Source organism: Anser brachyrhynchus (assembly GCF_964034855.1).
Source record: "Anser brachyrhynchus genome assembly, chromosome: 4".
Taxonomy (NCBI): Eukaryota; Metazoa; Chordata; class Aves; order Anseriformes; family Anatidae; genus Anser; species Anser brachyrhynchus.
Window position 1 is genome coordinate 25,780,470 of NC_137698.1, and position 1,040,367 is coordinate 26,820,836.

The 1,040,367-nt window shown below is 37.8% G+C and overlaps 6 protein-coding genes and 4 long non-coding RNA genes across 58 annotated transcripts; 5 read left to right on the top strand and 5 right to left on the bottom strand.

The window, feature by feature from the left end:
• Positions 1-41,452: 41,452 nt before the first annotated feature.
• On the top strand, positions 41,453-51,704 carry SCRG1 (stimulator of chondrogenesis 1). Of its 2 annotated transcripts, none has more exons than XM_080590237.1 (3): positions 41,453-41,810; positions 45,902-46,553; positions 48,073-51,704. In XM_080590237.1, the coding sequence occupies exons 2-3, from the start codon at positions 46,213-46,215 to the stop codon at positions 48,125-48,127; spliced, it is 396 nt and encodes a 131-aa protein (XP_080446363.1). In that variant the 5' UTR covers positions 41,453-41,810; positions 45,902-46,212; the 3' UTR covers positions 48,128-51,704. The 2 variants fall into 2 exon arrangements, with proteins under 2 accessions (XP_080446363.1, XP_080446364.1); XM_080590238.1 differs by having other exon boundaries at positions 41,653-41,810; positions 46,290-46,553.
• Positions 51,542-58,003, bottom strand: SAP30 (Sin3A associated protein 30). 2 transcript variants are annotated; one of them, XM_080590228.1, is made up of 4 exons: positions 57,512-58,003; positions 56,522-56,644; positions 53,937-54,035; positions 51,542-51,877 (listed from the first exon to the last, which is right to left on the bottom strand). In XM_080590228.1, the coding sequence occupies exons 1-4, from the start codon at positions 57,863-57,865 to the stop codon at positions 51,755-51,757; spliced, it is 699 nt and encodes a 232-aa protein (XP_080446354.1). In that variant the 5' UTR covers positions 57,866-58,003; the 3' UTR covers positions 51,542-51,754. The 2 variants fall into 2 exon arrangements, with proteins under 2 accessions (XP_080446354.1, XP_080446355.1); XM_080590229.1 differs by lacking the exon at positions 56,522-56,644.
• Positions 58,004-59,003: 1,000 nt separating this feature from the next.
• LOC308194368 lies at positions 59,004-67,098 on the top strand. The gene is made up of 2 exons (XR_013950483.1): positions 59,004-61,377; positions 64,921-67,098. It is a non-coding gene; the product is annotated as an uncharacterized lncRNA (long non-coding RNA).
• A 3,707-nt stretch (positions 67,099-70,805) lies between these two features.
• On the top strand, positions 70,806-73,108 carry HMGB2 (high mobility group box 2). Its single transcript, XM_080590230.1, has 5 exons — positions 70,806-70,946; positions 71,390-71,560; positions 71,678-71,823; positions 71,918-72,092; positions 72,565-73,108. The coding sequence occupies exons 2-5, from the start codon at positions 71,411-71,413 to the stop codon at positions 72,715-72,717; spliced, it is 624 nt and encodes a 207-aa protein (XP_080446356.1). The 5' UTR covers positions 70,806-70,946; positions 71,390-71,410; the 3' UTR covers positions 72,718-73,108.
• Positions 73,109-77,335: 4,227 nt separating this feature from the next.
• On the bottom strand, positions 77,336-152,335 carry GALNT7 (polypeptide N-acetylgalactosaminyltransferase 7). 5 transcript variants are annotated; one of them, XM_080590226.1, is made up of 13 exons: positions 152,084-152,333; positions 120,774-121,231; positions 104,587-104,753; positions 98,169-98,299; positions 97,902-97,981; positions 96,308-96,490; positions 95,961-96,143; positions 93,121-93,238; positions 91,175-91,297; positions 89,353-89,571; positions 87,017-87,115; positions 85,591-85,719; positions 80,699-83,077 (listed from the first exon to the last, which is right to left on the bottom strand). In XM_080590226.1, exons 1-13 carry the CDS (start codon positions 152,201-152,203, stop codon positions 82,940-82,942), a joined length of 2,148 nt encoding a protein of 715 aa, XP_080446352.1. In that variant the 5' UTR covers positions 152,204-152,333; the 3' UTR covers positions 80,699-82,939. The 5 variants fall into 5 exon arrangements, with proteins under 5 accessions (XP_080446350.1, XP_080446352.1, XP_080446349.1 ...); XM_080590224.1 differs by lacking the exons at positions 80,699-83,077; positions 95,961-96,143 and adding an exon at positions 77,336-80,580 and having other exon boundaries at positions 152,084-152,335; XM_080590223.1 differs by lacking the exon at positions 96,308-96,490 and having other exon boundaries at positions 152,084-152,328.
• LOC308194366 lies at positions 146,805-170,521 on the top strand. Of its 4 annotated transcripts, XR_013950480.1 has the most exons (4): positions 152,211-152,331; positions 157,108-157,213; positions 158,372-165,770; positions 167,761-170,521. It is a non-coding gene; the product is annotated as an uncharacterized lncRNA (long non-coding RNA). The 4 variants fall into 4 exon arrangements; XR_013950478.1 differs by lacking the exons at positions 152,211-152,331; positions 167,761-170,521 and adding an exon at positions 146,805-151,626 and having other exon boundaries at positions 157,104-157,213; positions 158,372-166,015; XR_013950479.1 differs by lacking the exon at positions 167,761-170,521 and having other exon boundaries at positions 152,192-152,331; positions 157,104-157,213; positions 158,372-166,015.
• An 11,910-nt stretch (positions 170,522-182,431) lies between these two features.
• On the bottom strand, positions 182,432-736,761 carry GALNTL6 (polypeptide N-acetylgalactosaminyltransferase like 6). Of its 23 annotated transcripts, none has more exons than XM_080590196.1 (25): positions 730,824-736,761; positions 729,165-729,280; positions 728,130-728,204; positions 709,116-709,250; positions 708,133-708,273; positions 703,754-703,823; positions 703,313-703,466; positions 701,800-701,907; positions 700,580-700,691; positions 696,646-696,722; positions 693,154-693,224; positions 692,562-692,656; positions 571,178-571,290; positions 493,010-493,118; positions 468,804-468,942; positions 449,952-450,118; positions 265,465-265,650; positions 259,595-259,778; positions 228,023-228,140; positions 218,308-218,415; positions 205,185-205,406; positions 196,059-196,175; positions 188,472-188,621; positions 184,547-184,717; positions 182,432-182,909 (listed from the first exon to the last, which is right to left on the bottom strand). In XM_080590196.1, the coding sequence occupies exons 14-25, from the start codon at positions 493,017-493,019 to the stop codon at positions 182,742-182,744; spliced, it is 1,740 nt and encodes a 579-aa protein (XP_080446322.1). In that variant the 5' UTR covers positions 493,020-493,118; positions 571,178-571,290; positions 692,562-692,656; positions 693,154-693,224; positions 696,646-696,722; positions 700,580-700,691; positions 701,800-701,907; positions 703,313-703,466; positions 703,754-703,823; positions 708,133-708,273; positions 709,116-709,250; positions 728,130-728,204; positions 729,165-729,280; positions 730,824-736,761; the 3' UTR covers positions 182,432-182,741. The 23 variants fall into 23 exon arrangements, 17 of the variants coding, with proteins under 17 accessions (XP_080446322.1, XP_080446334.1, XP_080446321.1 ...); XM_080590208.1 differs by having other exon boundaries at positions 693,148-693,224; XM_080590195.1 differs by lacking the exon at positions 693,154-693,224 and adding an exon at positions 702,267-702,808.
• Positions 736,762-747,323: 10,562 nt separating this feature from the next.
• LOC308194362 (uncharacterized protein) lies at positions 747,324-978,146 on the bottom strand. 17 transcript variants are annotated; one of them, XM_080590232.1, is made up of 17 exons: positions 977,932-978,146; positions 959,781-959,918; positions 927,580-927,743; positions 927,023-927,486; positions 914,008-914,176; positions 911,365-911,404; positions 910,776-910,891; positions 907,452-907,503; positions 869,534-869,637; positions 856,800-856,997; positions 855,730-855,928; positions 782,200-782,269; positions 763,793-763,833; positions 762,249-762,384; positions 755,053-755,180; positions 753,518-753,591; positions 747,324-749,576 (listed from the first exon to the last, which is right to left on the bottom strand). In XM_080590232.1, exons 11-15 carry the CDS (start codon positions 855,848-855,850, stop codon positions 755,087-755,089), a joined length of 462 nt encoding a protein of 153 aa, XP_080446358.1. In that variant the 5' UTR covers positions 855,851-855,928; positions 856,800-856,997; positions 869,534-869,637; positions 907,452-907,503; positions 910,776-910,891; positions 911,365-911,404; positions 914,008-914,176; positions 927,023-927,486; positions 927,580-927,743; positions 959,781-959,918; positions 977,932-978,146; the 3' UTR covers positions 747,324-749,576; positions 753,518-753,591; positions 755,053-755,086. The 17 variants fall into 17 exon arrangements, 6 of the variants coding, with proteins under 6 accessions (XP_080446358.1, XP_080446357.1, XP_080446362.1 ...); XM_080590231.1 differs by having other exon boundaries at positions 753,513-753,591; XR_013950465.1 differs by lacking the exons at positions 747,324-749,576; positions 753,518-753,591; positions 755,053-755,180; ... (1 more) ...; positions 763,793-763,833; positions 782,200-782,269 and adding exons at positions 837,644-837,658; positions 842,353-842,465 and having other exon boundaries at positions 977,932-978,063.
• LOC308194367 lies at positions 959,858-967,747 on the top strand. The gene is made up of 3 exons (XR_013950482.1): positions 959,858-959,964; positions 961,159-961,226; positions 966,039-967,747. It is a non-coding gene; the product is annotated as an uncharacterized lncRNA (long non-coding RNA).
• A 10,648-nt stretch (positions 978,147-988,794) lies between the features above and the next one.
• LOC308194365 lies at positions 988,795-1,018,884 on the bottom strand. 2 transcript variants are annotated; one of them, XR_013950476.1, is made up of 5 exons: positions 1,018,135-1,018,884; positions 1,001,932-1,001,997; positions 989,601-989,833; positions 989,014-989,111; positions 988,795-988,841 (listed from the first exon to the last, which is right to left on the bottom strand). It is a non-coding gene; the product is annotated as an uncharacterized lncRNA (long non-coding RNA). The 2 variants fall into 2 exon arrangements; XR_013950477.1 differs by having other exon boundaries at positions 988,795-989,111; positions 1,018,135-1,018,363.
• Positions 1,018,885-1,040,367: the final 21,483 nt, after the last annotated feature.

Here is a 1,040,367-nt window from a genome sequence, read left to right on the forward strand (position 1 = left end):
TTCTAATAAAAGTATCTGCATTACCCTAACGTGTTACTACTGAAGATGTGCAAATAACAATAGCAATATATCGTACCACAGTGAAAATGAAATCACTGGCAAGGGACTATCCCACAGACCACCTGCAGATTATATATCATTTCATTTCAGAAAAGCCGGAGCAGGGGAGAGAGAGGGGATTATTTTATTCCACAGAAAGTGATAGCATCAAGCTGTAAATGATACAGGCAATATTCATTGCTTGCTCCCAAAGAGGGAGGCAAGGGCCAGCTACAGAAAATGAGAAGGCTCTACTGAAGGACTTCCTGGCTGAACTCCTCCACAGGGTCCTTACTGCTGGTTCCCAGGCAAATGACAGGAAAAGCACTGGAAAAGATGAGCCGGTAGCTGACCAAGTAGCCTCTGCCTCCCCTTACCTGGCACTGCAGATCCCATCCTTTTGCTAGCACTCACACACTCCCACCCTAGTGGAAGTGGGTGGCTGAGCATCATCTAAATGTTACTGAAAACTGGCTGCCTGCCTCCCTGCTCGAGACTGACTCCAGACTCCCCAGGTTTTGCAGAACATCCCTCAAATTCACTTGTCCCGCCTTTACTGCTCATCGCATTCCTCTCCAGCAGAAAATGTCGCTGAGTTTGGGTCTGTTAACACCCAAACAAGCCACATTTTTTCAATTGTCCTACAGAGCAGACCGTGAGATGTGGTCGCTGTGGAGATGGTTAAAGCTGCGACAGTAGAGCCGAGGATGGATCGCTCTGTGCATTCCTTGCTCCTTACACATTTCCCTACACAACCGCCGGGGAGAGGGGAGGCAGAGGTAGGTGGGCCTTTGGCTCAGGCTGCCACAGCAGGTTTCCTGCTCCTATGGATAGGAGGCCACATGTGGCTCCTGGGAAGCCCCTTTTAAGCTGTGCCCTGCTCTCCTTCCCCACCCTTTGTTTAGGGGGACTGACATCTATGTAGGGTGACCGACATCCACCTACAAACCCTTGAAGGCCCTTTGAGAACCCATGTTCAGAGAGCTGAAAAACTCACTGAAGCAGTTTGGCCTATCTACACACACAAAAATGTCTTTTCTTCCTGAAAACAGAGAGGGGCTGCGTTTTCACAGAGCTCACTTGCACACAGGAAGTCTCCTTTATGAATCTATGCCGTGAAAAAGTGCTCTTTTTGTGAATAAAGCCTCAACTGTCTGCTAGCAGCGCTAACACACTGACATCACTCTGCAAACATTTTCACGTAATACAGTCTCTGACAAGCTTTGTTTCCACTCGGCTCAAATTACTTGGAAAAATCACACTTTTCCCATTAAAAAATCGTTTTGCTCTTTAAGCAGCTTCCAAGGCACTCCACCCCACCAGCTTGCACTTGGAGCTGGCTCGTCCCACTTGGCCAGGCCTAGCAGCCAAAAGAGGAAGGGTCCTTGGTGCCGAAGGCAGGTGGGAGCTGGACAGATGATCTCTGTCTCCAGCACACACATTACACAGAGAGCACAATTGCTTAAGTACTTGCAGCTCTGGCAGCAGAGCTTACAAAGTTATGCACCCTGAAGAACAAGTAAATTTTTTTTTGGCAGCTTGCAAAGTAATGCAAGTAACTCCCAGCTTTCTACTCAGAGATTAAAAATTCAGGTGAAACTCTCACAGGGTTTATTTGCGTAAGTAAAAGCATCCCAAGCTTCCAAGCAAGGTCCAGATTTGCTGATACACTCTGGATGCTTTCTTATTTTCCTGACAGCCACAGAACAGCTCACAGAGGCCAGCTGGTGATGCAAAAGAGTGGAGAGGAACTGAGTTTGCCTGCAGAAAAAGATGTCACATATCTAAGTGGACTGACAGCAGAGATTTGATACGTGCCTTGAAGATGAAGAGTGAAGGAATTGATAATTATTGTCATGTTAATTATCCTGGGGTGCGTCTTCAGAAGGTCTGTCTTTCATGGCTGTGGCTTGGACTGCAGTTTTTACTCCAGGACAGAGCATTAAGAACAAATCCGCTTGATTGTATATATGTCTACTTGACAGCAGATGGAAATTCTTAGCTGGAAATTAAGAATGAATTTCCATTTTCACTAAGTCAGTGCAAATTTTGGGAAGGAAAAACATAACAAAAAAAAAAAACACTTAGGAATTAGTCAGTGTACATTATCTTTTCTATAGGAAAAAATATGTTGTTTTCAAGGCTGGACCATTTTTAATATGGGTAATGACCTTAGTGTCACTTCCTCTATGAAACTTGTACTGTAACACCTTTGTACTTGATTCACTTCCTGAATTACTGAATGAAGCTAAAGCATTTTGTCAGTGAGAAGGCAAAGTTCAAACACTATCCACATGCAAACTTGTGGCTTTCAAAAAAGCCATGAATGTTGAACATTTGGTCTCACTAAGATGTATTTTGTTTCTAGAAATAATGTGACACTATTATAATCTGAAAGGTTTTCTTATTTTTTAACTACAAACAAAAATACAATGCTTTTGTATTACTTCATTAGCTTTTCTTTAATTATTATTGGATTATTATTGGATAAAGGAGGCAATTTCATTATCCATATTTGCAGTTGGGGAAAATGCAAGGAGGGAAGTGGCCATGCACCAGACTAATGGCAAGGCAGGGAGAGCACCTATGGCTTTAGAGTCCCAGCACAGTGCTTTGACATAAACTGCTGCTCTGCAGAGCATTTTTACAGGCTAGAGAACAACGTGAAAGGGGCTGAGATTCCTCATGCTGTCATTTTGTTGGAAATGAGAAAGAAATGTCAGTTCAATATGTATCTCTTCAAAAAAAAAAAAAAAAAGAAAAATGGCACTGTAGTAATACTGTGTTTCAAACTGTTGAACTTTTTTCACACTTTGTCTCCATTCCCTTCTGCACAGTATTTGTATATTGACCATCTAAATATCCTCCTGGGATTAGGCATGATCTTTTTTTGTTTGTTTATTTGTTTCCTTTCATGGTACCAATGTTTAACAGTGGGAATAATCACGTTCCCTTGCCCAATAAATTTTTATTCCAAGGTAGCTTCATTAACTAATATACTAAGACTTGCTTAATTTCACCAAAAAGTGTCTATTAAGATTGAGAATCATCTACAATTCTTGCTGCATAATTACAAAATACAGGGATTTAGTGTCTTGCTTGGCTTAAAGAAAAATAGAAGTCATACAGAAGGGATGAACACTGGTACTGCATAGAAGTACAGGGGAAAGACCAGAAACATTCCTTATTCATTTACAATGAAAGATGAAGATATTAGTTTAAATTATTGGAGCTACACAGAGGCAGGCAGGTGGGATGGGGTGGAAAAGGGAGATGGGAGATGGGAAGGGAGGAAGGTGGGAAGGGAAGAAAGAGAAGGAGGAAGGAAGGAAAAGAGAGGGAGGAAGGGAAGGATGGAATAGCTAAAGGTTACCCCCTATATCTGATCAAAGGACTGGCTTTCTAGGCACTATAGCAGAGATCTAAAGAGGCCTGAGGAATGTGCATTTGCTGAGGTGTTAAATGGCTTCCAGAACTGACCCTTGTCTAGCAGCTCCAAGCATGGGCAGAGCAGGTGTGCAGCTCGCTGTGTGCGCCTGTGTGGTGAAAAGTCTATGTTTGAAGTGGAAAGGCAAAGGAAAAGAACTTGTAGGCTGTCTGGCTGTCTTACCCTTGACGGGCATTCAGTCTTGTGTTTTCAATCTATATCCAGCCTTGCATTGAATAATTATGTTACTTTATAGACAATTACAGATATTCACATGGAGCTTTGTCATCACCTGTTCAAGCTTAAACTCCCCCAGGACACCATGCCCCCAGTATTACCATAAGCATTTATGTTCAGCACAGCAAGCTAGGAAAAACTCACAGCATGGGGTCTATTCAAACACTTGCCTTACCACAGGCACCTGGGGTGGGACAACTCTCGCCTAATGGCAACTGCATGTGCTGCAGACATATATATAAGGCAATCAGCCTGGGGTCCTTATAAGGTTACTGAACTTCTCTGGGTGCAAATTCATGTGGTTCATTTTTTATGGCTGCTTTTGGTGAAATTAATCACTCCTTAAAAGTGGTTATTTCTTTCTTATTGTTTTAAAGGGACTCTAAAAGAGCAAGTCAGGCTTAGAAATTTGCATTATAGATGTTTATAGTTGAATCCCAGTCTTACCATAGGTACCAAAGGTTGTGCTGATAGTGTCCTTTCTTGACTAATTGGAGGAGATATTAGTGTTTTGAAGGACCTGGGTCCCTAAGCTTACCCTGATCATGCTTATCGTCCCGTGACAGCAGCAAGTTTGTCTCAGGCACACTGCCAGGAGTGGTCACAGCAGCTTGCTTTTTCATAATGATGTCCCCAGTCAGAGCATTTTCTTTTGAACTGGGGGACACAGTGCCTGCCCCACCTGCAGCTTGAGAGAGTTGGTTCTCTTCTCACAAGGATATGCAAAGCACCAGGAACATGGGATGATACTTGCAGCTGAAACAGCCATTCTGCAGTTAAGGACATATATCTCTTTCCTTTCCCCTCACTCCTATAGCACTTCTACTTTTGCAAAGGAAACAGAAATCCTTTCTCAGTAAAGATTCCCAGAAAGGTGTGCAACATGATTTGGTCCCATATGAGCAGGATTTCCTGCCTGACATCTGAACATTGCTCAAGAATTATTTTGCCTAATTTTACTTCTAGCATGTAATGTGAAGCTTTCCAGTTGTTATTACTTACAAACAAGTATCATGATTAATTTGACAAATAGCTCCAGACATGAATACCTCTGCTGGAATCTTTATTTAAAGGCTACATCATTTTGGATAAGTTGTTGTGTGAAGCAGAGGAGAAACAACCTCTTTGGCAACAAATAGAAGAGAACTCTTAGTTCTCATTAAGGAACGAAATGGATTTCTTCTGTACCTGTGGTCTCAAACTCAGTCATGTATATGGATGAAATTTTGTTCCCAGAAAGATCAATGGGGATTTCAGCTGCCAACGTCAAAGGGCTGAGAATCTATCCAGGGTGCAAATTATATTTTCCAGGGGGAATCCTGAATTACCAGATTTCTCTTTGAACAGAGAATTTCCTGAAGAGAAATTCTCTTAATTTGCACTTAGCTATGTATATCCATAACGAATATGAGAGTTAGAAACTAGCAGTCTGGTCCCATGATACTGAATAAATTACTACCCACTGGATCATAAATCAAATGTTTGCATAATTTGGCTATTTACAAACCAAGCCTGCGTCCAGAAAATGCTCTTTCCCAATGCAGTCATTGTAGTTAAGCGAATACTTGGAAAGCACACAAGTTTTCATGTATTTATCAGTTTCTTTTAAAACAGCTGTTAGTATCTGTAGTAAAAAGGAAGATGCAAAATGTTCTTGGAACATATTCAAAATATGAAAATGATCATAGTAACAGTGGGAACAACATGAAACCTCACGGAGGGGATCCATTTTCCTTTCCATTGCCTCTCAGGACCCAGATGCCCATGAAAAACAGGAGGATATTTTGACAGTGCACAGCAGGAACACCTTTTCCAGCCAAGGGATCACCATGTGAGCAACCAGCTCATCCCGTGGCTCACACCCAGCTCTGTCCCCATCTCCAAACACCATCTTGCCAGTCTGTGTCCCTTTCTGGATGGTAGTGTGCACTGGCTCCCTCAGATGCTGCTTTAACAGAGGGATTTACTGCTTTGCACTTATTTTTATAGGAAAAAGGCCACGATCAGGGGTTTGTTCCTATTGCCATCATATGCTATTCATACAGTATTATGTACTATTATATGCTACTCATATTCTTGAAAGGGGCCGAGCCAGTGCCTACTCCAAAGCTTGTGCAGACCTGAGTGACAGAAGTTTTACCCTACTGAGCTAAACGGCCAAAGGCCAGAGTCTGCCCGAAGTTGCAGCAGGACAACCCCCCAGGGTTGTGCAGCGTGTACCAGTGTTTCAGGAAAGCCTGGCTGCAAAGTCCAAGCTTGATGCTGGTTCAGCTGAACACTCTTACATCCCCAGGGTGCCCACTGTAACCCGAGCAGAGTGGGCACCCATGCCTAGCCCAGGTTTGGAGCTGGCAGCATTGCCACCCGTGTGAGTGGCAGCGTGAGGACCGAACCGGAGAGCCAGCTCGCTTGGAAGTTGTGCCCTTGGCCTCATTCAAAACAGACGTTTAGAACCATAATATTGTGCTTAGAAATACATTTGAGTTTCCGCAGTCATTTTTAGATGCAATAAACTAATGAAAGACAAGAAAGCTGGAATTGGCGACTGTTAGCATTTCCAAGATAAACATCTTAAAATACATTATGATCAAAATAAAGCAGACAGAGTTACTAGTGAGATTTTCAAGAGTAGGTGGCTTATTTTGAAGTTCCACTAATGTTTTTCATTTTGCTTTGGTGCCAGCCTGTAAAGCAAAAATATTCCAAGAGATAACATAAAGGTACATGCTCAAAGGAAGAATAAACCAATTATTCATTTGTTGCAAGGCATTTGGCCACAATGAAGTAAGAAGGATGGAGCATGGAAAGTTGTTGACGTGTCCGGAAGATGGAGATTACTTTGTGGAACACAGTGTAAAGCTTAGCAATATCCATGAAAAAAAAAAAAAAAAAAAAGATTGCTGGGTTGTGGGAGAAGGAAAGCAGCTACCCAGATAGAAGCCCCACAGGCACAGCAATGTCATCTTGTGAAACTGTCTGTGTTAACCAGTGTATAACCGTGTTTTTGTGCCCCAGACACAAAATGTTTATTTCTCACACTCTTGCACAGTTCTTCCCCTTCCCTCAATAACAACCATAACACCTGCGGTAAAAGACCAATGCTTGCAGTTATATGATACTAGAGTGATACTAGAAGAAGATAATATTCTTATATATATATATAATATATATTCTGTTCGCCTACAGGAAAATCAGCAAAAATAATTCCCAGATGAGCCTCAGAAATGACACTCCTCACACTAACACCAGTGATCCTTGTCAGCCTAACACAGGAGAGAAAAAGGAGCTGCAAAACTAATGTTCAAAAAGAAATACATGGGCAAGTTAAAGGAGTCATATTGAAAAACATTTGGTATCACAAGGTTCTTGAGAAAATAGCAACTGGCAGTACTTGGATAATACTGTTAGTATTTGTAATTCTTGCATCTTAGCTACTTTTTATTTAAAGAACAAAGCATTAATCTGTTTATGCAGGAATTTAAACCCAGGATTTCTGGATTACCAACCTCTATTTTTATTAGCTTTCACAGAAAAATAAATAAATAAATAAATAAAAGGAAAGGAATGTCCAGGCTCTTGGAGTCTAACAAGGACAAAAACATAAAATAAGATAGTTCAAATTTTGTTGAATGACTAAATACTGTTTGTCATATTTATATACACATATAAATTCAATAAATTACATATATAAAATTTGTCCGTAGCTACGTCCAAATGTTTTATAGCATCATTTAAGAAAGGAATTATATTATATTCCTTAAACTTTTTTCTTATGCACATTTTTTTGATTGTTTTTAAAGGCCATGTTCAATAATTACACCAATCCAGCCTAAGTGTCTCCTTGAAAGCATACTCTGCTTTTCTGGTTCACATGTATTGAACTCAAGTCTCAATAAAAGAACAAATAAGTTATCAAAATTTGTCCACATTTGATTTTTTCTGTCCGTGTTTCAAATACCAATAATCTCCAAGAACATCTCAAGCACAATGACCTTCTAGCTGAAGATTTGTAGGTGAGCACCCACTCCAGTCTTCACTTGTGAAGCCCACCTCTAGTCCCTGCTGAGGCGTCACTTGGCTCTTGCTGTCCATGACAGATGTTAAAATGAACCTTCATTTTTCAGGTACTTATTAACATTAACACGGTGTCAATGAATAAAATTATTCTGTTAACGCAACCTTTGACCCAGTTAATTAGGCCCTAGCTCATCACCTGTGCCTCAGGATCCTGCAGTGGCAGCTCTGTGATCGAGCCCCTGTCCCTCAAATTTCTATCGCTTCGGGGTTGTAGTGCAGTAGCATGGAGATGGCGGGTATCAGCCGATGTTTTCCTGCTGTAGTCTTGCTGTGTGAGTCTGAGTCTTTTTACCAATCTTGGAAGGAGATCTACAGGGCTTGTTTCATAGGCATGTTGGAAAGGACTGCCATAGGAAAAGGAGCAGCAGGATTTTCAGAGGTTGTTCTGAAGCTGGCAAGGTGCATGAAAAGGTCCAAACTTGGCATTTGAAAGTTAGAGTAACCCCTCTGCGCTCTGGTGCTGTATGGTTCAGAATATGTTTGCACAGTCAGTTTGATACTCAACACCTGCCAAATTGGCATCTGAATTCCTTGCCAAAAGAATTACTATAGCAATAATGATAAAATCATTGGTGAAAGCTCATTTCCAAGTGTGTTTTTCAGCACAGAACAGCTTATGACTTCCAATATATCTCTATAAATCCCAATACCTAGTTGAATTATTGCTGATTTACACAGCATAACAGAGCAGAAATGGGTCTGGATGCAGCCTGACAAGCAGCAGTCACAGCCTTTCACTCCCAAACCACAGGCCTTTACCACTCGAGCTAAAGGAAAGTTTTCATTCATTGTGATTAATGCAGGATTAATTTAGACCATGCAAAGCTGAGAAGCTTCTAACCTGACCTTTCAAATATACCAGGGGGACGGCTTTCCAAGGAGAGTCATTAAGTTTATTGCTAGTTACCATAATTCCATAGAAAGTTGGTGTCCTCTCACATATATTTGCACAGAAAATGAAGAATTGTAAAAATGAGGTTGTGGAGGTATTTGTTGTAGAAGAAAAAATCCCACAGCATTTCAAGTTTCCTGCTTAAATAGAAGTGCCTTTTTTTCTTTTTTTTCCTCCTTTTTTTTTTTTTTTTTTTTAACAACAGTCAGTTTATATCTGTCATGCATTTGAGTTTTGGCAACCAATGAACTATGTTTCAAATGAGCCTCAAATTTCCCTCCAGCAATCACCAATTCTTAGTGAACCTGAGTCTGAATTTCAGGCTCATTAAAAAAAAAGCTGAAACCAGGTGAATGAAGTTTTGCCTGGTTTTATGTTTCATTATAAATATTTTGCACATCTTTGCTCAGAAGTACTTGGTGAACCAGCCATTAGAGGATGACTGTTTCTAGTGGTTAAGAAAGTAACATGCTGCTCAGCATGGATTACAACTGCATTATTTTCTCTCCTTCGTAATGATATTAAAAAAAAAAATGCTAATAATCATTGCCAAAAATATAGCCTTTTCCTAGTCCTAATATCTGATGATATGGCCTTTCCTAAGCTGATACTTTGTCTACAGGTTTGCTCCATCACTTTCTAGATTGCACATCCAGTTGATAGCCAGTATTTGACCAGTGTATGACATCTCTGGGTGGTCATGGCAGTGTCTCTGCAGTAATAACTGCATTTTCCAAATTCTCTCAAGGTCAGAATATTGCTATTTGCCTCTGGCACCCTCAGCTCCTCCTAATGAAAATTTCCAGAAAACTGCTCTGGCACAAATCAGAATATTAACACCCTCCCGAGTCATGACAATTTGATTTTTCTCACTTTTGAACAAGAATTAACATTTTTGTTGTGCTGGTTTGCATTCAAATGACTTTTTTGTTTTTTTCTTTGAAAGACCAAAGAAGGAGATTTTTCAAAATATTTTAGGAGGTTAAGACATGTTTTTCACTTAATTAATCCAATTAATTCAGATTGGTGAAAGGTGTTGAAATCAAAGCCAAAAATTTGATGAGCTTTGGAATCACAGTCAAAAGTAAGTCTCTCTTCAGTACTAGCAACTCAGTCTTTCTCATTTGGTTAGAAGTAACTTAAAGCTGCACAATTTGGACTTGAGTTTCCAATGCACCAAAGGATATTCAGGCCATATGACTGAAGAAACAAAGCCATCTGTGAAGAGTAAGGCTGCACCCTGCCTTGTTTATATGTGCATTCATGGAGTCCTCAATAAGACATGAAAAAAGGGTTTTTAAACCTTCTTATACCTACTAATTTGCATTAGTGCCACTACAAAAGTGGAATATATCATTGGCAAAGGGAATAACATTGACTTTTGCCTTGTAAGAGTGAAGGAGAGGACTAGCTCTTCTATGAATAAGTTTCCTTACGAACAGTTTTCCCAGACGAAGATCTTTGGTAGGACTGGATTTTGCAGTGCTTTCTAGGTTGTGGTATAGCTATACCCAATACATACCATGGCCCAATCCACAGCATGGACAGTGCTACGGCTCCTGGGCTGGGGGGGAAGGCAAAACTACCACGACACAGAGGCGGGGGAGCAGCACTGAACACGGTCCCCATTTTACTCCATGCACCAAGAACCACACCTTGCCACTCTGGTGCGCTCAGACACCCCTGCCCTGGCATATTTACCCTGAATAGGTCTGAAGCAGTCCTAAAACATCCCAGACAAGTGCCCTACCTTCAAGTCAGATTAATTGTGTTAAGTTCCTCTCTTCATACTTAGTTCTTTCCCAGTGGGGCCAAGTGGTTTCCAAACCACTTGTTAATTGCTACTTAGTGTTTGGAGACAAAATCACTCTGGCTTATATATATATATATAAAAGATACAATTATCCACAGTCTGTAGTAGTGTCAGATGGATACCTCCTGTGGTTCTGCAGGATGTTCCTAACACACTGTTATATCTTTCTCTTCTTTTTATGACGTTCTATAAAACACAGTTAAAAGACTGAAATAGCAAATTCACTCTACTTGTTTTTCCTTCCTACAATATAGAAAATTCAGTTCTAAATAAGGGCATTATTTGGTTACCAGCAAATTATCTGGGTGTTATTACTGCCAGTGCAGTAAACCTGGCTTCCCAGAAACTGCAGCCTTAATACTGTTCAGATTTAGAAGTGCTTTCTGAGATTTCTTTGCCAACTAGTTCCTGAGTCTGCAGTGCATGACTTTTACTTATGAAGAGGAAGATGTCGTCCATGGAGCATCTGCTCCATTGGCCTAATAATACGTTTGCTTAAAAAATATTTTGTTCTATATTAGTCAAAAAGGTTTCATCAGTTAATGGAAGAAATGGATCTATAGTTGCAGTCCCTGTAAATTGACTGTTGTTCTGCCCATTGCACTCAGCATACACAGCAGTAAAGTGATGTATTGAGGACACTTCCAACAATTCCCTCTGTACTTTAACATTGAAATAAAATCATGGAGGTCAATGGCAGTATAAAAATGCATTCATTACCAAATAAAGTGTTGAATAAAATATCTTATGCAATGACTGTCCAGTTAAATGTACAAAATCTAACAACAGAAACTCAATCTATCAAGGCAATTGTATCTTCTGTTATTTACATCAATATTTATTTCTCTCTGTAATGACTTAAGCAAAAGCTCATTTTGCTCTCCAAAGCAGGTTGCATGTCTCAAAAAAAAAAAAAAAAATTTAAAAGCCCTGCTATTGCAATGGATAAGTAGAAGCTAGAAAAACAGAGTAGACCAGATCTCTGATTTGTTCAACAGTAGAGGGAATGATGAATGGGACCAAGAACTCCTATGGAAAAGTGGAGATAAAATAAGATGGCCCAAGTGATCTCTCCAGCATACTGCCCACCACTTAATGTGCAATCCAGCTGCCCTAGCACATGCCGCACATAGCCAGTGTCAGTATCTAAGCCTCCTTATCTTTCTGCATTGAGGGCTGAGGTTGTATAAGACAAGAGGGCACTGTCCAACATGTTCCTTACTCAGACTGTTGGTACTATCACTTTCTGCTTTAATTCTCTGAGTGGTAGCATGCTAGCCTGGTTTATTTAAAGCAGAAGATTCAAGGTGCTCCAGCCTCTGCACCTGGGCCTGAGCTCACTTGTACTGCTGTCTGGGGTAAGGCTTGATAATCAGGAATGACTTCATAACCAGGTCACAGGTGGCACCAAGCCACTAACTCAGTAGGCAAAGAGAAAGAAGAGAACTCCAACTGATATTTCAATTTCATCAGCTATTGTCACTACTGATATTGGGTAAGAAGTAAATCCATGCTTCACAGCCTTTGATAACAAGGTCACAGAAATTTCATGGCCAAATTTCACGACCTTCTGAAAGCAACTCACACACCATGTTTGTGCCTGCCCAGAGCACATGGAAATTATGTGACAGTGATGAATGAAAGAATTGAATCATCATGAATAAATGATGCTACACCTACTTTCTAAAGCTCCTGTGGCTCCTAAAGCTTCTGACATGTTAAAGTTCCACAACTTTCTAGAGGATTAAGGCAAACTTGCCCTCAATTTAGTTTATAATTTCTGTCTTATATGCCATTTACCAAAGAAAAACATTTGAAACTTGTGGGTCTGATATTACTCTTTGGCTCAGGTTTGTCTGGCCGTTGTTCTTGATTTCCATGTCAGACTTCTGAAATCTGGTTTGAGGGGAAGGGAAGAAAAGAGGAGACAAAGCACAGCAGAAAGCCTGACAGGCATAAATTTTGCTTTCTAGAATGTCTGTGCTTGCAATCAGCAGCCTAAAAAGTTCTGCTATGATCATCAAGAGATGATGCCTATCAATCAGTCTTTAAACACTGCCTATTAGATTCTCTTGTTGAGGATGTAACTGAACCTACAATTCCCTGAAGGCTATTTTTATTCTGTTTTTCAGCCAAAGGAGAAATAAGGGAAGTTATTTTGCTTTCCAATATATTAAGTGGTGTGGATCAAAGGGATTAGTATCATGGCCTAGAAAGTTATATTTTAGAGCTATAGTAGAATCTATACTGCATTTTTTCATGGAATTGTTTAAGACATAAATCAAGTCACATGGTATTGATTGTAGAATATATTTGCAGATGTCACCCCTCCATATAAAGAGACTCAGGATAAAAAAAAAAAAAAAGTGTTTTATTTTCTGGTGCTGTAGGATTTTATACATTCAATAGGGTGTATGCAAAATGCATTATATAATTCTCTGAGTTCAGATTTTTTCCAGATGACAGGCGTTACTTTTATGATGCCCTGAATGGAATGACAGAGTAAATTGCACTGATTTATACTCCATTAGAAGCAGTGATATCACCGTCACAACTGCTGCTCTTTCTCATTACACAACATCATATACTCCCTTGCCTAGCAATGAAATAAGTTGCAGAGTTCCCAAATATCAGCAACACAGGTCGATTCCCATCATGTGTCTTACTCGCTCACCCTGGGAACTTTTCCATTTTAGACCTTGGCCTACAGATCCTCTTGCGGATGGTTTCCATTCCGTTGCCTTATCTGGGGTATACATGGTATCCCATTCTTCATTTTAGATGTACTGTTTGGAGACAAGCACCAAAACAATAAATCATGGGACTAGGTTATTTTTAGGCCACATTTCCGAATCAACATTGAGCCTATTTCTGAAGAACCTGCACAAGGAACTTATTGTGTGCATACACAAATAAATGACACAATTCAATGGTTTAATACTATCTGCCAAGTTAAACTACTGCAGAGCAGCTGTGTACATTTAAAATGATCCCTGGCACTTCTGAAGAGTTCATAAATCAGCAGTAACATACTTTCTTCCAATTAAGAGAGTTAAAGGAAAAAAAATCAGAAATTAATGTGTCTAGGACATAAATGACATCTCTACACACTTGTGAATGTGGATCTGAAAAGAAGATTAAAAAAAGAAAAAAAAAAGGAAAACAATGCTCTTTAAATTATTAGCATTATAATCATTTCACAATGCCCATTTTTGTGTTTCTGATATTGTTAAAAGTATTGTTATATGCAGACTTGCTTGAAGCCAGCCAGTATTGTTAATCCAAATCTACTGAAGAAAAGAGAGACACTCAACAACCAAAACACAAGAGTGCCTCACCCACCCTCAAACTATGGCTCTCTCCACTAGGAGTAATGTAAAATGCTACCTTCCCACAGGGGTAGATGCAAATCACCTTTTAGAGATCACTCTGAAAGCAATTGTTAAAATACTGATTATTACATTAAAGAACCACATTGTGTTGTTACACTTCTAAACTTTCTTGCCAATTCACAAGCATCAACAGCAACTGCCACACTAACTGAACAACTCTGTGCCATCGACTCTTATGCTCTGCTATAGTAAAACAAGGATTCATGCAAAGGAGATGAAAGGTGTCACTAGTTCTTTACTACCATGACAGTCTCTACTGTTTGTGCATTTTTCTCCCTTGTAATGGCTCACCTTCTCACCATGCATCAGCTTCCTGAACCATTTCACTATAGAGTTATTCTACTGCGACAGCTGTATCGTCATCCCAACCGTATCTGACAGTTATTTTTGTCCGCATGAAGGTATGTATAAAAATTTATATATTACTCTAGTTTAGATCTTACTGAGGGAAGCAGAAGGAATATGTGCATGAATAAAAACATTTAAAATGAAATACAAAAAACAGCAGCAAATTAAAACCAATACTTGTGTGCATGAACCAGCACCCACCTGACCCAGTCATCTCCCCTGGTTCTGTAGCAGATTTCTAAAGTGTACTCCAGAAATCCCCATCTGATGCAACTCTGCTTCCTCCCTCCCTTCATTGGATGGTGTCCACAATCAGCCCATGGCACTAGCTCCTCAGGACACACAGCTTTTGCATGTGTACTATCTCAGAAACCTGTAAGTTGGAAGGGATCTGTCAGTTACCTAGAGCACCCTCCTACTCGAGGTTGTTAGAGCAGGTAGTCGAGACCTTGTCCAGTCAAATTTTCAGTATCTCTGAAGAAGAGAATTGTAGGGCCTAACTGGACAATCTGTTCCAGGTCTGGCGACTCTTGTGGTGAAAAAAAAAAAATTTCATTATAACAACCTGGAGTTTCCTGTTTTCCAGACTGTGTCTCTTGTCCCTCCGCTGTGCACAACTGAGTAGGTGGCTCCGTCTTCTTTACACTTTCCCAATGAGTATCAATCCAAGGAGAAGGCAGCAAAGAAATGAGTTCATTGCTATCATTAATTTACTCAAAAACTACTACTTCCATCTGAGCACTTCCTAACATCCAGAACTGGTTCTCTCCACGTTGCAGAGGAGGGATATCTGCTTTCACTCTGTGCTCTGGCAGGATGGAGGACTAATGTATGCATAAATTGCCAGAGTGTCTGGAGCATGCTTTAATCTGCTTCTTGTTAACTGGTCCATCATTGCACATTTGAAACACAGAAGCTATGTTAAAACGTGTCCTCTTGTTTTAAGCTTATAGTAATCCAGGCCATTTTTGTGGTAAACCAAGTGTGGAATGGATAAGATTTGGAGGACTGGGAGACAAGTCTGGGTCAATGCTGCTGCATCTTGACGTAATGAGTTCATAACATCATTTAGCTGTAACTCTTAAAGAAGTGCATAAAAGTTTCAGCATGGTATGATGTTAATTTAATTAGAAATAAAAGGCTGGCTTTAATACAGATTTGTAAAATGTTTTGTAAAAATGCCAAATCACTTGATTCTTCCACGGTTTTATTTCCCATGCCAGCTGTCTCTGGTGACAATGATCTGTTTGACAATCCAAACAAGGACACTTTAGGCCTGGAGAGCTCCAGAAACTAAACAAAGAAGCATTTCTAACTAACGGCATAACCCCTTTGGAAAGCCAACAGATGTTCTGGAGTGCTATAATGCCCTTTGCAGGTTCTTCGTGGCTTATGTTCATTCAACAATAAAGATGACAGGTTACTGTTCTTCAGGTGAAAGCTGATTTGTATATACAACATGCAGGCAAACAGGTGTTATATGGACACACTTCCAGGGAGTTAGTCAGGTAAATCACACCAGACAGCTGCAAATGGGGCTAGTATGGCTATCACAGAATCACAAATTGTTTAAAGTCGGCAGGCACCTCTGGAAGACATCTGGTCTAATCCCCTACTCAAGCAGTTGCTCAGAACCACATCCAGGCAGCTTTTGAAGACCTCCAAGGAGGGAGACTCCAAAGACACACCTTAGCTATAGGCTGTGACATGCTACCTAGGGCATGGAGGATGCACATTAAAGGAGATGGTTTTCCATGATTAAGGCTCTCCCCTGTTGCTGTTGTCTTTGCTAGCCTCTGCAGGAGCAGCCAAAGGATTTGTGTCTTCCACCAGCTATGGGGGAAGCCCAGCTGTCACCTCACCTGAAAACCAATATATAAAGAGTTGCCATCACCTTTGCTTGTTTTTCTTCTCTCAATAGCTGCTAACAGAAGTGAGCTTTTTTTTCCAGGTGGGCCATCCTGTGACCACCAAACAAAAGTGGTCAGATGAGAAAACTAAGGTGTTCTGTCCATTCCTTGTTGCAGAAAAGTAGGTAGCCTTAATGTACCACTAACGCAGAAACGCTGGAGAGTGTTAGGCCAAGAAATGGGCTTAGACAACACATTCCCCATTGTTATATCCCCTTATCAGCTGCTGCTCACCCAGAAAATGGATATAATGCTTCAGCACCTCCACTTGCACCACAACCATTTACTAGGCCAGGTCTGGGCATGCACTGAACTGCTTTGCTTTGACATGGCTAAACAAGTTATTACAAAGTTGACCACAACTCTAACAATGTTCAATTTCTAACAATGACAATTTCTAAGCTAAATCTCACTGATACAAGGAGGCCAGGTCAGGAAAAAAAAGGCAAAGTAGAGTTTAAATGGTACACTGCTGGTTAAGTCCCAAACAGTGAGTCTGCAACTCTCGCTTGGCCTAGCCCTGTGGGCATCAAGTCCTAGTGGTTCTTTGCTTGTTTGTATTTGAACAATTGTCCATGGAAGAGCTCAGCTCACTCAAGAGAGAGCCATTTTCAATTCACTCATGCCCAGGAGTTTCACATTTACCCACCAGGAGAGTGCTTTTTGATGTCTTGGCTGGAAAAGACCCTTCTTGCAGGAGGCGTCCCCCAAGCCACCTGTGAATGCCATGATGAGAGGGGTCTCCTCTCTATCCCCAAGGAAGGACCAGGTTTAAGATACCCAGTACCATGTCCCCTGGGCATTTTTGGCAGCATGGGCTTCCCTCCTGGGGCAATCCATTTTTCCCCATGCCTTCTCTGGGAAGGCTACATCCTTGCTGAGAACCTGGAGGCTCTTCCAGAGAGCCAGCACCTAAAAATCAACCAGCTAAGTCTTCTTCTTGCCCTAACGCTTAGGAATCAAATTCCCCTCGTGAACAAAGGAAAACCAGCTTAATGTGATGAAATGTTTTATACTTTCCAGTAACTAAATTAGTAGGAAATTGAAGATTTTCCATTCTGGAAAGCTCAGGAATTGTTACTAGTAAATGCAAGTAATGCTACAGAGTTTAAGTTTCTGAGGAAGTTTGTGTTTATTTTAGGAAAGATAGTAGGCCTGATCTGTTTTCTAGATTTTCATGCCCCTGATGAAGTAATATTTTGCAAATGTTGTTTATAGTTTCAGTCTTACAAAGCCATATTATACATATATGTATATATATACATATATCCCTAACTAGACAGTCTATAAGGAATCCAAATAGCATACTAAAAGTTAAAAATGCTTTTATAGAATATACATCTTACTTTGTCTGTAAATATCTGACAGAGATAAGAGATGTTTATGACCTACAAAATGTTCTTTACTGTCACATTCAGCAGGCTCAAAAGCCAAAGTTTCAGTTAAAGCATAAAGTATGTAAAGAATCCCACCTAAAGCATAGTAAGATAAACATAATACTTTTAAACAATCATCATTTGCCCAGTTTAAAAAACAAACAAACAAAAACAAAACAAAACACTACTTCATAGCTGTAGAGTACGTGGCTAGATGGAGGGAAAATTCCACCAAGTATTTTATCAACTGGCTGCCATTCTCTGTATGTGAGCCAATAAAAATGGAGAATTTTATTGGGAAGCAATAATTTCCTCTATGTCAACTCTTGCAAGCACTATTACATCAAATCCCAAGTGTGCTCACAGAAACAAAACACCCTTTTAAATGTTTTCCCAAGATATGATGCAGCCATTCCATCTATCATTTGGATCCCACTATTTTAACCACATATGCTTACATTGTATTGTCAGAGGTTTGAGATGCAGACAACGTAGCTGTGTGAAAGGACTACAGGTTTGGTAAGGTTTTACTTCATTATTTTGTTGTTTAATTTTGAGGGTCAAAATACTGGGCTATCTTGGCTGTGATGTAACGCAGCTCTAAGAAGTAATGGCAGAAAGACCACAACTTTATTGAACAGCTCCGGTTACACAGAGAAGGGATGTGAAAAGCCTTTTCAACACAGGAAGCCATAGTCACTCCCTTGACCAGAGGCAACACTTTAAACCAAATTAAACAGAAGTCAGGTGACTGGGAGAGCACCTGCATATTCCCAAGACCGTTTGGCTATTGGTCTCTGGGACCTGACCATCTGAACTAAAATGTTAGTCAAATAATTCTTTATGACCTTAGAAAGCATTAGAGCTTCCCCCAACCATTACACCTTTACTGCAAAGCTTTGCTGATATGCTAAATTTAAATAATCTCCCATTTTGTAGCTGACTGAGATGGGTAACAGGCCATCTCTTCAGCTTCAGCCTCAGCCTGGCTACAATAAATAAATTCATGCTTTGTTCATGTATTTTTTGTTCATACACAACTTCAGAAACTGTGTAGTCACTCAAAGCCCTAAGGAGCCTTTAACAATATTTAAAAGTAATTGTTCTTTTGCCATCAGCATCAGTGTATGTTACTCCCTGTTGCTCAGCTTGCTAGTCAGAACTGAAGGTAAGCAAAGAGATGGAAATCACCTAAGGCAGTGTCATACAAATGTTGAGTTATCCCGTTCAAACAGCCTCACCCATCTCTCGTTACTGCTCTAGCCACAGATCACTAAACTGCAGTCAGAACACAACCTAGGCCCTGGCTGGAAGGTTACAGAGCTGGATGTCCATGCTCGGCAGCTGATGCAGGCAAAGGACACGCCGCATCCCCATAGGAAAGTCATAAGAAAGCACTGTTTCCAGCCCCAGCATTTGCACCTGACCTGGGTAACCTTCCTCAGTCCAACCTTAGCATTCTTCTTTGAAAGCCTGTAGGGGTGAGCACATTCTTTTTTAAATTGTTATTATTTTTTAATAAAAATTTGTGGTGAAATATCCATCTCCAACAGGAAAAAAAAAAGTCTTTGCCTTTTGATCAAAAGATTTTAAACTGGCTCATTTGAGCACCAGTAAACGAACACTGATCACATTATTAGAAAATTAGTTGACACCAATACCCACTGTAGTTTATTGAATGATCCTTTATTTTTGCACTTGATGTTTATCTCCTTCCACCAGTTATATATCTTCCTTTTTCTCCTCTTTCAGACTCAATGTACATTATAACATTCATTAGCCAAAGCAAAGCTTTCTTCCATTTGTCTGCAACTGGCATTCCTGCATAACATAAGATGAAATAAGTCACACAGCAGTCCCCAAACCATAATAGCAGCAGTGAACCTATAGTCTTCTCACTGACACTAGGGACAGAAGGATGGAGCCCTACCACTGAACCACTGCTCTGTCTTCAGAGCAAATGTCCCCAGTCCATCCCAGAGGTGATTTCAACAACAGTGTCTTTGGTTTAGTTTGGTTTGCTTTGAAGTGAATTTTTTTAGTATTTTGTTTGTTTGTTTTTGGTGGCAAAAAAAGAGAGGTCGTGAGGAGCAAAGGAAGCCACAATGGGTTGTGTCTACACTGAATATTGCAGCCAACCATGGTGCTACTGGCAACACAGAGCCAGCAGATGGAGTGGAGTGAGCTGCCAGCCCATTCTGCCTGAGAAGAAAGAGAGGGATAGGAGGGGATGCTTTGGATGCTGGGCTGAGTGCTGCTTTGTCTGTCCTTTACTAAGCTGAGCCAGATTTAGAAACAAAGTGATCTGGAAAAAAAAAGAACTGAAAGGGTTTTCTGTAGAAAAATGTTAAAATGAAAGACTCTGGATCTTCATTGTTTTCCTTCATGTTCTTGACCAAAACTGATACTGGGAATTTGACCTCAAGTCCCAGATATTTTCTATCAATCCAAACCTGCATATCAGGCACATGAGATACCTAAGATATGTCAGAGCAAGGCTGCTGACCATTTTTCCCACCAGAGTACTGGGACCTCTCATATGTTACTGAGAGCTTTGAGTATAACATTTTTTTTTCATTTTAAGCAATTTCCTTTAGTGTTCAGTGAATTACCCTGTGACACATTCAGCAACTTGTTTTCATATTGCTACACACAATTCTGCTAGATGAAATTTATGTAGCAAAGTGTATTCTCAGTTTTAATTAAGCTCTCTTGGCTGAGGAAAGACTGATATTTGATAGTAAGACAGGGGGGAGGGTGCAAGCAAAAGGATTCCTCTTTTCTCTCTAGTATCTGAAAAAAAAATAATATTTAAATTCATTAATGTCAGACTCATTCAGCCAGCCTTGTTCTGCTGAGTACCAGTTGCAGTCACAAAAATCTCAGGACTCTGATGCTTTGAAGTCAACAGAGCTGTGCACAGGCAGTACCATAAAAATAAGAAATCAGTCAGAAAGAAATGTAAAGGCCATGTACACTATTTAATTGACATTACTTTGTAGATGCCTATGCAAGCAAAGTAATTAAAGACCAGGCAGTAGGGAGAACAGGAAGAAAACTGAGAAGCAGCAATTAATTAAAAATATTATGATGTTTCTCTCTGCAAATTCTGTAATTTTCATAAAACAACACAACCTAGAAGTACCATTTTGCACCTTCAGGATGCTAATCTGTGTTCGATACAGACACCTACCAAATACAGTATGTCTAGGAGATGAATAAAAGGACCAATTGTTTGGCTTCAGCATGATGGTGAACTTTGATGGCATCCTAGTAAAACACATAACATTTATTGCCATGATAAACTGCTCTTAAGGGAGTGATTTCCCTGCCCTCCCAGCTGGAGCTGTCGTGCTGCAATGACAGAGTGGGTAAGGAAGGGACGGAACAATAGCGAAGTCAAGGAGCTGGAGCCTGACCTTAACAGAGTGGGTGGTATTTGCTGCAGTCCAGAAAAGCAAATAACTCATTCAAAGGTGATAGATTTTACTGGGGAGTGGAAATAACGAAGCTGAGAAATAAAGTAGAGCAAGCATGGTATGAAAGCTTATTAAAGTAACTGAAGTGGGGACTTGTCAATAGATTCAGCTGTTAAGGAAAGAGAAAGCAAAAGAGAGAAAAAGAAAGGAAAAAGCAAAATATAGGAGATAGGAGAGAGTGATGAGGAAAAAGGAAAAGAATAAAAAAGAAGTAGAAGAAAGAAGAAAGAAAAGAAGAGGAAGAAAGAAGGAGAAAAAGAGAAAGAAAGAAAAAGAAAAAAGAAAGGGTAAGAAGGAAAAAGAAAAGAGAAAAAGAAAAAGAGAAAAAATGAGAAAGAAAAAGAAAAAGAGAAAAAAGGAGAAAGAAAAAGAAAGGAAAAAGAAAAAAGAAAAAAGATAAAAGATAAGATAGAAGAAAAAGAAAAATGAAAAAGAAAAAAAAGGAAAAGAAAAAAAAGAAAAAAGAAAAGAAAAAAGTAAAAAGAAAAGAAAAAAGGAAAAGGGAAAAAGAAGAAAGAAGAAAAAAAGAAAAAAGAAAAACGAAAAAGAAAAAAAAGAAAAAGAAAAAAGGAAAAAAATAAGAAAAAAGAAAAAGGAAAAAGAAAAAAGAGAAAAAAGAGAAAAAAGAGAAAAAAGAGAAAAGAAAAAAGAGAAAAGAAAAAAGAAAAAAGAAAAAAGAAAAAAGAAAAAAGAAAAAAGAAAAAAGAAAAAAGAAAAAAGAAAAAAGAAAAAAGAAAAAAGAAAAAAAAGAAAAAAGAAAAAGAAAAAAAAATAAGAAAAAAGAAAAAAGAAAATAAAAGAAAAAAGGAAAAAAGAAAAAAGAAAAAAGAAAAAAGAAAAAAAGAAAAAAGAAAAAAGAAAAAAGAAAAAAGAAAAAAGAAAAAAGAAAAAAGAAAAAAGAAAAAAGAAAAAAGAAAAAAAGAAAAAAGAAAAAAGAAAAAAGAAAAAAGAAAAAAGAAAAAAGAAAAAAGAAAAAAGAAAAAAGCCTCACAATTGTGAGGTGGTCTTGATTAAATTTATCACTCGGTAACATGTCCAAAACACACCAAGCCATGTCACGGAACACCCTGCCTGACAGCAAGAGTGTAATTGAGTAGTTGGTACAGGAAAAATTGTTTCTGTTTTCTCTTCTTTGAGACTAAGGACTGCAGGGACCTACAGGCAACAGAAATGTCCTTCTTGGTCACTGTCTCAAGTGAAGAACATGCAGGAGAAAACACCAGTTTTCCAAAGCATAGGGAGCATTGTTTTTAGTTGTTGTTGTTTTTGTCCAGGGCAATTACTTGTACATTTTAACTATTCTTGCTTTAATTTCCATAAAGCCTAAGAATGAGAAAGGCCAGAGGCCTCCTCAATGGTCTAAAAAATTAGGAGTTGCTTTGGTACCACTGACCTTAATCCAGTTGCACTTGCTGTGTGCAGACAAAACATGACACCGGCTGCAATGTGTGCATTTGGAACTTGAAACGGGTCGGTTTTCTAAAGCTGAAATAAATCAGTGTGATGACTGACTAAAAAGTGGTATTGTGTAAGGATATTTTATTTGCTCAGAAAAACATCACAGATAGGAGAAAGTACTCTGGCTGAAAGGAAACACGGAAGCTGCAACACACCATAAATATGCATTGAGAATGACAGAAAAGGAAAAAAAAGTGTCAATGAATTAAAAGTACAAGTTTAAAAGTGTCATAGCTGAGAGTGTTCCAAAACACATGCAATAAAAGGTACTCTCTCTCAGTCTGAGGTATTTTTATGGCTGCTGTTCTTATTGCATTAAAGTGCTTCAAAATAGTAAGATAACCTTACAGTGTGCCTTTGAGAAACAGATGTCTCTTTTGCCTCCATGTTACAAGGGTGGAAAAGGTAAAGAAAAATTCATAGATGTCCCCAGTGCCAGAATGTGCGCTGATAGGGCAAGATGAATCTACGTCTCTGGAAATTGCTGGAGAGAGTTTGAGTTGGTGGTCAGCCTCTCTCCAGTGCTCCTTTGAAAACTTAATAAAAAGAACTTTATCATTATTATTATTATTAATGATAGTCATAATAATTTATTAGTGTGTCACCAACTAGATTTGGGTCCTGCAGGGAAGGCAACATGCAAAGCTCTTGCTGGAGACTACAACCATCCCAAAGAGCAGCAGATAGCAAAGAGATGAAGAGGTTGATAAGTCAGGGTAAACCATATAACAAGATCTACTCAGTTCTCAGATGATAAGGATCAGGAAGCAGTCAAAGACTTGCAAAGACCACATAGGCTCCAGCTTTTGTATGCATTGGGAGACCTAAAGTGGGACGGGAGTGCAGATCATTAGAAGCAGCATTGCACACTTCGACCGGCAAACTGGCAATATAGCATCGTCTCCAGGCTGTTCTTTGCATGGGGCTATGGAAACCAGGAGCTGTGCTGCAGTGGTCATAAGATCAGATATTTCTAAGCATGCTAAGGAGCTTTTAATGCCTTTTTGTTCTAGGTGGAATGGTAGGACAGAAAAATTATTCTTAAAAGTACCTTAATAAATTACAAGTGAATAGGCAGCTCCATCACATAACAATGCTGAGCATTTTAGGGAGCACCGTTGAGGCCAAGGCAAGTGCACCTGAGGGTGCTGCTCCCCAGGATGCCCAGGGGATCACTGCAAAGCTGCTTCTTGTACACCTTCCCTTTCCTGTCACCTGCCAGTTTTGGAAAGCACGCTGCTCAGAGCCGTGTCCTTTCCCTCCAGGGCAATTACTCTGCAGATCAGCAGCAGGCTCCTTGTCTTCCACTCCAAAACTTAGCATGGTATAAACAACTTCTTGTGCAGAAGGGGAAAAAAAAGAGATGATTACAGAAGCACAAAGATGTCAATGGGATGTTTAGCTCTTTGCACATCCACAGAGGAGACTGATTTCCAGCTGCAGCAAGACAGCGTGTTCTTTGCATCTTCAAATTGCACTACTGCAGCTTGTGCTGCTGAGGCTGTACCAGAAGGCTGCTGCCTTGTGCAAAACGCAGACAGTCCCCGGGCACGGTGCTCCTGGCAGACCTCTGTCCCTGTGCTTCCAGCCCCAAACATCCTGCTGCATTTCGCAGTATGGCTCTGCAAGCCTCCTGCTCAAATTAGCACTTTTTCTGCTCAGCTCACTCACTTTGTTCTTCTTTTCTACTCTTTTTTTTTTTTTTTAAACAGATATATTTACCAGAGTAGCTTTCATTAATGAATCCTTTACATCTTGTGACTCCTGCAGAGCTGATAATTTGCAAGACAAATACTCAACAGCCAAAGTGCCCCACAGAATACATTAAAACCAGCCTTCCCATTCCCATTAAGCTTGCTCTGGGTATGGCCCAGATTTGGGCCCGTTGTCTGCCTCCAGCATCCCATCCCTTTAAGTCTGGGTCAGCAGAGCTGCCCAAGCACAAGCCCCTGGACTGGGAAGCCCTGGAGGAGAATTTTCCCAAAGGCACAGCCTGCAATAGCCCTGCTCCCTGGCTCAGCCAGCAACTCAACTTGATGGGGAAGGTTGGGTGCAGCGGATTCATTTTTGCTTGGAGTGTGAAGGTACTGGGGCTGCTGAGCTGGGAGGGAGGTGTGGGAATTGTTGGATGCATTTTTCTGAAAGTACCGCTACACCGCTCTCAGTTTGCTTTTAATATCATTTGTGTGCACATGTTAAATATGTCCTTGCAACAGCCATGGCGAGACTGTGATAGAAGGTATGTATAAACGAACATACCTAAAATAAGTAATTCTTCATAATTCAATATGACATCCTTCCTTTAATTTAAACCTAATCAGGGAATAAGAAACTAAAAACAGCTGTAAGCATTCACATTACATCTCTCCAGGGAAATGTACATAAAGTTAGGATTTGTTTTCACCCAATGGAAATTTTGCGATTTCACACAGCCACTCTTTTTGTTTAAGCTTCTTCTTTATTACATTTTCCATAACAGAATTTACAATCTCCACAAAATAAAAGCAATTCCACTGCATTTTCTTTGGGCAACTCTCTTGACCTACCTTCTCTCGCTCTAAACATGAAAAGATTAAACGCATAAGTGTTTCTAGTAATCTGGCTATCTCAGCCATAAATTCAACAGGCAGGAAAGACTCCTTTTTTTTTCTTTTTTTCTTTTTTTTTTTTTAATTTATCAGTAAGATATGCTTGGAAACTCTGCATGGCACAGCACAATGAGAACATTTCTGTTTTAACATTCATATGGTAAATAAGATTTCAGCAAACTACATCCAAAGGCCTTTTAAAACTCTCCACTCTGCCTGTACCAATTTATCTTGGACAATAACACTGAAAAAAAAAATACATAGTGAGCTTAGAAGTGAGCACTCCCAACTATTAAAATTTTCCAGCAGGCATTACCGTACAGGGCATGGGGGAATGCGGGACCCTGTGGCATGAAAGGACACGGCCCTGGGACCCCAACAAGACCTCACTGTTAAAGCAGGGCAAGATGCAATGGAAATGCGAGACAAGCAGAAGCCTGTATCCTCTGCAGTCAATGGGAAGCAAATAATCTGATTACAGTGTAAGTCTCTTTGAAAACCAGAGGCTAATGAATGTTTTTAGAAAATGCTCTGATGCTGAATCTCACTCAAATAAAACACACGGTATTTGTGAGCAGCGATGCCCTATGAATCCACAGTTAAATGCTAGGAACAACCTCTTAATCTGTACTTAATAATCTTCTGGCAGAGTGAAAGGCTGACCGAAGGCAAAATTTAATGACCAAGCTTGCAATTAGGGCTATTGGTAACAATTCATTTTTCTGCAAATGTGCTTTCCATAGTGGGAAGTGCAACTATTAAACTTCCAGGCATTTTTCACTACATTTAAAAAAAAAAAAAAAAAAGGAGACACTACCAACCATAAATACTGTGCAAGACCATATTTGATGTTAAATCCAGAAACAGTGGCAAAATCTTGCTGACAAAGATGACAGATGAAATTGGGACACTTGGCTACAGTCAGAGCCACAAGTGTTTTCTTCTTTACAGACAAGAGGAACTTAAGGAAAAAGCCCTGGGAATATTTCCTCACAACAAAAGGCTTTGAGCTTGCCCTTGTAGAGGAAGAAGACAACACGCTATGGATGCATATGGACTCTTGAGAGTCCTTTGCCTTCAATGGCATTGACCAGGTTTATCAGCCGGTAGAAGCAGGCTTTGCCAACCTAATCCAGCAAAGTATGCAAGTAACTGCTTGATTTTCAGTGAGTGGTTTCAGTGGGACAATTCACAGCGCATAAAAGTACCGCTCCTGGGTCACTCTCCCCCAACCCAGAGCCTCAGATCGCACCTTCTGACCTGCTCAGTGCCATCCCGTATTGCTCTCCCGTCCCCCACCCCGCCCCCCCTCCGTCAGGGGTTTTGCAGCCAGTGACTTGCATAGGTGCAGTGTCAGGGCCAGCATCAAACAAGGCTGGGTATTCCCCTCCCCGTGGCCCTTCGGAGGATGCCAGCTGCAGCCGGATTGCACCAAGGCTTTTTGAGGCCGATGCTCTTGTTATTGTTGGAATTAAAGTGTTGACATGCTTCTTATGAGGAAAAAAATGTGCTTGTTCATTGGAGTATGAGAGGGAGAGAGAGACGGAAAGAGGTTTTAGAAAGAAAACAAGAAAAAGATGACAGCCAAGAAAGACCTGGTTTTACCCTGTTTTTAACAATTTGCCCAGCCAATATTACAGGTTTTAAACATGTGCATCATAAAAGTGGTGAATTATTTTCTGCAGTTTCGGAAACTCCGTTTTTCTTTTTTCTGCAATTACAAATTTAATTTGGATAAATAAAATAAAAGAAAAAAAAGAAAGGAAAGGAAAGGAAAGGAAAGGAAAGGAAAGGAAAGGAAAGGAAAGGAAAGGAAAGGAAAGGAAAGGAAAGGAAAGGAAAGGAAAGGAAAGGAAAGGAAAGGAAAGGAAAGGAAAGGAAAGGAAAGGAAAGGAAAGGAAAGGAAAGGAAAGGAAAGGAAAGGAAAGGAAAGGAAAGGAAAGGAAAGGAAAGGAAAGGAAAGGAAAGAGGAAAGAGGAAAGAGGAAAGAGGAAAGAGGAAAGAGGAAAGAGGAAAGAGGAAAGAGGAAAGAGGAAAGAGGAAAGAGGAAAGAGGAAAGAGGAAAGAGGAAAGAGGAAAGAGGAAAGAGGAAAGAGGAAAGAGGAAAGAGGAAAGAGGAAAGAGGAAAGAGGAAAGAGGAAAGAGGAAAAAGGAAAAAGGAAAAAGGAAAAAGGAAAAAGGAAAAAAAGTAAAAGGCACTCCAAAGAACATTTTACTAGACAATTAAATCTTATGTGTCTACAGGAGCAAATTTGAACTCGAGGCAAGAATTAGTACCCTACTAAAATGCATATTGTCATGTCATAAAGTTGTAGTTGGTAAGAATTGTACTTCTAGTAAGCAAAGACTAAAAAGCTTCAGCAAATACAGAGAGCACAAATGCATTTCATATATAGCGCATATGCTGAAAAATACTTCTGGCCTATCTCATCAAATTAAAAGCTTTTACCAGCCTATCTACTGTCCAGTTCTTGTTTTTGACAAAAATACACACATATATACAGCTACATATAATTCTAAGATAACCATAATCCTGTGTACAATACACTAATATTTGTAAGACTTTTTAAACCGTTATTGGTAAACAGAGCTGGCTTTCCTTACCAATTCTAAATTTCATGTACTCAATGTAGTTCAAATCAGGACAAGACAAATGAAATGTGGTTCAAAACCAAATACAGGTACATGCAATTCTTAAAAAATTATTTTATCTATTGTCCTGCTGTTCCCTCCTGTGTGGGGAATTGTTTTGTGCGTTTGTGTTTGTTTGTGTTTTTTCTTTTTTTTTTCCTTTCCTTTTTTTTTTTTTGGCCTGGAAACTGCCACAGAAAAGTCTGGCAGCTATAACCTTCAGCTAACTACTAGCAAATGCTAACATGCTGTAAAGTGGAACATTTATACAAGATCCATCTGGCACATACAAGTAGGAATCCAAGATTTAAAGCCATTACACTGTGCATATGCATTTACACCTTTGCTGGAGTTGGCAAAAGAGTCGATTTTTACCCCATGACTCCACTAGTAAAAGGAGGGGTGTGAAACGCGCGCTGACCTACGCTCCCCTGACCAACTGCAGTTGTTATATACTGCACTTTGGCTTCTTACATCCCAGGCTTCATGCCAGGAGTAAATTAGTCCAGTCCTGACTCACCTATCAGAAATTAAATAGTACAAGAGTGAAACATGCCCATAAAGTATTAGAGTAGCTAAGCGTTTTCTTTTGATCAAGCTTTCAGCTTTAAAAGGGCAGTCCACCAGGGCTGGTAAAACAGGCACTGCTCCCATCAAAAGGATGTCTCAACTGGCTCTTTTTGCCATAACTGAGCAGTAAGGAGGGGGAAACAGCTTTGAGCTTTTTCGTTACTCCTTGTGTAGCTTAGGTTTGCTCAGCCATCTAACGCTTCAGTATTTTTCTGTGCGGTACATTCCTATCACCTCAGGCAGAGCAGACCTGGGAGCAGCAGCGACATTTTTCTTTATCTGTGTATAGGAAAAAATGCAGAAAGTATGCACGAAGCAATGGCAATTGTTTCCATAATCATGATAAAAAAAACTAAAAGTTGAAGGCAAAGGGTACATTTATACTGCCGCTGAAATTCACAGTGTAGCTGGGAAGCCGGCGCCGACGATTAAGGCGTTCATTAATGCCCTCTGCTGTCTGCCTGAGCGAATTTCAGTGAACATCGCCTGCCTCTCCCCAGGAGAAGCGTCTCTTTAGAAAGCTGTTTAGGATAACAGAGCTTTCCTTCCTTCCTGGAGCATTTCCCCACCCTCCGGGACCGGCCAGGCCGTGGCTCCATGACCGCAGGCCGCAGGCCACAGCCCCCGGCCCGGTGCCGTCCCCGGGCGGCCGCAGGCCTGCTCGGGCCGAGCCGTTCAACACCAGGTGGCACCAAACAACAAGGCTCGGCAGGGCTAAGGCTTGGGCTTTTGGGAACACGGTGGTGTAGGGCTGGCCCTCTGGGGGTCAGCAGTCTCCTGCCCGAAGCGGGGTTAAAGTTGCGCTCGGTGGTTCGGGGTCTTGTACAGGGAAGTTTTGGAGATGCTCTGAGGGGGAGAGCCCAGAGCACCTCTGGGCAATGCGCTCCTGTCCTCAGCCACCCTCGAAATGAACTTTCCTTTTATGCAGGTTCCGTTTTTGCAACTTTCCAGCCACATTTTGCCACACTCACTCGAGCCGGGCCCCCCCTCCTTGGAGGGGTCCCCCAATGCTCCCTGCCCATGCTGGGGAAGCCCAGCCTTTCCTCACACATCACCTGCCCCGCTCCCCAAACCTGCTCCCCACTGGGCTCTCTCCAGTTTGCTGCCTCCCCTACAGACTGCGGAGCCCAAGTCTGGGTGTAGCCCCACCATACACAGCCTCACAAGCACTGGGAGGGAAAATCAGCCCTTCTCCAAGCCATTGGACATGTGCTCCTGCTCCCACCACCCAGTAGGTGCTGGGCCTTCACCAGCACCCCACTGGTCTGCCAGCACCCATGCCCTCTCTGCTAAGCTGCCCAGGTCTGCTCCATCACCAGCCTCATTCAGGGCACGGCTCTTCTCCATCCTCATCTCAGGGCTATATGCATTTCTTTATTAAACCTCATGAGGTTGCTGCTGCCCTGTCCCTAATAATTAGATTAGGACAAAACCAAACAAATAGGGCAAATGCAGAACGCTGTTACCTGTTGGGCAGCCTTATATCTCTCAACAGACCACAGTGAAGTTACTTCAAATTTTCATTGATATAACCAGCGTGGTTACTCTGATTTGACCTTCGAGTGTCTGTGTAAGAAAAGCACACCTGAAGACCACCATGTGAGTGGTTGAAAAGCTGCAGTACTGCTGTAGGTGAATTTCCAAAGTGAATTTCCCAGGGAAAGGGAATCTTGATTACACAAAGTTAATGTACCTATTTGAATAATTGTCTTTTACCTGCCGCAGATGTTCAGTCGGATGCCAACTATTTAATTTCATTTCCTCTGTGGGAAGCAAAGAGGAGTGATCAGATTTTATATACTCACACCTTGCTGACATAAAAATATTGTTCCTACTCTCACATGCAGAAACTGAACCCTGTAGCTTCCTCAGGTTTTGCCTGTAAAATAAGTTATAAAATTTTATTACAAATTGTCCACCAGATGGAGCAGGAACATCCCAGCCAGAGGGAAAGTTGTTGGCCATGGAGGGGAGAAGTGATCAGTCCATCCGGCAGTGGTAACTGTGAACAGAACAAAATTGCTCTGATGTTCTTTGCAGCTGCACGCAGGGAGGCGGGATTAAGTATTACTTACAAAAACATGTATATTCATGTGATATACACATGCCCTACAAACATTACATCAGCAAAATAACTGCGTGGGCAGGTTCACAAATATAACAATGGAATTTCTCCAGGTGATGGCAGGTTTGGGGTAGGATTAGTGTAGTCAGAACTAGCAAAACGACAGTGCAAAGCCACAGACACACCCCACCTTTTTGATCAACCAGGAGAGTTATGTAGATGTCAGCCTTTAACTAATAACAATAATTTAAAAAGAAAAATCATTTTGAAAAAAAAAAAGAAAAAATCTAACACTCTGTTTAAGAAACATCATCAAGGAAAGACAGTTTGCAGTTTAATATTTACCACTGTGTTTTGCAGCTGAAGTTGTCCAAAGGTGACATGAACCTCACTGCTTGCTGATACAGGAACAAGGTAGGTTTCCTATGCAATATGTTGCCTGCAGTGTCTCCTCTTTGATTTCCAGTGTATGCTCTTGGGGTACAACTCGAATCACTTGCCAGCCTGGGAGACCGTACCTGTCAGATTCTCTGTACGCTCAACATCTTTGGACCGTCAGCCAGGCTGTGAACTTTCTAAAATATTTCCTATCATAGTGAGCAATCAGGCAGTTATCTTGAATTTCCCATTCTTCATTGTCCGAACTAGCGTCCTCTCTGCAGTCAGTAGCATGAGGGGTATCCTCTCTCCACTTCTGCATCGCTGATACTTCCTTCCTGTAAGTAAATGTTTGGGAAGGCTGGAAGGGGTGACAAAATTTTGCAGCCTTCTGTGTGTCAGGATCACTGTTTAGGGTGATGGTGGGTATAAGGAGCTGAATACCAGTTTCAGTAAATTATAACTTTCAGTTTTTCTTCTGTGGCAGTTGTGTTGTCCTCCTCTGACCGCTAATATCTAAAGCAAGTCATGGTTAGGTAATATTTTTAATTTTCACACACACACACAAAAAATAAAAATAAAAGTTTAAAGGTTACTTTTAAAATAATTTTCTTAAGAATCTCCTTTTTATTTGCTCTAAAAAAGATGAATTTAAATCAACAAGTGCTGTGAGTAAAAAGCTGCAAGATAGGGCCCCAGTTCAATTATACGGGGAACTGGGAAGCAGATGCCTCCAGTGAAAGGTCAAGGGCTTATTCCCACAAAGCATTTCTCATTCAAGCAAGTCAAATAAAACACTCTTCTCAGAGAGTTACTCACATGAACGAGGTGACACGACCAAGCTCTTGTGTGCTCTGTAACCACTGATACTCTCAAGTTATAGGAAAACTCCTGTCACAATGATAGTGTTTGTCTGCTAGGATTAAAGCTGATTTAAAAAATACTTTATACATGTAGAATTTTGTCATAACTTCTCATTTTTCTTTTTAACCTAAAACCCTACTTTTCAAAAGACATGATTGCTTAGGGATGCAGTGTTTAATGTATGCATTTAACAAACAGACTGGAGACCTAAAAAATCCGTGCTTTTGTGCCACCATTACATCAGTGGAATTTAAACAACAAATTTCAGTGGTAATGGGACAGAATTAAAAAAGGGCTTAACTTCTTTAATTTAAAACTGAAATCCAAATCTCTCCTTATCTGAAGCCCTCAAAATGCTTCAGTTTTCATCACTGAAGCTTCCCAGGCACCCAAAAGTACTTTGTCAGTGGAAGATCAGCAGTGCCTGCATAGGGGCAGCCAAATGCCTAATTCCCTTTGGGACTATGGGAAACATCCTGCCAAATGCTCACCCCATGGGTCCAGTCTGGTCTGTGCCCTCCAGAGAGCCAACAAAGCACAGGCAGTGGCAGTGGGAATGCCACATTTCATGCAATATCTCATCTGTGACAACTGCAAAGACCAACCTGGGTGAAATTAATCATGCTTCAGTTTAACCATCAAGGACTGGCAAGTCCAATCTGTAATCGCCAGCTCATCTTACCTGTAATGGAGACAATTTATTCTCTCCTCTTTTCCTCCCATGAACATAAAAGTAATTACACAAAATAAAACAGCTGCCAATTATTCTAAATAAACTATAGCCTACTGCTTAGAGCACTGTCTTAAATTGCAGAGAGAAGGAATTACCTCCCTTATCTTGGTAAAGCTGACTGACTACCCAACTACTGCATGATTCCCTTCCTCCCTCAGGAAAGATAAGAGTAGATTCCTGCTTTGTTTCCAAGGGAGAGAATTTAGGCATCTGCCTCCCAAAAAAATGTGGGGCTGTGAGGGCTTTTAAAACCCTCAGACTATTTAACCCGTAGGATCACACGTGGCTGGTACAGCCACGGACTTTAGGAAATTTTCCTTAACCGTACAGTCCTTCTCCGCTAATTTTCTTTCTCTACCATCTCGTACAGGAGAGCCTTCTCCATCCAGCTGGCAACAACACTGCCTTTTATTGGTCAATCTTTCTGCACAGGAAATTTGTGTTAAAAATCTTATTCCTTTGGGAAAGTCATCAAGGAAAGAAGCGCCTCACTGTTCCTACTTTCCCCTCCCAAACACATCTTGCATACTTTTAATGATGATAATAGTCCAAGGGGAGATTTTCCTGGAATCTGGTGCTGGGAACCTTTATCCTCTCCTCCATTAGCCACCCAGAACAAGACCAAGCCTTGGGGTTGAAATTTGAAAAGTACTCCCAGGCACCAAACAGCCAGTGCCAAAACAAGCTGTGACTGACATGTACCCTCTTCAAGGCACAAACTGGGAAAATAAAAGCCTAAAACAATATGTGATGCCTACAGAAGTGACTTTTTTTTTTTTTAATAAGAAAAATTGTTACCTACCTAGTGATTAAATGTGACCAATCAGGGATATATTGTGGTCATCACATGACATATTTATTTCACTTCTCATTCCACCTTCAGGAAGCTGTTATTGTGTGTTGTCAACAGCATTCACAGTTTTGTAACCTGAATGCTTTCTTTTTAGGTGGATGCCTGAGCTTTATGTGTGATATGACAAGGTGATAGAAATGGAAGAGAAAAGAAAAAAGAAAAAGGAGCAAGTCAGCTACACTTAGGTTTATTTTTCACATTAAATTAGGCTCATCATCAAGTAATATTAGAGCAGGAATGAATCCTTAGCCAAAAGAACTTAACGAGCCGTTAATTATGTAAGCTGTACGATGGAGAAGGCAAGCAAAGAAAATGGCATTACAGTAAACACTGCAGGAGTATTCAAAACAACAGAATCTTCACACTTTTCAGCAAATCCAACTTTAGAGTATACAATTAACAATGAATTGCATTCCTATTGGATAACTAAAAGCCCTCAAACCTTGGCAGAATGAGGACTAGGATTTAAGTAAGCCTTCCTATGTTTATTCAGTTGGTGAGAAAGCAAACCAATGATATTTAATGCAAACAGCTTTCAAGCATGAACTCTTCATGATGAATTTGTAAATGGTGAATACTCACCATCTAGAAGTCAATGCGCTGCTTTGCGTGCCATATACTTTCAAGCACAGATTTGTCAAATTGAACAAATCCTTCCAGTGACAGTGCTCAGGCAGCTTATCATGTTCCAGGGTGTAAAAATGGCGGCTGAACTGTGCACCCTAATACGCTGGTATTGACAAAAGGAAGCTGGGAAAATTGACTCAGAATTAATGAAGCAGTTCAACAGCAAGGAACGGTATTGGCAAGAGGAGTTAAATATAATTACAACTTAAATAATGATGATTACTTGAGTTGTGAATCCCAAGGAGACAATCCCATTACAGAACAACAGAACAGAGAGAAGCAGGTAGGAAGCAGGAACGTGGTTAACCTTTTGGACTGGTTAACCAGCTTGCTCCTTAAAGAGCATGCCCCAAGAAACGTGAAAATTCTTGCGGTTATCTGATGGAATTTTGTCATCACCCTACCAGACAGAAAAGTTTGTCTGCAATTGCTTCTGAACTACTAAAAAAAAAAAAAAAGAAAGAAAAAAAGAAAAGAAACCATAAACCAAAACCCCACAAAATATTAATCATTTAGTGAGAACTCTGCTGCAAATATATGTCATACGGGCAATTAAACTTTTATGCTGTGATATATAAACAAAAGACCAGATGGAAGGGTTTCTGCAGTTTATTCCCATAGAGCTGAGTATCTTGCAAATATGGTGATGAATTTTTTTTAAGGAGAAATACAGGTCCTGATTAATGTGGTGGTGACAGGCTTAGGACAATGTATAGAAAATATTAAATTTTATATAAACATTTACGTAAACATATAAAAATAATTTGACCTGGGAATGCTGTGTATTTTCCATGTGTTGGGTATATCTTAAGCTTAATGTGTGCCAAGGCTGCTGAAGACAGCAGTAAATTGCTTCATAGTTTTTGCTTTATGCAAAATTGTCCTTTTTCTTGGGCTACTTACTGTCAAAACACATTGAACTCTACTAGATCCAAACTGAAGAGCTGCATAATGTTTACCTAACACTCAACTGTCAGCTCTTACTAATACAATCATGGGTCTGTGCAAAGATTATAAAGTAATAATTCAGTTCTGGTTACTGCGAGCATGAAGCTTTTAGTCTCAGTTAAAGCAGCAGCAGTCTGGAAAGACTTGTTGACTATTCTTTGGATGAATTTCTCAGTCATTCCAGTGAGCCAGGGAAGATTTCATAGGCTCTCAAAAAAGTGAGGACCCCCATATGCATATGTACATATACATTACACAGTATCTTTTACAAGATATGTATATCCTTAGCAAGTCTTGGAAATCGGAGATACACAGCAAGAACTGACCTATTCTGTTTAATTTTAAAGGTAAAAACTCTGGAAACAGTTTACAGCAATGGCAGTAAACATGCAACAGTGCAGTGGTTACCTAAGTTTCTTCAAAGGAATGGCTGAAACAGCTCCTCAAGGAAAGCAGAAGCACTCTTTATTGACATAAGGGTCACCAAAAGGCATTAATATATGTTTCTGGTTTCATGTTTTTTCAGATGAACTGGAAACTGCGGACATTGAGAAAATGAACTAGCATCAGAAAATTAATTCCTTTGATCAGAGTGACCTGCTAGAGCAATGTGAAAGGTACTTATTCTAAATTGTGCATAAGAATATTTTTTGTTCCTGCTCAGCTTCTATTCAGCAACGAAGATTGATAAGCTGGATTTCATATTTCCACAAATAACATTCCTTTGTGGATTTTCCTGGGTTACAACGATGGTAAACTACAACAGTAAACAGTTGTCTTTTGTAGTTAAAGCTGATTAAAAATGAGCTGCACTGACATATGTTACAGATGAGACTAAATTATTTGTCTCTGGTAAGTGTCTGGTATAATATTCTTCAAAAAAAGGTTTCAGCTATGATTTGTAGTTTTGCTGCCCAAAGTCTATGGAGTAGTCCTTCTACATGTCAGTTATATGACTGCGATCTATAGCCTGTATGCATAAGACTCTGATATTTTGACTCCAAATATAATTCAGGACTCAAGAATTATTTTAGTAAAATTCCTTTTTATTTCCAACAGTAAAGAAGCTGAGACAACATTTTGCTCAGGGCCCCAACATACAGGACAGCCCTTTCAGCAGGGAAGCATGCTGTTTTGCTTTACACATAGAAGTCTCCAAGTGGAAATGTGGAGATGTTCCCCTCTCCATCTCCCGTCATCTGATAAAACCACGTCTGCCCTTAGAGGCAAGGGCCTGTCATGATAAAATGCTTTTCAGATGGGTCTCATTTTTTTTTTTTCCACTAGTAATCAATATACAACTTAAGGTCATATATCCTAACCTTTCTGTACTCAGGGGAGTCAGAAGAATTGCTTCAAACTGAAATGTCTACAACTCTTACTAAAAGTCAAACAAAAGCCAAAATAAAACATCAGCAGGACCAGAGAGTACGGCAGTAGTCGAATATGACAGTGCAAATATGACATCTGGTGTGTAGCATGTTACATAAACAGAGACTATACAAATACAATAGAAGATGAGGATGGCAAAAGATATGACAAATTTCGTGAAGGACTCCCAAGGGGATGCGAGAAATTGAGGCCAAGGTGGGAAAAAAAAGAAAAAAGAAAGATCAGTATATACACAACATGATTTGTATGAAATGCTGAAAAAGACTCAAGATATATATATATATATTTTTTTCCCAGGGAGAACTTACACTTCCAAAATCTAGATGAGCTCTTTGAAGGACTAGATGACTAAGTCAATAAGGGTGATTCAGCTTCTATCACAGCACTTGAGTCTCCAGAATGCTTTTGGCAAAAATCCCTTGTCAGAGGCTCTTAAGGAAGCTGAGTTGTCTATTCATACTTTAAGTACAGAAACAAACAGTAGCACACATGGTCACTTGCCACAATGCAGGGAGGTTGCTGTTCTTACAGGGAATCTGTGCTGTGACTTGAGAAAGCACAAGATCAACCAATAACGGGTACACAACAGAAATTTGCTTTGCCAAACCACAAATTACATGAGCTCATTCAAGATGGTGCTCTCAATACAGACAAATACAGTTCTGCAGCATGCGCTGAAATACAAACTCACTTTTGTTAGAACATGGTGGTGAAATCACAGAATGGCTGAAGATGGAAGGCAGCTCTGGAAACCACCTAGCCCACCCTGCTGCTCAGGCAGACTCAGTTATAGCAGGTTGCTCAGGATTGCGCATTCAGATGGGTTTTTAATATCTCCAAGGATGGAGACTCAACAGCATCTGTTGGCTACCTGTGCCAGTGTTTGACCTGCCTCCCAGGAAAGCTCCTTCAGATGTTGAAATGGAAATTCCCGTCTCCCAACCAGTGTTCATTGCCTCTGCGCCTGTCACCGAGTGCTGCTGAGAAGAGCCTGGCTACATGTTCTTTCCCCTCCCCCATGTATTTATACACATTGATAAGATAACCCCCTAGTTACAGTATGTATAATATACATATCATGCTGAACAGTCCAAGATCTCTCGGCCTCTCCTCGTACAACAGATGCTTCAGTACTTTTGTGGCCCATCACTGCACTCACATCTGTCTTACGCTAGGTCACCTGGACCTGGATCCAGCACTCACCAGCACTGAGTAAAGGGGTAGGGTTACCTCCCCTGACCTGCTGTCAATACTCCTCCTAACGCAGCCCGCGATCCCATTAGCCTTCTTTGCTGCCAGGAACTGCTGCTGGCTCATGTTCAACCCAGCACTCAACAGGACCACATGTCCTTCCCACGAAAGCTGCTTTCTGGCCAGTTGGTCCCCAGCCTGTCCTACTGCACGGGGTTTTCCTCCCCAGGTACAGGGCTTTGCACTGACTTCTGCTGAGCTTTATGGTGTTCCTGCCAGCTTATTTCTGAGTAGCAGAGTAACCATCAGGCATACGGTCTCCTCCCTCCAGTCCTGCTCTATTTACAGGCTTCATGAGACAGCCACCACTTCCGCACTCAGCTGTGCAGTGCCATCTCCATCCTGTTATTCCTTGCTTACAGCCCTCCTCACCAAGCTGGCCAGCCTGTTAACAAAGGAGCTTTTGTCCCATGCGGTCACTCTTCACACTTTCCCGCTCTCTCCTGGCTGTATGGCTGGTGACCACAATGAAGAGCAGCAGGGGTAGAGGTCTGAGGGCTGGAAAAGCCTTCATGGTCTCTCTGCAACACCCCAGACCTGAGCCCCCTGGCAAGCAGCCTTGCTCAGAGCTATCCTGTAACACACAAAAGGCAGGGGGATGGTCAAAGGCTTCAAAAGCCAGTGTGGTGATCTATAATATCTTTAGTAGTGATTAAGGAAAATTAGGTCAGATCTTATAAGTAAATTCTTCTGTGTGTTTTTTTTTTTTTTCCTTTAACTACAGAAATATTAGCATAGGTGATAGAGGCAAAGGTATCTCTCCCTGTTTTCTTTCAGACTCCTGGCACCAACCCACTCCAGCAGCTGCAGAATGCTCCACACCCTCAAGGCCAGGCACCTTGAATTATCAACAACTAATTCCTAGCAAAGCAGTAAGAAACCAACACCACCACCACACACAGCAACATTTTGAATCAGCAAAGAATCGGACCAGGCATGTACTTCTGTGTATCAGACAACTAGTGCATCTGTGATAGCTGTTTACTGGGAATACTTTCCCAATTTACAGTAATTTAGAGAATATAATATATTCAGATTCATTTGCCTCTCTGAAACACCAAGCCGTAGACACACACACACCTAATATTAACTTACTTGGCATGTCTGGAATTGACAGTTCATATCATCAGATTCTGACTGTATTGCATCCTCTCTGCATTAATAGAAAAGCAGCAACAGCCTGAGCATGTCAATAGAGAATTGATCTGAGGAAATACACTAAAAGATGCCTTTGATTAGACCAGTGCTTTGTCTCATATTTTAACCAAGCACAGATTGCAGCCTGCAGAAGAAGTTGAGAAAACCAAAAGCAATAACAGGAAGTCAAAAATTACTGAGAGAGAAAACAGAGAGGCTCTGGGACTTCACAGAGAACAGCCACTGGAAATAAAGCAACATCTGATGATAAAGGCAAGAGACAAAATCGCATGATCAGCAACTACTGTGCCCTGATTTCTTCAGAACAAGCAACAAACTGTTGTCTAGAAAATTCAAAGTCTAATGCAGGTACCAGCTAGAAAGTAAATTGCCAGATGTGGGAAGTGCGAAGGCAATAGTAGAATATCTAATAGCACAGATGTTTTCTGAACACAATCAACAACAGAACAAAGGATAAAAAAAGTATCCTTGGTTAAAGCTGCACTAAGTAAAAGCTTTGTAAAGTTACACTAAGTAAAAGCACAGAAAATGCATTTGCAAATACTGTTTGTTTGACATTATAGATGCTGAGACATGGGAACGGTGACACGAAAGGCACAATGCAAGTTATGATGTTTGTGTTACGTGTATTTGCAAAATGAGCATGTAAGATTTACTGTTGCTTAAAAATCCAGCATGCTGAAAACTGACTATAAGGCACCCTACCTACTGTCATCCTGTAGCAAATGATGACAGCACTTAATGTCTTAGTTGTACTGGCACTGTCTTTACCACCAGCATGAAGTCTCCAAGGTCTTTATACATCCCCACAATATCTACAGTCATTTACAATCCTCAGGTATAGGCTTTAGATTGCATCATCCAGCAAAATCAGGCTCAGAGGTTCCTCATATGAACTGTATGTATTAAATGAGCTGTCTGACTCATAGCTTAAGTGGCAACTTTTAAGTGGATTTAATGTAAGAGGAGAAACATTGGTATTCTTCACTGTCAGACTGCAAAAAGCTGGATGATGACATCGAGAATGCAATAAAATGCAAATTGATTTTTGTTCACTGAAAAAAAAGTTAAACCTGTGTGGCTTACATTAAAAATGCAAAGCACATATAAAATGCTGAGTACTTAAATTCAAAAAGCAAAGATTATTTTCCCAGGGCACATTACGTAAGTTTATTCTAGAGTAATGCTGTATACTTGAGGCAGTCACCCTTTTGCAGCTGAATTTCATTGCTACCTTTTCTGTCTCCTCACGCTGCCAGGGGCCTTTCTCCCTTAAGAACGACTTCTCCCCTATGGATTACTGTTATGACTTTGTCACTGCCCCTTCTGAACAGTTCTGTTTTGCACCTTACTTTGACATACGTCTTTGGACAGGAGCAGGGATGATGTAGGCATCTGAAAAAAGGCTCTGTAGACAAATTGAACATAATTGATAATTACTATGCCCATTGTGTGCACGCACACAGATCAAGGAGGGTGAAAAAGCAGGATTTCCTAACAGTGCTCTTGCATCTTGAGAAAGAATTTAGATCTGGTAACATTGATTTGCACTTTGCTCTCTCCCAAGCCAACAGCATCACAGGCTGCCCTACCCTTCAATGCATTGTCCTGTAATGTACCCTACTTTTCACACCTCAGAGAGCTGCTCCTACAGCAGCCAATGTAGTCTTTGGTTGCACCTCACCCCACAGATTCCCTAAAACCTTTGCTCCCTCCCAATCTCAATTTACTTCCCAGTTTCTGTGGTGAAGAAACTTCAGGAGAGAGAAAGTTTCCTCCTGTTCCTGAATGTTTGCCACAACTGGAAACATCATACACAAACCTATGGAGAGGGGGGAAAAACACCAGCAAAATGTTAGCTTTGTTAGAACTCTCTTTTCTCAAAGCCACAAGGGGACATTTCCCAAAGACACATTTCTCCCTGCACACTTCTCTTTATAAACAGAGCTATCAGCCCACCAAACTGCTGGACTGCTATCCATGCAAGTCCCTCGCAGGGAACTGGGACACCGAGTCCTCGCAGAGGCATTAGGATTATCTCATTTAGAGCACGGGCTGCCAGGGCAAAGATCCATGTTGGAAAGGAATTACTGCAGAGAAGCAGAGCCAGCATGAGGCGTTTTGTCACCCCGATGTCCTGTACAGGCACAAGCGTATGTCCTGCTCCCTGCTGAGCCGGCTGCCCTTCTCCAGCAAAAAGAGGGAATGCCCTGCTGGCTGTGACCACCACCAGAAGGGACACGCAGGTTTAAGCGGTTTTCAACACAAGCACCAAGACCTCGATTTGTATATTGAAGCAGCTGAGCAGAGGTATGTTTTTGTACTTGTAACAAACCTCTGTATTAAAAGCAGCTCGATAGAGAAAAATTCTAGCTACGAGAGAATAAAAATAATGCAGACTAGAAGTGTAAAAAATTACTAGTTGACAACTAACGTGTAACCTTACTTGTCTGTTCGTATGACAAAACAGAGCCAGCATGCTCACAACAAAAGGAGGGCCTAAATTGCAACAGAAACGTAAGGACACTGACAACACCCCAGACTTCACCCCCAAGACTTTTTCTCTTTAATACATAATACTTCAGCTCCATTCAAGGACTTCAAGTTGTGTTTTAGTGATACCAGATGATTTGATTTGCGTTTTTAGTCTAAAATATCTTCCTCTGAAATACCATTCACCTTACCTCTTGATTAAAAGTTTGGCCAGTATTGAACTCAATGCAGTGTCACGTAGTATGCTGTACAAAAAGCCTGGTTAAAATAATTACAGTTCTTGATTATTTCATTTTCAAAAAACAGGTTCCTGAAGTCAGGAATTGCATAAGACTGCTGGCTAGGTGCACGGGTCTTGCTCATTGCAAACAGCACATCAGCTCCGTGCCCTGCTCTGCTCCCCCCACCAGCCCCACACCTGCTGTGGCTGCACAGCAGGACGCACGTATTCTGCAGGCCGTTTTCCCTCTCCCTGTGCTGGATGTTATGCTTTGCTCTCTGAGGAGACACCTTGCCATCAGGTCCTGGATGAACTAATAGTTTCCTGCTGGAAAGGATACGTTCACTTTTTTTTTTTTCTTGTCTAGGTTGGCAGTGACTGAATGAGGCAGCTCTTGAAGCCCATCCTCTGGCCCCTCGCTGGAGAAGGGAGTGTGTCACTCACAGGCAGAAGTCAGGACAGACAAAGGGCTGTTTGTCCCACATCTCCCGTCAGCCCTCCCTCTTCTCATCCCTGCTAGCTCTAGCTCTCTGTGTCTATCTGAAAAGACACAGCTGCCAAGAAAGTGAAAGAGTGAAGCAGAAGAAAAAGGTATGTCGTGCTCCTGAAATTATCCTTGTGCACTTGTTGTTCTGGTACTACTTACAGACTACAGAATTAGAAATATATATATGGGAACATGCAGAAGATTTGGGAAAAATCTGATACATTGTGGGCAAAAGATGTTATTTAAGACAGATGCATCCATATGATCCAGCTAAAGATAACCCTTTCCCTATCTTGCTCTTTAAAGCTGGATGTTATATATTAACATCTGAAGTCATTAAACATACTATATTGCCTGCCTGTACTCAATATTATTGCAAAGTTGGTGAATGTGGAGAGAGGTATGTTCACAATGAATTGCTGTCTTTAAGAAAACTAAATGGGTTTTAATGAGAACTCAATTTCTTGAAAGAATCATGGTATTGATGGGAATTACAAAGCAGTAATTCACTGAATTCATCCTCAGTGGAATAGCCGCTGTCCTCACAATGCACCAACTGTTCAAGCAAAACAGATTTGAAGACTTCTTTAATGGAAGAAAGTTCTTAATATCAGTTATGAAGTTCTTGTGTAATGATTTCTTATGAATGCATTAATAAACCTAACTATAATGCACTGACACCTAAATATTAAACGTTAAGTTTGGCTCTTTACAGATGTTTCTGACTTAGAAACCTGACAAATGAAAAAAAGATAAAAGGCATTTTATTTTGAATAAGTACTTTAACTCTTGACCTCAATGCACATTGAGATTGCAATGTATAAGTTTATGTCAAAAAATAAAAAGCTTCATCATTTAAAGCACAATTTGCCAACTTGTTAACCCAGCACCTGCCACTGGATTGACTGGAACAGATCACACACCAAGACAGTACCAGTTAGATTAGAGTATTTGCTGTTTTCAGAATTAGGCAACTGGAGAGCCATAGACAAGAATATCAACTCTGAAAGGTATATATAATAGCTGACAGACAAAATTGTAAATATTTATCTTTTCGCAAACTGGAAGGATCTCTAGATGTGCTGAAATATGCATCTCTGTGCCATTTCTCAGTGTTCCTTATATCTGTCTCTATTGCCAGCACCTGAGCTCCTACTAATATCATGGGGCATTTAAAGTGCATCTCTATTCTCATGAAGTACTACCCTGTAGTTCTCAGCCATGGATGCTGAAACCTGGGTTATTCTGTTTGGTCTTTTTGTGACTCCCTCTGCTCCTTGCAGATCCATAAGCTAGATGGTGCCAAATCACTTGGCAGGACAATTCAAACACTCTCGGGTGAACGAGCAGGGATAGTGGTGATTCCTGACTCACAGCTCTCAGTCCCAAACAAAACATTTTCTTCTACACAAAATTCTAAATTTTTTCAAAGCATTTGTTTTCACAGCTGAACTTCTCTGAACTTCACTTACACCATGTCAAAGCAATCAGAGAAGTAATTTCTTAAAACAGACCTTTGCAAATGCAAGGAGATCATTTTAAATTCTTGTAGACGGTTTTACTTCTCTGTTAGAATTTGAGAAGATATAACCTGGATAGAGAACCTGGTCAGGCTGAGCATAACTGGCATTACTACTTTTTCAGAAGGTTTTACATAAATGTAAGACTGTTTGCTGGCAGTGATTTTTGAGTCCCTTTTGCAGTTGGATTTATTCAAATTTCCCTGATTTATTTTATGAGAAAAGACTGTTTCTATAGTATGCAAAAGCAGATAAGGTCTTTGACATGCATTTTCAGATGAATATGCACTTACTAGCTCTGCTATTTAACTAAGCAATCAGTAACATTCAATCATTTGTGAAACCATAGTCAGAAGAAGAGGTTGCAGCAGTTTGTCAGGGGAAAAAACAATTTTGCTTCTGAAAGATCTGCCGAGTTCATCACCGCTGATCCTGTGCAGGGAATTGATGAAACACTCCAGTTCCTTGGCAATCTTTCATCCGCGAATAGGCACCATTCTCTCACTGTAAAGGAATAACCTTTTGAAGAAAGGCCTTTTGACTGAAAGTTTCCTTTCAGTTACTAACTGAAAAAAAGTAAATATTTAAGGAAAAAAAGATTTTTCTGAAAAACAGCAATGCTGAGCAGATAAGATGCATAACTGACCTGCTAGTGAAGTTGTCTGTCCATAGCTCAATGGCATGTGACTCTGCTAATACCAATTTTGACAGCTATCCATATCAGCCATCTCAACAATGCACCCTAGCACTATCTTGTTATATTCCAAAGTGGGTACTGAGGTACCCTAAACTGTAGATCATGATTTCTGAATCCAGCAGTTTGACAGTCTACAGAAAATCTGTCCATTTTCAGGACAGAATATGTTCCTATGAATTTTGAGCAGATCAGCAGCTGGCAACAGACTCATATGAGCATTCCAGCTAAACTCCATGTAGAAAAAGCTCATCCAAATTATTAAGAACAAAAAATGTGCGCAAGAGCAAGATATAAATGCTTCATCCTCAGGGGAAGAACTGATAGAATAATCCAAATCACAGAAAACAGGCACAGAAACCTCTGCTTCCTGAATTTATCTTTCATGGAACATTTCTTCCATTAAATACTTTCATAATGAAGTTCAATTACTTGAACAGAAAAATGTTAAATTGTATTTCTGACATTGGCATTTATCAAGGTATAGTACAAACAAACTTCCTCTTTGAGTATTAGTCGTCCCTTAGCAGAACCCTCAAACTGCAGTGTTTGTAATCCTACAAAATAAAACCATTATTATAATGATTCTTTACCTGATTCTGAAAAAAACATAAAGCAAAGTTAGAACAGTGTTTACTTTGAGAAGTAGTTTTGAGGCCTAAAACTACTAAAGACAGTACGTTATTTAATACCGCACTCCAAAGTGATTAAAAAATAGATCCCTACAGCTCCATTACTAGTAGTTTATGGAGTCTTCTCCTCAAAAGTTCACATACAAGTTCACAGAAAGTAAAAGGAATCATTGGATGAATTTTGTTTCTATGACAGAAGTTAAAAAATACACAAGAGCTTAGTCATATTCCTTAATACTTTGGCCACTTATTAATAAATTTGAATTCCCAGATTTTCTTAACTATCTCTAGCATATCACGGAAAGTCAGCAAGAAATCTAAGGCAGTTATGTAACTATACAGGAAAAAAAAAACACACACTACCAATACAGTAAATTTATATGTTTAAAAGCTTATTGTTTGTTTTTCAAAGGTTACCTCAATCATTCTACAAAATATCACAAGCAGGACTCACTTATCTTAGTGACCTCTGTACCTGACACTTTTCTTATCTAGATAAAAGCTCTGCCACCTTAACCTGAGACTTGAAAGTCTTTGCTCAGATGTTGTTTTATTCCTGGTTTTGGATTAGTTTAGAGTGCTCTGTTCTGCAGCCACACAAGACAGACCTGAACTAGCCCACAGTGCTGTAGCAAAGGGCAACTAACTCTGAAGTGCCAATGCGATGAAACAAAATCTTTTTTGATGCTACCACAAATAGAGTTAGGAACGCTCACAGGGAGAGCTAGCTACACAGACCTGACCACTGTTTTAGGTAAGGTTTCAGAGCAAAATTCATTTTTTAATTCAGAGATACCAGGTCTCTTTAATTTAAGCATGAGGCAAAAGCAGTAAAAAAGTCAAGCCCACCAACCTCTCAATCCTAATACCAGTAAAAGGACTAACTTAGAAAAGCAAATGCAAGTTCAAGGGTCTTACCCAAAGCATTGTGACACAACCTCTGTGCAAAGCAGCCCAGAAAAGCACAGCTGGCATTAAGTAAGCTCACACAGATGATGGGAAGCCTCATCACCACCAGCAGTTCTGCAAGGAATAGTTTATCCTATCATTTAAAAAGCAATGTCAATTAAACTATAATGACCTCTTGTAGCAAGACTCAGCTAAGTAGTTTTCAGTACCAAGATAGATTAAAAAAACTTCTCAGTAATGCTGCATCCCACCAGAGCCTGCAGAGCAGTCCTTGCCAAGGGTGCAGCATCTGACAGCCCTGCAGGGCTCTGGCTGCCTGGGCCATATAGCACTTCAGTTTCTCAGGCAGTCTGGGACAGCAGTCTGGCTCAGACAGTTTTTCCACAACTTTTGTGGGGGAAAGATAGTATTAATTTCATGCAAATTACTCATTTCAACAGTCTCAAACAGCTGAAATCACCAGGAAGGCAATGATAGCCATGAACATTTCCCCCGCGCTGGTAGCCACCAACGCATGCATTTACACTGCTGAGAGAACGCGACCAGCTCGAAGCAATTTTCTCAAGGTGAGAGACCAAAGCAACAACAGAATTGCCAGCAACAGAAGCCTCAATTCCCAGAGAAAGGATTCCCATGGTTGTACAGAAAGTAATGAATATCAATTCCATGGCAATATTATTTACATCCTAGGAGAAAACACTCTCCAGCACAGAGGCTCAAACCTCCAAAAGTTCACAGGAAAGACAGAAAAATGTGCGCCAGAAAGCAGACTGGGGAAAAGACCTGTTCAACAGCTATACCTGTGTCACGTACCTCATTTCTCTTTAGCACTCCTGCCGTGGGAAGCTTTGCAAAAATGAAAACGCTCTCGGCTCTGCTCGTGCTGAGCACTCTCCTGGGTGCCCACATGGCCCCCTCCCGGCGTCCCTCCTGTTACAAAAGAGCTCTGAAGGACCACAACTGCCACAGCATCCCCGAGGGCATGGAGAACCTTCGACGAATCAATGGAAGCCTGCAGGATCACTTTTGGGAAGGGAAGGGCTGCGAGACTGTCTGTTACTGCAACTTCAAGGAACTGCTCTGCTGTCCAAAGTAAGGTTACGCTCACTTCATAGAAACTTGCCGAGTTCTGTACAGCCACCCATTATATTTCCCCCACTTTACAGTTTCCACTGGAGGAATAAGCTGCCATGTTAAAGAAACACATCACTTGAGGTGGTTTGAAACTATATCAAGATACAGCCAATTACCTGGCACACTGGCAGTTTTCAATTCTTGTTTTTCAGGGCCTCACCTGGGACATGCTTAGCATACTTCGTAAGCCTGCAAGTGCCATTGGGAGGGGATTTAGCATTGCAATCGCCCAGCTTTTGACTCTTCTGCCAATAACTGTTTAAACTAATAACATGAACTACAAATCCTTATTCACAGCAGCTTGCAATGAAGATGTTTTCGGGACCATAAACAAAGACATTTGATTTCTGTTAGCCAATAAAGAGTTATGCTACTATTCCAAGGCATGTACATATATGTCGGCTGAATAAATGATTCTGTAAAGACAGTTGTTTAAAGTAGGAAAGCAAACAGGGGGAGAATAGGTTTGCAAATGCCTGCAAGGGTGGAAAAAGATTTGGAGATTTAGCCAACGCTTTGCATGCCGGCTGACAGTGTTGACAAAGCAAAACAGAAAATCTCATGGAATGTGTTTTCGTTGTTGTTGTTTTACAGAAAGAATGTGCATCTCAATAAAATTAATATTTAGTGAATAAACACCACCAGCCTGTACTGGTTTGAAGACAAAATATATTAAGAGATTATTTCCATTCAGCTTTCCAGCAATGTCTTTTCTTCAAGAAATTTAGATTAAAACATCAACGCTTCGCAACTTCTTAATACTCCAGGGACATTATAATGTGATGGCTTTATATAGGCAAGCAAAAATAACTTTTTATACAAGCTCCTCTTGCCACCCAAGTTTCTCAAGTCCCTTAAGTCCAATAAAAGATAACTTGTCCATACTCCTGTAGGGGACTGGATTTGAAATGAGTGAGAATGACTCCTAAAGCTAGAAATCTAAACATTTAAACTGAGAGCAAGGTTTAAGTAAATTTTTCATATTTCACTCTACCTAAAACCAGATATAGTGCCCTCACCCTGAAGCACACTTTGGGTTTCCAGCTTTAACCTGAGCTTTGAAAGCCTCTTACTTTGATACAAATACACAAGGAGGTCTTCCTTCATCCATCTTAAGATACAGAAGACCTACTTTGTGGGTCCACTCTCAGGACACATTGCACTAAGCAGAATGCATGCACGTGCCAAAGTTCTTTATAATATATAATATTTTGTAAGTTTACCTTCGCAAAGCTAAAATACCATGCTGGAATCCTGGCACACTGGTCAGCCAAGGGAGTTTTTGCCCTCACTTCTGAATCAGGCCAGCAGAGGTAGAAACAGTGTCTTCATACAGACCCACAGCTGCATTTGCATAGCTGGAAGGGCATCCCATATACACAGTAATCACACATACAACCCATAAAAGCTAACAAACATAGAAATGCATGTCACGGTAAAGCTCTAATAATTATTAAAATATCTAAATCTCTTTCAGGGAGATTTTCTTTGGACCAAAGGTATCTTTTGTGATCCCCTGCAACAGTGAGTGATCAACATCAAGCCTGCCAGTGAGGACAACCTACATCATTCTGCAATTGCATAACAACACTTTCAAGGGGAAAAATAAATCCGATGTCAAGCAAAAATAAATAAATTTTAAAAAAAAAAACACCTCTCTCTCTAAGCACATTGCAGCGCCTCTCTTTGCACTGGAGAAAAATTTCCTTTCTTTAACTTTTTGGAATATGTAATAAGTTCTTTTGAATTTGGTAGCTGTTAATTAGCTCCATATATCATGTGAAAGACTGTACAAGTGCATAATAGTCCTAATATGCAGGTCCCAGCAAAAAGCCTACCTTTTTAATAAGCGCAACATTCTCAAATAGTTTTTATGAAGGAGTTTCAAAATTAAGCCTTCACGTGGTTAAGAACAACTCTTGCAGGAATCTACTGCATTGCAGCTTCCTACTGCTTTATTGCTGCTATGCAGTTAACGTTGGTTTAAGCTGACACTATTCAGTACCTAGCACTTCCATACGTAGGTTCCCACCTTCTCCCTGGCCATCTTGGGAAAAACAAGAAAAACAAAACTCACAAACTCACACCATTCATCTTTGAAAATTCCACTGAAAAAAGTTAAAATTCATATGTAGTAAAGTACATGTAGAAGATGATTATGTCTAATTTTTCAGCTGCATATGAAATCTTAAGTTAGGATGAACATTGAACTCTTAGAATACTAAAACAGCAGCAATAGCACGTATATATATGCATATATATTTAGAAAGACAGAAAGAAAGTCAGACTGACACAGGGTCAGTTAAGGCAATATAAAAATACTCACTTAAGCAGCTTTTGGATCCAGCCTCATTTGAAATACAGTACCTGGGAATTAAAGTTAAAAACCCAGCTTTTTATTTTTAGGATAGTTCTGTAGGGAAACAGTTGGGTAAATGAAGACAGAGGTAGCTAGAAATATTGGAAGTAGTCATCTTAATTTAAGAGTTATCATGATCTGGCCTATAGATATACAGTTACTTCTCAATACCTGCTGGCACTGTTTACAGTATCAGAGAAAAGTAGCCAATAATTTATGGCCGCTTATAAGTTTAACAGTGGCCATCTGAACAAGCCAGGCTTAGAGACAGTAAACTTACTGCCTTACAAATGGTAACTCTTTAGCTATCAAGTCAGCCACATGAAAAGCATGTAGTACTGAGGTCACTCTTTTTACCCCCCTCAAATCAGTATATTGTTAACCTAATAATTTTACATTACACTGAAAACTGCTAGCATCAGAGTACCAAACTTATTTCACATACCATATGAAATATCAATGACTTTGTTAGTAAACAAGGATTGGATAGGGGTAGCAGTGGCTTGATTATACATAGCTAATAATAAATGTTTCAAATAAATCTGCATGTACCATTTGCCAAGTAATTTTTAGGCTACTGGGTGTTAAACAAACAGTTTGTTTCACTAGGCTTTTTAAGCCTGGTTTGTGTAATTATTCCTGAGTCATTTGGGCTTCCTACCAAATAATCAATTAAGGAAAAAATAATCTGGCAACTCACAGTTGAAATATCCAAAGTCAGTGTTTTGCTAAGAAAACATATGGTATCCACTCTTGTGCAAAATCCTCTATAAACTTCTAGTAGTAGTAAGTGCAAGCAGCTCCTGCTGGTCATGCCATCTAGCTCCTGTGTAAATCATGTTGCATATGCCTATCATCCATAGCTTTCCAGAGCAGGAGCAACAAGAACTGAGGCAGATACACAGCTAGGTTGTAAAGTCAGTAAGTGGTTTTCAGTTACTTCCCCTTCCACCACTACTGACTTGGAAAAATCTACAATCTGTTGGAAATAAACGTTTTGCCACTTTCCACATACAGCAAGATAGGGTCACTTAGGCTACTACTTTAAGACCAATTCCCTATAGAAAATTGCTTTTGTTTCTCCCTGCTCTCCTTCCCTCCTGAAAAAGCTTCTACAGGTCCTGCCAGACCTACGTGCAAACATTCATCCCTGTCCTCCATACTGTAAGAGAGAAAAAGCCTTTATCCTTCAGGTGCCCAATTCAGGGCCAGATTTCCTGGCTGCTTCCCCAACTAACGGTTCAAAGATGACAAATTCAACTTGTGCAAAGAACATTTAGTAAACAATTTTGCAGACACTACTGTGAGAAGGGTACTGAAACATCAAGAAATAACAACTTTAGCCACCACTAGTTAGATATCACTAACCAGTTTGAACTTAGGCCATCACTGCACAACTTCAACATGGAAAGATCTAAGACACTGCAAGTGAAAGAAATTAGGCCACTTATAGCTCTTGGGAAGGCAGCCAGTTTGAGTTTAGGGTTTATCATCATTCAGTTAAGCAACAGAGTGCCACAGGTCAAAATAGCAGAATGGAGCATCTTGGTTGCAGTGATGCCAAGAAAGTAGTTTTCCCAAAAAAACTCACAAGATTAACATCCATCAGTTTAGACCAGAGAGATACTCTCTCATTTTTCCCTAATTAAGAAATAGCCTTTAAACATCTGATAAGGTTAAAAGTTGCAACAAATGCTAACTGAACAAACTGAAGCCATGTCCTCCTCTGCTTTAAGCTTCTCCTTCTGCCTTTTCTTCAACCCACGCACTCAGCTTAACGCAGAAAGAAATATTTCATGTACCACACATTTAGAGTAGCACAACAACTAACAATGAAGTCCAAGAAGTCATACATAATCCTGTCTTCAACATCATAGACTTTACTAAGATAGCCAATTAAATATATTTCTCATGGTACTTTATGTTTCAGTGTGTTCTTTGTTTTTGTTTTTAAACAGGCCTGAGTTAATGCATGTAATGAACAAGAAACAGCATGCCTATTAGAAGATACCATATGAACCCAGCATAAACTCAGTCTGCCGTTCTCCAATTAAGTTCTTAGCAGCAGTCTACGTACATGAATGGGAAAAAAATGTCAGCAGCTACAGGATTTTTTTCCCAAGTGGAAGATTTCTCAGCACAGTAAGCTGCAGCAGTCTTTTCATCCATACTTATGGCTTTGAAATTCAAGAACCGCATTTTTTTTTTCCTTTTTAATATCGGAGCAGGAAGGCCTGAGTGCTTGGAAGCACATATCCGAGCAATGACAAGATGAATAAACAAATCAGAAAAGCCCGCATCAATTCTTGTTTCCAAAGAGGAAAATGAAAATGTTATTCAGCAATTTCTGCCCTGCTAACAACTGGAACTGTCATTTAAACCCTTTTACTTTAGGAAAAAGAACCTATTGCCAAGTCTGCCACTTTTTTTTTTTTTTAAGACAGCATTGCATTATGAGAACTTGAAGTACATTCATAAATGTATTCTTGGTAGATTTTAATTGAAAAAAAAATTCAATCATTACATAAGGAATTAAAGCTTAATTATTAAGAACAAGTAACTCACCAAATAAGTTAGACACATCCACTTGAGCAACAGTATCAGTGACATTTATTTAAAATAGTTTGCTGAGGAAGTTTGTTTCATAAGAGATGGTTTTCAAACAAATCAGCAAGGTTATGAAAAATAAAACAGAGAAACACTCTGGGGAGGAAAAAGTTACAAAGAAAGCTTTTGCATATCAACAAAAACCCTCAGTCTTTTGATTTGCAGCGTGAGTCTCAGTCCCAACCTTTTCTGCCTAGTGGACACCACTATCCATCTTTAGATCTGGTTTGTTTTTGTCGTTCTTCACTGAGTAGATGAAATATGTTAAGGTGTCCTTTTCATTCACTGGAATTGTCCTAAAATGGCAGCCAATTATCTACAAAGGAAGAATGCAAGGAAATTAAATAACCACTTTTATATGCAGAAACGGAAGATTCAGATTTAAATAGACTACATTAAAGAAAGTTTAAGAGCTTGATCAAACAGCTTAAAATTAATAAAGGAAACCCCACCTCCCTTCAAAAGTCTTTACTAGTCACACAAAAGTTAGGATAGGAACCATTTTATTGAGAACTCTGAAACAAATACAGCAGATTGTACCCTAATTTCCAAAGTAAAATGCACAGAAAATTGTCAGAAAAAAATAATCAATTCTCACAAGCATAGGAATATCATTACATCTATGTAGTCAGTGCTTGAATCCTATAGAATGTGTAATGACTATTGAATATCAACAAAACTACAGCACAGGAATTAGGCTACTACTCATTACTCAGGCTGAAGGGGGGCCTGTATCATATAGAAAAATGCAAGATCGGATAAAAGAATTTTCAAGACTGATTATTGAACATTCAGCTCTTCAAAACAGAGCTGTCAGTGATAAAAATTCACCATGGTATACCTACAAAAATGTCAATTTCTACAGTTCGAGTCACTTCTGTAATTCCAGAAGTTTTTTCTTCCTCTTCATCAAAATGGACTGTCAGCTTTATAAGTACTCAAATTGACACTGACTGCCCCAGTCTGTTCTCTGGCTTTTTGCAGAACACTTTTTTGGACTAAAATTAGCAAGAGGAAGGGAGGAGAATGGGACTGGTCTTTGAACTACCACAAGGTACAAGCATTTAAAACAATTAGCGAGTTAGAAAGCTTTTCAAACCCCGCTTGAAAAAAAAAAGAGACAGTTTGACAGAGCCCTTTAACATGGAGTTTTAAGTAACAGCATAACAGCTAGCAGAATGACCATTGTACATTAGGGTGGGTTACAAGAAATCATATGGACTATAAAGTAAGGAAGCTCTGTGGCTATATCTCACAAAGACCAGTAGGTCAGTCAAAGCACATGACAGAAGCTTTGCCTATTCACATGAAGCAGCACAAGAAGAATACGCTATTGCAAACATCTCATGAGATGTACCTAAAGCAGACCCTTAGGAATGCCAGATTTACGGGGGGGGGGGGGGGATATAATCACTTGTGCTTTTTCAAATCAGTCCTGCTAATTCAAGAACTAGCTGTACATCAAGAAAACACCAAACTGGTTTTAAATTCTTACTCATAGAAGCAGCAGCAGCATTGTTCTTTTACAGCTTGGCCTTGAGATCTCTCACACATTTAAGAACCTTGGCTTTAATCCACACTGCTTTGTAAAGAGATCAACAAAATCTCTGCACTGAAGTACAATTGAGTATTATTGCATAAAACTGAAAAAGTGGCAGCTGTACTTCCCTCCTGAGAGGGTCACCAGTGCTTCCACATATTTATATCAGCAGTCTGTAACTGCATCTTAGCAGTGCAGAAGAGTTCCTTTAAAACTGCACTCCCATACAGTAAAGATACACATGGCTGTAGTCACTGCTTCATCACTTTTAGAAATCTTAATGATAAAAAAATTCATAAAGTTCCATTCTGTGACAAAAGAATCCAGTTTTTAATTAATAGAAATTAATGATCAATAGAAGTCTGTTTTTCAGGTTTCTGTACTTTCTACACAGAAACGTATGTAGATATTACCTAGGGTTTTAAAGCTAAGCTTGAACCTTACTAGTATTTCATTGCTACCTCTCAGTTTCCAACTATCATCAGCAGGACTCTTAAGCTGAAGGTGTGACTGATGCACAGGCTATAAATCCACGATTCTATGATATTCAGAGAGACGCAGATCAACTTACTGTTCAACTCAGCACTTTGTGTTTTTAAGCAGCATACATTCCTTCTCAAAGTTAACAGTCCCTCCTCTGGAAAGAACTTTTACTTCTGATTTACTTGGCTCAGGAGCCACGGCCAATGAAGGAAGCTAGATAAGCTGCTCTGTTTTGTTCTCATAAAATCCAGATTACAGATACACTTTATGCAAGGATCATATTGTAGAGAGAAGAAACACACATGCCATAGCAAGTTGCATTCTCTATTATGGAACAAACACTCATACGTACTTCAACAAGCTGTGCTTTGTTAAGTCCTGGTCTGGTCTGTAGCTTGAAGTGTCTTTTGTACCTTCGAAGTGTGTTTACTTGTAACTGATATAAATCAACCTAGAAGAAAATGAGGGAAGGGGAAGAAAGCAATCTAACGTTACTGATAAGGTTTCACTTATTAATAGTTTGCCTCTCAACATTTTAGGATCTCACGCATACAAAAGCATTGACTGTCAGCTCTGAAGATCTCATTTTGACAAAAAAACACAGAACTCCACCCCACACCTTCGAGCAAAAAGAAAAAACACTCCAGTTCAGTTTAAGAGCAGTTTATTGTTACTGAACATGGCTCTTCCTCCCGTTAGCAGCAGACAATATTTGGAACTCACTACTGTACTTTAATATTTTCTTTTTTTTTTCCTGTTTGTTCCCAGTTTTGAGCATGATAGCACAAAGCCCAGTAAGAAATTTTACATAACATCTGATTCAAAGAACACCTCTGTACTGAGATTTCAGCCATCAAATTTTACACAGGTTACACACAAGATATAGCACAGCTGTACCATGAGACAGCATGCATTGTAACTGAGAAAAAGTCTAGAGTACAAAGTTCTCTGGCTTGAGGTGAGAGAAGAAAACAGCTGCTCGTGGTCTCCAAACATATCCCTGCTACATAAGCACAACACAGGAGGTATGTGCACAGGCATCGTTGCGCAAAACTATTTTTCAGTGTGAGTTGACAGTTGAGAGAATTGCACAAGCTCCTTTTAGGGATATAAATACACAACCGCAACCCAGTACTCCCTTAGTTTTAAATCCCACAAACTCTGAACAACAGTCACTTCTCCCACCAACAGCTTACCCTCCTAGACAATGCAAAAGAAAGTGAAATCAAAAGACCGAGGAGGGAAGTAAGCTGACAAAACAGGCTGAATGAGAAGTTCTGTTAGGTCAGTTGCTATTGCAGTAGTGTTCTCCAAACTTCCTGCATTAAAGATCGGTTAAGGCATTCACTTCTACTTTAAAGCCACTTAGCAGTCTCAACTATGGAATATTTCGGGCAACAACAGTGCTAGTGCCTACTTGGTAACCTGGCTAGATGTGACGCAATGCTGCCTCACGTGCAGGAGGATGGGCATCCTTTGGTACTCGAGCCAGCCGTACTGTGGAAACTTCTTCCTCCCGGTAGGAATCACTAACATCTAGTGATGGTCATAACTCAGGTGGAAATTGGAAGGCCCTGCAGGTGCTCAGAATATTTTTTCCCCTTAGTAAACTGGATAGCAATTGAAAATAAAAGTGGTCAAGGGCCAACAAGCATGAAAGGTGTATAGTGACCACATGGGAAGTGCATACTACTGTTGTCCAAATGGCTAGCTGAAATGCCTCAAAAGTACTACCCCGGCAGCTTTCTTTCCTGCAGTAGTACCATTAAAAATACACTTGCTTTTTTGTTCTAGAGATATCCATCAGTTGTGTCATACTTTATTATTCTTGTCTGGGAAAACAAAACAGGCTCGCTGAAGAGCTGCAATTACCACTCTGCCAGACAGCTACCTAAAGCCACACAGAATATTAGGTTTAAAGAGGACTTTCAGAGAAGCGATCCAACATGTTTACCGACAAAAGACACAGTCCAGCATCAAACTACTTTCAATCCCCTAAAATCCTCTTAGTCAGAGCATTCAAACAGGAGCCATGTGCCTTCAGGCAGGGATTCTTGTATTAAGTTTCATCACTTATATTGCTGATGTCTGCAGATGCTGACCATAAGGATGCCATTAAATTAACACTTACGGAGCAATTTCAAAAGACCACTTTAAAAATCCCTCTTGGAGGAGACCAGGTAGGCTCTGCTCAAAATTAACACACAGGCCATAGCAGAAATAATCCACAGCACATGTAGGAAGAAGAGAGCCCTAGGTGCATTCTCTCCCGTTATATTATTGGAAAACATTTGAGAGCTGTGGATTGCTTTCATAACGGGTGATGTTTCACTGGTCTGCAGTGCAGAAAGCAAGCAGGAAAAGTGCCATCCTTCTCAGCTCATTTCAGGTACAGTTCCCTGAACATCACTTCCCCCAGCAAGGGCTAAACACAAAGAGCTACTATCACTAAACTTTCAGTTAGACTAAGGTAACAGGGTAACTGCAAGAACCATCTGCAACACATTTTGCATGACACGCAAGGATTGGAGGGATGGGGCAGTGAAACATTTATATCCCAAGTATCACATGCAATTCCCTTCAACCCCGGCAAAGACAGGTTTTGCTAATATGTAGCAAAGCACAACTTTCAGTAGGACTGTGGAGACAAATCACTTCAGAAGGAGGAAGCTGGAAACAGCAGTTGCCTGAGAGAACTAGAACACTTAAAAACATTCTAGAAAGTCTTGTTCATTCTGTTCTGCACAACTAACACAGAGAATACACTGCAAAACTCAGTCAGCTTCGGTTGTATTAGAAACGGAGTGAACCAGGAGTCAGCCCTTTCCCCACTCCCCAAACTAAAGCTGTGAGAGTGGGAAAGCAGATCTGCGCAGACTCAGCAGGAGGTAAGAGCAAGCTTCGCATAACTATTAGAAAGAGCAACTGTTTAACTACCTCTGGAGTGTCGATGTCTTGCACTGGTGAGTCACCATCATCATCACTGCCTTTCCTCTTTCTTCTATTCCTCACGCTCTGAATTAAATTTTTGTGGAAGTCACAGATATAAAGATGTCTCGCCTAAAAGAGGCAACACCGCAGCTTTCAATCAAATCCGCGTAAACACCTCCTGGGCGTCCGACAGAAACGCGCACACGGCGATATCCTCTCGGCAAGCCCGCTAACAGGGCTCAGGGAGCTTTTCCACCCGACCCCGCTGAGGGAAGGAGTTGCTGCGCTGCAGAGCCCTGCCGCCGGCTGGGCCGGGGAGCGGCGAGGCGCTGCAATGGGCTGGCTCGGTGCGAGGAGCGCAGCACAGACACGTACAGCCCGCCCTCCGGCTCGGGGATCGCGAAGCAAACAAGCAAGAAAAAAAAAAAAAAGAGAGAGAGAGAGAGAAGCCAGCAGGAAAAGCCGCCTCACGCTGTTTGGAAGACAAAAATCCGGCTCTCGCCCCACATATCCCCCCCCAGCGGGCTCCCACCGCCTCCAAGGTCAAGCAGCACGCAGCTTTATCCCCAGCTCCCCTCTGTAGGGCCGCGCTGGTTCCGCCGGGGCTCCCCACGCGTGGGGCCGGGGCCGGGGCCGCTGCCCAGCCCCATGCCGTGCCGGGCCGTGCCACGCCCGATGGCTGCCAGGCGGCGGTGCCCGGAGGGAGCCGTGCGGGCGGCGGGACGAGGCGGGGCGGCCGCAGCCCCGAGCTAACAGGGCTGGGGCAGCGCCGGGGACCCCGGCAAACTCCGGCACGAGGAAATTAAAAAAGAAAAAAAAAAGAGAGGAGGGTGAGAGGAGGCTGCCACGCCACCGGAGGAAAGAGAGAAAAAAAAAAAAAGAAAGAAAGAAAGAAAATCACTAATAGAAAAGGCAGAACTTTAAGGAGGGAAGCGAGCTGCTGGGGAGAGGGGAGAGGGGCCGGGCTCGCCCCGGTGCCGCCGGCCCGTGACTCACGCTCTTGTCCAGCTCGATCTTGACCTTCTTCTGCGAGATGCTCTTCTGGATCCGCTTGCTGAAGCTGGCGTTGCCGGCGGCGCGGCCGCAGCGCTCGCCCTCCTCCCGCAGGCAGCACAGCTGCCCGGCCCCGGGGCCGCCGGCACCGGCAGCGCCCGCCGAGCCCGCGGCGGCACCGGCACCAGCACCGGCGGCCGAGCCCGGAGCCAGCCCCGACGGCGCTGGCGGCGGTGGCGGCGGTGGCGGCGCTGGCGGCGGAGGCACCTCGGCGGCGGATCCCACGCTGCCCAGCGGGGCGGCGGCGGCGGGGTCGGCCCCCCGCGGGGTCACCTCCTCGGGGGCGAAGCCGTTCATGCCCGGCGCCAGCCCCGCGGCGGGGTGCTCCCGTTCCCCCGCTCCCGTTCCCGGCCGGTGCCGCCCGAGCGCCGAAGCCCCCCGCGGCTACCGGAGCGTCGGCGTCGCCCCGCGGGTCGCCCCACTTCCTCCTTCCCCCTCCGTCATGTGGGGACTCTTCAGCTGTTTCCTATGTAACAACAGCAACCTGCCCGCCGCCGCGCACCGCCCTCCGCCGCGCGGGGCGCCACGGGAAACGCAGTCCCGCCGCCCGCAGCCCTCGCCGCGCGAGGACGGGCGGGGAAACTACAACTCCCGGCGTGCCCCGCGGCGGGACGGGGGCCGGCCATTTTGCGGAGGCGCCGAGCGCGCTGGCTGCGGCCCACCCTCTTTCCCTCCCTCCAAGCGCCCCCCTTCTGCCCGCCGCCGGGAGGCCGGGCCCGCCGTGCTGGGGCGGCGGCGGCGGCTCGGCCCCGCTCTTAAAAGACCGCTCTCCCTTCCCCCGCTGCTGCGGGTCGCTCCTCCCCGTCCGCGCGGCCGTTGGGATTTGAAATGCGGGCGGCGGTTGCAGGCCGCGGGGGGCCGGAGGCGGGAAGGTGGGGGCTGAGGGCTGAGGGCTGAGGGCTGGCGGCGCCTCCCGGCGCTTCTCCCGGCTCGGTTTCTCTCCCCCGGAGGCTCGCGTTGGGTCCCCGGGCAGCGCGGAGGCCTTTGTTAGGGCTGCCTTGGGGCACGCGTGGTCCCGGCGCTGCCTCCCGCAGCACGGGTCTGTGAGGACAAAGGCAGCGCGCGGGACAAGTCTCCAGTCTGGGCGTTTAAGAGGTCCCACTGTTAATAAAGGCAGCTTGAACTACCAAAAGTCCTATAAAGGTGGCTCTGACAACCAAAAACACCTCAGATTTCTCTAGCGCTTTCACTAACGATGAACTAAGACCTCGCCGTGCACAGCACTAGCTAAACATTGAAGATACGACAAAAGTATTTTTATTTTCCAGACTTCACCAAACTGCACAAGGGACGCTGACGTGAGGCCGTTTAACAGTTCAGCTGGCGGCAGCGCGGTGACAGAAGCAGCAAACTTTGACCTGTTTCCGTTCAAAGCGCACGCACCGACCAGCGAGGCTCCGCTTTGCTTTCAAACCGCGGTGAATATTCCCTGAGATCCCCGAAGCGGCATCCGAGCTGGCCGTACGCGGAGCGTGGTGATTTAATCGCGGAAATATTCGGCCGTATCAATTACGGCGCGTTTTCAGCTTGCAGAAAGAAGCAGAAGAGTAGCAGGGAGGTCAGTGAATGATTTGAGAAGACACAGATCCGGTGTAAGCCAAAGTTCTGCGTGAGCCAGGGAACATGATTATACCGCAGTTTCAGTTTGTGCTGCAGATGGCTTTTTAATCTGATTACATAACCCGGTATTAGAGAGTAAGGGCAGGTCCTGCTGACGCTCCCAACAGTTGTAATTGAATGAAGGATACAGTAACTGAAGTTAGGCTGAGCTTAAAGTAACAGGCAACAGTTACACAAAAGGCAAGTTTCAGTGATTATGGGGAGGAATTGGATAAGGGTTGGAAAAAATATCAAACCCTCTTTTGTTATCAACCAGGCTGAAGACTAAACGAAGCATCTGGGTTTAATTCCACATTCTGCCACTGTATAATCTCAGAGAACAGACGTTTAACTCACTTGTAAGGTTTCTCATAATTTGACCATTTCAAACATGGTAATGATGTTAACATTAAAACAAAACAAAGGGAAAAAAAAAAACCAACAGTGGGAGGACGTACCTAAAGAAGGACATAGGAAGCACATGCTGGGAAAACTGGGCCAAGGGTGAGTTCCAGGAATTTTTCAGAGGAAATCTGGGTCACGAATAGCAATTTCTAGAATCTGACACTGTGTCTTTTGAGATTCATTTAATTTCTTCAGATGGTTTTGACCTTACAGTAAGCATAAAATACATCAATCAACATATGCTATGATTTGATAAAACAGAAGGATCACACGCACATTTGTCTGATCCTGCTTGTACAGTTTGTGAGCAACTAAAAGCCTGATAGTTACTCAGGCATGCTCGCCAATATGTTAATTTATAAGCTGAATTTCAATAGAGTAGTATCATAGTTTCATGATTAGATCACGATAAGACTGTAGTGGGGCTGAGAAACACAGTTCTGCTTCTGCTGTAACCTGCTCATTTTCACACCTGTGCCCTGTCCTTCTTTGTGCCTGTAAAAGCATTTAGAAGGCTCCACGGCAAAATAGATTGGGTTACAGCTAGACCAGCAAAAGAAAATCAGTTAAGTTTAACCCCGATCTGCTTTACTGCTCAGTTGCATGGTCATGTCCCAGCACAGAGGAAGATCCAATGGAGGGGCAGGACTGTGTGACTGATGCTGGAACCGGGAAGGACCTTCTCCTTCCATATGAATGTCTGCTTAGAGGAATCACATCCCTTTTAATCTTGTATCTTATGTGGGATCAAAAAATGCAAAAAGCTTGGACATTGTTAAATAATAATAATAATAATAATAATAATAATAAATAAAGTTGTTGCAGAAGGATTCTGCTAGATTGTATATTGTCCAAAGTTATGATTTCTGAATATTAAGCTCTAGTAGTGTTTAGTAGAAGTATTCAGACATAACTAGAGCACATATAGTGAGAGATTTTAAATAAATATCAAGACATGCAGTGTTGCAACAATATACTGATTAGAGTAAAACCTCAAAAATTAAAACAGTTAAAAGAGAGTGGCAGTTCCAAAGCTGTATCTCTTGGTATGAGATAGAGATTCTACTAACATTTATAGGCTGAATCACATGGAGGGCCACAGTAATCTATGCCTGTCATGGATGCCAAAAGTAAAATACGGCTGACACGTAAGCAGTACAGAGAAGGAACAGGAGCTGCTGCATCTTGAGAAGGGTGCCCAAATTCATAGCTCAGAGGCTCTGAACTCAGCAGGACTCAAGGACTGGTCCTGTCTCCGAGGAGGTCCAGGCGCAGGTGGGAGGTGAGCAGCTTATGCCTGAGATGCCTTGAGATGCCACATGTCCCAGCTCCTGCCAGCTTCTGACTGATGTGTTTTGTAATTCGAGAGGGAAGAACGATAATTGGCCACATCACCTTGGATATATTACAAGCACACTGTAAACACATTATTAGTAATCTTGGAAAGGAAATGTGTTTTGTAACTTTATATATACCTTCGCATGATAAGGTTCACTGGGGATGACTACTCCTTTCCCCATTAGGTACCATTCACCTCAAGTCTCAGGGTACTTTAGTACACTTGTGTGCTGCACCTCAAATTATCCTGATAGCAAATAGAGTAATAGGGAAAGTGATTAGTGTAAGTTTTTCACGTCACATATACGTTTTGTTGTGGACTGTTAACTGCTTCAATTCAAAATAGATCCTTGTAAAGTGCTTTACATATTCTGCAAATTCCACCACATCCCCCAATGATTTTTATGAAAGAGCAACCAACTCAACAGGAATTCACTGGCTGTACATCAGAGATCGTGGAAATAGTTGTAAGTTTGTATTTTAACTGTTTTATTAGAAATTAAGTTCTATTTATTGCTGTAAATTTGGTATAGAACAGCAAGTAAATCTCTCATTCCTTAGCAGAAATGAGTTGCATCCTTTTTGTTGTGCTCTTCTTTCTCAGATTTTTGATTTTCTGATTTTTTCTCTCCCACCCCAGCACCCACTAACTGTGCTACTTGCCTGTCACTCTGCCTCCCATTCATTGTTCAACTCCATTTAAGCACAGAGCCTAAAACACAGGAACATTGGAATTATCTACAAACTATTTCTTCACTTCATGTTTTACACTAGTTATGCTGTAACTTTGTTTGGATACTTAATTGTATAACAAAATCTGTATTAGCACACAGAGCTTATCGTATGAGAATCAAGTGAGATGGTAAGAGGGAAAAATCATAGCTTTAGCCAAGAGAGCTAAATTGGTGCAAAACTGGTATTTCCAGGTCTTTGAATAATCCAGTTGAAGCCAATGTTCCTTTTTAAGCATTCTACTTTGTAAAATGGAAATTAAGGGTGTATAAGAGTTTATGTGACGTGTGCTTTTATTAGACTTAAAGTAGTAAATAGGGTCCAAAAATAAATGTTGTATTTTAAGAATAATCTAGGTGTTACGGGATTAAAATTGATAAGCCCGTGTACTGTAAAAGCTTTAAAGATTTGTAATACATGCCCCTTAACTGTTTGTACCAACTCACATTTGCAATAGACATTAGTTAGGCATCAAAGGACCTTCTATTAAAAGGCTTCATTTTCACGTGCAAAAATATGTATAAATGCCAGCACAGAAAAATAAGATGTTCTTTGTTGAATATACGTGCCAGGAATTATTTGCTGGGGGACTGAAATAATGAAGTATATCACATACTTTTTGTTTGTAAAGCATATGTAAATGCAGCTTAAGGAAGATACTTCAGCGGCACACAAGCAAACACAGAGTCTACCTTCAGCTTTGTGCTGAGGTATGTATTAGGTTTCAACAATCTTTCTTCTCACAAGGCCCCATTCAGCCAACTTAAAAGTGCACATTCATCTGCATCAAAGTCACAGTGTCACTGATCAGTTATCCATTCAGGCTACTTTGATTAACATTTTGTTTCATATTATGACTGTCAGTGATCACACAGTCAGAAATAAAAGCCCAACAAAAACAGCATTAGTGCTTTTCTGAAATGTAATGCAGCGATCAGGAATGTATAACAAAAAAAGTATCACCCCTAGAGATTTTGTCTAGTAATGCAACAAAAAATTCAGCTATGAATAACAGATCAACACTTGTGTATTGTAAGAGTTATTTTTAATCCCTTGAAAAGAAATTAAAAGCTGAGTCAGCTCTCTTGATACTACAAAAAAGAGCACTGTGTACTCTTTGCTACCATCTTACATTCTGTGAAACAATTTCTCGGTTACATAAACTCAGATTTGACATGGTCTCCAATCGCGTTTTGTTTGATTAACTCACATGATTTTTGCAGTTTTGTCATAGGGTTCTAGAAACTACAATGCTCCTTTACACCATCACATCCTCTTCTGATATGGGCTGTTTTTACAGAAAGGAAAACGGGAAACTTCCATGGCCCTGTAGCTTGTTGCAGTATCCTCCTCTCTGCAGTACAATTATAAGCATCTTTAGGTCTGACTTCACTCTTGCTGAAGTTAACAGCAACCGCAAAGTGCCCCTGGAGAGCAGGTGAACACTTCATCCACCTAAATCTACAATGCATGGTTTAGAAATTCTTTAGAGGATAATTATTTGGTCTCAAGTCAGTAAAAACTAAAGTCTGGTGCTAGTAATAGATACTTTTATGAAAATAAAATGAGCAAAATTACATGTGGCTTTGGGGTTTAATTGTTTCCCTGACTTCCTGCAGAGCTCATTCTGTGTCAGAGATACAGGCTGACACTCCAACAAACTGAAGTACAATGACTGTTTTGAACGAGACTTGTTTTTAGCTAACGTTGCTTGAAAACAAATCCTTAACTGGGAAATATATTATGAGGAACAGATCTGATGCAATATTTTACAGAATTTTTCACAAAACATGACCAATGAGCAGAGTTTATTATTGCAATTGCAAAGTACACAGGGCACCGCGTTTCCCACATTTCTATAGTACTTACTGTCATCGATCGTTCAATACATAGCAGTTGATCAAAAGCATCACTTCTTTCTTAGAAATCACCAGATTGTGCTTTTCCTGCTTCATCTTTAATGCTCTCTAAATCTCAGCTCTCTTGGAAGATAATGTTAGAGTCTCAGCTTCTCAGCTTTTGTACTGATAAAGCTTCCAGCCTTTACAGTTGTAAAGATAAGTTTGTAATCAGGTCAAGGACATATTCTAAAGCAAAGAACGCAAAGAAAAATAGACTCCCACCCTTTAGTTTCAACATTATTATGCTTAAACAGATATTATGGCTTTTTATCTGTGTTTGGTTGTTAATGTTTATTAACATTATAAACACAAATGATGAGACTTGATTCTGCTATTGCAGCTATCCACAGGCACTATAAGATCCTTACCTCTCTCCACAAGTGAGTGGGGCAGAATTTTAGATGTTCTCATCATAATTTATGTCAGAATTAGGAAAATAATAATACAGCTCTTTTACCTCTGAAACAACTTTAACTTCTTTATTCCGTGATTATCTATATTTCTAGTTATAGCATGAATGTCTATTCTAAAATGAATTACAACTTTACAAAGTACTTTTTTTTTTTTTTTTTTTTCCTGCTGGAAGAAGTGAATGGGGATTGTATGCTTTTAATATCTGTACACATTGCAATAATTTAAAAACATAAATGCTAATTATTAATATAAAACACAGCAACAAAAATTGCACAAAACAATCAAGCCAATGAACTGGAGCGTGTTTGATCCAGTAGTAATAAGTCTTGCATCAAAATGGGTTATCTCAAACTCAACTTCGGTGTAAACCTTTACAGATTTTAAGGATTTTTTCTTAAATTAAAAACAAAACAAAACAAAAAAGGCATGGTTCGAGCTGCAATTTAGTTTCTCAATGGCTCTGAATAAGCTGTTCTTTGACACAGAACAACTTCATTTGAAATTTCCTTGTTTATTTTTTTCAAACGCACAACTGCCCTCTTCTCTCTTTCTTTTTTGTTTGTAGTAGGGGTTTAGTCCTGCCAGTAATTACAGAGGGCTTCTAATTAACCTCACACACTAAATAATGAGGATTAATCACAGAACCAAGGATATATTACTGAACATCCTTAACACTTTTTCCACAGGAGCTGGTCTGTTGAGTAGAAGCTTTAGGTTTTGACTGATATTATAGGCAGATGCATTTTCTAGTAGCACAAAAGCTCTGAAATATCCTTTCCTGTTACTGTAAAACACTTAACATAATGGTACAGTGTAGGGTATACAAAGGGGTCTTCTAGAGAAACGGTAATTTTATATCATCAGTTGATGGGAAATCACACAGGATCCATGACTAAAAATGAGACTAATCATTGAATCAACAATTTCAAAATTTCCTTGGTATTTTATTTCTTTTTTCAACAGATTACCTGTGTATCCTGTGATCATTTCCATGACAGCACTATTTGCCAGCAATAACAGAGAAGAGAAAATTATTTTACCATGGCAACGTCTACATTAGCAACAGCACAGTAAGAGTATATCTGGAGAGTGAAACTCACATACACTTGGGAGGCTTTACTTCAGACTACTTTATTCCCCCAAGCCAGATGTCAACGACGTGTGTTCCTGCAACACATCTTTCACTGTGGTTTCATCCAAAAGTTATCTCCATTTGCATGTGCTCATACTGCTCTGAAATACGAAGAAAAAACTTGGTAAGTAAAATCCCATTGGGAGACTCCCTTTAACAGAGTATTCTTGTCCTGAACTAATAAATTAATTCATGGAGATGGACTCACAGCTGCACTCCCTGGGTCAAAAATGAAGCCTAGTGTGACTTTCATACCAGCATGTACTTTGTGTGACCAAAATGTGAGACACATTTAAGTTCATCTGCTACCTGGACACAACATCCATGCATATGAGTATTACAGTTCTTAGGAATCAAGCTGTTAGCACCAAATCCGCTTCACTTTTGGCCATGGGAGACATAAGGATACAGATTCCTCCTTTCTCTTGTGGCCTGTGGTACACAGCCTTGTCAACTTACCGTTTTCTTTTTCTTTCCTAAAAGATTTAAGAATAGCAGTTACATAGGAAATAGCATTTGCTGTCAGGTTCAGTTTGCTTTCAAGTTTCTAGCCCTCATGACTGCAGAAGAAAATAGTCCCCCAGAACGGAAAAGGTATAAACAAAACATTCTGATTCATTCTGTAGGATTTTCAACAATTGCAAATCATCATCAGTTGCCACACGCTTCATTTTTGCAGCAACAAGCACCAGTGGCTAGCCTCACACAAGTACTTAGACTATTCAAGAGCTGGACTGTGATTACAGATTCTTTGAAACTGTTTCCCGGATGTCACACCTTCAGGGCCAGGCACAATTCAACTCGTTGTCTTACTGTATAGAAGGAAAAATATCCTGGAACTATGTCCTCCAGTTTCTAAATGATGTAACATTTGCATTAGTAATTACATTTTACTTATTAAGAGTAAGTATCATATACATTTCAGATAAAGTACCAATGTTTATGAAAGCTGGAAGAGTTTTGAGGGTGGAGGCAGAGGGAACTTTTTTTTATTCTTTTTTACCCATTTAAGCCAATTCAGTAGTGTAAGTTGCAACTAATCACATTTTAAAGTCCCTCTGCACTGCCTGTGAAACCATCTAATGGATGAACAAGGGCAAATTGCTATTTTCTTCTCATATCTGTATCCAGGGATTAACAATATAGCGAAACATAAGAAGGTCTATTACGATCTACAGAAGAAAAGTGTCATATGAGTATTAATTTGTAAATAAGAAAGTAAATGAAATTTAGAATAAAATTACGACTGAAAAAGATCAGTTAAGTATAACAATTATTGTGACCAGGAACAGCTGGTGTTCCTAATATTATCTGCATTAGTACCATGAGAGATTTGTTGTGTTTATTTCCTATCATATGACCACTTCAGTTTCACTCTCTGCTCTGCAGCTGTCCCTGGTAGTGTCTAATGTAGGCTGTCTTTGTTTTAAATATTTGGTACGCAGCACAAAGTCAAAACAAGTTATTGAACTCAGGCTAAAACAGCCTGGTGTAACAAGGCCTCTGTTTGCCTACGAGCTGCTTAACTGGTTATGCAGGCTGTACAATAGCATGTACAATAAAACTAATGTTTAGACAGTAAATAATTTCATTTTTATAAAATAGATATCATGTCCGTGTTATACAACTGAAAAAAAAAAAAGAGAAAAGTTCTAACATATTACTTTAAAAATAAGTCTTTAAGATATGGACAGAAACTCCAGTTCTGAGAACTTTTGGGCAGCTGCACTGCTACATGTGATTTTGTCAAAGTACAAAGAAAGTAACTGCTGATAAGTGGAACACTACAGCAAGCTGAGCTTTCTTTTGAACTTAAGCAAGCAGTAGTTCAGGTAGTTCTAGATATTACTTTTAATCCTACAGCTGTTACCATCTATTTAGTATAAGAGACCCTCATATTGAATAGGCCCCAAACCAGAGCTGCTCTCTGTAGACTTTGTAACTCAAGTTAAAAAGGGAGTTTTAAAGCAGTGGCCTATTTAAATGCTTTTCATGTCCTGGATTTAAACTTTTTTTTTTTTCCTATAGCAAAAAATGCTGATACTCTAAAGCTAAATACACTTTTTCTTTCAATATCTTTCATTGCTATTAGTGAAGTTAGGTGACATTAAAACCGAGAGTGGCTATGACTCACTTTCATTATTCATCCGGTAAACAGTGATTTCTCGAGTCCATAAGAGGGGGACCATTTCAGCTGCGGACTGCAATTAATCAGGAACGATTACTTTTCAATTTCACTGCCATTAATGCTACATTATCGTATATTCAATACAGGCATTCAGGTAATAGCAGAGTCTCTGGGGAGCCACTTTATCCAACTGAACGAATTAGAACTAACTGATGTTGTCACCATATAATAGACTTGGATCAGAATAAAAATTTGGTCTGAGTTAAGGTCCTGCAACTGGAGTTTGCAGCTGCCCCATCTGAACCATACCTGTTCCAAATGCAACAGATCTGTTGATTGAGGTTTTAATTAAGATTCAAATAGTAGGTCTTCGTTACTTTATTCACAATAAGAACCATATTCAGACAAGCTTTGCTGGCCACAGAAAACAAGAGATATGGTATGCTGTAAAGCATTAACACTAATTGCTCATTTTTGTTGTCCACAACACACTTTTCTTTAAACCAGTTTCTCAGCTCTGTAACCTGTTTCCAGTCGCTACATTGCTTATCTTTCCTCACACACAGTTTACTGAAGATTAAGTGAAATCAACAATAGCACCCAAAATTGCAATTGTGGAGCAGATTAGAAACACAAAATGGCTTGAAACCAGGGAGCTATAAAACTTAAGTCATTTCATGAGCTGAATTATTCAACTAGAAGTAAGCCTGAAGTCCTGGAGTTTGTGCTTCTTCCCCACAACTGTCATCCACATGTGGTTAATAAATTAACCACACGGACTGACCAAAGTCAATACGGCATAGATCACTGCTTTAGAAAAGCAACAGTGACTGAATCTCTTGAGACAGAATTTGTGGTTTTGTCTGAAAAGGAACAGTGTGGTATAATGAAAAAAGAGTGACAGCTTATTGTGGAGCTAGGCACACAGAGAAATACTTTTCCAAGTATGAGGATTCTGGTAGAAAGACTGTTTTGGAACTGACAAGTTTTTTAAAATCAGCTTTCTTGTGTGTGGCTTTCAGCATCAGCACTGCTGTAGAAAGCTTCCAGTATCATATTCAAGCATGAAAAATTCTCAATACTGCCTTCCTTGTTGGAGGACAGACAGATGTTAAAGACCACAACTGTTTGGTTTCTTATGCTGCCCTATGCTGCATGACACAGCATGATGTAACCCTCCAAGTTTATATTTAGTTGTACAAAAGCTTTCTTTTTCAGAGAAGAGAACCTAGCAAAAGGCTGTTTTAAAAGAATGAAGAACCTAATTTTGAACAACTTCCTTAAAACATATGATTAAATCATTTGGAAGGCAGGCAGGTCTCATTTTTTCCCCCATAACAGTAATTACGCTTTCTTACTCTATCTGCTTTTCCACAATAGTTTTCTTAGGGTAGATAAGAAGAAAAGATGCAGTAGAGGAAATCTCCCTGCGTTTATATCCCATAATTTCCAACGACCGCTCCAAAGTAATGTTTCTCCATGAACTTGCTACACTGATGTTAATAGAAAGAATAATTAAAAAAAATATAGATTTTTGTTTGAGAACTGAGATAGAACACCCAATTTAGAAGGGTAAAATTCACAATATTCTCCTCTGGTTTCAACCATTAAAAATCATTTCTAGTACCTGTAACCATCGTGATTACTTTTTAATTACAAGCTCCCAAAGATCATGACACACTATTTTAGAAGCACCCCTATTGAGAGACCTGTTTCCTGAAAGCTGGTGGAGCAGTTTGTTTTTCTTTCACCTGCATTAGTGAGGAAACAAAAGTAAAACTGATTTTGATGGAGTTAATCTACATCTTTCTGTGGATGTAAAACATGCAGGAGGTAGTACAACCGTTCTTATTTGAATGCTGTGACATAGAAAAATCTGGTGGACAAAAAATGTTTTTAAAAACAGACATGCTAATGGCTGTATTATGATTCATTCTGCATACATTAGCATTCTAAGATTCTACTATGTAACAAAAATGCTTTATTAACCAGAAAACACTCTGCAAGAAACTGTCACATACAGGTGGTTCACCACAAAGTAAATGAGTAACCATCTGGCAGCTTAATTCACTAAAAAAAAATAAATAGCACTTTCCAAGTAATACACGAAGTAAAAACATTTCTAAAGCTACATAAAGAATTAAAAGCACTCCTTGTGATGTGACTCAGCCTCCACAGAGTTCGGTACTACAGAACTGAGAACATTAATTCACTACTGAGAGGTAGTGGACTGGTTTACAGGAATAAAGAGCTGATGCTGGAACACAGAATATCCCCTGCGTAAATGTTTATTTTAGAAGATAAGTGTAAGTTTTGTTTGTAGGTAAAACACTATCAAAAGGAATAGCCGCAGAAGTTAGCTGATATAAGAATTCTGATAACTGGCTTCTGACAGGCTTTGACATCTGCAAAGGAAATACATACCTCTGCACAGCTCTGCCAATTCACCTCCCAACCTCCCTTTCTTTAAAGAAGATTTTGAGCAATTTCTTCCAGTTTACACTCTGCCTCTCAGGGCTGCAGTTTAAGCAAACACATAAAGCTTGACATGGAAAGGGGATGAAGGAGGCTTTTGTTACCACATTAACAAGCTGCTCTGTGCGAACATGCCTTTGTCAGAAGGAAGAAAAATGAGCTCGGAGGGCCGGGCCCGATAAATGCCTCTCATTCAATGCTATCTGAGCAGATCTCCAACGGAAGAGACTTTGGAGATCAACTCAGATCCACCGAGTGATCCCATGCCTGCGACGAGTCCTCAGAGAGCTTAGGGCTTCTTGCCGCTCTCCCGTCGAGGCTATTAGCGCTGCCGCTGAACTAGGTTAACGCGATTAGAGCTCCACCGAGGACGTAACATCCTCGGCGAGCAAAGGCACAACCTGCGCTGTGGCTGCGCTTGAAGAGGCAGGGCCGTTAGAAACGGCGTGGGTTGGGTGCGTCTAACGGGACGTTAAGGGGGGAGCTGGGGGAGGACAGAGGAACATCACCGTCAAGAAAACCCGCACAGTGCGTGTAGCCCTGGACCAAACCGCCGTACGGGCGCTGAGGCTTCACTCCCCGGCGCCCCTCCTGGCACCACGCACCGGGCGACACCTCCCCTGGGCCGCCCGCGCGCTCCCGGCAGAGCAGCGGGGCCGAGGGCCGCAGCCCGGCTCCCCACAGCCGGGCCTAGCGAGGCGGGGAGGCCCCAGCCCGGCCCGACCCGCGCGGTGCCGCGCCCCGGCTCGCAGTGCGCCCCGCCGCCGCCTTTGTATTTTTAAACCACGCTGCCGCATCCCGCTCAGCCCAATCACGAGGCGCGCAGCGCCCGGCGGCCAATGGCGGGCGCCCCCGCGGTTTTTTAAACCGTCCGTCTCGTCCAATCGCCGCCCGGCGCGCCTAGCCCCGCCCTCCCGCCGCTCTCCTCACCCCAACCGGTTCCAGCGAGTATGCGGGCTGCCGACCCCCTCGCGCGCCACCTACCCCGGCAGCTGCTCGGCCGCTGACGCCAGCGGCGCGGCGAGCCAATGGGGAGCGCGGCCGGCCCGAGCGGGCGGGGCCGCAGGCAGTTTGAACCGGTGCGGCAGCCAATGGGCGGCGGCGGGGGGCGGGCCCGGAGGGGCGGCGGGTCAAGTTGCTGTGGCGGGTAGGGCTGCGGAAAACAAGAGGCTCTAAGTGCGCTGCCGGGCAGGCAGTCCGCAGCGAGCCGCGCAGCCAGCAGCGCCCCGCAGCCGCCCCGCCCCGCCCAGCCAGGCAAGGCCCGAGCGGCCCCCGCCCGTGGAGCCTCCGCGAAGGCTGCGGGGAAGCAGGGAGGGAGGCGGGGAGGAAGGAAGGGAGGGACGGGGGCAGGAGGGAGCGGGCTCCTGCGGGCGGACGGCCGCCGGGCGGGCGGCGGGGACGGCCCCGCGCGGAGGGAGGCCGCGGGGGGGGGGGGGGGGGGAGGGAGCGGAGGCACGGGCCTAGCCGCCGCGCGGGGAGCCGAGGGCTGGCGGGAGGGCGGCTGACGGGCGGCGGGTGGTGCTGCGCATGCGCGGACACCGCGCGGGGCGGTGGGGGCGTGCTTGGGCGGGAAGGCGGTGGCGGCGCGCGAGGGGTGGGGGCGTGGCCACCACCACGGCCACGCCCCCACTTGGCCACACCCCCACGCGACCACGCCCCCTCACTTCTCCCCCCTCCGGCCCCCTCCCCCCCCGCAGGGACCCGCCGCCGACCTCGCCATGGGCAAAGGCGACCCTAACAAGCCGCGGGGCAAGATGTCCTCGTACGCCTACTTCGTGCAGACGTGCCGCGAGGAGCACAAGAAGAAGCACCCGGACTCGTCCGTCAACTTCGCCGAGTTCTCGCGCAAGTGCTCCGAGCGGTGGAAGGTGAGCGCGGCCCCCCCGGCTGCCGCCCCTCCGGGCGGTAAGGGGGCAGCGGGCGCCGGATCTGAGCCGGGTTCCCTCCCCTCTTCCCTCCCCGCCCCCCCCCCCGTGTGTCTGCAGACAATGTCCAGCAAGGAAAAAGGGAAGTTCGAGGAAATGGCCAAGGGAGACAAAGCTCGTTACGACAGGGAGATGAAGAACTATGTCCCTCCCAAAGGAGAGAAGAAGGGGAAGAAGAAGGACCCCAACGCTCCGAAGAGACCACCGTGAGTGCTTCTGTGCCAAAAAAAAACCCACACAACCCTATACATTCCAATTGTCTCATACTTGCTTAACCCTTATTGCTGTCTCTGTTTTCAGATCTGCATTCTTCCTCTTCTGTTCTGAACACCGTCCAAAAATCAAAAATGAGCATCCCGGCTTGTCTATTGGAGATACAGCAAAGAAGTTAGGTGAAATGTGGTCTGAACAGTCGGCCAAAGATAAACAACCATACGAACAGAAGGCTGCAAAACTAAAGGAGAAATATGAAAAGGTACAGTGAGGATAATAAAGTAATGGCTAAATTCATAAAGGTCACTGTAAATGTGACACTGAAGCTTTGCACCTAAACCATGTATGGCTTGTAATTCTAAGTGTTTATATGAAACTCTGTCAGGCTTCAGAACGCATGGAAAGGGTGTGGCATGGGAGGTTTCTGGAATGCTTGCAGTGAGCCTAAATGTGATTTTTACATATCTAGAGATTTTAGCAATAAGGTACTTTACTTCCAGAAAAACAGGTCACCTACTTGGGAAAGCATGCAGTCATCTTCCCAAGTACTGTAAATATAAAATTCTTAAAACTGCCTGTATGAATCTATGTTCTCTGGCCAAAAGGTGAAAGAATGAAAGTTCCAAGGTGGAAATCCCACTTTTCCACATACACGGTAGTGTTAAATTATTGTAGTAGTGCATGATTGTCCTCAGAGTTACATTACCAGCAACTAACCAGCGTCTTTCTTGCAGGATATTGCAGCATATCGTGCCAAGAGCAAGAGTGATGCAGGAAAAAAGGGGCCAGGTAGGCCTGCAGGATCTAAGAAGAAAGCAGAACCCGAAGAGGAGGAGGAGGAGGAGGAAGATGAGGAAGAGGAGGAGGAAGAGGAGGATGAGGAGTAAATGAATGTCCTGCTGTAAAGATTTACGCTCAAAATCCAATATTTTGCTAAGAATGTGAACTCAAGTGCAGCTCATTGTTAGCTTCAGTATAAAAATCTGTACAGAATTGTGTATAGGTAATGTGGTTCTTTGTAGGGAGACCTCTTATTTTTAATGTAAGTAGTACGCCGAGGGGCTGCTACAGTTCGGTTAAAAAAAAAGAAGAAAAAGTTGTGGAATGTTTCTGCATATTTAATGGTTTTGTTGAAATTCAGTGACTGATAGCCAGGTGTTTCTTTTTTTAGCTAAGTAAAATAAAGGAGGTAGCTTAATAGCTGATTTTATATTTTGTAGTATATTGCATTGTATTACTTTTTTTAACAATTTTGTAATAAAATGTTGTACATGATTATTGTTGTATTCTTAATGTTTGAGAGGCTGCCTTTTCCCAGAGTTCTTAAGCCCTGTGCAGGTATTGCAGTGTGCTTGGGCTATTACTGCTGTTGTTACCACAAAATTGACAAGACTCTTAAAGTCATAGCTCTTCAAAATTCTTTACTCTGAGGGTAGCGAGGCACTGGAACAGGTTGCCCAGAGTAGCTGTGGATGTCCCATCCCTGGAAGTGTTGAAGGCCAGGTTGGATGGGGCTTTGAGGAACCTGGTCTGGTTGAAGGGTTTGGAACCACATCCCTTAATGGTACCTTCCAACCCCAACCATTCTAGGATTCTAAGAACTTGCACAGGATTCAAAATTTTCTTTTGCCTTTTAACCAGGGTTTTCTCTCCCATATACACTACCTTGAGTTGCAATTAAGTTTTTCCTTATGCTAGTAGTTGCTTATATAATCAGAGTGAATAATCTAGTTTTAATACTTAAGTTGATAATATTTATTCCTGGATTCCACCCACCCACCCCCCCCCCCCCCACTACCAAAGCAGAGGTTTCAAAGTTTTGTCTTGCTTTATTAGCTGATAATAAATCAGGCACTTTCTAGAGCTCAGGTTCAGGGGCCTTTTCTGCTGTCCATGTAGGATAGGAAAGTTGGCTGTAAGAGACATGGTTAGAGGCATATCTTCCCTGATGTCCCCCTACTCTCTCCCTTTCACCCTAGCCCTGGTATTGGTGACTTTTCATACAATACTTTCAGCTTGCAGAATAGCCTGAGAAAGTCTGGAATGTTACCACATACCAAAGAGGAAGGAAGCATTTTTAAAGAGCACCTTCTCCTGGTATGTTACTGTTTGTGATGGTAACACCAGTTGCACTGTTTCATAGTGTTTTTTTTTTTTTTAAATCATAAACTTGGTATAAAGATTTAAAAGTCTAAATCTAGACATCTAGCAAGATTTGCACATGGAAAAATGAAAGATTCCACAGCTAACCCAATACCTTCATTTTAATTTGTTGAGATAGATAAATAACTTACTAGCCTTTGAAAGCCCTGTGCTGAAAGTCATTTAATGCCTAGAGATTAAGTGCTATAAAGGGCATGCTTCCAACCTTTTTTTTTTTTTTTTTTAAGTCTCTTTTGCCCATCAAGGTCTGAAATAAATTTGAGAAAAGTCATTTTATCTTGTATATAAAAGAGATCTCAGCTGGATCACCATAGTAAATGTCACTTTGTTGTAGGTTAAAGATAATGTAGCACTCACTTTCTAAAAGAAGCCAGTTCTGACAAAACTATTTAGTATATTTGCAAAAGCATGGGAATAAGGTAACTAAAGGCAATTCAAAACTATTTTATAATGAGGTAGTGTAACCTAACTAACCTTTGAAGACCTTCAAAACCCCAAAGCTGGTTTCTCCACCCCAGGAAACTTAAAGTAGTGTCAGAAGGGCTAACTTCTGTCTTGCATGTTGGACCTACTGGAGATAATCCACATTTGCAGGGTCAATATCTCCATTTTACTACCTCAGATTTTGGGAAGCCACAGGTGTAAACTGGAAGTGAGAGTTCTGTGCACTATCCTCTAATACAGAATTTGCAGTTCTAGAGAACCTTTGTCCTTGTCTCCAAAATTCTTCCCTGTAGAGACAGTTCCCTTTCAGAGTATGTAGCTGAGACTGCACTGGTCTCACTTTCATCCTGTTATGCTCAGGTTTTCCTGTAGAAACTTCCCATCATCTTCCCTGAATTTTCAGACTCCGTTCCAGAGTAAAATGGTGACACTTCAAGAAGTCTTCCTGATTTGGTTTCTATAATCTTTCGCAGTAGAACAGTAACATCAGAGTAAATTGACTGGTTTGATGATTTGAAATGTTTTTTAGTTTTGCTCTAGTGCTTTTAAATTGAACAAAATATAACACTTCAAGTGTCCTAAAAAGCTGTATGGGTTACAGAATTTTAAATACTGTGCCTGAGTAAGGGTGTATCTTGAGGTAATTCAGAATAAAGGGGCTCTTCTAATTTTTTCCTCAGTGAGGTAGACTTTTGGACTCAACTTCATTTAGTATTAATTGGCTAATTTAGCTTCCAACACAATTTCTGCACAAAACCGCGCAGAACTGTGTAACATTGCCACTCTTGTCCCATACCCTAATGATGAAAAGCCACCTGCGTTACTTTTGCTTATGATCTCATTTACAAATACATGCTGACTGATGGAGATCTTTGTTGCAAAAATAGTCTATTGTGCTGCTTTACCAGCCTGACCCACATCATTACCCAGATCATTTTGTGTGCACACGTCAGCATGAGCTGCAGCAACCCACAGCAAAGCTCCACATCAAGTTGATCTATCAACTGAAAATGATATAGTGACTAAATACAATTAGTTTTTCAAATAATATTTTGACCTTTTGATAAGAAGGATGTTGAATACAGATTAAAGACAAAAGGAAAAGAGCATGTGGAAATGACTACCTTCAAATTAAGCTTTAAAAAGTACAGTATGTCAGATCAGGAGTTTCAGATAATGCCCACCTGGGAATACTGAAAGAGCTAGTAAGTGATCAAAGTATAAAAGGAACATTCGGAAAAGACAAGGCTGTAGTAGAAAAGCTAAATTAGTTTTTCACATCCATGTTCAATATGGACAATCATATGAAATTACTCACCAGAAACTTGAACCTGGAGGTGAAATGGGAAGTCTGTCTCAAATCAAAGGGACACCCAAAAAGGTCGTCAGCATCAGGAAGGCTGATAAATTGCATGAGAGGTCCAGCATAAATGCATACCACCCAGTAAAGTAGACCAAGACCACCAAAACCAAGACTGATGTGGATAAAGAGCAGGTGTAAAAGAATAACAAAAGTAGGAGACCAATCTTTAAAAAGTGGAACTTACTTCTAAACCAGTAAAAGAGAAGAAAATTGCACCCCGACAGACCTGATACAGCAGTGTGTCGCAGGGAAAAATACCATTGGAACACGTTGAGAAAACACATGATTATTAACCTTCAAACACATCAGAAACAGGAGGCCTACCAAAGAGTCCTTTGGGACAACACATGATCAAGATGCAAAAATCAATGCTCAGAGAAGATTCAGGAAAAAAAAACAAAACACACATTTATTTTATTTTAATTTTTAACCTTGAAGAGGAGCTTCAGAAAGTCCTCATGACAGAACTTGTAATGGAGGAGGCATGGTGGAGCATCTGTCTCAAATCCAGCTATAAAAGGTTTTGAAACAGAATGATAGGACAGATGGTATTCATCCTAGAGTTCTAATGAAACCCAAGGTTGAAATGGCTGAACCATTAACTGTACTTTGTCTTTTTTCACTTAAAACTGCCTAGCACTAGAGGAATGGAAGGTCACAAATATGACACTAATTTTCAGAAAGCATTCCATGGGGATACAGGGCACTTCAGACCAGTCATGTCCATATGGCAAGTTGAGAAATTCTCAGTACAGATGAGAATTTCTGGACAAATGGCTAAATAAGACATGAGAGGAAGTCCTGTCCCATAGACCTGTAAGGATTCTTTGAAAAAAATCAATGAATGTGAAGATAGGGAGATCAGGTAGATTTCTGAAATTCCTGACAGACTCCTCATAAATAAAGCAAGCCGTCATTGAAGGTCTTGTGTTAATAAGTGATGGGATAAAAAATACAGGAACAAAATAGGAATTAATTACCAGTTTCACCAGTTGAGGAGAATCAACTGTGAAAACCCATAGGTTATTTTTGGAGGTCAGGTTAAGGGCTAGTGATGATTATTCTCTCTCTATATATTGATCTATCAATGTCCTGGTTCCAGTTAGGACAGAGTTAATTTTTCCTCATAGTAGCTGGTAGGGTGCTATGTTTTGGATTAGGATGAGAAGAGCGCTGATAACATGCTGATGTTTTAATTGTTGCAGAGCAGTGTTTACACCAGGCCAAGGACTTTTCGGCTTCTCGCTCTGTCCTGCCAGCGAGCAGGCTGGGGGTGCAGCAGGAGCTGGGAGGGGACAGACCCAGGACAGCTGACCCAAACTGGCCAAAGGGGTATTCCATACCATCTGACGTCATGCTAAACAATATATAGGGGTGGCTGGCCGGGGTGGGGGGCCGGCTGCTCGGGGATAGGCTGGGCATCGGTCAGCGGGTGGTGAGCAATTGCATTGTGCATCACTTGTTTTCTTACACATTATTATTATTAATACTATTATTATTATCACTATTATTACTATTATTGTTATTATTATATTCCTGTCTTAATAAACTGTCTTTATCTCAACTCACCGGCTTCACTTTCCCGTTTCTCTCCCCCATCCCAGAGAGGGAGGGGGGAGGGTGAGCGAACGGCTGTGTGGTGTTTAGCTGCCAGCTGGGTTAAACCACAACAATCATATATATCATATATATATATATATATATATGTGAATGACTTGTAGAAAAGTGGTGAATGGTGCCGCAACAAAGATGAGAGCTAACAGTGAAGAACTGCAAATCTAGACTACATCCTGAAGTGAGAGCATAATAAAAATAGTAGGTGAAACACGCTGTTTATACAAGATACATTACATGTTAATACATTTTCTCCCAACACAAGCAAAGGGGAAAAAGGAGGCCTACTGTTTATGTCTTTGGTGATGAGGATGAACAATACACTACATTACAGGCTAGTCTGGAGGAGATGCTGGAACTGTAATAGATAATTCTGTGAAGATATAAGAGCTGTTTGTTAGAAAAGCATATAGCAAGTCAGGCATTATTAGGTAAAGTAATTCAAAAAGTAATTCAAAAAATAAGAACTACTTATGAATACTTTGCCTTATTCCTAAAGAAATATAAGGTTTAATATGTGATTTATTTATTTATTTATTTGTGGTGTTTTCAAAAGGAAAACCTTGATCAGAACAGCTACAAACCCAGGAGCTGAATGCAGTGTATACAGGCTTTAGAACTTAATCAACAATTACAATAACAGCAACAAAACTGCAAATCGACTTGGACAAAAAATAAAAAAGCATGGAACAGAAGTTTTACCTTTAATTAGCTAATGATCTGTCAAACTGTTTCATAACTGTGTATGACAAGCACCTTGTATATAACACTAGTAAATAATCAGCTACTTACTGCTCAGCGATGGATTATTTGCTGTGGTAGTGACCGTCACTAAACCTGCTTCACTTGCATTACCATCCCAGGCATATATTTCTCTCTGTTTTCTCATTTTGGTTTGTATTTCTTTCCACATCTTGAAGTACATAAATGTTTTGCCGACAATCCCTGCATTTCTGGAATTGCTGGGCCTCTCACATGAGCTCCATCACAGCCTGGTCTGCTTTTCCCTGATTTCTTTTGAATCCAGTGTCAAGAATCCACTAACAGAGCCCAGATGTAGAGCTCATTGCTACATTCTCCAACACACACTGCCCTTGTGGGACTCATAACCCTTCCAACTGTGGGATGTGCATGACATTTAAACCTACCCAGTAAAAAAGTTGATTGTCTATACAAATTTTTCCTCATCAGTGCAATCAAGAGCTGTCACAGGCCAGCATCAATTAGTGAGTGAACCTGTAGGTAGCTCCAACTAGATAGCATGAGATCAACTAGCCTTAGCCTCACTGTTGGAGAGGCTTTTGGATTTTCAGGACTGAATATGGTGTCAGCCACCAGAAAAATGTTTAGCTAGCAATGTGGTGCTACATCTACAAGCTCTATGGCTATTCTCAAAGTTTCTTGACCCAAACTTCTATTGGTAAAGTTGTGCACGTAAATCATCTCTTCAGCAGAGCCAAAGGGATATTTGAATGGACAAGCTTTAACAGCAGGGTCAGGTATCTTCCAGTAGAAAAGACCACATTCTTCTAAAAAGGTCTTTTGAAAAATGTGTTGTGATGACATTATTGTCAGTGCTGCCACCTTAAAGCCTGCTCCTGGCTAGCTGAACCCATCACTGACCTAGCACTAAATCCTCCTTTGGGAATTAAGACCATTAACGAGCCTTCATAATTCTGTATCTTACTGATTTGTCTCAGCAGGGGAACTAGCAGCAGAGTCAGTGTGCCCCTTTAGAAACCTTCACACTTTTTGCATAATAAGATGTGATGGATGACCAAAGTCTGCCTAGATTCAAAAAGTGGTCAGACAAATTCTGGAATACTAAATAGAAAAACACTGTTCCTAGCTCGGACATCCCTTGAACTGTAAATTGCCAGAAGTAGGGAGAGTGTTACGCAAGTAACCTCACCCTGTCTTTTCGCTCTGCCTCGTGCTGCTTGACCACAGTGAGCCTTACTGAGGGAAGCAAGGCCACTGTGCTAACTAGACTTTTTGTCTGATCTCGTCTGCACTTTTAAAGTTCTTCTGTTAAGCTCAGTTCATGCCCTAAGTCAGAATATTCTTTGCTTTTGTCCAACAGAGACAAAGGATCCTGATATTTCAGAAACATGGACCACAAACATCACACGGAAGGTAACGGGACACTGTTAACAGGCAAAAAAAACAACCAACCAACCAACCAAACAAACAAATACACACCAGAAGGGGCAGCTCCAGTTTCCAAGTGGGAATGGCTCAGTACAACATTATTTTATCCCTGATAACTTCAATATCACCAGCAACCAGACCCCCACTTGGGGTTACAGAGCTGTTTTCCTCCCATATCACCCTACCTTAGTTCTCAGGCTGCAGGACAGGCTGCATTCCCTTCAGTCATCATTCCTGGCCTCCAGAGATCCCTCAGCAGCTTCAAGACAGTCAGGACTTCAGGACATTCCTCAGTGCAATGGAAAACAGTACGACTGGAAGCACTTCCACAGCTAGGTGTACTCCTTGTTCTGGTCATCTCTTCCCAAATGCCTCTTCTTATGAACCCCCAAGAACCCAGCAGAGGCCTCTACCTTCATTCATTGCTACTTTCATTCATTGTCTACGCTGCCTCACAAATGAAAATATGAAAATTGTAATTGCAGTTGTCTATCGGAGAACCGTGCTGGCCTTAGGGAAGCTGTCCTACAGGCTCAGGCTAGCAAGGCCTCCACTGCCAGGCACGATTTGCTGTACCCTAGGTATACCACAGATGGACACCGTGCTTCCCAAGGGGGCTTTGGGAAAGGGATCCCTGCCTGTGGGAGCACAGCTTGCAGGGGGGATGTTTTCACCCAACACATGCCAGCACCACCAGCTCTTTCAAGGAATTAAGAGCGTCTCCATCCACATGATTGTTCAGAACAGCCACAGAACAATGCAATATTGTGAGAAACCTACAGGTTGTGTATATTGCTTCCCCCCTCTCCCCCCACCCCCTTTTACCTGGACCTTTGGTTCTACTTTAGAAATCATTCCCAGGTTCATTTTCTGTGGGCATGGTAAATCTACCTAATTCGATCAGTGCAGGAGGTACAAAAATCCAAATGTGTCCACATGGCAACTCACAGTGGGAACTTCATTTTTGACTTTGCTGGATAAAAAACTGAGCTCCCACAGGTATGACAAAAGGTACCTAGATAAAAAAGGAAAATAAAACACTTAATATTTTTAAGTTTGTAACATTGAAGTTGTCCGGTTTTAGAGATATGGGGTTCCTATAAAGATAATAATCCATTTTTACTCTATAAAAGTATAGTAAACCCAACAATTCAAATATTTTATTTACTTCACCTAAAAAACAAGCAACCCATAAGATATACATGTTTCCCAGATTTCTCCCTAATAAATTTTTTAAAGATTTATACAATTTCTACAGAAACATACAGTGTATCAAAATCTGCACAAATCAAATTTATAAAATATGTAGAAATGCATAGTGATATTATCATCAACTTACAAAGCAAGAATATGGGAATTATTTTTTCCAAGCAGGCTATAGTACGAAAAAGTCATTACAGCAACAGCTTCTTATGATCTCATGTTTTGTAAGGTTTCAGTCTCACATACAGAGATTCATGTTCACACACAGGATCAGCTTTTAATGAATTGCACAAAATACCCATTTAAAATGCACACCCGCACAATTTATGTGCCACCATTCTTTCTCTTATGCATAGTAATATGATTAAATTAATCTACCCAACACATAAAAATGGAGTAAGTTTTCATACACACAAGGAACAAGTACCAACACACACCCTTATTTTCCTTATTCCAGTTTCTCCCTCCTTTATTCTCTATTTTTCATACCTCTGAAAGGATAGGTGAGAAGTTTAAAGAAACTAGGAAAGATCCCAAACTAATATATCAGTGCAGACAGCCCTATAAAGATCAAACTCTGTCACCAAATATGATACATAATCCTTGTTAACATCAATGGAAGCTGCATGCAATGCTATTCTAGATTTCAGGGAAGTATTTAGTCATATTTAATAGTGTGACATGTTATAGACATAACTCTTATTAAGTCAGTACACTGATGTCAACGTTTAACAGTCACGAAATCTTGAATAAGGAAGTGAGGATAAGTCATTTCTCCTCCACCTGTCTGTTCACTCTGAGTAAATATTTATACTCCCAAGGGAGCTCTCACAAACTCCTATTTGGAACATTTTCAGAAACTTCTTCATGTTCTGTTCTGCACATTATAGCACCAAGCGGTTGTATTTTGTGTTCATAATCACTCAGGAAAAGTTTCCAATAAAAAAATACGGAAAAAATTAACATGAATAAATGTGATTTCAGGATTTCCATTTCTCTTTTCAAATCTAAGACCGGGCTCCAAGCTAGTTGACAGATGCCCTTTCAAAGAAGTAAGCAAATGTGTTAGCAAGCTGGATTTTTTTTTCCTGATTGAAAGTTTTAGTTCACCTCTAAGTGATTTTCATTTAAAATAATAATATAAATGAAGCATTGGATTATTATTATTTTTTTTTTTTACATAATTATGCAGCTTTATTTTATCTCTCATTTTTCTTAATTCTTGTTTTTACGTAAGGCATGGTTTAAACAAGCAGGTTAGTACTTATAAATTCGTAACCGGAATTGAGAGGGTGCTTACTTCCACCAGCATGTACCACACTGGTGCTAAACTCGACACTAAGCTCTTCCTTGCCCCACACAAAGCTCCCGATTGCTCCTGCACCGCCAGGCACAGCAGATGCAGGGAGCAGAACATGGGGCAACGACCCAGCATAATATTTTCAGAGCATGCCCAGCAAAGGGGCACGTCGGAGAGCCTGGAGCACATCTGTGTGCAGCCTCTGCTCCCGCCCACCAACAAGCGGTCAAACTGGTGATAGAAATTGTCTTCAGCAACAGAATAATTACATGGGGTGGTACAGTTGATCCCTACCCGTGGTGACAGCTCAGAAAAATCCATTGTATAATTTCTGACAAATGCTTTTCTTGTGAAAGAGAGAAATGAAAGAGGCACTAAATATGTTGAAATTCACCTTCCAAAAAAGCAGCATGATTGTGAGAGAAGGCCACCCTGGCTAATAACCTGTGGCAGTGCTTAGTAAGATGTAAAATTAAATAAAAATATACAACAGGTTGATAATCACCAAGTTCTATGAAAATCTGGTTACTCCAACCTTTTCAAGTGTGTGTAAAAAAACTGCCTTCAGACCCCTGAGTGTAATCCCAAAGAAGACAATGCTTTTAGCTACGTTCCTATGAAACATAGCTAACAGCACATTAATTTACCAACATCTTAAAACAAAAAGATGTAAACATCTACAGAGTTTAAGGTAAAGCAGTTTTGTAAACATTAACTGCGGATGATAATGTTATTGTAATAATCACAGTTCGTCTATGTCCTTCATCCAAATCAGGAGGCTCGCAGCTGTACAAAGTTAATAATTGCAGCAGTTTTCAGGCTATTTTCAGTCCTGTACAAATTAATGTGTCAGCAGGTAGGTTTTGTTTGTCTACACAATAAGAATGTTGTTCATTTCCCACTTTTGCGTTGCTTTACTGGAGTCACACTCTGAAATGAAAACTTGATGTAGGACTTCTGAACGATCCAAGCACTTCCCTGATGGAATATGAGTAAATCTGTGCAGATTCTGGAAAACAAAACCACCAGGAACACGTTTTTTTGCTTGTCTTAAAACATTTTTTTTTTTTACAACTGTAATATAGCTATTTGCTGCTACAAAAAGAGGTTTCAGGGGCCCTGAAAAAGATCGGTTCTATACGCATGCTACTTCTTTGTTAAAACTAGATTTTTACATCTTTTATATTATGAAATGTTGATGCACATAAGTTAGCTTGAAATGCCTTGCATTTCTCTTCGGAAGCAAACTGCTAAGAATATAAGCAAAACCGTATCTAAAATGCTTCCAGCACTTTCATCCATCCTGTAACTAAAACAGAAGATTAACTCTGGAGGACGGCTTTACGAGAACTGACTTTGCTGGGCAGATCTTCCCTTGGTTAGCCCTCACACACAGCAAATGCACAACAGCAACATTAACTCCACTGGGGAAAAAAGCCATAACTTTGCTGCCTGTGTAACTAGTAGAAGGAAGGAAAGAGGGTATGAGAGCAAGCTTGGCCTCCAGAGCAACAGGAGACTGCCTAAGAAACTGCAGACCTATTGTGTGGAGCACAGTCAGGCTGAGACTCGCACTTTTGGCTCCTTCCACACCCCGTTGCTGCAGCGCCCGAATCTCACGCATTTGCAAAGCAGCCTGATGGCTTCTCTCCTGCTTGCTGACCCTGAGCACCAGAGGCAGCCCTGCCTTGCTGGCAAGCTGCATCCAAACGACGGAGCAGCAGGAAAACCTGCAGCACCATGGCTGGGGTTTCACAGCCCTGTCCCCTGCTCCCATGGCCGTGGGAAAACACGCTCTCCCCGGCACGCGGTCACCAAAAAGCCCTCCTGCTCCACGCTGCAGAAGCACAGATGTTATGCTCACCAAACTGCACACAAATGTTCATTCCAGAAACAACCAACCAACCAGATAACATCTCCTGGCAGCTTTCATTTACACCAGTCCACAACATTTTTCAGCAGTTCATAAGCATTTCATTCCTTACACCCTCCTCATTAAGACAAACGGTCATACCCTCTGTACTGCTCAGCAAAGGGTGCCAAATTTCTAATATCTGCTTGGTTACACACCCTTGGTGGTCCTTTCGCTCTCACCCCCCAACTCTTTTTTTTTTTTTTTTTTTTCTGGAAGCCAGTCAGTGTTTTGTTCTACAGCCCAGACTGTGCCTACTGGGCTTCCTTATAACTTGTGGTAATAAGCAAACAATTACATAACTTGGTACCACTGTGGAGGAAATGGATCTTCTTGCATAAAAGAAATGCTTACAGAAGAGCCAAGTAACATGCTGGGGCACACTAGAATGGCTGGAGAGTTAGCAAGTGCTATATATTTTTCTAATGCTACAGCAGAAGTCAGCAGGCACTGAAACACTACTTGTTGATTTTTAAATTTCAGATATAAAGAATTTTGTCTATATGGCACAAGATAACCAAGTGGAAAGAGTATTACGTTGCTTGACATTTCACAGCCCTATGCAAATATCAGAAAGAGTGTGGTGGCTTAAAGGATAGCAAACAGATTTCACTGCAATCAATAGTACCTACATCTTTCAGACAAACACAATCCAGATAACCAGCTAATGAAACATGCAATACACTAGAAAGATTGAAGACAACACGTGAGATTTTCTTAGACACAGAACCAAGTTATGTGTAGCCATATCCAAGGATAACGTCACCCTTGGACTATTCATTCTCGTTTTTTTAAGAGAAACAGAAATATAACCTTAGACGTTTTAAAAAATAACACTTTCAAAACTAGAATTAATGGAGGACTTGCAGATGTACTTACTAAATAGGCTGTAACAGCCCTCTCACGTATATCAGCCAACATTCCAAGTCTTTATTAAAAATGCATAGATTTTGCAATAGCTTTATAATAGCGCCACACCCTTAATTCATAACAGAGCATGTTCTTAGGGAATGGTTAATGAACAGGAAAAAGAAATTCTGAAGAAAGCAAAGACAATGCAGAAAGACAAAGAGTAACACTATGTTTACGTATTCCTACATAGCCTTCTGTCTTTAAATACTTCAATTTAGCCTTCCCAAAATAAGATGTATTGTTCCTAGCTGCTAAATGCACCTCAGCACTTCAGTCATCTTCTCACAACACCCAATAAAGAAGCTTTCTTGACAGAAAGCACACAAGCAGAGAGCGTGGTGGCATAAAGAGCTTTTAGAAACACTGTCACTGGTAGTGGACATCCTCTTTGCTTCCTCTGAGACAAATGCTAACTCCTAACATACCTGCAGCAGCACATGTCCCCTCAGGAGATTTTATTTAAAGATTTGCTACAGAAATCAACAACTGGAAGTGCTAGCAAAACACCTTTCCCTAGGGGACGTCTTCCCAGCAAGCACGGATTTCCGAGAATGTGTGATTAACAATTTACTTTATCTGTTTCAGTTAATCTTGTCATAGATCTCTATTTTCCAATACATGTAGAATAATAATAAAAAAGGTGTAATAAAACAAGATGAGAATTATAATTTCTTTTTCCCTATACATCTCTTGCATACCTTGAAGTATTGCCATTCCTTGTATTCGTTCATATTACAGTGTGTAATCATAATTTTGGATCCATCCGGTCCTTTATTTAAGCACTGATCATACTGCATGAGTTGATTCGCTTCATTGATTCGGAAAAGCTAGCAGAAAACAAGATGCCACCTTTTTAAAAGCTGTCTTGAAATAACACTTTAGAAACAGAAATACCAATGAAATTCCATCATTTAAAATATTCTCTGGTGTTATTACACCTATCTTTATTTTACATGATGTAACACATTTTTACGATCAGGACACTATATTTTGATAGCTTTCCCTTAGAAGGCTAAGAAACTTACCTAGCAAGAGAAAAATGATAAAAATAAAGGGACACCTATTGGGGAGGTTTCCGAAAGTGTTTCTTAAAAGTCTTTGTATGATGTGATGTTTAAACAAGCCATTATCATTCTAAATGTTTGGTAGCAAGTCCTTGGTCTTGGGCAGTAATTTCAGGTGAAGGCAGTAACGTGGTATTTTAGCCATGGAGGAAAACAAACTAATCCATACAAAAGATTATCTTAGCTACTTCTTATGAAATAATCACTAGAGGTTTTTGGAGGTAGCATAAACAGAAAAAGTAGTTTAGGGAACTTTTGCATTAAATATCAAAGTAAAAGATAAATTTCCAAGGCGTATTAAGAATTAACCAAATATGATTTTTCAAAGAATCTTCCTGCGTGTGATTTCAGGACTGCAGTGACACAACTTGCCTGGTTCAAGTCTACATCAGTACAAACACTGGTTTTAAATGCTGCAAAGTTATCCAGCTGAAAAATTTCTATATGCAAATATAGAACAGCGTGTTTGCCTGATAGTTTGCATAGGTTTGTGAAGACACAGGTCAAACACAATAGTAGCTTGGATTGCGATCATCTATTAGTAATTATGTTCTGTCACTTAATTTGTAAATGAAGCAGAGAAATTTATATTCAGTATTGTGTCTCCTGTGGTGGAAGGTGAGTTACTGCACAGAAGTATTTTATGCTTCCATTAGAGCAAAACAACTTTGTGAAATCACTAAGCTAGAGTAAGGGGGGGCTGTTTCCTGAAGGATTAATTATTAAGGGAGGATAAACGATGAGTCAGCAGTGATGCTACCAGCTGCAGTTGTTATATAATGCAGTGATAAGGTTGCTTTAAAGCACAGTTCTCGCTTCCACATATACCTGCTTCTGTGAAAACAAGATTACGAATTTGCCTTCAATTCTGTGCACTGTGTTTGAAATGATACTTTCAGATTCCTGTATTTTATCAATGTCAGTATGCTTATGAAAAACCTCTAGCTCCCATTTTCATAGCCAGCACATAAGTGACTTTATGTGCAGACTTAAAAGAAAAATGACCTGTTATCACTCACTGAAAGCACTTCTCTTTCAACCTTGCCTTATAGTCACTTACCTGATTTCCTCCCATTCTATGGCACGGCCCCAATTCGACAACACCACCGTTGGTGTGGCCCATGCTATCGATACAGTAAGAAGTTTCAAAGCCTCTAATCTAGAAAAAAAAGGTTGTGCACTTTCAGTTAGTCTCAAGGAAAAATAAGCGTGAAGGAGTTCAGAAAATTCCCACTTCTCTTTCAGACCAGAAACAGATATTTGCCAGACGGATACAAAAGAAGCCTGCATATGAAATTTAAAAAATTTTGTTAACTGTTGGAGATGGAGCTCCTAGCTGCCCAGACTAATCTGTGGGTTCTTATAGGAGTTACACTAATGAAACTAGAGTTGCAAAGCTCAGTTCCAAACTAACGACACTAAAGTGTAGGACTTCCAAGTATTTTAATTTATTCAATCTCCTATCAAAGCAAGTTTGGTCTCTCGGATCATCATAAATAAAGGCAGAGCTTGATGAAGTTGCTCTCATCCTGTGGTAGACGTGAGGAGATAAACCTGATGCCGAGGAGCTGCAGACAGCGGTCATTAACTGCAGGCAGGAGCAGCCCCGTGGCCCGGCTGCTCAGCAGTCCATTCTGCAGCAGCAATTACACAGGGAAAGGAAAGATGACACTGATGAGGGACAGGCACAGGCACAAGGATAAAGAACACAAATCCTGCCAGAAAGCATGCCTTCCTTTGCTGCTGATTATCCCATTCTCTTCTCAGAAGGATCAACAAATGGCTTTGAAAAGGCTTTATGGCAAAAAATCACTTTCTTGCCAAACCTATTTTCTTCACTGGAGCCTCTTTCTCCTTTGTGACTTCAGAAGAAAGCCTGGAGGACTAGGCTTAGCCCAGAGACCTGACTTCCAGACAGTGTTAGGGAAGATAAACCCCATGCTTTCATTCCTGACGGTTTGGAAATGCAATTAGTGCGATGTTACAAACATATGGGGAAAAAAATATATCTCAGATGTTGTAGGATAACTGTCAGCCAGTGAACAGTTGAAGACAATTTCACAGAGGTCTCTGAACTTCAGTCTTTCCTGTTTCTGCTCTGGAGCTGTTCGCTTTTATCAGGGATGATTTCCCACAAGGTGACCATTATTATTTTATTCTCTTCAGATATTTTCACCCCAGTGAAGAGCAATACATAACAAGCATTTCTAACCCTTTATGTGAATTCAAAAGCAGGTCTAAAGCTAATGCACTAACCTGATGCTTTGTGTCGGCTTTCAGATAAGAAATAAAGGTGGCATTGTTCACCTGGTCCCCAGATACAAGACTATTTGTACTCTCTTTCCACCATGCACACACTATGTATCAATAATTCCTCAGAGAAGTTAGAGATGATACATTCTTGGTCACATGAATATGCATAGATCTCTACTTTCTAATCCTCTTTTGAAGTTACAAAACCAGGTACATCAGAAAGAAGGTTGTTCAGTTTGGTGGGACACAGGACTCCTCCCCTGCTAGCAAGATGATTTTTTGGTTTTGCCCCTACTATCTTCAAAAGCGAAACTGATAGGAGAGACAGGGCAAGGCTGCACCATCTCAAAAAGGCCGAAAAATCAGTTGAAGCTGGGAAGGAGACCTGCAGTAATGGCTCCTTTAGGTGTGGGCTTACAGCCAGAAGGAAAGGGCAGGGTTCAACGACGTGTCCTGTATCCATCTGGTAACATAACTAAGTGAAATCACCACTTTTGCTGAATTTTCTCTAAGTGAAAATGCCAAGTTTATAACCACACCTTTGATTTAGCAAAGTTGTACTCATATACATTAATGCTGGAAACAACTCTTAAAGAATCATATCAAATTATTACATACAGGCAAGGGATTTACTGAGGCTGTACCAGGATGAGTAAATCTCAGGCTAGCAAACATAGGCAGAATGTACTCTCTCTGTATTTCGCAACCTATTCTCTAAGACTACACCAAAAAAAAAAAAAAAAAGAGAAGAGAGAGAAAAAAAGATTTTCACCTATTAATCTTTGCCAATGCTCTAATACAAACGTTTTTTTTTTCTTTTAGAAATAAATAAATTCCAATTTCGGAGAAAAGAGCTTTAAACATAACTGAGGCCAGGGATAGATACAAAAATGAATCTTGAAAGAAACGTTGATCTAATTTTAAAGAAATCCCACCTTTTAAAATAGCATTCTTTTTTTTTTTTTTTTTTTCCCCTCTTTGGTTATTTCTCTGTAGCCCTCTGGCCAGTATCACTTACATCAGTATAGCGGGAAACAAAGAGCCTGTTCTCAGATTGATGTCAAGTAACAATCGTTTCCTTTTGAATTCTGAACTTTAAAAAGAATCCTCCGAAAATAAATACAGGTTATGTGCTTTACATACCTCTCCCCATTCCACATTTTTAGGTGGTAAGGGATAATATGATGTTATATCATATGCTATTTCTTCCATGAACCACTTAAAGCTTTTGCAGTTGTGATCTTCACGGAATTTTTTCAGCTCAGATATATCTCCGTAGGGCAGCGCTTTTGTCTCTGGCCGACTAGCATAAAAGTAATCTTTGTATTCATCCCACCACACTTCTACAACTCTGACATAGTTCTGTGAAGAATGACATTGTTATTATTTCAGTGCATGCACAACAGGTCAGACACAATAACATGTCAACTTCACAGATTTAAAAGATTTCTTCTCTTAAAAACCATAATAGTGTGAAATTATTATATAGCAATAATATTTTGTCATCTTCAGCAGATTATGACACACAGGACTACTATTTTCAAATGAGAGTTTAGGTGTGAAACCAGTAAAATAAACTGGCTTAATGAGAGTACAGTCTTCTCCTAAGTTTTTTTGTTTGCTTGTTTGTTTTAAATAAGGACTCTTCAGTAACTGGTGCAATAAATGTTGCAATCATTTGCTAAGTACCAGAACTGCAATTTAGAGTTTGCATTCAACTTCTACAATTTAAATATCCAGAATGACATGCTTTAGTCCACTAAGGGTGAAAAAAAAAAGTCTTAAACAGGCCAGCTATGAAACACCAAGGAGATTTTATATTCCCATGCACCTTAAGTGAAGTATTTTATTGTTGCTTGTTAAGATAGAAGGGTGCCTGAAGAGGGAGAAAGATATTCCTCTCTACTACCTTGTACGTAGAAGTTGCTTACTATGTAAGAACATTCAGCAGTGCTTCGTTTCATCCAGTAAGGAGACGAGCTGACTCATGTAAGGAGTTTAGATACGCAGAAGATGTTTTTGATCAGATTTTTCAGATTAGTGGAAGGGTTTTATAATTTCAGACAAGCTTGCCTGCATTGAAAAATGAGCTATCATTTACAAGCCCCCTTCCCATTGCCCTTTTTCTCTGTCACTATGCCCAGCTGTGCTTATTTCCAGCTACCCTCCATAGTATTGTTCGTACTGTTAGCTTGATCAAAATGTTAATCAATTCACCTTATTAATAAAGGATATATTTCTTTTGTGTGTGCTGTGTTAGTTTTCTCCTGTGAAGCTTTGCTGGGACACTCACTTTTGAACAGAAACAATTGCTAGCTTCATTCAAGCCATAGTCTCTGAACCCGTAAATCTGTAGTTGTCATCACATGTAACTTTTAGGATGATGTCTGGGCGACTGGAATTTACAAAGATCTAGGTCTTTAGGAGTGGGATTTGGAAATACCAAAGCACTGCACAAGAGGAAGCTTAGACTTGGCAATAAGAAACCTTAGCAGGAGGGTCCTCTCCCTTCCTGCTTGTAGGTGTAAGCTTATACAAAAAAATTTTCTCTTGATTCAAGTTCTGTGTTTGGATACAGACAGGCAGCTGACTCTTTCCTAGAGGTGCTGTCTACTTTTAATACCATGGCTTGAACAAAACTTCTGAGCCTACGAGGTGCCTGAGGAGTTACCAACAATTGCAACCAAGTGCAGAGCACAGCATTTTCCCAGGTGTCATCCTCTGCTTCTTAATTTACAGATTCGGTCACAAAATTCTGAGAGATGCTAGAGCATTCACTAACCCAGAGAGAACCTGGGATACCACCCTTTCAGGCCAGTGTGGGACTGCAAACCCATGATCACCATGTGGATGAACATCTTAGCTTTAGATGCTAAATACCTTTGGATGAAGTGCTCTTTAAATTGCTACTGATAATTTACACAGATTTATTTAAATCTATTATCTCAAATCAGCAAAATAATACCTTCAGCGTAGGAGAAGACCCAACATAGACAGGGGGTGGATTTCCTTGCCAACCCTGGAGACGATAGATGTGTCCAACACGGGAACAGGGGACAAACAACAGTTTTCCCCCACACTGCCAGATCTACAAGTTCAAGCAAAGATGCAGATATTAATAAACATGCACAGGAATTTAAGACAGATAAATACGTAGCAAATTTTGAAAGAGATGTCAGCTACTTCTGTTACTATACCACCATGTGATACATTTAAATATTTTTTTACTTCAGACATAAGCATAGACATAATATGACTGAAATGAAAGAAAATTAAGACGTATTGAGTACATCTTCAACTCTGACATGAAATTACTCAAAGTAATTTTTCAAAAAGCTTTTAAAATAGTTTGTCACCTCATTCCATTGCTATTTTAAAAGAACAGTAATGAATGAGTGAACAAAATCTGGATAGGGTAATTTTTAAAATGACAGAATCAGTATTTTGGTTTTATTGGAGCAATTCACATACCATCACTAAGATGGGTTTTGGTTAGATGCCCATCACATTTAAGATTTCCTTAATAAAGACCAGTAGGAGATAACAATGCATTTGGTAACCGTGTTCCAACCAAGTACAAACAGATTTTTTTTTTCAATGGTAGTAGCTGAAAATAAAAATGGGGAAAGCTAACTACCATTCTGAAACTCCTTCCCACCCACGTCCTTAGATAATCCGTCTATTTGTGGGAGAAAGAAAACACACCTAAATAATTTGAATTTAATCACTTATGGCTTTGACAAGTTTAAAATGTAGCATCAAATCCAAATTCAAGCTAACTTTGGGGACATTCCAAAACAGACTGAATTCCAGGTTAAAAATTAGACTTAACATTATTAGGAAAGATGGGCAGAATACTTCCTTCACTGCATGTGTTTTATCATCATATTAATTTTCATAAGAGCTTGATTAAAAAAATGATATGCAAAGCAATTTTATTCGCTATCTAGGAGTCAGCACGCAACACTGATAAATGTTATTTAGTTCTAAAGATTGGTTTTGATCTACATGAAACCAATTTGGAGGTCTCTACATAATCAGCAACAACTATCCACTTCAATTGCAAAACTACTGTATGCAATTTCAATCACGATTTAGATCTAAGCAAGATGGGGAATTAGAAGGATAAAGACTGTATATGTAATATCCTCAGTAACTGCCTTTTGCATATGGATTTACAGCTGAGCAAGTGCACTCAGAGCTTTCCTCAAAATCATCAACAACAAGAGTAGCTGGGGAGCTCTGAATGTACTTTTAGTAAATTTCAGCTGCGATTTCACAGATCACTGCTGAGGATATTAGATGTCTCCACTTTCATTTCTTAATTGGGACAGATTCCTGCTGTCTGCCACTTGTGTCATTACGAATACTGAAGCTACCAGAAGCTAATGATCATCATCTTACATTTCCTGCTAACTGAAGAGCATGCATATGCCTGGGATTTAAAATAAAATCTTCTGCAATGATTATGAATTATGCAGTTAGTGCTTCAGTTATGAAGACTTCTCTTGTAGAGAAGTTCTTGAAATTTTGAAAAGTACGTGAGACCATTCTTCACCCAGAAAAACGGCAAGGAGGAAGAAACCAGGACAGATTATTTCTGGTTGCATCCTTGTATACTTTACATGCATCTATGCACAAACCAAGTGCTTCTTTTTCTCTTCTGTTAGAAAAAACATTTTTCTATACACACATACATATCCTGAGAGAACTCGGGTTTCCCCCCTCCTCTATCAAATTTGCCAGTCTGGTTTCAGGCTGGATATTCAGGGGAGCATGTGTGATCCCAAACCATTACTGAAATCTAGACTGCTCAGCACTCGGGTCTCTTCACTAAGCTATCTCTCTGACAGCTCCTGATCCTAAGTTTGCAAGGACGCCAAGAGGAAAGTTTTTGGTATTTAGTGTTACCTTGTAAGAAATTTCAAAATTTTCACCACCCCAGATCTGAAGTCCTGGATCATAGAGACCAAGTTCAAAGAAGAAATCGCGCTCAATGGCAAACAATCCGCCGGCCATTGCGGGGGACCTAAAAGAAGAATACAGTGTAATTCCTTCTGCCAAAAGGATTAGGTAACATTCAGAGAAAGCACCAATCAAGGAAGCAATTTGCTGTTAACATGTAATAAAGATTAGATTAATGGCAATACACTGAAAAATCTTAAAGCTTTGTCATAAGCTTCCAGTGGTTTCCTGAAATGACGTGTATATTTTTAGTGAGGTTGCAGATTTTATCTTTTTTTTTTTTTAATTATACAAAATTTTGTTCAGAGTTACCGTTCAGCCAGCCACCATACTTCTATTAGAAAAATGCTAGGAGTCATTGTGGCAAGACATTTCTCACTGAACAGACATTCAAGTTTCTGATACAAGGGATGAGACCATATAACATACTTAAGTTTATGTTCTGCAGAGCTGCCACATTGAAACTGATGTTTACTTACTGTTAAACAAGCAACAGAGTTTTCCTGGTTAAATGATGGCTTTTTACTTTTTCCCTCTGGCTCTTTTTCTACCCTCCATCACGTGAGACACTTTTCATTACCCTCTGTGAAATTTTTAAGAGGGCCTGGATTAAGGCATACAAGGTTTCCATTTTAGTTTAATATTTTTTTTTTTTTAGAAAGGCTTTGTAAATCCCTCTACATATGCCAAAGTTCAATTAACAAGTTTTAATGTGTCAAAAAGATGCTGTGACTAGGATTGGAACATTTGTGCAGAGCGGCTCTAACCAAAACTCTCTGGCAGCTTGCTTACATGGAAATAGAGAGTAGAATACGTTAAGCCATTTCCTGCACACATACCAAGTATTTTCCCCCTAAGGATCAATAAATATATAAAAAACCCTAGTGGATAAACCTGCAGTCCCCACTAGGTTGGGGATTAAAAATGGTGGTAAGGAAAAAGTGACTTGGGATGGCCCACAGCACGGCAAACTTAGCTGCTCTCCAGACCGCCTGATCAGATGCTGAGTGCCTCCTGAATGCCCCCTCTTCCTTGCTCTCGTCTGCTTATGGGCTTTTCCTCCAGCCCTGCTGCTGCCCCAGAGGGACTGGAGGGTCAGGAAGCCAGTAAGCACGGCGGGGAGAAGCACATGGCACCGCACAGCCCTGTGGCTCGCCTGCACTGCTGGCTTCCCTGAGCACTGTAAAGACCTGGCAAGCGCAGAGAGGCCTTGAATGCCAGAGTATCGGTCTTGGCCTTTAACACACCATCAAGTGTGTTAAAGAACACAGTAAAATCCGCATAAGCTCAGTAGTTTATTTTACAAGATACAAAGGGGTAAGCACAGTATTTTTGAAAGTGGGATTTGGTCCTGGGGCGATTCTCCCCCATTACCAGAAGTAGTTTCTGTGCTTTAAGATGTTGAGGATTTTTTTCATTGTTGTTTTGTTTTCTTTTTAAACTAGGCAATCATGTAGACAATTTAAGCAAAGCCGTTACTTGGTCTTACACGCCTTGGTTTTTCTGCAACAAAACGCCTAGAGCCTGGCCATAACCGATGCAGGGAACATCTCTTTCTAGAAAAGGCACTGTAACTATCAAAGTATTATTAAAAATAAAGTCAACTTTTAAACCATTCTGAGAACATGTGTTGTGTGTTTCTGGGAACAGTTTAAAGGATTTTAAGACCTGTTTGGATGGTAAACGCAGAGCACAACAGTGATGTTTGAAATAGTTTATCCTCCTCTGAGCGAGTATTAAAGTTCCAATGCGGACAGCCTTGTCAGAAAATGGTATTATTTAGATTGTACACAAAACAGATCAAAGCTTCATAACTTCCTTGCATGTGTTGCCATTTTAGCAAAGAACAATCATGGGTGAGGAGAGGGAATTACCAACATAAATTCTTACAGTGCTTAAATCATATATACAAGCAATAGAAGACATTACATTCTGAAGATGTGAAGATTGCTTTCAAATGTAGTAACACGATTAGTTAAGTGTGAAGGGGAAAGTAATAAAAAACAGCAGAACCGCAGCCTCCCAGTCTTGAAAAGCAATCCAGAAATGTAAGCTAGGGTTTCTAGCCAGTTTTTGTTTGCAGGGAAGAAAACATATACCCCCCTACAAAGCCAAAGAAAAAGGTGGGACTTGTGTGAAAATCATTGGAGTTTTCCCAGAAAATAAGTTTTGGTTTTCTTCAAGTTATATGTATTAAAGTAAAATCCCCAAGCAAATTCAGACCTTAGAAAATATCTAGCCAAAATTCTTAAATAGTATGCATCTTTGTCAGATGTGATCTATTATGAAGCAAGTGGGAGAAACATGACAAAAGGCTTTTTTCTGATGTACATGCATAACCCACGAGCTGTATGCATGCATCAAGCCATGACAGCAACCTACAGATTTTATGCATTACCAGCTGTTAAAAATACTCACAGCATGCTCATTATTTCAAATCAAATGATTAAATAAGAGCTTTTGTTTCCAACACTACTTTTCAAAAATATCATAGCTAAATAAAGTTTTCCCTGGAAACAAAGTCATACAATGCTTTCTCTCACCAAGCAAAACCACGTTATTCTGATGTACACCCTATTAACCACACAAGAGCAGGAGTGGAGAGGCAGCGGAAGGTAGCAAAGCTATTTTGGTCAAGTAATCAGTTGCAGCAAACAAGTCTGATTAAACAAAGCAGCTGTCGTGGTTAGCAATACGAAGATTTTCAGGCTCAAAAGTACATGCAAGTTTTAGTGGATCAATAGCTACTTAAGAAAAAAGAAACAGGTAAGTGATTTAGTGATTACCGATACGGTTCGGTTTTTGTCTTTCTTTTTTCCTTCTCTCGCTTGGCCAAGGGAACCCTCTTCCATAGCATACTCCAATCCCACGCTCCTCTAGCAAACCCATCTTCGTCACCACCCCCTTGCGGCACAATCTTATAAGTGTTGCCGTCTATGACATCTATCAGTGGCACAGTGCATGTGGTTCTGCGGGGCAGCGGATGGTGGTAGGGAGGATGCGGTTATATGCAGGGACCCGCGTGGGACGCGTGCGCCAATCGTGGTTCGTGGGAGAAGAGGGAGGAGGGAAGAAGGAAAGGCTTTAGACAGTTATTCATTACAATTCACGACACGTAAACAGCTTTCTTTACCGATAAGGCTCAGTTTTATGTTTTCGTTTGGACTTTTCCTTGTGGCTTAATGGAATTCGTTTCCATAGCAAACTCCAGTCCCAGGCCCCTCTGGCAAAACCATCTTCATCCCCACCTTGTTGTGGCTCGATGGAATAATCATTCCCATCTATGTAATCTATTAGAGGTACAGTACATGTAGTTCTGAAACGTTTATAGAAGGGAAAGAAAGAGCAAGATACAATTTAAGAAGAGTAAGAGTAATCTGTCTAATCTGAAATTTATACCATCAATTATTAATCTCGTCAAGTAGTTTATATGAAAAGTCACTCGTAAACATTATTTGCAAAAGGAGGCCTCATTAGAAAAAAGAGAGAGGCTTTTCTTTATGTTGTTTTAAGACGTTCTGAAAGCAGAAAAGTTCAGTTCAAAATGCTAATACATCAATTCATTTACAGTTTTTCTTATATGTGTTCTTCTTGACATTGGTCTTCTAAGAAAGCATCGCTGGAGGCAACAGAGGAGCCTTTAGAGGGCTAAGACTCTCACAGTATTATTATTTTCTATAATTTCTATTCATATCAGATCTTAGCTGCCAATAAGTACGATAAACACTTTACTAGTGCAAATATGGATGTTCACTGTTCTGTCCGACAGTGCTGCAAATCCAGCCTTTAAGGATAAAAAATATGTTATTGGTGTTCTTTTAGCAACAGCCTACAAAGAATTTTTCTTTTTTAATTTGCAATGTGCTCCTAATTGTGATCTGTCATATACAGCATTTGACAAGGAAAAGACATCATCTTGTTATTCTCCCCTAATTCTCCCAGTGACCAAACTGTAATCTTATTTACTTCTTACAGCGCTTCCATCTTTTTAAGACAAATCCTGTATGAGATTGGAAAAACACATGGGGGAGGCGACAAGAAGCAATAATGCCATGCTCTTCCCTTGGGTGCTGAGGGACCAGCATGCTGTACCCAGGGGAGAGTGCTTGGATGGAGGCTGCAGAGCTGCCAGCGCCTCCCGCACCCGCATCCTCTGCAGGCAGTGCTGGAGGAGCCTCTGCAGCTGCCTCCTCCTCCCACCTCTATGGCATGTAAAAAATGCACACTCAGTGGAAGCACGCAAGCATTTTTAACTTCTATCTAGTTATAAAACTCTTGAGATCACAGGGGCTTTAAGTCCCTGTTAAATCAGAACTCTTACCGTTACTTCTCCTCTGACCCAAAATCACAATTTTGTTTAGTTATAATAAACACTTTGCTTAATCAGGGTCCTTACTCGGCTACAACAGAACACTTTTGTAACTGTCCCTCAGATCACTGCAAAAGACAAGAGTTGTTTTATATTTAATCTACAATAAGCACAATATTCAGTATACCTATTGAAATAAACTATCTGGAAATTTACTTGGCTATTTTCCTTCCTCCTTACATAACTTTTTTGCTGGGAGTTGGCAAAACCTTAATTCAGCAAATACTGACGTAGTTTGAAATAGATATATATTGATAAAGATATACAACATATGGATTTGAATTTGAAAAGCGTGGATTGTTACTCTGACTTTTCCTTCCTAAGAGGCCAGGCACTGGAAATCATAGTAGAACATTACCTGTCCTTGGATATAGGAGCTATAAGTGGCGCATACCAATTAATTCCCACCTCACAATGGGCATCAAGGTAAACCAAAACCTTCAAAAGAGAAAAACAAGGAAGCAGATGTACAGTCACTTTTATCTCTATACAGGGTATCACAAAGATTTAATTAAGTTTATTTTACACTGCCATACTTTAATATTAGAGACAGAAAAATGAAGCTTAAAAGGAGTAAAAATAAAAATATATATTATATAAGACTTGTTTGTGAGCTGGTTCCTACCTGTCCAAGTTTAGCCTTCTGGGCTCCAATGCTTCTAGCTTGGATTAAACCTTCTCTCCTCTCATTTCGAAAAACCTTCACTAGGCCGTTCCACTGTTTGATGTAGTCATCTAGTCTCTCCTTTAAGTGTGCTATAAAATAACAAAGAAAAAAATATTTGGGTGAAGTTTAGTAATAATCAGTTTTGTATTCTTAGTGTAACTCAAATCCATCTCTATTTAACAATACCTACAGACATAGAGGATTTACAGAATCTTGAATTCAACTACTTGTGCTGCTGTTCACATACACTAAACCTGAAGGGATCAAGCCTTGGAGCTCTCTGGCTTTGCGGCACAAGGTCGTCCTTTTAAATTACATTTAAAGAAAAACCAGGTGAAGTTGTCCACACCACAGGGGAGCTGGGTGAAAAATTGTCAGTCACTTCAATATATCACAGAGTGACTTTCATGTCTTCATGTGTATTTCGACCACATAGACCAACAGAGAAGTTTCTACACTTCAGCATATGACCTTTCCTCATCAGATGTCACGTATACAGTAGGAAGCATAACTTTTCAGTTTAACATTTTTCTTCACTAACTTTCTTCTTAGGTTATAAAATTGTGTGTCAGTCTATGAAATCTGGAAACCTGAGACGAAAGCCCACCATACTCAAGTCATTCCCCTCCCTCATCTAGATCTGTCTCCACTTGTGGTGGTGGTGGTGGTGCTTTCAATTAAAATAATAAAAGAAATAATTGGAGGGCCAAAACTGCAGTAGATGAGCTGTAGCTCTTCATACAGATGATCACGCTACAAACCTACAGAATGAAAAAAGGACAGGAACACTTTAGCCAAAGGGACTTGGTCAGTAAAGGGATGGGTTAACACATAAGAATCAAATTCGGCTACACTTAAATGCTTACAGATCTGGATTTGCACATTAAGCTTTGCCAAACTAATCTGGAAACCACATTCCTACCACACAAATTGAAAAAAGGATGCTAGTGTTGCATAATATTTTTGCACAGCTGATTCTGTTGAGAAAATTCAGAAAGGCAGAAGGGCTGGCAGTCAGGCGCTTGCAGTTTGAGGCTACGCTAATTTAACTACTGCTGTTCATTTGAAATCTATTTTTGTACTGAAAGGCTGGAAAGAATGGCCTCCAGCTCCAGGATCTTCCAGAGGGGACCCAAAAGGAGCCACCTAAGCTAGAGCAGAGGCACCCACAGCAGGTCTGCACCAGCTTGGAGGGGCAGGCAAGTGACGTGTCTGGGCTGACCTAAGCATGCTGCCATGAAGAATGGCAGGTCTTTCTCCTCCTCTACTGCTCCTGGCTCCTCCGGGAGCCTATTCTACACCTAGCACCAGCACTGAATCTTGGGGCCACACAAGCCATCTGTCCGGCAGAAATCAACCTGAAAAGTATTTTTTTGCTGGGTAAGGTGGCTCTGTTTCCTGTTTGGACAAAGACCAGACAAGGGACAAGGTGGCATGGTCAGGCAAAGGGGAATGTATCCATCAAGGTGCTTCAGCTACAGCATTGTCTACACCCTGAATTGAAATGACTGAAGTCTGGAGTTTGCTGCACCTTACATTTTAGTACATTTTCTGTTCTTACCAAAAGTGTTCAAAAACTGTCTAGTTTAAACAGAAGCTACATATAAATAATTGAAATATGGATGTTTATTTCTTAAAAGTGAAGTTTCCAAACTTGAAAATTCAGCAGTTCTACCAAAGACCAGAAAATAATCCAAACCAGTAATCTTTTAATACTGGTATTATACCTCCTCTTCAACTTTATAACAAAAAAAAAAAAAAAAAGTTTTCTCAAGCAAAAGTTTTGTGTAACCTCTTCTCCTTTCCCACACACATTTACAACATCTTTAGTAACCCCTTGTGCATTAGAAAAACTTCGAGAGTATATAAATATCAAACTAGAGAAAGAAGAATTTTATCACTTATGCTCTATAGAATAACATGCCATGTATTATATATAGAATATGTGATATGATAGCTGTTGTATACATTTTTAAAGGCTTAATTCAAGAGAATTATGAGGTCATCCTGAAATGGTACTACGAGAATCTCTATATCACATCACACCATCATTTATTCTGCAAATTCCAAATACATGCTACAGAAGGACTGTCAGGAATGTTTCAGAGTTTTTAAACCCTGAAGTTATTTCCAGCTCTCCTGCCTGTGAAGCCAAATGTTTTAGTTATCAAATGTTCAGCTATGTAAGGTTCACAGGGAGCTGTAAAAACCTGTAATATTGATTGTGTAAAGCTTTTCTACGGCATAAGTCTCAGGACTTTGCAGTCCATTATCTGAAACTGTGCCAGGGCTAGCAGCAAGTGCTATTTCCCACAGGAAAACTGAATTTTCCCGCTTTCCCATACTATAAGGACTTGGCTTTGTGAGGCTGCGTGACAGTAGTGTATAAAAACCTGATCCTTTTACAGTTAGAAACACTGTTTGGCCAGTATTAAACGTCGCTCACCTAAAAGGTATATTTATGATATCTGTCAACAGCCTCAAAGTATTTTCTTTTCTGTTTGAAAATGTCTACTTTACCCCCCCCCAAAGTACTACAACCACCAATCTGGTCTTCCCTTGTTTGGGTGGTTCTTCCATGTCTCAGTGCATGATTACAGCATGAATCAATGCTTTTAAAAAACACGTCCTTTCTCCAAAAGGCATTAGGCGCTGCAGATTACAAGGTGGGGTGGGGAGGAGGAGAGCTCTGTTTTGCTTCCTTGGCTCATGGATGTCATTTCAAGAACTAGAGAAACGGTACCAGAAGCCCTCCCTCAAGCTCCCAGTGCCCTGTGCTCTAATGCTGCTGGTGCAGAGCTCTCAGTTTGAATACAGGTACTCATTCACGCTTCAGTTCCCCCCCTGCCCCGTGAGCACCATTAAGCAAGCTGATAAAAACGCTGTTACCTGTCTATGCTCATTACTTCCCATTTTTGTTATCATAAGGGATGCTGCATCAGACAGCCATAAAGAAAAAAACACGTAAATGCAAAACACAGACAAATCCTTCAAATGCTACTGTGAACACTGCCATGTTCGTAGTCACTCTTAGGTGCATGGGCTACAAAACAGAGATGCACCACTGAGATTTTGACCTGCATTCTTCAGAAAGAAATACTGCTGATACGTAAATGTGTAACAACTACTTGCTGCAGACATACCCACAACTGCACTTGCAGAGAGCTTTAGGAAACCCCACGTTAAGAGCCCTCGCTGCCCTGCCAGACCAGCTGCATTCTCTGCACAGCTAATGCTTGCAGCAAAATAGTTTTGATCTGTACAAGAAACTCTGAAGCAGAGAATATATGGGCAGCAGTGTGGCCATGCCAACAGCATGGTAGCTCTGCAACGCTTTTTCGATTCTAGTACACATTAGTGCAGGGTTTTCCACTGAAAATATCGGAACTAGCATAATTCAATTAGCTTGGCATCATCTCCCTTTTACTGTTCTCTCTGTGTTTGGCAATGAAAAAAAATACTGGATCTGAATTCAGCACATCTCAGTGCAGCTCAACTGTTTGCAGAAGAGATGACGGAAGGAAGGCAGTGTCAAACAGCAAACAGACTGCTCCCAGCTGACTTTATACAAAGAACTCAAATGAAAATAACATTTTCCAAGTGTTGCAACTGTTTCTCCCTGTAAGGTATGTAAGGAAAGGCAGACACGAAGCAAGTGGCCTGAAAGCAGGAGGGGGAGAAAGTCCTGAACTTCAATCAGCACCACCTCTGTTCTGGCCGAAGAAGAAAAAGCCCTGAGCAGCTCTGCTATGGGGAAGGGTGTTTGTGTTTCGCAGCTCTCCTAACAACTGGAGATCTCTTTAGGCAGCTTGGCACGCTGCGCAGGCTGTATTAGCTCGTGCTTTTCTCTGGGGAGAAAGAAGTGGAGCGAGATTCTCCTCCCTCAGCCATTTTTTTCATCTAGAATGCAATTTGAATTATTGAAATTAGGTTAATTATGTTTACCAAGTAATAGCCTAAAGCACTTTAACGAATTATTATAGGGAAATAGTGCAGTTGCAGCAAGGTGTTCAGAGTCATTCCAGTCCCTGCTTGTTTTCGAGTTGCTCGCAGATGAGAACATTTCATCTTATGCTTGCTTTACTCAATTTTCTAACCTGAAGTTATTTGGGAAAATGAAGTGTGGGAAAAATAAAGACAAGGGTCTGCTGGGTGTTAGTTCTAGGCTAGCTGTATCTGCTAGCCATGCTTATGTGAGCAAAGAGCGTAAGTTCTGCGTTCCAAAACAAATTTCTTGAAAAATACTACCTTTATTTAATAATAATCAGGTACTGGAAAACTGTAGCACCAGTTATGCCAAACTCATTCTATAAATTACATATATATAGCACGGAGTCAGCTATGACTCATGTGCAACCCAAACACTGAGCCCAATCATTAGTAAAAGCCTGGTAAAGTTTCTAGAGACCATCAGCATTGTAGTTACTTTATGCTGCTCACTCGGGCAGCCCTTGAACAGCTCTGAAGGAAAGCTGTGATCCCAGCCGAAAAGGAAACACACAGTACATGTCTGCTGACTGAATTATTAAAATTATATCCCTTAGGAGAGAAGACATTTTTGTTTTATAGCGTGTGTGTATATCTAAGCCAAATTCTCAAAGGCTGTAAAGGATATGGGAGACTATAATGTAACATTCAGTATCTTTATTAGACTAAGCCAGATGTAGTCAAGTTTACAATACAGGTAACTTTTCCTCTCCTGTAAAAACAAACAGAAAATGATACCTACCCATGGGTACGAAGTAAAAATTAGTATGCATTAATTATCTTTAATAGCAACTTATACTCAAAAAAGTCAGTCCCAACTACATGATGATTTCAGACGTAGGGTTTATAGCGGGCAGAACAGCAGAAAACAACTCCTGCTGTGAGGCTGGAGCTGGGACAAGCCCTGATCACTTGATAAAAGGGAGAGCCTCAGCACAAAGTCATCTGCTTTCCATGCCACTGTCCAATTCAGCTATTGCACAAACACAGAGGAGGGCAAAGGGAGTGTATCCTATGCTCCTGACCAGCTCAAACTTGCTTGTACTCCTAAAAGCCTGGCTCATCACCATCGTCTAAAAGAAGTTGTCACCGTATACCCCCAAAGTTTTGACAAAATGATGGATTAGCCCTGCTGAGAAACTGCCCTGCAAAATCAGAGCCGTGTAGCATTATACGACATGCAAAGGGCAAAGATTTGAAACCATGATTTTTCGCAGTGGTAGAGCTATTGAAGACATTCTCTTTTCATCTCAGATTTTCATTTCCTACAAATTTTTATCCTACCAAAAGTCTATGATTTTTTTTTTTTTTTGGCTCACCGTCATCTTGCTCCCTGAATGTTTTGCCGGTTTTATGGATTTATTCCCATAAACCTGTGGGCAAGGCAGATGTGCTATTATTGCTATGCTAATATAAGACAAGGGACAAAGAAATCAAATAATTTGTCTGAAAGGAGAAAGTCAGAGGCAGTAACTGATGTCTAAACACTCTCAGTTACAAGAATACATGTCTCGTATGTCTAAAATGTTCTTATTTATGCCACTACTCTTTTTCTCTGTCTACTCCTATTGAAGAACTATGTCAGAATAAAATCTTGCAAAATTTGACTGCATTTTTTTTAAACAAATATCAAAATAATACATTAAGTTCAAAAACAGAGTGATTTTGTCTATGACAATCACGTTATATTTGAATCTCTATCATACTGCTTCCAGTTCTCTGGATTCAGCCTTGACTTGTATTAGCCCTGAAGACACCACCATTAAAGGAAAAACGTCAATGTATGTTTATATTTGTAAGAATCACACAAATACATACTACAAACCAGATCTGACATACATTGCAAAGGAAGAGAAACATTTCTGGACTTCTGAAAACATTGATATGCAGGTCTCAAATAAAGGGAGAAGTCAACATGCACTTAAAAAGATGATGTTAAAAAATAAAAAGATAGTGAAAATGAATCTGAATAATTCAATAACCTCAGACACATTTTTATTACAGTTAAAAAAAAAAAGGAATCTGGATTCCTCTACAGAATAAGGAAATAAATTATTCATAATAAGCTTAACTCAAACTCCTTCAATACACTTAAAACTATTTATTTTCACAAGAGTGGACAAAGGTACCAGTTCTCCCAGCTTTCTCCTACATACACCTCCACAGCTGTAGAAGGGAACCTAACACAAAAAGGATCACCACCTTTATGAAAGCAGTTCACTGAAAATGAGTTTTCCCTTCACTGAAAACTGAAATGACTGTGGAGAATTAACTTATTTTTCCTGCAGAGTCAACTCAGTCCATGTCAGGTAATAAATCAAAAGAAACCTATTTTTAAAGCAACGAATTTTCCTTTTCTGCAAGCAGCGTGTTAATATTGCCAACATACCTTTGTTGCTGAAATCATCAATCAGCACAATTTCTGCCAAGTATTTCCTTGGTGTTCTCTTAATCACACTGTGAACTGTCCTCATGAGCGTGGACCATCCTTCATTATGGAAGACAATGACGACACTGGAGGTGAGCAGGTTTTCATCGTAATGCCAGAATTTGCATCTGTAAAAGGATTTCCTTGTGTTAGTTTTAACATCGTGATTTACAGAACTGCTTGACCATCTTTCCACACATGAAACCTTCACTGAGGATGATCTTTTAGATGAATCAGGACACAAAACATTATGCAGCTCAAGCAGCACATTACAGAGGTACGATGCCCAAATAACAGCCTGCTTCCAGCCAGCGAGCCTTTTTTCCTCCTAAGAAAGGAGGAAAAAATCCCTTTCTCTACGCTTTCACAACAAAACAGATTTAGACACAGTAATTTTGTTAGACATACTATAGCAGCCTATGAAATGCTCATGTCAGCTGTTCTGAGTAAACCTATATCCATTTGTAAAAAGTGTCAGAAAAGCCTAATTCCTCATGCAAAAAATGTAATCCCATGGCAGACACAAAGCGATCTTTGCTATTTAAACTTTCAGGTATAGCAAATGTAGCTAAAAGAAAGGTCACCAAATCCAGGTAGCCCTCCATTCCTCTACTCAAAACTCAGTCACATGTCCTACCTGATGCAGCTTTGGCTAAATTTGTGCAACAGTAAGTATTTTTTGAACAGATACAAAAATTGTGCTGAAAACTCAAAGGAGTAAAGTGATAAATTAAGCACTGAAATTAAACACTGTCCACATAACTTTAGATAAAGATCAAGAATTTAAGGCTTATTCAAATGTTATGCCTATTTAAAATTTGCTAATAAATGCTAGCACAATAATAAAATCCAAATATTGACCAAAATAAAGTTTCTACCCTGACAAATGCATTGGGTAGACATTCAAGCAACGGGTTCAGTGAAACATATATCTGACTGTATCGTTCGTATTTATTTTCATTTTTCTTATGTCTTGACCAACATCAAAAAAGAATGACATCAGAAATATGACTGGTTCCTATGTTCATTCCTACTAAGTTTTTCAACTGAAGCATCCATACCAGTAAATTTCAACTCTGTGCCACAAAAAGCACTTCTGCATCCATTTAAAACATTCTGCATTTCAATTTCATTGTGCTGTCTAACTAAAAGGAAAAAGTGCAACCTGCCCTTGTCCCTCCCTTCAGCAAGATTGCCCATATCCACACAAGACAGCATCAAACTTTCTGACTGTGTATTCCCTAAACAACGTCACTGCCTTTGAATCCTGTTCCTGCTGTTGAAGTTATACAGGCAGCAGCCTATATCACAAGAACTGAAGACAATACTCTGGGCAAAGGACATGCAAGTGAATGAACATAATGGCATAATCATCCTTTTACTTTTTCCACTCATTACATTTTTCCCTCCACATACTGCAGAGCTTTCCCACACAAAGTGTCTGGAAGAACTCATGTCTTTTTTTCCTGAGGGATTACAGATGATTTAGTGGCAAGCAACACAAGTATTTCAGCCACACTTTTCAGCATTCATTAAATCACATTTATCAACAATGCATTTATTTTGCAATTGTTGTGTTTGCTTCCCCAGCTGCAGCCCTAAATGAGACTATTCAGTCTCCCTAATTACAAGCAGTCCAGGTATTTCTACACCTTGATGTTTTCCTATCTGATCACTAGCCCCCTTTTCCAAATACAATATACTTCCTATCACAGAATCCGAAGATGTAGACTCAGATTTCAATGGGCAGAAGACAAGTAAAGCAAGTAAAGTCTCTATCAAAGAGAATCTGACTTTTTCAAAGATACCCATTTATGTATTAAGAAATTATTCTTTACAAATGGAAACTTTGAAACTTATGGATGCACAAACTTCCATAGTTATATTTCTCAATATACATTAAAAAGCTTATTAAATGCAAAGAAACATTCCTGTGTTTGGAAAGAAATTACCTTAATCACCAGAAATCACCAGGTTTTCTGAAACTAAATTAAGTTATACATGGAAAGAACTCATCTAACTGGTCTGTAGATATTTAAACAGCATTTATTTGGTCAAGAAGGAATTTTTTCACTTATTGCCTGGTAACAGCATTGATGCATAGTCCTCTTCCACCAGAAGAAAGAAAAACTGAAGCTGATAGAAACAGACTATCCATTTTGTTCCTGAGGGAAATGAAAATTACTGAATCAAACCACTCTATAGCTAAGAACTATCTGATCAGGCCTTTCCTCCCTCAGTCAGGCTTGATGTAAGCAATCTCTACAGCAGCATGATCTCTAGAAGTATGATTTACTGTCTAAAAGCCTCCCTCTCGATTGTTTTTATGCCTGAAGTACCTGCAGCTCATCATATTTATAAGGTACCAATACACAGGTGCTAGACTTACTTTTTTTTTTCTTTTTATGGATCAGGCCACTAATGCATTTCTTCCACAAACTCCTCTCAGAGATTTCAGCTGATTACAAGTCGCAATACTTCAATCTCTAGCACAAGCATTTAAGCTGTCGACAACTTATTTAGCTATTTGTAGAGATAAAATGGAGAGGCTGGCTAGGTGTGTTAAGTCAGCTGTTTAAAGAAAGATTTTCTGTTGTGCATTTAACAGCAGGTTAATAACAGAACATTTTGCCTTGAAGAAGAAGGCAGTATCTGGTGCTGCGGACTGGCATCTTTGGAAGTTTCAGTTGGAAACTTTTCTGCTTTCCAATTAAAAAGACAGACAGCCATGACGTTCCAGACTGCCTTCAACAAACAAAAGAAACAAAGCAAATGCTGCAACAAACCAAAATCTTGTGTGTGCTTGTTTTTCCCACTTCCTGTAGTGTAAGTAAATAATATTTAGGAACAAAATGGTTAAAAGCATAAGAATGAAAGACAGTAAGTAATTTAGCATATTTAAAAAACAAACCTATTACAAAAATTGAATTGAATACCACATCTGTGAGCAATTTATAAACTTTTTTGATCTGTATTTAATATATTTTTAAAACATAAAAGCAGAGATCTAGTTTTTTTTTTTCTAACAACCCAACTTAATCTCGCCAAATCTGTCAGCACATTTTACTTTTTAAACTTAAAAAATCACGTGTTGCTAAATATACAATTTGTAAGCCATAAAAAACTACATTTGTGCTTCTAAATCATACTTTTAGTTTTCTGCAGAGACTTGATTTCACTTACTGGACAGTCAACATACCAACTCATCAGGCCCCTGAACGTAACAGACTGTAGTAATTTGCAAGTGCAATCTTGTCTCTTACATTGCTCTGGGAAGCAGAATTTTGAAACATAGTGGTTGCTTTAGGTATAAGCAGTTAATGTATATTTTAATCTGTCTGGCAATTTTCCCAAGATATGTGATTGTTGTTCGATTATTTGAATGGCAAACCCGAAATCCTCTGCTCCCGTTTGTCCAGTCCCACGGGGAAGGCAGCTGCGGAGAACCTTTTTGTGGAGCAGCAGTGACATCCAGTGGTTGGCAAACCAAACACCAACCAACTATACATGCACTTTCCTTGTGTTTGAAGCTGAGTTTTACAGTATTAATTTACCTGTGAATTTTAGACACCAGGAAGGGGAAGTAAAAAGCCTACACTTCCGAGCTCATACTTCTGGTTTAAAAGATAGGGGCAAGTAGGTACGGGCATCCAGGCAAAAGCTGCAGCTTTTAAAATCTGGCACGGGGCAGACTCAAAGTACAAAAAGATCTGTGACAAAGAGGATCTAAGTTGTTTGAGCCCCTAGCTTCCTCCTCTGGGTGCTCTGTCCTGCCCACACACTGCTCGGAGCAGCCTCTGTCCTGCACGGTGCCTGTTCAGACGAGGCCTGCAGGACAACTGTGGCAATAAGCTGCGAACCAGGATAGCAAACATCAGCTCGCCTACAAAAAATATTTTGAATTCTTACTGGTAGAGCTGAGAGGACACCACACTGCAGCAGACATGCAGAAGTGAGACCAGAGCATCCTTAAGCTGGTGTTGCCACTAGACACTTCACACCACTTTGTCTGACCCCTGTGAAGAGCTCTGGCATGGAGCAAGAGGAGGCAGAAGCATACACATCCGTGAAGGACTGGCAACACTGTTCCTCAGTAACGTTGCAGGGAGGAGCAGCTCTCTTTGCCTCCTTTCTTGAGGGAGCTCATAGGTGAAAGGAATCAACACCTTCAGACCAGCCCACAAGTGAAAGCTTCCTGTCCCCAAGCAAGCACCAGCAGTACTGAGCAGAACCACGGGCTGACTAATCGCTGGAAGGAGAAGAAACCTTTTGAAAGATACAGCTGTGACCTAATGGAGAAACAGAGTGAGTAATGTTTCTTCTGACTACCAGCCCATATACTTACCATACAAATTATTCCCACTCCCTTCTCCATGGCCGCAGGGGAACAGTACTACCCAGCATCCCTGCCCCTCTACCACAGGAGAGGTGGTGGACCAGCCTCAGCAGAGGAGGACTACTTTTCTGGGGAACTCCTCTGTACAAGCAGCTGGAGATCTGGTCTGGAGCACCCCTTGGCTCGAGGAAATTTAGTGCTTAGTGCTCTGTTTATTGGCTTGCTCTTGCTGATGTCCCTCAGCCCCACAGAAGTGACCACGTGTGGGTGCATGGCCCAAGGACTGGATGAATCCTACAGCCTCCCTGGCAGCAACCACCACAGTCACAGACATAGGCTCAAATTTCCCCAGTCTAAAAAAAAAAAGCCCAGGCTATTTGCTGCTTCTCCTGGAAGAGTACTCCAACCATCAAGCAAAAAATATAAGCAGCAAATGATGACAGCACCCTGACAGCAATTTAAGTGTTAGTCTCAATCATATAGCTACTTAAAGGATAATTTGAGATCTTGAGCTAACTGAATTTCCTGTTATCCTGAATTCCTCAGTTTCCTAGCACGCAAGCATCTCAACTCCAGAAAAAAGCAAGCGTGTGGCCACAGCCAGCTCTCCTCCCTGTTACTGTCATGCTCGGGTCAGCTGCTTAAAGTGCACCTGCATTTACCAAAGGCACGCTGGGCCCCGATCTGGCTGTGTCTAATTTCAAAGCACCGTGCCTGTGTGCTTGGCCCAGAAGGCTGCAGCACAGGTTTCTCCAGGGCAGCGCTCCTGTAACTGCCCCAGGAGCCAACTCCTACGACATTCGAGACACTGTTTCTGCTGAGCCCTGAGTGAGTGAAGAGCTGAAGGTCTCAATTTAGCATTTGTATTAACAAATCAACCTGAAATTGTGATTAACTTTGAAGTTCTAGTCTCTCTTTTGCATGAATATAAAATACAATTTAAAATTATGAACAGCTTTAAGTTGCATTTCATGTTGAAAAATGTGTGCGATTCACAGTGATATCAATTATCACCGACTACTAATTGTTTGATAATGCATGCATTTGTTTCTTTGAGCAGCTGTAGCACTAGCAGAGCCTAAGAGGAAGTCAGGAGCTGTTCCCATTTGCAGCTTCCTTTTCTCATAAGCCCCATTCTTATCTTATAAGGACACAGGCGCCCAGCAGACAGCACGCTGTTTACATAGCTTAATTCTGAATTCGGGGCTGCACACTGTTTAAATCATCAATTTATTATGACTACTGCAGTAAACTGCATCTACCCCCTAGGAAGATGGATGAGAGCTTCTTTCACAAAGCACCTTCCAACAGTTTACTCATCTATACAGCTGCCAATACCAAGGTCCTCGCCGAGCCGTGCTACTTGAGTGCCTGCAAGTCTGAGGCATCAACGCCTCTGTCTGGCACAGACAGAAGCAGATTACAGAACTCTGCATTTATTTGCTAAGGTATAACTAAGTAAATCTACTGTTAATATTGTATTTATTACCTCTGAATCATTACAGGGTATTTTTATGCATTATCAACATGAATATAAACTTAGATAACTTACAAAACAGGGGTTCTAGGAAAGAAGTGAACAGACACCCCAAGAAGGACAGTTTGCTCAGCTGGGTATTTTTCTTTTTGCTTTCAGCAGACAGTAGCAAAACCGCTCTTACACGCTATTTAACAGCTTAAACCTATGCCAAAGCAGCATTTCCTATTTTTGTAATAGCTACGGGCTTTGTCTGCTTCCATTCCTGAAGCAGCCTGCAAAGCTATATGACTGAATTTAGTTGCACATGCCCCTGGAAGCACAAGCTGCACTTCCTATCATACCTCTTAGGGCACCACGACCCAAATTCAAAACAAGGTTTGTAGAGACCCAACATTACTGCTAAAAGGAAAGTCTAAAGAATAAACCTTGCTTTTTTTTTTTTTTTTTTTTTTTAAATCACAAGAATCTTGCCCATGGTCTTATTTTCACTGAAAAAGTTTAAGCAATAAACACACTAGTGCAGGAGAGCCAGAGGGCAGAAACAAATTCCCTTCCCCGGGGGAGGCTGCCTTGCAGACACAGGGAGCCAAATCCTTTCCCCCACAGCTCCTGTTTTGTGTTGTGCCCAAAGATGTCCTCGGCCTGTTCTTCTCGTGATATGAGACAGATCATTTTCACCTTCCAAGTTAGAGCCGCTGGGTTTTATGGCATTGTAGCTCTGCAGCATCTCCTTGGTTTAAAATAGCACAGTATTTCCCCATGTTTCTCAAGTCCTCTGCAGAACAGTGCACTACCACAGAGAGAAGACAGACAGGGCAAACTGATCATCAGACACCTGAAGACAATGTTTCTGTGGGTAAGTTACACAAAAACTGTTCTTCTGCCCTATACTTTGCTCTCCCCTCTGCAGCAGCTAGCACTGTTTTGTCAGAAAATACTGCAAAGAAGCCACAACTCCCTGTATATGGCAATTCTCATCATTTCTCTGCTTGGGTTTGCACTACTTTAGGAAGTTGCAGCTTGATGCATTTGCCAACGCACGGCTTAAAAGAATGCAGGCTGTGACAGGTGTTTCCTAATATAATAAACTAAATGGCGAGAAGAAGCCTGGGGCTCAGTCCCAAGGAAATACGTTATTTCTGCCATGTCTTGCTCATCAGATATCAAACCCCAATGTTCCTGTCTGGGCTCAGTTGGGCTGAATTATAACTTATATCACACCAGTTTATTTAAAATGCTTTAACATGAAATTCTGATTAGCAGGAACAAGACAGAGCATAAGCAGTTCAATTATTATTTCAGCTTTGCATTCAGATTACAACTCCTTTGACAGAGTGCTTCCTCCATTTGCCCCAAAATGTTTATGATCCAAGGCTGCACTTGGATGGTTACATATACAACTGAACAAAACCTCTCATCCTTTCCTCTGCTTCCTCCTCCAAACTCAAGGTTTAAGGCAGAATTTGAATATGCACCAGGTATATATGTTGTACACCATATATATATGCTATATATATTTATTTGAATAAGAGGTTCTGTTCAGAGCTCAGTCTTCTCACTTAGATGTACACACACACAGAAGTAACAGACAACACACCTGGTGTTTCTGTCAACTTCTTTGTGCTCTTAGGGTGAGCTATTTCTCTGCTGAAACCTAAAACTTGAAATGCTAGTAGCTGGCATTGAAGAAACACTGGATCCATTCTTACTCTAGTTTTCACTACTGGGACCTGTTAACAAAATGTTAACAGAAAACGCTTATTTCTGCTTAAGTCCAATGACTGAAGTTCATCTTTCCTGACCACAGAGATGCTCTGACAATACATCCTCAACTACGTTTTAAACACATTTTTTTCTCCCCAGGAACCTTACCAAGAGCAAGGCAGCTGGTGCCCTGCCATGGACACACTGGCCTTCTTCACTTAGTCTGACCACTGGGGTTCACCTGATTCTCAGCAAGGCACACAAAGGTTTATGTGCATACTGCAAAACTAGTTTTCTTGGCCACAGAAGAGTTATGGTGGACTATGTAATGCCTGAAGAAAAGATTGTTCCCAAGGTACCATGTGAAATGAGACCAAGTCCCTAATGCTCCATTTCCATTGACACTGATACCAACAGTAATTACTGAAAGCTTATTTCATATAAGAGTATCAAATATGTAATTTGCACAGTACTATAATTAAGCTACTAATCACATTCCTGAAGAAAGCAGGCTCTACTCCAGAGCTTTTCTATTCAATCTGCTTAGCTATGACAAGATTCACTGGACAGCTAAACACTATAAAAGATATTAAATTCATGTTACTCACTCAGAGTAAAAAGGGCATCCTTTTCTAACAAGCAGCCAAGATTCATTTGCGCTATCATGTGCCTTGAGTAATTGTTTATAACTAAAGATTTTGTTATTTTTTCAACTCAAGTAAGCACTAAAAGCTTGCTATACGATTTGATATTTTTAACAGCACTTGGACCAGCTAAAGTGTCCAAGGCATCATCATCAAACTAGGATAGGAAACTGTCTTTACTAAGTAACAGTTTTGTTTCAATAACATACAGCTTTGTATGTGAGAATTCTTATGTTAACTCAAGGCTTTATTTTTGGAAAGAATTCCCTCCTCTGCTTGTACTAAAATTAATAGTAAAAATATAAATAAATAACATGAACACCTTTCAAAACTACATTTATGATTTTACAAACAAGTCAATTCTTACTCACTCTGTTATGACCATTAAAAAACTTTTATAAAATGTTGAGAGTTGCAAAAACAGTTGTCCAAAAACACATTTCTGTACACACAGAGCATGGTACTCAAGCAAGGAAGAGTTACTTTTTCATTTTTTTCAACAAAAACTTATCACCAGTTCTTTTTGATGTAAAAAGATGATCCAGGACAACAGATCCAATTATTCAAGTATGTGTTTTATGGCCCAGGAGGCATGCCCTGTAACAGCAATAACGTCATTAAAAAGGAAAGTAAAAATTGGATAATCCATGGAATGAAAAAACACTTTAAAATATTTATTTTGCTACGATCAGACTGACAGATGTGTGTGGGTAATGCACTTGAGATTCTGGCTCACAGTGGTGAACAGACAGCAGTTATCTGTTATAATACTGAAATAAAAATTCAGTAAGAGATTAATTTGTCTCTTGTCATAAACATTCACAAAGAGTCATAATGCTTTCTCTCCCAGTCAAACTACTCAGGGTAAAATTCCTGTAGCATTTGTCAAAAGAGGCTGTCAAAAAAATCAAGCATAAATAGAATCACAAGACTAAAACCCTCTGGGTCAGTAAGAATAATTTTTAAGCAAGTCTTCTATGGGTAGGATAACAACAGCATACAATGTCTGAGCAAAGCATGTTGAGCAGGGATCCTTTCTTACAGACAACACGGTTAATTATGCTGGCATAAAATCTGATCAACAGTAAGAACAACCCTGGCTTTAGGGCTCCAAAGTAACCTAAGTTAGTTAACAGGGAGTTTCACAGAGCATCACTTACAAAATAGTTCAAGAGAGTGCTTCTTGACCTAAATCTTAACCCAAAGTGCAATGAGCTTGACCTCAGCCCAGCTGAGCTCTCCATATAACAGCATGGAGGGAGTTATTCTGCTGTGGAAATGAACTTGATAAAGAAAAACCTGCATTGCTTCTCAGTGTTTCTGAGAGAAAAGAAACTGCAAAGAGAGACTGCTGCAACTAACACATTGTAGACGTATATTTTTTTGTAGAAACACTGAATGCAGGTTCTTTGGAACAACTAACATTGTTTTAGTAGCGTATAACCAGGTAAACCTCTTGAAATGAGCCACACACCATATGGCCTCTTCTCAGAGCTCCACATTTCACTCATCAGTAGTTTTGTCCATACGGCAGTTTTCTCTCCTTTTTCAACTCTCTTTCATAGAGAAGCCACTATTTAAACATTTCCTGGCATCTGCCAGAAGAAAATCAGAATTTCAGGTGTTACAACTTTGCCAAAAAGGCCCAGGTCTTTGAGAACAACCTCCTCAAGACACGGGAACAGCCCATTCCTACACAAATGGCTCAGCAGAAAGCCTGCCTGGCTGGCCCAGGAGCTCCTGATGGAGCTTGGATGCAAAAATCAAGAGCAGGGCCCGGCTGCCTAGAAGGAGTACAGAAAAAAAAACAAACGCTCAAGCACATGCAGAGAGAAAGAAGAAAGGCAAAGCTCTGGTGGAGCTGAAATCAGTGAGATGGTAAGAGAAATGAGAAGGGCTTACAGACAAGAGGTTTACCACTGAGTGGTGTGTGACTCGTGTCAATAGACATCAAAAATATTGAGGTACTCAGCACCTTATTTCCCCTGTCTTTATTGTCAAGGCCTGCAGCCACACCTCACCAGTCCCTTTGTCTAGAGGCAAAGACTACAGAAGTGAAGGAATATGCACCACAGAGGTAAGCCGACCACTTTGCTGGATATATGACAGCAAACTGCACAAACACAGGGCAAGCCCATGGGACTGGGTGGGCTGCACTAGAGGTGCTGAGGGAACTCGTAATGTCGTTGTGAGAAAATTCATCACAGAATTCGTGCAAGCAAACAGAAATTTGCAGCAACAGGTATTCAGTTGGGCTTTTGCCCACAGCTCCAAATGTCACAGCCCCTTTGGCCAGTACTGTGTCTGCTTTGTCCTTCCTATCTGTGGCTATACCACAGAATAAAAGAAAAAAGATTTGAAGAAACGCTGTAGAAGCCTGGCTCAGGGACTCATTCAGCATCTCATACCTCAGTCATGAGGTATTGGGAGCCCTGTTCTAATCATGGCCACAACATGCTGAAGGTCCAGTGCCAAATAAGTGTCCTTGTTAACACCTCCTCTTGAAAAGGGGAGCTATAAAGGAAGGGAGCAGGTTTATTAAAATGTCTTCAGGTAGCATGAAGCTTTTTCAATGACACCATGCTAGAAGCCGAGAATATTTACCACTAATCATAATAAGTAAATAAAAGTCTAGGAAGGAACTACAAAAGGTAGCATGAATAAAAATGAGATGCTGCTAGCAGTGAGAATGACATTCTTTAAATAAACTGGGTGGTATCCAAAATGAAAACAGAAATGAGCACAAATTCAGGCAAACTGAATGTAAGTAGTAAGATAGATGGAGGAAAAAAAAAAGCATAAGAAATAGCTTACTTCAGTATGAAAGCTGCTATTGAATTCTTTTTCATTTTTTTTTTTTTCAAACACCACAAGTAGGATGCCTGCCAGAAAGTCTGTTGGTCTGATAAATGATCAAAATGAAAAGAGACCACTTCAGAAGCAGGAAAACTAAATTAAGTATTTCCATTGAACTCTTTAACAGTGACCAACATCAGATACCCATGGAAAAAAACAAAAACAAAAAAGCAGGTCAAGTATACAGTGATACTTCCCAGTACATGCTCCTATCTTCAGCTACCTAAAGCTTAAGGACTTTGTAATTTGGAAATAATGGATGATATCTGTAGGATAGCTTTTGCTGGATTTTTTTCTCTGAATAGCCTAACTGCTTTTTTCTTTCTTTTTATTTTTTTTTGATAAACCCAGTATTTCCAGATGAATGCAACATAAACTGACTAACTATTATGGTGTATAACTACTGCTGACACCAGCCTTGATTTCAAGCAAACAGAAGTAGGAAAATCTGACACCATTTTTTACAAAAGGGCCCCGGGGATCTAAAGAATAGCTGACTACTAAGTCCGACTCCAGTGTTGAATAGAAGCTAATAATAAAGAACCAAATTAGTAAGTCATAGGCACAGCTCTTGTGGAAGAAAGCCATGCTGCAGAAACATATTACAATCTTTTAAAGGAATCAAAAAGTATGTGGACACGAGTGAGTCTGCTAATAGAGTAACTGAACTTCCAAAGTCTTTGACGAGGTTCTTTGGTTTCTTTTCAAGCAAAGTTCTTCAGCAAAGTACGTCAAGATAAGACAGAACATCCTTTTAGATTAATAACTGCTTAAGGAGGAGGAATGAACACTGAAGGAAGTTTGCAGCTGTAGGAGCCTAAGCATCTGTGCTGGGATCCAAGCTGTCCACCTCCTCTTCCAGGTCATTACTGGGCAATAAAAAAGAAACAAACCTTGGCAGTCTCAATTGAAATGACTATAAAAAGCTGCAGAAGAATTCAAGGACACTACCCAGGCAATGAATTGGTAGGAGAGCCCACTGCAAGTGCAAGTGAGTGCACACCAAGTGTAAGAACAGGCACAGTGCAAACAGCACTTGGGGACAGTCTCCAAACTTGTTTTTGCCACTCGAAACCTTGGAGCCAAACACGGACAGCTTTTTGAGCATTTTAGCACACATACTGCTTACTTCAGCCTGGAAAAAGACTTTGTCTCAGTGTGTACTGAATTCTAGGAGTTCAAACACACTTAAAAGACAAGTCAGAGCACAGAAAAAGGTCCACAAAGTATGACGATCCTGCTGCAATTTTTGGCTCAAGAACCCCTTGCCCACTGGTTACCAGGAATGGAAGTTACTCCATTATTTTATGCTTTCTCCCAAGCATATGTTATTAAACAGACCTAGAGAAGACAGACCTTTGGTCAAACCCAGAACATTTGGATTAAATTAAAACAAAAACAAAACAAAACAAACTCTGGACAAGTGGATCTGGGTGCTGGAAACAAAATTCTCTTCAGATTTTTCTTTGAGAGGACCCACCTTGTACCTAACAAAGTTTGTCCCCAACATAGGTCCATTTTCTATTTCCCTAGCATGGTGTGTTTATCTTGAATCCAAAATCATCCAGAAACTTTATCTTTCTGTTTTTATTCAGCTTTATCTCTGTGCATACTCCTGATCACAAAAATATCCTGGGAGTAAATAAATTAATTACCTTATTCCCTAAAGCTAAAATTAGTTTAACTAGAGTTCTACTAGGAAGCAGGACAAAATGTAAAACTGAGTATAAAGGCTCTTAAAAGGCTGCACCTATCAGAATTAAAATAAATAAATAAATAAATAAATAAATAATCCAAACTTGGCAAAAATCACAAAGTTTTAAGAAAAAGGTTTTCTTCCAGCATTTGCATAGAGGTTTTAGAAAGGACCTGCTAAGCCTGCCCCCACTTCTTTGCAACCAGAAGTAAAATGGAACACAAGTATTGCTCCACCTAAACCCAGCTGATGGTTCCCCTGGCCCTCCTGCAGAGTGCTGAACGGCTGAAGTGAGATAATGCTGTATTTGAAACTTTGTACACAGACATTTCAGTATCCCCATACATTCTTGGTTCCATTTAACCGAACCTGTGACTTTTATGCCAACAGAAGTGTTTGCCTTCAACCTCAAAACAGCCTGGTTACAATACACCAGGCTGCAATACACATGTACTAGCTAAAGGAACATTTTCAGATGTACCCGACAAACCGCATCAACACACCATCCAATATTATTTCTCTCTACAGGGGGCAGCAAGAGGCTTTTTATGGCAGCCGAGACAGCCCACAGTCACCAACAAAGTTCCTGCTGAATCAATAACAGCAGCTGGCAAATCACCTTGGCCACGTATGTGTCTGACTCGAAAGACAAATCTAACTGTAGCAGGACTGAATCCCCCTTCACAGGCACTTCTTCCCTCTTCCCCTTTCAGCAGGGACAAGCCTCAAGGCTGCATGGCTTTTTAGCTGAGAGAGTCAGTTCTTGCAGTGCTATTTCACTCCTGCCAACACCACCTGGGGAAGCACTTGGCGTACTTCCCTGAACCAACCTGACTGCTGAGGGTAACGCTGAAGAATTTTTATGCCTCAAGGAAAAGGCAGAGGTGAGGCCTACCTGGATTTGAACATCTCTGAACGAATAACTCAGTCTTTGCCTGAAAGACCTACCTCAATTAGCAATGCTGGCAAGCAAAAAAAGGTTGATTATACTGTTCTTCAGTAGGATTATGCTGAATGCTGACCAGCCTTACCAACCAAAATAACTTACTAAAGAGATCAGTAGGATGAAAAGGGGAAGGAAAATAAATGGTAAAATAATTTATCCAACAGGCCATCTGCTACCTTTTGCTGCATTTCTTCCCAGTAGCAGGGGAATGAACAAGAAAGAAAATACAATGATACCTGAAAGCAGCACCAGCCAATCCTACATTGCTTTCCCTCTCTCCTGCCTTTCCCAGGAAACACATTGAAGCGATAAACATTTAAACTATTCAGAATAATTGCAAGAGTCCTGGATATTCATTATATAAAATAACTTATATCAAGTTGCCTGAAAGATATGTTTTATTAACGTTTTTTGTGCTGTTTTGTTTGCTCGTATAGGATATTAAACAGTAAAACTTAACTTTGATTTGATCTGCTGGCTTTGACCTCCATGGAAGACTTATCTGCAAGTGAGCTTGGAGGAAACTCTTTTAAATTTCTGATCTGATCGTGGCTGTCTCTTCTGTTCCTCAAAGCATTTAGGTCTTCTTAGGGAACTTCTATCTTTATTACAGTAGTAAAGATAAACTCTGAGATTCGAGGTGGGGAACTACCTGGCAGACATGTAGTCTCTCTGATGCTTTTCACCTCGGGGGAAAACAGGCAGGAGCTCTGCTGCCAAAGACATGGTCAGTAGCCTGGGCAGAGGCGGCCTGGTCCCACCTTCATCGGACATGTCATCGGACATGCTGCCATTTCTGCTTGGCTGTCTGGGCAGAGCAGAGAGCTCCCACCTCCATCCTCCCGCTCTCCTGAGGAAAGGCAGGGCCAAAATGAACTCTGCTAACACGAACTCTTGACTCCGAGCAGCTTCACTCTGCTCAGTTCACCACCGCACCTGGTGGGGAAACCGTTTTTCTTTGCAAGTTTCTGTAGTCCTGTTGCCTCTTACAAAAAGGGCCTCAGTGGCTGCCAACCCCACAGCAGAAGCAGCAGTGCTTAGGGAACGGCCACCTGGAAGGAAATGCTGGCCCAAACAGGTTATCTGGAGCATTTCCTCCCCTTCAGAAAATCTCTTCAGCACAGAAGCCCAACTGCTGACTGCAGTGAAGAAATAAAATTAAAGTGAACTTCAAGATAGCGAACCTTTCCCTGCCACTAGCAGCTGACAGACTCATTTCTCTCCTCCAGCTTCAGGCAGGTGGAAATCTTTAGTAAGTCACTCAGGGAACATGGCACGAAGAAAGAGAGGCGCTGTACTCTATGCACTTCAGTCATTTTAACAAATGCACAGCGGCCAGTAAATTCATGCAGCAATGCTTGCACAAGCATGAGTCAGACTCACAGCTGGCCAGCTGTCTCCCACCTCATGTCGTGGAAAAACACCCTTTTTATGAAAGGCCATGGCACAGTCCCAGTGAGCAACCGGTGACCAACCAAAGAGATCAGCTGCCGCAGCTGGAAGCCTGCAATGCTGAGGTGGGCACCAAACCCCAGGACTGGCAGAGCCCCCCTCTCTGCTGGGGAGGAGAGGAGAGAGAAAACAGGCAGTACCTCATTTCATATACCCTCCTATCCGATGCAAAAAAGCTAAAAGATACCAGTCAATCAGTGTGCTCACAGAGCTCTCCTTAGCTGATATTTAACACATAAAATAATATTAAATGCAGATTAACCTGAAAGCAAATTTGACTCCAGCATTTAGCAAAGACAAGAAGAGACTGTTTAAACCTGTTAGTAACCATACACAGAGCAAATACTAATACCTCCCCAGAATCCCCCTCACATCAAAGTAGGCACATCCCAGGCAAGTGGTTTTTTTTTTGTTTTGTTTTTTTTTCCCCTAAGATTACTTCCTTCTTTATGATAAATGCAGTAAGTAGTGTAGGTAGAAGATTAATCTGCTGTCAGCTCCAAAATCCAAACTCCAGTATGGCAGATCTATACTCCTGTTAATGCAGGTAACTAAGCAGAGTTATTTAAAGGGAACAATATTACTTTGGTTTTTTTTTTTTTTTTAAAGCATTGGCACGAAACCATAACTAAATAAACCATACTATAAGAACTTATGCATGAAATAATAATTAAAAAAAAAACAAAACCATTCTTAAAAGCAAATCTTAAGTTATGGATTATAAAGAGAACACACAACAAGGAAGACTGACTGGACGTGGAACATCTAAATATATGCAATTAGACACTAAAATGGATGACTTCAGAGACAAATCAATATAGATTAAGTGTTCGTGAAAGGAATAATTGGAACAGCATTAAGAATAACATATAGAAACATTTGGTACAGTTCAGCACATTTGCCTGTCAGGACAAGAAGTCTCACGTACTTGGCCTAATTAATAATATTATTTTAAGCATCAGTTAAGATCTATGGAAAGAAAATAATTAAACCTCATAAAAACAGAACTAAAAGAAAACAAAAAGTTTGCTTACTCTTCTTGACGCAAGTCATTAACGCTCCGATCTAGTGAAATCATATCACTTGCCACCATATTAAACCCAAATTCTTTAATGCTGGCTTGAATGGATTCTTTGTAATCTGGTCCTAAAACATATGGCTTCGCTTCCTCTCCAGGGCCACCAACAACTCCGTGAGGCTCAGGCTCTTTGGGTTCAAAATTACCAAGGACTCCAGGTCGTAAAACAGGATCTCGGTATACAAATGTCTGAGGCTTAAATGTGAGATACTGCCTCTGGATGACATTTTGCTGATTGTTATCACCAACACCATGCTGATTTAGTTCATTTTTGGCCTTATTTTTCCTTCGAATTGATTCCAAGTCCACTTCCACGCCTTCAACATGAGGCCAAGGTACCACAGGTTTGAATTTCTCATTTCCTAGTCCACGTTCTCCTTTGTTTGGTATGGGTCTGTTGGCTTCTTTGTCATCCTATATATACACAGAGAAACAGCAGGAGATCATATAAATGTATTACTTTTATTTTTCTTCCCCCCACCCCCCCTCCCCAAATCCAGTACCTTGGGCACTGAGAGTTGATACTATATGTATGTTAAGCAAAAATGGAGAAATCTCTGTTCGTTCAGGGGCTGAATGAACTCTTGTCATTAAAGCTAGCAGTTGCTGGAGAGCATCACTGGACACTGTCCACACTTACCTGAACAAGTGGTCCTGGAAAAGGCCTAATGTTCTTCACACCCCAAAACTTGTTCAGCAATTTTACAGCACCCTCCCAGAGAAACGTGAAATTCACACAGATTTCGAAACCTTCTTGGCATTTTCAGTGTTCAGCAAGGTCCATGGGGTAGGACAAGGGTAATTTTGAAAGAAACTTGGCAGAAAGGTTCTGAGTGGCTGGGTGTGAAGTCTCTGGAGTACAACAGCCCCACCCACGAACACGTTCCAAAAAATACAGTCACTGCTTTCCCTAGTACTTCTGTCCAATGGGACAATGGGGAAACATTGCTGAAAGTCCAGATTTCCTGGTAAAATTATCTATTTGTAAATGGGATAGATGTTCTCTGTGGAATTCAGTGTCACCTAAAAATGCATGCATTTTGGCAAGATCTCACTATCTGTTCACAAATACAGGATCAAAATAATAATAATAATAATAATAATAATAATAATAATAATAATAATAAAATAGATCAGAAGGGTGTCACCAATTCCAACCTGCTAGAGGCAGGTCTAACTCCAAAGATCAGGCTACTCAAAGACGTGTCCAGTCAGACTCTGAAAACATCCAATATCTCTGGACAGCCTCTTCCAATGCTTTACCAGTGTCTCAGTGAAGATACATATTTTTTTTCCTCATACCCAATTAGAAATTTCTTGTTATGTCCTGTGATGATTGTCTCCTGTCCTTTCAGTGTTGACCCCTGAGAGGACTTTATTTCCATTTTCTCTGTAACCTCACTTTTGAGGGTGAAAAGGTGTAACTAAATTTTCCATTAGACTTCTCCAGGCAAAACAATCCCAACTCCTCTGCCCTGTCCATGTGCTGCAGCCCTCTGGCCTCCTCAGCAGGTCTTTGCCAGGCCCCTTCCATTTGTGAATTTTTCTCCTATGCTGGGCACTGCAAGAGGAGAAACCAGACACAATGCTCCAGATGCAGTCTCATTAATTGTGTGTTATCAAGAAACAAAACACTTCCCTTAACTTGATGGCTAAGCTCTTGCTACTCATTACGCAGTTTGCCTTTACTGCGGCAAGGGCACATTGCCGACTACATCGCAGTGTTTTCCTCACATACCATGCTGCATAATAAACTTCAGAAAGTAAGAAAAATCCATGATAAAATATGCCTAGAGTAACACAATAACAATGGGAGTCAGACTGGCTCCAATTCAAAATAACATTCTACCTCTCTGTTCTAATTTAAACAGGGAAGACGTACAAAATGCATAAGTGTTACATTATTCTGCTCTTCCATCATTTTCTGAGGACCCCTGAAAAGCCAACATGGGAAAGGGAAGGATAAGAGCACATGAAAAGGCACATTTAGCAAGGAGGTAAAAGGCTAGACATGTACCTAACTGAAGCCTTGAGAGGACTTTTCAGAAGAGCATCATCTCACACTTGCCCTAGAAAACAACATGAAGGCTCCGCCACTCAGCTGTTGGAACACTGCTGACCTCTCACAAATTTGTGCCTAATTTCTGATCCAAGTGCACAGACAACTAAAAAGCCAACAAAATAGTGGGCATCATCAAGAAGGATTCTTAAAGAAACTGTAATTTTGACTACATAACATTTTGATGCATTCATGTCTTTGGTAATACTTAGTTCTGGTCTCCACATCTCGAACTCACATGTTGGAGTTAGAGGAGGTACAGAGGAGGGCAACTGGAACGAAGGAGGTGGACAGGTGCCTTGGGACGTATGTGCAGAAGAGCTGTGACTCTGCAGTTTGGTGATGTGATGGCTGAGGGGTATATGACTGAAGTTCACAAAATCATGAGGGTGATGTATACATTGAATGCAAAACCACTGTTTACCCTAAATCCAAGGTCTAGGGGCACTTGAAAAAAAATCATAGAATAATTTTTTTTTAAAAAGAAAAACAACAAAACCAAAAAAGTTCTTTGCACAGGCAGTGATCTCCTGGGATATGCCACATGGGAGGCTGTGGACAGAGATAGTACCGACAGTGAACAAGGGATGAGGCAAAGTGATGGGTGACTGTTTTATGACGAGACAGTGAAAGGACTAGGCAGGGAGGTAGCTTCTAACAACTCTAATTCAACCTGTGTGGATGCTGGAAGAGTCCAAAGGGAAGGAAGCAGAGCCAGTAGCCAGGCTTGCCTGCACATCCTGCTGCCATTCTCAGACACTATCCTGGTCTAGATGGATCACTAGTCTCAGTCAGCCAGGCATTTCTTATGCCCTTGGTCTGTACCAAAGCAAATATCTTTTCCCTCCACTTCCACCAACTGTAAAACATTACAAGCTTCAACTTCACCCGTTCTCTGACTGAAGCAAAACACTTCTAAAAGTAATTTGTTTATTTTGCTGCCATCAGAACTATGGCTTACCTCATACTACACTTAGCCTCATTATAACTGTTACACATAATTTGTATTATAATGCACTTATTTGCTGTTCCCTTCAAGACACTAAATATATGTCATTTTTCTAGGGCTGGAAAATACCGCATAGAATGAGCAAATTATACACACACACACACAAACACTCGCTCACCTCTCCCCTCCAGTTTCTACACACCTATGACAATATGACAGCAGGCACTCATTGTGGGTCAGCCCCGGGAGGCAGCTAAGCACCACACTGCCGCTCACTCACTACTCCCTCCCCATGCCCTAGTGGGGTGGAAGGAAGAGAAAAGGAAGAACAGAAGTGAGAAAACTCACATGTTGAGACAAAAATAGTTTAAAAGTGAAGGAGAAGTGGAAGATGGAGAGAAAACAAAACAAGTGACGCAAAGGCAATCAATCACTCACAACCTCCCACAAGCAGACTGATGCCCAGGCAGTTCCTGAGCAAAACATGGCTAATCTCCCTAAATCCACTCTTCTCCTTTCTGAGCATGGCATTATATGGTATGGAATGTCTCTTTGATCAGTTTGGGTCACCTGCCTGGCAGTGTCCCCTCCCGGCCCCTTGCTCAATCCTAGCCACCTCCATGGTGGGCAAAGTGAGAAATGGAGAAGGCCTTCGGGCTGTGCAAACACTGCTTGGCCATAACTGTACCACTGGTGTTATAAACGCTGTGTTGCTAGCAAAGCTTACAGGCTGCTGTGAAGAAAATTAACTCCACTCCAGACAGCATTTTATGGGCATTTTCAAAAAAAAGAAAAAAGAAAAAAAAAAGAATTGCTTAAGTGCAGTCCACAGCTCCTGGAGATCATTTATCCACAGATAAATGAGATATCCAGCTCATTTATCCACAGATAACAGAGACAAAGGATTTCTAAATACCATCTGGAAGAAAAAGTAAAGTCAAGCCACAATCAAAGAACTATTTTGGCCATTACATAAACCGCAATGCCTCAGTTAGGAACTTCTAGAACTTCTCTTTTATGAGTGATGACTTCCCTTGTATTTTTTTTTTAAATGATGTATTTTTAATGTATTAAATGATGTATTTTTAAATGTATTTTTTTTAAATGATTAAATGACTTATCCAGAACTGACAAATAGTTTTTAATTAGTGATTGAAAGTTCAGTTCAGCAAAAGAAGAATCAAACTTCTAAAAGATTCATACAACAATGACAGCCAAGTTGGAAGGCATGCATATGAAAAAATCACAACCTTTCAAAAACTGGAAAAACAAGAGACTCTTAAAATTATTTGAAAAAACTTTGGAAAAGACCAAATCAGTTACAACAAGGTGAAGGGAGGTCTCAGAAAAAAAGTGAGCACAACACACACCTGAGCATTCCTGGGTTTTCCAGAAATTAGGGAAGAAAGGCAAAAATCTGAGTCATCTCACATCTAAAGACCACCAAAGAAGAGCAACAAGATCTCATGATATCTTTACAAAGGACACGTAGTAAGCTGTTTATATATAATAATATAGATTTCTTTCCCCCAGGAAATAAACCTGTTTTTTTTTCTATAGGCTAAATCTAAAGATTTCCTGCCAGCTTTTCTAGCTCCAGCTCAAGTGAAGCCTTCTTCATTGTTTAGATGTTGTTTTCACCCCTTAAAAGGATTATGTATGAGTCACTGCTATGAGTGTTTCGGAAGTATTGAGATGATATAAACATAGTCAATTCCTGACTTGTGTAAAAAGGAGATATTTGGTGTTTTTTTTTTTTTTTTTGGCAAGTTAGGTCCTTCCTTTTTGCAAAGGAGAGGAATGAAACTGAAGTAATGAGGAAAGCAACCATATCCTCTCGGAAACATATTTCTAAATTATACAAAGCAAAAAAATAAAAAATGGGAGAGGCCTTCATAAGGCTGCAAGATTAGTCAACTGACAGAAGGGCTGGAATTCTGGCTCTCAATAAAACTGAAAATGTCAAAGTTGCATAATCTGCTTTTCTTAAGTAAACCAGTTCAAGACTGGCAACTCCCTAAAATTCTATGAAATAATGTCTGAAGTACAAATTGATGTTAAAAAAAAAAAAGTGGATTTGTTTAATTTATAAAATTGAAGATTATCATACCAAAAAAAAGTTTGCTAATTGAAAAGAATGTCTATAAAAGCAACTTGCTCATCTAGACAAAAATCAGTGATGCCCAAAAAATGAAGAGAAGCATAATTAAGTACAATTCAGTAGTATACTTATTACCCAAGGCTACAAAAGGAAATTAAAAACTCTACGCTCTCAGAATATATGTACTTACACCCAGCTGATTAAAGATGGATACCAAATATTACAGTATTCAGGTGTTCTTGATGAAAAACTACAAAAACTCATTAGGTTTAATATTTTAGTAATCCAGAAGGTCAATCCCTATGTACATGCATTTTTCTCCAGTCTAACTTTTGCCTTTCTTAATTCCTGGCTACATCTACACCACTGGCACTTACCATGAAATGCAAACACAAGGAAGAGTACAAGGACTTTTAACTGATGATAAATCAACAGCTCTCACAGCTCCCTTGACTCAAGTTCTTCATGCAGGTGACAAGATTTAAAAGTAAACAAAGGGGGGAAAAAAAGAAGTATTTTGAATAGAGACTGTCACAGGTGCTGTGACAGAGACTACACAACTCTCAGCTTAAGTTTGGTACTTCAGCAAAGATTTCAACATATTTAAAGTATTTTGCTATGTTTGCCTCATCTTAAATGCAGTCACATTCCTGGCTTATTGGAGAAAAAAGTCCACTTGAAAGGGGTTCTGATACAAGACACCTAAGCCTACCATTTTAATTAGTTGAGGAAATGGGAGGGGTTGTTTTAATTTGTTCAATTATAGAGGAAGGAAAGAAGAAAAAGGAAAAGGGAAAAAAAGAAATAGAAAAAGAAAAAGAGATGAAGACAAAAGAAAAAAGACAAAAGAGAAAAAAGAAGAGAAGGGAAAAGACAAAAGAGAAAGAAGAAAGAAAAAAAGACAAAATAGAGGAAAAAGGAAGAGAGAAAAAGGGAAAAAAATAAAAGAAAAAATTAAAAAGGGAGAAAATTAGAAAAAAAACACAGAGAGAAAGAAGAAAAGAGAAAAACCATAATATGGATCCACAAAGATTTCCTTATTGACTAGACTCATGCTGAGGAGAGACTAAAATAGTGCCTGTTCTCAGCCATGCTTCTAGCGTGATTCTGCTCTGTATGTTAACAACGTGTGTGGGGAAACCACGTTGTATATATTGGTTTGCTTCTAATCGTTATGTGTAGGTTTTACTCACCAGGCAGTGTAAGCGCAGAACATAGATGGAAAAAAATAGTGTCACAACAAATTTCTTTGTTCTACAGCTATTTTTGTGTCGCATGATAGGAAAAAAATAATAATTCTGATAAAAAATTTGAAGAATTGCACAGAACCAAACACAGCCAAAGTGGAGAACCATCTTATCCAACAACATATTTGTGAATAGATCTTACAGTAGATACTCACTAACTTCAAAATAAATAAAATAACCCATAATTCCCACAACACAGTTGGCTGGCTGTCAAAGAAACCCTAGGAGATGGTACTGCTTCCAATTACACCCTTCATGGTAACCTCTTTCCTAGCAATCAAGATGTAGCTACTGCAGGATCATCTGTGGAAGGGAAAGCAAAACCAAAAGCACAAAGGAATTGAAAAACACAGCTTTGAGAACAAGGAGGAGGAGTTATGGCACAACTGCCATCACTTCAGAAAAAAATAAATTAAAAATTCCTTTGTAATCATTAATTTTTTAAGTGTTCCAGCATAAAGAGGTCTATTTTAAACTCCATATGCAGCACTGCCCACTTGTCAAATTTTGCAAAACCTTCCATCAAGCAATTTCATCACAATGTACTCAAATTAGGGCAGAATTTGGACCTCAAGAATTCTTCCGTTGAATATGAGCAGTGGCACTCAAGCCACCTGGCTTGAAATGGGCTTTAGCTAACACAGTATCTGAGCAAAAATGGCTCACTCTTTTCCTTTGGCTTCTCCACTTGGTGTCATCCTGAGCCACTCCAAAGGTGATGGAGTGCACGCTTCTCTGCTCAGTAGCTCCTACAGTAACTTCTAGGGCCTGTGTAACCTTAGAACAGAACATTCATGAGAACTGCAGAAACAGAGAGAAATATAATTTTACAATAAATTATAGAAAATTTCTGAGGTTTAAAAATACATGCTTGTAAAAATAACAGATTGCTAAATCACTGTAACTGCATGCTTTGTGCAACTCAAGTGAAAAACATGTTAAAGGTATTCATCACCAACACTTCCAGGAAAACATGTCTATAAGTTACGCTCTTATGTCTACAGTTACCCTCAGTTTTGACAGATATCCTGAGAACATCAAAGTCCAATGCCATCTATCTGGATTTTGCCCTGGTAAATATTCTATGAGAAACAAAAAGTACTTCAACAAGACCCAAATCTAACATACTAGCATTAAAGCTACGTTAATGCCAACCTGGAATAAGTTTTGGCACACAGAACTGACCTGACTACTGTACCACAAACTTGTTATTGTGATGGCATCTCCAAACAGCAAGTAACCCTACCAGAAGATGACCACATCAGTCTACTTTTCAGAGTGTTCCACACAAGACTCGGTCAGAAGCCACAAAGAAAACTCAGAAAAATTAAACAGAACTTTGAAGCAAGCGTCACTTTATATACATTATATATATAAATATAATTACATATATACAAATACATAAGTATTCTATTCATTAAAAACACACAACCTGGAAGTGCAACGGAGGTGCAAAAGGTGAGGTGCTGCCAAAAGCAGCTTTGGAGAAATGCATGTTCAGCAACAGTTTTATACTACTATGTATTGTACTTCCACTACATTTAAGAATGTAAAATAAAATGCAATTATTATTATTTTATATGGAGGACAACTTTCCCCTTCACGTACTTCTTAGATTTTATAGTAATGGTCAAGCTGATTGCTACCTGATGCTACCTACACATTATCCTATTATATTATATGCAGAAATAACTATTAGTTTTCACTAGATACCAGTGAACCACAGTCATTAATATCTACTTAGTCCACTAGTAAAAAAAAAAAAAAAAAAGTAAAAAAAAAAAAAGTAAAAAAAAAAAAGTAGTAATACCTTTGTGCCCCAAAATTGCCAGAACTAATTGAGGCAGAACAACTTCAGGGAGTAAGATTAACAATTTCCTACTATTTTACTGTTGACGTTCCTGATTTTGAGAGCATTGCTTATGGAAAAGCAAGCGGCACATCCATAAGAAAAAACATAGCTTATATAATAAAGGAGAGAAACAGTTTCTCAAAATGTGAAATTGGCAAGTTCTTGATGTTCAAATGAGTTTGACTGAATTTAGCATTCAAGTTCTGAGCGATCCACATTAATCTGAGTCTCTGTGTCATTGATTACAAGGAAATAGCAAAACCATGTTCATATTACCTAGTAATGAGTCTAAAAACTAAAAACATTCACTAACAGCTGAGGTCATCTTGTCTGAACTGCCAGGAAAGACAAGGCTCAGCTTCTCAACATTTTTTTTTAAGGTTGCAATTGCTGTAAGAGCTCTGTGGGCAAAACTATCAACTGGCTCTTCCTGTCTTCTCGGATTTTTCTGAAGATACCATCTACTTTGTCACAGCAGAAGCATTCATCTAGGACAGTGACTACAGGCTATTGCTTGCGTACTGCCCTGGTTTGCAGCCAACATTTCACAAGGTCGTTGCACACCAAGTTTTACTAAGCTATGGAAGCCCTCAGGTACCAAAACAAATGGAGATTATCTCTCGTCCTTCCCTTTTTTGTGGTGTACCTGCAAATATAGTGACTGATATTAATTCCTAGCAATGCAAGAATACTTATTTTCAGTTGAAATAACTTGATGTCCCAAATATTTGCCTAACAGAGGGTTAAATCCTGAGTTTTACCCATTTACCTAGGAGTACCTTTTTTAGAGATACGCATCTACCTTTAGATGAATCAGTAAGATATCCATGTGGATTTAAATGGTTCTCCAGCAATATTATCCTTCACCTGTAAGGAGAACTCCTCTGAGCTAACAATGCTGCTGTCATCCTCTCCGCCCTTGCTGTGCACTTACCACCTGAGCTCCAGCAGAGCAACACCATGCTGTCGCAAAAGCTGAGCTCTGTTTTGGCTTGTACTGCCCTACCCCCTGCCCTTGCTCCTGCACATCTCCTTCCCATGTCCCTCTGCCCCCGTGTCTCGGCTGCAGTGCTCTATGTTCCTCCTCTTGGAGAAGGCTGGATTTTCTATAAACACAAGGGTTACGCTCGTACATATCTGGTCTGGATTGAGCAATTTCCTTTACTTAGCAAAGTCAAGTCTACTTCATAAAATGCAGAGACAGCCAGGAGACTTGGGATTGAGTCCTTTGCACCAGACCTAGTCACTTTTCAGGGATGCCAATGGCCATGCAAAGCTTGCAAACTTCTTTCGCTCCCTCTCCCTCCTTCCCACCTTTGCTGGGTTTTCAGAGTACAAAAAGGACAGTGAGGACGTGGCCCAGCCACATCGCATGTGCCAGTCAGGGAGAACTGCCACACTTCTCGAATTCCTGTGTGACATCCACTTTCACAATTAGACTCCTCTGCCTGACTGAAAGCAAGTAAAAATAAAGACAGAGTACTTCAGAACAAATTACTGTCAAAAATAGTAAACTTTTATTGTCTTCATTTTTACTAGCCCCCATTGTTTGGAGATACTGAGCTAACTTAAATTCTCCAGCATGCCTTCCTTTTTGCCTGAGGTTCAGCTCTTACTGGGCTTTTACCCATCTCCTTGTCTTTCCATTTCTGGTATGGTCAGAGTTTATCTACAGTTCCATGCTGTCCCTTGCCCCATCTGTTGACAAATGATCATGCCACATTGACGAAGCCTTGTCAGGGATCCACTTCACCCAATGAAGTTCACTTAACACATTTCCAAGAAAACTATGGAGACAACAACAAGCAATGCTTATCTCCTTGCAGCTCCCGAGAGCACCCCATAATCTCAGATAGTAATTAAAAAGATATAAAAGACTCAGATAAATACTTGAATAAACAGATATTATATTAGTCTCTGCTTAAATTCATAGCCTCTTGTCATTAATACAATCGCTCAAGTAGCACAGATATTCATAAACTGAATCATAAATGAGGCTGCTATATTGTCTAAGGTCATGTTATATTGTAGTCTCTTCTGTACTCTACAATGGTATGATGTTGACACTACTAGCTTGTGCAATAAAAAAAAATGCATTTGTAGCTGCTTCTGTAGAATAAGAGAAAAGTTGTCAAAAAACCCTGGATAAAGCAGAAGTATGATCTAGAGCTTCCTATATACTTTCCTTATAGACTGCTCCCCAAGGATGACAAAAAGGCTTTTAATCTCAGAAAAGCAAGAATTTATTACAAGTTTATTGCAACTAGAATAATTAACTTTTTCGGTAAAGGAAAAAGTGATCAAGCAGAAACGAACATAAATAAAAGCATAAAAGCAAGCATCTCCCTACCCACTGTCTCTCTTCACACGTGTTTTGCTTCTAGACTATGTCCCTGTTAATCAGGTGTCCTTTTCCTGTCCCAGTAAAGTGCAGTTTCTCTGGTCCCCAGGACATCCCTTTCCATCAGCTGTAGATCTGTTTCTTGCTCTTCTAAGCCCTCCCTGCTGTGCTGTGAAGCTCACCGCACTCTTTCCTTGTTTGCCCTACCTTGCATCTTAAACACCCGTCTGCTCCAAGGAGGCTCGGTTCCACTGAGCCTGCTCCTCTCTTCCTAATGGAACATGACACAAAGCGAGAAGAGCAAACACTATACATCGTACAAGGTAAGTCATTTTAGGTTAAGTACTTAAGACAGGTCTAATCAACCACCAGCTGACCAACAGACTGTGCTTCACCTCCAAGCCTGCCAACAACTGTACTTCTTCAATGCCCAGAACCTTCCTTCCTTTCTCTGCATAACAGACAAATGTCTACATACTGCAGCTTACATTTTGTCATGAGCATGGTATTTCAACTGCAAACTTTTGCTGAGCATCATCCACAGTAATTCATTCTTGAACAGGGAGTGCAGTGACTCAAATCTCAAAGATCTGTGAAATAACAAACCACCTGTTTGGTATTTCAGTGTGTTTATCCTTGAATGCACAATACAGGTTGCTATACCATAGATGAGATTAAATCAAAAAAATAAAATTTGTATACCAGTTGACTCATTTGCTAAATTTAGCTGCTTTAAATATTTCATTGTAATTTAGCTGTTCAGAAAGCCAAGTCCCCTGGAGAGGCCAAAGAGCAAGGAGAGCATGAAGCCCTGCGGCACAGTTATCATTCTGCTGCAGCAACACAGAAAATAACTGTCCCAGGTAAGCAAAGCCCACCAGACACTGAGCCTTGTTTTGCCAAAATAAAGTCTAGTTTCTTGTCTAATCATGCCAGTAGTGAATCTGCTAAGGACCCAATTGCTTTCAATTTTTCCCTCTTTTCCTGAAACAACTCCTCTACTTGATGTCTTAGTAGATGTCAAGTTGCATTTACTCACAGGAAGGAAAGCACTTATTGCCTAGAAAGTTAAGCCGTGTTTTCTTTGAAGAAGCTTTAAGAAAATATTTTTTTCTTCAACGACTCAACCTGGAGGCAATGCGTGGGGTACCTCGCTGTGTGAGAGGTTCAGCAAGGTGACTGCATCCTTACCCAAATACTTCAGAAGATGCTGAAAAAAAAAAAACCAAACCCAACAGGTATCCAGGAGGAGCTGTGGATAAAGTGATGCGTTTCTAAACAAGTAACTTCTAGGGGCTCAGCCAACCCCAGAAAATTGTTTAAGCAGATGAAAGCTGTGGGAACTCTCCAAATGCTTAGAATTCTGGCTGGGTCTAATCAATATTATGTATTTTATTATGTATTTATTATTATGTATTTTGTTCAAATGCAACCTTCTGTTCTCCTCTTAGTCTCTCTCAAAGCGGGTAACATTTCCAGTTTTGTTCACAGTGTTTTTGACTGAGATGGTGCCATTGCTTACCCTGCTTTTGGGGGGGGGGGGGGGGGGAAGTATAGAGAAAAACTTTTTCCAACTCTTTCTTCTAGAAAAAGCTGAACAAAATTTTGAAAATCAGCAAATCCCTTTTGAAAAATGGACAGTATTTGTTGCAGAAGGTGCAAGATTCCCTCCCCATCTCCTTCCTCCAACATTTGCACATGACTATGTGGTTTGGAATGATCCTACTCATCTGACCAGATTTTAAAAACAGCGCTGAATGATTCTCATAACATCCAGAAAACAGAAAGGTCTTCCAAAAAAGGAAGATATCAGCTCAGTCAACTTGTATACAAGGGTTTCAGATTGAAGTATTGGATTTCCTCCATCTTCCAAAAAGCTTTTTTTAAGAGAGAGGGTTTGGGACCATAGAATACAGAATATATCACAACCATAATGTTTTCCAATGCAGCTTGATAAATAGAAATCCATTTTTTTCCTTAATAGAAAAATAGACTTCCAAGTTAAGACCAGCAAAACGGAGTGAAGGTAAAGGCATTTATTGATTTAGTTGCAAGTGATGGATAATCAGAAACATACTTGGGATATAATAAATTGCTTCATAATAATTCAAATTACCAACACCTTGCTGGCTTATAAAAATTTTTTAAGGATATAAGGAAGAAGGGGGGCATGTTTGATAGATAGCAAGGGATTCATATCTCTAAATTGAAATGTCAGCACTGTTGTAAGTTAGGTACTCTTCTGAAACAGCCATTATCCTCAGTCCATAATTAGACAACTGCCCACAATTTTCCTCTCTAGAGCTATTTTAGAATTCTTCAAGTCAAGCATTTATGAGTGTTAAGAACAAAATGGACAATTGTTTAATACCTCATCTCTATCAGAGTGGACTGTAAAATTCAAAAGGACCTCCACATATCAGGTCTTTACCTATGACCCTGGTCCATGGCTTCATTTTTTTCCCCTTTCTTCAGAAAAAAAAGAATGCATTGATCTTCATCTGAGCTTTATCTGAGCTCTCTGTATTGCCAATTAGAGGCTAGCAGAATGCAGGTCCCGTTTTCTAGTTAAAATTAACTCCCTCCCATACAGATCTCTAGGACAATTTTTGTTGTTAAATACGAATAAAGAACAAATGATCCTGAATACCTGGAAATAAAAATAGTGACATTGTATTAATGCCTTGTGAATTTAGTATATGCTGATCCATGTAGTTTAGCTATTTCTGTAGTTGTATTCCACTACTGCCAAAGGCACACGCTTTAAAACACTTGGCAAACAATTTCAATAATTTTTGCAATCAAACAGATGAAAATTGTAGAAAACAGCCATAAGAAGGGATTGTTTCACTGTAATATTGCCTTAATCCACAGCTCTATCATTGCTAGCACATACACCTTCTCTCTGCTACGTCCTTATTTCACTTCTGCACTCTGTGATCTTCAGCAGCGCAGATCTTTCATGCCCTCATGCACAGCAGCTGGCCTCAACTGGTCCTGCACCCATACTTGAGGCATTACTACGGTTGCTAAAAACTTTCTTTCACAGCCCTTAATGGTTCAAGTAGTAACGAGCCATCTCTTTGCCATCCCCAAGACCACTTTCATCTTTTATTTCCTGGAAAGTTGTGACCTTCAAGGTCAAAGGCTTAAAACACAGCATCATTGAAGAGACTCTGTGCAAGATTTGTTCTTGTCACTAGGTTTCAAGATTAAAAGAAACTGGTGACACTTCTAGTTGAGTCATTGCTCCTTCCACATTCTGTCTTGCTCTGGGAATATCCTTTGTTTTATGTGCATGTTTCAGCAAGATCTTAAAGACAGAACTAATTTTTATTCATATGGTCATTAGAGAGTCTTAAGAACTTCTAAGATGTCCTCTGTCCAGCTTCATTTGCTTCCTCCATTTCACAGGGATTACTCGGCTCCTTTTCCTATGTACTACTACTCCTATATAGTAGTGTTACAGAGGCCTATGAGGGGGTAAGGCTTTTCATTTCACTGAGACAAAGTCCCTTTTAGGAATGCTCTTTGTAGACTGAAAAAAGAAACATTAGCTGTTTCTTCTGGACTTGAACAATCAACATTTAAATTAGCAAATTTAAGAGACCAAGGAGTTAAAATTTCTAACTCATAGCTTTGCTATTGAAAATAACCAACTTCTATTATTTCTCCCTTCACAGGGAAAAAGCCTCCAAAATAAACAAAAACTGCCATTAATCCTAATGTTTTAAGCAGCCAAGAACAGATTTCCTGGCCCTCCAGGCTATGAACAGTGTACTAGCAAAAGCCAGTAGAGAAGGACTGTGGAACTTCATACCTATTCCTCAATCATCTGAGACAGAAAGATATTTAAAAATCATACATCTGTTTTATATACCTCAGAGGGTAAATGACATTCACAATACAATAAATCCATTGCTGATGGACATGCTTGATCAGCGGATGCTGGTTTTTGTGCTATATTCTTGTATATCCAATTTTTTCTTTTAGACTTCCATCAAACTTATTTCATATTTCTTGCTATTAAGAAACAAACTGCATGATTAGATTTTTATTTATCTTGAAATATTGTTACCATTCTCAAGCTTTACAACAGCCTATTTGTCTTAAATTGCATTCTACAATTTGATCAGTCCTACCATTTTGAAAGCTTTCTCAAAGAAACAGCCAAAGCCAAAAGCTGCATTGTATGAAAATTACACATAGCCTAAAACCCATTTCTGAAAATTTCATCTGAACTCCCTATAGATTTCAGAGATTCAGAATATTTACATAATTACCTTGTGTACTGCTTGACAACTGAGGGGAAATCACTTATGATCAATTGTGTTCTACCTCATCTTTCCATGACCCTTCCTTCCTGCATCTTTTCTGTGTAGGACATTGAAGAGAATCTGTGTGGTACTTGCCAATAAATTACAGTTATATTCTACTGAATTGTTGAGGTAAGGGTTGTTCTTATCTGTCTTAACTACTTTAAAAATAATGAAAGTCAACACAATACATGCATTGGAAGCATAAGGGAAAAAACTGTCTGCAAGAATACCAAAGTGTTGAGAACCAATTTATTGAACAGAAAAAATCAATCTTGGTAAATTGACTACTCTTTCTGTGACACATACAGCTAGTGACATTTATTGTTTTGCTGTAAAGTAGACATGATGAATGTCAAAACCTATTTCATAGCTTTGCTTTAGCAGCCACATCACGTGTGAGTACAGCCAGATTCTTGGCATCTTTTAGATAGTCAGCAAGAATTCTATAAGCTAATCCACATACTTTTTCAAACAGTTTTAACAGACTCCATTGAGTTTGTTCTCTCCTGCCCTCCACTACCCTTCCAGCCTTGCCCTTACCTCTGTGCTCTCCATGCAGTATCTTTTCTTTTGACTAGGGAAGTCACCACAAGATCTAATGGAGGGGCAGATGCTGCTGCTGGACTTCAAGGAACGGACTGCCTTGGCATTTACTTGGCTAGTGCTGGTGATCCTTGGTGCTACAATCTAAACTTGGAGTTGGCAAGGCTAACAGTTAAATCTTTACTTTCAAAGCCAACTTTGGGAACTGACATCCTCCCTTCTTTCTCTCAAGAAGTCACTAAGGTTCAGCCCCTATGCCTGAACGTCTTTCACGACTCTCACATCTGAAGAAGGATCCTGAAGAAAGTATTCACACGAATGTGTTCCCAGCTCAGGTACACTCTGACTGGCACTTCTGACCATGTGTCTGGAGAAGATGTGAGTAAACACCACCAATTCCTTTGCTTTGAAACAGCTATGCAAGCAGGGAATAAGTGTCACACTCCAATAGCTAGCTGTTCTTTTCCCCTCTCCCTCCAAAGCACTAAACACTGCTAGAAATCACACAGCATTGGTTTTTACAGGGTTCATGTGGTCATTTTCAGCTTCCCACAGACATTAGTATAAAGTGCCAGACATCAGACATGTAGTAATTCACAAGCCTTATACCTTTTAAGTGATTGGAATTTCAATCAGTGTGATAAGACTTTCATAGATTTTTTTTTAAGAGGGCTTTAATATGAAAGTGCCTATTAGTGCCTGCTGCAATCTCTTGCATTTAAATAAGCAGTAGATGACTGTAGCAATCTCCTGTTGAAATTATTTTTGAATACAGCAGACAAAGAAAGATGCATGGGGACCCTTCTTGCTCGCAACAAATGGAAGTCGGTGTTCTCAGCACTGGGTCTAGCCCCCACTGCTGAAACAGCATTGCAAGAGGTACTTGTATGATAAAATGTAAGCTTTTTGACAAACATTGTCTCCTTGTAAACATTTTCGTTATGAACTCGGAAGTCTTGGCAACTCAGACTCTACATAAATAACCAGAACGGAATTTTGCTTAAAAATTGATCCCCAAATGACTGCAAGCCTTTTCTCAGGTTGTACTTTCTTTCATGAAGCTGCTTGCAGCTGGAGCGATTTCCATAAGCACTAAGCCTGCATGCTCCTGGTAGGCTTCAAATGGAGGTGCTAATAACTGCATTTAGGAAAACTACAGCCTTCACTTCTTGCATCTAACACAGAAAAGATATTAGCGAGGTGTAGTTATGATGTACCCAGTTCATTAGGTAGGTGTTTAAATGGGAACACGATTTGCCAGATCAAGATCTTTACATGCTAGTCCTGCACTTTAACTTCTAACAAAGACAATTTTGTTAAAGCCTGTCAGAAAGCTGATTTCACAAGCCATTTGCAGTTCTTGAGAAAAATATTATTTTTCTCTCTAATGGGGAAAAATCTGGCCAGCAACTAGAGGTAGAAGAGTCGGTGAGGCTGTTTTTACTTACGTCTGGCCTGGGAGAGAGGGGGCCTCCCAAGAGGAAGCACTGCAGCAGCAGCAGGATGTCACTGTTTGGATCAGGAGTGTGAAGGGGATGCTGAACGCATAGGCCATCAAACACCAGAGGAGAAACTGACAGCAGTACTTGGACAGGACAGGAAGTGATATAGGCCTGCTTACCGTGCATCCAAATATAATCAGCAAAACAAAGCCAAAAATCAGGAAGGAAGCTACTCTAATCCCAAAGTATTAAAAAAAAAAAAAAAGAGGGGATAAAATCCACTGTGTTTTGCTACCTTTCAATAACCTGCAAAACTACTGTACTGAAAGTGGTAAGGAGAAGCAATACAGGAGAGCCTTTTCTGTCAGAGACAATACATTCAGCAGACATCAACAAAGCCAATATTATTACTGTTATTAAACAATCACCTTTTGGGGAGAACTGTTTCCTTTTTAAAAGTTCTTGCTCACCACTGACAACAGCACAATATAAAAGGCATAAGCTCTGGTTAAATGTGTCATATTCTAGTTACTCAAATCAACAGTTTCTCAGTGTGTTACATTATCATACAGTGTAGACTTGGACAAACCTTCTCAATTAATATAGAAAAAAATAGATTAAGTCCTTATTCTACTGAACGATTCTAGTAAACTAAAGAAAAAAATCAACCACAAAACATATTATTTTTCTTAAATTATAACTAAGGTATTTTACAGTTTTAAGACTCATGGCAAACTAAAACCATCAGGAACAGTCATAAAGAGGTCAACGTGTTCTTCAGAAAAACTGATGGAGACATCCAACTGGATATGAGAAAAACTTGCCCCATGAGCAGAGCCAAGCAGTGGGACAAGCTAGGCTGAGAGGTTGTGCAGTCTCCCTCCTCGGTGGTTTTCAAGACCCAAGCAGACAAAGCCCCAGGCAGTCTGTCTGACCCCATGACTGACCCTGCTTTGAGTAGGAGGTTGGACTTCTCCAAGTCCCTTCCAGCTCAAATTATCCTATGATCCTATGCAAAAGAATTGGAATAATCTTTTTGACTTCATTAAAGCTAGATTTTTTTTCCCCTTTGCATTTAATTCAGTCCAATTAAAAATATAAAAAGCTTAAAAATAAGCTACTACTCAGCTTCCATTTCTAGTAATTTCAACAGAACACGAATAGCAGGAAATCTGTGCATCTCTTTAGTAAAGAGTAGTTGAAAGCCACAAGCAATAGAAGTTGCTTCAGGCATAATATTTTTCCTGGAAACAGCACACACTCCTTTTTCTTTTTCCAGCATGCCATTTCCAGTTCTATAATTCTGGACAGCGTGACATAACTGTAGGTTTGTAAAGGAAGTCAGACTTCTATTAAATGGGGGGTGGAAATCACTTACCTATTCTTCCTATGGAGTAAAGGTACTCATCCGACTTCCCTGCTTTATTTGAAAATCAAAGTTTGGAAGACTTCTGAATGTCAATACTGTGATGCATTACATTGACATTTATCTTCCCAAGACTGCAGATACACTGATACAGTAAGACCTGAAGGTGGTATTTTTCATCTCTGCTGCAAGATGAACTGTAGAATACCAGGAATATGAATTGAAAGATACACCTAGCTCTTGCTGAACAAATAAATGAAAAATACTGATTTTAGCTGACATAGAGGAGCTGTCTCTGCATTTTTATTTTCTCTAATTTGTTGTGGATTTAAACCTCTGCCTGATGAATGTTAGATGTTTGGTAATTTTTCTAGCCATTGTTTGAGAGTAAGATGGATACGTTTCCACAACCAATTTACTTCTCCCCTACATTTTTATCCTTTCTGTGTGCCAACAAAAGCACCTGTACACCTGCACAGAGCTGCATCGAGGACTCCCAAAGCAAGCTGTGTGGGCAAGCCAAACGAATTTGGCACCTGTATGCAGGGTGAACACCAGTGCTGAGCTAGTTCACAACGGGAACATGAAAAAAGCTGCTGGGGAAGCTGAAAAAGGCAGACGAGAGTGCCCTAGCAGCAAAATGCACAGAACACTAGAGTTATTTCTAGCCATCCTCAAAGCTCTCCTCAGGACCTTCCAAGGGCACACAGGAGAAAAAATTGCCTCCAGGCTGGCATGTGCACAGCTACTTGGCTCAATAGAGGGTTTTGTTGTTGCCTTTTTTTGTTTGTTTTGTTTTGCTTGTTTCTTTTTCTTATTTATTTTAATTAAAAGATACAAGAGTGCTTCTCTCCCTAAGCCTTCCTTCTGCCTTGGAGGAGCCCCCTTGCTGTGCTGGGGAATTGGACACAAAAGCAGACACTCCTGGTGCACTAAGAGCATCAGAAACAAATGCAGGCTTGCCCAGTCAGGCGGTTTTCTGAGTTGCCTTCACGCCCAGACCCTATCTCAGTCATAGAAACCAGAAATAACCCAAGCACTCCTGTGCAGGGAAAGCCCATAAGAACAAAACACTTTGCTTCAGGTGATCGGAGCCATGCTTGCTGTTCACCTCTCCAAGGCACCCAGGAGTGTTCTTCCAGTGTTTTCGATGGTAAATGGCAATGCAAAAAAAAAAAAGTTATCCTCTAAACACAAATCTCCCTTTTCTCCTAATTCTTCTAAGACAAGATTGCTCTTCAAGGAAACGAATATTTTCATCTTGCTACAGATTGATGGAGAGAGCTGCATGTTCTTAAATTCAGGGAGGCAGGAAGATGCCTACAACCAGCAGTTGCCCCTGCACTGTATGAGGGCACTCTCTCAGGAAAGCTCCAAGTGTCAACAGAGTTCTCATTAAAAAAAAAAAAAGTCACTTTTCACAACACTAGATTTGAACATGTTTTTCTAAATCTTCAGTACTATGCTTTTCTTGCAAAATGCACCCAAGTGTCAGGCAGAACTCCCTTCCATGTAAGATAAAGAATTAAACAAAATTAGCAAGTATTTTCTCACTCTTGTATTCGATCTTCTATACCACTACAGCTAGATAAGAAACGATATTAAGGAATGTGCCAATCTAATGCTGGCCACATTTTCTCAGTCTAGAGAGGAAATAAATCAAAATAACTAAAAATAAATAAACAATTAAAAGCAAAACATACATAAACTTGACCAAAAAAAAAGACAACCCAGGTTTCACTTAAAAAAAAAAAAAAACAACCTTCCAGCAATTCCACACACATCGAAGTTTTAACGATATAGACACCACCTGAGAAAAACCAACTGTTGCTGTCATGTTGACATGTAATCTTCCATTCGCACATACCAGCCAGTAACACAGGGCTGGTGTTTGTGAAATACATGAAGGGAAAGGAATACTGCAGAGCTTACCGTGCATTGGGAAAAAGTCAGCACCAGTTATAAAACACTGGAGCTACCATAACCAGGTCTTTTTTGTACACTAAGGTTTCTGAGTTCTACATCCCATGCAGTACAGAAACAGTCAAGCAACAATAATGTGTTACAAAATTAACAAGCGCACGTGGGGGAAAAAATGGACTTCCTAGTAGAAAGTTGTGGGGGTTTGGTGCTAGAACCTAAACAGGACTCTCAAAATATGTACAGCTTTGAAGACTTCCACTTGCAAAGCTACAGTCAACTACATGCAACTACAGACATGAATATTTAACTAATTTAGCCGCAAGACACAGATCCTGTACTTGAAACCTTAACTTTCTCTTAAGTAAAACTGGGCTTAAAAATGAATGCCCATGCAGTTTAGTAAATATGTAAAAGTATGGTGCTCTGGACTTAGCAAATCTCAGGTTTGGGAATTGAAAAAGGGAGATAAAATAAAATGACTTCATATACTTGAAAGCATTCTTACTGATGAACATTTTAAGGTATCAGAGTCAAGACTGTTAAGTAAAGTTATTAAAACATATTTTAAAGTATTGACCTAAAAAGTATAACAAATTCTGTTCAGAACGTAACGCCGTTGGTAATGTTAAAAAGTACACTATGGCTGTTAGATAAACCAAATCAATAGATAAAAGTTCTGTTTCTTAGAAATTAACAGCTGTGAATCATTCCTGAAAATCAGGATTGCTGGGATTAAACTGAAAACAGTACTTTGACAAGTTCTCAATACAGACTAAATTCTTGCAAATATTGTGCAAGATGAAACCTGTTCAAAAACCTGTTCAAGCCATCTCTCTCCTTTCCAGTAACAGCAACTGGCCGAGTCTATCAGTGGGAACTTTGGTGCTTAGCATTTAAGGCTGTAAAGACTTCTGTAATCCTAGACTTGAGCTGTGGAGCTCATACAGAAACAGTTTTATTCATAAAAGTGTTAGTTTTATATCCTGTTAATAATAATTTTATATACTTGTTAAAAAATCTGTTAGAAGATGGACTGTCTAAGCTACTACAGAGGATAAAAACCAAGAGAAGTATTCTAATCATTTATCTTTCTTCTAATTTATCTATTCTTCTAATCATTTATCTTTCTTCTTAACTTCCAGATATTCTTATCACCTTAGTGCAAACCAAGAAAACTCTTAAGTTGCTGAACAGTGTGTCATGAGAGTAAGCCCAATTAACTCCCCAAATCCCCACAAAGAATCAACAAGGAAAATAAAATTGACTAGGGGAAAAAAAAAAGTTTAAGCAAGGTACTCATCCATCATCTGAGGATGAGATTGGAAAAAGAACCTGGACCAGCAAAGGTCAATGCACCTCATTACACCAACACGAACTTGTACTGGCTGCAGTCAATCAACGGTCAATATCAAGCTTCCTAGTGAGGATCTCATCATACCTTATGAGAGGTATACCGTAGGACATCATACCGTAGGACAGATAAAACGTGCTCAAGGACAGCAAATTTCAAAGAATCCTCATTATTTTTAAGTAGGCCAACCCCCAGGACATATCCATTTCATCCAGAAAAATTAATCCAGTCTGCTCCCTGCCATCCTCTTTTTCCCAGGGACCCTCAGGCATACACAAAGATTAAAGGCTACATGAACTATCCTGGCAGGCTGTTCCCTTTTATCAGAACAGCTTGACAACTCCCCTGTCATCACTAGCCTTGGTGGAAGATAACAGTGGGAACAAAATTTGGCAACTACCTGAGAGGTGACTTATATAGTAGCCATGGAAAAGGCAAGACTGCTCACTAAGATGACGACGCTGTGTCTTACAGATTCCCCCCTTTGTTTCTCCACATGAAATAATGGCTCTGGTATCACCACTTCGGATTCCTACTCAAGGGTCTCATCGTACGTTGCCAAAGCTGCGCCACAGTAACCACCTGCCCCAGGTTTGACAAAGCCTTCTCCCAGTCTGAAATGCAGAGCTGCCCTCCTTCAGGATGTTTTCTCCACTGGTGACCCTGAAGGAGGAGCTCACGGCAGGACCTGCTCAAAGAGGTTCATGGCCTCACTGTCAAGTCAACATTCTTTCTCAGCCTGAATTTTCTGATCCTGTTTGCATTATTGAAACATAAGCAAGTCTTCAAGATGAACATTTTAGATTGGTATTTGAAAACGGGGAGGGACAGAAGACACAAGGTGACTTCATCTCTTAAACATGTTGGTCACTCAAACGCAGTCTTACTTTAGAGGCCCAGAGGCAGGGCTGGAATACCTGCACAGAGGGTGCAGCTCATGATCACTCTACACAGTAAGTAAAAGTCTGGAGTAAAAAAAGATACCGGAGTATCTTACACTGAGAGAAATATCAGCATTTGGAGCTGACGATCTCCAAGAAGGGATGCAAGAGACAGTGCAAGATTCGTCTGCATCATTAGCATGAGCCAAGGCACAGGAAACCCACACACCATCCGTCCTTTTGCTCCTGAGAACTGCTGGCTAAACACTTTCTGATCAGAGGCAGTGACTGCCTGCACATACACAATTAGAATACACTTACAGACTACCACAAAAAGCTGTTCTTCCCTTAAAACAATCAAACTAACACCCCCCCCCCTTTTCCACCTTGGCAGATCAATGAAATATTGTTCTTTTTAAGCTAATCTCTAGTGAAGGTCTTGGTTCTGCCCAGGAGGAAGATATTTCATAGAGGGGAGGAAAATAAAGGTGGAAAGCATGGAAGAGGTGAGGAAAAAGAGCAACATATTTCATAGCTGCTGCTTAAAGCTTCTCAGAAGGCTTTGGCATATTAGAATAACAGTGTGGGAGATGAATTACCAGAAGCAGAGCAGGCGAAACAATCTAAGATGCATGATAAATGCACATTGACACATGCATGGCTTATAAAAGACATATATACAAGTCATGAAGAGCTAACTTCAAGGCCTCATTTAAGTGAAAGTGTAGCAAATCATGTTTCAAGACTGAAGGATGCAGAGAACAATTTATTTTCTCTGAACAACATATCTCAATATTGTCTTTCTTGTTATTCCTTCATTAATAGGAAGAATAGAAAGATCATGGCATTTCAATTCCAGACAGTTGTAAGAGGTGGCTTGGTTTCTTTCTTGTTTCTGTTTTGAAATGTCATTAGATGATGCATTTGTTAACAAATTAACTTAATAAAACAATAAATACCTCTTTGTTTGACTTATCAAGAATTCTTATTATCTAGCTCAAAATAAAGACTGTTTAAATATCTCAAACCCGTAAAGGCAGGAATTGAGCAAAAAAATGGGAGTCCTGCTGTGTTTCATCCCTATTGAAAAGCTATTCATTGTTTTTTAGTCATCCTTCACAAAAGGAAATCTTTTATGACAGGTTAAAACCAAAGCAAATTTTAATCCCCAAGTTGTGACAAAAATGTTCTACTATGAAAAAACAATATTCAGTTTCATTAAAAATCTTGCAACTTTTTCTAAAGCACATTATTTAACACAATACTTTGTCTTTTTATATCAACCAACTACATTAACTCAATTCAGAATAGTTCTTGCTAAGCCATTTTCATTGCCAATTTCTTTCTTTTTTTTTTTTTTTTAAGACAACAAAACAAGAAACTTTGTGGGCAGAGCACCATCTGCTTATGCTTTAATTTCATTAACAGTTATATTTTGAGACCTTCAACTGTAAAGAAATTTTCCAAATGTGAACCAGTATACCGATTTTACTTTACACCTTCTTGCAATCCCCTCCTGCTGCTCAGAGGTGTACCACACATCAGTGCTGGCTGCTGCTATTCGCAACTCAGCATTCCACAAGGAAATCAAAAGAAAATAAGTTGCAGCTTCTGAAAGCCAGAGCAATATTAAAACAAACAAAAAAAAATTACTGGTGTCAGTGATTAGAATGAAGGATTCAAGAAAAGGTAGTAAGAGAGAAACTTGAAAGAAATGCAATTAGTATAACATGGAAAAAAAACAACTCATTTGTTCTGTGAGTTGCAAGAAAGCATGCTTACTCATGGAGAAGGAAAAAGCCTTCAAAATGGTAAGAAGTCTACTAGCCTGGGGCAACAGAAGTTAAAAAATGAAAGAAATGATAATGGCAAGCTGGGTAGGAATACTAATATTTTTCTGTCCTTAGCGGTGGTGGGAGTGAAAAGTCTCAGCTCTTCTTTCCTCAGGTATTCCTGTTTAATACAGTCCTTTTTTGAGGATCAACTTCATTTCAAAAAAAGTAGCCATTTTTGTTTTCTACATAAAGTTTATACCTAGCCAGGTAAGAATAGCATTGTTACTCCCACGTGGGAATAAAATGGGAAGTCAGCGGGTTTTCAGACAATAGATATTCTGTTCTGTAAAACACACCTCTAGAAAAGCACCAGCCTATTCCACAAACGGCTTGCTGCAAGCAAGGAATTTGTTGTCGTTTTTTTCCCCAAAAATTCAGACCTACCAATTCAAATGAGCTATCAAATGACTAAGCAAACATTTCAAAACCATTTAACCACATATATGAAGAACACAATAAGGATTACTACTTGAAAACAAAGGTTGAATAAAAATATTCTCCTTCTCCTCTACCTGGCTTACAATTACTAACAAGAAAAGAGCCCTTCTCCACAAAAGCACATACTTTGCCAGCAAGCTCTTTCAAGAAATAGCCGACAATTAAACCAATAAACCCCAAACCAGAAACCTGCTCTAAAGCACAAGCCCAACTTTTGGGTTAAGTTTTTCAGAAATCTACCCCTGAAAGTTCAGAATGCCCCAAAATCCAAGCCTGAACAGCACCGCAGGTCGCAGAAATGCACATTGCTGGCTGCTTACTGCTCCCGTTTGTTGGACCATGCTGGCAACATCCTGCTTTCTGCACACAGTAGCTTGGCATTCCTGTTAGTCATAGTGGGAAAATACCTCATTTGCCAACACGGTGCCAAAATCTAGAGCACTGCAGGGCGGAGGTGGACTGCTAAAGGCAGATTCAAGCAAGATAAATTCCCTTTAATTCACAAAAAGATTAAAGAAAACTGGTGGAGGAGGCGGCCTTTTAAGCAGCATGTTTCTATTTTTAAACTAATCGTTCACAGCAGATGTTTGTTTTCCATACTTATGGAGGAAATCTAGTAATTAAATGTAACTGCTACCAGACTTGGAATCCTTCTCTCAGTTTATATGGCCTATTTTCTGTGAAAAGCATCCACCCCCCTCCAAGGTAGAAGTCAAACCTATTAATGTAACAGCTTATCCTGCCCTATTTCCACTTGGCAGTCTCCCGTAATGCTGATTTAATATCTGACAAAAATAGGACAAAGATACTGTCATTTTTCATTAGGGAATGCCAGCTCAGTACAAGCAATTTTAACTCTACTGAGCTCGAGCTGGAGAAGGTTCGTGCTGCTTGACCGTGTGATGAAAAACCCACGCACACACTTCTGCATGTGGTATGCTGCTCTTCAGGCTGACATCCCGATGACCCACTGGGCCTTTTCTGATAGCTAAACTTACAACAGAATTTCCACTGCTTTAGCTTAGCCATCACCTCTCAATTCAATAAATCAGAACAGAGTTAGCGGTTACCTAGATTTTCACATCTTTCCAAGTAAGGACTTTATTGCATGCTATTTTTAATGCCCCTTTCTGCAGCCACTAAGCAGCTCCAACTACCACATCTATTGTCACTTGTTTTCCAAAAACGACCCATCAAACCCGTTGCGTAGATTCTTCCTTCCCAACTTTTGTGGTCTTACTCATGGTTTCTTTCTCAGGCACAGCATTAGTCGAATAGTTTTAGTCCACAGTTCCCTACGTGAACACAATCATCAAGCTTTTTATTGCATAAACTTACCTAAGAGAACAGAGCCACCTTTTATCCCATGTTGCGGATGCTGCCAAAGGTTCCCTGGATGATCTAGCAATCTTTCTCCAGCAATGGGATTCTTAAAAAGCAAGCATCAGCCTTAACATCTTTAATTTTTCTGCTGTTCAGTTATTTAATTTACATTAATCACAAATGGTAATACTTGGGGCTAGAATAGGACAACGGGAATCTCGTCATATACATATAAAACGGTACTAAACTGCTCCCTGCAGAAGAGTAGGTTTTTACATAATTAATAGCCCTGAGATAACGAGTTATTTACTTAACTTATTGCTAGCGATTTTTATGATGGAAAGGTTCAAGAAAGTTTTAATACAATCTATGCATATATACACAAATTGCAGGAATTATGTAAGGCTTTTTTTATTTCTTCGCATTATTCAGGAAACTACTCTGTGGTCACTTATTCTGTAACATAACTGGAAGCATTTGACAAAAGACTTCATTTTTAATAAGACAGGGATTGGGGTTTTCACACTCTCCCAAGGGTGACAGATTTTTACAAGCTTTTTCAAAGCCAGTTTAGATGAAAGCACACATTAAAAACATTAACATTTAACATCTCAAAACATTTTGCCTATTACTGTCACTAGCAACACAAAAGATTACTGTAATAAACCAGGGGGCAGGGAGGGGGGAGTGATGTTTACTTGCTAGAACAGCAACACTATCAATCAAAAAGCTACACTATCAAAAGCTACAGCAAGCTCTCTGCCTCCCTGCGTGCAAATTTCAAACAAAAGTTGGTGAATTTCTACAAATTCTACACATTTCCCAATGTATTCACTTCTGCTGAGCATCAGGCAAGAAGCAGTGACTCGCTGGGGCTTTGATCATGAGAGGAGGAAAGCCTAGGTCTGGCCTCGTGCCCCAAGGGAGCTCTGGCACAGAAAGCAACTGACGGCACTGAGCTTTCAGGTATCACAGGAGCGGCAGCGCCAATGCAGTGCTCCTTGCCTCAGGTCTCACCCAACTACAGGAAGGCAAACCAGTATATAAAAGTGATCACAAGTATAGTTAACCACAGTTAGCAATTGTAGAGAGACTACCTTGCTGCTTGACTGCTTGCTTGCCATGATGCATCGCGTGTTGACCACGCTCACATTTCTTATCTTAGGCTTGAATCCCTTCACAACACAACACCACTGCTCCCATTGCATCAGATTTATCATCTTATTCCAGGCTCGGCTCCCGCCTTTCCTCCAGTAATGACATCAACTTCAAATTCCCCAATTCTCCGTTTCTCTTCCAAGCCCATTTGCTTTTACTCCTTAAGGGAAAGCAGCAAATTTCTGCTGGGACCTCCACCGCAAAGAATCTAATTTAAACCACAATAACACTTCAAGTTCAGCCTGCAACTTGTCATTAAGTCCTCAGTGACAATCCAGCCAAGGCGTACAGGATATTAGTGGTCTTTAAAGTGGGGGAAAAGAGGTGTCACGAGAAAAGTCAAAAAAAATCCATTTGCCTTTTTTTTCTCTCTTCCTAACTCCTCCTCCAAAGCATAAAACCTCCACTTTCCAGTGGCCACGTGAGATCTGTAGCATTTAGCCACCAGGTAGCTGGCTGTGAGCTGTTCCTTGAGCCAGTGGATGCGCCAGAACCGCACCTGGACCAGGACCCTTCCCAAACTGGGGGCCCTGCTCCTCCTTTAGGACAGCTGGCAGCAAGGAGAGCTGACTGACCCCTACACAGGTGCCCAGGGGTGGATGACTAGGAGCCTGCCAGCAGCTGGGATGCAGTAGCTATCAGCTAGTGGAGGCTGGGGAACACCGTGAGTTTTATAGTGTCTCAGAAGCACTAGGTTCCCAGATAGGAGTTTACGCAGCACATGCTGAGATTTCATCAGGAACATTTTCCTCACTGCACATGGGAAGTGCTCAGAACATGGCATTTGTTTTATGGTTTTTGCTGTCTCAGCACCACATTTCTGACCTGAGCAAAGTCAGCTGCATACTTCCATCAAATCTTTTATGAGCTTCCTAAGCCACGGATGATAAAACATGCTGGATGCTCTCTCTTTCTTACTTTCCTTCATAGGGACAAACAAATAGGGTCATCTCTATGACCTCCCTGCAGTGGTCCAGCAAAGACTAGAAACCATAGGAGACCACTAATTACACTGCATCACATAAACTATGAATTTATGAATTATGAATTAACTATTTATTTATTTACTATGAAGCATGCGAAGTTGTATCCAAGCTTTGCCTCAAGTAGGCTAAACAGATTTTAAAAAAAAAACACAAACAATTACACATTTAATTAAAAGCTTCTGAATAGTAATTCAGTCACTATAACTCTTTGTAATTGGTCTGATTTAGAGAGTTAAAGTTGACCTATACTAAGCTTACATAAGGCTCCTTCCAGATACGCTGCTTTCAACTTCTCAGCCGTGAATCTTTCTTTACCTTTTCAGTCCATTGGCTCTGCCTGCTGTACTCCCACTTCTATTCTCTCCTTGACAAAACCAGATTTTAAGGCTGTACCTCCGAGGCTGATCATTAGCAACATATCCCACTTGAGACCAGCAAGCACCATAGCTGGGATCCCTACAGCAATCTTCTTACAATGAATGGCCTCAATCATCTCCTGCTGGCTCCAAAACTACCATGCCTTGGTTGAGAAGAGCACAAACTCTAAGAAAACATCCAAAAGACCCCACAAAGTGTACATAATAATCTAACCAAAGATTTTGTCTAATCTTTTCTTGCAGCTATAAACAAGAATGCGTGCATCCCTACCTAAATCTTGGGTACCTTTTTAAATCCTTGTTATCAGATAGCTAATGTCTTTACTTACACAAAAACAGATACTTACTTAACCTCTCCCTCTGGATCCTGCAAACATTTTTTTCTTGAATGCATCTTGCAGAAACAAAGCTGTACAGGCTGATTATCTGGAAAAGTGTATTGTTTCCTCAAGTTCCAAATATGCTTTCAATAGCAGCGAATACATCAATCTGTGATAGTCTTCTACCAGAAGGGAAAAAGAAATGCCTTATCTCCACCTTTCTGTATTACTGTTATTAATTGTGCTCTCTCATTTCCTTCCTAAATAGCCGCTTCTCCACTTTCACTTTTCCTTTGGAAACTCTGCACCTCAAGTCATCTCACTTCTCTAAAAGACCACTGAAATCTTTTAAGATCAACAGAAAAAAAACCACACACACACAATATGGTATTTGAAGGTAGAATGCACTGTTTTGTTTTGTTTTTAAAAAAGGTACATAGTTATAGAACTACTCCAAAATCTTCAGTATTATTGCCTATCCCATCCCCGTCAGCTGCTATAAGCAGGAAAAGACTCACGCTTGTGAAGATAAAAAGAACAAGGCAGCAGAACTCTTCAGCTTTGTTTCTTTAATGCCTGGGTGTTATTAAAGTTATGCTCCAGGCTGTGCCCGGGCTTACAGTGCAGAGAAGGAAAGGTACTGCCCAAGGTTAGCTATAAAAGTTAAATTGTTGGCTAGACCTTTCAGGAGGAGGGTGTTGTACGGAAAGAAGAATTATTCTGTTATCTGCAGCCACCAGCAGAGCAAATACACGTGTTGGCATGACCGAGCAGAGCGCAGGCCGCATGCCCCGCAGCGCTGGGCCCTATTACACCCCAACCTGCAGAAAGCAGGCACTGTACCGAGGCACAGCCCATCCCCAGGTGCCACAGGGAGCATCCCCCTGAGTCTTGGGGCAGGCAGCCTTTTCCTACCAAGCAGTGTGCTCGGAGGTGCCCCGGCATTTCCCCAGAATATGCCAAGGCACAGCCAGCAGTGGGCACAGCCACTGCTTACACACTGCTTCTTCACTAGGATCTGTTACCTGAGAGGCTGCTCAGGAGGCAAGCAGTCCAAAGCAAAACACCAGTTTAGAAATGACACCACCATTTCCTACAAAACGATGATAAAACGTGTTGTTCGCTCTCACATACATCACGGTGATAAGCAAACGGCTGATCTCGCTAATGAACCACACGTTCTGTTTAGATTTCTCTTTGACAGTGTTTACTTAAGAGAATTATATTTGCTCCCAACAAAGGCTGAATTATTTCTTGAGGTGGCTATCACAGATATTTCTTCCTGCAGCCCAGACGGAGGTAATCAAGACAGAGCACTGCTTTATCAGGGACGGGCTGAAAAAACTCTTCCCACTCATTTATCTCCACACATGCAAGTGAGAAGGGATTTCCACATTGGGACTGGCATGTCAACTGAGCTTGATACAAGGTTTCAGCTCAAAAGTATCCTTCAGGCTGGTGGGAAGGGGTAGCCTGAGTCAGTGTAGCACTCATAGAAATCCCAGGCTGCTGGGAGTGCCATAGCTCAACTGGGGCTCCTGGGGCAGCCACCTAAGGGCGGGCACTGCAAGGCCACGCCGCTCATCTTGCTCACCCCGAGGATGCCCGCTGGCGGGCCTGTTTCTCCTTCCTACGCAGGATGAGTAATTCAACCGCTTTTGATGTGAAATGTTTATTTCTTGACATTTTCTCAGGAGATATGGGAGCAACATTTCTGAAGAATTCTCCGTACGCAGAGAAGCCCGCCTTGCGCCGAGAAGAGCAGATTATGGGAACTCCAACACTTAATAAACTGTGTATCTCAGGAAAAAACCCACTACGGCCTATTATCTCAGCAGTAACTGCCAAGATACAGCGAACTGTGAGAGCTTCAGAAGACAGAGCATCTGCCGAAGGAGCCCAAAGTCATTTTCGGTGTTAAAAAGCAAGAATTATGCCAGCTCGCTCGCCTCGCCGATGAGTCAAAGCAGCCCACCGGAGAGGACCGAGCGTACGAGCGTAAGACCTCTCCTCCCCCCATCGCTAGGCGATGCTGTGACTTTTCCAAGCCCCTCTGACGATCCCGCTTCGCGCGGAGCTCCCCGGGGCCCGGCGCGCCCCGAGGCTCCCAGACACCGGGGCTCGGGGGGAGCCCCCGCCCGGGGCACCGCCGCCAGGCAGGGGCCGCGGCGCCGGGGCCCTGGGCCAGCTCCGGCCCCCCCGGGCGGTGCCGCGGGGCCCATCCGGAGCGCGGCGCCCCCCGGGCCCCCTCCGTGCCCCCCCCCCGGCGGCGTTGGGCCGCGGCGCGGCGCCTCCCGTGCGGATGCGGGGCCGGCCGGGGCTGTCCCCGCCGCTCCCCGTGTCGGGCCTGCAGGCCGCGGCCCCGGCGGCCGCCCCCCGTTATCTCCGGGCTGGCCCCGCGGCGTCCCGCCCGCCGCCCCCATCCCGCCCAGCGGCGCCGCCGCCGCGCACTCACCCGTCCCGGGGGAGCCGGCTCCTCGGCGCGGGGCGACAGCGAGGACCAGAGCAGCAGCAGCCCCAAGAAGCTGCCCGCCAGCAGCACGGCGCGCAGCAGGAAGCCCAGCTTCAGCCGCATCCTCCCGCCCGCCCGCCCTCTGCCTCCCGCCTCCCGCCGCCGCGCACCGCCGGCCTTCCGCCCCCCGCCCGGCTCGACACGGCCCGGCACGGCCCCGCCGCCTGCCCGCTCCTCGCCCGCCGCTGCACGTATAAACTTTTTTTCCTCCCCCCTTCTTTTTTTTTTTTTTTTTTTTTTTAAATCTTTTTTCCCTCCCCCTCGCTCTCCTTTTCCCCTCCTCCCCGTTAGCTGCCTGCCTCCCTCCTTCCCTCCCTCTTCGCCGGGGCGAGGCGAGCAGGAAGGGGCGGCGGCGGCAGCGGGCGCCGCGGTTCCACGTGGCCGCCCCGCACCGAGCCCCGCACCGGCACCGAGCCCCCAGCCCGGGCGGGGCCCCCGCTGCACCTGCCGCAGCCCCGGGCTCCACCGCGCCCCCGCAAAACGAAAGGGGAAGGGGCCCCAGAACTCCCCGAGCGCTGCGTGGGTGCATACGGGAGGGGGTCCTTTATCGATTTGTCCCCCCCGCTTCTCTTTTCTCGGGGTGTGCCATGGGGCACTGGCTGGTGAAAATCCAAGCGCAGCGTGAGCGCAGTGATGGACATACAGCTGGGCGAACACAGGCCCCATTAATTACTGAAGGCAGCCGGGGCAGAACGGTGCTGGTGTGCGTTCAGGACAAGCCTGTAAAGTCAACACATTTTTCTTCAGGGTAGCAGATTGTGGAGGAGATTGCAGAGATCTTATCAGCCTGAAGCTTTGCATGTATTTCGTTACTAATTTTCTGCATTAAAAGTTAGGCATCCTATTTCCGCCTTTGAAAGGCTGTCACACGCATGCACACACACACAAACCTGATTATTTGAGTCCTCCACAAAGCACAGTAATGTAAGGACAATACTCCCCATGTAACACTTTTGCCTTTTCTATACGCTCAGTAATATCCGCTTGTTTTGACATTTTTCAGCCTCTTTTTTTCCCCTGTGTGCATTGTGAGTATATCAGATCCAGCAATCCTGAACATTAACTTTCAATGATAAGCACTGTAGAAATAAAACAGGATATTACACCCTGAACAGGATCACTTTGGAGGAAAAAAAGAAACAGAGTGACCTTTGTAGCTGACACACCTAGACACAGAAATCTTTGTTTATTCGTATAACCCGTGCAAGTGCTATATAGCACCCCGTGATCCTTCCCCACGCTACAAGGTACGAGGCAAGGGAAGGCAGCACTTACAGCATGGGCAACAGCTCTAACCCTTACAGCTGTTTGCACGGCCCTCTGACTTCCACAGGGCTGGAGGAGGGGTCCCCAGGGGTGTTTTCCCCAAGCTCCCTCCCCATTTGTGATGGCAGTGACCACACTGACATTTCCACATGAAGGCTCCAGTGCCTGTTTTTGGGATGACAACAGCACTTGCACAAGGCTGGGGGGTGGAAGCTCCCGACTTCAGGAGACCTTAACTGCAGCAAGACGTGGCTTAGCCTCCCTGGGCTTAAGTCTCCATTTTGGGGATCCCTTTCTGTTCTCCTGTGCTGGTGCACACTCAAGAAGAAGAAATAAATCGCTGAAAGCGCTGCACAGAGGGTGGCGTACAGCTGGCTGCGGCCCTGGGAAGCCGCTCTGCTGCTGCTTGTCAAAGCTGAGTGACAGGGACAGGGCTGCCTGCGTGCCGGTCAATACTACACGATTTCACATTTGTAAGGTTGCCCACCGATTTTTTTTTTTTTTTAATAAATGGAGGCTTACATCCTGCCGATACCCATGAATGAAGGGCACATCCAAGACCACGCAGTGCTCCCCGCTGGAGGATGATCCCACGTGTGGCCGGGCTCTGCTTCCCAGGAGCCCGGCACCCGGCCATAAGTCAATTCCCCTTCAGCTGCCCTCGGGCAGCAGCTTCCTCAGCCGGCAGCCCTTCCCCACGGAGGAGGAGCAGCCGATGCCCGCTGGGAGGCAGTGCGGGCCCGGGGACGGGGCCCTGGTGCCAGCCCCTGGGCCGGCTCGGCCCCGGCAGGGCTCCCCGAGGGGGCTCCCCCTTCCCTTTGCTGTCCCCTCGCCCCAGGAGCGCCGGCCGCCCGGCCCGACGCCAGAGGGCCCAGGTTAATGCTGACCTTGGCAGTAATCTTCTGCCCCGCCGAAGGCATTTGTTTTCATTAGGGACGAGTTGAAGTCTCAGGTTCCGCACTCTTCGTTCCTCCCATGGAGTAAAGTCCCCCAAAATACCCGCAGAACATATTTTTGCTCTTGCCAAACTCATATGGCTGAGATAGAAAATTCAAATTAAAGTTGCCTTTGGATTGTCTCCAGTAACATTCAGAAACACTTTAAAAAGTCTTTTATGACCTGGAAGGGGAGAGAGAAAAAGAGAGAGAGAGGGTGTTAAACATGAAACTTTGCCTCTCTCATTTGCAAAAGACTGTACAAACCACAGTGCTTTAAGCGTCTAGCTCAAACTAAAACAAGAAACAATCCTGACTGTTATTAGGGGCTTAATCAACTTCTGTCAGCCTGATACTCTGTCATTCAAATGTTTCCAGCAGACAGGCACTGTCATAATGTTTGGATCTATATGTGGACGCGTCTACTGTTTGCTGCACCAAAATCATATGTTCCTTTCTGCACATGCCTCCAAATAAATACCCAGCAGTGTTTAAGTCACTGCACACCCTCACCGCTCCTGAACCAAGACCTTCGATGACCTGGGGGTGAAGGATCCGATTACCAATCCCCTAAGCCATTCAGTTGCCTTATTGCTGAGGATTTGGGGGATGGTGTCTGCAGCAGGGTCACAGGCAAATGTCAAAACCTTGTGCAGTCACCTGCGCCGGGGAAGTGTCAGTATTTGGATATGCCTCTTAAGCATTGTCGTGAATATTTGGCCACAATAAAGGCCTCTCTTGAACATTAATGCAGTCTTCGAAAGGAAATGCCTATAGACTTCAGTACCTATCAAAATGAAAATCATCTAGTGCAAAGTTCCATAATACAACAAGCTGCTGTAAAGGTTTCAACACCCCCCCCCCCATTTTGCTCATCTGCAGATTTTCTTCAAACACAGTCCTCCTTTGTCAAGCCTGCAGCTCCGAGACCAACTTCCCTTTCTGCTGAGTGCAGCAAGCACAGATCACAAGGCTTTTTCACGAGTCTGTAAACAGTGCTTTGAAATTTGCAATGAATTGTAGACCTCAAGCAATTTCACTTTCCTTAGAAGTTTCCAGAATTAACTACCAACACTTCATTTAGCGCAGTATTTCACGATAGGATATACTCCAGGCTTAATATAACAGCAAACTTGGTCATGCTTTGATTAGAGAAGAAATTGCTGGAAAATGCCAGCTGATAGGCAGTGGCTCGCTTTCCTAAGCTGAATGCCCTGAATACGAGAGGGCTGGTTTCATTTTAACATGGCTTTTAAAGGGTATTGGCATGTCTATATTTTTAACGGCAGTGGCATGTCTATCTTATGAATTATGTATTACAAAGCATTTGTCAGTATTACGATATATACCTTAGTGCACATTTCATCACAGGATCCCAAACTTCTGTACAATTCATTAATGCAAAAACCTTGTACATGGACAGGATCTGTAGTAGCCTCGTGGGAGGTGAAAGAGTAGATGGAAAGAAAATTTGCCAGGCTGGAGAAGCACGGTACCCAGGAAATGGTCTGGGAAGGAGCGGTGAAAGGCCCTGTACACCAGTCAGCTGTGTTTCCTTCCATCTGCTGCTGTGTCCTGTTTCGGACAGAGACAAAAGCAACAGTGACTGGGTTTGCATGGCTGCACATGGTGACACACGAGGGGCAAGCAGCCTGTTGGCTGGAGCAATGGTCCTTAAAATGTTTCCTCTGTCTCCTGCCTCCGGTCCAGTGAAAACTCTGCCTGCATTCAATTGCTTTTCCCAGCCCTTCCCAACTTCCCTGCTCCATGGTCAGATTTGTGGAGTTATTTGCATGTAAACAATTATCTCTGAACAAAGCTGATGAGGTTTGACACATTGCTGCTTTGGGTCTAAGGCAAGCTGGCCATTGGCACTTACAGAAACGTTGTGAAGAGCATTAGCACGGAGCTGTTGGTGTCAGCCCTACACCGAGCTCTGTTAGAGGCTCACCTCCCTGCTGAGGCTGTCCTCAGCACAGGGACGCTCACGCAGACTCTAGGTTAATGAGGCATTCACCAGCTAGGACAATTCAGAAGGACAGAATTTGGCATACACTTCCATGGAGATAAAGCTGTACCTTAAATATTAACAGCATATGTATATTTAATGTGGGAGTTGATAAAAAACTGAATTACAGGTTTTAAAATTCTTCTTAATTTCTGCAATTGTTTAAAATGTGCTTTAGTCAAACAAGTGGCTCTCAGTAATACTTAATACATGCTTTTGCAAATTAGACTGAGGTATACTTCATCCTCATTGTTTGGTGTTCGTGATCTCTAATCTTTAGTACAATTTTTCCTATAATTCTCCTTTATCCCCCAACCCCCCCCCCCCTTTTTTTTTTTTTTTTTAAGCCGGAGCTTTAGCACTGCATGCCCTACCAAAAATTATTCTTCAGCATTTCACCATTTGATTTAATGCTTTTGGCACAGCGCAGTTTGCCTCCTTTGCTTTTTCTGTCACTTTTATGAAGAACACATTATGAAGTTCCTGTCATTATATTTAGCCCCCATACTCCTGTCATGCCTACTTAGTCAGTTTTCCTCCCGCAATATCACCTCTAGCTCATCCTATATTTTATCACACAACAGTAAGTGAAGCTCATTATTTTGTGTTGTTCTGTATTCTACTCATGTCCTGAAGACTAGGTGGTAAAAAAGAAAAAAAATCTATATATTTTTTTCAGATGCACTTTCTGGTATCGAGCACCAATCAATGTTTATGGCCGATGCTGTACTATTAATATTGCTTTTGTCTACAGAAAGTTAACCTCTTTTGGATTTGCAAGTCCTCAAGAAATCCATGCCGCGATGCCTGTTGACAATCCTTGACAGATTTGGATCTCGTTAAAGCAGGAGATGGAATGGTCTGGTACGTGGGTGTCTCATTTAAGTTTAAGGAGAACTGGAATGATTCTGAGCATGACTTAGCCATTTCAAAAGTAAAAGAAAAATACATATTTTAAATGACTTTATTTTAGGAACTCTCACCTGTATTTTGAACCAGATGTAAGAGCAAGTATTTTGGATCCAGAAAATATCCTTTTTCAGGTTGACATATTCCTGAAGACTTAGAACAGAAATTAACTGGCATCATTTCCTGAATCTAGGGCAGGAAAAATTGAAATATGTTGCTGCAATTTCTGTTATGCTGAAAAAGTGAACGGTGTAAACACCCACATTTCAGATGCTGATTTACTTTTCCTAAAAACCTTTTAAAATCTAGCAAATTAGAAGAGTTAATTCAATGAAATTGACGATTTGAACAAAATCTGAAGTACCTTTGAGGTACAATATGAAATATTTTACAAACAACTGTAAATAAATTAGATTTCCATATTTCTATGGACAGTTTATTGTTGGTCTGTTAATAGTCTAACATAACATTATTATTATATTAAGATTCTTATTCAAGATAGTCTGTTATGTTCAAAATTAAACAAGACAGTTACTGAAGTTAATAATCGTTAGTAAAGCATTGGGTAGGTTTGGTAAAGTCAGCATGTTAAATCTGAACAAGATAAAGCCCTAAGAGGCTTTGTAGGCAAGTAAGAAGGACAATCAAAGGTTGTTAAGTTGAAAAATATGGATGTGCAACAGTTACTAGTCACTAAAACAACTATCTGTTGTTGTTCCTTAGCCACAGGATACATGAGCAGAAAGAGTAATTTGCCTTGTTTTACATAAATACGTGAAAGGTCAATTAATAATGACTTAATGATTAATAATAAGTCCAGTTCAAGAGATAGATTTATGCATTAACACTGAAATAATAGCACCAGAATAACATCATAGAGGTAAGTCAGACTGGTTTTCCAATTGGGTTCCTTGGGAACGTGGAAGGTGTGTGGTGTAATGCGAGGTGCCTGCAGCTGACAGCAAAGTAACACTATTACCATTAGTCATGTAAAGTTTGCAGATCCTCACAGCCTCCATCACAAATCCATTACTCAAAGTCAAAAGTCTTGGTAGCAATTAAGCATAAAACTATCACTAGATAACAACTCCAAGCTTTCTTACTGTTTTGCAGGCTTCACAAACTGAGTCTGACATTACAAGTGGATGCGAAGCAATGCTGGGATACTAAGTGGCCTCTGTTCCCACGGAGTTGCTATTTGGAGAGAAATTCTTAAACAATAGATTATTTCTATTATGTATAATCTGACACCAAGTTGTATTGATTAAGTAATTGAGTGAAATGATTCTGTTATAAAAGACATGTTTTGTGGGAATTGCTTGTGAAATTGCAGGCAGTAGCAGCTGTTGGATCATAACACTGCACATATTCAAGTCTTTTACTAAATATAATCATAAAGAAATAGAATTTACAAGGTTTTTAGTACAACATGCAGACGCATCATTTTTTGGGGGAAGTTTCTCCTTTTCCTCGGATCCATAGCTACATAGATATCCTTACTTGATATGAATTAAACAATTTCAAGTGTGGACAGTTTTAGCTCAGGTATCAATATAGACACACATGCACAACTGTAATAAGGTTGTCATCTTGGCAAGCTGAACTCCACTGCTTTTTAGTCACCTGTGAGAAGTAATAGTGACAATGGCAGGATCTCATCCACCTTCACATACTGCGGGTTTCCAGCTCTCTCAGTTCACTATCATTCAACTCCCTTTTCTGATGTACAACTGCAATGACAAACTAGTTGGCTGAATAGTCCAATGAAGCCAAAAACATTCTGAAATTCCAAGGTATGTGCAATTAGCTGGAAGCAGATCTCCAGTTTGCACTTTTATTTTAACACCAGCTCAAGTAAGTCTTTGTTCTGAGTAGTTTGATCCACCTGGGGATATCCTATAGGCGAAGGGAGTTTAGAAGTTAGTTGCAGTTCACAGAGTAAGTGGTAAAAGACTCATTCCAATTGACATTATTTCAAACTGAACAGAAGAATCAGCAATTCATTCCTATTCCTATTCATTGACTCTTTGAGCAATGGAAACTGCTCCTCTAAGCCTTAGGTCAAAGTGAAGTTGATTCCATTCCTTGTTTACCATCAACAACCTTGACATATTGGAATATAACTAAAAATGAATGCAGTATCTGTGTAACTAATTATTCTCCCCCACACTCTCCCCGAAACGGTGCTTTAGGACAAAAGCTATAGGAAAACTGCACAGCCTGTTAAAGCATGGTGATCCTCAGCAGAGCTTTGTAAACTCTTGGCTAACTGCTTGAAAAAGCTGGTTGACTTCTTATTAACCTACAAGATTCACGAAGATAAAACTTGTTTTCAATACGTTTTTAGATTTGAATGAGTAGGATTATAATATGAACAAAAACTAATTTAACAATTTGCCTCTTTCAGGCTTTTATGCAACATCTCTCTTCAAACTTGCCCTGCTAAGCCTTTGGTGTCAGAGTTGATTAACACAAAGGAGGAGATAGAGGCACTGTTCCTCGCAACATTTAGGTCAGCGCTGATACTCTCCAGCATGTATCTAGGCCACGTCTAATTAATCCCAGAATATTCCATTGCTGCCAGTTTACCTCTGCCAGCTTCTCCCACGGAAACCTGGCAGCAAAGATTTTTACCTTAGGTGAGGAATTTCCCTTTTCTGAAGGCAAATGGGAGATTTTTTTTTTCCATAGTCTAATTATTTAATGTTTATGCAACAACTTATAGAGCCCTTAGGATATGAAGTATTTAGTAGGGTTGAATACCTCTACTCGAAATTAGGGGAGTTTTCCCATCAACTTAATTAGAGCTAGGACTTCAACCTCAGTTGTGTTGGGGATAAAGCTGACCAACTAGGGCCTTCTCATTTCTAAATTTGATACTGCTAGTCAAAAGAATCACTTCCCCCCCCCCCCCCCCCCCTCCTCCCGTATGCACGGTTAATCAAACTAAGACCAGAAAATAGAGGAGATCAGCAAAATAAGAATGTCACAGAAAAGCCTACTGCAGATGAGAAGTTGAGGGGCTGAACTGTACTGTGCACTTTAAACTGTCATCTACAGACTTCTATGGTCATTACTAGGAATTACACAAGTGGTTTGCAAATATACCCACAAGCTCAGGGAAGTGCTTGAATCAAGACAAACTGCCCCTGTGAAGCAGTGGTGTCAAATAAATAAGCCAGCACACTTACTGAACAAAGGATACCCTTTTTCCATGTTTTGTGCATCACACTGGTGATGCACAGAATCACATGTATCACGACGCTAAAACCAGAGCATTAATTAGAATGCTCCATTGATATGCAATTATGCAGGGTGCTGAGTGTCGGAAGCAGCACAACGACTGCAGCCTGAGGACAGAGTTAGTGACTTTTTAAATCAGTGCTCCATAAATGTGCTCATCTCGTATGCACAAAGTCAGGTGATTTTTTGTACCTGATGATGAAGCGCTAAAAGACAAGACAAATTATTACTTGCAGAACAAGAAATGCCTGTTATTGTGCATCTATTGATATGCTCTTAAAATATAGACCAAGAAAAGCACAGACATTTTTGTAATGAGTGAGGTATGTTTTTGACCCCACCTTCAGTTTTTCCAATTATGTCCTTACAATCTCCTTTATTTAAACATAAAAAAAAAACAACTGCATTTGATACAGCACTGTTATCAAAATCCTCATTTAAATGCTTCTGATACCTTCAGAATTATGTAATATTTCAAATGTAAATAAGATGCAGATTTTTTTCACATACTTGTTTTCCTCTCTTAAGTGGGTTGATTACTAAAACAGGAAATGTTATTCATAAATGCTTGATACTGGCATATTTTTTAAAAAAAGGTAATAATAATAAAGATGCTTTTCAACACGATTCTTTTTTAAAGGAAAGAGCCAAATCAGCATCCACCACCAGTTTAACGTGCGTTAAGATTTACCTGCCCTTCAAATGTGTGGCGGTGAGCCAGCTGATACCTACATTACCATGCCTCACATCTATATACAGAATTTTAGAAGTCATCTCATGTTTTAGCTTGCAATAAAACTATGAAAGCAGATTTTCTGAGATGTAGGATGCATGTACTTCAGCAAAGTGCCTATGGATGTATCACGTTCCCTAAAGCTGTGAAAGTACCGAGTCCCACTGTCTTGCATTTAATGATGACCCCACAGATAGGTGATAAAATGATGTCATTTAGGTAAAGATGCACACAGGCTGGTGATGTGATATTAATGATATTCCACGTTTGTGCAACCAGTCATGATTCACAGTGCTCTTTCACCAAAGTCTCCTACTGTGGTATTGGACTTGAGCGTGGGAGAGGGACTCCCATCTTCTTCATCTTGGCCATGCCTCTGGTTGTATCTCAGAGCCCTTTAGTTGCATGTAGTGGTGTGCATGGCTGCATGACAGCAGCACTATGGACAGAGGTAGATGGGCACTGAAGATAGGAGTTATTTGAGCAGATTAGACTGGGTCTAAGCTTAGTGTTATTACCCTGTCCACTGCAGAACAACAAACTCATTATTCAAAAAGAGTATTAGTCAAAGGTAACTTAAAAATTCCCTACTTTCACGAGTCTGGATTTTGGACTCTGCTAGGCATAATTTTCATTGCAATACTTACAGAAGTTAATTAAACATGTAGTTATTATTTTGCAATCCAAACAGAGATGTACTATTAACATAGGTGGGAGTGATCAATAACTTGGTCTCTCTGAAGAAGTGCATACAGTATGCAATTGTAATAAAAAGAGCTCCTATGTTGTTACGAGTGACTGCACAATTTGAACTGCTGTTGAAAAATTAAAATAGTTCATTGTAAGCCTCCTAGAACTTGCTTCATCTGATAACAATGTCCTCTCTGATCATTCAGAGCTTCTACCAAAGCCTTTCTTTACTGCTACTACCCTTTTGTTAGTCTGTAATTCCTGTTTTTCTCTCAATAAAAGTTATTGTTTTATACAAGTTCCTCATCATGGTATCCAACCTTGATACCAGGCTTTTCAGTTTTCCACTCAATTATCTGTGTACAGTTAAACGATATCCTCCTTTCAAGTATCCACAATAATCTCTATTATCAAGTGTTTTCCTACCCTATAAGTGCATGAAGAGGAACAGCAATAGCATCAGTGTCTACGCTGACCTTATAAACAAAGTTCACAGAGAAAAACCCTTATTGTTCTGAGGAGTTTTGTATCAAGGCAAAAAAAAGATACTGCTCTTTAGTTGGTTTTAACATAAAATTCTGGGGTTCCTTGCTGGTTATCCCAGGTCTGCAGCACTGTCCTATCCTACTTTTACAATAAAGTTGCATAGGTCAAGAATAGCATAATTTAAATTGATCTGGCCAGAAATGCTTAGCAGATGCATCTGGTTTTCTTCATTCTCCTGTGATGTCATGTTTCAAATCCAATACATTATTTTATGTATCCTGCTGTCAATGTTTATTCTTATGACCGTGAAACTCTCAGTGCTTCTCTATTCTTCCTCAATGCTGACAGTGCTCTGAACATGGCACCGGCTCACTGAAGCAATGCAAATGAAATAAGAGTAATCTTATAAATTAGTCTGCTTAATGTCAAGACATAGATTCCCTTGCCCTCTTGTTTGAGATTTCAGTATGCAAAATGCAAAAAGATCCTAGGAGCTCTGCAGCACAGCCAGGGAGTACAATGTTTGGATACTGCCATGCTGACCAGTTTCAGCTCTTTATTTATCTTTCTCTGCTGCCTTTTTGCTCTGTCTGTCGTGTACCTTTACCCTGTGTTTGCTCAGTGCAAGCACAGACTCATCGAGCCTGTTCCTAGAGCACCTGTAGGATGTTACACATGTCCTAATCCTGGAAGTAATTGAGATCTCAAGCACACACACATGTGCACACACACACCCTACTCACTTGGGAGTGCCAATATATTTTCTGTGGATACAAAAACCGACAGGAGTTTCAAAAGGCGTATCTACACTAATTAGAGTAAATATCTTTTGGATGCCAGAGCTTTCCAGATCAGCTCCCAAAGCCTGAACATTTATATTATACTGTTTATTTGAGGATGCATTTGAAAGAGAGTTTCAAATTCACGGCCCACCTCTAAAGCAATAATAATACTGTGAAAAATTTTGTTTTTCAATAAGCCAGCTTTCATAGCAAGTTGCAGCTTCCATTACTGGTAAGATGTTTAGTTCTCTAAGCCCGCTTAAGGCTTAGAGAATACCTGCAGCTGTTTGGTACCACTGATTGACACTGATATTTTCATCTCTGAAAAGGTAAGTGCTAACCTTTTGTGCATCGAACACTACATACTACTTTTTATGGTTGTATTTTAATAAGCTTCATCATTATTTTTATCCAATCATTCTTAAGGTCCACAGGCCAGATGCTGAATATGTATAAATCATGCAGCTTCAAATACATCAAAGAAACTATATTCATTCGTCCCAGGATTTGGCTCCCTACTTCCAGTTTTACCAGACTTTTCTTCTACTAATCTTGCAAATGCCTTAACCACATCCACTTCCTACTCTACCCCCTCAATCCCTTTCAAATACCTCCTTCTTAACATATAACCCCCCTGTAATTCTTCTCTTTTAAATCCTTTTCAATCCTATTTTTTCTTCATTTTTTTTTTTTTAAATTAGCTAATTGTTAGAAACATTTGTCACTCTTTGAAATTTTACTTCTGAATGTGTTGTGGTATGTTGACTCTGAGGGCTAAAGTTCCTAAGCAGCTTTCAGAATAATGAGATTTGTGTGCATGACTTCCATGCGCTACTTTGAAGATTTACTCTATAGAGTTAAAAGATTTTTAAGAAATCAGTTTCTTTATTACATTCACTTGTAAATACTGCTCAGAGTATGCATCCTTTATAGTCCTGTCACTCCTTTCTCCTCCAAGATACTTGCTGTGCTTGAAGAGCTTGTAAACGTATACCCTTAACACACAACTTTTTAACCTAAGGGTGTGTCATCCTTAGACATAGCTGATGCACTCAGCAGCTTTTGTCCAATTTACCCCCAGCCTGCACTTAACATTTGTGTGCATAACATATTTGCATTACAAATTCCTTTAGCAGGAAGCTTGTTCTCTTTCTCTGCATGAACAACATTTCCACTGCTACGTGGCAGTAACTTGCAGATACCTAACGTAAAGTACATTCTGATCCAAGACAGTACGCTTACCTACCACATTTCTGAAGTTAGCAATGTCTAAAACAACATTAAAGTGCCTGGGTTTCGCAGGCTGGCTCAGTTGCCCCAGTGTTCCTGACGTTTTATAGTTTGTGGGACTTTGTACCATTATTTCATACCAAGGTTTTCAAGATCTCGTGACAAGTAAATCTACTGAGCAATTAATTATTGCCTGCAGTATGTTTGACCTGGTAATTTGGGTTTGGTTTGCCGAGCCTGTACGTGGATAACTTTGTTCACGTTCGCTCTTGTGCTATAGCACAGCTATGTAAGTGTGCCATGTGGCTGGCTGTGCCGAACAAGGTGTGCTGGTTTCGGCTGCTGTGCCAGCTGGTCCCGGGTATTTGCATTGGCTCAAATAACACCGGCGCTCCCCTGTCCACACCTGCTGCTGTGTGTGCTCTGGCTGGGAACTGCAGCCTGGTCATTTATCTTAAACCCAAAGCCAGCACTCCCAGATGTGACTCAAGAGCATTTATTTATTGTCGCTTTTTTCCTCCTCCACCTGCTCCCCCCACCGCAACTAAACCACCTCCACCTGGGGTATTTCGCTGAAGCATTTTGCATCCCCCCCAAACATATTATTCCACTACTTCCTCCATATACAACATTTTGAATTCAAGGAGCTTTCAACTTACTGGCAGGCTTCTGGTTAACTAGCTGATTCTGTTAATAATGAGCCATATGAAATATAATCACACATAATTGGGGAAAAGGAATGTTAAGCAACTCTCTTGTGCCAAAAAAAGCAAGGAAGAATTGTTAAAAAAAAAAAGATACTACATGTAGAGGTTTCCATGTATGGCCTCAATTGCTTCCCCCTTTTCTCAGAGACTATGGGATAGTGACTTTACAATGACCCTGTTATAACAAATATACACACGTGCCTACACCATCGTTTGAGATCCAAGGTACCAAGACTTGTGGATTGGTGCTTCACGTGCTTTCATGTTGCTCCAAACTGTGTAATCATATTGTTTTTTCCATAATGAAGATGGCAAGAACCACAGATTAGATTAACTGTTCTCTGAAGAAAAAAATATTAGACTTCGCTGCAGACTTCCTGAGGACTCTGTTAGGGTTAGGGTTACTAGAATAACATGCAATACAGATAAATAGGAAAAGACAAAAAAAAACAGATTAGGAAGATTATGACAGTTAAATATTTAACACCAAGTCTGTCCTCTGCACACGTAAATGTTTCTTTTTGTTTGTTCTTTAAGGTGTCCTGTACTCAGAAACACTTGCTTCCTTAGCATGCATTGGGAGTAGAGGAGTCTGTGGGAATGAGGATGTGGCTGAATCTTCAAATGCACATTCCCATCCAGTACGTTTTAATTTATCCTCTTTAAACACAGAAGAGGGGTGTAGGGGTGTGTGTGTGTGTGTCTTTTTTTGTTCATCCTTCTGCACAGCAGAGTCACTTTGCACAAGCTCTTTCAGAGAGGCGAAGGAAAGCAGACCCAAATCAGGTTTTTGTTCCCCCAAGAGGGCAGCGGGCCAGGCTGTGCTTGCTGCTGCACTGCGCACATTCAGCCTCTGCCTTGTTTTATACCCAGCAGTCTTAATACACCTTTGGGGGAAAAATGTTTTCCTGGTCAAAATAGTTACCATCAGATACAGTTTACATCATCAGTTATAGTTTACACAGGTCTAAGGAAGTGCTACCCAAATGCTTTAAGCACTCAAGAGAAAAGTCCTGCAATCATATACAACCATAAACATGACAGGGTGCATCAGAAACTTTACGTCTTTAAAAAGCTTTCCAACCAGAGGATGATCCTGCCTGGATCGGATACATGGATAAAAACAAACAACAAAAACAGAGCTCTCTCCCTTCCCACATTTCCGCAAATTCAGCCTGTCATGAGAGGCAGACTGAGTTGTCTCTGGTGATACCAGGCCCAGCACTTTGACCAGTGTCCCTGGAAACAGCATGCTACATTTTACCTCTACTTTGACAGCAACTGTAGTGGAAGAATACAGAAAAGACACTGAAGGAAGCTATTTTTCTCCTTAGTGATGCCAGCCCTTGGAACTCATGGGCTTTTTCCACAAGGCCTCAGTCCCTGTAGCTTCATGAGTAACTTCTACCCATGGCAACTGCAGAAAAACCCCAATCTTCGCACCCTCACTCCAGAGCCCTACCACCCTCCACTCCCCCAAAACCTGCCAAGAGCTCAAATAGCCCTAAAGTCAACACTAACACATTAAGAATATAATTCATGAGGTAAACTTGTGAATTTTGGATGCCTGCCACCAGCAAACCATTTTGTCGTTCCAGCTTCAGAGCTGTGTCTCGTTACTTGGGAATATAGCTCTCCGGCTTTCTAAAGGTCTCTGGTGACCTTTCCTGGACTCAGCTGGCTTTTCAGCAGGGAGCACTTCTGTTGCTATGGCAGTGGGAGCCCAGGCCTGTGCTTCACTCACAAGGCCTGGGGAATTCCTTCGCAGGCATCGCTGCCACAAGCGAGACTGCAATTAGGCAAAGCCTTCAGGTATCGTAAAGACACTGCTGCCTGGGTTATCTGACATAGCATCCTTTACTGCAGAGAGATTTTGTGCAGTAAGTTACTATTTTGTGAATTTGCTAACTCAACTAGCACCCAAGTATGGGTTTTGGCACTCTCCAACATTTCTGCTCCATATAGTTCTTACCAGTGCTCTTTCTTATACTACACAGCAAATACTTAGCCATGGCTGTGTAGCCATTCGGCACATCTTTGTATCTGTTCAGAATTAAAAGATAGGAAATCTCCTTTTAATTAATGGAAGGAAAAAAAAAGGACTGTACTTGATCTGTCTTTAATGCTAGTCTGTTGAAGCTGCAATTATTTTCACCTGAGTGTTGAGAGAAGGAGAACATCAACAGGGAAGCAGAAGGGTTTCTATACCTTGCAGTCTTAGGGTTTTTTTTTTTTTACATCAAATTTTTTCCTACTTTTCTTCAATTTTAATGAACTTGGAAAAGCTGATTTCTGACTCCTGCTTGCCAATAACTTATTTTAAAGAAAAATCAATGTGTACTATGATGGTATTTATTTGCATTTTAATTTCCATTGATACAAGATGTCAAATGAACAATTCCTGATTGCTAGCAATCAAGTCTTAGAGTTTACTCACTTTGTCTCTACTCTATCATAATAAAGCATGCTTGCAGGGGGGCTTTTTAGCACCCCAAATAGGCTTTAAAATACTGTAGGCTGCATGCATTTCTTGCTGCTATTAAGTTCCTCTCAGTATGCATACCTTTGCCCTTTGATTGCTCTTATTGTTGCTACGGTACTGCGTAACTTTGCATTTTGTATAATAACCAGGCCAGAGCTCTGATTGTGGCCAGCAGACATGCCCTGATGCAAAGCCTTAGCACCAGCAACGACTTGCTTCTGCCTCTCCTGAGCTTCAAATGTGCCAAGACACTATGCTTTTGCTTCCTTGAGCAAAGAAGGTCTCCAAAACTGAACAGGTAAAGTCACTGAGGAATCTCAGAAGGCCAACTATGATTCTATGGATCTGAAGTAAGTGAACCTTGCTGGATATACTTGAGAAACAACACAATGTAGGAGATGGAAGAAACAGCAAAACAGGCACCGCTACAGGACCGGGCACCACCCCATGCTGGGGCCATAGAGCAAGTGGGGCCTTGGATGAAAGAACTTCAGTGGGAGCAGGAGCTCATGTTGAAGGGCCAGGGCCTCCTTCAGGGGCAAATCTCCCTCACCCACCACGCTGCTTGTGCATGGAAGAGCACAGAAGGAAGCAAAGCAGAGCGTGTTGTCCTGCATGATGCTTCCTCACTGAATTCCTCAGGCTGTTTATTTTTGTTGGGGATATCAAATACCACTTGCATAATGTATGCCCTTTGCTTTGCTCTCAGGAAAGCAACAGCAAATTTTACCACAGAAAAATTGATCTCACTCTTCAGACATGCTTAAATGCAATTAAAGAATGTTTTATATACTATGCAGAAAATATAGCACGATTCAGCAATAAAGCTTTTTTTTTTAACTCGAGTTTTGATTTTTTTTTTTTATAATATTAATAATATGGACACCAACAAATTATTTCCCCAGGGTTCATGTTCTGCCTTGAACTATGAATTTTAAGTCAGAAAATAACTAGCCCAAACTTCATTAGTGCTGCATGAAACAAAGTCAATTACAAGAATGTGTCTCTTGGCTTTAGTAACATTAGCATCCAACAAGACAAATAGAGTTGGAAAAATAAGATGGGTATGGAATGAGAGATTTTTGAGCCTGCACTTCTAAAGAGGATGCTTTTGGGCTCCAGCCATTGTGCTGTCTCCCATGTAGACCTGGAAAGCAAAAATACTGCCAGCCCTCCAATTAAAGTGCACCCAGCCAGGTCCATTCTGGGAGCCCTTCAATCTACACTTAATCACCTTCACGATGACATGCATGCCTGTGCTTTGGTGCACTTGGCAGACACATACCGTACAAAGCTGCTATGTCCATACCCTGTAGGGCTGCCACCACCATCCCCAAGGCTGACCAAGCCCCTCCAGGAAGCCCTAGCAAGCACACTCAACTTCAGCAGCTCCCCGACCCTGCTCCACAGAGCCAATGCAAAGGTGGCATAACACCACCTTTCCTGTTAAGCACGTCACATTCTTCATTCAACTAGGGCAGAAAATGACTAATTTTATTTTTTATTTTTATCTTTTAAAAAGCACTCCAACAACATCAATGCAAAATGCCCTTGTGCCTGTTTGCTCTGCTTGTGGGACACAGACAAGAGGTGGCCCAATGGCTCTTCATGATCTGTGCTCTTCCCCTCCCTCCCCACACCCTGCCACCTTGCCTCACGTGTCATTACCTGCCCCTGACCTATGGAAAAAACAAAGTCAGCAGGTGGGGGAAAAGTTCCCCTCCCAGATGATCAATGAGCTCATGGGCTTTTATTTTATTTCTTTTTGAGAGACAGAGAGAGAGAGAAAGAGAAGGAATAAGATCCATTCCCAACAAAAATGTTCTTGTTGGGTAAATGGTCTACAACCACTAGATTAACAAAGGCAAAGAGGTTAGGTTTTCTACCTTGCTTAAAAGCAGAACACTTACAAGCACGGACTGTTAAACTCTCCAGAAAAGTGAATACAGACTGTCAACTCAAAAAAAAAAAAAAAAGCAGAAGACCCTAAAGAAAAAAAAATAGGCATGCCTTACATGCCATATACTATAAAACCCCCATGAAAACCTTAGTTTGAAAACAAAGCTGTAAGCTTTAATCATTTACACAAAAAAAAGTCAAACTGCTGTCAAATCCTCAGCAAATTGTTACTCTTCTGGGTAAATATTTTGTGATACATTATTGCCTCTTCACCTGAAATGCAAACTGAAAGGCAAAAGTATAACACCTATGCTTTGTTAAAAAATGAGCCACAGTATTTGCATATGCCAACCACTGTGATCAGACACCAAGTAAAGAATATTGAGGAAAACAAATAGCTGAAAACACCAGTTCACTTTGCTTCAAAAGAGCCATTTTATAAGAGAAAAAATTAGTCTAGGTTTACCTTGATGGAAGCTCTCAAGAGAGCTGAAAATATCATAGACCTTATTCATGGCTAGACTTGCCTTAACTTCTTCACGTTCTTCCTGACAATCCATCCTGAGAACTAGCACAGTTTCAGCCTTTTAAGAGTGATCTAGCTGAAGAAAATCTCAGTAAGCGGTCAGATGAAAGACTGATGAAAGAGGAAGGCTTCTTGCACAGAACAAAAGCTCAGCAACATCCGTGATACCAAAAGTAGATAGCTCAAAAGACATGAAATTTCTGCTTTTTGCTTTTCGTTTACTGGTACTTCCTAAAACAAAATGTGCTTTTCTAGTACTTTGCCTTTCTTAACAAAGTAGTAAACTCTCCTCTAATTACACCAAAAAAAGTTACGCAATAAATGTTTGCCAACCTGCCACATAGCACCACATTTTTCTAAGTCTACTGCCAGGTAATACACACAAAACTACCCTTTTTCCACCTCCTGCAGCTCTCAGAGGCTGTACCGTGTTGCCTATCAACTTCAGGCACTGCTGATGCTACCTAGACTGCAGGAAAAGTGTCTTTTCCTTACCTTTGCTGAAATGGCAGAGCAGTGACACAAATCGCATGGGCCTGCTGACAGCCAGCATGGATAGGCAGCAATGCCATTTTGCTTTGGCTCAGCAAAGCACATGTTGCACTATCATCCTTGCCAAGGAGCCAGCACGCAGGTACAGCAGGCTGGGACTTCTCGAGCCAGAGCCCTGACGAGCAGGTTAGAAATCCTAAAAGGCAGGGGCACAGATCTCAAGTTCTTAGCATGCTATTTAGAAGAAATAAGTTGAAAACAATAAATGAAGCTTTCCATGTATTTTTACAGTCCTATATCCATTATTATTTAAGGTTTGTGGGACAATCAGCTAGTATCCCTTATCAGTACCACCTTCATAAGCTCTTAGCAGCAGAAACATTTGCATTTTCAGCAGATGACACTGCAGTTTCATCTTCCCACCCTTTCCTAACTCCCTGCCTTTCCCTCCCAACCTAGCTGTTATTTCACAAATAGGTAGTTCTTGCTCTCAGATCTAAGAAACAACTGCAAATATCTTCCTAAGTGTGCATACAGTACTGACACCTGATCTGACAGCAACAAATAATTTAGTCACTGACCTGATTTTGGGTTGGTGTGGTCTCCTTTCAAGTGTATGTCCCAGTGCTTGGAGAACCAATGATGCATCTTCTCTGAGGGCTGCAAACACAGATTTCTTAGCATGAAAGTGGTGGAGCCACAGCTGCTCACTAATCAGGTGGTACAAGCAGGAGTCCCTGAAGCAAAAGACCTCAAAAAATGAGAGAAAGTCTGTAAAGGCTTCATATACCCTTTAGGATGGCCTGTGGAGGAGTGGGATTGGTGAGGAGCTGGGTGATATGGGCTTGCTCAGGTGGCACCAGTTACCTTTGACCGCAACATCTGTCCCGGTGGTGCTGCTGGTGCCAGCACAGGCCCTCCTGGGTCACCTGAAGCACATGGGGTGGTCTAAGGAGGTGCCTTCTGGGGTTGCCCACAGATAATTGACTTTGCACTCAGTTTGACACCCTCTGCAGCATCCACTGCCCTGGAATGACCACCACAACACCCCCTCCAAAACCAAGAAGAAGAGCTGGCACCGATCAGGCGTGCAGAGATGCCAGCACTAGCGATTGTGCAGGCAGGGAGGTGGCACTTCTCGGCCGTGGGCAGGGGCCTGCCCTCAGAGCGGTGGCAGTGTCAGCGCTGCCTTGAGCTAACAGGCAGCTCGTGCACAGAGCTACTGCATGAGCTGGTGGTATCACGAGCTTTTGAGGATGGAAATTCAGGCTGTGTGGGTGGTAAGTGTTTGTGACCAGCTGCTGCTAATGTGAAGCTGAATGTGAAGGCTGAGAGCCTGGAGCTGCTGTTGGCTTTCTCTGGGAGGGGCAATCTCCCTCCTGCATGAGGAGCTGCCCACATGCCCAGCCAGGATTAAACTATAATTAAAATGTACTTTCATCACACAATCTTCACAAAGCTTCACTTACAAACTTCACTTATTTGCGGGCACTGCTGGCGGAGGGAGGATGGGAGGAGGAGGCAGGAGCCAGGCTAGGATGCTCTTCTGCTTCCAGATCACAGCAGCTTGGCCTTGAAGCAAAACAGGAGTCAGAGCAGAAACCTGCTCAGCCCCCTTGCCCTCCTTCCTGTGTGGAGATGCTGCACACTGGGCTGGAAAATGTGCACCAGCAGCTGCCCGGTGGCTCCTGCTGTCTGCTGTACACCCAGGGACAAGCACCTAGGCCAGAGGCCTCTCTCCTTTCTGTTCTCCCCGCCTTAGCTCTTATTGCTCTCCTGATGTGCCCTTACCTGCAAGAGCTCTTTGAAGCTCTTTTTCCCTGAAGGGTTGCATCTGATGTTATCAAAGTTAATTAGATAATTGACACCAAATTCACATAAGGCTCTTGATTTTCTTTATCCACAATGCTTATCCAAGACCGTGAACTTTAAATGATGCAAATGGGAAAATCCTCTGTTGTTTTACTGTGTTTAACTTTAGGCTATGTTAAAACTAATGGCTAATTGTTTTTGATGTATCTGAAGCACTTTATTGTTCTTTTAATAATAATTTTTCTTTGTTCCTAGTTGTTCCCTTGCCAAAGGGTAGTGCCTGCAATGTTGATTACTCCAGTTTCCTTTGGGTTTTGATATGAGTTTTTGTTACTCATAAAAGCCCCCTCGCTAGGACTTTGTTTTGTTGTTGTTAACATCATTTCGGTTTATGATCATTCTGGAGAGATATTTACCAAATTTTGCTCAGTGGAGCTGCCTAAGGAATTAGTCTAAGAAACGGTTTAGGTGGAAAGTTTAGATGGAAAATAATAGTTTTCATTTCCTCGCAGATGGAGATTTCTTCAGCTTACATTTGACTGCAGCAGCCTTTTAAGCTCTCTAGACAAGGAGCAGTCACATATTTCCAGTGCATACTTATAATTTTCTTATTTTTGCTGCTTCTGACAGGCAGAGGTCTTCAGAAGAAATACACACTTTAACCGTTCCCTCAGAAAGCTGCTTGAATAAATAAAAAATGATTGTGTTCAGTTAAATCCTACAACAACTCTACCATACACAGTGGATGAACTTTACCTACTAATTTAGATCAGGTACTTTTAGGGTAGAGGTACAGCACTGAAGAATTGTATGGGTATGCATAAAATCAAGTTATAGGGCTTAAAGTAGAAATGCAAATGAAAAAGAAAAAATCATTCTCTGAAGGATAAACAAAATAATAGGTAATAAGCAACTCTTCCTCCCCTAGTCTTTGAAGATGATTGACTCTTGCTGTTCCAATATGACTCCTAAATTTCTGCAGTGCAGCAACCTGTTTTTAATAGGTTAATCTAATCCTACATTGTATTTGTCTCCTATTTAAGTGGCCATTCAAGATACTAGTTCCAATATTGCCAGAGCTAAAAATGCTTTTGGATGGAGACGATTTCGGTTTCTCCTTCTGTTGATACTGCACAGTTATCATGGCTGGGGGCTGTGGGAATAGCAGGCAGCTCTAAGGCCCTGGGCAGCCCTGGTTGCTCTGAACAAGCTGGTCCTGTTCTTCACCCACTTGACATACACAGCAGGTTGTTTCAACAGCAACAGATGCACAACAAATTGAAACACTAAGGTTATTACTTTTGAGAGGTATTTATTCATTCAGATCGCGGTGATTTTTTTTTTTTGAAACTGTACTTCAGCAATCTTTACTTTGTATTCCATAATTTAATACATCCAAGTATAAAATAGGACAGGTGTACAATTTTTATTCCATAGTTCAGGTTCCTAATTACAGTCTAGTAATTTACAGGCATGTGCTCTCTGTAAACATGTCTTGAAAACTTTATTTTAATGCATCAGTAAGTTGGTCAAAGCTTCTACAGCTGCTGTTTAATAACATCTAAGCCAACTATCTCAGACTAGTCAGCACAGAAGTGTATGTTTTCATTTTGCTTTTTATAATGTATATATTACTAATTGCCGCCTACTGTATAATACTTTAAATACACACACCTGAAAATATTTTCCCACATCTTTTTCCAGAGAGATATATTTCTTAAATCACAAAAACCAAAGGACTAGACCTCGATTCCCAGAAAATGAGACAACTCTGTCTACTACTTGTTGACTGATCTCTGCTAGCCTCCTATCAGCCCAGATCATTGCTGGCTGCCTTGCCTACAAGCACACAGGACAGAGATTGCACAAAGTTATCTCCAGCCCTTCTTGGCCCTTTAAAAGTAGTTTATAACAGCTGAATTGCCAGGGAATGTTTTGTCCTGAATGTTGTTTAACAGCAAGCAAAGGCTGCCATTCCAGACTCTCAAAAAAAATGAGAGAAATGGATATTCTGCAGGATACCTGCAGGAAAGGATGCATATTCACAGAAGTGCCTGGAAATCACTCTGGCCATCAGAAAGGCTAGCTGATAAATAGAAGCATCTCAGAGACTCAGCAGGGACCATAAATTTCTATTTTGCCACCTAATGTTTGGTGAACTGTGTACATGTTCACGTGGGCTGGACTGCTGTGAAGCATTAAGAGACGTGTGATGGGCCAGATCATCTGGAGAGCTGGCCAACACCAAGTGACTTCAGCCAGCAGAGTTTGAGGTGGAAAATATCAGGTCAGGGCACAGCTGGAAGGAATGTTCCTTACAGGGACAGCAACTGTAGATGAAGACACTCTGCTCCAAAGAACAGCTTTACATAGCCATGGTGTAGAGATTCATACAGAAAACTGGCAGCAGAGCCCTGGTGAGGCACCATTATCATTCCAGGTGTGATTACCATGACATGTTTAGATGTACAGCACTGGCCGCAACTATAACAGGAATGAAGGAAACCCAACTTTAGGAAGGCTTATCGTTCTTCTATAAAGGATCCTTCTTCCTTGCCTGACAGTCCTTTCAACACTGCTTTTATGTGGTCTTCACACTACTATTCTGATTCACCAGGAACTTGTGTAGTGAAGGGACAGTGTAAGACTTCTATTTGTGTGTTCTGGTTATAAATAAATGACTCTGGGGGTGTATAAAAACAATTGGGAAACAAACGAAAGGATTCTCCGCTAATACTAAAGAAAAGATGATGCTTTACTGCCATGTAGGCAAATGCAGCTTTGATAATGAGAATCATAGGAGATGTTAATATGTATATATCATCTTTGCTGACATATCGAGGAATAAACTGAAGCCCCATATAGTTAAAAGCAAGAGCTGCTACATTTTGGATAATTTCCCTCTTGTGGTTTTGTAATAAAAAAAGCCACTCTGACTCTCTGCAGTCTGACTAAAGGTGAACTCATATCATATGTTCATCAGGGATTACACATCAATTTTAGATTTGAAATAATGCCTTCAAGTCAAGTAGTTATAACCCCTTGGTGGCTTATACAAACCACATTTTAATTTAACTTAATTATAAGTCAGTTTCTTGTATCTACGTTAGCTCAATAAGGATAATCACAAGTTAAAACTTGCTTGTGAAGTTTAAGTTCAGCTGCTTCTAAACATCTGTAAGAAGCGTATCGATGGAATGAGACACTTCTGGTCTTACATGACTTTAGCACTGAATTTTAAAGATGGGTGAGAAAATAGTTTGCCAACAGAGTTTTCTCCCTCACAGAAGGTATATGGGATGTGGATATGTCCATGCTGAGGTATATCTCTAGCACGGACAAAACCTGCCACACTGATGTTTTTTTTAGGAGCTCTATGTGATGTCTGAAGATAAACACAAGTTACCTTGATCCATGCTGGGAGGAGGCAGACCTACTTTGTACCGATCAGGTTTGACATTTCCTGGAAAATTTAGCTAACCTCTTTACCTGTTTCAAAAAAACCTGAGATGCAGATAAATATTAATCTGAGTTAAAACAGTGACCATAATATTCTGGTTCTACACGCTATCTCCAAAACATCCTCAGTAATGGAGGTACCTACCTTTGGTGGAAAACCACATGCTGGCATGGTGTCCAGCAAACCTTTGCTCTTGCTGCACTCACATACTTCAAGATCAGCACATTTCAGAGTATGAAAATCTCTTTCTTCTAAATTTAAATCCTTTGTGGGAGAGGGTGGAAGTGATTGCCTCTCAATTCCTGAACATTTGTGATGGAAATAAACACACAAACCCTGGCACATGAAGAGGTATCCAAAATTATCAGTGGCTGACCTTTGTAGGTCATGCCTCCTTCATACCCAGAAATAAACATGACTCCTGCTTCTTCCTTCTTACCACCTATTTCCTCCTTCCTTTCTCAATTAAACTGCCATGCCATAATCTCACCATTTGGCCTTTCACCTCCCTGCTAGCTCATGATTCATGATCTTCTTAATCTAGGATCATTACTGTCAATCACTCCTTCAGGCAAGCGAAACCCTTTTTCACAGAGGGATGTAAGGGGGCCCTATGGATTTTTCAGGCTGATTATAATGTTTTAGCTTTGGTGGCAGTAGTTTTTTTTTGACTAACCTGTGCCTAGTGTTTGTGCCAATTAGATGCTCTAAGCTGGTCAACAGGAATTTGCTTGGGCTGTGGTTCCTCTGGGCTTGGGTCATTTGCTGGGAGAGGTGAAGGATTAACTTAATTAAATCAACTAACACTTGGACAAAGGGTGAGGGATACTGCCAAGGTTAATAAGGGCAAAGGTTAATGAGGACAAAGTTTTCCTTTCCCATGCCCTAATGTCTTTTAGATAGCACTGCTTAGCAAACTTGTCTCATTGCAGATCTGTTCACATCGCTTGTGCTGGCTGTGGTATCACTCTCAAGGCCCTGTTCATCTGCTTCTCAAAAATAAGGTCACCGTGACTCTTTCTGTGTCTGCTAAGTAAGGACTTCCTGCTGGCCCACTTTACGTGGCTCCTTCTCATTCATATACTTGGTGCAGCTGTGCATCTTCCACAAGGGCCACACAAAAGCAACGGATTTATCTTTGTGTATAGTTAACGTGCCTGTGGACTAGGTATCTTTAGGTAACCACAAATTCTTATTTGTTTTAATGCATGTCCTCTCTGCTCCTCTGTTGTATGCACTGTTTTCATAAAGGCCATTGAGACACAGAATCCCAGGATGGCTGAGGCTGGAAGGGACCTCTAAGTCCACCTGGTCCAACCCCTTCTCAAGCAGGGCCACCCGGAGTAGGCTGCCCAGGACCGCGTCCAGGTGGCTTTTTGGAGATCTCCAAGGAGGGAGACCCCACAGCCCCTCTGGGGAACCTGTGCCAGTGCTCTGTCTGGTCCTGTCTAAAAACAAACAAACAAAAAACTGAGGTAGTGGGAACTTCATAAATAGCTAAGACTCTGAAGACATACCAGACTGCAATGTTTGAATGCATTTTTTTAGGAACTGTTTCTACAAAGTGATTTTTTTTTTTCTCTGGCAGCACGCTGTCCATCAACCGTGCCAAATGATAGCACATCATTTTCAGAAATCCTTCTCCAGGGGTAATGCCAGTGATATTAATGATACACTGAAAGGGCACAGAGCCATCACACGAAGTAAATGTATTTTCTAAATGCTGCTGAAGCTTTGGAAATGTGATGCATTTTTCAGTTCCTCTCTAGCTAAACTTGCTCATTGTTTGTTTGTTTTTTACACAGTTAGATAGTTCTTAAAGGCTTTTCTCTGCCTAGATTATTCTCAGCCCAGTGCATTCAAAATTATAACAAGAAAAATATGAGGTTACAGGACACCTCAGGACAGATTTACGTATCACGTGGTTAAAAAACCAACAAAACAACTGTCAGCAACTAACTACACAGATTCACTAAACTTTGTACTTTTTCTTAAAGAGTAGAAATCTTAAATTGAAAGCACTACACACCAAGGATTTACTTAACTATAGTACTTATTCATCTATTTTTTTTCCAGTCAGCGGGTACTATTTTGGATGAAGAAATTTAGCAAAATCTCTTCATACACTAGACATAATATTCACGTCTTTTTTTTTTTTTTTTTAATATATAAATTTTCTAAAGGTCTTTCAAAACTTACTTCCAGGTAGGGCGAGATCCTCAAAATGTGATGTAAAAGCACTCTGGGACCTCTGTGCTCTTTCTAAAAGGATATATGGAACAGATTTGTAAGGGAGTTATATAAATGAATTCATTAACCTTTTATACCTAATACCAGCTATAAAAAAGCTACTTCCAATCAGCTTTTTGTTTTCAAGGGTTTTGAAATGGCTTGTATAATTGATGGATTTTAAAAAGTAACCTATCATCATACTCTTTTTTTTCTTAATGTACACCTTCTGTTCTTTTAAAAATTTCTGGCCTTCCAGCATTAAAGATTGATGCTCTTTAACCAGACGATAGATGCACCCTTGGTGGCAGCCACGTTGAAAGCCTCCCCAAAGCACTTCATCCCCACTCTGCCTGGGTGGGTTGAAATAGTACCATTCCCTCGGCCCTCTGCAGAAGTTATCAGTAAAAATGTAAATTAATTCTGATTATGACTCTCTCTTTTTTTTTTTTTTTTTAACAAAGGTGATATCCGCTCTTAAATGGGTGCAATCCATAGAATACGTTTGGTTAGGCTATTTATGTACATTTCTTCTGTGATCTTCTCTGGCATCCGATTTCACTGAGGCCACAGAGACACTGATGCTTGGAAAATTGCCAGTAATCAAAGGTTGTTAAGTGCTTGTCGGCTTCCTTTCAAGCTTAGGCTATCTTTATCATGAAGACGACCTAGTTCAGGAGCTACAGCCCATTTATTTATAAATTGATAACACTCAGGAAGCACACATTATATCATTAAAATACCAATAATGTTGCAGAAAACATTTGTTCTAAAACTACCTCATTTTCCTGAAATAAGGTCATGTCCAATGAAAAGTGAAGTCTCATCATGCCTCTGCAACAAGGATGCTCTCTGGCATGCCTCTGAAATGCTTTATTTCCCAAATACTCTCTCCTTTAAGCCCTCTCTGCTAGGGCTTCTGTTTCGTTTGGATTTTGGAATATACACAGGGAAACATACACGATTTTAGAGTTTTTGTTGTCCTGGTTTTCCAATTGCTGTCATCTCCTGTAGTGGTAGTTTGGTGACCATGAAAAGAGTCGGATAATCTTAAATGGAAAAAGGTTTAGGGTAGGTGCTGATGAACTCTTATGATGCATAGATCTTTTGGGGCATGTTGATTAAAGCGCTCTCAATCATAAAATCATCAATAGACAAACTGAAAGAATCATCAGCTGGGAAAGGTTAGTAGAGCCCCACTAAAATTACCAGCCTACATCGCTTAATGCTACCTGTGCACTAGATTCAAAATATATTCAGAAGTACCTTGCATTTTAAGCATTTTTCTGGAAGAAACTTCATAGTTTTTTGGAGAAATGCATATTGAAGTTAAATGGTCCTGGTGAAATATGACAGGAAAATATACCTGTCCATCTGATCTTTTGAGTTGCTCAGATGTCTGTTGGGTGGAAAAGATATGGTTGCTGGAAGACTTAAAGAAATTCTGAACGTTAAATTAGTCATGAAATGCTGTCATCAGTAGAAAGCTTTGGAGAACACTCAAGACAGAATTTAATTTAGAGGTAGGGATGATCATATATTATTAATAATACTTTCTGTTGAAGGAGTCCTGTGCTTAGCAAGTCATAACCGTTTTGCGAATCCATCACCCCAAATGCTACAGGAGCACAGCTCTGAAACACTGTCCCTAGGGCCACCTTCTATGCAGAGCAGGAGGATTATAGCTGCCTGTGGAGAAGCTGCATGCTAGCTTTTTTGTCTCAGTTTTTAGAAAGAGGAATTTGCTTAAGCTGAAAACAGTGAGATAACTGTCTTCTCTATTAGGCTAATGGCTCCAGATATTTATATACACTTTTTTTTTTTTCCTCTGTGCAGCTCTGGTTATACTAAATATTTGATATCTCAGCCCAAGAATTGAAAACAAACCTCTCTGCTCCATCTGTCTCTTTCCACTAGTAATGTATACATATATGTATATGTGTGTGTGTTTTTATACCACACTGTGGCAAGTTCTTATTAAACTCTTTGCAAGATCTGGACATTCATTTAACTGTATATTTCCAGATTAATCAAAAGTTGCTTATTATTGACACACAACAAACTCTAATATATTTTTTCTTATATTTTGCCCATAAAAAACAAAAATATTATGTTGAATACATTTTTCCAAAACATCTGAATATCAGTTATATGGATTGTTTTCTGACAAGGACTGCTAGAGCTTACAGTCAGTGTCCAACTATGAGTAATGGGAAAGTTTCCTTTGGCAGTACAGGATGCTGTGCAATATTAATCAATGAAGGTTGTAAAAAGCATACAAGAACTCTGCCCCAACAGCAGTCTAGTTCCCATTAGACATTTCAGAATCAGACCACTGAGATGCAGTCAGACACTGAATGATATAACCCTACCAATGTGTGCATAATATAAATTGCTTAGATGGTTTAGCAATTCTCCTTTGCCTCTCTATTTTGGGCAGACAGTGTTGCTTCCAAGACTTTGACAGTTTGGGGCCATTTTCAATCAGCAGCTTGAAGACTGCATTTACATTTTAGGTGCCCATTTTCTTCTTTTTCTAAATCCTCTTTTCTCATGTTCAGGCTGCAAATAAATGATACTACAAGCACTGCACCTGGGAAGGCTGGCAGTCTGCAGTGCCCAGTCTGGTCCTTTGTACTGATAGCTACATAAATCTGAAGTATCCTCACACAGCAGCCTTACTGCCTCCATTCTTCAGTGCACCATAACTTTAAATTAAATTTAAACAATACCTAAACAAGTTAATTTGCTTTAAAATCATAAAATGAGAAATCTAGCTCTATAGACATTACTTTTAGATTAATTGAAAGGTCTCTTCAATAACCTGAGACAATTACTCACAGTATGGATGCATTTCAGAATTTTCTAAGTGCACGCATCCTAAATGCTTCAGGATCTCATTACCCTCCTAAAAAGTTCCTACAACCTACAATTTTGGGTCTTAATCTACAACTACTAGGTGCTGTCATAAAATAGTGCATACTAATTGTATTAGAACCATCCTCTGGATGCAATCAGTGCTCTTTGTGCATAAACACAGTGTAAGGAGCAATACATAAAACACATTCACCCTTATCCCTTAGAACAGGGTTGCCTACGCATCAGTAGTTTGGCTAGAAAGCCACCTCTCCAGGAATCAGAATAATCAACTTAATTACATATGATATTTTTGGAACCTAACAGCACTGTTCGAGCCACCTCTAGGGAATGTCATCTATCCGTATTTATGGTGCTTTCATCTGTAAATTCATGTTTCAAGCAAAAGCAGTCCATATACTTTTTGGATATACTTACACACGTGCTCTTACCTTGAAAAATCCCAAACTTGTCAATTATGTTCCACATATCAGTATTAACCGATTTCTTCGGAAAAGAACCGTAGGCCTCTCAAGCCAATAGCTTGATGGTTCTTAGGGACACCACATGCCATAATGACCATCAGCGTGACAGAAATCTGTCTGAATCTAAATTGTGTCCGTGCAAACACCAAAATATTATAACATGTAACTTGTTTGCACTCCTCTTTTCCTCCATCATAAGATCTACAGTGCCATTTCTTTGATAACTAAGATTCATGTAATTTCCCTCATGGTTTTCATCAAGAACTCTGAAACCACCCAACTAGTTTCATGTCGATTTTTCTCTCCAAGCTATCTGTCAAGAACAACATATGATCTCTGCAAAATCTTCAAAGCAGCACTATGGGGAGTCAACACTTTTTTAGGTGATGGCAGTGTACCAATATTAATTTGACTAACCTAGTTCAGCATGCAGTATGCAATTATTTCCTACTCTCATGACGTTTTTTTCTCTTCCTATTTTAAATTTAATTTATACTTTGGTAAGGAGTCTACCTTTAGAAAAGATAGATAGTACACAAGCCTTCCATTATGTTGCAGCTGCTGATGTTATATTTGTCACTGAAAAAAATCTCACCTTGTGTGACAATGGGATTTGAATCACAACTGCTAAATATACCACGTATAGAAATTTAATTGCTTTACTTTTTTTTTTTTTTTTCCCAACTGAAGGGGGGGAAATATGAGGACAAAATCTTACAGTTTATTTCATGCTTCACTACAGTGTAATTCTAGACCCTAAGATTTCTACCATTCCTATTTTGGTAATGAATGGAATGTAAAAGGGAGGTATTTAAAATTAATTGCAGCAGTTCTGAGGGTTAAACCTGCTTAACCCAACCTTTTATTAAGAGAATATCAACAGAGCATATGTCTTGTCTGGGGAGTGCTGGGACATCATTATTCTTCCACTAGTATGTTTAGTTCTAAAACCTGGGATTTCTTCAGGTTCCTGTAGCCGTCATGCACACCATATACCCATCCCTAATTATAGCATCTGTTCTGAACTACTCACTACGGCAGGACTTGACCTGAGAAACTCTAGAGTTTTGTTTTACTTTATTAACTTGGAGTACTTTTAAACAGTTCTTAAACAAAGTTTTCCCTTGACCAGCAAGGGAGTTTTCAGCCTGAAGTTCTCATCAGCATCCGGTGAGGCTCCTAGCCAAGTTCTTCAGATACAGTACATCCACAAGGACAGCCTGCTGGCTCTTGCTGTGGCATTTTCTTAATCCTCAGGACAGACTTCCTGGATCTAGGAAATTTAATTCCTGACTCCTTTGACCCAGATGCTGGCGAAAATGTAGTCTGCAGGCTGTATGTAACTGGGTGTGTTCATTTTTTTTTTTTTCCCTAGGAACTGGCCTTGCTGTTAAATTTTTCTAAAACAGTTGTATTAATATGTTCAAAAATCCACTGTTGAGTTTCAGATAAAGGATCACATCTGTTCATGAAAATCTTCTTTTCAGCTGGGTTGCAATCTATGCAGCTGCTGCTTACCGGATGGAACAAAGTTTTGTCCTACAGGAATGAGAAAAAAATACAATTAAGTAGCAGATGCCAAGTAATTGGAAGTGTTCTCATTTTACAGAATATGGATTAACACAACCCTGTCTGAAATGATTTTGTATACTCTGTCATAACCTTGGGTAATAACCACAGCTTAATTTATGAAGCTGTAGAGAATCTAGTATTTTTTCCTTGGGTTTTTATTCTCCAAAAAACTGGGGATCAGGAAAGAATGAGAAGACATCTTCTGGTCTTTAGATAATAACTACATAATACAATGAAAAGATAGAATGTCTTTAGGTAATCTTTGCATATCATGTGCTTCCCTGGGCCCCACTTAAATGTCTGAACCTGAAAAGTCTGTTTTTTGCTTGGGTTTGTTTTTTGACAATTTCTACTGTGCTTCTGGGCAGAAGGATCTGTAACAATATGTCTGGGAACTGGGTACTATTCAACTTGATGAAGATGTCAGTAATGAATATTAACTGGAATACTGTGACAGACAGACAGACACAGGACTGATGATCTCAGTTCTCACCCCATAAAACACAGACTTTGCCTGCAGCCTTGATAAGACAAGCCACTGAAGTACTCTACTCCTAAGAAGGAAATTATAACACTGTTTTAGCTCCCTATGGAGATTTTGGGAGGATAAGTATAGATTATGTTGTTTTAAAAGGGATCTTTATGATTATTAGTTTTATTAATTTTACTTCACAAAAATTGAGTTTATTTTTAATAACCTGACTGTGAATCTTTGGTAAAGCAGAAAGTACCCAGATAAGCAACTGGTATTTGTTGGGGAGTTTCAACCTATTCAGTCCATGTAAGCAAGTGGTTGAGAGAGACAGACGTGGGAGTGATTGGTTGGTTTGAAGTTCCCAGGGACTATACAATACAGTTACTGTATCTGTTGAAATAAATTTCAGATTACTCTCAGTAAACCACATGCAGGCTCCAACCTCCTCCATGCCAAACATGACGGTAGTTTAATACTAATCGGGGATGTGCCTGCTTGCCCAGTTTGCAAGAGGAAAAAAGAAAGCTACCTGACAAATCACAGTTGATTAAAAACTCACAGGAGTGCTCTGGGTGCTGAGCGATAATCTTACAGAAACCTCTTGAACTAAAAACAACGCACCATTCAAAAAAAAAAAAAGTAGTAAGACAAAACCAAAACCAACACAATAAGCCAAAAAGAAATAGAAGCCACTTTTGAAAAGGAAAGCTTCTTCTCCTTCTTTTTTGGTTTTAATTTATGAAAGAATAAATTATTTGATTCTGAGGGGTGTGAAACACTGGTAAAGCACAATATCCTTTTTTAGTATTTAGTATATGCAACAAAGAGCAATTTCGAAAGTACGTCATTGTGCTCTCGTTGAGAGTGATGGTGCTTGACCTGCCTGTCACAGACACTAGTATTCACCTCCAACTTTTACCCCGAGGAAGCTGCTAACCACATGTACACACAGGACTGTAAGTCTGAGGGAAGCTGTCAAAGCTAACAGGACTAAACCAAACTGACCGCCTTTGTGTGGATGGGGTGGGTAGGGGCCCATTTTGCTCTATGTCATGTCCTCAGTGTGTCACGAGTGGTCCTACCAGAGCTCCCAAGCACCCTCCGGGGTGGTGTATGTGCCCTTTTTCACCTCACCAGCTCCTCCTGGTCTGTGAGTGACCGATGGATGGCACTGGCTGAAATGGGGAGTGGGCAGTGATGTGGCACAGCTTCCCTGCCTGCTGCGGCGCCTCGCAGGAAGGTGACGTCTGGTTTTCCTCGCATCGTAGCTGGGGACAAGGTCAGCCAAGCTGCTAGGAAGCTAAAGATGGAATACTAGAAGCTTTAATACAGTAGCTAGTACAAGAAGAAAGGAAGCTGTTTCATTGCAAAAAGCGTGCTATGAAAAACACTCCGGCCTTTTCAAAGAGAGCTGGCGGTCTGTCTTCTCACAGAAATAGCCAGGGGATGCAATTTTTGAATGAAGCATTGTTGGTGCCTTCTTTTAGCAAGTCTGGTTATTAGGAGAGAAGAGCGTCTTTCAAGAAGAGGGACATAGTTACTACTCTGGGAAAACTTCTGGCTGACTTAACGATGTATAAAGGCCTATTAATTTATCATCTCCAGCTTACACTGACCTAAGGTCAAAGCCTGCTGTTCTTATGGATTTCAGTGGAAACAGGCTGAGGACTTTAAGGGGTAACAGTTGTGTGTATCCCGGAGAAGAACTTTCTGGGAGAAATATATAAATTCCTCTTTACACCAATGTTAAAAAGCCACAAGGACCCTGTGGAGACCTTTCTAACATCTGAAATGAGCAGAGCGATTTCTTTTTTCTTCTGCATGACGGCAAGTCTGAATATTATTTGTAGGAGAAACTTCTCCATAAGATAATAGGCCTTGGCAGTTCAGGGGGTTGGTAATGAGACACAGAGCCTTTCATTTCTTCTAGGTCACTGCTATAACTATGGCCAAGGTCAACAGCAACTGGAAGTCATTATCAGCTGGTAGCTGCAGTTGTTTATCTGAAATTAGTCAGTAGCCTCAGCGCAGTTTCAGCAGGACAGATGTCCATATGATAAAAACCACTATCACAATGACATGTCTTTGGTTGTCTGAGGAAATAATCTATGGGCCCACTGAGTGAAGAGTGAACTTACTCTTACAGTTTGTCCCTGAAGCTGTCAGGAAAGTATGAACAAACCACGCCATTCTGGGCAGAGTTTTTGACGTTGTCAGTCTAGCATCTATTGTAATCACTACGTTCAGCATAAAATTATAGTATAATGGAACTGATTTTGCACGATTATAACTTATTTTTTAAAGACCTACTAAATCAGCTCTCTCTTGGATACCTGTGCTCTACAAATAGTACTAAGGGGACTAGGGCACATAAATTTTAATCATACTTTATAAGAACTGATGTATTACCTCAGAGTGACACTAAGCTGAAAACCTGAGGCATATTCCTTCACTGGGAGGAATGGAAATTTGTAGACACCGTTGATCTTCATCTCTGGCACGCTTAGGAATTGTAAACAGAGCCAAGGAAATGGCTTTAGATTGGAAAGCCATTATTCTCCAAAATCTCTAATATCTTCAGATTTCTCCCATTGCTCCCAGAATTGTTTACAAAACCCCATTACAGTGTCAATATTGTTTTTCTAGTATTAAACTCACTTCCTTATTTTTCTAATCCACAGTGATGTTCATGATATTACCTGGATTCAGGCTACTTCATCACTTCTTACAGGGTATACTTGGCTGGTTTATTACACACCAATAGTTTGGACTAAAAAAAAATCATTTCTTAGTATCACAGACTTTCTAGACTTTCAATTACTTGCTCAGAGCTCACCAGTGACTTGAGGATGCAAATAATCATGAAAAGAGACTGACCCTTAAATTAATAAAAAACTCATCTTCTAGTTTTATAGGAATGGCATGACAGCATGATAAGAAATGCTTTATATTAAGCATCTTATAAGATTCTGACAAACAAGGTCATTTTTCCTAATAGATGGGAAGAATTAATGGCAAGATGAACAAATGACCATTAAAAAACTATGGCTTTGGTAAGTCATGCAAAGAACAGAACACAGTTGCTGATCTTCTCTTTCTTTTTCAAAAGGAGACATTTCTTATTTAACCACAGACTATTACTCCTATTTTTTAAGGTGCAATTTTAGTCGCATACTGTCTTCTAGGTAAAGGGCTCTATTATAGAAGCATTAAACTGATATAAGCATCCTTTTGCTTGTTTGGTCTATTTCTCCTTGGGAAGCAGTATATATCCCATTGCCTAGATGTTCCAAAACTAGATAAGGATTATAACATCCGGATTTTTTTTTTTTGGTATAGCTGTACACCAAAAATCTCTACTATAAATCTACCCTGTATCTAAGGAAATAAACACTGTGAAACAATCAAAACCTACTTAATGTGTAGCCAAACTAAAACTAAGCCTAAATAATAATAACGAAATTATATTTTCACTATCAACTACAGTTTCTTTATCTGAAGTTTTATAGTTAAATGGTAAGTACTCATGCAAACTAATCAGCTTGCTGTCAGGTTACTAGTACAGTTGGGACTGTGTCGGTACTTCCATCATCACAAAATTTTGTGGTGTCTTTTGCTGAGATGGAAATGCCTGCCTTGCATTCAGAATTTTTATGAGCCCTGTCAGCCTTCTGGAAATGAAAAATGAAGCTGTGCAGAGGATTTAATAGAACTCACACTGTGTATTTTTTTCAAATGTCATTTCTTTTGGGTTATCTGCTGTATACTGTCCACATCAAAGGTGATGAGCCACAAAGAGGGCAGCTCCAGACCTGCATTTTTCTTATGAACCAGCTACATTAGGCACCACTGAAGTGCTAAAGGTATGAAAGCTTCTTTCTTACAGCTTGGGTAAGCAAAAAGATAAATTGGAAGGGTTCTGAAGCAAGAAGGTATTATAATGGCATTACAAAGCCAGATATGCAGCAATACAGCCATGACAATTTATGTCCTCTAAATATCTGACCCATACATTTTAACTTTATTACAAGCAATACCTCAGCTTCAAAGGGAATGTGTTTCTGGAAAATATTGCATTGCATCTCTGATTAAAAGATAAATACAGTAAAAAAAAGGCACAGGCTAAAAAGTAGGTAGTCAGAAAAAGTATCAGCAAAAAAAGTATGAGCAAAACTATTTTTAATGCTTCTGAATTAGTTTCCTATGAATCATTTCAATCTAGAAAGCACTACTGAGGTTTACGTGGCAAAATCCAATTCCTGGCACTTAGGTCCCAAGATGACAAGGCATAGTGGTCACTGAAAAGTGAAGGATGCAGGAGAGGAAGTCCTTGGTGCTTCAGAGAAATGTATGTCCTTATTCTGCCTGGAATACAGTGTTTATTAGTGAAATGTTTTATCAAGGCAACTTACTGATTAACCATTTTTTAAAAAAAACTTGGTAGCATTACTTGGACTTTTTTTTATTATTATTTTTTAACCCTAAATGAGGCTCTCTCATTTCCTAGACTGACCTCCCATTTTTAGCGATTTATCAAAATGAGCTGAAACTTGGCACATCAAAGTAGTGTCTAAGCTGCTTATCTTTAATTTATAAACTCCTGCCGTCTTTGGGCTTACAGCAGTGCTTTTAATGTTGGTTTGGGTTTTTTTGAGGGAGATATTTCTTCCACTCATAAAACTTAGTAGAATAATAATATTTAACTCATGAGCAGCATTTCTTAATGCTGTCACATTGGATGAAAATACTTCCAATAGTGCCTCTGCTAAAATGACACAAGTGTCTTGAAGTGCCAGAATGGTAAAACACCTTTCAGGGAATGGATCCAACGCAGACACCCTCTGAGCTGGATCAGATCCATTTTCATTTGAATTTGACCTAAATAGCTGAATGCTCAACAGGAACATACTCTAGAGAGATTACCACAAAATTAAATTGGAATAAAACAGCGTGGATTTTAAAACACAACTTCTCTGATGGGAAAACACAAGTCTGCACTAACTTGAATATAGACTCAAGTCTGACCCTCTGAAATGACCCAGAGTGATTCTGACCTTCCTATAGCTCCAGTGCTGGTTTCCCTTCATCCCGTGACAGTCATACAGTGTGACAGGGCTACTGTGCGAGATGGCGTCAAAGCAGAACTTCCTGGTGTGAAGTGGCTCCCCAGGGCGGATGTCTTCTCTCCAGCCGAAGGTGAAGAGCTAGAAAAACAATCAGGCAATGCATTAATCTGTTACTAGTGGGAAACGTTTAAAAACAGATGCACAAAGCTCGATGCATGCTGCCCTGCTCTGTACATCACAGCCTCTGATTAAGTGAGATGCTACATGTGTATGATTCAGTGATTCCAACTGCCTTAATTAAAGTGCATCAACAGCAATGCGGAGTAACCCCAGGAAGGCATAATCAGCTGCTTATCGCAGGGAAGGGAAAAATCTCTGATGACACAGTGCTTTGAAGAGGGGAGGGAATATGCTGTGTTAAGCCTTTTGTTACCCCAGTTAAAGGCACACTGGTGCACACGAGATCTGCAGCTACCAGGGACTCAGAAAACCTCTGCTGCTGACACTCCTCTAGCTCTTGTTTGGGTCTGAAGAAGTCACTTAGAGAGATCTTCCCATCCCAGAATATCCTCTATGCTTAATGAACAGTTCCCTTCTGTTTATATGGGATGCTGTTAGCATATCTTCTCTTGACTGTCTTTTTTCTCCAAACAACACACACTAAATGACGGTCTTTCTATCGTGAAACCTGTGAGCTACAGGCAGCTTGTTACAGCTCTTTTTTGCTTCCTGAGAGGAACTGTGGAGGCTCACAGTTAACAGAGGAATTCTTCTCAATCAGGCACCAGCTGTCTGAAATTATGCTGTGACACTGCAGTTGTTCAATCATAAGATGAAGGTGACAGGTCTGACAGCATCAAATTTAAAGATGCAGAGCACATTTTCCTTTCCTGTGGACCAATCCTTGCAGAAAACAGGTTGCAGCTTGAAAATTGCTATCTAGAAGCTCTGCTGAGAGCTGTAAAGTTTTTGTTTTTGTTTTTGTTTTATTTTATTTTATTTTATTTTATTTTATTTTATTTTATTTTATTTTATTTTATTTTATTTTATTTTATTGTGTAAGTGCTATTCCATGGCTTTCTGCTTGGCTCTTGTTTTTCCACAGTACAAACTGAAGCATAACACCGAGAAAGCGAAGCTCTCTTTAAATGAGCAAACTTTGCTAGTGGAAACCATTTAGCTGTGACCACTCATGTGGAACCGCACACGGGCTCATCACCCGGAATAGCAGCTCCACAGGCTGTGCTCAGACTGCCTCCAGCACCCCAGCTATCTCATCTCAGGGTAGTTTCAGTACTGCCCTAGCGACCTGCTCCCCACAATGTATACGTTTCCTGGTGTTAGAACCAGTCTCTACCAATCCAGACTAAAGCTCAGTGTAATGTGGGTCTGATCTGGAATACTCCTGCTGTGGTTCCCAGATTTTGACCCTTTCATTGTGATAGCTATTTTCTCTCTGTGGTCTACCTAAAAGATACATCCTTCTAAAATGCTGCATCTTCAATGCTATACCATCCTCTAAACACCGCATTTCAGAGGCATTATTGTTTCCTGTGGTTTGCAGGCACAGAATGCAAGCATATATCTGAATATTTACTTTTTTTCTGGTGTCTCACTGTAAGCCCTTGTTCTGCCTGTTAGCAGCTGTCGTTTCCTATTTACTTCTGTACTGTAGGTTTTCTAGTCAGCATTTGCTCAGTCTGCCCCTGTGTCCTGCTCATTTCTTCTTTCCCCCGGAGTGCATTTTAGATTTATCTGCAGTAAAATGCAGTGGACAGCTTTAACTTCATTTTCAAGCCAATTCCTGCTTCTTAAAAGGTTAAATCTTTCTTCACTTTTATTCATGTTTCTTGGAAGCAGCATCATGGACTCCCTGAAAAATAGGCTACCATTTCACAAGCAAAGTCAGAAGTAAGATTTGATACAGGAAAAAAAAGCTATAATGTTGCATCTTTAGAAAAAGGGAAGCCTGAGATGATTTTCCTTTAAAGGAAAAAACAGCAAAAGCAATTTCCTCTCTTTTGCTTTACTTTTCTACAGCCAAGTAATAAACCTGGAGCTCAAAGCGATGAATAACAAATACCTAGAGAAATGGTGTGGAACAGTAGTTTTGCAATATTCTCATTCTCATGACTATTTTGCAAGAGAGAGGTCCTCTTGCAGCGCCTTTCTCATCTTTCCCAGTGGCTGGCTCTCCAAATTTTTCGTTCTGTGCATCATCGGTGAGCTGAGGGGCCATTCCTGTTGCTCTCTGGACCTTGGCTCAAGGACTACTGCCGCACTGAATGGATCAGTACACCTGAAAAAACTAAAGCTAGCTTTTACATCAGATCAGACTGATGCAGGGTATCCCTTTGCCCTTCTCACTCCTGTGTAGTTTCTGAAGACCGCCAGGGCTGTATTCTGTTTGAAAGTCAAGAATCTTGACTTGGTAATACTAAGGGTTTTTTTTATTCCCTTCCACTGAAAAATGGGATCTGTGTAATACTAGATCTTATTGATTAGACTAACACAGATTCCTTCCCCTCCTTCTTAGCCTGATGTTTTGTAGCACAGTTGCATTTACAAATTAAAAAGTACATCTTCTCCACAGTGATACTACTGTAAAACAAACCTTGTTAAGAGGCAGAAACTCAACTTTAGAACTAAGAAAGAAGGAAAAAAATGACTGGAAAAAAAGGTTATACTTCTCTCTACACACAATTAGTATTAAAATTTATAGAAAATATTAAAACTTATGGATAAAATTTGAAGGCCTGTGTCCTTCCAATCTCACCATTCTATGATATCCTCCATTACACATCAAATCCTGTGTACTTCAACACTAAATCTGGCCGATATAAAAATGATCTTTCCTCTGCATAATGCGTAACAATGCTATGTGTTATTAGCTGTGGTCCTGAGCACATAACGCTCTGCTCTGCCACCATCCATCACTTTGGATGTTGTTCCTTTGGCCCAAGCTGTTAGGAGCCATCTGAGCCTGACTTCATGAGAAACGGATGAACCCTCTGTACTCCTTCATTCACTCCCATCCGTTTCCAGATTTGAAACAAGGCTGCAAAGAGATTTCCAAGCACATTAGAAACAGATAGCAGTCTGTCTTTTCACTCATAGTTTCCAGGGCTGCTGCTCCCTGTCAAGTTCAAGAAACTCTCTCTGCTTTTGGCTCCTTCCTCCCTCCTCCTCCACCTCCTGTCCTACCACAGACCCTGTAAAACAAGGCCCCATCCTCTGTGTTTGCAAACAAGTATTTTCTCAGCCTGTGTGCTTTAGCTTTTGATGAGGCCTAGCCCTGTCACAGGACAACTTGGAAAAATACAGCTTTCCATCTATCTAGTTTTTTAAGAAGAGCTTAATTTGTAACTGGCACTGGGCCTGAAAATTGATTGCCTGACACAGCCACTGTTTTGGGACTGTCTACAGGACAAAGGCCCTTTTGAAACCATTAATGCTCTCCAGCTTGACAACATTGGTTGGTTGCTTGCTGCCTGGCCTCAGCGACCGTTGTGCTCAGGCCACAGCACAAGATTTAAGCAGACAACATGTGCCCTGCACAAAGACAAAATGTCACATTTGTGAACTAGACTCTGACTTGAGTTTTTATCTCTGAGAAGACAGAGCTGGGTGGGTTGCACAGCTACTGGCTGGGTTGGGCTGGAGATGATGCCTGTCCACTCACTCCCTGGCCAGCCTGGAGGACTTGAGAAGACAAAGAAGATGCTTGCCACCACATCATTTGCTGCTCTTTGGTTGGCCCCAATTTCCCCTCAAACCAGGTAGTAGTTCTGGGAAGAGGGAGGTGGAAGATTACCAAGATGTGCCACCCTCCTGCCCCTTTTCTTCCTCTCTGTTTTTTAATTCTGAGGAAGTTTCCAGAAAGCTCAGTAACAATCACCTTCACTTCTGATTCTTGTCCTATTTACCAGAAAAGGTGCAAGACATCCACGAAGCTTTTGCCTGCTGTTTGCTTTTAAAGCTCTGGGGTGGAAGGTCTCCTTCCTGGGGGCTGCTAAGGGGCTGAATCAAGGAGCACAAGGGGTTGTGACTCTGTCTAGTGATACCATCAGCACTACCACCTGCTACACCAGTCATATAACATATTTTTCCAAAGAACTCCCTGTAAATTTACACCACAAGTTACAAGACCAGCTCAGTGTCAGTCTACACTACTTGAAATATGACAGTAAAATACTTGATATTTTCATCAACACTGCTAGTGTCTACTGGCATACATAGAAATCTGGTAAGCAACAAATTCAAGAAGGTACTAGCAATAAGGAGGAGCTATCTGAGGGCTGGTGAGCTCTTTTGCATTTCTTCCCAAATACTCTAACAAAGTTGATCTTCATAGCTTACTGTGGGTGCAAGTAGAAGATCGCCTTCTTTCTCCTTGGGAGCTGCTTCATTAGACTGTGATCTTAACATCTTCTGCAGGTAACGTTCCTGACTGTGTAGCCTTTGGGATTGAGTAAGGACAGCTAGTCAAGAAATTTTCACCTAAATATCCCAATCTAAAATATACCTTTGTGGGATTTTTTTTTCCCTACCACCTGTCACTAACACAAAGGCAGATTTTGCTTGCCAGGGTGGAAATTGAGATTTTGCCCTCTGGGTTCCTGAGGACCTACAGGATACAGAGGCATCAGCTACAGCTAGAGCAATGGAAAATTGGCTGCTAACAACCGTGCACACAGTCACTCCACTGAGGAAAACTTTAAGAAAATGAAGGGAAAGGATGCTATCTTGTTTCTGAAAAAAATTCAAGCCCTGCATCACCAAAATGTTTTTACCTTCCCAAATTAAACATTTTCAGAATTTCTCTCCTACAAGAAAACCGAAAATTCTCCTCTGGATAATCTGCATGTACTGTAATTTTCTATGGGATAGAAATTCTGAGTTTCAGCCAAGTCTACTATCTAGTCTGCTTTGTCTTTAAGTTTATGAGATTCAAAGAATCACAGATTCTGTAATTCTTTCCTTTCTTTCTTAATTGGCGTCTTGAAAACCCATACCTTGCACAGACTCACTCTTGAAATCCACCAGCTGGATGAATGTGTCTTGTATTAGGAGTCTGAATATTTGACTACAATCAGTTTCATTTTGTTTCTAAACTAATCATGAAACCAATAGGATATTAAAAGTAACAAGATTATGCAAATAAAGAGTTACCTAGTAATACAGTAATGGATGTTATGCCTATCATCTTTATTCTAAAAGTTCTATTTTCTAGTTTTAGAAAATAAAGGAGAAAGTGAAGTGAACTTTTTCTAGGAGAAAGTGAAATTATACTTATGTTACCCTAATTTTCTTCTAGGGATTCTTCAACAGTTCTCGTGATTTCTGGGATTTACATTGACAGGTAGATAAACTAATGGCACCTATGCTCCTATCAGTTGGAACAGCAGCTTTTGAATGTGGTCCTGTCTTCTGGGACAAAAACAACAACAAAAAAAACCACAAATAAACAACACACCACAAATGAATCCAAACAATCCCCATGTTAGCAAAGGAAAACAGACTATTTTGAGGGTTAAATAGCATTATTATTATTATTATTTGATGGGGCAGGGTGTGTGGGGGGGAATTTTAAAGCCATTAATTTTCATCCTCCTCTGTCAGAGCTGAAAAGCTCCTTCTTTTCTGGTTGTCATCACGGAGAAGCTCCCAACGATGCTAATTCATTAACCTTCCCTGGGGCCCGTTTGTGTTCAGCTTGTCCGGAGCTGCCCTCTGCTGCTTGTTTTCTGAATTACACACTTTAAACAGTAGCTCTTGGAGAAATGTGTAAGAAAAACGAACAATCAGCTGTGGGATCCTGCTCCTGCCCCTCTTAAGCAACCCAGAAAAGTCACTGAACTGTTCAGCAAATTGAATTAAATGTCTTGGCTTGGATTTTGGCAGTCCTCGTCCAATGCAACTGTACCATGCTGTTCAGAAAAATGTTCCCTTGCAGTGTTTTGAACGCTATTCTGCGGCGAGAAGGTACGTGCTGTTCTACTCCAGCCTCGCAGAAATAATTCATGATTCCCTCGAGGCACACGTCAAGCAGTTTGGGAGGTTTCATAGTTCTGGCTCAGCACTTTGAGGTTGGTTGAACTTGTTCTGTGTTAACTTAACCCTATTTATCTTAATGAAGTCACTTTTTGTTATTAGTGTAGAATAAGACTATTGCATTGAATCTGTTTCCAAGCATCACGATGTGCTGGAATGCGATGAAACACAGAGTCCTTCCTGATGGTCTTCTCCCTTTGTGTCCCTTCCCTTTCCTCACCAGAACTTGCTCCTTCAAATGATACTTTAAGCCTCCCTTTTTTTCTGCTTCCCTGGTATTTTTTTGTTTCTTTTAACAACTTTTCATCCAGTTTTCTTCCCTCTTTTCTCTTTCCTCATATCTGGCTTTGTCAGGACTCCCTCTGTTCTTGGTGAGGGTTTGGACCTCTTTATGTTTGCAGATTTTGAAACTAGAGAGGCCACAATGATGGTCTGGACCATACAAATTCCTTTAAACAGTTGTTTGAATTGCTGGATGTCTTTCATAAAAAATAAAATAAAATATATATTTATCTACGTCAGCACCCTATCACTGTGCTTTACCTTTGCTAGCTATATGAAGAAGCCTTCTTTCAGCAATCTCCTCTCCCTTGTGTTGGCACTTATCTAAATTGTGATCATTCTTTAGCTTCTTAGCTTCATTCACTAACACACCTCCCCCTGCATTTCTCAGTATCCTCAGAGAATGATTTTTTGACCTCAGCACTTCAAATATCCCTCAGAACTCCTCTCTCCTGAACTTTTAATATCTATAGAAGTGCCATGTATGACTGCCAAGTCAATTTTTCTCTTCAGCATTGGTGATTTTTTCTAATCCGTGACTTTGCCGTGTGGAAGGCATGTTCACTAAAATTGCTAATAAATGGTCAGGTTGTACCTTTTGTCCAGATTCTCTTTGCTCATGTTGGCCAGAGCTAGTGAGTCATGATTTCTTTCCTATGGCACTCACAATCATGGTGAGTACAAATGAGAGATCTTGTCCTCCATACTCCTGGGAGGTAATATTTTTCTTCCTAACCTACCTAGATAAAAGGACGTTTGAGTCTTTATCATCCCTTATCCTTGTGAAACCCTTTCTGGCTTTCACCCCATTTATCTCGCTTATACTTCTTATTCACTTAACATACGACCGCTTACTGTGTTTATTGAGATGAAAGCATAAAAGGAGACAACCACTAGAGCTTTACATACCCAGGTAGTATATTTAAAATATTTTCAGGTAAGTGAAGTGAAATCAAAGTGTTTTCATGAAACAATGGGGTAGAATGGGGCACCCCAAAGCTCTTTGGGTATTACAATTCCTGTTGGAAATTCAGAAGAATACATAGCACAGATGACAAAATTCTGAGGTTAGGTTAAAGCATACTTTTAAAAAAACTATTAAGGTCAGCAATCACTCAAAAATAATTTCTACACCTTGCTTTATCTTAATAAAAAGAGGAAACCTCAGAGAAATGTTCAGAAACTGGAAAAGAGATGTAACAATTTGACATTGCTTTTGCCTTTTAGCTGTTAAAATACCTGTTCATGCGACCATGTCCGTTCTGAGCCATCTTTCACACAAATGTCCAGCCTCAGCTCAGTCCCCGTGGCTCCATGTTTACTGTCCACACAGAGATTGGCTGCCATGTTTCGAATCTGCAAAACCAAGCAGTGACATTTTACATTAAACCAGGCTGCAGAACAGAGCTTCCAACATTAAGAAGCTAGGAATTCAACTGTCTTAGAAACTGAGGGGCTTGAGGCTCAGTTATATATATGTGGTGGGTCTTACTTTTTACAGGATAGAGCACCAGCTCCTGGAATGACCTATTCTTTATTTGAACAGCTTTGGAAGCAGCAAAGTTTGAAATACTCTGCTTAACAAATGAAAGGTAGGTCTGTATGAAATAGTCTCATGCAAAGAAATTAAGAGAGAAAAGTGTGGAAAGTTCAAAGTTGAGTCTGTTTTTTTTTTTTTTTTTTTTTTTTCCCCCCCCTCTTACTGGAGCAAGTGAGATCAACTGCATTAAGAGGAAATGATTTCTGAATGACTCTCTCACAGACTTCGGAGCAATATTTCTTGAAGACTCAGGCACACCCTTTCCCAATGCGTATTCTTATTTTTACACAATAATACCATTGTAGATAAGGTTTGAACTAGTGTTCAAAGTGCATAAAATTAGAAAGTACTTAACTTACTATGCTTACCCAGAGGTTCTTTGTGCTGTCTTGTCCATATGCTTCTGCAAACAATCTGCAGTGGAACTTATTCTTAAAAGGAAAATCTCATTTTTGAGACTGAAACAATTGAGTAATAATTAACCTGTGACTATTAGTCATACCGTTTATGTACAACTGCTGTCATGGAGATATTTTTGGAGGACTATTCAAAAGGCTGCCCACTGCCACTAAAAAGAGGAAAATGTTATATTTATTTTGCAAATACATGTATATTTCTCCTCGAATACCTTAGCTAAGCTGTTTAAAAATCCTTCCAAACTTCCATAGTGAAGAGGACTTCTTAAACAACTTTCCCCTTCAATGAGATACAGAGAAGCACAGTAACCAAAACCTACACACATGCATGGAGCTGCATTCAGATTTGGTATATATAATACATAGAAAGCAGGTGCACATGTGACATTCTTGCAATGAATTTGGTCCATATTTAAAAAAGAAAAGCTAGATGCTGAAGGAGATTCAGCTGAGGTGGCATTTGTAACTTTCCATGGAAAACTTTTAGAAGTCAGCATTGTTGCCATATTATGTTAGACAAATGTAAACACTGCCACTCTTAAATACTGTGTATCTCACCAAAACCAAACCAGGATGGAAAACAACACAGCACAAAACGTTGCAAAAAGGGCAATCCTCATGCTTGTAAGACACACGGGAAAGCTGCTCTGCTCTATTCTTGAATCTGGAGGATTGGAACTGAGTCTATTCATCATGTTCTAAGAAAGATTTAGACAGATGGGAAAGCAACAGGAACTGGAGAAAATCAAAACAAACAAACAAAACCACCACACCACCTTCAGGAAAGGTTTTAGGAACTGCATTTGTTTAGCTTAGAAAAGAGCAGATTGAGCAAATGATGTGAGCACCAGTTTGAACAATTGGCTCCAAGAAACTCTGAGCCTTCACCAGACTTCAGAGGAATATTCCTCCAAGACTTGGACAAGTGCAGTTCTAGGGTATATTTCCTTATTTTGACGCAATGAAATTGCTGTAGAAGAGGTCAGATACTAGTTTTTTGATATACACAACCAGATGCTGAAACCCAGGACCGAGCCCCATAGTATAGAGTCACATTAACTGAAAAAAGGATGAAATGTAATCAGCTCTCAACAACTCTGCCTTCATTTTCATATTGTTCAGCAAAAAAACCCAAGAAAGAATAATGAGGGGAAAAGATTTTATTTTTATATTTTTTGTCTTAAGTGAAATATCTATTTCAAATATTATGAGCATTCAGTCATTTCTCAGTGCACTTAAATTTACTTTATATAAATAAAAATTATTGGCCTAATACAAAATTAAATGATACATCAGTTCTGTCCTTAAAGAGTGTGAGCTAATTAACATGAAGATGCTAACAATTACCATTAATCCTTGGGATATACTTATGGGATTCAGAATTGTAAAATGAAAGAGAATACACTCCACATTCAATGAACACTTATTGGATTAAAGAGCTTTTATAATTCTGTCTAGATGACATTGCTCCATCCTGTCTCATTCATTTGGAATATGTGGTAAATTTATTCTACACATTTCTGGAAAAGCTTTGTGCTGAAGCTACATTTAGTTCCTTCACTGCTGGAAACCACTCCCTCTGCTCCTTAACAGTTTCTTCGAGTTAGGTTATTTTGTTTTGTTTTGTTTTTCAGCTTACATGTTAATTCAACCTTTTTTTGTTTTATCCTTCCTGTCAGCTGCAGAGGGGTTGTGGTTTGTTTTTCATTTTCTTTTTGTACTACAGGCATTTCAGTCAAGTCTGTGCTTTTGTTCTCTGGCATTTTTGTGTGGCCTTGGCAGTCACTAGAAATTGAACTGAGCCATCAAGCTGCTGCCAGAACCACAGGGAATGTTCTGCTGAACACCAGCACTGCATTGCCGCCAAATCCCCTAAGATCCCTTCACGGAAGAAGGAAGAAAAGCAGGAACAAAGCAAAGAGAAGCTCTATTTTCATTTATACATCAATATGCATTTGAACTGTCTTGTCTCCAGTCACATGGCACAATGCATTTCAAACGGTTAGGTTATGAGCTACAACTCGAGAAGAAATAGCTAGCACTCCTAACACACTCACATTTCCAACGTTTGTGGTTGTGCCATTGTGGAGACTGGGGATGAACAGGAGACATCTTATCACACATGCGGGTAGGGCACTGAATTGCTACATACAAAGATTATTTGCCCAACCTTAAATGCTATCATTTGTACATACAGATATGTGTATGGGAAAGGCATGTTTTTGAGGAGTTTGTAGGGACTAACAAGGGTGGTTAGTGGTGATCTTAAACGCCTTTTTAGAATTAAAGCATGGGATGCTGTGTGTATATCATTATGCATACTTCTTGAAATGCCATCCTAACGCACACTGGGACAGATACTGAGAAAGATTATGGACCCTGTAGTTCTTAGAGAGAACAGGTGAGGTGTAAAAGCACAGAGAACACAAACTCTAATGGATTTGTGTTCTCCCTCTTCTATATTGAAGCTGTCAGAGTAAGGACATAAAGGCTCTTTCAGTGCTGTACCTATCTTTGGCAAATAGACATGCCAACAGAGAGAGATCGCTGCTGTTGTAGCATCTGACTTCTGTGCTTTAAATAAGGTAGAAAGCCATGAGCAGAAATCACGGTGTAAGTCTAGATACAATTATCTTGCATATTATAAAAAGCAATGAATATACATTAAAACTACAGCTTCCTTTCTCTACATTAGCCAGCCCTTGCTAAAAAGGCTTTTTTGCAGAGTAGGCGAGGCCTGGAGAAAGAAGTAGCTTAGCTCCCCAGAAGTAGAGTGGAAAGAAGAACATGATGTAAAACAGGAGCCATAACATGGGAGGAGAGGTCTTTAAGCCTATACTTTAGATTTGAAGACTACACTGTTACCTCTTGACATTTGAAGCTGCTGATTCGATAAACAGGTATTTCTCTGTTAACTTTTAGGGAAAAGAACAAAGGACTTGTTAATGCAAAATATTTTTGACAGATGATGTCAGTATGGCCAGCTCCACTACCAAGTGCATTGGATTATCAGGACCTATTAAAATATTCCATTTTAAGTTCAGGGTTTGCATGTGTTTGATTAAAGCATCTCTGTGTTTCTCTATAAACAGAAACAATCACGACTACAGTGTTCGTCCAGTGTCTTGATGAGAGAGACACTTAAAATAACTACTTTGTAGAGAAAGCTGACCCGTGGGCCCAAGCACAGATGGAAGGATGGGATTTATTTGCAGCCAGAGTGCTAGTGGTTCCCCTAAGACATTTGGTATACTGGTCACCTTAAGATTGGTTTTTAAGATGTCAAAATATTTTGAGAATATTAAAAGTACATTTACACAATTATCCACGTTCAGTGTTGCTTCCTTTTCAACTCTAGCCAGTTGAACAATTGACTGTTCAACAGAAAGGGCATTTAAAAGAGTGTTTTCTTTATACTTGAAGGAAATTTGTGGTCAGCAATCACCACAGGGAGGCTGTGGCAGTTAAAGACTCATCTCTGGTTCCCATGCCAGTCTCTGTGTCTCAGTTACTTCCCACCACCCTGCTAAGCCCTTTCATTGAGAAAGGACCAGACACGTGCTCTGTTCTGCTGCTGCCTTGCTTTAACTGAGCTACACTGGTGGATGCAGTGGGTGAGGAATGCTTGCAGGATTTAATTCTGTCCCTTCATCAGTGAGTGGAGCAACACCTAGGATTGTATCATGTGATAAATAAGAAAAGCATAGTATGCATCTGAGCCTATCTGTCAGTATCTTTGGTTGGTTTTATTTGTGGAACTTTGTTTTGCAAAGAAACAAACCAGAGGTTCGGATATTTTCAGGTATCAAAGGATTTCTCAATTCCTCTCTTTCTTCCCTTGTCCTATTTCCCAGCTTTTTTTTTTTTCCCCATTGATAATGATATTTCTCTTAACTATATCAAGAGTCCAGTCAGCTTCCCTCCTTCACAACCTCCTTTTTCTCTTTTACCTGTGACTGAAATTATCTGCAACTTCAAACGCTCAGGCATTCACTTTTGCTTGCCCATCCACACCAGGTTCATGTATAAAGCTTCCTAGAGCTAAGACAACATAGTGCATGTGTGAGCAAAGCTGCTGAGGTACAAATCATTTGGCTTCCAAAATCTCCAGTTTCACAGGAAATCTGAGAACAGACAAACTTTGTAGTACATGTGAAGCATCAACAAGCAGGGCAACATGCGTTTCCAGTAGGAAATAATATAGGGAAATTGACCATACTCAAAAATAAATTTACTTCAGAATCTCACACCAAAATAAAAAGAAAATCAGGGGTTCCCAAACAGTATTTACATACAGCAGAATATACTGTCTCCCAGATAACTTGACCTCAGGCTGAATTAATGTCAGAGTTTTGCAGAAACTCAGCAATTACATGATTAATCTTCTCCCCATGGGAGATGCAGATTAAGATGGTCTGGCTTCACACTCTGAGCAAGACTGCAAGTTCCTGCAAGATTTGCTCCTGAGACAAGGTGAGATGTCCTGGCTGCAGCAGTGCCTGCCCTGTGGCCCCGCTGTCAGCCCTTCTGGAGCGTAGTGGGTGAGTCAAAGAGGGAGAGACGCTCCCACGGGCACAGGGATCTGTGCTGCGTGCTCGTCACTGCACTATCCAGCTGCACCAAAAGTAAAAAGTGTGGAAGCACAGCAACCTAAAGACATCTCTGTGTTCAACATGGTCATCATAAAATGATGAAGGTGGAGATGGTGCTATGAATATCCCTAGGGTGCCCCATACAATATAGCAACATGAGAGGCACCTTGGTGTTACCAGTTCATAGAGTACTTTCCTTACATCTGATTCAATGCCACAAATAAGAAAGTGGCTGTAGCTCTTGGAAGACATTACAAATGTTCATTTATACTGCTTTTTTTGTCTGAGCAGCGCTTAAAGACAGTTTTTGTGTATGCTTACATTCTCAGATAACCCTAGGGCCATCAACATCTACAGATCAAATACGCAGAAACAAGCCACCCTTCCCGTCAACTGATACGTAGCAATTTTAAGCGTATTTATCCTTTGTGTGAGCAATAAAAAGGAAAAGTTGAAGTTAAAAGAAGTCGAGCTCTGCCAAAGACCTCACTGAAGAAACAGGGGACTCTGTATGACACTGATCCTGATGAAAGAGCTTTGAGTAGCTCAGCTGTGCAGCGCTCGCTCTGTACCGGGTGGGGAATAGCTGGTTATGCTGCTTTTGTGCAGTGCCCATCTGACACATGGTGGGCTGGGACTGACTCGTTAAGGGTATGAGGATGACACTTTAAAAAAGAAAGTTATCAAAAGAGAAGGTAGTGAGTTCTTATGTTTTAATCCTTTTCAGATATGCTACTTGATTTAACTTCATGTCAGTGCTGTAAAACAATTCTATAAACTTCATGAGGTCTGGACTGAAAAGGTCCTATAGCTCAGCACTGTTGCAGTAACTGAGAGACTTGCTGTGTATTAAATCATTGAATAACAAGTTCGTGCAACAGCAAATGAAATCAAGCTTAAATATTTCCCTTTTGACCCAGTAAAACAAATCAATTTTTTCATATCACCTTGACAATAGGGCTCATGAAGTCTAAAGTAAATTGCAATGGCTGAAATTATATGATTGATTTACTATAAAATGTGTTTTCAAATATATTCTTGGAAGCTGCACAATACACACACAGCAGATCACAGCTTGTAGGTTCAGGAGTACTTCCTAAGAAAACAACCAGCATCCAAATCTCACCTAATGCAGCTATTGTTTTAACTTCCTTCAACAGGATTTCAAATACATGCTACTAATAAATTATTGCACTTTTGAAAGAGAATGGGATGGTTATTACTGTTTTGCAACTGGTAGCATCCCTTCCAATATATTTGTAAGGAAAGAACAAAATCTAAATTGAAAACCTGCTCTTTTCTTTTTTTTTTTTTTCTTCTCTCCATGGTGGGAGAGGAAACAATACGGTAATCTCACCTAGACACAGAACTGACAGTCTCACTAAAATTAATCTGTCTAGATTCATCGTTGCATTACTTTACTGCACATATTTCAGATGTTATAAGGCAGAACAGAATATCAAGGAAATATACACTCCACCAACTACAAAGGACAAAAGGCACAAACAAAAACAAGACATAAAATAAGGTCATGTTGAGTGTAGTGAAGACAACTGTTTTTTGCTTCCCAAATTTGCTTTTTCACCATCATGAATAGATTTTGTCAAGAAATTTAAGAGTCAGATTTTACATAAGTATGTTTGCAAAAAGAGAGGAGTTATGTAGCAGCTGTTTATGAGACGCCTGTTTTTACACCACACGCTCTTACTAGCTATGTATCAAAATACCAGAACCAAAAATTGCCTGAGTAGCTCATTGTTTGTTCTTCCTCAGACTGGCATAGGCAAGCAGATGTAAAGTCTTTCTAAGTGCAAGCAGAGAGGGTACTAAATGACAGTCAGCTTTGGCAAAGACTTTTGGTGTGTTTAATCAGCAAGGTTTCCAGAGCTGCTTGAATTCTTACAAAGCAATAACACACAGTCTGTTTTCCTCTTTCTGCTTCTAATTATGACAGTCATTGACCTTCAAGTTTGTTCAAGTCCTTTGCAAGTACCAGCAAATTAATTAAAACTTCACAGAAATGTGACAGTCTCAGGAAAAAATAGGACTGAAACTTCTTTTTATTTTAAAGAAACTATATCTTAGAGGAAACAAGTCTTTGGTCTTAACTTCCTTCCTAAGAACTCAATAAGTACTTTTAAGGTACAGATTAGGTACCACCGCTATGATGTATGATTTGCTTTTAAGAAGTCTTGCTTTTATGCAAATAGTGCATTAATAATGATATTAGAAAAATTAATACCTGAATCACAATCTCTTCCTCTTAGACATTCTGAGTTAAGTATTGTTTGGCTGGCTGTAGAAATTCTAGATCTCACATATAGATCACAGTATTCGAAGGATGCACATGTATACATGTCGAAGACCACTGTAGCAGTCATACAACCCTGATCCAGCCTGGCTTCTATTAATGAATTTGTTACCTCTTGGTACAAATTTATCCAATTAAGTGTGTGCAACAACATCAAAGATATTAGAAGCATTAACAACAAAGGAATTTGTTATTGTGAAGGAGTAGCACGTAGTAAGACACAATTAAATGACATTCCTTTGAACTTCCACAACTGATAGCTTGCAAAGAAGAATTAAGGACCACTACTACCACAGAAAGTTATTTTTAAAATTTGGCAACGATATAATTTGCTTTAAAAGAAAAATCTGGAAAACTATAAAGGCACCTGTGTTTAGAAATCCCCTCCACAGATCATCCTTGACCACTGGGGAGATACTGAAATGGAAGGTGTCTTACCAAACGTTTTGGTCAAAAACTTCATTCTTTGGTTGGTCTGAGAACCCCAAAAAAATCTCCAGCAAAATCTGAGAGGGACAGAACTCACAGTGAAGACATTCCTATTTTTTTTTTTTTAAAGCAGCCAAACAAACTGAGAGTAAAGTCTTCTTTATAAATCTTAGTGAACTGTGTGGAAAAAGCCCCCTGCATGTCACGTTCAAGATGAAATGAATCAGCTGTAGTACCTAGGGGTAAAATGCCACTGCAGCTTTCAGTACAGCCACAGAAGTCATTTCCTGTCCCTGCACTCTTTGTGTTTTCATTTCTTCTGCACAAAACAAACTGTCAAAACAAGGTGTGCCCTGGCTCTACTCTTCAGAGAAGTCTGAAGGCAGAACATCTTTGATCACCTCTCTTTGGTGGAGAGTTCCAGCAGGCTGTTTGTTTGCCCCCTACTCAAGTGATGTGCAGTTATTGGCTTCCCTTTCCCCTTCTCTCCCTTCCTCTCATCCCCCAGAAGAGAAATTCAGTTTGCTACTGATACTTGGCACCTACAAAATGCAGGCCACAAGCTGAGCAAAATTAGTCTTTTTAAAAGAAAAGTACCAAGGCTCCACTTTTCATACTTGTACATATGAACAAAACAGACCAAACCTAACCGAATCTACACAGTAACCCTGGTGAATTGCAAGAACAGGAGGAAGTATCTAAGTGGATATGGAAAAAAAAAGTGTTGACTTCAGAACTACTTTTTGCTAATGAGATTCTCAGAATCTAAAATCATCTTATGAAATGCAATAATGAGTTCTACATAATCTTTTCCATGTTCTTGTCCTCATTGTGCACGTAGCTTATGGCCTGCGCACACGAAATTGTAATGAATTATAAAAAGGACAGCAATGGTTCTAAGACATGACAGTTTCTCATTTTAATGGCTAGTCCACGGATTGTTCCAATCACTAAGAAATCCCTTAATAACACTACTTATCAAAGGAGCCAAATCTAATTTCATAATTTTAATTTCCTGTAATGTAAAATGCTAGACTCATTTCAATTTTTTTTTTCCTTAATTTGTATATTCCTCACCTCCCCCCAGGCAGCAGGTGGAGGCTCCACAGGAGGGTAATATTTGGGGACATCCCAAGCCACTGCAGCCATGAACCACTTGAAATCTTTACATTTAAGGTGCTTGCGCAGTTCCTTCTGGGCAGAGATATCACCAGTTGAGAGATGTCTGTACTCAGGCCGTCGCTGGTAAATGTACTCTGCAAACTCATCCATCCATGTCTCTGCCACACGCTTCAGGTTCTGTGCAGCAGAAAAAAAGCAGAGATTAACTTTTCCATGCTTTGACTGAAATGATATCTCCAATGGAAAGAATTAAGCAAACAAAAAATCAATAGTCCACACAGCTCTTAAGCTTGGCTGGTCTAGTTTTTTATTCTTAACGTGGAAAAATACTGGTAAACATATGCTACCTTCATTAAAGTGTTGAGCAACCATTGCAGAGTATTAAGTATCCTGTTTTCCTGCTGACTCTATAAGATATGTTCTTCTGTCTGTTGAACATCTTATTTTCCTTCCTATTCTTTATGCATCTTTACATGGGTTTTGACTAATACTGAATGTTAAAAAAGAATTTTCTTTCAGCTGCTCACATTTGCTCCTATGGCTTTTCCTGTTAGCTCAGAACCTACTACTGTGCATGAATAGTTTAAATTACTTCTTCTGATATATTTCACTTCACATGTGAAAGGTATCTGAATTTCAGCTGTCATCACATGGCTTACTCACCTAGCTTTTTGCACTTCTGAACCTTCTCCAGTCTTGGTTAACTTCTCTTCATCAATTTGCTTTTCCTGTTGCCTTCACAGTTCTCCTTAGGGAAATCTTAAATACCTGACCTAGAACGGAGGTCTAGTTGCCCTGCAGCTAGCCCTCTCCCATGATCACATCTCACAAATCATACCTACGTTTTAGGTATGAATTACACGCATATGTATGGGGCAAGCAGTCATGACCTTGCTCTGTGCTCTCACATTTGGTTTCACGCTAGCTTTGGAAACTTTGTTGTATTAGTGTACAAGTAAGTCTGCAAAAGCATAGCCCATAATCATAAGTGACACTGACTTGAGGAAAACCAGCTAATGGAATAGAGTGTGCAACTTGTGTCTTTCTGCACTCATCTTGTAGACATACCTAAATCTACTTCTGTACAAAACCCAGTTCTGGCTTATGCCCCACAAAGTTTATTTTTGTTGGCATTTTACAGTGAAGACAATTATCTATTTTCTTAAGAACAAGACTGAAGAGATATATTTTATTGTTGTTTAACATCATGGAGTCTAAACAGCAGCAGGTCAGGGGAGATTTTCTATATTTCTGTGTTTTTTTCCACATGAATTTATATGCAGATGTCGTTGTGGAATACCGATTTAGTCTATTCTGCATTTCCACAGCTGCCCAATAAGCTCTTATCCCACCAATAAAGCAACATCTCACTGGATGACATTGAGACACTGGAGTGTTCTTATTGCTTTGTTTGTAAAAACATCATCAAGTTTTGTAATATTCTTTTTATAGAACACTAACTGCAAAATGCTGAGATTTGCTTTGTAATAAGCTGGAGGACAATATACATCTGATTATCAGCAACATAAGGTAATGTTTCTTCTCAGAACATTCTCTGCAAATAAGTAAGACTGATTCTTACTCTGATTTGCTTTCAAGATTCGTTTGAAAGTTCCTTTCCTGAATTTTATTAATCCACAAAAACTAGATGTCTCTGAACTAATAAGGCTTATCTGAATACAAAGACAGCAAGATACAGAACAAAGTACATTTAGCTGACACTGCAAGACAAGTTTCTGTGTGTTTTGTCTGTGTGAAGCAAATACATTAAAACCTGCAGGGACAAAGCAAGTAAAAGTAAAGAAGTTTAAGAAATCACATGACTTCTATCCCTATACAGAAATGGCTCATGCCCTATATAGGGTTTATTTTTGTTGTAATTTTGTGACAACCTAAATTATTTTACTTTACAAGGCATTTGAATTCAAGGATAAAGGAACTGGGTAGGACAAAGAAAGAATAAATTCAAGAACAACATCTAAATGACAAGCCCACACTTTTAGCAGAAACCCTGTAAGAAAAAAATCTCTTGACAAGTAAAAGTACTATGTGACGAAACTCCATAAATGAGGCTAAAATATGATTAAGCGCATTAAAACCAAAAGCCAAAATCATAGAATCATAGAATGGTTTGGGTTGGAAGAGACCTTAAAGCCCATCCAGTTCCAACCCCTCTGCCATGGGCAGGGACACCTCCTACTAGACCAGGTTGCCCAAAGACCCATCCAACCTGGCCTTGAACACTAAAATCATGAAAATAAGTGTGATCCTTCTAGTATATTTTTTACTTCTATGTTCTGCACACTTCATTTACTATAATGCAAATGCAGTTTAAGACTGTTATAGAAAATATCATACTATTTTTGTTTTAATCACTTTATCTAATACTGTTATTTTCATATAAAAATATGGCAAAAGTACAGTAAAAAAAATCTTAGGAAAACTCAAAATACCTCCAGCAGAGTCTGAGCCCATCAATATTGAAGTAGACTCTGCTGGAGTTTTCTCCAGTTATTTGGCTAATCTAAAAGAACCACATTCTTCCTTAGATGATTATAACTGAATAAAAAAGAGTCCAACAGAAATGCTTCATATTATTACACTTGTTCACTAGCTCAAAACTCTCATTCACCCATCAAAACCTCTTTGTTTTCAAAGGAGCCCTTTATCATTGCCTTTTTTTTTTTTTTCCTCTCTCTCCTTTGCGGTGGTAGAAACCCACCAAAATACTGCATTTGAAAGAAAAGTACAGTTCTGCCCACCATTCCCCAAGTATCATGTAAGCCGCTTTATCCAGGAAGCTGCCTACAGGGATCACTGAGTCCAGCTCCTGGCTCCACACAGGACCACCCAAAACTCAGACCCTGTCTCTGAGAGCACTGTCTAAACGCTTCTTGAACTCCATCAGGCTTGGTGCTGTGACCACTTCCCTGGGGAGTCTGTCCCAGTGCTGACCACCCTCTTGCTGCAGAACCTTTCCCTAACCCCCAGCCTGACCCTCCCCTGTCCCAGCTCCATGCCGTTCCCTCGGGTCCTGTCGCTGTCCCCAGAGAGCAGAGCTCAGCGCCTGCCCCTCTGCTCCCCTTGTGAGGGAGCTGCAGGCCGCCATGAGGCCTCCCCTCAGCCTGCTCTGCTCTGGGCTGAACAAACCAAGGGACTTCAGCTGCTCCTCATACGTCTTACCCTCCAGACCCCCTTCACCATCTTTCTAGTCCTCCTTTGGACACTCTAATAGTTTTATGTCCTTCTTATATTGTGGTGCCCAAAACTGCACACAGCACTTGAGGTGAGGTCGCACCAGTGCAGTGCAGAGCAGGGCAATCCCTTCCCTCACCAGCTAGCCATGTCCTGCTTGATGCACCCCAGGATACAGTTGGCCCTTTTGGCTGCCAGGGCACACTGCTGGTTCATATTCAACTTGCCATTGACTAAACCCCCCAAATCCCTTTCCAGGGGCTGCTCTCCAGCCTCTCATCCCCCATTCTGGATGTATAGCCAGGGTTGCCCTGTCCTGGGTGCAGGATCTGGCACTTGCTCTTGTTAAACTTCATGCAGTTGGTGATTGCCCAGCCTTCTAAGTAGTCAAGATCTCTCTGTAATGTCTGTCTGCCCTCAAAATAGTCAACAGTTTCTCCTAATTTCATGTCACCTGCAAACTTACTTAGCATATATTCAGGTCCTACATCCAGGTAATTCATGAAAACATTGAAGAGAACAAGCCCTAAAACGGAGCCCTGGGGAATCCCACTAGCGACCAACAACCAGTTCGATATAACTCCATTTACCGTAACCATTTGATCTTGACCCGTCAACCATTCACCCACTGCATTGTGTTTTTTTCAGAAGGACACTGTGAGAAACAGTATCAAAAGCTTTACTGAAATCAAAAAAAATATATATCAACTGGCTTCTCTTGGTCAACTATGTGGGAAACCTTTTCATAAAAGGAAAAGTCCTGTTCATTAAACAGGACTATCCCCTCGTGAATCCATGTTGGCTGTGACCAATGACTGCACTGTCTTTCATGGGTTTTTCAATAACTTCCAGAATAATCTTCTCCATAATTTTACCAGGCATTGAAGTGAGACTGCCAGGATCCAAAACTATTTAGACTTTATTCCCTGGTTCTTCCAAAAACATTCTCTCCATCCTATGCTAAAAATCTTCCACACCTTGCCAGATTCTATAATGAAACTATACATCCTTAGCAAGTTTATACATTACCATCATAAGCTGAACCTGCATGAGGCAGCTCTTTGAATTTCAATAATTTTAAAATACAAACTCTTCATTTACTAGCTCTAAACCTCCAGACTGTTTATGAAGGAAACCTCTGTCCTGGAGAAGCAGGAAGCTCTTTCTGAATGTGGTAGTTACAGGAAAGCACTCTGTATCCAAATACTTTGAAGAGGTTTGCTGGCTTCAGTTAACATGGGCTTTTTATAGTTATTATCTCTATACAGGCTCAGTAATCACATTTTCCTTTAACATAAACATGTGCAGACCAATAACAAAAACTACAAACTGCAGTTAACCCCCATACTTAAATTGAATGCAGTCAGGTAGATGAATTCTCCTGCAAGCTAGCCCAGAGCAACCTTACACAATCAAAGGCAAACATCATTTATGTTGCTGTTCAGAATATGCTAACTCAGCACGACCCTGGGAACGAATGAGTTTTGCTAAGCTGAATATCCCAGTTCTGTGGCTTTCTGACATTGTGAGAAGTTGCCCTGTGAGAAGACCCTGCTAGGAACATAACTTCTCTGCAAACCGTGTGAGTGAGATTCTGTTTATTACTGACCTTATCACCAACAGAAAGGAAGAGGAGCACAATTGAAATGAGAGCGCTCATCGCACTTTAAGGCTTACTGATCAAGTGACTTATTTCTAAAGAAGTGATTTCAAGCCCTTTATGAGTCTCCTAGAATTGTCCTTACTACTATCTGGTCGAGTGGTTGGCATTGTGGAGGCAGTAGGACTGTCACATCCTCCCTGCCTTAGCCTTAAATGAGTCTAGATACATTCTTGAGCATGTCAGTATATTAAGCCCCACAAATAAGAACGGGAATGAACAGCTACCAAATCTTGACAGATTCTGAATGTAAAATAGGTGCTAAGCAGTTTTGCACTGTTAGGACTTTAAAATGTATGTGTGTGTAGTGCTGTAGAGACTTACAGGTCAAAAAAGTTTTAGAGCCTACGAGATTAGGTGGCATTTTGTGAATGTCCTACAGCATCACGTAAGCACTCCAGTCTCATAGTAAAGCTAATTTACAACAAATTTAGAACAAACAAAATAAGTGTTGGCTTTGAATCTTCTTGATTTCTGTCTCTGTTACTCTTTGTATAATCTTTTAAAGAAAAAAAGTCTTTTAAATGCCAGTTTCTCAAACGGCATCAAATATCTTTATCAATACAAATAATCGGTTTTGGTGTGTTTTTTTGGTAGATCACATTTGCTTGGATTCTGTTACTTCAAACTGAAAACGTCATCTAAATTTATACAGAAGGGAAAAATAAAGTATGTTTCTACAGCTGAAAAGCTGCTGTGGCTTGGCTTTGTCGTCAAACTACTACTCATTACAAGGTTGCAGATGTCCAGATCAGAGAAGCTGGACTTTTAATATAAAAAGGAAAAAAAGTAGAAAAAGAAATAGGAACATTTATATGAAGATCAGTTCAATACAAAACAGTTACACAGATTGTAAGGGAGTCACAGAGATTGCAGATGGACATCTGAAGAATTTCTCAGGACCTATCCATGACAGACAAATGATGACTTGTTTTCCCTCTTGTCATATTCAATGAAAAATTTCTGTATGATTAAAAAAAAGCCCGATGATATTTGAGTAGATGCATATTTCTATGTATAAGTTTATGACAGGTGTCAGCAAGAAGCTGAGAAATGCATGCAGAAGTCATATCAATCATAGTAAGACTCATGCATTAGCTGTCATCAGTTGCCCTTGCATGCATTCTTGATTTAATGAAGTTTTGTGGTGCTGCTACAACTTTACTGTTTGGTAAATCGTTTACTGTTAAGCTTACATTTGGACGAGTTAATTTTGTATGAGCTCATACATTTAAAACTGTGGCTTCGTTTTGTATTTTCACTCAGCAACGTTCTACAATGGTGGTTAAAATACGTCACTGAAATCCAGACTTAATAAAAGAGTTGAAATCAACTTGACTGGAGAATGAAAGAGACAAATGAAGACTTCTCCACTTGAGAAAAAGATATTTTTCATGGACTGTTTTGTCCTTTTCACGTTCTTCAGTGAGTAGTCTTAATGGTGCAAGATCGTCTGCCTTTTACAAGAGACATGGCGTTTACTCAAACTCACTGAGAAGCTAAACACATTTTTCATATGAATGAAAAAATAGACTCAGGCAGGGGCATGGCAAAGGACGGATTCATAAATATTCCCTCTTAGCAAGGTTTAACTAGCTTGGCCCCTGATAAGAGAGGGGTAATCCACACTTCCTAATTAAAATATTACCATCCTAAATACTATTCCAGATTGCAAACCTGCATAATTCCATCACACAGTTACATCTTTTCCAACTCACATTCTAGATGTAGCAGTTAAACTACCATAAAAATGTAATTTGTTTTCAGTTTCTCCAGATGTTCTAAAGCACATTTTGTTATCCAGCGGCACTAAAGCAGTACAATGGTTTTCCTATTTGTTTCATTACACCTGCATAACCCATTTTTTCTGCTTTTGTGCCTATCTCACTTTTTGCACAAAACCAGCCCTGACTCCAATCCGCAAACTTTGCTTTTGTCAGTATTAAACTGCTACAGGAACATGTGGATCCTGCAATGAATTCCTGTTGTCCTACATTTAATCTGAATAGTTTCCAGGAAGCTGGATGTCACTAGCAGACACACACCCAGCTGCTGTAGTTTTGTGTGTCACAACAGCCTTTTCTCTCATCAGCCAGGACATCAAAAATCACTTTCAATTACCTCAATCAAATATGAGTCACTGTAGCATGCCTAAGGCCTGACTGTATTTCAGCTGTGAAATGTAAGAGAGGATACAGCTATTTATTTACTAAAAATAACACAACAATCTCTGCAACAACTGACATATTAATCTATTTCCTTCCTAGTAACATTCCAATGTGGTTATTATCTTTCTAGCTATTTCATTTTCCTACTTTAAATGTTCTCTACTGTTTGTTTTGTGAAGAACAGTGTTGTTGCTACTTCAAAATGTGTGTCATTTTTACTTCTGGAAGTAGCTTTACTTCATTTGGCTAGGAATATTATAATATTCAGTTTGTTTTACATAAAGAAGTATTTAAAAAGCGCATTTGGATCCATCCAGGCAAGAGAACTATACTTGATGTTCTGCTGGCTTATGGGTAGTATAACGTCACAATAAATCACCACGTAGGAGGAGCACAAAGTACAACTGGAGGAGCCCATCCAACAAATGCGGATTAATATGACAGAGGTAGCAGCATACAAAACCTCACAGCACGCACAAGGAGAAAAACAGTATCCTAAACTTCACTCAGACATCCTTCTTGCAGTAACAGCACACAATCATTCCTAATTCATGCATATTTCTACAGCAAAAACATAGTAAAGCATTTCCTGGACACTAATTACAGCTTTGTGACATGTAAAGGTCTAAGCTGCCCACATCAGTTACATCTAGATGTGGACTTTCATCTCTTTTCCCTTCTTGCCTAATTCCCTTTTAATTTTGGCATTAGGCACTGCTAGTGTTTGTCAGTCTTTATGCCTCTTGGGCATCTTGTTTTGGTCCTCTGCCCTTAATTGTGTTTAAAACTTGATTGGGTTTCATTCCAGCAATGGTTTATATTTGTATAAAAGAAACAACCAAATAAAGAGATGCCTGCAGGTGTAAAAGAAAGGCTTCTCCATGGAAGACAGTATGCTAACTAGGTGACAAAGCTGGGGGTGTATATAAATAACTCTTGTGAGCGTTAGCACAGCACAGCTGGCAGAGAAGCAAGAGACTATTTATTTTCAGCCTGTAGCCTGCAAATACCTAGAACTGAAATTCCACAGATGTCATCTGAAAACAACCAGAATTCCATTCTTTGTATAAACGTTTATATCTCCAGCACAAGAAAAAATAAGATCTACACATTAGAAAAAAGGGGGGAAAAAAGCGCTCTGTCACTAAAGGACACACCTCTGCTCACTTGAGGCCAGGCTGTGTGGCTTGGTGGTCAGTGAGCTCTGCAGGCTTGCAGGATGGGCATGGTGTACCATGAGGATGCTTCCTGGCCCGAGCCCAGGTCTCTGAAGACTGTTTGTAGGGCTGCTGTGGGGAGAGAGGGCATAAAGCACAGTGTCCTCACGGCCACTCTGAAGATTACCATTTCAGAAAGGTATAGATATAAATTTTACTTACTGACCACTACTCCTCAGCAGAAATCATAGTGACATCATCCCCACAAATCTGTTCACTATTGTGATTTTCACTTTATGGAGTCATACTTGGTGGGCACTTTCAGCCTTTAGCCCACTCGTGCAGTTAAGCCTGGAGAGTTAGCAGTTTGATGCCAAATACATTTCTTTAGCCATGTAACCTGACTTCCAGTGCCAGTCTATTGAACAAATCCTGGAAAGCAGTTATCGCTGATGCTGTTGTTATCCAGGGACATCTAGTTCTCCATCTTTTTTGCATTTCTTTCATATAGCTAATAGTTAAACTGCCTGTCCTGTTGCCTTTTTTTATCTTAAAAGCAAAATTTCTATTCAGATCAAAGAAAATATGTAAAATTAGCATTAAAAAAATTACTGCAACTTTCTTGTATTCAAGGATTAGAAGATATTAAAGTTTTTCTTTGGTAAGTGCTCTGTTTGAGATCTGAGTTTAATTTTAATAACGACTTCATAAATCTGTTAAATGAAAAAAGTTAGAATGAAAACTTAAAAGTTGTATTGTGTGACCATTATCATATATTACAATTGTGCTGTTGCAAGAAGGCAATTCTTGCTTGATTCTGAAACGATTAGCTAGTTCTAAGCTAACATTACACCTGCTTACTGTGACTGCCGATTCCTAAGTGAATTTGTGCTACAGCCTTTTGCACTAAAGAGGTGATTGCAGAAGTGCCAGCACTGCCCCCTGAACAGCAAGCCACATCCATCAGTTTGCACTCCAGTCACAAGGAAACCTACAAATATTCTTTACCTAACTGTTTCCCCTTGGTTCTTTAACCTGGCTGGAAGCCGAAAAGAAAATGTTCAAGGGCTGCAGTAAGAAAGCCCCAGTCAATATTTGCAGCTGGAAAATAAAACAAAATAAAAAAGGTAATAATATTAAAGGAAGCTCTGTCAAAAATGCAAATGTGGTCAAAGCACCAGATGGTCTAGCTACAGAAATTTTCCCTAAGGATCCCTTTCGAAGCCACACAAAAAAGGCTGAGCAAATGGTTCAGGTGGGAATCTGAACCCACCTTTATCAGCTGAATTCCTGAAACAAACTCTTGCAAGTTCCAATTCAGCAACACTGTGTAATGAGGCAAATGTCATCGTGCTTGTGCCTGCTGGGTCAGAGGATCACTGTGCTCTGGGATCCCACGTCCTAGAGTGCAGGGAGGAATTCAAGTTAAGATTAGGCTTCACCATGCTGCTTGGTTAGCATCCAAATTTGAACTTCAGTGGGATTGCCCTTCCCTTCAGGAAGGCCTAGTACTGTAATGCTCTGTAGTTAATGCTAAAATGCTGTGTAAGATACCTGCAAATGAAAACAATTTCTGTAGATATATTTTGAAATTCTGAGTTCATCTCTGCATATCCTATGGAACAGTGAGCATTTATCGATAAATGTGTTACAGCCTTGGCAGAATTGCGAATAGAAAAATATCCACCCCCCAACTAGGAAACTAAATAAAATAAATAATAAGCTCAAATATACCTAAAATAAATTGCTAATAATGTTCTAAAGTCTAATTTCATGGGTAACTGGCTAAAAGAAAATGGCTTAGGTAAAACTCTTAAAAATGAAGCAACAGTGAAGAATACCACAAAGCAACTAAAATAATCCAGTCAAACAATTCAGAAGTTCTTAATAGGGCAACATCTTGTGTAGGATTTTAAGATTTGAGGACTTGCTTGCTATACATGCCTTACCTAAAACAAACAGACAAAAATAGCTATTAGTCACTGCAGTTTTGTGCAGAGGCTGACAGGTTTGGAATGAACAAATAATTATGTGGTGCTTCCACATTATAATGCGGAATCACTGCTGTCATCTGCTTGCCCATTAATCTCATTTCATGTGCAATTACCTGTAAATTGGGCATTGACTGCACTTAGTAAGCAGCTACATCCTGAGATATCTCCTGAAAAAAATACTCAGCTTTGCTATCCGCATTTGTTCATTGTGGTCTGTTTTATAAATCTACTACATGTGTAGTTTCCTTTACTTTTGTTCTGTACTACCAAACAGTTTTACTGACAGAGCATTTCATGGGTGGATGTTTTTCAACACTGGGTATGTGTAGGCCTTGCAGGTCTTCAGTGACAGATAAGGAGGTAAGAAATATTATAATAAGAATGTAGAAAGTTGATGTAATGATATCTGCTATTGTGTGTGGTACACTAATACTTATTTACTGATGAGGGTGGCAGAACACAGTTTTTGACAAGTCTTTCATTTTATAAAGTGTATGTGATCCTCATGTCAGAGAATAGCTCTTTAAAAATATATCTAGATTCGTCAGATATTATATAGCTACCTGAGAGCGCATGTTGAACCTTGCTGCTATAGACAGGTGAAATCCCAAGGGAAGGGAAGGTAATATGCTCACCTTAAGACATATTCATTATGGACAAACAAAGGCTGAAACAGCTTGAAAGAAGATCCACGGCATGATCTGGGCTATGCCTGAGTTTGTCTAGAAGCTCCATCCTCTTCCTAATTCATCTCTATATCCCTTGTGCTGATCTTGTGGGACAGGATGAGGAAATCCATGATCCTTTAATGCAGTATCAGCACAATGGCAAACTCTTTCTTGACTAATGAAGGGGATGCTACAATCATTTATACAATCACAGACGGGCTTCCTATGGCTTATTCCTTTGTGAACTGCATCGCTAGCATCCTGCTTTACATCCCACAAGATGGAAAAGGATTTAGCGAAAAGTTTCATGGATACTACTAAATACTGAAAAATACTAAATATGCTTTTGGCAAACAGGGATAATATTTCTGAGTATTTTTGAATATGTTATCCATTATGTTCTGGAACTGAAGGGCAGTTTTAGATAAAATACTTATATTTGGAGAACATAATATTTGGACTAACACTGAAACATAGAGAAGATCTTGCGTTGTTGGCGACCTTAATAAAATGCATCTTAACAATAATACTTTGGTTTAGAACACTGTACTGGAAAAAATATGGGGAACCTGAAAATTCAAATTTTCTTTCAGTGTTAAATATATGCCAGAAATTTACCTAAGCATCATCATATTTTGGATTCCAACACCACATAGGAAATGAACCATTACTTGAATTGGAAGGATAAAATCCATCCTATCAGCATACTACATCTTTTCTCACAAGACATAGGGCAGTCAGTCCGTGCATGGGCAGATTTATAATTTTGTAACAGGGATTTAGTCTGGGTATTAGGAAAAAGTTCAGGCTGGATGTTGGGAAAAGGTTCTTCACCGAGAGGCATGGTCAAGACACTGGGACAGGTTCCCCATGTAGTGGTCAGAGCACCGAGCCTGAGGGAGTTCCAAAAGTGTTTGGACAATGCTCTCAGACACGGGGTCTGATTTTTGTATGGTCCTGTGTGGAGCCAGGAGCTGGACTCAATGATCCTTGTGGGTCCCTTCCAACTCAGGATATTCTAGGATTCTAGGATGGGGTGGTGGTGGTAACATTTCACAAGTAGTTTATTGAAATCAAGCTAAAATAAACATATATCAGATATAAATATATAAAGGGAGGCTGCTGGCTGTGGCTAGCGGTTGGCTGCAAGTTTTCACAGTATCTCCATGAAATCTGAGTGGGGAAACTGAGATTACACATATATAAGGGGAAGATTTTGATCTCACAATTTTGTCAATACATGTCTTGTCACTAATACTACCACAACTACTAATCCCATTACGGTGTCTCACAATTTACATGGTGTTTTTTTTAAGGCAAGTTTTTTCTCTCCCTAGGCAACTGTCAGGCAGGCAGTACAGAAGGCCTTTTTCCTGTGTGCGGAGTTATTACAGCAAGCCTTGTCCCATGCTGCTGAAACCAAGAATATCTCCCCCTTAAAGCAAAAGATTTATTCTTTTATTCATACCACATTTTCATTAATAAAAAAAAAATATGATTCATAAAATATTACCCTATGGCAATATGCAGACTTCAACATTAATGCCATTTTATTTAAAAAAAAAAATCCTCTAAAATAGAAAAGATTAAACTCAAGCATGAATAAATACTTGTATCTGCCTTGAAGCTACATCTGTGCACTTTGTCTCTCATCTTTTGACATCCCATGAACATCTCCAAAAAGTTATGGAACATTTTCTCTTGAGCAAAAAGCCCCTCATGCACGTGGCCGGTAGTCTTTGAGAAATGTCAAGAGGTCTTCTAATTTCTCACTCATACAGTTTGAAGCTGGCTGTATTCCATAACCAGGTTTTATACAATAATTAGACAGCCACTCAAATTATTGTTACTCAGTTCTTTGGCCTCAAAAAATATTCCTTATGCAAGATTCTGTCTGTTCTGCTGACTGATAAGAAAATGTGCATTCAAATTGGTCCTGCTATGACTGACAACACTGTGCAATTCAAGAACTGAAAGCCTTAGGTTATTCCTCGGTTCTTTTGAATCAGTATGAACCGTACTTCTGTGCTGAAATGTCCAACCCTGTATTTTTAAGCTTTCATTTTATTCTTAGCAATTTTATCTCTCGAAGGCAGCATAACTGCAGCAATTGCACATCCCATTTCAGAAAAATAAAGCAACATTCATTTTACATTTTAATGGTTTACTGTTAGGTGCGGAAATGAAGAGACTGATTATGAATGAGAATGACAAACAGCAAAACCCAATTACTCACGCGTGCTAGGCTGGTTCCAGAAGGGACTTTATAAGGGACATACTTCCTGTAGATATGCCCAACTCTAGAGCATGGAACATCAAACATGCCACCTCCACACATCCACACCTGGAAAGGAGACACACAGCAAATGAAAGAATGACTCCTGGGGACAAATGGGGCAAAGAAGGGCATTTTGATTGACGTTATGATTTGTTATGTAAGGGTTATGTAAAAACTATACATCATTCTGTACCGAATCCTCCTGTATTCATAGTGGTGGCCTTCTTTGCTTACCCAATGCTGCAATTTGATGAAAAGGTTCTTTGGTACCTGGAATCTCACTTTGCATATGCAGAGTATGTTCAAAATGAAAATATAAAACATCTTTAATATATCTATCAATAGTCCTCCTGCAACACAACCACATATTATTTTGTCTACTGTTTAAAACTTATAGGGACAACATTTCAGAAGAAGGCCATGTGTGTAAAACAAACCATCAGAAAAAGAAAGAAGAATTTCCAAAACACCTGGCTTATGTTTTGTATTGAATAGTGAACAAAGAGCTCAACTGTTAAGATGCTCTTCATTTTGTAAAGAAAAAGGAAAAAAAATCAATTTCCTTCCAATCAGATTCACATAGACAGAGAAAAGAGCATGCTGCTTTTCATCTTTAATACATTTGACACTGAAACAAATGTAGTCATCTCTGTCAAAATTGATGGGAGCTGCAAGTACATCACAGGCCTAAAACCCACGCTGCATGTCGATGGGCAGCAAGTAAGGAATTCTTCACAAGGCTTCACCTAGTGTGACTAGGTTTTACCAAGTGTATGTGAGAGCAAGGCTGTATGTCACATCAGAGGAACTACAGAAATTATGCAATAACACCTACGGGCATCATTTTCTATGCCAAACCACTGAACTCCAAGATGGCTATTCAGTGGTTTTTATAGCACACTGACAACATTTATGACTTTCTGATTAAAAATAATACTAATAAAAAGAAAAAGCAATTTGACTTTGCAAATCAGGGAAATGGAAAACAACAAAAAACCTCTGAAAGTCCCCAAGCAGAACTTTTTTCAAAATCCTGAAACCAGTCATTCATCAAGAGTTTAAAATTCACTTAGAGTGAAAGCTGATATAAACATTATTCCCTAGCCTTGGCAAAACAGTATTCTTTGTTCTCTGCAAATATTATAACAGAATGGCTGTTATTCTATATTTCCATTAATTTCCATTTATCTGGGTGACAACAGAGGTCCACATGCTACACATATGAAGGGATTTTATCTGTATTTGATGCATTTTGGAGCAAAATGGAATGAAGTAAGCTTGTGACTGAGGCTAACGCAGAACAGAACAGACAACTGAAAGTTTTATCAATGATTCACATACAGAAAGCAATTCATCCAGAAGTTGATATACTCCCAGTTAAAGAAGCAGTTACCAGATCCCTAGAAAAAGGTATCAGAAAATATGATATGATCACGAATACTTGACATTCACTGTGAAGCCTGCAGTGAACAACGTGCATCTCTGCATTTTTTTTACCATACATTTCTCATTCTGACTCTTCTGGCCTGCCTACCAGCTGGCTGTAGCAGCTGGCTTTTTCAAATCACAGGAAAATGAAATGATTAATTTCATTCATTTAAAACAATACTGAAAATGGACAAGAGTTTGTCCTTTTTTGCTGAGCTTGCCTTTGTTACAGAGGGTGTATCTGCATAGTCCTGGCTGTGTGGCTGTGAGCTTGCGACTACATGTTAGTAATCTGAACGTACAGATGCTAAGCACTGCACTGCGGGATCTCTTGGTGCTTGAGTGTGACTGAAAGCAATTGCTGAAGGTAGCAAGCTGGAATTCAGCCGCTGAGACTGACTGTGCTATTCATACTGTGAGAAGAGAAAGCTGGGGTTTTTAGCACGAAGGCCTGAGTTGCAAAGCGATTGAGGAAGCTACTTCTTATGGGTCATTTGGGTATTAGCCCTTGTAATTGTCTGAGGCTCTGTACCAGATTGCTTGACAAGCCTGAGTACACTAGCACGAGCAAGGAAGGTTTGAAACCGCCAAAGACAGCAGAAGATCCTGTGCTCAGCTTTCTCCTGTGGACCCACAGACACCCTTGCACAGCTGAAAGCTGCTCATGACCTTTCCCTCGCCCAGCACAGAGTTAGTTAGCTCTTCACTAAGGCACAGGAGCGCTCTGTAGGTGCTTCTGGTGCTTGCTAGCATGTCCGATGAGCAGGCACATTTTGCAGGTTAGTGGCACCAAGCGATAAAGGCACCTGCACTGCCAAATGGAAGCACACAATGTGATGGAATCAAGAGTATTTTAACTCCTATTTCTGTTGTGAGCATATCTCATCAGGTCCCTGAGTGAGCACAGTCCTTCTCAGGGAGTAAATTTACTGATGGTTTAGAAATAGAGACCCAAATAAATGCTCTGCCTTTGTGTCAAAATAGCTCATTACAGCCCCGAGTGGTCTTGCTATGCCACGCTGACTTGATCATTTTTTTTCAAAACCATTTTGTAAAGTTTGCTTCTTAAATGAAAACCCGAAATCTTGTTAACATTTGTATATAGAATCATAGAATATCCTTTTCACGTAATCCCGTGACACCTAATTCTCATTCATAAACATATTAAAAATCATAAAAATGAGAATGTTCAAATCAGGTGGGTAATATAATCATGTAAAAAATATTATTCACCTTTCTGCGAATACCCTGTACATTACATCATTTGGTACCTTTTCAGTGGATACCTCTGTGACTGTCTTCAAATAACCCAGTGCACAGATGAAAGTGCAGACATATATCTACAGTTTGTTGCTGTTTTTTAAATTAAAGTGTTATTTCAAAGACTAGACAAGATATTGAAGTCATTAAGCAATGTTTCTTAGCTACTGAAGCTAAGAGTGGACAGTATAGAAGTTTGACTCAGGAGGATCAGCAGCAGAACAAATTTAAAAGACAAGAAAGCATATATATTTATAGGGCAGTATTACTTTAACTCAGACAATGAGAGCTGAAGTAGACATATACTGCATTTTCTGTAATGCAGTTGGATATCTGTAAAAAAAAAAAAAAAAAAAAAAATGAAAGGAGAAAAGGATTTAGGAAAAAAACCTGTCAGGTATGCTGAGGCAATAACAAGTGGGAGGAAATAACACTTTGTGTTAGGTTTATATTTGATAGATATAAAACTTGAAAATGCTGTGCAGCACCTGAGGTGCACTGTATAGGGTAATTGAAATGAATCTCGGGCTGCCTTGAAGGACATTTAGCAGCTGTTCCTGTTTATCTTTTAGCTTCAGAATGGTTTTAAAGGCACTTTTAATATTTTCCTGGGAAGATCAATTCTGGCAACCTTGTCTTTAAAATGTGCATTTTTATGTCACCTGCACTAAATGCAAAAAATTGGAGAATGGCTTCTGTGTTAAATATTGCAGATCTCCAGTGTACCATGAAAAGAATTCAGGTGGTGTGGGACATTTGGCAAAATGATATCACAACACTGATGCCTCTGTTTATCTAAGAAGCAAGCAATGAAACTCTCAAGATTGCTAATGCCTCCTTCTTACAAAGCAATGAATCTGGTCCACAGCTGAGGTATAAAATACAAAGATGAAACTAGAACAATGCAATTTCAGTTTGGAAAGATCAAAAGAAGAGTAGTTTATGTGTCAGCTATGTACTATATCACAATTTATCTTTATATAGCTCCTTCCAAGAGAATGTGGCAAAACACTTTATAGGGATGGTTGAAAGCAAAAGGCAAGCATTAACGCAAGATTTAAAATAGATTAAGCTGTGGTTTTGTGGCTTTGTTCCTGACTGCAGCTTAGATATCACAGATGCATTTTCTGGCTCTGCTGTACAGCTCTTGTGGGATTTGGGGTGAATCACCCTCTTTTTGTATCACTTCGTCTTTAAAACTAAATGTTGCTTGCTCTTTCTATCTCTTCGCCTTATCTCTCCGGCTTGTGAGTGATCCAGCCCAGGGACTATCTGTAAAATGTAAATACAGTGCACATGAGAATGAGACTCCAATCCATATGCTACACTGTAATCATAATTACTGCAGTAAGAGATTCATGATTTTTCAGCAGTGGAGGATATGTTGCTGGAGAACAGGAACATAAACATACAGCAAATTAAGTAAAAGATTGAGGAGGGACTGAATGGATTTTGGATCAGTCTTCAAAACTAATTGAGAAACATACCGCAGCTGAGAGTCAGTAACAAGACAGACAACAGCAAGAGACACTGTAATGAAAGGAAAAAAAAACCACAAACCACCACCACCACAAAACAGTAAACTGGTGGAAAAGGAATATGAAGTATGTCATGCAAAGCTGTCAGTTTGGTGCTCTGAGCATTGGGCAAGAAATAGAGACTACAAACAGGAGGAATGTACTATCACGATGGGGCTGAAAAAGTCACAGAAAATATAAACACAAAAACATTATGGAATTTTGCAGATACTCTTCCTGAAATGTAAGCCAAGAAACCAGATCTGGCAGTGGTAGAAAAGAAGGAAGAATATTTTATTGTGAACTTTTCCATGTAACGAGAATGCCCAGCTAAATGCAAAAATAAAATAAAAAATTAAAAACAGGAACAATGACTTCAAATGTGCAGGCAGCAAGGTCAGAAACAGCAAAACCCATTTACTCATGATGTAGTGGGATTTCTTGCCAACGACATTAAAACAGTACTGTGTAAACTGGAAATCGATGACTGGATATTTCAACAGAACCCACCAGTGGCTCTCAAATACTGCGCATCTGTACTTCAGTATAGTCTGCAACTGCATTGACAAGTGGTAATGCTCCCCTACTCCCTATCTCCCCCCAAGACTGCCAGCAGTGGAGGGAATTAACAATGAAGACAATAAATAAAGGGATTAATGAACTTGGAGTTGTGTGTCAAAAACAGGGATGGAGAGAACTTGGAAGATGTGTCAGCACAGCTAAGGATAAAAAAGCCCTAGATATAGGTGACTCTCTTCAAAGAGGCTGGGATATTAGCACGATCATTTTTGTTAAGGTATGGTATATGTCTATGACTAAGGAATGTCCAGTGTAAAGGATCTTCAGCAAACACAGGAAATGACTATCTTTTACAAGTCTATATATTTTGGAAATTACTACATAAATAGTGTTTTTCTAGCAGACTTAAATTTGGGATTTCCTAAATAGTGGCTTCCCTGGTTAATGAGAAGGGAAGCTATTAATCAGGTCAGTTCCAGCACTTGAACAGTTTTGCAAGTTTAGCACATGCTGAACAGTATCGTCAGCAAGATATCATACATCTTTTTAATTAAAAAATTGATCCTGAGGTTATGCTGCCAAAAAACTAAAATGCTACACATTATTTCTTATGTAAAAATTAATCTAAGAAACCCGTTAATGAAGAGGTCATATTTTGATACACAGGTTGCAACTGCCTTACCATCCCTCAAATGTATGTCCAAGTGCTCTGATTTGGAAGCTGCAGTTAATCAACACAGCACCCGGTGCAACGACTGTTGCTGTCCTCTGCTGCAACATTACCACGCAAGAGAAAGAGAGAAGTATGTTGTTTTTTGTAGTCAAGGAAATAAATGCCAAGCAAACTTAAAATGCAGCCTTTTTTTTTTTTTTTTTTTTTTTTTTAAACTTGTCCCTGTCTCTTCCTAACAACTCAGCACCTGGAATAGAAATGTGCCTGAAGTCTGCGGAAGTTTCCTGCTATGGCACAATTCCAAACATCACCAAAACATTATAAAGCTTCCTGTATTTTAGAGAAACATTCAATTACTCTGCAGTAAAACTAGTTTCAGTGCAGATTCAGTCTCTTTTTTTCCCCCTAGAACACCCCTCATCATCCCCAAACACACACTAAGAGATTTTTTCTCACACTACCCACCCCCTGTCCCCGTGTAATGAGATAATGCAAACTCCCCCACAGAAAAATACTTTGGGTTAGGAGTATCCTCTACACTGAAGCCTGGTGCCTGTCACCCCAGGTCACATCTAGTGAAACAGCCAGTAAGAAACATCAAAATTGACACTTACCATCCAATCTTCCCAGCCTGACTACCCTTCCTAAATCTGGTTCAACTTTTTTTTGTGTCAGAAACTGCTGCCTGACTCCCCAGACAACGAATTCTCCTGTTATAATCTTCTTATATAGTTTTTTAAATCAGTACTCAAACTCTGCCTTAGCATCTTGAACTCATAAAGCAGCATGGCTTAGCTGTTATTAGTGATTCCTTTGAGCTTGTATGATGACCCTGCACACCAGCCTTTAATTCACTGTGTGTCTGGGGTATGCAAAATGCAGTAGAAGATTAAAGTGAGCACAGCACAGCAGAGCAGGTGATACTAAGTTCACGATGCAGAAGCTGATGAAGCCTTATGTCAGAGGACATCAGGCAAACTATTTTATGGAGTCCTGAGACTAGCAAAGATCTAGCAATCATACTTTTCTGAAAGATCCAATTTCTCTGGTTTTCTAAGCCCATGCTCTGTACTCACAGCTTCCTACCTGCCTTGTAGCCCACACTCCTCTAATTTGAGTTGTGCGGATGACTGTCAATAACTGTGATTCACTAATGCAGACGTCTTTGGTTGAGAAGATGCTTTTCCTTAATATGATCTTGACTGTCAAGTGATATTTTCCCTTTGGTGTGTGAATGTTTCCTGCAGAAGTTTCATTCCAGCATCTAGGATATTTTTCTCCAAATAAAATGAGGCCACAAAATATTAAACATGACATGCACTGTTTCTTTTACATGATGCTATGCTTGGAAACAGTGAAATTGGGCATATAAGCCTGATATTTGAGATACACATTTGCCAAAGATCTTCCTTAACATACCTGTAAGCCTACCTCAAGCACTCAAATCATTAAAGTAAACTGGAGCACTAATTAAAGACGCGCCACAGCTTGTCTACTGTATAGTACCTGGATCTTCTGTTACAATGTTAAGCAGAGGGGTTACAGTAAGTTGTTGATCCATGAAGTGGAGTTTAAAACTCATAACTGAGTAGAAGAACAAAAATGATCCACGAACACTCCTCACTCCAGCTCATGGAGCAGGGCAATCTGTTCGAGGTGAACCAGACACTATTTCCTTCCAGAGAGTCTGTGACAGCTCTCACTTTGGCATGCACTCCCTCATAATTACATCACTGTATTAGAATTAACCACAAAAATCACAAGTCTGACACTGGAAAGATCATGTCATTGGTATGGTATCCATTTATAGTAGCTGGATCACTTATTTATACTTATATAGCAGTGCTCATACAAATGAATCTCAAAGTTAAAAACAAGATTATATGCGAAGAAAATAAAAGGAAGATCATGTTTGTCACTGAGTTTGAAGACCAACCTGAAATAGTTCTCTAAATGTGAACTTTCTTCCACTGTTATGGGACGTTTCAAATTGGCTTCTTTTTGCAGCTTCTTAATGGAATGTTTTTACAAAATACTTGAGATGTAATTGAATTGAAGAAATGAGCGAGAACAGTCAAGTATCTGGTAGTTAGAGATGTTCTGGAGGGGGTTCTTGAGGCAGCATGCTCCAAATAGTCATTTGCCAAGCAAAATAGCATTAACACAAGACATGGCATCAGCAAAGGGTACCCATAAACAATAGATAATCTAGGGAAGATGTCATTTCCTACCCACTCAAGCTGGGTGTTTCACGTGTTGGTCATCTGTTTTTTTCATTGACTTTGTGAATAACAGAGAGATGGCAAGCCCACCACCTTCTCAAGTTTTGTGAATAAAAACTTTGTGAATAAAATTAAACTGACTAATTTGCTCTCATTTAAAAAAGTTTTAAGACAACTGAATCTGTAGCTCTCAATGTAGAAACTGTTGAACCAGAAACCTTTCCCAAGATGACATGGGTAATTCTGGTATAACAAAAAAAGTCTGTTCTGTTTCTCCATCCTGCCTCCCATGATTTCTTCTCCCATTTTGTGTCATTCCAAACAAAACAGCAGTGTTTTTTCTGTAACTCATATCTGTTAAGTTCTTCCAGCAGAAAGCTGTTTCTATTGGCAATTCTTTCTAAGGAGTTTTTTTTTTTTCCTCCTCCTACTTCTTTTAATACTAATAAGAAAGGACAGAGACCCTAAGGTTAGTACATACTAATGAGATGAATCAGGAGATATCAGGAGATATGACTGAAATGAGACCCAGTGTGACACAGCTGCCTCCGAAAAATAAAAAAAAAAGGAATCTATCACTTGAGTAAAACACACTGGGGCAATCTAGTATCTCAATTTCTAGTGCTGTTACCATGGTTTCTATACAAAGACTGGACTGCATTACAATTATATTCTTTGTGATGACAAATAAAAGGAATAGTCGAAATAGGATAATAAAATCTTAGGTGACCTGCCAGAGACTGTTGTTACAGCTACAAGTGACTACTTACATTTGACTCTGAAACAACCTATATGGATAGAACGTAAATCGATATATTCAAAACATGTTTTCCATCTACTGGGTTTCCCTTGCCTTCCAATTTTGTTTTGCTGTGGCGTAAAAATGATTTAGAGAAAGATGAGAGTAGTGCAGTTAATACAAACCATTTTTCTGTTCTTGATAACTCCCATAAAGACAGTCTAGCAGCCCAGTGTAGGGTCGTGCTGTACATTTTATTCCACAGAATGGCCACAGCTTTATTGTTTTAATCACTGTTGAAACTCAGATGCAGCAAGATGTACAATATTAGTCATGGCTGACATATTAAATTTATTTGCTGAGCTTTACACCGTAGGAGTTTGGAAGTAGGTTGGAAAGATCCTGAAGCTAAATGTGAATTCTGATTACAGATCCTTATCCAAACATGTCTGACTCATTTTATATTTTTCATGAAATTCTATCAGCTAATTGAAAACCTGCGCATACAGAGGCCATAAGGTAAAGTTCTTAATTCCATGGGTATACTGGAGCATAGTAAACTGAATTTTCAAAATTAGATATATTAGTCTTTATCAAACTAATGCAAATACCTATTTTACATGTGGAAAGTAGTAAGACTTTCAACTCAGCATGTAAAAGCCAAGTAACTGATTTGAATACAGATGTCCACACAGAGGATATACCATGGATGGTGGTTCATAACCTGGGCACTCAAAAACTCCCCGTCATTACAATTATGTCAATTATCAAAATTGAATTAAAAATCATCCAATTTTGAGAATCTGGCCTGTAGGTAATAGCTCATAGCAGTCGAGCTGGTCTAGTGATTCACTGCTACTGAAGAGAGTCCTCTTTCCTACGAGCTTCTACTTTCACTTCCATCCATTCCCATCAGCTGACCCTACGGAAGCCTACCTCCAGCATGATAGGGTTCAGGAAATGCGTCTGATGGATGATGGTAAGTGGAAAAGACTTGACACAAAGGACAAGGTAAAACTTTGTTCTTTGATGGCGGTAAGCTACCAGATATTTGGAGAAAATTGCACTAAACTGCACGCAGTGATTTTATATGGTTTATGGAGCCTATGTTGATGACATAATTCTGTTTTAAATTAGTGGAAATTTGTAAAGAAAAAGAATTCAAACTGTACTAAATTAATTTTAGTTAAAACCCTAAAGCTAGCGTTAGTTACAGCATCACGATCACAAAGCATATCAGAAATCAAAATCCACAGGCATAAAACCAAACAAGTAAGGAAGACTCATAAGGTCATAAGGTGACTCGATGACTTACCTTAAAAGAGATTTCATACTGCTCTCCTCCCCATATTTCTAATCCCGGATCATAGCCTCCCAGCTCCCAAAACCATTTTCGGTTAACAGCAAATAGACCTCCAGCCATCACAGGAGACCTGAAGAATAAGTAAAACAAACTGTAAATGACAGGAACCATCCTGCTGTGCCTGAAAAATGGAAAAGACTGGCAATGTACGTGGACAAACAATAATGAAGATGCTAGGATCACGTGAATGTAGGTAAATTCACAGTTACCTTTATTATAAACTACATTTACCTTTATTGACCCTAAAATGGACTCCAGTTGAGAAACAGGCAATGTGATATAAGTAGATAGATATAGGGCACGGTAGGCAGTCGTGCAAATTCTCCCTTTTAAAACCAAATTCTGTTCATTGTTAAGTAAACCTACGTAACAGTGAAAGAAAGGGACTCTGGAAACCTGCAAAAGTGTTTAATGTGATCCCTGTGTTCCATGTGAAGTAACTCACATTTGAAAGTGAGTTTTGAAAGCAAGCAAAACTTCTCAATTCAATTCAGTTTCACAGGTGCTGGCTAGAGAAAAGCAACAGTAGATGGTCACAGAGCAGCTGCTGGGAGTTGAACATCTGCTTTTCTACAGGAGCATTTAAAACTCCTAAACTTGGTCTCACAGTGGTGATTTACCTCATAGGCAAATCATTCAGTATTTCCTGTGTTTTCATTTATTCCATGAATAAACATGTGGAATTCAATTGAATTGCTTTAATTCACCCCTTTCCGCAGATAATATAGAAAACAAACAAGTGAACAAGTGGGATACTTAAGATTATAGGATGTTCACAAAAAGTGCATTTTAAATTTATAAGCATGATTTCTTATACTGGACACTATTTTTTTGTTTTAACTACCAAGACAACGATGCTTCTAATGAAGTAAGTACATTGACAGCTCTCAGGAGTTCAATGTTGCTCAATGATTCCTTGATGTTGTAGTGGAAAGGGGATAAAAAGGGTTCTACACTGAGCAGGTAGAAGATAAGCTGAAGAAAGGTCAATCCAACTGCTCAATCAGTTTTGGGTCAACACTTGCCTTGTAAGTTTAGAGCAATGGGCAAAAAGGAACACATTTCTGTTAATGTCTGGTCAGTAAGAGGAAAGATGCTCGTGGTACTTCCTAATCAGAGAATAGACATACAACCAGATAGTATGCTATATGTTTTGTAACACTGCAGCCCCTCTGGGAAAATCATCCCACCTGGGGGAACATTTGTTTTGAATTAATATAGGTGGATTGTTTGTGGCTATGCAAGCACATGGTTCCATTCCTGAGAACTGACTGGCAAATAAAAACTTCATTCTTTGCCACTGATTTAGGATTTGGTACTGAACTAGGACTGATAAGTATTGCAGTAAGCTAGAAGTTTATTAACCGGACATCAAGCTAATGGAACAATGTTCTGCCATATTTTTTCTAATTTATCGCTTTTTATAATGCTATCTTTTATCCAAGACAAAATAGCAAACAGCTGGGTGGCCTCTACCACCATTAGAATCACAGAGAATGAACGTCAGAAAATGATCCTCTCAGCTGCATTCATAGTAATGTAATACATTACAGGTATTTTACCTTTCACTTCTAGTATGTAATCTGAAATATATGTATATATAAAAAAAACATATCTTACATTTTATATTAAGCTATCAATTTTCACAACTAGGGAGCCCTGTTTTTAACAGACTAATTCTGTTTTCCTTTAGAGATTGTATTTCTAAAAGTACACAGTAGCTTTGTGAAACAAAGCTCCAATATTCTAACTGGCAAGGCCATGCTCTGCAACATAGACTGCGTGTTAATACGTTTCACTTTTATTGACATTTCATACCTCAAATATTGACTGTTCTTTCCACATATGAATAAATTCAACGGACTTTTTATTAGAAACCTTCCCCTGGGGATTCTGACTACTACAATACGTTTTCCATTCCTACCGATGTAAAACTAATTACAACATGCCCTTTGTGACTTCAGGTTCTAAATAATCAAAATACAATGTCCTTTTATAAAGATGGACTTGCATGGAAAATACTAAAAGCTAAATCTTAACTGGCAGAAAAAATGAAGTCCCAGAAATCACTGGGGAAGCACAGGTTTTCTCTAATTCTCTTCAGTACTTTACCTTCCTTGAGTATTTCTCTTGACACAGTGGAGAGCCTATGGAAATGGCAATCCCCTCAGGTGAATCAGATAGAAAATGAAAAAAATCAGACTTCAAATTGCAAGATAATTGGCAGATACTTTAAAAGTAATCTGTACATTTTCCAGAGATAGTACTGAGTAAAGAAACCCCTTGTTATTTAGATGATCATTCATGAAAGTTCAGAACATTTATTACAATTAGAAAAACTAACAAACAAGGGATTGGAACAGCAAATTCATATTTCTAGCATTTAAAAAAAAAAAGTTTCACATGATGTTGCCATAGTCATTCCACAGCATGTTCTGACATTTGTAGCTTTGCAGAAAAAGTAATGGGGAGGACAAAACAAGATAGCTTTCTAGTTATTGGAGAGAGATGAGCAATAAGTTGTGTGGCCCTGACCACTTGGCACAGGATATGTATTCCACAGCATGCCACAAGCAGCTACAGCTGAACAGGGCTTAATTTGTCTCCAAAATATGAAGACAAGAGTCCAGTCCTACAATCTTGACTGATATGAAAAGTCCTTTTGTAGTCAATAGGATTAGTCACACAGACAAGAATTGCACTGAGCCCAAAAGAGAAGAATTAATGTCTTGTTTAATGGCTTCTATATAGAAACGTCAAGTACAAAGCTATGTTTGTAAAGGCATTTTTTTTTTCATGGAACATCCTACTCAGACACTTAAATAATCAGACTTGAGCTACTGTAACATAATATTATGTGAGTAATTAGAGTGGGAAGCTGTAAAAAACTTCTAGTCAAACACTTCAAAGGACAAAGACTCCTAAACATCAGAAAAGCTGGAAAGGCTAAGGTTGCTAAGCTTAAAAATAGTTATAAAAAGCTTCCACATAAGAGTACTGCACAAACTCACTGTACCTGGAAGAACAATACTGCTGGTAAGTCAGCTGATCCAAAAATTGCCCAAGAGATCTCCGTTTTCCCAGCACAGATTGGTGTGCTGAGACAAAAATGGAGTATGATTTAGTGATAGTGAGAAAAAAAAAAGAAGTTATTTTTTGCAAAAAAAAAAAATACACACTGCACTGAGAAAAAGGCAGGTAAATGCTTAACAAGAAAAATAACTTACAGATTTAAAAAAATGTACCTAAGGAAATGTAGCAGTAGACTAACTGTAACCAGTGAACAATTTTCTGACTTCTCATAATTTACGTGCAGAGGAAGAAAAGAGATCATCTATGAATTTTCAAAGTCAGAGAACCTCAACCTGCTGGCCATGTTGCTTTTGATGCAGCCCAGGAGGAGTGTGCCCCTCCACCTTAGTGATACCACAGGAAGGCACCTCAGAAGAGTGAATAGATTCAAATACCTCGTTCCAGAGAGCTGGTGCTCTCTGCAGTGATTCTTGATAGTGCACCAAAGCTTCGTCATGCAAACAGCAGGAGCTGATACTAATCCTATATAACAAAAGTTTCGAACAAAACTAAACATTAAAATCTATGCATGTTTAAAGCAAGAGACAGAGATTTGGACACTAACAACGAAATGATGTGGATGCAGAAATAAAACGAACTGAAATGAAGAAGATGAGTTGACCAAGTGGCTAGGAAGTGATAGATACAGTATGAGCTTATAGGTTGCTCCAAAAGACAAATTGAAGGACAATTTCTGTACTGTGCATAGAAAAAGATGACGTAATTGGGATGAATATGGATTAGACTGACATCACTGAATTTTTCAAGTAAATTAAAAAGAGGTATCTTACATATATTTAACTGTTTAAACAAATATGTTGAAATTAGTTTAAAATACACTATTTTTTTACATTGAATATTTCTGTAAGGCACTATTTCCTTTTATCTTACTAACATCCATTCTAACAACATGATTATGAAACAACTTTGCCCCTTATTTGATGAATTTGTGCCCCAGTCTCTAACAAATGCTCACATAGCTTTTGCAAACCACTGCATCCCTGCAGCCCACATCCTATCTTCTTAGTGTGTGTAGGAATGGTATCTTAAAATACATGACAGATCAACTGTGTAAGGAAATGGTCTGTCTTTAAGTTGATTTGCTCCCCATAAATAGTGCCCCTACACCACAGCAGTTCAATAATTGTACATTCAAAGCCCTCACCAAAGTACACTGTAAATTACCAGCTGTTTTTTTTTTTTTATTTTTTATGTAACTGTGAAGTTTTGAGTATTTATAATAAGATAGCACAGCAATTTTCACAAAGTAAACTGAAGGCAGCATTTGCACCACTGTATTCAACTGTGCAGACTCCTACACATCCAGCTGGTTTCAGTAATCTGCATTCTCTAATTAAGCTGCTGTATAAATTTATTATCGCTCCTAATCAGTTTGAATATTCTTGTGTTATTTTTTGTTCCTCTCTATCTTTCTAATGAGTTGTTTGCAAAATCCATCATGTGTTGACAGATTTCATACAGATCCACAGTGTCTCTATCTTACCTACAATGAATATCTACATATATATATATGCATGGTTAATACATTTCTTTCACTGGCACCCAGTAAACTATTCTATAGGTGATAATTCATTTGTGAGATAGGTGTCCTTTAAGAGGCATAGAACAAAGATTTCACCCGTTTACTTCCTTGCCACCTGGACATGGTCCTGGGTAACCTGCTGTAGGTTCTGCTTGTGCAGATGGGTTGGACCACATGACCCCCAGAGGTCCCTTCCAACCTTTAACCATTGTGTGATTCCAGGGAGGCACTATTATACAAGATAGAGATCAAGGCTAATTTACCTGACTCATACTTTCATAGCCTGCATCCCCCCGTGATCAACACACTTTCTACTAAAATTGCAGTAAGGCCTCATTCTAATGCCAAATGCAGTAAATTTCCCATGACCAAGAGCTGTAAAAGTGTTGATAAAAATTTGCATTCTCACATAGCAACCTTTGCTGGAGATTATGAAAGTGCTGCATAGTCATCAAGCAGTTTCATTACAGGTAACCTTTGTAAGTGGCATTATAGCCACATCATTCACTTTAATCTTAAACGTACAAATGATGCTTTGGTATTTAAGCAAACATTTTACTTAGCACATTGCTAAACTTCATTGAAACATCATATTGTAAAAGAGTGATGAACCCTTATATGGGTAATGATGCTGAGGCCCATTTAGCCTTCCCTCCCATATTTAGAAAATTAATGAAGCTCTGGAAGAGGTGGGACAATTGGGTAGAGATGGAAGACTGAAGAGAAGACTTCCTTCTCTTATAATTACCTCTCATAATCCAAGGGAAATCTATCTGTATTATTGCTAGAGGAGATCTACAGTAATCAAACTAAGGAGGTCGGTCAGCAGATATTATCACAAAAGGAAAATGAAATGTTCTGGAAATGTCCTCCTGGCAAAGGTGTTCAGGAGGATAAAACTGAGGAGCAAAAGAACACTGGGAATATTGTGCTTCAAGTTGGACTAGAGACATGAGTCTAAAACACCTGAATCTTGTAAGACTGCTTGTAAGGTGAGCTGAGAGCAGCACTACTGCTGAGCCATGTTCATGGCATGAGGGGGCAGGGATATCAGATATGTGCAGCTCAATAGCTGCCCTAAAACCCTCCAGCCTACTAGTAGGAAGTGAGTAAGAAATGCTAGAAAAAAAAATTCTCAAGCAAAATTTGATGCAATTTTTAATTTACAGTACAGAGGCAAAATATTACTAAATGTCTCTAAAATACGAACTTATATTAGGCCTTCTGGCTTTTAGTAAGGTTTAATTAGAAGCATATCTAAAAATAAAAAAATCACTTTTTTAAAGGATATACTCTTTCTCAACAAGTCAGGAAAAAAAAAGACATTACATCAGACTCTGCATTCAAAGTTAACTCAAGGTCAAAGTTCAAACAGATAAGTAACGTTTTGCACAGCCTAAGAAATTTGCAAGTATGGGAAGTCACCCTGTTTCTGGTTCTTGTAAAAATCCAATTATTTTGATTATGAAGGCCTGTGCCATTCAGCTGAAGGCACAATGAACCTCCTACTATCATCTCTTTTCCCTCTGGGTTATTATGAAATGTGAGACTGACATTTTAAGGCAATGCCACTATTCTAAATTGAGTGTACATCTTACTTTTAAACAGGAAAAATCTGCTCAAGCTAACAAGGAAATCTGTGTCTATGGAAAGTAACACTCAGGTAAATTGACATCTCATTTGAGATTAAACTTCTATTTTCAAATAAGGAACAAGGCCAGCAGCATATCTGTAGGTCATCTCTCTTGGTTGCACAGCAACTCCATCACTGCCTCCCAAGTATTAGGGAATAACAACAGTTCATTAAATTCCAACACTCCCTTCAAGGATGTTCTCTCAGAATATATGGGGGCAGTAGCTCAACAGAATTACTATCCAATTACAATGCTACCTTCTTCTCTTTAGATGTAGAGGTATAAACTACAGAACTATCTTCCTTTTCCAGGACTTACTTTTGCTTTATTTATTTATTTACATAACACAGTACAGCATCATAAGTAAAGTTTAAACTCGGGGAAATTTTTATTAAAATTTGATGATAAATGATTCTTCTTAAAACGTATCTACTGGAGCCCAAACATTTTTTTTTTTTTTTTTTTAATTTCCATAACAGCCCTTTAATTCAAACCTTGTTCTCCCAACATAGATAAATAGATAAATAATAACAACAAATCTCACTGGTTATCAGCCTGCTGTTAGATGTTACAGATGATTTAAGTTTTTCTGATTACTGTAACTCTATGACTGATCTCTATAACTCTAAAGCATTCTGTACTTATTCCAGATTAAAGAAGACTTGAAGGCACCACAGCCCAGAAAGCCAGCTTTTGCACACAATGGGTAACGGTGACTTCATGCCTGGAGATTACAAACTGCTCCAGTGCATTTTTTTCCCTGCACTGCTCACAGCTTGCAGCAGAACTGCACCAGCAGACCAGAGCAGCTGCACCATCCCATGCTCCGGCAGCACTGCTCACCGTAGCATCTGCTGAACAGGCAGAACCAGCAGGGCTGTGCCTACCAGGCCTGTGGCATCTCCTATGCCATATGTACTCCACGGGGGCTGGTAAAACAGCTGCTTGGTCTTTTTATGGTTGACAGGTGAGAAAAAGAGGTCATTCTGTTGACCGTACTGGATGGCACCGTATAGCACTATATGCATATTTGCAACAGTTGGAAAACTTTGAAAAAGACAAAAAAGGCCATCAAGCTAAAGTCACTGTCATAAATTTCAAATTATAGAGAAGCCTTTTTTTTCTGTCTCTGCTGCAATATTACAGGCTAAAATTTTATTTCTGTGACAGAGAATGCTTCAGCTGTGCAAATGTGTAGTTACTATTAAAGCACTACAAGGAAGTGGCAACACTGGTTTGGTTTCATTGGGTTTCCTTTTTGGTCACCCCACCACTTCCTTCCCAGATCAGACCAAATAATTAGTGAAGGACATTTCCAGAACATTTATGAGTTGCAAAGACTTTAAGTGGAAGCATAGTTACAATAACCTTCTCCTGATTCTTTAGCAAGATCTTTTAAGATACTGCTGCCTAGCACACTGGTGGAATCAGCTTTTCTTCAGGGTCCTGCGAACTGTGCATAGTGATCCTGATTCAAACAGACAGAGCGCTCACGCTTTGCTAAGCAAATGAGACACACAGTTAATGATAGGGCCTGTGATCTGCCATGGAGCGGAGGATGTGGATGAATATTATTCCTTTGATCAGTCCTTCAGAAGTACTGTCAGCAAGTGCCCCTGCTCTACCCTTGCGCACACATGCTGCTTCAAACTCAGGCAGGAAATGGGGACAAAAGGTAATTTTAATATTTAATTTATTTCTGTCTTTAGGGGTTAACGCAGAAGCCTGAAATCACTGCATAGTGACAGGGAGGAAGACTGGAACCCGTGTAGCTTCACACCATTGCTACAAAAAGCAGGTCACCCATTTGCCATTGGTCAACAATTTCAAGAACATTATCATTATGCTATGAGAAGGCATCAGGAACAATGATGACAAAAAAAAATGCCTGAAGAGGCAAACATAGCCAAAGATATTCTGAGATCCTAGAAATGTGCTTCTAACTGCATCCTTGCTATTTATTAAAACTCTATAATTTGGTACATTACCCTACTATAGAGGGGAATGGGGAGGCGGGCACTTAACTATAATGAAGTTAGATTTCCCCTTGTCTGCACCAGAGGCACAACAATATTTTCTTGTAAAATCTATGAAACAGTGAAAACAGTTCTTCAGAAATAGAACTGACAGAAAAACACTGGAAACCACTTCACAGTAAGGGAGTAAGGAGCTGAAAGCTGATGATGTTGAGCACTTCATTGTCCCATGACAGCATCTGCTTTTAATTTGATGTTGTTGTAAAGATGGGCAGGCAGGGCTGTGGAAACCCAGGGAAATGAACCTTCCTGTTTTATCATCATAATAAATCCCATTAAAAAAATCTCCATTTGATAATAAAAGTAAAATGGAAGTCTGGTCTAGGGATAGCTCTCCACATTTGCATAAGCTCATTCACTCCGTACTAAAAGTGCATGGAAATGTGCCTTAGCAATAATGACATAGATAGAGAGAATATCCACAATGTGATCTAAGGGAGATTAATATTTTTGGGCTTTGAAATAGCAAGACTGTCAGGAATTGCAGAAGATACCCAATAGCTTATTTTATTTCCTCACAAAGAGTGATATCTAGTATTCTTCTTTCAGAATTTGGATGTGAACTGGTTGTTTAGAAAAATCATGTTATAGTATAGATAGTTTTCATTAACCGTTTGTAAAATATTCTGATGGCAAGAGCTGTTGATCGCTGTTATAAATGCTCACTTCTGTTAGAAACTCTTTCAGCCATGTGAATATTTTGATATGCAGCTAAGAGGAAAAGGGTCTATCCAGGTTGAAATATCACATTTTTCCTTTCTTCTAAATATAAAAATGTGTAAAACAACCACACTTATTACCCCATTTACTGATAAATGGTCACCTCTAGAGGTAAGCCACTAGAAATCTCTATCACTGACTATACGATTCTGCTGCCAAATAATGCCTTGCAAAGCTGGCTCTTTAGATGGTTTAAGTGTACGCAGAATACGCTGCCAGTGAAATTATGCTGTTGTGCATGAACTCTGGACCCGACCTCGAAGGCAAATAATGACAATGGATTTTCCACAGAGTTGTGATCATTTGCACAGGCTGTATTGCAAACATTTCTGAACCACATCAGTCTCAGAGCCGGAAACAAGAATTCCTATGTACTGTAACAGCCCACACACAGAAAAGCACCTCCACTGCGTGGGATGACCATCCACACCCACCCCAGCCCTCCAAGTTGCAAACTAAAATTTTCACGTGGCTTGAGAGTACAAGACACATTTCTGAGAACAGCAAGCAGAAGAGGACCTCTGAGAGTAATGCAAAGGCAGAACAATGGCAGCCCCCCAGAAGTAAAGCTGCTCCATGTGGGACTGGGCACAGAGCTGGCACCTGGGTGACTCGCCAAGGCAGACCCCAGGAGCCTCTGCAGGCTTCCTCCCTCCCGCACCCAGAGGCTCAGGCTGCCCAGCTCCCCTCGTGTGCCTGCCAGGCAACAGAGCGAGCATCAAGAGGGGTCACCCCAACCTCTGCCTATCTATAATGAAAGCACCGCAAGAATGAATCAAGAACTGGAAATGATAACATACAAACACTGCAAATGCATTAACTCAAATCCCAAGACTCCTGCCTATACACACTTCCAGGAAATACTATTCTTCTGCATTTATCTAGATTAAGAGCATACGGATGAAATAAATGATACTATTATTTTAAGAAACAACTGAAGAGACAGAAAAATTTGGAGCAATCAGCCATTCTGACTCATTTCCAAAAATCTGCTAGTGAAAGCCCTATCATTTCAGACTTAAATTAGAAAACACACAAAAGCCATATCAAATCCTGAACTGGCAGGAAGATAAGCTGGACAGTAATAACTCTTGCAACTGATCTATAAAGGCTTTATTGTCAAGACTTCACAAAAAAAAAAAGGCAAATCCTTAATAACAAAATAATCAGAATAATCTATTGTTAGTAATAGCAGTTACCAGCAACAATGGAACTGTAGTTTTATCTGATCCCCTCCATCACAGTCACATTCATCACCACAGACAAATGGGCTCTATATTGTCTGAATGGTTACTGACAGATAGTCTCATTAGGTGGATGATATTTATAGGATGGAGTTGGTAATACTGTTATTATTTTACAGACTACACAAAGAGTGCTCAGTGCTTCTAATCTCACAGATTTCTTAGCTCTGCATGGAAGTACTTCAAATGCAAATGCAAAGAGGTGCAAGTTACTTTAAGGCCCTAGTTCACACTGACTTGTTTTCACTATTCCACAGCTTCGTGATCTGAAATAACAAAGCTGTCCTTGGAAATGTGAACTGAATCTTGGTAAACGACCTAGGTGATGTTGTAACCCTCCCTCAGTGTCAATGTACAGATGGGCTTCACACTTCAACTCATCTGTTTTCCCTAGAGAGTCAAACTGCTCAATCTGCCCAGAAACTTCTCACCATGGGACATCACTTTACCCTGCAGGCATGTAACATCACCTTGGTTTGTACCTCTCAGCAACCTTTGAGATTATAGTCTGTTATTTAGTGACAACGGCCATGATCAACAGGGATTATGCTAACTGAATAAAACCTGCATGTTTTTGAAGGATGCAAGCACTCCGATTACAGGATCATGTCTGCTCTGTCATTGCAAGTTCATTTCTTTTTGAACTCTTGACCCAAGTCCTCTGAACTCATCCCTCATTCTGCTGGGGAACTCCACAAGCTCTCAGGGTCCACGTCTCCGTGGCCAGCCCAAGCCCAAGGGCATGGACCTCAGCAGCAGCTTCCACTCCCTCCACTTGGGGCAGTCCTTCCTTTACATCCTTAAGTAAAAATATTCACCCACTACCAGCTAAACAAAAATGGGAATAATGATGCCATACACAGCAGAAATCTGAATACTTTGCTAACATGCATTTTCCAACAACTTCTCTGCAGCTAGCGGAAGAAAAGAGAGCTCATAGATAGGATAACAGTAATTAGGTCAGCCTGACATTTGTTGTCCTATGCTTCAGAAAATATTTTTCTGAAAACTTCAGTTATACAACAATGCATAACCAAACTTAATACATGCAGTAAATTGTTGGCTGTCATTATCAGTAATAAGAGAGAAGAGCTATAGTTGCAAAGCAGCTGCTGTAGCATTCAACCATATTCGGCTGGCAAGAAAATAAAACTAATGGAAAACTTAAAGGAAGGATGTTATGCATGAGACTTCTCAGACACAATTAAATACAAATTGCAAAACACAAATAAACATTATAAAACGTGGAATTGCAGGTCAAAGACTGAAATTACTAACATTGACAGAATCTTTTATAGCTTTCTTTCTGAAGATATACACAGGATGATATTCAATAAATAAAGATGAAATGAAACAGAACACTGTGAATATTTTCCCCTAATGACTATACTTTACAAGCAGAATCATGCTTCTACTGTAATTACAGAAGATAGTATTCCATTAACAACTAATATTAGGAGTAAGTGGGAAAGCCAACAAGCCAAAGGGATAAAATCTGCTTCCATGTATTGTTAGAAGAACCCCATTCATATTTGTGTTCGGGGTTTTAGTGATGAGGCTTAATGTCTCAATGGAGGCAGAGAAGCAATACAGTCAAAACCAAGCTGTGTTTTGGGGTCAGGTGAAGTGGAGTCCTGACAATATCTTTCAATGACTTGTGGATGAGACTATTCCCGAAGGCCAAAATCTGCTCTAGCTGGAAGATACAATTTCTTGACAATGAGTAATAGCAAGAAAGAAGGACTGAGTACATTTTCTTAGAAAAAGAATGAGCTTCACAGAGGTCAGCATTCTGTCTTTGTTGCTTCTCTTGCCAGAGCACAGACAGCAGCTCCAAGCAAATCTGGCACAGCATGCTCTGTATTAGTGGTTTTCTTCCCTCATGCATCACCCTGTCTGTACCGATACCCTTTAGATACCATTCAATTAATCTTGGGGTGGTTCATACACCTGCATTTCCCAAGGAGAAAGCTCAATGTAGTCCATCTCCCTGCGTAGAAGCAACATACAAAACAAACTTACAGGGAAGAAATTCACCTTGAGACTTGATTTCAGTTCCTCTGGAATTTCAGAAATCAGAGAGCATCAAAGCAACAGGTGCACTGTCTGGCATTCAGTTTTTAAGGAAGAATACAGTAGAACACAGACCCTCAATACCAATCATACTGGCGCTATCTGAAGCAATGACTAAGAAGAAAAGTAAGAAACACTGAAAAACATCTTCCTGTTTTTGCTTCTGTAACTTCAAGAACTCTGTAAATACAAAGTAGATGCCAACCGAAGATCCACGTATGCAGTCCTGTAGTTCCTCAAGATCAAGGCACTATTTGCCATGCTCTAATAACAGATGCGAAGCTCCAAATGAATAATATCAGCATCCACAAACTCCTGTTGCCATGAGCAATGGTGTCCACATGATAAACACAATGCAACTGATCCAATGTTCCTACAGTAGATCTTAGCATCTCTGTGGAATAATGAAGTTCACTCCAATGTCAAGATCCATTCAGAGTACGTGTGTATGTATTTCATTATCAAGATGAAAGCCAACAACTATGTATTCAACAGGAAACACATAAGACATTCTTGACAAATACTATAAGTAATAAAAAGCTCCTGTTTCACAGAATGGAATATAGTCAAGAACATTTTTCTTTATGCATGAAGGATTTTGATTTTAGTTTTATAACTACAGAGTTTTATCCATGAAGCATAATTAAATTGTACTCTAGGTGGAGATGAAAGTAAGATGTTTTAAATATATTTTTTAATAGGAAGTCATTATGCAATTTATTGTTGTAACAAAAAAGAAAAATAATTTTCAGAAATCATGTGGCTTGTCTGTGGATTTAAATAATCATTTGAAATATCAATTCTTGCACAAAGGTATTTGTTTAGAAATTGATACACAAGGAGGGCTTTCCTCAGTCACTAAAATTCTACCTGGGTCTGCCTCCTACAGCATCAGTGCAATTAGACATCCTGGATTCACGCTCTACTAGTTAATTGCTGAAAACATCTTACTTTAAGAAGTGTTGCTTGTAAGAATTAAAAAAACTTACCTAGAACTCCAAATAAAATGTTTTTTGGGCTACTATGCAGGAAGCTACGTTTAAAAAATCCTTTAAAATATGATTTCATATGTGCCTCTAATGTCAGGTCTGAACATACTGCTTGAATTTTTGCTCAAATTATTTTTCAGTACTCTAAGTCTTTAAAGTAACATTATTTAAACTTAATCATTTCCTATTATTTTAAGCTCTGCAAAACTGACTTTATGACAAGAGGTTTAATTACTATTTTTTTTTTAATTTTCTTCTTAGGAACCAAACACATAAATGAAGTACTTCAGTGAAATAAGAATGCTCATCCTAACATTTCAGTTACTAAACTAAGCTCATTGTTGGAGTTAAAGAGTTCAGCAAATCATTAAGTGCTCCTCTTCTTCCATAAAAACATGGTTTTCATGGCAAAAAAAATAATTGTGCACAAGAACAGTTCTGAATGTCAAATAAATCTGTCTCCCAGAGCAGTATTTAAAAATTCTACAGGTGAGGGCATTACAGCTACTTTATCTATAAACCAACACATGAAACATTTTTCAAGGTACTCCTACCACTTAAATCACCACCAATACTCCTTCAGTTTACATATCACTCCTTAAAACATTAAGGGCTGATGAAACTAACATATTTGATGGTGTAGAAGCAGATTGTCTGCTTCACACAACACCTTTGCCTGATGCTAACTGCAGTAAATAAACAAAGTGTGAACAATGCTACAACTGTCTGAAATTGCCCCAGTTTCCGTAGGAACAATTAATCATTAGCCACTTTTTACTGACCTTTTTAAAATCAGAAAACAGATATAATGCCCTCTGTGTTCTAGATTAAGCAACTGAAATATAACTGGGTCTCTGGATGACTATTGCATCTTTCCTAGGCATGGTGGCCACATCTGGACACAGTGATGCACCTGCCACTTCACAAGTATGCAGACTGGAATAGTTACCCACTGTTTCTTATGGATGTTAACACACTTAAATTTGTACACTGTTGTTTGTTTAACAATTTATGTCTCTTGTCCTAGTCACAGTGCTAACAAACTATTTTGTGCTTTAAATTTCTCCTCAATAGTGGCCCTTGATGCTTTCTTGCTTTCTGTGCTGAATCTCATGTTACTGTCTTCCAATAATTTCTTTGATTTGCCAGGATCCACTTTCATTTTGACCCTGTCTTCCCAATTGACTTTTAATATCCAGCCAACGTCAACTTGATGCCATTCATTTTGCTACCTATTTATTCAGACAATTAATGAAGACGCAGAACAGAACTAGGATGTGGGGTTCTACAGAGACAGTTACCTCGGGGACCTGTATCTGTCTTTGAGACATTCTTGGTCTAATATCAAACCATTGACAGCTACTCTTTGACAGCAATTTCTTCTCATCCTGTTGTGTAATCATCAGATGAAAATTAAAGATGCATCCACTCTCTAACCAGCTTGTGAGAAAGCAACATTAGCAATACCAAAAGCACTGGAAGAAAGGGCACATTTACTTCTTCATTGTTCTAGGTAGCTGAGATCCTAATATTGCTTAATAGATCTAATGACTTGCTGCTACCAAAGGGTGAGAACTCATTCCCTGGCTCACTGCTCACTCCTCTCTTCCTCCCTGTTGTAGCTTGCAGATGTGTGGTCTCCTCCCCACGTAACTGCTTTAGTCCTCTTCAAACTGCTACAGAATTCATTTAAATACCAGAAAAATAGGCTTTTTTTCCCTGAGCTTCTATTTATTTATTTATTTTTACTGAGTTTACGTGGATCCTGGAGAGGGGTACTGTGAAGACAGGAAGCAGCACTAAGTCAGCATCACGAGAGACTGTGGAGAGCAGGACCATCTTCTCACTATTCTAGTGGCAGGGAGCTGGTCATGCTCTTCCTGTGTCTCATGGCACCATAACTTCCATTAAAGAAAAAAAAATCAATTTCAATATTATTAATTTTATTATTTTACAGATAACTACAAGTAGATTATTGAGTAGTATTTCAAATTTTCAATCCATGCTCAAAGAGAGCCTCATTCACTTCTTTCTTTTGATGAGATGGTCTACAATATCCTCCAAACAGAGAATAGGTATTCTATAATATCTACCATCATCCTTTTATTTTCCTTTATCCAGTCTTTCAATAAGCTTTCCTCCTACCTGTCCCAAAATTTCATAGCAAGTATACATAACCTTGTATATCACAGAAATTCTCCTCACTCTCCACATCAGACTTGCAAATTGCCGGGGAAATCCCAGTCTGCTGTACGTGGCAGAACACAGGGAGCATTTTGAATTTTAGGCTGCTGAATTTTGAGGCAGAGGACAGTATGCCCATCCTTTCCAGCTACTCTGCACTCAGCAACATCATTTGCACCAGCAGCAATGCCCCGAGACTGCAGGCTTCTGGATACTTGAAATCAGAATTGGAGGATTGCTACAGTTTTGGAAGGGGGAGCTGCAGCCAGCCCAACCTCCATCTCAAAGAACTTTTCCTTGGCTCAACTCTCCTGCTTGTTGTTGTTATTATCAGAGTGTGTTGACCCTGACTTCAGGGCAGGAAAGTGTGTCTGCAAGGTGCACTCAGACTGATGACATCCAATATTTCCCTTGGAGGACACCAGCTGGAGCATCCCTGAAGCCAACTCTGACATCACTCCTGCAGGTAACGAATGTGGACAGATGGCTAATTTGGCTTCAAGCCTGTCCTCCAGGATGTTCTACTCAGTAATCAAGCTTACTTCTGATAGTGATAAAATATAACAATTCGGACAAAGCATTTGGTGTTATACTAACTTTTCTGATTGTTCTCATTTGGTTTCCATAACATCAGCATTTGTATTCAAAAATCCCTAATTCAGAACATTTTGCCTGTTGAAATCTGATTCTTTTTAGACTTATGAAATACTTGCAAGAATATTTGAGTATCTTTGTCACTTGAAATCATTCAGTTAATAATATTTTGAAGTCTGTCTCCATGGATTAAAAGTTCTAAATGCCAAGCTGTGTTTGTTGTGACCATTCAACCGAGTCACCTGGTATAATATTCCTGGCTCTCCTTGCCTCAACATAAATATACAGCTACTCACTTGCTTTGCCATAAGGCCCACGCACAGGAAACAGAACTATAATTTCTGTGCATTTTTGAGATAATAAAGCTGTGCGTGCATCAGCTGAACAGAAATGGAAAGAGGGAGTACTGCATCTGTCATTAAGTATTGGTATAATTTAGTTTTATATTATTCCCTTAAATCTATACATGAGAGCTAAATGACCAAAAATATTTTAGGAAATGTTAAATACTTTTTCCATCTGAAGAACTAATTAATCAATTAATTGAAATTAGTTAATTTAAAAAGAAAGATAACAGCTCAAAAAATGGGGGAAGAGGATGTAAGAAGTAGGAGCTAATTTTAGTCTCAACAGTCCTCTGTGGACGCTTCTGTTTGAATTTAACACTTCAGCACCACAGTGTATTGAATTTAGTATGAGATAGTTTATAGAGAATTTTATGGTTGACAAATTCATGACAAATTCAAATGCAGAGAGCTTCAAAAAGCAGACACAGTACCAGTGACAATCAGGAATAAGAAAGAGCAGAGCCCTTTCAGTCCTGTATTCCAGAGGGAAAGCACTATTTCTTTCCTCAATACCGTAGGTGTAACAACAGTTCAAAATATGAAAATGACCCCAAATCCAGAATGTCTAAGTCTTTTGTCTAGACAGACAGATACCTACAGTTATCATGCTGAATTTTGCTCTTTTCCTAGCTTTGACACATGATTCTCTAGTAAGAAGCTTGTTCTTTGCTTCACCGATTAAATTCAATATTAGTTTCCTTCTCCTTCAGTAGGAAGCTTTGATAAGACACTCACTAGAACTTGTGATTCAAACAAAACCTTTTAAGAAAGATCATATTTAAAAGCTCCCAGTGAAAGATCAAACAAACAAAAAGTAATTTCTTTTCACTTAGTGTTCTTGGAATTAACAAAATAAATTTCTGATTTCATTTCTTAAAACTTTGTTTCAATCTAGAGTAAAAAAAATTACTGAAGGGTGTTCATGGTCTTTTGGACATTAGCTCAAGGGTTCATTTCATCTGACACAGTTATCAGTGTCAGATGAAAGTTATCAGTACCAGACAGTCAGTTATCAGTATCAGACTTAAAGGAAAAAAGAAAAACTGGGTTCATTTGCCACTGTACAGCAGACCAGCAGCAAAGCCTATTTCTCCCATACAGCTTACTCATGGCCAAGACAGAGGTTATGTATTCTGGATACCTGAGAGTACATTTTTTACTATAGATTAGAAATACGCTATGATTGCCAAGAAGAACAATGATTTTTTAGCTAAGCCAGCCTAGTCAAATTGAAAGGAAACTGTCTGGGAATACTCTAATTTGCCATGAGACAAATATTAAGACACCTAGATACCTAATCAAATGCTTCTCAAGTTCCCCGTCCTGAAACGTCAGTGCATTTTAGCAGAACATGGCTCCAGCTAAAAAAGCAGTAGATCAAAAACCAGCTAAATATTCTCAGTATTAGGTTGGTAAGAACTGATTTAATTTTAATTTCCATAAAATAAAAGGTGAGGCTTGGAAAACCAACAACTAAAACACTTGGCACATGGAGAAGTGACTGTCCTAGAACAGATCACATTTCACAATTAGTTTAAGTCTATTTGGTTTTGCATATCTTGGAATGTTTAATTTTTGCCCTGCTTGGTATTAACTTCAATGAGATGACGATATCTTCTCCAGGGTTTCCCAGTCCTGCTTTCAGGTTCCTGTGAACTACAGTTGGTATTTGAAACTACTGTTCCAAGTATTCAAAAAACAATGAATATATAATTGGGACATTTCTTTTTTCCTGTTTTTAACCATCGCTAAGATAATTACACTCCAGAGACACTACCTGACTTAGCAGCAGCAATGCTGAATAATTCAGAAATATGGAATATCAAATGTGCAGAAAGGAAAGCTGTCATGAAAATCCCCAGAGGTTTATTTTAGCTAACAAATCTGACAGCACTTCAGTTACCAGTCCTGCTCTGACACTGGGATGAGTTACTACCGATCTAGCTGTTGTTCTCGTCTACAGATTTTTTGCTTCTTTATTGAGTCCCAACAAGAGAATTTCCAAAACAGTACATTTTTCAGACTGAAATACCTAACTTTGAAAAATGGATTACAAACACCTATTTTTTCCATTACTAACGTATCTCTGTAAGGAAGTATATACTGTTAACTTCACTCTTACAGTGACCAAAAAATAGACAAAGGAAAAAAAAGGCTCAGAAAGACAGAATTCTCCAAAGCAAGTATTAACAGACTCTGACCTTATGGTTAACACTGGGTTTATTTAAACAGACACCAAATATACAAGGACACCAGAAATCTCAGGGTGTGTTTTCAATACCAAAATGCTGCTCATCTCCTACCATACTTCCAGCTGGTAAAATCTACTTACTAAAATCTTGCTTACCAGTACAATATGTTTTTAAAATCATGAATGATTTAAAAAAAAAATCAGATTAATGAACTGCTATAATTCTTCCTTTTTTAAAAGTATTTTTCTATGCTATGCAAATCACAATAAGAAAAATAAATATTTTATGTTTAGTTGAGTTTTTTAATAAAACTGCATCTGTGTTAAGTTAAAGTGGTGCTACCAAAGAGTTCAGAGTCAAAATAATTTGTATCTCTGATTCACGTGGATTGTCTTCCCCTAAACAAACAGCATTCTAAATATAGAAATATTAAATAGTAGTTATATGTATACAGGGCCTATCCAAAATAATTTTCACTTCTGTCCTCCAGCTTTGCAAGAACTATTCCCAGTGCCATGATATTACTATCAATGATGTTGCTGCAAATAAGAAAGTAAACAAAACGCTGTTAATTTCAAGCTTCATTAGAGAAAGTAAAAAACCATCAACACTTACTGAATGAAAATGGACTCAAGTATTGGAAAAGAAACATCCAAGTTCTACGGAAACGTTTCAAATACATCTCATCTCAGTGCTCTCCTGCACATCTTCTGCCCATTGCTTCATCAGAACCAAGACTAAATCATTTGAAATTTTGCAGTAATAGTTGTTCCAAATACCTGAGATATGCAAGGTCAGATTGTTCAAGAATGGATGCAAGAAGTATCAGATAAGCTTTGGAAAGGCAAAATACAAGTTTAAGATCTATCAATGGAGATCTTTTCAGCAGGTACAGATCACTAGCGCTGCTGAAGATCACATGCAGTATGAGACTGCATACAAATCTGGCCAACTATTTTCAGAAAAAAGGAAAAATGAAACTTATCACAGAGCTGTGCCAGAATAATCAGAGGAATTATGAATCTGGAATTCTATGAGAAAAGGAAGAAACCCATCAAAATGAAAGCTAATTTGTCTTTAGAGACAGAGCAAGAGTAAATCTGATAGATCACATATGTTTAAACAACCTGGCTGCTTAGGTACGTACAATTCATTTCCAGAAAGACCAGCCTTTTCAGAGATTTGAGAGGTATCAACTCTATTGCTGTCAAGTTACAGGAAGCCCACCAGTCTTGCTTAATGGATTTAACTCCATGTCTTTCTGATTCAGTTCTGCTCTGGGAGTATTTTGGATTCTCTATTATGTCTAGAATGTCATAATATGCAGAAATTTACTAGTTAAATTGTTTCAAAATTAATGAAACCACTCAAAAACCCACCATCTTGAGAACTATAGCCATTGTCTTACTCTGTAAATAATATTTCTACTAGTGCCTATTATTTACAGATACAGAGCAAAGTGTCTTTTAAGCTTCTTTCAGTTGTCTTCCATATTTCTGGAAAATTTGTTTTCCAGATGGGTAATAGCTGTTTTTCCATTCAGGACATGCTTCTGTTTTGCTTCATTTCTGTAACTGTTGTAAAGAAATTGATCAGAGCAGAAGAATTTAGAGGAAACCTACTTCATCTAGCATCTCAATTCTAGCACTGTTTAACATGAGCTTCTGTAGAAATAGATACTTAATTCTAAATGGCTCATATGACTTCGTAGATGCACCTGATAGGGCATCTGACCTAGACCGAGTCTCTGTAAAATGAAAAGTGTGTGCATAGGAGAGTTAGTATGACTCTGCCCAAGCAGCACATCTCTAATTTCACCTAGAAATGAGTACTAGGGAGCTTGGGTTCTTAATATTCCTCACAATTACTTAGATTTTACCCATGTATCCTTAGTAGGAAGCTTCCTGAAGCCAGAAACTTGATGTTTGAAAACAGAACAGAAAACAAAGCCTTTGGTATAAATTAAGGTATAAATGAACACCCTATGCTGTAATTTTGTGTCTGTTTATTCTATGTTCTCCCCAGGGAAAGAAGAAAAAGGTTGCTGTGCCTAAAAAACAGCAGAAGCATGTCAGATTTCATTCTGGGCTAAGAGGAGATTATTCCCTAACTTGTGAGGAACAGGAGCAGGGGCTCTCTGAGATTCTGAAATACTCTGTAACCTTGAAGGGCCACGGGCTATGGCAAAACAAGCTCCAGGACTGCATTTGCCCTTCCACAGCTGTTATCACACCGGAGAGTTGCTGTTACGAGCTGCTTTTACAAATAGTATTTCTCCTGTTTTACTGTTACCAATGGACGAAATCCACTCCAAAAGACATTCTCATTATCTGTCCACTTTGACTTTGTACTTTTTGGTATTAAATTTCAGCCTTTTCTCTTTGCTAATGCCTGAACTGCGATTTTGTTGTTGTTGCATGTCAACACTGATAATCACCCTGTGAACCTTGCCGGAGAACCTTGTTAGAACAGATTTTTCTATTTCTTTAATTCATTTCTCTTAGAGCCTAATTATAATCATTCTTGTTATTCTCTTCAGCTTTATTGGGTTATATAGCAATAACTTCCTAGAGGTCTACTGTGTTCTTGGCTCTTGGATGTACTCACATGTTCCCACAAAAAGGATCTGTAGGTGGGTTTAAATGCATTTTTTAATTTTTTCCTCACTTAAAATCTTGTCTTATTTTCTTTATTAAGACCAAGGCTAATATGCATAGGTCAGTGAGTTTGAAGTCAGTGTCTTAATTACATACACAGCTAAATAGCTTTGAACAAACTTTCCCTTAAAATTGTGTCTGTAAATGATTTACCTGTAAAAACTTTCCTTACAGTATTAAAAACAACTTGGATTGCAATAAAACTGACTTTCAAATGGGAATTTGCCCCATCAGCCAGTAGGTGGAGATGTAAGTCCAGTAATTACTGCAGAAAACAGCTATTTGACCGTCCGTGATCCAATTGAAGTTTTGTATAATACAATTTAACCAAGGTTAGATTTCTTAATAAGTATTAGATGAGACGGGTGAAATCTGTATGCAGTTAAGGCCCATCTATCAGCCTTGCCAAAGCCATTCTTACAGTCTGTGGTCAGCTGTGCCCACAGCGTTTAGGAAACTTTCATATTCAAGAAAATACTAACAAAAGGGAAAAGACGGAAAATTAAACATGTAATCATAAGACATTTCCTTAAAGTAGACCATGTGCTGTTGAGCATCTCAAAAAAAAAAAAAAAAAGAAAAAAAAGAAGCTTGATCAGTATTCTGTTGCACAACATTAAAAACATACCAGTATAAAGAAACATGTAGTGCCAGTCATCCAAATACCCCTATTTTGACAAGCTTTGAGTCCTTTTATGCCTACAGAAATTACAAGCATTTAATTACCTTCCAGCAAATAAATGAATGTTCTTAAAACACTTCCATCAAGATAGTCACAATATCCTGTTTTGGCATCAAAAAAATACGAATCTATTAAATTATCATTATAGAAACTAATACTGGAAATTGGCTGCAATAGCGATAGTATTTTACGATTTACAAAAAATGCAATAATGTCTCCTATCATCTCTCTGATACAGAATAATAATAATATCTCTGCTTAGCAGAAATGGAAATGCAAGCAATTACAATATAAAATTCATAATATAAAATTTAGGGAAAGTAGTTGGAACTTTAAAGTCATTGTTTTGTTTATGCTGCTTGATTTAAGGCCAAGTAAGAGCAACACTGAAATAATAGAGCCCACATGATTTAGCTATATCGACTTAATTATAACACTGAAACTAATTATATATATTGTAACTACAACTGCACAGACAGGCAACCTATAACAAAGGACTATTCTTCTTTCCTGAATGCCCTTTGAACAAGTCAGGAACAAACAAAGATTGTGCTTTGAACAGTTTTGCTATTTAAACTGTCATTCTGTCAAAAAGAATCACTGCAAAATGGGCTAAGCACAAAAACATATTGCAAAGAAGCAATCTGGGCACCAAAAACATTTCCTGTGGGGTGAGAACTCAGTAACTTTACTTTTCCTTTCCTGCCTTCAGTGAGTCTCTTAGAAACCACTACCCTGAGGTCCCCAAGACAATGGGTTGAAAATACTGCTCCAAACTACTTTCTTCCCCTGCTGTTTACCTTTTCCTCTGGTACTCTGAGAGGTCCTTTGCATGTTCACAATCCTCCAAAAGGCAAAAACGTTGCTGGTGTTTCCCTGCTGTGCTCCTGGCTTATCACCATCTCTTCCACTCCTAATTCACTGCATGTCCACAGGTCATTTGTACTCTTGGGAAAACAGAGTGGTGACTTGGCCTAGCACAAAAGAAAACAGGTAGGTTCTGCAGAATCAGCTAATCTTTCTGCTTGAGAACCAGAAGAGAGTGGGGAGTGGCATATCCTCTTTCCTTGCAGGCACCTCGTTCTCTGTCGTGGGCAAATTGACTCGTGCAATTTAAGCACCTACAGCACCTCTCCAGCACTGAAAACAACACCCCCACACCAAGCTGACAATAGAAAACATCAGAAGTGTTGATTTTCAAAATTATTGAATTACTGACTTGAAGGGATCCCCACAATAGAAACAGGTATTTTTAGAAATGTGCAAAGCTGAGATATGAACCTTGTTCCCCAGTGAAGGACACTGACTTGGCAATGTATGGAACAACAAATGCCAATTCTTGTGAGCCTCATTTATTCCTGGTCTATCAAAAGATATGCACAGCATTTTATAAATAAACTAGCACAGCAAAATTTGGGGTGTTTATAATAATTTTTACCTCAATGACTGCTGGAGGCATTTGCCTTCACCTCTTGACAAAACTCGTCTTGCAGCTACTTAGATGAAAAGAAAACAGCTGCTAGAATGTCTGGGGATAATTCAGAATGTGATTGTGCTTGTCTTAGTTCTAAGACCCACATCATGTCAATACCCATATTGAACTCTCCTGATATTTAAACAAAATTTGCATTAACTCTCTTTTTTTCAGATCAGTGTCAAATAAGTGATCAGATTCACAAATAACTGCGAGTTAAAAACTACAGAAACATGGACTAGACATAATGTCTGTCAGAGAGGTGCAAAAACTGCTGATAGCCATAAGTAAAAAGCAACCACCTATAACCCAACATCAGAAAGGAATTTGTCCTTAGGCAGTACCTGCAAACATTGTCCTGCACCTGATTCAGTTCAGTATTTCATTAAAAACGCGCATCCAGCGCTCCTCATCCGTAGGGTTTTAAATGCAGCTTTTTGAATGCAGTTTTTTGCCTTTCTGCACCAGTTTGGAACATGTGCCCACGAGCTTCTAGATCCTGATCTCTGATCTGAAAAGGGACCTGAAGAGCCAGCTGACATTGTGCTGTAAATCTGATGCCATCTAGAGCTCATGGAGGAAATCCTGTGTGTAGGACTCACAATGCATGAAACACGTGGTGCTCAGAGCCTCTCAGAGTTTTAAGACATATTCATAAGGCTTACCAATTTTTACTGGGATCATTAGATGATTTATACAGGTTTGCACGGCTGGAAGCATGGCTTCTGAATAAAATAGATTTTCCAGAGACACAGGGGTGGTACCTGCACCTGTTCTGTTTTTGACTGGGAAAATGGAAGAACCACTGGATGTATTGCTGAAACCTGGAGACATCATACATCTTGAATCCTGCCATTTTTACAATCTGGATCTAGAGCAGAGTTTGCCATTTGCAAGAACCTCAAATAGAGCACAAATAACAGTGCACTAGATTTAAAGTAGCTGGAAGGTTAAACAGAATTCAAACTCTTGACAAGCTGGAAAAGTAAAGAAACGAAGGCCAAAAAAAAAAGATAAAAGTAAAAATGTTTAAGTATAAAGCATCACTGAACTAGGGATTATGAAGACACATCACCTTTTTGGCCATGGAACTTTAAACAGATATGAAGGCAAATGCCTTGCCTTCAAAAAGGTAAAATCTGAATTACAAGAGGAGGATGATGAACACTTGGATTGATACCAGTTCTGCAGAAAACGATGTGGAGGTTACACCAGAACACGAGCCTGTTACGAATCAACATTGTCGAGGAAATGTAAATAGGAACACAGTCTCTGAGACAGGTAAAGCCACCCACCTGCTCTACTAGGAAATGATAAGGCTTTGGCTGGTGCAGTATCTGCTTTCAGTGTTACAGGCTAAATGGAAAGAGTCCAGAGGAGAGCAAAGATAATCATCAGAGACGTAGAAAACATGACTTATTAAGAGAGACTGAAAAAAACAAGGTAATTTATTTGAAAATGAACAGTGAACTAATCTGACACTAGTGTTCAAAAAGGTGTTCTCCCAGTGTACAGTGTTCAGGACAAAATAGAGGGGAGTTAAAGCCATGACAAGGAAATTTCTGGTTAACTATTATAAATAAGAATAGTACTGTAACACTGGCTATATAATAAATTGTCTGGGCAATTTATTGAGACTCCGCATGACTGGGGTTTTTAAAAGGAGGCTAGTCTATTTGTAATGCTACAAATAGGGGGGAGAGGTTAACAGGACAAAGTAGGAGACTTCCTGACATTTCTTCCTAGCCTCTTCTTTTCATGCTTCCTGCATGTACTGCATTAGCAGCTCAATTTCTTCAAAGTGGACATCAGAGATATCTCTTCATCCCCAGGACTAAGGTGATCCTATGTCAAGATAGCTGGACAGTCAGAATTAGGCTATATAGACAAAAAATCAGAAGGTATATATCGGCAGGTGAAGATGTTTCTGTACCATATTTAATTCCAAGAACCATCAGCATTGCAGAAGAAAGGAAGAGAAACACTGTGCTACTGTGGAGCTTCTGGCAGATCTTGTACATTACAGGCAAAATGACCCTCACAATGCACATCCTGGCCCATAATAGTAACTTGAGTCAATGAACACATACAGAACTTGCTTTAATGTACATATTTGGAAGCTGTTTGGCACTGTGAGGGGTCTAACAAAATCAGTCATTGGTTTTAATCTTGTGTTGGGAGCAGCTGTAGCACAGATATGGACTAAGCTGAGACTTAAGACAGCAATAGATCATTCTCTAAAAAAACAACCACCAATGAGCTCAAACAAGCAGAAATGGCAGCAGATGCAGAGGTCGCTCCCAACGTTAGGAGCAGATAAACACTAGGTAAACACTACAAAATATAAGAGAGGGACATTCATTTTCTGTGTAGTAGTACCAATAGGTGTCACCAAATTCTAGATGAAAGTTCTAGAAAAAATACTTGAAAATACACACTTAAAAATAATTACTTCAAAAGGGTGACTTCTTCTTCATCACTGAAAATTGTTCAGATGGGATTTTATAATTTTGAAAGCCAAGTCATCTGTATCAATAGCATATTGATAGCTTTAAGTAGGTCGCCTGAATGCATTAAGCAACATACCTCTGTCTTCTTCTTGGCTACCACCCCAGTCTTTTTTATGTAAAGAAATATTAAATTCATGTCCAGAAACTACTTAGTTTTCTAATTACTGGTAGTTTTGGTGACCCACTCTACGAATCTGCCCTAGCATATGGGCATATAGACTATCAACCTCTAAAGTTAATATTTGTGGGAAGTAGCAGGCTAACAGCTCTAGAAACATTACATTCAAGATATTTATGTTTTTATGCTAAACACAAAGTCCAAGTGTAAAAGAAATATTAACATAAGAGTTTCCACAGAAGCAGAAAAAACATAGCTACTTTAGCATTGCAGCATCAAGTCTATGAACAAGATTTGGTCCCTTTTTGCCTTGGGGTGCATGAGCCCCAAACAACGTTTAAGTGGAAAGTTGTGCATCCAGACTGGGTCTATCCAATTCAACCAGCATGTAAGACTCAAATAAGTGCCATGTGATTCTCGTGAGGTTAGAAAAATGATACCAGCAGCAGATGTGATTCTTGATTTTTATTTTATTTTTTTTTATTCTGAAACATTGCACTCTTCCGTAGAATTCTCCTGAACTGGCCTTTGGAGAAAATGTACTGCTTGTACAGAAGCTCTACACTGAAATCCCACCAAAGGCAGGAGAAAGTAATGGAATATTCAGATCTTCATACATAAATAGTATGCATCGTTGTTAGCACTTTTCACTGAAAAAAATCTGAAAATTTCATGGGGCCATAGGTGGAGAGGAGTTTGTAAAATCTATTGTTATCTCTGCTACCAGTCCTCTATAAACCACAGTCTGTCAAAACAATAAATCAAGACCTTAAATTGCACAGACTCACACTGGTTGGCAACTGCTTTTCTGTAGAATAACGCCTTTGCATCAAACATTCCTGTAGCACAGTTCAAAACCGTAGATTACACTCAAGCTCTAAAAAAATAGATGATTGTTTCTGGTTGTGAGAGGTTTTATGAATATGTTTATAGGCAGAAATCAGCCAGAAAAGACACAGACTATAAAGCACTGGGAGCTATAGAACAGAAATCATTGTCCATAGCACTTTCTAAACTTCAGAAAATGATCGTAAAATTGTAAAAGTACTTGTCAGATTTGAAACATGGTCTTTAGCAAAGACTTTATTTGCACCAACATGTTGTTAAAAGTACATATAAATACTGAGAATAAGGAACTGCAGAAAAAAAAGAGTATTTCTAAAATAGATTATATCAAATTCAAATAAAAGAGCAATCTGACAACAGCTTACATAGTAATAATATGATTTTAGATATGTAAATCAACAGAAAGTGCCAAGCAATCTAACACACAACTGACCACATTAAGGTCCTATGTTATATCCAAGGCTGAGCATCTATTATACAAGGGAAGAGAACAATGTACTGAACGCCTAATTACATTCCTTGAGCACATCCAAAATTTCACTAAAAGTACATCCATAATGAATGAATGGCCCTTACTACTGTGAAACCTCAGTCCTATAACTTTTGCCACACTTGTACCCTTGTAAAAGTAGCATTGTATCCTTGTATTTTTACAAGTAGCCGTGGGATGGTGAAGCATTTCTATTCCTATTTTACAAATGGGAAACTGAGTACAAAGAACTAAAATGTCTCATCAAAGGTTACAAAGCTGATTCTAATTCGTTGGCTAGCAAAGTATTTGCCAAACTATTGTTCTGGTCCTTTGCTAGAATTACATGATTCTCCAGTTTCATCTCCCTTCACGGAGGTCTGGAGATGACAGATCTATATCAGAAGGCAAAGAAACCATTACAGAAAGAAATTGTCAAAGAGTAGTCAAGGAGTACTCATATACCAAAAACCAACTAACTTTCTCATGTAGGTGCTGGAAGTCTTGGTACCAGTGAGTGGCACAACACTCCTCTCATCGCCGTCCTGACTTGCAGTTCCAGAGCAATATTAGGTTTCACCTGCACCTTTCCCTCTTTCCTGTATCATAAACCTACACCTCCACAAAACTGCTCTGAAGAGCTGTGCAGCCCTCTCCTATCCTATTCAATTTGTGCTATAATATGTATAGAATCTATTATGCTTTCCCCCCCCCCTCCCTTTTTTTTTTTGAGATGAATTTTTGATGCTTTCTTGTCTGGTTAGGAATATGCTGCTGCTGGCACCAATGGACACTGATGCCTTATTTCAGACAGGGCACAAGATAACATGAATTGATGTTATGTAACTGCTGCCAGGAAATAAAGAGCAGTCATCCCTAGCAGGCTTGAGCATATCAAACCCCCGTGTTAAACTTCCACAGAGCTTTTAGCCCAGACAGGCTATTAAATCACATAAACTGACATGCTGTATATCACAGTCCATTATAGCAACAAGGTTACCCTATTAGTTTAAGTAGCAACTGCTTGGGTTAGGCAAACTTCTCCAGAGACTAGAGTGTTTTGCACCACAGAAAGAGAAACATCAGAGCATACAAGCAATGCCCCAAACCTCTACCATAGCACAGAAACAAGCCAGTGCAAGAGAACTTTGCAACAAAGGATGTAAAGATCTCTGGTTCTCCCCATTTACAAACTGAAAGAACACTTCCCAAGTCATCTCACATTTTGCTGAATGATAGTGAACCTGGGTTCAAGACACTGAACCACCACTGTAACATGGTGATGATTCCACATTTATCTTACAAAGACCACTTCCCACAATACAGCAGAACCAATTTGCTCTGTGCCTGGTACTCAGCCCTAAATGCATCAAAGGGAAACTGTATGAAGTCCCCTTCAGAATGTATTGTGGAGGTGTATGTGCATCAAAAGAGAAAAATCACTATGGCCAACTGTGATGAACCCTAAGTGTGACAAATCAGTTGAATACTATATAACACTTCTGTTGTTTCCATGGCACGTGAAAAGGGAAATCAACAAGGAGTTCACTGATTTAGACTCTGGATGGGGGGGGGGGGGGGGGGGGGGGGGGGGCAAGGAAAAATTAATTCCAGAAATGTTAGCTCAGCTGGCACGGGAGTTTGGTAAGCTCCATACTATTGTCACAACAAAAGCCTACCTGACAACCCTTCAGTTTGTTGTGCCAAAAGCAAATCCTGCTGATGCCCACTGCAGCAGGATTTTGATCATGTGCAGATGGAAAGCAAATATACCGCACATATAATACAACAACCACTCTTAGGTCTTCTTCATTTTGATCTGTTTTTATGTACATTAAGGCTAATGTAACCTTTCTGCTTTACACAAATACTGGGCTAGCATTTTATGTAAGGGGAAAACTCATCAGCACAATTTTTGATTCACATACCCATTATTTGCTGGTGTTTTACTAAAAACTCTGGCAATTTTCCAGTTCATTAAGGATCAGCTCAGATCTAATGCTGTTAGCAAGAAACGGGGCTATTAGACTACCAATAGCAAAATATTTACCTTTAAAAAAATATCCCTACTGCTTACAAAATAGTGACACAATAATTATGGTGCTGGTTGAAGCCATTTCTAGCTATAGTGTATATGCACCTAAAGGAAAACTGTTCTGCCTCTTTAATTCCATAGAAGCTGCCTTGGTCAATTAAGTTACTGATATCTAAACACGTGTTCTGTAACATTTACCTTATTTGTTGTAAGCAAGGTATTAAAAGCCCGAGGTGTCAACAAAGAAGGCCCTAAGAGAAAAGTAGTACTGACTTTCAATTAGAAAATAATTCCTCAACTAAGCAAAAATACCGATCATTAAACACACTTCTGCTATTGCCATTTTAGACAGAGGGTACTTTTGAGCAAACAGATTGTCCTAGCTCAGCCAGCCTTCAATCCTGTTCCCACATGCAGGGTGCACAGAGTGGTTCCCTGTACGGTACTGCTTTTCAACCTGCATACCTCTGATGCGGATCTTGTCACGGGGAAAACAAAGGAAGACTCTCCTTGATTTATGTAAGAATCAGGAAGAATCAAATTACAAGGGATTTATAGGTCACACTGTCCTATATGTTGTTCCTTGTGAAGCCATTTATCTCTGCATCTTACATACGCAGGCAAAGCAAGCTGGGTACCAACTGCTGCCACGATGGTCACAACAACAGCTCATGAAAATTGCCTCATCTGCTCTGTAGTGCACGAAGCCCTGTCTCTTCTATAAAACTTCCTATGAGTATCTCCTCTTCAGGCCTCTCTTGTCTTTGAAAGATGAATACAACAAACTGCAAATGTGCGAAACAGATGATAGTTTGCACTAGCAGTATAACTTTTAGTTATACACAAAGTTTGAATGCTGAACCAAATTATAGGATATGCTAGGTGACTTTCAGTAAGTGGCAAGAAATTACAACTTTTCAGAGGACCAGGAAGACTAGCAACTCCAGAGCACGGAGAATGCATTCACTACATCCATGCTGTACAGTCGTCACATTGGCAGCTGATGGAAAGCACTTCATCAGCACTTAAAAAAGCAAGATTAAGACTGATGTGCCTAGATGGGAATAAGTAAAAAGCAGCGAGCAGAATAATGAAAACAAGCCCACATAATGCTGCAATCACCTATTTTTTTCCTGATGTACAAGGGCTGGTCATTCCCTGAAGATACGGGTCATATTCTAAGTGAATCGGATCCATTGCTTTCAAACAGTGCAGACTCTGAGACAGAGACACAGGTTTTCTGTTGCTATTGTTTCCAGGTTTTGTTTGGGGAGGGGAAAATGCTGAGTTTTTAAACAGCCAAAATCTGCAGCATGGCATTTCAGACAGTCATGAGCATCAAAGCAAGTCTCACTGCCAGTCCTGCTGAGATGCATGCTGCATGAGAGACCTAGAGACTCAACCATGTTGAACCATGTCTGGCTGCCTGTCCTCTCTGCTGATGAGGATTAACCCCATCTGATCCTTACATGAAAATTAAAAAAAAAGAAAGTCAAAAAAAAGGATCTAATTTTATGAAGAGTAGAAGATCATTCTTGTGAATGAGCTGATCTATATAATATTGGGATCAGAGGCTGGCTTGTAAAAAATTATTTACAAATCAGCTTGACACTGTCCAGGTTTGGCAGTCCTGTGCTGAAATTACAGGAACACATACAATAGCAGTATCACCAGCCATAAACAAAGCATCTATTGCCAGAATGTAGGCTCAGCGATTGATACATGTATTGCATCAATCTTCAGCAAAGAAAACATAACTAAAATATTTTCAGAATGTGTTCTGTGGAATAATGAGAATAATTGTAGTCATATTCATTCTTTGCTCAATGCCAATACTTTCTCTTAACTGCACGTATGAGTCTGTTTCTTTTTCACACAACCACTGGGCCAGAAGAGCTCAGGAAGTGTTTCTAACCACGGCTTGTGAATTTGGCAACTGGTTGCCCTGATCTTTTCCCCAGTTTTGAAGTTTATAGCTGCTTGCTTTTACTACCTTTAATTAGTACAGCCTACAAGGAAATTCCTGGGCTTGGCTTCTTCTGCTACAGCTGCCTTCTTTGCTTGTTCTGCTTCATGTTCCCACTCTCCCCTTTATTGCTACTTACTCAAAGGGGTCGCTGGGATCAGCTCTCTGGAGCTCTGGAGGAATCGGGATTCTTTTGTAGTACATTTCCCAGTCAAAAGCTCCTCGCATGGCATCCCCCGCCTGTGCCTCGTAGCCAAAGTGATTGTGGTCAATGACATCGATCATAGGACACACGATGGTTTTGTGGTTTAGTGCAATCTGGTCTGAAAAATGAAAGTAGAAAATAGGAAATGGCATGTCTAGTCAAGCCATCTGTCATATTACTGCAAAGTGAATCCCACAGGTTTTTTGATGTTTGAAGATTGCTTGCTTCGCTCCCCATGGCCCCCAAATCATTTCATTTTTCAAATCTGTATCAAACCTTTATCTAAAGTGGACTTAATGCAGTTAGGCAATGATTAGAAGCATTTACAGTTCTTTAAAGGGAGGCATATCCCTGTGAGACCCACAGGAGTCCAGTCATCTATATCTCTGCCACTTTGCTACTCCGAGCTGTCCCCAATCTGTCAGCTATGGAACGAGCCAGCAAGCAAAATATAAAAATACTCCTTCAGCTGTGGGGAGCGTGTACGGCAAGCTCCTGAGAGAGAGATTTGTGTTCCCAAATGTGAATCTCAGACCTCGCAACCATTCAGCCTCTGTTCCCGTAGCACTAGTGTCCATCAACTCTGAGATCAAATGCTACAAATTAAAGGCAAACTCCAATGCTGGGAACAAAACAGGGCTGGTGTCCATTTTTTGTACCTTTCTTGGAGATACAAAGAGGGCCTCACGGTATTATTCCTACTCACCTGTTTTATAAAGCGAGCAGTTTCAGTTGGCTTAAAAAAAAAAATTAGAACTGTGAGATTAAATCAAATTCTCATCTCTAATATAAAAGCAGGGTGGGCCTGAGTCTGCCTTTGGTGAATCTTAGTGCTAAATACCTTAGAGCTCCACAGAAAAGAAACAGCAGGAAAGAAGATATGCCAACTGCATGAATTAGGCAGAAGAATAATGTACTGAAGTGAGGAGGTACAGGGAAAATTTGTAGCTGTGTTGGCATGAAAGGACAGGAGAAAGACTATCTGTGAAAAAAACAAGATCTCAAAACTCCAACTACAGTAAAGCTTTTTCTCCAAATGATAGCCCAGATTTTCTAAACAATGTAATAAATTTTTCTGTGTCTATGTGAAAAACTTTTTTTTAAGGGTTAGATTTCACTAGTGCTTGAAAATATCCCCAAAAAAATAATCAGAGGGCTGAGTGTGGAATGAACATTTGGATCAGAAGGCAGGAAATATTGGTGGTATTATTAATAATATAGATTTTGTTTCCGTGCTTCTGAAGGACTGAAATGAAAAAAATACATATATTTTAGCTAACTTCTGTAGCTTTCATATTTATTCTCAGCTATTCTTAAGAGACTGTCCAAATAGGGGAACAATACTGACTGCTAGTGAGAAATTGCTGTGCCTGGAAGTTCAGCAGGTTTTTACACCCTAATCCTTTAGTAGTGAAATAAATTTAATGTCCAGACTCTCACAAAATTCTAAGAAACTCTTCTGAAACATAATGGCTGCATTACTGTTCCTATTGCCAAATATAATTGTATTCACTGGTACACTGTGTAGTGCTACCTGTAATCATTATGTAAAGTCATTTTTACATAATCTCTTTCCTGTGATGGTCCTGCTAATAGTTACGGGGCTTATAATAATCTGCCTCTGATCGCCCCTTTCTAAACTGATTAGAGGAGAGAAACTAAATGGGATTGATTTGGCTGGAGTAGGTCAAAGGTAGACTCATAATATACTGACATCCTTCTCTTGATCTTCAAGAGCTTAAAATAGACTGGAGGACTGGAAACCTCCAAGTCCCAAGCAGAGATAGCCAGGAAGACAACTGTTTGAGCAGGGCTCACACTCAAGCCTAGTCTTCCTTCCTAAAACTCTGCAAGATTTTTGCAAGTAAGACGATGCTTACATGCCTGGTCTTGGGGTATCTGCAAAACTTACACTTCTCATCCCTTAAAATGTTTCAGAGATGATGATGTGCCATATGAAGATATTGACTTTTGATGAAACCAGGCTGTTAAATTATGTAGTTGTACACCAAAAGGCAGAGTAATAAAACATTCAGCCTCAATGTTTCTTTTGGTATGCCTAAAATACTGAATTTTGCATACTTCTCAGGCTTAAATGTAGCCCCAGTATAAATTCAGGAAACAGAAAAAAGGGCTGTACAGGCAGCTTACTTTCCACAAGAGTACTTATATCATACTTTTATAGATGTGAACATGCTGCTGCCTTTGCCACAAGCTGCTCTTTATCCCACCTGCTCCTAATGTACAAAACTGAAAGGCACAGGAAGTGTTTTACAGCTTCCTCATCCTCTCACAAATTCCTGTCTGTCTGAAAATGTCCACACCGTATTTCAATGCAAATATGTTGCAGAAACAGGGAAAAGCAGACATAAGCATCATCATACGTGTAAAAATCTTTCAGATTTGAGAGAAGGCCTGGGATTAAGAGGGTACACTGCTCAGTTTTCGCTATTGAAATTTTAAGCAATTATATGTACATATTTGGATTCAGCAATTTTATTATCAAGCAGAGTGTATGTATGTGGTAGTAAGCAGAAGTTTTCAATGTTGGATAAGCCACTACCTAAAAAAAATTTAGGTTCTGTCTTTAAGAGAAAGGTGCACTCCTTTAATTTTGAGTGCTTGTTTCAAATTGGCCCGATTTAAGAAACAATACTACTTTGCAAATAATCTTATTTTTGTATTTATGTATGGAGTTACGGATGGTGACATCTGAGTAGCTCAACAAGTTATTTCATGTTATCTGACTTGTCATGAGCATTTGCGCTCTTAAGTCTTCCCCACTGGCAAGTAACGTTATCAAGTATAACATCGTGGAGACGGATAGCTATGGCTAGCAGGTGTCTTGGTAACTTGCTAAGCATGATGTAATTTTAGTTCTTGGTCAGGAAAAAAAAAAAATACCTGTTTTGACAAACCTGGCTTTGGTAGCCTATAGCACTATTGATCTGTGTTTCCATCTCCCCTCTCCTCCTACTTCTGCAGCAACATCAGCAGAAAGAAAGATGTGCCTGCATCTTTCAGCTGGTTTGCTCCTCAGTTTCTTTCCTTGAACCCGTGATAACTGGGATTCTTCACTACACTGGACTCAAATACTGCAGCTGGAGCTCAAATCACAACTTTCTCTCTGCTGGCTTTATATTACTGAGGAGTGATAACAAACAGCTGTGTTTGCCAACATTTTTACATGATTGCAGCTGCCTGCTCTGTGAACATCAGGCAAAACTCCCTCAGATCTCAGTTTTGGAGTGGCTTATCTCAGTTTAGAATGCTGTTTAAGCTAACCAAATAAACTAAATAAAGATTAAAGAAAATAAAGAAAAGCCATTTTGCACCTGTTTTTAGGAAAACAACAACAAAAAAAACAACAACAAAGGACTGCAACTGAAAGGAATATATATATATATTCACAGAAAACACCTATGGCTGATCTCCTTAGAAGTATTTAGATACCTAACAAGTACTGAAATAACTAGGTTTTCTTTGGTCTAAAAAGTGATAGCCAATTCTTAAAATGTAAATTAGATGCCTAAATAACTTTGAGACCTGGCTTTAAGTGATTGCTTTTTTTTTGTTTTTGTTTTTCTTTCTTTTTTTCTATCCTCTAACTTGCAAGATCTCATTTTGAGAAAAGCTGTTTGCCACTGCTCTGAGCAGTGCAGAACACTGCTGCTCTCAGTGAAGACTGACAGTCTTCATTACAGTATTGGGTTGAAAAGTCCTTTTTGAGGACTTTTCACTATTCTTGACCAAAAAAAAAACAATAAAATCATAGATAAAATAGGGCCAGCTTCAAAACAGTAAGTACCCATTATAGACTCTGTTTTGGTTTCCTTGAATGACATTCATTCAAATGCAGTGCTGATTGAAACATAAGACAAATCTTAAGATAAACACTTTAAAAACTAGACAAAGAAAAAACAAAACAAAAAAAGCCACCAATTTTACTATTACTAACAGCCACATGTCATCCAATTTCCAGATAGTAAATATTTGCCCCCTAATGGTTCAGAGCAATTCTCTCTTCCCTTTCAGAAAACAGGGCACAAGGCATTCTTAAGTATATTAGCTGTGTGATCATTCTCTATTTGTCCTTCCTCATGTAATGTTTTTTTTTTTTTCTTTCAAAATAAAGCCTATTGACCTTGGGCTCCTGTGTTCCTCAAGATTATTTTCCAGATCCTCTAGCTGGTTAACTAAGGGTATTTCCACTAAAAGGGAACGAGAGAGATCAAATTGCATTGAGAGCTGAGGAGAACTGGGTCTTGGTCCCTGATGAAGCTTCTCTCATCTTTCCAGTTTTCTTGCTTGAAGCCGGGGGTTGTGGTCATCAGTTCAATACCCAACTGAATCTAACTGCAATTATGAATTCTTTGTGATCATTCTGTTTAAAGCTTTTATGGGGTCAAACCCAGCTACCTGTATCTTCACTTCAGACAAGAAAGCAAGAAAAGGAACTGATTTCGCAATTGCAATTTTCCCATGTCTAAACTAGCAAAACAGAAGGGCTATATCTAATCTGCAACAATTTAGCAAAAGGTTCCAGCAGACAAGAGTGAGAGTCTTCCTGAATTTTTTACATTATGGTGATGTATTATGAACCTTCAGACAAAATTAGAAAGCAGAGGAAAACTGTATATGTACAGTATATGTATATGTACACTCCACAGTGTTTAACAGCTATCTGTCAAAGCTGCTTGTGGAAAGCTTGTTGAAACTTGTATTTCCTTCTGCTCCTTTATGTCACTTGGGCTTCACATGAAGATAGTGAGGTTACTTTTAAAAATGCTGATCGTGTGATTAAGGACATTGTGGTAACACGGGGATAGTCTGGATTTGTAAATTGATATGGAAGATAGAAAGGATGTAAATTCAGAATTTTGTAGATTCTCCTGTTATTGTTCTGAAAGAAAACTAGTTACTACTTTTTTTTTTTTTTTTTTGTCTCAAGTGATAGTTCATTACCCAAACAGTGCCCTCTTCTTGGCTCTAAATGTTTTATTAGCTTATTGTATGGCCAAACCTAGCCTAGGAACAACATTCAAGAAACAATAACCATTAGTTGATGAAACACTATCTTGTCTTATACTTGTGACATATCCATTTAAATAATACAAATTTCTTTAACAACAAATTCAGAAGTTTTATTTGGTTTTGTTTGGAAAAAAAATGCACTGCAAAGCACATATGCTTTGCGTGTAGTCAGGTGTACAGAAAAGGAGACTACTGCTTCCTGAGTGAAATCCTAGACTACAATTGATTCCTTCCATTCCTTTGACTAATGGAGCTTTGCTGGCTGCAGCCAGATTCCAGCAAAGCAGTCAATAGCTAATCATTCTCTCTGAGCTTTCTCTTGCGAATGCAGTTGTTATTGAATTTAACTCCGAGGTCCTAGATACATTTACAGCAAAAGCTGTTTTAATGGAATGTGGAAGACTAAGAAGCAGTACGATACCTGCATAACTAAAGTTCTCAGGTGTATAGTAAGGGCATGGCATAATACTAGATTTAGTAGCTTGCTTAGTAGTAGTAATAATAAAATAAAACGCAACTGTAATAGGCCAAAGTGATACTTCAAATTTTCGCTAGTTCTGCCGCAAAAACAAACAAACCCAACAACAACATAAAATTGAGCTGCTCAGTTTTCTCTGAGTTCTCTATCATACTGACTCTTCAGACATTGCAGAGCAGCTCTAAACACTTCTATACATTGTATGTCCTTTTTATTGTGGGACACAGTTTTGATTGCTTAAGCTATGCTGAATGCTGCAGTTTTAGTGGGTGATGAACACTCGTACACTTACTAAGCAAGGGAGGCAGCCAATTCACGTTGACTTCGCAATGGGAATCCAGAAATGTCAAGACTTCTCCTCTAGCCAGCGAGGCTCCTAGCAGTCTGGTTCGAATGAGCCCTTCTCGTTTCTTGGTACGTACAATCCTCACTTTGGCAAAACGGACCATGTATTCCTCCAGCTTCTCTTTTAAATGTTCTAGAAAGAAGGGCAAAAAAAGCGTCAGTGGTGCCAAGCCTGGAGGAGCCAACAGAAGGATAGGTTGGCATACAACCTGCAAGCAGCTTATCCACTTCCGTCTCCTGTCTCTTCAAGACCTCCAAAATCTGCCACAAATCCTCTGTGAGGCAGTTCGGAAAGTGCAAATGTTCTCTGTTTTATCACCCAGAGGAAGACACTGACACTCTGGACCTTTTACTGCAGTTGCTACTGGCAACCTGCCATCCGCGATATAATCGTGGCCAAAACAACTGCAGGATATTCATACATCCTCTGGTTCCTGCAGCCCAAGGCCAGATAAACATTCTGGCATACTGTTTTATAAACGGTGTCCTTTCCAAGTGGGCTTCCTATTATCAACTAATTATGAAGAAATACGCACGGAAAGCAATTTTTAAAAAGTAACCATTAAACTAGCATTATTAGATTGTTTCTGTAATGGGAAGGGAAACAGACATGAAGGAAGATCATAATAGTTGGATACCAGTGTGAAGCAAATGGACAGCTGACGTCCTAATAAAATTAAGCTGCAAATGTAGAGCATTTGATAGATTCTCTTATCTGCATAACCTAGCTGTTTGTATCACAAAACAGCACCTTCGGGAACTTCTTTTATTCTGACTAGAAACGGACACTAAGAACTATAAAACCCCAAATCAAACACCACCACTAACAAGAAACAAACAAAACACCACAACCTATAGTTTTGGCTCTTCCTAAATACATCTACAACAGAAACACTGATATTTTGCCTTCGATATAACACCTCAGCATGTCAGATTCATTACTTTGGAAAAGTTTGATAACTTCTTTGGCAAGACAAATAAGGAGAGAAAAGCATAGTCTCCAGTAATGAAAACTGTTGATGTGCCACATTTAGTGATGCTAGGAGTTGCAAACTAAATCTCACTGAAATAGGTTTGCCAGGTTATGATTGCTTCTTATATCACCTACTTTATTGTTTGGACTTGTGTGGTCAGTCAATACAGGCTTTGATCCAGACCCGACATCGTTATTGATTGCAAGAAGTTTGTTATGGACTACCAGAAGGGACTTCTTCAGCAGTACCCTCAAGTGTATAATGCTGACACAAAGATTTAAAGGCAACAAACAAACAAGTCACAGTACAGGGAATACAGGATCTTGTGTTAAAGTAAAATTAAGCTCTACTGAAACACAGCTTCCTGCTCATGCTCCTTCTTGTCTCTGCTCCTCTACTTCCTAGCAGATCAACACACAAGACTTTCTAAATCTACCCGTAGATCAGGAGGAGTAGAAAACATTGAATTGTTGACATGCTGCTGGCAAATCCAGAGCAGCAGGGACAAGTTATATGCATTTAATAGGAGAATACTGTATGGGATACTTCTCTGAACTGAATATCAATGTATGCTCACACTGACAAGGGAGAGGCTTGAGACCTGGGAACCATCAGAGAATTGACAAGAATTGCAGAACAAGCTGTGAGCTTCGGGAGGGAGAAACGGAATACTTTGGAGAGCTACTGAGTCAAGAGTGCTTTGTGTTCATAGTACTACCCGGGAGAAGTATTAGATCAAGTAGTAAACAAGTGTCGTGAACAAGTCCTCCTAGGATGATTGTGAGAAGTCAGAGAAATATGTTAAGGGCCAAGTCTGAGACCTTATTCCAAAAAGTAAAGAATGACATTCAGATAAACATCAAATGTTTTTGTCTTCTACTCCATGGCTGATTGGAAAATTCTCAGATTTCATTCTGAAATAAGAGAAGCAGCGGCATCCCTTTTTCATCCCATTTCGCTAGTTACATACCTCAATAAAAAAACAACACAATCCCCCAGCAGTCACAATGACAAGAGATGCACTGTGTCTTTGAATGATGATCTTTGTATGCCCAACCATACTCACATGACAAGGGCTGTATGCCACTCTGACTCATTTTAGGTACCAGCTACAATTCACTATCATGACTGGCCTGAGGTTAAATCAAGTCTTAGATCATTTTGTGCCCATGTGCAAGACTGTCTAAAGCATATATTTATTGACCTGTTTTGCTGTTTTTATGAGCTCCATTGAGGTTATTCCCATAGTGCAGGAATATAGAAGAAGGGAAATAGACCTTAAAAACAAAGATACAAAGAGTCCTTGCAGGAAATATAAGAAAATCTGTTAGGGCTGTCAATCTGGATTTTTTTCCCACTGTAAATCGCATCATCTTATGGCCATGAAAAATGAAAGTCTCTCAAAATGACAGGATATTACTTACTTCCAAAGTAGAGCAAATCTAATCTGTTAGGTACTGTGGCTTCTTTTAGTCCTGAGACACTGTGAAAATGTCCTGTAGTACTCTAAGGTCATCTAACCCTTTCCCCTGTGATCTCTTGCACCCACAAATCTTCAGATTTTTACACTGACCCGTGCATGGCCTGCCCAGCCAAGAAGGTGACCACATTGCTGCATACTGCACAGACAACTAACAAAAAGATTCAGGTGACCCAGCCTGAACAGAGCTCTCCAACTAGGCCAGCAAGCACTTAACAGCTTGGCTATGTGCACATCCTCCATCTTTACCTGTCTGCCCTCAGAGGTGGTTCACTGATGAGACTGGCTGATCAGAGGATCCTACTACGTAGCTCAGCCGGGCTCTGCACCAGGTGCGAGTGCTTTACCATTTCCCGTGAGCTGGCTCACAGGCTGGCAAATTCCCCCTGTGTATGTGAAGGCAGCTACCAAGGCAGCTCCTCATCCCCTTGATGGACAGAAGCAGGAGCTTAAACAATCTAAGTTGTTCCTGGTGGGGGTAAGCTCTCTGTTCCCTATTTACAAATTCAAGGCAAGCCTGAACTGGACCTTTACTCAGGTGTCACAACAACTAAGTTAAAGCCCTTGCAAGTACCCAATTTGAATATCCACTGATGCTTAAACAAACACACACAAATGCTATCTTCACATGCACTCTTGACTGTTATCACTTGCCTTGGGCCAAATAAATTCAGTGAAATTCAGCTGTGTACCCAGCCTTGCTCAAAGGACTTCATTTCATTCCTTGCACATCTTCCAATGAGCAAATTCTGAAAGCCCATCTCTTCAAGAAAACACTTCAGAGAGAGATGATGTACACGGCCATACTATGCTACATTCTTTTCTGTTCTTATATCAATTGCTAAATAATGAAATAAATGAATAATATAATTTGATTGTCATCAGTTGTATCTGAGCTTGAACCCCATGGAAACAATGATAGTTCATACTGTTCCTTCATTGCTTCAGGTTCCTTGCAAACTCAGGAAAAGAGATCTTTCGCATTGTTAATATTTTATCTTAGGCCAGAATGATGGCTGAAATTCTGTACAACAAACAAGAGTTCACTACACCATCTTCTTCCTCCATTTCCTTCAAATAGCTCTTCACACATTTCAGACAGAATATCATTTGATTTGTAAAGAACTGCATTAAAACAGACAGCACATCTTTTGATGCCAGAATTACGTGCCCCAACATTGTTTTCAGATACTTTCATTTTATTATTTTCTCCCTGTGATTCAAAGAACTACTCACAAGTAAGAGGTATACAAATAAGAGGTAAAAATTGCACATCTTGTTCACACAGAATTCTAAATACACCCTCATTTAGACATAACTAGAAGTAACCAGGAAGAAAACAAATTTAAGAGTGAATTTTTATAAAGCTTAGATAAATGAAATAAAAAGATCAGGTCTATATACAAACGGAAATATATAGATTAGTGGCAATACATAAGGAATCTAGAGACACGTATTGGTAATATTCTAACAGTAAGTCATGACACAGTCAAAGAGATGCCAGTAACAACACCTACCATATCTTTAGTTTGGAGCTTTGGCCAAGAAGCAAGTTTTGGAATTTATTTGCAAAAAATATCATGCAGCATTTAGGTTCAACAACCAACTGTAATATGCTTCTGAGAATGAAAATAAAGTGAAGAAAAAAAATAAATCCCTTTTTGGATCCTTAAATAATTTTTTTTCCAAATTTAAATAAACATGAAAGTACTTTCACACTGCATTTTCTCTTGCAGTGTATTGTGGCACTATCTGGTTCTGATCTTACTGATCTCTGATAGCACAAAAATCCACAGAGTAACAGCCAGAGGCAGCAGAACAGTAGTAGTTGTAAAGAAAATTGTAGCATTTTATTCTATTTATATAGGTAGTAAAACATAACCTTTCTGCTGAACTACTCACAAAAGCCACCCCTGCATTACTCAGTATGCTGGCATTACTATAGGTGAGACTATGAAAGAAAATGCTCATGCAGAGTAGTAGCAATTCTGCAGGATCTGCAGTCAGCAGCTGGGCTAGCTACTTAATAAAAGAGCCAGTGATCATAAAGACATGGATGCTTTGACAAAGACAATACCTGGGAATCTCGCTTCTCACGTATTACTTAAAACAGACTGGACAAGACTTTCAAATGTTCTGTATGGCAATAAATTTGACTAACAAATGACTTAGATGGTAATTGTTGTTATTAACAAATTCCAACTAATCTCATATTTTCCTAAAATAATAAACTGTCCCCCTTTCACAGCACTCCATAAACTTCTTTCTTCTAAGAGAAAAATACTTTTCCTTCCTATAGTACATTTACAGTTCCTTGCAGTCCCCAGTTATTTTGTTGCTAATATTATCTCCAGAAGAAACATCTCTCACACAAGCCTATATATTCTATATATACATTTAGAAGCAAGTGAGCTCTAGTACCCAAGTAAACATGCAACAATCAATGCCAGAGAAAAATTATAATTTTAAAGAAATTATCTGAAAGCAATTATAACAGTGTGCAAAACAGAATGCAACAGGAAATAAAATGGCCTTTAAATCTCCAGGAGACAACACATTCGGCCCATTTATTACCAAAAGAATCAGTTGAGGAAAGCTTGCCACAACAATAAAACAGGGAGGTACAATGGTTTCATTTATGTGCTGTAATATTACATAAATTTCACTTTCAGAGTTAGGCATGAGAGAGGAGCCAATATTTAAATTCTACAGTGAGCTATAAATGGTGCACTTTGGATATAAAGAAGCCAAAACCCCTGTCACTAGATGTGGGAAATAAATGTCTAATTTGTAATTTAAAAGAAAATACATCATCATTTTCTTCACAGTGCTGATCAAATGTACCCATGAATCATATGTTTGACACATGCCAGGCACCTGCCAGGGCAAGAGTTGGCACAGGTGGTGACAAATAAAGAATAATGCACAGGCAGGAGGTTTGCAGGCTGTCACTGCTATGACAAGTGATGATAAAGGGCAGCATTACATCTCTCCTTCAGCAATAATCTGTAAACAGATTCTCCATTGCAATTACTTTCTGTGGGTCTTCTCTTTCTTCATTTAAAGTCTAGAGAAGTTTTCCTAAAAGAATAGCAGGGACTCAATTTCCTGGTCAGACTAATTGAAGGCCTACTCAAGCAGAGTACCCGGCTACTTAATTTGGTGCCCAGACATATATTAGAAATCAAGCCTTTGTCAGGAAAAAATCATAGCAATAAAAAGTGGAAGTGTAATTCTCTCCTTTTAGGATGTATACAGAGAGCATTTTATCATCACATTGGTGCCCCCTGGCAATATGTGCTATATGACAAGCATTGTTTCTCCAAGGTTATTGAAATGTTCAGAGAGACTTAAAAGATGATGGGAAAACTGAAGCTGGTTTTCAAGGCTCACTTGACTGCAGCATGGATCAAAGAGAAAAGCATATACAAAGAAAAAGACCTTTGTTAAGTATCCCTTCTGGAGAGCCAGGCAGGTCCAACCCAACTCCATGCCTGTAACACAGCTTACTCTCTTCACCTATGTTGCCCCTCCAGTTTTTGCCCCAAAGCACAACTTCTGTTTTACTGTCGCCAACCTGCAAGTTATCAAATAACTGTGTAACTCCACTAAGAACAGTCACAGAGCCTACCAGAACTGCTAAATGCCCTGATAAACAATCTTAATTAAATCTGTTTGTTTTTAACATTAATTTACTGATGTATTTTGAGCTGTTCTGCCATTCCCAACATAAGCCATATAAATGAGATTCAGGAAAAACTCTGTGGTGGAAAATGTATGCTGGCCTCTCTTGTTAACTCAGCACAGGCAAATGGGAGGAAGCAGTGTGGCCAATAACATAGCAGTCTGTGGTCTTAGCTAAGTAAAATAATCTTCAAGTGACTATTTCTGCTGGTGAAAATTAAAGCAGTCAAATGGCTGTTTTTACATGCAATGATAATGAGGCTGTCCAGTTCAAGAACATTTTTCTCAATCTTATCTCTGGCCAGCAGCAGAAAGCTTTGTGCCCAGTATGCACAGCAAACCAATTTATGCAACAGAGCTCCCACTGTGAAAGGACCTCAGTCACTTTATATCCTCCCAAGAGGGGAGTATCTTCCCAGATAAAATTAGCAAGCATACCCTCCGTTCCTCCCAAGGCCCTGAGCACACGTTTTTCTTGGAACACGTCAGCTTAAGCTTTTGATGACTGAAATGCTCCCGTCTAGCTTGACAAAAAATACATAAAGGAAACTTAGAGGCCTATGATTATTTTGTTATTATTGGTTTTCTACTGCAATTGACAAAACAGCCTTCCCCAGCACCTTGTCATTATTTCTACTTTCACTGCCCCTATGCATGCTAGCATAAAACCAAATCATCCCGAAGAGAGAATATGAGATGAACACGTGAATTTGGGTGCATCAACTTTCTTTTCAGAGTTACGCTTTGAGTTTGTTACTCGCAGAAAGTTGGCTGGAAGTGCTCGCTGGACACAGGACTGCTGCCAAGGGTGTACCAGGACAGCTGCCACGTTTTTCTAGCCAAGTCTTGAAGACTCCAAGAAGGACAATTCCACTGGTTACCTCTCTGGGTAAGCAAATCCACTACCACACTACCCTTCTGGTGAGTAACTTTTCTGTAATGTACAAACTGAATCTCCCAAGCTGCACCCTGGGGCTGTTGCCTCTTATTTTACCATCTGCCAGTACCAGGAAGAATTTGGTTCTGCCATCTGGGTAATTCCCATTCAGGTTGCTGCAGGCAGATATCAGATCACCACTTAGCTGTTTCTTTGCCAGACTAAACAAGCTCAGATGTCTCAGCCTCTTCTCAAAGGTCACATGCTTTTGGCCCACGATAGTCTTGCAAGCTCGTCTAAACAGATGCCAGCTTTTGTCATCCTACTTGAACTGTAGAGCCCAGAAGTGGATGCAGAATCCCAGATGTACATACACAGCACCAACATTGTGAGAGGGCACATAATTTCACGTAATCTGCTCACTGTAGCCCAGTTCAGTTTGCCTTCCTGGTGACCAAAGTCCACCTTTTGGTCCTATTAACTTGCTATCCACTATGACCTTTGCAACACCCCAGCTAGCCAGTTCCCAGCTTTACTGGTGCATGGAGTTTTTCACCCAGGTACAGAATTTAACATTTCTTGTTAACTTCATAAATTTATTTTGCCCAATCCTATAGCTTCTTATAGTCCTCTGGACTGATGCTGTACTTTATGTGTAAACCACTTTCTCTATTTTAGCATCATCCACAGATTTGCTGAAGGTGCACAGTCCTCTTCCAGGTCACTGCTGAAGATATTGACCAGCAATGCCCCCAGTACTTACCTGTGATATTCTGCCAGACAGACATCAAGACATTGATTAACTACCCTTTGAGCCCATCAGTCCAACCCATCTAGCAGTCTTATTGTGCTGCCCACGCTTCCTTTGGTTATGAATGAGAATGTTGCAGGGATAAAAATTTCTTAAAGTCAAAACAAGTTACATCCATCACCCTTCCCTTGACCACGATAATTAGAAAAGGCAACCAGATTGTTCAAACATGATTAGCAGTTGGTAAATATGTGATGACAATATTACCTTCCTGTCCTTCCCATAGTTTGAAATAGATAGGCACCACCCAAGGAGAGGATGTATTTCATGTTCCTTTCAGACAGCAAGCTGAGGCTGGCTGGTCTACAGTTACCAGTCCACTTCTCTGTCTTTCTCAATGATGTATCATCTTTTTCTTTTTGGTCACCCATCCTAGTTGACTTCCATTTCCAATAGTTACCCAGTCTTTTGGTTATCTTCCATTGTGGCTTTACTTTTCACCTAGAAGAGTGTGTCAGTATTCTTTCTTCTGATATCCAGATCCAAAGTCTTCTGTTCCTAATCAGTCCTGACTGAGTAAAATCCTGGAGGAAGGATGGGGAGGTTTCTGCTGTACAGACTTTACTACCTGATCCATAGCCATGCCAGACTCTAAAAAAAGTTCCAGAAGCAGACAGATGCTGTGAAAACTGTTGGACATGGTAAGTGTGACACAGACCGATAATGAGAACAAAATTTACAACTGCTTGGTATAACAGCAATTAGCTAATAGCAATCTCATTTAAGCAGTAGATAACCCATTCTTTCCAAACACAGTTTTGCACACCTAAGAATAAGGACAACTGGGAAAAGGACAAGCTAAAATGCAGTCTCTTTTTTTGATGGTAATAGTAAGACAAAGTCCTTGGATGGTTTAATACAAGGCTATGGAGAGGATTCTGAACGTGCAATAGTTCTGCTCATTGCTTGCACACCAGTGAATATAATCTTCCAGACAGCAACTTCATTTTGATGTTGAGTTTCTACTGCAGCCTGCTCAAGTTGAAAGAACCTCTGAACTCTACAGCTCGTTCCTTTGCCACAGCCTCAAAAGGTCAGCATTATTGAGAGCAGGAGAGAGCAAACGGCACAGATGAATACGCAGCCTAGCTTGATGTCATTCATGATAGGCTTTAAATAAACTTCTCTGAACAAATCTGTATAGGTTTCCACATAGTCATGAAAGAAGTGATTGAGACTGCAGAATGTGCAAGGCTGGCCAGATTTGCTGGCACTTTCTCAGGCTACAATCTCAGTCAGTAGAGAGAGACGGAGATTCTGGTATCTCTGTTCCACTTTCCTGAGCTCATGCCATTGTGACAGTCCTATAACCAGCACAGAAGCACCAGGGACGACTTCGTCAACAAGGTGAGTGTTCAGCTAATAGAGCACACACAGGATATTATTGAGATATAAGGTGTGGTGACTTCTTAAACACTGAAGCATCACAGAAGCATCATTAAACTCTTGAGATACTTTTCTACTTCAGATTTCGCAAACAGGGAAAGGAACAAAGCACAAAATTTTGGGGCTGCAGTAATCTAGCATGACAAGTCAGACCTCCGCACGAGCAGCTAGCGCTGGCTTCCTAGTTTGTTGGTAGTGCTGACACGGCTGGGAACTTTTTTATTTCCCGAGGAAAGGATGAAAGATGGTTGGTTGTTCTTTATGGATTTATTCCAAGTGCCAGTTGCACTTGGTAGTTGTTGATACCTTCACTGGTGCCGCAGTATCATAACTCATGTCTTTTCCACAGCTGACAACAGACTCCTTCATTTGCTTTGTTTCCAGCAGTCGAACTCAGGGAAAAGTGGGGTTAATCTTTTACCCAAAGACTAAATGATAAAGTGGTTACTTATGGCCTGAAAACCTCCACAGAGTAACAGAATTACCTAAATCCTATTTTACATATCACAGTTAAGCACCTCTAGGAATTAATGTCCAATGTATTTTATAACTTATAACTGATGCAAAAAGAACTTAAGCACTATACAGAACAATAAACAAACTGTTTTTGCAGGCATGAAAATTGAATATCCCTCCCCAAAAGATTTTTTTTTTAAAGCTAAAATATTTAAATAGACTGTCTATTTCTTTGTATATAGTTTTAAAGCAACTGTCTTTTACATCTTTAGTGGTCCATCTTCAGAAAAGGGTTTTGGAACTGCCTGAAAAAAGCCTGTGACATGCTTGTTCCTATGTTTGCCTCTATCTATTTCTGAATGTTTCCTCAATATTGTATTTCCTATGTGAAAACAACCAACCAACCAAAAAAATACAACAAACAAACAAAACAAAAACAACACTGAGGAAATGCATTATCTTTATAGCTCTGTTCATCTGCTCATATCCAAGTTGTTTGTCAGCCATAATATATGGAAGAATAACTTTGTTCACCAGAGGAATGACACACAATATATGCAACCACCTTATGCCAGATGAGGAAAGCTGGTTAAGAATACACAGAAAAGCAGTCTTAAACAGGAGATAAAGATAAAGTTGCAGGAAGTTATTTTTGCTGCAACATAAATACAATAATCACCTGAAAGTGAGCAAGAAATGGAACCCAATTAACGATACAGCAGATTGAATGGGAGACAGCACACACAAAACTGAAAGCTGTGTTTCCCTCTGCTTGTCCTCCTGCTAACTAAATGGGTTGATAGCACTAAAACTAAAGTGCCTGAAATTAGGGGGTGAAAAGAAACCGTACAACTCACGCTGCCGCACTGAATGACACTTGGAACATTTCGCTTCCTGAAAGAGCTTCACTGATGCCAGCAGCATGGCACACGGAACAAAGTTCAACCAGACCTCTGAAAAGTTCTCAGTACAGCCTTGTTAGCCCCAAACCTAACATGACAGGCACAGGCGTGCTCAGAGACACGCTTCCCTCTTGGGTGATAAGGAAGGCAGAAGAGATTGCAGAACTTTTTTTTTTTTTTTTTTTTTGACAACTACCATTTTTACAACAAAGATTTTCCTATGGATAGCTGCACTTACATTGGAACTTTCTTACACTACCAGTGCAATAAATGTAATCCAGGCTATAGCTCAAACGAGAATCAAGGCAACTGAAGTATACGGTAGGATAACAAAGACACATACAGCTGCCTTTACAGATCATTCTCTGGGCACGTGTATGTAGTACAAAGCTGTCTAAAGGTGATCTTGCTGCACTAAAATTTGATTCTTTTTAACAGATTTGTTTACTACACAGGTATTTCTTCAGTAACTTGTCCCCAAGGAAAGCATGTTACGAGGTTTCTTCCAGGTTGCAAGGCCAATTAGAAGAAGGTTACTTTGAAGTGAATCCAGGAAAGTGTAATTTCTTTGAGATCAATAAATTACTCAGAAATGCCAACTTATTTTCAGAGTCACACTACTGCATCCTGGCAACATTAACTGTTAAAAATTGTAAATGATAACCTGTCAAGCAAAACTTTGGTTTTGAACATATTTATAACACTGCATACAGTCTTGCAGATTTTGAGACCTGTCATTACACTGACATTTTCTCTGTTTTGCCTGAAACTATCTTTGACATATTTTTAGTTCTTCCACCAAAATACATCACTGACTTTTACAGTCGGTGCTGTTGTCAGACAGCTGTTTTCTCCCATACTGCTCTTTTTAACCTCTCAAATGCCAAGCACAGATTATAGTGGAGAGCTAGTGAAACTCTACTGTGAGGATGGCACTGACCTTATATTTGCAGAGGACAGTAACACCAGCCCTTGGGAAGGGCAGAAATAGAAGCCACAACTCAGGTAATTACTTTTTAAGTAGCATCAGATTCTGACACAGCCCTCTACACTGAGCACTTTTATTTCCCACTTTTATTTTACTGACAATAATGTCAGTAAAATTACTTCTGAGATTGCAAAACTTAGGCTCTGCTAACCTGAGGATATTGGAATATGGCCATCTCCCTCCTACATTTCTGTTATTCTTGTCCATTCTACGTACTAATCATTCAGGGTAAAATCTTCAGGTTCTATAATCCACCTGCAATTTCCTGTCCTTTTCCTCAAGAATTCAGTGCGTTTTTTCTTAATGCATGGGTTTGTTCTTGTAAATAAGAGAAGTCCTTGAACTATGCTTTGGAAATGAGATTTCAAAATACAAAATAGAGTTTGGGCAATACTTTACTCTCCTTGAAGTTTAATATTATATCATGAAGTTGCTCATCTTTTACTTTTGTCTCTTTAAAAATGCTCTCTCTGATGCAGGGATTGAGGCTCCAAGTTTTTGCTATGAAATGATGAATTTACATAAGGTCTGCATGCTGTGGCAAGATACAAGATGAGGACACTTAAGAAGGTTTCTTTAACCTACTGAAATAGGCCTTAAATTCCCAGTAGTTCAAATGCTAGCACTAAATTTTTAGCCATAAAAATTTAAATACCCTTTGTACCTTTTAAATACCCTTTGTACCTCCTTAACTTTATTTCCTACATCACAGCACCTAGCATTAGCAGACATATCTTCATGGCTGGAATGCAGGCCATTATAACCTTCAAGAATTTACACATTTTTCCTCTATTTGTTGAAGCAAGTATCCAGCTACTTCTCTTGATTGCTGCATTCCATCATCCAAACGTTTTCTTAGTTGTTATTTCAAGAGTATTTTCTCTTTGAACTTTGTCTAGTGTGGAAATACATCCCTTCTTCTGTTACTTGATATTAATTTCTGCCTTTACTGAGCTAGAACAGAACTGTAGTTCTCAGTGTTTCACTCATTTATTTGCAAAAGTTAGCTGTGTTCTTATTATAACCTTTGGAGTCATCACTATGTCATAAATGTAGGGAAAGAAGATGGAGTTAATATTGCTGAAGACATTTTCAGAAAGCTGCGGGCTGTGGGAATTCTCTCACACCTTACTAGCAAAGAAAAGCAATCTATTTGAGCCATGTTTTTAAGACTAGGTCAGACAGTCTTTTTTTTTCTTCTTTTTCTTTTTTGTTGCTGTTGTTTTTAATTATTATTATTATAATTATTATTTGCAACAAACAATTTCCTTCCAAAATTAGGTGTAAAGTCTTACTGAGAAAGAACTAGACTGCTGTTTGGGTTCCTTATTTTGAAGCATGAGAATTAATTAGCAAAAAGGAAACCATTCTCTGTTCATGGACTAATCTGCTGTGATGATGCTCCTCTACATAATGAGGCAAACACTGATGCATAATTAGGCATCTCCTAACATCAGTATGAGGTATTAATCAAACAATAACACCCTGTTTTTTTCATGGGCAGATGACTGGCTTTTCACATTTTATTTAAAACCAGAAAAAAGGCAAATAAATGAGCTGCTGCATAAATCAAACTTTGGAAGAGGAGACATCAAGTTCTTTCTTTTCTTTGTTATCTTTTCTCTCCCTTTGTTTTACACATTGAATCAACTTGTCTTTTCCTGTCTCTCAGCTGTCACAACTGTTCTGCAGTATCACTGATGCTCTTCACATCCCCTTTAGTCTGGCAGGTCCCCTCATTAAGGATGTGAATTTAAAAAACAGAAAGATATACTGAATATTAAATGAACAGCTAAGATCTGAAGTTTAAACAAATAAACAGACATTATGTTGAATATTAACTAAGAGATATAATTTAGCACCTGGCAGCTTTCATATGATGACAATGGGATTAGGCTCAGATTACGCTTACACATTTCTACACAATTTATTTTGAACACTCCTCCAGTGCTTTCCCTCCCCCAAACTGCTGTCTGCCTTGCAATGTCAAAAAACAGAGGATGTGACACAGTACATAATCTGTTAGTTTTTACTTTATGCGTCACAAAGTTTTACATTAAAATGGTCATGTTTGGCTATAAGGAGTGAGGATAGCATACTGTTCTAAATCCCTCTGGAAAGCTGAGCCTTAGGAGCAAGGGCTCACCGCATCTCCAGGCAGACAGACACGGGTTCAGATCCAAACAGAACAATTTGCCAGATCTGGCCTTTACTTACATAAGCACAGCCTCCTCCAAGTACATTTTGCAAGTCTTTCTGAAGTAAAGGGTTAATGGTTTAGCAGCTAACAAGTATTTTTTTTTTAAGTACTAACTATTATTATTTGTAAGTGTCCTTCCAAAAGGAAGGTGTACAGTCCTACAGTGAAAGAACTAGACTGCTGTTTGAGTGACATAATTTATCACCATGAAAATGTCTTCTTGCTTTTGGAAAGTGTTATGATCATAGAATCATAAATGTTGGAAAAGACCTCCAAGAACAACCGTCCCCCCATCACCAATATTACCCACTAAACCATGTCCCTAAGTATTTGAAATTTCAAAATTGGACTGGTCCTAACTGTTTTAGAGAATTTTACTGATCCTTAGAGATGGACAAAATGCTTTAACTCTGAAAACAATTCTCATACCTTTGTTATTGTTAAAACTACACGTTATAGACAAAATAACCTTTGTATCAGACCACCTTAACATATGAAAAATATCCCTGTCTAAAACTACATACAAAGCTATAATAGAAACATGTGAATTGAAGAAATACACAAATAAAAACAAAGGATAATCTCATTCTCATTTAAAAAAAACAGAACACTTCAGAGTTAAAGTATTCATCAGGCTGTCAATAGCTTGGGTGATCAAAGAAACCCTGCTGGTCCTGACCAGAACTATATATCCGCATACATCCTCCCCTCAGCATGTTTTCTCTGAACTAGAAGTGTGGCAGGGAATTAGTAGTGTGGTTGATATATAGCTTGTCACTTACACTTCTCTCTAATTTTGTGCTGGTGTGCGGTTTCGCACCTTTAACAGCAACTACGAAATAAAGGAAGTATTTAAAAAGAGATGTACTAAGAGGAGAGGGAAAGTTGTTGTCATTCACTGCATGTGATTAATATTTTTAATAAATGAATAAAGCAAGAAAATATTTTCCTCTGCACTGTAATCTGAAAACCAGCTGTGTGCCAATCTGCTGTGCAAGTGCAATGCAAAAAAAAAACAAAAAAAATCAAACAAAAACAAAACCCAAAACAAACAAAACAAAACAGAATACACACACACACAAATGGCAGAAAATATTCTCCATGAGAAACCTTTTCATTGTGAGTCACATCCTAAGAGATGCACTGCGTTACAGATAACAGCCCTCCTACTATACATCAGATGGGCAGCCATCCCTTTCCAGTAGCGAACTCACTAATCTCTGTGGTAGCTCTAGCAATGGCTTGCCTGGGAATAACACAAGTATTGTTGCATTCTACTTGTATTTTGGCCTGCAGAATTTGTATATTTTTGTGGATAAGTTGTAATTACTTCTCTCCGTTTTTGTGATTTTCAGAAATTATTTCAAAATATTTTGTTTCTTTCTCTTCTTGTAAGAAAGTTTGACTTATCATCATTATCAAATGCTTGGCAGACTCTGGAAAGTAAACCATGACGGTACTTATAGGTCAAAGAACATGTTTAGCTTCATTTCAAAGCTATTTGAGAACAAAAACTCTGAACTATTTCCTAGAGTTGTTTTTTGTGTTCATATTTTCTTAGAAGCAGCTGAAAGGAACTAAGAGCAACAGAGAAATAACAGTTGAGTACATAAATGTTGGTATGGGCGAAACTGAATATAGGAAAACTAAACAAACAAAAAAACAAAACACCACCACAAAATAGTAAAGAGTATATAAATAAAAGGTACAATGCAAGTAACCACAATATTCTGAAGTGAATATGGCTCCTGTTCATAGCAGACTATCACTCTTGTGAAAACGTTGGGCTTTTAGTTCTGCTGCAAAGGGCAGTCTGCACCTTAGCAATACATCTCTTCATCTGGTTCACTTTGGGGCTTGGAGTGAAAGGAAGAACACAAAAGACTCATGCACAAATGCACCTGTTTTCCAAAATAACAGCTGGATATGTTCGAAAGGAGGAAATAACACTCTACCTGCTTTCTTTCACTGATACACACTTCACCTTTCCCCAAGGAAGTTCTCTCAAGGATAAGAGCATCCCTTAACAGGAACTTCCCCTCAGTACAAAGACAACGTGCTCCCTTTATTAAAATTACTAGAAAACTCATTAAAGCAAGCGCTTTACACAAATGTGAATTTCATTTTCAAGGGAAATAAGGATGTAACTGCTCATTTATATTGTAACTCTGTGGTTCACTCAGTTTGGCATTAACAAGTGCTAGCAATAGACCTCAGTCTTGATTTTAAAAACTAATAAAGTACTTCAGAACATAGGGCTTTTTATCCTTGTCTTAAATTTACTGCAGCTTGATGTGCCACATCTAAAAATAAGTAAGAAATAGACTGTAGCAGAAACTCACTTAAAGGTCTGATGGTCATTGTCTAGCTTGTCCTAGCTGTAACACCACAGTTACAAGTGCTAACTTGGTGCTTCTCCTGTGTTTATGAGTGTTAGTTATTTCAACTGTTTTACCTTGCATTATGCTTAGCTTTCTGTTAGTTGCATAGTTCTCCCCTTAAAAAGAAATCACACCATCTACAGAGGAGGATTAACAAGCCTGGAGATTTGTAGGGAGGAAGAAGTTCCCACCCTCACCTTCTGACTCTTGTTGACTCCAGAAGGCAAGGACAACACCAGGGAAGAGGCTAGGTACAAGGATGCTGGTTTACAGCTATTTTAATTGCATTATTAATGAGAATGTGGAATAATTAATTTGTAAAATTGCAAATTCCTTCTCAATTGTGCTAAATTAACTGATTGTGGTATTTTGATTGGGCAATTAAAACACTGTATTAATACATTCTAATTTTTGGCTTGACACACAACGGTGTGTTCTCTGTTTTTCTGTAACTAAATTGTATTCATGACAATATGCTCAGATTATGCTTTTGGAAGGATCCCACTGAATGTGAGAAAATCAAAAACACTTCAGCGTCCTTTGAACATGTCTTAGTGACTTTTCTTAATCTCTTGTTCCAATAACCCTACTGTGTGTTTTCCTTTAGCAGCTACTCCAGCACAACTCGGCAGGATACTTTGAAAGCAACAAAGTCAGCAAGGCAGTATTTCATCTATTCGTCAATGTCAATATTGTTTTTAGTTTTAAAAACCTTTGTAGCCTCAGAACAGCAGAGCTATCTGTTTCACCAGACAATGGCTTACCATGGGACACAGGGCTTGTTAGTGAAATGATTCAGTACCTGCCATAAGACTGAGGCAGCTTTACACACATGAGCAATAGCTTTATCTTTATGTATCTAGCGAGTTTATGAAAATGTACTTTGCCTTAAACTAAGATCTTCTGAGAAGAACTTTCATGTAACACAGGTAATTTGTGAACTGCACTGGGAGAACTTCAGCATACACAGCAGAACAGAAGGTACAATTTACACTGCCAGCTTAGCGTTTGGCTTGGCTCAGAGAAGCCCGAGATTTGCTAAACCCCAGGCAGGTACAAACTGTGAGGGCCACTGTTGACCAGAGTGCTACAGCTCCGTGGGACCCTAACCCAGCTCCCATCTCATTTAGTTTCTTCTCGGTCTCATTTCAGGGAAGCAGGAAACGCTCCAATGCCACTACCAGGAGAAGCTTTAAGAACTGATGGGGGGGCAGGACATTTCTGACACCAGTGAGCGACAGGTGCAGTCTACAGCTGGCAGAAGATAGCCCAATGTGTTTAAGAGGACGCCCCCTGATGATCATCCAAAACACTTGACCTGTATGTAAGCACACACGAGGATGGGAGGTGACTGCAGATGGGAAATGCCCTCCCTGTGAAGCTCCTGTCTCACTCCATCAACCAGTTAGAAAACAAAAGGGACCAGGCTACTGCCTCTGTCAGGTAGGCGAGAGCAAAAAATTCAGCTCCAACTTAAGGCTATTTATTTTATGAAATTTTCTAAAGCAAAGTTATCTGCAGGAACAGATGTATGTAAATGCAGGTGTATGCAAATGGACATATGAAAAAGCCTTACTCCATGTCACTTCGCTGGATGTGTGCTATACCTTGAGATCTACCCACAGATGTAAGCAGGGGCCTTAGCCAATTCATTTGCTGTGAATTTATCCACTGACGCAGTGAGAAACCACTAAAATGTGTATTCTGAAATGTAACCTAGAAAATAGTATTAAAGAAGAAACTGATACATAACCCTTCAGGATGTTAAATACTCTGAAAAAGAAATTATATTCACTCAAGAAATAATTCACTATTGATTAACGAATTCCACTATTAACTAACAAATCAGATGTTAATACCATAAAAATTTGTCAAAATAGTAGAAGTACTAAGAAAAGCTGAAAAGCACAGTCATGGTGTTAAACTATTTCCACTATGCTTTGGTGTTTTCTCCAAATTCATTGACAGGCTGCAGAAGCTTTTTTACTTTTCATTACTAAGGGCTAAAGCTGATCCTGTTTTTATACTTTAGAGTGAAAAAGGTCAATGCCTAAGTACAAATGGAGAATGCTTACTATTGGTAACTTTGTGAAACATTGATACCTATTCTACACTGGAATTACATCTTGTATTTCATGTTGTGTGAGACTTGCGATAGTGCCTATACTAAAAAGACTTGGCAGGACCGAATTTTTTGACATGTCTTACAACACTCACACATGCACTTTAAAAAAACAACAACCACCACTAAGTTTTTATCCATATTCTGAATTTTTCTGAAAGCAAAACCAAGATGAATATATGCACTTTCAAAAAATGGTTACCTTACACTAAATTTCTCCTGGAAACTTCAGCTAATATACCAAAGCAGAAACAACTGCACAAAGTCACCCCACCCACAATGTCATTTCTCTCAGATTCTTCTGTCACCAGTCATGGAAACTCTATGCAAAGAACGACTTCTTTCTTTGTTTTCTTTCTCTGTTATACATCACAGTTCAAACTGAACAGCATTTGAACCACCAGAAACCCACGGACCCAGGTTTTGCTGATTATTATTTTTTTTTCCTAAATCACTGTATTGTATATTTCCTCTTGCTTCACATCATCTAAACGACTTAGTTGCCTTCTACCTGGCTGTAGCATTTCCCCCTTTAATTGCCACATTAACACCCGCTTTTCAATCAGGACTGTCCTCCAGACCAGGCAGAGTTGCAAACCCCTGCTGCTGTTACCACAGATCAAGGCTTAATGGGAAGTATGGAACAATACATCCTATGGCAGCAATTAAATTACTGTCCTGCAGAACTGAAAATTTCTCCCCAAGTGTAATCTAAATCCTATAAATGTTCTTACTAAAATCAAACTGCAAAGGCTGTTTTCAGAAAGACCCTACTGAAAGATCCATGCTTTTTCCTTTGTAAAATTCATCCCTGCAAGGGTGACTCGTGAATATATGCTTTAGCAACAATTCCTCACATTAACAACTTCAGACAACAATGAATAGAACGCTAGGGAGAAAGATTTTTCCACATAATCTAAAATTTTCACAGTTCAGCCACATGTTGCAATGCATTAGGAAAAGATATGCCACTTATTTCAGCTCTATACATCACTCTGCTTCTTTATCTGAAGTGAGAGGAATTAATGGCAGTCAGGCGCTTTCAAGGAAGTTTTCTTCCTTACATTTGTAAGTTCTTATTAAAAGATCTGTCTAAACTAAGTAGGGAAAATCCTTTAACAAGCAATCACCATGCCATCTAAAGCTCATCGTTAAGTAATGGCCAGAATGTTAAAGGTTTTCAAACACTGAGTGCTCTTTGTTAATAATGAGAGTATTTAAACACTTTTAAAACTCATTAATAAAAAAGCTTCGTAGGTAAACACTTCAAATATTCTGATCTTACTTTCTTCTGTTATTCTTTAGCAAGCTTATTTGTAAAAGCTCCCTTTAAAAAGAAATTGGAAAGAGTCGGTGTGCAATATGTACCACTCGATCATGACTTCAAAGCAGCACACAAGTACTTACAGGTACCATAAACGGAGGAGAGTTGTGAGCAAAACCAGAATTTTGAGTATTGCTATTCCTTTACCTGTCCAGATTACTACATCGCCAATTATCTGTGCTTTACAATTACCTTCTTTTGTGAACGTTTTGTTCATCAGTAGATACTAAAACTCTCTTGCTCTTTCCACATTCCCTCCGCTTTGCCATAGGCAGTGCTGTTCAGACTGAAGCAGAGCATCGCGGTTGTACAGACTGGAACGTACAGTGCATGCTGGAGAGCAGCCACACAAACACAAGCATCTTAGAATATGTGTTAGCAGACAGTAAAGTTCTGCTTATTTTAAATAGCCACAATGTGAGAAAACCAACCAACCAACCATACAACAAAGCACCCTTACTATTAGTGCAGTAACAACACTGGACAGGACATGGAGGCCAGGCAAATACAGGCTGGCAATAGCAGATAACGAGCAGAAAAACAAGGTTTGCACATCGAGGACTTCAGGTAGACAAAGACAATGAGCAAGTAGCACTGTTACATACTTTAGCACTTTCAAAAAAGGCTTTGTCATTTTTCAAGTAATGTTGCAGACGTTACTGGATAATGTACTCCAGTAATACTACTAATACGGAAGCTTTCCATCACTGGCACAAAATGCAGAAAGAGACTTATTTCCACAATCTTGACAAATCTTAAAAAGCAGGATGTTAATCTGTACATCTTAAACAAGCTTTCTTAAGATGCTCATCATTAGAAGTGATAATTACCACTCCATGACTCATGACATTCAGAATTTATCATCAAAGCTAAACTGCACACATTATCATGGTTATTACCATGGTGATTTACACTGTGATAACGTTTCTTTGCAACAGTTTTCAAATTATTAAGATACCATTAAAGCATATTCTGTTGGCATTCACTTAGTGGTAAAAACAGGGCATAAGATGTAGAAAAGGAAAGTAAGTATTTCCTTTTTCTGTAACTTGACATAACCAAGCTGTCATGACCAGAAACTACTCAGCAATGTTCTGAGACAAAGGCGAACAAATTGGCACAAAGCTACATTTCATCTGCCACGGAAAGGACGTTTTTATCATCTCTAGTGTTTACAGTGCAGAACTATATATTTTACCTCTGTTTTAGCCCATCCTACCACTAAACAAAAATTAAATGTACTCACTGAAGAAACTCTTTAGGCCCACGTAAGCATGCTGTAAGCAAAGAGGACTCAATAACAAAATGTACAACTTAACAATTTGATCCAGCAGTTTTAACACTGGCAAAATTCCTATTGGTATAACTAATCTACTATGAGGTAATTTAAGTAGCAAAATCTTTTTTGGACATTAGGCATTATCAGACTTGCAAAAAACATTAAGCTCTTTTGGCCAATTGAACCTCCATTAAGTAATGACCATGCTCTCCGAGCACCTGTGGCTTACTACTATTTAGGCTGTGGAAAGCCTACTGCTCCATCACACTCTCTGTCCAATTTTCAACCAGCATTCTGTGGCCCCATTTGTACAGAAACCTGAGCCCAAGGAGTGGCAGGTCCATGTCCAGCACAGAAATCAGGACCAAAGCCTTTCATTCTTATCTCCGAGTCTACGGATGCCTCTGCTGTCTGTTCAGAGGGGAACTGGCCCTGGCTGTTTGAGAAGGCTGAACCTAAGATCACACAGACTCCAGAAAAAGAAAACAGTTCTAACTACAGTCCAGAATAAAAACTCAGGCTGTTATCTCTGAATTTGGACCCATTAAAGTTTCCAAATATCAATATGCATTTACATTTTTTTTTTAATCCTTCATTCTACTGGAAAAACAAGCAAACAAAAGCACCAATCCAGGTCAGAACTGGCCTAAGCTTAGTGATTCTAGGAACTCTACTTTGCAGTTTAGACTGATTCCCCAGATTCCTGATGTGCACTGAATAAAACTTGTGAGTCTATTTCATAACTCAGGACACAACCTCCACTATGATATTATGGCTGCCACACTGGAAAATTAATTTCCCAAAGAAAGGCCAGAATACGAAAAATGTGTTGCAATGTTTTTGTCTCTATGAATACATATAGTAAGAGGACTTACAAATCTTAATAGAGGCATTTCCTATTAAAAATTCAATCATGATGTAGTTACTTAAGCACTGATACAGTGTGTACTTGTCCATGTGGTGAGCTCAAAGACTGATTTATCTACGCATTTGATTGTGCTTAAATTTTGTTATCTTCGGCTATTTATTTGGTAAGTGAAATGGAGCTTATTCCAGCATAGTAGTGCAACAACTATAGAGATCCATTATTATTTATATTTTTTATATAAATTCAGCTGTATAGAGAAACATTTCTCTTTCTACATATGCAGAATTACCCTAGCTTATGCACAGAATTAGTGGAGCTGATAACTTTAGCTGTGATTTGGGTCTGGAAACAGAGGACTTAGAGCCTAGATGAGAAAGTTCTAGGATGTCTGAACTGGTTATGTAGGAAAAAGAAAAAAGAAAAGAAAATGCAGATAATGATGAATATAACAGATGATAAAGAATATGGTGTTTCTCACAAACATTAGTCCTTACACACTCAACAATAATAGTAGGAGATAATAACCACTTCATGGAATTTCATGTTTATTCTAGCAGCAATCCTTTGCATTAGAAACCAAGGTTCTGAAGGCATATATTCCTCAAAATCTGAAAAAAAAATCTAAGTATCTTGTGTATATCATATTTGGCATATACCAAATACATGATGCAGTGAACTAGAGGCTTTAATAACACGTTAGTTTAGGATTCACATAAAGTCTGGTGATTTTCTCTTGCTAACTCAAACCTTTACGCTTTACCCACATCACCATACTCCCATTCTGCACGGTAGATCTTTTCATGCTAGCACCTACATGCTCATCTATGTGCTTAAAATACTTTTGCTCAAGTTAACTGAGAAATTTCATACTCTACTGCTCAGGCAAGTGATTAGAGAATTGGGTGATAGGTACTTGAGTCAGATATTGATTGAACATGAGAAATCAATTCTGAGAAGCTCCTTCAGTATGTCTGTACAAGTATTGGCAATTTAAAATACATAGCATACAGACAATGTTAGTTAGCATATACACAAACAATTAGTGTTACTCTAAAAGAGCAGAGATCTCATTTAATTTCTAGTATGTAAGGAGAGCACTGCTGAGGAGCTGAGAGCAAGTTTTACCTTTTTTACCAAACTTCCTACTGCCCATTACTTTATGCTAAAGCTGAAGTCTGAAGATAGAAGACACAAAATACACAAGATAAAACAGGAAGGAAGAAAGAGAAAAAAATGGTTAAAGCTGTTGTTGATTGTAGACTCTCCTATCTTTTCATTCCCTTAATGTAAATTCTTTTAAACAGTACACAAGTAATTTAGTTAGCTAATGCCACTCATGGCAAGAGACTCTCTGATGCTTCAAGAAAATTAAGTCTGCATGAGAATTACTAGTATCAGTGCTACGTAGCTGTGACAGTCTGAGAGTACAGGGGAAATAAGGGCTTGCAGTGCAGATCAAATATTTCATTACAGCAGGTGATATAATTGATACCTGTTTTTTTTTTGTTTTTTTTTTTTTTAAATTAGATCAGGTCTAATAGAAGATGTTATCTGACCTGACCTACAAATGTGGCTTTCCTGGAAATTAATACCCACTTTCAAAATTTCTGCCTTTGAGGAAGGGCTACAGCCCCACAGTGGAACAGCGATTTAGGATAGTAAATAAAAAGTAATCTCTCTGTATGGAAGTCAGTGGGGTGAACTCAGGTTACCAGTCTGTAATTTAAAGTGATACATGTCCAAGGCATTTAGCAACAAATACTTGGGGCTGGGGAGCACCAGAAGCTTCAAAGGATTCAAAGATTCAAATCACTATTTTTAATTTCTAAGGTAACACAGTCCTGAAGTGACCTGTAGAAGATAATTAATGGTTCTTACATTAAAGGAATGCCATACTTTTGCTACACTTTGAAAAAAATAGAAAAACAATGAAGAAAAAAAATTACTGCTTGCTGAATCACAATAGCTCAAACATTTATAGACATGACCGTATGTTCTTACGAATATTGGAAGAATTAAAGTGCAGAAAAAATTCAAGTAGTTAATATAGCCATATTAGATGACATGATCTTTTGCTATCAAAGTTAGCAACAAATGTTTTACCCCTGAGGAATGAACTAGGCTAAAATAAACAGAATAGAGAGTAAGAAAAAAAAAAAAAGGGTTTGAATAGACAGACAAGTGATGACCCAGGGTTATGGACAGTGATATGCTATGGATATTAAGGTAGTATTATTTTACAGATTAAATAAATATGGTATTAATTTGCTTCAAGGATGTTTGTGATCTTTGTCAGCTGCTTAAAGATTACTTGCCGAGGCGACCGGCTCCGGGGCAGACGCGTGCTGCAGCGGAGCGCGCGATCGGGACAGGCAGGGCTCTTTTTCGGGCATCGAGCCTACGTGAGGGAGCCGCCAGGCACCGGCAGCCCTCGTGAGGGAGGCTGACGAGGCGTAGGCGGAGCCAGCAGCGTCAGCGACAGCTCCTCCCCCCGGCCGTTCAAAGGCAGCCCTTAGGGAGCGCGAGCGACCAGGAGCGCGGCGAACAGGGAGTGACGCGGCAGTTAGCGCAGGCAGGGCGGGCAGGAAGGGCGGAGCGCTCACACCCGCCCATAGGGACAACTCCTCCAACGGCACTCTCCCGTCAGCTGGGCTGCGATGGTCTCCACCAGGCACGGTGCTTTCTCTAGGAAGTCAGTACACACCCAGACCGACTGCCCGCCCAAACATGCGGCAGTTCAGGTCTCCGGATGCGGGGAGTGTCTGAGCCTCTTGCTGCCATCGGCGGGGGGCAGAGAGACTGCCTGCGTGAGGTGCGAGCAGGTGGACGACCTGGTCCGCATGGTGGCGGAGCTCAAGGAGGAGGTGCAGAGGTTGAGGGATATCAGGGAGTGCGAGCGGGAGATAGACTGGTGGAGCACCTCCCTGCAGGACCGGAGGGAGAGGGACCAGGGTGAGACGCCCCAAAGGGGGGTGGACCCCCTGCCCTGTCGCCATCGGGCAGAGGGAGGGGACCTGCGAGTTGAGGAGGAATGGAGGCAGGTCCCTGCTCGACCTCGCAGGAGATGCCCTCCCCTTCCGGTGCCGCCTTCCCAGGTGCCCTTGAACAATAGGTTTGAGGCCCTGGAGCTGGAGAGACTGGTGGGTGAGGATGAGGTAGGAAGCCTACCCAGTAGGAAGCCTACCCAGGAGGTGAGGAAGTTGACTCCACGCCTCAGGACTGCCTCCACCAAGAAAGAAAGAAGGGTGATTGTTGTGGGCGACTCCCTCCTCAGGGGAACAGAGGGCCCTATTTGTCGGCCTGACCCCACACATAGGGAAGTCTGCTTCCTCCCTGGGGCCAGGGTCAGAGACATTACCAGGAAGCTTCCAAACCTGGTTCGCCCCTCTGACTATTACCCGCTTTTGATAGTCCAGGCTGGCAGTGACGATGTTGAAAAGAGAAGCCTGAAGGCTATCAAACAGGACTATAGGGGGCTGGGACGATTGGTGGGGGGAGCGGGAGTGCAGGTGGTGTTTTCGTCCATCCCTACGGGGGAAGGGAGAGGCACAGAGAGGACATGGAAAGCTCGCGTGGTTAATAGGTGGCTCAGAGGCTGGTGCCAGCACAGAAATTTTGTTTTTTTTCACCATGGGGAGCTTTACTCGGCACCCGGCCTGATGGCCCCAGACGGGTCCCTATCTCCAAGGGGAAAACGGATCCTAGGCCAGGAGCTGGCGGGACTCATAGAGAGCGCTTTAAACTAGGTAAGAAGGGGGACGGGGCTCAAACAAGGCTTGTTGGAGCTGTGCCGGGGGAAACAATGGCTAGGCCGGGGAAGAAGGCGATGGCCCAGCTGAAGTGCATCTACACTAATGCACGCAGCATGGGTAACAAACAGGAGGAGCTGGAAGCCATTGTGCAGCAGGCAGGCTACAACTTGGTTGCCATCACGGAGACGTGGTGGGACCGCTCCCACGACTGGAGTGCTGCAATGCCTGGCTATCGGCTCTTCAGGAGGGACAGGCAGCACAGAGGGGGTGGTGGCGTGGCTCTCTACATTAGAAAATCTTTTGATGTTGATGTTGTGGAACTCCAGGCTGGGAATGATAAGGTTGAATCCCTGTGGGTTAGGATCCGCGGGAAGGCCGGCAAGGCTAGCTTCCTGGTCGGGGTCTGTTATAGACTGCCGAACCAGGATGAGGAGACGGATGAGGAGTTTTATAGGCAACTGACAGAAGTTGCAAAATCGTCGGCGCTTGTCCTCGTGGGGGATTTCAACTTCCCGGACATATCGTGGAAACACAACACGGCACAGAGAAAGCAGTCTAGGAGGTTTCTGGAGAGCGTGGGAGATAGCTTCCTGACGCAGCTGGTCAGCGAACCTACCAGGGGTGGTGCCCCGCTAGACCTTCTCTTCACAAACAGAGAAGGACTGGTGGGAGATGTGGTGGTCGGAAACTGTCTTGGGCAGAGTGACCACGAAATGGTAGAGTTCTCTATTCTTGGCGAGGCCAGGAAGGGGACCAGTAAAACTGCTGTATTGGACTTCCGGAGGGCTGACTTTGAGCTGCTCAGGATGCTGGTTGGCCGAGTCCCTTGGGAGGCGGTTCTGAAGGGCAGAGGAGTCCAGGAAGGCTGGGCGCTCCTCAAGAAGGAAATCGTGATGGCACAGGAGCGGTCCGTCCCCACGTGTCCAAAGACGAGCCGGCGTGGAAGAAGACCGGCCTGGCTCAACAGAGAGTTGCGGCTTGTGCTTAGCAGAAAAAAGAGGGTTTATAATCTTTGGAAAAAAGGGCGGGCCACTGAGGAGGACTACAAGGATGTAGCGAGGCTGTGCAGGGAGAAAATTAGAAAGGCCAAAGCTCATCTGGAGCTCAACCTGGCTACTGCCGTTAAAGACAACAAAAAATCCTTTTACAAATATATCAACGCGAAACGGAGGACTAAGGAGAATCTCCATCCTTTACTGGATGTGAGGGGAAACCTAGTTACTAAGGATGAGGAAAAGGCTGAGGTGCTTAATGCCGCCTTTGCCTCAGTCTTTAGCGGCAATACCAGTTGTTCTCTGGATACCCAGTGCCTTGAGCTGGTGGAAGGGGATGGGGAACAGGACGTGGCCTTCGCTATCCATGAGGAAATGGTTGGCGACCTGCTACGGAGCTTGGATGTGCGCAAGTCGATGGGGCCGGATGGGATGCACCCGAGGGTACTGAAAGAACTGGCGGAGGAGCTGGCCGAGCCGCTTTCCATCATTTATCGGCAGTCCTGGCTATCGGGGGAGGTCCCAGTTGACTGGCGGCTAGCCAATGTGACGCCCATCTATAAGAAGGGCCGCAGGGCAGACCCGGGGAACTATAGGCCTGTCAGTTTGACCTCAGTGCCAGGAAAGCTCATGGAGCAGATTATCTTGAGGGTCATCACGCGGCACTTGCAGGGCAAGCAGGCGATCAGGCCCAGTCAGCATGGGTTTATGAAAGGCAGGTCCTGCTTGACGAACCTGATCTCCTTCTATGACCAAGTGACGCGCTTGGTGGATGAGGGAAAGGCTGTGGATGTGGTTTACCTTGACCTCAGTAAGGCTTTTGACACAGTTCCCCACAACATTCTCCTCAAGAAACTGGCTGCTCGGGGCTTGGACTGGCGTACGCTTCGCTGGGTTAGAAACTGGCTGGATAGCCGGGCCCAGAGAGTTGTGGTGAATGGAGTCAAATCTGGTTGGAGGCCAGTCACTAGTGGTGTCCCCCAGGGCTCGGTACTGGGGCCGGTCCTCTTTAATATCTTTATCGATGATCTGGATGAGGGCGTCCAGTGCACCCTCAGTAAGTTTGCAGATGACACCAAGCTAAGTGCGTGTGTCGATCTGCTCGAGGGCAGGAAGGCTCTGCAGGAGGATCTGGATAGGCTGGAGCGATGGGCTGAGGTCAACTGTATGAAGTTCAACAAGGCCAAGTGCCGGGTCCTGCACCTGGGGCGCAACAACCCCAAGCAGAGCTACAGGCTGGGAGATGAGTGGCTGGAAAGCTGCCTGGCCGAGAGGGACCTGGGAGTATTGGTTGATAGTCGGCTGAATATGAGCCAGCAGTGTGCCCAGGTGGCCAAGAAGGCCAACAGCATCCTGGCCTGCATAAGAAGCAGTGTGGCCAGCAGGTCTAGGGAAGTGATTGTGCCCCTGTACTCGGCTCTGGTGAGGCCGCACCTCGAGTACTGTGTTCAGTTTTGGGCCCCTCGCTACAGGAAGGACATGGACGTGCTCGAGCGAGTCCAAAGAAGGGCGACCAAGCTGGTGAGGGGTCTGGAGAACAAGTCTTACGAGGAGCGGCTGAAGGAGCTGGGCTTGTTCAGCCTGGAGAAGAGGAGGCTCAGGGGCGACCTTATCGCTCTCTACAGTTACCTTAAAGGAGGCTGTAAAGAGGTGGGGGTTGGTCTGTTCTCCTACATGCCTGGTGACAGGACGAGGGGGAATGGGCGAAAGTTGCGACAGGGGAGTTTTAGGTTGGATGTTAGGAAGTACTTCTTTACCGAAAGGGTTATTAAGCATTGGAACGGGCTGCCCAGGGAGGTGGTGGAGTCACCATCCCTGGAGGTCTTTAAAAGACGTTTAGATGTAGAGCTTAGCGATATGGTTTAGTGGAGTACTTAGTGTTAGGTCGGAGGTTGGACTCGATGATCTTGAGGTCTCTTCCAACCTAGAAATCTGTGATACTGTGATACTGTGATACTGTTGGGTTAGGCCGTGTTTTCCCTGTATTATTTTTGTCAGTGACACTGATGCTATCCTTTGACTACGTACGAGCCAGATGGACCAGCTGGCACACGCCTAGCACCTTTACGAAGAGACTGACGTTATTCCTTCATAAGGGCGTGAACAGTACAACCACTACTGGCCACTGCCAGCTCCCAAAATGGATCTGTCCCCTGGCACTCACACAAACGTTGACCTCCTCTCTTCCTCTTTGAAGCAGAACATTTCAGCTTTCTTTATGCTTGTCATTATAGCAGCATTTCCACTGTTACTCCATGTCCCAACTAATCGGAAATAAAAGAAATTTAGCATCTTGCTACAAAAAAACATACCAGACACGTGAACATTTACATGCTTTTTATAAGCTACTGAAATCACCACTTTAATCCAGTCCTTATGGCATATTTCAAAGTAACAAGACAAAATACTAGAAAATAGCATAATTTAAAAGAAAAAAAAATCAAGTTTGCCTCAAAGCTTACAGTAATTGGATCTCTATCAGATGTACTTAAAATGCAAATACATTTGAAAACTAAATATAAAGGTGGCTTTGGGGATTTACTTTGCTTAAAATTTACCCGTGTGTGAAACTGTCAGCTTCAATCCTTCAGAAATAGACCTCTGAATGAAAACATGTTCCAACACTTTAGTCCAATGACCACAGTGTTTTACAATTAGAAATTTTTCTCTAGAATTGTGGGATCATGAAAATTCAATCACAACTGAATTCTTGGGAAGGCAGGAAGCACTGGAATAATGCTGATAATGCCTTCTCTACAAAGATAAATGTTTTCTCCTTTTGGTAGCAATGGTTTATCTATAATTATTTTTGGCTGACCTTTAGCAAACAGTAAACATTTCAGATCTTTTACTCTTGGCACTAACAATCTGCGTTCCCTAGAAGCACTGAAGGAACTCAGCACCCTTGAAATGTTTTGCCTTTAGCTGAAAGACAGTTAAAATTCAAGATCAATACTGCCTTTAATTTGTTGTCATAATTAGCACAGAGCACCTTGGAAGACAATAGCCAGATGTTTGTTCAGTTTTCTATTCAATATTTGCATTATGAATGATTATTTAAAGATCTTTGGAAATAACATGGAAAATTCAATACCACAAAAAATTCTAATTCAATTCAGATTTTTAGTGTAACAAACACAAGTTTTGTCAGTCAACAGAACTCAGAAAATGAGAATGCTCTCAAAATGCTGATTATTCCTTAGAAGAATATATTATTAGAATACTTAGAGGTTATATTATCATGCTTTTTGACAGTTAAAATTCTGCTATTTAAAGCAGCAACTCTACTCTTTGCTCAGCCTCACTAATTGGAATATGATATTTTTACTGAAATGACTTGAAAATATCTTACACCAATCTACTTTGGGATGAGTTGCAACAACAAATGATTTACACATTTAGTAAACAAAGTCAGATAAACTGCAAACACTGAAAATGACCTCCAGGCTGGTCATTAATAATAGAAAAACCTCACAAATAGCACCTTTTTTTTTTTTTTCTCCAGTATTTTGAGTTACACATTAATTCAAGATTTTATTTATGTATTTATCTATCTACAGGATTCCAAACAGCCACTACAAGTTTTTCATAATTCAAGTGTGGAAAATTGGCTGGAACTCTAAAATTCTGGGTGAAGTCATCTCACCAAAGTCAAAAGCCAACAAAAAACACATCAAGACAAAGATTTCAATCTCCTTATTTACAGTTCAGATCTCTTTCATTAATATGCAATTACGTGCTGTACCGATTCGTAAGGGTCGAAGCGTTACAGGCTCTATGGTGCCTGTGGCCATCCACCGGGTGGGGAAGACTCAGCATTACAGTTCAAAGATTGATTTTACCTCTTAAGACTAGGGTTGTAGAAAAATACTTGCAAACCTCATGCAAACTGGGACAGTAGTAGTCCAGTCCAATACAGATTATGCTTCTTAGGCATGCAGCTGTTTTTATTAGATGGAAAGTAGTACTGGAAGCTCTTCTCTGCTACTGAAGCACTCTGCTGAGCTCTGACTTGCTGCTGAGATTCAGCAATATATTTAAGTGTCTCACCAGGTCTACAGTCAGAAAGCTATTCCATCACACGAAGGAGGAGTAGAATCCACTGACCTAAAGCTAGAAAATCCTGTGCCTTCTCTGTACCCAGCATGAAGGACTCGATGACAAATTGAGGTGCTCTCAGCCTACAAGATGTACACGCTACAGAAAGCTAAGCCTAGGCATACACTTGCTATATTGTGCTCTGCTTTCCTCTATTGCCATCACTTGCACCAATTAGATAATATTTTGCCTCTGTTGCCATCACTTGCACCAATTAGATAATATTTTGCCTAGACTAATAAAATACCTGTAACAATTTTAAAACCTTACAGAGAAGAAAAATCATGCCATACGTATGTATAATTTAAAACCATTTTGCCCTCAAACAAATAAATATTTGCCACTTTGGGATTTTAATGAATGAATACGTAAGTAGTATTTCAAGCCAAGTAGCGCAATAGACTTTTCCATTTTCTGATTTACTGCAGATTCAAAACCTAAACAGTGCATTGTCAAAATTGAGCAGTAACATTAATCATGATCTATAAATATGCAGAATGCATGTATCTGACTAAAATTACATTTTTTTTCACACACCCTCTGTGCAATATTTTTGTTACTAAGCAACAAAATGAACAAAATCCTTCTGTTATCCACAACCCTTGCATTATTGCCAGGGTAGCCTTGGAGTATGCTTAATACAACTTTATTATTTCAATTGCTCCACTTGCTGAGCATGTGGAGCAGCAGATTAGGGATAATTAGACAAGGAATGAATGAAACTACAGTGCAGTCACATCCTGAGAAACAAATGAAGTATTGATTTTGATGATTCTACTAACAGCCATTTAATATGCATAGCTACTAAACATTTGAATTGATATGACTTCAGCCTCAATACATTGTTAAATATATTCAGGGTTCTGGCTGAGCAAACAACGTTCAGCCTTTCTGACACCGCATGCCATTCGTGGTTATTAAACACAATAAAGCAATGCAGAAAAAGACATGAAGGTTGAAAGCAAGATCACTGGAGCAGCTTTGAATTTTTCCTGTGTTTTGAGGTAGGATGGAAGGCAGAAAATGGTTCAGGTGATAAGGAGATAAGGTGTCTTTCCAACATGTACATTCATCCCTGGTATGTAGAGGTTCTCAAGATGTTTTGTAGCATAAATCACACATCTGTTACAATATTGGGAAACAAGATAGGGTGAAAGCTAGGGAAAAACTGACACATCCCTATGAGTGCACCATATAACATGATTAATGACCTATGCTTCAAAATCTGTATATAAAATAGCAGTTTGGAAAAGGTTAAAAATTGACTTTCAAATTATTATTTTTTTGAATATAAGATGAAATGTTGCCTTCAGTTATGCCACTGCAAATACAGGCTACTGGAACTAGTGGAGCTAACCTGGATTTATGTTGGTGTAACTGAGTGTTGCATTTTGTTCCTAAGGTGTAGAGGAATTGCTTCTTGGGATTAAAAACTGGTGCTCTCTCAAGCAGCTTCAGAAATGTTTCACAGCACGTTACTCAATCTCCACTGAGTACCGAGGAGAAAGGGAAGACCACTACACGTAACTGGGAGTACAGAGAATAGTTTTTTTTTTTTTTTTTAAAAAAAAAAAGCATGAACTCAAATATCCCAAGACATTAAGGCTCATGTCCATAGTTTTATGACTCCTATATAGAACAGATCGGCTTTTGATATACTGTATTCTGGTATAAAGATCAACCACACTGACTGCAAGTCCTGCGGTCAAATAAATTCTTTGGATTAAAGCCAGAAGATACAGCAGTATAAATGAGGTCATACCCCGTTCTCCTGCACAGTCAAGACCTCATTGTTCATCCAAAAGACTCAAGTGCAAAGACAAGAAAAATAACATACTGAGAATCAACAGTAGCACATCTGGTACATCCTAGCAGACAGGCTTCAAAACCCACTGCTGGAGTTAATCTGGAAGCCTAAAAATACAGAAGTTTTTTGAATGGAGGATAACTCACAACCTGTACCTGTCTACATGGGAGATTGTGTGTGCATTTGGCAGGCCACTCACCAAACAGATTATGCACAACTTCTGTTTAACTGAATTGTGCTTGTCTGGACTTAACGCTATGAGCACTCTGGCTAAACAGCTTTGGTTCACACGTGGATGGTATCTGGCACACACCTCAAACCACTGCAGAGTTCAGGAACATCAGAAGTACTCAGCGCTTTAAACATTTTAATGAGCTTATGCAATTCCATATGAGGACTGGCCTCAACCACCTGAACAAGAGATGTCAGCATGCTACCTTGCTGGCACTTTGTGCCTCTCATCAGGCACTGTAATTTCTAACACAAGAAGCTGCTTAGTGCATGTCACAAGTGGGATTTTGGTCCACGTCAGAGTTGCAAAGTCAAGGTGGCAGAGGCCCTAGGGAAAGTTTCTGATACCCCATGCACTTCAGATTTACTAAATCTGTTCTGCATCTGCACTACATCTGTACTGAATCTCTTCTGTGACAGTTGTATTGATGCTAGGGAGAGAATATGTGCTCCTCCTGCCACAGGCGCCCTTAGAATTAGCAAGCTGAATGCACGGCTAGGGGCTGGAAGTGCAGAGGCTAGCAATGGCTGCAAGGACTGGATAGTCTGATTCTGACAACAACAAAATGAAAACTGGTAGGAAACAAAAGAAGCAGAGCGGTGATAGGTTGGGAATGAGGGACTTGCAGAGCAGAAAGCTAAGGATGAGATCCTTCTATACGGGGTGAAGGGATGTATGCCACACATCAGTTGTGCTGGTTTGAAAGAAGTGCTTTATATTGTGGGGTTCTTTGCATGTTAGGATGGATTGTGATTTTTACAAGTAGGGCAGTGCCAGGTAAGACTGAACTCAGTCACTAAGTCCTGCAGTGAAGAGTCAGGCCCAGCCTTATGCAGGCTGATGGCCATTTACCTGTGGAGCAAGCTGTGGCAGGCACCCGACACAGCAGTGTAATCCAGGGCTTCCTCCAGTGACTCTGATACCATCAGCAGGGTGTCCCCCTAAGGAGCTGACGGTGAGGGAGGAGGAGTCTGCAACCAGCTTGTACCCTGCCAGATTTTTTGCTGGCTGGGGAAATAACAAGTAGCTTATATTATTATTATTATTATTATTATTGTAAAACGAATTGGTATTTTTCAGTAAGGCCAACTTCACCAGCACGAATCATTATAATTTGGACTGAAAGTGACAGTTGGAATAAGAGAGGGACCTACTAAACCTTCTTGTACCGACATAGTAAAAACAACATCCAGGGAGATAACATAATTTTGAGTCACATTAGGGAACCAATGTTGGGCAGTCAGGAAGCACCAATCCTCCCTTGTGATGCTTCCCATAGGAGATGCCCAACACAGTGGAGCCAAGTAAGGCTGCAGCTTCCAAAACAGGGGAGTCCAGTTAGAAACACAAACATCAGCACTTCAACTGCTGATACTTAGCTAATATTTAAGCTTGGAACCTAAATACCAAGAGTGGGGGTTCAGAAAGGAATTGCTTTGAAAACCACTGTCCTAGAAAGCTCAGCTGCCCTCTGGACATTGGAAATGAGGTAAGGGCTTGCTGCTCTTGATTTCCAGCACAGCAGTGATATAATCTTCATCAGCACTAGCTACAAGCTTCAGACTAATACCTTGCATAGCACGAGGTCTTCCTACAAATCAATATACAAACATAAACTGTTGGAAACCACAGACAACAACTTAATTTTGTCTATAAACTAATGTCCTATCCAACGCTTCAGTCTAATAAATCTAATCCAGTTAGCTTTCAAAGCTGTACATTGTGCTTGGCTGTAAGTTATATTTATACAGTGTTCGAGAAATACAGCAGACTTGTGCCAGAAGGCTTTTCAAAAAGCGAAATATTGGCTTATATCCATTTTGATGTTGTAAATATAGCATTCTGGAAAAAAAAAAATCAAGTGTTTTAACGTTTTACTTCTCTTACACGGATTTAAACTTTGGAATGATTTAACAGCATGGGAGTCATTCTTAAAAGTACTAACTGAAGAAAAAATTAATTTTGATACCATAAGCCAAAAGCCAAAACATTGTTTGAAAGTGATAGACTGGGCTGTAGGATTAGAAATTTATATCCATTGCTGTTAGATTAAAAATACTGAATATTCAGGTGCTTTTCAAATAACCCTGCAAACAACATACACACAGATTATCAAATGAACTACGATTGTTTTTAATCAACAGAAATAAAGTCTTCAATCTAGACCTAGAGCCACAAATGTTAAGAAAAGACCCAGAAAACCCCGTATGAAAAGTATACGTGTCTTCATCCAGGAGCACGGTTCTTGGAATCCACCTAATCCTGGAGTCACCCCAGCAGTCAGTAATACATCTTGCTAGGCTCCAAGCACTGTGTGTATGTGTGTGCACATGCATGAGTGTGCACCTACATGTGTCCAGGTATGCTGCAATATCCAATGGGGCTGAAATAGGGTAACTATTTCAACCCTTGTGGCCAATATTACATGAAATATCCCTTGGAGAAAATACAGAAACAGTCTGTGCAATAAACACTTCTACTTTTGAGGGAAACTATGCTACAGAGTGATAATTCACTAACTTTCCCTTCCTCTGGAAAGTATATATATATATTTTAAAATCAGATGGCTGTCAGTTTCTGATGCAGTTTTCTGTGCCCCAATGTAATGCACATAAAGAAACATGCAGCCCTGTTAGCAGAAGAGGTAACTGAACCTGCATCCTACACATCTTGGAAAATGTTCTTGGATCACTAAGCTGTACGTGGAAAAATGACATAATCTCTTTTTTACTGCTACATTTACCATACTTTAAAAGAATGGTATAAGACTTCCCTATTATTTGGAAGAAAAGTATATAACTCCAGGAGACAGATCAGAGCAATTCTTGCCAAAGGCATGCACTCATGCACTTGTAGCGTGTGTGCGATAACGAAGGGATGTTACACAAATCCCTCAAATCAAAGCTTCCTACCAGAGGCAATGGACAGTATGCTGCTTCTTTTTGAATTCCAGTTAGCAGCAGCAGTCCCTAACTGTGCATACATACATACACATTTATTATTAAATGCCTTGGTCAGGCCAGAGGAAGCATTCTCCAAGCATCTAAAAGGGATGCTGGCAGAGTCTTTGTGTCTCCACCTCTCTTCTGGGGCTTTACTAGCAGGAGGGATAATTCAGCCATTTAATACCTTTAGAAAGCAACCCCCATCCCAAAAATAAGCCATGCACTACATGCAAGAGTACTTTAACAACTTCATCTTTGTTTATACTCCAGAAGATATAGGATTTATTAACCCGTCTAAGACTAACACAAGTCTAAGTAACTCTAACAACTTATTTAGCTTGCTGTTGAGAAACAGTTCTGCTGACTTGGACTACAAAACAGTTCAATTTTTCACATCTGCCTTGGCTTTTCAAAGCTAACAGAGATGAAATCTCCAGCTATGTGACTGCACACAAGAAGCTACATTTCCAGTTCTGGTTTAGATTACAATGGATTGCAATGACGTTTTCTCTAATTTATCTTACATCATGACATTTATAAGTTACATTGTCACAAGAAATAACAGCGCAACACAGAGAACTCTTCTAGCAACCAGCTGCTCCCATTGCTCAGTTAGGTCCATGTTCTACTCATCATGGAGCTTTCAACACATTGAGTGTAAATAAATCAATCGTTAACTCAGACAATGTATCCGGTAGTCCTTTTCCCCCCGTTTTAGCTGCTTGCTCTTCAACTGCCCTCAAAAATTCTGACTTTTCTGTAACAACATGCTCCATGCTTTTATCAAAACTTTGCAATGCAAAAGAAACACTGTGGACCCTACTGAGCAGCAGCAGCTCAGGATCTCAATATAAAGATGAGACGAAGTTCTAAGTCAGCTCAGGGTTTCTATAATGTTTGTTTTGCATGACATTCACTTTGGCTCATCCTTTACATTTGCAATAGAACATCCTGCAGATAAGGAAGTATTTTGTGCCCTTGACGCAAGACTAGCAGTTCAGAACACAAAGGAATAACAAAATGACAGGCAGTGATACGTTACTGTCAAACATATTTACTGGACAGCATTATGTCAAAATAGTCTTGCTGATTCTTATCTTCCCCTACACAGCACACAGACACAAAACTACCTTGGAGTTCCTTTTAAAGAAACTGGTTATGCTATCTCCTACAAAAACTAACAGCGTGGACAACATGACTTGAACTCTATTAAGTATTTGCAAAGAAATCCAAATCTAGGAGGAAGTCACCTGCTTAGCATACAACTCTTATCTTGAATCTTTAAACAATTTTTACTGAAGTTCACTAATGGATTGATATGACATGTAAAAAAACGATACCTAAAAACTGACAACTTTGAAGTCTAAGTTTTTGATTTTATACTCTCCCCATAACCTCATCAACTCTTACCCTTAGGGTCTGGAAGAATGCAATGAGAAAACCTGTGATAAAGTTACTCACAACTCCAAGAAAAACAAACCCCTCTTTTCAGCCTACAACACAGCAGTACTAAAGCCAAGTAATAAGCAGGTATTCAATTTCAACTAGAGATATTTGAAGCTCATAACTCTGAAGTCATTTTGGTAGAATATAAACATTTGCTTATTCTCCCTTTAATAATCTGAGATTTTAGGATAAAGTACACTGATGAGTTAGGCGATGGCACAATGCAATTCAGAAACATTAATTATTTCATCAAGCTGTCCAAATACCAGAGACTTCTACATTATCAACCATTCAGTTGATAGTCAAGGCTATATTTGATAAATTCTTGTACTACAAAGGACAATACAAGCTATTTTGATTTAGGTGACTGTCAGGCTTTATTTACCATGAGCTTCATGTACTGTTTCAGCTTCTGGAGAGCTCTTTGGTTTAACTATGCCTTTGGCACTGTAATCTTGGGGCACTGTCATGTGATTAAAAAAAAAAAAAAGAAAGAAAGAAAACTGATACAACAAGAGCTAAGCTTATGCAACTTTGGCTTCACTGGCTATGCCCTGTCCTTTTTTGTCTGGTACATGCTCTGTTGTGCACCTCTTCAAAGGAACAAGAAGCAGTATCTACAGTACTCTGTAAAGAAAGTGTGCCACAGTTGGTAAAAACAAAGCAAAACAAACACACACACACCCCAAAATATGAAAAAGTATTTTCATAGGTGTTTCTGTTTGGAGCTTGGTGGTCTAGAAATTTTCCATGAATCTGAATGAACATGTAAAGCAAAGTAAGGTAAAAGCATGATAGGCGCTTCATCAAGGGGGAAACCTAAAGGACACCCCTTGTTCCCAGATGAGAATTACACACATGGTTACAAATATTTGCCCAATTGAGAGAAGGATGAACAACATAAAGGCTCTTTTTTTTTTTTTTGGTCCTGAAAAAATTTGACTTTCAATTCATACGAAGTGATTTGGGGATGTGCTCCTCTGCAGTTGTGCCCTGACTGTCCAGTCTGGGCACTTGAGGCGCTATACACAGACACGGGCAGAATTTTGTCCAGGAAATGAACAGAGACCATACGGAAAACTGGAGACTTTGTTTTTGTCCCTGGATGGAGATGGAGTGTGGCTAAAGGTTGAACACAGACTTACAACCTAAAGAGTCTACCTGTGCCCCCTCCCATCCAAAAGCAGCCATAGAAAACAGATCTGAGAGTCTGGGAGAGAAAGCATGGATGAAAAATTTTTCACCCTGAGCCAAAAATCTGGCTCTGCAGTATTTTGCATCAACAGACACAATTGCCATTTCATACATACAGTTCGCTGCCTTCTCAGTACAGAAAAGCCCCTACAATTAATCCGGAACCATATCTGAATTTCTAATTAACAAATGCAATACTTAAACATAACTTTGTCCAAGTGTAATAGCAGCATATTGATTTTCTGGTTTTCTAGAAAACAAGTGAGAAGTTTTACCCAGCTGTAAGCAAAACGCTGTATGTTTTATTTTTTCAAAAGCTTTTTTTCACTTAACTGAAACCGGAAAACAACTTTACTGTTCTGAAATTAAAAATCATTCAGTTAGAAGACACCTCAACAACAACAGTTCCTACTATTTATGGGATCTTTTTGCCCAAATAATCAGACACTGAAAAAAAATTCAAAATTTCTGTTCTCCAGATCTAACAGGCTCAGACCAATGGCTCATCTTCTCTTTTATCCTGGTCTCTTTAATATAGACATCTCAGAATAAAGTGAAAGAACATAAATATTTTATTTCTATAAATATAAATATATTTATATATATATAAATATATATATTTATATATATATATATTACTAGGCAGAAATTTTCTTCCTAGTCTCAGGTTAATTTTACTAATCTTATGTTGTGGTTTAACCCGGCTGGCAGCTAAACACCACACAGCCGTTCGCTCACCCTCCCCCCTCCCTCTCTGGGATGGGGGAGAGAAATGGGAAAGTGAAGCCGGTGAGTTGAGATAAAGACAGTTTATTAAGACAGGAAAATAATAATAACAATAATAATAATAATAGTGATAATGGTAATAGTATTAACAATAATAATGTGTAAGAAAACAAGTGATGCACAATGCAATTGCTCACCACCCGCTGACCGATGCCCAGCCTATCCCCGAGCAGCCGGCCCCCCACCCCGGCCAGCCACCCCTATATATTGTTTAGCATGACGTCAGATGGTATGGAATACCCCTTTGGCCAGTTTGGGTCAGCTGTCCTGGGTCTGTCCCCTCCCAGCTCCTGCTGCACCCCCAGCCTGCTCGCTGGCAGGACAGAGCGAGAAGCCGAAAAGTCCTTGGCCTGGTGTAAACACTGCTCTGCAACAATTAAAACATCAGCATGTTATCAGCGCTCTTCTCATCCTAATCCAAAACATAGCACCCTACCAGCTACTATGAGCTACTTAACTCTGTCCTAACTGGAACCAGGACATCTTACTAGTTACTTAATAAACTCAACAAGTTGATAGCATTTATGATTCATCTTACATTGAATAAAGACTTCTTTTCAACCCATATTTACTTAACGTTTAAATGATTTTTAATCTTATTTTGTGTTCTATTAAGTTTCTTATCTTAATGATTATTTTCATGACTTCTATATAAAATATTTCATATTACCAAATCTACAGTCTTTATGATAATTAATATATAAACTATATAATAATTTTATTAGTATATTCAAGCACAAAGTAAACAGGAATTCCTACTTCATCTTTTGACCAGCTGTTATTTTCTATACTTCTGTTATTTGTCTTCATTCAGGCCTTTTTTAGACTAAGTTCAGATGTCCAGATCTTCTGTAATTTCTCCTCTAACATGATGTGAACAAACTTAATATGATGGTTAGAGCTGAGACAAATCATTGAGGTGCACCCAGGCATTGTAACAGCTGTCAGTATGGAGTACCAATCTCCTCTCCATGTCCTATTGCTCAGCTTTCTGGTTGCTTTCTGCATTCAGCCTATCCAACCTGCATTTGCAAGGACCACCAAGAGTTTATAACTTCTTAACGTGTTAATTTAGAACCCCAAAAAGACAAGAGTGGTTCAAATATATACCTTCTTTTTCAGCTATATTGTGGTGTTTAATTTTATCAGCAAATTATCAAGGTAGTACAGACTCAGGCACACATCACAGACATGAGACAGCAACAGTGGCCAACGGCAAGGAACATCTTAAATCACACCTTAGCCATTAACTACCTCTCTTGGGTGAACCTGTGAAGAGGAATGAGAAGGTTTATGCTAGTTTTACCCACAATTCACCCACATGGCATCTCCACAGGAGAACTCAAAAGTAGGAAAATGTTTGAAGATGTCTACTTGTCCTCGAAAGAGTTTTGACACCTATTCCCAAGGTAGCTCTTGTCTAGGACCAGGGTATTATCCAGTGTGGCTAGCTGGATGTTTCTGGAACAGTATCAAAGACTTAACTTTCTTTCAACATTCTGCATATCCATCTAACGATTGCAATAACCTAAATACAAACATAAGCTACAAAAACTGATAATTTATTCAAGTTCATTCTAATACTTTAGTATACATCAGGCTCAGATTGCAATACTCAACTGCCCAAGAAATGGAAAACATTTTACATTCTATGGATTTCTGTAGACGTTTCATATGCAATGAGTTTTACATTACAGAAACAATTTTCATCCTTTTCAGAAAGTGATGACCCATATCATATTGTTAACATGACCTACGAAAAGAGATATGCTGACATTAAGATTTAGATACAGAGGACCTTCCTCTATGATACTGTTGAAGGTTGGCCTTGACATATTACAAGATATTTGTCTATATATAGCTGTATTAGAAAAGTCTTGCTGCGGTAGGTGTACCACCTTTAGCATGAGTGTCAGTAGACGATCTTATAATTAAATGTGCCCTACACATAATTACTTAGATATGGATGTTTTCATAAAATTTATAATGTTATACTGCTTCATATTTGTGGAGTACATTGTCAGCAGACCTAATTACTACAAAATAAATTCAGTCTGTAATAGGATGCACTTTTTATGTCTATGCAGGTTTCACTTTTTTCCTTTCTACTTTTAGTCCTCAGATTTTCTTGTATTTTTTTATTTCAGCTTTTGTTAAACTACAAATTTCATCTAGATACTGAAAATCCATTACCCTCCTTAAAACCATTCTTGTATAAGAAGCCCTCTTGTATCCCTGCTCCACGCAGTTTTGCCACTGAGTAAACATATATTTTAAGATGACCAATTTTTAATCTCCAACTATACTCTTCATAAACAAAAAACTGTTACTGAATTCAAAAGTAAAACACAACATAGTAGCAAGTAGAAATATATAACAACTAGCACAAAAAGCTCCCAGAGCAATAATCAGTTAAAACTGTCAGACTCTTCTAAGTAATTTCTAAAACATAATTGAACTAAGAAAACATAGTTAACTCCCAGACTATATCAGTGGGTGGTATGCAGGAATGGAGATAGAAGTGGCATACCAGGGGATTCACAGTGAGAATCCAAGTTTGCAGTATCACTGAAAAATATCAGAACTGGTAACGTGACACACTACATTATATCAAACAATACTGCAGAAGAGTCTTGGCTTTGCTTCTATGTTTGCTTTGCACCTGTATCTTTTAAAAATACTTCCAAAAATTTTCTGTTTTCCAAACAGACTTTCAAATGGCAGCATCAAAGTAGAAACTGGATGCTAAAACTCAGTCCACAAATCACAATTCCATGATTCCCTCCCCCCAAAAAAACAATCTTTAAAGTGACCCTGCAAGCTGCTTCTCATATGCCATTATATGCCATGATAGCACCACCAAGTCTTTGGAATTATCTTTTCCGAAACGTACCACGATCTAGTAGACTAGTTGAAGCAAATAAGGATTGGCAGTAGTTTGAATTTTGTTATTTTTGTTGGTACAGATAACAAATTTAATATCAACTTAATGCAACTCACGTTCCCCTAATGTATACGACAGCATAAGCATTTCTCAAATCAAAGCAAAAATTCAGTGCAAAGCTCTCTAGCAAATTTTACTGAAGCCTAACTTGATGGTTAAAGGAACAGGGAAAGGCAAGTATTTTGAGTGCACACGATGCAGTAAGATACATAGGTTATTTTTTTAAAGTTTTTTTTTTTCTTCTCCGTGTCTTTTTTTTTTTTTTAATACCTTTAGCTTTCAAGTTGTGGTTGTGTAAGAATAGAAGTGGAGACTCCTAGACTGCTGTCAGCTCTGCCTCAGCTAGTTCTATCACTTGTACAGCTGTGTTTCCATACTTCCTTGAGCTTTTCATAACAATTCCTTGTAACTTGAGAAGTAAAAACTTTTCATTGTTGGCATACTGAACTGAAGGTTTGCACCTCTATTTTTGTAACTTTGCAAAAATACACAGAGAAAGCCTTAGCTGCTGTGTGATATTAAGGAGAAGCTTTCTATTTTCACAGAACATAAAAGAATGGCTTATTTGCCCTGATTTGTTCTTAAACGAAACAAAGCAATTGCCATTACTCTTTCTGCAGCACTTCCTTTCAGTTCTTTCTGCTCGTTTAGGTCTCGAGGAGAGGTTCAAACACAGGCAAGGAATCTTCAAAGTAATTTAGCACTGCAAGTCCTTCAGTCTGCCAATAAGCTGGATTTATCACTCAGAACTTCAACGCTGTTAGATGAAGAGAGATCTTGTAAATCCCCACATCAGAAGAGAAATGAGCTATACCTCTGGCTGGGAAGGGGCTATAGTGAGACAGGAAATTTTCCATTGGCAATATTTTAAAATATTTTACTCTCCTTAAAATTCAATGTTTCACACCCATATTTTCCCAGATGAATTCTTTCTGGAAAAGTTTTAATAATTCCACAGATGCTAAAGTTGAAAATCATCTCCCCAACACACATTGGCCTGAGATAGAAGAGTGTGCCCACTCCTAGAAAATTCTGACCTAATACATGCAAGCCCTTCTACAGTTCAATAGATCATAAAGGAAGCTATTCAAATGGAAGGATTTATTATGAATAGGTACAACATGGTTGTCTGAGGGGTAAGTGAAGCACTGGGGAGAGCCAACACGAATCACAAAAACATGTCAGCCAGCATGTCTGACTGCTACCACACTGTCCATTTGCCTCAAAGCAACGTGATAAGAAAGCATCACAAAGCCCTGGAATTATCTACAGTTTATGATTTTCTTAAATATTCTATTAAGCCTGTTAATCCTCTCTCCTAATGTATTACAAACTTTGTCTTTCAAGTAGTACTGTGTAGTTAGGCAAAGAAATCATTCTGAAGCAGAACATCATGCTTTAGAAGAACTGTCTGCCGGACTACGTGGAAAACAACTCATTTTATGCTGGGTACCTTTCTATAACAACACATACATTCTTCTGATGTAAAAAGATTTATGAATCAGTTCTTAGAGCTCCCAATTGCAGTCAATGAGAGAAAGCTTACAGTTTAAACTTATATTAAATGGCAAAGCTATGACAATTATCCTGAAATACGGATCTGAGCAAACCATCTTCACGCATCTGAAACTTCTAGCCCAGCTCTTGGCTGCCTCTTGTTTGTGACCAGTGGACAGCTTCTCACACCGGTAATTTTCTTTGTGCTTAGTCTGCCCCAAAAAATCTGCAAAGGTTTACAGATTTAAGATTTAAAGCTGCTTATCTTCACAGAAGGCTGAATAAGAGATTTCACGATTTCTTTAATTTGATCTGACTGAAAGCAAAAAGCAAACCTTTCTAAGTTGCTGGAGAAAAACCAGCTCTGTCTGCTTCCAGTTCACAGTAGAAAAATACCATAGGCAGCAAGCAGTGACTCAGGAGCTGCTATGTGCTCTTTTCATGTGCTCAGTGGGACAGAATAAACCCCTTGGTCTGTAGTCTCTTGATTCACTCCAGGTTTAGCAGACCTCTCATTGGGCTTAGAAAACTAATTTGCAGCCTAGAACAGCGATCTTCTATATTCTGTGTCCTGCCACTGAGCCCTGCCACAAGTCCTAACCACTGCACAAGTCCTCTCTGGCACCCTGCTTTCACAGCCTTGGACTGAATTTAAATAGGAACACTCCACATCCAACTGACTGAAAGGGAAAATATCAGGTGCATGGGAAAAAAAAAAAAAAAAAAGATATCCTCTGCCTGAGAGTGCCATTTCATAATTCACTCCACGTATAAATATCAAAAGGCATTTTTAACTGCTGTCTTTTAATGCTGGCTCCTTTTTTTTCCTTTTTTTTTTTCTCCCCCAGATATGTGCTAAAGACTGCAATCAGATAAAGCTCCTGGTTTGAGTGTGCTCACAGCTCTATTTCTGGGTATGAAAATACACAGTCGCTGTCATTACAGAGAAAATCATGGATTTCAATATTTATGAGGTTGCGAATACGTTACTGAATTTGTTGTCCTCAGATGCTTCCACGCAGCCTACGGATAGCAATGAAATCTGATATTCTGTGGTATCTGGCAATTGCTGAGCCGTAGAAAGAAAAAGCATTATCTTCACAGCCACACTCTCTCAAGCAGTTTGTACAGTCTGAAGGAGGAGCTGTAGAAAAACAAGCTCGACAAGTCTATCAGAGGAGTGACTGAACCATACTGTGCCTATCACAGATCCAACAAGGTACACAAGACATATCAACCTTCAGTGTTTAAGACAGTCTGGGACAAAAGGAACAAATATCTTCGGAGTTTGTTTACTTTTTGTCATGTTAAAACCTGCAATGGGATTATTTTTCTCTTGTTCTACTTAGTATCGTTTGCTTGGTTTCAATATGAGAAATTCATGAGGTGTTTTTTTGACAATAAATGATTCCACTTAATGGTCCACACATGGTTCCTGACACTGGAGATCAGAAGGACATCACACTACCTGCCTGTGTCCCTCCAGTTTTCAATATACTCTTTATACAGCCTAAAGTCAGGCCTCAAGAAGGTAACAGGAGGAAAAGTTTAAAAAAAATAATTAAAAAAAAAAATTGTTGTCCTTTCAGGAAAGGATGACAGACTTAAGCTATGTATGAACAGTTAAGTAACAAAACTTGAACTCCAGAGCCAGAAGTCGTCATTCCTTCTCATCACACCTTTCAAACTCAAGTTCAGATTACATATAATCAAACTTAGATTAACTGCAAAACACAATTGGCTGCACATGATCCTGTAAAATGTTCCATCTTTTTTCTTAATTTCCTGAATATATGTAAACATTAACAAAAGCAAGAAGCATAATTCATTATACTTACTTCCTTTCTTCTTCAAAATCCTGCTTTGTTAGGATGAGACTACTCACAACTTCCTCAGCTATGACATATGGAAACACAATCAGATTGATATTTTTCCTGTTAAAGGAGACTGTAATTACTTCTCCAAGAACTACCTGTAAAAATAGGCTCCAAAACAGCCAGAAAGGCAAGACTAGTTTTCATCCTCCATAAAAAGATAATGCGGCTCATATTCCATACAAAACAGTATAGAAAAAGCGATGCATCTTAATATAGTCTGGAAGCAGAGTCAACAGCTATTATGCATCTTTATAACTCCCATTTCAGCCCACAGAAATACAGAATATTTTAGAGAGCTTTCATAACACATGGCATTGTATAGATATTACAATGCTCTGTACTAATGCCTTGTTGGACAATATTCATGTCCTCTGTAGCATTCAGAGGCAGATAAAATGGAAGTGACTGAATTTACATTCAGCCTTTCCATGCAGCTCTTCAGCTTGGAGAACTGGACTCTTATCTCACATAACATCTTAACCCTTCTCAGTTTAGCTGACCCTACAGGATGGACAACACACTGCAGCTGCCCAACAGTAATTCTTCCCAAACTCCTGAACACCCACCCATCCTGCTACACCTTAACAGACAGGAGCGGGACAGTGAGGTTGGACAATGACTTTTTATATTGGGATACTTGTGAAAAAACAGATTCAGCACCAGAGAGATTTAAAATGGGATACTTTGGAAGCAAACACAAACCTCTATTCTGTTTTGATTCAACAGATATACAAAAGAATGCACATTAACAGAAGCGATCCATAACTCGATGAATTAATGAAGACTAGTTAACTGAAATTAACCTTAAATTTTCGTCTAAGCAAATACCTTTTGTACAGTTTTCTCTTTTAAATCCTGCAAGTTTTACTACAACAAATTCATTGCAGTGGTTAGGTGTTACTTGTAGGGAATAGACCATTATTACGCCAGGGTTTTTAAAGATATTGCACCCTATCAGTTCGGTGAGAGCTACAGAATGGATTTCAGGAAGTTTAGGGTTTGTTTCATGCATGATAGCTACTGAACATTGCTATATCCCCACACGTGGAATCCTCCAGGCAAAGCCAGCAATGCTGGAAAAAATGTGATTCTCAAAAAAGGAAGAGAAATGAGAAGAAGTCAGACTGTGTGCACAAGATCTGAAGAACTTCTCCTCTAAAATTACTGATATAATAAAACAGGAAACATTTACCCCATCATTTATCAGGTACGTAAATCTTATTCTTGACTACCAGTGTTGTTTCTGTCAAGTAGTTCCAAAAATATCAGTAAGGACCTTTAAGTTTGTCTACAAGCATTGTGAGAAGACCACCATAGGTCCTTCTTCAGCTGTTACAGGAACCCCATGAGCAGGGGAAAGAACATGAGTCTTGATGGGGAACAGCTTAGGAAATCATATTCTTTCAGGTGAGTTAAAACTTTGCTTGTTTTGAAGTCACAATGAGATTTCCTTTTACCTTCAGCAGAAACTGGTCATGTATGATTAAAGCAGCCTGAGACTCTGTGTGTATTCAAGGGTCCCTAGGTTCCATTAAAGGTGTTGTTTCATGAACATTTAAAGCCACAAGTTCCCAAAGAAGCAATTTGCCCACCCCTTCACCCTCCCACATGATCTTGTTCCTTTTATGCTGGCATAAACATTTATGCAGCTGTGTTGTAAATCAGATTAGGGAAATTCAGGTCAAAACTATTTTGTTTGTTTATTTATTTTTAGGCATTTTGCTTTTATAAGCATTAGTGAATTACTCCTGACAGCATCACTGCATGTTAGGAGAGTTTATGATTTTTTAGATGAGGAAAGTGAACGATGTACAGACTACCAGAAATGTGCCAAAATTAGGCAGTAAATCTGTCAGTCGAGAATTTTACTCAGATGTCCAAACTTCCTCTCTTTTAGCACAGTAAAATGTAATTAATTCAGTTCCCCATTAATGTGATTTTATTTACAGAAATTACAAGTTTTTCTGCTTAAGGAGTACTGTATTTTATTAAACTGTACTTAGCAATTTCCAAAAGTATATATTCATATCAATAGTTGTAAACAAAAAATATTTGTTCTACTCCGTCTTAATAACTCAGAATAACTGGCATTTTTTTTCTCTGTGCACAGGTTAACTTTTCTGTTTAAAAATATTTAGTCAAGCCAGAGGGATAATGCATAGTTAGATTGATCTGGGTTTGTCATTTTAAACTTCAAGCAGTATGCTTACCTGCCAGTGGTAAGAAATTGACAATAAAAAAATTGACAATAAATAGTGAGAAGATATGTGATACATAACGTGAGTCCAGAAAATACTTACACTTTAATCTATTTCAGAAAAAAAAAATAAAAATCTTACATTTCTAGAGCATTTGAAGAGACTTTGTCAATCTTCAACAAGTTTTGCCTTCCACAAAAACAAACCAATTAATTTCCTTGCAATCTACAATTAAAAGTGTCCCAAAAAAAATACGCAAAGAATTTGTAACATGAAAACTGAATCCCAGTATTTAATGGCTTGCATTTCATAATCCGTACATTTTTTTTCTCTGCCTAGTGCCTTCAAGGTAGAGTCTTGTCATGAGATGACCTTCCACAGACTTTACAATGGAAAAAGTCTTAATATCAGGGCTTCTCCGTCATTCTGTAGCCTTACATTTAACGCTTGGTTCTTCTTTTATTGCCAAAATTGCAGTTAGATCTCCTAACTTTGTACCCAAATGATTTACTTGCATGATTGCATACAAGCATACAAAGGCATTTCTTTTCACAGAGGACAGTCAGAAATCTTTACATCATTGTTACGAAATCTGGAAAGGTTATTGTCAATGCCTTTCACAGACTCCCCCAGGCACAGTTTATTTAGTGGACTTCCCTTCAGCAAGGTAAGATATCAAAATAATTGCTTATCCAAATGGTCATTCAGTATATTTTGAGTTAATGGGAAGCTCACAAAAATTAATTTGGAGTGCTGATTATGGTTTCCACTTTGGCATTTGCCTGTGCTCTCTGTGCACCTATCCCAGTTAGTAAGTGTCCCTGCAAATCTTTAATTATTTGATTATAAAGCCATTTTTACACACATTGCTTAATTTAAGTGCATATCATGCCATAATTTTAGTTTTGAATGAATCTTCTGGACTAAGGCTAATTAAACTAACTTCTGGGTCACAACATACGCGTTGCCACTAAAAACATTATTTAAAATGGCGAACAGTCTAACACACGGTCTTGCAGACCACAGAGGAAATACTGTTTATCAGAAGAGACTGAAAGCATGCTGTGGTCTGGCTGCCCAAAGGAGAATCCTCTTTTTTTGTTACAATATGAGGTCAAAAAACAACAGGCTTGACAATTCACTGCCATTCATTCTGTGTAAGCTGAGTGAAAAGCTGGCATGCTACAAAAAGAGTTTGTTTATGATGCATCACACTGATTTTGCAAAGGTGTAATGGATTTAACAAGACCCAGGGGCATGCAGACTTGTGCCTGCTGCCTCCATCATTCTTGTTCCCATACTGCATGCAGCAGGTCCATTTCAGAATGGAAAGTCTTGTACTTCCTCTCCTTCCTTTCCAACCCCCCAGCCAAAGGGAACAAAATCCCCACAGTAGATTAAAAAATACATGGTAATAAACAATTATGCAAAATTAAATCTAACTAAAATATGCTTTCCTTTAAATATGCAGAGTTAACAATAGCATCCTTTTAGAGTTACGAGGCCATTCTTGTCAAATGGAGCAAAAAAAGCAGGCCAGTTCTGAGCAGCACTCCCATACTCTCAAACATGTAATTAAGCCAATTTTCACACAGAACACTTCAACTTTCTGATTTAATCATTTATTTAAATTTCATGCTACAACTTCACTAAAAGGAAGGTTGAAAAATATTGAAACAAAATCTCCAAACCGAAATGTCCCATTTTGTTTATGGGACATGAATGAATGTTTAATTCATTCCAGAACAGTAAGTTTTGGTATTTTAGCTAGTATACATATTACTTAAAAGTAAAAATATAATAATGAAGTAATATGATACAATGCTTCTAAAATAATTGCTGATGTTTTGAAAGGATCTACTACACTTTTTCTCCTGAGGCCGAAGGGAAGGACAAAGTTCTAAACTGTGATGATATTGAGCAGTGGAGATGCATGGTATGTATGGACACATTTGTTAAGCATTATGTAGCTGGAATCTTGATACTACTCTCAAATTGGATATGTAGTCTTTTTTTTTTTTCTTCCCTATTTTGCAGGCTTTCAGTAAGAAAAACCATGAAGTATTAGTTCTTATCTCTTTTGCTCTTTGTGGATTTTTTTGGCATTCCTACATAAGGTTTTAGCAGTGATTAAAATAGAGCTACATTTAAAATTTTATTTGGCACTGCACTTTTCTGTTTATTGGCTTCTTTTAGAAAAGCATTTTCTGCCTAGGTAAAAGCTGTTCTTCCAACTACAGAGCTACATTTTACCATTTCAACCACATTATTACAGAGAGCATCTCACTGGGAGCATCACATGCAACCATGACTCTATTTTCATATTATCTCATAAGAAACTAGCACACATCCCACTAGGTAATGCGTTCCCTTCTAGTATGCCCAGAGCAACATCCAAAAGTATGTCAAATTTCTGTAAGACTTTGATAAGCATGAAACAAATATGGCATAAATGCAAATATGGCTGTCAGAAATAGCCCCCAAATGGGGTTGTAGTAATGCAAGGTACAGGAAACATCAGCACTTCTTTCTCTCCTGAAGCACTCCACATTCTGGCTATATCATGAGGCCCCTTCCAAGTTTGTTGCAAACTGTTGCTCAATCCCCCTTTATGAAAACATGAAAACTTACCCCCCCCCCCCAATGTCTCTTCAGTTAGCTCGTGCTGTTGGGTACTTAAAAACTTCTGGAAATGATGCACAGTGCATTTGGAAGAAACGCAGAAGGCAGGAAGCAGTTAAAATGGCCCTTTCTAACCCTTGATCTCTACCTCACTTTTCCTAAATTAAAGATCAGAAGCCAGATCTTAACCAAGTCCTAGCCTGTGTCTCACACCAAATTTTAGGATCAAATACTCTCAAGTCCTGGAAAACTCCACAGGGTAAAGGAAAGAAGAAGAAAATGGTTCAGTTTTTTCAAGTCTGCCTGTCTGGGAGCAGTTTCTGTCCAGAGAAAATATTCATCATCACGTTCTTCCCACAACTATCTTAGGGACAGTCACTTTTCTCTAAGAAAAAAAAAAAAGTACGATTCTGGAAAATTTGCCTTTTGTCCTTCCTGCAATGCAGTTCCCAGAAACACACAGTATTTCTGCCTTGCAATCCCACAGTGCTCCCAGGAACTGGTCTGTTCAACATAGATTCCTTTTGATCTGACTCAAAAACATTCTGTTTGCTCCCATTTCTTCCTCCTGACCAATTAAAACTATTAGTGAAGCTTAGAAACCACCTTCAAAAGCATACACATTGCAGGGGCCTCGTGGAAACTAGATGTTGATCTAACTGCCTCTCTTATCAGACATGTCTATCCCCTCATGTCCTCATTGCTGCATCAGCTTGCAAGTCCCCTTCTGCCCTATGCCAACTGTCTAGCTCCAAGCCCCTTCTCACTTCCTACCATTTTCTCTTTTCACACATTTAGAAACCCAGTACCACGTCTTTCAACCAAAGAAAAAAATATGGACACAGCTATTAATACAAAATGTACTGTAAGCAGAATTGCCATAGTTAAGTGGATCACAAGTAGGGTAACACCGATTTACAGCATATGCAGTGAGGTGAAAAAAGAAAACCGGGTGATACAGCATACCTTTAAAAATTGCCACCATATACATAACCAGTGAGAAATACTAAGCAACAGGAGGTGGCAATGGGTATTAGACCTTTCCCCAAGAACAGCTTCCCCCAAAGAACAGCTATTTTGTCATGACAAACACTCTCATAATAGCAGCTGAAGAGTTTTGTTCTAACTTACTGGTTTTGGCTGATCTCTCCTTTGCACAGAACAGATTCTCTAATATTTTTAGTGCAGTGGCAGGCAGCACCTTCAGTGACTAAAAAGAAATACTAAGATTTTTTTTATCACATTTCAAAGACGATATTTATTTGTAAACAATATTTTTTCTGATACGGTGAGGCATTACTAACCCAACTGGTACCTCTAATTATGTTTCGTGCCACTGTACAAATTTTTAACTCATACAAGACACACTGCTATGGAATCTTGTTGGGTCTTTACAAATCTTATTCAAGCTGTGCACTCAAAACAGTTGTTTGGGATTCTCAAGACACTTTGAGGCTGTCTTCTTTATTACAGTTTAATGATACTGCTAAGCTGATTCATACATTTTTAACCTCAACACTTCATTAGTGCCACTCTGTTTGCCAGTTTACACTGTACCAGCTTCAATTAACATAGCTCTATGCAGGTCAGCCTTATGCATTTTAACTCCTGCTGCTGCACCGCTGCCTTTGCTAGAGTCACCTCCTGGTACCTGCTCACAAACTGAATTGCCTGCTGGTGACTCGTCAGTGCAGCCAGATGAATCACAGAATCATTAAGGTTGGAAAAGACCTCCAAGATCATCCAGCCCAATCATCTACCTACCACCCATATTGCCCACCAAACCTCACCCTTAAGCACCACTTCTACCCTTCCCTTAAACACCCCCAGGGACGGTGACTCCACCACTTCCCTGGACAACCTGTTCCAATGCCTGACTGCTCTTTCTGAGAAGAAATTTTTTCAAATATCCAACCTGAACCTCCCCTGGTGCAACCTGACGCCACAAGGGGCAGGAAACACTCCCAGAACAGGCTTTTTACCCCTCAAACTATGGCAAATTTAGGTTGGATGTTAGGAAGAACTTCTTTACTGAAAGGGTTGTTAGGCATTGGAATGGGCTGCCCAGGGAGGTGGTTGAGTCGCCATCCCTGGAGGTCTTTAAAAGACGTTTAGATGTAGCCCTTAGTGATATGGTTTAGTGGAGGACTTGTTAGTGTTAGGGCAGAGGTTGGACTAGATGATCTTGGAGGTCTCTTCCAACCTAGACGATTCTGTGATTCTGTGATTCTGTAAATTTTCAACATTTTTGTCCAGCAAAAATGAGGACACGGTGGCCAAGGGGCAAGAAGTGCCTTCATGATACACTGGTGAATAAGAGCTTTCAAAGCTAGTTTTTAGGAGTACTAATTATGAGCAGAATGAAAAATTTTACTCTTTACTAGGTGACAGAATTGCCTGGAGCTAGGTTTACAGCTTGTAAATGGCACACACAGAAATTCAAAGAAAGATTTAATAATCTGTAAAACTCTCACGGACACTGACACAAACCAGACAACCTCTGACACTTGTACCAGGTTGTGCTACTTTGTAGCCATGTGCCTTTGCGTTGTGATACGCACCCATCTCCTCGCTCTTCCTTTTGAAAGAAATAAGACAAAAGATTTTCTTTTCTTAGTATTTGAGAGCCGTCATTATTATTTGTCTTATGGTTGACCTAACAACCTCAGTGATGCTGCAAGTCAAGGTGAAATAAAGACAAGCGAAAGGGAGACAGGTCCACTTTAGGTAGCAGTAGGTTTGCCAAAAGATGTACCAGACAGACTGACTGGACGGAGGGGTGGACAGGTGCTACAGGTAAAGGAAATGATAATGCAAAAGGACTGAATGAACACCAGGTATAGCAGCTGCATGTTGCATAAGCTCTCAATGTGTCACACAATGTTTTTACAGCCTATTTCAGCTTTGCAGTTCCTCCTTTTTACAGACAGTTTTGCCTTAATTAAAATGTATCTTGCCTTGCAATTTTTAAATGTCTCCTTAGAGCATAACTGTTTGTGATTTCATTGAATGCTCTTCAGTGATCAATCTTTTTACTTCTGCATTTTGATTTTTAAAATATATTACATTTAATACTATTTTTCATGCTTTAAAAAAAGATTAGTCAGTTCATATTACAGTACTACTGTTACTTATCTAGCTTATTTTTATGTGTAGGGATGGGAAAGTAATCTAACCACATTATCCAATTCCCATTGAACAAAGCAATAATTTTTTTATTATTTTTCCTCTCTCTCTCTTTTTTTTTGTTCTTTTTTTTTTTTTTTTAAAAAAGGCTGCTGTTCAGTAAGTGAATCCAGTCCACGGGGCTAGCCTTGTTTGACATTACTTACAGGAAGCAGGATGACATTTTTGACAACGTTTTAATAAGTAACAGGGCTTTTTCATTGCAGGAGAAAAATCCTTGAAAATAGGTGGTTCATAAAATGAACTCCTGACATTCTTGTGAAGCCTGAATCTAAAAACCTTTTTGTTGTAATGAAAAAAAAAAAAAATCCATACACCTACCCTCACTCAATACACCTACCCTCACTCAATACATTTAACTTCATAATGCAACACTGAAGGAAATTGAGCAGATCAGGAAACAGAGTGACACAGAAGAAGTGGCTCTAACAAACTACATGAAAAGCACGTTTTGCTGTGAAATTGTGAGGCATAACCAAGAAGTTAAAGGAAGAACAAATTGTTGGAAGAGTAGATGACCTCATCCCTGCATTGAACTCTTTACTGTGAAGTCTGGGAGAGAGGAAAAAGACAAAAAAGGAGAACCTAGCTCAGCTCATATTACCAAAAGGAACTGTTTTTTCATGTAAAGACATCCATTCCATATGATGAGAAAACTATGTGCAGTGTTTTAGTTTTCAAAATCAGAAGTTCAATTTTTACAATGAAGTCCAGATGTGTGTCGCTTATCTTCCCTCATCTGAGTAAATCCAGATTTCGCTTTCCCTCGTTTTCTCAGTAGGCTCACAGACCAAGCTTCCTCCTGACTGAGTAGTGCTTTGATCTGATTAATCTCTTAGGCTAAATCTAAGATCCCTACTCTTCTGTTAAAAGAGTAAAACAGGCACCCTTCTCTAATCCCTTATCTTCTTGATGATAGATCTTTATTAGAAGCTATCATTCTCTCAGATAAATCATTTATATGGAAAAGAGGAGAGCTCTCCTGCCATTTTTGCCTAGAATGCCTACATAATAGCAAAATCAAGAACGTGATTTTTTTTTTTTTTGAATCAGCAAGATAATTGTGATTTTGCCCCACTTTACAAACTGCAAAACACACGCAGAGAGGAAGGCGATTTGTTCAACATCAAGCAGCAGCCGTGCAAAAATCCAGAAGAAAAATTTTCTCCAGATTTCTTTGAATTCTGGATGTTCACTACTTTCTCATCATCAGACAATAATATCTGCAAAAAGACCCTAGTTCATCAAACTACTTATTATTTAATAGAATAGATCACTATTAAAGATTTCTAGCAAATAAAAAACAAGGAATTACACCCTGAAATTACCAAGTAGTTGCTTATGAAAGATTTCATTGGAACAGAGGATACAGAGAATGAAAGAAAACTTTGGTAGAATTACATAGCTATCACTATAAAATAGACAGGAAAGTCCATGCATATTGTGAATGCTGACAATTAGAAGAGCTATTTACTTAATAATGAAACAATGAACTGAATGCACTGCATTTGGTGAACTACATGGCAAGACATGTATGTTTAGAAATGGTTTAAGAAGCATGAGAAGCAGAGTAGATGTTCCTTGTGAATTATATAATGTCAATAAGTACATCTAGTTTTGTCCAGAAGTTCTATTGAGAAGCTGTTGCATTTTTAATGCAAAATATAGATCAAAATATAGTAATAGGAGCTCCATGGGTCCTCAAGAGGCAGCTAGTCCGTTACTCTGCCTTAATGAAAGAGCAACCATAACTTCATTTTTATCACAAATATTATCTCACGGATACTTACAAATATTCAGTTGTAGAAATGTCACCATTGACAGATCATGAGAAGTCCTGGTTGATGTCACTAGATGAAATAATCAATTCTCTTTCCAGGAAAAAAAAAAAGGATGAAAGGATGGTGTCATTAAATACCTATTGTACGGCTGTACGTGATGTTGGCAGAAGCCACCCGCTCAATGGGCTGGAAGGCAAGGCTTATTTAGGGTATACATGGGTGCTAGTTCAATGGCTCACTGGAGATAATGGATGCACTACAACTTTGGGTCTAAACAATGCAAGTTGCCATGAAACTTGGATCACACTCATTGATAAGATAGCTGTAACTGAGTCAGAATGAAGACCCATCTCCCTCAGTATCCTACTGCTATCAGACAGACACTGACTTTTAAAACACAAAAACTACACTCAGCTTAATGATTTTCTGAAGTGCTGCTTTTTATAGACTTTTTTTTTTCTGCTTTAAAGAAAAAATAAATCAAAGATTGATCCTTCACACTGGCTTTCTGCCAGACTAGTTTCAACTGAGTGTTCATCAAGAAGGAAAAAGGAGTGGAATCCTATCTCATCTGCCTTTTGTGACAAAACTCTTTCACACAGAAACAGACACAGACTGCAACAGCGAAATCATTGTTGCCTGCTCTTCTCTGTTGGTTACTGTGCTAGATTTCCCTTTGATGTGTTCACTAAGTTAGCAGTTGCTCTGCACGTGTTTGACATCTCTGCATCCTGTGCTATAAAATTCAGGTGCAGGAATACGCTCATGGCATCCTGAACTCAACAGATAAAACCAAGTAGCTCTGAGACTGGCGGCTGTAGGTGAGACAGGACTTCTCGTAGCATTATCTTCAAACACCATGAGGAAAGGTACAACACATGATCAGCTGAAACCACTGACCAGTGCTTGGGGGTGGGAGAGAATAAAAGAATTATCTGTAAGGGTCCAGAAAATCTGCAAGGAATATGACACATAACAGTAAAACAAAAATGGATGAGAAGAAACTGACAAAACTTTAAAAGACTGTGAGAAACCATTGTTAAGAGACAAAACCACACTGGCTTGCTTCATTCTTTTTTTCTTCTGAATGCCCATAAACCTTTATTACTGCAGCTAAGTACAACCTGTTCTCCCCAGCTACTTATCCAGTGTGGCTGAGGGATCCTGTCATTGCAGAAACATTGGAACACAACATCTCTGGGAACTTGGCCTTAACCAATGCTGGACAAGTTCAGGGAATGAAACACAAAGAATTTTGTGTTTTGTAATGGCTTTCATACAATAACATACAGACATTCCAATGATACTGAATCCTAAGAAGGAAGAACATTTCCAATTAGTCTCAAAGGAGATGCCAAAATGTGATCGTAAATATTTATGTTGCTTTCAGGCATCTTCTATCCGGCTCATTGGGATACTTAACATCTGTCATGAGTACAACAGCAAGACCTTCTACCCTTGTGCAGGCTTCTCCCTCTCAACTTGTTCCAAAACTAATATATACAGCTTCTAATTTATCAAGTATTTAACTCATTCAACTGTGTAATAGACAGAAACTTAAAAAACAAAAACAACTAAACAACAACAAAAAAATGAGTATCACAGTGAAGTCTTCAATGTGCATTTTTTCCACTGAGCCATTATTATCACTTCTATGAATGATTTCATCAAATCCTACAGATGAATTTAAAGGCAAAATAGGAAGATTGATTTGTAAACAACAGCTACCAGCTATGGGCTCATTATTCTTTATGCTCTAACCCTGAATTGGCCTTTGGAAGACAAATTTCTTCTCTGCTGTGTAGTTTCTGCACCATGGTCCCTTGATTAATTATCAGCCGCCACATGCAAAATCCACCATGATGGATTGTCTGCCTGTATCTGTAACTATAGTCAATGACAGTCCTTGTTACTGAAGCAACCAACCAATAGAATTGAGAGGTGAACGAAAATACTTTGCAAGACAGGGCAAAGAAACGCAATTAGAAAAAGGAAGACCTATCAAAGCTATGTTATAGCTAAGGGACCAACAGCTGACAACAGTGCAAATAACTCACAACAAACCACATAAGAAATGTAACTTCTTTTTGAGATCACAAAATGAACAGGATGTTGTTATTAGTGATTGATAACCAAATATTTTTGGAAGAGTTGCACTTTATAGGATCCAACACTTGGAACCTGAGTGCTTTGCTTAACTGTTTCTGAAAATCACATTACAGTTTCACATCCCTGATGGAATGAGCCATGGCTATAATCATAAGACAACTTGAAAGCTTTGAAACTTTCAGAGTGACCAAGGTTTTCTTTTTAAGACAAAGCAGAACAGCATTGTGACCTACAATAAATCGTAAAATTTCTGAGCGTTACTTTACATTTAGGCTGAAGCTTTATTAGGTTTCAAAACTAAAGTCAGTGATCCACTAGAAGACTCCTATTGATGGGGCTAGACACTACCTACTATTTGAGCCTTGCCTTCAGTAGTCTACAGCAAATTCAGTCGCACTAAGCAGGACGCTCATAACTACCATCTGCAAAAGTTGCTTTCAGACTTGTGTCTGCCCCCTTTACTTGCCTTTAGTGGCCTCCTCAAAGAATCTGAGGAGATTATGCTGCCTTCTGAGGCTACCTCTTCCTTTACATTACTTCCACTGTCAAAAAGAAGTAAGTACAAGCAGTAGGTATAAATCATTCAGTTGTTCAGAAAATGAATCACGCAGGGATATGAATGGGCGTAACAACAATTCTGTTAGATACTCTCTCTGCCACAGGGGAGTATGGACACCCAGCTCTACTGATCAGCTAGCCCCAAAAAACAAGGGTAGGTGTACTGTTTTCTGCTAATAAATTGGCCATCCAAAACAACAACAACAAAAAAATACCAAAAATCAATCAATCAAACAAAACAAAAACAACAACAACAACATCTTATTCTGGTCATTCTGGTGTGAAATTTTTAAAAAGAAATATTACTTTTGAGTAGAGCTCCTAATTAAGGTGAAATGAGAAGGGTGGGAATAAAAAAGAACAGTCCTTTTGCAGAGACGGCTGCACATGCATGTTCTTCTGCTATAAATGACAAGAGACCACGTTAAACATAATTCTTTGCATGCTACTGAATCACATATTGAAACTTAACTGCATGAGAGTGGCGTACTAAAATGAGGCAGGTGTTAAAGAAATAAAAATAGGATGCCTTCAGGTAGTTTTCTTGTAGAATTTAGATCAAGTTGCACTTAGTTACAAAGTAGACCTGTCATTCAGACACTGAATTGCTCTCACAGCTGGATCAATCAGGATTAACAACTAAATGAGCGCCCTACTTAGAACATTGTAAGCAATATCTTTAGTACCTATAATATATTCTCATGCATTTTCACTAATAACTGCAGATGCAAAATTACTAAATAGGATTATGCATATAGAAGCTTGCATTGTTTCCTTTAAGAAATTTAGATGTCATCTAATTAACCTGGAAAAAAATAAACAGTGTTTTTTTTTTTCTACTGCTATGTTTGAAACTAAGGGTGTTTTATTTAAGGGTTTTCCACTTCTATAAAGTATATGACAGCACTGTAAGGGTAAGTACAGTACACAAGGGTGGGAATCAGCATGGTAAGGCACGAAGATGCTGGCAGCTTGCAGCTTCTCAGAACTATTCCAAATATTCAATTGCAGAAAGCAGACATCTGATTCATTTTTAATCAAATACCACTGAGAAACATCAATAAGAAATAACCATCACTTGTTTATTGATATCTACTCAATAGGCATGTCCTAAGGCAGAAAGAAAAAATGTAATTACTGTAAAAACTGTAATTACAGTAAAGAAGATGATCTTATTGCATTGTATAACTCATTACCAAAGGCATCAACAGCCTAGGCTTAGGACTTGTAAAAACAATGTAACATGAGGATAGCCAGCCCACAGAAGAAATCCCAAACTTTAGGCCAAGTTCATACATGAAATCTTAAGCTATATATAAAAATGAGAAATATATCTATCACAGGTTTATTAAGTACTAGAGAAGTTTAAACAATATATATTCCACTATGTATGGAACTACATTCAGCAGTGTAAGGAAATACCAATACCCTAATTCCATTAGAGTATTTTTATGGTATTTATTTCTGACAGGAAACATTGTGACTTCCGCATGCAAAGCACATTTTAGAATAGGAATAGGTTGTGCAAGTTTTAAACCAGATGGCTGTACCCTGACAGACACACACCAGTACTTCTGAAAAACAAGCAAACTGTGGAATGAGGTGTCTAAATATAAATCATAGTTCATCTCACAAGAAATATTAAACTTCAGTAATTAAATATAAGCCTTCCTTTTCCAATTTGAAATTTCTCTGTGTTATTAATTCATCTTGCCGAGGCGACCGGCTCCGGGGCAGACGCGTGCTGCAGCGGAGCGCGGGATCGGGACAGGCAGGGCTCTTTTTCGGGCATCGAGCCTACGTGAGGGAGCCGCCAGGCACCGGCAGCCCTCGTGAGGGAGGCTGACGAGGCGTAGGCGGGGCCAGCAGCGTCAGCGACAGCTCCTCCCCCCGGCCGTTCAAAGGCAGCCCTTAGGGAGCGCGGCGAACAGGGAGTGACGCGGCAGTTAGCGCGGGCAGGAAGGGCGGAGCGCTCACACCCGCCCATAGGGACAACTCCTCCAACGGAACTCTCCCGTCAGCTGGGCTGCGATGGTCTCCACCAGGCACGGTGCTTTCTCTAGGAAGTCAGTACACACCCAGACTGACTGCCCGCCCAAACATGCGGCAGTTCAGGTCTCCGGAGGCAGGGAGTGTCTGAGCCTCTTGCTGCCATCGGCGGGGGGCAGAGAGACTGCTCGCGTGAGGTGCGAGCAGGTGGACGACCTGGTCCGCATGGTGGCGGAGCTCAAGGAGGAGGTGCAGAGGTTGAGGGATATCAGGGAGTGCGAGCGGGAGATAGACTGGTGGAGCACCTCCCTGCAGGACCGGAGGGAGAGGGACCAGGGTGAGACGCTCCAAAGGGGGGTGGACCCCCTGCCCTGTCACCATCGGGCAGAGGGAGGGGACCTGTGAGTTGAGGAGGAATGGAGACAGGTCCCTGCTCGACCTCGCAGGAGATGCCCTCCCCTTCCGGTGCCACCTTCCCAGGTGCCCTTGAACAATAGGTTTGAGGCCCTGGAGCTGGAGAGACTGGTGGGTGAGGATGAGGTAGGAAGCCTACCCAGTAGGAAGCCTACCCAGGAGGTGAGGAAGTTGACTCCACGCCTCAGGACTGCCTCCACCAAGAAAGAAAGAAGGGTGACTGTTGTGGGCGACTCCCTCCTCAGGGGAACAGAGGGCCCTATTTGTCGGCCTGACCCCACACATAGGGAAGTCTGCTGCCTCCCTGGGGCCAGGGTCAGAGACATTACCAGGAAGCTTCCAAACCTGGTTCGCCCCTCTGACTATTACCCGCTTTTGATAGTCCAGGCTGGCAGTGACAATGTTGAAAAGAGAAGCCTGAAGGCTATCAAACAGGACTATAGGGGGCTGGGACGATTGGTGGGGGGAGCGGGAGTGCAGGTCGTGTTTTCGTCCATCCCTACGGGGGAAGGGAGAGGCACGGAGAGGACATGGAAAGCTCGCGTGGTTAATAGGTGGCTCAGAGGCTGGTGCCAGCACAGAAATTTTGGTTTTTTTCACCATGGGGAGCTTTACTCGGCACCCGGCCTGATGGCCCCAGACGGGTCCCTATCTCCAAGGGGAAAACGGATCCTAGGCCAGGAGCTGGCGGGACTCATAGAGAGCGCTTTAAACTAGGTAAGAAGGGGGACGGGGCTCAAACAAGGCTTGTTGGAGCTGTGCCGGGGGAAACAATGGCTAGGCCGGGGAAGAAGGCGATGGCCCAGCTGAAGTGCATCTACACTAATGCACGCAGCATGGGTAACAAACAGGAGGAGCTGGAAGCCATTGTGCAGCAGGCAGGCTACGACTTGGTTGCCATCACGGAGACGTGGTGGGACCGCTCCCACGACTGGAGTGCTGCAATGCCTGGCTATCGGCTCTTCAGGAGGGACAGGCAGCACAGAGGGGGTGGTGGCGTGGCTCTCTACATTAGAGAATCTTTTGATGTTGTGGAACTCCAGGCTGGGAATGATAAGGTTGAATCCCTGTGGGTTAGGATCCGCGGGAAGGCCGGCAAGGCTAGCTTCCTGGTCGGGGTCTGTTATAGACTGCCGAACCAGGATGAGGAGACGGATGAGGAGGTTTATAGGCAACTGACAGAAGTTGCAAAATCGTCGGCGCTTGTCCTCGTGGGGGACTTCAACTTCCCGGACATATCCTGGAAACACAACACGGCACAGAGAAAGCAGTCTAGGAGGTTTCTGGAGAGCGTGGGAGATAGCTTCCTGACGCAGCTGGTCAGTGAACCTACCAGGGGTGGTGCCCCGCTAGACCTTCTCTTCACAAACAGAGAAGGACTGGTGGGAGATGTGGTGGTCAGAAACTGTCTTGGGCAGAGTGACCACGAAATGGTAGAGTTCTCTATTCTTGGCGAGGCCAGGAAGGGGACCAGTAAAACTGCTGTATTGGACTTCCGGAGGGCTGACTTCGAGCTGCTCAGGACGCTGGTTGGCCGAGTCCCTTGGGAGGCGGTTCTGAAGGGCAGAGGAGTCCAGGAAGGCTGGGCGCTCCTCAAGAAGGAAATCGTGATGGCACAGGAGCGGTCCGTCCCCACGTGTCCAAAGACGAGCCGGCGTGGAGGAAGACCGGCCTGGCTCAACAGAGAGTTGCGGCTTGTGCTTAGCAGAAAAAAGAGGGTTTATAATCTTTGGAAAAAAGGGCGGGCCACTGAGGAGGACTACAAGGATGTAGCGAGGCTGTGCAGGGAGAAAATTGGAAAGGCCAAAGCTCATCTGGAGCTCAACCTGGCTACTGCCGTTAAAGACAACAAAAAATCCTTTTACAAATATATCAACGCGAAACGGAGGACTAAGGAGAATCTCCATCCTTTACTGGATGCGAGGGGAAACCTAGTTACTAAGGATGAGCAAAAGGCTGAGGTGCTTAATGCCGCCTTTGCCTCAGTCTTTAGCGGCAATACCGGTTGTTCTCTGGATACCCAGTGCCTTGAGCTGGTGGAAGGGGATGGGGAACAGGACGTGGCTTTCGCTATCCATGAGGAAATGGTTGGCGACCTGCTACGGAGCTTGGATGTGCGCAAGTCGATGGGGCCGGATGGGATGCACCCGAGGGTACTGAAAGAACTGGCGGAGGAGCTGGCCGAGCCGCTTTCCATCATTTATCGGCAGTCCTGGCTATCGGGGGAGGTCCCAGTTGACTGGCGGCTAGCCAATGTGACGCCCATCTATAAGAAGGGCCGCAGGGCAGACCCGGGGAACTATAGGCCTGTCAGTTTGACCTCAGTGCCAGGAAAGCTCATGGAGCAGATTATCTTGAGGGTCATCACGCGGCACTTGCAGGGCAAGCAGGCGATCAGGCCCAGTCAGCATGGGTTTATGAAAGGCAGGTCCTGCTTGACAAACCTGATCTCCTTCTATGACCAAGTGACGCGCTTGGTGGATGAGGGAAAGGCTGTGGATGTGGTTTACCTTGACCTCAGTAAGGCTTTTGACACAGTTCCCCACAACATTCTCCTCAAGAAACTGGCTGCTCGGGGCTTGGACTGGCATACGCTTTGCTGGGTTAGAAACTGGCTGGATAGCCGGGCCCAGAGAGTTGTGGTGAATGGAGTCAAATCTGGTTGGAGGCCGGTCACTAGTGGTGTCCCCCAGGGCTCGGTACTGGGGCCGGTCCTCTTTAATATCTTTATCGATGATCTGGATGAGGGCGTCCAGTGCACCCTCAGTAAGTTTGCAGATGACACCAAGCTAAGTGCGTGTGTCGATCTGCTCGAGGGCAGGAAGGCTCTGCAGGAGGATCTGGATAGGCTGGAGCGATGGGCTGAGGTCAACTGTATGAAGTTCAACAAGGCCAAGTGCCGGGTCCTGCACCTGGGGCGCAACAACCCCAAGCAGAGCTCCAGGCTGGGAGATGAGTGGCTGGAAAGCTGCCTGGCCGAGAGGGACCTGGGAGTATTGGTTGATAGTCGGCTGAATATGAGCCAGCAGTGTGCCCAGGTGGCCAAGAAGGCCAACAGCATCCTGGCCTGCATAAGAAGCAGTGTGGCCAGCAGGTCTAGGGAAGTGATTGTGCCCCTGTACTCGGCTCTGGTGAGGCCGCACCTCGAGTACTGTGTTCAGTTTTGGGCCCCTCGCTACAGGAAGGACATGGACGTGCTCGAGCGAGTCCAGAGAAGGGCGACCAAGCTGGTGAGGGGTCTGGAGAACAAGTCTTACGAGGAGCGGCTGAGGGAGCTGGGCTTGTTCAGCCTGGAGAAGAGGAGGCTCAGGGGCGACCTTATCGCTCTCTACAGTTACCTTAAAGGAGGCTGTAAAGAGGTGGGGGTTGGTCTGTTCTCCTACATGCCTGGTGACAGGACGAGGGGGAATGGGCAAAAGTTGTGACAGGGGAGTTTTAGGTTGGATGTTAGGAAGTACTTCTTTACCGAAAGGGTTATTAAGCATTGGAACGGGCTGCCCAGGGAGGTGGTGGAGTCACCATCCCTGGAGGTCTTTAAAAGATGTTTAGATGTAGAGCTTAGCGATATGGTTTAGTGGAGTACTTAGTGTTAGGTCGGAGGTTGGACTCGATGATCTTGAGGTCTCTTCCAACCTAGAAATCTGTGATACTGTGATCTTTGTTACAATTTCTTTTGTTTAAATAATTTTACATGGCTTTTACCATGGAGTTCTGTGACATTTGGAGGAGGACAATTTTTTTTCCCCCTCCCTAGTCCAAGATGACAGGTTCAAGTTCAGTTTCACTGCCATCAGGCACTGGAATACAAATTCCAGGGAAATATGAAAATCACCTTGGAGAAGGGAGTGGGTTGTTGTACTTTTTAACACCAAATTCAAGCAATCCACACCCCTGCAGCTTATGAGAGAGTTTGCATAAACATATTATCATAACAATACCCTACCCATATTTTTCTTTCGTTTTCAAAAAAGCCTTTATGAATGTGAGACAAGGAATTATTGCATTACTTATCAGCACTTTCTAATGAATGCATCACAGATAATTTCTGGAGAAAGGTACATGACTTAAAATTTATGAGAACAGACTTAGATGTGAATTGTACTATAAGCAATGAAATACCTTGTAATATAATATATTCAACTATTAATAAATCAAGATATCCAAAACTGATGTCATAACAGCCCGGCTCAATTCCTTTATACACATTATTTACAAGTGTTTACAAATAATTTGTATTAAAATACTCCTACCTATAAGCTGTGGATAAAATCCTGGCAAGGTATGGTTTCAGGTGCTTGGCATGCCCTGCAATGGGTGTTTAAAATGCAACAATAGCAGCAATATGGCATACTTTGTTACATGCTATTGCTAAAATACATCTCTGGTGTATTTTGGAAAGGAAGAAATTTAGTTTTTATGAAATGAAAGTGTCAAGTGAAATGAACTGTCAAGTCAGATTCCTTATCTCTTGCACGATCACACCACTGTACACAGCAGAAATATAGAATTATCTTCTTAAAAAATATTCTTAGTAAAATTACGAACACCTGAAGTGTAACGTTTAATTTTTGTGTCAATTGCTCATGTGTTTTAAATTACAATTCCTAACTAATCAGTTTTAAACTACAAGTTGAATGGCTATAATGCACTATAGCCTTTACCTGGAGTACCATGACTTTCTACATAAAAAGTACCTTCATGCAGCACCAACTCAGAGTTTCAAAGTAAAATTTTAAAGTAATGGCTCCGAAACCATGTCTTCACTCAGGCTCAAATGAGGAAACATGCAACCCATTAGCTGAATTTCTGTTATATATTATTAGAGAGGGCACCTATGCCTGCAACCCCCTGGAAACACTTTCCCCTGTAACTCTAGACAAGAGCTGATTTAGGAACAAAGCGCGCCCTGATGGACAGCCCAGACTAAACAAGAGCTCTGCAGCAGGCCTCAGGGGGACCAGCGCAGGGAGCTGGAGACTCGGGGGCCAGAAGATCTTCCCACCACATTTTTAGCTATGCAAACTATTTTAGCAAATGTGATCAAATCTTACACTTCAGCAATGTAAAATGATTACCTAATCATCAGAAATAATTCCCTTTTCAATCATACCTACTAATAAAATCTGTAGTTGTACACTAAAGGGAAGCACTGCAGGGCTTACAATAGCTCTCTACCATTTCAAAGCACTACTTTTTTAATGGTTAATTCTATTTTTATTTTTAAATCATGACAGATAACGTAGATTTGCTTGGAAAAGCAAAGCATCTACACTTCCAGCATAGCTGGGAAGGAAGCCCTGTGGCTTCATTAGTGTGTCCACATTTTTGAACTTACACATAAGAGCCGCACACTATGAGGTTCCTCAATTTAGTTCAACTAATTAGTGGTTTGTTATTACATAAAGTCATTTGATTAATACATTAAAATTAAACATATGAGATCTTTTTGAAGCATGCAGGAAATTAGTGCTGCCTCCCCCTGCCAAGTTTGCTCATTTGAGACTCTCTCCAAAGTCAATCTATGGATAATAAGAGGTGAAACAAATGCTTCTTTGCAGAGATACCGGGTTGTTAAGAAAGGGAGAACACACGGGGATGCTGGTTGATTTTACTATGGAAACAGTTGTTTATATTCTGTATTTTAAATCATATGGAGCAACACCAAGTCTATTTAGACCGTATATCTAAGAGGTTTCAATTCCGCAGAGGCCATCATGAACAATTTGCTGCTTCCTTTTTTCCTGTCACCCTGGCACTATAACCAGTCATTATAAGCTCTAATGAAGTTACCGCTTCTTATCCCCCTGATTAGAGATCCTTCCTTCTCTCTTTCATTAGTTCCACTGACCCACTAATTTTACTCATTATCTTTTTCACAGAAAAAGTAATAGCAGAAAACCAAAAGACAGTGGGTTCCAGATTCCTTTGCTGTTGCTCTTAAGAGAAGCAGGTCAGCAAGCACAAGGCTAAAATATATACTGCCATGGTAAAGCAGCTGGGAAGAAGTTTGTATTTGCTGCTATGGATCCTGATATTATTCTGCCAGCAATGATTTTAAGATATTTGGAGTCTCCAGGCAGCAGAGAAAAAGTCACCTGAGAAATAATTTCTATTTTAAAAATGGGTAAGGGCACAAACATGGAACTTATTAACGATGCTAATTTCTTATTGATACTAATTTCTTATTGTTCCATTTTACGTTATTTTTCCAGAAAGGCTCGATGCAGTGAAATCTGAAAGAAAAATTGTGAAACAGCTTATAGGGGCTTATTTCACTATTGGGGAAGGTGTGAAAGTACACATGGCTGAACAGATATGGATTCTTCACAACAAACCCCTTTGAATTTTTTGGTTCTCAGTATGGATGTCAAATGAAATAAAACAAAAGGGTGGCTGCCTGAGAAAGCTTCTAGGAATGTCAGTATTGTGCACAGTTGAGAGCAATTTGCCCTGTAGCATTTCATCTACGTTACTGAAGGACCAAATTGAGGGAAGGCTAAGAAACAGCAGGAACAGGAAAAAGTCTAGATAAAGGATGCCATAAAAGATGCCTCTTGTGCTCTCTGCACCATTTACAGTGATTGATTTGTGCTGCCACTTTACCATGTTTTTTCTTGACAAAGAACAAATAAAAAAAGGCTCCAACAAGAGCAACCACCTATCCCTAGAGAGCCTTTTGATTAAGCCTTCTACTTCAAATCTTATGTACTGAAACCATGTTAATATATTCTCCTTGTCTTATTCTAGTGTTGCCTGATGGTAAGAGATAGCGTTGTCAATAAATGGAACAAATGAAGGCAGTGAGGACCTTCAGATCCAATTTTTTCAATTATACCACATCTTTCCGTAAAATGTTAAGTACAGAACATTTTGCAATGCAGATCCCAAAATCTGAACAGAGTACTCTAATGGAGGCATTGCCAATTCTGTGAAATACAGGCTGCACGTACAGGAATATTCTCTGCAAGACAGTTCCACCTTTTTCTTTGGCAACAGAAAACATACCAGAACTTGGCTACTTTCTTTTTATGAAAGATCTTAGTTCTTAAAGAACTAAGTACCCTTGTCTGAAACATGAGTACTGTAGCTATAGTAAGATGAAATACACATTTTTACATTCAATAAATGTATTATAATCTCCTAAGTGGAAGACGAAATGTAAAAAATCATTAGGTAACAGGGGCAAATGAGCATGTTTACTTCCAATTCATTTTTAAACAGGTTTTCATTCATATTTCATTAGTCTAACTTGGATGGAACTCACAAAAGCAGTTACTCCATAGTTACTTCATATTCCTTAAAGAAAAAAACAAAACATAAATAAGTAAATGTGTGTTTTATAATTCATAAAAATCTTCCTGTAATTACAAGATAGGAATTTGGGGAAACAAAACAAACAGCACTGCTGTATTTAAAGACTTTAAAAGTAATTTACACTACTGAAAATGTTTCCTTCTTTTTAAAACATTAGATTGACATCATTATCATATAACAAACAAAAATGTGATAAAGAAGACAGTTTGCATGAGTTGGATGATAAATGTGTGGTTAACAGGAGCAATGTGCTTCACAATTAGGTACCAAGAAGAGGCATTATGGTAATGCTCTGTGTGTGACTTGATCTTCACTTGCTAATAAAGTGACATAAAGAATTTAACAATTAGAAGCAGCACTCTCCACTTCAGCAGTCACAGGAGATGATGCGGCAGTTGAAACAGCCCAAGCAAGACCCTAATAGCAAACTTAGCTCTCTCCTGTGTAGTGGATTTTTTCCCTGTGGTCTCTGATTTACAGGCTCTTAAAGGCTCTCGGATTTAGCTAATATACTTGTATGAATCTGAAATCCGCTGTAGATCGGCTGTCTTCACAAGAAAGCAGGGTGGATAGATGTAGGTTTCACCGCATAAATTGTACTGTTATATAGTCCTGGGCCACAGCTAGGAGTGATGGATACAAAAGCATGCTAGCTTATTTTTTCAGCTGTGCAAGTTCTTCTACTGTTCCTTGCCCCATTGGTGCTCTCAAACCAACACAGCCACCCCACTATTTTTTTTTTTTTTTTGTTTAACAAGCCAACGTAAAAGCTACAAAAGCTATGCATTTTATATGTAAGTGGAACAAAATGCTTTTAAATTCTGACAGTCTTCAACCTCTATTATTCAGGTATGAATCTTCAGAAAAGGTTTCAAAGAATTGTGAATTATATCCTTCAGAAACAGATTACAAGAAGGTGTAACTGAAGGACTCCTGTATAAGTACAGAAAAAATCAGCATTAAAAGAAAACCTTGCTCTGCAAAATTTTGAGTCCTTTGCACAGAAATAAGGATGGTCTAGCCGGTACAGGCCACTTGGATTTCCATGGAGTTTGTAATGAATTTAATAGGCCATAGCATAAGATGTAAAACCTGACACATATAAATACTTAACTGAAATACATGGCATAGAGGGTAAAACAAAAGTTAGTTTTCAAAGGAGATCACCAGTGAAGTTTTGCCACAGCCTGTACTAGGCCCTGCAACAATCAATATGTCCAAAAATTATCTGTAAAACAAGGGGTAAAGCACAGGGCAACAGTACTGTGCTGATGATCCGAAGGCCAAGGGCAATATGGCCAAGGGCCAGCTGTGAGGAATCACAGAACCACCTGTACAAGGAAACTGGGCAATGCTTAGGCTACTGATGCCCTGCTGCAGTGAAGTCTGAAAACCACTGCTACATAATATTCGAAAAAGATTAATTCTTTCCATCATAAAAAGCTTGTATATGAAAGCTGTCATTTTTTTTTCACCTTAAATTTACTTTATATTTACTTAATTATATACAGTACTTTTTTCATTTGGTGGTACTCAAAGTCTACATTCTGATTTGGTACAGCTGATCGTAGAATAACCCATTGTCTAAACTGACCAGAGATTTGTAACATAATACATGACCATATCATCCGAACAAATACTTGAAAACTGGTATCAATTGAAAACAAATCCCTACTATTTATAGTTCCTGGCATATCTTCCTTTATTGTTGTGACTATGTTTAAAAGTGTTTTTTTTTTTTTTTTTTTAATTTTCATTTTTTGATGGCAGAAACAGCAGATTGAATTGGAAATAGAAGACTTTGTGAAGTCTGTCAATAAATGAAACAGTTATGGTAAACATAATTTCACAATTTCATTTTTACCTAGTGAAAATTAATTTATTTAGATTGAGACCGAGACAACTGCAGGAAGATAATATCTCAGTAACAAGTTATTAAAGAAACTGGTGCAGATCTTTAAGTTATGAGCAAGCACATGCTGACTGAGAAATAGTGGTTTGGAAAAGATAAAAACACAGTAAATCTTACTCTGTTGGTAACCCATCTGACATAATCCAAGTTGTGTAAATTAAAATAGCATATGAATAGCAAAACTTCCTATTCAAACAAGACAAATTCACACCTGTGGAAGCTAGTAAGCCAAAAATAACTGATGTCATTAATTTGGAGAGTGATACCAATGCTCCATATTAAGATACATCTACTGCAAACCTGCTACTGTTGTTGGCAGCATGTTTCAGGACAAGAGTAATTTAGAAGCTGGAAAGTATGTTATAATAAGGAAATTAACTCATACTGTATCTCAGGGGACTCATTGCCATCATCAGAGAAGTGAGAGTTATGGACTGGATTTACAAGACAGACATTCTTGCAATAGTTTATAAAGCTAATTGTGAATAGCACAAATAAATACAGTGAAACTCATTGCTCTCATTTCATGGGGAACTAAGTAGACAAATACAGTATCTCTAGGCTATAAACCATGCTTAATCTGCACAAACCAATGGACCTGAGGAAGAAAATATGAGCAGCAGAAAACGAAAAGCCACTGATGAGCAAAGCATAGTGTTACTGAAGTGTCTGTTTTCATCTTTGCTTGAAATAAATCATGTTTTGCAAATTTTGAGAGAAGGAAGGAATGACGAGGAAGGGCAGTAGAAAAATAGGGAGACTACTAGTTGTTAAAATACATTTTCATTTTCATTCAGTGAACACTCCGAGTTGTCTTCTGTATGGAATTACACAGACGCAAAATAAAATCTATTGAATCCTCAGGTGGAAGAAAAGACATCATCCTAAAAATGTGTACTTCCCTGTCTTAAGTTATAAATACGGTATTTTAAAATATCCTTAGAACTATTTTTTAAACTTACTATTCCTCTACATGCATACTAGTAGTCCATACTTCAACTTACTGCTTTTAACAGGGTAAGTATAATGTTAAACTTTATTTATAGGCAAAACAAAGCTCTTACAGGCCATCACTATGATTAAACACAGTTAAATTAATCAGAATCAAGAGAGAATGAGCTTACCCTTGTTCAAAATTTGGAAATTGGAAATTCCCTTTGGAATACATATTTCTCATAATTTCAGATCACGCCTGACCTCACCTGTTTTGTTTAACCAAACCTATTAATCAAATACATCCCGGAGGTAGCTAACCATCTTCCGGAATTCTAATAGAAGCAGAAAGTCAAGGGCAGCGTGAATTGATCCACATCACCTACCTTATTAAGTTTACAATGCTGACAATGCTTCCCTAGCTTTACTCAGAATTGCAGCTCAACCAGTTACTTTAAGACTGCTGCTTAAGAATTAAAACAATTTGACATACTAACACCTATGGACCAAATAACAGATTTTTTCTCAGTGCAATATAACCCTTAAAATCTGTAAGTTCTTTCCATCATATAGAAAATTAACAGAATAGCTAAAGTAATCTTTTATAAACATCCCTGAAACACATAACCACCCTCACATTGGCCATTATTGATTAATTTTGTTATCTGATTATTATTATTTTAGAAATAGTGTTTTATCAACTCTTCCACATAAAGTTTTGCTATCATTAGGACTTAATTTCATAGGTGACATCACATTCAATTTTCATTATTCACATGCTTAAGCAGAAGTTTGTGCTCCTACATGTTCAACATGTTGAAAAGACATGCTAAAAAGAGCATATAAAAACAATGTAAAAAAGCAACTCAGCACTTCTGTCCATCACAGGCCTCACGAAAGAACACAGGCAGATATTCCTGATACAAGTCGTTTTCAAAGACAAAAATGGGAAATAATACTCCCAATTCTGTCTTTACACAGAAAAATCTTAGCAACCACTAAATCTGAGATCCTTTGCTACAACAGCTACTCAAAATCAAAAGGATGAATTTGCCCCATATATATATAAATATATATATATATATATATACACACACACACACACTTTAAATTTGTGATTAAAAGGATTGGAACATCTTTCATTAGCAGAGACGGGCAAAAACAAATTTACCAGCTCAGTTCCCACTCAACACAAAGCGTCAAGGGAAGTGGAAGTTTTAACGTGGGGCATTGCTGCTTTCATGAATATAACTGCTGTCCCACAGCAGACACTTAGAGAAGGAAGAGGAAACATTGCCGTTCAGTGTCAAGGGATGAATGGCTACTTTACCACAGAGATTAATTTATGAGTTTGATACTAACTGTGGTGTTAGTTACCACACAGATTGCATTTTTTTTCCCTAAACACAAGAATAGATTTGAAGAAAAGATAGTAGAAATAGGTGATGTGTTAATATATAGAAATATACACATATTTCATACTCAACAACATATTGGTACAAGACAATTTTCTGACTCAGGAACCTATGGGCATATCTGCTATTGAGAACTGGGATATATCTGGTAGAAAGAGGCATCAATGGCGGACTTCACAATGTCTTGTACCTATGCTCACCACGCTTATAATAGCGCTATGTTGCCCACCTATCTCAGGAACACTGTGAAGAACACAGTGATGATCAGATAATGAGCCAAATGAACATGTCAAAATAGACAAATATATTTTATATCCTTTGAGAAAAAGCCATATCATATTATGCATAGTATATTCTACCCAAAGAACCAATCACCAGAGAACCAGTTTTAATCTACCCCCAATTGTTCTAAATGGATCTGGTTGAATATCATTCTCTTCTCTCTCCACCTTTATGAAGCAAATGATCCTTGCTATAGTAGAAAAGCTTTACTAATAAAAGGCACTGTAAAATGCTTTGTAAGCAAACAAAAAGTAGAAAGCCGATGTCAGTCTCCACTGAAGGTTTTTCTACAACCGATACTCCTCAGCCAAGAACACATTATCTCTGGCTGTCACTTGCTTCACCCTTGGCCTGTAGAACTGTATTCATCTCATGTGAAATCAACTGTCTTGCATGGTCATAGATGAAGGTGCAGTTGCTGATCTGCTTGAGAACTACAACTGCTGAACTAACAGAGACTGCAGAAACAAGTCTGAGCTCAATTTGTGTTGTGTAGCAGCACAGGGATACCTAAATTAGTAGTGTTGCTGAGGCAGAGCATACTCTGGGCTGGTCTGTAAAGCCCTACCTACGAAAATCACACAAAATCACAAAGGTGGTTTTATCAGACTTAAAACTAGGAGATATTGAGCGCTTAGAACAAAAAGTGCTATAAGTGTCTTTGTTATCAGTAAAATAAATAAAAATCAATCCAGCAAACTTCAATTGAATTAAGGTATGCAAATAACCAAATCATTAAAGGTTACAAGAAAAAGGTTACAAGATTCCTATCTCCGTGTCATATAACATGGTCAGTGAAAACTTGCAAACTAAAAATTATCCATTCAGAAATAATTTCCAGTATTAAGTATTGACATCCAGTTTCTGAAACAAGATTATACAGTTCTTTATGTATTACTCAAAGCACAAATAACTCTTTAATGATAACAAAGCAGTTCTAGGCTATTGGAGATTCCTGAAACATTCCTCCAAGGAAAACCGAAAGACAGCATGATTAATGATTTAAATTGACCCAAGTACAGTGATCACAAGTATTTTAATTTGTGAGAAAATCATATCAGAAGCTGTGCTATTCTAAATTGATATAATGCAATTTTTAGAATCAAAGGAAAAGTAATCAAGTAACAATAAAGACAATTGAATAGGAATGTGCACAGAACTAAAGTAATGTCACCCCCAATTAATGTCCCCTGCTAGCAAATCTATTAGCTTTGCTGCTACCAGGACCCATGAGGATGCATACAAATAGAGCACTGGGGACATTAATTACACATGGCAATATTTATGTAACTAGTATACTCATTTTTATAACTGAACAACAAAGTTCCATTAGCAATTCAATTTGCATTGTTTACCAAGGTCTATAACAAAAATCTTAAGCAAATTATGGCATGTGTCATTAGCAGAAGTTCACAAAATACAACAAAACCAACACAAATAATCTGCATGACCTCAGCATCACTGCCTGTCTTCATGACATTTTGTAACCTCCTGAAAATGACCACCTCGTCACTACTAAGCAGCACACACAACCCTAGCAGCAATGCCTCCATCAGCTAATGCTATGAACTTCTCCATGAAAGCTATCTGAAAAGAACTATCTCGGTGAATTTTGTCCTGAAAGTGTTTTTAAAGTATCACATATTTGCATCTTCTGTATTTCTACTGAGGACAAAAGCAAAACAAAATAAAACCATTCCATGTATCACTTTACTTGTGTATCATTTTCATGAATAAAGTTTTTTTGAAAAAGAAATCCCACGTTGGAAAGGTGAAAGTGACTTTCAATTTCTTATCAGTTTCAGTTCTGCCCTTAACTTGCACAACAGGTATTTGTATTTCTGATCTGCAGCCCCAGGCTTGTTCTGGGAATTCAATAGCTGGTTAGTGACAAACTGTTGCACTCCAATTTCTTCTTTGTGTACATTAACAAACTGTTTGGTGGTGCCGTCTCAGCAAGATAGATATCGTATACTTTTCACTGTGTATATCATGCACCGATGCATTAAACATCATTTATGATTTCATATTCCACAAAAGGCATTATTATTTCTCCTTGCAAGAATACTACTGAATTTTCCCAAGAAGAAATGAGTCTTGTAACTCTTCATTTGCCTTTCTGAAGCCTCATTTCAGGGTATCTATTGTACATAAGTAAGCAGACAGATTTTAAATATGAACAGTCCATTCAGTGCGGCTTAAGGTCTGAATGTCTGCATTTCTCCATTACAGAATCTTTAAATGTGAAATTGAAAAGTAAATTTTAATGTTCTTAGTCATTGAAATTTATCCAACAATGTTAGATTGCAAAGAACCTCATTTAAAAGCATAGTCCTACAAATAAACAAAACCTTATTACTATTGCCTGCCCTTGCCTAAATGGTTGGTACAGATTTAATTAATTAAAAATAAAACACATTTTTAAGAACAAAAGAAGAGGAAGCAACATTTGCTGTTCTGAAAATATAGACCTGTCCTAAAGGTGTATATTTAAAATAAACCTGTCCTGAAGGATTTTGTCACATTCCTACATGTGGGGTTATATAAGGTTGAAAATAGATTTTGATAGATATAAACCAATAAAAAATTGGATTCATTCTATTAAGACTCTGGTTCACAGATATATTTGATAAAGTTAGGTCACTGACTGAAATTGTGATATACAATCAGTGCCCTGGAAAGTACAGACACTACTATTTTGTGAATGACCTGGTATAAAATATAAGTTTTTGTTTTAATTTTAGGTTACAATAAATTTGTCTTTTTGAGTTAAAGCACATCTTTAGAATCATAATTTATTTTTTGCTCTGATTATTTTTTTTTGGTGCATTCCTTTTCAATAAACATTTTAACAAATTCCCTGGCAGAAATTTTGCCACTTACCTTCTTTTGTTTATGAAATATTATGGAAAGCAAAGTTTACAGTTCAAGCTTACCCATTTGCACACTATATATGAATTAGAGTACTTAATTGGAGAAAAATAATTTCAAAAAACAAATCAAATGATTGATGTTCCAGGCTATACAACTTTAATATCAAATTCTGAATATTAAATAATTAAATGCATATAGTGAGGTTCTGCAAATAATTCCACGGGTAAAATATGCTGGCATAAAAAACTCATTGACTCATTAACTGGATGTTAAGTAAATCCATACTAATCAATTAACAAATAGGATACTTTTCTCAATTTCCCATTAAAAATTACTTTCTATCAATTGCTTGTATCCTACACATATCTAAATTATGGATTTTCCACCATTAGTCTTAATTTTCCTACCCTGTTAATACAACATTTTAAAGAATTAAACACCAAATTCTACTATTGAAGAACAGCGTACTGTAAATATTATGAAGACTGTTTTACCTCTAAAGCAACATAGAAGAACATATTTTGAATGCAATTACTTATCTGTGTATGTCCGGGGTATCTCCTAGTTTTTAATATATACCTAGATTGGTATTGGATTTCTTAACATATTCTACTAATGCACTACAGAAAGCTTTCCTAACAAGCCTCAGTGAAATCATTGCTCTGCCAAAATTGCAAGTAAGGTTCAGTGACTGAAATGTATGGAATGCAACAATGAAATACACAAAAAACATAACGAGGGAGTACACGACACTGAGCTACCAGCATATTCACTCATCTCTTCATAGGGTGGAGACTATGCACCCCATCCAAAATAGTGTATTAAAAGTTGCACTGCTGACATCATCCTAAGGCTTCTGCATTGTACCTAAGGAAGTCCAGCCATGTCTGCTGAAAACTGCATTTGTCACAGGGTAGGGTATTGCTAAAGCCTTCTGCAACAAGGTGACTGTCTTGATAGGTGAGAGGAGAGCAGAGGATGTTAGTTACCTCAGCTTTAGTAACGCTTTTGACACTGTCTCCCATAACATCATGGAGAAGCTGGCGAAGTACAGGCTAGATAAGAGGACAGTGACATGGATTGAAAACTGTATGAATATCCAAGCTCTGAGGGTGGTGATCAACGGCACAAAGTCTCTTTAGAGGCAAATCACTCGTGGTGTACCAACAGAGGGGACAATAATGTGGCCAGTACTGTTCAGCCTCTCCCTAATGATGGGACAGCATGCACCCTTAGCAGGTTTGTTGATGACACAAACATGGGAGGAGGAATAACCGCAAGCACCACTATATACTGGGGGCTGACATGCTGGAAAGCAGCTTTGCAGAGAAAGACCTGGGGTCCTGGGGGGCAAGAAGCTGACCATAAGCCAGCAGTCTCATGATAAGAAAGGCTGATGGCATCCTGCACTGCATTAGGAGTGTTGCCAGCAGGTCGAGGGAGGTGATCCTGCCCCAGTACTTGGAACTGGTGAGGCCTCACCTGGAGTGCTGGGTCCAGTTCTGGGCTCCCGTGCAGATTTGAAGAAAGATATGGACCTCTTGTTGTGTGTCCAGTGCAGGGCTACAAAAATGTTTAGTAAACTGGAGTGTCAGTCACATGAGGAGAGAGAGAGCTGGGACTGTTCAGCCTAGAGAAGGGAAGGCTCAGGGAGGATTTTATCCATGCTTATAAATACATGATGGGAGACAATGAAAAAGAGGGAGACAGACTCTTAGCGATGCTAGGATGAGAGGCTATGGGCACAAATTAAAATGCATGAAATTCAAGCAGAACATGAAAACCACTATTTTACTGTGAGTTTGGCCAAACACTGAAACAGGTTGCCCATAGAGGCTGTGAAGTCTCCATCTGTGGAGATGCACAAAACCTGGCTGGGTGCAGTCCTGGGTGACCAAGTTTAGCTGACATTGCTTGAGCAGGGAAACTGGATGAGTTGATCTCAAGAGGCCCCTTTCAACCTCAACCATTCTGTAATTCTATAATCACAACTTGTCAGATATAACGGAATACATGAATGACGAATGAGCACAGTTTTGTATTAAATGCTTCTTGAAAAAAGCTACTGTGCAGGGATCAGGCCCACCAGTATTGAAGACCCTTTGCAAATTTAGGCAAATACATCTTCACGCAGTTGCTGTACAGACTTCCGTGACATGTTACTGACCTTTGCTATCTGTTTCTGGGGGGAAATGAATCGTGATATCAAAGGCTCATGAAACAATAACAGCATGGCTGTTTCTTGGTTATTTCAATGGTATGCTGTCAACAGCAGGGTTTATGAGCCTGATGAATGTGCGTTCATGCAGAATAGGGAAAAGGCCACATTTGCATTGAAATTCAGTTTTTAATTGTCCTTATTCTTTATTGATGCTTGGTGAATTGGATCTATAAAGAACCATTTTTAAGCAGAATGAAACTTGACAAATAATGTAGCTGTGTAAACAATTTCAGCAATTATGGCAGCAATTATTCTCTGTTCTATCTCTTGGTAGCTTTAAAAAGGGGAGAAAAAATGTGAGAGGAGACCAGCTTTAGAAACCCTGTGGAGATCACAGCATCTTGAAAGTCAGAGAAGCCAAATATCAAAATCTATATGACATAGGTTTAGCACAATAAGATAAACATTGTCCCTACCCCTGAAGTTTTAAAAAGAAAAACCTTTCTTACTTAGATAAATCAATAGACTCAAATTAATTAAACATGTAGGAAAAATGCCACCCACACAAAAACTTGAAACAAGAGCAAAGTTGTGCAGTCACAAAACATTATATGCCACCCTATTATTTATACAACTACTAGAAATCGTACTGCCATTATTCTTTCTTCAGGCTCTGTTAGGAAAATCAATCATTGCTTAGGATGATAAATAAGGACACACCAGCAGCAAGAGATTAACTCTTCAGATAAGTTTTGCTGTCTTCTGCCGAGGTCTGGTTACACAGCATGTCTTTTATTCTGAAATTACTGACATTTTCAGTGCAGGAGGAGAGGAAATTTGTTCTAGCTGCAGCAACACTGCTGAGAGTATATTTCCTAAAAACACAGGTATACTGTATACAGTATACAACAGAGATCTGATTATGATAATATTCCTTCCTGGACCTAAAACTCATTAATCATCTGGTATCCAAAGTGCACTAACTGTTCCACCAGAGCACTACTTGCCAGTTTCTCATTTCCCTCTAACTACAAGGGGCGCCACTGGGAGTATTGTCACACACTGACTCTGAAAAGCAGAGACCTGAGCACATCCCTGAATTCCACCTCAGAAGAGAAAGCTTTGAAGCCATTTAGAAAGATGACAAAATGGTAACCATTTACTTTAGAAACTTAAAGTGCCATACAGAAGACACACGTAAAAATGCAGAAAATAAAACAATAAAATGAATCTTGCAAGAAGGAAAAATGCCTATGAATTCAGAAACAAAATGCAGTAGCTTTAACTGATGAACAGCAACAGAGAAAGTATCTTTATGACTACAAAAGGAAATGTTAATACCCAGAGAGAACGAGTTATTGTTGAGAAGCTAATAACAATTTATGAGATTTTTGTCCTCCATCTTTGCTTTCCTGAAGCTCATACTTAGGAAATCAGAGAAAAGAGAAATATTTTCATTATCTGGCCAATAAGAAGATTCAGAGAGCTGCTAGACACAGAGAATGGTACACCTTACCTTGCAAACCACGACTAAATATATCAATTAATGCTTAAAAGGAAAATATGGAAGCTTTGCCTATTTTATTTTCCACTCCTCATAGTACTGAAAGTTATGTGGCATTGCCAAGAACGAACGCATATCAAGGTACACAGCCATTTATTCCAAGATAGTTAAAAGCCAGACTGAAACATTTTTAAAATGTGATGCAGCCTTTTGGACAAGCTATGGCAAGTGAAGCAGAAGTTACTTTTACTTTGGTGGGTAGCCAACACCACCAAAGGTTTGCCCTTCAAAGACACAGAAAGTAAACCAAATAAGCAAAAGGGTGTGGAAACTACAAGCAGGGTCTGCCTTAGCTCTAAAAGCGCAGACAACCACACAAAATACATACAATCATGTGTAATACAAAGCCCTGTCATTTATAGCTAAGACAAAAAGGCAACAAAAGGATAATCAGGAAAATAGCACACCTCGTCTGACTAATCAAACAATCATCATCACCAGTAGAGCAGACAGGTATATTGCAAGCATCCCAGCACAGGCTGGTGTTTCACAAGAGATTTAAAGGAAGATCAGCTAGAGTCAGAAGCAATCTGTCTGCACAACAGATCCTCACAGAAAGCAATTATTTAGCTCCTAGCAAGAGACATCATCAAATCTACTGCTTAGTAAACATGTAAGTAACTCGCCAAGAACTAAAAGACTCTTAATATTTAGTGTCAGGCAGCTGATAAATCAGTCACCTCTGTATCTACCCCGGGGACTCATTTTTTCCACTTCTAGAACTCAGTGTGAGGCAGTCTTGCTCTCACCCCACGGCCCGCAAGCATCATCTGGGAGAGGTACCCGTAGAAAAGGGGTACCCCCAAAATCAGTCAGCAGCAGCTACCTGGAAGTCTGACGTTTCTTATCTTTACCCTCAGCACTCCCCTTTGCGTGTACAGCTCAGAGAACTGTTTACCTTTATATGTCAATATTATTATTAAGTACCTGTTGGGATTAGCAGTGAAGATGTGTTTAATTAGGCCATACAAGTACGGACTATTGCACGAGTAAAAACAATTAATCTCTTTAAATCTTGGAGAGCTGATGTATAGGGTAGTAAAATGGTAGAAAATAAAACTTAATGAAGCACAGTTAAATGTATGAGAATGCTAATATTATCAGAGAGTAACAAATAGATTGGAAGATTACGAACATGAGTCTAATTACTATGATTTTGCATTTTTCATATTGATCAGAAACTTAATTCTAGCTCTCCCACTGTAAAATAAATAACTGGATTTCCTTTTAAGGGGTAAAGAGCTATGCTGTTTATTCATGCCCACATCTTATTTACTATTTCATTACATTCAACCTGTTTACTGTCATGTCTTATCCGTCCCCTCCAAATCCTACAACATACTGTGAATAGGTTCATTTGAAGACAACCACAATCATCTTCACCTCTGATTCTCTCTGAAAAACGCTTTTATTGTTTGCCAGGGAATACCTTGATGATGATGCACCAGTTTACAAATCAAGATGGTATTCTTCATGTATGATTTAAAAATAGATTTCTTCCACAATTTCTCATGCAATCAGATACATTCATTGTAATTTGCTAATTTGTATATTCTTAAATGAGCAAAATATTAACACAAACCAAGTGCTACAAAACCCGGAAAGACAAACAGAAGCCAACTTCTAATATTTAAGCCTTTTGAGGTATCTGCACCTCATTTATATCTAGGAATGTCAGAAGCAAAATACTCATGTGACATTGCATCAAGTAGTGTTTTTAAAATTAGCTAATTAAGGCTAAAACCAGTAGAGATGGTTGGTGAGTGCAACATGATATTTATATATTTTTGCTGGATGGCTAAATGAAAGGATTAAATAACCACAATATGAGTTGGTGCACTTCTGTTTTTAAAATTAAAGACTAAGGATGGAACATTTTGTACTATTAACAAATGTGAGGAGAAATCGTAGGAAAGATGACGGATGCTTTTTTCTTTCCTTTTTTTTTTTTTTTTTTTTTTTTTTAAGGAACTAGAAAATAAGACTTATGAGGATACGAGGAGCAACTGAGGGAACTGGGGTTGTTTATTCTGGAGGAGGCTGAGGGTAGACCTCATCACTATCTCACAATAAAAGAGGTTGCAACAAGGAGGGTGTCAGGTCTCTTTTCTCAGATGACAAGTGACAGAAATGAGGAAACAATCTCAAGCTGCAGCAGGAAGTTTTACATTGGATATCAAGAATTTCTTCATGAAGAGGGTGGTCAAGCATTGGAATGGGCTGCCCAGGGAAGTGGTGGAGTCCCCGTCTCTGGGGATATTTAAGAGGCACGTAGACGTGGCATTAAGGGACATGATTCACGAGGTCAGCTGGATGGTGGGACTTGGTCATCTTGAAGGTCTTTTTCAGCCTGTAGGATTCTATGATTTGAGATGTCAGCAAAATTTTTTAGGTGCTGTAACCAGATCACAGCATTCATTTGTGCCCTTAAGAACCACTACTGCCATTTGGATGGTATTCTGTACCTAAGGTATTCCACATAATCACTTTTAGTGTGCTGTAAGATATTCAGGAGATCATGATCTGTAGAAGAATATGACTACAGACGTGGAACTATTCTACTAAGTGTCAGCAATATCTGACTAACCCTAAACAGAGAAAAATTGCAACGCCTTCCTTAAGTGTATGATTTCTATTCTAAAGAATTTATCATGTCAAGTGGTGGCCGTAAGTATCACTAAAATTGATACCATGCTGCCTGCACACAAAAATAAGGAGGGGAACAAGATTCCTTGCAGAGGTGAATTTAAAAGAGAAATTTGTCTTTTGGTTGTCCTATACAAGCAGCCTGAGAGCTCTCTAGTTAACAAAGGAAATGTGCAGAACGAAAGATTTTTTAGATACTGAAAGAATTAAGTCTCTGGGGCAGCGTGCATCAAAACTGAAGTTATCACAAACATTCTAAATTCTAAAAGTACAGTAAAACGAAGGCTTTGCATCTCACAGACTAATACAGATTATATAAATATATACTTGCATTGTATTAATTGTATTTAAATAAAATAGATTACCTTGAGCACAGTCCATCAGCACACACGCAAAAAGTCATCTCACAGGAAAATGTGGCTTATGTAGGAAAAGTCTTGTTAAATTGTATTGACCACAAACTGCTAGTATTGTAACTAAATAGGTTACTTTCTCTGATAAACATTCCCTAGAAAATACAGATGCTGTTTATTTTTTGATAATTACAACTTCAGAGAGATTCCTGAAGATGAAAGGATGTTGCTAAGCAAGACTCACAACTAGACTGTGTGTTCAAAAAAAAAAAAGGACCTAGCTACATCTGTCTGATCTCACATGAAGAGTGGAGATTGCTTAGACATGTAATCATTTCTCTCATTAGCTGATCAACAGCAATCAAGACCTGAGAGTTCCTACTGCTTCTTGAAACTCATGGTGTATGTCTGTAAAATGAAACAATACTCACAGTCACTATTTCTGACACACTAGTTAGACTTATAAATGTACAAAGTTGTCCACACACAGTCGTGCTCCAGGGTGAGGAGTATTTAATTTCAAAATTAAGAAATGTGATCCGAGGCACTAAAAGCATTTGCCTGAGAAAGTCTCAGACAACAAGCAAGTCCATCAGCCTGAAAAAGCTTAATCTCTGGAGATGGCAGCCAGAGCTCTGAATTTCTTCTTGAAAACAGCACGTTTTCAAGACACTAAGGCAAAGCAAGTTAGGAGAGCTACTGAAAGTTAGTTGATACAGCAGTTCTAAGCATTTGAAATGTTGCACTGTATTAATGTTATGGATATTATGTTATTGGTATTGGGAAGCCTCAATATAACAACTCTTTCAAAATCCTTCTGAAAGTGTTACGTCATGCATATTATGAACTGTACACCAACTAGAACAAAGACCTTGGAATATATTTGGCTGCTGCCAAATTCCTAGCTCTTGAATGGTTCCCCAACAACACAAGGAATACCTCTGTTCAGGGGAGGGCCGTGAAGACGATCAGAGGGCTGGAGCACCTCTCCTATGAAGGAAGGCTAAGAGAGCTGGGGATGTTCAGCCTACAGAAGAGAAGGCAGCTCTGGGGGGACCTCATTGCAGCTTTTCAATACTTAAAGGGGGCTTATAAAAAAATATGTAGAGCAACTTTTTGTTTGGGCAGATAATGACAGGACAAGGGGGAATGGTTTTAAACTAAAAGAAGGGAGATTTGAATTACGGGGAAATTCTTCACAGTGGTGAGGCACAGGTTGCCCAGAGAAGCTGTGGATGTCCCAACCCTGGAGGTGTTCAAGGCCAGGCTGGATGGGGCTTTGGGCATGCTGATCTAGTGGGAGGTGTCTCTGCCCATGACAGGGGGTTGGAACTGGATGGGCTTTAAGGTCCCTTCCAACCCAAACCATTCTCTGACTCTATGATTCTATGAAGTAACTACTAGCAAGCCCTCTGGGAAATAATAAGTACAGTATTTACAGAAGTAAATAGGGACTTAAATTGCAGAAAAATGTGTTTGTCTCAGATATATTAAGTAGTTGCTTACAAACTGCGAGAGTAACTGTGTCCTACCAATCCAATGTAAGTAAAGGGACCTCCTTCATTGTCACGATACCATTGAAAATAACATGACATTTAAGACAAGCAAAACCACTTACAGGAATCTCTTCAGTGAGTTTATCAGAGGTGTTAGTTGCCCACATTTATGAAATATCCCATTCAGATCAACAGGATTAACTCAGAGTAAAAACACAGACTCAATATTATTGAAGCAAGTGGAAATATCTGGAATCAATAGGAATTTAGTACTGCTAATGAACAGAAAATACTGAGTTCCTACGACCAAATACAATGCCTTTGTTTTACATAACATCATTAGCCACCAGTAAATTAGATATCTTTAGAAGTTTCATTAAAATCTAGTACTGCTAAATCACCTTTTTTTTTCTTCCCTCTCCAAGGGCACTGACGGAACCCTGCCCTCCATTCACTGACATGAAGATCTCTCTATCCCTAGGGCTGTATGCAGACCACTGCATTACAGCATAGAGAGAATCCTATACAATTAGCTCCCATAATGAACATTTCTTTTTCCTGTATTTTCCACCTTTATTCCATTCCATGAATATTATGGTATCAATCACGACAGTTTGTTGTGAGCTTAGACATAAGCAAATACACCAAACTCAAAGCAATTTTTACAGTATCAATTTTAGAAGCTGCTCTACACTTACAGTAATTACAAAAGCAACAGCCTTTTTCCTTCAGAGCACATGATCAAAATGTACTGTTTTGATGTATCTCAGCTATTCAAATTTTTAATCTGCTGAAAATTTGACTTCTAATTTTAAAGCAAAAAGAGAAGTTCCACAAAACTTTTCAAACTTGCCACACACATTTGACAAATGTAAAAATCTTGCATAGGAAGAATTAGAAGAAATTCTTTTCTATTGTATATTATTCTACTTTCATAAAAACATCTGTTGCCACCCACTATGAAATAAAACAGGACAACTTCTGAGCAGTCATGTCATTCTGGAGGTTCTTGCGCAATGCCTAGACTGTAGAGAATCTGATGCTCTGTGATTCTTGGTGCTGTTGGATAACTTAGCAACATGTGTTCCCCACACTCATATAGGCCTGATGTGAAAAACTGAGAAAATTGTCACTATATTTTGGGACGCTTGTTCTACTGAGAAATTCCTACTGTCACATCTGAAATTTATTATTTTTGAACATTTTTCTTTGAACTTTTACATGTGTAGTTATATTTGCAGTTCTGGCATTTATCTCGTAAACTGACCTAGTGTTTATTGACAGCATCTTAAATACTGTCACTTGCAGTGGTGTTTCATGATCATATATCTACATTACACACTTTAAGAGGCATGTTTCCCCCCTCCACCAGAAACACTGAATTTTCACATTGTAGCTAAAACTTGTCAAGTTCCTAAAAATATTTGCTTGTTCCTTCTGATTTGACATTTACTGTGATCACCAGCAGTAACTGACCTTGAAGGGGAAGCATGTGCCACACTCACTCTGTTACATCATTGTAGATTAGGTTGGGCCTGGCAAGTTATCTTCAGCATTTTTTCTTTTTTCTTCAGCTGATTTCTGGCTACTTAACTGTATCTAAGAATATAGAAAGTCCAGTTTCAAGCATGGCTTGAAGATCATTGGCAGTCCAGAGAGTCACTGCTGGTATTAGACCCTTCCTATTAGTCAGGTTTCAATATCTGCAATTCCCTTGATTAAGCAGCTTTGTCTTTACAAGGTTTAAGTGGAAAAACAAGGGCTATTACACAAGAAATTCAGATTAAATGTTCAGTCATGCAAATGAGCAAATGGTTTTGCAGAGTCAGAACACTGAGGACCATGTTGACCACCCTGACTTCTGGATGACTTTGGTTACTCAACAACTGCAGTGTAAACAGTGGAAGATAGAGAGAGAGAAAGGAATAGAAATTTTTGTTTTTCTACAATTCAAGAAAACTAGGCTCCATGCATTCTTGCACCAAGAAGTACACTCTGCTACTCTCCACTGTAGGAAAATCACAGTGTAATTGCACTAATTATAAAAGGACTTAACAAAATAGAATTTATCAGTGCTACAGTGTGTCTGATTCCAGTTTAATTCTTAATGTTCTTAAGCCATGCAAATCAAGAGGAAAAAACTTTATTTTCCTACCTTTCTGCATTCATGCATTTTATTATGTTATTTTGGGAATCTTCATACTGACTGGGTAAATATAAGCCCGCAATGCTTCTGAATAAATAAATAAATAAATCAAGCAAGGTCTCTGCTTCTCCAGGTAAATGAGTGCATCCATCTAAAAAAAACTAACGGCTTGTAAAATATGAATGAACAAATGAGAGGACATTTCCAATTAACTTCCATAATAATCAAGAAATACCTTATCTTGCTCATTTTGCATCCCTTGGAAATCATCTGCACTGCATAAAGGCTGGACCCACCGTCTGGGAAGTACTTTGCATCCTCTTAATGGGATGTTTTAATTTCAGAAGATTCAGTCTATAACTCCAAACAATTCAGATTCTCTATTTCATGAACATCAGGGGCAGAATTTAAAGACAGAAGTATTAATTTCAAACCCAAGGCTAATTGATAACATTAAGACTTGAAATCTAAGCTACCATTAAGCTTCATCTGCACAAATACAACTCCTAATACTGCATCACTTTGCTTACCTAGTGACATTGAAAACATAAGAAAAATAACAGAAGACTGAAGTGCAAACCAGTGAAAAAAAGCCATTTTATACATCTTATTTAAATGTTAACTGTATATTGAGGCTGTAATACTTAAGTCAGATTAGTTAATTTGGTAAGAAGCCTTATAAACACTTGTAAAGTACGTGTATAATGCATTTAAATTACGGAGCCTAAGAAAGTGTCTCATTCTAATAAGTAAACAAGTATTTCAGTATTTTTAAACAATAGCTAATAACAGTGTGTCAGACCCACGCAAGCTCTATTACGTGAAAAGGGATAATGTCAAAGATCTTTCCCCTAATTAATTAGGGCAGAATACTCAGTAGAAGTGCATATGCATTTACACGTGCAGGACTCAAGTTGAACTCAAGTACTATGAATTGCGGGAGACCTTAGAGTCACCTCTGTAGATTCACTTTCTTTCACTGAATTTATTAATATTTTAAAATATTTTGTTTTTATCAGGGGACCTTTTACATGATACAGAGATTGGTATATTGTAATACTATGATTTTCTGACTATTAAAAAAAAGAAAAATAAATAGTAAAGAAAGTAAGTGAACTGGAACCAAAGATGATCTGAATTAAATATTTTGTAGCTGTTAACGTTTTATAGGGCTATAGAATTTTTAAGTATTATAGAATTGGTTTTTAAAACCTTTCTTGAAATGTAATTACCACCTTGCCATTAACCATTAAAGCTGGTCACTGAAAGGTCCTTTTGGATTATTAGCAAGAGTGGATATAACATTTGATTCACAATCACGGATTTACAGATACGACCTGACATAATCCTGTAATCTTCCTACTATATCTACTAGTTAATAAACAGCAATTAAAATCCTGGAAATTTTTGGTTATTTGTTTCTGACAAGAAAAAAAAAGTAAAAGGAAAAGAAAAAAAAGAAAATAAAACCATAGAAATAATTAGGGCAGAAATGTGCTTAATTTTTGTTCTTTTTCCCCAACGTATGTATGCTACACAGGTAATTTAGTATCAATTTTATAGTAAGCAAACAGAAAAGAAATAGAGCTTATTTCAAATCTGCCTTCAGGTTTTATTCATTAAAAAAGATTTTTTGTTTTGATGATATCCCATTTTCATAGCAGTAGGTGCCTCTGTCTGAAGAGATTAGTGGCATCTTTTCATTAGTGAGATGCATATATTAACAAGATGGTAAATAATACTAGCTGGACTGCATTTCAGAAGAGAAGGTCCGGGTATTAAAATATTTGCAGAACCTGTTCATTTACAGTATGCTAATAACAACATTTCCTTAGGTTAATAAACAAACATTACATTCCCAACTTTAACCCCCCAATTCTTAAACTTAAAAATATGCATTCCCGAGTGACTGACTTTGAGGGTACATTCCCCATCTCTGGTGATATTTGAGCAACTGTGGAAAAGAGACCTGAAATCCAGCAAGGGGGATCAAATAGATGGCATATAGCAGCAGAACACTTTACAGATCTCAGCTTCCACTCGAAGATGTCATGAGAGCCTTTAAATTGTTTGATAGTCAATTTCTAGAAGTATCTTCTGATGAAGATAATGCTGAAGCCAGCGTAATTTTAAAATCATGGTTTTATAGCCTTTGATTTAATTAGGAGGTGGTAGACATCAGAAGCAGTATGGAGGGGGAAAGAGATCTCATTTGGTCTAATCCTCCCACTATGTAAGCAATTCAAGCAGGGCACATATTGTAACCTAAGGGATGTAGGTAATGGAAAGAAGTGACGTAGTATTGCCTTTTGTTCACCTGACCATATACATATCCAATACAGACAGGGATACGACAGTGGAAAAGCCATCAGTAATGTATGTTCTTGTATGATATTTCTTCTAACTCAGCTAAGCCAACACTTGGATGTAAAATGTTAACACAGAAAATTGGGAATTAAAATTTGCCACTTTAATATTAGAGAATATTGTCACAGGAGGAGAGAGTTGAAGGATCCAATAGTCTTGTCAGAAGGACAATTTTAATTTGAACATTTCCTGAAAAAAATTGAAAAGTGTCCCAGGACTGAAATCCTGATCACATTGACTGTCAGCCGCATAAGAAAGGAGCAAGGGGACAGTAAGTTTTTGCTTCTGGTTTAGGGATAAGTGAATTATCCAAGAGGAGCTATTCTAGGTAAGTTCTCTGCAAATATTAAAGGAGTGCTAAGACAATTCTATAAATGAAAAGACTCCTCTTAGGTGATAGTTGAAGCATAACAGATACCAAAAGAATTGAGTGGTTTAAAAAGTAACACCCTAAACACAGTAGGAGACTAGGGTCAGAGAAAGCAAAGGCAAACAGAATTTACCGAGATAACTGAAAGAAAGTCTGTTCAGCTAAAAATTACAGAGTAGTAAGACCTTTAAGAAAATAAACATGTACAGTATTTTTAGATGTGTTTTTCCTCTTAAAAAGCCTTGTCTATTGTTAATATAAACACTTATTTCAAAAGGTTTGTCTGATTATTACATACGCCAGTGGCTACAGTCAAGGAGCTTTAAAGACAATCAGACCTGCTGAATAAAAACTGTTGCTACATCATGATACTGTCTACAGTTGACAATATTACATGAGAAGAAAAGGTTCATGTCTAAAAACCTCTACAGATGCATTCAGAGACACATGGAAGGAGGCAAAAAGGACAGCTAACGCCAAAGCTGGGAAATCTTACGTTGTAAGAAACTGCAATCTTAACATTGTAAGAAGTAAAATCTTATCACAAAAAACAAAACAAATTGAAAGTACTGATGAATAATTTCACAAAACTCCACAATAGCTGTAGATGCTTGGGATGGAAATAACAGTGTTACTGTTTGCCATATAAAAACTTTTACGAACAAACATTTGCATTTATGATTTCATTCAGCGCAAGCTGTGCCTCCCTACTCACCTTTCTTTCAAAATATGCCCCAAACTGCCTAAAGCTGAAAAAAATCAATGAACGTGGTAGCTGAGAATAAATGAGCAGCTCAGCTCTAACTTTTTCAACCGTGCTCCAGAGAAAGCATCTGCCAATTGTCTCAACTAAACGGAGAACCTGGCAATATTTCCTCATCTCACAGTTGTCTAAGTAACGAGGTAACATGATGTGTCAGTCTGAACACAATTAATGGAAGCCAGAAGAGAGCAGAAGTTTAGAATTTCAAGGTTTCTCTCTCTCTTTTTTTTTTTCTTTTTTATGACAACCCACAGGGATTGCTTTAAGCCTGGCACAAGCACTTTTACCAAGTCCTGCAGCTCTTTGCTAGTATGAAGAATGCATTAGCCACAGATGATTACAGTAAGGGGTTTTGCCATGGAAAAGTTAGAACTCTGACTGATATATATTAGACTTTCTAAAAACCTATCAAGATCCTGCAGCTCTTCAAATCTACACAGGACTGATGACTTTTAGTGCCACTATTAACATCTGAATATTGCCCAGTTTAGATTGTGTTATAAGCTGGAAAAGGTTCTCTCATGCATATTTCTTCAGGGCTACCGATATACATTTTTTATTATACCTTAGCTTTCTTTATCAAAGTAAACATTTAGAGATCATCCTCCCCTTTCCTTGTCAAGTATGGAATAAAACACTTGAAAAGGCAAATCATTACCTTTGTGAAAGCACCAGCTTTGTTGCTGTCTGGTCTGTCTATGACCAGTTTCCTCCTCTGTGCTGAAAAAGCCAACATGCTCAACTCTACCTCCTTACGTGCAGTTCACAGAGATTAAAGATGTCCCATTTCAACAGCTCCAGAAGAACAGAAAGACTTCGAGGTTCATTACTCTTGTTGATCCTGACTGTCTTATTTTTAGTTCTTGTCATACCTAGACTGCTGCAGATGATATTTAAGTGTTTAGTAGTAAAATATTTTTGACATACTTGGTTTACTTTGTGCATTATTTATGTTTACAATGCTCTTTTCTATTACCTATTCCACTCTGTAAGTAAGTACAGGGAAGCTATTATGAAAATAAAACTTTAATATTACTCAATTCAGTGCTGTATAGTTGCAAGAGTCTTATTTTTGGTATATGAGATGTACTCCAAAATTTTAACTCCATAAAAATTTAGCTTCCTAAGGTAAAGACCAAAGAAAAAGGCACTTAAAAATCTAGTATTTCCCCAAATGATTGGAACATTGCAGATTGCCGATGTGAAAATTAAGAGATATCTATAAAGGCAGTTTTAGGAACCCAAGAGAAAAGATTCACTAGTGGGGAACTGTGGGAACAATACCTGAATTAAAAAAAAGTCATTTGCCTTTCAAAAGCAAAACCAAACGAATTTTTTTTTTTTTTTTTTTTTTAAACCTGTTCTATTAGTAGCATGATCCAGTGCTAACTGAGTTTAGGACTTCAGTAAGGTATTTTCTTTTAAGGTAGCTCATTAACAACAAGAACTCCATGCAGTTATTCTGAATTATTATTTTGTCAATTCTTGTAATATTAGTGAATATACACTGCTGACTACCATCTTTCTACTTAGAAAAAAAAATAGCGTGAATGAAAACTTGCCTTATTTCACATTCGTAAATAAGTATCTATGTACTGTCATGGGAAACTTTAGTGTTCATAAAACTTAGCCCTTTGCTCAGTGCATCACCAGGAGTGTACAGTTAAGTCAGAGGACAGGGAATTAAAAATTTGGACTCTTCCACTGGATACTTTGCAAAATACCTCTGTTGGTAATTCACCAAATTCTATTTTTCACACGTTATCTACCTTTCAGAAGAAAATGGTATCATACTAATCCACAGTGGGCCTCATACATTACTGTTAAAAAAGTAATCAGTATACATTGAAAGTGCTTACCAATTATTTTATACAGAGAAAATTGTAATAATATCTACTAATAATGTTCATGGACATTTTCTTGTTATAAAATTGTTTTCAGTATGTCAACCTTATCAAAAATTAATGATCACTACTGAAATTTTTTCCATGTCATGGACTGAATAACATTTATTTTCATTTTCTTATCAGCAGAATAACTTCATAAAATAGTTCAACAGCTCATGACTAACTTGAAATAAAATATTTCTTTGAGAAAGAAAAACAATTTTCAGCGTATTTGCTTTGGAAAAAAGAAAAAGCAAAAATCCTCTTGAGAACCTTTGTTTCACAACAGAGAACTGAAACTTAACAGATGTGGGTGAGGCTTGTATCAGAGGGTATCGTTTCCCCCCCGCACTCCTATGTGAATTTTTTTCAACTTAGCTTGCATATGTTCTCTAAAGATGGAGATTTTAGCAACTAAATTCTTTGGAGCTTCCATTCACTTGATTACCCTGCAATTACAGCTCTAGTGAATATTCACAAAAACTCTTCTCAAAACAAGCATTTTATAAATCCAGCCTGTATCAAGCTACATGGTGCCATTATAAACCAAAGAATAATATTTGTATTAACTTGAACAGGAGGTCACAATTAGGTTATTGCAGTGCCAGTTGTTCCGAACCTTGAGAATTTCTAAAATGAAAATTCAAAACACTAATAAGACTCAGGAGGATCAGGGAGTTTCCAGGATGCCAAACAAAAAGGTGTACTTGACTGACTATATATAAATATGGTCTCCATGCCTTTTATTCATACGCCATCACTTCAAAATGAAGTGACACACACACACAAATATACATACCTATATATATATATGTTTGCCTATAGATTTATTGTCCCACCACACAAAAATGCTCTCAATACACACACTTATTAAAGAAAAACGTGATCAGAGAAGAAAAAGGTGAAACAGATAACCTTTCATAGTCGTAAGTAGTTAAAAAACAATTTTGATTAATATAAATGTATAGTATATATAACTAATGCCTAAATTGAAAACCTGAACCTACCTTTACTTCAGATACTGGCAACATAGAAATTAACATCATGTATAAATTTATTTATTTATTTTAAGATGATAGCACTGAAATTTAAAACTTTTCCAAGGAAATATTCTCCTTTCTTTATACTTTTTCACATACACTTAAAGTGCAGGACTACACTCTGAGCACCACCAGTCTAAATTCTTCATAATCACTGCAATTGCTCCAGAAACAAATATAAATGAGAGCTCGTAAATTAGGCTCACATGGTGGTAAAGGTGAATAGCTAGAAAAGGTCCGTTGCTGAGACTCTTCTGCCAAAGACTGCTACAATTGCATGCAAATATCTGCACTGTTTTGACGTAAAAAATACACAAGTGATCCTCTTGTCATTTTGTAATAACAAACAGGAACAGATGGGGAAACATATGACATGCATTACCAGATCCCTATACTGCTTGTAAAGGCATCCATTTAAGTCATCATTGAAAAAACCTTTTATTTTGCGTTTATCTTTTACAGAAATCTGGGGTTGCATTACTGACATTCTTTTCTTTGGAAGAAAAAATATATAACTGGAAACTATGTATGCATCTGTATGAAACTAGCTCTTCAGCTCCAATTCCTCACCGTTCAATTACAAACTGTGACAAAAATGGCGACCTCACCTATTCCTCATATTTTTTATGCATGTGACACCCTTGGGGTTGCACAAAATACTACTAGGACTTTTATAGTAAGAGTAACTCTTAAGCCTTTCAGATGAATTCATATGTGTACCTAATAAGAGTCAAATTAGTCAAATTAATAAACTTAAGCTAGGACTTTTTATATTATGCTGAATGTGAATTTGCATAATTAATGTTCGGATAACTCAGTTGCAATTTGCACTTTGGAAAAAATAACTAGTAAATTAATCTTATTTTCAAACCAACTGAAATTAAAACTGCAATTTACAGACTAAAAGTGAACATTTTAGCAGTGCAAAAAGACATGAATTGGCAACTTCAATAAAATTCATTTTTACTAGAGTTAGAAGAAAAATTTTTGTGAACTAACCAGTTATTGACCTCTACATCAGTTACAAAAGTCTACCAGCACATTAGAAATGATTTACACTCTCAGCAAAGCACAATTTCTACAGAATGTAATAAAGTTCAAAAGGTAACGAATGTGACGTTAATTTAGAGGTTACATTGAAACCACTTATCTACTTCAAAACTCTTCCTCACTTTGACTTCACAAGATACTAGAGTTTTCAAAATGCAGTAGAGAGTATTAAGCCCGCTGGCACGTATTTGCACCTGTACAATACAATACTTTCCTCTTTTAACTTGTGTTAAGATTGTTCTCAGAGAAGGACACTTGCAAGAGAAAATAGAAGAAACTTCCTTTTGAACCCAGAGGCATCAGCTAAGACTAACAAAGTAAATCAGCTCAAAATTTCTTTTGTATCACATTCTAAAATCCACCATCCTTCTTAAAAGAAATAAAATCATTTAACATTTTCTGGCTGCTGTGCCAAGGTCAAGAACATGTAGAAGCCCTTCTGATCAGAGAGATTTTCTCAGAAAAAATAAGACCTCTTTGGTCTTCTTCATCCTTCACCTCCTCGTAGATTTCCAAGAAGCTGCTTTCACAAGAATAAAGTCTAACTCATGCCTTTATGCCAGCATAAAACTCAGGTTTTATGCCAAAACACAAGGTTCTGTTCTGAGACAGACTTCCTTTGAAACACTATTCCCCCAGCCAGGCAGAGGGGTGGGGGGCATATAAACAATACTAGGAAAAAGAAAATCCCATCCTTCCCACTATACACACACACACACTTTTTGCTGAAAATGACATAGCATGCTTTTTGCAGAAAAATATATGGAAAAATATTAATTTTATGTTCAGGCCCTATGTTCTTTAACATTGTATATGATATGAAGGAAACAAAAAGCCAGACTCAAAGCTTAGTCACCTTGCTGTATTAATCTACCTCATTCAAGTTCCTAAAACTGCCTTTTCAGCTGGTATTGAAGTGACATTAACCAGAGGTACCCTAAGCGAATGGGAAATTAAATCTAATTTTCTAGCAGACTCCATTTATGGAATAAAATTTACCACGTTACATTAAGTTACATTATTGCTTTAAAGATGACACCATTCATAAAGAAAAGGTCTAGGGACAATCCACCACGAGGCGTTTCAGCCATTACGTATTTTCTATATAGCATCTGACATTACCCTATTGCTTGCTGCCAAAGCTGTAAAACCAAAACTAAAGAAAACGCTGACAAAGGTTACACTCAGTGCCTCATGGAGAGCACATTGAAGTGCAGAGCGAAGCGTGGTGCTTACTGCATCTCAGTCACGTCCAAAACACCAGCTCAGCGAGGAGCAGCAGCGCCGAGCAGCCTGGAGACAGGCCCACCATCACCAGCCAGGCCTGGTCCTGCCCTGCCCATGGATGGACATGGCACCACGCCTGTAACTCGGCACGTAACCCGGTGAATAACAGAACAACGGAATAAGGACTGATTATTAGCTAAGCACCATTAACCAGTAAAGTTAAGGAACAGCTCAAAAGGACTGAATGCGAAATCTGAGAATGCAGCTAAGGACATGCACTGGTTTCAGGAAAAAAATGTTCAGCCATTTCCACTGCTTTGTAGAAATCAAGGAGTAACCAACCGTTAGCTTTGGTCACTTTTCTTCAGTGTAAGGACTGTCATGCAGCCTGACATGTAAGAAGCAAGATGTAAAACCATGTTGAGACAACACCCTTTATCCGTTATATTATCAAGCATGGTAATACAATAGGATTCAAATGTTAGAAACAGGAATTTTTGTGTTAGTGCCTTGTTGACATGAAACATGCAGACAAAACTGTGTGACTTGGATTTTTTATTTTTACAAGTATTTTAAAATTTATTTATTTTTTTTAATGAAAAAATCAGGTTTGTGGAAACAAATGATTTTATGTTTTAAAATACTTTAAATGTATTGTTGGAATAAAAAAGGGATTTAGATCCTTTTCTATTGAACACATCACCCCTTAAGAATCAACCCAGTACCTTCCAAGTATTTCAAGTGTGAAATACGTAACTTCTTCTTTAGTGGACATCATCCCTTTTTCTTTTATATTCAAGTAATAACAGCAATTAAGAGCTGATTCTTGCCAGTACTTTCTGAATTAATGCAATTAAGTGTGAGTCTAAAAATCTAGTCACACAGACAAAATTGCCTTCTTCTGAAACTGTAATAAAGTAAAATCAAACAGCAAGAATTCCAGTGGAAACAACGAATAGTAGCAATCTACTTTGTCTTATATTACACTGACTGCTTCATATAATTTCATTTCATTTCTACATAAAATAGAGAATTCTATTGTCTTCTCTGCTGCCATTTCTCTTGATATTTGAAATATATTTAATTATACAAGGTCACATCTGACGAGATAAAGCACTCTGGAGAGAAAGAAATTGAACTTTTCCATATCAGATCACTTCTCTCTCCAGAAATGAATTCTTTATTACCCCAAAATTACATGGTATTATCCTGAAATGACATGATACGTCTTATTTCTCATCTAGCACATTCCTGGAATTAGGCTAGAGTATAAAAGAAAACTAATGGTTCTGAGAATTGGCTGCTCCAAAGGGTTCACACTTTCATTACTCACTCTTTGTAATTGGCATTCCGCAGCAGGAGAAGCAGTAAGAAATATGCCAGTTGCATTTAGAGTTGGGAGTTACAGCCTTTTCTTTATGATGCTCCATAAAAAATTATGGCGAATTATAACAGCTGTTACGGATATGTTAAACCTGCCAAACGTCTGTTTGTGCTAAATGATTCTTTTTTCTGAACTGTGAATTTAGAGGTCTTCAGCCCTTCAAAGGCCCAAAAAGAGTGTTTGCAATGGGAAAGAAAAATTGTAAAAAGAACAGTTAATGGAAAGGCAAATGCTGCTGAAGACCAAGAGTTTAAAACATTTCTGAAAGTTTCTTCTTATCTCCACACTGAATAAACATGAAAAAAAGATGTTTCATAGCTATATATTTTAGCTATCAATCTATTTAAATTATGTACTTTTTGGATATCTAACACCCAAAAAATGTGCATATATAATAATTTTTTTTTCAGATCTATTTACTGTGTTTTACAAGGAAGTAATTTTGTTACAAAAAATGTTATTTTTTTATGACAGATAACTGAACTGTTTCAAAAAACACAGTATTAATAATTAACAGAAGTCAGTTTGTACCTGACACATTACAAATTCTCAATTTTCTGGATAGAATCTAGATTTTATCCTGTTTGTGCAAGTGATGAGGAAGTGGTAAAATCTGCATTTTTGGAAAGCTGTCAGAGACCTTATGGAGTTGTCAGTGCCCTGCACTGCAGTTGCTCAAAACAGTTGCAGCAACAGCTGCAGCAAAAATCCATTTATAGATTGAAGATGTTATAAATATTTATCATATATTTATCGTATTTATCATATCAAATATATATCAGATTGAAAGTACAAAGAAAATCTGAAACTGCAACTAAAGAGATAATTTTTCAGCCTGGACACTAGATTATGATGCTCTCCTCTCACGTGACTCAAGCTTTCTGAAGATATACACAAGAAAGCTGTAGCTGCAAATTGTAAGGACCCATGTTCTGTGAATATGTGCACAACAGCAGGCACTATCATGGCATACATACACACCACAACACTTACATTATTAAAGTTTTGTACATTCATTAAACTTTAATTAGACTTTAATGTTTGGAAATCTTCTTTCCATTAATACATTACTCAAAAAAGATTTCTCAATTTTAAAAATAGAACAATGGGGCTACACTACTTTTTTTGTTGTTGTTGTTACAAAGTTTTCAAAGCATTACGCTGTCTAAAAGTTTGTGTTCAGATGCTTCATAATTTATTGCTATTTCTTATTTATATTTGTCTGTTTAGCAAGCTAAGCAAAACTAGAAAAAAATTAAAAGGGGAGATATGATAATTACAGACTGACTTCTTTGAACAGCTTCAAAACTGTTTAGCAAAGCTAAAAAGTTAAAATGTAAAAAATGTAAAATGTAAAAATGGGTCAGAATTGTTTTCACTTCCAAGTGCAAACTATGATGCGATATAAAGTGAGCACTGTTTTAAAATTGTCTTCCTTTATTATTATTATAACTACACTGTTGAAGTGTTTCAATGAAAGTGATGATTCTCCACGGAAGAAATGACCGATTTTCAGAAAACCCTATTTTCCAAAGGGTAAATATTTCAATAAAAAATTAAGATTTTCTATTTTTTTTCACAGTAGAAATTTTCCTTGCCTTGACTGACAAATGTCAAAATGAAATTAATAGCTTTGCTGTTGAATTTGCAAAAGTCAGTCAAAAATATGTTCTAAAAGGCAGGCGGTAAACTCCTGAGGCAAGTACAGTCTTTCTGTTTTTAAAGTGATTAACATGTTCTGTATACAACTACAATCTGAAATAAAAACCAGAAATACAGAAATGGTAACTATGGGCTGCAAGTGCGCACTGCCGGCTCATGTTGAGCTTTTCGTCCACCAAAACCCCAAGGTCCTTCTCTGCAAGGCTGCTCTCAATGAGCTCTTCTCTCCCAGTCTGTACTCATGTCTGGGATTGCCCTGGCCCAGGTGCAGCATCTTACACCTTGACTTGTTGAACCTCAATAGGTTCACATGGGCCCGCTTCTCAAGCTTGTCCAGGTCCCTTTGGGTGGCATCCCTTCCTTCTATTGTATCAACTGCACCACTCAGCTTGGTGTCAATATATGGTAAATAAAACCAGAAAAAAAACACAATGATGCAGTAATTTATAGTAAATAATTAGAAAGTAACTGAAATTTTATCTAATGTTTCTTTCTAATTTTTCTACTATTCCTCTATGGGCTTTCAATATACCATGAGCTTGGCTTCCATTATATCTAATTTAACTCCACTCACAGGCAGATAATCCTGGTTTGTATTCATTTAGTTTGTTAAGCCTACTCCTCCACCTTTACTGTTTTCTTCATGTGTTATTCCTTTACAGTAGATTACAGACCAAAAGGAGAAATGAACAAGAAAAGCCAATACTATATCACACAAGAAAAGACAATACTATATCACAGAAGTGAAATGTCCCATATACAATGGAAAGGGACCACACTTTTGAATGCTAAGTTGTCTGACTGCTAATATGGCAAAGAAATAGAGAAGAAGGCAATGAAAGACTGAGAAAACACAGTACATATGAACTTGTGCTGTTCTTTCAAAGAACAGGTTGATTTTGCATTACATGGACAGTCCAACACTCTTCTGGGGATTACTTAATTCACCTCTTCTTACCAAAGGAAGACATTCAGAATTGGACCTTTATTAACTTGAGTAAACCTGCAATAATTTGAGACAAGTCTCCAAATTTCTACTTGAGAACAGCAGAATTCAGCCTTGAATCATCAAATTTAAGAGTTCTCATAAAGGATTAATATGCCAGTCATTTAAAATGAAAACTTCATTATGATACCTCATTAACAGTATGAAAAACAACAAAAAAAAAGGGTTTCCATTAAACTCACGGCCTTTCACTTTCTTAAAACAGCAACTCTCTTCCCATAAATATTCATCTCCCATTACATATTTACTCCCTGAACTATATTTCTCCTGTTTAGACTGTACATTTAGAAATGATTTTCCTTGGGAAAATAAAAGTAGAGTATCAATTCAGTCATAAAACTGGGAAAATTTCATTCACTTCAAAGAGGGTATATAAGTGCTCTAAGGCAGATTTATGTTCCCAGCTTAACGCATTTGTCTGAAAGCTGGATTTATTGTATATTGTTCTATTTTTAATTACTATTATTTTAGAAGTTTTTTTTTTTTTCTCAGCTCCACTTTTATCTTGAATCAGTTTGAAGTAGAAGAGGCCCTTTGTGGCTTCAGTTAGTCTAGCATCTTCTGAGTGATTGATAGCAGGTAATTTTGGAAGCATATGAGAACAGAATTAGTTGACCATTACATCTTCCCACACCTCTCTGATTCTAAACATGAGAATCTCAGTGTCCAGAGATGAAGGGCATGCCTACATGTTTATGAACCCTCAACGTGTCTGTCTTAAGTGTTTAAATACGTCTTTGAGCATGTATGCTGCTCTTCTACAAATCCATCCCCATTTTGCTGTTTTGGACGGATCAAGGGTATATGAATGGCATAATGATGTTTCTGAGTTCTTCACTCAACTCCTTTCCCAACTTGCATTTTTAGCCGCTATTTCAGAGTCAACATTTCAGTCAACATTAGCTGTACCTCTAAGTTGGTATCAGCAAGTTAAATTACATTGAGGTGAAAAAAAATCTTAAAATTCCAAAATCATAAAGTTGTAACTCAAGGAACTGAGGAAACACATTCCTTATGGTAAATACTGTGTAAGATGAAGGACTACATCAGAATTTCACAGTCCTAAACCTCCAGGCACTGTGTGCAGAATTTATTTCAGTCAGCACTGCATGATCTTTTAGTCAGCAAACATCAGAGGGCATTTTTAAATTGCTATTTTCTGCAGCCAGTTCATTTTTAATATCTACGAAATAACCACACACTATCTTTCATTGAAGAAATTACCAACATGAGAGCTATCCAAAAGATTCATCAGATCTTTGGCTATTGTCCAGTGCCCATTCCTCAGATAATTCTCTCCCTCCCCTTGGAGAAAGGGTTATGAATGAGTCTTTTAAAAACTTCGTAGGAGTCTGCTGAACTAATTTACAGTTACTTTCCCTTTAAGAAGCCTTGGGTTTCTGGAGTTGTCAGCAGATCTCATCCAATTGATACAGTTGAAATTATTTCCCTTGATCACAGCTGATACAGCTCGAGGTGCAACACCATTCACATCACTCAGACATCAGCAGTTGTCTCATCCTTTCATCCTCCAGTGGCTGAGCTACTACACAGTCTGAGAAAGTATCATAAACCTCCAGGATATACCGATCTTCAGCTAGTTTTTCTGTTAATAAATTTTGCACATCAACTTGTATCAACTCCCAGGATTCAGATGCTTAAGGCATTTTCTATTAAAAACAAAACAATAAAAAAAGAAAACAACAAAACTGCCACTTCTTGATAAACTTTCCTCTCTTAGCAAGTAATACAGAGACATGCTTATTCATCAGGCCCAGTGCATGTATCGGCTCTTCAAAGTAAAACCAAACCAAACCATCTTTTCATCTTGCAGGTATTGTACTCCATGGTTATTCTAACAACTAAGCATTGTTGTCCAACTATTGTCCTCTGCATGACTGCTGACAAAAGAGTCTACTTACTTCCATGTATCAGCTGTATGTTCTTATAGTTGTACATTGTGCCTAAAGTCACCACCAGAGCTGGAACTAAAACAATATAAACTCAACTTTCATATTTCACAGTCAGTGAACAAGTCCAAGGTACTTTCCATCAATAGACCAGGAATTTCCACAGGGATGACCTTGTAGATAGGTAGAATTTATGCAGGAACCTTAAACATCACTCAAAAGGAAATACAGTATTTTTGTTCAACGCTCAGCATTTGTTCTAAAAATCTAGTTCATAATGGTCAGCTACTTATTTAGAAGTACATATCAGACAGTTTGGCCTCTCTCCGGTTCATCTAACTGCAAAAGAAAGCTTGTTTTTATCCAACATAAAAAGATCTCTTGCACATCCTCCATACAACAAAACCAGAGCAAAGTCATGTGTTGAATGTTTTTCATGGGATCTCCTGACCCACCTGTTTAAGAGAACACATTATCAGATGTCCTCTCGCAGGCTTAGAGGCACTTCAAAATTTTTGTGAATAAATACATTTCTATTGAATCAGATTATTCAAACGAAAATGGGACAAGTTTCTTAACACTTCAGTGGCTTAATCTATTGATTAAAGTTATAAACACAGCACATACACAAAGCTACCAGGTATACTGTTTTCCTTTTGTACTATAGACTTAGACCAGAATGTGATGTTTTACTGCAGAGAATTCAGTTACAAACACATTCTTTAACAGAGCAATATTGCATCTACAGTTCATATTTGTGTAAGACTAGAATAACAAGTAAATAAAAAATGAAAGTTGCAACTCTGCAACTCTTTTTCAATCAACTGATACAGTGTGATACCACCTGACCATTGCTCTATCACCAACAAAAATAATCCTCACATACATTCACAGAACAATGAAAAGGTGGAAGCAACAGCAACGATCCTGAAGGAATAGAGGGAGGCAGATCACAGCTGAAAACTGTGACTTCTAGTGGAAATGCAGGGAGGGCAACCCAGGAAAATCCTGCTATAATTTTGTGAGCCTTGATCACCCATCAAATAAAGGTAAGGAAATTCTGCATAGAATATCCATCACATAGGGATGGAGGAAAATACTCTAGATGCTAAAAAAATCTCTATAGCTCTACTATGCCACAGTTCATGCTCATCCACAGGACAACAGTTGGAATTTGTCAAAAGGCATCAGGCAGATGCTGAGCAGTAAATGCCTAAGCTTTACAACAGAAGCCAGGATCAGTTCGCAGGAATCAAAAAGAACTACTGCCACACTGTGGTAAACTGTGAAGGGAAAAAAAAAAAAAAAGGCAAATCCTTTCTCTTCATAAAATTAGCCTGCAGGATATTTCCAATCAAAGGGATGTTTTTGTTCTTAGTAACTAGGTTACTCGAGTAGGATGCCAAAATTATTGAGAGAAATATGCAATTGGAAATGGTTAGAAAGAAGACAGCTTTTGGCTATAAACCTCTTGGCAGCAAAAACAAATGAAAAAATGAGAATGATTATTAAAGAGATTATTTAAAAAATACTACATTTTGTAAACATTGCAAAAATATGGAGTAGTCATATATATGCTACATATATGCAGCTGAAACACTTTGATTCTTCTTTAAGCAGCAGCTAAACCAGCTTAAAGTGAATAAACCTTAAAATATAACATTGGAACACGTTTTGGAATATAAATAATTCATTTTTTTATTAACAAGTTGCTGGATACATTTTCCAAGCAACCCTTCATTTAAACAATAGTGCAGCTCATGATGCTATGAAAGGCAAAAAAAAAAAAATTATTCTTTCTTACAACCATTACAAAAAGATATAAATATGTATACATAAATTGTGGGATTTTCTATATGTACATATATTTAAATGTAAACACTATCACCACATGATAACAAAAATTCTTCCAGCATGCACAGCAGAAAACAGAATTAACAAATGCAATTCATTTCAAAAACAGAAAAGCAAAAAGTACTCTATTGTGATTAGCAGTTAGAGATTGCCTTTAGGTTTTAAGCTTTTACCATTAGAGATTGCTCAAAAGTACTCCCTAAAAGACCCAACCAGTTTAGAGAGAGATTTGAAAAAACGATCTGTTTGAAATGTGTACAGATGTGTTGAATTAGATGAGAAACACCAGAGGAAACAAGTTTTTAATATGTCATAGAACTTCAAAAGGAAGCGTCCACCACTAAAGTTATAAGGAGATGAAAATTCCAGTCTTGACAGCACCACTTATCACTACAGTCTACTGTAGCGATACTGTAGCATGTTCTCCACGGGCTGAGACCCAGACTGGAACACAATAAAGTCTGTTTTCCTCCAAAAAATGACTCCTAAAGACAAATTCTTACTGTATCTATACATATTTTCCCCAAATGGCTCCAATACAGAAGTTGATCAATTCACAAACCAAGGAGTACTCTTTCTTATTTTCAACACTAAAGTCCAGACACACAATCAAGTTACAGTTTTTCCACCATTGCTAGAAAATGTTTTGCTTTTGTAAATTAACTAGTACCTTTAATAGTTGAGGCAAACAAAACTTAACACCAAAGAGTTTAGAAGCTATGATTTTCTGCAAAATGCATTTCAGCTATGCATACAGAGAGACAACAAAGGAATCATATTAGACAATTTGGGTAAGAATTATGTTTAATTGATCACTAGATCCTCAAGTATGTCTGATGTTAAAACTTAGTGCTTGAAGTTGCTAGATGGATAAAAGCTGATTTAAAATCAGGTGTAGTCCAAGCTTACATCAGTTACATTCAGCTAGTGTAAGCTAGTTCTTGCAGATGGAAGAGCACACAACAGAAACAGCTACTAAGATGCCATGCTAAACCAAGTATTATTTTGTTTCCCTTTCCCAAGAAATTGTAGCAGCATAATAAAAGGGATGTTGTAAGTAGATACAAAGATCAATGTGCTATGTTTTTTTTTTCTCCTTTGTATGTTTATTTTGGTGCATGCATTTGTACTCCCAGGTGTAGCTGAATCTAGTCCAACAGTCCTTACTTCTAGAGAAGTAGGTATCTAATACCAACGAGCTGAAGGATTCATTCCAGCACCTCAGAAGAGCCGTGACTGTGATGGGATGAAAAGTGCCTGTATGCCTGGAGGGATCAAGTATGCCTTATTGCTGACTATTTTTACAGACTTCTCATTTTATGGACTTACTGTGCTGAACCCACAGAGCTTTCACCTTGCCATGAAGATGCTCAGAAGGAAGGCATCAAATTTGACTTCAACCTCTGAGTCTGGCCAATGGACATGAAAATGTCTCTGGAAGAGCCCTCAGGGAGAGGTAACTAAATCTGGGATCACCTGTTTGCAGGTGGCCAGAAATAAGCAGTTCCCCTCCTCAAGGCATGACCCATGCCAGGATTTTACACAGAAACTGATAACAATTGACTTGCAAGGTTCATTTCTACTGTTTCTGTATTCTTTTATAGCATCAGTAAAAGCAAAAATACTTTCAAACTGTATTATTGCTGTGTAGCAGCCCCACTCAAGACTGCAGGCTTGAAAGTCATTTTACAGAGACAGCATGCACCTGAACTGTGTGTACTTTCAGGGATTTAGATCTAGCTCACCTGCATGTTCTGGGAGTGTATCAGGAGTCATGAGATTCTACTTCTGTATAGATGAAGATTAGACTGAGGTCTTCAGTTTTGATAGTTAAATAGCAACCCAACAACACAGCATTTGCACATGTCCAAATATCCTCTTTACATTGTTTTTTCCTCATAGCTAGGGTTATCATAAATGCCTTTGCTTGTCCTCATTTTTCCTGAATCACCTTAGGTATCTGGCCAGTTTACAACCGTTTCCATAGCTTAGGTAACAATCAGTAGTGGACACTGAGGACTAAGAGCTGAAGAACAGACTGAGGTGATATTTGGAAGACTTCTCTTTCTTCGCTTCCCCCCCCCCCCCCCCCCCCCCCCCCCCCCCCGATTTTGACACTGCTTCAGCACTCACTATATTTCCCTCTCTTCTCTTAACATTTTTTCATTTCATTTGCTGTGATCAACCAAGGCTTTTATTTGTCTTTTAAACTCCTGTAGTAGAATCGGCAGCACAAAGTTTAGCGTTAGCTGCTTTGAAGTTTCAAGGCCAGTAACCCTCCTGACACTGTTTTCACAAAGAAATAATGCACAGTGCACTGACTACAACCAAACAACAGACAATTAGGTACCACTAATTCACACTAGAAACAATATTTATGAATGAAAACAGAGGCTAGGGAAAACAAAATGAAAGAGGGGATGGAGGAGAGATGATGAATGACTTTTCCAAACATCATCAGAAATAGGCTGCCAGTCTGAGAAAGCATTGATGCTCATGAGCAACTCCAGCTAATTCAAACAAGGACACAGGTTTCGGAACAGTGACTGTTCAAGGAGAAGGGACTGTTTTAATTTCAATAAAATGCAACTTGAGCTCTACTATATTGTTAAATGGGTTCAACTTAGTCTGATACCTAGTCCAGGTAACTACTTTTCTTTCCCTTTCCTGCGTGGGTAGTTTCTCATGCAAAAAATCAGGATAATTTACATACCTTCAATATAACTACTTTTCTTTTGGTAACTGTTGTTTCACTGCATGCAAATAATTATTTAATCAATCACATAGCACTTTCTCTTCTCTTGAAAGGAAGACAGCTGCACTCATTTTTCCAAAGCTCTAAATACAAAATTGATCAATACTATTAAAACATATAGCTTCCACATTGATTCTGATCCTTTTCTCCAAGGAGTATCATTCTAGTGCTAATTTTTTCCCTTCAACTTTGATGTCATTTAGGCGATTTTGGTGTCATGACCAAACACACAAATGTTTCAGCTGCAAATGCAGCAAAATAGTTATGTTCAAGTTGGTGGTTGGTACTTGCCTCATGAAGATTATATCATTATATTTAAAATTCAAGGGACTGAGCTTCCAGATTTAGCTATCTGGCAGCAAGCTGCAGGCTAAAACAATGACAGTGTTGGCAAAAACGTCAGTCCTTTTATCTACCATTTTTTATTTTGCCTTTTTTAAAATGAAATGATTTCTTGACCCTTTGCCAATCTGCAATGCACAATTTTTTTTTTGGGGGGGGGGGGGGGGTGTTTATAAATAAAAGATACCCTCCCTTATGTTCTCTTCTGTATATCTTGATCGTGTTCTCCAGCTGATGTATTCTTCAGCTGCAAAATACCCCTCAGTGAATTTCCATTTACATCTGTATTGCAATGAGCCATTAGAGAAGGTTTTCTGTTATAATTGAACAAAAGAAAAAGACACATTTCTTCTCACATACAGATATCTCCATTCAGATATTTTTATTTCCTTTTAAAATGCATTTTGCTTTCAAGTAAACTGAAACAGAAGACAATGATTAGGAATTTGAAGGGATATTTGAAGGGATATCATGAGTTGAAAGAAGATTTTGAATGGTACTGGCATTTTGCAATCTGTTTCTAGTTGTATAAAGTGCAGCAAGTAAGCCCAGAGCCAGATACAATGATAGGTGAGATAAAATCCGATTATCATTTCAGTACTATAATGCTGAACCTGTGTTATTAAATGAATGATGCACATATTAAAGATCATTTCTACCTCTTCTATAAAGGGGAATTTTAGTAAGCCAGTTGAGTAATTGAATAAGTCTCATAAGCATTTTGCTGAAGCTTTCAAATAGAGGTGTGTCAACATTAGGAAAAGCAAGGTTCTGAAATGGTAAAGACAAAAAATCAGAATTCATACAACCAATACACTATGTTCAGCCACATACGCAAAAGCAAAACTGCTTCATTTTTAAATCCAGTGCTGTTATTCCACTTTTGGTTCAACTCCTAAAAGGCTTATTTCCTTCTGATACTGCTCCAGTTGTTCTCAGTGGGAAACTATAGAGTTTATATATTATTCATCCAACTAAAAACCCTGAGGCAGGACCCCTATTGGAGCCTCTTCAGTAATTGGTCTCCAGATGCTGGTGATATGCAGTGCTCTAAAAGTCCTTAAACATCATGAGAACACAATTCCATCTGCTTTTCAAGCTGCGTATGTTTAAAGGAACAACACAGGCTGCTCACAGAAGCTGCATACATTGGTAGCAAAATTATTGATACTTTTAACATTTTGAGAACACACACGAGCTGGAGGCTAAGTGTGAAAAGCAGGAATTACTCTGTATTAAGACATCCTGACAAGATGCAGGTATGCACAACGTAAGAGTTAAGGTTCACTTGACATTTGCATTTATATCTTGAGACAACAAAATGATGAGAATATTTAAATCTTATTTCAGTATGACTCCAGCACGCAATTCACTGAAACTAGGCTTTGAAGCAGGACTAAAATTATGTTGTTCCACACTTCAATGGTCAGTCTCCATGTCTCCCTAAAACACACTCACATATATTTCAAACTGTGAATAATAAGTGTTTCAATATTTCTTTTTCCAAGATGTTTCCACGAGTCTTTCATGCATTTTTGTTCCATATGAAAGAATACTATCATTCAAAGTATATTAGTTTTCAGGACATCTCATTGGCATGCTGAACATGAAGTTTAATGTTTAACAATAAATTAATTTAGATCTGCAAGGGAAGGTGACAAATCAGTCAGTGATTCTCATCTAACAGCACTTTCTCCCTTCTGCCTCAATTTGACCTATCTCCAGGGTTCCCTGCTACAGCCTGTGCAGCAACACCCTTCTCTTTTCTGAGTCTCCCTCAATACCTTCTGTTTCCCTCAACTGTCATATTGCAGAAAGACTTGAAAGGCTGACAAACTAATTAAGTTCAGTTAGCCTGGAACTGCTGTTTGCTATCAAGGTCAGTGGGAAGCAACTAGTACATTTGTACCCTCGGTACCATAAAAGAGGCACATCAAGGAGGAGGAGGAAGAACTACATGACTTGAAATCAGATGTTGCACACGCTAGAAATTGTAAGGACTAGCAGTCAGGATTGCTGCATAGACATGCCTTCTCAAGAAGGCTGGAAGTAAAAGCTAAAGTGGGTGTGCAATGCTGCTACACATTAGCAAGATGAGTATGTTAGGAGATAAAAGGAATAAGATAAAACAATGTTGTTTATGTTTCAACTTGGGTTGAAATCAAATTTTGTCACAAAATGATGAAAGAGGCTCTGCCCAGAGTAACACCAGGAGTCTAGCACAGGTCTTCAGGATGAGACAGGAGACTCTCTTCCCAGGTGGAGACTGAAGAACAAAGTGCTACTGACTGACCGCAATACCCAACAGATGTCTCACCACTATCACTGAGCCGGTAAGAAGCAAAGATATTTTGGATGTCATGTTTTGGCCAGCTATAATGAAAACCTGTCAATATCCTCAGGGAAAAAAAAAAAAAAAAAGAGGAAAAAGGAGAGAGGAAAAAAGGCAGTAACCCAGAGAACATTATAAAGTCACTGTGACTACAAAAAAGTACTATTTGAAACAACCTTGAAACAAGCTAATGCAGCAATGGTCTCACGGTGCTTATTTATGCTAATTTTTACACCTGTAATGAAGATGTTCTCTGAATCTCAGTAGCCAAGGGCAAATGTACAGGAATAAATCAGCAGAGTGCACTAGACTGAAGAACCAGCCTGACCCAATTTGGAGTTAATATTAGGATGGTCTACTCCAAAACATAAAAATCATTTACACAGCCTTTACCCTTGGTCATAGATGCATCACTATTCATTTTAGAATTACTGCAGCATATGTTGTTTACCTGATAATTGTTAAATAATGCATGGAGAGATGCAAAGCCCAAAGGAGCTCCACCCTTGTATAAGGCTTTTCCTGATTGCTGGTGTGTAAATGATAGTTACCTGTTGAAACTTGGCACCACCTCAGTGATTTGAATAGAACTGCATTTATATACATATATATATGTATAAAGGAGGTATTTATAAACACATATTAATAAAGAGCATTTTAGCATTTTACTCTGTTTTGGTATACAAATACTAGAAGTTGTACAAGTATATAGATCACTGGTCTGAGCTTGTATGCTTTTTATCACAGCAGCAAATTTTCTGCATACGGATGGGACATTGGAAGCAATAAGAAATTCATGCAGTGTTCAGAAGACCATGAAAACTTGGTGCATATATTGATGAAATGTTCTCAAGAACTGTGCCATAGTCAGATCACAAATGATGGCAAACTGCTATGAAAATAGAAACATCAGTCACTGATAATGAGAAAAGGCATTTATGACCCTGTCAGTAGGATAACACTGCCTTAATTTACAATAATTAAGTTTTTCTTATATCCTCTGGAAAGTCTAAGGTTGGCTTCATAGGTTACTGAATTCTACCTGCCTTTGAGTTTCATTTTTTAAAAAAATGAAATTTGGCTGTTTGCCTCTTACTGCATAACAAGCTACTAAGAATAAGAACCCCCTTCAGGCCAGACCTTCTCACCTACTACAAGCAGTCTACTCTTCATAGGAAATAGGAGTAGAATAACCAAGCTTATCTGAATATCTAAACACCATAATTGACGGAAAAGGAACCTCATGGTGTCTCATACATTTATAGAAGAACAAAGAATAAATACCAATAGAAAAAAGTTCATGATACATACACACTTGCAGCATGAGGAAAATCGAATAATATATGTTTATACGGGTAGCATATTCCAAAGCAACATGTATGAACTGTTATATTTGCATTTACACACAATCACACCAAGCGTACACACTGAAATAACACTGTGATAAGACAGAAAAGTTAAACTAAGCAATCCTTCCAGTCCTAAGCACGCATTACAAAGTTTTAAAATGTTTTCAATTAATGCAACCCATCAGGTACTTGAAACTATAGGATAAACCAAACCATTAAAAATAACAATTGTGAATAATTTTTTCTTTTTGAGCACGAACGTGTTTAGACACAGTTTCAAATATTAGACACTGAATAAGAAACTATAAAAATACAAGGCTTGCTCTCATTAATATATGCCTACCTATGACAGGTTATACTACCAGCAGCACCTGAGAAAGAAATCAAGATAATTAGAAATCAGTAATAACTTGTTTCCTTAATTTTTCCTTTAATAACTACATGATTGTCAGGTAATCTGGCAACATGATACTGCTTTGCAACTGTTACATTACCCTAACTTTACTTCCTTACAAAGCTCATAGTTTCTCCTAAAGGTATTTGCACCACAGAAATGTGTACTTCCTGTGAAACTCAAGTGAAAACATGGAACTGTCTTGCTTTTTCCTATTCCTCCCCTTAAGCCTCCATGCCTTTTCTAGCAGAATAGTTTACACAAAATAGAGAAAAGGAAATCCACCTTGCACAGGGTTAAAGAACAGAACCCCCCCCTCCCTGAATCTCACCTCTTCTCACACGTAATCTCTGATCAACACAGACCTATACCACTCCTCACCCTAAACACCACTGGGTGTTCCAGAAGGAAGAACCTTCTGGGCCATAGTCCCTGTTGTCATAGGCAATTGTAAAGTAAGGTCTGGTAACAAAGCCACTATACAGCAATTATAATCTTCAGCCATGTGATAACTGACACTTGGTTTTACAAAGCAGAAAAACAAGATTTTTTTGTTTGAATTCTTCTTCCAAATACACTCTCCTGAAACATCTCTCGAGAAGTCCCAATTTCAGCTACCGTAAAGAACAAACACTTTGCTTTAGATAAGCTGTTTTTTTTTTTTTTTTGTCAAATCATTTGGAGGCAACATTCAGCACCAAACAATCCTGTATAAATTTATTACCTTAATCATCTTCAGAATGTGTATAGTCACAAGAGAAGACAGCAGAGTGATGAGAATTCAATGCCTCCTTTTGTAAACGATATTCATCCTTTGAGATATGTTGAGATACATATTAGCTTTCTCTTCTTAGTAACAGAATTTAAACTCATTTAAAAAGATGCTTAAACTCCACCCAAGAAAATGAAGATGATACAATTTTTCCCTCAGCATATGCATACTGGAAGATTTGTGGCGCTTCTACACACAAAGTATATACATGTGTGAGCATGCCTGTGTGTGCATTCACCATTTGTGACTCTCCTCTTTTACACAGTTTTTGTCATACTGGACACCACGATTCAGAGCTTTTAAGAAAAGTTAGGTAAATAGTCTTTCCTACCAATATGACAAAAATCTGAGTGCATGTAAATTGTAAATACTGCAACCAAATAAGTGAGACAAGCAACATAATGCTCAGAAAAAATATTTAAAGTATTTGAAGCACTTTAATGAAATTACTTTGAGTATCCAATGATGTATATATAGCAAAATAATATATTTTTCCTGTTCGCTGTTTTTGTCTTTTTCACTTAAAGATATGCAACACAGCAGTATTATTAAAAATTTAAGATTCAGAATATTCAGTGATGATGTGAAGCTCTTCCATACACACTTTTCCTGCCTCTAGGTAACTGTATTTTATGGTCCAAAAAGCTATCCACAAAGCTACTGAACTCATGAGATTTAGGTTCTATCAGCAGGTTATGGAGCTCTGAACCTTGACACATTATACCTCATGCTCAGGACAGGATTTTAAGTTTAAAATACAAATTTACAATCTCAATGTTCCTCTTAGATGGGGCAGCATTCTGTGATTGTTGTACTCCAGGTCTTACAAATATTTATTTGTATTTTGTATTACTTTACATTATTGGTCCACTGGGAAAATGACACTGCTATGATATGACTTTGACATGGTGCAGCTTTGGCATTTATAATGCCTGGAAAGTTAAAGAGCGTTCCAGAGAGTTACGGCTCACAGCAGAGAATTTTGGAGAGATTATATTGTTAATATATATATATTTTTAAGAGTAAAATGCTGCAGTACAATAATCAAATTTATGACTAAGAAAAATGCACAAGCAAAATAATCCTGGGAGAACCGGGGACATGAAACAATTACAGTAAAAGGCAAATTTATGGTTTTCTGTTTTACACCAGTTATGTCCAAAACCCCTGTGAAGAAGGCCTATTTCAGAACACGTTTGTTGAGGGAAAGAGGAAACAAAACAAATGACATCAAAGTACATGAAATAAATACATTCATTTTTATATGCAGTTGTTATGCAGTTAGTTAAATAACACAGTAATCTGTGATAGATTTTCACATGGAGTTAGTATGCATTTGGAAGGCAATACTATAGCATTTCTTTCCAGAAGTAAAAATATATCTGGAAAGCAATAATCTGGAAAGCAAGACAATAACCACATGGATCTGTTAAATAAGATTGGCTCAAGTCTGTAATTCTTCACATATTTCCTATGTTAATTTAAAGGGCAAAAATTAACCATCAGTTGTAACATTATTTTGAATTTGGAATCAAGACTAAATTTTATTTATTTTTATATTTTAGATTGCCTGATGTAAAAGACCCAGCAAGAAATCACTGTAATAGCATTATAAGGTTACAGAAACCATGTTTATATAGTTTAATGATGTTATTGATCATGGAAGGTAACTACAGTTATACAATATTCATCTCTCTCTCTCCATCCATTGGGGAAAATATTTTTAAAAGATGCTAGTAGAATTACAATGGAAGTGAATACTCCTCATAAACAGAGACAAAGAAAAATAGTAGCCAGACTGCAGTGATGAAGTACCTTATCTATCTTCTGTAGGAATTACTTTTAGAGCTAAAGAGTTCTTTCCTTCAACTTATTAAGGTTATATTAATATCCTGAGTGTAGCATGACTTAGGGCATCAGTACTCTGCTGCTGTCCCTGAGATCTTCCTGTTTCATTTAAATCAAAACCACATTGTTTTCCTTCCTAATATATACAGAAAAAGTCTTCTGCACTATGATATATACTAGAACATGCAATTTTACCAGTAGCAATTGTACATTAATTTAGTGGGGTAAAGAAAGCAGTAAAAACATTTTAAAGACCTATTAAGATATTTGGAGTTTGTGGGAGTACTTACTGCTATTGCTAAAAAGAGTTGAGAGAATAACCTACTTTATGTTTCAACCCCATGTACATCAAAGTTGCCTTTGCGAGATTCAGTGGAGATATAAACAAAATGCAAGCTACAAAATTATTACCTTAATATCCACACCATAGCACTTAAAGCAGCATGGAATCATTTAATGACAAAAAATATGACCTAGACGCTCACCCTCCCTAAGCAGCAAGCATACTAGTAGTCAGCACCGTGCTGCCAGAATGTCATCTCTGCATCTCAACCCCTCCGCATTTAGCATTTCCACTTACTACATGAGGTTAAGCCTGGTGCTACCAAAGCACACAGACCACCTGTCACAAAAGCAGTTCCTCTTAAGGAAATCTGAACTGCTCCTGTCCCACAGAGAATGCATGAAGTTGGGTGGAAAGGGCCCCAAAACCCTGATGCTACAAAAGCTGGGTGACCCCAAGCCTTTCTGGCTCAGTGCTGAAAGGCTGGGCTGAGCACCTCGTGTGGACAGGACTGCCAGAGACCTGATCTGGCTCTCATCCATCCAGGCTTCTCTGAAGGGAAAACTGTGTAACCCAGGCACAGAGGAAAGCACAGTGATGCCCTGTTCCACCTCTTAGGGTCCAGGAGTAGGGAATCAGATGGAAACAGGCCATGTGTAGAGAGATCTCTCCACAGCAATGCTTCTCTAGCTAGCAATTTGGGGAAACACACTAAGGAGTTGCATCCAGAACAGCATTTTTTTTCAGTAACTAATAAATATGGTCTGTATGACTTTATCTGGTGGTATTTCTTGACACCCACTTATACATATAGCATCCATACCATCTTCAAAGAAGGGGTTCCCATCACAGTCATACTTCACAGGATAAAGAGCAACATTTTCTTTCCTTTTACATTTTCAGCCTAATGATTTCTTAAATATCTCCCCACCGGTATATCAAGACAATGACGAATAACAATATTTTCCTCAGCATCTTCTTTGTTTGTTTTATAACATACCTGTGTAGACAAGGACTAGTCAGGTAGTTTCACTACAGTGCACTATGTCTTTTACACAGGATGTTCAACATGCTATAGCTATTTAATCTATGCAACCATTTGCTGCCTATGCACGTATCTACTGTCACTTCTCTTTGACCTATCATTTTGTCTACACCCATGAATAATACTGAAATAGGAAACTACATTTCCTATTTTCTCTTTGACAATACTAAATTACTCTAGCTAGAGCTTGTTACACTTGAAATAATAGAAGTAAAACAACAGTATACAAATGCTATAATGAACAAACTTCAATAGCTAAGTACATATATCACTTTAGCTGCTTAATTTAATAAACAATCTGATTAATTTTATTTTACAAATCAATGGATAAAACAATCTGTGTTCAGAGACTATTTAACACTTTATAACAAAAACAATGAAATTCAGAGAAAAGCGTCCATCATGTTAACAAACTGTGTAAGATATTTTGTTTTTGCCTTTAAATTTATGAAAAGGTGCAAATTATTTCTCTCCCATCACCCTGCCAAAGCTCACATCACTGTCATACAGAGGAGGAAATCTCTGAAACTTTGGGTAAGCATTCTACTCCCCAGAATAGCTAATTATAAAAATGCCAGTTGTAGAAGGACAGAAACAAAAGCATTTCCTGTTGTTCAGCTCCATCATCCACTGAAATGAATTTCTTGACAGGAGCCAAACTTTGAGGCATTAACTACAGCTAAACGTAGAAGCAGGTGAAATCGGAAGTGCATTTCTGAAATTATTCTTCCAAGTTTCCACTTACTGTGCTTTGGTACACCTTGTGGAACAGACTCAGAACAAACAAACTGGACTGCTTTTGGACAATATTAAATCAGAAGATGCTCTCCAGAAGCACATCTAATAACGCTTTATTGCTAATGGATGTTCAGGCAGTGTGGATAACAGTAGAACTAGTCCAAAGTAACTCCCTTTAATGACAGTGCAGATTTTGACTACTCAGCACCTACTGTTTCCCTCTGCAAAGCATCATCTACTGCACTGCAGACTCATTTCCCTCCTCTGTATAGGGACTGATTCAAGTGTCACCAGAGGCAAATGCACAGCACTTGAGACAGCATCAAGTGGAACATCATGGCACAGAGTTTCACAAAATAAGGCTGCTGAGAAGACAGCAGACTTGATCCAAGGGTTAAAGTCACTAGAAAGGTACATTAAAAGCTTCCCTAAAAAACTAACCTGATGTAGAAAGTCACTGTGACATAAAGAATATAATTGTATTAAGATTATGGTCATAACTCAAGGGGAGCTGAATCAAAAAAAAAGAATGCTAATAGGAACAGTAAATTATACTCAGCTATTCAACAAGATTACTCTCAGCTTAAGGCACAGGCCAGCTCACTTGATGAAACTCAACCTAGAGTAACTAAGGAAGCATCTGAAGAAATCTCTACATCATCACTGTGAACACTCATGGAGATTGAGCAACCCTAAGGAATGGAAAAAGGCAAACTTTTTTCTTTTTCCAATTAAAAGAAAAAAGGAAAAAGACATGAGAAATTATAGATTAGTCCAAATATTATTTTTTGCTAGTAATTCAAATATTCATGGATTTGCATCTCTAGAAAAATACTAGAGCAAAACTGAAAACAAGCAAGCAACCCACAAGCACCCATAAAATAACAAGATAAGAAATCATCACAAGTTTGCCGATAGTGAAGTATCACAAAAGGGTCTTCTTAAACAGGTTAGCTGGCAACTGGATGAGATACCACAGAAAAGCAGTACATCTTGTCTTGTAGCGAGTTTGACATAGTCCTACGAATTTCTTGTAAATAGCTTTCCCCGATTCCAACACGCATTTTAGAATATTAAAGCCTTTTGATAAGCAGGTAACTTGAGTTCTTTTTTTTTCCTCTATATAAAAGGACGAAGATACATTTTAAAATCAAAATAAAACAGAGATTTAGCAACACAAAGTTAAGAATATAGGGATTGGGATTCCTTCTTAATCAAGGAAGACATAGCACTTAGTCTAAAGCTGCTTATGGGGAAAAGCATCGTAAATTATCAAAGAAAGATTTCTTGACAACTATGAAGTCCAATGCAGGATATCTGAGATCACTCTGAAAGGCACTGAGATTCTGCAGCAAGGAACTGGATAGCATACATTCTGAATGTGAAAACAGGAAAAAAAAAAAAAAAACACATGACTGAAGAGTTCTGTTGTAACAAGAAGCAGCAAAAATACAAAACAACCATAACAACACACTGAAAAACTACTCCATTTCATATGTCAATATTTTTAAGGGATGCACAAGCCCTTTTACATGGATGTACACAGTCTGGATAAGCAGCCAAGTTTCTGAACTCAGTTTTGGTAAATACAATGCAATACCTAGCAAAAACAACAGTTACATGTTTGCAAATAGATGAAAGGAAAGAAAAAAGCAAGCCCATGCCTTAGGGCTGACTCACATTAATCCTTTCGGATTTGTTACATTTGTAGCACTCACATTACTAACTTTTGTGTTCATAAATGTTAGGACTTTGTTGTGGTTTAACCCGGCTGGCAGCTAAACACCACACAGCCGTTCGCTCACCCTCCCCCCTCCCTCTCTGGGATGGGGGAGAGAAACGGGAAAGTGAAGCCTGTGAGTTGAGATAAAGACAGTTTATTAAGACAGGAATATAATAATAACAATAATAATAATAGTGATAATGATAATAGTATTAATAATAATAATAATAATGTGTAAGAAACAAGTGATGCACAATGCAATTGCTCACCACCCGCTGACGGATGCCCAGCCTATCCCCAAGCAGCCGGCCCCCCCACCCCGGCCAGCCACCCCTATATATTTTTTAGCATGACGTCAGATGGTATGGAATACCCCTTTGGCCAGTTTGGGTCAGCTGTCCTGGGTCTGTCCCCTCCCAGCTCCTGCTGCACCCCTAGCCTGCTCACTGGCAGGACAGAGCGAGAAGCCGAAAAGTCCTTGGCCTGGTATAAACACTGCTCTGCAACAATTAAAACATCAGCATGTTATCAGCGCTCTTCTCATCCTAATCCAAAACATAGCACCCTACCAGCTACTAGGAGGAAAAATTAACTCTGTCCTAACTGGAATCAGGACAACTTAGAAAAGGAAATTCAAATGTATGCAAAGTCTGCCAGGCACTGAATAATATTTCATCTCCTCTTCAGTTTCACGAAACAAAATAGTTATGTTGAAGGGTGAGATACTCAAAATATAGGAAAGGGCTTGGATTATCAGAAGAAGGGAAGAAGAATCCTCAAAGATAAAAAAGATTGGAAAATAGTATTAAGAAGCAAGAACAGAAGAAAAAACTTGTAAACAAACAGAACCTTCCACCAAACACACACAAATACTATGGCAAATCTATTAGGACACATATAGAAGGGCTTTTATGAGAAAAAACGTTGAAGGCACTATAGTGAAGCGTTAACCAAGGCCTGGGGCTTTCCTGCTTTGGTGACTAATCTTACAAGATTTACATGCAGCATTAATAAAGACTAGTTTAGAGATAGGGGGAAAAGCGAAAAGGCATAAAGCCGTTCTCCTCCAGCCTCATATGCACATCAGAAGACGAAGCAATACCAAGCTGTAGACAACGTGAAAAATCACATCCCATTAACTAAAATAGTGGAACATCACCTCCTACAGCATTATACTTGTGAAGACGGCAATCCCATGGCAAAGGTGCTGTTGAGAACAGAGCACCTGCATGCACAGTAGGCTGTGTTTGTCTTAACAGAGCAGCATCTCAAACAAAGACACTATAGGGCGGTATGGTAATAGATTCCCAGTGGGAGAGCCATGTGTCTGTTCCACTTTAGAACGACACGCACACTCGCTCTGGAGAGGAGGCAGCATGGGAAAGCAGCAGGACAGGCTGCCAGCTGTGACTCGAGGGGCTCACAGGAGGATCTCTTGCTTGAGAGAACGTATGGTTCTTTCACATTTTCTGAAGCTGAGAATAGCCTGCCCTTGACGGCCTTTGGGAAAATGCAAACTATATGCAATCTGACGTGCGTGTTTACTTGCAGTTTTCTGGTTTTGCCCCCCTCTACATCACCTAATCTTTAGTTATTAAAGACTTGCTTTCAGTGAGAGAGCAGCAACAAAAAGCCCCTGGCATGGGGACAGTTCAAGGTAGCAGCATGTTTAACAGTACCCAAACCCTTTAAGATAAAAGGAAATAAATAGTCTTATTTTAGACAGTAAATAGTTCTTATTCTCATCTGTAAGTAGCTATCAGGGTTTTGCATTACTGTTTTATGATTTTGCTTGGTACAAGCATGTAAAAATACTCACTTTAAACTTTTTTCAATCACTTATTTTCCAATCACTCACAGAGGAAAAGCATGTGGATGAGAACATGTAAATATTTCACTTTGGATTTTCACACAATATGCTGCCCTATTAGCAGCAGTTACTTCCCAGGCAGAGGTTTTCTGCTGCTTTGTTTGACTGTTCCTGACACTTACGCCACAGAGCAGCCCACCGCACTGGGGCAGCAAGCAAGCAGCAGCCAGGCACAAAACATGGAAGGCTCTGCCATTCCGAGCATATTTTCACAAGTGTTAATAGTTCATCTTTTCTGAGTATAAGCCCGATTTCCTTCCATCTACTCTCCCCTGCAGGTGGCTTTCTTGGGACCTATCCCTACCATCTTCTTACACACACCAAGGCAAATGCAATGAATAACATACTTTCTGAGGTGGTTTACTTCTCTAAAAATCGATAAAACTGAATTTAATATTTATATTCACAAGTTGTTGCGTCTTTCACCGACCTCCCTTTTATTCATTTTTGAAGACTTTCCTGAACATACTTGAAATGTTTCAAAAGTCAAAGAAACCATGGGTTCATGAAGAACAGTGAGAAAATGAAAAACTAAGTAAATGCAATGTTTCTTACCCAGAAACAGCAAGGCCTATGCAACACCTGCAGATATTTCCTCTCCTGCTGCTTTGTTTGAGCTGCCTTGGAATCAATTTGCCCTGCGTAGCATGTGACATACTCAACCTCTTCCAATAGTGGAGTAACACAGGGCACAGAGGAAGGCTTTGGTGGGGCTTGCCACTTCCAGAAACATCGCCGTTTTCCTCAAATACACAGCTAACAACTGCTGGCTAGTGAAGGTGCCTTTGACCCTCCTCACAGGAGTGAAATAAATTGCAGGACACCAGAGAAAATGCAGTCATTTTAACCATAGGTCAGTTACAGACCTAGTCTCTACCCTTTTCAGGAGTGGTTGCCATGCCTAATCTTGGATCATGTTAAACTGTCATTCACAGACATTAGCCTAATGACATGAGAACACAGTTTATCCTGAAAATCAACAGGAAAAAAAAAAAAGGATTCTGTATACCCCTTTGTTATTCAGTATGAATTTCTAAATGCCAATATTGTAATTAAGGTGAGGTTGCTTTCTCAAGTAGGTAACAAAAACTTTAGCAACAGAGAACAAAAAGGAAATTTTAAATCTTAACTGTAAAATTTCTTGAAATATGGTATTTTTCTGTTGAATCTTGGCAGGTAAAAATGAAGGTAGCTCACTCAGAGTTAACGGAGGATCAGTCTGAATAGTAAGAAAAAAATAATTATGACAAAGATGAAAAAATTTTGTTCAGACATGCTCAATAACGAGGCAGAATTCTGCTCTCAGTTGCAATAAACTAAATCCAGATGAAACAAAAATAATAAAAGATAACAATACGTCACAAGAGGCTTCACTTGACATAATGGAATAGAAAGATTCAAGGCAAGCTCGATCAGGAAATTATATGACAATGAATCTTGATTCTAACTTTGCTTAGAAACTATTATGGACTTACTGGATATTCAGAAAGCAATACCTAAAGCATAACCAGGTTTTACATAAAATTCTAAAAAATAAAAATAATTTAAAAATTTGACTGTTGTAAACATTTCAGACTGTGATTCTATATTGGCTAGCCAGAAGAAAGAAACATGGAAAAATTGCACAAAAAATTCTCAGGAAAAGCAGATCCACTTTATAGCCTATTTACAGATGATCTACAAACACTGCTGTAGCTCCATAGAGTCACTAGAATTAATAACTACATCAGGTGATGATCTGGTTCCTGAAAGCGTTGAACACTCAGACAGGTTAGGTTAAAGTTCACCCATAAATTAAACGATACAACTCTATCCACCATCCCTCTACCAAAGCAACATAACAGAAAAATAACAGATGTTTTAACAGCGGTAAGAATCTAGTTATAACAGTGGTAAGAATCTAGATCATATTTAACAAACAAACTTGAACTGATTATGGACATACATATGCACATAAATTTATGTGTGTCAAAATAAAACAGGGACACTCCTCTAACAGGATGCATTCATTGTGTGCTTCTGATTACTTTGCATATGAAGACATATACTGCCTTCGGCAACAGACGAGTTTATGCATTGTGTTGTCCTAGTTTCAGTTAGGAAATAGTTAATTTTCCTCCTAGTAGCTGGCAGGGTGCTATGTTTTGGATTAGGATGAGAAGAGCGCTGATAACATGCTGATGTTTTAATTGTTGCAGAGCAGTATTTACACCAGGCCAAGGACTTTTCGGCTTCTCGCTCTGTCCTGCCAGCGAGCAGGCTAGGGGTGCAGCAGGAGCTGGGAGGGGACAGACCCAGGACAGCTGACCCAAACTGGCCAAAGGGGTATTCCATACCATCTGACGTCATGCTAAACAATATATAGGGGTGGCTGGCCGGGGTGGGGGGGCCGGCTGCTCGGGGATAGGCTGGGCATCCGTCAGCGGGTGGTGAGCAATTGCATTGTGCATCACTTGCAGAAGAAAAAAAATCCTCTACATCGCTTTTATAACTTTTTCTATTCTTCCAAGATGTTTCTGTACAATTTGAGTATCTGAATTGAAAAAAAAATAATGCAAGAGAAGAAATTAAGAAACATTTCTACATTCATTCCTTTCTGTTTTGACATGCTCAAACTCCGTTGAGTACGCCTCAAGTTTACTGCAAATATTCAGAGTGCTAAATACTTCAGTTTAAATGGAGTGAAATGACAGAGTGTGTGAAAGGAATTCCTCATCTTCTACCTTTGATATATAAAAGATGACATGAACAAAATCACTGAAACTATCAAAAAGTGTCTACAACAGCCCCTTTCCCTGTTGAAATATCATCATTAGAGTCCATTCCTTCTAGCTGCTTAGCTGTTGCTACCAAGGCTATTTTATTCAGTGTAAACTCAGGGATCTGCCCCACATTGCAGGCTGGGCAGTGAAACTCATTTCCTGGTATAGGCTAACCTCACAGTTAACCTCATACTGTGAATGTGCTAAAGGACCTGATACAGGAAAAAAAGACAACTGTAGTTTTTGTCTAATGTGACAGATGTCAGGTAACACCTGCCCAGTTGGTCTGACCAGACAGCAGAGCTGCCATGATTCCCAAATCACAAGTTACTTTTCCTGTACAAACGTAGGCATGTACTATGCAAAATTTAACTAACGCTTGTATAGCTGTTTGCTAGGAACAAAGATATTTCACTGAAGTTACCTTCTGCCCGACAATATTGATAACATATGTAATTTGATGTGATTCTGACCCCATGGTTTTCACTGTCATCTAAATCAGGCTTGGTGGGTGTGAAGGAAATCAAAGCTGAAAAATCAAGGATCTAGCTGCTATTATGCTGAAAAACTCCCTGTTTTTTGATTCATGTCCCAGACTCATTACCCAGACATCTGATGTAAAGAAATACTGAACAGACTTACCATGATAAAAGCATCTAGAAAGAGTGGATGCGTATTGTCATGAAACCATACCTCCAGAGATCCTGCCTGGATGTGTCCCAGTACCTACCACGGACTGATTAATGACAGAGGTATCTGACCCAAGGCATTGAGAAAGAAGAGATTTAATGGTGACCATTCTTCATGCAGTCAAAGCTATGTGGATTATCATCACCTTGTTCTTTAAGAGCTATGGAACTACAAATGTTAAAATTGGCACAAATGTTTTAACAGCATTTGTCTCCTTATTTAATTGGAAACTTATATGGGTGAAAGCCAAAGATCTCACTTGAATTATTTTGATTAATTATATTAATTACATTATATTAACTGCATTAATTAGACTAGAAACTAAAGGAGCTCAGGTTTTCTATGGTACACATGTAAAAACGTTACCCCAGCAGAAAAACAAAATGAAATCCCAGCTATAAAGGAGGAAAGATAGGAAGCAAAAGATAGGAAGCAAATGAACTTGGAAAAAGAAGGGAGAAAATAAAACAGGAAAATTAACAATTAACTCTAAGCTGAAAATATTCATCAGTGGTATCATCTGTTTAGGTGACTATGAAGAACTGCAAAGCAGCCTTTGTTCAGGACAGTCCATCGGTTCTTTTAGCAATTTCTCATTGAACAGGAGTGTCAGTGGTGAACTGCCCCAGTATACAAGATGAAGTCCACTAGTAAATAGTTTTTGCAAGTCTTTAATATTATTCCAATGAGACAGTATTTCTAACAGCTTTGGAAGCACTGCCATGAGTAGGAACAGCATGATCCTGTTTCTTTCAGTATTGTTACACAGAGAAGAATGGAATCTTTGTTTTGGCCACTAGAAGTCTGCATGTTGTAAATGCACCTAACAGAATAATGCTCACAACCCAAAACTGATGTGCCTGTGCATTAAGCCAGTGAACTCTTTCCATCCTTACTAGAAGTTCAATTTTAGAACTTCCAAAAGGAGAAAAAAATCAACATTGGTTGCTCACTGCATGGTCCTCAGTATCTCATACTCTCTTGTGCAGCACATTTTAACAAATTTAGTGCTTCAAGGAAAAAAACATACTTTCCAAGGAGAATAATGGAGGCTGCACTTAATTGGAAGACGAAATTTAGTCAAAGAGCCTGTGGACATCTGAAAGATTCTTCTCAGTGACACTGCAATCCTGAGATACAAGATTATGTATACATATGTGTGTACATATACAACATAATACATACATATTTATGTAATAAATTTATATATATATATATATATTCATTCCTATGACTCTCCCCCCAAACAACTGCAACATACTGGCACTTAATATACAGAAGTAAATTAGTAAAATGAAAACTAAATTCAAAAGATAGTGAAGATGGAAATGTCATTATATTTTAAGTATAGTGTTTTTTTTTTTTTTGAAAGAAGAATTAGTTTCCAAATTACTTTTACAAAACCATCATTGTGGTAATGGAAAGCATGTCTTTATGAAAGCACACGAAGCAAAGAAACAGATTTGGAAAATTCTGCCATCTCTGAATAGCAGAAATTCAGAGCCTGCAGGCTGGCCAGCCAATCATTTAGTCATTCTAGCCTATTGTTATAAATTACATTGTTCAGATTATTCAAACTGAGCAATGAAAAGACATGAAATGCTCATAAAAGTAATAAGTGAAAATTTCTCCTTATTTCAAATGTCACTGTCATATTAGACTCTTACAGAGAAACAATAAAGATGATAAAAGTATTGATGATTATGGTGCATGAACCTCCATCCACATTTGCAACAAAGGGAGCTGATGGACTATCTAGCAGAAAACTTTCTTCAGTATTGCCTTGAGCTTCATTCTTTACTATTACAGCCCTATGCCTTAAGAGAATAGTGTACATAGCAAAAATTTAGAATATAGGTAAATACAGAAAGAAACCTGCATCCAAACAAGCACATTTTTAAGTGCAACCTGGCATACTTACACAGATGTTGAAATTGAAGTTTTCAATAGCATATTCAAACAAGTAAGTACATATGCTACACACTAGGCTGGATTCACACTCATATCTGAGATTGCTCTTTTCAAAACCAGATCAGACCATTCCCCATTCAGCCACAGTAACGTTACAAGTTTTTGTGACATGAACTTTCTGTAGTTAATCAGATATACAGATCTCTCTCCATCATCACGGGGAAAGAAACAAATAAAAAGCACAAAAATACCAGTGCACAAAATCACTCATGAGAGTATACAGACATAAACCCAAACCACTTATGGTGAGGGTTTAGCATAGGGTTAGGTGTCTCCTTCCCTCTGGACAGTGGGGATCCCAGAGCATCCCAGAGCACATACTCCTCCCACAACCAAGGCTACCAAAGGGACTCACTTGGTCTGCCTTCAGGCCTGATGTTTCTCTCCACGTACAGCCTGAGCCTCTACGCAAGGACTCTCGCAGAGCAACACATCAGCAACAAGCCACAATGCCAATACTAGAGGAGATGTCATTCCTGCGGCAAACTAGGACTGCAGAAGGACTAGAGAAGACCAGTCTTTAAGGCTGATATTTGCTGCTGAAATCGAGACCAGAAGAAACTAGCCAGAAAATAACTGGTTTTGCCTTGTAATAAAACAATGATCCTCAATAGTAAGTTGCCTTTTCTAATGTGTACAGATAACAGAAGATTTAGATCTCCTCTCCCTCCCTCCCCAAAAAGTATGTTTGTATAGCATGAGAATTTACAGAAATACTAGAATAAATACCATGGAGATTCAGTTCACCTACATTTTAGACAACATAATGTTTGTATTTTAGAAATAGTGGATGCGTAATTTTGAGTACGTTTCTGTAACCACTGTGCATTCAGAAGTCTGGAATTTTCAAGAAAGGTTTTCAAAGTTACTCACTTCTCCAGAAGCTGAACTTGATGGACACAGATAAGAATTTTAATAGCACTATAAGCTTCTTCTCAAAACAGAAATATATATATATATACATATTGCCATCTGAACACTAACAGCTCCATTATTAGTTTCAGTAAAATGATTCATGTCATGTTCTAGTGAACAGATGGGAAAAGGATAAAAGATAACAACAACAAACCAATTGTTTACATCTTTGATCATTTCCTTGACCTCAAAATCATTTAAGCAGGGGTTTGATTTCAGGTACATAAATAGTACTAAGATCCCAATAGAAATTGCTCTTGTAAGTGTAGGAATATAAGGGCATTTTCTAGAATAAAACTGAAAATTTCAAGCACTAAGTAAACAGTAAGTAAGGATATCACACTGTTAGCAAAAACAGGTCCTCATTTCCTTCTTGTTTAATTTGATACTTTTTTTTTTCCTAATAAAAGTCCACAATTGAAGGATTCTCGGGTTCTTAACTTTCCCTTAGAAAGGCTGACTAAAAATGACCACTGCCACACAGAAACAAAAGACATCACTTTATTCCCTTCAAGACTAAAAACAAAAAACAAAACAAACAATAACAACAAAAACACATACAACCAACAAAGAGATCCTAAAGCATTCCTCTTCCATTTGGGGTGGAACTAACGGTCATATTGGATTGCTGTAGTTAGGGTTTATAACTTTGAAAATGGAAAACCTGACTGCACATATATACAAATAGACCAGCCTCTCATTTATGCCCTTCCTGCCTTCAAATAAAGTTGCCTTGCAAAGAATTTCATCCAGGGAAATCTTCTGAGGAATGGTTAAATGGCATACGCATGAAAGCAGGCCAAGAAATTTTAATCTACAGGAGTTAATGTATGTCTTAACTTCATAAAGTTTGAGATGGACAACTTATCATCAAATAAGTTACATCAAAATAAAATGAAACATTAAATTTTTCAAATCCTATTAGACATCTTGAGAATTCAGTAATTTAAAATAAAATTCAACGTTCCATGTAGTCCTGAGAAAAGAACAGTGCAAATAATAAGTGTTCACACTTTAACTGAGTTGAGTACTTCTTAGATTTCTGTCCAGACAGCAATAATGAAACACGCTTCACATGGCCAGCATGCACTGACCCATGTTAGGTAATGTGGGGTTTTTACGCTTTTAATTATGAAAAATTATATATTTACAATGTGACCTCCAAGACTCAAGATGTTGCCCTGCGTAGAATCTTTATTCTTGCAATCTGTTAATTAGTCAAAAAGCATCCCATATACTTCCACTTAACTTCATAAAACTAGCATTTACATTAATTAGCTTTAGTAGAATATATTCATTATAATTAATGTAATTTCCTAATAGAGTTAAACCAGAACAATAGTTCAGATTTCATCCTTCATTCTCAATTGTATTGTTAATCTCTTAAAGATGAAGGATAATGGAAGTTAATTCTTATGTTTTGACGCTCTTTTAATATATGACTCCTGGAGAGAAAAAAAATAAAAATATTAAGGTGTTTAAATAAGTAGTCTCACGTTTCTTTACACCATCATTAAAGCTTGCATCAAACCCTGATTCTTTACCATTGAACCACTGCTATAATTAGCATGCTCTTCAGACCTTGCAGAACTGTTCTACATCAAGTACTTCCCCTCCAAACATGAACATAACAAATTATTTATTCATTTAATAATTTCAAACAATCAATGAGCCAGGTCCTCCTCTTGGTTAAAAGTTCTCAAAATCTTATCTTTGACCTAAAATTTTGCTATATTAGGTATTTGCGTGAAAGATATTAATATATTTTCTAATTACAGAACTTTAAGGAAAATAAATTCTCTTTCAGTTATGAACACTGACTTCGTCTACATAAGATTGAGGCTAATATTTTCTTAAAGCCTCAAACTAATATTTGAATGTAGAACATCTGAGACAAATACAGTAGTCTTCAACTTCGCTGCAAACACCACCATATTTCAGAAGAACACCACAAAAGTCAACATTGAAATAATGTTTCCAGATACAATCATGAAATTTTAAATAACCCACGCCACATTTATTGAATACATTGTCAAAATTACACATGGAGGAAGAGGAATAACAGTAATATGAGCACAGGAGAAAGTTACTTTACTGCTATTTCAGATATCCAATAAGACACAAATGTCAGAAGAATGAAGGAAGGAAAGCGATTTTTTTCTCAACCTATCTAAAGGACAATTTCTAGGGGGCAAAAAATCACCATAAAAGATACTGTTCATATTATCATGTTCAATAACATTTTTATATATGATAAAATAGTGTAAAACCTTTTTCATGGTGTTTCCTTAGTGTTTTTTTCTTTGTTGTTGCTACTTATAACTTAAAATTGAAACTATGCATCTTAACACAACATACTCTGTGTATTATGTTGTTGTGCCCTTCTAAATATACTCTTACATCTGTCTGCCAACATATCTCATGCACGACGTTTTTCTCCTCAAAGTGACATGGCAGAAGGAAAATCACGACTTCCAGCCAAGTATCACTACTACTAAAAGTTAGAAAAATTTCTTCAGAACAGAATGTTTACCTTACTTTCATTTTGGGAAACATAGCTTGCTGTGGTCAGCTGTTTCATTATAGTAAATAATAATAATAATAATAATAATAATAAATAAAGCAGTATCCATTCTCAAAATATAAAACTCACTACATTCGCATTTCATGGAAAATATATGATGATCATCATACGTGAAAAATATATGGTGATCTCTTCAAGAAAAAGAGTTGTGAATAACCATATATATTTTTCATCCACTGTAATTGATACGTTTCGAATTTCCAGAGAGGCACACAAACTTTTAATCTTATGTTCCTTTGGTTCACAAGTGCAGAATTTGTTTTGGACAGGATGCCAATCTAAAAAGTACTCCTACAAAAAACAGTCAGTAATGGCACCGAACAATTAACGCTTTGCAATCTACATTAGATTCTTGCAGATCTGTAGGCATAGGAAAATATTCTATATTTACCTATAAAGGTCATGAAATCTTTTTTGATACCATTCTTGGATCTTTGATTTCAGGCCTTGAACTGTTTTTTTTTGCATTCCAGTTAAAAAAATTAGAACATGCTCCACATTCTAGAAAGTAGGGAGGGCTGAAGGGAACATAAATGTAGTGACTATCTATTGTTTGTGTTTTTATTGTATTTGTGATCTGTATACTGCTGAAGTTTATCCTGACTTGTGGCAGTACAAGACCTGATTTTACTCTCTAGTTGTGTGCATACAAAGTCTGGGGCAGTAAGGAATGAGATGAAGATAGCACTGAACATTTCCATGAAAACATAAAATATGTATGCAATTGTTTCAAATAGAACACCATCTATAATAATCCATGAGAGTGTGAGTACCAGAATACGAGGAAAAGTCATGAATCTGCATGATGCTTTAAAAGCATGTCTTTGGTGTAGTAATATAAGAGCTGGCAAACAGAGTTTTCTTTTGTGACAAGTTAGCCCTCCCAGCTGTAGGCAGGTTTTTGATTTAGATTACATATGAAAAGAAAACTGGTTGAGCTGAGAAGTGTAGGCAACTGATCGCCTAAAAATTTCACAGAGGAAACAGGCGTTACTGAGAAGTGTTTCATTCTTATCCAATTTTGTTACAGTAAAAAAAAAAATTCTTAATTTATTAAATGTATAATCACAATATTGAGCAAGGTATCTATTGATCTTTCACATTGATGTTCATAACACACATGGTAAAAAAAAGTTTTCCACATACAGGCTGTCAGTTGCAGCTGTTATTGGTAACTGGAGAATCTTACGATACTTGAAAATTACTGCATTAATTACTTTTACTTTATTGCCTTTTTTTTTCTTTTTTCTTTCTCTTTCTCTCTTTTTTTTTTTTTTTTTAAACAGGCATTTTTGCAAATGCTCTGTGACCTCTGAACACAGACCTCCGCATGAAAATACCCATTACCACTGGTAAAGATCCTGTCAAACTGCATACCTCGTCTCTTTCTGGAAGTGCCTGAAGAGCTGTATAGAAACCCACTCATGCAGAGTCCGGGCTGCCTCTCAGTCTCCCCAGATTAACGGGCCTGGGGAGGAATTGCTGGTAGAATCATAGAATCATAGAATCATAGAATATCCTGAGTTGGAAGGGACCCTTAAGGATCATCAAGTCCAACTCTTGATACCGCACAGGTCTACCCAAAAGTTCAGACCATGTGACTAAGTGCACAGTCCAATCTCTTCTTAAATTCAGACAGGCTCGGTGCAGTGACCACTTCCCTGGGGAGCCTGTTCCAGTGTGCAACCACCCTCTCTGTGAAGAACCCCCTCCTGATGTCAAGCCTAAATTTCCCCTGCCTCAGCTTAACCCTGTTCCCGCGGGTCCTGTCACTGGTGTTAATGGAGAAAAGGTCTCCTGCCTCTCGACACCCCCTTACAAGGAAGTTGTAGACTGTGATGAGGTCTCCCCTCAGCCTCCTCTTCTCCAGGCTGAACAGGCCCAGTGACCTCAGCCGTTCCTCGTACGTCTTCCCCTCCAGGCCTTTCACCATCTTCGTAGCCCTCCTCTGTACACTCTCCAACAGTTTCATGTCCTTTTTATACTGTGGTGCCCAGAACTGCACACAGTACTCGAGGTGAGGCCGCACCAGCGCAGAGTAGAGCGGGACAATCACCTCCCTTGACCTACTAGCGATGCCGTGCTTGATGCACCCCAGGACACGGTTGGCCCTCCTGGCCGCCAGGGCACACTGCTGGCTCATATTCAACTTGCTGTCTACCACGACCCCCAGATCCCTCTCTTCTAGGCTGCTCTCTAGCGTCTCATCGCCCAGTCTGTACGTGCAGCCAGGGTTTCCCCGTCCCAGGTGCAGGACCCGGCACTTGCTCTTATTGAACTTCATGCGGTTGGTGATCGCCCAGCTCTCCAACCTATCCAGATCCCTCTGCAAGGCCTTTCCACCCTCATTCGAGTCCACAACTCCTCCAAGTTTGGTGTCATCAGCAAACTTGCTCAAAATACCTTCTATTCCTACATCCAGATCGTTTATAAAAATATTGAAAAGTACCGGCCCTAAAATGGAGCCTTGAGGGACCCCACTGGTGACCGCCCGCCAGCCTGACGCAGCCCCATTTACCATAACCCTTTGGGCCCTGCCCGTTAGCCAATTGCTCACCCATCGTATGATGTTTTTATTTAGCTGTATGGTGGACATTTTGTCCAGTAGGATCCTATGGGAAACCGTGTCAAAAGCCTTGCTGAAGTCCAAAAAAATCACATCAGCTGGTTTCCCTTGGTCCATCATACGGGTGATCTTATCATAAAAGGAAATCAGGTTAGTTAGGCAGGACCTGCCCTTCACAAACCCATGCTGGCTGGGACCAATGACTGCTTTGTCCCCCAGGTGAGCCTCAATAAGTTCGAGAACCATCTTCTCCATGATTTTACCAGGCACTGACGTGAGACTGACAGGCCTGTAATTGCTAGGGTCTTCTTTCTGACCCTTCTTGTAAATCGGCACAACATTTGCCAGCTTCCAGTCTACCGGGACCTCTCCAAATTCCCAGGATCGTTGAAAAATAATTGAGAGAGGTTCCGCGATGACGTCCGCCAGCTCTTTCAGCACCCGGGGATGAATCCCATCCGGACCCATGGACTTGTAGGGATCCAGGTGGAGTAGCAAATCCCGCACACGTTCAGGGTCGGTTGGGAGTTTGTCATCCCCACCGTCCCAGCCCTCTAGCTCAGGGCACCCTGGGTCCCGAAGCCCATCATCGGCATTGAAGACAGAGGCGAAGAAGGCGTTAAGCGTCTCTGCTTTGCCTATGTCATTGTCTGTGAGGAGACCTTCCCTATCAAGGAGCGGCCCTATGTATTCTTTAGTTCTCCTTTTTCCATTCACATATCTGAAAAAGTCCTTTTTATTTTCTCTCACAGACACAGCCAGCTTCAACTCTAGGTGTGCTTTGGCCACACGAATTTTCTGCCTACAAACACGAACGGCATCCCTGTATTCTTTCCATGACACCTGGCCCTTCTTCCAGTAGCGAAACACTCTCTGTTTCCGCCTAATCTCCATTAGAATGTTCCTGGTCAGCCACGCCGGCCTCCTGCCCCGCCTGCCTGACTTGCGATATTTAGGAATTGCTTGATCTTGTGCTTCTAGGAGGCATCGCTTAAAGAATGTCCAGCACTGGTGGACATCGAGGCCTTCCAGAGCAGTTTCCCAGGGGACCTTGCTGACTAGTTCCCTGAGCAGCCTGAAGTCCGCTTTCCCCATATCTAGGGATGAGGTTTTGGTGGCACTTTTCTTTCTGTCACCGTAAATTTTGAACTCAACCACTTCATGGTCGCTTTGACCAAGGCGGCCACCAATCACCACATCTCCCACCAGACCCTCTCTGTTTTCTAGCAACAGGTCTAGGAGGGCACCTTTCCTAGTTGGCTCCGTTAGCACCTGCACCAAGAAGTTATCATCTAGGTGCTTCATGAACCTCCTGGACTTGCTCGTGTCAGCCGTGTGGCACTCCCAGTTAACGTCTGGCAAGTTGAAGTCCCCCATAAGGACAAGGGGAGTTAAACTTGAGGCCTCTCTTAGTTCTGTAAAGAATAATTTATCGGCGCTATCGTCCTGGCCAGGCGGTCTGTAATAGACTCCCACAACGACATCCCCTTTATTCGTTCGTCCCTTGATCCTTACCCAGAGGCTCTCAACTTTGCCATCTCCGACCTGAAGTTCCACACAGTCCAGCCCCTGCTTCACATACATCGCCTCCCCACCACCTCGCCTACCCTGCCTGTCTCTCCTGAAGAGCCTGTAACCATCTATCGCAACACCCCAGTCACAGGACTCATCCCACCAGGTTTCGCTTATGCCGATGATATCGTAGTTGCGGGACTGGGCCAGGACTTCTAGCTCATCCATTTTATTCCTCATACTGCGTGCGTTCGTGTAGAAGCACTTCAGGTGCGTCTCCTTACACTCAGCACCTTGTGGATCTGCCCGAAGGACCTCACTGGCACCCAGCCCCTCTGATTCTAGCGTACCTTCCCTTAGGTCTTCACCGGCGTGCCTGGTTTTAGCCCCTTCCCCCTTCGACTCTAGTTTAAAGCCCTATCTATCAGCCCTGCCAACTCCTGACCAAAGATCCTTACCCCTCTCCGAGAGAGGCACATCCCATCCGGTGCCATCAGGCCCTGTGTAGCATAGACCTTCCCGTGATCAAAGAACCCAAAGTTCTGCCGGTTACACCAGTCTCGAAGCCACGAGTTTATGTGAACAGCACGCCTTTCAGCTTCGATCCCCCCTATCGGAAGGACAGAGGCAAACACAACCTGCGCCCCTGATCCTCTAAGTAGTCGCCCCAAATCCCTAAAGTCTCTTTTGATCGCCTTCGGACTTCTCGTTGCTACTTCATCGCTACCAGCCTGAAAGACCAGTAGCGGGTAGTAGTCAGTGGGCCGTACCAGGCGCTGGACTTTCTTGGCGAGGTCTCTCACCCGAGCCCCAGGGAGGCAACAGACTTCTCTGCGGGTTGGGTCCGGTCGGCATATCGGTCCCTCTGTCCCTTTCAGAAGGGAGCCCCCCATAACAATAGCCCTTCTTTCTTTTTTGAAGGATGATGTGGCAATGTGGTGTGTAGGTCGCCTTGTCTTAGGCGCCCCCTCCAGCTGGGACGGGTTTTTATCTACTTTATCATTCGGATTGTCTTGTTCTAGTCCTTCATATCGATTATTTAAGGGTAGATGAGAAGGTGAGGTGGGCAGAGAGAGGGCTCGCCTACCACCCCGAATAGGCACCTGCCTCCATTCCCCCCCTTGATCTAGGTCTCCTCCCGCTGCCTGGCAGGAGGAGGGAACCTCCGTCTTCTGCATAACAGGAGACGCCTGTGCTGTGGCAGGCTCATGAGCCTGCCTCAGAGAGGGTAGAGTGCACCTCCACCAGTCAATTTCCATCTCCGATTCCCTGATGCTTCTGAGCCTGTTCACCTCCTCCCGGAGCACCGCTACCTGGCTGAGCAGTTCTTCAACCTGGGCACACCTCCCACAGGCATACCCACCACTGCTGTCGGAGACCGACAGAAGGCTGGGGCACACTCTGCAGCCCAGGACCTGGACGGCTGCGTGTTTCCCGGGTCCCTCCGTCTGAGTAGCCACCGTGGTGACTGTGGCTGGAGATGCCGCACGAGATGCGGAGGCCACGGTTTTCTGCCTGGTTGATACCATGGTCAGGTTCTACTCAAGCAGGTTACAAGCACGGAAGGGAGAGGTAGCTGCAACAGAGCGACGATGGATCCCCGCCCTTCCTGCCCGCCCTAACTGCCTCGCTAACTGCCGCGTCTCTCCCCCGCGTCACTCCCTGTTTGCCGGCCCTGTTCGCCGCGCTCCTGGTCGCTCGCGCTCCCTAAGGGCTGCCTTTGAACGGCCGGGGGGAGGAGCTGTCGCTGACGCTGCTGGCTCCGCCTACGCCTCGTCAGCCTCCCTCACGAGGGCTGCCGGTGCCTGGCGGCTCCCTCACGTAGGCTCGATGCCCGAAAAAGAGCCCTGCCTGTCCCGATCCCGCGCTCCGCTGCAGCACGCGTCTGCCCCGGAGCCGGTCGCCTCGGCAAGTGGCCGAGGAAGATACTCACAGCTTGAGCACCAAGTGCTCAACTGTTGAGTTGAGGGCTCTGTAAAGCTGGCGGGGAACCTTCAATTTCACACGTGAAAGGATGAGAGGATAATTCTCATGTCAAACCTAGACCTCAAATTAAGAGCCTGGTGTACCTAATTCTGTTTGACGTGAAACCTTTTCTCAGAAGGGTCGGAGCGAATAAGCATACTTAACGGAGACATACTAGAATTTTACTCATAAGAAACTGAGAGGGACACACTCAATAGAAAAATAATATTTTAATCTTTTTTTTTTCCCCCCAAGGATTGGGAAGGAATTGCCAGAATTTAGGAATTTAGCACTCAAGAAATTTGATTCAAATTGGCCAGTTAACTGTTAACAAATCAGCACACATCCAAAACCAAGCCACAGAGGTCAATGTGTCACAACCAAGATGTGTGAGATTTTTAGTTCATAAGCTGGCCCCTCGTTACCAAATCTCCTTTTATCAGTTAAGTAAACACAGTGCTCAGACCCGCAGACTAGCAAGTAATGAAACAAGGCACCACGCATCTGAGGAAGTTCTCATTAAATCACCCTGCTGAAGAGTCTACCAGTATGAAAGAAAAAAAACACTACATATACTACGTATGGTTTAAATAAGGTATACTGGCTACATAAATTTCTATTAAAAATGAAAAGGTGCCATTGTTTGAGAAGCCTGTGACTACTCTCTAGTCTAATATTCTGAAAGGTCTGCTCATTTTCAGTCTTGTGCTTTGAAAATTTCAGTAAAAGTCTGCAAAAGGCAAGCTTTCAAACACTACCTCCAAGGTTTGCTTTTACACATAGTTAACTGCAATGCTCCCATGTGCACAAGTGCGCATGTTCTATATTTTCAACATCATTTAGTACTTGACACTTGAAGGATTCAACTACCCAGCCAAGAACTGAGATTCTTGAGAGACCCTTCATGTTTTAACTATTGCCTCTTTGTGTGGCTGCTTCTATGGTGCAAATGTACCACCAGGGTGGCAGAGGGAGACCTCCTGTCACCCTTCTCCATTTGACCACGAAGTGCAAAACTACCACCAAGCAGAATGAAACCTAATAATATCAGTACATATAAATGATCAGCTAATACAAGCAGACATATACAGACCACATACTGTACCAGTTGTTTGCGTTGCAAAGGAGAAAAATGGAACAACTCAAGATTAGTTTTATTTTTATATTTTGACGTTACACTTGTTCCCTGTAGGAACTACTTCCTGCCAAACTGCTAAGCTATCCAGGGCTGGCAGCTTTGTTTGGATGAATCAGCAAAAGGCTGTCACATAGACCTTGTATTCACGCATTCATAGAAGCAACTTTGCAGCTTCTGTTTGCAATTTGTTGCCAACAGTGAAATAGCAGTAATAGCTGTGGCTTCCCAACCACCAGACTTCTTCTGAAAGTCATTATATGGTTGACTGACATGGCAAAGGTCAAGCAAATGCTCACCTTTACAGATTTACTACAAGGAATGAAATATTAGTCTTTTCTCTAAGAAAAGTTCTTTTGTCCCCTCTCCCCCCACATCATCACAATCCAGCAACTTGTCATTTTCTCTCACAAGCCACGCTCAATCCAGCAGACTCTAACACAGAGGAAACCTAAGTTTTTAACTTTGTTTGTGCCCTCTTATCTGTCTTTTTCTCTAGCCAAGAACTAGAGAGAGCAACCCCAGAGGCAAGATCTTTTTCTACCAGAGCAGTACGAGGCAACCAAAAGCCACCGTGACACTGAGCTGAAGTCATTAGCAGAGACAGGGTTAAGAGCATCACAGCCCTGAGAAGGGGGATAATGGCCTCCTCCCCTTTACTGGCCATTCTCTTGACATGTGTGGACTCTGAGAAGCTGCTGCTGCAGCACATCAGAAAGACAAGTGCCAGCGCTGCAGTAAATGGCCAAGAGATAAAGCTATGGCCTCCTTAAATCCTGCTACCGCAAGTATTCTGATGTTTTCTATCTTTTTAAACCCTATTTTTTTCTAAAACTGTGATAGAATAAACTCCTCAAAGAATGATTCAAGCTCAGCAAAAGCACTAGGGACATTACAATCTACAACAGAAACATGAGCGGCAGGAGATATTATAAAACGGGTTATATTTAAAAATGTCCTAACCCAAGGCTAATAATGAAATCGCTTGTGAAAGTTAAACCAAGTCATTTTTTTTTCCTGAGATCATAAAGTCTACTCTGAGAAATAACTAGGTAGATCTAATGTTTGCTTTCTAACGTGGACCTTTTATATACAATTGTATTTCCTGGCATTCTTGGGATGGACCCCTGGTATTCAGGGAAATTCATTATTCGAGCTCCTCCTACACATCATCATCTAAGTCCATGGAGCTCTGCATGAAGAGTATCAGCTTTGTCACCCTGCAATACTTCGGGTGTATCTAGGGTACTGCCAGCTGTTGAAATACTGCAACAATTTCACAGCACTATATAGTTAAGCATTACAAAAGAAAAAAGATGTAATCACAAAAATAAAGTCATTTCCATTTCCAGGTTCTATTAATACCCATGTAATAAACTTGAGGATTTTCTTCGAATAACATTTATAGATACAGCAACACATTAAGAGACTCTTTCCAAGGTCAATGATCAGCCTGATGCTACTGCTTACTCCCCAGCTGAAAAAATTCAGAATGTATACATCAGCAGCAGGAAATCCTGCTGCTCCTGAAGAGAACTGCACAGCAAAATGCCTTCTCCAAACCAGAAGGGTTTTCTTCTTGTTTGGAAAAAAAAACTAGAAGAAAACTTGGAAAATGCAAAAAGGAAGTACATGAACTGCAATTCAGACTGAATACCATGCTGACAAAATGTTTCCTGTTACAATCATCAGCTCCTGACAAAGTTTATTTCAGAGCTCAATAATGGCAGCCCTAGCATCATGACATAATACTTTCAATTTTCAGCACTGACTCTGAAGAAAACTGCAGGGAAGGTGCGCAGTGCCTGAGAACAAGTATGAGAGTGGGCAGACCTGTAACGAGGCACTCTTGGTTTCCAAGGCAGGTGGCTGGGTGCTCACTCCCATGCCCCCAGATCAGTGTTACGTACCGTGGCCTCACTCCAGGTCAGCTACCGTGGTTGCTGACTCCTCTCCTTCTTCATTACTCCAATACTGCCTCAGGATTTCCTTCTTTCTTGCACAAATGAGAACACTCTGAAAAGCCCCTAGAAGATAGCTTTTTTTTTTCTGATGTGGTTTTGCCAACAGGAAAATTATCACTGAAGGATTTACTAGCAACACTTGCATAGTGTATTTGGCCAAAGGTCACCAAGGCTGTGAAATTTTGTGCTAACTGAAAGGCTGCTGGTAAGATTCTGTTGGAAACAGGCTATTATATTACAGATCAAGAGTTAATCAAGAAGTGAGTGTTTCTTCACGAATTTTAGTTACACATTGCAGTCAGATGAAAAAAAGTGAAATCCTTGCACATCTGGTCTTGCCATTTTCGCAATGTGACATACTCCTTATTTAACAGTAGGAAAAAAGTCAGTCATAATTAAATTAGATTTTTCCCTTCTCCTAGCTAGAGAAAAAAACAACAGTTTTTTTATTTTCTTGTTCTAGAAAAGCGTGCTTATGATGGGCAATAAGCAAGTTCTTTCAATTAATTGCTGACTAATATGCCAAGCACAGTTATTAAATTAAATTGTTTATGAGGAGGCTGGATTTTAAGAAGTATTGTATTATAAGCTGTAAATATAAGCCAATAAATCCCACTACGCAATCCATTAGAAATCTGCTAGGCAATCAAAATTCAATTAGATTTAATCCACTGATATTCAATAGACATGTCAAAATAACATTTATAATAGTTAGAAATCGCTATCCTTTGTCTACCAATGAAGATACTTATGCAAGGCAGTGTTATCAAAACCAAGAATCCAGTGTCCAAATTAGACAATTATTTTGACTAATTCAAGTACTCCATCTGACTTCCATTAGAGAAAAAAAACTAGAAACTCTTTCACTACTTTTCATTTATCTTCAGCAACATTTCTAATTAGGATGCTTTATAAATGATCATTAGCCACTAGTATAATTACAACTCACGTAATTGTTCAAGTGAGATTTGAATAATGTTATTTTAAGAAGGCTTAAACCTGTGGCATTAGTTCAGAAGCATTCAATATGACAAAAAACAACAACAACAAATACTTATGTAGTATGATCTCCAAGCTCTGTTTTCCATATGATGTTTTCAGTTCATGTTTAAAAGTGGGGAAAATATCTGTCTGTAAGCTGCATATCCCATATACCTATTTGTTAGTATCAACCAAAACCTGAAGAAATCTGAAAGCATAATAAACAGCTCACTGTATTGAGAAAAAAAATAAAATTGTCACAAAACAAAAGTTATAGAGAAGCACATGAAAAAAAAAAGAAAAAACACCTTAGTCAAATAGCTTTACATGGTAACTGCTTTGAGCTTATGGGATTTGTTCATCTTAGAACTGGCTAAGAAAAAAGGAAAAAACAGCCTACATCCAGGTTTGGAGATAACCAATCCATATCACTGGCAGTGAAAACAGATGCTGCACGGACCTTTGTTTTGCTGTGTTTCAGTGATTTATTTTAAATAACAAAACCAGAAAAGCTGGTTAGTAGATTACACTGAAGTTCAGACTCAGCACAACACAAGAAGAATCTCTGGTATTTACTGACGCTGTTGCTGAAAAATGATTAGATAGCCATGACATGTTACAAAAACATCAGGCAAAACAAAATAAGGATACTAACATGAATGTATGGAAATATATAACCTCTCCCTATCTTGTCTTGCTCCAAAATAAGCTTAATGTTCAAGTTTACTCCAGAAATGTGAAATCACTTTTGACCTTTGGAATGTGATTGACATGGGCCCTGATCTTGAGAGGGATGTCTACAAAGGCTCCCACTTCAGTCCAGGCTGTGCAGTCTCCTCCTGGAGCTGGCACTATCATCCATGCTTTGCTGAGTGCTGTGACTACAAGCTGGCAAAGTCAACACAATGCAGGTTATGCACAGACAGAGAAACGAGGGAAATGGCAAAAATCCAGCCATGCAGGTTACATCCCTCACGTGGCAACAGTGAGGCAATTTACTGCCAGGCCAACTCCACAAGATTTCATAATCTTAAATAATATAAGTCCAATACACTGTATTTAAGTGCACACAGTACAACAGGACACTAAATCCCTAGCACTTTAGTGCCTGTACTTTCGCTTTACGTCTTTTTGCGCTCAGTAACTCCTCACACAGCTTGAAACCAGAGTACGCATGGGTCTGACAACAGCGGCCTCCCACCCAGCAGGCACCAGCAGCTTACCAGCCTGCCTATCTCTAAAAGTAAATATTCTCTCTCCACTGTCTTATTTCTGCATGGAGTCCATACTTCAGTGACATAACGTGAATAGCGATTCTTCACATGAGAAAGAAATAAATGTTTAAAGGCATCTTTAATCTCAATATCTATTTTTTTCTTGGAAGTCTTAGTCCTTGAACTTATTTTCACTCACAGTCAATTGAAAACACAAATAATAGAATTTAAACACAAGTAATTAAGCAGACATATCCTGTAATTACACACACAAAATGAAAAACATTCTTTAAGATACAAATCTTATTAACAGAGTAACTGGCATAGTCAGGAGACAGTAATGATTTCTGGCATGTCAACCCTGGAATGTGAGAAATATAAACTTTAACGCTTCTAGTTTGTAAAAGGCCCACCTTACCAAAACTGTACAAAATACAAATAAATGCATAATCTTATAACACAGTGTACATGATTAACTACTTTGTTTTAGGATTTCCCTTTTTTCTTCTATAGATATAGCAGATAGTAGCCACTGACACATCTACACTTGTAACTAACCAGATGCAATATTAGATCTCACCAAAATTTGAAAGGTGGTTTATATACTGAGCAATGCATTTTGGGGGTCACATACTTGCACAGAAGTCCATGTCAAAATTAGTAAATAGTTCTGATTAAAAAAAATAATAAAATTTTAAATGTTTCAAAAGCAACAATTCTCTCAATTTGGAGTGTTTGTTATTGTAATACTAAAAGGAATATTTTCCTTACAGACAAATTAAACATTTAATGTAAAGAAACACATTTTATGTAATGTTTTACTCATGTTTTCAAGGTAAGAGTTTCAAGTTGGTTTTCCAACTCCCTGATTTAGTTAAAATATCATTTACTAAATGTAACTTTCCATTCATCTTTCCTCACCATAAGAACACTTTCAATAACATTAAAGACATAAGACTTGAATAACAGCAAATTAAATAGAAGGTGATTGGCTACTAACAGTCCCATAGAAACTGTTCCTCTCCACTAAAAATAGGCTTAGCTGAAAGTAAGTTGTCTCCAAGTTCAGGTCTACATTTCAACAGACCCTTGCTTATACATATATATAAGCACATACCTTTATATATATATATATATATATATACACATGCATATACACAAGTTACAGAACAGTAGTATCTGCTACACTTTTTTTTTTATTGTTACTCGTGTACTTAGCAGTCTAAAATAATTCCATGTTCTCTTTAAATCTCTTTGATAAGATCAAATCAGGGAAATGTTTAGGTTAATGTGAAGAACTGAGCGGTAAAAGGCCTTTCTACTTTTATTATTATTGGTAAATTGGCTACGTTACTGACTCTGAATCCTGTGTTTCTCCAGTAACTGAGGCCATCAGATCCCAAATAATATGTGTTTAAGTAATGCATCATAAAACATTTGCCTGGAGCGGTTCTCAAAATTTTTCAGCAGGATCCTGTCAAGCCTCATTAAGGCACCAACTAGGTATTACAAGATAAAAGCCTTCCTCACTGAAATTGATTCTTATGTCAAATGTATCTTAAAATTATCAAAACAGCACTTAAAACATTATCTTTTTATTATTTGTTTTAAACTCCAAGAAGGTACAACTTGAAAGAGGGCATAAACTTTATAAGGACACAACTTTTAAAAGTCATAAAATAACCAAAAGCTTCCTTTCACCACAGCTTCCGGAAAAACAAAACAAACAAACAAAAAAAAAACACCATTCTTCCAGCTCAGAGAGTGCTCAGAGGATTAAATTTTTTCTTCAAATTAACTCAGAATTGTATTGTTCAGATGTGTTTCCTTTTCATAATAGCTGCATCAATTTTTCCATAAGGCTCTTTTTGTACTGATTAAGCCTGAACACACATTACAACTAAAACCACAGTGGAAATGTGAGGATGTAGGCTGTTGGAATCTCATGGACATTGAAAAGCAAAATACAGGTGCAGAGACAATTTTAAAATGACAATTTACAACATTTTACATATTATTCTTTTGATGGCATCTGCTATTCTTAGTCATTCTCTACTTAAATTTAATTTAAGTTGCTTTTAATCATTCTGTTTATAGGTTTCGGCTTTCTACCCTGACCTGCAAAGGATACACAATACTTCCTCCAGAGCTCTTTGACTCTAATCATTTTCATTAAAGTCGCTTTCTGAGCCACATAGTTTCTAAGTATTTCTGAATGAATTTTCCAATCTCACCTTGAACTCATCTGCACTGTTAGCATACACAGAAATGCCTACTAAATCCTATAAGCTGATCTGATTCATAAAAAAAAATTGTCCTTCCTTTGTTTTACTTTGAATCGAGCACCTACCAAACTCAACTGATATTCTCTGGTCGCACAATATAAATAATGCTTATTAAATAATAGGTGCTAAATATGTTTCCATCATGTGCATGTGAGAATGAACATGTATGCAGTAGATGAACTTGAACTTTAATCTTAATATAGCATCAAAACACTTGTAAGAATACATAATTTGGCATTTTTGTGTTTACAATATTTCAGCATGTTAAAAAAAATACTCCATAATAAAGAGATTCAGTTAGAATAAGATATAGTATAGTAGTTTATCTAAAGAAATAATTGAAAAAGGATTATTTGAAATATTCCTGAAAAACCTTTAGGATCTTGTGTAAACATGTCAGCTTAAAATGTAACACATTGAAAGCTTAAATGATTCAGACAGTTAAAATATATATTAAGAATAATTGATATATTGAATATATCCTTCACAAACAAAATTAAAAATTTTTGCTGCTGTTGAAAAATGTCTTAGCATTTCCTTAAAGTGATTCAGCATGAAGAGATGGCTGCAGGAATACAAGCCTGGTTAAGGCTGAAATACAACTCTGTACCATAACCACAAATCTATGATTACAGATTTACTACAACAGCTAAAGCCTTTGTACTCCTATTGCTTATATTGCTTGGTCCATGAATTTGAAAAGGAAGAGTAAAAATTTAAAGAGTAAAATAAAAAAAAAAGATTAAATCTCACTAATTCACTTTATAGTAAGAAAAAAATAAGATTATGCACATATAGTAAAAAACCTTACAAGGGCATGTTTTGATTTCCCTTCTATATTAATTTTAACTTGCATTGCTGTGAATTGATACCATTAAATTAGAGCTCTAAACTACGCAACTACAATTTGACTAGTCTTTTTTGGCACATGAGCATAAGGTAACTATTTAGTATATTCTTAAGAAGCACACACACTTCACTTGGATTTAATAATTACACAGCACTATCACACATCTGGGGAATAACCACACTATATCGTAATTATTGCCTTCCTTTTTAATACTTCAAAAAAATTATATAGCCTTCTTCCTATACCAACTTGTAAAACAACACAATATATAATCAAGATAATACAACACTATTGGTTCTTGATTTGGAATACCATCAGTTCGCGTTTGATCCCCCCTTCCACAGAATTCAGTACATGTACTTTTATAACTTTGAGCAATTTTTAGCAACAAGAGCAGAATCAACAAATGATGAAGTGACTACACAAAAGCCCAAATGAGTATATACTCTAAAATCTAGAAGCTTAAAATCTCTGCTTGGCTATTATTGATTATTTTTAGGTAAACATTACTTTCTTTTTTTTAGCAAAAAGAAGTGATTCAGAGATTATATGCAGTTTATGACTTTTTTTTAATAAATAAAATTTAACAGCAGATGTGGAAAATGATATACATTCTGATATAGCACTTAAAAGCACATGGTTCCACTGTGAAGGGGCATCAACATATGTTTATGTTGCGTGCAATGGACATTCAATTATATTTGAAAAGTGGGCTATCTACATGCTAATCTGCCATTATTGTATTCATGGGACTGAACGCTTCAAACGCTATCAAGGAGTTTCATTTCAAAATCAGAGCAGAAGGTGATAGATTCCCCCCTTCCCATCCTGTTTCCTTTCTTTAGAAATTTCCTTCAGCACAGGATTGATTCTATAACTCCAAGACCACAAAATGTTACGTTTGTTTTGTTCAGTTCCCCTATTCTCATACTTTTCTACTCTTACACAGAAGTCCTGAGGAAAAATAATTACCAACCAAAAATATGAGGATGCTGACAAATGCTCTTCTCAATAGAACATTTCCGGAGCAGACCAGTGTAAACCCCGTCAAAACATCTCACATTTCACACTGTCACTCATCAAAACTATTGAGGTACACCTACCCCAGTATAAATTTAAATTTGGTATCAGAGCATACACATTTAAAATGGTTTGGAGAAATTAGAAGCCAAATTCATTTGGCTACACACTGTTAGTCCACAGATATTACCCTGCAACCCAGCTAAGTACAATATTACAAATCTTCTCTTTATTCTTCTATAATTTCTCATCTCCCAAACTGAAAAACATATTGTCCCATTTAAGTACATAGTGTTGCTTTAAAATATATATATATATATATATATAATTTGGTAACACAAGCTGTGTAATTAGCTGGAGAGTTTCATCTCTCCTGGAAAGAGATAAGCATTATATGTCAAGGCAGTATCGCTGCCTGGGAAGTAAGTAGTACTTACTACAAATGCAGTCAAGCCAGTATGAATGGCCTGACTGCATTTGCTTCAGAATTAGCACCACTCTAACAAAAATGTTTTAAATTCACACAGTATCACTGCCAAGGAGCCTGCCTTTGAAAAACCAGACTCCCATACCCGAGGGAAGTCCGGACAGTTGAGATGATACTGAACTTCCAGGGAAACGTGCCGTCAGAAATGAGAAAGGCAGAACTCAAGTAGTGCAGAACACTCAGCCAAAATATCAGAAAGAAAAATAATAAAAAAAATCATTACCTCTCTTCTTAAGACTATAGAACAAAATTATAACTGCTTATAAACACCTAGTAAGTTTTACACTACAAGTATTTGGCAGTTTCAGTTTTAAAAAAAATGCAAGTCAGTCTGTAAATTAGACAATTTCTGTTGTCGTTTTTTCACAAGATAAAAAATCTCCCATACAGTTTTCCTTCAGAAAAAAATTAAAAGTCACTAGTGCTGCAATGCCTAAGTATCACAAAAGAGGATTGTCAGATTTTCTAGGGCTTTTGGCTGTAGTGAAAATGCAGAGCAATATGTTTTATTGTATCTTGACTGTTACAACTTAGAACTGAAAGACTGGTGATTCTATCAGCTTTTGGAAGACATACTGTGTTTTGTTCTTTGGAAAGAAATTTACTTTTTTTTTAAACAAAGTGAAAAGCCTTGCTGCTGATGACTTCTACTGTCAAGTATATAATCTCTGAAGATCCACTCTGATGAAAAGTTTATAAGATGCAACTTCTCTGAATAAGAGAGATTTCCATTATGAAAAAAACTCTTTAAAACTGAAGTCAAAATCACATACAGCACTTTAACAAGAAAGGACATTTATTTAAGCAATAAGTCACAAAGAACATATCATGACTCTTTGTCACTAGTTACAAGGCTGCTAATGCTTGGAAAAGCCTAAAAAACACATGGAAGCTATGCCAGTTTGTCATGTTTTGTCCATGTCTCTTCTTTGACCTACATTGCTTCCACTATAGATGTTAGTAAGTCAGTGAAGTTTTTGAGTACTGTCTTATTTACTGAAACAATGCTTTTTTTTCCTTCTTAAAAACAATGTCTGTTCCTTCTGAGCATATGAACTCTTATGAACGCTTTCTTCCCTGTTTTATTACAAAGTTATTTTCACAGAATCATTTAATAACAACTCCAAAGAAATAGAAGATTAGGATTTCAGGAACAAAAAATGAAGGGAGGGAAGAAAGCTTTCATAGGTGTAACATGCTTTAGTTTTTAGTATTTGTATTTAAATATTTCATATAAAAATCATGGAAGATGAGTTGACACATTCTTAATGTTAACTTTTTAAAGCCTATACTACAAATACCTTAGGGAAAATATAGACCTATCTTATACCTGCAGACCACTACAGGTCCTTTCAATCTTTTCAGTCTTCCCTCTCCTATCATCTTTTGTCGTAGCTGAAAGTAGTTGAAAGGGCTACAACTGTGATATTGTGTTATTTTACTAACTTTGTTTTTACTATTTTAGCTAAGAGAAGAAAAAAATTATAGCACAAAACTAGGTAGAAATCTATGATCTCTCTTTTTTCATGAAGTTTTGTAAAGACTACAATCAAGTGGAGAAAAATGTATTTTGCATTACTGGTTCTTTTCTTTATACAGCCCACTATAACTTTTGCACTTTTTTTCTTATCTTATACAACTGTGAAGATTTTTTTTTAATTTATTGGAGGCTTTAGATTCACAATAACTCACTTTATATGTACACAGACATATAGATGATAGACCTGTAGATATATATACATATACACACCTTCTCAAGTCTCCATACAGCCAAGATTTCCTCCTCCTCTACTTAAAAAGTTGAATAGTTTTGTTGAACAGTATAGCAAGACATCTGTCCTTGTGAACTTCCTCTTGGCAAAGTTTTCTTTACTTTTTTTTTTTCTTTCCTTTTTTTATATATATTTTTTCCAGCCTACTTCCTCAATAAGCTAAGGTCTCTTAAAATTGCAATTATGCAGCCAAACCCACTTCGGATCCCTCCCAGCTTGTGACTGTCATTAGATTTAATGGGCACATATTCTATTCCATCTTTTAACCACAAATACATGTAACACTATCAGAACCTGAGCACAACACTATCAATATCCACACGCACGTTGCTTTTTTAATTAGGAACCCTTGAGCATCATTGCGAGAACAGTTGCATATGCAAGATTAGTTTCACCTATACTTTGAGTTACAATCTATGTGAACATCATTTATGTCTTGTTAAACTGAAAATCATATCTTGACACCCATGATCCACAACTCCACAGAAGTGTAGTAGCACAAATTACAAACCCGCAGAAGAAGTACCTTCAGAAATATTTAGACCAGGAATAAGGGAAAAAAAAAATAAAATAGCTTAATTTTATGCTAAGAAAAACATCAGAGAAAAGGGCCAGCATTTGTATCATCTACAACAAAAACCCTTCCATTTGTTTGGTCTAAATATTACAACACTGTAAGGAACAACAGCCTTGTCACTTGACATGCTATTAACTTATGCCATTAATGTAGTAGGACACTGTCCTGGTTCCAGTTAGGACAGAGTTAATTTTCCCTCATAGTAGCTGGTAGGGTGCTATGTTTTGGATTAGGATGAGAAGAGCGCTGATAACATGCTGATGTTTGAATTGTTGCAGAGCAGTGTTTACACCAGGCCAAGGACTTTTCGGCTTCTCGCTCTGTCCTGCCAGCGAGCAGGCTGGGGGTGCAGCAGGAGCTGGGAGGGGACAGACCCAGGACAGCTGACCCAAACTGGCCAAAGGGGTATTCCATACCATCTGACGTCATGCTAAACAATATATAGGGGTGGCTGGCCGGGGTGGGGGGCCGGCTGCTCGGGGATAGGCTGGGCATCGGTCAGCGGGTGGTGAGCAATTGCATTGTGCATCACTTGTTTTCTTACACATTATTATTAATTGTAATGGGTAAAGCCTTGTTTGTTCATTAAATATTGCTGATAGGAAGGTTTTCAACGGTTAACTGCTTATACCCCCAATATCCTGTTGAAGGAAAAAAGCAAGTATAGGAATTTCCTGTTAAGTTAACAATTGCAGTAGAAACCAGCTCCAAAAAAGGGCAAAATGGCATTCCCCCTCACATGAGAACACATATCAGCAGCAAAGTCACGACCCCAACGCAGAGGAAGACAACGATCTTCATCCCCACGACCACCAGAGGACTGACGAAGACCCCCTAGCAACAGGCCTCGCAGTCGTAAGAAGACACCAGGATGTGCCACTAAACCCGGAACTACTAGGCTATAAATTGAGACTCTGGGGGGCTTAGGTGCGCGCGAGTGCGGACTCCCTGGTAGTGCGGTTCCCACCTCCCGCGAGGGACTGGGCCACGAACGGGAGGTGAAGACCATGTGTGTGTGTGAAGGCACTCTGGAAGATGGGACAGAAGAGGAGCAAGTCTTCTGGTCCCATGGGTGGGTCAGAACCCAAGGCTAGGTCGCCCCCGATACCACCGGAGAGCCCGTTAGGGTTAATGATTAAACATTGGAAAGATTACCCCTCTAGGCGGGGTAAGGATAAAGTTAAGACGATACATTATTGTATGGAAGACTGGGGTGGGAAGCAAATTAGGGGCTCACCTATTATATTGGCCCATGTTTGGATCCTTTGAGAAATGGATCTGTCAGGCTCTAAACCTTTATGTGAATTCAAATGAGCCTTTCAGCCTAAGAGGAGAGTGAGTATGCACACTTATGGATAGGATCTGAGACCTGAGCCAACTTATACCCATTAAGAGAAAAAGGGGGGTGGGGTGGGGGAAGAATGAACGGAATGAGGAAGAAGTCCCACTTTCACCCCCCGCCTTATATACACCCTCCTCCCTCACCTCCAGCCCCCCCCAAGGCTCCGGGCTACCATAGTGACTCTGATTCGGCCACGGACACCCCTCGGGGAACTAGACGGGTAACTAGGAGCCAAACTAGAAATCGAGAGGGTGAGGGTAGACTATATCTCCTAAGAGAGGTTGCAATGGGAGGGCCCCAATATGGTATGGGATACGTCTCCATCCCCCTAAATACGGGAGACGTCAGAGAATTCAAGAAGGAAATGGGAAATCTCTTAGAAGATCCTCTTGGGGCCTCTGAGCGAGTAGACCAATTTTTGGGGTCTAATGTTTACACCTGGGAAGAACTCCAGGCCATTTTAGGTATATTATTCACTGTGGAAGAAAGGAATATGATCCGGAGGGCTGGAATGCAAATCTGGGACCAGCAACACCAGCAGGGTCCTGTAGGAGATCTTAAATGGCCCCTACAGAGGCCTAACTGGAATAACCAAAATGAACAAGATAGGGATCATATGCAGGATTTAAGGACTATTATTGTACAAGGTATAAGGGAGTCAGTCCCTAGAGGACAAAATATAAATAAGGCCTTTAGTGAACATCAAAAGAAGGATGAAACTCCCACAGAATGGCTGGAGAGATTAAGGAAGAACCTCCAGCTTTATTCAGGACTGGACCCCAGTACACCAGCGGGACAGGCCTTGTTAAAAATGCAATTTGTGGCAAAATCGTGGGGGGATATCAGGTGGAAATTAGAAAAATTAGAGGATTGGCAGGATAGAGGGATGGATGAGCTGCTGAGAGAAGCTCAGAAGGTATATGTGCGAAGAGAAGAAGAGATTCATAAAAGGCAGGCCAGGATTCTAGTGGCAGTGGTCCGGGAAGGACAAAAAGGGTCCCCCCCCTCGCCCGAAGGGTGTTCCGCTACCACGAAAAAGACCTCCGAGGAGCCAGAGTGATCAGAGGGATCTAAGACAGATAGAATGTTTTTATTGCCAAAAGAAGGGACACATGAAAAAGGACTGCAAAAAACGCTTACAAGACGAGCGAATGTTTACAGAAGATTAGGGGAGTCAGGGGCTCCATCGACTGGGGACTTCTGGTATAACGGAGTCCTTGATAAAATTGAAGTTAGGTCCCCAGCATCAAGAAGTGGAGTTCCTTGTGGACTCTGGGGCAGAAAGATCGACTGTCCAAATGGTACCCCAGGGATGTCAACTTTCCTCGGAGAAATTACAGGTGATAGGAGCAAAAGGAGAGCCCTTTAGGGTCTCAGGAATAAAAGGGGTGGAAATAGAGACCCCAGCCCATAGTTGCACAGGATCTTTTTTATTAGTACCAGAAGCTGAATATAACCATTAAGTCTCTTCCCAACAGGTTAAGTTAAAAATTAATTTGGAGGTGGAAAATAAATGAATTGAGGTTAAATTATACACCCTCACTGTAGAGGACAAGGCAAAAATAAACCCTGAGGTGTGGTATTCTCCCGAATCAGTAGGCCGTTTAGATATTAGTCCCTTTCAAGTCACTATCAGGAATCCCGAGACTCCTATCAGGGTAAAACAATACCCAATGTCTCAAGAAGGCAGGGAGGGGCTGCAACCAGTAATCGAGAGGCTACTGCAACAGGGATTACTGGAGACTTGCATGTCACCTCATAACACTCCTATATTACCTATCGGGAAACCTGATGGCTCTTATCAGCTAGTCCAAGACCTGAGGGAGGTCAACAAAAGAACAATAACCAGATTTCCTGTAGTAGCTAACCCACATACTTTGCTAAGCCAGCTGTCCCCAGCGCAGAAATGGTATAGTATCATAGACCTAAAAGATGTGTTTTGGACATGTCCTTTAAAAAGGGAATGCAGGGATTATTTCGCCTTCAAGTGGGAAGATCCTGCAACCCATCGGAAACAACAATTAAGATGGACTGTGCTTCCCCAAGGATTCATGGAATCACCAAATCTACTCAGTCAGGCATTAGAACAAGTATTAGAGAACTATGAACCAAATCCTGAAGTAACCTTAGTCCAATATGTGGATGATTTGCTGTTAGCAGGAGAGAGTCAGGAGGCAGTCAGAACAGAAAGTATCGAGCTACTGAACTTCTTGAGCTTAAAGGGACTAGAAGTATCAAAGTCAAAATTACAGTTTACGGAGGAAGAGGTGAAATATTTAGGACATTGGCTAAGTAAAGGTACTAAGAAACTAGACCCCGAATGAGTAAATGGGATTTTGTCACTACAAGTGCCAAAAAGCAAAAAACAAGTTAGGCAGCTGCTGGGATTGTTAGGATATTGTCGGCAATGGATTGAAAATTATAGTAGCAAAGTGAAGTTTTTATATCAGAAACTGGTTGGGGAAGGATTAATGAAATGAAGCCAAAGCGATGAGCAAAGCCTGATAGACTTAAAAATGGATTTAGTGAACGCTCCTGCGTTAAATTTACCCGACGTGAAGAGACCCTTTTATCTATTTATCAACATAAAGGAGGGGACAGCGTTCGGGGTCTTAACTCAAGACTGGGCAGGGAAAAAGAAACCCGTGGGATATCTTTCTAAACTTTTGGACCCCGTGAGTAGGGGATGGCCCACCTGTCTCCAGGCAGTGGTTGCAGCTGCGCTCTTGGTGGAAGAAACGCATAAAATCACCTTTGGGGGCGAACTGAGGGTATTGTCACCTCACAATATAAGGGGGGATCCTGCAGCAAAGTGAGTAGTACAACGTACCCCCCCTCTAGAGATGGCCATACACAGGATCAAACAAGGAGACCAGGTTCTGATAAAATCCTGGAAAGAGACCTCTTTAACTCCTCGTTGGGAAGGACCCTACCTTGTTCTACTTACCACAGACACAGCTGTCTGGACAGCCGAGAAAGGATGGACTCACGCTAGCCGAGTTAAAGGACCAATACCGGAGGAACAGTGGAGAGTGGTCAGCCGACCCAGAGACTTGAGGCTGACCATGTGAAAAGGGACTGAAGAGTGAATTTGTAATCATATGATCGGTAACCCTCTCTAAGGAATAATAGGTTCACTGTAAATGAAACTGGGAAGTAGGGGAAGGGAAATTCTTTAATGTACCCAGACCCATACATCAGAAGGGTAACGCGCCTAAGGAGGAGTGAGTAACTGGGATTGGGAGTGGCTGGAACAGGGAAATTGGTACCTAGGCCCCTGAAGATTACCCTTGCTGCCGTGAAGAAAGTGAACCCCGCTGCTTGAGGCAACCAAGTAGGCGGGCGAGGCAGAGGGGTACAACAGTGGGGAAAGTTATTTGGTACCCACCCCTATTTGAGATGATGGAGTCCGGCCGAATAAACCGCCCTAGTACCCACCATAACTTGAAGCCGCCTCCCCAAAATTATAAAAGGACGTTGCCCTTCTGGTGTATGTTGGCGCTACCTCTCCTATTGAATATCCCCTGTCCGGCTGGGGCCAACCAGGGATATTCGCACCAACCCTTTAAGTGGAGTTTAATTAGGTGGGGGGACCAAGTTATCATTAACCAAGTAACTGCGGCGGGTGCACCAAGTTTTCTCACATCCCTTTGTCAACTGGCACCCACAAGCCTGTGTCTGAACCAAACAGATTTCTACCTCTGCCCCAGCTTGAACCCAGGAAGGGGCCCTGTGGAAATTGATGCAAGTAAGCTACCAGCTGTTAAATGCTACCAACCCTCACCTGACTGAGTGGTGCTGGCTCTGTTACGGGGTAAGGCTGCCCTTTTACGAAGCTGTGGGGGTCAATGAGAAGGCCCGATGGGTAAATGGATCCAATCCCTCACAATGTATGTGGGGGAAAGAGGGTCAGGGCATAACGCTGACCCAAGTGACTGGGAAGGGGAGATGCATGGACAAGTCCCACCCGATAAAATGCACTTGTGTGCAAATCAAACTAACATCGGAAATATAAAGAAACCAGCGGAATGGTTATTACCAGTGAAGGATGCTAGGTGGGTATGCTCAAAGATAGGAGTTACCCCTTGTTTATCCCTGGACTTGTTCAATGGTTCTGTAGAATTCTGTGTTCAAGTAATAATCATCCCAAAGATACTCTACCACCCAGAGAATTTTATGTATGACAATCAGATCAATCAAGAACACCATTTGACAAAACAGGAACCAATTTCCACACTGACAGTGGCTACCGTAATGGTTTTGGGGGGGGTTGCTGGGGTAGGCCCAGGAGTTGCTTCACTAATCAAACAAGGAAGAGAGTTCACCTCTCTATGAACAGCTGTGGATGAAGATTTAGCCAGAATTGAGAAATCTATCAGTGCTTTAGAAAAATCTATAAGATCGTTATCTGAAGGGGTATGACAGAATCGCAGAGGACTAGATTTATTGTATTTACAACAAGGGGGATTGTGCACCATTCTGAGGGAGGAATGCTGTGTATATGCTGATCATACTGGAATTGTGAGGGATACCATGACCAAACTTAGAGAAGAATTGGAAAGGAGAAAAAGAGAGCGGGAGGCCCAGCAAAGCTGGTACGAGTCCTGGTATAATTACTCGCTGTGGCTCACCACTCTGTTGTCAACAATAGTAGGCCTGCTGATTTTATTAACCCTAGGACTGACGTTTGGTCCTTGTATCCTTAACAAAGTCATAGCTATTGTTAAAGGTAGATTGGAGGCTGCTCATCTGATGCTTATGAGGACAAAGTATGAATCGATAAATGATAGACCCATACTAGAGGAAACATTAATCCTGAGTCAATTAGAACTAAATAGATTTAATGAACAAAATGATACAGAGAAAAAGGGGGGATTGTAATGGGTAAAGCCTTGTTTGTTCATTAAATATTGCTGATAGGAAGGTTTTCAACGGTTAACTGCTTATACCCCCAATATCCTGTTGAAGGAAAAAAGCAAGTATAGGAATTTCCTGTTAAGTTAACAATTGCAGTAGAAACCAGCTCCAAAAAAGGGCAAAATGGCATTCCCCCTCACATGAGAACACATATCAGCAGCAAAGTCATGACCCCAACGCAGAGGAAGACAACGATCTTCATCCCCACGACCACCAGAGGACTGACGAAGACCCCCTAGCAACAGGCCTCGCAGTCGTAAGAAGACACCAGGATGTGCCACTAAACCCAGAACTACTAGGCTATAAATCGAGACTCTGGCGGGCTTAGGTGCGCGCCGTTGGCGGAGCAGGAGACTCCCCGGCCGCCCAGCGCTGTTTTACTTATTGCTGCTTGCTGAATTGCTCAAATAAATAGAAATTCGATCTACCTTACCCACGATGTGTCAGGAATGATTTCTACCAAAACTAATTTATAACATTAATAATACTATTATCATTATCACTATTATTATTATTATTGTTATTATTATATTCCTGTCTTAATAAGCTGTCTTTATCTCAACTCACTGGCTTCACTTTCCCGTTTCTCTCCCCCATCCCAGAGAGGGAGGGGGGAGGGTGAGCGAACGGCTGTGTGGTGTTTAGCTGCCAGCCGGGTTAAACTACAACAGACACAGATACACTGTGTTTTTCTACAGGCAACCATGAATTTCCAGAAAACCTGTTTGCCAAAATTAGCAACTTGAAACATATTGCCAAACAGTACTAGCAATAAAACTTTAACATATTTGACACACATTCTTGACAACTTGATATTTGTTTCCTGCTGTTATCTTTCCTTCAGATATTCTACTTCTAGCTAAGTTTTTCCACTACTGGTTCAGAATTTACCTTCTCCTTATTACCAGCACATTTACCCAGGTAAGCAACTTAACTGCTCTTCCAAAATGATACAATTAAAAACTACAAACATTAAAGAGAAAGAAAGAGAGAGGTCAGACAGCAAGAGAGCTCTGCTGGATGGCACCAGTCAACACTGTACTTTTTTTTTTCCCTTCAAAATGACCTTGCATATTGTCTTGTCAGAACATGAAGTGCAGATGATCTGTATCCCAATGAAATTTGCATGTGATGAATACATGTTCAGAAATATTCCAGATCTGTGCAACTGATGTCACTTTTATGATTTTAATAATCATAACTCAATTTTATTGACTTATTCATTTGTGAGAAAACTAATTAACTTTTAAATGTAGCGTCTCCTTGGGGAAAAAGATGTGTTAGAGATTGAAGAAAATTATGATTCAGAGCTCCTAACCATGATGGAGTGGCTGTGAAATTAATGAAAGTGAAGACAAACAGCAGCAAAATTAAGTGAAATTTGGCTTTAATTCTGATCATGCACTTACTTAAAAGGCTCTGAAAGTCTCTGATGCCTCAATCCTATGTCTGACTAATCCTTTTTCGGAAGGACAAACTTTTCAATCTAGGACTTTCAAGAAAAAGAGAAGACTCGACTAAACAGAACGTGAACCCCAGTAGAGTATACCATCATCACTCTAACAAAAAAAAGCAAACAGAAATCAAGTCAGTTTCTATCATGTTTCATTCATTAAATTTCTAGTAGCATCTAGGTGCTCAAAAATCAATTATACTGACATCACTTACTCCTAAAAATTTAGTTATACATATAAAAATAAGAACATTACCAACTTGCACACTTTTTGTGGAACCGCGTTTCTATTCTCTTTGTTCATACTAATTCGTTCTCTGAATTTAATTCCTTGAACAATGTGCTACCAATAGTGGATAATAATCAGAGGTGACATACAAAAAATCAGCTAGATTTACAAAACTTTTCTGGGGATGGAAAGGTGAGGAAGGGGGCAATCATAGTAACATATAAGATGAAGGTAATCCAGTCCAAGAATGCATTATACTAGACACTGTACAGACCAACGCTCCCAGCCCTTTCATATATAATTTCCTCAGAAAGCAATGGTTAAAGAAACATGAGAAAAAGGATACGCTGGCTATTGGAGATATGTTACCAAAATATGCACAGCAGGTCAGTGGCAAAGGCCAGAACCACTCAAAGATGACCTGTGTGCTTTGGGTCTTTTTTTGTTTTTTAAGATATACATAAATATATATTTGAGATACGCCTGGCTTTTATGTGCTGACAACTTACATTTTAAATACACCCTATTAGCAAGTTAGTACACTGAACTGTGCTGACAACTACAACATGATATTTTACAAATAGTTCCTTGAGAAAAGCTAAAAGGCAGGCAGAAATTTAAAGGAAGAAAATTAAAACAAAATACAATGCAGAAAATTTCAGCCTAACTTTACCAATTAGTTATTTTCCAAAGGTTACCATTTTTCTGAGCTGAATTAAGGGTCTAATTAAACTGTCTGTAATAAAGGTGACTAAGCTTCATGACAAATGGCAAATCTTTAACAATATCCCTTTTCATCTAAAAACAACGCCAGAAGTCCAAGATGACAACTTGTGGGAGGAAGCACTGTCATTACCAGTTACCAATTTCATTGAAAAGTTTGAAATCTGTGCCATGTCCTTTAATTTACTAATGCACTCTGGAATTAGATTAATAATGGAGGATTGCTGCAGGATTTCTGTATGTTATTCTTCTGACAAATTCTGTTATTCAAGGTCACTCTTACAATTGTATTTGCCTCATGGGCAGGCACAGGTGCCTACTTTCACTGTTAAGAAAAATCCCCTTTTCTGGTGTGTAAGTGTCAACAAGTATCACGAAGTGTAAAGAGATGCTTGGCAAAACTGTCACAATGCCTGACCTTTCTGTAGCAGGGAGAGCATTTGCAGCATTGCACAAGATTCCTATCTAAAAACATGTTTATCTGGCACCTATTAGAAATGGGCTACATGCCCATCTTCACAGATGGTTTTAAGTGTTCACCACTAAACTATCATGTAACTTAAAAAATGTGAGAGTCGAGGGCAGGATTTCTTATGCAAGAACATTCACATGTTGTCACATTTAAAGTCATCTGCCATTGTAAATTCTGCTGTGAGCTAAATTAATCTTCAAAAAGTGTGAAACTAAATTTTGCAGACAGGTAAAGGAATACTCAACTAGTTAGAGGAACATATGAGGAAAGAACATGAATTCAGTTGCCTTGATCGCCTTCTGCATTCCGCTCACTTGCTCACCAAGGGTTTTAAAAGTAAACACTATCCTATTTTACCAAGGAGGAAAACAAATTAAATGACATTTCCCAACAGGTAATGCGATCTACTGAGAATTTTGGAACCAGAAATCAGGAAATATTGACACACAATGCTAAGTGCATACCTCCCATTCTAGAGGCAGAGATTTATCTCAGTCTCCAGATGAATGGCATGTGAGTGAGGTGCTGAAAAAAAATTGAGACTTTTCATATTTCCAACAGCTGCTTGTCAAATTAAGTTCATTTGTAGAAAACGGTACATGCTAATATTTCTTTAGACTTTTAAATATCATTTTCCTAAGGCTCCTGTGGGCAGAGCCATATGCTGAAAGGAAATGAATATAGGAGTGGCAAAACAGGGGAAAACACTGTGCATAGTTACACTGAAAATAACATATCATTTGTTACACCTTGATAACATTGAACTTGAAGTACCAGTATATAAAGGCCAATTTAATTTTTAAGACTAAAAAAGAATTAACAAAATTGTGTTTACTAATGGAAATAAAGTCTTATTTCATATAATTTATTTTTATATACTATTTTATTAGAAGAAAAAAAAAGTATAGTATTTTTAGGAAGAGCTTGCCAATACTGTAAGATCAGATGAAGTCTTTTGATCCAATTACTTCACAGAAGATTTTAAATAATTTCATTTCCTAAAAAGCAGTGAGCATTACCCAACACCCGCCCCCCTGATTCATACACTCTAAGTAACGACTGTTTACGGACTGATTCTGGTGATGACTGATCAAAAGCCAAGTACTTCTTTAGGACAATAAGAAGTCAGACTTCAAGGTTATATTGCAGGACTAGAAGACACCGGAAGATGGATATTTATCAATATTGGTCATTTTAATTTTCAACATTTGACAGCAGTTTACCCAGCATTAAGGAAAGTGATACTTTTGCATGGTAAGAGATAGCACTTACAGTTTTATATATGCTACCATAGTTGAAGATAAAAATCTTCTGAAAGGTCATAACTGCTCTTTGTTATGCTCATGCAGTATGTGTGAGCTTATCAAGATTCCTATGTATAAATTTGTAATAATGGGCCAAGTAATTTACACAAGTAATTCCTGGTTGGTATGTGTTCACTGAAATATTACTGAAGGTCAAAACTCGAGCAGCACAGAAATAGCAAGCTTCAGATCTGTAATAGTGCGAGCACATATTTTAGCTTCCCCGGACTTCAGTTTAAGATGTTTTTAAGGACAAAACTCAAGCAATGTTTTTAAAGACTTCTTTTAAACTATTCTTATCAGTAAACTAATTTGCTAGAAAATTCATGAAAAGTATGTTCAGAATATATTTGATGTAATTCAGACAGTTTAATACTGAGTTCTAAATATGTTTTAATATTCCTCTGGAGCCAGCATTTAATATACTGTAATAGCAAAACACACTTCAGAGTTTAGTGTCAATTCCATATGCTAAAATGAGTATAATTTCTTTACCACTTGAAGGCCATTGTACTGTTTGTTATATAAACTACAAAACCTTGATCCAAATCCTTTAATAAATTGCCATTCAATTTCAGAAAGAAAAACAACATGAGTTTCTAGTTAACATTTTCTTACAAGTTTACCATAGTTTATGTTGTAATTTATATATTCCAAAAGAAAACGATAGTTTGACAACTCTATTTTTTCCCCTCAGACATTAGAAGAATCTGATATATGAGAGATGTAGACCTGACTACATAATTTTATTCCCATTTCAGAAAAGCTATGTATTTATATGTCACTGCTCTAATTGGATTTATTAAGGTTTACCTGAAATTCACACACAGAATGTCTTACTTGGTGACCTTAAAATTTTTGTATGCTTATCTGCTTTAGTGCATTAGCATGTGATTTTCAGTTTTACTTCCTCAAGGATGAACTGACAGCTGACCTAAGAAGTTTTGGGCCCTTTTGCCTCAGAGTCTGCCTTCATTACACTGGTAACATGATACCTCTCTGCTTATCTGGATAACAAAAAATTTGGGGGTAACACTACACAGAAGAGTAGAAGGAATTTCAATCCCCTTCTTCCTTCCTGCTCCCAATTATCCACTTTCCTTGGACAATACTTCCTCTCATTGTAGCTGCAATACAAAGAGATACTGAAAAAAAAAAAAAAATTCCTCTCCCCTTTTTTCTCTTCCCAGGTAGGGTAAGGTACTCTTCTACTCCTCTTCAAGCACAACCCTTCTCTCTCCTGCTGCAGCAGTGTTGTAAGGGTTCCCTTAGCTTCAATTATAACACTGCTGTGCAAAAATAATTTTTGTCAAAACTATTACAACTCAAAATCCTACATTCCTAACCTATAAAATTGGACACTTTCAGGTTGCTACTAGTAATCTCAACTGCTTATTTCAGTGATGGTTTTCAGCTGAAACATCTTACTGTGAGTGATCAAATACCATTTCTGGTAGAGCAACAAATATCACTAGTGGTATGAAAGGTTTATTATACAGACAAAATATTACCAAATAATTATCAAGATTTCAAAGCTCCTGCAATATACTTGCTCTTTGAAGGCTATATTCGATCTTTATACTTAAAGCTGAAGTCAACTGACAACCCCCTCTTCTACCTTAAGAAAACAGTTTTAGATAGACTCAAGGAAGCAGAAAAGCTCTGATGACTGATGTTTTTGCCATGTTCAGCCAGAAACTGGCATGAATATAAGTAACTTTTTCTAAGAGGTTATCAGAACATATTTCCATTTAGAATTATTATTAATATACCTACAGTTTGATCTAGACAACCAAAGTATGAAATGTATGAGCCTCCTTTTAAAGAAATGAGGATGAGACAGACAGTTGTCAGGCTGTTGCCAGTATTTGTAAAAAAAAAAAAAAAAAAAAAAAAAATGAGGAGCGAGCAGAGCCCAGAGTTCCTTCTGAAGATGCAACTTGGTCTGACCTGTCACTTGAGTGACAAGCTATTAGCACTTCAGTGGTGCTTTTATTGCTCTGGAAGCACCAAAAGATGTGTCTACAGTACTGCAAAAAAGTCTCAAAGCAAACCAACCTCTTGCGTAAAATGAAATTCTTTTTCCTTCAAGGAAGACCAATACAGTGGAGAACGGAAGTGAAAAAGGAGTAGGTCTTTCAATATCAAAGTCTTGCATTATTTATTCTAAGGGTTCTTAGGTAAGCTCTCAAACTTCAGTGCTAACTCAGCTGATGTTGAGGAGTCTGTGCTGCATATTACAATAATGTATGTTTGCCTTAACATAACTGAGCTTTCCCCTCTTGTCATTAATCTGTGCTGCCTAATATATCAGTTAAGAGTTGCCCTCTGTCACTTCGGTTGCCGTAGTCCAATGGTTCTGTACGCGTAATTGTAAGGGGCCTCATGAGGAGAACTCTGCCTAAGCGTAATATATTGCTACAAAATACTTCACTTAATTGGGATATGCTGAACTGGGACTGTCATTTTATTAAGGACTCCCGGGAAACTGATCTAGCTAACGATACGGAATAGCAGTAAGTGTTACTGAAACAGGACCCTATTAGCATGAAATCAGTGTAATAGGGATGATTTTGAATTGCATTAAGTGGTGTTTAATGAAGTGATAAATAGAAATCAATTGTTAACCCTTAGCCTATAATACATGAGTTTTAAAATGCACATTTGGGATGGATATGCACTAAATGCACAAATGCACTGAAGGATAGATATATACTTGAAAACAAGTAAGTAACACAACCAGAGATGGCTTCAGGAGACCTGAAACCCACAGTTCCATAAGAGGATCAAGAAAACAAGAAGGTTTCAGTCAGAGTGATTAGCGATCTGTTAGCTAATGAGACAACCTTCTGGCAGCAAAAATGCTGTCAAAATGGAAGCACTAAGCAATATATCTTCTTGAGCCCTTAGAAACAGTTATAGTTGTAATTTAACAGTATCGTACAACCTAGAATATGTGGAGTATACATGCATACACCATGCACGAGTACAAGTTCACACACAAATGTTATCTGAATGTGCAACTGTTTACAAGCAAAGGAGAAAGTCACCAATCTTCTATTTTTTACACCTTGCATACACTTTATCTGCAACCCCCACCTTTGAAATTACTTCTCATGTTGTGTTTTGCAAAATAAATAGATCATTCCCTGACTGTGGACATCAAACACAACTGAAGCAGCAAAGTCCCGCAACGCAAGAAATAGTAGTAATATTTGTAAAAGAAATGCCATATTTATCCATAATAGACATCAATACTTTTCAATGGTGTTGTTGCCACAGAAACACGCATAAATCATCCTGCAGCTTGCATCCATTTATCATCTCCAGCCAACTTATTCACTATGACTATGGAATAAAAGAAGCTTTCTCTGTGGGCCAAATCATTAATCAATCTTGTCATGTCATACCCTAATTTCTTCAGTAGCAAACCAAACTCTGGGCACCCATTTTGTAAAGTGCACCCAAGAGGGTACTATAAACATGGAAATTAAAAGATTTATCAAATGGAAGCAATATGAAATACCAGAAGAAGATACGGTACAGATATAGTTCATAGAAAATATAGTATCATGAAAAGAATTATGATTTTCAATGATATTTTCATGCTAACTTACGTGAGACCAAATTTATCTGGGCTGGTTCTCATGAGGGTCTCACAAAGAAAGCCTTGCTCCCCACAATATAACACCATCTCATCCCACCCAATGACTTTCAAACAATTTTCATAGCTACAGGCTCATGTCTGATTTTTTTTTTTTTTAACATTTGATCTAAACATAAACATATTTTATTAACCCTATAAGGACATCCTACAGTTTTATTTACACTTTTTTTTTCTTCCCTAAATAAAAATTGAGAGAGAGATTCATACATTTTAGTTTGCAGGGAAACACCAAAAAAAAAAAACCAACAAAACAGGTGCTTCCCTTGGAGGAATCTAGATTTTATACAGGACAATAACAAAAAGTTATGTACACAAATATCAAAGTGTTGATGCTCATGATCATAAGAAAATACACAAAAATTCATGCAGATACTTCAGGCACGAGCTCATTTTGAGGTGGTTTTGCTCTTCTATTTCATTCTCCCAGCCCACCTAAAGGAATAATGTCTTGAACTCAGCTTTAAAATTCAGATTAATGGGAAATCAAAGTAAGAATAATTTGTGAAAAGTCTATCTCTCTCAAATCTTGGGTAGGGAGATCAAGGGAAGCAGCAGATGAATATGTGCCCTTTGAAAGCGTGGATAAGAGGACTAGCCTGCAAATCCAAGATCAAAAGAGAAAGCTGGGAGCCCCCTCTAAGTTAGAGAGCAGTCTTCATCCAAAGTATGAACTTCTCTGAATATGATAGGATTTGGTTAAAATTCTTTCAGAGTTACCTAAAATTACTCAACTCTATCACTGCAGATTAACAGGAATAAGACCTATAAAGAAGGAAGAGAATAAAACAACCATTTAGCACTCCATTGCTCTGTCAGGTGAAAAGGGAGAGTAGAAACAAACATCGCTGTCTACAGATTTTCTCTAGAGTAGGATGCCTAACATTTACATTGACTTGATATACAATTGTAGCACTTTCCTTTCTGTCTGATGTCTAATCTCAAAACTGATAGCATAACTACAGGAAATCTTGCTGTGCCTTTAGTAATCTCCCCTTACCATATGCTCCACAGAACAAAGAAACAGTTAATGAAATGTAAAAATAACTATGACACTCTCTGCTGCAATATTTTGACTATGTCTAATGAAAGAAAAACATAACCATATTGCAACATAACTATATTGTAAGGTATAGCCATATAGTAAGCCTTTGATAGGCTTACTAGCAGTTACTATTACATTAGTTTTGGAGCAGAAGATCTGTTTAGCAAAACAGATTTTACACTAGAATATGGTGCTAAAGTTGAGAGCATCTCTAATCTCTTGTTGAGAATATATACTTTACAAGATTGAGGCCAAACACTTTGTAAATAGCGATTTTTCAAAAATAATGTTGCCCATGCTTAACAAATGCATAATTAGATCAAATTTGCATTTTCTCTGTGGATTTTCAAAGTAACATTGCATATATGTGCCTTCTGTTGGTATCTATTTAAAATGACAGACCAGATATAGTCACTAACTCTCTATCAGTGACTACCATATCCTTCCTACTAACTTTTTTATACAGTTTCTCCAAGAACTCATTACTGGCCACAAGGCGTTAACCTACAAATTTGTCCTGGACTGTCTTCATGCTACCAAAAAAAAAAAGAGTTCCAAAACAAGCCAAAACTCAAATATATCAAAGCAAACAGCCACTTTGGAGCTTTTAAGGGAAAAACTCACCACTTTGTTGGAGTTAAGTATCAAACATTTTTTCAAAGAAGTCTGCCTGATATAAATTCAAGTCCATTGCTGTTGATCTAAACAACATAAGTTTCTGTGTTTGGGGTGCTTGTCCAAATCAGACCATTCATCAAGGGTCACCTGTCACTAAGCAGGATTAGAGAGGAAATAATAAGAGGCCACAGCTTCATTATTCTGTGTTGCAGCAGAAAGAAAGCAGGATGGAGATATACAGGAAGAAATATATTCCGTGCTATTGTGCCAAGACAGAAAGTGTATCAAGCAATTTCATAGGAAATCAGTCCCAGTGCACCATTTAATAGATTAGAAGCCTTTGTGTAAAATAGCATTCAATCTACTGTGGGTGTCAGGCTTAAAATCGAACAGGCAATTACACACATCTACTCAGATATAAATTATTCAGATTGCTTGAAAGTACCTATAAGAAAGTATGCTTCATGGAACTCAAAGAAATTAATAAAAATCAAGAGATTAATGGAAACTTCAGAAAAACTAGAGAACATATCTTATGCTGTGAATTTGTACAGTGACCAGTTCATCTTTCTACTTCAGTTGGTTGATCTGACAGTATGCATAATTTTGAATTAAATAATGGAAGCCGTATCAGGTCACTATCAATTCCAACTTAAACAGGGAAAAATACCAGAGCATAGAAGTTTAAAGTCTTTTAGTTTGCACAGGGCTGACACAAACATGATGCTAACCAGAAATTCTCTTTTGGCCATGGGATTGCCAAGAACACCTTTGACCTCATGCTATGAAGGTTCAGCGAAAAATAGGTACCTTCCCTCTAGGTGCAGAAATGGGTACAAAAGGAAATAACAGACCTCCAGTTATCACTAATGGCCAAGGTTTCTGGTCAAACATTTTCGAAGGCTACCTGCCTTGAAGGGTGGAAAGAATGCTTTCTAAGTCACTCAGTCTTAAAGCAGGCTTTTCTAGAAGCACTATTTATTTTTTTTTCCAAGAAGTGACTAAAGACTTATTTTTTTAACTGATTACAATGGAGGGGAGAGAGGTAATCACTCTGGTCTCCAGAAATAGAGAATAGTTGCTGGGCTTTGGGCAGAATTCCATTGTTGCTTTTGTAAATGTACTAATGAGCCATTGTCACGCTGGTGCCAACCTGGCATTAGCAGTTACCATAAATTTACTGCAAGAACACTGCTGTTTGTAATTAGCTCTTCATTACACAATCAGGCTGATTTAGAGAAGCTCTCATATGATTTGCTCAGCAAATGAAGCAATATAATTACACCTCACTTGAAATCAACAAATTAGACCGCTGTTTGCAATTGGCTGTATTATGTGCTGTTAGCATTCTTGCAATTGCAGGCCTGTTGCAGCCTTCAGCACTTAAATAAAGTAAGCATAATTAAAGTACTGAATATTTTTGGATTTGCAAGATCAGCCACATAAGTCACATTTTTTGAGATTAAAAAAAGGGGCAAGATTTATGTGCCACAAACTTTCTATAAGCTTAAGTCTCAAAGATGATAACCCCTAATGATACACATAGAAATCAGCTAAAAGTTAAAGTGAGGAAATAGTCAAAGGGGCCAATGCTTGGCAGTACAAATGAAATTTCAAAATTTGAAATCTGACACTATGAATAAGCATTGTTAGTACATAGTGAAGAAAACTACATTAAGAGAAAGCTTCCTACCTGACACTGAGTAATATGTTTTGAGTAATTTAATGCAACATGCACACAGATTTTAAGTTACCCACATTCTACATCTTTGCAGAAGAAAAAATAAGAATCAAAGGAGAATCAAAATAAGAAACAAGTACAAGAATATTAAAAGTAGTATTGGAAAGGGTAAAAAAGAACACCCCACAACCTCACCCAAAAGAATGGAGAGATTTTTCATTTGGGTAGTCTTTGCTGTGTTTGACACAAACTACACACACTTCAGTCTTGGAGCAACAAATGCACAACGAATTAGAAAGGAGTGAGAGAAAAAGTTCAACTGGTAAAACAGCATGGCATCAAAGCCTGTTAAAATTAAGTTAAGTCAAATCTAATTAAAAATCATATGGCTGGAAAAATGAGCATAAAAGCATCTTAAGAAGGAAGGACAAATAAAAGTGTTAAAGAATAGCTTGCAAACAGATACATACCTAATAATAAATTCCTTTCACAGGAGGGAAGCTTACCAAAAAATAAGACTATCATATAAAACCAATCAGAAAGATGGGGCAACAGAAGAAATCTATGCAAGTTTTGTGGTGTTTGCATCCACTGTAGAAGAGTTTGTGGCAATTTTCATACAGGAACTTCTCCTTATCATAGATAAGGTAGAAGACCTCTCAAAATGATCTACTTCCTAGTAGAAGCAGCTGTAAAACAAGTTTATAATGTGATCGGTTACAGGATGTCAGAACCAGAGTCTGTTACACTTGGAATTTTAGGGAACCCTAGCATGAAATGTCTGAATTGCAACTTCAGCACATAAACTATCACTTAACATTTTGAAATGAGAGAAACTATAGGTAACAAATATAGCCTCAACATTTAAGAAGAGTGTTTGCAGTATCTAGGAAACTACAACTCCGTAAGTCTGACACCAGTATCAAGAAAACTGATAGAAATTGTATGAAACTAAAGAATTCTTGCACAGATTATCATATTATCCATGTTATTTTTAACAAACATAAAAAGAGAAAGCAAGTAAAATGCTAGGGAGGGAAAATTTCTTTCATGAAAGGATTAGCACCTGATCACAAGATTACTGATAGGCAAATTGCTACCCTGCACATCAGAGGGAAACCAACCCTGGAATTCCACTAAGACCTATTTAAGGACTGCTTTTCAACATACTCGTATTTGAGTCAGAAAAGAGTTAATAGTGAAATTACTTACCCCCCCCCCCCAAAAAAAAAGTTATTTTTAAGCTAGTAAAAACACTGTAAATATTTCCATCAATATCTGGATAGCAGATGAATTTCAACACAGAAAGTAATCACATGGAAAGAAAAGGCTAACTTCAAACATACATGATTGTCTTTGAGCTGACAACTACTAAGAAAAAAATGATACTAGATATAAATCTATATCTCATTGGAAATGACAGCTCAATGTTCACTAGCAATATAAATAAGAAAAAGAAAATATAAAATCTCTTTATGCCACTCAAACTTATCGTCTGCATGGATCTTTAATACTACCTACAGCTTGCTCTCTCTGCCACCTCAAGTGATATAGGAGAGGTATGTCACAGTGAAAGAGCAAGAGTTTATAAAAATATTTCTGAACAAAGAATATTAAAAATGTTGGATAGTCTTCAGTCTAGAAAAGAAGTTGCTGAAAAGTGGTAACAACCATCTGTGTGAAATCATGAATGATGGAGGAAAGGTAGAAAGATTTGACTTTCATTACTGATTCTTAATACAAGAAATGACAAGTATCAAAGCAAATTACAGTGAACTAAACAAATACCTCTACACTATATGCACGTAAATACAGAAGTCAGTGTCAAAAAACATATTTTTAAAGGATTACACAAATTCATTGAAGGGCAAGCCATCAAAGTCTAATAATGCTGCCTCAAAGTTCCTAAGCCACAGATTGCTGAAAAGGTATTTCATGTAAGCTTCATTTTTTTTTTTTTAACCTCTTCCTCTACTTTTTAAGTACGTGCTATCAGCCTCAAGGTGAAAGGCTATGAACAGTCCTCCAACCCCGTACAGACCCTATAAATTCTTATATTCCACTGGAATATAAGAATTCATATATATAAATATACATATATATTTATAGATATATTATATATAATATATTCCCAGATATATATAATATATTCCCAGACATCCAGTACCGCTTTAATGGTAGATAACTATCATTTTTTCCAACAAAAGTGCTTTAAGATGTACGGAGGCTACTTCTACACACTGACTTTCACACTCTAGAAGGAAATTAAGAGCAGAGCTAATAGCACAGGGTTACCAGTTAAGTTACATGCACATAAGCATGAAACAGGAAGCATTAACTGCTTCAGATGGTCATTTAGTACTTGAAATATCAAAGCTTTCAAAACATAGTGTTAGAACATTTTGCAAGCTAGTTGCATGGAAAGCTATAGGCACTGTCAAGGTTCCACTTGTCACATAAAAATGAAAAAAATGAAATAATTCATGAACAGAAAAGCATAACTGCTTCATGTAATGCCAAGCCTTCATTCAGACTAAGGCTTTTTAAAATATTAACAGTAAATAGTAAAGATGGCTTAAGAGATAATCTTCTGAGGCAACCCATTTCTTTATATTTTTATACGCTTTTTAGTAATTCCAACAGGTACCAGCTGAGATCAGAATTGTGTTCTGTTTGCCTCTGTGTACACACACGGACACGCACACTGAAAATATTGCTTGCTTCAGAGAGTCTGCAGCCAGCTGCAGTTTCATACAACAGGATAAAAGGACAACAGAAGAAACTAAGAAACTCAGCCCTAGAGGGTCAATTGACTTTTTTTTTTTTTTTTTTTTAATTTTACCTTAGTGTTGCAGTATTTGCACCTATTTACTTGCAAGAAATCTGTGTGCATCTCAACTTTTGGACAAGTATTAAAAACACAGTTTCACAGCATTTAAAAAAAGAAATTTCCCTTGTGTCGTAAATTTCTGCCACTATTGAAAAAACCTTGCCACTGTTATTAATGGGCAGTCAGTAATTTGTAGGCATTTTATTCTCTAGATAAAATGAATATAGACATGCTTTAAGTTTTAGAAAGTGGGTACTTTCTTAAGAAACATTAAAACCTAATTTGAGTTAGTGCCTAGAATAACAATCACTTCTGGAAGATAAGAGCAGTAAGGCTCGGCTAAGTCAGAAGGCAGCCAAGACTACTATGCCCGTATACTTGCTGAATTCGGAATCCTGGGAAGATTACCTGGTTTAATCTCTTCTACATTCTCCTGTGTAGCTGTCACAACACCTATGCAAATGTATACAATTTGAAGACTGAAGCATTAAACTCTAACATTTTTGCAAAAAAGTGTTAAGGAACAGACAGGAGGAAGGAAGAAATAAAACCTGTGTTTTATTCCAAAGTCTACTTTCTATTCCTGTAACTTGGGCAGGTCTGAAGGCCCTGGTGTTTCATTTTCACACGTAACACTGTAATATCATATTTATATATAAACATGTAAACAAAATGAAGAGATCCTTGTGTAACAGTACAGTGCTTTAGACATTGCACAGAGCATACAACCTATTTTCACTGCCTTTCTTGAAAGTTAACACAAAAGACTCCAGTGTCTGAACAGGTAAAATCAACATTCACCTCACAGGGCAAATGGATTGCTCACTGATGATCTGTCTAGCAGCACCCTCCAGACGTGTGACCACATTTAATGCTGATATTATACTTGATCTGCAGCCTACAAATCTGGTAAACGCCTGATTGATAAGAAATGTATGTATAGTTTCTTAACCAGTGTTTAAAACAACAATACATTTATACTTTACACAACTTTATATGTTAAATAAAATTGTTATGAAAGCACGTGCTTTAAAAATTAAGATGTTTTAAGTAACTATAGTATTCTGAAAGTATTCGTAATGTTATATATCTTTTTGTCCTGTAGTTTTTCATTGTCTTTTCTTGTTTTAGTCATGACCTACAGTCAGCTTAAATCACATCTGACAACCCAGAAGAAAGGCTGTAAAAGCAGCAATTACAAACACAGAAAACACCCAAATAAATTATTGTTATCCTGGGAGCAATTTGTGCCTGTTACTAAAAAAATGCTAGAGTCCATCAAAGCACCAGACAGTCCCAGACCAAGCTGTCTCTCAGTATCAAGCAAGAAAACCAAGCAATGAGGGAAGAAGTTGTCAGAGACTGTGGAGAAGCTGTGGTTGAGGTGTTAGGGAAAAGGGCAGCACTTGGAGTCAATGCTCTACTTCCATCACAGATAACTCCTGCCCATCTCCTACACTCCACTTTTATATTCTGCCTGCAACACACAACTTAGAAAAACACAAAGTTGAAGAGATCCCATAGTGGCTGATGAAACACTGAGACAGATGATTCTTCTTAAGGATCAATTTCCCCAAGTGAAAGGTCTCATGGATTTACTTACTCCATAGCCCAGCTACGCTATGCTGCCTGATTGGTGTATTAACTGATATCCTGAAGTGAAACTATTCAGTAATGTTTATTTAATGGAAAAAGTAAACTCATAGTTGAATAACTGCTTTGATTAAAACCATTTTTAGTGCTCAATTACAACTCTATGACCAAAATAACTTCTTCATTGTTACCCCCCACCTTTTTAAAATACATATATTATATTGTACTATTATAATGATTTATCAAATTCTTTTCAAACCTGACTTTATATGCTGAGGCTAGACATAATCTGAAATTGCACACCGTAAATATAATGCCAAAAAGGTCAGCCAAATTATGGAAGCAACTTGCCCTACATAGTTGCTGACCTTCTACTTCAGTGTGAGGTTATCTAGCCGAACATGAATAGCCTGTGTTTAAACCTACATGAAACTATGAAGGAAATCCCCTTTAGAAGATTGTATCATTTCAGGGTGGGCAGTTTTATTAGTACAAAATTATTTGTCGTCTTTTTCCACCCCACCCAATATAACATAGCAAAATGTAGCTGTAACAGCAGTACAGCTACACTCAAGGCGTTATAAACTTCAGTGAAAATATCAACCCTGGATGTCTAAAGCCTGAATGTAGGCTTCAGGAAAATGTATGCCTGAAGTTATTTCCTGTAGGGATATACAGGGGGCATGCCCATTCAAAACCTTTTTATTACAATTTGCAAACTCTACACAGAGCTGAGATTAAAACAGACGCTAAAACTGCACAGCTGCTCTTAAAATCTGAATGGAAAAATAAATGGCTATTCAAGTAATGTCCATATTCCTGAGACAGTGGGTATTTGACAGGAGGAAAAAATAGCCATACACATAAGGGAAAGAAAGTAACCTTTTCCAATAAGTCGTGCAAAACAATATAATCTTTCCTTATTTGTTATTTGTGTAGTGCTACTAGAGTACAGTGCACTTAGCACACATCTCGCTTTCATTGCATCCCACAGCCAACAACCATTTGTCTTAGTGTTCACATGCTAGGAGTCATTAGCATGTGCTTCGAGGCACCACAACCAGTTATTTGCAATCGCTGGGCTACAATCGTCTGTCAAGGCGAGAGATCTGACCAGGGCGCTGGGGAACAGTGTTGAAGTTTGAAAGAGAACAAGCACTGAAGTATGGAAACCTTGAGGCCCACCTGAGAACGTTCCCACAGCACATCTCCTTCTCCCTGCTCGTATTATGTTAACAACAAGATGTTAACATGAGATGTTCTGTGGCTGGGGAACGTCACTGGGTACCAACAACAGAGAAACAGATATATCTGTTCAGCACGATGTTTCTCAAATGCATAATCTTATCTGCTGGGTTAGTACTGCAGCTGGCTAGAGCAAAGTAGTGAATGACATGCTTTCCCTGGGATGACACCATTAGAAAAAGCAGCAGGAATTTTAAGGAGCTAAGTTCACCCTGCTCAATTAGATAAGATGATGTTGGCTTCCCTGCTGAAAAAGCAATACAAAAACAATGACAGCAAAAAATTAAAATTATGCCGTAGTAAAACCAAATTTACTGTACAGTATCAAAATACTTGGCAGGGAAGAAAGATTTCAGAGTTAAATATGCTTGCAAGTGTCCAATATAAAGAGAACAAATTCAGGACTGATCATAACAATAATTTACAAAGCTGAAGGCAGGATTAAGGTTTAAATACAAAAAAACCCCACACCACTCCTCTCCCTAAGACATGCTCCAATGAAAAACAATGTTTTACACCATATTGCTCGACTAAAAATAGATAACTCGACATATCTGAGAGACATTCTGTATAGCAGTTCCAGAAAAGCTTATTATATTTAATTTTATCTTGTACTTCAAGTTTTGTTCAACACAGAAGGCTACAAGTCATACTCAAATTCTTACCTTTCCGAAACCAGCAGAAGTCAAAGTGCTTAGAAAGGAATTACAATTTACCTAAAATACTCTCCAGCTTGCAGCATAAAATTAGACAACTTTAGATAACAGAAGCCTCAATGGTGTAAGCAAAAAGAAATCATATAAGAATCAACATGATTCTTTAAATAAGATTTTAAAAAACAGATTTGGGAATATGAATTAGGAAGTTAGAATTAAAATAATTTTCATTAGAAAGATGCACAACATGAAAGCAACAATACTACCTTAATGTTTTTTGAAACTACTCTATAGGCACCATTAAATCCAATAGTGTACCCTGTAGAGTAGCCCAACACAGAAGTGACAAGCATCAGCACAGATCCACGCACAGGTGAAAACACACATTCCTGTTGAAATGAATATAAAGACAGCTTTTTCTTGCTGTTTCCACATAATAAATTTCTCACTTATGTTTCACTTGAGGGTTGTTTGCTTTTCATTATCATCACTTGCATAGATTTTTGGTTCAACTTTAAGAGGAAACTGTCTAGGCGAATACTCTATTCTCTTGGCTAATTCTTCTAGCTTACCCATCCTCATACATAATCAATCTACCCTAAGCCCTTCCTTGTAAAACAGGAGATATAGCAAGGAACAACATGCCTTCTGGGACAAAGATTACATCACTGACTTTTTACCTTAACACATCAATCACTCTGCTTCAATTCTCCTTGACAACTACTAGTCCCTTAAGCCATGCAGAAAACCAGCAAAGAATAGTTTTATATCATCCCAAAGCTGCTTCACCAGAGACCCAGCAATGAGCCATTTTGCATCTCTTTGATTTGCCACGGCTTAATCTAAGTATTTTAATTTGCCCCTGCACTTTTTCAATCTTACCTGAAAAAAGAAAAATACAATTTGCAGGTAATTATTATTAATCACATCAATTCTTTTCCCTCCGCATGCTTGAACATTTACGATTTTCACGAAGGCATTAGATTCCTCGGACGGCCAGTGTTGTGTGCTAGTCAACCATCACTTTCATAAGAACCCATGAAGCAGCTGCTAACTCCTGTTAAGAGAAACTGATCTCAGTTCCTGAAGCAGCTTAGTTTGATTTAAGTATGAAAGAAAACACTATAAATGCTCATTTCAGCTCTTTTTAGTAATGTTTCTTATGAAGCCGGGTAAAAGGAAGTTTGTTGCTCAAAGACTTAATGCATTTTCGCAACTAATTTAAAGAAGAGAACTGACACAATACAGAAGAGGTACAATCATTTTTGTAATTTTAGAACAACTTATTCTTTCAGAAAACATATCTACTAAACATCTCATACATGGACAAATAAGTAAAAGAATAATTGAAATAAATAATGTAATTTCCATAAATATAATATTACTATTTTTTCTGTATAATGTTTCTAAAAGTTACAGATTAAAATATATGCATATTTGGCATGAATCCACAAAGTTATATTTGAATATTTAGTGATAATTTTTTTATTTTGTCAGAAATAAACTCTAATGGTATTTTGGCCTTTAAGGTTACTGGATACATATGATTCCCTGGAAAGTTTCCCACGTCTCACCCATCCATTGTACAGTTTGCATTCCCTATAGGCAGTGATAATTGCTTAGCTGATCAGAATGCTTAGAAACACTTAAAGAAAAAGGAAGAGTACCGGCAATCAAACCCTATGCTTCTCAAAAACAAAATACTGGACTGAGCAGGCAACCACATTAGCCAGTATAGCCAGAATACATCAGAAATATTCATATGGCATGGGAAAATGTTCTTTAAAAAAAAAAGTTCCACACCTGCAAACATTTAAGACAACTATTTTGGGTCTCTTCTGTGATTAAATGAGGCAGAAAGAGTAAAACAGCAAACTCACATCTATTCTGCTAAAGCTACAGTTTGCTATTTTTATAGCTGTGCACAAACAGCACTCTTAAAAGGAATTGTCAGCTCTATTTTCTAAATTAGCTCTGTTGCCCTTCAAGCAATTACAGGCAAAGCTCAGATGCTTTTCAGCCATCAGAAACTGGAGACCGCTGTGTCGAACCCCTCTTGTCAGCACCACTAGTGGAGCAGGTCTGTGAGTACAGCATATTCCAACCTAGTTATTTTCAGATACTTGCACAGGCCGTTTGAAGTTTGCCATCAGAAGTGACTTGGAGCAGGCTGGGATGCATTTACATAGCGTCTTTTCTGGGCACAAGTGGTAGCACAGTAGAAAGAGAAGAACATCAAACCAACTTAACCATTAAAATGAACATCAGTCCATAAAACGTTTCAGTCACCAGCTAGGAACGTCTTGGGGAAGTTGAGATTACTATCTATATTAAAGGTTATTAGATCCCTATTAGGGTCAACATTTTGCCTGCAAATTAGTATTATGCATTCCCTCTTTTTTTTTTTTCATTTTCCCAGAGCTAAAAAAATATTCTGAAAGGTATCCTGACCTAGCAGTAAGAGAGATTAACTTGATAGATGTAAAAATATAACAGCAATAATCATTTTTCCAAACCAGCAAAGACTGAAAGCAATTCTGCATCTTTTAGTGCCATACACCCATAAAACATACTGCAAATATGTATAATTAGAAGGGTTCTCTCCATCATACTGAAACAAATTCCCTAATGGCTACCCATTCTAAACGGTTAGGATTTTTCATATTGTGTAGGACGCTCTGCTTTGGTGAGACACTGCAGGAGCGTTCTTGTGCTTCATGGTCACTTTTTAAGCCAATCTTACATAAAAACTATTAGCAACAGACTGGATATGCTACCTTCAAACATGCTTTAAATTATATATTAGCTTTTCATGAATATTTTCACACTTCATTTTTTAAGATATACATACAGTTTATCTTCACTATTAGCTTCAAGTTTTAATCATTTGTCTTGATGCTTGTTTATTGAATTTTTGTGTGGGGAGGACAGAAATAGGGGGTTCTGATAACAGGTGTACAGAGGTTGCTGTCACTGACAAAAAAGAAAAAAGCACAAGAGATTTGTTTGCCTAAATGCAGTGGTTGTGTCTCAGCAGAGCTATGCAGGAGCCCTGCAAAACTGAAAAAGCTGAAGCAAGAAATCTCAGAAAGCATAAGCAGACAACTTGATAAAATGCAAAAAAAAAAAAAGTCAGAGGTGAAAAACACTTTCTGGTTACAACTTCAGAAGGCAGAGGGCAATGCCCAAAAGCTCCTGGCACTGCCTTTTTCACCAAAACCTTCCACTAGGTGTGGAACTTCTAACTTGGAAAGCCTGATTTGACCCACTCTTATTGAAATAAATCCTTTTTAATTGCTAGATACAGATTAGTAATGTTTTGTGCACAAATCAGCAACATTCAAAAAACAAACTGTGCATGACAGATCCGTTAAAGCGTTCAACCATTTATAAACTTGATAAAATTGCCCATCTGTCTGAAAAAAATGCATGAGCTTAATTTGGGAAAACAGAGCACACTCAGAAAAGCCCCCCCAAGTTGGCTGAGTTGTCTGGATAGTGATTTCTGAGAGGAACAAAATATTCCTTTTTGAGCTAATCAAAATTATAATTGCATTTTTATACAAGAAGATTTGTAACTAGACAATTCCATACGTCATTAATGCCTCCTGTGAGACATCCAAGATGCACAGAGCAATGAACAAACACGCATAAGTATTCTTTTGATTTTTGACTGCACAAAATAAAAATCTGCATAAAGACATAAAATACTAAGCAAAATAGATGTTTTTGGCAATAGGGCCTTCAATTATGCAAGATAAATTAAATAAATACAGATGATTGGGGAACTGCTTGCCATTAGCCAGGAAAGAATCACTGGAAACAAATGCTGTCAAATTATGTATCGTGTCATCTCAACAGAAAAGCATTGAGATTAAATGAATACAAATGAATTGCAGTGCTTTTAATACTCAGATAGAAAATATTTTGTAGGCAATCCTTCATTTTGTTTTGTTTTGACAGAACTAATGTATACCAGAGCTTTAATGGAAGCTGAAATTATTATCTGTTTTACTCCATGTCTGAAGCAAGGTCAGAATAGCTATTAGAGCTCTTTAAACATTTCTGATTTTGTGAGGGTTACCAAATTAATAGGACAGGACAAACCTTTGTTCCTCACATATAAAGCTCTGAAGGCACTCATTTGCTAAAGTCATTACAGATTTTTTTTTTCTCTAGGTCACCATTAAGATTTGAAAATTAAATACTCACTTGCAATCCTACACATACGAACCATTCTGCAAAAGACTTCAGTGCTCATTTCAGGAAATATATAGTTAGCAACCAAATCAGCATTCTCCCAGTCTCCCTCCAGAGACATTATTAGAAGCTATTATTCACACCCAGTACCTGATCCTAAGTGCTTTTACAAGATGAGGCTAATACAAAATTTTACTACTGACAATCACAGTTGAAAAACCTCTTACAAGTGATGATCACAATTTCGTGCATTGGTCATCTTGTACTTTTGCTTGCACTAGCCACTTTTATTTCTTAACCATATGTAAAGTTTGGTGCCAGTGAACAAACAGGAAAATAACTGATCATTTATACTATCAGTAATATATTTCAAATAAAATTAGCAGCATTCGGGCTCACCCATGATATGCAAACTGAAAAGTAGTAAATATTTAGTGCCTTGTTTTAAGGAGGTAAACTGAAGTAGGAGGTTTCCTGAAGTTATTTTCTTGAAAATGCATAAAACGTAACTCATTATATGGTACTGTTATTATTGTGCTTGGTGAATATAAACCTACTTGAAAGTCTGTGTTCAAGGAAGGGGAAGAGACATTTTTGAAGGTCTACATAGGTGAACTCAAATGTCGCAATTAAGACAGCCCTGTGTAACAAACTACTGTCTTCAGAAAGACTACTGGGATGTTAATTCAAAAGCTTGCTAAACCACGTTTAACTTTGAAAACTGAAAGCTACCAGCCCTTTCTGTATACACTGAGAAGATAATGAGTTATTTAAAGTAAGGAGAACATTGAAACTCTAACAATCAGATACAAAATAAATAAATAAATTTAGATTTCTAATTAAAGAAAACTGCTAAATACCAGAAGACTAACCTTTGACAAGTACCTTCTAGCTGTATACTAGGGCAAAAACTTGTTGATTAGTTTATGAAAACAGTACTACATAAGATCTCAGCTCTGTACTCCTGACACCAAATAAGAGAGAATCCCTCACAGCTTAAATGGATGCACGTGAGACTTCCAAAGCAATGAATATCAACTACTATCCCACACCATCTGACTCAAGACTTTCATGCTGAATGCTTCTTTATTTGTTGCCTAAAGATGTAAAAGTTAATGAACATTTCCATTATGCTTCTCACTGAAGTAGTGGAAGTAATACCTTTGGAGTACCAGCAAAGCATTGCTAAATGTCCAGGTGACTCCCAAGAGCACCTATTCATAGCAACAACTGTGTACTGTCTTTAAATAAAGGCATTTTCTTAACACTTAGAAAGGAAGGATTGTACAGAAATGCAAAAGGAGTATACATTTTCCACTTATTTGGGCTACTAATATCCATCTTCTCCATAGTTCATAAACTGCGATAGCTGAAGAAGGTAACTAAGCTAATTGTTCAAGGCTCTTGTCAAATTGTATAATGTATCATTGCAGTACAATCGTGCTTTTTCAACAGGAAAGCGAACAGCTGATGTTTGAGAGAAGAGCCGATATAGAAGCCAACATTTATTTGTGTTCAGGAAGTTTCTTTACTAGTTATGAGATCACATCTATTTCATATGAAGATTTTTTAAATAATCCAATTTCGGCCACATTTCTATAGGGTTAAATTATCAAAGCTGAGAGGTATAGTAGAAAAACAGAAAAAATGAACTCAAAACTAGAATGCATTTATTCTACTACGTGAATATGCTTCTGATATTTCAAGATCACTGAAGGAATGTAGTGATGTATTTCTGAATCCTCTTGCTAGCCTTGGTAGTGTTAGGTGATTTGTTGGGTTTGACAATCTTAAGGGTCTTTTCCAACCAAAATGATTCTATAAATCCTTAGGAGATGCCTAGTGAATGACACTCAATACAAGGATGGCATAAGCATTTTTAGAAGCTGACGCAGAGGACAACCTTGCAAAGTACAAGCTGCCCATTGGCACCACCTTGTTAATGTACTAAAAATATCTTCACATATTTACACTTGAAGTGAACACAGCCTACAGTCACCAGCATGATGCACATCCAGCAAACATTTCACAATGGGAAGGAAAAAGCCCAGAAAAGTTCACCAAAACAGAGCTACTGGAAACAGCCTCCTTAAGTAACTGAAAATGCTTATTTATTTAAACTGAAGGAACTACATGGAAAATAAATATAAAATGCTATCATACAAAAAGTCCAGTCATGCAATGTTAATAAACAAGGTGCATCTCGATTGTCTGAGTGAAAGCAGCATTGGGGCGCGAGAGGTGGGGGCAGTCCTACATTGCTCCCACTGCATCCACATTCGCAATCAATTCAGTGTAGGTGAAGTGTACAAACTCAATTACTGCAAGTTCTTCCCACTCCTCCTTTTCTCACAACATGACAATATTCTTGCACTACAGCAATTGGAGAGCATTTTGAGATGGGCTGCAGACACTTTCAAGATGATCATTATTCTTCTGATCATGAACTCTCATCCTCAGGGTAACCATTTATTTTCCCATGGGTAAAGCCATTCTGTCAAGTCACAATGCCTTCAGTAACAAAACTGCCATTGCAAGGTACATCCAGTAGCTGAAGGTAAAAGCCTGTAATCTGCAATTTGGAAATAAAACGCCACAGCAGAAATCATAATATTAAATCATCAAAATTGAGGAGGAACAGTGAAGCATAGAAAATCTGGTATTACAAAGCCAAATCAGTTTATTCAAACTCATGCTCAGATATCCTTTAAATTGTACTTGTTACACTCATGGTAGAAACCCACTATTTTGACTAGAAGCCAGTCCAAGTGGCAGATACATCTTTAATAAAATTCAAATAGTATCTGTGTGAGTGCATTGTAGAGGAAATTAAAAAGACATTTAATAGCTCCATATCCCACGTATAAAAATATTAAACCCTATGTTTAGTCAGACCTCTAGTCAATACAGACATCTTGAAATTGTTTATTCAATTTCCTATTTGTCCTTTTGCTTTATTTTAAATATGCTGATTTATTATTTTAAGGAGATTTTATCAGCTTTGAATAAAAAAGCATTTAACTTTATAAGAGGGTCAGTCCCTTGTAATTTTTCTGATGTAGGGCACATGAAGCAGTAATATGCTAGAATTAAGATTAACATCACTTCAAAGTTTTGCTCCATTAAACTGTACTACTTAAAAGGTTAGCTTACCCTATCAGTGATATCAACAGCCCAGCTGATGTTGCTGAAATTGATCTGGGTTCCTGGATGTTATGATAATCAGCAGTGTGGCCATTGCAAATTCTTGAGGGAGTGGAAAACAACTATCTTTACCTTTGTATAATTATATGACTGGTATAATAGGTTTCCCAGCTGGTAAGGCTAATTGCTGTAGGTATAACTATTCAGCTATAAAGTTAATAGGTACCTGAATTCATACCTACTTTCTCACACTACGTCTATGTGACTTGCATCGAGTATTGCAAACACCTGCCATCACTACGGTTAATGAGAGAACACTTGACAAGAGCTTTCAAGATACCAATTACAAATGTTAGCTCTCTCAAATTTACAGCTTTCAAATACCTAAGATGTCAGCATCTGTTTGGGATGACTTTTGGATGACAGATTCACTTGCAAGTCCTCTTTCTAGGTGACGTGCCTGCTGCAAGAATCACAGTGTAATTGATAGGGTCACTGAGCTGCCTCGTTACTAACAGCTCATTAATCCTTCCCAGGTTAAGAGGCAATAACTGGGTTGGTCTAACACACAGCACTGCCTCTTGTTCTCAGCAATCTCCCTTCTGTCCATGATGTACCACAGGGACAGACACTTCAAGAAGACAAAATGATAAACACAGAGTGCTCTTATGTGGCAAGATGCGTCTGAACACTTCATCCTTCACAGAAAGCTGGTTTTACATTGCAGGCACAGATTCTGCAAGTTGCTTCCAGGTTCCCCAGCATCCAGCCACTTTAAAGATATCAGGATCTGGCCCAGAACTTTCAGCTGATTGGAAACTAACTTGAGTGAACACCTCCCTCTTGATGCAGCAAAGCTTTCACCGAGAACAATCTGGAAGATTAGTGGGGTGGTGGTAGTGTGTGTAATCTGTTTCAAAAGCTTACTTGCTTTTCTCATTATAGCTCCATATAAGTACACACAACCATCTTCTTTTTTCCTGAGGAATGAACTATTTCAGGTACTTCAGTTACATCAAGTACCAAGCCTTAGCCAAGGACTTATTAGCATTTTCCTATTGCTTGATTTATTTATTAACATTAAGTGGTTTGCTTGAGGAAAACTTCTAACAGTGCACTTGGATGTTGATGTTGGTATAGGAATAACATTGTCTCTCTCTCAACGTTGCTGCAAACAAGACAAACATACCAAAGCAACTCCTCATCTTAGTACAGTAAATGCACTTCAAATTCAATGTTCACTGCTTAGTTCTATTTTCTTTCTCAGCTGTTCAAAAATGAAGCAAATCTCTCCAGTCTGTACAAAGTGACTAGTGTTCTCCAGAGGACTGTTATATATAATTGAAGTCAGCTTTACTTAAGTGCACTGTTTGTAAATATTGATGTACACATACTACGGCACTAATTGTTTTCATCTGTAATCCTAAAACAGAATTAGCCTTAATTGTTCAGCTGAGTTATTTCAGTTTAGTATTCAGTTAGTCAAGGTGACAACACCACTTGTTACAATCCTACTGTACAGCAGATCATTTCTGAAGTTTCTTTCCTATCATATAGCTTCCAACCATGGGATGGGCAGCAGAACCTGCAGTGCAAAACCTCGTGCATTAGAGAAACATAATATTATTCTGAAATTATTGCAAGTGTTCTTTATGCTTCCCACACCGTTTAAAGCAGTTCCAACAGGAATGAGACTTACACAGAAGTTTTAAGCTGAGCTATTTCATTTTCTAGGACAACAAAATCCAGCACACCTCTTTATACCTCTCCAAGCATCAAGGCACATCTACAGGTACAGGATCAACAGTTTGCAGGAAAATACCTGCCTTATAACACCTTCTACTTGAGAATTTAAAGTTCGCTATACTTACAATTGAGTCATATAATACTGATATCAAGCTAGACAAAGTCAGAACGACATATACTGAAGGCCAAACAGTCTCTCTTCCAATAGGTATTTATGCTATGCAACACAATGCCACACAGATGGTCAAGCTAGCATCAGTTCCAAAAGCAGTCTGATCTCAGAAGCGCAATATTTCTCCCCAGCTCATTACCCTTACGCTCAGCAGCAATTGGGTACTTGTCTGTTCTGGATCCAATAACTTCACCTGGAATCCTCATGGTTTTGGTATACTAATACCTGTAAAATCACAGATGCTCCCTCTTCCACCTTTCTGCTCCCACTATGACCACACACAGCACCTGGAGGCAACCCCAGACTTTCCCATTAACACAATTTCCCATTCCTTGTCCTACTGTGTCTCCAGAAAGTGCTAATGAGTTGTGTTCATATGATCCTTGGATGCCTTCAGAACCAGTTATGCTCTAAGTGTTATGCTGTTTGGTGCCCCACACCCCACAGGCACACACTTTTCTTTTTTTTGAAAAGCTGTTTAGGGATGTGCAGACACCCAAAAACTAAGTTCAAAAGGTAAAGTCTCTGGTACATAAAGGTCGAAAATTATTGATATTTAAGAAAAAATAAATCAGTTGTGCAACTTTAAACAGCTCCAACTGAACAGTCATTGAGCAACTATATACCATTTTGAAAAACAGGTTCTTGAACTTAAGGAACAGACAAAAATATTTTGCTTTGCAGAGGTTGACTTGTTTATTAATATCATATTTATACATGAATTTAAGTTTTTGGAGTAGCAAGCTTTCACCATATCAGAGAATCCTAGGAAACCTCTGCTGAAATAGTCATTCAACAACACAGCCCTTTTTCATTTGATCAGAAAAGTTGTATCTGCCCACGATCCAAAGCTGAGCATTGATAAATTGGAATCACAAGTGACATGTAACATAAACTAGCTGTCTGCAAGTAAAATACAGGGAATTTAATTTTCATGCAACAAATAGCACAACTTGCCACTCAAGAAATACATGCTATCTGATATTCAGAGCTGCTCTGCTTTCAGTACAACATATGATAACGCTACAGTTTACTACAGTACAGTTACAACAATGACCAGACAATGTCCATAAGGCCAGAAAAGCTTTGGCAGGCTATTAGGGTCATTGGGTAATTAGAGTAGAGCAGATCTTTCTCCTTGTTCACACAAAACAAACAGCATCCCCAGCATTGAAGTTCACTGACTGATCAAATCAAGCCCTAGTCAATCAATAGCAGGTTGGTTTTGCAGACTGACCTGCACATTATTAATCTGGGCTGTTCACAGAACAGAGAACTGGCAGAAAGCATATGCTATGTGGTATGGGACATTATGGGAGTCTGAGTGTGAAATGAGAAATGATGTACAACATAGAGTTAAGCAAGAGGACATAGAGAGAAGAACACAGCAGGTGACAAAATGAGAAAGGACTAGCTCATTAACGTGAACAAAAATTTTCCAGTGTCATTTTCCACTAAAACATCAGTTTGGTGCCAGTGACAGAAACTAGTTCTTTCCTGAAAGAAGCTGCTGACCACTGAGTTTTAAATTATTCTTAGGAAAATCTGATTTTTTTTTAACCAATTAAAAAAACTGTTTGATAATTGTTACTGCTAATAAATTTACTGTTGGCTGTGGCACCGTTTATTTTTTTCTTACAAGAGATAGATACTATACCAGTTAGAGATCTAGGGGGTAAAGTAAAAGCAAAAAAGTAAAAAATGCTTGGTAAGTCAGTTTTACATGCGTGGCCACAAGCTGTGTTATTAACAGTTCACAAGCCTGACTATGCTAACAAAGCCATTAAAAGACAAAAGGAATAAAAGTGGATGTGCAAAGCTATCAGCAAAGGTGTTGGCAACCTACCTGACTGTTGAACTCATTAACAAAGCAAATCTACTTTGCCCTAAAGTTTTGAAACACATTAAGAGTTTGTAGCATTCTTTTGTAAATACAAGCTGGTCTATAACAGAACCAAAGACAACTAGCTTACTTCCGAATTTTGCCCTTTGCTCCAAAGCTCTTGCCCACCTTCTGCTTCTTGCCATCTTTCCAGATATCTATCTACCAACAGACAGCAATTTCAGAGCAATCTGCCCCCCTCCCTCCCCAAAACCCACAACGCAAACCTGCACACCAATCACCCTCCTCTCCCAAAGCCCACCTCATTTACAGAGATGCAAAAAAAGCCCAGAAAAAGAATCCTTTCTACACAGCTTGCTTTAAACACCTCACACAGTACACTCCAACACTGAGGTGTTCAGCTTCCATGTCAGGTAACACATTAACAACCGATAGGCCTTTAATTTACATGCAGTTTGGATACATGTTTTGCTTGCATGTGTCAGGTATTAGAATAATTTGCAACCCCAAATCAGTCAAATATTCTGCATACTTTACAGTGCAAAAGTACATTGTTAGTACCACAATATTATTACTAATAATGCAATATTGACCCTCTGTAGAAAAGCTATCATACTTGAGCCTACATCTGAGGTATAATAATTCAGTGGAAGTCTCTAATGAAGAGCAGACTGCCAAGTCAGCTGGACAGGGTAAAAACAAACATTCTTAGGTGTCAGCCAGAAAACTGTTCCCTTAACAAGAGGTTTCAAAGACAGACTAACTAGAAGGTAATACTTCACTGTTACAGAACTTAACAGACAATGTATTTCTTAGACACGTGGAAGAGCTTCCGTAAACTATAAATCTAGTTTCTTTTAGTCTTGCCAGTACCCCATCATTTACTCACATTTACAACATAAATCAAAAATCAACACACAAAAACCCCACATGTTGAAACAGAGTTGGAAGTAATTCCACCGCTAATTCTATCAAGTTTTTCCCTCACATTATTTTAGTACTTAAGTATATAAACTCCAAAACTTATACAAAGATATTTTGCAACTTTGGATACCTATATTTAAATCTACATTTCCTTCTGCCACAGATATTCATATAGGGTTTTTTATATTGAGTTTTTTTTTGTGACTATGTTTGGTACTTCCAAGTTTCATAACATTTGCTTACTTCCCCATTCTTAATATCACGTCTCTAGTCTGCATTATATTGATATTTAAAAAGGTGCAGCTGTCCTTTCACTTTTATAATATCTAAATGTCATAATCTATGGTGAATATTATGAACGAACTACCTAGAGTTTTTCATTTTGATCACAAAATACAAAGAAATGAATACGAATAAAGTGAAGGCACACAAGTAATTCTGCAACAAACCAACAAGCTGGTGGGTACCTGGCTATGCACTAAAACATCATCATCTGTTATCAAAAGCTCTATATATGCATTTCCATATTTATATTTGCATTGGTTATGAAAACAGAAAAGCACAATGTTTTATCCCTCTTTTACGGCCCTTTCAAGTTCCTACTTTTTCTCATCTACTCTAGTTCTAACAAGGACTGTCTCTTGGTAACAACTTCTTGGAGTTTTCTAAGACAGAAAAGTTTGGTTAGTACAACACACTAGAAAAAGACACCAGCCATTTAATTACTACCCTTAAAATAACCGTAGTGCTGAAATACTCCAGTCTCACTTTCAACTATCAACAAATAGGGTCCTAGTAGTGAACTCTTTTATAATCTTCAACTGTGGAACAGTATAGTATACACAGTGTCACTTAAATAGTTTTAACTGATTTCACAAAAGTGAGAAATAGCCTTTTGTCAGCTGACATACGAAGCCTCATGAAATTACAAAAGCATATAGTGGTTTAATTAGTTTCAACACTGCAATAAACTTTGCTTATGATGTTTCTACCAGTTTTGAAAACAATTTAACTCACATTTCATTTTTGACCTGATCTGTCTTCAATGCCTTTCACACTGCTTCACTGCTCTTGTCAGTCCCTGAAAAAACAAGTGAAGGACTAATAACACTATTATTAGTGTTACATACCCTCCTGGAGTGGGGCTGTATTGGAGAATGGGATGTTTCAATAGCTGTTATTTTAATAGTAGTGATTAAATGGCTAATGTTTCTCTCTACTTCAACTAACTAAACTTTTCCCTTTTACAAAAAAAGACATTGTTACCAAGAGACAATCCTTGTTAGAACTAGAGTAGTTGAGAATAAGTAGAAACTTGAAAGGGATGTTAGAGGCATTTATTCAAACACTTTTTAAAAAGATTGTTATGAACTGGGAAGGGATTACTGAGGACGTGTAGACAGACTTTTTTCCAACATTAAATAACCTATCTATACTACACGTAGCCTGTGCCTTCGAAAGACAAAAAAGGCACAAGAAAACACAATATAGCATCATTTAAAAAACAGTTTAGAGTATCACAAATACAAGAAAAAAACCTCACTTCAGAAATACAGAAATGATTTAACTGACTTGGAGTTCAACTTTATTGATTTCAAAAAGTAGAGATGCTAACACATTTGTCACATGTTAAAAAGCTATTCCCAAAACACAAATATGCTACCAAACATGCTCAAATTCAAAACTGACAACCATTCAAAAACAAATTTCTAATCTTTGTTTTTAATAACAAAAAAAGAAATCAGTAAACCTCCATCATTATACATCAGTTCTTGGCCCAGCTCCATTCAAGTCTTCTTAATAAGTTTCTTTAAGACTTTCAAACCAGACACTTAAGCATTTCCATACTATATAAATCACTTCTTCCAGATGAAAACTGCTCCACTGAGAAGTTAGATAAGTTTATATAACTCAAAATGAGGAAGACGTAGGAGATTTCTGTAATTTCATAGGAATTAATATTACAGATATTTACTCCCAAAATACCTGCAACATAATATCTAAAATATCTGCAAGCAGCAAAACATAAGCTGGGGCATTTCCAGAAAGAGGAATAAAAATGACAATATTCTCTGTTTAATGGCATTAGTCCCTTTTCTTATAACTGGGAAGTATATAAGCTTTCTAAAACATTATCATATTTAAAAGTATATAGTCAATATGGCCTTTGATTAAAGAAAAACACTACAGCCAGATTGAGCATACACTAAATAGCTGGTCTCAGTAGCTCAGTATAAGAAGCTTTTTTAGTAGTCAGAGGCTTCATAAGAACAACTTACTTCCTGGTAAGTTGTTTTACTACTAGGAAATTGTTAGCCTGCAGAAAAATTGTTGTCTTACTTTGCACTTGTTTTTGAAAACTTTCATCATCTATTGTCTAGTTTCTATACGCATGGAAGAGACAGAACTCTACTTGCTTTATGATTTCTCTAAAATTAAATTACAGATAGAGAGGCAGTTCATCAAAGGACATATTGCAACTAAAACAGCAGAGACAAAAGGGTAAGAGATGTGTGCACCATTAATCTTTCTCACCCCTGAAACATCAAATTAAAATTTTACAGTAATCTTACACTGCAAGAATGCTCTACTAATATCCCTCTTGTTCACCTAGGGGCTTCTCACCATAACAGGTCAGAAACCTTTTGCTATAAGCTCCTAGCTGAGACAAAGGTATTACCTAAATGTCAGCAATGAGCATTATTCTTTTGTTTTCTATCAATCTACTCAAAACAATACTCACATATGCATTAGTAAATGATGTTATTTCAACAATCAATAACTGATTGTTATTTCAATAGAAACCAACCTTCAAACAAATCCCAAACCAAAATAAACAATCAAATCTTTTCACATTTAAATTCCTAAAAGAAGTGCATAAAATTGAAAGTAATAAACTACATCCACGTTCCATATAATTGTTATGAATTAATTTTACCTAAGGAATTTAAATTTCATCCAAAGACCTTGAGAGTATTCCACTGTTGTGTTGCATTCAAGAAGTATTGATGGCAAAGTTCATTAAATTGTCATTTATCTTAATTTTATTATACAGAGATGTCATGAACTTTAACTATTCTAAAGCAAAAGTTTTAATTATTGTTTTAATTATTTTTTTACATTCCCTTCAAAACAGTCTCATTTTTCTATATGGTAAATTTATACCAGAGCAAGAAGCTGCCTAATTCAATACATATTCAGGATTAAAGACAAATGACTTGCATCCATCCAAAATGGCGAAAGTTAAAAATTCCAAGTAAAAATGAAGCCTAAAAGGAAAGGATGGTGATGAGACAGGGAGTTAGGAGAATCTTATCACGTAGAGATAGAGCGCTGATGGCAGTAAACTAAGATGCTACTTAGTGTCTTTGCTAACTATGGTGCATTGTGCAAATTAACTACAGCAAGAAGCCTTGGGCACCTTACCAAGGTCAGTCTCCTAATAAGAGTGTGAGCCTTTCTTAAGAAACTGGTAGAAACTGGTCCTGCGGATGGACAAGAGCCAAGGAGCAACTGAGTCTGCGCAAAGACAAGAGGTCAACTAGCGGTGACAAGGAAGAGCCATCAACCTTCATCCCCGCGACCCCTGACGACAACCACCAGAATACACTGTGCAAGCACAGATGGGAGGAGTTTATGGAAATGACTCCTTGGAACTAATTTTAAGACAAAGCAGGGACAGGTTACGAATACGTTTAGGCGTACTGTGAAACTTCATGCATATGTAACTTTACTGCATGTAACCAAGGCAAGTTGCCACATCAGGTGCACACGACTTTGGCGGGACTACCCCCCGTGCTGCCCAGCGCTGAATAAACATACCTACTTTACAATCTTACTGATTGTGGAGTCTGTTTTCTGCAAGTCAATGAAGCATTAACAATTTGCAGTATTTCAGAAAGAACGTATTCAAATACTGTGCTAATAAAGACCAATAAACAATTCATAATCTCTTGCCTTTTCAGTACTCATGCAAAATAAAACAAAAGCACATTTAGCAAGAAAAAAGTTTCTTTTTCCCCTAGCTGACAATCAAATAGTACTTCAAGGAAAGCAGTTCAGAAGCTATTTTTTTCTTCAATTTTTGTTACTCTAGTTTCTATAGAGACCACAGTGCAATACAAATTTCAAATTAAAACAAAACCAGCTGGGCCTTACCTCTGTCACTGAAGTCATCCACAAGAATGATTTCTGCTATCAGGCTGTCTGGAGTGCGGTTGATAATACTGTGTATTGTTCGCAAGAGTGAAGTCCATCCTTCATTATGAAATGGGATAATTATGCTAGTATTTGGTAGCTTTTCCAAGTACACCTTGTGCTTACAGCTGGAAAGAAAAGAAAAGAGTTGTGTAAGCATATAGCAAAGTCTGCCTTGGCATATACACTACCTGCTTAGGCCAGTAAACCACCATTGTTTCTGGAACAAAATCCAACTGTATAATTAAACAGTACTTTCATGTGAGAATAACTAGTTAATTTAAAAAAAGTTATATTGCAAGCAACATACAATAACTCTGAACAAAACAGAAAAGGAACTGAAGTTCACTGGCTGGAATTAGATTTCTTTTTCTTCACTAGAATCTTTTTCCTGCAATATTATACTCAGAACATATATTCCGCAACATTTTTAGAACTCCAATCATCTTATTAGAAAGATTCCTGATATTTATCATGAAAGAAAATAAAACCTGAAATGATCCTTCTTTGTCCATGGCAAACAAAACATAGAAGCAGTTTGCTCTACCCAGAGACAAATACCAGAAACAATTCAGTGTTATTTTCCTGGCTGACGCATTGAAAATATGCAACAACATCCACAAGTACAACTCCAACTTTACATCTAGATGCCCAAAGTAATTTCTGCTACTGTATGTATAGATAGTACAACATATAATTCTGAAAATAGAAGAAAATGTAAAACAGCCTTTTGTTTAGTAAATGAGACCACTGTACCTTCAGCATCTTAATTAAATAGCAGCTAACAACAGTGCTTAAACTTAAACATTTTTAATATTGAAGTGTTCACACATTTGACCAAAATCCGTATTCTTTAAAAATAATGGTCTTACAGTTCATTAGCTTCTAAAATCAGATAACATAAGTAATATTTAGGTTACTGAAACTGATAGGCTATCATTCCCCCCCGCCCCCTCCCCCAAAACGCCGTAAATGGGATACGTTCCTCTGCTAGCAACACGACATTGCATTTTCAGCCACGTCCACTGGGGACAAAGACATTGAATTATTACTGCTTCCATGAGAGAAAGTCATGCTCTGATCAAGGTACCCGTACAAATATAAATTAACTGCTTCATGATAAATCAACACAAAGAGACAGATAAACCTTTTGACTTCCAACTTCTAGGTCCAAAAATGTACAGATACCTTTGCTGCTATTCAGAAAGAATTGCAATGCATATCAAACACTGCTGTAGGTTTTAATGCTGTTTTACATATATTTGCAGCTTATTTTGCTTTCTACTTTTCAAATGCCATTTAGAAATCAGCATTTGCTGTATTTGAAAGTTTTCCTAAAAATAAATTTATATTTGTCAGCCATTTCTTCCAAAAACATAGCAGCAATGAATTTATTGACAAGCCATTTCCATAAATAACATTTTTGAAACCTTTTATTAAGTAATTTACTGGTAGAATGCATATGCACACTGAAAAAAGGACAGCTACTCTGCACAAATATGACAAAGTAAGAATTCTTCTACTTATCTGTAGGAAGGAGTACAACAAAGGAAGCTCATTACTCATACAGAGCTGTTTCAGGTGGCAAATTAAGAAAACCACCTATCAAAACTACCACCTACTGTTGTCAATTGTTTGCTGACAGTGATGCTTGGAGTAGAACAAATGCATGTTATTTTTATGCTTTTCCTGAAACCAAGATTTTTCCTTTAGCATTTTTAACTCCCACTAAGTAGGTTTTTAAAACTGGGTTTTTAATCTTTTTTTTTTTTTGAAGGAGAAAAACAAAAAACACCACACAAAAGAAATACACACACAATGTCAGAATGCTGTTTCTTTTTAAAAAGTGATGTCCTTCCACAAGGGAACTCAATTACCTTCCTGAGTAACAGTATGCCTTTTTAGCCTGGTTGTAGTGAGGTTTGTGTGTTTTCACAGTTGACTGTCGTAAACTGAAGTCTACACAGATGGGAAGGTCACCGGATGTGGATATTCTCATCTGTGCTTTCAGTGTAATTGCATATTCTAATTGATAAAAAGGAGAAAGAACATTGAAGGACCTAGTTTAAAACTATTTTCATTCTTCCTACAGAATGAATTGCCTTACTAGGACTAAAAGAGAGCCATGCTTAGAATATAAAAGCAAAAGACACCTTAAACTTTCTTAACATGTCTCCATCTTTCCACTATCTTTGACCATTCTTCTTCATTTATATTTACTTTTCCTTTGACAAGTTTTCCAAAGGTACCTGCTATATGTGAACTGATTTCTGTTACAAGCCACAAACCACTGAAATGCACTTTTCCTACTTTTCCCCCCTCAACAAGCTGGTCAAATTGTCATATTCATAGAGATGACACCTTAAATTCCATCTTTTTCTATTGTTAAGACAGCCTGTTAGATTTCATAGTGGTGGCCTACTTGCCTTTTTCAGCAAGTTAAATTCTGTTCATTTTTAGCCTCTTGCTCTCCAACATTAAACTAACTGTAACAGAAGAACTCAACTCTTCCATGTTTTACTGATGAGAATGATGTTTAAAACCAAGAAGCATTAGCAAAATTAACAGATAAGGTACTACAAAAACACCTTCATCTTTAACTGTACCACTTTTGCATCAATAAAGATTTTTAGAGGCATTCTTTCAACACAAATTCATTATCAAAAATTCAGCAGAGTCCATTTAGAGAGGTCCTGACACAAAGTCTGATTGTAACTTCAAACTCCCCTTGCTTTATTATTTACTGTTCCAAAGTTCTAAGATACCTCAATAACTAACTTATTTTCTGCCAACATCAAATCATATTTTCAGTACATGCTTTTTGCTCTCACCAAAATAATGCCATCATAAATGTTTTGAGCATTTACCAAGTAACAGACCACTATTTCAACATGTTTACTTTCTAAAATTAATTTAATTGCTTACATACCCTGTAGAATGAATGTTTCAAAAGGGAGATTTTGATTCTCCACAGAAATGAGAAAATGTAATTCAAGAGCCCTTTATATTCCCTTAAGATTTCAACCTTAGCAAAATTTATAAAAAAATAACAAAATCAAATTTTATTTCAGAAAGGAAAAAAACGTGTCAAAGATTACCATTAATATCCTATTTTAAAAATGTTTAAATGAGCATTAATTCATCCTTAAAAGTTGTCAAATTATGGTACATGTGTTAAATGAAAATGAATTGTACTGAAATTGCAGTGCAAAATTTAAGTACAAAGTTTTGTCAAATTCTTATCCACCTTGAAAAAAATCTTAGTACTTGCATACATATGCTATGATCACCAGCCTCAGCCTGAACATATCACAACTTATTTGCGTATTTTCAATGAGTGTAGGCTCTATGTAGACCGTAAGTGTAATTCAGAACAAATGACAGAACAGCATTTCCAAACACATTGACTTTGAGGCTTGGGGTACTGGGAAAACCACAAAAGCCTGGAAATAAATCGTAAGATTAATATTCAAAAAAGGATAGTAGATTTAAGCAAAATATGCAGTTCTGACAGTGTTGAAGGTTTGCTCCAGGATCTACTTCAATACAAAAAAGAATGTAGAAAGGAAAGAGTACAGAGTTGATGTCAATAAACATTACTTTATGCGCTCTCTTTCATGATCAAATCACGATGCAACAGATAAATGCAAACATACCGCTGTAGAGCTTATTATCACATGATGTTCTGCTTAATGAATTAAGAACATAGAGAAAAACAAATGGGGATCTGAAAAAGAGAAACAACTGCTATGTCTTTCTTTTTTTAAACCAGGAAGGTATTTTCTATTTTTAAGCTCATTTCCATCAAAAGCAGTTTTTGTCCTGGTAGTATTTTCTTCTAGAGTAACATTTAAAATAACTTATGAGAAGTTTATAGTAACAAAATTGATTTGCATGGTGAATGAAGATGAAGACAGGTCATTTTACTTCTATACCTCAGTTCTAGATATGTTGTAAACCAACTAATTTGAATGAAATGTATGTTAGTATAAACATACACAGTCTCAGAAGAAAACCCACCCATGAAATTAAATAATTTTGCCTATGGGACTGAGGGCAGAAAACTACCTGAAATCACTGCACTAAACTGATTTTTCGCTTCAGCTTTGATTGTAAAAAAAAAAAAATTATGAAAGTGTTCTCATTAATCAGTATTGGCTAAGGATGTTTACTCAACATCACTGCCCATACTGATAAGAGCATAAATATTCAAGGATGGTAAGAGTACATTATTCAACTATTTTTCCACCATTTTCATTATGTTTTTCCTCACTTTCATCCCTACCTCCACACTTTTGTTTACCTAGATAAAGTTCAAACTGCTCAGTAGAATTTTTATTGTTTAACATTTGAGTAGCATCTATTCACTTTGCTCAGAAACACATTAAGATGTACTTAAGTTATAGCTACCTGTAAGTTAAATTGCTTACACAACTAATACAGCCTACTCAATGGTTTATAAGAGACTACTTACAGAACTAGAAGCTTTGTTTTTCAGTGTTTGATTCTATCTTCCCTAAAGTAATCCAAAAGATCCCAATCAGTCTTAACTCATATACGTGCTCGTATCTGTAGGTATATGCCATGCCATATTGCCAGCACAGTGGAACAGTAGGCACCTGCACATCCTATGGAACCATCCCAACTAAACAGACCCAGATATCTAGTTCTCTCCAGGGGACAGGTGTAGGATTATTCCTGGTTTTACAGACTGCAAGATTAGAGTGGTCAGAAGAGTTCACACTGAATAAAGGAAGAATATTAATTTGGTAAACTAGAAATTAGCGCAAAGTCATTTGCTTGCAGTATAATACTACTTCATTCTGGTACCACTATAAAGGCAAACTGAGAAACAAAAGTCTGTTATGTTCTTTATGTGTTTTTATTATTTAAAATTCAAGTTTTTGTACTTTAAAATCACACACCTACCCTAGACATTTAGAATTGCAGAACTTTTCTGATGGAGTTCAGTCAAAAAATAACTAATGTTTTGGTTGTACTCTTCAAAAAATGAAGAGGTAGTTGCCACCAAAAGAGACTGCTGGAAAACTAGGCCTTTTATTTCACAAGCATAGAATTTGAATACCTGAAACAAGAAGCTGGGGAGCATGGGGGTGGAGAAACAACTGCACGCATCTACCACTCTTAGCAGAAAAACAATTTGAGGGTGAGAAGAACCAGCTGTTTGAACCTAGAAAAGTGTTCCTAACTCAGCACGTGCATCTTCTGCTCAATCTTAATAGAATGCTACAGATTAACCTTAATAAAATGCTCTGGATGCTTTTTCTTGTGGTTAAAAATTGCACAGAAGTGCAGCACATCATCACTTATTCGTGGAACAACATTAAATCTTAGCTACTGAACCTATTACTACAAGAATGACAATTTCTTAGAATAAACAATAGATTTCTGCAAATTTAATGAAATCTTAAATCTCAGAGTAATTTCTATGTTAAGTCTGAAAGTGATTTATAAAGGTCTTGCTAGAAATACGTAGAAAGAAAACCATGAAGAGCAACTGGTATCTTGCTAGTTAAGTAGTTCACATCTGTATTTTCTTACTGAAGTTATTACATTAATGTTCAGAATAAACAGAGCTTGGTAGAGGCCGGTGCTAGTGGCATTATGTATTTCCCTTGCTGAAATTCTCAGAATTAACAATTTGGGCTTTCCCCAAAAATAACATACACAAACATGTATGCATGCACATAAGAAAATATGGCATAAAGCTCCATTTGCACCAGCACGCATGCACATAAGAAAATATGGCATAAAGCTCCATTTGCACTAAATGATGAATTTGTGGACAAACTGGGTGCAATGACAGTTTTGAGATTACCAACATGAATCAAAAGTTATGAACCATGAATTACATTTTCAAATATTGCTGTTCTTGATTAATCTTGTCTTTTCATAAGCTTTCCTTGCATGGTATTTGAGAATCTGAAATCTGTTATTTCTTAGCAAACTGAATGATATGGTACTATATTCTTTATGCTCTAGGAACTTTTGGGGGGGATTTTACTGGGAAGAACTGAGGTTTTCTACCTGGGCATGAGTTGTTTCCAAATTAATTTCCAAAGCCTCATTCCTCTCTCTAGCCAAAGTATCTTCTTCCTCTCTTTTTTCCTTATTAGACACATCACTGTGCACTAATCGTATGTCATTTCAAGTACAGCTGCATTTCAGTAACCCCAGAAGTCCTGTAGTTTATCACTGTTGTGAGAAACTGAATTTTGAGAGCTGTACAATATTGTTTATTATACACACATACCACAGAAGTCATGGTAACTATGAAATCAAAATTCTTTACAAAAGGTTAAGGTAGAATTTATTTGTAAATAACTTGTATAGTGAAAATTTAGGCATGCAGAACTGACAAAGTGGAACCCACTAGCAGCTATTTACCTTGAACGTTGTTCCTGTATTTTGTTATCGTAGGTGGGTATTTGGATCCAGTAGTTTAAGGCTTATTGAAAAACAGGATACACCGTCACACATGAACTCGCTCTAAAAACACTTAACTCTAATTTTAAGTATTGCTTTGGGATATAGAATTCTACTAGGCTGAAACAATAATCAAAACTGAGTTCCTGAATGAATCACTATCACAAGTAAGTTTTGAAGTTGCAGGGAGACTTCTAGAAGATTAAAAGAATAGTAGAGGTTGCTCTATTCCTGAAATGCTAACCTGCCTGAGGAAGAAAAAGAAAATTGCCACAAACATCTGGAATCTATTTACAGCCGACACTAAAAATACAACATGAAAGAGGACCGCTCTATAAAAAGAAAAGCTGTGAAAAAAAAAAGATAAAATTGCCTCTTACAGACTACTAAGAGTCTTAAGAATATTAAGAACTTTTTTTTTGGCTCAAAAGAAGGGTTAGCATACTCTGCTGTGCAGAAATAAATAGCATCCTTTTAGTTCAAGATACAGTGATAGTTCTGTTTAAATCCCCGATAAGTTTAAGGAGAAAAAAAAGTAATATAATATCAAATAGCTTAAGAAAACATGCAGAACTGAAAGTTTCTGCATTTTTACAGCTTTTCTAACAGAAACAGATCTACCAGCTCTGTAGGACAGCAAATGAAAAAAATGGACATCTAAAGTGATGAAAAAGTAGAGAGTGCTGGCACCATTTCAGCCACTTCACAGCAAAAGCCAATTCATAAAAGCAGCAATTTGTTTGACCCTGTGGATATAACAACATTTTATGCACATTAAGGGACGCCAATAGCAATGCCTTGGCCAGTTACTAGGTTCTGTGCTTTCTAGACACATCAACAACCTTGTAAACTGCCCTTTCTGACAGATAATAGCGTAGGAGAACTTAAACGTCTTGCAGACATCCCATTGCTGTATTTCAGAAGCAAGGTAGCAGCCTTCTACAGCAGTTACTGGATCATAAAATAGACCACCTCCAATTTTCTCCTTTTACATGAAACACCAGAGTAAGTTAGAGCAAAACAGAATCAGGTCTGAAAGCTTCCTTCCACTGGCTTTGTCAGCACACACACTTAGCAGATCTGACCTTTTCTTTCCCCTTTATTAAAGGAACTACAGCACCCAGTGGGTACCCAACTGCTGACAAACCCACGACAAAGTTACCAGGACAAAACATTTTTCCAGTGAAGATTTACATAGTAATTGTCTTAGCACATCAAAGAATTCAATTTACAGCAACAAGCTTCAGTCACACAGTGTTTCTGTTGCAACCTAGCCTTGTCAAGTGAGCCTGATAAAGTAGTGATAACTAGTAATTTCTACTGCTTTATGACAAGGCTGTAAAATTAACTTGGGTGTGAGCTGATGGAGGGGAAAGTAATTTTTATTTCCACTGTGGCTTACAGCTAGGAAGTAAGCATACATTACTGGGTATGGACCTCAATAAATGTCACAACACTTCCTCCTCCCTACTGCAGCAAATAAACCTTCTCTAAAAATTTATTACTATTTTCAGATAGATGAAATTGTATGGTAGAAAGTAGTTTGCATTATTGCTATTAAATGCAATACAAAAATTAACATGTCTTGGAAACTAAATAGGAAAAGCCTACTGTGTTAAGTAGGTTTTCTCTCAGCAGTGACTTCACACAAAAATCCCCACAAAGTTGAGCGAGATGCTTGTTACTTCACATCAAGCTGCATCACTTCGGACTGTCATGGACAATCACTCCAGAAACTCTGCATGTCTTCAAAGAAATCAGACAGTAAAGTTTGCCTCACTTCGTAATTCAAACAGTAAGGTTTCTTTAAACAAAGGAAAAACATAAGAGACAGATGAGCCATACAACTCAAAGCAAACCTATGCTTGCAAAGCTTTGTTTTATAAGAAAGCACAGTATAAAACCTCCATCACTCATTGCTAGATCTTAAACTATTTATTATATATATAACTTTAAGAAACTTACATATTTATCCATATATATTAAGTCTAGGTTTTGAAAAGTGAACACAAAGTAATTTTATATCATCTCAAAATCCCTCACTTAAAAGGAAAGTTACATCGAGAGGCATCTTAGTACTACAATTATAATTCAGCTTAAACCATGCTCTTCATTACCTATAAATTCCCAAATTCTAGCAAGCAACCCAGTTTATATAATATGTATGCACACGTGTACACAGATCTACACTTTTTTTTTGAGTGAAAATTACTGAAATATCAATGTACTCAAAATTCATTCAAACTTGTGATTGTCTCTCAAAAGTCATGCAGAGCTTAAAATGATCAACACGCAGCCTCTAATTCAAGTCTGTTTGATTTCCTGACTGAGAGAGAATGAAAAGGATCAGAACGTTTTTGTTGTTTCAAAGTGAATTCTAATCATGCTACTTAGGAACAAACCAACCCATGACATTCAGCTACCATTGAATTTGTTTTAGAAATCCTAATTATTCCTTTACCATTTGCCCTTGTGCTCCAGAGCTATCCTTCAGGCTTCCACAAACACCTTCCCTGCCAAAGGTCAGCCACATCTCCTTTTCCATACCAAGCATTCTGCAGCTAAAAATAGATTACAACCAAGCTCAGCTTGACTACGAATACAATAAGATACTGAAAATCATCTAAAAATTACCTTAAAACAAAGTGATGGGATAGAATCAAACTTATTTAGTGCATATAGAACTCAGAATACAAAGTAAAGTCTGGAATCCCTTTTATCCAAAACTCCCTCTTTACCTGCAGTGACATTAGAGCAGAGAAATACAGGAACAGTATCTGATTAGCCAGAAAGCACAGAACTGTGCGTTATACTGTGAGATGCTGAGCGTTAGTGCAAGATATTCTAGAACATCGAAGGAAATGCAACAACAGTACAGTGAGGTCTTCACTCTCTGGAAGCAAGAAGTTCAGGACTCAGCACTTTCAGGTCAGTTTTCTCACACCACTGAATTCAGGTACTCTGACACAATATTAATTGAAAGTTCTTTGTCCCTAACTAAAGAAAGAATATAGTGGTTGCTCCATTACACACATTTAAATTAATGCAAACCTTCCTAGTTTCAAAAGGCTTCAATAATACAAGGGATACATGAATGAGGTTTACAAAAAAAGCTTCCAAAGCTTGGTGGATAGGCCAAATGAGAAAGCATTGTTCACCAAACTCATTAATTTGGGGGTATTTGATGCAATTAACATCAGATTGATCTAAACCATGTTATAAAATGTTCCTGCATCACGCAACGGTCAGTTATCTTTCTGTGCAGAGGGTTGCAAGGACCAACAGTATTAGGAAGTTCAGTAATAAACTAAACAAGAACATGCACTGCATACCTGTACAAAACCACTAAGCAGCTTTACGTATCACCCAAAAATCCAGTTACTGAGGATGCTGAAAGAATCTACGGGAAATAAACCGGAGGAAGAAGCCAGACTCACACATCCCTTTCAGTATCACCTCCCATATACGATACACAAGATAAAACAACGGGCAAAATATTATTAGGTCTGACCCACGTCACAGCATTGGTGTCACAGCTAGCAGGCATGGGAACAAACGCTGTGAAAATGTCGCTGTCAGGCATCACAGACCACAAGCACCAGCATGATCAGTAAGTTCACATGCCTGTTACCACATCTTGTGGCCAGCGCAGCCTTTGGAAAATTACAGCTCAATAAGGTCGTCCATAATCCAGCCAGGCAAAACAAAAGCTGCTTTTTCACTCTAGTTTTGCTGCGTATTTGTTGTCCTTATTGCATGACACAGAGCAGCTAATTCTGTTGCCTGTAAGAACATACTGGCACTTGCTGGGTTTTGTTAGCATTAGAGCTGAAATTTCACTTGCTTAGAAGTATGTAATCCTATGCTGGTTCACATTACATAAATGCCTAATTGTACGAAAAAATGTTCAGAAAGGAAGCAAGAATTAATACGTAATAACAAGTAAGGCATACAGAAGGTTTTCCTGAAACTATTAAATTGGCAGCATACATCATCATCACAGTCATCTGTGAACTGCAAAGGTCTGGATCCCCAGAACATTCAATATTTCTCATTGATCTTAAGGAAGCTGCATGTGCTTTCCAATTGCTGTATTGTGTTTGAGACCTAAAAGTTCTTGTTTTAACCACTGCCAAGTGCCAATAGACTTGGCTATCCCAGATGCCCAGAAGTGACTGAAGGGTAAATACCCTGCAGTATTCCTTTCCCTATTGTATTTAGATTTCACAGTATGTTTATTGCAGCTTGCTATTTTCTCAGCAGTGTGGGAGGCTTCACTGCAATGTAGGAGATATGCAAGGCATTCAAACCCACAAGATCTACTTTCCTCTGCTTGTATAAACAGCTTACTTCTTTCATCAAATTCTTTTCAGTAAACAGAAACAGAGCCATCAGTCTCGGACTCTCCTCATTGACCTACTAAACGCTGCAGCCTGCTCCTCACCAAAGCGGTGGAGGGGGAATCATCAATCTTCAACCCCATTTTAGCTGTTGCTACCATAAAAAAGCACACAAAGCACCCAGAAAGAGCCTAGGAATTATTCCACATAATTTGTTACTATCAATACATATATTGCAGAGGAACTGACAGCAGGCATGACAGAGACAGAAGGCCACAAGTTTTCTCCAGCATAAAACATTTCTGACCCTGTTCTCAAGGAGCTGCACTTTGAATGAGATGCCCTGAAGCAACTGCAAGGCACAATCTGGTGAGGCTTGGAAATGGGGACATGGCCCATCGTGTTTTGGCATGCATGACTTTCCACCTTCACCACATTATGCAGTAACTGCACAGAACACCTGAAAAAGCAGCTCAAGTAATAGTGTACAGCTTTCTCATCACCCCACTAAAAGCAATGTGTGCTTAACCAGTTGGTCTGTGGCCAGGTAAGGTTAAACAGTGCTAGCAAACATCCGTACAAAGTAATGCAGCCCTTTGTAGAGAAACCTGAACCAACATTTTCTTGAAGCACTGGGAAAAGGCTAGCTTGTTTTGTGGTTTGCGGATTCCAGTCAAATTAAGCATAAGAGCAAGCAAGTTAGATGGAAGTTGAATCAGCTAGCTAGTAGCCATGCCAAGTTTAGCACACACAGAGTGCCTCTTCAGCATCCCTCGGTACCAGTGACATCTGCCCTCTGAACAATTAGGTTGTACCCAAATTATTTCCCTACTGAGCAGGCAGAGATGATTCAGATGCCTCTGAGCTAACTTTTACAGCTTCTCCAGGAGCTTTTCATCATTAGGCAGAGAGGGAAAGAAAAGCAGAGGAGCCATCTCCTCTTCTGGAGGGAAGGAAGCTGCAGGAGGTACCTGAGGCTGGGGCACAGCAGCCAGCTAACGGCCTGGCTGCACCAACCAGTCTCACTCACGCAAGCACCACCAAAAGCTGACCCTGTTTGCCAGAGATGAGACTCAGATGACTTTTAGTCATCAGATCATTATGGCAGGCACTGAGATTAAACTTGTGCCACAGCTTTAATTGCATGTACAGCAGGTGAATACACAGCCAAGGTGTTTACTAATATTTTCGCAATAAAAGTGAGTCCATTTTTATTTTGCAAACACTGAAACTGCTATAGGATATTTATTGCCTTTAAAAAAAAACAAAACACAAATACAAAAGTAAGGAAAAACAGAGAAAGCAATGCTTCAAATGCCAGTAGAGCTAAATACTTACCTAGATTTGCCGGGTGACCATTTTTCAAACTTTCTTTTTTAAATTAATTGATAGTTCTGAGAGATTAGCATTTCACTAATGTAGTAAACTAGTACTCTGATTGAATGCTATACACTTCAATGACTTTCCTATGCACAGCGTACATAAACTAAAGAAATCAGGAACAACAAATATTTAACAGCAAAATCAGCTACCGAGTATTCAGATTGTTTTGTCTGGAGGAAATGCACAGCATACTTGCAGTTAAATACTTAAGGAAAAAGCTGAAGTCACTCAGCCAGCTCTAATTTGTCTAACAAATACCCATGAAAAATACCTAAAATGTATTATTTCCCTTTTTATCCTGTCAGACTATTCTATTTGAGGAGATGAAATAAAAATCATCCTTTTGGTTAATAAGAAGTTAACCATTAAAGCTTACTTCATGAACCACAATCCCACTCTTCCTACTACGTGCTTCAAAAGACATCTGAGAACGTAAGCTTTGGGGCAGCAACTCCCGCACTTAACTGCCTTATTTTTGCAATTTAATCAGTTTCTTACTTACATCTTTCTTGCTTTTTTAGCCACATTACTCTTCTGTTCACCAAATAATGATCAAGTGACTACAGCATTCACTTGAGCAAATTTGTGCTTCTGCCATGCAACACACAGGCAGGTGATATTTGTTCTCTAGCATCCCACACCGCATAATGCTTCAGCTCTCCCATAAATCCCCTTCTGTAGCATGAAGCGCACTGCAAGATGTCAGAACTAAAAGATCTGTCCTCCTTCACTCTCAGCAACTCAGCTGTTTTGAAAATCATGCTGGAAGTCTGACTGCTGGGAGAACAGTTACAGAGAAAACCACAAGGAGCCAGCATCCTTCCCTGGTGGTAGCTAGAAAGAATTCCACAGAAGCAAAACCAAAACAACTATTTTCTAAGTTTAGGGACATCTAACCACATCTTGAGATGCCATTACCTTTATATTTTGGGTTGATGAAGAAGCTTTTAATCATTTTTTCTTTTTTCCGATTTTGACTTAGGGTTCTCAACAAATAACAACACTGAACCATTAATATACGCACAGGTCTGTGTCAATAGCATATCCGCTCCCCCCCCTTTCTTCTGGGGGAGGAAGAACAGGGAGACAATATTCTTACCCACTGACAGATCTGAACATTATATACTTAAATATTATATATAAACAACATATATAAAACATTATATATTAAAATATTTTATATATAAATCTGAACATATATATGTCTATATTTACACACACAGTGTATAAAGACTTGTCTGATTCACAAGAGTGAAACAACTAGAAAAACCTTGTACTTTTTTAGTTTCATTTAGTACCTAATCAAAAGTCAATAGAAGATCAATCCTAATAACTAATTACTTCCATACGCCATATTAAATATTGCAAAGTTAAGCATACTTAATTTCAATTAATTCATTTTTTTTTAGTGTCTTGAGCTAGGATAACCTAGGACAGCCATTAAGATAACAGAATGCTGAGGGAATTCATTGGAAACTATCTTGGAGAGCTGGATTAAAGCTTTTTTTTTTTTTAATTTCAATTTCAGGTAAAATATATATAACTTAAACGTATGCTAAAAGCATTCAGACAAGAGCACTGTATTTATAGAAAGTAACTCAATATATTCAATACAATAACTGAAAATTTTAGAGGATTCAGATATGAACTACTGTATGATTGTACGACTGCAACATTTATCTTGGATTTTTAAAATACATCCCTCTCCCATACGGCTCTAGTAACTCTAGTTTTCTGCAAAATTTACTAAAACACCATCAGGGATAACATTAACTCTGCAACTATTCCAAAGACACACACACACACCCCACAACACTTTCATTTTAGTCTCTTTTAAAGAGAAATACAAGGGACAGCAACCTCACTGCATTCAAATATTTTGAAAGTGAACCATTCAGGCATTCTGTCAGCTTCTACTGCTGATAAGGAGGGAGAGTTGGTGAGTTTCAGTTATGCAGAACAGGTACAGTGAAATGTGGGGGTTTCATTATTAAAAAATAAAAGCCTTATTAGTTATTGTTTAGGACACAGAACAATTTGCAGCCTTAACAAACCTTTATTTATTTGAATATGAAAATGCATTTCTTCAGAGGTCTGTGAGAAATGTAATGTCTAAGATCAACAAGCATAGCTCAGACTTCTGAAAAGAGCACTGCTGGGAATTGCAGTGAAGTCCGACCACTTCATATAGCAATAGTCAGCCAATACTTGGAAACAGCAACTCCACACCATACACACTAAAAACAGATGTCACAGAAATCAAGTTGGACATCCTTAATGTACAATATGAACATCAAATTCACTTTGTACTGAAATTTTTATCTATACCTACTGAAACCTAAAAAGGATGGGATTTCTGGTAATAGATTATTCAGGTAAACCAACAAGCATATGCACAGATGCACAAATCCAAATTATAAACAAACATTCTACAAACAACAGAGATGAGTAGCCCTGTTGAAATCAACCTATACAAACACACAAACCATGAAATATTTCGAGTGATGATGCTTGCATTGCACTCTATTAGTAACTGGAGTTAACTTGAATTCCTTTGATTCAAGAATGAATACGTAAACAAGGGTATACAATTTTTTATGAGGACTTAGGGGTTTGAAACAAGATACACCACAAAACTTATATTCTCTGTTCAGTCTAGATGATTGCAATCATTCCCTGCAGCCTCATCAGAATTGTATTTTGAAAGCTATTCAAAACATGGATCGGATTTGATTTCATTTGTTTGAACAAAACTGATAAACACAGAATATTTAAGAATGTTAAGAAGATAAGAATTAACTGTTACTGTAAACACTTGAGTAGCATTTCCCCCCAACCCCCTTTCTAACAGAACAGGATACTACTGCTTTTTCTCCTAGCTTTAGGAAGTTTGTTGTATTCCAAACTAGAGAAAGTGGCATGAGCCAGCAAAAAAAAAAAAAAGCTAAAACTATTCTCTGGTATTTTGAAATAATTTTTCTGTTAGTAAAGAACTTCAAATAATAATTCCATTGCCAGCACTAAGTATTACCCAAAACTCTAATGTTGCCTTCAAATTTAGGTCACCAGAAGTCTTACTTTGATTAAATCAGTCCTGAAATCCTAATGAATTGAGGTGGTATTTCTGTTTCAGATTTTTATTTGGGATAAATAAAAATAAAAAAAATCCCATCTTCCTACAATCTGAACAACAGCTTTAAAGCTATATATATATTTTTTTCAGATTCTGTGGCAGGATGACAAACCTGTTCTATCCATTTACCATCTTCTGCAACAACTCAGGCATTCCAAGGCAAAAGGAATATTTCTTACCAGAGATGCCTTTGCCAACTTGTTTCTTCAATATAAATGTCTATAATTTCCCTAATTACTGCTGTAAACTAGAGAACATAATTGGCCCATGTTACCACACTTCCTGTGCAGAAGTTATAATACAAAACCAAACACCATATACAAGCAGCAAATTAAATGGGTCCTTACCCAGATACATTTTGCACTGACCTGTCTTGCAAGCCCTGTTTCTACAGATAAACAAAAACAGTTCAGCAAGTGTATTTTTGTTTGCTTTTACTTAAGGCCAGAGGTGATGGTGAGCAATGAATAGAGAATTAGCTAATGTAACACTGTGAGCATCCACTGTTAGAAGACTTCCCCATAAGAGTGGTACAGATACAAGATACCAAATTGCCCATAGAAACAGAACAAAATATCATACGAGTGCAGCTATGAGAGAAAAAAAAATATATGGGAGATACTAGGAGCTTGCAACAGAAAAATATAAAGGAAACAGGAAAGCTGTTAAGGTAGCCTTAAAATGGAAGTTAACGGTTTCATTCCTCCAGGGATTTTTACAGCACACACATTTTGCTTCTTTCTTTTTTAAGATGCTAATCTGAATACATCATTCTGAAATGCTTTAACTATGTCATACTTGAAGGAAAAAAGGAAAGAATACTATAAAAACCTGAGAACTTGAGTTTCTCAGAGCTTAGACATCTAAGCATTTGCTTGGTTCCCCTCATCCCCTTACCAGAAATAGTATTTTGCAAATTTAGAGCCAAATTTCCAAAGAGAACAAAAAGAAGGTTCATTTGGATTAAAAAGAGCAAGTTTTGGTTATCTGCTGTCTTGGCATACTTTCCAGAAAACCAGTCTCTTAGAGGTGGGACTTGAAATTTATTTGGTCCAAGCTTTTGAAATAAAATAGTTTTTCCTTTCCTAACGTGATTTCAGAAATGTAGGAACTACTACAGCTGCTTAAATATCTTTTGGCCTAAACTGCAAGATGAACTACTCTGTCTTTTAATGAGCTTGAAGGTTTGTTTTGTGAAGTTTCTCTACTGATGGCAAGAAAACCATTTTACTTGGTTAAGCCAAACCCTGACTTGTTTCTATCAGAGGCATAGAGCCTAGTTTTGTCACCTTAGTGTACTTCTTAGTATGCAAACTGAGCACAGAAACATTTTACCTTTACAACATGATACAGGCAGTAACTATCGGACAGATTATGTTACAAGTGCTTAACATAAGGAAGGTTAGATGGCCATGACAAGTCAATTCATTCAGGACACTACCATAACATTAGTCACACGAGGCTTCATTGAACATCATAGCTGAATTGGAACATGAAAATGGATGCGGATACCTTGAAAGTTTGAGTTTTTCAAGCGAGAGACTTAAGTGAAAGCCCCTAATGGTCTGGGCCAGGGAAGAAGAGAGGCATACAGAAAGGATGGTGTAACACTGACTCGTTCCTTATATGTCACTTCTGACAACACGCTGTACACATTGCTTCTGGGGACACGCAGGGAAATGTCATTGACTGTGCAGACAGTACTGGGTGAGAAACAAATTGCCAGAAGAGCAACTTGCAAAAACACAAAGGGAGGATAGACATGTCAGTTCTCTTTTGTATTTAGTAATTGCCTTCTGCAGTTTTACTAATAGAGAAGGATGCTTGATGAGCATATTTATTATGCCAACAATGTAATTTAAGACAACTCTGACGCTCTACAGCTGTACATTAGAACTCAACTTCTTGGAAGAATTCTTACAAATCACATCAGGGAAATTGTATATAACTTGGGCAAACTAGAAGGCAAATGAAGCATATAAAAATATATGGCTTAGTGAAGTATGTTATTTCTTTTCACTTAATTCTATGCAAAACAATAGTAAGATGTAAAAATAAACTGTTTTCTCAAAACAATGCAACATGGCAATTAAATAGGAGACACCTCCAATGACTTTTTTTTTTTAATAGTTTTGGGGAGAATTCCTCCACTGTGAATTATTTTTTAAAATCTTACTATGCAAACATGAACTGTCCTTTTCAAAGAATGAATAGTACACACATCTGATGAAACAAGAAGCTGCCATGATATATCGTGATCTACCCCCTCTCCCACTCCATCAAGCTCTCAAGTTCTGTTCCATTCCTCAGATAATTTCATACTAATTCACCTGGCACTCTTATATGGATTAAGAAATAAGTAGATGTTTTAAACTAAGAAATCATAATAAAGGGAATTGTACCCCATGGAAAATATAAAGATTGTCATGAAGATTTTGTCCCTCTCTAATACCTTTCTCCACACAGATTCCCCCCCCCTCCCCCCCATACACTAATCACATGAAAGCAGTGGTGAAAACAAGGATTCAAATGTAAATGAAAATCTTCCTAGCATGAGGTATGTCACTGTTCACATGCAAATAAATGAACTTAAAAGAACTTTCAACACAGCTAGTAGGGCTTGAATTTTACTGTAAATACAGTGTAATGAAGCAATGGGGTTTGCAACTCTCAATTAAAAGAGTGAAGAACATCACACAGAAAGAAGCTAAATCATCACTTCAGAGCTCAGAAGAATTGTAGGGCACTAGAGCCTGGAGCCTTAGAAAGGCATACATACCATTTCCAGTTACATATAGAAAGGTTTATTCTCTGCCTAAGAGATCTGAAGTTACAGAACATGAAAGGAAGCATACATTTAATGAGAACTGCATGATCGTTCTTAGTTCAGTGATTATTTACAGAATACTCTTTATCCTGTTTCTCTCTAGGATATCACTGCTATTAAGGAACTATTTTCACACTATCATTCAACTATCCCCAATTCTGCATGTGCATTTTCATCATCACTCATTCTGTTTACATAATTCAACACTAGCATTAGTATCATCTGTATTACAGCTGATAAGCTGTAGCTATTAGATTCTTTTTGTTTAGTTACAGAAAAAGGCAAACATTTTGGAGACTGGTCCAAAAATTTAACCAATAAAGGTTTATGCACTTATGACTTGTTGGTCAGCCACCAGCCTAAAGGTCTTCAACAAAGAAGAACCTGGAGAAAGTTTACTTCATGTTATTTATAACCGCCCTACCCAGAAATGCCATGAAAATCATTTTGCAACTAAAAGAGTCTTTATACAGTCTCAGCATGTTATTAATAAGATTAGAGGCCAGTTTAAAAGACAGGAAATACGATTTAAGAACAGCAACAAACTTGCTGTTTCCTATTGAATAAAGCTGTCACTTCATTGGCTGAATATTCATGCTTCACCTTCCAGAAAAACGGGTTATTTAGAGATATACAAAAAGAAAAAATTTAAAGTCAGATAGTCCATGAAACAATTTACATACTTAGGATGTCGGATGTCTGGCAGGGAGCGCTCCAGTGCTATATTGTTGCTAACAAATATGTTGAAGCCATTTTCCCTATAAGCAGAATCATCATGGTCTTCCTCTGTGAGAGGGTACGGTTTTCCATGTTCACCTTTCCCTAAAAAGGAAGGAAACAATTATTTGCCTCAAACTGATAGCACAGAATGGACTACAAAGACAAAAATAATGGGCTGAACTTCAATTAGCATACTGAGTGGAATATCTCTAACTTCCTGCAACACCTTATATTGATGAATACAAAAGAAAGAATAACCCTCTGCTGAGGTGTTTCTAGGATAGCTTAGCACAGGCTACAGAAAAGGTGCTGCAAAAGGGGCATAAAGCTGCTCTGAAAAGTTTTCTAGTGCAGGGTTTGCTCCTTCTCCAATGTGAGGGATTGGCACATAGTGGGTGGCAAACTCCTCACACCCAGACAAACGTCAGAACAGAACTTAATGCCATCTTCACTTTTGGAAGAAGGAAGTCATTTTCTTTGGTCCTATTTCCTCGGATAGGATTTGGCACATAAATATAACTTTATCTTGCAGTTAAAGGAAAAATTGCTTTTAATCTATTTCAGATTCTTCATTACAACTTCATTTTCTCACTGTTCCCCTTGCCTTTCCTTCTTCTTCTTCCCCCCACCCCCAATATAATAGAGCATTTATTTAAACTAAAAATAATAATAATAATACCTCCCATTAGAGGTCTCAAACACCTGTCATTTTCTAAATTCCTTAACCATAGAACTATAATAATAATAAAAAAAAACTTTCACAAAACATAGCAAGGTTTACTAATGATATTGAAGTTACATAGTTGGACTCTCATGCATAGGCAGAAGCAGGAGATTGAATTTACCTTTAGCAATACTGCAAACACAATTTCAAGGAATACCAGCTCTTTGCTCTAGCTCCCTTTGTACTTGGACACACATCTCAATTGTGACGAGCACCTCAGATTGCAGGATGAAAGGTTCATCCATTAAAATTATCAGTAGTTTCTGCTATGAACAGTACAGTGCTACTATATTGTTATTTTAGATTAAATCTATTTAGGCATGAAGGAGGAAAACAAAATGTCTGGTCCTTGCATTCTACCTGGTTAAAAATTCCACAGTGAACCATCTCATCGATAAAGCAATACTCCAGTTACTTCCGATATAAACATACGAAATAGACAGAAGAAAAAGCCTCGGAAGTCCCCTCTCAATTCACCCAGATTGCTTTCCTTCCATAGCCACAATCAGCTTAAAGCCATTTTGTACATAAAAAATTCAATTTGTAAATTAAATATGACCTTTTTGAATCAGAAATGAGATTTCATAGCAGAATCATGAACAAAAGGATGAGTTTCCACAATACTCCTTTTGACTGATAGGAGTAAACTGAGTATTTTTTTTTTTTTTTTAATATCTATAACTATACACACATACATACAGCATTTTAGCAGGCCGAGCACTTCCCTACACTCACCATTTCCTAAAACAACTTCAGCATTCAAGTTTAGGCCATCTAATTTTCCAGAACAAATGGAAATGAAACCAAATGTTTTGCTCTGGGCTCCTTGAACACCCTTGCACTCTAAGGGACAAGCCAGACGTACTCAGTGCTTCTAATATCTCAGCATTGCTGATTTGGTTTCAGAAACTGGTCCCTTCAGTTCCCTAAAGAAATCAACTGCTTGTTCCCTGGCAAAACACAGATTTTCTGCTCCAGCTTTTCATTCCCAAGTTAGTTCTCATCACCAGTCACTTGGCTTGCTTAGTACCTACCTCAGACAACTACACCTCCACTGGTCACAGAGCAGAGAACAAACAAAAAACACTTCAAAGAAAAATCAAAACACAAAAGTCTTCACTTCTTTGCAACTATTTTTATCCTCCTCATTCTTACAGAGGATGAGCCCTTCAAAGTTCTTAAGTCTCTCACACCTACTCGTGTTCTCAAGAAGATACACTTTCCTCTAGTCTAACTGATCAGCTTATAACCTCTCTGCTCCTCTCCCACCAGGCCCACTCATAAGAAAATACCTCCTTTCACCTGAGCTCTTTTAAGGAAATTAATCAACTTCCCAGCTGGATTTGATTAGTGACCAAAGCCACCTGATCCTCAGCTAATCAGGAGCAGCTGCGGAGGGGATGAAGAGGAAAGCATCAGAAAGCTGAGAAATATTCAGTAGTATCCTCAAAGCCTATGAACCTCTGTCAATGGTCTAAGTATTTCATATTGTACACATGCAAAAGTTTAAAACACGGAATGTATAATTAAAGATAGTGTAGTCACACAATTTCAGAAAATTTTTGCAGATAAAGTATTCACTTTCTATCCCAAATTTTGTGCATATAATTACAACTCCACTTTAATTCTTAATGAAAATAATTACTGTTACTTACAAAGGAAAAAAAGTTAGTTTGCATTCTGAAATCTCTTTGCTTATGCAATTTCATTTTGTCATTTTTATTTTCAAACATCCCTGAGATGCACATTATCACACCCTAAAACTAACAGAATACAAAACCTCAAACTAAGATGTGAATCTTTACAGTTTCATACTAAATGTGGTGTGCAACTACAATATTGAAACAAGCTGAGGATTCACAATGCTACTTAAAATTCCATAGTACAATTATATCAAATCTTCTCTGTAATACAATAACAATAAGCTTAGAATAACATATTCTAAGTAGACCAAAGGTAACCATTTGAATTTGCTTTTAATAAAAGATTTATCCATCTAATCACTAGTATAATAGAAATTCTAGAATAAATAACTTACATAAGACACACTATTGCCAACAGATGTTTTTAAAGATATAATTCCTTGTATATTCTTGCTATTCACTCTGTGTCAAGACAAGTGGTTTCTTCACTTTGCTTTGATTTTCTTAAAGGATTCTATTTCACTGTTCAAGAAAGGAGTGTTTTTCCTAGTACTGCCATTTCTTCATCGTCTCCTACTACTAAAACTGAAGACAAGTAATTTTAAAGAGAAGTCTTCCTCACTGAGTATGAAGTACTATCACTGTGCACAAAAATCACATAAATCAAAAGGATATCATTGTTTTTGATCTGGAGCAACTCAGGAACAAGTGGGGTTTTCTCATACCATGCTGCATAATTGTTTGGCCCACTGCAATATATAGATTGCTTTAGCACGTATACCAGTTGGTACACGTGCAAAAGTTGGGTCACAACATGCATTAGAAGTTGTGAAGTGTGACTATTTCCTAACACTACATTAAAATACACACCCTAGACCATTAACAGAAGCTTGTGGTTTTTTAAGAAACCAATGGGTATTTCTCTAAGCTTTCTTGTTTGCTTGCTCTTTCACCCTGTAGCTGCTCCTGACACCCACCAGCTCCAGCTAGAAAGCAGTTCATTAATTTCTCTAGAAGAGTTCAGGTTAAAAAAAAAAGGCCATTTCTTATGAGTGGCCTGGGAAGAAGAGAAAGAATTAGCTTAGAAATTGAATAATAATAATAAAAGAAATAAGTACAATTTTTGGAGAACTTTTACAGACCCGAAGGGTTCCTTTGTACAGTAAATCGCCACATATGAGTCTCCTCAGCATTAAAAATTGTGGTAAGCATATTAAAACTCTCTTCTTCTGTTACCAACTTGTCTTCCTAGATTACTCAAGGCAGTTGCGTTCAGTGCATACTGGTTTGGAGCTGGACTATCCAAAAGTCTACATAAAATGCCAGAGTGAACAGAGAAAATTCATAACACATGAAGAGTAGCATTCTGGTGAAAAGAGTGTGGAGAGGCTGTCCCGTTACTGGCTACAGAAGGGTACTTCAAACCCTTCAACAGACAGAGATGAGCCCTCTTACACTGTTTGTTCTGCCTGAGGGCAAAGTAGCAATTCTGTAAGGATATCAGGACTAGAATGTACTATGTAGGCAATAGCGAGAGCAAGAATCCCAACAGGGACATTTTTGGCCTCTGTGGGCTTAAAAGGGGGCTGACCCAGATGTGATGGATCAAAGCAACCCAACTCTGACCGTGTCTGAGGCTGGTTTACACTTACAGCGTAAATAATCCCAAAAACAAAGGACAAACAGAACTTTTTGTTCACTTACTCAGATTTTGATTTTTCAAGGTGGGGGAAATAGTAGAAGAATCAATGAACCAGAATGATGTGTGTGCTCAACCTGGGCCCCAAACTCCCCCCGGCATGCTCCGTTGTGGGGCAAAAGAAAAACCCTAACAGTATTTTTTAATTTATACAGTGCTGTCTAATCTTATTGATTACAGGGTTCTTACACCTTGATTTTAACTTTTAGCTCAGTATTCCCTGTAGGCAACATTTTGAAAGTATGCCAGATTTTTTAAAAATACCATGTTAGTTTTGGAGTTGACATTTCTACATCAATTATGTTATTGTAAAAGTTTTAATACACCACCTGAAAATGCTTACCCAATAACATTCAAAGAAACAAATGTTAAAGTAAGATAGTATAGACATCAAGACTATAGACTCGGTCAAATATCAGACACCATGTGAGGTTTTTTGTTTGGTTGCTTGGTTGGTTTGTTTTGTTTTTTTTTAGCTTCACTCGAGGATGTTAATATCCTCAAGAAAATAATACACCCTATACCTAGCCCTAATGAATTTTAAGTTTAATGCTTGATAGCTTTCGATAACTGAGAGTTTAGGGAAACCTCAGTTAAGGCATCTTCTACTTATATTAAATACAGATGCAGCAGCAGGAGAACAACCCTTCTTGAACAGCAGGTGGCATGAAGAGAAGATTAGGGTGAGACAAGAAACTCAGAAACATTCTGTATACTCAGTACAAATGTATAATAGCAGAATAATGTCTCTGGATCAGCCACATCCGTACAGTTGCCAGGCACGATAATTATAAACAGAACAGTGGTATTGTTGGCAAAATATATCAGCTGTAAATCAATTTGAGCACGCAACAAAAGAGTTCTGCAGAGCTTCCACATGTAGTGGATAGGGGATGCTGCTTGATAAAATTATAAACAACAACAAAACATAGGTTCTGGTTTCTATTTTTATTTTTATTTTTTAACACAGGAAAACAAGTGGATAAAGAACAGAACCCACTCAGTTTCTTGGGGGAAGAACTATGTAAAAATCTGAATTTTTTACTGTTTATACCCACTGCTGGCAGTTCACTCAGGCAAGGCTTCACAGTCACACCAAGTCAAGGCTATAATTCACAAAAATATTTAAGCATTAAGCATGTCCAAACATAACATCTGTAATTAGGAATGGGAATTCTCCATGTGCTAAATGCTTGACTAAATAAGTTTATTTTAATAAATGAACTTAAAAATAAGTAAGCTTGGTTACAGTGTATCCTGTAATGACAGATAAATTTGCTATTTTCTAAAATACATTACACATTTTAATACCCCTAAATATTCCATCCAGAATCTATTACAATGTTGTCTGTGCACCTCACATGTAATCTCAGAGCCCATTCTCTCTTCTGAATATTCCCATGGGGAGAAAAGCTCTCATCTTATACTAAATCAATGTTTCAATACAAAATTGAAGTCCCAGGGGGATTGGGAGGTTAGTGATTACATTTCTTAGCAGAGAGAAAAACACATTCAAAATGAATGCAGTTACACAGCAGCTTCAAAAAAATAAAATTAGATGTAGTAAAAGGGGAAATAAAGACTATTAGGTGAAAAAAAACCTACATTGAGTTAGGCATCATCTTTCACCTTCCTGCCATGTTAACTTCTCCTCAACAGCCTTTTATGCTCCCTGATATAGGAGTCACAGTGTAAGTGGCCAATGGAAGTCAGAGGGCAAAAACTGTTTAAAGTAATTTGTACTATTTTTTACATCACCCCTGTATTTCCCTAATGTTTTTGTGGTGGTTGTTGTAGTTGTTTAATTCGACTTTGGAAAAGGCCTCTGCATAGAAAAACAAATGAGTCAAAATTCTGTTTAAGTATGCACTTCAATAGCACAGCTGTATACAAGTTTTCTATTTTCTATTTTTCAAGTTTTCTGTTTTCTGCTGTGGAGATGGATTTCATACTATTTAAACTGATAAGTATAACAAAGTGTCCATTCTGAATTCAGACTGCCACCATATTCTGTTTTTTTTTTTTGGGGGGGGAAGTGAATTCCCATTTGAAGACTAAGAAATAGTCTTTATTTCAAAGGCTTCTCTGTATCATTCATCCTCACAGATAGGGGCAAGACGTACAGCACATCTACTAAAATAATGGTTAAATTATCTTGAACAAAGAGGTGACTTCATAAATGCACAAAGTAGGATTTCTTTTTTTTTTTTTTTGACAGTAAATGTCTTGGTTTCTCCTAGAATATCTACACTTGGTGGCATTCTCATCCCATCTGCAAATTTTACATTTTGAAACCTTTGAAAGACATGTGGGTGAACTATACACACGTGGTTCAAGAGTCATGTCTAGTACATACTAGTTCATGGAAAAAAAGGGGGAAGCTACTTGGTCAAATGACTTTCATCTTTCATGCTAAGGAAGGTTCTGCTTGCTATGAACAAATGCCTTTTATGGTTTTACATGTCAATGTTCATTTCCAGTAAAAAGCATGGAGATTTTAGGTCAAGAAATGCAAAGGAAATTCTTTGCTGACTAGAGAGTAAGAACATGAAAATTGCACTTGGCTCATGTGAAACTGAGGCCTGCACATCAAATGGGACTATCCAAGTACCAAAAAAAAAAAAAATATATATATATATACACACACGTTACAGCTTTTCAGATAGAAAATAAGGAAATTTTTCTAACCATAAAAGTAGTGAAATAATGGGATAGGCAGGCCCGTGAACAGTGGAAGCCACAAATGGTGAAGAAAAGAATGATGCTGTGCCTCAGAGAGATGATCAATACAACTTTGGCCATCTAGTGAGGTTGATTCCAATCTTAAATTTCCGTGAACTCTGTAAGATGTAAAAGAAGGGGATAAGTTGCTGGAATTACGTGTTTTTTTTCCCCTGTTTTTTTTTTTTTTTCTCTCCTCAGAATCAACAAAACTTGTAGTAGAAACTGAAATACATTTATCACATCTTCTACTTTTCCCAAACTTCTCAGAGTGTCCCACTAGTTGTATCACTTTATGAGTCTGATTTATAGGAAAGCAATTTAATTGATTCTATATCAATGAAAATGTGATCAAAAATGCCTGTTTTATTTTTTTGCTACTCTATCTGGTAACAACTTGGAAAACCATTGGAAACCAATGGAAAACCATTTACAATACTTTAAATAATTTATTATATAACTCTGTCAAAGTCTGAAGCAATATAAAAGGCTGTTCCTTAGTATTACTGACACAGCTGTAATCAAATCTTACTTATGCAATTGGGAAAAATAAAAACCCTGGCAACTAAATCCCGAACAATGCATTTTTTAAGCAAGAATAAATCATTCATTTATAAATATATAACAAAATTTATTTATTACTGTTTCAAGATCAAACCACTACAGAAAGCAAACAGTCCAAAATTCACTCCAGTTTTCTGGAAGAAAGCATTCAATTTCCTACTACTTTATTATCCTTCAGATGCCAGTAGCAGTAGCATATACAAGATTTCTTTTCAAGGATCACACTGTCTTCAGTAAGCGGTATCGAAATGTTACTGGGAGTAAACATGAGGCCTTGGGGTTACAGAATTGCTGCTACAGTAACATGATGGTTGGCATGAGAAATAAGAACTAAATTGCCTCCTCTTCAGGACTGTCCCTATACAAATAGCATAGGTTGGAAGAAAAAGATATAGCTTTAAATTTTGATATTGACTGCCTGCTCACACCTACAACTGGGAAAAAAATAAAGCCAAAAACACAGAGAGGAGAGATGAATATGCTCCCTAAAATTTTGAAAGGTACATTCATACAGTAGCGTAGTTGGATCTTTAGAGTATTGTTTGTTTATGGCTAGCATGAGGTAACAATGAAGGGAACCTGTTGCTAACAGAGAAATGTGATATATATTTACGGTGCTGATGCATTCCCCCATTCATTAACAAAACGAAATTCCATACTTGGTAAGAGCTAGACAAAATAAGAACATTTCCTGGAAAGAAGAGGAGATTAGACGGATGAATGGGAACCTCTGAAATGAACTTATTTTACATACGCAGTCTTACTATGTTTGAGAAGCATTTCTGTTAAAAGAAATGCATATACAAGTGAAATAAAAAAATACAGGTTTTTAACTGCAGTGGACATAACTTCCAGATTTTCATAGACTAGACCTCAGTCATCTCTTCATGTTAATCTAAGATTGTAACTTCTGGGCCAGAATTCAATTTAAAAAATGGCATGAGATTTTAAGAAGCCATGAAGTGGAAGAAATGGATTAACAGTATTCCGTATATGCTAGGGGCATGGCAGTGCTCTGTGTGCTCTTCCTAAAAGCTGAAAGGTATCTTTACCGGATACCAGGTATCTTTACTGGATACCACTTTGCTGCTTCTTCCCAACACTTAAATGGATATTGCTACAAATTTCAGCCTGGCACTTGCTGCTAGCAGTTGCACGGTAGCAGAAAAGGTGGGTTATACAGCCAACAATTGGAAAAAAACCACATCTGTGTTCATGATAACTTTTACATTACTCATTTTACTTTTGCTACTTACATCCAGACAGTGTGCTTTATCTTAAATATGTGCACTTTCTCAGTCATTAATTAATTCCTAAATCTTATAGCCTATGTTTTCTTAGGGTAGTATATCCCTTGCCTTTTTAATCCTTTTGAAACACTAAAAATATAGCCTCTGAAGTTCCAACATATGCTTTGCAGAGCACAAATACAGTCTGTGGGGAGGAAGAGATTGCTTCAAAACATATCATGAGGTTATCTGTGGCATTGTTCTGTTTCAGCAAAAGGGTGACTGTATATGAACTCTGAAAAGGAAGTTGTCTGAAGATTTGAAAAAATATTTCACAAAAATAAATAAAAATATCTTAGAAAATCTATCAATTTTAACACTTGCTTCAAGTACTACAATGGCTTGGCAAGCACAAAGACTCATTCTACCCCATTTCCCACTTCAGTAAGTCTAGATTTAAGAAAATGAAGGGGGGGGGGGGGGGGGAGGGAAGCACACCATTTCATATGCCCAGTGTATTTAGAAAGCTGCTGTGTACAATGCAAGATAAGCAGCAACACATACTGTTTTGATATGAGTTGCTCTATCACTACAGCAGGGCAGCAATACCCTCAGCAACATTCTGCAGGCTGAGCTGGATCTAATCACAACCCTGTAGCCAAGGGATGCACAGTACATCTTCTATTTAGTCTACTTATCACCAAATGCCACAGCCACTGGAATGCTTTTTTCATTTAACGTTAGAACAGACTGGTTGTAGACCATTAATCAGAGCCAAACCTTGTAAACATTGAATGAGCAAGCATGTGAGAGAAACAGCTCAACCACAAAAAAGGCTTCACAAATTTGGTTTAGCAACTGAATGACCTGCTAGGGTAAAAAGGAATTACTATGTAACCTGAAGAAATACTACTGATAGTGGTAAGGTGTTTGTTTCAGTGTTGCAATAAATTAATTCACACAAAACTGTCTCAAAAATAGCATTCTAATAGTCTCTAGTGCTGACAAGTTTTCTATAATTAATGCAAGTGTCCAAGCTGATCTCTTGGAAAAGCTCAAACTAAACTGTTACTACCATAGTATATAAAAGAACTGAGCAGCTCCTCGAAGTTAATGCAAAATTACAGTTGCACAGGTATGGTTTTAGGAGGCCCAGAAATATAAAATTAAAGGCTTTGAACAGCTGTAAATAACACAAGACTTTTCTCTCACCCTTTTGTTTCTTAATTCTAAGACATATTATAAGCACGTGCTGTTTAATGTATTCCATCACAGGAAAGTAACAGGGTGTGCCATGGAGCAACTCTGTTAGTAGGAATTCTTTAATATTTTATTTTCTTTTTTCTTTTCATAAATCAACCTAAACTAGCTCTCAGAGCTGGGTTTGCAGCTGTTGCATAAATAAGATGGAACAGCCTGGAAAAAGGAATTTAACTATGCATGAGTCTACAGTGTGCAACAGAAGCACTACCCCATGGTGTGCATCCTACAGAGAAAGAATCCATAGATTTAGCATGTAAAATCCCCACAGCAAGCCTATAGCCATTCTTACCGATGGAGATAACAAACACTCATAATTAAAGTCTAAGGCAGGCTCAGGAACAAGAACTAAGCCAGTTGATTCCCAATGCAGTGACTCACTAACAAGGACATCCTTCCTCCTTCTGTAAAGCTGAGAAGAGGACTTTTAAGCAAAGGGAGTTTGCAAACTCAGGGCCATGACAGTAACTTCCTCATGTAGTATGTATATGTTTTACCTCATATTCAACTCCACATGGACCTACAACATTATAAAATTCAGTGCCATTGTTCTCAGATAATCATTAGTTTATGAGGTTGACACGGAGTATACAAGTAATTACCTAGTTTAATAAACAAACCACTTCCTCAAAATTCAGATATATGAGAATTAACCTCAAGACATGCTGTGTGATCTCAAGGAACTGAATCAACATGCCAAGATTTAGCAAGGTGCAGTTACAGCAGATAAACAACTGAAACTCAAGCTATCACATGTTCTTGGCTTTGGTCTACCTAAGTCTTTATGCTTTACTTACAGTACTTTTTTTTTTTTTTTCCTACGAGACCTAAAGTAACACTTTGTATCTCAATGCTTTTTTCTCCTTTCCATGTCTTCTTTTGATTCATCAGTTACATTCCTTTTCTGAAAACCATCCCTTCCAACCCAAACCATTCTATGATTCTATGAATTTAAGAAATGATAGAGAAATCATTTCCTACTTTCCCAGGTAGCGAACTTAACTTTTAAAATCGTTCAAAACATCATTTGTTTAGCTGCAGTTGAGAGAAATAACAGAGGATTTAGACCAGATCAAGACTTGTTGACGTTGAGGAAGATTCTTTATATAAGATTAAATTTGGCATTTTAAAATGTTTTCAATTTTTGACATACCAAGATAAACTCATTCTTATTACTGAGTCTTTATTTTTTTGTTTTCAATATATTTTCAGAATACGTTTTCCAAAATCCATGATGCTTTTGCTAAAGTCAGACTTGAAGCTGACAGAAATCATTAGTAATGAGCTCACTTACTTTACAATGCATTTATCATCCTGATGGCCTGTGAAAATGCATGAAATACACTTAAGGTTATTGAAAGAACCTATCCTTCAATAGGATTTTAATGCCTGTAGGAGTTTGTTCTAAAAATAAATAAATGAATTGAAAGATCCCTACACATTACATCCTGGTTGTACACTAAGCAATGAGAAACCTCCCGATCAATTCCTTTCCTTCTCTCTTCTCCCATTTGTTTGTATCAGTTGACTAAAAAATATCTGAAAACATTAACTGTTCTTTATCAAGGCCTTCAGTGAGACAGTTGCCCTCAAAGTTTCTTATTAAAGGGCCTTCTCAAAACAGGGATTTAGCTCCTGAATTTAGTTTTTACAGCTATGAGACTAAACTTCCCTAAAATGATAGGTCTAAACTGAGCCTCACCAGTAGGCTAAAACTGTAGCCAAGAATCCATCCTTTTATGAATTTCCTGATTAGCATTTTTGAGACGTGTAGTTATCATATACCATATGAAACAGATACACACTGAAAAAGTGTTGTTACTTGAGCATATGACATTTCCAAAAAGTACTCAAGGACTCCTAACTTCCAGGTAAAACATTAGAATCCTTGGAAGAAAATAAATAAATAAATAAATAAATGCGCAGATGAAAAGATTATCTGTATCACAGCTTATTAAAAACTTCAAAGAAGTTGATTGTTGTATAAGCTGGGGAAAAGGTCATTTAAATGCCATACTTAAGTGGCAGTATGTTAGTAACTAGTTTTACTTACTGATTAATAACAGCTAATTAAGATGTCAACCCTCTAGAACTTTAACACCTTAAAGCTTTCACTCTTTTTTCTGAAGCATGTGAAGTTTGGATTTCTTCCCAGTATAACTGCTTCAGTAAAAGCTGGGAACAAAAATATATAGAAAAGCAAATAAACTAATATGTTATCTATTTAGAGTCTTTTTTTGGATGACAATATTACAATTAGATTAGTCTCTCAACTAAAAATCCCTGGAGAGTGACTCAAAGTATCCAATAACCAGAATTGCATTCCTGCCCTTGAAGGCAGGAAAGCAGACCTGGGAGGACAAGGGAACCAGCACTAAAAGGCATCTGCCATCTTACCCTCCAAAGAATACTCCTTCCCTGATTTATACACTCACTGTGTATGAAGCTCACTGTGCTTCAGGATCAGTCTCACCTTTTGTAGGCTGCTGTGGAACAACAATGCAAGGAGCAACTGGAAGTATCAGCAGCCTCACAGACACAGACTGGTTTCCAAAACACGTTCTTATTATTACCCAAATTAGAATTATTATTCAATATTATTATAATTATTATCCAAATAATTAGCATGTAAAATACAAGCAACAGCCTGGGTAACCTGAAATTACTTAACCATCATTTAAAAACATGAAAGGATAGACCTCTTTTAAGAGTAAAATAGCTGACAAATAGCAAAAGCAAGATTGACTCCATGTTTTAAAAATAGTGATGATGCCATGAATTTTATTATTATTATTATTAGCAATGACTATTAAATTCAAACCTCTTGCTGGCCTTTTGAAGGCCAAAAGGCTAAAATACACTCTGAAATTGTGCTGAAATATGCTGTGTGACCTGCCAAGTTGTATTTTCAATACATGAAAAATAGTCTTACAACATCAAGTCAAATATGAGCACATAGATAGTACTGTAAAGCAATACATTATTCATCATCTTCGAAGATCTTCGAAGAGCCTTAACAATGCAACAGTAAGGTAAACAACTGGTGAATTTGAGAGTGTAAACAGCTTTCTAGTTTCTTTGGAAAGGTGTTCTTGTGATTATCATCATGATTATTCTAGATGATAAAGTCTGTAACACATAAGGTTACTGAGGAATGTGCAGGTAATAAATATGTGGCACCATCATACTATGCTGATAACCAGTTCCCTCCAGCATTACGTACATTAGAGGGGAAAAAAGCTCCTCTTACGGGTCTTTTGACATGGATTCATGTCCAAGATTCCTTAAATCTTTAAATGAAAGAGTCTTTAAAGCTGGTTGACAGCACCTTACTCTATGTTTCAAACTTAAAAGATGATACAAAAGTAGTAAAGGAAATTCATCTTTTGTCATTGCTTCTGAATTGAAAAGTATGGTGTTGATATGCTATAATTGCTGCCAAGTACTTGTTACAGTGCTTTTGCCACAGTTTAATGATGATGCATTTTGCCCTTCATTGAATTGGGACTTTCAGAGCAAAACAAGTAACAACTGGAAACTGAAATACAAAAGAAAGCAATGTTTCTTTGTGCCACTGAGCCAAACTATAATTGCTCTGAACTGACAAACTTGATAATTTTCACACACATCACAAGTCAACTCAATTTAGATGGTCTATAGAGCTCTCCCTTCCTTCTCTTTCCACACAAAGATAAATCTATTCTAGAAGACCCTCTGTTGTGTGTTCATTTCTTTTTCTCTTTGTACTTGCAGGCAGCCACTCTTTTCAACTACCAAGTATTAAACGTTATACATTAAATACATTCACCAGCATCACAACTTCATCACTAATACTGATGTATTGACTGACAGATCTTTACTGCTGTACAGAAGGGGTAATAATAACCTTAGGACTATCATAAGTTAATTGGCAGTCAGCATCTGTTTCTTGGTGTTTTCTTTTATTTTGCTTTGGTTTGGTTGTTTCTTTTTTTGTTTTAAATTGTGCACGCACTGAGACCAACATGCAAATACATGGGGAAAAGGAAAAGAGGAAAGATGAGCACCTTCCAAAATTTTTTAAGAGCACTTTCTGAAATTTACACACTAGTTTCAAGCTAGAAAATGTATCATTGGTTTATAGTGTATACATAGACATCTCTTGCTGAGTTACTGGAAATATTACTTTCTTTCTGCCTGTCATGGTAAAAATCAACGTGCCAATGTCCAGTACAGAAGGGTACACTGGTAGTTCTTACAAATTAGCCTACCAATTACGTTCCAGTGGTAATGAGTTTTCAAAGGAGGGTGTGGGGGTGTGGATGGGGCTGGGGAAGAACTGGGGAAGCATCTAGCTAATTTCAACCACTAGAAATGCCTCAAATATTTGTTTCTTTTACTGGGACCACTGAGTCATTGTGCTTTCCAGAAACAACTCTTAAAAGGAACCTTGACTCTGACTTACAGCCATACATGAACTCCCTTTAATATATAGATTTAAGTGGCGAGAGTTGGTTTTATCACAGGCACAATTTTCCAACACAAACAAATGTTATACAGTCACAGTTACTCTTCTGGATTCTGTAGCCATTTATTATGAAGTGGTAATGTGAGATCCTGAGGAGGTATGTATTAAATCCCAAATCACCACTTAACTAATACAGTGAAATATTATTTCACAATCTGAGGAAGCAAGTTTGTTGTCATCCAGGAAAAAAACTTCAGCATCTGTGAAAAATCAAACAAAATAACCCTGTATTTTCTACACATCAAGGTTTAAACTTTCGGAGAAGGCATTGCTGTAAGTATTTCAAATATCTCTTTCCAAACCAATATTTGAGAGCATAACAGATTTATTTATGCTTGGCACCTGGCTTCAAATTGTTTTCAGGAGGACATCCAGACCATTAAGCTTGAGTGTTAGAATCAGATCATAGTTGACAGTGCTTTATATTTTACAGTGCAATATTTTTTTTAGTACGTGAAACACTTTATGTAAATACGGTAGATTGTAACCATCTCTTTCTTATTATATACCCTTCGTATGCCATTTCCTTGACAAGCAATGATTAACATTACATTTCAGAATTTTTTAATCATGTCAGACTTGCATTAAGATAAACCGATGAACATTTTTGCCTTTTATGAAACAATACGTTGTAAACTACAGGAAGCATATTCATGATTAATGCTATGAACAACTAGGTTATGACTACTTATCGGACCTTGGCTAACACTGCAGTTCCAATTATATTGCAAGTTCTCAAATCTTTCTAAAGGGATTGCAAGATCAGAAACCTAAATTACATTTAGTAAATTTAGTTAATATACAGTGTTGACAGAGTTCCAAATGTATAATCCCATCTGAAAAACAGGATAAGTAAATCAGTATTTTAGTATATACTACCCCCTCCCCCTCTTTGATTATTGTTCTTTGCGTAAGTATCACAGAACTATTTTTTTCATAACCTATAGCAACATTAAATGCAATTCCCTATTTTATGTAATTCCCCAGTATGATGTTGCCTAAAAACTTCTAGAGTCACTCTGGCACTAAGCTTTGCTTTGAAAAGTTCTTCTAAACCTAAGAACAGGCACTGTTCAGAACAATAAAGACTAACCACAGAAGTCTGGGGAAATTATTCTATCACACTTCATTCTGAAGAACTAAGATCAGAAGTGATGGGAAAAAAATAAAATCACCAGTGCACCATTTCTTTAGGTCACACAGAAGTCAAATCTCAGGTGTTCACTACTTTATACTTGTGTACACAAAACATTCTTGACTCTTTTGCCTCCTTTGAACAGTAAAGCCCAGAAATATAAAGTATTAGAAACGGAGTATTTCTATTTTCATCACAAAAATATACAATTCATTTATTTTTCATGTTCTTGTTTAGTTTGTTTACAGTATCTTTGTTTAGTTTTGGTTTGTTTCTAAGCTCCAGCTTCTGAATATATGAAAATAACCAAGAATCTTTAGTCTGAGATATACTGGTTTACAATAAGATTAACCTGTGTATGCATGGAAGGACAGTTGCTATCTGTCTGTGCTGCCTGCATGGTTCTAGGTAAGCAACAATCATTTGGTATTTTAATAATACAGATATTTTAATAATACATATTTTAATACATCTCTGATGAACTAATCTGTATGAATCCCTGCGCTGAGGCATGTTAAGGTCAAGGGGCTTAAAACTCCTCCTGTCCAAGATAACATTTTGAAGAAGCAGAAAAGTAAAGATGATATTGAGTATGGGGAAGAATTATAACTTTCATTCCTTCCCTCCACCTAAGTCTCCCACATGCTATTTAGATAAATAAAAAGGAGAAAGACAGACTGTGCAAATGGCTCAATAATTGTTGGGATAACCATTGGGTGATACAGCCCACTGCAGAAGTTTTTTCCTTTGAGAATTTATTAGCAGACAGGAGCAATACAACGCAACAGTCAAACATAAAAGTATTGACAGCCAAATCTTAGAAGTCACTTTATCAATTCCTTAACCCATTTCTTTTGAAGACAAAGATTATTTTTTTTTTTAATTTATGTTTAGAGCTCTAAACACAGGTCCCTAGAAGTTACCATTATTTCCCAAATTTGCTTCAATTATAGTGAATTTTCAATGGCCATCAAATATCACAATCATTTCAGCAAACACATTCAAGGAGTCCAAAATATCTCCAAGACATCATATAAAGGAAAAAAACAAAGTATTTAACGAACAGCCTTTTGAAATATTTTCTTTCCCTAACAATGTGAAACAAACTGAAAGCAAAAAAAAAACACTAAGGAACTTTTGGTATGCCATCTTTCCATGTCTCTTTATAGGCTATTAATTTCACAAATAGAATTGATCAACAATTATTCAGAAATCCAATCTTTTTTGTTGTTGTTTTCCCATTGGTTCTGTTCTGCTGAAAAGTTTCCATTTTTCCATTCTGCCAGCTCCCCTTTTGCAGTATTTAACAATGGAAAAGCTATCAGTCGTACTTAGAAATAGCTTTTCATGATCAGAAATAGCACCATATTCAAATATAAATGTTCAATCTATACTTCTCTAAAAGCCCTAGAATTGTGCATTTGAATTGTTCCTCTTATCTGAGAAGGGCTGTAATTCATCATTAATGCTATTACTTGTAATTGATGAGCACACACAGTAAAGAATTTCTTGATGGAAATAGGCATAATAACTTTTAGAAATGAAGTAACAATGACATTGACAGATTCTCTAGGACTCTTAGTCTTACCCAGGGTACAAAGACAGCAGTGGAATCAACAGAATTTCTTCTCATGGATGCTTCTGAATTACTGCCTTAGGTGTTCATGGCTCTCTCTTGTGAATCTCATACTTCTTAGGAGCATTCAGGGCATCTCAGACTTCTGTTCAGAAAGCCTGGAAAATCAGTGGTCATTGGCACCACACCAGCTGTCATGCTCCTGAAGTGAAGATATTGACAGACATGTTCTCAGAGTTCTTCCCAGACAACAAGAGGGAACTAGGGAAATCTCTTACGAAGCAAAGAAACCTGCCCAGTCAATAAACAGTAATACCATGGTCTTCAGCATACAGGAATTCTGTTCTATCTAGAGATCCAGGCAGCCTTGCACTACCCTGATACCATCATTGTTGCTGTACCTGGACTAACACACATACCAATAGCTACCCAGGTCATTAACACAAGTTGTATTTACATAGGGTGCACTCACAATGCTAACTTCAATGCAAGAATACTTTCAGATGTACGTGAGACAATGTTTACCACTTGCCACAAAAAAAAAAAAGATGGAAGATTTGCATTTGTTTACAGTTTTTAAAATTTTAATGTAAATTAAGCATATTTTTCATCAAGGCATGTCATCAGTTGTATTCCCAGAGGAAAACAAATTAATAGAAACAGCGCTTAGTTTAAACGCTGGTTTCTTGTCAGAAAGATGGCATGACGTCCGCTCTAATAAAGTCGGTTTCTCTGATTAGCTTACTCTGTTCCCTCCCCCTCCATTGTAGTATCTGATTGACTTCATGGGTTGCTTCAGAAAATGGAAACAACCTTTTTTTTTCTTTTCTTTTTTCCTGACGTACCTATGACAATCACATCAAGATTTTTCTTTTTAAAGGTAAACTTTCAGATTCCTTTTTCTATATTTCAATCACTAGTTTTGAAGTAATGAAAGAATAATATTCAGAGAAAAATGGAAGTGATTGGGATGACTGAATAAAATATCTTTGATTTCACTATGTCCATTCTGTACTGATGAGCAGTATATTTAATAAAAGTCATTAAACATTCCCTTCTGCCTTTGAGTAAATCAGGACTTGGATAACTGGAACTAATTGGCTATCTTCCCTTTTCTACTAACAGTATAGCAATTAGCTGCTTCTGCAACCTTCCACTACATTCTCTCTATTGATTTCTTGCATTCACATATCAAAATTAACCAAAAAAAGTTATTAGACCTCCCTTGGAAGTTTTATTTCCACTCAAAGAGATTGAAAATATTGAAACATCATTAAAAACTAGGTTAAGAGAAAGAAGCTGCAAGTAACACAACAAAATAATTCCTAATAGAGAAGTAGTTCCAGTGCTTTTTCTAACTCATAATAAAAAAGCAAGGCTAAACACAATAGCATACACTAAATATACAATTAACCTGATAAAAGCATTCTACAGAAAATCATAGTGGTCAAAGAATAACGAAGATTCCAGACAGAATTAGAAATTTTAAAATCTACAATATAGGATGAAAAATTTGGCTATATCAAAGGCTGTAATTTCACAAATAGAATTATCAACAATATCAAAGTATCTGAGAAAAGTATGAAAAAGGACAGAAGTCATACCCTATGAGTCAACGCTGAGGACGTTTGGGTAGCCTGGTTTGGAGAAAAGGAGGCTGAGAGGCAACCTCGTTGCTCCCTACAACTTTCTGAGGAAGGAATGCAGAGGAGGAGGTGCCGGTCTCCTCTCCCTGGGAACCGATGACAGGACGTGGGGGAACAGCACAAAGCTGCACCGGGGGAGGTTCAGACTGAGCATCAGAAAAAAAAAAAAAAAATCTGTACCGTGAGGGTGGTCAAGTACTGGGACAGGCTTCCTAGAGAAGAAATTGATGCCCCATGCTTGTCTGTGCTCAAGAGACGTTTGGATAATACCCTCAATAACATGCTTTAAGTTCTGGTTAGCACTGAAGGCAGCTGGAGCAGATGATCTTTGAAGGTCCCTTCCAACTGAACGATTCTATTCTATTCTAGCAGTGTATCCAGGTACATACTTTTTTTCAATAACAGAGGGAAGAGACATTGGTTAGCTATTTTATACATACATTTAAAATAATCAAGTTCCAAATTCTTATTTTATTTTGAAAAAATAAATTGAGATGCCATGTTTGGAAAGCATCGAAACTAGGTATCATGATGATTTCAACATAATGTTCTTTTTTCAACAAAAATCCATTTATAGTTCAGCAATGATTCATATAAAATTTATCTAAAGAAGGTTGGGCATTCCATCTATACTGACAGAATCACTAGTATTTTCACCAGTATCACGTAAATTAGTTTCTTTTCATATCTATCTAGGACTTCAGGCTCTTCATTCATGGCAGATAATACATACCAAGTGACCTGCAGATCCACAACTGATTTCTTCTTTGCAAGAAAATGACCAATCTGGGATGGCCTGAATTATCTGTTTCACTGACCTTGCATTTGACTATCAAGAAATCATTTATTAAACTGTGACCATTTGTGCCAGTATTGCATCATCATTTCTGGAGATCAAGGAATCACTCACATGTCAACTTTATCTGGAGTGTTATTAGTGGGGAATTTTTAACTCATCTGCATATCCATTTAAATTGGGGAAATGCTTTTTTTTTCCCCCTCTTTTTCTTTTGTAAATCAAAAGGACATATGGTTTGAAGTCAGACAGCAAAATCTAAGCAGACTGGACAATTTCCTTTCAATGCCGGCTGTACAGTACATATTCTATACTACATAATATAGCTGGGCATAGGTGTAGGAGCCGTTTGCCATTTTGTGAATCTGTGCAACAGTATCAGTAAGATCAGGGCTGTATCTCAGAGAAACCTGTGAGTATTCTACTAGACCTTTTGTGATGTGCAAAACAGGTAGCAGTACAGTCCCACATCACAAGTTCATTTACAGACTTTTACTAGGGTACAGAAATAATATGGCTAGCAAACAAATTAACTTTTAAGGAGTTATGTCTCCAAAGACTTCTTTGGGTTTTTGCCACTGGTAAAAAGAACAATAACCTACAACATTCTTGATAGAGTTAGAAAGCATTATCTTTTTTCAAGACAAGAAATTGAGTCACTGAGAAAATGAAATACCTGTGAGAAAACTGGAAATTAAACTTAAATTTATAGACTTCCAGACTGTTGCCTTAATTATAGGCCATACAACGCAGTTCCAGTAATATTCAATTATTCTAATACAGCTGGAGAAGCAGGATCATTTATGGAGTGTCTGGACAAAGAGTGTGGAGAGCTCAGCTCTCTTTCAGCTATATCAAAGATTTCTCTAAGGATTTTGACGTGTATTGGGTCTGGCTGGAATGCAGTTAACTTTCTTCGCAGCAGCCTATATATGCTGTGTTTGAATTCGTGACTAAAACAGCGTTGATCACTCACCGACATTTTGACTATGTGCTTGCACAGCCTCAACACTTTTTCTTTTTCCAACTCTGTTGCCCCAACAAGTAGGTTTGGGATAGGCAAGAAGCTGGGAGGAGACATCCCTTTGGTCAGTTATGGGTTGTGTTTCATGCCATATAACATGACTCTCAGCAATAAAATGGAAGGGAGAGCAGCTTGGGAGACAGTAGCAATTGCTTGGAGATCAGCTGGGCATCAGTCTGTTTGTGAGAGGTGGTAAGCAATTACCTTTGCATCACTGGTTTCTTTTTTTTCTTATTTTTTTCTTCTTTATTCCTCTTTCCTTTGTTTATTAAACTGTATATTGACCCATAAGATTTCTTGCTTTTTTCTTTTCTTTACACTCCCCCATCCTGATGAGGGGAAAGGAGTGGGAGAACAGTTGTGTGGTGATTAGGTTCCTACTGGGGTTACCCCAAAAAAGTCCTTTGTTACACCTGAGATGGGGCTTGAGGGGTTCGAGATAACCACAGACTTGATCAGTGCGCTAGACTAAACTTTTAGCCATTATACACAACTCTCACTGAGTTGCGGTCTGAGGCTGGGATTGTGGGGCCACTGTTCTGGAAATAGATGGCCAGGAAGCCCAGCTGGTGGGATCACTTGCTAGGGACCACAGGAGTGACAAAGAGATTGGAAGAGAGGCAGCCATCTGCCGAATCTGGAGGTGGCTCTTCTCAAATGTAAAAGCAACATATCCCTACAATGAAGATCTTGTAACTATCTCTAAACTATCAAAGAATGTTGAATAAAAACTATATGGAGCACATGTGGACACCAGATTCACCTCCTCAGTGGCAGAACAGTGGCAGTAAAAAGCAGATACAGTGCGATGGCATCTGTAATGCCCTTTGTTGTCAGGTGGGAAGCACACAAGCATGTTTCCCCCTCAAAAGGGGCTTCACCAAATATTCCCAGCTGAAAGAAACTGATCTTGGAATGATCTATAGCATGAGCAATTTCTGTGTAAGTGAAGTTGAAAAAATAGTACAAGTTATTGAAGCCTTTTTATCTGCAAGAACCTTTGAATATTAATTTTGTTTTTGCTGTATCAGGAGCTTATACATGTAGAGCCTTGCCACTCCATTATTCACTCCAGTCTCAACATCCTTCTCAGGTACAGCCATGATGCTAAAAGAATGTGAACTACTGGTGAAAGCAGCATAAAAACACATTTGAATGTCAGAGGTGCCAACAAAGCCCCACAAATCCAAAAGTAACATGAACTCACTTCAGTATTTAGATGCTAGATTATTTCTAATTTTAGAGACAAAAAAGATGAGCTAGAACACTTGAAATAAACAGAAATAGTACAATCTTTCTGCATTTCTTGCAAATGACTTGTGGTGACGGAGCACTGGAACAGGCTGCCCAGGGAGGTTGTTGAGTCTCCTTCTCTGGAGATATTCAAGTCTGGACGCCTACCTGGGCAACCTGCTCTAGCGAACCTGCTTTGGCAGGGGGATTGGACCCAGTGATCTCCTGAGGTCCCTTCCAACCCCTACAATTCTGTTATTCTGTGACTTTACTCTTTAGCTTTAAAACAACTAAATGCTTACCTTTCAAGGCACACCTATTAAACTCGGGAACATCAGTTTTGATTTTGTGGAATAAACGAGGATAAAAACTTTTGGTCTTGCAAGAGAACAAGTAGCCAAGTTAGCACCTCTCTGTAATTATGTTTATGAAATGCCCATTCCCAGTACACACGAAACTAAGATTTACAGACAAACTGGATTCTGAAAAGACTTCACTATTCTCCTCATTTCTGTGTAATTGCCACTGACTGCCTTTTCTGACATCACCTGAGAAGACCTTCCACTGGTGTTATTTTCATGCCTTCAGATTGTAGAGCTTATTCTCTAAGTAATTTTTAACTAAAAGTTGATTTCAAAATTTTGGTTTGCTAGTATGGACAGAAATTATATAGAATGTCCTAAAAGAGTGCACAGAGATACTTCTGTACTCTACCTTGGCAGTTGCATTACTATATTGTGATTTCAACAACAAAACATTAAAAGTTAGTTTAATGTAATGAATAATGACACAATTTCTTAAAAAGATTTTTAAGATGTTCAGACTCAGCAAACACTCAGGAAACCAATAAAAACATAAGTCAGAAGAATTTAATACATTATTTTTCTCAAGGAAATAAGTTTACTGGTAAAATACCCACACACTTGTTAAATTATAACCGCAGTAGAATGCCCAAGTAGGACAATGCCACATAACATGTTTTGCTAATTTCTTAGTCAACTCCATGCAACAGCTTGCATTACAAAGGTAATGCTACAGCTATCCATCAGATAATCAAAAGTATTTTCATTTATTTTCCAAAACACATGGGTTCACGTTAAATATTCAAGAATCAAAAGTCCATTGCCAAAATGTCAGTGCACTACTCTCAAAAAGGTCCACATTCCAAACATGACATTCCCTACATCTCTACAAGTTTCTACATATATGCTGCTTCTAGTTTGTGCATTCTCTTAGATACTTGTCATTCTACATACAGTTGGAATAAGCGCTAATCCTGTATGTAATTTGGAACAAAGTTAACACTGATCTGTCAAATCCTAAAATGCCTAAAATATCTTCAACCCTCCCCCCACATTGTTTCCTCCTAAGAACATGTAGAAGGGAAGGATCATTTTTTTTAGTTAGTGACCAAAAATATTCAAAAGAGAAAGGAAAAAACGGTTTATAAAATTAATCTGCACTTGAAATATTTTAGTGGCTCAAGACCTCCCAAAATGAAGTACTCGCAAAATACTACGACTCTGTCAATTGGATTCAGTATTTGGGGGGAGGTGTTGGCTATCTTCTGACAGTTGGATCAAGACAGCATGATTCATCTTATAATAGTAGATTGGCCTTTGTAAAATGACTTTCAGACACTGATTAAGGTGCAATTTAACTGCTGTTTCCCTTCCTTTCCTTTTAATTTAATTCATCTTATTCTGAATAGCTGTAAATTATATTACAAAAGAAAGATTTAACTCTGAACATGCTCCTAAGACAGAACGAGTAACACAAACCTTTGTTTGCACATATGTCCTACAGTACATAAAGGTACATTAAAATTATATTACTCAATGTAACCAAGTGTCCTTCAGTGCATCTGCAAATACAATTTGCTTCCATTTTCACATCATTTTAGACTGTCAGAATGAAGTAGCTTTAGCCTAAGTACGACTAAAAGATTGGAGTTCAACAATGGCAATAGGGTCAAAATTTGTTCCTAACGTAACCCTGGATATTCTTGACAGTTATAGGTACCGGGCTCAGATTTTTTCCACTGATTTAAAGACAACTCAGCTGCAGTTGCTACATACGTCCCTTTGTTTGGAAACCAACACTTTTGCTACTTTTTTTACAGTATCACAACTGATTTCAACATGAAAAATATTCTGTTAATATTTTTGCCCATTTCCTAAATGCAATCATTACATAGCTAGTAGCATTCAACACATTTTTGTTTTCACTTAGCTGTTTTCAGAGATAGGATGTTTGTTTGTTCTGACCCCTCAGTTCAGAACATTATCAATCCTTGTGACATGCTGCAAATACAGACTGTTATGATTCTTTTTAGCTGACTTAAGAGAAAGAAAATCATATGGGAAAAAAAAATGAATAAACCACTTAAATTTGCTCTGAACTTAAGTATACCTGAACGCATGGCATCTTTTTGAATACTTTCATAATCATGCCAGTCCTTCCTTTTCAAGCCATCAGTCCAGGTGAACAGCTGTCCATCTCCCAGCCCCAATGGAACTGTCTGCAAAAATAGCAAATAAACAAACAAAAAAAAACACAAATAAATATGCACATACATGTATTGTTTGCATTATTAGAGATCAACATATATAATATGGCATTAGTGAGCAAAACATTCAGTCTATCCAGTGCAAATATTGAGCCTTGACTGTGGAAAATGAAGCTACTATTCTAAATACTGTGAGAAAACTATGAATTTAGATGTTAACTAAGTTATTAATTTAAGTATGTCAAACACATCCGTAATATTTCTATTAGCGTCTTGCTATGGCTACTACACAAGAAGTTTATGGACGTTAAATGGACCACTAAAACAGCAGGCTGTCAAAAACGCCTCATTCTTCAACTCAAGAAGTACCTCGATTTTTTGGGAGTTAAATTCTCATTTCTACAAGACTGGAGTTATAGTTACTCAGCACCTCCCAACATTCCCCTTTAGCTTTGGATTTTCCTGGAATAGCCAATCATGAGTTATTGCTATTCATATAAGGCCAGACCCACTGCCTTAGAGAGGCAGAATGTAGAGACCCCCAAGGCACTTTCAAATCAGTATATCTGTATGTGTGGTAAGAGACAAAAAAACAACAACCACCCCCCCCCCCCCCAAGCCCCCCCCTTCCTCCCCCCCAAAAAAACACAAACACAACTAGCAAACCAAAAAAGAAGCATGCATGCAACATGCAGCTTTTGCTTTCCAGACTCCAATTTCCCGGGTAAAGCTAAGAAGAGCTTACAAATTAACTTTCCAGAGCTTTGAAAACTTTTTCTTTTTTCCTCATTCTTTCTGCCAAATGCTGGTATTTTAACAAAAATAAAAAAATACCATTAGAAGTAAACAAAATTTAGATCTGTAAGAAGTATCACAAGGCTGCAGAAGGTTTCAAGTAACATTTGCCATTTTCTAAACACTTAATTTATGAAAAATGTGGTTTAAAAAAGTGTAGCAAATTCTGATAAACAAACAAGAGATGATTTACCATATCTGTGCTGAAGAAAGAGAAGAAGCGATTTGTTGCTGCTTACGAGTAACAGAGAAAATCTTATTCTGTTAATCCTAGGTTTGAACCAGCACACTGTGCAGAATGAAGGGCATATGTATAATGCATGTTACAAATGCTGTTAAGCATGTTCAAAGGATGTGTGAAAACACACTTGCAAAGCAATTCTGGGGAAACAACATTTGATCAGTCTTCTTCTGAGAAATATCTTGAAATCTCAACAAAAATCTCAGGCACATGTAAGAGTGATGCTCTGAATGTACGATGCTTCTTCATGTATGAAGCATGTGAACCAAACAAATGAGTTACTGAGAAACAACAATCTTATTCTGTTAACATGACCTACTTTTTTAATTTTAATATCGAAGGTTGGTAACCTACATTTCATATTACTGAAATAAAATCCAGCCTGGGTTCACTCCTCTATTGCAACTTTTGCAGATGTATTCCAAGAAAACATTTTTTTTTTTCATGTCTTAACATATATCAGAGGTTCATACCTGGAAGAACTGAAGAACTAAAGATATTCTGATAAAACTATTTCATCCAACCTTTCATGGCCTCAAAATGAACTCATTAATTTCAATAATTCTTGTGTACAAATAATGATAACGTTCAAATGGTAACATTAAGCAGCTTGTTTCTTAAAGTCAGAAACACAAGGTAGAACGGAGTTATACATGATTCTTGAGCCCAGCTTCCTAAATTAGCCACTTCAAAGCAAATTAACTGGCTCTTTTAAAAGTGAGGCACAGACAGATTGACTTCAGTTAAACTTCTGCCTCTTCTCAACATGTGTACAGCCAGTGTGAATCTCTTGGTTGTAAGAATTCAAGACTATCAGAACTATCAAAAGCATGATAAACTTCACTTTTGTGACAATTTATTCCCGTGCTGGTCCCTTTCCCTGAAAACAGCGATTTAAATAGCAAACTTGCAGCACTCTGAAAGGAAGCTGAGTAGTACAGTTAGCAGCTGGTTTCCTGTTGCCTATTTGCATTTTGATGCAATACTCTTAAAAAATATTAATTACTTGTAGTTACTTTACCTGATAACATTTACAAGTCTAATGTACTACAGGGCCCTCTTGCAAACATAATATACTTAAGTAAATAAATTCATTAAAATGAATCTAGCAAAAGGATAAATATAAATCCAAATACTATGAAATAGCAAACTGAAGTCTTGCTGTGGCTCAAATGTTTGAAAAGCTACATTGCCCTAGGAAGAAACAGGTAACAAACAAACCCTAAAGTACAGTGTTGGATACATCATAAGTATGTCGTAAGTATCAAACTTGTGTTTTGTTATACATGGACTAACTGCCTCCTGTAATGGCTAGGCCATGATTCCTTGATAATGTTGCTGCTTGCAAATACACAAAAGACAGAACTGCAGCACATCCCATGGTCAATCTCAAGATGAGTTCTGAGTAGCTGAATACGAAGTCACTTCATAATACAGGATGTAAAATGGTGGTTTTACTCAGGTGGGCAGCCAAGTTCCACCACAACCGCTCTCTCACTCCCCCTCCTCAAAGAGGAACGGGGAGCAAATACGATGAAAAGGGCTCAAGGGTTGAGATAAGGACAGGGAGATCGCTCAACAATTATCGTGATGGGCAAAACAGACTCAGCATAAGGAGACAGTAAGATTTATTGCCTATTACTAACAAGTTAGAGAAGTGAGAAACAAAGGAAAGAAACCAAAAACGCCTTACCCCCCTCCGCCCTCTTCCACCTCCTCCCCTTGAGCAGTGCAGGGGAATGGGGGCTGCGGTCAGTCCCTATCGCTTCATCTCTGCCACTCCTTCACAGTCACTGTCTGCCCCTGCTCCACGTGGGGTCCCTCCCACGGGATGCAGTCCTTCCCGAACTGATCCTGCAGGGGCTTCCCACAGGCAGCAGCTCTTCAAGAACTGCACCCACATGGCTCCGTACCACGGGGTCCATCCCTCAGGAGCAAACTGCTCCAACCTGGGTCCCCCACGGGCGGCAGCTCCCCCCAGAACCCCTGCTCCTTCATGGGCTCCTCTCCACAGGCTGCAGCTCCGGCCCGGGGCCTGCTCCTGCAAGGGCTCTCCATGGGCCGCAGCCTCCTCCAGGCCACATCCACCTGCTCCACCGCGGTCTCCTCCACAGGCTGCAGCGTGGAACCCTGCTCCACCGTGGTACTCCATGGGCTGCAGGGGGACAGCCTGCTTCACCATGGTCCTCACCATAGGCCGTAGGGGACTTCTGCTCTGGCGCCTGGAGCACCTCTCCCCCTCCTTCTTCACTAACCTTGGCGCCTGCAAGACTGTTTCTCATTCCTCTCTCTCTCCCAGATGCTGCGTGGCAGCGTTTTTTTGTTTGTTTGTTTTTGGTTTGGTTTGGCTGTCTGTTTTGTTTGTTTGTTTCCCTGTCTTAAGTATGCTGTCACAGAGGCACAAAACAACATCACTTATTGGCTTGGCTCAGGCCACCAGCTGGGCCATTATCTAACATGGGGCAGCTTCTAGATTCTTCTCACAGAAACTACCCCTATAGCCCCCAGCTACCAAAACCTTGCCACGTAAACCCACTACAGATGTGTTAACAGACCCTGATTATCTGAATTTTCACTGAACACATATTCTACCATAAACTGATAGGCTAAAGTGAAGTAACATTGGCCACCCAGCATAAATATAAATGCTAAAATGAGCAATACCTTTTGTTGCCTTTCTTTAGGATTAATGCAGCCAGACCGATGATTAAAAATTCATGCTATCCAACACCTCCAGCATAAATTTGGGATTAGACATTTAAAGAAATAATCAAATAACATTGTGTTCAAGCCCATGAATAAAAAATTTAACAAGGATTATTAATCTGTGGCTAAGCAAACTACTGAGCAACAGATCATGGGAGACAAGGTATGCTGGAGAACACATATTGGGTATTTGCATGTTCCCACTTCTCATACAGCTAAACAGCAACAACACGGCAACACTGGTGTAAAATTTTAGTCTACACTTCTGTAACTGCGTGTACACCAAAAGGCAAGAATACTCTTTGGTATGCTTGAGGCACTAAGGCATGGTAAGACTGGAGAACTTTATGGTTCCTCCCCAAATATGCAGCAGGGCTTCTTTCCAGTGGAAACCAGAGTATAAGAAAAGAGGACCAGGCACCCAAAAGCACTTCACCCTAACACAGAAGCAGTGTAGTTGGAGTGCCTACCTGAGTCATGAGTTTTGAAGGTGCTCCTACACAACCAGATTTCCCATGGCCCTCCTGATCGGCTTTTGTTTTAGGTGTCCTTTCAGATAGACAGCCACGGTTAAGTTCAAGGTCTGACCAATGCAAACTGGATTCCTATATATTTAAAATACTTTTCTCTTTTGTGAATATACCAAATGAAATCACATGAAATTCCTTCGCCTCAAAAAATCAGGCCACAGATTCACAGTAGTGCTCAAAAGCAAAAAGCACTCAACTTAGTCATATTAAATATCACTACTGCCTTCTTGGATTTAGTGACTAATTGCTTACTGGCTTGTGAAACAATTCTTAACCAAAGTTTTAGTTACACATATTCTTTAGTGATACATTATTATATGGAAATGAGAAACCAGCAGAGAAGACAAGCTGAAACATGTTCAGGGTTTTCCCCTCCAAAACATTTCTGTAAGTTACTCACAAATAGTGCAATCTGTCTCTACAGCCCTTAGCCTCTTGAATTTAAGAACTGTTTTTTATCATTGCAACACTATTAAAATAGTGAAAGTCACTCTGCATACAAAGAGCTGGATTGTGACTGGATGTCAAAAAAATCCTACAACAATTTATCATCCAACCATTTGTTACAACTAGTATGCAGCTGTGAGTTGCACATTTTTAAGTGTTTCGGACCAAAAGGGATTACCCACCTACAGCAACATTGCATACAACATCTGCCTTACTATTTCATTTTTACATTAACCTCAAACCTTTAGGGATGCAAGACTGATAAAATACTACATAGACTCAGAAGATCCTTCTCCTCTAGAGAAGATTCAACATCTGGTTCAATTACAGAGAATACGATGAGCCCAAAAAATAGCACAATTATCAAAAAAATCTTGCTCACAGACTATTAGATTCCTCATAGGGAAAAAAGCTTCTCTGTTGTGACATTTGAAAGCTCAAACTCAGAAACAAGTGCCTTCATTGAATAACTCATTTATTTTTAATTTCACTCTGAGGAGACAGACAATTAAAGGGGTCTCAGGCAAAGGAAGATGACATATCAGTGGAAATGCACCTTTCTAAAAAATACAAGAGATAATTACAGATTCACTTTGAGCCTGAGGATTTACTCACTAGCTCTAGGGTTATTTTGCTGAACACCAATATACAAGCAACTACTGCATTAACAAAACATCATTAAAGCTGATCAGCATAACCATTTCCAATTGTATAATGAATTTCAGGAAATAATCTTACATAGAACATAGGCACTTGTTCCTGCTCAGGAAAGATGCACATGGGAAAGAAACGTGGCATAGAAGCACTGACATTAGACATTTTCAGGGATGTTTCAACAGTAGAATAAAGGCAACCACTGTCTGATTCACCTTCATTCTTGAAATAAAAGATTCTGTATAGTGTTCGTAAACAGTGTTGCGTAAAAAAGACAATTTGTTATTTTTTCCCCTCTTCCTACCACCATGCTAAGCCCTGTCCAACTACTGCGATTGAACTAGACAAAAAGAAAAACAAAAACACACACACAAAAAAAACCAACCAACAAACAAAAACAGAAAATTCATTGAGCAATGAAATTCATTCAGTTATCAGAATAAAGGTAAGGATTGTTTTTCAAAGTGGTGGTATCATTGGATATACCACCATACGTATATTATAAATCAGCTCCAAAATCGCAAGGTGTCCATTTTCTAAATTTCAGTTCTGCTATCATTACAAGCATAGGAACACAGACATTCTCATGAGGCTTCCTTCCCAATAGGTGGAACAGTCATGAAAACTACTTAGTCCTGAAGATTTCCCTTTTTTTCTTATGCTAAATTTTAGCACAAGACTATTAAAGTGAAATGTTAGCACTGTATCACCCAAAATTTGAAGTCAAAGGCTCTCCCACTTCCACATACAAGCAGCATCCACACTGGTGCAGTGACAAGCCGAGGAAATTCAGGATAAAAACTAAAATGCTATTTCCCCTAAGGAGGTGCTTGCTACAAGGCAGCCTGATCTAGCAAAAAAAAATAAAATCCAAACATCACACTATCCCATCCCTATGCCTTTATGCTTAATCTCCGACCATTGCATGTGTGGCTCTCCTTCCCTGCAACTCTTCAGCATTAGACTAACAAATGAAAAAGGTCTCACATCTGAACTGCCTATGTATAACTGAGATCTGTACAGAAGCACTATGCAGAGTGAATAGGGACAATACAGTCATTAAGCGCCTACGAAGTTCCCATCACCATAAAACGTAAGTATTAAGTCTAGTGCTTTGGATCCACCGTGATCTTCTCTAAACATACCAGGAGCAGGCAGTGCACAGCTTGAAAATGCCTGCTGATAGCTGTGAACCCACAGGTTACATGCTTCTCAGGGTCCTTCTCCAGGATTTTGTCCCTCTATGAGGGGTCGATGGCTGCAGCAGGTACTGGGGTGGGCTGTGGGTGGTGGGCAGCAGCTGCCCTTCCTGACAGAGCAACCAGCAATGCTCATGGATGGTTCCAGGTGGTCCCACACTGCTGCTGGCCAGCCATCGCCTTCCAAAACTGCTGCCTGTGGGGGCAGCACTTCGGGGACACACAGGAGATGCCTGGGGAGAACTGGAGGGACATTCACTGGAGGGACCTCCTTCTACAGCACACACCCAAACGCACACATCAAGCAAACAACTGCCCTCAAGCTGGGTACACTCATTAGGCTGCAAGATGCTAGGATGAAGCAAATGCAGTAAAATGCAGTAGTGCAGTAAAATGTAGACAACTAGTATTTGCTAACAAGAGAAGGTGGCAAAGGCTCTAATGCTCAGAATCCTTCAATGAGAAGAAAAAATCAGAACAGATCCATGCATAATTAGTGCCTTTTAATTACTTAATTTTATTTTTTACTGTATTTTTAAGTAAACTTAAAACTTTTTTTCCCAAAATATGAAAATAAATCACCATCTAAATCCTTGACTTGAAGCGATACAATATAGAGTTGAGGATATGATAAATTTCTTCATATGCTCAGATTTCCTGTGCCATCTATTTGTTATGCGACAGCAAATAAGTGTTCACTGCACTGACATTTACATTAGTTGAAATAATTAGCCCAGCACATCAAAAAAAGGGCAGCACTTGATTTACTCTGCAACATCTGAATAACTCAAGGTTATTCCATTTCTGAAACACTTACATCACACTTTCTGTGCTTTTAGGTTCTAGAGTATCATGGACAAGCCAGTAACATCATGCCATAAATTCAAAATTGAAGTTGTTAATAAGGTTATTTAGAAAATGCCAAACTCCCCAAGCATTTCATTACTGAGAAATTTTATAGATGGGTATAAAAGTTGTTATTGCTGCACTACAGTTATATTGATGAAGTCACAAATGTGCAGAAAAAAAAAAAAAGCTATAACATGGGTTTTAAAAACATCGCAACTTCCTATTTATTGACCCACTGGACAGATGCTTGAGCAATGGGTGTATGAGAACTCTGTAAGGACGCATTTGCCTACTGGAGAGTTTTGATTTATCATGTCAAACTGTGGAAGACTGCAGATGCCTAAGAACATACATTGGGATGAGAAGACTAACAGCTTCTTTAGCGCTAATACGGTCTTGCATACATCATTCCTCTATGAAGAACTTGTGGTACGCACTGTCATTCAGGAAACAATTTTAAACAAATATATTTTAAAAGTTATCAGGAAAATGGTTCATGAACTCCTATGTTGAATACATCAGGTGATACCCCAAGGAAAATTCTAAGCTTTTCCACTGTGATATATAGGAGGGTAGGCCCAACATGTATATGTCTCTATCTATTTCTCTCATTTCTTTCAACATGTAACATTTCTAAAATATTCTTTATCACCTCACTAAAAGGATCAGGGCAATTTCATCTATTCTGTCATATGAACAACAAATTACATGCTAGCATCTCTTATTATTATAAAAAAGAAGCAACCAGAAAGTTGAAATTTGTATTTCCTGACTGCTAGGAATCATTCAGGGAACGCAGGCTAAAGTATTCAAATCCCCCAAACAATGCAGCTGACTGGGACAGAAGAGCGCATCAGAGCATGTCTAACCAGATTTTTCTGTATTTCAGACAGTGCCCTTTCACTTGGTACAACTAAGAAAGGTCTGGCTCCCCCAGTTCCAGGTGTTTATACCTACTGATACCATGCCCCTGACCCTTATCTTCCTAAAGCTAAACAGAGCCAGCCCTCAGCTTCTCCCTGTGAGACAGACACTCCAGCCCTTTAGGAGAGGGATGAGGGTATGGTCCGTTCTGTGGGAAGGACATAAAAAGCACCAAATTCCATAGGAATTTGGACTCATGTGTACCTGCTGAACCCGAACACCATGAATTGTGACCTACAAAGCCTAGCAGTGAAGTCTGGCTTCCTACATGACTACAGGACAGGAGGTAGGATCTGCACTGATGGGATAACAAAAAATATTCATCAGAGAAAGCAACTCCCACCTCTTTCTGCCTGGTGATCTAGGCTGCTGACAGATTTGCTCAATAATTAAAACAACACCCAAAACAATCTTTTCTTAATGTTTTATTTTCACTTGTCTCAATTCCAACTTTGCGAAAAGAAACCAAACTAAAATAACATGAGCTCCTACGACAGCTCCAAATGAACTGAACCACACATTGATAGCGTGCCGATTCACCAATTCATTTCCTTCTTGCACTTGCCAAAGTCAAGAAAGAGTGCTTTCCCAGCACAACAGGGTAACCTTGCAGGAAAGTCTACATCCGTACTTTATTATTAATTTTCAGCAGCTTTAAAATCATACCTGAAGTTACTTTAATGCTGCTTGCTTTTAATGAGTGCCTCTTTCACAATTTATTTTTACTTCAAAAAAACATGAAAAGGGTTCAAAGATAGTCAGCAGGACTTTTGCCAATATGACTATTGCTTAGTTTTTGAAGTAAAGATTATTAAGACCCTTCCAATGAACAATGTCAAGGACAACTGTGAATAATTCCTGAATTAATTATATGATAGATATTAATTATTTTTAAACCTGTCACACAGTTACAAGAAATTGTAAGTATGTACTTTATATAAACAAGCTTTCTCTTCTTCTTCAAACCAATGAAAAAAAAATCAACAAATAAAGACCAATGTCCATGCCAAAGAATCAGGCTGTTAATAATTTTGTTAACTCTTAAAATGTCATTTAAAAACAGGGGAGAGAGAAGGTGGGAGAGAGAGATCTATTTACTGTTTAGGGGCTGTTTAATTTTTTGACTACCTGCAGCTTGCAATATTGCAAAGATGAGTAATAAAGATATAGCTTATTGCTAACAGATTTTTCAGATAAGCATATTTTTCCTCATGTTTAGAATAATGTCTGTACATTTTCACTATGGAAAGAATCATGCTGTTTTGTATTAGCCATTTCAGCAACTCAAGACACAAAGTGGTTTTGTAGAATTCAAGTGTCAGGTGTTTTAAGCACGAAATTGTTTCCCACTTTGAGGTATCCATTCAATGGGGATGGATAGCCATATTTTCTTATGCTAACATACATCTAAAATCATTTACCTTTGAACTTCCTATACTAAAAGTTCATCCTCTCTTATCCTTTAATACTCACAAAGTACTGAAAACATTTTAGAAACTGTACAGAATCAAGCAATTAAAGTACAGTCAGGTAGTCTTTAATGAGAATACTTCAACTTTGTTGTCTCATGCAACAATATTTCAGAAGCGTTTTCTATTTTTCCCTTTGGCGCACCTTGTACTTCTCAAAAATTTCATTTTATTCATGAATGTAACTTTCTTCAAACCTCTGTGGTACAGCTGATAACAGCCTTGCAGCAAATCTGATACCTCTGACCCAGCAGACCCAGCAATATTAGAAAAGAATAGCTGCCATTTATTACTTTTCTTTTAAAAATAACCCAAGCTGACCAATATTTTCAATAGAAATGGATTTTTGGCTTATTCTGGTGTAATAGAATGGTTGTTATAGAAAGGTCAGATGCAGAAACTTATTTTAGGCAAACTTGCTATCTTGCATGCTTTAGCAATAAAAAAATAATATGTTGCAAAAATTGAGTTTCTGCAGCAATGGAGAGCATATTCCATATTTTTTTAACTACAGTATAAGGTAAAACTTAATTTAGCCTCTCAGAGTATTTGTAAAAGCTAATAGCCTTCTACAAGCATATTCTTCAATTGTTACAAAAGAAGAGTAATAGATTTTTTAATAAGGGCTTTCATGAGCTTTAAATTCTAATCTCTATAGATAAATGACCTTACTACAAAACAGCCTCTCATATAGGTGAAATACAGTAACTTTTTACTTTACACAGTTGACTGAACATTTTACAAAAAAAAATAGACTGACGGATAGATATGTTTAAAAAGTATTTTTGAAGTTCTTTCCTGATCCATGCCACAAAATAATTCATACTCCAAGAGCATTGATTTGCAGCATACTAAAGGTTTCGGCGATGTCCATATGGAATCTGTAGTTTGTATGGAGAAAGAAAACATTTCACTGTCTTGTTGAGCGCCAAATAGGGCTCACCTGTTTACAAATACTCCAGATTATCTATTTTAGGAAGTAAACTTTTATGCAAAAAATATAAGTTGCAGAAAAAACACTGTTCCTATTAGGAGCTTCTTCCTTCCTGCATCCATCAGCTCAAGAATTTATTAAAACATACCATATAAATGTGTCATTAATAACTTATTTTGGAATTTGCTATTTGGGTTATACTAGATTAAAGAAAACAAAACCTATTTTGATTAATAGAAGTAATGAACCTACATTGGAAACAAACTTTTATCTTGCATTGTAATGAAGACCTTGAATCAAACTAATCAGCTCAAATGCCAATGCCAATTCTTATCAGTAGGCTTCTGATGCTCCACTATATGTATCGTTACTCTCTCCCAAAGAAATCTTTCCTTATGTCAGCATCGGACAGAAATTTCCCACTAAGAGATTTTCAGTCAAACTCCAAAGACTGCTGCAGAGGGAAAGCTGATTAACCATAACTGACAGGTATGCATTCTTGTTCAGCTTTCAGCCTTAAGACAGTATGAAGCTGTCCTCTTCCAAGGTCTTTGGAAGCACGACAATTTTTGTGTGAAGTCAGTCCTGGTTTACTGAAGCTGATGGCAGTCTTGCTATTGATGCCAGCATGATGAAATTTGGATCTAAAGCAATTTTAGGTGGCTGTACATGTTCATGGTCGAACACATGGGATGTCTAAAATTCATCAATTTTTTAAAAAGATAAAAAACAGTTCCTAAGCTGACTTAGAGAAACTGTTTCACTTACTTTGCCCATGTGAAATTGTATTTTATTCAGGCTGCACTACAACCCTTACTCCTGGTTTTAATAAAGTGGATTTCATTGTTTTTTTTTTTTTTTTTTTTTACCACCTCATCATGCTTTCTGAATCTTACTTAACTCTGAGCTCATTCCATTCCCAATCTCATACACATTTCCACACTTACTTTCTTTCCTTTCTTCTAAATGTTTTTTAACTCTGTAAAAATAAAGTAAATTGAGGAAGATTTGGTAGAGAAACATTGTTTAGCATACTCCTTTCACATGAGAAACAGGTTTTAATCTCTTACTAGCTGAAGAATAACACTAGGATACCATGAATGCCTTTATATACTAGAATAGATTTTGATCCTTTAACTAAATCCAGTTAATTTCTGGAACAGGTTAATTAACACTGAAGAAGTTCTGAAGAATCTTAATACTAAGATATTATGACAGCTCCTGTTGCTTTTTTTTTCTCCTCATTTTTAAGGTGAGAATAACAACAGATGACATATCCTTCCTTTCATGAAATGCTCAATCCTCACATATATGAAGACAAGTATTGTGTGCACAAAAAATAAGTCCACAGAAAGGATATTAAGCAGAGGAATTTTATACAGTCACTAGTCTCAAGCTACTTTATATGCTTGGATTTCATTGATACTATTTTTTTTTTTTTACAGGGAAGCAGAAGTAAAAATGTCAGCATTTTAATCTTAGGCTACTTGCTCAATACTCAACATTATTCACTTTTTCTTAATAGTTTTATATTTAGTTCTTTTTGTTTTGTTTCACTTACAAACTGTTTACAATTATTGTCTTTATTCATTTTAAATAGGTTATCCCATGTATAATAGACTAGTAACAGATACATAATTTGTGTTAGAATGATATTATTTTACAAACAGAAGATGGTATAGTTTCAACAGTTTTTAGGTGAAACCTCTGCATTTTTTTCAATTCCAATAAAAAAAAGATTTTTCTTTTGGAGTAGTAGGATCTGAAGACGACAACTATTACAAAAAATCAACAAAACTGTATTCTACATCTCAATTGTAAACAGAAAAAATGGGGAGAGTAAGTTGAACTTATTCTTCCTCTCATAATTCATTGTGAGGGAAAATTCACACTTAAACTTAGAAAAAGCTACTAAACGATATACATAGCCACATGCTGTATGATCTTACAAAGGCCCATGCAAAATCATAATTAACATACATAAATAAAAACCAAGACATCTTAGGTCAAAATGTCATTCTCCACATTTATCAAATTTGGGTTCTCTCAAAGGAAAAGCAGACTACCTGTTTTGTTGCCATGACTAATTATTATCAATTTTTTTTTTGAAATGCCAAAAATACATTACTATAGCAGATTTTAAGTCACGCATGAAAGTGCAAAATCTGATGATCATTCACAGAATCATGAAAATATATCTGGACGCTCCTTTGAGACATAATCTACCTCAAAACAGGACCAGGTATGCCTAAAACGCTTCCTTGAAGTATCTAACTAATCTGCCCTTGCAGACCTCCAATACAGAGACTGCACAATCTCTCAAGGCAATATACTTCAATGCTTCATTATTCTTGCAATTAGAAAACTTCCCCTTTCATCTAACCTGCATTACTTGCCGTAATTTAAGCCATTTATTTCTTTGTTCTTTCCACCAGGGACACGAATAACGTATTTCCTTTCCAGCAGCTACATTTCATAGACAGGAAAATTATTCTCTCCTCTTGACTAAATGCTCTTATTTTTTCAACTTCTCTTCATCTCTTGTTGCTGACCCCAGGAATATATGAACCTTTGAAGAAAACTGTATTATTTTGTTAGTAATTGGGTAAGACTAAGAATGGGAAGTACATACTGCTTATTAAAAAAAAAGCAAATAAAACCATATCAATGCTAACTGGACAAAGAACTAAGACAAGTACCTTGAGGCAATCAATTTCCTGAAAGCAAGAAAGACTAAGTTATTTATTGTAATATGCTTTTAGCCTCTCTGACTGACAATAAAATCGCCTAACATACCCATGTTACGCAGTTACATACTTTACATTTCCAACCCAATCTTACACATTTTTATGGAGCAGCAGTGAACTCTCTTTACTTAAAGTGGACAAATGACTGAAATGTTTATAAGTAATTAAGCCAATCAAGATGAAACTACGTCACAAACCTGCAAAGATACTCAAGTTCAACAGGATTCATATACTTAAAATTACCAGAAAAAAAACTATTAGCAATGATGATCTAATAGGTCCTGTCCTTCTTCTTTTGTGCCTGAAATAGCACTGATATTTCCTCTAGTCGTGAGAACACATTTAAAGAATTCAGGTATGCACAGAAACTCTTCCCCACGTGGGAGAATGGGAATAGGACTGGAAGGAGGAAACATTTATGAGAACTTTTAATGAACTATTTTCAATTCAAACAATGACCTCATTTTTTTTCCTCTGAACCAAAAAACTTTGAAATTGGACAAACAGATTATCTTCTCTGTCTAATGCCATTTAAGCTGACCTTTCCATTTTATGCCAATAGTTTTCAATTACAGAACCAATCAGTATATTTCACTAAAAGGAGTACTGTGATTAATTAAATCTAATTTTATCAACAGCCAGAATGTGAATAGCATATTAAAGTAAGGTGAAAGAACAGCTTTGATTGATACACTGAGTTTTAATTTCTAATTCCTTGTCTCCCACTCTTTTGGTAGGAATTTAAGGTTACACATCATTGAACAGAGTAAGCTACTGTAACACAAACATAACTTTAAAGATTTGACCTTCAGCTTTCCTATGACTTTTTTTTTTTGCCTGTAATATATAAACATCAAATTGATAGGTCTGGAGCTGTGTGCTACGTGAGCAGTTCTTAAACATAAGATACTATTTAAAAAAAAAAAGACATTGAAAATAATTATCACAGTTCTTCTGACAGAAGAAGCTATATCCACCTTTGCTAAACACTGCTTTTATAGATTTTGAAAAATTTCTCCCTGCCTCATGTCCAAAGCCAAGGATTTAAATGTGTTTACTTATTAATATAAACAGCCTAATTTTCATAGTACCCATAGTTCCTACTGATGGCAGCACTTAAGTTTGAAAATGTAAGTTTTAGTTACTGGATCTAAGGAATTTGTACTTGAGGTCCTCCTGTGGTGTTGAGCAGATGAATACATGAAATAATTTTGATTCCGCTCAGGCCGTGTAAGTTCTGCAAGAACTACCATGAACAAAGAAATGGTACTGCACTTGCCATAGCCCTCACCTCTGAGAAAAGGTGCTGCAGCCTGGTTTTACAGACCATTTCCATCACCCCCTCCTTTGAGGGCAGGCTTTCCAGTACACTCAAGACGACAGACTTTCCTGCCCATCCCCTGCTGGGTCACAGCAGCGGTGCTGGTTAACCTGGCCCTTGCAGAGGCTTTCTCCCCAGCATGCTCATGTCTTCCTGCAGGCTGGCTCTCACCAGGCCTCCGGGCTGAGAGCTTAGGAGTGTCGCCGTTCTGCCTTTGCTAAGTCCCTGTGCATAAACATAAAACACTCTTATTCCCTTTGCGCTGCCTTGGCTGAACTCGGTATCCTTATGTTCCCCAACAGATCCGATATCCAGCTACGCTTCAGTGGCTCCAAGGCAAACTCCAGGGCTCGCTTAAAGGCCAATTCTCTCTACAACCAGGACAATTACCGCCATGTAGACACAGAGAAAAAATGATATTATCTCAGCTAGCACCATGAAGCAGCTATTCTATAAAAACTGACTTTTTACCAGTGACTGTTACAATTATGGGGATTAATATTATTAGTCCCTTTTTTCTCTTAGCCGGATATTTCAATACACAAAACCCCTGAACTTTAAAATGTCTCAGGTCTGGAGAGGAGTCAAAAAGAAAACACATTAAATTGTCAGCTTAATATATATTAGAATACATGGAGACATTAAATTTCACTTTTCATCTATGAATATTAAACATTAGTGAGGTCTCAGGTACAAAGACATTTAAGTGAAACATCGGAGAGCTATGACTTAGGGAAGCTAATAAAGGTCACAACCACAGAAATACCATAAAACCAGAATATACAATAGAGGAAAAAGAGAGATTCAAGCAAACCTCACTTTAAAAGGGCTATTGAGAAACGCACGCTTCCACAAGCAAAATTTTCATGTAAAACACAAAGAAATTGAAAGTAATTAAGTACGTAGTCCTATTCACAGGAGTATTCCTAACAGAATAACGTTCGAACAGAGGGCCCACACACATCTCTTGCATTGGGTGGATTGAGCACAATTTGTAGAGCTGACAAACATTAAAATGACAAATTCATAAGCACAAACAAAACCATAGTAATAGCTGCACCCTGATGATCCTTGTCTCTCATGTCTCCAGTCCTGGAGACTTCAATGCCGACAGCTATAGAAGGAGTAGTAATAAAAATATTAATAAAAAGAAAGAAAAAGAGACTCCTTTCCTCCACCACCCCTGAAGATTTGCAGTTACGGAGCGAAAACCATCCTGGGAGAGATTCAGTTTTTGGAGGCATAGTCTAGCACATTTGACATGAATACAGTGAGGCAAAATTAAATACTAGACATTACAAAGATAAAAAACAAAACTGAAAGTTACAGATCTCCCTAACTTTACATATAAACTAGAATTGTGTACCCAGGCTATTTTTAAAGACGAAATTCTTTAAAACCTGAGTTACTAGCACAGCATATTTGTAATACATATCATCCATTTAAATGGTAAATTTTCATTTCTGAATGGTATATTATCTCTCTGGTATACCATGGCTTGACAGACATACCATACAAATATATATTAACAGCTCAATAGTGATTTGTAAGATATCTCAGAAATGTATTTAAAGAGTAAGGTTCTTTTATTACAGTATTTATCACCACATTTATATTAAGTCACCACTACATGTTACTTTAGAAGAAAGGTGTCAATATCTGTACCCTCAGAACTTGCATATAGCCAAATGAAGAAGCCCATCACTTACATAAAGCTGATCAAGTCACCACAAACACTAAATGAAGCAAATCTCTGACAGTCATTTCTGAGCAGCTGAATTAAAGTCCCTAGAAACACCTGTGCATATTCATGTGCCTCCCCAAATTTACACAAGTTAATCCTTTAATTGCAGTTGAATAATCAAATCCAGTACATATGAAGGAGAAGGAAGAAACTGAATTTACGCTCTTAGCTGTGCTCAGCATGAATGATATTAACAGAAGAAAAAAGGGTGTGTTTTTGTCATAAAATTGAACAGCCACGCCTCTGCACTCATACAAACTGCAGATCTAACAAAAACAAAACAAAACAAAATGTAATGGAATTTCAGAGTGCAAGCAAATTTTAATAAATGTTTTCATGGACAGCTTTTCTGTAACAGTACCTAGAACAGTTGTAGTTATGCTTTTATGATAGTTTCATGACAGTGTCTAAGAGCTCTAGTTAAGAATCATCAGCCTACTGTGCTCAGCTGCAAAACCTAGTTTTACCCCAAATATGTTTACAATCTAAGTCTAAACAGATGAGGAAAGAAATATAAGCAATGAAACAGTATCATTCATTCAGCATGGGAAATTATATTTTCACTGCACTAAGAACCTAACCAGCGCTAAATTCAAGACACAGTCATAACAACATTTTTCTTTTTTAATTAAGGAACTAGTTCATAGAAGCCTCCCTTGCGCTCCTCCCAAGCACCTACACAAAAGCGAGATCAGGGTTTAGGCTGAGTTCTACTGGCTGATGAAAGCTAATGTTTCAAAACCTAATGAAAGTGTTGGTGTAACCTCCAAAGCACTTTGGGAGAGCAGAGAAAAATCAAGCAGAGAATACCTGATGTATTAGACTAGGCAGAACAGTAAGGCATAGTCAAAGCAGTAGCCCTCTTTTCCTCTGTCAAGTCCATGGAGAAAGACACAACAGTAATTTACATGTTGATGCCTGAAAAAATATTCAGCTCTGTGGATGAATAGGAAAGGTTGCATCTCCCTGAAGACAGAGAAAAAAAAAAAACGCACCTAAGTTTCCAACTTGTCCTCAAGAAAGACATCACACCTCAAACCAGAAGCAACTCTTTAGCTCCCTTTTTTTTTTTAATGACTGGTCCAGAAACTTTATAAGGCACAATTTCCTTTTTATGTACCCTTGTAATTAAGCAGGCCTGTCAGCTTTTACAGAGTCAACAAGACCCACGCACTGCTGCCCCCCAGTACCTCTTTATCTCACTCACACAGACACAGCACTGATGACACCGGTGGTGACACTGCAGTGTACTGTCATTAAAGGCATCATGTCACACTGCTCTTCCTGAAGAATACGTGCATGATACTGCCATTTGTCAGGTCTATAATTCAGCGATTACCTGTACCAAGCCCATAGACTTCTGGAGTCAAGAAGTGCTACTGTATGTCCAAACCCTACAGAAAGCGTATCACTTGTTTGCTGCAACATCTCCCCCACGACATGACCCAACTTGGAAAACTCCTCCATCACGTCCTGGAATGCACACATGCACCTTTCCTATGCACAGCTTTATTTTCTTCAGGTGTTCTGCATTCAGGAGCAGTTTAAGTCGGGAACTAGCTGACCTTTAAGGTCCCTTCCAACCCGAGCCATTCAATGAAATCTTGTGAAATATATGTTCAGGTATTCATCTACATCAGACAGTCTGTGTTTGGCATCATACATAACTGCTTTAAGTATATAAAAGTATATACATATACATACATTTGTCTATGTATATGAATAGTTTCTTTTAATGTTTCTGAACAGTTTCAGTTCAGCATACAGTTTTCAATATGAATGAGAATAGCTTTGCTTAAGCTGACCTGAAGAGGAACTTGGACCTTCAAGAGAAGTTATAACCAACAATGGAAGAGTTCTTCCCATAGCAGAGGGGAAAAACCCTTCAGCTCTTGCTAACATTCTCTTCTGAGATGAAAAACACCATCATTTTATTTCAAACTTGTATCTTTTATCAATATCTGTAGCAAGGGAAACTCAAGCAATTCATCCAATAAGCAATTAATCTAAAGCTATCCATTCAACTCAAGCTTCATTCAATTTCTGTGGCAACTGGCTGTAACTCCTTTTTTCATCCATTACCATTTTCTACATCTCTTTAAAGGCTGGGATCATCCTTTGAATCAATGCTTGATTAATCACCAGGTTTCTATAGCTAATGCTTGTGCTGAAAGGGAAGACTCGCTGCAGAAAAATCTTTCTAAAAATTTTTCTCTGAATTTGTGTGCATATATTACCATAGGTTTTATATAATATATATCTTTTCATCAATGAATATTTAAAAAGTGATTCTCCAAATAGATTATATATATATATATATATATGTAATGTGAAGAATATTTTTCATGAACGCTGAGTACAAACTTTATGAAAATGCAGCTTAATAGCAAACAATAACGTCCTGGTCATTCTTTTATCACTTCACAGTTTTTTGAATGAATCAGTTTACTAAGAAGCTGTATCATACAGCATACCTTTATTAGAATCTTACCAGGGCCCTGAGCTCTTCTGCTGCCTGGCTACATGGGCCCACAGCAAACATGGAGCCCACAACACTGAGCATGTTCCTTTCCCACTAGTGGCCATGAGTGTGGTAGGGAGGCCACCACAGGGCCAGTCCTGGCCCTTGGGAACCATTTTGGGCTGCTGCATGGTCTGGCCTGAGCAACTGCTGCTGCCACCAAACTGAGCCTGTCTGTGGGCCTGGACCCCAGACCCACCCCACAGGCTGCCTCCTTGTCCCCACAGCCCTGTCCAGCCCCGGTTCCCTTCACTGGGCCTGATCCTGACCCCCACCTATGGGCCCATGTCAGCAGACTTTGTCAGGAACAACACGACCACTCTGCTTGGCCCTTGCTGCGTCCTTGGCACATTCTGTACTGAAAACACTCTGCTGTTTCCCCAGGTAAAGAGTATTGAAAACCAGTTTCAAGTGTCTTTAAAAAAAAATCCGTAACTGGCCAGAAAAAGAGAGATATGGTATCTACAGAAATACAAGTAAGTGGGTCATCATATTATGTGAACTAATAACACAATAATAATCAAATCTATTAATTGTTATACAATATGAAGTAATAACAGTATAAAGTCAGCTAGAAAGGCAAATACTGTAACCACAGAACCATCACAACAGAACTCAGACATCAGCTTTGTGAACTGGAAACTAAGGGAAGATCACAACTTAAATGTTTTCTCCAGAAAGTTGTTCTTGAGGCCTGAGGGTCATCCAAATGGTGATTTGGAATACTAAAGAAAAACTATATCCAGAGAAGGCCATCTGCTCAAGTTACTTGTTAAATGCAACCTCAGAAACATGCTAAGCCTGAGGTGAATTAAATCTGGGGAACAACAGATGGAGGTCAATTTTCTGTGACTTGTGGTAAACCTGAGCTTTCAGACTGCCTCTGGTGAAACCATGCAGTGAACTGGCTTCTGGACTCGCCACGAATCATTTACAAGAAAAAACATCACCCTACTAAGGCCATAATGCGTGCAATTAAATTAACGTACCTGAAAACAAATGCTATAAACACCAGTCTGTCTTTGTAGAAAATACGATGCTAATGCCATGCAGTACTATTTGTGAAAAAGAAAAAAGGAAGGCCACGCATTACAGAATATACTTTCCATAACACATCTCAGTCATAAAAAAGGGAACATAACTTAAAATAAAGCCAACAAGGGAAGGAATAACCATGAAGACAAATCATTCGCACTGTTGGTAGGTCAAATCAGTATTGAAAAAGCTGGCATCTATCAAAAAAGTTTAGATAACAGATATATTGCTAAACAAGGCACAACACAGAAGCACTGACAACTGATGTAATTTGTTGCTTTACAAACGGTAATACTCTGACAGGGTGGCATGCAGCCCATTAAGGGCAACAGGCTCTAGCTGTACTAATACATTTAATAGTGCCTGGGAGTAATTTGAGGCAATGCAACATAGCTCTTTAGCACTGTGAACTGTTAACGGTGATCTCTGTCATGCTTTTATCTTACCAGCTAGCCTAGGTGCGCTTCAGCAATGATCATATTCTAAGGACCATCCCAAACAGATGTTTCTCATCGAGACATCCTGCTTTGGAGACTAGAAACTGCATAGTGTGGATGCAGGCCACCACACAGTTGGCTTCCATTCATAGCAGAGTAAAGAGTTTAGGATATTACATACAAAAAAAGCAGTGCATGGACAGCATTGATGCAAAACAGTCAAATACTCATTGTGTATGCCAATTTCACTAACACGTACATTTTACAAACATAAAATTTTAGAAAATTCTTTCATATTGGCAAAATACAATCAACTGACTGCATGACAAAAATTGTAAACATCTCATTCTCTTGTTTAGTAATGCTGAATCTTTGAAATGCCTGCTGAAAAGGCTACAGGCATTACTGGTAGTGTATAGTACACTGAGCAGCACACAAATTTTTATTCCTGCAGTAAATTCACACGGTTTTCATCATCATTTGCTACATTTCAATTCAGTAAACACAAACAAAAGCTCTAAGATTGTAAAAAAAAGAATCAAAATCTATAGAACAGTCTTTGCAGATGTAGAAATAAAACCTGTCATTACATTGTTTACCATGTACTGATAATTATAGCTTGGATGTTTATTAACTGAAAGTAGATAGAACTGTTAAAGTTCTAAACATCTTTCTAATGCTTTGCTGTTACTTGCTATATGAAATATCAGCTCTACAAATGGTATAATAACGTAAGCACAAATACTAAAGTATTATAGCTACCATACATTCAAAAATGTGTAGCAGTTGTAATACGTTCAAAAATGGATGTAGACAGAAGCAAATCTTTATGGTCTTTAATTTATTCTGAATGCCAGCTGTTTTCTACTTAATCATCATTTTTTTAGCATGATGGATTGATATATGTCTGTACACACCCATTCAAAGGTTGTGACGTGCATTGCAACTGCCTTTGGAGAAGTGTGACCTATGTTTCAAGAAAGCATTTCTACTGTGAGTAGCTGTCACATGTAAGCTGCTGACAAGTTATTGGAATACCTATCACCTTCCTGTAGGGCTAACACAGCTGCCGTCAGCTGTGATTGTCTTCTCAGTATAGACTTCAGTCTTAAAAGAATGTTTTGCTAAAGAGCACAGCTGAAAAGAAGCTGAGCAGTAGGTGAAATACAAATGGAAATAAACTATTTAATACATGAAGGTCTTGTGTATTCTGTCTCTCTCTCAGTTAACCATCATTACCAGAAAGGACCTGCAAGAAGGGGCCTGTCTGAAAGAACAGCTGGATGAAGGAGAGAGGATAGACACAAATGGGAGATCTTGATGTGTTTTGTTGCTTTTCCTGAAGATCTAAAACTTTTATATGCCTTTGGTCCCTGACCTCTACATGTTGTCCAAAGTCCATGTATCCCTCTTATACTGGGTGTGTATGACAGACAAATTGCTCATGGGCATTGTGTTCTTCTGGTGCATATAGAACTGATGGTGGGGACACACATTTTAGATTTTATGCAGTCTAGCATCATGTAGTTCCATGAGAAATTACATTAGCCCACATGAGAGAAACGACTCCAGTATGGCACAGAACCTTTGTAGGGAGAAGACCCTTGAGATGCCCATGTGAGCCAAACACCCCTTCCTACAGGGTGAAAAGGTAGGAAGAAGCAAATACAGCCCAGACTATAGTCCCAGAGTATACTATCCTTAAACGTGGTTTTCAGGAAGCAATATGGAGGGTGCACTGGAGCTTAATTCAGGCAATGTCATCAGAGAAGAGAAGTGTTCTCATATAACATTGTAAAGCACCTTAGAAAGTACCTGTATTTTAACTGGATAGCATGAAAGTAGTATTATCTTTAAAATTATTCTTTTTTGTGCTCTCCTGTAATACTGCTATCTAGAATTTTCAGCAGCTCTTTACTTTTTTCACCTAGATGGGATTCTTGAGTAACAACACATTACTCTCAATAAATGCTAGAATAGTGTAGAAATCTGTTTATCCAGCTACAGTTATTACTGAAAATAAGCACCATCAAAAATCATCATCATCATCATCAAAAATATTCTCTATGCATTAAAAGACAGCGATTCAAAAGAATGAGTATTTGCTTTTGAAAGAGAGAGACAGACAGATGGACAGAGAGAGGTCATAATTATGCAAAAGTATGCCTCATCCACAAAGTTATTGCTTTTCCAGCTTGCAAACTGTCTGGAAGACCTAGGCAAGTATCAATTAGCACAGGCTTTGTCAGCTTACAGAGCTCCCTTTTCTGAGGATATCGTATGGTCCTTCCTGTATTGCCACCTGACAGACTGAATATTTTCTGGCAAATCAGTAGATATAAAGGTATAGCATTTCTGTACAAGGTTAACCTATGTATGCTACGTGTTTATGACAGAAAAAACATAAGCTGCTTCTATGTTCTACTTATTGTTTTGTCTGCTAATTAGCCCATACCCATCACAGGAAAATAAAATGGGTTATACTTTGGAATAATGAATTTACAACCTTTCTAAAAAAATAACGTATTGTATTTCCCTATTCTAAGCTTACTTTTGAAAATCTGCAATTTGAAAACTCATTAACAGATTTCAATTTCAATAATACATGCAATACATTATTTTTACTGTTCTAAAAAGAAAAATAAATCCATCTGCATTAAAAAACTGGGAATTTTATATCACATAAAAGAAATGCATTTTTTTCCTTAATAAAAAAGAAGAAAAAAAGAGAGATCTTTAAATGGTTCAAATTTTAACTGCTTTAATATAATACCTAATCTAAAGGCAGAAGATACAGAAATGTATCTTAAAATCACTTCATAGTCATAGTGAGAAATGCTTAGCCCTCTCTAGACAGCTGTAATACGGAAACATAGCCAGTGATGATTCAGATACTCTTAAAAGTTTTTCAATGTTTCCTTTGTGGCTGTTGTAAATAGCAAACCTCAATCAAGACTCACAGCAAACTATCACAGAAACTTTGACATCACCTAAGGGATGAACGTTGTATCTGTGATAACCTTACATACACTATCCTTATGCACTTGTTTGTACACTTTTAAATCTAGCCTAGTTTAACAAACTGAAGATTATACTTTTGATCATAAATTTCTGTTGAAACTGATTTGTGCATGGTATATACTGTGCTTTTGGACAAACTGAAAACATTTTAAAAGTAAAATATAAGGCCTGGATTTTTGTTATTAGTATTATTTTTTCTCCCAAAGCAGTTATATAGTTAAAAAGCAAAACTAAAAGCAAAATTATACATATGGGCTATATGTACCATATGTATCATTTAGATAGATATTAGTAAATTTCAAAACCAGCCATATAACAGACCTACATTACCCTAATGTAACATTATTTTGGATTTATATGTGTATATATTACATATATATTACATATACATATTATGTGTGTATATTAATAGGGCACAGTGAACAATTATTACAAATCTAGTAAAATGAAGACTACTCACACCTTTTGTATATTGCACAAAAATGGAAGAAGCACATGCAGCAAAATGCAATTTACTGAACATGCTCAGGGTTCAGAACTGTCAGTCTGTCTAGCTCTGAGCCACACCAGGCACATCTGGTAACGAACAGTGGGACAGGAAATGCAGTGACACCTTCAGCAGTTCCCCATCTGCTCACCAGCATTTGCATATCCGTACTGCAGTGATAACAGAAGTGTGCAGACCAGGTTGCATAATGGAGTCCAAGAGCACAGGATCCCCCAGAAAGCAAGTGGAAAAACAGAGGAAGAGAAAAAAATGTGTCCTACACATGCAGGGAAGTACAAAAGAGGGGAGAACACAAAGAAATGTTGTTTCTGTCATTGACCTAGAAACTTGTCTTCCCTGCTCCTGCCATCATCACAAGGAATATTCCAACGTGGATGGTGTGAAACTACAGGCAACTACGCATGCAAATGTTACGATCAGATGCATAAATAATTATCTTTTTTTTCTATTCATTGCCCAAAACACCACAAAAGAAATTTCAGATTGCTTGAAATGGAAAAATATATACATATATATAAAATGAACTCATTTGAGGTCAGTGGTATCCAGACAAATGTTATCTTTCAATAATAACTTTGTTCGGCTCTAATTCTTATGCTATACAAACATACTATTTATGCTGGAATGCGAAAAATAAAGCTTAAATATATTTAATCAATGGGATTCTACCATTGAAGCAGTCATTTGAAACATACAGCTTCTTAATTTAATTCATATGAGCCACAGATGAGACTTGCATGTCGTGATCCTATCTGAGGTTGACTAGATTTGCATGGGCTTATATACCTGAGCATATATGTAAGCAACACAATAGAAGATAATTGAATCTCAGTGATAAAGTTTGACCTGACCAAAAATATCCCTAGTGTATTTTAAACTGAAAACTGCTTCATTCAACGTAATATTTATATTATTAGTTGCACATACATTATTATTAATAACACACACTAGCAGTTGCACTAAGAATTTCAGACAGAGCTTTAGAAAGAACTTCAGAGAACTTTAGAAATACGAGTGAGTGAGGCACCGACACACAGGGCAGTAATGATAATAATTATTTTTTAAATATCAGTAACAAATAACTGTGTAGAATTCACAGGAGAAGATAAATCCCACTTGAGGTTCTTTCTATTATGTTATTTATTTTTTTTCAGTCATGGTTAGTATACCAAAAATCCAGTAATGATGAAACTGAAGCATGTGATATAGACTGAACCTATGACCCTTTTTAACACAGTTTCTGAGCGATACAGAACTGAATAGGGCTATATAGAGGATAGGTCAACCTTTCAGTAACGACCTCAGTTGCTTTAGTAACTCAAGATAGATTAAATAAGCTTATTCCAAAGATTTAAAATTATCAAGATATGCCATATGCTCTATCAGAATTCTGCAGATGCCTTATTTCCTTCTCTGATAGCATCACTATACTCTTCTGAGAAAATACTTCTATCTTCAGCTGTCACATTCCTGAATGACTCACACCTTTCTATCTAATGCAGCTTTTATGTAATCAAAATAAATGATGCTTTCCATAAGATTGGTGGAACCTCTACATTTTGAATTTCACAGCCTTTTGATTTAATTTTTTTCAGTTGTTAAATCAGGAGGCATTTTCTCCTATAATACTGATGTTTTTCACATTTCCATTTGAAAATGTCGTATTGAAAATTCTGGTTAGTCTCAGAAATTACAGTTGCTGGAATGAAAACAATGACAACTGCCAATTATAATGCTTCAAGACCAAATGACCTCTAAATAAAGGAAGAATTGCCTTGTAGCATTAAAAGTTCATTATAGACTTTTGACAGGTTGTCCTGGTTCCAGTTAGGACAGAGTTAATTTTTCCTCCTAGTAGCTGGTAGGGTGCTATGTTTTGGATTAGGATGAGAAGAGCGCTGATAACATGCTGATGTTTTAATTGTTGCAGAGCAGTGTTTACACCAGGCCAAGGACTTTTCGGCTTCTCGCTCTGTCCTGCCAGCGAGCAGGCTGGGGGTGCAGCAGGAGCTGGGAGGGGACAGACCCAGGACAGCTGACCCAAACTGGCCAAAGGGGTATTCCATACCATCTGACGTCATGCTAAACAATATATAGGGGTGGCTGGCCGGGGTGGGGGGCCGGCTGCTCGGGAATAGGCTGGGCATCGGTCAGCGGGTGGTGAGCAATTGCATTGTACATCACTTGTTTCTTACACATTATTATTAATACTATTATCATTACCACTATTATTATTATTATTGTTATTATTATATTCCTGTCTTAATAAACTGTCTTTATCTCAACTCACCGGCTTCACTTTCCCGTTTCTCTCCCCGATCCCAGAGAGGGAGGGGGGAGGGTGAGCGAACGGCTGTGTGGTGTTTAGCTGCCAGCCGGGTTAAACCACAACACAGGTATCTTCTGTTATTTCCAGCCCTGTCCAAGTTATTGGATAAGAATCTGTTTAAATTATTATATTTAATTCCTGTTGACATTAGTATACAAGAAACTTCACTATAACAATTGGAGAAAAAAAGAAGAGATGCAATTTTGTGGGATTATCTACTGAGTAAAACTTAAGACTGCAATAACATTAACCTAACGAAAATGAGTATTTGACTGGGTCTTCTGCAGGGCACAGGTTTAAACCATTTTCTTAGCTGTAAACCTGTGACAGCAAGTACTGGTGCAATTATTTAGATCTTGCAAAATAAGGCACAACTAAAAAACTCTGTTACAATGACAGCTTTTTACCACAAATTAAAGTGTTTGGATTATAATTAGAATCTTGCTTGTTTACTTCAATGATGATAATTATAATTACCAAATTTTATTAAGAACACTACTTGCAGGGTTTAAAAAGGTACATTTCATTATACTACTTTTTCTGCAGCAATAAGAAATTACTTAAAATCAGTTATTAATGCCTTGATGACCAATTTAGAATTGATATAAACATTTCACCGCAGTAAACAATATGAAGAGAATAGGAAAACATCAAGGTTACAAAGGTTTTAGTGAAGATGATACAGAAGGAAGAACTGCTTTTGGAGCCTAAATTGAGTTTACAGTTTAGTGAAATATTATCTTTTTTTCCCCACAAGTGGAAGTAAATATTTTGTATACCAATCAGTACAGCAAACAAAAATGTGTTATGACAATACATTGTTCATTCAGTCAGATAACAAAAACAGCTTAACTGATGTTAATATGTTTTCCAACAGATTTTGTTACCTTGCAAACATATACATATTAGAAGTTATTTAGATACTACTCTGCAAATCTTAAACAAGAGGTTATTTGTTTATATGGCATGATAGAAGAAAACTACACATTAACTTAATTACTTAACAATATGTTTTTCATCTATTTTGGAACTATATTTTTCAGTTTTCAGGGTTACAAAGTAAACACAATGAGTATGATACGAGCTGGTTTTATCATTATTCTGGTCCTTTTCATAGTTCTTTAGTCTTTTCAACCAAATATGTAATTACTATCTCAGAGAGCAACAACACAGAGATCACCAGAAAGAAGCATCTTGACTTGCTTCACGTAATATGAAATTTGCCCAATACAGAAAGTCAGGAGAAGACTAGCAAAGGTCTAGAGACTTCGATGTGGGTACATAGTTCTGGCTTTGTCATTGGGAAATATTAATAGTCCTCCCTCTATATGACTAATATTAGTTGTTCTGTATGTTCTCAGTCCATCAGCATGATCAGATTCAAGTGATCTTTTCATAAATCTGATTCCTGCATAGCAATAAGATACATTTTTGAAACTAACACAGCACTCAGTTTCATTCATTCAGGCAAATCTAAGTATATTTCTTTTTTTCAGGGTTCTTTTTATTATTTTACCTATGACAGAGAAATATGCTTCAAGAGTGGGACTCCCAGGCACTATGACAGCCCTAAAATTAAAAATTAAAAACACTGAATATGACAGGAATACTTTGGCAGTGGCAATAAACTTAATTGAGTTCCAGAATCTTAATTTCCTGTATCCAAAGAAAGAAGAATTATTTTCATGGGAGTTTCCAAGATACCTTGTCACAGGTTATGAATTTGATTTTAATACATGGAGGCTATTTATGATCAAAATCTTCTCTGCAGATTACAGCACCCGTCTTGTATCAGAAGCTTGACAGGTAGCAGACATACCATGTCTGGAAACTGTGACAGAAGAATAAAGACATTTTAGCATTTAACAGCTCTCCTATACTGGAATAATATGCTTCCTACCTGCATGGCCAATAACTCTGAATGCCCATTTACTCAGGAACTGATGATAGGGAGTTGAAGAAATTTCATCAGCTGAGCAAAAACAGGGACAGACCCCATTTTGTGTTTTTTTTTTTTAATGGTATGTTTCTTTGCAAAATGGAGTCCATTCCACCACCAGGAACAAAACAAGACCAAGAAGACCAGAAGACTCCTCGCTAAATGACTGAGTGCAAACAAAGGCAGAGGTGTAGAGCGATGATCTGATGTAATGGTGAAGTCTGGCATCCCGAGGCTGGATTTCAAGGTACTTTAAAGACAACATATACAGACAACAGTCCTCATCACCTTTAAGAAGCAGCTTCTATTCAGCATTTCTCTTTCAATAAAAAAAAAACCTACAGTTGCCAACACCACAAAGCGCTTGTTAATAGAATGTTTCATTGCTAAGCCCATGTGCTTTGCTTTGCTTTATTAGCATGGCTAGTTTCAAAAATGTAAGTAGTTCAGAGCCATGAAGATAGGGATAAAAATACAGGTAATATTAAGAGAGCAAAAGCAGTGATTCCAGCGGCAAAGCACACCATGCTTGTGAAATGGCACTGCCCAAGGAGTCTGGCATGTGTACTTCACAAGGTGATCAGCTTGAAAGGCAGGTCAGAAACAGGTATGACAAAAGCACAAAAAAGACACAAGGTGCTCACTAGCTGAATTGCATTTGCATCGGCCTCGTAACTCTTCAGAGCAGAAGTGGTCATCATAACTTTGATGCACATTTTACTGTTTTCTTCTAGTGCTCATTTAAAGCTCAATAATTATATTACCATATTGATGAAAGAGGCTGTATACTACTAGGCAAAAGTTTATTTAAAAGGTAATTTTATCTTCCAAATTATTTTATTTTTTACATTATTTTCTTGCTTACAGCTTGAGGGTTATATGTAGAAAACCTGAGAAGCAACTACACTGTGATTGCGTATACATGAGAGTAATAAAAAGAGAAGTTTATCTCAGAGCTGCTCCCTCCTCCCACAGCCTGATCCCCCGTAGCACAATCTGCATCTCGCAATAGTAATTTTGCTATTACTCATCCTCACCTTATTTCCACTACTACAAAACCTCCCTTGCTTTTCATCCCCCCGTTTCTGGCATTGATTAGGAGAGGACTGTCTGAATGTGTGGGCTTCCTAAAATGTGAGTTATAAGTCTAGAAGTATGGGAACTACTTTATGTTAATGTACTGTTAGTTACTGCTGATACAGGGGAATTATTTAAAATTACATAAGAAAAAGTAAAGAAATGCTGTCAAAATGACTTGTACTTTTTTTTTTCCTTTTTACTTTACTGGAAAACAGTGAGTAGACATACACAGAATTATTTGAAGCTGAATGAGGTACTATTCAGTTAACTGTTTCTTCAAATTCGTGAGCTAGAAAAACAATAAAATAATTGGTATGATCTGGAATGGTTGGTATATCAGGATGCTACTGTTTGTTCATATTTTGCTCAGGTGCCATGACATCCGAGACCGATGCTTTTTTTGTACAATTTTAAACATACAGTAACAATAATAAATCGAAAGAATAAAATAATTCAAAATCTGTCAATTTAATTCGAAAAGGAATGCTCAAGCTGAAAATACGTTTATACCCTCAGTCACTGAATTTGGAAAAGACTGAAATATTCAGACTTGGGATTTAGCTTCAATGACACTTTTATAAGCATTTAGCACTGTATTGTGACATTAAGGAAGCTTATCTAAGGAAGACAGCTGCAACTAACAAGTCCCAGAGGTTCCTGTGTACTAGTTAGCCCAAGACAGCATATTGCAGCCAGTTTTCTCAAGAACCTTTTGGCTCTTCATTCTGAATGGTGTTGACTTTCAGTTTCTTTCCAAAGCTCAAAGTTGCAAGAGTCTATCACAAACTGAGGACTTGAAAGAAAGCTCTGTCTTTCCAACCAACTGAACTGAACAGCTAGGCAACAACCTCTTGAGGAAAATGAAGAGCACCATATCTGCTTTCAGATCCACACTGACTGAATCACAAATATCACAAAATATGATCTGCAACTTAACTCATAAAAGATAATCTGTGTAGTCTGTCTTGCTGGTTTAAATAAACCTTATTTCACTCCTACACGCTATATTGAAAATCTGGATAACAATGTAGATGGATAATGGCAGCCAGGAGACAGACTACTACACAGAGAAGTGGATTAATGTTTCTGCTGTGTTGCTACAGACTGGGACTGCAACGATTTACTTGAGCACTGTAAACAAAGGTTTATATATTTTGATATGTATAATTTCTTCCTTCTATCCTCCCAGAAGTTGAATGCATCAACTTTTATGCAGAAATTTATTATAGACATAGCATTTTGTATTGGCACAAACTGGAATGGCATGAATGTTTGGAAAAAATGAAATCACCGTCCTGAGTGTTATGGTACTCTGGTACACATCTTGGACACACAAACTTTAATAACAATTCTATTGTAAAAGGAAGTGGCTGAAAAAATGTTTTTTAACTATGTGTTTTACATAGGCCAGAACTAAATTGAGGGAGGGAAAAGCTCTACAGGCTGACACACATCAGCAAAAAATTAGTAAAAGGTGAGTACAAAACAGCATAGAAACAAAGAAGTGCAACTGATGAGTACAAGACTGTATAAATCACAAACATAGAAAAAGTATAGGGAGCTGAGCCTTCAAATTTACATTTACATCACAAAAATTTCTGCAGAAAATTATAAAATCTCTATCATTTACTCTTTGAGTACAGATATATGAAAGAAATAGGAGAAAAATCTTCATGTACTATGTACGTTTCAGATACACAATGAACAAAATAAACATATAAGTAACACTCAAGGTACCTTTTCGAATCTAGTTATCAGACACTTCACATGATCGTTGTAGAACTTTTTAGCAGGAATGCTTAAGGTTCATCTTATAGAATTTTACAGAAAGACGCAGCTCTACACATACTACACAGGGAGTGGGACAAATCATACAGTAGTTTTATATGAGCTTTTAAGCATAATTTTTCAAGCTCACAGAACCTGAGCTTTTTAATTTCTTAACTAGATTGAAGAGAATGCAAAGTGAGTTTATTTTTTTAATGAGTATTTAGGTTAAAAAAAAACAACACATCTTTCTTCAAACGCTTATGTTCCTAACCAAAATAGCAATTATTTACATGTAACTTGTCAATAATACTCTTTTATTACTATAAGCATTTAAATTACATACTTTTATTTTCTAGAATGGCTGGCAGCAGGAAAGCAGCACATACTGGTACTTCAGACCCTAGCATGCCTAAGCTAAAATTGTAGCTTCACAGTTGAAGACTCAATGGATCAGTGGGAGAAGTCATAGAGGTTTGTTTCAATAGGTTGCCACAATTATGCCTTGCATCAGGCTTGATAGTGTATCATCAGCCTCAGTGTATATGAAGGAGAATTTTTTTCTTAATAAACCTTCAAGTAAAATCCACTGGCAAGTCATGTTTATTCACACCCTGTAATGAGGATATTTCACCATTCAAAGTCTTAATTTTTGCTAATTCAAGGGTTTACCAACTCAGGATTTTTGACAGGATCTAATTATGAAAAAAATAAATAAATTTGCAAACGTCTTTAGAAAAAGAGAAGAAGCAGAGCAGCAGGAATCTGAATCAGCTGAGTGTGTGTGTGTGTGCAATTAAACATTGTCAACAATGAAGTTTTAAATAAATTGTTTCAAAATGAAATTACTTGTTTTAAAAAAAATTATTAAAGAATTTCTTTACTAAAAAAATTTAATAAAGATAAAGCATCATTACAAATTACAGATCTTTACTTATAATTAATAATGTATTTCTAAAAATAATAATAATAAATCAGAGTAATTATCTAAGTTGGTGACCCTGAAGATAAAGCAACATATTTTATACAGACATAGCACTGGGTAGCATCAAAGCACACCTAAATACATTATACCTGTAGTTCTCTCAAACAGACTGACCACAGAAGTTTTTGATCTGTCTGTGGAAACTGTCAGCAAAAGCTGATGTTTCCTAAAGTAGAAACAAACAAAATCAATCAAACAAAAAAACAACAAAGAAAGTCTGTGAACTAGACTGAGAACAACCTCATTTCACAAAGGTATTTAGTCATCAGCTAGAATGCCAAAAAAGCTCTGATCACTAGTTATGACCACCAAAGTGATCGTATATCCCATTACCATTCTATTGACCTACACTTTTTCTCCAAATAAATAAATTATAAAGTAGACCAAATCTTTTTTTCCAAACTATGCCAAGAACTGGCATCAGTTATATTTGCTTCACTTTCAAGCCACTAAGAAAACCAAGACTAATCAGAGTAGAGAGATTAATTTCTTAGTTTGAATGAGATTCACCTGTGCTCTGAACTTTTGCAAGAGAAAATAAAAGCTATGAATACTGGCTAAGCTGCACTATTACATATACATATATATATTATTTTAAGCATATGCTTTTGCAACTATAATTCTTCCAAGGATCTTTCCCTGTCCAAAATCTAACCTTTAACAATATAGGCTTAATTCTGGTTATCACAGAATCAGTGCATGGTTGGCAGGGCCCTCTGGGTCCATCTGGTCCAACCCCTGCTCCAGCAGGGCCACCCAGAGCAGGCTGCCCAGGACTGCGTGCAGGCAGCTTCTGAAGATCTCCAAGAAGGGAGATCTTCAGCCTCTCTGGGCAGCCTGTGCCAGTACACAGTGCTTTGAAACAGTGGTACAGTTTTCTTTTAACTACTCAATTTCTCTCATCTTTAGTGTAATTTTTCCTAAAACAGCCTTCCAAAACCTGAGTTAATGCCTACAGATCTACCTTCTCATCTTCACTGAATTCCAGCTCATTTTCAAGAACTCATTTTACAAAAAGGAGGTTCTCACATTTTCAGGGCTCAACTCATAAAAAGAGAACCTGCCTATAATTTTCAACTGCCAATTAAAGCATTACATTGCTTAATGATTGAGGAATGAATAGAAAAATCAGCAGTTTAGCATAATTGATGAATTCCTACCTCTTCCATGGAAAAGAAACACATCTGAAGAAGGTAACCTAGATTTACTAGGCAGTAAACACATTAACTTGGGTACTGAAGAAAGTCAATAATGCTAGCTATCACAATATGCATTGTTAAAGCAGCAGCAACCAAACTTTTATGAACATATATTAAGCATCTTTCTTTATATAAAAGAAGGCTCTATGAGTTCAAGAAATGAGACATTTTAAATGTACAAACCTTATCAAGTATGGCTTCAGATACACAGCAAATAAAAATGAAAAACCTTCTCCCTTAAACCTGGAGGATGGAGGGAAGGAAAATGCCCAAAATCCCACAAAACTCTTCACAGCAAGTAAATGTGCAGTTTTGCTTCCAGGTGATGGCAGTATGGATTTATCAAGGCATTGCTTACACACCACCAGATAAACTCATGGGAACGGACATTCCCAAATTAAGAAGAAAGATGAAGCCATCCACAGTCATTAGCAGCTTTTGACTTATTCCAAGGTAAGAGACAGTTTTTCCACTACAATACCTGTCAGTATTACCACACCTTCTGAATCATATACAGCAAGAAAATCTTAAGCCATCCATATTTCTTAAATTTTTAATCTGGGGATTAAATGTATGGCTGTCAAAGCAATCAGTACATTTAAACACAAGGAATAATTATTATTGACAGACAATGAAATTTACTTACACCTGAATCTAGGCAAGGAAAAAGACAGTTGCTCATCTGGAAAATCATAAATACGGGCAGATGATATTTCCCATTTTAAACTATTCAAGATTCACACAACATTAACATTCAAAATAATCAATTTCAAGTGTACATCTCTGCTCCTAAATCAAATGAGGAAATAGACATCTTATCTCTACCAAATTAAAATTCATGCTGAAAGAGTTACACCTTGTAGTTGTATCTGTCATACAAATAAATTTACAGCCTAATCTGCAATCAAATAAGCTATCAGCCGATAAGGCACCATCCATGCATTTGAATATATACCTAATATTAATGGCTCCTAACTGCTCCAGAGACAAGGGCAGGACCAGTGGGACTGATGATAAATTTCATCGAGTTAAAATAATTTCTCTTGTATCTCTTCCTTTCTTTGTCCACCATGGCTCTGCTTAAGAGGCAACTTTATTCTGAAACTTAAACACATTATTTGGTACTGTATAGAATGCAAATGACCATCAGTGCTTAACAACTTTTTAAAATCAGATCTTGTAACTTGGAGAAAAGAAGATGCATTTGAAATACCTCCCAAATCTAATTTCTGGCAATGTAGCTGAAGTCAAAATTCCGGGGTCATCTACCCCTCTTCTCGTCTGTTCCCCATCCCACTTCCACTCTCCTGTTTCCAAAACATCTCACCTAGTCCAGTGCTACCATCACCAGAGTGACTTGTACTGACCCTCAGTTTCATTTTTCTGTTCCTACTCCTAACTTCTCTTTGCTCTGATGCCTTCAGTTTGTAAGCCCAGTTACGACTTCTTTCTCCCATACCTGTATCCTAATCCTATCAGATTCTATGCCCAATTTTCTCCTTTCCTTTTCCTGGGTAATTTACAAAACAGACCTCATGTGATATATTTTCAGTCCTGAGCTTCCTCCTGGCAGACACCATTACAGGCTTCTCTTCATCTTTCACACCGCCAAGTCCATAGGAGATCACTCAGCTGCTCCATGGAACAGTCGGGTTAACAATGTTAAGTGACAAAAAGATCTTGGAAGAAATAACTACTGAGATGTGAGACATTTTCACTGGGAATGCAAAAAGTGGTATTACCAAAAGTCTTCAAACCTGTGCAAATCTGGGCCTACGAAGCAGACAAAAAGCAGATTTGATAAAATCCCTTTCCCCATGTAATTTCACCTCCCTACTTCAAAGTGCGACACTATGGCTATCTAAAGTAAAATAACACTTGTAAACAAGCAAAATGCTATTTTCCCTAGTTTAGGTTTCTGAAATATTCACTTTGCCTGAAAATCTCCCTCCAACTTGCTTCACATAACTGACATTAGAAATGCCAACCATCATGACTTATGCTTAAGTGTCATAAACCACTTAAAATTGAAATTTATGTTGAGAAACGTTGAACAAACTTAATAGACATTTTACCAGTTCTTCTTACAGTAATTCAGTGTAAAATCTTACAATGTATTAGAGTATAAACTGTTTGAGCTAAATCATGGAAGTCCCTAGATTGTCCTATTACAATATTAATTGTTAAAACTCACAAAAGGAGCCTCCTGTCAAAAACATTAAAAATCAATTAGAGATTTAAAAGCATTTGGCACTAGAACTGCAATTATTTTTACAAAGCAGCACACACTTATGCCATACAAATCACTTGCAATTATCATTTCTTCACTTAGCTCATTTGCTGGTTTTAATGGTAGGTAAGATTATAGAGAGAGGTCCTTTTTTAAATGTAGCATTTCAAAGCTTTATATAAAATAATGTATAATTATTCTTTAAATCAAACCTATTGCACAATGTGCCTGTATCTTTAGTCAAAGCTACAAATGTATCTCTGTACATCTTACCATGACACTTTCATGATGCAGTAGGAGAGCTAGGTGTCTAGGGAAGGAGTTTACTACAGTCAGCTTACTGAACAGAGCAGAGGGCACCTCTGCTAGTCACTAAGAAAGGCAGGCAAGAAAGCTGACTCCTTTCCCTCCCGCAGGCACAGGGAGCTCACTTCTGTCAGAGGAAGGCACTTATCCCCTGACTGCTGACTCTGAAACTTTCTGAAACAGGAGCCTGAGCTTACTTCTGAAAGCAAAGCAGCATCAATTCTTTCAAAACACATTTGATGAAGTTGCTGTTTTACCTGGCCACTCACTGCCTAAAACATGCATATGAGATAACAGAAAGCATGGGTTTGAAACCCCTTCAGCTAAAGGGCATCTGAATACATGCTTTCCACTTTCAGGAAGGTGCCTCAGCCAGCTGGAGATGACGTCCTCCACTCATCCCAAGCCCTCATGATGCATCTCCCTGAAACAGCTGGGAATCCTCAGATAGTAGAGGACTGCAGTAGCTCCATGATTAGGGTATTCACCTGGGAGGAGGGACAGCTGAGTTCAAGTCCCTGCTCTAATGAATGCTTAATTTAGAATACTTAAACGTTCATTGTCATGGAATCTGAAAGCATGATTCTCCATCCCAAGGGGCTGCCTTAAGCACTAGATAATAAGAGATTTTCTCTCTGGCTTAAAAGATATTGCATAAGTACTTAATGCTGAAGAGAGCAGCTCATCAGTCTCCGAAAGCACTAGCCAACCAGTCAGCATGAAAACCTGAATGGAAAACCCTTAGAAAAGGGAGGAGGTGTGACCCCAGTCTCTACAATATTTTAGCAACATATCTTATATTGTCTTTTCTGGCAGCTATCTTCTCATCAGCACTCTTAAGGACATCCTCTGCATATTACCATGTAATACGGGATAGGGACATCAATGTTGCATATACATTGCTATCACAAATGAGACCAATGATTCAGGTTCCTTGCTTCTCAGCTCACTGGTCACACGTTGTAACCCATGCAAATGCTGAGAAGCAGCAAATTATCAGCTTATCCAGCTATGGAATTTGAAACTTAAAGTCCAAGGGAGTTTTCTCTTCAGCACTTGACAGGTTAGGTATGAATACATTGACATTTAAATGCTTGATTTAGATGCCTGCAGGGGCACTTCGGCATCAGCATCCCTTTTGTAAACTTTTAAACACTTCGAGATTTACAGACAAACAACACTTGTAATAATGATTTTGGAGAGTCTAATAATAATGTCATCAACTAATCTGTTTGAATTATCTGAATTCTTTCAGCTAACCTGAATTAAAGTTTTGCTATTAACTTCCAAAGAAGTGCCTACTTTTGAATTGCTAAAACAAAGAAAACATTTAACCTAAAAGTCTGGTGAAGATTGGTAAATGACATAAATGTTCCTGTTATGTCTTTCAGAAAATTGCAATACTTGAGAGAAAGGAAGAAAATAACTAGCTAAGTCTATCATGTCTTATACTGTTTGTGTGCAATAAACAGAAACAATTTTACAAAGTTTATTTTTATTTTTTTGTCACAGATAAGGTTTACTAGCTTTCATTTTGACTTGATGTTGCATAATTAGTAATGTAATAGCACACCATAATCAGGCATGATTTATATGTGGAAATCTTAAAAACCTTAACAGTAAATAAATAAATAACCCAACAACCCTCACCTAATGTGTTCTGACACAGTTCAGGGCAATTTCTGCTCGAGTCAGTGGGCAAACTGCAAAGGTACTGATCCAGCAGCTTTTAATGCTTACTGCTAATCCTCTGCATGCATAGCTGTAATGGAATCACTTTACTAATGACCTCCATTATATACTTCATAGATTTTTAGGAAAAAATAGGCTCCCATTGCATTAAAGTGAAGTAATCTACTTTTCAGTCTGATACGGGTGGGTGGGTTTTAAGAGTGATAATGTAAAAACTTCTTGCTCCTACAAGAGCACTGTGGCATCCACCAGCTGGGATTCACTTTTATCTACCACATTCCCTAATAAGATGCAACAAATAGCACTCTTCTCTTTTTGGAAAGTTTATCTTTTGACCATGCTAGTGACTGTGCTTTTCAAAGGTTTCCTCTGTTTTCCTTTGCAGAAGCAGCACTATATGCACATTCTCATGCAGCCAGACCCTCATAAAAACCCTTTGCTTCAAATAGGGATCCAAGTTCTGTTGTCCCATTACTTTGAAGTAAACTGTACATTATGAAGAATCAGAAACAAACAGTCCCAATTACCGCATATAGCTTCCTTTACTGTCAGAAAGATTTAAGCGACTGTCTTGTTCAGTACACTGAAATCACAACAGCCAACAGACAGCTATACTCGATGAGCTGACCTTACCATTAATAGACAAATAGTCCTGGAATAAAAAAATAGAAAACAAATTTCTTTCTGAGAAATCAAATTGTATAGCCAGCACAGAAAATCCTTCTGTGAGTATCTTAAAGGGGCTGATGAGGAATTTAAAAACTGTTTTGTAGTGTGAATTATTTTACTATTGCTTATATTACAAGTAAAGCTAAACGTCATGAAATCTGCAGCTTGAATGCCATGTTTAGAACTCCATATCCTTACCAAAACAAAGTAACAGAAAACAAAAAAACAAAACAGCAACACCACCACAAACAAAAACCCCTAATGTTGCTGATGGGAAAGCTCTTCATAAATTTGTGAGATGATTGACTACAAAATTAAGCATAAAGCCCTTTCTTGACATATTTCACTACGTAAATTCTGCAATATTTCACATAATTAAATAATCACCTTTCTGAAGACGGGTTTGCATTTTTGCACTACAGAAATTGACAAAAGATTTTTCTAAGTAATGTGCATTTTCACAGATGTACATGGCAGTAATCAGCTTAACTGTTCTTCCTTTCATACTCATGATTTATATGATTTTTGAAGAACAGAGAAACTACTAAAAGGCTTGAAAATTCCTAGACATCCTTCCCACTGTGGATTTTATATGGATCTTTGATTTGCATTACATGGTAGATACAATCTAATCATGCAGGCTGGAAGTTATAAAATGTTACAAACCACAAGGTGCAGGGATTTGATTATAAGAACCTTACTACCAATACTGGGCACTTAAAAGCAGACTCACTGACATCAAGTCACTGAACAGGTACCTTTGGAAATCAGAATGCTGTTAGGCAAGTAAATGGCAATTAAGATCACTAGGTGAGGCAGCTATATTAATAAACTATTAAAACAAAGAAACTGGAAAGTGTGAGATGAAATCTAAGAAACTATCTGTGAAGTGTGGGCAGTGAAAAATCAGACTTTACATGATATAACTAGATAGCCTATATAATCACATTTCTTATATATTTGTCACATTCATATTTTTAAATTAAAAAACTATAGAAGGAAAAAAAATCATATACTGGGTAGAAGATAAATCTTTTATATAGGTGTAAGTACAAACATCTTAAGTGAAGCAGAGACCTGCATGAAAATTAACAGAAGAAATAATTAAAAGGATGATGATTTAAAGAAATTGGATGGGACACTGAAAGGCATTTCATAACAGTGGGGTTAATTAAATCATAATATAGTTTTCCAAAGGAAGGCACCTTATCATCAGAATCATTAAAGGTGAAGGTTTTTTTTTTTTTCCCTGCACAATGCATGGCCCTGACTTTGCTGGTTTGGTGAGCCACGCAGCGTGCAGGCACTGCCAGCTCCATAATCAGGAGGGTGCTTGGCAAGGCAGAAGACGTGAAAGACAGTTGCAATGACCATAGCATGGACTGTAAGAGAAATCGAGGTGCTGTGATAAAGAGGATGGGGTTCACAGGGGAGACTTAGGCAGAAGGTAAAATAAAACAGAGTATTATTGTTGGTAGGCATGCAGTCTGATAGTGAGGTGAAGAAAACTGCACATATGCAAGGCCCGTAAAGGACTGCAGTGGAAAGGTGAGGGCTGTGGTAGACACCTGGGACAAATAACTTCATATTGATAACTGGAAGCTGTCATCAGGCTAGCCATGCACTGGAGGAAAAACGACTACTGCAAATTGGTATTGTTACCTGCAAACATACCACAGGAGAGATTTAAGTGTCTGTAAGGAAACGTGCATGCTACCTGCAAATACACACAAATTACAAATATTTACCTACTGAATCTTTCATCTTTTGACTGTCTAGAAGAAATTTTCCAGAAAACTATATTCTTAAACTGAAAAAAAAAGTCAATGAAACCCCAAATAATTCTGTCTACTTCATTTGTTACTGAATATGGTTTAGTATGAAATCAAATTCAAAACCAAACTGATTTGCATCAGCCTAAACTATCGACAGAGTCAGCTCACATCAATCTGCAAAAGGTTACGCAGATTTTCTGTCAGTGGAGGTTGAGTTATCAGCTTTGAAAGCTGCTGGAGCTGCAGGAGTCAGCCAGCAGCAGCAGTCTCCCCCAGTTACACCGCCTTGCCCCTGGACAAACTCCCCTAGGTGTGATGCTGTGGCACAGCATGATGCTTCAGAGGCAGCAGGCACACAGCAGAGAGGGCCTCGAAGCAGTGCAGGCTCTCCAGAGCAGGGCTCCAGCCTGCCTGGTATGCTCAGCTAGCCTGCACATTTCTGGTAGGCAGTTATGAAAACATGCAGTGAAGGCTGTGAGCACATCCACACTGCAAAGCAATATTACAGCACTCTAAATAAAAAGCTTTCTTGTTTGATTTCAAACTCAGCTCTCAGAACAGCAAACTTTACCAGAATGGAAAAAGCAAAACAAAACAAAAACACAAGAACAAAACCAGAATAACCTGAAAAATGAGAATTTCTCATGATTCTGATATGCTCACCAGCTGCCTACCCTTCACACTGCTTTACTACATTCTCATCTATTTCAAAGCAGTTTGGAGGGAATCCAAAGAGCTACCAGATACTGTTTGCTGTTCCCCAAAGAGATCCACAGATTATATCATAGTAACAGACTGCAAATCAGAATTAAAAATGATACATCATAAATGCCTTTTTAGGCTTCCATTCTGCAGTTTGAGGTTTTTAAATATGATTTTGTGATATTTAATTTCTCCTTATATATGCATATATAATAATTTTGTTTTGTTGTTTGCTAAAGCTGGTTTCTTTGGCTAATATTCATGCTGCCCAAATTATAGACAGAACACTATTCCTCACATTGACCTTTGCAGCACTGCTGGCTGAGAGCATATTGTAATTCAGATTTCCAGTACCAGCATGGAGAAGTGCGCAAGGCTGCCTGTACCACATTAGTGGAAGGTGCCAATAAGCACATAGGAGATGTAACATTACACTCCATGCATAGCACAAAGCAAAATGAAGATAACTAATGTCAGTCCCTCCCCAAAAGACACACCTTTCATAGAGACTAATGAGCATTTCCATCTGATCTATAAGCAAGACATTTAAGTAGAACAAATATCTCTGTTCTGACTATAACATCTGAAAATCCTGAGAAGTGCAACATCCATCCATAGATTACCATCACTGCAAAAGACAGCTTAGTAACATTGTAACTGAAAGTTTTCCATTTATCAACCATCTCCTCTTCATCAATGGAGAATTTGAACAGAAATATACTAAAAACCTTCCAAATTCCTGTCCACTTGTCATTTTTTTCTCAGCTGATGGAGGACCAGATTTCTTGAATGCTGAGATGGACCTCTTCATAGTATTCACATGACCAAAACTGCTCTTTTCTCTCAATATGTATTTCTCCTCAATATGCTTCAAAGCATACAGCGACACTGACATGATACTCATTGCCTCTCTATTGTCACACAGTGTGTTGTTACTAAAGGTCTACACAAATAACAAAAAAATCTCCTGAGAAACAGAAGCATAAGAATTATACTTAAAAAAATAGATCAAATATTGTTGTTTGTTTCTTTCTATGTTTTTATTTATTTATTTTTATTTTAAACGGTACTTTGAAGCAGGTACCTCTGAAAGGCATCCAGAATGACCTGGATCATTTTGCTTCCCTTCTGAATTAACAGAAAAAAAGAATGTTTTTGTCCTAAAAGGAGAAAATTTTATTTAAAAATTATCAGCAGCAGTGTCTTTTATCATTTGAATTATGACTTGCTGCTCCCCTGAAAATATACTAGAGGTAGTCAAAGAATCATAAAATGGTTTGGGTTGGAAGGGACCTTAAAGCCCACCCAGTTCCAACCCCCTGTCATGGGCACCTCCCACTAGACCGGGTTGCCCAAAGCCCCATCCAACCTGGCCTTGAACTCCTCCAGGAATGGGGCATCCACAGCTTCCCTGGGCTGTTCCAGTGCCTCACCACCCTCTGAGTAAAGAACTTCTTCTTAATATTTAATCTAAACCTAATCTAATCTAAATTTAAACTCTGTTAGTTTAAAACCATTACTCCTTGTCCTGTCACCACACTCCCTGATAAAGTGCCCCTCCCCAGCTTTCTCCTAGGCCCCCTTTAGGTATCAGAAGAGTCAACTCCACATTGTCACTGCTGGTCTTATTCCCTATTTCTGTTCACAGAAGAGAAGCTACGGAATTAACAAATAGCATGACTCCTGCATTTCGTGCATCAGGGGGCTGTGACGTTACGCTCCTGCCACCATTTTACATACCAACCTCTGTAACACTGATGTGATAATAACACACTTTCAATTCACTAAAGGTAACGGGTGTACTGAGTTCTTTGTACAGTACAATGAAACAAAGAAAACTATGAATGTATTAAGATTAGTGAAGCCTCACATTTAACTTAAATGTCATGTAATTTTTTTTAAATGTTAATAATGTAAGACAATCACAATAGTTGTTCTGCCACCCACAGAGTAAATGCCAACAAATCAGACAAGTAGTGAACTTTATATAAACCAGCCTATGAAATACTCCAGGAACTCCCGTGCATTTAAGTTACAGCTTCCTTTTCCTCTTTCTTTCCATTAGAGAACATAGGAAAGACTTAGATTTTAATGTACCTGCTAAATGCAAAGCTGACACAAAAATGAAAAGTAAAGCACAAAAATTCCTTTCAATTACTAGTGCCATAATCCATTTCTTTTCCTCCAGCTACTACAGCTATACTGTCTCTTCCTGCTTTGTCTGCTCCCTCCCAGGCTAACTAAACTTATAATATTTAATCAAGTCAAGATGCCAGTTCCAAAATTGCTTTGCTTTAATATTTTACTTTATTATAATTCCCTAATTCACTATGCCCCATCACCCTTAATTATGTCTCCACCATCTTCTATGTAAAAACATTTTGGCCTTCACATTCCATGTTTTCCCTAACAAGAAATCTGGCTTCATGCAATTCTCTGATTAACTTTTGCTGTGAAACTTTTAGTGCTAGTATTTCACAACACCCTTATGACTTTTTTGGGGGGAACAGTGTTTGTTTGTTTGATTGGTTCAGTTTTCCCCTGGAGTAGGGGAAGAAGAGAAGCATTCTTACATGCTATTACAGTAATACTTCCTTAAGGAAAATATTCCTCTCGTTATATTCCTCTCATCATCATATTCCTCTATTCCCACTCATTTGGACTAATTAAAATAAAAAATCCCCCAAAAACTGTAGTATCAAGAGATCTGAGAGTTATTTAGTTTGCCTATTCAAGTGAAACATACAGATTTCACTCAAAACCATTAACCTATTTGTCATTTCCAAACTACATGGATGTATTTCTTCCCAAGCGTTATGTTTTAAGATTTGAACTAATGTTTCGTAAGTAATGAAATGTCCCTTTTGGATAAGTACATCATATATTTTTGAAAAACAGTGAGTCAGATCTGGGGTTGAGACAGGGGAGTAATACAAATATAAGGGGATTAGTAATAGGGTGACACACTTGCTCTTCACAGAAATTAATCTAAACTGATCTTTGCTATCTGAAAATTCTACAGTATGCTAAAAAATCACAGCACAAATCCTTTTGCTTTATGACAAATGCAATAATATTATGACAGGAAAAGTCTATGGCAGATCTCTAGCAAAAATAACCCATTAGCTCCTTCTGGCTGGTTACTTTTTTCAGCTTTTTCCTTCAGATATGTTTCTATGGCTGCTAGTTGTCATGACATATTATTTATGAGGCATATGTCTTTTGTTAAGCACTGTTCTATTTATTGATTTTTTTGGCAGGTTTTATTTACTGCCACATAATATACTAGAACATTTTACTGGCACTGGTCATGTTGGGACTGTAAATTAAAGCATCATTATAGGAAACCAGAGCTTAGCAACTTCAATTATAATCTGTTAGAGAACAGGAAACCTGTGCTATTTGATTAATTAAGAAGATAAAATTTTCTGCAATATCAAACAGAGTTGACTATTGTGAAAAGGCACACCAAAATAATCAAGTCAAAACGAACCACCTGCATTAAGAAAAGTATCTTCTCATAAAACAATGAAGCATAGCACTAAACATATTATTATTAAACAGTTTCTTTTTTCATTGCCCCTAATACTTCAACTTTAGGCTCATGTACTTAACAGGACATTTAAGTAAATATGCATTAGGATGTAGATATAAAATAAGGAAAATTTATTTAATCTTTTCTGCTTTGTTTGATTATTGACACCAAGAAGCAGAGTAATAAGAACCCAGGTGGAGTACTGTTCAGTGCTAACATGCAGCTGTATGCAATTATCTTGTGTCATCTGAAAATACTGCTCTACCAGGATGAGCTGGCTTGAGTATCTCTGCCCTGTTGTGTTATGCAAACCTAAACAAATGTTATTCAGAGAGCTTCTCCTTTTTTAGAGAATGAATAGGACATGTTATTAACACATTAAACAACTGTTAGAAATTGCTACAACAAATCAGCACACCAATAATTCATCAGTGGAGGCTTTATCTAACTAATTTCACTGATACATGACTGATATGACTATGAACAGCAGTAGCAGTGAACACATACATATTAATATGCAAGGTCTAGTAAAGATAGCATCATCCATATAGAAGTCTGTGCACCCATGACATTACTGATGATCTAGGCCAGCAAAATTAGAGGTAGGACAGGTATGCCTCGTTAATCTGCCCGTCAATATACTGACTCCAGTTCAGACATACTCATAGCAGTTAGGAAAACCTCGGTGGTATTTTAAATTTTTGATAACGTTATTCCCCTCCTTCTCCCTCCAAACAACCCCTCCTCCCAAACTAAACAAAACACACTTTTTAAAATTTTATTATTTTTTTGGACTGGGGGGGAGAGAGGAGAGGGATGTCTGTTTGTTTTGTTTGTTGTGTTTTTTTTTTTTTGTTTGTTTGTTTTAATCAGGTGGATACAATTAGGCCAGAATTCATTAGATGGAAGAATTAAAGGGATAATAAGTCTCTTTGCAGTTCTAATGCAATTACTCCAATTTAGGAAGCAGTCTGAGCAGAAGGTTGAGCTAGCTCAAATTCAGTCTATTTTAGGAAGCTCTACGAGGCTGTAAACCAGTTCATTCTCAAGACACTCCTGCTTGGAAGCTCAGTACTGTTCAAAAGCTTTTCCTAGCCTGGAAATTGAACTCACTTCAGAGATTTGCTCACTGAACACATGCAGTTGTATATATATATGTACAACAAACAAACATCTACCAAGCAGAAAATGACCTGTGAGATCAATTTAAACATGTTCAGAAAATATTTAATTTCAATTAACGTAACCATCACTCAATTTTAAAGCAAAGAACAAAGTCCCCACACCAGCACTACATCTTCTGCTAGTTACAAAGCAATAGCTGTGAAACTCCTGAGCAGAGCTCCCCTTGCTATCGATGGGGTTTCAGGAGAGGCACTCACCTCCCGGAATGAGTATTTATGACTGCGTTGTTACCTCTGCACCTCTCATAGAGACTCTCTTTGAAAGACAACTTAGGGGGATGGAATATCTTATGAGGCTTCATAAGATACTGGACCTTAGCAAAACCCAGAAACGTGTAGATTGATGAGCTGTTTCAAACAGCCCCTTTCAATCTACTTTCCCATGTGATTTCCTGATGTAAGGCCAGTTTTAATATCTTACATCTTGGCAAATGCTGTTTTAACACTGTGAAAACTTTTTTTGCTGTTCCTTAACTGGAAGTCTGGAACTATAGAAATAAAAGCCCTAAGTGGGCGATTTAGCCACAAATTACAGAATTTTCCACTTTGCCATTATTAACCAACCTCCTGGCTTATTCAAAAGAGAGCAGTAAGTTTCTCCAGAGGACCATTCAGAGCCTTAAATTGGGTTTCCACTAAGAATTACTCTCTGGAGAAGCCATGTTCTCTCACAGAGTTTGAAGAGATCCTAGGGAGATTAGTCGGGTAATTTAGTCTGTTAAATGAGATACTAACAGTCATGTCATATTGCTGTCTTGTCCAAGTTTGAGTATCGGGCAACTCCAATTATATATTTCAAGTGCAAGTTTGTTGTGTTGCTCATCTGCATTTAAACTATTCTCCAAGGCAAATCAAATTTTACAGACATTACCTTTACATGGATATCTTGTTAAACACAATAATTACCATTAATATCTCTTACAAGATATCTGCATTATTGGTACTTCTTAAATGGTGCATTGTTCCAGAATAATGTCATATATCATGTTTGGTGACAAATGCTTCAAGTTTTGTTAGGAAAAAAAAAAAACTAAATAAATGTTCTTCAATACTCATTTGACTGATACATAGCTAGTACACCTATTACAGCTACAGAGTTAAAGACAGGTAAGGCTATTCTCCAAAACTGGAAAAAAAAAAGTTACAAGTTTCTTAAAGCAAAAACTGTGGTTGCTCTTGATCTCTTGATCAGAATATATAAATCTGCAGATGATGCCATGTAACAACCCCAATATCAATCACCTAACCTCAAAGGGGTAGAGAAAAGAGAGAAAGTGAGTGAAGAACTGAGCAATAGAAAGAAACTACCTCAACAGGTAGTCACAGGCACCAAAATGATCAGCAAAAATGAGTTGCATAATTAGGCCCCAAATATTTCTTGCCCACTGGTTTCATAATAAACTACGAATCCATGATTTATTAAAATAAATATTTTTTATCATAAAACTTACTTCATAAAAGGTATGACTACAGGATTATAGTTTCCTTGTTCCAGACAAAGCAGAACCACCGGCAATAAACTGAAGTCGCTTTCTGAGGCCTACCTCCTGTAATGTCAAAAACATGCAAGGAGCACAGGTGCAATTACCTCAGAAAATGAGACAGCTTCTTTATCCTTGGCCATCTCTATTCCTGCTGCAGCTGTATCATTATTTGTAAAATGGTATGTCAGTTTTTCAATTTACATCCTGATCTTGGCCATAAAAATGTTTCAAAGCCAATCTAAGGATGCATATGATTTATTGCTCTGCTGTAATGTAAGTCACATTAAATTAAGTAGTAATATAATTCATTACTTTCTGAAGACTAAATGCTCCTTCATATATTATTCTATTGGAAATATCAGGAATAACCAAATCCTTGACATAAACTCCATGAGAAGCATGAATATAGGGATCCCTCATCTATATTCCTTATATTTAGCAAACTGTGGAAATAAAATGCAACCAGAAGCCCATTAAAATAAACACTGTGGAGATTTACACAAAGATCTATTTTTGAGATATTTACTTTGTCTTGTATAATATGTGAGATATCATATAACCATCAAAGGAGAGCCGATCCCTCCCTAAGCTCTAAAAGAAAAAAAAAATTACATTAAGAAAGGTTCCCATCAATAAAATGATCGACTAGAAAGCAATTATGCACTGACAATGCAATATAATACCATAATGTTTTTATTCATAAAATAAATATTCTGAAGTATTTCAGTAACTTACCATTTCTTCTCAAAGTTTTTATTTCATTTTGCAATATCATAACTGTCAATTAAAGGTCCAGAAAAAAAAATAAATCTATTACAACAAAAATAAAGAAATTGGCTCCTCTGCATACCTCATTATGGTGTTTCATAATAACAGTGGTCCTGTTATTAGCATACTTCTATACCATATTCAGTTTTCTATATCCCAAGTACCCACTTGCTATGTATCTGATTTCAAATTACATGTACTGGGCTCTTCCCAGTTGCTTGAACAACTGTAGCACTTCTGTGCTTGTCTTCTTAGGTCTGAAAAAAAGATCAAGAACTAAATACATGTACTTGTATAGTACTTCCCCTGTGATTCTTGCCCAATGAGATACTATAGCGGCGGAAGTTAAATAGCCTCATGGACATCCTTAGTTAACTGACATCCATTTTCCCCTTAAGAAGTTAAACAACTGTCTCTGTTTTTACTGTATTTACAATTGAAGTATGTCACCAGTCACTAGCAGGACAGCCCACATGATACTCTTCCACAGACTCAAACTCTCTTACACTGGAATGAAAGTTGATTAAGAGTAAATTGAGTAACATGAAACAGGTGGCAACACTTCCATGCATCCAACCCAGCCCAAATTCAGAGAGCAGCTGAAGAGAAAAGAACACTGAAGGTAACACTCAATGTCAAGGCTCAATGTCAAGTGTAAAAGGATAGTGGAATCAAGAGCTCTTGTTTAAATGTTCAGCCCACAAAAGGACCATCGCCGCATGAAATGTGCCCTGACACGCTCACCCCGGCACTTCACTACGGTAACCTCTGCATTGCTTCCTTTCCCCTCTACAGTATGCACTTCTGTTAAGAGGAAAATATTATGATAGACAAAAACTTCTGTAAATACATACTCTAAGAACCACTTGTATAATCAAAAACATAACCACAGAAACTAACAAGTATTACTATGGTAATATACTGTAGCCCAGTAGGCAAGCAGTGTCATACAAATATAGAAGGCAGTAGCGTTTGTGAATTTCAAGAATAGTACAAAAGAACATCTGAAAAATGCACATCATTAATACAAAGGTGAAAAACTATGTTTTAGCCAGTGCTCTGTCAAAAAGGAAAGAGGTGAGGTAAGCAAGGATAAGGTAAATCACGATGTTTTCTAAAATTAGAAGTTGAAAACACACCAAACATTATTTGTAGTCAAAGATACAAAGTGGCTAGCATGTTGGCTGAAGATATAGTATTACTGGATAAATGCGAAAATCATTTGACTGAGACTTTATCAAAAGATACACTTGGAGAGGAAAAGACATAAGGGACAAATATAAACCATAGAAAATACTGAATAGGGAACAGCACTGCAGGAAAAGATACATGTAAAAACTACATTACATCAAACATTCACAGAATTACATTATTAGCACTATAGGCTACAGATTATATATACACAGCAGCACTAGCAGGGCAATTATTTCTCTTTCTGAGGTACTGACAGAGTACTGTAAATATGCTGTTAATCTGTATGGTCAGAATAGCCAAAGAAAGGATGCAGAACAGAAGAGAGGTAGTCTATATTGCAAAAGTATAAAATAAAATAAATTAAAATAAATTAAAATTAAAAAAATAAAATAAAATGAGGCATAGTGCCTAAACAAACAGATAAGAAAAATGAGTTAATACACAGTAAAAGAAAAAAATACAACTGAAATAGTCTATTAACTTCTTATATGTGGAGAGCTAATGAAGAAAAGAAAGCAAAATACTGTTGAAAAAGAATAGTAATACTTTATAAATGCATACAGAGAGCTAATGAAAATAATGAAAAGGTATATACAAAGTAGTCACTGTCAGAACATGAAGAAATGGCCCTAGAAGAATAAAAGAAAAATGTGCCTAAATAAATGCAAGCATTAGTAAGGCTAATTGGGGTGTTTTGCTGAAGGAAAGGCAACAGGGTCACCATCTTGGAAAGTGTTCACAAAAGAACTAGAGAGAGGCAGAGAAGGAGTCTAATGATTATGCTGTAGAAAATCATAAATAACTCCGAAGCTTTTGGAACACAGTCATTGAACCAGACTATCCTTCCAATCCCATCATCCACAAATACAAGAACTGAATTATGAAGGCTTCAACAATTAAGAGAAAAGGGCTCTCCAAAGATACATAAAGTTGTCAGAAATTTACAAAAAAAATAATACTTTGAAAAGAACAAAAGATAAAAGCATTATGCAGGGTCACTCCTGGTTCTACTGACTACAGTAATATGACAAAAAGATAAGCAGTGCATGAAGAAAAGAGCACAATAGCATTAATCATGAAACTCTTTTCATTAACATTAAATAAAGTAATAAGTTCTATCTAGAAATAAATGTAAATGCCCATGTCAACTCTCTTAAAAAAAAATTAGGCATTGATTAGGATGTTAGCCGTACTCTGCATCTGGCCTTAATTTATTTTCTGATAATACTCAAATCTTGACTTGTAATTTCAGGCTCAAAGTTCTATCCAGAAGGCAGGTGACTAAAAAAGGTAGCAGGTGTTTAAATGTATTTGAGCATCCAGTCCCTCATTTGTCTCTCTTGGCTCCAACTTTAAATTCAAGAATGAGGGAAATGGTGTCATGGAGCCACAGTCACTTCATACCGAGTGTACACAAGTTTGTGGGTAGGACACACTATTTCATATTCACAGGTTTTGGCCTTGTAACTTTTTTAACAGTACAGAACTTCAAATATCATATGCGATGTCCCATGAATCCCGTGAAACAATGTGTGATTTCATAGAAACAAGAAATGGAAGAATTCTAAACCAATCAAAAAGAAAGTGTAAATTCTATCAGTAACTTTCAGCTTATAAGAATGAAGAGAATGTTAAAAAGAACTAAATAAAAGAAAAAAATGCTAAAAAGTGAAAAAAATGTTTTCTTGTACTGACCAAGACAAACAAATGAAGAAAAAGCAACAACCACCACCACTTCCGGAAGTTTAAACGACGGAAAAAACAAATAATAAAGCAAAACCTTTAAAATACCTGTTAATATCTGCTATGGCTTTCAAAGCAATTTTCTGGCTAAACCATATTCAGTGTTTTTCTTATCATTACATTTATCAATGATCACAAACCTGTATCTCAAATTCACCAATGAAAACAAGTATTTTTGCAGTGGCTTTATAAGGGAGAACATGCAATGACTGCATTAACAGAGCAGGAATCACAAAGAAGCTGCACTTCTCACCCTTAGGGAAGTTCTTACAGAATTTTTTTATCCTTGTCATTTAAGTAGTTGTCAAACTTAGCAAATTTACAGTATTCAATAGCTACTTCACTGTAGAAATAATACAATCTGGTTTTAGAAAATAATATTTTCACTTCATGTACCACAAGCATTACCCACAATATTAAAGTCAGATTATAGACAGATAATCACTTTACAATGAAAGATGTAATCTATAAAATGTTAAGATTATATCACACTTGCACTCTAGAACTTCAGCCCTGTCTTATGAAAAGTACTTCTTTCCATAAGAGACAGTATGGCTGTCTCTTACAACAAATTGAGTGATTGCAATTACTCCAGAAGACATCTCATAAGCACACCTAGAAATTTAAATACTTAAAGAGGAGCACAGGAAATGTTCTTAGCAATAACGGTGTTTTAATTCTCAGACATTGATTTAACTTTTAAACAGAGAGCTCTACAAACTAGAGTTTAAACTTCTTTAGGAAAGCCAATTTGACATAGGATAGAGCTCTACAGAATTACATGGCAAAATCACGTATACTAAAAATAAATACTTTATGGTCCTTAAATATCAGCAGTCAAAAAGTAATTTTCAAAAACAGTTTTTATAGTGTCAACTTCAGAATGGTTTAAAAATTCTGCATTTATATGTACACCCATATATTTTTTTTTGCCAATCTCCTCATTGCAATATAGCATTTGCTACCATTCCAATTCCTCTCCCCAGAGCTGGTCACAAAGTATCAGAAACTCCCTAATATTTTAAAAGTTTTAGTACTTGGTGAGACAGAAATCCATGTCAAAACAGCAAACAATACAAACAAGACAAAACCACTCTAACCTCAATGGGGTTAGGATAATCCTATGGATAATCATATTTCTCTTCCAGGATTTAGTCTTTGCAAAGCTGAAAGAGATGGAATTTCAAATGACTATCTGAGCTTCTTCCTTTTTTACTGATATTCTGATACTTAATCAAAATCTAATCCAAGATGAAGTACAATTTAGCTATGCTGGCGCAAGGTTTGATCTAGGATAATCAATTATTAATTGCATAATTAGAACACAAAGAGTTAAATTACTGGAGATTAAAACAAGAACATTTAGAATAATTAAAAATAATAAATTAATAATAATAATAATAAAACACAAACTACCACAAGAACAAAAAGAAAACGATCCTGGTAAAAATTATGTTCTCATTTTCCTTTTAATTTGGTTTGAATTCATCTTCCTATGTTTCCCTTTTATAACTGTTTATATGGTTACACTATGATAAAGAATAGTATTTTATAATCTATGCTTATAAAGGAAATAAAAAGGTAAAGTTTTGGGCAGTGATTTAAGCTGTAGGTGAGAAATACAGCTGAATTCATGCATTTCTAGGGTATATCTAGGTCATATAATTCACATAATTCATTCTGAACCTGACATTTGCACAAACCCATCAGATAACTGAATTCACAAAACATGAATGAAAAAAAAATATCAGTTTTATCGAAGGCAATATTGCTGACCCTACATATCAAAAAGTAATTATCTGTCTCTCTATTTTCCATCACAGGTTTGGCTAAGAAACAAAACTTTCCAAATTAATTAATTAATTAACAATTGGTATTTTCTTTAGATATTTTGATATTTCTTTCAAATGAATGTAGTTTTTTCCTTGTAGATCACAGGCTTTGCCTGTTCAAGCACATATTCATGAGTGAGGATAAAAAAATTCCTTTCCATCTCATCTGCTTTACCCCAACTCCGTCCCCCAAGGACAACAAATAGTAAAGCATTTCAACAGTAGTACAAGAAATGCCAGAGCAAGGGCTGTTATCACACTGAAGAAATATTCACAAAAGAAGATTTATATTGGAACAGTGGGACAAGAGGTAGCAAAAATTACAGCTCTAGCAAAGTTGGCACTGTCTGTTGATTTGCTTGCCCCAACACCTGTTCAAAAGTAAAAAAAGGTACTGAACAAATGCTGTCTCTTTTTTCAAAAGATAAACTAAAAGGCACAGAAAAAAAAACAAAACAGGACAGAACAGAAGCAATATTTTTTTCCTGCATGAAGCAGATAACTTTTGCAAGAAAGTAGGCCCTCTTCAGATTGATACAATTCCTCTTTATATTCCCTTTTCATGTAGTAGATATGCCAATGGCATGCTGAATGGCTCCATCTAATCACTGAAAATAGGAGACTTTAAATTATTTAGAGAGATTTTGAGAAGAGACAATAGTTTCTGATTTAGTAAAGTACAGAAAGTAAGACAGAAAAACAATTTTAATAATTACTTTATTACAATAAAGAATATAAACTTGATTTTGGATTCACTTTCTTCTTCTTTTAAAATATTATTTTTGAAGAAGATTTTATAAAGGATGAATATTGGAAATTTAAATGGAGATTTTCTGCCTTCTTTTTCCAATACAACCAGCACTCAAAACAATGAAAGATGAAAACTTGCTTAAAGGCTGCCTGTCTTAGCTGTGGTTCTAGGAATGTGAATGAAGGTACAGAGAGGGATACCAAAGACACGATTAATGTATTGGCAATGAACAAACTCCTAGCAATGAATGTGGGAAGAGAGCACTATTTCTTATGTTCTGTATTTATAATATGTATGAATATTTTAGCCTTTATAATGTCAGATGTCAGTGCCTCCACTCGACACTCACTCAGCGAGGTGTAAAGTACTACATCAAAATGTCGGAAAGACTTTAATTCGGGGTGGAGAGATGAACTGTCCTCTTTCTTCCTCAGACTTCTAAATCTTACAGTCAAGAAAATAGCTCAGCTGTCAGACATGCCGAGAAATAGTAACAGAGCACAGCATAAATTCCTGCTGTGTTTTAACTAAAACACACACACACGCACAAAAACAGAAAATGAAAAAAGTGAAGGCCATAAAAATGAATTATTTACAACAGTACTGACAAATGTTGAAGGTACATAAATTTCTAAACTATCAAGCAGTGTAGTAAATTAAGCATATTAGTTTCTGCATTCAAAAGATACTCTTCTAATACGTGGGTTGGGTCCGATCAGCAACAAGTAAATGCATTTTTTTCCTCAAGTGATTTGATATTTTAACGAGTCTGCTTATCTCTTTTACTCCATTAATAATTACTCTATTATCACCTTTACTAACACCTTTGTAGTAATCACAATATACTAATACCATGTAGCCTAAATCAAACTAATACATTAGGTAATTTGACTGTGCAATTTAATTTCTATATGGATTTAGACCTTCTAATCTTTAATGTCATAGCATCCAGACTGGAACATTTTCAAAAGGAGTTGCCACTGATATCATTAGCAATGAAGCATCTAGTGCTTTTGGGGGGTCTTGGTCTAAACTGTCTAGGTCTGCTTGTAAGTTTTCAATTACGATTGATCAGTTATGATTGATAAAACTATAAAACTAAGTTAAAACTATGCTGTGATTGATAATTTTCTCTTTTATAATTGGCCAATGGAGTGTCCAAATTGAGACTGAGACTAGAGTATAAGCAGATTTCCATTTTTAAGTTCAATCAAGAATGAACTTTCAATGAGCTTTTCTCCTGCGGATAACAGAGAATGTAGCTTATAGGCACATTTGCTGGGTGAGCAGGATGCCCAGGGGCCATAGCTGAGTTTCAGAGGTTTGACAATTCCTTACCTTAGAGCCAGAACACAATTGTAAATACAGACCACAAAAGAAGGGGATGCCTAAGACAAAACACATAATGCATGTCTCGTTTGGGGTTTTAAAAACGGGAAGGATGTACTTGTTTCAAGCTCGTGAAAAAAACACATGGAGGTTAAAACATGAAAGTTTTGTATGTTTTAAATGTAGTACCTCCCTGAGCGTAATGACTTCACAATGTTGTAAAAAGCATGCACTATGAAATGAATACAACGGGATGCTCCTTAGTACTAATCATCCTCTGATTTTTAGAATGTAATTATAGCAAAACAGATTATAGTTCTTATAATTGCATATTTTGTACCCAGAACAAATTTAAACCCAACCCTATTCCAAAACTTTTCCATTACGTTCATTAATCTTCTCCTATTCATTTCACACTTACACTTATCAGACTGAAATGCTTTCCAGCTGTGAGCAGCATATACTTCAGACATCAGAAAACTCTTTTTTTTCCTCAGTTGAACTAATAATTTTAAAAACATCCTGCCAATTTTCACATGTTGTGCAGCCGTTCAGGCACCAAAGGAGCCAGTTTTCTTTTCAGCAGGGCAGCACAGCTCCAGCCAAAAACACAGTAGACAATGAAGAATCTTATCCATGCTTAACCCCAAAGTTTCATCTCTTGAGAAGTTGCTTATAAATTACCCTGAACAAAACAAACAACTTTGCGCATCACTATTTGCAGAACAAAAATTCTAAAACCAAAATCTAAAGTCTTTGCTTCCTTAAAAGCTCATGCTCTACTGCCTGTAGAGTCGACGGAAGTAGCTTATTTCTGCTCTGCATTAATTGTTTTCCAAGAAGTTGCTTAAAAGGCAAAAGCATGTAATCCCGGCAGGGCAACAAGAGGCTCAGGAGAGTCCTAGGAACAGTCCAAGAGTTGACTGTTCTGTATACAGTGCTAATATAAAAAATATAGATCTTATCTCATTTTCCAGCTGACAGCAGTAGCTTACACAGCAGCTGGAGGGAAGGATCAGAACTCTCCCAGCAGCAGAGAGGATGAAAGAGGATTAATTTTTGTCATCCTAATTCTTTTGGATTTTGATTCTTACCTTCAACATATACAGAAATATACTCCAGAGAAAAACAGATGGGCCTGAAATTCATTGATACCGAACTCTATGAAGGTATTTATTGTAGCACCAGGATCCTAGGCCATGGCTAGCTCACCCATCACAGTGTGCCACTGACAGTAATATTTGTTTACCTGGGGAGCAGTAAGGGTGTTGAGGAGCCTAAAGGGAATATGCTGCCAGTATGTCCAGGGAGAATGAACTGGCAGCACTCCTGTCTCTGGTGGTCAGACCCAGGCAGGGAGTCCAAATAAATAAATAAATAAATAAATAAATTTCAGCCTAGTTTTTAATTCCACTGAATATCCACACACACTCAGGCTCTAAAAGCATCACAGCATAATGTATTTGTTTAGATAACAAACCTTGAAATCTCTAAGGGAGAGCTTTTTGACAGAGCCATCTGTCCCTGGAGGAGGCTCATACAGTGCTGTGGGCTATCGGTCTGTGTAGTTACAATGAAATTGTTCCCCACCTTATATATTATTAGTTAACATAGTCAATGGTAAAGTGAATCAATCTTTAAAAAACAAAACAAAGAGAAAAGATCCAGTAATCCTTCAAAAAATAACAGTTTCTAGCTGGGGTTGTGCTCATTGTGACTGAAAATGCAACAGGTGAGGTAGAAGATTAATTTAAAATCTTGAAAAGTGTAGTTTAAATTTTACAATTTGTAATATTCACACAAAATATAAACATAAACTAGGAAAAAATAGGTGGACAGACCACCAATAGTTGTGAATGAGAATAAATAGCTGTATATTAGGATATTTTTATTAAAAATAAATAAATCAAAACCCTTTTGAAACCACAGAAATTTTCTGATTCTCATTTGAGATTAGTGATCAAAGTTTTATAAAAAGGAACAGAATTACCTGTGACCTCAATGTTTCTTCTAAGACAATTTAAGTGTCATGGTGCTGGCTGACTGGGACAGAGTTAGTTTTCTTCATAGAGGCTCACACAACACTGTGTTTTGGACTTTTGATGAAAATAGTGCTGACAGCATGCGGATGTTCAGCTGTTGCAGAGCAGCACTGGCCGAGAGGCAAGGCCTTCCCAGGTCCTCGTGCTGCCCTGCCAGCGAGGGGCCGGGGGTGCCCCAGGAGCTGGAGGGGACCCAGCCAGGACAGCTGGCCCAGGCTGCCCAAAGGGATGTCCCACACCACCCAGCGTCACACTCAACAGTAACAGCCGGGGCGGAGGAGGAGGAAGGGGGATGTTGGGAGCAACACCGTTTGTCTCCCTGAGAAGCCGCCTCGCGTGAGGAGCCCTGCTGGCCTGGAGCAGCTGGCTCCTGCCTGCCGGTGGGAAGCAGCCAGTGGGGCCCGGTCAGTCTTTGATTCACACGGCTTCTGCCTTCCCCACCGAGCTGTCCTTGCCCCAGCATTGAGCTCTCGTACTTTTACCTCTCCCTTTCTCTCCCCATCCCACCTGGGGAGGGTGGCGAGTGGCTGGGGCCTGCTGAGCTGCCTGCTGAGGCTACACCACAACACCAAGATATACTATTCCATTTCTAAAACTGAAACAAGAACTGCTAACTGTTAGCATTTTATTTCTCTCTCTCCTTCCAACCTAATGCATTTTTTTTTTTTAAGTATGACATTTGATTTTTTTTTTTTTTAATCAAATAAGAAATCACAGTAGCCAGTGCACAATCCTAAGTGGGTGTGAAGGACCAGAAGTCCTTACGGCTAGAATCACTCTCACAGTGGCAACAGGGCAGTTTTGTCATATGCTCTCATATCAAGGAAAAACTCTTGGCTAGACTCCATCCTCTATTCAGACAGACAAACACTTAAATTGCTTTACTCTGTTCTGTTCATTTATTTTAAAATATTACATACAGCATTAGTTTTACAGTTTCAGATAAAGTAATTCTATTATATTCTTCAGGGCTTTATGCTTGAGAAAGACAGAATTGTTCGATAGGCTTCATAAACTTGTGGCTTTGAAACAACCGAGTGTTTTACATACAGCTACTGTACTAACATTAAATTACTATCTGTTTTTATATGCAATTATTCTACTTCAGCATCCATATACACACACCAGAAACTCAGCACAGGTGTCAATAAATAATATTTCCAGAGGCAGAAATGAGCAACACTCATGGCTCACATCAGATGTCAGCAGTAATGTGATGCTGTCACCATTCTGCTGCCCTTTTTCATGCTGCGCTTCCCTCTAATGTCTCTGCTAAACTTAATTGAATGTGTCCTGATTTAATTTAATCTGGGTTGCCCTCTATCAGTAACTTTACTGCCCCTGCTCACGCTCTATATTGATCTAAAGGCCTAGATGTACAAGTGATTTTATACCAAGAGAAAAGCTGTAGCACTGGTTTGGGAGACCACGTGTTCCAGTCCTGGCTGGAACAGAGTGTTGGTGAGACGGCAGACTGTGGTTTTCTACAGCACTGTAGAGAGCTGGATGAATGCTAAACAGTCAGAAAAAGTGAATACCTGGATTGATGAGAAGCAAATTCGTTCATGTGTGCAAGCTGGATGAATCTAGCCTTCTTGATTTAGACAAGCAGTTGGGTTAGGCATGAGAAAGTAGAGATAACAGGGCAGAAGTTAGATACACACTTTTCCATTGCATGTAGAGGTGAAGAGACGTGAATTAATTCACTAATGAAATTAAAAATTAACTGTTTGAAATGCTTTTTTTTTTCCCCTGAAAAATATTCCCATTCTGACAAAAAGATAGGAAATACTATACAGAGCTTCCTCTACCAAGGAATTTACAAATGAAAGAAAATCTGCTTCTGGAGTTACAGTATATATACTCTTATTTTTTAATACCTCACTGTTTATAAATAGATAAATATTGCTTTCTTCTTGGTTATAAAACCTTTGGGCTAAAATCTATAATTGAAAAAACAAAGATGTCTAACAATTTTTCATATGAAATTGGCATGTACTTTTTACCTTAATTCATTCAGCAATTCACTCTCCACTGAAGCTACTTTCCTAACTTATGTTTTGAGATTTGGGGTTTCTTTTCAGGATAAAATGTAAGAAAAAAAACCTAAGTGAAATTCCCCAATACATCTTTTTGACATATTTGTTATTTAGCCAGTGGTGTGCAGCTTCTAATTGTTGATATGATAAACATTTATTGTATTTCAAGTTCAATGAGTGTTCCAGGCTACCATAATTGTTTAATATAGTTCTACACTATATACCCATCATGAGAGAAGACCACAGACTCGTCTCTTTAACAGAAAACAAAGTCCAATGAAAAACACCCTAGCTGCAAGAACAGCTGTCTCCATGAACTTTTTTTTGCCAGAAAATCAATAGAGAGCTGCAAGGGACACAGCAATTGAAGAACAGCAGTTGATGGGTCAGTCAATTAAGTAGCGACAGTGAGTAGCAGCAGAAGAAGGCAGCTACCCTTTCCATGGTTAAGCTCAGTGTAATGATGTTGAGAAGCATTGTCCCTGATAAGGTTCGTACAATCATACAAAAACTATATTACAGATTTTAAGTCTAATGGATATATAATTTGTCTTATGCGTTTCTATAAAATGACTTTCTACTTCATTTACTAAGGAAAAATCGATTTTAAAAAATCAGTTATGTGTAACTGCTTAGAACAAAAACAACCAAAACGAAACTTCATGATGGGATTCATTTCATACGACCTCTAAAAGTCAATGTTTTTGTTTATGTTGTTTCAGCTACTTCTAAAGCCAATGAGATCTACAGGCAGCTCCAAGGAATGACAGATCCCATTCCTACATGGGGCTATTCCATGCTGTGTTCTGCAGATGCAATATATTGGCACTGAAGACACTCCATGTAAATACAGGAAAGTAATTCCATAATGACACTGCTTAGTTTACCCTCACAACTCGACTCATCCTGATGAAAAAGCCTGCACTTTAGATATATGAATCCACTATAATTTTGCTTTTCTCTAAAGATGTAGATGCTTTTGCATAAAATATAAACATTTTAATCACCTACATGGAATTAAAACAATGGACATATAAACATATAAAGTGAGACAAGGGTTAATTAAATTTACTATTAACTATTGCATAAAGAATATGGCAAAACATTATTGACTTGTTCTACCAAAAAAATCAAAATCAAAATCATACAGCAATCAGAAATAACTGATTCATTGTGTAGACGGGTAAGACAGCTGCTACATCATCAGCTTTCCCATGACACTCTCCCTCTGCAAAATTCCTGAAATATACTATTGGAAACCTTATCATGACTACCTGTCTTCTGCAACTTTGCAACAACAACAGGAGCAGACAAAGACTAAGAGAACAAACTCTTGGAGACAAAATTCATATGCACCTTAGTAAAGCGGTGACATTTAATAGTACATCTGATGAGTCAAAGAGAATACTGAAGTATTGACCTTTCCATTTAAATCTTCAGCATGAAGACAGTGTCTAGTCTTTATGATAAATTTCAAAAATATACTTCTACTCCTGATTTCTTCCTTGCATCTCTCTTTGTTTATTACTCAATTGTTTAACTTCTGCCCTAACAAGTACAGCCACTTCATAATCAGGAATAGTCTAGCTGAATTAATTAAAAATGGAGGTATACACAGATAAGCATAGGTACAGTTATTTCTGTGCCTTTACAAGTACCCTTATCAATAAATTATCTATGATGGCATAACTTGAAAGGAAGAAGTGAGGTCAAAATGTACTCTAAGGCTTTTCATACTGAACAGATTATTAAAGCATTTATAGGGGAGGTTCAGGTTGTAAATTAGGAGAATTTTCTTCTCAGAAAGAGTAGTTAGGCACTGGAACGGATTGCCCAGGGAGGTGGTGGAGTCACCGTCCCTGGGGGTGTTTAAAGAAAGGTTGGATGTACACCAGGGACATGGTGTAGTGCATAATACTGGTGGTAGGGGGATGGTTAGACCAGATGATCTTGGAGGTCTTTTCCAACCTTAATGATTCTATGGTTTGACAAGAAAGAAGACAGATCCTGTAAGATAATAGCTTATTGGATTTTTGTCTACTAAACAGATAAAAGGACCAGCTTCATGGTATATGTTCCTAATATTTTATGTAACCTTGCATGTTCTACCATATTATTCATATTATTATTATAAAATTACTACAGTATCAAAGTCTTACGCATTGAAAGCAACACTTTCTACACATGAGCCAAGAATATTTACACATGAATTCCACTGCCTGTCATTGAAAAAAAAAAATATATCACCTCCTTTCATGAATTGTACTTCACTGGAAAATAAGCTAAAATTTGGGATCTGTTCAAAATACTACAATACCAGTCTTGAGCATGTCTACAATGTACTATTGTATGAAGAATCACAGAATCTTGCTGGAAAATAACATAGCTGTGGGAAATGTACATTACTCTGAAAATGTTACTGTTTTGAGCAACTGCTCTGAAAGTTAGGCCTTTATATATACATATATATATTATTTATTTTTTTTTTACTGATGCAGCCTTTTTTCCTTGATAGTTTTCCCTAATTACTGTAACCCAGTCTTGATAGAAATTAGTTTATAGTTAATTGAAAATAAGCAACAGTCCAGTCTATTTCACACTACTTTCACTTCCTTTTAGAATATACATCCCCTCAGAACAGCAAGTGCAATCTTTCCTTCTCTCACTTTTATGCTGTTTTCTGAACATGCATTAAGTATGCTCTAAGTGGAACATAACATTATATTTTAAAGTTCAACGTTTCCCACTGAAGTCTATTACTTCTTTTAATAAAAGTATTCGTAAATATACGACAAACATCCAGGTTTTGCTAAACTTTATTCACATAAGAATTAAAAAAGATTAATTACATCAAGGACAAGTCACGTGAACAGTATGTAGATTTTTTCATCGTACTTTTCATCTTTTTTTTTTTTTTTTTTTGAGGAAGAGAAAAGTTCTCTCTATTCTTTTATCAGGAACTGAAGGCCAGGGTTGAAATAATCTGAGGCTCAATCAATAAATACAATAAAGGATTTACTGACAGACATCTGGGGAAAGGTAGCTTTACTGATATAACTGACGGGTAGATTTACTAGCTGTGCAGGATTACAATAAATTTGACTCCAGCTCAGGGCAAATCATGTTAAGAAATACTGCCATGTCAAAGAATTTCTCACAGATGTCCCTGTTGTATAATGGCATGTCACCCGAAAATGTTATATTCTCTAGTGACCTATTCCTCATCCAGATGATGAAAGAGTCTGATTAGTATTCCTTATTTAAAAGTGCCACAGCACTGAAAAATGTCTTGATCGTCTCACATCAGAAAACAGTAAGTACTGAATTCCAATTTTTTTTGAGGTTTAATATATTATTCTGGAATGTACTATATTACTTATGTAACACAATACTGTGCTTTCTGAAAAAGGCAGGGAAATACTTCTTTACTTGGGATCCTAAGATAAATAAGTAACCTCAGTATCTCTACAATCTGCTCAACTTCCCATCTCTGTACTGCAAAGTTGTTCTTGAATACTGCTAATACTGATTGCCTAAATGCAAATTTCGATAATCATCATACCTAAAAACTTCTAAGGAAAAAAATCAGCTGATATAAATCACTTAAATTGCAGTGAAAGCTATGGCTTTATTTCAGTTAATGCCAGGTGGAAGTTAATTCTCTGGTTTCTATCTAGAATATTAATAACCTGAAATGGCACTTCTGCAAAGCTTATGCATATATAATTTTATGTGAACTCTTCTTGAAGTTAATGGAAGTTCATTTGAATTTATCTACACAGGCACAAAGGTGTTTAGGGGACGAGTATCTAAGTCCAGAAATAATAATAATTATTGATGAATGAAAACAATAAGTCAGTACAGTAACAGTTTGTGGCTACTTTCATTGTTATTTATGAGTTTTCATGTTCATTTCTTAATAAAAACAATTAATTCTCCACTGTCTCTCTCTCTCAAGGTTTAATTATCTGTCATACTGACCATAATGGATACAGTCAGTAAAGGTTCTCCCTTGTGGTAAAACATATGTCCGTAACAAAATAAATATCTTTCTTCCAAGAATAATTTTTAAAGCAAAGAAGCACAATCAAAAAAAAGCAAAATGTTTCTAAAAGCTGCAAAAACATATATTAGAATCTTAAAGCAACTAGAATCCCAGTTGATTACTGGGAAGTAACTCAGACAAGCCTGAATTACTGTAAGGGCAGATGAACCACCACTGCCACAGAGTTCACAGGTTGTATAATCAAAAGATCAGATGCTTTTACAAATTTTGCCATTGAAGAGAAAGGACAGAACTGATCCTCCTTCATATCAGGTCTAAACCTTGTGTTCACAGAGTTCAAGAATTAATTCAGACACTATTCCTCTTCATTGAATACTAAGGAAATTAGATACATATTTCAAACAAGTGTTTAAGTGCTTCCCTGACTAGAAATGGACTGAAGAAAATGTTTATTCATTTTTCTGAAATGGGCCTGGCATGAAGTTAGCTCTGCAGAGCGACTCTCCGAGCTACGTGACTACTCAGCACAGCAAAGCACTTACTCATCCACACTTGCACACCTCCACTGGTCAGGCTCTACTAATGTTTATGCAACAGCAAGGGACAAGAAATGATAAACTCTAAATAATGACTTTATCTTCAGATTTCAGGAAGTAAAGTGATGTCCTCTACTACTACTACTACTGATATTCATATGTCAGTATAACAACCAATTTTTGACTATGGAAATTTCACTGTGAATTTAGTGGGGAAAATAATTTTGGTCAAGAACTGGTAAGAATGCCTCATTTTGCAATTCACCTACAATGTCCAGCAACTGCAGTTTACACATGACACGACTTCACAGAACACCTCAGAAGTTCTACAACACATGATATGAGGACCAAATCAAGCACTGAAGAAAAGAGAAGAGAATAAAAGCTTCTGCAAATCCCCAGTACACTGTCAGAGCCGCTGGTGAAATTAAATCACAACCTGGGTTGAAACTTACTTTAAAATTTATGTACGTATTTATCATTAATGCAAATTTGAATCACAAAATCTGCACTCGGCCTTGGGATTTTATTTCTGATTGAGAAAAACTGAAAAAATGCACTCTTTCAATTATGGTTCAGACACAGAGAAGAAATTCCATTGATTGTGACAGCCTGAAATAGTTAGCTATTACTTTGAGCTGGAAGGACAGTGGAACTCATGAAATTCCAGTGATATAAATCCTGTTCACATTTGAATCTGACATTGTAATTAACATTAAATTAATCATAAAAAAATGACTTTTCAGTTTGCTTTAAGCTTTGCTAAAGCCAGAGCTTGAATCACAATAAAAATCTATATAGATTTCAAATATACCTGTCTTAATAACGTGCTTTTATCATGTTTACCTTAAAAATGCTTTACTTCCTACATTTTCTTATCTAGTTAAAAACAAGGACCTTTGGTGTGGTCCAAACAAGATACTTTCTTTAAAGCACATGCTTATATTCTGATCACCATCCCATTTTTACAGAGTAGCAGATGAACAGCATAGAATTGGTATAAGATGTGTTTTTCTTGTTTTCATACCAGTAGTCTCTTAATTGGAAGTATATGAAATGTTACAAAGAAAAAAAATAGTAAAACAAGAAGCCCTGTGCAGGGCTTCATCCAAGATATTTCTTATATTCCACACTATCTCCTCCTCTCAAAACTGGCAAAACACCACACTCTGCCACTACCTTAAATTTGCCTTACAGACTGCTCCAATTACCTTCTGAAGTCTTTGTGTTAGTTTACCCTCCCACTGTTGATAATTTCGTATGAACATGATCCCCACCTGAATCCTTGTTGTTTCAAAACAGTCTGGCTTCTTCTCGAATCTCTTAAAAAAATCTGTTTCTTACACAAATATCTCAAATGTCTGGAAAATGGTTGCCTGTAGTTTAGTTTTATATTTTTCTCTTTGATGACATTAACTAATATTCATGCTATTTTAATCATATTTACATTTGAAGACATGAGTTTAAGTACTGATCAGGATTATTATTTTTCCTGAATGCTAGATTTTCCACTACAAAGCTTAAGGTGCTATTCTAGTAAATGAATTTTAATAAATGGAAATGTATTTTAGATCAACATAGTCAAGTGTAATGGGGAAAAAATGCTCTCATGAATTATATATTTTTTGTGAAAGACAAATGTGGAGATACATGTTGCATGTTTGTGTATGTGGCTGGGTATGAAGAAGAAATCACAAGTTAGATTCCTTCTGATTAAGCCATTTTTCTATCTGACAACTGTCAAAGCCATCCCAGAAACCCATGAATATTAAAGTGTTGTTCACTGGCACATTTGGCATTTTGAAGCTGGGCAAATAGAAGTCATGAAATATGAAAGGAGTGCCCCATGTCATTTTGTAGAAAATGTTGCCATTAAGATGATGTATGGGAAAACTCACACCTTCATCTTCTGGGAGTACTATACTATATTTTCTGTATTACTTTGCTTCAAAAGCATTACTAGTGGTTGACATTCTTCCTTCTTTGGCTGAAAGATCTTTATGAAACATATTATAGTCAAGATTTTAAATGCCTGTTAATATTGATATATATACTTATCTAAAACAAGTGGATATTTTTACTTATAATGAAATTCTCTGCTGAGAGAGCATTCTAATGCAGTTGTTCTTCATATCTACTCATAGCCAAAGTCATTTGGTTTGTTGTAAAAAATCCTACATTTTCCTTACGGTTAAAATCTGTCACAGAATACAAGAATAGGAGGGGATGTTTTTAGTTTAATCTATTGAATTTCAGATTCAACTCTGTCTATGTTTCAATTCTCCCTTTCATGATGGGCAAAATTATCAGAAAATACAAATTCTCATAACACAACATACTTACTGTTCTTCAACTGGCAAAGTCTTTCAGGAATGCAACACTTTTCCTGAGATTTTAAGAATACACAAACCATAAGAACTGACCTTGCCTGGATTATGCAACTAAACCTGTCACCCATTCCATAACGTGAGTTAAACACAATAATAGGAACTTTAATGCAAGCAATTTGCTAACAAACTGGATGTCTACTTTATCATTCACGCATTTACTATATCTTAAATCTACCAGGATTCTTCGGATTTACATTTAAATGCATTAAATGCATGTGCCTGGCCCTGAGAGCAACAGAACCCTACTCTATGGGGCCCGCTGTCCATGGCCAGGCTGGCCTCACAGTTTACATATTCTAGATTTACTTACTTAAACCTAAAACACTAACAAAGGCTGCCATTATTCCCAGGACTAAGGTGTGACTTGATAGCAATTTACAACTATGTAAAGCAGAATGTAAAGCAGAATCTTTGATGAACACGTCAACAAGAAATGGCCTTTAACTACAGCAAGAAACATGGTTAGGTCATGAGAAAAAATATTCTGATGAAGCTCTGGAGTCTGTTGCAAACTTAGTGTACTTCTGTGTAATTATACTCCTTATGTACTTAGGAGAAGGGGATCCTAAGATAATACTGTGCAAGAAACTAATGTTCACTAATGTTCCTCTGTTTTTTAGCCCTCATAAAAACAGCACTCTGATTTTTCATCCAACTTTTTACACTGTCCTCAATAAGTAATAGGATTCACAGGAAGCCTGGAACAATACCAAAAGCTAAAATATAGAAAAACTGTCGAAATTCAACTTAAAATACTATTGATTTAAAATAAAATCACTGTTATCTCCTTTTTGTGTCAGTATTGCAATGCTTCATTTCAGGCCTCTTGAGGTCCAAATAAATTCATGCTCCTGATTTTTCTTCTCAGAGGAGGATATGAAGTAATTTAAATCATGTTTATCCATAAGAGGATTTAGCAGCTTATCTGGCCAATGCTTCATTGGTTTTTCAGATAAAGAAAAATCTACAAGTTATTATGTCCAATGTAAATATCTGTTTACAGCATCTTACATATAAATTACCACTTTGAAAAGAAAGGAAATAAAGATTTCAAGTTGTTGGGTCAGGGGGATCTGCTTTTCATGTTATACTTTACAAGCATCATTCCAGAGAATGAGCTTCAATTTCATACTGCGTGAAAAGAAACTTCCTAAGCCAGCCAAATATTGGGAGTGAAGATATTTTTACAAAGGAAACTGAACTTCTGTAAGCCACTGCACATAATGAAGTCTTCAAAATCAAGCTCTATCCTACCGCAGCGAAAGCAAAGAACCTGGTAAAGCACAGTGCTGCTGTATTGCTGAGTACTACTAGTTCTATAGTGTTCTTTGTCAGCGTTACTTCCAAACATGAGATGTGTTCTCACTTGAAGTCTGCATGTTGACCTGAGCAGCAAGTTTCAGATGACTGAATAAAGTTGTGAAAGAAAATTTCTTTAAACTTCATTTGCCAAATGCGACCTTGGCCCCATCTTTCTCTGCAATGTCAAATGCTTGGTGCATCTTTGTACACACATCACCTGTGAGCAATTATGCAACTGATTTTGTCTAGCAGATACAATAAGTTTTAAAAAGTTCTGATTCGAAATTCAAAAAAGTGCCTTATAAATATGTTCTGGGGAACATCTGCATACATAACCTCATAACAGCATTGACTAACTATAATACTATCTAATTATGGCATGTAACCAACCAATAAAGAAGATGAGATATATAAATATCCAGAAAAAAGGGTTTTGTTTTTTTTTTTTTGAAATTAAAATAGTGTCAGTTGCAGGCCATCTGAGCACATTCAATGGATGCACAAAGGACTGATGTAGCTAGAACTTGCATTCATTTACGTCTGGACTCCCCAAACTCAAATAAACAGAAACACAGGGTATCATCCATGGTGATGGCTTCCTGCATTTCTCTAGGCTTACTTGTACGAATCAACTTGTACCTGTGGTACCACCCTGTTCTGGAGCTCTCTAAAGGAATTGGCCTTCCCTTTGCCCCACAACACACTTGTACAGAGCCTAACTCTGAAGCACCTGAGTCTGAATAAGCCAATAATCATCTTCAGACATATATGAAACAAGCCAGCATTTCATAGGAAGCCCTGTTAGTCAATCCCATATAGCAGTGCTCCATTGTGAATGGCCCTGGCCATGCAACTCCATCGTGAGCAGTTTAAAATGCTCATAGCTGCCTTACCTTGGAAAATCCTATCCACCTGCTCAGTGACTTGTGCATGTCTTATTCAGGGGCCACATTAACCTGCCTCAGCAGTTCTTCAATATCCATGTTTATCCATCATTTAAATGATAAATTTAACAGATAAATTAAAACTTATTATGACTGCTGATTATACAGGATTTTTCCCCTTCTGGGTTCAACTAATTAAACCCATCAGAAAAAAAATAATGAGCCTTTTTTGGAGAGCAATATTACTATTCTTTTTTTTTTTTTTTTTAAAATACTTTCAGTATTGTCATTTCAGCCTGAAACTCCATGCTCCTGGCATGTCTGTGAGCTATAAATCAATACATCATTTCATCAGTGAGGATTTAATTAAGATAAACAGGCAGCATTCATTTCTTTATCTAACAAATAGCTGCAGGAGTTTGTGATGTCATTCTGCACACTTCCAAAAATACAGAGAAATACAAGAATAGAGAGCTCAAACATACAGGGAGATTTCAGCTGACATAGCTTGCATTCATTGGAATAAAAGACTCTGAAGATACCTTTGTGAATAAAGACACAAACATTTAGCAGTTGGCTTATAAAATCCTTATTTCTTAAACAGTACATTGACTTTAAGCTGACATATACTAAAAGCAAGAAGTTATAGGCCTACTGTAAACGCAGACAGGAAAAACAACCCTTTTTCTGTAGTCTGTACAAAATGACTCCTGCCCTTTTGGCTTGATAAAATGATCTGCAATAAATACTTCTCATGTTCCTATATCTTTAATAATTCACTTTGAAAAGCCAACAATAGCTGTAGGCACAGTCTATTATGATTAATGGCAGAAGCAATGGCCTTTGTGTAGCCATGTTCTACTGGTTCTAGAAATTTTCAAGGTCACAATTTCATCCAGAAAAGTTCTACTTAAATAAATATTCTTTACACATGACCAGATTTTCATGCAGAGTAACTTACATGTAGCATGGTACAAAAAGCATATCATGAAGATTCAGACTAATCCAATTCACATGCATCTCTAGGAAAACTGCAGTGGAAAGGGAAACTTCTTGTCACTCCTCTTTCATTCCACGTTGAAAGTAAAAACTACCACTCAGTTAACTTTGCCACTGTTTGGCAACACTAATGATATCAACATAAGGCTGAAGCAGGATAAACTGTCTCTTGTATGGCCTGTTAAGGAAATGAAACGCCAAAAAAAATCATGCTGTGAAACTTCAGGTGCCATTATAAAGAAATCCTTGTTTTCTGGGCTGCCTTTACACATAGCTGTAGCAGCGAAGAACAACAGCTTATGATGCAAAAGTTTTGCTCTTGGCCTTTATCATACCTGTGAGATTTATCACTGATAAATTGCCATCACTTACATACTGAAATATTCATCATGCAGTGTGAAAGATAATTATCAGCAAACTTTCCACTATAAATATAGGTTCCTGTTGCTTTATGTTCCTATATCATTCTTAATAGTCATTACCATGCATTAAAACAATTTACTACACTTAACAAGATGTCTACACTATCTTAAAGAGGACAATAAAATTTCATACAATATTATATCTGTCACAGAAAATATATGCTAAAATACTTTAAAAAACACATTTACAGCTGTGGTAAAAGGAATCCAAAGTACAGTAAAAGACCATGTAACAAACAAAAAGCCTTTTTTCATATGATAATAAGATGATGGAGAACAATATGAATATGCATAAATGGCTACTTTCAAGCTCAAAACAAAAGGAGCTTTATGCAGACTCCATTAGAAGTGAAAGAAAAAGTTACTGAGGAAATGACATAGAAATATTCGTTACTAACATTTTAATTATTCTTATTAACAATACAACAGTATCAATATGTTCTTCTGAAACCCCTGGCTCCTAGAATCACCTAGTTTTGTGAAAACCCTGCTTTTCACTTAGGTACATAAATCTATAGTTTCTTGAAGAAGAAAAAAAAACACACAAAATTGTGAGCCATGTGAAGCTAAGACTTGGAAAACCTTGTATTTGGATAAGGTTTAAGAGAGACTGCATTCCTTTCAGGAGAAAGGAGGAATATTATACTCAGAGTCACATATACCAAAATTACGAACAGTAAATAATCATGGAAATTTAAAGAAGCTGCAAACAGGGTATTTACAACTGCTCTTAGGATTACTAAACTTGTTCAGGAAGAAAATATATCAAATTTTACAACTTTTTGAGCAGGAGTACACAAACTGCCTCAGACTAGGAGTAAATGGGGCAAGGAAATGGGGCTGAGATAGGACCGCGTGTCATAGTGTAAATACTACACGAGATGGTACTGATGGAGGAACAGTATTTATCTACCCAAATAAATCTTTGTCTATTTAATTTATGGTAACTAAAGAAACATACATAACATCTGCTTGAAAAAAAAATAATAGGACATCAGCAAAAATTTTTTTTCAGATGTATGCTCAACATACATCAAGAGGAAATTTTTTTCTTCCAATGATGAAAATAAATGATTGCTATATTTTCCTTGCAACACTGTTTTGGGTCTAAATGATAAAGGACCTAGTCAAGCTCATTTATCATCAAAAGAACTGATAGTAAATTGCAGTCTTTAGTCATATTGGTGTCACTGCCAGGAGAGCCTATCCTGATTTCAATTTTTTGTGGAATTCAGTATGCAAGAATTAACATAAAACTAACAGGAAAAAAAAAGGAAAACATAAAAAATAGTGCCTGTAAAAAGATATTTAGGACCAATAAATAAATAAACACAAAACTACCATTATAAAAATCATATACAACACTTTAAAAAGGCATTTTTAGTCCAATCTAACACAGACAGATGTTTGTTTCTGCAACTTAAGGTTTATACAGAAAAAATAAAAATAAACAGAAACCTCCCCAACCCCATATCAATCATCTAGGTAGGATAGAATTAGTTTAAAAAATCAGAAAAAAAATGATTTGGTACTCTTACAGTAAGTCTAGCTTTTAACTTAAAATTTCAGTCAAGATGTAAATGAGGAATCACAAAATCATCATATTTATAGGAAAAAGAAAAAAAAATGAAGCAGTATAAATAAACTCCAGTTATCAGAACCAAGCCTGGCTCATGACCTGGTCTATTAAATCATGCAGTACACCATTTTGGATTAGTGCAGAAAATTGCAAGATGCAGTCTTTTAGTTGAGTGTTATAAAATGAATTGTGGAGTTGCATATAATGACAGGGTGCAATATAAAGGTCTTCACATGAAATAAAAATGGACATATAACGGCTGACTCTGATTGCTTAAGAGAAACAAGATGTTTGAAAGCGTTCAACGGTGAGCGTATCCAGAAGACATACTGATAAACAAGTGGATGTAAAATGTTCCACCTGACATGACAACTAATTAAATCACATTTGAAGTATATTTTAGTACATTAAAACTACATATACTACGTGTTAGGACATCAAGTTGTAAAGTCAACTCACTTTAAGTACTGAATCTGCCATGGCACAGGTACCTTATGTGCTCTGCATTAAATCTACTCAATGCACTATGTATATACAGTCACTATTTATAAATCAGCTCTTCACATAAATTACACACTTCTATTGATTTCTGTAAAAAAAAAATATTTCTATATAATAGTTAGCTCTTTGGCTATATAATCATCAGATGTCTATTGTATTTTATATACAAATGCAAGGTAAGAATAGAGCTCTGGATTTTAAGCTTGCTTTCAAGCATTGAAGGATGAAGATTCCCAGTCCCCAAAGTCTCATTCAGTAATACTTTAATTTGTTCACCGTAAATATTTAATGTGACCTTCAATACTTCAGTTGCTAAGATATTACATTATGTATCTTTCTGCTTTTTAAGTCTAAACTAAAAAGTCAGTTTAATGAATAACTTTCATATAACAAAACACTAACACTTTCCTCAAATTATTCAATTTCTAGCATAAGTCCTCACAGATACCAGTTGGTGCTTTTAGAGCTTTGTGAAATAGTTCAAGCTAGATTTGCAATGGAAATCTGAAAAAAAATAAAAATAAAAATCAGTGGTTCCTTGTGGCAGGAAAGGGAGTTATAAAACTGACGTTGTGCCAAGCTGTGTTCTATCTACAGAGTTCCTCTGAATACAGGAGCTGTGTACAAATACTGCATACTTCTGCTACCTTCAGCAGATAGAAAGACGGTGCGCTAAACTTGAAAATTTATTTGTACCACTGATTTGCCCTGCTTCATGTAGCCCAATGTCCTACTGGTGACTACTGCCAAAAGCAATACTGAATTCACTGGTATTAAAGGACACTTAGAGATGATCCCAATCCCAAGTTTACCAAATGTTCTTTTCCCTACCCCATATACAAATGTTGATAGGCAGGGCCCTGGGAACATTTAAGAGTATTTCAACATATGCACATGAAGGAAGATAGCCTGTATTTTACTGAAAGGAAATGCATATCAATTGCTCAAAGCTCTGTAAGACATTTCCTAGCAGCAAATACCCACGTTAACTACCTGCTGTTAGCCTGGATGCCCCATTTCTGCTGGATGTTTGTGCTTGTCGTAGTGCCAAGTGATACTTAGTAAATTATTAAGATCAAATTCCTCTTTTCACATCCATGACAACTGGTAATAATGCTGATAGTACTCTGTTATCAGATTCTTGTTCTTCAAAACAACACAAAATACAAGTGCATCATTACAGATGATCTTTGTGTGCACGCCAGGGCAGGTAAACACATCCCTCCCATCAGGTGCCCCACTGCCATACCTGTGCCAGCAGGGAGACAGCACTGCTGATATACTGTCTTTTTTTATATTCTGTATTTTTCTCCTTCACTTTGTTTACTCAGCATTGAAGGAATATGGAAGTTTCAATGTTTCTTTATACATTTTTTTTTTTAATTTTCTTTAACTTCAATAGCAGAAATTATTGAGAGATGGAAGTGCAAAAGGAAGTTTTTACAAACCTCTAATGAAATTTAAAATATATATATTTGATTGAAAATTAAACACTAATCAAGCAAAACCACAGTAGATGACTAATGTACACTGATTCGAGAGTACAATAGTCTAACAAAAAGTCAATCAATTTGCATTTAAGAAAAAACATTTCTAGATGACTGAGCTGAGCATTAACAGTGTCTTGCCAAGCCAAAATCTCCATTCGTAAAAAGAGAAGTTCCCATAGATAAGAGAGAGAATTCAGTCAAGGACTGAGATGTCTCTTGTATATCAGGAAAGAAGGTGACAAACTAGAGCAGCAAAGACATTTGGAAAAGGATCAACAAAAACAGTAACTGACTTCCAGTATGCTTTCTTATCAGAGGAAAGTGAAATAAATAGAACAACAAGAACTGTAGGCAACTAGATTTAAACTAAACTAAACTAAAACTAAACTAAAACTAAAGAGTTAAAAAAAAAAAAACAACACTCAAAAACAGCTCAAAATTTGAGGAACAGCACATAAAAATAGCCTGAGTGTGCCCTTCTGCCAGAAAACACCTCTAAATTACAGCATATTTAGAAAAATCTCTTTCATAATTTAAAAGGAACACCGCTGTTCTTATCTAATGGAATATGCAGTTGCTAAGATAATTTGATAATCTATATTTAAAACACCTAGAATAAAGGTTTCACTAGGTCAATGTTTCATTGGCATTTTAATTAAATAATTGGTCTGAATTCTAAACTGGGAAGTGAAATGATGATCTTATTTAAACAGAATAACTGAGGTCATCAAATGACTTTTAATTAAATTGTTAATTGATTTTTCTTTAATTCTTTAGGATGATTGATGGCAGCACACTTAGCTGCTGAGTTTGTTAATTACCATCATGACTCAATTCTGTGCAGTGCACTTTGGTAGGGCTGGTCTAGTATCTCCCTATTAAAAAAAAAAAAAGATTTCATAGTTTCACTACACCATCTCACACTACCATCACATGCTTCATGATGAAGTTCACTTCAAAAAAATTAGAAGGTAGATCGATCACTTCCATTGGATGTAGTTTACAGATTAATCTGATAATAAATTAGCAGTCCAATCATATTTTCTAGCAAATCTTCTTCCAATTGGCTTAACAGCCTTTCGTACGATTATCAAAGACAATGTTCATTTCATTTCTGGAAATTATGCAAGACAAGCTACCTTAAACTTCCTTTAACAGTTGGTATAGAGATGGCAATTTTTTGGCATGCTCTCGAGCTTCATTTACAGAGTTCTGTAATCTCCTGACAACAGACCTTCTGTGATTACGCACAGAATAAAGACCTGGAAAAATGAAAGCTTGGTTTCATGCATAAATACTGCTATCTGTCCTTAGTTTGTTGACAGCATAATTCCCATTACCACCAGCAGTGCAACTGTTTCACCTTCTGTGAACATAAGCTCTGGATTTAATTGTTTTTACTTTGGGCTAAGATAAGCAATTATTACAGCTCCTAACACTTAAAAAAAAATAAAAATAAAAATATCAAGGATTCATCTCTCTCTCTCTTTTTTTTTTTTTAATTCTACATTCATGAGAATATCATTAGCAAGACCGGAGCTTCCATGAAGCTTTTGTAAATGCTCATCGAAACAATTTACCAGCATAAATGTGAGTCTCACATTTATAAAGTAAATTAAAACAAAAACAAATGACTAGTCCAAGATTTACTGAAGCAGCTGACTCAGCAAATCTCAGTAAAAAGAACATTGTTTCCCCATTTCATCTCATCAAGGATGGTAGAGCATCACAGTTCATATTTTTGAGCAGTATTGATAGAAGTATTTGCAAAGAGTGCATAGAGAACAGCACATCTAGACTATTAGCTTACTGGTAATATGTTTTACCACTGTACACTCAAGAACCTAATAAAATGACAGAACGCCTATTATTAGTTTACTTCTAATTAATATGTCAGGGATAAATCTTTGCCTTCCTCATCATGCAGAAAACAGTATGTTTTCAGAAGAAATGCATCTGATAGCCAGTTTGCAAAAATAAACTAATTTTGAGATAAATTTAGATCTAAAAATATACTATGGTGAATCATACTATGCACAATCTTTCTGCAGAATTAATTTTGACTGTGACTACTTTATTAATGATTTCATTGCTGTTTTTTACTGAAATGAAGAAAGTTTCAGTTCTCTTATCAAGTGATTATTAACACTACAACGAAGTCCAGAGATTTACCTAAGTCCCCATTTGTTCACAACTAGAAGGCAGAGTTAAGAGTAGAAAAGACTATATCTTGATGACCTATTAAATTTTTTCAGTTTATTCATAATGTTTGAGTACTTGGATGGTTAGCACCTGTCCCTACTGTGGACTTAATCTCACATTAACTAAACCAAATGAGGTGTTTGAACAGGATGGAGTTTTAAATGAGGCATTCCATCTATAGCACACAATTTTAGGTTTCTTGTAATAAGTAGAAATACTTTTTGTTCCAGAATATCTAGGAAACTTGGAAATTGGGAATAGATGAAAAAGAAATGTTCTGGAAAGCAAGACGAAGAGTAGAGCACAGAGACCTTTCAAAATTTTATGTGAGAAGAAAAACAGTTTATTATAGGTCTAAGGAATGAGAGAAAAATAGTGGAAGGAGATTTAGCTTGGCAAGCCATTGACTGGATTTTAAATTGTGATTTTATGGATTTTTTTTTTCCTTCCAGTTTCACACAGATAGTTTATCAGTCTTCAACTATGCCTGTTTACAAAAGAGACGGCCATTTTTCTCCTAGATAGCACACTATAAGAGCTGTAAAAAGCCAGCCTTTATCAGGATGCCTTCAGACATAAGTTTCATGCTTGTGTTAGTGAACTAGACCCTCTTTCATGATTTTTGACATCAGTACTTCGCTAACAGAGGAAATAATTTAAGACATCCAGTTTGTTCTCCTTTAACGACTTGCAGGTTTACTTCACAATGTTCTCCCTTATCCTCATATAGCAGCAAGGACAGCAGGACAGACTCCAAGGACAAGGACATCAAGGACACACTCCCACACTCCTCCCTCCATGCCCTTTCCTTTTTAGCTCTTTCTCTTTTGGGACACCAAAGGTCAGGATCACGGAGGTTAACATGGAGAGAATGGCAGCTGTGGCACTAGCAATATGGAGAATAAAATGTATTTACTTGTAATACATATACCTGTTTTTGTTGTTTTGCTTTCCTACTTAAACTTATAAAAAGGTCAAGTCAATGGAAACAGTATCACAGCTTAAAGGAAGAGGTCAAGAAATCATATAGGGCTCCTAGAAACAAGGCAAGTACTATATAGGGTTTGGCACAGAAACACCACAATCCTTCAGGGATTTTTTTTCCCCCAGTTCTTTTTTTCCTCCATTTCTGCAGTCTTTCCCTCCCCTCTGCCCCCCCCCCCTTCCCCCCCATCTTTCCTTTCCCCTCTATTTGCCTTTCTGTTACCCTAGCACTTATACAAAATTCTGACATTTACCACCCAAGGAGACTTTTAGCTAGAAACTGCAAATTGCAGGGTTTTTTTCTTTTCCCCTGTTAGCATTCGTTCTAAGCCAGAGGCAGCAATTAACCCTTACAAGCTGTTTTACAGCACAGGCCACATCTTCCTGTTTTATATCATGTTGTCAGATCTCAACAAATTATCTTAATAGCCACACATACCATCATTGCAGCGTGCAACTCTGACACACACCAAGTTTTTACCCTACAAGTGCAAAATATGACTCCAGATATTCTCACTGCTATTTATACAAGCGTACTTAATCTCAAAGGCTAAAATTGGACAGATGGAATTAAGAGACAAAAATCCTTATACTTTCATAAAAATCAAAAGGACATAGAAAATTATGAAGATCAACCGCAGGTAAAAATTGAGGACAGTAATGTCTGGGAATGATACAAATGAATTAGTCGTCTTTGCTTACAGAATTAAATCTACAAGGTGGTGTCACATGCCAGGATCTGACCCCTATGTTCTCTTAATTGGTCTTTCCTAATGTCATGCAATCAAGAATTTATATGGGGGGTTTGTGAGATGATCATTATCTAACATCAGTAAATGTATTCCATATGAAAAAGTCGTATTTCTAAATTTTGTTGTCAAGACTATATAGTGATTTCTGTTAATAAAACACTGTCCTTGAAGAACTGTTCTTGGGTCAAAGTAATTGCAAAATCAAATTACATCTATTTTTGCCAAAAGAAGGAAAAGGAAAAATAATAAGAAACTCCTCTTGTTAAATACTCCTTGCACACCATCTACAGTTATGTTAATGGACCCTGTACTTTGGTCATCTGTTCAAATTAAAGAAACTGCCGTCACAGTAAGAAATCTGCATACATTGTCAATTGTTCTAGTTCATTACCTGTTAGCAAATGTGAAAAGCCAAAGCCAATTCTGACATCTCTGTATAATGAATTCATTACAATGAATTTAGATTTTAGAGAAAAAGCAAAGGACAATAAAAAGAAACAATGTAGGTAATGCTTATATTAATAACATTTGTTGAAAGCATAGTGGCAGGAATAAATTATCTAAAATACATTTCAGCCTTTCCTTGAAGTCTCAAGCTTTAGTAGTTTATTACATAACTTGTTGTTGCAATTTTAAGACATGAGGATTAAATCATGAAATATGTGCTTATCATCAAACCAACAGCCATGAAGCTTTCCACTTAACAGATTATACTAATACAGAACTTCTGATTTGTCTGGATTTCAGGAAGTAACTGTGTTACTTGAGCATCACCACTACAGTATGAAAATGTTCTTTTTATATAAAGTATTACACAGAAAAATAAAGCGTTCAAATTAGTTTATATTTAAGGATAATTTATAGTGTAAGACTGGATTAAGTGTTTTTTGTTGTTGATGTTTGCTTGTTGTTATTATTTTCTCTCCAGATGGAAAGATTTTAAAATATACAGCTTTTAAAAAATAATATAATGTCCAAGATAATCTCTTTTTTATCTTGGCAAGCAGTCAGAAAATAAAGTTATGTTTGCCTGTTTTACAGATGTACTATGTATTTGCTTGTTCTATCAAGGCTGCTTGGTTGGCCCTATGTAAATACATACATACATACAAGCCATAATAAAGATCTACTAAGGATCACCAAACAAAGTAGTATAAGTGAGAGCTTCTTTTTAAATGATTTAACAGAAGCAGACCAAATGCCAGACAGTGTGAATGGGAAGCTTCAGTTACCCAGACATGCATTTGATAAGAGACACAGCTGAAAACAGCTGTCCAACAACTTCTTGGGATGTGTTGGTAACAGCCTTTAAGAAATTAGGTGAAGAAACAATTACAAACTTCTATGTACAGACTGGAGGAAACATACCTGAAAACTCCTTGTGAATGATTCCTCATCAAATAAGAGACCATGTTACTTAGTACTTCCGTTTAAGACTCACTAAATTTGCAGCCAATGTCCAGTAGGACTGCTTTGCAATCCTACAGAAAAATACAAAATATTTTTAAACAAAGCATGAAAATGAATTTTTTTGGGATAATAGATCAGTAAGGAAAGCACATTATTTGGGGAGAATCCACTCTTCAACAGGATGGGAGAAGGACTACCTTGGCAATAGTAAGCAGCCTTCTATGCTACTTTGTAGACAACATAGACCAACATTTCTTCTTCAGAGCCAAGAGTTCCTGAACTGATGTGCCACCTGGTACAAAGTATTAAAACCAACTTATCCTTGCTGCTTCCAACAGGGGCCACCTTACAGAATATCTTTGCCTGGACCATCCTGAGACTCCCTGCACTGACTCCATGCTGATGTGAAGCATGCACCACTGCAGTGACACTCCTCCTCTTCAAAGGCCACCTGCACAGGCATCTATTTTGGTTTTCTAGTGAGACCAGCTCCACACCACAGTATCAACATGCCTTTCCCCAAAGGGGCTGCTCACCTCCCCCCAGGCACTCTCTCTTCCTCCTCCTACTTCCAAAGGGCAATGTGGGCAGCTGGACAAACCCAAACCAAACCCTGCCACAGTCAATGGAGCACTGGCCATATGCACCAGCATGACAACTGCACCTACCCTAATTAAATATTTAATTTTAGCTCAACTCTTGACGCCATACTCAAAGTCAAATATAGCCTAAATGAATATATCAGTATTATATTCCTGTACACGATGCATGTATCTTCACAAGAACAGAGGAAAGACCTCTGCACATCTGCAGAGCCTGTTACCTACAGAAGTAAGGAAAAATCAAATTTCACAAGTCAAAGATTTAGAGAATGCCCTGACAGCTTTCTGGCTTTTGTTTTTGTTTTGTTTTGCTTTCCCCTTCATTTTCCATCTGCCCTGGGGTAGATTTTAAAACTCTTCTGACTAAACTTGTGGTCTAGGTCATTGAGCTTCAATTTGTGTTTATTGCACTGATGATTGCAAACGTTCTCTACTTTAGGAATGGAAATGACAGTCTGCTAACGAAATAAACTAAAAAGTGAATGCTAGAAGAAAATAACACCCTTTTCAAGCAAAGCAAGCAAAAAAATGAATGCATATTTTTCTGCTTTCTACAGCTCCATGGAACAGAAATTTAATCAGGTGATAAAAGGTTAACAAAATCCCTACAGGAAATCTGCAGTCACTGACTAATTGATTTTCACTTTTGGTTAACTGTATCATTTATATATGTTTTTACCCCATGGTAAAGCCAAAATGATGATGCTGTTCTTATCATTACAGTTGATCAATCTTCCCTGTTTCTGAGGGGGAATCCTGTATGACTTCTGCTTTCGGCACATGCATCAGGCAGACAAAACAAAAGGTAAGCCTAGCAAACACTGCTTGCTCATGGATGCATTAATCTTAATAAGTGACTGTATATAATTAGGAACTAGATGTACAAACAGACAAAAAGCAATAAGTAACCCTAAACCAGAAATGCAATAAGAAACTCAGAGCACAATTAGGTTTAACTTAGCTTAGTTCCTTTGCTGGTAGTCCTCTGTAGCAGCACTTAAACTGAAATAATGTTTCAGCTTTATATCACCTTGCTTTGGGTTGCAACTACTGTGAAATTAGCTCAGGACTTCACAGGCTCCAGTGCCAGTGACTCTTCTCATTCACAAATCCATCTCTGGGCTTTCAAGGTCCATCTACCACCACCATGCTAACAGCTGAAATGTCAGCCTGGGAATCGCCCTGACTATACCAGGTTCCCTCTCACCCTTCCTTTCCCACACCCTTGAAGACGAAATGATTAATTGTGCTCTGACCCTGAGCTCTACAGGGCCTCTGCTGTGCTTGCTGCTATCCTGTCCTCCACTGCCACTGCATTTAATGCAGTTCCTGAGGGTGAAACATCTTATTTGCTACCACCTCCAGAATAGGAGGACTGACGCCTAAACAACCCTGAAAACTTACCTTTCTATACAAGGCAGCATATGACGAAAAAGCAAAATTGATCAGACTGCTCATTCATACCTTGTAAGTTGTAGTTTTGGTTAAAAGACAACTGTGTCATGAAAACAGATCGAACTAGAACACCATGAGTGTCACCGAAAAACAAACTCAGTACTTTCAGATAACTTTTTACAACCAGTAAGATTCCAATAGGAGAACCAATAAGAGAAAATTTCTTCCCAGTCATTCCCATTCCCCCCAAAAAAGAAAATTATATATACACTCTGGAAACATATGAAACTCTAGATCCTGGATCCTTTACCATATTCAGTGTTTAACTCAAAAAACACCTCACATTTACAAAAAAAAAAAGTGTAGTGAAAGCAAAAATGTGTGAAAGGCAGAAAATCAAAAGACAGTCTGTAAAGAGCTTAGAGTGAGGCACGACTCAATCCAAAAGCAAAGGCAAATAATGTCATGTCCCTACACATTGTTTTCAAGGGAAACACTGAAATATTGGTTAGCTTAAGTTCTTTTTAATTCCTATACATGAGCTACTATTGTCAGAAAGGTTTCAAACTGAAAGACTTCATCTCTGTTCTTGGTAATTGAAGATGTGACCAAATAACACAGTGCTGAATTCACCAGTTAAGTCAAATGAGCATACTTTATCTTATTTCTAATACATCCACTACAATAAGCAGAATAAAATAATCTCTAATAAAATGAGGTGCTAGGTAGGTATTTGTAGCCCCATGCAAAGTTAAAGACAGAAAACTGCTGCTGCAACAAACAGTAATGCTCTGTGCCATTTCCTAGGTCTAATGGAAATGGGAGCTAAGTGCTCCTTCTTTTGGTCCATTCCCATTGACCAAGAATAGGGAGAAAGCAATTCTCATCTGGCGTAATAGTGTTAGCAGCATATAAAGGCTTCCCAGATTTACCATGTTCAGTGTTTAACTCAAAAATCAATTTCCTGAAAGCACATTGCCCTAAGACAAAGTATTTAATTGTGATATACGTTTTTGAAACACTAGTGACCACATTCGGTTGCCAGCTAATGGAAACAAAACGGCGCAACTGAAAACAGAATTTGTCATTATAGTTTAATGCTATTCTATAAAAGAAAATTAACTTTAAAAAAGCTTAATTAACATATATATTATAAGGTCTCTGCTAAGAAATGTAAACCCTTCTTTTGACAGTATGCTGTGGGTTAGCTACAAATTTAAATCAGGTTTTAGAGTTTAAAAACAACTGTAACTCATACATTCCCAAAACACTTCCAAGCATTTGCTACAAAACAGTTGCACGCACAGCTCATGGAGGAGTTCAAAACCCACTTTTCTAACTTGCAGGACTTCAGACTTAACTGACTTATGTTGTATAAGCAATTCTTTAACCTACACGAACACCTTCCCAACAAACCCATGGATAAAATCCTTAACCAACATTACTGCAAAACAACAAGGGATAGCCAGCATTTTTATTGTTTTTTTTTGTTTGTTTGTTTAGTTTTGTTTTCCTAGGAAAGATGTCAGCACAGCCAGAATTCTGCAAAAAAAACACAGCACACAGTTTAAAAAATATATTTATTTAATATGGTTTCTTCATTGATTTTTAAGTAAATGTAATATAAAAAGAATGTCAACAAAATAATTCAGCTACTGCTTTCACTGTGAAAAAAAACACCAAAAAACAACAAAAAAGAGCAGAATTAAACATCGTCAGCTATGGCACACTCCAACTGAACCACAATTTACATTTATTCTTTAAAATAAGTAATGAGGGCAAAGCATAACAGAGGTGGTTCTTTTTCTTTAGACAGAGCAATAATTATTTCAAATACAATGGCTGTCATAAAAAAAAGTGAGAATACTAAAGCATACATACTCTTTATATATAGAAAAAGCGTGTGTGTATACATATATATATATATATATTTAAGTACAGGTAGTCAAGGATTTCAGTTTCTTAATCATCTTCCATACTTGTCATAGATGCAGATTCATTTATGTCAATTCACATATTATGGATGTCCACAATCTGACAAGACCAAAAGTGAGACAGACTTATTTGTTGATTAAGGACAGTCTTCAGTATTAATAACTCCAGATTTAAAAATTCCCAGAATCTACGAGCAGCTTGGATTCTTTTCAGCTATTCAAAGACTCATCAGATCCTTGCTTACCAAAACAAAGTTCCCACATTCTGCTCTTACTATTGTTAAAAGATTTTACACGAGAGCTGTAATCTTTGAGAGCCAAACACCATGCTAATCAAGCATCTTAAATATATATATATTCAAAAAAAACATCGAAGTAATTGCACATCACTACATAACATCCCAAATACAAAGCTCTAAGGAGACAGCATGTTGTAAACAACAGATTCACAGATGTAAAACAAAGATCCCAGTTCTGTGAGAAACACTGTTCTCAGCATCTCAGAGTTGACTGGGCACATGACAACTTAGAGTTCATTTTGGTCTCAAAATGCTGAAGATTTCCTGGGATAACTCCATCCCAGAAAAGAGCTGACAAATAATGGCATGGTATAGCTGTCATATCAAAACAAGCAGGTGAAAAAATTAGAAATCATTTGTCTTCAGCATGTTATCAGCTTATCCAAAACTGAAGATTTTTGGTATTATTCTAAGAGACAACTTATAAAAAATAAATAAATCACAGACCATTAATTGGCAGCCAACTCAGAGTTTTCTATTTATTAGCCTTCTGAAATATGAATTGCAATGAAAATTTGCTTTCAGACCAGGGATGTCATATGTAAAAAGCTATAAGACAAAAATTGACAGATATAACATCTTCTTTAAGAAAAGGAATGCCTTGCCATAACTCTTGGTTAGTCACATTCTTCCAGTACTTAAGAGATGCACTTATACTCCAATAGGATAATGGATTTTTTATTGACTTTTTTTTTCCATCCAACACCAATGAAGTGGTTACCTATCAAAGTAAGAAAAGAACCCCAGTTTTTCTTCCTTCTGCCATTTCCTCTTGTATACACGTGCAACACAACTGCTACATCCATCCATTCATAAATCTCAAATAACTAGAAAGGAAAAAAACAACAACACCTGCCAGAACCATTTGTCGGAAAGCAAACTAGGGATTTTGTTCAGGAATGAATTCAATTGGCAGGCAATCAGACTCCCTGAGAGCTCAAAAACATAGTACTCCACTACAGAGTAGAATGTTCTTTTAGAGAGATTAAAACTTCTTCATAGGATACCTTTGATTTAAGGCTCTAAGGAAAAAGAAATAAAATAATTAAAAAAACACAACACCTGAAAGACCACTGACCACACAAAGAAATGACTATATAGTAATGTCATAGTTTCATCTTGTCCAACCATTAAGATACTTTTTATGTGAAATACATTGATTAATCAAGTAAGATGTGGATAAGAACACAGTTTTAACACTACACAAGTAGCAGCTACTGCATTTAAAACATTATTTAAAAAGCTGTTCTTTTTATCTTCACAGAGAAATATGATGAAAACCAAAGGCAGGCAAACACAAATCAGTGAATTTGCCTGAAAAATACTAAAATGCTACAGTCCTTTGCTTCGTAAGAAAATTTACTTCAAGCATTAATAAAAGGTGTTACAATTTACCTGAATTAAATGTGCTTACAATAAAGCTGTACACCTAACCAGGAAGGTACATACCCACACAGCTGTGGCCACTATGTGTTGTGCCATGGGCATTGCATCATGGGCAAGTATATTTTCCACAAACATGAAGTCCAAAAGAAAATAGGAGTTATTTCCTTGTATCCTAAACATAAGTTCACATCCAGAACTTAACAATTCTTCCCCTGTGACAAAAAGCCTGGGGTTGTTTATCCTGGAGAAGAGGCTCAGGGGAGACCTTATTGCTCTCTACAACTACCCAAAAGGCAGTGATAGGACTAGCGGGAATGGCCTCAAGTCGTGCCAGGGAAGTTTAGGTTGGAAATTAGGAGACATTTCTTCTCAGAAAGAGTAGTCAGGCATCAGAACGGGTTGCCCAGGGAGGTGGTGGCATCACCGCCCCTGGGGGTGTTTAAGAAAAGGTTTAAGAAAAGATTGGACTCAGTGCTTAGGGACGTGGTTTAGTGGGTGACAGTGGTGGTAGGGGGACGATTGGACCAGATGAACTTGAAGGTCTTTTCCAACCTTAACGATTCTATGATTCCATGAAAAGCACCAGTATAATCACACAGAATCACAAAGTGGTTGAGGTTGAGAACTCCACAGATCCTCTAGTCCAACCCCACTGCTCAAGTGGCGTCACCCAGAGCATGTTACACAGGATCGCATCCAGGAGGGTTTTGAATATCTCCAAAGAAGGAGATTCCACAACCTCTCTGGGCAGCCTGTTGCAGTGCTCTGTCACCCAAACCATAAAGAAGTTCTTCCACATATGGCAATGAAACCTCTTGTGGTTCAATTTATACCCATTACCTCTTGTCCTATCAATAAGCAATAGAGAAGATAACCAATGAGAATTTATAGATGAGAACCAAAGGTTTCTGACACTCATTTGTGGTTTGTTTGTTACATTTATGCTCAGTGGAGTAGCTTTAGGAAAATCACTCTTGGTGGAGCAAGAAAGGTTTGATATGATGGACAAAGTTTTTCAACTGAAGTGAAAGTAAAAGTGACCGCGTGCTTAAGGACACTGACAATCATCACAATTATCTTGAAAAGAGCAACCATTACCAGCAGGCTGGAAAGAAACCCCCTCTTCACCCATTTTAAACTGTTGAAAATGATGTTGTGACTTCCCAAGAGCTAGAATTGCTTGGACACAAGAGGAGGAAGACTAATTTAAGCAATGCTGAAGGCTACAGAAATTTTCTTACCACCTTCCATACATACAGTGTCAAGCATTGTAGATCAATACAGTTCAGCAATGAGTAGTTTTTAGCAAACAGACAAATGACAGCAGCTGCACAGGATGCAGGACTGATTAATCATTGCTAAGCTTAATAGAGAAGTGTAATAGGAGATCTATCGCTTGGATTCTTATATGTAGAAAAACTCTGAAACAGAATTCAAAGCAGACTTTCTCTCAATCAGAAAGGCGTGAAAACCAAAATCAATTACAAATAATATAGTTTATTCTGCCCATATAGTGACACCTTTCTAGCAAACTATTTACATTTTGAAATAAATAACATTTCCTCATCACGCTAATGAAATTAAAAGAATGTTAACTGGACAATGCTGTTTGCACATTGAAAGCTACAGACACTTAAATAGTAATCACAGTGAGTTACCTATAGCAAGTGCTTCCCTTACCAGTAATTTTACCAAACACTACATGGAATATAAAACTTTTAACCAAAAGTTACTACCTTTTACAAATGGGAGAAAAAACTCACTGTGCATAAAAATGCTTCTGTGTACCTATTTTTATCTAACTAAAAGTAATTTACTTAAGCTACTTCTCCCAAGTTTTTTCTTTTTAAATGTTTCCTCAAGAACAGGAAGCTTAAACACATAGTGATTAGAGTTAATAATAATGACCTAGAACTGGTGGAGACATATGAAAACCAGAATATAGAGGTAATTTGCTTTAAAGCTTGGTTACAGGATATTTTTTCTCAGAGGTTAAAAAGGAAAAGAAAGGAAGCTGCGTTTAATCTCATCTGAAAACAAGTATCCTCAGCTCCAAGAGACAGTAAAAACCGATTCCATTGGCCAAACTGGTCAAATGACAATGTCACCATTACATTACTAAAAATATTTCAAAAATTATGTATTTACAAGCTCTGTCTTCTGTTTCTAGAAATATGCTTACAATATGCACAACTGCATGAAAGACCATCACTTTGTCTTTGATAAGCAGCAAATGGAAATCTCACGGCTTACAGACCGGAAAATTTCTTCTTGGGATATGAATCTCATGCTGGTTTCCAACATGACGCTATTTGTGTACTGTAATGTCAAAGATGTACATCTTTCAGAGAAAAGTTCTTCTTTTAAGGACAGACAAAGAATTCAGGAACAGCAATAATGAACAGATATTCCATTAGATAAACATAACCTGAATTCATGGAAGGTCTCTGTCCCAAAGATGTTGTTTACAAGCTAAAAAGAAGTGCTAACTGTGACAAGATCAGGGACAGTCAAATAAAACACAGTGGCAAAGCAAAGACATGATATGATTCACAGGAACCTGCTTTGAACAAGAAAACAAACAAACAACATGTGTAGATATATACATATATTTATATCTATGTATATGCATTACAATTATGCATGTGCACAGGTAGGTTGATGCTCAGAAAATCTGAAACACAGAAGATGGGGTTCAATAAACATATTTGAGCAAAAAAATATTATCCTATCAGCGAGTAAGAATTTAGAATGCATGTATTCAGAGAAAAGCAATACTCACATAAGAAGCCAAAAAGGACTGTGCTTCTGTGATGAATGAATAGACATTCCCCTTCAGGAAAGAATGAGAACTAGAAGAGAATGAAGAGACTGAATACCTGACTTCACTGGTGCTGGGTAAACACAGAACTGGAGAGAAAGGTGTCAACTATGTCTAGAGAAGAAGTCCAACATGCAGTAATGATAAACACAGGTGGGTGATATCAAATCAAGGTAACAGTCAAATAACAAATAACTACTGCAGACTATTCTCTTTGCAGTATGCAATACTGTATGAGCAGCCATTTTGCAAATTTAATTCCATTAACACAAGTTCCCTGGTTGAAGACTGAGATGGGAATGGGGATGCCATTGCTTTTCTTCAGATATCCATGTGGAACACAAATATATAGGAAACAGATCATCAGGACTAAAATCAGTCTTTTCAGTATAATACAGAGATATTAACATCACCAGAGTAGACGGAGCAAGATATATTTGATGTCACTGTACAGATTTCAGTATCTACAGTATCTCAGAAATAAATAAACTGAGTCACGTGAGCACTTCTGCCAAGTAAAGGACACCTCTACAGGGCAGTCATAACCAAGCATCATACTGCCAAATATAGTGAAGTCATACCCCCCTATAGCGTGTACAGGCCACAAAACCACTATGCTATTTTGTTAGTGGAATAGCAAATTTTATCTCCTATCTTTAGGCATTCTAACTTTTAAGATGAATGAAATGGATCCAAGACAAGCTCTTGAGAAAGTGTTTGCTCCTCAGGAAAGCAGAGTCGCTATAGCCTGTTCTTTTTCAAGGATCTGATCACTGCAGATCAGCAATGCTTGCTCTGGTAAAAAAAAAAAAAATGGATAGCCAACCCTGAAAAAGAGAGATATCCAGAACTTGACTTTACTCATCTTCAATTTTTGCAGTTGGGTCATTGCAGGTCAAAAGAACTAATCAATTACTTGCTGAGACATATGGCCTATATTTCACAATATAGTGATATAACGCTTTGTTATGGCATTTGTGAACTGAGTAACTAGGGCCGAGAAACTCAAATATTTCACTGCTGTGGAAGAAAAGCTAAAGGTCCACTTCTCATTTCATAAATGTGTCTCCTTTTAAAGCATCAAAAGTCATTGAATGTCATCTATACAGTTACTGAATCTCACTTTGTCTTTAAAGCTCCTCCAAATTTCCAAGACACAGATACATGAAAAGATGGAAAGGAAACACACGTTTAAAACAACCCACCCAACAGGCATAACAATCAGCAATAATGCACTACAATTACAGCAACAGGCTTACTGCTGTTTTCAAGTGAGTAAGCCTTCAGCAAGGTCCTTAGTGCTGCAGGCTTATATTACCATTTCTAAAACACAAGTGCTGATGACACACTACGTTTTAAGCATAAAATGCACTGATCTCCTCTGGAGGTAGAGCACATGGTATTGATCTTAGCAGCCCTGATACAGACAGCAAACTGTGACTGATAAAAAAAACCCTCCTGCTCCTAAAGGCTCTTGAGGGGACTAAGAAAGCAGCCGCAAGGTGACAGAAATTAGAGGGGATTGAAAGCTGCAGGTATGCTTTGAGGTAGTTGACTCAATAATTAGAAAACAATTTTGATTCTTGTCTCATTCGCTTGCTTCTAAAAGGAAAAAGTATACAATTACACAGATATACGTTAGAAAATTTAAACTTTTAAACCATTCATTACTCAACACTGTTTCCACCAGCTATCAAAAATCCACTATGTTCAAATGCAAAAACAGATTATTTCCCCACAGTAGCCAGCTGTGGACTAGAGAGTGCAGTGGACCTTTTTCTAACATGCTATTATATGTAATAAAGTTTTGGTAATCCAGAATGGGCTCTTCAACATCAGCTGCTTTTGCAGAAGAAACACAGATGTGACTCATTAGTGGCTGGTAAGACATTCCATAGCAGAGAATGCGGCTAACTCAGTTATGTTGTATTACAGTGTTAAACTGTGCTAGAGTAAAGAAACAATATAATAAAACTCATCATTAGATGTAATGCAATACACAACCCCAGAAACTGTTCAACTGCTCTCAGTATCACTTTTGTATCTGTAGTCTCAAGCAGTGTAATGTTGAGCCCAAAGAATACAATATTTAACTGAGCATAGATGAGGCTACCCAAGAGCAAGAACAACCCAGTTCTTTCTTTTTCATGTCCCACCCTTCACATCCTTTTCAGGTGGAAAGGAAGGAAGATTTGTATTGTTTTGTAGGGAAGAATCTAGCACACATCAGATCACAGGCATAACTTAACTTTTGCATAAGAAAAAGACACATAGATAAAGGCAAATACTTGTATGCTATTGCTTTTGTATGAAATAGCTGTGTAAAATAACCTTATGTTTAGCAGATTCCCAGTCCTTAAGCTCTTTAAAACCCATTGATGCTCTATACACTCAGAGCTCAGGAAAATGAACACTTTTTTTCCTGATTGTATAGCAATGAGGGAACAGAAATTCAGCTGCCTGCTTTACTCATAATTTCGTATTCCTAATACCTCAAGAGAAAACAAATCTTAGGGGGAAGACATTATCTGATTTTTTAGCTCATTGATTTGCCGCATTTAAAGCTTCCAAAGATACTTACAGTTTTTTTATTCACAAAAGGCATGACCAAAAATAAATAAATATATCCGTGTTTTTGATATATGACAAACCAGCAGATAAATTCATTCTTAATACACAATAGATTATCCAAGTCCCCAAATTCATTAGAACACTTGAAAGACACGAAGCAGTTTTGAAAACCTTCAAAGAAAATATCATCATCTGAGTCTTCTAAAATGCAGGTGGTAAATGAAGTTGAAAAGTATCATGGAGGATTGAAAATAAGACCTAAGTTTAGATTTTCCTTTTCTTCACAAACGTACCTGAAGGCATTTCTCACTTAAATCTTTATATGAACATATATATGAAAATATTCTCAGCTTGCAAACTAAATACATACGTTTGCATAAACACGGAAGACAACATAACACGCTGTGCTATTCATTTCAACTACAACACAACACATAAAGCCTACATTTTGGGGAATTCCTTTCTACAATAGAGATTAAAAAATATGTTCATTAAGTTTATTCAATCATAGAGCATGATCTTTAATGTTGATACAGCATGTTATATCTTTAGGAATGTAAAATAAACGTTACCTTTATTTATCATAGTATCTTAGCATCATGTTGTTTATGGTACCCTATTTTCGGAAAAAGAACTCCCAAGCTAATTGTCTGTATTCAGAATTCAATGGCAAGATAAAGAGATGAAATGTATTTTCAAGGAAAGATTAAATTATCAGAAAAGTCTATAAGAGTGCTTACGTGCCTAAAATTAAACAATTTTGAACTGTGTGGTGGCCCAGGGTCTTAAGGCACAGACACCAATTGAACAATTCACATAGATTGTCACTAATACTGCCCTCCATTCACCTTGGCTACCATACACAAACATTTCATCAAAAACTACAGAAGAAAAGCATCTAAATGGTAATTACATTGACTGAAACCAAATCAAAGAACAAGGACATGAGAGTGTGAAATCCCCCACCTCCCAGACATTTAGATTTCCCACATTAGTACCACCAAGGCTCTTACGCTCATCTGTGTCACAGAAAAAATCTACTATTTAGAAAACACAGTTGGGCTTCTTAACTGCACAAAAGTAACAACATTCATGGTTTTATATGGGACCATTGCCCGTCTCTATTCCAGGGATCTTCTGCACAGGTAAGGAGCAAATACTTCACAACATCTACCTTTCTCTCTATATGGAGCCTTATGAACCACAAATCAGCTTCTGGCTACATCAGACAATTTTAGGACTGTTTCAACGTATGACCCTTACTAAGTACTCCCTCCCTTCACTGGAGGGAATTGCCTGCTGATGCTGCTTTTCAGGCACAACCTCCTGTGTTCCTGTGCACCGCAGGACACCTCAATCATCTCAGAAAAAATCAACAATTTCCTGCTCTGAGACAGTTTTATACAACTTGATACAAGAACAACGAACTAATGTTTTATAAAGTTGTATTCTACAAAGTGATTTTTTGAGTTCTTAGGTTTGACAGAACAATTAATAAAGTCCCTTTGCACATACAAGATATATTGAGGGAAATTCCCAAGGTCGATAGAGGTCTCAAGTTACTGGAGGATTTTTTCTCAAAACCTTCCTCAAAAGCAATGAGACATAGTAAGGGATGTAGCTCCTATTTAGCCAAAAACTGGAGTGAGATGATGCTTAACAGGCACATTTTAGACAGATCCTAGCCTCCAGAACCGACCTCTAAATGCCCAGGCAATAAGGTCCATAAACAAACATAGATATCACCCTTTATTCTTAGTCTGGATAACATGTCCTGGAGATTCTTTACATCTTTTACAGCTGATCAAGGGAATTAATAAAGATTAGTCACATCCAAAAGCCCAACACGCGACCTATATAACCCTAAAGGGCAAACTTTGACTTTTGCTGTGAGTATGAACATGAGTATTTTGTCACTTCACCTGATGGCTCAAATCCACTGACTTTTTCAAAGACTTGAGCAATATCATTAAGACAGACAAACGGTGCAATAACGTTTGGCAAGCACATGTGGAGTGGCATGAAAAAAAAAAGTCCACTGACCTACTCTGACTTTGTTGGAAGATAGGAAATATTCTGGTTCTGCTACTCTAAAATTCATTTCAAACATGATAATGGACTCAATATTTAGGCATCAAACATTGCACAAATATTTCATCTTGGCGGTTTATTATTTTATTTTTCAGGAATAATGCTGGCAGTTCTTTTGTAAAAGGTACTGCCTAGGGACCCATAACTAGGAAACTACTGCACATCATATAAAGAGAAAAGTTTCTTTAGGAAGATAATGGATCATTCTTCAAATGCATTCAAATCAGTTTTCACATATACAGAACTTATCAACAATATAGATTTTAATGTCAAAAATGTCCAAAAGCTGAATAAAAAGCATTATAATCTTGATGCTTTTAATATTATGCAAATGATTTATCCATTTACTTTATTAATAAAACATCATTGTATTACATAGAGACACATTTTGCACTTCTGTTTTTGAGCTATTTTTAAATTAGGTTAGATTTGACAAGGGACTATTTGTGGTAATGTGGTAATTAAGATTTGAACAGATGTCAGCATTAATAAGGGACTCAAATGAGGTGTAGGGAGATAAATGCACTCTTTTAGCTGTGCTGGCATGCCAGGCATCATCAAGAGAGGGAGACAGCATGGCTTCAGCAGTTCTTCGTTCAGGAGAGCTTCTGGAAAATTGTCCCGTAGCTTGTGTTTTCTGATATTGTACAACCATTACACATGATCTTTCAGACTGTTTAAAAAAAAATACTGTTCTATTAATATTCATGACATTATACAATTTGATCAATATTTTATAATTCCGTAATTCTCTTATGAGAGAACTGTGCTACTGACCACCAATTTAACAACATCATATACTTTAAGCATAGTTACTTTTGATTCATTACCAGCCATGGAAAAACAGATAAATTCCCTTCACCTCCACAACTATTTATGAGTTTCACTGCACCTGCTTAAATTCAGAGCAGAATAAATTCACTCTGTATGCTCATGATTGCTGTTTACATGTAAAGACGTGAGGTCAAATTAAGTTAGGCAAGTTCTGAAATACAAAGTTTTCAAGTGCCAGTTAAGACCTTTTCTGGAGAACCTGTGAACCTGTTCATGACCAAACAAAAAAGAAGACTGGAAGAATATTCCTGGTCTTTCACTAGAGTTTGAGAGCTCGCTCACACTTTAATCCTTCACTCTGCTTCCTATATACTTTTGAGAAAGCTTTTTTTTTTTTTTTTTCAAGAAGAAGTTGCTGTTAGTAGTAAAATACCAAAACAAACACGGGGTTGTGTTCATATGGAAGACAGCAGTGGGTATAGCTCAGGTATCCATCCTTCCCTCAGCACCCCTGAGAAAACTAATCCAAACCCGTAGCTTTAAAGGTCAGAGAGGTTCTAAAGAGTACCATTCCCCGTAAGCACAACCACAGCAGCATGTCTTGCAGTGAGTTCATTTCACTTCAGAAATAAAACATACTACTGTACTTCATAGAGGATAACTAACACAGCAATACAATCAGAATACAGCTGTCTGTGTTTAGCCAGAACACAGTATTTCTAGAAGCTCTGTAAGCTACATAACCAGATTGATATTGTCACTGAAATTCAAAAGGCAGTTTATAGGCAGCAGTCTGACCTTAAATACACGCATATGTACACACACACACACTTCTAAAAAGAGTCCTAAAGTAATTTATTTCTCTGCAAGTCCTGTATGTACAGCTAGAACCAATTTAACCTATCCAGCACTGTGTGGAAATATTTCCCTATGATTTCTTCAATACATAGAATGGCTTGGGTTGGAAGGGACCTTGAAGATCACCTAATTCCAAACCCCCTACCATGGGCAAGGATGCCACACACCAGATCAGGTTGTCCAAGGCCCCATCCAGCCTGGCCTTGAACACTTTCAGAGATGGGGCATCCACAGCTTCTCTGGGCAGCCTGTTCCAGTGCCTCACCACCTTCACAGTAAAAAATGTCTTCCTAATATCTAAAACTAAACTCTTTTAGTTTAAAACCATTACTCCTTGTCCTATCACTGCACTCCCTGACAGAGAGTCCCTCCCCAGCCTTCCTGTAGGCCCCCTTTACGTACTGGAAGGCCGCTCTAAGGTCTCCCTGGAGCCTTCTCTTCTCCAGGCTGAACAACCCCAACTCTCTCAGCCTGTCTTCATAGAAGAGGTGCTCCAGCCCTCTAATCATCTTTGTGGCCCTCCTCTGGTCTTGTTCTAATATGTCCATGTCCTTCTTTTGCTGGGGACCCCAGAGATGAACACAGTAATCCAAATTCTTAATGTTCCATTTCTCTATATAATTTTTAATATATAAATAAGTATATGTCTTTTGTATAATACAAAAATAGGCAGATCTAGATGAAAAGCACAGCATAAACTCCTAATAGGTATGGGAAATATGCCTCATTCTCCTTAGCTTTGCATCATGTATTATAATTTCATCTGCTCAGAATACGTTCAGACTTTTAAAAACCTGCTCTTGATTTTTTTAATTTTTATTTTTTTAAACTATACAGTTGTGTGCTGAGTCTCATTTAAACAACCTGGAATAAAAGATGCTTTGTCATTTTTAGCCAAGTGCATAATAAATTTTACTGTCCCAAAACTAATAGAGTCTTTTCATTCATTGGATCACAGAATTGTTTTTAGGAAAAAAAAAAAAAAGGTAAATCCATGATTTTCCTTTTATTACTTAAATTACGAAGTAGTCTGAAGAAAGACCCAAATTTCATCTTGCTGGCCAAAGATTTGGGGCATATGTCTGTGATAAAGCTTTAAGACAAGACTACTGAAAAAAACACTTAGGGATGCACCAATCTAAGCCTCTGGCAGAAAGTCAGGGAAAGGGGAGGTGAAGCTGAAATCCACAAGACCAATTAAATGGAATACCGAGAAATAACAAAAAAATCAAGGGACTATGAAACTCAATGGGAACTTCTAACTCTTGCTACTCTTGGCTGTTCCCCAGCATTGAGAAAGTTTCAACAAATCAAAAAAAAAAACCCAACAACAAAACAAAAAGAACACTGACTAGTTTTATAATCATACTTCAACAGCATCTGTAGGCTCAGTGGGTCAGACAGGCAATGGGAACTACACCCTGTGTCATCATTATACAACCTGCGAGCTCATGTGAATGAAATACAAGCAAATCATCATAGGTATCATATGTTTCCATGCCAGTTCCACATGATGGGGGTTCACTGCATTGCTATAAGATCTCAAATGAAGGTTCATGTTCATCAAATTCTGTACTGGCTAGGAAACAAGTTCTGTTATTCTGTTACTACAGGTTGCATATCACTCAGTGATGTGAGCAAACACTACTTATTAGCTAAATTCACAAAAAGTCTGCATCCTGGCCAAGACTTTCAAATTCATTTAAAATAAACTGGTATTGGCATATTGTGTTCTAAATTGGAATAAGAAGTACATAAATTCATCAGTAGCTAACAATGATGAATAAAAATTATTTCACTTGTGGTCACCTGTATCTACACTAGTAAGTAAAAATGGTCTCAGGAGCAAAGAATGGTGTCTGACCAAGTAACACACCACCAGCCAATCTCTCCAAGCCCTCAAATTAGCGTGGATGCTTCCAAACACATTTGTGAGAAGTGACTGACCACCACAAGCCCTGAGCTTGGCTGATGTGCTGTGTGAGAGAGTGGTGGTTGGCATAAGGCAACACAACGCTCTCTGCATTGCTGATTGTAGAGCAGTATGGAGAATTGTGTGATAGTGCTCAGAGCCATGCCCCTATTATTGTTATGCCACAACCCTATTATATTTACAAGTCAGCAGCTCCCTTTTTGTCTTATTGACTCAAGTAATGAAGTAATGAATATATCTTCCCTGTTTCACACCAGAAATGAATAAAACTTTAGCTAAATTCTTAATGGGTTTCTCCATCGTTGATCTTTTCACCTGGTCGCTTCAACAGAGTTGGGATTGAGTCAGAGAAAAAAAAAAAAAGTCTAAGAAGGCCTCCCGATAAGAAAGATTATTTTTTGGAAATCTCCTTCAGAGAAAACACTACCTTGTTCTATTTTAGTTCAATTTCTCATGACACATTTCACAGTCATATTCCTCTGGCACCACATTAGGAACCTCTCTCAAATAGAATATTTTCATGTTTCGTTACAAACTCTCAAAGATGGAGAAGATCCATGAATTTCAACTGTAATAGTTTATGGAAATATATTTCAACCTAACAAATGTTCATTATACTTTTAAAATAGGAAAATAACAAATTAACATACAATCACAAATTGCCTCATTACCATGTGAAAACTGGCATGTGTCTAATCATCAACCTCTCTGCAAACAAAGAAACAATTTATACATTTGGCTCTGCAATCATTCACACAGAACATATGTCAAGAAGAGTACCATTAAAAGGCTTAGGCCATTTAATCTAGTCGTTGGAACTTGTTCCTGTATTACATGGAAATTAAGGTACGCAAATCAGATTACAGCCTCAATTAAGTAGACTTCCATGACTATGTGATTTTTCAAAAAAGAAAGCAAGCTGAAATAATTCACCTGAGAAATATGAAAAAAACAAACAAACAAACAAAAAAATCTTAAGAACAAATTGTAGGACAAAAAAAACCAGCACCACAATTTCACACAAAACTTCAAATTATTACTGGGCACCAGTTAAAAAAATATTTCTTCTCGTTGAAGATGAGAAATGATTCTTACACACTCCACCCCTCCCCCCCCCCCCCTCCTTTTTGGATTGGCAATAGGTATTTGATAGCTTTAAGCAAGCATATTAAGAATATAATAAAATCAAGAGATACTGCAATATGCATAAAAATCTTCCAGGCTACTGAGTACTTGAAACCTGATCAGAGCTTTCTGGATCAACACACTCAGAAAAAGATACAGCCTAAAAAACAAAAAAAACTGAAACTGTGTCTGGGAAATCACACAAACACAGTCCACGTTCCACATTACATTCCTTCGAAACAGTCCCCAACCACTAGCACTTGCATAACGTGAAGGAAGATGTTGATAGAAACACTACTGAACTATGGGCAGTGCTATGGACTTATAATGCCAAGTACTACAAGAAATATTCCTAATGAGAAAAACAAGTAGGACTAAAATCTAACTCCACAAAAATGCAGCTCACATATTACAAGCCACACAACCTGCAGAAAGTGATAAAAATCTTGGCAGTGCCAAAACTTGGAAGGAAATGCACAAATGATCATGTCACCCACTTTGCAAGTTTTTGCAAAGATCAAAATGTGACTGTGAAAGCACAGCACGGCAAGCGCAGCACAGCCAGAATGGAAAATAAAAGTAACATGAGCTCAGATAAGTTCTTCATAGAAGAACTGGATGAATACCACAAAAGAAAATAAACAGTTTATCAGCGTGAATGTACATCAAGTGTTAAATAATCACTTTCGGCAGTGACACAGAGACTCATGTGTGCCAGGAGTGGCAATGTTAACAGCGAGCAAATAGACATAGAAACTTGTCTGTTAAGAGAAGCGGAAGTAGTAATTTTAATCTTACTGGTGTAACATTCATTTAAAACTAAAAGATGCATTAAGAAAATGGAAAAAAAAAAAACAAGATTTTTTAGAGAAAGGAAAATTCTTGGGCTCAAACTCGTACCATTTTTGTTATCAAAGTGTTAAACGCAACAGAATGAGAAGCTTTTTTCTATTTTCTGCTCTATTTTCATATTTCAAATAGAAGCTTTATTTATTCACCTGAAGCTTTATGGAATTCTCTCTAGGGGTTTTATTTATTGATTGATTATTTAAAATAGTTTAAATTCAGATTAGCCAATTCAGTAGCTCTAGAGTTCATTTAAATGTACACAGAATCTACCTGCCACTCAATTTCAGCATGGCCTACAGCACAGAAGTAATTACATTTAAAATACAAACACACATATATGGTATCAAGAAGCAAATTTGATACAAAACAAGGAAAAGAGGTTCATAAATTTAATTCTTCAACTCAATTTGTGAAGCTCCCCCACCTAAAAATAGGAAAATAGGGTTACAGGGTTACACTTAGTAGTGTTAGTGTTTGGGGTGTGGGGTGTGTTCTTTTTTCTTTCTTTTTGAAAGAAATAAAGCCCCTTTTGGTAATGAGTACTGAGAAAATTATTCTGTTTCGATTCCAATGCATCAGTGGATAACACAAAACAGAGATCTAATTCTTTCCATCTATGTTTGGCTTTTCTATTTTTCCAGAGCAGTGCTTTTCTATTTGATTATATCCAAAAATATGTATCTTTAATGTTCTTGGGTAACATTTTTCATATAACTAAACAGATTTCACTTCCACTTTAAAGAGAGGGGCTAAATAATTTTTGTTTTGTTTTGTTAAAAGGAGAAAAGAAACAAGCTAAAGAATAAAACTAAATTATTTTGTATGTTTAATACCACACACTTCAATGATCATTTGCCTTTTTTTTTTTGGTATGGTTGTGAAAAGCAAAATACTGAATGTGAACTAAGCCATGTCGTGAGTTCTTTTATGGCTTCTCAAAATTTTCCAATGAAATAAGGCACAAAATCACAGGAAGAAAAAAATACATTTAAAATCAGAATTTAGTCGATACCACTATGATGGATAACATCTTACTTAATACATGTTCTTCAGGAAATGGTTTTGAAAGAGTAAGACGTTGGAGAAAGGCAATACTTGGGGCAACACAGCTCTCCTCAAGTTATGTGTTCTAGTTTCCTAGTTATCAAGGTCCAAAAGCTCAGAGATTCAACTGGAAAAGACCCCTGGAAAACTAAAAAATTAAAAAAACAAAACCCTACACACACTGTATGTTTTTTATTGACAGCTGTGATCTAGATTACCACACATTGCTATGCCAAATCCTGAAACCAGTGCACCTATTGCCACTCAACACAGCATTCTTTACTCCAACGATTTAGATGAACTATCAGCTCATTATCCCACTGAAATACGTGCTATACAAATGGTATGATGCAGCTATATTTTAGCAACACCTGAACAAATAACTGGGAAATGCGTGTGCAGTTCTGTAGTGAGTGCTGTAATACATTCACAGGTTCTCTCTCTACAATTACCCATGGATTATTGCTCACACTCAGTTTCTGGACTCCCAGCAGATTACTGCTGTAACATCTGTTTCCTCAGGGTTCATTTCACTGCCTTTTTGCTAGGATATTATTCTACCAGTCACAGTATTTTCAGCAAGATAAAGGACTACTTTAGGCAATTGTTTCTCTGGCCTCCATTATACTTGACCATCCTACTTCACATGGCAAAGGTGGTATTTATATGCATTTACATCTTTTTATTCTCTTTCGTTATCACATCATTATCAATTCAGGCATCAGTATTTCCATCTTGTAACGTGCAGATTGGCATAAACGGCAAGCACACTGTATCCCATTCTAATCTTCTTGTCCTACTTCCTCCTTGTATTTTATCCTGTCACATTATTCTATTTACTGCTAATTATGAGTAGAAAAAGTACTGATTTTCCTTCCAACCCTCCTCAAATATCAAATAATATGAGTAGTAGTGTAGCTCCTCCTGTACAGGACAAAACACAGCACCTACTTCTTCTGCATCAGCATTTAAAACACAGGTATTTAAAATGTCAAGATATCCTGTAATGTCAAGATATCCTCAGTGCAGAATCTCATTTCTCATATGGTAACAGGTTAGTCTGATATACAAAGCTACTTTCTGCGTTACCCAAGTTATGCACATAAAGAAATATGAACCACAATCATCAGAATTTCTACCTATGCCAGGTCTTGAAATATAAGTGAGATAATTTAAAAAATAATAAAAGAAATCAAATCATATAAAAGGGAAAAGGCATTTACCACTTTGTTTCCCCTCTTGCAACAGGTTTAGTGTAACACTTTAGAAAATTCATTTAACTCAGTCCTGTTATCCTGATGAAGTCTGCTAACCTCAGGGAATTAGTCACACAAAACGTTCCTACTGCTACATCTCTCAGAAATATAAAGAAATTTGTCTTGCTCCCCCCAGATTACCTTGGATCTTTTCATCATTCCCAGCTGTACTGTGGTCCTCCATGACTTCAAAACTTCTGTTGCAGTGCCTGAACTTCTGCACACCCAGTGATGTGAACCTGGAGACTCCCAGAATCACCTAAAACAGTATTTTCTGATTCAACAAACAGGTGATGAATCGGATCCTGAAGTGTCATCCATACAGGGTGGACAGGAAGGTGCTCCTTTCTAAGTTACAGCTTGACCCTACCTCTCTGTACAACCTCACATGGCACCACCTGACCCAACACGCTGTCTCATACACAGAGGAAAAAGACATGGAAAGCTCTGTGTGACAACCTGAGTACGCTGCACAGAAGTTAGTTAAGTTAAAGGATTTTCAGTTGGTAAAGATTTATACATTTGATATAGAGTTTGTTGAGACTGATGAAACATGTGATGAAGTAAGCCAAAGTTATGAAAATAGCAAATACTCTTAGCAGTGAAAAATGCTAAGCTAGAACAATTGTGTGTGGCAATAGTACTAAAAAGAGCTCACCATTTTAATCACACTACATGACTTATAAAATACATGAGCTTATAAAAGCTCAGAAATTCAGTGTTTGCATGACATATCCACACACCGAGCTTTAACAATTCTAAATATGATGGCTCTGCTGTGGCTCCAGAAAAATATTCCAGAATGAATACTATGATTATGAATTAAAAGATTAAAGATGATTCACAAAAACTCTGGCAAACACAGAAAAATTCTCAACTTTGCTCTTTTGAATGCAAGTCATGGTGATTCATCTACTCTTGCTATGACCATCTGAATGACTTAGGATATCTTTCTTAATCTCCCTTCCAACTTACGGCACAGAGTCTGTCCATATTTTTGGCTGAATGTGGCCCTAAGTAAAATACTCTCTCTCAAACACATCATACAGGAAAACTATTTTTTTCTAATTTACATACTCATGGTATTCAGAATAATAATTTAAAAGATGTATTTCCAAATAAATCCACTAAATGGTCTTTTCTATGAGATTGTCCTTAGCAGTAGAACACCAGATAAAGCAAGAAATATGTCTGTTTTTCATTATATGCATGTTTGCTGCTAAAGAATAGCAATGAGCTATAGAAATTGTAAGCTTAGAGTTATGGCCCGAGTAACTCTAGTTTCCAGCATCGATGTACCCATCAAAGCAACAGCACAGCACAGAGACAGTAGAGAAGTATGATGAGTACCTCAGATGGAGAGAGATTAAAAGGTTTTAGAAAAAGGATTCTATCACAAAGGAGATGCACAGAAAATATTTTCTTGTTACAGTATGATGATGATCTGCAGTATTCTATTACTTTAATGCCAATGAAAAGGAGATAATAATAATGTTTGATTTGGTTAAAGGAGTTTATTCCTGCTGACAAAACTAACTATGACAATCACTTATTTATATTCTGTTAAAGTGTTTGCTTTTTTTGTTGTTGTTTTCAAGAGGAGCTAAAATATTTCTTATATTTCTTTACCATTCACACTTCCTTTGTTGTGGTTATAGTTATTTTTTTTTGTAGTCACTGGCCATAACCACTAGCCTTTCATGCCCATTAATAAAACAGCCATATAACCCCAACTGAGTTCACATTACAATTTTAATGACATGGCATTAGGACCATGAAGGGTGCTTGAACAGTCACACAGAGAATGTATATGACGTGTTTTTGTAGATTAGCTTTGAGAGCCTATTTGTCCTCATTAAACTACTGTAGATAGCAATGATTATATTGGTATTGGCATAATTCATAGGAGACACTGATAAAATAAGAGACCTCACTACAGCATTTATCTAAAATTGTCGAGTCCTGATCTTGGTTCTTGGCCTTGTTAGACAAATACATGGACAGCAGATAATTACCTCTGTAAAGAGGATGTGCAGTCTCCATTTATATTAATTATTACCATATGTATTTTATGTAGCAACATAAAAGAATTGATTATATACCTTGTATGAAAACAAAACCACTAATGTAAGTGGCTCATCTAGGAAATATTTTATCCACCACAAAAACAATTAAGGTGGTTTAATTCCATGTAATGGTGTATAGTAAATATTAGTTTGTAGAAGGAAGTTGTATTTCAAAAATCTGTTTGGATTCCTCATATGGAAAGAATAGGCTGGTCCTATTGCCTAAATGCTGTCACAAATTATCAGAATTTCTTAAAGAAACTAACTTCTCATGGAATAAAATGGAAAACACAGAAGATTATGTATTAAGAATAGGAACCCCAAGATAAGAACCTATGGCCATTTCCACAATAAGCTGTACTTACAAACTGTACAATATCTGAGTTAAGCTCTGTACTATTCAATATGTTCAACAAATGATATGGAAGAGGGAATTCATAATGTTATATCAAAGTTTAATGGTGATTTAAAATTATTCAGAATAATGAAAAGTACAGGTAAATGCAAAAGATGTTCAGGCTGATAAAACCAGAAATGAAAATCAGTGTTAGTAACAGTTACTCATTATGAATTTTTTTATGATAAGTCCTGGATCTGTTATCTGTTAGAAAAATAAAAAATGGAATCCCCGTGTAGTAGAAATCTAAAGAATAACAAAACTTCTGGAATAATTACAAAGGAGTAGAGAACAAATTATGAAGCCGCTTACTGTATAACTCCATGGTAGTTGAGCACCTTGAGTACTGCACAATTACTACCCTACCTCAAAAACAAATGACTAAACCAAAACTGAGCTAAATGTCTTGTACGAAGAAAGTCATGGAAGGTCATCAAAGACATGAGCAGCTTCTAAGGAAGCTGACTGGTCTATAGAATCTTTAATAGTATACAGAAATCAAATACAGAAACTCAACTTTAACTTGGAAATAGAAGTTAATTTTTAACCTCCCAAATATCAAAAATTCCATAAAGTAAGTGACTTTTTCCCTTCCTCTTAGCAATTTTTCACTTTTGGAGTGGGGAGCACCATTATCACTATATTTTGTACGTGGTATGTCAACTCAAAATCATCAATGTCATATTGTATCACAGACTTTAGTTAAGGCAATAACAGACAAACTGCTGCTCTGCTGCAGTTTAGAGCTTGATAAAACTGCAAAACGAGTACTTGGGTTAAGACAAAGAAATTATGAAAAAGATTTTTTTTTTTCTAATCTCTGATGTAAATATTGCTTTGATGAGGGATTAATTCAAGCTACCAAATAATTACTAGTATTTGATGTTATTTTGAAATAGGGGTAGATTTTAACCATAACAACAATGCATTAAATACGCTGACACCAAACATGACAATTTTGACCTGCAGCCTCGCATACATCCATTAGTGTAATAAAACTGCAAAGCGCAATCTCTACAGCAGGACTTCACAGTGATGTGGATACATCTGCTCCACTGTACCTCTGCCAACAAACCACAAAAACCACAAAGGGCTTGGGGTTGCCTTATTTGCAGCAGAAGAAAGAAAGTGATTAGTTCTTTACAATACATCCAAATATAACCAAGAAATGAGAAATTCAGAAATTCTTAATGATATCTATTCTGTCAGATAAAAACTAGAACTAAAATATCCTCAGAGCTGGCAGAGTATCCCTCATTTTACACCAGCACAAGTGTATAGCAGTTATATAGGATATGATATATGACACAGTTTTAGAATTTACAAGGGTCATTAAGGAAGAACATACTGTAAGATAATGTGAATAAACTTTCAAGGCTTGACTCAGAGATCGCATCAAATTTACTTTTGAAAGGACAACGACAAAAAATTTGCTTTATCTACATTCTTTTTGTTGTAGATTTTTAAAAGAAATTATGACTTATCAGATCTTAAAAAGCTTTCCATATAATATATATGTATTTTATATTACCATTATTTATGACTTCTGTCTATGACATGCCAACACTATTAAATCAGAGTGTGCTTATCTTTGAAAAAAAAAAAAACAGGTCTGTAAGAATCAGATATGACTTTGAAGTATCCAATGGAGTATTACAGTCCGCTGCAAGAAGTAAAAATGACAAAATAAATCTTCTGAGCAAATCTTAACTTCATGAAAGTCTTCATCCTCTCACAGCTAGAGGAACTGCAGGGATTCAACATACATAAATCTCAAAGACTTGCAGGGCCGCTACGCACCTCTACTCCTAAGATCTAAGGACTAACTTTACATTCCAAGTCTTGGCTCCTATCTCCTTTTATCACTAATCTAGCAGAGGGTATAAGCAATCCCTCAATTTTATTTAAGCACAGAATTATTCTTAAGTCTGTATTTGAAAATACACATGTGCTTAGACAGCCCCTGAACCTGGCGTATGATTAAGCGCCACTGAAGTGGCAGACATCACCTGGATAGCAAGCACTCACATGGACTCAGACTCTTGGGGAAGAATTGTCTCTTTGCACAGGAGTTCCAGCACTAGCAGCAACACCAAAAAAACACCATCAGCAACAACAAAAACCAAGCAAACCCTTCTAAGTGAAAAGCAGTTCACATAGAAGCCAAACCAATTTCTTCTGCAAGTGCGGAAAGAAGAGCGTTGCTGCTCCAGAGACACATTTTGAAATTAGTTATGCTCACAAATTGGATAACTGTTCCCTAGATGCAAAGGAACATGTGTGTGCACATACAGACACCGTCCTCTGCATGCTTGAGAGCATTGCCATTATCACGTTGGGTAAGTATGTGCAGAAGTCAAGAACATTTTAAAACGCAACTTGTGCATTCTGAATGAATATTCTTTGCAAATTTAAATGAGTGAGCATTGCTTACAACATAGAAGAAAAAAATTGTCATATGTTTCTTAACTTACTAAAAAGTTTAGCCATTGCTAAATATACCACACATTTTCTGACCTCAGTCATAAATTTTCAATATTTTAATACAGAAGCCACTGTCATATACAAATTACTATGTATGGTACTTATTGTAGATTCAAATTGAAGGATTCTGTAATGTCACAACAAATAAAAAGACTTTATGCAAAAGTTTTATTTCATAAGACAAGCACCAGAGGCTAACTCAAAGAGTTTACTTTTTTGTTTATGTCTCCTGCTGGTTCAAAAGAAATAAACAAAATATCTTTCCCATTTACTGTCGCTTCCACAGGAAATTATATTTTATTTTTAATCTTGCTTTCCTTGTAATATCTTCACAAAGGAGACGAGAGAAAAAAAATACTCTTTTATCATTTCTTCCCTATAGCGAAATTTCTCTCTCCAGCTTATCAAAAAACCCAAGCCCAACAAATAAATGCAAATCAAAACAATCAGACAACACCTTCCTCCCCACCAACACACACAAAACAGAGAAAAATGGTATTTAAGTGGTACTTATAAATGGGTACAGATGTCAAGGTTCAAGTTTCACAGATTTCAGAGATGTTCGTTTTTAATTGTGTCAGCTCACTAGTTTCTGTGTTTGTACTGGCCACGTTTAGATCAAAACCCCTACAAACATCAAGAATGTCTGGAACATTCGTTTTGATTTAGTATAAAAGGAACTGTACTATAATTCTGTTAAGCTGTGTTGTAGTAACTGCCATTGCCAATAAAACAAACAAACAAAACCCATACATTTCACTTGGACCTTTTGCTGCCATTTGAAAGAATGGAGTTTTATCTTGACATCGAAATACAAACCTTTTGGGAAATCATAGGAAGCTGTGTGGTAAAAACTCTCCCTTCTCCAATAGCAACAGTGTAGGCGGCACTGTGCATTTTGCTAGGAAAGAAGGGTACCTGTGAAAGGAGGAGAGGAGGGAAACCAGAAGTATTTGTGTTATTTCTGGAGACCTCTCCATGGCACAAGCAGTAAGGAAGCCGCTAGAACTAAAACACTTTTAAAAGATCTAAGCCATTATCATGAAAAGAGGGGTGTATATTACGGTCCACGGCTCATCAGAGAGAAACAGAGCTTCGACAGATATCCTGCCGGCAGCCACAGAAGCAAAGGTCAAGAATGAAAACCAACAGGAATCAAGTGCCAAAAACTGTTTTGCAGCTGCAAACTAATGCTAACAACAAAAAACAGTCTTATTTGGGATTCAGAAGCCACACACCACATGGGCCTGGAAGAAGGGTGGAAGAATTAACTGAATTTCACGTTCCTTTATAAACAAGAGACAGCAATCACATTCTTAAAAGCTGTATGGGTCTATCTAGTGTGAAGTCAGCTTAAAACAACCCAAAATACAATCTAGAACAGTTCACTGATTCCTACCATTCCTTCACTGTCTTTATATTTCAACATTTTACATGCATTGGAATACTGAAAAAATATGAGGAAGCCTCTTCTGTCATTCAGCAGCCAAGTATGCAGGCTCCTCTTCTGTTCCGACCACTCGGAGATAATATTTTTCTTAGCTATTCACCAGATTACACCTGCAATTTAGCCTTTGCTTTGTTAATTATAAGTGAATTTCTAGACACGTCACATGAAAGAGGCACCACTCTTCAGACAATTTAGTAACGTCTGAGAATAAAACTGTCAGATGGAAGTCAATAAAATTTTTAAGGAGTATTCATAGTTCACATCCAGCGATTTCATGAGACACGGTGTGCAGCACTCACTAATGCTTAGGTAATCAACAGAGAATTTTTAGACTGGCATTCTTCTTTCATGGATATTTTGTAATCAGTTCCTTGGCATTTTACCCAGGGTTCTATACAATGCTTTAGAGTAAAGATTCTTTACAGAGCGATTAAAGTACAATACACCTACCTGCTTCCATATATGCAACACTGGAAGTTTGTTCTTGCAGAGAACTACAAGATCACACATTGGAAAAACATTTACAACAAAATGTTGCATCTTTGGATTTCACCATAGCGAATTGGGGGATTAGTGACCAGCTCACTACTACTTTTTTAACGGTTGTGCAAGGTTTTTCTTTTCAGTTTGCAAATCTGTAATGGTAGCTTAAATACAGGTTGAAATCTGCACATATTACTTTTACAAGATTCTTTATTTTTGTGGAAGTGTGCAGATGGCACAGTATTTTGGAAGTTACTTGTTCCTAAATCACTTTCTTAAGTATACATAAGAGAATCGTGAATACACACAATTACACTTCATTTAACTCCAGGCTGGGATTTGTTAACACCGCTCAGCATCATCTACAAACCTTATCCCTTTCTCTATCTCATATGCCAGATCAGATCATATCCAAGATGAAAGCAGATTTTGTTACTGGGGGGAGGTCTCACAGTTGCTGTAATGACTCTGCTTCACTTTATGAAGCAAGTGTTGCAATAAAGAACTATTGCTAGTGATAGAAAGACATCTTTGATTTGGAAACCAGAACACCAAGGTTTTAGGGAAAAGAAAAAAGAATAATAATTTTGATCCTCTAATATGATGCTTCTTGTCAAAGGCATAAAATTTTATTTGGTTGTGTAAAAAAAAAAAGAAAAAAGCCTATTCAAATAAGCTACCTTGCTATGTGATTCAGGTCAATCTAGATTTTGTGCAATGATAAATTGTTGGGGATTTAGACAGAATGACAGAAAGGTTAAAACACAGTGACATTGAATTTAAATGCCTCCCGAAAATCTGAGATACTTTAACAATAGACATTTCACTTGGAGTAACAAAAATTTTAAGCTTGATTTTCCAACAAAATAGTTCCACAATGATAATTTAGGGAAAACTCTTGAGTCAAGAAAGACATGCTGCAGCCTAGTATGCATGTGTATAGAATACAGCTTCTATATGCAAGGATTAGGAAAAAAAAAAAAGGCAAACAAAGAATTTTGTTTGTTTTTAACAGATTTATCCACCGGGTACTATATTTCTTATAACCACTTTCTGATAATGAACTTTCCATTAAAATATTCCAGCATACCACATGAAAATACTGACAGTTGCAGATAGTCAACAAAACTGGAAAAATACGTAGGCTCAATTCAAACTAGTGCCAAAAGTACAGCAACGCAGTTTCACATAGCTGTATGACAAGCCGTCCCATACGTATTTCTATAGCATACCTGGAAGCAATCTGAGAAGGAATAAGGTATAATAGTCAAGCAATGCATTTCGGAGAGTAATCTAGACAACTTTTTTCACCAAAACGAAATAATTGGAATCTGTGCACAGAATCAGATATGCACACGCAGCCACATGTGAGCATGGAAAACCTCCCCAACGAGGCAGCCTCCTCTGCTGCTCCTGCCTCCCCCACTTAACCAGGAACAGGCTGTGTCTTAATTCATAGATTGTTAAGAGACAACTGTTTTGCTTTTGTTACATTCAAATGCTTATTGTTGCTTTCTTGAATGGAAAAAACAAACAGACAAACACAAACATACTTTGGAGCAGTTCTGAATCACAGCAGCTCTTACTTGATATAATTTTCCCTCTTTAAACTGATTATAGTGCAATAGTCGTATGTGATTTGTAATCAGCATATTAACAGGTTAGAGACACATGTAGGGGGTGAGAGAAAAAAGAGCACTAACCATTCAAAAAATATGAAGTAAAACTTCATGTTTTAAAGAATACAACTTACACATGCACAAAACTTGGCCAAACTTACACAAATAATAAATTTCCTTCCAACAACTTCACAGAATTATAAATGCAGCCTCAATCATCTATTAGATATTCCACGGACAAAATTATTAAATTCAAATCCCACCTCAACATCAAGAACATTTTAAGTAGCTATAGTGAACATCTCTGATTATATTAAACCTTCTCATGTAAGAAGCTCCAGGTGTGCTACAGTTTCAGAACATAATGGCTTTTAATACCAATGAGACTTTCTATGTTCAGGAGCATACTTCAAAATCTGTTCATCGATGCAACGCATTTATTGATTTATTGCTGTAGGTAAATATATTGCTCAGAAGCAATTCCTTCACAAATATAAAGACTTCCCTCAGTGAATATATATAAACATGGCAGTATACATGTTTATAATATATATAGTGTATATATACACACTATTTTTTCCACACAAGACCACCTTTTTAGAATTCTGCTATTTGCTTGGTTAATGATTTGTAGATAAACTAAAAAAAGCCAGCTGCATGAAGAGAAACATATTGAGAGGAAACATATTGAGAGGATATATATTTGCATATGCAGTTAAAAAAAAAAAGTACAAAGAACAAAAAGGTACTTAGCCTAAGGTGTTCTGCACAACTTCTATTCTGATACAGTCCATTTTGATAACCGTTCTCTACCCATCTGTTTTATTACTACTAAACATGACAATTTCATTTATATTAAACAGTCTGTTTGGTGGTGCTACTTGAGACAAAAAAAAAAAAAAGAAAAAAACAACATAAAACCACCCCAACAAAACTTCTAAATCACTGTGAGCCACTTCCTCAGCTATTCTGCTTCCATGACACAAAATCCTATAAAGGGAGGTTGATCCTACAGCTGTTCTTTGTTCATGTTTTCTTTGACTACAAAGGAAGTTTACTGTATAGAGAAATCAAGTAAATGGGACTGAATTTTTTAACCCAGTTAGGTAAAAGTTTTGAGAGACAATAAGATTACAGGAAGAGGAAGACACTATCATTCATTTTAGCTTGTCACAGCTATTTTGTTAAATTTCTGCTTACTCAAAGTAATGAAAATAAGTTTGGGAGTATTAACCTAAAACAAGGTAGTAATTCTTTCCCGCTCTCATCAGAATGTTTTTAATACCAATATTACCATATTTTTCCAGAGTATGTATGTAGCGTTTACTTGTATCACCCTTGTGATTATGCACATATTGAAACATATGGGAAAGAAGATGCAAGTTGTAAAGTATATAATCTTTTTTGTATTGTAAGGTTTTGTTTGGATTTTCTTCTTTTATTTCGTTGTTTTTGTGATAAAAGTTTCCTCAGAAAACATCTGTGAGCTTACAAACAGCAGGACTGTGAAAAGTTGACTTATTTAAGTAACCCTGAAAGTTGTAGTAATAAGAAAAAAAAGTAATGAAAACTAATTTGTTCTTATTTCCTTAGGAAAGATAAATAAATTTCAGGTAACTAGCTATTAACTCCAGCTTTAATTCTACAAGTAACAAGGACTGAAGTGATAGGGAAAGGGAAGAGGGCAAGGAGAAAGAAAAAGAATGAATTAAGAAAAAAAACAAATATACAGGTAAAAAAAGAGCAAACAGCTGAGTTTTATAGTATTAGAATTTACCATAATTACAAGTTTGGCTCTTCAAAGATATCAGTGAATACAGAAAGAATTGTCGTTATAGTTGGAAATAACGTGCATAGGTATTAATTCCTGGTTTGATGAAGGTTTTAATTCCTGGTTTGATGAAATAACTTACATTCTCAGTGAATGAACTATAAATATGTAGCTGTCTAAATCGTGTAGACAGTAAGTCTTTCCCTTCAAGGAACAGAAATAATACTGTGACTTTGACAAACAACAGGGGAAAAGATAAAATTGAGACTAATATTGAAAACATCAAATAATTGTATTCAAAATATAATCATTGAACATATTTTGTTCTGCCATTCCATTATTAGCTTCCTGTTTCCCCTTCAAAATGACATAGTAATCATCCATATTGTTGACATCTGTCATGGGAGTATTTTGAAGATAAAGGAAAAGAGATTTCACTCCCTTAACACCCGTATGGATCATAGCCTCTTATCCCAAAATCTCTGTGTGACATTTTATAATGAGCTTTTCTGGTCTCTTTGGGAAGCCACCAGCCCTTAAATGTGCAACCATCAAACTATTGCACATTATATGTCCTATACTCCTCATCTCACTCTGTACATACTATTGCAATTACAATTATGGCAGGACGGGGACTACAGAGCTATACAGAACCATATACTCTACTAATACTTATATATTACTGTAATAAGCATGACATTTCATTATTTTAAAATATCTTTTAGATTCTTTTATAAGAAATGTTAAATTATATTTCACATATGAGCTTCATCTTTCTCATAGTACAAAAATATTTATTTTTTTTTTTTATTTTAAATATTTATTTCATTCTCTGTACTTACAAATCATGCCAAACAAGTCTCCACAACCATTCTACCTCCAAAGCACTTTCTTTTCTTTGAAGAGCTATATACAACAAGAGACCTTCATACAAACAGGACACCCCATCTACCAGCTGTTTCCCATCCAGGACAGATTTTGCCTTTGAAAGGTATTAGCAAGCCTGCTGGCTTTGGGCTGCCTTGTTCAGCTGCTCACCATTGATCATGAACCTCCCTGGTGCTCTCTCTACTGGCTACTAGTTATTGCAGGGTTGCCACATTGCAAATCCTCTTGTAAAAGCTCCAATTATAAGATTCTTACCAAGAGCTTCTTTATGAATGCTGTCACCAGCTGAGAGTACAATGCACGCATCTTTCTTTGTGTGTGTAAAATAAACTCACTAAAAAAAGACATGAATTTCAAATTCTGCATTTGCTTCCTTTTTAAATCTCAGCTTAGTGACTTTAATGATAGAGAGATTTTATATGTAAGCTACTTAATAGATTTGTTCTTACTTGACTACTTGTATGGCTTTCACTTGCATTATGATAGGGCCTAGGAGAAAAGAAGGCAACTGGAAGATCCAAACAAAAACACCAAATGTTGAGATTATAAGTGTTCACTCTGCAGAAAAACACCTAAGTAAATCTTATAAAAACGATAAAACTCTACCTTCAGAGCAACTTAAAATCTCTCCTTAGTGATAACAGCAGCTGCTGATTCACAGGGACTGTCTTTCTGCAGTAGATTAATTTGGAAACAAAACATTCAATAGCAAAATAAAAGCATATGACTGATTTTTCAGCTCTATTCACTGAGGATGTATTAATGTTCCTTTATTGTCAGGCATGCTATAAGGCAAAGACAATGCATTACAATGGCAGAAAAGATAACTGAAAATTAATAAAGTACAGTTATCATCATTCATTTTTCATTTATAATTAATCATCCAACTGTATAAACAAAGCTTAAATTTCCCACATTATAATATTGTTAATATTGCAGTATAAGGAAAACAGGATTCTAACTTTGAAGAATTTAGGTCTAAAAAGGGAGATTAAGCAACTTATCAATAGTACAGTGCTTTAGGTATACATTTTAAAACAATTCAAATTTATTCATATTATGCATCTTTGCTTGATGTCAATTCATTACATTTCTCTTTTGTTATTAACTACGATATTTCTGTACTCTCGCCCTTTTCTAATCTTGCAACAAAGATAACAGAGATATTGGGCAGAAACATCTCTTGCAGTTCTATCTGAGGTACAAAGATCTTTACTGTGGATTTTCAGGAAAAGGCTCCCACGCACCTTTTGAGGGTAAGCCATGTTTCCCTGTTAGTCCTCTATTATTCTATGTGTAGCATCTTGGCAACATTCATAGAACCACAGAATAGTTAGGGCTGGTAATTTCACTACACATATATCTAGAACTACACATTACTGCTTGCAAAAAATACAGTAATTCATTTTTACAAGCACTTCGTTTTCCCACTTTAGCATAGAAGCATTCTTAAGGCTGTAAGATGGAGTAGTGAATAAAATGGTTTTCGAATTTTATTACTACTCTTTTTAGAGGTCTGCATTTTTAAAAATAAGAATTGGATATTAAAACCTTTTTTTTTTTTTTCCATGAGAATTTCTGGGACAGATTCTGGCATACTTTGTCACACTTGATAGCAAAAGGAATTTCTTTAATTTCACTGGTCGCAATGCAGATCAAGGCAGTACTTACTGCAAGCATTTTTTAAAAATGTATCTTCTTTTTCCTTCCAACTATATTCAGTCAAGAAACACCCGTCCCCATCCACTACAACATAAAGATTATGAATTAAATGTTAGTTTAGGACTGGTTTCTGCTTGGCTCTTCTGTAAGCATGCAAGAGAAGGAGGGGGGAAATGTTCCATTTTTCCACTGCTTTTTTTTTTTTTCCCCCCATCTATCAGGTGATATAAGAGCTCACCATAATTTCTGTTTCAAAGATTATTCAATATTTTCATTTCACTTAACTGAGCCTGCAGAAAAAGGACTCATAAGTTACTGAAACAATGGGATGGACAGAGACATTACAGGGGGAAAAATTATATCACCTTGAGTTTTGTTCTAAAAGGGTATGGAGATGAAAAGAAGTGGGAATGATATGTCTACCTTCAACTCTGTTAGGCCAATGATTTCTTCTTTCTAGCTGGTTCCCTTTCTAAACTTACTGCAAAATTCTGAACCCAAGAAAGAGTTTCTTGACAAAAAGATCTAAGAACAATGCTACTTTTGCAATTAAACTGCCTCCTTCAAGTTACGTGAAGTGAGACCAAAGAGAAGCAGGAACCTTTGTGGCATTTCCAAAGCATATTGTGAAAGGCAACAATATTAGAAAAATAGCAGCTAGTGTAGTATTTCTGTGTAGTATCATATCCACAAAAAAAAAAAAAAAGGCAATGTGCACCACCAAAAAACTTTCACAATTTAAATGAATTTATATTTTAATTGACTAGTTAGGTAAACAGATGTTGAAAATTGTGTTCATTCTGTCCTTTTGGTTTTCAATCATTAAAACTCTTATGGGAAAAAAAAAATAAAAAGGAACATATTATTATTAGACATTGAATTTAAAGTTAGTTTGCAACTTGGGTTGTATTTTTATTCTACACTACTTTATTCTGCCTTACTTTATCCATCAGGGCTGAAAAGTCTTTTTTCTGTTGTCCAATGAGACACGATAGAATTCAATTTAACAAAACTTTTTTTGAAGGTGTTTTTCTTCCCCTATATAGTTTTCTCCTGGCACAAAAGTGAAAGTCTATAAACTCCTTTTAAGAGATCACTGCAAGTTAAAATATAAAACAGAATAACAGCCCCCACCCCCATTATTCTCAAGAGCGAATTCACAGGCATGACAACTGAAAATGAATACACCTCTTTAAGAGGTTATCACAAACTTCTACACAGAAAAGTTACATAAATAGATTATGAAAGTAATTTGTAGATTATCTAGATATCCCAAGTTTCCCTATTAAATTTGTTCCTTTTGCTTTGGACACAGGTTCTATATTCTCTCAATGTTGTCTAATTATTTACCAAAAAAGAGTCACAAGAGGCTGGATGAAAGCAGAATTCTCCCTTTTGTAGACGCTTAGCTCTGACCTACAGAAAGGAAACCTAAAATTTCAGGATGAAAATGTCTCTTTTTAAGAGCTGTAGATACTAATGCATTTTTAAGAGTAAAATTCACTTCTAGATGAAGCACCACTTAGAGAGTGCACACACCAATTTACACATGCTCTGAATCTCATTTTAGCTTGAGAGCAAAAGTTCATATCCAGATAGTCGAAACTCTGTTTATGTTCCTGAGGCCATAGGTTCTGCAGGCTTTCAAGCAATCAACAAAGACACAACAACTAAGTGGAGACCTGGGTGGAATTTAGGCCATCTGAATTTACAAACAAAATCCCAGTTTTGCAATGAGCCACCTTAATCATAAAATGATAGAACCATGGAATGATAGATAATGGCTGAGAGCACTGACTGAACCAAACAACCCGAAGGAGAAGGCCATTTCAGCAAAGCACAGACAAGCGATCCACTACAGAAAAGATCTTTTCCCTAATCAAATACCTTGCATTAATCCATGGAGAGAGAACACTTGATTGTGTGATAAAGTTACTTTCAGCACACTGCTTGCCTATCTTCACCACCAATAACTCTTCAAGATTACTCAGTGCCATCGTTATGTAATATCTAAAAAAAACCCACAGCCTTTCACAAAATTTGTATGTTTTTTAAGGGAATTGTATTAATTTTTGAAAGTCTCCAACTTTAATATAATTTATGTAATATTCTTTCAAGATCAGGGATTACACCACAATGTTTCATAGAGGTTTTTTTGGTTGGTTGGTTGGTTTTTTTGGTATTGCAGAGTACAACTCTGGTCATTTCACACTGTAAACAAAAACTAAAACAACTACAGTTTACCTCATGTTTTTCTATGCTGAAATAAACTAAAACAAATGGATTAACTCCCAGAACTTTTCATAGCTAAGAAATAGTATGAACCTAACTCATTCCATTTAAATGACTTGTGAAAAAAATACAAATCTGTAAAAGTATATCCCATTCCTATTTCCCAGTGCATTTGGAATCCCTTCTATATCAGTGGCAAAGCTCTCATTTTCAACCTAGTGCCTAAACTAATTACTAACCCAGGAACAAAGACATTTAATCCTAAATCAAAATGGAATTCCAGGGAAATAAATTCCATATTTAAGAAATTAACCTTTCTAGATAGATTTATTTATGTATTAATTTTTAAGCAGAGTTGATGACTAACACTGAGTTAACTGGTCAGGATATTAGTATGGTCTTAATGGAAATAATTCCTCAAACACAGGGCAAGAAAGGAGACCAAAGGAAAGCAACTCAATTTACTGTGTGACAGTGTAATATACTAACATGCATTTAACCAACAGGGGCACTACACAAAGGCAACTCACGGATGCATATCGATCTACGATTCTATAACCACATAGGTGGGCAAGAGCACTCAGCAGTGGTTAAAAAATCTAGACAAGACAGCTGGGAGCTTGGGTTCTTCTTGGTAACTCAGAGGTTTCAAAATGGGAGTTGACCTCAGCTAGGCTGTTCCTCAAAATTTAAAAATAAAATTAAAAAAAATCCAACCTACAACTCGTCTTTGAAGCTACAAATCACCATAACAGAACTGTGTGAGCATGATGCTCCTCTGGATACCCCCAAGCACCTGAAATGGTTGAAGGGAGGTCCTTAATTCCAGTTTGGCCCCTTCCCACCAGATGAAAGAGACTATTACAAGTACTCCTGAAATATCTGAAAACTTTGATTTTTTTGTCACATCCTGTTACAGATAGTAACAGTTGTACTCAACCCCAATAATAAACAGTATCAAACATTCTCCTATACTAGCACTCAGATTCATCAGCCACAGGTGGCTTTCAAGCAGACTGTTTGTGACCCTTTGCCATGCTATCTACCAGGAAAATGTAAAACAAAGAAATCTATGGATTTGAAGTGTGAGTAGTCTCCACTAACCTACATCCATGTTGCTATTATGGTTCCTCTAAACAACATCCATGTTGCTGTCATGCTGTCAGACAACAATGTTATTCTTTGACTTCAATGGAACTGCTGTCTGACCACGCAAAATTTTATTTGTGCCCGAGAATCTTTTGTTACCATTATTATCTATATATTCATTTTCCACTGGGCAATAGGACAGGTCATAATTAATTATACTTGTAACAGCTAAAAGTAAGGAGCAATTTAGTACCAGTATCAAATCGCCATCTAAGTTATTTCAAGAGCTACAATTTGTGTAATAATAATAAAATGTAGATTATAATAAAATGTAAAATATAGTGTATAAGATAATAAAATGTATAGTTACTGTAATTCATAAACCATATCATTTTGATTACCGTATTTCCTTACACTGCATTCTTATTTTCTTGTACTGAATTATCTTTTTATTAAAATATTAAACTAGCAACCATACCGTGTGGGGTTAGTACAAAGAGGTGACAGACGAAGAAGAGTTCACATGGATATATAAGAAAGTATGTGGGCATTATGTTATATTTATATTACATAGCACACATACATCTCACACACAAAAATTTACACATATCCAGATGACAAATAACTAAAATGGTTCCTTTTTCTCATCTGATAATTATTACCATTATAAATCATGAGAACTGCACAAAAGAAGCAAGCATCTGAACACAGAACATGATAACCTTCTTATGCCTATGTCTAGTGAAGATCCTGCTGTTAATACAACTAAACCTCAGGTCTAATTTAAGTTAGCGTCAATTAAGACTGAACAAAACATCCAATAACTGGAAACGAGAGACAGCATAGGTATTACCTTCATTATATTTTAGTCCTCATTTGGCAATGATGCTTCTTAAATAATAGATCTTGTATACCTCCATATAAAATATCAACCACAGCAATCTTGTCATAATAAAAAAAGTCGGCAGCCGTATGAAACCTTTATCACATTTAATTTTCTGCTTATCTAATATAAAACAATTAGAGACATTATAATCTCATTTCTCCATTATTTTCTCAAAGCCAGACACATTTGGAAACTCCCCAATTTAAAAGTCATCCTATTTAAAATATTCCTTTAAAATAATGGCATCAGGCCATAAACAAGTTTAAGTACAGAACAGAATAAAATAAAAACTTAGAGAAATGAGTGTTCAGTACTCTGGAAGAACAGCTGTTTCAAGCGGCATTTAAGGCTCCTAGGAAATTCATTGCAAGAATCCAGCAATTTAAGAAAACGAGAAATTTAAGAAATAATCAGCAATAAAGAATCATTTTAGCAATAATTGGCCATCAGCTGATGGAATTCATAATTTAAGTTTTCACACCACATATTACATGACAACTATGAGAGAATTATGAGATCTTTTAACATACTTTATTAACCATTTATTAACAAGATCTGGAAAAAAAATTACTTCAGACAGTAAGTTATTAACATGATTTCATTTTGCAAAGTTTTCATTATTTATAAGCTACAAAAACAATTCCATCTTTCAGTAGATTTTGAAAAGAAAAATAAAACTCCAGCATATTCATAAAATCTTAATGTAAATGTTATATAATATGGGAACTATTAGTTTACTAGTAATAACTTCTAGTAAACATCAGTATACATATAACAGGCAGAAAACACAGCAAAACAAAAGGCTTCATTTATATTAAAGATATAAAAAGATTAGAACTAAAGCTAAAGTTACATTCTTCTTTGAAGAGTAGTTATTTTAGTTAGAGTTAATTTATTTCTTTAGTCTCTCTCAGAAAAGCAGGGTGAAAAATAAAATTGCTGGGGGAGGACGGGGGGAACGACACGACACTGAATAATTAACCATTAAATTTTAGTTCTCTAGAACTATGAAAAAAACACCTTACAGAAAAGGAAGCACTTAACATTTTAAGGTCTACTGTTTTATGTAAGATTTCATTTTCACTGTCCCGATCCCTACAGGAGTTAGCCTCCCAAGCCCAAGTTAAAAGCAACATTTAGATCTCCAAGGATATAAAATCTTGTGTGTTTAAATCACATGTGACTAAAGGACATAAGCTATTTCCATCTAAGCATAGGCAGACTTTCTTAAATATTACATTCCTATGGCCAAAAGCAAAAGCTTAATGCACTGCCTACTCTCAATTCCATTTTCAGATGACATTAGAAAACACCAAATATTTTTACCACTGAAGATACATAAACATGCATACATAGAACAGGGTGATTCATTAAAATTTTCCCCAAGTTGTGTTTTTCCAGCCAATAGTTTATAAATATTAAAGTATTATGAATATTTTTTAAAGTTTACATTAGAAATGACTATAGAGATTTATACATATATAAGTTGTAATGATGTTCAACGATGAGGTTATGAAAACACCAAGACTTTCCACAACCTCAGATTTTGTGAAATGGCATTCTCTCTAGCTATAAGCAACTTGGAAGACCTACACAGTATACAAGTAATGCTACAAAACAAGACTTTATAGCCATGATGCTTCACGCAGTTACTCAGAACTACACCTGAAATAGTGTTTTCTTTCCTTAAAGTCAGATCATCAAGCTCACGTGCCTGGGAAAGACTTTGGTCTTCACATTCAGGTAAGCTTTATGCCATACAGTCCCAAAATACCAGTTAGAGTGGAATGAACTGGTGAGTCCAGCTGACACCACGAAGAAACAGCAGATGCAGTTTCCTACCCAGAAACAGTCAGCAGTTTCTATTAAGCTTATCAGTACTAATAGCTCATTACTAACTACCAGTGTCAGTTATATTTAGTTGCTTAGCCTGTGTCAGCTGGCATTTTAGGTTCGTTGATGAAGTAAATAATTCTTACTCTAATCAAGCAGGAGACTGCCTTCAACTTGTTAAAGTTGTAATGTTTCTCTACTGCAGGTTAGCCCTTGTTACCAGATTAAAATGAAAACACTGAAGAATTGTAGCATTAAAAAAAAAAAAAAGCATACGTTTCCTAAATTTGTTTTCATTGTTCTAAAGAACAAATACAATTTTGAATCCTTCCCACCAGCAGCAAGGGTGGACTGCTCATTCTCTGGACCAACACTCCAAAAGAACCCCATTCTGAATCTTGTATTAAGTATGGGGTGATATTTTTTGGCTTTATTTTTCCCCCAGCTTTTCTTTTTTTTTTTTTTTTTAAAACTTTAAACTTCATAGGACTCCTTTTTTCCACACCCTAACACAACATCTCACTTTGAAATCACCTGGTCAAAAACATCTGCTTGAAGGTAAATAGGCAAATGGGCTTTTAAATGCTTCATCAGGTGTGAATCTCAAAGAGTTCCTGTTTCCAAACAGGGACCACTCTTATATTATCTGATGTCACTGGGATTCTGTTCAAGAGAAAAAGCATGCAGCAGACCCGTCTACAGAAGCGTATTATGAAAGCAAGATGTACTGTTACTAGTACAAGGCCTGGCACCTATTAATATTAAGAAAGGATAAATATCTAAAATTTATAATTATAACCACATATACAAACTGCTCTAAAACGCTGCATTTGACAAAACTTCTTTACGTATTCCTCACTGTTCTTAACAGCTCTAGCTATACCTCCTATTTTTTTTTTGGCCCCTCCTTTTCAGAAAAGAGCAGAGACTTCCATTACAGTTTGGCTGAAGATGCAGTGCATGTCTTCTACTCACCAGCAATCCATCACACTTGTTAGCCCTTAACGCACATAAAACATACTTTTTCTCAAAAATAAAATGCACTATTTAATTAACAAATTTAGATAAGCCCAAAATGTCGAATGTACTTCAATACTGCTGCAGATCACTGTACTGATAATGTTGCACTAGCATGCATAGTTAACGTATTCACAGCATGCAAAACTCATATACTCCTCTGGGATACAGATTACAGTTCACAGAGTTTTAATATTTTTCCCCTCTCCATATATGAAGGTTATATCTTTAATTTTTTGAAAGCACCCTGGAGTTGTCTTTCTGCTGTTTTTATCTAAAATAACTATAAAATATTAGCCACTAGAAATAAGAATCCCAATTCTTACCGGGATTCCAATCCAGATATCTCACTGACCCTCCCAGCAAATTAGAAATTTCGAGACATTTTTTGACATCGAGCACATCAAATTTATGTATTAGCTTTAGAACTCTATACCTATACTATAAATACGTAGGCTATTGTCAGGTAATCTGAGCAGTAGGGAAAAAAAAAGGCAGTATTAAAGGTAACTAATTCAAACAATGGAAAGTTTATATTCTCACAGAACTGATACTGTACCTGAACACAACAACAATACACCCACATCTGTGTGCAAATAAGCATTCAAAAAGGGTGTATAAAGCACAACCCATTTCAAATTGCAAAATGTATTATCATTATTTTTAAATATGTATTTAAATGTATATGTATGTATATGTATGTTTAAATGTATTTTTAAAAAAAAGGAGAAAAAAGAAAGTGAATAGGATTCAACTAAGTTTTTCCACTCAGGCCAGAAGGTGGGGAGTAGAGGGTGTATGTATGCACGCATGTAAGATCAATGGCAAGCATTCCTAAATACTACATACACAATACATGACAGTTTATAACCTTTTAAGATATCACTGCTGATGATAGTTTCATTACACTAAGTGCCTGTGTCATGTCCCTTGTACTCTCTGAAAGAATTGGCATGACCACGAAAAGATCAGTAGAGAGAAGACAGAATCCTATGAATTGCGTAAAACTGCAGAGATGATATTCAGAATAAAACTGTTGAGGCATCCCAGCTGATGCCTTAATAAAACCCAGAACTAAACCCTTACTCATTAGGAGCAGTAAATTGTAGCCCCAAATAAAAGTCCACCCTCAGTGGCAACTGTAAGTTAACGCCTTTTTTTTTTTTTTTTTTTTTTGCTATTCTTTCTCCTTCAGAACTCTCATTACTCCCCTCCTGCAGATTATCATTTATTATCACAGCATCTGAAATAACCACCTTACCTGCAAAGTATGGGTTTTTTTTTGTGCATGTCGGTTTGTTTGGTGTTTTTTTTGTGTTGTTTTTTTCTGGACAATTTTTGACATACTCGTACGACGTCCAAGATTTTACAATTAGAGGTGAATCCATAGTACTCAGTTTTAAGCCTATAAAGGATGTACTTACTTCCTCGCTGGAGTCTCTACATAATCCAGGTTACAAACCACAAAGGCATTCATCTGCCTGTTTCTTTCTTTCCCCTGTTGACCATCAGACCTAATTCTCCGTAGGACATTATGGTTTAGCCACTGACAACAAGAATGACAAAACTGCATGAACTGCTGTTGACGTAGACATACAAATCTTTGTGTTTATGCTGGACCCGAATGCCACTTTCTATTTGAGTATTTTCACCTGTAAATTAATTTTTATTTAGTTTTTTATTTTTCTACAGAAGTAAATATTCTTTTTGAATTAGTCTGTTTCCCAGCACCAGTTCTATATATTTCAGTGTCCTTTTTTTTTAATGCCTTTATTTGGTCTACTTAGTCTTCCACACATAGCATGTTGTACCACAGAGCATCCCTGGTAAATGTGAGAAGATAGAGTCTTATTGGCTCTGCTTTCAGTGTAGAAGGATTCACACCATTTCCAGGCAGTTTCAGTGCTGTATTACAAGCAGCAGACAGCAGAATAGGCTACTTATCCCTGCCTCTCATCTTCCACTTGATCTTTTTTTTTTTTTAACCTCTAATTAAACTTTTTTCTATTTCATTTATGGTATAACACAATTATTTTGTACTCATTTCTAAACTGTGCAATATATGTGTGAAAAATAAAGAAGACATATCTATCAGAATTAATCTCCAATTTAGAGGCTCCCATTTCTTACTTTCTCACAGACTTCACCACCTCCAATCTCAGTAGTGCTTTGCTTTCAAGGAAATAAATATTTTCTAATACAGTAAGTTGCAAAATCAACTGCAAGGCTTAGAACAACCTTCTTAACTATTGTTTTTCACAGTATTTTGAATCAAAATCATGCACATGGCTTAAGTCCTCTAATGATTACAGATGCATAGAGCTTTAGCATAGGTATGGATGCTCACTTATTTTTATATGCTAGTAAGAGTTTATGGCTTCTAGTTTAACTCTTCCAGAACAAAAAATAAAAATAAAAATAAAAATAAAAATAAAAATAAAAATAAAAATAAAAATAAAAATAAAAATAAAAATAAAAATAAAAATAAAAATAAAAATAAAAATAAAAATAAAAATAAAAATAAAAATAAAAATAAAAATAAAAATAAAAATAAAAATAAAAATAAAAATAAAAATAAAAATAAAAATAGGAAAGACAACCCCCATTGGAAAGACCCACCGACCTTGGAAAAAATTATTAATTCTACTCAGTGAAAGTGCATGAACTGTTACAGAACATATGGCACCAAGGTCTCATATTGTCATTATTTGCATTTACTGCTAGGTTGATTTATTTATTTATTTTATTCTCTGCCTCTCCCCATCCCTTATTTGAGCATTAAGAAGGAAAGAAAAGAACAGAGGAAAATCAACAGGCTTCATTGAAATAATCTATGACAGCTGTTTGTGTGATCATCTCTGCAATGTGTTTTGTTAGTGACGTCCCTACAGTGGGGGAAAAGCAAGGTGGTAAGATTATTTCTGTTGCTTCTGCCCACAGGCTTCTGAACGTACCTATTCTTTTGTCTCTCCCAAAAAGAGAGAGACAACTCCTTCCAAGAACGCTTTGAATGAACTGGGGCATACTAGTTCATCATTCAGACAGCAGATTTCAGTGCCAGAAATACATGTGACTCTCCAGCATTTACATCTTTGAAAGGCAGTAATTAGTACCAGGTGTATCACCTGGGTGAGGCTGAGAGAACAGAAAGAGAAGTTGTTACTGGTATTCATGCTAATTATTTGCTTCAGTGATAGGACTTGCACCTTATTAAAAAAGTAAGGTTGTATCAAAAAAATATGTATATATATATTGCAACAGCAGATAAATCATTAAGGAAACTGCTACAGGTAGACCAAACACTGAAGAATTTGGTGTTTTTTCTCCTAAGATTTACCACAAACTGTTCATTGCTGCCTTCAGCAGTTTCTCCCACCCTTTTGAATTTTAAAATGGAATGCTTTTTCCATTATATAAGCTGCACCAATAAACATTTTTGTTCATGAACAGGATGTCAAACATCAATTATTGTAAACATGCATTTGAAATGTTATGTTTTTTCTATCGATTTTGTATTTTCTTTTAGGTCTGGTGAATCTAACCATGATTTTCCCTGAGCTCAGCTCCTGTGATAAATTATTTTACTGAAGATTTAAAGTGGAGAGAGTATCTCAACACACTAGAATTAATTCTGAAGTTAGTAAAATTACAGCACTTTATACCACTTAACATCTGGTACAGGTGTTTTAAGTGTTTACTAGCAATTTTATGTGTCTTTGAAATATTTTTTTTTTTAATTGAGAGTGAAAAGTATTAAATTATAAGGCTGTCACAATTTCTTAAATAGCTGGAACTTGCCACTCTGCAACCAAATTGCAACTAGTAGACTACTAGAGTAAATGATAAAAAATGGAATTCAAGATCAGATAGTTTTATGACATTTTCTATTCTCTCTCTCTCTCTTAACTTACATAAAGTGCATTTATAAACAAAACATTTTCTTGACTCAGAGATACCAAATATCAGCATTTACCACAGATGTCCTATATATTTCTGTCTTCTTGTTTCTTTACGTTTCTGTCTTTTGTGTTTCATTTCCACACAAGTTAAAACCACCCCTGACTCATTCCTCCATGTCTGGCATTAAATGTTATGGATGTTTTTGGTTGGGATGTTATGCTCAGTGCTGAACAATACTGGACAGTACATAAATACAAGATTTGCCATGCTTTTCCCTGGAAAAAGAAATGGAGAAGAGGGAAATGGAGAAAGAGGAATGAAAAAGGGAACGAAAGACTGCAATTACTTCTCTTAACATAAACTGTCAAACACTCAAAATACCATTCTGAGATTTCAGCTACACTATTAGAATCTAGGAAAACCACAAATTTTCTGTGATTATAAAAAATGCCAATAAAAAAAAAAGCATGATTTTGATTGCATAACAAACATAATAATAAGCTTGTCTTGAAAATACACAGTATTGCTCTTTCACAAAAGCAAACAACATTTATCCATATATTATTACTTGTAGTTACTTTCTCAGTGTGATGTCTCCCTGAATGTATATTTGTATACATTTGTGTTTTGCTACGAAACTGACTTATTTTTCCCCTGCATCAGCCCTGGTGATACCTCCTCGTGGCGTAGGTTGCATTTTCAATTGCTATTTAGGCCCCCAGTCATACAATGACCGATTCCTACTTCGTGGGGCAAGAAAGCTTCCTTTGACAGTGCTCCTGCTTTAGATGGAGCAAGGCAGCTCCCATGAGCGGCAGGGAGGTGAGCCTCAGAGACCTGCTGGTGACACACTGCTGAGTCGGGCAGCACCCTCAGCATGTGCCTCCCAGCAGGAACCAGCATCTGGCTGTGCGTGCGCCTCTCCTCTGCTCTACAAAATGTCAAAGTGCTTTAAATGGTGCTGCCTGCAGTGCTCGCCTGAGTTGGAAGGAAGCAGATGAGGTATGCTCATCCAGAAAGTTGCTGCTATCAGCTGGGAGGCAGCAGACTTCACACGGTCTCTGGACTGCTGTTAGCTTCCACCTCCCAGCTGAATATCAGCTGTTGGCTGTGAGAACAGCTCTCCTCCTTCAACATAAAACCAAATAGCTTACATCACAGATTTTCTGAGGTTAATCTACCGTGTCACACAGTTTTGCAGCTAGCAACAACTTCTGGTACCCCCACTAAGGGGCTTCTCAGGCCAGAGTGGCTCACACGCACACTACATGCAGACCCTTCATTGCGTGGTGCTTGGCCCAAGCTGGGAGCCTTCTATGGCCCCAGACAGAATTCCGAGTTTTTTCAACTCAGTGTGTTAGATTTATTGAGAGTCATAGTGCAACTTGTCACTGCATTTACAACACCATGCCAACGACTTCTATTGTGTGCCATAAGGGTACTTAGAGAAATTTTAGGGGAAAAGGTGCTTACTTCGCTAAGATTGAAAGACCAGGACATAGAAGCAAACTGGTGGGTCAACACATATTGGAGAGTACTGAAGCACTAATAGGATTTAATCTCACTTACTATCAATTTCTTAGTTAAATGATTTATCCCAGCACTTGACAAGTTCTTATTCCTCCCACATCAGTGCTATTAAGCCGTTTCCAAGACCTACTAAAGTACAAACATCAGTAGTGTGAACTCATTTCCTTTGTTCTTTTGTCTGGCTTTACACTGTATAAAATTACATGCCATCAAACTCCCTATCACTAACCAGGTATCAAACAGATTGAAGGATATGTAATCGCATAAAGCAACAAGGTTTTTACAGTACGTCTTCCATAAGTAAGACTCCTATCATACACAAACTATGCAAACAGTTTATTTGCCAATGATCCTATAATCTAACATTAACCTAATAATTTCAGGAAACAGTGTGAACACTAGTTTGCTTGAGCTGAGGTTACATAAAATCATCAATGTATAATCAAGATACTCAATTAAGAGCAAAGATAAACTGGCTTGGAAATTATGCCTGCTTTAATATATTTTGGAAAAGATCATGTTTGTTAATTCTTAAATGCATGTTTCCTCTACTACCTTGCCAAAAACATGCACATTTTTGGTGTGCAAGAAATAAAACACAGAAACTTTTCTCTTGAATTTTGTTATTTATAATAATACGTGATGCTCCTTGTAACAGTGCCATTAGTGTATTTAATGTGTATTTTAAAACACTACATTAAAACAAGTCAACCAATTGTGAGAGAAAACTGCTTCACCTTCCTTTTGCCTTTCTCCTGTCCACATCCTGTGATGAAGGTCCTATAGCCTCCTTTGTACCAGAAAACTCAAAGGCATTGCAATTTTCTTTCCTTTACACTCTATCAGCTCCAGGCACCTTGGGCTTTACATTGGTAATAAACATGTTTTCTTTTCTTAGGAAGTATTATTTCCTGCTATTACCGCACCGCCTTTCTCCTGAAGTCTCCTGCCTCACCACTTTTACTCTTCCTCCCCCTCCCACTGCCTCTTTTCTGTTTCTAATCCACCCTAACTGCACCAGAAAGTGATTTTAAGCACACAAAGCAAGTCACAGTAGGTAAACAGGTTATTTTTTTTATATAAACCTCTAAACCACAATCTTGTGGAAAATATGAAGCCCAGCTCCAAGCACTTAATTCTTGTGAAATGCCACAGTTTTCTCGGATCTTTAGAAAAAGGCAGCAATAACAGGATGGAGACACCAAATTCTGCCTCCAGCTAGTTAGTTTAAACTAGATTATCTTATAATATTTCTTATATTTTGTTTTTATAAGTATAGGTTAAGTACAGTAAGGTCCACCAATATCTGTCTCTCTGTCACATGCACACACAAAGGAGAAGTAAATCAGTCCCTCTCCTCAGCATGGTTTGACAGCAGCTCCTTAACTCAATATGTAAGAAGTGCTACAAGATTTTCCATTTTTTTCTTCCCTTCCTATTAATTGCCATCCATATTCTGCTTTTCCACATGTTCTGGTATTAGCACTGCAAAGATATCATTAGATATCTCAAGAAAAGGATATAAATTCAGGTAACATCCCATATATAATCTAGCTTCCACTGGACAAAAATATAGACATATTTCATGCATAAATCAATAGTGTAGTACAATCACTTTAGACAGATGTAAGAGCAGTTTTCTGTAATTCTGACCTATGCCATGGAGAGAAATAAAGGAGGGCACAAGTCAAGATGAGTGCAAGTTACCAAGAAGAACGCTGTACAAATAACCCTGTCACTAATTTAAACTCAGAAAATCCAGAAGTCTGGCTACTTTTCGAATCACATCTATAAAAATCTGCAATATCAAACTTGGCTCCTAGGCTCTTAACAGTATTTTAAAGCTTTTGAAAAGAAGGACTTGTCTACTTTTTTTCTTAATATGAAGTACAACGTTTCAATATCAAAATTAGGAAAGAGCCCAGCTTTTCACTACAAAGCTTTTTCTTTATAAAGAAACTGACCACACATCTTGATTTACACTTCTATTATTTTAATTTGATCTATCAGAAAAGGGTACTAAAGGGGCACCATTCTGTGCATGTTAAGCATCTTTCCAACATTAGATCATAAACATCTAAAAAATAAATGGATCCTACTTAAAAAATAAATGGTATCATACTTAAAGGTAGAGAAAGCTTTTGCTAAGGACCCTGGGAGATTTCACAGGAGAAAAACACCTTTTCAAAATGGGTAACTTCCAAGAGTTGCAACATGTGCAGAAGATTAATGTTCTTATTGTTGTTGGGAGGGTCACAGAAGTGTTTTCCCGCTTCACTGTGTCTGAGTGCATTGCTCTCCTAATAAAGACATATTGGTATATAACAAACACTTCTTGCTCCCATCTTACACCCGTTGTGCTGCCTGACTTTTGCACAGGAAAGACCAAAGATAACTGAACTTAGAGCTCTGAACTTAGTCCTGTTCTTGACTTCACTGAGAGCAGGAACAAAATCTCCACAGGAAGGAAAATTGACTTGACAGTATTTTCATTTTTTGCTTACAGTGTTCTGGAACAGATGACAGCAAGGCACACATCGCCTTATGCATGCAAAGTACCCAAGGCAACAGCCTGAGAAATCAGGAAACCAAACACTTGAGCTTTACCAAAACATTGCCTTGCCTCCTTATTGACGTTCCTCTGATGTGCAAGACATTTATCTAACAAGATTTTATACAGTAAGTTCCAGCTAATAACTTGTATTATTGGGCTGAATTAATAATCTGGGGCAGGGGAAGGGGTGTAGAAGAAGCCATGTAATTTGTTTCAATTTTAATTAATTCCGATTGGGATCTTTGAACGCATTTTATTAAGGTACTAAGGCTACACTGAACAAACGAAAACAAAAGGAGTGACCTCTCACAAAGAAAAAGTTCTTGGAAATACCATCAGGTGCTACACTTGTCTGTATTATCAATAATTTGTATAATAGTAGCTGGCCCATGAGCCCAAGTCATGGTAATGCCAAATCACTCAATGATATAAAGGATTACGTTTATTGCCAAAACTGACATAATTTACTCAGACTCTGAGCTGAAAAACGTTAAGGAAACCAGCTTATGTAAATGGTGAAAAACACGTATTTTATGGTAGGTTCTTGATAAGTCGTGGCCTTAGAGTAGGCAGGTCACAGTATGTCTTGCAGAGGTCAGACTTGTTTTATAGATGATGTGTATAAATGTTCTGAAAGTGAGTTAACATGCTTAGAATGGGTAAATCGGTGTCACTTTTTTTTTTTTTTTTAACTTGTTTGCAACTGTTTGGATTAGACTGAAATGTTCTCAGTTTGTCATCATCTTTCTTGAAGAGCTTCCCAAGGGAGCTAGGGAGAAAAATCCCTGTACCACAAAACCCTCTGAGATTCCAAGTATTTTCCCACCCTTTACGAGGTAAAACCAAGATTACCTACTTGCAGAAAAGTAAACAAGCAACCAAAATATATATCTGCCTTCTTTTCAGGAAACTCAGCTGAATATGGAAGAATACAATTCACGTAGCAGACATAAACTAAGACAATACAAAGGCACAAGCCTCATTTTCTCCCATCGGGCTTTTTTCAGTACCTCGCACAGTAGTGCCAATCAGCACATACCTTTCCAAATTTTGTTATGCAACATTTTGGTTACGCAGCAAAGTAAACTGCCAATTCACTGACACTACATGCATCCCATAAACTCTGCAAATTTTCTGTTATCTGGCAGACCATTAAAGTACACAGGGGTCATAACAACTTATTTAACTCTTTATATGCGTATTCATAATAATGCTATTATTTTCTATGACAAGACAGACTCCGTTGTCTAAACATATTCCAAGGCTCCCAACACACCTAAAATGATACCTACATACACACATACACAATTCTTCCTCCCTATATCAGCTCTTTCCAATTGATAATTTTCTTTCAGTGATATTAAAAAAAAATAATAAAATAAATCAGACCCAGGCATTTCATAATACAGTTTCCTTCTATGTATTCAAAAAGAAGTATTCGTAAAACATTTGTAAAATGTTTTGCTGATTTTAAGAACCATGAAAGCTTGTGTTTTAACAGAACAGTCATGGCTGGGTTCTAACTTTTTAATGGTATTTTTCCTTCATTTGTCCTCCAGTTAAAAGCATCTAAAAGCAGTGGAGAATTGAGCTGTCAATGAAATACTGAGTACTATCCACTTATACAGATGCTATCATGAACATCTTGCATCTCCAGAACTTATATAACTGATGACAACGTGTCCATAAAATTACGATAGTAATCAGCAACTGAATTTTTCCCCTTACCTGATTTTTAACAAATGACTTACACAAGGAGAGGAAAGAATCACAGATTAAAGGACTGGACATCTCACAATAATGGAAGTTCTCTCCCCCTCCAGAAACAGTCTTTGCTTAAGTAGCTCTAGTGACTGCAACTACCAAGTCATCCCATGGACCAAAAGAACCCTGCTCACATTGTCAGGACTCTGAGAAGTTCGTTCATCCACTTCCACTTACTGGAGCAGAACAAATATGGATGGAACAAACTGCAAAGTCTCATCCCATCACTGTTAGTATAGTTTCCCTAGAAACAGCTAACTAGAACTAATGAGGAGAATGAATGACTCATTGAGATCACATGATATTTTTTTCCTCCTTTTCTCCTCAAGGGAAATCTCAACAGCATTATATATCGCACGTTTTCTATAACGTTGTTATATTTATTGGAAAGAAGACAAGGAAAAATGGGAGTATCCCCAAAACAAAAGTGAATGATATCCCAAAATACTAATGTACTAAATGCTTCATATTACCGATGACATTTAAGGAATCGCATTTTTTCTAAATTCAACAGTAATAGTGTTTCACCTAACTTATCTTTAGTCCATTTCATTTAGCAACATTTAAACTGACTTCATCATGTTTATAACATTCTGACATTCCCAAACTCCCACTTTTAGACAATGACTACAGAAAATATAAAATAACCAGATTCATCTTCCTTTCTTAACAACAACAACAAAAAAACACCCTAGGGCATTAAACTAAGTTCTATATTATAAAAACACCAAGTTATCAATCACTCTGTCTGACCTGAGTATTCTTTCTATCTAGAAAGTTTTGCTATTCTATTGCTTTACATTTTAGGAAGCAAACAAAAATTATGAATCATTGTTTCAGTACCACACAGCAACTATCTTTCAATCCTGCCAACACATGGGAAATGAATTCATTCTTTACTGAAAGCACTGTCTTACTCCACTGGGGCTGTTTGTCACTTCCTCCAGAGTGACACTAAATCAAGTTGCAAAGCACTGTAATGTAAATCACAGCCTAATTTACTTGTCACTGTGTTGTGACACTTGGTTAAAAATGCTTTTTAATTGCAAGGATAAATTAAACATTAACAATTCTTACTGGCAGTTTCAATACTACATCAGATTATTTCACTCTAGAGAAAGGAACTGAACAACCACCGCCACAAGCTATGACAGAATATTTTTAAATTGTCTCTTTGTCCAGATTGATGATGTTGGTAGTGTTGTGATGATGAGTTCTGTCCCCCACAAAAACAAAAGACATAATCAGTCTTTTATATTCAGTAACTCATAAAGAAAAAGTACTCTCTTTTCTTGAACCTTTTAGATCACTCCAGCTTCTCGCTTGCGAATTATTAGTAAGAGTCCCTAAAGTAATATGAACTGGTTCTCAGTCATGCTGAAAAATAAGCCTCTCTTTCTTCTATAATCTAGGACAGGGAAATGATTGAAGATAGAACAAACTATGTTTTTTTTGTTGTTGTTTTAAAAAAAAAAAGTTGAGTAATTTTTAGTGATTTTGAACATCTCCACCTCTGGGACTGCAATTCTCTCTCCACAACAATATTTTGTCTGTTGTAAACTGGACTGGATCTGGCACCTCCTGTAGTTAGCTGCCATCAGGCAATGGCTAGTAACTGGTCTGACTTCATACCCTTCAGCAAAATAAAATGAAGCAATTTTTCATGATGACAGTGGTGAGGCACTAGAACAGGCTGCCCAGAGAAGCTGTGGATGCCCCATCCCTGGAGATGTTCAAGGCCGGGCTGGATGGGGCTTGGGGCAACCTGGTCTGGTGGGAAGTGTCCCTCCCCGTGTCAGGGGGGTTGGAGTAGGTGATCTTAAACAGTTCCTTCCAACCCAAACTATCCTGTCGTTCTATGAAAGCAAAAGCAACCTTTTCCTGCAGCTGTGTTGTCCTTTCATCAGCCATCAGTGGGCTTTTGTGGTTACGGGGCCAGCACCTGCATCCTGTGTCCAGGCCTTCAAGGTACCCTCTATTTTGCAGCATTAGAGGTACCCTCTAATTGTGCAGCATAATTGCTGGACCCGGCACCACAACACCATGGTTTGCACAGTGAGTCCTCGTAATTAGTTGATGACAAGCCTAAAAGCAGGCCAGGAGTAGGCCCTGCACAGTTCGCATAAGGCTTGCTCACACAAGCCACAGCAGGGCTGATGCTATTAGCAATAACAATAATGTTTTTACTGGGCCACTGGGTACAAAAAAAAATGATAAAATTATAGCGTGTACATATACTTACGTTTGGGATGAGCGCAAGCTAGTATTAAAACCTGCTTCCACTTTTATGGGTGCTGCAGGCCTCTGCTGGAGTTGCAAGATGAAAGGCAGCCCTAAGTTAAGTACCAGAGCTGGAGCTCAGCACATTGCAATTGCATTCACTTGCTGTTCCTAAAGGAGCCTGATCCTCATCCACATGACAGTAAGCTGGTAGCTCCCACAACAACAAAGTTTTAGAAGTTTATGCCAAAGCTGTTGCATAAACAGCTGTAATTGGTTTCTCTTCCAACATAAAATAGGAACATTCTGCTTCAGAGACTTTCTGGCACTGTATGAAAGACCTAAAATTTGTAGAATGTATCCTTTCATGTAATAGAGATAGAACTACTTTAATAAGGTATCTCTGTCAGAATGGCATCATAAGCTTCACAAAATACACATAGCTCTTCAGTTGAATCTTTTATTACAAAAAAGAAATTAGACTATTTCTTATAAATTAATTTTTGTGGTCTATGCCAGTAGCAAGCTCCCCTCCTCTTTTCTGTTTTTATTTATTTTATTTTTTTTTTTAAGATAAGGAATACATTTAAAAATCAGATTGCAGATTTTCTGTAAGAATGAGGTATCTAAATAACATGTCTGTGCTTAGAAAACTTCTTAAAAAGTAGATAACCATCACTGAAGTATGTAAGTGTTGACACCTAATTCACGAATTGTGTCCTGAAACAGTCGGTTGTTATTAGGTTGCAAATTATTGTGCCTGGTATGCATAGTAAATCTGCTTATTAAGATTCCCTTTGTGAATATTTATGCAATGTCTGCAACCCCCTATGCATAAGAGACCTGCATTATCACACAGAGTAACTTGGCAGTTTGAGATAAACCTAACATAATTAAATCAAACCAAATAAAAATGAAAGAAAGTACAACTGCATGAGAGGCTGACATCCTGAACTTTCATGAAAACTGTCAAGTTAGAAGCATCCAGCATATTACAACATTGAGCTCCAAAATAAAGATATAGAGCATAACTTAAAACAAAGAATTCTCATATCAAGATCCAAAATATTGATTGAAATAGTTTTGGTCTTAAAAACACCATTCTCGTTTGCATTTTTAATTATGCTGTCCAGCTAAAACCTTGTATATTAAATAAATTAGCTTCTGAGCATGTCTCTGGCATATCTACTTCTTGTAGTGTATTTTGAGCATGCTTTCAGTACGGGTTAGAGTGCTATAGGGTGAAGACAGCAGGGGAGCCCCCAAGACACTGAATCCAGCTCTCTCTGTACATTTGTTTGTATTCATCTCTCAGGAATGAGGGGACCAGAGAACAGTACTACTGGCAATTTGCATAGTTGTACTACCATTTCCCATCCCCATCCCTTATAAAATTGCAGTCACACTTGCCTTCTTACTGAATCCTGTTAGTAGATTGCAATTATTTAATGATCTGGTGAGACAAGGTGTTTTATTCATCTGTCACTTCCAGCTGATAAGCTCCCTTTTTTAAAGAGGAAATTCTCAAGTTCTAGATATAACACCTTACATATTTTTGTATAATACCATTTTAATCTAAATTCCTAGCCCCTTACTTCTTAAGAAAATTCAGTTCTTCATACTGACAAGCCATCCAATTTGACAATGAAATCATCAGTATGATACAGCTGTAGTGGCTTACCAGTATCATATAGAAAACTTCTGCATGTACTATTAGCATGTACATCCACATTAGCAATTTTACAAATACTTGTTATTGAAATGCACAGATGATATTAACACATGGAGCGTCTGTCATCTAACTAAAGGAAAAAATGGAAAACTAGAACAATATTTCAACATATTAGAAATCAATTACCTGATTTGTATATTACTGAAATAGAGAAAACCCTTCCATTCCCTACAATAATTCTGTGAGGCCAGCAAAAATCCTACAGTATAATCATAATATACTATAGGTAGATTATATACACAACTTGAATCTTTTAATACCAATTTTACAGTAGAGCATGGCTTTCCATATTATAAAACTACTTAGAAATGTAAACATCTGTGCATATATATGGATATTATATAGAGATATTATTCTGTCAATTTTACTTTTGCAAAATGAAAAGCATGGAATTTGGATAAAATATTGCAGTTAATAGACTAATACAGCTGAATTTATATTTTATTTATATTTTCTAAATTTATGAACTAATTTTATATATAAAAATACGTGCACTTAATACATTTGCGTATATATGTGAAGAAAGATAGCCAAATAGTTGATTTTGATGCCTAAAGTGCCTAAATGCAGTGGTTTTTTGTTGTTGTTGTTTTGTTTTTCACTCTAAAGTGCTAATCATATCCAGAAACCCCACCAAATGTTTCACTTATGTTGAACTGTGACTAGCAGAGAAGAATCTGGTTACCGCCGTTCTTATTGCTGGCTTCTGAAATGCTATGTTTACAGAACCTGATTGTGTTGATGTACTTTTAAAAACTAAGGGATTTCTCAGCCAGCGTAAATTTTCATGGCTCCATTACCTTGAAATTACAAGCTACATCATGTTACAGTAACAAAAGATCAGTTACAGCACGTTGTTTTTTGTTCCTAACCACAATTAAAATCCTTCTGACATGAGTAACACAGGAGTCGTTCAACTTTTTTTAATTCTTATGATGTTGAATCTCACAAATTTGAAATTTTCATAAAATTTAATTTTCCAGAGTTAGCAGTTATCACAGAGAATGCTAATACTGGTCTCCTTGAATGGCACAGCCAGTGTCTCTGCAGCTGGCCTTCAATGAGTGCCGCGCGATCTGAGATTTGCATTTCTTGACACAATTTTAAGACCTTCTTTCTGCATTTTTGGGTTCGTTGATTCATGTGATCTACTATTAAAAGAGCAAAGTCTGTTACATGTGTCCAGGCTGAGCTGGATTCAATACCCTAAGGATGGACGAGCTCTGTCAGGACCTGACTGACACCAAAGTGAAAAGGAGTCTTTCTACCCATGCTGCCAAGAGCAGAGGCAGGTCACGAGGATCCAAAAATAAACTATATCTGAATTCCGTTGACAAGCACGTTGTTAGGATTTAGAGTGAGAAAAGAAAAATTCTTCCAGACCTGCTGTGAAAAGCCAATGAGAATGGGAAGGTGGGAAAACCTCAAGCTGTCTTGGCTCAAACGAACAGCGTTTGTGCTACCAGCATTTGTCATCTCCTACTGCATCAGCTCTATGGTATTGCATACTTGCAACTTATGCAGAATGCAGTATTTAGGGACTGACTGCTTTGAATACACAATGACAAGGATGAATAATGTGGAAAAAAAAAAACACTGAAAAAACTACAAGCAGGAGGTGTTTTAGTGATTGCCTAGCTTAGTAAGGTCTGAAGTTTCGAACTGGCTTCATAAATGAGTCTTCTCATCCTAGAGACCTCTATTTACCTAATTGATACATATACCTAAGCTCAGTTACAACAGTCTATTAATTGCAGTAATTGACCCAAATTTCATGGTTTGCATTTTTGCCTACATGAAATTGTCAGTGCCCTGACATGTTCTCTTCAGTTAGTGGCCAGAATTATAAATAACGTGTGCTAGGGGAAAAAATAATGTATTGTTTTTTCAGTCAGAATGCCAAGAATGATTAGAAAGGAAACAAAAACATCATTATGATGCTCAGGAAGTCGAAGTGTCTCTGTATTTGAGTGCTCTGTGAAATTTTGGTCTGTCCTAATTTGAGGAAGGGATGCTCACAAGTATAGCACCTGCCTTTTTCCAAGGCAAGATTAAATAGACTGGAATTCTTCAGCTTCAGAAGATGACAGTTGATGGATAGGTGCCTGAAAAATCTCTAAAAATCATTAATGATACTGAGAGGAAGAAAAGGGGTGTATGATTATTCTTTATATTTTTGAACTCATTTTGATTCCTGCTTTTTCAGTTACTAGCAAACTGAAAAAAAAAAAAACAAAAAAAAAACATTGTCTACAAAGTCTTCAATACAATAAATTTCAGTAAAATAAGATAAATACCAGTGAGACACTGAGAAAAAAAAAAAGAGCCATCCCACTGTTGCATGGCAAGGATCCAGAGTGAAAGTGTCTCTAAAAAGCACAGATTAAGACTAGTTTTATGCAACAGAAAGGCAAGCACAAGAAATAATGACAGTGGTGGCCAGAGACAGCATATTTTTGTCATCAGGATGGTCATGGTCAACTGATAATGGAAAGGTATCATCAAGATTTGCTTGTGTGCCTGCTTTGTGCTGCCCTAAATACCACTCCTAGAAAGCATTCTGGAGAGAAGAGGGTGTACAGTTGGAAGAAGAGTAGCTGGAAAAAAAGGCCAGAGCACACAGGGGGAACCAGAAGCAAAGAAATTACCCAAGATCAACTAGGAGTGAGAGAGACAGCATTTGCAATGTCACTTCAGCTCACAGTTCACAGAGAAGGAAATGATAGTTTTGGGGCGGGCAGTGGGGAATAGAGAGACAACAGTAATTCAGATGGAGTCGAAGGGAAAACAAAACTGCCCAAGGGGAGAAAATAAGAAAGAACTTGCTCGTGATTCAGGGAAATGCCATGGAAGCATTAAAACTGGTAAAGTACATAACAAGGGCACAGAAGCAGGTGGTAAGTTCAGTAAAAAAGACAAGGAGGCCCTGAGCTGACAGGCATATAGGACTAGGGAGAACAGGGGAGGAAAAAAGAAAAAAAAAAATATATTGTAAATGCTTTATTTAAGCTGGAGGCGGAATGAATCAGAGCTCTCTCGAAAGAAATAACCTTAAACTCAGCCTTCCCACAGCTTCAGCTCTCACAGGGAGAACCAGGAGAAAGAACAAAAGTGAATGAGAAGTAAATTAGAGAGAAGTAAAATACCAGGTATGCAAACCCTCAACACAAGGCCGCTGCAAAATACATGAAATAAAAGCATAGTCTCTAATATGTTGTTACCTTGGAGTAGACCAGCAACATTTATATTTCATTACTGGAAAGATTATTTTCCAGTAAGAGTTCAGCTGGGTTTCTTTTTCTATCAACATCTCCCCTTCCAGTCCAAATACTACATATTTCAAACAGGCACACAGCCTTAAGTTTAGTTCTTAATTAGAAAACACAATGATTCTGCTTCATTCCTAAATGAACAAGAACATCTATTAGTCAGATGATCAAATTTAGGCAGGTTAATTAAATCTGTTTAAATACACCTCACCCTTTATGCAACGGTAAGAAAAATGTCATATTTCTGAGTCACGGGAGTTAAATGAGTTCATTAGTCAAGCTTTGAGTCAAATTCTCACTTGAGGTATAATAGCATAGGTCTGTCGAAGTCAATGGTGCCACCACCACTGACACAGTGGAGGAACTGACTCGGTATTCCACTCTAACTGCATTTGCATCTTCAAACTCAAGTACATTACCCTATTGTCAGTGATCAAACTCCCTCTCTCCAGCAGGTGAGGGCCACACCAGTGATGAGCTCCCGAACGGTGATATAGAATCAGAGCAAAGAAGGTCTCGAGGGTCTGGTAAAGATGATTTAAATATTACTTCGTAGCACCAGGATGATTCCAAGCAATACAGCAGAGTTAAAGACTTAATCCACAATCTGAGTATTTTCAGGGAAAAAGTTTCTGTTTAAAATGTATGTGTGCAGTGACAGTATGTCAATAGTTATGCTAAATGCATTCATTGCTGTCATACTTAAAATAGGTGAAACCTGTAAAAAGTGTAAAGAACCACTGCAAATTTAACCCACTCAATACACTGTTCATTTAATGAAATACTTCTGTACAAATAATTACTACCTTTCATCAGAAGTGCACTTATGGACTGACTCAAGCTCTTGCAGAGTTTGTTTTATTTGAAACGGGTTTTATGTGTTGCCAAGCACCTGCAGAAGGGCAATCCACAACTGATTATTTCAAGTTGCTTTTGGTATTTCATACCTGATTTGAACGCCCTTAGTTGGCCTCTGTGTATGTGTGTGTAACCTCTAATGCCTCCTTCTTCTAATACGCCATTGCACATAGCCCAAGCAGCTTCACAGACAGCATCAGGCTCAGATCCTGCTTTCCACCCGTTTTACAGGGCTGGTGGCATGCTGTGGATTCCTACCATCACCAGCATCACAGTGCTATCAAACCCTCTAGTGTAGGCTGACAAAGCGGCGCTGAGGTTGATTTGGCTTCTGTTATTCACCAGGAGAAACTCAGTCTGCCCAAGGAAAGCCTCCCCAGGCATGAGCTGTGTTCCTAGCAGAGGGCTGCAGCTGGCACCATCAGCCCGGCTACATCAGCCACAGCCCTGTCCTGGAGACAGCACAAAGGTCTCCACACCTTCTGAACACCACTGTTTTCACTCGTTAACTAAGCTAAAATTATGTTAACTGTATAACGCCTCCAATTGTTTCTCTTCTGGAGTACAACATTTAACCATGGTAAGAAAAAAGACATTCCCAAAAATCTTAGTTGATTACAAGAGTTGTCAGATACCAACCAGATTAATTTATTCCAATCTAAACACTAGAAGCACAGACTATTAAGTTTAGGATTCAGCACTGGTGACTCACTTTGTTAAAGCAGAGACACAAAAAGAACAAAAGGGACTGGTGAAATGATGCTGGGATCCATCTCTGCAGATCCTGTGAATCCTACACTTTTCTCATGATCTCAACAGATCATCAATGAAAATTAAACCAACTGGTACTGAAGGTTTTGTGTTTTTTTTTTTTTCTTAGAAGTGACTGTGAAGTTCTCTGAACATTTTTTTTTTAGAAATGCCTTTTTCCCTTCTCCCGACATGCATGCAACATTAAATGATATTTTTTAATTTTTATTTTGAGGCAAGTAGAACATACTACAACATGGGCAGGAGAGGAAAAAAATGACGAATTCTAAAGCACTGAAAAAAATGTATCAATAATATAAATTGATAATTAATTTTGATTAGTTAATTATCATGTTATATTAACTCTAGCTATTTTCCAAAGTATACACCAACTCAGAATTATACATGCAACAAGAATTCTTCAACTTCACAAACAGAATCAGCAAAATCCCCCTAATCTACAATATATGATAAGCAAACCGTACTCGGCCTAGGTTAATTTCAAATTGCCCTATTGAGACCTTTCCCAAATGTTTTTCATGTTTCATGAAGCTTTAGTGATAGTGAGCCAAGCTGAGCAAACGGAACTTGAGTTCAGAAATTGGGACTAGAGTGAAAGGAGCAGAAACCCTTTTTTAATCACTTTATTATTATTATTCTATACTCTGAGGAAATGTGAAACAAACTGGCCCTGAACAGTTGTGTTGGAAATAACTTTCAGCAGAGTTTATGGATCTAGATCCTTGGTACTTCTGAAAAATTATACTCCTTTTGACCATTCTTTCATAGAGGTCACAAGTTCATCTTAAAGTCCTTTAAGCTGATTGTATGGAAACCTGTGCATATCATTTAGTATTTGTACAAAGCTCACTGAATTCTCATTTTCAATAGGAATTGACACAAATTTCTCAGAGCAACATCAAAGGAGTAAAAGTCAAGTAGCTGTAACACTAACTGCTATTTTTCCCACTGTAGTATGTCATTGGATTATTATATTTTGGTCTAGCTCTATGTGAAAAAGGTCTATGTATGGGATTTTTTTTATTTTTTCTTTAATAAAAAAAACAAGTCACGTATCTGGCTGTAAACAGAGATGACATTCCTTCCCACACCATATTTGCTTTGGTTTTTTGCTATCTGTTTTTGTTTGTTTGGGATAAAAGTTAAAATTTATCATTTGAATCATGCCTGCTTATACCAGTCACCTCCCTTCTGTGCTCTTGCAATAACTTTATTTCCCTTCTGCTCTTCTCCACCTGAGAGATTTATCTTTTTTTTTTTATTTACATTAATTTGCAGTTTCCACTTAATCCAACTTGCTATTTTGTTTCCTTTCCATTTTAATACCTGAATAACATCTTACTTCTGTACAGATGGGCATAGACAGATTACAGCCATGAAGAGGTGACAGACACCAGAGCTGAAAATTCATGAATTAACCAGATTGGTCTGAAAGCAAGAGGCACAATACCCCAATCTGGCAGTGACTGTCATAGCCTGTAGGAGAGAAGAAAATACCAGCTGCTGTCTTCTAAAAGGTAATGCTGAGTAACATTTCAGGGTTAGACTTCTGGGTAGTCAGATGCTACAAAAATAAAGTATGATTATTTCTCCCATGTTACCCTTATGAGATGATAAAAAAAAATAAAATTGACAATAAACACTACTGCAAGCTGAACCCAAACTAGACTTGCCATCTTTGATAAAATTGCTGGGTGCTCTGTCTACACATTAGTTACAATCTCTGTGAAAGAACCATTTACCTTTAACAGCTCTGGTTTTGTTAGCACACCTTGTAACCAGAAAATCTGTCCATATATTACAGCTCGTGGCTTAAAGATGGAGCGTGAGTTAGGATTGTGTGTGCTTCCATGTCATCTTTATTTTTTTACAAAAGCAAACATGAGATAAGCTATGCTCAATTTGAACTGCATTTTATTTAAAAGTATATGAACTTTCATGTGAGCAAAAGTAAAATGCCTGTCTTAAAAAGTAAAGATATCCAACAAACTTCAATAGCATCAAACAAACCGAAAAATATTTAAAATTGTTTTTTCCATAAAAAACAAATTTACTCAAGAATGAAGAGCAAAAGCATGGCTTGGATTGTGTGTTAAGAGTTACACCTTCTGAAACAGGTGCAAAGCAGATGTGAAGCATTGCTGTTCTGTTTTGATAGCATTTTGTTCCTACTTTAAAACCACAAAGATGACAATGCAAGGTTTAAAAACCAAACTAAAACAAAACCTAAACAACAAAAGGGAAAATTGGTCCCCTATGTTTAAAAGGCAAATTAAAACAAAACTGAAACAAAACAAAACAAAATCAAAAAAAATAATCAGTGAGTCCTTGAAAAACAGGTAAACTTTCAATCTTTCAATAATGGAAAATCACCTTGAAAACAGAACTTGGAAGCAGTACAGGGAAAAAAAAAAACCTGAATCAATCACGCTTTCTCCAATACACTTCCCTCCATTTGCTGGATGAATGTCATATTTCATTATTTTACATTATTTTCTAAATAACTGTATTGCTTTATTGCATGTTATTCAGCTGCTGACCAGAAAATAGTAAACAGCAACTTTGATGAAGCATTGTTTTTTCATGCTAATCTGAAACTTTATTACATTTCAGTATATATACCTGTAGAAATTATGACAGCTTAAAGTTGTTCCTTCAAGTACTGTAACTACCAAAATAATTGCGTAGAAGACACGAATCACACTATTCCGTTCCATAAAATGTTCACATTGTAGGTTAATGATTTAAGGATAGCAATTGAAGCACAGCACACTTTCTAGAGACTAATTTTCTTCTGAGGGATCAGACAGCCTTAGATACAATCAAGAGCAATGGCAACTCTGCAGGTAGTCACCCTTACCATGAATTAGCCTTGCCCACTCTTTTCTTCATCTAAAAATGATCATGAAACATGCAGAACTTTAATGGCAAGGGTTTTTCCACCTTGCCACCATACTTCCAAACTTCTTAGGAATGAAATAACCACATGCTTTAGAATCGATCATACTTCTTGGATCAACCTGCGCATTGCAAATGAATTATTTACAAAATCAGTGTTTGTTTTTCCTGTCTTTACAAAAAAAAAATTAAGAATCAAACATGCAAACATGCTTCGAAATGCAGCAGAACAAATAGAAGCCTTTAGAATATTATGAACACAGATTTCAGTGACTATGACTGTATTTGAGTTAGCTTTCTTACTTTTTATCTTGAAAATCTAATCACCTAGAAATATTTTTCAATTATCTTCTTCATACAATTTTAATCACATAACCAAATGTTCTGGGTGTTTGCTATCATTCTGGATTTTCTCTTATTTCTTTATTGCTTGTGAGGAATCATGGTAAATTCTTATATATCTATTTTCAGTGGAAAAATCATCCACCAAGACTAATCCTGTGTATGTAAAAAATGGTAGATCCTCTATGTTTTAGTGAGTAGAGAGAAAGGAAATAAGGGATGAGTAAACACAACTTCATTGTTCTTATTTGCTTGGTGAATCACAGGAATATTCCCCTGACAGATAAGCAGGCTGATGGGAACTCCAGAGTATTCACATATTTGCAATACTGCACATACAGAAGCAGAATGGGAGATTACCCAGGAGAATTCTGCTGAGAGCAGCTGTTTTAAAGTCCACGGCCATCATTCTTTGTAGATGGTTTGCCAGCTACACACTTCTGTGGAAGCAGTCAGAAAGCACTGACATCGCACCTGCATAGCCTGCTGAAAGTTTCCTTCCATGCAACCATTTCTGAACACTTATTTTTAAAAAAATATATAACTATTTTTAATAGATTTTTAGCATAGCAGTTTGAAAAAAATTAGTTCTAAGAATCTCTAATTTTTTTATCTGAATCTCTTGTTTTTTTGTACCCATTTGCTATATTCTCTTCAGAACTTTGTTGAATTACTGTTGAATCCGTTGCAGCTCATTGCTTTCACTGCCCTCTCATAATTTATTCTACATGCTTGTTACGCCTTTGCTTAAACTTCCTTTTTCATTATGCAAAAACTAATTGCATGACCACCTAGGCTTGGCTGTACAGGTCTGTGCTCTTGGCAAGAATCCATTCAGTATTTTTGCAATTTTTCCTCCCTTCATAAACAAATATATAATACACATCACGGTAAGTATATTAGCAAGAAGATAAAATTATTTTTTTTTTCCCCACAACAACTAGAGATGTCTAAGAGCACTGTTCTTCTGTTTGCTGATGATTCTTGATGTCTTGATACTTCATCCATGTGAGATCTTTTCTAATGATTCTTTGAACCACTGTGCAAAACTGCAAGTAACATTTCAGAATTTTATACAGCACTTTTTTCTGTTACATTCCTAGGTTTGCCATGATTCCCTCGAACTCGATCAGGAGTGGTGAAACTCCCCAGCTGTGACAGCACACACAGGACCACTCATACCCCAGAGCCTAAAGGACTTGGCTCATTCATCCTCTCCCCACCACACATCTGTCCTCACTGATGGCTCTGCACATCTCCATGGGGTCAAGTGACAGGACCTGGCACCAGCTCCAAGGGAAGCAAACCCACACAAACCACAGGCAGTAAATTCTGCAGAATTCAGACAGTATTTTATCCTGGAAAAGCAGTGTTATTTCCCAGTAGTATTGAAAAGCATTGACTTATAGTCCTAGACGCTCACAAGAGCCCTACACCATCACGTTCTTTTCCTTTTCAAGAGACTGTGTACACAAAATACAGACCTCCAAGGTTTAAAGAGTGTTTCTAGTCCGAACAAATATCATCTTTCATTTTCATAGAATGACTGTGAATATACGAATAGCTCAGCTTGTTTTCCTTTAAAATAGGTGCCTAATGAAAATGTACAAAGAAATGATATTTTTTTATTTAATATCCATCTGTAAAAATGTAGAAGTCCTATGTTGATACAAGTTTGTCTAACAAATAACTTAATACCAGAATGCAGCTTTTCCCTGTCCCATGTAAACATTTTCAGATATTTCTAACCTAATTAGCCACATATTTCCAATTCCCAAGCTTCAACGTTAGTGACAGATGTATACAATAAAAAACCCCCAAGCCCCAAGTTAATTATCCCCAATAAGACTTACCAGAACAGCATGCAGGTTCTGCCAGTTGCCATGTCACCAGCAAAAAATGCACAGCATTGCAGATTTTCCATCTCAACTGCCTTGTCCTTAAATCAACCAAAAACCCCACAACTGTTTAAATTTTATATAATCTTTAATGATTAGAAAAAGTATTGCCATTAGAGATCTCCGCATATGACTTCTCTTTACATGTTCTGACTCAAGTTATTCTCCTTAGCTATAGCTGTGTGCCTCTGTTAGCACCAGTGGGGATTATGCAGATATAAACAACACCCCCTAAAGTTGGCCAATGATGCTACTTTGCTGGCAGAATACACTAGACTACCACGGTGACTGACTGATCTTCAAATAACGTAACAATTATTAAATTTATTCCTTTTCTAAACCAAGAGGATATTTGGCAAGCCTTTTTTCTTAATGGATTGGGTAAGAAAAAAAGAAAAGAAAAAATGAACTGCAAAAAGAGAACGAACCAGGAACTCTGACACAACAACTCAGTGGAAGGCAGAAACTGTTTCACACCAGACTGTTGAAATGTACTCTTTCAGAACACCGTAATGAAGTTAATTTTGTTGTTGTTACCAAACTAAGCTAAAGATTTGATACTATTTTATAGTATTTTCAGAAATTGTGCTAAATGGGCTGACCTCATCTGCAGGCTTATCCAGTTCAGAAATCCACCTACTTCTTGACTGCTCAGCAGCCAACCCAGTTGCATTAAACCCCCAAGAACACCGTGGAAGTTTCTGGGTGTTCCTGATTTCTTCAGTTAGGGATACTGAGCATATCCAAAAGTTAAGTCACCTGGGAGACAGACATAGAAATAACATTATATCCCTGGACAGTAACCAGCAAGTGTTGAATTCTTTTCAGGCATAGCTTCAGCAAGGAACAAGGAGAGTATTCCAGTCTTAGAAAAGCAAGAAAATCAGTAGTTTCTTTCTCCAGAGATGAAAATTGACCCCTAACTGCCTTCAGGCAAAGGGAACTGAACCTGAGTCTACACATTCTCCCATCACTATGTCCAAGAGAAAAACGCTAAGGAAAAAAATACCACTGCATCTCCTTCACAGAAGGAATGATAAAAGACAGCTCCAGAGTCATTGGCTGTGAAAGCTGTCCGTATCTCCCCTCGATGTTGCTTCTTAAGAAGGATACAGTGAAGGATTAACACTTCGATTAGCATCTTTTTCCAGCTGCTTGCAGGCAGGCCCATTAGCCCTGTTCTTGAGCAAGTCACAAGGATGACTTCTGTATCATGTCGTCTAAGACAAGTCCTACACTGGAAATGCAACTTGAGAAATAATTTGAATACTTGATTCAGTTATTCTGTGTCCCTAGTTAACTGTTGTGCTTTGGGGGTGGGGGAACATAAATAAAACCACATTTTTGTGACATGCTTCTGCTAGTAACTTAAGTACAGAGAAGCCTACCTGTACAGTATTCCAAGAAGATTAACTGGGGTGGTATTACAGTAATTAGTGTATCTTATCACAGGTTACTACAGCAAGTTTTATAGAGCTTAGATACAAAATAAAATAAGAAAAGATAAAAACAGAGAAAAAAAGTCAAGACTGACAGCTCAAGGAAATAAGAGACATGACATGCCTAAAAAAAACTGATTATTTAATATAGTCGGAATGGGAAGGAGGGAAGCCAGGAGAAAAAACCCACTATTTTTTCGATTAAAGCATCATTTTGCAAACTATTTCTTTTTCTTAGCAATTAAGAACACAGTTTTTCAAAGCATAGTTTTATATTGTTAGCAAATGTCTGACAAGAGTCTAAAGTTACTATGTCCAAAGTCAGGAAATTTCACAGACAACAGTTATTTCTGAACAGTGCACTGTCATCTTTCCATTGATAAATTCCATGTTGTTAATAGGTGTTAATCACACCTTCATCAGTATGCAGAGTGCCTTCTATTGTGTGGATGCTGATTACAGGTAATTTGGCAGCTGTTATAATGTGTTAGCTGTTTCAGCAATGTAGAATATATAATGACAGCTTTACTTTCTGAATTTTTATTTAGTCACGAATCTAGTTCTCCATGCAAATACTCAGTTCAAGTGAAAGCTAGTCCCGATACTCTGGTATTAATGGGAAAGAAGAGCAGCATGGCATATTCTACAAGTAGATAGGATGATGTAGTCTGGGTCACCTGACCAGAAGTCAGTCTTGAGAGCTGAAATAAGGGGGTTGCAAAGGTGGTTTGAAATCACAGCCCTGAAAACCATGATGGTTTCCCTAGGAACTCAGGAAGCAACGGGGTAGATATTAATTACGTGATCACTTTCCCTACCTATACTACCTGAACATCTGATCAAGACAGAGAAAGTTGGGATGTTGTAGGTTAAATCCAAATTCATGAGTGCTGATGCTTAGTCCCAATATACATGAGACCAGAATTTAGGATCCTGTTTTACTCATGCATCTTCAAACTATGCCACTGCAGGAACAAACAGGGCTTTTGCAAACTTTTGCACCTCATCTTTTCTCTGCTTCTCCTAATGTATATCCGTATAGACTGGCTTTTCCTTCTCCACCAGCTATACCTAAGAAAAAATCCACGGCAAACATCAAATACTTGAAACCTAACGAGTGGCAACAAATGGTCATAGAAGTGCAACTACCAGAATCAAATGCTATTCAGTTTCTGCAAACAAGATGTGTAGTGTGGAAAAGATACCAAAGACAGGCACAACCTACAGTAGAACTAAACCGCATTTGATCCTGTAGCCTCTTTAATGTCAACTGCATGAGATAACCCCACAAGATACCCAATAGGAGGACCCCTGCAAAAACTAGTGTACTTTTTAAAGAACTAATATTTTCACCTTTCAAAGTAACTAGCAACTGAAATAGATGAGGACAAAGAGAACAAGGGGGTTAAAAAAAAAAAGTGGCTTTCCCTAAATCTGCTTACCAATTTCCAAATATAGGAAATTCATATTTTTATAATTTGCCTGGTTAAACCGTCTATTTTCTTCCCATGTATTTAAATACATTCTAATTTAAACTAGTTGTGTTTTAGCTTTGATCTATGTCAAAGACAGAATAATCTGTCACTTTCTTATTGGTCTCCATTACTTTCATTTAAAAAAAAAGGAATCGAAACATACTTGCTAATTCAGTTATTCTAACCACTTAGCCTTGAAAGGATATTTTACCTTTCCAAACCTATGATTACAGAACACATTAGTTTTGTATGAGCTCTGTACATGATCAGGACACTGAGTAGCTGAGTAGGTTGGTCTCGGGGAGAAAAGCAAACTAAATGAAACTAGTTTGTTTCTTCAGCACTTCAAAACAAATTATTAGAATGAACATGAAGTGCTGAGGGTCTCACTTACAAAGGTTATTACATTCTTAATACAAGGTGGACAGGTTTTCAATCTGTGTGCCCTAAAGCAGCTAATGATGATTTTTTTTCTCCTGACAAAGTCAAACTTATTTTTAACAGATTTTTCATGAGACAGTCCCTTATTGTAACAGAAAGGCAACAACTTGCTTCTGTAAATTTAAGTTCTGTTTGAAAGCATTATTGCTTTCCTCAAGTTGCAGAGCAGGTTTAAAAAGAACAATAGTCTCTAAAAATAAACATAATATATAACAGTCTCTCAGGCAATGTCAAATGCAATGGAAAAAGAATGATGAGAGTTCTCGAACATGAGTTTTAATGAACCTTTTTTCTCTCTTGTGTCAGTGCAAGAATCATTTATTTTTAAAGCAATTGGTCACAGCTTTCTGTTAGAATGATGGCCTCTTGACTGATTTCGTCGAAGTGCAGAACAATAAGGAATCATAATATTCCCAAGGCGGGAGTCGGTAATGAACAAAATTTGAAGTCAGCTAAAAATGAAGTACTATACAAATTTGGCTGCGAAGTATATGGGATGCAAGTCTTCAGGCAGGCCATAGGACAGAAGCCAGCCAATAACTGACACAGACCTGGAAGAAATAATTTTCCCTGCAGACATGTTAAAAACGCCACACCTACTAGCCAGGGCTGGAGAGGGGCTGATCAAACAAATTTATCTAACTGTGATTACTCCTTCTAAATAAGCTGAAGAAGGCAAATAGTTACCATTTTTAAAACAAAAAGTAGTCCATGTCTAAAAACATGGAAGAGGGAAATGGACAGGTTTTCCATGACAGAAATAATTCAGACTGCTTGCTTGGGAAGATTTAATGTACAACTGAAAAATACTTATTTTTAAGTGTCAGTAACCTGGGAGGAAAAACCTCTAACATTTTTGGCAAATTTCTTCATTCTCCTCTCAAGGAGGAAACAGTACAAAAATGACACCGTAAAGTTGGAGGTGTAAAATAATCACAACCATCCTACCCTAAGAGAAAAGACACATGGGTAACTAGCTCCCCACAGCACCTACCAAAGAGCAAAGCATCTTCAAGAAACCTCTTTAAGAGCTGAGCAGTAACAGAAGTCACAGAATAATTAATAATCTCATGGTTCTTACATATCACTCTTCCCATCTGCAACTGAAAATCGCTTTACAGGGGAAGTTTTCCTAGCCACATCTTACAAATAATGGAAGCTAATCACAGAGAAATTAAGTGATAAGCTAGGCACGGCACGCAGAGAACTATGAAGAGAGCCTTTGTCCCCTATGTACAGGCCAGTACTTGGTCATTCACGCCCCTGCCCAGCAGTTAAATATGCGTTCAATATTTGGAAAGGCACATTTCTTACACTGACTTAGCTTCTTAGAAAGAATATTGCTTATTCCAATTTCAATACATTTAAACAAACTAAAGGATTTACAGATATCGCGTGTCATTTCTTAATCATTCTGTAAAGATTTTCCAACACAGTCTTCTACTATGAATTTTTATGCAAAGTAACTGTGAGCAAACATTGCACAGTAAGGTGATAGGAAGCCTTAATTCCATAAAAATCTCTATTTCAATTTTTATTTTTTTTTTTACAGAATTGACAGTTGCCACATTTTCTAACCTTTGAAATAAACCAGGCTTTTGATACTAGATTATGCTTGCCTTTGTGAACAAACACAGTAATGGGTTTGTTTCTACCTGTAGGCTATCTAGTCACAATAAGAGGGGTGGTTTTACGTATATGCATATACACACACTAGAAAAGCCTATTTCTAACAGAATTATTGTGTGGTTTTTTTCCTGTTTTTTTTTTTCCTATCTCTCTGGAACTCTTCCTTCTTTAGAGTCCAAATCAAATTCATGAACCAACATGAATTCATTCAATTTTTGTTTGGAAAAAGCACATCACTGAAACCACTTAGAAGAAAGCCTTCTATTTAGTTATGTAGGAATTTCCTCCATGTGTGATTTGGTGACTATCATGTCTGAATTGTTTACAACTCATGAAGTAAGTCATATGCTAGCTACTGATCTTGATTTCATTAAGATACCTCCTTTTTATGCTTATTTTGGATTTACTGTAACAACCTATTTTTTTTTCCACAGCTATGTATTATTTCTAATATATTATGTCTTCCTTCTCTTTAAAACTAGAATCTTCGGGGTTCACACTTCTTATATTGGCTTATGAAATGCTGTATGAATTGTTGGAGTTTAGCTTTAACTATGTCAGAATGAAAACACTGTATGCAGGCAAAAACTGCCTCTTTTTTTTTTTTTTTTTTTTTAAGTCTTCATAAACATGGCTCTACTAAGTAAAAAGGTCTTCATAAACAGGCTTTTATAACTGTTATACTCCATTAGATTAATTCTACCTAATCGTATTTTTAAACCTATACGAACTAATACTTTTGTAACCTATTTTTAGGTTAACTGCCATACTCACTCATTTCTTTTATCCACAGAAAAGACACAAAGTCACCAGTGGTTCAAACTTCTCCCTCAGCTACTACTTTGAAATATCACTTGTAGGGATGAGAAAAGGGGTTGAAGTCGATGCCTTCCAAGCCTTGGCCTCCTGACAGATTTTCTTCAGATGACTATGATGTTGCCCAGGGTTTGGTAATAGCTATTATTGCTAGGGTACTTCATTGAGTACACCAGTTTTCAAAACGTGTTTTGAAAACAGCAGGGAGAATGAAGATTTGAGAGGTTTCTTGGAGCACATAAGAGGACACGAAAGAAGGTACAAAGGTTGATGCTGGAAACAAGTCAAAAGAAACTGCCTGGCAGATGGTATCCCAGAAAGGAAGGACTCTATGGTAGGATTCAGATATGAAAGAGAAAGTCAGTCCAGATGGTGACTGACAGCACTGATTACAAAACTCAGTTCCCATTGAAGGCAACAGGAGCTTTACTCCAGTAACGAGGATGGATGGCAATGAAGACTTTTTTTTTTTCTAAATCCCGTTTTCACTCTTTTCCTAAGAAAGACTCTGAAAGCACTTGTGTAATTGTGTAATTCGAGTACTAACACATGGTCACAAGTACAATTGACAGTATCATACTGCAACTTGTATATAAAAGCTAAGACTATTAGCATGCACGTATTTAGGAAAGAGATCAATAGAACAATTTTACATCTTCCATAGAAGTGCAGCGCAGGTTTTAGCAAATAAGCATTCAAACCTAGATTCCAGAAGAGTTCTTTGAAAACACCTTTCCCATCTTAGACATACTACTTTTCATTAGCAACTTCACGTTACACTATTTACTAAAAAAAAAAAAATAAAATAATAAAATAAAAGACCTTTTACGTTCATCTGTTACTGTCAGCAAACTCTTATGTGGTATTCTGGTAAGCACCTAGCAAATCCCTGACTAGCACAGCCTACAGAATCCTAATGTACAAGGTTTCCTGTAAGCAACCTTTACTGAGGAGAGGGAAAGAAAAGCATGTTTTTTTTTCTTTTTTTTTTTTTTAGCCATTTAAACTACACATTCCTGTGGTAGAATTTATTCTTATTGAAATCCAAAACACAGTCTTGATATAAAACAGAGCTCAACACGAGGAAAATGTGAGCCATGTGGAAAAAGCAAAACATATTCATATCTACAGGTACTCAAGAGTCCAAGTTATAGAGGAATGAATGTACAATTCTGCAGATATCCCATAGAGCAACTTAAACATTTTCAGACTGTAATCTCACCTTGATAGGCAATATGGGCAATGTAAGCAAGTATTCCCCTTCAGTATTAGAAAACAAAATAATGAAAGAAAAAAACCCACAGAAACAAAAAAACACAACCCCCCAGCTGTTCCACATCTACTGACAATAACATAGTCCCAAGTTTAGCATGTTCCTTATTACACCCTACCATATTCAACATGTCCCTGTTTTTGTTCTGGGCAGGAAAAATTAAACATTACTAAGGAGATAGAGAAAGGAAAAAAGTTGCATACGAACTAAAAGCAAACTAACCATGCAGAAGACTCTGGGAACCTACTGTTCCCACCCAACTGAGAACAGAGAGGGGATCAGTGCCCATTTAAGTACTGATTAAAACTTTGCATCTTGAAATTATGTTTTTGGTCTCCATCAAATACTAACTAATGCACCAAGACATTTATCAATAATAGGAAAACGTGCACTGTCATGGTTACACTTAGTCTAAGGTACACACTTTCTTGGTGCGCCACACCTCAGATTCATTGTAAAGCATCAATACTGAATCTGACAGTTTTCTCCCTGGCTTACCAGAAAATTCTCCAGCATCCAGTAACTCACTCAAAATCCCCTCATGTTCCACAACTTGATTTGCCATCAGCAGCTACCATGGATTATTTTAGCTTAAACATTATTAGTATACGAATGTCCTTTATAAAAAGTAATGCAAAAAGGTCCATTGAGCCAACTGTCTCTTTCTGACAGTGATCAACAGCACATCCTAAGGAAAGATATAAATACACGGCAAACAAACAATTTCACTTCCCCACAATCTTCCTCCAGCAACTGGTTTAAAGACTTCACAAGCCAGAGATGGCATCTCTAGCCCTAAATGCATTTTTCTGCCATGAATGCATTCAATTATTTCTTGCAACCATGCAAAATTTTAATACCTACAATCCTTGGTTCAAAAAGCTCCACAGCTTAATAACCTCCTCTTCAAAGACCTGTGACTGCCATTTGTTTTGAACCCTAGCACAGTATTTAATTTGATGTTATTATTTCTATTGAAGAGAACGAATTAAGTGTTCCCTGCATATCTTCTCCATGTTACTCTCTTCTAAAATACCTCTACCATATTTCTTTTGTCCTCTCTTCTTATCAGTCACTCAACAATGAAGTCTTCACATAATTTAGTCACCCTTGATAGGCATCTTTTCCACTCCATCTGTGATGATTACAATTGCACCAGAATTGCATACAGTATTTCAGAGTGCAAAATGAATTTACACAGTAGTAATAACAATGTTATCCTCCTCGAAAAGAAAGCTAACATTTTCATAAAACGAATACAAGCATCAAGAGCTCCTTCCTGAGTAGCAATTACTATCTCAAAAGTTATTGCTGTGTATGTAGAACTAGGATTATTTAGTTCCCCATACACCTTATTTCATGTTTATCCACATCTTATTTCAGAGGGCTAGATGAAGAAAGACAGCATTATGCAGAGAGATCTGTAGTTACAGCAGTAATGTTCTGTTTGCATCCTACCCCATATTCCTCCACACACACATACCTTTTGTTTTTCATTTTCTCTCTTCCATATATAAGATCTGTCCATTACAATGAATCATCTTATTTTTTATGCACCTGTTTCCTAGGCATAGATCACCTCTGTTTCCAAGTACTTTGAAATTTCCTCAGGCTAATAGCAACCCCAAAACATAAAATAGTTATTTACCTTCCCAATGATTCTTCTAAAGCGTCTCAAATAAATCTTTCAGGCTTAGTTTTACATATTCTCTCCTCTTAAGTGGCTTGATGTTCAAGATGTCTGCTGATCTCTTGAACATCTCAGCCACTGCCAAGTTACTGTTCCCCTACGCAAGGTAGAATTCTTAATTTCAAACACTGTTTTTATTCCTCTTTCACAGTCAAGAGACCTCTAAATCAGTAGAAAAGATTGTTCTAGGGGGGTGCATGTCCTCTTTATACTAAGGAAATTTCCACAACTTCATTACAGGTCTACTTTCAAGTAGTAGTCTATGACTGGAGTAAATTTTCAACTGCTCCTGTGAAAGACAAATTTAACAAAAACCTACAACTGCAGCCTAAAGTTACAAGTGAAACCTATTGAGTTATTCAGGCATCTAAACCACTGTCCAATATGTAAAGTCCAATGTCTCTGAAGAGTGAGCAATGTCAATTTTGCTGAGATGAGACTGCATTACTAAATTTAGGTTGGGGTTTTATTGTTGCTGTTGGCTTTTCTTTTGTTACCGTAAGGGTGTTTTTTTATTTTTATTGTTGTTGTTTTTTACATAAACTGCCCATAATGTTAGATTTGGTGGAGAAACTCCAGCACTGCCTTGCACAGAAAAGCCTGCTAAATTGAAATACTGATACATATTTGGGATGTGAAGAGGAAAAGAAAAAAAAAAAAGCATCCGTGTTTCTCAAAAAAAAAAAATGCAGTAAACCCTCATTCTAGCTCAATTCTAAGGCAGAACACAGCAAGTAACACTTTCCATTCCAAAAAGTGAAAGAAATACAAAGTCACCTGTGCAATAACTAAAAGATGTGACCTTTAAAAGAAAAAAAAAAATAAAGCAATGCTTTTTCAAACAAAGTTTTGGAAAATAATCTGCTTTAAAAAATTCTCCTACACTGCAACACAAATAGCAGTAATTTCCCACAAACATACCAAAACTTGGAGTGAATCACACTTCCTTCGTACACTTTTCAGTCCACTATACCTAACAGAACACCTCAATGACTACGTCACTTGGCATTTAAACACTGCTTGAGACCACGTTCTCTGCCTGGCCACAGCAAACACGTTCAAGGGAGGTTGCCCCAAGCCCTGTATAAGCAGGTAACCCAGCATCAGTGCTGTTTGTGTCACTGGGAGAAAAGACACATCCTCCCTCCTCCCTGCATGCACTGCTATTTCTCTGACATCCAAAGCCTATCTCCAGCCATTGATGCTAAAAACACCACAAAGTGTCGAGAAGCCAAGTCAGGCAGCCCAACTAAGACTCTCCGCTTGGTTTTGGATGCTCAAAGAGCATCACCAAATTACAATTTCCACACCAAAACATCCTGAGCTACTTAGTCTTCCCAACCTTCAGGACGCAAAGGATAAGAGAGGCTGTTTGCTGTGAACCCAGCTATAGCAGCACAAGTTTGTTGAGCTGAGGGGATACAGAAGGGGAGGATGCATTGATTCCTAACACACCACAAGAAGCACCTGCACCTCACTATGTCTTCCCTTTATATCAAAAAGGCAAGTCTGCTTTCTCAGAGCACTAGTACAAAAAGGTGACTACATGTACAACAGAAGAAAATAAGATTATAGAGTCTCGTCTTTAGAAGGAGCTTCAGTTTGCTGTATAAAATTATGAAGCCTGCTTTATTCACGCACAGTTTCAATTCACTAAAACATTAAAAGCCCACAGGTCATGTTTGTACGATGCAGTTAACATAAAACTAAGAGCTTACTGCAATCAAAATAAAATATTCCTCACTGGCACTACTTCCATAATTGACCTAGCCTGGGGTCATTTTAAAACAGTTTAAATGCATCATTAATCCAGGGTATTCCAAAGCAGCTTTACTAATACACTATAATAAATTAAAATAGAGAAATAAGGTTGCAGTTAGCATTTTAAAAAATCATAATAACAATATATGCCAGAGATGCAGGTTAGAGAAACATGAAATAAAAGGCATAGGAAACACACTAGCAGTGTGACTTGCAATAACCAGAAATACATTTGATGGAATATAGTTCCCTTATTCTTCTTCTGGTTGTACATTTTCCTTTCAAGTTTCCTCCCTGTCACTTCCATCCTAACACTCTGGCAGCTTTTCATTCTCCATTATCATTAAAAGCTGGTCTCTCTAACAACCAGATCAGTAAATTGGAGGTTAATCTGTAATATGAAGAAGGTTACTGAATGGAATACGTCAGTCATTTAATTTTTTTTATTTTTTATTTTTTAAGATCACATCCGGAGAAAGGCAAGTTAGCAGTGTTACAAAGACAGCAGCTTTGGGCAAGTATTTTTTGAACAAACTCATTACAGTCTCCTACACAAATGTATAGGAGAACCCAGCATTTAGAGAGCAGAAAGGACTAAAAGGCAGATTGGAAATAATCAAAAGCATAAATGATATGAGCCAACATATCTATTGCCTATGTATTACAAGACTTGAAAGTAGGGAGGGGAAAAAAAAGTTCAGTAGATCATCAAAAGTAGTCACTGTGCAAAAACTGTACATAAAGCCAGCCCACATACAATCTGTGCATAAAGAGGGACAGGAGACAAAAACAAGCCAAACATTCACATTTATTTAGGGGAAAAAAAAAAAGGAAAATGCCAAATACACTTTAGGCTGTACAGAATTTATATCCTAAACTTATACTTTCACACATATTTGCACACCTCTAAGATTGTTAGGGCATGCTACGCTAAGAAAAATCAACTCCCTCCCCTTGTAGGGAGCAAAGATGGTCTCACATCCTCTTGCCTGTAAACAGAGGCATGTATTTACAAATATACACATACATAAAAGAAAAAAAAAAACACCACTCAGATTCCACACATGAAAAGCATTTCTGAGGAATCTATTCTACTTACAATTCCTTTAAAATGCACTCAGAAGAATCTCAACCTACTTGATTCAGTAGTATTTTACTCTCATAAATCACAGAACAAACGTTACTAAAGCCATTTGGTTTAGTCTTTCAAGACCTCCGCAGCCTGAAGGGGTTACAAGGTGCACAGGCAGCAAGTACACGTGTCCTGGGCTTGATCTCCTGTGTTCATTTGTCATGTGCATCTATCCCAGATGCAGTAGCAGGTTTCCGCTTAGCATGATGCCATCTTCATTTCCCCTCACCCATTATAAAATACAATTTTTCTTTGTTGTTTCTGAAGAAGACATCTGTTGTGCGTCTTGAGCACTTGAAGAAAAACTTCTGTCTCACTTGTTCATACTGCAGTTGTTCCAATAAATACACCTTTGTCTTTTCTGACAGCACTTTTGCTCTGTGTGGGGTCAGAATATGCACTGCAGCACCTGGTATTCCTGAGCAATAATTTGCTGAGATACCACCTCAATTTTATAAAGAGCAAGTTTCATGTTAATAGCAGCTCTTTGTAAAGCACTTCCTCTGTACCCTTTATATATGAATGGTTTAAACAATGCCTTGGCATCTTTTGCAGCTCTTGGTGTCTCCTCTCCTCATGAAGAGAGGAGATGGGGAAGATTGGGAAAGATCATATATGGTCGTAGACCATATTTCCAGTCACATTTGTTTCCCAACCTTCTGCAGCTTCTCTGCTTTCCCTCCAGGAGCAGTTCCATGCCCTCCTCTGCAGCCCTTCCTCCATGCATGGCATAGCTGTTTGTAGTACTCAAGACTCCAGCTTTCAATTGTGTTTCTAAATTCATTTAGTACAGGCAGTTAGTTGGTAGAGGTGAATACAGTTTAATGTCCACGTTAGCTAAGCATAAACTAATACATATGCTCTGGCTGTGCTTGGGCTTGTATCTCTTACATGCATTACTTTAGGAAAATATGGTAAAACCACCTTTCTCTCAGACTGCTACCTAACTTGCCATTGATCAAGAAGTAATATCAATCAAAATAAATTTGACCATTGTTAGGAGGAGTATCTATGTACTTAGAGAAATTCCCACCACTTCACTATCATTGGTGATCATGTCAAGGATGCCCTTATGCTGAAAAAGATTTAATCTGATGTAAAACGTGGGTTAAAAATGCTGCAGGAATATTTTGCTGTGAAGCTTTTGCATTTCATCTGAGTTCTCTAGTAATTTTTAGAGCTATCTAAAGTACTTTCAATGTCCATTTATGCTGTGAGTCTAATCATTTTGTAATTTTAGTGGAAAATTCATTACTTAATGTCATAAAAGTTCTAGATTTACATTTTTACACCGGTGTTATAATTGCAAAATTTGATCAGCGATTTGACTGTCACTTCAGTTTATATTGAGCCATTCTGGAAAAACAACATCCGTTCAGGCCTGTCATTCATTTTGTATCCATATCAATGGCAACTTAAAATGTAGTCATTTATCAGAGCCTGAAACACAGCAATATTTTTCTTGTAAGATGGCATTAATGTGTCTTTTTCATGCATTTCCCATGCTAATGTGAAACTACCATTCTGTAGAAAAAACAATCTAAAAATTTCCAAGATTCAGGCAATCCAATAAAATAATTTACCCAGCAATCAAATGAGATACCAAAAACATTAAAGAAACTGAAACGTGTTCTACTGTGTTCTCTGCCATCCTCCACGACCCCTCTCCTCCCCTGCCAAAAACCAACCAAACAAACAAGGACAAAAAGAGGCAAGAGGCAGAGGTGTACTGCTACGCTGAAAATAAGAAGTCTTTCCCCATAAAAGGGCCACAGGAGCTATTTTGCCTCTCATACATATCCTGGTTTCAGCTGGAATAAAGTTAATTTTCTTCCCAGTAGCTGGTATGGTGCTGTGTTTTGGATTTAGGATGAGAATAATGCTGATTACACACGAATGTTTTAGTTGCTGCAAAGCAGTGCTCACACAGAGCCAAGGACTTTTCTACTTGTGCTGCCCTGCCAGCGAGGGGCCGGGGGTGCCCCAGGAGCTGGAGGGGACCCAGCCAGGACAGCTGGCCCAGGCTGCCCAAAGGGATGTCCCACACCGCCTGGTGGCACGCTCAGCAATAAAACTAGGGGAGTTGGCTGGGGTGGGAGCTGGGGTCACTTCTCACAGGCTGGTGAGCAATTGCATTGTGGATAACTTACTTTGTACATTCTTTTTATTATCATTATTATTATTATCATCCCTTCCTTTTCTGTCCTTTTAAACCATCTTTATCTCAGCCCACGAGCTTTTCCCTTTCTTTTCTGACTCTTTTCCCCCATTTCACTGGGGGAGGAGAAGGGGAGGGGAACAAATGGCTGTGTGGTGCTTAGCTGCCTGCTGGGTTAAACCACAATACAGAAATATTAAATAAGTGAACAACTCCATTAAGCCATGGATTATATTCAGTGCAGGACAGAGTTGGTGAACCACCGAAGGATATTATTTCAGCACAAACTTAGGCACAAGTAGCAGTCTCTTCTAAAGTAACCTAGCTCTCACTAACTACCACTGCATCTCGGAGAGCTTTGCTACAGATTGGCAAAATTTTGCCAAGGGTTAATCTGTGCAGAAGAGAGATTTCTGTTGCCAGTGCCTACCGGAGCTAGCTCTTTTAGGAGGGAATACCTCAGACCTCCCAAGCACGTGTACTTACCCAGCCTTGCCTTCTCTGATATAAACCCATAAACCTACAGCGGCATTAGCCCAACATGACGTTACACGAACAACTTTCTGCCCAGGGACTGGATGGCAGAACAGAATGACAAACTGCCTGTAATAGAATTATGTTACCTAATGCAAAACTGGGAGATTTTAATCACAGTGAGGCAAAAACATAGGGGACAAAACACTTCTCTCACACTGCAGAAGCTGCTAGCATTACATGGATGCATGTGCAGGACCTATATATCCCAGGCACTGGCTCTGAACAGACAGACAGGGAGCCCTTGCATTTCCCCATCTTCATCTATAAACAGAACTTGTACAGTCTGGCTATAAAGTGTTGGACTGGGTGATCTTCAGAATCCGAAGTTTTTGGACTAGACGATCTTCAGAGGTCCCTTCCAACCTCGGCCTTCCTGTGATTCTGTTCTTTCTTGTCCTAAATGTTTCTTTACATGCTGCTAGCACTTAATTTATAGAACACTATTGTCAGAGAGGAATAATAAATAAACAGGTTAAAATTTTCTAAACAAACCCATCTGTTACTCCACTTCTATTTTAAGTACAAGTAAGAACAATTATGCTTCTTTAAGCAAATGAGCACCTTAAGTTAGTCTGATAAATCTACACTTACACACTTCAGTGAGCAATTCAATTTCCAAAGCACCCTGTATTAACATGGGTGTCCTGACCAAATCCTAGTTCAGATAATTACTCTGCCTAGCTAAATCTCTTAGCAGCATCGCATCCTGTCATAAACTGCTGTATAGCACACAAGCAAACTGCTAAATCCCCACTGCATTTTAAGCTAAGAACCAATGGTTTATCAGTGATTGATGAATCATTTACATTGTATGGGACAGATTTTCTGGCCTACTATGTCCAATGTGCACCACAAATTCAGCTGGTTAAGCGTAGGAAACTGCCCTGGATATGGTCTCTCTGAGCTGGCACAGACCTGACCAAAGTTGTAGGGTATCGCGCACTCACTGCAGCTCCAGACATTGCCACTCTCCACATGCTTTGCTTCTCACACGGCTCTGAAGACAACGTGCAAATATTCTTCAGCTGCATCAGGGAAGAGTCTGGCAGATAAACTTAAGCTGTTGTGGAGGTGGTTTCAGATGATCCGATGAAGCATCTGTCAAATGCTGCTATGTCCTATCACCAGGGACTTGGCTGAAAGTTTCAGGTGCTGGATGGTAACCAACAGCTGGAGGTGAGGGGGGAACAGGATGCTGTAGTTGTCTGTTAAACCCATATACCTGTTAAACTCGTATTTCTGCCAGTGACTGCTTCCTAAAGCGAGGGCAGAGATCTTCACTAAGTAGGGTCTGACCAGAAGAAAGAGGGGACAGGAAACTCCTTCAATAAGATCTGGCAAGAGATCTTACAGCGGCAGCATAAGACAGCATCGTCTCTGTGAAACACTGCCTGGAACAGGGACGTGGCAGCTCTGACCCAGTAAGGGACAAACATCCAGAAGAGTGGCAGCTATATCCTGTGCATTTCCTACATCAGTTTTACATACACCTCACCATTAAAATTCCTACGGTGCTGTTAATATATCGCTATTAGTTTGGTGATTAAATAGCTGGCTGGAATTACCAGGTGTTTGCATTGATTTAGAGGCATGTCTTCTCCTATATGAAGACATGAAATTATGGAAATGAACGTAAAGAAGTTGAAAGAGAAGCATGATATCCTGTTAAGTTACTTCAATACAGTTTCTTCCTTTCCTTCTCCCATGACACAAGCTTTACCTCTCAAGCAGACCTCCTCACACAGGTCTCTTCCAAAAGTTTTTTTCATAAAGAGGAATAGGATTTCTCTGTCAAAGACATATTTTGAGGAAAATTACACAGTCTAGCCCATCACCCTGTGATGTTCCACCAAATGTGGCAAATATTAAAACCAGTGTGAAAGCAATGAATCACAACAGAGTTTGACCTTAAAAACCAGTTTACACTGACATTCTCAGAGAGGAGTTGGTACAGCAGGTTGACATCTCCTAACAAGGCCTTTTCACATTTTAAAGAAACATTAATAAACTGGGACTGCTATTTTGTTCGGTCAGGGTAATTTGGTCCCTTGACTGCGATGCACATTTCTGATAGATGTAGGAATTTTAGCTGGAGATTCCTGAGCTGCACCGTATTTAACTTGTCAACCTCAGAATTAATTTTTTCAGCCTTATTTAAAGTAACCAAACATGTCTGCTCCTGGCCCAGGTCCATCAAAATAGTTAGCATACACTCAGTTTTGCTGAACTCAATTGCTATAAATGCACGCATCAGCATACTGCTAGATGAAGTCCATAAGTTACCTGTCTGAGCACTAAAAAAGCAAAAAAAAAAAAAAAGCTGAATTGTTCTTTCTTCTCTCCATCTACCTACCTACACACACAGGTTATATCTCCATTAAACTACCCATGCAGTCTGGCTCTCAACCAAGATGTACCTACAGGGCGCTGTGGTTCCCTGGACCCAAACCCAAGGGCTTCACTCCCCACAGAGGCAGGTGAGGAAGTTTAGGAAAGAAGCAAGCAGCATCATGTCTGGCAAGGGGAATGAAACACAGCTTGGGCAGGCATCCCTAATCAGTGGGGGTCCCCGTGTCCCACTGCTTTGGAGTGCCACTCATCCCGACAAGTCCAAATATTGGTCTGCGCCTTGCATTTTCATTTGTATCGATCTGAAATGACGGTACTTTAAAAAAATACGGTAACTGCACACAATAATATTAGCAAAAAAGCATTACAAACACAGAGTTAAATGGAAATAAAACTAAGTATAGAAAACAGCCCATTTTATCCTGCAAGATACACTGTTTAGAAACATTCCTGAAAATTGATAGGTATTAAATTAACCACAGGAGGGCTCCCTCTGGTACACTGAATACAACAGAAACATATTGCTAATTGCCAAAAATAATATCGTATCTTAAAAGTAACAAAGGTTTTAGAACTCAAATGATATTTTCCTCAGTAGGCTCCAATATATACAGGGGAATAAAATTATACATGAGCAATTCAGACAAAGAAGTGAATTACTAAAGTGTTAACTGTCTGACTGTTAAGTGTTTAAGTGGCAAACACAGATTGCCAGAGCGCTGCATTTTAAGACACTGAGGTCTGTTTTGCAATACCATCCATAGGGGCCTGGGAGCTGACATAGTGGCACAGCAATGGAAGGAGCTGGAGAGTAAAAGAGGACTGAATACACTGGGTGCTGCTCTGGGGAGAGAAACAAGGACTTGCCCAAAAGAGCACATGTACAGAAACTGAGAAACAGCACAGAAACTGAGGCTTCATCTTATCAGTTTTGTTTTGTTTGTGTGGGTTTTTTTTTAAAAACTGTCAGCCATGTGCACTCCCAAAATAGTAAAAATTGACGTCAACAATAGTCAAGTAGCTACTTCTGTAGACTTGGGCCTATTTGTCCCTATATTTACACTCTGTTAACAAAGAGAAAGACAACTCTTCTGCTTCACAAGTTTGCAGTGAAAGCAGCCACCAGAAACTGACAGTATAATAGATACCAGCATGACTGACCCTCTTCTGGTGGTGCAATTATAGGAAAGAGGCACCTACTTGTGTCCTAACCAAACTGTATTTAGTACAATAGTTTAGAGATGTGGAAATTAACTGGAACAGCATGGGAAATAGAGCTAATGGAAGAAAAATGAATTTTCACTTTAAGGTACAGCTTTCATGCAGCTTCAGACGCAGAACTGGCCAAGCCAAGCCAGTACTTGGCGTGCACCAGTAGTGAGCAAATGGAGCTAGCCGTCCCGCAACAACTGTGCCTATCCGAACCCCTGTACTCAGCAGCAGGAAACATTTAACCTCAGGGTAAGTTGGAAATTTCACCTCTTTCATGGACTTCAGAAACTAATGACCCTTTGCAAGACAGATTTCAGTCCAAAAGCGCTTCCTGGATTCAGAAGGCAAAGCTGGCACCTTTGCTTTTTGCGCACGTTTGCCAGCTACATCACGTGCTCGGGAGTTGTAAGAACTACATTCTCCTTATCCTGAGGAGTTCATTTAAATCCCTACCTCACACGTCCCACAAGAAACACCTAAGCATCAGGCTAACCAGAAAGAAATACAGGATTCACAGGACAAGGGGAAGAGAGAGTGCCTCCATCCCACTGAGCAATGCTTTCCCCTGGCAAGATGCCTGTGTTTTGCTCTCTGCTCCAGGCACCATGCACGCACTGGAAAAAAAAGGTACAAACACTAGAATAAAATGTGCAAACAGCATTATCCCTGAGGCACTTTAGCCCTGCAGTGGTCAGGCAATTGGACTAGATGATCTTTGAAGGTCCCTTCTGACCGAGCTATTCTGTTCCACGCATTCAAAGTGCGAACACCAACCACAGCCCCTCCCATAGAAGTGGCTGAATCAGGGGGGTAAAGTTGCACCCAGTGCTATGCCAAACCTAAGTAAAACGAAGCAAATCCACCTTCTTATAAATGTATCAGCAGATACTTCACTAGATTGCCCTTCTCTTCCAGCCAACTACACTGGCATCCCATGAAAACAGGAAGAAAGGCATCTTGCAGTACTTTTCACCAAATATCTGTATTATGGACACTGGAAAGCTGCTGCAGGAAATTTGGTTCTATTACATGAAGTTATTTTTCATCTACTGCAACTGTATACACAGACAAGGTTACAGCCTTACTTCAGCCAGACAAAGTAGCACTAACTTTAGGCAGCATCAGGGTAGCCAGGTTTACACTAGAATTACATCCCACAAGGCGTACTGCGTCGTTGCTGGTTCCAACTGCAAACTAAAATGAACTTAAAAGCTTGGCCAGCATAACTTAACACCCCAACACCCTGCCTTGGGAATGTGTCACAAGAAAAGATCAGATCAGACAGGATACTTACATCACATAAGTAATATTTCAGTGACACAAAAAAAAAAAAAAAGAAGTTAAGCTAACTGTAGAAACTATCATCGAAACTCAAGGATATCAAGAGCCATTAAGGAATTTACGAGGCTTTTTTAAAAAGGCCATAAAGTACCCTCTTCAATTTCTCTTATTCCTATAGTATAGGTAGAAAGACTGACTTACGAAGAATTAAAAAAGAAATTGCCTTTTTTTTTTTTGCATTTCACATGCAGTATTTTGCATATGCTGTTTACTTGTCGAACAGTATTTGACAGTTGCTCTGTGCAAATCATACCTTAGTCTCTGTACCTTTCCCTTTGAAACCTCACCTTAAATAGCGTGAAAAAAAAACAAAAGTAAGTAACAGTACTCAACCTATAAAGACCAGGCCTATCAATATCACAAGTGAAAGCCTTAGGAAAACACGGTAAGTGAAAAATAAGTTTGTATGAAACACTCAGAGGTTAATAATGCATATAGAATTAACGTACAGCGATCAAAATCATTAATGCTGTCTGAAATCAGCGTTGTCAACACCATTTTCTCATCTTATAATCTCTCCTAAGGAAGAAAGAGCTGCTCTGCTCAGAAACAGACAGGATTTGCATGACGACAAAAAAAAAAAAAAAAAAATCTTATGTAACTTCTTGGAGCAATACTTTAAAGAAGAAAAATGTCAACTTATGTTGTTATATTAGAATTTCCAGATAATGCTATAGAGCACAACTGCCCTCTTCTCAGCATGGGGAGTGACACCGTGCCCAGGGGACACTGCTCTGCACACTGATACAAGCAGACTGTTTTTGCCACGTGGACTGCTTCTGAGCAGCTTCTCTGCTTATGGCTGTCAGGATACCCTGCCTCAATCAGCTTGCTGTCATCCCTCCTCCGCTCCGGAGCTGCAGCTAGCAGCCTAGGTGGTCGGAAAAGCTGACAGAGCCCTTGTTCCCAGGCAAGTTTGGAGATGTCTGCTTTAGCAACGCATTGGGAAGTTCCATTTTCAACTCATCGGAGTATCAGAATTTCACCCTGCCACCTCCTCAGAAACACCTGATGATCAGTTACATTGGTTTAGCTGTTATTAAAATGAGATGGCATGTTTGTAAGCATTACTGCCAACACCAGAATACTACTAGGCACGCATTTACTCATGAGGGTGAAAGCAGCTCTGACCCTCTGCCATCCTCATGACATACCAGAACAACCTCACTATACATCACCATCTCATGTTCTGCCTCCACCTACATACCTGTGAAACCTAACACAGTTCTAGTATATATAACGAAGGTCTGTTGCAGTTTCAACAGGACTGACCTTTAAACATGTGTTAAGTCACACTAAATATCGAGTAATTGAATACCTCAAGGGCAAAGCCAGAATTTCAGCACTAACCACAGTCATTCATCTCCTGCTAACTCTAGAGGGGAACAACAACAAAAAGTTAGAAAGATTATCATAGTAGTTACCTAACATAACCTCTTCTAGTATTACCTTTTTTTCTAGCATAGTCTTAAAGAAGTACATTGACCATCTTCTTACAATCTATTTTTACATAAAACAGTTGATCTCAAAACTTGTACTGCAAACCTCATTCCTCAAATGCACTTTGGGTTATGATGCACACATCAAAAGGTACAAGTACCATAATTACATCATGCCCCCCTACATCAAAAGGTACAAGTACCATAATTACATCACGCCCCCCTACTTCAACCTGCTATCCTCACACGGTATGACATTTCCAACGTGACTTCAGTTCTGACAGTGACAGTGGAATTACATTAGAGTCCGCTGCAAGGTTCAAAGTTTCATTGCCAATTTTATTGTTTTCTCATTAAAACAAACCCATTACTGCTCCATTAGCATTCAGGTGGGGGGGGGGTGAACTAGGAAAAAAAAAAACTTTAAGAAAACTTAGGATTTAAAATTTGCTCATTAGCAAGTCTCACTAGCCCTTCACATATGTTCAGCTGCTTGCTAATTGCCAAGGTCTTCTTCAACTACTGCATCCAGAACTACTTTTTTTTTTTTTTAAACATTATTTCACCATGAATGTTATCCAGTCATGCTCTGCTTAGGGTTCAGTCCTGAACATATGAAGTTTCATCTTATCTCAAGGCATATGTCTTTTTAAAAGCCATGCAACAAACATGGAAATCATCATTTGCACTGAACACTTCAGCTTTCCTAAATCATAAAGTAAATCAGAAACTGCAAAGACTACAGTATGCACCTTGTAAACTAATGACAGACACTTATGATCAGGTGTAATTTTATTTCAGCAGAAATTATTTCCAACTACAGTCTAGCACCTGACATCTACTGCATTTCAAAACCCTTAGATAGAGTAAGCTTCAAATTCCTCCTGTGGTAATTAGGGTATCTTCCATTCAGCATATTTCATTAACTAAACTGATGACACTTTGGAGGAATAACTTCCATAATGGATAGCTATATTAAAAAAGAGTCAAATATGTTACTGTTCAGTTGAAGGAACTGACTTAAATACAGTTAGTATGTAGCAAGTGCATTATATACGTGGGTGATGACCCTTGAAATTAAGACTACTAATACACTAAAATGATACATTATGCTGTCTCGCACACTCCAACATCGAGGCTACGCAAGTGGTAAACAAACAAAAAGATCAAACAATCCCATAATTTCTTACTAATGACCTATAAAATATTTATATTATATTTAAATTACACCGACAATTACTGTGTAGGAGCATATCTGTGTTCTGCTCAGCAGTGCTAAATGTAAATGTATAAATGGTAAATTGCAGGCGGGGTTTTAAAGTGCTTCATTATATCTCCCCAAAACTAAACTTCACTTAATGCAGCTCTTACTGAGATTTATGAGCCACGCATAAGCCCAGTGAGTCGAAGAATAACTTCAGGGGAAAAAAAAAAAAAGAAGGAAAAAATAAAAAAACACACCTTGCTTATGCCAACTGTGAATTGACATAAGTTGACATTAATAATGGTGATCGAGGAGACTGTAAGCTGGAAATAAAAGTTGGTTGTGCCATCAATCTGACAGGCACACTTTAGGTCACTTTAGTAACGTTCAAAAGAAAAAAAGACCGACAACCACTTCTCTAGAGTTTTCAATAAGAAGGGTAGGAAAGAGAGGCTGGAGGTGGTCGGTGAACTGGGAGGATTACGAGCAGTGTTAGCGGCACAGAGCAGCTCACGGAGCGGCACAGCCGAGCAGACCCCTGAAAGTTGCGGCAGGAACTCCACTTCGTCGGGAAACCCGCGAGACCCCAGAGGCCAGTAACCCCCCGGGCTGACCCCCGAGGCTCCCGAAATCCCGCATCTTCCCAATTTCACAGCCGGCTGCCGTGCCTGGACACCGGGGCCACCTGGGGCCAGCCGGCGGGCGAATTCCCTCGCCCACAACTTTCTCCCTTCGCTCCGTCCGTGCCACCAGCAGCCCGTGCGGAGCCACCCGCCGCTCCCGGACCCCCCCCAAAACCCCGCAGCGGGGGGCGAGGGGCTGCTCCTACCTGCGGCTCGGCGGGCTCGGCGGGCTTCACCAGGTGCTTCTCCTTGTAGAGAGCCCAGAGGCCGATGTCGGGCAGGAAAATGAGAGCCGCGCTGAAGAGCAGCGTCATTTGCAGAAACCGCTTCTGTTTCCTCTTCATGGCCAAAGCTGGGCTGCCCTGGCGGCGGCGGCAGCTTCCCCAGCGCCACGTCCTTCCCTCCCCGCCGCCCCTCGCAGGGGCCCGGTGTGGCGGAGAAACTTCGCCCGCCTCACGCCCGCCCGCCCCCTGCCCGGGCGGAGCTGGGGTCGGGGCTGGCGGTCGCTGCTCCCCCCGCCCCGCCGCTCCCCCGGGAGCTCATGGAGCGGCAGGCGGCCCGACACCGAGCGATAAAACGATAAAAGAGGTAAAACGCTGATGGTGATACGCGGACCGGCCGGCCGGCCAGCCTAGCTCCCGGGTACCGCGGGGGCGCTAAGGAGGCGCGGAGCCGCCCGCCTCACGTCCCCCTCCTGCCGCCCGGGCACACGGGGCGGGGGGGTGCGGGGGGGGGGCGCGGCATCATGAGCTCATCACGCGTAATTTGCTAAGCAAGGGTTAAAAGGGAAAAAAATAAATAAAAAAGCGGCGCGCAAAGGCCGGCGCGGCGGCACAGTGCTCCGCTCCACCGGGGGTAGGCGGGCAGCCAGGGGGCGGCTCGGCCCAGCCCGGCCCGGCCCGGCCCCCCCACCACGTGCACCGGCCGGGCCGGGCCGGGCCGGGGGCGGGCAGCAGCGGTCCCGCCCCGCCGCTCCCCCATCATCCCGGGCCAGCGGGGCCCCCCCGGTGCCGGTACCGCCGCGTAGCACAGCGGGGACGGGGCTCGCGATTCCCGTTGCGGTCCGCCCGCCTCGGCGCTGCGTGAAACGCGGGGGATCCGCACCGGGGGCAGCCCCGCAGGTGGTGGAAGCGGCGTAGCCGCTGCCCGGTGTGTTGGTCAGGCACGTTTGGGCTGCCGGTCGGAGTTGGGCTGCCCGCCCTGAAGCCACACTGCCTCCTCTCCACCCCAACTAACTCCGCTAGGCAAAACAGGAAGACGCTCGGGTTAAGGTCGCTCGGACCTAGTGAGTGCCCTTTCAGCTTCATCACCACACGCAGTGGGAAAATATGCACCCTGTTGTAGCGGTAATATGCTTATAACCCATATCGTAAAATAAAGGTGTATCTAACTGCTTTTTTTTCTGTATAAAAACTGCCAACTACGGCCCATATTTCTGTTGATGGCTTAAAGCATTCCTGAATGTCTAGGGCTAAATCCTACAGTGAGAACCTTCGTCCTGCATCCGAAGCGCATCCCTACACAGGGTGGGAAGTAGTGCCGCCCTTCTCGTGGGTGAGATCGATCGGGGCCGTCCACAGAACCGCCTCGTGCAGAAAGCCTTTCCTACACATGCATAATACAATAGGAGAGGCAGCTGAAGCTTATTTTTAGGAGAGGAGCTGGAGATAAAGGAAAGCTTGTGGAAGGAACAGAAGACTGAACGCTGAAGGTGGGGTGGGAGGGAGCAGCATAATGCTCTCCACAGAAAAGTAGGACTGGAAGGGACCTTGCGAGGTCAGCTCCTCCACGGTGCTGCCCCAAGGCACGATCAGCTGCACCTCTGTCATTGCTGACAAGCATTGGTCTAACTCATTGTGAAGTCCTCCAGTGACGGCACCACTACAGCCTCCTCAGGCAATCTGTTCCAACTTGCAGTTACAAACTTTTCCCTCATGTTTAACCTGAATCTTCCGTGCTGTGATTTCAGGCTACTACATTACCCGCTGAGGATAAAAGAGTATTCCCCTCAGTCTTTACGTAGCTAAAGCCCACCTTTTAACACACTGTTCCATAGACAGCCCAGGACATCTCAACAGCTGATGTCTCTTACTGCTTTCATCAGGACTGTCTTCAACTGATTTCTCTCTCTTGAAGTTCAACGTCCAAAGCCGGGCATAATACACCACTTGAGACCTTGTAAGTATTTGTAAGAAAAGAAGGATAATTGTGCGTGTCACAATGTGGGCTCTTTTTTCATGCTTACATGTGGAATGGATGATTTGTTTGCAGCAGCGTTATGCTGTTACCTAATGACCAGTTGGTGATGCTCTTTAAGCTCTGGTTGGTTATGTTTTCCTTGAACTAACTCCCTCCTCATTCATTGTTCCTGTGGGCAAACACAGCTCCCTTTTGCACTGACTCTATTGAATATTATCACTTTTCTTCCAGAATCTCTCTTCAGTTTGACAAAAGCACTTTGTGTTTAAACCTATCTTCTGCTGTCATATACAAATTTAATAAAAATAATATCTAGTCTTTAATCCAGACCGTTAGCATGAGCTTTAGCAGATTCATATCCAGGACAAAGCCTTGCAGAGCTTTGCAAAAGGTATCCACCCACATTTAAGAGTGAGCCATTGATACTTTATTCTCTCAGTAGGTTCCACACAATTTTGCACTCACCCTTAAGAGCTGCAAGACCAACATAAACTAGTCTTGTTTAGACCAGCACCACATGCAAAATTTTGCTCTACTGTCCTAGTGATAAAGTACATACTTCACTATTTTCCTTTCACTCTTGCCAGGCTATAAGGAAGGACATCATGGTATTGAGTTCAACCAAAATTTAAAAAATCTGGTTTGGTATTCTAAAGCTGTATTCATCAAAAGACTAGAAGTATTCACAAACCCAAAGAGCATTGATCTGGTCAGAAATTCCACTTAACTTTTAGCTAGTCATCCAAGGCTAGAGAACTTACCTAACATATAGAAGATTTTGAATCAGCTGCCTTTTTGTCTGAAGGGATTCAACACTGATGTTCTTCCAGTCCTTGTGAAAAGCATAATAGCTAAAACCACCCTAAGTATAGAAATAGTTGCTGTAAGATCATATAATAATTTTATAGAAAAAGAAGCACTAGTGGCAGGAAAGACTTAGGAGATATTGCACGCTGGAATTCCACAGCATGCTAGTTAAGTCCCTCTCTGGAGATAAAAACGAATGCAAACATTCACGTTCACTCTCAGGAGAGGAAATTCAATTTAATTTCCTGAACCCTGAGGATGATTTTGTAGTAATGGCTGTAGTCCACAACTCACTAATTCAGGTCTGCTTTGTAAAGAATAAAGGCATGTTTTTCAGCATATATTTTTTTTCACACACTTGTAAACCACCTAGCCCTAATAAGAATTGCTGATTTTTGCTAAGCTAAGATGCTAAGCCAGTTTAAAGGACAAAACAAAGAAAGAAAACACCAACAGCAAACTTCATTGTTTTTTGAGTTAGAAGCTTCAGCCAAACATCAAGGCAAGGGGAAATATATGTTCACCTAGAAGAATCTGTAGTAAAGCTGTGGAATATATGGCGACTTCAGTTGGAATACCTTCAAGACTTGAAGTACTTGCTGTTTGAAATCTCCAACCATATATGAAAAAGAATGATAGAGGTGTATTATGAAAGTCTGCACACCTTGGCACATATTCTGGGGACATATTTTCCTATCTATTCCTACAGGTCCTCCTCAGTCAAAACCTCCACCTAGACTTCTGATACAACCTAGGAGCAAAAATCAGAGCAGACTGCAACGCACCCCAGTAGGGATGAGAGCTATCAAGTTAGATGAGTACGAGAAGCTTTTTGGATATGCATCTCAAAGCTAGAAGCTGAACTCAGACAACATGCAAAGTAAATTTTTTGAGATCACAGCTTTACATATAGAGTTACTCAAAAGAAACTTCAGCTCACAGCTAATCAATACTCTATGCAAGAAAGCCACTCTTCAGTGAGTAGCTTGCAGGAGCCAAGCTCTGCACTCACATGAAAGATAAAGTACCCATCTTCATGTTGCCTGTTACAAACAGCAGAGGTTGATGTACTGTAAACAAAGAATGAATCCAGTAAAATGATGATTAACAGTCTGTAACATCACCATATAAAAGAGTGAATAAAGGTAATGGAATGGGAGTTTGTTTTGATTACAGTATTTACCTCCAGGTAACTCAGGATGTGAAATGACAGGTTTGTTCCCATATTTATTTCAATCTGCTTAGCTAGAGACAAATCGTAGTATTGCAAAACACTTTCAAAGGCAAGATGAGGGGCAAAGAGGTCTGTTCTTCTACTAGTATAACCCAGATCTTAAGCAGTCAGTGATTCTGATATTTAGGGCACTGACACACTTTTATCATGGCTGTTTTTCTTCCTCTGACCTCCAAGGGTCTCTCACAGCACATCAGACCCTGTCTAAGTATCATTTAAGCTTGACCAAATCCTCCAGGGAAAGGCAAGATATCGGTAGCATACTAGAAATAGAAATGGAAATTCAATGTGTAGGGGAAGAACTTTTATAAAAGTTCAAAATCCAAGATCCTCCAAGCTCCCACAGAGAACATGTATTTTCAATGTGTCCTGCAGAGGAAAGTATCAATGTATTTTCCTCAAAACCTGAAACGATCATTTATATATAGACTTTGGCTATAAATAACAACACATTTAACAGTTTTTTATTGACCTTCTGTTTCTAAGTTATTTAGGCCTCCCCTCTCCCCATTTTTGCCATCAAGTTTCAAAACCATCACCACATATTTGTACCACTGCTAACTGTGGAAATATTTTTTTAAATCTCCTTTGTTAGGTTTTTCTTAGAATCAAACTTGTTCTCAAACTTAACTGAGAATTTCTGCTGAAAGGGAGAGCTGGGAGACCTCCTACTCATAGAGGAAATATAAAAATTCACTCCCTAGAGGAAAACACAAGAGAAGTTTCTTTTATCAAGATTTTTGGATCATGACCTGTATTTTTTAAGTTACAATGTTTAGCAATATTGCATGGAGCCAGAAAAAATATTACTTAAGAAGTATACTGCAAACATTTGTTAAAATCATAATTATTATAAATCAGAAAACTTTTTTTTTTTCTTAAATCTGGTGGAGATTTTCCAGTCATAGTACACTTAAATTTCCATCACCTTAAATCGGAAGATTAGTAGCAGTGAAATGAACTAAATGATATGAAGTCTTTTGGGTGAATGCACCTAAAAATCTTTGGCATTTAGAAAATTGTGTCATTCCTATTCCAGAATTCTAAAGTTTGTTTTCAAACTTTAATTTGTTTAAATTAAGTTTGAAACTTGACTTCCAAACTTTTTTTAAACTTCAAATTCCAAAGCAAAACTATTGCTCCAGTAAAAGTCATATAGAACTTAAATGAGTAATGCTAAGGCCATGAATTATTTCCACTTTCAAATCTTTATTCTGTTTGACTAGCTGGATGATGGATGATTGCTGCTTCATTGTTGCTGTGCCATTATAAACTCAAGAAAGCAAACAAAAATGCTGATAGATCAGACTTTTTGCCAGTTACCTCACAAGCTGCAGATCCACAAAAGAAATCACTGAAATGTAAGGGTAATCAGAAAAGTTTATTTTGAGACAGAAAATCAGTACAATGTCAAATATTTCTAAATAGCTCAGTAATCATAAAACACTGATGTCAGGAAAAATATTTTCTCATTCTTCCTTTCACAAAAATCCACAGTAATTTGGACCTAAATATGGCGCAGGAACATGTCATATGCAGGAAGTTGGATGAACCAAAGTTGCCTTTTTTTAATCATCATCTTCAACAAACAGAAGCAATATATCAGCTTTACAAGAACAGAACAAACTCAGCTCTTTGTTAGCTAGGAAAAACATTAATCTTTTTCAAAAATCTTCCTTTTAGATCTTCTCTTTCGTCAATTTCAGAGAACTTCCTGTACACTTTCCAAATATCTAGTACAGACTCACGTCAACATTACTCTTTTCACATCCAAGAGTTTCCTTTGTATGGTAATACACAGGGCCTTTGCACTCTCATCACATAACCAGATCCAGGTCAATATAACATAGCTTTATATCACTGGAAATGAAGCAGTACATTTTGGAAAGCTTCATTAACAAGACTGAAATTCTCACCAAATTTGTAAAATGTGCAGGATATTTCAAATGGTAGCAGATGTCACCTTCAGTTCTAACTTGTTGGTAGAGGCATCACCAGCAAACTTTGGAGATGTCTCAGCAGGAGAGGGGGGTTGAGCTAGAAGGAGCTCCACAGTGCTCACTTGCTAATTTACTCCCAGTTTTGTTCTGGGCTGCTCTCTTGGAGACAGTTCTCTCCGAGACAAAGCACCATGAACCGTTTCTTTCAGGTAACCTTATTAAAAGGCAGAATGGATGAGAATGCCCCAGGCTGTAGCTTCTCTGTCATCCTACAAGTACCCCCAGCCAGCTGAGCACTACATGCCCCAAGCTCCCCACCATGCCTGTGTGTCACTCCCTAGGGTACATCATACATCTCGGGGGTTTCATGAAAGCTTATGGCTTGGACAGGGACCTCATATAACTTCAAACACAAATGGTCTGTACCTTTTCATATCTCCACTTTGTCAGAGATCCACTTGGTACTCATGAGCAAACTAAAACGTTGGTATGCTACTAACAGTACAATGCTAATAACGTGGTATTTCCGTAACTCACCAACAACTGAATATTAATTTCTGTGAAGTATACCTAGGACAACAAATGCTATGTGAATATTTTATTCCAATTTGAAGAGGAAATCATCAAAAATAATTCTAATGAAGATCATAATGCTGAGAGCTCCAGGTCCACCAGTGCAACTTACTAGTATAAATACATATAAAAGCATGAAGCAAGTAAGAAGAGGCACATTTATACTGCATTATTAGTAGACAGCAATACACTGAACTCCATCATGTACCATAGAGAGGCATCAACAATGCCACAGAAGACAAGATTATGATTTTATATACTTTGGGTGCAACCCAGCAATTACATAATTTCATTTAAAGACTATGTATTGCTCCATCATTAAGTAGAAAAGGTTATTTTATCTAAAATTACAATTGTCAAAGTCAGTGGTTTCTGATGAACTGTGTAAATGCAATTTGCAATATTGATTCCAATATATTCAAGGAAATAAATGCTGAAAGAAATGAGCCTCAAGAGAAATAGTTTATTTTAGAAAGTACTTTTCTAAGGGGTATTAGTGAGAGATTATTCCACTTTTAAATGATTAACAAATTTGACATTTTATATAGAAATATTAAAGACCAGAGATAAACCAACCGAAGGTAGACCAGAAGGGACTAGAAGACCACCCAGAAAATTGCTTACTAGTATCTTCACAATAATAGTTACTCTTCAGATTGATTAACAGTCCAGTCTTTCTAACTGGAAATTTAGTATTTTTCATGGAAGTTGTTCTCCACATTTCAAAAACCCCTCAAGAGAACTAAAAGACTTTTTTGGCTATTACAGTTCATACATCACAAGTTGTCTTTTCAGTCTCAGATTTCTTTCAGGCTCACAGGATATTCAACAGAAGTAGAACTCAGAATACATTAAAGGATCAAATGTAAGAAATACAGATATCACCAGATATTATGAAGGAAATGAAAATTAACAAAAGTTTCATTAAAAGCTTATTGAAAATTTTGAACCAAAACCAATCATTTCAATCAGTTTTACATTAGCATAAAGGTGAGAAAATAGAGTATTAATGGCTATCAGATGTTAAAAAAAAAAAGAGTTACATTAATATAAGGAGCCTTGAATGTAAAGGCACAGAGGTGTTTTTTTCTCCTCACACCCTGAATAAGAGACATGATAATAGCTATCAAGAAACAGAGGGCAGGGACAATTTTAATACATGTGTGGGCATCTCCATGAGCACATGTTTATCCCTTTTATGAAACTTCATGAGAGCTGACAATTTCTAGTGTGAAAATACCCATTAATCTAATGTTTTGAAACACCCAGATTACTGTATATTTCTAAATCTTGTTTTGCCTCCAAATAGCTAGAAGCAGCACCAGGTGCTAGGTCTGTGCTAACTTAACTTGATAGCCAATAGTCCTTAGACAACGCTGAAATGTACATGGGGAAAGCCAATAACATCCTGTGCATCCCTAATGTGAATCAATAAGCATTCTGTCCTGTCCTTTCCTTTCAGAGTTAGGGCTCTTGAACATGTAAGAAATGGTCCAGCAATTCGTGCCACTAAGGGGTTTTGAAGGGTTAACATTGAGGCCTGGGTTTAGGCGCGAAAAGAACAAGGGATTTCTTCAGAGAAAAACTACTGACTTTGCACGGATGTGCAGTAACTTCTGATAGCCGGCCAAGAGACCACCAGATAAGGAGGAAGAATGAGAGCCTTCCTGTCTTCCTGTCTCCCTGGACCACCAGATAAGGAGGAAGAATGAGGGCCTTCCTGTCTCCCTGTTCGAGCAGCCCCTGAGAAAGTAACAGAGACTGATAAGCAGGCGACATCGGATTCGGGAAACCAATTATAATAACCTTGCCTCTTTTAGAAGTAGTAATAAATATGTATTAGCCTAGGAGTATAAAAAAGTAGATGCCTTACGTAACGGGTGTGCGTCCCGGTGGAGCAGAGACTCCCGGCGCACCCAGCGCTGTTTGCTTGCCTCTATTCGTTTAATAAATTGTAAACTCTGATTGTAATCCTATTTGGGACTCAGTCATTTATAACAATTGGGGGCTCGTCCGGGAGGGTCTTGGTTCCTGAATTCTGACTTGATCTAGGAGGGGCGCCCCCACCATTTGGTGGCTCCTGTTCGAGTCAGGTCGGGGCTAACACCATCCTGAACCTGAATAAGGGCAAGCAAAGATTTAGATTTTTTTATGAGCTCCCTTTGCCGGCTGCAGCACTATATTTTGCCCGTAATTCTGCGCGCGAAGATCCGAACGAAGACGACGGAGTCGTAAGTATTTAATGTGTATACCGTTCGGTTGGGTGGGATTCGGTTGCCTGTGTGTGTGAGAGTGTGACTGAGACGGAACGTAGTTCCGAAGCGATTGTGGAGGTCTTCTAACCGCGGTTCCAATCTCCCGCGAGGGACTTGGCCGGTGAAGGACCGAAGCGATTCCTATAGGATTCGTGGGTGGGTGATAGGTCCTAAACCCCCTGCAAGACACTCTCACTAAGGCAACCAAGGGCTGTAGGAATTGCCACAGTAAAATTCCTAGATGGGTCAGACAAAATTGAAGACCCGGGACCAGAGAAAAGGGAGCAAATTACCAGACATACCACCAGAAAGTCCATTAGGGATAATGATTAGAAATTGGAACGATAGGGGCCCCAGAAAAGGAAAAAGCAAAGTAAAAATGATTCAGTATTGTATGATAGAATGGCCAAAGGAGCCTTTAAGACCACATGTCTTTTGGCCTATTTTCGGATCTTTTGAAGACTGGGTTTGCCAGGCTTTAAATCTACATGTTAACTCAAAGGAACCTTTTAGCCAGGAGGAAAGTGATTATGCAGGATTATGGATCAGGATCTCACGTCCTTTTCCAGCCTCAATATTTACACTAAAAGCAGACGAGAAGTTTGACGAAGAAGAGAACAAAAAAATAAAAAATAAAAAAAAAAGGAAAAAGAAAAAGATGATGAATGGGAGTCATTGGATAACCTACCACCTCTATATCCTAACAATCCACCCCCGGTGGTGCATCTTGTAATCCTGTTTTGTTCTTAAATGTTTTGACTGTGTCAAGGAGGAAGGTGGGAGCATTATCTAAGTAACAGTTTAGAAGTTTGGGTATATTCGCGGTGGTGTTCGGTCAGTTTCCCAAGTATCGGGGGAGGGGGGCTGACTGATTATCAAAGTGGTAGAACGGAGAGTCACTTCTTTGGTGGTTCGGGCCTGAGCTCTGGGAATTTGGTAAGAAGGGGGAGAGCGAATTTGTTTAGGCCTCAGTACCTTTTTAAACCCCCATCTTGACGGATACACAGGAGTGATTCCTTGTTTTGTGTAGGCTTACTAACAAAGTGCATGAGAAAAATTAGCATTTGGCTTGAAATTCGGTCTTATTGAAATGTAAATTTTGTGGAAAAGGTGTTATTGTTTGTCTAGAAGACAGAAGGCTGAGTGCTTCAGGTGTTTTTCCGAAGTCCTGCGGATTTATGATTGGAATGGGGCTCATTAATAATCTGAAATAGTAAAGTTTGTATGTGGAAAGAAGAGTTTAATCCCAGAGAATTGGGACATTTGGGAAGAAGATTAGGAAAAGATAGTAAAAACCTGCAATAAAAAGGTTTGCGTGGAAATTGAAACAAGGGACAGTAACTAATATAAATAAATAAAAGGGAATGGGAAATCAAGGAAAAGGGGAAAATCCAAAAAAAAAAAAAAAAAAAAAAAAAAAAAGACGTCCTAAAAAAGAAAAAGCCTCCTTGGGTGCATATTGGCACATTGGAAGGATATTGTTAGAAATGGGGGCACAGAAAGCAAGAGGACTTTCACTAAGTATTGCAATCAATGGTGGCCACTATATAAACTAAATGGCCACTTTATGGATCAATCGACTATAACAGTGTCTTGCAATTAATGTTTTTGAGGAGAGAAGGAAAATAGGATGAAATGTTGTATAGTGATATGTTGTTTCAGCATGTTGGAGGGAAAAGGTTTGGAATTAAGTTGGCCCCTGACTGAGCCTTTGGTGTTGGCATTAGAAAAGTACGGGCTGGAGAAAGGTAAAGGAAGTGTTAAAAGGATTGTTGAAGGTGTTAAAGGTTGTGTGGCATGTAGTATTTAACAGAGCTGTTTGAAGTTGAATGAGCAGGGGAAGAGGATGTAGGAATGTTAATAGTTCCGTCTCAACCCGAGGCTGAGGTCTCTAAATCGCGGTGTGAGCCCTCTGGGGCAGGGGGACCGTGATGGGTCCGAGAGAGTTGTCGTGGAAACAGAAAAGCAGCTAACTTTTGAAACAACCTGAGTTCGTGTGTGAGCTCAGATTGCCAATGGGACCGCTCAGGGAACTTTCAACGATTGCATTCCCCTGACCGACCCCCTCACTGAGACCCTAATCACCCCGGAAATTATGTAAATACCAAAATCTGGTTAAATTGGCTATTGGGAATTGAGAATCTGTTCCAACAAGGTCCAAAAGAAACCCCTATGGAATTTATGGAATTTTTGAATTTCTGGACCAACTTTGAAATGCAATGAAAAAAAAAAAAAAATGGACCTGGCTTAAAAAAAAAAAAAAAAAAAAAAAAAAAAAGAGAGAGAGAGGCAACTGGCTAACCTCTTTCCAGGGCAATCAGCCCCTGATATCAGAAAGAAATTGTCTTAGGCTGCAGGACAAACAACAGTCAGGAATGATGGGGACCTGGGGCATCTACCCTAGCAGGTCCACTAGTTGAAATAAAGCTAGGAAACGAAGACAGGCTTGAATTTTTTGTTGGTTATGGGAGCTTCTTTCTCTGTGTTAATTAGGCTGTAAATGTAATAGGAGCAACATATTCAGTGTTAAATAGTTTAAAAGGACGATTAGGAACTAAGACAACTACAATAATTGGAGCCACAGGGAAAGAGGAAGAATGGTCATTCTTACAACCCCTTGATTTGCGTTTTGGGGGTGAGGAACTAACCCATAAATTTTAGTATGTACCAGAATGCCCGATGCCACTCTTGGGACGGGATCTATTAGCCAAATTAGATGCAACAATAACCTTTGAGGATGGAGAATTAATAATGAAGGTACCTGAGTCCAAAGTAGGCCAAATCCTAATGATCAAAGATAAACCCTTTGTTAATATTCCAAGAGAAGTAGAAAATGCAGTTATAGCAACAGTACGGGAAACAGATGTACCAGGGAAGTCGAAACTGGCACAACTGGTAAAGGTGGAATTAAAGGAAAGAGCCAAACCTGTTTGAATCAAACAATATCCACTTAAGATAGAAGCTAGGCACGGGAATGGTGAAAATTATTGACAAATTTCTCAAATATCAGATTCTGGAAGAATGTAAATGGGAATACAATACTCCAATTTTTCCAGTAAAGAAGCCGAATGGCGAGTATAGATTTGTACAAGATCTTAGAGCAATAAATGAAATAACAAAGGATATTCACCCGGTAGTAGCTAATCCTTACACATTGTTAACATCTGTGAAAGAGAAATATAAATGGTTTACCGTGATAGATTTAAAGGATGCCTTCTTTTGCATACCTCTTGATAAAGATAGTAGAAAATTATTTGCCTTCAAATGGGAAAACGTATTGAAGTTTTTGGACCACATATGGTAACAACCGTTTTGGAACAAAGGGGGGGGGCACTGGTTATCACCCAGCCGGATGATGAAATATCAGGCAATCCTAACTGAACAAGATGACATAACCTTGAAAACGACTAACCTGTTATATCCAGCAGTATTTCTAGGAACCGTTCCAGAAGAAGGACCGTTGGAACACAATTGTGTGGAAATAATCGAACATACGCCAGCCACAAAGATTTGAAGGATGTACCCCTTGAAAGGTATTCAGTGGGAATACCACACTCCGTGGCACCCACAAAGCTCAGGGAAAGTAGAAAGGATGAATCAAACAATAAAACAACAATTGGCTAAGTTAATGATCGAGACACAGCTGCCCTGGACGAAATGCTTACCATTGGCACTTTTAAACATAAGAACTAAACCACACAGTGAGACTGGATTATCATCATATGAAATGTTATATGGTATGCCTTATTCTCAAGGGATGCCCCTAGGGAACAATGTAGTTGAGGATCATAGTATCCAGAAATACATAATTACCATTGGAAGGAGATTACAGGAGATAAGAGAAATTGGGATGATGACTCAGACACCACCTTTAGGATTTGCTATTCATAAAATACAACCAGGAGACAAGGTCTTAATAAAAACCTGGAGAGAAGAATCATTGAACCCCCGATGGGAGGGACTGTACCTTGTTTTACTTACTACTGAAACAGCTGTGAGAACAGCAAGAAGGGGTTGGACCCACGCATCCAGAATAAAAGGACCAATAACTACCGAAGCCTGGAGGGTTGAGTCCACTCCTGGGGAACTGAAACTGAGACTAAAGAGGAACTGATATCCCAGCAATGAGGTTCTGCATGAATTAAGGGCACTGGATAAAGAGGACAAGTCTGAAGGGAGGAAAGGGAGAAGGCAAGACCGGGGTAGGACCCTCCACTGCGGCGTGTATGGTCTACCGAGGGAGGCAACCCCTATGGGTATTGACCGCCGAGTGAGAGTGCCTCGACCGGACTTCTCCCACACCAAGATCAGTTTGTCCTGAGAAAAATAACATGAGAACCTTTTAACCCCATAATAAAATTGTGATTAGTTTTTCCAGGAGCTGGATCACCCTGAAGGGCTGAATGGTAACACAAGCTCTGAAAGCGGGCCCAACCCCATGATTGAAGGCGCTTCCCACACTCTCAAGATTGGACGGCGAAAAAGGCTTATAATATGACAGGTCGCCAAAGAGAACTGAATTGTGACTGTAAGTGGAAACCCAACGTGGGAGCTTGGAAGCGTGCATATACGAGTACAAACGGGGCAGACATTGTAACAGGACCACTCGGTAACAAGGACACTCTGTATTATCACGCCCCAAAGGGTAAAGATGGATGGGATGGTCATTTTCCAAACGGGACGTGGGCCCTAAAGGGACATTATTGGGTGTGTGGCAAACATGCTTACAAGAGGCTACCTGAAAATTGGTCGGGAATATGCTATGTGGGGTACATAAGACCCTTGTTCTTTTTATTGTCACAAACACAAGGAGATCATTTAGGAATAAGATTATATGATGACCTGAACAGAGTGAAACGATCTATAGATACTTCCTTAACCGGGGGTAGTGCCCAAAAATGGGGAAAGGATGAATGGCCTCCTGAAAGAATCATACAGCATTATGGGCCAGCCACCTGGAACCCAAATGAGTTGATATCAGGAGCCCGAGAACCTATTTATAATTTGAACCGAATAATTAGGTTGCAAGCTATCCTCGAGGTTGTAACAAATCAAACAGCGACAGCCTTGGATCTTTTGGCTGACCAATCCACTCAAATGAGAAATGCTATATTCCAACATAGAATGGTCTTAGACTACTTACTAGCAGAAGAAGGGGGAGTATGTGGAAAACTGAACGATTCTAATTGTTGTCTACAGATTGATGATAATGGAAAAGTGGTCAAGCAGATAACAAAGGAAATTAGAAAGTTAGCCCACGTCCCAGTACAAACTTGGAAGGGTATGGATTGGGATTTCTTTTCATGGTTGCCTGGTGAACCATGGGTTAAAAGGATGCTGTTTTTATTTTTATGTGGTGTAATGACATTATTGTTTATACCTTGTATGATACCTTGCTTTACGTTGTTGATACGGCGAGTAATAAATAGCACCCAATTTGTGATGACTTCAGTGGAGAGAAAAGGTGACGTGTCGATAATGATGCTTAAGAAGTGGACACCCCGAGAACTGACTGATGAAATCCAATTGTTACTGACAAAGGTTGAAGGAGAGACACGAATTGATGATTAAAAAAAAAAAAAAAGGGAGGAATTGTAAGAAATGGTCCAGCAATTCGTGCCACTAAGGGGTTTTGAAGGGTTAACATTGAGGCCTGGGTTTAGGCGCGAAAAGAACAAGGGATTTCTTCAGAGAAAAACTACTGACTTTGCACGGATGTGCAGTAACTTCTGATAGCCGGCCAAGAGACCACCAGATAAGGAGGAAGAATGAGAGCCTTCCTGTCTTCCTGTCTCCCTGGACCACCAGATAAGGAGGAAGAATGAGGGCCTTCCTGTCTCCCTGTTCGAGCAGCCCCTGAGAAAGTAACAGAGACTGATAAGCAGGCGACATCGGATTCGGGAAACCAATTATAATAACCTTGCCTCTTTTAGAAGTAGTAATAAATATGTATTAGCCTAGGAGTATAAAAAAGTAGATGCCTTACGTAACGGGTGTGCGTCCCGGTGGAGCAGAGACTCCCGGCGCACCCAGCGCTGTTTGCTTGCCTCTATTCGTTTAATAAATTGTAAACTCTGATTGTAATCCTATTTGGGACTCAGTCATTTATAACAAACACATGTATCTGGCTTGAAGTTTTCCTCAAAGGGAGAATAAGAACAGCTTCATTTTAGCTACAGCACTTTGGTACAAATGAGAGGTGAATCAGGCTACAGGCAATGAAAGAGTTCATGCAGCTTGACAAACATGTTTTTTGTTTTGTTTTTTTTTTAAAGCTAACAGAACTGTTGTTCCATGGTAATGCCTTGATCTTAGTAAATATAGCTCTTTTTTTTTTTTTTCTCCCTCTCATTTAGAGGAAGCATTTTTTAATAACTAGGATATAGAGGGCCTTCCACACCTTGAGGAGCTAATTTTAGTCACTTAATACAATATCAAAAGGATCATTCCTTGTTCACAGATAAAAATAGCTAAGAGCCAAATGGATTTGGGAAAAAAAAATCATCACTAAAGTTAAGAACAGCTAATGTTAAGAGCTTTTTACAAAGTGACTAATGAACTGGTCTGTCAAGCAGTAAATCCAGAATTCTCTAGTACTTTTCCCAGTGCAACTGCAATTTTATATATACTAGAACAAGGAGAAAAAATAGGAAAAGCTTTCTGCTGAAACTGTAGATTCTACTCAAAAAAAACAGAAGTTGCATTGATATAGAAATAAATGGATTGGTTAAAAAAAAAAACAAACAACAAGCAAGCAAGCAAAAAAAAAAACATGAACATTGTAAGGAACTTTCTAACTTCAGAATAACACAAAAAAAAAACCCTAAGATATTTTAAGATAAAATTCAAAGCAATTATCTAAATAAAGGCTTTGTTTTAGCCCCAAATTACTTTTCTTTTGGCAATCAGAAAGGCCCTCAGCCTCCCTCCCCTGCTCACCTGTGTGCCCATTCACACATACTTAGCCGAGCAGTGTTTTTCAGCTATTTCCTCCCTGTGTTTTAAATGAGTTTGCATGAAGGGCATAGGGACTTCATGAATGTACATGTAAAATATCAGAGCTAATTATTCTGACACAGGCACAAAACTGATAAAGGTCACCAACCCAAAAAGCATACAATGGGCATGTGAAAGCACATCATACAAAGTACATATCAAGATAAAGAGTTGCCACTGTTTGAACAACTCAGCAATAGGTAGGGATATTGAAGTTTCTTATAAAATCATAAAACTCATATCTCAGTCTATCACTCCTGTACTAAATTCTTTCCAGCCCATGGTAAACAATGAGAGCAGTTGGCATTAGTGGTATTAAGCCTAATTTATGTGTTTTAACCTTTTCAAGACCACTTGGCTTCTATCAACAAGACTGAAGACAGTATCAGCCCAAATAGACAGGAGTCTAAATACCATGGCATCTCAGACTCTTTTCAGATGCCTTTTAGATACAAGAACAAGTGAAATTATCATCTCTTCTTTCTTTCAGGTCTCATACCACGGCATTCTGCTAGCAGAGAACTTCCTTGCCAAGATAACGGTCCCCATCTGTCATTCACCCTTCATGTTTCTCAACGGAGTTAAAAAGCCTGACAGTTTCCATGAATAACAATGACACATACTCATATCTCGCAAAGAGGCACAAATTTTGTCGATGAAAAGACAGGAAAAAATCCCACAGCGTTTAAAAGTTTTCTGAGCACTGCTTATGTCTGGTTTTGAGTGAAGATGGAACTGCCATTGTGTGCAAGTCAACCACCCCTCCTTACATCAGTTATCATGTAATTGCTGACTGAGGTCACTGTAACTAAGGACCTGTCCTCACCATGAACACAAATCTGTTTTGTAACCAACACCTTGTTCTTTCACAGGAAAGATTCTTTCCTATTTTACAATAGCCCTCATTTAGTTGGGTTTCAGTAACATTTAATATGCAATTATTGACCATGTTTATGCATTAGCACTTAAAAAGCTGCTTAAACATACCTGTTTGAACACCTTTTTCTGAAACCTATCCTAAAATCGTAACACAGAAGCATGTTTTAGAGGAGATGCTTGCAAGTAGCTTGTAGAGAAAGTGCTTTTACTACTGTGAAGAGTTTTCATGGTAGATTTAACAAATGTAAGTGCATAGGTATAGTTATAGATGGACTTGTGTTACACATAATTTTCAGAAAGACTGCACATACCTGTTTAGTAATAAGTTTATTTTGTCAGTGCAGAAGACAATGGAAAAAAAATCTTTAAAAGGGAAAGGACAACAACCAAACTTATCTAGGTTTGGTGATTAATAACTAAGTACACCATCAGTCTTTGGTCAGCCTCACATCACTCAAAATATTATTCCTAGCACAAGTTAATTTTAATTTCAGCATGAAAAATTTCTGCTGTACAGAGGTTCAGTACATAGAAAAAAAGTAACCAATATCCCATATTAAATGTTATTACAAAAGAAAAGAGATGACATATACACACAGAACTCTATTTAGAAGCACTTTTCATTATTGGTATGAGTTATTTGGTATTTTGTTTTTCCTTCAGCTACGTTATTGAACTTCTGACTGTACTCAGTCAAGTTGACTGAGAAATATACCTTATGTCTTTGGGGGATATGCACTATTTCAGATTATAATTTAGATATATTTCCCATTTTTTATATATAATTCTATCTTCACTGTTTAACATTCAGCTCTTGTAGAGGCTGGTCAAGCACTGGTCTTTGTGAAAAATCTGTTGAATATTTTGCCAGTGATCTTAGTACAAAAGTAGGTGCATGCTAATGACATTTTAAGAGTCATCATCAATAGAGAAGATTAGAATTTTGTATAGGAAGAGCTAGATGACCTTGAGGACTACAATTACAAAAGTGACACTGAGTTAAGTACTGTTTAGGAGAAGATCATATATAAAATGTTCAGGAAAAAAAATCTTGAAGTTTGGGAGCAAAATTTCACCTCTTAGACTAAAATTCCATTAAGCATTAGAGGAAAGCTACTTAATTTGTTTTAAAAATATCTTACCAACTTTACAATTAGTAAAATGCATTGTCATTATGTGCAGTAGCACAGATCTCACTTGAAAGATCCAGGGATCCCTTCCTGCTGGAGGGGCTCAGTTGACTTGATTTATCTATTTGACTAACGCTTCTCATCCCTTCTTATTTAGTGTTTTGAAGAAGTCTAAAACTCTCTAAATTATGTACTCCCCTCCTCCACGAGGGCCAGGTGCCTTGTATTACCTAGTTTTCCAATTGTCTTGTTCTTTTAAGAATTAGTATTTCAAAACTGGATCCTTTTGAAAATGCTTACAATTCAAACTGCTGATGGCTTAGTCTCTTTGACAAGTCAGCTGCTAAAGGAAAAGAACAGAAGATGAAGCAGGCAAAGTACAGAAACAGAAATATTGTTTCTGCCCAAATGAAACCAAGCGGGAATTGGGTCAGAGTGCCTTTTAAGGGAAGCAATCCAGCTGCTTCTATGCATTAAGTCACATAAACCTGCTATTTCTTCTTCATATGATTCAGAGCAAAGGTCCAAAATAGGAAGACAAATTTGGTCTTAAGATTTTTTTGTTTGTATATTTTTTGTAGGGAGCAAGCTGTATGTCCCCAGATGATTTGCAGCATGCCTGAGTGTTTTGGCCAGTATGGCTGTATAAGAGCATTGATGATGGGCTGAAAAATCTAAAAGTTCCTCAGTACATATCACAATAAATTCAAACATATGAAAATTCTACATATGATTGGGGAAAATCCACACCCCAGAAAGCTCCTGGGTTAATAAAGGTCTTGAATGCCTTTTTTTTTTTTTTTTCCTGGCTGGAACGCCGTTTTTCATGGCCAAACTTCCAAAGAAGTTCAACAGAATTTTACATGCCAATAAGTTTCTGAAAATCATGCATCAGAGATCCTCCTTTATTAAGAGGGTGCCTGAAGTAAGATAGAATTCAACATCATACATATTTTATTTATTAATATGACATGGTCACAGGATGCTTAAAACTCTGAAAACTGGAAATACATAAGGTGACTCAGGAATGAGTTGTCAATATTTTGGAACAGAAAAATCTATTACAAAATATGATGACCCTGGACCGGTTTCGTTAGTCACCCTTCCAAATTAGTCCACACACAGAAATCTGCATCAGACAGAAGGATTGATGCACACAAAGCATGTCCTAAAAGTAATAACCATCATTCCAAGTACTCGTGTCTAAAACATAATGAATCTAACATGAACTGTGCTATGTCCTTATTTGATGGAATACTAGGAGATGAATATTATGTGACATTCCAGTACGTGTGATCATCTTGTTATATCTCAAACTGCACTGAGCTTATTTTTTTTATTTTTTTTTTTTTCCTTAAGGGCATGTAAAAAAAAAAGTTATTCCCTTTGTGGAAGACAGCAGTAGAATTTAAAAGCCAAAGCTAATGTAGACATGGCAGAATATGAAACATGAAACATATACTATACAAGTTCTCAAGATGACAACAACATCCAAAAGCTTCACCAAAGCAGACCAATTTTGAGATAGGTACCTGAGATGGTTTAGGTAGAAAGCACATTTATATGACTACCAAAAGTTCATAAGCATAGCAAATTGATGAGGATGTTAAAGAGCTTCAGAAAGTTAAAGAGTAAGAATTTGCTTGATGGATAGCGAAGTAAGAAAACGGATGCTTACCTGAGAATTTAAAAGAAAAGTTCTCATCCTGTTTGTATTTCTAAATAAAATTTCCAAAATGAAGTAACTTATAATTATTTCTTTTGATAGTTTAGCAATCTGTCTACTCTTCCTAACTATTTCGTGATAGAACACCATATGCTTTGAAAATGTCTCGTGACTGTCTGAAGTTATAGAACAAATCAGCAGGCTAGAGATAGTAATATGAAGACATTTAAGTTTTAAATAGGATTCAAGTCGCATGTCAACAGTGCAGTTGCAGTTACAATTGGTAGCTCCACGGTGGAGCCAAAAGCACAAGCTTTACACTCATTGCTGAAAGAATCAGAAACATATGTAAGTGTGAAAGCATGCAGCTTCCTAAAGAAACACTTTCTTCCAGCATACCCTTCAAAGCAGTGATTTCTTAGACCTATCTGCAATTGAAGAAGTGTTTCAAAAAGTCAGTTTCATTAAATGAAACAGCTTGTTGTTTATGTAGAGTACCAGTCATTAAGTTTCATTACTGTTGAATGTTGAGTATATCATAGGTATATCACAGCAAGGGGAAAACTCTCGTTTCAGAATGGAAAACATAAAAACAAAGCCATACCACAAAGATTTCAGGCTACAATCAAGTGTTCTGGGGAAAATCAGCATCTTTGATTTTAGATAAATACTTTTATATGGCATTAAAAAATAACATTCAGTATAAAGCATCTTAGATGAACCTAAATGATTCTGTGGTTTAAGTGTATAAAACAAAACTTTGTTAAAGGATCACTATAGTGTTAGCTTCATAAAGCAAACACTCTTCTCTTCCCTGTTCAAAAGCACATTTTATAATTCAAAACACTATATATATCAGCCTTCAGTGAAGCCTTACATTCATTTCCAAAACTGAAAGCTATTATCGTCTTCAAAATTCTGTTTTGTTTAAGGAATATAAATGTTAATGCTCACATATACATGACAATAACATGAATAAAATAATGATGTAGAATAAGAAAAATTCTAGGATATTTTGTGCCAGCTGTGTACTGCTGTTTCATTTAGAAAACAAAAAACAAAAAAGCATCAAACTGAAGTTGTGAGTGAAGCTCAATGCTGCTGCCTATGTTCTGTCGGGCTAGATTAATTCTCAGAAGAATGGGTGCTTCCTAATGCATCTCTTCTTGTCATACCAGGGCTACCCAAATGTAAAAGCTACCAGTTTACTACTTTGCTTGTGAGTTTGTGGAAACAAGAATTCAGAGGCCACGTTACCTCTCTGTATGAACCACTGAGTGTCACAGACAGCCCAACCTATTTGATACAGGCATGGGATGACAGTCTCCTAAACCAATTAATATATATATATCTGAGTGAGAGGGCTTCTTGTTGTCACGTGTGGCTGTACAATTTTAATGGTTTCTAAACCTTCAGTTTGAAACCTTCTATAAATCCTGTTATCAGAAGAACTTACTTACATCTAGTTAAGGTGGGTTGGTTTTTGTCCTAAAGCAAGCAAAGAGCAACACTCTTTGAGGTGAGGAGCCCAGTTAGTACTGGAGAAGTCTCTCTGTATATTGCCTGAGTTTTGCCTGGCTGGTGTACAGAAATATCATCATCCTGCCAGGCTGTAGGGTGTCTTCTCTGGTAACTAACACACCAGGAACAACATTTCTTCTTCATATAGGATCAGTAACAGGATGTCACTTCTGCAAATTTCTGGAGATACATTTTTCACTGCTGTACCCTTAAAAATGCTTATAAAGGCAAATGAGCTACAAAAACATGTTAGGCATTCATTTGTAGGTATGAGAGTCATTCAGCATATTAGTAATTAAGGGGTCTATCAAGTTTTAGGTTCTATCTCCAGCTGGCATGCTCATCCTGTACTCATTTTTGTAGGGTTTTGTTCAGAGTTAGATAGAGAATACTAACAGAGTAAATTTTCATACATAGCTGTTGGCCTATACAATTCACCTCCATTCATTTGAATCATTCATTTAACCATGAGGGAAAACTAGCTGTTGAAATATATTTTGAGAGTTAGTAGTGAATTTCCATTCGTCTTAGTGTTAGAGGTTAAGTAAACTCTGAAGTAAGAATCAATCCTGAAAAGTACTGTTTGAACTAAAATATACCTTGCTAATTTGTAAGCTCTTCAGTTAAGAGATGTATCTGCTTACACAGTAAATCACAGACTGGAGAAAAAGAGCTGGAAGCATACTACAGCTAAAGTGAGGGCATTACCTGCCTGGAGTAGAAGTAAAAATGCATCTGTAAATTGCACGGAATTATGCAATTACAAGCTGCCTCTAATGACACACATAGCTGTCAGAGACCTACTTCAGTAACAGAAGATTTCCGGGTACTAACAAAGTTGTAGAGCTATTCTTGCAGCACAATTTATTATTGAGAGTGCTGCAGTCATACTGCTATTTGCCTAGCTGGTGCAAAGTGAAAGATTTGTTTTTGCAAAGCAGCGCACAACATTTCCATAAGGGAGGAGGCTCGACAAGGAGAACAGGCTGCTTCTCCAGTGATGATGATAATGAGCTAATGATCTCAGAGACTAGCTGGACATCAAGGAGGCTGTTGCATTAGCAACAGGGAGACAAGGGTGCTGAGATGACAACTGTCATGCAAACTCCTACTCAGCAGATTGCAAACAGGTTCAGCAGAGCTGACAAGGAATAGAGAGGAGTTCTACTGTACCGCTTATATAACCACTGCCAGTTATTTTGCTAAGGAAAAGAATTGCCTGAAACCCAGCAGAACAAGTCAGATTATTGCAATGATAAAAAGTCACCAGGGAGATAAAGGTCAAGATGGGAGGGAGTCAGTCTTTGCTATAAACTTCTGTAACTAAATCAAGTACTGGTAACTCAGAACCTTAATGTATGCAAATCACAGTAATAATTAAATAAAAACATATTTAGGAAACTGTGGTAATTAAGGAAGCTCAAACATATACTTAAAAAAAATTACCAGGACAAGGTAATTCTTAAGTATCTTTCTAGCTTGCATAAAGAAAACTTGCATTTTGGGAAATACAATTTGATTAGCATATACAAGATACCAAATAGTAGAATAATAACAATGCTAAATGCAGTAGATAACTTTTGGGCTCAAATGCACTGCTTTTAAATGCAATTATAATTTAATTTGGACATCATTATGTTGAATAAAGATTAATCAATAACGGAACTGAATATTGTTTTGGAGCTTACAGAGCAACAGCAAAAATGCAGCCTGTCCATTTCTACATAAAGTAAAAGAACACAGTCCCAGCTATTAAGAATTACAATAATACATAATTTTTCATAAGAGTGATTTTACTGAAAATGTAAGCCATCAGGTAAGCAAAGCCGGTTAGAAAACAATGTTTAAAGAGAAAGATTTCAAAAGATATTTGGAAATTCTTTAAAAAAAAAGATAGCTGTGACAGAGCAAGAATCATCAGATAACGGTTCCACTATCAACATAAGGATTACATCTGAAAGTACATCCTGGGCAATGTAAGTACCTAACAGTAATAACAAAACTGCAAGAAGGAAATAGAAAATATGTCAATATTAACTTAAAACTTATGGGATATAAAAATATGATGATGTTAAAGGCATTGTTGAAAATGCATGTTGGAATAGGCTTATAGAAAGTTGGAAGCTTTAAGTATTACAGGATCAGACTTTGGTGGTAATTAGGTACATCTTCTGACAGACAGGGCAAAGTAACTTTTTATGGTGACAGACCTTACAAGCTACTTTTTTTTTTTCTTCTGCCACCACCAGCTGTAGCAGTAATTCAAGTAATGTCTAGGTACTTTCACAGGAAGAAAACACCATGCATGACACTTCAAAAAGAAAGGATTAAGAAAGAGACACAGAAAGTCTAAAATCACACAAACTCAAATGAGAAATTGCATGAATTGTCAACAATGGATGTGATTAACTGCTGCGATATATTACTAATAGGGTGAGGGGACTCACCTGATGCTTTTCTGGAAGACATGTTTTATCCAGGAATATTTTTGGATTCCGTACATGGTATCTTGGAAAAACATAAGGATCTGTAACTACAGAGGTCAGGCTAAATGTTCCAATAGCACAAGCGTTCAGTGAAACTTTGAATAATACCATTGCAGTAGCTGCTTCTTATGTTTTGCTTACTAGAGGAGATAAATCCCTGGCTGCATGCCCTGGGTCTGCTTCATGTTGTTAATCACTTTGTAATTTCCCTTGGAGAATATATTGGCTGGACAGCCTCCGTCTGAGGACATTCCTTTCCCTTCAAGCCTTTATACCTCTCTGAAGCACCTACAGCTTTTCTCTGTGCTAAGAAAAGAAAATAACTTTACATCTTTTAATATTTCGATGTTTTCAGTGTCTCTTCATTTCCTCCATAGTAACTGGAAAGCTTCTTTCCAGAGGTTTTTAGATTCTTGCAATACTTCTTTACTTCTAAATTCAGCTCTAACCACACTTGTTGTGGTTTAACCCGGCTGGCAGCTAAACACCACACAGCCGTTCGCTCACCCTCCCCCCTCCCTCTCTGGGATGGGGGAGAGAAACGGGAAAGTGAAGCCGGTGAGTTGAGATAAAGACAGTTTATTAAGACAGGAATATAATAATAACAATAATAGTAATAATAGTGATAATGATAATAGTATTAATAATAATAATGTGTAAGAAAACAAGTGATGCACAATGCAATTGCTCACCACCCGCTGACCGATGCCCAGCCTATCCCCGAGCAGCCGGCCCCCCACCCCGGCCAGCCACCCCTATATATTGTTTAGCATGACGTCAGATGGTATGGAATACCCCTTTGGCCAGTTTGGGTCAGCTGTCCTGGGTCTGTCCCCTCCCAGCTCCTGCTGCACCCCCAGCCTGCTCGCTGGCAGGACAGAGCGAGAAGCCGAAAAGTCCCTGACCTGGTGTAAACACTGCTCTGCAACAATTAAAACATCAGCATGTTATCAGCGCTCTTCTCATCCTAATCCAAAACATAGCACCCTACCAGCTACTAGGAGGGAAAATTAACTCTGTCCTAACTGGAACCAGGACAGATATCCACCCCTTATTCCATACCATTTATGTCATGCTCAGGTTACACTCTTTCCAATACATTCTAATTAATCACCATTTTCATCTATGATATATAGCAATCATGGTAGTGATGACATACAGTATTATATAATAATTAACATACTACAATTCAACTCATGGGCTATTCTCACCCAGTATCAAATCCCCTTGAGGTACACACTGGACCTCCCCATTCTTTTGCATTACCCACCAAGCGCATCCAGGTCCCTGAGCAAAAGCAATTCCACAAATGGGTTTGCCTTTTCCTGAGGCAGGAGTAGCCCAGACTGTTTTACCCAGCATGTTTCTTACGTGCACTACAGGAACTTTATCCCCTTCTACAGTGCGTAACAGGTTTGATTGGGCAGGTCCAGCTCGGTTGGCAGATCCCCTGGTATTGACTAACCAGGTGGCCTTTGCCAAATGTGTATCCCAGTTTTTGAATGTCCCAGCACCCATTGCTTTCAGTGTAGTCTTCAACAGTCCATTGTATCGTTCAACTTTTCCAGAGGCTGGTGCATGATAGGGGATGTGATACACCCACTCAATACCATGTTCTTTGGCCCAAGTGTCTATAAGGTTGTTTCGGAAATGAGTCCCGTTGTCTGACTCAATTCTCTCTGGGGTGCCATGTCGCCATAGGACTTGCTTTTCAAGGCCCAGGATAGTGTTCCGGGCGGTGGCATGGGGCACAGGATATGTTTCCAGCCATCCGGTGGTTGCTTCCACCATTGTAAGTACGTGGCGCTTGCCATTGCGGGTTTGAGGGAGTGTGATGTAATCGATTTGCCAGGGCTCTCCATATTTATATTTCAGCCATCGTCCTCCATCCCAAAGAGGTTTTGACCATTTGGCTTGCTTGATTGCAGCACATGTTTCACAGTCATGAATAACCTGTGCTATAGTGTCCATGGTCAGGTCCACCCCTCGATCGCGAGCCCATCTATAGGTTGCATCTCTACCTTGATGGCCTGAGGTGTCATGGGCCCATCGGGCTATAAATAATTCACCTTTATGTTGCCAGTCCAGGTCCACCTGAGCCACTTCAATCTTAGCAGCCTGATCCACCTGCTGGTTGTTTTGATGTTCTTCAGTAGCCCGATTCTTGGGCACATGAGCATCTACATGGCGTACCTTTACAACCAGGTTCTCCACCCGGGCAGCAATATCTTGCCACAATGCCGCAGCCCAGATGGGCTTGCCCCTGCACTGCCAGTTGTTCTGCTTCCATTGCTGTAACCACCCCCACAGGGCATTTGCTACCATCCATGAATCAGTATAGAGATAGAGATCTGGCCACTTTTCTCGTTCAGCAATATCTAAAGCCAGCTGAATGGCTTTCACTTCTGCAAACTGACTCGATTCACCTTCTCCCTCAGCAGCTTCTGCAACTCGTCGTGTAGGACTCCATACAGCAGCTTTCCATCTCCGATGCTTTCCCACAATACGACAGGACCCGTCAGTGAACAAGGCATATTTCTTCTCATTTTCCGGTAGCTTGTTGTACAGTGGGGCTTCTTCAGCACGAACCACCTCCTCCTCTGATGATATCCCAAAGTATTTGCCTTCTGGCCAGTCCATAATCACCTCCAAGATTCCTGGGCGACTGGGGTTTCCTATTCGAGCCCGCTGAGTAATCAGTGCAACCCACTTGCTCCATGTGGCATCAGTTGCATGATGTGTAGAGAGGACCCTTCCTTTGAACATCCAGCCTAGTACCGGCAGTCGGGGTGCCAGGAGGAGCTGCGCTTCAGTACCGACCACTTCGGAAGCAGATCGAACTCCTTCATATGCTGCCAATATCTCCTTTTCAGTTGGAGTATAGCGGGCTTCAGATCCTCTGTATCCCCGACTCCAAAACCCCAGGGGTCGACCTCGAGTTTCCCCAGGTTCTTTCTGCCAGAGGCTCCAGGTGGGACCATTCTCCCCGGCTGCGGTGTAGAGCACATTCTTTACATCTGGTCCTGTTCGGACTGGCCCGAGGGCTACTGCATGAACTATTTCCTGCTTAATTTGTTCAAAGGCTTGTCGTTGCTCAGGGCCCCATTCAAAAGCATTCTTCTTACGGGTTACTTGGTAGAGCGGGTTTACAATCAGACTGTAATTTGGAATATGCATTCTCCAAAACCCCACGACACCTAGGAAAGTTTGTGTTTCTTTTTTGCTAGTTGGTGGAGACATAGCTGTTATCTTGTTGATCACATCCATTGGGATTTGACGACGTCCATCTTGCCATTTTATTCCTAAAAACTGGATCTCTCGTGCAGGTCCTTTAACTTTATTCTGTTTTATGGCAAAACCGGCCTTCAGAAGGATTTGGACTATTTTCTTCCCTTTCTCGAAAACTTCTTCTGCAGTGTCACCCCACACAATGATGTCATCGATGTACTGCAGGTGTTCAGGAGCTTCCCCCTGCTCCAGCGCAGACTGGATCAGTCCATGGCAAATGGTAGGGCTATGTTTCCACCCCTGGGGCAGCCGATTCCAAGTATATTGGACTCCCCTCCAAGTGAAAGCAAACTGTGGCCTGCACTGTGCTGCTAGAGGGATGGAGAAAAATGCATTAGCGATATCAATTGTGGCATACCACTTGGCTGCCTTTGATTCCAGTTCATACTGGAGTTCTAGCATGTCCGGCACTGCAGCACTCAGTGGTGGGGTGACTTCGTTCAGGCCACGATAGTCCACTGTTAGTCTCCACTCACCATTAGACTTTCGCACTGGCCATATAGGACTATTAAAAGGTGAATGAGTCTTGCTGATCACTCCTTGGCTCTCCAGTTGACGAATTAGCTTATGGATGGGACTCAGGGAGTCTCGGTTGGTGCGATATTGCCGCTGGTGCACAGTTGTGGTAGCGATCGGCACTTGCTGTTCTTCAACCCTCAGCAACCCCACAACAGAAGGGTCCTCTGAGAGACCAGGCAAGGTAGACAACTGTTTAATGTCCTCTGTCTCCAAAGCAGCTATGCCAAAAGCCCAGCGGAACCCTTTTGGGTCCTTGAAATATCCTCTTCTAAGATAGTCTATGCCAAGGATGCACGGAGCATCTGGGCCAGTCACAATACGGTGCTTTTGCCACTCATTACCGGTTAGACTCACTTCAGCCTCCAATACAGTTAACTGCTGGGATCCCCCCGTCACACCATAAATACAGATGGGCTCTGGCCCTTTATAGCTTGATGGCATTAGAGTACATTGTGCACCGGTGTCTACCAAAGCCTTATACTTCTGTGCGTCTGACGTGCCAGGCCATCGAATCCACACAGTCCAATAAACTCGATTGTCCCTTTCCTCCCCCTGGCTGGAGGCAGGGCCCCTCTAGTCCTGGTCAGAATCTTCGTTTCTGTGTTTAAAGGACTGCCTGCTGGAAGTTGGAGCAGCAAACTTTTCAGAGAACTCCTTTTTCCCAGTTGTTTTCCTTTGCAATTCACGTACCCGTGCCTCTAGGGTCGCAGTAGATTTTCCATCCCATTTTCTCATGTCCTCTCCATGGTCACGTAGGTAAAACCACAGGGTGGCGCGGTGTGTGTGCCCACCATATTGTCTTCCTTGCATAGATGAACGTTTACCCCTAATAGCTGAGACACTGGTTTGTACAGGTGGGGAGGAAAATAATCTCTCTTCAAGTTGGTGGATCTTTTCAGAAAGTTTCTCCAAAGTATTCTCTTTTAGCTGGTGGACACTGGTTCGTTCAGGTGGAGGGGAAGATAAATTCTCTTTAAGTTGGTGGACCTCTTCAGAGAGTTTCTCCACAGCCGAGACACAGGCCTGTAGGGAAGAGGAGAGATTTCCTTCGTACTGCCGGAGCAATTTAGCCACTTCATTCACTGGGGGATTCTCCTCCGCTTTCCAGGCTAGTATTGCCAATGAGCTGGCATATGATGATGGTGCACTCTGTACAAACTTCCGCCACATGGGTAGTGTACACCGGACTGCATCTGGATCTGCGGATGTTTGTGCGTCGTCTAGGTCCTTATAAATTACTTCCCGTACGGCCAATTCCCTCAGGTACTGAATTCCCTTCTCCATGGTGGTCCATTTGCCTGGTAGACATACAAGTTCTTCCTTGAAGGGATACCTTTCCTGCACAGCTGACAGGAGACGCCTCCAGAGGCTGCGAGATCGTGCTCCATCTCCAATTGCTTTGTCAATGCATGCGTCCCTAGCAAGGGATCCCAGCCGCCTGGCTTCCTTGCCCTCTAATTCCACATAATTGGCTCCAGTGTCCCAGCACCGGAGCAGCCAGGTGACAAGCTGCTCACCTATACAGCAACCAAAATCTTTTCGCACATCTCGTAGCTCACGCTGGTATAGAGTCCGGGTAGTTACTGTTGATTTTTCGACATCCCCATCCTCATCTTCAGTCTCCTGCACCTTTGATGGCCCAGCCTCGTCTTCACTATGCCCAGACTTAGCAGAAGACTGTCTGCGTTCTAAACGACCTGAGCCTCTATACCATTTTTTCACCTTGTCTACAGGGGCAACTGGCACTGCTACAGCTCGTTTCTCTGACCCAGCCACAGGGTCTGCCACAGGGGTTGGAATGCCCTCTGCGGGGTCAACTTGCACGCTACAGCTCGTTTCTCTGACCCAGACACAGGAGTGGGAGCAGCTGCAGGAGCTGGAGCTGCTGCAGGGGCTGGAGTGGCTGCGGGAGCTGGAGCTGGAGCAGCTGCAGGAGCTGGAGCGGCTGCAGGAGCTGGAGCTGGAGCGGCTGCAGGAGCTGGAGCTGGAGCGGCTGCAGGAGCTGGAACTGGAGCGGCTGCAGGGGCTGGAGCTGGAGCGGCTGCAGGAGCTGGAGCTGGAGCGGCTGCAGGAGCTGGAGCGGCTGCAGGAGCTGGAGCTGGAGCGGCTGCAGGAGCTGGAGCTGGAGCGGCTGCAGGAGCTGGAGCGGCTGCAGGAGCTGGAGCTGGGTTGCTAGTAGCATCAATTGCAGCTCAATAGGCACAAGCCAGACCCCAGCACGCTACAGTGATTTGTGTCACTTTGGAACTGCCAGAGTCATGACACCTTTTTGTCAAGCATTCTGCCAGCTTTTTAGGATTTTGCAGTTGTTCAGGGGTGAATGTCCAAAACACTGGAGGTGACCACTGCTCTAGAAACCTGCCCATATCCTCCCACACTCCCTGCCACTCGCAACTATCCCGCCTCAAGACAGATCTCCGGATGAGATTCCTAAGTAGTTGTTTAACCCTCAACAAAACCTGAAGCGCATTCAGGAGACATAACAACAAGAGCAGGCTGGTCTGAGTATCCCAAGGATATTCAACATCTCGGAGAACCACTGTAACTAGCTCGGGGGATAAGAGGGTGGTGGTGAAGGAGAAAGGGAGAGTGAACAGGTAGGGAAACATGTCTTCCCCTGTCCCCTTCACAGATTGGCTCCCTAACGAAAACAGGCAATAGGTGTAATTGCCAATAGTTTCCGAGATATGGGTTCCAAAGTATAGAGTCGACGTCAGTGCTGAGTACAAATACCAGGTTAGAGTCGTGACCAGATATTTCATCATTTCATAAGCCATTGTTACACCGCACAGTACCATAACAATCTTAAACCAGGGCCCGGAAAGGATAAACAGTGCAACAGGGAGCACATACAGAAAGTAACGCACCATAAAACTCAATTTGGAATACAGGTACAGCAGACCGGAGATTAAGGCAATCAACATCGTGACTAGCAACTATTAAGCAGGTCCAATACTTATACCAATTTTAGTTTAACACACTCTGGTCAGATTTGTCGATATCTCAACCCTTCGAGCCCCACGTTGGGCGCCAAAAGGGCTGTTGTGGTTTAACCCGGCTGGCAGCTAAACACCACACAGCCGTTCGCTCACCCTCCCCCCTCCCTCTCTGGGATGGGGGAGAGAAACGGGAAAGTGAAGCCGGTGAGTTGAGATAAAGACAGTTTATTAAGACAGGAATATAATAATAACAATAATAGTAATAATAGTGATAATGATAATAGTATTAATAATAATAATGTGTAAGAAAACAAGTGATGCACAATGCAATTGCTCACCACCCGCTGACCGATGCCCAGCCTATCCCCGAGCAGCCGGCCCCCCACCCCGGCCAGCCACCCCTATATATTGTTTAGCATGACGTCAGATGGTATGGAATACCCCTTTGGCCAGTTTGGGTCAGCTGTCCTGGGTCTGTCCCCTCCCAGCTCCTGCTGCACCCCCAGCCTGCTCGCTGGCAGGACAGAGCGAGAAGCCGAAAAGTCCTTGGCCTGGTGTAAACACTGCTCTGCAACAATTAAAACATCAGCATGTTATCAGCGCTCTTCTCATCCTAATCCAAAACATAGCACCCTACCAGCTACTAGGAGGGAAAATTAACTCTGTCCTAACTGGAACCAGGACAACACTCCAGGAAAAGGTAACTCTATGAAAAATAAATTAATTGGAAAATGAAGTTTCCTTTTCCTTACATATCTTTCTGCACTAAGTGCCTCAGCAGCCCTTAAAGTTAGTTCAGGCAGAATGAAAAAAATTCTATGTATTTTTATGAAGTTTTCTCTATGTTGTTGAACATAGAAAAAGACAGGAAACCAAGTAATATAAAAACATCACAATTCATGTCTAAAACATGAAATTGCTGTCTGTAAAAATACCATATTATGAGCTGATAGTACTGAAATTAAATTAAAGGATAATTTTTGTACAAAGCCTAAGGCAGCAATGAAATACTTCACCGATTATCTGGTATGAAGCTGGGACAACCAGTCCCAATTTAAGAAGGGCGTAATGATGGCAGATCTAATGGCTCACCTGTGCTGAAGTACTTTAATATATTTTGAACTTCAAAGCACAAGCATTGATGGTCTTTCCAAATGTGGAAGCCGTACAAAGAATTTATACACAATGAATCAAGGTACAAAAGAGAGTTAAAGTGGAGATTGCAACAGTACTACAAATAACAATAACACTTCTTTATTGCTCATAAATATCTGTGTTAACAATGGCATCCAAACCCAATTGGGACTCCTAGGAAGGGTACTCATAGGACAAACTCCATCACACTGTACCGAAAGTGCCTCTATCTACTCCAAAACTGTTCACTGTGAAAAAAGCCACAGTTTCAGGCTTACTGGCATCCCTTTTCACAGTTAAACAAAAGGCTAACCTATAAAATTATGTAAAACATATACAAATGTGTATTAGCTACTGCTTTATGCAACATATAACATTTCTTTCTCTCTAGTGCTTCAAGGCATGAAACATTTGTTTGATTTTTCTTTGGACTTCACTCAAATTTAAACTCTCCTTCAGGGCTATCAGATGAGTTGCCCAGAAGCAGCTCAATGGAGCCTGAAATACAGCAGGTGCTGAAGGGATGCTCTCCCTTGCCAGTAGCTGTAGCATGTAGCAAACTTGCCTTTATTGGCTTCTAAGCCAGTGAATCCACCTTAATTTTTCACCACAGCCCCAGGCATGCTGCTGATCACTGAGATTTAAGCTCACTGGAACCTGTACATGCATCTTGCTGCAGCCGCCTGTAGCTTTTCAAAAAGATGCAGCTTGCCAGTTGATTCAGAAATCTGTCTTGAACTTGAGATCAGGAGATTAAAAACACATCCACAGACTTTGGAGCAGAATATGAAAGCACAATTGATCAGACTGAGCAGCTGCTTGCAAAAATATATTGATTTTCTGTAGATAACAAAGCATCCAAACACGTAGGGTGTATTACCAACTTCTACAACCTTAGAAAATAAAGGTGCTACAACTTCAGCATTCCAGAAAAAAAGAAAAAGGTAGTCCCTGGCTATTAAGGTATTACTCTCCAAGTGTTTTTGTTTCTCTCCTTTCTCAGAATGCTACAGAGATAGGTAATTATATTTTTTGTGTGTTGTTTGAAACAAATAAACAAGATAGAGTACAATGCACCCAGTTACTCTCTTTTTGGTGTACAATTTTAAATTAATATAGGTTTTCATTTTCACTCCAGTTTGCTATACATGTAGTCCACTGAAATTAGGAAGTAAAAAGTTATCTTATATTACCTTACATACAATTGTATTTGCTTTCAATGGGAAAAGAAGCTAAACTGTTTAGAAAAAAAACAGTCCAAAAGATGACTGAGACAAACAGCTGTAATTTAGAAACTGCAGAATTGACCTACATTGCTATTAATTTGCTGTTAAAAGTGTTGATTTGGGGAATATTTGGTGAAGATGTGAACAGCTATAATGTATGATGATATGTATATCTAATTTTCAGGATTGATAGGATTATTCTTATGAAAAATATTTAATTATAACTATTTTTTTTAAAAAAAAAGATACCACGCAAGTAAAATAACAGATCAGATTAGTCCAATACCGAAAGATCCAACTGCTTTTACACAATCTGAATTAGTGTTTAGAAAAGAAAATATTTAGGGCTCAGAAGTCACTTGTTCAACTAATTTTGAACAAGTTTGAACTTCTGTATTTACTTTACATTATAGGGATACTTTAGAGGTGGAATTTACATTCCCTTAATTCTATAACTTCATGTGCCAGTGCACTGATGTACCTAAGGGAGCATCTGAAATATAGAACTGGTAAAGACCAGATAGGCTTCAGAAGTGAGCTTAGTCCATCTTACTGACAGAGGTCATTTCCATTAATATCATTTCTTAATAATCATCCCCTCAGACTGGCACAGAGCAGTGCACATTAGTTTTTCTCATGAACCACAGGATTGAAAGTTGTTTGTAAAAAGGATAAAAGCATGACATATGGTTATAAAAAAGGCATACTGCATGCATTAAGATTGATATTTTACGTCAGTGAGCATGCTTCCAAAACACAGGCTTTCCAGTCCTATTCTCGTAGGCTCAAGTGAGGAAGAATTCAGTCCTGAAGACAAAATTCCCAATAGAAAACTATTTTTAATATTTCTAGGGCAGCTCCCTCTGGTGGATAATGATTATCAAGACAAATATATCAAGGATTAGAATCCATCAAATCTTACTGCTGTGTTCTTGTATTGTAACAACAAGAGTAAACAGGATTAGCCATATCTGAAAATCCCATTGCTCCTGATCCCACGGCTACTCAGCCCTAGGGTAAAGACTACCGTCTTACTGGCACTAGAGCTCAGGCAACAGCATTAAATGAACCATGTCCATGTGCTCTCCCACATCTCCAGAGCACGTGACGCTTTACGATCAAACTAATTCATTTTAGCTCACAAATAAAAACATAATTTTCCCATCAGCTTCAGCCTAGCAGCAGAAATGATCAAACACCAGATTTTTAAAACTAAAGCATGGTATATTAAAACAGTGCATTTCACAAATGAAGGAGGAAACTGTTGGTTACTAAGTGATACCTTGGTTGGCCTGAGTAAATTAGTTCCTTCAATTATCTCCAGTTGCCCTATGGATCTTCACTGTGGTTTTTAATGCTCTAGTGGTTCATACTGCACAAAGCTTCTGAATTATGAGAACTACTTTCTTGTCTCTCTTTTTTGCTTAGGAAAGGCACAAATGGCTGAGGATAGGAAATGTATTTCTCCTTTGTCACTTACCTAGCTCCTTCCCTTGGACAGGTTCTTCACAGTCTGAGGACATCCCTGTTATGACATTCCAAGCTTGATGATCATTTCTTTTAGTGCCAATTAACCTGTAAAAATAGTACACACTATGAGCTGTTTGACCTTTCCAGACCTCAAACATATTACTACATCAAGAATGAAAAAAAATATTCAGCTTAACTATTTGAATATGAGTTTCAGAATAAAGGGAAGAAAAAAAAAAGAAGAGTTCCAATTTACATGAAAAATCTGAATGTTGCTGCAGCTAGATATAAACAGTGCTATAAAAGCTTTTTTAAGCCTGTTGTTAACTGCTGCTGAGCAAGTATCAGACTAGTTCCACTGTCATCTGGGGTAGCACATAAAAGCACAGAAAATAAAAGCGGAAAAAGATGGCTGAGAGGTTGCAATGTATCACTTACTAAACACTGTTACACCTACATCATTCGTAAGGACTCTCTATCATATTGTGATTGCCTATCGTAGGGACCTTAGAAAATCTTCACCAACAAACTGAATGACCTTTAAGGAGCTGGAGGAGAACTGAGGCAGAAAATGATACACAAGCAGTAGGACTCACACTCACGCTGGATGTCTGACACCAAGGGACTGCGGACACAAGAGGATCATTCTGTGGCTATTCTGTGCCCCACAGACCTGCAAGTGGATTGGACATGATATTGTCTCTCTTTTGAGAGACATTTAATTTTTCAAAACAATGGGATCCCATAGTTTCAGAGAGCATCAGAATGACTTTTCATGTTTGTTTCTCTGCTCTTTTTAATTTAAATGCTGCTTTCTTAGAACACAATTACTGTAATGTGGATAGCTTTATCTGCAGCATTCCTGTAATCTCATTCCTGACTAATAATAGTCAGCTCAGAACTCATCATTGCATACATAAAGTTCAAATATTTTCTTCCTATTACTTTACATTACATACCATTAATTTCATCAGCCATGTTATCATGCAGTCAGTGTGGGTTTTTATGTCCTTTTATAATTACTCACAGTTGGTCCTTTTCTTTAGTGTACTCTCATAATTTTGGTTTATCAGCAACACTTTTGCTCTTACTTATTCACCTCTCTTTCCAGGTTATTTAAGGGCAAATTAAATAGCATGTGTTAATACAGAGTCCTGTGAGACCCCAGCGCTGATGTCCTTCTGCAGAAAACCCACTACTTATTTCTAGGTAGTAAGTGCATATTTTCGTAATTAAAGTACATGGAAAGTACATCAGCATTTCTACCAGTTAAACATCCTCAATGACAAGAAAATGTCACTATATTTCTCAATATTTTTCATGCAAGTATCAGCAAGTTACATTTCTAAAGTGCTATTCATAGCATGCAACTCTGTAGTTGCTTTTGTATTTTAGGAAAACAAACAAACAAACAAAACCACCTTAAACAGCTTCTAAGGAGAAGACTTGTGTTTTGCTTACATGGCTGTTAGACATTATATAACAATCACAATTAACTTTAGTTATCTCCACTGACTATGAGGAACAGTCAAGTATGACTGACTTCTGGTCCAGAAAATACTTACATATTTAACTTACATTAATAATCCCAATGACTTCATCCTGTTCCTTTTGCAGCCCTGAATGCCAAATGGACTCATCTGGCTTGTGATTAAAGACGCATATTTGGCATTCAGTCCCACAAAAGGAACTAGATGAAGTCATTGGGATTATTAATGTAAATTAAGCAGTAGACTATAGTGGCACTGCTAAGGTGAGTAAAGATTAATACAGAAACTGTGTGCAAAGTCAGGAGAGGAATAAGTTTTAGCACAGCTTTAACATAAAGAAAGTTTTTTTGGGGGGGGGGAAATAAAAATTAATGAATGATGCTGAGCACCAAAAGTAGAGATTTCTATGTGAAAAACTAACACATCAGTTTTATGTAGTTTATAGAAGGGTGACAGAGATCATAAAGAAAAACTGTAAGATGGTGAATAAATGTATGAAGAATGAGTAAGAGTACAGTATGCCAATGCTAAGAGAAAAGTTTCATTCTATCTAGCATTATAGTTGGGAGTCCTAATTTCTTCTATATTTTTATATCAGATATATATATATTTATATCTGTAGGGAACGTAGCTATTTTGAGAATTGTTGAGAAACTTTGCCTTAGCTCTGATCCTGCAAAATAGGTCAAGACATTTTGGAGTTTCAAATCCTTCTGTATGTCAGAATTTAGAATAGACTCAACTGTTTAATTTCTTCTACTGAAGTTAGGGCTTGTTACAACACCTTGTAAATGGGCAATGGTAACACAATGGCAAAACATACTTTGAGTGTGCCCATCTTACGTGATCTTGAAACTACGTGTTTGAGCAATTATTTCGCTAGATTATAAGGCATACCTGTGAGAAGTGTTTCTCATTTTTCATAATTGTGTGGCAACAATGCTAAGCATGAAAATCTTACTACTGTTTTCTAAATTCATTTCTCTTGTGAATTCTGAAGCAATTTTTGAATAAGGCAATGATGACTTGATTGTCCCCTGACATCTATAACACTGTTTAAATGGCAACTTTTGAATCAAAAGGATTGACATAATCAAGTCTTGTCTATAAAATGTCTTTGCTATCAACGGCTCCAATAATGGATATTTTCAAACACAACTTCACTCAAACTAGAAAAAAAAACCAACTTTTGCTGTTATGTGAAATTAATGGAATATGATTCATTTAAAGCAGTTATTCATTTATTCTGCTTTGCATCAAATCACTTGGGAGTGTTTGCTGCTTTTAATTTGCCAGAGTTTTGTTCTTCTACAAATTAAATTAGTAACCAAGTCTCCTGTTAGGCAGAATTCTGGGGAAAATGGAGTTCACAGGCAGTTAGGCAGAGATGCCCTAAGCTTTTGTTGCTGCTGGAGTCTTTTGCTTGCTAACAAGATGCCATGTTAGGACAAGAGTGCCTGAGGCTTCTGATGTGACACAAGTGAGAGTTATTGGGGCTACAAAGCTCACCGAGCATCCAAACACTGTGCTTTATGAGCATATTTGAATCTCAGCCGTGCAGTTTTATTCTTTTGACTGTTTCTTGTTATGCAGCTGTACTAAAATATCAGCGACATCAAAATCGTTCTTTGATACGCATCATAAAGCACTGATACTGGTCTTTCTATATTAAGAGATTGTCAGCATTTCTGAGGACAGAACCTGTTTTTGTATGTGTGTGTATGGTTTTGTCTTTCTTTTTTCCTCTCACAATAATCCTGTAAATTCTTTGTAATTAACTGTAAACACTTGAGTAGTCATTAACGACTAAGGCTGACGGGTACATAAAGGAACTGTAAGATCTGATACCAGCTTTAAGAGAGACAACTTCACTAGGTGGACCCAGCCTGCTTGTATTCTTTGGGGTATTATGGTACGCACATGTTATGCAGTAACATTACTTTCAGTGGGGCATCAAGAGGTTGCTGAGGTAGAAGTATGTTAACACAAAAGAAAACCCTAATAATATTCACTTCAACTCTGCGGAGTTCTCACAGAAATGCCATCATTTTTTCATACCAAACATGCACTTACGCTGCGATGTAAAACAGAATGATACAATTTCCGTCTCTTCCCTGTTCATTTATGCCACACTATTTCCCAAACTTCAACTACTCATTCTAGGAATGTGGGCTAGAAAGGGAAGCTACGCTGTCTGAGTTGCTACAGGATCATATTATTCTTACAGAGTCTTGGAGATCTGGAGTGCAAGAATTAGATGCTGAAGACCTTTCTCCACTGTAGGTATAAAGAGATTTGCTCTGAGTGAAGGAATACAACTAGAGAACTCAACTAATTTCTGCAGAGCTGAAGTTGCTGAGAGAGAGAGCAAAGACCTTCAACGTAACACAGTCTGTTTCCTTGTATGGATTATTAGAAGTAATTTACAGATTACACAGATAGGCAATTCATAGCTAGTACTTCAGTTTAGCATTTACTTTACAAAGACATTCATATGAAGTGCCATGGGTATGTTTGCCATTTCAAAGAGGGAAAACATTTCAAAGTGGTACGTACAAATCTAGTATGTAGCAAGTGTACAGACTCAGCAAAATGGAGACATACCTTATTAACTTGGGAAATAGTTCTTCCATTTCTCTTGAAACCTTGATTTAGTTGTCACGTAAGATTACAAAATCCACCTGAACCAAAAGATGAAAGTCTAAATTAAAGCACAACATCCAGCTCTCCTTTCTCCATGTAAAAACAACTTTTTCTCATGCAGTTTGGGGGATCAGAGTGGGGAGCCTTTTGAGTTATTGAGTCCTGTGTAACTCGGTAATCACTAAGTTTACCAATATTTTCTTCTCTTCTGTTGGCAATTTTATTTCTTCTCTTCTGGGACTCCACAGTTTCTCTATGGGCTGTATTCACTCTCTGGAGAAACAGCTTTGATCTTTAAACATCTCTTGATATCAGCTTCTGCGATTTATGGAAGACCTTGCTTCCTTCCCAGATTAAATATTGCTTTCTTTCCATTCCTTATCTGTGGACTAAATTTTCCATGGCCCTTTTGAAATTAAGTTTCCCAAAGTAACTCTGGGATCCATTTTAATGGTAAATACAACTCACTGTATATGAGTAAATAAGATCAGAATTTGTTTGATCTATTTTCAGGTCAGAAGAAAGGTTCAATTAAACTGATTCATGGATATCTTGTTCCAAGAGTGGTCCATTAAGCCATAAATGAGAAGGTAGTCCACCGTGGGTAAATGTCATATGATGTATAATGTAAAGTATAGATTTTTGATACCATATATGACTGCTTTTTGAAGCAACTCATTGCAGAACTCACAACAACAGAAAAAATAAACAAACACATAAAACTAATTTAGTTCTGAACAAGGACAGGATTTGGTTCAGGACACCACAATCGAATAGTGGCTTTGTAACATTGACCTATATCCTTAGAGAAGAAAAGACGTTCAACATTAATTATTCATAATACTATTGCTTACCTTCAATTAGCTATGGGATATAAAAACACAAAGACAAAATTTTTATATCCCAAAGTGGGATATACAAACACAAAAACCAAGGGGGGGGTGGGGGGGAGTGTATAAAGAGCAGCAGAAAGGTTAAAACAGAGCACACAGATAATCTAAAGACACCACACTAGCCAATCAGAATAAAAATAACATCACAGCAAAAGTACATCTAGAAGTCCCCCTCTGAAAAAAAGGGCCATCTTATTCATAGGATGTATCACAATTAAATGAAACAGGAGGCTCTCACAGCAAAAATACATGGAAGTCATATGGAAGACATGGAAGTCAGTATTATATCATGACCATGAAATGTATTACCTTTCATAACATAAATATGTTAACAAAGCATATGTTAAGAAAAACATTAACAAAGCAAGATATGAGGACTTTAGTAGTAAAGACCCCAAAGCTGTCACTAATTTTACAGACTTATTGTAAGCATGGCATCTACCAAAGGGCTGTATGGCCTTGCAATCCTGTAGGTATAAAAATATCCACAGATACTGTAGATATAAAAAGGGATGCTGCAGGAAGAGAAAACCATCACAGCAAATTTAAACATCTTGAATGTTCATAGCAGAGAAGTGTAAGGAAAGCTTAGCCTGTTTTTATAGGAGAGAAGTCCAAGGAATCATTTCATTTAGAGACACTAGTAGATCATTTTCAAAAACAGATGAATACTAATAAATCACACAGATCAGGTGATATTTGATCAATATTTCAATGTGAAATTGCCAACACTTTAAGTATGTAGTTATCCTTTAATTCAGCTTAACTACTGGAAGAAATGAAGATCATTGTTGGAATTTCATCTTCCTAGAGATATCTTCGTTGTTCTGCAACACCATGCAGAGAAAATTGATAAATTCTGTAATACAGACTTGAAATCCCACTTCCAAAAAAAAAGAAAAAACTAGAGAAGATAGATAAAAGGGTGATGAGGTTTACCAAAGAGTGGTTTCTATATAAGAAACTGTAGGTAGTTATATATTATTCAGCTTGAAACAGGGAAGGCTCAGAGAGAATACACTAGAGAGCTACAGGTATATGAAGGCTCCAAATGAAGTGAAAATTCTATTCACTTTTTCCAATCAAAATGCCTGAACTAGATGGCACACTCTTAGACAGCCACAGAATTAAAAAAAAAAAAAGCGATAATAAAGTCATATAACTTTGCTCTGATATTTTGCAGCAGTCAAAATGGGTTAAGAAATAAGTAAACAAGTGATGAAAGAAAAACCGTCAAAGGCTAGTGTATATGATGGGGAGAAAATAATGTAATAAAACATAAATTATTGATTGTTAAAAAACTTGAAGTATTAAAGGATCATGCCTCTACTCTAGTTTTAATTTCTACATAATTTGCCTATGACTGGCCACTATCAGAGATGAGATACAGAAGTGACGGATTGTTGCTTCAGTCAGTAGGTTCATTCCAATACAACTAGTATGTCTACATTTGTAATGTTATAGCACTTTAACAGAAGATTAAATGTTCATCTCATGTATTTTTAGCTAAATTTTGAAGTTGAAAAGTGTTTGTCTTCAAGAGACAGGACATTTTTTTTTTTTCTTCTTCTTTGAACTAGACAGCTATTATGGCTGCAACTATGCACATCGCATCATTTAAACTTGGTTTACTCATATTAAACATTAAAACCTAGAGTAGTGCAAACAAATTGGGCAAAGCTTGCAGGAGAGGTTACATAATATTCAGCCAAAGTACAGGGTTCATGGCATAGTTACTCTACAATATCATTTAGATATGAATTTACACATGATAATCATTATTTGTTTTGACATTTGCCAGTGCCACGTCTGTTACTTACTTAGAAGGCTAGTTTTATGTAATCTTTATTCTCATCACGTATATCTTCTGACATTCCTTTGCTTTCAAATAGTCTTAATGTTATATATTTGAGTACTATAATCATAATGCATGCAACTCTTATTTAAAAGCACTGCAATGTTGTTGTGTATCAAAATGTGTATGTACAGTGTAATGTACAGTGTGTGAGTATCAAAATGTACTATTTTGAAGTTTTATGAATTCTTTAATATTAATAGCATTACCTACACTTAAAATATATTATAAATTTGGTTTCACTTATGTATGAGTATGTGCATATGTGTATAAATATTTATGTGTATATAAGCATATATGAGAGATCTGTGTAGCTTTACCAAAAAATAAGTAATACACAACATAACATTGCTACCTCTAAAGTCCTTAGAATATTTAACAGATACATAACTATAACAAATATAGAACAATATAGAAACAAATATAGAACTATATAGGGTCAATAACAATAGGGAAAAGAAACATATTCCCTTATATTCAAGTGAACTGACTCCTGGAATTGACAGTTGCCTAAAGATCTAATTAAACAGGTGCAATTATCCTGCCCAGCAGCTACTTTCCTAGGCACATGGACTTGCGCTAATGCAGAGCCAGAGGGAGTGTGCCCGGTCACCGACCACGGGGAAGGTTGTGCTGCTCCTGTCAATTCCACTGGCCTCTTCTTTGTCACTCATGTCTTTGTTCAAAAATATCAGTATTTATCTGAAGTAACTGCTGCAATATTAAAGCAGAAGACTTTGATGTAGCACAGGGAGACTACAGGTATCTCAAGTTGTGTATAATTGCATGAGAAGCAATTATTTGAAAGGAAGACAAACACATACTAGATGTTTGTTATGAGATACATTATTTAACTTATTATACACTTGCACAAGTAGGACTTGAGGAATTCAGGGAGATTGGATGGAACTTAGCAAAAGCATTGCTATTCTACCATAAATCACAAAGTTGTACAGAAAAATATTGGTCTTGTATCTTTCTTCTGAAATATTGCTGCTGACCTTTGCACACAAGAGCCTAAATACTCCCTTCAGGTATACATTCTCAAGAAAAAGAGGCTGAAAATAAGTATTTTCTGTAATGTGCTGTTACCACATTCTATACAACATCTGTAGTCCAAGTTGCAACAAATACTTCTCATACTTACCTGTGTCTATCTCTTTGAAGGGATACTTTTATTTACATGAGGATGCTGGAGAACTTTTACTCTTTAAACTGCTTGGATTCTTCATTGTGGCAGGCAGGTATTCAGGCAGGTCCTAAAAACATACAATAGATTATAAGAACTCTTCTTGTGCATGGCATTTTATCCGTGTGCCATGACATCCAATTGTAAACCACACACATTCTAAAAGTGTTGCAATGCAAATATACTATGTCTGCAAAGGAGAGTGCTGCCCTTTAAGAAAACAGTTTTCTTTCTTTGATAATATTTTGAGCAATGTCCTGCTGTTGTTCCTTTCAGAGCGCTGCTTTATCTTTGGTTCTTGATGACCTCCTATAGAGGTATGCTTCCTTCCCATTGAGTCATGCAGCGTGCTGCACATCAGGCTCTGTACAGTTTCTTACATATTTGGTTGAAGGTCAGTCCTGCCATCCACAAGAGAACAAACACAAAACTTGGAATAAAAAAAAAAAAAAAAAAAAAAAAGAAAACACTTTCCCAGTATGATGGTGTTAATTTGTAACCCTGGGATGCTATAACCTGTGATACTGGAGGCTTGGCAAAACTAACAGCTGGGTGCTCAAGTGTGCATATTTCAATTATTTTACAGAAAAGCAAAGATTCAGCAAGTCATATGTGAAAGAAAATGATGTTTTTTTTTGTGTTTTGTTTTGTTTTTCTGCTGTTGACACCATGTAATTGAATTACAAGCAGTGGTTTGGTGAGAAGCTTTGATCCCATTGAACAATGGCAAAACTCCTGTTGGTCTGACTTTATCCAGGGAAATTCTTGTGGAGCTTTTTGGAATAAATCACAGAGTCCATAAGCCCCAGAAAAGCACAGCCTTTCCTTCCCTTCAATTCTGTTTGTCTTCATGCCAAAAGTCAGTGAATGGGTGAAACACTACTTAAGGCGTGCATGGGTGAAATGCTACTATTTGGAGATCCAGAAATCCACTTGGCAGGTCTTCAGTGACGCTATTTATCTAGAACAAACATTCATGCATATCCACACAACAGACTTGTTATTTGCTTAGAAACTCTTTAGAAAATTTTCTAAGAAAACTTAGAAAAGTTTACAAACCATCACATAACATCTGAATAGCTTCAAACAACTACAGGGATTAGAAGAAAATATGCTTTTACTGCTTTCACACATGAAATTTTCCCTCCAAGATTTATTCCTAAACCAGCAACATTTACCTTTGTGTTAGAGAAATATTTTGGAATTTGATGCTTCACTGAGCTTCTAATAATAGGAATCCAAGAAGTCTGATGTCCCAAAAGTACAAGAGGCCTCTATTTTATAACCTATAAAGAGATATTGATTATAACAGTAATACTGACATTCTTAGATAATGCAAATTTCTAAGAGATGCTCATTATATATTTTGTCCAACATAGTGAGTATTCAGTCTTCACACATAATAATCTGTGTTAATGATCACAAACAAAAAATGGTAGCAAAAATAATTAAGAATAAAATCTTTTCTTAATTTTTTTTTCTTTAAATTGTACCAGCTATAGAATATTCACTACCAAAGTACGGCAAATGTTTTCTTGACCACAATGGGAAGTCTGCAAGTCTGTCTTTTAAAGTGATCTGGGAAGTCACTTTTATCTGAGCTACTGCATGTCACCATAGCACTGTTTCACCTGCACAAACCTACCTGTACTTGTCTTTGTTTTATGCAAATTGTTCTTCCAGGCTTTTCTTTAGATTTTTGTGGTCTCTACAAGCAACAAGCCTTTCTTTCTTATTTCTCCCCATTGCCTGTCTTCTATGTGACTTGATTAAAAACAAAACAAAACATATCTGGAAAAGGGAGTATCTGCCCTCATTTTCATCCACTCTTCCTCTGCTCTGAACTCCTCCAAGCGTAGAAGAGTCAAGGGTAGAAAAAGTGTCATTACAGTCCTCTTAGGAACTAGTGTATGAGACGCTGTTGGGCAGTCTCTGTGCTCTCTGAAGGTCTGTGAGCTTTAGTCCAGGGCTGCAGCCTCTGGGTCAGATGGGAGCCTGGAAGAATTTGCAGTGACAGCAGTGCATAATGTTCTGCAGCACACACAGCTTCACTCATAGCAAGGACATAATGAAAAATGGTTGACTGACTTCTTTTTCTTCTACTTTCACTGTAGTGTTTTTCAGACGTAATGCTGACAGTGAGAAAAATACTTGATGGATGTAAATTAATGTTTCTGCATGTGGCTTCTGGACATAAACCAAAAATAAAAATTATTCTATTACTCTGGTGCTGACAACAATGCTGGATGAAAATAACACCTCTTACATGTTTTGGGAAATATGCTTATATTATGGGCTGCAGTCATCCCATTCTTCTGCAGATGGGTAAATTTTATTCTAAAGAGATCATTTTATATGTATTGTAAGCACCTGATGACAACCACATTTCTGTTTTTATGCACAGGCTCTATTGCTTTGTTTAAAACACTTTATGACTTGGTCCACACAGATCTGTGGACCATGGATAGTACGGCAATATTTGGTAATATATATCCTATTAATGGAACAAAAAAACACTATACTTCTAGCTAAAGATTAAGGAAGGGTTTGTTTCATTCAAATCAAAAAGTGTTTTTAGTGATTTCTCAGGCTCTTAAAGCCAGAGTCACCATAGCATCTTAGACCTTTCTTCATGATCTTACAACATACAAAGATCAACATAGTGTAAACTAGGAAAAAGTTCTTATTCACATTTTCTTCACGGAAAACAGCAACCACAACACCACAACATAAAAGAAAGAAGCACTGGACAGACTTTTCTCTGTTTTTAAAGCTTCATTTCTGTGCTGAATTTTCTGGCTGTTTGTTTCCACTTCTGCATCAAGGCAACACAGCTTGTTGTTGTCTGTCCAAGAAAACAGACATATTATTAGGAGCATATTATCTGTAAAAAAAAAACATTTTGATTCAGTTTAGATTAGTTTCTACCTTAATCTCAATTATATATGCAACAAATACATGCGTTAACCTAATAAATATTCTTCGGCTGTAATTTCAATGTTAACAAAAGACAACTTAATTGCTTTAAGAAATTTACTGTTACTGTATTTTCTGTGACTTATCAGCTGAAAGTTATGTACATCAATCACTGTTTTAATGTTGAAAAAAATTGCAATTGCAAGAATAACTCACATTTTAATAATGCTAAATGCTGTTTCACTATTTAAGAGTCCATTGTCAAGATGCATAATATTCAGATTTCCTTTCATTTAATAGCAGAGGCAATGAAGAGAAAAAAAAGATATAACTTTAGTACCATCATATTTTCATTTCTGTTAAATATCACACTGAGTATGGTTCACATTTATCAATTTGAGTATGCAGCAGTTATGGGCTAAGCTTTTGTGTATGTAATTTCTTTTATTAATTTTCCCACAAATCAAATTATATGAGAAGAAAAAGGGGAAATAAAGATAATAGTTTCATAAATATCTTAAGGGCAAATCATAAACTGCATCACGAATCATCGCTATATTGTCTCTTTTCTGTCTTTTAGTTGGAGAAAGACGATCAGAAATTCTCACATAAAACTTTACTTTTCCTCTCATAATAAATCATACAATTATTTAAATGGTTGCCAGCCTTCTTCCATATGCTTCCTTGCTGCTTTACCTAGGCACTAAAAAAAAAAAAAAAATATTTTCCTTTTGTGAAAGCAGGTGCGTGTATTTCAAAAGCAGGTGCAATCACAAAAGCATTCACAAACTCCTGTCTTTAAGAAGCAGTCATCCCTCATATGACAATTAAAAAATACATTTGGATCTGCTTCTGACCCCTTTTCCTTTCAAAACACCATGACCAGGTCTTCTTCCTGCCGTAGGTCAGAGTATCTTACCAAGTGATGTGGGCTGTGTACCCACAAAGGAAGGGGCTGCTCCAGCAACTAAGTGCCACAGAGGCTGGGAGGGGAGCAAGGTGAAAAGCTGCACTGTGCAGCCCTGAAGCTCAGCGAGGGAGGCATGTGGTCAGTATCAGCCAACAGCTTTAGCTGCAGAAGATGTATACCCAAATTTTTGTCTGACCATGATGCAAATCCCACTGCTTGGAGAGCCCAGGAGAACCAGCACATTTCTCCCAGGAAAGACATAACCACATGACTCTCCTCAACATTACCCACTCCCTTCACGGGTCAATGAAGTCAGCCTGCACAGGTCCTCCTGGTTTACTTGCTCCTGTATTTGGGGATCTGGATCAGCTTTGCACAAGCCAACCTGACCTGGCAGCTGCAACCTAACCCCAACGGGACCTATACTGTGAACTGCCCAAGTGCCAGCTCCTTCTCCAGCTGTGCATTTAAATGCCATCTCTGTATATTAAGATCTAAAGACTGTAACAGCAGCTATGCTTTGTGTATTTTCAGGTGGGGAACATTCAGTGAAATCCTAGGTTTGATTATAGAAAGAGGTTGAGAAGAAAGAGCTTACCAGGTGTCACGTATCATAGCATTTTAAATGTAGGTAGCTGAAGTCTAATGTCAGAAAGAAAGGTGATTGTACTCTTCTGAGCAGCATTACCCAATCTCTTTTCACTTTAAATTGTGCTGGGAAACTATTGATACAAGATAAAATTACTTTATCTTGACTGATTTGTCAATCACTGCAAGGAGATATTAAATCACAATAGAAAAGACATTGTGGTACAGTGATTATTCTCCGGGGATATCCTGAAGCATGAAGAGCAGCCAAGAGTTTCATATAGTACAGGACAGTAATTATCTCATGACAAGTATGCTCCCTGGAGATCACTTCAGAGCTATTATAAAGATATTGCAGAGGAAAGCATGTATATATGTTGTGCTAGAGGAAGATGAAGATGGCACTTCACAGTCATGAAAATGAGCTTCAGCTGACTGTGAGGTACGCATTGATTAATTTAAAGTGATAACAGCCAATTGAACACCTCTTCAGTTGAAGCATATTTATAACAGTGTAACGTACAGTTAGCTGCACTTCAAAGCTGTAGCATAAAAAAGAAGTTGGAAAACAACATTGTTTTACTTTCATTTATTTAGCCTGATATAAAACACTTCATTTATGTTTTCTGCCTCTTAAAGGTACTTTAAAAATACAAGACAATTCTTCCATTTAATTTAAAAACAAACAAAAATAAAACGTTACATTTGGCCCATATGTACAGTATTTCTAAAGAGGGATTTCTGAGTGACTGACCTAGATTGAAATCAGTTTACAACTCCTGCAATAAGATATTCAACAGCTTTGCCATATGCCTCCAATTCCCATCTTGCAGTAGACATTTGCTTACACAGTTCTAACACTTGACTATTTTTAATACCCCTGGAAAACTGTGCCTGCTTACTGCTTTTCCTCTTTCCTTCACACAAAGGCAACAAATAAAGTATTTTCTCTTTAGCCCAACAATTTCCCTTCCATCCAATATACTTGATTTCTGCTTCTGTCAAAACAATGTCATAAAGATAGCCTGTGCTCTTATGTGTGTAGGAATTTTATCCCTGAATTGCCTAGACTCTCCTTGAAAATGTGACCTTCATGAAGTACACAGAAAACTGAATTACTGTCTGCATAAATATTTGCTTACAAACTTTGTGTGAAAAATCTGTAAAAGTGACAATGTTAGTTGAGAAAACAGCAAATGAATTCACTTATAAAACACAACTATTGATGGCACATTGCTAAACAGGTTTAAAAAGCAAATTCTATAACCTGATGTTTAGAAAATCATTATTGCAGAATATATCAACTTCTGCAGATTTGAGACAGGGTACTACCTTTATTTTCATCAATAATCATAGGAAGGCCAGGATAGTAGCAAATACCTGTGGTTGCAATATGCACTCTTCATGTGCAATAAAGTCTGGAGGATCAAAACACTACAGTGTTGGAATATTGATTTTTTTTTTTTTTGCATATCATGGAAATGAAAAAATAGTAATAACAGATTTACATTTTTTGTAACATTCCCCTAGGGCATATGCTGATATGGAAACAGGACAGGAAAAAAAAAAATTTTGAGGATATTATTTACAAATAGGTATTACGAAGTGCCAGTATATTTCCTTATTTTTCTTTTTTTCCTAACCAATCTCACTAAGATATAAGAAATAAAAGACATTATTTTCTTGTCAGCATTCTTGTCACACTCTTTAATAAAACATTAATATATATATATCAATTTCTAAAAAAAATCAAGGAGAGATGAAGAGAAAAAGGAGGTCTCACGCAATGGAAGAAAAGTCAGAAATTCGTGCAGAAAAAGGTAAAATTCATCTTTGGAGAAGGGCCAGCACATAATCCATGTCCCATTTAGGTTTGAATTTGACAACTTCTATGACTCTCATGTGATCCTCTGCTCCCAGAATGAATTTCATACAGGATAATGAAATATGAAAAAATGGCCAAAGAAAGCATTAAGAGCTGTAGTGTTCACAGGCCACATGTAAAGTATACTCTGCCTAGGCATAAACAAACGTAGTAGCAGCAGTAGATGCAGTTGTTGGTTAAGGATCCACATAAACCACCAGTAGTTTTCCATTTCCTAAACTTAACTGAAGAGGAGAAACTTGCTGTGCCCTGTTCCCACAGTAATAAGTATTCTCTTCTTCAGCTCTCCAATACAAGACATCAGGCTTCATACCCTATCTACTCTACGATGTCCCCTGTGTCTTTGCAAAATAAAGTTCTGCTTACAAAAGGCTAAAGATCACCTCCAACAGACAACTTAGGATCACCAGAGTTTCAACTGTTATACAGTTTAACCTTTAGTTAAAGAACAATCTGTGAGAAGAGGCATTAATTTCTTTTTTTTTTTTTTTTAATCCTCAAATCCCTCGGGTAGTTTCGGAAGACAAATTCCACTGTTTGTGTGTAAGTAGAGAGCAAGAACCAGAAAATGCTAGTTTTAGGAAACAATATTTTCTAACAAAATTGGAGCTATTTAGCAAGCAGCTCCAAAATGGGTTTTGTATTAATAAACCCAGTATGATCACAATCCATGTATTTTAATTTAAATCAATTCTTTTATTTTTAACTGAGTGGGATGAAGCTTTTAAAAGCCTCTCAGCTTTATCAGTGGTGGAGTTTCATTTCATCACTGCTTGTAATTAGCTATTTACACTAACATAACAAATGTGGTGCCTCCAGCAGAAAGCTAAAGGCTGATGAGAAATTGAGAATGAAAAAGCACCTAAATGTTAGACTAGTCAGCAAGATTTTCAAGTTTGTTAAAATTAATACAAGCTGTCATTAGAGTAACCTACAGTTCAGTGCTTCATAAATAGGAAAAACAAAGCAACAATGCTTTTTGTACCTTTCAGCTACTTTTTTTGCTGTTTTATTTTCCTTTAACAAATCAGGATATAGAATGGCTCATAAAGCTTCTCATATAGACCAGCAGCATAATAATTTGCTATGTGCATCCCGAGCCACTTACAACTTGAAAGCATCCAGACTGAGAAATATATTCTAATTACAGAAAACAAAACAACCAAGAACAAAGAATCATCTCCCTTAGTGCTCTGGGATAAAGATAGATACCTCTTCCGTACTTTCCCTGCTTCAGTCTCTGATCCAGTTGTCCTGTCAGAGGAAAAAAAAAAGTTTCTTCCACTTCTGTCTACTAATTCCTGCATGTCCTGAAGAGCAGCAGGGCTCTTTCCAATTGGTGGTTGTTGTTTCCTAAAATGCAAAAAAATACCAAAGTACATCATTATAATTCATGTGCTAAAAAGCAGGAAAAAATGCTTCAGACTGAGCACTGATTCTGTTTCCTAAAATGACACTGTGGGAAAATCAGTCAATTAATTTCAAAATTTACAATGTTCCTTCAAAAAGGATAAGTGCACTACTTTTATGATGTTATCAGAATGGAAGATGTTAATTCCCACAATGCCTTAGGTTCCTCACAGCTTTGACCTTTTGCAGTGAAGCTTTCCAGGTTAAAAAATTAAAAGACTTGAAAGCAGGTGAAAGTGTGTCTTTGGTAGAACGATGAGCTATTCAAAGATTATTCAGAAAATACTTGAAATAGAAATTCTCAATAATGAAATACAAGACAAATTCATTCAACAAATCATAGAGAATTTCTTAGGAAAAGTTCTGTGTAGGAAGGTATACATATCCACCCAGGTTCATGCAGTACAATCACGTACTCTTACACTAATACATATTTGACCCACTTGGGGTCAGATAAAATGCAAAACTAACTGACATTCAACAGCTGTCTACAACTTCAGCAGCAGTCATAAACTGTGTCTTCTTGTATAACAAATTATCGAGAGCTAGGAAAGGCTCTTGATCCAACTAACAACGGTTAAGTAAAGAGTGAAAGGATTTGGCCTGCATAGATCTGAAGGAGTCTTTCATTGCCTCAAAGCAAAAACATCACCATAGCTTTCAGTCAGCTTGTTAGCTGACACAAGGTTTGCAAGTCTGCCACCACATGCTCCTTGAAATTTGGCAGTTGGCTGTCCTCCCATAACCAGATCCATCCAGGTGTGACCTACACTGCTTGATCATACCTTTGTCTTCCAGCAAATTGTGAAGTTAAAACTATTCCCGCTAATTTCATTTCGCTGATGTTACAAAAAGATCAAAAGTACATTTCTTAACTTCTCAGGCTGTCTGCAGTGAGCCAGTCAATCATCAGGGAGAACCTGGAGAAGAAAGAAAAGAGAAGAAAGCTTTGGGTTATTGCTCTGCCTTGGTCTAGTTGGAATTATGTTTGAGAGCTGGTTAAAGGGAACCTGACTGTCAGGTGAAAGGGTAGGAGATCCATCCCAAAAAACAGCCAATCTTTCACAACACAGACATATTGTTGGTTGCAACATAAGGTAAGAAAAGTACACGCATGGTCAATCATACAAACTATTGACAACAACTACTTTTGTGGGGAGAATATACAGGTTTCTCTAAACTCTGGTCTGGACTTTTCAGTTAAAGTTCAGTATTGTTGAGGATCTGGTTGTCTTTGTACACAAATAACAAAACTTGGATCTAAGAGAGAACAAAGCAGAGAACATTTTAAATGTTCACATAATGCGTCCTGGTATTAGGCCTGTTTTTCATGAAAAGTACCAGATTTAAGAACAAAACAAGGAATACTTTTTTTTTTTTTCTGAAGACCCTTCAAGTAGCTAGAAAAAATAAATAACTACAACTTCTTTATATATAAAAATGAAAGATTTCCTAGGACAAAATGCATCAGGATCAATCCAAAATGAAAACTTTTATGTTTCAGCTACAATTTGAGAACTCCCATTCAAGTCCACAGACCTTCTGTGCTAAGGAGCTGCAACACTGGGCCATTAATTTCCCTGTGCTAACAGATGATTTCAGACCCACTAGTTGTGGCAACTAGTAGCCACAAAATGGAATCTAAACTTAATAATTGATCATGAGAACTGTGATAGATTCAGTGATTCTGCTATGCATATTCTTATGAAGATTTACACTCCTCTTACAAAAAGTATACCTAAGACTCAGTGTTAAAACCTGAAAGAAAAAGTCCTGACCCTGTGGTTGGAGATGAGGCCAGGGACAGTGAGTCTATCTTGTTACTGAATATAGGCTTATCAGTACAGAATTCTTTCTTTTCCAACCTGCAGGACAAAGATAACTAACACATGGAAAGATACAAAGGTTAACGGCAAAACAAAAAATAATGAAGAATAAAGTATGCTATTTTCATTATAATGAAGTCCATTTGGTTTTAGCATTAGAAGAAAGTGATTTTAGACTCTCTAGTGATGCAAGATGAAATGTTTGACAGGCAATGAAATATATATATATAAGAAAGCAAATGTTTGTAAAACTGGTCATAATATTTGTCTTGTCAATATGTTTTAATCCTGGCCAGGATTGTGGAATGATTAACAATTTACATTTAATATCACATTGCCTTATAAAATCCATGTATTTTATTTTAGCAAGAGCTCACATCTCCAGTAGCGATCAGTTCCACAATATTTTTGATATTTTTTGCTAAATTTGAATACCTTCTGTGAGGTAAAAATGCTGCCTCAACTTCATCTGACATCAGTATAAGTTTTAATGAACCTGACCCTCTAATTCTCAGCTCTCAAAGACACCAGAACTGGAGTAATGAACTGACACATTGTTTAGCATACATTTTTTAAATCTCATTTAATTTTACTGTAGATTTTTTGTCTTAAAGCCTTGCAAGTTTATTGAGCAATTAAACTATGTTCTCAGTCAGGGGGAAGAAATGCTCATAAAACAGCAATAAGCTAAGCAGTAATTTCTAGAGAGAAGTTGTGTTTTTATTTCCTGCAGCATAATAGGAACAAGTATTTGTTTTGTAAAATAAGATGCAGAGTATTTTAAAAAGCTGAAAATGACAATTGAATTTTTTCCATTTTTTTCCCCTTTCTATCCCCCATCCCCCCCACCCCCTTAAGTGAGATTAAGTTTAGAGTGCTTGCAGTAAAGAACTGCTTCTGCTGTATTGGCTTCATCAGATCAATCAGTCAAATTAAATAAGCAATAGTTGGTGGGATTTTTTTCTATAAGCCTTTTGCTGACAGATGGCTGCTTGCAAAGTGCCATATAGTGAATTTGTTTGCAGAAAGCACCTCTGCTGTAACATGAACATTTTATAGGTAACTTTGTTACCTCCAACTAACTAGTGAAATCCTGTACCTGTTGCAAGCAGTTCTGATTTTAAAGAAAGATGATTGAAGAAGCTGTCTTGAGATGCTGGAATGACTAGCAGCGAGTTTTAAAGATGACCTTTACAAGCGTAAAACATTACTTGCAGTACTTATGCACATCTTCAAGTATAATAGACACAAAAATAGATTTTACGAATGGGAATTTTGAAGACACTATTTGCAAGACAATATTGATGTTTTTTATTTCACTTATCACCTCCTTTATTAGGCTGATCTGTTTTAAAGTACGTTTCTATTCATCATGAGTACAAAAAGAAAGTGTACTCTTAAAATAATTAAGCGCCTAAAATTTAGGCATTTTAAATGTCTAAAAATGTTTTTAAAATATCAACATGTATTTAGATTAAAAGAAATACTAAACCTCAGAGCTACACAAAGCTAATCTAGCTACTAGTAATGTACTAATTCTTCTTTCTTTTTCTACTACTAACTAAATGTCACAGGAAGAATAAAAAATTCAACGTGTTTTCCAGAAAACGTCTCATTAAAATATCTCTATATTATAGATACCTACCCATTTACTAACTATATTTCCAGTCAACAGTAATACATCAAAATAACTTGGAAAGAGACAACATAGCTTAATCTGCAAATTAACCATTAAAACATTACACTAGAAAAGATACAGAACCTCTTAGAAAGGAAAAATAATCTGCTCCACTCTTCATCCATATAGCAGCACTGTACCATATGATATAGCTATTTTAAGACTCAATAACAACTAATGAGTTTATGAACACAGAAAAAATTAGCTAAGAACTGAATGCTAGCAGGCAAGTATGCAGAATAACCCTGGCACCAATAGCAATAATAGCAAGCCAAACTCTTTAATCTTTATGTAGAGGTTAAGTAAATTCATTATTATTTTAATAACGTAATTTTCTACAGGATTATAATCTTAGTCCCTTCTAAAATTAATATCCCCCTGATTTCAGTCACTATCTGAAAAGCAATTGCACACAAAGCCGCTGCATCACTTTGAAAGACATTCTTATACTGGAATTGTTCTTCTCATGTTTGATGACCTGAAATGACAAGGAGGTGTGTTTATTCATTATTATCCTCTAACCTACAGCTGATTGAAAACTTTCTGACTACTCAAATCATTTGTATCAGTGGATACTGATTTTTTTAAATCAAAACATATCAGCAAAATATATCAGCATCACTGACTTTTATTTTAAAAAGTTCTCAAAAAGTTTGTTTGCATTAAAATGACATCTTTCATTTTGAATATTACACCCAATCATGAAATCAAAACATTTTACTATACTGTACTCAAAAGGAACATAATGCAGTTCTATCAATGCAATTGTTTTAAGCATTCTAATAACAACAAAATTAAGCACTTAAATCTCAAAAACAGTTTGTTTCCAGAATATATTAAAAATATGATACAATGATACTTTTGGGAAGATTCTTTAATACCTTTTCTAACAAAATTGACTACAAGTCTCAATTTAGGAAGAAAATTAATTTCAAGATAATTACATTTATTTCTGGTGAAATAGACATTCCAAATTGTGGCCAGTCATAACTGAAGTCATGCTCCAGTTCACGCTTCATCTCTTTTACTGTGCACTATACTGCACGGTGTGGAAAACTGAAGAATTATAACACTGAACTCTAATGGCTCTCAGATCAATAAAGCACTATGACATGCTGTACTCCCAGGTGAAAGGAAAATTGAGCTGGCAATTGACATCTCGGATCTGCCAGTTCCTTACATTCATAAAGACATTATTATTTAGTCTGGTTGAAAGCAATATTCTAATATAACCAAAGGTCAGGGTTGAGTAATAAATCTGAAGCTAGAGTCAGTTTATCATAATACTGCCATGTAAAAGTCACTATGTGTAAGTAAAGGTCAACTTTAGCAAGTCATATTCAAGTGTTTTTCCTTTGGGGTATGGTAAAAGAACTTCTGTGTTACACGATAAGTAAATATTGAGAGGTACATCAACCACTAAATATCATATTACACATTGTCTTATCTAATTTTAATCTTGCTGTGTATTGGATTCTTCAAGACTGAAACACCACTCCAGTTTAGTCTTTCAATTTCTCAGGACATTTTGAAACTAATAAAATCATAATCATAGAATCCCAGAAAGGCTGAGGATGGAAGGGACCTCTAGAGGTCATCTGGTCCAACCACTCTGCTCAAGCAGGCACACCTAGAGCAGACTGCCTTTGCAATATAACCTCCTCAACTATTAAACAGAAAGATTATTTTATTGTACAGATATTTTCATGGACTTCCAAGGTTTTATTGCTTTTTATATTCCACTGAAGGCATTGACGGATTATCATACCTTTTAGGAAGATCTTAACTCAGTAATCAAATCAAAGTTCTATAACCAAAGCAACACAATATGAATCAGCCTGCCTCATTGCAATTCTTTCCTGTAAACTTTTAAACTGATGTAAACTGTACCTTTCTGTTAACAAAGACTAATGATTGAAAGCAGTACAACAGTCAGAGAGCTGGAAATACAAAAGCATTAATTTGCTATTCCTCCTTAGGATAGTTAGGATTTCAGATGAAAATCTGTTCAACAAATCTGGAATTGCAATTGTGATTTGTCTTGAGAAAACAAGAACAATCTACTATAGAAGCTGTTTTACACTGGAAAATAGTGCAAGGGTTAATGTTGGAACTTTATATCCTGTTGATATCTCAAAACCATGTCACATAAAAAGAGGTAGTACAATATAGGCTCCTGCTGTGTAATATGATGCAACTGAATCATTGCAGTTGCTGGGTCAAGAAGTTACTCTATGAATTCAGGAAGTATTATAATTTAGCAGCAAGTCATGGAGGGAACGTACTTTCTCCAGGGAGCAGCAAGTGGCAGTGCACAGTCTCTCATCTTTCTACAGTCTCTCCTCATATGAAAGGTGATCCAAACCTCCATCTTTGTGGCCCTTCATGGGACTAGCTCCTGTATGTCCATATCTCCCTTGTACTGAGGAGACCAGAACTGGACAGCACTCCAGATGTGTCTTACCTATGTTTTTAAGATTATCATTTCATAAAATATAAGAAAACCATTTTAAAAGGAAGTTTGTTTTTTATATCTCTCTGATATCCTTATTTTAGGGAATAATATACCATTTTGTAATTCTTGCCAGTTTACTCAAAATACATTATCAAAAAAAAAAAAAACAAAAAAAAAAAACAAAAAACAGTGCTAGTTTCCCTCGGAGTTTCTGAAACTAGCTAAGAATACTCTCTCCAAGTGCATCAACCCCAATTTTCTAGTCAGTACAATTTCTTTAGTGTACTTTTTTCTCCTGTGATGTGTGTGTAGTTTACTTGATGCATCCTGGTTTTGAATATGACACTTCCTTCTTGTTCACCCCCATATTCATGCTGCTCTGGAATCTATTACACAAAATAAATATTTTTCACAATATTAGAATTAATTACTTTTTACTCACTAAAATAATCTCAGAGATTGATAACTACTATAAAAAAACAAGTTTTGTAACAAGTTGTTATAAGCACCACTGCAATAACCTTCCTTTGATGGAACATACTCAAATTTTACATACCATAATACACCATATTTGTATTCCTTTGTACATCCTAGTTTCAAACATTAACAAGGCCAAGTTGGATATTCATAGTGTTAGTGGGGAAAAAAGAAACCATGGGGAAATAAAAAACCTCTCTCTTACTAATTGAAGTACAAAGTTAGAGCAAAGTTATAGCTGCCCTTGATGCTCTCTGGGGCATTTATGTTGTGTATTGGTTATGATCAAACAAGAAACAGCTATTCAGACAGCTCTGAATATCCTGTGCAGTAATCTTAGAATTTATGGCTATCTTCTGGTTGCAGTTACATATTCTTTTGAATATAATAGCTTAGTTCTAGTTTATTGCCATGCAAAACACCGAGGGCTCGATTACATTGCAAGCACCCATCATCAGTGGTGCCATCAGCTGTAGCCTTCCTTTTGTGATACTGTTCCTAATTCTTCCAGGTCCAACAATTAAATCACTGTTCTCCCTCTGTTTTACCTATTGAAAAGGTCCCTTTGATTCTAGCTAGATTAAGCTAATTTCAGTCTTGTTTTCATTATATTCTATAACAGGCCCCATAACTAAAATCTTTTGGCTTGTATTGCAACAGTACTCAATGAGAATGCCAAATTTTAGATTTCTTTCAGCACAGGCCACTGAATCAGGTTAAATGCAGGAAGTCTCTCCCACTGGGGAAGGCATTGAGGGATATTTTACCACCTGACCTCCTGGGTAACAAAAACTATATACTGCTCTTACAGCTCCATGTGGATTGTTGCTAACTACTGGAAAAACAGTCTGTGAAACTGCAGTTCAGTCCCATGGTAGCAAAACACCCACAGGGAGGGCAGATACATGATGTTCTGACTTTCCATTTAGCCTTGTGCTAACATTAAAGAAAATCCTGAAAAGGACAGTCCTGGAGATTGCTAAGTCTTGAACAAAAACTGGCATATACTCATCTTAACCAGGTTTCAGCTATTAGAATTGCACTATTACAGTGTAGCACACAAAACAATGTTTCCTATGCTGTTAAAACCAAACATCAGTATCGTTGAACAGAAAACACTAAGACCTGGAGAAGAAAATATAATGCTCATTGGACTCAATCTTACACAGTTCTGCCACTAGAACTGCAGACCCTCCCAAGTGTAACATCCTCTAATGTGATGGGATATTTTGTCCTCTTCTGCAGACCACCTGGATGAGTGGTAGGACTTTGAACAGAGTTTGTAATCTTCTATTGTTTTTCTGCTGCTGATTTCAATACCAACATTCAAACCGTAATGAACGAAGTTTTTAAGTTCAGGAGTTGAGCTGAAACTTTGTAGGTCTAAATTTAGTACCTTTGGTCCCTAGTTTCAATACCAATATAAGTTAAACAATCATTTTTGTAACTTGATAATTAAGAACTCATTTTAGGTGTAATCACTTAATTTTATTCATGGGAAACAAACAAACAAACAAACAACAACATAATCAACTATATAGCCCAACAGGGTTGTGTGTCTTTCTCATCACACTTAACAAACATAGCCAACAATCTCATATCAGTTTTTCAATAAAGCCTTTTGAATTTGAATGACAAGAGAGCAAAATAAGACCCAGAAAATTCCTCAAGTGCAATTTGAAAGGGCATAACATAAAGAAGATTATTTTTTTTTCTCCAAACTGACCCTGAAAATACAAGCTAATTCTTAACGTGCCCATTTGTTAAGTACTATATGATTCTGGCAGGCTTACTGCATGCTTAACAAAGGAAGAGGGGATGGAAAGAAAGCTCATTAATTAGCATTTTTAGTACCTAAACGCAATAGGCCAGCATAGAATAGGAAACTGCATTACTGTGTTATCTCTGCTGCAAAACAAGATGTGGAAAGAGAAATGGGAAACGTGGAAGATTTGTGCTGTATAGACCTTGTTAATAAAACAGACGACTACACAACAATCAAGTCAATCTACTTTCTCTCATGACTGTTCACTTCACCTATCAAGCCCTCAGTACCAGCGTTCCCAAAGCCACTCTAATATTAAAATTTGGAAGCTGTGTATGTTAGGAGCAGGTTACAATACAGCATTTTCCTTAACCCATGCTCGAGGCACCCCTGTTAGTAGCTGAATGACACACGGTTTCATACAGTGAAGCCCCAGGGATCTAACCTGAATGTAGGCTGACTTAGAGATCTTACTGGCCTTTATAAATACAATATTGGAGCCCTTCCAGGGTCCCAGATTTTCTGCATGACATTGATCATTTGATGTTGCTTCAAGGACAGGAGAAATATACAATGGCAGACTTGGGCTGGGTATACCTCTGCCTGGCTTGTGTGAGGAGGAGTGCTTTTTGGCTCCTGCACACAGATTTTCTCCTACAGCATCATAAGTACAATCCTGCATTCCAACAGCCTGTGCACAAAGCTTAATTGGGAGTAAAACACATTTCTGCACAAGCCTAATCCTAGTATCAGATTCTGATCTCATATAGGTGACTTTATTTTTCCAGAATTCATTACATATTAGGATAAAAGGAGATCAGAGATAAATCTGTTTGTTTTTGTAAAAACTCTCTCATTAGTTCTAATAACAAAAAAAATATTTCCAGAGATGAGTGACTATCACTGAATATGATCCTGTCACTTTCAAGGCATAAAAATACGTTATAAATTATTTAAACCCTTGTTGAATGTAGCATACCCTCTTATCCAAACATTAAATGAAAGACTTAATGCCTTTCCTATACAATAACAACTTATCAGAAAAGCTCTTAGAATAACTACTGTTGAATCTTTGCTCTCAACATGTAGAAGATAAGTTTTCAAATTATTAAAACAACTACCTATCAGTGTAACCACTTCAAAGCCTCTATGATGTGACCATAAATTTGTGGCTGCAGTACTGCTCCTGCAGTTTATCTTGTGATATGATGCAGAAATAGAACATTATACAGACACTAATAGTATACGTGCACTATGAATTGTTAGATATATAACTAATTATCTGCTACGCACACATACTATCTGTGTCTACAGAATAGGCATATTCGTAAATATTAGGGATAAAAATGGTCTTGTACCTATTTGAAAGCTAGTACCCTTTCTCCTAAAGAACTACTATATAGTATTGGACTACACAGCAATGAGAAATGAGGTAATGATAGCAAAATGAAACTGAAAAATAATGAAAGATGGCAGTAAGTAGTTATTTTGGTGCTTTATCAGTGCAATTGCTCAAAGTGTGAACATTTTTTAAACAAGCTGTACAGCATGAAGAAATCCACAAATTACCAAATGAGTGAACAGAAAATAACTGTCTATAGTTTTTTAATTCTTTATAAAATATATTACTAGGGGACTTTCTTTCTAGAAAATTAGAACACTTGCAGTTTTTCCATTTAGGGCATTAACAGGCATTCAAAGATAACCTCAAGAATTCTTAGCACTGTTACATATGCACAGTTCGATAGATTCAGAATTAGAGAAGTGTAAAATTGCTCAGATAAAGTGTCTGACTAGTGATTGTAGTCTTCTACACAAAATCCAATTACAAGAATGCTGCATACAAACAAGAGAGAAATGAACTGGCTTAGCAACTTCATTACAATGGATATAGTTTTGGGTACTCTGAAGCAAAAAGCGTGATCTAAAAAAATGCTTAGTACCAGAAAAGTTCAATGTTGAGATATTGCACTTGTCAAAAACTCTTCGTATCAGGACAAAGATATTCTACATTTTTTTTAAATACAATTTCACAGAGAAAGTCTACCAACAGTTATTACAACTGTAGAAATAGTATCACTAACACTAGGAGTCCTTAGGATGTTAGAATGCAGGTTTAAAATACATTCGCAATGCTTCAGAAATGCATCAGTTTACTGGAACTACTGGACAAAGCTCTTGATAAGGACAAAACTGAAAATGCAACAGTGAACACACTCAAGTATTTTCTGTTAATTAAGCCTCTTAACAGAAGGGCAAATTTCTGTTAATTAAGCCTTCTTAACAGAAGGGCAAAAAATGAATACTCAACTTCACTTACATATAAACCTGTGGGAAAAGATGCATTGATTTACCTGGAGACAAAATTCGTCTCTCAATACATACAACAAATACAGCACTGTAGAGATATAAAAAAAATTGCACTGACACTGCACTCTAGTTTGAGAAACTTTTGCTGCTTGATGACTTTGGGAACATAAAATGTATTGAGGCCAACAAATACCTGAAAAATCCACAACTGGTACTTGGAATTCAAGGCTAGAGTCAACAGAAAGGAAAACATCCGTATCAGGACCTGGCTGAAGTTTTCCAAGAGTCCAAGTGCAAAATCACAAGCATTAAAATCGACTCAAAGTTCATCTCATAGTGGTTTATTTCAACTATCTTCTACAGAAGTTTTCCATCTTAAAGTTTCTTACATACCTCCTGGCTGTGAAAAAATTGATCTACTGCTCAGCACTTATGATAAGAGTCACAAAGCTCACATTCTTCCAGAAAATCCCCCAGAGAATACTACATGATGTTCTCAAAGTTTGCCTTGTACATTCTATAGGATGGGACTCACAGCAAAAAGTATCAGTAATGATCCCTTGTTGTCAGAACAGTCATGATACCGTTGCTAAACCCTCTTCCACAGAATCTATGTGCTAAGCATACTCAAAAATGTGGGAAAGGATTCAGATCTCCACATCTCTCATCTCCCAGGACAGAACCTCAAAAACATGTGGCCCTCGGGCAAGACACACTGGTAGGGGAAAGATGATTCTAACAATAGGCATCAGAAATACACTCAGACCTGAAGCAACTAAAATACTTAACCTGTATTATTAAGTGCCTAATCCAATTTTTCTTTTAACAAATATTAGCATGCTGACAGAGACACATGTTTACATGTACAGTTTTTTGTTGTTGTTGTCGTTTGTTTATTTTTTAAATACCTTGTTTTGGAATAGCATCTCTTTGAAAACTACGGGTGTTTCAGGTCTTTTGTTTATATATATATAAAGGAAAAAATTTTCTCTAGAAGACCAAACTTTTAACTGCTTTGATTCCTTTGCTAAGTCTCTCTGTAGAATACATTACTAGGGGTTGACTCTCTTCTATCCTCAGAGACCCAGAATAAGAGCTGGAAACCAGCTTCTCATACAGCAAAAATAAGACTGAAAAGAAAAATCACAAAAGGAAAAAAATAAGAAATTGCAAAAGCAGAAATAAATGGAAGTTTGTTGAAAAAAAAATAATATCCTTAACAAAAGTTGCATGGGAGAAAAAGAAAAGAATATTTTTCCCAGAAAAAATGGAGGCATTTCTCTCATAACTTATACCAAGCTGCATAAGAAAGGGTAAGCTGTTATTATTTCATAAATTAAACTACATATATAAATAATATATTAAATCATTATATCTACATATTATTGATTATACTTATGTATATGTTGTATTTTATTATATTTGTTTGAAGCTGAAGGTGTTTCCTAAGATCCTACATTGGAGTGTCAGGTTCTTACATATATAAATAGAAATAATCAGCTTTCAAGTAACTAACACCCTTGTAAATGTGAGAAGGGAAACATGTGAGAAGCAACTTAAATAAATAAGTAAAAAATCTTTACATCTTCTACTTTTCATAAGCCAAAAAATTAAGTGGACAAAAAAAAAAAAAAAAAGAATGTGTAAGGAAATAGTAAAGAGCCTCTTAATGTATGTATGTAAGATTTGAGGTGAGACTTAATTTTTTTATACTAAAAGAAAACAACAAGGAAATTATCCCTTGCATACGTTTTCCTATAAAACTATGAATATTTTCCAGAAAATATTTTTAAATAACTTCACTTATGAAGGTCAAGATGCTTATGAAAACAGCATCTGTGTGAAAAATACTGTTTCATAATAAAAGATTATTACTGTAGTGACAATTCAAGTTGTTATGGCAACTGGGTCTGTAAAAAGTGTAAGTGAGCTTAGAAAACATTTAGGTATTTTTACCAGCAGAATATTTATATTAAGTTTTCGTATTAAAATCCCTTAGAAATAATTCAGAAGATAAACTACAAAACAAAAGAACAACTAAGATTTAGATGGTCATTATTGTTGCTGTGAAATATAAACACCTATGATGCTTTTGTTTTGTATGTTAACAGATATATAACATTTGTATGCTCTGACCTTGTTCTCCCTTTTCTTCAGTGAGACATTATATTAGAGAATTTTTCATTTCATTCAAGTTTTAATAGTTGCCAAAAAAAAAAAAAAAGCCACATTCAGGCAAAATGAATAGGGTTTTGATTAGCAATCTTATTTAGGTTCATCAGAATTAGCAACTTGGTTGCATTATATTGCACCACAGACTAAATGTAGCTGTTGCATGTACATAGGAGACAAAGATACTTGGGACAAAGGGAGCCAATGCCTGCTCAATGCAACAACTGTCACAGAGGTGCCAACTATGTTTGCCCCCACAGGTGGACCTGTACTTGTAGTAGGCTACAACAAAGACTGGAAGCGAGTGTCATCAGGCCCTAGTGGGATGGGAGAGGGAAGCCACGTACTTCTTGACTGTGTGGGTAGGAAGCAGAGAGTAGTAACAGGTCTTCCGAAGTAGCTGTGTCCTTTGTCATTCACCTAACAAAGGCCGCATGGTTGGAAGACACAACACTGATGTTTTGAGTAACTGCTTACTTGTCCTAGTGAGATTTCTTGTGCTGCTGACCAATGTGAAAAAGGTCTTATTACTGCTGAGAGAGAGAGAGAGAGATTTTATGGATCAAATGCACTCCTTATGAAAACTCAGGACTTAGTTCAATAAGGAAGTATCTCCATTAGATGGATAGTCTCCAGCTAAACCTCCACACTAAGCAAGAGCTAGTCAACAGGTTCATTAGATGGAAAAACAAAACAAAGAAAAAAAAATCAGCAAAAACAATGCAAACTTTCTCAGAGATTGTACAATCATCTGTCAGCCTCCAAACCCAGCATTCAATGTGGAAAGCTATTAAAACCCTGCAGGAAACCCTGGGGGTACAAAAGCAAGCCCTCAATAATGTAGAAAATGGAGAAACTGTCTACCCACACGGCTTTCTGGGTGAAATGACAGAGCTTATTAGATATTCCCCTGTAAATTGCACAATTCCCAAAGCATCACCTTGTAAATGCTATGAAATGTTCCTCAAAATACACTGGACACCCTCACTGGTAGGTCATCAGTAAACAGATAAAGCTCTTATAATTTGCAGAAACTACCAGAATAACAGACACAAGACATATCATTTCTGGACACACAAAGAAGGTTCTTTAGTAGGCAGGACTTTCCAGTGTTGATGTATCTACAGCCACCACTACCAATGGGAAGTAATCTGAATCCCATAGCTTGAAATCCAATGAGTCGTTTAGAACTGAGAAAAATAATATCATACAGTAATAATTTTTTTTTACAAAACAAGTTACAAGTCTTGTATGAACAAAGGTTGACTAAAAAGATCTACCACTGTATGTCTTTTTATATCTCTGTCTTATTCTATGCAGCTTCTATTTTAAATGTTTGAATAGTAAACAAATTTTAAAAGTAAAATAATTATTCTGTGTGTTAAATGTATTTTAGAGAATAATTGGAAGTGTCATATAATCTCAGCTACTGTGGGCTTCACTGTACATGGCAAGAAATATTGCTATTTATAAAAGCAGGACAAATATTTCATAATTAACATTTCAATTAATTTCACTTATGCTTGTGAAGTGTTTGCAGGTAGGATGCCTGCTGACACAAGCTTTTCACTCTATTTATAGCCTTGTGTAAACTAAAATAGTCCCAGAAAACAAGTACCCATTATTACTGAATTTGTTCTTGCAAAAGAAATGGGTAGAGCAGCAGGAACATCGTTAATGCATGGAAAAAGTACATGCATTCTGCATCTGTTGATCTAATTTTTCTGTATTTTGATATTAGAACATTCCTGCAGATAAATTTGTTGTATTTGTAGGATACACTGGAACAATTTCAGAGATGAAACAATTCTCAAGTGGCCCAGAACAACATGGATAATACCCTTACAACATCATTCTATTTTCCAAGATGGCTCTATTGATTATTCCTTTACTGGAGTGACCATTTGTCATAATCCAAGACTCATTCACCTCTGCTGAAAAAAAGCTGGGTATTTCATAAAGAGGCTTAAAAAATAGTAAGTTGTGAAAGTAAGATGTTAAGGAACAGCATATATTTTCTTGTATTATACAGGGAAAAATGCATGTATTTCTTCTAAGAAGAATCATGGCAATAGTCATTAGAGTGCTGTTTCCTATGTAAGAAGAAACAATAAATCAAATGCAGGGGGTTTCTTGGACACATTCATTCTCTTTTCAATCATCTATTCACCAAATTCAATTCTATTTAAAAATAAAAATAAAAATCACATGGAGCAAGATCCTAAAACTGGAAAGTATTTATATTATTTTGCTATTAGCAAAAATGGAAAATTAGGATTCTGTAAGCTTTATTAGTTTCTGAAGATGTTCTTCACATGGTATATTTTAACCTCCCATTCTCTAGACCATTGCAACGTCTTCCATAAAGCGCATATTCCACTAATTAAAATTCACTGTATTTGAATTGTCACCGTTATGACATTGTTCTACTGATTCAATTATATTTATTTGTGAATAAGGCAAGTCCAGTGTATATTAAAAGCTTCTTACTTAAAGAAAATGTTAGACCTAAGTAAGACTGTTTAATTTTCTTGAGCCAATGAAATTATTTATGAACTGGTCTGCTGTGTGCTGCAGCCTGCAAAACAGCTAAATATTCAGATTATTTAGAATCTCTATTATTCACTTCCTGTTCTATTTTTATGTATACACAGAGCACTTCAGCTCAAAAATGCAAATATATGCAGTGCTATTTTACTGTTCTGAAACCTCTGTTTATACATTCTAAGCTAGCTGGAACTTTTTCAAGAACCTTCATTATCTTAGACATTTTGAGAATATTTTGAAAGCTTGAATAAATTGCCTAACCACCAAATGCCTAGGGCAGCTAGGCAGTGTCTGAAGACTTAGTGAATCGAGTGACTCCTACATTAGACATTTGCATGGTTATTTTTAATTAATCACCATATAAAATGTAATTAGCATGCACCACTTATCATTTGAATTGCAGTTGGAAATTTTTTTTTATTTTGTAAATTCTTGCAACATGCAGTTCAGAAAGAAAGAGGGAATCCCAGAGGCTGATGTCAGGAGTAATCAGGGGCGATTTAGTTGGCTGCTGCTCAGGATATAACATGTAGTTTATTTTGCTCTTTATTGCTCAGATTTTTTATTTTAAATTTCAAAAAATATACAACTGTCCATCCATGTCATCTCTCCTTGTTGTCTTGAACCAGCAGTAGAAAACTAGAGAAAGAGTAAGTTACTCCTTGCTCAGAACCTGACTTTTGAGTGCTGTGTTGTTACTTTGCAATGCTGACTTGAAAAGCAGCAGGACACAGCACAGGTGCAGAGCCCCCGCTGGCTTCAGTGAACACGTTTGTGCTGGTATGAATGAAAATTCTTAGTACTGCTTTTAAGTGGATGGGAGAACACACAAGAAGAGCTGTAAGGCAGGTAGCATCCCTGGAGTAACACCGGGAAGCCAATCTCTTCCTGTCTGGAGGCAGCCTGCTCCTAGCTAGAATCCAAAGGTACAGATCCCTCCTAACAAACAGAGGAGTCGGTATCAAAAGCTACTGAATGCCCCCAGCATCTCCAAAGACACCGTCACGGTGCCCACAGCTAGTGAGGACATTCAGAATAATACAGATGCTTTTTCAGAGGCCACACAGAGCAGTATCTGCTTGCTCCAACCATCCCCTTCCCTGCAGTTACAAGAAATAGTGGGCAGGTCCTGAAGCAAAACTTTCGAGCACTCAGGCCCATTGGTATCAGTTCCTGATGACATGTCTCAAAAAGGCACTTTTTCTGGAATTAAACTAGTAAACGTTTTCAATAATGTGAACTAAATTCTGACAGATTGTGTTCCCATTCTAACCAACTATACAGACATAGGAATAAGGCAATGCTTTACATCTGCAGGACCAGTGTTAAACTTTCCAAGGAAGATGATTGCAACAAAGCAAAGAAAAAAAATGTCATGGGGTTTTGCTTTCTTTCAGCTAAGGATCCAAATCTATTACAGGTGTCTTGGGCACTATTTCTTTTTCCTTTGAGTTTCCAGCAGAACAACTACAGCAAATGAACTCAAACTAAAAATCTGTATAAGCTGACAGCATTCCCTTGCACTGAGGACGTTCTCCCCCGTGAGTCACACAGCAGCATATGGACTGCATCCTTCATGACATGCTTCATCAAACAGGTGCACCACATTCAAGAGGGTGCTCCTGAATTTTCATTTGCAATAAAAAAAAGGATTCTCTCTTTAGAAAAGATTTGAAAAATCACCTTATTTGAGGATGAGTTAATTACTGCACTAAATTTGGACACTGGCACAATTCTAGAAATAAACTTTCAGGCTTTCTGGAAGCTTCTTAAAGCTAACTCTTACTTTTCTTTAAAAAAGCTGTGAGACTGTAAGAAAGGTGAGGGAAAAAAAGCATCTGCTTCTGCTTTTCTTCACCACACCTGAGGAATGAAAAACCTATTATTCTTATGGGTTTATGTCACTCCTACCTAAGCTTTAGCAGCTTGATTTAAAATACAATTTCAGCATCTGGAACATGACTTAGACAGAAGATAGCCACTTAAGTCAGAATTTATAGTTCTGCAAATCCCTGCTCAGCTATCTCAGAATATTTTAAAACACTTCAAATTGTCATTGGCGCCTGTGTCTTTATCTTAAGTTTCTCTGGTGCTGAAAGTTTTGCTTCAGTGTATTTCCACAAACACCTTAGCACTGTCAGAGTTGACTAGACAGGCCACACAATCTCAAACATAATATCATAGAAGAAACTGCCATTTTTTTTTCCACAGTTCTTATTGCTTAGAAGTATTCATAGCATGACATCAGAGACAAGCTATTCACAAGATCACACTAGCAGGCTCTTAATTCTTCTACACATTTCAAGGGAAGAATGTTATCAACTTTCTTTAGTTACTCGATTGTTAGAAAGGTCACAGAATCATAGAATGGGTTGGGTTGGAAGGGACCTTAAAGACCATCCAGTTCCAACCCCCTTGCCATGGACAGGAATGCCACCCACCAGACCAGGTTTCCCAAAGCCCCATCCAGCCTGGCCTCGAACACTTCCAGGGATGGGACATCCACAGCTTCTCTGGGCGACCTGTTCCTGTGCCTCACCAAGAATCGTGAAAGAAGAGAACAAAAATAAAAACGTACAATTATGAAAGAAAAACAACTTACCTACTGAGTGAAGCATGCATTTCAAATGCTATTTATGTATTTTCATGAAATATTAACAGGGTAAAATATATAAAATACTGTGGACTTTCACGACTTAATCTGTACATAAGCAGTCAGCTCCCATTACCACTACAGAAATACAACTAATGGGGTCCAGTTCTCCCCTGCTTTCTTTTCTTTTTAAAGAACAACTGTCAACATCTGTCTTCACACGAGTATTCTGAAGCAGATAAAATTAAAATTTATTTGCTTCTGGTAGGTCATCTATGCTCTGGAGAGTGAATAGATTTTAAATATATCTCTACACTGATCCTGTTCCTGTCAGGTTTTGGATTCCACTCAGGAGATCAATCACTTAGAAGCAAGGCACCTCCAGTATTTTGCACAGTGGCACATAAGTCTCTTTTCTCAATTAGCCTTAGACATTTAAAAATGTTTTGTGACACCCACAGCCATACAAATCAAAAATCAAATCTCTCTGTAGCAATGCCCACCTAAATCAAATAAAACAAAGCACGAGTCTATCCCTGAAATACCCTTGCTGCTAATCACCCAGTAGCAGAATTTTCCCTAGGAGACCCACCTATGCAAAGCAGCATGCTCCAAGCAAGAGAGTACAACTAATTCCCCATCCAAAGTTTGCTGTCAGAAAACATTCCCTCTGATACTGTACCCTTCCAGCAGGTGACTGTTTCAGACAAATCTTTCCCTCCTCCCTTTTCATCCCAGTGGGGCATGTTTTCCTTATTTTTTTTCCCTCAAAATCTCTGCATCTTTTCCCAAGCTGGGTATTAGAAAGTACAGCACAGATAATATTCTAATGAAAATGTCATTTTTTACTACCTCAGTAGCTGGTAATAAAACTTGTTTCTGTCTTGAGACCTTCTTAACATACTATTTGTTTTAAACTGCCTATATGCTTGTAAACAGCTTCAGACTACTGTAAATTGATACACCTAACATCCTTCTTCCTGGTGTGGATAGTCAGCATAAAAAGAAGGCCAGGTTAATTACAAAGATGATGTGTTAATTAGTTAATTAACACATCACGCTTCTCTGTAGCAGGCAGAAAGGAGGAGAAAGACAACTGGGGGAACTGAGTGAAGAATAGTAGAGACTGGTTTATGCAGCACAGAGAGAAGAGACTAGCTTTGATGAGACACCACAGCTGTGTGTAATGCACACTGTCAAAACCTAAATCTCTAGTAAACTGCGTGAAATTGGTTCAGACATTCATCTCCTTCTTGCAAATGCAAGGAGTACAAGCCATGCTAAATTGGTCAGGAGTTTGACTAAATTTATGGGAACATGAATGAGTCTGGTCCTTTCCTGAACTGTACAGCAGAAGACCTGCACAGATCAAAGGACTTCCTGAAATTCTCACTGTCTACCTGTTAGAGTGGACAGAAATGTGGGAAAGGTATTATTCTTAAAGAAGTTAAATTAATCACACCCAGAGAGATGGATGCCACTGCTGGTATCACACGGCTCTAGCTTATGCTATTTTGACTTTGATTATGTTTCAGTAATGGCATGTATCTTAAATATTATGAGGTTTTTCTCTGAGTACAAAGGCACTTTGGGCACGAGGTACTTGTAAGTGTCCATTGTACCGAATTTTCAGTTGGACCCATCCCTGCTAAGCAATCCATGAATTTCTGCAGTTTCCAACTCACACTTAGCAAACCAGCCAAGACACCAGGATAGATGTACCCAGAGCCAAAAATGAGATTGACGTGGAATTAAGGCTTTTAGGGCTCTTGTTGGAACTGGCTCTTAAGGTTTTATTTTGTGTCTTTCTTTTCCAGATGAAGTAGACAACAATTTGCAGAACCCTGTTGTATAAAACAAAATTCCACATATCTGCAATCTGTCCAATGACTGAATTTATTAATGCCACTTACCCTCTGAAATGCATTGTGTTTTCTGTCACTCATACTGACTGTTACCAAGAGATGCACACTCACCTTCAAGCAGTATTATGAAGGTCTCAGTGGTCTTACAAAGCATATTATACTTCTGTGCAGAATCACCAGCCTTTTCTGAAATAGAGAGGGGAAACAGAAGTTGCAGATTGCCCTCCCTAGCATCATATTGTGTATGGTTTTCCTTTTTGGTAATTCATCCACCTTTTCTTGCCAGTCTTCCCTGTATGTGACTTGAGATTTATCACACTGTTTTTCCCTATTGTAGGAATGACTGGGATTTTCAGCTTCAAAGTGACAACTTTGTGTTACACCCCTACAGAAAATGTTGCCTAAGTTATTGCATCATAGATGGGCATTGCATCATTTTGATAAAGTAGTAGCAGTTTCAGGAATTTTCTTCTTCTCCAGTCTTTCTTTGAGGCTTTCTATGTCTGCAATTTTTCAGTTCCTCTAACATCAGCACGTATTATAGGCATTGAAATTCCCAGTTTCCCATAAAAATTTCTGTAATCATTTAAACATGTTTCCCTGCTGTTACTCTATACATTAGGAACATCAAATTTTATTCAGTATAATTCTACAACTTTGTCTAATCTTTGCTTTGTTACCTATAATCCTTTTCCTCTGTTAGATTGTGATGATGGAACAAAATGAATATCATGCAATATCTGCAAGCCACTTTATTTCATGCCCACCAAACTACCTTCTCAGTTTATTGTTCCTTTTGGAACTTTACTTATGAAACCAGTACTAGGGCAGAATTTGGGAGGTCTCAGCACAAGCCTTGCCTTTTTAGAATGATGTCTTGCCTGTAAAGTAAATACCTAAAATCTATGAAATATTTCATTTCTACATGCAGTACCATACTTCTCAAGCTTCTGTAGCATATTTTTATAGTTTGTCTCTTCTGTTTCACTTAAAGATTTTTTTTTAAGTACATCTAGTGTATCCAAAAAACATTTATTTAAAAAGTATGATACTCTTCACCTGTGCACCTTTTTGAAGACATGCAGTAGCTTATGTGTTTTCTTCTGTATTTCCCAAATTTTAGCTCCAGTGGATTTATTTTTTTACCTGTTCTCTTCTTTCATTTTTCTTTAGTGTCTTCATACTTCTATTTATATGTCATACTCAGGAATCACCGTTTATCTTCTTTATTTCAGCAAAGTAGTTCCGATGCCTCTGTAAAACTTAACATGGATTTATACAGAGCTCCTTTTCAGACAGTGTACCTTTGAAGCTAAACCTATCACAAATTCAGTTTTCTACTTCACAGCCCTAAAGCAAGGTCATTGTGCTAGACCTATAGACAACTAAAATAAAGTTATTTTTGTTACCAGATTGATGGGGTGTATATTTGTGGTCATGATTTAAAAAATATATGTTTGAACCATAACTTCCCTACACAGACATATCAAATTATAAACTGAAGAACAAAATTAAGGATTGAATTATCTTTCCTTTGAACTTGATGAGTATTATCATAATTTTTAAAATGTTGAAAAAATATATGTAGTTTTATGTCTGGTTTATTTATAGTTTTCCTGATCATACTTTTTCCAGGATAAAAACTATGGCTCATCCTTGAGACTGTTTAGCTGCTTCAGTAAAAGTTAAATCCATCGATTATTCATAGATCCATCATTGTCTGAGTGCCTACTTAGTGCAAAGAAACAGCAAGCTACCACTTACTACTTTGCTTTACAGTTTTTAGATTTACCTACCTACACAATATTGTTTGCTAGCTTGATTTTAAGTTTTCAATGTCTTCATTATAGATGACAGAGACAACATATGGATTTGGAAGTAAAACCTCCAAGCTCCATCAGCTGAGTAACACTCAGTTAATTACAGTAAATAAAGAACAATTTTTTTATGCAAATTATTCACCACCCAGGAAAAAAAAAAAAAAAAAAAAGAACATTGTGACTGTATCATGATTTATTAACACTGACAAATACTAATTTCGCTACATGCGTGGTAAGTAATCATACAGTAAAATACAGGGTATCATTTGTCAATCCAAATGATTACAAACACAAAATTTTTCAATAGAAAAGCAGAAAAAAAAGCAAGAGAAGAAAGCTGAAACGAGGTAAGAAGCAGCAGCAGAAAGGGAAGACTAAGGAGGACAGAAAAGAGGCCAACAAGAGCAGATGTTAAGTGGAAACAATCAAGGAATGGCATTTTGTAAAAGATCCCAAGTGAAACAAAATTGGTCCAAGTTGCCATATCTAGCTGACATTTTTTTCTCTGTAATAAGTACTGTACTTTTTTTTTTTTTTTGCTACATTTACAGATTAGTAGAGGCTCAATATTCCTCCAAACAGATGAGCTGTTGAAATGAGATGCAGCCTTAATTGTAGGTTTTATGAAGTAGATGGGAATAGTTGAATCCACATCCAACCTCAGGAGACACATATTAACTAAAGAAAATATGAAAAATAATAAAGGAAGTGGAGAACAGCTTGTAAGAACAGAAAGCAAGTGAAAGAAACTAGGGAAAACTCAGTGCTGTTCAGTTGAGGGGAAAAAATAGGCTGAAAATCTTTTTTTTTTTTTTTTTCAGCGCATTTTAGAATTGGCTTTCAAGTCAATTCCCTCATTTTGCAGTGAAAACCACTGAAGCACTATCTAGGTTCAAGCTCTCTAATATTTATCCTTTAGTAGACAAAGGGTTTCCCAATAAACTAACACCAAAGTATGTTAATGGTAAGGAGAGTGTTTTGGTACCTTGCTATGGGAACAGTTCCAGTGCATAAATCAAAAAGAACCTTTCTTCTCCATGTGTCATTTTTGTGTTACGATTTGTCTTTCTAAGTATGGAGAGACATGGCACTATGAATTAGATAAAGCATTGACTGACAAAACAAAAAACAACAAACGGACTTTAACAAAGGAAATTGTTCAAAGCATGTCATATTTCAGCCACACAGCCATTTCAAAACTTATTCTAAAAGTGAATTGGCTGCCCCACTCTTTTCATATACTATTAGCTTCACAGGCAGCAATCAGAAGTCCAAGGAAAAGATCTTCAGCTGTGCAATAATGACTGGTTCTTGAAACTTTCATTGCACTGTGTATCAGTTCTGCAGATTGTTTTTTTTTTTTAATTATTATAAATTGTAGTTTCTGTTAACTGGTGCTGTCAGTAAAAGAAACACTTTTTGAAGTGATACAATGGGAACAGTCCTGCCTTCTCTAAATTCAGAGATGGTTCTTCCCCTATACCATCTCTCTGCCATACAGTGCTCTGAAACATGATAAAACCCAGAAAAAGCCAAGCCATTGACATGCTGTAAAATATGCCCTTTAAACTGTGATGCTTGAAACTTGTTTGGCCCACATCTCAAGCATGGCTCAGTTAGGCAAAGCTGGTGATTCCGTGCAGAACATTCCCTTCTGTGCTTCAAACTCAACACTTGCAAATAGGTCTGCTTTTTGACACTTCAGTGATGTTAAAGTTTCTATTTTCTCTAGCCTCATTGCACATAGATGACATAATGGATTTCATTCAGGCTTTTACAAATGATCATGCACATGCTGAAAGTGAATGCCACATCCTAGATTTTGAGAGGTTTGTTTAGCTTGTCTCAGCTCATTTGTGATGCACATTTTCTGCAATAAACTGGCATCAGTTGGACCACCAGAATACAGTGAAAAATAAACTCATGGATGCTTCTGTGGAAAAGCATACTGTTTGATAGGTATTTGAAATTTGTCTTAATAATAAACAAAAACAAACAAAAACAAACAAACAAACAACAACAACAAAAAAAACCTTTAATGTGACATGTAATCACCAACCTGAGATTAGCAAGAACCCAAGTTAACTTCTGGTGTAATTTGTATTGACTTCTTAACTGGTAGATTTTATAGATACTTCCCATTATCATCCAGTGAAAAGGCATAATAATACACTAGTCATCAACTGACATTCCTGTTCTACCTAAGGATATAATTTTTGTCATGATAAAACTGAAGGGGAATTACAGAAATGGTCATAAATCAGACAGTCTAGTATCCTGTGTGTTAGCAAAGTGGAACATAAACTCAGATTAAACACAACTATTCTAACACAGGCACTTAGTTTCACTCAAATATGTATGTTCTTCAAAAGGTAGTTTTCACAGTTTTCCCCATTGTATTTTGTATTCCTTATTACAAACTAAAAAAGAAAAAAATATATTTTATAAGTATGTTTGAAGACTGATAAAGACAGATCGCGTAAAACTTCCAAAGCCATGAGGGAAATGATAGCTCCAAACTGTCATTCACAGCAACACGAATTCTGCATCTAAATCACTTAAAATTATCTGAAAAAAATACAAATTGATGTATAAATAATAATTATTCTCTTGATGAGATAGAATTTGGTATATATTATTGCACTAATCTAGTCATATCTAATGCAAAAGCAAGTCTTTGTGATGAACTATGTTCATATTTTTCGGTATAATAATTGGCTGCATTTGATCTGGAGCTATTCTGAACCTCTGTCAGTGCAGTCACTGGCTAATTTAGTTTTGGGATGGTAGTAATTTAGGAACTCTGAATTTCCATTTTTGTTTTGACTGCTCAAAGGACTCCAAGTCCAAGATTAAAAAAAAGCAAGCAAACAAACAAAAAACACTTTTAAACAAACCAAAACACCCCACAATACAAATAAATCAAACTGTTTCTTTTTCTCTCTAAAGAGTGTATAAAACATATTTATCTCTTGGGAAGAGTATGAAAGCATACATGAAGCCAGAAAAAAAATGGGTGATTACTTATTTTTCCACAGGCTTCCAATAATTTTTTGGAAAACTGGGAAGAACCATTTTCCCAGGACTCTTAGCAGTCAGTCATTTAATTCTTGAAATTTGTGGTAATTTTAAGTCATTCAATGAATACTGAAATGTATATTTTCAGAGAGTGGGAAAAGTTATTTGGAACTATTAGTGCTTAGGTAGTGAGTTAAGAAAAAGATCATTAAAAAATCAGCTTTTTAGTATGAGGTCGTTTCACCCTGCTGGGCAGCTGAACTCCACCACAGCTGCTCACTGTCTCCCCTTCCCAAAGGGAAGAGGGGGAGAAAAGAAGGTTGGAAATAAAGTAAAAATAAGAAAAAGGGAAAGGAAAAGGGAAAAAAAATATATTGTCACCGTTGTGCTGAGCTATCTTCTGCATGTTAGAAACAACATTCACCTTATCCAGACACCATCAGAAAAGTATCAAGCCCAAACATTTTAATCCTGAGATATTTTTTGTTAATTGCACTGTGTTATTTACATTGGATTTCTTTACATTTTGAGCTTTTCTCTTAGCAGTATCTGACACCAAGGCAAAATGATAGTTTTCCATGCAGCCTTCCCTTAAGACTTTCAACATATTTCAGAATAAGAATTTCAGGATTTTGAATTTAGGGAAGTTACTGAGGAAATCTTCCTAATTTTGGTTATATGTGAGCCATCGCAATAATGGAAATATCTGCTAGAATGCTTACAGGTTCCCAAAATGAAGGTCCATCCTGAAATATGACTGTAGAAAAGCACCTGCACCATAAAAACATCTGGACAGTGTCACATCACTGCATTATAAGAAAGAACCAGTATTAATTCCAATTGTATTCTAAACATGTTAGACACTATAAGTATGCTGTAAGTTCCAGATAACTGCTGGTGGTTTTCATTTAAGAAACATCTGAAAGCATCTTGCCACAGAGATTAAGTTATCTGTTTGTTTTTCAAAAGGACAGCATTTATCAAAAACATTGAATTTGCCATGGTAATAAGAAACGAACAAATTTCACTGATGTGTGTGGTTTTTAAGTTACATTGTCCATCACGTAATTTTTAGCCTTCTGAATGTATCTATGAGATTACAGTTTTACAACAGATCATGTGGAGGAAGATTCTAGTCTTATTCATGTAGTGTATTATCATACGCCACAGGATTTTTTTGCAGTATGATGGGATCAATAGCAGACCAAACTGCTAGCTATTCTGTTAGAATTTGACCCTTTATCTGCAGCTCAGTAGATTTAATGTTGAATTACTGACGATAAATGAGCATGGAGAACCACGTCCATGTTTTTATTATTTGTAATAAGTGACAATGAGCAGTGTTTCATGATGAAAAGCAGCAGTCTACAGGGAGAATGTATTCTCTCCTAACTCACAGTGCTTGCCTTCAGATGTAAGTTTGCTAATCATATAAGCATAGAATCATTTAGTTTGGAAAAAACCTTCAAGACCATCCAGTCCAACAATCAAGCTGACTTACTGAATCCCATCAGTAAATCATGTCCCTTAGTGCCATGTCCACAAATCTCTTTAATAACCCCAGGGATGGGGACTTCCCTGGGCAGCCCATTCCAATGCTTGACCACCTTCTCTGTGAAGAAGTTCTTCTTGATATCCAATCTAAATCTTCCCTGGTGCAAGCTGAGATCATTTCCTCAAATCCTATCACTTGTCACCTGAGAAAAGATATTAACACCCACCTCACTGCAACCTTCTTTCAGGAAGCTGTAGATAGTGATGTGGCCTCCCCTCAGCTTCCTTTTCTTCACACTAAACAATCCCCATTCCTCACATCTTGTTTTCTTGTGTGTTCACCAGCTTTGCTGTGTTCTGCACATGCTTGAGCAGCTCAACATCCTTCTTGTAGTGAGGGGCCCCAAACTAAATACAATATTCGAGGTGTGGTCTCACCAGTGCCACATACAAGGGGACAATCACTTCCCTAATTCTGCTGGCCACACTATTTCTGATGCAGGCCAGGATGCCATTGGCCTTCTTGGCCACTTGGGCATACTGCCAGCTCACATTCATCCAGCTGTTGACCGTAACTGCCGAGTCCTTTTCTGCTGGGCAACTTTACAGCCACTCTTCCCCAAGCCTATACCTCTGCATGGGGTTGTTATGACCCAAGTGTAGGACCTGGCACTTACCCTTGTTGAATGACCCAGTTCATCAATCCAGCCTATCCAGATCCCCCTGCAAAGCCTTTCTACCCTCAAGCAGATCAACAGTCCCACCTAACTTGGTATCGTCAGCAAATGTCCTGAGGGTGCATGTGATCCCCTCATCCAGATCACTGATAACAATATCAAACAAAACTGACCCCAGTACTGAGCCCTGGGGAACACCACTGGTGACTGGCCACCAACTGGATCAAACTCTATTCCCTATGACTCTTTGAGACTGGAAGATTCTTTGCCCTAATGTAACACTACACAGTCACACAAAAAGCACGAGGCCATTCTGTCATTACTGGCCAAGAAAAGGCAATGCACAGAGTAAATTTTCAGACATATCTGAGACCTCCCATGTACCCACCACATCCTGGTCAAGCTCAATTTAACTGTATTTTTCAATACTCATATAATATCAATAAAAACAATATATTTATTTTAATGTCACTCTGAAAAAAATGAGTTTGAAATTATTTAAGTAAATATATAGTATTAGGATGAACTCTAAACACATTAAAGATAATGGTATGATCGGTATGATCTATGGAGAGTTACAGACTCAGTGTTTTTTTCCAGAATTCCCCCTCTATCTTACAATGATCACAAATGGCAACGAAGGAGCTGCTGATAAAAGATATTTGTGGTAACACTGCTTCTCACAAGATGGATTACTGGGGCTTGGAAATTGACAGTGACTCATGAATTTGTGTTGTAAAAAGGAACAGCCATATATTTTTACACACTGGAATTGAAGTTTTGAACTTAAACTACAAGATATTCTTAACTAAGTCATCAGCCCACATTCCATGAATCCTTTGCAAGAAAACTAGAGCAACTAATACCTCTTCACAAAAACCTAAGCTAAGTGAACTACATGCAGGTGTTCTCTGGGTGGAAACCAGTTGGGCAAGGGATTCCATTGTCTTTCTAATCTCTAGTGTTACACAGCAAAAATATGTACTAGAAATTTGGTTTTCAGCACTCAAATATTTGGCTGCATGTGGTCTTTTGAACACTGCAGTATAGCAAAACTTATCTGAATGAATCTTAGGTTTTTATTGCAGCAAATGACCCCATGTCAGGTCAGTGCAAATAAGAAAAAGCTTGGCTGGTCTTAACCTAGAAAACTATAAAATATGTCAAATGGATGTCTCTCAAGTGTGTGATAAAAATGCATCTTCGCTGCCTCTAGCAGTATTGTATCTGACCTCAGAGCATTAGAGAAGAGAGACCATATTGAATGCTTTCATTTCCACATAAAACGCTGATCATGATAGTTCAGACATGCCAGATGGCAGTAGTAGTGATAAATGGTGTTGATGCCTCAGGAGAAATGAGCTAGTAAAGTTATATTATGTTCAGTTGGGATTTTAAACATGTAACATAGTTAAAACTGTTATTCTCCTGCAAAATCATACAACTCATATTTCAGTACCATGTCATATATGGGGGAAAAATTCCTGCCATCATATGCTGCTATGAAAAATAGATTTTCCATGTCACAGCAAAACAATCCGACACACAGTATATATAATATTTACTTATATATATGTATATATGAAATGATGAACCACCTGTATATGAAAATCCAACACTACTATTTCTTGTTTTTTCCTTATGTAGGTATAGCACAATATATCTGGATACAGGGAATAATAAAACAGTGTGAGATTAGATAAGACTTACCTCATGTCTGTAATGGGTCCTTTCCTCCTTTCTGAAATTACAGTTAACAATTTAACTATTACTAAAAGATGTTTTAAGAAATTTCACTGATCTAGACAAAATTTATTTCTTCTCCAAAGTGGCAGCACTATAGGACTTTCCCTTTGAGTGTCTGAGGTTTTTAGAAGTTTTTATACTCTACCCTGCAAGCAGATGTCTGTTTGTTCCCACAAAACCTAAAGACTCCAAAGGTTGGAGGTAAGTTGCAGAAATATCCTGTGCTCAAGTTGTATTTCTAGGACTTAGATCCCTTTACTACTGAAATGTCTGCACATTTATTTATTTATTTTTTTAACTAGACCACCCTCCACCAGTGGCATTCTCTTGATGTTCCACCATGCAAGGAAACACCAGAGAATATATTGGGAAGTTAGAAACTGCATAGCTGTTATGAGCATTATTTTTCAGTTCTTCATTTTAGCGTAATGGTCACAATTGTCTTTCCCTGAAAATCAACTTATCTTTTTGGTTGCAAACTGAGCTAGTGTTACTTTTTTGTTGTGGGTGTGTCTGAGTTGAGACTGTGCATATTATAAATTTGTTCTTAAAGAGGGAGGTGCAGCACTTACAAGGGAGGCTTTTATATCTAGGTCAATGAGGAGCAATTGCACCTTACTAAAAATTAAAAAGTGTTGTTGATGGAAAGGAGACATTACACCCAGGAAATATATAGTGTTAATAATGCCATACATACTTGCTATACATACTAAAGAAGAAAGAAAATAAGGTATATTACATCCTGCATTGTCTGTAAATTCACAGAAAATAGAGATGCAACGTGAGCCCTGATTTGTCATTATTTTGTGCATACTGCTCAGACTCTTTGTCCTATGGCAACTTGGATTTAATTTACTTTGTCTGACTTTTTAAATTTAATTTTATTAATTAGAAGGCAGCCAGATTTAGACAAAGTATTATTACAAAGGTCTATAAGAAATAAGACAGTAGAAAAGTCTATCATGCAAAGATTAATTTGTCCAATTTCAAAATGTATATCGCAATATTTTATAGCTGACAGGTGATCATGGGCAGATGGTCATTACAATTTATCACAGCAGGAAGCTGTTAAAAATGATAATATGGGCAGGTATAAAATTATATGAAGTAGAAGTTATAGAAAACAATTCTGAAAGTCCAGTAACTAAACTCCTGAAGTTTCAATCATCAAAAGAACATAATCCAAGAGCCAATTATAATTTTCAAAGAGTTGGAAAAAAGATTAGCCTGTTGAGGGACAAAAATCATACGCAGGCAAATTTCATTTTCTCTTCCTCCTACTCATCAAAATTTACACTTTCCGACACTGGAATTGTGCAAAAGTGTTTTGCATCATCTTTTTTGTTTTGGTGTTATTGACAGTTATTCGAAGACATGGAGAATGGGTGCCCGATCCCAATTTATACCTTTGAAAATCTCTCTCTCTCCACTTCTGCAACCTCATCATTTATAAGCAGCAGCCACATATTATTTTTAAGTGGAAAAGAAATGTTCTTCGGCACTGATCAGCCTTGAGTGAACTTTTATAGCAGACTTATAAATTTCTCCATAGCAGGGTTTATAATGGAATTGCTTGAAGTACTTTGATTCTAGTGTACTAGCTGGCACACTAGACACTGCTGAATGGATCCTTGTTATAAACTGACAAAGGAGTTCAAAATTTTTCTTCCCTATTGCTGCTAACATTGCTTATTTCATTTATTTTTGAATCATGCCACAATTCTACAAGCAAAGATTCGTAAGTTTGGATATTATGCTTTTTTTCCTTAGGCTTTTCTGGGCTCCATTTGGTCACTGTTATAAGACTGAGAGTTTAAGATCATAAGCTTTTGAAGGTCAGGCTGTATTGACTATAGGATGCAACATCTAGCCCAGAGGAACCATTGATCAGAATGTACTCGACAGGTGCCACTGTAATAGAAATACAGTTAAAGCATCCATTTTACACACTATGATGTGCAGAGTGAGCAAGGGTATAAAGAACTTTCTGGGATCTTCTTCTAGGGTTACTTTACCTTGCCTTTCAAAAGTGAAAAAATCTGTCCTTCTAAAGGGGCAATATTCACAGGAGCTTAGTGGAAAAGCTGTTTCTGGCAGGAGCAGTAGTGTACAGAGGGGGGAATAGTGAACAGAGGGGAAAGAAGTACAAAAAACTTTCTAAACTTTGCTTTAGTTTATTGGCAGAGTTTCTAAATGATCTTCAAGATCTACCACTTTGAAGCTAAACCAAGAACTTAGGTAGGCAATACAGAGTCCTAGTGAAAAAATATGTAATAAGCAAATGGTCTTGTTAACAATTTCTTTATACCTTAGTATTCCCACAAAACACATATAACCAGTACAGAGGACTTTCCAATCCTCACTGAAATCAAAATGAGATAAACCAGGGCATAACTATTGGCCACATTACAAAGCATTTGCTTAAGTTCAAGAATACCTTTGTCTCTGGCTAGGAAAGGGACTAGTCTTGCAGCAAAACACAGGCCAGTCTAGCTGTTTTCAGCTGAGCTTTCAAATTAGCCTGATAAAGCAGATTGTTGCATGCTTTGTCTGCAGGAGTACAAAGCAAAATCTTTTTGATATTAAATAACTTGCTTCAAGACCCTGTAGTTTTCATTTTAGAGGTATTACAATATTACTAACATACATACCTTAAATCAAATCAACTTTTTTTTTTTTTTTTAATGTATATATTGGCATTTCTTTGCATTTTGATTCAGGTTCTGTCCAGTGAGTACTGCTGACATTCACACTAACTGGAACCTCTGACATATAAAACACAAGAGAGAAAAGACAGGAATTCATGTGTATCCCTGTGAAAATATTCAGCCAGGGAAGGGAAGTTGGGATGAAGTTGGAAAGAGAAGACAAACACAGTCATGGAGATTTTAAATTCCTGTTACTTGAATATTTTCACTGAATGATTCTAAAAGGATAATTTAGTTCTTAGAACTGTGTATGTCATCATGATGTTTTATAGAAACTGGCTGAAATTTACTTGAGCACAGATCTGGAAAAACACCTCTAGTACCTTATAATAAGTACCCTACTGAGAAATTAAATGAAGTCACTACATAATTCTGCATTGCAAGAGGAACAATTCTGGTTTCTGTTGAAGTCAATGGCAAATCTTTTTTTTTTTTTTTTAATTTCAATGAAGCAAGTATCTCACCACTGAGATAAAATAAAAAGTGGCTTCACAAAGCCCTTAAGCAAAGATTAAGTAAATTCAGAGTCCTTTACCATCTTTACACAATAGATGGATTTAGTCTTTTTTCCTCCTTTTCCTAAAAAAAAATATTTCATACATTAGAATGAAATATATTAGGAGTATAAATATTTTTTAAATTTCTATTTGCCGAACAAGCTTCAAATGCATTTTTGCTCATCTTTTTCCTTCCTTATTGTAAATGGCAAAGGAAGCTTATAAAAATCATTTTAACTCTGTTGTTGAAAATTACTGTAGTAAGAATGTCTTTAAAACAACTGTTTGTTAGTCATTGTCTCATTTACATCTTCACAAAGTCTAATTATAAATATACAATGAAACGTAAAATGCCATGTGAAAATAAGCAAGAAAAATTGAGTTTGTATATTTCTTAATCTCTCTCATCCACCACTGTTCTGGTTCCGCAAAACATAAAAAGAACATTTTCAACTTTATTCATCTAATTATAATGTATTGCAAAAGCATAATTACTATTCAGAAACATCCAATTTTGTCTACATGAAATTAAATGTTACTTATAACAATATAGCCATGTAGCTATGTAGGAGGTCTTGGCTTATTTATATGTAATGAATAATAGATTTTTGAAATGATTATCTAGGAATACGGTCATGCTATGCAGGCACTGAAAAGCACAGATATTTAGTCCAGAGGCAGAAGATACCTGGATGCATATTCATGAACCTGAATAAAATGCACTTAAAATTAGATTTTATTGCTCTCTTAATACTATATGCTCATTTTTAAAGTATTTCTGAGAACAATATCAAACAGTACCAAGTAAGATGATTAAGAAGGTTTTTTATGTCCAGAATGTTCATGCATGACTGTCATATCCATATGTATAAGTTCAATACATTTCCTCCTGTCATTTTCATACATTACTGAACTGAACAAAATTCAATAAAACATAGACTCCATAGTTCACTTGTCAACATCAATTCCACTTTGCAAAGGCTTCTTCAGCTATATCACCTGAATGTAGTCCTTTGCATTTCTTGAGGAAACTTACAGCATAACAGTTTACATGAATAGATCAAAAATTTTAAACATGATAAACTTGAGATCCACATATTTGCAAATTTGGTGTCTATTGCTCACAAGACCTAATGGCCTGAAATAAATCCTGCTGCATTTGTACTTTCCCATCTGCTCAGTAAGCACTGTCTTTCCTCTCTACCTCTCCAGCCTCCATAGGAAAACATTTTTCTGTTTTTACTATCTTAAACAAAGAAGAAAAATGAGGGATTATGGAGTGGAGACCAAGTAAGCTAATGAGTAAACTGAACAGCACAGAATCTCCCTGAAACTCACACGCCTGTTCTCTTAGAAGACACATGGTGGCCCCAGGCTAAATCATCTTTCTTAGTGCCATATTACTAACAGCAAACCTGCACAAACCTCAAAAGCCAGAGTCAGACTACCAGGACTGAAACACGGAAAAAGCATCAATGATTTGATCTGCTTAAACATGTATTTCCAAAGATCTGTTTTTGTGTCACTGAAGAAGTTTGCTGTTTGATTAAAAAAACAGCAGTTCAGGAGTCAGTTAGGAGTTCAGACAAGGCTAAAACTAAAGATATCTCAACTTTTTGGTCCCACACGATATTATGTGCTCATCAGTCTCTCATTTGAAGATATGGTATTTTCCAAAATTATATGGAGATGTGCAGAAACCACCGGGGAAAAATTCTTTCTTACCCTTATATCCTACAACCTTATACCTTTTGAAAAAAAAGAAACCCCTCAAAATAACCCTCCCAAACCCCACCACAAACTGCAAGTCAGCTTATACTTTCTTTTCGGTTGTGTTTAACGCTGTTCATTTTAGTTTGAAATGGAAAAAAACACAGTCTGTAGGGCTATTTTTTGGGCAGTGGGTGGGACGAGGGGGGGAAGCTTTACATGTTAGCAGTTTTTTTCCCACTGCCTTTTGTGCAGAACAGATAGGTCTGCTTTGATTGCTTGGGGGTTTAATGTTTCCAGGCCTGCAAGGAGAAACTTAATTGTGACTCCCATCGCAGGTATTTAAATGCCCGATCGAAACATTCAACCATAGATGTAATTAAGCAGGCTCTAATTTTACTTATGTGATTCAACATAAAGAGAGGAGCTCCATTACTTAAGTGTTTACGTCATTCCTTAGAGAAATGACCTTAATTTACTGTAATTTCCAGTTGGAAGATTACCAAATTGGTTTTGAACTTAAGTAGCCCTGTGGGTGCACAGTCATTTACTGCCAGATTACATGAAGTACACTGATTACTTCCAATTATAAAAGACTTATTTTTCTTAATAAATGAGTTTACCTTTATTACTAAATAGATACTACGGTTAAACTTTTCTAGCTGTTAGAATCATCTTGCATTCAGTCAGTTACCTTTCATCACATAGTTAATCAAAGTATCTTTACAGATAGATATACAATTTATGCAGCGTATATATATAAAGACATCATTTTGTGTATCACATATGAACTTACATAAAAGACAAATAGAGGCTTTGGAGACTGAGCTGAAATTTACACAGGACAACTACATTTACACAACTATTCTTAAGAGAAATTTTGCAAAAAGTTTAATGGCAATATGTTAACAACAACAAAAAAATAGCTTTAAAACCCATGTGGCCATACGGAACACAACTGGCACTCCAAACCATCAGTCACTCTTTTTTTGAGTTCAAATTTTCATTAAAGTATTCTAATTTCAGTAGAACTTCCTGATTACAAACAACTATTATATCAAGACAAGCTATTATAAACAATGAAAGGGCGACCCCTCCCCCCAAATTTAAAATTACCGTGAACAAGCCACAGCAGCTGAAACTAAGTGCTGTACTAGAGAGTGAGGCCAGTGGAGAGTTTCACAAAATACAAAAATGAAAACAAAAATATTAATGGAGAATCTCAGCAAGGTGGGTACTCAAAAAAAAATAATAGCTTAGATCAAGCATGTTTTAAGGCAGTAATCACTAATCATAATTCTTAGGAATACCTTATGATGCCAGATCTGTTAGTTTTATCATGGCAGTTAATGTCATATACTAAGACTCACCAAAACTAAACAAAACCAAAAATTAAATCAAAGTGCAGAAGATAATTTTATTCTTTTACATTACCTTCTCTTCTCTCTTGTCAGGAAGGCTTTACAGGTGATCACTACTCTTTTTCTGGAAGATAGCTGGCCTAGGCACAGTTGAGACCTGATGAAAAACTCACCATTTTCATGTGCATTTCCTTGTGAAAGAACTTTCACCGCCAGCAAATATCTGGACTCACGATTTTCAGACTGCACCTCCTAAATGCATCCTAGAGAGAATGTACAGCAAACATTTTTTAGGAGCACCTGTTAAAACAATATTGGTGAGGTACCCCAGGAAGAGTTTGTACCAGAGAGTCCCATAAAAATTAAGAGCTCTGTACTGGAAAAAGGGTGTGGGATGTGCACGTGTCTGTGTGTGTCTGTGTGTACAGGGAAGGAGACTTTTCCTGGAGGAATTTTAATTGGATGCTTTTGCTTCTTTTCCTTGTTTCCCTTTCTTCGTTAAAGGGTGGACTTGCTGATGTCTCATAATTTTCATAATGAACAGGGTTAGGAAATTAGAAATCCAGAGGCTATACCTGGAAAGGGATCTTTAACACTGTTCAAACTGGAGCATTTGTCATGCCTTTTGTGGTGGTATCATAATCTGTACACGAAATGTCAATCAGGAATAAGTGCAGTACACTCCTACCGAACTAAACATGGTTCAAAACCAGATTAAACTTCCCCAGCTGGTCTGAATGCCTATTAGGTTTCGTGTCACTTCTCTGTGTTTTTATATTAAATACCTCAAAGAAAATCATATTTGTCACAGATAATCACATCCTTATCCATTACTGAAGCAAACTGAAATCAGTCTAACCCCAGATTTAAGCAGTAGGGATTCTTTCTGCGTGTACCCAAATGGGAAGATTAAATATTCCTTTAGTATTTTTTCCATTTTCCACTGATAATGTGATTTATGCATTTTTTTCCATATTATCAGAAATATCTGCACTGAAAGAGTTATTTTCTTTACTGAAAAAAATAAATAAAATAAATCTGATATCTGAGTAACACTTCACTGGTTTATTATTTTAGAAATATTATAGTATTTAATAGATTTTTACCAGAATCAAATATAGTCCATTACCTTGATTATTAGCTACTAATTTGGATCTAAAATGTGCTAACTACTTGTATAAAAACTCCAGGATCTCCAGTGTTCCCTCTCCATCTGCAAAGTTCAACCTCCTTTGTATTGAAAACAAGTATTTTTCTTTCCTGTTCTCAGAATATCAGGTATATATGAGGTGTTGCTAATAATAGGGCTCAGCATAAAAGTGTGAGGTGCTGTTGCAGTGAGGTGGAGCTGTGCTGGCTAGGTACCATAAATCCATGTACATTAATAAGACTGAAAAGATACAGGACAGTAAATACTCAGGAACAAAAGACAAAGCAGATCCAGGTTAAGAAGAATCACAGAAGGAAGCTTAGACACTGTGCTACTCCTTATGAGTTCTCTGATCACAGTGCTAGGTCATTTGGGACTGAAAGATTACATAAAGGACTGAAAACATCTTCTGTGTCCCTAGGTAGGCACTGAACTGGTCAAGCTCTGGAGCTACTTTTTCTCAGGAGATGCATGATTCTCTCTGGGCACTTCCACGCAAGCACACATGCTGCTCGCTGCATTTTCTAGGGGAAATGGTTACAGAACAGCCAGAAACATTTTCTGAGACTGTGTGCTATAACATTTTTTTTTTTCCTAATGCAAAGTAACAGAAAAAAAGCAGATACTCTAGTTCATCAAAACTGACTTCTCTGACTTCCTGCAGATGAATATGCTTCACTTCAACCTTTGGCAGCTGATAACCAACTGTTACTTGTTTTTCAAGTTAACTCTGATTGACAGTCTATACACCAGTCTGCTAAAAAACATCGTCTAAGAAAATAAAATGACTAATAATCACTACTTCAAATTCATGTAACAAATCATCATTCCCAAAATCAGGTGTTTATCAGAGTGCATTTTTAGATGCACACATCTTCCAGAATCCACTTTTCTGAGGAAGGTAATATAATTATCAGTGTACCTGTGCTGATTCTCATTCTTAGTGGTGATGTTTTAAACAAGAGCTTAATCAAGTGCATTTGTACACAGCAGTCAGCAAGGGAGTGTTACCATGAAAATGATAGTGTACCCTTTTCAGTAAACCTACTGAAGAACCTACAGAACTGTTTGAATTTCAGCAGCTGACAGTTCAAATGCTCCTGTCATGACAGTGTAAATGACTCAGTATAATTATTTTCTGTGTTAATTCTCTGGGTTCAAATCAACAACTCAAAGATCACTTTTACTGATACAGGACTCATAGTCTGAGCACAATGCTGTGAGATTGCTAATGTTCATACTACTTGTAATTTCCTAGGGTTCTGTCTGAACTAGGGACAGAAGAGGGTATGTGACGTGCAGGATCATCTCAGAAGGGTTTGCACACCAGGCACATCATGCCTTCAGGCATCTTAGCACACAGTGCTCAGTATGTAGATAGCATCATCCTTCATAGCTCAAATTTTAATGCAAGATATCGTGAGATAATCCAATTTCACCTAAATTAAAGAAAAAAAAAATCCCTCTGCACTATTTGAATATTTCAAATATGAGTGTTTGAGACAACTAGATAGCAAGCCAAGGGAAAGGAAGCCTTTGTGAAAGTTTTCTTTCCAGAGAGGGGATAAAAAATTTTGAGAGAGAAACTTCTGTGTGTGTTGTGTACAGAGCTGAAAAAGAAGAGCAAGAAGCCAGAAGCTGTTTGAGAGATTTTTCTCAGACACTCTGGGGAAAACTTCAAAAAATCTTGCAGAAAAAAAAAAATGCTTACATTTTTACTAAAAACAACAACAACAAAACACACACACACAAAAAACACAAACCAAAACAAATCCCTCCCTAGCACCTGAAGTTTAACAGGACAGTATAAACACTGTATGACTCCGGAAATATTGAAGAAAGTTTTTATTTAAAGATGAAATGATATGAGGCTTACTGAAAGCTTGAAAGGAAAAGGATATTCTAGACTGAGCCCAAACAAGAGATAAATCCTCCAAAAGAAATGAACCCAGGGAAGAAATGCATAAGAATGCTGAGCTGCGGTATGTCAACCAGGAAATTATATCAGCCAAACTGATTAATTTAACCAGAAAATCACACGAAGAAACATCACACCCAGAAACACCCCTCAACAACCTCATTCTTTATGTCCTCTTCAAGCATGGGTGCAAAGACATAGAGTCTCAATACTGATCCTAAGGCATCCTCTAACCCGTTGCTGTTAGCCCTATAAATAGAGGCCATTTGTATAGGTAACTTCCATTCTGCCAGAAAGGATAGTAACAATCTAGCCTAAAACATTCTTTGTCCATACTGAAAGGATTTGATAAACGTTTGCAAATGCTTGAAGCCCTATTTTGTTGTAAGATTAAATGCCTCTTATTTGGCTGCTTACTGTATTTGAAAGTCACATTGCTCATACTTAGCAAAATTATTCCTGTCAAGTCCAAGAGTTCCATTTTCTGCTGGACTTGTTTGATCTCATCAGCACCACCTAATTAAGCCTGATTTCTTTGTATTTTTACACACTCCAAAACTCATCTTCAAAATTACTTCCTTATGCATATAGTTATTGACACATTAGTTATAAAAGTATTCACCTAGTCACGAGGCATTTTTAGCACCCTATGCAGTAGTAAACAATGATAAAATTCACCATAGCATAACTTCATAAAGGGTCCAGAACACTCTTTGTAAGTGGTGCTCAGGGATTTAAAAAAAACTTGTGCCACTGAAACCAACAACACTCCTATTAATCAGTGGGTCTTGACTTAGACCTGAAGTAAAGTGCCAATGGAAATGCCAATGGAAACACCACTTAATAAGTAAGAAAAGCACAAGAATCAAAATGAAATGAGGTCTTATGGATAAAACATAACAAGGAAGAAAAAAAAATAGATAATTTCACTCCACAAGGTTCCCATATGCTCCTGAAAGAGCGAAGATATCGTATTGTCTGGGTATACTGATAGGTGAAATAAAAAAAATAAATAAATAACCACCATTCCTTGAAACAAAAACATTCAGGAACAGCTCTTGTTCCTGTGCCTAAAGATCATTTCTTATCTATAGAGAGAACTGGCACCACATATTTATTGGAAAAGCCTTTACTTTACTCTTGCTCAAACGAGATCAGTGGTAAAGCCATGACCCTTATCCATGCCCTATTTAATGCTTTGAGGTCTCTTAGTGATCTAGCTTAGAGCAATGTTTACCTGCAGCAATTCACTGTCTTTTTTTTTTTTTTTTTTTTGTGAATGCTGGGGCTGGAGTTAGATCAGTAACTGGGAAATGTTGCCAAGAAATCTCTGGAGTGGTAATTTTGACTAATAAAGATTTGTTATTGTTCTCGAACCACTGTTTTCATCAATATTCATTTCAGTATGACAGACAGCACATCTTTACTATTGAGGAGATTTCAGGGTTGAATCATACATAGAAGTTTGGGATTTACAGTAATTATGGCAGAAATAATTACCTTTTAACAAGAATCTCATGAGAAACAAAATTTGAATCTTTACTTCACTCTTTTGAAAAGCCTAAGAGAATTTGGAATCAACATTTTATTTCAGACCCATCTCTATTTTTGCCACCAATATGCATAAACAAATATATTAATGATGAATGCAATTGCAATTAAAATAAAAATCTCTAAGCTCTTCTGAAAATTCTAATGACCAAGCTCTATGTATGTTATTGTAAATTGAAAATATAAACAATAACAAAAAATGTGGACCTATAGCAGTTTGGAATCCTCTTTAATGTTGCTGGACATGCACAAAACAACTGACCTTTTCTCTGAGGACTCCTTGAGTACTGAGGCAGGAAAAGGAAATACATTATGTCATCTGAATGCATTGCACACACTGTTGAAGTGATCAGAGCATCCTTGGATTGTGGCAAATTACAACACTGTGCTAAAACAAACCTGTCTAATACAAAAGGCTATACCCACTTACCCTTTAAAAATTTATTTTCTAAACATTTTGCTGACCTCACTGCATTTTCCCCATTAACCCTGTAACAAGCTCTAGTACTGGATGTGTACTACTTGATACACAACATTTGGTGCAACTAAATTTCTTATTCAGTTAAAGGTAGTATTTCCCATAAACTACACATCAAAAGTCTCCAAGGATGGATGCTTAGAGTATAAAGGGTAAAATGGGATAATTTATTATCCTGATGAATTTTGATAATGTAGCAGGTTAATTTCCATTTGGTGTAAGAGGTGTAAATACTCCAAATAACCTGGAAGGGTTTCAATACCAGAATATAGCAAAAATATTGCAAGGCCAGTGCCATCCAGAACATATAGCTTTTTAGAAGGCAGCATATCTAAAAACTGCTGAAGCACATGCTACTAAAAGGAATGAAAATTGTGTACAGTTTCCTGTATTTCAAATCCTATCACTTGATTAAATATTTTATCGGAATATTTAATGCTCTGTATTACTATTAGCAGGAGTTTCTAATTATCAGTAGAACTTAAATCTATCTCTGGACAGGGATAACATTCTTTTTCTATGAACAAGTTTACATTTAATATTGGATGTGTTCACTTTATTTTACTGTACAGTTAATCACGTACTTACTTTTTTCACATCAGCACATTTCAGTGCTTATTTAAAACGTTTGAATAATGCCTTGATTTGGTTTCTTCTGTTTATATGCATACTCTATATTAAAAAATACTATTATGGTCATTTCAATTTTTGTTCTAATTTCTGGCACAACTTCAAAATAACGATTTCTAAAACACTAAATGAATTACACATCTTGAACTTAGATAAATGATACTAAGGAAATACAACTATGTACACTAACTGTCCATTTGCTCACATAAAATATCCATTAAATCATTCATCACTTCTGGAAATTTCCAGAGGGGAAAAACAACAACAACAACAACAACAACCACCTGCCCTTACTGAAGCCAGTGGTAGATTTCAGTGAGTGTAGAATTAGCAATTTCTGTGACGCAGTTTTCCTCCTCCTGTAGAGGAGTGATGCTGAAGGTCATGTTTGCAGCTTCTTAGCACAGTTGTGTATGCAGTTTGATTCAGTAGGTAAATCCTCTACAAAGCTAATACAATGAGACAGCATTTTGCATTAATAAATTCAGTGTGAGTTTTTTCCAACCCACCTATTACAAAATACTACTGCTTCTGAAATTCGGAAGATGTCAGTTCAGTTCAAAGTCAGTGAAAGTTTTGCTCTGGAATCAGAATCCTTTTTCTTTGCATTATTATTCCAGATACCACAATCAGCACAATGCAGGCATTTGAAATAACAGCAACAAATTTCATATCAGAATCTGATGACTTCATGAGCACTACACAGCTGTGATCTGTGTTTCTGCTTTGGCTTCTGCAGATTCAGTTTTAACCTTGTGGACTTTCAATGTCTGAAGTTCCTTCAGTTGCCTTTGCTTATTCTGTATGTGACAAAAAACAAGGTTCTTAGAGCTCCATCTAAAATCTGAATTCAATAGACTTTGCAGTTGCTTAATTTTCCCAGAAATATAATTATTAATATTAAATAAATTTATAGGGAACTGCCAAGTAAGAACTATCATTTATATTTACTTGAATTTATTTTCTTGCTCACACCAAATACAGGATGAATAGAAGATAACCACCAGTTATTCTAAATGCCACATTTACAAAACCTCTTTTGCACACTGCCAGTGAAGCCTGTGGTTAAGTCAGCCTGTTGTACACCAGTGATCAGTTCCTTTTGTCATTCTGAAACACTCTTTCAATGCTGAAAGAAGATAATTTGAATTTATAAATGGTAAAATCTCTGTGGTTTGAATAGGCTTAGATCTGCTCTTCCCAGATGTCATCTTTACTGGCTTAGAAATAGATTTTTTGTGATTCTGAATCATAAATCAGTCTTGTTCAAAGTAGACCTACTATTTTGGGGGAGCACAATAACACTTTGACTGACATGCTAATAGATGGTTTTAGATGTTGGTTCCATTGTCCACTATTTAAGATAGGCAACTCACACTAAGGTTTATTTTGTCCTCGGCAGATTATATATAAACCTAGAATGAACATAAATGCTGAAAGGAAGCTGCTTGTAACATTTAGGTTTAAAATGCAGAAGTAAAAACATGGAACTTACATTTTAGCAAACCTTTGCTAGAACTAATTTTATCATTATCCAAGGCAATTTGAAAAGCAAGAATTCTGATAGCGAGTGCCTGACATTAATATAATCAAACCTTATTTAATCAAGTTATCTTATAATACATTAAAAACAAACAAACAAACACTGTATGCTCAATCTTATTATAATTTAGAGTTTGAATTATTGTCCTGGTGTGTTATAAAACTTGGACAGAAGACTGGGCAAACACATTCAAAAGCACAGGTTAAAGGAAATTTCTTTCCCTTTCCTGAGATACCTGTGGTGGCTGCTATAACCCAAACAATATGCAAATTATACAATTCTTGTCATGATTAGAGAGGAGGAGGACTATTGAAGCTTATTAAGATGGTTCATTCCTTTGCATGCTGATGTACCAAGAAGAAAACATATTAGGTGCAGATTTAATATGGAAGGTGGAGGCAAACACTGCAGCAGCTCCTGCTGAGTTCTGCCTCGCATGGAGCATCCCTCCACTTGTGCAACGTGATGTCAATGCCTCAGCCCTTCCCCTCCTGACTGCGGAGGGCTCCCCTCCTAGGAACTGCTTCACAGTTCCTACCTTTCATACTTGTCACACACCCTGTGAAAATATCTGGTCTCCTTTCCTTCGCCAGGATCTCCCCAGCTGCAACCAAGACATCAGTATTTTCCTCCACTTAGACAAAACCATACTTTGATATCTGAAGAAAATAAGGACACATAATCTTTAATAAACATGGAAGAAAACTGTGCCTTTGTATTATGTAACTGTCAAGTCACTCACAAACAATATGGAAGATATTCTAATCAGATATATATGTGTCTAAGGTTTATCTGAACACGGTAACTCCAGCCAATTTGCTATCAGATTTTCAGAAGAACCATCAATACTTCTTTAATTAATTAATACAATTTCTTTTAGATCAGATGGGAGATTTCTCTTACCTGATAGAAGAGTCCTCAGGTTTATATACTGCAGGGACAAGGAGGGTGAAATACATATATTTTTTTCATACTATCTTTTACATTCCCTGCTAGATTTACCAAAGTCTTTCACGTGTCTCTAATACTGACACTAATTTCACTAAATATTCTTCCAGTGCAAACCTACACAATAAGCAACTTATTTAAAATAATTTACTAATCTCTATTACAGCTGTGAAGTTCTCCTGAAGTTATAGCAGCAACAAAGACTTTGGCAGAAGTATCCAAATCTGATATTTTAACTCCTAATACATTACATAGCATCCAATGCTATGAGCCTGCCATGGCATAAATTTTGATCGCTTAAAAAGAATTTTGACTACTAGTCTTATTCCACTATAGATGATGGAGTGAGCAATTCAAATTCTCCGCTGAATTGTTCCAAGATATTTGGCATTCAGCCAGAAATGACAGCAGCCCTTTGATTTGCACATCCCTTTACCTGTCTGCTATAAAAGATACAGTTTTAGAAGCCTTTAAAGTGATCATTCTTCTGAGCATCCAAGCAACTTTAATAGGGCAGAGGATATCAGCACTACACCAGTGAGCAGCTGAAGCTATTACACAGTGTCTTGTGTTTGCCTGTTGAAATATCACATAGTTAATGTGACATAACTTTTTGTAATAAAGCCATGCTATACATCAGCTGACCAAGGTGGAAAATGTGCACCTTTGAGTCCAAATGGAGAAAGTATAAATTTCATCACACCTTCTTAACATTTCTGATCTAGACATCCTAGAAGGACTAGGTATAGTATTAAAAATCTATACATTTGAATGGAATTTAGATCACATGATTCACGACAAGTAATTTTCTGATAAAAATATTCTGATTATATTCCCTTTTTTTTCCCCATTTGTATTCATGCAGAATCAAACAAACAAAAAAAGGTGCCAACTGCCAGACAATTCCTGAGACTAGGAATCATGACAGAGGGTGAGGGATAACTAGATCAGCCGTAAGTCAGAAAGGGGAAAATATCAAATATTTACAGAAGTATGATGGCTGAAAATTGGATATTTATATCTTACTAAAGTTACTTACTGCAACACTTGTCTTCAACCAGCAGTCACACTGAATTGAAGTGCAACATGGGTGTAGTTTATTCACTGTTTGAGCTCTGACTGATCTGTGCGTTGCCTAAAATTAGCCTTTGCAGAGTCCTCAGAGCTCGTTACAGTGCAGGAGTTACCACAATGCCCCCAAAATATAATTTTTCTACAATTCAAACATTTAGTACACGTTCTGACTGTTTGTGTCAAACATGAAGGCTGAGACATGCTCATGTAAACATTCTTGCACGAATAAACTTCAGCGAAATGATCAGGAGTAAAATGATTGGCAAATAGGAGGAAGATGGACTGATATGGCAGAAACATTTTTCTTGGATTTTCCCCGCTATGTTGAGCTTCAGTTTTAGAAATTACTAATTGACATTAATTTATTTGTATATGAATGAATAATCTGTAACTGAATAATTTAACTGAACTATTTTTTATTTCTCTTAAGATATAATGACAGTAACAACTGGACCTTTTGTTGATGAATTGATAAAATATATTGGGTACTGTTCTTATAGGTATACTACTAAATCAAAAGTCATATCATACTATGAAAAGATTGCTACACTGGAGTTTTTTTTTGCTATTAAATTGTATTAATATGATGTCAAATAATAATAATAAATAATCTCTTTGTATGTTCCATTCCTATTTAAGTCCCATCTCAAAGGATGAAAGAAAACATAATTTTAACTCCTAGTCTGAATATTTTATTACATTTGTTAATTCAAACCACAAAATTTCTTTCAAAAATAAGCATTCCTAATTAAGCTCTGGAAGTGCTTCTGCAGAAGCTAAGTTTATATGCTGTAATGTTATGGATATTTATTTTACGGTTCTTGGGTTCCTCTGGGCTATCAATTTATATAAATGAGTTGCATTTTTTTCCACGTGATCACTGCTAACTGCTGCTCCTCTATGACATAATGATGTGTTTGCAGTGATGTAATTTCAATGTTTAACATCTCTTCAAAAACTGTAGTTACATGAAAATATGCAGCTGAATGCAAAATGAAAAAAGCAAAGTGCAGTCTTTTCTCATCTTCATTTTTAAATCTCTTGCTCATTAAAAACAAAACACACACACAATAAGGTAAAAATAAAATAAGGTAAGTATAATATAATATTGAATAGCATTTTTCTTTCAAATACAAGTTTTTTTTAAAAAAGCAGAAAAATAACCACTTACCTTACTTGCTATTAGATGCTCAAAGACTTTTCCAACCACAGCCTAAGAAACTTGTAGTGTCTTTCATTGTAGCCAACAGCTGAAAAGAAAAACAGATGCTTTTCATTGTAATTATTATACTAGCATAATCCAAGAGTTATTTGCTATTTAAGGTCTGCCACTGTTACACCTGAATGACTGCAAAAACAATATGGATTTTTTTATTGGAAGTGAAATTTGGGGAAAATTCAGAAGCTTCCCATTCCCAAAGTATTCTGAATAGATACCCCATTGTGTGATTTACTGATTTGAATTTTTTTTTAATGAGCTAAAATTGCTTGAATTACTTTTCAAGAATTCTGTGATTGAGAAGTTTATTTTGATATACAAAAATCAATGAAAAATGATGATATGCAATGTAACATTTTCAGTAAGAATTAAAAAAATGTATAGACATGGCAATAATATTTTGCATTGGAAAAAAAATAAATCGTGCACATTTCTGACCAGCTATTTTCAGGTTTTTTTAACAGAACTTTTCAAAATGCTCTGCCTTGTCAGTGGAAAAACAGGAAAATCACTTATATTTGTTACACAGTTTATGTTTAAAATATTATGTATCAAAACTAACCACTGATGATTTTTATTGTGATTTTCTAACCTCAGTTTGTTTTTTTGTTTGTTTGTTTTTAAGAACCTTTATGATATTGAGAGGCTTCTTACAGATACGTAGTACAGGTCAGGTAGTTCTACTGATCTGACAGAAGAAAAAAGTCATCTGCCATGAAATGAAGGGACTAGATAGTCCTAACATTTGCAAAATTCATTGTGCATTGTTTCAGCACATATTATCAATAAGAGGATCATGTCATGGTTACGTATACATTTGGATCCAGATATAATAGATAAATAAATGTGGCAGATCTGCCTGATCACAGAGCCAGGGAGATGAACATTGATGAACTAAAGGGCTGCTAGTAGTATTGAACACTGAAATCACCAGACTATGCATCTCACAGACGCAAATGCTCCATAGTGTTTGTATGTTTTCTTGTCTGTTCACCTCTACACTACAAAATACTACTGTGAGCTTCCAGTGGCCAGCAGTATTTCCTACCTGAAGAGATTGCTTAATCCAATTAAGATAATCTGTTAGTACTGAGCTTCATGTACTTGGTTATCACAAAATTCAGAAAATCACTGTCTTTTCATGTATGGAATAGACAACATTCGCACTTCATCTATAAGAAGGTGTGTGTTTTGTCAGAATGATAAAAGACTATGTGTACATTATTATTTCCAGGCTATGCAGCAGTTGGTAGGGTTTTTATTCTTCTTATATCTTTTTATGAACCTGACAGCAGCATCAGAGAGAAAATGCAGACAAATAGCACTTGCTGCCCAATGTGAAGCTTGCTAACAGTCTAAAGACCATGTATTAAATCACAGACAGTGCTTTGGTAGCACCTTCTTTACATGTGATTTCTGAGTTCAAGTACAGGCTTGCTCCAAGTGTTTACTAGAAAATTGTGACAGAAATGCTCTACTCTTTTTACTGTACCTCATGCCCCAGATGAGTCTAATGCTACAGTCTTTCAAAATGTTATCCATTTGCTCCCGAAGCAGTGAAAAAGACGGTCACTTCTTTCTATTGGTCCAGGAAAAATCAAGGTGTGGTGATCGTTAAGACTTTAAAATAAACATGACAAACAAACATACACAATGATTACTGCTTTCCTGAAATGAGGCAATATTTTTTAGATATATGACAAACTAAAATATTATTCAACGCATACAATAATAATGTAAGATAGAAAGATAAATTATCTTTCCTCCAGTATGCAATATATTTCAAAGCACGATAAATTTAAATGAATTGCACTATACCTGTACACATTCTTTTTTCCAGTATGTGATGAAATGCTGTATTTTTCAACTTTGCTCAGTTTTGTCTAGGTTGCTACCAATAAATTGATTAAGTAAACAGCTATGCTGGAAATAAAATAGTGCTACTGTATTCACTGTTCTTTTGTGCTGGAAAACAGATATACTTCAATTTCCCCACCCCCAGATCAACATGCAATGAAATATCCAGCTTGTCACCAGAAAATAACTGAAGTATATTTTAGATAGCTTTCATTGAAATTTCAGATCCACAGATATAATTTTGTTAACCTTTGTGAGGGTTTTGGATGACTAAATTAATTGTATTAATTAAATATGGACAACATTATTCAAACATGACCTCTCTTCCTGGAACTTTAAACAAAACTCGACTTGTTTCAACATTAAACTAAATAATAACAGCGTGTTGTATTTACCATGTAAGACCATCCTTATTTAATGTTTATACAACATCTATTATAATGAGTCTCTAATCCTGACTGGAGCCTCTAAATACTACTAAATAGGAAAATATATATATATATAATGACTACATTAATTTTCTTTTTAATAATCCATGGACCTAGCAATTCAACCATAACAACTGGCATTCTTATTTCACTTATCAGCAAAAATTGAATAAGCGGACTGTTATAATGAGATCTCATGATATTAAGACACCATTAAAATTATGAAAGTTATTGTTACAGGTATGCTCTAGAATAAAACATTTCAAAAACAAATTATGAACTAAACAGTGCTCCATAAAATCACAAAATTAAGTGTTTTCTGTGACACATCAATCAAAGAATATATATATATATATATTTACTTTGAGGGTAGGGATCATTCTGCCATAAATGGCACCTTAGGCAAGTTGCAAGGCTCCCCAGCTTTTGTCATCTGTTTTTCCTTTCCCACACACTGAGGCTTGCCTCCATTTGGAAGACTTGCTTCCACAACACCAAGGCAAGTTTTCTTCACTTTTATTGGTGGGATATGAAGAGCCAGCATGACTTTATCACACTGCTGCAGCAACCGAGGAACATTGTAGCCTTGGTATATCACCATACAGCCTTTACTATGATTAACAGGGCTCTCCAGTAGTTTGCTATTTCATCCTAAAGCACAAACATTCCTTTGTGCACTACAGTAAAAGATCATTTCTCCCAGTCATTTCTGTATTTTATGCTCCTGCTGTTCCTTCTCTGTATAATATATAAAGTATAAGTGCTACTTTTCCTGAGTTGCTAAACATACAGATCAAATCACTGGGAGTTTTAATATCAGACATATGTCTCTGTGTATTTCTATATGGTTTCTCATTGATGTTCTTCCAAAACCCCATTTGTTTTGGAATATATGCTTGTTGTTTCTCACATTTTTAGCAGGAACACTTTTGTATCCAGAATTCTGTTTTCTCTGTTAAAAGGCCTGTTAAGGGTTAGCTGCCTTCAGACAATGAACAGTTTCATGTCAGCCTACATTTTTTTGTCTTCTTCCTAAGTGGTCAAGAAATGCTAAGACAATGCCCAAATGCCCAGGAGCCTTACAGTTAATACAACCTAAATATTTCAACTGGAGTAAACAAGATAGCTTTGGATACTAATCTAACACCATGTTGCCCATAGTCAAGCATCTCTACTGTTCCCAAAAGAGACCCTATCAAGAACTGTGCTGCCTCTTTGGTTTTATCTGGAAATACTTATGAGTTCCAGAATTATGACATTTACATATAAACACAGAACCAGAAAATTAAAACTGCTGAAAGGGGAAAAGAAGGATCTCAATTAACAATAATTTCTTCCAATGGCCTCAGCAACCCTTAATGGTATAATGCCCTCAGGATCTACATTAAAGCCGCCTCATCCTCCATTTAGTTGTGATTTCCAGTGATGGATTAGACTGATGGAAAGGCCATGTTTTAACCATGGTAACTGGTATGGTAACATTCTCTGGCAAAAACCAGTCACAGAATGGAGACAGGTAATTTTAGAGAAAAAAAAAAAATGCAGGCTGCAATTTTCTAGAATTTTCATAGTATAATTTCCAGAAATCTCCTCTCTAGCAAAGAAAAAGAATGCGTTTGTGACTTAATCTAAAGCTTCAGTCACATGAATAAAGGAGCTTTAAAACTTTAAGAGAAATTATATTTTTTTTCTCCATTTTTAATTGCTCTCTCTTTGGGTTAATAGACTACTTCAGTAGGTTGCTGGATGTACTGATACTTCCTGGTGACACAAGAATGATTACTGGATTCTGAAGATTAAAGATCCACCTACCAGTGCTCAGTGACAAGAAAGTTAGTATCTTACTACACCTTATGCAAGATAGGCTATGGACAGTTGAGTTTGCTATACTTTATAAAGCCCTAAACCTCCCTCCGTTAGAAATTTGTTCTTTTTAATAATGGAAATGTTTTAATGTTCTTATTTACCCAGCTATTCCATTATATTTTATTTTACAGTTACATTATGAAATTATATTGTGTATATTATATCTACAAACAATACATTCCTGAGCATATGTCTATCACATGATTCTTGCTGAACCAGGACCTTAAGGAATGAAATAAAGATTTTCTTTAAATTAAACCACTGAATCTCTGGGGTTAGGCACCAACATTCTCAAAGGAGACATGGATACACATGAGCCATGAAAGCTCCAGAGCATCTGATACTTCTTTTGAAGAGCAAACTTTACTTTGGGAGATAATACTCGGTCTTACCTTTTGTTCACACTAAACAGCACAGGTGGATATTATGTCTGGGTATAAGTGTTGCTGTACATATCCTGGGGCACAGCATTACAACAAAGAAAACATAGAACAAAATTTTCTGCCACTAATCACATACTGCTGTGGCTAGAAAGGATTCTAGGTATTGCAAGTGTATGTTATTTCTACTTAGAAAGGAATGCTGGCGAACACGGGAATTCTGTAATTTTGTGTTAATTTAAATGGCATAAGAGCATGCCAACAGCTTTACAATCAAGAGATGGTCAAAGTATTAGAGTCTTACTTTATTATTTTGTCAATAATTTAATTGTTCTATCTGGAGGTTTCTTTACTCTTTTCTTCTTATTTTCTCAAATGTTTTATAAATTAGATCTAGCAGTAGCATTATTCTCTGACTTGGCCTGAAGAGTCTCCAAGCATGCTAGTTTTAAATACTGAGCTTTGAAAAAATTTCAGCATTATTCTTAAAGCAAAAATGAAGTATCTGACTTTTGCTCTGAAATATTTTTAAAGGTCTTTCTTTTCCCTTTAAGCTAAACCCCTATTTTCATATGTTATTGAGAACTTCAATTACATATGTTATTATGTGAACTTACAGAGGGGCCAGCTTAGTAAATTTGGGAATGTTGTTGGAAAAAAAAAAGACCTTTAGCAGGTAAGCTGTATATAAGAAACAAACTAGAGAAACACCAGTAAGAGCATCATTATGAATGAGAAATAATCATATAAAAATACTTTTCATGTTGTGAAGTTTAACTCAGACACAGTCCTAAATGATCCTAAATTTAAAAGACATTTAGATGTAGAGCTTAGTAATATGGTTTAGTGGAGGACTTGTTAGTGTTAGGTCAGAGGTTGGACTCGGTGATCTTGGAGGTCTCTTCCAACCTAGATGATTCTGTGATTCTGTAAATTCTTCCAAATTACTCAGCTAGTCTCACTAAACTAAAGCCAAGCTATATATAAAAAAATTAAGAGATAATACATACAAGCAAAGCTTTCCAGGATTAGAAATAACACGTATAGCCCCTTTAATCTGCAGCATCAGCACCAACAGATTAATAACTATTATTTTTAGTTGGCTTCTCTGGCCCTTATCTGAAATCCAATATGTATTTTCCATGGCTGGAATAGACTACACTGATGAAAGTCACTGGAAAGTCCCTGTTAGGTTCTTACGATATTTTGAAGGACAGATTTTATCATAGAAATTCTGTTCAGATGACTGAATGGCATCTATTCCCTGGTCTCATACCTGAGGCAGAAGCTGACTACTAATGCTCTGTGAGCCTTGCTTCATGATCATTAATTTTACACAGCACTCCTCTGAGTTCTATTCCAATTGAAAACTTTTAGATGGGAAGTTTGTGCCCAGTGAAGTGAGGATCATGGGTGATTTTAGCTTATTTATATCATACCCGTTGAGAAACTTAATAGCATTAGTTTCATTCAGTCATGTGATTTTTTTTTCCAAAAGCAGATTGTTTCATTTCGAAGAGGTTTAATAAAAATTAGACTGACATATTTAAACAAGGAGTATTGAATGTCACAGCATCCCTGATTAAACATTTAGGGTGGCATGTCAAATTCTTGGCAAAGTCATGAATTGCTCCAATTTTCCAGAAGGGATCAGCCATGTCACCATTTATCACAAAGCTCCTGAGCTGCATTGTTAATGCAAAAGAAATCTTACTGTGGTCGTTCTGGACTGTGTATATTTATAGAGTATTTACATAAAAACTAAATTTTAAGCTGAAATATAAATTAAGAAATTGATAAAACTGCAAGGTTTAGAGAGCATTAAATTTCACATGCTAATCCTATAAAATCAAGCCCTCAGAAACATAAAGACACCTTACCATTTATAGGCCCAGGAACTAATGACCAAAATATCTTTCATAAATTTTTGTTTATGACTATACCAGGCAAGAAAAATATTGGCAGCCAGAGTAGAAATTGTATAATTTTTTTCCATTCAACCCTTATTGATAACCTTCCAAAATTTTTCTTTCTTGGAATCATGTTTTTTCACACACAGACACACAAATAAGTAAGTAAATAAATATAATAACCAGAAAGTTAATGCAAAAAAAATCATATTATTAAAAAAAAATAAAAATAGCACAAATAATGATTTGACGATAAAAATAAGCAGTTGACAGAGAAATATTCTACACTAAATCAAAATACCATTGGTGAACACCATTTCTAGTTCAAACAACTTATTTAGGCTCTTGCTGCTAAGATGTAACTTTTTCACTTTTGTTATTGCTATTGGCAGTAAAACTAAGTTTTTTTATACAGGCCAAAGATTTGGTAAGGTTTTTCAATTTATTGACTTAGATGCACCTCTGAACAACAGAAATGATCAACCTTACTTTAAGGCAGAGAGAATAAGAGTATAAGAGAATAAGGGCTGTAAAAATGTATGCTTGATGATATAGCAGAGAACGAAATAATCTTTATTAACTCCTTTCGACAACAAATGGCCAGGTTTTCTCACTAACACCAATTCCTAATTACAATTTTTCTGAATAATTTCGCATTTAAATTTTACTGTTGTACATGAAATATAATATGCAACATAACCTTTCAACAGTATTAAAATGCTTGGTGTTATCTGAACCTGCAGGTGTTATTTTTGTCTTGACCACAGCCATGTAAGAAAACAGACAAAACTAAATTTCTTGAGTTCAAAGTTACATTCAGATCTTATTCTGCATGTATGCTACTTTTCATATTGGTCATACTTTGGCTTCAAAATACAGTGACTATTACAGTCAAGGTGATCAAGTGATCATGATTCCTTAACTTAGAGATCTTACAACAGCAGTGCTTTAGAAGATAGCAGTGGAGTATACAGGCATATCCACTGGCATGCATCTCTATGGTCCTAATGCACTCTGTCTCCAAATTGTGTATCTTCCAACTATTTGTTCACAGTTCAAGTGCATAGTATCACAGTATTAGTCTCATTTATGTTAGGGACACGGTTTAATGAGTGACATTGGCAGTAGGGTGATGGTTAGACCAGATGATCTTGGATGCATTTTCCAACCCTAATGATTCTGTGATTCTACACATATATAAAGAAGGTACATAAAAAATCTCCCATAAATATAAATAAAAGCTATAGAAATATAGTATGGTAAATATATAAAGCATACCTGTATAAATATATACATTTATATATTAATATATGCATATAAATAAGTGAACAACACATCTGTCATTGCTATACAGAATGAAGCATCAGAACTGCACTTCATATTATCACAAGTTAAGTGTAAGATATCTAGATGGCAGAGTGCATCCATTGCACAGATTAGCTGATCTGTAGCAGAAAAGCCCACAGTAACCCTTCAGGGTCTAAGTTTCCAGCTTTGTTCCTATAAATTCCCAGAAAAGATTGCATCTCCTCATTTGCTTGAACATAGACATTTGTTATTAGAGCACAGATATTTCTGCTAAGGCAACATAGTATTAGGCATATTTATCATGAATAAACAACATGAAGTTTCAAATATCTCATATTTCATTTTAGTTTTGGGAATATGCTTATGTGAGCTAATGAGAGGAGACCTGTAAAAACCTAAAGATGAAACTGAAATAATACTTGAAACTCACTTAAAACAATGATTTTTCTCCTGTGTACTTTGTTGGGTTCCAGAGCTGATGCTTCAGTCGTTATTTAGCTCAGGAATTGACCTCAGAAAAGCCTTCTATTTATTTCCCTTGTAATTCTCTTGTATTTCCCTCTGCCTTCTGTCACCTTCATTCATTTTCTCCTATAGTATGTGCTGGATCACCTATAAACGCATAGTGCCAAGCCAAGACTCCAGTAAGATGCATTTCTCCCACTACTAACCGTCTCAAAGGAAGGATTTTTATTATCATAAAAGATTCAAAATAATAAAAATCCCCCAATGAGATCATCCCTTTCGAAGAAGCTGTTCATGCAGGTTGGTTTGCATTCATGTGCAAATGCTAAATCCTTAAGTGATATAGTCTGTGTGATTTGTGTAAAGACAATGTGTCTGCAGCACTCCAAAGCAGTGCTAACTACCAGTAGCTGTATACTGTGATCTGGAAGTAGGAATTGTCCACAGCGTGCACTACACAATTCACAGTGTTACCTGGTAACTCTTACAGCAGAGCTGACAGCGTGGTCATCTCCGCTTCCTTTTTGCCAGTCTTCCAGAGGTATTCCTGATGGAAAGTGAACAGTGTAGCCCTGCTTGCTTTGTTTCTCTCTTAGCAGCAATTTGACATCTAAGGGGGGAAAAGGTATAAATATAAATAAAGCATACAGACATACACAAACACACAAAACAGCATAGGTCTGCACTGCTGTGCCTCATACAAGTCAGATCTTCATGAAGTATGAAAGAACTAGCCTAGCTGGGACTGAACAATCCCCCTGAGAGTGATGGAGTAAAATTCCTAAAAAATGCAGAGTAACAGACTAATTGTGAAACAAACCCACACAAATGTTTTAACTGGAAGTTTTCGTGTTCGTTCAACAGCCAACTTGGATAACTGAATTTTCAAGATCAAAGCTAACATCAGTACTTACAATACCCTGAGAAAGGAAAATCCCAAATTTTGATGCACATGAAAATCACTTTTGCAAATGTGATGTTTAATAGATTAACCTTATTTCAAGCAAAATGGAAAAACACCTTTTTCTTTCTAAACGTTTTACCACCACTCCTCAAGAAACCTCCATTGTTAAAATTAAAAAAGTTCTATCAGCTAGTTCATCCCAACTGTAGTTTTCCTCCCCTCAATTTCATGTTATAATATGTACAGACTATTACACAGGAATGAAGCTCCCTAATGCAATCTAGAAGACAAAGAAATAATGGATAATATAGTTGTTCCACCATATAAACATTTACAGTAATTTATCCATCAAAAGTAGGAAGTCATTATAACATTTTGCAGCACTGCAAGAATATTTTATCAGTTGGAAATGACATACACAATGAAGTTAAATCCTATAAAAAATAATGTAGAGAAGAAAGTTCAAGAATTTTCATTTTTTTCTTTTAAAAAGATCACAGTAGGAAAACACACACACACAAAATCTATGCTATGGAATAATTCATTTTTCAGTGCTATTAATGCAGTTATCCCTGTCATGAATACTGATGCTGTGTGGAGCACATCATATCTAAGACTAGGCGTTCCAAGGGTGAAGATGGGAGAGATTTCATTTATTAGATCTCTCCTGTTTCCTTTAATATCTCTTTCGCTAGGAAGAATCATTTAGGTTTTCTTTCAGATCAGGGCCTTTTACTCTTAGTCTTCATTACTGATGAAAATCTAGGGGCCGACAGCATATTCATTTAACATACCGTAGAATAACTCATGCCTGAAAGAGTAAAGAAAAAAAAAAAAAAAGCAAGCCTCACTACTCAAAGGCCTCACTACTAAAAAGGGACATTAATTATTTCTCTCTGACATTTTTTTGGCAGCTGATGTTCTATGTTTTGTAAATCATACAGCTGAAGCTGTAAAACTAATATAGCAGGTCAGGGAAAACAACCAAAACAGGGTCAAAGAATCTGAACCCATGTTACCAGTTCAGACAGTCTTTTGTCACATCACTTACTCTTCATTTTAGCATGTTAACTTATAAGTATCACTGCTAATAAGAAAAATATTCTGTACATACCTTCAGAGACCTTTGCTGCAGAAATATAAAAACTGGGAGTTCTGGGGAAAAAAAAAATAGAAAAAAAGAAAAAAAAAAGAAAAAAGGACTAGGGTGTTTTCTTGAAGCAGGTATTTTTAGAAAGACTTTGTAGTAAGATGATACAATAGAATGACTCTGCATGTTACAGGAAAGAGTAGTAGCAATGAAAAACAAACCAGTAATGTGAAGCAAGAGAAGATAAAGAGGTAGTTACTAGTTTGAGGCAGTACTCTTTATTAGACAATGTGGCAAAAGGCTTGAATTTGATTCGGCAACAGATATGCAACTGGAGAAAAACACTGCTTCAAATAAAGAGATAAGTATGGGAGATGACTACGTTTTGAGTATTCGAACTTTACATACAAAGAAAGAAGGGGAAAAAATGCCCACAAGGATGTGAATAGAAAGGATGAAAGGGTGGATTCTTATGATAAAATGGAAAAAAAAAAAAAAAAAAAAGATTACTGAGCTGCAAAAAAAGAAAAAAAGAATAGAGAGGAGTCAAGAATGACATTGAGTGGATTAGCCAGGGAGCAAGGGCAACAATGAAATTCATGCATAAAAATGCTAGTCATTCATCTATTCCTACTGTACACCTTGTGTCATCTTTCAACTACAACATCAGAACTGCAGCTATGTTACTTTCAAATGCAGAAATGTTGCACCAAGTTCTTGAATTTATACCAACATGTATTGAAAAAGGTGCTGCATTGAAAAAGGTGCTGCTGTCACTGTGTTTACAACAGTTTAGAGAATATAATAGCAAATATAGACTGATGTATGCAATAAAATTTTTATGGAAAAATCTCCATCTCACTAGCACAAAAATAATACTTAGTAAAGATATACCTATTTCTCCAAACTTACAGAATACCTGTCTACAAACCTCAGAACCAAATATAAATACTTCTTGAGTAGTTTTACCTTGTATATCTGTAATTCATTGAATTTGTTTGGAATGCATAGTCCTACCTGAAACTTAATACAGAATGAACGGAAAACACCATCCTAAAAGTCAATCATCCAAATCAAAAAGAATTTTAGAGAGAGAAATTAAAACAAACATATGGAAAAAATATTTGTCTTTAGCTGACAACTGTATAATCTAAAGAAAACTTGATCAAATTTAGAGTGACCTTCAGTAAACACCAGAAAAGAGATTTGATTAAATTAATCAGGGAAAAAAAAATATTCCTTTGTACATAAAACTATAAAACCATTTAATTGTAAAACCATTGTTGTATCTCAAAGTTTTGGAAGTGTTTTTTGACTAAATGACTTTTTTTTTTCTTCTGTGTAGTTTTCCAGTTTTGTTTGAAAAACAAAATTCATATGCTACTTTTTGGTGCTAGCCATGCAGAAATGCATCATAAAAATGTTTTTCCCTAAAGCAAGATAAAAGTATTACCACTGTATTTTCCAAACAGCTTTCATTTGCATTTCCATTGAAACATTCAATTCTCTAAAGAGGTGCATGACTACTCATGATTGCATGAAGTTCACTACAAAATTCAGCAGACAACTGTGCATGAATCTGTACATTCAAATAAGACTGAAGCGATATATATGCAGATACATATCTACAGTGCAATCTACAGAGTAATCTGTTTCAATGCATTTCTCCTTTTGAAATGATACATTCAGATCACTTCTTCACAAGATGTCTGAAATAACATTCTTATTCATAAATGTGGGAGCTGAACTTGAATCCTTGGAAAACGCAGCCTATATACACCAGGGAATGGGGAATGGCTAAAGCCTGGCTATCCTGATTTGTCTTCTTTACCATTTACTTACATTCTGCCAGATATTCAAAAATGGAAAAAAAAAAAAAAAAAGGAAAGAAAAAAAATAGAGAGAATGAGCACTTGCTTAAGAGACCAGAATGTTCTGTGTATCAATTTATGCTTTCATCATTTTTTTTTAAATGAGGGAATTTATCATTTTAAATAAAGATGAAGAAATTCTATACATTTAAATATATATTCTAAATATTTAAATAAAGATGAAGAAGTGAAACTCTACTGATATTTACTTTGTTTCTGTACTCATATTTCAGCTTCTTGATGTTCTATATCATTTCATATTTTCTAGTTTTTGGCTGACCAGGGAAAGTCCTGAATGCCTTTAATTGTACTTTTCAGTTTTTAAATAACCATAGCAAGGTATTTCTAGAAAGGCACAAATTTCCAAGTTTTCCCAAATAGACTGTTCTTTTTTCCCAAATAGACACAGGTAAGGGGATATCTTGTAAGTCCTATTAGAAAAGAAAGGCAGCCTTTGAGTTTGGGGAAACATACAAACAGCAGACGACAGTATTATGAGCAATGTAAAGAAAAGTTTCTGGAGTCTTACTAGGCTACATGGTTATTTACTGTGCAAAACAAAAGCAGTATTAAGTACGGAATGACACACAGCAAAATTTAACAAATTATCATAAACTTATCTTGGATTTCTTGACCATTCTATAAAAAATATTTACTAAAGTTCAGAGCATGATTAAAGAAAAATTTGCACTTCTCTGGAAAGTTCTAAGGGATATATTTGTCATGATAAGAAAAAAAAAAAAAGCATTAGATTATGAAAGACTCTTCCAAAAACATAACAGCATCAGAATATGATTTCTTAAAAGCTGGACTAATATAATCATCAAAGTACTGGATTCCTAGTTGCTGCTGCTTCCTGGAATCTAAGGCTATAAGCATACCTGCTAGACATTTCCTTGAAGTTTGGCTGTTCTATCAGTCTGTCATACAACTGACATACTTTTTCACCTTTAAATTAAACCAGCTTTCCTTGGTGATACAGAAGCCTTTCAGCTTTCTTTCAACATATCTTTACACGCAAGAATAGTGAAATTAATAAATTTCCTGCCTAGTTAGCTATAAGTAGCTACTATATAATGACAGCTCTCTTGTTGAACACAGAAATTCTTATTGACAATTGATTCTTATCAACTGTTACTTGGATAACTATAGAAATTCTGTGCTTTCAGGCAGGCAGCTAAAATATAGCAAGGGGTGTTCTCATAAAAATCATGTGCTAGTCTAGTCATGCCTGTGGAAGTCTGTCCAAATGATCTGTTTTAAAAATACAATTTTTCTGTGCTTAGAAAAGACAATTTTACTGTAGCTAATAAATTTCATTTGCACTAAGAATGCTTCAGACTGAGGCCATCAGGTATTTTCCTCGCAGAATGCAAGAACCACATAAGATCCAAAGCAGCTGAATGAAATCTTCAATCGTATTCTTTCCTTAGCTATTGAATTCTTAATGTGCCAATGAACAAGAAATTTAAAATAGCCTTTTCATAGATAGTCATTACATATGCACATCTAATTAGTGAACTCTTGATTTCTGCCCTATGATCCTGATATAGGGACATAGTGAATAGTAACATCTGCAACAGAAGTTAGCAGCACCTTTGCTTTAAATTACTATACCATTGGCTTAATTGTAATGCTAAATAGTGTGGCAGTCAGGTCCTGGGTAGCTCAGTTTGTCAAGCAAAGTGAGTGGTATTTTGACCTCAATCTCCATGTGTAACTACCCTTGTAACATCGCCTCCTCATCTTGCAAGGCAGTCTGAAAATGTATTCCACAGGAAAGCATCAGAAGACTTTGGTTGATACAACATAACTAGAAGTACACAAATGAAAAAAGAAATTCACGATACAAATGCAATAGAATATATTCAGGAAAAGCAAAAATATGCCATGGGCCTTTTGATGTGAAGGTGGCTTGAATGATTAACAATCTAGATAATATTTCCTTGCATTTAGCGTAAAATTCATGACTGATGTATTTGACATATTAATGAAAAACAGAAGGACAGAAAAAAGTACCCTAGTCCAATTCTCTCCTCTAGGACAGGATTGCCTAGTACACAGAAAGAGAACTGACTGTTATTCTTCTAGCTGCTCCCCAGACCATAACAGCTGGAAGATCTTTGATATTTATTTAACTGCTGCTTTGTCATCCATATTTTAATATAGTATACATAACTCATGTATCAGTTAAAAATGGGAAATCTGTTTGTTAAATAACATTGTTTATTGTTATAGTTAGAAATCAAATATACAGCACATTAAATGTCACTTAAAATGTTTTTAATTCCTGCAATAAAAAAGTGAATTAAATATATTTTTTCCTTCATAGTAATTCTGCTCATCTTTTAAATCTCAGCTCAGAAAAGGTTTAGTGCATATCTGCCACAATAAACATCTTTGCTTATCTTCAAAAGCCAAGTTCTTTTAATTTTATTTCTCCTGTTGCTTTTACCTTCTCTTGCTGCTACACTCATAACCACCATCATGATACCCAACAACCTCTTCTTCAAGGAGCTGGGAAATAACGACTTTCATTAAAAGTTATTTCACAACTCAACATTACTGTGCTAACAGTGAAAGTACCTGATATTCTTCAGCTGGCAACTTTTGGGTCTGCATGAACCTGAGTAGGATTATTCTTCTTGCTAACTGCTTTGAGCTTCATGCTTCAAAAATCCCCAGATTCAACACGAAGTTTGATTAAAGCCAACAATTGTTTCTCATTCTTGTCAACAAATGTAAGTTATTAATTATTTTCCAAGGCTTTTGACAGAGCAGGTGAATCTAAATTTAAATCAGCAAGGAAATCTTAGATTTTTTGAAGTAGATACAATATTGCTTTTCACAAGAAAGAAACTCTCCAGTCAAGGCAGGTGATTGCATTTCTGGTATGTGTGCAAACAAACTCTGCTCATACTGTGAATTTGTTTCAAAAATGGAGATATAAAAGGAAAATACATAATTGACAAAGTCACAGGTCAAAATTAATCAGGCCATTAGTTCGTAAACCCAAAGGAGAGACTAATTAGAAATTAATCATCTAATAATTGTTAGCATTTCTGATATACATTCATTGGGACACTTATGGCTACTAAGGTTACTTATCATTTCTCCATCCTTACAGCTAAATTCAGGAACTTAAAATATATATCTATTTGGTCCTATGTTGGCTTCCAATATCTACATATTGTATTCAAATTTTTAGCTGTTAATGTGAATATTTACAGGGCTGTGTTCTTTGTCATAATTTTCTGGCAAATTTTTATTGGCTGTACTTGTTTGATACAATCATGGAATCATAAAGGTTGGAAGAAACCTCCAAGATCATCCAGTCCAACCATCCCCCTTACCACCAATATCACCCACTAAACTACGTCCCTAAGTACCATATCCAACCTTTCCTAAAACACCCCCAGGAATGGTGACTCTACCACCTCCCTGGGCAACCCGTTCCAATGCCTAACAGCTCTTTCTGAGAAGAAATTTCTCCTAATTTCCAACCTGAATCTTCAGGTATGTTTAGGATGAATAAGTTTGATTTTATGCGTCTTGTAAAGGCTATTGTATTGGCTAATAATAATACTTCTCATTTTTGCACCAAAGTTTGACTCTTTTTCTATATCTATGCTAAATATTCCCAGGCATATTTGTTTCACTTCCATTTAGCTTTTCACGAGCACCTCTCTGACATAAAATCTAACTTCAAATCTAGCATATTGTCAAATTTCAACATAGTACATATTAATATAAATACAAAATATGCACAACTGCTTTTGTATAATCAGCTAACGTGTCTGTTCTTAGGCCATGAATTTACATTCTCCAGGATCCAAATATGTCAGTAGAAGGAAGAACTCACAAATTATTCTACAAGAAAAAGTAAATAATACATGTAAGATATCGATTTAGAGAAAAATTACTTGGATAACTGAAGGTGGAAATCTACCCCTATATTATTGGTACGTACCTAAATAAATGCCCAATTTTCAGCACCCAAAATTGGTATGTGGGGAAAACATGCTTGTGATACTTAATATCTATAACAGATTTGTGAAATAAACTGAACATATGAAAATATTAGATGTTTAGATGAAATTAAATGAAAAATATTTTCATTAGATGAAAATATTAGTTGTTTTTTCCCAAGGTATCAAGAAATGTCCTTCAATCTCCTCAAAAAAACAAACAAACGAAAGCGAACAACAACAACAAAGAAACATATTTATGAACAGATTAGACAAGCACTTGCCACTGGAGCAGGTAGGCCTAAAAGACCTTTCAGGGTTTCCAATCAACTAATCTCTGAGTTTCTGATTTTACATATGACTTATACTGAAATTTTAGTCACTTTTTTTTTTCCTCTTCGGGACAGTTATTTTATTGTAAAGAAGTAATCACCTCAAAGACAGTGCTTGAACAGAAAGCTTACAATAGTTTGTGTAGCACTCCACAAAGCATATTAAATGGCTGTGTTATATCAGTGAGCGGCGAGGCTGAAAAGGAAAAAAATAAAAAAAAAAAGGATAGTTTCCTTTAACCTTAGATGAGATGTTATGAAAAAATAATCAGGCTGGAACCTATTTGAACTTCTCTGTCTAAATCAATACAGGAGTAGTCTGTCTTTGCTGTGATAAGACCAGATGATTCTGACTTTCTATTGGGCACAAGGCAGAAGTCACAGGTTGAAGTGTAATCAAAAATTATCTTCTAGGTTTTTTTTTTCCCGTCCTAGAGATGAAGCTTCAATCGATGGTCTCAGAGCCTCAGATTATCTATCAGACAGAGAAAAGCTGTCTCAAGCTGCAAGGACCTCTAATCAAATATTGACAGATGATATGTTCTAGGTGATAAAAATAGATTTAAAATCCAAAGTGACATTTTTTGATGAGAATCATAGCCTAACTGTTAAAGTCATAATATAAGATAAATGATACAGTCTAAGCCTTTCAATCAATTTATTACCTTTCCTAAATATAATGAATATGAGTTTCCTATTTAAGCCAAGGTCAAACCCACACAAATTAACCTAAATAGCTTCATATTTTCCTCTAGATTGATAAAAAGACATCTGCTCATGATGTAAACCAATTCTGCTTGACTTGAAAAAGTTACGGTTTTGAAAAATATGTACAGAAAATAGTAAATACTGGTAGAAAATGCCATATGCTACACCATTTCACTAGCATACCAGTAGTTTACTAGCAACCATAGAAACAGTATAGTATTTATGAACTCTTAAATTTAAAGAGATTCCTATGAGAAGAAAATACTGACCAACTTCAAATCTTGGTCAAAACATCACTTAAATTAATGTGTTGAATTGCACTGTCTACAGGCATATGTTAAGTAGCAAAGAAACAACAACTAAAAACAAACAATAAAACCCTCCACCACCTAACCACTAAAAATGTCAATAGAAATGAAAAAAAAAATCTTTCTATTCAGAAATAAGTAGCTTTAACCTAAAAACAGCTTGAAATGAAGGGCGATTCATGAGTTATACCATAAGTCTGCTAACAGATTCTATAGACAGAGTAAAAAACGGAGAAGCATGTCTTCAAACAGACCTTCCTTCTCCTGCTACCTGTATAACTTCTGTGTTGAATCAAAATGGTTTAAATTAATCTAATCTAATCTAATCTAACATAACATAATACAATAATTGCATTTTGGGTTGCATAGTCAGTAGCTAATATGTGTGCACAGTTTTGACCTGCTGGTCAAAAGGGGTGGTTCTCCCACTACATGTAGCATCGGTGCAGCCTCACCTTACATATTGTGTACAGTTCTGGGCTCCACAACTTAGAAGGGATGTTAAGGTCTTTGAACATATCCAGGGGAGGGACATAAAGCTGGCAAAATGCCTGGAGAGCATGAAGACAGTCTGAGGACACTTGTCTGGTTTGGAGAAAAGGAGACTGAGAGGTGACCTCGTTGCTCCCTACAACTTCCTGAGGAAGGAATGCAGAGAGGGAGGTGCTGGACTGAGAACCAATGACAGGACGCAGGGGAATGGCACAAAGCTGTGCCAGGAAAGGTTCAGACTGGACAGCAGGAAAAATTTCTGTACCGTGAAGGTGGTCAAACACTGGAACAGACTTCCTGGAGAGGTGGTTGATGCCTCGTGCTCGTCTGCGTTAAGACATGTTTGGATAATGCCCTCAATAACATGCTTTAACTTTTGGTTTGACAGAATAAGCTTGACCTTTTCAAGACTATGTTCTGGTACAAACATTGTGCAAGCAATCAACAAATTTGCATTTCCATGCAATTATTATATGGTTAAATTAGTAGATAGTTAAAATCAAACATATGTACCTAATATATATGCATAAAATATAAATTGAAAATGAGGTTGCAACTATATGAACTAATTTAAATGAAAAGTTATTTCATTTTTAAAGTACAATCAAAAAAAGAACAATGACAACAATGAGAGCTAAACTGAAAATAATAATTATCCTATTATGGAACACTACGAAAGTATCAGCATTGAATATCCATCAGAATTTGCCTCTCTGGACCCCTTACAACGTCCAAAGAAAACCTTATCAAGGATAAGAAAGCTTTCTAACACCAACACAGAAGATGATTCTCTATATTTTGACTATCATTCTTCACAAAGAAATTCCTTTTAAAAGTCTTAAAATAATTCTGTCACGGCATGACTTGCAATTTAGTGCATATCCAAAATCTAACTAAGCAATTTGGCCTGTGATGTCTCCCTGGCAATACTCATCAAGATCTTATCTGCTATGCCTGTTTATAGGCTTTCTTGTAACAAGACCCTCATGCTCCTTAGAAGCAAAAAATGCCAATGAATGTAATCTCACAGCATCCATTTTGTTGAAAAAAATGACATCTAGTCTATAGATAGGGAATTTCACAAGTTCACTCAAGTCAAATCAAGGTCATATAAGGAAGTCAGCTGTTGAACTGCCACTGAATTCAAGATTAATTTCAAGCTACAATAAAGCTCATGTTAAATTGAGAGGAGACAAATTTTGCTTCAGTCTCTCAACGCTTCGAGTATTGTTTGCCAACTAGCTTCATAAAATATATTCAGTGCTCAAATTAAGAAATGAGCCAGTTACTGTAGAGAACTTAAGAGAAAAAACTAGCAACACGAGGGTTAAACTAAACCACTCCGACTCTAATCAGAGCAATTCCACAATGTGGTTGCTCTGACAACTGCATCCATTGCACAGAGACTTATTTCATGACATTTCATCTACTTCATACCCAGGCTTATTATGCGATTTTTCCACTATGTAAACTGGTTTATGTTTTTAACATTTCTGAGCCCATTAAGCTATGTCTTTTCAAAAACTTTTTCATTCAACATAGAAATGCACTGATTTTCACACTTCAGTTATGCATACAGTATATCATGTGGGTATGCAAAGGTATTTCTGTAAATCTCTTTTGTTCCTAGCTAGCATACAACCAGCAAGGAAATATACTGTGGAAAAATTAAGTTAGTGTGGAAGTAAGTTTTTTGTTGTTTTTCTCTTCTCTTTTTTTTTTTTTTTTTTTTTTAGTTTTACTTAAAATACGCACTGTAAACCTGCACTAGAATGAACTTTGGACAGTGAAAATTTATTTTCTAATTTATGTATTCCAATAAAGATTCTGCTAAGCATCCATAGGTTATCTTCAATATCTTTTCCAGAAGTTTAGTTGTATGCAAAAACTTAATGTAAGCATTTACGATAATTTCCATATTCTTTCAAGCTTTCTTTTTTATTTGGACCAATTATCCCCAAAGTTTTTGGTTAATCAGTAGGTATCTGTTCTGGCTCTGTCTACAAAGCAATGAATTGTCAAAAACCAACTGATTACCATTACCTGATCTTAGTGCTATTATCACATGGTTCCAATTTTGATAGTTATCATTTAACACGTTACATTTACAGTCTAAAATACACTATTCCTAAAACAAGGCATCAACTAAGCAGGAACATGATTTATCTTCACCTGTAGATATATGTATTTTTTTTCCATATTCAAATTCTAAAGAAATTTCCATCACCAACTTCAATATATTCAATTGCTTTAATACTCTATGCAAAATTTGTTTTTATTACGAGACACTAGGGATCATTTTTCTCCAGCATTATTTTGTATTTCTTCCCAAACTACATGTTACCTGTTTATTAGCAGTGCACATTTACTAAGGCTTTCATCTTCAGGTAAATTTCAACTATGAATTCCTCTGTATTGTAGGAATAGTCCGTACACTGAAAAAACTCAGATTTTATTTATAGAAATTTCATTAAGTTTTAAAATGATAAACAGTTCTGAACGATACTTAGCAATAAACCCACACTGGCTGGTTTATTTAGTCCCCCAACGGTGTTCTTTTCATTATCTTCCAGCCTCACTTTTTTACAGGACCATGTGGACCAATAAGCTCCAATGTTACACAATGGTGACCTGCAAGGTACACTTTGGGTGCTCACTGCACAGTTAGTACAGGTGACTGACTAAGTTTGACACCTGCACTAACACTGGGTGACTATCTATGGCTTATTGACATTGTCCAAATCCTCACCAGTAGGTTTCAGCTGCAAGGCAGTGCTTGGACAATTGCCTGTGTTCCCATTTAAGTAAGTGAGCAAACTAAAGCCCAGCTCCTTTGTGTGGATAACTTGGTTAGGATGAGTTATAACTCAAGTAAAGAGTCCATGTAATTGTACAGAAAAAACATGCCACTGACTATCAGCATCAGTTTGAAAGCCACTTGCTAACACTGATTTTTTCTTACTGCAGCTACTGGAACAGAAGCTGTTTTCACTCAGATACCTACATATAGTAGATTTTTCTGTCTTCTAAAACCCAAATATAACAAAAACAACCTGTTCTTACATTTGTGTCTTAACTTCCAATCAAGAAAACGATTAATTTAAGGGTTTATTTAAATTGACATAGAAAAACAGTGGAAAAGACTTCAATGACATTTACTTAATTAAAAACGAGGCTTACTTTATGAACCAGACCGCAATTCAGCTTAAGTCAATTCAGAACAACTTGAATTTGTGTCATTTCCTATATGTAGATAAGGTTCTGGATGCCTTTTCCATCTTTATGGTTGTGAAAAGCTCTTTACTCTGAGAATGACACATTACCTGAAACAGCTATTGGCCATAACGCCTCAAGAACTTTTAAGTAGAACACTCCATTAACCATTAAGAAATGCTTCGTTAGGGAAGAAATAACGATGCCATATGACTGGTGACCGGGCCCTTCAAGAAGACTTGAAAATAATTATCTATTTATTCTCATTGGACAGCACAAGTACTTAGGATATCCTCAGTGTCAGTTAGGCAATTTCTGTTGCACATGGTTTTTGCTTCACCTTAGTAGAGAAATCATTTGCAGGCAACAAGAAACATCTGAATGGTGACACAGGCATGTTTTAAACTTTCACAGGTTAATACAGCCCTTGGTTTACATTTTTTCCTGGTGTAAGCAAAGCTATATAATAGTGCTACACCTCCATTAACAACTTAGTAACAACAGAAATTCTTCATCTGTACACCACCAACCAAATTATTTCTCTGTGCCTTTCTTAGGATTTTTTAAGAATTATGTCAAGATGACAGCAGTCAAAAGTAAGTCTAACACAGGCAATAACAAAATGAAACTTTCCCATAGCTTTCTAACATTCGGAAATGTCACTCTTACAAACAAAACATGTGTCAAAACACCAGGGTATCCAGAGCTCTGATTGGCTTACAATGATTTGTTGTAAGCAATAATTCTGCATCCCCAATAGTCACTGGGGTAAGGCTATGCTTGAGGCCTGTGCACATACATATTGGATTTAGTGGAGCAGCAGCTCATGCTGCTGCAAACAGCTGGGGGTGCTTAACTTGTTTTTCTCTACAGAATTTTTGGATTTCATTTGTTTCTGGCAATAACGGAATGCAATAAAAGAGAGGATGGTGAATGAAGAGAAACGGAGCTATGTAAAGCAGGAAAATCTGGAGCTAGGTCAACAAAAATATCATCCTCTGATGATACAGATAGTTTATTTTTATATTTTACAGCTTCTTACCTCTTCAACTTCTCTCAAAAATGCTTTGTTTGATGTCAGTAAGATTAAAGATAACTGTGGACATTTCTGCAAAATACACCGGGCAGTATATGCCAGTTAGTATCTCCCCTGGAATCTCTTTCCTCCTGAAACGACTGTAGTACTTAAACTGTACTAACAACATAAACTTATTTGTGATAGTTATTGTACATAGTTATACAGCTCCAGCATATTTTTAGGGTAACCAGTATGTTCTCACTTTTTAAGTTCTTGGTGAAAAGAAAAAGAAAAAAAACACACTAGTAAATGTAAAACCATAGTGTACATGGGAATGGATATTATAAGCACTGCGTCCGATTACTGCAGAACACGCAAACAGTCCTGAGCTACTGTTGTGGAGCATTCATTAGGATCAGAAGGAGGGAAGCAAAGATGGGTTTTTCAGCAGCTGAAGAGAGGCTGAAGGGCAGCTGCAGAAATGGGAACATGTGTGATCCTTCATGCAGAGACTGGGGGTTCTGCAGCTGCTTAATTCCCTATGGAACTTTCCTTTTCTCATGAATATTCCTTTATTCACAGTATCTCCTCCAAAGGGGTTGGCAACGACACATCACAGGATCCTGTCTAGTACTCTTCAGGGTCTAACTTGCTATTGCTTTTTAAGTCAGCTAAAGCTCTGAAATGATTGCTTATTGCTAGGGCACATTTTGATTGCTCTCCTGTCTTCTTTAGGCTATTCAAATGAAGGCAGCAGCTGCATTTTGCCATTCACAGTCATTTGTGCCTTTAGGCTCATGTTTCCTGTCAAAAGCTCGAACTAGTGATTGTATATGATTTTTGTTCTTTAATCGTACATCACCATTATGTTTTCATAGCATTTTCCATCTAGTAATGACTTTATTGATCCATTCTTCAGTCCTTCATCTTTCCATGCACCTAAGTACATTGTACCAAACTTCAACTGATCAGCTTATACCTTAAGCTGCACATAAATATTTACTATAGGGCTACACAATAATTACTCAATATCAACAGGCTTAGTATGCAAGGGCCCAAGACAGAGCCAGTCATACTTAATATAGGAAATAATAACAGCTAAAAAAGGAACAGAACTAGGCTTCTGCTTTCTGTTTGGTCTGTTTCTCATCACAGAATCAAAATGTAAAGAAAAGAAAAAAATTAAAAAAAAAAAAGGAAAAAAAAAAGGATATGACCACAATAGCAAAGAGGAAAAAATGGAAATTAAAAAAATATCATTGTCTTAAAAAGAAAAATCTGTGGTTACTCTAGACTTTAAATTTATTTTCCTGAAAACATTGACAATTAAGAACTTAGTTTTTATGTTCTAGACATCCTCATGAAGATAAACTGCAATATCCAAATATACTTACTTTCCTCCGATACACTGTCCTCGTTTTCTCCAATGGTTTTCCAAAGAATCAAAGATATCTCTGTTGAAATGAAAGCTGCTTCTTCTGTCACATCAATGCTTTCAGTTTATCACATTCCACTGTTGCACAGCCCACAACGCTGGATTTCTAATATTGCTAATATCACTTCCATAGCAACACACTAAGATATCATAAACTTAGCATTATGGTTTTATTCCTAGACTAGGTCTAAGGAGGAGCTGATTTCAAAAGCAACTCTTATTAAAAGATGGATACACATAATAACCAAAAGTAATTACTAGGAGGATACAGATAATGGCTTTCGGAGTACTGTAAATCAGTTTCACAAAAAAAAAGGTTGTACCTCTTCAAATCTGACCAAAAACAAAGAACTTTTTTTGTTAATGGTGTTTAAAATACAATTCTCCCCAGCCACCCTTAAACTGAGTAGCATATATCAGAGGTGTTCATTTTCTAAGAAGAACAGCATTTCTTGTCTTCTTCACACACTGAATTCAGTCCAATACTCATTGGAATCAATGCAGTGTAAACTGATGGCAAAATTTGAGATGTAAATATTAAGACTCCACAAACAACTGAATAAATGAATGAGAATGAATGAATAATTAAATAAATAAATAAATGAGAAGGAATTTAACTTACAGAACTTGCAAGATACCTTAATTTTATCAATAAATCTTTTTGCTTTTAAGCTCAAAACGTAACGTATTAAGTAGAACACATATCATTTTTGTCAGCATTTTGGCATATTTTATGATATATAATGACTTGGGGCAAATGTGCTCCACTTGTTACTTCCTGGTTGGAATCCTAAATAGTATTGTAAAAGGGGAATAATGCAAGCAACCATATACAGGCTTTACAAATGGCTGAATATCTCAGAAATAAATGTTATTTTAAGAGCAACTTAATCTGCATTAATTTTACTCTGTATGCTTTTCATTGACAGCTGTTGAGATCAGAGGAAAATACTTCTATTTTATTGGTTTCAAAACAAGCTTTTACCGGGGTTAGTCAGGAAAAAGGAATGTCCAGATCTTGTTATGAATTAGTGTATGGAAAAGGAAGACAACTGTCAATTTGTAAGGCATTCAAGAAGGTTCCTCTTCCTTCTCTAGATTAAAAGGGAAGGTTTGCAGGGATGAATTCAAGTCAAAAAGCAGAAAAAAAAAGGAATGAGCAGCTGCAGAGAATATTTCAGGTTCTGTAATAGTACTTTTTTTTTTTTTTTAATATTTTCACTGTTGGCTGGGAAAGTGAAGAATGAAGTTTCATGATACAAGGTTAGTTCAGGATAGTGAGGATAGGAGCCAACTGTGAGTAATTTCAGTGGGGGGAAAAAAAAAGACTGAATAATTGTACCATAAAATGGCAGATGAAATTAGATGTAGGAAGATAGATATAAAGTGATGCATATGGAAAAAAGAATCTGAATTTCACAGAAAAAAACAATGGACTCTGTGCTTTCTCAGGAGTGGTGTCTTGGGGTTTTCATTACATCAGCTCAAAGCTCTGTAGCAATGAAAAAAAATGAATCAAATGCAAGGAACAATAAGGAACAGAGCAAATAGAAAACATTGTTATGCTGTCATGGAAATGCATGATGCACAGGTGTTTTGACTATTGCATGCACTGATTACAACTCAGAAACAGTATAGAAGAATCGGGAAAAGCACAGAGAAAAGCAATGGATGTGACTTAAGGGTGGGATTCTTCAGTCTGGGAAAGACAGCTGAGGTGAAAATAAGACGTGTCTATATATTATAAAAAACAGATAAGAGACAAACAGGAATCCACAGTCTTTTCCAAGAAGTATGGATTATCAAAGTAAACAAATTCATACAGGAAAAATAAAAAACTTTTTTCTTTGCTTTTGGCACACTTCTCAACTCTGCCTGAGGTGGAATGCTTGGCTAGAGAGTCTCACTTGGGCTGACCTCATATAGCCACTCTTGGTTGTTACAATCTGTTTTTCCCTCCAGCATACATCACTTGTCTTCTGTCAAAGAGGATGGACTGGAAGTGTTTTGAATATTTCTGAGATAACAGAGATCTCTTGACCTGGCCATACAACCTTACCTGCACAGGCTCAGTAGGTCATTTTCCTGCCTCAGCATACCATGAACTAGATCATCATCTGTCACTTGTAATTAAGTATTTTAAGATATACATAATCAGGATGCTCACCTGCTTACTCGTTTTCTTTTCAATTCTGTATTGTTACTTCTGGAATTTAAATAATTCTATGATTGTTTAACCAGACACACTGGGCAATTTACATGAAAGAAGGCAATTCACACAAAAGCAGAAAGCGCTCCGTGGGAAGACTGAATGTAAAGTTTCACAGACTACAAATCTCAATGGTCAAAACCACAATTAAATCTCATACTACGAGTCATGGCTTTTAGAACACACCTGACTGTAGCAGTCCATGTGGCTGGCATTTCTAAAGGGATCTAATATATTTCATGTGTCACTGGAGTTGTATGGAGTCTTCCATAAAACTTCTAAATACAGTTTCTTCATACTTGTCCTGAACCCAGGTTTTTGAGAGAAGTCTGCCCCTCTACAGTGTTCTTAGTGGTATTTATGCCAAGCTCATATATTCAGGAAGTGAACAGGCCAGTGGCCAGCAGCCTGCACTACTTCTATGCCAAGCAATGCCAAGCAAACATTGAACTGGAGAAATGACTGCATCTACTTCAGTTGCTCTGTTTCACAGTCAGTACAGCTCTTTTCCTGCTTAAGATGTTAAATATTGGCTTTATTTTGGAACTATTCCTTAAAGATAGTTTGAGCAGTTTTGTGGACAAAAATGTTTTACTATTGCAGATAAAAATAAGGTTTTGGTATATTGCTGCCAGAAATTTTGAAAACAAAGTGATTTGCTCTGAGATTTTTTTATTTTTTTTTGACATGTACCTTAAAATGTACAAAAACAGGTCTCTCCTGAATTTTGCCAAATTGTATTTGCTGTTGTCTCTTCCTCTCTACTTAAAGTTACCTATTACAGTTAGCTATTAACAGGCACAATCCCACACAATTATTTTATATCATAACTAAAAACATTCCTTTCTGACCAGAGAAAAAAAAAAAAAGAGTCTCTTAATACAATCCATAAAGTAAGCGAGAAACAGATTTTTTTTGAACTTTCTTAAACTTATCTGTATTCTCCAAGAGATATTTATCCAGTAAAACATGATAGTTTTTTTCTTTTCCATTAATCTTTACTTTTTTTTTTTTTTGGTTGAATCTACAATAAGCAAATGACAAAAATCTCTGTTTCCTGTACTAACTTGCATTATTTCATCCAAAATGACACCCCTTTGCTTAACAGTTGAAAAGTCCACTATCAACTATCTTGGTATTTGTTACTGAAATCAACATACTGTTGTAAAAGCTGATCGATTTGGAGCTTTCTTTCTTTTTCCTGAAGAGGTGATTTTCCCCTCAAAGACCTCAACATCTATTTCCTCTTAGTAACAAATATTATTCCTCATAGATGCAAACAGTATAAGTCAAGTAGGAGAGTTTTTAACTAGTTATGGGCCTGCAATTGGTGCTAGTGCACTGTTGCTCATAAAAATCAACTCTGCACACTTCAGAAGCCCACAAGGTCTGTAGGCAGTGCAACCTTCCCTTACAGATCTCAAAAGCAGACTGAAGGAACTACATGCTATGTATCTTGTCCAGGATCAGTACTATGATCAGGATAAACACTGGCACTCTGAAAATCTGTGGCCCATAAATGCTGATGGAAGAACTTCAAAAAATGCATGGAGAAGAACTGAAGACTGAATCAGTCTTTTTTTTGCTCTTTTTCCCCCCCTGGGAAAATTTATGCATGAATTTGTCCTGACATATAAAATACCTACACCATTCCATCTTTTTGGTAAGCTGCATGGTTCAGAACATTCACCTTAACCAACTTTTGTCTATCTACGTAATTTTATTCTAATATTACTCCTAACAATTTTTTACTGATAAACCACTGCTTGTCATACATCATGAGACACCTAGGAGTTTTTAATGATACTGTACAAGAAAAACTGTGAGATACTTGTAGTATCAGAAGACGTTGAAAAGCAATGAGACGACAGGTGAGTAACTGAAAAAAAAATCCCACAAAATGAAGAATACCCTGGCAGAACAGCTTATTTAAAAACCAGAAACAGAAGTTTTAAAAATAGACCCAAACCAGATGAATGAACTAAATATTTCAACTCCTACAATTTGTATTTGTTTCAAATATTTTGACATAGTTTTCAGTTCAGAATGATTTTTCTCTTTTCCTGTGATAATAGAAATTGCAATGAAATACTTTATCTAACTTAGTAAGAAGCTTCATCTTGTCTGTCTGGCTTTTGATAAATAGCACAAGTACAGACTGGGAAAAAAAATGAATAACTAGCAGATAAATTCTGTTATAGCTTGAACCCTTTATGAATCTTGGAACTAGAAGCTCTTATTAATACAGTTGTCAAAAGATTAGGTCATTGAAAAACTTTCTCCAGTTTTCTTTTGCCCAGAACAACCATTTTTCAATATCTCACAAGAATTTTTTGGCATGGTAACATAGCCCATAAACCCAAATTCAAAGCCACAGTTCCAATGACGTTTTCTAAGTCAGGTACAGACTCCACTACTGAGGAGAAACTTCTTAAGACCAACCTAAACTAAAAAGTTACTTTATTCCTCATATTGGGCTATAAAAGACACCTCTTGCCACGTAGAAAAGAATTGTCTTTCAGATGTGTCCATCACTGTCATTCGTTAAAATATTTCTGCATATTGCTGACATAGTAATCCTTAGTAAGATAGTGATATGTTTTAACAATAGCATCTCTCACATTCTTGTGTGTGATGTGCATATCTTAAATTATCCGCAGTCTTGTTTTTTTCCTGAGGTTTCAATTTTTACAAATATATTCTACTAAGCATATTTTATGTGCTGCTTAATTATTACAAAAACGACAACAATGGGAATGTAACTAAGCCTGTTTGGCTTATTTTGGCTATAGAAAATATATGTGTTGATGAATGCAAAAAAGCAAGGAATGAAAAATATAAAAAAGGAAACAGCCTCCTTGCTTCAGGACTACTCACTTTTCTCTTTTTTTTTTTCTTTTTTTAAGAAGGTCCCGTTTCCAATACCAAGGTCCGCTGTGTGCTTGATCTGCATTTGGAGAGAAATAATATTGTTCTAAAATGACAGCAAAAAGCAACTGTGGACACATACCATGGAAGAAAGATTTGCACTCATGCTACCTTTCTCCAAGCCTGACTGAACTGTCCCTGCAGTATCTGGAAACATGAAGGGCTCATTTTGCAAACAGATATGACTAAGCAAGTGAAATTCAAATTATTGGCCTTATTTTTTTTAAATATTTAATATTGACATCTGCATACTTTGTCAGAAATGAAATATTAAATGCAGTATATATGTATTCCTTGTAATTAAGGCAAGTCATAAATACAAAGTAACTGTCCCTACACTACTATGTATTATGTAAAATGGTATAATCTGAACCTGATTCTGGTGGGGTTTTCAAAATCATGTTGCAGTGATCTGTGTTACCTCTACCTTCATTACTGACCTGCATGAGACAAATGTAGCCCAGAGCAGAAAAACTGTAAATTCTATCATTTATCAGAAAAAGTAACAGAGAAGTCTTTGTAATGCAGGTGTTCTTTTACTAAACCCAGAGATGCATATATAGAAAAGTTTATTTTTGATACATACTCTATTTTTAGTTCCAAAAATGCACAGATTGTTCAATTTTCATTAAAAAAAAAATATATATATATGTTATTTTGTCCACGTAAACTAAGGCCAAGTTACACAGGCAAACTTTTTTGTAAACGAACTTGCAACACATCTTTTGGAAGAACAACTGGAAAAGGAAAAAAAAAACACATACGCAAAAAAAAAAATAATCAAAAAACAAAACCACCAAGAACACCACAACACTAACAGGATGAAAATAAAAGTAGCTAAATTAAATTGCTGAGATTATATTAACAAATAACATAAGCACTGAAGACATAGTAAAAAATGTTTTTATTAAGACAAAAATGATACCCACTGCTCTTCTCAAGTAATTTTCTAAGTTTTTAATATACCTACACAAATGAAAGAAAGAAACTTAATTTTAAGTGCTATATATGATATATGGCACATGACTGGATATGTATCTTTGACATAATAATATTAATACCTTTGTTTTCAGCTTCTTTCATTTATCTCCCTGATGAAAAATTCTGGATGCTATAATTTGCAATCTGTCAGGAAGATTTGTAGACTAAACTAGATTTGTGGAAGTTGCCTGTCTCTTGCCTGTTTAGCATAAAAAAATTAGTCTAGTGAGAAAACCTGTGGCTACTTTACAATTAGTCATAGCTGGTTGTCTTCTGAACTCTTTGGACATAGAAAAGTTTATATTTTTCTATATTTGTACTATGTTCATAATTATATTTATCATCATAGAATCATAATAGAATGGCTCAGTTTGGAAGGGATCTTAAAGACCATCCAGTTCCAACCCAACTGCTGTGGGCAGGGACGCCACTCACTAAGCAGGTTGCTCAGGGCCTCATCCAACCTGGTTTTGAACAATTCTATGGATGGGACATCCACAGCTTCTCTGTGCAACCTCTTCCAGTGCCTCACTATGCTCTGAGAGTAGAATTTTCTCCTAACCTCTAATTTAAATCTCCAGGTCTTTTAGTTTAAAACCATTACCCCTTGTCCTGTCATTATCTGACTGAGGAAAAAGTTGTTCTCCACCCTTTTTATAAGTATGCCTTAAGTATTGAAAACCTGCAATAAGGTCACCCTGGAGAATTCTTTTCTTTAGGCCGAACAGCCCCAGTTCTATGATTTTTTCTTCACAGGAGAAACGCTTCATATTAAATCTAACTAATTGAAACAACAATGACATAACTGGCTGTGAAATGTTTACTATGTTTACTAGCATGTGCCCCACTTTCCCCCAATAGCTACGATATACTTAATCCTTTATGCTTTTGAAGTCCTTGACCCATAGAGAAACTCCAGAATTTATTGGAAGAAGAGAATTACCTCCTGCCTACATGATATAGCATGCCTTCATGGAAAAACTCATAATTTGGGTTTCATTTGTGAGTACTTCTCATCATTAAGAACAGAAATGAGAAAAGTGGAAAGAATAAGAAGAGTTAGAAATTGCTAACACCAATACACAAAAGCTTTGATTAACTCTCATTTTCATGTGTCACTGAATTGGTTCACTGAGAAAACTGCAATACTAAGATATTAAATAAGCAGCTATACTCAAAATACTTTTCATGAGGGCAGAAACAATTTGCAGTGAACAGCAGAACACAGATTCTCATACAATAATTTCTAAATCAGTTTGGCAAGGTAAATATGTTCACAACATTAATACCAGAGAACCATCAGGTTGTTGATAGCTTTACATAAAAAAAAATTAAAAAATAGTAAAAGGAGGGACTCTGGATATGTTGCAAAGTACAATACAACCTCTGCATGGCTATGATTCAACTCAGTAAATGCCATATTGTACGATATTTAGAAATGGCAATATTTATCATCAGATTTCCCAAGTGAATCTAAAAAGCTAATATAACCAATGTTTCCTACTGAGAGTTTCAGTAATATGTGCATGACCATGCAGTTAGTATCTATTAAAAATAGAAAGATTGTATATGAAGCAGAGAACACCTTTGCCAGCAGAATGTTCCCTGTCACAGAATAAATAAATAAAGGAACTGGTGAAAAGAAACCTGTAAATTAACTCTAAAACGTCAAAACAAAACTTTCCAAGTTTGCATAATAAAACAAAATTACTAACAAGATTATATTACTGTTAATTTGAATCTAAACCAAAATTTGTTATACAACTGCTTAAGCAAACAAAAATTTAAAGAAGTTGAAGTGTTCAATTTTGAAACAAAATTTCAGCCAAAAATATCATGTATTCTAGAGAATACAAAGGTATAAATATGGGCATATTTGTTTTTTTAATGTTCTTCATGTTTTTCAGTGAGTGATTGTGAAATACAAAGATTAGAAATACAGAAACACTTCTGCTTTCTTCATGATGAATTAATTATTCATGAGCTTGAAAACTCTCTGATCAATCATATGGAATCCTAACTGGTCTATTCTAAATATAGTAATTACAAATTTGATCTCTCTGAACTAAGGTGGATACTGATACTTTTTGGTTATTGGACATTTTTCCAAAATAAATAAATAAAGCTTAAAAAAAGTTTTGATTTTACTCCACTAAGATAATTATTGTTCAAATGGATATGATTCAACTTAATCATCATGGGAATTCTCAGGCAGTTTTCCTAGCTATTTCTCTGTCACATATGTCCTTTCTCTAGAACTAGAGAAGACCTGGCTCCGTTTTATTCGTGAATGACTTGTCATCAATGTTACTTGCATGGTCCTAATTTAATAAGTGGGGTCACATCAAGTACATTATATCCCCCAGGCAGCAAAAATTTAACAGCTCCATAAATGTGTCATGACAAAAACCTCATAAAGTTGATATAAATTTAATATGAATGACCACTATTCTAGATTCCCGCAGGTATCAGTAAAATTGCTTTTGTTATCTTATTTATTTATTTATTAACAGCTTCCTGAGTAACCACATAGAAGCATACTTAAATTATAGTACAGCGCATTCCAATTTATTTTAGAAAGTGTTTTAAATAAATTGATATCCACATCCTGTAAAACATGCTGTTGGCAGCCTTCTTTGTTTTGTTCAGTAACTGAGGTGCAGATTTAAAATAAATAATCAGAGTTATTTTTGCATGGCATCTGGATTAAAAAAAAAAAAAGTTCTCTAGTTAAGGAAAACAGAAAATAAAAAAAATGTTGTATTTCACAGATCCAATATTGACTATTCAACCCCTCTCCATCCCATTTATCCCACAAAATTTAAAAACAAACAAACAAACAAAAAAAACACACAAAACCCTTAAACCACTAAATAGAAGGGGCACTGCAGAGGAACACTCATAAAATCACAAGTCAGCGTTGAATTCAAGAGAAAACGCTTAATAATTGTATTACACGAGAGTATAAATTAATAAAAGAGAGCAGCAGTAGCAGGAAGCATTTTCAATATTCATAAACCACAAAATCAAACCATAATATCAAGTCTGTATGATATTTCACAAATCAGCTATTGTGTTAATGTGTAAAATTAATGGTGCTTCTACTCCTTTCAAAGTCCTCAGGTTCACAAAAAATACTTATGTGACAAAGACACAAAGTTGGTTACATTCTACATTACTGTTAAGTTCTTGTCATGAATTTTATGGATTACTAGTAAACGGGAAACTGGATGGCTTGAAAACACTATAGAAAGTGAGGTGTCTGAACAAAAATCCCAAGAACATTCTTGTTAAAACCATGAGATAATATGTTACACAGCACTTTCATCTATCCTCCCAAAAAGAGGTCTCCATACATATGAAGAAACCCTGACTTCGTGAATCAAGGACCTAGATTCCCATAGATGTCCATGGAATTTTCCCACTGAATGCAAAATAATTAGTATTTAAACCAATCTGAGCCAAAATTTTCCTTTTTTTTTTTTTTTTTTTGATAGAGAGAGGGAGAGAGAGAGCTTCTTTTGCCTCTCTGATCAGAGAGTAAAATAATGGAACTACACAATCCAGAAAAATTATAATACTGATAGTTTGATGGATCAATGAAAAGAATCATATTAAATGAATTACCTAATCCTGTCTACAAATACTTATTTTGTACCAAAATATCCATTATTTGAGTGTTAAATTATCCCACGGCAGCAATAAAACACCAAGAACTGCAGATGCAATAGTAATGGACACAATCCAAATCAGGCTTAAATGTAAAATTCCATTTTAAAGGATAGGAAACATTTTTCTTGATGTATTTAAGCATGTGGCTATGATTTTTGAATCTAACAATACTCATTTTTTTATTAACTATATACTGCAGGTAGCTAATCAGCCTATCAAGTAACCGGTACCCCTTTCCATTTAAGTTGGCAAAACAAATAGCTATAAATGGCTCATGTTCAAATCATGTAAAGCAACTGTTGGGCTAGTCATTCAGGTGCCTTCAGCATATGTGGTACTGCATTCTATCCTACGCATGCTTTCTTCATTTTCCTAAACACAGCATCAAAGGACAACGCAAGAAGTACCATTAAAAAAAAAAATAAGTAAGTAAATCAACCTTGCATAGGAAAACTGAATCTGATATGAGTGTTCATCTGATAATTACAACCGCTTACAATAAGCATATGTGCCTCTCAGGTCTTCAGAGAGCAATAGCCTACTTCAGTCTAAAGAAACCAATTCAAGTCTGTTTCCACTGACCTACTTCAAAATCCTGAAGCTCAATATAATAATGCAGTTCTGCCAGCTAGGCTTTCCTAAGATATATAATAGTTATTCTCAAAAGACACCTTAAAGATAATGAAGTAAGACTCTAAAAGGTACTTACAATAGAGTTTCCTTACTCCTCATGCTAAACTTAAATGCAGAAATTTACAGAATTTGACCTATATAGCCAGTAGTCTCATATTGTCATAACATTTTCAGAAGTGCATGAAATTTCAAACCATTGGTATTAAAGCTAAGAATAAAAATGAACAACGTAGTTTTTATTTAGACCAGATGTTTTGCTCAATAATTGTTAGTACACTGATTAAATCACTGAAAGCTGAAGAACCACTGCATCTCAGCAAGTGAAATTAAAGAAGACAAACAATTTTAAATAACAACAAGAAGAAAGCAATGCAAGATGCAAGTTTGGAGGCAATGAATATAGAAGTATGTGAAAGATAGTTGAGTTACTTAAAACATTTGAGTTGCAATTTTTCATAACAGTGTATTGGGCTATTTCATCAAGGAAATTTTACCATTAAAAAAAAAGACTTATTGAAAATGAAGGACACCAGCTTAGGAAGTTTAAAAATACATACAAAACATTAGAACAAATGATCTGGTTGGATTTTTATATTTTGTAAGAGGTAAAAAAAAAAAAAAAAAAAAAAGGCAGCTGAAATTCTTTGTGTATTGTATGAGTTAAGAATCTTCTTTTTAAATGAAAATTGAAAATCAGTTACTTGCACACATCGATTGACCAACAAGGATAGAAAAAGTGATGCAACATTGCTGAGATTTAAATAGGAACTACAGTAAACATATATTCAGTTTCTAACAAATGTATTAATGAAACATGTTAACTTAGTTTGTAGAGCCAAACTTCTCAAACTGCACATATCCCAGCTTTATTCATATACTTAAACTTACTTCTTAGGGTCCAACTACAGAACTCCCTTTCCGAGTTGGACATCTTGTAACAAACTCACATTTTTTTTTTTTAATCAGGTTCTTTTTTCTGAAATATTGTTTCAGTTTTGCAAGTCATGTTAATTTCTGGTAGTGAATTAAATTCCAATCACATTCAATTAAGCAGTTCAAGACTTAGCTGCTCTGTTAAACCTACCAGATGGCCCTCAGCGCTTGGCCTGGAATGAGTTACAGCCCATGCTGCTTGTAGGCCAGCAGGAGCTAGTAGAAAGAGAAAGAGAACGATGCTGTGCAGGGTGAGGGGAAGCTAAAGGTACTGCAGCAGTGATGGAAGGAGAAAGGACATGGAACTGTGAGAAGCCAGAACTCATTAGCCCTTGTACTCAGGGAGCAACTTTTCAGCTTCTGAAGTTCCTAAGCTGGTATCCTAAGCTAGGCAGGAAAAGAGTATGTTTTTGTCGTTGTTTGTTTGTTTTTAAAAGAAAACTAAAGTAAAGCTAGACAACATGTAAACATATAGAAGAGGGAAGCATTCATTTCATGTAAGAGGCATTCACCAGTAATATTAAATCATGCAACAACTCACTTTGCCTTGCATTCTCAATGCTTAGAATCACTTTGCCTAAGATTCAAAGAAACAAAAGAGTTGACAGAAAGCAAAAATGCTAATTCTAAATACCTTCCTTGCCATGAAAAAAACAAACAAACAAACAAACAAAAAAACGTAACTCTCACTACATCAGAGAATCATTTCAAACATGAATGCAGAAGTTTGAAATTCAGTAAAAAATGGGCAAACTTGCACAAGCTGATCTTCCCTTCCTGCAGGGATCATCAAAGTAACTACACTCTCTTGAGTTCACTTACTCCTGGTTTCTGTCACTGTAAGAAAGATGCAGATAATATTTGTAAAACGCACTGTGCATCTGATTCAATTTCTTTGAAAAAAAAGAGTAATTGTAATAATGGTAATTATAGTAGACTACATTGATAGTGAATGGTAATACTAACATTTTTCAAACACAGACATACAACATGAAGGAAAACAATTACAAAAAATAAATAAATCAGTGGGTTTACATTAAGATTTGCAGTCAGTACAAGAAAAGAATTTGCAATGGTTCTGTTCATATATTAATTAAGTCATAAAATCACACTTTGACAGTACATAGTCAAATAGAATTTTTTTTGTGTGTGACTTCAATCTGTTTTCCTCTTTCCATGAATAACAGAGAAAAGTTCATACATTCTTCTATTGAGCCAATCTCAGCTATACCTCCTTTCATCTATAAATACATCAGTTAATTCACAGTAATCAATACAATTGATTACACCAATGTTAAATTGATGCAAACTGAGTAAAATGAATTTCATGCCTTGTACTAAGGGAAAAGTGCAGACATGGTAAGTTTCAAAAATACATTTGACTGTATTTGCAGAAATACAACTTATGTACTAACAACATAATTTTTTAAAACACAGTTTCTAGAGCTATTTCAACACTGAAAAAAATTGCATATATATTGTTTATATTATTACATATGCTTGAACTGGTGGGACACTTGCTATACCACACAGCTATTGCAAATAGCTTTCTCTTTTAGTTAGTATTTTTCCCCTTTTGTTGGGTAACTAAACAATTATGTAACCCAAAGAGACTGACTAATATTTACTCTGTAGTTTTTGACTTTCTGTACAGTCTAACCTTCATACTGCAGAGGCCCAAAACATCATGAGACTCCAAATAGGAACTATTTTAGGGCAGTATTTAATTGACTGGAACTCAGAAACTAATTATCAGATTTGCATGAGACTTCACAGAAAAAAAAATCAAGCTTTAAAGAAAGATTGTTTACTTGAAAAACAGGAGGAAGCATTTTTCACATGAAACAAAGAAAATGAGTTTCTATTGAGTAGATGAGGAAAAAAAAAAATCTACCTCTATGTAGAGATCAGTTCTATACAGCAATAATAATTAGCTTAATTGAGGCAAACTATACAGGCTCATATACAATCAATAATAGCAATTGATTAATTATAAATAATTTATGGAACAAGTAGCATTCTGCATACACAAACAGTGTAATCCATGGGACTGCTCTGTTTTCCATCTTGGTTTCCAGGATCAACCCAAATGTTGACTTCAGTTTAAGAACTTCAATCTAAAAAGACATCAACTTTGAATTCTAGTTTAGATGGGGCTTTGAACAACCTGGTCTAGTGGAAGGTGCCCCTGCCTATGGCAGATGATCTTTAAAGTCCCTTCCAACCCAAACCATTCTATGATTCTAGCCATCACACTTACAGGAATTCATATATCCATATGTATATTCACCTATTTCATATCATCAAGGACATCTTTTACAGTAATCTCTAGATTTTTACTTAATATAATGGTAGTGTGAGAAATATCTCAAAAATTTTCTCAAGACAGTCTTCTGTGAAGCTAACTTATTCATAATTACAATGGTGGGTGTCCTGCGAGCAGGAGCGCATAGTATATCATAACCTTATATTCCCTATTATACGATGCTTAATTCCTCCCCTGTTTTCTCATTGCCTGAGTACTACAGGTTCATAAACTACTCTATGTTTTTACTATACCATATATGTACAATTTTATTTGACCAACGTTTTATTTCTCCTTTTCCCCTTTTTTCTTTTCCTTCTTCTCCCATGATTAGAGAGCCCACAATTTTGGTTTTTACTGATTTTACACTTCTTGTCCTGTTTTTCATAGCCATCCTGCTTATTGTGGAACAGTGGGACCTTTCACTGTCCCCTCATCAGCTTAACATTCTCCACAGTTATGACTGCACAATCATTTTTGAATATACAAGAATAGTGGAATTTTCTACTGCAAAAACGCAATTTTGATTCTTACAGTAAGATCATGAGAATGGAATTCTGTCATATCAAAGAGGAAACAGATTCCAGAATCTTGATTTTCCGCCATCTTCCATGACACAAAACATCTGCCTACTAGCTGTTCTTGTGTGCAAGTGCTTTACAAACATGAATGCTATGGAGAGTGGAAAAAATATTCAAAGCTCACTCAAAGACCATTTAAAAAATGCTCTATTTCTAAATTGGTTGCATGCCTAAAATATTTGATGAGTACATATTTTAGATGGGAGGGCTGGTGTTAAATATTATGAGTTTCTTTTTTGTTTTATTTTAAAAGCTTACCAAGAGGCAGTAGCTTATTCAAAAATGTAGAACCTCTTTTAAGCATTAAGAAAAAGGTTGCAAAGAACTTTAAGGCCAAGCAGAATTTAAAGCAAAGAAGTAAGAAAAGGAGGAGGAAAGGAGCCTTTGGAAAGGAATGTTTATTATACTGCTGAATTCATGATAAAAGAGGAAGCACTGGCAAGTATGTATATTTTCCACTGGAAGAAAAGGATATAAGATTAACATGGAAATTAAAAGTAAGACTGGTGGTAACTATTGATTATTAATTAAAAAACATAACAAAATGTTTTTTCTTCATTTGTCAGTGACACAGGGACTATAGTTACGTGTATTTATTTTTATTAAATATGATTGCAATGATGACAATCTTGTAAGAAGAAGAGTAAGTTGCAAAATCTTTAATGCAATTAAAAGATTACTGGTATTAAATTTAATTTGAAAATCTATAGCTAGGAAAATGGAATTTAAATGATAGTGGAGTACAGTTGATTTTTAGATACAAAGAACTCAAATATTCTTTCAACAAACCTCCCCAACGAAAGAGAAATATTATCGCTGGTCTTTGAACTGAATTAACAGAAAATGTATGTTACTGCTGAAAAATATCCCTGACTTCACTACAATTTTCTACCTATTCCATTTTATTTCAGAATATTATATTTCATTTACATTACACTATAATTACATGGAATAACAGAAAAAATATAGCAAGAAAGTAAGCTGAAATGCTAATTTAAAGCTCCGATTTTGTTCGAAATCAAAAGCTAGTTTTAATTAGTTTCATTACAAATAAAAACACTATATACAAGATCACATATAAGCTCAGTGGATTCTTCAGTCTATCCTTTTAAAAAATAGATCTTTTTTTTCAGCAGTGTTATCTGGAGGTTATGAACGCATAAATGCTATGCAATAACCTCAGAATAATCAAATGGTTTGTTTCCAAGAAATTTAAATTATGTTTTAAAAATTCTTTCAATATTGTCATCAGATATTCTGCTTGAAAATAAACTAGAACTTAACAGATGTGCATTGAAAACCTTTACAAGTGACTTTCCTTATGAATGTACTGCATGTATGAAGAGTCACTACCTCCTCCATTTAGTTGTACATCTGCAGCATTTAGCATCTAGGTGACCACAATAATTTGGCAGGCAGTGCTATTGTTTCAATATTCCTAGACATATTCAACTCATTCACACTTTCACCAAAATGCTAAGACACTGTTCTGTGAGTGGCTAAACAAGAACCGATTTCAAGCATCTATCTAATTCTACCAGGTCAGGTCACAATTCATAAAAGGAGGTGAAGAGACTCTTACCCAGTCTATGTAATATTTGTAGCAAGTGCAACAAAAAAATTCCCACCAACAACTTGAACTGGGCACTACATATACTTTCCATTTGTGAGCAAAAATATAAACCCAGACCGTGACTGACACCTGTGCCAGAGAATAGCTTATGGAAAGGGAAAAACAAACCAAACCAAACAACAACAAAAACTGTAAGAAGGCCATCCCCTTTTCCTGTTTCCTGATTAGATGCCAGCCACAATTTCTGCCAAGGAAATTCCTCCTCGAAAGTACTCTTTCCAAGTTAGAGTGCTTAATGAGAATGGGTTCTCCTTTTCCACTGTAATTGATATTTTTCCATATTAATTTGCTCAGATTGTTAACCCAACCCATGACTCAAAGCCAAAATTACATTTCTACAGTGTGAAAATAAGCCAGCTTCTTGTTATAATCTCCACAATGTGCATGTTTTTTTTATACACTAAACAGCTTTGTTTTAAGAAAAAATAAAGAATAATATTTCTGAAAAATTCAAGCTTTAAGAATAATAATAAAAAAAGTACAAGAGTCAGGAAAACAGTCCAACACAAAGACTAACCAAAAGTTGGTCAGCTCTTTTAACCAAATTATCTGTCTAGTATGCAACATTTCCTCCTCCTGCACATCATATCTATTCTTTCTTTATCAAAATTACAAATCTTTTAGTATTTTTGCAACAATAAATTCTGAAAGTGCTTTTATGAATTTTAATTAATCTTCAGCACAAATAATCCAAGGCAGGCAATTATTACTCTTACTCTATAAATGAGAAATGGCATTCTGAGAAGTGACCTTGCCCAAATTTGTACAGAAAAAAATCTGAACAGAAGCCAGGTTTACATCTCAGGGATTTATTTCATAGTCTACCAGTCATATTTCATTTCTCATTTCTTGCTTATGCTCGTCTAACTCAAGAGCTTCTTGGGCTAACCCATTTGCAAAACTTCTGTCAAGTTCAGGGAGAGGGAGAAGGGGAGGCGGAGGACAGCAGACATTACTACTGCATGCTCAGTAAAAGTTGATCAGGCCGTATTTCCACATCATCACTCCAAAGAGGTAAATACTTCTTCTCCTAGTAGTTTCTACAGATCCTGTGAGCACATGTGTTAGCAGAAAGTACAATCTAAGACGTTCCTAAATTGCTGAAGAAATTTTGCTGTGCTGGGACTTGCCCATACAACCTGTTTGTGAAGGATGCTTTCTGAACAATTCAGTTCAGGAACTTGTCCAATATGCCTGATGTGTTATCTTGCTGACACAAGATCAGGTTTTATTTTTTAATTCTGAAGTGAAAGCTCCATAGGTGTGCCAGTGGCTTTTAAACTAATTTTGAGACAAGAATACATTTTACCTTCTAATGTAATGGTCTGTTGGGCACTTACTGTTTCAGTAGTCTGTGCACTCCTCAGAATTACATTCTGTTTTGTGACACTCACCCACTTTGCCTTCTATCTCTGCTGTATTTTCACATATACAACTGATTATGAAAATATGAGATTTTAAAATATGATAATAATGGAATTAGGGAAAATGTAATTACTACCCAAATTCCATCAACCTCCAAGATGTATTTCCATTAAACTAGTCCTAAAACTGGATTCATAATCATTTTGTTGTCCGTTTTGTGAAACTCCTTTTTTCTATCAGCACTATAGCCGAGTGACTTTGTTTTTTCAAAACCAGTATTTTCTTGATAAATATCTATGATTAATCCACATTTTACAGGTACCATCAGTAAAATATTTATTGGAAAAAGAAACAAAACACACATTAGGACCATCCTCAAACGTACTAGAAGACTGCTTGGTGAGAAAGGTGCCACCATCACTAATCAGTTAGGTGAGAGCTGCCTCCTGTCTCCAAGACAACAAGTATGTAAATGCAACAAGGAGACAACCTCAGAAATCCCTTTTGGAAGCTTTAGGAAGCATTTTATGATGTGGCAAAGCAATGTTCAATCTCACTAATACCCCAGGAGATCAGATTTTAACATAAATACTCTACAACCTTTGTTAATTTTTAAATACTTAGGTAGCTGCTACAGGGTGCAATAGAAAAATAAGGTATTGATATCACTACCTTTCCTATCACTTTTAGTAAAGATATTAAAAAAAAAAAAGTATTTTTGATCAAAATAGCCTCTTTTTTCAAACACAAAAAGTTTATTTTAATTGCCCTACTGTAATATCATAGCATACGTCTCTAGCATCCTTAGAGCAATGGCATAGGCATTCACTTCCAAGCAGAACTGGCCCTAGCAGTGTTTCACCATTAAAGAACGTTGCTGCTGCAGCCAAAGACAAAACACAAAAAGTAAAGTAGTAGTGTGCAAATGCAACAACAACAGTATAGAATCGTGTATGTTATGGGCTGTAAACAAGCTCTATGTCTCCACTGCAGTCAAGGTAATACCGGTAATTTGTAGAACAGAAAAAGTCTGCAAGATTAGAGCAACTATTTCAAGCACACGTACATATGTCTGTCCATCAGATAAACCAAAGATAAAGATAAAACCAAAAGGTCAGTGCAAGCTCTGTTTTTAAAAAATATTTAATATTTCTGCTTGGAATAAAAGCTATTGTGATAGCAAAATGCAAAATCGTGGATTTTTGTTTAATTCTATAAACTTTAAAGAATTTCCCCTTTCTGAAGATCTTACAATCAAAAAAGATTTGAAATATAATGGCAAGCATTATTTACTTGCACTGAAATCAATAGAAGCTAAGGAGATTTTCTGTAACACTTCGCATTACAAAATACGTGATGCATAAAAAAGTTATCATATCACAAGGGAAATATGAATAATAGTCTTCTTGACATCATCAACAGTCTGACCAACAATTAAACTAGATTGACTTTGTCCTTGTGTAATGCATAGTATTTCCATCATTAATGAGAATGATAGCTCTTTGAAAACTTAAGGGTTCTGTTTGCTATTTTAGCTTTCTGCTGTTTAAAAAACAAAACAACAAAAAAATACTTCTTTTTGTATTTCACTCTTAAAGGAACAATATCCCTGTAAAGTAACTTAATTCCTGTGATGGTTATGAGGATCAGTCTTATCAGGCCTTAGACAATTTGTCATGAAGTAGTGATTTTTATTAATAATTTGTAGAAAAATGTGTTTTCTTTAAGCTGCTGTTTCATTGCTATTTAACCATTACAAACTATTACAAACTAAAAATACAAAATGAAGTTCAGAGGACTATAAAAATTGTTATTGTTAGTAACAATAAAAAAAATTGTATTATTGCAAAAATTGCATTATCGTTAGTTAGAGTTGCAAAGAACATGCTAATGAAGACAGCAGCAAAATAAAATAAAATACATTCTAGACAGAGGTACAAAGTCAGTATACAAAATAGCTCCTGAAACCCCAAAGTGTGAGCTTCACCCTTGGCAGAGAGTGCGCACACAAGAGAAACAAATGATTCTTTGATTCTTGCTGATCTTTCTGAGCAACAAAACTTTCCTCTCTTCCTATCTCACATACAGAATCACTTCTCTGTTTCTTCTGCCAACTTCTCACTACAGGTAAACCAGGAATAATTCTGAAAGAGAGCACCTGTGTTACTGGATCCAATTCAGCACTCAAATTATAGTTTTAAAAGTATGCAGTCAACACCTACCCAAGAGGCCAGAAAACATATTCCAAAATGTTGAAACAATGCTGTACAGAGGACAAAAAAAGGAAAAAAAAAATCCCCTAAGTGATAATGTGGCAATCCCACTGCTATTACTATGAGGTGTGTTTCTAGCATTCAGCAAAATCTTAATGTATTTGTGCCCTAAGTGTGGGTACTATTGCCGTGTCTGTTTCAACAATGTGCTATTTATCATCAATTGCCACTTGAGCTGGAACTCACATGCAGAAATGCAGGCTTGTACATACATAACACCTTAATCTTCACCTTTTATAAATCAAGTCATTTTGTTAAAGTGATTTTGCTTTTGGACTTTATAGAAAACTTAAAAATCATTTTTCTTTAGAATGCAACTCTAAGAATGAGCTAGCTTATGCAGTAACATTCTTACTTAGCTGATCCAGGACAGAATGGAAATAAGGTGTGTAAAGTGAGAATATTTAGCTAATTTGTTGGCAAGGGAATCACACCTATTTTCAGCAGTGAGATCAAGGCCAGCTGCTGTTCAAATTAAAATAAGCCACACTTTGATAATGGAGTCAGTGTCAGGCAAATAAAACAAGCATACTTGTTTTAGGCCCTTCAATCTAAAAGTTTCTGAAGCACCTTCAAATATGGGAAGCATAAATAGCTCATTAAAAACATTAAGATCACTCAGATTTGCAAGCACATTTTGTTAAATCGGTCTATAGTTAAAAAAAAAATCAATAAAATGTTTTTCTTACTTGTGTCAGAGTGTCTGCCTTCAGCAGGTATTGTATTTTAAAACCTACTGCAGCTGATAGCATTGAGCTCAATTCTCTAATTCATTTCCTCAAGCTTCCTGATAAGTTCTTTCATTCTCAGTATAACAGTTTACTAATGTGAGTTTATACCCAAATTCTAATTCCAATGTGCCATCAGCAATACAGGGAAAATGAAAGTGGACTGCTTGAGTCCACTTTGGGCCTAGCTGCAAAAAGGATTTTGTCTTTCTGCCCAGAGGGCTCTGTATCTGATGTGATTCAAGATGACTCCATCACTGCACTGTTATTCCCCACTGGTTTAAAAATTAGATGCTCAGTTCCCATCTTCATATCGTAAATATTGCCTATGAATATTATACTAATTTGAAAAATTCCATTGATTCCCAGAGGGAAAGTATGGACATTAACATTCTTGTCAATGCGATTATTGGATCTTCATTCTGTTAAATACTGAAAGAAATCTCAAGCAGATTGGTTTTACCTCAGGTATGCATTCTGGTCATGGAGGTCAATGTTTGTGTGTGGTTTTTTTGTTTGTTTGTTTTTTTGACTTCTGTTTGATTACTGCAATACATCTTAGAATATACAGCAAAAAGAAAAAAAAAAAGGCTGAAGTTGCTCAAACATCCAGTAATGCATCACGTATATTTAAATATCACTTTTGGGTGTTCAGGATTTAATTCATATTTTAAGACGCTGAAGTGATCAAAGATGATGTTTTTACTATAGGCAGCAGTGTAACTGCAATCTTTGTAGACGTACCCAAGCTAGTCTAAAATTAGCTGACTCCTGTACTGCTACCATTGTTGCCATAGCAGCCCAGGCTCAGCATTTATTATCAATGTCCTGGCAAGGTTTTGCAGCTACAGGGAATCTCATGCACATAAACTGGATGTAAGCCAAGTATTTTAAGGCTAGGTTTTGCTATGTCACATATTTAAATGCAATGCTATCATTCCTAAATGGTTTAGGGTCACTCCTAACTGACTTCCTGTCTGGATGCAGTTTTTGTGGTGACATGGCATACTGACTAATTTTACAAAAGTACCTTGAATAACAAAAGATCATTTTACCTTGTTTTCATAAAAAACTTATTCTAAACATGTTTTCATGCAAAATTAGTTTGCAAAATTAGCACATTTTGCTATTTTTCTTCTCATTAGGTTGACTGTTACTATAAAAGAAGACTTTGGCATAGTTTGTATGTACACGTTTGTAATCTCCTTCACACAAAAAGTTTTATTGATTTAAGCACAAATAGAAGTAGTAGATCTGAGCCACATTAATTCTAATTATAGGTAAATAGCTGAGTTTAGCAGTTTAGATCCAGGGAGCACAACTATTTAATTTTTATTAGTTATTTATTTTGACTTGTTTCCAAATGGCAACACTCTTGGGGTGACTTGGTTTGCTTTGCCTAGAAACTCTAAGAACCTTAGTAACCAATACTGCATTACAAGAAGTTCACATGGTATTTAGGTTTGGGTTTAATTCCATGCGAGGAAACTCCATTACAACCTTGTTGAATAAAGATAAATGAAATAAAAATATGTAATAGCCTTTTTATATATATGTTTAGTAATAAAAATCAGGGATAGTTAAGCAAAATTTAAAATATTTGCTGCTGATCTGACAAAATACTTAATGCTGTCATTCAAACCCAAAAGATCAGTTTTGGAGATTTTCAGTAAGCAGAGTGAATAAAATGAATTTTTGATATAACTGTTAAAGGGTTTGGCGCTTAAGTAAAAACTGTTTTCTCTTCTGCCCTTACCCTAAAACGAGTGTTATTGCACAATCAGGTTGCTAGCCATAAAGCTTTGTAAACTTTTGAACCACGTGGCAGGAATAATAAATGTTAAGGAGTAAGAAAACTGCATCTACCACATCTCAGAATGCATCTCTAACTCTCAAACAGGTCTAGGAAGACATCTGGAAACTGAAATTACCTGAAAGATTCACAGATTCTTGAAGAATAAATTTGCACATTGTAGGACTCCCCAAGGAAGCTTAAAACTTGGTCCCATGTTCTTCTTTGCAGATCTGTCTCCTCTGAATTTCAATCTGAAATAGTCACCTCCTGCTGAAAAGAAACTGTACTTTGGTTTCCCCTGTCTAGCAAAAGAGCTCTTCACACAAAAGACCCTGCACAATGCAAGTGGAAAACCTTGTGGAATTGCAGAGACAAAAATTGTTATGGAAGGAAAAAAATGTTCTTGTATTTCAAGAGTTTCTTTCTCAATTACAGACAAAAGAATAGATTATGGAAAAATCCAAGATGCCCTACAAAACAAAAACTTTTTCCTGGGCCCTCTGGTGTTTCTAGTTGTGCTTGAGGTTAAAGAAGTGACGCAAACACATCACAAACACAAAGAAGCAATAGGTATTAAGAACTTGAAGATGTTTGGCACTTTGAAAATATAAAAAGCATTTTTGATACACTTAATAGTTGAAACATAAACTGTTTTCTTTTTCCTTTTATGAAATTTGTTTTTAAAGTTTTAAATTACATTAAATGAGTTTCAGTGATAAGATATGAAATACCTTACTTGCTTTATCGCTCTTTCATTTCCTGTTTTGCCCAGGGTAGGGTATCTTCTCTCATATGTTAGTAATAATCACTCATTTCTATCATATATTCTATCAGAGATGTTCGTTCATTCTTTCCTATGGCTTTATCATGTTTTTAATCTGGCTTCCTTTGCTTTGCTTTGGATTAAGAGGTCCCTGGCAAGTTTTTACCATGTTTTCATTCATATCTCTGTATTAGACGAACACTAAAATTTTTCTTACTGAATTCCAGTTTGAGTCAAGTAACAGCATTTTGCTTTATGACTTGTGTTTATGAATATTATTAATAATGTAAATTTGATCATTCATGTAATGATATTAACAAATTATTATCAATAACCACAACCATATTTATTGAACTAGGCAAAAAATCATATGAAAAATAAAACTGATATTAAGAACATGGGTGGATGTCTGGTTTAGACCTTCTACTGAACACTTGATTTTTATTTCTTAAAGAAAGCTTTCATACAATGAATATGCTACAAATATCAACAATGTTTAATCAATTAGGAATAGGAATGAAAGATGAACACAATCATTTTTGCAAGATTAGACTTTAGTTTGAGGTCTTCTAGTTTTATCTGCTGGTTGGTTTTTGTGTCCCGTCCTGTTCCCCACCCCTCTCCACCCCACCCCATCCCCATGAAAAGGAATTTTCAGATTTAAGTATCAGGAAATGCATTCTTTTTTTCTATAAATACCACAATGCTTTTTCTTTCTGTCAAACTGCAGCACCAAATCTCCATCACTTGACAAATGCTTTCCTTTAGGGGAAAAGAAAGAACATATACATGGATTTCTTTTTCTATATGGCATCAACATTTTTTGTGGATAGTTCTTTATGATATATTTTATATACAGATAAAATATGAGAGTTTGATTCGGAGATATTTGGGGAATACAACATAGAGAAGCCAGGAAGTTTTACTATGATGGTTGTGGTACAGCTATATACTACAGCAATCTAGTGAAGTAATAGTCTGGGGTGGTTTTATATTACTGTAATTTTGTTTTGGGGAGGATGAAATGCAAGAAACAGAAAGGCTGAACAGAGATGCTCAACTTTCTGATACTTAGCTTTTTGACGATGCTGACATTCCCCATCTCTCACTTTAAATCATGCTTACTGTCTTACTGTCTGCCTGATGGCTGTATACCCTATATATACACTATGAGAACCAATAAAATTTATTTTATCATTTCACTTCATAAATTTTTGAAACAGAAACATCAGTAAAGCTGTAAAGGAGACAGAGTTCTAATATACCCCGTGGCAAAAGATACTTGGCTTGTCTGATACCAGGTTATTACAGGGACAGAGTTTAGTACCCTTCATGACTTTTCCATTTCCATCTTCATAATATCCATCTGTACCTCAATATGCAGCAACACCTGGACTATTGACATTTTGAGCAGTGTTTCAAGGAGCAGCAAGACTGTGGCTGCTCCAACTGGGAGGACAAGCCAGGAGCCAAAGGAGACCATAGCACAGGCATTGTCCTCGTCATCAAGGTCACATTCCCACTATATCTGAGCAGGGCCATGTTGGTGATAGCAATAGGGCCCATCCACAGACCCAGACAAGGCAAGGTAAGGGAACAGGTCCAGTGACTATCCAGGGAGTTCTGTCAAAACAGCAGGAGACGGCCAAAAACAGAACTGGAGACAAAGCCATCTATGATGTAGGTCCACAGTTTATCCAGCAAAAGCAGCCAGCAAGCTGGGTCAGCTCAGACAAGATCTAGGTGCCCAGGAGCTTAAATGGAGCTCCTGGAGGATGTGTAGGTGGATGACCCTGTTGAAACTGATCAGGACAGTAAAGACCTATTAGCATACTCAAGGCCCTGACACTAGGGCAAGCATCACACAAGGCACTACCACTGCCTAAAGCATCAAGTGGCTTAATTTGGGTTTGCATATATTAAATGACATCAGTAACGCAGATGGATTTTGGGAGAAAAAAATTTCTTCATTCCAAGGTTCACTCTTGCCTTCTTTTTTGAACTTCAGCAGTAGACATATTTTGCCATCTAGTCAATCATATTCATATATGATTCATTTGCAGATTTCTAAAAAAGACCACTGCTGAAAGCAGTTTGTTGGGTTTTGTTGTTGGTTTTGTTTGTTTTTTGTTTTCCTAGTAAACATTTGTGGTTAAGTGGAGGAAAGCAAAAGATTTGAAAATGGGAACTAACCAATCACAGTAAGACAGTTTTCAGGAGTTTTTGTCTTGATTTTAGAAAGATTTGAAGTTGCTGTCTGAGTGTGAGCTGATATCAAAAGAAGGTATTGTGTCAACTTACCTTGCTTTGGGCTCAGAAGGTAACCAACTGTTAAAAGCTTTCTGTGAAGAAGGGGATCATTTCCACATGCAGTTTTATGTGCTTTCTTGGTGAAGATTAGTGATAATCCTTGCATAGGTGAAGCTACCATATCAAATAATATTTGCAATTGATATTTCAACTGCAGAGATTTTGTAGCCCTCTATACTTTACCTCACACATACTAAGGATGTAGGCAAGAACCCAAGGTAGTGAATATTAAGACTGCCTTCAAATTATTTCAGATGTTGAGCAATATTCATCCAAGTGAAAGTTTCTGTTCAGCTCCTGTTCAATTGAAAACACACACAGCGTTCTGCTCTGCTAATTCTCAGGTTCCAGCTACTTGCTTTCCTGGCTTAACGCTGGCAATACCTCTGTCTGATTAAGGAAATAGATGTTCATATTAAACATTTGGGACAAACATTAGGATCCCCTGAGAGTTGTACTGGAGGCCAAATGGAAGGTAGAACATTCTGTTTCAGATATGAACATGTATTTATTATTGTTCTGCCTCACAAACTCCAGCCTAATTATACTCAGGCATAAAAGCAAAAGGTGAAGTTCCTTACTTCATCTGAACTTTTTAGTAGGCAATCTTCTCTCAGAAAAGATACCTCAAACAAAACATATAAAGGCTTAATTTTTATTAGGGTCAGACTAGTGAGACAGAGGGAAAAAAAAAAAAAAACAACACAGTAAGATTTGGCTGCCTAACTAACTAGACTTGTACCTGCAGAATAAAAACAGGCTGATTGCTGTGCACACAGTGTGGACATGCCAGTTTGATCAGCGTGATGCACCCACCCTAAGCCACTCAGCTAAACAGCAGGGGACTCATCCATTTTCACTTCCTTCCCAAAGTGCCCAGCTCAGCAGGACTATTAAGTATATTTCAAGTATAATCTCAACATTAGTTGTCCACCCACTTACCATCACCTATGGATTTATACCTGAGATGCACATGAACTAAATGTAACATCGCACTTCCCAAGCAGAAGTGATTTTGTCTGCTTACATTTAAACACAAGACATTTCCCAGTGTTTTCGCACATGGCCTAAATCTAAACACATGATAGCAGAAAATTAATTTATGCTGAGAGAATAATAAGATTCTAAATATTTAGAAACCTTTAAATTTTACAGCAACATAAGGCTCTTAACTTATCCTTAGAGTACAGTATCATTATCTAAACATGCCAAAAGCAGTCACCTGGCCAGCTCACCGATGTAAATATCTAAGTCCTTGCGTTCTCAAAATGTTGTTTATATTTTCTGGTCTTAAATGTTCTATTGCAGCATTTATCAGCATATGTTCCCCAAAATCCTGGAATTGATAGATAATATCATTAGTGAGACCTTAAGCATGTTATAACATGCTCTCTGAGATGCAAAATCTAATATTTCTTGGCAGACAAACAAAACATTCTCAGATCTACCTATATACCTGCCTGGCTGTCTGGGAGACACTGGAACAGAAACTCTGAAAATGACACAGACAAGCAAGCACACAGACACTATCTATCTAATCTATCTATCTATCAATCCATCCCTTTTTCCTCCTCCAACTTCTGACCCAGCTTTAGCCTCCCCGGGCTTCCAAAGCCACAGTCTACTCCTTTCCCTCTGTGTCATTTGAGGCTTGTGGTTCTCTGCTGCCTTAGTTATTAGCAGAGGAGAAGCTGAATTCTGCCCTCCTCCAGCCACACTCTCTGTAGTAACAGAGCATTGTCTTGTCTGCACTGGGAGCTGCAAGAGAACTAAGAGTAGTCACTCCCCACCAATAATGGAGTATTAACTCAAAGCTTTTGGTTGCTAGGCTAGATACATGGGATTTTTCGAAAGTTTTTGGCTTAGACACCTTTGAGTGCATTCCTCACAAGTGTGATGGTTTTACTCGGGTGGGCAGTCGAGCTCCACCACAACCGCTCTCTCACTCCCCCTCCTCAAACAGGAACGGGGAGAAAATACAATGAAAAGGGCTCAAGGGTTGAGATAAGGATGAGGAGATCGCACAGTAATCATCGTGACGGACAAAACAGACTCAGCATAGGGAGATAGTAAGATTTATTACCTATTACTAACAAGCTAGAGAAGCGAGAAACAAAGGAAAGAAACCAAAAGCACCTTCCCCCCTGTCCACCCTCTTCCACCTCCTCCCCCCAAGCAGCGCAGGGGAACAGGGGAATGGGGGTTACGGTCAGTCTATAGCACTTCTTCGCCGCAGCTCCTTCTCGGTCACTCTCATCCCCTGTGCTGTGGGGTCTCTCCCACGGGATGCAGTCCTTGCTGAACTGATCCGGCGTGGGCTGCCCACAGGCAGCAGCTCTTCAAGAACTGCTCCAGATATGGGTCCGTACCACGGGGTCCATCCCTCAGGAGCGAACTGCTCCAACCTGGATCCCCCATGGGCAGCAGCTCCTGCCACGTCACCTGCTCCTGCGTGGTCTCCTCTCCACGGGCTACAGCTCCGGCCCGGAATCTGCTCCGGCAGGGGTCTTCCACAGGCCGCAGCCTCCGTCGGTGCAGGTCCACCTGCTCCACCGTGGTCTCCTCCACGGGCTGCAGCGTGGAACCCTGCTCCACCGCAGTACTCCATGGGCTGCAGGGGGACAGCCTGCTTCACCATGGTCCTCACCACAGGCCGCAGGGGACTTCTGCTCCGGCGCCTGGAGCACCTCTCTGCCTCCTTCACTGACCTTGGTGCTTGCAAGGCTGTTCCTCACTCCTCTCACTCTCCCAGCTGCTGTGTGTCGTAGCGTTTTTTTTCCATGTCTTAAATATGCTCTCACAGAGGCGCAAAACAACATCGCTTCTTGGCTCAGCTCTGGTCAGCAGTGGGGCCCTCATCAAACATGGGGCAGCTTCTAGATCCCTCTCACAGAAGCCACCCCTATGGCCCCCTGCTACCAAAACCTTGCCATGTAAACCCACTACAACAAGCCAGAAGGTACTTCCTCATAGCAACCATTTCTCTGTCAAGTTTGAAATTCTCATGACAAAACACAGATGCTAGAATTATACAGTATAAAAAAATATGAAATAATGTAGTAATAATAAGATATATACAGGATATAAAATATTAAATAATAAACAGAGCCTCATTTTTTTTTTCATTACCATGCAAGACAAGAGATTTGCAACCTGGCCTGGCTTTGATACACAGATGAGCCATGTAGGGTTAAATGTTTCTGAAACAGTTAGACCTTAGGGCAGATAAATGACATGGAAGACAGAAACCCAGATGTTTAGCATTTGGCAAAGTTACAAGTGACTAAAAACAGTCTTATTACAGGAAATTAATGGTACTTGTGAATTGCAGAGCCCACACTTCCAGTAACACTGAGGTTACTTTTATTCCCTGTAATCATTCTTAATTTACTTTAAAGGCTTGGGAAATATTTGTATGTGAATTTCTGTCATGTTGGCTGCTACTCATCAGTTAGTGTCAAAAGATCAACTATGATTTTACCTGTCATAACATGAAACTAAGAGCTAAATGGGGGCTCTCTCATTCTCAGGAGCTGCATATACTAAATTACCCTTATACCAATTAATTAATGAATAAATTATTTTAAATTTATTACAGAACTGTATAAAATTACATTATCTGACCAATATTATTTGCAACATAAGATGACAAGCACTGTACTACAAAATGATGAAAGGGATAGAATATAAATACAGCCTGCTGACAAAGTGCTATCACTACTTGAATGTAAGCTGGTTTCATATGACATGAGCAGTAACATTTCAGAAGTGCTTTTTCCTATAAATAAACGTAACATCTGATATCTCAGATAATTATGTAAATATATAAATATGATGCAATTCAACAAAGAGGAGAGATGATTTCAAAAATACTACCCCTTCCCCTTATCAAACCCCTACCATGTTCCTGTGGACATGAACAAAGTTGAAGAAATGATGCAGGAACAGCAAGAAAAGTATTGTAAAACAGAGACAATGTATAAAGGAACAAAATAAGGATCAAGAGATGGAAAGTTAAATAAATGATATACTAGGAAATAAATGAATTACTTTGAATTTGAAAATTAATGTTACAAAGTTGATTGATATGATAGAGAAGGTGAGCTGGCAAAGAGACTGGAAAGGGTTATGAAAGAAAATTACTACAAGCAATATATACTTAGAAGAGTTGCTGAGGAATGAGGAGGAACAAAGGACTGAAAGAGATATCAAAAAGATTAAGTATCAGTTATGGTTATGAAAGCAGAAAGCTAAAGACTAGCTCTTTGGGAAGGGCTTTTCTCTCTTGCAGAAGTGAAGAAGCATGGCTTTGATGGAGAAGGGAGGAATCAAGACTTGGCTACCAGAGAAGCCTGCTTTCCAATTTATTTTCTGTATGAACTCTTTATACAGTTTAAACTTAAGTAGCCTCTCAAACTCACATATATAGAAGGAATTCACAAGTATAAATTAAATGCCTCAAAAGAACTCTTTCAGGTATATACATATCAAACACGAGATCTTTTCTAATTATGTTAATCGTGTATTCTTAGTGTCCTCTGTTAGCAGTTTAATCAGGCAACAAGACTTGATTATCTGCATCATAAGATAAACAGTATAATTCATAATTATTAAATTTCCTTGCTATCAACTTGAAATACAAGTTTCTGCCATAAACGATAAAGCTGCTATAAAACATAATTAGAGTCGTTCAATATCTGCAATATAAATCACTGTTTTTCGTCCAGAAAAATAAGAAAAAAATATACCATTTATTTTTAACAGTTCACAGGGACTTATTTCCATCAAGCAAGCACATAATCGCCCTCACACTGTATGTTCATACTAAATGGAAATTTATTTCCAGACATGCTTGCAATTGCCTTGAAAATGTACACATTGTTGGACTTGATGACCTTGAAGGTCTTTTCTCACCTAGATGATTCTATGATTCTATAACATCCTCAGAACATCTTTTTATGTGCCTATAAATGTACTGAATTAATACCTGTACTGTAAATACAGAGTTATAAACTTTCTATAAATAATTACGAGAGAAACCCTCCATACACATATCTGAAATCTCAACTACACTTAGTCTTAACCTTCTCCTTTACTGAGCTTAAGCACAGCCTGCAGGAGGTGAGTGCACTTCACTGAAGTTGACCATATTGTATTTTATGCTGTATGTGAATCCAGTAGCATGAACTCGGAGGAGTAAGAGGAATACCCTCATGAAAGCTAAGCAATAGGAATGTTCTTTCAACATCCAATATAAGGAAAATGCCTAGAACAAACAAAGGAGCAAGAAAAATACAAAGTTTCTAAAAATTCAAAAGGCCTATTAATCTATTCAGAGCATCTCTTTTGTGGCAGACATTTCAAATTGAGAACTGTATGTTGTATGTCACTGCACTGTTTGCAAAATAGTTGATACAAAACAGGGCTGTGGTGACACATGGCCCAGAAAACTAAACCAAAACAGCTTTTGTGAGACCAATCAACCTTGCAGTAGAATAATGACCACTTAAGCGAGATGGTATAGCGATACACTAAAGGGCATAATTTAGATTTCCACATTCAAGGGGAAATACATTTGTTTCTTGTGGGGAAAAAAAATATTTAAGCACTTTTAAAAGGACATCTAAAACATTAATTACACTCGTATTTCTACCAGTTAATTCCAGACAGGAGAATTATCTAGATTACAGTACGTTGATTTACATGGATTAATGCTACTTTACAAGAAGTCAGGTTATTTTAAATCATAACTTCCACAGAAGCAATTATTTGTTTTCTGCAGTTACAGGTTTGCCTATTAACAGTGCTTCAACATTCTTCTTTTCAGTAGTGTCTTGCACACACACACTATTTTTGCATATTGTCAGGGCCTGAAGCTCACTCCCTGCCTCCAAGTTTAGCTGATGCAGCAACTGTCTTTTTCCACAGCATTATGAAGGAAGAGCTGTTCAAAAACGAGCCTTAAAAGACTTGGGGCAGTGGGGGGTGGAATCTGCTTCACCCAGGAGCTGCTTCAGACCTTCCCCTGGGTCCTTGCCTCTGCTACCTCAGTTGGCTGATCCAGAGCCTGACCCAGCTCGATCCTGGACAGCTGCGACAAGTGATACTGGGCTGTGTGACCCTGTTCGCTATCATTGGACTTGCAATGCAGATGTACCAAAAAATTGTCTGCAATGCATAAACCCCATACAGATCAAACAAATAATTACTGCATATTTCTAAATATTACTTCTAGTTACTTACCTGTAAAGTATGCACTGTTCCTTGCATCATTTTTGCCTGCCTGCCTCAGAGAATCACAGGATGGCTGAGGCTGGCAGGGCCCTCTGGATCCACCTGGTCCAACTCCTGCTCAAGCAGGGCCACCCAGAGCAGGCTGCCCAGGACCATGTCCAGGCGGCTTCTGAAGATCTCCAAGGAAGAGATGCCACAACCTCTCTGGGTGGTCTGTGCCAGTGCTCCATCACACACAAATTCACTTTCCTTCAAACAGAAGTTGCTACAAGGAGTTGCCAATGGCAATTCCCTGCTACTGCTTTTCTGAAAACTAGTCAGTGACACTCTTCCTGCATGTCATTTCAGAACAGAACACTTCCATGATGGCCTTTTAGATCACTGGAAGGAACACACCCTAGTGAGAAGAGACCAACACAGAGACGGAGACCAGGAGAGTCTGAGAGGGAGTCTCTACAAACTTAATAACTAGTCCAAAAACCAAATTCCTCAGCAGAGGAGACTGAGGAATATAGGGCAAACTGAACTCAAACTGAACTGCTCTATGGAATGTGGGTATTTACTAGAGCTGGAAATAACAGACTGACAGAAGGCTTAAAGGATGTACCTTATCATTCCTCTTTATCTTGATACCAGAATCACAGGAACACCATACTTGATATATGAGACAATATATAATTTTTGTGTTGGACCACACAAAAACAAAATGAAACAAAACAAACAAAGAAACAAGAACAACAAGAAAGACCTGAGATTTTAAAGGTGGTATTAGAGCTTGGATTTTTTTTTTTTTTTTTTGTACCTTCTAGCAGTAACAATGGTGCCCTTTATTTTGTTTCCTTCTGCAACTGAATGACAATATTTATTCAGGTAACTCAAGCTCTGCAATGCTGGAGCAGCCACAGGCTAGAACATGACGGGACCACTGGTAGTTCTGATGAAGATACAGCTCCACCCTCCAATTTGTAACACACAATTGAAGTTTTTGTTTGTTTGTTTAAATACATTTTTAGAAGCTTCACTGAAGACTAAGTATTTAGCAAAGGATAATCTGAGAATAGTAACACTGTAAAATAAAGCAAGATCTCAAGGGTAAGAACTCATTATATTAAAATTTATGATGCGTTAATGCTGTTAAGTTGGTATTTTCTCCACGTATTTTGTCCAAATGTTCCCAGTCCAACTGTTAACAACCTGCTGTACAAACAGTAATCTCTGCACGCTGAGGAAGAAACGAAAAGCTACAGGTAAGCTTTAAACAATGTAAGTCAATAAAAGTTGAAATACAAATATGCTTGTCTAACCTAACATTGCTTTACTCTTTTTAATCTACTTAGTATTCCATCCCATTACATTTTCATACCAGTACCCTGAATTTGTTTAAGTCTAACCAAAAACCCCAATAACAAAAAAAAAAAAAAAAAAAAAACCTCTTACTTTCACCCCTTGCAGATGTTTCTGGAGCACTTATACCCACTAATATTGTAATCATGTGAATTATTGCACTGAATCTCTCATATGCCAATTGAGTAACTGTTGCAATCATTAATTAAGACTTCAGCTCTTCCTGTTTATTTCTTTTACTTTTCAAATTAGTAACAATTAAAATATTCAGTGGATTGACATACTACCATTCTACTTATTCTTCTTATGACCTTCTTGAAACCAGCCCAAAACTCAATAATAATTAGGTCCTTTTCCTTGTCACTATTGCTTATACATATCTCTGAACATTTGTAGTCTGGCTCTTCTGATCCTAATTTAAAGATTTTCTCACTAGCAAGTGACAAAGTCTGTGTCAAAATGTTCACAACATCAACACCATATTTTAAGTATTTATCCTTATACAGAAATTACCATATGTCACAGAACTATTCCTCTGCTGAAAATAAATGTAAAAATCAAGTTGGTGGATTGTTTCCTCCTCTCTCCTATCCATGCACATGCAAGTACAAATAGAGAACATTCAGTCCAAAAAAAAAAAAAAAAGGAAAAGAAAAAAGATCCTGTCAAATTTCCTCTCATATTTAATCACTCATATCCATGAAGAGTTCAGTACAGGAATATTTATGAGTAAATTGGAGATTCTGGAAACATTCCTGAATAAACACCACCTAATACGTTCTAAAAGAAGAAATGCACATTTGAATCAGATGTGCCTCAGTCTACTAGAGAACTTTTCCTGCTGAATCTCTCTGAATAAATACTAATAGATATATCTGTAATACCCGTGAAACATTCCCCAGCTACTGAAAAAAATCTGTCATTCTCTTTAGCACACAGGATCATTTTTCTAATAGCTAATTGTCAACCAGCAAGAAAAAATAAAATGATCTGCCTGACGAACACAATATCACAACAGTTAGAAAGGTGAATTCCAGGAAAAGCTTCAGCTATGTGTTACAGTACTTCACTTTTTTTTTTTTTCCCTCCCATATTTGAAAAAGGAAGATGTACTTCAAAAGACAATAAGATCCATTTTCCCCTCCCACATATACATTAAAACCAAATTGTTACTGATAGAGATCAAAGTGCCAGCTGGAAAGAACCCATCAACCTCACAAAATTGCCTATGTTTCTCCACCACCAAGTCACCAAGAATCCCAGAGACTTTTTAGATATCTATGTAAGCTACTTCTAGCATTTTTTCATGTTGGGAAGTAGGATGTTTTCATTTCTGACTCAAAATACCATGAACAGTTATCCTGCCACTGAACGTGTCAGCTCAGACTGAATTCAACATAACTACACTACTGTACATGCTATTAGTCCTCAAGTACACATCTGACAACTTCTTTAAGTGGCAGGACACTACTAGTGAAGCTAAGAACTTGTAAACACATTCACCTATGAGAAAAGTAAGAAAATCCAAAGCAAAAACAGGCTGAAAAGGCCTGGGGCTGCCAATATTTAAACAAGAGAAGCTGGAGCCATCCCTATTCAACACTGCATACAGACCGTGCGTACAAGGCAATAGCAAAGTTCCTGTCCCAGCAAAAGAGAGATTTCATCACTGTGAAAATAGTGACTAAGATTTAAATCTTATGGTCCAATTTGAGCTTCATTTGCTACAGAGAAATGCCCAGAGAACCCAAAAGAAACATAATATTTTTTGGTGTACCAATAGTAAAAAATTATGCTAAAAGAATTACCATATGTCAAAACTTATTATTGGGTTAATACATTATTTCATAAGCACATTCACAGCAATGCTAATGATAGACTGTAATTTCACATATGCTTTTAAGGTGTTTTTTAGCAAAGAACTCTACTCTGCATTTCTTCATGAATGTCATCAGACATCAAACAGGTGGCAGACAGCCATATCATTCCATTTGTTCCAAAAAGCAAAGTTCAATTATTGTCTTTATCTAATATCATTAAGTGAGTAACATCAGTTACTCACTCTAAACCTTTCATAATACTTCTGTAATTCTAAGGATTTATAACAAGAATAATGGAAAGCCATATCAGAATCTGTCCTTTAGGTCATATGTACTGAAGTCATATCTGTCATGCCATAAGTGAGCTGAGTTGACTATCATTCAACCAATTGTTTGTAGTTTCCTCTCTCATTTCATTGTTAACAGTGTTCCCTCCACATACTTCTGAAGTCCACAACAAGCTATTGCAGTTCTCGGGTTTATTAATAAATATGAAATAGAATCAGACCCCTTTGTTTTTTTCACACGTTAGTGACTTGCCATAGCAGCACTTCTTTCATTGTATCTTGAAGTGCCACAGGTTTCTTTAATACCTGTTTGGCATAATCACCTATTCTGTGCATCTCACCAGAATTCAGCTAGAGACTAATTCTGCAAGGTGTTGAATTCCTTGAAAAAAAATCTGTGTCCTCAGATCTTATTAGTGGAACTGATGCACTGAAGAATTAGGCCCAAACTCAAACCTGATTTCATTATCAATATCACAGCTTCTGAGCTTGTTTACACAGGCTGCAATGGCTACTGCACTAGTCGAGCCTGTTTTTCCCGGAGGAGTTTTGAGAATTGGAGCTGGAAGACAGGAAACAACAGTATTTTAGAGGGAGGGAACAAGCTGCAGTGAAGATGCAAAGATGCCCCTTTTACCCTCCAGTAATATACACACGTTCTTTTCTCATAGAGCTTGTGCCTGGTATCATCAATCCACAGACTGTGTCTATGCTAATCCACATGGAAGATGCCCAGGAGGTCACACAAAATACCGCTCCTGTCTGTGGAGAGATGCCATCATTCTCAATGTTCTCAGCACTGCCAAGTGTTTGATCCGTAAACCTATATTTATGGCAACAGTTCACACTCATACTGAAAATCTGCAAACCATTTTGCCCAGCAGTCTTCAGTACATTAATTTGCAACACAGTTGGCGGAGTATGTAGTAAACAGAGTGGTCATCCAGTTTTCTTCAAAGTTTTCTTCACAGAGGATGAGCATGTTCTTTATCTCTCAGAGCTTGTATAAATGAACACTTTATAATGTTTTGACATCTTACTCTATTCCCAGAATCAAGAATGAAAAGAGGGGGAAAAAGATACAACAACAACAAAACAATCAATGCCAATTGTTTTCTGTTACCATACGCAGCCTTTTGCAACAGAAGAGTAGAGGGTGGTTGTTTTTTGTTTGTTTGGTTGGTTGTTTTTTGTGTCCATAATAGTGGTAATTCTCCACTTTCTAACCCAAGCTTATTTCTTGATCACAGCAATAATAGCTCCGCATGTTATGGCTAAACAATATATTAAACAAGACCCAAATGGATACAACATACCTCTTTCAAGAATTCCATAAAATCTGTAGAAGGTGTTTAAAGTGAATTGTTAAGGAGCATTTTTCAAGGAGTACTTTTCACAAGAATATACTAATAAAATTTAGCATAGGATATGGAATGGGTAAATATGTTATGCAACATCCTGTTTGCCTTCTCCACCTTCCTCTGCTTCCATCTTCCTCTGAATAACCCGGTGGTAATAACAAGGCCTTTAATCAAACAAGATTTTGATCTTCTGACAGTTTTAAGAGGACAGTAAGCCTGAAGTTTGAGTAGAAAGCCTACAGAACAGTCAGTCCAAAACTGGTGAAACAAGTCTGAAAGAACTCCAGAAGATTTAGACCATTTGGGCAGTAGACCAAGGAGATGAGGAATGTGGAAATGTTCTCAGCTGTGAAACAAAAGCCTCCTGAACAGAATTCAAAATGAGGGAATAAACCAAGAGATGACAGGGGCCAGACACTGGCTGCTGAGAAATCCAAGTGGCATGAAACAAAGCCCAGAAAGCACTGCAAGACCACTGAGTTGAGAGTCAAGAAACTGAAAACTGTAAACTATTATTTCTGGCACAATTTGTTGGGAGTGCCACTGGGTGTCCAGAGAAAAGAATGACAGAAAGATGGACCTCTGTAAGGACAGAAGGAGAACAGGCAGAGGTCACCAGCTTAGAAAGCCCTGTTAAATTGTGTGTTGCCATTATACAAGGAATGGCTTGACCGTTTTTCTGCAGGACTTCAGCTGGAGTCAGTTTCAAATCTACTTCGTTTTATGCTTTCTTAGTCATTACCACAGACTGGGGAAACAGCATCAAACTGCATGCAGGTTTATTTCTGGGAATATCGAGACCTTCGAGTGCCCTTCATTCTTCCGAATAATAAAACAAATTTACTCATTTGCATGGAGACGTTCATCATAACCTTGATTTTAGTCCTCAGTAAAGTGTACTGTAGTAAGTTCAGAGAAAGGATATGGGAAAGGAATAACATTTAAATAATTTGAAAAATAGTGCAGTCAATAAATTATACTTTTGTTCTTCCCCGGTGAATTTCTCACACCTTGGCATGCTTGACAAATATGCATTAGTTTAAAATTCCAATTTGTAAAACTGGCAGGTTGAAAAAAAAATCTAAAACATGCTTGTTTACTCAGGTTGAAAGCTTGAACTGAATTTCCCATATTTTCAGCAGAAGTGACTTTTAGACGAAGGCTGAACTCTGACCTTGTCATATAATCTCTCTGCTGAAATCAGTGAAATATGAATTTACTACCAAGTGAAGAAATCAGTTCAGACATAGCATCCTTATCAGATATTGGAATTAAAATAGCTGCATCAAGTCTTAAATATCTACCCTATTTTTATCTGTCTTATTTTGTCCTTGATACTTCTGAAGCTCAATCCAGCTGAGATCACTTCATCTAAAAACCGCTGTTTCTCTTTAAAAGCTTTGTGTCCCTTTACAGATCCTTTCCTCCTTGTACGAGGTAGAGGACACACATTTCCACTGTTTCTGAAGCAATAGAAAATGCAACAATGGAACAAGGATGAACATAAGCTATCTCTAATTTAGCAAGTAGCATGGCAAAACAGGAGTGAAATTTGTAGAGTGAATCATTCTCTGCAAAAGACCAGAAATACATGTTATATATATTTGAAATGGTTATACCTGACTAGTTGCAGTTTCACCCTGTGAACTAAATGCCCATTAGGGGTTAGAGCTCATTAGTTGTGCTCTTAAAGCACAGAACCTCTTAGCAATTCAGAGTCATCAGGAAAGAATTGAGTTAGAGCACTCTGAAAACACTGAGGTAAACCAAAGCACAACTGTAAAGAGTGTCCTGATCTAATACAAAACACTGAAAGTGGGCATGTGGACACACCTATAAATTGCCTTAAATATTCTTGCTTAAGATTCCCCTGACAAATCATATGCTATTCCTGAAATTCACAATAGCAGCACATGATAGCTAGAGGACTTCAGGGTAGCCTAGCAATGAAAAAGCAGTGGGAGAATCCAGCGATGTGACAGTCTCATGCCTGAAAGAGATCACAGTATTTGTGGTTGCACAGAGAACATCCTAGAATATAAATCTAAAGCCTCCAAAAGTTTAAAACATTCAGAACAACTGGTTTGGACAGTTATGCTTGTAGGTAACTTTCCTCAGAACTGTAGAATTACAATTAGATTTCTCAGCCTGATTCTGTATAAAAAGAAACGGCATAAATACTGTGTATTTTGCTCTTTGAACGTGAGTAGTTATCTCAGGTATTTGAATGGCATGGAGCTTCAGATGCTTGGTTTTTTTTTTTTGCCTTTTTTTTTTTTAATCTTTCCAGTGAGCTTTTAGTATTGCAACCCTGATTTTCCCCCTCCCCTTTGTTGAATTTGCAGCTTCATTATATGCTGTACCTGATAATTAATTCAAGAAATAGTTGTTTGACCTTTCACTGTTATATACACATATTTAAACATTATGGGGTATACAATAATTTCAGAAGGAACTTATTATTGAAATAATAGAAAACTGACTGCAAAAACTATTGACAAAAAATGAGCTATAAAAGCCTTGTTAATCCCACCTGGTAATATCAAAGCTCATTATTCATACTGGGTTTATTTGAAGCATCCAACTTCCCTTCTCACAGAGAGAAAAACAAGATGCCCTAAAAAATCAATAATGTAAACAAATTAATCACTATTTGTTTTCAATGAAAACACTTGGGAAAACAACAACAACAAAACACACACAAAAGAAAAAGTTGTGGATAATTTTAGTGAAAGTCCTACTCCCACCCCACTACGCATCTCACTTATGCTGTTTCTGGCAGGCTAAGTATACCCCCAACTTATTCATAAAAAGAATGAAAAAAAAGTTTGGTGTAAACTTTTTTGCAGTTAAAATAGTAACTGAATAAAATCATGAGCAAAAATGAAAAAAAAAGGTCAGTAATAATAACTAAAAATTGTAATAAAAATGAGTAGATGGCTTTTACATATTATTGATGTTTACCTCTTTGCTCACAGTATGAAGTACAGAAAAATGTTAATATTTTTTTGATAAAGGAAGATTTCTGCATCACAAATAAGTAAAAGTTACTCTCATAGAAGCCGACCTATGAGCAAACAGGCTATGTATCACACATTAGGAGGTCCTGACATCTACATTATAAGCATTTCGATGTTTTATTTTTGGCATAGTTCTAGCCTGATATCACGGTCTGAATAGCCATCAGTGTCTGGATAACATTTTGCATGCTCCTACAGCTTGTTTTCTGTTTTACTTTCATTTACAGAAAATCACCATTAGCATGCTGTGAGATCACTGTGTAATACACTCAGCTGGCAAATCAAGGTGATCAGAATATTTGCCTCAAAAGTGCATTTCTGTTTGAGGTAAAATATTAATGCAAATAAACCCATGAACTGGAGAAAGTGGTTTAAGTTGTTTTATACACGTGCCACTGGCTGACAGTCTGGATATGTTAATTAAAATATGCATATACCACTTCGTCTCATTTAAGTATTGCATATTCAGATCGATCTGCAGCTTCACGTTTCCTTACCATGGTGCAGAAGTGTCTGCACTGGGTATTAGGAGCTAACTTGTCAACTGTGCAGCAGTTACCTCCCACAGAGTCCTGAGGTTCCCTGCTCACTTCTGAAGGAAAAGTAGAAAACAGTTGAGATAACAGGAGACTCAAGTTTAAAATTCTGCCCTGAAGCAGGTAAAAAAGGGACTTAAATCAGGCACTTTCATATTCCAGAGCCGTGATGAAACTTTGGGCATGGAACGATCACTTCAAAGCTCAAGTTTAAATCTCATGGAAACACCAGAGAATCACATTGTCTTCCCCCTGGATAAAACCACCACCACCTGAATCTTAAGAAGTTCTCGGCTCTATCATAAGCCAGGTCAAATCAAATGCACAATGTTGAAATTAGGTGAGAAAGTTAAGTGGACCAAATGGGCAGAAATGCCTTTTTTTTTTTTTTTCCAAACAATATTGAATAATTTTTCAGCACCCTCTCTCTTAGGAGACTTCTGATCAATTACTGCAGATTTTGTTTTTTAGCCAAAGATAAGAACCTGGAGCTTCTGGATCCATTGTGAGGTACACACATTTAATGGGTTTCACTATGAAAAATGGGACATACCTAAATCCATATTCATGAAAAGCATTCAGTACTGTGAGTTGTTTTAGGATTTGGTGCATTTTTACTACATTTTAGAGCTATAGCCTCCACATTAAATAAATAAATCTAAAAAGAAGCAGAAAAGCACACTGTCTGGAGGAACCAAATATTTAACATTTTTGCCATTCAGTAAACCCACAAATTTATTTTTGAATGATATAACATGATTTCTGACTAAGCAAATAAAGTAGGACAGAAAACACTTTATAAAAAGCAGAAGTTTTCATTATCTGTGGCTACCAGCATGTTTCTAGCCTCCATCTCCCTTCAAAAGAAGCCCATTCTCTACTGTCTCTTCCTCCTCATCCTTACTCATTTATTCAGTGCTGAAAAGGCTGTAAAAGCTGAGATACTCAGATAGAAAGAGAAATCCTCATTGAACAGAGTCAACTCAGCCAACCCATGAGTTAATGTCCACTGGACAAGATTAGCAGCTAGCAGAGTTCTGAAGAGCCCTGAAGCTGCTGTGAAGCTACTGTATTTTAGGCAGGAAAGATCCCTACCAGGCACAGCATCTGTTTGGTATTAAAGCTGTTCAGAGAAACTTCTTTCGAGATGAATGAAGTACATTCAGATCTTAAAGTTCGTGGCTGTTCATCACAAAACAGCTGAACATTTTAAGATACCCATCTTTGACAGTAATCAGCATGGTTCACCAGAAATCCCACAGGACTTTTCCACTCAACATTTTGTTTTTCTCCCAGTTGAAACCTACTGTTCCAGCAGCTTTTGCTGTACCTACCACATCCCAGTGTGATGAGAGTGTCTCACTCATGCCACTGTTTTGTTGCTAGAAGGGCAAAAGGACCGATCTGTGTACATCTGTGGCTTTTTGAAGGAGGAGGTAACTTCAGTGCAGTGAGGGGGTGGAGGTATCCGAGTACAGCTGGTAAGGGGCTGCTCAGGGAAGAAGGTCAGACATCTGCATTTCAGAAGAAGGGTGCTTACTTAGGGAGAAGAGGTTGTTGCTACAGATGTTTAGAGGGATGAAAATGCAAGTGGCCTCCAGGACCCCAAACCTATTACCACTTCAACCAACCCGAAAAATGTAGATCTTTTTCCTCGGTAATTATAGTAACAATTCTGCTAATTTGCTCAAATACCTTCCCGATAATGATTTCTGTTATGCTCTGTCTCTTTGAGGATGATACTTTGCCATGTAAATTAATGTTTGAGTTCCCTGAAGTATAGCTGCACCACTATCAATAACAAGAGCACTGCATGCTTTAGATGATTCAGAGTGACATCCCCCAGGAAAAGAGCTGTGCTAAAGGAGGAAAATCCTATAGACAACATGCTGCTGCTAAACACAGCAAAATTAATAGAAAGGATGCTCCTTGCCCTTCTCCTTCAGTGACTCACACTGACGTCTTTCCAGAGCAACTAAAAGAAAGATTTCTCCCCAGGAAAGAAGAATTGCAAGGTACTGAGGATTAAGAAAGAACTTCAGTGTCCTGAAGCCAGTATCTTCAACACTGGGAGCTTCTTTAACAAGAGGGCTGAAAAAAAAAATCATCAAGATAAGAATTCTAAAAAAAATACACCTAGCAGCCTCTAGACCACATGTAGAATGCTGCATCCTGTTTGGGGATCCCCAGTACCAGAAAGACATGGATCAACAGCCACAATTGTAAGGTTTTCATAATTTCAGGTTTGGACTGTTTTTCACCATGAGAACTGCCAAGCAGTCAAACAGGTGGACTGCAAACAGAAGTTGTGCAGTCTCCGTCCTTGGAGACTTCAAGACCTGACTGGATAAAGCCCTGAGCAATCTGATCTAACCTCGCAGGCCTTGCTTTCAGCAGAATATTGGACTAAAGACTCCAGAGATCCCTTTCAAAGGGAGTTATCTTATGATCCTAAGAGACCATTCAATAACTAGAAAGTTCAAGATGGACAGCATCTAAATCTCAGACCTCTTGGAAGATGTCACAAACAGTTCTACAAAATAACAAAGAGCATTAAAAAAAGCATTTCTTGGTTCATGTAAGCACTCTGAACTACCCTGCACTGTATATGTCTGTTTCTTTTTGTTTCCTTTCTTTGTTGTTGTTTAAAAAAAAAAAAAAAAAACAAAAAAACAAAAACCAAACAACACAAAACAGCAATACAGTTGTCTTTAGAATAAATAGTTCAAAGTCATCTGAGCAGAAGATGCAATCATGACAGGATGATTTAATATCTAGTTCCAAAAATTCTTGTTCTACACATTGAGACTGGTTGAAAGGTGTAAAATAGGTAAATATATATAGCTGGCATTGTGATGCTGGAACAAATTGATGTGGTATTAAGAGTGATCATCAACACACTTCAGAAGTGACCTCCAAACTACTGTTCAAGCATTACTGTTATTTTGGAACTTGGGCAGATTCAACCTGGAACTTTATAACTCCTTTTACTTAGAGTTTCTCAGGGGCAAAACTGTAATTAATGATGTCTCTACTATCAAATCTGGGTAAAACATCTATAGATAAAAAATTAGAACAAGAAAAATGAGAAGAAAATACATGCAAATATATAGATGTTCTCTTTGAGTTCCAAATAAAATTTCAGAAATACTATTTATTTCCACTTGGATTCCCTCAATAAAAATTGCCAAAATTTCTCAGATTTATTGCAAGAGAACTGCATAACCTTTAGTTGTTGTCAAATTTCTTATTAATTACTAACATAAGCACTAGTAAAATTCATGAGTGATATTAGCAGGTCATAATAGAGAAATCTACAAAGGAGGTATTGGATGTGTTGGAAATTTGGGTAAAACAACTTGATGCTAACCTGAAAAAAAATATGGAAATTGATAAAGGTATGAAATAATCCTAAAATCAACTTCTGCAGAAGAGCAGAAACTAGGACAGCAATCTCCATATGTTTAAAATGCAGAGAAAATCAGATGCAGATTGCTAGCTATGGAAACAAAGACTGATGATTAAAGCAGATCTACCATGTCATCAAACATACAGGTAATGCCCGCACCGTATAACACTAGTAAGACTGCACTAAGAACATGCGTTTCTATTTCAGTTTCACCTTAGCAGAAAGGAAATGGGAGCATGTAGAAAGCAATGTTTTTAAGAGAAAGAGAAGGGCTTTTCGTAAAGGAAAAAAAAAAAAAGAAGTATGAAACACGCAAAGAAATTTAGCTCTATTGTATACTTGGAGAAGGAATGTCACATGGGATCATGGGATGAAATAAAAGGGAAGACCTTTATCCCAAAAGCTTTCAGCTAGTAAAACTTGTTAGACTAAAAAACTATCCTACCGTCTTCAAATTAACTTAGGACAGATGAAAGGAATGTAGACACAAAAATAAAATATACACCAGAGATAAATTCTGCATTGATAAAAAGACAACAGAAAGACAATTCAGTATCTGTGAGTGAAAACTGAATACAACCCATCTGTTTTGGCTCCCTCACTTCCTCAAACATGCATTTATCTGTTGAGTACCAGAGAAAATAAATTCCAGTCATATTTTAGGTCCATATACCCAAAATCTAAATGAAGTGCTTACAAGTATTGGCATTTCAAGTATCCTGAACAGGAATTCAAATGAAACTAAAAAGCTCAGAAAAACAAGTGTGGGAAGATCACCCTTGTGGCAGCTTGTCTTGTAGCTCATTCATTACTAGGTCATTGTCTATGGGTAGCTACCCAATGTCTGCAAAGAGAAATACTTCTAATTATATGGCAATACAAATGGTGGAAAATCTTCACAAAGCTGTTAAGAAAGTCATGTTTTACTATTTGTATACAGTTCTATTTTCCTTGTTGATAACTGAAGAGACTTCTCAGCAAATACCATATAACATACATATCACTACTTGCTATTTTGTCTGATAACATGTTTAGCTTGTCATATTAGCCATCTACATCTCACTTTAGAGAAATGCTGATTTTTGCAAAACAACAACAACCTGACAAGATTTTAGAGGATGACTTTTATTCATTGAACGTCATGCCATAGCATGTCTTCTCTCTGCTTGTGCAGATTTTTTTAAGACTCACTTTTCATTTTGCACTCATACATAAATGAAGATTTCTTTCCCCTGTGCACTCATGGGAGTGTTTCTAATCAGAAAACATATTTTTTTATTTGGACAAGAAAGGTACATGCTATCATTAATCATTTGATTTTATTTTTCTTTGGCAGGCATGATCCTGATACATATAAAAAGTTGTCAGTTCTGATAAAAAATCACTGAAAGATGATTATTCTTCATCATTTGGAAAGTTTACTAACGTGTCTTTTTAAATGATCTGTTTTAAAGGTTCAAGCTTAATTTATTACATTGCCATTTTGCATCCATGTTTTATTACTTCCTGTATGGTATACAGCATCGATTTAGTATTTGAAAGATTTTATGACTGTACTATCACAGACATAATTTTAAAATAATTTATTCATTTTTACTGTCCAGGTTATGTCCTCAGATATCTATTGTACATTGATATAAAAGTGGATTTGTTTTTACATAATTCCAAAGTTCACTAAAATTCACTAATAGCAGTTAAAATAATCATTTTAAAAATAATAATAAAAAAATATTGGTTTACCATAGTGATTTCACAATTGAACACCAAAAATTGGAGAAAGTTGAATCCAGGTAGCTCCCCATAAGCATTCAATGTATATTACAAAACTTAGTGCTGTTATGTGATATCGCACAGGATTTTTCACAGGATCCTGAATGGTAAATAAGCTATTGTTCAGTAGATCCTGAGCGGATATCTTTACCCCTAATTCCTTTACCTGTTTTTGCCACTCCTATGACTCCCACCACACACAGAAAACTGCTCAGACTGCCAGAGTGTAGCATTCATCTCCTGTATGGTTGTGATTCATCCCAGTGGGCAGCAAAGTACCACACAGCTGTTTGCTCACCCCCAACAACCCAATGGGATGGGGGAGAGAATCAGAAAAAAGAAAAAACAACAACGAAAAGGCTCATGGGTTCAGATAAAGAGAGTTTAATAGGACAGAAGAGGAAGAGAAAATACAGAAACCAAGTGATGCACAACACAATTGCTCACCACCCACTGACTGACACCCAGCCTGTCCCTGAGCAGTGTCCCGCCCCCCCCATCACCCTTGTCAACTCCCCCATTTTTGTTGCTGAACATGCCACCAGGCGGTGTGGGACACCTGGGCCAGCTGGCCTGGCTGTGTCCCCTCCAACTCCTGGGGCATCCCCGGCCTCTTTTCTGGTAGGGCAGTACGAGGAGCTGTAAGCACTGCTCAGCACCAACTATAACATCCGTGTGTCATCAGAATTATTCTCATCCTAAATCCCAAACACAGCACCATACTAGCTACTACAAAGAAAATTAACTCTATCCCAGCCAACACCAGAACATGTATGCAAATAAGTTCAAGTCTTGTGCTTCAGGTTTGCAGCTCATCTTCCAGCTGCATTTGCTCTTTTTAATGAAATTGATACCTAATGCAAATGCATTCTCTCTTCACCTACCATCTATGGAGAAGCTCTTTCTTCTCTTTGCAAAAGTCTTGCTTTTCTGTACCTTGGAAAGCAAGTGAAGCTCTGAAAGGCCCATGCAAAGTACATGGACCTTTGCTCTCTATCTCCTTGATGACAAGCGTTCTGAATGATGATTCATTCTGTTATTTAACACACTACTTAGACTCCTTCTACTTTGTTAATTCGGTGGGATGACACCAAGACCTAACGGTTAAAATGAGGTTAAAAAAAAAAAAAAGTTTGATTTTCTTACACTACTGTAGCTCATTCCTTGTGTAATATTAGAAAAAAAAAGTAGAAAAATTACTCCCATTGAAATGAACTCTAAAATCATCAAGTCCAACCTTTAACCTAGTACTAAAGTCCACCACTAAACCATGGTTCTACATCTACACCTTTCTATAAGACCCCCATCGATGGTGACTCCACCACTTCCCTGGGCAGCTTGTTCCAATGCTGCACAACCCTTTCAGTGAAGAAATTTCTCCTAATATCCAACCTTCCCTGGCACAGCTTGAGGCTATTCCCCCTCATCTCATCACTTGGTGCTTGGGAGAAGAGCCCAGTCCCCACCTTGCTGCAACCCCCTTTAATACAAAGTACAGTAAGTTCTCCCCTGAACCTTCCATTCTCCAAGCTGAACAACCCCAGCTCCCTCAGCTGCTCCTCATAAGACTTATTTTCTAGACCCTTCACTAGCTTCACTGACCTTCTTTCAGCCTTCCCTCTAGTCCTAACTTGATTTAGGTTTTGCTGCTTTGGACCCAGCCAGCATCCCAACCATCTTAATTGGGATCACAGTGAACTGTTCATTTGTTTTGAGTGACATTTTACTTATTTATCCACTGCAGAGAAAGAATGCTAGCACATTGAATTCAACCTTACATCTCAAAGACTGTAAAATGTTTTACCAAATTACTTCAGATCCCTAAATTCAGGTGCATTTCTTTTCTGTTTAAAGCTACCAGGACAGAGAAAGCAGCACTAGAAAAGCCAGACAGAGAGGACACAACCACTGGAGAGGACACAGTACAACCAGGCAGGAAGACTAACACACAGCTACACTAATCCTAGATCTACACCTTGACTATTGGAGGTACACAAAGCCAATAAAGGAGAATGAGAAATATACACATACATATATATGTATCTCCAGATCCAACACGAAACATGCTTGAAGATGGAGTAAACAAAAATGATCTCCAGTTACTGCAGGAATTCAGATTTCTATCCTGTTAATTTTTATATATCAGCAGCTCCCTTTATTTATCTGAATTTCACATTAGTATATAATTTGGAGTGGAACTTTGTTTATTTGGCCTATGCTAAACACTAAATAAATGCACAATATTACACTACTGCTAGTTACTCAGCTGCCCAGTACATTCAAATAACTGTGACCAAGAGAGCTCTGCTTCTTTCTTTTCAATTTACAGAGACAGGAGCCACCACTCCTTCTAAGTGCAGTCCCCATTAAAAATCAGCCATATCTTTGTCTTTCTGACAACAGCTATAATATACTCTAGCCAAAGCTACCCTCTGAAACCACTTGGAAGCAGAAGTCAGAGGAAAAACAAAACTAAATAATAAAAAAAAAAATACCAAAACAAACAAAAATTGATCTAACAAACCCACAACTTTATACACAGATCACAGTTTCTACAAAATACACCAGTCTTGGAACTAATCCTGCTCCTTCCAGTAGCATCAGAAAGATCTTAAAGTAGAAGCTGGTCCAACCTGAGAGTACTGTAACTATGACTGCAGAGCATGTGTGAGAGAGAATGATAAGGTTCAGGTGTATAAGCATATATAAATTCACTGACTGCACTGCAGCTCTTGGTAGCTTTTTTAAGCACACGCGATGGCTTTTTTGGCACGTTATACAAAAAGAAAGCACAAAAATACAGCTAAAATGTCCAGATAAAAGAAATTACATGTATTTTCTAGACCAAAACATGGTTCTCTCAACTTTGTTTGAATGCAGAAGGAACAATGCAGGAATGCCTTCAAATCTGTTGTTAAACAAACATCTGGTTGCTGGATTCTGCTGGGGCTTAAGCAATGCTAAGAACTACTTCCTGTAGATAAATAAATTTTTATACTAAACAAGGTGGCTTTAAAATTCTCCTGAGACATGGCATCAATGAGTGTAGGATTTTTGAATAACAATTTTGGACTTGAATACCTAAAACAGACGTTAAGGATGACTAAAGCACCTAAATCCTATACTGGTTCTAGCTTTCAGCCTCACCCCTTGCCAATGAAATTTAGATGAAGTCAGTCAAACTCTGAAGAGATTAATAAATATTTTTCAGAATAAGGCCCTATGCAGTTTTTTAATAAGCAATAAATATGCAGTAGATATGGTACTTACAGAGGGCACTTTTTTCAATATTAACTATGTTGCCATCCTCTTCACTGTTTCACTGGCTTCAGTTGTCTGGCTGGTTCTGACCCTATTTAAGTGGAAAGCTTCATTTCATTCATTTATGTTTTTATCCACACAGGTTCAGTTGAAAAACAATTAACATCAAAAAAATAGTGCTGGTAGAAGGGGAGATGCATACACCAAATGTTTCTATGCACTTCTTTGCAATGCTGCTGACTGCTTTGAGCTAATTATTACACATACCAGTTTAAGTCCATGCATACGCCACTTAGACCACATCTTCCCTCTGCATAATCATAAGAATGGGAAAAGTATTTGCTTTCACAGCAAATACACAGGCATACGCAGTCCCAAAACAGCAATGGTTGGGCCCTTCACAAACTGCATTACACTAGAAATGTACTAGAAACTTCCCCAAAAGGAAGTTGCACTGTTTGGAAGTGATACCTCTCAGAGTTAATGCGTGTCATCATTATCTTTCTTAAGTAGTCTCTGCAGATTTAGTGGGGACAATGATGTGTATCTTCTGTCACTGTTTCTTCTCCATTTACAGAGTAGTTTTGACAGAATTTACAAGAAAGGTCAAATTATGTCCCCAAATGGAGTCCAAGGAGTTTTCATTATCTCTGGTCATCTCTACAGTGGGGAAGATTTAGTATGCAACTATTTTTCTCCTTGATGACAGTATAAGAAAGAACAGCAGTGGAAAAGATAGGAGCAGCAGAACTTGAGGGAAGGTAATTATTCTAGGACCTATCTCATCCTCATATACTGGATAATTTTCACTTTGATTCTTATAATATTTTATTTCATCTTTTTGCTCCTGATGAATTCAGCAGAGAAAAAATAAAGCCAGCTATAGAGATCAGCATTAGGTCTGATTCCCTTATATTCAAAGGTGTTACTGGGAGAAGCTAATGTTCAGTCTCAGAAACAATATTCACATTGTTTATCTGTTAAGGCTCGCTTTTAACTCTTCACAGTTCATTTTTAAAATGCTACATCAAAATTACTACTGAATTACTCATTTTATAGAATAATGCTGCTGAAGAAGAAAAACTGCCTATAAATTAACGAAGTAAAAGCTGAATTTACTTAGATTCACTAAACAAGCAAACAAAGATAACGAAAAGGCTACAGATCAAACTCTCAAACTCTGCAGATCAGATTTGGCAGGGGAGAAAACAGGCCTTGAAATTATATGATATTAATGCCTAACATCATCCAGATCCTGAAAAAAAAGTTGTATGAGACTGCAAGAGAACACACCTGCAAAATATGAGGACACGCTTCTCACAGCTTCTAAGGATCATCTAACAGCCCTTGACATAAGTATTCTGACATTATTAAACTGAATTCAGAATAAAATATCTTGAAATTTTACCTGTGCCTTTTGGAGTGAAATACTAATTTCAGTTAATTTTCTGAGAATGCACAAACCATATGTGAACAAGAAAATTTAGGATAATTGAGAGAGAGAACATCCTCCTGATCAGTTCTGGTCTAGGCTCCTAGGGAAACGGATAAACTGCACCTTTTCCACTGTTTAAAACTAGCTTAATAAAGTACCAGTAAATGCTCTGTGGGAAACAACCCCCCAGCTTCACATGTGATCTACTGCAACTTTTTCATCAAGTGAGCTGTTTGCACTGCCTGTATTAACAAATGCTACGCTTCCCTTGCATAGCTCCATGGTGACAGAAAAAAGCATCAAAAATGATTAAGCAAGGCACTATCATCAATCATTACACAAAGTAAATGAGAGCAATTTACTTATCTTTCATAACAAGATTAGAAAAAATAAAGATGGAGGCAAACAACAAGAGTAGTTAACACCGTGGAAGAAATTAATAAAGAAGGATGTTTGTTAAAATAAGGCACTACAACAAACTGAGACCTGAGTCTGACAGCGACACAATTTTATTTTAATGGTATCTTCAAGAGGTTTTCCGAGGAAAAAGAGTATTTCAAAAATGTTTAAGTTTCCCAATACATGCACTGTTTCAGCTTCTAGTCCCTGCTGTGGCCATTCTTCCTTTTTGATTTATGCTGTCATGTATTTCACCTCAAGTTAGTCCAGAGATTCCTAGATTCAATGAGACTACAGTGTAGATCAGAGAACAGTTTCAAGCCACCATAAGCCACAGTCAAAGGTATACAAACAGAGAAAAAAAAGACAGGGTCATTCCTGCAGCTCCCATTCCACCCCCTACCACTCAAAGGCTGCTATGTACGTGGCAGATTCAACAGAACATCTTTCTCAGGAGCCTTACCACAAAACACGTTCTTTGGCAGAAGCTGCCCAAAGCTCTGTTGTGCCAAACTAAAATAACAGCAAACACCAAAGGAATTACAAATTCACTGTTAATGTAGAAGCCAGAAACTTGTTCTGGGTTTTGTCTGATGGCGGCAGGAAAGACAATTTGAGCCCAAATCATGGAAAAATAAAACACTCAGATGTTGTTCTGACTTTCAGAATAGTATTATTTTAGTCACCCTTAATGCAGACTATTAATGCTTTTTCTCGCTCCACTAATATTTGAGATTTCTTTCCTCTTTTTTAGGATAAAAGATGAAGAAAACAAAACAAAACAATACAAACAAACAACTGAAAAACCCACTAGCCCTACAGGGGACCCACCCTTTGTGAACAGGACGTCATGCCTCACAGCATGGAGAAGAGTGACTCCTGTAGGATACCATATTGCCTCCAATTCCCATCAGCTCCCAAAGGGTGTAGCACTTTACCTATTTGAGCCTAAAATGATTTAAATCCTGTCTCAGCATAACCTCCTTTAACATTCTTTAATACAGGAATTGAAATATCAGCTTTACAAGAGAGAAATGTTACATACAATCCCATTTTATGAAATCCTATCTTTTTAATCAAAGCACAGTTCACAGTTGAGAGCTTTATAAAATGTTATTGTTTCATTTTTACAGTTTTTTATGAAATACACATTTATTTTAATGGCCAAATCTTTCAGTTACTTTCATATGCTGTGTTAGGTAATGCAAGTTTGCATTAATCTCCTTGACAGCTCTTTCATGTCTCTCTCTAGAGACTATACAAAACTCCCTGTGAAGGAATAATAGTCATGACTGCTAGGAAGTTTTATTCCACTTTACTTTTGCAGGATGACTTTAGTAAGGAAAACACTTTGTACTCATGTTGTCATCTAAATTACGGTTATATTTTCATTTGTTTGCATTTCACTTCTCAACTATTTAATGCTAAAAACCTTCATAGATAAATATTTTAAACATGTTCTTTTTCTTTCTTCTTGAAATTTGTAATGCCACTAAAGATGAATGTCAGCAGTCAATGCTTCAGTCGTGAGCAACAGATGAAGCAGATTTCAATGCATGCTTAGTCTTCAGAAAAGCAAAAGACAATAAATTTAATTTATGAGGCATCACCTGCAGTGTAGTCAAATATTTATGTCCAATGTTTTGTTTACCTGAGTTTTATGGAAGAATACTATATGACGGATGTAATGGTTTAAACAACCTTTGTTTTTTCAATTCCATAAAAACTAAATCTGTCTCTACCTATATAAATTATACAAATTTATGATGAATCCATGGGACAACAATCTTTTCAGGTCACTCCACTCATAATTACAACTAATTAAAATGTGCCAAAGAAAGGATAGAAATTTATCACTGCTCATTAAACCTGTAAAGACTGTGTTAATTAGATGTCAGACTCAGTAATTCACATAAATGTTTGCTGCCACTCTAAACATAGTGAAAAAATAAATGCATTTATAGACAACGATGCAAAAAAAGGAGGCACTGTTGAATTAAAAGGGTTAAAGCTTTCTATACAAATCTCATTCTTTATCTGTTCTATTTACCTTGTTAATAGTGTGAATGAATTGCCCATTGCTGTTTTTCCCCAAACTTAAATGCACCTTTGATGAAAGAAGGTGATGCCACAACACTTTTTATAACATTATATTTTCAAGTGTTGCTTACATACATTATGACACATTAATTTACAAGAGTTAACTGAAAAACAATATTTACTAACATTTATCACTCTATAGCACTGTTTATGTTCTTACTCAAGAACAGCATACTTACATTATCACCCACAGCAACCAGTAAGGGGTTCCACTGTGTTCCCTGAAACTTACAGCCATAGCTTCCAGACCTTCAATTGCATTCTCACATAACATCTTATAGGTCAAACAATTTTAGTATGGGGCACTGTACCTATTGATTAACTTGAAAGCAAGACATCAATTCAAGGCAACTGATAAATCAGCATGTAGTAACATAAATCATGTTCTTTACAGAATGGCTGCATGTACAGGTAATAATTATAGCTTCACTAGTCTCTTCCTAAGGCCTTTCATCATGGGGAAGAGGAATTGATGGTGGTACCAACAGAATTTCCACTTGTGTTTGTAGAGACAAAAAAATTAGAAAGTTTTGAGATGCCTCAAATTTCAATACCATAAAATTGAACAGCATGCTATACATTAAAGAGAAACGTTTGTTGTACATTTTAATCACTGAAGCTACAATTTGTATTGATGTTTTCCGAGATCTATTCATCGTAATCCCTACAAGCAGGTGTTATTAAAAGAGACTTACTACTCTGCGGAAAGAGTCAGGAACCTGTTCACCTGTGTTTACTGCTTTGAAACCTGACTCAGAGTGATGTCACGTACCTCTGGCTACAGTCATTGCTCTAAGCTCCAGAACAGCTAGAATTTTTTTTTTGTGGGAAAAGACAAGACCATGTTCATGGATAACTGGCTGTACAGAAGCACCACATTGAAACCAACTTGAAATTTTCTTATGAAGGCTAATTTTTAATTAAACTTCCTAAGAGTTCGCTTCCGAGTCAAAACAGCCTATATATAACAAAGTTAAAATTAAGAGAATAACTATCCAGTCAACTAGAATAATAAAGGAATGAAGTATTTATTCATCATTAATTCCTTACTTAAAAGATCAGAAAGAATTAACAAAAAAAAAAAAGGAGTATTCATCAGATACTCTGGACATCAGACAAATGGAAGAGGGATATTTCAGGACGTTTTAGCTGTTTCCAAAACTATTTTTTTTTCTAAATTTTCATCTGGACAGCCTCAATTTTATAATTGCATTTACATGAACAGTTGTTTGCACCTGTGAGTATGCAAAGGCTCCTGGGGCAAGTGTCTACTTGAGTGGATCCATAGTACTACAAAAGTAGGTTCAACCTCTAAAATTTTAGATGCTTTATCTACTGTTTGCAAATAAGAGCTCCATTACTGCCCTGCTTCTTACATATAGTCTAACATATAGGCCTATATTAAGACAGTAGAGACTAACAATTTGACTGCAGAAACAAGATTCACCCCTCTTCCCCCCAAAAAACAAACAAACAAACGAACATTAAGCTCCTGCCACTCGTAACTCGAATCCTCACTGTACTATGTTAGGATATCCAAGAAAAGCAAAAACCGTATTTGCTAGAAAAGTCAATACCTTTCCCAACACAAAAACAAACAAACAAAACCAAAACACAATACAGCTAGCCGTTACCAAAATAAATAAATAAATATCCATGCTACCTTCTGTGAAGTTCTACAAAGAACTACCTGAAGAATGAGAATCCAACTTCTAAATAACAAGTGTTTGCTCTTTACACAGATCTTGCCTACACCTGCTCCAAACTCTACCTGGAGCCAACTCGTCCAGCCAACTTCTTATCCAAAGCAAAGGTTGTGATTGTGACAACTCAATATATTACTAAGAGCCTAAACAGCTAGTATACTGTCCTGATTTTATTTAAACTTGTATGAAAATTTGATATGAGATCCAAAAAGACAGACAACCCCAAGGCACACGTATTTGAGTCACTGTCTTCTCACTAATCTGATAAAATAGACACTGAGTTCTCTTGCTTATGGATGTGTTTCTTTATTTACCATGTTTGGTTCCTCTGACTCCAGGCAGAATAACTATCTAGCAGAACAGTGAATATTCAAGATCAAGAATGTATATGTTACCAATTAACAGATTTAGAAAGCACCATCCTATACTGAAATCACCAGGTAAAGATGCTTTATTCAGCATGAAACACCTAACGCCAACCTGGACAGTTTTTATGAGCCTCCTGTATTGTAGGTCTTGCCATGTTTTTTGTTTTGCTTTTTTTGTTTGCTTGTTTGCTTTGTTACATGCTATTGTTGGCATTTCTTTCCACTCATATTGCCTTATTTTATCTACTAAATCTGTAGCCCACAACTCCTCTACTAAATCTGTGCTGTGACTGTGACAGATCCTTTTCTGAGTTGATTGCAGTTGGCTGGTTGTGAGAGGCAAAGCACCCACAGATGTCAGCTGCTGTTCTATCACACTTACTGAGACAATTGGTTAAATTTGGAATAGACAGTGAAAATTGCTTCAAGAATACCTCTAAGAACAAGGATAGAAAAACATGAAAATATTATTTTAGATGTGAGTGCACAAGGTTCTATCACAACAGTGACAAAAATCATGTCAGTAATCAGTCAGACAGACAGTTCTCATTGTCTGTCATGGTCTCTACATTTCTAAACCAAAGGAAAGATTATACCAATAACTGAACCTCATTAACATTGCTACACTGTGAAAGTCAATGAAAGTAGCCCTCGGTGTAATGATCATCACTCAGAGCTCGTGAGAGTTGACAAAAGCATTAGCCAGACATACCTTCCAGCACTTGACTGTGCAGACACTAATGAAGATACAGGTGAGTTCTCATGGAGTTTGCTCTCAAATATCATTTCCATTATGGAAGTGAAAAAGCAATAGCGATAACATTCCTTCTGATGCTTTCATCTATACCTTAATAATAAAAAATTTTACAGCCTGTGTCAATCATGATATGTAACATAAAACGATAACTTTTTAATTTTATCATATAACTAACCTTCTACCAACTGATGCTACAGTATTGCAGGTATGATAACCACAGAAAGCATGTGTACCTTCTAAAATGTTACTACAACAACATAAATAGTACATGCCATCCTGGCCGATGTGAATATTGTAAAACAAAAAAGATATATCATAAGGGCAGAATAAAATGCTAGTGCTCACACACGGTAGACTAAAATAATTGAGGAAAAAAAGAAAAAGCTATGTGAATTGCATTGTGATTAAATTGTTTTAAATTCTGTGAGATATTCTTATATTATGTTTCTGACATATTTTATAAAAATCATATGTGGTAAGCTAAAGAGAGGATGACATGGTCCTCCACATTTATCAGCCACTTGGGAAACAAAGACAAATACTGTAAGTCCTTATCTGCTCTAGCCTGATAGAGGCAGGATAAAGGAAGTGGCCAAATCAAACAAAGATACTTCTATGGTGGGGGAAAAGAAGAGGGCAGGACAATCCAACGTAACAGAAAAAGTGGACAGTGCAAACATTAAACATGGGGGACTAAAACTTCTGTTACCGAAATTGAACGGTACTTGCTTTTAAATCTGCTGCAAACTCTGAATGTTATGTAGTTTAGACAGTTACTGAAATGTTGATCTATAAAACGGCATTCCAGGAAAAAGCTTATGCCCATGTTGCTTACAAATACTTAAGTGAACGTATACATTGGAGATTATCACTCAGAGCTCCAAACAGGATTGTTAAACCTTATGTAACAGCAGCAAATTGGAAGGCCAAATGTATGCCAGAGGAGTGAAGGATAAGAAGAAGTTTGCAGTTAAAAACACAAAAACAAAACTACAGGGGGTCTGAAAGTACTGGAAATCTGTCCTTGAGTACTTTGCCTTTGATGACATTTTTTAAGTTTTGCTAGATTTTCTTCCTTTTCTTTCAAAAGCCTTCTGATCCCCTGAGTTGGTGAAATTTGAGAAAAATAGTTTACTTCCAGGCTTTTTGTCTTTTAGTCAGAAGTCTCACACTAGTGAAAAAAAAAACATTTTTTAAACTTTTCTTTTCACTAAAAGTATTCTATTACCCAATACCTCTTGCTCGCATCTGTTTGTGATCTCTCAGCTTTTTAATGTAATACTTTACTACACAGGCACACAAGGACCTCTAGAAGCCTCTTGCTCAGCCTTCTTGTAAAGAGAGATCATTTATCATGATCTCTAATACGACACTTCTTGTGTAGCACTGCTTCTGTATGCAAAAACAAGCCTGTACCTTGTAGAAAGTTTTTTTTTTTATTATTTTTAACTGTGATAATAATCTGTGAGATAAAAAGAATAAATAATAAAAACCATAAGACTAAAACTAAGCTCTGCTCCTGGAGAACAAGGAGGTGTGCAGACATTGCTTCAAACCTTAAAACTTTTTATACTATATATTTGTTTTTTAAAACTGAGCCAATAAATCAGTGGTAGGGTTGTTGTTGTTGTTGTTGTTTTCAGTACTGTAGGTATAATCCTTTGCTCTGCTTAGTAAGAAAAATAAATTTTCATCATCTCATGAGAATACTTGAGCTTTATAAAGCGATTATTCATTATTATTTTCCCAGGTTGAAAGATTTACATACAAAGCCACTTTCAGTTAATATTTGCCTTTACATATATGCTTTAACTAATGTAATATAGTAGACTACATTAAAAACAACAATAACAACAAAATACCCAAACTACAGGAATTCAGTGCTCTGCAGTCTGACTGTATAGAAAATATAAATTATGTATCCAGACATGATGCCGTATATGTCCTCTTATAACTAACATGCTGGCATCTCCAGCAGAATTGCAGCAATCAGCCTGTGAGTGTTCAGGTGTCCTTACCCTGGGCTGTGGTTCAGATGCCCACACATGAAGCCAGTGACACTTGAGGTGTGAGGGATATGCTGCCTGTTTTCTCACTGCTCTCTGCAGGGCTGTGGGTCCCCCATAACTGCAGCATCTTACATTCCAGCCCCATGCAGATGTTTCTGGAGCTGGTAATACTGGCTCCCTACACATTCTGCATGGAAATTATGGGCATGTGCTCTGTAGAGAGCATGCAGCACTGCAAGGAAACACAATCTGTTCTCCATTTGCTGGATGGCTGCCCTGCATACGCAGTACACCTAACACTATCAGGATATAGCATGCCTTTGCATAAGTTCAGGCTTTGCATATGTAGTCTAACTTACATGCACAGATAGTTCATCTGATGATTTTTGATATAATCCATCTTATGGAACATGGCTTTACTAGACACGGCCATAATATCTAGCATTTCCAGCTAAGCCATAGCCTGGCGATGCCATAAAGTCTATTAACGCTACCAGACATACCAAATATTTCAAGAACTTTAGGACAACATTTCTAGGTGGGGAAAAAAAAAAAAGAGAGAGAGAACATCCACGAGAATTGCATAACGCAGCCCAGATACCAGGGTTCAGAGAAATCTGATGGGAAGCCATATTATTTAGGTATTTTTCTTAGTACCCAAAAGAACTAGAAAAATACAGCTGCTGTTTTACACCTTCTCCTTAAAGCACATCTCTTCTGTGATTCTTCCTTCACTATGAAGGGAAGAAATAGATTCTTCACTATGGAGAAATTAAGCTTCACCTCACTGAAATAGTGACATTTGTGCTTAAGGCTCCAATCAAATACCAAATGCTACTCTGCACTACAGATTAGAAAGCCCCTGCAAGATGAAGGCTGCAGATATTTACTAAAGGTCAAGAAGCAGAAAGAGTTGGTTGTGTCTTTTTTTTATTTTTTTTTTCTCTCCCAGCAGAGAACATCTTGCCTCTAAGATGTGTTTGATTCAGTCTCTCACGCAGCCCTACACCTTCCCAAAAAGTTCTGGCTTTGTTACATTGTATTGTTTATGAAGTGGATAAACGGAAGGTACAGAAATTACATAAATACGTAGTTGAACGTTGTTACCCCTACCTGTCCTAACTGCATAAAACTGGAGCCAGTGTTCCTGTCTTTCATTTAAAATATGCCACGTCTAACAAAGTTCTAAAGTTATGCTCTTCTTCCTTTAACAAAAGCTAAGGCCAATAAATATTTATATATACCGGGCTTTTTTTCTTTTAAACAACCTACTGCAGACCAATATCATTTTGTAACTGAATCATGGAGTGTAAATATTTAACAAGTATTTCAAATGAATTAAGCAGTTTGGGAACATATTGGTTCTATTTTCTACGAAAAAGAGGTCCAATTTAAATGTAATTTTTTTTTCCTATGTATAACTTTCACGTGTTTTCAACTTCTCTACTAATATTTCAAAAATAACAATGCTCTTTATTTTTCAAGTGATATGTTTTCTTTCCCTTACCCTTTTGTTTGGATACCAAAAATACTACTAGTAAAACAGTATTTAGTTATGTTACATAGTGAAACCAAATCATAAATTACACAGTTGTAGAATTTTATAAAATATGCATTTTCATTAAATTCTGGCTTTGCTTAGCTTTTTGTTTAAACCGTAAGTGTATAATAAGCTTTCGCAATCAAGTGGACTGAAAATTTTTGATTATTGTATTACAAACTAGTGTTTGACTACTTTTTCTCTAACACTTCAGAGCATATATTGAGAGAATTCTATGAGTTAGGTATCATGATTAAAAATTGTTCAACTACTTCAAGCCTATGGTGCAAAAATATCCTACGAAAAATTCTACCTTGTCAAGGTTATATATCTGATAAAATAAAACCGGAGAGCTTCTTGTCCTTTTAAAATAATATTATTTTTCTATCAACACTTTTAATATTTTTAAGTCTAGTCTGAAATGAATAAAACTATCATTTCTTCAGTACTAACAACATGTTTGTATGAATACTTATATCAGGAAAACATTACATTTAAAATTTAGTACAGTTATTATTAGTTTTTTATTTATTAGTTATTTAGTTATTAGTTATTAGTTATTTATTAGTTATTTATTATTATTATTTATATATTATTTATATATATTATATAATATATAATACATAATATTATATATAATTATTATAATTATTATAATATAATATATTATATATTATATATACTATTTATATATTATTATTATTTATTATTATTATTTATTTATTAGTTATTATTTAGTACAATTACTATTATAACAAGCCTTTAAATTTGCAAAAACATTGCGTTTCGTTGTATGATTCAAATTACACTAGTACAGTGAAAAAGGTAATCATGTACTTAGAAGTAATAGGAAATACACCTTTCTGAAGAAGGGTTTTATCTTCCACATTTGAAAGTCTTTTTCAGTTTTCTGACTAAGGAAGCATATATATACACTAGTTAAGAGATGCCATAATCAACTTTTGAACAGACACTGTAATAATTCAGGCCCAAGATTAGGTCAGATAAAGCTGCGTTTTTACAGGCCATTTATCAGTTCCCCTGATTTATTATAAAGTAACCTTGAAGAGTGTAAGTACATGATTTTCACATGGTGGATGTGCACAAAACACATTAGGTCGTTTGTCTAAGCGTATATTTGGAATGCAAGAATTGCCCACAGAGGAGGAATGAACTTCCTTTGCAAGGATAGCACATTGCAAGCCTGTAGCAGAAAAAGTACTCATAGATTTGGCTGTATTACAATATAAACTCTTATATATATCCCAAATACCATTGCCACAGAGGTGTAGAAAAGCTAGGAAAATGGCATCTTCATACTACTTCCTCTAGTAGGGAGTTGCATCCTATTTTCTCTGACTTCATTTGAAATCACATTTTTCATGTACACATCCTTGAAAAGGTCTGAGGATTTGAGCAGGTGGAAAGAGGAAACTCAGATGAAAAACCCAGAGACCAGAAAAAGGGCAGGAATTTCTCCATAACCTAGGAGGGTCTAAGAATTTACATTTGGGATGAAGATTTAATTTAATGCAGGCATAACTCTGCTCTGGCAGATCTGTGTCATACATTTCTTTAATTCTTTATGTGGAACCTTAAGCATGCTTTGGTTTAAAAAACAGTAACACGGTGCTATTTTAAATTACTCTCAGAAGGATAACAGGCTGTTCAGTTAAAACTTTATGTTAAGGAACTGGCTATTTTCCAATGTTTCTTGTTGTACAATATCCAAACTTACCTATAGAGGTACAGCCAAAATGGCCCCTTTATGGGTTATTATTCAAGCTGATGTGCTCAATACTACTAACAAAGATGGAATGTTAAGCCTAAAAAAAATGCCCACATTCTGTGGTTTTCTCAACTGATTAATTTCTCTTTATTTCTGAATGGATCATCTCCCCCAAGAAATCAAAAATCACCACCCCCCAACTGTTTTATGAATTAAGAAATGGGGAATATTTGCATCAGTAGCAATTAAGACTAACCTTGATTACATATTATTATTCCTGGAACAGATACTGCTGACTGGCATCCTTATAGGATACTGGGAAGATGGCATGACTTCATTATGGAGAAAAATCTGTAAAATGAAATTCCTTACTATTGCTTTCTAACAGCTGTACACTTATCAGGACAGGTGGGCAACAATCTTGCCAAAATCTAATTTGTGCTTTCACTAAGGAAATGAAAAATTTTCATTACTTCTAGCATTAGTCCGAAGATACAACTCTCACAATGCCAAACAGATGACTAAGCAGACACCATTTATCTTAATTAAAGTTCATTTTAATCAAGGTACTGTCTGTGAGGTATAATGCTACTTAAAACTAAAATTCTTAGCATAGCTGCATGGTTCCCAGAGGGAACATCCATCAAGAATGAATATATAGCTGCAGCTTAGTTCTGTTAAAAAGGTAAAGAAACAAAACAAAACACATCAACAATTAATGAGAGCAAACAGACCTAGTCTGTTATCTGTTGCTGAAATCATGCAAAGACCAACTTCAATACATTGCAAAGGCATTTTTGTCCTCGGTAATATGCATCCTGCATATTTTCTTCAAAAGCGTATGCCTTTCCTAACTATGTATTGTTAATTAAGTAGAATTATTGATGAAGATTTTAGTAAAACTAGCATTTCTTAAAAGTATCTTTTTATTTCTTCTACATTCCTGTAGACCCATTCTCTAAAGTAAAATCCTCCTGTTCCTTCAAATAAACAGGCACCAAGGTCATTCTGGAAGACACCATATTTCATTTTGTTTTAGAAAGCACTCTCTTTCATTGGCTCCATTTTGAATCCATAAATGACCCATCTCTAACTTCAAAAGTTATGAATCGTATATCAAGAAAAGGCATTTTTGATCATTAGTTGATCCTTTTTCAGAAGGATGAAAAACTACACCTTGGTTTATTCAAGAAAAGTTTCAGAACATCAGCTGCATATTAAGGTTGGAACAGGCAAGGGAAAATATTATTTTTAATTCTAACTATGAAATTATATTTTTGCCTTTATTCCAGAAACCAACGCATACTATGGTTCAGCTGTATGTGTATACGCCCTGTCCAATGAACTGGATAACTCAGCCCATGGAAAGAGCCATTCCTGACTGCATGAGAAATCATTAAATACATTCAATTCAGTTCAAGGATGCAATGACTGAAGTGTGTATATAACAAACTCCAGAGCACTATTCTTTTAAGTAGCTTATCTCTCTAAATTGGGAAAAAATAAGAAGGGATGTCAGAGAAGCCTTTGTTTTTATGAACAGCAGCAGTTGGTTATTCACAAATAAGGATTTCAGCAAAAAGCCTGACTGAATCCCAGAGTTAATAATAAAATAAGCTGGTAAGGAAACTATAGCAAGACAACTTTTACAAGGGCTAAAATTCTAAAATAAAAAGAAAATAAGATAGTCAGCTCAACACTATCTACAAGCAGTGGATGTCAATAGAAAGATGATAATCCAAAAGTAGCTGCACTTCCAACAGAACATTTGGATGCTTTTAATGGTTTTTAAATTTCCCATTAGTTAAAAACTGGGACAAACGACAAAACCATTACAAAAATGTGAGCACCATCCCACTGTCCACTAAGCTGAAGGTACAAAACTTAAAGCGATTAAAAAAAAAATGTGGGCATTACTGTCCATAAATAAATAAATGGAAGGCAACTTTCCTGCATATGGGGAAGACTAACAAGAAATGCTAATGGAAGCTCTGTGATTATGGTCTAGAATAAAGAAAAAAATAACAGTAATGCAGAAAAACAGATTACTGGTGCATGTACAGTCACCCTGAACAGGACACTTAGAATTTGGCCCGAAAAGGAACTTCCTTCCCGAAATGAAACTCTGTGCCTAAGCAAGGCTTAGGTTCTGGTACCACAACTGTTAGTGAAAATATAAAATGCTGAAATGAAAGCAAGCCTACAGCTGAAAGGGATAGACTGTTCCAAGGTGGATCAAAATGAACCTGTGCAGGTACACCTGCGGGAGTAACAAGTTCAAGCTTGTTCCAAACATAGGCCTGCGTAGCCTTCTTCCAATAACAGAGTGAAGAGCTCTCTGTTCTCCCTGTGATTTGCACTGCACTCCTGGCCTTGGGGCTACAATGGGAAGCAAAGTCTAATCAAACGTCAGCCCTAAGCTAGCCTGTTTTCCTTCCAAAAGTGTCTCTTTGAATGATGCACGTCTGGAATTACACTTAAAGTTCTTAGTATTTACTCAGATTTAGCCCCTGATTTCCAGAAAGCAGCTAAGAGAGACAAGAGAAGGCTGTCACAGATCACAGTAATGATCACTTCAGCAATTACAAGAAGTAGCAGTCATTATTATTTCCCATTACTTCCAGCAGAGAGACACTGCTGTAGATATAAAGCCAGCTCAGCATTAATTTGAGAGCAGCAAAGGATTGTTTCTAAACCTGTCATATTCACTGTTTTATTGTTGTTGTTGTTTTTTTCTTTCATTTGGACTTCACAGACAAAGTAGTGAAATTAGTGCCTCCCATTGAATTGGCTGCAGTTTTAAAGCTTTAGAAAGAAAAGAGAGCAACCACTGCCAATCAAGGACCAGAAGAGAGATACCAAAAAGTGTTCATTTTATAGGACTAGAAAAATTAATACAGGGATTATATTTCCAGGGCTTTTATTTCAAGCAGAAAAGAGGAAGACTCAGAGGACAGTACAAATCAGGATAAATATCTATGTTGCATTGACCTGTGAGCATAGCTCTTTTTTGGGGAGGAATTAAATAGTGAGTGTGGGAGAGTTTTCTCGTTTTTTGTTTTGCATTGATTTTGTTTGTTTTAATTTATACAAAAGTCCTCAAAACTGAGGGAAATTGCTTTGCTACTAACTACAATCAAATTAGTCAAATGAAAGGGTCGAAATGCATCATATTTAATTACTGATGTAAAAAGCAAACCCCAATTCACGGAATTATATATTGTAACATGAAAGCCATGTCAGTGAATCAATAACAATATATCAGGGCAAAATTCTCAGAAAGTCTTCTGAATTAACGTGCCTAGGATGAAACTACATTGACACTTTTCTGCCCTTCATTATATATTTAAATAAATCACTATTTTTTTGCATGCTTAGTTTATATTAAAAGACATATAACCACTTTTCCCCCCAATGAATTCTTAATGATTATTGTGCCAAATGAAAATATTCATTTGGAATTTAACTAAATGTAGTAATGTAAAATTACCTATCTTCTCTAAATTAAAAATAATAATAATAATAATTCATTACTTGAAGACAGCCAAGTAGTTTAATTTTATCGCTCTAGACGTGATAAAATGAGCGTGTAAAAGTAATTCAGTAATCCTGAGAGTTAAGGAAGTTGCTTGAACCTTGATTTTTCATGGGAAAGACATCTTTGGTGTTCATTTACACAACGTGAGTTTAATTTTTACAGCAGGTAAGAGCTGCTATTGCTATGGGAAATTGTAAATAAAAGAGTTTACAATTTATGTCGTCTGTAATTCTTCTGAGGCCCCCATAAATATTGATGTAGAGCCAAATCTCAGCTTTTTCAGCATTGGAGATGTTACAGACTAAGCAGAAGTACAGTAAGTTCATCAACTTTTTCAACAGAGGAGATGAAAGATTGTTCTTCTATCTTACTTTCTGTGCAGAGAAGAATGAATCATCCCTATTATTCAATCTGACTCTTTCTGTGCAGTATTGCTGAACTTTTATATGGAGTTGCCTGTCTGTTGCCTAGACAGGGGCTCAGGAAGAACTTAAAGATCTAGAAGCTAAGCATTTTTTTCATGTTTAATAAAGGGATTGCTATGCAATAATAGCCAATAGCAATATGAATCATTACATCTAAAAATAAATTGTAGCAGACTTACTCAGCAGGTCCTCACCTCCTTTAGATCAACTTTACCCTGCAGTGAAATTTGCACCCACTAAATTACTGGCCAGTCCTTCATCCTTAGTAGCGAGACCTGAGGTGATAATCTTGGACTAATGAATGGAATTTCCCTCTTGTTCCCAGGCGCTCTGTGGTGTTCTGCTAACATAAAGCAGTTCTCAGGCAACAGCTCCTAAGTTTCATTTTACATGATAGAGTAAATGGCAAAAATCACCCTATCAGCCTCAGTGGCTGGAAGTAAAATAGAATTGCTGGATTAAGAGAGTAGTGGAAAGATGCTGGAGTCAGCAATTCCTAGCATCTGTTTTTTGCAATTAATCTCTTTGTTGAATAGAGTACAAAATGGTCTGACACCTTCAATATATGTCCACATGCCTCCATATGCAGATACTCAAACACGCAAACACTCCAAAATCCCAATAGGATTTTCTGTCTCAGAAGCCAGAAGTGAAAATCTGGTTTTCTCAATACTAAAATGTTAGTGCCATCATCAGTACATGTAAAGCTCAACTAACCTTATTATCCCGTATTAAAATGGAGCAATCAGGTTTGCATGGCAGCTTCTCTGCTGAATAAAACTGCAGCACATGCTTTTATTTCCTTCTCAAATTTCCATTAATGGGTGAGAACACTCTCAATCTCCACCTCCCTCAATATTTTTCCCCATTCTTCCAGAAGCACAAGTGAGCCATACAGAGCAGTAAATTCTAAACTTGTCTTCATTCCCCACCTTTCAACAAATGCATTAATCCTTGCCCCCACTTTCTCTGTATCAAAAGCAATGTTGGAAGTGTTCACAATGCTTAACACAAAGGCTTTAATTAGACATCCTCTCTAAGTGCTAAAATCAATTTTTTATTGTATAGAAAAGATAACATACCATCCAGTGATCAAAATTTAAAAATAACTGTGCTTAGATCTTCACCCAAGCATCAGTTCAAGCAGTACAAAAGTGCTGTAGGGAAGCATTGGTTGGACCTCACAGGCACTTTTCTGGAAAAAAAAAAAAGGAAATACTTGGTGATATACAGTTGGCTTGAAGCAGTCAGTCTCAAGGGCTAAAAATCATGACTCTGCTCCTACAAAATCAAACAGGTAAACATTGAAAAAAAAAAAGATAAAACTGAAATTAACACTTGGATCTTTCCACATCCAGTTTTTGAAAGCTCTATTTGTGTTACAGTTTAGCCTAGTTTTGAAGATTAAAAACAAAACAAAACAATACCTTTAGTGTTGCTTCATATTTTTAAACTTTTACCTGTGACATGTCAAGGCTAAGTTTTCATTTAACAGAGATTTGAATGCTGATTTTTGCACAGCATCTTTCCAGCACCTGGAATACAGCATTTTTTAACAAATATTGCTGAAAGTGGATCTATGCTGATTTTCAAAACTTTATGTAGAAAGTGCTTCAAAACTTGTTGGAGTCATGACTGCAATACCACAATGCCCTGGCTGTAACATGGCAATTGCCGACTGAGGCAGTTACAGGGTATAGGTCTAAGTTAAAATACCAGGAAACATAAAATAGCATCCAGGCATCTATGACTGAACTCCAGCCACACAACAGCATTTTTTTTTTTTTTTTTTTTTTTACCAGACAGCAATTTGGGCACTGCAGTGGGGTTTCTTAAGAACTTCCACTTCCATTAGTGTTTTCCACAACTTAAAAATTAATACTCAAACACCAAAAGGCAGCAATGCTTCTAATAAAAAAAAAAAAAAAAATGAATTGAGCTTATATAGAAGAAAAACCAAAGACAATGCATCGGGAAACAAATCTGAGATACAACTGTGCAAAACCAGAAATCAAATTATCAAATTTAAAAATTATATATAAAAATGCTCTACCTTGAAAATACAGAGGAAAATGAACATGAATCTGTTTTTATAATAGACCTTAGAAAGATTTAATTGAAGTGATAGATAGACATTATTGTGAATCACAAAGCATTAACAAAGAAGCAGTAAAACATAAGCATATGATAAGAAAAGCAATTAAAGCAAAACTTTTGAGAAAGATTATTCAGTGTTATGAAAGGGCATGATAATATTTTTAAGCTTCTCCCCTTCCCACCACCACACACATTTCAGGAACCTTCTTTAATGTCTTCTTTCAAAATGAACAGTGACCTATTTAATCTTTATTATTAAAATGTATCTAAAACAACTTCTGTGTTTAAAGTTGCATATTTTAATATACACAGTAGATGGCATATCCAAGAATTGGAAGGAAGGAAGGAGGGAAGGAAGGAGGGAGAAAAGGAGGGAGGGAAAAAGAATATGGAAAGTCTGGTTAGAAACCTTTGATCCCTTGAAAGCTCACATTAGTGAATTATTATATTTTGCATTTTTGTCTATTCATTTCAGTGAATGCTGTTTTTCCTCTGGGAAGAACATGAGGATGGGCTTAGCTTCTTTTCCTGCTGTTTCTTGGCTCTGGCCCTGCCAGACAGCAGCAAGTAGCTCCCAGTGGAGGACCAGTGCAAAGATCCAGGGCTGAATGTCTGACTACCAAACTTCACAGATCAAAAGCCCTCAACAAATCTGGCCTGAAAACTGTGAAATGTGGATAGAAGAGGAAATTAGAAGAAAAGAGAGAAGAAAATGGAGAACTGCACGTTGGGTACAGCACAATTACACTTCTGGCCACCAGTTTCTATGTCTTAAAAAATGGTTAACAATATTTTCCAAACATAAAGCCTCAGGTTTTTGAGTTCTTTGTACTTCAAGAATTTTCTTTTTGTAAACACCATTAGATTAATTTCCACAGACAGGGAAACAAAGTCAGACGTGCAGAATGAGCTTAACCGGGAAAAACAGTGAGAACAAGGTTTACAGCTGCTAACCTCCCATTATATTTGTGGTCAAACCTGCTCGAAACCTGAATCGCTATTTAGAACACTACATTTTGGCAGGGAAATCTTACTTTAAAGCATGTGACACCATCTAAAAATAAAATAAAATAAAATAAAATAAAATAGGAAAATCATATTTAATTCAGTCTGATCACAGTTTACTAATTATCTGTGTTTTCTTGCATGGCTTAGATTCATGTGTGCCCTGTGAAATGCTTGCAACACTGTCTTGTTCAAATACGTGTATAATGGGAGCCTTTCTCAGCCATTTACAATGAATGGCTTAACGAGCATTTCAAAGCATGGAACAGTATTTTTAGTTCTTGCAAGTTATAATTGTGTAGACCAGAAAGAAACTCTATTATAATCAAAGATATCACTAGACTATGAAATCAAACAGCCAACAGGTAGGTACAAAATAATCCATTTGTTGCAGATATTGATCCACTCTGTACCAGTCAGCTGTACTCTAACATTACTGCTTTTTCAACAGAAGGCCCAGACTGGCAGATGGAGCTGCTGGACACTTTCCACTTTTGGAGGTGGAAAAGGAGAGCAAAAGTGCCATGTCAATCCACATCACATGTAGCAGATACAGCAAAGTGAACAAACGTCATTTATTCCCCTGTGGCCAGGGGAAACTAGGGCTGCAGGGAGCCCTAATCAGTCTTGTATCAACCAATGCCCCTGCTGAGTATGTCGTAAACTGGATGAACAATAAAATACAGCCCATCATGCTCTATCCACAATTTTCAAATCTAATTAGCTTACTTTGTTTTGTCTTCTAGGAAAGTGCGTATTTTAGATTAATATGTACATAGCTGATGCAAATTTGATAACTTAACCAGCTGAAAATTAAAAATCTAATGGTCTCCAGCAATAACTATCACTCACCTAGTAAAAATATAAATTGAAGAAAATTTCCTGCAATATGTATATTCTGTGAAAACAAAAAGCTTTATATATATTGATTTCCTTTCTTTCCTCCATACATGTAACACAGATTGCAAAGCTATTTTTATGCTAGTATATTTAGTGTTCTCAGGACCATTCTCAGGCAGTGAAGGTATCCTGGCATTAAGTGTTTTTCTTCTGTAAAGTCTCTTGATGCTTTAAGAGAAGGTGATTACATCCAAATTGCTTTTTGGAAGCAGCCCCTGACCACCTGAATGGCACCTGATAACTGTTTGAGAGCCTGTGGGTCACAACTGAAGCAAAGCTGTTCCAACAATTTATCAACAAGACAATCAAGCTCCAGTGCCCAGAACATTTCAATGTTTAATTTCCCCTTGTTTATGTAAGTCTCAATTCTAAACAGCCTGGCTCAGGTCCATATTCTCATACAAAGATCCCTTTAATTCCCAAGACATTATGTTTGACAGTTAAACAAATACTTTAAGAAATAACTTAAATAAATAAACTTGATGATGTTAGAAATGTCACAAATCCATTTTAAATAAAAATCAATATACAAAGATAAATCCTTCATGTTGTCCTTTCCTTTCCTTGAATTACATCAGACTGACAGTCCATAAATAAGTTTCTTTAACCGAAAACCTTCCATTGTAGGTGTCATCCTACAGATGGTATTATGCTGTACAATGTTCTTCACACAGCATTACAGGACAAATGGCTGCCATGGTACAAGAGGCAAGAGCAGTCTTTCATGTTTCATAGCACTTCTTCAGAGTGACAAACTACTGTACAACATCTATACTGCCAGGGGCGTGTATAGAAAATACGTAATTATTGAACACAGTAATAATATGCAAGGACAATGAGTTTTTAATTACACTGTTAATGTAGCCAAAGTAGCGGTCTTTGCAAACACAAATTCTTAAAAAAAGCTAGAAGGTTTAAGACATTACCTCCACTATAGAAGCTTATCGATAAATAGTCACTCCTGTTGTACTAAAATGGCAAAATAATTTCAAGACCAAATGCTATATTAACAGGTATGCTTGTAAATGTTATAATTCAGCAGAGAAAGCTGACAAAACGGATAGTAATCTTTATTATTATTTTCTTTTTTTTTTTTCTATAGATGTTTCATATACTAGCTTTAGATAGTTGGAGGATCAAAGAGAGCTAAAAACTGCTCAGTACTTCAACTAAACCTTTTTAATGACTGAGAAACTGACTTCCAATTGAATAAAAAAAAGGAAGATGAAGAGTTTAGGGTTTGCAATTAGAAAAATCCCACAGTGATTAGAAAAACAAACTAAAAATATTAATGGTTTACTAATGCATATAAGAATAAAGTTTTGTGGATTTCAGAAAGACTCTATTTCAAGCCATCTTAATGTAAAATAAATACAAAGAAAAAGATTCATTTTCAAACAAAGGAAAACCATTTATATATTGAAGGAACTGACATTTCAGTAATTTCAAATTTTTCAGTAAGAAAACCTGATTTGTCAAAAATTGCTACACTATAACTTTTTTAATTATCAACATTGTTAATGTATCAGATGTTATGTATCAACGGAGTAGTAAAATATATATTTTAGGCATATATGAAGATTTGAAGAAAATCATTTGTCTTCAGACATAATCTAACAAATTGTATGAAAAGATGAAATAAGTGATTTCATCCATGACTGCATAGAATCACAGAATTACAGAATCACAGAATTGTAGGGGTTGGAAGGGACCTCAAGAGATCATCGGGTCCAACCCCCCTACCAAAGCAGGTTCCCTAGAGCAGGTAAATAAATAGGAATAAAATATGCGATAAAAGTGCACAGTTCTTATAAATATGCAACTTAAATCTCCTGTAAGTACTAGCACTATGTTTGAGGTTAGTGTATTAACTCAAAAGAAAATATTGTGCATGGATATAGCTTCTGAACTCTGCTTTCATTTGACTCAAAGACGAAAAAATAAATTTTAATACTTTTGAAAAAAATGGAACTGTGCATTCACCTTACATCAACAACTTTAGACTTGTGCTTACCATACTCTTATTGTTTCTTTCTATCGATGTGACCAGGGAAGCTACAATGGTTTCAGAAACAGTCCTACAGAAAACTTCTGAAATTGTATGCCCACAGTACTTTTCCAATTTAACAAAAAATGTACTCTTATGATTAAATGCTTAATCAAACGTGTGAGACAGTTTCTAGCAATTTGCAAACATGATGCCATACTATTAACATTTTATGAGAGACATCTGTATTCCATGAGATTTGGAGATGTATCTGCTTTCCTTACTGACAACTAGCTGCAACTACAGCTAGCAACGCAAAGACTCTATTCTACCTATCATATCAACAACAGAATTGTCAGCCAAGTTGTGAGTGCAGAATCTTTTATCACCAGTAATGATGACAGATACAACTGTGATGCTGCATTAGCCTTAGATCCTTGCTGAACTGGAAGAGATAAGTTAAGGGTAAGTGAGGAAAAAAAAAATCTGAAAAAAAAAAGATCTGATCTATGAGAAAAAATTGTAACAGCCTTACTCAGTTTTCCCTACATACTACTGAAATAGGAATTCTTCATAGAGGGAAACCATAAAATGATGCAAAATATGCTACCTCAAGTTGACACATAATTCCAGACAAGTCCAAACCTGACATAAAAGTTGGTAAAATTAATTTAGAATTTCCATTTACTAAGTTAGACATCTTACATGTGATTTCTGTTGCAAATTAATTCTGCAGTTTTTACACACACTAACAAAGTAGAGCAAAAAGTGTAAGTTAATGCAAATCCTTCAGACTTCATTATATTTCCAGCAATCGTTCTTGCTGTGAAGACACCAGCTCAGATTTTCTTCTCACGTCAAGCTGTATAGCTACCCGAACCCTGAATATACTGCATCTACTGAACGCAATCTGACATGGTGCCACTGATTTTCACAGGGTTGTATCAATGCCACCTCCACAGTTTAACTGGGGATTTGCAGAAGATGGAGTTCTGCAACGTAAGTTCTGACATCAAACCAGCTGAAAGATAGTAAGATGAGAGGGAGTAGCACCCAGGAACATCTTAAAAATCTTAACAAGAGTTTGAGGCCACAGTAGCAGTTATAGAAACTGAACGTGATGAACATAACCATACTCCCGAAACAGTACAGTCAAGAGAATCCCAAATTACTGTTACCCATCTGTGCCCTTGAAATGCAATTACACAGAGGCATCTTGTTCTTAGCAGGAGGGATTATGAACTAAGGTTCAGAAATGCATTAATGTGCCCGCATTACTTTTATTACTTACCATGACTTCAAGACTGCCTCAGAACCAAGCATAGCCCAAGTTAATAACACTTGTTCCATGTGTTCTAGTTTGTACTATCTACCCACTACAAATGTATGAATCACTTCTAGAAACATTCCAGAAGCCTTACATAATTATATATATATTTTTAACATTTTTGGGGGGATCAGCAGAGGGACTCCTCTGTTTGTTCTGACCCATAACTTTGCTTTGAGTCACAGTGCAAGCAAGAAACTATTCTTGTTCTTTTGGTAAGGGTTTGCTTTTTGACCATAAAAATATGGTCCACCTCTGCAGTAATAAATTGATCATAATCACTGTCTAGCTATCCAGTGTAATGTGGCTTGACCTTTCCCCCATCTTTCAGGATGTGATTAATCTTTTTCTTTCATTTTGTACTTCATGGAGCCTATTTCACAAAGACAAGAATGACTGTTGTCTTTGTTATTGGATGGCTTCTTTCCCACATATAGAAAGACTCAGAGAAAAGGTTTCTCTGTTTCCATAAACGTATCACCACTCAATCACCACCACCACCCCAAAACAGACCAAACCAAAACAAAAAACACCCTTTGAGAAATCCTCTCAGATATAGAAAACCATATAAAAAAGTATATCAAGAAAATCAGTAGTATGTATGAGATACGTATTTACCAGAGAACAAACCTTCTTCATGCACTGTAAGTCTTTTTGTCTTCTTAGGATCATCTATTTTAGTATCAAAGAATTGTGTAAGGCCTTTCTCATCTGTACTTGTTCTGCAAAGCACAGAGACGAGCATGAATCTGACAATGAAATAAGCATTTCAAAATATGCCTTGTTAGATGCATGCAGTGAAGGAAGCATAACCACTTAGAAGTATTGCAACCATGTGGCTAAATAATAACAATCACTCCTGCAGCAGCTATGAGACAATTAGAATCTGCTTTTCTTTCACGGCAGAATAGGACTGTATTGATTTGTCCATCTTTAAGTCAAAAAGCTGTTTCCCAGTGAGCTTCTCTCTTTCTTTCTTCAGAGTTCAGTGTGGGCCTCAGAAGTGTTCTTGATGAAAAGCTGTATCAAGTCTGATAGGCTAATATTTCAGCTTGGAAAAAACAAACAAACAAACAAAAAAACACCACTTCCTTTTTCCTCTCTGAGATGTACCCAAAACATTTGCATAGTTGCATTTAAAATGTTCCTGCCAGTTACAGAGGCAAGACCTAAGATATTCTTCTGAAGAATACAGTAATTATGTACATTCACAGTAATCAGCAAAAACATGTGTTTAACTGAGCTTCACTGACAGATGGATGTGCTACCATGCGAGAAGACAGAAGTTTCAAGAAATTTGCAGTCTGTCATGACTCCACAAATGCTTGAGCTTACAACCTAATGCTTACTACTTATGTTTGCAGCTTCAACCAAAGGATGTTACAGAGGCTAGAAGTATATAGTGGTTCAAAAAGCAATTGACAGACAGACAAAATACAGTTTCTTCAAAAGAAAGTAACTACCTTTGGCTCAATAACAGTTGAGCTACAAATCACTGGGTGTCGGGAGAGTGATGTAGGGCAGTATCATTATGCACTTGTTCTGCTCTTGCACATTTCCCTTGGTATCTGCTATTAGCCAAAGGATATGGACTAGATAATGATTTGTCTGACTTGGTACTGTTGATCTTATGTTCTTATTTTCTCAAGTCTGCTTCCTGAAAGCTGAGCCATAAGCCATGTCCTGAGAGATTATGTATGATATTTTTGAAAAGCAGCTATTCCATAAAGCCTAGTTTGGAAGCCAGAAAATCCACATACATTTCCTTGTTTTCAGAATGTAAAGCCTTAGAAGGCTCTTCTCAGCATGTCTTCGTCATGGAACATTTTTTTTATTGCCATACATATTAATACTGTTTCATATGATAATGTTTCATATGACTGGAAATGCTTTATATGCCCAGGCCATAGATATGGCTATGGCTTCAGCGTGAGTCCCCAGCATTGGTTATAACTACAGAAAAGGAAATAATTCCTTAGTCTACTTTACATATATGATTCTGAAAGGAGGAGCCTAAGAATTTAAATAACAGTATCTTAAACAGGATTGCAAAGCTGCGCATTTGACAGGTAAAGGTAGATGCTTGAAGCTACAGAGAACAATATGATCAACTTTAAAGAGAAACTAGATTATACTGAAGGACTGGGGTGCACAGACTTGGCAGAAAACCATTGGCTTTGTTTTCAGCAAAGGTGTGCTTCATATACTGAAATCTGAGATAGACAGAAGAAGGAAAAAACTGGACCAAACCCTGAACCAAATATAAAAGACTACAAATCTGACAGTAGAAGCAGTATAGTAAAACACTATAGTAAGTATTCTTTTACAGTCAATAAAGACAAACTCCTGGAGATTATTGGATATTGGTAGTGTGGCAAAGGCAGTCAGGAAAATATATTAAACAAAAAAAAAAATAGAGAAAAAGAAGCATTTTCCCACATATGTAGAAGTCTTCAGCGACATTTGATGGAACCAAGAACTCATCTCTAGAGGGTTCAAGAAAAAAGAAAACAAACAGAGGCAGACAAGCAAGTGTTCACTTCCTGTTCTAACACTAAATCTTTCTTTCACAGTTTTCCACCTCCTCCTTTTGTTACCTGTTTTTGGAGGACAATGCTTTTCCCCATATTCTCTCCCCATGCAAAGCTGCTTAACCACATTTCACTGACATTGAGGAAGTTCAGTGGGGAAGAAAATGACATTTTCTGTCAATTTCTGAATACTGCAAAAAGGTAAAAAAACATTAGTGAAACTAAGGAAGGAAATGCTACACAGAGTGGAAGTATCTTCTAGAAAAATAAAACTGAGTATCATATTTATTAATAAAATATCTCTTGGAGGAGGCAAAAAACACACTAGGATCCTGAAAGTTTTCCGGACGTGTTTTACTTAAGTATTAAAAGAAGACCCATATGAGCTCAGTTAGTTCTCTGACTCACTGACACACACACAACATTCCAGTATTTCCTGCACTAATGGATCACGGATTCTGTTTGTTGACAGTTGACATTTTAAATACACTTTCTTCTAAAGTGCTTCTGTTTTATAAAGGGGGAAAGGCAAACTTGTTGATGTGATTTTGAAATAACAGAGAAGTATATAGACTGGCTGTGTATGGTTGCTCTAGACCGCAGCGTGGGGTGGTGTGACAGCCAGTTGGAACATTACATATTTTATACAAACACAAATGAATTTGAGTATGGATTTTCAAAAGGAACCAGTGGCATGAAACCAAGCATTTACACCTAAACCATACTATAACATCATGCCACAAAGGGTGGTATGCATTGAAACTTCAGTGAGAAGCAGGAATGATTTTGAGGCAGAACACAAAAGGAGTGAACACGAAGAATGCTGATCTCTACAATTTGATCTATTACACACTAGAAGCGCATTCAACACATTAGCATGAAAGAGGATACACTGCTCATTTGTTTCAGTAACTTTAGCATTAAGCTATAATAATAATGTTCCTAAGACAGTAGAACGGAATAGAGATTGGGGTGCAAGACATTTATACAGGATGAAATTATCCAAACAAAATTCAACTAGACCACAGATGCTATTATTCCTCTTTTGAAAGTGATATAGATTATTCAGTGCCTTTAAATTATCAGGGTCTAAGCACATCGGTTCATTTCTTGCTCACAGTGAAACATAATATACTAAAATAACAATATTATCACTTCAGATGTCAAATTTCCTCAATTTCCTCTGGATGCTTCTCATCCAAGAGCCAACTATGGCCAGTGTGAATGAATGGCAGCTTTCGGTGAAATACTATTTCTGGAGGACTATTTCTGAAGGCACTAAGCAACTTTCTCTTTTTAATCTATATTTTATTTTGATACAGGAAGCAAAAACAAAGATTACATACTTAAAGAAATAGAAAGACAACCTTCAGATATACTGAGTCAGAAGGTCTCTAACAAAACCTAGTGGAATTCATTTGTGTTTTCAATTTCACCAGAATGCAATGTAAACAACCATGGGAATGACATAGCCAACTTTTAAATTAAATCCTACAATGAATAATTTATATTTTCAAACAAGGATTAGAAGTCCCATTCAATTGCAGAGTTTCAAGGATGGCTTTAATAATTTACATGCTTTCCAAAGGTGAATAAAATACCCTCCTGAACAACTATCAAAACAATCAAAATATTTTCTTTGGAAAAACAAAACAAAACAAAACAATAACACAACAAACAACATCATGATTGACAAAGGAAGGGACCACTTGTGTAAAGTTGAATGTGTGTGCTCTGGGAGCTAGTCAGAAGAACTCTACTTTTCAACATAGATGTTTCCATGTCCAATTTCTACCATGTACCAAAAGAAAGAAGGAAAAATAAAACATTATCAACAGCAAAATCTGCATATATCATTTTCGTCCTGAAATTCTACTTAAAAAAAAAAAAAAGAAAAAAAAAAAAAAAAAGATGTAGGAGGCCATTCTCTCCCAGCAACTGGAGAAGAATTCCAGGCTAAACATTCTCACTATTATCATGGCTATCTCTGACCTTGCAGGAAGAAGTCAAATACACATGATAAACACTCTGCAAAGCACTGCCACCTGGCTACAGGGAATGCACACTGGCCTTAGGTGACCTATTTAAAGTATGGCTGCCACACTGGTGTTTTTGCAGATAAACTAGCTCCCTTTGCCATAATTCACAGTCTCCGTTCTTTGCAGTCCTAATAAATATTCTTCCAATATCTTTATCTTGAACATGTGTGTCCTCTGAAAGAGGACGATGACTATTGTGCTTGATATAGACTCCTCTGTTCTGGAAAACTCAGTGCAACCCGACTGCAAGTGATCTATATCTTAAATGCTCCAGCAGCATTAAGGTAAAATTTAATGCATGACAAATGTCCTGTACTGCATCATAGTTCATAAATTAATTACACAAGCTGCATTGATTTTCCTTTCCTTGTGAAGAAATAGTACAGACTTGCTTCCTTCAAACACAGAACAGCACAGTCATTAGGCCATTTAAAAAGGCATATTCTGGATCAAATAACAGCTTGCAATTTTGGTAACTGGTATGACAGTTTTAAAAACAGTCAACATTCTTAATCAATCTCTGCTCACTGTGGTACTGATATTAGTTAGATTTACTATGTCATCTGAAGTAATATATGAAAGAAAAATATTTTCCAACTAGACAATTCATCATCTATCTACTGCAACAGAATAAAAACAAAATTGCAAAGGAAAAGAATAATCTGATGGTAAAAGCTCAAACAGACCCCAAACCAAAATCTCAGTCAAAAGGAGACCGCTGGTGAAAATGTTGAGACCAGTGAGTAGTCATCTCCAGCTTGACTATAAACAGACGAGAAGGATGAAATATAATTTTACAGAGACAAAAATGAAACGTGGTGAAGTTATTGCCCAGGACAGCACCAGTAAATGAACACAGATCATAGAATCGTAGAATGGCTTGGGTTGGAAGGGACCTCAAAGATCATGCAACTCCAACCCCCCTGCCACAGGCAGGGATGCCATCCACTAGATCAGGTTGCTCAGGGCCTCAGATAACCTGGTCTTGAACACCTCCAGGGATGGGGCATCCACAACCCCAGCAACCTGTTTCAGCACCTCACTGCCCACTGAGTGAAGAATTTACTCCTAATCTCTAATCTAAATCTCCCCTTTTAGTTTAAAACCCTTCCCTCTTGTCCTGTCATTATCTGACTGAGCAACGAGTTGCTTTCCATCTAGCCTGGGTCTTCAGAAAGACCATCCACCCTGGCCTAAGTAACCCTGTTAAAAATTGGGAATGATTTCAACCCTGTGGAATTTTCAGGCATTAACATGATGCTTTCCAGAGAAGTAGCTATCATAAAGCTGTCTGCATCATTGTCACTGCTAGGGGAATTCAGTTTCTGAATGCAGTGCTCAAGTGAAAAGTGGGGGTTCCATACAATAGTGTGATGAAATACCATGATCAGCAAAAGAGATATACCCATGTCTTTTAAAGACCATGCTTGATCTTTCTGGAGTTCAAAACTATCAGTATACCTACTGATTATTTACTTGGGAGAGTTTGCCATTTTACACTGGGAGTGGGAGGGGAAGGAGAGGAAGAATTTGAAACCTATTTTATTATTGCTAGTGGACATATACAACATCAGTTTCATGGAAGAATTAAGGCCAAAAACTTCCTATTTTTTTTCACTGTCTTTCAATTTGGCCAGAATGTTTTCAGATGAGAGAGTCCTTGCTAAAATTAGCTGCCAAATTCCCACTGAACTAAGCGTTTCCAGAATGCTGTAGACACCTGCATCTCAATAGTCTTGGAACTCAGTACTGCTGTACAGAGGCACTTTACTCCCACTGATTTTTATCAAACTGTAACAAACCTTACAACAATCAAAGAGCCATAACCTCACATATATAGTTTGTAGCCTCAGCCTTAAAACAATGGATCAGCATTGTAAGCAATGATGAAAATGTTCAAGAAAGTAAATCAGTAAAACAAGAATCCTGTGGAGACTATATGCACAGAGTGACACAGGCAAAAAGGAAAGCATCTTCTCATTAAGAATGTATTTAATAAAATTTTTAATTATTATTTTAATAGCCTCTCCCTCTTCCTTGACTTCACTTTATCCAGTCTCACTGATGTTTCTATTAAAAGTCGCCATGAAAAGCCATCCTTTCCATTGGTGTGAAAACGACAGATGAGGGTGGTCAGAGCGAGGACTGGCAGACTGCTTAGTACTCCTTCATGATCCTCTGCTGTGTGGGCAGAGCATAGTACCAGCACCAGCTCTCCTACGTGTAGTAAAATTTCATCCTGTAAAAATGTGACTGCTGTTTTGAACATGGCAAAGCTCAAAATCATCTACCTGGCCTTTTTTTTTTTTTTTTTTCCTCCTGAAAAGCTTAATTAAAAAATGTCCTACTAGATTACAATTATTTTGAGCAGTCAATCTACTGTCTGGGTTGTTTCCAGCTTAATATATATATCATCCGCTTAAGTAAAAATCTCTCATTTGTCAAATTAATGTATTGCTGCTTCAAGTTATAAGACTTTTCATGATTATTTTAATAGAATATCATCAGTCACCCTTTTCAAAACTATATTAATATACACAGGCTGTTAAAAGAAAATGAAGGGGAAAACTTACCCCTACAAAGATCAGCCAGCCAGAGAAAGTTATATAGGAAACGTAGAACATGAAATACCATTCCAAGAATATTCTGACAAGGGGTTCTCTGCGTTTTCCCTCCACTTTGAGCTATGGCCATGCACAGACAAGGCTGGAGTGGTGGGACAAGCCATACGTTCTCTCAGGTTAACAGGCTGGTTGATCTGTGGCAAAAACCCTGCAAAGCAGATTCACCATCTTTTTCAAATGGTTACATTAAAAAGAGAATTTCAAAGTTATGTTTGTGTACGTAATGTAATAATATGAATATGTACTGACATTTCTATTTCTAAGTTCTGAGCCAATCAGAGAAAAGACAGACAATGGGATCCATTTGTCAGATATTTTATCTACTGGATACATGTGAGAACGTGCAGAAGCGAGAAAGACAAATTACAAACAATAAATCATATAAAACTAAAAATGAATCATTTTGAAGTAACTGCGACATCATCCAAGCTGTTGAAGATGATCACATATAAATCGTTATGCCCACAAGGACAGGGAAGGCATTTGTTCTGGGACTGTACCAAGTACCCAGCACATGTCCCTGAGAATTTGTGACAGAGCAGAAAGAGCACTCACCACTTGCCTGTTTGTGAAGAACTGTCAAAAAAAAAGGAAGCAAATGGTAATCCAGGGAAATGGACTTGTTAGTTTCAAGTTTACCATGGAAGAGAAAACTCCAGTGACCTACCACTGCCAAAACTGTCCATTTCCTTTCTTGTCGGCTTTCTGATGCCTTAATTTTGACAGGAGATTAATCAACATCAGGCTAAATACTGCCATCAGATGTGTGGATGTATAAGGTAACAGGACATGAAGTTACAGAGGAGGACAGAGAGGAAGACAGTTAGAGAGGTTAATGCTTTGTAATACCAGAGCACACTGACAGCTGTAACTGCATGCCAAAGCGTACTACCGCAGGCATCCTTACTAGAGCACAGTTAGTTTTTCTTCACATATGATAAAGCTGCGACACTGCTAGCCAGCAATAGATGAACACAGCATCAGCCTAGAGCTGGATGTCTGATACAGTCTTTACTTACTCATGGTAGCCTGCAGTCAGAGGAGGGGAAAGAACTTCAGCAGGTATAAAAGGTTTTTTCCCGTCAAAGTGCACATACTTTGCTGTTGAATGATTTCTGCCTACAAATGTCATTTTCTGAAGCCTATCTCAACTTTTCCTGAAAATTATGGATGTAAGCAATTTTGCCACAAATTAAGGCATTCTCCATCTTCAGTTTCTGCCAAAAAACAAGAAAGAACTGGAATAAGAATTAAAGACAAGCACCTTAAGCACTCCAGAGGGAATTTCTGTCTATCTTGCATGTAACAGGCGTTAAAATCAACTTGAAGAGCAGGAGCAATCAACATATCTGCTTATGCTAGAGTTTCTGTTTCACTCTTGTTTTTCAAGTGCCTTAATTTTTAAACGCAAATGATTATGGTGAAGTGCCGGAATGCTGGAAGGCAACATTTGGAAATACAAAGCAACTTGGTGTGCCTTGGTGTGCTTGAGAGCTTCCAAATTTGCATGGGAAAAATACAGACAGTAATATAGAAGAAATAATATATATATATCACAAACATATAAATAAAGTTTCTGAATTGGGATTTTTTTCCTTAACTGCTATTTTGAGGACCATAATGTCATTCAGATTTTTCCATTAAACATTTAAGAAACACATTTGTTTCCAGACTTTGTTAAAGGCCAGATTCCCCAAACCCTGTACTGTTGCTGATTTCAATTATTCATCATTATAATAAAAATGCAAGATGATTTAGTAAAGATGATAGAATCGGGCCCTTGTGGTTTAGTGGTAAGTGCAATTTTTTTTCTGAGTCTAATTTACATGAGATCAATTTGCAAACAAATATATTCCACATATCATCAAGTATTCAGCAGTCAAATGCACATGATGATCCCACTTCAGAGCTACCATCGTTACAAGCTGCAGCTGCTCTGCTCTGCTCAAGAATAGTTTGGCAACATCCTAAAAAATGGAAAATTCCTGCTTGATTATCTTTCCTACTACAATGAAAACAGTTAGTGAAGACACACTAGGCTATCATGAAAAGAAAAAAGCAGAACCGGTTCTCCTTTGCAATGCATGTTAGAAGACAGAAACAGGAAATGAAAGAAAGAAAAAAAAAGACTGCTGAAGAACTACTACTGCTTCATTCTCATTAAGATACGTGACCAACAGGTACACAGTCCTTTTTCACTACACTGATAGAGACAGATCCTCGTGTTCCACAGAAGGAACTGGGGTAATTCATAAATGCTGATGAAATGGCCATCATTTTAGTTCTTTGTACTCACTAGTTTTATAGTGAGAATTCAATAATGTAGATGAAAGAGGACTTTCAAAGTGCTTGCCAGCCAGTACATTTTAAAGGATATTATGTATAGGCATGGGTTATTCACTTACACATAAGTTCACAAGGAAATATTCCTTTAGAGCATTTACTCTTACTGCTTCACTGAGGTGAATTGAAAGAGAAATCTTCTCTGTAAATTTTAATTCATCATGAAGTGTCTGGAATCTCTAATCTTCTGGTAACCCAAATATCTCCTAGGCCCTCATCTTACATTAACCTCATCAGCCCTTATCAGTGTTTGAAATATCTTAACTTTCAGAAATCCTGAGACAAGATTTTCAATAAGAATCTTCCAATAAACTGTTTCAGCTCTCAGAAAATGGGTTATCAAATGTTCCTGCTGAGGAATAAATGTAAAGACCACTGTCTCTGCTTACAGCATTACCTCCAAGACCCCAGAAGTTCCAACATCACTTGAAGCAAAAAAGCACTCTGTATTTCCAGTTCACTAGATCTTATGATCCTTTTTGATCTCCCAGGGAGAGCAAGTTACAGATTTTAGGCCATTTATCTGAAAATAAAATTGTATGTTGCTGACTTACTTATCTGTACCTTTTCTCCCCCAAGTCAATCATTCTGAAAGTATTTATTTCTCTTGACAGTGGCTTTTGGAAAGGCATTTGACATCAACATGCATCTGAAATCCTCTAGGCAGAGGCTAATGTAATAAGTAAAATTCATGGATCAAGGAAGGAAACATATGCACCAACTATATTGTACACTGGTTGCTCTGGAGATCAAATCTCTTTGATATTAAACTGGCATAATGGAAATGTAACTCAATGAAGCAACACATGATTTAAACCAGAGCATGAGAGAGTCCCAAAGGGTAAGAAAAATAAGAAATAGTTCCAGTTACTTAAAAATATATTATCTCCATGGAAAATTTCTTTTAAAATTTATTTCTTAATATTATTATTTTATTTCTAATCACAAACATCCAGTCAAGAACTCTGCTTGCTTACATCAGATGTTGATATTAATGTTAAAATTGGCTACTAATCAGAACTGGTGTTTCCGATTGTGGAATGATTCCTTATTCCTTTCCACAACTCTATGACCCAAGGCCTGTGCTACAAATACAAACTGTGCAGTACAAATTCATTTTATCTGACAGACTTCCAGATTGTCCTAATCAAATGTGTGCCTTACAATAAATAAACAAATAAATAAAGCATTGAAGTGTTCAGTGCAAATATGGCTATTAAAATGTTCTCCAAAAAGCCTTCTCAATATTTTTTCCAGCCCTAAAAGTTTACATTTTTAAGAAGCAAATGCAAGTTAAGAAGGAAATCAAAATGACAGACTCAGGGCAACTTCTAGATTTAATATAGCTTTATCTGTGCAGTTGGTTTTGACTTCTATAACAATACTGCATTGTCCTGCTAGTCCTTATTACATCCCATAGGATCCCACATTTAGTCCCTGGATATAGCATTTGTAATGAGAGCGGATAAAGAATAGCACCAAGCACGCCTGGCCAGAAACTGCCTGGCCAGGGAGCTAATCCCTGGCATGATAAACAGTGACTCACAAAACCACATACATCTTCACTGCTTAAAATGTCTCCTTGCCATGGAGACAAAAGTGCTGCTCAGCTCCTAACAGCACATACACAGCAACTTACTGCATTTGTTCCAGACTGTTCCAGTTAATCACTGTACGAATCAAATCAGATTCTCTGAAACTGACAGCTATATGACAGCAATAGAATAAAAAACAGTGGAAAAGAAAATAAGTGAACTTCACAGATGGCCTGTCAAGTTGGACCCTATGCACACGCTGTTCCTTAGTTCTGCCATGACACATTTATGTACTTATGGTAGATAAGAGTACAGCAGTAACTGTATCTGTGTTCCAGAAATACCACCTCAGGCATCCTAGCTCTAGCTCAACTTGCTTTAGGATGGTCTCAGATCTGATAATGTAATATTATTTCTAGCTGGGAATAGTTTCAGAATTATTGTATGGGAGCAAGATACAGAACATTTGCAATGCATTGTTTTTCTGTAAATTACCTCCAAAGGCTTAAGTTATTTTTCTAAGCCATAATAAATACCAAAGACCCAGCTTTAGCAGCAGCTCTGTAACAATATGACTGCAGCCAGGTGCAAAATGTAAAAGCAGCTCTGTGATATGGCATATTTTGCTCTTAAATTTCCAGGCTCTCATTGTAAGGTTTGATATGAGACAAGTATTATCAACAGTTATGATGTCAATAACTGATTACATTTTTATCATTGTCTTCTTAAGAAAACCTTAATATTTTCTGAGAACATAGTCAAATTTACCTTATCTGTCCCCTCAAATTTTTAAAAACAAATGTTTCTCAAAAAGTGTACTCAGAAAAATAGAGCAGCACTACACAAGTGAATTTTTTATTACCAAACTACTGCTAACATTGTACACTAATGATTCTTACCTTTAATTCCAAGGACAGTATACATCCAAGTAACTGACAGACTGATGACTGTTCTGTAGTAGGTTTATGTTTGAAGAATTCAAAAGCTACAACTCTGGTGGCTGAAAGTTTATTGTCCATAAGTGGACTGCACAGATAGATTTCAACAGAACTGGAGACTAGAAACATTCTACTAGTTTTAGCTTAGTGTTGTCTTTCTTTCCATTCCTAAGCATGTTGTGGGAAAAGAATGCACCAGCAGCTCTGGAATAGCACAGTCTCCAACTATACATTAACAGAAAAACCTTCCACATGGAAGGGTAGAAGGCACTATGCCAATAGTTTTCATCTGGCCTCCAATGCACTAAGAACTATGTTGTCTGCTACACATTTAGGTCCGTAAGAATAAAATCATTCATGCACAGAAATAACACGTACAGGGATAAAAACACTAAACAGTTTACATAGGACTCACAACTGCTTTCTAACCTCTGAGTAGTAAAATACAGTCTCACAACTTGTTTCAGAATTAGCATTAGCCAAGCACCATTTGAAGAAGGTTCATCCTAAATGCATATGGTACTGTAGCAGTCTACAATGGGATGAATATGAGCAGACAATACAAAACTGCAGTCAACATTTGTTTAAAACAAATGTTTTAATGATGAAAAATGTTGAGTATGCAAGAGATAGCTACAAAACTGCTTTGTCTGGTATTACAATGAATTTACTCTAGATCTCAGGAAGAGATGACTTTACGTATAAATAATCACAGAGAATAAACAATGAAGAAACAAAAGTTATTTTAAAAAGCATAGAAAATGCCAGGCACCAAAGACTGGATGCCACAACTGAGAAAATTTAAATGGAAATTAGCCAGGTATTTGTTTCAAGGATGATTATATTCTGGAAGGAAGTGTTGGCAGCAGTAGAATTATCAGTTCTGTCTATATCACCTGATGTAGATCAGACATGTCTGTAGAGAAGTTCTGAATCATGTAGAATTAGTCAGGAGAAAAAAAAAAATGTCAGCATGAAGACCGACCGAATTATGGCAATTCTTCTGGCTTTAAAAGGTCTATATTTTTAAATAATGTTTGACTCACAGTAATGTAATTTATATATACTCATGGCTCAGACAATTTTAAAAAATTATTTTCTCAGGTTTATAGATGTAACTTATTTCATTACTTGCTATATCTCAGCTCAATCAGCAGAGATCATCATTTGTGTTCTGGACTGCCTTAGTTTTGAAAGGGTTCAAAAATATCAGGAAAGATAGAGTATTTTATAATAATTCTGTTATTATAAAGGAAATTAATTATTTCAACCCACATTCACAGCTACCAAGTCAGCATATATCAATTTTATATGATTGCTATCAGTTGCTTATACAAAAGAACATACAAATGAAATCAGATAGTTTAAAAAAAATTGGTATTTCTATGTGTTTATATAAGATCAACACCATGATCAATTTTCCAGCAGCTCTGAACATATAGGAGATCAGTAGCCATTTATGGCTCCAAGGGAACAGTCTATGCTAAAAATCACTAAAATCAGAGATTAATCTGTCTTATTTAAGCTAATATATTTCTCTATAATGTTCATTCCTTTCAAAACATGTGGGGCAGAAGCTGCCAATACTTCTCATTTTTGCTCTACAGTTCAGGGCTTAAAACACCCAGAGAGCAGTTTGATTCCCTCTTCCTTCTCGCTGACTTCCACAGCTCCTCACTCCTAGAAGGCACCTTAACCACACTACCAATTAATCTGCAGTCAGGGAAACACTTAGTCCTTTCCACTGAAATTGTTCAAGTCTCCATGGAAAACTTAAGATTTATCTGTATCAGAGCAAATATAAAAGTCTACAAAAATCTGATCATCTTCTCTTTTGGTTGGGTGGAGGGGAGATCTGAGTTATCTTTTGGAGACAATTTATTTATTAAGCTCTGTTCAAGATTGAATTCCTGAAGAATGCTCTTCTCCAACACAGTGTGCTAACTACCCCAAAGTTTACTGTTGTATTTTGCGATGGATAGCTGTTCTTAAATGTCTTTTAAGAGCTTTTTCCACACATTACACGTAAGCTGCAGAATGCTACTGTTGATAACAACTCCGTATATAAGGCAGTAGCCTACCTTTTTTAGTCAGTAGATATGTACAGTTATCTCAAGACAATTGTTTTTTGTACTTTTGGGCTCATCAAGGCTAACAGAGAGATCTCAGATGTGGAACTGGGATCCCAAAGCTAAGAAAAGATCCCTTGCGCAGTATTAGAGCTGAAGTAAATAGGAACTCAAGGTGGAAACTATGTGGTAGTTCTGAGAATGCAATCCTACGTGAATGATGTGATTCTTCAATACGATAAGAGACTAAGACAACTCCCACCTGATGAGAGAAGAAAGGCCTAAAAGGAACACTGACTGTTAAAGGATATAGGATACTCATTTCTCTTTTGTATATGCCTTCCCTGGTCCTTTCTGTCCCAATTACAATGGCAAGTAAAGGAACAATTTGCTGGATTTTCAATTTGGCATCAATACTGTACCTAGAATACATACCCATAGGTAGACTTGACCTGCAACACTCATATATATAAGATTGTAATAAAAAGACTAATGTACACTACTATTGTTTTTAAATCTAGTTATTCTAGAAGGAATAGATGAAATTCTAACTTCATACAGTTATCTGTATTTGGACTTTTATGTAATACAATCAGAATTTTGCCTGGTGTTCAACACCTGACATTGATTTCATCTTGAAAGACCTATTTTTCTCTCATCAAAAATGAGAGTTCTAAAAATGTGTTTCTGAAGGTATTCTTCACTTTTTTTCCTATATGAATAGCAATCTATACTGATTAGCATTTATGCTGTGGTGGAATCTTTAGAGCGCCAGGTCCCTATTATTTTGTCACGCAAAAATTACACTTTTCAGCACTACTGTTCTTGTAAAGCTCTCAATTTTTCAACTTATTTTTCTAAAGAAAATATCAGTCCTTCTCGATATGTTTCTCAGAATACAAATGAAGAGTACAAAAACTAGACAGAACACAATGTATTTTTAGAAGACAGTCTCTTTCACTGTTGATGTTGTTGCTGTCATTTTTAGCTTACGCTGGGTAAACTCCATGCTGCACTCTCCTCTGAAGTTTTTTGTTTGTTTGTGTTTTAAACTTAAGTATTGTAGAAGTATTATGCCAAATCTGGAAATCACCATGAAGATTATGAGGAAAATAATAGCAATTGAGTTGCCACACTTTAACAGACTAGAGAGAGAGTCTGCAAGAGAAAAGTTATAACACATAGAAGTGACATAATAGCATATTCTTTTTCATAGTCATTTTTTTTTCAGTATTACAAACATGTCATTTTGTGTTGTGTATGGTACACTTTTCTCCACACTAGATACGCCCTACACCAGACCAACCTTACTTTTGCTGATTTGGTAGACAAAGTACTTCAAAATCAGCAGAGCTGTATCAGAGATTAATTTGAGCCACATTTTGAGTAGCTATTCATTTTACTGACTGTTGAGAGACAAATAGATATAGTCACTGATCTGGAAATAAATTAAAAACAAAAGTTAGAAGTCGCTCCAGAATGGTTTCAGCTGTTGTTCAATTTTCATATTAGTGAAATACTTCAGGACACTTCACTGGAACTTAGCCAAAATATAATACATTGTGTGTTTCCCCTTCATAAGTGAAACTTTTACCCTAGACTCCTTTATTTGAAATATAATACACACTATTTTTTGGAAGCCATGCATGTTGGCAGGAAAGAGAGAGATGGAAAAGACTAGTTTCTAAGCAAATCAAGGATCGGGCTGATGAAACAAAAACCCTAAACCAACAAATTATTTCTATGGTCTATAAAACACAGAAATTAAATACCCGTGTAGAGTAGCCAGAGCTGACTCCCACTTGCTCTAAACTTTCACGCTCATATTCATTCACAGGCCTTATATAATTTTCTGCAAATGAACAATAATAAACATTCCCCAGCAATAATGGATTATTAATGGAATTGCATCTCCAGTGAATTTCATACCAGATGTCTGCCTGCATACAATACAAGGAAATATCATCTATCAGATTTATCATTTCTATTTAGTACATCTGAGTCTTTAAAGTGAGTGTCCAACCGTGATGTGTTTGTACATAATTACTTTTTTATATGCCAGATCAATTTTATTGCAAACTGAGAAAGAAAATTGGTGTCTAATACTAAATTACCACGATATTTGCTAATAAACTGCTGATCATTGGAATTTCACTCCACACAACACATGGTTTAGAAACTGTCTAAAACTAGTGAGGTTGTAGTTGATTATCTCACTAAGGAAGGACACACCATAGACTACATAAACTAAATGTTCTAAACCATTTGTCCCTGTAATCCCTTATCATTACCAAGTTCCTCTTCTAAGGTTCAAAGATTTCTCTTACGAACTTTTAAAGTACTTTTATCCAATCCCCCTGAAACTTCTTACCATTTTTACAATTATTCCTTAAGTAGAAAAAAAGAAAAAAAAAGTACATCTTACAGACCAGTATGACAATCACACAATTCTCCACTGAGCACATAACTGAACTGGAACATCATAATGAAATTTCATACTATTCAGTATATTGGATAGTATATCTAGTATTTTTATTTCATCTTTTAGTATTTCAATATTCCTACTCCGACATGATGCTCTATCCTGCTATTGTTTGACTAGTCATCCATTGTGAATATTTCCTTTTAACCTTTAATAAAGAGGAAATCATGATAATGTGGAAAAGTTCATATAAAAACGGACAAAATGTGAAAACTAGTATTAGTGTTATAGTCTTTTTGTGTATATTTTTCTTGGCATATGTTTCATGTAAGTTCTTCAAGAAGGTACATGACGATGAGAATTTTTTTTATTTTTATTTTCTTTACCATTTCAGGAGACTATCAATACAGATGCTGGCACGTATCTTTAAGTATTCAGACAGCATTAACAACCTATAATTTCTACTGATGAAAGAGCTTTAAAGGTAGTGTTCTCTTTTCTCTGGAAGGGAAGTCAAACTCTCATACAAAACTTCAAAACCCTTTTCAACTTTATGACTTCAAATGATTTATGTGAGGACTGGTCAGTTACCTCTTTGCTTGAGTGACAACTGAGATGTATGTAGCCTAGAAGAACCTTTCCAGCAGAAAGGTTTCACATTTAAACAACTGCTTTCAAGAGAAGCAGACATCATTTTGTCTAACATACGCATACCAAAAAAAAAAAAAGAAAAACAACAAAAACACTTTTATAGACTTCTTATGAAGTTTATATAAAACAACAGGATTTCTATTATGTCCTCATATCCTACATAAGTATACATCGAAATGGATGAATGGTAATATTTTTTAAACACTAGAAACACAGCTAGTTCAGCAAATTGCCTGTTGAACACACTGGTATCTTGCACGTATTTCTGACCAGGAAGTGAGCCAACTGACTAACAAGGCTTATTCATGTTGTCTCTTACCTCTTTAGTAGATAGGCTTTTCAAGTGGAAAGCTTCTCTAAAACTGTATTTGAAACAGTACCTTCCATAAGAGGGTCACAGCAGCATTTGAAAACATGCAACTATTACCTAAACATAATTACTAGCAAAAAAAAGGCAGTCTAGATGAGATAAAACTCATTGGGGTGAAGCAAAGAAATAACAGTAACCCAAAGGGATAAATTAATGCACAAAAATTAGAACACACAAGGTGTTAAATTGTCAGGTTCTACAAGTATTGTCTATGTGCAATGAAAGGGAAGAGGTGCAGAACAACAGAAGACTGAGCATGTATTTTATATTTTTCACATGTATTAGTTACTTAGGTTATTATTACTTTTTTCAGTTGCTTTAATTTTAAATTGTGTTTGTAGGGCTTTCTGTACCTTTATTTCTATTAACAACAACAAAAAATACCTTTCATACACAATAGAATAAGTGTGTCTGAAGCAGGACACTGAAAAGAAAAATGTTCAAAAAGTCTTTTGAATACTAACTTAGGTACAAAAAAATTCACATTCGGTTGACCAAACTACCTTCTGCCTGCCACTTCTCTGTTTCCAGTCAGCATACTCTTAAATGTAATCACAAATATACTATGGGGCTCAAGTCACATTTTCTGTATATAGCATGTACCTTTATAAATTCTTGTCATTTTAGCATGTATTTTACGTAGAGTGTATTTAGAGTAACCTAAGAAAAGAAAGAAAATGAGATAAAATCTGCAGACAGCACAATTACAGAAGTCAGTCTCACCTATGAAAGATTTTGAGAAATGGCAGACCTCTACATACTGACAGCTTCAAAAATGAGTTGAAACAACTTACACGCAGTCATAACTGGATAGCTCAAGAAAATGTCACTTCAGTGCACAACAATCAGAAAGCGAAGATAGTGTCAACTTGTGTAAGAGATGAGAGTAATACTAAACACGTTAAAATGCCATTATATAAATTAATGAAATTGAAACTCTTTGAAAATTCTGTTCAGCTTGATTACTTAACCTCTAAATGGTAAGAGCAGAAATAGAATAAGAGGAAGAAGGTCAATGGGTCTGATTATAGCATGGACAAATTCTCATATGAAGAGAAATTTTAAAAATGACAACTATTTAGGTCTAAGACAAGAAGAAAAAAGAAGTGATACTACAGAGCTATAAAAAATAATGAATAGTTGAAAAAAACAACTCAATAGCAGTAATTGTCGTAAGAGTAAGGGTTACATCCAAGGAGGAATCAAAACATGACATGGATAAAATATTTTGTAAAATACTGCATAGTTAATCTATGGAACTTCAATACATGGATTTCATTGTGAAATCCAAGGGCTTAGCAGGAATCCATAAAGATTATATTAAACAGATAAAACATATTTAAATGTAATTATACATTAGCATTAAAGAGCATATGGGACATGAATCCTCAGCTCAGCACAATCCCTGTCTTGAACCAGAGGCAGGACTTTGCATTGTTTCCTTCATATACCTGCTATCAACCACTGTTAAAGGGATGAAGTGAATGCATCAAAAAACCTGCTACAGTTTACAAGCATTATGTAATGCTTGTTCTTACTGTCCTTTCCCCAAAGGCATGAGAGTCCAGGCTAAGTTTATTTTATAAAGTAGTGAAAATAAGTAAGAGCGGCTCTCTCTAGGAAAAAAAAAAAAAAAAAAAGCTTCTGCAGATAATACAACCAACATCTGCCATACAGATCTTGCCAGGCTGCTTGTCCCAAACCACCTCTAGCCTGGGTCTGCAGACTGAACATACATTTTCTGCATGGAGCATAGTAGGTACAGCCCAGGAGTGTCTTCTGCCTAGTTTCATCCCAAAGAAGTCTACCTTGCGCGCAGTGATGCTGCTTTCCTTCATCCCTCACTCTCCACACATCTCTAGCAACACCATGTCCAGGGCAAAACTGTGGAGAAGGCTGGCAAAGAACGAGCCCTGTGTTGTGGGGCGCACCCAAGGCAGTCCCCTGGCAAGCCTGGGTCAGCCTGAGAGCTGGGACGTTGGTATGGGCATGGAGGGAAATGTCCCCAGCATGGAGGGGACCTTTCCATAGAGGTAAAGGTCCCCAGCCTCACCAAAACACTCATCTGCCTTCAACAGCGCTATTGGGAGAACTGACTCTAGGGTGATAATGAAATCCTAGTATTAAAAATACCTTTCTTGGTGCTTTCATCTCAGAAGTGTTACCTGTTCAGGCTGTACTGAATCACAGGCCGTACCACACTGAAAGGGGAACCTGAGATGGTGAGGGGTCTCAGGTTACTGGTCCTCAGGTCACAGTGTCTACAGAGGGCCAGCCATGTGGAGGGTAGCCTGGAGACAGAAGGCCAAGCTGGGGTTCAGCAGGCACTGCAAACCCTGTGGAGGCTTTAGCCCTGCAGAACTGTGGACAGAAGGGCAAAAACCTCCTGTTTTTGCAAAACTAAGACAGAATATTAAAAATTTTCTCTCCCCTTCCTAGCCATAGATTTTCATGCAGGCACACAGATCTCACTAAAAACTAAAACTAAAAGTTTTTTAAAAGCATCTCCAGTAATCTCTGATTCATCTGCTCCTACATTCTTCTCTGTACCACCTAATGTCAGCTTAGAGATCAGCTTTTTCCCATCCCAGTCATCTGCTAAAGCTCTTACCAGGCAGATGCCTAGTTCCTTGTATAAAAAGAAAAAAAAAATAAATCTGTTAGCCCCCCCATCCCCTGTACTCCTGCGCTGTGCCTACATATCTAGTCAATATTTGGTTGGAAGCCAACCTGCTCTAGAGGCTTCACAGGGAAGTGAAACATAAAACAATGTGGTACTGTGCTTCCTAGTGACTCTCAAATTCTCTTTCATCACTGTAGAAACATTCTTTAGGGCGTACATGTGTATTGCTTGCACTCCAAACCAGCTCTGCTTCAAATCAGGGGGTCTCTCAGTGTAGTTCGCCATCTTCACACACACAACCTTCAGTCTAGCAACTGCTCACACCTCATATTTTGGAGGATATATGAGAAAAGAATAGGTTACAGAAAGTATTCTGGCATACTCTACAAATCAGAGATTAGTGGGCTTTATCTTTCAGTCAGAGGGGAAAGTTAAATCTTAGAAGCTGTGAGATAAGCTAAAGGAATTGTACTGGATTTTCTACTGTAAGTAGGTCTGATCTGTAGCAAAAAAAAAAAAAAAGGGTCACTGGCATTTCACATGTGATTCCCACACTGGTCTACATGTGACCATCCTCTAAACTGAGTTTATCATATGATTTCATGATCAGATGTTCTTAATCTACTGGTATTTTATGGAACTAATACATGAAAGCATATCGGAAAATATTCACAATTTTTCCAGGGACAGTCATGGTATAAAGAGTGACACTGTTTAATTGTTAAATTAATTATATATCATTTATTGTGATACACAATTCATTCAGAGCCATTTATACATTCCTTTAGATGTTATTTGATACCTTATTAGTGAGCTTTTCAGTTGTCATACCTCTATGCTCCTTCTGTTTGGTCAAGCTGTGTCAAATGATAAAGTATGAAAGCACCTTATATGTCGGAGGGTAATCTGAAAAATTCAATATAGCATCAGTGGGGGGAAAAAAAAAAAGGAAAAAAGGTAGACAGTACAGGCTCAGAGGGAGCTGAGAAATATGAAACTGAGAAATATGCAGTAATAGTATGAGCACAAATTTTTTTTCCAATAATGACTTGACAGCAAACACAGTAATAAACAAGTACAAAAATCAAGGGAATACTAAATTAATTTGTGTTTTATTGTTGATGACCATGAATGTTCTCTACTAAGAAATTCCCTTAGTCCCTTTTTAAATTAAGTTTTTACATGTATGGAAAATGGAATCTTATACAGCTTTTTATAGCACTAAGTATGGCATATCCACAAGGAATTAAGTATTATTATTTTTCTAAAGCAATATTTCAAATAGCTTTGCTTTCTTTACTGACTAGCAGCTTACACAAGTTTTCCAATTGAGCAAGTTGTAGCAAAAAGTGAAAAAAATGCCCATCTCGGTGTGTTTTCTTAGGTCATTGCTTCTATGTAACTACCAGAAACTAGACAGGATGAATGATCCATGAATAATTAGTAAGTTCTTTTAGAGTATCAACATTTCTATCATGTTATTCATTTAAGAACATTTTAATTCCTGAAAAGATGGATTGGAAAAATAAGAACAAGCTAATGTTACGGCTTAATTTGATGTATGAACCTACCAGTTCGGTTTAATTCTTTTTCTTAAGAGCATACCAATTCCAGTTCTATGCTTCTATTTCTTTACTTTCCTGATATTAATTTCATGCCTAAGTTCCTAAATGTCCTTAAATTCATCAGTCTTAACTTCAGTAGCTGGAAAAGTTTCAGCAATAGGAGTAAGACAAAAAGTAAGATTTACAGAACCAAACATATTTAAAAATTAGATCTCTCTTCAAATGGTTGCATCTGACGATTAAGAGTTAGGTCTAAATATTGATCTGTGTTAAAATTGTGTCCTCTCAGATCACAATTTTAAAGTTATTTTTCTACATCATCTCCTGTGATGGTCCCATCACAGCTAAACAAGACTCATTTTCATTAAGGGCATTCCACTTGATCTGTTAAGTTCATTACAATTCATCAACAACATTACCCTCAGAAATAGACTTTCTCAGCAGGATATCCTATCCAATTCATATAATGCTAGTGTGCTATATATGAATTTTTACATAATAATAAATAATAATTTAAAAACAAAACAAAACGCTTTTGTTTGGGGAATGAAGTCTTTCCTACTCCTCATTCTTTTGCTACGAGATGAACTCTATCCAATCCTTTCTGAACCTAATCTGCATCACCCCAAATAGCGAACAAATATAGAAAAAGGCAACTTGCACTTCTGAGCAGCTTCTAGTGTTGCCACCGAGACAAATTTTTTGCTGAAGATGTATGATTTGAAAAAGGACTTAGAATTGGAATTCTGATTCTTTTCAAGATAACAATATAATAAAATGATTTTTTTTTCTGCAAACCATGGTTGTGAACAACAACGACATAAAGCCATGTTCCTAACACCTGGAGGAAGAAAAGGGGCAGGTCCTAGTTATGCCTCAAGTCTTAGTTCTATCACAAAATCTATAAAGTCCAACCAGAGGCACTTAGATGGTAGAGTTGGTCCTTAAAAATTCATTTGCCAGCAGAAGATCTGGGGAGTACAAGGTGCTCTAGCTACACACACTTCTGATTCCAAACTTCACAGAAACTCCTCTAAGCACTGCTTGGAACACTGTCCAGATAGTTAAAATCTATCTGGAAACATTCCACAATATAGAAGTGTGGGTTTGTTTGTTTGTTTGTTTTTTAATATACAGAACAGTGTTAATTGTCTCTTCTACGTAACTTCAGATTTTCAATTTTTCTATTGATAGACCACCATAAAATGATCTATGTTTTTTATACTGTACTAAATTTTTAGTTCTGGAAAGTGAGATAAAGTTTATTGAACAAGTTAAGTAACCAAATTTGCTTTGCATTGTAATTTTAATCCAGTTAAGTATTAAATTACATCTAGAGAAAAGCCAAAGGGGGAAACAAAGATATTGGGTTTCAGAATAACAGGGTTTAGGGAAGAAATTCAACAGGTTGAGTGCAATCGAGTATAATAAAATAGCAGAGAGGAAACAGCAGATAGAGAATCTGAAACGTGTATAATGAGATTAAAGTGTGCCCAAAGGATATGGAATGCATAACATACAGCAATAAAATGAAGAGTTTAAAAAGCCAATACAGTCAAAGGGAGAAAGGCAAGGAAAAAAAAAAAAAAAGAAGTAAGAAAAAGCACTCTATAGCTGGAGTGTCACCAAAATTAGACATCGAAAGATTTGTTTGGTCATCTTGACCTGCAGGCTTTGATAATATTTAACACACCGAGGAGAGAGAAGGATTTGAAGGAATATAAGTAGAAGCTGTGAATAGTAAAAACTAATTAAAAAACAAGGCTGCAGTGTAAAAGGCAGCTGCATAAAAAACAGAGTAAACAAAACCATTTCAAGGGACTGATGCAAGAAATCTACACATATTCCTATTGCTCTTTAAACAGCAGAAGCTGAGGTATTACAGAGATATTCAGGCCAAAACCATACAAGACCTTGGTTTTGGATTAAAACTGAAAATTTTCAATCTGTGAGCAATGGCAATTTCTGACATTTAAAAAATACTTTTAAAAAAATCTGATTTGGAGTAAGGTAAATAAGCCCAAATTTTTAGTGTATTGTGACAAGAGGATATTTCATTACAATTTTGTACATTTGGCAAATGTGGCAATATTGAAAAGGTGCATGGAAAATTTGAAGATAGAAAGTGTTCTGATTTTAATTTCCATCAAATCAAACATCACTTTCTCCATAATGACACCCTGCATTGTGAAGAAAGTTACAGATTTACTTTCCAGTCCCCAGTAGGCCAGTCCTCTTGTAGGTATTATTAGGACAAAAAAAAAAAAAAAAAGTTGCTCTGAGTAAAGCAATTTCCTCCTTTTGAGTGAGCTACAGTACTCAGGAAGACCAGCAAACATCATAGCAAAACTTACTGCACCAACTCTTACAGAGATTAACAGTTTGAATAAATTTTGAAACCACATTTTTCCAGGTCTTACAAATATGTCTTCCTAATGAACTGTTTTTATCTGTGCCAAAACTAGCATAACTCAAACCCATTTTCTTTTGATTTCAGTTACAGAAATTCAAAGACTGGGGGGAGAAGGGTGAAAGGGAGAGAGGAAAGATTTCAAGAGTGCATTTTCTACCATATACAATTCCCAAGTGATAATTTCTCAAATATCTACCACAAATGCATTTATTTATTTTTTTCATCTGTGATTTCCAACTGAAAACTACAAATAGTCTGCCCATTACACTGTCCATCACTGCTTTCCTTTCCCTCTCTCTGGCTGCGTTTACGTTCACGTTCTTCTACTACGCAAGTGACTCACACAGCTATTCTCACCACTCATACTGAAGGTGTATTTTTGCTACCACTTGAGCCAATATCCTTTATAAGTAAGAGAGAAAGGTTCCTCCAAAATGTTGTTCAGAAAATGTAAGTTGTGATCCTACTGTGAATCATCTTCTAGAACCTTACTGTTTATGAGCCTAGGGGGAGCCTAAGGAGACTAGCTGAATAAGACAGATTCATGAAGTTGAGCAGGTTAATACTGTTTTATTTTCCTTATGCAGCCACCCCTCAGAACAGCAGCTTTTTAGTAAACTTTCAGGGACAAATATTTTTGTCAGAAGAGATGTAACAAGTCAACACGTTAACTGTAAGTTAAAAAACAGGTTTAGATGAAATTTAAAAATTTCTTGTAAATAGTAAAATGTGCTTTTCAGAAAGGATAGTAACAATCTAGCACTGAGTCAACCAATTTGTATTTTAAAAAAACTTCCTTTGAGCACTGGTCCGACCATTTAATACTTGTTTTCCTGACTGACCACTGACAGAATAAGACCACTGAGCTAACAGACCTAATAGGATAGCAAGAAGGAAAAAAATCTCCAATCAAACCACAAGAAAAAAACACCCAAATAGTTTGAGAGCGCTCGTGTCATTCAGATGTGTGGTTTGATTCTCAAGATAGTTTATCAGTGTTGCAACCACCAAAAAAACTCATAAGTAGTGAGTGATCTATACATCTCTAAAGTCATAAAACGAGACTGTTGAGGTTCTTGTACAGTGAAGCAAGGCAAAGAGTTGGATAGCTCCTGCCCCTGCTTTTTGGCATTGTAGCACAGTTGGCTAGATTGGCAACTGACCCCTAGCTACCCAGAAGTATTATACATAATACCTTACTTATTTCAACAAAATAAATCAAGAAAATTTCCCCATGGGGAAAAATAGGGATATCTTGCAGCTGTAGAATAAATAAATTAATTAATTAAATTATGATTTTAGCAGTACAGGTCTGGCAGGGGGGACAACTGACAGAGAGAAAACAAGCTAAACTACATTTTTAAACCTTAGATTCAGAACAACTTGATTTGAGACATACTACTAATTGTCAAGCTTATGCCTGTTACTTGTCATTACTCAGATAAAATTCTTTTAAAAGTGAGCTTGATCAAAGCCTGGATTTCTAAATGAACTTCTGATGTACTCTTAGTGGAGTTTTAAGTTATAAATTGAAGAAATATTTACTGCAGGTCAAAAAAAAGCTAAAAACAGTTTAAAAATATGATATATCACAAAGCAACATTTTTCCTTTTCCCCCATACTAACAAGATAAAGAAGTATAAAATACATTAAATAAATACATATGAATGATGCATTTGAGTCATAAAAATAGACAAAATAGACAAGATTCATATCAACAACCCTAATTTTTTACAGGTAATTGCCTAACTATGCCAAATTAAACCTCCCCATTAGTTCTTAGAGTTCTCTTTCTATGTAGGGAGTTCATCATTTTCAAAGACAGAGAAGGACATAAAATTCTCTGTGACTTCCTAGGAATCTGTTTTGGTTATTTGGTCTGAGAGTTACTTTCTCTCTTGGCAAAAGCATCCTGGATTGCATCCTGCTGCACTTGGATCAAGAAATATTAAGCTTTAAACAAGTGCTTGATATTGAGAAAATAACTTGGCTAAAAACATTCCCAAAAAAGGCCTTTTAACCAGACAAACTGCCTAGCACTGAGAAGCCTCATCACAAACAAGACAAGCACAGCATACCTGAAAAGGCTAATCTACAGGCTCCCTATACATTTCTTACTGGATGTTTAAGGACATCCCCTTTAGATTTCAGGCACACTTCAGATTTTGCTTCCTTTAAAAATAGTTCTCTTAGTGCTGGATTAGTATGTTGCTTCTCTCATTCCAAAAACCTTGTCCTTGAAACTCAAATTCTCATTGCTCTTCTAGGTTGGGGATCCATCCTTTTATACTTCTAAGAATACTTCTCTAACGAGTATGCTTACAGGAGGAGTATTTAAATAATTCTTTTAAAACATTATACACTAAATCTTCATTTACCGACCTCTGAAAGAGTTGTAAACCAAACACTTTCCCAAAATATAATTTTTGTTTTTCCAGCAGAATGAATTTCCACTATAAATGCCAATAGACTAATATCCATGAACATGCTGAAGAAATCAGCAATAGAAAAAATGGATGCGGATAGCATACAGATCTGTTGTTTTGAAATCAAATGAAGAGATGTAACTTTATTTTTTTTTCTTTTTTACTTAGGGCAAGAAGTACAGTCCAATTATTTTCTCAGTGTACAAATGTTAAATTCCACTCAAGTGAGTGGTGTTGGATCAGGACTTGTGAATCCTTAGCTATTTAACACCCTTTTGTGTTTAAACATTCTCATCTCTTTCTTTACAATATGTTTGACAGTGGTTGCTTAATATGCTTATTTGGGTTAATAATGAGTCAAATCAGAGCACTTTCATTCCCCCCAGTTTCTTGTATATTAAGCTGAAAACACATAGTATAGTGAAAATAGTGTTTTTTTTTTACTTGGTAAAATTCATTTATTGAACAGACTTCTGAGCCATTATCTTTTATCTTCTGATAATAAAAAGTGTTCTATTTTTATGTAGTGTCCATAATGTACACTACAGCAAAAACATTTTTATAAATAGTGTTTTAAAGAGTAAGGAGAGAGGGGGGAAAACATTTTACAAGGCGTATTTGGGATTACAGTCTTCAAGATACTGCACAGAGCCTCTCAAGATTTCTATGCCATTACAGTCAATGAGCTGAAGTCAATATTGTTAGCTATTGGTAGAACTTCAGTTGATAAATTGTATTTATTCTTTTAGAATATATTTGTATCTGTAGACTTGATTTTTATAAATATTGAGAGAGAGAGAGATACTTCCAGTGACAAGCAGCTTATTAGTGAGAATCACGTTCATTATATGAACCCTGTTCCATGTAATGAGAAGCATATACGGTTATAAAGCAGTATGTTGCATATGGTAAGAACAGCTTTTGACCACCAAGACTAAAGTTTCTGCTCACTAGACACAAGACCCCAGGCTAGCCTGGCATTTGAGGTGGATCAGACAGGATATTTTCATTGTGGTGAGCACCCTAAAAAGAAAAGGTTCTTCAACTCAGTAAAACTAGATTTCTATTACACGACAAAATTCCTCCCATTGCAAAAATAAATAAATAAATATATAAATTGAAAAGTAACTAGGAAGGACAGGATAGGAAAAATAAAATAAAATCCCTGTAGAAGATTTCTGTGCATGTTTGAAAATTGTTTTGTTATTAGCCAACTTGTTATTTTGTTATTAGCCAATTTGTTATTAGTGAGATTGTTTCAAGGTAGGACATATGTCTAGTCTGCGACTTGCCCAAGATCTGTCATGGCTGCCATGGTGATCTCCACCCTGTTGGAGATCCTAGGCTTGCTGAAGGCAATGGGAGAAATATTCCCAAAGCAGAGATTTGATTGTTGAATCTTGTTATTCCCTTACTACTGAATCTTTCATTAGTTCAGTGATACTCAGGTACAGAATAACGTATAATCAGAAATCACTCTCGTTACCATTTTTTAAGTTTCAAAGTCAAGACTGTTACTGTGGCCATTTATATCCAAGAAGGGCCAAGCTGTCCTGCTCTCATACTCTAAAAAATTTATGAAAACCATAATTAAAAAAAAAAAAAGAAAAAAGAAAGAAACATTACCAAAGTTTCTTAATAACAAACTGATGATGAAAACAAATCTTGATGCCACAGTGCCTAAGTAACCTTTAAGATTTTGAGTCCTGTCAAGTCACATGTTCTTTTCCATTTCACCCAATTCTGCCTCTATTTGAGTTGACAGAGCTACATTTCTGCATCTGCCAGAGGTATTGCTACTGCAAGCATATCTAGAATGTACTATATCATACTCTGGTTGCCTATCTTACACATCGAATTCACGTTGCCTTAAGCAGAACATAAAGTTGATCACTGAATGGCAAAGAAAAAAAATATTACTTTGATCTTCAGTTACTAGTATCATAACCTCAAATTTTGGCTCTGTGTTCTCCAACTACAAGACCAAACTACACTGGCATTCACACACCTGCAGAAGTTTTGCACAAGGATCTGGAAGTATTGAGAAGATGAAAGAGAAAGCCTGTGAGACAGGGTATTATATTGTTCCTATTTCATCTATCATCTAAAGATATATTAGAGAAGATTTAGTTAGTTTAATTAGTTAGTTTAATTTGCCAGCAGAATGACAGGTGAAATATTTGCCTTAAACACATACAAGGGAACATACTTTGGAAGGAACAATTTAACCTAGTTGTTCAGAGATAGGTTAGTTACTAATTCCAAGCCTTTTCTCAAGAGAGATTCGACTGTCTCTGTGGAGAATACAAAGTCACTGCTTAACCTGAAGAGAATGAAATAAATGTTGAGAATAACAGAACTATCAAGAACATCTGAAATAGACATGCCAACAGAAGCCATCCCACACTCACTTCCTCTCTACCTACACAAATCCTTCCTAGTGCATGTCCCAAGAAAAAACCCTGCTCCCATTCTCAATGCTGAAATTGTGCAGTCCTCTCTTTTTGACAACTTTTTTTTTTTAAGTGATGCAACTTGGTTTTTGCCCATCTGGTAAGAAGGAAAGTATTATGTCTACTCAAACCATAATTCTGTATCATGTCTCTATGGACCATTTTTCCTTGTTTTTTCCTCGGTTTTTGTGTGAGAGCATGGCACAAAATTAAACATTACCCGTACATTTTTATTTGTGGCAATGTGGTGTTTTTCCGGGTCTATGATTTGTAAGCAACATTGTCAGAAATAATGTTTCTGAATCACTTGCATGATTTCTCTTTTTTTTTTTCCTACGATTTTTTGAGGAAAAGTATAGCATATTGTCACTAGGAACCAAACAACTGTGAATTTGCTAGGCATACAGCAATTTAGTTTACATAATTTTGTTTAAAGTGGCTATCTTGTGCTAAACCAGTAGTGGTTTATCATTCTGTCATGCTTACTGTAGAATATAAGAATGACTTTTGGACTGGAAGGAAGACAAGGGGGAAGGAGTGGTGTGATATTTTCATTTGCTTGGAGCCATGTAATCATGTTCAGTTATAAATCTGTTGTCAGTTCCACTGATCAATAACTATTAACAATAAGCACCACTAGTCACCAGCTTGACGTTGATGAATGAAATAACCAAGAATGGGAGAAATCTCCTGATAATGGCATCTAGACTCAAAAATTCATCCATCCTCCTCTTTCTTTTTCCCAGGCCTTAACCCAGGCAGTTAGTGCCTTTTTACCCATCTTAAGTTCTCTTTAGTACCAACTTTGCTTTAGTGTTGTCTTGCACATGTGCACCTTCCTATGCAACTCACTAATTAATCCATCTTTCCACAACCATTTCTAAAATTTATGCAACAGTTTTAAGTACATATGTTTTTCTGCTTTACTTCAATGAGTTTCAGAAGCCAGAAACAATAGAAACCTTCATCGTACAGCAAAGTTAGCTCTCCATGGAGAAGCACACCAGCCAAGCAATATTTAGGCTAGCTATTGAAAAATGTGCTTCTATTAAATCCTGAGAGAAGAATGTAAGATTTATATCTATATATATATTACTATATGTATTAAATGTATATTATATAAAATATTTATTTGTATGTATATTTATTTTGTCTATTTCTCTAAGTTCAGGTAGCTTTGACATGATGTTCCCAAGCCCAGATCAGCAACATTGCTCACTACTGATAGTATTAACTTATGCAAGCATGCACTAAGATAACAAGGTTAGGCGTGCGCATCAATAATTATGGTATCTATTTATCTACCACATTACAGAATAAAAACTTTTGTTGGATCTTTCAAAGCAAAAGCACTTATTCTTAGTCCTCATCTCTCTGGATTTCTGGCAAGTTACTTCAGAGAAAGATTTGAGGCACACTGACAGTGGAAAACACTAATTTTATACATTTTCACCTAGAACAAAACTTAAATTCTGCTTTAATTTATTTAAATTGTCGTAAACCACAAATTGAATAATGTAGTGTTTTCATGGGATTAGCAGAATTTGATTATAATTTCTGGCTTTCTTACAATGCAGTCTTATTTTTCTGTTCAAATGTAATTTTCTGCAAACAAATGCCTTGTATAGCTTAAAGATTCAGGTCAACTCTCTATAAAACTGAAGGCCCTATTCCTAGCTGTGAAAAAAATATTGATGTGGAACACTATTTTGCTATCACTGTTTTTTTAGTTTGGGGTGGGTTTTTTGTTTGTATGTCTATTTTGTTTTTTGCTTATCTAATCTCAGTAGCAATCTTTTTAAAGAGTCTACAATCATTTTTAGATTATTTTTAATGATGAAATGAGTTAAAAACAAGAAATGGCAAAAGACATTGCTGTGCAGACAAAATTTTCTTCAACTCTAATGGACTGGGAAAGGAATGCAATGGACTTACAAGGAAGGCAAAAACCAAACACTACATTATTTGGGGACAAAATTACACTTCAGGCATTTTAAGGGAATAGTAGCTACACTCCTTCATTGTCTGCTTGCTATGGATTTAAACCATACAGGCAAAGATTCATTTCATTTCATCTCACCTGACACTGCAATGCTACCTTTCAATTTATCTTCAGTTTGGTGGACACAAAGGGGACCTTCTCAGTGACAGCCTCTTAGATTTCCTTTGATTATTGTTGTGCTCAAGTATTCCTTTAAAGAATTATTGCAGTCTCAAATGGGCTTTATAGGAAAGAGTTAAGTGCATTATATAGGACAAGTCATTATGACATATCCTTATTGTTATGCCTTACACCTGCATAGGTGGTGCTTACAGAAAGGTCACAAGCTAAAGCATCCCAACAGAGTTAAAATGCACAATCTTGCCCTAGACAAGCTTACCTAATTTTAACAGAGCAGTACATATCTCAATGTCCTTAATAAATCTTAGCGTCTTTAAGAAATACACCAAGCAACCTTAAAAGCCTTCAGCTATATACTGTTAAGACACAGAGCATTTTATGGCCAATCTGCATTTTTTATTTGAATTCTTTCCCTTTGCATTACAATGACCATACCATTTTGGTCTGTATTGCATCTTCACTGCACTCCAGCTGGGTACCTACCCTCTGTACAGAATTCCTGTCAGGGTCAAAGTACTGACTATCCAATAAAGCTCTGCACTGCAGACTACAAGGAAAAAAAATAATGTTCTAAATATATGCTGTCCATCTGCAGCAGTACTTGCTTCTTTCTTCTGTAATACAGTGCATTGAGCACAACAGTAGCTTTATTGGCATATTGCAGCATTTTTAAGAATGCATCATAGTAGTAAAGATCTTGTGCTGAAAACAAATGTACTTTTTACTCTTTTTATTCTAATTTTTATTCTAATTGCAAATAAATATATAGCTGTAATATATAGTCATTTTCATATTTTTTTCTTTAAATATGAAAATATTACTATTTTTGCCAGTCAAATGATACAGTAAGCTCAGATTTAGAGAATTAGACTTTGTCAATGATAACGGTATGCTCTTACAGCAGGACCTAAACTGAATTCCCGTTTTACTATAAATTTCTACTTTTAAAAAGAACAGCAATTAAATAATAAATGGGTCTTTTCCTTTTTTTTTTCTTTAAATGTATAGCCATATAAATAAGGCAAATTTAACATAAAATATTTCCTGTATGGCTTTCACCAAAACAAAAATAGGTTTTTTTGGTTTGTGGGGTTTTTTTTGCATAACATTGTCACATTCAGAGCATCATTTTCAATTATTTTTCAGACATCAACGTTTTGACCTACCTAGTTAGAACAGAGTTGTTTGGAAATACTGTCCATTTGCTAGTAACTTACATTTTATCCAATTTTTATTTATTTATTTTAAGGGTACTTCCCATTTCAGTAAATGGAGTTAATAATTAGATTATGAAAAAACTCCTTTTCCTTTTGATTTTCAGTTTCAAACCAGAACTATGATTTTTTTTTTCATTTTTGTCTTTTTCAGAAAAAAAAAAATGAAGATGAATGGGGAAAAGCATTGTAAATACTACATGCAACATATTTTCCAGATAATAAAGTAAGTGTTAAATGATACTGCAGAAAACTGTAGGTAGGTGTTATATTCATCATCGTTGCAGCAGAAGCAAGAATTAGATGATTGAAATATCACATTGCCGACATACCGAGATGGCAGAGCATACGTTAGTGTTATTTGAGTCACAGCAACAACTAACAAGAAATTGTGATCAGGCTTCTATTTTTATGACCATTAATTAGCAATAGGCTCTTCCCCTCCCAATCTCAAACATTTACATCATATCTGCTAGCAGTATTGCTTTCTCTTCTAAATTATTTATTCAATCAAAGGATAGTTTACAAGCATGCAAATCACTACCTGATGGCACACTTGTTAGTGGCTTCTGTCATGCATGTTCAATTTAATAATCTTTTATGAATCAGTTGCAGAACATGTACTGACTGCAGATCTAATGCAGCTGAAGCAACGAGCTGGATGAAATAATGAGTAAATCCTTGTGAGAACAGGCAGGCTTAACATTTCTGCAGGATGACAAAGAAATGCCAAATTAGAAGTGTTTTAAAGTTGTTACTATCTGAGAGTCTTTGTGAAGCAAAAAGTCCTCTGCCAGGTTACCCATGCATTGGTATTTTCACTTCCACCACACGCAACACCTTCATGGCATCTAAAACAAGGCAAAATACTGAATGGTGCCTTAATCAGAAAGAAGAATGGACAAAAAAAGGGTGGTTGGTTGCGTTGTATTTTTCTGAATATCCTAAGACAATTCTTCCCTGTGAGTGATCAACTTAGTGCTTGCACTTCATGTTGCTTTAAACCAGGTGTCATACATGCAAATCCATTCACTTCAGTAAGTTCTTATCTCTTTATGACCCTCTTTCCTTTCTACCCCAACTTATGACAAGGATTTCTAGTTCAATTCAGTGGTAAAGGACTAGTATGCTATGCTACCAGTAGGCACTAATTGTGGCTTGCTTTTATTTTCAATCATTTAGTTTTTAAGTTTGATGAAAATCTGAAAGGACCCCAGACCCTACTATTCACTTTTTCTTTCTTCATTTTAGTCTTGTAACTAGATTTTTCATTTATCCTAATATACAGCGCAGACCCTAACTTACTGTTTCACTTGCTATCTCATAAGGATTTATATTTCACACTAAACAATTATTTCATTTTAGCTGTAGGGTCACAGTTGCCTGCCTCTCTTTTCCACTACAGTAGTTAACCACAAAGATTAGACCCCTCAGTACAACCATCTGCACATTCACTTATTAAGAAAAACATTAAAATCATTCCATCCTTTTCAAGAACAGCATATTTATCTACTAGATGTTTAGGAAGAAAGACAGTTGATTCAAGAGCATGGCAGTACAAAGTGCCTTTAAAAAAAAAAAAAAAAGAAAAAGAAGAAAGTTGTATACTTTACAATGAAATACTAGAATACTAGTAGCATTTTTAGTAAGCATAGATAGAGCCTTCAGACACTCTGGTGTTGGTGCTTGATCAAACTTGAAGAGAGAAAAAGAATATAGAATGAAACAGGAAGAAAAGTTGAAATGAATAAGATAAGTTATCCTGAGCCTCAACTGCAACATAGTACATTTTCATCATTTTACGTAGCTCCTTCCTTCACCTTCTTTTCAGCTAGGACTGAAATCAGAAATCCCAGAGCACTATGAGGCAGACTACTTTGCTCAGAAAAGGAATATCTGCTCCAGTATTTAAACTCCGTGGATCATCTGTAGTTTGGCTTAGCAGTTTTTCTGTCATGGGTAGATTTAGGAATATTCCTGTTTTCATTTGAGCAGTTTTGGTAGCGATTAAGCTCTCTTCCAACCTCCCTTCAAAGTCTTGAAATGCACTTTTACTGATCCTTCATTTCTTCCCATTCAGATAGAAATTGTAAAAGGAATCAGAGTCATACAGACAAATATAAACAGATGCCATCTTGATACAGCACAACTAAATGTTATTGTAAAAACATGGTTTTGGTACAAATGCACACATTTTATCTCAAGTGAAAGAAAGCTAGTAGTAACACTAGCTAACCTCCCATTTATAAAGAGAAAAAATGATGTCCATCACTATTTCTCTTTCCCTAATGAGTTTCATCTGAATTTTGAGGTGATCTGTTCTAACAAGGTAGAAAATAATAATAATAACAATTATTATTCTTAATAGATATTGCAAAGAATTCCTGAACAGGTAAAACAGGTAAAGCACTGTTAGTAATGGAGAAATAGAATTACCATAGAGTTAAGTTTTTCCATCTCCGACCATCAGAACAACACTAGTGGTCAGGGAAATAAAGTGGACAAGCCAAATTAAAAGACTTCCAATTGTTTCTGGAGAGTCAGAAAAAAGGTTTTATCTTTCCTTTCAAAGAAAAAGAAAAAGCTATCAACCAAAAGCTCAACCATTAGAGTAACACAAAAATAAAGTAATAGAGTGATTCAGAAAGCAACATGCAAATCGTGTTTAACTGTCTTAAGGAATTAGTAGAGAGGAAATTAGGAAACTAAATTAGTAGGGAGGAAAATCAGACAAAAGCCAGTCTTAATGAAATAATGTTGTGAAAGTCGCATACTTCTACATCTGGCTCAAGTGAAGATCTATATTGTTATTCTTTTCTACACCAATACCTCTAAAAGCTCTTTTTTATCTTTCTAGACCCATTTGGGATTTCCTTCATATTTCATAAACCATGGCACTGGTCTTTGAAAAGTGAACACCTATTCTGGCACTTGCTCACAAGCAGACAGAAATCTTAAACAGAGCCAATACCCACAGAGCTAGTCTGTTATTCCTTTCAAATAGTCTAGCAATAAAGACTTCTAGCTTGACTGACAGCTTAAACCAGGCTTCCTAATATCTATTGGTTCCAGGATATTTTTAATTAATAAAGCCCAATTAGCTGCTTCTAATAATTACATAGCATTGTGGAAAATTATGATAAAGGACAAATTACAGTATACAGAAACACTGGAAAAATATGTAGCTATGCATATTTTTTTAACTGAAATTCAGAAAAAGCATTAAAATATATATTAAGGAGTCATTTTAGCAATATTCTTTCTTCTGGCTTAAGGATTCCCCTGAAGACAGAAGTCCTATGCTTGACAGTTTACATATATTAAAAGTGCGTTCAAAATAAATCAGTCATAGAAAATCAGTTTTTGAAAATCTACAGTGTAAGTCATAAGAAAAACAGAAGAATAATTCTTTCCCATTTAAAAAATATATTAAATTCACCGCACACATTGAGATCATGACATTTAACTGCCGTAGGTCTTAGGAAACTCACTGCAATCAAACTGTGGAATTATTTTATATTACTTTCGTGGACACAGGCTAACAAGAATAAATTTATAGTGGCTGAAAAAGGCAAAATCATTAAAAACACGGCAGAAAAGATAGAAAGTAGGCAGGCCAAATAAGGTCATAGAAAATGATTCATTAATAAATGCTTTAACTTCTTCCTATGCAAGTCAAAGCAGTATCTGATTCAATGTTGCATGATCAATTCTTAGCTAGAGGCAGATAGCAGTAGAAGCAGTAAGTATTCAGGAATTTGGCTGATATAGTGACAAGTTTTTAGCTCCCCACGTTTCAGGTCAATAACTGTAGATGGCAGAACTTGTAGTCTTAAAAAAAAAAAAAGTAAACAAAACAAAACTACAAAACACTTCTGTATATTTTGTCTTATTCCTTCAGCAAGCATTCTACAAAAAATGTCCTGAGGGCTACCCATTCCTGCATTCATTTTCCTGAAATAAGAGTTAACCCAACTTCAAACCTCCTGACCAAGGTATAGATTAGCATTGGAAAAGGTTCAGACCTTTTCAGACTTTAACATTGACACAGAAAACTAAATAAGACTCCTTATTTAAGATCTTAATTAATACTTTAAGTAAGGTCTCCTTATGCTAGAGACAGCTGAAGAGACACTTGGTAGATTCTTATTCCTAAACATTGGACAGGAATCACTTGTTCCCTTTTTTCATTCGAGTGTGAGAACTAGGAGGCAACCAAATGAAAGCAGGAGATGAGAAGCTGGCAAAAGCCACTTGTCCTTCATGCAACTGATAGCAGATGAGTAGGATGCGATGCTAGAGGATATTCTGACTAATAGATGTCTACAGAGGTTCAAGAGGATACTCAGCAAATAGTTCTGTGAGAAATCCACTAAGGGTAATCAAATGAGCAAAATGACTATGTCTCTGGAAAATCCCCCAGTGCTGAAAATATCGGGAGGATGGAAAATTTGTTTTATCCTTGCTCTTTTATAGAAATTTCCTTACACCTGTTGGACAAGGCAGCATACAGCATTAGTTGAGGGATTTGTTCTGCCATTGGGAGCCATTCTTTGACTGCTGTAGTCAAAAAGCGCATAATTTGTTATCTATAAAATATTTGTATGCTTTCTAGGAATAATGTGTTCTGAATCTCAAATGCTTCAGGGAGTATTGATGGAGGCTTATAGGGTATTTCCATCCCCAGGTCCATGGTTTCTGAAAGCATGCTCTACTTCTGAACATTATCAGTCTCAAAAAGATCCAGGCTGCTTAGAAACCCCAAGTACACCTTCTGGACATGACTTCAGTATTCTAAACCTACCATAAACAATATTCCATTTCCCTGTGTGATAATTTGAAACTCCACCTTCTTTTGTTCTACCCTCTTTGCACATCTGTTTTTAATATCTCCACCTTCTTTCATTTCTCTGTTTGTATGTGTCTTCCATTTTTTTCCATATTTACTTCCTGATCCCTGCAGACAGGGGAAGAGGTGAGGAAAGGTTTTCAATAAAACATCAGCTGATAGAACAGGAACAGAGTACCTGGGTGGATTTTACTCTTCAGACAGCATTTAACACCTTATTACATCTGCAGAGAATGATTTAGACAGAAAAGCTGAAAAACAACTAGAACACCAGTGCAATCATAAATAATTGCTGTAAGAGGAATACACACTTGTGTGGCATAATTTAACTGAAAAAATAATAAATCAAATAAAGCTATTCTTAGGAGATCAGCCTCACCACCTGTTACTACCTACTGAAATTGGTGCAACATACTGGATTTTATGAGTAAAAACTCTGGACTAGGGATTGCCTAAATTTGCATTCTATGCTGCTTTACTGTTCTATCTGAAGTTATGAAAAGTGAAAAGAAGAACCAAAACAGCTCTTCAGATTATGGGATAATCCTGCATCTTCTAAAACTAAGCATTTCAGAACATTAAATTGGATCATTCAGTTTGCAGGCAGTAAATCTCTAAATACAGTATGACAACTGAGCAATTTTTTAGTAATTTATTCCAGGTTTCTGCTCTGCCCTAAAAAAATTTCTTTTAATTGAAATTCATAGATTTTTGTATCTATGTATCTTTTACCATTCTCCAGTTGGGCAGATAAGAGGAAAAAAAGGTTTGAAATAATGTCACAGCAAAGGGTTTTTAAGAATTAATGTGAACAAAAATACTGTAGGTAGGATTTGAAAACAACCATAACTTGATAAACTAAGAATGTGAAGTAAGTTTTTCACAACTGTTCAAACAATTGGAGTTTCAGGCCATGTTGATGTAGCCCCTTTCCCTGAACTTGATTGGGAAGTACGAAAGGAGATGAAAGAGACTTAAGTTTATTTTCTAATGATCACTAATAAACAGCTCAAGCTTTTGAGTGAAACCCTATTTTCAGGATTTGCTCAGAAGCCTTAAAAAATGAATGAAAGTCTTGTTGCTCCTTGTCACAGTTCCACTGCTGAGCACAAACAGGAGAAGCACCTATTCTGGTAACCACCTCAAAGCCAGGCTAAAGCCACCAGAGCCATTGGAGCTCAAAACTGAATGCCAGATTTCCTCTTTCCACTGGCATTAGGAGATGGTTCTTCAGAGTACGTAAACTCTTTACTGAGTAGTCACATTGCTATTAATTCAGCATTTATCTACTCAACCAAAGTTTTAAAGATACTAATTCTCTTATATATATATATTTTTTTAAATTAGAGGATTAAAGCTACATTTAGTTTGTATGTACACACACAAATTTTTTTATACCTAGCACAGAAATTAAATTAACAAAGAAATAATATTGGCTGGCAGACAAAATACACTCAGGAAATCATTGTAAGACACTAGTTGAAAGTTTTTCTGTTATTAGTTATTATCTGTATTATTATCACAAACAAGCCATGCTGTGAACACAAAATGAGACTTCCTCAACCATTCCTAAGTTTCTAAAAGCACAGTACCTAGGCATCCGCCACCTAATGATCTATGCAAGCAATTAAAACATAGTCATGGTCTATATCATCAATTGACAATTTCAGAGTAGACAGGTATGAATCAGATTTGTAATTGGAGTGAACCAAAGTAAAAAAAATAGGTTAATCAGGACAGTGGGTATGGATCTGATCCCCGGCCTTACATAAAATGTAACAGTAGGAAAAGTCTCATATTTCAAAACCAGAGCTGTTAAATATTCATATAAGTCTTGCTGCCAGTAGTCATGATGGCAGTGAGAAGATGTGCAAAGACAACAATGAATCAGTGCAAAAATATATCTATGTTGGCCTTTTTTTTTGTTGTATTTTTGGCCTTTTCCCTACCTTATCTTTTTATATGAGAATTTCAAAGCACTAAATATCAAATCCAACTTCAAGAAATGAATTATTAGCAGCAAACTTCTCAGTAATCACAGGGCTCTGGCATGAAATCATGATTTCTAAATCTGTTTTAAAACCATGTCACACTTTCCTACCTTTCTCTAGTCTTCTATGTAGTGTTCTGGTGCATTAGCATTTATTTCTCTAGCTTTCTCATCTATATTCCCAGTGTCTCAGGATGACAATATGCATTTTCACCAGACCATCAGACAGGGAATAAAACACTGGAAAAAGCAACATTTTTGTGTGTATTTTTCTTGCTGTAACACTCAGATAAGCTCCTTGATATAAAGGTCGGACATGTACACAAACTATAGGAAGGCCTAAAGGAATCAATTTTGGTGTGCTGTTTAATATAAGTGTTAAAAGTCAGATGATTAGTAAAAAGAGAAAGAAGGCATATTATTTATCATTCATATTAATGCATCACTTGCATCTCAATTACTACAAAAAGATGAGGAAAAATGCTGTGACAATCAATTTAATGTCACTTTAAAAACATTCTTATTCTGTATTCTTTGTGATCATGACATCACGTCCACCAGTTTGTGAATCAAATTACAGGCAGACCACATGTAATAGATTAATTTTAAAATGATTTCACTAAGACAAACAGAAACTTTCTTGGAATCCTCTAAGAATGTCTGCAATCTGAATACTTCATCTATTCCACCTTTTTGACACACTTCTGTTATGACTGTGTTAAAAAGGATAAAAAGTTTATTAAAATCTCATCTTATTAATATGTATTTATTATGAACTAGCATATAGTATTAGAACTAGCATAGTATTAGAACTCTGTAAAATCAGGGTGAATGGCAACGGTTGACTTCTGTCAATAAGGAGGAGTCGTGTCTAGTCAGCCTGGCCTTCTGTTATTTCATCAGAATAGCAATTAAATAAATCATAAATAAAATCTGACCATAGTGGCTTATACGCTTTGGAGGTTAAGCTAGATTTTAAAGTAGATCCATATTTAAGGCATGAATAACAAAGGAAAAAGTCCATACTTGGCACTCTACAGACAGGTCAAGCTATCTTGGCACCCTAGCAAATGTGAATATTTTATTCCAAATTTAAAAGTGCACTCTCTCTCTTACTCAAGCATGCCACCCAAAATAGGCAGTCTCTATGTACTAGATTCCACAACTTGGTTTATAATATCACAAGTATTTAGTACCATGCTTGAGGGGAGGGAAAAAAAAAAAAAAAAAGGAAAAAAGGGTTTCCAGAAATAGGATTCAAGTTTAGAACCCCAACCACCTCGAAGTATTTCATGCCTAAGGCCAAACTTTGTTGTTGGTGGTGATAGTATATTTGTCTATGCAGATCTGATTGCAACAGCATTTACATACTTGGCTGAAATTGAAGCAGAAATTACTAAAATACTGGTTCATTACTCCTCTCTTCTACTGGTTTTAATTTGGTAATTTGTTTGTACTATTGTTTTTCTGAAGTTGTATATCTTCCTGTACATACCAGTTTTTCTGAACAGCCTTTTCTAGTCACATATCAGATACTTGCCCCCCTATATCTCTTTTGTCACTTCCTTGATGCATTACTGTCTGTATTCCATCATCTCATCCCCTTTACTGTAATGTAAACCTTGGGCTCAATAAACATTGATATCTTCAAACTTGTGCTATTTTTTTTTCTTAATCTCTCATTTCTTCTATGATTTTTCATGAAATGTTAAGGAAGTATTTTAATGGAGTTCAAGAGCTCAGGCTAACGAGCAGTTATGAACAATTCATAACTACTCTTCCTGAACACAAACCATAAAAATGGTTTTCATTAGATTTTCAGTTTTGCAAGTGCCTGAGAATAGCAAACAGCAGCAAGTACAGCTATGAAGGGAATCAAATGTGTTCACTAGTATTTTAATGTTTTTGTCTGCTAATTCATTTAATCCAAGGAGTAAAGATCTTCACAAACCACTGTGTTTTATACTGTCTTCCATACATTGTGCAAACAAGATGCACCATGGAAGCCTATGGACCCTACACATCCACACTATGGCTTGCATTGTTTACCTGGAAAATGTCAACATTAAGTGCTGATGTCAGCCCTTAGAAAAAAGAGTACTGCAAGAGTTCATGAACCAGCTTCTTATACAGCCCACTAGCAACACAGAGCAGTGGTTCCTAAAAATTTCTTACACAGAACAGAGTTGGCTTTTACACTAAATTCACTTGTAAATATCTAATTATTTTGAAAATCCTTTTAGGAAGCTCATGTTTTATACTCTCCATGTTGTTTTGATTTTTATGTATTCCAGATCACTGGCAACTTAAAACCTCATAATTTCATCCATGTTAAGAGGTTAACGTAGGCTAGTTTTCTCACCTTACAATGTCAGCTGGGTTATGTAGAAGACTGCAACAGGAGCAAGTTATGCATACCAAAAAGAAAAATCACAAAAATGACAAAGAAAAAAAAGTTGTCCTTTAAATATTGTTTATCTGTGTCAGCTAATAGCACACATAGGTGCAATTCCTGCCTTCTCTTGCTAGCAGAATTAATCAAATCCTCTTGGAGCTTAAATCAATACAGGTAAGTCTAGTCAGGGAAGAATGCCTGGTAACTGAGTAAAATTTAGCCTTGAATAAAGGGGTCATATTGTCTTCTTAATTAGCCGTTTCTTGAGAGCAGTAAGTATAGATAACATTCAGTAAGGCTGATGTCTCAAAAAAAAAAAAATTTAAAACTGCAATTATGTTACAGAACAAAAGCATTTTATTAAATACAAATCAGTTGAATTTCATCAATAATGAGGCTTCCACCTTCATTAAGCTCTTAATGCTATCACAAACACAGGTGTAAGTACTTTCCCATTCATTTTACCTTTCATTAACAATATTACATTTTTCATTATATGATGCAGCAAGGGAAAGGAGAAAAATCAGTCTCCATCTTTTCATTCAATTAAAGTGATGAGGAAGGACAGACTATTTATCTTAATTAATGTTCATCTGAATCAAATTTCTGTCTTATGAAAGTAATACCAAAGTTCTTCAGCTTTAAGAAATCCTTGTTTTTTTAAATCATACAGGTATGGATAGGAGACAGTTATATATTGGATTAGCCATTGAACACTAACATGCAGCTCTTAGACTAAGCTAAGACAGAAAGGGGAAAAAAAAATCAGCAGAGTAAGGCATGAAGAAAATAACATGTTGACAATGGAAAACTTTAGAATTAACCCTATCGTTATTAAGGCAGATGGGTAAAGCAAAGCACAAGCAGTTATATTGCATTCAGAACAGCAAGTGGCATTTAGCAGTAAGAACCAAGGATCCTTACTCAGTGGAGACTTTGGAAGGCATCTACCCCAAAGCAATCCTTACTCTAGGAGTTCCCACAAACAAACAGATAAATGTATCAGGGCCGAAGGAGAAACAGGCCTAGGCCTTGGACTTCATCAGTCCTATGGCCACCTCCTGGCTGATGACCAAGATGAAGCTGGAAAACATCCATCTCAGAGCTCTCCAGAGAAAGAAAACTCTTTCTTAAGAATGCCAAGGTTTTTGAAACTGGAAATGCTGTAGCAGATGTGATTTACCTGCATCCTTAAGATCTAAGAATTTTTAAGTGTTATGTTGTTAACCAAGAAAGCAAAGATTTTCTTTAAGTTCTACCCTTCTTCTGGCTCTTCCTGATAGAGAGATGTTGGAAGAGCATCTGAACTTGCCTTACTGGAGTATAATAATTTTAACACTGGATTAAGGATGTAAGAAAGTAGTCTGTTTCATCCCAACAACTGAAGCAGTGAGTTCCTGATTTTCCCCACATCTCATGCCTTCTGCAGCAGTTTAAAAGAAACATAATGCAAAGTACTACCCTGTCTCTCTAGAAGCACTCCAAGTACCTCCTAAAACCCTTCTTTGACAATATTCAATATTTAAACAAACAAACAAAACCAACACACAAGCATCTGCTATCTTAGTATCTTCAGATATCTCTGTTAATGCATTCTGGGACAAAATAAAATCTAGTTTTTGTATTTTACAACATTATCAAATACTGTTGGTGATATTCACTCTAGCCACAGAGGATAAAATTTTCAAGTTAGTCCAAGCTGCACTTGGGCCTTTTTAGAACAATAGGCTTAAACTCAACATAAATAGGCCATTATACATATCATAAATTTAGTATCGGTAATTCTTACTGTTGAAAAGGAACAACGTATATGTTGTAGAAAAAGAGTAGAAACAGTCTTGGGATGTTACATAAAACCTACTAGATTTGTTTATACTCATTTTGGCTTAAGCTCAAGTCACTGCTCTTACTGCTTCTTCAGTTGGCTGTGTCTTCACCACATGCATTCAAGCTGTTCTAGTACCAATAGCTCTATAGCCTTTAAATAGCTAAGAGAATTCATATTCTCTTACAGCCTTTAAAAACTCTGCAAGTTACATGTTTTGTTCAGGCTCATGCTTTTAGCATAGCAGTTTATAGTCAGACCCCAGAGACAACAGTTTGGAATACCATTATACCTTTATCATCATGAATTCTGGCCTTCTGTTACAATGCCAGCAAGAGACATCACTCTGATCTCTCTGCATTCAAAACAGTGTGCAATGATACCAAAAAAAGTCCCAGGTATGACACAGATCTAAAAGGTGAAGTGAACCCTTTGCCATTTGTTATCTTTCTGCACCTTTACCCCCAGTTGTAGGAACAGTTGGTCCCATTGCACATTCCAGTTTCCCACTTCACAGCAAGACTGATTCTGAAGTTAATATTGTACACCAAATATTTATCTGTGATACTCCAGTAATCCTAAATAATCTTTAAAAAATTCTGAAGTGATTAGATGACTACTGTGAAGAAGCAGCTGAGCTTGTTGGCAGCTTCTGAAGAGGCAAAACACCATGTTTTGTGAATGATACTGCACACTGTATTAAAGTAGATCAGTTTCTTTATGTATAGTCTGAAAAACAAGTAACAAGTTCAAATCCATTGTACTGCTTTAATACCTAAACAGTGTCTTTATGTATGATCTCTTAACATAATAAATATGTTCCACTAATTTATCTGTGAGATTCCAGTTTTCTGTCTGGGATGCGCACACGCTCCCCCCAGACAAATATATACATAGATGGATATATATAGCCTCTATATATTGCCTATTATATATATATATTTTATATATATATATATATATAAAAATATAAAGACTGACAAGCCATGCAAGAATGCAAAGAGATACAAAGAAAATATGAAGAGTGGTCAACATCTCCCCTCAAATGATTTCAGGTAAGAGGACAAGTTGGAAGCAGAGTTCCAAGTAATGCAAACATTTCACAAAAAGGAATTGGATGTTTTTCATTATAAAGTTTCTCATGTATTGCATATTAGAGTGCTTAAAATTCAAAGCAGCTCAGACTATATTCCATCCAATGTACTTGTCAGTTGTATTTCTTTGGTATGTAATTTACTTGACAGGCACAGTTTAAATGCTTTAAAATAAACCATTGTACCAAGAAGAGACACAGCCTAGTAACACAGCTTTAAGCTTTATTAGGCTTTTAAATGCAACCAATTTGTTAGGGTGAAATCTTTAGAAATGACCCCTAAAACCTGTCAGTGGAAGAATCCATTTGGATTGCCTTTTTTCCCCTCATTAAACCACTCAAACCTTTTGCATTATTCATATGCAAAGCCTCCTATAATATATTATCTATATCATAGAAGACACCCTGCTACTGTGACTGTGCCTCCTATAGCTAATGTAGCTTGTGGACAAGCACTGCTGAAAACCAGTCAGTGAATGATCACGCTAAATATTTCAAAGTTAAAATGCATTTAAACTTTACATTCTTTTCATACCTTCCTATTCCTTTCCATACCAGTCCTATTCCATCTTCCACATCTTCTTGTATATTATATAATTTTAATTTTTTGATTGTTGGTTTTGTGTTTGTTTTTGTTTTGTTTGTGTGTTTTTAAAGCAAGCTACTTTAGATCTAAAACTGTATCTTCCAAACACAGTGATGGAAGTTGCCATACTTGGAGTGTATCTCTTCCAAAGCAAATAGACTGCATTTCTTCTAAAGAAAACACTTGTTTCTTAAACCTTGGCAATGTGAAGGTTTTCAAGGTGGTAAAAATAATTTGGCACTAGTCAAATGTGTGTTTGGTTCTTCTAGGCACTAATTCCACTACACTTCCTTAATTTTATCCCAAAAATATTATTAATCTACCAATCTCATCTTGAAAACAGCAAGTCCTGTTCCAAACACAATGAGCCATGTGAAATTGTTATTTATTGAAATAAACATATATAAAATATATGAAATAGAAAGCTACATTCATTACAAAACTGCAGATGCCAAATAGAAAGGGAATAGAGTCATGCACTGGAATTGAAGTTTTCCAGAAAAAAATCATTATCTCACAAAGGAAATACACAAGCAATGAGGTTAAGCCTTGTCTTAGTTAAACTTTCTAAGGATACCTACTGGAGAAAAAAAAACAAAAAGATAGTAGTGTTTAAATCTTAGATTTCTCAAACATATATTCCATGGTCTATAAATGCAAGTCTGATGCATTCTTTTTCTTGGTTTGTTGAGAATGGTTTTGTAATTCCTTTTTGTTTGTATTTCAGTTGAGCTGACTTAATGAATCCTCAAGGTTACATATTCCTCTTCTATTGATTAAGAACTTCAATTGATTAACCACTCAATTTTGTTGATTATATGAAGGTGGATTTTTGTTCTTTTTAAAAACATTAGAACCTTGATAGTTAAATACAACCTTTCTTGAAAGCCTATGGAAGGCCAAAAAACGTAAACTAAACAGAAATAACATGAAGCAAATCAATGTAATCAAGTACCAAGGAATAACTTGTCATGAGAAATATATCTATTAACTTGTAAGACAAACTCATGTAAGCAATACAGAAATGAACAGACAAAACTTATCTTACACCATGGTTTCTGGTTTCTTGTGGGCCAGTCTCTAGACTAAAATAGAAGATGTCAGAGCGTGACCTTCCCAACTGTCATTCAAATGAGTCTTAGGTGCTCTGCATCATCTTCTGAGATTACATGGAAAAACTGCTGTGGGACCAATTCTAACATATAAATTCATCAGTTGCTATGTAAGTACACAACTTCATGAATATATTCAGAATATTGAGATGGAAGAAATCATTACACAGGAAGGGTGGGTGATAGTATTGTAAATCAACTAAGATTTAATATAAAGTCTGATCTGAGTGTAGAAATCTTCAATTGTAAATGTACTTTGTTATGCTAAAAGTTAGAACTGGATTTCATAATAGATTTGATAAATCAGATGAGCTAAGCGTTCTTGCAAAATCAATCAGCCCTTCAACCCAGAAGCTGTAGAAGTCATCTGGAAATGAGTAAGAAAGGGCTCTATAGAATGGCAGACATCTGCAGTGTAAGTGCAGATACACAAAACATATTGAACCTTCCCTGCAAAACAAAACTAACAAAGAAAAACAACACCAGCAAAAAAACACTGCTCCTTAGATCTAAGAATGTCAAATTGAATACAAATATGCACTAGACATACAAGGCAAACACCCTCCCCCCCCCAAAATGGAAAAAAAATGCCAGCAAGAAAAACTGTGTGCATGTGATGGGAGGAGTCCTCATACTTGAAATTTTAAAGGTGACATTTGCCAATTAAGACATAGCATACATGGTCAAGGCCAGTAATCAGCAAGAATTGTATATAAGCCATGTTTCTCATGTACAGCAAGGAGTGATCATGTTGAATTGAAAAGTAATACATTGAATTTAATAAAGAAACAGTCTGGCTTCCACAGACTTCAGATGAGACACAGATGAAGGAATACAAAGGCTTTTTGGAATAGGAGGCAACAGCTACAATTATTTTAATGGCATTAGATATTAAATACCATGCAAGTCTAGATTAATTGCTTATGATGGTTCTTTTGACTAATTTTTTGATAAAAAAAGATTTTCAAATAAAAACTTTTAATTACTTAGCAAGTTCTAGTGTGTTAATCTGCAAGATTTAAAACAGGAACTGAGCTCTTATCTAAAATAAGAAAATCAAGGAAACAGTCTGTTTTTGCATCCATTCTGTGGAATAAAATACCATTTCCCAAGAACAGAAAAGAGCTCCACCATTTCTTAGTAAAATGAAGACTTCCGTTTTTAGAGAGAGCATCTCCTAGTTTATTCCTTCATTGTTGCAAGTTTCAGAAACAGTATTTGTAACCTCAAGGGAATGAGACATTCAGGACGCTGAGACCAATTTCAGATCTAATAAAGCCTAAACTTGATCCTAAAAGTCTTTTACAACATGACAATCTAATAGGGTGCCAGCTCACGTGTTTCAAGTTGTTCTTTTTTCTCCCCAACTCATCCCCCAACTCACTGCCAACTTCAACAGATAAAAGGTACAGGTTTGTGGCACATCAGCTGGACAGGGGCAAAGTAGTAATTTAGTAGCAGTAGTTTATAAGATTTACTACTCATCTTCAAATAAAATTTAGAAATGCTGTAATATGCTTTTGTTTCCTTTTCATCTCTTCCTCTCATGGATTGAATTCAGAAATAAAAAAAAAAAAAACCTACCAACACACACACACCACATCACCCCAGTTAAAAACATGCATTAGAGGGGTTGCTCTCCTGCAGTTCACCAAACCAATCAAGTAGTGCTGAAAATCATGTACCTATGATTGATAATAAGATTTTAACAAGCAGGAAAATGAATAATTCATTTTCAATGTGATCTCTAGACTGGAGTCCCCTGGTTCTTCTTAAATTCACTACTTCAGAAGAATTACTCTGAAGAGATTTCACATGACACAAAGATTCCTTTGTACTTGTCAGAGAATCAAGGTGGCCCCTCATCAACAATATGGCTTTAGGTTGATTTTCTTTCTCCTTTTCAGAGTCCATTTCCCTCCTCTGAATACTGATTAGTACCGATATCTACTTTGTTTCTTTTTGTGACTTTCAGTCTTTCAATTTTAAGAGAGTCAAACAAGTTCGACTTTATAAAACAGCAACTAGAAACTGTTCCAGGCAGGAGTATGTGAGATCTCAGAGATTAAAGGGATTGTCTATTCCCCAGTGCATTCTTACCGTACTGTCCCTCAAAATTGGTGTGAATAAGATGCATTTCCTTCTCTGAAACATCTTGTACACACTGTGACAGTTGACAGGAACAACCTGATATTGACTTTTTTATTGTTAATCTTTTTTTCTTATCATAGCAAAAGAAGTGGAAACTTGTCAAAATAATATAACATGGAGGGTAAATTACAGACATCAAATTAAATAATTCTAAAAAGTGAAGCTCTTGGACATCAAGACATGCTGACATCTCAAAGCATGCACACAAAATGTTTCTGTATTGATCCTGTAAATTCACTAATTATTTTTCTCCACAAGAAATCTCCTTGGGTCAGTAGTTCTTCTGTTCTTTTTTTTTTTTTTTTTTTAATTTCCAATAGTGACTTTATACCTTATTTTAAGAATAGTAACTAGGTCTTCTAAGCACCCAATGTGATTCACTTTCTTATTACTTGGGTAGTATTTAGTCCTTATTACTGTCAGAATGATAATATTCAAAAGAATTGAAGCTGTATTATCTATATTTTATATTTGGGAAAAGAAAACAAACAAAAAAAAAACAAAACAAAAAACCACAGGTTAATAGGATGTCAGAAATTCAGGAGGAAAAGCATGTCTATTTCAGCACACTTATGTGCAAAAGCTTTCAAAGATCTCTATCATATGGCCCAACACAAGAAAGGAAAATAGACACTTTTTTTTTTTTTTTTTTGTCTCTGGACACTGACTTAAGGGGTTTGTCCAGCATTGCACAGGAGATCTGTGACAGAGAAGATTTAACCAAGAAAGTACCTCTCTCCCCTGCAACGACTGTTATTTTTCTTACAAGACTTTTATTAACTTGGAATGCCCATAAGTTTTGGCAAAGTGGTCTCGCAGGAAATTAAATAGGGAGATGGCTATATGCTTAATAGACATCACCGTATCTGATCAGGTAAAAACGCTGAGAATCTGTACAACAGACACCTTCCTTTACTACTGAGCTCTCATTGGTATCACACAGAGTCTAGCCTGAAAAGCTAGCTACTGAAGATGAACAAAAACAAACATGAAGACTTACCAGACCAAACTTAATTGGTATTCTTACATATTACAAAAGATTTCAAGTTCATTTCTGATTAAACAAGTACAAGTCCACACTAAAGCAAGGAAGAACCCAGTTCAGTCAAGCCCCTTAAGAACAGTTTAGAACAAATAACAGTATACATAAACATACCTCTACTTCTACACACATTTGTTGTGATACCTTAAAGTGAAAATAGCAACAGACCATAAGAGCAGCTGTTCTTTATGTTGTAAATCATTCTACATAAATTGGTAACACATCTTAATACAAAGCTGAATGTTTCCAGAAGTGAAGTAAGATCAGATTTACTCTACAAGTACAAAATTATGTATAAATATTTTCAGGGATTTTCAATTCTCTCAACAAAATAGAAACTTCAGTTCTGATATAGTCAAATTATTACAAGTTATCTGACTAAAGAGCAATTCATACAGGCAATCACTTCTATCTCAAACCATAATAGTATTTAGGATTAGTAATATGATACCGAATCCCAAATGTCTTTCTCTGTGATAACTCCCATTCATTTCTAGATTCATATGGGGAAAATAGGAGAGAGGAAGATAAACAGGGAGGGCGCAAAGAAAATGGAATATTAATTCATTTGAACATAATAAGGCAGCATAAGGGAAGTATCATACTGAGTGGGTTTAGACAAATAAATATCAGATACACAGACGTCACCTCCAAAAAGGGTTGTGTAAGGTCAAAGAAAAGTGTGACTATTCCAGGAATTTTGGTTTCCCAAGAGCCAACAAAAAATAAACCTGCAATTCCTTGTTCTTTTCTGTACAAAATGAACACACCCTTCCCCCTCAGCAAGCAATTCTGTAGCAGTGACAATTAAATGAAAAGCAGGATCTACACACCTCTTCCTTACCATATACAAGATTCTTAAAACAAAACAAACAAGAAAGAAAAAAAATCAACTTGAGGATTAAGATAAATCTGCAAAGTTTTTAAAACATATATAAACTATGTGTACAGTATATCAGCTTGATCACATAGGCATTTATTTCTCCCACAGCACTTTGGGAAGGTGATCAAAAGAGGGATTCAGATTTTTAATTTTAACAGAACCTTCGAAATAACAGTACAAAATAAGAGTTGTGCCACTTGAAGACATGTAGAAGATGCTGCACAGTTTATCTGTGTATGAAGACATATCAACCTCTGAAATTGAATTGGTTAGACAGCTTGGTTAGACAGCCTGTTCCTTTTAGTCCCTAAAGGGCTATGGACCCATTTCCATGTCCGTGGGGTCTTTCTTGCTGACACAAAAATGCAAGTTGGGACACTAGCAGGCACACTGTAGGCTATGGTGTCACTCTAGGCACAGTTTTGAGATACAGATAGTACGCTAGCTACTTCTACTATTACCCAAGAGCTATTAATAGTCGGAGTCACTATAGCCCAGCAAGACATTTCAGTTACAGTTCTTCCCTCTTGATTTCTTTTTCTGAGAGCATATTTGTTTTTGAAAGGACCCTCAGTAATTTACTCTTCACTCTGTTCTACCTCAAGCCAATCTGGCTAGTAAGCAGGACTGGAGGCAGTGCCAAGATCTCATTCATTCTTCATTAGTTCTTAGATGTAAGAAAAGGCCTTCAGAGAGGCTTGGACATAAGATCTATACGGCTTATGTTGAAGAGCAAGCCTGTGGAATCAGGTCGCTACATCTTCTTACCCTTCTCCAGACCTAAGCACAGAATGATGGTGAGTCTCTGGAGATCAATGAGTCCAACCATCTTCTCAAACCAGGGTCGCCTAGAGTAGGTTACACTGTGCATCCCCTCTCTAACTTGTAATTAAACCTGCTGCTCATATACAGCATTTAAATGGTATTTAAATACCATTATTTGCATTGTACCCAGTGTGGAGTAAGTGAAATCTAATATGACAGGCATAAAGATAGGCCACTTAAGTGCTCTTGAAGTGTAATAAAGATATTAACTTGATAAGAACTATTTCTCATTCTGTGGTAAAATATCTTCACTGTGATTTACAGTTTCCAAACTTGAAGTGTTAATTTTAGCCAACAAAAATTAAATGCTATAATTCTTTTTCCTATTACTTTTGAAAGCTCGAGATGTGATCAAGCAGAAATCTATAATCCCCAAAAGCATAAGAAGTTAGTAAAATATAACCTGGGTGGGGAGGAAGGTGACAGTATGAGATATATTTATAGGGAAAAATATTAAGAATTATTAGCAAAAGCTACATAGAGAAAACCTTGTTGATATTTCAGTCAGTATTTGAAGTGAACTTATAAAGACAAGCCAAGGAATAAGGGCTTCAGAAGAAGAAAAATTTTGTTGTCCCTTCTGCCTTGACCAGGGAAGAAAGCTGAACAAAATTAATAGAAATATCCACAAGACTCCGCTCCATGGACTTCCAAAATAGAGAATAGATCAGAACTACATCCACGTGAATAGAGGGGGAAGTTTCCTTCCTTTTCACAAAGTGAAAAATGTATCTGTATAACAGATGCCATGGTGGTCAGAACACTCTTCCAGAAGAAAAGGATGCTTCACATCACAAATGGAATGGGATCAGTGAAAGAAAAACTGCTGAAACATGAATTTGAGGTCAGGGAATACCTTTTTTTTCCTCTCCCCCAGTTAGAAAGAGGGAAATGCATGGAGATTATTTTTGGAATAATAATATAATAAAACATATACAATGATACAAAATTTATTATAAGACTGAACAGTGATAGCAATTTTAATTGGTAAAGATTCAAATAGTTATACAAAAACAAACTAAATTTCAAGGGGAAGAATAAAAACAAATCTACTAGAAAGATACCCCTTTTCTTTAATCCAGATGAACTGAGAAAACAATTATTTTTCTCCCTTAATTGAAGAACTAACTAAAAATACATCAAGAACAAAGTATTAAGACTGACTGTTTTGATATCTCCTCAGATAGTTCAAATTTAGATGATGCAATTCTTATCAAGCCAGACTATTTTTTTTTAGTAATTCATGAAATATTAATGCCAGAAGAGAACAAAGTAATAAGTACCTCTTAAAATGTAATATTCAGAAGAACAAAACCAAGACTTCACTGCTTTGCATTAGTGAAACAAACAAGGCAGACCCGTAAAGAAAGCAGAGACAGCTTTACCAAAAACAACCAAAACTGAGATCAGTTCTACACTGACTTGCATCTTTTGTAATCAGGGATTTTCACTAAAATAGAGCAGAGGTTTTCACCCCCACCCCACCTCTCCTCTCCTCTCCACATTGTGCACAGGTATAGATTATAAAGCAGACAAAGAGCAGTGGTAAATCTAGTTCAGTAGAAATCCAGACATATTTGCATCTGAATTGAATTATTACAGCTTCTCTTTGCTATTCCTTTCAAAAGAATATCACTGCTGAAGAAAAAGCACTCAATCATTGAGATATATCAGAACTCAGCTACTTTCACAATGTCACTGAGAGAGCATGAATTTCAAAGTTATTTTGAAAAGGTGTTGAGAGTTCTGCTTGAAAACGGCCTTAAGATCAAATCTGGGATTCACTTTTTAACACGTATCTTTTGCACCTAACAAACTGTAGGTATGAAAATAGTATCTGCACTGCTCTGATCTTGTACTTTGTCTTCAAAGTACCTTAAAAAAACCTTATACTGTTGCATAATGGGCTTTACTGCTTCCCCACCCACCACCATCCCCACCAACCCATCACCTTTCAATACTTCCAAGGTAAATGTTGCTGTCTTATGACCTTTGTTCAATGTTCTTTCCATCATTGTTAAGAGAGAGTTCACATGTTGTCATTAAACTTTGAGAAGAATAATATGAGTATTAACAGCATGGGTTAGGAAGGAATGTCCATCAGCTTTTCTAATATATGTTTTCTGATATGCTTCTTGCAGTTATATCATGGTAAATCAGGAAGAGCTCCACTGTAAAACATAGAGTAAACTTTGATTTCATATAGCTAATTGTAAATTTCAGTCAAATAAAATTCCTTCTCCCCGCCCCCGAAGATGGGAAATGTCTTCTACTGGTAAAAGTAAATAAAACAATAGTGTCAACATTCAAGAATTATTCTTAAATACACATTTTTTAGTTCCCCCATGCAGTTTTCATATCACCATTTAATTTTACACTGTTAAATGGCAATTATACTCCAGGAGAAATATAGTGTTGCAGTCTGATCATGCAGGGACAGTGTTAGGAAAGCCAAGGCTGAATCTGGCAAGGGATTCAAAGGGCAAAAAAATTCTCTCCTATAAAGAAAGGCTGAGACAGCTGTGGATGTTCAGCCTGGAGCAGAGAAGGCTCCAGGGTGACCTTGTTGCAGCTTTTCAGTACTTAAAGGGGGCTTATAAAAAAGATGGAGAACAACTTTTTCCTCAGTCAAATAAAGAGAGGACAAGGGGGAATGGTTTTAAAGTAAAAGAGGGGAGATTTAGATTAGAGGTTAGGAGGAAATTCTTCACTAAGAGCATAGTAAGGCTCTGAGAACAGGTTGCTCAGAGAAGTTGTGGATGCCCCATCCCTGGAGGCGTTCAAGACCATGTTGGACAAGGCCCTGGGCAACCTGATCTAGTGGGTGGCATCCCTGCCCATGGCAGGGGGGTTGGAGTTACATGATCTTTAAGGTCCCTTCCAACCCAAACCATTCTATGAAAGGATTCTACAAGCACATAAACAGCAAATGAGTGCTGAGGGAGCTGGCTCATGTCTTTGTTTTGTATTTATTAAGTTAATCTTTTATAGTAAATAAAAGATTATTTCCTTTTGTCAGTAGGAAAAATATACATATACATCAATGAGGTTCTTTAATGTTTATACCTTAAGGTATAAACTGGAGGAAGAAGGGGAAAAGGGGGAAAAGAAGAGGGGAAAAAAGGAGGGACGGAAGACCAAAGATTCTAAAAAAAATGCATCTTCAGCCTAAGTTCACCGTAAACTGCAAGAACAGAAACATGAATTGTCCTGAGGTAACTACTGGAAACATCCACTCAGTGCTACTAGAGAGTGAATAGAAGATGTTCAGAGAACTTCTCTGCAGACCTTGGTTAACATGTAAGACACTATTACTGGATACAAACTAATATAAGTTCCCAAAAAGCAGTGACACTCGGAAAAGGGCTAGAGATTTTTTATGTATAGTGAGAACATCTACAGCTGAGAGTTACCATATAAACACTAATCATAATAGAAACCTTCTTGAAAGGGAACATTACCTGCAAGGGACAAAGAGCAAGTACATCCTTCAGCAAGTTATTCTATAATTTCCAGTATCAAATTTATTCATTTTCTCTGAAACACTGTTACCAGATACTACATCTATTCTGAGCAAGACAGTCCTACACTTGTAGTGATTTATTCTCTTAATTGGTAGGATTCATCTGGATTGAGAGCTACAAGAGGAACCAATTTTTGTTTTGTCCAATGCAGAGGAGAGAAGTCTTCATAATGAAATTAAGAATTTATGTAGGTGAAAATTTTTATCACTATTAATAAGCAGCACAAGCAGTTTGCTTTCCAGTACCAGTTCTCTGATATATCAAATATATTACAGTGTGAAAAAAAAAATCTGAAGTCTTTATTGAATTTAACAATTAACAGTAGTGTGTTTACACTTGCATTTAGACTTGCTTGATCTGAACATTAAATCAAGATCCAGAACTTAGGTGCTTGCATGTAACTTTTTCTCACAAGTCCACCTCTTACAATAGGGTGGAAAATAAAGCACAAGTAAGTGAATATTAAAGAAGAATCTAAGAAATATTTATTTTGTCAATTGCATCAACCACAATAGTTGGAGACTGACTACCTGAACACATTTTATTAAAATGAATGCAGCAAGCTACTTATTATCAGCAGTATCAAAACACTTCATGGAAGGTAATCAGTGAGAACGGTTTTTACACTGCACTAGCTACGACAGGCTGGACTTGCTGGTCAGTTCTGAAGAAAACGGACAGAAAACCAAAACCTAGAGAAGTTTGATCTCTTCTCTCTCATATTGTTCTCTAGCCTCTGGTCCTGAAGGGGGTAAAGGACAGGTCCCACACAGAACACTGAAAATATCATCATCTCTTGTTTGGAATATGCTTTATTTAGAAAATAAAATGATAAAACCTGCAAATTCGTTAAATTAAGTTCATAAAGGAAGAACTATAAAAGGAGCAAGTTAAGATAATTAAAGCTCATCAGAGTATGTATTTGAGTAGCTACAATAGGAGTCTATGACCAGCTTTATTTAATAGCAGAGATGTTAATAAAATAAGACTTTTTTTTTTCTTGAAGTGTGCTGTGCTGTAAATAAGCAGCAGCATCCCCGCAGCTGAGAGAAGAATCAAGCATGAATTATTTATACTGTCTGGAATAGATTTAGCTTCTTTCAGGCATTCTGTGAGTTCTGCAGTCAAGATGCAATCTTTCAATAATTCAGATGTCATCAGAAAAGAATAAGAAGACTTGTTTGGAAACATCATAGTAAACAAATTTTAAGTGTTGGAAACATACAATGCAAGGACAAGGCAAAGGTACTATTTAGTTGGCATTTGAGTTAAATTGTTTATATTATTAGGCTGACTATAAGCTAAAATGACGGTTTTGAAATTTATGTTTGAAAACTTCTGTGGAGAAGTAGGATGAACTAGAATTTTTTTTGCGTTCATATGTGGGACATAGAGATGTTCTTAAGGTAAGTTTTAACACTGAAAGAAAGAGAGCATGAAACCAAGGAACACTGCTCAGCCTATGAAAAACACCGCTTAGATTTTAATTCTTACCAATTCAAGAGATTCTCCTTTTTTTTTTATTATTATTTTATTCTGTCTTAAGGCTCAGAAAGGTTAAGTATTACTGGTAACTATAAAGCCTGGGTATATGAAATTTTGAAGATTTTTATGTCGTGAGTAGTAATAACTTTTGCCATCTTAGCAGCTCATCACTTTCTTGATCTCTGATCATACTCTTCCTATTTACAGTAACTCTTGATCTTCCCTCCTCAAGGGTATTTACACCCAAAACTTTGAAGTAGAGTTGTACCTTATTTTCCTTAAGATGAACTTATTAAACTAGCCTAGGAAATCTCAGCCTCTAAAAATGACTCATATTATGACACAAATACTGACCTGGGTCAAGATATCTCTAAGCAAAAACTCTGAGAGCTCATTGATGAAGCAGTTGAAGATATCCTCTTTGTCCAGTCCTGCACAGGACACCTCCTCCAGTTTCATTTTCTAATGTGGAAGCTTCTAGCAGCTGTGGTTAATGACAATTGACCTCTATATATTTTTTGCAATCTGTTATTCAAACATCAGTGTCCCTGTACATAGCAATGGGAACTTTGGAAAGAACCAAGCTGTGCTTTGACATGTGAGGAGCAAGGAGAGCCCCTCCAGGCATTTCTCTGCACCCTTCCCACTGGTTAGCAGGGCTGGGGGCTGTATGACAGACCCAGCATGCAATACAGGTCATTGCTAAAATGATTAACAAGATGATATCTTTTCCCCCCCCTCACAAATGCACAGTGCAGAAGAGCCAAGTTTGCCCTAGGTTTTCACTCCACTTAGTTAACTAACCTAAATTAGATTAATGTCTCCCCCTTCCCATGCTCCGTTTAGGTGGCTGACACTGTACAAGTCTCCCTTCTTGGTGGTAATGCAGCACTTTCAAGCAGGAGACCCAGTGGGCACATTACAGTGGCTGTTTTTACCTCAGACAGCATTAACAGGAGTGGAGATCTGCTGGGTTCCAGTAATAATCACTCTTAAAAGTCCCAGTCTCTCTTCAGATTACAAAAAAAGCCTATGGCACTTTCAGTGAGCTTCAGCTGACAGCACTCATCACAGCAGAGTGTTTTAACCCATCAGATACTCTTGATTTCAGTTCTGGTATACCGGCAAGAAGTAGGAGGACCAGATTCAAAACTAGCCTGCAAACAGCTGGTAGAACTTAACCTCCAAGCCCTCCCTTGTTCACAAATAAAGGAGAGAAAGTACGGTCAGTTCCTCGTGTAAAATGCTAGCCATGTCTATTTACCTCAGCTGAGGATGTGTTGCAGTAAGTCTCGACCAAAAGAACACTGAGTGCAACAGAAAGCTGGATGTACAGACAAGTGATTAAAACGCAGCATTAGAAAGCAGCTATCCCAGTGTTAGATGGGTCTGCTTTGGGTTATTTTACTGTTCCTGCACACCAGGGTCCTTTCAGTTTCACATGTATAACACATGGATATAAATGTACCTTTTTCTTCTAGAATAGGTTGGATTCCAGTGATGTAAGTATAAGAGCAAAATCTGTACAGCTAATAGCAACTGCACCTATTAGTAGTTGTTGGTTGCATTTTTTTTGTGCCCCCTCTCCACCCATCTTTAGTTAAGAAAATACAGTAAAATAAGAAAATAAGTGACCACACAGTCCTCAGATATATGGTATGCTAAATGGGAGCATTAACTGAATACTGACATCTCGAGCAAATATTCATTATACAGTGTCACAACAGTTTATCCGTAGCACAATAGTGGAGAGATGCAAGCTAATAATATCTTAAGACACTTGTAACCTCCTGCTGATGTGGCAGATTTGATGACCAGATGTGGAGAGCAGTTATTAGGAGCCTATGCCTTAAGATGGAAGTCATAGCAAAGGACCTGTGCTTTTCTTCTAAAATAATTGGGGTTAAAAGTCAGGAAGAAACAAAAACAAAAAAATAAAGAAAGGTCATACATATAATTACTCTGAGGAGCAGAAAGAAGGGATTTCATTTTTTTTCTGGAGACTGCAATTTCTTTAAACACCAAAGGTTATGTGAGTGGAAAAAAAATGATGTGATCTCTGTGTTCCTGTGCTACTCTGTCTGCTCTTACTCCGAAATATCCCACTCCCCTAAACGTATAGACTTCAGTGTAGTCAAGTACCTAAAGGCATTTTCTTGCCTGAAGAAGACATATGGATTTCTGGATGCGGCTTAAAATATAGGGCCCAAAGGAGTGCACCACATTCCTTAAAGCTGGGTTACAGAGCAGGATGATGTGCAGACAAAACAGTCCCCCATTTAGACGTGGGAAAAGTCTGAAGGAGTTAAACCTTATCACCTCCTCTGCCCAAGAATAATTCTATGCTGTTTCTGCTGAATGAAATATTTGTTTTCCCCAAATCTTAGTTTTTATTGTCTTAAAGTTATTTTTCCCATAACCAGAAAGATTGGGGGAAGGGTGGACATGACACACAACAACGCTATTTTCTGGTTTAGACATCCCTCTCCAAATATAAACTTAAAAGATGAAGTATTCAGTGCTGTGATACCTGTACTTCCTAAAAAAATAAACGTCGGCAGATATTTTTAAATCCTCACTGGTGTTATTTGTGACTGCTTTCAATACTTCTGTGCTCACAAGATGTTTACAGAGAAGATACACCCATATTGATCACCTAAACACAATTTGGATAACTGCTAAGTGGGTAAATGTCTTCCAGAAGCACATTTGCTTTAGCATTAGTTATGCTTCTGTCCCCTATAATAAATTAATGCTGGTTACTTACAGGTCCAATTTCATAAAAGGATATGCACCACTTCATCCATTTTCATTTCCCCCTAAAGGATGAGAGTAGGAAGGAATTAGGGTAAAGAGAAAGATGTTACAGAAGGTAATAACAAAGACCAGGACTTAGAGCTTGGCTGTATTAGTAATTCACTAATTAAAAGAGACTAATCAAATAGAACAAGTTTACAGGCCTTGTTATAACCCTGAGTGTAATTTTTATTGAAAAATGCTGAACTTTAAGGTAAGACCTGTAAGATTTGTGGAAGAATAGCGTTTGAAGAGTTCTTCAAAATGCTAAATATGCACAGTAAATTACGAAGCACTACAAGTGCAAATGTAAACATTTCTGTAGCATTGGCTGCAAGTACATGCCTACATATTGATCAAGGATATGGATCCTTTTTGAAATCTGCCTAAAGATTCTCAGTAAAAGTTCTGACATTCTCAAAATTTCCTAGGAGAGGTTTTTGTAGTTCTTTTATTATTTTTATTATGTCAGATATTTGCATGGAAACCAGCTCTTTTCCTTAGAAGCCTGTTCTTTACCTGGAGCTATAATATTTCAGCTGAAAAATGTCTGATGTCACAGAGGCAAATCAAAAGAGGATATTCTGTTTAGAAGCTGTTGATGCTTAAGGGGTCCTTTTAATAATGAGGGACTGCAGGTATCCCAATGATTAGTTCAGAATGGAGCTTCTCATGTGCTAGCAAACTTCAAAATAAGCAACAGCTTGGAAAGACATCAAAAATCCTCTCCTTTCAATTTAAACATTTTCCTTCTCTGTGTTTAATGGGCAATTCCCACCTGAAGTTTTCTTTCCCATTTATCTGGTACGCTAAAAAGCCACCTTCAGTTTCAGTCTATCTTAACAACTGTCCGGGAGCTAACATTAAATTGCAACCTAATATTAATCACAAAATAACGTGCTACTTCATTGGATGTTGACCTGGTTATAATTATGGACTCTATCCTCTCCCTTCTCAAAAATATTTTTTTTCTCCCTGAAATATTACATGTCTTTGCCTTGCTATATATACACACACACTTTACCTACAGTAAACCTCTGTAGTTACCTCTGTAATTCTTACCCACTTCTCAGGCAATGAAGCATATCAACTCCCTTTTAAGAACACTGCTGCAAGCACCTTTCAACACCCTTCTATAAAGATAAAACAGCCTGCAATAGCTATTGATGATTTCTTCACGATTAATCAGGCCAACTGCGTAGTGAACCAAGGGCAACATACCCATTGCTGCTATGTAATTTAGACCAAAGACTTAGACTGAACTGTAATATTTATGAAAAGCAGTAATAAGAGAAAGTCACACAGGGGACAGGTAAACAAAATAATTTTGTTGGATTTCTGAAATTCCGTTGTATTTAATTTTTTTGTTGTTGTTCGTTCATATGTCCATATTTATAAGAGGGCCATTAGCAGCTTCAGGATTATTTTTTTCAAACTCCCCAAAACCAGCAGAGAACAGTCTCAATAGCTATATTTAAGAGGGATAGAATAAGAACTAGCAGATGAAGGAGAGAGAATCTTATAAAACTATTACAACAATAAGATTAAAATGATGTAGTTTTAGAATAATTGAGGCCAAAATAACCATGCCTTACCACCCTCCTAGTGAGATTTCTTTGTCTAGGTCAACAGAAGGCGGCAAATTTCAGGTTTTAAGTCAGCACTGTAGAATCACTGAAATTTGAACTATAATCTGAACTTTTATTCCAGAAGAGTAGCACCACAAGGGTCTAAAAGTTTCCATTTACGAGCATCTAGAGACTAAGTACACAACCAGCACAAGACTAGACTTATAAAGGCATCTTGATGTTATTAAACAGAACAATTTGGTAAGCATGGCAAAAATTTGGAACTAAGCTTATTTCAGAGTCAACTGATTTGCTTTAATCAAGAAGGTACCTTGGCACAGTAATAACCCCAGAACAACATTATATCCACAGGATACTGGAAGATTCAAATGAGATTATTCCTACATCTGTCTAAAAACATGCAGAGTAAATGCAGTTCTGGCAGAATTAATTTATGAAACATTTCTTCTGAAAAAGAGTATTAATCTTTTTGGAGTTTTCCAAAAATCATGCTTCTCTCCCCCTCCCCCCCAACGTTCTTGTGAAAAAATCAATTAAAAAAATTGGAAATGAACCTCTCTTGTTCCCAAAACCCAGTGTATTTGAGAATGTAATGTCTTACTTCTGTAGTAAATTCATCTCAAGAAACAAAAAGACAACCAACAAAACAAACAAACAAAAAAAACAGATACCTCTGAGCCCTTTCTCCCATGAATGATAACAGTCCCTGTACCATCTATATGGACTTGGTTCTTTCCTCTTGCATTCTTTTTAAAAGAAAAATGAATGATACCTTATCTTTATACAGGGCTACATTTGTATATGAGGGGAAGATGGACCAGGGAGTTTAATAAGAGAGGGTGCTGAAAACATCACCTTCATGTTTCTTACTCTACTGCAAATTGCAAGAGGTGGATAAGTAAGAGCTAAATGGGATCCAATTCCCATTTCCTACACTGCAGGGAAGTTTTCAGGCAGCACAAGATAAATTGCTCTAGTCATAGGTCATCTTTAATGTTCACAGAGCACTTGTGAATGATCCCAGAGTGAGTCATGAATATTACAAACTAATTATGCTAACATTACATAGTGGTTTTTACTTGCCAAAAATACCAATAAAAGAAATTCAGCATGCAAATGATACACATTGCAATTTCTTGGCTAAATAAGACTATTACTTTCAGAGACTAAAAAATTGTTTCACAAAAATATAACCGGCCCGAATTTAATCATTTCCTAATGACTGAAATAGGAGTTAGTATCAGTCCAGATAAAAACGTACCTTATCCCTGGCTCCTGGCCAAGAGTAACTTCTTTTTCCCTTCTACCCTTCAGTAGACATTGCTGGATTGTTTAGTAACTAGATAAAAATCTTGAACTACTGCTGCTCTTTTAACACTTCATACTTGAATTGTTGACCAGGTAGCATTGCCAAGGTTTTTGTTTGTTTTTACATGGAGTTCTCATTCCACTGCTTTATCACTCAGACTTCATTATGAAATCTGAAGAACCTGCCATATAAACCGTGTGAGCTTATAGTACACAACTGCCAGATGGAAGCACCAGATAATAAGGGCATGGGACAGGGAAGGCACACTTCATAAGAGAAATGTCAAAATAAGATGTATGTAATACAAGTTTATTCTTGTTTTCTGCCCTTGTGCCACCCCCAAAATAAAATAAAACAAATTCAGTAGAAGTCTAAGAAACCTACTGCCTTCTCTTACATATCTAGAAATCCAGACATGAAAATTAAAGCCATGTTCTTTGCTACTCGTACAGTTTCCTGATGGGTAGGTGGTTCAACGAGTCCTTCTGTATTTGCATGCACAGACCAGCAAACCTGACAAGTGATGATTAAAGCCAATGAGTTTTATATTTAAATAGTGGTCATACATTTAGCACCTTTATGTATAGCTACATCTGTTCTCCTTCCCACACCCCTAGTACAGCTCTGACCCAAGAACCTTAGCACAACATCATACCACAGTGTCATTTCATTCAAATCTCCTGTTGCAAGTTAATTTCCCATTTACCAGTTACTCTACCTCCATTCATGGGATACACTGTTTGCCACAAACAAACTTTGAGAGTGCATTGGTGGGACACAAGCCCACTACTGGACTACAAACTTAGCTTGTGACTGTCTGGGGCAAGAGGGTGTCTGGCTTTGTTTGATGTACGCCACTGGATTAGCTATAACCACAGAAAAAAAAAAAAGTCATCAACCCCCCCACCCCTCCCGCAAGAGTCTATTTGACGGTATTCCTAGTATCACTAACTTGTTTGGAAGAGCAACAAACAAACAAAACTCACCTCTCTGGTCTCATCTCATGCTGCTTCAAGTACTTTATTTCTGAAACATGGAAAAAAAGAAAAAAAAAAGAAAAATACAGATCACTTGACCACTTACAGATTTATGTAGAATTTCAATAACAAATATGGACACTTTCTACAGTAGAGCAAAAATTAACCATTCTTTAAAATTTCCATTGCAAATAGGCTTATTCAACTTCTGCTATTACGTTTTCCTTTCGTATTTCAGTGAAATCCCGGAACTTCCACCTGCTAGAGGACATACTCTTGTCCAAGTGTGGAACTGTTTTAATCCTATTAATCTCAAATTAGAGATACGCAAACACTAAAGAAGATTCTGTTTAACATCGAATGAGTTAAAATACACTTTGCTCACCGATAACCTCAAAGCAAAGGTATGTGACTTTTTTTCAGAAAGAAGTTAAAAGAAAAAGGGTTTTCCATTTCTCAAACAAAGATCAAATTCTCCTGGGTTAATTCTGTGAATTAGTATCATTCAGAAAATGAAAACCCATTCAATTATTATGGTGAATGTATCTGGAGATTGTACTTCTCCAAAACATTCATTACACAGCATGCGTATTCCACAACAAAACCAAATTCAACATTTTCTGTTTTTAAAAGTTTTTCACTTGAATAGTGTTTTCATCCTATGCTATTTCAGATTACTTTTCCCCACAGATTCAGATACAGAACTTCCTTTAAAATATACAATCAAGCAAAAAAATTCCATGCTCAATCTAAACTGAATCAGTAGTGCTTGTCATGAGAACCTAATCCAAGAACATAGCAACTATGCTATGAAAACTATCTGAAGGGCACATTACCTAAAGTTACACTTCTAGCAGACAAATAAAGCGATCCAAGGCCAACAAACAGAGAGCAGATCAACATAAAGGGAAGAACACATAGCTGGGGGAAGAGAAACGTTCCAAGGAATAACATATAGTCATCAAAAATGAAAGAAATTCTGTAGCCAACAGCAACACTCTTAAAAGCTTCAAGCATCACTCAACCAAATCACATGAGAAGCTTCTATGTTGAAACACTCATGAAGTCCACCATCCTCCCAGACCTGTTTCCAGTCCTCATGCTCCCATCTCTTGAGAAAAAACATGAAACTTGAAATTGGAAATTATGCTAGTGCACTATATACAAGAATAATCCCTAAAACCAGCTTCAGCCCAGGTACATAGGTATTTGAAGAAATGAAGAAATTATGGAAAAGAAAATGGCTGACAAGAAATATGAAAGCATTCCAAAAACCAGACAGTTTTTACATAGTAAATATGAAAATAAATACATAAACACTTATGAAATCAGTGATAAATCAGATAAAAGCAGAGTTCCAAAATAAATAAAATGCTATTTTTGTACAAGTCATCAAACACACAAACTTATACTAAACAAAACACGAGGTGCCTCATTTCCAGTTCTTACTGTTCTTAAATAATTTAGGGGTATTCTCCTGAGCATTTTGTTCTGTGGTTTCTTCTCCCAATTGCAAATACACTCCCACTAGTTTTAAGCCACTCCTTTGTTCCTGACCCATTTTTATTTCCTTAAAATAACAATTAAAAACTCTTATTGCTATTTAATAATTCATAAGACATTAAAAAAAAACAACTTTAAATTAACAACTTCATATTGAAAAGGGAAAAAAAAACTTAACAGTCAACGGTAAGTACATAAGGTATTTGCTTAGATGGGACATACAAATTCTAAGGAGCCTGCTAACATCCTACCAATAAAGAGACAGAAAGAAACAGGAAGTTCTGCATATTTACACAGGCACCTGAATCTAATTTGGCTCAAATACAATTACTTGAAAGAGTGCAAAACCGGTTTTATTAAAAAAAAAAAAAAAGAAGACACTTTAAGCAGCAAGCAAGCAAAAAATACTGTGCAAATTCTCAGGCAAATTATGGTTGCTGTAACAGTGCTAAAGATTGCCTGACTCCTGACAGCTGAAATTGATGTGAGGCCATCAGATGTTACCAGGGCAGCTGGTCAACAGAGAGGATACAAGGCTTGCGCTAATAGTCCAGAGATCAACGGATTAGTCTTTTAAGACCTAAGGGATTGCTTCATATCACCACCAATCTGGCAGATTATGGCCCTGAAAGTTTATTTATTTTTAACAAGGACCTACCAACAGCCCTATACTGACTTTTCTGAAGTATCTTAGGATACTTGAGTAAAAACTGAATTTGTTCATAGTTATACCTATTTCTCTTCATCCCTATCTTTCTAATAACACCAAAAGGAACAGAGATCTTGAAGCAAAATTCAGTAAAACAGGATGGGCAACAAATAAAATTTACCTTTACAGATTAGATTGCTAAACAGCTTCAGGTGCTTTTCTCCAAGTGTTTCAGTTTAACAGGGAGAAAATTGGCTGCATTACCTGTTCAGAGCTTTTTGACTCCAGTTTGCAGAATGGTATTTGAACACCAGAAAACTAAAAGTAGCACTGATTATGCATTAACATTGTTCTGAGTTTTCCATGTAGCTTTGTGGTTGGTTTTAAGGCCCTGTATCTCTATGGTCTAGTCACAGTTTTACCCAGTAACCACAGGCTGTTGCTAAAACAGACATTATCAGAAAAAGACTTTCTATGGTATGATAAGCTGTGACACTAACCTTTACTGTATGAACACATCCATCCGAATCACCATCACAAGGACAAAAATGCATATGATGATACTAATGAAATTCAGCTTCTTAGAGAAAAAAACACCTTCTTCCTTTCCCCTCTCAAGTACCTAGCAGAGTATGAGTGATGCAAAAGAAAATATGGAAATCCATCTATCTAAAAAAAAAAAAAAGAAAAAGAAAAAAAACCTAAAGTTTTGAAAAGGAGAGTGAGCAGCTAGAACAAAATGCATTTTGTAAAAAGTAAGAATTAATTTTAATCAGCAGGTTTACTTTAACAAAGGTTGTTGATTTTAAATGTGTCACCTTCTCAGCAAGCCAATAGCTTATTCAAGAATATTCATGCTTACTCAAGAACCGGGTCATGAATACAGTAAAGGTCTATCTCTAAGACAATGGTATAGTGGAGCAGTGTGCTGCTGTACTCGTGGACATGTGACAAGTGATAGCATATGAAATAGTCAAACCTAATGTTTGCATAGGGTAAAAAGCACAGCTGATACAAACTATATAATTGTAAAGACACTAAGATGAAGGTTATGATGTCATTCAGTGCTGCATATAAAAAGAGCAGGATCCAACACCAGCATTACACACTTTTTCTTTGAGCAGAGATCAAATTCATGCTGGGGGTAACTTACTAGGGAAGTAGATTAGTTCAAAACATCTTTCTGAAAAAAAATGCATTTATACAAACTAAATAGTATGATAGGTGGAGTTCAGTTCTTGTTAGTTACTGTAATAGTTGGTCTCTTCCAACATGGCTGGAAACATAGGAGCATAATATCTATTTGCTTTATAAAAAAAAATAAACTTCATCTGACCAGGGCAGGAAACAGAAAGATTATAAAATGGATAACTTTTTGTATTAGTGTATTTAGGATATTTGCCATAATAAAAAAGAGGCATGCAGCAGAAATGTTATGATTCTGGTACTTATAAAGACTGTCTTCGCCTTTGTGTGTAAAAGCAAGTTCTATAGCCAACTAAAATGGCCTATGGATAATCAACAATAAGATCTATGTATCCTGAGAGTAATAAAACATGCATGTGATGAGAGATGTTTTTTCTTTAGCACCCACTCATTTTTTCATATTACCGTTATTTCAGACTCTTAACAGTACTTATAAGTCCAATGAGATATTTGAAAATATGTCAACCACACAGTTTATTGGCTATTAACCACTACATAAAAATTAACTAAACAGATAGTGTTATTTGCTATCCTTTTTTTTTTTTTTTTTTTAGCAGCTAAATCCCAGGATATTTTACGAAGAGGAGGTTCGTTGCGGTGTACTTAGAAGCTAACATATAGACACAAAAGCTCTCGCACTTCTAGAGCAGCAAAGAGAACAATGATATTTTTTTCCATACGATTTTGAGAAAGAGGGATGCAAACTGCAGTGAAGAGGATTTTTTTATCCTGATATACAGCTGCTTGTATTTGAAATCTTTGTACCACACTGCTTGATAAAAAGAGTTAAAATGGTTTAGCTGAGGTTTTCTTTCATGTTTTGGGGTTAAAGCTATTTAGGTTGCTTTAAAAATCTCTCTTTTTTTTTTCTGATACAGATACATTAATTAGAAAGGACAGCATGCCTCTTCTTAAAAGTAGGCACCTGCTAATGACTTATTCTTCTGTTTTCTGCTTTCTTGGGGAACGGAGATTAACACAACAGCAGTTCTTCAGCAGTAATAGCACAATGCTCTTTGAAACATTTTAAATGTAACTGATAATCAAGGACAGGAAAAACTGCTACTGATAAAAGAGAAACCTGAATCTTTTAATGTTGCTGTAATATTTACTTTAACCTTTGGTAATATAAAATGCATAATAATCAAAATCTGGAGGAATCAGATAATGATGGGCAAGAAGGCTGGTATTCTTTCTTGATGATGTCTCTTTGCCTTGGTAGCAACAATCTCAAAACCCTAGTATGACCTATGGAAGTCCTGGTTCTTATTTGCATTGTGGGCAGCATAAAGATGATGGCTTATATTTTGTCTCAGACTAAATATTTTAAACATCTGAAGAGTTCAGTGACTTTAACAACCAACAGCGTCTTTAATACAGAGTGTCGCTAACATATCATCTCTGCTGTCCTGTCCTCTTGGGGTTAGTTTTATTCTGGTGAAAAAGAATTGTCTTTCTCAATAGATGTCAGAAACTTCATCTGTCTCTCTCTCACTCTCCTTCTATGTATACACATAAATCTAATCAGATTACAAAGCCAGTTGAACATTTTTGACAAAACCCCATCTTTTGAGAGAGTTCTTCTGCAGAAGCCTCATTTCAGGATTTTAAAGCAATAAAAATACAACCTGAGGTGAAAAGCAGACAGAAAACAGTTTCACTACAGATCTTCATGCATGCTTTTTGGGGGGCATGAGAGGAGACTTGGAAAACGGGACACATAATGTAGGAGCACTGGGGAGCATCCATAAAATGAGCTAATTTCAAAGAATGAAAAACAACATACATCTGAATAATTTCAGTGATTTGCAAAGGCCTGGAATTTGTCCTGCTTGACCTGCACATGGGTGCAATCCCTAAGATATTTCCCCAAATCCAATGGACTAGCTGAAGAAGATGGCTAAGCCTATCCTAGCAAAACAACCATAGGTTTTTGTTTAAAAAAAAACATCTGCAATACATGTTTTCCTCAGAAAACAGTTGATAGACACCACAGGAAACCATAGTTTCACTGTGTCTTTTAAAGAACTGAATGCTAAATCCAGTATAGCTGCTCTCCTCAGGAAATGTGAAACGTGAGGAGGGGGCAGGCGGGGGGGAAGCATTTTGGAGAAAGATTCAAAATAAAGTTTGTGTTCACTCTGATGAGCTAACAACAGAAAATATTCAGAGAATATCATACATTTAAGCTAAAAAAGAAGGTCATAACAGAAATACTAGTAGTTTAATCTCAGTAAGGCCTGAGTTTAAGCTTCCTGTCCTTTATTATCTATAGGTTTTCTTTCCCTCCTGCTTTTGGTTTCTGGTATCTCAATGGTTTATACAGCTCTTTTGTTTGTTTATTTAGAATGAACAGAAGTTCTATTTACTTTTATGATCATTGTTTATTCATTTTTTCCACTGTAACATTATCCACTTCTCCTATGACATATTTCTTCAAACAAATGGTGTATTTTGTCCAAGATATGTACACCCTGACTGCATCTGAAAACTTCTCCAAGATGTAACCCACAGCAGCAATTCCATCTTCCCCTAAATGCTCACAGATTTCCTGGGCTTAGATTCTAGTCATTTCTTTGTGGATGTTGATTTTGTTGACCTTTCAGTACTCTTACATTATTATGCAGTCTCTCTTAACACGTTGAAAGTGTCATAGTCTTATTTGTGGTCCATAAATTTCACTCCATGCTAGGTGATTTTCTTTGCTGAAACACAGCGTTTCCATTCGAAAGTAATCTTAGATACATTCAAAGATCACTGAAGTCAATGGGGAGATTCCTGTTCATTCCAGTGAGTTCTGTTTCAGGCTGTTCACCAGCCCTAATTCTCTTAATTTATCAAGCCAACAAATGAGAAAAGATGCAGTATTGCTAGCTAGAAACAGATTCAACTGAAAATTGGCCACATTCAGTTATAGAGTTTATTGATCCCTGTAAACAGGAATGACCTTCAGATTTAACTAGGTGTTTCACACAAAAATAAACAGGAAACATTTTGGTAAATGAATCTCAAAGCAGCCAAGTATGTATCTGATAGACTTTACTTGATAGACATAGGCAGGACCTATGGCTTCCCCAGTAAGCCTAAGATTTAGTTAAAAAGGCATCTTATTTTTCCAGTATGCGTGTTCTAGGTAACTTCCCTGCATGTCTCAGGGAGAATCCAATCAAAAGAAAAGTATGAAGAATATACTTAATTAACACCTTACTACCATTGTTTTACTTACTGTACTTTAATTTGTATTTTGAAAACATAGGGAAAATATTTCAAGTTACAAAAATTTTTGTCACATAGTGCTTTTTTTTATATCACCACTTTATCTGTAGACCTGGCAACACCCTGAGTGATGTACTCCTTTGCATGTTATCTAATCTTTGGGTGATGGCCTGTTTTACTGTGTTGAAATACTATGAGAGCAATGTGTGAGAGAAATGCATTTTTTCAGTTTTTAAGAAAAATTGCGTTCACTTTTGTTCCCCAAAAAAGGGAGAAAAAACTGCCACCATAAAATAAGGAATTTAATATTTACTTTCTTAAAATACTAAGAATAGCAACAATCTTATCTCAGAAAATTAAATGGTTAAAATTTTGAGAGCAAAATTCTTGGGTACGCTGAACATAAGCATAATTTTATGGTGAGCAGTTAGCAGTCTAGGCCCTCCTTCTGCATGCTATTCCACCACAGTCCCAGAAGGAAACATCCTTTATCTTCCCTTCCCTTTAAAGACAAGTTTTAAACAGTGAATTTAAGACACATGCTTGAAGGAGAACAGGAACAGAGGAAACTTTCTGTCTTTGTATCAGTCTTTTTTCATTGGGTAATCATGGAGTTTAAGTACATTCAGCTACGTGAGGATAGGTGAAAAAAATGCACGCATACAATGTTATTTTGAAAGACTTATCATTCATTTTCCTGAACTGTTCATGTACGAATGTACAGCTGTAACACTGATGTGCTTTAAGATGTTTTCTTTCAGAAAATTAAAGACAAAAAGAGTAAAAATGGACTAAAATTGCCAACTGTGCATAAGTAAAGTTTAAAGGAGTAGATCTGTGATACAGAAAAAAAAAAAAGAGGTAACTGGGAAATAGTCAGTAGTCTGACCCCCATTAACACAAAAAATGAGGCACCATCTCTATGGCAACCCTCTTTGATTACAGGTGGAGGTAGTTAACATTTTTCTCATTTTTTCCTCTCTCCCTATAGGCTACAGAAGAACTCAGGAAACCATGCCTTTTCTGAAGGTACAGATTTTTGTTTCAAAATGTGTTGCCAAGTCTTATCCATCGTGCAGCATTGTTATACCGGACTGAAAATACAAGAGGTACCAAATGACCACATGTACAGCGGGCATAATGCCCCTGAATTCAGAAGACTTGCGTTAATTTAAATCCACTGAGAATTTCAGCCAATCTCTGGTGTCATTGCAAATCAGAGGATATAACAAATCCCTAAGCTTACAATAATTTCATCCTGTCATGTCTTTTAAAAGCCTCCTTTCAGTATGAAACAGGCCATTACTCTTTTCTTCTTTCCCATACACTTCATGAAAGGGACCCAATACTACTGCAATAGCTGATAAACACTTTCCTGCAACATACACATGCACAGGAACCCATCTATTCTTCTTTTCTTGGACAGAGTTAAATGCCCTATGAGTTATATTGGCATTATCATTGTGAAAATGGGCTCATTGGCTTCTTAGCTGGATCAGCAAGAATGACTTACTTCATATTAGAACTGAGTAGTATGTAATTTATGAACTTCTCTTAATTGAATGCATTCACATCCAAGAGAACAGGCTTGGCAAATGGCATGCATTTTCACAGAAAACAGAGGACCCTGCAATATAGTTATATTTTTGAACATAGTTGGTTTAGCACTTATACAAGGGCTAATGAACTTCAGAGTCCCTGTATTTAACATATATATATATGTATATATATACACTCAAAATAGCTTCACTACTCATTAAAACATCTTCTGTATCATGCAAGCTAAAGACTGGAAAAAAAGTGTTTTAAAAATACCCGTTTACAAACAAAAATAAGTTTTCCAAGGGGAAAAAAATCAGTTTAACCTTAGCACTAATAGTCAATGCCAAATGAAATTTCTAATTCTCTCTGTGAAAAACATTTTTTTTTAATTTGGTGTCAAATGCAAATGGAGGTTTTTCTTTATTAGAATTTCTAATAGCATTTAAGTATTTCAGATGCGGAAGAATTCTAATTGTAAGACCTAAATTCCTTTGTTCTTTATTTGGTCCAAACTGTGAACTCAGATTGCTAGACAGTTTAATATAAACTTGTAATCTGCAGGGTTTTCTCCATTGTTTTTCATTTGACAATTCTCCTTTTATAAGGGTCATAAAGGCAAAAGTCTGTAAAATCTATTTCAGGTTTTCCTACTCAGTTGTACTAATCTCAGTATCTTTTTCTTCTCTATAAGAGGCTGGTGTCTTTCTTTTTTCAATTAGAATTCTCTGAATGATTCTTCATGATGTAGAAAGTCTTCATCTCTTCAAGGAATCCAATTCAGTTAACCTAAAGTGACCTCAATTTTGTACACAATAGAAATAATTTGTTTTCTTTACCTCTACCTTTTAACACAGTCATGCTTAGATGATCTTTTCTGGTAACCTCAGTAGGAACTTAAAAGAGGATTTAGGTAAAACATTATAAGAACAGAAAAGCTAATTGAAATTTCAATAAAAAAAAATAATTGCCACATCCCACTACAATAAGGAGGTCAAATCATCCTCTTATGCTTATAGTGCACATTGTCAGAAATACACTGATGCAGAAAAAAGACCAGTAATGGTACCATTGATCTTGCATTCATTTACAACTTGGAGGAGAGATTAAAAAAAAAAAAAAGCCACTTTATCAACCCTGTTCTCATCACAACAGAATAAGCATACCCAGAGACATAGGTGTTGTTATCTGCACTGTCAGATTCGCACCATTTTGCAAATGCTTTGATAGAAATATAATGTGTTATTCTGGGATGTTTCTGATTATGAGCTTCTATCAAACTAGTCAAGAATTAATTCCCTGGAAGTTTTGCTTGTATTCCCACAGGTTTAAGACAGTGTGATGGGTCCTCTCTTCTTGTCTCCCATTAAGATATATCTGTTCACAGTAGAGGATCCTTTGGGACCACACTGATTGTTTTTCCTATCCCAAACTAATCCCCAGAGCATGGTAGTTTCGTACCCATGACGTACTAAGATCTTTCCCATGTTTCCTCAGCCCCAGCCTGGCACTGGTCACTGCTGCTGTCAGGATTTCTGATCGACATCGGTATATTTTTCTTATATATAATCTATAGTAGTGATGGAAATTGTGTGTTATATCTATACTACTAATGGTCTACTTTTATTACAACAGGAATGTGAAATAACAATATCATATTTTTTGTAACTGGACCAGTTATCTTTTCATTCTGTGCTAATGAGATTTCTACCTTTCATATTTGTTTAATCCACTTATGATACTTGGAGTAACTGTTTAATCAGTAATTTTTCATCCAGGAATGGAAATTCTCCTGGATTTTTTACTAAATCCCGTTAAAGTTGCTGATGGTGTGTATTTTTGTGTGTGTGTGTGTGAGAAAAAGGTTTTATTAACATCTTTTCCATTCAATTTGGGTATCTGGATAGAACTACAAGAACTATGTTCATACATTTTCCCAAAATATTATAATAAAGATTGCCTATAGAGCTGTTCTCATGATGGTTTCTGTCCATTGCTAATCTGAACTCCAGTTGCTAAAGAGAAAACTACATTCTAAATTTATATTCAAATTCTTATACTATCTCTGAAGAGGTAGTCTGAAATATTGTCCTGGGAATGAAAAAAAAAAACCTTCAAAGTTAAAATGCTGAGTTCAAAAGCATACCGACTTTATTCTGAACCATTATTTTACTGTTTTTATATGGCTTGCTTCAATTTTTTTTGCAAAATACTGCCTTTAACTAAGTTATTTTTAAGTAGCTCACTAAATGTTTTGTTCTAAACACCCATTTTCTTTTTTTTCATTGGTTTATACAAAATTAATATGTAATGGTCCCCTAGATATATTTGATCCATTCTGCTAGAAGGTGTTGAAAATATTGCAACATATTTAATAGGTAATATTATTTCTTGCAGGGGAAGTCTGAGAGCACTGCCTAGTCATACGTGTCATGAATACATCCTTGAGTGGAGTTTCATGTCCTTGCACCAACTATTTCCTTTTAGAATTGTAAGGAACTGGGAAATACAAATCTCATGCATAAATGACATTAAGGTAAAAGAAGCTTGACCTGAATCATAGCTGCTTCTGAAAATTATACTAAGCATCTGCCTATATATTTAGCGACTTCGAAGTTTGGCTTATGTACCCTTAGAAGCTGGGCTGTGTCTGGATTGTGGAGTCTAACAGAGGATGGTGTAAAAAGATCCCCATAAAAATTATTGTACATACTTTGCATGCATAAATTTGTCAAGCCCAACAGAAGACTTTCAAAATCTCTTATTTTGCGAGTCACTATTCATGTGCTATATACAAATCACACAGTCACAAAAGGGAATTGAGAAGGTCATGGGTCAGAGAAAGGAACATTCTTAAGAAGAGTTAATTAATAAAAAAAAGATTTCCTTTATTCTTTTCTAAGCATGTCTTACGTGTTTTAAAAAGTCATGGTTTGGGCTAAATAACATTGAACATCAAGTTAAATGGTCTTGAAATAGGCATATGCCACTCCCAGTTTGCCATTCAGGAGCAACTGAATCAGCAGCTAATTGTCCACTATCCTAGCATCAGATCAGAAGGGCAATATCATGCTTTGTAGGTAAGAGGTTTCCCAGAGCTAAATAGCAAAGGCAAAAGGCTAAGTATTGGGATTAGTAAGTGTTTATTTTAGTAACAAAGAATACAGGGAACAAGGTGATTTTGGTGCAACCACTGGGAACACTCATTCCTGCTTTTTTTCTTCCCTTGCATTCCCTCTCTTCAACAAAACTTGTAGGCAGACCTTTTCACTTAACTCTGTATTGAAAACAGCATGAAACCTTGAAAAGGTAATGGCTCTTGCTGCATTCCTTAATGTTTAGGTAAAAAGTTTTTTTTTTTTTTTAATGTTAAAAAAAAGTTTTAATCAAATTCAGCATCAGTCCCTCTTCCTAATTTGAACAACCAAATGCGGATAACCTTCAGTTATTTTAAGTGTTGTTTTACTCCTCTTTATCTTCCGCAGCTAATAAACCCATTTCTACTGAAGAGATATGGAATTAAACTTAGACTTTAATTACACTACCCCAAGAGGAAAATCTGCCTACTGGATATAAAGCACATGAACACCATTACCAACCAAGAAGAACAGAATTAATAGAGTTCTATATATTGAATGTATGACTATTAGTTCATTGCTGATTTCAGCAGGACCAGCTGTGGAGCAAAGCAGATAATCATACTTAAAATTTCAGACTGAGAAAATCAGAGAAACAAACAGTAAACCTATAAGGGGAAAGATACAGGAGGGGAGGAGACTGGACAGGGTATATTAGAAAACTTTATTCAATCATACTGTTAAAGAACTTAAATCTGGTTATGACCACAGACTGACATTAATCAAGAATGGCTTTAATGAAGACAGTGTCCTAAGCACTGTATCTTCTACGATACATCTAGAATACATCTTCTACGGAATAAACAATCTGTGTTTTGGTCTATCTTGTAGCTTGGGGTTGCCAGTCAAATTGTAAGTGCTATTGCAAAGAATGGTATTCACTATTCAAGGTACAGTGAACTGACTCACTTTTCTTTTGACTGATTGCATTTAAAAAGCCAGGGGAGTTTACAAATAGTTGTTTTCTTTGTATGTATTACATATTCTTCAGAATTGTCCCAGGTGTCAATACTTACCATATGTACAAAGACACGTTATAGGTAAGGAGACAAAGTGAGAAAAGGAAATAGATTTCCAGTCCCTTCCTATTAAAAACCTAACCATTTTTTTTGCAAGTATCTCTGCCAGTTCAATGCAACACTAGCATAATACACCATCAAGTGCAATCAATGGTATTTGCTGACATGAACATTTTAATTATGCATTACAGAAATGTAGTCAATTTTGGAGGATCTTTGTACTTGTATCCTCAATTCATAATTACTTCAACAGTTCCATATGTCATAGCTTGATCAATTGAAGGGCACAGGAAGCACTGATATATACATTACAACGGTACAATATCTGTAATAAAAATGCAGCACACAGCAATCTTCATTACCACTACTTGCAATACAGTTTAATCTGTGGTATTAACACCAGCGCTATGTACCTAGTGATAACAGCAGGCCTTGCCATCATTCCCTTGCAAGGACTAGCCAAATATAATGACCAAGAATTAAAGCCATAAGTTGTTTGAAAGTGTCAATGGACTTCAAAAAATAAGTGCCTGCACGGAAATAATTTCCTTATTAGCACAGGACTTTGATTTCCACACAAGGACCCTGCAATCAGAAATTTTTTCCACAGCTACATGAGCAAAGGGTTTTTCTATCTCAGCTCTGTTCTACTCCCACTTGCTAAACTGGTGTCATGCATAGCACAGCTGAGCTTTGGCTATGTAATTGGCAGGTCCTTCCATAGCAATGAAAAAAATTGTCATTGCTCAGGGCAGTTCTGGCTGCATGTTTAACACTAAAAGAGGCTGATGCAAGAGAGAACATGCCACTCAAATCACCTTTCACTGGGGTTGTGCAGGACTCTGGAGCATAAACACAGGTGTGTTAGTTTGAATTTGAGTTGGCAGCAGCACAGCAGCAACAGAAAGAAGGCTGACAGAGAAAGGTGAAATGTGATGGGTAGATCTAGAAGGTGTCAGTTCAGAGGTGGTATTTAGCAATACCATCTGTAAATGGGACCCGATGAGGTGGCCTGAGGACAGTCCATAGGACACAAAGGAAGGAGAATGAGTCTCAGAGCTCTAATGGAAACTGAAAGTAGACAGAAGCTAAAAAGAGCTATTTTGGTTCCAGGAATAAAAAGGAAACTAGCAAATCAGTCTAGAAAAAAAAAAGGGACTGACAGAGTATAGGATTTCAGAAAAAGCTAAGGTTATGAGGCCAGAGCAATATTCCCAGCATTGTACCGTTTTCATCTATACTGACACAGTTTCTCTGGGGGAAAAGCAAAGTCTGTTTAAAGGAAAATTTAAATATATATGTATATATAAAAGGTACTATAGCTTTTCCAGTTGCTGAAATAAATTACTATTTATATAGTGAAAAAAAAAAAAAACACCAACACCCATCTTTGCATAGCACTTCCCTCTCCCTCTTATGATCAACTTGACATGGCACAGCATATTGTATATCTAATCCCTGATACTGTATGGCAGTTTACTAACAACATGTAGATTGCACAATCATGTAACTCATTAGCAGAGTTAATGCAGACTTCATTGTCCCACACTGGAACTAGGATTCCTCATTCCCTTTCCAGGTCAGTGTTGTAAGAGAAGGGATATTCCCTCAGGCCTCTCTTACAGGTCAGAGGTTCTTAAACTTTTTGGCCCAAATTAGAATTTTCCACAAAAGCCCATTAATTCAGGTATTCTCCCAGAAGACAGAGGATGTAGACTTGAACCCCCTCTGAAAAAAGTAAGTCTTAAATTTGTCTCCCCCATATCCCAGGCAAGTATTCTAATTACCAAGTTATTGTAGAAGACTAAGAACACCTTTGGGAAGGGACAAGCTAAAAGAAAGAGTTTTGAAAGAAATCACTCAAAGAGATCCAGCTTGTGAATCTGAAGTGAAGCATATCTATAGCCTTGAATAAGGTGCCCAGACCTCCAGAAGAGAAGAATTAAAGATATATCCATGCTGTCTGTGCTTTTCATCTCACTATACATGAGGCAGCAGTCTAAACAATGCATCAGAGAATGAAGCCCCTTTCGATCTACCAAACGTTTTTGTTGCTACGTAGCATCAGCATAAGAATCCAATCAAAACAGAAAGAAATAAATTCTGTAATATTTTCTGTAATAAACTCACTCTTCAGAGTGTTAAAAAATGTATGGATTTCAGCTAGTCTGTTAAATCTGGAGGTCCCTCTTGTGACTCTTCACCTGGAAGAGTGGGACCAGAACCCAGCTTGACCAAAGATGGGTACTGAAATGTTTCTTATTTGCAGCAAACAGGAAAACATTTTGCTCATCTGTTCTTTTAGAAACACTAATGAAAACTAACAGTTCCAGGTGCTCTGAGAGTCTGTTCTTGGCACTATTAATATGGAAGACAGAATGAAACCACATACTGAAAGTAACATGACACAGTCCACTAAGTATTTTGAGACAGGGTTGTGGGTTTTTTCCTCTAAAAAAAATATGTTACTTTATCCTTGTCATTGCACTTTTACCTTCTGTCCTTTCAGTTCACTCACATCTTGATACAGAAGATCTATAGCAGGAGCTAAAAATATGTGTTATTAATTTGTATCAGCTGAACTTTTGTCCTATAGCTAATACAGGGAGAAAAAAAAACTTTTGTATATTGCATTTAGAGGACATTTGGTGGAAAGCAACGCCAAATTTAAAATCTCTTCCATTTACTAGTAGCAAAATAATATATCGTGTATTTAACCTGATGATTACTCTCTTGGACTGTCAGAGTAAAATATGACTTATTTTTAGCTAAAGATATGTTAACAAACATCAGTCGTATTAAAAAGATGAAATAAGCTACAGCAGTATATATAAATGTCTAGTAATTGCTATGTCTTAATAGGCTTTATTAATATTCCTAACATTCAGATGCTCATAAAACTTTTGGCAAACCAATCTGGTTTGGATACCACAGTGAAACTATTACTAAAAAATAAAGCCTTTTTCAGTTGCTTTATTTGAAGCAGGTGAGATGTGTAAGTGTGCATATTTTTTACACACAGATATGTATAAAAGCATTCAGCAAACCCTAGCCTGCTTTTGCTAACAATCGTGTTTATATAGTCAATTATGGTTATCTAGTCTTTAAGATTTGCCAGTTGTATTCCTATGAGAAAAATACCAGAAGATACAAACCTAAATGTCTAGACGCTGTGGTGAGGTGACCTTGGCTGGCTGCCAAATGCCCAGCCAGCCACTCTCCCACTCCCCCTCCTCAACATGACAGGGGGTTAAGATTGTAAGAAAGTAAGATTGAAAAGCTTATGGATTGAGATAAAGACAGGGAGATGACTTACCAATTACTATCATGGGCAAAACAGACTGAACTTGGGAAAATTAATTTAATGTACCATCAATTTATTAAACATACACACACACCTTCGATTCCCTTCTTACCAGGCCCAACTTCACTCTTGATTCTTCTACCTCCTCTCCAGCCCCAAGTGGTGCAGGTGGATGGGGAATGGGTGGGTATTGTCAGTTCATAATGTCTGGCTCCTTCCTCACACTCATGCCCTGCTCCAGTGTGGGAGCCCTCCCATAAGCCACAGTTCAAAAACTGCTCTAGCGTGAGCCCTTTCCATGGGTGCAGTTCTTCAGAAACAGACTGCCCCAGCATGGGTCCCCCACAGGCCACAATTCCCATGAGGAAGGCTGCTTGTACATGGGCTCCTCTCCACACAGCCACAGCTCCCACCAGGAGCCCACTCCTGTGTGGTCTCTCCACAAGCTTCAGCTTCCTTCAAGGGTCCTCCACAGGTTGCATTGTGGGTATCCACTCCATCATGGTCTTCCATGGGCCTCAGGGGGGCAGCCAGCTCCACCACAGTCTTCTCCACATGCTGCAGGGGAAAGATCAGTTTTGGTACATGGGCTGTTTCCAGTCAGAAACACCATCAGTGGATACTTTGCCTTACACAGCCAGTCCCACTCACCTCCATAGCATCCAACCCATACATGTGGTGGAAGCAGGCAGCATGATGGTGAACTGCTGACCACAAACAGGAGACTTTCTTCAGAAGCATTCAAGTCCTGCCTTGTGGAAGCTGCAGGCTCTGCTTTATTGCACTCTCAGGCAAGAGGCTGCCTCTCCATTTGCCTGCATATTAATGGATAGTGACAGAAATAAGTTACCACCACCTCCTGCAAAGAGATAATTCAGAGGAAGGAAGTATCCCACATCGCTCCCCATGGACAGAAACTACTCCAGGGATGTGCAGGAAGTGAGTGAAAACTTTCATACAAAAGATAGTTCCATCAGTACCCTTTTCCAAAAATGCTTCCAGGTGTTCAGGCCTGGAATACAGGGGATTTTGGATACAGGGATTGAAGTAGACTGTTCTTGTGCAATCTAGACAAATAAAAGGAATTTTCAGAATTCTCCAATTTTGGCTGGAGGCTACAGGGAAGAAAGAGACATAGGAAGTCACAGCATTGGCAAATTATATTGCTATTAATTTATGTTATGATTTCATAATAAATAATCTTTCTGTTCTTCTTTAAATGTCATCTTTGACACTGTAAAAGTTATTAAGACTTCTCAGCTATAAAGAAATATAGGACCTTGTCCTGTACAGATGGTTTCATTCTGTTGCAAAGATATTGCATTTTATTTATTCTTCTATTTTGACTTTACCTCTGCATCAGACTGTTCTGCAAGAACAAGATCCCGGAAGATGTTTTCATGTTGCTCCTTGGCAATGTTTTTGGCAGTCAACTTATTCATCCTGCAATGGATTTTTGAGGGCTCTTGTTTCTACAAGCTTCTATATGAGCTATTTTTGCTGGTCATTATGGTGAAAGAGATGCCCTAAAAATGAAATTACTATCTTGCAGCTACTTTTACCTTATTTTAATAAAGGTGGGACTCTAAGGAAAGAAGGATAAGAATTGTATCTGAATATGGCAGAAAAAGTCAGGTAAGGCATTAAATCTGCTGGGGCAACTATGAAAGACCATTCACATACAATTGGAACAGAGTTTTGGGGCAGAGTTCAAATACAAACCAGGCTCTACTCCAAACCCATGTGTTCCTGGCAAAAGCAGCAATGTTACATATGAAAGATGAGCAAGAGCATAAGCCATCACATAAATATAATTAATAGTCCAGACTCAGATGGAAGCAATCCAAGTTCACATTTCACTGAGACCCAAAGTAAGGTGATAGAAAAGATACAGCACAGGAAATTTAATGGCACTGTTTGCATAGTAATGTATTACTTACCATTAATAAAAGATTTAGAGTCTACCTCTTCAAAAATGCCCTTATCAATGCAGAAATAACATAAATTTGAAGATATTAAAGATCACTCCACCTTCCAGACCTGATCTTAAGGGTCTGGAGGAGACCACCTCAAGAGACTCTCTTATTGAAAAGGCATTAGGTAGGAAGGCACATTATGAAGGAAAGCACAATCTAAAAATCAAAGTGCAAACATAAATGTCACCTATAAGAGTCCAAAAGAGGTAGTTATGACCAAACTTGTTTCATGTACAGGTCCTTAAGTTTATCAAAATAATTTTAACCAAGCTTTCTTTTAGTTAACCAGCAAGCTGCCACTTTAAGAACAACACAGAAAAACAAGAGAAAAACATCTTTCCCTGGGTAAATATTGTTTTCTTGTTGTCACAGCCACATGAAAAGCATGAAGGCTGCTTCTGATTTGATATTGAGTGACATGCTTACAATTATGTATGGGGAGAAAAAGTCCCACTTATTCTCCTTTTCTGTTCTTCTCCCATCCCCCACCTTCCCCCTTTAAACTTTTCGCTACTAACTGCAGGTTGCTTTCAAATCATTTGTACTGTGATTCCTTGAAAAATCATTGTGAGGGAAAAAGGAATGGTATTCAATCAGCCCCTACTAAATCAAGCTGAAACTCCCTACCTCAGCCTGCAAGAATATCAAAAGTTCATCTCTATTTCTTGTCCTGTTGTCTTCTGTCACTTTCTGCTTTCTCCATTTGGCTTTGTCAATCTGCTGTTTCCTTTTTTTACTTTCCATCTTCATTCTCTTTCTCTGCCCTGCTCTTAGGGTGGCTCAGGCTCCTGCTCCCCATTAAAAAGACTCCCAGACTTCCTTCTTGAAAAATTGTTCTAAATAACCACTCTCCTGGAGAGTAATACGTTTTCTCTGTAACTTGATGCTGACATTCATCTGTACACACGGAAAGCCACCGACATCTCCTGCGTCTTTCTGAGCAATTTTGTCCGTTTTTTAGCCTGGAAGCATCTCAGAGTAGATGCCTCTATTCATGTTTCATTTATTACTTACCTGCTCTTACTTAAACTACTGATTATCCAGAAGTTTTTCATTCCCACATACTACAGAGTCTATAGGTAGGAGTATTTGCCAGTAAAACAAAAATTTATTTAAAAACGGCCAGTTAACAGAAAGACATGAAATTTCTAGATTTAGAGCTTGTCTTTGCTTTTCCGTGCAAGTGGACAGCAGTAACCATCAAACAGCACTGAGCACTAAAGTGCTGTGAGTTAGACTGGACAGAGAAATTTCTGCACTTATCATTTAGAGCTTTCTCAAGTGGAAGAAATCAGTATAACCAACACTAACTCTTCAGATAAAGCAAAAGTAACAACAAACACCCTTATAATCCCACGTGGTTGTTCTTGAGCTGTTGGTCAGATGATCTTGCACCTGCAAAATCCTGGTGTTCTTGTGGTGGTTCTCATGGGAAGTGACTACCACCGGTAGGACATCGCCCTTCTTTCCTTCGCTTTCCTTTACCTACTGTTTTCCATATTTGTTTATGTGACAGAAAGATAAACACAGTGCAAAACATGGTAGAAAACCACTGAAATACTTCATAAATATTATGCAAGGACACGTGAACACAGGAACTTAACAGATAAACAGGATGCTATGCTTGCACCTGGTTAGCACACTCCAATCAGTGCTAACAACCTCATAAGCAACAACCACCTTGGGAAACTGAGCAAGACCCAGTGAAAACCATGAAACCCATTCCAATGCATGCCATCACCTACAGATCCACCCATGACATTTTTTCTCATGTCACATTGCCTCAATATCCTTTCTGCAACAACTATGGACAAATAGATACCTATTTACAAATTAATACTATAGTATTTATTTGGTTGGAGCACTTTGATTTTTTTTAATCAAATTTATCTGAAACAAGACAGTAATAATGGCAATTTGTCATTGCTTTACCTGCCTGCACATAAGTTGAAACTCAAACATTTTCAATGTGGCTTCCAAGCAGTAGGAGGTTTCTTTTAGCTGTCCCCTGACACCTGCTAGCTTCAATGACAATCATTTTGATATGTTTCTGGTTTCCTTATGATAACAGAAGAAGCTCAGCATACCCTGAGGTGCAAGGCTGCCTTTGAAGCAGCAATCTTTGCTGGAGACCATACATACATAGATACTCTGGTACATGCTCCAGTATATTAGTGATTGGTGTTTAAAAAGTAAGATATAATAATAAAAATTCCCTTTTCTCTAATAGTGTCTATTTTATATAGCATTAAAAAAAATACTTAATGCTGAATTAACTTATCAGAAAAATCTGTTTCAGGACTGGGATGAGGGGTGCTTTTGTTCTTTTGCTGTCTAACACTGTCAAGTTGCAGATGTCACGTGCATCATGTGGCATGCCTAAAAATCTCCAGTTAACAGCAAGTAAAACACTTTGCAACTCCTGACTTGATCTGATGCACTAATAGCACAGTGAGCTTTGGATTTCTTTTGGTGCCAGGTATTTTTCTAAACCACCTAAGTTAAACCCACTACATGAAGAAAATTAAGACGCCAGTCAAGACAGCACGAAGCAGCGATGACTTACCACTATATGCAGTAGAGACATGCTGATTATCATGCCTTGTCTGCCTTTGCTACTGTTTTATAAGCTGCTACTGATACCCTGATATGCTCCAGCTTTCGTAAACATGCCCAGACCTTTTCACCACCTGTTAGGGTAGAATATTGCTAGATTCTTATGACCGTAACAGCTGTTTACTCACTTTTTATTCTTACTATATTGGGCTGAGAGAGGAACTCATAAGTAATCAGGCTTATAGCTGGTTCCTCTTAGAAGAAAAAATAGAGAGAAGCTGTATGCCAGCTTGACAAGAAACCCAATGCACTTTGTTTTCTGTCATTCATTTCATTATTAAAGTTTAGCTACATCAGAACTAGAGAAGTGTCACTTCTTTAACAATGTGACACCTTGAAAAGAGGATTAAAATATTTTCCTAAAATGTGTGTAAACAATGGTGCCTCTTTGCTCTCTACATTTCCTTTATTTTCTCACTTTGATTGTAGATTAGCCTTACTACTTGTGCACCTCACTCTCACTTCTCTTAGATTGTAAATCCACATAAAGATTTTGTCATGTCTTATATTTATTTCTGGAGAAACATTAAGGTGAATTTTGATGCCATCTACTCGTTAGAATTAGAAATGTGTTACATAATAAAGCACGATGAGACAAAGGGCAGAAAAAAGATATAAAAAAGGCTAATGAAGAGAGTTTCCAGGAAAGCATGTAGGTCTGAAAATGGAAGTGGCCTTTTTATAAAAGGAAGTCATTATTGCCACCATTGCTTTCATTTCTAACATTTGAGTCTGTTTCAAGTCTGTCATTTCTCAAATACTTTGTTTATACTTGTATGAGTAGTAAAGAAATTTTATTCCTGCATTAAAAAATCATAAGCTTAGAACACATATACAAGTATTTACTGAATTACTAATAGTAATTTCAGTCTTTCCTACTGCTTGTGACACATTCCACATTTCCAGTAGTCTTTACTATGTATTGACTGATGCACTGAATTGTTCAACAGTTCACATCCAAACTTCTTTAACAAAATGGAAAGAAATCTCCCTGGTATCTAAAATCTAAAAATCTAACACTTTTGTGATTCACCTGCATTTTCACAGACTTCACATTGATGACTGACCCTGTGGAAGGAACAATACACTAAGGCAACAGAAGGACAGTGAATTTTGCCATGATTCAGCTAGCTCAATTTTGAAATTTGCATATAGGCAAATTCTGAGCAGGCAGAGGCCTAAACACTAACAGATTTATACCACTCATTTCAAACACCTATACTAATGACCATTTTCAACTTTTTGACCATTTAATTTCTTATGCATCTACTCCCCCTAAAAAATCAAAATACCTTTAAATTTTAAAAATATTGAAAATTTAAGCACACACAAAATACCATTACTAGGCTTGCCTGACAAGAAAGCAACTCCAGAGACAAGCAACAGCTGCTGCTGAGCCAGAACTTTGTTCAGTTTTTCTGTCTAAATGACAAGCGGTTTAACATTTCTTAGATATTAAACCAACACTTCCCTTGCGTTAAACGGATGTTCACATTTACTACTACCATTGAACCCAATATTGAACTAACCTATTACGTACAAATTCTTGAAAATAGTTATATACACAGACCTTATACCATATATAATATAGGACATGTGGCAATACAGAGGATTCAAATCAAATGAAAAAATGAGTTATATATTAACATTTCTTTCTCTTATCAAACTGCCGATTTGTCACTAAGCATGCAATTGTGCATTAAACTTGACATCAAAAGCCATAAGAGCTTCCATTCCTCTTTTCTGGGGAAAAAAATAAAAAAATAACAAATAATGAACATACAAACACACAAAAACAGATTTGTCCTCTAAGTGAAAGATCCCTTTAACCATTGTAGTTTTTGAATCCATTCCTGTGCATTTGAATAGCCTGTTTATTTCTCTGAAAAAAAAAATACAGGCAGAAAGCATTTGCTTTCAGTGCAGAAGTAAAGCTAAGCAGGCAGCAATGTCACTAGGTATGAGCAATGCCCTTTTTCATCAAGATGGAGTGTAGCAGAAAACTTGAGCCACCATAAAAATCAGACATAAAATATAATACAGAATGCCACCTAAGTCTTGCTAAGTTAAGGTTTCTGATTTTATGTACTGCTTACTCATTATTTCTAGTATGTTTTTAAATACAGAATAACTCAGTCAAGAATGGTTCCAGCTTACTGGTAAGACAACCATAAAATTCATTAAGAAATAAATGGGGATAGCTGCATATAGTATCTTCAAGATTCATTAGGACGATTAGATGTTAAAAATTTAAAGTCAACCCTTTAAAGTGAACAGTCCAACATTAGTCCATATCTCTACAGTCTGAGGAAGATTTTAATACTCAGCTATTGGCTAATAAAATGTATTTCCCTTCCATTTCTCTCATGCTTGCAAGAACATACACAGCAGACAAAGTCTGACACTCCTTTTTTTTGACAGTACTCCAAATCTTACCATTAAGTGTTAGGAGCACTCTGCACAAAATAGGCCATGCAAAGGTTCTACCTCTGTGTCATTAAAAGAGCTCATCAGTCATGATCTCGATATTACTGCTACCCAAAGCCCTAATGGGTGGGGGGATCTTTTGAGAAGAAAATCTGACTAGTTGAACTTCCAACTACTTCTAGCAGGATTTAATCAGTCTGCCTCTAGCACATCTGGTATGATCCTCGCCTTCAAAGAACCTTTAGAGCAGTAGCCTCCAGCATGCAGATCCGCCCTACGCTCTTAAGCTTTTTTTTTGTTTGTTTTTAAGATTTAAGGTGTTAGACACTTTAAGGTGTTAGACATTTAAGGTGTTAGAACTGAAAACAGGTAGAAGTGATTTAATCAAGATGAGCAAAGGAGCTCTAAACAGCATGGGCCTAGTTTTAACAGTAGTTGTGCCAAGTTGGACTGACAGGAATAACCTACTCTGTAAAAAGCAATGGTAAATAAGATATAACAGAGCAATACATGAACTATGATTATTCAATAACAGCATTAGAAACACTAGCTTAAGAGAGGTGCTTCTGTTCATTATTCAAGGAAAATGCTAGTTTAAATAGGTAAAAAAATTATAAAATAGGAAATTCAGACTGCGATAGTGCTTCTCCTGTGCTGTATATACATTTGCACAGAAGTTCCCACTTATGGATACACTGAAACATCTCTAAAGCATAAGAAAAGATTAAGGAAGTTAAGGAAGATTTCCTCCCTGAGATTAGCCAATTGATAGTGATTTGTGATGTATTTATTTTAAAAGACAGAAGGTGACCATAAAAAAATACAGTCATTACCAAATAGAACATTTCTCAACCATATGACAAAGGTACTTACTGAAGTTTCCATCTTAAATGAGTTGTTTGTTTGGTTGTGTTTTTAGGTAAGATAGCCATTATGCATCAGTGTCAAACTGCACATAAACATTACATAAACACTATTTAACACAGCGAACAGCTTTGCTGTTTACAAGTATGGCTGCTACTTTGATTTCTCTCCAGCATTTCTCCTGAAGATTTTATTCAGTTAAAAGCTTGTATCAAAACATTATCAGTTTCAGCAGATGTTGAAATATGAGGGATTGAAGAAGGGAATGTGACCAGGTCTTGAACTCTTTATTACAAACAAACAAAAAAAACTTACACAATCAAAGACATTTTGGAAAACCTCATGTGCTTTCTGTTATAAGGCCTGACTGGTGCCTAGCACAAATCTTGTACTTCCAGCTTCTCTTCAGTCTGGGACATATAGTAAGTAATCAGTCATGCAGTCCAAACCTTTAGAGATTTTAAGCATCTGCTAATCAGCATAAGAGCCATAAACAACAGTAAGCACGATAAAATCTGAGCATATTCATGAAACCTTGAATTAAAAGCAAGTATTGTAGTTTATCACTTTGTTGTAGCGTGTTGTTTTGTAGTTTTTTGTTGCTTATTCTTGTCATTTTTGCTTATTTATGTATCATTTTATTTTTATTCTAACTCTTCAAACAAATATTCCATGATGTGGATAACTCGCATCCATAGGAAAAGGGGACAAATGTTGACAGGCAGATACCATCAACTCTATTATCTCATAAGAAGTTATCAGTTACTTCATTACTAATAGCTACACACCATAACTTTGGGGGAATTTTTACTCCAGGTAATACTTGCAAAGTACGTTCCCAAAAAGTAGCACCTAGAGGACAAATAAGGAGCATCTTAGTCAATTGACAGATCTCAGTGAACATGCAGCAATTCATGACTGCTCTCGCTGCTTGACACATTTTGCAAGGCCCTTTCCATGCATAAACTTAAGATCCTCTGGAAAACACCATTCTGCTGATCACTTTGCTTGTAGGAAATCTGTCAATTATGAAATAGGGTTGCTTACATAATTTTGTCTTTTTTTTTTTTTCCATTTCCCTGATATCTCTACTTGTTTGTTTTATTCATAAAGTTTCAAACAAGATGAATTATCTTTAAGCATTTGTTAAAATTCTGTTCACATAGGAATTTCACAGAAAATGTCATGCAATAAGATAGGTGCATTTTTAAAAGTCTAATTAAAGCCATCAGAAAGAAATGACCTAAGGGTAGGAAGAGCAGTTAATGGATGTTTCTTGTCAGAAGTTATGAAATGTGTTTTAGCAATGGGATTAAACATATCCATTGAACCCATCGTGTCATACTAACATTCGTTATTTACTAGTTCAGTCTATGGGAAAGAGAAATATTTCTCCCTTTTTGTAGTCAGGAAGCTGCTACACCTCTGGTGACACAAGATCAGAAGCCTCTCTAAATTAGAAAAGGACAGTTTGACATCTCTCTAAAGCACATAGATTATCCTCTTTGCTCACCTCCAGCCTTCCTAGGAAATCTCTCAGACTTCCTTGCTACCTCAGGATGAAAAACTGGATGGAGAGCCTTTCTTGGTGACAGGGTGCTCTAGCCACATGCTGCACATCTACCAAACCACGTCAGGAGCCTGAAGGATGACTTAGTCCTCTGACCAATATATACACTAATACATGCCACTTGCCTTACCCTGAGCTCTTCAAACAGAGGACAAAATGTAAAAAGCTGGTTTTGTTACTACCGCATTTCAGAAGAAAAGAACAACTCAGGTTATTTCCAAACATGGCGTCAGGTCTGCATATACAAAACAGAGACGGATCCAAAGTTCTGAGCCATGCATATGTTCAAGAGTAAGTTTTGGGTAATGTATAAATAATTGTGTTACCACACTGGGATTCGTGAGGTACTTTACTCTGCTTGCACACTGTGTAGGATGCCTGAGTCGTCTCTGGGTTGCACTCTGGGAAGCATAGCCCTGAACTCTTCCTATTCTATTATTTTTGCTCTAAGCACTGGTTTCATTTGACTCTGGGACCATTTAGTGGTTGCCATAACAGCAGCAGGACTGCACTCAGAATTGTTGGGATGGTAATTCGCTCAGAAAATAGCTGTGTGAAATGAAGCAAAGGACTTCAAGGGGCTTCTGGCTCCTCTGCTGTGAGGAGCGAGGCGTACAGAGAGGACGTGCTGGAGAACGAGCGCTCATACCCATCGTGGCATGGAAAAACAGCTCTGAGCATTTTATGAACCTTAAGGATGTCAAGACAATTCTGAACAATTTTGATCTCATTTAAAGCCAAAGCATAAACAGAAAATTTGCAAAATTGAAACACTAAAGCAATAACAATTCAAGTACTTAAATAATAATCTGAATCTCATGAGGAAACTTCATGTTTAATTTTATGTATAATGTGGAGACTAAGTTTATTACTGGGTATCTATTAATCTTTCTGTGAGATTTGCTAATATTTTTGCAATGCCCTGTGGACAATGATAAATCTTGCAATTAAGATTGGGCTAAAGAATCTTGCGACTTTATTTTTCGTCTGTTCTATCTCGCTTGCTTTTGATGATCAGCTTTTAAATCTGGGGTGATGGCACTGAATAGGTAATGTCTCAGCACAGCCAAAAATCTTCTATATTGCCTTTAATGCCATTTGCAATGTGTGAGTTTGCTATGTCTGATTTCTGTTACTTGTTCTTGACAGAGCCAGACTCATCACAAAAGCTACCTGTAGCCATACCAGAGACTCCTGAAATTCCAGGGCACTGCTCTCTAGGAATCACCATCATCCAATGAATACTAACCAACAGCCACTAAATCAGGGCGATCTGATCTGTTACTCCTGAAGATGTTTCTAATCTCTTTCAGGGACTAGTTTCATGCAGTCTTGTCCCCTCCTAGAGTCCAAATCAACAGTGAGGCTTCATAACCAGTACCAATGGTGACTTCAGTTAGCAGCTAAAGAGTATCACAGCAGAGTTGCCTGCCCAAAGACCTGAATACAAACCTGTTAACTGGCACATTACATATTGAAAAGTGCATTTTCTTAGTTTCTAGTCTCTATTGGCTCTCCTGTCCAGCATACGCATACTACAATCTGATCTGTGTCCACCTTTAAAAGCATTGCTGACACTCTCAGAGACTGTCCCAGAATTTCACAAAAGTCTACTCACCTGTTTACACTTTGATTGTCCTTTGATGGACTATGGAAAGACATTATTAGCTTACCAGCCATGATATGTTTACCAGCTCCCACTAATATTTGACAAACACAAGAATTAGATGCTGTCTTTTTCAAGCCTGCTTTTTACCATTGCTTTGGTTGAAATCCCCATTCTTATTTGTTTAAAGGGTATTGAAAAAAAAAAAAAAGCTATAATGAAGGCAAGCCTGGTTTTGTTTTGCCCACTGGCCTAACATATGCAAAAGATCTCCAGAATTGCAAAAGCTGTCTCTGGCAAGTTAACTCCTGACAGAGCTCTCAAGACAGCTTTCTTCATCTAAGAATAAAAAAAAAGCCTCTGCCCATTTCCTTATCGTGTATCTTTTTTTTTCCTACTCATATATTTTTGCATAGCACCTTAATAATTCCAAGCAGTAGCTACATATCAGTAAAGAATACATATCATTGGGAATTACAAGCAAATATTCACAAGCAACACTAGAGTTGAAAAATTGTCCATGGTAAGAATAATACATTAAATATCCAGAACAAATTATTTGTGATACATTTTCTTTGCATTACATGTTTTGTTCAGGTATAACAATGTCTCTTGGTTGATATAGCACACTCCTAAGCTAGAAATAATTTCAAAAGTCAAGTTGTATTAAACTTAAAAAAAAAAAATAGAAAACTAAAAACAAGCAAATTGGTCTTTCTCAAGGTGCATTACCACCATATCATTCCAACACTCCATATCTCCCCTCAATGAACTTTCAGTATGTATCAGGTCAAAATCTTGTCTGCCTATTGCTGATATTCTGACATGAATGTTATGCTCTCATTTCAGAGCAATAATACCATTTTAGAAAGACTGACGACATAAATCCTGAAAAAGCAAGCTTGCGCATAAAGAGACATGAAAGAGTAATTGTTGTTTTGGTTTTTATGTTTTTAATATTTGAAGTATTTCTGATTATTTTCAGATTGTCTATTAGCAATTTTAAAAAGGGAGTATGACTATACTTACACATTAAAAAATATCAAAGTCCAGTATGGACATCACATGTCAGCAGGCAGTCCAGAACCAAGTGGTGTGGACAGGCAAATTTGATGTGTTGTTGTACATGTTATGAGCTTTTGAAGAAAGAAAATTATAAATGAGTAATAATATGCTAAATAATACAGGAGCTAGTGTACGTCTTAGTGATTTTCTTAGCTTCTGGCAAAAGTGTGTTTATGTGTGTATACATACACATTTGCAGCTATCTTAGTTTTACTCATATAGGCAATAGTATCTTGAGAGCTTATTAGAAGTGGGTTAAGTGCTTTTGCCTTCCTAAATGTCATGATTTGATATTTAATAAATGCCAAGAAATCTCACCAGATGTCAAGCGTGCTGCTGGCTGACTTTGCACTGGCTCTTTAACACATAACCCTTACTCTGTGGTACCTCTATGCTTGTCTAATCAATGTCATCTATTTCTGATAAATTAAGAGAATAGTTGTAAAATGTCAGAAATGAGTGACATGTCTACATCACACTAGGACTAAACGATAGGTTACTACTTTACTGAAAAATAGCGTCCCGACTGAGAAAGCTTGATTTCTTGACTAAATCAGCTGGCTACTTAAAAACAAACTAAGCTGGGATGGAGCTCCTACACAATGTTGGCATTTAACTTCTCAGTGATGTGCAACTTTAACTAAAATTTCTGCACCAAAACTATGTTGAAGCAGAGGACCGAAAAAAATAATCTTTGTCCATTAGTAGTCAGTGTTTCAACAAAAAGGCAGTAGGAGATCTCAGGTGTGTCCTTGAATTAGCTAAAAGGAACTTTATAAATAATTTCTGTTCTCTCTTATGGTTCCCACACTTCCATTTGATTTTTGATATAACATGTTTTGTTAAAAGGCACAGCTTCGTACTGTGAAGCATGACAGGCCATACCTGTCTTAAATGCACACAAATGGAGTGTCAATATAGGTGATTTTATGGAAATACCCTATTTTAGTGAGCATAATTTGATTTTCATTTCATTAATTAACTTCGAGATTTTGTCTTGCCTAGCAGAATTGTATATTATCAGAGGCTGGCTAGATTACTAACAGAAATGTTATTTGTATTTATGATTTTGAAGAACATCCTTCTGATGCTGTAGGCTAGGGATTCGTACCAGCAATAGCTTGCAAAATGGGTAATCTGGCATGCAGCTACGCAGCTACTGTGCCACCACACCAAACATTAAGATTTACAGTTCATCAATTCATGTGACTATGACATTAGTTATAAACGTTTTTAAGAATTTAATGGAATTAATTTTTCAAAATCAGGACACAATTGCATAATCCTTTTTTTTTAAAAAAAAAATTACTGTTCCTTACAACAATAATGAATACACAAAGCTAGTATGGATGTTTTAATATGCCTTTGGTTTTGGTTTGGTTTACTCTTGTTAGGAATTTAAAAGAAATACAAAACCTAAGAAATTAGAAAGCAATTGATTAACTAGTCTGTTTTATTTATTATTGAGCAAGAGTTACTTACATTCTTTTTTCTAGCTAAGATGCAAATGAATTTGCTTAGAGTACTCCAAGGAAATCTCAGCTCATTCAAGGCAATTACATTTATATTTGCTTAAATTATGGGAGCATTAAAAATGCTGCTTTGTTTGCCAGTTTTGTAAAACAACATCTAACAGATGCTTCAAAACTGTTTGTTCTGTTTATTTGAAGGAAATAAGTAATTTTTATTTCATGTACTTACAAGCATGCACACACAGGTGTATTCTGTGCATGTTTTCTCATACATTTCTCAAGTTGCCTAGGTTACATCTGGGCTGCCAGGATGACTTTTTTTTTTTTCCATTTAATTTCTACTTTTGTTACAGTAGGGAGAAGATTTCTGAAAACCAATTTTGGGCTGAAACTGGCAATGAGAGGTGTTTGGATTTTTTTTTTTGCATGTCTTCTCTGTGGATTTTCTCACTGAATGTACTCTTATACTGACATTGATATTTGCAGTTTGGTGGGGCAGTTTCCATTTTGACCATCTACATGTGTCAGTTATTAATACCAGCCAAATACCGCAGATATAATCACTTAATGATGGATGGAATTTTCCACTTTTAGACTCTTTGCCAGTAATCGTGATCCATATTTGTCTATCTAATAATATTGGGACAACTCTTCCTTCCTTGGCTATAGTTCCTTACTTCAAGGGAAATTTATTATCATACATTAATCTCTTACATTTCTTCTGTATAGCTTAACTGTATCTCCTCATCTATATTTATTAACTACTTCATTTATATAAGGTAAAGTATTGTGTTCATGACATCCCCTCCTGGAATACTAATTGCTTCCTATATTTTAGACACTTAGGTTTTTGAGTATCTAGCTTAAAATAACTGAGAAGAAAAAGATTTTTATTTGCTTGCTCCGTCATTTACAGGAGGATGCTGAGGCAACACAGTGAGATCATTCACACTCCAAGGTGACTCTTCCTGCCATGGAGGCAGGAAACAAGCCAGGACAGGAAAAGTCCTGAAAGTCTTCTCCTGGGGTCTGTGGACTTTGATTGACCCAATGCCAGAGAGTCATAATTTATGACAATCTGAGTGCAAACAGAAGGGGGTCTACACATATGTCGTGCTATTATCCTTATTATTCTTCCTTATTAATGAGAATGATATTAACCTCTCCCATCAGCAGGGTTAAATCTTACCACCTACACACCTATACCACTGCAAGCTGTAAAAATTCTTCTTTTATTCCCACTTCAGATAGGCCTTTCTCATTAAGTTTTACATTCTATTTCATTCTACCAGTTAAATTAACATTTATATAGCTGACCCCCCATCTTTATGCATTTTTAAACAATACATTCAATGAATAACACATCTATAAACATTATTTTATGCCACTGTAAAATGTAAGCAACCAAATAAAAGTTCATTTCAAATGAGTATTCTTTTCTTTACTTTTCTTAAAAAAAAAAAAAAAAACACCAGACTGCCTTTCTTTTATCTGCCCCAATGGAAACTTGAAAGTTTATCCTGAAAATGAATAGTTAGAGACTACTGGAGCTAGAAGACCTTGTTCCACAATTAACAATTCCATTTGGGAATAATACATACATACATATATATATATGTATTGCCAGGAGGTTCCCATCACACAGAAGAGCCTTTGTGTAACTGCATCCAGAATGATTACTCACATATGGTTTAGAAAGAGAGTAGAACTGACTTCAAAGAAAATTATTTCTCAATTTTCCTAGGTTTGGGTGGCTAGGGAAAAGAGATGGCATACCACTGCAAGATTACCAGGAAAGATATACTAGGTGCCTGTCTAATGACTTTGTACTGATTTGTGCTGATTCATTGTGAGAATTTTGATTACATGAGTTGATACAATTTGAAATTACAATGATTAATAGCAAAAGTTACTTTTCAAAAACTATCTACAACCCTTGCACTTCTGCCCATGAAGTTCAGTTTCTAACCTCTCTACAGACGTCCTGCCTGTGTTGTTGCAATTTACTTTCTCTGTTTCAGCATTATGTGATCCATAATATTCTCAGGTATGAATTCTGCTCTACAGTGTAAGCAAACTCCAGATCCCCTACACATGGGAGGAACAAGAAGAGGAATCCTCTCCCATGTGAAACAATTTGAACTACTCGAGGAATGAGGGAGTGCCATTCATTTTTACCTTGCACCAGAACTTCCTTGACATTTTCCACAGAGAGGATCTGTGTGAATCAGTATCTCCTTTTCTTCCTCCCCTGTGCCAAATGGTTGTCTTTACTCAAGATCAAAAGAAACATCACTTTCTGTGGGAGAAATACTGTGACAGCATCAGCTGCAGTAGTTTTGCAGTCGCTGGTGCTGCAATGAGAACAGACGCAACAGTGACGGGACAATGCAGAACAGATGTTAACCATGGCACCAGGCTGTCATGAGGCAGCAGCCAGAGATGCCTTTCCCGTTATGCTGATGGTAGGCTGACAATGAATGAATGATATGGACACAAGCTGTCAAGGGGGGTGCAAATAGACAGGGCGCTCATTAAATAAAGTAATGGTGATACTGATAGCACCCTGCAGTGAGTCATCATATAGATAAATGACCAGATATGGGGGCTGACAGATGGTGAATGACACTCATATAGTTGAAAAGTACGTTTGAAGCCTTCTGAGAATGTTCCAGCAGCAATTTAATGATTCCATTCAGTTTTGAGGAACAATGAATGACTGTTTTTTCATAAATTTCACATTTACTTTTAATTTTTTTGTATGAATGTTATAGACACCACTGTGTATAATTCACAGTTGTTAGTTCTTTCTAAAATAACTTTCATATTCTGTAAAAAGGAACTACCAAATTTTTAGGAAACTTCATGCCTACATTCTGTCAATGTACAAAGCTTTGCAGTGATCATAGTTCTAAATGTAACCAAAATAAATTTAAATAAGTTTAAATTAATGCTGCTATTCTCAAAAGATAGTTCATTGTCCGTTTCCCCCAAACATTCTGTCAACTATTTAAAAAAAAGCCAGAGCATTTACTAATCAACGAGAGAAATTATACTATCCATTTTGCTTAGGGCAGTTGAACAAATCAATATCACTTTATCAAAGTTGCTTGGATCTAACTACCTTCTAGATTAAATGTATTACAAATATTAAAATGCTTGCTTAAATAAAGTTAAAATTATACTTCAGCTTTTCCCTAAGAAATTATTTATGCAATTACAGTATGTAAGGAAAATGCATATTGCAGAATCAGAAAGGATTTCATGCAAACAAAGAAATAGAAAATGGCTCGTAATATTTTAGGCTGACTGAATGTTGGTTTTTATTTTTATTTTTTTTTTTTTTTTAAGGCACAATCAATGTGTTTCCAATATATGAGAAAGAGAACCTATCATTCAGCTTATAATGGAGGCTTTGCACAAGGATAATAGAGTGACTAGGGTCAGAACAACTTACTAACAGTTGATCTTACTTGTGTGGTTTGCAATTTTTGGTAACAATCATGGCTCATTTATTCTTGAACCTTCAGTCTGTGCAGACCTGGTCTGTCTGCAAGTCTTTTGGAATTATTGTGTTTATTCCCTTCATCATTCAGCACGAAAAAAATCCCTGAAATGGCTCAGAACTGGTGCTCTTTTCCCAGTTCATTCATTTACACAGTCCTTTTTTTTTCCCATGAATAACTTAGCGTGCACAAAGTGTATTTGCAGTATTTGTAAAACTGCTTTAGAAAATATGTGACTTCAACATGTAAACAAAAAAGCTTCAAGTTTTAGATAACTTCCATACATTCTTTTTACTATTGCTTGTACCAGTCCATCTTTGTTGAGTGAGAGGTGGACTTTGCTGTCTCCAAGACTTACTTACCATAATGCTGTCTTGTGAATTTCTAGATAATGCCACATAAAACATACAGGCAAGACTTTGCTAAGAATGGATTAACTTCAGTATCAGAAACACCACTCTGAACTGTAAGTTTTTGCAAACCGCCAAGTTGGCAGCATAGTCAGCTGAGGAGTCAGGCCTTTCCTCCTTATAAAAAAGGAGAAGAAAGCAGAAGTTAACAAACACAAACACCCCATATCCACAACACTATTTAAGCAATATAATACTGTAGGAAAGCAGTACAAAAACACAGTTTTAGATCACCAGTGGTTTTTACATTGTTTTTTTGGATCAGACTGAGCGGAGTTCAGTGATAAAGAACAAGGATAGAAGCGCAAAGACAAAAAGCTTTGTACGGGGCTGATATCTAAAAGGTGAGACTGATTTATAATCAGAGTTCTATGCCTCTGCAAACAGTAAAATATGATTCAGTTGAATTATGTAGTCAAAAACTGATTACAAAATGAATGATGAAGTGATGTGTGAGCAGGCATATGGTAAAATAAATGTTCACACGTGTAGCCATTCAGAAAGTATTCATGTTTCTGTTCATTCACCTGAATAGTAGTATATATTTAAATGCATAGGGATACAGTCTCACTAATGAGAGAATTCCATTCCTCATCAGATAAGCAACTACACTGAAGCAGTCACTTCAAGTGGGGTTACTGAGATTTGAGATGTCTGCTTACTTGTCTCAGACACATCATGCTGAGTTCTTTTCTGTGACAGGATGACAATCATTTTAGGAACTAAAACAAAAAAAACAAAAAACAACAAACAACTAAAGAATAGCAAATGGTGGAGAGGTTAATGCATTCTCCGCAGATTTCTGGTGAGCAATAATTTCTGGTTGACAGTTCATGAACATATAGTAATTAATGAATATTTTGTGATTCGCCAATATTCATCCATATTGTCATAAATAACCTCATAAATTGTACAGGACTCAATGTTTCTTTTCTTGAAAGCAGAAAAAGGCAGTGATCTGGGGAGTTTGTGGATTATTTCCAACTACTGTATGAGCTGTGGTTAGGAAGAACAGCAAACAGAAAAGCAAAGCAATACACAGAGATGTAAATAATGAATGTACCTGGCTGGTGGATGACAAATGCAGATAAATGTAGACTAATGAGTTTGGATCAAGAAAAGAGACACTGCATATCTACTAAATGGAAAACAAACATCAGGGCATTGACCTAAAAATAGATTTGGGAACTATTATAGGCAAATTCTTGAACTTTGTAGCCCTTTAGGTGGTTAAACTGAGAAATACAAATGAGATGCTCGAATGAAGCTAAAAGTGCACAATATAAATCAAAGTGTAAACCTAATTTAGTTAATGAAGCTTCATTCAGACCACTAATTATATTAGTTATCACTCAGAGACAGCATCCCAAATCAAACCCTAGGTATGACGATCTTTAAAGATGGGTGAAAACAATTAGGTTTCTGAATCTGTATTTAGACCAAAGGGCAAGAAACTTAATTTCAAGAGTGACAAGCACATGGCAGTTTCCATTCAAGTAAACTCAGATGCCTACCTCTATAATCACTAAGGACAAAGCACACAAAAAACTATATTCCCCAGTATTTTTAAAGCAGAGATACAGATTTTATGGTGAAGCACTTCAGTGCAAATTTGGACTAATCAACATGGTGTCCATTTTGAATGAACTCACAGCAGATTTCTAGAGGTGACTGTGCAAAGAAAACTATCGTGATATTACTGTTATTATGTAATGTTGCTTTGTGGTGTGTTTTTTTCTTCTTTGCATATCACTTCATACTAGTCTTCAACATAACTGGCCATCAGTATTCTATACCAGTCGTTTTATGTATTGATATAAATATATAAACACGCATGTGTACACACTGTACATACTAAGCTGCATAAAAATTATACGTGTATATTACACCTTAAAAAGTGGTGAGTTTAGAACGATGGTTTTCCTGAAAGCTGTTCCTTTTTGGATGTACAGTCACCAAATACTGTCAAGCCGCTTTCTTAAGAGAATTGTTTGTTAGCTGTAATCTAAGTACTTTTCACAGGTAACTGGCCTTTGATATATTTTTACTCTAATGTTTTAATACCTTAACATTTCTGAACAAAATTAGTAACAAGTGAGGAAAATACAAGGACATAGTTATGAACAACTAAAAAAGGGAATGTTATTTCTTTCAGATATCAGTCAGTAAGGTCTTGCATTACAGACCTGTCAGAACTTTCCAAAAATGTTAGCAGGTAACAGTAACTGAGTCTCACAAATAAAAATTGATCCAATACCAGTCCAAAGAGGAGTTTCCCCAGTTAAACCAGCCCTTGCTCTCTGAATTGCTCTTTCCCAATGTAACTCACTTGGAAATTCCCAAGTCCAACTGTATCTTGAGAATTTCAGAGTGAGTTTACTTTCTCCCCTCTTCAGGATTCTCTTTTAAGAGAAAGAGATATATTCACTGAGCTGCCTGCAGCTCTCACTTTTGAAATCTATCTTTTGCTACCACCAATCATCTCACCCTCTATGAATCTCTTATCTGAGAAAATATGGTCTTCAATTAATCACCTTGCCACCAGGCTGGGGATGTGAAATCATTTGGCTGGAGAAGATCTGCAGCTTTTTCAACCAAGTACTTCTGAGCTCACTGAACTTCTGTATTGATTAATATAATTATTTGACTAACATTAAACTTTATTCCCCAAGATAATTCATCTTCTTACAGCAGCCAGATTCCATAGCCATCATTTTGTATAACCACTATAGAAATGTTAATTTCTTCTTACACAGGAAAAAAAATTATTTGCCTTCCAAGCTACAAGTCCTCATACAGGAGCTGGAGGCTTCCAGCTTGGAATGGTGCCATTTCAAGTTGTTATTATTAAAGCTGGAGTTTAATAAGGGGTTTATTTAAGGATATTATTATTATTAAATCTGGAGTTGTACGAGGAAGGTGGATGCCATTTGGAAGGCTAGTAAGAGGGAGCAGCAACCAGGATACTGTCTAGAACAAAATTACTATGCTAAAATCAAATATATTCTATCATAAAAGTTTGCCAAATTAATAAAATTCCATTTACATCTGCATATAGTCACTGTAAAAGTTGTATATAGATGGGTGCATATCCTAAATTACCAGATAATATCCTCTAACATAGAATCAGCTGCAGTTCCCATCCATCTATAAATGTCACAGCATATTAATCACCAAGACTGCAAACAGTTATCATATCCCTGATGGGACATCTGGCACAACAGACAGGCAGGCACACTTACATCCAGTCACTGAGGCCTCAGCAAATTACATCTGAAGTTTTGGATTTTGAAAGTACTTTTGTTTAAATGCAGCCCTCTTTGGTAATGATTATATGTTAAAACATAATAAAGGAGTGTCATTAGAGTTCCAATATGGACATGAAGTACACTATGTGGAAATATTAAAAGTATTCATCTCTAAATGTCACTCAACTACAAAGCTCGACAATTACACAGACTCACCCGAACAGCAACATGGGGAGCAATAAAAAATCCTCGTATTGGTCTTACTTTGAAAGGCAGCTGGAGACCACAAAACCACACTGCAGCCATTGTCTGACTCTCACCACATAGTAACTGGAGAGCAACACACTTTAAAACAGGATGCATTTATCCAATCAGTGATGAGAGCAGAAAAGGGGGAATGGTAGGCTGTTCCTCCGAAAAGATCCAGAGCTTTTCAAACCCACTGACACTTGGAAAAAAAGATAAAGCTTTAGAAAGACACTTGCGGAAACTATAGTTATTTTTTTGTATGCTGCAACTGTGACCAAGCAAAATTCTTTAAACACATACTTAGCTTTCCAGCTGAATAAACCTTGGAGTGATTTCTATTGACTTCACTTACATAGTTGAAGTTAAGAATACACACATTTGCTTTGCTGGATTCTTTATTTGAGTCCTCTTCCTTATCATAAACCTCTATAGATAACTGCCAATTTTTTTTAATTGGATTAAAAGCAGGCAACTAATGTAGCAAAGCAACAACCTCATCCATTTAGCTGCTGTTATTATCAATGGAGAAACAAATTCTTCCGTTTTTCATACGGACACCTCCTTCAGTAGTCACATTGCATGGTCAGGCATTATTGAGATTTAATGTGAGTTCTGCTATTGATTTCAGCAGGAGCAGACCCATGGTGAGAAAAGGAAACAAAGAAGTAGAGTTCTCTGTAGGTACTGGACCAAATTTTATGCTGAAATCAATGAGGTTATACACGATATAAAGCCAAAACAGAATTTAGACTGTATAATTTTGAGTAATTAGAAGTACCCAGACCTGCATGGTATCAGTCTTCTATTGATTTTGTCATTGCCTTACGATGCGTATTTTAATGGCAATTATATATTCTGGCAACCTTCTTTTTTCCTCTCTCAGCATCTAAATTGTTGCTTCTTGATTAGTCAACAGGAAAAAAATCAATACTCTATACATTGCACTTCCAAGCTTTAATTCAATTACCATCTGTGAACTAATCAAACATTGATCTAGCTCTGTCAGTAAGTAGAAGGCAATTTTTTTATACCACAATCTTTCCTTGTCATTAAAGGTTACATTTTAGTCCATTCACTACATGTCTAAATCTTTACTGTAGCTAAGAAAAAAAAAACACAGAGCCTTTCAAATTTAATTTCATTTAATTAGAAACTTGTAAGACCTTTTATGTCCTTTTGTGTATTTCCTGTCATTCATGCCCTGCTAGTGCAGAAATATTTCCTACACAATATTCCAAACAGCTTTTTCCAGTGTGTTTTTAATAGACTGAAACGACGAAGAACAATTCCTTTTTTTGTCATTGTCAAAAATGACCTTCCATCATTCCAGTATTATTGGCATAGATTTCCTCCTCACTTAATAGCTATGCTGTCCATCCAGCTAAGGCAAAGTGTTTTAGGTATTGGGTTTTTTTAATGAGTAAGTCCCTAATAAGGTGTTTTGGTTTTTTTTCCTCTCTTCCATGGGCTTCCCTGCAGCTAATTATAGCAACTGTGCTTGCTCTAAGTCTTTTGCTAAATAATTTTATCTTAAAAACAGCTACTCACACTTTTGAGAAAAGATAAAGTTAACTCTTACTTACTGTCTCTGTGGAAGCAATTACCAAATGGTAACTCCACCATTTTTATTACCTTTGCTTGGACTTAAGGATATCATGGTTGAAATGAGTAAAACAATCATAATGATCAACATTATCACTATATTAGTACTATTAAAAGAGAATGAGAGAAAGAGAGAGCATAAGCAAAACAGACAGTAGAAAGCAAAACTTCAGGTCTCTTTAACACTTTACTTTAAGAGACTGTTAAAAACATGAGAGTGCCTGCCCTAGGGGAAAACTTGCCTATCTCGCCTCCCACATTAATGACCACTTATGATAGCTAAAGCAAGAAATAAGTAAACATTCTTTTTGTTAGTTAACTGCCTTAGGCAGACTGAATACTCTGAATATGTTGTAACAGAGCTAGGGGCTGTAACCTATAAATAAATCATTAAAAAAATGGTAAGAGTTAAGTCATTTACCTAGAAAAGACATAAGAGAAGTTACCTTGAAAGAAGCAAATACCATTGAACAGAAACAGTCCTCAATCTGGATTAAACTGCACTGTTCCTTCCTTTTCACCAAATGTTAGCTCATGCCTCCCCTCTGAGCACACACAATCACTGAGCAATCTGGTGTTTCATAGGAATTGGTTTCTGCATTATACTGCAACCTCAGTATCCATGTCAGCTTTATCTAGATATTTTTAAATTAGTCCTTTGGACTGATTTAAACTTTTTTTCCCCCCTCAAAATTCCTCATGTACCTTTTAAACAGTAGCTGTATTTTTTTCACTCACTCATTCCAAATTCTAGACAAACATTTATATTCTATTTGGGTTTAATTAGTGCTTATTTTTCTCTTATTTCAAAAAAAATTATCGGATGCTCCTACAAAGGCTCTCAATTTCTGAAACAGTGTTAGCAGCCTCTGGAAAGAGTGCTCTGGGTTTGCTGTGCTTGGAAGGAATTTGTTTAAGCATTGCCAGGTAATTACTTTCTCCAGTTGGTATCACTATTCTTAAGCTAATAACCCCTTGTATCATCAAATGACCTCAATATAGTTTTCATAAATCTTATAATTATTCATCTAGAAGAGTATTAAGAAATTATTACATGAAGGTTATATAATGATGCACAACATTTACAACACATCTTAAAAAGCTCTTGTCATCTTAAACATAAAGAACCACCAGGATTTATTATACTGAGGAAATATACATCAAATAGCTAACTGATGGTTTTACTGTGTTCTTTTAATGAAAATATTCATGTGCAAATCCAAGGCTTTTACTTATGGAAGGAATAGAAGCAAGTTATTTTTGTAGCAGCATTCACAATTCTAATTAGAATCTCAATACCATTACACTTCTCTTTGTTCCTCAGTAGAGTATCCTTACATTGTTCTGCACTAAGGATATTTTTAAAATGAAATCTCAACTTCCTTTCTTCAGTTACAAATAATTCCAATAATCCAATTTTGCCAAATGGTCCAGTTTCTGAGGTGACACTCTGTTAGATGGTTTCTGTTTTTTATTATTACTTATGACTGGTAATTAGAGAAAACAGTAATTAATATTTATTCTTCAACAGTATATAAAATAAATTGAGAATTAAAATGGCATGTAAATTATGAAAATCTACATTTCAGAGCCTGCACAAATTCTGGCCTTTTAACAGGCTTGAATTTTATCTTCCCTGACACTGCCTTAGCCAATTACTGAGCCTCCAGAAGCCTACTGGCATTCTCTAAATTAGAAAGGTATTAAAAAAAATAAACAGCTGAAACACAAAAATATACAATAACATATCTAACTTCCAGGTAGCAACAGTATACAATTTTACATCTCTTTAAAATGTTAAATAGGATTGGGAAGTATTGTAATGACCCATTTTCACAATAAATTTTATTTTAGTCATTTTATTAAAATATATATATATATTCTAATACTCTGAAATAGCTCTGTCCTATGAAATTCTGAATATCTTCAAAAACAGAGATTCTATTGCCTTTCTGGATAGCCTTCTCCAATACTTCACCCCTTTCAACATGAAAAACATTTTTCTTACATCAAATAGTCTTTTTTTTTTTCTTGAATCTTGTGACTGTGATCTCCATTTATTTCATTGTACCCCTCTGAAAAGCCTGGTCACAGCTCTGAGCTCTTTAGTGGAAGAGAGAAATTAACTGTCCTCTTAGCCTCCTCCAGGCTAAACAAAGCCCTGTCTAGAAGCCTGTGGCCCAAAACTGAAGACAACATGCCAGTTGTAGCCTAAAAAAAAAAAAAAAAAAAAAAAAAAAAAAAAACTACAAGAAGGAGGAAATAATCACGTCACTTGACCTGCTGGCTACAGTCTGGCTAACACAGTGCAGATGAGCATTAGCATTCCTCCACCCCAGGGGAGCACTGCTGACTCATTTGCAAGATGTTACTCTAAATTTTACACCTTCATTCAAAAAAAGAAAACAACACTTGGCTGAAGTAATCTCTAGGATAACAGGACCAGAAGAGGGCACATACACATGCAGAGTTACTACATTCAAAAGTTAGTGCATGCTCAAATGCTGTTTTTGAATAGGACTGGATTTAAACATTGGTCTACATGTGTTCCTGAGCAACGGTCCCCAGGCACTAACAGTCAAAGCAGGTTCAATTCAATAACTGAAATTTTTTTCAAAGGAATTGAGCAAATTTCCAGACATAATACTGGAGAAGAAGAAAAAAAAAGACTATTTTTCCTCCCATTTTAGGTAGGTGGTACAATTCAGCACATGGTTTCTACTCCCGTGGCTGTCTGACTAGCTGTGATTGGAGTCAAGCGGTACTGCCACTAACCAGAGCTGACTCCCTCATTTGCTGCTCTGGAAAATCCCATTAAAGTCAGCGGCACAGAATGAAGCCCAGCACAATCATTTCACTACGCAATTTTTTTATATGTATATTTCAAAACAATTCCTATGGAATTTACAGACAGAATATAGCCCTATGTGGTAGGTTTCTCCATTAGTATTTGCTTTCATCTCTCATTTATTTTACATTTCTGTGGAATCTGCATGAATTACCCAAATCTACATTATGTGAGGGTTTTTTTTTTTTTTTTTTTTAAACTTTTCTACAGCATACGAGTTTTATTTTTATTGGCTAACATAAGTTACTCTTGTCCCTGTTGACTCACTGGGTAATGATGTCTTTAGTTCTTGGTCTTTAAAATGTAGTATCTAACACCGACCTCTGTACTTAGCCTGTTCTTTCATAAAACACATTTTTGTTGGATAAATTCACAGACTTCCTTTCACCCTAGCTACAAATAATGAGATTATTCCTGTTGTAATTTTTGTAATAGAGCAGCACACTCACCTCCCACCAGGCAGCTTACACAAATTACTACAAACATAACGGTAAATGTTACTTTAACGCTTGTTTTGGACTCCAACATAGAACTATATTACATATTTTATTAGCTCATTTACCACCTACTAAGTTATATTATTAGCTAATTCATTGAACATGATATGTGTTAGGTAGGTTTGGCTACCACTTCAAAGGGACTCTTATCTGAGTCTGGTTTGCATTTCTGTGAATCCATAGAAGTCAGTTTTTCTGCAGTTTTATAAATAAGAAACAAACCTCAGAGATGTAGGAAAGCATAAAATTAAAGGGTAGGTTCTGCCTCTATCCCTGTCACACACAATACCTTATTATAAAAGTAATTGATTTCCCCATTGCCATTGTTCAATAGCTCTGATTCACAGCCCATTAAGGTTAATGGAAGCAAAGGACCCATGAGTGAAACCTGAACTTCACTTAAGTCATTGTTAACACTAACACTGACTCTGGGAACTGCAATTTCAGTACACGTCAATAAAAGTGGCAGAATCTAACGCAGACAAATCCCTCAACTTGAATTTTGGTGGGACACACCATCTGAAATTCCCAACTTCTGCTGAAAATCCTCATCATAAAGGATTTTAACCAGGAGTGGAAGGGAACACATGTACTAAAACCAAGCAAATCTAATAGGAAATATACGAAAAGAGCAAGAGACAGAACCCATCACCATTCCCCCATGATTTAGGGAAAGAAAAAAGTCCTTTTATGGCCAGTGTGATTGCAGTACTATGGGGTAATATCCTGACTTGCATCGTAAAATAAATGTAACCTCTGTAATTGCCCACTATCATAGCTATGTTGTGCATTAGGATATCACAAACTGAGAATTACAGTGTGAGACATACAATATTCTTATCTGCTGGCCAGAATCTTAACTCTTGCATTTCTCAACGAGGAGAATAAATCTGTAGCTACTGGAGTTTTCAGTGCCACTCCAGCTAAACACCATTATGAAAATGTCTTCACAACACCTTGGCAGAAAAGCTGTTCTTGGTAGATTTATAGTTTTATAAACACAAATGCATAGGTGAAAGAAAAAGCTGTACTGATAAATCTGTGAAAGCGTAACGCCTGGCTTGTGTTCCCAGTCTTTTATGCTTCTGTTTGCAAAAGGACCCCAGGAGCTTTGAAGCAGATCTGTCTAGGGATTTTCCTGGAGGAAAGCATGGGTTGTTGTTTTTGTTGTTGGTGGTGGTTGTGTTGTTTTATTTTTCCAGAGATATAGCATAATAGTATATGTTATATATGCGTGTGTGTACATATATATAAAAACACAACTCCTTTTGCCCACTTCTTGCAGATGAGGCCTTGCCTCAGTGTCAGGCTATTCACAATGTCAAAACCTGTTCTGGTCTCTGGCAAGCACCTGTGTCAGTGAGGAACCCAAAGGGACATTCATACGTACTACCAGCAGCCTCCCAGCCTCACTAGCTCCCAGCTCCATCATCAGGGTTGTTCGCTCTCCTGCTAGCCACCAGCTCCAGCAGCTTAACTTCCTTCCACAGATATGCTCAGCTGCTCCCCTCCTGCAAGAACATCCCAGCAAAACCAACCACTCTTTTAAAACGAGGCAAGAAATGCATTATGTCTATCATCCTGTCTCTCACTAGCATGCCTGCGCACATCCCATCTGGAGGGCTGAAACTCAGGAACTTCAGATCAACTACTGTGTGACACAACAGCATCCTTTTTTCTTCCAAGCATTCAAGTGTTCGCCTCTCTCCTGAGTTTAGCAAAGGATTGGGAGAGAGTAGAGATCCCATGGAGATGATTTTTATCTTTTTAATAATAAACTGAAGAAATATTTACGGGAAACTGGTAAACTATTCAGGGAGGTAACACCCACTTATACTCAAAGGGTGGCTTGTTAGAGGCAGCAGAATGAAATCTGCTTCCAAAGCTGTATTGCAACATGGCTGGCAGCCTTCAGCTTCTCAGGACAATGCTGCTACCATGGCTATCCTACAATACTGACTACAAAGTCACAAGATTTTTAAGAAGCTAAAGGCTTGCAAGCCATGTTACTCCAAAATTCTCAGGAGTGAGGTTCTGCAGCCTCCAGCAAAACCTGTGGCTATGTAGAAAATAAAGTTCTCCTAGGTGGATGTTATGGGGACCACTAGAGACTATGAAAAAGAGCTGAATTAATTTCTTTTAGTTAGCAACTTACATTTAATATGTCATAGTTATGTTAATTTGGTGGTTAGTCAGATGGTTTTTGTTCATCTAACACTATTCCATACTTCGCACTCATGTTTGTCACACCACCAAAATGCATCAAGGGTAGGGACTGATGGTACCAAGGTGTGGACTTCCAAGCTTTCTGTCTGAAAAAAATCCATTTTACTACTATATTCTTGTTTGTTTTGTGGGACAAAGCAGAGTGTATTTGCTTGACCTGTTATCCTATCAGTGCCAAGAAATCTTTACTTCTCTCTTTGGCCTCTTCTAGGCATACAATCAAGTCCAATTGCCTTTTTGCTCTGAAGCCTTTTCTACAAAGAGCGATGAAAGTGAAGCCTTACTGACACACACAGGATGGCAGTGTGATCACCAAAGTAGCTTGAATCTATTGGTACAGGTATGATTAAGCTCTTCTCCTGTCATTTCCCTTAATGCATGCCAATTTGGCCTTGTCAGTCATTTTATTGAGTCTGACAGGAGCTTTCATCCAAATAACATCTCCAGAAGCAATCCAAAAGCACTGTGAATAGTGCAGGGCTGGAAATATTTTTCCTGTACTGAGAGCTTCTTTGGTTTAATTAAAAAAAGTAAGCATTCTCCCTTACTGAACCATAAAATCAGTTTCAAATTTTAGAAATCAAAATATCCACAGTATAGTTTAGGAAAAAAAAGTGAGGCATTATCAGAACAACTGGTCTTAAAAAACAAACAAACAAACAAACATTCATTTCCCCTAATGATTCATGTGAAAAAGAAAAGCACTACTTTTATTTTGGCTAGCAAGTTGATCAGGAATGTTCACCTTCCTTCTACAACAGCTTATTCAGCTAGTCCCTGACCATTTTCTTTTCAGTGCAGCACAGTACATCTGCTGAGTATTTTTACCATATGTTTAACAGATCTTCAGTGTATTCATTTAGCTGTCACTTCATTAAAGATATCATTTTATTGCTATACTGTCAGGCAAAATATCTTGAAGTTTGTCTTTTCATTCTTCTTCAAAGCTCTTTATGTACAAAGGAAGTTAAAAGTAAAGGAAATTTCCCCAAAAGACTAATAGTTAAGAACGGGAGGATTTTTTGGTTCAGCTTTCCTGATGCTTAAAATTTCACAGGTGATCTTCAGAAAGTTTGTCTTTTTGCTGTTTATTTTCAAGTGACTTGAGTTAACCGTAAGACTCTGCAATTTACTTGTCTATTCATCCTTCTCTGAAGGAGCTTTTGAGAGTCCAGAAAAGCTGGACTCAGGCATCACCACATCAAATCTTGGATTACATTCCTTCCAGAGGTAAAATCTCCTTAAATGTTCCCCATTCTCTAATTTTATATATATATTGATAGATAGATAATATATATACGCACACAATATAATTAGTAAGGGGGATGAAAAATCTTTGGATTCTCTCAAATTAGGATCTCACATTGCCATAAATCATCTTTTTCTCTTTTCTGTTTGAAAATGAGAAGTTATTGAAAGGTTAACTATCCTGGCTGAAGTTGATCATAGTTTCCCAGTGGTTTCTTTTTATAATTTGTCTTGCAGCTTGGGACATAGACACTTTCAGAGGCATTCAATTGTCTGGACTGTTTCACTGCACAATGAAACTAAAGATACTATTTGGATTTAAAGACTTTCTGTATTTGAAAGAGAAAAAAGAACCACCCATGGATCAGAAAGTGACCCCTTCAGAGAATAAAATGCGGTGGATGGTAGATACATTTCCTGTTTCTTCTTTGATTTTCCAGGGTGAACATTGAGCAACTCTAGCTCTAGCCTTTCCAGGCAAACCCTGGGACTTTGAATGAAATAGAGAGGACAATGAATAGGAGTTGAGATGAACAATTAATCATAACTGAGTCTATTATGAAGGACTAGCAAGAAGAGAAAGCAGTTAGAGAAAAATGAGTATTTCCTTGCAGGCTGTGAAACATTTACTCATAACATACATTTACTTAGTTCTCTAATCCCTGCGACATCCTTGGGAATAAATAAGGCTGAAAATGCTGACAGCATGCCCTCCTTTTTGTGTTTCTGGATAAGCAGACATATTATGCTTACCATGCTTGAAAGGGAAGTAAAATGCATAAAAGCACAGGAATGAGTCCTGTAATTTTTAACTTAGAAAGGAAAAAAATACGAAAACCTTAGAAGGAGCCTGAAGTTTTTAATCTTTTGCTCAATGGCATACAGGTGGCTCTCAGTAAGAAGATAACTTTGAATGTCTGAACATTTTCAATATCTTTAAGCAAGCTAAAACTTCAATACCATGCTAGCTTGTTCTTTTATAAACAGGCAACCAAGTTCAACAACCCAGAGAGCAAACACTGATGTGCCTTCTGAAAATGAGTGGCAGACACTGTATTTAACTTTGTCTTTAGTTTGCTATGCCAGCTTTTAAATAGCAAAATCTTAACAATATTTTTTTGCCTGATATCATCTGTCAATAATAGATCTAGTTGTGCTACTGGGTCCTTTGTAGGCTATGTCGTCTTGCAAATTTTGCAATTCTGCCATTCTTTTAACATTTTGACCAGATTTAAGCATTTGCGATTCTTCTTTCCAAAAGCTTGTAGCCAGTCACAAGGTAAAATAAAGTATTATTTATGTTTTGATAAAAACAGATGCTTGGGGGGGGAGAAAGGGCTGTAAAAACAAGCAACATACATGTGTCTTGCCATTCCTCCCAGTGGTTACCAAAGCAAGACTAGATAAGTTTTTTTTTTCTGTCAATATTGCAAGACATGTCTACAGAGTAGACAATTTAAGCACAATGCTACTGCTGGAAAGTAAGATAAGAAAGCTTCTGTTATGGTTTGACAATGAGCCAGCTGGGGTCCAGAGAATTACAGCTGTACACAAACAGAACAGCAGACATGCTAGTAAAGTCCTCCCAGCAGAGTTCATAAACTTGGGGCTACCACTTGCAGGCACGTTTAAACTGCACTCTGCCCCAAAGCTGTCACTTCTTTGAGGCACAGCACAGCACCGCAGTGAATGCACGTACACCTTGCAGACCCTTGCACCAATTACCTGCCTCTTTGGAAAGCACCTTCCCTTCTAAATTCTGTACGGTTCCTTTGATGCTCCATTGGGAAACAGTTTGCTTCTTATGACATTGTCTCTTACCAAATCTTTAGCACACATTGAGGAATTTTCCATGAGAATATCTAAGCCATGCCAGAAATACACATACAACAAACAGCAGTCCTCCTACCAGTAGGAACCATTACATTACATTGCTGCAGAGCAGCTCCAGATCTTCTCAACACCTACTACATTCACTTTACTGAAATAATTTCATCTGCCCTAAACTACACTATGGCTGATACAGAAAGAAATAGGCATTTCTATTTTTTCTTTCATCATGAGATACCCATACTGTGCCTGCTAGGTAGTTAGCAAAACACACTTAAGAGATTATAACAAAATAGAAGTTACACTAAAGATTCCAAGGAGATAAGGGTTCTAGGGAGGATGGGAGTAAAAAAGTGGTTCAGTTTTGGTCAAATTTGCAAGCTTCTTGCTCCAAAATGGACACACAATAAAGCAAATGCTGTGTAGCCTAAATTCAAGAGAGATTAATGGTTACACCTTCTGAAGACAATAAATCAGATTTATTCCTTTGCAACTGGTATGATAAAGTTATATATATAAGTGAAATAGAATAGAATCCAAGTCTTTTTTTCAATGGCTGGACCATCAAATAAACACAAACTAAGCAGAGATTTACAGCAGTATATGCAGATTTACAGCAGTGTATGCACAAACAAGTGCATATAAAGAAACCTTACTTGACATTTCATCCAACAACGGAGAAGCACAATTAAACAGATGATGAGACATTTTAAAAAATGCTTGAGAATTGTTCCAAAACTAATTTCACTATCATAAACATTGTTACCATTCCTTTTAACAAAATTTAAATGCATAGACACAACCAAATCAATCTCTTGGAAATAACTAAATTGAGGAATATCTTCTCCACATTAGTTAATAGCCTTTCGTCTTTGGCACAATCTACATAAAATGGAAGTAAGTTGTAATGTGAAAAGAATTGGCCAGAAAGCAAGAGAAAAGACATGGACATAAATATTTTTGCTTAGCTTGTCCTACAAGTTAATGCTTAGCTGTTGCGCTGATTTCATAGTTTTTAAAAATTCTATTTTTTCAACCAATATCATGATTTCTGCTTGATTTGCCTGCTTTAAAGTACCAATTCTCTCTCTAAGGGTCTTGGAGAAAAATAAAATTTGTAAAATACTGCACATAAGTCAGACTCCTTGAAAAATTCATGCCACCACAATATCTGAAACAGGTAAAATAATCTCATTGATATCACTATGTAAAAAGCAAATACTTAGAAGAGGCCAAAAAAATGCTTAGAAAAGGCTAAATGAGGGAAAAAGGGGAAAGAAGCAAAAACAACTCCAAGAGTTTGCATTTCAATTAAATCACACACGCATTGCTCCAACATCTCAGACAGATTGTAAAATAACCTGCTCAGGAGATCAGCTGTGTAGGCTGTGCACCTTTATGCTTCACCTACACTCCTTGATCCTGTTCATCTCCCCTAGACTGAACTCTTGCAAGCAGGGGAACTCAAACTTTTAACAAGTCTCCTTCCTTTAACCCAAATTCTTGAGCATCACATAAAACAACTTTGAAATCAGTAAAAAGACATGAGAATACAAGTTATATACACTGTGTCTGGAAACCATTTCACTGACCTTGAGGTGAAAGTCAAAAACGACCAGTTCAAGTTGGTCCCCTTGGCTCTTCTACAGCAGCTGAAAGATATAAGCACCTAGAAAAGGCAATTTACCACTTCGTAAGAGTCTCTTCAGACTTTTGCATCAAGTCCTATCCTAACAAGAATGAATGTGAAAGGGCAGTCAGTAACGATTGTAGGAGGTAAGCCAACAAAAATTATTGTTTATTCACAGAAGTAGCATGAAGTCTTATTGCTGACATTTATATTCTCCTTGGCCTCAAGTGATAACTAAATTAAATAATGGAGTTCAATACAGCCCCAATACTGTATCATATGCAGTACTCACTTTAATCAATCAACAAGAAACAAGCTGTTCTGAAACTGTGAAATCTTAAAGACAAAATGAAAATTAAGTTATTAAAAAGAGAGTTTATAAAGTATGTGGATTGCTGAAATTATGACAGCATTTTGTGGGTGGTTTTGTTGTTTGTTTTTTTTTTTTTTTAATAAAATACTTGTCCTTTAAAATGAATAAAAGATACAATGCAAAACCTGAACAAAATGTTTGATCCAGTAAAACAGTTGAGTGAAACAAATATCACCTCATATCAATTCAATACAATTAGCTAACAGTTACACCTATGTGCTGTTTCTCTGAATTTAATTTGTAGAACTGTAGAGGGTCTGGTTCGGAGATAAACTGATTTGTCTTTGTTTATAACCTTGCATGTTGTTGCACTAGCATGCTAAGCCATTGAGTGTTTTTTTTTATTGCTATTTCTTGCAAAAAAGCACCGTGTAGCAGTTTACATGTAAAACAGAGCTGCATTCTGCTACCTCTTAATATTCACGCAAAAAAGGAACTGTAAACATGAGGATAGACATCTACTTTTTCCCATCATTATCTTCCTTACTAGATTTCTAAATATATCGTGTAAATATTTTAAGATACATAGATGTAGTCTTTCAGTCCTTACATGGTATGAGATGAAAATGAGAAGCAGCAGACTGAAGTATCTTTACAGAAATGCATGGGATAGCACTACTTTCTGTCAGGAAATATTTTCCACAGTGCTTGCTCCTTTCTCACACAAAGAAAACCTCTTCCTGAATTTCCAGAAGTTCCAGCGTGTATCTTTATCTACGTTATAGAACAGTCTAAAGCATCTTCATTCTTATGTCCCTCTGAAAACCAAGAATGCTGTAAAAAGCAGTACGCTACTAAAACATAAGAAACCTCAGAAGCTCTATCGTTAACTTGGAGTATCAGCTAACTATATCCAATATGCCATTTTATAACACCAGGGACTACCCCTAGTTCCTTTCCGCTGATGCTGTTGTTGCTAAAATGTGCATTAGTATTGATCAGTTATTCTACAATGATATTTTTGCAGCTAAGTCAGCAGGAAGATTAGACCAAAAGTGGAAGATAACTTGTTCTGAGAACATCACAAATAAAAAGGTATTAATTGTTCATGTAAAATGTTGTAAATATTTCCTAGCTGTTAGAATAAAATCATATATATATATTCATTTCTTATACAGCTAGAAAACAGCAATTTGTTATATAATACTTGATTTAAAATGATTGTCATGACTTAGGTATATCATATTACGAAAAAAGGATTTAGTATATTTGGTGCATTTAGTTTGCGTTAGCTGATTACTTGTCATATTTTCAATTTGATTACTTCTAAGTGAAATCAGTCCAGAGATTTTCCATTGAGACAATGTCTGTTCATAAATCTTGGTTTATCTAGATGTTTGCACACACAATAACACATTCATTTGCTCTATGATTACTCAAATGATTGAAAAGCTTACATCTTAGGAGCAAGACGGAAGAGAATAAAGTAACGAGAATAAAGTAACACAATCAAAGTAGGGACAATGGAATTCATAATAGGAAATTTAGAAAAGGTTTCTCGGAGTAAAAAAACAAATACAGGTTGGTTTTGCTTCAAGCAGAGTTCTTGGCAGGTACATAATCCATACAAAAATAGTAAATTTGAAAAAACTAATGACAACCTCAAGAAGGTACAGGGAGCAACAGTATAATTTCTGCACACATGGGCTTCTGAAGAGTCTTATTCTTGGAGTTATGCAGTTGAATATCTTTTGTCATAGACTAAAATTTCATATAATTCCTCAAAAAAAGCATTGCATTGAAAATTTCCATAAAAGATCCACAGCAGCTAACTTCCCACAAAGAGTTTTTAATTGATACTGCCATTTTGAAGTCTTTGAAGAGACTTTATGACTACCTGAAGCAAACACCTGCTGACTATTCCCAGTAGCATACATTGTAAGTGGCATTTAAGTACCTGAAACAGATCTGAGAAATAATTTAGGTACTGATAAAATAGAAAATAAAGATTTCTTCCCACTCCAAGCACAGTTTGCCAGAAATGCAATGTCCTTCTGTTTCTTTGATCAGGAAGGAGACAGGAGGATAAGAACTCTAATTCAGCAATAATTAACTTTTTATCCTAAAAAGAGCACAGAAAAGGTAAGAGAGACACATAAACCGCTGTGAGCGGATTTTGGTGATTTTATTTGCTAGTTACATTATTAATATTGTGCATTATATGGCAACTGGCTTTCTCAAGTTAGAACTCTAAAGTGTTAAAAAAGGGTTTAAAACATTCACCCTGCATTAACCCCTCTGGGTGCTGTCCAAATTCAGTTTAACTAATAAGACAAGGATTATTTCGATTACATGAAACCATCTTTATTTTCACTGTAAGAGCCCACATGCACCACAGATCTTTCTGCAGAACTTGCAGTTGATGAATTAGTAGGTGATCAAGAATCCTGGTGAATGAAAGAGCTCTATCATTCTCATTTTAAAGCACATAAAACCAACCATATGATCATCTCTGCACGTTGAGCCAATGATTTAGACTGTGAGATGCAATTCAGGTAAGTGGGACAACACTAAAAAAACGGAGAAGGAACAGGGTGTGAAGAGAAACGTGCCATCATCTAAACAAATAACGTATTTAGGGCCAAAGGAAAACCATAATTTAGAAAACAAAAAGTTTATCAGAACCCATATTTGCTGCACACAAGCATTTAAGTTACAGTGTTTTTAAGTCATAGCACTAGATTTGTGACAAATTGTAGAGAACAAAATAGTTTCTGCAAAACTCAAAAAAAAAAAAAAAGGAGAAAAGCCTGTGAGCGCAAAGATCTGTGAGGCTATCAGACAATGCTGGCACATCTCCTGGAGTATCCCTATCATAGCCAGAGCTTGTTCCCTGGCATCTGCACAGTGAACCTTATCTTCCTGCTCTCTCCATGTTTGCCTAATCCTCTTCTCTTATCCAAAAGCTGGAACAGAAGGCACAGAGCAGAAGCAAATGCTATTATGAACATTATAAGCTGCCACTCTTTTTCCCCCCACTGGGTTTCCTGAAAAATTTGCCATCTTTCCCTCCATGCATTGGGATTTTATAGCTTCACTGCCCAGCTGCCCAGCATTTGGGGATGTTGAGCTCTTCTTTGCTGTACCCTGTATCACAAAATCCAGGAAGCACACAGCGAACACTGTAAAAGGTTTTTCAACTACTGAGAGTGGTATTTAGAAATAAATGATAGACTCTCTATTGCCAAGGAGTGTTTACAGAAAGAGCTAGGAGATGTGGGAAAAGGTATAGTAGGAAGTAGCTAAGGATTCAGGGAGGTGTGAGAATTGGGACTTGGGAGCAAAAGGAGGAGGGAAGGACAAGGAGGAAAGAAGTCAGCTATCAGATAGTTGTAAGGTCAGATATATATACACATATTCTTAAATCAACCAGTTCTACAAAACTAGTTAAAATAACCCTTACATGCAAAAATGCCAGTTTTAACAACGAGCTTGAAAAACTATTGAGATTTTCCTTCACAGAAAGCAAACATATATATTAGGGAAATAGAGATTACATGTGTCACTGAATTATTTACCTGCTTTTATACTAATACATTTTTTGAACAATCATTATGCACATGAATGCACCTATGTATTTTTTGAACAACGCTCCTTTTAAATAATCATCATCTGTCTTGTGAACTTTCCTGCCCACCTTTTCATTTTTAATAGAAAAGTCAGGTGTTTATAAATCTGTTGCTTTGCTGGTGGTGGTGGTGGTGGTTTGTTTTTGTTTGTTTGTTTGTTTGTTTTTTTGGCCAAGTGTACCACTCCCTGTTTATGAAGTGAGATGAGAGCTTGATATTTATGTGGTTAAATACAATTTACACTTCCTGCCTTTGAGGTGCAGCCATATATCATACTGTGTTATTTATCTTGCTTACTCTAGCTTTTTTTGTGATGAATTATTGAAATATGCCTGGAAGCATGGAGCCATTTGGAGCAAGGGTCTTACTAAAAAGTAAAACAGATAAAAGCACTCAGATAAAACAAGCAATCCTGTCACCAGCAGAGCTGAGCTATATTGCATAGAAAAGACCATTTTATTGGTCAAATTCTGCTTACAGCCACACTACTGAAACCTCATCGACTTCAGTGAATATAGTAGGTTGCTTAACTTCATCAGCTGCTTAAAAAAAATAGTGTAGTGACTATCCAAAGGCAAAACTGCCACAAGAAGCATGGAAATGTAATTTACATTGCTGTTACCTCCACAGCTAGGCTGCTGCTTCTGCCCAGAGAAGCTGCGGATGCCCCATCCACGGAAATGTTTAAGGCCAGGCTGGACAGGGCTTTGGGCAACCTGGTCTGGTGGGAAGTGTCCCTATCCATGGCAGGGGGTTGGAATTAGAAATTCTTCTATGCAGGCATAGAAGATAATTTGATGAGTACCCACAATGGTAACATGCCTACAGAGGAAGAACATAGGCAGGAGTCAGAGCACAAAGAGTAAAGAGAAGAGCAGATGGTTGGACAGGGACAGAAACAAGTGTAGAAGCAAGCAGTAGAGGACAGCCTGGAAAAAAAAAAAGCATATGGAAAGGTAGGAGCAAGAACTGAGGAAATGACCAGGCAAGGGTTTTTTTTCCTACTGAATTGAAAAAAAATTGTCAACATGTCATTTTGTCAAAATAAGGGTTATATTTGACTAAATACAAGGTACTTGGGGTCAGATTAGACTAAAGCCTCCATATTAAGCAATACTTTTTTTTTAATATTAAGTTTCTTTTTAAGTGGAAAAAAATATATATATTTTACTTCAGCAAAAAAAGAAACAGGGAAAAAAACTTTCCAAAGTGTTTCCTCCCCTATTTATGGGACCAAGACATTCTGAATTCAAGCAAATTCTTTGGAAAGTTTGGCTCAGTCCTGAATTATATTTCTAGTAGATTAATTGCTTTACTAAAAACATTATGCTAGCACTAGAAAAAAATGGTTCTGAAATAGAACTTGAAATATAACTCTGAAGTTAACAGAAATATCTCCTATCATCAAGAAGCTGTGAATCCCAAGGACAAGGTGCACGCCTACTTCTTGCTCAGAACAATTATTTTATATAAAGATGACCACATAACAGCTCCATTGGTACAAGCACCGATGTGTCTCTGAAGTAAATGCAGTTACCAGTTCTGCGTTAAACAATTTGGGCAGGTTAGATATGATTTCTGCAAAACTTAGTTTTCTTTGTTATAAATGATACACAGGTAGCGACAACACAAGCATTTGGAAGTTGTGTGTTTAACTGTTGAGAAAAGTCAGATTCACAGTTCTCTGTTCCTTACCACCTTACATCAGCTATGCAGAAGAATTAGTCATGTGATTGCATACCAGGCTACGAGAATCCCCCCCCATCAGAGGACAAGATGAATGATGATGTCTATAGAGATGCACTTGTCTGTAACACCCCTGTAGTAATAACAGCCAGGTAGCACCTTTTAAATGTGAGGATGGTTGGGTGCTGTGCTGGAAAACTGGATTCTCACCTGGTTTCTCCTCTCCAGCAATTTCAAAGCACATTCTTGACAGGAAGCCAGGATTTATGGGAACCTTACTTGAAATCTGAAGGTCTGGGCTCTTAACACAGAGTTCACAGTTGCAGCTGAAACCTGTGGGAGCTGTAGTTTCCTTCTCCCTTTGCAAGGTGCAAATCACATACCTCACTCAGAGGAGTTTAACAACAAATTGATCAAATTTTGCTTGTGAAACACGCAGGTGCTATACTGCTGAGAAACCCAGAAAAGGTTATGAAGAAATTAATATTTTGTATTTAGAGCAAGATATGGATGATTTATGTCAAACCTCAAACCACACATTTCAAGATGAAATCTAATTAAAATAGTGTCTGTCTCTCCCTTTTTCATTTAGAGAGTCCTGTTCAACTGATACCCTGAAGAAAGCAAAGATTCTGGAAGAAAAAAAGTATGTGATAATATAACTAGCTATAAAAGGCACATTGCACTTAACACAATAAAGCTGTGGCAGTTATGGTATGAGCTAGTTTTGGGGTGCTTTGCTACATTTTCTTCCTGTACACATTGGAAGTTTTTTTTTGGTTGGTTTTAATAGTTTAAGGTAATACCAAAGTAAACTCAAATTAGTGAGAAAGATTACAGTAAAAATCAGAAACATAGCACTGTTGACTTTACTTCTGTTCCATTCCTTCCGTGTACTTAAAAGACCCATCCATGAAGCCCCAAAACGTCATCATCGAAAATCAGAAAGCCATTTGAGTTTCTGATCAGAAATAGTTGTGTAGTTTCTAGGATGCTGAACGAAGCTTCGCTTGCAAGTTAATTCACTTTTAGCATGCTAATATATTTTTTTTCTGTTCAAATCAAATTTCAGGCATTACCTATACAATCATTGACATGAAGAAATTTGATATTTAGACAATATGAAGATAATCATTCTGCCAACCGGTTTTTGTAAGAAAATCCAACTTTTTTTGTTTAAATGACATGGAGAAAGACAGAATAATTCTTGTCACAACACATAATAGTTTATGCAAGCAAGATATCACAGTATCACAGTATCACAGATTTCTAGGTTGGAAGAGACCTCAAGATCATCGAGTACAACCTCCGACCTAACACTAAGTACTCCACTAAACCATATCGCTAAGCTCTACATCTAAACGTCTTTTAAAGACCTCCAGGGATGGTGACTCCACCACCTCCCTGGGCAGCCCATTCCAATGCTTAATAACCCTTTCGGTAAAGAAGTACTTCCTAACATCCAACCTAAAACTCCCCTGTCGCAACTTTCGCCCATTCCCCCTCGTCCTGTCACCAGGCACGTAGGAGAACAGACCAACCCCCACCTCTTTACAGCCTCCTTTAAGGTAACTGTAGAGAGCGATAAGGTCGCCCCTGAGCCTCCTCTTCTCCAGGCTGAACAAGCCCAGCTCCCTCAGCCGCTCCTCGTAAGACTTGTTCTCCAGACCCCTCACCAGCTTGGTCGCCCTTCTCTGGACTCGCTCGAGCACGTCCATGTCCTTCCTGTAGCGAGGGGCCCAAAACTGAACACAGTACTCGAGGTGCGGCCTCACCAGAGCCGAGTACAGGGGCACAATCACTTCCCTAGACCTGCTGGCCACACTGCTTCTTATGCAGGCCAGGATGCTGTTGGCCTTCTTGGCCACCTGGGCACACTGCTGGCTCATATTCAGCCGACTATCAACCAATACTCCCAGGTCCCTCTCGGCCAGGCAGCTTTCCAGCCACTCATCTCCCAGCCTGGAGCTCTGCTTGGGGTTGTTGCGCCCCAGGTGCAGGACCCGGCACTTGGCCTTGTTGAACTTCATACAGTTGACCTCAGCCCATCGCTCCAGCCTATCCAGATCCTCCTGCAGAGCCTTCCTGCCCTCGAGCAGATCGACACACGCACTTAGCTTGGTGTCATCTGCAAACTTACTGAGGGTGCACTGGACGCCCTCATCCAGATCATCGATAAAGATATTAAAGAGGACCGGCCCCAGTACCGAGCCCTGGGGGACACCACTAGTGACCGGCCTCCAACCAGATTTGACTCCATTCACCACAACTCTCTGGGCCCGGCTGTCCAGCCAGTTTCTAACCCAGCAAAGCGTACACCAGTCCAAGCCCCGAGCAGCCAGTTTCTTGAGGAGAATGTTGTGGGGAACTGTGTCAAAAGCCTTACTGAGGTCAAGGTAAACCACATCCACAGCCTTTCCCTCATCCACCAAGCGCGTCACTTGGTCATAGAAGGAGATCAGGTTTGTCAAGCAGGACCTGCCTTTCATAAACCCATGCTGACTGGGCCTGATCGCCTGCTTGCCCTGCAAGTGCCGCGTGATGACCCTCAAGATAATCTGCTCCATGAGCTTTCCTGGCACTGAGGTCAAACTGACAGGCCTATAGTTCCCCGGGTCTGCCCTGCGGCCCTTCTTATAGATGGGCGTCACATTGGCTAGCCGCCAGTCAACTGGGACCTCCCCCGATAGCCAGGACTGCCGATAAATGATGGAAAGCGGCTCGGCCAGCTCCTCCGCCAGTTCTTTCAGTACCCTCGGGTGCATCCCATCCGGCCCCATCGACTTGCGCACATCCAAGCTCCGTAGCAGGTCGCCAACCATTTCCTCATGGATAGCGAAGGCCACGTCCTGCTCCCCATCCCCTTCCACCAGCTCAAGGCACTGGGTATCCAGAGAACAACCGGTATTGCCGCTAAAGACTGAGGCAAAGGCGGCATTAAGCACCTCAGCCTTTTCCTCATCCTTAGTAACTAGGTTTCCCCTCGCATCCAGTAAAGGATGGAGATTCTCCTTAGTCCTCCGTTTCGCGTTGATATATTTGTAAAAGGATTTTTTGTTGTCTTTTAACGGCAGTAGCCAGGTTGAGCTCCAGATGAGCTTTGGCCTTTCTAATTTTCTCCCTGCACAGCCTCGCTACATCCTTGTAGTCCTCCTCAGTGGCCCGCCCTTTTTTCCAAAGATTATAAACCCTCTTTTTTCTGCTAAGCACAAGCCGCAACTCTCTGTTGACCCAGGCCGGTCTTCCTCCACGCCGGCTCGTCTTTGGACACGTGGGGACGGACCGCTCCTGTGCCATCACGATTTCCTTCTTGAGGAGCGCCCAGCCTTCCTGGACTCCTCTGCCCTTCAGAACCGCCTCCCAAGGGACTCGGCCAACCAGCGTCCTGAGCAGCTCAAAGTCAGCCCTCCGGAAGTCCAATACAGCAGTTTTACTGGTCCCCTTCCTGGCCTCGCCAAGAATAGAGAACTCTACCATTTCGTGGTCACTCTGCCCAAGACAGTTTCCGACCACCACATCTCCCACCAGTCCTTCTCTGTTTGTGAAGAGAAGGTCTAGCGGGGCACCACCCCTGGTAGGTTCGCTGACCAGCTGCGTCAGGAAGCTATCTCCCACGCTCTCCAGAAACCTCCTAGACTGCTTTCTCTGTGCCGTGTTGTGTTTCCAGGATATGTCCGGGAAGTTGAAGTCCCCCACGAGGACCAGCGCCGACGATTTTGCAACTTCTGTCAGTTGCCTATAGAACTCCTCATCCGTCTCCTCATCCTGGTTCGGCAGTCTATAACAGACCCCGACCAGGAAGCTAGCCTTGTTGGCCTTCCCGCGGATCCTAACCCACAGGGATTCAACCTTATCATTCCCAGCCTGGAGTTCCACAACATCAACATCAAAAGATTCTCTAATGTAGAGAGCCACGCCACCACCCCCTCTGTGCTGCCTGTCCCTCCTGAAGAGCCGATAGCCAGGCATTGCAGCACTCCAGTCGTGGGAGCGGTCCCACCACGTCTCCGTGATGGCAACCAAGTTGTAGCCTGCCTGCTGCACAATGGCTTCCAGCTCCTCCTGTTTGTTACCCATGCTGCGTGCATTAGTGTAGATGCACTTCAGCTGGGCCATCGCCTTCTTCCCCGGCCTAGCCATTGGTTCCCCCGGCACAGCTCCAACAAGCCTTGTTTGAGCCCCGTCCCCCTTCTTACCTAGTTTAAAGCGCTCTCTATGAGTCCCGCCAGCTCCTGGCCTAGGATCCGTTTTCCCCTTGGAGATAGGGACCCGTCTGGGGCCATCAGGCCGGGTGCCGAGTAAAGCTCCCCATGGTGAAAAAACCCAAAATTTCTGTGCTGGCACCAGCCTCTGAGCCACCTATTAACCACGCGAGCTTTCCATGTCCTCTCCGTGCCTCTCCCTTCCCCCGTAGGGATGGACGAAAACACCACCTGCACTCCCGCTCCCCCCACCAATCGTCCCAGCCCCCTATAGTCCTGTTTGATAGCCTTCAGGCTTCTCTTTTCAACATCGTCACTGCCAGCCTGGACTATCAAAAGCGGGTAATAGTCAGAGGGGTGAACCAGGTTTGGAAGCTTCCTGGTAATGTCTCTGACCCTGGCCCCAGGGAGGCAGCAGACTTCCCTATGTGTGGGGTCGGGCTGACAAATAGGGCCCTCTGTTCCCCTGAGGAGGGAGTCACCCACAACAATCACCCTTCTTTCTTTCTTGGTGGAGGCAGTCCTGAGGCGTGGAGTCAACTTCCTCACCTCAGGCATCCTCCTGGGTAGGCTTCCTACCTCATCCTCACCCACCAGTCTCTCCAGCTCCAGGGCCTCAAACCTATTGTTCAAGGGCACCTGGGAAGGCGGCACCGGAAGGGGAGGGCATATATATTTAAGAACTTTTGCAAGTGTCTTCACATTTTCAAGTACAGGGCAAAAAACTACCTGCAAGTAAAGTGACATCTAATATTTAGAGTTCTGACTCTTTTAGGTAAACCTCTTCTACCTTGACAGAGCATTATTCAAAACCAACTAAATTCATAAAATAAACGTGCAAAATTATGTGTTAAGCATATAAAGAGCCCCCTCCCTAGGTCAGTGAGAAGCTGGCAGTGAAAGCTCAATTTTGGTCATTTTTCCAACTATCTCCCATGAGCTTTATGCATCAGCCTGACTGTTAGAATACATGAAACAGAAGAATCTATTTTCTCCTGTGTGTGTTTTATACTAGCATCGGGGAGGGAGAAGAGGAGACTTCAAAGTTAAGCGTTGACCACTACTGCATGTTACAGGATACTCAGTTCTGCCTGGGTCTGATGAGCACATACAGATGCATTTCCTGATTGAGTTGTCAGGAGACTTTAGTAGACAATTTTCTAAAGACCAGCTGGTCCTGAACATGAGTTGGACACAAAGCCATACATCACTGTCAAAACGCAAGGAGTTTTTCCTAGAGGTTGAAATTAGGGTCCATTCACAGTTTAGTTCCCTTATGGATGAGGCAATAGCTCAGCAGGATTTCCAGGACCATAGCTTTGGATATAACTGCCTGAGTGCTGCTGCAGTTTTGGTGCCAGCAATTTTTTCTGCAGTCCAGCCCAAGAAACATTTGCCATTTAAATATTCCACAGACCCAATCAAATGACAAAAGCCACCTACCAAATTCTAAGTGAATCACAGCAAGTCACACAGAAATGCAGAAAGAAGAATAACAGGACAGACCTGGGTCATGTGAAAGGCAAAGTTTTAGAAAGTCTTTAAAATAAAAATCCAAATCTCATTTTCAGTAATAGAATATGAATAGGACAAGTTTTTGTTGGTAGTCCCATAAGGTTCCTCTCTGCTTTTTCTCACATGAACTGTGGCACACCGCAAAAGCACGTTGTGACTTCCAGCCTAGCAACTCATATATATCTTCTGCCAAAGCTAAAGGGAAAACTGGACAACTAATGCTTTAGAAATTGTGTTAACACCTTGCTACATAGCCATACATAGTTCAGGCACTTCAAAGCAGCTGTATTAAAAAAAATTAATCACCTAATGAATTCAAATGTTTCTTAAGTGCCTTTTTATAAAACCCGTTTATGAGGTGTGCACCTGTAGCTTGCTGGCAATGCAAAAGGAAAAAGTAAAGGGACAGGTAAATGAAATACACACAGGTGTACGAAAAGAGAATAACACATTGTTTACAGTCTGTTTTTCAAATCCGCATAGAAACTCAGAGGCGCTCTTGTTAAACTGAAGTGCTCAAGTAAAATGCCCTGGAGGCCAATGAACATACTGCAGATTTTGCAGTGAATTGGAGGCAAGTCACTTAGCATAGATTTTTAGCTTAATTAGCTACATTCTACAATTTGTAAACACAGACAAAAATTCAAGATGTATTTGTTTTCATGAGATGCATTGTGAAAACAGTAATAATGGGAGCTCAGCAATTCGGCTCCATGTTTAATACACTGTATGCAATACTCTTCAGGTGTATGGTAATGCCAATCCTAAGCAGCAAAGCTTCAATATTTAAATACTTCGAGTTAATGCACACTGGCTGGTAAGATATTCCTCAAAGAGATGTTTTGAATGTTAGTCTAAAACCTAATAGCACTTTAAAGCAATCGACTGCAAACAGATCACATCTCAGAGCAAGTACTGTTAATGGTGCTAAATGCCCTAAATTCCCTGCAGTGTTTTTAGCAGTATTATTTGTCAGTGAGAAAGTTCATGCAAGACAAGGGTTGTGTGACTGGAGCATTTCACCCCAATAGGTATATGCAGCATCACTTCAGTAGTGGATATCTAGGGGGTTGCCTTTGAGAAATCACCAACAGGCCAAAGAGACATCTGCCAGCAGGATACCTACATATTCAAAAAGGTGAATCAGTCCTTTATTTAGTCAGTCTTGGCACCACTCTTGCCTGAGTCATTTAGATGCAAAATAAAGAGGAGGAAGAGAAGAGGAACATAAGAAAGTAGGATCTGAGTGGATTGGACAGAATTACTTTTAAGTGCTCCCTGAGGAAAGCAACCTGATATGGAGGATATGCTGCAAGTAAGCAAGATCTCATAAGATGACCAGGCCAGGATCCACAACTGGCTAGCTTAAAATAAGCATTTTTTGAATGTTTTGTGTTAGTCCACTGGAAGATACCATTCTCAGTTTATCTTGTTTTTGTAAGGGTGAGGGGAAATTTCACATTTCAGGATTTTTCCTACTCTGTTCTGCGACAGGCAACAATACATCCAAACAAGCAATATGTAACTCAGTCATTTTCTGAAAAACACACTTTGATATTTAAATGAATAAATGAATGACAATTTTTGTTTTCTATTAAACATCAAGAGGACACAAATTTGTAAAGTTAGTCTCTCACTTGACACGAAAGTGTTTTTGTTTAAAAGACAGTTACTGATTACTTTCTATACACTTCCAACATTTTGAATAATTATTCTTTGGAATTAATTAATGCATAGTTTTATACGTTATTACCCATAACTCTATATTTTCTATTATTTGTATTTAAAAAAACCTTCCAATGGCGATGGCATTTATTATTATTATTCAAATCTTCAGCATACAAATATTTTCATCACCCAGTAAATAATTTTGACCTTGCTGGAAGCAGCAATTTTTCTTCTGGTAACCCATAGCCATTTTTTCAGTATTATTCCCTCTGGGTGTTGTTACCTCTCAGTGTGCTTTGTTTGCAAGCACTTGGACTTACAGTTGTAGAATAACAAAGAAAAAGTCACTCATAAATCCCACCAGGCATTATTCTTTTTTTTTTTTCCCCCCCTTCACCTCTGAAGGACAGATTGAATCTAAGGAAATCTCCTCACATTTCTGAGTTATATGTCTGTATTTTCATTTTTTAATTTCAAAACAAATGAACATATAACTCTTAAGACTGCAGAGAACATGCAAATGAACTGGGCAAATATTCCCAAATATATTATGGATTTAATCTTCATGGAAGGATTATTGCCCTTTCAAGAGGACAAAGTAGTAAGGACATTGAACCAACCGTTTCAACAGGAGGAGTTTTACAGAACAGAGTTGCCCTACCAAGCAGTAAACTTACTTGCTGTACAAGTTGTCTGCAAGAAATATGTTAACACACAACTAGAGCAGACAAATACCATTTGCTCTGCAAGCAGTTGGACTGAATTGTGTTAAACCAGTTATGATAAAATACCAGCTTTGTTATTCTTATTAAGTAGTATCATCTAATTCACACCACAGATCCTGGTTCCATGCTCTCTGCAACCCTACTGAAATTTAAACACTTCTACCCAAGCAAATAGCAAAAGACCACCTCCTGTAGAATGAGGACTGGTGTTATCTTTGCGAGCTTGTAAAGCATGAAACTGTTCAGCTTTTGAAGTAAGTTTATTCAAGCTTCTTTCATTAATTCATTTCCTGACAGAACCACGGGTAGCTTTGTACTGGTGATTTACCCAGCTCTCATAGGATTTTGTTGCTGAATTCGCTTAGGAAGCCACAGACAGTTTAAAGTTGATAAAAAATTTCACTGATTGAAATACAGTCAGTCTCAGAGTAAGGACTTCACCAGGTGGAAGGTCTTCAGCCTGCCTATACCTCCCCTCAAAAAAAAAAAAAACAACTTTTCCATGCACTCAATTCCAACTGCATTAACCCCTATGCACTAATCTCCAGAGCCTACACAGAAGTTCAGTGTTAGATGCTCCTGACCACTGGTACCACCATCCCGCTAGGGATCCAACTGGAAAACAGAGGACTAAATTACACCATCTAGACCCCCCTCAGGAGAAGTAGTTCCCCATTTTCAAATGCTAAGTCTGATCACATTTAAATACTGACTCTACTTCAGACACAAAAAGGAAAGCTCAGTAGAACAGCAGTTTTGGAAATCAGCATGATCAACAGTAATGATACTGTGAATTCTCTCTCAGGTGGTTTCCATAACAGACGAGGCCTGGTCATTCTCTGACCACTCTGAGCAGCCGTCAAGGTAATTGGACACTTACTCTCTAACGACGGTTATACGGCAATCATAGCTCATTGTGCAGGCTTGAAGGGCTCTGTGTGCTGGAGATTTCCAGAGAGCTTTTCCAGCACAAACTATCACAGGTCTGTTGCTAGTTAAGTAATCCCCTGCCAGCATGCAAGAGCTGCTCAGTCTCGATAGCCTCAGCAAGTTTATCTGTGTTTATCTGTGCTGCTCCATAATGATTTTACTGCTTACCACTTGCAGTAAACCCTCAGAGCAGTGAGGCGCAAGATCACAAATCTGCGACTCAAAAGAGGAGTTTCCCCCCCTCCAGTGGCTCAGTCTGAGGCTCATCATCATGGCACAGGGAGGCACTGCTAAGAATAATCCTTACAATAGCAATGGCAGATAACAGTCTGTCAACACCCAGCAAATACTAGGTTCAACTCAACTTCAAATCACTTCAAAGCACATACGAACATATTTGCAAATAAGAGTTGTCTCTCTCTACTTACCTACATATGCCATCAAGAGGTTCCCACAAAAAACTTCCTACCCCTTTGTAAATATACTAGTTTTATTCCTTTATTATCCCAATAATGTGATATATTTGTGCAATAAGTGACTTTTATTTGTGCAATGAGAGTGTCAAGTTAATAGCATAAACTTTGCTAAGCATAAATATATAAATAGAAGTTTTATTCATCCTTTAAAAGTCCTACTTTCAAACACAGCACCTCTATTCTTCTTTTCTTAAATCTATGTTCATTAGTCTGTATTCTTAAAGGAAGTCCTCCCCATCCCACAGAAATAGTTACTCAGAGTATTTATCAGTTAGACACACTTGAAAAGAAGAATGTCAATGCACTTCTGCTTTTATGGAAACTTGCAATAGAAAAAGCCTACAAAAGCCTTTTGTATCATTTAGCTCAATCATTCCTAGCCAAGAAATTCCATAATGACTCAAATTATAAAGAATACAGGAATGGAAGAAAAAAAGTGTAAAAACAAGTAAATAGCCCAACCTACTTTCCTTTCAGTTCTCCCTCTCCAGAAATAATAAGAAAAATGAAAAAAATCTTAAGTAGGACACAAATGTTAGCAATTCACCAGACTATTTTTCATCCAGCTTCATGTTCACTCGGAAGCTATCAGCTTAAACTTGTGTATCAAACATGACCCTTTCCAGCACCATCACTGGTCAAACTGAATTTTTATTGGTTAGGAACAGAAAAAAGTAACTGGACTTGGTTGAGTAAAAGCTCAACACTTCTTCTGTTGACAAAGCTTACACTTCTCCAAATGGCAGGAACAAGCATCATTTAGTACTTGAGTATTTGTTACTGCTAGGGCTGGAACACAGGTGTATATTACTTTCTAAGTAAACTTCTCTACCCACTAATATGCACACAGTACTATTCCCCATGACCTCTCCCATCTGGTGAGTATTTCAGTAGTTTTACAGAGCGGAGAAGCAACAGTGGAAGAAAAAGACAGAACCTAATAGTTTATATGCCATAAATCACTTACAAAGTGACAATCTTGAGATCAGAATTTAAAATACAGTTCTGAAGTGAAAAGACTCTGAACTGACTGAATACTGAATGTGATGTTTGGTATATCGAGCCTCCAGAGCTTTCAGACAAAGCACAACATATCCTCTGGCCATACAGGCACTTTTTTTTTTCCCTCCTCCTTTTTAAGAGGGGTGGGGAGTGGAATTGTCCAATGCAGAAAGTAGCCAGAGGTGTCATCTGTAACATACAACTGAATTATCAATATTACGATATTTTAGATAAAATAGATTTGAATGCTAGTCTTTAGCTTGAAACTCCTGACTTGCTTGGCTTAAAAACAGACATCAGAACTGCTTACGTTCAACATTAAAGGGAATAAAAGCATAATACACTGCTACCAAAAGAGTCTGCACAGTATTCTGGGTACATTTATGAGGTGATCCATTTCATAGCCTATTCCATACAAAAGGACATACATTCAGTGCAAACCAGAATAAACCATTTAAAAAGTTTTCACAAAAATGTAAATGAAATCCAGATTCCAAACAAGAATGACATGCAGCAAAAATTCCATATTTTGATGCAATACACCCATCACAGCTTAAGAAATGTTTTCCCTCCTTGATCACAGTGGAAATAATTTCTTTTTTTCATCACTGCTGAGTTTTTCCCATTCCATTAAGAAAGCTTAATTCTAGCTCAAGATGTTTGATTTTTTATTTATTTATTTAGTATCTTTAAACTTCAGTTGTAATTGAATCAACAGAAGTACTATCTAATCATATTGTTCTGCTATTTATGAAGCTTTCTAAATCTCTCAGCAAGTAAATTAGTGTCATATCAAACTGCTGAGCCTGAATTTTTCTGGCAGAGACAGATGTAGGGCACTTTCCTTTAGTACGTAACAGCAGCTCCTGTTTTTAAAAATAACTCTACCCCATTCCTTGAACTTCATAATCCAGTCTATTCAGGAACATGACACTTACATCGGTCAACTACAACTAAGAGGAAACCATTTAAGATGCAGCCTTCACAAAGTGAATATCACCTATTCATTCTAAGGCAATTATTACTGCTAATTAGAAATTAGCATTATAACTTGTACTAACATGGTTATATTAAAACTTGTTTTTTTTTCATAAAACAAACCTTTAGATACTTTTGACAGTAAGCAGCTTCAGTGACAGAATGTTTAATGATGACATAATAATAGCAAATCAAAACCTTTATCTATTATGTAGTTCAGTCTATACTCAAATGGGCAATCCCAGTTGAGGAAGATAAATCTGCAATCTCATCTAAGAAACCTAAATGTAAACTTTCTTCCTACAAAAACAATCTGCCATACTAAAATGTATTATTAATGAAATTATGCTAATTCACTTGCATTTTTGCAACTTTTCAACAGTTACTTGTCTGTCATAGGTTTGGTATCAACATCCAAACTCATGTCTATTGACTTTAAAGACTGTGAACTTAATGGAATTTGACTTTACATGTCAAAATGTTTTACATCAGTTTTTGGACTGTATTAGTATATAATATTAACATACATTTTTAAAACCTGCTTCAGAGGGAGACAAGGCGTAAGGATGCTAGTTATTTGGAAAAAGTACTTTATAGGATTTGGTAATTCTGACATCATTTCCCTCTCCAAAACAAGTTTTTTAAAGAATTCTGAAAATTATGCGAGACTTATGTGATTGATCTTTGCAAAAAATATTGTATATCAGAAGAAAAATAGAGAAAATGCTGCTACATACCTAATTTACAGCATAAGTCACAGCAGTGAATTTTAAAGACATTTATTTAATGCACTTAAGGGTCTGGTGCAATAAGCACACAAAGAAAACCACTCTATAGCACAGCCAACATTTCCAAATAAGACCATGCCTACAGGTAGCCTCCGTAATAGAAGCGCTTATCACTTGCCAAAACTAACAGAGAAATCAACAGTTCTGAAAATCAGGCCACTCTTAATTAAACAATCAAAGATGTATTATGAGAATACTTGCCGAGGCGACCGGCTCCGGGGCAGACGCGTGCTGCAGCGGAGCGCGGGATCGGGACAGGCAGGGCTATTTGTCGGGCATCGAGCCTACGTGAGGGAGCCGCCAGGCACCGGCAGCCCTCGTGAGGGAGGCTGACGAGGCGTAGGCGGAGCCAGCAGCGTCAGCGACAGCTCCTCCCCCCGGCCGTTCAAAGGCAGCCCTTAGGGAGCGCGAGCGACCAGGAGCGCGGCGACCAGGTCCGGCAAACAGGGAGTGACGCGGCAGTTAGCGCAGGCAGGGCGGGCAGGAAGGGCGGAGCGCTCACACCCGCCCATAGGGACAACTCCTCTAACGGAACTCTCCCCCGTCAGCTGGGCTGCGATGGTCTCCACCAGGCACGGTGCTTTCTCTAGGAAGTCAGTGCACACCCAGACCGACTGCCCGCCCAAACATGCGGCAGTTCAGGTCTCCGGATGCAGGGAGTGTCTGAGCCTCTTGCTGGCATCGGCGGGGGGCAGAGAGACTGCCTGCGTGAGGTGCGAGCAGGTGGACGACCTGGTCCGCATGGTGGCGGAGCTCAAGGAGGAGGTGCAGAGGTTGAGGGATATCAGGGAGTGCGAGCGGGAGATAGACTGGTGGAGCACCTCCCTGCAGGACCGGAGGGAGAGGGACCAGGGTGAGACGCTCCAAAGGGGGGTGGACCCCCTGCCCTGTCGCCATCGGGCAGAGGGAGGGGACCTGTGAGTTGAGGAGGAATGGAGACAGGTCCCTGCTCGACCTCGCAGGAGATGCCCTCCCCTTCCGGTGCCGCCTTCCCAGGTGCCCTTGAACAATAGGTTTGAGGCCCTGGAGCTGGAGAGACTGGTGGGTGAGGATGAGGTAGGAAGCCTACCCAGGAGGATGCCTGAGGTGAGGAAGTTGACTCCACGCCTCAGGACTGCCTCCACCAAGAAAGAAAGAAGGGTGATTGTTGTGGGTGACTCCCTCCTCAGGGGAACAGAGGGCCCTATTTGTCAGCCCGACCCCACACATAGGGAAGTCTGCTGCCTCCCTGGGGCCAGGGTCAGAGACATTACCAGGAAGCTTCCAAACCTGGTTCGCCCCTCTGACTATTACCCGCTTTTGATAGTCCAGGCTGGCAGTGACGATGTTGAAAAGAGAAGCCTGAAGGCTATCAAACAGGACTATAGGGGGCTGGGACGATTGGTGGGGGGAGCGGGAGTGCAGGTGGTGTTTTCGTCCATCCCTACGGGGGAAGGGAGAGGCACGGAGAGGACATGGAAAGCTCACGTGGTTAATAGGTGGCTCAGAGGCTGGTGCCAGCACAGAAATTTTGGTTTTTTTCACCATGGGGAGCTTTACTCGGCACCCGGCCTGATGGCCCCAGACGGGTCCCTATCTCCAAGGGGAAAACGGATCCTAGGCCAGGAGCTGGCGGGACTCATAGAGAGCGCTTTAAACTAGGTAAGAAGGGGGACGGGGCTCAAACAAGGCTTGTTGGAGCTGTGCCGGGGGAACCAATGGCTAGGCCGGGGAAGAAGGCGATGGCCCAGCTGAAGTGCATCTACACTAATGCACGCAGCATGGGTAACAAACAGGAGGAGCTGGAAGCCATTGTGCAGCAGGCAGGCTACAACTTGGTTGCCATCACGGAGACGTGGTGGGACCGCTCCCACGACTGGAGTGCTGCAATGCCTGGCTATCGGCTCTTCAGGAGGGACAGGCAGCACAGAGGGGGTGGTGGCGTGGCTCTCTACATTAGAGAATCTTTTGATGTTGATGTTGTGGAACTCCAGGCTGGGAATGATAAGGTTGAATCCCTGTGGGTTAGGATCCGCGGGAAGGCCGGCAAGGCTAACTTCCTGGTCGGGGTCTGTTATAGACCGCCGAACCAAGATGAGGAGACAGATGAGGAGTTTTATAGGCAACTGACAGAAGTTGCAAAATCGTCGGCGCTGGTCCTCGTGGGGGACTTCAACTTCCCGGACATATCCTGGAAACACAACACGGCACAGAGAAAGCAGTCTAGGAGGTTTCTGGAGAGCGTGGGAGATAGCTTCCTGACGCAGCTGGTCAGCGAACCTACCAGGGGTGGTGCCCCGCTAGACCTTCTCTTCACAAACAGAGAAGGACTGGTGGGAGATGTGGTGGTCGGAAACTGTCTTGGGCAGAGTGACCACGAAATGGTAGAGTTCTCTATTCTTGGCGAGGCCAGGAAGGGGACCAGTAAAACTGCTGTATTGGACTTCCGGAGGGCTGACTTTGAGCTGCTCAGGACGCTGGTTGGCCGAGTCCCTTGGGAGGCGGTTCTGAAGGGCAGAGGAGTCCAGGAAGGCTGGGCGCTCCTCAAGAAGGAAATCGTGATGGCACAGGAGCGGTCCGTCCCCACGTGTCCAAAGACGAGCCGGTGTGGAGGAAGACCGGCCTGGGTCAACAGAGAGTTGCGGCTTGTGCTTAGCAGAAAAAAGAGGGTTTATAATCTTTGGAAAAAAGGGCGGGCCACTGAGGAGGACTACAAGGATGTAGCGAGGCTGTGCAGGGAGAAAATTAGAAAGGCCAAAGCTCATCTGGAGCTCAACCTGGCTACTGCCGTTAAAAGACAACAAAAAATCCTTTTACAAATATATCAACGCGAAACGGAGGACTAAGGAGAATCTCCATCCTTTACTGGATGCGAGGGGAAACCTAGTTACTAAGGATGAGGAAAAGGCTGAGGTGCTTAATGCCGCCTTTGCCTCAGTCTTTAGCGGCAATACCGGTTGTTCTCTGGATACCCAGTGCCTTGAGCTGGTGGAAGGGGATGGGGAGCAGGACGTGGCCTTCGCTATCCATGAGGAAATGGTTGGCGACCTGCTACGGAGCTTGGATGTGCGCAAGTCGATGGGGCCGGATGGGATGCACCCGAGGGTACTGAAAGAACTGGCGGAGGAGCTGGCTGAGCCGCTTTCCATCATTTATCGGCAGTCCTGGCTATCGGGGGAGGTCCCAGTTGACTGGCGGCTAGCCAATGTGATGCCCATCTATAAGAAGGGCCGCAGGGCAGACCTGGGGAACTATAGGCCCGTCAGTTTGACCTCAGTGCCAGGGAAGCTCATGGAGCAGATTATCTTGAGGGTCATCACGCGGCACTTGCAGGGCAAGCAGGCGATCAGGCCCAGTCAGCATGGGTTTATGAAAGGCAGGTCCTGCTTGACAAACCTGATCTCCTTCTATGACAAAGTGACGCGCTTGGTGGATGAGGGAAAGGCTGTGGATGTGGTTTACCTTGACCTCAGTAAGGCTTTTGACACAGTTCCCCACAACATTCTCCTCAAGAAACTGGCTGCTCGGGGCTTGGACTGGCGTACGCTTTGCTGGGTTAGAAACTGGCTGGACAGCCGGGCCCAGAGAGTTGTGGTGAATGGAGTCAAATCTGGTTGGAGGCCGGTCACTAGTGGTGTCCCCCAGGGCTCGGTACTGGGGCCGGTCCTCTTTAATATCTTTATCGATGATCTGGATGAGGGCGTCCAGTGCACCCTCAGTAAGTTTGCAGATGACACCGAGCTAAGTGCGTGTGTCGATCTGCTCGAGGGCAGGAAGGCTCTGCAGGAGGATCTGGATAGGCTGGAGCGATGGGCTGAGGTCAACTGTATGAAGTTCAACAAGGCCAAGTGCCGGGTCCTGCACCTGGGGCGCAACAACCCCAAGCAGAGCTCCAGGCTGGGAGATGAGTGGCTGGAAAGCTGCCTGGCCGAGAGGGACCTGGGAGTATTGGTTGATAGTCGGCTGAATATGAGCCAGCAGTGTGCCCAGGTGGCCAAGAAGGCCAACAGCATCCTGGCCTGCATAAGAAGCAGTGTGGCCAGCAGGTCGAGGGAAGTGATTGTGCCCCTGTACTCGGCTCTGGTGAGGCCGCACCTCGAGTACTGTGTTCAGTTTTGGGCCCCTCGCTACAGGAAGGACATGGACATGCTCGAGCGAGTCCAGAGAAGGGCGACCAAGCTGGTGAGGGGTCTGGAGAACAAGTCTTACGAGGAGCGGCTGAGGGAGCTGGGCTTGTTCAGCCTGGAGAAGAGGAGGCTCAGGGGCGACCTTATCGCTCTCTACAGTTACCTTAAAGGAGGCTGTAAAGAGGTGGGGGTTGGTCTGTTCTCCTACGTGCCTGGTGACAGGACGAGGGGGAATGGGCGAAAGTTGCGACAGGGGAGTTTTAGGTTGGATGTTAGGAAGTACTTCTTTACCGAAAGGGTTATTAAGCATTGGAACGGGCTGCCCAGGGAGGTGGTGGAGTCACCATCCCTGGAGGTCTTTAAAAGACGTTTAGATGTAGAGCTTAGCGATATGGTTTAGTGGAGTACTTAGTGTTAGGTCGGAGGTTGGACTCGATGATCTTGAGGTCTCTTCCAACCTAGAAATCTGTGATACTGTGAGAAAATGAGTTTGAAGCATCTCTATTTTTATGTAATACATACATCTACTTTTAATTAGCTTGTTAAACTTGTAATTTACACGTAAGAATTGGCTCCCCAAACACCTCCAAACTAAGTCCTAAATCCCAGTACTTTTTTTTTTTTAAGAGCATGCCATAAGAGAATTAACTCTAAAAGAATACAAACTAGTCCATGCAACGTACATACAGTCACCCCAAGTTACTTTAAACATCGTGAGTCCGGGAGGCTATTGTGGGCTAAGCTCAAACTCCAATGGACTGGATTTGCAGAGATTATTTTTTTTTGTAGTTTTAGTTTTTTGTTTGTTTTTTTTGTTTGACTGTTTATTTTGTTGGTTGTTTATTTTAAATGTTTATTGTCTATATATTTAGCTCTAATAACACTACAGCCACTTCTGAAAACAGTTAGCCAGCCTTTAGGTGGTTTGTATTTCTGAAGACTTTTCATTGTTTGCACAGTAGTTAATAGGCCAGTGCTGCTTTATGGTTTTTGTTTTTGTTTTATAAACATCTTGAAGCTTCTCTCACATTATCAGATAACTGAGGCTTGTTCAGAGTACTCATTTCCCCTGACATTAAACTTTCTACTGGAGGCTGAGCGTCTTTCAACATCTGACTACTCACAATCTTGGTTATAACAAAAATATTTAAGACTACTTCAAAAAAAGGAGCTGGAGGAGAAATACGATTTTAAGAGATTAGATAGGAAGTATTTAGAGGAGTCTGGAAAATTGTGACTTAATCTGTTTTGATAGAATGAAAATATCTATTAAAGAGACTTTGAATGTGCCTTAAATTCTAATAGAAAGAGTATCCTTTCTCTCTATAATAGTGTAAAATTCATGTCCAGATCAGAATTAATTACAGATACACCTGCCTGAGGCCTAGAGTTCTGTTGACAAGACTTACTCAAATAAAATGCTTCTTTTGCTCCAATAGCTATATTTATACACACCAAAAAAAACTTGTGTAGTGTACTAATTCATCCAAATAATAGTCCAGAGATTTTCTTTCAAGTAATTCCTGTTGATAATAAATTTACTTATAGTATTTTTCTTCTGCTGTGTGCTGTATATTCCATTTATGTCTTCTGTGATACTCAAGAATTAAGATATTCCAGTTATTTCAGGAGGAAAGTTCCCCTTTTCAAACACAGCTGTTTACATACACTCAGGTATTTATATAAATCTGTACAAGCTTTTGTAAATTTCATTTAATTACTTTTATGGGGTACCTTCATTTTTTCCTCTTCTCATCATCAAGCACTTTACTAACATAGTAATAGCTATCTAAGTTCTCCAGTTGTTACACTGATAACTCTATGCTCCTTGCACTGATGTGGTGGGAGATCTGGAGCATGGACACAACTGAGTAGCTTATGCATGCTAATCTTTAATTGTTTGATATCTAATCTCAGTTTTCAGTGCTGTTGGTCTGATGAATTGACCCGTTATGCACTCCCTGCATTCAGAGCTTGACTGGGCTATCACAGGAGAAAGCTAATGAAAATCTTGCCGCTGACTTAACTACAAGTAGAAGCAGGCCTCATGTATTTGAAATGATGCAAACAACGTCTCACAGCACTCATAATTACACCCCAGGGAAAACTGCTACTGAGATCTATATGCAAAGAATTCTGCTTTATGTTGCAGTCATTAATGTTATGCTGATTAATAAAAAAAGAAAATGTTTGGATCTTGCTACAATAAACTTCAGCATTTCAATTACTTCCCTTCTATCCAAGTGTATTTATGTAGAAGACACATAATAGGTATGTTTGTTATTGCTCTTTTCAATATTGTTATGTTACTCTCCTCCTAGATGCCTCAGGAGAATTTCAGGTTTTCAGGTAACAAGCTTCACCCCCCACTGTCTGCCACCCACTTTGGATGGTGGGAGGTAATTTTATATGCTACATTTACCTTAATGATAATGAATTCTTATTATTAAGAAAATCTATTCTATTTAGGGGATAGGGCAATGATATGTAAAGTCAATCCATTAAGTGTTTGTAATTCTATAAAGCAAAATTATTCCTTCAGAGTACGTGTCCTAAAACATATTGCTTATTAAAACAGTCTTTTTGTCCTCTATGTAAAAGGAAATGGCTGTGCTCACATACCTTCAGTTTTGTTCATCTCACAGGTAAAGACACTTTCAAAAATATCCCTGAGGAAGTAATTTTACCACAGTTTTCTCTAGAAAAGTATCCTGTCTGGAATAATTTATGTATGTTTGAGGCACTACACCCAAAGCTTGCTATTTTCACCAAGGGCAGCAAATCCAAAGAAAAAGGATGATACCATACAATACACCATGCTGCTATGCTTTGTTGGCCTCTAGACTTTAAATCCTGTTGGCTTAATGCTTGAAAAGGGAGAAGACCAACAAAGTCCTGAATGCCTGAGGAACAGGATGGCCAGGCCAATTCCTAAAGTACTTCGCAGGGTAATGAGGAAGGACAAAAGGTTCCCACCTGTTCTTTAATCTTTCAGGGACTTTGTTGAGGAATTTAGTGAGTTCCAAAATCAAACTAAAATATTCAGATATTTTATACAATACGGAAGTTCAGAACATTCCATTTCTTCTTGTCTACTTGCTCACCTTGTTGCTTGAGAGTTGGAAAGCATACTACATTCTCAATGAGCCATAAGTCTGTTTCTCAAGCCCCTGGATGGGTTTTATGATAACTGTCTTGATGCTGCAAGTCAGTGGCACGTTTATAGTCACCAAAGTGCTTCCTGCTAGAGCGCGCTGTTGATCAACAACAAGATGGATGCGGAAGCCAGGAGACACTACGAGACAGTGCAGGATTCCCATCCCTGGAAGTGCTCAAGGCCAGGTTGGATGGGACTTTGGGCAACCTGGTCTGGCAGGAGCTGTCCCTGCCCATGGCAGGGGGGTTGGAACTGGATGGACTCCATAAGGTCCCTTCCAACCCAACCCATTCTGTCAGTCTATGTTTTTACTTAAACTACATGGAGTAATGTGTGAGTGTAGCCACACTGCTTCTGGTACCCAGCCTGCTGCACAGCATGGCTTTCTTTTCTGCTAGTTAAGTACAACACCTCAGTTCCTTAAATGCTTTATCCCAAAGAAGGGTCACAGTGCAAACTAAATAAAAACTGAATATCTGGAGAGAAAAAAAAAAAAGGAAATAAAACACATTGCTTGCCAAATTCATCAAGTTTTGTTCTATAAGGTAGTGCATATTAAGTTTCACCTACTTACAGTGCCATGTCATGGAACAAACTGATGCTAATTTGCAATATGTATTGATTTAACAGAAAACTGCAAACATCTACCAGCTTTCCAGATTTGCTTTTTGCCACTTCTTAATATTTTTGGAAACCAAGATTTTACAAAAAAAATATTAGAATATAGCCCTAAAACTTTATAACCAGGCTTGAATGAAAAAACAAACAAACAGATTAAGCATAAGGGACTAGGGCTTTTTAAATTTTAGAATGCTGTTTACAACAATGAAAACAAAACAAAAAAATGGCATAACACTCCAATGAGTTGTGTTTCTAGAGCTTCTATCCCCACAGAACACTAAAACCAGCACTTCATCTTGAATTTTACTCACATTGATGCAAAATCACGTTCACATCCTACCGTATTCATCACTCTTCCGTCTACTATGAAAATAACATGCAATAGGCCTAAACAAAATTTCTGTCCTTCAAGTTCAATTTTATGATGCCAAACCATTATTTATTTAGTTGTGTAAGTTTTATTGTACAGCACTTTTTTCAACTGCAAACTGCAACTGCGGAAATATTCCCTGAAATCTTAAAGAAAAATATGAGCCAGAGGAAACACAGAACGATACGTTCCTTTAATATTTTCTGTGCTTATTTACCAAGTTATCAAACTTCTCAAACTTGCACTTTTTGGTTTATTAAAAATTAAAATAATCCCAGGGTGCTAGGTCTGCAATATACTTGAGGAAAAAGTATGTTCTGCTATTTTAAATCTGATGAATGGATCTGAAAAGTAAAGTGGACACTCTAAATCTATTCTCTTGTATACCCAAGAGGTACACATTTCTGTGTCAAAACCAGGAACACACTAACTCACTTTAAATTGTTCCCTTTGTTGGCACTGCTGCAATTTATCATTAAAATATTAAGCATACAGTAGAACAGTCCAAGAAATGTAATTTAAATTCCTTTCTCTTACAGATGAACCCGAGACTCTAAATCATCTTTGGACAAGGTCACAGTGTGTTAAGCATTCAAAAGGGGCAGTGGATGTTAGATTGCCACAGAGTTCTCCAAACAAGCACTGATCAGTGCCTAGTAATTTATCTGTGCCCTGCTGATTCCAGGAGCAACCAACTCAATATGCATCTTCTCTTCCATTTTAATATGCCAGGATTTGCAAGAGAACTTAAGTCAGAAAAATCCACCCTCTTCTGTACTCAGGGCATCAGGTGACAGTTTAGACAGTATCTTTCATATTAGACATTTCTATTCTCCTGCTGCATGGAAGAGCCACCCCCCTGCTGATAATGAAAGGTGCATTTGGAGATGATTTCCACCCCCCACCCTACTCCCCTTCATTTCTACAGCTACATAAATGTTACTCATACTGGGGAACTTCCTCTCTCAACACAGTTTTTCAATATAGTATAACTAAAATAAAATTCTTGTCTTACCCTTTCAGCATTACTTGCTGTTCTTCAGTGAGGGAACGTCTCTTTCAATGACATTTCTATTATTTAGTTTTAATCAGCCTATGTATTAAAATGTGTATAGCTGCACAATCTAGTTCTATATAGCTTGTTATTGCAGATCAAGCAATACAGCAGTCTGCTGGGCAAAATCATTGGGGCAACCCAATTCACCATTTTACTTCAGTAAGCCATAAGGGGTTAAAAAAGAAAGAAGGAAACAAGCACATGAAGATTATAATTCATCCATATTCTGACTTATTTTAAGATTTCTAGGTAATTGTATGTATATAAGTGAATAGCCCTACTGTAACAATGATGACATACAACTGTCAGTCAGGTTTTACTTGAAAAGGATGCATATACATAACATCAAAGAAGAGAAATGGACCGGGTTGAATTGCCTCTCCAATTTACCTCAGCAAATTCTGGAGTAAAAGACCATTGTAACAGGAATCTCCAATAACTTCAGTGGCAACAATACGTGTACATCTGAATGCAGAGTTTGACCTACAATGCTCCGTTCTGTACCACAATCTCCAACAGGTCCTCAGAACCTCACTGTTGTCTTTCGGATTCACAGTGCACAAGTACCCTTGAAACTTACTATAGATGTTTTCATCCATACTCAGAATACACTGAAAAGTACCAAGTTGTGAGTAGACTTCTTAATGCTAACATTGAAATAGTTAAATGCTTCACAGTTCTGTCAAAACGTTTCAGGAAGAAACTACTGCTGAGAGTGACAAATCCATTGATGCTGTCACACACACTAGAAATTAATTCTGTATAAACTTTACTGTCCTTCAACAGTTTGTAGATGAAGATTGCTAATCTTGAAATTTTTAAGTAATATATTTGATGGAGTGAACTGAATAGATATACAACTCTCTCCTGACAGTTTCCTACCTTCACAAAGTTTAAAGCACCGTAATAATCTGTAGCACGCACACTTGCAAAGCACTCTATTGGTCTGAAATAATCTCATATCTTAAGAAGAATTTCAAAGTTTAACTGACTAACATTAACCTTATGAAACTCAGAATTCACTAGGAGAATAAGGCAGCGAGCACACTCGTCATTTCTTTCAACATAGAAATGCCAAGCCAAAATCAACCCTCAGTGCAATTTCACCAACTTCTAAGCATGTACTCAATACACCATAAAGTGCCCGTGTGGAGCTATCTAAGCTCTCTTGTGATTTTGTAGGTTTAGTTGCTAATATACTTACAAAAGCTTTCTTACTCTTTTCACAACCACCATATAATATGCTGAAGATAAAATGTGACTAGTCACTTTATTGATGGCACAATATAGCCAGTTACCATTACATCTATATCTTCAAGGAAAAATTAGCTGCAGGCTCAAGATTTCTCCTGCTGAGATTCTAGGAAGGTGCTCATAATCGTTACCCTTTTTCATGACAAATAGGCAGCATAAGTTACTATAGAGAAGCTATACTTCACATGCCTTGCCAAGAAGATGACCAGATGATGTGACAGAAATGGAATATCATTGAATGTCGCTTCCAATTCTAACCTGGCAGTTGCATCAAAAAATAAGAGCTATGCTCATCACTCACGTGGTCAGAATCAGCATGATGGTGCAGACTGTATGACTATTTAAATGAGTGCAAAGGTAGCACAAAGCAAAGAACAAAACAGATGATAAAGTCAGACTGGAAGTATTTTCTCACTTTGCATTTGCTATTATCAGTTTAAGTATCTGTTTTAATCTGGCCTGATTATTAAGCACTTCCAGAGACAGATTCTTGGACAGGATGAGCTTCCAGTATTCTTTTGTGTCTTCATATTATTCCTATTCCACCTGAAATACCATATAATCATACTTTATAGTACATTTTTAGGCATTGTTTATAATATTCTGATACTTCCCATAATGAGTGCTGTTGATCCCTTTGCATTAACATTCTCATCTGTGTGCACAACATATATTTGTATTATTGAAATATACAGCAGTAGTAAATAGCAGAACATACCTGAACAGCAAACGCAGCCTAGGAATGACTGACACTTGCAAACTACCAGCAGAAGTAAATGGAACTGAAGAGGTAAAGCAAGCCCAGCAAAAAAATACCTGCAAAGGGAGAACAGAACACTTGTAAAAGCAGCTACGGTACTGAAAATACATAGAAAAAAAATCATATAATACTTTGAACTTAGTTTCTGTCACCATGGTACTGACAGTAGATCTATAAGTTTATTAAATAGTAACCATAGGACAACAGAAAAGAGTTAATTGATAAAGGTGAAGAAAAATAAAATTTTCAGCTGGCACCTTAAGCATGAATATCCACCTGCTTAAATTCATGCATAATTGAACTCGTGAATCTTCACAAAAAAATGAAAGTGTTTTGAACATATTTGAAAGGTAATAAGCAAATAAATAGTAGCATATATATTTACAGTTTATGGATCAATAATTTTGAATGTTGTAATGAGCATTCAATATTTTAAATTCTCTTTGATTTATAGAGAGATCCCTAAAATCAGGGTATATTTTCCTTTACGTGACTGGTTGTCTACGATCTCTAAAAACAAGAAAAGAATGTCCTCAGGTCAGTACCTTTCATGCTGCTGTCATATCTGTCATACAATCTAACAGAAACAGCAAAGCTCGACTGAATAAATAATGAAGCTAGGCAGTTTCTGAGTACAAGACACCACTGCCAATGCTTTGGGAAGATTGACCCGATTCATTCCTGGATGCTCTTAGTCCATGGTTCCAATTCCACTTGTTCCCAGCCAGCTAGGAGAGCTCAGGCCAGGGCTGTCTGGCTTGTCTCCTCTCTGATGCACCTGGATTTAAAGCACACAGTTACTACCCTTGACCTTATTGTAGCCATAACTGGTTTTGAGCAAGAGAAGAATTTTAAAGATATTTCACAGAAGCCGTGAAGAAAAGCCAAAATATTTGTCCAAAATAAATAAAGAAATAAAAAGATAAGAGAATCTCGCTTACAGAATTAAACCTTTGACACAGGTTACAATAAAAATGCTTTAACTATGTGGTGGCATCTTTTGATTTTCAGATTAATTACTTATTTTCCTGTAGCTGGAATTATATATTTACACATCCGAAGCCTTGCTGGAAATGAGGGTACTGGAAAATGACCTGACTTTTATTTATGTACTTCAGGGTCCTGGAGATAAAACCTCACAATCCAAGGTAATGAACAATATATTTGATTTAACTCTTCTTAATGAAATGAATAAAAAAAATAAAATTATCTCCAGACAAGAGACAGAAGGTAGTTGGGGTGAGAAATATATAGAGCAGGCTGAAGAGAATAATGCATAATCATGAACACTATGGAAAGTAAAAGCAAAACAATGTTTGAATATATGGCATCCCGGAAACAGCAGCAATAGAGTTTAAACTCTGACAGAGGGGATTGCAATCTGTGTAGATGCTTTTCCCAATTTCCATTAAATACTGTAATATCACTATAAAAACTTCAAAACAAGGAAACAAAAATAAAAGAAACAACTGCCTTGAGAACATAACAAATATCATTTTGAACGTTGCAAGAGCTCCATGTGATATTAAATGCCAGAATTCCAATACAATTTTTTCTCTGATTATACTAGTGCTCTTTTAAAGGAAGAGCAGAGTTTTTTCTCTTGTAAAGCAGCAATTACAGTCTACTGCGCTATCTTGTGCTACATCATACCCTGCTGGGCAGAATGCAGAATATACTAGTCAATCATATGTCACTTTAACCCTACAGGAAATTTCTGTCTTTATGAATCAAAGGATTAGTGAAGCTGGTAAGGACACTGACAAACAAACAGACGTGAGGGGCAAAATGCAATTCACAGTGCGCTTAATCTGCTCCTGACTCAGAACCTGAATTCAAACTTTCAGTCCTTCCAATGAATATATTTGATGTGTCTATTAGATTGTCAATTTTTATATTGCATACTTTCTTTCATGGATACAGATTCTTCAAAACAAGAAACAACTAAGGATAGATTAGATAGGATGAATAGGACAAGGTAGTATGAATAAAGCATATAGGCACTAAAGCAGCCTTAGGTGTTTTAATTCGATTAATACTTGCATCACTATCATCACCTGAGGCATTCTGAAGACATTAAGACAAATGTGTTTCTCAAGAGTCTGAGATTTTAAAATTCAAGACTGAAAACAAGTGTAAACATTTGTTTTTTTCTGATTATCAAATCCCTTTGAGCCCTTAAGCTTTAAACTGTCTTCAAATTATTTTTTCTTTTTATTTAAATCAAGAGGAATAAAATTAAAGATAGATTTTCATCATAAAAATCCATAATTTTGTCATCTTCCATCCCTTATCCACTTTCTCGTTCTATTTCAGATTTAAATTTGTAATGAATGCGTTTATTTTGCATACTTTCCAAATCAGAAGCTATCACATCTTCCTTGCCTCTCATGCTCATAAATAGCCTCAACTACAAATCAACATTACTGCGTCAGTTTAAAGTAGCTAATACCTCCCTGTCATAAAAATCTCACTGGCTAGAAATGCAGGCAAGGCTTCTAGCTCAGGCCACCAATGTGACTTTGCAATGAGCAGAGAATCATAGTAACTCCACACCAGCAGGCGTGGACAGTCACCTTGACACTGCTAATCATATCTACAAGCCACATCCTTTTTCAATTAGGATTTAATTCATGCTGAATCTCCGTTAACCTTTTATATAAGTTTTTCCGTACCTAATAAATGTCACTCTTTGATGAAAATTAAAGAAGTCTCTTTTCCTATCTTATTTCTCTTGGAGAACATTTATATTAGCCTTTCTGACTTTATTAGAAGTCATCTTTCTTGTTATCATCTTTCCCTCATCTAGATTTCGTTCTTTTATCCCACGTAGTCATATGCAATTATCTATACGTTCTTATCTGAAAAGGAGCTTGCACTTTATTCCCTTGGTAAAATTCTCTCCTTCTCTCACGTGCACACAGTTACACACAAAAACGTGTGAATAGTACATGAACAAAGTTAGAGATGGGAGATGTCCCTAGTCCATTTTTAGGCTTCCTTATGCACAAGTCCCATAGAATTACAAATTTTACAGTCTTCCTTTGAAATCTGTAAGAAACAATAACCTCCTTGTTACAGAATTCCAGAACATAACCTCTTTCAAATTACACAGTTTGCAAGCTAAAATCAAAGGATGGATCATCAAGGCCACACAATCAAATACTGTTCCCAAAAGACCACAGACTGTTCCTCAGTCACTTGCAAGAAAATCCTGCCACAAGTTTTAGACAAAGCTGCAACTTGCTACAATAAAATAGTAGGAGAGATGTGGAGAATCACAAGAGTCCTAATGTTTCTCAATACCATCATTTTCTATTATGTTTTCAAGGATGGGCTGATAAGTTCATTTATTTTGGAGCATATAATTGTGTTCCCAAGCACAAAAGATTTTAGATAGGTTTTATTATTGTTTGATTTGCTGTTATTGTTTTGGTTTCTTTTTTCCTCTTTTAGGAAAGGAAGAGACCTTTATGAGTCAGTTGTAACAATAGCCTACCTTTTCTCTCTGTGTGAGATACAAGGAGACTGTGCTTTAATTTTGATTCACCAAAGATAGCCATTTGTATTTCTTATATATACCTGGCTAGTTGTCTTCACAGCATGCTTCTTAGAGATTATTCTACCTTTCCATGAGCATTTGAAACACAAGCACATTTAAAACTGTTAATTCCCTTCTCCAGCCACACTGGCAGTGCTTCAGCATGAGAGACAGAGAAAAGATGTCTGGCTATCAACAAAGCAAAGTGCTATCCAGCCCAGCTAGATGCAAGAGCTGTACTAGGGTGTGATGGGGTTCACAAAGGTGTGCCACAACTGACAGCTCTTGTATCAGAGAGAACAATCAGAAAAGCAGACTGGTGGAAGCATGGGAGGTGGACAGCACCTTTGCAGTGAGGAAAAATAAAACTAGTGAAGAAATACGCACTTAAAAGGGGGGTGGGGGGAGGAATAAGAGATAGAAAGAATGTTAAATGGTTAAATCTGCCAATGGGGACAAAAATGGGTAGGAGGAACATCACAAAACGAAAAGAACAAATAAAACTTTAGAGTTGATACACTGCAAATACTTCTTCATCAAGTTGTATTACTACAGATAACATTAGCAGCTTTGATTTGGACAAGTCAGGAAACACATTCTGGATGAGAACTTCACAGCTCATATTTTGCTAGAATCACAGACTGGCTTGGGTTAGAAGGGACATTAAAGATCATCTAATTCCAACCCCGCTGACATGGGCAGGATTGCCACCCACTAGATCAGGTTGCATAGGGCCTTGTACTACTACAATAACAAAAACAAGTGACACCCCTTACAAGCTCACCCTGCTGTAGCTTATTTTAATATCTGTGCTGATAGCAGAACACTAGTTCATTTCATTAATTTGATGTACTACAAAGGAATGAAAACTTGAAATAAAATTTCTTAAACAGCTACAAACTTTATTCACGAATTAAATACTGTAAAAAATAAAAGCGTCTATGTGAAAAATCGAATACTATGACTAATAAATTGGTACTCTTAATTTTGTACTTTTGAAGTTCAGTAGAAAGCAGACTTATCTTATCTTTTCCAAACATAAAGTCCCTCCTTTGGTTCCATGTTGGATAGAAATATTCACAGAGAAGAAACAGGAGTTAGTTATCCATCCATGACAACAACAGCGTGTTAAGTTAATTTTAGTATTTGTCAGAAGGATGAAAATAGGATGATACTATTTTCCAAAGTTGATGATGCTGAAAACCACTACTGGATCTCCCTGACTGATCACCCAAGACACAAATACATTTTAAAAATACTTTATCAGACATAAACGGACCTTAAAGAACAGACTGTGATGATTTACATCATAGACTGTAAGAAACATGTATTATTGGCAGGATAAATACACTGCAGGTGATGTACATTCATCCAAGTACATTAGAACAAGAATGAAACACTAGAATGTTCCACACAAATTTGTTGTCCACAGAGTAATCTTTGTAGCAAACTGATCTTTGTACAGCTAAGATACGAGTAGAAAAGTGTTTTCATCTCCATTAGCAGCCAGGAGACTGGTTCTCAAAAAGCTACATCTTTTATGTATTTCTTAGTACTCAAAGTTGCATAAGGAGTGATCTCAGCTGATACCTAAGACAATCTTTTTACCAAGGTGGGACCTACATCATAGAAGTTCTTGATTTTTTTTTTATTATTTTTTAAGCCAATGTGCAATGCTATAGCAAGATTAAGACTCAAAAACTACTGGGCACACCAGTCCAGCTATAGGTTTCTGTCACCTATAAGCAACTACAAGGTATTCTTTGAAGATCATATTGACACAGAATGACCCATGACAAAAGTAAGAGTTTACACTTGCTTAAGTCCTTTCCAATGGTAATTACCTGTAAAAAAAATTTACCACCTTTAGAAGTTTTGCTGACAAAGAGTAGAAGAGGAAAGCTCTATACTTCTTTGTCAGTATTGTCTTTAGATTGGAAACAGGAATATTTCATTAGTGAAAATGACTTGCAGTGAAAATTAAAGTGCTAGAATGTCGTGCTATAGCTGATCATGCTCAGATAATTCATTCCAGAAACAGACTAAAATCAGAGGGAGACCTTTTTCCTGTTGTTCCCCCCACCCCCTCGAGTAGGAACAGTAGAAAAAAGATCTATCAATTCTATCAATTTCTATCAATTCTATCAAGTTCTATCAATTACAGAGAATCCCATCAGCCCAACCTATCCATACAAAAATGGTATATTCAAGGAAGCATAGCTTTGTTTTCTAGCATGAACAATACTCTGGACGTTGCCAAGATAAAATTTAAATGAGAAGTTCGACAATCTACCTACCACATATATTGATCATGTTAATGTGCAACTGTATTATCATGCTTAATAACTGTATTTCTGGATTAATACCTGTATTCTGGACTACACTATATACAGACAGGTAAGACTTGATGTGCAGCAATGAAATATTCCAAAACCTATTGTTTAGAATACTCAGGCTGAACAGGCTTCAAGTCTCATCTCTGATATAAGTTTTTTCAAGGAGACTTGAGCTATTTAGTGGATTTCTTGGGATTTCTTCCAAAGTGCTTTGTTGCCCTCCAAGTCTGAAAGTTACTGGCAGACAGAAATGCCAACCAAAAGATGACAGAAGAGCTGAAATGGAAATTTCTTTCACGAAACTACTTGCTTAAAGGGTCAGCCTGCAGAGAAGCTTAAGTACCTGAAAGATGTATGAAGTCTCTGTGAGAAAGATCAGGAGTTGGCTCTATTAGCCAGCCCTATTGGTGTAGAGTTTTTTATTCAGGTTCACGTACATTATGCCACCTGCATTCTGTTTTTTACGCTGCATAATGTTTAATAAGTGTTCATAGAACCATATGAACAAGATGCCCAGTAAACAAAAAAAGTCTTTGCACTCAAGTAAATAAGCTTTTTAATCCAATTAGATTAAGCTGACTGAGATTAAAGAATATATAAGCAAATGAAAGGGGCACAGATGGCATTCTCTTGTATTGAAAGACTCCAGAAAACTGGTTCCTCTTCCCTGTCCACTCCCCCCCCCCCCCCCCCCCCTTCGCCCCCCAAAGAAAAGGAGTTGAACTACATGCTGAACTGAACTGTCAGAAATGCCAGTTCACTCATCCTTATCTAAAGGCACTTGTTTGCAAGAGTTTGAATCTCTGGTGAACAGCCTGGTGCAGTACTAATCAAAAGGTGCATGCCTTTCCTTAGATGTGAAAGATCAAGTTTTCACTGAAACTGTCTGATGTTCATTTTAGCCTCAAACCATCAGTAATAGATTGCCACTAGCCAGTAAAAAGTTCACCATAAAAAATTATATGTCCTTTCTGTCCTTGATCACAGTTACTGTGTTATCTACAGCAGGCAATTTTCTCATATGTTCTTCAGAAGGTCATTCAAAACTCTTTTACTTGGCAAGATGATGAGGATCTAAAATATTATGATCTCCAGGCATTTAGCTTTAGTTAAATTTCCCAGCATTCAAAATAAGATGAAAGTCAACAAGAAAGGTTAAATTCAAACAAGCTGGTGCTTATAATTTACAACATGAGAAACCAGAGCCCAATTTTGTAATTCTTTCAGGAGTTTAAGCTGTCATATTTATCAGAAGTACTAAGGATACTCAATATACATCAGCCACTCCTAGAACACTCCTGTGCTTTATATATATATATATATATATAAATATATATAACATATATAACTCTAGCTTAAATACACATACAAATTTGTACCTTCCAGCTTAACTGTTAGGTAACAGAAAAAGCAAATAGCCTGGCAAGGTGAGTATTCATACACCATCTCTAAGAACATGCACTTATTACACGTAGGTCATAATACTTCCAAAGCATACACAATACACTTGGTAAATTACACATCAACACCCTCCCTCCTGGAAGATTTGTACTAAGAGCTCTCAAGCTGTGTAAGGTTTTAGGAGAAGGGGGACAGAGGGGCTGTTCAACTTTATTTTTGTTGTTGTTTATTTTTGTTTTTAAACCAAGATTGGGATGTATGGTATAAAATAAGTTTAACAGCTGTTGCTTTATATTCCAGTCATTACTTTTTAAAATATTTCAGATGACCCCTTGTCAATACATACATTCCACCCACTTGCAGAGAAATGACTTACACTCAGCTTCCTTTCGAGTGCACATGATTTTTGAGAGCTAGCAGCTGTGCACACAAGTTCCAAGCTTACTGATTTACTAATTCTGATACAGCTAGCATTAAAAAAGACCATAGTGAAGGGATTTGTAAAATACGCTTCAGCTAACAAGGACTAAATAGAAACAAGGAAGGAAAGATATGCATTTTTCACCAAAATCATCTGCTTTCCTGCAAAAATGGTCCTAAGAAGATGAGCTACATGGGTAGCGTATAGCTTGTACCGAAATGTGAGAACTGTCTGTACCCTGAACATTCAGAAGCCTAGCAGTATAAGGAGTCTGCCTGGAAAGGAGAAAGCTTGGTTCAAATTTGCATTAGCGGTATAGTGGTGTAACAGCCCACTGCACACCATATATTTTGGCATCCTATAATAAATGCAGATCAACTGAGCAGTTCGAGAATGTTACTTAGACATTCAGTCCAGCCCTGAGCAGACCTATCATCACGCCTACAGTCTGAGGGGGGAAAAGAAGTGACAAAGGAAAAAAAGACATCAGAAGTTAAAAAAAAAAGTCCGTCAGGAGTAGCACACATAGTTGGCACTCAGCTATCAACAGCTATTACAACCCTTTCCCCTAGTGTGGCCTCTTAGGTTGCTTGTAGTCTTTAATCTTCACTTAATAAATGTCTCAAACGTGCCTGAGCAGAGTTGATAGGATATTACTAGTCTGTAAGTGCAATGGTTAGTTGCAGGCTAGGGTTTATTATTTATCTTATAGGCCCTTGTAAAACACAAAACCTAGTAACCTCTTAACAGCTCATCCCATGAAAAGAATATGGTCTGAAGCATCATCTTTCATGAAGCTTAAGAGTCCTGAGGTCTTCAGATATTTTACCTTCAGTTCTGTCACAGCCATTTTCTTCTTCCTACAAGATAATTGTGCTTGGGTAAGGAACAAAGGACTGCCCAGCATCTTCCATCTACAAACAGACAAGGTGGAGAAACCAGGCTGTTCAATGTTGCGATTAAGACTGCAACTTGCAGGGAAAATAGGGAAATTCTTGACATTTTCGATCATTTTATAATCTCTCTGGCATCACCTGATGACACAATCCTATTAAATATCATTGTCATGTGTCTGAATGCTGTCAGGCTTCTGCCAAAACAGTCACAAAGCTTACATAAAAACAAATGACAATAAGTTTTAAACTCTAAATGCTATTTTAAGAAATATAGTTTTCAGTTTTACTTAAAACTTTACAAAGTAAAACATACTTTACAGATGAGTTTTCAAATTGCTCATAGTATAAATCGTGCCTGAATATACTTCCTCTTCTCAGTCTGTCTACTCTAACTTAGGAAAAAATATCAGCAAAAACCCAAAATACAGTGAAGTCACAGCTATCTGTGGCTGGATTTCCAAGTTATGCATTACTAGGTCCCTATTTCCCAAGCAAGTACACTAAGTTAAGAAATATTCTGTGTGCAATGGGAAGGAAAAAAAACAAGTAACTGAGTATGATCTTCATCCAGTTCCCACTCTCCCTCTCTGTGTTCTTCGCAGGCAATTGAAGGCACAGAGTTCTGCTCAAATTCACTGTTAAGATGAAGCAGCCCAATTCTTTCAAGTATTGAGAAAATAAATCTGCCATGGCAGCTCGCCAACATCTTTCATGTATTCTGTTCAACTAAACAAATAACCGCAATGAACCACATCATCATCATACTCAGACTGTGAAAATAGTAGACAGAGCCATTCGTCTGCATCTCATCCAGTGGCCCATTAACTCATTGAGGCCAAGCAACCATGAGTGTATTCTCCCCAAGTGCCAATCTTTCCACCAATTCTCAATTCAAAGCCTTAATTCTCAAGTTGATCTATAGATCAGGTTTTACCTACTCAGTGACAGTCATTGCAATGAAGCTTTTACCTTTGCAATTGATGAGGCAATATGACTTAGAAATTTAGGACTAGGCACAATAATAATAAAAAAGCAACAACAACAAAGTGGTCTACTCCCTGAAGGGGATATGAAGCATTATAGCTCTTCCTAAGGAAATTAACCCTAAATCATATTGCAGGAGAAATAATTTTGGCAAAGACAGATCTATAAAAACAAAGGGATGTATAAACTGTCAATTATGCATTAACACAGGAAGACATTATGAGAATGCCAAAATTCCCAGCAAAAAGGTAAACAAAACATTTTGGAGGAATGTAGTTGAGAGGAAGAGAACAAAAAAGTTTTGAAATCTGTTTTTTTTAAAACAAAACTGTTTTGAAAAGAAAATATTATGACTACTCTCATTTTAGAATAGATGAGAACAAAAGGCTTTGATATAAGTTTTTCAAAAAGATCACAACCTTAAAAAAAATATTTTAGTAAGCAAGCACAAGCATTTTCATAGTCAATCAAGGTGTCAGTGAACCAAAGATATATAAGGAAACTAAATAATGCTTCCTTCTTCAACTTTATCTTCAATGGGCTTGATAGCGAAGTCTATCAGTAGCTTGTTGAAACACTACTTGGAAGAGTGAAATTAGTTCAGGAAAAAGATATTAAATTCTCAGATATGATTATGAGAAAAATGGATTAATTAATTATCACCAACTTTGTGTGTCTACTTGAGCTGTGTACATGAGATAACGTAATATAAATAAGAGAATTGCTAGTGTGTGCAATGAATGTTTAAAAATCCAATTCTCATGAAAATAATGTGGAAAACATTTCAAAACCTGATCCTTAAAATATAAGGAACTATGAGGCCATAAGTGTTTTGTAGGTGGTTCTCAAATGACATTAAATTTTCACGACATAGCTTATTTTTTAAAATTATTTAATATGTAAAATCATGGCTACCTAGAAGAACTTTTGAGGATCTACTAATGTCAGGAATATTTCCATCTACAAATAGCCATCTAAATGAAGCCAATAATTTTGCCTGAAGCAAAGGATCCTTTTCTGCATTTTCTAGACTACTGATGTGTGCCTCTAGAAACATGAGCATTACGGACTGGAGTAGAAAATAGCTAGCGAGGGTATAATGACCACATAGCAATACAGAGTGGAAGAACAGCTATTTTTTCCAGTACATACTTTCATAACTGCTTTATAAGCATTCATCTTGAAACAAAAGGCCATTGTTTATGAGCTTATATTCAACACGCAGACCTTCGATAAGCTTCAGTATTCCATTAAGTTGTCACAAGCTCCTCTTAGGCATGGAAAATGCATCCTTCGTGAGGGGGGGGTTCCTACTGAGGGCTTTTATAATGGTTAAAACCACCATTCCTTTTCATTCTTATTCTCCAAGGCAAAGCAGCAGACTACAGTTATTTTTTGAATATATTTGGTTAAAGCTATTAGTATTCAAGTACGGACACGACTATCTGAATCTTCATTAGATTCTCATTGGATTTCATACCACTCCCTTGAGACGCATGAGGAATTATGAAGCATATTAGAACTTTATAATAAAGTAAATATGATCAAACCCAGAAGTATAATCAATATAAACATGTTACATGAACTTCTGTTTCAAAAGACAAAGTGAATTGGAGAACTATTTCAGGCAAACAGTCTATGTTGGCAAGTACATGGGATAAAGCAAAATGGAACTTGGGCACGGAGACATGTTGAGATACATGTTCAATTAATTCTAAATAGTTATTTAGAAAAATTTTCATGATTTTGATTGAATTGTGCAAGCTTATACTCCTAAAAGAAAATAATACCCTATTTCAGGTTACTATACATTTCCATCTGAATTGAAATTAGTAAGGAAGATGAATGAACACCTTTTTTTCAAAGTCTATATTTAATTCTCTGAGAAAGCACACATCTCTAAAATCTGGGCTCTCAATCCTGTCTTCATTTTTATGATAATTATTAAGCATTTCATTATGACAATACCTTAGCATCTCAACTACTGTACTGAATTTCCTTCAAATACCTCATTTAAGTTTTAATTAGTCTATAGATCGTTCATTTCCTAGCACATACAATTAGATGGACTATACCCACAAAAAACACATTAATTTTGGATTTTTATTCGGGTCTCCCGCTCTTATCATTTCAAAATTGTAAATTAATTTCCATTCTTCCATTTTTTTCCTCTCTTTTATAGTAGTGAGATAAGCCTACTTACTACTAACACTGGGTGGGCTGTAAAGTGATGAGAATCTAAATCATTGCTTTTATAGAAGTACCCCAAGGAATATATGAGTAACACTGAGCAAGATGCCCTCACCTGGAAGACGACTTACAGAACAAGCTCAGGAAAATCAAAAAACATCCTGTCAAGACCCACTCATTGGGTTGTCTACACAAATTGGAACAAAAATAAGTCAAATGCACTGCAGTCCACAACTACAATTATATCTGAATAACTAGAAAGTTGTCTTAACTTAGATAAAACAGATCTTCTTAATTACCCCCATTGGCAATTAATTGGTTGTGTGGGGGCATTACTTGCCAGATAAAAATGTTTTGAGAAATCTATAACATTATGTAAAAATCCAGCAACACTTTCTCAGAGCTATTACAAAGGCAATGCCAATGGAAATCATTTTAGTGGCAGACAGTATATCAAATGTCTAAAAGCAAAACAAAAAACCACAACAGCTCATCTTACTGTGTTATTCCAGACACTGTGGAAAATAGTGTTTTATTGGATTTGATTATAAACAGATGTTTATTCAAATCACCTATGGGTTTCTTTTCAAAGGAGATGCCTCCTATCCTTGTAAAAATAAATTACAAATAACGTATTTTGAATCAATGGAACAGCAGTCTCTCTAGTTCATTCTTACTTGTGATTTTACTTACTTTAAAAGTGCCAAAGAAAGGACTGGAATTTATCATTGCTTTTTAACACAGCCCTTTGTAGGTTTAATTGGATGCCAACCTTCATCAGTAAACACAAGTGAATTACAGTAAAGCCATATGATTTAAAAGCAACTGATTCTAAAGACATTATTTACTGACTTCGCTGAACTTCATAATCTGACACTGAAACAAAACTGTTAAGGACAACCCTTTAAAAGAGGAAAAGGATGAAAGAAACCATTTTAAGTCAAGAACTGGAGGAAAAATGGGAGTTGAAAAACACATTAATACTTTTAGTATTTTTAAAGCCATAAATCAGTGTCAACAACAACAACAAAAAAGAAAAACAAAAAGAAAGTGGAAACTATGTGGAACTATCTTATGCTGCTGAAGTATGTGCTAATTCATGCCTACCTGAAGCAGCACAGTTTAACCCAGCCAACCATGCGGGAAGTAATAGGCTGATGTTTGGAAACCATGCTGAAAGCAAAGGAATGGTTGAAAAGTAGTTTAAAAAATGCTCTACCGTAATTATGTAATACGAGAATATGTATATGCATATTCCCCCCCAAAAAAATAATAAAGCTCATTTAATAATTAGAAGATAACTTCAGAGCAATGGATAATGCAAAGTATTACTAATAAAGTATATCGGTTCTCAAAATAAGTCTAACTGTAAGCGATAATGATTTGAAATTACTTCAAAAAAAATCACTTCCATATCTGATGGTGCTTTTATTTAAAGCAAGTTTAAAACACATAGTAAGGATAATAATAGGCAGATGGAGAGGTCTGTCATACTGTTAAAGAGAGAAATCTCAGATTTTGCTGAAGTTGTCTTAAAACTCTGAATCTCTCTCCAGAACAAAGCTATCAATTAAAAATAAATAAAAATCATACCACAAAAAAAAAATGACTTGCAATTTAAAGCTGCACTAACTTCCTCATAGATTAGTAGTGCAGTCGATTAAGATCCACTCTCCAACTGTGTGCCCTGTAAAACCAGCAGTTCCTCAGAATTTGCTTGCATGCACATAATGAGCCATGTACTACTTAAGTTGTTCTCTCCTGAACCAAGGAGCCATTAATGCTCAGAGAAATATTTAGGAGACTGGACAACCTGCTCTGGGTGTCCCTGCCTGTGGACACAGGTTGGACCAAATGACCTCCAGACCCCTCTGCCACCTTCAGCCTGCTCTGTGATTATTTAAAGATATAATCACTGTTTTCTTTCACGTTTACTTAAGATTTCAGATTTAATCTGTAGTACATAGTATTTGCTATGTCTACAATAAACAAGCAAATGGCCACTCATCATCTGGCTACCTGAATTTCTGTAAAAAATAAATAGAAAAGCCCCTCCATACACACACCGTCATCTTTCCTCTTGCTTTGTAGAGTACAATGAACATATGATAAATTTAGGGTTGCACTATTGCCGATCTGATCATTCAGAGAAGAAAGAGGAGACATCACAATTTGGTAAGATTCAACCCATTTTCCCTCTTCCTACATATTCCTTTAATGACTTGTTCTTCATACTCAGCAATACTAAACTTATTCACACTTCATGATTAAAATAGAACACAAAATTAAAGGAAACACGATTAAATGAAAGTAGTGTATTCTTAGAAAACATGTTTTAGGAAGAGTTCTTTATTGGTATTTGTCAGAGGTCACTTGCTATAATAAGCAACAAATTTGTTTTCTATATTTAATTATGTAAGTGACAGAATATGTTCGTTACTATAGTCATGATGATTTGTTAGAAGCTCTACAAAGTAAAACCATTTTTAATTCACTTTTGAAACAAAATTTTTGGAAATTTAATAAGATACTCATTTTAGACAGCTCTGTATTAGGGATCATACAAAGATCATCTTAGATTAAAGATTTTCTGGTCAGGTTCCCAGCACATCACGTTTCATTTGGCTGGAAGAAAAAAAAAGCGTGGCCTATGAAGGAATAGTTACCAGCAGGAGATTGATATTCAGAGATTATCCTGTGCACACTGCACTACAAAACAATAGTATATCACAGGCAGCTGGGATATGATGCGAGTGCATTGTAATTGTCTGTGGATGCGTGAGTGGCAGCTGGCTGAATCAAGTGGAAAGACAGAAATAGTAATATTCTATTTGGGGGTAAAGGGAATACAATAAAAAGTGGAAGTGTAATTTTTTGCAGCTGCAAAGCCTTTTTTTGACAGCTATTTGCTTCCAATCACTTTCAAGTAATGCATGAATAGAATAGTCAATGTCATTAAAATAATTTACTAGTCATCAGGAATAATAACTGAATAGAATAATTTACTATTCACACACATCTATTGCGAATGTAGACACCTAAAACGTGGTTAGAGACAGCAGTCTGCATGCTAACTTGTCAGATGTGATACTGAAATCCACTCCTTAGACAAAAAGTAGTACTGGAGAAGAGCAGCGACTGCAACGACTTCAGTGATATTTATCAACCATCTGCCAATGCACTTCTTCAACACACTGCTCCCAAAATAAATCTTTAGAATTACTGAAAGAAATCGTGTGTTAACCTGACTTGTCCTAAGCATGACATGAAGGAACATAGACGTTCACACACAAATACAGTCTGTCTACTGAAAGTAAAGATACCTGTAGAAAAGAAAATCTTTAAATCTTGAAATTTTTATCTTTCCAAGGAGCATAGAAAAAAAGCAAATGGCTGCTTGAGAAGCAAGTGCTGTGGGACAGTTGCATGGCTCTGCAAGGCTGCTCGCAGACCCCCTGCCACCTGTCCGCCTCTGTGCTAGACATCAGCATAAGCTGCTGCTACAGGCTGGTGAAATCCACTCCAGTGCTTTCCCCCTCTGCATTTAAGCGTCATCTGACCAGATAACTGAAGCAACCATCAAGGGATCAGCTTGTCCACAATCCAATGAAGAAAGTAAAATTGCATAATGATATCTGCATATGTTTAAAAATAAAATCTGGCCAAATGCAATCAGCTGTGTTACAAATGCCCTATATCCAGGGTAAAATGGGATTGGCCTTTGAGGCTGGTAAAGAGTAGCTAACATGCATTGCTATGGACTTAAAACATTGAGGATTACAAAGTCTACATTCGCACTTTACACAGACCATTGCAAAAGCCATTGAATTCAAAGGATGGCTAATTTAATAAAGGAAAATTCACAAGTTTGCAGGGATCTCTGGATTTTATTCCAACTTCTGAAAGGCTTTTTTTTTGTGTGCAAGAAGAAGAAATGATTGGCTGTGTCACTTTCTCAAATTATCTTATCTTCAATCTTCAACTTTATTTAAACAATTATCTTAAGTTACACCAAAATTTAAAAAAAATAGATAAGCAAAACTGAAGAATGACTAAAACATTATGCCTACTTTTTAAAATCTCTCTCATATTTTAAATACATGCTTTGAGTATCTATTGATCTCCAGTGGAACATTGCCTATCTACACTCTGAAAGTAAAGTTGAGATTTGAACCTACATTTATCTTATTAAATGTACTGATTATTCTATGATCGTGCTGGCATCATGAAACTACCACAGGAGTCTTGCTCCCAGTGGTGGGGAAAAAAAGTTTGTGCTGTTTTCATTTCATTCATTCATTCCCTATCCTGACTCTATATTTTAGAATGAACTAGGAAACCTACATTTAGAGAAAACAGTATGTCTTCATGTCTAAAGAGTGCACTATTATTCCCCCTTATAGTACAGAAAAGCTTATGACCTGACAAAAAAATTCTACTGGTCAATTTAAAGTGTAATAAATCTGAAAATTTACAGTTTTCTTTTTATATCTATTATCTTCTGCTTACATAACATTGAGCAGAGAAGTGATTGCCAAGTTGAGTGTTGTGTTCAGTTCTGGGCTCCCCAGTACAAGAGAGACATAGAACTACTGGAGCGAGTTCAGAGGAGGGCTACTAAGATGATTAAAGGACTGGAGCACCTGTTGTATGAGGACAGGCCGAAAGAGCTGAGTCTGTTTAGCCTGGAAAAGAGAAGACTGAGGGCAGACCTCATCAATATATATATAAATATCTGAGGGGAGGATGTTGAGAGGATGGAGCCGGTCTCTTTTCAGTTGTGCTCACCGACAGGACCAGAGGCAATGGACACAAACTGAAGCACTGAAGGTTCCAGCTAAATATGAGAGGGCACTTCTTTACTGTGAGGGTGACAGAGCACAGGGACATGCTGTCCAGAGAGGCTGTGGAGTCTCCTTCTCTGGAGATACTCAGAACCCGCATGGATGCCATCCTGCACAATGTGCTCTAGGTGATCCTGCTCAGCAGGGGGTTGGACTAGGTGATCTTCAGAGGTCCCTGCCAATTTCAGCCATTCTGTGATTCAGATTTGTACACCATTTGCAATATGGTGTGTCTGTGTAAATAACTTCATTAAGATCCTACCTAACACTTCAGAAAATCCTCTTTAAAATAGAGGCAAGAGAGAAGCGTTCTCAGTTATGAGCTCCAAGAGAACTGCATCTCTCAAATTATTTCAACCTCCCTTTTCTCCAAAGGATGCTAAAAGTACAGTGATCCTACACCAGCTATTGGTGCATCTTCATAGCACCCATACATATAGGTTCATTGCACTCATTTCAACAGAATATCAACTTCTCCTTCCTCCTCTGACTCCTGACAGCTGAGAAGGCCAACAATTTTCCTAAGGTGTACTAACATTCACCTATCAGGAAATTAAGGGGAAAAAATGGCAGTTTTGCTAGTGCCATCCTACTGCCCTCAAACACAAGGAGAGTTTGGAGAACAGCAGTTCTCTGTGAAGCTTTCTGATGGAGATTTAATATTCCTGCTTAAGTAGAAATATTTAAAAGATAATAAAAATAGCAATGCTAACCTACATTTAAACATCTACTACAATTCCTTTTAAAACTTTTGCAATACATTTCCATAATAATATTTTTAGTACTTGATTTTTTTAGCATTTTAGTTCCGCATGTCTTTGCTCCTTGTATTTCAATTTCTTTTAGACTTTAATTTTTGCTGAAACTAGGGAGGTGACAGACAGCATTTGCTATTATAATACAAATCATTTTCAAATATTTTGAATACTAAATCAATGTTATTCAGCTACAAGTCAGTCTTAATATGCTGCCATCCTATGAAAGATATCTTCTGAAAATTTCTTTATTCTCTTGTGAAAAATCTGAGTTCCTTGTATGAAGTGCTAGTTAAATACACATATCAGAAGCAATGCGTTTTTTTATTCAAATAAATGAAACACTATATTCAGCAAGTCTTATTTGTAATTACATGAACCTGTTCTTTCTACATCAATTATCTAGTTATATACACAGTACTATGACAGAGGAAAAAACTCTACAGTTCAGGGAATTTAGTTTTTGGAAGCTGAAATAAATTCTATTTTTGCAAACCATATAAAATGTTAATAACCTCACAAATAGAGCTGCCAGCGTCAGTCCATTTTTTCCTGTAAGTAGTCCCAAGGAAATAATGATAATGCGACACTAACAAATGCATTCTTTAGAATTTCACCTAATGATGGCCTCTTCTGTTTCAGAAGCACAACACACATCAGAAACAAAATCAGATATATATATTACTAGCAAGTGACTGAAATGAAAAACAGGCTTTGCTAATCATTACAAGGGTTCTGTGTTTTATTAAAAATGTACTGTTCTTTCTGTGTAAATTAAGGTGAAACATTTTTAGAGATGCTAAGTCAGTTTGAAGGTTAACTAAAAATTCAGAGAATACTAGACTTTTAGTGATGGCTTTTTTGTTGTTTTTAAATGCAAACCCCAAATCACGTCTCTCTCAGCATATTTGATTCAAAGCCAGTATCACAATGAAATGAGTTTTTGTCCTGCGTGTAAATTGGGTCACTCATTTTGAAAGCCTCATGCTGTATTGTCAATTGGACATCTTCAGTGTTTTTACTAACCATCAGTTAATGGGTTTATAGAAAGAATTAGAGAAAATAATTTTACATTAAAAAAAGAGAGAAGAATCAAAATGAATTAGCCTATGATTGGAAAGCTATGATTGTACCCAAATCCCAGACAGTCAGAAAACTACAAAGTGAATATATGCTTAGTTTTTTATCTTCATAAATTCAGCTAGAATGCTTACTAGCATCTAATACCTAAGTCAGACTTAAAATATCGATTGGCTTGGGGAAATGAAGTATGGGGATTGGGACAGCTATTGCTATTATTAACAGCAGAGTTTTCTGTTAAGGAAAACTGTGACCCCAGACACAAGAAAAATGTAAAATTCAATGTAAGGCTGATTTTTATCTGAAAATAATCAGTCTCAGATTCTTGATAGCTCCTATCTTTATTTACCCATCAGTCTAGACACAGGAAAGACAGAAGTGTGTGTGTTTATCTTTCTCTGCAGACAGAGGATATGATTTAATGAATTTAAGCATTCCCATGAGCACAAAATATATGCTTTGCAGGATTGCCATGCTTTTAGATGTTTGTTTGACATTACTTTAAGACAAGACCTGTAGCACCAGAATTTTAAAGACTCCAGAAACCCTGCGATACACAAGGCAAGATTCAGCAGCTTAACATTTGAAAGTGCTCTAAAGATCAAACACCTCGAGTTATTACTGTCAGGTGCTATTCTTCTATACTCCCTTTGCTAATATGTTTTGAGCTCTCCAAAGACTGAGTGTACTAAAAGGTTGCTATATAAATTAACTATTGCATTAGTCCTTTGATATACTGGGAATTACTCCAATAACTAATCACATAAGATACTTACTTAAAAATATTGTATATTCACTACTTCGGTTTCTGGCCTGTTTGGAAGCAACTCTTTGTATCGAGAATTTTTTTATTTTTTAAAAAACATCTGCAATAGCAAGCTACCAAGCTTCACTACCAGGTGGTAACTAGTGAGATCTTGCTCCTGACTCTTCCTTCTGTGCAACTTCTTCCTTCAGGTTTCAACAGAGCTTTTAAGAGCAGGCAACACTTGAGACAATACCTTCAAGATAACACTGCCTCACTGCTGTTATTCACCATTCACAATACATTCATAGCACAAGAAAGATCTTGTGGTATGAACATACCATACCAGGCAGTTCAGTTAGGTGTGCCTCATTATATAGCAATGACTTCCAAAATGACCAAACCTCCTCCTTCCGCTAATTTTTACAGTTCCTTACCCTCTGCACGAGCCCTTACAATTTGGTTCGCACATACAATCCAGAGGCCAAGGCACCCACTCTGGAACATTTGGCAATCTACTAACCCAAAGAACGTGTGAGGACACAGGTTCCAGCCAAACCTGAAATGGCTTTCATGGATTTTTATTTACGAAAGGAAAGCATTTTACCTGGATGGTGGACTTAGCAGCCTTCAAAAAGCACCAATAGACAGAAATTGTTCATAAGAGAGGACATAGTCTGCACCAGATGGTAATCTCTATGTAAGGCAAAAAGAAGGTCAAAGAAGGAAGGAAACCAAGTCAAGACTAGGTCTCAGACCAGATCATTGGAGAGCTGCAAATGGAGGTAAATGGCCTGGCTTTACACACTGTAGGTCATGCAACTTCTAAGTCAATGAAAAAATGAACCAAATTTAGTTGTTTCAGCATTTTGAATAATTAATTTAAGGAACTAGAACGTAAAATCTATGTTCGGTAAGTAGAAGTGTCACATAAGCAGTGCCCTGCACTTCCCCTCACACTTTGGTCACTGAAATATGCTTTGGCTTAAGACCCTGATATTCTCTCCCCATCAGACACAAGCATCCAGCTACAAATATACCTCTATGATTTAAAACAAATTAAATGTAAATGTTATTCTATAAATGGTCTGTTTTCTCAGATTTGCCACCTAAAACTTCCTATCTCATTATTTATCATGTACCTTTGAATCTGTCATAGTATGATTTGTTACTAAAATAAAAATGACCATCATCTCTGCATCAATAAGTCCCCAAGAGTCATATTTTTTTCAGCACATAAAAATGACAGGTTTATCAAACAATATTTTGCTCCCTAATACATTCCCTTTATTCACTGCTTTTTCAAAATAAATATCACAGGTTCTTGCAAATAGTTCTTGCACATAGTTCTTGCAAAGATTTATTAGTTTATCTTCCATAGGCTGCTTCTAGTATTACTTTTCATATTGATGAGGATTAAATAGCAAACACATTTGTTCAAATATCTTTACAGAGCCAATCATCTCTCTCAAAGTAAAGACCAGCTGACATTATTTATGTGTTAATGGTCAGGGTCACACTGCCAAGTCATTCCTAAATTCCTGCTCTCTAAAAGAAAAGGGAAAAAAAAAGAAAGAAAAAAGAACCCTTAAATAATTCAAATATCATTGAAGAGAAATTGGAAGACTTGTTGGGCAAATATCAAAGCAATCTAAAGCTGGTATGTGTAGATGACATACCGCGCAATGACATGAGCAGAGTTATTATTTTGAGAACACTTCTACTTGCACTGCAGAGTTTAATAGACCACTGTGTGAAATGTCTTCCATTTATGATTTTCTTCTTTCTATTTCTAACTACAGTATTTGTAATTCTGAACTTTCACCTAATGAATAATGTTTAGTGATTATTGCTTGACTTTAATGCCCTCCTCCCCACCCACCCCCTGGCAATTTAACAAATTTAATACAAATTCAAGTAGATAACATGCATTCAAGCCAAGTGCAAGAAACAAAATTCTGCAAGATTGAACTGTTCAAAAGTCACATACTTAACAAGTGCATGCTTAACTTGTAAGACATCATGGTAGAGTCCAACACCCAGAATTTAGTCTTAAAAAAAATAGGATATCACAGAGCATAGAAATACTGCAAGATGTGTTTAACGGCACCCCTATTAGCTGTAAGTTTAAATTTGACATACTATCATGTGTCATTTAGTACTCTCCATGGCTTATCTTGTCTTCACTGCAACTTTAGTTGCAGTATCTTTGATTTACCTAATAAAGTCACTGTTCAGGACTTTCCACTTAATCATTTTACTTTCTCATTCAATATCTTCAAGTTCTGCTCCCCTGAATGATCCAGTTACCAGCTCCAAGATCAAAGGCACGTAGAGGCCAATATATTCATAGGCTCAGGCCAGTAAGAGGTCTAACTTAAGCTTGTGAAACTCAAGGAATAACACAGAATCTAAGCAAAGAACACATTTAAAAATACATAGAAAATTTTCGGCGATATGAGTACAAGTCACAAAAACAACATGATGAGTGGTTTCCTGCTTAAGTGACCATCAGCGCTGATGAGATTCATAGTCCTCAAAAATAATAAAGAAAATCACTTACAGGATAATTCTTTCCTTTCCAGGTAGATCTCCCGGGACTCATGCCCAGGAACTCTGCTCTGTGTGTACATCAAGTAAACAGTGTTTCTCCAAAACGTTTGAAGCACTGGGACATCTCCTATCCTATAATATTTTTATGCTGTACACCGATGTACAGAATTTTTCCATAAACTATGTAGGACACCAAGATTCAAACTCTTCCACTTTTCTATATTTAAACCAAGAATAATAGTTTCTGGAAATTGCTCCAAACCTTCAGTTAAAATGGAACCTGTCCTCACACATGTCAATTCAGTTGAGGGTTTTGCCTAGGCAAACATACCACCTGTTTTCACTGTAATTATACGACTCCTTCTGAGTCAGCCTCACTTTTTCTTGGATCGTAGGCTATAAGTCCATAGTTACACAAAATGATCTTCAAAGTCTAAATGGAGACAGCCATCTCTCATAACTACTGAAAGTTTTTTCAAGAATGAAATAGAAAGGCCACTTGTCATTTTCAGTGCCACAAGTTCAGAGAACTGTATACCTCAGGAAGTCTCTTCACTAAGGAGACTTTTCTTCAACTCTAGTGAATCATCCTAGAATAGAAGATGATGTTAGAGGGCCTGTTTCACCACTTCTGTGAGAAAACTGCTTGATTTGACAATTTCTAGCCTTCCAAAAGGGGAAGAAATAAAAGCTTTGAAAATATCCCTCATGTTTTCCCTCCAATAATAAACCAAACAACATGGAAAATTGTGGGCTTGTTCTCCAGAATCTTTTCAATCACGGTACTGACTAACACAAAAAACGTTGAGTTAAGGAAATAAAAATCTCCAGAACAAAGTAAGTTGCATTTTAAAACGAGGTAACCATGGTTAGAATTCCCTTTCTTAATTGTGCTGAAGCCCAGCTCACTATGGGGGACTAGAATAAGAATAGATACTTGCATCATCTCTCGAGAAGCCTTAATTCCTTTGTTTGCAGCAGCTCTGTGAAAATCGTGCAGCATAAAAGAGAGTAATAATGAATCTTTGCTTTGAAATTGCACTTCTTACCAGCACAACTCAAAGCATTTTACAAAGAAACTAGTGTCAGTGTCATTCAGATGAGTAACTAACACAAAAAAAACAATTTCTTGCCCAAGGACGCGGGTCATACTCAATGCTATACTCAAAAAGCCACACTGTTCTGAAAAGAAATTATTTCAGTTCTTGTCTTTGTCATGACATTATTTCAGTCATGACTGACAAGTTCTCAAGTTATTGTGCTCCGTCTCTGACATGCAGAAGTCACAGAAGTTTCAGGTGCATGTTAAAATAATAGCTGTGAATACAGGAGTCAAACTCAAATGGAGAAACAATGAATAGAAATGGGCGTTAGAACAGCACAGGAATGAAGTGACAGTGAGACACTCATTTTCCCAGAAGACCATCAGCTCTGAGCTCAGTTCATCCTCTCAGCTGATCCCATATGATTGGAGTGAAAACTGCATCATAAAGGATTCATATGGTTATAGCACAGGTTAAGACATATTGTACCTTTCACCTAATAAAAGAAACATGTAAGGAGAGAGCTTTTCAGATCGGTCCTCTTCCATATTTATTTCTACCCTTTAGGAACAGAGGCGTGGTGCTGCATTAGTTTGGCAGCTAAGTTCATAAAGCCGCATTAATGCATGTTCTCATAGTGCTAAGAATATGACTTGGAGTTTCTCCACTAGACATTTTTTTCTGAATAACCACTGATCTCCCTGTCCGTAGCTGCTCCCCGAGCTTTACATCAGATTTGTTATTTTGGCTTGGGGCTGTTTTTCCAGGTATGCAGGTCACAAAACTTTGAGCTACTGCAGAAAGAAAGAAAACCCATGTTTTGCCCTCAGAGTTATGACTTGTCTCTTAGCTACTCTTGTCTCTGTCTGCCCCCACAAACATGCACTTCAGGCTCTTCCCACTAGTATATTTAAACTGAAAGTGATTCCCTGCAAAGGAACAGAATTCTAATCATGTGTGAAAGTACTGATTCACGTAAGTGCCACCAGGCATCTTACCAGCCACTCCCATCCTGTCTCACACTCCAATAAAGAAAAACATATATACATTTAAAAAGCCTTTCTTCTGCTACAGCCTTTTTTCCTGTGAGGGGAGGGAAAGACTTCACATCTCTGAGGACTTAATGTGTGAACACAGAAATTTACAAATAGAGTTTCACAGTCTCAGAATGTGTTGCACTACCTGCAAACTTCAAGATCCTTTCTACCAGTCAGTAGTGTCAGCTGGCACACTAACCAGAGACCTATACCAACTCCTTATCCTCTCTATTCCTAAACTGACTGACCATTTCCTCTACAAAGCATTAAATTAAGAGATTTGCCCATACTTAGAGAGATTTTTGCCACTCCACATTCAGCCCAGAGCTTAGTCCCAAATAAGCCCTGTACTACCATTAGGATTAGCAATAATTTGACTTGTCACTATTCACTTTATAAAGCCTCCAGATAAATGCAGGTTGTCTCCTGTATCCCTCCTAGTGTCTGCAGGAAGAGTAAAGCAACAGAGAGGAAGGAGGAAAGAAAAAAATGGCCCATATTCCAGATACAGGGTGAATGCTGCAATATAATTGCTAATCAATCAAACAAAAAATATTTAAGGATTCTGGCTGAGAAGTTAACTGCCATTTTAAGGTATGCTTTGACAATAAACTTGAAAAACAAAACAGTCTGGACATCTTTCTTCTAAGAAGCAAAAAAGCACTAGCTATAAATAACCCTGGCTAGCAACTGTTCCGTCTGTATAGATTAAAAGTCTTTTTTCAATCAAGCAATCAAGTCCCTTGTTTACTATGCATCAATGAATACAAAAGATCATTGAGTGGTGTTAGGAGTTGTAGATCACATTAGAAAGCTCATGGATGTAACATGGTTTTTATTCCCTTGATATTATTTGCCACAGCACATACTCATGCAAAGTTGCCTAAGCTCAGGCAGCAGTTTCACCCAAGCTCACAGTGACATTTCAGCTTCACATCCATGAATGTAACTAGTCTGTATGGTAAATTACACATTGATTGATCAGGGTACATGCCAAGAAGAGGCCATAAGAAGATATAAATTACCCTTTGCTCTAATTTATAATCATGCTGTCGAACAGCACTTTGCTGTACTACATAGACCGTATTGGCTTTAACTCACTCATTCAGTTACCAACTCATTTCGCAGCATTAAGCACAATGCAGGAGGATTAACATGTTAATATTTCATGAAAATATGTGGCTAATTAGTAATTTATTGCTCTTGGGGATTGTTTCACCTCTGTGCCAGGCAGAGAGCAATACTTTCTAGGAACCATGTGACAGAGTGATACGGGACTCTGATGGTTTTGATGTGTGCAAGGCCAGTGGACCAAGCTCTGAGGGAGATGTCCTCTAATGACTTGTGGTAGTATATACATATAGAAGTGGACTACAGATGCGTATAACATTTAAGCAGCATAAAGGCTATGAGCTACAAAAAAATTGCACTCATTTTCTTATATACAACTGGCTACATTATTATTCACTAAATCACTCCCTGATGCTTGCCTGTCATAGGATGAAACCAAAAAAAGCCCCAGACTGCAGTTACAGAACCCACCTGTCACCCCAACCCTGGCAGAAATTACTGACAATGCATGTCAAGGATGCTGAGCAGAAATGACAACCCTGTCCTAAGCTGTGTTTGAACACAGCCCAGTCACTTCACTAAACAGTAACTGAGCACACCTGCTTCAGTAAGGAGCAGCTTAGAGCTGCAGGCTAAACTCATAAGCTAGGAGTACACAGGTTTTCCAGGACTCTGTTTCTAAGTAGTAACACAGTCCTTTACACAGACTGCTGAATTCATTTAAGTATGTGATGCTTCTCTGAAGCAAACAGATGACTTAGCAATCCTCCAGCTTTCTTCATAAGATGTTTTCACTTCCTTCTTCAGGCACTGTAAATCAGTGATCTCCATTAAAGTCATTACAAACAACACTTTCAGCCTGATCCCATTAACCAGCTCTGCATTCACATAAAGGATTGCTGAATGGTAGCATTTCATCAGGAAGAGCTTTAAAAAAAAAAAGGCACATTTCTGTGTTCGTATGCAACAGTAGTAGTAGGAAATACTCTCAAGCATTGAAATATACATATCCAGTATGCCTGAATTAATGTTACAGGCTTTGTGTATATGCCAGAAATGATACAAGCAAGAAAGATGACTAGTCAGTAGTATTTGATTAGTATTGGCATAAAACATCACATTACGATTTGTTTCCTTTATGAAACTCAGGACTTAAATGGAAGCCCTCTAACTTAATATACGTACACACAGGGAAAGTAAATATTCAATTTAGCACAAAAACAACAAAGTTATAATAAAAATAAGAAAATCACTGTTGCTTTGAAATGTAACTTGGAGTAAAAATACTTATGAAGAAAAGTATTCCATAAAAAGGAAAACACGCTGCCTGATGAAAAGCACAGTTTTAATCTCATCTGTTTACGCAAGATGCTTTAAAAAGTTATACTCTGAAAAAATATACTGAAAATGTTACTCTATTCATGTCCCCCCACACACCATATGTACCATTATGACATTTGGATATATATTAGATGACTGTAGCACCACTAATATTTCTTTTTTTTTTTATTAAATTCAATATAGAATATTAAGTACAATACAGAATAAACACATTCAAAAATCAATCACTATGTTCCATTTCATTTATATTACAGGGTTTGTTTTTTGCCTCATATTTGAGGCACATTTCTTTTTGTCCTTGTGCCATAAAGCATATATACTAGCATACACTGCAGTCCCTGAGGGAAAGAGGAAAACCTCAGAGGGAAATATGACCAAGTTTAACAACCCAAAGAAATACTTACTTGAATGAGTTTACACCCTTTTTCCCCCTCTCCTCCCCATTTTTCAGAAAGCTGTTGAGCAAACTTTAGAAGGCTTTTCCTCCAACTTTCTGAAAAGTGACCTCAAATAGCACATTAATATTCATAGCTATGACATTCAGTATTCAATAGTTTCTATCCCTACTTCCTCTTCAAAAGCAAGACATAGGTCCTTGTTATCCTGTATAACACCTTGAAACCACGATAACCTGACTTCAGTCATGTGTCAGCACTTCATGCAACCGCTGAAGTTTGTTTACTGACACATCTCTTCCATGCACTGGACAGCCTGTCAACCTTTCCAAAGGCTGCAAAAACTCACTCACCACATTAAGAAAAAGCTGTCATCTGGTACATTCACAGTTATCCAGATGAAAAAGAAGCTCTTCCCCCAGCATGTTACTATACTCCCTTGATCTGCAGTCCGGAAATGCTGTGTCCCCTTGCAGGCTCCTTTAAGTGTTTCCTCCTTCCTGCCTTGAAGTAATTCAGTTTGTCTTGCATGAAGTATTTTTTTTCATGCAAGTTTGGCCTTATCAAGAGGGCTCAAGAAATACAGTGGAAAGTTCCCACAAGAAATTGTGGTATTTCAGCCGCATATTTTACATCTCTACATCACTGTTGATGAAAATTATCACGGGGAGACAGGATATATTTTTTAGCCAATTAGCATCTCACAGATAATGCTGTAGGAATTCAGTTTGCAGTCCTGAAGTGTAGCAAAAAAAAAAGTGCTTTTGACATCCGCACCCCTGAAATAGGTCCCAAAGCAAAGTTAATTTTTAAGTATTATCAAATCAGATGCTGATGCAGAACGCAGAGCATGCCAGACATGGTATTTGTTATTTTAATCAAACTACTCTACAGAGGGAAAAAAAAAAGCCTGGATATTAAACTAGCTTTGTAGTTTATAAATTTAAATGATAAGGGAAATAATACTTCCAGCTACTCAATCCCTTTTAAACTCCTTTCACTTTTGCTCAATGATAACATATATAGGACCCAGAATCAACAAATTCATTTTACAGGTTGAATAATTTGTTTTCTCTTTGCAAGACTAAGAAATTACTGGGAACACTTGTAGCACTAACCTATATTACTCGTTTAAACAATGCACCCTAAAAGTAAGCGAAGTAATACAGTGGAAGCTTTTCTACATAGGATTATTCGAAAGTATCGCCTTCATAAGATTACGAGAATGTGGCAAGGAAGAACACCAAAATTTTAATCATTTCAAAGTATTAAAGAGTACTTAATTTACAGGATGGATAAAATAAAATAAAATTTAAAAATAATTCAAGATAACAAAAGGTTTTGGCTTGGACTTTACCATTGAATTCTTATCAAGGTAAAGGAAGGTTAACAGATGACTTCTACACATGACCACAAAATCATTACTCACTAAGGAAAAAAAAAAAAAAAAAAAAGAAGTCATGCTAAACATGATTACTGCCCAATATAATTTTATAATATTAGTTATTAAGTATATTGGACGTAGATACGAAGTGATATATATATAGATAGATATACACATACCATGTCTTAATGACAGTTTCACTTACTAGGATGAAAACCGAATTAGATTATTTTCCGTGATGAGAAGCAGTATTTTCATTAGGAATTTGCTGCTTTGTGTTCTTTAACTACATAAGAGGTCTGATAAAGCTCCTTCAGATTAAATCCCAACTGCAGTCTAAGTTTTCTCAACGAACAGCATTAAGTTAACCTGCACAGTAACTTCTGTTTAACCTCTTGATGCTTTTTACTTTTCTGTACAAAGCAAAGCCAAAACAAAATAAACATTTGCATATGCCATTAAAAGAGGTCTAAGGAACACCAGCATGAAAGCCATCTGCTGGATCAGCTAATCCATTTTTGACCTTCTCAGGACATTCCTTTCTCTTTAGTTTTAATCAGTAAACTACTTTCACAGAATCACAGAATGTTAGGGAGTAGGAGGGACCTTGAAAGATCATCTAGTCCAATCCCCCTGCCAGAGCAGAAACACCTAAATCATGTCACACAGGAACACATCCAGGGGGAGTTTGAATGTCTCCAGAGAAGGAGACTCCACAAGCCCCTGGGCAGCCCTCCTAGTGCTCTGTCACTCACCACAAAAAAGTTTCATCTCCTATTTAAGCAAAACCTCCTATGTTCCAGCTTGCACCCATTGCCCCTTGCCCTATCATTAGATGTCGCTGAGAAGAGCCTGGCTCCATCTTCCTGACACTCACCCTTTACATATTTATAAACATTCATGAGGCCACCCCTCAGTCTCCTCTTCTCTTCAAGCTAAAGAGACCCAACTCCCTCAGCCTTTCCTCATAAGGGAGATGCTGGAAAACTATTCCTGCAAAACAGAAATCTTAAAAACTTTAAACACCTATGACAAAAGTACTTGTATGCCACAAAATCATACCTGAAAACATGATTCTTCTGGAGCTCTCAGTTTTGCTTTCTAACACAGGGAAACAACTGCAACCAACTCTTACTGCTAACCCTGTCTGGGGGAAATATATAACCTAGCTACAGCACACGGTGTAGTCTTAAACTAGGAGTTAAGAGCATGTGTTCAGACTTAAATCCTTAATTAGAAACCCAATCACTGTCAGGGAAGGGTGTTGGCTTCAGTGTGAATTACAAAATTAGTAAGGTCTGGAAACAAATGTTTTGCTAGCTTGTGTGCACAAGGCTTTTTTAATATATATTTTTTTTTTAATACATGAAAGAGTGCACCAGATGAGGCAGTCACTATTACAGCTCTGTATTTATAGCCATCTCAGTTTACTATGCTGTAAATAAAACCACTGCAGAAATAGTCAATGGTTTGCATTGAGCTGCACTTCTCAGTGAGATAATACGACAGGAAAATATCATCCCTGCTTCATGCATCTTGACTCTTACAGGAGAAGCCATTCTCAGGGAGAAGTCAGAAGTGTTTCCTTAGTTGTTTATCCTCAAGATATAATCATGAGCCTTGGTGAATAAGTTTAACACCACAACCATGGGTGCTATAATTGTTGAATAAGGCACAGACATAAACCCCTAATCTATGGAGCTGTCAATACTCCAGCTCACATCTTGACTTAAAAGCTAATAGTGTTTTTTATGGCCTTCATACTGTCCTGCAATTGGGAGGAATCATCCACTTACTTTTCCAGAAGCTACGGAATATAGATTAAACTCTGAGGAAAACAGATTAAACTCTCCTTTCACACTAGATTTCCGGACTACCTAGATAGTCAAAGTACCTTCATGGACACTTAGAAAATCTGGAATTGAGTATTCTTGAAAGTCAACTGGATGGTTTGATTGTAATATGATTTGGAATGTGGCTGTGGAACCAACCACCCCATAATTCCAATCATAATTCTGGTCAAAACAAAGCAACAGCAAAAGTAAGTGAAATAATAATTCACGCCACACTTCAGTATATTCTACTAGAAAAATCATATCATTAAATACATTGTATGAGTGCTTATGAAGAAAATAAATACCCTGGGGTGGAACATGAGAGAAAGACTTAGTCCAAAATATACACTGCATTTTATATACACAGCAAACTTAAACAGGCTGCTACATCAGCTCCTGCAAATTCCATGAATTTTATGTGCTTTCTATTACTAAACAAAATAAAAGCACCAAAGAATATGTGGTGCTACAGTTTATACAGGCTACAGATAAAATATTTTGCCTCAACCACTACAGCACTAACTGGTGGCTATTGGATCTCCTGCTGTTGATCTACAAAAACAGTAACAAGAATAATGCTGAAGTATAGAGACTATATCCCTGATTTAGATTTAGATTATTAAAGCATTTAAATAATTTCCCCTTCCTTTAATCCAGCCAAAGTTCTACTGAAAAGCCACCTGTGTGGATAGCACTCATTAATAAAAAGTGTGGGTGAATGAATGTTAAATTTAGTTTACCAGATATCTGACCGAAGCAAATCTCTGCATCACCTGGGCTGTCTTCAGTACTGGGCACTAGAAAGCTCAAGAGCATGAAAAGAGTCTAGTTCCTGCACAACAAACAAAACATGCCTGAAGTCCACTGATGTTGAAATTTGCATAGCCATTTTCAATACTCAAGTATTTTTTGGTAAAATGTCAGTTTTGAGATAGAAAGTTTCACTACCATTACATGCTTTGAAAAAAAAAAAGTAATATTAATAGTTCCACTAAATTATAATAAAACATAAATACAGTGAATGCATGCATACATTAAAAAAAATGGTATAAACGATTTTTACTCATGATTTTCAACTTTTTGAGTTTTAAATTGTATTTGTTGTATTTGCTGTATTTGTTTCATTAAAACACACATTTTCATTTTGCAGAGTATGCATTGTATGACATATGTCTATATACTTCCCTTAAGTCCTTTCCTTCTTTGCCAATTCCATTAAACCATTCAAGGAAATATGCAATAGAAGCGAGATATATTAAGTTTCATCAATGGGAGTGGTGAAGGAAATCACTATCTAGTAAAAGAAAATCCAAGAGAAAGCAAAAATGTTTGATTGGGAAGGTGGAAAATACAGACGCATTACCAAAGATGATGTAGGACAAGAAAATTTACGTATAACGGAACGTTTAAATTTACAGAAACTAAGGAAGAATAAGAGGAATGAGTTACCACCAAAAAGAGCAGATTATTAACAAACTGTTCAAAGACAGTACTTCTCAAATAGAAGTGCAGTTAACAGTTTCAGTGCCCAATATGGAGAAAAGAAAATAGCCACTGGCCACAGAACAACATGACTAAAAACTACATTCAACAGTGTTTTTCTAGAGCATTTGAATGAATTATGTGACCAAGCAATGCTACGTTTGACATTCTGTCAAAAATGTATTTTATATGCATAGCATTGTTCCTTTTAACTTTTGTTTTTCTATAAAATAATTCACAGTTTTCAATTTGGGGATAAGATAGGACATTGTAAAATTCTGACATATTCAATATATTCAATACTCATTTTTAGATTTTCTTCTTTCATTTTTGCTTCATTTGCCATTGAGCATAAAGGAAGGAGCACTGTGTAGGGGTACTCACTTCACTTTCATTTTCTCTTTGAACATTATTTTTTTGTCAATCTATACCTCTCCGTAGCTTATTGCACTTCTTCAAATGAAAAATAATAATATCAGTCAGTAACAAAAGTAGTTACAGGAAAAAAAATCAGTGAGGAAGAAGAAAGAATTAACCACAATAGAAGAAGATACCTTTCTAAAGCATTTTTCATCTGAATATAATTTCAAAATGCTGTTTTTAAAAATGTCCTATTTTTTAACATTTTTCTCAACCATTTCTAATTTAACTTCCTGAGACAAAAGCATTTGCTGTCATACTGTGAGTTTGTGTGTTTATCCCTTACGCACAGTATGGTTTGGATCTATCAGCCAATTTCAGGCATATTTGAAAAAAGCAATTAGGGGATCAGCTCCTACAGCAGCTCTACATGACATATGGCTCCAAAGCCACCTGAAGTTATAGGTCCTTGGCCTCTGAGGAGCTGTGATGCAGTGCATTCTGCTGAGTGGTGGTCAATGGGCAGCAGCCAGCTTGCCGGTCAGTACACTTACAGAAAGCAGTGAAGGTCCACCTTCTACTTGTTTCCTGCCAGCAATAAAATAATGAAGAGCTGGGGCACAAGATCCTGGACTGGCCCATAGTTTGGGAGTGAAATTCTGCTTCCTCAACTCCCACTTATCAGCCTAAATACCCAAAATATCCAATAAAATACCCCAAATACCCAAGTTGAACGGCTGTGGTTTAGCCACTTTCTGTGACCACAAATCATTATCTATGAGACTGTCTCCCAAACTGTGGGAAGAAAATTTACCAAAAAAAATAAAAAATCCATTCATAACTGGAATGTCTGCTGTCTATACACAGTATGTCGTATGCAGCCTTATTGTTTGTTAAGTTATGTAGCTTGAATCTTTACATTCCCTAGACATATCAAACTGTGCTTATATTATGCAGCAGCACTGCAAATCTGCTTCCTTTACAATTTACTGTAGGGCTTTAACAGTGTTATCAGAAAATTTAAGTCTGCCTGGATTTCAGTTAGACCATATCTACTTCTGCAAATGTTATTACTAGGATGTGTAAGATTATACAATCAAGCCCATTATAATTACATTGGAGAATAATAGCACTCTGCAATTTCAATGCCAATAGCATTTCAAAAGCATCCATAATAAATTTCTAAACGTAATCCAACTGATTTCCTGTCTTTGAAATTGGATTTTCTTCTTTTCTGAAGGTGAAAAACCTATTTCCATTTCCAAAGCTCAAAACTGAGTTAGACTGCAATTTTAATGTAATTTGTTTTGTTAGTATAATTAAATCAATAACTATCTTTCAATAAATGCATTAACAATGCAAAATGAGAGATTCATTAACATTTTAATCCCCAATTATGTTATTCCAGCCACCAAATTTCTTCCCCTTCTAAGGCATCTTAAAGGAAAACATATTCAATTGCATTTTGACATGCCTTTAGGGCAGTCATAAGTACTAGGGATCCTACTGACAAAAGCAGAACCTTTCTGTATAGCCATTTCTTTTGAGATCCTGTTTATTAAGTGACTACAGTAGGACTACCGCATTAATTACCTGTTAATTCTAGTCTTCTTTTGATGCTCTCCCCACTCCCTGTCTTTCTGAATTCTCGTTATCATGGGCCAACCATTTGCCCACATGGGGAGACCTCCATAAGGAGGATCAGGAAGAAAACCTTCAATCACAAGACTTTCAGACAGTTATATATATAAATGTGCTCATTCATCCTGGAGATTTTTTCTTTCAGTATTAGTGACCTGAGCATTTTAACACTGTTTTATAAAAGTTCTGCAGTTTCCAAGAGGTGTTCTGGTTTTTGCAGCAGCAAAAACTTAAAATAAAAATACATGCAACTTCTCTGCACAAGTAAGTCTCAAAGAATCAACCAGACTTAGACAAAAACTCCAAAAAGCAAAAGGCAAGTATGAAGACCTTAGATTTCCTGAAGTCTAGGTATGATTCTTTATTTGGAAATAAACAGTATAAGCAAGATTGACTACATGGTGAAGTTTTCCTTTTACAGAGAATACACTGAAAGTTACACCAACTATTTCACATAAGTTCAACCTCAGTGTTGATCTAGAAAAGTAATAAGGCTTATTCTATTGAATGCATAGTTCTGCTAGTATTGACTTTTTAATGATTTGTCTTATTATTAATAATTAAAGGAAAAGCTTCAATATTTGTAGCTACTGCTAACACCAAAATCCCTTTTTAATCCATGGTCTGTAGAGAGACCATTTCTACTGACAAATCACTCTGATTCTCATAGCACTTTATACAAAATTTTTTATCAATTTTTGATACGGTTATATTGGATTGCTTTATTATTTGCTTTGCAATCTACAAACTGCTGCAGTAAAATAAAAGGGATTATTAGGGTCATTAGGCATCACAGCAGTTCCATGATCTGACAGTGTACTGATCTCAAAAAGGTCTCTTTTTTAAAAGAGCAACAAGAAAAAAATATGAGTTCCCTGTTATAGAATATTAGTGAAAATAAAAAATATTTCTCCAGCAATTTCCATGATTTTAACTGTCCTTCCTTTAAAATGAACAGAAAATATCTGGATCTAAAGTCCCAAAGTGCCTTTGGATATCTGCCTAGGTTCCTGGCTCTGTGCCTATTCCTGCCTTCTGTGCTGCTTTAAATAATTCAAAATACTACAAGGATCTGAACATGCTAAGTAACTCCTTTGTAATGGTAAATACTGCTGATAATTTAAAATATTAAGAAATAAATAGAAACAGGATATTTCAGTCTTTTAAGGCTACGTGCACTATGCCTAGAGTTTTCATTTAGTTTACATAGAAATACAATTTCTGTGATAAGGAGTTTTATTCTGAGCCATTTTAGTAGTTTGTGCACTTTCACAAAAGTTTTGTAATATACAGACCAAGAATCCTCTCTCTCTGTCCTCTCTCTCTGAGACACATGCCATACAACTACAGCATTGCCAGTATTATTATCACAGTTATCATCCGCATTTTGGTGAGATATAGACTGCAGTCATCAACAACATTCTTAACTGTGGTAGTCACTGTGCAACCATGTGCAATCATGGAGGACTATTTTACATAAGCACTAGAAGTGGTCAAACTCATAGTAACTATTATGAAGGAGACTATTCCTAACAGCTCTTCTGAAAGTCAGGAGAGGGATTGAATCATCAGAGTAATAGAAAGTTTTTATTTTGCCTTGACTCAACATTTATATGACACACTCCTACATTTCCACAAAGTTGTATGGGATCTGTATAATGCTGCTCATCATATGAGTTTGTTCTATGAGGCGAAACCACAATGTGTTAAGGTTCTCCTGATGTATCCTACAGGTATCAAAGAGCAGATGGCAGTGAAACGTGAAAGCTATCCTGAAAAAAAAAATGCTACCATAAGGAAAGAATTATGTATTCTCCACAATACCATGAGCTATGACAGGAGCTCTTTAAGCACAGACTAATCTCAGAATGACAAAAATAATAGTTTCTTAGAAGGTTATAGAGCTATTTGATTATTTTTCTTACAGGAAAGCACTTAATTCTTTGTCAAAAAATATTTTGAAGATAGCTTCAGCTTATGAGTAAATTTATACTCTGGGAGTGTGATTTATTTTAATAAATAAGGGGGGGGGCTTCTTTCTATAAATCGCAGTTATACTGAGTGCAGGCAGCAACATACTCTCACTTCAAATTACTCTGTTATTCAAAGCTGTTTATGGACTTCAGTCTGAGGGCATTCACACACTAAGCATGTTATAATTGTAAGATTTTCTGCAGTATGAATAATTCTACACTGGACGTTACCACTTTTTTATATGAAAGGTAAATGTTTCTCCTAATTTGCAACATACTTGAGTATTGGACTAAAACCATGTCCAGTTCATGTCTATTTACAACCTAACCCTAGTCACCTTTCTGATTTTTAACAGCTGCTATAACGGATTATGTGTTATATCATGTTCCTAACCTCTATTATTTTCAGCTGTAGAGTTGGGCATTGTCGTCAATATTTGACTTTTTAATTCAACTGCATGACTTGAGTGAGTTTCTTAGCCCGTACCCTTCATTTTACCTCTGAAAGCAAAAGGTATAAAAGGGATTTTAGGAAGGGATTAAAGTATTTAGTCTTCCAGAGAGCGCTAAAGGTTATTTATCACCTTAACTCATGTGAAACTCAAACATCTATAAATCTCTCACCATGTCCCAAAGCACTAATAGTGACAGTAGGCAAAATTAAAAAACACCCAAACTACTGCAGAACATTTTATGTCAAACTGTATGGAATGCAATGTCAAATTTCTCATCTAATATTTTTTCCATGTTGACACTAAACTAAAATGGCACCAAAATCGAAACAAAACTTTCAACACAGACCTTGACACACCAGACAGTGTCAGGCCTGTAAAAGCTATTTCTTCAAAATTATACACAGAAGATATTACATCTTTGTCTTTTTGAGGCAAGGTATGAAGTTTTTACTATATGGAGAGCAGAATTCATACAGAAAATTCAGGTTGCGATTTTACTGGTTTAGCAGTGTTTTTACTGCATGCCTGTTAGCTTCTCCAAGTTTTCTGAAATTCATCCTTAGAAGTTACAGTACAATTATTCTTGCAGGAGATATAGTGCAGCACAATGAAATCAAATACTACGCACTAAAATTAATTTTGTACTTCCAGTGGTGGCTATTCTGCAGAAGTCTTTGCTTAACAATGTTATTTCCTCTCCTACCACAGAATTTATTCTTTTCATGCATATTCAACACTTGCTACTAGAACTGGTAGAGACATTCTGAAGAAAATAGGTTGCTTAGCTAAAAAATAAGGAATTAAAGCATTTGACTAACATCAGAATTGCACTGAAAGTTGTATTACTAACTTCAACCTGAATTAGCTCTTTCTACAAATGCAAGGAAGTTTCCCTGTCAAGGCTTTCTCTCCTCCTTTAGTTCTCACTGTTTTTAAAACAGTGGATAAAATTCAGCCAGACATTTCAAATCTCAGTAGTTAAGAAGCTGAGATATTCACTGACAAATAACATACATATAGCTGTATTATTTACTAGCTGGAAAATGTGCACCAGACATGGCTGAAAAAAGAACTTGCACTGGAGCAAGATGACCAGCTCACGACTGCTTGAGGTCCCTTCCAGCCCAGTGTTTCTGTGATTACATATGGCTGTGCACTACATGCATCATTTTCAGAAAACTTTATCATCCAAGCCTGTCATTACAGCTTTTGTTTGTGGCTGTAGCTGCTGAAAGGCTTCAAGTTAGCATTAAGGGCTACGTTCTCTGTTACATGGAGGGTGGTCTTGTTCCACTTCAGGAATACAACAAGAATGATTTCTATGCCCCTGTTTAGGCACTGGTGGGGCCAGAGGCTCCATGGGGACGGCAGGGCAGGGCCCCATAGCGAGGGCCCATCCCACTGCCCCAGCCAGGAGCCAGGAAGGCAGGGGCGCTGGGGTAGCTCCAGGCCCAGGCATTGGGCCTCCCTCCAGGGACAGGGCCAGGCTGAAGCTAGGCCAGCATGTGGGGCTGCAGGGCTGTGGGGAGATGGGGACCAGCCCTGACACAGGCTCTGGGGGCTAAAATGGTGTCCTGAGCTATGGATAGGGTCGGGGGAGACCCAGGGGAGCAAGCAGGGACTGTCAGGGCTGTTGGTACCCTCAGGGACATGACAACCTCTGATAAAGCAAGAAGAGCTACACAACAGCTGAACTTTGAGAATGCATCGTGTGATTTATAAACATGCTAATTTTTTTCAAGTATCACCAGATGCTTTTTGGTATTTCTTTGTTGCCTTTAAACTACTTGCTTTTTCCTTCACCGTAGAGCCACTTGGACGTCAGTCCCATTTTCAGCCTTACTTCTGCTTGTGTCCTTGTTTGGTCTCTTCCTCTTTCTCTTGCTCATCCTACCTCACAGTTTCAAGTTAAGAGCTGCATGGAGAAGGCCACTAGCTATGCACAAGATGTTAGTTTCGCCTTATGTGTTATTAAAAAACAGCATCGCATGCAAGCAGGCACTAATCCTGGCATCCTACATCTCTCTCCCTAAAGAAGCAGAATAATAAAAAGTAGAGATGAAAGCAATCCTGAGAGATTACTTAAGCAATTTCTGTTTCCCAAGATTGAATCAGTAACATTCAAACAATCTTTGACACATTAATCTATTTTACTAATATTTTTTTTCCCATTCTCATCAATTAAACACTCATCTTCATAATCAAGGCTTCTAGGTGGAAAATGGGACATGAAGTCCTACATTATGACACAGTTGCGCTTTGCAGGCCAGAGATCATTAATCACATACATCTTCATGCTTCAAGAGAAAAGAAAGAGATATTATCTGCCCCTATGTGTCCAGACTCCAACCTATACCTCAGAGTATGAAGAAAGCTGAAAGTTCAAGGAAAGATGTGAAACTATCCGAGTTTCCAATAATGAAAAGAAGAAAAAAAATGCCATGAGTCCTCAGATTCACCAAAAACAAAGTCCACCAATAAAGTTCACCAAAAACATACTGTCTTTATCTATGTAAATATTAGATAACCACCCTGTAACACACCATTATGTTTATTGTAATTGATGAGGTGCTTAAGAGAGCCATCTGTCTCTGGTACTTTAATAATGTAAGGCACAAAAAGGCTGTCACAAAACAACCAAGGAGTCTTTCAGAGAAATTCTGAGACAATAGCACTAATCTAACGGGATTTTTTTTCTTCTAAGGTTTCAGTGTTAAAGGGAAGAACACAAAGGGAGATAGACAAGACACCTTGGAAGAGTATTTCAAAGTGCTCCTGAAGTCCAAATAGTGCTAGATTCAAAGTCTACAAGAGACCCACTGTATTTTCCTTAGAGTGGAAAGTTGCCAACGTGTTTGGGACTCACTTTACCATGTCAGGTGACAACTGCTCACATGAATCAAGGTACGCACTTGTTTAAAGGCTTGCAGAATCACAGCTGTAAATTATAAGAATGTTACTAAATATCAGCAAAATTGAATTTACTTTGATGATAATTAAATACCCATTTCTTCCAGAATGGAAAGAAGTATGCCAATCTTGCAGTAAAGGCAGAAGTCTCAGCCACTTGGGTTCTATCATTAAAAAAAATACAGTCTTTCCGTGGGATCTCTCCTTACAATTCATAAAGCTTATAAAAAGACAGCTGCAAGACTCTGTCATTAAATTATATGTATTACTTCTTTATAACTTCTTTGGTTTAATGTCTAAGAAAATCCAGATTAAAGTTAGGCAGTTCACGTAGCAGGACACGATCTATGCTACCTAGTGCAGACCTAATGCATCTAATGCATCTCACCAAGTCCTAAAGTTTTTGTTGCCTGTCATACCTCATTTTATGCATAGGTACTAAATCCTTTGATGAGAGATCATTATTTGTTTTTGCCTATATAGTTTGTAGAAAGGTGGAATTCTAGTCTGTGATAGAATCCTCTATCTGCCAGGAAATGGCAAATAACAAAAATAACAACATCTGATTTACTGCGGATATCTCTCTCAAGTCACTTTCTCCATGTAATTTTCATTCAGTAACACAATGCTCTTTGGCTTCTGAACACTACAATATGTTTTATATTTTATTTTAAACAAACTTTATTCAGAGATTAGTTATATAATGTTTGTATACATCCTTGAACAGCAAAACACAGTGGAGATCCTAAGTATTATTTATAGTTTTTTATCATGAGTTTTTATTTTATTGTTCTAAATTCCATAAAGACTTCCACACTGCCAATACATTAGATTTGTTCTTGACTGTTTCTGTTTACTGTCTGAATTTCATGGGATGTAGTTAAATCCATAAGTGTGAACATTAACATTTTCTCAAATACTTAGACAGAAAACTTCAAAAAGCAAAGTATCTGGGGACATCGTTCATGTGCAACCATCAGGCAAGGGCTAGTGCTGTCTACAATCGAAGGCCCCATTTGGTTCAGTATAGATGTGTGACCTGTGGTCAGTCTGGTGAGAAAACTGCTGAGACTATAGAAAGTAAGTAAACAAAAAGCTGTGTGAGGTAAGAAGAGTACAAACACGGAAAGAAAAATAAAGTCTAAGTGTAGATACGGGGACAGTTAGCAGCATGAGGACTCAAGAGGAAAAATACTGATGCTAGAAGGTCTAAACGCCTAAAACAGTGAGGAATCAGAAGATGGCATCTCAGCAAAATCAAGGATCAGCTCAATCTAAAGAGCAAAGATAGCTGACCCCCCCTCACCTTACGTACAACTACCTGTCCAGCAAGGACTTGTCAGATGTCTCATCAGAGTGGTGATCATGTCCGGTAATATTAACTGGATATGATATTAATACCAAATTAATATCTCAGTCCAGTAATATTAACCCTTAGCCTACCAGCTCACTAGTCCTTGCTATGCTATGTGCTTACCAATAAATAATTGCTCTGTACTCTGTAGCTGTGCAAATTCCATGCTTCTTGCTCACAGTAAAATGAGAAAAAGGAATAAAAGTTGCTAGAGCAAAGTGAATCAGAGAAATGGGATTATAAATACAATAGTTGGCTTTAAAAATAAAATAAATAATAATTATGGTTGCAGTACCATAAGGCTATTATGTTCTGATGGCATTTTCATACACAAAATACTGCAAGGAGCCTTTATATATTCACAATGAAGTGATTATTATGAAATATGTAGTCTCCTGGAGTCATTGTGCTGGTATATATTCCATATAGAATCCATGCATAGGAAGTTTCACATGGACAAATTATGTGATCATAAGCTTGACATATGAATGCATAAGAAGAAATAGGCTTTTCATAGAAAAAATAACACAGTTGCAGTTGAACTCAGAGGATGACTTGCACAGTATTGAGTCTAAGTTTTGCAATCAGCTTCAGTGGTAATGTCTATATTGCCTTTGACATGTCCAAATTCAGTCTTAAATTTATCAAGACAAGTGATCTGCACAAGCAATATCCATCGTGTAAGCGGCCATTATCCCCAGCCTGAAGACACTAGAACTACACTGTACAAGACAGTCCTTCTAATGTGCCATCCACAACAGCGCAGTATAAAACACACTCCTTGGCTAACTACGGTGCCCCATTCTCACAAGACTCTCCAAACACAATCTATCAGAGGGGCTCAAACTCATCATCATAGTGTCTGTGCTAAATTTGTTTGCATGAGTCCTGACCAGCTGAGAATTTACATCACAGGTTACGTGTCTGCTCCAGTCATTGCTTGTCTCCAACCATCACTGACTTTTCGTGCAAGCCATGAAATTCTGCAGAGGTGGACTGTTGTACACGCTAAGCTGGCTAATCACGCTGTAATTAACTTCACACTATCACCTGTACACCAAAATCTTGACAGGAGAATATCACATTTTGCTCTCAGCTCAGAAATTGTCCAGGTACTCTAACAAGCTCTTCCATCACAGCTGGAGCATTTAGTCCTTCCCTGTCTTTCAACTAACAGATGCAGACAAACAATCTGAGGTGCCTGTGCAGTCCAGCTTCAGCACAAGTTGTGGTCTGTGTGAGCAGAGAGGTAGTTTGAGATGATCTTCTCCCAGTCACACCACTTTGAAGCTCTTTCCTTCATCCCACTTATTCCAATGGGAAGGAAGTACTAAACATTTTTTTTAATTATTATTATTATTATTTTTTGGTGCTTAGACCTATGTCTAATGTATGACACTTGCCTACAATGGGCACACAACTTTAACAACAGATAATGCTTTGAAATGTATTTGCTAAATAAAAGGGAAATAAGACAGTCTCATACAAACTTCTACAAGTTCTCTAAATAATACACAACATATGGATTCAGAAACCATACATTTTTCCTCTCCTGATAGAATGGCACGAATGCGTGCGTCCCTTTACTCAGAGAGTTAAAAGCACATTTTGTCTGATAGAACTGCTTGCATACCAAAGGACTATTCACTGTGAGCAAGGGATGTAAATCTGGCCACACATAAATATCTGGTATTTACAAGCTACCAAAATTTCACAACTGTATCTAGCAAAGCCTACACTTCCAAGCTTTTTTTTTTTTTTTTTTTTTTTGTGCTGAAATAGAAAAGAACATCTGGATTTAAAATTCATATTAGCCAATTCTCAGCATCACTGTGAGTGTTTACATTCCTAGCATCTCATACACATTCAAACAGATTCAAAATTAAAGCACTGCAAAATGCTTTCTGTGCATTTGCTTAAAAGGCTGCAGATTGTGAAAAGAGTCCAGTACACAAAAAAAAAAAAAAAAAAAAAAAAAAAAAAAAAACCTCTGGGAAATGTGGACTAGACTTAGTCATAGGTAAAATCTATCTCATGATGTATATGGAAGAAAAGTTCTCTAAAGAACAGAAATCATTCATAGTTAATGTATTTTAAATGATACCATCATTTTGGCAGCATTAATTATGAACTCTAGTATATAATTATAGAAATCAGTTGGCACTAATGTATCTATAAGATGGAATAGACATATTTTAGAATTAATATCTTCTACAAACTTACTTTCGTTCAAAAATAAAACTAAGTTTCGAACTTGCAAACATTTGGACATACTGTGTTGGTCTTGGTTTGGAAAGATGTAAACTGCATTATACATCCACAGTGCAAGTCTAATCTCTAAGCTAATTAATGAAATCCAATCAGAAATAGGGCTAAACACAGGAATACTTTATATCAGAGAGTAATTACTTTTGTACCTTTCTGTCCTTTAAAAAGGAAAAAAAAAATGTAGTCACTTTTCTTCTAAACATGAAGGAGTCAGTAGCATCATTGAATTCTGTTTGCAAAAAAATTATCAGTCTGGTACAAAACAAACAGAATTGTGCTGACTGTCAAAGAAGGTAAATTTTCCCCAGATACCTTAATCATCAGAGTATTCTCTGCCATTAGAAATGGAAAAAAAAAAAAAAAAGATAAAGTTTAAAATATTAACCACTTTTTTGGGCTTGACATGATCTTGGTGACTTTATGATTCTAACATAAAAAGAGACATAAAGTATCTCCCCTGGTTATGTCCACATTAATAGTTAGTGCTGTACCATCACAAAGGAGTTTTCAAACCTTTTACTTGATGAATTTTATCTAGATGGCAGCACTATTCTGGAGAGGAATTTTCAGCTTGTACCTAAGTGTTTTCCTTAGTAGAGATGAACTGATACAGATGTTCAGGTTATATAAATAAAAGAAAGGAAGACAGGTGACTTTTAAGTTCATTTGGGGGACAGAATAATAACTGCCACTGACTTGAATACTCAAAAATGTGAGAAAAATTCACAGTGTACCTGAAATTTTGAATTCAAAAACCATGCTGCTCTTAACATAGCTAGAAGTGAAAACATTTTTCTCTCTGAACAATATTAAGATATTCTGAAAGAAATTCTGATCAGCTGTGATTTACTCTGTAGATAGCAAGTGCTACAACCAATTAATTGGGAGATAAGTAAGTTATTTGCCTTCTGAAAACTGGTACCTATTACCATTCAGTATCAGTACATACGATGGCCATCGAAGTGTAGGTAGGAAATGGCAAGTGCCTCCAACGACAGAGCTCTGGAAATGTGGATGTCTGCCTTTTGCTGCCATGGTTGGATGGACCAGTGTGGGCAGCATTATTCCTCACAGAAGCAGGAGCTATCCCTTCCCCATCTCTCCTTCAAAAGGGAAAGCCCTTCCCATGCAAAGAGCATCCAAAAGCCTGGCCCCATCATTCACGTTGAGGAGAAGCATTTGGTATTCCCTGTGTTGTGGACTTGTCTAGAGCCACCACTAACTGGGTGAATCACTTCCAGTGGGCTGATTTCTGCCCTCTGCAAGTTAGAGAAAGATAAAGGGACATTTGAAGCTGAGTGTTTTAAAGGGGAATAGATACATTAAACTCTATGAAAGATAACCCCGGATCAAATTTCTAGCTAGTATAGGAGACGCATAACTGAATTTAGCGAAGCTCTATCAATCACATAATCCTGGAATAAGGTTCTTTGTACATCCAGTAAAGATGAACAGAGTCATTTCCAAAGCTTTCCATCTTTGTTCAGTTGCTGTCAAGTTTCAAGAGTTTCTGTTTGGTTGGTTGGTTTGCCAAAATGATGCACAGCTCACCTTTTAATTAGTAGTAATATCTACTTTAATAGTTTCCATTCAATTGGTTTTTCAAATGGGGAAAACAGAAGTCAAGATCTTGTTAAGCACAAAAGTAATCAGATTTAATGCACTTTATTTATCAGGGCCTACTTTCCAGCCCACTAGATAACATTGAATCTTCTGATCAAGCCAAAATTTTCAAGGTGAAGCTCTTGGAACTTTAAAGACCCTCCACAGATGGGTCCCTCCCATCTGCTATCAGACTGCTCTCCAATTTGATATTCAAGCCCTCTGTTTGCAAGCCTGAAGAGCATTTTGACTGTGATAGTTTGTGGTAGATCTTCAAGAAACCCGTTGGGACTCCAGAAATGGAGCACATTAATTCCTGGCACATTTGGACATGCAGTGGCTCTAAATGTAAAACAGACAAAGGCTTTTGACAGTCCATCTCCCCTGACTCAAAGCTTTGGGCAGAGAATGTTTTATTGTAATATAAAAAGAACACATTACAGAAGAAGAGAGGTTATGACATGAAACAAACTTTTCTTGTTCTTTGAAAACTGTGGAGTGCACTTACTTTGCCACATGGTGAAAGACGAGTGAGAGGAACACAAAATAAAGTGAAAAAAACCCCTTTTCAAGAGGGAGGGAGGAGCTTTTTCCTAACGTTTTAAAATAATTTCAGACCTGTCTCACTTATAAGGTCCATTTTTTTCCTATAAATAGTGCTAAACGGTGGACTTCCCTTTGAAACTTTGAAAAACAATCACTGGTGACTCAAAAATACTACATCAAGGAGAAAACAGCAAAAGATCATGGCAAAGAAGAAATCAGCACTAGTTACTGCCTAGTCTTTCATAGGCTACAGCTTCAGTAAATAATGTAGCAAACAAAAATCTCCTTGTTTACAGGAAATTACCTGTCTTCTTCTTAGGATTTTTTCTTTCTTAATTAGAAGTGAAAATAGCATAGGCAATTCGCATGTATTCATATATTTACACAAATCATTTTCTACCGATCAAATGGATCAATAAAAACTATTTAAGCACAGAATTTATTTTGTGTTTGATTTACTACCTAGTCATCATTCATAGCATAAATATCTGGCATGCTCTAGAACCTCATTGATATTTGACATTGATATGCTAAACATAATGTTTGCATAACAGTAAAGGCTGTGCAATTTTTTTTTCAATTTGTTGTGAATTAAAGTGGAAGGTGTGTAATAACATTTTACACTCTTTTCTTGTCCCAAGCTTTTCCTTCTCTATTCAAGTTAGCAAATTTTCTGCCCAAAAGCTACCTGATCTTCCAAGTTCCCCAACTGCGAATTGTAAGAATTTTCCAGAGTGCACACTGCAAAACGTGATAAAGATTACACTGCAAAAATGACCTAGCAGAAAAAGTTCAACTATCCCAGACCAAGACGGTGTCCTAGGCTTCAGCCACTTATTCTCACGTAGGAGACTGAATACGCTGGATTCTCACCATTGTCTAATTTATTTAACAAAAGCTATCCTGACCAATTTGCATTGCTAATCCGCTTTTATAAATTCTCTCTCATTTTTTCTCCTGATTTTCCCAAAGAGGTCAAGTTTGTTTTTTTCTCCAACACCTCCCACCTTTCCCACACTCACTACAATAAAGGCAACAGAGCAGATTGTCTATGGTCTGTAAAATCCACATTCTTCCTTTTTATTGACTGCATGACTTTTCACTGCTACCTGATTCAATCATTCATAGTGGAGTCCTCTGACAAGAACTCTCATATCATCTAAGCTTAATCATTCAAGAAAATATCCAACAACTTAAGGTCACCAGGAACACATAGATAATTAAATGTGTTAAAGGGCTTTTCCAAAGTAAGCTACAACCAGGCCAGTATGGAACATCCATGTTTGCAATAAAAAAGTACTTTCCCAAATGAAAAAAAAAAAAAAGCCTACATTTTTAAAGGAAAGATTAAGGTTTCAGAAAAGCAATATTAGGAAGGAGAGACACAAATGTTTACTTCCTTCAAATACAATTTAGGAAATTTTAGTGGGTTTACTTATTTTTTCCTTGCACATTGCTCTGAAAAACAATGAGCATGATTTAAACCTGTCCCTGGAATCCTTGCTTCCAGAGAGAAATAAATATGAGCTTCTTTCCTTGAACTTTTAATGAGTTTTATACCAAGTTGTGTTTTGTTTCATTGTTGTTTATTTTTTTCCCCTAATGCAAAATGAACAATCGGTTGCTGAAAATATAATGAATATTGTTCTCAAGTGTGCAGTTCTACAATGTGAGAAGACCATGGCAAAGTTTTCAATAAGGTTTGTATGTACTGGAAAGGCAGCAAAGCTGCACAGGAGAGAAGCCAAATATAAACAAACTCTTCATGGTAATTTGACGAGACTAGGTTATCAGTTTTGATACATGAAGCAATAGTATGCACTCTACTTAAAAAAAAAATCATCTAAATGCATCTTATTTTGACAGTCATAATGCTTATTTATTATATTTTTTCTACTGTTCACTATTCATAGGACTCAGTGGCAACTGCAGAAAAGAGCTAGCCAAAAGGAGCCTTGCTTTTAAGAGAATATTAACTTTCCCATAATGATTTGTTGAGTTCCTTTTAAAAACACATCTCAGACCTCCTTCCTGCTTTGGCCATTTCCACATCAGCTGCCTATGGTTACATACGAGCATGCCCATATACAGAAGCACTGGAGTGACTGACAGGAGCCACTACCCTGAATAACATTGATTCAGGAAAGCAGGGAGCCTCAAGATAGGTTCATATGGAAAGAAAAGAGTTGAAGAAGAGACTTAGTAAATATTCAGTTTTTCATTGTTGGTGATTCTTAAAAAAATAATTTCTAATCTTTTTTTTTTTTTTTACTAGCTACATCTCTGCAAAAAGACAATACCAAATAGACAGAAAACAAACAAACAAACCACAACTTAAATCTATCTCCAGTTTGTTATCAGTTTTTGTTTTCTCTTATTTTTTGGTCTGCCTAAAAAAGATTTACTGCTCAGACAGTCTTATTAGGAACTCATTGCTCGTGAATCTAGTGAGAGCTGCAGAACAGAGTTTAGTATCTTAAACTTTTCCATCTACATCTGCCACAATTCATACACCTCTGTAAAACTGATTTTCAGAATGAAGTTAGAAGGATTTACAAACCCTCTTCACCTTGACTTGCTTGTTACCAAAGTTAATAGCAAATTTCTCATTGACTTTAACAGCTGTAGGTCCAAATTCATGCAAACTGCTAAACCACTCTGCTTTCTGAAACAAATGCATTTGTTTGAGAACTATACTGTAAATGTAATAATACCTGATATAAATCAAATCATACTTTGATATACAATCCATTATTGCTGTAAACATAAATCAAACTGGGCTTGCTTAGGTATTTTGATACCTTTACTTTGATTTTAAGGGTTTTATCTTTCCTTCTAGTGAAATCAACAGAAGTTTTGACTGAATTACTGTTTCAATTACATCAATTAAAGCTTAAATGGTAAATATATATCTCCCAGGAGCCTTTTAAAATATAAATATAAGGACTTGAGATCTTGTCTTAAAGATAATAAAATAATAATGAAAACCAGAAATGGTTGGTTAATAGCATTAATTGACCAGTAAAGAAAGTAGTTAACTTTCTAGCAGTAGTAATCATTGCATGCGAGTATGCACACACTTGGCTAAAAAGTGCTTTACAAAATTCAGTTTTAATCAGTATGGACTATCCACTCAAGCATGGTGGGCATTTAGTTTCTTTGTACATTCATTTCATTCCTCTTACTGTAAATTTACACTTTTTAAAATAATTTCAGTTGATATATCACCTGTTTTTGTCACACTGTAGTGAAACACTGATCAGCTTCATCTGTGCAAAATAATCAGGCTTCTTGCTTTGTGCTTCAGCCTTCCCCTTTCCTAAAGATTTCTTTAAATCTTTATTCAAGTTCTACACATCCCTGAAGTGCTTCGCTTTACTGCTCCAGCAGCTTCACAGGCAAAACTGACAAACCAGACACTTTAGCATTTTGACAAGTTTTCATCTATGTGGAGTCCATGTGAAGCCAAACCTGAATCTCAAACACCTTTGACCTGAGAAGTTTGGCTGTATATTCTCCCAGTATGACTTTGGAGAATATTTTTTTGGGAAAAATATGATTTTCCATTATTTTACTGCATTATTTAATAGCTTTACATATCTCTTCTGAAATTTGCCAATGCTCAGTCATACAATTTGATTGGCTTAAAACACCCAGAAGTGTTTTAGTAGCATGTAAATAACAGGAAGAAGAATGAAGTTATTAAGACACGTGCTGTATCTTATCAAGACATCTCCTCCTCGCCTTTGAATCCCAACAAAACAGTCTGTTAACCAGAAAAGGCTGCAGTATTATAGTGGGAAATCCAAGTTCAAGGACCTGAGTGCCTGTTTCTGCCACGTCAAGGCCAGAAACAGAGTATGTCCACACTGCCGGGGAGTCGGGATGTAGAGACGCCAGTGGTGGCAGTGTGCTAGCTGGTGCCTCACCTGGAAGTTGCTGAGGGTCACCGGCATGGTGCTGTGCTCAAGCTGCTTCTCCAGACTGAGGGAAGTATGCAGGTACTGGCTAATTCCAACGCAAGTCCCTTTGCTCAAGCTCTTCCCCTCTCTTTAGCTCACATTGGTTGGAACGTGGATTTACTGGAGTTCTAGAAAGTTATAAAGTCAGATGATTTTGTAGAGTAAGCTGAAAGACAAGCTAAATTAGCTTGCCTCAGAAAGCTCTCAGCACTTCCTGAGCCAAGAGGGTCTCCTCAAGGAGAGATTCAAATTTATGTCTTTCATTTTGTTTGGCCTGAATAAGGACTTGACCTTCTCTTCCATTTCCCAGGTAGGCACCTTCACTCCCTGTTTACTAGCTATTCTGTAACAACTTGCTATCTATGCTTTTGTTCACAAAAAAAATCTCATCAAAACATGGAGACATATATGAGGCATTTTTGATATAACAGTTTCATCGTGGTGTCTAGAGTACATGGGATAGGTAAAGCATGGTACAGCATAACATACATCAAACTCCACAGTCAGCTACCAGGAGTGTGAAAATCATAATTCTGAATGCTCAGCACTGGCAAAACCACTCCTCTGCAGAGACTTTGGGAAAAACCCTTGCTCATTTGTTGCTTATGGGTTACACAACAGTTACGGAACAAAGCCAGGAAAAGTAGTATATTGCTTGCTGCATGGCAATTATGCTTCAACCGCTGGGTTGCAGGGAAAACTGTTCTAGAGCTTTGTATTCCTGATTAAGATGAGTGTGTCAGAAAGGTCAAAATGAAAAGCTGGAATGCTATCAGAGAATAAACCACAACTACTGGATAAGCAAGTGATTCCTATTAGCATCTACTAGTATAGCATTGGCAGCAGTCTTATGTTATTATAATGGAAATTAATTACCAATAAATATAAAATTGCCTCATGCATTTGTACTTTACTAATTTTACATAGTTTTATACCATAAACTATGTACTTATTGGTATATTTTTGTACAGAGAGAATAGATGTGGATGCATTTCAATGTTTAAGACATCAAACCATTTAGAAGACAAGAAAGTCTTAGAAGCAAGCAAAAACATTTCACAATAAGAGAGTGAATAACTTTAAAAATATATTTGAATCAAGCATTTCTTTAATACATTTATTGTATGTTTCAAGTAATGCTTCTGATAAGTGAGCTGTCATTAATAGCTACAGGTGGACTTCTAACTCTCTGCTGATTTAACAAAATACTTAATCATGATGTTTTAATTAACAATAGGGATGGCGTTGCACTTGAGGCAGGCAGATTCAGAGACAGAGAGCAAGCAAGACAAAGCAGGCTTGCCCCAGAAATAGGTAGTAGCAGGCAGCTGTCTGTAGGGATGCTGAAAGCACTGTTGGGAGCATGGGCATTAATAAGCCTGCTACAAGAGCAGAGAAAGCAAGGCATAACAAAACCAAGGAGAATATCAATCTAGCCAATTTCTTCCTCCCTCTCCTTCCTATCTGCTCACACACACACTCAGTGGAGGACAGATGATAATATCTCGTCAGAATCTGAAGACAGACCAAAAGGCAGTTTTTCTTTCTGACGTCTGGAATGTATTTCAGACAGCTCGCTGACCATCACAGGTCATTAATATATCTAATTAACACTAATATCAATAAGAACCCAGAAGAGCTATTTTTTTCAACAACCTTGGTCAGAATTTTCACAGTTTATAATTTGAAACCTAAACCTTAGTATTTAAAAAATTATGCAAGCTAGTTATCCACAGTTTGCTAGAACTGTAACTCCATGATACATATTCTATCTCCTCCTCAAATACACTCATTGCTTTGACATTTTGCCCCAGATATTTAAAAACAACTACCATTTGTAGCAAAAACATTGAAAGATGGGAATGGGGAAAAGGGTTAGGGTGGGAGTTAAGACTTGGCCTGGTTACGTTTATTCAATTTTGTTTTTCTCATTAGATGACAGTGTAAGAACACATAACATACACCATGAGGTAAAAGGTCTTCCAAAAGTGGGAATTCAGCATCTTGCAGTTTCAGGGGGTGGTGGAGACCAGACATTCTGCATTATTTACAAGAAATCTAGGCTCGCTCCTTTAGCAGTTGTAGTAAAACTCTTGACCCTTCTGAGAGTCACAGAGGTTAAATGTCTGACTTTCATGAGTAAAAATTAATCTTACTGTATCACTGGACAGCTCAGAGGATAATCAGATTCTGAGGATGAAATTCTGCAGAAGAGGACTACATAGGCATCCTCATTTTTGTTATGTTTTATTTAAGCACAGAGTAATTCAGTAAGCATTTATTCTGGAAAACCTACTTAGCTGAAATAAAAGTCAAAACATACTAAGACAGTTCTATGAATATACTTCAACATAAACAGGTATCATGAACAGTACACAATGAGTTTCTCTCCTGACCTCTTAGGGAAAGATGATGAGACTATTCCAGAGACCCATGGTCTTTTTAAATGGGAGAACAGTCAAATTAATCTTTTGAACTACAAGCTAGTCTCAGACTTCTGTTCTTCAAGTCGTATGTGCGAGTGTACCATCAATCTCCATGCCCAGTGAGCTGCCAGATCACCAGCACACCGACAGGTTTCAGATGGGGCCATACAAATCAGTATGAAGACTCTCAACAAGGAAAAGAGCATTTTATGACGTTACAAGGCAGAGGGACAGTGTAATTAGATCAGCAGATCCGTTAGAGGACCCATAAGCCCTGCAAATGGCTTGGGAAAGATATCATGAGTATGACAGCTGCTTTTTCTGCTCTCTCGATGGATAAATGTGAACTGCAGAAGTTCTGTCAAAGTTTAAAGGAGGACATGCACAAGACACAAGTGAAAATGCATGAATTTGTGTTGCAATTTGCAAAAATGTGTCAAGCACAGATTAAGACACATCTACAAGAAATTATTCTGCACTA

What these genes read in the sequence shown, in the direction of transcription:
- SCRG1 (XM_080590237.1), top strand. Translation starts at nt 46,213, where the DNA reads ATGTGCGCCAGAAAGCAGACTGGGGAAAAGACCTGTTCAACAGCTATA. An exon ending in GAACTGCTCTGCTGTCCAAA is followed by an intron (nt 46,554 to 48,072) that starts GTAAGGTTACGC and finishes AATCTCTTTCAG; the next exon opens with GGAGATTTTCTTTGGACCAA.
- SAP30 (XM_080590228.1), bottom strand. Translation starts at nt 57,865, where the DNA reads ATGAACGGCTTCGCCCCCGAGGAGGTGACCCCGCGGGGGGCCGACCCC. An exon ending in AAGACATCGACACTCCAGAG is followed by an intron (nt 54,036 to 56,521) that starts GTAGTTAAACAG and finishes ATTTTCTTCTAG; the next exon opens with GTTGATTTATATCAGTTACA. An exon ending in ACAAAGCACAGCTTGTTGAA is followed by an intron (nt 51,878 to 53,936) that starts GTACGTATGAGT and finishes CTTCCTTTGTAG; the next exon opens with ATAATTGGCTGCCATTTTAG.
- HMGB2 (XM_080590230.1), top strand. Translation starts at nt 71,411, where the DNA reads ATGGGCAAAGGCGACCCTAACAAGCCGCGGGGCAAGATGTCCTCGTAC. An exon ending in AGTGCTCCGAGCGGTGGAAG is followed by an intron (nt 71,561 to 71,677) that starts GTGAGCGCGGCC and finishes GTGTGTCTGCAG; the next exon opens with ACAATGTCCAGCAAGGAAAA. An exon ending in AACGCTCCGAAGAGACCACC is followed by an intron (nt 71,824 to 71,917) that starts GTGAGTGCTTCT and finishes CTCTGTTTTCAG; the next exon opens with ATCTGCATTCTTCCTCTTCT.
- GALNT7 (XM_080590226.1), bottom strand. Translation starts at nt 152,203, where the DNA reads ATGCGGCTGAAGCTGGGCTTCCTGCTGCGCGCCGTGCTGCTGGCGGGC. An exon ending in ATTTTGAAATTTCTTACAAG is followed by an intron (nt 91,298 to 93,120) that starts GTAACACTAAAT and finishes TTGAACTTGTAG; the next exon opens with ATCTGGCAGTGTGGGGGAAA. An exon ending in GGTCTTCTCCTACGCTGAAG is followed by an intron (nt 89,572 to 91,174) that starts GTATTATTTTGC and finishes CATTCTTCACAG; the next exon opens with AACTATGTCAGAGTTGTAGA.
- GALNTL6 (XM_080590204.1), bottom strand. Translation starts at nt 658,633, where the DNA reads ATGAAGAGGAAACAGAAGCGGTTTCTGCAAATGACGCTGCTCTTCAGC. An exon ending in AGTATGAAATCTCTTTTAAG is followed by an intron (nt 218,416 to 228,022) that starts GTAAGTCATCGA and finishes TCTCCTTTCCAG; the next exon opens with GTGTGGATGTGTGGAGGTGG. An exon ending in GACCAGGAGGAGCTGGTGAG is followed by an intron (nt 182,910 to 184,546) that starts GTGAAAAAGGGC and finishes TCATTCCTGTAG; the next exon opens with GACAAAACTTTGTTCCATCC.
- LOC308194362 (XM_080590232.1), bottom strand. Translation starts at nt 855,850, where the DNA reads ATGGCCATAGCTCAAAGTGGAGGGAAAACGCAGAGAACCCCTTGTCAG. An exon ending in TGCAGCAAAGGTCTCTGAAG is followed by an intron (nt 762,385 to 763,792) that starts GTATGTACAGAA and finishes TTCCCCCCTTAG; the next exon opens with ATGTCAAATTGCTGCTAAGA. An exon ending in TCTGCTGTAAGAGTTACCAG is followed by an intron (nt 755,181 to 762,248) that starts GTAACACTGTGA and finishes TTTATTTTAAAG; the next exon opens with TCTTAACGATCACCACACCT.